Source organism: Heloderma suspectum, chromosome 1 (assembly GCF_057233095.1).
Source record: "Heloderma suspectum isolate Gila_16-S chromosome 1, 16-S_ref, whole genome shotgun sequence".
In the NCBI taxonomy this organism is placed as follows: domain Eukaryota; kingdom Metazoa; phylum Chordata; class Lepidosauria; order Squamata; family Helodermatidae; genus Heloderma; species Heloderma suspectum.
This window is the reverse complement of record NC_139458.1, coordinates 294,874,940-295,947,266: the sequence shown is the minus strand read 5'-3', so window position 1 is coordinate 295,947,266 and position 1,072,327 is coordinate 294,874,940. Positions and strand designations below refer to the sequence as shown.

At 43.3% G+C, this 1,072,327-nt stretch overlaps 3 protein-coding genes, 1 non-coding gene and 1 pseudogene across 6 annotated transcripts; 3 read left to right on the top strand and 2 right to left on the bottom strand.

Annotated features, from left to right (window-relative positions):
* Positions 1 to 61,041: 61,041 nt before the first annotated feature.
* On the top strand, positions 61,042 to 146,740 carry LMBRD1 (LMBR1 domain containing 1). 2 transcript variants are annotated; one of them, XM_084826877.1, is made up of 16 exons: positions 61,042 to 61,126; positions 67,138 to 67,314; positions 76,812 to 76,872; positions 87,163 to 87,260; positions 89,823 to 89,890; positions 94,458 to 94,546; positions 95,676 to 95,749; positions 119,523 to 119,648; positions 120,222 to 120,374; positions 124,225 to 124,289; positions 125,732 to 125,834; positions 127,953 to 128,057; positions 129,246 to 129,395; positions 131,413 to 131,485; positions 141,909 to 142,000; positions 142,164 to 146,740. In XM_084826877.1, exons 1-16 carry the CDS (start codon positions 61,061 to 61,063, stop codon positions 142,281 to 142,283), a joined length of 1,620 nt encoding a protein of 539 aa, XP_084683003.1. In that variant the 5' UTR covers positions 61,042 to 61,060; the 3' UTR covers positions 142,284 to 146,740. The 2 variants fall into 2 exon arrangements, with proteins under 2 accessions (XP_084683003.1, XP_084683004.1); XM_084826878.1 differs by lacking the exon at positions 61,042 to 61,126 and adding an exon at positions 62,813 to 63,110.
* Positions 101,819 to 101,964, bottom strand: LOC146359241 (U1 spliceosomal RNA; annotated as a pseudogene).
* LOC146359240 (small Cajal body-specific RNA 15) lies at positions 141,703 to 141,834 on the top strand. Its single transcript, XR_014787065.1, has one exon.
* A 129,603-nt stretch (positions 146,741 to 276,343) lies between the features above and the next one.
* Positions 276,344 to 979,349, bottom strand: ADGRB3 (adhesion G protein-coupled receptor B3). 2 transcript variants are annotated; one of them, XM_084826875.1, is made up of 40 exons: positions 978,592 to 979,349; positions 966,166 to 966,172; positions 962,297 to 962,337; positions 936,186 to 936,261; positions 872,165 to 872,182; positions 869,935 to 869,943; positions 862,459 to 862,488; positions 862,319 to 862,322; positions 848,871 to 848,895; positions 800,579 to 800,600; positions 777,960 to 777,981; positions 724,751 to 724,861; positions 714,401 to 714,562; positions 707,698 to 707,862; positions 701,153 to 701,317; positions 698,526 to 698,690; positions 683,232 to 683,333; positions 682,670 to 682,776; positions 663,488 to 663,682; positions 634,809 to 634,877; positions 632,362 to 632,470; positions 600,048 to 600,194; positions 597,892 to 597,967; positions 586,137 to 586,239; positions 571,096 to 571,139; positions 453,303 to 453,429; positions 451,613 to 451,716; positions 447,430 to 447,532; positions 361,936 to 362,086; positions 360,951 to 361,020; positions 357,162 to 357,228; positions 350,680 to 350,765; positions 347,377 to 347,475; positions 346,857 to 347,028; positions 337,559 to 337,654; positions 328,182 to 328,221; positions 325,508 to 326,148; positions 292,441 to 292,476; positions 280,865 to 280,969; positions 276,344 to 277,618 (listed from the first exon to the last, which is right to left on the bottom strand). In XM_084826875.1, the coding sequence occupies exons 1-40, from the start codon at positions 979,347 to 979,349 to the stop codon at positions 277,427 to 277,429; spliced, it is 4,821 nt and encodes a 1,606-aa protein (XP_084683001.1). In that variant the 3' UTR covers positions 276,344 to 277,426. The 2 variants fall into 2 exon arrangements, with proteins under 2 accessions (XP_084683001.1, XP_084683002.1); XM_084826876.1 differs by lacking the exons at positions 777,960 to 777,981; positions 800,579 to 800,600; positions 848,871 to 848,895; ... (5 more) ...; positions 962,297 to 962,337; positions 966,166 to 966,172 and having other exon boundaries at positions 978,596 to 979,349.
* On the top strand, positions 804,379 to 841,900 carry LOC146359238 (uncharacterized). The gene is made up of 3 exons (XM_084829612.1): positions 804,379 to 804,430; positions 826,247 to 827,293; positions 841,830 to 841,900. The coding sequence occupies exons 1-3, from the start codon at positions 804,379 to 804,381 to the stop codon at positions 841,898 to 841,900; spliced, it is 1,170 nt and encodes a 389-aa protein (XP_084685738.1).
* Positions 979,350 to 1,072,327: the final 92,978 nt, after the last annotated feature.

Here is a 1,072,327-nt window from a genome sequence, read left to right as displayed (position 1 = left end):
TGAACAACAGCAACAACAACAGCAACTTTAAGTGCAAAGTGCTTCACATACATTATCTTGTAATCTTTACAACCCTGTAAGGTAGGTCAGCATTGTCCCCATATTGCAGATGGGGTGTGGAAGCTGAGAGAGTGGCTTACCTGAAGCTACCTAGGAAGTTCACAGTAGACGGAAGATCTGAACCGGGGACTTCCTGATTCATGGCTCAGTCTCAGCATGGCACCAGACTTCAGGGGATCCTCAGGCATGGTGCTGCCAATGCCCCCTGGTGGTAGTGGTGGTGGTTCTGTGCAGGGCTTCTGATGTGCACCGCTGGAGCTCCCTGGCCCTCCCACTGCCATCCTCTCTCCCATGCACCAGAAAGGTTTCCCCACTGGGCAGCAGCAGCGCTTCTGGATGGGAGCCGAGTTGGTGTTCTATACCATACCAGCTGCCTGCCATGGTAGATTATTCCACATGTGATGCCCAACATTGATCTAAGATGGTGATCTTAGATCAATGATCTAAGATGGTGGCTTGTGCAGAGGGTAGCGCTGACTCAGCTTCTGTTCAGAAGTGCTGCCCTTCGCCAGGGAAAACCTCTCTGGGGGAGTGAGCATTAATGGCTGCTGCAGCAGGCAGCAGTACATCTGAATGACAGCTGTGTTGGGGCTCTGCTCCACACTGGCCGGTTGCCATCTGAGATTACCCCAAAGGCAATGCCCAACTTTGGGACTGGCTTGGGGATTGCATTTCAGGTCCATTTCAGATTGCATCCTGAGGCTGAGATCTAAGACAGCAGGTGGCCGGTGCAAAGCTGAGTACCGACTAGGATCCCATTCAGAAGCACCACTGCCTGCAGCGTCGGCATGGTTGGGGATGGGCCCTTCTGAGCCTGTGGGCCCTAAAGTGCTGCCCAACCATGCTGATTCCTGACGCTAGCCCTGCTTGGTCTCATAACCTCTACATTGGCTCTCATGGGCGGCAATCATGTTTTGCTTGTTGCTACCGAAATTAATGCTACTGGTGAATTACCATGTTGGTCAAGCTCAGGGCCAAACTAGACATGATGTAGGAGATCCATTATTGATGAGGCAACCCTTTACACCTCTTGGGTATGTACTGCTGATGGGTATGATGGAGAGCTAGGGGAGCAGCAGCAGGGGAAACCAAGATGTGAAACAAATAAACGGAGCTCCGGCAGAGTGCAGGGAGGAAATAAGAGTCATCTTAAAAAGACTGATTAGCAGCAGCTGATGGGAAAGACCCGTCTCTGTCTGTGACCTGAGAGAGCCATGGCCAGTAAGGGTAGACAGTACAGGGCCAAATGGACAAATAATCGGACCTGATATAAGGCAGCTTCATGTCATGCCAGATGATCCATAATCGGTGATAGGTGAACTGACCCCATCATAAGTTGTGATTTGTTCCTCAAGTTACGAATCCAACTTTTTAAGTTCGGTCAAAAGTTGCCTTTTATTACAAGAGTTCGAAGTAATAACAAATTCAAACTTACAGTGATATTATGTGGTCCAATGGCCTTTTATAACCATTTTCTTCTTTATTTTTAAACATTTATTTAAAGATAAAAGCCTTTCAGAGAAGTATGACTCCAGCCAAAGGCTTTCAAAACAGGGCTGGAATTGTCCCTGGAAATGACTTCACATGACTTACCTGGAGTGATTTCCTTAATCTTGGAAACATTGGTGAACACTGTCTAGGGCAGCCTTCCCCAACCTGGTGCCCTCGAGATGTTTTAGACCACAACTCCCAGCATTCCCGTCCATGCTAGATGAGGCTGTTAGGAGCTGAAGTCCAAAACATCTGGAGGGCAACAGGTTGGGGAAGGGCAGCTCTAGAGAGTAGCCATCAAGTCTGTGGGGAGTGACTTTAGCAGTGGGAGGAGAAATGGGTATGCTTGATCGGGGTTAAGGATTCTAGAGGAGCCTGGGCTACTCACTTTACTTTTGACATTGTTATCAGTCACTTTTTACACCAGCTAACAATACAACTTTTGCATGGCTTGAATGTTGAACTGCAGCAATGTTCTTTTGGAATTGCATATTTTTCCTAGAACTGCACATTTTGTGTATGGTTGCACATTATAAAAAGCCCTGGAAGCATCACAGAACAGGTCCACCATTTCTGGTAGATCTGGTGACCAAGCAGTGACAAGGCTTGGGCATCACGTCTACCAAGATAAGTAGACTTGGCCTCTGAGAAATTTGTATACCAAGTCTCCCCCTCCATTGTTTGTCAGTAGTGTCTGAACAATGTATTTCCATCTGCAGCAGCTGAAACCCTCAATGCTTTCCCTGACTCCTTTCATCCCGGTAATGATCCTTGGGCCAACGGCCATTACAGCAGTGAAGGGTGTGTTTAATAGTGGTGGTGGGAATGGTTGTAATAATAAATACAGGAGTGCTCAGCTTGCAGTCCACTCCTAAGGGGAATCTTCATGGCAACACATTGAGAATCCCTTTCAGCTTTTCTGTTTTTCCTGAAAATGGCTTTTGTTCGTCTGTGATACACAAAGCAGGAGCAGTGGAGTATAAAGCACCTAAAAGCAATTCTCAATGCTTTGCCATTGGTCACATGGGACTTGAAACCTCGGGGTTAGGTGGGTGGAGTCAGGGTGGATTGCTGAATGTCATCAACCCCTGAAGTGCCATTTAGCAAATGAGAGTGGCTTATTTCCTGCCCTTGGCTCCTCCCTGCTACTGCGCTCTTAATGAATGGGAAAGGCAAGCTATTTACTCTCTCTGTCTAAAGCAGTAAGTGCACAATTGTGAAGGGAGTAAAGTCGCTATAGCAGGCTAGCTAATCTCCCCCCCCAGACATTACTGTCATCAGCAAGAGTAACTACCCTGTCTTTCCATTTCATAAAAGTGCTACAGCTTTAGCCAGCCAAAGTAACCAGCCTACCTTTCCCATTTATAAAAGCACCAGGAGGCACGAGGCAGATCCTGCAGGAAGGAAAGACAGCCCTGGGAAAGGGGAGCTTGGAGTTGCTTCTTGGGGGGGGCGGTTGGGAGAGATCAATTAACATGGGCCGCCCCCTCCCTGGCCCCAGACAAGCCCTGTGGGAACAGCCACTGGCAGGCACGTGGCAGCAGCAATGGGACTTGGCAGCCTCCCCACAGAGCTCCTTGTTCAGGCGCTGCTTTTCCTGGAGGGCAGTACCAGAAAGCCCCCCTACCCAGCTCTGCGCCCCCTCCCCCAGCTTCACATCTGCCACAAGTAGCTCCCAAGTGCAGCCCTCTGCGAGGATTGTCTCAAGAGCTCCGCCATGATCCAGGCATGGATGGAAGGGCAGGTGCAGCAGCAGCATCTGCCCAAGCTTCCTGCCTGCCCCCCACTCCCTGCCTGGCCACATGAGAGTCCTTCGGCAGCCCAGCACCTGTCCAGCTTTGCTCTCTCAGGCTCATAGATGTGCCCACCAGCTATAGCACTTTTATGAATAGGGAAGGTAGGCTAATTACTCCCACTGCCTTTTCCATTCATAAATGCACTATAGTGATTTTACTCCCCATTGCAATTTTGATGGGGAGTAAAATCACTATAGCACATTTATTAATGGAAAAGGTGGTGGTGGTGGGGAACTAGCCTGCCTTCCCCATTCATAAAAGTGCTATAGTGATTTTACTCCCCTTTGAAATAGTGCACTACCTGCTTTAGAAGAGTAGCTAGCCTGCTTTTTTCCATTCATAACATTACCACTACAGTGCTTTTATGAATGGGAAAGACAGGATAGTTACTCTGGCTGGTGACAGTAATGCGTATGCAGGAAAAGAGTGAATCGGGGGCAGGGACATAGCCCACCCCTTGGCCATGTCAGTGTCAGGTCACAGCCACCTCATAGTGGCACAGAATTTAATGTGGAGGGATGGGGCATATGGCAGCAGAACCTGCCTGGGAGACGCTTTAAGTAAGAAAGATGGAGAAGAGGACTTTCAGAAATTGTGGCTTTTCAAGAGGGATGTGGCTGGTTGTTTGCAGATTGGCCACGACATCACATGTTGCAAACAGCCTCAAACTGCTCTCCCTTTGGACCAAATTACTCGTGTAGATTGCTCCCTAGGCTCTGCTCTGTAGGCAACTCACAGTAGATTTAGATTCACACAATAACCTTTGCAACCTTTATTTATTATTACAACACATGAGAAAATACTAACTTCTGAGGACCTGCCTGGCACACTTTCTCAGCTCCAAGGCCTGCACTAAGAGAGACATGGGGAGAGGCTCTACTTGGGCCTCCTGCAAGAGCTAAAAATGGCAGGCTTTCTTAAAGCTACATGTACACAAACAACCCCCTCTAGCCCTCATTAAATTGCACTGCTGCTGCAATTGACTTCACAGCGCCATCTGCATTTCCCTAGAATACCATCAGACTGGGAGACTGGATAACAAAACTGGATTACACTGCAGACTTGTTTTACACTACTCTAACCCACCCACCCCCCTGCAAAATGGGAATAGCAACACTGGACTATTAGTGTAACCTAAAATTTCTCAGCCCCACAGCCCTGCCTCCTGCAGTATGGGTATAACAATGATAAGTTTATATGCACATTGTCAGGATAATTTCTTTAATGTTTATAAACTCAGGAAAAAGAATTACTAAGAAGACCTGAGTTAGAAAGATCATACATTCCTGTCTTTGCTCCTACCTTTTGTTTTTGGTAGACACACTACTGCCTAATCTGAGTTACACTAAATTCCTGGATTTCTGAATTGTTTTTTATGAGGCTGCAATGATTTCCTATCAGGGAAGACCACCCAAAGGCTTAAAACTGAACCAGGAAGTTCCTTCTCCAGATAGTGGGTGTGTTAACCATTGCTATGACTTCATTCCTTCGTTAAAAACACTGGAAGGTGGGTGCAGGCTAGTTTCTCACAAAAACAAATGGGCGGAATAGTAGCTGCACATTTTGCCTCATATCTTGGATTCTACAAGGGCTAGAGCCCTGCATTTTTTAAATGAATGCTTAAAATCTGGAGATTATGACACACCTGTGGGTGGAGGGTGCAACTCCACTCCCTTGCCCTTTCCTGCAGACACATATGCTATTAAATTCAACATACATGCAAGATGAAAGTTGCCCAGAAAATCTATCAGTCAAATTACTCCTTTGGTGCCCTGCCTCTAGAAGCACAAAATAAAATTGTGCAGAGCTTGGAGGCTCTGAGAATACTTCTAATAGATTTGTAGGCAGAACAAGAGGGATCTACTGATAAAAAAGGTGTACACTGGGTAGCAGGGGAACTTATCCTGGCAAAACAAAACAATAGCCTTGTCAGGATTGCCCCTGTTGCCTTCTGAATCCTCCAATAGCCAGAATCAACACTCAGACAAAAGGGCTGCTTTCCAAGCCTTTAATTCCATTCAACTTAATGAAGCTTACAGATGCTAATTGCCTGAGACTCAGGGGAAATACAAAGGAACAGCCTACTGGTGGTTTCTAACAGTTAGGATGTCAGTTGGTCTCCATTTGGGGAAAAGCGTGGCAACTCTCTGAACTTAAGGAGTAGGAGGGGAAGATCTCCCCCTCTCCCGTGGAGCCTCGGGGAGCAGCTGTTGACGTTGAGCTAATCGGGCTGAGCGCCTAAGCTCAGCTCCCGCAACCTCTCAGTTGTGTCTGCGCCTGGCGTCTAAAAGCTCAAGTTGTCCCTCCCTTTCCATGCCAGGGTCACTGTCGCTCCCAGGAATGTGAGCAGGGGGGGCTCCTCCTCCAGGTGTGCCTCTGAAACCTGAGAGAGTTCCTCTCCCACGGATTGTATCTCCTCCTCAGAATCAGAGCTGCTTTGGGACTCTATGGGCTCAGATCCAACCCTGACAAGCCTGAAGGGAAGGAAGGGAATTGTGCAGGAGAACCCTGACATGGAGAGGAGTACCCAGAACTGTCTTATTGTAGCAGAGATTAATCCAATAGGAAATAAAAGTGAGCAAAAATGTACTAGGAGGGCCTTAACTTCTACAATAGCTAACGAAAATTCTGTAGTTCCAAAGTTTCCCACCTGGTCTGAGATGAGATTTTTAGAAGATGAGGAATTGGCCGAGTCTGAGACAATACCAATTCCTGTTTACCAGACAATAGGGGTGTACGAAACCCCACTTACCTGGCTCTGCTGGGTTCCACGGGGGTGGGGAGGCGATCCGGTCCTCCCCCCGGAATCCTGCCCGGCCAGCTCCGCTCCGCAGACAGTCCGCAGAGCCGCTGGCCGGGCTGATCCGCAGTGCGGGGCCCATCCGCTGCCGGGCTGCTGCGGATGCAAATGGCGTCCTGTGTAGGGGACGCCTATTTGCGTCCCTATGTTAGGCCGTGATAGGCTACGTATATATTTACGTAGCCTATCACGGCTAAAGCGGGGACGCAAATGGTGTCCCCTATGCCATTTGCCCCCCTGCTGTAGCCGTGATAGGCTATGTAAATACTTACATAGCCTATCACGGCAAAAGCAGGGACGCAAATGGCATAGCGGCTGCCATTTGCATCCCCACTTTAGTCGTGATAGGCTACGTAAATATTTACGTAGCCTATCACAGCTACAGCAGGGACGCAAATGGCAGCCGCCACGACAGCCACCATTTGCAGCTGCAGCAGCCCAGAAGATGACCTGGAGCTGCCACTGGAGTCGCTGCATCCACCGCCAGGTAGGTCCGTTCTGGGGTGGTGGCGGCAGGGGGTGTCGAGGCCGTTCTGCCATGGATTCCAGGGGGGAAGATTCTTTAGAGTCTGGCCTCACTGGAGTCCGTGGCGGAATTCTCCAACATCCCTACCAGACAAATGCTGGCTGTCCAGTGATCACAAATGTAAGCAGGTTGAGCCCCACAACTGACGAAATCAAATATTTGGAAGTGGAGATGGGGGCTTTTGAGAGGGGAATGCAAAAAAATCAAAACTGAATGAGAAGCAAGGTCACCACCTTGAATTTTGGATTTTCATCTACCCTGGACTGACAAACACAATGCCAACCTAATTCTCAGTTAAGACTTCTGTCCTGGAACATTGCGGGATGGTTGAGTAAAGTATCAGACTCTTCTTTCATAGATTTCATTAATAAATTTGATATTTTATTACTGCAAGAGTCCCGGGCTAGGGAGGAGTTAGATCTGAATGGTTTCGCTGCATACTCTCTCCAAGCGGTATCTAGTCACATGGGAGGATGCTCTAAAGGGGGTCTGAGTTTGCTGGTTTCCACTAAACTCAGAACCTCCATTACTAAACTAGTCCATCTGTCTCACCTTGCCACCTCTTTAGTAATTAATCTTAGATCGATGGGGCTACTGATAATAAATGTCTATTTGCCCCCGCAACAACAAAAACAATCAACTAAGGATAATTGGTCAAAATTGGAGGAGTATATTAACAAGATGTCCATCTTGTATCCAGAAGCTTCCGTGATTGTGGCAGGGGACTTTAATGTCTGGATTGGGCAAAATGACAAGGAGATGCACCCATTACCTCTTAGACAATCCAAAGACACAAGATGCAATTATGCTGGGCTTTGCCTTATGGAAATGGTAAACAGGTTGGGATTTAGTTATTTTGAATGGTGGAGTAGAGGGTAATAGGAAAGGTGAATTTACTTTTTTATCTGCTTTGGGTGTGTCTACAATCGATTATTTCTTAGTTTCCTATAATTTGTTAAATTTGGTGTCCAGCTATGAGGTGGGAGAACGCATCGAGAGTTCCTACCGTTGGTATTACCTTTACATCTGAATAACCAGATTGCTTTTGCGGAACAGGAGCCAATGTTAAATCTAGAGGCTGAAGTGAGAGCTTCATGTATCAAGTGGTCTGCCAATCTTGAGACTGTCATAAGAGAGCTATTGTACTTCAACAGCAGTATCCAATTTTGCAATGCCATTTTAGCAGCAGACTCTTCGGTAACCATTCTTGATCTGTTTCAAGACCTGATTCTCTCCCTACAAAACTTCTTGAATTATAAAAAACCTCGAGAGCAATATGCCTTCACCAATAAGTCTAAACCCTAGTTTGACCAGGAATGCACTGCCATGAAAAAATCTTTAGCCAAAAAATACAGGGCCTACAGAGAATTGAATTTGACAACACTCCCAACAGAGTGGTTTGTGTTAAAAAGGGGTTATAAAATCTTAATTAAAGAAAAAAAGAAACAGGCCCAGATAAAGACATGGCAATGTTTGATAAAAGTATCAAGCATAAAAGCACGATACAGCTATATTTTGGAGAATTGTCTCTAAGGACTGGCAGAATACAACAGTTTGTCTGGATTATCATATTCCAGTTAATGTCTGGGAATCTCACTTTTGAGATATTTATGCCAGAGGTCAATACTGCCAACAGGTGACACAGTCGAAATAGTTTTCCTGAGTGGCCGCCTGTTTCTATGTCAGAAATTACTAACCTTATCTCTAAGCTCAAATCTGGTAAGGCACCGGGGGGTGATAGTTTTGTTGAAGGCTTATATAGAGTGGGGGGCCCCAGTGTTAGCTGCTTTATTTACCTTCATTGATCATTCAGCATGTATCCCGGAGGATTGGGGACTTGCTATTATTTAAGCAATTTATAAAAAAGGGAAAAGATCAGATCCTGCAAATTATAGACCAGTTAGTCTGCTAAGTATTATCAGCAAATTATATGCCAGCCATCTTAATGAAAGATTGCAGAACTGGCTAGAGCAAGGAAATATCCTGGAGGACGAGCAGGCTGGTTTTAGGTCAGGGCGATCTACGGTTGATCAAGGATTGGTTCTTCAACATCTTGCTGAGAAATATTTTTCCAGCAGCGGGGCTCTGTATGCAGCCTTCATTGATTTTAAGTCAGCTTTTGACTTCATTTCAAGGGATAGATTATGGGAAAAATTTGAGGCCACAAATATTGATCGACGGCTGCTAGCACTCATCCGCAGCATTTATGAAAACACCCGTGTCTAAGATGCAGTCGTACGGGTCGTTTATCTGGACCCATACCAACTTTTAATGGAGTAAAACAGGAATGTATTCTAGCTCCCACCCTGTTTAACCTTTATATTAACTCCTTGGTGAAAGATTTAGCCAAAATAAATTCCCACCCTCCAAGCTGGCAAACAGATCTTTATCAATACTTCTTTACACAGATGATGCAGTACTCTTGTCACTAACAAATGTTGGCTTCAGACGTCTCCTAAGAGCACTCGGTATCTATTGCAAAAAAGAATGCCTAGTAATTAATTACACTAAGTCTAAGGTTGTAGTCTTCACCAAGAGAAGAATCAAACACAGATGGCAGATAAATGAGCACCCGATTGAATAGGTTGCAACGTACAGATATCTGGGTGTAATTTTCCATTCATCCAGCTCTTGGAGAACTCAAATAACCAATGCTACAGATAATGCCCAGAGGAGTATAAAGGCACTCCTCCGCTTTTTTTACACCAAAGGGGGCAGAATATCCCATCAGTCATTCAGGTATTTACAGCCAAGGCCATTGCTCAGATGCTGTACGGTTCGCAGATATGTGCTTATGGCAATTATGCCCCATTTGAAATCATACAAACTAAATTTTTGAGAGCCATATTTGGAGTCCCAAGTTGTGTGCCCAATGTAATTTTATTATTAGAAGCAGGGCAAATTTCTGTAGAAGCTCGTGCATGGGTTTATAAGATAAAACTTTGGTTGAAGATGGTTTTCTTTCCTGTGGGATTGGCCCCATTAACTTTAATTGATGCCTTTCAGACAAAATGGATAAGGACATTCAATGAGAAATTACAAAATCTGGGATTCTCCCCTAATGCCCTTGTAGCTCTCGGATACAAAAAAGCCAAAGTTACTATCCGTCAGTGAATTTGGGATATTGAATTGCAAAAGCGTTTAGGTTTGGCCATACTATACCCTGATTTTAGGGACAATGGGAGGGCACTCTTGCCTGCAAATTATTTGCCAAATCTGATTATTCCCAAATTCAGAAAGGCTTTTACGTTGGCCAGATTCAGTGTTTTGCCATCTGCACTCTTGGAAGGCAGATTTATGAGGGTCCCATATCAAGAACGCTTATGCCCTTGTGAAGCGGGGGAAGTGGAGACAGGTGGACATGTTTTGTTTTAGTGTTCTTTTTATCTTGATCTTGGATGCACTTTTATTACCCCGATTTTACAACAAATCCCTGGCAGATCTGTTTTATCTTATTTATCATATTTTTTATCTGATCAAAATCCCCATGTAACAGCAAACGTGGCCAGTTTTTGTGTAGCTGCTATCACTTGCTGGAGGGTGTTGACAAAATAATATTATTTTAACATTATTTTAACATTGTAGTAATTTCTTTATATTGGGATTGTATGTTTTTAATCATGTTGTCTTGTAGTTATGTGATCTGACAGCATGAGTTTTGTATGTTCATTATTATTTATGCCCTGGTCTTGGACCGAAATAAAATATTCATTCATATCAGTCGCATTTCAAATAGGAAAAATTTATCAAAAATGACAAGATTAGTTAAGGAAAGGGAAAGGAGGATCAGCTCCCTACAGAAGCCTTGATGGTTAGCTAAAACCACTGTTATAAAATGAATATTACATATTAGTAAACAAAAAGACACACACACACACACACACACAAAGTCCAGAAGAATGGCAGCATGGTTGAACAGCTGAGTCAAGAGGAGTACAAAAGGCAAGAAGGCCCAAATGGAAAGGGTGATGATGGAGAATACATACTCTGGCAAAGAAAAAGAGCAAGTTTACAATACGGTAAGTCAGGGAGGAATTTGAGAAGCAAATAATTTAAAATGTAAACATTCTTAAGAAAAATGTCTGAACATCCATTAGAAGGAGGAAACAAGATAAAGAAACAGGAGAACCATTAGATTGCAGCAGGGGTCAGAGCAGTATCAGAAGAAAGGGAAACTGCAGGGAAGCTAAATGACGGTGAAGACAGACATAATATTTTTAGAGCAATGGGACAGCTTTGGAAGCACCTTCATGGTGTTCAGTCCAAGCATTTCTTTCTTTTCAGGGTTGAGCTCTGGAAAGGGGAAAAAAAACACACACATTAGCTCTGCGAGTTCACAGCAACAGAAATGAGCTGCGCGCAGCACTGACTGGCTAGCTCCTGCAAATGTTGCCAAGAAACTTTGCCCTCGATCACTAGGATAGTTCTTCATTATTAAAATAGCATTTCTTTCTGTCTGTTTGTCTGAACTAATAAAGTGATTAATGGTGAATGTTCATGCGATGAATTGCCTGCCTGCCTGCCTGCCTGCCTGCCTGCCTTCTTTTTAAAAGAAATGCAGGAAGCCCACCTGCATGAGGAAAGGGCATGACTGACAGCTGAACCAGCATTTCCTTGATCACACTGGAGTGGTCTATTTGCATTCAAGTGAACATGAGTAGAACTCTTGTTCAGATCTTGCTGCTCAAGACGGCAAGATCTGAACTGAGGAGGATGGGGTTGATGCGTAGAACTTAGAGGTGGAGCCTACATGCTCAGCCCCACACCCTACTTGTGCATTTAGCCTACCCTGTTCAGGCCGAATGCCTGAACAGGGCTAATGCTGAATGCCTGAATTGGTGGCCATCACTACATCCTATGGTAGCAAGTTCCATAGTTTAACTATGTGCTGTGTGAAGAACTACTTCCTTTTATCTGTCCTGAATGTCCCACCAAACAGCTTCATAGGATGACCCCAGGTTCTAGTATTTTGAGAGAGGGAGAAAAATGTCTCTGTATCCACATTTTCCACACCATGCATAATTTTGTAGACCTCTGTCATGTCTCCCCTTGCCCTCCTTCTTTCCAAGCTAAATAATCCCAACTGTTGTAACCATCTCTCGTAGGGAAGATGCTCCAGCCCCTTGATAATTTTAGTTGCTCTTTTCTGCACTTTTTCCAGCTCTACAATAACTTTTTTTTAGGTGTGGTGACCAGAACTGGACACAGTATTCCAAGTGTGGTTACACCATAGATTTGCAAATCAGGCTATACTTGAAGTTGGGATTTTTTGCCCCAAGGTGCATCACTTTACACTTGCTTACACTGAACCACACTTGCCATTTAGATGCCCATTATCCCAGCATGGAGAGATCGTTTTGGAGCTCTTCACAATCCCTTTTTGTTTTAACTACCCTAAATAATTTGGTGTCATCCACAAATCTGGCCACTTCACTGCTCACTCCTAACTCCAGATCATTTATGAACACATTCAAAAGTATTAGTTCTAATACAGATCCCTGTGGGACCCCACTATTTACTTCCCTCCATTGGGAGAATTTACCATTTATTCTTATTCTCTGCTTTCTGTTCTTTAACTAGTTAGTGATCCATAAGAGGACCTGTCTTCTTATTCCATGACTACTAAGGAGTCTTTGGTGAGGGACTTTTTCAAAAGCCTTTTGGAAGTCCAAGTAAACAATGTCTACCAGATCACTCCTGTCTACATGTTTATTGACATTCTCAAAGAACTCTAAAAGGTTAGTGAGGCAGGACTTACCTTTACGGAAGCCGCGTTCTTTTTTCAACAGGGCTTGTCCTTCTATATGCTTACTAATTTTATCTTTACTAATGCCTTCAACCAATTTACCCAGAACAGATGTGAAGCTAACCAGCCTGTAATTTCCTGGATCCCTTTTTGAAAATTGGTGTTACATTGGCCATCTTCAGTCCTCTGGTATAGAGGCTGATCTTAGGGACATATTGCATATTTTGGTCAGAAGATCAGCAATTTCATATTTGAGTTGTTTGAGAACTCTAGGATGGATACCATCTGTTCCCAGTGATTTATTTGTTTTCAATTTATCAATAAGGTTGAGAACATCTTCTTTTGTCACCACTATTTGCCTCGGTTCCTCAGACTCCCTTCCTGAAAACTAGGGGTGTACAAAACCCCCCTTACCTGGCTCCCCCGGGTTCTGCTGGAGGGGGGAGGTGCTCTGTCCCTCCTCCCGGAATCCTCGCCGGCCGGCTCCATTCCGCGGGGATTCCGTGGAGCCGCCGGCCGGCTCCACCAGCAGTCGAACATCCAGCCGCTGGCTAGCAGGGATGCAAATGGCGGCTGCCATAGCCGCCGCCGTTTGCGTCCCTGTATTCAGCCATGATAGGCTATGTAAAGACTTACGTAGCCTATCATGTCTGGGTTAAAAAAAGAAAAGAAAAAACGCGTACGCAAATGGCGGTGGCTATGGCCGCTGCCATTTGCGTTCCTTATTTTTGGCCATTTTAGTCTACGTAAATATTTATGTAGACTAAGACGGCAAAATAAGGGGGAATGCAAATAGCATAGTGGGCACTATTTGCGTTCCCCTTTATTTTCACCGTAAATATTTCGCCATTTCCACAGCAATAGGAAGGAACACAAATGGCGGCCGCCGTAGCCACCGCCATTTGCGTCCGTGTCCTTAGCTGTGATAGGCTACATATATATTTACGTAGCCTATCATGGCAAAAGACACAGATGCAAATGGCGGCAGCTACGGCGGCCGCCATTTGCATCCCTGTGCAGCGCAGTGGCCAGATGTCTGGCTGCTGGTGGCCCCGGCTGGCGGCTCTGCTCCGTGGCAACTCTGTGGAGCCAGACATTTGGCCACTGCACTGCACAGGGATGCAAATGGCGGCCGCCGTAGCCGCCGTCATTTGCGTCTGTGTCTTTAGCCGTGATAGGCTACGTAAATATATATGTAGTCTGTCACAGCTAAAGACACGGAGGCAAATGGCAGTGGCTACAGCGGCCGCCATTTGTGTTCCTTCCTATTGCTGTGGAAATGGCAGCCACTATGCCATTTGCGCCTGTCTTTTGCCATGATAGGCTACGTAAAAATATACGTAGCCTATCACGACTAAAGACACGGATGCAAATGGCGGTGGCTACGCCATTTGCGTCCCTGCCCTGAGCCGTCATAGGCTACATAGATACTTATGTAGCCTATCACGGCTTGCCAGGTACGCAAATGACGGCCGGCGTAGTGGCCGCCATTTGCGGCTGCAGCCCGGCAGCGGCTGGAGCCACTGGAGCTGCCACCGCTGCCGGAGCCGCCGGAGCCACAACCAGGTAGGCTCCGTTTCGTGGGGCTTTTGCAGAGTGGTGGGGTGGGTTGCTCCGTTCCGCCACGGATTCCAGGGGGCCCGAATTCACTGGAATTCGGCCTCCCTGGGATCCGTGGCAGAATTCTCTAACATCCCTAGGTCCAACTGCCTCCCTATCTGGTTTTCTGCTTTTGATATATTTAAAGGATTCTTTATTGTTAGCCTTGATGTTGTTAGCAATATGCTCTTCAAAATGGTTTTCTGCATCTCTTATTGCTTGCATCACCTTTATGAAATCTTGTGCTCCCTTTTGTTTTTCTCACTTGGGCAAGATTTCCATTTTCTGAAGGAAGCTCTCTTTTCATTAACAGCTTCCTTAACAGTGCTAGGGTTGTACGAAATCCACTTAGCTTTGCTCCGTCCCTCCGTGCGGAATCCTCGACGGGGGGGGGGGAGGCGATCTGGCCCTCCCCCCCGGAATCTTCGATGGCTGGCTCTGCTCTGCGGCCAGGCCGCGGAGCAGTCTGCCAGGGCCATCCGCAGCCGGATTCCCGGCCGCGGACGGCCTGGTGCGGACACAAATGGCGACCGCCATAGTGGCCGCCATTGCCATCCTTGCAGCCAGCTGTGATAGGCTACGTAAGAATTTACGTAGCCTATCACGGCTAACGTAAAAAAAACAACAACACAAACACGCAGCGTACGCAAATGGCGGCAGCTACGGTGGCCACCATTTGCGTGGCCTATTTTTCGCCGACTTATCTTACGTCAATATTTATGTAAGATAAAATGGCGAAAAAAAGGGGAACGCAAATGACGCTATTTGCGTTCCCCCCTTTTTTTTGCCGTTTTATCTTACGTAAATATTGACGTAAGATAAGTCGGTGAAAAATAGGCAACGCAAATGACGGCCGCCATAGCCGCTTCCATTTGCGTATGCTGCATGTTTTGTTTTTGTTTTTTAAGTTAGCTGTGATAGGCTATGTAAATTCTTACGTAGCCTATCACGGCTGGCTGCAAGGATGGCAACGGTGGTGGCCGCAGCCCTGCTGCGGCCGGCCAGGAGACCAGCTGCCGCTGTCAGAGCTGCCGCCAAATCCGCCGCCACCGCTGAATCTGCCCCAGGTAAGTGCCATCCCGGGGGGATTCCGCGGGGGGGCGGGGGGGCAGGAGGCTGTTCCACCATGGATTCCAGGGGGCTGGATTCTAAAGAATCCGGCCTCACTGGAATCCATGGCGGAATTCTCTGTCATCCCTACTTAACACTGCTCGTTAACCATGCCAGCAACCTCTTTGACTTGGTGCTACGTTGCCTAACCTGTGGTATACATTTTAGCTGGGCTTCTATTATTGTGGTTTTGAGTAAGCTCTAAGCATTTTGAAGGGATTTAATCCTCTCGACTCCCCCTTTTAACTTCCTTTTCACCAGTTCCCTCATTTTAGAGAAGTTTCCTCTTTTAAAGTCAAAAGTGACTGTGTTGAACTTTCTGGGCAATTTTCCACTTAAATATAAATTAAATGTGATAGCACTGTGATCACTGTTTCCAATTGGTTCAACATTTCCATCTAGGGATGTTAGAGAATTCCGCCACGGATCCCAGGGAGGCTGAATTCCAGTGAATTCGGCCCCCCGGAATCCGTGGTGGAACAGAGCAACCTGCCCCACCACCCCACAAAAACCCTGCAAAATGGAGCCTACCTGGCTGTGGCTCCGGAGGGGGCAGTGGTGGCTCTAGCGGCAGCGGCAGCTCCGGTGGCTCCAGCCGCTGCCGGGCTACGGCTGCAAATGGCGGCCGCTATGCCAGCCGACATTTGCATCCCTGGCAAGCCATGATTAGGGTTGGCGGAGAATTTCTCCCTGAAACTTTGGGGGGCCGAGCGCCAACGTGTTCGGCCCCCCGAATAAGTTTCGGGGAGAAATTCTCTGCACCCCCCTGCCCCCCGCACCCCCCCCGGGACGGGACTTACCTTTCCCGAATGTCCCTCCTGGCGGCGGGTCCCGGCGGCGGTTCGTCGGGTCTTCATCAGGGGCGGGGGCGGCAGCCGATCTTTCGACCGGCTGCCACCGCCGCCATTCCAATAAAACTAAAAAAAAAACATGCCCCCATGACAGGCTACGTGACGATTAACGTAGCCTATCACGGCTAGATTTGCAAAGTCAGCCGTGATAGGCTACGTAAATCGTCACATAGCCTATCACGGGTGACTTTAAAAAAAAAAAAAAAGCGCATACGGATAATGGCGGCCCCCATAGGGAGCCGCCATTCCCGTTCCTTATTTGGTCGCTGTAGTCTACGTAGAGATTACGTAGACTATGGCGAAAATAAGGGCAACGCTATTTGCGTTGCCCTTATTTTCGCCGTAGTCTATGTAGTCAACGTGCCCGAAATCCTCGACAGGGGGGAGGCGATCCGGTCCTCCCCCCTAGAATCCTTGACAGCCAGCTCTGCTCCGTAGCATCTCCGCAGAGCAGCCAGCCAGGCCAGGGCCGTCCACAGCCAGATTTCTGGCCGCAGACTGTCTGGTGCTGGGTAAAAAAAAAACAGCGTACGCAAATGGCAGCGGCTACAGCCGCCGCCATTTGCGTTCCTTATTTTTCACCATTTTAGTCTACGTAAATATTTACGTAGACTATTAACAGTGAAAAAAAAAGGGAATGCAAGTAGCGTAGTGGGTGCTATTTGCGGTTCCTTTTTTCCCCCGCCGTAATTGCCAACGTAAATACGGATGCACGAAAGTCACTTACCTGGTCTTGCAGCTTGCTTCGCGGTGGGGGGGAGGCGCTTCGCTGCTCCCTCTGAAGTTCAGGCCGGGCGGGGAGGCTTCCCTCCTCGCCCGGCCAAAATTCAGGCCGGGGGGGAAGCTTCCCGCCTCGCCCGGCCGAAATTCAGGCCGGGGAGAAGCGCCCCGTCTCCCCGGCTGCGAACTTCAAAAGAAAAAAAAAACGCCCCTGTGATAGGCTACGTAACGATTAATGTAGCCTATCACGGCTAGATCTGTAAAGTCAGCCGTGATAGGCTACGTTAATCGGCACGTAGCCTATCACGGATGACTTTGAAAAAAAAAAGCGCGTACGCAAATGGCGGCCCCCATAGGGAGCCACCATTCGCGTTCCTTATTTGGTCCCTGTAGTCTACGTAAAGATTTACGTAGACTATGGCGAAAATAAGGGCAACGCTATTTGAGTTGTCCTTATTTTCGCCGTAGTCTACGTAAATCTTTACGTAGACTACAGGGACCAAATAAGGAACGCGAATGGTGGCTCCCTATGGGGGCCGCCATTTGCGTACGCGCTTTTTAATTTTTTTTTAAAGTCACCCGTGGTAGGTTACGTGACAATTAACGTAGCCTATCACGGCTAACTTTGCAAATCTAGCCGTGATAGACTACATTAATCGTTACGTAGCCTATCACAGGGGTGTTTTTTTTTTACTTTTCTTGTAATGGCGGCGGCAGCAGCCGGTCAAAAGACCGGCTGCCACCCCCGCCCCAGACGAAGACCTGCCGAACCGCCGCCGGGACCCGCCGCCGGGAGGGACATTCGTGAAAGGTAAGTCCCATCCCGGGGAGGGTGGGGGGGCGGAGAATTTCTCCCTGAACAACCTTTGGAGGACCGAATGCGTTGGCACCCGGCCCCACGAAGTTTCGGGGAAAAATTCTCCCCCATCCCTAGACGTAAATATTTACGTAGGCTAGAACGATGAAAAATAGCGAACACAAATGGTGGCCGCCATTTGCCTACGCTGCGCCCGGCTGTGCCCAGCCAGAAGACCAGCTGCCACTGCCGCCGCCACCGCATCCGCCCCAGGTAAGTGCCATCCCGGGGGATTCCGCGGGCGGGGGGCAGGAGGCTGTTCCGCCACAGATTCCGGGGGGCTGGATTCTACAGAATCCGGCCTCACTGGAATCTGTGGTGGTATCCTCTGCCATCCCTAGAATTTTTATAGAAGGAAATGTTTAAAAGCAAAATATAGAAGTTCCTTCATATACAACATCCAATAAGACAGAATAAGTAAACAAAGCTACCAATTCTGTGTCATAATTTCCTCAAGCAGCAAACTACAACATAAAACATATTTTAGTTATTTCTCATTTAAAATATTTGAGAAATTTCCCTATGATAAGATGTCATTTATATGTCGACACTTTAGATCAGTTTATCTCTGCCTTCTAATTATTGCTTCTTATTATTAATAATAAGTATCTAAAATTTACATTAAAAATAAACAAAGTAAATTGATGAAACAAAGCATATCTCATAAATAAATTGCATTCATATGTTACATTGCTGCCATAGTTTGAATAAAACGTGTCAAATCAGATGACGAATATGGTTTGCATTCCCAATAGATAATAAAGGTAGACCAATTTTGAGTAAAATTATTATACCATCTCCCTTCTTTAACACAAATAAGGCTGCAATCCTACACATACTTAGCTGGGCATAAGTCCCATAGAACTTAATAGAACTTACTTCTGAATAGACATGCATAGGATTGAACTGTAAAGCTTGTAAGTTTAGCCATCACTGCACATTCATGTCTTTAAAATTTATTTTACTACATTTATACTCTGCCTTTCATGCAAGAGGCTCAAGGCAGCATACCCGGTTTCTCCCCTTCCATTTCCTCACAACATCCCTGTGAGGTAGGTGAGGCTCAGAGAGAATGCCTGGCCCAAGATCTCCCCATGAACTTTGTGACCAAGCGAGGATTTGAACTCAGGTCTTCCCAGCTGAGTTAACTACCACCCCACACTGGTTCTCCCATTCGAATGATGGAGCTGATGACACCATTTGCTGCCTTGAATTGGAATCAGATACACAACACCCAAATGCATTGCCTTGGGCGCAAACCCGATTTATTCACATATCCTTTAAGATACATTAAGGGCACAATCCTATTCAGATAGGCGGCCACCTATCCAATGCAGGGCAGGAGAAGCACGGAGGGGACCATTCCCTCTGTGCTCCTCCTGCCCTGCATTTTCGGCTAGACGGGGAGGAGGCTGCTGTACGACACATTGCTCTTTCCGTTGTTTTAATGGAAATGAATAATTTGTTCACAGCGAGCAGGGAACTGCCAACACACAAGAGGAAAAGGGGGCAGGTGTGGCATCATGACCACTATCTAACAGGCTGCACAAAAGCAGGGCAGGTAGAAAGAGCAGCACCCTGGTCCATGTGCAGCTTTTGGAAATGGTATCCCAAATCTTATTGAACACATGCCATTCTTGGTTTGGAATTCATGTTCTGGCCTTGTTAGTCTGTCACAGGGGTGCAGAACCACTTTTAGATAGAGGGCCACATTCCATTTAGGGGAAGCTCTTGGGGACTGCATTCCGGTGGTGGGCAGGGCCAAAATACCCCAAATGCCAACCTATTTTAGCTTAAAATTCGTACTGCCAGTGACTAAGGCTTAGGCTGACCTTACATACTGTTTTAAATGGGACAGTACTGTGTTTTTTCATATTTCCCAACCGTCCCCTTGTTTTAATATAAATGTCAATTTTGTCCCATTTTTAATTTTGTTGTAAAAAACTGAACGCGTTTATCGTAAGGCTCTATGCTAATCAATGCATGCAGTAAAACTACTAGTGTGACGAAAGAGTAAGTTCCATTTACTTCATCCAGTCAGGGCAGGGCCAGGCTTCTCGAGCTAGTGACGATCAGATCAGACGTCGCCTCCTTGCTTGTCTGCAGTGGCGGGGAATTCAAGAGGCGGTTGCTAAGCCCCATTCAGCGTGTGGGAGCCAGGAGGGTGAGTCTTACTGTTATTTCTACCATCATTCCGCCCACAGAGATTCTTTCTGCCCTACATTCAGTTTGATTCGGACTTTTCAGACTCATATTTCAGTTCAACAGGCTGTTAGCTATTTTTTAATTACAGCGGAACTCTCCGGTGGGACATTAGCATATACCAGCTTGTGATAGCAGTCAGGGTGTTCATTCCTTTTTTTCTTTTTTTGGTGTATGTTTATGATTTTTTGCGGTCTGGCCACTGCAGTCCCGCATTAGAGTGTTCAGTGTGGTATGCCATACTGATTTGTTTACTGCTCATGTGATATTTTATAAGTATTTTATATATGTATATTTATGAGTGGTTTTTTTGTGTATATGCAATAAATTAGTGTTATTCATTTGCGCCCCTTTCCATGTTCTTTTGCAGTGAGTTTAGGTTGTTTTTTAGGTCTCTTATAGCCTGAGAGACCACAAAGGGAGCTGCAGTTGTTTTGTTATATTGTGGTTTTATTATTATTTTTTTGACCTTAGCGCAATTTCCTTTATATATTGTAGGGCCAGGCTTCTTGCCCAGAGAGAGAACATTTCTAGTAAGAGACGGAGCGAACACGTTCTCGCTGCTTACTACTATTGGAGTCCCACATTCTACTCATATTGTTGTTAGGTCTTATTTTTTAAAGTTTAGTCTACCCTTGCAATGCCAAAGGCAAAGAGGCGAAACTGCAGTTTTAATGACAATCTCCAAAAGGAATTCAAATTTATTAAACCGGACAAACTGCGTAGTGATGAAACAAAAGTGGTATGCCAATATCGTAATGTCCATTTTTCCATTGCTCATGGAGGTAGAAGTGACATCAACCAACATCTACGTAGCCAGAAACGTAAGGATGCTGAAAAGACTCTGGCTTCAGTTAAAAACATCAGTTCGTTTATGAGACGTGATGGTGACAGTGAAAATGATAAAATTGCAGCAGGTGAAGCTCTTTTTGCTTATCACACTGTGCATCACGGCCAAAGTTTTCACGCAAATGATTGCTTGTCAACATTGATAAAGAAAATTTATGACCCAAAATTTTCTTCAGCGCATACCAAATCAGAAGCAATAATTACCAACATTTTATCACCAAAGATATTGGGCAAAGTAATAGAGGATTTGAATTAAAAAAAAAAAGCCTTACAGTCAGTTTAGATGCATCAAACACAAAAGACATCAAACTTTTTCCAATCGTTGTGTGGTACTTTTTGCCAAATTGTGATTTTCAAGACAAAATTATAGACTTTGTTTCCTTACCTGGTGAAGCATCCGATCTACAGTGTGCTATGTCGAAGGCAGTAATTGACAAGTTTGCTTTACAAAACGAAATTGTTGCTTTGTGTGCAGATAACACTAACACCAATTTTGGTGGTTGAAAAAGACGTGGCAAAAATAATGTGTGGAGAAAACTTGAAACTGAACTGAAGAGGCCAATTATCGGTATTGGTTGTGGGGCACACATTATACACAATTGTCTCCAGTGTGCTGTTGACTGTTTACCAATTGATATTGAATGTTTTGCAGTGAAAGTATACAAATACTTCCATATATACACAGTTAGAGTTGAAGAACTGAAAAACTTTTGTGACTTTGCAGGATACAATTACGCTACATTGTTAGAGCATGGAAATACAATATTTTTGTCATTGGGTCCATCAGTTGACAGAATGTTAAGCATGTTTGATGGGCTTAGTTCTTATTTTCTTTCTCAAGAAAAATGCCCTGTTATGTTGTGAAAATGGTTTGAAAATCTCTGTTTGAAATTGTGGTTGTCATTTGCAAGAGATCAAGTGTCTACATTCCAAACTTACATTTAATTGAAAAAGATACTATTTCAGCTACAGAAGTAGCCATAAACATTGAAAATCTTGTAAACAATTTAGAGTCCAGAAAAAGTGAAGTGTTTGTAACTACTGATGTCAAAAAACAACTGAAAATGTTAGTAGATTCAGGAGAAATTAATGAGGCTAAGTTTTTTGAAGTAGTTGAGAATTTCTATGAAACCAGCTTAGAATATATCAACAAGTGGAAGTGCAGTGTAGGAAACACTGAGAAATTCAAGTGGGTGCTACTAAGGAAGACACCTGAATGGAAAAAAATACAGGACAGCCTGAACGAGGAACCCATCACACACACAGAAACAGAAGAAACTTGTGTATTCGATCAGTGGACCCCCATTAAATCTACAATTGTGAGGCAGTTGGTTACATGGAATAAAGAAAACATTTCTGTATCTGATAGATGGGTAAAGATTTTTTTCTGAAATGAACAAAAAACGCCTAGACTTTCAAGACTTTTGTAATATTGTAGGGTTTATTCTTTGTCTTCCAGGAAGTACAGCACCTGTTGAGAGAATATTTTCTGTTATGAATGGTATGTGGTCAAAGGAGAAATCTAGATTAAGTGTTGAGACAATGAGGGCTATGTTAGTTGTAAAACAAAATTGTGTCATGGAGTGTGAGAAGTTTTATGATAAGGTGTTGAAAGACCGTAATTTGCTGCGTAAGATTACTTCATCAGAGAAATATTCATGGTATGATCGTGGTGAAATACAGTACCCCGGTACATCTACCTAAATTTTTGTATGAGTTCTGTCACTGAAGAATAATTGTTAGCTCAACATGTTCATGTAATAAAACTTTTGTTATCGTCTTACTTTTTCATGAATACGGAATATTACATAACCCTGTCCTGTTTTTGTCATCCCAATATCCCATTTTTGTCTCAAGGAAATATGGTCAGCCTACTAAGGCTAGCTAGATCTACACTACTGCTTTATAGTGGTATTGAAGAGCACTGATAACTGTTGGGGCACATTATACATACTATAGACTGCTATCGTAGTGTTATTTCCTGCTTTTTGTTCCACATTATCTAAAATACTTCGACAAAAGTCATAGTGTGTCCTGTGAGGTATAAATGCAAAAGAGGGATATAGCATTACCATGATGGGATCATAATGATATGACACAAGGTGTAGATCTGGCCTAAGTCTTAGGAGATGCTGGAAGCAAGCACGATAAGGTCACATTATTTGCACAACACTGCTGCCAGACATCATCAGAGCTCCAGCACTTCAGTGTGTGAGTGTATAGCCTAGGGCAGGGGTGGGAAGAAGGGAGATCTCCAGATGTTTTGGATTTCAACTCCCAGAAGCCCTGGTCAGTATGTCCAAAGGTCAAGAATGCTGGTAGCTGTAGTCCAAAACATTCGAAGTTCTACTTTCTGGCCACATCTGGCCTAGGGTGTAGTTTGTCATCATCTGACAAGCACATCTCTTATTTAACTTACCCTTGTAAATAACAAGTTCCATGAATATTATAGATTTCTGGTAGAAAAGCAGCATAAAATAGTAGTTACAATCTGTATCAAACTCTAGCTTACTTTCTGTCATATTTTTAGGAGAAAGACCTTGCTCTGGAGTGGGATTTGCTATACCATGTTATATTTTGGTGTCAACCTGGGATGGAAGAACCCATTTCAGTGGTATTCGTGGCCTTCACTTACATGGGAGTTAAAATTTCCATGTGCAAGAAAATCTGAACATTGCCGAGTTCACATGCTGTAAACTGACCTACTGGCCTATACCCACAGTAGATCAGTGCCACAAGTAAGGCTGTTTATATAGCTATATTGAGGAGCCCAGGAACTTGTATATTGATATATTGTGACAGTTACATGTATCGCATGTCAACATCAAGGTAAATGTGATTGTTTGGGTCCACTTTCAGTGTGATTAAAATTAGACTAATTAAAATTCCTCAACTCCTTTCATTTTATGAAGTCATTTGATCTAGTATTCACATGGCTTTAATTTACTCCATATTTTGAAAAGAACCCAGAACAATTTATTTAACAAAAATTATATTTTAATTTGAACTGTTCCCAGTGGCACGGATTCACGTTGCAATCCTATGGTCCTGGGGAGGGCATCCCAGGGGCCACAGAAAGGTCAGAATGTCCCCTGACCCTCCAAGGGCAGAGAGAGAGAGAGAGAGAGGTTCACTCTCAGATTCAGAGATCCAACCTCAGAACGTTCCTCCCAGCTGCCCTGGAAATCTTCAAGGCTGTTCCTCCCCTCCCCCAAGTTGGAAATGGGACATGCTGGGGCTCTGCCAGTGGGCATGTTGGGAGAAGTTATGTAACCTCAGCTGTCTCAAGTCACAGCCACCACTCCAAACTGGCTGTAGATGTACACCAGCCCTGGAGTGGGCATTAATAGTTAGAGTACTTGTTTTTCATGCAGTAGGTCCCAGGTTCGATCCCTGGCATCACCGGTTAGGGCTGGAAAGAATCCTACCTGAAACCCTGGGGAGCTGCTGCCAGTTGGTGTCAGCAATACTGGGCTAGGTGGACCCAGGGTGTGATGCAATATTAGGCAGCTTGCTATGGTCCTATGATGAATTTCTTCCCATTGGTTTCAGTTGGAGGGAATGCATTTTTAAAAAAATGGCCAGGGATGGGAGAGAAAAATAAAAACACTACTCCTCCCTCATGTCTGCCCTGCCAGCATGAGCTCAGCAGGACTTTGGATACCTTGGTACTTCCATTGTCAGAGCTCTCCTGCTGGCACCACCACTGTTGCAGGTAGAACTGAAGCCTCCATGTGCTTATTTGGAAGACTCGCAAACTAAGGGCACAATCCTATGCACATTTAGACAGAAAAAAGCTGGTTGGTTGGGGCATGCTGGGAATTGTCAGTCTCTTTTCTGTCTAAACATGCATAGGATTGTGCCCCAAGATAATTATTTTATCATATATATTAATACTGATTTGAGTCTTCCTGTGTTCGCACTTATGTAGCCGAAATCACACCACCCATACACAACAGAGAAGCCCAACATTTGCAGAATTAAAAAAAAAAAATCTTCAGAGAGAGAAAAATCTTACGGGGGCAAGCCACTCCCCCCAAACAGCCCCATAGTAACTCAGTGGATTGTTGAGTGAGAGGATAAAAACTGACAAGTGAGAGGGGGCAATAGAATGTAGCAGCTCAAAGTTAGAACAGGAGGACAGAAACACATAGATATATATATAAAGAGTAGCAAGCATTGTCCGGATAGTTCACTTCCTGGTTCACACTGAGAAGCTATTCTTAAATTTAATTTCCCCAGGGATGGAAGTGGAGAAATCAATCCAAGGTTTTTATTGCAGCTGGGATTGTCCACCCCACAACCCTCCCAAACCCCAAAGGTAGTAGCAAAGAGTTCCCGCTCTTTAAACATTAAAAAAGATAACTTTGCTAATGCAAATTCCCAAGCAAATGAAGTTCACTGTACCGATATTGCAGGTTGGAAGATGCTGTGGCTGGGAGAGAGTAACTTATGACGTTTGTGCAGTATAGTGCACACTCACTGAATATTGCAGATCAGACTCTGAATGGATTACAATAAGCCTGCGGTGTTGTCCAGAAATATTAGACACCCCACCCCCCACTGTTGTAGGTTGGGTGTTGCACTGAAGCTGAGAGAATAGCTTACAAATATCTTACAATTATTATCCACTGCTTTTATTCCCACATTGCAGGTTAGGCTGAGAGACTAGGATGCAACAACCCTGTACTGGAGTTCACTTTTATACCCCTATTGCAGATTGGAAGGTTGTGCTGAGAGATGAAGGCTGTTCTCATGACATGACAGCCTGTCATGGGTTAAATAACCCATGGTGAGGCTGTGGCACATGCGGGGTGTGTGCAGCTGCCATTTTGAATATGCAACCCCCTACGTGGGGGTTCTTGTGTCGTGTGAACCTGGTGAGTGTGGGTTATACGAGGATTAAACAACCCTTGCATAACCCTTGCATAACCCATGACGAGCTGAAGCATGTAGTCCAACGTGGTCAGAGTTGCTTACAGCAGCCCTGCAATGTAGTCCACTGTAATAGTTTAGAGAAACTGGAGAACTGGGTTGAGGAAAAGGCTTTGCTTGCTCCAGAGCAGGCTGGATTCCGTGCACAGTGATCAGCACTTGATCATTGCCTCCTACTTAAGCATATGATAAATAAATATTTTTTGGCTTTTACCAAATTTTCATTGCTTTCATTGACTTAAAAGCTGCTTTTGATTCCATTTCGCAGGAACGTCTCTGAATTGTTACAATCCTTAGGAACTGGTGCACAACTACAAAATTGTATTATGGGTCTGTATTCAGAGACTTCTCTTGAACTTTGAGCACACTCTGGGAGAGAGCGGAGGACAGGAAGGCCTGGCATGCTATGGTCCATGGGGTCACAAAGAGTCGGACACAACTTAACGACTGAACAACAACAAGAGTGTCAACCATTTTTGTTACAAAAGGAGTTAGACAAGGATGCTTACTGGCTCCACTTTTTAATCTTTTAAAAAATGATATTGAAGAATTTTTAAAGGGGGACTGTTATTTTACAGTTAAAGTCAGTCACAATAAGATCTGTATCCTCCTTTATGCAGATAATGCCATATTATCTTATATCTCATGCTCAGGTAGGATTGCGTAGACTGCTAAGGCAGTTTAGTCATTATTGTAGAATAATGTAGAGCCAGGGCCTGCAGGAGAGGCCACCACCACCACCGGGGAAGAGGCGGGCCTGCTGCTGCTGGGCCTGCTGTTGCTGGGCCTGCTGCTGCTGCCGCCGCCACCACCACCGCCGCCACCACCAGGCCTTCCCTGGAGACTTCTGCCTGGCAGACCGCCAGTCCCTGCAGGACCAGGCCCCCAGGTACCGAGCCAGCTGTGCTGCTCCACCTGCCCTCCCTGGAGGGGCTACATAAGCTGGCTGGCTGAGGTGGCCTGGGAGAGCCAGGGCCTGCAGGAGACGCCACCACCATCACCGGGGAAGAGGCACGCCTGCTGCTGCTGGGCCTGCGGCTGCTGCCGCCACCACCACCACCACCACCACCACCACCTGGCCTTCCCTATGGACTCCGGCCTGGCATTATTTTTAAGGGGATTTTTAGTTGTTTTGTGTGTGTGTGTGTGTGTGTGTGTGTGTTTTCTTTTTCCTGGGGGATTTTGTTGTGGTTTTAGGGGTGGGTAGCCTGCCTGATAGGCGGGAGCGAGGGGGCATGTGTCCACCTGATGGAGGCAGTGGGGGGAGTGTTGGGGGCCAGAAGATACCAAGGCTGGGCGGCAGGCGCTGGTGGAGTGCTAGGGGCAGGCCATGCCAGGTAAGGGGAACAAGGGACAGATGTGTAGTATCTGTCCCCTGCTCCAGGCCTGTCCAGAGCCAAAGGATGGCTGGGGGAGGAGTGACCCCATCTTCTGGCCTTCGTTTGCTGCTCTGCAATGCCAGGTCTGTTACCCAGAAAACCTCCCTCATCCATGACATGATCCTGGATAAGGGTGCAGACCTGGCATGTATTACGGAGACCTGGCTGGCCGAGGCTGCTGCTCCAACCCTTGCAGCCATGTGTCCAGCTGGATTTTTGTATGCACAGCAGCCGAGGGCTGGGGATCGGGGAGGGGGAGTGGCTGTTATCTACCGAGAGTCCTTGGTCTTCACCAGACCCCCTCTCCGGGAGACCAAGGTTGCTGAGTGCATGTACTGGAGGTTGGGCCCGAAGGGCAGTCTGGGGATTCTGCTCGTGTACCATCCACCCCGCTGCATGACTGACTCCCTGGCCGAGGTGCTTGAGGTGGTCTCTGATGTGCGTCTGCAGTCCCCTAACTTACTGGTGTTGGGGGACTTCAACGTACATTTGGAGGCCATCCTCACAGGAGCACCTCGGGACTTCATGGAGACCATGGCCTCCTGGGAGCTGCACCATATTCTAACTGGGCCCACCCATGTAGCCGGTCATGCACTAGACCTTGTGTTTGTTTCTGGAGAAGTGGGGAGTGATCTGGAAGTCGGGGGTATATCCACCACCCCCTTGTCATGGTCAGATCACTGTCTGGTGAAGTTGGACTTCTCGGTTCCACAACCCCTCCGCAGGGGTGGAGGACCCATTAAAATGGTCCGCCCCAGGCGTCTTATGGATCCAAATGGATTCCTGAACGCGCTTGGGGATTCTCTGGGGCATGCCAACGGCCACTCGGTCGAGACCCTGGTGGGTGGCTGCAATGCCGCAATCACTGGGGCATTAGATCAGGTGGCTCCGAAACGCCCTCTCCCCCTGAACAGGGCTCGGACTGCACCATGGTTCAATCCGCAGTTACGAGCTCTGAAACAGGAGGTGAGACGGCTAGAGCGCCGGTGGCGGAAGTCTCGCTCCAAAGATGATCAGACACGGGTTAGAGCTGTATCTTCAGCCTATCACGTGGCGGTGAAGGCAGCAAAAAAGGAATATTATGCTGCCTCCATCGCGTCTGCAGAGTGCTGTCCCAGGAGGCTGTTCCAAGTGGTCCAGAGCCTGGTCGGTCCTGTGGCTCCGGAACCACTGGAGCATTCTAAGGCCTCCTGTGAGGCCTTGGCAAGATACTGTACGCATGTGCCAGGATATGCTGCAACATTTGGTTGCAGAGTTCTACTGGTTCACTCACTAATGTTAGTTGGTGGTCCTCATGCCTAGCAGCATACCTGCATCACGGACTTAGGCTAAAATCCTATACTAACCTTCCTGGGAGTAAGTCCAGTTGAACTTATGCGCAGAATTGCACTGTTAAACTAGTAACACTTGTTTCCTTTATCCAGGGAACCCTGTAACTTGTAGTTTTCTGGGAAGGTGGTGGCACAGGGAAGGGCTGTGGCTTGGTGGCAGAGCAGCTGCTTTGCACACAGAAGGTCCCAGGTTCAATCCCCAGCATCTCCAGGTAGGGCTGGAAAATCTCCTGCCTGAAACCCAGGAGAGACGCTGCCAGCCAGTGTTGACAGTATTGGGCTAGATGGACCAAGGGTCTGACTCAGTATAAGGCAGCTTCCCATGTTCCTGTGTGGAGGAGGAGGATTTATAATGTGGAATTCTGAACATGTTCATCAGCCTACAGTTCCTAGGATTGTTTGGTAGAGGCTATGGGTGTTAAACCATTATAAAACAAATATAGTTTACATGGGCTCTTAATCCTCCTACTGCTCAGAAGGGAAGTAGTAATAATCCCATTATGATTAAAGTTTAACTCAGAGGCCACAAATTTGCCCAGGAGCACTTAAGCCCATTTAAATCAATGGGCTTCAGAATGCTTAAAGCTGCTGGAGAGGAGCCAGATGCTACAAATAGGGGGCTCTTTTGCATGTTTTGACAAGCATGTCATTAAGAATGGTAAATGGGCTGGTGCTATACTTCAGATCAGTCTTGGTGACTTTGTGTCTTTTTCTGTCACAATGAAAGCTTACAGGACTAGAAAAGCAGCTGTTTGGGGAGTCTAAAATCCCGGAAATGATCATCGTGGCTAGTCTAGAATATCTTGGTTATAAATGATGACCCCAAGAGCCCAAACATGCACCAATTTTCTTACTGTGTCTCATTTCCAAATGAGGCTTAAATGTCACTCTTTTCTCATGCATTTCTTATATTCTTTTGAAGAGGTTTCCAAACAGTATCAAGGAATTTATGGCAAGGCTTACAGTTAGAGCTTCTTGCTGCTCTGTGGAATAGCATCCATCAGTATAAGGCACCAAAATTTCACTGGGTGTATTACGATCTGCTGTATAGATGATATTAGAGTATAGTAGTGAGTAAGGGCACAATCCTATGGAGATAGGCAGCCACCTCTGAACTCAGAGGCAACCGCCTATCCAATGCAGAGCAGGAGAAGCGTGGAGGGGATCATCCCTTCCAAGCTTCTCCTGCCCTGCATTTGTAGCTAGACAGCTGATTTCAGCTGTCTAGCCATGGGAAGGGGGAGCAGGGGAGGAGGCTGCCGGACGACACATAGAATGTGTCGTACCAGCATTTCTGCCTTCCCCGCCCCGGAATGCCCCATTTTGGTCGTTCCGCACTCCTCTTGCGAGTGCGGCGCATGGGGCGGTTCTGTGCTGCCTGTGAGGTTGGTTCCTGGAAAACCACATATCCTATGGCCTTCTAGCTGCTGACAAGAGGCCATAGGATTGCTCCTGCCGTGTACAAATAAATGCCCAGTTTAGGTATAAAATATCCAGATCTACAATACCTGTAAGAATATCTCATCAAACCTTTGAAATATGAGCACATTGTCTTGTTTTTCCTTGTATTACTTAAGTTGTCTCTGAAGTTTTACCAGCCCAAGACGTTTTGTGGCCAGAAGCAAAGAGCAAGATGGTGCCCTCCCATTCCATATCCAAATGTTGACTGGGCTAGCTGCTGAATCTTACTTCAATACTTCCAGAGTATGGGAAACAAACTGAATGAACTTGAACTCTTAATACAGTAGGGAAATTATGACTTGATAGGTATAACTGAGACTTGGTGGGATGACTCTCATGACTGGAATGCAGCAATTGAAGGATATAACTTGTTCAAAAAGAACAGGAGGAACAGAAAGGGAGGTGGGGTTGCACTGTATGTGAAAAATACATATCTCTGCACAGGAATACAGGAGGATGGGCTTGGTAGCCCCATCAAGAGCATCTGGATCAAAATAAATGGAGCAAAGAATAAAAGGAATCTGGTAGTCGGAGTCTACTACCGGCCACCCAATCAAGGAGAAGACAAGGATGAAACTTTTCAAAAGCAAATAGCCAATGTTTTAAGGAAGCATGATGTAGTAGTAATGGGGGACTTCAATTTCCCCGATATTTATTGGGAGACAAATTCTGCAAAATATGGCCCCTCCAGGAAATTCCTGACTTGTGTGGCGGATAACTTCCTCCTACAGAAAGTAGAGGAAGGAACTGGAGGATCGGCTATCCTTGACTTGATCCTAACCAACAGAGATGACTTAATGGATAATGTAGCAGTTACAGGAACTCTGGTGGAAAGCGACCATATTGTACTTCAGTTCTTGGTTCCAAGGGAGCAAAAGCCGAGTGTAGTCAAACGCGTACCCTGGATTTTAGGAAAGCTGATTTTAATAAACTCAGAACAATGATCAGTAAGGTCCCATGGCAAGCGATGCTAACGAGAAAAGGAGTCCAAGATGGGTGGGAGCTTTTAAAAAAGGAAATTCTCAAGGCACAATCACAAACAATTCCAACAAGAAGAAAAGGTGGAAGACAACCGAAGAAGCCAATGTGGCTTCACAACAAGCTTAGGGATGACCTGAAAACAAAAAAGGACACATATAGGAAGTGGAAAGAAGGCCAAGTAACAAAGGAAGAGTACAGGCAGGTAGCACAGAATTGCAGGGATGGTGTCAGGAAGGCTAAAGCTGAGAACAAGCTGAGGTTAGCAAGGGATGCTAAAAACAACAAAAAGGCTTTCTTCAGCTACGTGCATAGTAAAAGGCAGAGGAAAGAAATGGTTGTTGAGCTATTAAATAAGGATGGCAAAACGATAACAGATGACAAAGAAAAGGCAGAGGTGCTCAATTCCTACTTTGGCTCAGGCTTCTCCCAAAAGAGGGTCTATGACCCCCCTGGCAAAGGCGAAGTACAGGATGAAGGGGCAGGATTGCAGCTTGAGATTGATAGGCATATAGTCAAGGAACACCTCATTACTTTGAATTAGGGATGGCGGAGAATTTCTCCATGAATCTCGGGAAGGCCGAATGCCAACGCAACCAAAACTGGTGGTGAAATTCTCCGCCCCCCCGGGATGGGACTTACCTCCCTCGAATGTCCCTCTCGGCGGTGGGTCCCGGCGGCTGTTCGGCGGCGTTTTGGCGGGGGCGGGGGCCGGTCTTCCGACCGGCTGCCGCCGCCGCCATTACAAAGTAAATGTAAAAACAAACACACACACGTGATAGGCTACGTAATGATTTACGTAGCCTATCATGGCTAGATTTCCAAAGTCAGCCGTGAGAGGCTACGTAAATCGTTACGTAGCCTATCAAGGGTGACTTTGGGGGGAAAAAAAAAGCGCGTACGCAAATGGCGGCGCCCATGGGCTGAAGTCAGTTCCTTATTTGAGCCCGGGTAGTATACGTAAAAATTTATGTAGACTATGGCGAAAATAAGGGCAACGCTATTTGCTTTGGAAATCTAGCCGTGATAGGCTACGTAAATCGTTACGTAGCCTATTGTGTGTGTGTGTTGTTTTTTTACATTTACTTTTGTATTTCGCGTCCGGGGAGACGGGGCGCATCTCCCTGGCCTGAATTTTGGCCGGGCGAGGCGGGGCGCCTCCCCCGCCAGCCTGAACTTCAGGGGGAGACCCGAAGCGCCTCCCCCCCACCGCGAAGCAAGCTGCGGGACCAGGTAAGTGACTTTCATACATCCCTACTTTAATGAGTTCAAATCTCCAGGGCCAGATGAACGGCATCCTAGAGTAATAAAGGAACTGGTAGAAGAACTCTCAGAACCACTGTCTATTTTCTTTGAGAAATCATGGAGGATGGGGGAAGTGCCAGATGACTGGAGGACGGCTAATGTTGTCCCTATCTTCAAAAAGGGTAAAAAGGAGGAACCTGGGAACTACAGACCAGTCAGTCTGACATCAATCCCTGGGAAAATTCTGGAGCAGATTATAAACCAATCCATCTGGAAGCACCTTGAAAACAATGCCGTGATTACTCGAAGCCAACATGGCTTTGTCAAAAACAAGTCCTGCCAGACGAATCTGATCTTATTTTTTGATCAAGTAACCTCCCTTGTGGACTGTGGGAATGCTGTAGACATCATATACCTCGACTTCAGCAAAGTTTTCGACAAAGTGCCTCATGATATCCTGATGAGCAAACTACCTCAACGTGGGCTTGATGAAACAACGATCCGGTGGATCCACAGTTGGCTACAGAATCGGACTCAAAGAGTGCTTATCAATGGGACCTTCTCAAACTGGGGAGAGGTAACGAGCGGGGCACCGCAGGGCTCAGTCCTGGGCCCAGTGCTCTTCAACATTTTTATTAATGACTTGAAGGAGGAGGTGGAGGGAATGCTGATCAGATTTGCAGATGACACAAAATTGGGCGGGATAGCTAATACTTTGGAAGACAGAAACAAAATTCAAAGTGATCTGGATAGACTGGAGCGCTGGGCAGAAAACAACAGAATGACATTTAATAGGGATAAAAGACAAGTTCTGCACCTAGGGAAAAGAAACCAAATGCACAGTTACAAGATGGGGGATACGTGGCTCAACAACACTACAAGCAAGAAGGATCTTGGAATTGTTGTCGATCACAAGCTGAATATGAGCCAACAATGTGATGTGGCTACAAAAAAGGCAAATGCTATTTTGGGCTGCATTAATAGAAGCATAACTTCCAAATCCCGGGAAGTACTAGTTCCGCTCTACTCAGCACTGGTTAGGCCTCATCTGGAGTACTGTGTCCAGTTCTGGGCACCATACTTTAAGAAGGATGCAGACAAACTGGGGAGGGTCCAGAGGAGAGCAACAAAGATGATCAGGGGACTGGAAACAAAGCCCTATGAAGAGAGTGAAAGAACTGGGCATGTTTAGCCTTGAGAAGAGAAGACTGATGGGAGATATGATAGCACTCTTCAAGTACTTGAAAGGTTGTCACAGAGAGGAAGGCCAGGATCTCTTATCCGTCATCCCAGAGTGCAGGACACGGAATAATGGGCTCAAGTTACAGGAAGCCAGAGTCTGGCTGAACATCAGGAAAAACCTCCTGACTGTCAGAGCGATACAATAATGGAACCAATTACCTAGGGAGGTGGTGGGCTCTCCCACACTGGAGGCGTTCAAGACGAGGCTGGACAGCCATCTGTCAGGGATGCTCTGACTTGGATTCCTGCATTGAGCAGGGGGTTGGACTCGATGGCCTTGTAGGCCCCTTCCAATCCTACTATTCTATGATTCAGTACTGGTGATGGGGCGCCGTACCTGAAGGCAGCAGACTATCCTAGGGGCTCAGGGCAAGCTGCACAGCACACAGTTCTGCCCTCCAACACCTCACTGCTCCTCATGCATTGCCAAGAAAGAGGAACTGCATCACCAAAAGAGAGGATAAAAGAGGATGCTGATTTGCGTAATATTTGCATACTCTAAAGCAATGCCGATGTCAAGGATAGGCATTGCTGGGCACCTGCCAAGGGGCCACACCCCAGCAGGGGCCCACTGACCAGAGCCCCTTGGACTTGCTCCTTCTTTTCACCATTGCAGCCTGCTTGTTCATCTGCCTCTGGCCCATGCAATGGTGGTGGTGAGAAGGAAGAGCAGTAGATGCCATGGCCTACTTACTCACTGGCTCCTTGCCTGTCAAGCAAACAAGAGTAGCAAACAAGAGATTGAGGGGCAGTAACAGCTGATGAGAAGGTATTTAGAAGGTAGACTGACTGAAGGAGGGGGATCATTGAGGGTGTCTTGCCCAAGAGCTCTCTAAAAATCTGGAGCTGCCACTCTGCTAATACATACGTATAGGTAAAAATGTAGAAACAATTCCCTGAACATTCTGCCCAGACCCTAAGATTGTCTTCAGCAGTCCTTCTCTGGGACCTGCCCGCCCAAGGAAATGAGGTGGGTGGCTACTAAGAAGGCGTCTCTTTCTGTTTTGGAACCCCAGTTGTGGAATGAGCTTCCTAGAGAGGCTTGCCTGGCACCTATGTTGTGCTGTTTTTGGCGCTAGATAGATCTTATTTTCCCCAGCATTTTAGTCTTTCAGTTTCTGTTGTTTTAAATCTTTACACTGATGCTAGGTTTAGTTGGTTATTTTTATTTTATTCTGTAGTTTTAAACTTTTATATTGTATTTTATAATACTGTATTTTATGGTTTTAATTGTTGTGAACTGCCCAGAGAGCTTCAGCTGTTGGGAGATATAGCAATGTAATAAATAAATAAAATTTAAATAGAAATACAATAGTGGGGAAGACTGTGATCACATGATCTGTGTGCCTGCTCTGTCTGCTGCCCAAGTGTTAACTGTTGATGGGAAACTTCAAGGCACCTGTTTCCCCTTCTTATGGGGGCTATTCACACAACACGCTAACCCATTTTCAGTGGTTGAGTGTGGGTTGCTGAATCCTGGGTTCGGGTGTTGTCTGAACCCAGGACATTTTCCACAGGGTGGCTTGTTAATCATCTTAAACAACCCAACAACGAACCATTGGTTCTTAAGGTGGCTTGTCTGAGAAGAATAAGCTATACTGCATGGTTAACAAGCCACCCTGCAGAAAATGTTCTGGGTTCAGACAACATGCTAACCCAGAGTTCAACAAACAATCCACAGTTCAACAACCCACACTCAACCACTGAGTGTGGGTTAGCGTGTTGTGTGAACAGCCCCATGGACTGGACAGCCCTTCAAACAGAGCAGAGATGGGCAACTTGTGACCCTCCGGATGTTTTGCCTAAAACTCCTATGATCACCCACTAAGGCTGATGGGAATTGTAGGGCAAAACACTTGGAGTTACCCACCACTGAAGTTACCCACCACTGAAATAGAGGATGCCTTCAAACAGAGGACTGTCCTCTGACAGACCTTCAGATAGAGGACTACCCACTTGAAGTAGGACACATGGCCATCCTTGGCCCCCAACATTGGCCGCTAGACGTGGCTACCTCACTCTGCCCGTCTTGGTATTATTGTATAATGGTTGATGAAGACAAAAGGACAAATAACAGGTATTCTCATGAAGTATTTGTAGACAAGTATACTTTACATGAAAAATGACTGCATATTATTCAAGGCTGACCAGAAGGCCTTTACTAGGAAATAAATTGCATTAATGTCAACAATATTTATTTCCAAAAAGTGTGTTTAGGATCCATTTATGAGTCACTGAACATGCTGTTACGCTGTCTCCTTATTCAGGCAGTCAAATTTGGAAATTCTTCCTCAAAAGAAAATTCACAACTTTGCCTTCTAACAGAGAAGGAACTTCTACAGTACACTATTAAGCTCTTCTTTTAATACACACCGCTATGAACATTCAGATCAATCCCCATTAGAACAGGGGTAATTTTTTATACAACACAGAAATACAATATGTGCGCCCTCTGCTGCCCAAGACATAAAATGTCTTTTATGTCTAAAATTATGTCGTAATACCCCTGAATGCTCTCTGCTAGATTCATAATGTACGACAACCCTCCTGTTACAGCTTGTATAAAGGATCTGTTGGGGGGCAGGGCGGATAGAAGCAAGTTCTTTGTTACAGCAGTGGTGTTGACAGTACTGATCCTGGCTCAGATACCGGGGGGGGGGGGCGCTAATATCTTGAAAAAAGAGAGGCTGAAGTCAGGCAAGCAGGCCAAACAGAGAGGTGCTATGGTGACCTCATTCAGCACCACATTTCCCAGAGGGAAAGAAGACAGCCAATTTGGGAACTTTTTATCAGATGGTGGCACCAGATTGACCTTCTAGGGTCACCTGATTTCCCAGACTGGTAGGTATTTGGGCTGCTGTATGTCTCATCCAGAATTGCTTGCAGTTCCATAGGTTTCAATGGTCCCTATTTACCAGGGCACCTGTCCCGGCAAAACTAGACCCACTGGACGGCTATCCTCCCTGCACAACAAAGTTTCTCTTATACCCATTATGTTTGGACAGTGTTTTGGTCACACCAGTTTTGAAGGATGTCATGGAGCCCATGCAGTGACTCCCTGCACCACCAGGGCTGATGGTTCAAAGAAATAACTGCATAGTTCTCTTCAACATTTTAGAAATACAGTCATTCCTGTGAATATATAACTCCTCCAGATTACTCAAACAAGGCAGCCAAGCCACACATTACAGATAAAATGCGGCGGGGGGGGGAGCTTTAGCAGCCAACCAGTTAAAACTTTTCAGCTGATTAATCATCTTTCAGTCAATTAAATAAATCAAACCAATTAACTGTAAATTAAATGTAAATCAATCAGTAAACTATTTTAAGAAACTTGCATGTAACCTAAACTTCAGTATAGGCTCAATGTTGAGATACTGAAATGGGTGAGATAACATCATTTACAGGACAATCCTATCCGTATCTACTCATGTCTAGTTGAATGGGAATTACTCCTAGGAAAGTGTGTTTAGGACTACAGCCTTATTAAGCAAAATTTTCCACTCACTGTAGATGGAAAAACATCTTTAATACTTTAATTTTCATTCATTATGACACCCCATCATCATAACAAGAATGTCCTTACTTTTCAAGGCCTCTAATTAAAATTTGCCCTAAATAGTCAACTGAAGCTTTGGTTGATTAATTTATCAATTAAAAAACAAAAAACCCTCTGCACCATTAGCTAATTGTTCCTTCATGGTATCAAACAATGGTCAGGCAATCCCAATATCCAGCTGAATCAGTTTCTGATACTAACATTTTAGTACCATGCTGTTGAGCTTCAGGTCTAGTAAGAGATTGTATAAAGGAAGTTTAACAATCCACACCTTTTTCCATGCCACATATGCCTCTTGTATTATATCTGAGACCAGATTACAAAACATTTGGTTCAGGGACTATGATTTCCTATTATTACAAAGCTGTAGGCATCTTTCTGATGCCACAAAATAAATTCAGTGAACCAATAACAATGAGATTGGTTATGGAGTGAGACATTCCCTTGCTGCATATTGTATTTGCACCACACGCTTTACGCACATATATGCAATTTCAATCGTCAGTGTACTACTGAGTAACCCTGCTCTCTATACATATAAAGACAGGCAGCTTCATCGATTTGAACATTTCCTTATAGGCATTTTCTCCTTTATTGTTTGCTGGGATTTGTCGTTTAGGCTAGTGCTTTTTAAAATTCTTGTTCAGATTGCACTTAAAAAAACAAGATACAGCCATCTAGGTTTCTCGAAGACCCCAGTTTGAATCCCCACTCGGCCATGAAGCTCATGGGGTAACCTTGAGCCTGTGAAGGTGGAATGAAAATTCAGAGGCCAAACCCCATCCAAGGGGTTTGGCCTCTGACCTACAAAATCCCATTATGTGCACCCTAATTCTCCATGGGGTGAGAACTCCAGTCATGCAGTGTTACCCCTGCCTGATTTCCTTTGGAATGGTGTTACCTCCATTACAATAATCTCCAGCAGTCCTACTGGTTCCATTAACTCCTCTCATGTCCAAACCCCAATCTTACAATCAAGGATCACAGGGCTGTAAGGGATCCTGAGATGGCACCCAGTGCAACCCCCAATTCCATAGCACTATTTTAACCTCAAAAAGGAAGCTCCAACTCCTATACTAGCTCTCTTGGCCCCTAGAGGATGACTGGCAGCCAAAATGGTGGAATCACCTTCTGTGGTGGTTTTTTGGAGAATGTAGGCTATCAATTTCTGATGCTTTAGGGCGAGACTCTAGATCTATTGCAGATTTGCTCTATGCATGAAGGAGGAAGTGGGGCCACACATTCGGGCCCCCCCCCTGACACTGCATGCCCCACTGCTTCCCCCCTTAGAAGTCCACTTTAGAATTTAAGGTGTACACTTCAGGAGTACCCAGAAATGCAATGTATGACTTTTAGGAAGCCTTTAGGAAGCTTCAGACCCTTCCCTTGCAATATAAGGGTCATAATGCTGACCTGCCTTGTGAGGATTAATAAAATAAATATATGTGAAGTACTCAGAACGGTCAAAAAACACTGTATTGATGCCCTATATTATGATTACAACTCTTTTGTAACTCCCTCAATGGTACTGTAGATGTTATACTGTGGCAAATGAGCCTTATGTTAGCATAGCCCAGCAGGTTGTGGCTAAGTCCAAAGCATTAAAATATGTGCATTAAAAATTCAATACTATTGTAGTGTTCTACTCACCCTATTGTTTTTTAAGGGTGAAATTGTATGCATTTTTAGACAGAAAAAAAGTCCAACAACCCTGCTGGGAGTTGTAGGACTTTTTTCTGTCTAAAAATAAATAGGGCTGCTCCCCAAGATAAGCCTTCTAGCTATTACAAGACATTAAACATCCCCTTCCAGGAAAATGATGTTTTAAGCTTTGCTGTAATCTGTGCATAAAAATAGTATTATTAATGTTATGTGGCAGGACATACTATAATGTATAGTATGGCTTGCAGCCATCCTATAGTTTATACACTAGGCTTCTGTATAAATTATAGTATTCCCTTTTACAGTATTGCATTTACCCAGTTCATGTTGTTAAGACAGATATTACAAAACCTAGAGATGATAATTTCTTGAAACAGTGAATACAAATATTTGAAATTGAAATTCTTCTTCTTTCTTTGTGGGAACTAAATATTCCACTCCATTTTTAAATTGCATTTTCCAAAGATTTAACATTAACCATTTTCTTACAGTGCAGTCCTAACTATTGGTGCTTGCTCACTAGAGAGAGTTTGAATTAGGTGAGGGTGGCCAGGTGTCCACTATTTTGGAGAGCTGTCTGACAACAGTCCTCTACGTGGAGGCATCCTCTGTTTGAAGAGGTGTTGTCCAAGTCTGGTGTAAAGGTAAAGAACCATAAGGAGGGGACAACAGCAAGGGCCTTGAAGTGGCCCATCCAGTATTAGCACCTGGACAGCAGACTGAGCAGCAGGCACAGAAGTCACCTAGGGGCCATCTACATGAGCCTTTTGCTCCAGGGCGGGTAAAAGTCAAGGTCCTTTCGATTAGATGACGCAGTTGCCACTTTGCAGCCATCTGTGGTTTTCTCCCAGAAAATGCGGATTTCCAAGGAGGCGTTTTGCTGCGATGTTTTTGGTTTGCTGCGGGTTTCCCACAGTTGCGAGCCATCTATCCCTTCCCCAAACTGACTTCGCATTTTGCAGTGAGTCTGTTGCCGGCGTGTGTAGTGCTTGCGTTGCTCTGTGACGCCCCTCTACTCCCCCCATTCCTTCGCAGCTGCGCAGTTACAGAGGCACAGAGAGGCGTTTTCAGTTATGTAATCACACTTTTGCACATTTTTGCAGCTTCCTATCTTTGCAATGGTTGCTTTTGGACTCAGTGCCCAAGGGCTGGGGGGGTGTCTTGGGGGAGGACCAACATCGCTCTGGCCACCATTTTGGAATGATGGTTAGGCACATACTGCTCACGCTTGTGAGTGCGAACCATCGTGACAGTCTCAGGCTGGGGAACTGACAAACAGGTGGCATGGAAATGAAGGAGCATAAAACACTCACTTTTACCTAACAATGGACAGAAAGACACAGCAGAGCCCCTAAAATACAAAACAGCCACTGAAGTGTTGCAACCCCACACTCACGGGACTGCACAGCTGCACATTTAAGTATAATGGCAAAAAAAAAGGGCATGGCGGAGTTTGTTAGGGAAGCACGCAGTAAATCACGAGTGTATACCACCAGAAGCTACTTCGAAGCTGCAATACTGCGCAGTTGGATGGAGTGGTGTGTGAAAGCGGTGCCATGTAGATGACTATGGTGTAGTCCATTACGGTGAGATGACTTGTATTTCTATTTAAATTACAGTAATTATTTCTACATTTGCCTCTATACATATAAATTAGCATATACAAATTTTATGTAAATTGGTGTTCTCTTTGATGGTGACGCATTTCCTCTTTTTTTGGCGATGCAAATGTGTCCACCCTAGATTGAGTGGAGGTCTCTCTCCACCAGCCTTTGCTGGTGGAGAGAAGTGCTGATGGTGGGGAAGAAGCTCTGTCCACCCTAGTGGCCCTGTTCTGCCCACAGAAAGCCCCACAAGTGGAAAACTACTGCCACAGAAAGCTCCCAAATGGGGTGCTTTTAGGGCAGGGCACCAGCAGCTTTGGATTCACTGGATCCAAAACTCTGCAGGTCCCCCAGGGGACCTAGTCTTCAGGCCACTAAGCTACACCAAAGGGGGAAAAGGCAGGGAGACTCCCACTCTCTTCTGCTCTGGCACATGAGACCCAGCAGGGCTTGGAATGTGCCAGTGGATTCCACTTTGGATTGCTCTACCCATTCATTTACTGAGATTAAAAATTGCTTAGAATCGTAGCTTAAATAAAATTTGCTTAGTGGACAGTTTCCAAGTGTAAGCTATATGTTGCAGCCATCATGGTTAATTCAAATGAATGTAGATCTATATAATTTATTTTTACAGTTCTAATTATCCTTAACTAATTATGCCTGTTGTGTTTACTGTTTTATTAACAATATAGTCTTTATTGTTCTATTTCTATTCATAAAATGTTTATAAATGCAAAATGTACATGGCATTCTTTCCTGTTTGGGAAAAAGAACATTTTTGTAAGCTTTATAACATTTTTTTTCCTAATTTTTAATAGCATGTATGGTGATGTTTGGTTTCATAACATGCATAATTAATTACCAGTAATAACATTAAGGGAGCCATTTTCTCCTGGTGATTTAATATTTATAAATTACTGATGAGAAATTCAAAGATGCCAGATTGGCTACATATAAAAATAATTGGTAGTTTTTACTTGTATAGAAATAATGTATGGGAAAAATATGCATTATACACAATACTGAAAGTTTAGAAGCCTTTTTTGTTGTTGTAAATTGAGCAGATTTTCCACTAATTTTAATTCTTGTTCATTACTAGGTATTAACAATGAGTTTACTGTTGTAAAGTATGTAGATGCTTTTCAGTTTCAGTTACAAATGTTGGCTTCTTGACCTGACGCAGAAGAGAACTGTGTGGAAAGTTGCACATGTTTGAATCACAAACCTTTCTGTTATGAAGAATATATGATATAGGGCAGTATGCTGTTGTGCCTGTGAGCCAGTAGGCGTGATTCGTGAATCCCTGTGCAAAGAGGATTTTTCAGTTCTACAAGCAACCCACAATAAGCAAAAATGTTCATTTCCAGAACAGGGCAGAAGGTAGCTCTGCTGACCTGTTCCGATCCAGAAAACAGTGTTTCTGCTCATTTCCATTTTTTTTTTGAACCACAAAATCCCTGTTGCACAAGGGTCATTCTCACTGGCAAAAAAGAAACCATGTCAGTGCAGTGTCAGTATAGGACACTGCCCATAAAAAGCAGAATGAATGTACAATCATATTAAATACTAATACTTAACTCAGTTCTCCTAGTGTGGATCCTTATTTAGCTAAAATAGCGCCATCCATTAACAAGGGGGAGGTGTAAGCAGGCTTGTGGGAGCCCAGAGGTTTGCACAAGTACTGCAATTATTTTGAAACAAATATCTAAAGTTCGTGTGGTGGGGGGAGGGAGGGAATGCCCAAAGGACTGAGCCCAGTCAATGGGCATGGAATCAGTGGGGGCTGGTGGCTCCAATTTCAGTGGGGCCGTGTATCCACTCCAGGTTTCAGTCAGAAATAAATCTGCTGCACAGATTTATTTGGAAATTTTATCTTGCTTTAAAAAGGAGCCTACTTTCAAGTAGGAGGACTTTGGACTGAAGCCCAAGTGAGGAAAATAAAGGAACAAGACCTTGTTTTACTGTGATCCTGATTGCTGCAGGGCAAAGCAATTATTACAGTCTCTAGAATACCTGGACATAAACTCTAGTGTTGGTTTATCTGACAATGAAAGTTGTGCCTTATTCATAACGTCATAACAACTTCCCTATTAAAAAATATCTAGAAATTCCTGACGAAGCGGATGGAACACACTGGATGACTGTGAATGATTTCATTAAAGAATGTTCTTAGAAACTTTAGAGATGGACAATGAACCCATGTCACTTTCACATGCTTCACTCATAAGTTTGTTTCCGTGTTAATCTGTGATTTAAAAAAAAATCACATGAAAACGTGCACGTATTTAAATAGGTAGGGTTGCCTCCAATGAGCGGAAGGCTGATTTCCCTGCCTCCTGCTGACCTTCCTGCACTCTCCAGAGGGTTGACGGGAGTTGGGGGATATGATTCCTCTGCCTGATTGTGTTTCCCCCTTCCACTGCCATTCATGTGTCACAGTCACAGTCCAAACAAAACAGGAAATATATCCCGAGCCTGAATGAAATAGTGGTAAAACAATTGGGATAGGCAAACTGATGAAGATAAAAAATATACAGAAATATCTGATATTGTTTTAACTATGCAGGCTAAAAACATACATTAAAATACAATAGAGGGAAATACAATACTGTTGTGCTGTAATATCCAACAATATCAGGAGTAACCAGTGCCAAGCAAAACCAAACACATTTCAACCGAAAGTCTTCGTCAGTGGTGTAGTATATAAGAATGGTCTAATATGTAAAAAGGTATATAAGAACATAAAAAACATAAAGAACATAAAAAGCTTTACATATACATACACATTTTGTTGTTTATTCGCCCAGTTGCTTCCGACTCTTTGTGACTTCATGGACCAGCCCACGCCAGAGCTTCCTGTTGGCCGTTGCCACCCGCAGCTCCCCCAAGGTTGAGTCCATCACCTCCAGAATATCATCCATATGATACACATTTTACAATCCAAGTTATTCACAGCTATAAACAATATAGAACACTGCAGTGTCTCCACCTGTGAATATAAAAAAATTCTATGTTATTTTTATTTTTAAAAAACTATTTGCTAAATATATATTAAAACATACAAATATATTATGTGTTAAAAACTCAGCCATTCATGGACCTTGCCAAACCTACATTGGTATACGCTCTTCTGAATAAATTCTCGTGTTGTATCATCCACAGGATGATTTTCCTGTCCCTTAGAGAGATAAACAGAGATGCCAGTGGCATGCCCATGAATTTTAATAATTTGTTAGTATTTTTAACAGCATTTTGGCAGGCATTTGGGGTGAATGGTTTTGATACACTTAATTTCCACAGAAATCCCCCCTGGGGCTTCAATCAAAGTGCTTTGCAGGGCTGCCTCTACTATTTAGGCAGAGTGAGGTGGCAGCCTGAAGCAACTGATTTTTGGATTCCATGAACGGGAAGCAAACTGTTACATATTTTATTTATTAGTGTTGTATTTTTACTGCTAGGAAATGGAAGAGGTGCTTATGGGATTTTCTGCCTCAGGTCCTAAAACAACTTCACCAGCCTTACGTACTATGCACCTTGACTTGGGGGAGGAGGCGCCGTTTGCTGCTCTGCCTTAGACAGGGGCTGAATCTACACATAGCAGTTATACCGTTATCATAACTATTGGTGCCCATTGGTGCCATGTGTACCAATAGTTATGATAACAGTATGATAATGGTATAACTGCTATGTGTAGAGTCAGCCAGGAAAATGTCTTGGGCTGGCCCTGGTACTCTGGTTTAAACCAAATCAGGATAGTCATGCAATATACCTTTGTTTGCTATGCTTAAAAAAGAGGAAAAACACGTTCTTGTTATTCCTTCTGAAAAATCAGTTAATTCCATCAGAAGGACAGCAATTCTAGAAGGCAAGGGACAGACAAATATCTGAGCAGGATAAATCCAGTGGCATATTGACTTTCCTTTTTTAAAAAATCCTTAAGGATTCATCTTTGGCCACAAGATGCCAGAGGAACAGTATCTTCTTCCCATAACCCAAATACTTTGCCTGAAAGGATATCACTAGTAAGAAGTGAAAGAGGAGAACGTGGGTTCAGTTCCCAATGGAAAACTAACCCGTACATGCTTTTTTTTAAGGCACAGAGAGAAAGCATGTAAAGTCATCTTAAAATCTCCAGGCAAATAAGTGTCATGCATTATAAGCACCAGAGAACATCTACCTAGGAGATTATTTATGAAGTCTGTTAAAATTTTTAAAACCAAATAGGTTTGGCAAGAACATAAACACTTTGGAGCCCCTAGACATACTTTGACTGGGAATGAAATCCAGATAGTGCCTAGACACACACACACACACACACACACACACACTTTAGAATTTTAGAATTCTGAAACAGAAAATATTGTAAGTGTAAAAATTTTAACAGCAAATAGGATTCCAAATTTAGAATAGTTTCTCATGACTGCAATCCTATGTATGCTACATTGACTACATTGATTTAGTGGGGCTTACATTCAAATAACCATGCATGGGATGAAGCTGACAAACCAATTTCAATATACTTTTCAGTTATTTCATCACAGGCTTCCATTCTCACTTCCTTGCCAAGAAGTAAAGTTTCTGAATGTCTGTTGTTACTCTCCTTCTACGTCTTTGAGTCTGCCAGAGGCAGACACAAAAACCCATATGAAACGAAAAGAAAAAAGAGCAGATGTGTGGGTGGGCGTATATTATGTACTCTGCACACAGTGTTTCCTTGCAGGCTGAATGTGCCAGGCTGGTTGCAGAAACTGTAAATTCTTTCCCTTCCAACTGAGGAGAGGAAGCTCTCAGTGGCACCACATATTCATTCCTTCTTTACATCCAAAAACCTTGGAAGGTTTTTCTTTTCTTTTTAAGCTGTGATGTAAAATTTTTGCGGCTAGTCCAGAAATTCCATGGCTATATAATCAGAAAAACAACAACTCTTCCTCAGTATTGTGCAGTCATAGAAAAGTAGTTATACACTGTATAAATTAGTCTTGGTTAGGGATGTCAGAGAATTCCGCCACGGATCTCAGTGAGGCCGAATGCCAGTGCATTTGGCTCCCCGAAATCTGTGGCAGAATGGCCTGCCCTCCGCGGATCCCCCCCGGGGCCGAGACTTACCTGGGGCGGATGTTCCGGGTGGCAGCGGCGGCTCCGGTGGCTGGTCTTCCGACCAGCTGCCGCCGCCGCCATTTGCAGTCTTGTCTTTTTGTTTTGTTGTTTTTTTACAGAGATGTGATAGGCTACGTAGAGACTTACGTAGCCTATCACATCCCGGTAAAAAAAAACAAAAAACCATGTACACAAATGGCAGCGGCTATGGCCGCCACCATTTGTGTTCCTTATTTTTTGCCATCTTAGCCTACGTAAATATTTACGTAGAGTATTACGGCGAAAATAAAGGGGAACGCAAATAGCATAGTGGGCGCTATTTGCATCCCTTTTTGATTCGCCATTTTAGCCTACGTAAATATTTACGTAGACTAAGACGGCGAAAAATAAGGAACGCAAATGGCGGCGGCTGTAGCTGCCGCCATTTGCGTACGCTTTTTTTTTTTTTAACCCAGCAGCCACCGCGGCTGGAAATCCAGCTGTGGACGGCCCTGGCCTAGCCGGCTGCTCCGCAGAGCCGCGGCAGAGCACAGCCGGTCGTTGAGGATTCCGGGGGGAGGACCGGATCGCCCCCCCCAGTCGAGGATTCCGGGGGGAGGGACGGAACGCCCCCCCATGAACAGAATCCGTGGAAAGGTAAGTGACTTTCGTACATCCCTAGTCTAGGTTAGGAGCACCCCAATATTGTTTTACATCTGTGCCAATTATTTAGCTTCCCTTCCTGCTCTCCCAATAGACTTTTGTGGAACAACATCCAATCTGCATCTTCCTTTTCTCCCTGTGTTTTCTATGGGGCTGGCTAATCTTTACCTTTTAGAATAGGACAAGCATTATGACGATCGGCTGTTACTTCTATCCCTTCTAAGGTTAAGCTGCAATAATGGCAGCCTCTAGCTGAGAAACAACCAACGTTCCCCTGACATCCTGTTAAGTATTAGCATCATTGTGCACCCTCAGTGCTAGCTCCCAGATACACATTTTCTATAAAGGTAGGGCTCTATCTGTTCCTAGCTGTTCTGTAGCTGATAGGGAGCTATTCTAGCAGAATATCTAAAGGTCATGCAGCAATCTGATGCTGCCAGCCTGCCCAAAGGCAGACACTTGCAGTACCCCTTCAAAACAAATTCCTACCTTATTATGCCATTTGTGGGACATATATCGATAATAATTTTATATTTTCTTTATCTTAAAAAAAAACCCTTTTATTAAGGAATTCCTGATCTCTGCTCTGGAGTAAAAAATCAATTTATCTCACATTATTGCCTGATAATTTGGTTAAGTTACAAATATAGCATAACATGGTTAACAAATGGGTAGAGAGGATAAAACTGGAAAACAAAGTGAGTACTAATTCTGGCACAGTTATTGGGTGGCATGTATTTTCTATAGTTGCTTATCTCAGAGTCCCATTGCTCTGAGCCTGATAAATAAAGGATCAGCAGATGGGTAACAGCTACTTACTCCTAGTCTTATGGTGGATTTAGTAATTGTGACAAAGTTGGAGTAACTAGCCCACCTTATGAGCCAGTTTACCAGCATCCTGTGGTGATACTGGGGTGCGGAAAGTTGCAAGAACTCTCAAAAGGGCTCCAGTTTCATCAGATGTGCTTACTGGGTTAATGCCAGAAGATTTTAAGTTACTTGTGATCACCACTACACACTAAGCACTCACCATGGACTTTTTCTGTGGCCCTCACAATTTATTCTCACATGACATACAGTTCTCCTGACAGCCAGAAATTGTGACTTTTTTTTTGTCATATTCATTTGAAATATGGAACAGTTCCTGGTTTCCTGATATGGTGTCATAGAAGTGATATGTTTTGCTTAATATTTCAGGACTTTTCTTCATCTAGGAGCTCTGCATGTACCACCAGTTCTTTCATTTTCTTATAGTGACTTGCTCCCTGTTCTCTGGTGCTAAGTCTGGCTCATAGGGTGGAATTACACTTGTTGTGTATGTTGCTTACCTTCCCAGACTGACCCTATTTTCTGCACAGAAGCTTTAGTTATGGCTTCATTTTGTTCTTTTCTTCTTTCTCCAATTGTCCTTTGATTCCCTTCTCTCTTTGAATCCAGGGACCATAAGGCGAGGCACCTCAGTGTTAGAATAGTATGGTGAAAAAGATGAGCATAACTTCCCTTGGGAAGTGCATGTGAATCACCCAACTTGCAGTTCTAGTTGGGGCCAGTGGGGGAGACACCACTGGAGGTAGTCTTCATAGAAACAAAGAACAAAAGGAAGCATCTTCCTGCTTCTAAAAACTAGGCCAAAGCCACTTTGTCCTTTGGGGCCACCAAGCACAGCTACAAGCTGAAAGGTCTCAGGAAGACTAAGATCCATTTGAACCACCTCTATTCTTCTTCACAAGGATTCTCCTCAGCTGGAACCTCAGGACATTCATTTTCCTTCAAGCACAGGAAGAAAAAGAAAGCATGATGCCATCTCACCCCTCTAGAAACATGGGGGTTGTCTCCAGGGCTTCATTCACAAATGGGAAGAATCCACCAAGATCCCAAGAGGCATGCTTGGGAGAATACAGGGAGGCACAAAGATGGATTTCTCAAGTCCCTGAGATCAAAGGATTCTCAAAAGTACTTAGCAATCTTAGTGAATATCTGGCATTTCTTGGACATCAAGGTGATAGCATCTGTTCCCCATTCTCAACATCCCTTCAGGGATTACTCACTTCTTTTAATCATGCCCCCCGCCCGAAACAGAGATGTTAAGGCAATACAAGACCAAAAGAAGCTCTGCAAATGCCTTAAGAGGTATTTTCATTTAGATATCCTGGAATGTATTTTGGTGGCTCTCCTCAGTGGGGTTTATCTAGCGTCCATGGTCGTCTCCGAGGTCTAGCTTTTTATTTTGATCAGGCTCAACCTGAGACACCTTTTTCATTGTCTTTCAACAAAATATACTATAGGAACAGAGCCATTCCTCTTGGTTTAACCTTGGCTCCCAGGGTGTTTATGAAGATTCTGGTAGCCAAAGTGGCCTGGCTCAGGTTGCCTTCCCTTTCTGGAAAAATCCTTAAAAAGCTCACTAACCCTAGTTGGAGTTCAGGAGGACATTCAATTGCTGTCACTGGATCATGGGAAAGTCATAAACACAGAAAAGAACTCTGCATCTGCAGCAGCAAACAGATTACTTGGAAGTCATCCTGGACATGTTCCTTTTTCAGGAGAAGCAACTGAAGGGGACTTCTTTCACCAAGAGTGTCAGATGCACATGATAGGGAGATGTGATGGACTTGGCTCAGCTGCTGGGGATGCCACTATCTTGCCAGGAAGTGGCAGAATGATCAGGATCCACATCCAACCTATACGAGGCTTTTCCTGCCTTTTCAATAGGCATTGCAGCAGTACATCCTTATTTGAGTTCCCAAGAAAGTGATCCAACTCTGGATTAGTGGTTGCAATCAGGAAAACTGAATCCCACAGAATCCATTTAATGATGGATGCTGGTCGTTTAAGAATGGGGAGCTCATCCTCTGGATGATGTAGCACAGCAAATATGGTCAGCATGCCGGACTTTAACAAGTATCAACAGATTCAAACTCTGAACCATATGCCTTGAACTTCATGCTTTAGAGATTAAGATCAAACATGCTTTCTGATACACAAACATAAGATTTCAGACAAAGCATATGTAAATGTCTGAGAACATTGGTTATTGGGCAGATTAGAAATATAATAAACAAACAAACAAAATGTTCTAAACAAATAGAATGTATGATGGTACCTGGGGGCTGCTGCACTCAAAGGGGCTTGCAGCCAGTTAAGGTTAATGTGTTGCAGGTATTACAATTCTTGCAGGATGGCCTTCTGATAGGACTTAGCACTAGTACCCTAAAGAAGCAGGTGTCCACATTAAGTGGCATTCTGGGACTTAAGGGCAAGAAATCCTTGTGCACATACCTATCTTTACAGTTTCATGAAAGGAGTTGCCATATAAAATCCACCGCTATGCACCTGTTTTCTATTCAGAATCTTCACTGACTTCACTAATGTCCCCTCTGAACCCTTAGCCAAGGGTTGGCCTGAAGGAGCTCACTCTCAAAACCTTAGTAGCCATTATGTCAGGTCATATGGTATCCCAGCAGGGAGTCTTGCCTGCTCACACAGACTTATGCATACTTCATCAGGATACATTCTTAAACTAGATACTTAATTCATGGAAAAATCAATCATTTGATCTACAGGGTACAGCAGTTAGTCCTCCCAACTTTCTGCCCTAATCCCATCCCACACATTCAAGGGAGTAGTGGCATAAAAGGTATGTCTGAAGAGCTTTGAAGGCCCATCTTGACAAGACCGGGAGACAGGAAAAACAGTCTTATTTGTATCATATCTCAGTCCTCCCTGGGCAAGAAGGTTCCATAGCAACATTGTCCGGGTAGCTAAAAATACACCATTGTGATAGTATCACAGCTCATTCATCTAGTAGGCAACAGCTTTATCAACCTTTGCTGGTCATTTTTCTACAGGAGAGATCTGTAAGGCAGCAGGGCTTCTGTGCACGCTTTTGCGAGACATGACAAGGTCAAGCTTCTCTCATCCATGGAGGACGAATTTGGGAGATGGGTAATTCAAATTGTCTTAATGCCTGGGGAAGTGGTAAATCCTCATGTAGAGGAATGACAGTTTATGCATTCCAGAGATGAAGACTGGTCTCTGGCCACCTGAAGAAGAAAGGGAAAATTTGACTTACTACAAATTCCCATTCTGAAGAGTAAACACAGGGCAGTTTTACCCACTCAACTCAGTATTTTGGCTTTTGCAGACTCATAAGCACATGTGAAGGAGGCAGGTCTCCAAATATGGCCCTCCTTCTTCTCCAAATAGTGCTCTGTTAATGTTTGCACTGTTGCCACATTGGAGACTACATTATATTTTGATTGCTTAATGGTGCAAGGGGTTAAGAGGGCTTCTGCTCAGCAGGCTTTGTTTGGGAGGGTAGAACAACATCCTGGTGAAGTCACTTGACCCTGACCTTCACAAGGAGGAGGCACATTTCCAGGGTTGTCCTCCATTCAGTTTCAAAATTTATGGTAAGTCAATATTTCTCTATTTATTCAAGGAAAGAGAACTTGAGGACAGTTCTGTATATAACCAGAACCTTCAAAGAGCATTCAAACCATTAAAGAGAATGTAAATGACTACTAAAGACAGTAACAGAAAATAATACAAGTATCTATTAACTATGTAAAATTAAATCAGTGGTGCAGCCTGCTATGTCTTTAGGTACTTGGATCATTCTGATCATTCCATTTTAAAGGATTGAGCAGAAGTAGGAAAGGTACCGGGAAAAACAAAAATGTGATCATGTAGCATAGATGGAGTATTTTCGTACAAAATGTTAAAAATACTACAGCTCTTCAGCTTAGTTAACTGGAAATATGATAGAGGTATATGAAACCATAAAAGCTCTTGAAAATGCTAACAGGGAGCAGCTGTTCACCATTCTATACAAATATAGAACAAGAGGGCACCTGATGGAATTAACAAGCAAACAAAATGAGTATTTTTTTGGTCACAGAACGTGCAGCTGATATGAAAGATAATGTGCATCTGGACGTGACAATGTCCAATAATATAAATGAGTCAATGAAGGATAGGAATGGATGTGAATAGATGGCCAGAGATTGTTTGGCAATTCCTGAAGAAAATCTTTTAAATATACGATTTATGATGCCAGCAACCCTTTCCCTGAAAACGCTTGCATGATTTGTTTCATTTATTTATTTTTACCCATTTGATCATTGTTATTATTAGGGCTTTCTTAATGAAATTTAAAAATTAAAGAGTGGTTTTTGTTCAATGAAACTGCAGTCAGCCGAATGTGATGGGAATATTAGGACCATCCATTACGTTCTTTGAGCGTTTGAAGTTCTGAAATCCAGAATTCCTGATTCTGATTTGTTACAGCCTTTGATTAGTTCTCAAAATCTGGAAAATAGTAAATAAACAAGTATGTATCCACAATCATTTGCAGTGTGCAAAGACGGCAAGACTTCCCCTTTCTCCCCTTGCCTTCTCCTTCAGAAACAAACCATCCAAGCATGCAATAGATGCATGCATTCCTGGGCACAGTCTTTGTTCTTCTTTCTCCCCACACCCTCCTTTTATTGACCTTAACCAAAAAAAATCAAGGTAGAATCTCTCCAGATGTATTAGGTCTTCCCTACACAGTGTACACAAGCCATTTCGCTCTCAAGCCAATAGCTTTTGTCCTAAGATCATTGGACATTGCCCATGAATGCAATCCTAAAATTGCGTTGCTGAAGACACAACAGAGCAGAAGTGTGCATGTCTCCATGTATTAGTGGCTATCCCTTCTCTCAAAGAACCACCTGGCAGCTATTAGCTACTTTTCCTCTTAGGTATTCAGTTTAGAGGAAAAGCAGATCATATCCATGTTGCGCGAAACCAAGAGAATTCTGAGAACTTTAGTTTTCCTTGTTGCAGCCATTTTCTTCTTTTGAGCAGATCCGAGAAAAAGTGATTTCCTCCTCTCCGTGTGCTATTGTTGCACTTCTTTATTGACAACATGCAATGAACTTTATTTCTATATATTGCATTTTGCCATAGGCTGATTAGCCTGCTCTCTCTAGCAGAGTGATTGATTTCTGGGGGACTACTGTATCCTTCCCTTGTGGCAGGAGTTTGGACCTGATGAACTTTGGGTCATTGTTTTTCATTCTCATGGTTGTGGCCTAGGCCCTTGTCTGATTTAACAGGAGGTTCTAGAACTGTGTTGTTCTTTTTAATCAGCTGGAGGGCTGCAGGTTGTTCACCTCTGATGTACATATACTGCTAATATATTCTGACTGATTTAAGGTTATTTCCCAGGGTCAGATGCAAACACAGTGTGATGCAGATAGGATTCCATGGGACAATGAGCAGATCTTGACAGACCTAGTCTGATGGTTTATATGGGATCCAAATGCTTATGTTCAGAAGAAGCACACCAAAGTGATAAGAATCCAACCTTTCATCTTTAGAAAATCGCTAAGTAGGAATCCCAGGGAATTCTGGAAAGAATTGGATGGGGAAAAGGATGCTTTATTCCTTTAATCCCCATTCTTGCCCCCACGATGAATTGATTGTTGAAGGGTGGTAATTTAGCTCAAAGAGTTGCTTCCCATTGCATAATTGTTTTGGTGATGAAGAGGGGATTCAGCTCTTGCTTAGAACCCAGTTATCATTGGTTGGAGCAGGCCTGGCCCAAGGCAGGTTGCTGCCTGCAGTGAGCACCCGCCTCTGCTATCCTGCTTCTTTTTCTTCTGGCTTTTTTCTTCCCACCAGATCTGCTTGGCAGCCAGCTAATGTAGCTGGCTGTGCCTGCCCACCTGCTTACTCTTTTTGGCACGTGCATACATGCGCCCACTTCACCACCAGTCCCACCACCCATCAGCTGCTTCCACCTTGTGCAGCAGCCTGTGAGAGCTCAGCCAAAATATCACAGGAGTTCCAGGCCCTCTTGTGATACTTCAGCCAACGTCTTGCAGGGCCCCCGCAGCTGCTGCACAAGGTGGAAGCAGCTGATGGGTGGCAGTGGTGGTGAGGAAGGCACATATATGCATGCCCCCCAAAGTAAGCCAGCGGGTGGGCAGGTGCTGCCAGCTGGGTTGGCTGGCTGGCCAGCCAACTGCCCAAGCAGGCTGGGTGGGTGGGAGGCACATGAGTGAGCGAGTGGCTGCTTCTTGGTTCTGCTGGCTGCCTGCAGGACCAAGAAGCAGCGGGCCCTTTGCAGGGGGAGAGTGGTGCAATTCACCGCTCTTCTCATGTTCCACTGCCTGATGCGCCTGCATCAGGCTGCTTCATGGCAGGGCTGGCCCCGGGTAGGAGGAACTAGGCCCAAGAGAATGGACTAGCAGGGAGCCCACGAGGTGGCTCTCTCTCAAGAGTTCTTGAGATGCAATAATGGCCTTTCTAGCACCAACCTACACTACACCACAGTTCCTTGAGTTAGCTACAGGGAAAAGTTATCACAATTTTCAGCCTCCAGTGTCCAGACCTAGCACTCACATAGTGTCCTCTGCTTGTAGGGATATTCCCTGGTGTCAGGGGTCCCTTGACTCCCCCCTTCCTCAAGCACTCACGAACACACAAAGAGAGGCTTCAGTCTCACGCCTTTAATTCATTATTCACAGGTTCATTACAGGTGCAAATCTTCCAAGACTCTCTGGATACAAAGGAATGGCTCCAGGGGATTCAAATGGGAATAAACGAAAGTTGCCCGCAGTTTGAAAGGCTAACTTAGAGAGGGAGGTTCCACCCCTCACCTGCTGCTCCCCTGCGAAGCCTCTCATGCACTGCTAACAGGTTCGAACGTCTAAGCTCCGCCCCTGACATTTCCCTCTTAGCTCTGTGTCTCCACCTGGCGTCCCTTAGGTCACAGACCTCAAGCTCCTCCTGCTCCTGCTCGCTGTTTCTCACAGAGGGGGGCGAGGATGAGGTTTCATGCCCGGCCATCTGGGAGCTGGTAACCTGAGAAGCACGTCTATCCATATCTGAACTGGACTGTGAAAAAACCTCCCTCAGTTCTGGCGGCTCCTCTTCTGAATCGGAGCTGCTAACTATCTCCCTGCGCTCAGAATCAATCCTGATACTTAGTGCCATGAGGAAAGCATGCATGTGCTACCCTCAGGTGGTTTGAGGTGGGCTGGTGGTGTTTCAACTGTTGTATTTGGGTGGCAGGAAAACATGCAAGGATCAAGCAGACTTTTCAAACACAATTGTCCTTTATTGCTACATAACACGTCTGGCATAAACTCCTCCTATGAGCCACTGCAACAAGCAAAACTACAGGAGCTCAAGGGGGCCTGCTGGCATAATACCTCCCCCCCCCGCCGGCTAACACAGTCTTTGATGGAGTACCCTTTCACAGGGCCGTCTGTTTTTTATTGACAGGTGTCGAAATGCCAGGTGACTCTGCTTCAGAAGCTGCTGTGGGCAAGAAAGAATGACTGCTTCCTTCAGTTAGCAGCTCTGGTAAATATACAGGAGGTGTAGCAGGACCACTGGCTCCAGATTACTCTAGAGGAAATGCTTCTACTATTGTCAAGTCATTCAGGGAGGAATGCTTTCTCAGTTGATCAATATGGAGATACCACACCAGCCCACTGGCACTCTGGACCTTGACTAACACAGCTCCAGTGACTTCAGTGGTGGTAAAAGAAACCCACCTTGATCCAGCTACTAGTAAAAAGTGGTTCTTGTGGTGAAAATAGATGAAGAATAAGTGCTGATAGAGCAGCACCCAGAGTATGCTCTGGTTTGTCTTGTAAGTCCTCAGCCAAATCTGGAGACAGTCGAGGCAAGCTCTGAGACATCACCCCATTAGTAGCTCAGCAGGACTGACTCCTGTTGTTGAAACATGGAGTGACTTGTTGAGCGATGAGGAACTTGGCAAGTCTTGTTGGCTGCTCTCCTCCAACAATCCACTTCAGGGCATCCTTTGTTGTCTGCACCATCTGTTCAGCCTGGCTGAAGTTTGCTTGAAGTTGACAAGGTGCAATGGTGACAGTTTGGATAAGGTTTCTGTCCACAAATTATTTAAAATCAAGCGATGTAAATATGGACCCATTGTCAGAGATTATAGTGTCTGACAAACCACGTGTTGTACATAATTGATGCAGGGCTGTGAATGCTGGAGCTGAAGATTGTGACTGGACTATGAGCACTTCAGGCCATTTTGAGTAGGAGCCTGCTACAATAAAAGAAGTTCTTCCCCTGGAATCGTCCCACAAAATCAGTGTGGATTCTTAACCCAGGCTTCTTGTTCACTTCCCATGAGAACATGGGTGCTTTTGATGGGTTATGCCAAGTCGCCTGGCATGTGCTGCACTCACTGACAGTCTTTTCAATGTCAGGAGTAGATTCTAGGAAACTAGACATAGCTTCTAGCCTGTGCTTGCACGTGTACAATCCCTGCATGTGCTATATGCAGTGTAGCCAAGATGGTTTGATGACTGCCTTCTGGAATGACAACACTGTTTCCCTATAAAAGGCATCCTTTATGGGCAGAGAGCTCACGTTGACAGCTTGTGAATAGTTTGAATTCCTCAGGCAGTTTCTTTACTGGCCACCCCCTCCATACCCAATTTAAGACACAGCTCATATGGGATCCTGAGAAATTTGATCTTGCAGTTTGATCAGCTTGAAGAGGTAGGTCTAGAAGAGCTTCTAACATGAAAACTTCCACTGGAGGTGGCACATCATAATCTGGGATCTACAGTGGCAGACAGCTCAGGGCATCAGCATTAGATATTGTTCTTCCTGCCTTGTAGAAAGTATATAGTCACAAGTGCTGAGTAAAAGACTCTAGTGTTGCCTGGTGGTGATATAATTAAGGGTGTATACTTATCTTTAGAAAAGAGTTGTAAAAGACACTTGTGATCAGTACAAATTTCAATGGTGCAGCCATAGGGAAGCCAAGGAATTGTGGAACTTTTTGGCTCCTACACTAGGGCTTCTTTGTCAAGTTGTGCATAGTTTCATTCAGTAGATGACATAGTTCTTGAGTAGTAAACAATTGGTACCTTGGTGCCATCTGGCAATTTGCAGGTACGTTTGGCTCCAACACCATAAGGTGAAACACCAGGGGTAAGCAACAGTGGTTTCTTATCACTGTAATGTACTCAGTGATCAGACATCAATAACTTCTGAATGTTCTAGAAAGCATCCTCATGATGTTGAGTCCAGCTGCAAGGAATTCTCTTTCCCAGTAGGTGATGAGGTGGCTTTGTAGAGGAAAAACATGGTAGAAATTGAATAGTTCTAGGATAGCTTGAAGCCTCTGTTTTGTTTTTGGTGTTGGTGCGTCATGGATTGCATTGATCTTGTATTCAGTGAGGTAAATTCCAGAAACATTAACATGGTAGCTCAAGGAAGTTACTTTGGAAGTCCTGAATTCAGAATTCTCTTTTTGGACTTGGAAACCTGATTTTTCAAAATGATGCAGGATTTACTGAAGTCTTTCAGCAAGTTCATCCTCTGTTGACCCCATGATCAGGATTCATCAAAGTATAGTACGATGCCCGGAATTATAGAAAGCAGGGTCGCCATGAAATATTGGAAAATTCCCCGGGCAACAGAAATTCCAATTGGAGATGCTTAACCCAGAATGCCCCTCTATGAGTGATTATTGTTTCAGCATCAGCAGTAGCATCTTCAACAATCAGCTGTTGATATGCTTGGCCAAGGTCAAATTCTGCAAATACATTTCCCTCAGCACGAGCAGCAACCATTTGATTGACTGTAAGCACTGGATACGAATGTTGCTTAAGCGCCTTACTTACAGTGCATTAGTAATCTCCACATAGTCTTACCTTACTATTAGGCTTTAGTCCTGGCACAGTGTAGCCCATTGGGTAAGTTTAACTGGTTCAAGAACTCCTTGTTTGATGAGATGCTCAAGCTCTTCCTCAGTTTGTTTAACTGCAAAGCAAAAAGGTACATTTCTGCCTTTCAAGTGAGTTGGTGCAATGGTTGTATCCAGATGAAATGGCACCAGCTCCCTTCTGTAAGCTCCCAGTAGTCCACATCCTGTCCAGGCAGTGGTGCAGCTAGGTAATTTTAGACCCTGGACTTAATGGTGTTACATCCCCCCACTTTAGATGGCTGTGTGTATTACTTCAGTTATGAAGAACACAATTAACATTTCTCTTCTCTTCTCTCCCCCCCGCCCCTCCTTCCCGCATCACAGCTTTGACATTTTTGGTATGTTAAGAGCAATAAAAACCAAAACCATTTGCCAGCACGGATATTAACAGAAGAAATATTTTGAGCACGTGCAGTTTCGTATTTTAAACTCAAATCCTCACATCACCATGATGTTATAGAATAAAATGGAGGTTTCTGCTGCCCTCACGCGAAACACATTTAATTGGGAATAAGTACAATTTTGGTGTAGAAAAAGGAAAATATATATTTTAAATTAAAAAGAATAAAATGGGCATCAGTAACCATGTATATGCCCAGCTGGCTGCCCCTTGCCTAGAAAATATTTTTGAAAATAAGAACAGAGAAAGGATGCTTCAGTGAGCAGCATCAGCCTCAGTGGGCCTTTTTCCACTGCCACTATCATCTCCCACTCTCTGGGTGGTCACTCGGGAGGGGGGCCCTGGGTGTTGGCTCTGGGGTCTAACCCTAGCTGCACCACTGTGTCCAGGTGCTGTCACTGGCAGACTTCAGCACGAGCTCCAGGTGCAAGATGATCTTGCAACATGTCAGCTAGGGCATGCCCCAAAGTTTAGTGTTGACAGAGATGACACAGCTCTGCAGTATATGAAGAAATGCCCTCACCAGGCTGTTGCTTCCATTTGTGAAATGTAAAAGTATCTCAGCATATGAATCCCAGGAAGCAGGCTGGCAGACATCAACTCTTCGATATGTCCCAGAGCAGGGGTAGGCAACCAGGTGCCCTCCAGATGTTCTGGACTACAACTCCTATCACCCCCAGCTAGCATGGCCAGTGGTAAGGGATTACAGGAGTTGTAGTCCAAAACATCTGAAGGGCACCAAGTTGCCTATCCCACCCTAAGCATAGGGTGCACTCGGCTTCCAAGGTGGAGGCCTTATTATTTGTGGTTTACTAGCAGTATTTTGAATATGGATTCACAGTGCCTGCTGGTTCTTCATTTCCAGCAGGATTCACCATCATTGTGACAAAGGAGTGTGTTGAGGTAGTAGGAAAGCACCAATGGATCAAACAGGTCTTTCAAACACAACTGGCCTTTACTGCTACATAACATGTGAAGTAAATCCCTCCTATGAGCCTCTGCAGCAACTGAAACTACAGGAACTTAAGAGGTCCCAAAGCGCTAACATTGAACCACAGTGCCCCCTGGCATACATAACACTGGCCCCTTGCTATTTTTCTGCAAGGGTGTTAACAACAGACCCTCTCCTACACCTCTGTAACCCCCAATATAGGCATCAGTTAGACTCCTAACAACCTCTATGACAGATAGATAACACTCACGACTGCAAAGAAAACCTTGAAGACACAACAGCAAGGGATATAAAATCCTGAAAAGATTACTGACAAGGATAAGCTGGGTTTAACATCATGCTCACAGTCAAGAAACTTGTATTTTTCTTCACAAAGCATATTTCCTCTTAAATTAAAGGACGCCATCTATGTAGTTAGAAAATTTGGCATACTGAACACTGTGTGTTGTTTCTGACAGAAGGTTTGGCCATTTGGAAGTTATTTAGGATAGTTATCTTACCATTGCAGCACCTTACTTAGATGAAATGGGAGATAAAATGATTCATGTGAAGAAGCAAACTGAGTCACCCTAGTGTGAACTACACCCACTCAAACAAAGAAGTTCCATACCACCGCACTGAAGCTCTACACCTGCTTTGATGACACATTGGTCAAACAGAAGTTGAAAGAAAAATCCTATTTATGACCACAGAATCTATAAGTTCAAGCTAAGATAGCAGGTCAAACCCAGAAGGTAGTTAGCAACAGATAAAGAGCTGGTATCATCAAGCTAATATTAAATCTTTTCACCTTTTGGGGCAGATTAGCTGATGATCTCATGTACATCTGTGAAAGTAGTTAAGGAATACAAATTGAATTTAGTACATTTGGGGTGTTTCTTGGTTTAACCTGCAATATTCTAATTTGTAGTCTTGAACAATAAAAGGGTAGCCAAGCCAGAGGTCAGTTAATTAGGCTACAATCCTATACCCACCTTCCTGGGAGTAAACTCCATTGAACACAGTGGGACTTACTTCTGAGTAGACATATGCAGAATTATGGTGTCAAACTCTTATTTGCCAACTACTAATAGAAGTATAGTTATTTTAACAGATGTCTTATTTTTCATTATTGAATTACGTGCCGCATATCCTCCTTTGTCCATTTACATCCTCCTTTGTGGATGGTATTTGTTCATCCTTTTCCCCAAGAAAAAAATCTCCCTTCCATGCTAATATGATCATTAATATTGTTGAATTTTAGTAAAGTTGCCAGTTTCTAAATTGATCTGCATGTCTGATTGCTCGCAGCCTTTTGGAGGCTTGGCACCGGAATTCTACACATTCAGAATTTAGGAAAGCAGGAAGTCATTGGAGGCTCAAAGCACTCACTGAACATCTGATTGACCCCAGCCACTGGTCATGCTGATCTCTCTCTCTCCCCACCGCCCAATCTGGTACACCAGGGGCAGGTAACCTTTTTTTCTGCCAAAGGCCACATTCTCTCAGGAATCTCTTTCCTGTCACCCCTTTCTCTCTCTTTCATCCCCTTTTTCTCTTTCTGCCACTCTCTTTCCCCTCATTTCTTCCTCGTCACTTATAAAATTAGACCAAGGGTCAGAGGTTGCCTGTCCCTATTGTGTGACATTCATTTGCCTTTCCTAATCCTACTTTTAATAATACCTGGCATTATGTCCCCAGCATACAGCCAGGCTTACCCCAATTCGGTTTTTCTCTTAATCCACAAAAGCAGAAGAGCAAAGGTCATGCTAAAGAAGTTATAGGCCCAACCTACCATACTGGACATGCTCAGAAGAACTAGGAGCTTAACTGCGGGAAGATCAGGCTCATGTAATAAGTTTTTAGGCTGTACCATTTTAGGTTGCAAGTGGGCTGCCCATGTCACAAACACCGTGCACATGCAAAACTAGGATGCCAGAAAGAAAGATTCTTTTCCAGCTACTCCCTACTCTTCTAGTTGCAGGGAGTTTTTACATAAGAATGAAGCTTTTCACCCCCGCAGTCTGAAATGGGAAAGCCCACATTGAAGGCTGAAAGGCACACCTTTTATACAGGAAGGGGCGTTGATGCTATTAAACGGGTGCATAGTCCTCTTCTATATAAGTGGCTCCGTAGAGGGAGGTGTTCTTAGAATAGCAACGAGAAGCAAAGATGGCGATCTTCACGGCTAGACCAGACCTGACCGCGGGCTGGTGCTTCTTTAGCGCTGCTTTGCTGGTAGGCACCTGCTACAACTGGTTTGTTTGTGAGTTTTCCTCTCGATTCAGGAGGAGAGTAGTAGGAGTGGCATAATTTACCGTCCCTTCTCGCTCCTCCCCCGTTTTACTAAGGTACTTGGTCCCCTCCTCCCATCCCTGTACTTACAGCTGCACACACCTGGGAGTGATGAGACCCACTGAACTTAATGAATCCTACTTTGAATACATATGCATAGGATAGCACTGGGCGAATGCATAACTATGTAGTTAAGTCTGGCTTAAGTAATATTGAACTCAAGGGTGTAATCTTGTGTATCTGGAACTAAGCTCTGAAGTCAGGCCCTGCCCCCTCCCCCTTCCAGACGTGATTCGCTCTTAAGAGCATCTGCACTTCTCTCATTAGCCATCCTGTGCAACCGTCATGACTGCAATCCTATGCAAATTCTGGAGTCATCCCAACTAGGGCTTGTTTCTGGGGAAACGTGCACAGGATCAAACTGAAGTCCTTTCCCCAACTTGGTGCCTTCCAGATGTTTTGGACCACAACTCCCAGTATTCCTGACCATTGGCCATGCTGGCTGGGGCTGATGAGAGTTCAAGTCCAAAGCATCCGGAGGGCACCAGGTTGGGGAAGGCACAAGGCTCTTAGTTTTGCTGCGAATCTTTGTTGTCTCCACCCCAGCGCGAAACCTCAAATAGGCTTCCTCCTAACAGTAGGACTCAGTCCCGTAATTCAGAAATCGACTCGGCGCCACACAGCACTACCCCTCGGAACTAAACCCATCAAGGCTCGGGAACCTTGCAGAGCGCGCTCTCCTCCCCCTTCATTGGCTCCTTATGCAGCGACGCGAGCCAATCGCGACGCTTCGGGTGCTTCGTGAGCTTGGCGGTTTCTACGGTAACGGCCGTGGGGGCGGTTCTCGCTTCGTCGCGCTCCCTCTCTCCAATTAGCTCCTCCCCTTGCGGCGGCGCCGCTGTCGTTGCCGCTCTCCGCGACAGCGTTGTTGCCGGAAGTTAAGATGGCGGCATTTTCCGCCGAGACGGACCTGGTCACGGGCTGGTGCCTCTTCGGCCTCGCTTTGCTGGTAGGGGCCGGGCAGCTGCGGCTCTGCTTTTTCCTTGCATAGGCTGGGTCTGCCTTCCTTACCTAACCCTTTCTTATTCCTTTCCCCATCTGCTACGCAGCCAGTAGGTTTCTGCCCCCCACTTGGAGGTTATGGGGAGGAGGAAGGTAGAAGTCTCACGCAATGGGCTCCTTACCAATGAAGGGGCGTGGGGGGTGGGGATTATGAATGCGTAGTTACCAAGGGAATGCGACAGACAGCGCGATCCGATCTGTATTTACTTTTAGGCTTAGATGCCGATTGAGTTTGAAGCAGACTTACTTTCTAGGAAGAGAGCACAGGAGTACAGCCAAAGTGTGTAGGAGGGAGAGGAACTGGCAAGAATCAAGCTTTTCCTTCACCCTGGCTTTCCTCGGAAGAAAGTGTGTATGCGTGTGTGTCCCTGTGGGATTCCCATGTAAGGCCACCATGTCAATAAAATGTACTTGTGGTTTAATTACCTCTTGGCAACCTTCAGTGATCCTGTCATACACTCCGGAGATTAGAGTTAGAATGTGGGTGGGGGTGGGAGGGGACGGACGGTGTTGTGTCTCTGAGCTGGATTGCTAATTGGTCTACACAATCACACAGAATAAATTGCTGTTATTGAACAATGCATCTTGAGACTGCATGTAGTAAACTAGTACACTGCAGATTAGTTTAGTTATAGGCCTTTCCCTTGATGTGCTAGTTTACTATATAAAGAGAGATTGCTATATTAGGGTGCATATACGAGATCTCCACATGTGCAGTCTTAAAATGGTACTATCCAGAATTCTACCACTTAGAATCTATCAGCAGGGAGATCTATATTGTGAAGGTGATTTCGTGTATAAAACACTGATGAGAAACCTACAAGACTAAGGCACCCGGTAGTACCCTTCCTGCTCAATGCAGGAATCCAAGTCAGAGCATCCCTGACAGATAGCTGTCCAGCCTCATCTTGAATGCCTCCAGTGTGGGAGAGCCCACTACCTCCCTAGGTAATTGGTTCCACTGTCACAATGCTCTAACAGTCGGGAAGTTTTTCGCGATGTTCTGCCGGAATCTGGCTTCCTGTAACTTGAGCCCATTATTCCGAGTCCTGCATTCTGGGATGATCAAGAAGAGATCCTGGCCTTCCTCTCTGCAACAACCTTTCGAGTACTTGAAGAGCGCTATCATATCTCCCCGCAGACTTCTCAAGGCTAAACATGCCCAGTTCTTTCAGTCTCTCTTCATAGGGCTTTGTTTCCAGTTCCCTGATCATCTTTGTTGCCCTCCTGTGAACCCTCTCCAGCTTGTCTGCATCCTTCTTAAAGTGTGGTGCCCAGAACTGGACACAGTACTGAAGATGAGGCCTAACCAGTGCTGAGTAGAGGGGAACTAGTGGTTCCCAGGATTTGGAAGCTATGCTTCTATTAATGCAGCCCAAAAGAGCATTTGCTTTTTTTTGCACCATATCACCTTGTTGGCTCATATTCAGCTTGTGATCGACAACAATTCCAAGATCCTTCTCGCTTGTAGTGTTGTTGAGCCACGTATCCCCCATCTTGTAACTGTGCATTTGGTTTCTATTGCCGAGGTGCAGAACTTGGCATTTATTCCTATTACATGTCATTCTGTTGTTTTCTGCCCAGCGCTCCAGTCTATCAAGATCACTTTGAATTTTGTTTCTCTCTTCCAAAGTATTAGCTATCCTGCCCAATTTTGTGTTATCTGCAAATGTGATCAGCATTCCCTCCACCGCCTCCTCCAAGTCATTAATAAAAATGTTGAAGAGCACTGGGCCCAGGACTGAGCCCTGTGGTACCCCTCTCGTTACCTCTCCCCAGTTTGAGAAGATCCTGTTGAAAAGCACTCTTTGAGTCTGATTCTGTAGCCAACTGTGGATCCACCGGATCGTTGTTTCATTTAGCCCACGTTGAGCTAGTTTGCTCATCAGGATATCATGGGGCACTTTGTCGAAAGCTTTGCTGACGTCGAGGTATGTCTGCGGCATTCCCACAGTCCACAAGGGATGTTATCTGATCAAAAAATGAGATCAGATTTGTCTGGCAGGATTTGTGCCAGGTTAGGGATGGCTGATATATACTTTTTTTGTTTATAGCCTATGGACTTTACTTGAGAATAAGTCCCACTGAGCTTCATAGAATTGTTCTGTAAGGCTCACTGTGGCTAATATTTCCTTGCAAGACCATTAGGGGCTGTGTTCTTGATGTTCCCATCTTACTAGTGGGGCTTCAAAAGTTGGATAATATTTACTTGTCTAGCAGTGCCCTGGGAATTCCATTGTTGAGCAGATATTTGAACTTAAGTCAGAACCCTAGTTTCTGTAATGCAGTGCTTCTGAAATGTTAGCCGTGTGACTTGCTTACTTTTGGTGTTTGTCTTGACTTTGAGAGTCTCACATAGTTGATAGAGTGTTGGACTTGGAGAAGATAGACCTGGCCTCATCTCCCCACTGAGCCATGAAACTCACTAGATAACCTTGGAGAAGTGGTATTCGTTGTGTCACAGGGTTGTTAATAATTAAAAAAACAAACAACTTATTTTTATTGTAACATTCCAACAAAAGAAAAGGAAAAAAAAGAGAAAAAATGTGACTACATAGATTTGAATACGTAAATTTCAGTGCATACTTATGAAGCTTGTGTGTGTGTGTGCATGGGTGTGCATGCACACACACACACACACACACGTTTCTAAGACCTGTACATAAACTTCAGCAAAAGCAGACCAAATATCCAAATAAGTATCCATTTTCAGGTGGCATCTATACACCACCCGTTCAAACATTGAAAGCGTTGTAAGGTCTCCATTCCATTGCATTATGGGAGGTGAACATTTATCCTTCCACTGTTATAGTATCAGTCTTTTAGCTGTCAGAAGGGCATGGAGGATCCATTTGCACTGACCATGTATTAATTTCCAGGAAGCAGGTAGATAATTTAAAAGAACATGTACATCAGTAAATATTAAGGAATGTTCCAGTACAAATTATCTGTATAATGACCTCCTTCCCAAAAGGGGCAACTACCAGGCATTGCCAAAACATAAAAGAAGCATTAGCTGTATTACACCTCCAACAACTAGCTGCCTTAGACAAGCCCTTATTAAAAAATAAGTTGCAGCATCCAACAGACATGAAGCAAACATTTTTGCTGAATGAGATGCAACTTGAGATCCATAGATGCATTGGATATAGACACCAAGGCGACAATCCATTGATTAGGCAAAATGGGACAATCCAATTCCCTATTACATTCCTGCTTAAGACCCTGTGTACCATAATTATTTCCCAATGATAAGTATTTATAGACGTGGATTGTAGGTCAATTTGTCTGACAGGCCTCGATAAGTGCTTCTAATAGCGAGGTAGATGCTGAAGCTGTAAAAACAGCAGGACCAACCCTAGATACTAACAAATGCTGCAGTTGCAAGTATTGCCATTCAGCCGTAGCTGGCAAATCATATTTAGCCCACAAAATAAAAAGGTAAAGGTGTCCCCAACCAGTCGTGTCCGACTCTAGGGTGCGGTGCTCATCCCCGTTTCTAAGCCGAAGAGCCAGCGCTGTCCGAAGACACTTCTGTGGTCATGTGGCTGGCATGACTGAACACCGAGGTGCACGGAACGCTGTTACCTTTCCTGCTGAAGCGGTACCTATTTATCTACTTGCAATTTCTTGCTTTCGAACTGCTAGGTTGGCAGGAGCTGGGACTGAAGATGGGAGCTCACTCCGTCACGCAGCACTCGGGTCTCGAACTGCTGACCTGCCAACCTTCCAGTCTGTAGAGCAACAAAAACTCATAATCAGCACCTCCCGGTTGTTCAAAAGTCAAAATTGCCTTATCCGCCCATGTCCATCACAAAAACATTCTCTTATCAGCATTTAAATCTGGATTTCCACATAGCATGAGGAATTTAGCATGAGAAAATGGATCAAAATGTAACTGATATGATATTACATGCCACAAATCTCTAACAGCCCTAACTGTGGAAGGAACCCTATCCACTCTAATATGCCTAGAACCTAATGCCACCCATTTAGAGAGGGTCAGACAAGAAGATACCAAAAGTGACCAAGGAAGAAAAATGGTTCTAAATGAAAAGACCAAAATTTAGTACCAAGTCAGCAAGTAAGGTTGATGATATAAAGCAAGATCCGGAAAACCAAATCCACCTTCTTTAATTGGAAGTTGCATCTTCTTCAAAGATAATTGTGTGGGAGAAGAACCCCATTAAGCCATTGAAACTCACTTGCCTTGGACAAGTGGTATTTGTTGTGTCACAGGGTTGTTAATAATGGGATGACCCCCACATAAGCCATCCTGAACTCCTAGTAGATAAAGCTGGTGTTTGTATTGTATCTATTTATAAATTCGCAAAACGGCTCCTGCACGGTAACCTGCATGGGGTAATCCTGTTGTTATTATTAAGAACCCTGTGATATAACATCCTTTTATAGCAAACCCTGCTGAGTTGAGACGAATTTGCTTAATTTAGGGAGCAATCCGATAGGTGACCACCTATACAAAGCAGGGCAGGAGAAGAATGGAGGGGATCATTCCCTCCGCACTTCTCCTGCCCTGCTTTTTTGGCTAGACAGCTGATTGCGGCTGTCTAGCTGCGGGAGGATGGAGTGGGGAAGGAGGCTGCTGTACGACACATAGGATGTGTTGTAAAGGCATTTCTGTCCTCCCCGCCCTGAATGCCCCCAGCCACACCCCTTTTCGGCTGCTCCACGCTCCTCTTGTGAGTGGAGGATGGGGCTGTTCTGTGGTGCCTCTGAGGCAGTGCAGAAGTGGGGGGAGGTCGGTTCTCCGGGAACTGATCTTGGAGCGTGGGCTCCAAGGTCCGTTCCTGGAAAACAACATATCCTATGGCCGTCTAGCTGCTGTCTAGTGGCCATAGGATTGCTCCTTTAAAGGCTTAAAAAGGTAAAAGGTAAAGGTGTCCCCAACCAGTCGTGTCCAACTCTAGGGTATGGTGCTCATCTCCATTTCTAAGCTGAAGAGCCAGCGTTGTCGGAAGACGCTTCCGTGGTCATGTGGCTGGCATGACCGAACACCGAGGTGCACGGAATGCTGTTACCTTTCCCGCTGAAGCGGTACCTATTTATCTACTTGCAATTTCTTGCTTTCGAACTGCTAGGTTGGCAGAAGCTGGGACTGAAGACGGGCGCTCACTCCGTCATGCGGCACTCGGGTCTCAAACTGCTGTCCTGCCGACCTTCTGGTCTGCAGTTCAGCATCTTAACCACTAAGCCACCGCGGCTTAGCAGACTTTAAACATTGAATATGCACTAAAATAATAATGTAATCTTCTAACCCAGTACTGCAAATAGCAGTGTTTTGCTATGGCAATCAATCTCTGGCCTAACAAAAAGGAAACTCCCCAAATGAGCACAATTCAGAAACTGCTCAAAGGATGCAGAGCTCTTTCCATGTACTGTTTTTGTATTGAGAAATAAAAAATTATGGCAAGACTATGATAGCTTGCTCTTGAGTTGCAGTAACTTGGGGCCAGGTTATCTGAAGGGTCACCTCCTCCCACATGTGCCTGCCCAGACCTTAAGATCATCCTGAGCAGCCCTTCTCCATGAGCCCCTGCCAATGGAAGTGAGGCGGGTGGTTACTAGGAGGAGGGCTTTTTCTGCTGTGGCACCCCGGCTGTGGAATGAGCTTCCTAGTGGGGTTCGCCTGGCGCCTACATTGTATTCCTTTTGGCGCCAGGTGAAGAACTTTTTATTTTCCCAGGCATTTTAGCATTTTAGCTTTCTAGACTTTTAGCTTTGCTGTTTTAAATCTGTATTTTAAATTCTTGCACTGCTGCTAGGTTTTATTGTGGTTGTATTGTTATATTGTGGTTTTAATGTTCTATATATTTTAAATTGTTTTATTGTGTGCCATTTGGTTTTAATTTTTGTGAACCGCCCAGAGAATTTTGGCTATTGGGCGGTATAGAAATGAAATAAATAAATAAAAAACTTGTCTGTATTTTTTTTTTTTAGGTTATCCTTGCTTTCTGCTGGGTTTATGTCCGCAAATACCAGAGTAGGCGGGAAAGTGAAGTAATTTCTACCATAACATCTATTTTTGCTCTGGCGATTGCGCTTATTACATCAGCACTCTTACCTGTGGACATTTTTCTGGTTTCTTACGTGAAGTACCAAAATGGTACTTTCAAGGTATGTATTGATTATTACTTCTAATTACTGACCATATATCTTTTTTTTTTTCAAAAGTCTTTTTCTGTTCCTGTATATCATTTATGAATTCTTCTGTTAAAAGTACCAAAGCAAGTTATCAAAACAGTATAGGCACTTGGACTGTAATTCTAAACACACTTACTACAGAGTAAGCCTTATTGAGCATTAAGACTGACCTCTGAGTCAACATGAATAGGATTGTACTGTTGACCAGCTAATAAAGAGAAGGCTATTTATTCATTTTTATGATAATGCTAAAACAATTTCTATATATAAAATACGCATTTGCTTAAAAGCTTCTGAACTCCAGAACAAACCCAAAGAGCTTGGTTTGATTTCAGCAAAGCTGAACTTATGTGCTTGTGGGGTGCAAATGAACCCAAAATGTATAATACAATTTGGATTAAAAGACTAGTCAAGCTAGACATTTCCTGATACCACATGTATATTTATGTAAAAACTAGGGATTAAATTAGTTTCTTAGGATATCTTTTTGAAAAATGTTTGTTTATTTTCTTCCTTTGTACCTGCCATTGAAGTCTTAGTGCTGTTTTTTAAATAAATGAAATGGTTTATGCATGTAAGAAAATAGAGGAAGATGATCATAGTCTAATTCAAGTGGAAGGCAACTCTCAAATATGGGGTCATTAAGAAGTAATGTTACCCAGTCTCTTAATGTATGGCTGGGAGATCAGATGTGCCCTGCAGGTGCCACTCTTCCCTTCCCCTTGGGCTTGCACTCTCCTTCCCCCTCTCTTCCCTTGTTAGCATTAACTGTCTGACATTATTATGTGTGCACTGGCATAATCATAGTTACTGTTAACCCTAGTTTTTTTATCTACCCACTGAAACTAGGAAGCTGATTTATCTAACTCAGGGGTGCATTTTATTGGGTCCAACAGCCTCTTGTGATGCTGGGTTAGGGGTTGCATGCTCACACAGATGTGCACACGCACACATATAGACATGTGTGCGCGCGCGCACACACACACACCAGTAATCTGTATGAGGATTTCTGGGGAAGGGAGTGGAGAGTCAGGTGGCAGGAGGTTGTGCACCTCTGATCTAATTAATGTTAGTGGTAATTATCGTTATGCTTGTGTTATCCATAGTAAATGCTGACTGTGCTAACCATAGTTAATGCTAACTAGGAAAGGGAGAGGGAAGGAGTGTACAAACCAGAGGATGATGAAAGCGTGTGTGAGCTTGCAGGGAACTCCTGATCTCCTAAGCATAGTTAGGGGATTTAGTATTGTGTCTGATCCAAGCCTATGTGTCAAATAGCATGAAGGAATATTTTAAGTAGTTCAGGAGGAATGCAGTATTGCAAAATATGCAGAATAAAAACGAATGTGTTGGCAATTTGTTTCTTTTTCCAATCTTGCACAGAGAAGGAATTAAGATAAGGTATGTACATAGACCTAAAAACAGAAGTATCAGTTAGTCCTTGATGGTAATTCAACATTGGATTTTTGTGTGTATTACTTGAACTTTGTTAAACAGAATTAATGAAAGTAATATTCTGATATTTCAAAGGCTATAGTTTTTCTTTCTTGATGTGTATTTTATATATGTATATTAAAAGATTATAAACTAAAAACAGATAGTGGAACTGCTTGTTGAAAAGGCAGAAATAATCGATTGAAATTGATAATTCCTTTAAAATATTTCTATACCACCTTTCACCAATATGTGTTCGAGAATGTTTTACACTTGATGTCACAACAATAACACATAAAAAAAAAACCTAGCAGTTAAAACAGAACCATTGGCAAGATTTTAAAATGCTTAAAACTTAAGGCAGGGATTGGAAAACTGTGGCCCTCCAAATGTTGCTGGACTACAACCCCATCATCCCTTGGCATTGGCTGGGGCTGATGGGAAATGGAGTTCACCAACATCTAGAGGGTTACAGTGGGCCCCACCCCTGATTTAAAGCTTGAGGAATTACAATATTTTTGTCTGGCAAGTGTCCCTTATGGCATTCCATAAACAGAGCAACACCATTGGAAAGGCCATCTCTCTGGTTATTGCCCAGATGTTTTAAATAGAAGTTTAATGGTTAAAATGATGCTTTAGAGAATTAACATTTTTAGGCCTGCTTTGCATGTAACAACCCAGAGTATGGGTTGTTGAATTGTGGGTTGTTGTTTTGTGCAAACCCTGCTCTGTGGTTTAACTATGGGTTGTTAACCACCAACAACCCAGAGTTCACAACCCAACAGCAAACCATGGGTTCTCTTCCTGGGTAGTTTGTGGTCAACAATCCATAGTTAAACCATAGTGCAGGGTTCACATGTAACGATAAGCCACAATTCAGTGACAACCCACAATTCAACAACAAGCCACAATTCAATGACAACCAGTACTTAGCCCATACTGTGGGTTGTTACTGTGAAACAGGCCGTAGTCTCACTAAGTGTTCTCTTTCAAATCCTTAGACCTTACTATTCAGTTTTTTAAAAAGTGAAATGTTTTGCTTTCATCTTGTTGTCTCTTCCCTTTCCCTCCCTCCAGTAGCTTTTGCAATATGATTGGTTCCCATAAAGCTGCATGTTGGTATTGCACAAGTTGACGTAGTTTAAACTGGTTTTGGAGTGATGATGTGGATTGGTATGAGTGAGTCTACTAAACATGTTTAACACAACATCAGGCTGTGGGTTTCTTCACTTCTTTTTTTCTTCTTCCCCCCTCCCATCCTCCCCCCCATCCCATTTGAACCATAGTATAAAACTAGCAACCAAGGTATGAGGGTATATTATGCGGGAAACTTTCATCAGATAGATAGATAGATAGATAGATACTGTATATAGATATACACACAGAGAGAGTCTCTCTCTCTCTTGGTTCCTTGTACTAGAACTATAAATAGAAAATTTGCTGCAATTGTTCATACAGCATTTATTTTAAAATGGTGTCAAGGAAACTTTGTTTTCATAAGTAAAATACTGTTATTGCTGCTTCTTGTTATGGAGGATTTTCACTGTGTTACTTCTCTTTTTAGTAAGGATATAAATGTTGTTAATGGAGGTTGAGACTGCATTTTGAGCTACGTAATGGAAAACGTGTCTCCCATGTCCCCAAGCCTAGTATATGAGAGTTCTGCTCTAACTCCTGCGCCACTCTGTTTCCAGCACTGGCAACTTTCTTCCTGATGGCTAAAACAGTTTCCCTGGCTGAATCAACACAAACTTGTATGAGCACTACTGTGCCATTGTTAAATACTGTGTTTACCAACTTGACTGACCTTTCAGAACTTGCATTTTCTTAGGAGAAGGGACTGTATAACCTTGCTGTAAGGACACGAAGAAGCAAAGAACTATGTTATTTCTGAATAAACAGCACAAATTAAAAGTAGCCTGTTACTGCCCACTACCATATTAAGTAGAAGTTGTGTTTACTTGGCATCTATAGAACTATATTTATGAATGTTGGGGTTGTTGTTTTTTCTGGCACAAAACTGCTTTGTGTATGCTGAGCCATAGAAGTTGGCATGCTCCAGTGTCCTCTGCCTTACAGGTTGGAGCGGGGTGTACTTGACTGTCTCTTCCTCAAACCTTCTGGCAAGCACAATAAAGCACCTAATAACAGAAATTCTCTGAGCAGTCTTGTTACTGAATGTGCTATCTAGACGTGTGCGCACATTCCAAGGCATGCATCCATTAAGGAACCTTTTAACCTTGGCAATAGCATGTCTTAGCAGGAATAACCCAATGATACTGACACAGTTTTTTTTTTCTTTTCAAAATTGTAAATGTTATTACAAGAAATTTGTAATTATAATTATATAATAATATTATATAAATTATATAATATTATTATATATCATATAATTATAATTATATAATAATTTGGGGGAATTCTAGGAGTGTGAGAATTCTTTGCAGAATGCTAACATATTAGCTATGAGTACATATATTACAGAGTAATACAATTACTGAATACAATTGAGAAATGGAAAAGGTGAAGATCTATACACTCAGTTTGAATCGTGGGGAGACTGGCTTAAGTATCTTCTTGGCAGCTAGACTTAGGGTTGTGGTGCATGGAAGAGGCCTTGGCAATGCGTAGATGGTTTGGTTTGAACTGGGTTGGGCTTATGGTTATGAGGAACACTGGAGGTTGTGGCTAAGCAAATAGGCAAAAGCTCTAATGCTACTGGGGGGGGGAGGAGGAGAAGGGTTTGGGGTGAGCTTACAAGAGTGGAGAGAAGTGAAAGATTGTGCGGGGGTTTGGCTGTGGGAGTGGGCTGTGTGTCAAGACCAGTGTTGGCACACAGTCCCTGTGACAAAGGCAGAGGTTAGAACAGGGGTAACTTACAGCTATTTCGCACACACTCTAATTTCCAGCGTCTTATACACCATTTCTTCTGTCTCATTATGGAGAACTATATTGAGAAAAAGCTGTGCACTGAGGCAATCTCTTGGGAGTTTGACTTGCATGCAAATATAGTGATGTTGGGGGAGGAGAGATCCCCAGCTTTAGGGGGCTAGCTGTAATTCTTACTAGTCGGGCAGGGGGAAGCTGCACGAAGTGGCTAGGCTCCCAATCAAAAACTGTTAAAAGATGGATGGAATTGTAACACGCTCGCACAAACACACACACAATAGAAAAGGGTTCAGAGTAGGAGGCTACACTTTATAGACAGAAAACCTGCAGAAGATAGAATAGGGCTTTGAATGATACCTTTCTTTGGACCTCAGTAGAGCTTTCCTGAATCTAAAGACATGTTGAAACTCCTAATGATCTCAGCTAGAGCTGTGCAAAAATGGCCTTTCAAAATTCTCCAGCCTATTTGTGGGTAGAGAAATGGGAGGGGGGGAGATTTCACTGAATTTCTCCTAGGGGAGGAGAAATTCTCCAACTGTTTCTCACAGATTGGGCTCACTATTGGCAGGGGTTGTAGCACAGGCTCTTTTTTCTTCAGGGTTTTTGGTTTATTGCATTACTTCTGTAGGTGGCAACAGCATCAATTGTGTTGAGGCTTCCACTTTTTTGAGGCAATATTTTGAATTTTTGTGTGTGGTATTTTTGAGCTTACCTAATCACTGTGAGGCATCCAATGGTGCTATGTGTGTTCTCTCTCTCTCTACTGCACATCTTTCCATTGCTCTGCAGCCTCCCAGGCCACCTGCACTTTCTGAACTGAAGAAGCCCCATGGGACGAATTGCCTCATGGTGTCTTCCTCATGATGGCTTTAACTGAAGTGCAGGAAGCCGAGGAGACTATAGGCTGCCACAGAGATTACTGTGCAATGATAGACAGGACACTCATGCACACTCCTCAACCACCTCATAAGTAAGGTAAGCACAAGAACCCTCAACCCATGAGAATTTCTCTGAAATTTCTCCTCCTCTGAATGTCTTTTTGAAAGCAATTCCTTTTCTATCACATTGAATGAGAATGGTTGAAAAAAATGTGGGAGAACTTTTCATCACAGCAGTAGTCTCAGCATTGAAAATAGGTCTGTTTAAATACAAACTGCAGTGGGCCTCTGCTTTGGCAAAGCAACGATCTAAGTGGCTAGACTCTGGGAAGCCTGGACAAAAAGGGAACAAAATGGGGTAGCAGAACAGTGGTGTTCCTTGACTTACTGATTTCAGCTGAGCCAATGGAGGCAACTGTGTCAGGCCCACAGGAAGCTGTGGAACTTGGGAGTTCGCCACTCTCCAAGAAGCGAGTGCGGAATCCTGCCTGGAGTGAGGATGCCAGGAAACCGAGTGATTTCAGTGAGGTTAGAGCAGTATGGGGAACTGGAACTAACGATAGGTGACACAGCAGGGTGGAACTGATTGGAAGCACTGAAACCAAGTGATATCAGTGAAAGGTGCCTGACTGTGGTGGCCTGGACCATAGTGATTTCAGCATTAGAGTGGAACCTTGTAAGTAATTTAGTGATTCAGCAGCATAGAACCTTGCCTGTGGATGGGGAGGAACCACAACGAGCGATTGCAGCAGCTTGGATTCACCAGCACACTGAGGGTTTGGAGCCCTGGGTTTTTATAGGGTAAAAACAAAGGCTTCAAAGGGACCATAACGGTGAGACTGGGCATGCCAGTAACACAAAGGGTAAGAGGAACATTTTCCTGAAGTGACAATAGTAGTTTTGAGATGCCAACAAAAGGTGAAAATGAGTTATTGCCCCTTTAGCATTCTTGATGGCTTTTGCAATCTGGGGTGAGTGGGACAGACAAGATTGTATTTGCTTCCAAGATTAACATTTCCGAAGATTGCAAAATTCTTTGTCTTGCAAGTAGACCTGTGATTACATCATACCTGGGGGAGATCACTCCAGAGCTGGAATATGCCTTGCGTATTGATAAACCAATTACTGATTTGAATGGGTTTGCTCAATGTCAGTTGCATATGTGATTTATTTTGGGCAAGTTTTCTTGGTCGTGGCAGGTTTTCTTGCCTTTGCCTAGTTTGTCTCTGGTTGGTTTCATGGGAGACGGCATTGCTTGCTTTGCTACTGAGCAGCTTGCCAACAGTCTACAAATTAAAAATATAAGTACTGGTAACAATAAAATAGTAAAACAAGTTGGATGAAAGGAAAATAAAACCAAAAGCAGCACATAATAAAAGTAAAACAGCAGCAGGGATAAAACAGCGTGAAGATGTAAAAACAATCCCTAAAATACCTGGGAAAATAAAAATGTCTTTACCTGGCACCAAAAAGTCCATAATGTAGGTGTCAGACAAGTCTCTCTGGGTAGAGCATTCCACTGATGCAGGGCCACCACTGAAAAGGCCCTCTTTTTTTTTTTTAGCCAGCCACCTCACCTCATTTAGTGGAGGCATATGTGGTACAGGCACTAGTAACTTCAAGACTGGATTACTGCAATGCAATCTATGTGGGGCTGCCCTTAAGGCTGATCCAGAAGCTGGAGCGGGTGCAGAATGCAGCAGCTCTGCTATTGTTAGGAGCTACCCCTTTTCAGCCTGCAACTCCTTTGCTGAGGGAACTACATTGGCTGTCTATTTGCTACCAGGCCAGGTTTGAGGCTTTGTTATTGGTGTATAAAGCCCTAAACAACTTGGGACCAGGATACCTGAGAGAGCACTTTCTCCCCTATCAACCTGCTCACTTAGTGAGGTCATCAGAGGGCATGTTCCTGGTTGTTCCGCATGGACCTGTGACCCAATTGGAGTCCACCCAGAGAAGAACCTTCAGTGTGGTTCTCTCCCTTCTCTGGGTTCACACCCTTCTCTGTGGAGCTGCCTGCTTCAGGAGGTCAGGCAGGCACCAACACTGTGTTGTTTCCAGCGCCTCCTGACAACATTTCTATCTATGGTCCTTGGCTGACCAGCCACAGTTTTTATTGGCACTTAAAGAGTATTTTTAATATGGTGTTTTATTCTTTTTATTCTTTTACCTTTTATTGTTCATCACTCCTGCATCTGTTTAGTTATGGAGCAGTATATAAATGTTGTAAATAAATATATTAATATGGAGAAAGGTCTCAGATGAGATAACCTTAGGGTTTGGGTAGCTAAATGTGGGAGCAGACACTCCTTCAAGTACACTAGCCTTAAGCCATTTAGGGTTTTAAAGGTTAAAACCAGCACTTTAAGTTGGACCTGGAAATAGACTGGCAGCCAGTGCAGATGGCAAAGTACTGGCATAATGTGTTCATATTGGCTAGTCCCTGTTAATCTGCCCCCCCCCCCCATTTTGGACTAGTTGAAGATTCCAGACCATCCTCAAAGGCAGCTTCACATACAACACATTGGAATAATCCAAATGGGAAGTTACCAGAGCATGAATAACTGCCATAAGGCTCTCTGTCCAGGTAGGCTCATTGTTAGTATATTAGCCTAAGCTGATAAGATGTTCTGAGACAACCTCTGCTGCTAGTGATAATGATGGATCTAAGAGCAGCTGATCTTCTAGGGGGAGTGCAACCACTTCCAGAACAGGGTCAGCACCACTCAGTTGGGCATCACCAACAAACAGTATTTCTGTCTTACGTGGATTGAATCTCTGTTATTAGCCCTCACCAATCCATACCTGCCCAAACGCTGGTTCAGAACATCATCTGTATGAGATGAAAAAGGATTAGAGCTTGGTGTCATCCAAATATCAGTGACATCTCAGCCTGCATCCCCGGATAACCTTTCCCAGCAGTTTCATGTAGACACTGAAAAGCATGGTACCCTGTGCCACAGGGGTGCAAGAAATGTGGCCTGCCAGACCCACCTGCATCTGCCATTGTGGCGGCACTTCCTATCCCTTGTCTATGATCTGTCACCAGAGATTGGAGATGAGCAGCAACCACATTGGGGTGTTGGGGCAGGAGGAAGTTACGACTTTCTCCCTTTCTCAGTGCCTCCGAAGCGGCCTGAATGCTGCTTTACTGCTGCTAATGGGAGAGGTAGAGCAGTGATCAACTTGCTGGGGAAGGGAGGAAGCTGTAACCTACTCCCTTCCCCAGTGACCCTGAAGCAAAGGTGTATGTGTGCCCCACCCCAGTGTGTGTGTGCATCCTGCCCCCCACCCTAGTGTGTGTGCACATGTGCTGTACATGTGTGCCCATGTGTGTGTCCCCCAGACTCCTCAGCAGAGCCAGATTTGGACCTGAGGGCCAAAAAGCTAGTGCATCCATGCTGTAGCATAACTGCCATGGGGCAAAACAATCCACCCTACCACCTTCTGAAATTTTAATGGTATTGAAAACAACTGAGATATCAAAGAGACCGACAGGATCACTCCCCCATCCCTTGTTGGCATAGGTTATCCCATGGGGCAACTATGGTCATTTCTGTTCTATAGCCAGGCCTGAAACGATTAAAAAACACACAACAACTTTGGAATTTCTGGTAGATATCAACAGTTCCTGAGTGACTTTTGAAATAACAAATTGAGGATGGGGCAAATGGTTCTTCCTCATGTGAGACATACTAAGTTGGTTTGCTACCCATATAGCACAAGTTAGGGGTGGGGAACCGCCGGCTCATAGGCCAGATGAAAGCCCTGGGGTTCCCCATCCAGCCTGCAAGTTTCTTCTGCTGACATAAGAGAGTATTTAAGCTTTAAATACCCTGCTCTTAAATACCTTGTTGTGCTTTGCAGGCCTGAAAAGCTGTTGCACTTGGTCTTACTCCTGAGTAGACATGCATAGAATTGCATGTCTACTGTAGGCTTTGTGGGAAAATGTCCCAATTAGTAAGAATTACATCTGGCCCTGCCCATTTTGTTTTTTCTGTCTTTGGCCATGCTCCTATCCTCACCCCCAGTTTGGAATACGGGCTGAAAAAGAATCTACACCCATGTCTTAAGAAGAGAGGGAAGGTGTAGTGATATTTAATTTCTTTTGTTCAGGTGATTAATCATGCAGGTTCAACAGCCTATGTATGTGTATGCAAAGTAGCAGAGGCTGATCTTTCTCTCTAAAAATAGCTCATGTACGTAGGATACAAACATTGCTATTTAATCTACAGTTCTGTTTTTTCCCCCCTCTGTCAACATCTTCAGGACTGGGCTGATGCAAACGTTACAAGACAAATTGAAGATACAGTATTATATGCATACTACAGTGAGTATTGTAAAATAGTGCTTTATGTTCCTTCAGTGTTATATCCTATCTTTCATGTGCTTACACCTACATTTTGTTAAAGAAAAAAAAGAAGTTTGTTTTTCTGTGTTCTGCTTTGAGTTTAAATTATTTTTCAGGATATTCTGTTAATATAGGGTTGGATCTAGAACAGTCTTTGCATGAACAGGAGTGCTTCAGTTCTCAGAAGGCCCCCTTTGTTCAAAGAAGAAATTGCAATCCAGTGGAGCCTCCACTCACAGGATGGGTGATGTGATTTTTTTGCAGCTTCCTCCACAACCTTCCATACTGTTCCAGAGGATCCCCAGATTCTCCAGAGCAGGTTTTCAGTATCTGCAAGGTGAATTGGCAAAACCTTCTGTGAGGAGGAGATCTTTAAATCCAACCCATAGACTCCAGGTAATAAAGGAACTATTCTTATGGAATAGTTCTATTCATTTCAGTGTAGCAATGATGGCATATTTTGTCAGCTACATACATTCATGGGAATAGTAATGGATGAAAATATGGCAAGGTGTATTTGGAACAAAGTATACAATAGTAATGTAGATCAATAGTAACCTTAAAGCACAATAAATTGGATCCCCAAAGAATGTACTTTGGTTAACATGAATGTCACGCTTCTGATTCTAGCCAAGTTCAGTCAGAGGGCCGGTTTGCACATCACAATAAACCACCCTGAAAACAAGCTGTGGTGGGTTGGTTGTTCACTCACTAACCCATGGCACTCTGAGGCTTGCCATGGCTTATTTCCCCATTAAGTCCTGCTGCCTGCTCCTGGCACGTATCCCATGGGACTTTGTAGCACAACCTCAACAGCCTACTCCACTACTTCACTGATAAGTGCATTTGCGCTCATTAGCAGAGTAGAAGGGTTTTTGTAATTTTTTTTAATTACAAATTTAACTTTAAGAAAAACTTTGGGGAGGATTTGAGCAAATCCACTAAAGCACAGTAACTACTACAGAAAGTTTTAAAAATGTTAAATTTGTGCAAATCTCCTCAAAGATGGAAAAACATTAAATCTGCACAAATCTTCCCGAAGATAGGAAAAAAAGGTGTTGCTGTCTGGGGAGGTGACGAAGTGGAGGTGTAAATTGACTAGTGTCATTTCAAGATGTAATAGAGATGGAATGTTGTTAGTGAGATTGCAAGGAGTGGCCAGCACGGGTTTTTGCTGCTCTTGCCAGGTGGCACTCTTGCCATTTTAAACAACCCATGCTGAAGCGAGTCTGTCAGGTTTGGATGTCATGACAAGCCACCCTGAGAACAAGCCACCCTAAATAACCCTACTAAAAACCATGGGTTCTCAGGGTGGCTTGTTGTGAAAAACAGCCCATGACAGAAAAGCTGTGCTGGGTTTGGACGTTGCACTAAGCCATCCTGCAACCACCCATGGTGACAACTCACCATGGCTTAGCATGAAGTGCAAACCAGGTCAAAGTCTCCATTGGTAGGTAGTATGAGGGTTGGCTTGTTCAACTATGTTGTGCTATATATTGATCATATGACCCCATGAAGAATTTAGAGAAACTTGAATCAACAGTGGTCATTATTGGCTGCCTTAGACTATCAAATCTATAGTCCATAAAGCTTAGTACTGTCAACACTGATTGCCACCAAAACCTCCAGTACTTCAAGCAGAGGTCTTGTACAGCCATGCTTCATGAGATCTTTAGCTAGACATAAGGTTTGAACATGGTGCTTTATATGCTTACTGCCACTATGTCTTCTCTCTCCCATTAGTTTGCGAATGTAAGTGCCTTGGGTTGTCATGTATTATTTAGAGATGGCAGAAAACATACAGTATTGAAATTATCCCTTTTTTAAATGAAAGCAAGTGAGCCGTTGCCGTACTGGTTGTTTTGGTTCTAAATGCAATGCTTAAAATGCATATTAACATACGAAACAGTATGCAATGACAGATTATTTTGTGTTACTTTGCTAAAGTTCAGAAAAGCTGGCAGCACAACCTTAAATTACAGAATACATAACAGTATTCTCAAAATTGGCTTTCCTAACATGTGCTCAACATAATACGCAAAGATGTTTGGCAGTATATGAGCAGAGTTCCATCTGGATTTCAGCATTCCTGGTTAAACACTGATTTTGCTTTGCAAGGGTCTGCATTTTGGCCCCCTGCCAGGTGAAGGATTTAGTTATATAAATGTCCCTTTCTAGTTAAGTAAGTGCTATCTTGAAACAAAAGAAGAATTCTTCAACCAAAGACCTATCTGTTCCAATTTGGATGAACTGCATTCAGTAGAATTTCTCTGTGAAGCCTGATGGGAGATCTCTAGCTCCCTACTTGAAAATGAAGGTTTCAACTTTGGTAAATACAAATCTGTCAGGGTTTTCAGTTTTTACGGAAACTGGAGCTACTTCTGGCACAGTAATCTCCTCAGATTCTTGCTTAAGTACCACATAAAAGATATATGTGAAGTGAGGACTGTATATGTTACTGAGGCAGGTTGCTGCTTTTCTGGAAATTTGGCATACCCAGGTGAGATTTGAGGCTTGTAAAAATGCCGAGGTACCTTCATTGTTGGATGAGCTGTGTAGTAAAAACAGATATGCTAGATGGAGTACAGATGGAGAAGAACTCCTAGTGGATGCAGTCGAATGCTGGTATGTGCCTGTAGTAACGCATATTCAGGGGCAGTGAGGGCGGCAAAACAAATAATCTTGCTGCCTCTATTGAATCTTCTGTCTGCCGCCCAGCAGAGCTGTTCAGAGTCGTCTGGGGGCTATTACATCCTGGCCCCAAGGACACTGTAGACCCCTCTGAGGCCCGCTGTAATGCATTTGCTAGGCACTTCCAAGATAAGATCTCTTGCATCCGCTGCGACTTAGACTCCAGTGTTATAGCAGGTGAATCTGGTGAGGTATCCAGAGCACAGCCTTGTCCTGTTCTTCTGGATGAGTTTCAGTTGGTACAGCTCAAGGACGTTGACAAGGTGCTTGGACAGGTTTATGCAACCACTTCCATACTGGATCCTTGCCCCTCTTGGCTTATAAAATTTGGCAGGGAAGGAATAGCTGGCTGGGCCAGGGAAGAGATTAATTCCTCCTTGTGAGAGGGAGTGGTCCTGGGCTGCCTCTGTCGTGAGACCACTCCTGAAAAAACCCTCCCTGGACCTGGAAAATCTTAGTAATTTTAGGCCAGTGGCAAATGTTCCTTTCCTGGGCAAGGTTCTTGAGCGGGTGGTTGCCAGCCAGTTCCAGACACTCTTGGATGAGACTGATTATCTAGATCCATTTCGGTCGGGGTTCAGGCCGGCTTTTGGCACGGAAACAGCCTTGGTCGCCCTGTATGATGGCCTATCTAGGGAGAGAGATGGGCGGGTGACCTTGTTGATTCTCCTTGACCTCACTTGGATGGTCGGCTCCAGAAGGTGGTGCCTGGGAAACACTGCTCAGTCCCGTGGATTCTCCAATATGGGGTTCCACAGAGGTCAGTTTTGTCCCCCATGCTGTTCAACATCTACATGAAACCATTGAGTGCAGTCATCCGGAGTTTTGGAGTGCATTGTCATCAGTATGCTGATGACATGCAGCTCTATTTCTCCTTTTCATCCTCTTCAGGTGAGGCTGTGGATGTGCTGAATCAGTGCCTGACTGCGACAATGGACTGGATGAGGGCTAATAAAATGAAGCTCAATCCAGACAAGACTGAGATGCTGTTGGTGGGTGGTTCTGCTGACTGGATGGAGGGTGCTCAACCTGTTCTGGATGGGGTTGCACTCCCCCTGAAGGAGCAGTTCTGTAGCTTGGGGGTCCTCCTGGAACCATCTTTGTCACTTGAGGCTCAGGTGGCCTCAGTGGCACGGAGTGCCTTCTACCAACTTCACTTGGTGGCCCAGCTACGCCTCTATCTGAACAGGGATAACCTGGCTTCAGTTGTCTATGCTCTGGTAATCTCCAAGTTAGATTACTACAATGCACTCTACATGGGGCTGCCTTTGAAGACGGTTCAGAAGCTGCAGCTTGTGCAAAATGCAGCGGCCAGATTGATAACGGGGACCAGAAGGTCCAAACATACAAGACCAATTCTGGCCTGCCTGCACTGGCTGCCTGTATGTTTCCGAGCCCAATTCAAGGTGCTGGTTTTAACTTATAAAGCCTTACACGGCTTGGGACTGCATTATCTGACAGAGTGCCTCTCCTGACACGAACCTACCCGTATACTATGCTCAACATCTAAGGCCCTCCCTTGGCTGCCTACTTTGAGGGAAGCTTGGAAGATGGTGACAAGGAAGAGGGCCTTTTCGGTGGTGGCCCCCAAATTATGGAATGATCTCCCCAATGAGGCCCACCTGGCGCCAACGTTGTTATCTTTTCGATGCCACCTTTCTCTTCTCCCAGGCATTTGGCAACATATGATAAGTTTAACTGATCCTGGAATAGCATAAGGTTATGGTTGTCTGCTTTGAGATTGCTTGTTGAAGTTGTTTTAGATATATGTTCTTGTATATTCTGTTTGTGTTTTTTTTTATGGAATTGGCTTTTAAAATCTGTATAATGTATTTTTAAATGTTTTAATCTTTGTAAACCGCCCAGAGAGCTTTGGCTATTGGGTGGTATAAAAATGTAAAAAATAAATGAATAAATATGCTGCAATTACCTCTCCTGAAAAGGTGATTACTTGGGTCTCTAGTCTTAAGTAACCTGAGAACGACAATAACTTTTATGATTAGTTAAAATATTTGAGAAATCATTGTACTTCAACTTCGCTGTTTCTTTGAATTTGTAAATGCAGGTGTGGTATTGACATACTGGCATAATACAAAATATCGTCATGGAATCAAGTCCTTTCATTTTCACTGGCATTACTCTTGTTGAACCCCTCAATATGGTACCAACCATTCCATTTAAAGATCCATGTACTGGAAGGACTTGTGCTGACAAGGGTGTGTGTGTGTGTGTGTGTGTGTGAGAGAGAGAGAGAGAGAGAGAGAGAGAAGTCTTGTACACTGAGAATGTTGCCTCAGTAGAGTTTCCTATGTTTATTTTCCAGTTGACACCCAACATTCCACGGGCTCCTGGAGGCCACTGAGCATGCTCAATCATCAGTAGACTGTTGGGATGGGGCAGGTCTCTCTCGTTTTAATAAGTATATTAATGTACATACTCCATACCTGAGGAGTACCCTGAGTGTGTGGAAACAACAACTTGAGTTCATTATTGGTATATATGCTGATTAAATTTAGTCAAGAAGCTCCCTGCTGGATCAGACCAAGGATCCGTTTAGTTGAGTCTTCCATTTTGCAAAGTGGCCAGTCAGTTTCTTCTGGAAAGCCTATAATAAGCATGATATGAAGACAATAGCCCTCTCTTGTTATATGTTCTCTGCATCTGGTATTCAGAGGTATAGTGTCTCTGAATATATTTGGTTTCTAATTGAGAGGTTTCCACCCTTAAGGGCAGCCTAGAAATAATTTTAGATAGAAACTAAAATGGTGATACATACATTTATTTATTTTGCTGACTAGCATCTCAGCAACATGTAGATTTGTGCTGTCAAGTGTTCTCATTCATAACTTGTTGAAGATCTCAGCCTGCTTCCTCTACTCCTTGCAGTGTATGTAAGAGAGCATAGCATCTATGGTGAATGGGGAGGATCATGGAAAGTTGTGTTCTTTTCTTATCCCAGGACCTTAACAGCATGTAAAGAGAGAGTTTTACACTTAAAGGCAGCCTAAAAATAATTTTAAATAAGTAAATAAATTGTGTGTTAGTCCTACCTACAGATAGGCATTTCTGCTTTAAATAATCCCTAGATGACAAAACAGAAAAATATAAATTAGACAACCTTCAGGTAACGTCTGCTGCCCTTGCTGCTTCACTTTCAATGCTCTGGTAGGAACAGCAGGAAGGAGGCTTTCTGGGGGTATTTTGGAGGTGGATCAAGGCAGCCTTAAGATTTGTTGGATGTGAAGCCCTCCTGTTCCCCTGACTTGCCAGTGCCACTGGGTGGATGCAGAGCATGCCAGCCCTGGATCCTGCATATTTGTAGGGAGGGAAAATGTGAAGAAAGGGTGGGGTGGTGGAAGTGGTTAACAAAGAAAACAAACAAACCACCTTCTGCCCTGCTGACATAAGGCTGGCAGGGCTTTTAATTTGGCAGTTCCTGTGCCATGATATTAGCATCACCTGAGCCCATAGGCTTTCTATGTTAATTAGGTTAGACCATACTGAATGCAAAACTGATCCAAGGTTGCACCAAAGGCTATTGGGCAGAAGAAACGTTCAAAGGGATGCTGTCCCTTTGAAAATATTAAAGCATTGCAGTTGCACTAGTAGAAATGCACGGATCTCTTGCAAGGCAGAGAGCAATAATATAAGGCAAAGAGTCCTTGTTTATTAGAAAAGCTGAAGGTTAATTTTGAATAGAAGCTGTATGATATGCCCACTAAGCAAAGTCCTCTGGTTAGGTGGCAGAAGATCAACTTTTTCCCATTCTAGGACCTCCCCTAAGTAACTAAATTCAATATTCTTTAAAATATACAACAATTGCATAAGAATATGACAAATCTAAATCTGGGTGATCTTCAATGAATTCTGACTTTGCCATGTTTAACAAAGCCAATTTCCCTCACAGTTTCCCTGCAGAATCTGTCAGAACCGTATCAGTTCACATAACGTGTTCTTGCATGTCTTCAGGCAGAAGCGTGACCTTCAGATTAACAGGAAAAGCATTCTTTCTATGATGGGGTTCTGCATATGTCTAGCATAAAGCTATTTGTCTGTAAAAGTAAAATGTCTACCTGCATATTCTCACTGGTAATATTCAACTCTTATGAAAAATATATTCTTTTGAGACTCTGAAGTGCTGAAGTTGGAGGTATAGCTATTGAAAGAATGCAATACAAATATGGGAAGTTCAACGTTTCTAGTAGATACATGAAACTGTTCATTAAAGCTATAAATACCTTTCCTACTTTGGAATTATTGACATACTTTTATTTTGATACAAAGTTAACTGTCTTCATCTTAATGGAAACATTTTGGAGTGTATAAGCTTGATGCTGTTGCAGAAGCCAGCCTCCAGATGGTGGTAATGATTTAAGTATAAGCAGAAAGCTCTTCCTATTCTAACTAAGTCTTGATAACTAATGGAGAAGGTCTCAACTGGGCATTCTTTATTAAGCCAAACCACAACTTAACAAAATGGCTTCCAAAATATGTAAAGGGAGGATGGATGCAATGAAATGTTAATCAAAGGAAATAATTCCCATCATGGATAAACATAGCTCATCGCTAAGATTTTAAGAAAATCCAGAATGTCAGATTGTTTCTAGTTGGACTTGCTTCAGGCTGACCACAGTTGACCACTTCTTCCTACACTTTCCTTATCTTCAAAGAAAATCCTGATTTTGTAGATGAACCAGAAGGACTCTAGGCAGCATACTAGTTGGTTCTTGGGTCTGATCTTATATTTTCCCTTCATTTTTAGTCTAGGATTGTCAGTGGCTGGTTTTACAGATCAAGAAAGTGTTGGCAAGCTATTTCCCACCTGTAGGCTGTGTTAGAATATTGGGAAAATGTTGTTTCTCTTGCCCAAAGATGCACGAGTTTGACTAAAAGTACAGTGCAAATTTGGGCTGATTTGTGAACAGAAGATGACACAGATAGCTGGACTGCTACATGGGCACTGAAGAATCTTTGATCTCTAGGGGCAGTTTGAGAGAAGCTGTTTGAACCATTGGAGAACTCTGTTCTCTGAAGTTGGGAGAGCAGCCTACTAATTGCATTCTACCCTCTTCTCCCAAGAATGACTTGCTTTGCATTTGGAGATTCCATTTTCCTTAGTTCAGTTGTAGGGAATGTGAAGCCATTCAGATATTGTTGGATTGCAACCCACCTGAGTCCTAGCCAGCATAGCCAGTGGTGAGGGATTATTGGAGTTGCAGTCCATCAGCATCTGGAGGGCCACACATCCCCCATTCCTGCTGTAGGTGAAAAACCCCTACTTTACACATTGCCAGGATATGGACTCTGCATTAGGAGAAGTCTAAGATGTGGGAAAAGTTGTGCTTAGTAGACTGGCTAGCTTGTTTCCTTCTTTGGGGCGGGGGGGCGGGGTCAAACCTGGGACTAGTCAATTGACAACTTCAATTAGCATTAATCTGCCTATGAAAACATCTGCTCCTTGTTTTTTTAATCTGGGTCTTTTGGCAACTGAAGGTCAGACTTACAGCAGAAGCTATGGAAAGCAGAACTTTCAGGAAAGTTCTACTTACAAAATCAAAATTTGCATGGCATCATCCTTATTAAGACTGAATTTGCTAGATTTGCTTTGATGTGCCTACTGATATGATCAATTTCTTAATGAAATGTGTCTTGTTGACAAACTCACAGGATCAAATTCTTAAGACTCCAGTGAACCAAAGGATGCTGAAAGAATCTGTTATGCGTTTTAAATTTCATGCTAATGTTTCTGTGTCTAATCAAGGTTTCATGTAGCTCATACTCTTGGAGATATGTAGCTTCTTATATTAATGTTATTTAGCTTTACTTAAAGGTCTAATCTTAATACTCATTACATTTATCTAATTCTAGCCTAAACATCTACATTGTTTTAAAATTTGTTGGTACTTCACAAGTTCTCAAGCACTTCTACTGAATCCAAACAAGCTCTGGCTGAAAATGCTAGGTAGTGTATATGGTAAAGTTATACCATACTCTGGAAGTGAACTTGGCTGATAGTATAAAACCAGTGAAGATACCTGTGAAGGCAGTGACTGGAATGCTTCAAGTGTATACTTGTATACTAAAAATGAAAGCAAATAAGATTACTTTCTGATCTGTACATCTTCTCCATTCACATTTGATCAAGGGGTTGGAGAACCGATGGTTGAAAACAGTAAGGACACACTCCAGAGTTGTACATATTCTCCACTGTACATATGGATCTTGCTCAATCATTTCAGTCAAGGGACCCAATCTAGCTGCACATTCCACATGTGGATCTAGTTCCTGCATTGAAATGAATGGGTGAATTCTTGAGGGTGGCAAAACTTGTATGTATGTATTTATTTAATTTATTACGTTTCTGTACCGTCCAATAGCCAAAGTTCTCTGGGTGGTTCACAAAACAAGACTTAAAACCACAAACCACAAAATAAAATAGAACACCTCCATGTGTGCTCCATATAAACAGTTAATGTAATATGACAGGGGTCTATAGAAAAATTCTATAGCTGAATATATAGTGTCTGCTTTTTTTTTAACTAGCAGAAGCTTAAATAAATTAATAAACCCTCCCTTTACTCTCAAGTCTGTTTAACAAAAGTTGTTTTGTATGAGGCAAGTATCACTTCTAAAGAACCTTCGGTAGAGATAAGCCAAAATGACTGTAGAACAATACATGCTTTGTTCCATGTATGAACTGCAGCATGATTATATCTGAATTTCTTGTTTGCTCACCAGTGTTTACCTTTATTAAACACACTGCTATGAAATACTTCACACTTGACAAAGACCAGACTGAAGCCTTCTTTTGTAACTTGTAATTTTTCAATAAGAAAATGGAAGTAACATACCACGCTTTGGGGGACAAACTCATCATTCTTGTTGCTTGCTGATAGCATAAAAGGCCTGTTGCGTTAAGTACTGGTTATAGGGCCACTGCTGTGTAATACAGTTGAAGTAAAAACTATTTTCTGCTATTCCTTAACTGCATCTCTCAACCTGCGCTACACCCACATTCTTACTGAATTATAAGTTTCCACGATTTGTGCACAAAATGGGCACAATAAGGAAGACACAAAATAAAACTATTTATATTACCCTTTCAGCACTTCCAAAGCTTCTTGTTCATACCTGTCTTGATCCAGAAATGCTCAAAGATGGGATTTACTCAAGCTTATTAATGGTTCTTGAAGGAAAACCTAAATGAAGCCTGTATGTGTAATAGCGCTTGTTGGCCTTGATTCCTTGTTATTGCCTCTCTCTCCTGTGTCTCACTTCCTCACCTTTTCATCTACATTCAAACTGTAAGCTCTTCAGAACAGGGTTTTTGTCTTTTGGTTATATTGGTCTGTGAAGCACTGTGTATATTGATGGCACTATAGAAATAAATCACATGATTTTGTGCCTTTCAGAGTGAAGCTAGAGAGCTCTGCTTTAACAGCTCTCTAGGGCTTTTAGTTGCCCCTCCAATATCATATCAATAGAATAATATTATTGTAGTAGTAAATGACCATTAGAAGTGCTAATTTCATTTTTTTAATGCACATTCTGAAACTTCTTTCATTATTCCACTTTTAGCACTGTATTCCATCATATTGTTCTGTGTGTTCTTATGGATCCCCTTTGTCTACTTCTACTATGAGGAGAAAGATGAAGATGATGGCAACACATGCTCAGTAAGATGCTTGTACTTCTGGTTGCTTGGCTGGACATATAATGAATAAACTGGTTCTGATTTCCTTGTTCTAAGTTGAAATAAAACATTATTAAATGCTGTCTGACACTAAAAGTAAAATGTACAACCTTTTATAGCTTGAAACTGGAATTGGGAATTGCATGGATTGTGATAGCTCCCCACCCCAACCAGGATATCTTCATAGGAACACACACAGCTGCCTTTATATCAGGTCAGACTATTTGTCCATCTAGCTCAGTATTGTCTGCTCTGACTGGCAGTGGCTTTCCGAGGTCTCAGGCTGGGGTCTTCCTTATCACTTGCTACCTGATCATCTTAACTGGAAATGTCAGGGATTGAACGCACTTCCTGCATGCAAAGCATGTGCTCTATCATGGTGATCCTTCCTTCCTCATGACAGCTTGCAGGCTTCTTACATCCTTTAAAAAATGGATGTAATCATTTAAATCATTTAATCATTTAAATGGATGAAAACCTAAGGTTTCTAGACATCGTGTTAATGACCAAAACTTTTTAAAAAGTTGATGCTCTCTCATGACCAAGTTTGCTAAGCCATTGGGTGGTTCACATGTCACAATAAGCATCCTAATTAGTGCTCTTGCACTCATTAGCAGAGTAGAGGTTTTTTGGTAGAATTGTTTTCACCTTGGGGGAGATTTACACAAATTTAACATTGTTATTGTTTTCACCTTTGGGGAGATTTGTGCAACTATAAGGTGTTCTTTTAAAAAAAACACATGTTTGGGGAGATTTTCACAAAACCGCTAAAGCGCAGTAACTAAAGCAGAGTAGTTCCTGTGCTTCAGCAGATTTGTGCAACTCTCCCTGAAAGTTAAACAAATAATGTTAAATTTGTGCAAATCTTCCTGAAGGTAAAAAAAGGTGTTGCTGTATAGAGAGGCAACGAAGTGAAATAGATTGACTAGAGTCATTTCAAGATGTAATAGAGAGGGGCTATTGTAATGTGAGGGGTGCCCGGCATGCTAAACCACCCTGCCACCATCTATGGGACAACCCACCATGGCTTAGTGTGATGTGCGAACCACGTCACTGTCTCCGAATTGAAATGAACACTTGCTTTATAAATGCTTATGGAAGTCTATTTTTGTATAGCCAGAACATCAACATCAGTACTTTTACAGCTGTAGAACACTTGTAGTCCCTTTGGGTAACTGCTCCTTTTGGCACGTGTGCATGATGAGGCAGAATCCTAGAGAAGAAAAACATGAATGCAGTGAATTTTAACTCTTGCTCTAGAATTACACTAATAAAATGCCTTCAAAATGGCTTCTAGAGAAAGCAGATGTGGCCACCACATGGTGGCTTATTTCTGCGCTTCTCTGTAAGCTATGTTTGAACGCATTTTATCAGTATGACTAAAACAAGAGAGAAGGATCTACTGCATTAAATAATACTCATTATTCTCTTTGACTTGGCAACTGTCCTGTGGAGCTGGAAAGGGAACCAAATATTTTCCTATTGAGATGGTGGAGATAAACCTATTCTCTTTAAATAAAACTGTATATAGATGATAAAGCAATAAAATAGGGCTTAAGAGAGCTAGAAGCAGAATAGAATCATCTCTGTAGCCATGGGCATAAAGATGTATACTGTGGAAACTCCCATTTTTATTTTAACAGAAAATATCCAGAAAGCTGTTCCAGTAATGAGCTCTCTCCCTTCATCATTAAATTGTAGGCACCTGTAGTTCAAATGTCTGGACATGTTCTAAAGGAGGTCTTGAGTTTAGTGTGCAGAAATGGTGGAAACACAGTAGGAAGAAAATTGATGCCTTTTGATGTGCTAGCTGCATGAAACAGCATGCCTAATGTATATTGGACACTTAAATTGTAGAACTTATGAAAAGTTCAGACTTACAGATAATACTAAAAATCAACTTCTTGATCTACAGGAAGAACTCAAAAATCCTTCATATAAATTTGAATGTAAACCAGTGATGTTTGTTTTGGGGGAAATCAGTCATGCTCCATATGTTACATTAGCAGGAAGACAGTGGCTGGGTTCATATGTAACTGTAAACCATGGTGGGTAAGAGACCTGAACTGCCCATGATGGGCTAGCGTGTTGGGGGGGGGGGGCGTTTTTCCCACTTATGAAGGGTTAATTCCCCTGATTAAGCCACCCTCAAAACCAATCCTCTGCAGTAAGGATTATTTTACTTACAGTGGATTAGCATGTTGTCTGTCGTGCCAGCGTGGGTTATGGAGATCGCCTATATTGCTGCTCTGCAAGAGCAGCCAAAAACATTGCTGCTGCTCTGCTCCTCTCAATCTCTATTCCTGCTGCAGAGGAAGCTGGGATACCTGCCTGGCTGGGGGGCGGTACAGGAGGAGGAGGGGCAAGGGGGGTGAAATAAACTACTCTGTGTAGCTTGTTTGCCTGATTGTCTGATGGGAGCACAGTAGATTGTTTGCATAACTACCTACCAAGCATAGCTTGCCACCCACCACGGGTTGGTATGATGTGTGAACAGCCCCACTATGTTTCTTTATATACTTACTTTTTACTTTCAATTTTACAGCAGGTTAAAACTGCATCCAAGTATACCCTAGGATTCCTTCTGCTTTGTACTGTTCTTCTACTAATTGGGTAAGTTGGTAAGTGTATATATCAGAATATCACTGTGTGTAATTTTTCAAACCTGCCAATATGACCAGATTGCTCTCTTTTGCTCTTTTCTGTACATCTACTATATTTAACCAATTCTTCTTTCTAAAGCCCTTGATAATCTTGCTCTCATCTCTCCCTTGCTCAGCTTTCTCAGTTCCTCCTGTCTTCTCCTTGCCCAGATTTTTTCATTGCCTCTTTCTTCTCTTCCTCTTGCTCCTTGTTTAGCTTTGAATTTGCATTTGTTCCTGCTTTTATAAAACAAATCTGTAAACCCTATTAAATATATATTCCTCCTTTGAGTAAAGATATAAAATAATAAAATATGTGCATGTTAGTCTCTTTATTTGTTAAAGAAACAATCAGTGCCTAGAATGTTGACTCTTGCTCAGAGGTCTACAAATGTTGGATGGCCTTGGAAGCCAGCCAAAACTAGTGGTTGTCAAACCTTGGTCCTCTCCCAGTGTTGGGGTCTTGCCTCTGATGTCACATTCTGCAGGATGGTGGGAATAATCCCGTCGGTTTCAAAGCTCAGGAGAAGATCTGTGGCTTAACTCTATCATGCTGCGTGGCATGGCATAGATGAGTTTCCACCCTCCTCCTGAGCTGGGGAGAGGGTGTAGGATGCTCACGCTTTTATGGAAAAGAGATGGGACTTTATCATAGAGTGGTGAATAATTTTTTCCTTCCTTTCTCTTACTATTCTTTTTCATGTTTATTGGGTCATAAACTCTGGCAGTGGGGGTTTTAATTCCGCTTGTAGAACACTCTTAAATACTTAATTTTATATGGTAAATGATGAGGAAAAATGTAATTTCTTTGAAATGGAACTGAAACAGAACCTTGGATCTCTTCAGGAGAATTCTTGCTTTCTCAGTTTCTTGAAGTATGCCTGAGGTTTCTAATCCACTCTTTAACATAGCCCGCTTGCAAGATTGGAGCTACTGGGAAGTATCCAGTGTTGCTGCTCCACTTACACCATTCATGGCCCGGTTGGAGTACACCAGGAAAAGAGCCTTCAGTGTGGTGGCCCCCTTCCTGTGGAATTCCCTGCCTTTATTGCTTAGGTAGCCGCCAACATTGTGTTCCTTCCGGCACCTCCTGAAGATGTTATTTCGAGAGGCCTTCCTTGCATGACCAGCCGCAGTTTATTAAATTCCACCTTATTTGGGTTTGCCTTTTTAAAAAATGTTTTAACTCTTTTAACCTGCTGTTTTATTCTTTTACCTTGTTGTTCACTGATCTGAAATCTTCTGATGTGGAGCGGTATATAAATATTGTAAATAGATAGATAGATAGATAGATAGATAGATAGATAGAGTACCCAACCTCTAGTGCAATGCCAATAGCATACCCTGGCAGGGAAATCCATCATGCCAGCACACACTATTGGTGTTGTGCTAGAGGTTGCTTATACTAGAGCTGCATCAATGGTGTAAGTGTAGTGGCAACATTTGATACTTCCCATTTAGTCAGGGTTGTATCTAATGGAGACTCTGCCTTAGCAGAAAGTGCTTCCACTTGCACAAATTGTAGCACCCAATTTTAACTGATCCACCGTACTTACTTAAGCCCCCTCCCCCCCCCCCGGAAAAGCTGCTTCTGAGGCTTGGGGGACTGTCCAGAACAGAAGAGGATATGGCATGGAGGACTGTAGTAGGTAGAGGGGATTGGCAAGACTCAGGTGTCCCAATTTGCGCAAGTGTAGGAACGTGCTGCTAAGACAAAGCTACCATTGGATATAACCCTCAGATTTTAACTTTTTTAAATTGCTAAATTAATCTGCCAATAATTAAATCAGGTGATATTTAGATTAGACTGGGGTCCCCAAGCTTTTTGGGTCATGGGCACACATTTGGAATTTTAAGAGTGTCATAGGTACTCTTACAGAATGGCTGCCAGTTTCCCGCCATTGGGTTTCAGAATTGGTCATGTATGCATATAGTCCTTATTGGTTCTAAAGGCATAGATCATGTATGACACCTGAAAGATTACTGTAAAATGCTGAAGTCCTTTGTCCAAATTAATCTCTGTGTATACCCCCTACACAAATTTCAATAGTTGAGTTTTCATTCCTGTAATGTGTATATATGTAGTTTTAAACTATAGCTTGCACTTAGTGCATATTTGTTACTAGCTTGATCTCTGTACTCTTTATTTGGCGGTTTGGTCTGAAAAGTTAATTTTTGGATTAATTTGAAGGTTGAATTCCTGCCTTTGTGATGTTGTTGATTGTGGAATATGTTTGCTTGATAGCTGTAGTGTTACTCTGATGCTGAATTTGCGAGATAAAAGTAAGCGTTTTGATTCAATTAGAGTTCTACAATAGTTTCATGATGCAAAAAGACACTTTTGTTTTTCGGCGCTGTTTAGAATATACCTTATAAAAACCAAGAGTTGAAAATCTGAACTTTCTGTTGTCATTTTGCTTTCTAGACTGAGGAGGCTTACAGATGAGTCCTCCTGGAAAGTTGACTAGGGTATTAATATGAAGACCTTTGTACAGGAAAATTTGATAGTTCATTCTTAATAGCATATTACTTTGAATTGATTGTCTCTAAAATAGACTGCCTCTGGTTAGCTTGAGGTTCTCTAGTTATTTTCCACAGGACTTGTATTAGCTAGAAGCATTCAAATATAAAATAAGATCTGACTCAAAATAAATGTGCATGGGTAAATGTGCAGATGCTCTTAATATCATCGTTGCCTCTCAACGTGGCTGCCACTCAGCAGCCTACTCTCCTCCCTGCAAAGGGCTATTGATGCTGTTGTCTTTCATGGGGTGCAGTACTGCCACCGCTGCACTAGATATTCTTAGGAATCTCTATTGTGGTGTATGGTCTGCCTTTCAAATATTGTTACAGTTTTGCTTAAAAACTAGTTCAGTTAACTATCCTCATCCCAGTATTGCTGTGTGTACTTGAACTGAAGTGAGCTGCAACAAAGTGAGGCTCCCTTCTCTAACAAAAGCAACTCTAGCAAATTATTTGTAAACTGTGTGGGCATTGGTGGTACAGCTATTGCTTGGACAGATTGGCAGCTCAAATATGTTGTTTTTTAATATATTTTAAAAACAATTTTGTATGCAGATATTATGGAAAAACAGGTGAAAAAAACAAGAACAAAAAAGAACAAAGCAAAAAAATATATCATTAGCAGTAACCACTCACAATACTGTTAACACCACTAATAAAAAAAGAAAAAAAATCTTCACTTCTATTTCAAATGTATACATTCATATAAGCAGTCCACCTATGGCAGCTCAAATACTTGCATTAAGCACCATACAGGTTCAGGGCTGCTTCTTTAACATAAGATCTCATTTTATCCTACTATATCTCTTTATATATTTTAATTTTGGAATGTTGGAATATTGTCAAAAGATTTTCTTTGTGGGTGTGGGAATTGTTTGACTGATGTCTGTTGAATAATTCCAGAGTATGCTAAGTTTTTCTAACGATGGAAAGTACCACATTATTGACCAGAATTTTTTGGGTCCTGACATTTATCTGCTTTAAATCCAATGCTGTGTGAATGGACTTCCCCTTACTCTCCCCCTCCCTGCAGCCCTCTTGAGGGTCCCCCAACCCTCTGGAGCAGCTTTGGTGTGGGGGTACTCAGGGGCAGCAGGGTGGGGGTGAAACCTGTTCTGCCAGCAGACAGTCAGGGTTGGATGCAACCCTCTATTTTTAACTCTTTAGGCAATATATTTGACTATTCATCAAGTTCTTAAGTTTTTAAAAGGCAAGTGAATATATTTATTGTTAATGGGACCACTAATCTTGAAATACATAACTCTACAATTGGAATAGGAGGGATCAGATACCCCTGTTTTAAGCTTCATGTGGTCTCCATGATAGGCTGCAATCCTATACGTACTTACTTCAGAGTAAAATCCAATGAAAGCAATGGGACTTACCTCTGAGTAGTCACATATACAAAACTTGGTATTACCTGTACATCCTGATAATATGTGTTCTGTTAGTACATTGCATCAGTTTTCTCCCAGGTAGCTCTCTAGAACAATTTGGAGTCCACATCTATAGATGTTGTGTCGTGGTATATGCAGAAATTCTTAAACTTCCCCTTGCTTTCCTCCTCCCCCGATCCCCCACATGCCTTCCAGATCTGCTCTGTAGGGTGATCCAAATGAAATTGCTGTGAGCTTTAATTTAACATTTTTGCTCTTTTTACATGCTCTTGAACTTGCCATAAAATGTATTCATGTTCAACTTGTCCAAAACTGTATTAGCACCAGTAAATTGTTCGCATCCTCTGTATTTGGCAGGCTTTCCATAAGCCTCTGATTTGTCACAAGATATTACGGAATCAAGTTTTTAAAACCGTATATATTTGGAACAGAAATGTCTTTCTGAAATAAAATGAATTGCTTTTAAACTCGGTGCAAATGACTGTAAAATTTTCCATTGTAATTTTACTTCAGTTCATCACCATCCCAATATTATAAGGACATTTGTAAAGTTGATCTGGTATGTTTTGGAAGGTAACTTCCAGAGGATAAAACTTCTGTTTTTTTTTCCTGTTACAGAGCCTTTGTTCCACTGGATATTCCCAACAAGAAAAATTCAACAGAGTGGGAGAAAGTGAAACTTTTGTTTGAAGAACTTGGAAGCAGCCGTAAGATATTATTTCTCCTATAGATTGTATAATGAATCAAGGACATGAATAATTTTGTATTTCTCTAAATGCCACTGTTTTGCCATTAGTCTTCCATTGGGGGCATGCAGAAAGGACACCAGTGCTTGTGACCTTCAGGGGAGGATTTAGGGGACTTTGAAAATGTTGGGTATGGGATGGTTTCAGCTCACCTGAAATCATGGAGAACAGTGTTGCTTGGAGATCTAGATGTTGCAGGGAATAAGGACAAAAGTATGAGAGAGAGAGAGGAGAAGGAATGTGGCCTTTCATGTTATCTTTGAATTAAAAAGTTATTCTTAATTGCTTTGCAGGCAGGGATCATTTGTGTTTACTCCAGTTGAGTAATGCAGGCAACACATACAAATAAATAATTCTAGATAAAACACTTGAGTGGCACCAAGCTTTATTTTACAAGTAGGTCTTCTATATATGTCAGTGCTCTAGACTCAAGCTAGATTTATTAAGTTATTTAAAATGTTTATATCCTGGCTTTTAGGACATGGCCCCCAGAAGGCAGTGTGCAACAGAAGGAGAACCAGTTGAGATATATTTGAACAGTCTAGCACAGGAGTCGAGTATCATAAGGAAGCATCTAGTGGCATACAAAACATAAAAGTCAGACTGGAACATCAAGTTTTGGTCATATGATCATCTTTAGCCAAAAACACTCTGCTGAAAACTAGTGCTGACCCTGATTTAAACTTTTAAGGGTGGGGAACCTGTGGCTCTCCAAATGTTGTTGGACTCCAGCTTTCATTTGCCCAAGCCAGCATTGCCAAAGGCCAGCAATGATGGGAATTGTCATCCAACATCTGGAGAGCCACCGGTTCCCTGCCCCTGTCTTAAGGTCATGATTAGTACTCCTTTGATTCCCCCATTAAGGCAGTCAATTCCAGTGCATTGCACAATGGTGACTCATTTACATTGTATGTATTACTTCAGTGTCTAGGATAATTGATGTGTAACTTAATAGTTTCTGCTTTGATCTCTGTGCATTACATTAGTTTAAGATTTTTTTCCCTAAAAGTGACCAAAGCAAAAGATCAAACTTGGTATAGTGTTCCTGAATTTGCATTTCAACAAAGCATTTCCATCTTTTGTCTTACAGATGGTTTGGCTGCCCTATCCTTCTCTATAAGTTCTTTGACCCTTATTGGAATGGTGGCAGCTATTACCTATACAGTAAGCATCCAACCTCTTGCTTTGTATCCATTTTAAGGTTTGCTTCAGTTTTAACCATCTGCAATTTTACCACACCTTAATTCACGCTGAAAGCCAATTCTCTCAGTGGCGTTAAGGGATAACAATTGTGACTTAAGCTGCAATCTTATATGCAATTTCTTGGAAGTAAGTCCCATTGAACCCAGCGAGGCATGATTCTAAGTAGACATGCATAGAATTGTTCTGTGTATCATGTGTTAGAAGTTCTTGATATTTAGGTAATTCCATAAATATGTACAGTAAGGCTTAATAGGACAATATGCATTATGTTTTAGCCTTTAAAAGAAAAGGTCTAGCATGGGTGGAATGGGTAGGGAACCCGTGGCTTTCTATATGTTTGACCCCAACTCCCATTACGCCTGACTACTGGCTGTGCTGGTTGGACTACATCAGAGTTGGAGTCAATCATCATTTGGAGAGCCATGAATTCTCTAGCCCATGTCTAGATTCTGCTATCCTTTTTGGCAAGGCTAAATACTTCTCCTTTTTAAAACTGTTCAAAACACTTTTCAAAAAATTATGGCTCATGGCAACTTTTTTTTTTTAATAAGTTGAGTGCCATTGTCTGGGGGCTGCTTAACTGTGCACATTAGGACCTGGGAATCTTCATGGCCATCATACTGATAAACCTAATTTTAATAAGAATTCCATGGAAATTTTAACTTGTTAAGTATCCAATTTCTGCTTTTGACATTTTAGTTGACACAGCAATCTAAATTCTTCTAACTATATGCTGAGTTCATGAGTTTGAACATTGTTTTGGTTAACTGACTAAAAGTGGCAGTAAACTACTATTCCAGTTTCTAAAAAGTTAGTATCCTGGCAGAGAAGGATTTACAATGAATTGTGCAGATCTGGTGTGATTTCCTGACTCAACTCTATAGTCAGCAGAAGTTTGATGCCATCCCTAAGACAATGTGTCAGAGCCAAGGGTATGAAATGGGATTACTGTTATAGATCTTTCTATCCTGAATATTGAACTTCTCAGCAACTTGGCCCAAGTTCTTTCCTCATTAAAAGTCTTCACTATAGGAAGTCCTGTTTTATTAAAGTGATCTTTTAATTCCTGCATAAACAGTTAACACCAATAACTCTTCCTTCATCAAGTGAACAGCAATTCAGAGAACTTCAACATTTAGTGTTCTGTGAGTTGCCTGCTAAAGAAAACCAGTCAGAAAGTGGTGATTATGTTTCTGTCCTCACCCCTTATCTGCATTATGGAAATAAGCATACAGGCCTACCTGTAGAATTTATTTTCCTTAAATTTAGGAGGGGGAAGGGGAGGATAAACTAAACTTAAAATTGATCCTCAAAAGCTCAACAAACCTATGACCTTAGAGCTAGAGTGTCTTGTTCACTCTTTGCTTCTATACTTCCATTAATACACCTTGCATTTAAATGATTTTATATAGCCAAATTCCAGAGGTTAGCCAGAAGAGATAAGGAATTATTTTTAAACAAGCAATGCGCAGAAGCGGAAGAAGATAATAGAATAGGAAGGACAAGAGACCTCTTCCAGAAAATTAGAAACATCGGAGGTAAATTCCAGGCAAATATGGGTATGATCAAAAACAAAGATGGCAAGGACCTAACAGAAGCAGAAGAGAGCAAGAAAAGGTGGCAAGAATATACGGAAGATCTGTATAGGAAGGATAATAATATCGGGGATAGATTTGACGGTGTGGTCAGTGAGCTAGAGCCAGACGTCCTGAAGAGTGAGGTTGAATGGGCCTTAAGAAGCATTGCTAATAACAAGGCAGCAGGAGATGACGGTATCCCAGCTGAACTGTTTAAAATCTTGCAAGATGATGATGCTGTCAAGGTGATGCATGCCATATGCCAGCAAATTTGGAAAACACAAGAATGGCCAACAGATTGGAAAAAATCAACCTATATCCCCATACCAAAAAAGGGAAGCACCAAAGAATGTTCAAACTATCGAACAGTAGCATTGATTTCACATGCCAGTAAGGTAATGCTCAAGGTCTTGCAAGGTAGACTCCAGCAATTCATGAAACGAGAATTGCCAGATGTACAAGCTGGGTTTCGAAAAGGCAGAGGAACTAAAGATGAAATTGCCAATATCCGCTGGATAATGGAGAAAGCGAGGGAGTTTCAGAAAAACATCTATTTCTGTTTTATGGACTATTCTAAAGCCTTTGACTGTGTGGATCATAACAAACTGTGGCAAGTTCTTGGTGGTATGGGGATACCAAGTCATCTTGTCTGCCTCCTGAGGAATCTGTTTAACGACCAAGTAGCAACGGGAAGAACAGGCCATGGAACAACGGACTGGTTTAAGATTGGGAAAGGAGTATGGCAGGGTTGTATACTGTCACCCTACCTATTCAACCTGTACGCAGAACACATCATGCGACGTGCTGGGCTTGATGAAGCCAAGGCTGGAGTTAAAATTGCTGGAAGAAACATTAACAATCTCCGATATGCATACTCCAGGAAATAAAGCCAGACTGCTCACTTGAGGGAATGATATTAAAGGCAAAACTGAAGTACTTTGGCCACATAATGAGAAGACAGGATACCCTGGAGAAGATGCTGATGCTAGGGAAAGTGGAAGGCAAAAGGAAGAGGGGCCGACCAAGGGCAAGATGGATGGATGATGTTCTGGAGGTGACGGACTCGACCTTGGGGGAGCTGGGGGTGGCGACGGCCGACAGGAAGCTCTGGCGTGGGCTGGTCCATGAAGTCACGAAGAGTCGGAAGCGACTGAACGAATAAACAACAATATAGCCTTGGGTAAAAAATAGAGCTGATGACAGCTTTTCTGCATTGCTATTTGATGTCAAGGTAAAATACTGTAGCTCTCGCTATGACAAGCAGATTAAGCTGAGTATTTCTGTTTTTAGTCTGCCCTTCAAGAATGAGTATAATTGGCTCTGTAATTTTCCCAAAACATTTAATGAGCGTTACTGTCATGGTTGCATCTCTCTGTAAGTGTCATTGTAGTTTACTTGCTCTGACTCTGATCAAAACATGCAAAATATGAAACAGTGCATTTGAACATGTAGGCTGCAACTTCTTTGCAGTCCTTACACTTCTACATTACAACTTGGCCACAAAGATGTTAAGATTTCCAGTGTTTTATTTATCTTAAAGCCTTCTACAAACCACATTATTTGACATCAGCAAAGTTCAAAATTATTGGACTAGTTACAGTACAGCTCTATTAATAATCAAGAGATGTCAGATTACACAAAGAAAATATTGTGTAATTCTCCTTTGAACCAATGAAGTTTTGGGGAGTACATATGCCTTCTATATAGCTCTGGGAATGCCCTTATTGCTAACCAGGTTGCTTTGAACTGATGCTCCTCCTCAGAGGGCTGCTGAAATATTATAGGCTGGAATGGACATATAATCATACTTTAATTGAATCTCGTGTCTGCCAAGTAAAGGATAATACTGCTTGTAAGCCAGTATGATTTCTATAACACGCAACTGCTGCTTCAACTGAGTTCCTTAATCTTTGGACTCTAACCTCTTTTGATTATATTATTTCTTCTGTATAGAGGCATACCTCTCTGAGTCTGTATTCAAATTCCGGGTGGATTATTTCCATTCTTTCTAGTGCCTGATAGCTTTCTTACCTCAAGTGGCTGTTGCTGCCACATGAGAAAACAAAGATAGTGTAGAATAGAAAATAGCAGGATATTTTACTACTGCTACATTTATGTAATGTCTTGTCCAGTGCCTAGCATACAAATGCTACAGTGCTTGTCTAGATCAGTGACACACATTTGCTTAAGTTAATAATAGTTGTTGTTTAATCACTTTAAAAGGCAATATATATAACATAAGATTAACAGTGAGAACTCCACATGCAGACTTACATTCTAAATAAGCACGAGGAGAAGAAAAGTGGAAAAGGGGGGAGAAAAGACCTTGGAGATAAGACTACTTTCTTTTGTTAGAAGGCATCTCACTTAATGTGTTTTGAGAAAATATCCTTTGTTAAGATGAGTGCCCAACAGTGTGTGTATGAACAGAGTAACATTCTGGGTGGCAGTCTGTCACTCATTCTATTAATCCTAAAATAAACAAGATGGGAGACTCTAGGGAAAGTTGTATAATAGACACATTGGACAGCAGTCCAGGGAAGTTAGTTCCTTCAAAAAAAAATCCAGAGGGGTGTAAATTCAGTCCTGTTTAACCTCAGAACCTGCACCAGATGGGTCTGAAGTACCCTGCTGGGTAACCAAGCTAATCCCAACAGACAAACATCACTACAGACAAAATTGTAAATTGAAATCTACTTAAGGCTTTATTTCAGAAAAATACAAAACATAAAGAAAGTGGCATGGTGGTTATATGAGCATTAGAAACTTTATAATACAGGGAAAGAGAATGCAACAGAAATAGAAGATTAATTAAAATAATTGCAATTGCCAAAGATGGTATTATGAATTTGGCTAATAGGATAGGGGCTTGAGCTTCTAACATTGTTTTGACTCCTCCTTCCAACTTTCTCCTGTTTACTACTTGTGGTTTAAAACTAAACTAAAACTAAACTAAACATAACTAAAACATAACTGTTAACTCTCCCGTTATGTCCTCCTGCACCTCACTTGAATATAAAAACTATGCTAAAGCATTACTTAGTTCCTCTAGGCATGTGAAGAACAGAGGTAGAAGTTAGAGAGAAAGGAAAAACCCAAGACTTGGAAATAATTCCAAGTCCCATCTTCAGAAATAACTCCCAAGTATTAAGTTCAGAAATAACTCTAAGGCCCAAACTCAGAAATAATTCTAAGTTCTACTATCAGAAAATACTCTAAGTCCTAAGTTCAGAAAATATTCTAAGTTCCAAAGTCTAAGAGACTAAAGAGGTCCATAGTTACCCAAATCCTTGGGTCTGGTGGCAAGGCAGAAAGAGCGAAGTGAAGCAGCAGTGGGAACAGCAGGAACAACAGCAGAAATGAGCTCTCACTACCTGTGCTTTTATACACTTGTTCTGGTCAAAGGTGGGGGCTCCAATAAGTAATGAGACAAACATCCTGCAGTCAAAATGGGGTGTGTGTGGTTAGACCACTTGCTCACCGATCAGAAGTAAGGTGTCTCATCTATCTCTCACAATCTCATGTGTCTGGGGAACATATCGAGCACCGCTACAAACTGATTACTTTGAAATGTCCTAAAACGTGGCCCAAAGTCTGCCATCTGGGCATGTTATCTTGATTGACGTATTTCTCCCTGGTACATCTTTGAACTCACGGGCATCTTTGGCCATCTTTGGTCATATCTGCCCAAACACCTCCTCCCAGTTGTCGCTCATGCTCAGGGCTACAGCTTCCCCCACCCAACTAGCGTCAAGCAAGAACATTCTCTTATCAGCAGGTGTACACCACAAGATGTCAAAACAGTACTTTTCCTCCTCTTAGTAGGCATGTGAGCATGCTCAGTTCTTCTGTTCATCTCAGTCATACACTCTGCCGGCACCCTGTGGCCTTGAACAAGCTCTGTGAAGCTGCTTGTAAAGACAGCTGTATTTTTTTCCTTTCTTCAAAGGCAGTCCTGCAAAAACTTAGAGTCTTAGTGAGATAATATCAATCAGCATAGAATAAAACTTCAAGTTCTTCTCACCCAGGGGTCAAGAGTCTGGAATATAAGACTGATTCGTAAATAGGAGTCTGGGGTCTTTCAGGGGCTCTTCTTGTAGGTCTCCACAAAACCCTCATTCAGGTCATTCAACCATTCCAGATCAAATTGGCCATCTTCAGTCTTTGATAGCAACATTATTGAGGCCCTTTAGTACCAGATTAACAAGGGGTAGCGTTTTTAGACCGTTGCCGCAAAAACAACAATGATTTGTAGCACTTTAAGGACAATTTATTACGACATAAGCTTTTGTGGACCGCAGCTCGCTTCATCAGATGCATGAAGTGTTATCCTGTAATTTACATGGGTGTGTATGCACAGTTGGGCAGCGGGTGGATTATAACTAGTGAGGTTGGAGGGAACTGAAATGCAGAAAGTATAAGTGATAATTATTAACAGTTGGTCTTATTAACAGTTGGCCATTCTACCAGAAATTATGCAGTCAAGTTTCTCACATTTGGGGAAATTGCAGGTGTCAGCACACCCGGAGTGCAATGGATGAGCCTCGTCCTGGGAAAACCACCTTCATAATCATGGTGTCTCCCTTGTGGGATGATAATAGACATCCTTGCAGTGGTGAGCTGATTAGCACATAAGGTCAGTGACAGTGTCCCGGGAGGTTGAAGTGTTCCCCCATTGATTTTTTAATATTGCCAGTTCTAATGTCAGATTTGTGCCCATTTATTCTATTGTGGAGAGACTGGCCCGTTTGTTTTAAGTAGAGTGCAGTGGTGTATTGCTGGCAAATGATGGCATATATCACATTGGAAGATGAACAGATGTATGGACCCTGATGTTGTAGATGACATTATAGTGTTGCCTGTAATAGTGTTGCCTGAGTATGCATAAGGACAGAGTTAGTATCTGAGTCTGCCACGTGGTCTGGCTCCTGTGTCTGTATCTGTGTTAGGTGGTCTGTCACTGGTGAATAGCTATGTTAAGTTGGGCAGCTCTCTCTGAGCAAGGGTTGTGAGAATGAAGTGTCATTGCCCAAGGTATGCTGTGGATCATTCATTCATTTCAGTCATTTGTTTATTACACTTCTGTACCACCCAATAGCTAAAGCAGTCTGGGTGGTTCACAACATGATAAAATATAATATAAAATCTTTAACATTCAAACATTTAAACCAGTTTGAAAACAAGTTAAAAACAATTAAACTAACAGGACCCAATAAAAACCGAAAAAGCGCAATCAAATGCCTGGGAATGTATCATTGATACATTTGAGTGAGCTTAGCTGGGAATAGTAGGTGACAACAAGTAATGTTCTGTTTTCTCTTCTGGGTCTGTCCTGTAGTAGTTTATTCTTGGGTCCCAGCCTGGTCCTGTTCATCTGTGTTTTTACTTTTGTATTATAGTCCTAAACATGCCCAATTTAAATCCTTAAGTTGTGAATCTCTGTCCAAGTCTGAACAGATACAGTTGTATCTTAGGGCTTGGCTGTAGGCAATGCATTTTGGAGTATGTTTTGGGTGGCAGCTGAAAGCATGTCTGTATGTGTAGTGATTAGTAGGTTTCAGATATAAGGTGCTGCTTATATGTCCATTATGTAGTTGCATAGTAGTGTCCAGAAAGTGAACCTGTGAAAGTTTTATTGTGAAAGTTTTATTGAAGTCTTGGTGGAAATTCTTCAGGGCCTCCTGTCCATGAATTCAGATAATACAGATGTCACCAATGTACCTTGGGCAGAGAAGAGGCTTTTGGAGACAGGAGCTGAGAAAGTGTTGTTCTAAGTCAGCTATGAAGAAGATGTTGGTGTACTGTGTGGCCATGTAAGTACCCATGTCAGTGCCGTTGATCTGAAGATATGTTTTCTCAGAGCTCAAATAAATGTGGATAAGTATAAAGTGGCAGAATTTGGTGACTAGATATGCTGTAGCACTATTAGTGACAATATTTCTGGTGGCTTCTAGCTAATATTCATGGGGGATGTTGGTGTAAAGGCCCTCACCCATGTGTATGTATATATCTATCATGCATCTGATGAAGTGGGCTATAGTCCATGGAAACTTATGGCATAATAAATTTGTTAGTCTTTAAAGTGCCACAAATCTCTTTGCTTTTCCTTCAAAAATAAAATGAAACAGAGAAATATAGGTATCCTCTAATGTCTTTATTTTTTATGTCCAAGCTATTGACAGAAATCCTGAACATATTTATCCATATCAGTTACATAGCAGAAGAAACAGGATATCTCCATTTTGCTCTGTCATTCTGCTAGAAAGTTACCATTGACAAATTGCAAGACGTGGAAATTATGAACTGCTTGATTTCAATCTTCACAAAGTATAATTTTCACTAAAGGTTATCTATAGACGTTCAGAAATGGAAACCTTTTCCTACTAGAGGAACTAGTAACTAGAGTAGCTAGTAACTAGAATAATATGGCTGAGACTATTCCTAAATAGAAACTGCCAGCACATTTAAACAACTGACATAACTTGCATAAACTAGATGTGAATAAAATTACAGTCACAACTTTCCCCCATCTGTACTACTTCTGTATTGTGTGTGATTTCACTAGGGGGCAGGAGTAGGCAGCAAATATATTGCAAGCAAGGTATTGCATCTTAAAAGCCTCTTATAGAGGGGTCTCATAGAATCATAGGGTTGGAAGGGGCCTACAAGACCATTGAGTCCAACCCCCTGCGCAATGCAGGACTTAGGCTTAGTACTTTTTAAAGTCTAAAATTGTATGTTATGCATTATCAGAAATTAACAAATGATCTACACTCATTTTAAAACACAACATTTATAGCTAAGAAGTAACTGTACTTGAAGTTATAGGTTTAATTAACAAGTATCGCTTTGACTACCCATATTTGGAAAATGGCATTCTTTGGAGCTATTGGTCCTTAATTGTTATGGTATTTACAAGTACTGGAACAAAAAACATAAACATGGCATCTTTAATCAAGACTACGTGGTGGCTGCTAGCATACCAAACAATATTTCTCATGCTCTGAGTCGGAGCTTTTCAAGCTAAGTTTGCAGTCCAGCTTCTCTGAGGTAGGAATTGAGTTAATGGAAGCTCTGTTTCTGTCAGTTGGCATATTTACTTCTTAAAAAACAAATAAGAACAAAAACAAAACATAATAAACATGACAATATTAGCTCAGGAAACACACATATGTCTAACAGCTTAGATGTTAATTCAGTCTATTTTAATACATTATCACAATATCCATTGTTACTAATTCTCCTGGTCTGTATTGGTTCCAATACTGGATAAAGTCTGATTGGCTTCTTTAATCTTGGCCGGTGGTCGAGCCCACTTCAGCTTCTTTTGCCTCCTCTCTGTAGGGAAGACCCTGGAATATAATGTGTCATCAACTGCTGTATGCACATGTATTCCTTATAACTTCAGTTGTTGTAAGCTTTTGCGAGAGCCAAACAGCTGAAAGGTGAGGTATGAATATAATAAATTCTAGGGAACCCTGAGGCTCTTTCAGGAAAACTTGAATACCATTACTGATTTTCTGAAAGACGATTTGCCCATGACAACCAATTTTTCATGCAGACTCCAGTTCTAGAACACGCATTTCACAGAGAAATACAGTAAGGCTCACACAGGCCTGGCCAGATCTCTTTTGCAAGGTTCTTTTTGAAACTTGCATTTCACAAGCTGTTTGTGTAGTGACATAAGGCTGGGAAAACCATGTTCAAAGAAAAAAGGCAGTTTTGGCAGGCTTAACCTTGGATATTAAGGAGTTCTTTTGATTATTGCCTTGAACTCTTTGCCAATTCACTAGCCTTCAAAACTAATTTGAGTCTATTAATGGTGTCATGAGGTATAGCTGTAATTCACTGATTAATTTTAGTGAATTGAGCAAGTGTGGGAGGGAGCAAAGAATTTTCCTTTTGAGGGAAGGGGGGATATGTGTCTAACCCCATTTGTATTACGTATATTTATTTCTAGGATTTTTATCCTACATTAGCACTGTGGTCTCAAGGCAGCTTGCAATAAAAGCAAAGTAAAAAACCATTAAAGCAGTAATAAAAAAAAGAGAGAGTGCAGCTGGAGGAGCCAATTAAAAATGGCTGGTAAAACCAGTTAAACATCAAAACAATCAAGACAGTTGAATCTTACGTTAAAATCCATTGAAGGTATATGAGAACATAATGGTCTTCATCTGGTGCCTAAAAGACAGTAAAGAAGTCTCCAGATACTTGTGTCAAGGGAAGTGAAATGGCCCACTCTCTGGTTGCCATAGGCTTAACCCCAGTAGGTGTGGGGGGGACGGGGATGCAAAACGGAGCCTCTGAAGCAGTTCTTAGCTGGTAAACAGGTTGATGTGAAGGAAGGCGGCTCCCTAGATACCCAGATCTCAAGCTACTTAGTGCTTTAAAGGTTAAAACCAGTACTGTAGCCTGGAGGCTTACTGCTAGCGAGTGTAATTCATAGCACTGACATGATTTGTTATCTGCAGTCAGTCCCAAGTAGGGGTGGACGAAAGTCCCTTACCTGTCCTCGAAGGACGTTCGCGGTGGGGGGGAGGCGCTTCGCTGCTCCCCCCGCGAAGTTCAGGCCGGGGGGGGGGGAGGCTTCCCGCCTCGTCCTGGCCGAAATTCAGGCCGGGGGGGAGGCTTCCCGCCTCGCCCCGGCCGAAATTCAGGCCGGGGAGGAGGCTTCCCGCCTCGCCCGGCCACGAACGCGAAAGTTAAAAAAAAAAACAAAAAAACGCCCCTTGATAGGCTACGTGACGATTCACGTAGCCTATCACGGCTAGATCTGCAAAGTCAGCCGTGATAGGCTACGTCAATTGTCACGTAGCCTATCACGGGTGACTTTAAAAAAAAAAAGCGCGTACGCTAATGGCGGCCCCCATAGGGAGCCGCCATTCGCGTTCCTTATTTAGTCGCTGTAGTCTACGTGAATGTTTACGTAGACTACGGCGAAAATAAGGACAACGCAAATAGCGTTGCCCTTATTTTCGCCGTAGTCTACGTAAACATTTACGTAGACTACAGCGACCAAATAAGGAACAGGAATGGCAGCTCCCTATGGGGGCCGCCATTATCAGTACACACTTTTTTTTTTTTTTTAAAGTCACCCGTGATAGGCTACGTGACGATTGACGTAGCCTATCACAGCTGACTTTGCAAATCTAGCTGTGATAGGCTACGTTAATCGTCACGTAGCCTATCGGGGCGTTTTTTGTTTTTTTTTCTTTTATTGCAATGGCGGCGGCGGCAGCCGGTCAAAAGACCGGCTGCCGCTCCCGCCCCGCTCGAACACCCGCCGAACCGCCAGCCGGACCCGCCGCCGGGAGGGACATTCGGCGAAGGTAAGTCCCGTCCCGGGGGGGGGGTGCGGGGGACGGGGGGGGTTCGGAGGATTTCTCCCTGAAACTTGTTCGGGGGGCCGAACACGTTGGTGCTTGGCCCCCCGAAGTTTCGGGGAGAAATTCTCTGCCAACCCTAGTCCCAAGTAGCAGTCTTAGAAATGTAAAATTTCTGGAAATTTTGAAGCCATGGAAAAATGGTCTTTTATCCCTAGGAAAAACCTGAACAGTTTGGAGAAAATTGAAAAATAATTCTTATTTTTTTAGCTTTCTTTACAGATCTAAAGTCACTTTGATGTTTTATGACAGCCTTCCCCTATCTGGTGCCCTCCAGATGTTTTGGACTTCAGCTCCCATCAGCCAATGGTCAGGAATGCTGGGTGTTGTAGTCCAAAACATCTAGAGGGTGCCAGGTTGGGGGAGGCTGCTTTAGGAACATAAATTATATTATTTATAACTTGGTTTGCTCATAAAGTTACTATTAAAATTAAAACTTTAAAAAGTAAATACAGTTAGTAAATTGCAGTTGCTGTCTGAATAAACTATACTTTTAAATTTAATATACCAAGCATGATAATTTTATGAGCAAAGCAAGTTATGCATAACATATTTTAGGTTCCTATTTTATGTCTGACCAGAGTAGTCCCTGAAACATCTGAATCATCCAAGCCAGATGAAGCAGGAAGAACTGGAGGCAGAGGAAGACTGGGGTATAGCATTTGTTTCTGTTTGTAAGGAAGTTTAAGGAAGCTCCGAAACCTGTTCCTGAGGTGGAGTTTAGGGAAATCCGGTCTGAAGAAAAGGCTATTGAAATTTTATTTAGCTGGGAAAGACTCAGCTTAGGAATGGCAAGCAGCCATATTTAATTTAAGAGCCTTTAAGCAGTCTCAGTCTATTAAGTGAAGTGACATTTGATTCATTTTTGTAAATAATTTCCATTAATGAACATCTTATTTTTTGTTCATTTTGAACGGTTGTCTTTAGTGGTGGTGTCAATCCCGTGCTTATGCCATAGGAACCGGGCTACTGAGTTTCTTTTAGGCAGAGGGGGTTTATTCTAGTGGCAGAAGTTAAAAAGTTTTATAACTGAGACAGCATTCCCTAGTGGTGAGGTCTAATGGAGAACTTTATAAAAACTGTGGCAGTGAGTTCTATAGACTCAAGCCTCAAAATTAATTTAAAAAAGAAAATAAGTGCTGTTCCGTCACGTCTGGTGGGAGTGGTGGGATAACCTACAGTATTTTTCACATGTGGATTTCAGATTAGACCTACATTGAGTGCTACAGCATCTAACCAAAACAATGCCTCTCAGTAAAATATATATTCAATCATCAAAAAACCTGCCAGTTTAAAAGACCAGACAATAAGGCTATCTCACGTTGGTCCAAACGCCACAAAGCCAGGAAATTCGAAGCTAAGGCTGATGCCTTATCTGACGTGTCCTGTGATCAGTCATGATGTTGTGCAATGTCACAAATTGTGCTTGCTTACAACTTACCCTCCATACACCCACACTTTTCCTGGGTCTTTAAGTCCCAAATCCAGATTGGGAGGATGGAGTACCTGTGACCAGCAAAGTTGCTCCACGTTGTCCTGGTCCTGTATTGCCTTATGAAGCATCTGAGGCTTACTGTATTGTTAGAGGAATCCGACTGTGAGGTGATTCACACCTTTATTCTGTGAGTTGTACATGGGGCATGTCAGATAAGGCATCAGCCTTAGCTTCGAATTTCCTGGCTTTGTGGCATTTGGACCAATGTGAGATAGCCTTATTGTCTGGTCTTTTAAACTGGCAGGTTTTTTGATTATTGAATTTCCTTGGTTTTTGAAAAGCAAACATCTCCCCAAGATGTGTGTGTGTGTGTGTATGTGTACACACATACATACATACACACACACCCCGCTCTGTCTGTCAGTCTTTCTCCCTCCCTGTCTTTGCAATCAGAGGTACAGTGCTTCTGAACATTGAGGTCCTGTCTCTAATATGAATATAAGAAAAGCCATGCTGGATAAGACCAGGGGTCTAGCATTCTGTTCACACGGTGGCCAACCAGCTGCCCACAAGGAACTCACAAGCAGGACATGAGTGCAACAGCACCCTCCTACCTAGGTTTCCCAGCAACTGCTGTTAATAGGCATACTGACTCTGATACTAGAGGTAGCTATAGCCATCATGACTTGATACCCTTATCCTCCATGAATTTGTCCAATGCCCCTTTAAAGCCATCCAAATTAGTGGCCATCACTACACCTTATGGCAGCGAATTCCATAGTTTAACTACTTACTGTGTGAAGAAGTACTTCCTTTTACTTGTCCGGAATCTCCCACCAATCAGCTTCATGGGATGACCCTGGGTTCTAGTATTATGAGAAAGGGAGAAAAATGTCTCCTTATCCACTTTCTCTCACCATGCATAATTTTAAACACCACTATCATACAGTGGAGGCCAATGGCCAGTCTGAATGGTGGGATGGAGCGCAAGTCAGCAGAGGCATAGCCAAGGGGTTATGAGAGGCAGAGCCAAGGGGGATCAGTGGATGAGGAGCAGTTTTTGAATCCCGAACCCATACCACAGAAGAAGAAAACTGAAGCACAAAACATGCCAAAGGTGTGTGTGTGGGGGAAAATCACATAACCACACAAAAGTACTTCTTTGCATCTGCATTCTCCTGTTCTAGCAATAACTCCCATTTCACAGAGAGTCAGGTGACTTTAAGATGATGAATGGGAGCAGAGAGTCCACACAGCCATAATAACAATGATAATAATTAAAATAAGATGTGATACTCTTAGAGCCACATAGAAAAGCAGCCTTTGGAACAAAGGAACAAGTTCTGAAAGCCTCCCAACATCCATGCTTTTGTTCTGAAAGCATCCAAAAATCCATCACAAAACATTCACCAGAGCAGGCCAGAAGCAGCACAGTACACAGTTAGTTAGGTAGGTAGGTATGTATGTGTTTATTTATTTCTGTACTGCCCAATAGCTGAAGCTGTCCAGATTATGCCTATCTTGTAAGAAGTAAGGACTGCTCAGGAGAAAGTATAGGCATCCCTTTGTATGTAATGATGATAATGATGATTATATCCCTTGGAAGCCAGCAGGAACCCTTTGCAACCCTCTGCCCTCTTCCACACATACACAAAAACACTCCAAACCATAATATCAATGATAATGATCATAATTAAAATAAGACGTGATATTCTCAGAATCACACATAAAAGCAGCCTTTGGAATACAGGAACAAATTCTCACCCCCGCCTCGCTAATCCATGGTGTACAATTGTTTGCCAACCCTGATTAAAAAATAATAGTACTCTGAGCATATGTAGTTTTATACTTTAAACTCATTTATATCGAAACTGTGACTACAGAAATAAAATGGAGCTTGCTTCTGCTATCCTGATACTGAACACATTTACTTCAGAATCAGCACCATTTTCTTGTAGAAAAAGATAATCTATTTCAAAAATAAAAAAAAAATTAATGTCAATTTCTATAGTTTTGTATTTTTTTATTCTGTAAGTTCTACCCTTATAAGTTCTACTCTTAAAGGTGGCCTAAAAATTCCATTCCAGCAGGCTGTGCTGAGGGAGATGAGAGTGAGAAGCAGCACCATTCGTACTGAAAGGCTGGCTGGGGAATGCTGGGAGCTGTAGAACTTATTTCTGGCTAAACGTGCCTAGGATTGCATTGTATCCCCCCCCCCATCCCTCCCTATTCTTTTTTCCTTGTGTGTCATTGTCTTTTAGATTGTAAGCCTGCAGGCAGGAAGTGCCTTCACTTACTGTTTATTTGAGTTCAACGTGCATGTGCTTTGTTGGGTTGTAAACTTGACTTGTACAAAGCCTTTACAGCATGTTTGATTCGATGATCCTCCTTTTGCATTGTGTTCTTGTATGCACCATGCAATGTGTAATGAGAAACAGCTACGCCACTTGGCTTCTCCATCTTGGCTCTGTGTTTCCTCCTCCCTCCCAATCCCATTTCCTTTTATGTCTTTTAGAATGTAAGCCTGTAGACAGGGGCTGCCTTATTTCCTATCTTTGTAAGTCACCTTGGGAGACTTTTGAGCTAAAAGGCAGAATAAAATGCAAGAAATAAATAAATAGGCTTGCATACAATTTCAGTCAATATCTCTCACTCAGGAGTGATTTTGAAAAAGTGACAGGCAGTGTGGAAGCTTCTGTGATAAAAATTAATGAAAATTTCTGACTGTATGATATGGCATACTTCTGACTCTGTTGTACAAAGAATCCTGTGTAAGTGGGAAGTTAGCACTTTTTGTTGGAATCCTCAGAAATTGCTCTGAGAAGATGTGAAATTACTGTCCTTATATAGTATTTGCCTGACTTGAACCAGAAAGTCATGGATGGGGGGGGGGGGGCTTTAAGTGTATGTTGAAACATCAGTGCCTTGCAGCATTTTCCCATTCCCTCAGCCAAGTCGATTCCTTTCCTAATTATGTCTTGGAATACATGGAATGTGCTTTTTTTCATGGCAGCCGCACACTGGGTTGACATTGTCATCAAACTGTCAACCATAAGCCCAAGGTCTCTGGTTTGGTCAGTCACAAGCACACAAATGAAGTTAGGGTTCCCTCCCATCCCTTTCCAATGTGCATCACTTTACACTTGCTTACATAGAACTGCATTTGTCATTTTGATGTCCATTTTCCACTATGGAGTAATTTGGAGCTCTTCGCAATCCCTCTTTGTTTTAACTGCCCTAAATAATTTGGTGTGATCAGCAAATGTGGCCACTTTGCTGCTTAGTCCTAGTTCCAGATCATTTATTATTATTACTATTATTAGTACAACTACTACTATTGTTATTACATTTGTTATTATTACATTTATATCCTGCCTTTTTTGGTCTTGCAAATAAGCAAAGGCAGCTTCCATGGGCATCCTCCTCCATTTCATCCTCACAACAACCATGTGAGGTAGGTTAGGCTTAGAGTCAGTGAGTGGCTCAGAGCCACCCAATGAGCTTCATGGCCAAGTGGGGACTAGAACCCAGGTTCCAGTCCAACACTGTAACCACTACACCACACTGTCTTTATGAACAAGTGGAAAAGTATTGGTCCCAATACAGATCCCTGCTATCTAAAAAGCCATCTGAAAGTGCAATATGCTTCAAAATAAATTTTAAAACTTAAACAGGAAAACAGTGAATACCCTTTTAATTTGTTAAACAAATGAAATTATGCCTCACAAGAAGTCTTAAGATATGGTTTATAAAGACAATTAAATGCAGAAGAACATCATATACAGAAATAAAATATGAAACATACAATGATTACAAAGAAAATACATGTGTATACTATGCAAAATATACTACAGTTTAAGTCTTGCTAAGGTCTATTGAAAAAAACAATGTTAGGCCCAATGTTAGTAGGCCCCAAACAGTGTTAGTAAGCCCATCAGCAGTTTCAGTTGTACTTAGCTGTACTTAAACTTCCACCAATCCAAACTAGTTAAATGCAGTGTTTTAAGCTTTCAGCTATATAGCAGTATGGTCCAAACTTGTAGAGAAAAGGAAAAGAGTGAGGAGCGAGGGGGGTGGCAGATTAAAAGGAAAGTATCGCTACCTATCCCAAACAGAGATCTGAAGACCAGGCTTTCTTGGACTCAGAAAAAGGTTGAAAGAGACCTCTCCTAGATTCCAGAGTGTAGAAGTCAGCAAAGTCCAGGTTGTTGTTGTTGTTGTTCAGTCAAGTCGTGTCTGACTCTTCATGACCCCATGGACCATAGCACGCCAGGCCTTCCTGTCCTGCGCTCTCTCCCGGAGCATGCTCAAGTCCATATTCATTACATCAGTGATGCTATCTAGCCATCTCATCCTCTGCCGTCCCCGTCTCCTTTTATCTTCAATCTTTCCCAGCATCAGGGTCTTTTCCAGAGAGTTTTCTCTTCGCATTAGGTGGCCAAAATATTGGAGCTTCAGCTTCAGTATCTGTCCTTCCAATGAGCACTCAGGGTTGATTTCCTTTAGGATGGACTGATTTGACCTCCTTGCAGTCCAGGGGACTCGTAAGAGTCTTCTCCAGCACCACAGTTCGAAAGCATCAATTCTTCGGCGCTCAGCCTTCCTTATAGTCCAGCTCTCACAGCCATACATTACTACTGGGAAAACCATAGCTTTGATTAGATGGACCTTTGTTGGCAAGGTGATGTCTCTGCTTCTTCCTATGCTGTCTAGGTTTGCCATAGCTTTCCTCCCAAGGAGCAAGCGTCTTTTAATTTCACGGCTACAATCACCATCTGCGGTGATCTTGGAGCCCAAGAAAATAAAATCTGTCACTGCTTCCATTTCTTCCCCTTCTATATGCCAGGAAGTGATGGGGCCAGATGCCATGATCTTCGTTTTTTTAATGTTGAGTTTCAAACCAGCTTTTGCACTCTCCTCTTCCATCCTCAACAAGAGGCTCTTTAGATCCTCTTTGCTTTCTGCCATTAGGGTGCTATCATCTGCGTATGTGAGGTTGTTGATAATTCTCCTGGCAATCTTAATTCCGACCTGTAATTCATCCAACCCGATGAATGATGTTTCTTATGATGTTTCTTATGATGTACTCTGCATATAAGTTAAATAAGCAGGGCGACAATATGCAGCCTTGTCGTACTCCTTTCTCAATTTTGAACGAATCAGTTGTTCCATGTCCGGTTCCTACTGTTGCTTCTTGACCCTTGTACAGGTTTTTCAGGAGAACAGGTAAGGTGGTCTGGTACTCCCATCTCTTTCAGAATTTGCCACAGTTCGTTGTGATCCACTAAAGTCCAGGTAGGGAGAATTAATGCAGGTAGAGAGTGCAGACAATATTTTAAACTGAAAAGTCTTGTGAAGCCCATGCTTTTATCAGTGAGCGAAATGAAATAGCAGGCAAAAACTACATCGAGCTGAGAAACGGGCTTGGGGAAAGATAGCCCAAAATAGTCTCAAAACCAAGAGAAAACATGTTCAAAGAAGAAAAGAGGTCTCTTATTCTCCCAGAAGGGAGGCAAGAACCAAAAAAAGCTCTCAAAACAAATCAAAATCTGCTAATAAAGTTCAGAGTTAAGCAAAAGGTAAAAAGCAAGCAAGCCAGGTTGGAACAAACGTGGTTCTTGTCTTTTTCACCAGGTGCTGTTGCTTTCTTTAAAACCCTGACAGCCCTCAATTTTCTGCTTTTTGATTGGCTCTTCTGTAGTTTTGAACCTGAAAATCTGGTTCTGAATGGGTTCTGAATGACATGGGGCGGGGGGCAGAAACCTGCAGGGACAGTTTCTCATTGTTTTAGGCAGCTGATCTTACTCTAGACCTGATCAGGGCACATGGGAACACTCTGGACTCATGGAGCTGCTAGCTGCAAAGTTATAGCAAAGTTTCACTCCCATGCCATGCCATAGCTTCCTTCTAAGCCCTCTGTTCCCAGGACTTGAATTCAAAAGGGGAACGTAGGGCACAATCTTGTGCATGTTTAGACAGAGAATGCTGGGAGTTGTAGGCCTTTTCTCTGTCTAAACATGCATAGGATTGTGCCCAAACAATTAAGGGGATGGGGGAGCAGAGGAGGAAGGGGAATGGCTGAAAGTGCAGACCAGTAAACAGAAGCAGCGGGGTCCGGTCACGCTGAGGGGATTCCTTGTCTGTGTACAGTTACACAGAGGTCTCAGAAACTTAGTTAGCTGCTGCCGCTGCTGCTTTTTCTCCACACAGCAGTTATCCCCCCCCCCCCCAACATTCCAGGTGACGCCTTATGAACTCTCATAGGGATTCATTGTACCAATTTTTCATTGTACCATTTTATTTATTTTTTAAAAAGTGAATTGAATTTGAAAAAAAAGAAAAGAAATTCCATTCTGCCAACTAGAACAGAAATCGAATAGGAAAACATACATGGTTTTGATATTTTGCCTCTAGGCTTTTGGCAAATGATGGGCACAAAAAGTTGCCAACAGACGTTTTCACCACCAAAACTGCGTGACCAAGTATTTATTTTATTTTTTCTGTTAACTGCCCTTTCTCCATCACTCTTTAACCAATCCTCCTGAAATTTTCAGGTTATGTAAAATAGACATTTCTGTCCAGCACATGCAGTGTTTCGGAAGATTGGTGAAACCCTTTGGATTTTCTTAAGGTTAGAATACCCCCCCCCCCATTTTCATTTAACATGGTGGAATCCTTTTTTGACTGATTACCTTATCTATTGGAGGCACCACTGTGCCTCCAGTAATTAAATCAGTAATTTTAATAAGGACTGGAATAAATAACTATGCTGGGAATCTTATAGAGAGGATTTAAAAATCATCTGCTTACCCCCATAGCTTCATTATTTCCAGAAATTTTACATCTCTAGTCTTTCTATAAAAGTCTCCTTATTACATAGTTTTTAGCAACAGTTGGGGGCGGGGAGAGATAAAGGCTGAGTAACAATGTATAAACACCTTGTCTTAAATATTTATTCATCATTGTAAAAGGACATATTTTATAATCCAAAGCTGTTCAATTTTTCCAATTTTTCGTAAAACAAAAATGGTCCGGGGGGAGGAGTTCTCCCCCCCACACACACAATTTTTCTGTTTTTTTCTGGGCCTTCACATCTTTAGGTATGGTAGAGACAATTGTTCCATGTTCTAAACTGGAAAAATGTCAAACATTGTCTTTTAAATGGATTGGACCAGAGGCCTATCTAGTCCAGCATTTTGTTTCCACAATGGCCAACCAGATATGTATGGGAACCTCACAAGCACAACATGAATGCAATAGCAGCCTCACACTCATGTTCCTCAGGAGCTGATATTCAGAGGCATACTGCCTCCAACCCTGTAAGGAATATATAACCATCATGACTAGTAGCCATTGATAGCCTTACCCTCCATGAATTTTTGTAGTCCCCTCTTAAATTCATCCAAGTTGGTGGCTAACACTACATCTTGCGAATTCCATAGTCTAATTATGTGGTGTGTGAAAAAATACCTCCTTTTATCTGTCCTGAATCTCCCACTACTCAGCTTCATGAGATGATCCCAGGTTCTAATATTATGGGGGAGGGAGAAAAATGTTTCTCTATCCACTTTCTCCACTCCATACATAATTTTATACACCTCTAACATGTCTCCCCATACTCATCGTTTTTCTAAGCTCAAAATTCCCAAATGTTGTAATTTTTCCTAATAAGGGTGTTGCTCCAGGCCCTTCATCCTTTTGGTTGCTTTTGTCTGCACCTTTTCTAGCTCTACAATATCCTTTTTGAGGGACGTTGATGAGAATTGTACCCTGTTTCCGAGAGTGGTTGTATCATAGATTTATATGAAGTCTCATTATAATGATGGCCATTTTATTTTGATGTTTTTATTAAGCTATCTGCAACCCCAAGATCCATTTCTTGGTCAGTCATCAACAGATCAGACCTCGTCAGTGTATACAGTCAGGGCCAGAAATATTGGAACAAGGATAACTGTTTTGGCAGTTGGCCTCTGTACACCACCACATTGAAGTTGAAAGGAAACACACCCAGATGGGAGCGAAGTCAGGACTTTCAGCTGTAATTCAAGGGGTTTGACAAAAGTGGGGCACTAACCATTCAGGAAGTAGAGCCAGTGGCATACACACACACCCATGGTTGGTGGCTCATAAGTAATGGAATGAATGGCTGACAAGCAGCTGCATGGCCAGGTGCAGCCTGTTTCCTGGGTACCCCATGACCAATCAAGCAGATAAAAGGCCTGGAGGTGGTTCTGAGTGTTACATTAGCATTTGGTAGCTGTTCACTGGAACTCCCAACATGAGGTCCAAAGAGGTGTCCATGCGAGTGAAGGAGGCCATCATTAGACTGAGGAAACAAAATAAAGCCATCAGAGAGACAACAAAAACAGTGGGAGTGGCCAATACAACAGTTTGGAACATCCTGAAGAAGAAGGACTTAACTGGCAAGCTCAGCAACAGCAAAAGGCCTGGAAGACCACGGAAGACAACTGAAGTGGATGACCACAGAATGCTGCTCACGGTGAAGAGAAACCCTTTCACAACATCTAGCCAGGTCAAGAACGCTCTTGAGGAGGTAGGCATGTCATTGTCAACATCTGCAGTCAAGAGACAGCTTTATGAATGTAAATATAGAGGCTTCACAACAAGGTGCAAACCACTGGTAATGTTCAAGAACCAAAAGGCCCAGATTAGCCTTTGCCAGCAAACAGCTAAAAAAGCCTGCCCAGTTCTGGAATAAGATTCTTTGGCCTGATGAAACCAAGATGAACTTGTACCAGAGTGATGGGAAGAGAACAGTATGGAGAAGGAAAGGAACAGCTCATGATCCAAAGCATACCACATCATCTGTCAAACATGGTGGAGGCAGTGTTATGGCATGGGCATGTATGGCTGCCAATGGAACCGAGTCACTGGTGTTTATTGATGACCTGACTGCTGATAAAAGCAGCAGGATGAATTCTGAAGTGTATAGGGCTATACTTTCTGCTCAGATTCAGCCGAATGCTGCCAAACTGACAGGACAGCGCTTCGTATTGCAGATGGATAATGACCCAAAACATACAGCAAAAGCTACCCCAGAGTTTCTCCAGGCAAAGAAGTGGGATGTTCTTCAATGGCCAAGTCAGTCACCTGATCTCAACCCAATAGAGCATGTTTTTCACTTACAGAAGACAAAACTGAAGGCAGAAAGACCCACAAACAAGCAGCAGCTGAAGGCAGCTGCAGTGAAGGCTTGGCAAGGCATCTCGAAGGAGGACACTCAGCATGTGGTCATGTCCATAGGTTCCAGACTTCAGGCAGTCATTGACTGCAAAGGATTTTCACTCATGTATTAAAGGTGATCCTTAAGTTTGAAATGTTGGTTTGTTCCATTACTTATGAGCCACCAACGATGGGGGTGTGGGTATGCTACTGGCTGTCCTTCCTGAATGGTTAGTGCCCCACTTTTGTCAAACCCCTGGAATTACAGCTGGAAGTCCTGACTTCATTCCCATCTGGGTGTGTTTCCTTTCAACTTCAATGTGGTGGTGTACAGAGGCCAACTGCCAAAACAGTTATCCTTGTTCCAATATTTCTGGCCCTGACTGTATATGAAGTTAGGATATCTTGCCCCAATGTGCATCACTTTATGCTTAATTATAATGAACCACATTTGCTCTTTTTAATGCCTGTTTCCCAAGTTGAAGTTTTGGAGGTCTCTGCTGTCCTTTTTGTTTAAACCACCCTAAATAATTTGGTGTCATCTCACTACTCACCCCTAATACTAGGTCATTTATGAACAAGTTTAAAAGTACTGGTCCTAATATACTTTGGAGACCCCAGTGTTCTCCACTGTGAGAATTATCCATTTATTATTACACTCTGTTTTCTGTTTTTTAACCAGTTACTGATCTATTAGAAGACATTCCTCTTATCCTGTCTGCCTTATACTCTTATCCCATAGTAACACTTCAGCTATTGGAAAGGGCACATAGAAATGCTGATGATTTTTCTTTCAAAGACCTTCAAATCTTTTGAATGTCTGTAAACTTTTATTTCCTAAAACATCCTTGAGATTAGGCAGAAATTTAAGGTCCTAAGATGGTGGAATGTTACACTTATTACTGTTGTAGTAAAGCAGTCTAGTCTTAAGAATACTTAAGTATTCTTGGGTAGAGCATACTCTTTACAGTATAGGTTGTTGTAAAGTGGCTTGCAGAGATATTACTATGATCAGACTTGTATCATACCCTTTCTCCAAGGTGATCAGGTTGGTGTACATGGGGGCATATTATTTTATACTCTGAATGACCCTGTAAAACAGTACATTAAAAAAAAACAAGCCATGCTTCTCCATGACAGAAATCCAAAATTGGGCAATACCTTTAGGACCAAGCAGAATACTGCAAAATTCTGCAAGCTTTCGAGTTCTCCATAAATCTTCATCAGGCTAGATGGTACAAAAAGGAGGGGATAGGGGAATAAACAGAAAAGCCCCCAAATTAGGCCAGATGTTGCAGCCATGAAAGGTCTGTAGTTTAGACCCAGTCCCCAAATGTAGATTTGATGACTGAATGAATTAGTCACTGGTAGGTGTTGCAGGTATCATATTACACCTAACAATCCGTTCTGAGACAGAGAAGCAATGGCTCATCTCAATTTCTGAAAACAGAGGGCAGCTGTAACCAGTATGTAATACAATTTGGCTTTGGTTAACTTTTTTACTTAGTGCACTACCTAAAGTTAATCTCTGGCTTTGCTAATATAAGGACTGTCATGTTTCTCAACTTGGGAGCCTGTATGTTTTGTGCAGGGCAAGAGGCAGATCTAAGTTACAGCCAACCTTTCTATTTTTAGAAATGGTGATTGGCCATTCCTTCTCTGTCCTAGAATTGGCCCAAAGGCCAATTTTCTTTGCACCACTCCCCCAGTATTCAAATCTTTTACTTTGGTAGGGCTTTGTTAATGCTCAGGGTATGTGCGTCCCTTTTTGTGATTTTTATACAAAGTTGTTTTTTTTTTGTACTTGGAAAGCCCCCTTGTCCTCCTCTCCTGACCCCCATAGTATACTGTGTTTGTGGGTGGCCTTATTTCATTTACTGGTTTGCACAGGGCCACTAATTTCTCTGTTAGATGAAATGATATGGAGGGGGGGATGACTAGCCCAGGGGCACTCAGTAAGCCTCATGGCTGATGGGATTTGTGCAAAGACCTCCACTACCCTGTCTAATAGCATATGTATTGTATTGCACTGAGAACGCTACATGGCATAAGAGCTACATGGGATCCAGTACATGGATCCAAAGTACTGATGTTTTTTTACAGTGATCATTTATAAATGATAGGTTTAATTAATGCATTGTTGCATTTTTCTCTAGGCTTATGGCATGTCCGCTTTGCCTCTAAACCTAATAAAAGGGACAAGAAATGCTAGTTATGAACGCTTGGAAAATACTGAAGATATTGAGGAGGTTGAGCAAAGTATACAAAGGATTAAATCAAAGGTTTGGTGTTGTTTAAAATATTACTCTAACAGCTTTAGTTCTGTTGCCTTCTGTCACTGTTTAGAGATCTTGGACAAGGGACAGTATATTTGAAAGTCTGTAAAATGTATAATATACATTAATATGAGAACTTACAAAATCTGTGATTGAAATAGCCCAACTAAGTCTTCCCAGTTGCAATTAATCTTAACCATTAAACACTTACTATACCAGCACAGTTCTTTGTATTATCAATGGTATTCCAAGTGTTGATCATTTTATTACATATACAAATATGGAAGAGTACTAAGCACATACATTTTTGGTGTGGCAGTTAAAACCCAAAGTAAGTTGAGACTCTAAGATTTTGATTTTTTTTATTTTAAAAGATGTTTTTAGCCTTGATAACTGGACTGATGCTCTTGAATCAGAAAACTGGTGTCTCTTTACTAGAATAAGTTGTTCAATGAGTAGAACCCTTCTGTAAATGACCCCGAAATGAAATCAGAACTGACTATGTTTTAAAAAACATGGAAAATATGCTACTAAACATTAAATGTTGCACCCTTTGTTTTTACACTTTCCTCCCAATAGTGTAAAGACGGCCGGCCTTTACCAACTCGGGATAGGCGGGTGCTGCAACAACTTGAGGACAAGCTAAGAACCCTTAGAAGGAGGGGGCGACGTCTGGAATACATTGAGAAAAGCTGCTGGACAAGGTTCTGTGGGGCCATGAGGCCACTAAAAGTAAAGGCATTTGCATTTTATACTGTAGAGAAATGTTTTGTACATACCAGTGTCTTATAAAATTCATAATTGATTAGAGCCAGAAAACCAGAGCTGGAGAGGCTGTGCTGATGGCCACCAAACAAGAGAAGGAATGAACAAACAAAGCAGTACCTAAAAAATATTGGCCATGATCAAAATAATCTCCCAGCATACTTGACCATTGGCCATGCTGGCTGGGGCTGATAAGAACTGAAGTTCAAAACATCTGGGGGGCACCAAGTTGGGGAAGGCTGCTACCCATTCTTCAATCATTCATGTTCGGAACAAAAACTATATCAAATACTTTTACCCAGCTTGTTGGTAAACAGGATGAGCTCTTTAGAAGAAACATCCTGGGGCAGACTAGTCTAATTAAAGTCCATATAAGTCTGTGAGATGGATAGATTTCTATCTGTGATTTCTATTTCTATCTATCTGTGAGATAGATAGATAGATAGATAGATAGATAGATAGATAGATAGATAGATAGATAGAATATTATGCTTAGGTTGTCTAGATGTGGGGAGAATTGGATGTGCTATCAGATTGTTAAAATTAACATAGGAAAGTTCAACAGTTGTACTACTTCTTAACATTAACAATAATGCGTCCTTCTCAAATGTTTGATTTCTACTCAGTATATTGTTCAGTCAGATCAGGTCTCTGAGTTTGCCAGTTCATAACATACACATATTTCAGTTATTCTTCACTATATTTCTGCCGTTTTTATAGTTTAAAGAATATTGTGGTTCAGATGTGGAAAATTCTAATGTAATCTACTAGATAACTGATGCACCAGTTCTTAATTCTTACATGAAATTAAGTTCTGTTGATTTACTTGAAAACAAGGACCTCCTCAGATATGCTTCGGTGTGTAGCCACTGACAGATGAGCAGTGCCACAGGGTCAGATTCTATTTAGCAACTATATAAACTAACTTGGAAACAGGAGCAAGATTTATGGTTGAAGTTACTGATAAAATTGGACAAATAGTGGATCAAATTAAGATGAGTAGACACTTGGAGAAATGTGTGAACGGACTTGCAGGATGCACAAATAAGCAACAAATTGAATTTCGTGTTTGAAAACCATCAGGGCTTGAGTATGGAGAAATGAAGGTATGCAGCAGAACGTAGAAGCAAAACCCCCAAGACACTAGGGATTTTAAACTTACATAAGCAAGGCTGCACTTGAACAGGACTGCAAGTACACTGTTGCTTTGTAATATGCATGCTGTGTACCCAAAATCCTTTTAGCTTGTCTGGGTTATTTGCTACCAGAAAAATGTTCTTCCATCCTAAAGATAACCTCTTCACATGTAAAAGCATAAAGGTTATATGCAACTCAGAGTCAGAAGATGACCTTGCAATATCCTGCTTTTGTTTGTTTGTTTGTTTGAAACACTGAGATTGAATTCAAATTGCATAGCTTCTCAGCTTCTATGGCACAGCACTGTTGTCAAGAGCTCTTACATTATTTTAGCCTGGAGGTCAGATCCAAGATACTGGCAATACCGGAGCTGTTCTTTATATCAAGTGTTCTGGAAACCTGCAATGCATGCAGTGATGTACTAGTAGATTCTTATAGGTTTGGAATGTACCTTGTGACCTTCAGGAATCTCTTCTAGTATGCAAGCTTTACAGCAAATACAGGCGGTTGGATTCAGAAACTTTCTCCCACAGGTAAAAGGGCTCCTTCCACCTATGGGAAGCTTCTGATCCAGTAGAGGAATCCTGTTGGTGGGAAGGGGGGGAGGCAATCTTTGTTGATTTCACCCTCCCCTACAGCTCCTATCTCCCCCCCCGCCAGTCTGCTTCAGAAGGTTGAGGGACCCTCCACAGTGGTGGTAGAGGTGGCACTAGGAGCTGAGGCAGAAGGGTGGAATAGGCTCCCCCCCCCCCCCTTTTCTGCTAGCAGGAGCATTCTGAGCTGACGTCAGTTCAGGGAATGCTCCCTCCAGTGGAAAAGAAGCTGGATCCAACCCAGAATATCATGTTAGCAGAACAGTTAAGTTGCTTATGTAATGCTGTGAACAGTTTCGCACGTTCTGTTTTCTTAAACCACAAGATATTAAGAGAACCCAATTAGGATTATATAAAAATAAAGCGTAGACTAGTATCTGTATTTGCAACAGTCAGGTATGCGCTTAAGATACATACTAGGAACCCACTTCAAATTGCAGTAAAATACATAGTTGTATTTGTTGAACATTATGGCTGCCCTGCATGTTATATCTGTATAGGAAAATACTTTTATGGAAGTAGTCCTTGGTTACGAAGGATACTCCCTGTGCTATTTTCCTTTTACATGCAACAAACTGAAATTGCACCAACATGGCCTGCATGAGGTATTTTATGACTTCTTTGTTTTGCCAACATTTGCTTTTTAAGCAACATATAGTAAGTCAGCAAGAACTAGGAATATTGGTATCTATTTCTGTGCTTTAGTAGTTTTTTTTTTACTTCACACCAAATTCACTTAGGCCAGAATACTCCTACATAAGCAAACACTGTATATTTTGGATAGTGACAGTCATCCTTAAGAGGCATATGTATACTTGATGACCTGCATTATGTTTTTTCCATTTCAAAATGGATACTCTTGATTTCTGATTTGTAAACAGTTGAGAATAGCAATGAGCATCTTTACTACTCTGGATATTCTTAGCTCATTAAGAACTTCCATTGAAAAATTAACTTGAAAATAGGTATTTCATTGCACACTAATCTTTTAATTAAATCAATCAATCAATCTTGTGGTCTTAATTGCTCAGAGAAAATTGTTTTAAAAATATCAGGATTGCTAAATAGCCAGGCTATACTTCCATCTTTGTGACACGGTAATCTTATTATGTAGGTTTGACTTCTAATACGTGCTTTAGAGAGCAACCCTATGGCCACTAGACAGTGTCTAGATGGCCTTAGGATTTTTTGGTTTCTGGGAGCCGAGCTCAGAGCCAGGGCATCGAGCTTGGTTCCCAGAAACCATGCTTCTGCCCCCTCTCTGCTGCCTCGAAGGTAGCACAGTTCTTCCCCATCTCCACGCTTGTAACTGCAGCATGGAGTGGGCGAAAAGGGGGCTTTCCTGGGGGTGGGGAGGAGACCACGGAAGTGTCGTGATGACGCTTCCTATGTGCCATGCAGTCTCCCGCTCCCCTGCTCCGAGGTCCCTAGCTAGACAGCTCAAATCTGCTGTCTAGCTGCAAATGCAGGGTGGCCAGAGCACAGAGGAGAGGATCCCTTCCGTGCGCCGCCTGCCCTGCACTGGATAGCCGTCTGCCTCCCACTTTGGAGGCAGGTCACTATCCCAGTAGGATTGCACCCTTTGTTGCTTCCGTCCCCACCCCCCGCCTCTCTTTTTGAAGGTAGGTTCAGAGGTGCAGTTCCTTGAATAGATCTTCCCCGAATTAAAAAGTAGTTCACAAAACAAAATTGCTTAAATTAGTGACAAGGTGTGCAAAGACTTTATGTGTTTATGTATGTGAACAGAACCCTTTTGTGTTTGCCAGATACAGAAGGGATAACTTTTTTCTGTGTAACTTACTTGCCTAATGTTGCTTTTACACATTTGTAGAAGTTCTCTTTCTAGCATTGTATTCTGCTCATTCTTCTGTAGAATTAAGAACAGCTTCTGCTATTGGTGGAGGCCATGGAAGTAGATCCTGTGAAGTAAAATGAATATTTTTTTTTAATTTTCAAAATGTGAGGAGAAGAATCCCCAACACATTTCTTACATTCATCTCATTAAAACATTATTGTACATAAGTAGTCCTTGACTAAGAAACTTTGGAAACTTGCTAATCTTACTTTAAATATTATTTGTCTTTTAGATTGTATGGGGAGTATTTTTTATCCTTGTGGCCCTGCTGTTCACGATTTCTCTCTTCTTGTCGAAGTAAGTATATAGTGTATGTTCTATATTTTAAGGCATGGCTGCATGAAATCATACAACTTCCAAAGTGAAATTTATGCCAACTCTTTATGTGAAGTTGGTTCTGGATTAACCTAGTATTCTACACTAACTTGTTTTCCCCCTCTCCCTGATCCCCCAGACTGAGCAGGTGTAAGTAAACATATGTTGAGTTCTGTACTTAAACCACAATTCAGCAAATACTAAGTCACTTCATCTTTCTACAGAGTTTTCTCCTATTGCAATGCGTTGAGCCCTGAACAAGCACTTGATTTAATTCACAATTAGCTTCATGTACTTTGAAGTAAAATATTCAGTGTAAAACATGCACAAACTGATGTTGTAAAAAAAAAAAAAAAGACTACCCGTACACTCCTCTAGAGGGGCCGCAGTGGCTTAGTGGTTAAGATGCTGAACTGCAGACTGGAAGGTCGGCAGGTCAGCAGTTCGAGACCCGAGTGCTGCGTGACGGAGTGAGCTCCCGTCTTCAGTCCCAGCTTCTGCCAACCTAGCAGTTCGAAAGCAAGAAATTGCAAGTAGATAAATAGGTACCGCCTCGGCGGGAAAGGTAACAGCGTTCCGTGCACCTCGGTGTTCAGTCATGCCGGCCACATGACCACGGAAGTGTCTTCGGACAGCGCTGGCTCTTCGGCTTAGAAACGGGGATGAGCACCGCACCCTAGAGTCGGACACGACTGGTTGGGGACACCTTTACCTTTACCTTTTTACACTCCTCTCTTGACTGAAGAGAGTTCTACAAAACCATTCCTGACTTGCTGGCAATATAGTAATACTGAAATGCTTAATATACATAAGTGGGCAGCTGTTACCTATGAAGAGGTGACCTAGAATTTGCAACAAATTCAGTCTTTAAAACAGATGTCAGTGACATAATGAGCATAATTTTGCCTTGTCAGAAATATATGAGATGCTGGTGGAGGAGTGTGGGTATGATAATATGCTGGGACTACAGTGGATGCTCTGAAAAGACGGGGAGAGCCTGGAATGAAAAAATATTGCTCTATCACTTTTTCTGATTTCTGGAATTCTTGAAGACATAGTTCCTGCAGTTCTCAGCACTAATGAGGAATTGAGATTATATATATATTTTTTTAAATTGGAAGGGTTCTAACAATATGGCCAGATTTATTTCAGAGCAATGATTGTCCTTGGCATCTATGTTCATGAGGTAGTCTTCAGTTACGTAAAGACGTTAACTTGGAACTTAAGTAGAAACTTGAATCTTCACTCCTGTACAAGAGAAAAGATGAAATTGGAGTTCTGTTAGGTTGGTCTACAGAATGTTTTCTCAACAAAGACATTAAGCTTAGATTCAAAATACTGTACAAAGTAAATGTATGTAGAACTTCTTGTTTTTTAAAAAACACACACCAGGAAATAACGTTTTATCTCTGAAATCGCTACAGCTTGGATAAAGCACTGCATTCAGCTGGCATAGATTCTGGATTTATAATCCTGGGAACTAATTTGACCAATCCACTGAATATGCTGTTACCTGTTCTACAAACTGTAAGTAAAAGATAATGGGAGCTGTAAAGACAATGGTGAATCCTAATGTGGAGAAATGTCAATGTGCTTTCATTGACTATGAAAGGACTTGAGTTCTGCAATAAAGTGCTTGAGTTTATTTTAAAACAAATATAGATGCGTTCCTTAAATTCATACTAAACAACAATGGGTAAGTGATGTATGCTGACCATACACCAAAGAGCATAATTTGGAACGTTGCTCTGACAGGAAATGGAAACAGTGGGGTCTGAGTAAATGAAGTGGCAGATTTTGTTAAATAACATATTAGAAGTTTTTTTGGTTAATTATAAAAATAGCCTTAATGAATTCCACATATTTAGAAACATGAGGTGGAATCCAATGTTGTGGGAGCAGAATTCCACTTGCACAGCAGGACTTTCTCCTGCTGTCTTACCCCCTACAACGCCACCCCCCGCCGGTGCCACACCAGTATCTATTCCAGAGGGTCCCTCAACCCTCTGGAGCAGATTTTGAAGGTGCACAGGGGGCTGCAGGGGTGGGTGGAATCGTCCTTCCTCCCAGTTCTGCTGACCGATTCAGTTCCATCAGCACAAAGATCTCACTGGATTTCACTCATGGAGCTTCTTGATAACTTTAACTCCCAAAATTTTTAGTTGAAGATTTAAATACAGCAAACAAAAATCTGGTAAGTGTTTAGATGTCTCACTAAATGATAGATTTATCCAAACAGACAAACTGTCGTTAATGTTAACTATCTTTGTTTGAAACAAGTCAGCTTGAAATTACAGAGTCATCTTGAAGCAATGTCAGTATGGCAACATGTGAATTATGGACATTCAGTTAGGGAATCTTGATCCCCCCCCCCTTATGCTGCTAACATTAGCTTAACCTGAAACCAAACTAACCTAGGGTCTTACTGATTGTGTTAGTTGAAGCGACCTTGAACAAAAATTCTGTCAGATACTCCAAATGACTAGGCAAGTATTCAACCTGTTTTACATGGATTACTCCCCCATATAAAGAAAGGATAACGTTCTCAGCTGGAGCTGCTGTCATATCTGATCCGTGGTTTGGATGGCAAGCAGGCATTAATGGCACAAAGCACTGTTTAACAGCTTAGGTCCATGAACCAGCTACACCTCCTCATGAATATAGAGCCTTGCTATAGACCTCCATGTCCTGGTAACATTTAGCATAGATTACTGCAATGTGTTATACATGTGGTTGTATTTTGAAGACTACTCCAACTTGTTCGGAATACAGCAACCAGACTACTGACTGGAATTTGCTAATCGGGCTGTATCTTGCCAGTATGTTTTTTTTAAAATCCAGCTGGCTTCCAGTTTTTTTCTGAATGCAAGTCAAAGTGCTGGTTTTGATCTATAAAGCACTTACGTGGTTTGGGACCAGGGTAATCTGAAAGAGCAAATTTTCCATATGAAACTCCTGATTTGTTGAGGTTTTAATTGGAGGTCCTACTGGTGTCTCACATTCAGACATGGGTGAATGGTGACCAGAGAGAGCCTTCTCTGTGATGGTGACCCTCATGTGAAGAACCCTCTTCGAGGCACACCCACTCTGTCTTTTAGGAGCCTGTTTAAGTTTTATTCTTCTAAACTCTGTGGATAATGTACTTCTTACTCTGTCATTGTATTGTTGCTTGTTTTCGTTGAATGTAGACTTAATAACTTTGTTTTTGTTTCTGATTTTACTGTTTGTGAGCCACATTGAGAGCTTTGTACTGAACTGTGGGATATAAATATTTTAAAACTTTCCTGGTGGTGAAGTTTGTATAAAACTATCGAATCTTGCTAACCTAGCTAAAACAAGTTTAATCAAGTGTTTTTCTAAAAGCTTTGTAACAGACTCTTGGATTTTTCTGAGATAAAGTGCCTTACTTTTGAACTGCTTGTTGGAAGTGTCCACCAGTTCTCCAAGGAGTATGTATCACTTGCGCAAACTTTTTCACCGTATGACATATAATGATGTTGCTATTTTTGCTTTCATAACTTCAAGTGGAATAAAAACAAAATGTTTAGGATGATTCATGGTCATTTTATGATCTTGCTATTTTTGCAGAAAATAGGGAGCAGCATTCCATGTAATTTGGCCATAATAAATATTTTTACCTTCTAGGTCTTCCCTCTTGATTATATCCTCATTACTACTATCATCATGTACTTCATCTTCACCTCAATGGCAGGAATTAGAAACATGGGTATATGGTTCTTCTGGATAAGGGTAAATATTGATTACAGTTCTACCTTGCCCTTCTTCCAAGAAACTCAGCTTGCTGTTCAAATACACCCACTTTAATATAAAATTATAAATATAAATTGTAAATAGAGAAAATATAAGAATATACAGAGAGCTATGTACAAAACTAAATCAGTCAAATACATACATGGTTAATTTATAAGCTAGCTGAGATTATCATTTTCCTGTGCATTAACCCAACATGTGCAGCACTCTTTTGGGAACCTAGAGGCTGTGATGATCCCCCCAGCAATAATGATTCTCCAGGATAAAACCCATCATATGTGCATGGCCAGTCTTCCGCAATTTTGATTTCAAAAAGTAGATACTGATCTTTTCTCTATGCTGTTTAACTGATGTGTTTCATAATGTGCAGTTCTTGATTCATGATCCACCTTCAACGTAATTCATATAGATTCGCTTCACACATCACAACAACCCCAAGTTTTTGAAACCCTAGTTTGCTGTTAACCAGGGACACTCAGTCCCTGAGTTGTTAAGCAGGATGTGTGAGCTGGGATTTCTGGGTTGTTGGGGGAGAGACAACCCAGAGTTGTAATCCACGGTTAAACTGTTAGCACCATGTCGTTACATTCTAATTCAAACTGTCTGCCCACTGTGAGTCTGTAGAACTCTGGTCTAATGGAAAAATGTTATACTGTGAGCCTCTTGTTATACTGAAAACCTCTTTAATGCCTATCTTAAGACATATCAAGGTTTCCTGTTATGATAGGAAAAGGGTCCATTGTTAAGATAATTTGGCGGGCTAGGCTTATAAGATGTAAAGATGGTGGTATTTTGGCTTGTCCAGTTCCACCACCCTTAGCCACACAAGTCTCCTGTTTCCTTAAATGACTCCATCAGTTCTCCCTTGCTGCCCTTTTTTCTGGAACTCCCTCCCAGAACACCTATGTTGAATCAGGTCTCTTCCCTCCCCGCCTTCAGACTGGAACATGTCCAGAGGAGGGTGACTAAGATGGAGAGGGGCCTCAAACCATGTCCTTTGAGGAATCATTGAAGGGTTAAAGGGTTGCAAGTTCCCTTGAGCCTTGGAAAGGTGGCATAGAAATACTTCAAGTGAGGGACAGGTATCTTGTCAAAGGCATATTTTGGCAGAATTCAAATTTTAATTTCAAACCTAATGTATAACACATTAAATTTTTTTACTTTAAGCTGTACAAGATCAGACGGGGGAGGACACGACCTCAAGCACTTCTCTTTCTCTGCATGATACTTCTATTGATAGTTCTTCACACCAGCTATATGATCTACAGTCTGGCCCCTCAGTATGTTATGTATGGAAGCCAAAAGTATCTAATTCCGGTAAGATTTCTCATATATGGAGAAGTGAGGTATAAAACATAGTGAATCTTGAAATGTAAATATTCCCATGTTTTAGTGGATATTTACATATTCAAATAACATCCAGTATCCATTTGTGTGATATTTTAAATGTTCTAGTTCAACGAATGTGATGCCACAACACCACAGAGACTTAGAGGGATATCTCCAACTTGCCTGTTGGACGCTTCAGCTGAAGGGGTCCACACAGAATTTGGAATGAGACTGAAGGAATCGGACTGCTTCAGCATAGGTCCAGCTCACAGTTCAACCCATGCTGACCTTTCCATCGCTTAAAGCTTAGCTTGCTTCCAGTAGCTTTGTAATACAGTTCAATGTCTTGAGCTACAAGCTGGGTCCATGCTGAAGCTGTGCCATGACTACTGTGTTTTGGGTTTGTGTTAATACTATGCCCAAAAAGCAAATGGAGCAATGGAAAGGTTGACTGGAAATCTATAGCAGTGTGTACTTACTTGGTGCTTATAAGAATAAATCAAAATTCTGCAGTAAGGTAACCGAATTCCACTCCAAGGAAAGCTGAGTCTATGGCTTGTATAACAAGTAAGCTGAAAAGTATACTTTTGGTCAGTTTGCATTTCTGGAATTTGTTCTGCATAGTTCATTCTGTTTCTGCTAGTCCTGGGAATAGGCAGTAAGCTTTGCCCCAAACACAGGTAATCGTATTCATCAATCCCTTGTGGCTTCTTGGATCACACCAGACTTTGTCTGCGTACTTTCAAGAATATATTTGTGATCATAAAGGCTAGGAACTATCCCCTCTTGGAATTATTGGGACAACTGAAACACTGTCCACATAAAGTGATGGGGCAAAGTCACCCTGCTATAAATGGTGTTTTTTTTAAGTTATTACTTGTGTCTATAGATACTTAGCCTAGAAGTCGTTCTGTACATTTTGTGCGAGAAAAAGGCACAGAGGGTGAAAAATTCATAATAGACAAATTATTCACTTTGCTTAATTTCGCCACAAAAAGTATCAGGGGTCAAAAGTACCCCACAGGTTTACAAACCAGATTTTTGAAACCCAGTTAGGACTTTCTGTGTGATCTAGCAAAACCAACTTTTTCATTATAGCTGTCACTTTGATGTGAGCATCTTAAAAGATGTCTCTTCCTAATAGACCTGGGTGATCAAACCTTGGGTTGAGTTTAGGCACATAGCCAGCTTGTCTGGAACGTCAAGAGGGGCAGCCTCAGAACTGGTAGGGCCTGCCGCTGCTGACACCAAAAGAAGGCGTAGGTGTCATCTCTGCAGTTGACACAGGAAACAGTATGTTTCATGTACTCATTTTGTCTGTCCTACTTTTGCAGTTGTGAAATGTGATTGTCCATAGGCTGCTCAAGCAGCATGTGCTGTGATTGCAAGATCTGTGAGATTTGTTGTTACTGGTTATTCACAATTCATTATTATTGCATTTGTTATACTTGTGTAACTGGTATAATTCTATCATATGTATGTAAATGGTGCAATATATTTAAAAAGTATACCATTCTTTTTTGTGGGTTTTTATACTTTATATTGTGGGGCATTATTGGCCCTGATGACTTAAGTGCAACAATATTGTTTTGCGGGAAAAAGGAAGGTCTCAATAAAGGCATTATTTATTTATTTTACTTGCAAATAATATCATGCTTAATAACTCCCATCAGCTATTTTATTTGAATGTCTTCCTTGGCTACATTGACCCCAATATCAGATTGGTACAGCCAGTTTCTCTATTGATGGAGGTTAATCAAGAAATAGAGTACAGATTGTTTACAAAACTGTTTGCACTTCTGATGGTAAGGTGTTGACAATTTGAAATGTAATGATGGTATAGTTCTTCTAATAGTAAACACAATCAGAAGACCTCTTTCACAAGCAAAACTGAGGAGGCTCTTCTTGTGGCCTGTTGTGCTAAAATAAAATAAATGATGTGTCTGTAGCATTGGTATTCTAACTGTTATGTAAAATGATCTTCCATTAATATGTCTTCATGCAGAGTAATATGACACTTCATTTGACAAATATGACTACAAATCTATCTAAAGTCTGTGATGCAGATGCTCCAGAAGGTAAGAGAACTTCATGCCCAACTTCAATTCATGGCCAAAGTTAAGCTACCTAATATGCTTCTTTCAAAACCGCTGAAAGGTTACTAGGCAATACCAAATGCATATTGGAATGTTTAAGTTTTGCATAGAAGGGTGCTTTCAGTGTAATTCAAAGTGGTAAAAAAGGTGTCCCCAACCAGTCGTGTCCGACTCTAGGGTGTGGTGCTCATCTCCGTTTCTAAGCCAAAGAGCCAGCGCTGGCCGAAGACGCTTCCATGGTTATGTGGCCGGCATGACTGAACACTGAGGTGCACGGAACGCTGTTACCTTTCCCGCCGAAGCGGTACCTATTTATCTACTTGCAATTTCTTGCTTTCGAACTGCTAGGTTGGCAGAAGCTGGGACTGAAGACGGGAGCTCACTCCGTCACGCGGCACTCGGGTCTCGAACTGCTGTCCTGCCGACCTTCCGGTCTGCAGTTCAGCGTCTTAACCACTAAGCCACCGCGGCCTTGCTACTAAGTAGGATCCAGTTGTAAGAATGTACCTTGCAGTCCTTATTAAGCTGAATCTTTTTGTCCCCATTTAATGTGCTTGTAAGAAAGTGACTCCTGGTATAGAGCAACGGCCAAATGAAACAGTTATCTGGTTTTCCAAGATATAAACATAACTGCTGTAACATTACAGCAAGAGTTTCTCTGTAAGAAAGTCTATTCTTCTGATGAAGGTGCATAAAGGCATTAACTCTGAGCTATCACAATTATTTTGAAGGTTGCTTACCTAAAGTGTGAAATAAGAAAGAATGACATGGAAAAGATAACAATTTCTCTTCTTAAAGTACTCTCCTATATGGAGACATAAGAGTATCAAATTGTGCCCCAGCACTAACGATGTACCAGTGTAAACCCACACTTGTGCAAGATAACTAGCACTTGCTAGGACAATGGGAAAAAGTGGCTGTTCGCTGCTGGAATTTGTTGCCGTCACCACAAATCAGCAGAAAACCTCCAGTTTTTGCCATTCCCTTAGCAAGTGCTAGATACGTTGTACAAGTGTTGGTTTTTAGTAACACAACATCATTAGCACTAGTGCTGGGGCACAGTTGGATACTTCCCACAATGCCTGGTTTATACAAAAAGAAATCTCATACCAAAGGGCGGTCTTTAAAATATCACTATGAGCAACAGGGTTTCTCTCCACTCTGACTTCTCCATTGTTTTCAAAATAACAGCCAGGGTTCACACTAAGATTGTCACTGTGCTTCTGTTTCCAATTTTGAAATGACAAGTTTTGCCCTGCTCCAGCATATGCACAGAAGTAATATTTTGGATAATGTGCAATTTTTAATCAATTTGTGTAGATTCAACTGTATTTTGTCTTGCAGACAGTTGTCTTGCTTATAATATTGTTGCCCTCCATTGGTTGAGACACTCTCCATCCAGTTAGAGGCAGGTTATATTAGAACAAGACTTAGCAAGCATTGGACTAGGATGCACCTCCCACTTCCTCTCTGGAGTTGATCTTCCTCCAGCCTCTGCAGTGAATGGTTGCAGGTTCATTGCCTGAGATTTCTAGATGAAAGTTGAAAAAAGGCATGTTATGAACAAACCTGCAAATTTGACTTAATGAAATTGAGGTTACAGTCCTAAGCATGCATATTTGAAACCAATAGGACAACATCTAAGTAAATGTACCTAGGATTAGGTTGTTCTTAACATCTATTCCTATTCTATGTATGCATCATGGAATAGAAATGAGCCTTTGGGAATTAATTTATTACTTTTCCCACCATTTTTTGAGAAGGAATAAAAGAGAGATGAGGGAGCATTTAATAAAGGAGCTATATTCTAACCCACTTGTAATAAAATGTTTTGACTGTAACTACTTGTGCAGCTAGAATTTTCTTTAAAATGTTTTCATTCTGTGCTGTCGTATACTTAGCAATCCCATTTAGTGCTTTATTTACATTCTCCTACTACTCCTTGTGGTTTTAGATATAAAGAAAGTATTGGAAATAAAAAGCATTCCTGACATGATTGCACTTGAGTTCCAGTTTCTGTAGCAGTTAAAGGAAAGTCTGAGTGAGAAGTTGTTATGGCAACTAAATTTCTAAAAATAAAGAGCCCTGCTAGATCAGACCAAAGCCTTTCTACTCCAGCATCTTGTTTGCCACAGTGGCCAACTAGATGCCAATGGGAATATAGCCTTCTCACACTTTTCCAGCTCTACGATATTCCTTTTGAGGTTTAGTGACCAGAACTGTGTACCGTATTCCAAGTGTGGTTGCACCATAGATTTGTATAAAGCTATATTGGCACTTTTATTTTGGTTCCTAGAACTGAATTCACTTTTTTCCAGTTGCTGCATGCTAGTTTGGCATTTTCATTTTCGCCATGACCCCAAGATCCCTTTCTTGGTCAGTCACCGCCAGCTAAGACCCCATTGATATAGTTGGGATTTTTTACCCCAGTGTACACCACCTTACATTTACACTGAACCTCATTTGCCATATTGTTTTCCATCCACCCAGTTTGGAGAGATTCTTTTGGAATACATTGCAATCCCTTTTTATTTTTACCATCCTGAATTGGAATTGTCAGCAAATGTGGCCACCTCACTGCTCACCCCTAACTACACCATTTATAAACAAGTTAAAAAGCACCGATCCCAATACAGATTCTTGCAGGACCCCACTTCTTACATCCTGCTATTGTGAGAACTGTCTATTCATTCCTAAACTGCTTCCTGATCTTTAACCAGTTACTGATCCGTAAGGAGACCTGTCTTGTTACCCAATGACTGCTCAATTTAATTGTTAAAGTAATAATTGTTAAAGTGCTGAGCTGAAGTTCATGGCTTTTTGGAACTCAGTTGGCCAAAGTTTCATTTTAATTTATCACATAGAACAAGGATATGGAGAGGCCTTTAGGCTTGGAAGCGGTTTTTATCACCACCTCAAATATTACCAGTTTTTGCCATGCCCCCCATTGCAGGTACTTCCAGTGAAAGAGATTTGCATGATATTGTTGCATGATAATACAGCCACATTACCCTTACCTGACAGCCATATCACCCTGAAAGCATCTGATCCCATATGATCTCAGAAGTAAAGCAGGGTCAGGCCTTGTTAGTACTTTGATGGGAGACTGCCTGGGGATACTGATGCTGTAGGCTTCCATTTGGGAGGAAGGGTTTGTGCCTCAGTGGTAGAACATAAGCAGAAGCATGATGGATGTATGCTTGTCTAGGGATTCTATGAGATGGATTTCTGTATTCAGATTGGATCAGCAAGTAAAACATATCCCATGATATTTCCCTAGAAGAAAAATGCCACCAAGAATGCAGATTTACTGACTACTAGTATAAACGCACAAAACATTTTTAGATAGGACTCTGAGATCAGGATTGTCTTTTTATCTTTTACTTTGAAGTCCTAAGTAACCTTTTACTAAATATATAATATCATATAAGAGCACAGACCATAGACAAAAAACCAGAACTTCTTTTAATAAGCAAAATACATTCCAAAAATGTTTTAAAGTATTGTTTTAGGCACATGCCTTCATTTTAAAGATTAGCGTTTCTTACCAAATTTTTGGAGCGGTGGCAAAAAGGCAGAGTCTCCAGATGAGAACAGGTGTTTCTGTCCCAATGAGACTGCGCACTTTCTGCCACACCATCTACAGTTGCAATATATCAGTGGCTTGCCACTGAAATTCTGCAGAAAACCATTACAGAGCCTCAAAAGAACCACATTTAGCTTGAATGTTAGCTACATTTGGCAGTTTTGGGTCTCCACAGCAGTCTGTCACCACATTTTTGCAGCAAATGCTCAGTTTGTTTGCCACTCTGCTGCCGTATTTCAGCAGTGTGAGGGGAGCAGCGGGGTGGTGAGGGCTGCACCCAAGGCACCCCTGTGCTCTAGATTTAGACCCACTGCATGTTGGCTATATTAGAGCTGCATATCTGTAGTCTTTCCAGATTGGGTGGGTGGCACAAGGAAACCTCAGCCCTTTGTGGGGTAGCATGTAGAGAGAATGATCAGCCTTTAAAGCAATGAATATACTAGAAATCCCTGTTTGTACAGAGAGACAATCTTGGGTTACATATGTCAGGAACCAACTCTCAGTGGAAACATGCTTAGTGGATACACTGGATACATTGAGGTCTACAGATGTAAAATTTGAGACTTAAGCTCCTTACAGTGGCTGCAGGATGTTGCAGACTTTCACCAATCTGAATACAGAAATCCATCTCATAGAATCCCTGGACAAAGATAATTGTGAGGAAGAGAGATCAAGGCAAAGAGACTATAAATTTCTGGCATAAAATATTTCAGTCCAGTATGGTCTAGTGAGGAGTACAGGCTGAACTGCAATGTTTTCTTTTTAACATTATATGTAGTTTTTCAATGCAGCATTCATCTATGTGATCAGAAGGGAGTCTCTAGCCTAGTATTTTATTAAAATATTTCTAACCTTCCCTATATCAAAAGACTTCACTGTGGGATGCAAGCAATAAAACAATATAAAAACATAAAACTATAGCAAAACCTACCATCTAGTATAAAATCAGCAACACTCAAACCAAGCTATGACCCTAGACCCAAAATCTGAAGTGGAAAGCCAGGTCTTGACTTGGTGATGAAATGAAGTCAATGCTGGGGTCAGCCAGGTCTCCAGGTAGAGGGCATTTCATAGCTGGGGCACCACACCTAAGAAGGCCTCCTCTTGCATCTCCACGTAACATACTGTTCCCACAGTGGGCTGCAGAGGAAGGCCCCCTCAGCTGATCTTAATACTTAGGTAGGCTTATACAGGAAGAGAGGTGCTTCCTTAAATACTGCAGTTCCAAGCCCTTTAGGGCTTTAAATAGCATTAACACCTTGAACTCAGACTGGAAGCCAGTATAGTTCCTCTAAAACCAGTGTTATATCGTATCTGTATGATGTAAGCAGATGTTAATCACTTAGAGATTTTACGATATTGGTATAGAAGTAGAATAAATAATAGTAATAATAAATAAATGTTCCCAGCAGCAATCTAGCCGCTGCATTCTATACTAACTGCAGCTTCCATGTCATCCTCAGAGGCTGTTCCACATAGAAATGGGCTGGGAACATCTGATGCTATAGCATTGTTGAAGCTGAGCAGATACTGATTGACCTCATCATTGCTTAGGAGGGAAGTCTTCGAGAGCCCTGTGTAAACCAATGAGTTTTCCAAAGGAAGAGCAAGGTCATGATGAATAAAGTAGAAGACTTTTCTTTGAACCTTTTCCTACCATATTCAAAGCTGGCTCCTCTCTAGATATTTACAGACCTTAGCATATCTACATGGCACTGCTGCAGGAAAGAAGGAAAAATAATGAAATGCTTCTCAACTTCATTGACCCTTACATTGTTGCAAAGGCTGCTAACAAGCTATATTAGAAATATAAGCCCTTTGGGTCAGTCCCACAAGGCCCAAAGTATAGTGTTCAGTATAGGCTTAGCTTTAATTGTGTCATTCTAGAGCACATGCTATGCCCACAATTTTATGTTAGATTTTAGGGAAGAAATGTTCAAGAAGTCATGTGAGAGCCAAGCCAGAATTTGCCCATTCATTTTACTTTTCATAATGAGGCACATACCCATTAAAAAATGGCCACTTGCACAAAAACATATCCTCAAAACTAATGGGCAAACCTTTGTTTCCTCTTGAATCTATCAATATCAGTCCAAGTGCAAACCTGATTCAATTTTCAGACCAGCTTGGCGCAAGAGTTTTAATAGGCAACTTTCTCAGCACAAGTCTCTTACAGACCGTTGTCTGTCTTCTGACTTCCACACTTGTTTGTGAGGGGAAACACCTCCTCTAGTATATGTGTCCTCATGTATTTAGGATGACATGTTGAATTTTGTTTTAGACAAGCGAGAGTTGCGGATATTGTTGAATGTAATACGCATTGTAAGCCATGACATTTACACTGCACCAAATTTTGGGTAATGCACAGTTAGTTGATTATGTTAACCTGTACTTACTCTGTTCTAAAGGTACTAGGTCAGACTATTGGCCCATCTAGCCAGTACTACCTAGTGATATATCTTGGAGATCAGAGGCAATCCATGGATTGTCTAGTGCCAAAAAATCAAAATAATTTTAGTATTTGGAATGCTGATTCATATACATCAAACTTACAGAAACATTTGGAGGTATGAGTGGTCTCATATTGCATAATGCCCAGCAAATACTATTGTCACCCAGGGAAGAAGCAAGGACATCGTAACTGAAATACTGAACTAGTGTCAGGTTTCATTATAATATTTCATGAAGGTCAAACAGGTCCAAAATATCTGCTATAATTTGTTTAGTCAGATTACCGTAGAGAGCCATCTGTAGGTCTGTTTGTTGCTCTTTAATTCAGGTGAGCAGCTGGAGAGGTTGCAGATGGTGCTTAAAAATGTGCTGTCCTGATCTACTAATTAAATGTTTTATTTCCTCTTCTCACATAGGGCATAGTAGTTGACTCAGGAGGCAATCTGTTTCACAGCCAAGTTAGAGCTCAACCTATATTTTCTTCTTTTCTTACTTATAAGATCATTTATATCTCACCTCTTGAACTCTGAAAAGGGTTTACAAGGTGGCTTACAACTTTAAAATCATACAATAGCAAGAAAAATAAAAAAGAGAGCAATTAAAACAGAGCAAAAATGCAGGTAAGAATTTTTAACAGTTCAATGGCTGGGACAAAAAGGCTCTCACCATTCCCCTAAATCACTGGTGAGGTAGGAGACTTCCCACAGTCAGGACGCTGGAACTAAGAAGGCTAAGCCAGTTCAGTACTTCAACTCCATCGTGCCTTGACAATTCTATAGCAAGGACTGTTGGACCTTATGCCTGCAGCTGATGAAGTAGTTGGGAGATGCTTAGCAAAGGACAAGTATGTGTTTGAACGATCCCAGAGAATTTCCATATTTGATGAGGGGCCAGTTACCATAAGAAATTGGCCTGGTTTGCACAACATGCCGGGCTCATCAGGGGTTGTTTAACCTGTGATGAGCCGACATTTTAAATATGCAACCCAAGTTGTCATGGTGTGCGAACCTGGCCACTGTGGGTTGAGGGTTGAACAATCCTTGCATAACCCTCTGTTTTTAGCAGGATTATGCAAGGGTTGTTTAGCCCTCAAATAACCCATGGTGGCCAGGTTCACAGGACATGGCAACCCCCCAACATTCAAAAGGTTGCCTCGCACGCATTGCAGCTCATTGTGGGTTAAATAGCCCCTGATGAGCCCAGCATGTCGTGTGAACCGAGCCACTGAAACTTTCTGAGAAATGGAGTAATGAGGCCTGGGTGGCAGTGGCTGGGGGAGCTGGAATGAGAGCTTAGTATATACAAAAAATATCAGCCTGATCACAACAAAATTTCTGGTCTGTCTTTCTCTCTGCATTGAGGAAAATAAATGACTCTAGAAATGTTTACATGGTTTAGAGGCATACCTCCTCTGATAAGCATGGGGATAGCTGATGCAGCTGGTGAGTGTAAGGCATTCGTAATGTATTCAGTTATGGAAATGTGCAATTCAGGGGACCTTTATTCTCCCTGATTCAAATGGGCACTTGCTCTAAGTAGCATTCCCAAAGAAGGGGCGTGGTTAACTGCTTGGGGATACCCAATCTGTTCTCTAGAACTAATTGGGTCTTGGATTAAACCTAATCAGGATAGATGCCCAAATACACTCTGTAATTCTTGCCACACTAAATCATTCTTCTTCCTAATACTGTTTCTTACATGGAAAGCTAGATAATATACTGGAAAGCTTGAAAGACTTTATGTAACATAGTATACATGAACAAGTATTGACCTTGCAGCCTAAGCTCTGTGTTGGAGAAACATACATTATAGTGAAATCCTGCTTCTGGATTAAGCTTTCAGTTAAGAACCTCACCTTTCTGGTGTCTTTGTTTCCAGATGTGAAAAGCATGTGACTGTCCAGAACAGTCTTTTCAGCCTACTTCCACCATGCATCATTACTGAAATATGAGATTATACTACATGCAATATTTTCCTGACTTGGCTCCTGTATCTGAATTTATAGGGTGGTTTCACAAGTGACTCCTAAAAGCAATTGTGAATGTCATCTGCCTGTAAATCAAAATCTATATTTGATTTTAAAATGTGTCCCAGTAAGAACCCTCTAATGACATTTCACACATAGTTTATACCAATCTAAAGCATTCTGTATCACTCATTAAGATTTCTTTAACAGGCCTCTTTGTGGATTTATCCTCTTTCCCTGTGACTTCAAAGGAGGCAGCATGTCAGATCATCACTGCCTTGGTTTTTATTCTAGTACTTCAGAGTAGATACTTGTTTGATTGTGCGAACTGGCCTATTGAGTTTCTTTCAACACAACACTGGCTGGTGAGAACTTTCCCACCACCCTCTCTAGATCTTGCTGGGATTACTGGCAAGGCCTCCGCTTCTACTCTCTGCTACAGCTGCGTAGTTTGAGAAATGTCTGCACCTTTGCCTTATTTGGGCTTATGTCTTGAGGAATCTGTCACAATCTTCTGTAAGTGGTTCAGCTTGCTTACGTATATATGTCCTCTTGCTCATGCCCACCAAATACTACTTTTCATAACACCCACACAATTGATTAGTTGTGAACATTAAATATATTCTGGTGAGAGTGAGGAAAATTTGTGCAAAGCTAGGCAACAGAGGATCTTCTCAGATTATTTTTTCAGGTTTTCCAGGATACTGTTCCATTTATATCATGCATCACTGTTGAGGGTGTTCTGCATTCCCATGGCAACAGTTCCTTGTGCCTTTTTGGCTCTCTATTGTTTAAGGAGAAAAAAAGGTAATCAGGCTGAATTTCTTGTTGGCTGATAGGGAGGGGAAGTTAAATACACTGAAATGCCATTGTTTACTGTGACAGATTTCCTGCTGAAACCTGGATGCCCTCAGCTGCATAGGCATCTGAAGTTGTGAACAGCCTGTCACTCAGGATACTCTGTTGTGGGAGTGGGTGATCTGTGGGTCTGTTGCATGGCAACATCTTGTGAGGCTTTTTAAAGTACCAAAGGGGAAAAACAATAGCCACGGGTGAGAGAAGCATGGCTGGCAGGTTGGAGCTATAGAAGATGATTGGGGAAAGATGAACAAGAGGACAATCAGGCTAGGAAATGATCGCAGACTAGGGTTAAGGAAAGAGCCTTATGTGTCTGGCTTACTTCTGTTGATAGATGTTGGGTGCTTAAACAGTTTAAAGCTTTTTCTTTATATGATATCTGATACGTAACAGTGTTTTAAAGTAGTATCAGAAATAATCTATAGCAATTATGGAGAGCCAGTGTGGTTGGAATTTCAGACTTGGCCCAGGGAGACCCTGGTTCAGATTCCCACTCAGCCATGAAGCTCCCTGGGTGACCGTGGATCAGAGCATCTCAGCCTAACATACCACACTGGGTGGTTGAGTATAAAATATGGGGGAGGTGGCATAACAACATTAATTTTAGATTCCTGGGTACCACTCCTCAGTGACACAGCATGTTGTAGGCCCTTGTGATCATGCTCTTTCTTTTCCCCTCCTCTGTACCCATGGTGACACTGAACACTGCCACGATAGGAAATTGTCCTTGATTCGCTGTTACCATGGCAAGCTTTTTTCTTTTCTTTTTAATGGAAGTTTCCTACGTCAAAGCTTGAGATCCATCCCCTGATCTGTCAACGTGAAGTAGAGGAAGGTGGAATTTGCTTGCAACACAAGAGTGCTAAGAATTTGGAGGGATCAGCAACAGGCTATGGAGAAAGCCAGGTTACAGCCCCTGAACAGATCTTGATACCAGTTTGGGTGGAGATAAGTTTAATGCAGACAGTGCTGTCAGGTAATGCTGAAATGATGGTTAATGGTGGGCTGCAGAGGATGCTTCTGGCCCAGCTGAATCCAGTGTCACTTCAAGAAATCATAGGTTTGGCCAGTAAGCTGCGGTGGCTTGTGAAACTTAAGACATAGCAGTCTGATCTGGGATGGCCTGTGTGTGAGGGGAGAGAATGGGTATTTTGGTTTTGTCCTGAAATAGAAATTAGAGTATTTTGATGAGTTCAATTAAAAATACTGTATATTTGCTATCATTTCCCCTCCCACAGAATGGCTTAATTAGAAACAAAAGTATGTATGAAACTTTAAGCCATTGTAGGAAAAAGTGCACTTCATGTATATAATCTGTAAATAAAATTCTGAACTCTTCTGGAGGACTAAGAAAGTAGAATCAGTGAAGTCAGTTGGTTCTTCTGATACTATCCTCCTAAACTAAATGGTAGAAGAACAAGGTCTTGTCTGTGAGATGCAGGTAGGCCTTACTGCTATCTGCCAACAATGTCCAATAAAAAAAAATCCATGGGAAGGGCGGAGTGTCTTTTCCAGGATTTATAGGGATTTTTTCTTTCTTTCAGACCAGTGCACCGTTACTCGGACTTACCTATTCCTTCACAAATTCTGGTTCTTCAGTGCTGCATATTACTTTGGCAATTGGGCTTTTATCGCAGTGAGTAATCTTATTTGGAGGTTATAAATCCAACTTAGCGGCTTAACATAATTGCAATTATCATATAATTTGCATCACAGTGATGTTGTCCCACTCTAAACCTGTTACTTCCATATCCCTCAACTGATCAACAATAATGCATTATACTGATTTGAATTCACAGGTCTTCTTAATTGGATTAATAGTGTCGTGCTGCAAAGGAAAAAAATCTGTCATTGAAGGTGAAGTAGATGAAGATGATTCAGATATAAGTGACGGAGAGCCATCACTCTATTATGGTTGACAGTCCATAGTCCTGAAGGTTAAAGTATGCAATGTAAAAGTGAAAATGTCATTTTGGTTTGGACTTTACTCTTGGAAAAGTTCACATTTGCCAATGTTAAAAGGGGATAAGTGATGTAAAGCTGGATTGGGAATTTTTGAGCATCTTATTATCTTCTAGTTAAGCTAATATGTACATATGTAGTCACAAAAGAGATAATTTTATGCAGGAATGATTAAAGAGTGCTATTTTTTCGAGTATATACTGATGCTGTGATATCATTTAAGTTAGTTTTCTGTTAGACTTTAGTTTTAAATTACTTTATACCTTTTTCCCTGTGACAAGGGGGAAAAGATAGGTATAATCAAACTGATACATGTCTTACAGGAATCTGAAGCTTAACGTTGCCAGTGCTTGTTGATATATAACTAATATCTAAAAGGTAGTGACACTTAGGTTGTCACAAACATTACGTGATTGGTGAGTAACTAAAAACACAGGGCCTTTTCAGACAGTGCTGTTCCCTCCCATATCATATGCACGTGCAGCGATACTGGGACCAGGATGCAGGTTTACTGGCTGCCTCCCCTGTAGAATGTAATTGCACTGGGAGATGCCACATATATTTGAAATGGCGCTTCCTGTAACTCTGCAGTATAGAACATGCTTATTGCAAGGTTAAGGAAATCCTGCATTTGGGTAAATGTGGGATCTCAAAGTGCAGCTCTTATACATTCAGTAGGGAAAGATGGAAGAGGGGGAATACCCATGCCTCTCTCAAGCCTGCCATTCAAGGCTAGGGGTGGAAAAAACAGTATTTCCTGTACACCCACAGTATTGAATATACCCAGAAGATTCTCTGTCAAAAGAAGAACATGAACGAAGGCACAATTTCCATTTTTCCTGTAATTTGGAGATTGCTGTGTCTCCATCATCTAATCTAACAGCATGAGGATTTTTAAAATATGTTGAATATTAATCACCTATGTTAGTTTGCTTTTTGCTGTGTCTCAGCTTAATACCAAATAGGCTGAGGTGATTTTTTTTAATGGTTGAAAGTAGTATACCTTGTCATTTTGTTTAGAGTTATAACTAAATGCAATGTGTAAATATTTAAAATCATGGAAAGATTTTTCTGTATCATTTTGTAAAATAAACTAATCAGGATCTTGACTACATGCAACTCTGAAACATTCTTGTAACCTGAAATCTGTTACTTAATCTTAACTCTAGTATTTACTGTTTTAGACTTAACTTCCATTCCTTAAATGATTACAGTTAAAGCAAATTCTTGTGAATGATAGTTGTTCAGGCTGCAGTAATTTTGTGTACTGTCTCGATCAATATTTTGTAAAATAATATTTGAGGCTCATCATTGTTGCTTAATTATAAAGGCATTTAAATTATTTGATTTAACCTGCTCTAGTTCTGGATTTCCAATTATAGAAGCGATTAGCTTTTATTTTCTCAAAACAATGGTCTGGTCTTCGGGGAGAGAAAAAGTTAGGTTTAGGGCACAATCCTATTGGGATGGCCATATGTCTCTGAACTTGGAGTCTTATAGCAATCCACTGCAGAGTGGGAGGAGTGGTGGAGGTGATCTCCGCCTCCCTGCTTCTCCCACTCTATATGTTAGCTAGATGGGCTTTTTTGCCTGTCTAGCTGGGGTGAGTCGGGGGGGGGGGGAAGGAGGCTGGAGAGGCCTGGCAATATAGCATAACCTGGCCTCTCCCGTTCTCTCTCCTCCCCGCCACCAAAATGCCCCCTTTACCCCCTTTCCAAGGTTGCTTTTGTGATTTCAGAGAAGCAGCCAGTACGGTTCTTTCAGAGCCAGCTGCAAGGGCCTGGGGAGCATGGACTCCTGGCTCCAAGGTCGGAATGATGTCTCCAACCTTAGATCCAGGAATCTGCAATATCCTATGCCTCCCCCCAAACACTCCCTAGTGGCCATAGGATTGCTCTCTTAGTGTGTGTGTTGGAGGAGGCATATGAAGGTTGTCACCTCCTTAACTTTAATGTATCTTAGCACACTTCTTGTTACAACACAGTAAAATTTCAATATTTGCTATGCTGCATTCCTTACATTACCTCGCTTATCTTCCTGGCCTGTCAGTGGAGGCAAATCACTTCACCACAATTTAAAGGAAGCTTGTGGTGGTGGTAGTCCTTGAAAACGAACACCTAAAGGTCTGGCTGTGACTTCTGTGTAATCCTGCATAATTGGAAATAAAACAATAAGCCATCTTAAAGGAACGGACATCTATGGCATATTTTGCATGTCAATGACTATTTAAGGGTGTTTCATTCATAAAGGCATGCACAAATATGCAGAGATCTGTATAAGCTCTTGCATATAGACTGACCCATTCACTTCAGGAAAGGATTCATAAGCACATTTCTTTTTGTATCTTGGGCCTGTCTATTGAAAAGAATGGGAAGACTACTTCTGCATCAGAGTTCGTTCACTTGATATTCTTACAGTATCTGTCTAATGAACTTTCTCACAAAACTCTTAAAATACTCAATACCCATGATTCTTTTTCTATGGTTGGTAACCAGTTTGCTGAGTACTTTTTCATTTATTGCCTTGTATAAATCTTAATTGACATTTATCTGAGCTGTGTTAACAATTGTAAATGGATCCTTGTTTTTCATTATTTCACTTTGCCACTGCATTCAGTTGAAGATAGATTGTGCCTTTTGACGTGGCCATTAATTTTGGTGCATAGGTATGACTGCACTCTTGGCATGGTGGGGAGGAACACCCTCTCAGTATCCAACTTCAGATTTCTAAGAAGCGTGGCGTATTTCTTTAAGAGCCAAATGGCCTTTAATTCTTCTATTCATTCTTTGCTTCCTTGCTTCTAAGAGCTAAGAGAGCTTCAAGATTTCTTTTGTTTCACATAACTATTGTGAGGACTTTCAGCAGTATTGCCCCGAAATTCTTTCTTATGTTTTTGTCCTACATTTCAGTGGATATAGTTCATCAAATATGTTAGTGTCACGCAGTCACTATTTCATTTATTAATGCTAGGCTTTTGGAGATGGTGTCTACCTTACGATTTTTTTTTCTCCCAAAAGTTTGGCAGTGTAAACCAAGATATGGAAACCTGCTTAAAAGTAATCTTAAAGCACAACTTGCAATGAACCATTTCAAAAATTTAGGTTTTGTGTGAAGTATAAACATTAAGAAGCTTTCTGGCTTAATTAACTTTGCTCATAATGGAGAATGACTGGAAGCCTGCTTCTGTCTCTATGAGTCTGTGGGGGTGTTCCCACAACACAATCGCCCACCGTGGGTTATTTAACCCACTGTGCATCTGTGGCACATGCAGGCATCTGTGCAGCTTCCATTTTGAATATGCAACCCCCGTGGTCTGTTTTAGGGTTATGTGAGGGTTGTTTAACCCTCACATAACCCATGCTTGCTGGGTTTGCATGGCACAACAACCCCCAAGCAGCTCATCATGGGTTAAATAGCCCACCATGAACATGCCATCAGAACCCTGTATGTGTGGGATTCTGTGAAAAATTTATTTCGAGTTGTTTTTCAACTTTATACTTGGTTCTGTTATTCTATACAAACAGTAAGAGCACAGATGTTTTATCCCATGGAGTCTTCACAGATTTTTTTAAAAAATATATAAAGTGTAATGGTGAATTAAGACATTGAGAGAATGGAGCTCATTCGAACTTTACATCAGTGTTCAGAACTGAAAGCTATCTTGTTAACTGCCATTCCTTATCTGTATTTTCATGGTGGCATTATGTTAGTGCTTTGCTATTCTGTTATAAGCATATGTAGAAACAATAAATCTTTTACGTACCTTTTTAAAAGAGTGATTCCTGCCAACATGCGTGTCTGCCATTTTCATGAGAAGTACTAAGCCATTGGCCTCACTTACATGCTGCTTTTATACATCTGGTCTTGGAGGAGAAGCCATGGGGAAGTAACTTCCAGCTCTACTTTCTATTTAGAATTGGCCAAAAGTATTCTGCTGAGCATTACTTTAGTTCAAAAGTTACTAGTAGAAGAATTACAGTGGAGAGCCAGTGTGGTGTAGTGGCTAGAGTGTTGGACTGGGAGCCAGGAGATCTGGGTTCTAGTCCCCACTCGGCCAAGGAAGCTCACTGGGTGACTTTGGGCCAGTCACAGACTCTCAGCCCACCCTACCTCACAGGGTTATTGTTGTGAGGCTAAAATGGAGAGGAGGAGGATTGTGTACACTGCCTTGGGTTTCTTAAAAGAGGAAAAAAGGCAGGATATAGTGGGATATAAGTGTAATAAATAAATAAAAAGGATTTCCTCTTACAACCACAATAGTGAGAAACATTTAATTCATATGTGGCTTGCAGACTGACTGGATTCTAAACTTTTAAATTTTAAGCATTTTCTACTTCATAGTCGTAGAAATATGTCTGAAAATGTGATGGCAATAAAGCTAAAATCAATGCATAAAGCATTGATTCATGACCTTTCAATTCTCTCCGATTTGTGAGTCCATTATACCAATGCTTTCAAGTGCTGACTCATGCCTGTGTGTAATTTTAGAATAACACTTCTGTGGAATAAGTGCAACATGTCGTGCAGCTGTAGCTTTTCCTTTGGTAAATATAGCCAACTATTGTGTAATTTCTGTGTATTAAGCACTCAAGATGCATACGCTAGTTATGAAATTCAAGCTAAGGGGCTTTGTTTTTATACATTCTGTGTCTTTTGTACCCACAAAGGCCTTCTCAGAAGTTGATTTATGGCAAGTTCTAATAATCTGCTGATCATTAGTCTGTCTGCTGTATCCATAGAGTGGGGTTCACTGGTATAAATATACTTAGACCAAATTTGCCTCAATTTCTTCAGGAACCCAGTGCAGGTAATTGTCTAAAATGGTGGATGAGAACCAACTTCATATCCTCTTTTTTTTTTAAAGTTACCCAGTTTATTCCTAGTCTTGTAGTTGTACAGGTCCCTCTGGAATGATTTTGCACCATGTAATCTAAAGGATGACATGACAGGAAATGGGTCAAGGATGTGGTGTGAAATGTTGTCCTGAAATGTTGCATTAGCTATCTTTTGTCATGTATTTTGAGTACAAATGTCATAGCATTGCCCTGCTATATGTAAGAATACTGTTGGAACCAATTGTGTCTGTGAAAAAGTATGCTGTGAAGGTTGAGGTGGTAAGGAAACTCACAGTGCTTAAAAGCAAATGCCAAAGTAAAGAACAATACTGTCTGAGTAGCATGACAAGTACAAAAGGTAGTGAGTGGAAGGGGGGGCGGGCAGATGCATAAAACTCATAAGATGCCTATGTCAAGAGCCTAGAAAAGGCCTGGTTCTTTGGGATGCCTCGTGAGAAGTCAACATATTTTAAAATGGAATACATTTTTGTTCCATTGCCAGACACAGCTTGTGCCTATTCCAGACAGCAGAAAATTCTAGTACTGATCAATTGCAAGTTTTGGTGCATTTATGTATTAATCAGGGTTTCAATAAACCTTGGAGTTGTTGGCTTTCACCATGATCCTATCTGTGGTGTCAAAAGTACTACATAAGTGCTTTGGAACGCCTACTGACAAACTCATGAATTAATGTCTCCTTGACAAATAATTCCTCTTGGCCAATATGAAATTGGATCAATAAGGGAAGTAGTTCTCACAATGCCAGCTAACTTAAGGTCCATTTAAATGTCACCCTGTTCTCTGAGTCACTTTCATGCCTGGTTTTCTATACAGAAACTCAAAAACCCAAAACAACTAACGTGACCCTGGAGTATTAGCCTGATGAAACAATACTGTTTTACTATAAGTTTGCAGCAAGCACTAATGGCTGCACAAAACGTTGCCACCTGTAATCTGAGAACCCTGATCAAGAAAGAAGAACAGAAAGATAAAATTAATTTGATCTGTCTGACATTTTTTGTAAAATAGCTGAAATAAAAGCACAGCAAATTTCTTGATAAAAAGAACAATATAATAAAACATGTCCAACAGTTTCCACTTTCTCTTTATCACAGGGACATATATGGTCATGGTATTGGACCTTTTGAGATCTGCCCTCTAAAATCATCAATGGTAAAACATTAAATTGAGCTAACGTAAAGGCTTTTCTAAATTTGGAGATAGTTAAATTGGTCATAATTTGCCGGCACAAGTACCTTATCCCCAAGAGAAGTGATATTTTATGACAGAACTTAAATAGTTCTGTAGTTCCCTATCCCATATTCATTGTTTAATAGTTTCGCTTTAAATTATGCAAGGGCTATTAGACTGCCAGTTTAAACCCATGTCAGTAATTTCTCTGTCAACAACTTTCTCCATGTTGACTGAAAAGCCTCTCGTTAGGGTCAGTCGGGCCAATCCTATAGGGGAAAAAGACAAGTTTGAGCCCAAAGTTTATCAAACAAATCTATGCATGGTCCTCCATAGAAATTAGGCCCATCTCCAGGGTCAAGGCCACACATTAGAAACAACACGTGACTGCAAAGATCACTCTCGGTAATTTGGTTTGGAGGACTTCAGAAGGTCTGGAAAGAACAATTATGCAAAGAATCCCAGACATTAGCTTGGTGTTGGTGTTGGTCTGTTCTAGATTCAAGCCACTTCCTACATGGAAGGACCAGATACCCAGAAAAAAAAGGAACCTGCATCGTTCATAAGCATAGTAATGCCTGATCTCTACCTTGCTTGTGTGCTTTGTCAGTATGCCAACCACAAGGGAGGAAGCTTTTAAATATTCCCAACTGGTGTGGGAGCAACCATGGAAGGTACGTGTAAAGAGGTCTTAGAATTTCTGTGCAGTGTTGATAAATGAACTCTGATAACAGGAACTCCTAAGGAAACACAGCCTTTCCATAAGGCTACAGTGGGGCATAGTATGCCTCCTGCCTAAGGACTTGTTTAAGGTGTATAACCTTGTTATGCTTGTCTGAGTGGCTTTTGAGATCACAGCACAGGAAATAATGAGCCACAAACAAGCATGTATGCCTTTTAATATTAAGAAGCACCTATTAGTACAATAAGTCAAACTTCTCTAAAAGGCTTTGACAAGAGAATTAAAACCAGTAACAGTCACATTACTTCTGTCTGGCATAGCTACTTCCTTCACAGGAAAAAGAAGAGCAAGGGCATATGGAATACAAATGACTATTGAATAACAAGCAAACCAAAATAAATAGGAACAGGAAATAAATCACACTCTGGAGAAGCCCTCCCCACCCCCACCCCACCTATCAGTTCTGATTACACAGAGTCATTGATAGAAATCATCTAGTGTAGAGCAAGCACTTTATAAAAAGTGAGAGGGATGCATCTAAATTAAGGTGTGATTTAAAAGAAGTTCAGTAGGTGGACATCAGCAAAAATCACCCATTTGTGGAAGCCTCCACTGAATCCAAGCCCCTTGTGCAAACTGAAGGATGCCTTCCATTTACAGAAAGGTGCCTTGGAATCCAACCCAGTTGTTCCCTATGTATTTGAAAAGTGCTTACTGTTGTGCCAGACCTGCAGAGCAACATACATTTCTATATTCGCCTATTCTTCCGTCTTTGGGTGGGTATCTATACTTTAAAATGCAAAATAAACTGAATTAAAGCTATCAGGTAAAATCTGGTTGAAATGACTCCTACTTCACATGCCTATTAAAAGCCAGGTCAAGGCTGAGACAGGTCCTGAATATTTCCTTGTGTAGCCTTGCTGTTTGTACTTGGCAAAGTACAAGCAGTGGATGGCATGGCTTGGGAGGCAGTTTTGGTGGTTCTTCCCAACTCTGCTGTATGTGTTCTTTGAGCTTTTTCTCAGGTGTATAGATTCCGTTATGGGGGAGAGAGGGTTAGGAAGTTAACGGGAAGCTACTGCAGGCATTGACGTGTCAATGTAATAGGATTATGGCAACCCTTAATACAATGTGGTCTGCTATGTTCTATATCTGCTGCAGCTCCTGCATTATCACCAAAGGTAGCCCCACATCATGTGAAAGTAGACTGTGCTCAAGGCAAGGAAAGCATGGATTGATGCTCATTAGGTTGTGATCAGAAAAGTTAGTAGTCTTCCTCCCAAAATGTATTAAGTCGCTAAGAGGCAACCCTGGCCAGTGCTTTGGCTGGGACTGCTAAGTACAGCTGTCTGTCTAAGAGCATCTACAGCTGCAATTTTGAGAAAATGGGAGAAGCTTGGATATTTTTTATAAATATTCCTACCTCCTATCATCCCCTCCCCCTCCTGTCTGGGTTCAGTATCAGTTGCTTCAGGGCAACTTTGGGAGGGCTGCGGGCCATCCCCTTCCCCTGGGCCTGGATGTCTTTTTTAAAAAGGGCATCTGTAGTGGCTATAGAGTGCCAAAAGGGTCAAAATTAGCTTGTTTGCAAGGTAATTTTGACCTTTTGGGCACTCTGTAGCCACTACAGATGCCATCCCCCCATTTTTTAAAGTAAAAAATAATTGGGGGGGGCAGTAGGGTCCATGTGTTGCCCACCCCTGTTCTAGTTTTATTACCAAGGGTACAGTACCTGAGTTAGATGGCAGAGAGGTGCACATGCCCAGTTTAGAGTCGGATCTTACCTACTGTCTTCATCTACACATTAAACTGGAGATGGGCAATATGGAACTGTGCAGCAGCCCACAGGGAAGTTCCCAGGGAGATGATGAGCAATTGCCTGTCACTCCTGTCTCTGACCTTTATGACAGAAATGAGTGGGGCTGTTCTGGAGCAGTCCCTCAAATCTCACACTCCACTCCTAATACCTTTTGATAAATAGTATTGGAGATCTGATGAGACCAAGGGTGTGCAATTGCCCCATCCATCTCTAGGCAAAGTCTGTCAGCTGAGGCTATGGGTGCCATAATTAGGTCAAAAGACAGACTGGTGAGGCTTCAGAAAATAAATGGTAGCCATGTATTTTTAGAGCAAGAGAAGGACCACAGCTTTCTCAATAACTTTGCAAATACAGCGATGGCGTCTGTATCTGGGATAAAGGTTGTTGTTTTTCTTCTTAAAAGAGGAATAAAAGAGCTGCAGATGTCAACTGGTCTGAGTGGTGCCCCAATTTCCTTGGATGTGGAATTTAATACCTGGATGCACTAAAGGACCCACCCTCACAACAGGCTTTCTCTAGCAGGGACGGGCATAGCACCAACTTGCAAGTAGTTCCCCACATGCCCCTGAAAGCATTTGCTTTATGGGGGGAAAGACTGAAGCCAATCCAAATACACAGGATAAGACTAAATCTCTGATGCTTCAGACTCCAACTCTAAATTTGCAGTGGCAGTTCCAGCGTCAGTTGGCATGCAAGCGATTTTGTCTACTAAGTGAAAAGCAAAATCACAGTCTTCACATGGAACCGCTATGCTTTCGCCTGTAACTACTGTATACTAGTTGTATGTGTTTGTGGAAAGAATGTTTGATCAATAGAGTTTATTTGGTGCAGCACCAAAAAGTCCTTCAGGGCATATCTGAAGCATAAGGTTAGGACATTCTTAATGCAAAAACCAAGAAAGTAAAACAACAACAACCCCAAGATAAAAAAGATGGAGCTATGCCTCACTTGGTGCTAATAGTAAAAAAGAAAAAAAAGGAGGGAGTGGGGAAGCCACCTGCATAAATTGTTTATTAATGGGACACTATGGCTTAGATTCCAAGATAAGTTAACTAAGGGTGCAATCCTATGCATGTTTAGACAGAAAAACAATCCAGCATAGCTGGCTGGAGGATGCTGGGAGTTGTAGGACTTTTTTTTCTGTCTAAACATGCATAGGGTTACACCCTTAAGGAAATTCAAGGTAGGAAAGCTTCCAATCCCCTCCTGCCGCCCTGAAAAAGCCTCCCCAGAGGGTCAGGGAACCCTCCTGTACAATAGGGCATGGGGGTCTGCTATGAGAGGGGAGAATTGCCCCAAATTAGGCAGATCTCCCCACCTCAGCAGCCTCTGCACCCTAGGCTTTTGGGAGAGGGAAGCAGGTAATGGAAGGGTGTTGGGGGGAAGATGGTAAACTTTCCTTCTGTGAACTTACATAAGTTATCTTAGAGCCCTCCAAGCCTAGACAATTTAAAGCATTCTTTAAAACTGTGGTTTAAAAGTATACATTTTAAAAAACTTTCCACCCATAAAAATATTTATTGCAAAGTTTTAGTTGAATCAATAATACTCCTTGTTTAGTATAACGTTGCCATGTTTTGTATAGCATTTAGGAAGTGGTTCCTGCAATTCTACCAAAGAATGGATCTGGTCTGCTATATTATGCCTACATTCCCATGAAAATACGTTCTGAGGGTGGAATGTCTTGTGGACAGTCTTCTCATGCAACTTACATTGTCCGTTTAAGAAAAGAAAATGGAGCTGTAGCCAAGCCAGTTACCAAGGTGGTAGTTCGTTCCTGCCCCCTATGAAGAGGGGTGGGATATAAATAACAACTTTCAAGGAAAGTAATATTAATTTAGGCAAGTTAAATCTACTCTGCTCTAAACATGTATGCTCATTTCAATAAACTAAAGAGAACTAGCAGTGTGCAGATTTCAGAACTGTCTCTGCGGCAGGGGGAGAGGCAGGATTGAAATGACTCACCTTCAGAAGAACGTTCAGAATTAATCTGTTGTTGCAGTGCTAGTGCCCTAAGGCAGATCATGCAGGGGAGCTGGAGTTTGTCACTGTAATGCATTGGATATAGTCCTGCCTCTTCAAGGTGTTGACCCTTGGTTCAAATCCCCAGTCAACCATTGCATCTTTCTGGGAGGCCTTATGGGATAAATGTGCCAGCAAGTGTATAAGCACTCTTATGTGCTGAAAAGCATGACAAAAATTAAACACAATAAATGATTGGTTTAGGAAATTGACTTAACATTTTACCAAGTTCTGCAAAGCTTAGATTATGTGAGGTGGCAGCAATCTTGTGGGGGCTTGGAAACATGTCTGCAAAGAGTATGTGCAAAATTAGACTGCATTTCTTGTGGTCACGGAGGCTAAGAGAATCAGCGGAAGATCACACGACCTCTCAATACTGGCAGATTTTTATGCAGGTATGCTTTCGAACAGTACCCCCATGTTTATGATATCATGTGCTCTTTATAAACATTGGAATCAAAGGGGCACAGGAATGCCCCTTTATTTAAGGTGAACCGCCCCCAAAAGCTTCCACCCTTATAAGTCTCAAAATTCTACTGCTTATAAAAAATGACATCTGCTGAGCGAATAACCTGATTCCTGGTTACAGTCAGGGCCAGAAATATTGGAACAAGGATAACTGTTTTGGCAGTTGGCCTCTGTACACCACCACATTGAAGTTGAAAGGAAACACACCCAGATGGGAGCGAAGTCAGGACATTCAGCTGTAATTCACGGGGTTTGACAAAAGTGGGGCATTAACCATTCAGGGAGTACAGCCAGTGGCATACACACCCATGGTTGGTGGCTCATAAGTAATGGAATGAATGGCTGACAAGCAGCTGCATGGCCAGGTGTGGCCTGTTTCCTGGGTACCCCATGACCAATCAAGCAGATAAAAGGCCCGGAGGTGGTTCTGAGTGTTACATTAGCATTTGGTAGCTGTTCACTGGAACTCCCAACATGAGGTCCAAAGAGGTGTCCATGCGAGTGAAGGAGGCCATCATTAGGCTGAGGAAACAAAGCCATCAGAGAGACAACAAAAACAGTGGGAGTGGCCAAGACAACAATTTGGAACATCCTGAAAAAGAAGGAATTAACTGGCAAGCTCAGCAACAGCAAAAGGTCTGGAAGACCACGGAAGACAACTAAAGTGGATGACTGCAGAATTCTGCTCATGGTGAAGAGGAACCCTTTCATAACATCTAGCCAGGTCAAGAACACTCTTGAGGAGGTAGGCATGTCATTGTCAACATCTACAGTCAAGAGACAGCTTCATGAATGTAAATACAGAGGCTTCACAACAAGGTGCAAACCACTGGTAATGCTCAAGAACCAAAAGGCCAGATTAGCCTTTGCCAGCAAACAGCTAAAAAAGCCTGCCCAGTTCTGGAATAAGATTCTTTGGCCTGATGAAACCAAGATGAACTTGTACCAGAATGATGGGAAGAGAACAGTATGGAGAAGGAAAGGAACAGCTCATGATCCAAAGCATACCACATCATCTGTCAAACATGGTGGAGGCAGTGTTATGGCATGGGCATGTATGGCTGCCAATGGAACCAGGTCACTGGCGTTCATTGATGACCTGACTGCTGATAAAAGCAGCAGGATGAATTCTGAAGTTCATAGGGCTATACTTTCTGCTCAGATTCAGCCGAACGCTGCCAAACTGATAGGATGGTGCTTCATATTGCAGATGGATAATGATCCAAAACACAGCAAAAGCTACCCCAGAGTTTCTCCAGGCAAAGAAGTGGGATGTTCTTCAATGGCCAAGTCAGTCACCTGATCTCAACCCAATACAGCATGCTTTTCACTTACTGAAGACAAGACTGAAGGCAGAAAGACCCACAAACAAGCAGCAGCTGAAGGCAGCTGCAGTGCAGGCCTGGCAAAGCATCTCGAGGGAGGAAACTCAGCATTTGGTCATGTCCATGGGTTCCAGATTTCAGGCAGACATTGACTGCAAAGGATTTTCATGCAGGTATCAAAGGCGATCCTTCAGTTTGAAATGCTGTTGGTTTGTTCCATTACTTATGAGCCACCAACAATTTGTGTGTGTGTGTGTGTGTGTGTATGCCACTGGCTGTACTCCCTGAGTGGTTAGTGCCCCACTTTTGTCAAACCCCTGGAATTACAGCTGAATGTCCTGACTTCGCTCCCATCTGGCTGTGTTTCCTTTCAACTTCAATGTGGTGGTGTACAGAGGCCAACTGCCAAAACAGTTATCCTTGTTCCAACATTTCTGGCCCTGACTGTATAAGGTATATGATGAGGTCTACAATCCTGCAAAATTTCAAACTGATCCAATGAAAATTACCACAGGTACAACAAGATAAAAAGAGCTGAAAATGACACATTTGTTCTTACTCCAAGCTGTGACTCAGCATATCCTATATTTCTTTCAAATTACGGTGAAAACTACTGATGTATTTTTTTTAGGTTTGTTGAGGAAGTGTGCCTTTCATTGTATGGTGAAGTTCTGAGCAGTGGCTCAAAAGTTAAGGTTTTTCTGCCCCATGAAAGCCTATGGCCCCAACTGCTGACCAAGTTATGTCAGACATGCTCAGTTTCACTCTGAAGCTAGAATGTTGCCAGTACTCCCAAGGTTTCAGAGGAATTCTGTAATAGAAGACTTCTGTGTGCAGTGGTTATCCCTTTATTTATGGAATGTGACCTCACAAGGTGAGACTACAGATTCTACATGGATTGGGACCCTAGCATGGAGGGGTAGGGGGATTTTAATCAGGCCCCAATCTGAATCAGGCCTCCAATTTACATTGCCAAAAAGGCATCCTGTAGTAATTAAATTTCAGGCGTAGGACAAAGGGTTTAACTAGTCTAATGTCCTGATCCATATGAGGTTTCATGCGCTTACTTCTGAGTTAAAAAAAACCTAGCTCCATCTTTAAAGTAACATGCAGTTTGATGCTCAGAAAATATAGGAGAGTTATGGATGTACTGCACGGTGGGGAGGAGAACAGAAGGATCAGGGGCTCACACCACCTTTATGAAAGCAGAAATGCAACATAAGGGCCCTGATCCTTGCTCTTACTTTTTGTGTGGTGGAAAAGGGGCGTGCAAGAATTGCGTCTCACACTGGAAATGTTACACTGAACATGCATTCACAGTCTATGTATGCTCATTAAGATGGTTGTGAGAATCTAGCTCTGTTCAGTCATTCTCATCATGTGTAAACTCTACATGAGGAACGGAAGCAGGGATGAGCTCACTAACTCCATCCTTCCCTGCCTGCTCTCAGCACTTTCTACATGTGGAGGGTGTCTGCAAAGAACAACCCCCACTATCCCTTGAAGCTCTCCTGAGACTTTAGAAACCTGATTCTTGAAATGAAATCATGATTGCCATTAAGGATTTATAATCCCATTTATCATATCGGTAAACTTGCAAGAAAGCAGATTCAAATACATTTGGGAGAGGATAGGATTGCCACAACTATAATTACACATTTCTTTTTTCAAAAACCAGGGAAATACAGTGATAAAAACCTGCCTGTTTAAGACCAGGGTTAAGGCTATCTCATGATGCCTCAAGCTCCACAAAGCCAGGAAATTGGAAGTTAAGGCTGATACCTTAACTGTGATCAGCAATGATGTTGTGCAATGTCACAAATTGTGCTTGCTTACAATTTACCTTCCAGGCATCCACACTTTTCCTTGGTTGGTGAAAATGCCTCACATTGTCCTGGTCCTGTATTGCCTCATGAATCATCTAGCAAAACTGCTAGAAGAGGTCTCTGTTTAACCCACCCTGCCAGCTACTGATATAAGCAAGAAAGTGGTGTGGATCAACTCATAGGAGGATTCCTTGTGCAATACAATAAGGCTCAGATGCTTCGTAAGGCAAGATAGGACCAGGACAATGTGGGGCATCTTGCTGGCCCTAGGGGCTCCATCCTCCCCATCTAAATTTGGGCCCAAATGGTCAAGGAAAAATGTGGGTGTACATAGCATAAGTTGTGAGCAAGCACAGTTTGTGATGTTGCCCAGCATCATCACTGATCACAGGGCACATCAGTTAGGGCATCAGCCTTAGCTTCTGATTTCTTGGCTTTGTGGAGCTTGAGCCATCATGCGATAGCCTTAACTCTTAAACCGGCAGGGTTTTTTTTTATCAATGAATTAATTTTAATGTATACACTTTCAGTGTGCTTCAGTACACATTCAAGTTGTCTTAATGTACATTTCTCTGTATAGTTAGTGAATTCATCAAGGTGCATGTACTGCATTTCTCTGTGAGAGCCAAAGAGATACTTTAGGTGTGGTCAGTGTTTTTTTTAAAACCACCACCACCACCTTTTTCCTTTGAAAGATATGGGGGGCTGACACACAAACTATTTTAAAAGCACCCTCCCTTCTGAAAGTGGATTGCTATGGAGCGTAAGGGGGTTGTCTGGTATTTAAGAAATAAAAGCCCAATGGTCTCTTGGATGTGCAGAACTAATCAAATATGTATCACTGAAACGTTTGCCAAATTTGTATTTATGATTGAAATTGGCTCTAGATGGCACTTTGTATAATTATCTTGGTACTTCATTACCTTTACTCTAAATAATTTGCATCATTTTTGCACAAGTATTGAATACATTTTTCATTGGAGAAAGCTTTAAAGGGATTTTTTATGCTTTGTGTTTTACTTCGCATTAATGTAGTTAGAACTATGTACCTTTTACTTTTTTATTTCCCCTTTTATTACTCAAGAAATGTGTGTGCTGGTGTAATGCACCATTCCCTGCAATCCTGGCCATGTTTACTCAGATGGCAGTTCTACCGTGTTCAATAGGATATACCGCCATGTATGGGTACATAGGATTGCATCTTTGCAGAACAATCCTATATATGTCCACTCAGATGTGAGTCCAGTGGGATTTTGTTGTTTATTCGTTCAGTCGCTTCCGACTCTTTGTAACTTCATGGACCAGCCCACACCAGAGCTTCCTGTTGGCTGTCGCCACCCCCAGCTCCCCCAAGGTCGAGTCTGTCACCTCCAGAACATCATCCATCCATCTTGCCCTTGGTCGGCCCCTCTTCCTTTTGCCTTCCACTTTCCCTAGCATCAGCATCTTCTCCAGGGTATCCTGTCTTCTCATTATGTGGCCAAAGTTTTGCCTTTAATATCATTCCCTCAAGTGAGCAGTCTGGCTTTATTTCCTGGAGTATGCATATCGGAGATTGTTAATGTTTCTTCCAGCGATTTTAACTCCAGCCTTGGCTTCATCAAGCCCAGCATGTCGCATGATGTGTTCTGCATACAGGTTGAATAGGTAGGGTGAGAGTATACAACCCTGCCGTACTCCTTTCCCAATCTTAAACCAGTCCGTTGTTCCATGGTCTGTTCTTACCGTTGCTACTTGGTTGTTATACAGATTCCTCAGGAGGCAGACAAGATGACTTGGTATCCCCATACCACCAAGAACTTGCCACAATTTGTTATGATCCACACAGTCAAAGGCTTTAGATTAGTCAGTAAAACAGAAATAGATGTTTTTCTGAAACTCCCTGGCTTTCTCCATTATCCAGCGGATATTGGCAATTTGGTCTCTAGTTCCTCTGCCTTTTCAAAACCCATCTTGTCCATCTGGCAATTCTTGTTCCATGAATTGCTGGAGTCTACCTTGCAAGATCTTGAGCATTACCTTACTGGCATGTGAAATAAGTGTCAGCGGGATTACTCATCAAATATGGGATTACAGCCTTTATTTAATGTTTAACTGAAAATACTTTTCGTATTTATAAATTGTAATGTTGAATTTTGAAGCAGTGTATTACATTAAATTCACATTATGTTCTTGTATACAACATTAGCCACAAGCATAAACCCTTAAAATATAAAGAATATATAATGATTAGGCTACATAAACATTCTTCAAACTGGCATCTCGACATATGATTCTTCAACCTGAATATTCTAAGATTCAAAGGCAGTCCTGCTCATAATAACTCACATTAAAATCTTAGCACTGCCTTTTCTACTTCTTTTTGTCTAAATCTAATCTAAGTTCAGAAAGTTTGTGAGGAGCTATGTATGAACCGCTTTTTAAAATCCAGCTTTCACTAGCTAGCGACCTCCGAATATGCTCTTACATTCTGATCAGTTTAGAATAAAGGACAACCATGAAGCAGAGTTGCCATGGTGATGAATTCACATGGATTTTTGTAGATCTGCTTACATTTACAGAAATCAAACCAAATTGCTGTTCTGAAATTGTCTTTCCATGACCATTCACACTGGACAAAGCACCGATATGCCTTTTCTGGCTGAAGCAAGATGTCATTCAGAATTTGAGGAGAATGTTTACACATTCTTTCCTGTAATACATTTGCTTGGCTAACCCAGAGTAGTTCTTATCACTCTAGGGAAGAACCTTTCCTGGCATGGCTTCAAAACACAATAGTAGTATTTAAAACCAAGTTAAATTTAGGATGCACTATGATGTCTTTTAAAAAATTACGTCTATTATTTTCAGGGAGGAAACAATTACAATAATGGATGGGATTCCCATCAACCAGGCTGTCTCAATAATACATCAGTCCAGCAAGGCAGTTGGTTCAAAGAGTGTTGATTAAAGACACAACCCTATGCATGTTTAGACAGAAAGAAGTTCTACAACTCCCAGCATTTCCCAGCCTGCATGGCGGGCTAGGGAATGCTGGGAGTTGTAGGACTGTTTTCTGTCTAAACATGCATAGGATTGCACCCTAAGGGGATTTCTACACCAGCCTAAAATCCTGCATTTAAAAAGGGGCTTTCCACTTCCGTTTTAAATGCAGGATCACAACTGATTCCCTTTACATGCGCTTCTTTCTCTGTAGATGGCCATTCCCATAGCATTATGTTTCTGTGAAGAGGCATTACATATGCTCCAGGTTCAGCGATACTTGCTCCTGGGTTCCTGCCCCTTTCCCTCCCCTTGCATATTACTGGTGGATGGGGACTGACACGCGGACAGCTCCCCCACTGATCTCCCCAGGCCCCACCTCCCTCTTCCATACTTTTGGCCAGTCCCTGCCGCTCAGCCCCTCTGCTGCTCCTCCGCTCTGCTGCCCCCCTGCCACTCTGTTTCGAACAGGCAAGCTGAATATGGTGAGGAGAGGAGCCACAATGGCACAGGAGTGGGAAGGCTGAATGCCCATCAGACCTTCATCACCACCTTCGACATCATGACCACACCCCCAACAACCACACTCAGCACTTCATTCATGCAAGGGGAGAAATACACGGGGAGGACATGGCGCTCCATTTGCGCATATCTGGAAAAATACCCATTTTTTTCCGTTTGAGGAAAACACAGAATAGGTGGGAGGAAATAGTGGAATAATGACTGGACAACGACGACATCATGTAATGGACCCACACAATTCAGTGAGTGAGCAACCATGAATGCGCAATAAACTTGAGGTGTAGAGATCCCCTAAAGAGCTTAAAAGAGCAACCCAAAAAAGATAAGGGAGAGGAACCATGAAGTCCCAAGCCCTGCTGGGCTTGTGATGCAAGGTAGAAAGTGGCGGAGGCTGAAGGGGAAATAAGTATACCAGCACACCAGTAGGGATGTACGGATTCCCCACCTTCCAATCTGGTGAGAAATCCACCCAGGGGGGAGGTGTTCTGTTCCTCCCCATCCCCGGAATCTTCCGGAGTGGCTCCGCTCCAGGAGGATTCTGCGGAGGCACACACCGGCTCCGGAGCACTGGCGATACGGTAATGGCCATTACCGTATCGCTGGGAGACACACAGCCGCATATGGCATAGTGGACGCCAGTTGCGGCCGTAGAGCGCAGAGTTTAACCGTAGATGGCTGCAATTAGGTTAAACTAAGGGCTTTACGGCCACAAGTGACGTCCAATACACCATTTGCATCTGTGTGTCTCCCAGCGATACGGTAATGGCGGCCCCCGCTACCATATTGCGAGCACTCCAGAGCCAGTGTACCATTCTGTCTCCAATCCTCCTGGAGTGATCCATTCCGCCACGGATTCCAGAGGCCGGATTCCAAAGAATCCGGACTCATTTGAGTCCGCAATGGAATTATCCAACATCCCTACACACCAGTAAGGAACGGCATCAGGGGAATGGGAGGGCTTTGGATCCAGCTGACCCAAAGTCTCACCAGATACAGCCCCAGTATGCCTTTTTTTTTCCAGTACTGCTTAGGGATGTTGGAGGAATCCGCCATGGACTCCAGTGAGGCTGGATTCTTTGGAATCTGGCCCCCCGGAGCCCGTGCCAGAACGGACTACCCCCCCACTGTCACCCCCCGAAATCCCCCCGGGACGGACCCTACCTGGCAGCAGATGCTCCGGGTCGGGTCGTCCTCCTTCCGCAGCCAGCCTGCAGAACGAAATGGCGGTCATCGTAGCGGCCGCCATTTGCATCCCTGCCCGAGTGCCCGTGGCTGTGATTGGCTACATAAATATTTACGTGGCCTATCATGGCAAAGAGCAGGGACGCAAATGGTGCCCGTTATGCCATTTGCATCCCTGCTCTTTTCGTGATAGGCTATGTAAATACTTACCTATCACGAAAGGAAACGGGCGCCATTTCCGTCCCTGCTCTTTGCGTAATGGGCGCCATTTGTGTCCCTGCTCTTTGCCGTGATAGGCTATGTAAATATTTACATAACCAATCATGGCCATGGGCAGGGACGCAAATGCCAGCTGCCATTTGAGTCCACAGTGTGGCAGCAGCGGGTGGAAGTCCAGCTGCGGCCGGCCCTGGCCAGCAGCTCTGCTGCTTTGCCCTGGAGCAGAGCCAGCCAGGGAGGGTTCCAGGGGGGGATGGATAGATTGGGGCATCTCCCCCCCCAGCGGATGCCCCGACCGGAACCAGGTAAGGGGTTTGTACATCCCTAGTACTGCTGCGACGTGGCAAGGGTGATGAAGCTTTAAATGCCAGCGAGGAGGAGGAGGCTTGTGTGGGCAGACCTCCCTCTGTGTCTGTGCACCTCTTTCTCTCTGTGCAGGGACTATTGGATTGCACCGTTCGTCACCCAAAAGTGTCCTCCTGCAATATTCTAAGCACGTCCAGAGGTTTCCTATGTCCATTTTTTGTATGTATTAATTAAATTAATACATTTAATTAAAATGTATTTTTTGTAATTAATACAACATTACCATCTTTTAAAGAAATTATCTATGTGTCCTTCTTCTGCTTGTAGTTGTTTCGTTAGTTTATCTGCTACAGCAGTATTCCATATTTGATTATACTGACTGTCTATAGATAGTGTTTTACTCAACTTCCTGTTTTTAGCAACAACAAAAATTATTGCTGCCACAATCATAAATATTAACATATCTTTATATAGTAAGTCCTTGTTTGGTCCTTCAAAGACTGACAGTGGCATTATTTTTGGATTACAATATACCCCCTTTCCCCCAAGTATTTTACTACAGTTTTCAAAAAAGTTTAGCCACAAATTTTACTCATCTCACAGCCCCCATATGAAAGAATGAACCAGTCCTTTTCACTACTATGGCAACAGGGAGGGTTATCTCGTGCGTGTGCATGCATGCACACGCCGCGCATATAGCTTAATGTTAGAGAGGAGAGGGACCATCTCTATACTGTTTTCCCGTATTTGTTCCACATTGCTTTCCATTGTTTGGGATCTCTTTTGTCCCACTTTGGCTTTTTCCAAAGTTCCTGTTGATTCCAAGCCTAATAATGTATAAACATTTGAGAGCAGGAGACTTTTAGAGCAGGAGTTGGAAAGAAGTAAGAACTGTTCATACACGGGATGCTTTTGGATGAGGCTTGTAGTGGGCAAGCACCCTGCCTCATTCATGAAATTTTATGGGGGTCCAGATAATGTTGCCTTCCATTTATAAACCCACGCATGTCTTCCCACTACTTCTTTAATCTTTTTTATTCTTGTCAGAAAAAACATTAAAGACAAGATTTATTTATTTATTTATTACATATATATCCTGCCTTTTTTCTTCTTTAAGGAACCCGAAGCGGTATACATAATCCTCCTCCTCTCCATTTTATCCTGTGAGGTAGGTTGGGCTGAGAGGCAGTGACTGGCCCAAAGTCACCCAATGAGCTTCTATGGCTGAGTGGGGACTAGAACCCAGATCTCCCAACTTCCAGTCCAACACTCTAGCCACTACAACACACTGGCTAGAATAGCTAGACAATGCCTTTGATTTGTAGAGCTAAGAGCCCTTCATCTGGAAGCACCTGCAGTGAGAGATCTGGTTCACAGAATCCTAGAATAGTAGGGTTGGAAAAGGCCTATAAGACCATCGAGTCCAACCCCCTGCTCAATGCAGGAAGCCAAGTCAGAGCATCCCTGACAGATGGCTGTCCAGCCTCGTCTGAAATGCCTCCAGTGTGGGAGAGCCCACCACCTCCCTGGGTAATTGCTTCCATTGTCATATTGCTCTAACAGTCAGGACGTTTTTCCTGATGTTCAGCCAGAATCTGGCTTCTTGAAGAGCACTATCATATCCCCCCTCTGTCTTCTCTTCTCAAGGCTAAACATGCCCAGTTCTTTCAGTCTCTCCTGATAGGGCTTTGTTTCCAGTCCCCTGATCATCTTCATTGCCCTCCGCTGAACCTGCTCCAGTTTGCATCCTTCTTAAAGTGTGGTGTCCAGAACTGGACACAGTACTGCAGATGAGGCCTAGCCAGTACTGAGTAGAGGGGAACTAGTACTTCCCGGGATTTGGAAGCTATGCTTCTATTAATGCCGCCCAAAAGAGCATTGGCCTTTTTTGCAGCCACATCACATCGTTGGCTCATATTCAGCTTGTGATCGACAACAATTCCAAGATCCTTCTCGCTTGTAGTATTGTTGAGCCAAGTATCCCCCATCTTGTAACTGTGCATTTGGTTTCTTTTTCCTCAGTGCAGAACTTGACATTTATCCCTATTAAATTTCCTTCTGTTGTTTTCTGCCCAGCACTCCAGTCTATCAAGATCACTTTGAATTCTGTTTCTCTCTTCCAAGGTATTAGCTATCCCACCCAATTTTGTGTCATCTGCAAATCTGATCAGCATTCCCTGCACCTCCTCCTCCAAGTCATTAATAAAAACATTGAAGAGCACTGGGCCCAGGACTGAGCCCTGCAGTATCCTGCTCATTACCTCTCCCCAGTTTGAGAAGATCCCATTGATAAGCACTCTTTGAATCTGATTCTGTAGCCAACTGTGGATCCACCTGATAGTTGTTTCATCTAGCCCACTTCGAGCTAGTTTGCTCATCAGGATATCATGGGGCACTTTGTCGAAAGCTTTGCTGAAGTTGACGTATATTATCTCTACAGCATTCCCACAGTCTACAAGGGAGGTTACTTGATCAAAAAATGAGATCAGATTTGTCTGGCAGGACTTGTTCAAGACAAATCCATGTTGGCTTCGAGTAATCACTGCATTGTTTTCAAGGTGCTTACAGATGGATTGCTTTAACATCTGCTCCAGAATTTTCCCAGGGATTGATGTCAGACTGACTGGTCTGTAGTTCCCAGGTTCCTCTTTTTTGCCCTTTTTGAAGATAGGGACAACAATAGCCCTCCTCCAATCATCTGGCACTTCCCCTGTCCTCCATGATTTCTCAAAGATAATAGACAGCGGTTCTGAGAGTTCTTCTGCCAGTTTCTTTATTACTCTAGGATGCAGTTCATCTGGCCATGGAGATTTGAACTCATTCAAAGTAATTAGGGGTTCCTTGACCATATGCCTATTGATCTCAAACTGCAATCCTGCCCCTTCAGCCTGTACTTCGCCTTTGCCAGGGGGGTCATAGACCTTCTTTCGGGTCTGAGCCAAAGTAGGAATTGAGCACTTCTGCCTTTTCCTTGTCATATCATTTTGCCATCCTTCTTTAATAGTTGAACCACCATTTCTTTCCTCTGTCTTTTACTATGCACATATCTGAAGAAAGCCTTTTTGCTGCTTTTAGTATCCCTTGCTAACCTCAGCTCGTTCTCAGCTTTAGCCTTCCTGATGCCACCCCTGCAATTCTGTGCTACCTGCCTGTACTCTTCCTTTGTAGCTTGGCCTTCCTTCCACTTCCTATGTGTATGCTTTTTTTGTTTTCTGGTCCTCTCTAAGCTTTTTGTGAAGCCACATTAGCTTCTTCTGTTGTCTTCCACCCTTTTTTCTTGTTGGAATGCTTTGTGATTGTGCCTTGAGAATTTCCTTTTTTAAAACCCTTAACCCATCTTGGACTCCTTTTCTCATTAGAGTCACTTAGGGATGTTGGAGAATTTTGCCATAGATTCCAGGGAGGCCAAATGCCAGCACATCCAGTCCCCCGGAATCCATGGCGGAACGAAGCCACCCACCCCACCACCCCGCAAAATGGGCCCGGAACGGAGCCTACTTTTGTCAGCCGTTCCAGTGCTCCTTGAATGGCAGCCGCATCTGCGGCCATTTGCCTTCTTTCGAATGGCCGTGATAGGCTACCTAAGTATTCATGTAGCCTATCACGGCTAATGCAGGGATGCCATTTGCGTTCCTGTCTTTTGCCGTGATAGGCTACGTAAATATATAGGTAGCCTATCATGGCAATAGGCAGGAACGCAAATGGCAGCCACCATAGCCGCCACCATTTGTGTCCCTGCCTATTGCCGTGATAGGCTACATATATAGTTACATAGCCTATCACGGCAAAAAACAGGCGCAAATGGCGGCAGCTACGGTGGCCGGCATTTGCGTTCCTGCCTATTGCCGTGATAAGCTACGTATATATTTACGTAGCCTATCACGGCAAAAGACAGGGACACAAACGGTGGTGGCTACGGCAGCCGCCATTTGCGTCCCTGCGCAGCCCAGCGGCCGGATATCCGGCTGCAGGAGGCCCTGGCCAGTGGCTCCGCAGAGTCTCTGTGGAGCAGAGCCGGCCAGGAAGACTTTCAGGGGGAGGAATGGAGTGCCTCCCCCCCCACCGTGAATGACTCCGGATGAAACAGTGAGTTAGTTTCGTACATCCCTAGGTCGCTTGCCGTGGGACCTTACTTATGATTGTTCTGAGTTTATTATAATTGGCTTTCCTAAAATCCAGAGTACTCGTTTGGCTACACTCAGCTTTTGCTTCCTTTAGAACCAAGAACTCAAGTATAACATGGTCACTTTCCCCCAGAGTTCCTGTAACTGCTACTTTATCCACTAAGTCATCTCTGTTGGTTAGGATCAAGTCAAGGATACCCGATCCTTTAGTTCCTTCCTCTGCTTTCTGTAGGAGGAAGTTATCCACAACACAAGTCAGATTTTTTTTGTAGGGGCCATGTTTTGTAGAATTTGTCTCCAAACAAATATGGGGGAAATTGAAGTCCCCCATTACTACTACATCATGCTTCCTTGAAACATTGGCTGTTTGCTTTTCAAAAGTTTCATCCTCGTCTCCTCCTTGGTTGGGTGGCCAGTAGTAGACTCCGACCACCAGGTTCCTTTTATTTGTTGCTCCTGTTGTTTTAACCTAGATGCTCTTGATGGGGCTCCCCCCATCCCCCGGAACAAGACAGCTGCTGCCTGACTCCAGATTATGGGATTGATACTGAAATGTGTATTTGGAGGTAACTGAATCCAATTTGTTTGAATTCCACCTAACTATTATTTTATTTCTTCTAGATACATGGTATACTCCCTGATATAAATCTTTTAATCTAAATAAGTCCTTTGCTTCCCATTGTGTGTTGTTGATATTTTTCTGAATGGTATGTGTTTTTAAAAAGGGATGGGAGGTGAGATGGTGCGTGGGGGTGGAGTGGGGTAATAATTTTTATACCATCTCTTCCGTACCTGAAATGTAAGTTTGTAAAAAGGGATCGGCAATTTTATTCCTGGTTGACCTTACGTATCAAGGAAGGTAATCCTTAAGCATCATCTTACACTATTTGTCTATTCTATTTGGGTCCATATTTTGTTGTTATTGTTTTGAATTATCACCCTAAGTTCTGTCTGATATGCTTTATAGCAGGGCTGTGCATGGACCCCACAATCCAACTGGGAGGTGGCTTCGGCTTGGGCTGATTTGGGAGGCCCCTGACTCACTTCGGGGGGCCCAACATGCCACCCAGAATCCAGCTCCTTACCTGAGCACTTGTTCCATGGGGTGGGGCTTGCCGCCACCGGTGGAACCGCTGCTGGGGCAACCGCCACTGTTATGAGGGTAGCCACTGCTGGTGCTGCTGGGGGAGCCACTGCTGCTGCCGCCACTGCTGCTGCCGCCACTGCTGCCAGGGGAGCTGCCACTGCCAGTGCGGCCAGGGGAGCCACTGCCTCCTCCAGCTCCTAGACCCTCTGGACATGTGCCAGAAGCTGTCTTGTTCCGGGGGATGGGGGGAGCCATTTTTAAAATGGCAACTCCCCGCATCTCTGGAAATAGAGGGAGTCGCCATTTTAAAAATGGCTCCCCACCACCAGAGCAACAAGATGGCTGCCGGTGTGTGTCCATAGGACCCAATTAAGGAGTTGGGAGCTGGGTGGCAGCAGTGGCAGCGGCGTGGCGGCTGGGCTTCCGGATTGTGCTGAAGCACTTCGGAGCGACCTGCTTTGACTCAGAACTCAGGCTTTGGGTCAAAGCAGTGTACAGCCTTACCTTATAGTACCAGATTTGGAATACCTATTTCCCTTTCTTTTGTAGTTCTGTACATTGAGCCTCTGCTAATTCTGGATGTTTTGCCATTGTTTATAAATAGATTTAGCAACTTTTGCCAGGCAGATAGATGACTTATTGGCATCTCAATTTGTAGTATTCAAAATAAAAATGTAAATTTGGAAAGAATGATCATCTTCACCACAGCTATTCTTAGCCAGGACAAGTTGAGTTTCAACCACTTATTTAAATCAATTTTTGGTTTGTTGGATTAGTAATGGTTTAAAGTTTAATTTCATTAAATTTGCTAGGTTTTGAGATAGATCCATCCCAAAATATTTCATGATTGTGTTTCACAAGGATATTCCTGAATTTCTCTGCATGGTACTTTGAGTAGGGATGGACGAAAGTCCCTTACCTGGTCCCGCAGCTTACTTCACGGTGGGAGGGAGGCGCTCTGTCCCTCCCCCCGAAATTCTGGGCGGGGTGGGAGGCGCCCCGTCCCTCCGGCTGAAATTCTGGCCGGGGGGGAGGTGCCCCATCCCTCTGGCCACAAATCCTGCTGTCCTGCCGGGACGCAAATGGCGGCAGCCATAGCCGCCACCGTTTGCGTCCCTGCAGTCAGCCATGATAGGCTACGTAAATCCTTACGTAGCCTATCACAGCTGACTTTGGGGGGAAAAAAAAGGGTGTACGCAAATGCGGGGACCATGGGTGCCGCCATTTGCGTTCCTTATTTTGGCACGTGTAGTCTACGTAAACATTTATATAGACTACGGCAAAAATAAGGGCAACGCTATCACGGTGTTTTTTGAAAATCTAGCCGTGATAGGCTACGTAAATCTTTACGTAGCCTATCACGTTTGTTGTTGTTGTTTTCTTTTTTTTACTTGGAAATGGCGGTGGTGGCTGCCAGTCGGAAGACCGGCCGCCACCGCTGAACCGCCGCCGGGAGCCACTGGGAGCCGCCAGCACCAGGGACATTCGCCAAAGGTAAGTCCCATTCCAGGGGTGGCGGGGGGGTGGCGGACCATTTCTCCACCAATTTCGGGGGGCTGAATGCGTTGGCATTCGGCCTCCTGGAGATTCATGGAGAAATTCTCCGCCATCCCTAACTTTGAGAGGCTTTATTCATAGTAAGCATCTATGCTCATATTGAGCATCTGTCATTAAGCAATAATATGCTGTTTCTCTTCATAATAGCATCTCTGATTTTTTTTAAAAAAATATTTGGAGTCCTGAAAGCTGAATAAAGTGTTTATCATGTTTATAATTGCTTCTTAAGAATTTGATAACATTAAATCCATATTGTCCATACATAAATTTACTTGGTGATGTGCTTTATTAATCATAAACTTTAGATTGTTTCTAATAGCATTAGCCAGATGTTCCACTGAAAAAGGAAAAAGCATTGGAGATAAGGGCAGCCCTATTTAATGCCTGGGTGCATTTCAATCAATTTAGAGTCAAATCCATTTATTCTTATCAGTGCTTGATTGTGTTTGTATAATTGTTTAATCAACACAATGGGTTTATTTTTCAAGTTCATTATTCTTAATTCAATCAAAATAGCCCATTCCAATTTATCAAAAGCTTTGGTTGCATCTCAGTGATACTATGATTGTCTGTACTGTATTTTCTTTACTAAAGTTCCGTATTAAGTGTTCTCCTAGTTGAGTCAAATTTGGGGTTTCTGCCAAGATTTTACAATTGTTTTTTTCTTCTAAAACTCTATTGAATACCATAACCATAAGTGGAATGGGGGATTCTTTAATATAAAAATCACCTGGGAATCCACCTATACCTGGATATTTCTGTTTTTTTATTTTTAATTACTTTTAAAATTTCATCTATAGTTGTTTCTTGGTTTAAGTAGTTCTGGTGTTCTGTACTGATCATCTTTAGTTGTGTTTTTAAATGTGTAGATTTGTCTATGGGTGTTCAGATGTATATAGAGAGGCAAAGAATTGTTCAAATTCTGCACATACAGATTTTTAAAATACAGCTTATCTCCTTTGTCATAATGTGGATTTTATTCCTTGCCATTTTATTCTTCAATCTATTTGTCAATAGTTTTGGCATTATCATGTTTTAGTGGGCCTGGAGGTTAGCAGGTCTAGTTACAGGCATGATCTCTAAAAGATCTGATACGAACCCTGAGAGCGTTTCTGGACTCAGTACTGCCTCTATTATGGTAAGTTTTCTTCTATGGTTGTTTGGCTGTATACATATAATGCCATCTCATCCCAGAAAACTAGAGGATTATTGTTCCCTTTCACTGGGGATGAATAATGAATTGTGGTGTTTTATTTTTCCAACAAACCAAATTTTGTTTTGTCACTATGCACTACTCTGCAGAAGCACAAAAACAGCATCTAGTGACAGACCACAAGCATTACAACACATAATACTTAAACACAATTTAGGGCACAGTCTTATGGGGATAGTCAGCTGCCTCCGAACATGGAGGCAGCTGACTATTCAGTGCAAGGTGGGTGGGGTGGGGAGGGGATCCTCTCCTCCGGACACTAGCTGCCCTGCATTTGCAGCTAGATGCCTGATTAAGAGGGGTGCCTTGGAACAGGGGGGGAGGCGGGGAGGCCAGCACATAGGAAGCATCATACCAGCACCTCTGCAGTCCTCTCCCCACCCCCAGGAATGCCCCCTTTTCGGCTACTCTGTACTGCTTTTCGGAGCACAGAGCCAGGGACGAACCGTGCTCCTATGAGGCAGCCGGGAAGGGCGGGGAGTCGGATTTCTGGGAACCAAAAAAATCTTATGGCTGTCTAGATGCTGTCTAGCAGCCATAGGATTGCGCCCTTAAAGTAGGGGTAGGGAACCTGCTAAGCTACATGTGTTTTGGACTACAGCTCCCAGAATCCCTGACCATTGGCTATGTTGGCTGGGGCTGATGGGAGTTGTCCAAAATATCTGGGGAAGACCAGCTTGCCTACCCCTGAGTTAAAGTATGTACATACATAGGGGGTGGTTGTGGGGGAAAGAAACCACTTCTATGTTTCAGTTCAGAGATCATGTATTGTAGAGAGGTCTGTACCCTAATCCAAGTAATCAGTTACAGAAATACAGCCTGATAATATGAACTTATTAGGGGCCGTGGTGGCTTAGTGGTTAAGACGCTGAACTGCAGACTGGAAGGTCGGCAGGTCAGCAGTTCAAGACCCGAGTGCCACGTGGCGGAGTGAGCTCCCGTCTTCAGTCCCAGCTCCTGCCAACCTAGCAGTTTGAAAGCAAGAAATTGCAAGTAGATAAATAGGTACCGCCTCGGCGGGAAAGGTAACAGCATTCCGTGCACCTCGGTGTTCAGTCATGCCGGCCACATGACCACGGAAGCGTCTTCGGACAGCGCTGGCTCTTTGGCTTAGAAACGGGGATGAGCACCGCACCCTAGAGTCGGACACGACTGGTTGGGGACACCTTTACCTTTTTTAATATGAACTTACCTTTGATGATAATTCTACATAGAATTAATCTATCATTTTAACTTATTAGTAAAAAAAAAAAAAGCATGGGAAATTTCATTAATCTTCCTTCTACTTCACCACTCTGCAAATATATTGTAAAGGTTTTACATTTGGATTTTAATTATAGAGTTGGATTCAGACTTAGTCATGCTTAGAGTAGATCCATTGAAATCAATGGCACAAACTCATGTCTAACTTGTCCAGTTTGTTTCAATGGGACTACTCTGAGCATGACTAGGTCTGGATCCAACCCAGTTGACATTTTGTGGATTGTATAAAAATGCTTTCATGAATAAAATGGGAAATTCTTCTGATACTTAGAAAAGCGCTGTATGGAATTAGCTTGGTGGTCAGAGCCGATGAAGCCTTCTAGTAGAAGTGGAAACTAGCTTCAAACCCTAAATCACTGACTTTCATGTTTATCCTCTGCAAAATGAGCATTTAAATTGCCTGCCTCACAGTTTCATTTTGAAGATGAATGTTGTCATGGTTGTGAAGGACTCTTCAGGCTTAAAGGGCTAGACATATAATAAGTGAATGCTGTACTTCAATTCAGTTGCTTGCCCTGACAGTGTTATGAATTTCAGGGTCAAACCTAAGAAATTACAAATAATATACATGTTACATGATTATTGGCAAATGTAGATGCTGCCTGAATGTGGTTTGATTTAGGGATGTCAGAGAATTCCGTGACGGATCTCGGTGAGGCCGAATGCCAGTGCATTCGGCCCCCCGAAATCCATTGCGGAACGGCCTGCCACCCCCCCACCCCCCACGGATCCCCCCCGGGACGAGACTTACCTGGGGTGGATGTTTCGGATGGCGGCGGCTCCAGCGGCGGCTGCAGCGGCGGCGGCGGCTGGTCTTTCAACCGGCTGCCGCTGCCGCCATTTGCAGTCTGTGTTTTTTTCTTCCCCCCCCCATAGACGTGATAGACTACGTAAAGACTTACATAGCCTATCATGTCTGCGTAAAAAAAAAAAAAAAAGCGTACGCAAATGGCGGCAGCTACAGCTGCCGCCATTTGCGTTCCTTATTTTTCGCCGTCTTAGTCTACGTCAATATTTACATAGACTAAGACGAAGACAAGAAAGGGGAACGCAAATAGCGCCCAGTACGCTATTTGCGTTCCCCTTTCTTTTCTTTGTCTTAGTCTACGTAAATATTGACGTAGACTAAGACGGAGAAAAATAAGGAACGCAAATGGCGGCGGCCATAGCCGCCGCCATTTGCGTACACGTTTTTTTGGGTTTTTTATCCAGAGCCTCCATGGCCGGAAATCCGGCTGCGGATGGCCCTGGCCTGGGCCTGGCTGGCTGCTCCGCGGAGCCGCCACGGAGCACAGCCGGCCGTTGAGGATTCCGGGGGGAGGGACGGAACACCTCCCCCCCCCATGAACAGAATCCACGAAAAGGTAAGTGACTTTCGTACATCCCTAGTTCGATTGCCTGTTCTCCTATAAACTGAGGCAACCTATAAGAACACAGGAATGGGATAATCTCTTTGGTGCAACAGGGCCATCTTAACCAGCATTTGTTTCCAACAGTAGCCGGCCTGATGCCTTTGGGGCCTCACAGACTGGGCGGGATGTTAATGGCTGTTCCCTCTTTGTCTTGCACATCCAGGATCCAGAGACATACAGCATCCCAAGCTTGGCATCAGTACACAGCACCTTTGGCCGGGCTCCTGCGTCCCTGTGGGACCCACCACTGAGACTCGCCCAGTCCCACCCCCATTAACATTTTATCCAGTGTTCCAATCAGTGCTGAGTGGCTAGCTCTGGGACTTCTATTTTAATTTCTCATGATTCCCCAGGATGATATGTCAGTAGCATTGTGGGAAATTAAAATGGCAGCTACTAACCACTTGGTGCTAATCAGAGTGATGCTGACTGCAGCTGCCAGGGCATAAGAGTGGGCTCAGCAGAGGCATTTTGCTGGGTCTGAAGCATCCCAAAATGTACATGACCACCAACACATGGTTTTTCTCCAACTGGAGGAAGGACAATCAACATCTCCCTCTCTTCCCTCCCTCCCTCTCCCCGCCTTACATCTGTATCTATAATAGCCAGTTCCCAAGATGTGTTCATTCTCTCTCATGCTCTTAAAAGCTCCACATTTCATCACACTGTAGGACAGCCTTCCTCAGCCTGGTACCCTCCAGATGTTTTGGATGACAACTCCCAGCATTCCTGACCGTTGGCTATGCTGGCTAGGACATATGGCAGTTGAAGTCCAAAACATCTGGAGGGCAACAATCTGGGGGAAGGCTGCTCTAGTTATCTAGATAAATATATAGATAACTAGCTAATCTATATAGTTAATCTATAATCAAGAAATATAGTTAATATATAATAAGAAATATAGTCAATATATGATAAATATAGTTAATATATGATAAGAAATATAGTCAATATATGATAAATATAGTTAATATATGATAAGAAATATAGTCAATATATGATAAATATAGTTAATATATGATAAGAAATATAGTTGATATATAATCAAGAAATATAGTTAATATATAATCAAGAAACAGAAAGCAGAGGCAGAAATATGCAGATGAAGGGATGGAGCTATGCAAACAGATCCTAGCTCAGTTCTCAGTGGCTCAGAAACGGGTTCCAATTTGATACCCAGTGAAGAGAAGGCTAAACCTGCCCTTCACCTCTGACACTAGGTTCCTCTCCTTTATGTGCTGGGTTATGAAATGCTGGGAGTTTTCTTTAAAGAGCAGAGCATTCAAAATTATGCCCCCCCCAACCTCTACTCTACATGCTGAAGTAGTACAATCCTGAGTCTCGTTTTGTATAATGTGTACAGTAGCTGTCATTTGGCTTCTCCCAGCAATGAAGGGGGGGAGAATAAATAAACATTAATAAACAAACATCTGACATATGTGAGATCCCAACAAGCCCATGAGCTATCTCAAACAGCCCCTTTGAATTTCATAGCATACACTGTGTTTTTTCCACTCATGGGGGCAATAAATGCTAATTTCCAGGCTGCTACTAATTAGCTATTATCATAAATTCCCATAATTATGGCCCGAGAGTACTCTTTCATTTTGGAACAAACCTTTTGACCTCAATATAGAGATACACATTTATCTCTGTATTCAATTGTAAATTAACATGCTGCAGAAACAGGTCAGTTCAATTTTAAGATGAGATGGTAAGACCCTTTAGGAACACTTCTATCCATGTCCAAATGCAAAATTGATTGGGTAAGTGTAACTTCCAGGAGGATGTTATCTATTCTATCTCCTCTTTGTGCCAGAAAGCACAATTTCTGTTCATTAGAAATATTATGCAGTCATTGACGTAAATCCTGTCTTAATGTCTGCCATAAAATATATTTAACTTTTTTTTTCTAAAAAGAATTAAAAAATATATTGGTGCTTGCGAGCAAGGCATTAGAGACGGGTGACTTCCCCTGGGTTCACAGTGGAGTGGCTCAGAAAATAAACTGAGCTATTACCCCCCAAATCAGAAATTGCTTGGCTCATTTTCCAAACCAATTTGACTTTGGCTGTTAGTAGTAGCCTATGCAGCATGCCAGGACACTGAAGAAGGGGAGAGGAGAGAGATGCCCATTCTCTTTCTCCTCCTTGTAGCTGGATCAGAATGCTACTACTGCTTCATCCTCCACCAGTCAGCCAGGAAAGTCGGGTTTAAAAGGAAGAGGGCTTGGGGTGTGTGTGTAATAATGTAGTCCTGTGCATGTCTACTCAGTGGTAAGTCTCACTGAGTTCAGTGGGGCTTGCTCCCTGGTAAGAGAGTTCAGGATTGCAGGCTAAGCCAGGGTTTGTTTTTTTCTGGTTCAGACTTTTGTCCACAGAACAGGAACGCCACTGTCAATGAACACAGGTGTACCGCTGCAAGTATTAGGCCATAAAAAAATAACCATTTCCCCTGTAAATGATTTCTTGTACCTCCATGCTTACAGCGATATGTTTAGGTCTGATAACAAGTTGCAGGGAAATATTTCTGATACTGGTGTTCTTCATGCCTAATATTGATTGATCTACTTTTATAATGGACACCCCAGACAATTATTAAAGGATGGGTCCTTCAGCCATCTCAAACTTGGAAACGCCGCAAATCGATGACTGTTGGACTCTCTTAATAATTATGCTATTGCATAGGTAGAAGACCATTTTTCTCCCTGACAATGATAGCATTGCAGGTACTTTTTCATAGCCTTTATAACTTTTGTTTAATTCAGAAGAAGAAATGGCAACTTCCCCGCTGCCCTCCGCTTTCAGGAGAAAACCCAACCGTGCGAAAAGTGCCAATTATATACTATGAAGCTTGAGACTTTGTCCCAAATTAAAATTTGTGGTCACAGCATTCTAGATAGCTTTCTGCTCACTGAACTGAAATAGCTTTTCTTGTTTACTGAAAAAAAAGTCTGAAGCTGCAGAATAAGTTGGAAATCTTGTTTTTACTTGGCCGGTGGAGTGGTGCTTGCTGTATTTTTTGAAATAGACACACACATGCGCGCCCACACACACACATCATGCAGTTGCAAATATAGATTTTTATACCATTGCTTTGCTAGATTCATGCCATTTGTCAATTTTTCTTCTTCTTGACTTAGATATTTACTGGAAGATAAGTATCATGGATGAATTATTATGGTCGCTCTTCCAAGGAAAATAAAAGAGAACTACCTCTCTTCTGTAATGACACCCTGTCTTATTATTTTTTCCTTACAGGAAAGCAAAGTGTCCAGGATAGATGTGAAGGGTGTACTTTAGAGAGAGGGTCTGTGCTGACATTTGTAATCTTTGGGCATGTGGGCACTGCAAATATCCTTGGTGGAGAAGACCTGCCTGAGCTTCTTCTAAACTGCCATATCCAACTTTACATCACACTTGGGTAACCCACTGACTTCATTCTGTGTAAACTTTAGCTTCTTTCTTCTGTCCCCATTGTAATGATTTTGCAGTCTGAAGAGCTCTAAACATTCCAGTGTTGCATTGTATCAGTGATACAATGATTCTGCCTGAATCACTTTGTTGCAGCTATACACAAAGGCACACTTCCTTTTTTGTATGACCATATTTTAAAATTAACACTTGAAAGAAAAATACATGGTTCCAAATTCTCTTGAGAGACCATAGTCTTAGCACGTAAGGGATAAAATGCATCATAAGGCAATTAGTTCTAAACATTAAAGAAGTATAATACAACAACAGTACATTTTACCAATTAGGATCGGCTTATATATTCTTTTCCTTGAGACAGATAACCAAGAAAGGTGGGGTATAAATGTCTGACTGCCAAGCTAATTCCAGACAGTGAAACTCTGCTCATGAGTACAATAAATGGTTGGAAGGAAAATTAGGCAACAACTTTGCTGAAGCTGGCTGGAGGTTCGGGGGCCCTGGGAAAGCTCCCTTGCTTGCATCTGGCAGCACCAACTGCTGCCACATGGATCCCCCTCTGGCAGCAGTGTAGCTGCTGCCAACTTTCACTGAGCAAGCGGGCGGGCTTATCGGGTGGCAGTGGCACTGTCATGGGGAGGGGTTGCTTGGCATCCAGCCAATTATAGTGCCAATTGCCAGACAAGCCCACCAAGGTGGAAGCTGGCTGACTCCTGCTCCCAGCAGTCCTTTGTGTACCTTCAGAAGGGTTGGGGGAAGTGTGTCGGTGGGGCACTGGGGAAAAGGGGAGCTTTCCCCCCTGTTTCTTCGAGCAGAGCCTTCACTGGAACTGAGTCCATTGAATGATTGGCAGTGTGGGGATGTGTCCTTCCAGTGCTTTAATGCAAATATCTTGGCGACCATGAGAGATCTCATGAGCCACCTATATTGACCATCAGGCAGATCCCAAACCACAGAAGTGTAATTTAACAATATATGTACATCTGCAAACTTCAAACTCATCTCTAGAAAGAGCTTGATACATACAAAAAGCTCAGTCCAAAAAAGGGTCACTGCCATGAGGGCAGGACCACATTATACAGGTCACGGATGCAAAGTCAGTGCTGCACCACTAACACCTTATTGGGGATGTTGTTGTTGTTTTTCTTTGAAAAGACAGGCAGGGGTCCAGGAGTCCTGGAAAATCTTTTTTATGGTACTTTCTGTGTGTGTTTTAATTGTACACTGCCCGAGGCGCCTCATCAGCAAGGCGCGGGGGGGGGGAGATACAATTCATAAATTTAATAATAAATATATAACAATTGTTGCTATATTAACCTTAATTTCATGCCAAGGGAGGCAGAACATATATAGGCATGGGCTGACTCCTTTGAAAAGCATTGTGCATCTATACATACTGCAGAATAAAGTGCTGATAGAGTGCTGGGCTGGTAGAATTTTATTTATTTTATTATTACATATATATCCCACCTTTTTTCCTCCAAGGAATCCAAGGCAGCTCACATGATCCTCCTCCTTTTCATTTTATCCGCACAACAACCCTGTGAGGTAGGTTAATCTGAGAGTCAGTGACTGTATTATGCCCCCGCTGGAGGAATCTGGTGCTCCCAGAAACTGAGAACACCCCAGATCAGTTACTGCCACTGACCAGGAGGTGCCTGGGCCCTCTGGAGAGATGGCTGTAGGTCCATCCCTGTCAAGGGAAGGGGACTTTGCCTCTGAGGCAGAGACTGAGCAACCCTTGGCCCCTAAGAGCATCATCACTTCAAGCAGCAGGCTAGTAGAGCTCCTGTGAGAAGAAGTGCTTGCTTGCAAAGAAGGACTCCTAAGGAGAAAGCAATGCCTCATGAGTACTGCTCTGACCGGAGAGCTCTAATGTACTGCAGCTGGGCTCTGGGTGGGGCTCAGCAGGCCCTGGTGATAAAAGCCGTCAGTGGCTGCCTAGCCAGAGCTGAAACAACATGGCTCTATCAGCTTCAGTCATTTATGCCTTGTTTTCCAGGCCTTGCTGTGTAATTGATACTCCTTGCTACTTACCCTTGGACACTTGTTTGACTTTGCTTCTGGACTGTGTAATGCATCTGACTGTCTACCTGTGTTTTGACCTCTGCCTGCTATTTCTACTGCTTCTGCCTTAGCTTGACCCCTCGTATATGACCTCTTGCCTGTACTTTGACTTTTGTGTGCTACCTTGACCACTTCTACCTTAGCTGAACTGCATCAGACTGAAACCTGTATGCTCGAACATTTGCCTGTTTCCTTACCTTGCTTTTTGGTTAGCCCCTTCGCTCGGAGTCTGCTGTAGCCAGTGCGGGACAGACTGGCCCAAAGCCATCCATGCAGCCGTCCTTCATCCATGGAGCTTTATGGCTGCATGGGGACTAGAACCTGGGTCTCTCAAGTCCCAGTCAAACACTCTAACACGGTCTTCCCCATGCTGACTGGGGGATGTAGGGAGTTGTAGTCCAACACACCTGGAGGGCACCAAGTTGGGGAAGACTACTTTAACCATTACACACTGGTTCTCTGGAATGTACCACATCAAACTTCGGGGGGGGGGGTGTCACATTTTTTTAAATACTGTTCTACGTTAAAACATCAACAACCCTGCCAATAGAAAACTAGCATAGCATGGGGAAGATATACTTGAGCCTTCCTCCACAAAGTACTGTGGTTTTGTTTTGTTTTGCTTATGTATTTGGTTTAACTTGCATAGACATTTTACAGAGGTGAGAATTCAACAACAGCGTTTCTCACCTGCCGTCTGAAGTGCTACAGCCTACTTCACCACTTCAGGATTCTGTAATGTCATTATATGTCTTTATTGGATATTCTTGTGAATACGCTCAATTGATGCAGTTCTTGTTACTCTGTGAGTAGTACTTAATATTTCCTTCTTTTTGGCCTTTTATGCCACACTGTGCAAATATTTGCAGTGATCTTTGCTACACCTTACAACTATCTTTATAGCAGAGTCATGTTTGCAAAAGGGTTGATGATACATTGGCGAAGTATAGAAAGGGCTCATGCATTTTTTTAGATGAGGAATGGACCTTGGGGCATTTGGGTTTCAGTGTGGCCTTGGGCAAAGTTCTCCTTCTCCTCCGGATATTGGTTCTCCTTCTGCATAATAGGATGAACCTCCTCTTTGCTGAAATTCCCTGTCTGATCTACTTAGAGCTGCTGCACACATCACAACCCCCTGAATGCAAGCTGCCCCAAACCGCTGCCAGGTAGTGGTGCGCCACGCGGGGGCCATAAGGTCTGTAAGCCTCTTACTGTGTGGTCTACCTTGACTATGTGAAGAGCAGGACCAGCAAGGGTAGGCTGGGCACCTGCCAAGGGCCCACACCCTGGCAGGGCCCCACTGACAAAAGCCCCCTGGGGTTTCTCCTCCTCCTCCTCCTCACCACTGCAACCTGCTTGTTCACCTGCCTCTTGCTCTGGCCCAGAAAATGTGGTGATGGTGAGGAGGAGGAGCAGTAGAGGCCCCTGCATATTTGCTCATTGGCTCTCTGCCTATCGAGCAAGCAAGGGGTAGGAATGCTGAGAAAGCAAATGAGGAGCAACAGCAGCTGGTAACAATGGTGACAAAAAGGTGGATTTGCTGAGGGAGAGGGGCACTGCAGATGCCTCTTCCAAGGGCCCTCAAAAACCTAGAACTGGTATTGGAGAAGAGGGATGTCCGTCATACTTACATTTGGCCCTTTAAGGGCCCAATGGACTTGTGGCTCAGCTTGCCTTTGCGGGCCAAGACGGGGGTTCCCAAAATCCGGGAACTTTCCCCCTTTTGCATAAATTAGAGCTGTAATTTTGTGGGGAAAAGCACTTCTGCAAAAGGTGGTAAGATCCCCCTGCCACTGCTGCCATGCTCAAACCCCTCACACTTTCCTTGCTGGTGACGGCATTGGCAAGGAGAGTGTGAGGGGTTTGCACATGGTGCCAGTGGTGACTCCTGCTGTTGCCACCTGCTGCCCACTGCCACTGTGTGGAAGCCCCTCACACTCTCTTTGCTGGTGTCAGTGCCAGCAAGGACAACACAAGGGGGTTGCATATGGCGGTGCCAGCAGCAGAAGTCCGTGGGCTGGCCTGACTCGCATGGATCAAGTTGGGCCAGCTCGTGGACAAGTGAGCCAGAGCCTATGGGAGCTCAGCCACCAAAAGCTCAGCTGATTTGACCCCCTGGACAGTGTCCTCTGATATCCCTAGTGAAGCGCCTCCATGCCAGAACTTTGTGTTCCTACTGGCTCCTGTAATATTTAGTATTTTCATAGAGCTCCATCGTGAAGGTCATAGAGGTAGGTGAGGTGAATTGAGGCTCACAATTATTTTAAGGGTCAGCTTACTCATCATACTGGGAATTTTCTACAGGCTCAGCCACTGCAGCTTGTCCTGTGGGAGCACCTTCAAATATGTCACTTCGTTCTCATATGAAAGCTAATGTGGTATAGTCCCTTGGGAGGAGTTCAACAATTCTGCCAGTGTATGTTTGGACTGGCTCTGTGACATTTTTTGGTTTGCTACGGGGGGGGGGGGGTCTTCACGAGAATGGAATGAGAAGCACATTGGAATATTACCCGGATTTTCATGGAATTGGCTTTGGTCCATCAGGGACACATGCAGCAAGAAAAGCTGAGTGTACAGCACTGTTAAAATGCGATTTTCAGGGTCACACAGCATTTGAAAGGAACATACTTCTGCATGGGGTGGGGGAGTAGAATGTCATCAGACTGGCAGGGGTAGTTCAACTAATGAGAGAGGCTTGTTCCCCCTGCCCCATCCAGGCTCCCCCTGCCCCATCCAGGCTCCCCATTGCTACTACGTTATTATGAATGAAGAGCAACTAATTCACAATTCTGAAGGCTCCCTTCTGCTACTACATTATCTCTCCCCCCTTTTTTCCAGTGTGTGCACTTTTGCCTTGAGAAGGCTAAAGGCTTCCCATGAAAGCAACCCGGCCTCTCAATTTCACCCCATTCCAGCACTCTCCCGGGGAATTATTGCTTCCAACCACCACCACCCTTTCTCCTTCTCCCTGCTCAATGAGATGAGAAGCTCCCCTAATCTCAAATGTGGTGGTAATAGCTTCTCCTTCCACACATTAACCATGGATGACAGTTATGAAGATACTTGGTCTTTGTTGTTTGGAATGGCCTTCAGTGATAAGGCAAAAATCTTGCAGCGGGAAGAGCAGTTGAATTTGCCTATGTCACTGCACAATGCGACTGCTTGTGTTAGGCACAAAGTGTGGATGAGTGATGATAAGGAGACTTATCTAGTCTCACATAAGGATATTGCCTATTACGATTCAAAATCTTGCCTCTGGGCTTGAATGGATGACCAAGGGGAGTAGTCCCTTTCTGTTCTCCTCTGAGGCAGGTGTGAGCAGACCTGAGGCATGTGGATCTGCATTTGTTTTTTTATTAGAACCTCCAGATCCACCAACCGAAGCCAGGTGCAAAACACGCATACTTATAATGAACAAATTCTTAGCCCAAGATTTTACTTTGAGTACCAGAACTGAACAGAGCTCACAGTCCATCACACAAAATTCCACTATGGGTTCTCCCCTATCCCCTTGCTTTCTTCATTTCAGCAGCATAGGTTACTTGGGTGCGTGTGTCATTTTGTTGTTGCTATTGTTAAACAACTGGGAACCAGAAATCCTTGCTCATCTACTGCAAATCGCCCAGAGAACGGCCAGTAGGTCCCAATCTACCTTCTGCCCAGGCTTCTTTCCATCCAAATCCACAGAAGCTGTTATAGTTGTAAATCAGTGTCTAATGTTGATAACAGACTGGATGAGGGCAAATGCATTGAAGCTCAATCCAGACATGACAGAGAGGCTCCTAGTTAGTTGAAAGGCAGATCAGGAAATAAGGATTCAACCTGCGTTGGATGGGGTTGCACTCCCCCTGAAGACTCAGGCTCGTAGTTTGGGTGTATGTCTGGAACCAGGGTGCCCAGGTCTCAGTGGTGGCCAGAGTGTGTTTGTATAGCTGAGTCTAGTGCACCAACTGCACCTGTTCCTAGAGATGCCTCATCTGGCCACGGTCACACACACTGTAGTTACGTCCCGTTTGGGCTACTGTAATGCGCTCTAGGTGAGGCTGTCTTCAAAAACCATTCAGAAACTTCAGCTGGTACAGACTACTGTCATCAGACTGTTGACCAGGGCTGGTTACAGGGAGCACATGACTCCCGTATTACAACAGCTTCACCGGCTACCAGTCTGTTTCTGGGCAGAATTCAAAGTACTGGTTATGACCTATAAAGCTCTATATTGCTTGGGATCAGGCTACCTAAAAGACCACATTCTCCCATATAAACCTGCCCAGTTCCTAAGATGTTTGGGAGGGGCCCTTCTTTCAAGACCACCGCCTTCAGAGGCATGTTTCATGGTGATCTGAGAGAGGGCCTTCTTGGTGGCTGCTTCCTGACTGTGGAACTCCCTGCCGAGGGAGGCTAAGGTTCACTCCCTCTCTGCTGTCCTTCCACTGGCAGTCAAAGACTTTTTTATTCAAATGGACCTTTGGTATGTAAGCAGGTCCGTTGGCCTGGATGCTGTTTTTACTGTTGTGTTTTTAATTGTGTTTTAATGTATTTGTTTTACTTTTATCAAGTTTTACTTGTGAATGTAAGCTGCCTTGAGTGCCTTTTTTCTTGGTAAATCAATCAATGAATGTGGCCCTCTGTGTGCATAGTCAATGTGCAGTGAGGTGTGAGAGTGAAGTTCATGCATATCTGACTCATGGAGTCCATCTTTCTCTTTCTTGGCAGGGGTAAATTTTTGGTCGGGATCTAAATGCTCCAAATGTTATTCTCTTGCATGCCTCCCTGCATGCTCATAGGATTTTGACAGTCCATGACCTGGCCCTATGACAGAACCTTTCACAGTTGCCTTCTTAAAAAACTGTGAATCAACCCATGTCTTGCCCCTGTATTTATAAAGCAACTATAAAGAATCTTGTTCTTACAGATTTGATCTGATGATGATTTCTTTAAAATTCCTTTTTAAACCAGCTACAAAGAATTATAAAGCAAAGTCCTCATATGTACTGGGTCATGCAATATATTTTCAGCAGTTGTGGGTGTATTTTTATCCAGTTGGCTTTTTGGAAAAAGCAAGGCAATTGCCTAGAAACTTGGAAAAATGCTTAACATGGCAGCCAACCCATTCAGAAAAGCTTTTCCCCCTATACCCAACATTAATATTTTGCTCTGGACTATGGTAGTACCAAAAAGGCACTGAGAAAATTCAGGTCAGTGTGTTATTTGTGCAGTTCAGACAATGGTTTTACTCAGCCTGAGATGACTGGTGTGCTGAAGTGGAAGCAATGCAGTAAAGCAACACGTTACATGTTCCGGGGTATGTGTGCCAGTTAGCAGGGAAGGCAGCGCATGTAGTGCTGCAAAGCTTTTTGAGAGTACAGCCATTTCTTTCAAGTGCAGCACAATTCTGTGCATATTTACTTGGAAAGAAGTCTGACTGTGTTCAAGGGAACTTACTCACTAGTACTTCCCATTGCAGCCTAAGATAATCATGTATAACATACAAACACTTTATATTCCACAATTAGAGACCATTAGTCATACAAATATCATCTATGCCAAGTCCCCAACCCTTTTGGACCTGTGAGCACATTTGGGGATTTGAGGAAATGCTGTGGCTAATCACATAATGGCTGCCATGGGGCCCTGCTAGTCAAAAGTGAGCTGAAGAGGTGGTGGGCAGGGGCAGAGTAAAATAGCGAGACTAGAGGCTGGGGGAAAGAGGGAAACAGCAAGGCAAAGGGGTAGAGGGGAGAGAAATAGCAAGGCTAAAGACTAGAAAGAAGACTGCCCTATCATTTTCCAAGGTTTTCTTAAAACATTTTTTTAAGGAGGCAGGGTGAGGAGAAGTTCATGGGCACCATGGGAGTTCTTTCCAGGCATTATGGCATCCATGCGCACTGCGTCAGGGACCCCTGATCTATGTTCTCAATGCATGCAAAATTCAAATGCACTGTTCTGTGCTTTAGGGCAAATAAACAATGATAACAAAATACTAGTTGCTATTATGGCTGGATGTTGTTTTTACCTCTAAAAGGAGTTCTTCTGCACCAGCAGATGTTTATGTATGCAGTCCAGCCTTCCCCAACCTGATACCCTCCATGGGGATGTTGGGTCTACACCACCCAACATCCCCAGCCAGCATGGCCATACCAGTCTGGCCAGAGGTGTTGGGAGTTGTAGTCCCAGCATATCTGGAGGGCACCAGGCTGGGGGAAGTTGATGTATTTACTGTATTGGACTGCAAACTTCAGAGTAATGACATACATGCAGAGTCTGAATTTGAACTTACATGCCTTGGTTATCTTAAGGTAGGAAAACTTCAGGAAAACCCAAGTGGTGTTCTGATAATTTCTGAGATAGTACCGAACATTGCCTGTCATTCTGAGTACTGAAATCTACTCAGAATGATAAAGTACTTTTAAATATAACTTTTATAGCTATAAATGACACCTGTTTTGCTTGCTAGTCCCTTAACTAGCATGAGCCGAAAGCTTTTCTAAGTCTCTTCCTCCATCCTATCCCTTACATAAAAAGAACATAAGAGCCATGCTGGAGCAGACCAAGGGTCCATCTAGTCCATCATTCTGTTCACACAGTGGCCAACCAGTTATCAGTCAGGAGCCCACAAGCAGGACATGAGTGCAATAGCACCCTTCTGCTTATGTTCCCCAGCAACTGGCATAAATAGGCATACTGCCTGTGATACTGCAGGTAACATATAGCCATCATGACCAGTAGCCATGGATAGTTTTATCCTCCATGAATTTGTCCAATCCCCCTTTAAAGACATCCAAAGTGGTGGCCATCACTACATCTTGTGGAAGGGAATTCCATAGTGCCTGAGCATATTTATGGCTTAATTTATCAGATGAGAAGAAGCAGGGCCCACGGTTGGCTTGAAATGGTGCTCTGTGACATGGAAGTCTTTCCCTTATGCGCACACAGAATAGTTGTGGCTGGGCAAGAATGAGGGGAAAACACTCTGTTAAAAACCATTCTCTTTTGTAGATAACTTCATTTGTTCTGGGTTTGAATCCTGGTACTGAACACTCTGCCTGAATGAGACTTTACTCACATTAAGTCCTGGATGCATCATCGTTTCATCAAGATAGGTGGTCTTGCAGGATATGGAACACCCCACTAGTAAAGAGGGACTTTCTAGTCCCACACCTTGACTGATCCCAGTGTTCTAATAAAATATACAGCTGGACATGGATGGACTTTTTTTTGTCCTTCTTGTGTTGTCTCCCCACTCCAGCAGCATACAATCAGAGAGGCATGCTCTGGCACTCCTTGCAATGTGGCAGAAGATCCTGGACACATCTCTGCATGCCATGAAATGTGCTTAGGGTCGAATTTTTCACATTTTCACATTTTCTTAAAAAACAATTATTATTATTTTTTTAAAGACACAAATAGCAATCTAATCATGAAGCTATGGGTGATGGAAAATATTAGCACATGATTGGCAGATATTTATCTAAGCAGTGAGATTAATGCCCCTTTAATATTACATTTTTTTCTCCCAGGCTACAATCCTGCACCTACTTATCTGAGAATAAAGCCTCTTGAACTCAATGGGACTTACTTTTGAATAGATGTATATAGGACTGGACTGTCACACACTCATATAACTGGAGTTCAGTGTGCTCTTCTTTCAAGATCACAGTACTCTGAGATGGGTTTGTATCTTTGTGTTTCAGAAGCACTTAATTCCTTCTCTGCCCCCATCAATCCTTAATCCACTAGAAATCTGCAAGGGGTGACTATCTGGAACAAGTTTATGTATTATCTATCACTCATGCACATGAAATGCTGTTTCATTCATTGGCCAAGAAATTCAAAATCATTTAAATGTGCTTTTTGTTGCAAGGGAGGAATCTAATTTAATTAATGGATACTGCCCAGATCAGTTCCATATTCTTTAATAAAAAACAGAATTGTTTTGAATAAATGTATTTCCATCTCTACCACTGCAATATTTCAATCCATTCTACTGGGGTATTTTTTTTAGTTGGTACTAAAAAACTTTTAGCTGGGGAGATGGATTATATTTGTCCTACCCCACTTCTAGGGAGAAAACAATAGACCTTCTCTTCTATCTATTTGTATTTCTTCAGTGCTCACTAATCTCAGTTGATAATCTGACTATTGCTGCTCTTTCCACTAGATGTGTTTTATTTTAAAAAAATATATACCACCTTTCTGCCAGGGGGCATTCAAGGTGGCATTAAGGGTAGAGCCAAAGAAGCTTCCTCTGATGCAGGTGCTCACTCCAGTAGAGGAAGGTGCTTCCTCTGTTAGAGGATGTTTCTCTGGATAATCTATCAATGTGTGCCCCCGCTGCCAAGGAGAACAGGTCCCTCATTTGTCTCATTACCTGACTCATAAAGTTGGTCTCTTGATCAGTTAGGACCTCCTTTGGGAATCCAATTCTGGCAAAGGTTTGTAATAGCTCATGTGCTATTGGCTGTTGTATTCCTTAAAGGAACAGCCTCTGGATAGCAGGTAGCATAGTCCATAAGTACAAGTATATGGGTATGTCTCCCAGCTGACTTCCAGGGGCCCTGTTAAATTCAAGGCTATGTGCTCAAAAGGAACTGTCATTAGTGGCATAGGTATATGAGGTCCAGCTGGTCCTCCTTTCCCCTGGGCCTTTTGACATTCTGGACAAGAAGTGCAATAGTGACGTAACTGTTCATAGATACCTGGCCAATAAAACCTTCTCATAACTGTGTGGTTTTCTCAAAGGCTAGATGACCCGATGCAGGTATGGCATGGGACAACTGCATTATTTCTTTCCATAATGACTGTGAAACTACTAACTGGCACAAATCATCTTGAGGAAGTTTTTGGGGAACTATTCTGTACAATAGGTCTCCCTCTAACTCAAAATGAGACCCTTGGATTGGGCCTGGAGGTGACTCTGTAGAGGCTGTGCTCTTGTGCTTTACATCTTGTGATGTTTGTGCTCTAGCAGTCCCTAGGGAGGAGTCATTCTGTTGAAATGCTACTAGCTGAGCTCGATAAACTCGAGCTAGAATTAGAGGCATTTCCACCTGCTCTCCTGCATGGGCTTCAGTACGAGAAGATTGAGCTACCAGGTTTGAGAAGTCTGGCCAATCTCTAACTACTAGCTCATGTGCTAGGCCTGGTACCACTCTTACTGGTAACAATTGAGTTTTCCCAAACAAGCCGGTGAGAGCCAGTGTGGTGTAGTGGCAAGAGTGTTGGACTAGGAGCTGGGAGATCCGGGTTCTAGTCCCCACTCAGCCATGGAAGCTCACTGGGTGACTTTGGGCCAGCCACAGACTCTCAGCCCAACCCACCTCACAGGGTTGTTGTTGTGAGGATAAAATGGAGAGGAGGAGGAGAATGTAAGCTGCCTTGGGTTCCTTGCAAGAGGAAAAAAGGCAGGGTATAAATGCAATAAATAAATAAACAAACACATTTTGGTCCATCTAGTGCTATAGGGTTTAATGTCTCCATGGATGCACTTAACTAATAGTACTTCATCCAAAGGCTCCTCCCTGGGTTGTATTAAAAGGGTCCTCCCACACCCAGTGTCAGTAAGAGCCAAAACTGTCTTTCCATCCACCTCGGCTGTCACCAACCACCCCCGCATGGGCAAACTGCCTACCTCTGTGGTTGTCTTAGTGGTGGCCAATGAACTTTCAATCACGGGGTATTCCGCTTCAAGTGGCTTCATCTCATGTTAAACTCTGAAGGCCTTGGGTACTTGTAACCATCTAGCCACTTGTTTTAAGATAGATGGCTACCTTTGCTGTTGTTGTTCAATCAAGCATGAATTGCTTGATTGGGGCTCAAAACCCTCTTGGGGTTTAGGATGGACCCCTTTGGGATCATGCCCACATTCTCCACCACTGTCATAATGTGTGCCCCCTCTGCTAAGGGGAACATGTCCCTCTGTCTTCTTTCCATCCCAAATGACTATGGGGAACACATAAATGCAGCAATTATAGACTTCATTAATTCCTGTTACAGGACAGGATCAGTCAAATCAGCAGCTGTAGGATCAGGATCTCCTCTCAGTACCTGTAGTAGGTAGTTCCAGGACAAGGCATCGAGTCTCTCAATAACAACATCTTCATGGTCCTGGATATGAGGTCATAGCATGAGGTAAGTAGCTGCAGGACTAGGATGGATGCTGTCAGGGCAATACTGGTAAGTATCTGCTGGAGCAGGCTGAAGGCCTACAATGCAGGTAGCTGTGGGTGGGAGTGCATAATCCTAGAGCAGTAGCTGTAGAATCTGAGGGACTGTTTACATACTGCTGCTTGAGGTTGATGAGTAGTTGCAGAGTCAGGATCACTGTTCCCGGAGCTTGCTGGGGAATTAAGCCAGTCTTTTCTCAGCCACCAGTTCCAGTAGGCTCCTGACTGCTACTGACTGCACAGGTAGATCTCTTTTGGGTTTGTTAGCAGATCCTCCTCTGCTTTAGGTCCCTGGCCTTCACGGAAGCCCAGCTGCTCTTCTCCCCTTCTTTACCTTCCAGTCTTTATTACTTCTACTTACTCCTTTCAACCACTCTTCCTGCACCTCTTTCCTCCTACCTTGAGGCTCTAACCCTCAGGCTTTTATCCCCTGCTTCTGTCCCCCCACCCCTGCTTCTGTTCCACCCCTTACTCCTCCCCCAGAGTCCTGGACCCATTTAAAGAGCCCCTGTCCTGATTTCCTTTTCTTCTGTTTAACCAGCTCTAATGGTGGCTGGCTACTGCTGCTAGGTAACCAGGAATACCTAGGGAATTGTACAGTGACCCCTGATGCCTCCTCACACTAACCCATAAAATATAACATAAAAATACAAAATAGCAGCAGGTCAAAAGAGCACACCCATATAAAACACAGGTAACAATATAAATAAATCATGCCCTAGAAAGTACTCTAGCAGCCAAACCAAACACAACCCTAGTTTTTAAAACCCAAGAGCAGACAAGATTAATGCCAAAATTAATCACCAAGATAGACTTTGCCAGGCAAAAGGGAATCTCCACAGTTGGAGTACCACAGTCTAGAAGCCCCTCTCCCTGGTGGCTACTTGCTTAGCCTTCACTGTGAAAGCACCTGAAGAAGGTGTCTTCAGTCAAGATCCCACATTCGCATGGGATCAGGTGATCCCCAGGTACACTAGTTCTGGGCCTTTTACAGTACTTTGAATTATGCCTGGTGGAAGCAAACAACAATTATCCCCTTTGAGAATGCATCTCCCAGACTAAGGCTGCAATCCTATGCACACTTACGTGGGAGTAAACCCTATTGGGCTCAGATGGACATACCTGAGTAAACATTCACATAAAAGTCTCCATATGTTGTTATACTCATCCCAGTTCTCCAAGAAGTGAGATTTCTGTGCATCTGGTTTCCATTGAAATGGAGTCACTCACTAGAAGCTTACTGGTATATTGTAATATTTGTGTTGATTTACACAGGTGAAGGTTCACAGCTGAAACCACTCCAACAGATGTCCAAAGTTCACTGTCCCCCCCCCCCCTCAGATTTTTAGAGGGGGCCAACCAGCACCTTTAGAGCTCCCAAACAGCCCCAGACTAATTCTGTCTCACTGCTCCAAAACTCCAGGCTGCTTGCGGTTACCCAGACCTCTGTCCAACGCGCTCCTTAAGGCATTGGATGCCCCTTCCGAAAAGGCCTCTGGCTGTTTCTGTAGTCTCTGGCCAGCCACTCAGGGCTATCAGTGCTGATCTCCTTAACAAAAGGGGATCCACCAAACTAAACTTGTCCAACTAGTTTGACCCATTTCAGAAGTTCCCCTTATTATAATCAGAGGGTTGGGAGGGATCCTGAGAGATCAGTTAGTCCAAACTTCAATGCCATAACATCTTTACATAGACACTCTGACAGTGTACTTTTATGCCAATGACATTTGCAGAACCATGAATGCTTGCTTGCTTGCTTATTTAATTATTTAATTAATTAATTAAATTTCTTAATCACCCATCTGGCCAGTCAGCCGGCCACTCTAGGCAATGTACAATAATACAACAGTTTAAAACAATAAAATTCCATGTTAAAACATGGTATTTCTGAAAATACCCTGACCCACCCCAAATGCCTGCCTGAACAACCACATTTTTAATGCATGGTGGAAGATCATTAAAGAGGGGGCATGGAGGAGTTCCCTAGGGAGGGAGTTCCACAGAGTGGGGGCCACCACAGAGAAGCCATCCTGGCTGATGGGACAGAGAGAAGGCCATCTGAGGCTGATCTTGTTGAGTGGCCTGTCTGGTGTTGCTGGAGGCGCTCCTTGAGATAGGCTGGGCCGGAAACATATAGGGTTTTAAAGGTCAAAACCAACACCTTGAATTTGGCCCGGAAAACAACTGGTAACCAGTGCAACTCCTTCAGCACTGGAGTGATGTGATCACGCCAGTGGCTGCCTTCAATCAGGTGAGCCACCGCATTTTGCACCAGCTGCAGCTTCTGAACCGTCTTCAAGGGTAACCCCACGCAGAGTGCATTACAGTAGTCTAGACGAGAGGAGACCAGGGCATGTACTACCGATGGGAGCAGATGGTCAGGAAGGTAGGGGCACAGATGCTGTATCAGATGGAGTTGGTACAGTGCTGTCAGACTCACAGCTGACACCTGAGCCTCCATGGACAGCTGGGAGTCTAAAATGACCCCCAGGCTGCGGACCTGGTCTTTCAAGGGTAGCCGTTCCCCATTCAACACCAGGTCAACATTCCCCCAACCTCCTCTTGTCTCCCACCAAAAGTACCTCGGTCTTGTCAGGGTTCAGCTTCAGCTTATTCCTCCCCATCCAGCCACTCACCATCTCCAGACATTTGGACAGGGATTCTATGGCCAACCTTGGTGAAGATTTAAATGAGAGGTAGAGCTGCATGTCATCCGCATATTGATGACACCGCATCTGAAACCTCCTGATGATAGCCCCCAGTGGCTTCATATAGATGTTAAATAGCATCGAGGAGAGGATGGAACCCTGTGGCACCCCACAAGTGAGCGGCCATGGGTCCGAAACCTCCTCTCCCAGTGCTACCCTCCTTGTGGACTTCCCATAGGCACCTGGTTGGCCGCTGTGCAAACAGAATGGACCTTTGGTCTGATCCAGCAGGGCTCTTCTTACATTCTTAATTTGTAATCATTTAAATGATACAAAGTACTCAGCAACTGGATGGAATGTTAAGCTTGCATAAGGGTTGCATTAATTTCTTCATCAAAATTCAATTTTCCCTTCCCAAAGTTGCTGCATTCAGCTTAGGAATTTTATTTTTATTTCATTCATTTTCTGTATTTTTAATTTGCCCAATAACTGGAGTTCTCCAGGCAGTGTATAATACATTTAAAATATACAGTACAAACATTAAAACAAAACAAAACAAAAAATAACACCAAGATAAAACCAGCAGCAAAGAAGAAAACCATTACGACATCATAAAACCAAAGTAAAACCAGCAGCAGAATAGAGGCACTAATATTCCTAGGGAAATAAAAAGGTCTTCCCCTGGCACTGGAAAGTCCATAATGCAGGTGCCAGGTGAACCTCTCTGGGGGGAGCTTTCCACAAATAGAGAGCCACTACTGAAAATACCATCATGAGAAACGCCAGGTTGGATGAATCACAGGTCGGAATCAAGATTGCCAGGAGAATTATCAACAACCTCAGATACGCAGACGATACCACCCTAATGGCAGAAAGCAAAGAGGATCTAAAGAGCCTCTTGTTGAGGGCAAAAGTGGAGAGTGCAAAAGCTGAATTGAAACTCAACATTAAAAAAACTAAGATCATGGCATCTGGCCCCATCACTCCCTGGCATATAGAAGGGGAAGAAATAGAAGCAGTGACAGATTTTATTTTCTTGGGCTCCAAGATCACCGCAGACGGTGACTGTAGCCATGAAATTAAAAGACGCTTGCTCCTTGGGAGGAAAGCTATGGCAAACCTAGACAGCATAGTAAGAAGCAGAGACATCACCTTGCCGACAAAGGTCCATCTAATCAAAGCTATGGTTTTCCCAGTAGTAACGTATGGCTGTGAGAGCTGGACTATAAGGAAAGCTGAGCGCTGAAGAATCGAGTCCCCTGGACTGCAAGGAGGTCAAATCAGTCCATCCTAAAGGAAATCAACCCTGAGTGCTCATTGGAAGGACAGATACTGAAGCTGAAGCTCAAATATTTTGGCCACCTAATGCGAAGAGAAAACTCCCTGGAAAAGACCCTGATGCTGGGAAAGACTGAGGGCAAAAGGAGAAGGGGACGGCAGAGGATGAGATGGCTAGATAGCATCACCGGTGCAATGAATATGAACTTGAGCACACTCCGGGAGAGAGCGGAGGACAGGAAGGCCTGGAGTGCTATGGTCCATGGGATCACGAAGAGTCAGACACAACTTAACGACTGAACAACAGACACTGAAAATACCCTTTCTCTTGTAGCTACCAGCCTCTCATTTGGCGGGGACAGGGTGTCAGACAATGATCTTAATGTCTGGGTAAGTAAATATGGGAGGAGACATTCCTTCAGGTAACTTGGTGCCAAGCCATTTAGGGCTTTAAAGTTTAAAACCTGCACTTTGAACTAGGCCTGGACAAACTGGCAGCCAGTACAGATGGAGAAGATTCACACCACTAAATGAAGATTTAGTGGTATGAATTTCATTTGAGTGTTGTGTTTTTCAAAAATCTGAAATGTAATGATGCATTAAATCATTAACACAGGGCTCAGGGAGTTAGGTTAACCTGGCCGTTTAAAGTGATCCATATGTTTTGAAGACTAAGAGGAGCTTCTCTCTCTCTCTCTCTCTCTCTCTCTCTCTTTTAATCTGAAAAGCTTATAAATGGAGGAGTTTCACTCCTGTTAGTTCTGTCATGAATCTGAAATCGAGCTTCAGTCTCCTGAACTTGTTGATACATATATCAGAGCAGGACTTGGAGGTAAAAGTTTATGTCTGAAGTCAAGCTCAGTTAATTGGTACCCATGAGCTGAATCCTAAGTACCCTGCAGTCTGTTTTAATATATGGCTGATAGTGAGGAATAAATAGAGTGGCTATACTAGAAGCGGACAAAGGGAATTCTTTAAAAATCCAGGTAAAGCATGAGGAGATGCAAGCTGTTTGGAGCTTTCTACAGAAACGATCACGCCTGCATTTTGGGGTTAATTAGACAAACTAGTGTCTACATACGACTATCTTCATTGCATCATATTTGTGCTGATCTAAAGCATTATTTCTATAACAAAGTGGTCGGGGTTACTTATGGGCTAAACCCTTGAGCTGTACTGAAATTGTGTGATGGAATAGTTTTACTGAGATTTACTAAGTGTAAATTTTAGTTCTCAGTCCACGTCATTCAAAAGCTGTGCCTTCTCATCACAGCTTTGCATTTTGGGGTGCATTTTGAAACCTTTTCAACAGCAGCTGCGCACACAGCGCATTGTGCGCTCAAACTTGCAATAGCAGGCTCTACCGTCTACCTGCCTTTTCTCACATGCCAGCGGCATGACACTTTCTTAACTCACAAGCTCTCTTCTGTAGAACAGTTGAAGATCTTTTGTCAAGCTGTTACTAAGGTTAAACTCTTTGATCATTAAACTCTTTGAAAACGGCAAGAGGTTAAAACCTTTCTATCCTTCAAGGTTTGTAGTGGATGAATGGTGGCTGCTGCTTTTATTGCCTTGCTTTCTATGTCTTCGTATTATTTTAGACTGCTTTTGCTGCTGCAGATTTGTAGAAACGTTTGTGTGTTTTTTATGTTTATACTTTGGATACTTTATTTACATCGCCTTTCAATTAACTAAAAATAAAAGCCTTTTGCAGCTAGGATGTGTTACATCCTTTTAATCACTCATTTGTACTTCATTTTCTCTTTTCTTTCTTTTTCTATACTCAGCTTTTTTTTCTTTCTTTCTTACTGTAACTGGCTGCTGCTTCACCCTACCTTTTTCTGTTTTTCTTTTCTTTGTTGAATGGGCTAACAGTGTGGGTGTGGGTTATACTGCTTATTCCTATTTTTAATAGTTCAGTCAAAATCTTAATACAATTATAAAAGCATTGGCTAGCTAAAGTAAAAAATAAATAAATAAATAAATAAATACACACACACACACACACACACACACACCCACCCACACACACCAAGGACATGTTACCACTGATGGTGATATCATCTAGACTAGGGTGGAGGGTTTTTTGGGGGGGGCAGGGGGAGTGATGGTAGTTTGGGATCTACTGGTAGATCTCTGGATTGAGCTGTTTAACAATAGCAACAACCCCCACCCCCCACATGTACTTGTACATGCAGGTCTCCCCAGTATGGCTCATGATGGGCAATAGGTAAAAAGTTCTACCCCCTCAACCACCATTTTTCACTTGGCTCCATTTGGTGAATCTCATCATCCTGGTCAAAAAATAAAGTAGACCACACAAACCTGAAGTCTGCCCACAAGTGATCTAGGTTACCCTTAAATATTGTAATTGTATTAATTATATTTGTAAGAATCTGCCTTTCCTATAAAAAGGTTTGCGTGATATACACGAGGCCCCTTTAGTGGTCCCACACAAGTTCTGGCAAGGCAGTACACCTGTATAGTTTGAGAGATGGAACTATATCAGAGCCCTTCACACTAGTCATCCAAAATGTTCAGTTAGCCAGAGAACTGGGGAAATGGGAGTGCTGTTCCTACCGGGGCTCCACTGCTATAAGGTGATAAAAAGAAGCCCTTGACAGATGTTCATGAACTAAAGATTTAGAGTGCAGTCCTAAGACTGTGCTCTGGATAGAGAGGGCCTTGACCTCAGAGGCCTCCGGCTATCTAACTCCTGGCCAATGAGAGCCAAGTTCTTTTAACCCCCATCCTGGCAGGAGGATGTGACCTGTGTTCCAGCTTCTTCAAACATCAAGTGGCTACCAGTGCCCATTCCATAAGTATCATTAGCTAAGAAGTTCTACAAAAGCCCTTGGAGATCAGCCACCTCTTCAGTTTGCATAAGAGAACACTGTGGTTATGACAATTTAATCAGAGATGGTATGCGAGGTGTCTGACGGATATAACAATACATAAATAAATTCTTTGCCAAAATCAAATTGCCCATCTTTTTCACTGCCAATCTAAAACACAGTTTCTCAAGGCCCTTAACTTCCTTACAGATTATAAACTTGCTTTAGACCATTTATTAGGAAACGTATGAGCATCGGCTTCTACATGTCCAGTGTGATTTTTACAGAGATGCACTTTATCTTGGAGTTAGACAAGGAGAGAGTGCATATCTTTAATTTTGTTGTGAATAGAGGAACTCTGCTTTGAAGATTTTAACTGGGTACTACTGTTCAAAGCAACTAATTGTACTGATTAAGTCCCTCAGTTTTTATAATATCAGAAGGCAACACAAATTCTACTCAGGGTGGGAGGATGCATGCTATGCTTGAAGACGGTTGACTTTCTGCAGACAGGCTCTAAACAGCCTTTCCTACCCTTGGGCCCCCAGATGTTGGACTACAACTGTCAGCATCCCTGACGATTAGCCATGCTGGGTGGGAATGATGGGATATGTAGTCCAACATCTGGGGATCCAAGGCTAAGAACAGCTGAAAGCTTAATAACAGTTTGACAAAGGATCTTTAAATGTTCTACAAAGGCAAGTCTCACAACAACTTTCTGCAGGTTTAAAAAGCGTCACACTCACATGTGAGAAAAGGTGGTAGAGCCAACTACTGTATATATGTACTCTATGTGCAGTTGCTGTTTGAAAACGGCTCAGAAGCTACAGTTAGTGTAGAATGTGGCAGCTCATATGCTTCTGGCATGTGCAAGGAGGAAAAATCATATCTAGCCACTATTTACTTCTTGGCCCACTCCCCAATGTACAGTGCCAGTTTGAATCTATACAGTCACATATGTTATGAGACTCTCTCTCCATGTGAACACTCTCAGTGTTTAAGTTTCTGGATTGTTTTTCAGTCCCATGCTGCTGCTGTGGCTCAGACTAGGAGGAGAAAATGGTGCAAAATGAAACATGACTTTTTCAGTTGTGGGAAACCTGTGGCCTGCCAAATGTTGTTGGACTCCAACTCCTATCAGCCCCATCCAGCATGGCCAGTGGTCAGGGATGATGGAAACTGCCATCCATCAGTGCCTGGAGGACCACGAGTCCCCCCACCCTGATGTAATCACTTCCCTACACACCACACTTTGCACCCTTTCATTTGTTAGGAATGTGAGTTGAGTTTATCCTGCTTTTGTATCATTCAGTGCTATCTTTTTGGTAATTAATTGTAAGTAAATGTTTAATATTGTACGTCTACACCACACTGGAGACCAGTGTGGTGTAGTGGTTGGAGTGTTGGATTGGGACTGGGGAGATCCGGGTTCTAGTCCCCACTCCGCCATGAAGCTCACTGGGTGACTTTGGGCCAGTCACTGACTCTCAGCCCAGCCCACCTCACAGGGTTGTTGTTGTGAGGATAAAATGGAGAGGAGGAGGACTACATGAGCCACCATGGTTTCTTGCAAGAAGAAAAGGATGGGATATAAATGTAATAATAATAATGTGATAATATCTATTTCTGTATGTTTGAAGCTGTATATAGACTTTGTGAAGCAATTTGATAAAATAGCCACTCAATCAGTGGTCCAAGATCATTAGAAGTCTTTTTATAGAATCATGAGTAGGAACCAAAGATCAAATCCACTGCGAAACATCCCTTTTGGGACATTCATTCATTTATTAAATGTACGTGTCACTTCCCACCGCAAATGTAGTCTCATAAGAACATAAGAAGAACCATTCTGGATCAGACCAAAGGTCCATCTAGTTCAGCATTCTGTTCACACAGTGGCCAACTGGCTGCCCACGGAAACCACAACCAGGACATGAATGCAACAGCACCCTCCTGCCCATGTTCCCCAGCAACTGGTGTACATAGGCATATTGGCTCTGATACTGGAGGTAGCATATAGCCATCAGGACTAGCAGCCATTGATAGCTTTCATGAATTTTTCTAATCCCCTTTTAAAGCCATCCAAACTGGTGACCATCACTACATCTTGTAGAAGCGAATTCCATAGTTTAACTATGCCCTCAAAGTGACTTACACTAGAAGGACACAAACATAGTCAGTGCACACCCTGTTTATATTTTAATTTCATATATATACCAACATTCTTCCATGGAACCCAAGGCAACATACATAGGATTCCTAGTCTCCTATTTCAGCACTAGCAGGCTTAGTAGACCCGCTTAGCTTGAGCCTGCATCATGTGCTTTCAGAACGTATCCTGAGAACAGGACATGTATTCATATCGATAGACCGTCTGCAGCAGAAGTTCCAGCTTGATTATTCTCCAAGTCTTTTATCTCTTAGGCCTTCCCAGTAAGACCCCATTTTCTCATTAAGAATAAGAGCTTATAACAGAGTTTCCTCTGTTCCTACAAATGATTTCTTCTATTTAAAAAAACTGAGAGAAATATCTCAGGTTACCGCAGCCACTTTTTATTCTATTCTCCAGGGCTGATCTGCTGCAGATAGGCTTCACTGAGCTCATTAAATTCTTCTCTTGTAATTAGAACATTAATATTCACACTCTTTCTCTGGCTTCCAACTAACAGCGGTTTTAATTCTTTCCCCTCCAGTAACATGGCCAAAAAAAAGAATTTAAAAAATCAAGATGAAAATCCGTATGCAAAGCAGATCATAGTATATAGGACTCTGTATGGACTAGATCATACCTGGCACGTTGCATGTTTTTCATATAAACATGCAATGTGCCAGGTATCATCAATAACACTCTCAGAAGAAGGGATAAGTACTACATGATGTATAACATCTTCAAGTCAGTTCTACTCTACTGCTGTTAGGTGGGTTTGGAAAACATGCCATGCTGGGGCTTCCAGAGATATGTACCTATAACATATGCAACTAGATGTGACATAGCCTAGGGACGAGAGATCTGTGACTGGGGCCCCATCTATATGGCATCGCTTTGACGCCCCACCCCGTCGCAACTGTGCAGCAATGCGGCTTCGAGTCGGCATGCCCTGCGATACACTCACGATGTACTGAATGTTTCCCTAAGAGACTTGCTGTGCCTTTTTTTTTGCCCTTATACTGAAATGCACAGCTGTGCAGTCCCATGAACATGTGGGTGTGATACTTCAGTGGCTGTTTTATATTTGAGGGGCTCTGCTGTGTCTTTCTGACCCTGTTTTAGGTAAAAATTGGGTGCTTTGTGCTCATTCATATCCACACCATCAGTTTGTCAGTTCCCCAGCCTGAGACTCTTGCGATGGTTCGCACTCACAAGTGTGAGTGCTACATGCCTAGCCATCACTCCGAAATGGTGCCCAGAGCAATGTTTTTCCTCTCCCACGACCCTCCCCAGTCCTTGGGTACTGAGTCCAAAACCAACCATTGCAAAGATACGAAGCCACAAAAATGTGCAAAAGTGTGATTAAATAAATGAAAACGCCCCTCTGTACCTCTGTAACTGTGCAGCTGCGAAGGGATGGGGGAGCAAAGGGGCGTCACAGAGTGACGCAGGCACTATGCACGCCTACAACATGCCCACGGTAAGATGTGAAGTCAGGTCAGGGAAGGAACAGACGGCCCGCAACCATGGGGGGAACCCGCAGCAAACCCCCAAAATTGCAGTAAAACGACTCCTTGGAACTCTGCTTTTTCCGGGCAAAAACCACAGATGGCTGTGAAGTTGAGACTGCGTCATCTATCATGAAGGACCTTGCCTCACACCCGCCCCGGAGTAAAAGCCCCATGTAGATGGGGCCTGGGACTTCCTGTAGCAGGGCTGGTGTCAAGAAAAGAGTAGTCATGGCTGGGCCACGGGTCCATGTTCAAGCAGGGGCCCACTGTCAAGAGCCCCCTGGAGTTGCTGCTCCTCTTTGCCATTGCAATCTGCTTGTTCACCTGCCTCTTGCTCTGGCCCAGACAACAGTAATGATGAGATGGCAGAGCAGTAGATGCCACTGCCTATTTGCTCACTGGCTCTCTGCCTGTCACGCAAGCAAGTTATAGCAATGATGAGAAAGTGAATGAGGAGCGATAGCATCTAGTGACAACAATGGCGAGAAGGGAGGCTCGCTGATGGAGGGGGCCCACTGAGCGTGTCTTGCCCATGGGCCTTCAAAAAGCTGGAACTGGCACTGTCCCATGGTTAAAAAAGTGAATAGCGGCTGTAGTGGGGTCAGATTGGAACTCTGGTACTCTGTGTGTGTATGTATGTATAGGAGAGTGGTAACCCTTTTCCCATTGGCCATGCTGGCTGGGAATGATGGGAGCTGTAGTCCAACACATCTGGAGGGCACCAGGTTGGGGAAGCTGGCTTAGACAAGTCCTTCAGTAGAATGCTCCTTTATTAACATCTTGCAAGGATTTTTAAAGATTGTTTTGGTGTGTCCAACATTTCTGCCTCTTCTAAATAAATAATAAAGAAGGCAATACGGAGTAGATGAAGGGTGTTGCTTAGCAACAATAATACTGCAAGCTGAAATGGCGTAGGTACATTGAATTAAAGAAGGGAGCCATGACTGAGGACAGATTCATACAACCCATAGGTGTGCTGTAGCTCACCACACATTTAACATGTTACCATAAACCTTTAAATATAAACGGGCAGGGCATGCTTGGACCAGGGTGCACAATCAGACAGTCACATAACTGGTTTGCCATGACCAAGGCACATTTCACCAAGGTTAAAGGGTTGTGTGAATTGGCTTCCTATTTAGCAATGCTGTGTGCTGAATGTCAAATATTTTAGTATTGTTTAGGACAGATGTTTTATAGCTGGTGTTTGTTGGGTTTTTTAAAATGATTTTTTCCTGTTTTATCACTGGCTCCATCTACATGGCACTGCTTTCACACACACCCATCACAACTGCGCAGCAATGCAGCTTCGAACTAGCATCCCCTGTGATACACTCAAGATTCGCTGCGCGCTTCCCTAACACACTTGCAGTGCCCCTAGGGGTGCAACACTTCATTGGCTGTTTTGTATTTTAGGGGTTCTGTCGTGTCTTTCCCTCCCTCGTTAGTTAAAAATTGGTTGTTCTGTGCTCCTTCATTTCCACACCATCTGTTTGTCGGTTCCCCAGCCCGAGACTCCCACGGTGGTTCATACTCACAAGTGCGAGCGGTAACTGTATCAGTTTTTACTATTTTATTTATTTATTTATTTCACTTCTATACCGCTCAATAGCCGAAGCTCTCTGGGCTGTTCACAAAAATTAAAACCAAACAACACACAATAAAACAATTTAAAATATTGTTGTTCAGTCGTTCAGTCGTGAATATTCCGAAAGGAATGCAATGTAGGTGCCAGGCAAACTTCACTAGGGAGCTCATTCCAGAGCCGGGGTGCCACAGCAGAAAAAGCCCTCCTCCTAGTAGCCACCCGCCTCACTTCCTTTGGTAGGGGCTCACGGAGAAGGGCCGCTGACGATGATCTTAAGGTCCGGGCAGGCACATATGGGAGGAGGCGATCCTTCAGGTAACCTGGCCCCAAGCCGTATATGGGAAGTTATTGTTGCAAGACACCTTGGGAGGGCTCCTGTCCTGAAAGGTGGCCTAGAAATATTTAAAATACATAAAAATGAAAAATATGTATGCATGGAGCATTGTTCATCTGATTTCGCCAAACTGATCAGACTGATGAACAGTTTTGTGCCAACAAAGTGATGTTTCAAAGCCCATGTAGTACTAACGTAGATGCATGGGTGAGAGTTCAATCTCATGGAGCTTGCTCATAGCAACAGAATCCAGCTTTTAAGTGCTCAAAAAGCCCTTTTTAGAAAGCCTGTTTGACATTAAAGCCAATAGCAAATGGAGTCTACCTTTACATAGCTAGGGCCACTTTGACATCAGAGCAGATCAACCATCAAAAGAAAAGCAGAAATAAAACAGACTGTTAGGGCCCAAGGGGGATTTGATGATGACGACGATGACCCATTATAGTTTTAAGAAATGTAGATATTCGCCCTGCTCCGTATCACAGGGTTAGCAGTCCATCAGGGAGTCAGAGTGACTCTCCTCCTCAAGGCTGGTCCATGACATTTTGCTGCCTGAGGCAAAGGACAAGATGGCTCCTCTCCCCACTCCATGTAGAAAAGACAACCAGACTAGCAGGCTAAGGGCAGCACACTAGTTTAGGGGGTTCATGGCAGGCTGTGTGGCACACACAGATCTGTCCTCCAGCACCTTGCCAACATTTCCCACCCCACAGGCTCTGCAACCTGAGGCAACTGTCCCACTCTGCCTAATGGTAGAGCTGGCCCTGCTACTCCTGTAGGGCTGCCTGGATAGAAATAGCTAATAAAGTAGACACAGAGCTGGCTCAGAGCAAGGTCTATCCAGTTCCATGGCTGTAGCTAAATATATATTTTCTCATTCTGTCCGCCAGTTCCAGAACATTTTTGTTCAGAACTAACCCTATTTTTAAGATGATAAAGGTTACAACAGCTGGGATTGTTTAGCTTGGAAAAAAGGCGAGTAAGGGAAGACATGACAGAGGTGTACAAAATTATGCATGGTGTGGAGAAAGTGGATAGGGAGACATTTTCTTCCTCTTTCATAGAACCCAGGATCATCCTATGAAGCTGATTGGTGGGAGATTCGGGACAGATTAGAGGAAGCATTTCTTCTCACAGTGCATAGTCAAACTATGGAATTCACTACCACAAGACGTAGTGATGGCCACCAATTTGGATGGCTTTAAAAGGGGGTTAGACAAATTTATGGCAGATAATGCTATCAATGGCTACTAGTCCTGATGGCTATGTGCTCCCTCCAGAATCAAAGAATCATAGAATAATAGGGTTGGAAGGGGCCTATAAGAGTCCAACCTCCTGCTCAGCACAGGAATCCAAGTCAGAGCATCCCTGACAGATGGCTGTCCAGCCTCGTCTTGAATGCCTCCAGTGTGGGAGAGCCCATCACCTCGTTTTTCCTGATGTTCAGCCGGAATCTGGCTCCCTGTCACTTGAGCCCATTATTCCGTGTCCTGCACTCTGGGATGATTGAGAAGAGATCCTGTCCTTCCTATCTGTGTGACAATCTTTCAAGTACTTGAAGAGCACTATCCTATCTCCCCTCAGTCTTCTCTTCTCAAGGCTAAACATGCCCAGTTCTTTCAGTCTCTCTTCATAGGGCTTTGTTTCCAGTCCCCTGGTCATCTTTGTTGCCCTCCTCTGAACCCTCTCCAGTTTGTCTGCATCCTTCTTAAAGTAGGGTGCCCAGAACTGGACACAGTACTCCATAGGGATGTACGAAAGGCACTTACCTTTCGCGGATTATGTTGATGGTGGTGGGGGAGGCGCTCCGTCCCTCCCCCCGGAATCCTGGATGGGGGGGGAGGCACTCTGTTCCTCCCCCCCCCAGAATCCTGGCTGGCCGGCTGTGCTCCGCAGGGATTCTGCAGAGCTGCCGGACGGCTCCACCAGCAGCCGGACATCCGGCCGCTGGCTAGCAGGGACGCAAATGGCGGCAGCTGTAGCCGCCGCCGTTTACGTCCCTGCAGTCAGCCGTGATAGGCTATGTAAATGTTTAGGTAGCCTATCATGGCTGACTTTAAAAACAACAAAAAACAACGCGCGTACGCAAATGGCGGCGGCCATGGCCGCCGCCATTTGCGTCCTTTATTTTGGCACGTCTTAGTCTACATCAAGATTTATGTAGGCTAAGACGGCAAAAATAAGGGGAACGCAAATAGCGTAGCTTATTTTGGCGGAGCGCCAAAATAAGGGACGCAAATAGCGGCGGCTGTGGCCGCCGCCATTTGCGTACGCGCGTTGTTTTTTTGTTGTTTTTTAAGTCAGCCGTGATAGGCTACATAAACATTTATGTAGCCTATCACGTTTTTTTTAAAAAACTTAGCCGTGATAGGCTATGTAAATCTTTACGTACCCTATCACGTTTGTTTGTTGTTGTTTTTAACTGGAAATGGTGGCGGTGGCAGCCGGTCGGAAGACCGGCCGCCGCCGTCACCGCCGCACCGCTGCCGGAGCCACCGCCGGAGCCGCCGCTGCCGCCAGGAAGATCCGCCCCAGGTAAGTCTTGTCCTGGGGGGGGTGGGGGAGGCAGACCGTTCCACCACCGATTTCGGGGGGGCCGAATGCGCTACGTAAATATACGATTTGATAAGTAAATCTTGACGTAGACTAAGACGTGCCAAAATAAGGAATGCAAATGGCGGTGGCCGTGGCCGCCGCCATCTGCGTACGCATGTTATTTTTTGTTGTTTTTTAAGTCAGCCGTGATAGGCTACGTAAATCTTTACGTAGCCTATCACGTTTGTTGTTTTTTTTAACTGGAAATGGCGGCGGCGGCAGCCGGTTGGAAGACTGGCCGCCGCCACTGCCGCCGCCGCCCTGCCGCTGCTGCCACTGCTGCCGCCGCCGCCCCGCCGCCGCTGGAGCCGCTGCCACCAGGAAGATCCGTCCCAGGTAAGTCTCATCCTGGGGGGGGGCAGACCGTTCCACCACCGATTTCGGGGGGCTGAATGCGCTGGCATTCGGCCTCCCCGAGATCCATGGCGGAATTCTCTGACATCCCTAGTACTCCAGATGAGGACTAACCAGTGCTGAGTAGAGGGGAACTAGTACTTCCTAGGATTTGGAAGCTATGCTTCTATTAATGCAGCCCAAAAGAGCATTGGCCTTTTTTGCAGCCACATCACGTTGTTGGCTCATATTCAGCTTGTGATCTACAACAATTCCAAGATCCTTCTCGCTTGTAGTGTTGTTGAGCCACGTATCCCCCATCTTGTAACTGTGTGTTTGGTGTCTTTTCCCTAGGTGCAGAACTTGGCATTTATCCCTATTAAATATCATTCTGTTGTTTTCTGCCCAGTGCTCCAGTCTATCAAGATCACTTTGAATTTTGTTTCTGTCTTCCAAGGTATTCTTATGTACACCAGTTGCAGTGGAACATGGACAGGAGGGTACTGTTGCACTCATGTCCTGCTTGTGGGTTTCCCGTCGACAGCTGGTTTGCCATTGTGTGAACTGACTGCTGGACTAGATGGACCCTTGGTCTGATCCAGCATGGATTTTTTTTATGTTCTTATGTTATCTGGGCTTGCTATTAATCCCCTCCCACCCTGCTCTGTACCAGATTCAATATGCAGTGCTCAATGCCTGAAGCAACGCCCCTGCAGCAATGTTTTGTTTGAAATCCTGCTAATGAAAGTCAATAGGGCATGTTGTCTTCAATGCAAGCCTTTTTCCAAACTAACTGTAGTGCAAGGGTGGCAATCTGGGCAAAGCCTTAACCTGGTGGTGACAAAGATGACAATGTTCACACCAGTGGGGAGAGCATTCCACAATCAGGGACTACCACCAAGAAGGCCCTCTCCCTTGCTGCCATCCTCCAAGCCTTAGATGTAGATCGTAGTGTTCAGGTAGGTTAATCTATGCCTATCAATAAGTTGAGAACTCTGAACAGCATATAGGTTTCAGAAAGCTTTGCCAGACACATATCTAAGGCTTCAAGTCTGTGTACACTCATATGGAAGTTTGTTTATTTATTTCATTTCTATACCACCCAATCGCCGAAGCTCTCTGGGTGGTTCACAAAAATTAAAACCAAACAACACACAATAAAACAATTTAAAATATATATAACATTAAAACCACAACATAACAATACAACCACAATAAAACCTAGCAGCAGTGCAGGAGTTTAAAATACAGATTTAAAACAGCAAAGCTAAAAATTTAGAAAGCTAAAATGCTAAAATGCCTGGGAAAATAAAGAGGTCCACCTGGCACTGAAAGGAATACAATCAATGTAGGTGCCAGGAGAACCTCGCTAGGGAGCTCATTCCAGAGCCGGGGTGCCACAGCAGAAAAAGCCCTCCTCCTAGTAGCCACCCGCCTCACTTCCTTTGGCAGGGGCTCATGGAGAAGGGCCGCTGAGGATGATTCTTAAGGTCCGGGCAGGCACATATGGGAGGAGGCAATCCTTCAGATAACCTGGCCCCAAGCCGTTAAGGGCTATGAATGTTAATGCCAGCACTTTGAATCGGGCCTGTAATGGACTGGCAGCCAGTGCAGCTGAAAAAGTACTGGCATAATATGAGCTCGCTGGCCAGTCCCTGTTATTGAACACAGTGGGACTTACCTCGGAGTAAACATGCATAGAATTGCACTATATGTGTGCTAGTGGCCATTTTTCAACCACAATGGTGTACAACATTGTAGGTGGTGGTGGTGTGTCTTCCAGGCGACATACAGTCATTATAGGCAGTTAACATTCCAGGCAATCCTTAAAATGTCTCCCTCCTCCGTTGCCTGTTTTCTGGTTAGAAATATGATTTGTGGAATAGTCAGAGAACTCGTGTTGTTGCGTGTTCCTAGGAAGTACCAGGAAATGGCAAGGAGGCAGAAGTGGCGGAAGGTTATCCTGTATGGAACCAGTTACGTATTTTGACTCTGGAACAGCTGCCACAATTTATTCCTATCTGACAAACGATGAAAGAGTTTAATATTCTCTGATCTGTGTGGTAGTCCTTGCTCCTCTGTAATTCTGCATGAGTCACTGTTGTAGGCGTCTTGGCAGGTAATTCGGCTGCCTCTCTACATTGGGAGCGATTGAGCCAGCTTGATGTAGAGATATGGCAGAATTACCCGCCCTCAGCAGGCACTGATTGGAAGGAGGAAATGCAGAGCAGTGAATTATAGGAAGATGCTGTGGGCAGCCTCTTCTGTGGGTGTTCTTCTTTGGGGAGGGGCAACAGGAGGCTCCTTAATTTTTAAAATTAATTTGTTCTTTGCAGCACACTAGCAATTTGGGGCTTTTTATTTTGCCCAGTGACAGAAGGAGCAGGCAACAATGGGATTCAAGGCTGAGGGTGTCTCTTCTTTCAAGCAGCCTGTTGCAAGGCTGGCCCTACCATCAGGCAGATGGAGGCAGCTGCCTCAGACAGCAGATGCTGAGGGGCAGGGAGGAGTGGCAAGGCGTTGGAAGGCAGAGCCATGTGCCGTGCTGGTTCTGGGTTTTGGAGGGCCCGTGGGCAAGACACCCTCAGTGGGCCTCCTCCCTCAGCTGGACTTCCTTCTCACCACCATCATCATTAGCTGCTATTGCTCCTCATCCTCTTTCTCATCATTGACACCACTTGCTTCCTTGACAGGCAGAGAGCTAGTGAGCAAGTAGGCAAGGGCATCTACTGCTCCTCTTTCTCACTACCGCCATTGTCTGGGCCAGAGCGAGAGGCAGGTGAACAAGCAGCTTGTAATGGTAAAGAGGAGGAGCAACTCCAGAGAGCTCTTGTCAGTGGGCCCTGTTGGGGTGTCAGCCCCTCGGCAGGTGCCTACCGTGCCTACCCTTGATGCCATCCCTGCAGCCTGCCTTGTTTTCTCTAACCTAGCCTGCTACCCTCAGTGTCCCATTTCTAGTGTTGAAGTAAGATTCAACTGCCAGGCCAATGGAATGGGAGAGGCGCCATCTTGTCCTTTGCTTCAGACAGCAAAATGTCTCAGGCCAGCTCTGGCCTGTTGCCTGGTTTCAGTACAGTCTCTTGAGATTATGAAGAGAAGGAAGGAAGGGTGGCAGAGATGGGAGGGTCCCTCATCATCTCTGTTGTATTCCAGTATGTGGCTTTGTTAGAAAAAGGAGACTCCATAACCATTGGCGTCTCAAGTTACGTAAGAGCCCGAGTGGCGGGAAAATATAGGCGGAGCAAAAAGGGAATCATACTGACGCACTCATGACTAACGGCTTGGTAAGCTGATAGTGACTGTTTATTGGATATTAACTTAGTGAGCCGATGTACTAACTGTTTCATTGGTTACTGGTGAGAACAATAGAAGCGATATGATATAAAAGGCTTTTGCACACGTGTCTCGGGGTCCAGACTGCTCTGCACCCGTTTTGCAAAACGTTCAATAAAATAGTGTTGGATCCACTGCTGCCTGCCTGGCATTCTTTTCTTCTAAACCGAAAGCAAGGACTTTTTATCTAACAATTTGGTGCCGTGACTCGGATCCTGCTTCGGGGCGCGTCCCCTTCGCGCTGAGCCGAGGGGCCGCGGAGGAGAAGTGGCCACAGGCGGTTGTTTTATACTGCCTTCTCCTCACGACGGTGGCGGCAGAAGTGCCTGGGGACCAACGCCAGAGGAAGAGGGAGACGTGATCACTCCTTTTAGGCACCGGCAGTGGATCAATAAAGCAGCTGGACGCAGCTGCGGGCGGGACAGAAGAGGCTTTTGGGGTAAGTGAAACAGCTTACATCAGGGGATAAACGCGGGACGGTGGTGTGTTTGTGATTGTGTGAGACGCCTATGGGCGAAGCGAGTGAGGAGCCCCGATCTGCATTTCCTTACCCCGGAGACGGGCTAGGTCAGAGGAGGGCGAAGCGCAAGAATTGCTGACTGAAATTCCCACCGTCATGGGCGGGTCCCAATCTAAGTCTGCGAAGAAGTCCCATACGCCCTTGGAGTGTTGTTTGCGCAATTGGTCACATTTTAAGCAGGATTATGGAACTAAGATGACAAAGGATCGTCTTGTCTTTTTTTGCACCCGGGAATGGCCAATATTAGAACCCAAATGGCCACCCGAGGGGTCTTTTGACCCAACCTTGGTATCTGATGTGCGAACAATAGTAGCACAGAGGGGAAGTTGGGACCAGTTCCCTTATATTGATTCGTGGGCAACTTGTGTGCCCCTTGGCGGCAGGCCTGCTCCGTGGGTTGTTAAATGCATGTCCCTTGCCCTTCCCATGGTGGTCAAAAGGAAACCACCAAAAGAAGGACCACCCAGGGTCGTGGCCACGGCACCGGAGGACCTACTGCTTCCTCCTCCCTACGGGACAGCCATCGCAGGGCGCTCGTTGCAACCACCACCCTCTCCTGAGGGGCCCGCCCAGCGGTTAGATGCCCCCGAGAAGGACCCCTCTCATGAAATAGTACCGGAGGACCCCACCCCTCTAGTTGAACGCCAGGACACTCTCCAAGATCGTCTATATTCCCTAGAGGAAAAATTGGAGGTCCTACAGAGAGAGGCAAAAGGGGGACCTAACTACAACCTGCGAAAGGACCCCCAACCACCGGTGAAGTTCACCTTCCCCATCAGAGAAGTCCCCGACCCTACCGCCCAACATCCTCAAGGGACGATGTTTGTTTATGTCCCATTCACAACATCTGATTTGTATAATTGGAAACAATTTAACCCCTCCTTTGAAGAGGATCCCGGGCCACTCCTGTCTCTGATGGAGAATGTGAGGCTTACTCACAACCCCACATGGGACGATACACAAATGCTATTGAACACCTGTTTTCTCAGCCAAAAGCCAACCATCCTTGCAGGGGCACGAGCCAAGTATAGGGAGGAAAATCCCCAAGCAACTGAGGAGGAGACGGTGGAGGTTCTGCCCACAGGGCGACCCAATTGGGGGGTGGCCACAGCGGCACATAGACGCTTACATGCTGACTATTTTCGACTCATTTTAGCAGGCATGAAGCAAGCCGCGAGAAGGGCCCCCAATTTGCAAAAAGTCCTGACTCTAAAGCAAGACAAAAACGAACCTCCTGCTGTGTTCCTCCAAAGGCTGAGGGAAGCCTTCGCTAAATATACTGACATTGACTTGAATGATCCAAATAATTTAAGGATCCTCACGACTCAGTTCGTGGGAAATAGCTGCCAGGACATCAGAAAGAAGTTGCAAAAAGTTGAAGGAGGGTTGGCAGCTGACTTAGGAGTTTTAGTTGAAGTAGCTCAAAAGGTTTATGAGAGGCGAGAAGAAGAAGAAGGAAAAGAAAAAGACAAGAGGCAGGCCAAGCTCCTTGCTGCAGTTCTTAAATCTGACAAGGAGGGAGCTAGGAAGGGGAGGAAAGGGGGAAGGAAAGGATCTCCCCTGGGGAAAGATCAATGTGCCTTTTGTAAGAAAATGGGGCACTGGAAGCGTGACTGTGAGGCTTTGAAGCAGAAAGAGAGAGGGGAAAATACGGGAGAAGCGCAGAGAGTTCTGTATGAACAGGAAAGAGATTAGGACAGACCGGGGCCCGGCCCCCTCTTAGCCGTCTCTGAGGCAAGACGGGACCCCATGGTCAAAATAAAGGTTGGGGGCCACTCCTACAAAGCCCTTGTGGACACAGGGGCCGCCCTGTCCGTCCTCCCCCTCAGTGAGCCCCCAACGGGAGGTGGGGGGTTCACCACCATAATGGGGGTCGAGGGAAGGGCAACTCAAGTGCCCCTCTCTCGTCCCCTGTTCACCAAGGTTGGGAAAACACACCTAGAACATGCATTTGTCTGTACCCCCTCCTGTCCGGTGGCATTGCTAGGGAGGGACTTATTGACTAAACTCCAAATTGAGATTGCTTTTACTCCTGACGGAAGGATGGAGATACGGCTCCCTAAACAGCAGAGTAGTAACTACCAAATGGCCCTTTTGAAGGTTGCAGAAGAATCCATCCCAGAGGCCACCAAGGACTGGAGCTTAATAGAAAACAGAGTCAACCCTCTAGCTTGGGCCGGGATTGGAGGGGCCTCTCGTGCCAAGTCGGCAGCACCATACAAAATTCCCCTCAAGGAGGGAGCAAGGCCTGTTCATGTGAAACAGTATCCCCTTTCCTGCCAAGGAAAGGAGGGCCTACAACCAGTAATAACAAAGCTCCGAGAAGAAGGCCGGCTCATTGAGATAATGTCTCCCTATAACACGCCCATCATCGCTGTGCCAAAAAGGGGAGGGGGGGGGCAAGGGCTACCGCTTAGTGCAAGACCTCCGGCTCATTAATCAGCAGATCGAGGCCCCCCATCCTGTGGTCCCCAACCCACACACCCTCCTTGTAGGAATTCCGGAAGAGCACGCCTGGTTCACTGTCATAGACCTAAAAGACGCCTTTTTCAGCATCCCCCTCCACCCTGATTCAAGGCCTTTGTTCGCCTTTGAATGGGAAAGCCCAGGGGGGGGGGGTCAAAAGTTCAATTAGCATGGACAGTCATCCCTCAGGGGCTGAATCTCTCACTGGTGGTCTTTGGCCAGCAGCTTCAAAAGGATCTCGAACCCTGGGTCCAGCAGCACTCAGAGGTGCATCTCCTCCAGTACTGTGACGACCTCCTGATTTCAGCCAAGGCCAAGAATGCATGCCTGAGTGGGACGGTTTCCCTCCTCAACTATCTAGCGGGGGGGGGGTATAAAGTGTCAAAAGAAAAAGTACAGTTGGCCCAACCAACTGTAAAATTCCTAGGCTACCACATAACTAAGGGGATTCGGAGCCTAGGGCAAGAAAGAGTCGAAGTCATCCGTGACACTCCTGTCCCTAAGTCACCCCGCGAATTGAGGGCCTACCTGGGGTTGACCGGATTCTGCCGACTATGGATAGCAAACTATGGGGAGACAGCGCGGCCGCTGTATGAGGCGCTGCAGAAAGATAGACTGGATAAATGGAAATGGACTAAGGAAATGAATAAGTCTTTTCTCAGTCTTAAAGCTGCTCTTGTGTCACCACCTGCTCTAGCCATACCAAATCCCAGCCGGCCATTTAGACTTTATGTGCATGAAAATAAGGGCATAGCTTCGGGAGTGCTTTGCCAGCGAAAAGGGCCCTCTTGGAGACCAGTGGGATATTACTCCAAGGTCCTAGATGTCGTAGCGCGAGGATGGCCAAGTTGCCTGAGGGCAGTAGCGGCAACGGCTCTGGTTTGCGCTGAAGCGGAGAAATTGACAATGGGAGGACCCATTGAAATTTGGGTGCCGCATGGAGTGCCACAAATTTTGGGATCAGGAGGAGGAAGCAAATTTCTCAACCCAGCCCGGCATTCCCGATATGAAATAAGTTTACTAACAAACGAAAACCTCACTTTTAAGGCTTGCTCCAGCTTTAATATCGCCACACTGCTGCCAACATTACTGGGCACAAACGGATCAGGACTCCCAGATCATGACTGCCTTGAAGTATTAGACCTGGACACCAAAGGCCGACCGGACCTTGAGGATGAACCAATAGAGGGAGCCAAAGATTTGTTTGTAGATGGATCTAGCTATATGCTGGATGGAAGGCGCTACACAGGCGCGGCTGTCGTTACTCTAGAGGAGAGTGTGCGTGAGGAAAGGCTGCCTCCTCATTTCTCCGCCCAATCCGCTGAACTGGTAGCCCTGACAAGAGCCCTGCAAGCCAGCAAGGGAAAGCGAGTAAATATTTATACCGATAGCAAAAATGCCTTCGCCGTTGTGCATGCTCATGGGCAACTGTGGAAAGAGAGGGGATTCCTTACAGCAAACGGATCTCCAGTGGCTAATGGCGGCCTAATAGTGGATCTTCTGGATGCCCTCCAGCTACCCTCACAAGTAGCTGTTGTCCACGTCCGAGCCCATGGGAAAGAAAAAGAGGAAAAATGGAGACAGGGAAATCAGAAGGCAGATGAGGCCGCAAAAAGAGCAGCCAGAGAGGGAATCCAAGGAACATTCCTCATTCTACCCAAAAGAAAAGAGCGCCCCACATACTCCCCTGCTGAGTTACGAATGGCACAAGAACACGGAATAAGTCCCTGTGATGACGGATGGATCCAGATGACAGATGGAAGACTGCTTCTTCCACAGACCCTGCAGAGGGTTGTTCTAGAGCAAGTTCACCATTCTCTTGGACACCCTGGAGCATCAGCCATGATCGACTATTGCAAGAGGCTGTTTGTCTCTCCTGGCTTAACTGTATGCGCCCACCGACTAGCCGCAACCTGTGAAGTTTGCCAGAAAACCAACCCTCCCAGGGCACCCCCTCCTCCAAAAGGAGGGCGACCATGGGCCTACTATCCTTTCCAGAGGGCGCAGATTGATTTTGCTGAGATGCCACCATGTAGGGGTTACAGGTATTTGCTTGTAATAGTATGTCAAATGACAGGGTGGGTAGAGGCGTTTCCATGTAGGAACTGCCAAGCTAAAACTGTTGTTGCTAAATTGTTACAGGAGGTGGTGCCCCGGTTCTCCCTGCCCGAAGTTATAGAGTCCGATCAGGGCTCACATTTCACCTCAGTTATTACACGGGGGCTGGCAAAAGCTCTGGGAATAGAGTGGCGTTTACATTGCCCCTGGAGGCCCCAGGCAAGTGGACAGGTTGAAAGAATCAATCGGAGCCTCAAGGAGACTTTAACCAAACTCCAACGAGGGGTGAAGCTCACTTGGGTTGAGGCTCTGCCAATAGCTTTAACGAAGCTTCGAAGGATGCCAAGAAAGGACATAAAATTGTCCCCCTTTGAACTGATGTTTGGGTTCCCGCCTCGGGTACACTGCGGAAGGAGGGAGGAAGTCAAGTGGGAGGTGGGTGATCAGATGCTAAGGGATCAGTTGACTTCTCTACAGTCTGTTCTTTCACAGCTACGAGCTTATTCCGTTCCGTTTCAGAGACTGCCGTTAGATGCACCTATCCATCTCTTCCAGACGGGAGACGAGGTGTTGCTGAAAAAGTGGAATAAAGAAGCTTTAAAGGAAGGGTGGGAGGGGCCTTATTTGGTGGGACCAACCAGCCACTCGTGTGTAAAGCTTGTGGGTTCTAGTAAATGGACACATTGCAGCCGGATAAAGCCATTTAAGCGACCCTCGCTTCCTTCTGTCACTTGGAAAGAACAGGAGGACACAGGCAACGGTCCTTTGCTCCCTGGCACCCCTCTGGAAGCTGCCAAGGACACAGGCGAAGAAGCCATCCAGGAGCCACAATCGCCTGTAATATACAAGTCACAACATCTGGGAAAAGCTCGGGTTCGAATTACAAAAAACTTGTAATATGAAGCAAGTATTGTGGGTGGTGTTGGTAATGTTGGTTAAAGAAATATTAACGTGGATGGTGATACCTCAAGGACTTGGGCTTGACAGCTTTAAGATAAAACCCCGAAATGTCACACCAACACCCCTCAGACCACTTCTGGTACAGATCCCTGAGAAAGAGAGGCGTCCCTGGAGAACCAGGTTAGGGATCCCAATAACAGAGGAAACTGATAATGTGTGGTTAGAGTGGATAAAGTATACAGCCAAGTCTTTAAATAAGTCTGACTGTTTTGTTTGTGCCACAGGGAGATCTGTGGCAAAGGTGCTGCCCTTTCCACTGGGATGGGACACTCCTTCCCTCCTCACCTGCGTGATCCGTTTGTTCCAACACCCTGATGCATGGGGAGAGGAGGAATGCCAAACCCTCAATAAATTATACCCCCCACTCAAATCAAAGGATCGTGTCAGACCTTCCACAGTCTTCCTGCAAAGAAGAAACCATACCGGATGCATACACCGAAACCTTGCAGACACAGAGGGGCGTATAGGGAACCTGACGAGTAAAGTAAGATGTGTTAATTCTACCCGCTTTAGGAATAATTCCCTTTCAATCCCACGAGCTGATCTCTGGTGGTATTGTGGTGGCCTAGAGTTGTATGAGGTATTGCCCTCCAATTGGTCCGGAGCTTGTGGGTTAGTTCAGTTGGCAGTCCCCTTTTCAATTGCATACCATCCAGCAGAGAAGACTGGCCAACCCCGGCAGAAACGATCAGTAACCCCTTTTGATGATCAAATATATATTGACTCCATAGGAGTACCAAGGGGAGTGCCAGATGAGTTCAAAGGAAGAAATCAAATTTCTGCAGGATTTGAATCTACCCTGTTTTGGTGGGTGACCATTAACAAAAATGTAGATTGGATCAATTACGTTTATTATAATCAGAAGAGGTTTATAAACTATACTCGAGATGCTGTAAAAGGATTGGCTGAGCAGCTAGATGCCACCAGCCAAATGGCTTGGGAAAATTGGCGTGTTCTTGATATGATGTTAGCAGAAAAAGGAGGGGTTTGTGTCATGCTAGGTGGACGGTGTTGCACCTTCATCCCTAACAACACTGCCCCAGATGGCACGGTAACAAGGGCTTTGCAGGGTCTCACCGCCTTGTCTGAAGAATTAGCCGAGAATTCAGGGATTAACAACCCCGTGACTGACTGGTTGGAGAGATGGTTTGGAAAATGGAAACACCTAGCAGCCTCAATCCTTATTTCGCTTGTAGTGATGATAGGAGTTTTAGTGTTACTTGGTTGTTGCATTATCCCCTGTGCTAGAGGCTTATCCCAGCGGTTAATTGAAACCGCTCTGTCAAAACAGATGCTCTTGCTTTATTGTGCTGATAAAGAAACTCCGTTTTAAATGCTTTAAGACGTGAAGAAAGACTTAAAGGAGGGAATTGTTAGAAAAAGGAGACTCCATAACCATTGGCGTCTCAAGTTACGTAAGAGCCCAAGTGGCGGGAAAATATAGGCGGAGCAAAAAGGGAATCATACTGACGCATTCATGACTAACGGCTTGGTAAGCTGATAGTGACTGTTTATTGGATATTAACTTAGTGAGCCGATGTACTAACTGTTTCATTGGTTACTGGTGAGAACAATAGAAGCGATATGATATAAAAGGCTTTTGCACACGTGTCTCGGGGTCCAGACTGCTCTGCACCCATTTTGCAAAACGTTCAATAAAATAGTGTTGGATCCACTGCTGCCTGCCTGGCATTCTTTTCTTCTAAACCGAAAGCAAGGACTTTTTATCTAACAGCTTTGAAGCTCAAAACATCCAGACTTCTGCAGCCTTCCTCCTCGGGTTGTTTGGATTAGTCCTAGAGTAAGCTCCCATACTTTTAAGACCTACACAGACATGGGAATATTACCAGGTGCTGCCACCCCTTCCCCACACACAGTGCTGCAGCAATGGGAGATGCTACACCTGGGAGAATTATTCCTTCAATTTGGCTTTTAACAGTATAAGGGTCCTTTCAGGGTCCTTTCAGGGTATCACACCTGAGGGCAGCAGGCTAGGTTAAGGGAAACAAGGCAGGGTGCAGGGCTGGCATCTAGGGTAGGCATGGTGGGGCACCTGCCGAGGGGCCCACTTGCCAACAACGGCCCAGTGACAACACCTTCAGGTAACCCCAATATCCTCTGGATATGTTGCTGTTGCTGAAAATGCAGTGAGCTTTATTTTTCACTAGAGGTCACTTTTCAAGGAAAAAATAAGTAATTTTCTATTGTGTTTTGTTTTAGCTGTGTAACATCCCTAGACAATACGGAGAGGATATAGGTTAAACACACACACACCACTCTGCTGTTCCCTGTTCCCCATCTTCCCTGTCAAGAAAGCCTCCAGTTCTTCTTCCTTTGCCATTTATGTTTGGCATTTGTTATTTAGTATTTATATATAATGTGTTGGATCCAGACGTAGTCATGTTTCGAGTAGACCCATTTATTTCAATAGGACAAGTTAGTCATGGCTAACTGAAGTCCTGTTGATTTCAATGGGTTCACTCTAAGCATGATTAATGCTGCAATCCTATGCACACTTACCTGGGAGTAAGTCCCACTGAACTCAGTGGTGCTTACTTCTGAGTAGACATGTATCAGATTGCTTCATAAGTCTGGTTCCAGCCCAATGTCATTGCTGTACATGGTGCTGTAAGAATAGTAGAAACCGAAAAAGGAAAAAAAGGCTGCCCCAAGAAGTTTACACCCTAAGTTGTGAGAAGACCATACAGAGGTGAGGAAAGGGGGATGCAAGGATAACAAGGTGAAATTCATTTCTCTGTCACCCTTTCTGCATATATCAGTAAAATCTGTCTAGGGGGCCAGCAGTCATTGGTAAAAGAAAAATATGGTTCTTATGGTTTTCTAAAGCATAGACTATTATATTACTTCATCCTAGCACTTTTATATTTTCTCCTATGAGCTTTTATGAGGACGTTCATCTTTGCCTTTTTCATGTGAGCAATTTTCTGCATCTCGCATCAACCACCGATAATCCCAGATGGGGGAAGTTACTTGATTTTCATTCAGCTTAAAGAAAGCCCTTTCTTGCCTCTCATGAGCTGCAGAAAGCAGTAATGAACTATTCTGTGGTTCCAAGGGAGAAGAAGGGACTGTTCGTGTGTTAAAAGCAGATTTTTAAATGTTCACAAATGGGAGCTGGAACCCCAGCAAAAATTTCTGAGCCACCCTAGCAGAGGAGAAGTCTGTGCACAAAAGCTGGAAGCAATTATGTTACATGCTACATTGCTCTTATCCAGTGAAATGAAATTAGAGCTGGGATTTTTCTGAGAAAGTGACACGCCTTAAAGAACAAAACACCTTGCTTTCATTTTAATGCTATCCTGTACCCATCATTTCACACCCACCCAGTTATTGTCTACTTTGTTGCAAAAGACTGTTTTATGTCTTGCATTGAAACTATCCTGACTTTGCAGACTTACTAGAACTTTCCCTTACATATTTGAATCCTTGTTATAAATATATGAAAAACAATCTGTCTGCCAGCAAAGTTTTCAGGTATCCTAAAAGCTTAATCTATACCTTCGGGATGTTGCGTAACAAGTGTTCCATTTGTAAAGGATTCGGGGAAAGGGTACACTGATGTTGGCACCCTGCTTTGAATATACATAAACTCCCCCTTCTGATGTCATTGTCTACAGTCAGGATACAAAAAACATTGAAATGATGGGTCTGGTATTCAAGCTCAGTAAGATATTGCCTGCGACATACATAGAGAATTGTACCTGTATTCGATACAGAAATGTTTTTTGTGCATTTGGTCAGTCTGACTCCACCTTGGCTCTGAAGGTTCTCTGTTACTTGAGAGGTTAAGGGAGCAACCCTCAGATCTCTCCAAGCTGGCTGTGGAGCCATAGGATGAGGCAGAAGTGCAGTTCCATGAGTGGAGAGGGAGGTCCACTGGTGGGTTGGCACTTGTGCTCCAGAGGCCCTCCGATACAATTGGGGAAAACTCTGCAGTTATAGATGTAGCACTGGTGGTATTCTCATTGGTGGAGAGGCTTGAAACAGGGCATTTCTTGGGTGTACTGGAGGCATGTCAGAGATGGCCTTGGATCCTCATGATCCAAAACAGCCTTGTGACCCAAAACACCCTTCATGGTCCAAAACACCCTTCATGGTCCAAAGCTGGAGTAGTTAATTCCCTTTCTGTTGCAGTCAGTGGGAGGGAAATGACCCCAACAGAACACTGATGAAGGGTGGGGGAAACTGCCTCTCACCCTGGCCACAGTGGGTCAACAAAGCTATGGCTGTGGCAGATTTTGCTGTGAACCTCCCCTCACTGGCTATGTGGCACTGCTGTGCTTGAATAGAGTTGCCACTGAAATGCAAGTTCCAAATTCTGAGGCACAATCTTTGGTGGAATTTTGAGAGGAGTTAGTGTAATTTCAATAAAATTTGCTTGAGTTCTGTCTGCATTTACAACACTAAAAATAAAGCCAAAAAACTTGATTTTATATTTCAAAACATGTTGCAGCAAAAGCAAAACAAGCCAGCATCAAGTGACATTACAGAGAGAGCCCACAGAACCCCTTCAGAAGGCAAGAGTAATGGAAAGCAAACACTGTTTGCTTTAAAGCAGTGTCTGGTGTCCTTTCCTCTTGCTTTTGGTAGGTGCTGGGAGAGGATTCTAGAATGTTCTCCTTTATTCATATTTACAAAGCCATTCCTTTCCTTGAAATTAACTTGGGAGCTCTGTATATGAGTTAGAACTTCATACCTGCAACTGAAAAAATAGAAGAAGAGACCGCATTATTTCTCTGTCAGCAAATAACTAGTCTGCGGTTTTGTTCCACTAACCAAAATGCTGGAGTAACACTATTGTTCCCTGTGGATCTGAGGTAACCCCTTCATGAAATTACCCCAGGTCAATCATGTGAATGCTGTTGATTTTGAAAAACCACCCCAAACCAACAACCTCTGATATCTCTGGAATTCTAACAGTGGAATCCTATACAAGTTTACTCAGATATAAATCTTGAATCCAATGGGCCTTACTCTCAGGTAAGTGTGTTTAGGACTGCAGTCTAAGTATAATCATGCCCAATGAAACCAGGATGATAACATAACACCAAAACATTACACTAATCCCTGGATGTTCAAATCTCTGGTGCAATAAGGTATGTGAAAGGATCCCTTTCTGTTGAGTAAAACTAAATCTTATAATACATAACAAAGGTTTACTTGAGAAGTGTTGTACTTTCTTATTAGCATTATATATACTCCTTCACATTTATTAGAGGTTCTCCAATATGCAGGAGTTCTCAAACACTGAGAGAGCTTTCCTTGGTCAAGGATACGACTAGTTGGGCCTCCCCAGGTAAAGACTATTCAGGTGAAATAGAAGCTTAGAGAGGTGCCTCCAAGCCCTACTCAACAACATATCAGTGGAAGAAAACATGAACAATAGAGTGTTTGTTTCCCCGTTCAGGTGAGACTAGTTGATTTGTGCTGGTGAAGGGGTGGGATCATTGAGGAGGGTTGAACCGCCTGTCGCAACTGCCCTCGCTTCCTTTGGGTGTTCCATTAAAGTTACACAAGGGTTCTTATTTTAACCTTCACACAACAACCGTACTATAAATAAGGGCATAAATGGCAATACAGAGGCTTATTCAAATTGTCAGTTGCTAAGACACCGATATATGCTTTTAGCTCTATTGAATTTCTCCCAGTCAGTTACCTGAGTAATAGTCTTGTAATTTAATTAATTACTGTCCAGCCACCTACCACTATCTTTTATCTTATTAAGTGAGGCAACTATGCTTTCTTAAAAGCTCAGCTACCTTTCTGGAGTAATAGGGAGTTATTTAACTCAATCTAAATCCTTTTACAAAGAATATCACATTCATTTTTCACCAACAAAGAACTACCAAAGTTGACTGGGCTGCTTCTTCCTCATCTCTCCCCCGCCCCCAAGAATATCTTTTCTCAATGATATGTCTTTGTCTAAGTAAATAGGATACTGAGCTTTGCCAAACCTTCCATAAAATTTAGAGCTTTTCTAAGGGGAAGTCTTTAAATTGCTTAAGTCCTATGCTGGGAAGGTACATGAAAATAGTGGTATTTGTCCTTTATAGTTCCACAGGAAAAAAAGCACAGAATAGCTTTGTAGGAGTTGCATGATGTAATGTTTGCTATGTGATTATACAATTATGCAGCCACTACTAATGCTCAATGGGCTGTCAGTTGGGGAAGGGCCCTAGCTCAATGGCTACTAGTCTTGATGGCTGTGTGCTACCTTCAGTACCAGAGTCAGTGAGCCTAGGGACAACAGTTGCTGGGGAACATGGGTGGGAGGGTGCTGTTGCGCTCATGCCCTGCTTGTGTGTTCCTGGTCAACAGCTGGTTGGCCACTGTGTGAACAGAATGCTAGACTAGATGGACCCTTGGTCTGACCCACCATGGCTCTTCTTATGTTCTTATGTTAGAACACAAGTGTGGCATGCAAAAGGTCCCAGGTTCATTATTAAAATTAAATAATATTAAAAGAGTCCAACAAGCTTCGTTAAGGGTGGATCCAGCAAAACCATATTCCCCGTAAGATGATGGACACCATACCCCACCCCAAGATGATGAATTTGGAGACCACAGAATGGTCTGAGAACATATGATGGTGTTACACTGTTAAAGCTAATGGAGTCTCAATCTGGATGGGAGACTGCTTAGGGCAGAATTGCTTTGTAGCAGGAGTTACATGCTGTAATGTTTGTTATTTGGTGATACAATTGTGCAGCCACTACTAATGCTTAATGGGATGTCAGTTGGGGAAGGGCCCTAACAGTGGTGGAACACAAGTGTGGCATGCAAAAGGTCCCAGGTTCATTCCCTGGCATCTCCAGGTAGGGCTGGAACGGTCCCCTGCCTGAGGCTCTGGAGAGGGGCTGCCAGTCAGTGTCAACAATACTGGGCTAGATGGACCATTGGTCTGACCTGGTTAGGGGTGCCGTGTAAATGGCTCTGATCTTTGCAAAGGAAGAGTGGGCTTCAGGTGTAATAGATAAATGGGCATTGTGTACTGCATGCCTTCAGACAGGCCTGATCCACCAGATTCTTATTGTCTGGCTGCTATGAAACTTCTCTTCACTGGGAAAACTGCTGATTGTCGATGTCCACCCCATGAATAACATTATTGTTACAACAGCCATCTGGGAATTATGTGTTCCTCTTTAGAACAAGGGGAGGTGATAAATATTATTTCCATCTCATTTCACAAACATGTTCTTCTGTAGGTGTATTCAGTTCATAACAGACAATAACACAGTGAACTATCATTAGCTACACAAAGGATGTCTGATGACAATTCCAGAGAATTTAGTGCATGCAAAAGGTCCCAGATTCACTCCCTGGCATCTCCAGGTAGGTCTGGGAAGGTCCCCTTTCTGAGACTCCAGAGAACAGCTGCCAGTCAGTGTAGACGATGCTGATCTACATGGACCAATGGTTTAGTTTAGTATAACAGCCTTCTCCAACCTGGTGTCCTCCAGATGTTTTGGATCGCAACTCCCAGTATCCCTGACTATTGGCCATGCTGGCAGGGGCTGATGGGAGCAGTAATTTAAAACACCTGGAGGGCACCAGGTTGGGGAAGGCTGTTATAAGGTGGCTTCCTATGTTCGTGAGGCAGCTCCCTACACAGCAAAGTGGGAATCAGAGGATTGTAGCAGAACTGTCAGACTATCAGTTTCAAATCCTCATCTTGAAATTCTTGGGTTTTGATTAGAACTCACATACACAGGGTAGGAGGGAAGATTTAGCATCCTTTCACACCCCATCCTCTTCATCTCACAGCACCAACGTGCAAGTTACTGCATTCTCTCAAGAAAGTGCCTAAAGTGGCATGGTTGACATCCTCTTCAGTTCTTCAACCACTGAAGAACTTGCTTCTTACTTTGGGCAGCAGCAGCACCAGATGTAGCTCCTGTCCCTCATACACAACTTAGTTCAAACCCCACACAAGCAGAAACACTCATTTCTGGAATGGGGCAGGTTGGCAGAACTCACATAAAGGAAATCTGCTGACCTGCTCTGTTCCAGAAACTAGTGTTTCTGCTTATTTCAGGTCATGCCCCTGGAAGAGTTAAATCTCTATTGTGCAAGTGGTAGGCACTGCTTGCACAGTGGAACCGGTGGGACTGGCTGCTCAGGGAATGGAACTGGTGGTGGGCCCCGCTTATGGATGGGCAGCATTGGATACTGCCAGCACTCTTCAGTTTGGAAACCTGAGTGATTCAAATTACCCTCTTCTCTCAATTCTCCATTCATTTTAGAATTGTTTCTGGTTCTAGAGGCTACTACTGTCCCTTTAATTAGGTATTTCTCTCTCAGCCACTTCATTTTTTTGTGTACAATTGCTTAACGATGACAATTTTAAAAAAAAGAACAAGCAGTTCCTCTGGCAGCAAAGAGGAAAAAGAGTGAAGAAGAGCTAGCTTCTGTGGAACAGGAAATTACTAATTAAAAGGCTGGTTCCATAATGCTGTGGTTCAGATGGAAACAGTAATTAAAGAATCAGGATCCATGAGAATTTTCAATAATGCTTTTGTACTCCACACTAGATAGGCTGGTTGGTGCTACAATTATATTTTAAGTTTATTAAAAAAAAATCACTACAAATGAAGTTTGAAAAAACAACAACCCAGAGTTTAACCCAACAGTCACCCGTGGTTTGTTGTTGGGTTAAAATTCTGGGTTGTTTTCCATCAACAATCCAGAATCCCAGGTTTGGACATCACAGCAAACAACCAAGGGGCATTCCTGGGTTGTTGATTAAAGCTGAGTGAAAGCAGAAGCCCCACTAATTCATGGGTTAAACAACCACCCATGAATTGGCATTATGTGTGACCTAGGTCAAAGTTATCTGGACCACCCATAAAAAAGAAATGTTTTGCTTTTAAAGATCTTAATCAGTAGGGATGGTGTGGCACTCAGCTGAGCCCAGACTGCCCCCTGTTCACACCTCCAGGCTGTACCTGCTGAGCTGCTGCCCCCACTTTCCCCCTCCCATGCTTTTTGAGCTGCCATTTTCACCTGTAATATTGCATAGATGGGGCCTTTATGGCTGCTATGTGCACAATAGGGCTGTGCACTGCCTCGTCACAAAGCCTGAATAACAAGGCAAAGTGAGCTGATTTAGAGCAAAATCCTCGTGATACGAAGCAAATCAGAGCAGTACTGAGGCACCCCAGGGTGAAGTGCCCCCCCACAAAGCACCTCCTCCGCCTCGTATATTTGGAGCTTTACTGAGCAGTCCAGACAGGCTGTCTCCAAAATGTATCAACTTTAGGGATGTCAGAGAATTCCGCGACGGATCTCGGTGAGGCCGAATGCCAGTGCATTCGGCCCCCCGAAATCTGTTGCGGAACGAAGTCCCCGTTGCCCCCAACCCACAAAAGACGTGCAAAACAGAGCACTTACCTGCTCCCATCCACACTGCTTTGCAAATGGTGGCCATCCTGCGGCCGCCATTTGCTTCCTCCTTTTCATAGCCATGATAGGCTACGTAAATACTTACGTAGCCTAGCACCGCTAAATACAGGGACACAAACGGCGGCGGCTGTGACAGCCGCCATTTGCATCCTTGCAGGGCTGCCCAGTGGCTGGATGTCCGGCTGCGGGCGGCCGGAGCCAGCCGGCGGCTCTGCAGCTTGGCTGCGGAGCGGAGCCAGCCGGGCAGGATTCCGGGGGGGAGGACCGGATCGCCTCCCCCCCCGTCAAGGATTCTGGGGGGAGGGATGGAGCGCCTCCCCCCCACTGCGGAAACAGAACGGAACGGAAGGTAAGTGTTCCGTCCATCCCTAATCAACTTCTGAAAGCTTATGCAGAGGGGCAGGAGGAGGGAGGGGGAAGGCAAGTGGACACAGGAAGGTGGAGGGAGGTGGGGAGGCGGGCACAGGAGGAAGAGGGAGTGTGTTTTAGCAAATAGGAACTCTTGGCTAGAACTGACACCAGAAGTCTCCAATCTGAGAGAGTGATGGAGGAAGGGGGTATATATACTTCAGTGAAAGGCTGTGTTTGGTTATTGTGCTAGCTGTGTCTTTGGGAGATGGCTGGTGTATGGGTAGATGGTCTAGTGTCTGTGCGCATGTGCTTTCCTTGGAGTTGTTCCTTTTTTTCTTAATTTTTGATCACTGCTAGGCTTTCATCAATATTTAAATTAAAAGGAAACAGCTTGGTTGTAGCAGAATAATTCCCTTGCTCCTTGCTCAACCATCCCCTTTGGGACGGTGTCTTTTGCAGCCCTCTTCCAGCCACCTTCTCCTATTTCTCTCTACCTCCAACTTATTTGTTCTTTGTATTAGATATATTCATCTTTCCTTTCCATATTTTTTCAAACTAACATAGCTTTTCCTCGCTCGTTGCTGCTACGCTCCCCCTCCCCTACCATTGCTGTGTTTGTTTATTAGGGGTGTACGGATTCCCCACCATCTGTTCCAGTGGGGAATCCGTGGGAGGGGAGGCGATCCATTCCCCCCCCCTGCCCGGAATCCTCCAGAGTGGCTCCGCTCTGCTTGGATTCGGGGGGGGGGGAACTGGCTTGAGGTTCACTTACCTTCCCTCCTGCCAGCCAGAGCCATTCACCTCCTCCCTGTCCCTGCCAATTGCCATATTTTTAAAAAAGAAAGGTGATCGGGAGGATGTGCCCATAGACTTAGATGCAAATAGAGTCATGAATCTTGCATCTAAGCCTATGAGCCCATTGGCTTATATGCAAGATTCATGGCTCTATTTTGCGTATAAGTCTATGTGATTGCCATTTTTTTATTTTTTTAATATATTTTTTATTTTATTTAAAAATAAAAAATGGCATTCGGCGGGATGTGCCCATAGATTTATACGCAAAATAGAGACGTGAATCTTGCGTATAAGCCTATGGACACATAGACTTATACGCAAGATTCATGACTCCATTTGCATATAAGTCTATGGGCACATCCTCCTGATTGCCATTTTTTTTTTTTAAAGACATGGCAATCGGCAGGGACAGGGAGGAGGCAAACGGTTCTGGCTGGCAAGAAGCAGCTGAGTGTCGTTCTGCCTCCAGTCCTCCTAGAGCAGAGGTAAGTGGTCCCGATCCGCTGTTGATTCCTGAGGTTGGATTCCAAAGAATCCGGCCTCATTTGAATCTGCAGCGGATTTCTCTGACATCCCTATTGTTTATGTTGCTTTTGGACTCTGGGAAAGGATGCGTTTGTTGTTTAAGGTCGACCCTCACTTCTGCTTTCTCCATTCTATTTCCTTGTAATTTTTGTCTGTCAACTCTGTCCCTTTTAGATTTAAAAAAACCCTGTCTTATTTCAATTTTCAAAAGCAAACATTGACTTCTGGGCATGTTCCTCCTCCCTGCCTCTTTTTAAGTCATATTCAAGCATTTAGTTTTTTCTTGAATTCTAAATTCTTAAAGATATATTATATATTAATATATTATAACAGCCTATAATATTATAGCAGCCTATGTGTGTAGTGTTTGGTTCCCCCCCCCCCCGTGCTGAAGTGAACTGTCTGTATCTTCTCTGTGTTGATCCTCCCAAAACAGAAATTAAAGAAGAGTTTTCAAATTACTGTTCGCTTGCTCTTGGCTCTTACCTTAATACCTCTGCTGTCATCCTGTATTTCTTGAAGTTAACCTGCCTTCCATAAAAGAACATGAAATAGAAAACAATAAATTACATACACCTGTTATTTGCTTAGGTAGTTCAGCTTTTCTTTGGCTCTTCGGTGTCTGTGTCCATGTGTGTGTGCATGCTAGGTTGTTTTTCCACCAACACTATACATCCAAATTTCAAGACAGTGTTGAAAAAGTACGAGACACATAATATTTATATTAATTACCTTCTTCCAATAACACACCCATAAAATTCTAGGGATGTACGAAAGTCACTTACCTTTTTGAAGGGTGACATTTGCGGTGGGGGGAAGGCACTCCGTCCCTCCCCCCAAAATTCTCCCCGGCCAGCTCCGCTCCGCGGCGACTCCGCGGAGCCACCGGCCGGGGCCGCCAGCAGCCAGACATACGGCTGCTGGGCAACCTGCACAGGGACGCAAATGGTGGCCGCCGTAGCTGCCATTTGTGTCCCTGTATTTTGCCGTGATAGGCTACGTAAATATTTACGTAGCCTATCACAGCAAAAAAAAAAAAAGGGAACGCAAATGGCAGTGGCTACGGCGGCCGCCATTTGCGGTCCCTTTTTTTGCCGTGATAGGCTATGCAAATATTTACGTAGCCTATTACGGCAAAAGACAGGGGTGCAAATGGCGTAGTAGCCGCCATTTGCGCCCCTGTCTTTTACTGTAATAGGCTATGTAAATATTTACGTAGCCTATCATGGCAAAAAAAAAGGGAATGCAAATGGCAGCTGCCATAGCCGCCGCCATTTGCGTTCCCCCTTTTTTTTGCCATGATAGGCTATGTAAATACTTACGTAGCCTATCACAGCCTCCGCAGGGACGCAAATGGCATCCCTGCATTAGCCGTGATAGGCTACCTAAGTATTTACGTAGCCTGTCACAGCTATAATGAAGAAGTGAATGGCGGCCCCAGATGCGGCCGCCATTCGGAAAGCAGCACGAACGGCAGCAGGTAGGTGCTGTGTTTCGTGCACCTTTCGCAGGGTGGGGGGGGTTGGGGGGCTTCGTTCCACCATGGATTTTGGGGGGCTGAATGCACTGGCATTCGGCCTCACTGAGATCCATGGCGGAATCCTCTGACATCCCTATAAAATTCTGCGAATGAGGCAGGGTGATGATGTGATAAAAACCTCATCTGGAAGCACCTTGGGTGTGGCTAGCTTATTACAGACAGTAATTGTTCCTCTTTTGGTGTTACATGTGTTATTTTTCTTTGTGAACTCATTACCAGTTAACAGTGAGTGATACCCACTCTGATTTGATCTTTTAGGCCTTCTCCACATGGGGCTTTTATCCTGCAATTAAGATTGGTTACTCACGGAAGTTTGTGGGTCCCCTACATGATACCACCAACCTCTGGGGCGTCTCCCATGCTAAATGACCTTTATCTCATTTTTTAAAAGATCGGAGATAATGAGCTATCCAACTACAGCACGGTGAGTTTCCTCATGAAAAAAAGTTGCTCAATAAGAGGCGCTAGACTACAGTGTCATCTAGCGGCTGTATAATGAAACATATAGAACATGCAGATAAGGGGCAAAAGCGGGGGGAAGAGAATTGCATGTAAAGGGAGCCCATCGTGGTCCTGCATTTCAAACAGAAGCAGAAAACCCCAGTAAAGTTGTAGGATTTTAGCCTGGTGTAGAAATGCTCTTACTCTCCTTAGTGGATCTTGTTTTCATTTTTTTCTAGCCCGGCAAGGGTAGTTAGGGGCATCAGACGGCATGCATCCAGCGTGCGCAGGGCTGGTTAATAAACCACCATGGCTTATTAATCACCTGTGTGCACATGTGAACCTGGTCAGAGAGAGATCGTGATTTGCTCAAGGCCATCTACTAATCTTGTGATTGAGCAGAGGCTGGACGACGAGTCAACGAGTTATGTGTAAAACGTTCCCATTTTTTCTCTCTGGATATTTCTGCTTTTACAAACACATGAATTATATTGCCCTACTGTGGATTTTGGAATAAAGTTATCTACAAAGCAGTATGAATTTTTCAACGGCAGGCCTCTTGCGTTTGAAAGCACACTCAATTACCATTTGACTGCCTGGTAAAAAAGTGATGTTGGCGCTGTTTGCCAGTAGAGCAAACACTTCTCAGGAGTCCTTCATGGGTTCAAGTTCCAAGTGAGAATTAAGCTTTTTCCTGCCTGAATGTAGTGACTGGCAAGAGGTGATGTGGAAGCAGCAGCATTTTTGGAAAACACTTTTAAAAAGCCCCTTTTCCTCCATTCACTGCCCCTCCCTGACCTGATGAAGAACAGCAGCCATGCACTCTCTGTCCACTGGGACCAAGGGAGGTCTTCCCCTTCCCCTGCCCTCCCCTGAACAATCCCATATTCCTCTAGTAGTGCTCTCCCCAATCACAGGGGTCTTAGAGGAGTCATTTATGGCAGGATTCATCAGCACTCCACCTGCCCCACCAGAATCTCTTTACATTTATAGACCGTAGCCCTGTGGCATTGTGTTCAATCTGGAAGAGTGCCTTTTTGAGCATTTGCAGCAAATTTCCCCTGAGAGGGAGCACAATGAGCCTCTGCATTCGGCTTTGGAGGACGTACTGTGTGCCCCCACCTCTCTCAGAACCACAAAAATTGGTTTGGATGGGAAATGAGGCCTTTTTTATTGCTGTACCCAGGTTGTGGAACTCCCTTCTTAGAGAGGTTCTGTGGGCTCCCTCTCGTTTAAGCCTCAGGCAAGCTGCTAAGAGCTTTTCATTTCACCAAGCTTTAAGGGTGGGTTAACCTTCCGTTACCCCATTTTTATGCTCAATTGTTTTGTCCTGCTCTTAGTTTTACTGTATTAAATTAATTTTAGTAATTTCAACAGCCTTGCTTGAGTTTTATGTATTTTATGAACTGTTTTTGTAAGCTGCTTGAGTTTATTTCTTAAAGAAAAGCAGGGTATAAATGTTACAATAAATAAATGAATAAATAAGACCGGTTTTGACAGGACAGGGGTCAGGAGAATGTTTCTCCAGGTGTTAGGTGTGACATCCAGAAAGGCTTCATACCTGTGTCAAGTCTCCCACAGTAATATGTTATTATTTATAATACTTTTATACCCCTTAGTATACTAAAATCCCTAAACAATTCTCATTAAAAGTTGTATGGCTTACTCTGGCTCTCTTCAGACGTTCTGGCTGCTCCTCCATAAGTGTAATCCATGAATTACAATTATGGAGGACACCAATCTGCCAGCAGATATCTTTCTTGGTGCCTGCCAGACTCCCTGTTCCTTCTGATTTTTACTTTATTTATTAAGATATTTTAAATATTTTTTAACTGGGAGGCTCAGGCTGGTGTGCTGTGAAGATAAGTGCTTCCCCCGCCCAACCATCTTTATATGAGTTCAAAAGAATGTTTTTGTGTTTTGGAGCTCAGATCCCCACAACTGTCTTAAGAACATAAGAAGAGCCCTGCTGGATCAGACCAAGGGTCCATCTAATCCAGCATTCTGCCCACACAGTGGCCAACCAGCTGCCTATGGGAAGCCCACAAGCAGGACATGAGTGCAATAGCCCCCTCCCAACTATGCTTCCCAGCAACTGGTGTACATAGGCATCTTGTAATTGGTTTCTTGGACAAGTAACTTTTATTTTACCAGTATTTATTTTACCTTTTATTCTCACCAGTTTGGCTTCTGGGAAATGAGTGTTTTGGGACTAGCCATGCCCACTGTGGCAGTCCTTTTATGAAAGGGCAACCGTCCCATGGCAGCCATTTTATGAGAACACCCACAACACTCTCTGAAAACTCCAAATGTGCCCACTGTCTAAAAAAGCTTGGGACCCCTGAGATACAGGTTCACTGAGCTTCCTCCACCTTTACCAGTGGCAACCAATGATGTGGAACAGGGACAGGGAAACACACTTTGTAATGATGTCAAGGATTCAGACACAAGAGAAGTCATGCTATGTGTTGTGGAATGGGAAGGGCCAATTCAGGACTGGGCTCCTGACTTCAGTGGCAGCCTCATGGTTCTAATCTCTATTTCTGCCCATAAAGCTAAATGATTAAATAAACAACCATTTAAGCAGTTTAAATAACCGTTGAAGCTGATTAACATAAATATCAATGAAAAATAAAAAGCTTTTAACATTTGTGTCTGCTTCAAAGTTATTTTCCCTTGGGGAGTGGTATTTATTTACTCTGATATATACTAACCATTTACTTGATTTATTATGGAAGCCTTTGACCTAAATTGTTTTAGGGATGAAAAAGAAGACATCAAAATATTGAACCACCCCATTAGAAGTAAATTGTTCATTCCTGTTTGAAAAACCTTGTTTGATGAAAGGTTACAGATGATGTGATTTTTTACTGTCACAAGCAAAATAAGGACAAAATCCTGCATTTGAGATTTGCCAGCAGGTGGGCTCTAGGACTTAGGGGAAGCCTTGTTACAGCGGTAGAACTCAAGATATGCCACCAGCTCAACAGATATGCTGGCAGAATTCCCAGATGTGCTGATGGAACTCAACTGGCAGAGCCATTCCACTGGTAAAGATGTGGTGGGGTGAGCCAGTGTGGTGTAGTGGCTAGACTAGGAGTTGGGAGATCCGAGTTCTAGTCCTCACTTGGCCATGGAAGCTCAATGAGTGACTCTGGGCCAGTCACAGACTCTCAGCCCAACCTAGCTGACAGGGTTGTTGTTGTGAGGATAAAATGGAGAGAAGGAGGAGGATTATGTATGCCACCTTTGGTTCCTTAAGGAGGAAAAAGGGTGGGATATAAATGTATTAAAATAAATAAATAAATAAATAAATAAATGGCTGACTTGGCGCAAAGTCATGTTGGGGACACTGGTAGCACTTCACAGCTAATACAATGTATGTTACTCAACTATCTGTACCCAAATAGAAAACTAAGGCCATAATCCTTTACACATCTGGGAGTAAGTCCCATTGAACTCAGTGGGACCTATTTCTGAGAAACCTGTATAAGATTGTACTGGTAGTGTGAGAAGCTGCCCTGAAGTTCTATGTTTTCAAGGAATGGCAGGAAGTCCTCATTTTGGTTTTGTTGTCATGTGTGGTGCTTCTGGGTGCCTTGATCTGTTCTGATGATTTATTTAATTAATAATAATGCAACCTTAGATATTGGCAGTTGCAATTTTAAGTTTAATGAAATCCTCTTGGAATGTGTGGAGGTTTTTTTAATTGTACAATAATAGAATTGAAGAGACCAAAAGGTAATTTAATGCAGTTTACTGGTGAGAGGCAAGATAATCTCACCATCACCATCACCCTCGACCCCCCCACCCCCAAGATCAGCCTATACAAACCAGGCTTTAATCTGCCACGCTCAGGGGATGAGTACACTGCAGAGCAAATTGCTTCAGAGAACTCATGCGAGAGGTGCAAGCCACATTCTGCAAGGGAAAGGCAGTCGTGGGGGGATATGCATAAATCAGGGGAGAATTTGACCTCCAGGATGCTGTTAAAGTGCTGATCATTCAAACTGTAAGAATAAAATGTTGTCTCATGTTCTTGTTAGAGTTCCAGAGCCATAAATAAGTCAGGCTCTTAAGTGACTTTGTTCTTGTTGAGAGCCATTTCAAGAATGCACCACAGGAAGGAAGAGTGATTATAAATAGTGCAACACAGCAGTGCAGGGAGACATCACTGTTCAAAACATGCATTAGGGTATATTCACTTGCAGTGCAGAGGCCTAATACTAAACTATGAATATATTCGAAAGATAATTCACTTCTTCATTAATGACCCATTGGAGTGATAATTCTCCTTTCAGTCTGGCTTGCAGAATACATTGTGTGGATCTATACTGGTTCAGTAAAGAGGCTTTGTTTGTGTTTAATACGTGCAGCCTTGAAAACGAGGTGAATGCTCTGCTGCTGAAATTAATGTAGATTAAGGGTAGGAGCTACTTACAAGTTCTTCCTTCATAAAGTGCCGGCTTTGTACCACACTCAGTAGTTCAGGTCAAGCCTGTCTAAATGTAGCAACTTAAAACACAGTGTTTCTTTTTTCCAGTCTTGTAATCATTTTTATTATGCTGCTTTCTGCTGCAAGAGGAAGGCATTTTGATAGTTTGTCGCTGAGTAATGAGAAAGCAGGCATTTAAAAAAAGACGTATTGGCTACCCTCTGGAAATTGTGTGGAAGGTTATTTCAGTGCTAAAAGCCTCCTGCCAAAGAACTGGTCAGACAGTTGAAATCAATATGTGAGATTCAGGCCTCATCACCCTCTCTCTATATTTCGTCCTGGGCATTGTTTAAAGTTGCCAAGTCACAATGCTGCATTGACAGGAGAAGCCATACCTGGTAAAATCCTCTTTTTATGGTCTAGATCAGCCTTCCCCAACCTGGTGCCTTCCAGATGTTTCAGACTCAGGGCCAGTCCTAGGATAAATAGCACTCTGGGCAAGGAGTGCCTTTGGTGCTGGGGGCCACATGTGAGAATTCTTGCAGGCACGGACTACATCTGAGAATTCTCTCCTGCAGCTTCTCCATGCCCTGGGATCAAGCAGAATGATAGATGTGCTTCATTTTTTCTTAAATGGAGATAAGGGAATAGGGAATAGGTTGTGCCTCTCCTGGGTTCCTCCCCCAAATGCCAAACCCCCTTCTGGCAGAGCTTCTTTCTGCTTCCTGGGGTTCAGTCTCACAGGTCTTCTGGTTGTGTCCTGATGCCAGACTTCTCCACTACTCAGGAAGGAAGGATTCCTCCCTTATGGCCTGGCCTCACACCACTCCTATGGCTTTTAGATTTTATTATTATTTGTATTGTGCTTATAGTGTTTACAGTATTTGAAGTGCTCTATGCTCCGTAATGTTGCCTCAAAGTAAAGCTGTGTTCTGCTGATTTTACCCAGCACAAACGACATCAAAGTGGAAATTGAAAAAGTAACATATTTCAAAGCTAATTGAAGGAAGAAGATTTTTGTAGTTGGTACTCAACCTGTAGAACCTTGGAAAAAGGCTGCAGACACTTGTTTTCTGCTACCCTAACTCACTACAGACAGTACCTTAAAACACACACACACACACACACAAACAGCCATTGAGCTCAGCTTGGCACCCCAGGCGACCGCCCAGCTCACCCATCCCTAAGGCTGGCCCAGTTCAGACTACAACTACCATCAGCCCCAGCCAGGGAGTTGTAGTCTAAAACATTTGGAGGGCATCAGGTTGGAGGAAGGCTGATTTAGATTCACTACCTAGCAACCTTGTGACAGTTCCACTTTCTCCTTGGCTCCACAATCTATTGTTTCCTCAGATTTCAGCTTTGCAGGTCAATGCCGTTAGCCACCCTGCCTCTTAACCAAACTCACCATACCTCTCTTCCTCCTCCCTAGCATATAGACATTCCTGCTACTAAGCACCATGGAGGTTTTCTTCGGAGACCTCCTTCTCTCATTAGCTCCTTCTTGCCCTAGTTCATGCTCTCTCCCATAACCTATTCCTCAAGCCATTTTCTCCATTTACCCTTCTTTCTGGTTCCTCTTCTCAGTCCATTGCCTAATCTTCACCCATTCCTTGCCTCTGGGCTCCCTAACCATTAGTTTCCCTATCTCCTCTTAGCCCTCATCCTGCATCCGTGTGAGGTTTTATCCTAGGCAGACTAATAAACGTCCCCTCTCCTCAGAGAAGTGGGAATGCAAACTGGTTTTGTTGTTTTTCTTGACCAGAGTCAAAGAACCATTCTGTCCTACCACACTGAGTCATACAATCAGCCTTAGAGGCTTCATCACCATAAGCACAACTTCAGAGACTGTTCCAACTTTATAGATGGGTGGTTGAAGTTGAGAGATATTAACTGTCAAGTCTATGGCAGAAGTGGAATTGAGAACCAGGGGTTATAAAAGATTGAATCCCAAAGTGGGAGAGATGGTGAGGTGGCTGGAGACCACTTCCCAGGAGGAAAGGTTGAAGGAGCTGGGCATGTTTAGTCTGGAAAAGAGGTGATTAAGAGGCAATGACATAGCCAATTCAAATATTTGAAGGATGTTCACATAGATGATGGAGCAAATTTGTTCTCTGTTGCTCAGGAGGATAGCCCCCAAACCACTTGATTCATATTATAAGAAAGGTGATTTTGATTAAACACTAGGGAGAACTTCCTTGTGATGTTCAACAGTGGAGCAGACTGCCTTGGAAGGTGGTGAACTCTCCATTGTTAGAGGATTTCAAGTAGAGGCTGGATGGCTATATAACTGGGATGTTGAAGCAGTGGATTTCCTGCATTATCAGGGGGTGGACTAGATGACCTTTGAGGACATTCTATGATCTTATGCACTAGGTCATGATTTTCTTAAAAAAAAAAATCATGTCAAGCTTTTCTAAGCAGTGCAATGTGTGTCATACATAATAAAGGCCATCAGGTGGGATTTTCGGTTTGTTACAACCAGCATCCTGAGGTCTCTGTTCATAACGGCTTTGTGCAAAACCCAGCAAAAAGCCCATCATTATGATGAATTCAATGGGAAAGAAACTGGCCCAGTGGACTGCAAGGATTCCTGGGAGAGCACTGTCTCCTTGCTCCATGTCATTCCTATCAGCAGATTTAGTCTTGTTAGTCACCCTAAAAGCATTTGTGTGCCAAAGATTTGTACTAATATAAATAAATATACTGCAAATATGCATGAATAACTGGAAGTCCCTGGTGCACAAAGCTTTAGTAACTCCATTTACAGGGCAGAGAAAATGGAGAATGCCATTTGGGAAATTTACACATACAGAGGAAAAGAGCTGAAGGAAGCACATGAAAAAATAACCCAGTACAAAGATAAAGCTGATGTCTCCTCTGCACAGTATAGTTAGTTTTCTGGCAGGTAAAGTAACTGAGGTTGGAAGTACATGTTGCAAAGTAAATACAGCATTCCAAACCCCATATGTTGAGGTGGGGGGATGGATTTGCAGGAGAGAATGAGTGGATAGGGGGGTGCTTAACCCTTCCCTGTCTTCCCTGCAACTCTTTCCACTGGCCATATTTCCCACCTATCCCCCCCTCTCCGCCCCAAGACTGGAAATAAGCCAGCTGAGTGTGTGTGAAATGGCCTGTGGGGTGGGAAGAATCAGCTGGTGGAGAAGACAAGTACCTTCTCACTGATACTCCTCTATAGGCACCCCCTCCCTTAATTAGAGATGGATTTGGGAACCCCTCTTTGCTGGGGAAACACATATTTCAACCATGAGCCTTTGGAGATGGGGGGTCAGACTGCTGAAAAAGTGTCTTAAAGAATTTGTCAGTGTTTACATAGTTCAGTGGATAAGGCACAAACTTCCTATACACCTAATACTCTCTGAACTTTGTGAGTCCAGAAACCTGATGAAAGGTGATGTTCAGCTAGTTCCTAAGGGATTGCACGTGGTGGTGCTTTTCTTTTATTCATTGCCCCTCAATCTTGTGGGACTTTTTTTAATTTTAGGGCAAAGCCATGGATGCTTGCAGATAAAAGATAAGGGTTTTTTTTGAAATAAATAATAATAATCTTCAGGTCATACATATTTTGTGCATTTAACAGTCTGGTCAATCAGAATGGCTTCAGATTCTCTGGCTATTCATTGGAGTGGGTGAAAACCTCATTATCAATCTACCAATAAGGCCCATGTGGAATATTCGCTGTTCCTTGGATGTGTAGCCTGTGCATAATGGATAGTTGTGAACCTTCTTCGCTCTTGATTTTAAAGATCTTAATCAGTAGGGACGGTGTGGGCACTCAGCTGAGCCCGGGAGTCCAATGGACTCCTCCCTGCTCACAACTCTGGGCTGTGCCCGCTATGCTACTGCCCCCGCTTGCCCCCTGCCCCGTGCTTGCCAAGCTGCCATTTACGCCTGTAACTTTGCATAGATGGGGACTTTATGACTGCTGTGTGTGCAATATTATATTTATGGAAGTTCCCAAGTTCCCATTTTGCGAAAAAAAAATGGTGACTGTGGGAAAGACGAGCACTTGGGAATGGCTCCAGGTAGTTGCCGGCAGCTTGACAAGTGCACGGGCGTGGGGGATGTGTGCGCAAGCAGGCCCAGGGCCGTAAGAGTGGGGGTAGCAGCTGGGTGAGTGCCCAGAGAACCCAGATGGGGGTTGGGGGCGTCCGTCCATCCCTATTACTCAGAAGCCATGGTCAAGCTCCTATTGCTCTGGCCATTATTTTGCTTCCTTTATGATATTTTAATTTTGGTAAATAAATGACAGGATATTCACTTGTCATCAATAGATGAAGGAAAATAAGAGACTGCTATTCTTTAACAGCTACATTTCTTTTTAAAAAGGAAGTGTCCATGTTGAAGTTATGACTTACATTTTTATCCCACCCTTCTTGCTAGATGCCCAGGGCAGCATGCCTGGTTCTCCCTTCCATTTTATTGACACAACAGCGTTGTGAGGTAGCATAGTTTGTGAGACGGAGACTGACCCAAGGTCTCTCAGCGAGCTTCAACATGGCTGTGGGGATTTGAACCCTAGTTTACTACTCTAACAAATAGACCTCATTGGCTCTGAAATTAGAGTTACCAAATTTTCAGTTCAAAAATATTTGTTGGTGGGTGGCGCCAGAGGACAAGGCCCGTATAGGTGGAGCCAGAGCAAGACATGACGGTTCAGGGTTTGAAGGTGGCAAATCTGGAGCTTGTTGGCTTTTCAGACCCCAGTACCAGTTACGTGATAGAACACCATTTCATTGGTTGGACCCATAAAATATTGGCTTGTCGGCAAATAGAGTTGAAATGAAAGCATTTTGCATAGTAAATAACCTTCCTATTTAATGCTGTTTGGGAACTTAAGCTGAAAGTTGACAGTATTCATCTGCTCTCATTTATTTGGCTCCCTAGAAGAACATTAGAGTCTTCTGGCATTCCACCGTGAGTACTACATGAACTGTTCTAATTTAAATCTGTTTGAAAAGAGCAAATTGAGGTGGAAGGGTCCTTTTCTGAGCAGATTTAAACCACTATTTTTTACAGGCCTTGTTTTCATTATATCACATCTGCAAATCTTCCTAAGAGACATGCAAAGGTCTAGTATGCATGATTGAATGTGTCCTTATTCCACACCAAACAAATTGAAGTTATTTCAATAGTCTGAAGATTAGATGGGACAATAACATTTTCAAAGGTCATTTGCAGTACTGCAATGGAAGGCAATGCTTCTCTTTATTCACTTTGCCAATTCAGGGCCATGCTAATCAGGGCATATACCTTTGTGTTCCTAAATAAAGTTCTGTAAGCAGTCAGTCTTTCTATATATGTGTTCACCTGTTTTTATAGGATGTGAACTGAGTTTTGCTTGTGTGCCAAGATAATAAGGATGCAGATGGCCCTAAAATGCTCTGTTTTTGTAGACTGGGTTTGACAACTGGGGGAGGACAGGGCAACATCAACGGAGAATTAATAGATTTCAAGAGCACTTAAGCATGGTTAACTTTCTCTGGGTTGTGGAAATGAAATCAAGGGTATATAAATGAATTTCGACACCTTTATCCCATGTGCTACCCACAGGAGCCTGGCTTTAGAAGATGGATAATCTCAGATGGTGCCTTCACCTGGATTCTAGAAAAGTCAACATCTAGGGTCAACTGATGAGGTGACCATCTCTTGCATAACTTGACCGCTTGTTACTGTTAGCAGAGCTGAGAAAATCAATCAGCCTCATACGCAGAAGAGTCATAGTTGCATTTTGTGTATCCTTTACTGCAACGGACTGCAAGCACCATACTTAGTAAAATTATGTAGCCTAATTTTAGCAGAACTAGGAATATATGAGAATTTCCTTTGGATTTGTTTTTACTTCAAATTTGCTCTGTTCACAGCCCGAACACAAATGAGTGCATCATTTTCCAGAAAAGTTCGCAAGTTCCCAAACTTGCATTCACATTCAAAAAGTGCACTTAAAAAACCCACTCTTTAAAACATTCACTTTTTTAAAAAAGTGAATTTTTATGCTTATGTATGGGGGGGGAGTGCACATTTTGGGTGCACACTTTTGAACTGTGCACCAAAATGTGCACTTTTTTGGTTTGAAAAGAAACGAAAAAAGCTTGAATTCAGAAATAAGAATGAGACAAACCAAACTCAGAGGTGAAAATGGGAGAATCTTGATGAACTTGGACTTTGCTCATTCATCCCTAAGCAGAACAACAGGAAAAGGAAGACAGAAAAGAAGGCACTTGGGTCAAAAGAATAAAGAAAATTATGTACTAGGATAACCTCTACTTGTGTGAGTCCTATGGAGCTTAATCAGAATAAAACTTGCAAATATATAACTGAACAAACATGTCTTCAGTAAAAATTAAATTATACAATCACACACAATTTCCAATACAAATAAATGCACAATTAGTCCCTCTGAGTCAAAACAAAAATATGGAGTTCTTGCTTGCAACTTTGTAGTAGGCTAGTCCTGAAGTGTCTTTGGTTTCACAAGATGCTGGATGCTTTAGTTGTCCCTTCTGTAGATTCCTTAACTTTAGTCCACAGCACAATCCACACTTTGTAGCTTATACACTGCAATTCAAGATATTAGCTCTGCAGTAATAATACAATTATAGCAAATATCAAAGATATATAATGATTCCCTATCCCCTTGTAATTCTGCTGCATACAAATATCAGTTCAGTTTCCTTATATAAGGTGATAAAAGCTGATAATAATAAATCAGTTCTCTTGCATTCAGCTTCCCAGCAGAAGAAACTGAGGCTGGGTTCAGGCGACATGCTAACCTACCATGGGTCGCATTCAGGAGAGACCCATGGTGGGTTAGTGTGTCATGTGGGTAGTATTTTCCCTGCCCACAACTGGTAGGTTATCCACCCCCGTTACCCACCCTCTGCAGAATGGGTATGGGGCCCTGGGGTGGCTTACCGTGTCATGCGTTGGGAGCTCTGTGGATAAATCATGGTGACCTGTGAGATGGCTGCCTAGAGTGCCCAGAAGTTCTGGCGGTGCTCTAGCCCATGTGGCTGAACTCAGTGGTTGTGGTCTTGTAGCGATGGCTGGAGTGACCTGTGTGACTCCGTTCCTGCCGCAGTGTGATATGCAGCCACCGCCACAGCAGGACAATGACAGAACCATGGAATGGGGATGCATAAGGGAACCATGTTTCCCTGCATGGTTCTGCCATCGTGGGGCGGGGAGCGCTTGTCATGGTTTCCCTCCCTGCAGCATGGCTCCATTACCTTCTCGCGACCGTGTGAATGTGCCCTGACTCTTTTTGTTTCTTCGCTTAGCCCTCTCTCTGAGGACTCCACCCAAGGGACTAAGCCATCTAGTCTATAGGGGTTACACTAGCTCTACCTTTAGCCACCATATGTTGATCTAGCTCCGTTTACATGTTGTTGCCTCTCCAACTGCAAAGGGGTACTGATCATCAGCTGATTTTTCTAGAGCTAGCTGAAGCTGCTTGCTGAGTGGCTTTCGATGGCTGAGAAGCTGTTTCTTTGATGAGCACTGATAGCTGCTGGCTGCTGGCTTTGGCACCTCACACAAGCTCAGGTGATATCGGGAGAAAAAACAGTTGGGAATTGGAAAGTAGCCAGCATAGGGGAAAAGATCCGAATTTTTGCAGTGGATGTGATTTGCTTTCTCAAGGAATTTATGCTGCCTTATGAACAAGCACCGCCTGCCTGAGTGGTTGCCTGCTACCCGAGGTGCCTATGTACATAAGCAGACATCACAAAACTGCCATAAGGCTCCAGAGCTTTCTCCTCACAGTGGAAGTGATCTTGTAATGGAACGTCCCTGGATGCTTCTACCTGTGAGGGAAGTGGAACATAGGCTACAGCCATGAATTCTATTTCTTTGTGTTATAGAAAACACTCTCAAGCCTGGCCAAAGGGCTGACCATTTCCTTTCTGTGGTTCAGAACCTAGCAATAGTTGCTGTCACTGGATCAGGGATAGAATCTCCCTGATCCAGTGACAGCAGCCTGCAGGCAGAAGCACATCAGGTGGCAGGACTGGGCACACAACAGACCATTGCATCAGAGGATAGTGCACATGAAACCCCTTGCATAACCTGGTGGAGAAGGCTGTTGAGTATAGTGGATGATACATAATCTCTGCTTTCAGGGCTCCCTGGATTGTATAGTAGGGGAGAAGGGAGAGCAAAACCCAACAGACATGCAAATCTTCCATGCTGAAGCCCAAGCCTGGCAATTCCCAAATCGTTGGGTGCATTTATACTGTTGCATCCCCCTTTCCCAAGGAGTGAGAAGTTTCAGGAGTAGCACTTACCTGGGTTTGGTTCCTGCTGGAAGAAAGGATCACTGGAGACTTAGGGGGTGTTTTGTTTGAGTCTATTATAGCAAGTGAGCATAGGTGGAGGAACACAGCTTAACTCTCTCACCAGCTGCAAATCCACTGCCCTACATCCGATTCCCTGTTAGGCATCCAGCATCCCAAGGTGCCTTTAGCCTTCCAGAGCTCAAAGCTAGCTCTCATCCTGCCCCGCTTTCTCTCAAATAGCCCTTTCTCTTTTGTTCCTTTTCAGACAGGCACGGACCGAGATTACATCACCTTTAGCTGTGTGTATGGGGATGCCACTAGGGCCAGACCACAGGGCACAGGTCCAGGCCCCTGCAGGCTGGAGAGCCCCCAAATGCAGTTGCCCACCTGTGTTTTAAAAACAAACTTCAGAAAAGGTCAGGAGTGCTGTGGAATGAAGCTGCAGCAGCACCCACCATCTTTCATCCCAGAAAATGAAGGAAACAAAAGGAAAGGAAGGAAGGGCCATCTCTGTCACTGCTTGATAAAGAGGGGTGGGGAGAGTGAGGGGAAAACAAATGCCAAGAGTTGAGGGGGGAGAATGCGTGCTGATGGAGCGGGTGGCGGGGAGAGGGGAATGCTGAGAGAGCAAGTGCTGGCGGAAGAGAAAAGGAGAAACCAGGGAGGTAGAGCATCCAGGAGTTTGCAGGGGGTGCCACTGGCTGGGGGTGGGAAGGAATACCAACTCCTCTCCTGGGTTTCCTAGCCCTTCCTGGACCATTTGCTTCAAGTTTTGCAACCAAAGATGTGCCTGGCACCGTGGCTACTGACCACTAAGGACCATTAGGCAAGCCTTCTGGCTGTATTGACCCTTTTATTTATTTATTTATTTATTACATTTATATCCCACCTTTTTTCCTCTTTTAAGGAACTCAAGGCGGTGTACATAATCCTCCTCCTCTCCATTTTAGCCTCACAACAACAACCCTGTGAGGTAGGTTGGGCTGAGAGTCTGTGACTGGCCCAAAGTCATCCAGTGAGCTTCCATGGCTGAGTGGGGACTAGAACCCGGATCTCCCGACTCCTAGTCCAACACTCTAGCTACTACACCACACTGGCTCCCAATATTGACCCTTTTGTTCAGCCCCCAAACTCTGATCTGGCTTTGCTTCAAGGCAAGCCCACAACAGTACATTATCTTCCTCCTCCCCACTCCCCTGTCCCAGATATGAAAGGAAAGTTAGTTCAGGTCTGTGAATTGAATTCCTTTGAATGCCAAGGCCGAGCCCTACAAGAGCCTTCCCCAGCCTTGTGCCCTCTGAATGTGTTAGGCTCCCACTATCCCCCAGCCAGCCAGACTTGGTGGGATGATTGTCATGACTGGAATACAGCAATTGAAGGATATAACTTGTTCAAAAAGAACAGGAGGAACAGAAAGGGAGGTGGGGTTGCACTGTATGTGAAAAATACATATCTCTGCACAGAAATACAGGAGGAGGAGCTTGGTAGCCCCATCGAGAGCATCTGGGTTGAAATAAATGGAGCAAAGAATAAAAGGAACCTGGTGGTCGGAGTCTACTACCGGCCACCCAATCAAGGAGAAGACAAGGATGAAACTTTTCAAAAGCAAATAGCCAATGTTTTAAGGAAGCATGATGTAGTAGTAATATGGGACTTCAATTTCCCTGATATTTGTTGGGAGACAAATTCTGCAAAACATGGCCCCTCTGTGAAATTCCTGACTTGTGTGGCGGATAACTTCCTCCTACAGAAAGTAGAGGAAGGAACTAGAGGATCGGTTATCCTTGACTTGATCCTAATCAACAGAGATGACTTCGTGGATAAAGTAGCAGTTACAGGAACTCTGGGGGAAAGCGATCATATTGTACTTGAGTTCTTGGTTCTAAGGGAAGCAAAAGCTGAGTGTAGTCAAACGCGTACCCTGGATTTTAGGAAAGCTGATTTTAATAAACTCAGAACAATGATCAGTAAGGTCCCATGGCAAGTGACGCTAACGAGAAAAGGAGTCCAGGATGGGTGGGAGCTTTTAAAAAAGGAAATTCTCAAGGCACAATCACAAACAATTCCAACAAGAAGAAAAGGTGGAAGACAACAGAAGAAGCCAATGTGGCTTCACAACAAGCTTAGGGATGACCTGAAAACAAAAAAGGACACATATAGGAAGTGGAAAGAAGGCCAAGTAACAAAGGAAGAGTACAGGCAGATAGCACAGAATTGCAGGGATGGCGTCAGGAAGGCTAAAGCTGAGAATGAGCTGAGGTTAGCAAGGGATGCTAAAAACAACAAAAAGGCTTTCTTTCAGCTACGTGCATAGTAAAAGGCAGAGGAAAGAAATGGTGGTTCAGCTATTAAATAAGGATGGCAAAACGATAACAGATGACCAAGAAAAGGAAGAGGTGCTCAGTTCCTACTCTGGCTCAGTCTTCTCCCAAAAGAGGGTCTATGACCCCCCTGGCAAAGGTGAGGTACAGGCTGAAGGGGCAGGATTGCAGCTTGGGATCGATGGGCATATGGTCAAGGTACACCTGGTTGCTTTGAATGAGTTCAAATCTCCAGGGCCAGATGAACTGCATCCTAGAGGAATAAAGGAACTGGCAGAAGAACTCTCAGAACCACTGTCTATTCTCTTTGAGAAATCATGGAGGACGGGGGAAGTGCCAGATGACTGGAGGAGGGCTAACGTTGTCCCTATATTCAAAAAGGGTAAAAAGGAGGAACCTGGGAACTACAGACCAGTCAGTCTGACATCAATCCCTGGGAAAATTCTGGAGCAGATGATAAAGCAATCCATCTGGAAGCACCTTGACAACAATGCCGTGATTACTCGAAGCCAACATGGATTTGTCAAAAACAAGTCCTGCCAGACGAATCTGATCTCATTTTTTGATCAAGTAACCTCTCTTGTAGACTGTGGGAATGCTGTAGACATCATAAACCTCGACTTCAGCAAAGCTTTCGACAAAGTGCCCCATGATATCCTGATGAGCAAACTAGCTGAAAGTGGGCTAGATGAAACAACAATCCAGTGGATCCACAGTTGGCTACAGAATCGGACTGAAAGAGGGCTTATCAATGGGACCTTCTCAAACTGGGGAGAGGTAATGAGTGGGGTACCGCAGGGCTCAGTCCTGGGCCCAGTGCTCTTCAACATTTTTATTAATGACTTGGAGGAGGAGGTGGAGGGAATGCTGATCAGATTTGCAGATGACACAAAATTGGGCGGGATAGCTAATACTTTGGAAGACAGAAACAAAATTCAAAGTGATCTGGATAGACTGGAGCGCTGGGCAGAAAACAACAGAATGACATTTAATAGGGATAAATGCCAAGTTCTGCACCTTGGCAAAAGAAACCAAATGCACAGCTACAAGATGGGGGATACGTGGTTCAACCACATTACAAGCGAGAAGGATCTTGGAATTGTTGTCGATCACAAGCTGAATATGAGCCAACAAGGTGATGTGGCTGCAAAAAAGGCCAATGCTCTTTGGGGCTGCATTAATAGAAGCATAGTTTCGAAATCCCGGGAAGTACTAGTTCCTCTTTACTCAGCACTGGTTAGGCCTCATCTGGAGTACTGTGTCCAGTTCTGGGCACCACACTTTAAGAAGGATGCAGACAAACTGGAGAGGGTTCAGAGGAGGGCAACAAAGATGATCAGGGGACTGGAAACAAAGCCCTATGAAGAGAGACTGAAAGAACTGGGCATGTTTAGCCTTGAGAAGAGAAGACTGAGGGGAGGTATGATAGCACTCTTCAAGTACTTGAAAGGTTGACACAAAGAAGAAGGCCAGGATCTCTTCTTGATCATCCCAGAGTGCAGGACACGGAATAATGGGCTCAAGTTACAGGAAGCCAGATTCCGGCTGAACATCAGGAAAAACTTCCTGACTGTAAGAGCAATACGACAATGGAACCAATTACCTGGGGAGGTGGTGGGCTCTCCCACACTGGAGGCCTTCAAGACGAGGCTGGACAGCCATTTGTCAGGGATGCTCTGACTTGGATTTCTGCATTGAGCAGGGGGTTGGACTTGATGGCCTTGTAGGCCCCTTCCAACCCAACTATTCTATGATTCTATGATTTACTGATGTACATGTAAATTATTTACCTGCTTCCTGGAATTTAATGCACTGTCAGCATAAATGGATTCTCTATGCCCTTTTGACAGCTAAAAGATTGATATTACAACAGCAGAAGGATAAATGCTCACCACCTATAAGGAATGGATTGACAACCTAACAACACTACCAACAGTTGAACAGGTGGTATATAGGTGCCAGTCATGAATGGCTACAGATATAGATATTTGGGCTGCTTTCGTTGAAGTTTATGCATAATTTACTCTTGATAGAATGCTGTATTTTCATCTCTCTCTCTCTCTCTCTGTGTGTGTCTGTGTGTGTGTGTACACACTAGTATGGTGTAGAGCCAGTGTGGTGTAGTGGCTAGACTGTTGGACTGGGAGTCGGGAGATCTGGGTTCTGGTCCCCACTTGGCCATGGAAGCTCACTGGGTGACTTTGGGCCAGACACAGACTCTTGCCTAACCCACCTCACAGGGTTGTTATGAGGATAAAATGGAGGAGGAGGAGGATTATGTAAGCTGCCTTGTGTTCCTTAAGGAGGAAGAAAGCTGGGATATAAATGAAATATATAAATTGAGGGTGCTGTTGCACTCACACCCTGCTTGTGGGTCTCCCGTTGACAGCAGGTTGGCCACTATGTGAACACTAATGCTGGACTAGATGGACCCTTGGTCTAATCCAGCATGGCTCCTCTTGTGTTCTAAATCATGTAGTTATATGATATTCTTTTTTGTCCTTTTTTCTTTTTATGGTTTTGTTGAAATTCACTATAAAAAGGTAATTAAAAAAGAAGCTTGCAGCCTGGTACCTCTCTTTCAAAATAAATTAGCCCCTGGGCAAGAGAAGAGTCCATACAAATGGAAAGTTGGGAGACAGATAACCTCTAGCTGAGACTTTCAGTTAGCCCAAGTTAATGTGTACACTGTATTTGTTTCTTTATTTTGCCCAGTCTAATCAGAACTCAAATATGGTGGAATGGCATAGTTTTAAAGCACCTGAGCTTTAAAAATAAATTACTGTGAGCCCTTGAAAAGATAGAAAAAGCCATGACACATCAATCACCTGGGTTGTTTATTGCCATGCTACTTCAGACTACGAGGAATTGCTTTTACAGTTTCTCTTAGGTAGGTGAAAATTTCAGGCTCAAGCTGAATTAAGCTCCTTAATTGGAAATAGACTATTTTCCTTAGCTTTATGAAGGCTGATCAAGGGATCCATTATATAATAAATTACTTCCCCCCCTTCTGAATATCAAATTTAAACATTTCAGTTTCACCTTCAAATATCTGCACTTCGATCGTAAGCTTGTACCTAATACCCAAGTCACGTTCCATAACTACGGTGTTCTTTGTTTAAAAATGTTCTTCTCCCAGAAGTAACATGCTCTTCCCCCACCTTCCCCTTTCAGCCATGTATGGCTGAAGATCTGAAGCTATGTGGGCAGAAACAGATTAGCTGTTCAGGGAAATAAAAGGACTGGGAGGGAAGAAGTGATGCGGGGAGGAAAGAAATGAAAGCAGCAACTAAATGAAGAGGCTTAAGGGAAAAAAAACAGCTGCATACTAAAAAGGAATGGTGGGGTGGGGTGGGAGGCGAACTCTCCTGATTTTCTTCAATCAGAAAGCCATATGCCAAGATCAAGGATGGGTGAATAAGGGGACCCATCAGGGACACATTTCAAAAAGTGTTATCATGCTGCAGATAGGAAGCTGCCTTGCTGAAGCAGACCATCTAGTTCAGCAGTCATTATACCATTGTCAGTAGCTCTCCAGAATTTCAGACAGCAGCCTTTCCCATCCTTACCTAGAGACACTGGGGACTGAACCTGTGACCTTCAGGATGCAAAGCATGTGTTCTATTGCTGAGCTGTGGCCCCATCCCCAAGGGAGGGGGAAAGCAGGCAGGACTAGAACCTACACCACATGTTCCGCAGAGTACCTTCCTGGGCCACCACAGCAGCAACGTTAAAAGGAGTAGGCCAGGGCCCAAGACCTGAATTCTGTTTCAGAGAAGCTCTCGGGGGCTGCATTCCTGTGACAGGTGGAGCTGAAAGCAAAAGGGGTGGGGCTAAATGCACCCACCCCAGCATATTGTAGCGTAAAGCTCTTACCTCTAGCAACTAAGCCTTAGGAGAGGGATTTCAACTGTTTAGAATGGAGAAAGTGCCACACGAAAGCTGGGAACGGATCAAACGATTGGCATAGGGGGAAAAGGCATTGGAGCCAGAGGAAGTTGGCATGGACCTCTGAGAAACTCCAGATTGGATTGGGAACCCAAGCTGGACAGATTTGTCCCATGGGCCTGAGGTTCAATACCCTTGAAGTGAGCAAACATTTAAACGGCAAGATCATGTTCCAGACATTGTGGATGGCCTGACATTTCAAGTGTGAGGCCATTAATGTCTCTGGGACAGGTCCTACTCTCAGTAGTAGATCTTGAAGTGATTTAACTACCTGCCTTTTGTCAGTTAAATATATCTGCATATGACCAAAGTCTCAACATAAGTGCCTTTTGAGATTTTGAAGGAAACCTTGATGATTCTTGCAGCCATCCCTCCAGCAGAGAACTTTAATGAGTAGCAGTTTCCATCCCAACATGGCCCTTACTTCATCACAGGGTGGGGCTACTTCCTTTTTGACATGGGTTCCTAGTAAGCAGTGATTTCCTTTGGAGAACCAGTTTGATACTTGCAAAAGTGAACAAATGCATAGACACCTATGTATTTGTTTGCCTGCTCACAAGGAAGTACATGGCAACTGCCCCAGGCAGCAGGTTCTCAGTGCCATTAAAGCAGACTTGGGGAACCTCTTCATCCCGAGAGCCATATTTAGTTGCAGAGAAGCAGTCCAGGGGTGGGCAGGGCCAAATGCAAAAGGGGTGGGGCTGAACTTCAACCCACCCACCCCGAGCATATTTCAGCTTAAAGCTCATACTTCCAATGACTAAGTTTTAGAAGAAGCATTCCAACCTTTTAGAATGGGGAAAAAGCTGCACAACAACTGGGAAACCAACAACAACTGGTGGTTGGGGCAAAGGGAGAAGGCCATTTGGAGAACCCCAGAGGGCCTAGTTGGGACCCTGGGCATGAGGTTCCCCACCCCTGCATTAAAGAGTGCAAAACTGCCAGTTCAACTCTTGGGGAAGGCAACATTTGGATTGCCTCAGGAACTAAATGGTTTAGTGACAGCTCTGCTGATGGATTAGAAAAATAAAGATAGGAGATCCGTATGTAGAGAAAAAGTCCAAAGTTCCAATAGGACCTAAAGGCCCAATATCTGGGCTGGACACATATAGGAACTAAAGGCCCACCTGAGGAGGGATATCGATGATTGGATCTCCCAATGCCTTTTTTTTTAAAAAAGTAGCCATTTATTTATTTATTTAATATTTCTATACTGCCCAATAATTGAATCCACAAGGCTGGAATTGGGGGCAATTGGCTTGTGTCAGCAGTCCTCAGGTAGAGGATGTTTGACCCATCCCCACCATTTCATTTTCTCAGTTGAAATGTTTTTCCCACCCCAAACTGCTGATAGGTTCTCTGAGGAAAAAAGACACATGCAATATAGGTACTTGTCTTTCTCCCCTCCTCCCCTGCCCCAAGCAGGACAAGTAGCAACTTTGATTTCAATTGAAAATATCATGGGGGCAGGAGAGATAAACACTCCTTCCCATACTGTTACTGTCCTGAGACCATTTAACACCCCCACCTCATGCTTTTAAAATTTATAAAAGATGTCAGATTTGTTCATCATGGAACTCCAGAGTCACATGTAGTTTGGCCCATAGGGTCCCACATCACATTACATTTGCACACACAAAAATCCACATGTATATATTTTGACATATGCATTTGGTAATGCGAGAATCTCCACACTAGTCTTTTCTTTGCCCTCCCTCACACATCTGGGAGTATGAATGAGCATTATGTATACTCACTGCATCTGCATTCTCATAATACTTCAACCATCCATATTATCCATATTTTAATTGGGGCTGCCAGTTTAATTGGTAGACAAATTAACTAAGCTGTAACTGATTAATCAGTAGGGAACAATTTTAATTAGTAAGGGCAAATTTTAATTGGTGAGGCCAAAAGTTAATGGCACAATTGTTTGGTTTTTGCGGCTATTTTGGTTCTGGCGTATTATTATAATAGGGAATACAAAGTATTAAAGATGGTATTTACTTCTAGCAATGGGCAGTAGCTTTTATGAAATATCACATTTCCCCAAATTTTTTAGTGTATTATACATCGTGTATAATTTCTGTAACCAGTTTCTGAAATCTTTCTTTCCTATACGGGTTTCCTTTATTATGCTTTAATTTAATTTTAATCTATAGGGAGTTATTCACAACTCTGCTATGTGGTTTAATGCCACCAGTTTGCTACTGGGTCTCTATTATGGTTTGTGAACCTTAAATGTTAGCAGAAATACATGCATGCTGGAATGTGATCACAAAATTTATCTGGAGATAATTGGACATATTTGTACCATGACTGTAACATATGAGTCAGCACTAAATTAGGACCAAATGCTGGATGCCATGCCTCTGGTTTTTGTGGCAATAAGGGTGCAATCCTATGCATGTTTAGACAGAAAATGTCTGTCTAAACATGCATAGGATTGCTCCCTAATAATCTGTAATCTATATGAGCTTGGTACATCTTAATCTTATTTGTTCTTGTGAAGTTTGATAAGAAACATTGATGGGTCATGAAGCCTTCCCCACTTTGGAGCCCTCCAAATGTTTTGGAATTCAGTTCCCATCTGCCCCAGCCAGCATGGCCAATGGTCAGGGATTCTGGTACTTGTGGTCCAAAACATCCACAGGGCACAAGGTTGGGAAAGACTGGATTAATGAAGTGAACCAATATTGAGAAAGTTATAATTCTTCCCCCCCCCCCCGTTTTTGTTTTGCTCAGACTCTTTTCACTGCAATTTGTTAGACGTTCTAGGCTTGCTTTATAAAATGAAATGCTACTCACTCCACAAAAGGGTAGTAATAGAATCTGGCCTTATGCAACTACTGCTGGAATAAAGCACTGGGGGTTTCTGTCATCCTATGTAAAGATGGTCTAATCCTTCCTTCAGGGTAATGCTTGAAAAGTACTGAAACACAGGACTGGTCCACACATGCATGGCTGATGCTTTTCTCTGCACTTAATTCCTGTGCACTTGGTGTCTAGAAGCTGTGTGACTGGACTCCACTGAAAAGCACAGTGAGATGATATTAAAGTTCTTTCTGCAGTGAAACATTCTTGAAGTCTTATTCACACATAGGGGTCATCACTTGATTCCATGCTTAGCAAGCAATATATAGCAATGTGTGAACCAGTCCACAATGATGACTGGCAACTAAATATGTGGATTGAATGGAAAAGCCTTGTGTTTGTGTTAGTACTGTGCCAAACATTTCTCCCACATTTCCCCCCACCATTCTCATTTAATTTATAGAACAGAAATTGCTTTCGAAAAGACATTCAACGGTGAAGAGAATTTCAGAGAAATTCTCATGGGCTGGGTTGGGTTTTCTTATGCTTACCTTTCTTAGGAGGTGGCTGAGGAGGGTGTGTGAGTGTCTTGTTTTTCACTGTGCACTCCTCTCTCTGGCAGCCTGTAACCTCCTCAGCTTCCCACACGTCAATTAAAGCCCAGGAGAAACCGTTATGAAGTAATTCCTCCTCCCATAGGGCTTTTGCAGCTGAGGAAATGCAGGCAGCTTCCTGAGCTTTCTTTCCATTACACATGGAGAGTTGTGTAAAATAAAGCTTTCTAACAGAAGGAAAATACATGCACTGCACCCTTGGCCACCCCACAGTGCTGAGGTAACCTCAAAAACATAGCCAAAATCAATTGAAAATACATTAAAAACACCCTGAGAATTAAGCAGAAAAATGGAAACCTCTTTCACAGGGGAGGAAAGCTTTCAAGAAATATGAGGACAGATTCTGGCGCGGCACTAGTTCCACCTCTCCTCTGTAGCTGGACACATTGCCCCCCTCACACCTGCATTGTGGTGGATGCAAAATGGAGACCGGCCTGCTGACACAATTGATGCTGTTGCCATTTGTAGTGGCAGCACACAAAAACCAAAAACTCTTACCAAAAAAGAAAGAAGCTGTGGTACAACCCCTACCACTGGTGAGTCCTACCTGTGACAAACCGTTGAGAATTTCTCCTGCCCCTGGAGAAATTCGGTGAAATTGTACCCCCCCTCCCCATTTCTCTGCCCACAAATAGGGTGGAGAATTTTGAAAGTCCACTTGCGTGCAGCTCTAGTTTGAATTAAAGTATGGTGATAGGGAAGTGGTTAGTTAGGAAGTTAGATGCACATGCAAGTCATTGCTTGATGGAACACTCATGCGAGCACATAAAGCTGCCTTAGTTGTGTCACTGGTATATCTAGTCCAACATTTTCTACTCTCACTGGCAGGAGCTCTCCAAGGTTTTATACTCTTATACCTGTGATCCCTTTTTAACTGGAGGTGCCAGGCACTGAACATGAGACACAGCATGTGCTCTAGCCCCTACTACTGGGTTATGGCCTTTCTGTGATGTACATTCAGTCATCAGATGATATACACGAATATGTTACTTTATTTTTTATTATTACATTTATATCCCACCTTTTTTCCTCCAAGGCACCCAAGGTGGCTTGCATTCTCCTCCTCCTCTCCATTTTACCCTCACAACAACCCTGTTAGGCTGAGAGTCAGTGACTGGCCCAAAGTCACCCAGTGAGCGTCATGGCTGAATAAGGACAAGAACCCGGATCTCCCGAGTCCCAGTCCAACACACTAACCACTATACTGCACTGGCTCTCAGAGTTAATCAACTATCGTTCAATCTCCACTAATCAAGCACGGAGATATTTTTTTAAGATGGCTGTTTTATAGGTTTGTTTCTCATTCAGTGATGACTATGCCCATGATCAATTTACCTGTTCTTAGTATTCAACAGCTAGCAGAAGGCTGGGGGACAGATTTTTACAGAGAGCTCACTGATTCATTGTCAGAGTTGGCAGAACTTAATAAGCTAGTCTTGGCCACTTCCCCAGTGCATCCCTGTGAAGAGACACAAGCAGCAGGAGACATGATTTGCTTGGCTCTCTCTGGCCCTTCCACCAATCCACTGGATTTAACACAATGAAAGACAAACCTCATGCTGTTTAGGATGTCAGTTCTCCATTTATACATTTGTTCCCCTTCTTGGACACTCATTCTAGTTCAAAGGTGTGGGTGTTTGTATGTATGTGTTGTTGTTTTTAAAGCCCTAAGGACATAATTATTTCATAATATATGGGCTCCTGATGACCCCATGTAATGCACAAATTATACAGGTCGCTGTACTCGTGGCAATCTGCTCCAGCATCACAAAGCTTGTTAACAGATTGGACGGAGACCCTGGCTGGCCCTCATCACTTGAGGACAGGCCGGGCTGGCCTTAAAACAGCCGCTGGGCCACAGTGCCTTGCCTTTTTAGCAAAGCTGTCATATGAAAGTAGTGTATAGCAACATTTTGGGCTGGGGTTGGGATGCTGATCAATCAGCAGTCCAAATACCGTGAACTGGGCTGCCAGGTATTTCAATGTTTCATTATAATAGTTAATCAACTTTTTTTTTTTTTTTAAAGCATAAGTTACAGTTCTGCAAAATTAATCCCTTACTTAACTGACCATGGGCCGATCTACATTGCGCCCGCCATCGCAATGAATTCGGTGTCCCGTCGGGTTAAACGCTCTTGCATTAAAACGTGATTATTCACACTCACCCATATTCCCTTTTGCAGTGCTTCATCGAATGTGCGAGCTCGGTTCACACTCAAGCGCTGTGCTGTTTTCTTGCACGTGCTTGTCTGATCTTGGATGCTAAGCGGGGTTGGCCCTGGTCAGTAGTTGGATGGGCGACCGCCTGGGAATCAGGCTTCCTGCAGTGAGCAGGGGGTTGTTCTATCCCTTCCAATGAGACTAAGTTTTACCCCCTCCTATGCCCCGCTCCGGATGTTGTTTTTTTAATTAAGGCGTTATCCTCGCAGAATCGGGGCTTCTCCTTGATGTTTTTTTTTCTGATTCAGGCATGATCTTTGAAGCTTCGAAGCTGTGAAGCTTCACAACTTTGAATCTTCGAAGATCATGCCTGAATTAGAAAAAAAAAAACATCGAGGAGAAGCCCCGATTCTGCGAGGATAATGCCTTAATTAAAAAAACAACATCCGGAGCGGGGCATAGGAGGGGGTAAAACTTAGTCTCATTTGAAGGGATAGAACAACCCCCTGCTCACTGCAGGAAGCCTGATTCCCAGGCGGTCGCCCATCCAACTACTGACCAGGGCCAACCGCGCTTAGCTTCTGAGATCAGACAAGCGCATGCACATCCAGCCCTTTGCTTGTTGCTGAGAAAATGGGGGCTGCTGAGGAAGCTATATGATCGGTAGCTGGAAGAAGACATGGGGCCACTGAGAGCTGTTATTGGACAGGAGGGAAATACAAACACCACCGTACATGGACAGGCGGGAGAGGGGACTACGACCAGATACGGTAGTGAAGGCGGAATATCAGAGCACATTAAGGGGAAATACTGGGATATTAGGGTATTGAAAGCAGGAGCATGGAAGTGGGAAATTCCAGTTCCAATTCGAGGCGGGTACTGCATAGTGTGAAAAGTGGGCGGTGAAACCTTATTGGAAGCGAAAAAAGGCGGTAAGTGTAGATCCAGCCCATGACTTCAATGGTCAGTTAATACTTTGCCTCCTCTCCTCCTCTCTTCCTCTCTGTATGTAGATATATACTCAGGCCCAAATCCAGAGAAAGTTAATTGTCCTTAAGTTCAGTTAATATAAGTTGAGTAGGGATGTATGAAAGTTCCATCACGGATCTCGGGGAGGCTGAATGCCAGCGCATTCGGCCCCCCCAAATCGGTGGCGGAATGGCCTGCCACCCCCCCGCCACCCCCCCGGGACGGGACTTACCTGGGGCGGATCTTCCTGGCAGCGGTGGCTCTGGCGGAGGCTGCGGCGGTGGCTGGGCGGCGGTGGCTGTGGCGGCCGGTCTTCCGACCGGCTGCCGCCACCGCCATTTCCAAGTTTTAAAACAAAACAAAACAAAAAAAGTGATAGGCTATGTAAAGATTTACGTAGCCTATCATGGCTAAATTTAAAAAAAACACCGTGATAGGCTACGTAAATGTTTACGTAGCCTATCACGGCTGATTAAAAAAAAAACAAAAAACACGTGCATATGCAAATGGCGGCCATTCCTTATTTTGGCACGTCTTAGTCTACGTAAATATTTACGTAGACTAAGACGGCGAAAATAAGGGGAACGCAAATAGCGTAGTGTCTACGCTATTTGCGTTCCCCTTATTTTCGCCGTCTTAGTCTACGTAAATGTTTACGTAGACTAAGACGTGCCAAAATAAAGAACGCAAATGGCGGCGCCCATGGGTGCCGCCATTTGCGTATGCGCGTGCGCGTGTGTGTTTTTTTAATCAGCCGTGATAGGCTACGTAAACATTTACGTAGCCTATCATGGCTGACTGCAGGGATGCAAACGGCGGCGGCTATGGCCAGCGGCCGGCCAGGATTCTGGGGGGGGAGGAACGGAGTGCCTCCTCCCCCGGCGGGGATTCCGGGGGGAGGGACGGAATGCCTCCCCCTGCACCATCAGCATAATCCCCGAAAGGTAAGTGATTTTCATACATCCCTAAGGTTGAGGCAAGTTAGTCATGTTTAATGTAAGTTTCATCAATTGCCCATGGGATTTAAATGCAACCACCTGTTTGTGCTTTGGGCCTTTAGGGTAGTAGCCAATGTTAGTCCTACTTAGAGTGGACCCACTGAAATAAATTGTACTTGCTAGTCATGACTAACAATTCTCATTAATTTTAATGGGTCTACTCTAAGTAGGACTAACATTGGATATTGTCTTTAGTCTGCAACCCTATATCCACATACTTCTTAAGTAAGACCCATTGAACTCAGTGGGTTGGATCCAGACTTAGTCATACTTAGAGTGGTCCCACTGACATCAATGGGATGTTAGTTCTGACTGACTAGTCCCATTGATATCAATGGGTTTAGTCTTAGTATGACTATAAGTCTGGATCCAGCCCAATGGAACTTACATCTGAGTAGCCATGCATAGGACTGTACTGGTAGACAGTTCAAGGCATTTCATTTATACACTAATTCAATAATCATTACAACAACCTATGACATAGGCCAGAGAGCTTTGGCTATTGGGCGGTATAGAAATGCAATTACGCTTTTATAAGGGTAGAACATGTTTTTGGTTTTTTTTACTCGTGAGCCATATTGGCTTTATCAGTGAAACCAATGATAATCTGTTTGAGAAAGGAAGAGTGGAGTGGGGGACCGAGTCTTTCCTATATTGGTGTGATTTATTGCTGCGTGAGGTTATTTTCACTTGCGTCTCTTCTTGGGTTACAATAAGGATGTACGGACTGTGTAAAATCCATTCTATCTGTGTTTTGCCGATTGTCAGGTGCCTTTTGTTCCGTTGTTCACCCATCGCTGGAATTTGTTTTTGAATTTGTGCAAATTTGTGTGTGTGAAAATGCACACATTTCCCCCAAATGTGCATTTTCATGCTTTAGACTATGGGGGAAATGTGCATTTTTGGCCATTTAATTTTAAAGCATAGTTTTCTATGACAACATTTGCGCAAAATTCAGGAAAGTTGGAAAACTGGCCCACAGGTCCCAGAATCTCCCCAACAGGGGAAAGCTGGTCTGGTATGGAATCTGTGGTTTGGATTCATGAAAATCTGAAATAATTTGGTTCCACTGCGGATTTCTCAGACATCCCTAGGTTACAAGGTATGCGAAGACATTGCTACTTTAAAAGGGTTGTGCTTAAATGTATTACTGGTTGAGGTAATTACATGAGGTGATCTGGCACAAGATGCATTCGCTAATAGGATTTGTCTCCCTCCAATGATGACTCTGCAGTGTAACTAGTTATAATTCAAAGTTTTTTATGGGCGTACTACAACTTGGATCCTGAGAGCTGATATGAAAAGAGTCCGACAAGCAGCATTAAGGGTGGATCCAGCAAAATCATATTCCGCCTAAGATGACGGACATCATACCCCACCCCAAGATGATGAATTTGGAGACCACAGAATGGTCTGAGAACATATGATGGTGTTACACTGTTAAAGCTAATGGAGTCTCAATCTGGATGGGAGACTGCATAGGGCAGAATCGCTTTGTAGTAGGAGTTACATGCTGATGCTGTAATGTTTGTTATTTGGTGATACAATTGTGCAGCCACTACTAATGCTCAATGGGATGTCAGTTGGGGAAGGGCCCTAACTCAGTGGTGGAACACAAGTGTGGCATGCATGCAAAAGGTCCCAGGTTCATTCCCTGGCATCTCTCCAGGTAGGGCTGGGACTGTCCCCTGCCTGAGGCTCTGGAGAGGGGCTGCCAGTCAGTGTCAACAATACTAGGCTAGATGGACCATTGGTCTGACCTGGTTAGGGGTGCCGTGTAAATGGCTCTGTTGTTTGCAAAGGAAGAGTGGGCTTCAGGTGTAATAGATAAATTGTGTACTGCATGCCTTCAGACAGGCCTGATCCACCAAATTCTTATTGTCTGGCTGCTATGAAACTTCTCTTCACTGGGAAAACTGCTGGTTGTCGATGTCCACCCCATGAATAACGTTATTGTTACAACAGCCATCTGGGAATTATGTGTTCCTCTTTAGAACAAGGGGAGGTGATTAATATTATTTCCATCTCATTTTACAAACATTTTCTTCTGTAGGTGTATTCAGTTCATAACTGACAATATGTAATGAAAAGCTACACAAAGGATGTCTGATGATAGTTCCAGAATACAGTATATGCCATTAGTGCCAGAATTAGGAAACAGGTTGTGCTGCCCCACATGGGCTTGCAAAAACATCGCTTGCTCTCTTACTTCCCTTATTCTTTTTTTTTAAATGGTGTGTTCATATAAGGACAGGGAAGTTAAAGGAAATAGAACTTAATGGCTCTGGGCCACTGTTATTTATATTTCTATATGTTCTAGCCTGCACATTATAGTGTCTCACTGGAATTCGCAGGGCAGCTTTCATAGCATCATAGAATAGTAGGGTTGGAAGGGGCCTACAAGGCCATCGAGTCCAACCCCCTGCTCAATGCAGGAATCCAGGTCAGAGCATCCCTGACAGATGGCTGTCCAGCCTCATCTTGAATGCCTCCAGTGTGGGAGAGCCCACCACCTCCCTAGGTAATTGGTTCCATTGTCGTATTGCTCTAACAGTCAGGACGTTTTTCCTGATGTTCAACCGGAATCTGGCTTCCTGTCACTTGAGCCCATTATTCCGTGTCCTGAACTCTGGGATGAACGAGAAGAGATCCTGGCCTTCCCCTCTGTGACAACCTTTCAAGTACTTGAAGAGCACTATCATATCTCCCCTCAGTCTTCTCTTCTCAAGGCTAAACATGCCCAGTTCTTTCAGTCTCTCTTCATAGGGCTTTGTTTCCAGTCTAGGGATGTACGAAAGTGACTTACCTTTTTGCGGATTCTGTTCATGGGAGGGGGGGAGGCGTTCCGTCCCTCCCCCCGGAATCCTTGACGGGGGGGAGGCGATCCAGTCCTCCCCCCCGGAATCCTCGACAGCCAGCTGTGCTCCGCGGCGGTTCCGCGGAGCAGCCGGCCAGGCCCAGGCCAGGGCTGTCCGCAGCCGGATTTCTGGCCATGGAGGGCTCTGTGTAAAAAAAACAACAAAAAAAACCCGCATACACAAATGGTGGCGGCTACGGCCGCCGCCATTTGCGTTCCTTATTTTTCACTGTCTTAGTTTACGTCAATATTTACGTAGACTAAGACAAAGAAAAGAAAGGGGAACGCAAATAGCATAGTGGCCGCTATTTGCATTCCCCTTTCTTTTCTTTGTCTTAGTCTAAGTAAATATTGATGTAGACTAAGACGGCGAAAAATAAGGAACGCAAATGGCGGCGGCCGTAGCCGCCGCCATTTGCGTATGTGTTTTTTTTTTTTAAACACAGACGTGATAGGCTATGTAAGTCTTTACGTAGCCTATCACGTCTATGGGGAAAAAAAAGAAAAAGACACAGACTGCAAATGGCGGCGGCGGCAGCCGGTCGGAAGACCAGCTGCCGCCGCCGCTGCTGAAGCCGCTGCTGGAGCTGCCGCCATCCGGAACATCCGCCCCAGGTAAGTCTTGTCCTGGGGGGGATCCGCAGGGGGCAGGGGGGAGTGGCAGGCTGTTCTGCAATGGATTTCGGGGGGCTGAATGCACTGGCATTCGGCCTCACCGAGATCCGTCGTGGAATTCTTTGACATCCCTTTTCCAGTCCCCTGATCACCCTTATCGCCCTCCTCTGAACCCTCTCCAGTTTTTCTGCATCCTTCTTAAAGTGTGGTGCCCAGAACTGGACACAGTACTCCAGATGAGGCCTAACCAGTGCTGAGTAGAGGGGAACTAGGACTTCCTGGGATTTGGAAGCTATGCTTCTATTAATGCAGCCCCAAAGAGCATTTGCCTTTTTTGCAGCCACATCACATTGTTGGCTCATATTCAGCTTGTGATTGACAACAATTCCAAGATCCTTCTCGCTTGTAGTGTTGTTGAGCCATGTATCCCCCATCCTGTAACTGTGCATTTGATTTCTTTTTCCTAGGTGCAGAACTTGGCATTTATTAAATGTCATTCTGTTGTTTTCTGCCCAGTGCTCCAGTCTATCAAGATCACTTTGAATTTTGTTTCTGACTTCCAAAGTATTAGCTATCCCTCGCCCAATTCTGCGTCATCTGCAAATCTGATCAGCATTCCCTGCACCTCCTCCTCCAAGTCATTAATAAAAATGTTGAAGAGCACTGGGCCCAGGACTGAGCCCTGCGGTACCCTGCTCCTTACCTCTCCCCAGTTTGAGAAGATCCCATTTCAATCCCATTTCAATTTATATTTTGCCTTTCAATCTCAAAGGCAAAATACAATTATTCAGGATGTTTATTCAAGGCACAGGGTATGTTCGATCTCCCCCATCTGAGGGCAGAGACAGAGGTCCACCATCACAGGAGGAGATCTGACCTTGGAGCCCCCCTCCCCAGCCCTTGTGGAAACCTGCAGGATTCACAGATCTCCTGGTTCCCAGACATGCCTCCAACTCAGGGACAGCTGGCATAGATTAATTCCCTCCCCCTGAAATCAATGGGAGGGAATTCATTAAAACAATGGCCAGGGAGGGAGATAGGGGGGAAGCAAAAATGCGACTCCTGCCTCACTTCTGCCCTGCCGGCATGAGCCCAGCAGGGCTTAGGATAAGGCCGTTCATCTCCCTTCAGATGTCACCAATGCAACAGGCAGGATTGCTGGGTATTATGTTAATTTTGTAGCATGAAGATGACCCCTTTCCTTTTCTGGTTTTTTGTGGGGTGCGTGTGGGTACTCTACAGCAGGAACGTTGAACCTCTTTCAGCCTAAGGGCCAGTACAATCTCAGAGCAGATCTCCGGGGCTGCATTCCACTGGTCGGTGGGGCCCAAAGCAAAAAAAAAAAAAAAAGGGGGGGGGGAAATACCAGCATATTTTCACTTAAAGCTCTTACTGACAGTAATGAAGCCTGAGGGAGAGGAATTTCAACCTTTTAAAATGGGAATAAAACTGCAGAAAAGCCAGGAAACAGCCAGATGATTGGCACTCGGGAGGAAGGGGGGGTGGCCATCTGGGGAATCCCAGGCAGGCCCAGTTTGGCCCCCCAGGCCTGAGGTTCAACACCCCTGCTCTACAGTAAGGGTGTGCAGCCTCAATTCTGATTGGGACCATTGCACGCTGGAAGGAAGGTTTAAATATCCTCCCCTCCCCAGCTGCTTGCTTCTGGATCTCCCCCCCTCCCTAACACACTTTTTTTTTTTTTTAAAGAAACCTCCATTGATATATGGGTTTTTAGAGTGGTTGTGGTGGTTCCTAGGCATGCAGTGTCAGAACGCAACTGCCCTCCCTCTCTCTCAGTGATCTTTGGCAGCTTCTCTGTCATACACTCCTTTATCATTCACTATAAGGACCATTTCTACACTACAACAAATTGTGTCAATTTGCTGTATTTCCTTTCACGTATCCACTCCGTAAGTGCATCATGAGCAGGGAGGAAGGAAAGAGGTGGGCAAGGCAGGTGAGCACACCATCCATAAGGACAGAGCCTTTGGGGCTTGTTGGAGTTTCACCCAAAGGAATGGGTGTTTGACCTTTTGTGCCTAAAACCTCTCCACTGGCATTCGATTTATTTTCGAAACCGAACACATTAGAGCTCAAGTAGACAACCCTGAAATTGAGTCATGTTTTACTCAGACAGCGTTAGAGGAACATACCCTGTTTGTGTAATGAAGTAGTTTATAAATCCGTGGTTGGATGCAGATGAGAAATGCCTGCTTCATTCACACAGTGATAAGCTCATTATGGTTAGGCTTTCCATGCGTGGCCATGTGCTTACCGTTTGCATATGCTAGCAAAGCTATTGCAGAACCAAGATGTTGCGGAGATTTCAATTGCTGTCAAGGATATTGTGGTAGAAACACAATCAAAACCTGACAAGCGTGGCCTGTGGAAATATCTTAGCAGGGATGGGGCCAGCTTCTAGCATGCCCTTGGCAAAGTGCGGCGATGGGCCTCTCACATGCACACCACCCGGGTGCCCATGGGGTGTGCCCCCTCAGTGCTGTGTCAGCCCTCCCTCCCTCCCTCCCTTTTTTTTTTTAACCTGGCAGTAGTAATGTGGGGACAGTGGCAGCAGTGCAGGGGCAGCAGCAGCGGTGTGACAGCTCCTCCTCCTCCAGTTCTCCTCCTTGCCCTGCTGGCAAAACGAAGTGCTGTGACTGTCAGGATGTCCCTGTTGCCTACGGAATTCTCCAATAGCCAGAATCAACACGCAGACAAAAGGGCTGCTTTCCAAGGCTTTAATTCCATTTATCCTAATGAGGCATACAGATACTAATTGCTTGAGACTCAGAGGAACTACAAAGGAACAGCCATCTAGGGGTTTCTAAGTGTTAGGGCATCAGTTGATCTCCGTTTGGGAAAAATGCAGCAACTCTCTGAACTTAAGGGGTGGGAGGGGAAGATCTCCCCCACTCCCGTGATGCTTCTGGGCACAGCTGTTGATGTCGAGCCAATCAGGCTGAGCGCTGAAGCTCAGCCCCTGCGATCCCTCGCTTGTGCCTGCATCTGCGCCTCGCGTCTAAAAGTTCAGGTTGTCCCTCCCTTTCTACGCCTGGTTCACTGTTGCTCCCAGGGATGTGAGAAGGGGGGCTCCCCCTCCAGCAGCCTGTGCCTCTGAAGTCTGAGAGCGTTCCTCCCTCAAGAGTTGTCTCTCCTCCTCAGAATCAGAGCTGCTTTGGGACTCTATGGGCAGCCCAGATACAACCCTGACAGTGACAGCCACTCGGATGAGTTTGCAGGGCTTGTGCCAGGCTATTTTAAACCTGAACTTTTTAACCTTAGGGTTTCGAGTAGCAGCAATCTAAGCCAATCAGATGCTGCCTTTGAGGAACACGGGGACAGCCAGTGAGGGCACAAGTGAGGTTGAAGGCATGGTCTTTTCACTGCTCCTGTGCCTTCATTGGCTGTACCCTCAAGGGCAGCATCTTAATGGTTCAGATTGCTGCTGCATGAAACCTAAGGTAGAAAAGTTCTGTTTTAAAATAGCATGGCACGGGTCCTGCAGCTGCAAGATTGGCTGGCTGGCTGCTGCCTGCAGTGCTTGCCGGCATGGCCAGCTGGGTGAGCAGATGGAAAGAGGAGCAGCAGCTGCCACCATAGCAATAGCAGTAGCAGTAGACTGGCCCTGGCGGCAGCTGTGGCAGGGGCAGGGCTGGGCAGCCCATTACACTTTGTGGGCCCTCAGCAGCTGCCCACCCATGCCAACCCCTGACGCTGGGGTAGACACTGAGTTTGCAATGAGATAGAAGGCAGGATACCTAGGCGTTTCTGTGTAACACTGTTGGAAAAGCAAAACGGAATGGAATGACCCTGAATGAAAGTGATCATTCTGTACTGGTGTGCACAAGAGCATTTATCTAACATCCCACTGACAGACTATATCTTCCTTCTATGACTCTTGTACCAGAGGCACTGAAAGTTGAAATGATGTTCTAGATTAGTCATCGCAGACCATAAAGAACCAAGGAGCAATGCAGTCTTCACTCTTAGCCTGGGATTGGGATAACCTCCTTGTCACTTGATGATGTATTTAATGCAAGGGCAGGCAGGATATAGATCTACTGGCAGATCAGGATCTACTTTGGGTGGTTTGCAATAGATCTCCAAGGATTTCTGACTGTAAAAGAGAGAGCAGGGGAAGCCCACTGCCATGGCTGGGCTTGTGCTAATTGCTCATCTCTCAGCGTCAGTATTCCGCATCTGTGAAATACGAGTATTAATGTAGCAGCCATATCAGGGGTCAGACTAAGTAGCCTCATGCAGTCTCATGCTTCATGTTCTTGCTGAGCTCTTTCTCCCTTGAATATATTGTTGTAAGCTGACGAGACACAGGAATTCCTTATCTTGTCAAAGGTCATACAATTGTATATCTTGTTCTCTGCTGTTCTCTTCTGTTCTCTCCTTATCATGGCTACCCTATAACCCAGTTCTTGTATTATAAACAATGGTGCTAGGAGGAAAAATGTTGAGGATTGCAACCCCATGCGGGAGGGAGAGGAGGAGCCATTTCATATATGTCACAATGTCTATAAAACCAATGTGCTAATGTAAATCGGGGCTTCTGGCTCTTTGGAAACGATTCCAGCCTTAAGCCCGCGCGTTAAATAAAGAATCTCTTTTTCCTTCACTCCGTGGTCTCTCTGACTCTGGGTTCTGCAACATAAATGGTGCCGTGACTCGGATGTGGCAGGCTCTGAGCCAGACAGGTGGCAGTTGCCTGCTCTTGATCGCCGCACCGGGAAGACGAGCTCGGCGCATGCCTCCCTTTCTTGGCGCCACCGACCTTTTTGTCGAGTGAATGGGAGAAAGCCTGCACCGGGATCGCCCAAACGGCAGCGAGCGGCAAGAGAACCTTGAGAAGCGGAGGAAGGAACTTGAGCCCTGCCTGTATCGCAGCTGCAATTGAGTTGAAACCCACATTGGAAGCCTTCAGGAGAAAGGCAAGTATATGGGAAAAAGAGGGCCCCGCCTTTAGGGAGAAAGGCCACTGGGCAGAAAAAAAGAGGGCCCCGCCTTATGAAGAAGGTCAGTGTTGGTGGTATACGTATACAAAAGAACCTACTCCTTGCGGGTAGAAGGGGGGCCTGATCACACCCCCGAGTGGGCGCCAGTACCTAGCACGCCAGTACTCAGTAGGAAGCTGAGGAAGCTGGGGAAGCCGTTTTCCGCTCTGGTAAAAAGTGGGAAAAGTGGGTGGCAGGGACATATGGATGTAGTGGAGAGATTGATGATTGTGTGAGTGGCTACTGTGGTTTCTGAAGCATACCGTTGACCGTCCGGGTGCCCAGGCCAGTAGCAAAGTGCGTGGTGTGAAAAATCCTCTTGTGTCGGCCAGTGAGACCCCTTACTCACTGACCAATTCCCATTCCCTAATTGTGTCTGTCTTCAATTTAGGAGGGAGGCTATGGGTGGTGGGGGAAGCAAACCTTGCACCCCCTTGAGATGTATGTCAAACAAAGAAGGAAAAAGGTTTTTTTTTTAAAAAGATTCAGAATAGAAAGAGAAAACAGCAAAAAGCTCAAGGTCGAGCTGAGAGGAAAAAAAACAAGATCTGAGGCTGTTAATTAGAAAAATGTTGCAGGACAGTCTGGCTTTTAACAAAGCGTGGGAGCGTGAGAGTGTAAGGCCGAAGACGTAGCTGTTAGCCTAGCGCGCCGAGAGAGGGGGGGCAGGAAAATTGCCCACAACGTTCTGAGTTGTGCAACATCATCACCTCGCCTAATTGAGATAAAATCCCTAAGAAATGGAAACTGAAAATGAAGACTCAGAAGATGAAGGCAAAATAGAAAATAAAGGTGAAGAATCAGCCCCCAGAGCACAGGCTAGACCCCTCTTCGAGTGAAAAGTGTGCCATAAGACTGTCCCAAAGCAGAATGAAGCGGAAAGACCATGTTGAAGATCTCTGTCAAGGTAACCGTGTTTAGCTTTGAACTGTGTTAGAATTGCATAGAGCCTGTAGCTACTGACCATCAGCTATATGATTTCTGAAGAGCGTAACCATTAAGCTTTTGCCGTGGGATTCCCTGCAATGAAGAAATCTCACTGATTTGAGTGTCCAGTGTTACACTGCCTAAGTGTGTGTGCTAAAGAGACCGAGAAACCAGACAGCATGTTCCTGGCCAAGCCAAAATCATGCTACTGCCATGCTCCTGAAAGCTGCAATAAACTGTGTAAGCTGAAAGACCCAACCTGATTGAGAAGAAGATATTGGAGCAACTGTCTTGAAAAACAATGAGATCTGTGTAGCTGGCTGGCTGACGCTGTCAGTGATGTTACAACTTTAAATTAAGACTGTTTTCCTGTTTGAGACCCCAGCGAAGAAAGCTGACCTGAGTTATTTGTTGCCTGTGCCAAAGCAAGAATTTGGCTGCCCTGTACCTCATTTGTCCTGTTTTGAGCTTGGGATTTACAAATACAAACAAACTGAGAAGCTTGCCTTTGAAGTCCTGCAAATCACCCCACCGCCTCCACGAAGATTAATGGCTGCCTGAAAAATGCAAGTATAAGGCGATGCCCATCACCCCCCAGCGTCCTGAGTTTCGGCACTCAGTGTTTCAGTGCTTTCGTGTACCAGGTTAGAAAAGAAAAAAAAAAAGAGTAAGTTTTTAAAATGTCTGTGAGAGAACCTGACAGAAGTAAAATAAAATTTACAGAGGAGTTGCCCAAGTTAAAGCATCATGGCTAGAGAGCTGAGCTGTGCCGCTCTGTTTAAACAGAAGCCTTGCTAAAAAGTTAAAGGCCCTTGTCTGTCAGAAGGGGTGTAGGGCCACACTTTCCCTTTTTAAACTCATGCAAAAGTAGAGAGCCTTTGCTGGAAACATCGCATCTTCATTGCCCAGAGCCTTCTCTGTTTGCCTCCATCATCATCTGGGCTTTTTAGAGACACTCTGCACATGAACTAAAATTTTAAATTGTCAAAGACTTGCCATGGACAGTGCTATGAAGCTTTTGATAAACTTGAACTCTCATCGCTGTGGACCGTGTGTCTATGTTTGTAGTCAGCTCAGTGTACAGCAGGCTGAGTTTGATCTATAACTTTTAGATTTCCTTCTGCCAGAACTCATGCAGCATAGAGTTGCCGATGCAAAAATGGTGACCTAGAACTCTGTGTGTGTGGGTATGCCCGTCCCTTGATTTTAATGAGCCCTGAGCTTTCAGCCAGAAGAGCAGTATAATTGCTGGATCTGCTCCATCATGCCTTACCATGCAAGAAGTGTTTTCCATTCATTGTGTTAAATTGCAGAAAAAGTTTGTTGTATATATTTTATGATTTCTTAGATATCATAAAGTATATGTGATATTTGCAGATTAGTGTTAGTTGCAACTCCAAATGATACTAAGTGTGGTTCCCAATGGATGACGAAGAGAAAAGACAAAAGCAAGTAGAAAAGAAGGAATAGAGAAAGTAGAAGACAGATAGAGAAGAGAGAAAAAGAAAAGGCAAAAGGCAAAGAAAAAACATTTGTAAAAAAGAAGCGTGGCCATAGTTGCCCCCAGGGTAAATTAAAAGCAGCTGATTATGCCTGGAGCTTATTACCTGGGGTAAAGTAGCCACAATAATGTAATAGTTCTTTAAGATGAAGAAAATGTAACTAGAAGGAGAAGAAGAGCCTATCCCAAATGTGTGTCAGTGGGACTAGTGTAAGGCAGAAAAGTTTAAGTAAGTTTAACTTGAAAAAGACAAATAAAGAGACAAGGCTGGTGCATGGAGCAGAAAGTTTTATATAAAAAGTTTGAAACATGATCTGCAATACAGGCAGATCAGCAAAGAAAAAGAAAGCAAAAGAAAGAGAAAAAATTTGTCTTCCCATACTAATAAATAAAAAGTGTTATCAAGCACTTTGGGAAGCGAAGTTGTTTACAGGAAGCTGTGCCTGAGAACCAAACACTTCTAGCCTATGCTGAAAATGCTTGCTAGTGTTATGGGTAACATGTATAGTATAAAAACCCATTTAGTGCAATAGCTCGTGGTTCAGAGAAGCTGTCTGATCCAAAAATTAAGTACGCCTGTGTGCTGTAAGTTACCCAATAAAGTCTCCTTGTAAATAAATCTCCCCCTCGCTGGAATCCCAAAACACAAGTGGGGCTAGAGCGCCTCACCCAGTATCAAACCCTGCTGTTAAAAGCCATGAAAGCAGGTATAAAGAAGTCAATTAATATGACCAAAGTGTCTAAAGTGCTGCAAGGTGCCACCGAGGCCCCAGAGCGTACTTGGAGCATCTTTCAAATGCCTATCGCCAGTACACCCCCCTCGACCCAGAGGCCCAAGAAGACGTAAACGAAAAAAGAAAAGAAGAAGACCCGGCAGAGGCAGAAGATTCTTTAAAAAAAGAACCAGTGTGCCCAGGATGGACAAGATGGACATTAGTGGCATGAATGCCCAAATAAAATACATCAAATACACAAAGGAGAAAACCAAAGGGGCCAGAATGGGCGAAGAGGGAGACAGCTTGAGAAGGGCCGTGACATTGACTGTGAGGGGCCGTGACATTGACTTCATAATTGACACTGGAGCAGCATCAAAAGCAAGCAAACGTTAGCCTTAAACAAGAAGTCCAAACACTAAACAAAGTTCTTCAAGCCCAGCCTAGCTTTGTCTTAGAAAATAAGCCATTCCCATCACAGAAGTTCATCCTTTCCAATTAAGAGTTAAAGTATGAGTTAAAGAGGGAAAAATAACCCTTTGACTCCCAGATGGAAAGAACTCAGAACTGTCATACTTTCCACCCCCGCAGCTATGAAAGCAGCTAGAATTAAACCCTGGATACATTGGACACGAGTCAAGAGAGCGAGAGGGGGAAAGTAGACCATAAACAGAAATCCTGAAAATCCTTTAAAAATCATTCTGAAAAAGCAGTAAGAAGACTCAGGCTAGACCTTACTGTGGACACACCGGGAAACTGTCCCCCTGCGTACGGTCAGACCTGCAACTGGAGAATTGAAGAAGGGGACTAGACCCTACTGCAGCTTGCCAGGTGAATAGCTGCCCAGCGTACGGTCAGATCCCAAAGAAGATCAAACATGCGTGTTGTAGTGTTAGTAGTGTTGCATTGTGTTTCCTTAATAAGGTGCAAAAAGGGGGGTCTGCCCCTAGAAAAAGAAGTTTGTCCCAGTGATTTGCTGATAATTACTGGCTTCACCTGGCTAACATCACGAGAGTAAAACATTTTTGTTTGCCAAGAGGTATACCTGCAAACAGGCTTATTAGCTCTTGCCTAATACCTGTCTGTAGACATCCTGGGAAAATTCAAAAAGATACCATGTTAAGAGTTTATGGTGTAAGTTTAACTTATTCCCAAAATGCTAATTGGGGCGTAGTTGCAAAGATCCTACCCCCTACAGAGTTCACTCTACGCACCCCCATCATTGCTGAAACAAATGCTACGTGTGCACAAATGCTTAATTGTCAAAATTTTTTCCAGAAAATACAAAGCTATCCCTGGCCCCCTTCCACTGTAATAAAATTCAAAACATATCTTTTAATGATGCCCACATACTTTTGCCTCATGGATGGTTTTAGACATGTAATTCCCGCACTTGGTCATTCATTCCTGCCAACTTGTCTGATAACCACCCATGTTGCCTCAGCCGCCAATTGAACTGGTGCCAATTCTTCCCCTGTAGCCTGAAAAAATCCGTCAACGGCAGCCTCGAGCACTCCAACTAACTAAAAATTGTAATAGTCATGTGCAGTTATATTCTGACTCAGAAAAATTGGCCTTAGCAATGTCACTAGTTGGGGTTCCAAGTTTAGCCGTGGCTGATGGTCCGGAAATCAACCGGTTAGCTTGCAGCTTAGCCAAATGCATAAATGCCACCTCACGAGCATTGTCCTTGTTAAATAAAAAGCTGCGTGATCTAAAAGGTGCAGTTCTAGAAAACAGAGCTGGTATAGATTACCTCTTCCTTCTTCATCATTTAAGTTGTGAGACACACCAAAAGCTCTGTTGTTTTAACTTAACTGATAATGGCAATGCTGTAGATGAACAGATCAACAAGCTGCACAATATAGTAGCTAACAAAACAATAAGACAAAACAATTAGCTAAATTAGTTAACCCCTTGGCTTCCAGATCTTAGCTGGCTTGAAAGCATTGTTCATCCTAATTCTACCAGTGTTGTTCATAGAGATACTGTTATGTCTCTGCGTTCCTTGTCTTATGCGCTGTTTAACCAATCTGTTTTATGTCTCAGCTAGTAAAACTGCTGCCCTCTATGCTCTAATAGCCCAACAAGAGGCTAAGTAATATGTATGTCACAAAAAGCTTTGTATAGTTATCAGAAATGCTATAATTGTAATGAAATTATGCATTTAAGGGGGGAATGTAGCAGCCATATCAGGGGTCAGACTAAGTAGCCTCATGCAGTCTCATGCTTCATGTTCTTGCTGAGCTCTTTCTCCCTTGAATATATTGTTGTAAGCTGACGAGACACAGGAATTCCTTATCTTGTCAAAGGTCATACAATTGTATATCTTGTTCTCTGCTGTTCTCTTCTGTTCTCTCCTTATCATGGCTACCCTATAACCCAGTTCTTGTATTATAAACAATGGTGCTAGGAGGAAAAATGTTGAGGATTGCAACCCCATGCGGGAGGGAGAGGAGGAGCCATTTCATATATGTCACAATGTCTATAAAACCAATGTGCTAATGTAAATCGGGGCTTCTGGCTCTTTGGAAACGATTCCAGCCTTAAGCCCGCGCGTTAAATAAAGAATCTCTTTTTCCTTCACTCCGTGGTCTCTCTGACTCTGGGTTCTGCAACATTAATGGGTTGCTTTTCACCAAGCCTTTGTTCAGCTCTGCTGGCCAGTTTTAGAATGATGTGTTAGAAACCCTGATCTATGTAACTCACATGTAGATTTGCATATACCCCAGTTTATGGGTCATGGGGTGTGGTGGATAACTGTACCCCTCAGCCACCATTTTTTTGTGTCTGGTTCTGGTTGGCAGACTTCAGAATTCTGATAAAAAACCAAAAACAAAATAGATTCTGCAAGTCTGAAGTCTGCCCACTCCAGATTTAATATATTTCTATGCTGTCTTTTAGTAAGCCGTCACAAGGCAGCTTATAATAAAAATGATAAAAACAAAGCAATTGACACATAACCTAAGAAAAAAACAGCATCAGATAAAACTAAAGGACCAGCAATCCCCCCTCCCATTTTAGAGAGGAATGCCAAGCACAGCCCTTAGGGGAGGGAATTCCACAAACGTGATTGGCCATAGTGGTGTGCCCAAGAGCAGGGCCTCTGAGGCTGATCTTAGGGCCCAGGCAAGTCCATATTTGACTGATTGATTTTAAGGATTTATAAACTGCACCTTCATCTAAAAATGGATTACAGGGTAGTATACATAAGAATTTGAAATCAATACAATATGAAAACAAATAAAACATTAACAACAATACAAAAACATTGAGAGGAATAAAAACTATGCGACCAGATGAAAATACAATAATTTAAGGTTCCAGGGCAAATGAAATGGCTTAATCTGGCGCCAAAAAGAATACAATGCTGGCACTATGTGTACCTCCCTTGGGAGGACAGGGTACCATCACAGAGAAGGATTTCTCTTGTGTATATGCACAGAACACTTCTCTCATAGATGGGCCATGGAGAAGGGGGCTCCGCTGACATGGGAAGGTTGATATGGGAGGAGGAGCTCCTTCCGATATGTAGGCCTCAAGCCGTTTAAGGCTTTGAAGGTAGGCAGCAGCACCTTGAAATGGGCTCAGTAGTGATGTAATGCCTTTCAAACTGATGTAACGTGGTTCTTTCGAGATAAACCAGCCAGAATTCTTGTGGCCAAATTCTGTCCTAGTTGAAGCCTCTGAGCCGTTTTCAAGGGCAGCCCCACTTATAATGCATTATAGTGATCCAAACTGGAGGTTACCAGAGCAGAGATCACTGTAGGCAGACTATCACTGTCCAGCAGAAGCCACAGCTGAATCAACTGAAGCTGGTAAAAGATGCTCCGAGCCCCTGGGCCTCTAGTGACAATGTTGGATCACCATGTCTCCCCCAAGCGGCATACCTGCTTCTTCAAGAATGTAGGCAGTCCTTAACCTAGACCCAAACTGTTCAGGGCTTTAAAGGTTAGTACCAGCACTTTAAACTGATCCTGGATATGAACAGGTAACCAATGTAAGTGATGCGAAATTGGCATGATATGATCAAATCGCCAAGCCCCCACAAGCATTCTAGCAGCTGGATTTTGTGCTAGCTGAAGTTTTTGGATTACTTAGTACTACTTAGAGAGAGCAGTAGCTTGGTCTGGATGTAATCAGTGCGTGCGTAAGTACTAGGTCTGCTTTCTACAGATAAGAGTTGCAGCTGGTGAAACAGCCTAAGTTCGTAAGGTAATGCGCCTAGTTCAGTCTTCTCAAACCTGGTACCTTCCCGATAAGTTGGACTACAGCTCTGCTCCCATAATTCCCAGCCAGCATGGCCATTTTGGCTAGGAATTATGGGAGCTGTAGTTAGGGATGGCGGAGAATTTCTCCACAAATCTTCAGGAGGCCGAGTGCCGACGCATTTGGCCCCCCGAAAGTGTTGGGGAAATTCTCCGCCGGCCCCCCACCCCTCCCCGGGATGGGACTTACCGTGGCCGAATGTCCCTCTCGGCGGCGGGTCCCGGCGGCGGTTCGGCGGCGGTTAGGCGGGGGCGGGGGCCGGTCTCCTGACCGGCTGCCGCCGCCGCCATTACAAAGTAAAAAAGTAAAAAACAAACCAAAACCACACACCCGTGATAGGCTATGTGACGATTTATGTAGCCTATCATGGCTAGATTTCCAAAGTCAGCCGTGATAGGCTATGTAAATCGTCACGTAGCCTATCACGGGTGACTTTGGAAAAAAAACAAAAAACGTGCGTACACAAATGGCGGCGGCCCATGGGCACCGCCATTTGCGTTCCTTATTTTGGCACGTCTAGTCTACGTAAAGATTTACGTAGACTACGGCGAAAATAAGGGCAACGCAAATAGCGTTCCCTTATTTTCACCGTAGTCTACGTAAATGTTTACGTAGACTAGACATGCCAAAATAAGGAACGCAAATGGCGGCGCCCATGGGCCACCACCATTTGCGTACGCGCTTTTTTTTTTCCCCCCAAAGTCACCCATGATAGGCTACATGACGATTTACGTAGCCTATCATGGCTGACTTTGGAAATCTAGCCGTGATAGGCTACGCTAATCGTTACGTAGCCTATCACGCTTTTCCCCCCCCACTTTTTCTTTCGCGGCCGGGGAGACGGGGCACTTCTCCCCGGCCTGAATTTCAGCCGGGCGAGGCGGGGCGCCTCCCCCCCTGGCCTGAATTTCGGCCAGGCGAGGCGGGGCGCCTCCCCCCCCTCGCCTGAACTTCGGGGGGAGAAGCGAAGCACCTCCCCCCCACCGCAAAGCAAGCTGCGGGACAAGGTAAGCCCCTTTCGTCCATCCCTAGCTGTAGTCCAACTCATCTGGCACCAAGCTGGGGAAGTTTCTTTAACTGTGTGTAGCTGTATGCTGAACTGGGATGAAGGGAGAACTCAGGAAGAATAGAAAGGAGACATTTTATGAGATGATGCCCCTCCTGCACTAACAAGCCTATTACTAGAACTCCCAGCAAATGGTTATGCCTCATTAGCACTTAATTAGCAACTGTTCCTAGTGAGCAAGTTCAATTAATATCCCTCCATATGCAGCCTCTCCAATCAACAAATTTCTTGCTAGGACACATTTGTGTGCACAGGACGCGGAGGATATTATATGTACCATTATCATATGATGAGGGGGGTGTCAACTACTGCTCTCCAGTAGCAGGGTTTAGTAGTGGGGTTGGTGTCAGGAAATGAAATGATTTCTGGTGCTTCCACCCATTTCTCCCAAACTGGTGATTAGCAGAAATGAAATATGACTGGGAATCTTTGGCTGAAGCTCTTTATATAAGTGATGCTTAAATAGGGTTTTTGTATTTCCTGGCCTGTGAATGGAATGATAAACCTTTTGTTAACTAAAACATACATTTTAAAATGTCTCTCAAGGGAAGTGAAATTAGCATTCTAAGATGAATGTCTGCTCTCTGTGTTCTTCCTCTCAACTACTGAATATTCATATATCTACCCATACAATCCTCTCAAAATCTGAGAAGTGGGCAGATCACAGAAGAGACGTAATAGAGGCACCCTTAATTTTGTGAAAAGCCTGAATGATTCCTTCCCAGCAAATGCTTTACAGGGCTATCAGTGGAACCAATATAGCATAAGTTGAAGAGCCCTTGCTCTCAAAGCTAGGTGCTAAGGAGAACCTCAACCTTCTTTTTGAGATTGTCAAGAATCAAGAGGACGTTACCTCTAAGTTGTGTGGGGTGGGTACATTTCTAAGGGTTTTTTTTTTTTTACTGTTCAGTAAGAATATGTTCGTTACCTATGAAATGCTTACTCTGAACATATGCATTCTTAATCATTCAATCAAGCACAGGAGATATTTCTTTTTTTTGTCCGAAGAGAGAGAAGTCTGATGTTGCTGAAATGCTGCAGGAGACTTACCATGTCTGTCTGTCTGTCTGTCTGTCTGTCTGTCTGAACTCTCAATTTAAGACCAGAATTAAGGCTATCTCATGTTGGCTCAAGCTCTACAAAGCCGGGAAATTGGAATCTAAGGCTAATGCCTTAATTGACGTGCCCCGTGATCAGCGATGGTGTTGTACAATGTCACAAGCTGAATATTTCTTCTCAAGTGGCAGTCACACTGTGAAAATCATAACTCTCTGTAAGATAATACTAGATCATAATGTTGAACTGTTGCTTCAAAGTCTTTCATCAAAGTTCTTTCTCATCAAGTTTATGGGGCTCATTATTCCTTTTTTTGAGAGCAAGAGAGAGAGAGAGAGAGACTTGATGACAGAAATATACTTCTTGAGAAACTGCAGGAGATGTTGAATTGTCCAGGAAAAATACAAAAATGGTAGCTCCTTATATAGATTTAACCCAGTGGATTTTGGGAGTAAGCAAAAAGATTATGTATGTATGTATGTAGTATGTATGTATGTATTTCATTTCTATACTGCCCAATAGCCAAAGCTCTCTGATTTTACTGACAAAGCAGGTATCTATGACAAAGCAGGTACCTAATAAATTTACAGTCAAAAGAGTTATGAAAAGTAGAAGTGCCACATTTTCTGGACAACACTGTGCCAAAAATGGGGTGTGCCATTATCTTCTAGTAGTACATTGAGCTTTTCTCAATAAGGCTTTTATTGTGTGCTCACCTTTCCTAATTCAAGGTGGTTTACAGGTGCTTTAGGCATCCTCCTCCAGTTTCGCACCTTCCAAGCATTTTTGCAGGGGGGTGGGTGGGCAGGGAAAAGCCGGTATTTTTGACATTGCAAAACAAATTGTAATTCTCCACCAGTGTATTTGCATTATTCTGCTTTGTTCCACCATACCACAGTGCCACCTAGAGGTTATGTAGTGGAAAGTACAGAAAGGCAGGAAAGGATCTTAATTCTGCAAACAATCTGGAAGCAGATGTTCTGGTTAAACAGCCTCATCCAGAAAAGCCTATTGTCTCCATGGAGATAAATGCAGTTGTTGCAGTACAGGAGAATATCTGATGAAGAAGCGGAAGATGCTGCTGTTTACTTTCAAGTGGAAGAATTTGCTGTGGGTGGACATTCTGCAACTGATTTCGTACTGGTTTCATGGTTTATTATATGACATTGTAACCATGACATTGCCACAATGAACCACTTACAGTTAGCATTATTGTGGTGAAAGTCACAATATAATTCTGACAGATTGATTACAGAGCAATCCCATACATTACTTCAATGGGGCTTATTTCCAGATAAGTGGGTCTAAGACTGCAGCTTCAAGGACTCAACTCTTGGACTGAAACAAAAGGAAATTTAAAAGTATGTAATTTTGGCTCAGTCATAATACCTGTATATTTTTAATGAAAAACACAGCGAGCAAGGCATTATATAGAACTAACTGTAAAGAATTAATAGTGGATGGAGCAGAGGAAGCCTGCAATCTGTTCTCAGGATAGGTGCACCCAAGATGATGGAAGTTATTCCAGATTCTTAAGCAGGGGAGGCCAACTTGTGGACCTCCCGATTTTTTGACCTACAGATCTCATGATCCTTCATCATTGGCCATGCTGGCTAGGGCTGATGGGATTTGTCGGCCAAAACATCTGGAGGGTGACAAGTTGTTCACTCCTGATCTAAAGTAAGAATAATAGTACTGTTTCCCAAAATCGCCTGATCCCCAAACAATGAAAACTAAATCTTCAGACAATGGCTGTGCCATTGTATGATGGAAACAAGCATTTGGACCAGGTGCCAGACCCCATGATATCTCTAGTGCTCCACAAGGAGCTTCTCCATTCACTTCAGCAGTAGGGGACCTCCCCATATCCACAGGAGCTCCTGTGCATATAAGCTGCCACCCAGTGCATCTGGGCTACATGCACATTATCCAAGCATGGTAGGAGAAGATTTGAATGTTTTGCTTTGCTGACAAAATGTGGAGGCACATTAACAGATCATTCATAAGAACACAAGAAGATCACACCAAGGGTCCATCTAGTCCAGCATTCTGTTCCCACGGTGACCAACCAGCTGCCCATGGGAAATCCACAAGCATGTGAATGCTACAGCACCCTCCTGTCCATGTTCCCCAGCAACTGGAGTAAATAGGCATTCTGCCTCTGATACTGGAGGTAGCATATAGCCATCAGGACTAGTACCATTGATTGCCTTCTCATCTCATAGAGTCATCAGGACTAGCAGCTTGGTGGTTGTGGGAGATTCTGTGGTGGAGAAACTGCCAGTTGCTAAGCTCTGCTGGCTTGTGCAAGCCAGGCTGGAAGGTGGGTTGGCTCATTTTCTGTCTCCACCCCACCCCCATTCCGCCTTTAGAATTTCCCCTCTCATTGACACTAATGGAAAGGAAAATGTTTGGCCTTTCTATGGCTGTGTTACAGGAATGATCCTGCAGAAGCCAGGACACTTCGGCAACCCCCGAACCCCCTGCTTTCAGCCTCACTCCCTGCAAAGCCCTGCTGGCAGTATACTGCTGCTGGTGGAGCTTTCTGCCACAGCACCACGGAGGCCTCCCCCCATGGAGCGGGAGACCTGCAGCATCTAGGAGCCCCTCTGCTGTCCTCTCAGGGAAACTAGGATTGTGCCCATAGTCTAGAATAGCTTTAAATACAGCCCCACTGCTGGACTCTATAGCTGTGGAAAGCACGTGGCTTTATCCTGCATAATGAGTAATAAAAATCAGTTCAGCCTTCGGTGTCTAAAAATAATGGTTAATTTTAATTTTGGTCCAAAATATATTTCATTAAAATATAACTATTTAAATAAAAATATTAAAACGTGTATATAAACACTCTGATCCATGGACTTCTCCCTCTGAAAGGGCCACCTCAATTGGTCTTCCCATCTCCAACTGGGGCAGATGGGGGGGAGGGGGAGGCAAAAGGGGGAGGCACTCCACAAATACCACAGCAGACATATTGCAGTGGATTGGCAGATCACTCAATAGCAATCCCCAAGAAAGAAGGGGAGAGTAGTGGGAGAGGAAATAAATTGGATCCCCATTTCTTCTTTCAAACAGCAGATTGGTGCTATTGACAATTTACTGGCAGGGCTATGGACACCTAGACCCAGCTACTTTGCATGGAGTCCCCATCCAGCCAGGGGTACTCAAGCGGAAGTCTGCTTTCACATATGCATACTGCCTAGAAGGATTGGCACACTCCTATCTGAGACAGGGTACAGCATCTTTGCTATTTAATTTATATTTGTACATAATGCAGCTAGACATAAAATGCTCCATATTTTCACTTCTTTTTTTAACCTCCCCGCCTCTGACTTATCCTGCATTGCACCACATTAAAAAACAAACAAACCGAAACAAACTTTTAGTAGACATGGTTGTGTCCCTGAAGACTGCACATTTTCTGGCTTAACATTAAGCCAGCCAAATAAATAATTGAGAGCTTTGTAATCGGACATGCTTTCAGAAAGCTCTACAAATATTGAATATAAGTTCATTAATATATTATGATTATCTTTCAAGAGGAAAGCCAGCACAGTAAATGATTAGTGAAAAGGTAAATGTTGTCGCCTTGATTATTCTCAAGGTCGAATTACATACATACATTACCAAATGAGCTACTACTGCTCAGCAGGCCATGACTTGAGGGGTGCACCAATCCAATGTTGCCATTGATAGTGTTACAAAAACATCCATAATGTCATGGAGTTGCAACACTGAGGGATGCTGCTGCTGATAACTGCCAGATACAGTATAGCCCAAGCTATGGCCTTGAAATGGCTAGAAACATGGTAGGAGCGTGACAGGACCTCCAGTCAATCACCTCCATGGCATTTTAGTAACTGTGGAGACACCTAACTTTTGAATTTTGTTGGTTAAATCCATATAATTCTGATAATTCTATACACCAGTTCTTTGATAGAATTGCTTATAGTGAGTTTAACTGTTTATAATGGGGTCACACACTCTCTACACTTAATTACGGTACACTTGAAGAGCGGCACCTCAGTGTGTGAGCTGCCTCCACTACGAACATTGTGTGCATGGTGATGTTATGGCTCTTGCAGTTACTGAGAGATGAATGTGCAGGTGTGAACCAGGAACGACAGGTATCTTTGCCAAACCACTTTGCGCGCTTGCAGTGCGTATGATGGTGCTTCAGCTGTGAAAGCTACTCTGCTCCATCACCAGCTATGCCGATGGTAGGGTTGGAGTGCCTATTTCTGTTGGTGTGCCTGTTTCTTAGGGTGGCCTAACACATCACCCCCAAAAGAAAAAAAAAAAAAATACATCACCAAAACAGAGGACAAAAGAGGACACCAATTTGCATAACATTTGCATATGTTAATTTATATGTATAGATGCACATTTAGAAATAATTGGTATAATTTAATTAGAAATAAATACATCGCGCCGTAGTGGAGAAGACTGACTAGGTGCCCTGTGTGCCTGCTCAGTCTGCTGTCTAGGTGCTACCTGCTGATGGGGAGCTACAAGGCCCCTGCTGCTCTCCCTCCTTACGGCTCTTTGATTTCAAACCAGACTTGGACTGGACACCTCTTCAAATAGAGAACATTCCTCTCCCAGCTCTCCAAAACAGAGGCCTGTCTTCTGTAAAGTAGGACACCCAGCCACCCTACTGTTTCTGCCTTTATTTAGTGCTGCTAAAAGATGCTAGACAGACTTAGGCCAATGGGAATGCAAACGTTGACTTTCATTTGGCTTGCATTAGACTCACAGGGAGTAGCGACAATTATAATCAAAGACTTCTCATCTCTCAGGGACTTCAGCACCGAAGGCCAAACTAGTTGATGCATTATTATTTAAAGCATTGTTACCCTGCTGTTCAGTGAGAAAAGCTCCCAGAGCAGCTTACAGGTCAATAAAAAACAAGACGCTGTCCCACAAGTTCCAGTCCAGGAGCCGACCCCTGTACTACCTGAACAGAATCACGTTTTCGAACTTAGGGCCACGTTAGTTAGACCTAGCGTGCATGCTTTCAAAACAGTAGATAGTCCGTGGTGTGTGTGAGTGTGTGTGTGTGTGTGTGTAAGAGAGAGCTGGATTGGGACCATGGTTTAAAGAGGAGGGGCTTTAAGTCAAAGGTGTTGAACTTCTTTCAGCCTGAGGGCCCAAATACAAAGAATACCAGCATATTGTAGCTCAAAGCTCTTAGTGCAAGCGACTGAGCCTCGGGGGAGGCATTCCAAGCTTTTAGAGTGGCGGGAAAAAATGCAAAAGCCCAGAGGGCAAGATTGAGACCCTAGGGAGGCTGGATCTGGCCTGTAGGCCTGAGATTCAACACCTCCGCTGTGCCTTTGCCCCTGCCGTGGTGTGAAATGGAATCGGCTGCCAGCCACTGCTATTCATGAATGGAGGACAGCTCCACAAAGCAGGCACAAGAGGGGGGCAATTCTGATCAGGACTTCAATAGAGACAAAGGCTTAAAGGCCTGCTCCCCCACGCTTTGGTTCTGACCTGGCTCCTCCCACACCAGTTAATTATTTATTTTTTAAAAAACCAAGCATGCCAAGGCTAACTACTTGACGAACGTCACATCTAGTTTGGACCTGAGTTTCAAATTACAGTTCTTTTCGGGTAGCACAGGAGTCCGCTTCTGGGCCTGAAAATATAGGACAGTGATTCTTAAAATAAAAGACAGTCATGAGGGGAAGTCAAATAGCCAAGCAGCTCTCTGACAAGACTTGAAGAAGTAGGCCTTTCCCAATCCAAGGAAGCTTTAAAAGTAAGAAGAACAACTTTCAGAATGATAGACATTTAGGTGATATAAATGGTAGAGGATTTTACATTTGAATCAACTTTTCCACTTATCAGCATATTTTCATTGCACCACGCAGGCCATTTGGATAATATATTTATTCAGTACTGCTTTTTTTTTTTTTTACATACTATAAAATTTGATTCATAATACAAAATATTGGGTAAAAATCTTAAGTCTGTTGGAGGTTAAGAGGTGATTTGCTATTGTCTTAGATAATGGCCAGATATCCACCCACTGAAGTTTTTAATGAAATATATTCACTTTTTCTTCCAGAGAGTCATGCTATGTACATCAGTCCTGAAGGAGGCCATAAATATTTGTTTGTTATAGAGTAACAAGAAGAAAGTATCCCAAAATTGCATCATATTATGGTCGAACTAAAAGGAGCATTTCTCGCAAGCTCTGTGCGTTCAAACTTGCACAGTGTTTATCTAAAAATTGTCTTTCTGCAGTAAGATGGAAAAGCATAAGATTTACATATAATAGAACTAACGCTCTGACAAGTCCAATTTACATTGTATTTTCCCTTCATAGATTAGAAAAAATAGAACAGCTTTGCAAACCTATTATTACATTTGAGAAATCATTAGTCTCAAAGGAGTAATAACAGTATGCTATTAACATTCTGAATACATTTTCAGCTTCTGTGTTGTTAAAGAAAACTTTATAAATATGCAAATTTCAGATAAACAAATCCAAAATAAAATGCACTGAAAATACTGATATGTAGACAAAAGTTTATTTACACCATACAACATTTTAAATATTTTATACACAGCTGCAGCAGGAAAAGCCACTCTGAGCCTCCCAGAGAAAACTGCAATAATAAAGATGTGAAATATATTATTCATATAAAAGTGAGATTATTACTTTATTGCATTTAAAGCAATGAAGAATGTAGCTCAACAGACATTCATTTAATGACGACAAAACTTTGCTTTTTTATATTATAAAGTAAAAAGTGTAGTAATGGCCAAACAGACTGTTATAAACTTTAAAAACTGCATAAATATATACATTGTGCTTCATGGTGAAGTTTTTTGAAAACTAAACCAAATGAAGCTGTTACAACATGAACCGTTGCTTGAGGTTTATCTATAAAGATTTACCTTACAAATCCATTCCACGGGTACTTACAAGACACGATGGTAAGAATTGTACACCTGGGCTCTCCACTAGTTTTGCTAGTGGGAATATATCGTACGAAAAGAAACCACTGACATTTGGCACGTGAAGGTGCTGACACACATTCGCCACAATGTCCCAACAGGGCGTGTCAGGCTTCCCAAGTCTCTTGAGTGTCAGTGCAAACGAAATTGTTCTACGTTTTGCTTTTGCTTCAGTTTGTTTCACCTTTCATTAAACCTCTGTTTGAAAATCGCCTTCTTGTACATCTAGAGGCAAGTTCAGACATTTCTCCCATTCTGCTGGTCTTAGTTCTAAAGCATCTTTTGCCTCTGAATCTAATACGTTTATTGTGGTATAATGTTGGTATTCACTTGTATTTTTGAAACTGTCCCAGGGAGCCTTGTTGGCTGCCGTTGGATTTTCCTGTGAAAATGAGGTGTGGGGATGAAAGGAAGAAACAAAAGAAAGAAAGAAAGAAAGAAAGAAAGAAAGAAAAGAAATTAAATCATTTTTGCAGTTTGGATCATCCAAGAGATCACATAAAAAGCAGACATTATGGCTTTGAAGGAAGCCAAACTGGCTGATATTCAGAATCAGTTTTCTCATCTCTTTCTATGAGCAATTGGTACACTGGAAGACTTCCCAACAGATCTGCCAAACAGATTCCCAGTAGTGGGCTTGGAAAAGAGTAAGGCAAGGGTTCATTGACCATCACTGACAGCTGTATATTTACTTGCAATTAATACCTAGAAATGTGGGCAGGAATAACTGACAACTACCTATCTGCATAAGCTACAAGTTTCACAGCCTGGTTGTAAATTAAGACTGAGGATGTGTTTGGGCTAACAGAAGGCCCTGCAAGGAAAGGGTTCAAAAACTTTCCTCTCAGACTTGTCATAACCACTGGAAGTGTCCATTGCATACAATATGTGAATAACTGGCTCTGAAATCCGAGACTACGTGTACATCCAACTCCTGGATGAGAATCCTCTCTCTCAACATCTGGGGCCCACAGACCTTAAGAGAGCCTTTCTTTCCAAAGTCTCATCACAATCTCTAAGATTAGTCAAGGGTACTTGCCTTATTTTGTGTGGGCCAAGGATGTATGATGACTGTAAATAAAAGAGAGGAACTCTTGGTGGCTTCCCTACAGTGACAGGATTCTTTCCCTTAGAATGGAGCTTTGATCAAAGCTCAGTTTCTGCTGGATGTGTAGTTTATGCCACTTTTCATTGCCTAGTTTGATGTGATGTAGAGGCGGGGAAATTAGGCTGTTGTTTAATCTTCCAAATATTTTTTTAGAGTCAGATGAGCTTGCTTCCATAATTTCTCTTTAAAATTGTTAGCAAGTGTGTGAAATCTTTAAAAAACAAAACCTAGTTACCAAATCCAAAATGTTCACTGTTCAGTTCATTACATGGCCATAATGTGCTCACTAGGGGTTCGATCCAGCATTGACATTGCACAAGTGGAGGATACCATTTGCAGAATGGGACTTCCACATTCTCTCGTCCCCCCTTCAGCCCCACACTGTCCCTCCAGATCTTCTCTGGGTGTGTGTGTCTCCCAACCCCTCAAAGCAGTTTTAGAAGGCACACAGGGAGGAGCAGAGGATATGGAAGACCCATTTCTCAAGCACTATCCTTCCATTTAATCCATGTCGAAGCTGGCTCCAGCCCCAGATATATTGAAATTGCTTTTCATGGCAGCAAAAATACAGTTTGCAAGAAGGGTGGAAGTTTGCTAAAATTCCTTTGGTGAATCAACAGTGGCACAAAATGTTATGGAGAAGCTGTCGCTTCAAATAAAGAAAAATGACCTGGCTTGCACGTCATGGCGGCAAATTATTGGTTAATTAACCTATGATTTACACCCATGATTTGTTGTTGGGTTAACTCTGAGTTCTTTAACTCATAAACAGTCCAAGGTGTCCAGATTTGGAAGTCACACTACCAGTCTACAAATGGGGTATTCGTAGGTTGTTTATTAGAACTGGAAATGGCTGGGGCAAACACATGATTTGTGTGCATGTCCCCACAAACTATGGGTTAAGTAACTCATGATTTGTTGTCATGATGTACAAACAGTCTCATTGGCTGTTACCAATCCTTACCAATCCTAGAGATTTCCTTCTAACATGAAATCTTTTTCTAGTGTACACAGAAGCTAATAAAGCACCTGCTAGTGAGTAGTAAAATTTAAGTTCTGAATTTACATATATTTTAACAGTTTAACAGTACAGTAAAGGCATGTATATCACTACATCTGGTCCTGAATTTGCAGCATGCTACTGCAGATTAAGAATACTTCAGATTAATTTAAAATATTGTAATTTTCATTTTGTTAATTTTGTTGCAATTGTAAACTGTTTTATGAGTGAACATTTTAAAGATATATATATATATATATATATATATGAATTGTTCTCTGTGAAGTTTGATGTTGAATGTTCAGTGAACATTTATACCTCAAGTCACTATTGTTGACTTGAAAACTTCATTGCAATAATTGATATGTAGAATATTTTCTGCATTTGAGAGTTGATATGCAATATTATTCAGCTTGCAGCCCTTTAAAACTATCTCTGCATTGCTCATCCGGGAAGTGCAAATCCTTGGAAACACATGGAAACGAGTACTGGGAGAACACAAGTCATGAGGCTTTACATGCTCCATGTAGAGAGCTGCATGATCTGCTGCCAAGCTAGTTCTCCACCTGTGTCATCCTTTGTATGAAAAGAGGCAACACAGAAGCTTGATGGAAATGGAAGAACTGGATATTTATGTATTCCACACTTTGCTCAGGAAGCTCAGGGCATTGGACACTACACTGGTTTGATTTACTTATATTTATTTAAAAGATTTATATACTGTGCTTCAGCAGGGCTTCCAGGGCAGCTTATAAAAACAACATAAAATACACAAATAAAACTTTAACACATGAAACAGGAAAACAATTACATTGATATATTAAAAAGCCTGGGAAAATAGGGGTCTTTCCCTAGCACCAAAAGGATAACAATGTTGATTGTCCTCTGTGACAATCACACCTCTAATTCCACAAATAGGGTGCCACCACCAAGAAGACTCTTTTTCTCTGGTCGCAATCTATCATACTTCAGATGGCAGGGGCATCCAAACATTATCTTAAGGCAAGGGTAGGTTGTTCCTGTCGAGGAGCAGTTGTTTCTTCTAGTATCTGTGTTTTAATCTACATAGAGCTTTAAAGGGAAGCACCAGCACTTTGAATTCTGCTTAGAAACTTACTGGAAGCCAGTGAAGTTCTTTCAATACCAGTGAGATATATTCCCACTGACTGGTCCCAGTCAACCATCTGGCAGTTGTATTTTGAACTAACCGAGTGTACAGTGTATTACAGTAGTCAAGTCTAGATGTCCCCAGAACATGGATATCTGTGGATTTTATCTACATAATGGCTTGTCCAATCTTATTCAATACATTTATAGTTGAGCAAGGGATTTGAAGTGTTTCCTCCATCCAGCCTCATCAGTCTAGCAACTGAAATTTGTTAATGATTTTCTACTTCTTGGGTATTTCTCAGTAAAAAAGAATAAATATGATCTCATTTTCAGATGGTCTTACGTTAAAAATCATGACATTGTCAATAACTCTCAAAAGTACATAAGAAATTGGGGGGAAATATACTTACCATACTGCCTGATTTTGGTACATCTCGAAATCTGTCTAGTGTCTGAAATTTCTGATTTAATTCCTGAAACAGTTCCATGTGCCTCTTCCTCGTATGCATGACCTTCTGCAAAATGGAATATAATTGCTTAATATTTTATAATGAATCATGGCATAGTTTTAAAAGAACCATTATTTCCTCCAACTTAATAAAGCAAATTGAATTTGGCTGGACTGTCTCTTTCCTATAGACACAAGAAATGGAAATGAATCGCCCCATGCCCTATTTGATCTTTGTAATACGCTGCTTGGATATGGAGTGTTGCTTTTTCTCTTTCCCTTTCCTGAATCTCCAAAATCAGTAGCTATTCCTTTTGTGCTACCGCAGATGTGTTATGAATATAGCAGCCATCACTGTGGAAGATTTTAATTGCTTGACAGTCAAAACCAGTTCTTAAAGAAATGAACTACATGCTTTTAAAAATGTTTTATTTTCCTTAATATTTAGTAATAACATAAGAACATAAGAAGGGCCCTGCTGGATCAGACCAAGGGTCCATCTAGTCCAGCATTCTGTTCACACAGTGGCCAACCAGCTGCCTACAGGAAACCCACAAGCAGGATATGAGTGCAACAGCACCCTTCCTTCTGCCCATGTTCTCCAGCAACTGGTGCACATAGGCTTACCGCCTCTGATACGGGAGGTAGCATATCGCCATCAGGACTAGTACCATTGATTGCCTTTTCCTCCAGGAATTTGTCTAACCCCCTTTTAAAGCCATCCACATTGGTGGCCATCACTACATCTTGTGATAGTGAATTCCATAGTTGAACTATGTGCTGTGTGAAGAAGTACTTCCTTTTCTCTGTCCTGAGTCTCCCATCAATCAGCTTCATGGGATGACCCCGGTTATGAAAGGTCCAGCAGCCCGATTTGTGCCTCATTAGAACATTATCTGTCTGGAATATAGCATCCAGAGTTCTTATTGTTATCTAAAGCCAAATTATTATTGTTTTCATTTCTTGCATTAATATCTCACCTTTCTTCATAGAAGCTCAAGGTAGCACACATGAACTCCCCCCCCCCAATTTTATCCTCACAACAATCGATCCTAAGGTTAGACTCAGATATAGTGATTCAGCCAAGATCACGCTGCCAGCTTCATGGTTGAATGGGGATTTGAACCTGGTCTCCCAAGTCCTAGGTCAAATCTACACCTTGTGCCATATCATTACGATCCCATCATGGTAACGCTATATCCTTCTTGTGCATTTAGACCTTGTAGGACATACAATGACATTTGCTGCAATAAATTGGATAATGTGGAATAAAAAGCAGGAAATAACACTACAGTGGCAGTATATAGAATGCCTAATGTGCCCCAACAGTTATCAGTGCACTTCAATACCATTATAAAGCAATAGTGTAGATCTAGCCCTAGTCCAATAACCTCACCGCTATACCACACTGGCTCCTAGTCTATAGATGTGATGTGCAGCTCAGTCCTACTCTTGTTTACTCATTAGGAAGCCCCAACAGGGTTTGTTGTCACATACGTGTGCCTAGGCCTTTGGTTATACAGTCCCACTGTATCCAATGAGACTTATTTCCTAGCAAGTGGGTTTAGGATTGGAGCGTTAAGTTCATTTCTATTTCTAGTTGTATGTGGCATATAAAATTGACTGCATTTTTGGGGTGCCACCGAATTCACGGTACCAGCACAGGGAGACTTCTCTTGGAAGAGTATGGTTTTTTTTTACTAGTCATTTTGTTCTAGCGCCGGAAAAACAAACACCTACATGTGACATTTTGTGTGCAAGAATATATCCAGCCAGCAAATCATGAACAGAACTCCTCCTTTTACTATCCAAGTACAAGTTCATAAAGCATGTAATGTGATAGTATTCTAAGAATCCTTAGCACCATTATGTTCACTGATGCATGACTGCAGTAGAGAAAACAAGCTCGGATGACGTTTTCACCTTGGAAAGATAGCCTCAGATATAATCTAAAACTAGAATCCATATTACTTTTTAATAGAGATTTGCTAAGGTGATGCTGAGGGAAGGCTCAGCCAAGGACCCTTTGGATGCTTTACCTCTTTAAAAGAAAAAAAATCCTTCTTCTAATGTGCAAGAGCATTAACGAAACAATTTAAAAATAGAAGAAAGAGTGGAATTGCTAAAGCAGATTGAAATCCTTCTCGCTTTCCCAGGAAGAGCCTGCAAGTGGCCTTCTCCTAACTCCAGAACTTGCCCTGATTATAGGAATTCGTATATTAATGGGGAATGCAGTTGTATGCACATTTATGTGGGAGTAAGCCCTATCAAAGGTTGTGAGACTTACTTCTGAGGAAAAAGGCATAAGATTGGGTTCTAACTGTTACTGGGAGGAGAAAGTGGGCGGGGTGGGTGGGGGGGATGCCAGCCATAGTGGTGCAAACTGCCATGCAAGAGAGAGATCCATCCAGTGCCCAGGGAGACTTCCCCTCGGATGATTAAGAGATATTTATTAAAAGAACTGTGATAAAATAATATGGGAAGAAAGCGTTATTCCTTACAAGTTAGTTCCTTTGTCAGCTGTGTGACTTACATGCTAGAAAATGTGTAGAGAATAGGTCCAGAAACTCACAGATTTAAATGGGCATTTAGCCAATTTCAGGACAAGAATGCCTGCTTCAGAAATGTGTACATTGTCACCAGTACCATGCTACCCAATAGGCCTTTAAAACAATTGTAATTCCATAGGAAAAGTGTTGATCTGCAGTCCTGTTATGAGCAACCCATTAAGCAATGGAGTTTGACTTGCTCTGAGTTCCCTGCTCTTCTCTGGCGCAGACAGCAGAGTAGTGTGGCCTTGTGTCCTACTTTACAGAGGACAGTCCTTTATTTTGGAGAGTTCAGTGCCCTCTATTTGAAGGGCTGTCCAGTCCAAGTTCGGTATAAAGGTAAAGAGCCATCAGAAGGAAGAGCTGGGCCTTGATGTTGCCCAACAGCAGCACCTGGACTGCAAACTGAGCAAGGCACACAGATCACCTGGTCACAGCCTTCCACACTAGGGTGAGATGTATCGTATTTCTCTTTAAATTACAGCAATCATTTCTAAATTTGGATCTACACATATCAATTGGCATGCATAAAATGTATGCAAAGCTGTGACCTATTTGTCCTCTTTTTTGGATGCATATCATCTTTTGGGGCAATGTGGAAGTGGTTGCCCTAGAGCAGGGGGAATTTCCACTGAGACTAGCTTAGGATGAATGAGAGAAGAGAGGAGGAGAGGGGAAGGAATGAGACGGGCAGCCGCTGCGCAGATGAGGAGGGGCGAAGAAGAGGGAGAGTCAGGCCAGCACCAGGGGAGACCCCACGCCCTGAAGAGTAGAAAGAGGTCGGATGCTTGGCATCTCTGCTCACGGTGGGAGTGGAGGGAAGCCCCCTTCCTTGTCCTGGCCTCCTGGATGCAAATACTTTCGTTTTAAATGTCTGCTGGTGTGCTAGAACAGGATTGCGCTCCTCAGATTTAAAATACCTTGGAAAGTGGTCCCTTAATGCCATCCTTTTCAGAAGCAGCCATTTTCCCTGTTTGGCATGTGGACAGGGCTTGCAAAATTTCATGGGGAAAAGAATGCTATATTAAGCGCTCCATGGAACCCCGTTCAAATTCCACTTCCAGCCAAGTGTGGAACAGTGTTGCCTCAGTAGCATTAAAGAGCCCTAGTGTGGATGCACCTATTGATTATGCTCCATAAAAGAACAGAACTGGTTAATGCACCAATGCATTCAATTTTTATGACTCTTGTGGAGGACCATAGACATGGAACACTGCAGTACTACTTGAGTGACATTGTGCTGCATTGTTGTTGATAGAAGATAAAATCCACTGTGGAATATTGGTACTGGACCTCAAATATTGAACTGTGAGAGTATTTCCACTTGTTCTACATTATATGTATATGTACATATATCTTCCTTATCCTTTTTGTCAGAAGGAACATACTAGTATTAATTTTACTATGGGCAGTATCCACTGGTGTCATTCCGCAAACTTAAACAGCGTTAGTGGAGCTCTGCTGAATCTTTCCATCAAGCAAGCAGTTGTGCATTATGCTTGCGCAAATGGTTGAGCAAGCAGTTGCTCAACAGATTGCAAAAGTGTAATGTGCAACTGGTTGCACAAACTTAATGCACAATTGCTTGCACAACTGTACTTATGCAAACATAACTGGAGGGAGCAATCCTATGGCCGCTAGACAGAGGCTTGATGGCCATAGGATATGCTGTTTTCAGGGAACCGACCTTGGAGCCCACGCGGGGCTGAGGGTGTTCTGGGACGGGAAGAGTGGATCAGCCTGTATGACACATCCTGTGTGTCATACAGCAGCCTCCTCTCCCCATCAGCCCCCCCATGGCTAGACAGCCGAAAACAGTAGTCTAGAAGAAAAAGCAGGGCAGGAGAGGCGCGGAGGGAACGATCCCCCCCCCCGTGCTTCTCCTGCCTTGCTTTGGATAGGCAGTTGCCTCAGAGTTCAGAGGCAGCCGCCTATCCAGATAGGATTGCACCCTTAGTTGGATTCTCCTCTTGCACATAGTTCAGAACCTAGTTTCTGCTAGCACAACATCATTTGCGCTTGCAGAATGATACAGCTGAATATTGTCCTAAAACTAAAGTGGTTGTATTTGGTAAGTGATTTCCTTTCTTTAACTGGTCACTTTCTAATAACTTCATTACACAGGTTAAATCATTTTGTTACTTAGGGGGTGGTTTTTTCCACAGCCTGTTCTTCTTGGAAGACCCAGCAGGATGCTATTCTTATTAAAGCAAGATGCATTGTAGGATTATATTGGATTAGATTTCTGATGCCTAACGAAGTGGCGACATGACTTGCATTATGGGCAAGGGAACATAAAAAAGCAATTATAAACCAATTAACCTCACCAGAACTGTGGGGAGAGAACAGGAAACAGTTCTGCAGGATTCAGTGAGATCCTTCATGCAAAGCATAATTCACCTAAGAGATAGCTGACCTAGATTTATGAAGGAAGTCGCGCATAAGCGACTTTCTGGAGATTTACAAGATATTAATCTTACAGTTGCTAAATGCTAGGGAGTAAACTAAGCTCTACACACCCACACGTATTTCAAAAGGCTGGTTCCACTTTCAAAATGATTATTGGATGAAGGAGCCCTGTTATAGGAAAGGAGCTTTAAAGCAAAACTTAGCAAGAACACGAACACATATAACACACATTTTTGTGGAAAAAAGCAAACGGATCACTATTTTGCAATAGAAATTTCAGGTCTGGGGGACCTGATTCGGATTGGGCACATAGAAGGGGGGAAAGGGTTAACACCCCTACCCCTACACTAGGGTCTCAATCTGGATCAGGCCCCCTGCATCTACCCAAGAGTAAAAATTAAAACCCAAACCATAGCTGCTAGTGATGTCTTTAAAAGAGTGTCTGTTTTGGTTCTAAGGTAAGTTAACTTACAGTGCGGTCCTATGCATGTCTATGCAGAAGCAAGCCCTGTTGACTTCAGTGGAACATACTCCCAGGTAAGTGTGTATAGGACTGTAGTCCTAGGGAAGTTGAAAGAAGGGAAGATTCCCTTATCTCATTCCCTCTGAATGACCCCCCAAAAGACTGTCTGGAGGATCAAGGGGGGTTAGGGTTCTTGAACAATGTGGGATGGGCATGGAGGTCTGAAGGGAGAAGCAGGGGATGGGAATCTTTCCTTCTGTGAACTTAGTCAGCTTCGGGATGGGGCATGCTGGGAATTGTAGGACTTTTTTCTGTCTAAACATGCATTGGATTGCACCTGAAGTTGACTTATCTTAGGATCCAAGTCTGATTTTGGGCACTCCTCTGACCCATCGCCCAGAAGCTCCACCATGTCTCACCCCACATCGTTCAGGAGGGCTTTCTGATCCTCCAGAGAGGCATTTCGGGGGTCTAGGTGACTACAGAGGAGGAAAGGGGACGGGACACTTTCCTTCCAAGAACTCCCTTAGGTTAAACCTTTCTTAGGATCTCAAAGGCAATATATATGTGTACCTGATTGGACAAATAAAATCTCCACACCAGCTGGTGGTACTCACATTTGTAGAACAAAAGTTCACGAAGAAGCAGCAGTGGGTGAACATGGCAAAACATCCATCCATTTTATAAAGACTTTGTCAGACCATTGAAAATGATTAACAGGATGGCAGATAAAGGAGAACAGAATGTTTTGGACGTGCCCGATATCATCTGTATTTATTATCAGATGCTAAATTCTGCTCTCTTATGGATAGGAAGGAGGTCTTCGAATCAGTTGCCATAGAGATAAATTTTAAGAAAGAGAACCACCCTGAATATCTGACCTTCTAAATGGCACAGTGTGACTCACAAGATTTGCTCAGTACTGTGATTATATAATTTATCCTAATATACTTTAAGAAAAAAATATAATTGCCTTCTGGTAGCTTGATTTGGATGTTAAGGCGTCACAGTCTTCCTCCTTGGTGTGCGATTTTATATAGTTAAGTGGATGCCTTTTTTTAGAAGTTTACTTTTCTTTAGGTACAGAAAAAAATCTATATGTAGTAATGGGGCTGAGTGACTCCAGAATTTGAAATGCTCCATATAGTACTTGTAAATTTTCTCTGTTTAAAGTGGATACAATTGCCCTGTGCAGATGTCCGCTCTGAGGAACACTTGGAGGAGGGAAGGAAAGAGGTTCATGCCTGCTGGCCCTGCCTCCCAGCATCTATGCATTAATGGGTTTTTCTGCACAAATCGTAAATGCTATACATCAGCCTTTCCCAGCTGTGCTGTGCTACAACTCCCATTATCCTCAGCCAGTTGCTGGGACCTGGAGCTGGGACCCATAGGCGCAATACAATGATCTCCTCGCCTTCCCCACTAGTATCTCCTGAATAGTCTGCATAGGGCTAATGTTCCTGGGATAACTATGTAAGCTGATCCTAAAAATGTGTAAATAAATAAATGTAATCACAAAGCAGAATCGCATTAGAGTTAGCATCTTATAATTCAGGCTTCCCCAACCTGGGGACTACAGCTCTTATTATTGCTAACAATTGGGAAGGCAGGCTGGCTGGGGTTGATGGGAGTTGAAGTCCAAAAACATTTGGAGAGCACCAGGCCAGGGAAGGTTGCTTGGGTTCATGGGAGTTGTAGTCCAAAGCTTCTGGAGGGTACCAGGTCAGGGAAGGCTGCAGTTGGGTGATAGGTAAATCAATGTGGCAGGAATGTACATGAAAAGCTCATCCTTATAAAGGAGTTTGGCTTATAAAAGATCATAAAGGAATTTGGCTTTTCCTAGCCCACCTGTGCTTCTGCCTCAGTTTCCTGGCAATGGGTCCATATACAGTGGAGCCAGACAGCAACAACCGAAGTAGTTTTATAATAATTGGCCCACAGATAACCTGCAGCTTGAATTTTGAGGCAGCTGGGGAGCTCTGCCTTTGTCGGGATAAACCTTTAAACACTGAATATGTGTTCCTCTGCTATTGACCTGACCTGACTGCTGCTAGGCATTCATGACCCCCAGCCCCACAAAAAGCTGCCTTTGGTTTCACTATATATGTTTAATGGCTTGTTACATAGTTTCTAATGCTACAAGGGCACCAGTGCTTACTGACATGAATGGTGGCCAGGCTTCGGGGTGGATTTGGCAAAAGTATCCTGCGGAGGGAAGGGGTCATTCCGTCAGATGGCAGTTTTTCATCCAATAGAGCTTTTCTGCAGAAGTGATCCTGTGATCCTCCTGTGATCCCCTGTGTCTCCCAAAAATCTGCTCTGAAGAGTTGGGGGACCCCCTGGAACTAGGGATGGGAGAATTAGCAATGCTTGATCTCACTGAGGCTCTCTGAGCTCCACCTTGAAACTGCTGCCTCGTTCCCATTTTCGATTGTATCTGTTTTTATTTTCCTTTGAATGGGAAGACTATGCCTTTTAGTATGCATTTCTTAAAGTGCTCACCCAGATGTACACTTACCCTCACTCCACATAGACTAAAGTGTGAAAAAATAGCAAATTTTTCTAAAGTATGCATTTTGTGAAGGTGAACGCAAGCTCAGGAATGGGCAGGCTTGTTTTCCAAAAAATGTTCACTTGTTCACATTTGGGGTTGCATATGGGGAAATCAGAGGTAAAAATGTATCAAAACAAAATCCTTGTACATCCCATTCTGAAACAGTGGGGGGAGGTGGCACTGAGGGCTGCAGTGGGGGGGGGGAATTGGCAAAAAACACCTCCCTACTTCAGGAGTGTTCTGTGGAACTCTGCTTGGGGAGACACTGGCCGGCAGAATAAACTCTCTCGATCCAACCTGTTGCTTTTCATTGTAATACATTAGCTCGGTACTGAAGTGGAGATACGTTCTTAAACTACGTGCAGTCTAGTACTAAGCACGTGTGGTATGTATCATTTTGGGTGAAAAGAAATGGTCACCATTGCTGTAAATACATATAGACAGAGTGTCTGATCCCACCTCTAACAGCCCATGTGCTCACCTGCATGGAATTCCTTTCACTTATGGCTACCAGGCAAGTGCTTAAATACAAGGCCTAATATAAGCTTACTTCAAATGTCTGGCAAAATTACATGGTAATTTTTTTTAAAAAAATCATAATTCTGTAATCAACATTTTGTATATACACCATGCTCCTCCCTCAATTTAATAATGGCTTCTTAATAATATTAGTTAGACTTGACAATATTTCTTAGATTTGAGGTATTTTATAAGGAACAGTTCACAAGACAGCACACCTGCTTTTTTAAAAACTTTTTTTTTTTTAATAGGGGAAGTGATAACGGTAAACTAGTTTCTTCTCTCAAATGCAAGAAGCTTTTTCACAGCATATGTTGTGCTATCTATGCTCCGGACCCATTCACATTAATATGAAATTATAGTTAGTACGTGCTACTCAAACGATGATAAAGTGGTCCTAAGCGTATATTGGCTATGCAAACATGGTGAGGCTTCACAAGAGGAACACATAACTAAATATATCAGAGAGTTAACTTGCATGAACAGGAAGCTTATGCATAAACCAAGATTCCACAAATCATTAATATTCCACTGAACACATGCAGGTTGCTCTGCTCTGAGTATACACAGGCCCTCCTCAAATTCTAAACATATTTCTTCAAAGGAACTTCCACTGAAACCAGTGGCATTTATTTTAAAGTAGTAGGGTTGGGGTCAGGTGTACGGTGCTAATCCTATAAATTTCATGAATTCCATAGGGGTTCCCCCCTCCCTTTCACAGTGAGAAATCATGTTTAGGATTGAAGCATCACCATCAGTGAAGTTTCAGATAAAACAAATAAATAAATAAACAAACAAACCATCTGCATCACCTTTCTGAAAATAATTTGTAGTGTACAATTTAAAGAACCCCCCCAACCCAATGCTTAGAAGCTCTAAAACAGCAGATTGTGGGGAAGGGGCATAGCTCCATGCTAGGGCACACAGTCTGCCTGCCGGGGGTGTTGTTGGTAGCACTTCAAGCATTCAGGGCCCAAGCCCATAGGTAGGGATGTCTGTCACCAGGAAATCTGGCCCTTTTTGGGCTTGCTGAACTTCTGCTGCCTGCCTGCCTCAGCTTGCATTTGCAAGCCAAGCTGCAGGTTTCCCCTGAACTCTGGGAATTTTTTGTGTATATTTTTTTTGGGGGGGGGGTCAGCTGTAATTTGCCAAATAGAGATTTGTGCAAATTACAGCCACAATTTGTGCACATTGCGGGCACATTTTGCGCAAATTACATGAATTGTGCAAATTACAGTTGTAATTTGCACAAATTAAAAAAACACCGAAACCTGTTAGCTGGCCCGACTTGCTACAGACCGAGTTGGGCCAGCTAGTGGAAGACGAAACAAAGTCCAGGGAGTTCAGCCAATGAAAATTCATTGAGCTCCACCCCCCAAACTGGATTCCTCCAACGTTGCTACCCATAGGACACAAATCTGCATAAAATCTGTTCATGCTACTTTATATCTATATATGCATACTTAGAAATAATTATTAGGATTTATTTAAATTTCACAGGAGGCAATGCCAGCCAATTAATTTCTCATCCAAATAATTTCAAATAAAATCAATTAATTTGCACCCTGCCCCAGATCATCCCCAACCAATGGACGTCTCCCCCTTAACCTTAATTGCCAAGCGGGGGGAGATTTTAAGAGCTAAGCAGTTAAAGCCCTCTGCCTGGATGGACAAAGCTGTCCATTTAGCTTTCTCTTGCATTAGATTTTTTTAAAAAAACCTAAGTGCTTTCTGTCCCAATTATGAAGAACTTTGCACATTTTGGTAAGTTCTTATCAAAAAAATGAACTGAACAAAATTCTCACCCATTCCTAGTCAGGGTACTGGGTTAGATGGACCAATGGTCCATTCATATTTTCTCCATACTTCATTACCTAGTTCACCTGGAGGCCTGAACCCTACCCGCTCCACGTACAATTACATTCCTGCACATTTACAACATACCCTTGGAGTTTCAGAGGCCAGAAAGTCTTCGGAATATTATAATATGCACAGCACACAGCCACTGATCTCTCTGGAAAGGTTTGTGGTACACAGCTTCAGTCTAGATTGTTAAAACTACAGGGAAGAAATGGGTGATGGTGGTTGCCCATTGCCCTAGCTGACAACTGCCTACCTCAGCATGCAATAGGGCTTTCTCATGCTTGGCTTTAAACTGTCTTGGGTGGTTGCCCTGACTTCTAGTTGCCAGGTTTTCTTTTATCTTACTGTGAAAATGTTTAAATGGTTAGGGGAGCAATCCTATGTCCTCTGGACAGCATCTGGGGGAACATAGGACTGTTCCATTTCCTGGTTCCAAGCTCCCTGCCCCCTCGCCCTCCCCCTCGTAGCCAGCGTGGAGAGAACTGTGCCAGCTATCTCTCTGTGCTCACAAGATGGAGTGTGGAGATGGGAGAAATGAGGCTTTCCTGGGGGTGAAGGGAGGAGACCAGGGCGGCTGCCTCACGCTGTTTCCTATGGCCACCCCAGCCTCCTTCCCTCCCCATCTGAGGTGCTGCTGCGAGATGGGCGAAATCACCCATCTAGCAGAAATGCAAGGCGGCTAGAGCATGGAGCTACTGCTCTTGAGTAGCCAGGTAGCATCCCATAGGATTCCACCCTTGCAGAGGTAAATGAGCACTAGTATTCCCCCACCGACCCACAGAGGAAGCCATGAGAAAGGCAGAAGTCCCAAAACAACATATAGAGATTCAATTACCAGGAGCGGGAGGGGGGGGGGAGGGTTAAGGAGAATGATTCCTGCAACTTCAGAGTGAGAACAAATGGACCAAGTAAGTGGAGCTGCGGAAATGTTGTAAAAAAAAAATCACTAAAAGGTATTTTTAAATTATCATCTGGAAAAAGGCATATTTAATGCAAAAATAAGACATTTTAACGGCACAAGGTTAGCAAAGCACACACTATATAAAGTTTAGCACACAATTAAAATGTACTACTATCTCCTACAAAAGCTGGCTTACAATATATTAAAAGAAACACTTCACATTTATCTTGTTTAAATCAAATGCCATTTGAATAAGTAGAAATAATAAAGGGAAACTTACTTCAAAGTCGAGGTCAGAATAACGTGATTTTCTTCTCTATTAATCATTAAGAGAAAAACAAAAACAAAACTGCATATTAACTTAATGTTTTCACATCAAATAACAGTACCTATTCTTTAATTGAATATTGATATACTAAGAGTTACATCTTTTCAAAATATTTAAAGGAATTTTCAGTTTAGTCTTTGGTGGAACACTGGGTTGGGTCAAGGCATATTTAAAGTAGACTCATACTTAGAGTAAACCCATTGAAATCAATGGGACTTAATGTTAGTCATAACTCTAAGTATGACTGAAGTCCCATCAATTTCATTGATTTCAATAGCTCTACTCTAAGGATAACTAAGACAGGATCCAGCCCAAAATTTGGTAGAACCAAAGCAGTACTGCAACCAGATTCCCCTTGCTCATCAGACAGGGGACCTGCACAAAAGGCTCTCCTCTGTAAAACTACTGCTCAGATGTGTGCAAAAGTAACAGTTACTTACAGGAGCCAAAACTGAGAATGTTTAGCACAGGCTTACATGATTCCTCCTGAATCTGGGTTTTATAAACGTTCAAACTTGCTTTTGGATTACACCTGATTGTTAAAGAAAATATTGGAATACATGAGAATCTCTGCCTCTGTACTATGAGGTTAATTCCCTTCTGTGTTAAACCAACGGTGTGAATCCACTCACGAAGAACCTACTTGTTCTATATACTACCAATTGTACTGGCCATCCTCTGACAGGTAGTCCTTGAAGGCTGGACATCTCCAAACATTACTCATGCTTAAAAATAGATATACTTGGTTATCATGGAGATTTCAAAGCTTGTGTTCAGGCATATATACTTTCCAACGTTTCAAAGATGAAAAACTGGTCACTCCTGGGCTACAGGAGAGTTTGGCAACCGAATGGTGTGGTCTCGTGGACAACTAATAAACAATCCAGCTCCACGTATAAAACAGGAACTAAAAGTGCATGCAAGCAAATGGTTCCAGGTGACAAAAGCAGTGAGAAAACACACATGCGACATGGCATACCAAATACATCAAATATACATACATGCACTATATTCCATGTATATCATTTAGAGGACAATGGTTCCATTTTACAACAAAGGAACACCAAGTCATAGCAATGTAACTATTTATTTACACATTTTAACCCCTGCTAACAGCCTTGGGTAACCAGCCCAAGATCACTCAGTGAATCCATAGCACAGCATTCTTAAGCAGAAACAAATAGTTAAGTAACAATGGGGTGCCTCTAAGCATATGCAGAGGGCTTTCACCTCTCCACTGAAGAATTGCAGCCTCACTCCCCACACACACTAGAATTAAAGAAGCAGAATTTGCAGAGTGATGGTGTATCTCCCACACAGATTAAAGATCCTGCACCCCTCTCTTTGGAAATTATCACTGACCCCACTTCCATTGCCAGCAAACTACCAGAGAGCCCATACATTCTGTACCCCCTCCACATTATAGTCCACTCCTTGTTTTCGATCCTCTACCAAGTCTTCACAAAACAGGTTCTTTCTCCTACCCTTTTCTCTCTCTCTCCCCTTCACGGCTTTCATGTTACAAGCAAGATCACCTCTCCAGGCCTCAGCCTGCATTTTCAATACCAGGAGGAAGGGAATAAAAGTACCTCTGAGCATGTCAAGAGTCCCTTTCCCTCATCAATAAATACCAGCAGTCTTTTACTTCCCCACACATTTAGAATTCAGGAGGAGGTTTCCCCTGAACACAGGCAAGGTATAGCTATAAGGGGTGAGCTCCCACTGCTTTTCCATAGCACAAAATTCCATTCCTGGTTCCACCCCATCATTCGCAGTGCAGTTCATAAAATAAAGATTCCTTCCTTCATTCCTTCCTTGGAATGTTTTTGTTCAGCTTGTTCTTTTATCAATAAATTTAGGGAGAGGGTAGAATGCTGAAGGAAGCACCTCCCTTGCCCAACTCTTCCAGCCTGTTGGCTGTGTCCCCCCCGCCCCCCACCTTCCAGTGGCTTGGGAAAAGCAGATACAGCAGCCGACAGTAAAAACGAGCTATTTGCTTTTACTTGAGGTTTTCTGGGAGGAGGGGGGAAAATCAGCCAATGCAATCAATGCATGCGTGCCAGTTTCTTCAACGCTTTCTGTGATTCATATTTTTGTGTGATCAACAGTTTTTGTAATGAGCAAAAACTAAAAGGTGTCATATACATACACAAGTATATACACACAGACACACAATGATTGGCATGTTACGGTGATAACCTCTTGCTTTAGCTGCCATATATAATGCAAAAAAAGAAAAGAATGAACAGTTGCTTCCTGAAAAGTGGGGTGATTGCAAGGCGGGAGACTTGAAAAACATGGCTATCCTCCATGAATTGGGAAACTTGGAAAGTATAGGCAAACAATGCTTTTCATTTACGCAGTCCCACTGATTTCAGTGTTGTCTTTGAAGTCCATTCAAGGAGGAATTAAGGCACTGTTATATTTGCTATTCATTTTGCTGCCAGAAAGTTAAGAACTTACAACCTGATCTTATGGATGTTTACTCCAAAGTAAGTCTCACTGAGTTCTGTTGGGCTTACTCTTAAGTAAGTGTTCAGAGGAGGGCAGCTTTTGAGTGTCTACTCAAAAGTAAGTCTTAGACAGTTCAATGGGGCTTACTCCTAGGTCAGTGGGATCTGAGCCCTAAGGCTGAATCTACACATAGCAGTTATACTGGTATCGTAACTATTGGTATACATGACACCAATGGGCACAATAGTTATGATAATGGTATGATAATGGTATAACTGCTATGTGTAGATTCAGCCTAGAAAATAGATTATTTGAAACATAACGCTTGAGTTTGACCTTTTTCCATTAACTAAGGGGGATATTTAAAGACTGACTGGAACAATTACACCACAAAAAGAAAAAGAAAGCTGAACAAAGGTTTAAGCATGAAGAATAATATGGTTTTATAAAACAGTGATTTTACAGGCAGACCTCAGATCAGAATGTCACTCACACCAGATCTGGCTCTATGGCCACAGAAAGAAAATAGCTGATTAAATTAGACCATTAAAATGCTTATTTTAAAGCCTTCACATGACAGTAAATTTGTTTTTACTCATTGTCTTGATAGCTGGTATTAAATCAAAAGTAGAAGGATGTGGTTTGCTGAAGTCTGGACTTCAGGGAAAGAAACAGAAAGCGGTCGGAATTCACTTTGCATTCTGACAGCATGTCCGCTTATGAGTGACAGGAGGACTGCAGCACTCTGGGCAGAACTGGGCGATTAGGCTTAAGTGCCCACACAGCTCCAGTGTCTGCTTAAGCTTTACAGTAAAGAGGAGTAACTTACATACTGCACCAACTTCACTGCAGTGCAATACATTTAGATAAAGGTCATGGGTAGAATGCCGCTAAGGGAGTGCGTGCACCATTTTTTTGGTGCTGTGACTTCGAAAGTGAAGCTAGTAGATTCATTTCAAGTGTTAATCCAACAGGATCCACCTGACAGAAAGACACCCATTAAAGCAAGGTGGTGTGCTTTCACTTGGCCTTTCAGAGTTGCACATGATGAGACAACGGGCCTGTTCTCCAAATGACAAACGGACTAGTCGATAGCTACAAGTCAGAACTGAAAAACCATTTCCTGCAAGATTCTGAACCAGACATCCCCAACCTGGTGCTCTCCAGATGTGATGGACTACAACTCCCATCATCCCAAGCCACCATGTGCTTGCTGGAGCAAACGGGGGGGCTGCTTTGCTTGCTGGAACAAATAGGGGAGGGAGGGGCTTTGCACTTCTTAAATTTCACAGTAAGGGGGTATCCACTCTATCCCCCAAATACTCCATTCAGGGCATGCAGCCCTCCCGTTACTGCAGCTCTGTGTGCATGGGAAGGCTGCTAACAGAGGAGTCAGTGGCAAGAAACTTGCGTGTCCACATATGGGGTTGGAAAGATGTGGGGAATGGATCAAGCTCTAAATGCACAGCTGTTCAGTAGCTGCAGGAAGTCCAAAGCCTTTCCCCCAGATGGCTCTCCCCAAGAAGCCTATTGTATCATGAGTAATGGAACTAAGTGGAAAGGCTCAGGATCTAGTAAGGGAACAGGAGTACTGGGACAGGAAGTCGGTGGGAGGAACTCTCACTTATTGCAGCAGGCCTACATGGAGTGGGTGTACATACTCATAACTGAATAAAGGCCTTTCTTCTAATCTAAAGGCCGCCAGTGATTTATGCTAATGAAACACCTATTTTCTCAGTGCTCAAACTGCAATAATTTGTTGCTGGAAACATATGAATTGTAGGTAGAATGATAGGGCAGGGGAGAGGCCTGCCCATTCGGAAAATGGCTGCCATGGTGGACGTGGTAGGTCACCTATTTTCTAGAAGGAAAACTGGTGAGACTAAAGGACAAGTAACTTGCCCCAAAACCCAAGCAGAAGGCAGAGATGGTGTCCGAACGCCAAAACATAAAACCACTCCCTTGAACCCCTAGTTTTCTGCTCCTATGCCATTTCACAGCAGGCAAACTGCTGAGGCTCAGAAATGTGGGGTCAGAGGCATTCTTGGAAACAGAGATGGCACTGAAGGCTGACACTTTGCTTTGCAGCATGCCAGCCTCCCAGTTAAATTTTTAAATAAAAAAACCTCTTAAAAATAAAAAAAACCCAGGAGGGTCTGAGAGCCTGGTGGGCACCAAGAGAGTTGTCTTGCAGGTACCATGCTGGAGATCTTAATGGTAGTGAGTTTAGTGTAAAATGTCTTTGGGTGATTAACTTCTTTAGTGCACAATCCTATGCATGTTTAGACAGAGAAAAGTCCTACAGTTCCCAGCATTCTCCAGGCAGCCATGCTGGGGGCTGAAGGTCTTTTCTCTCTCTAAACATGCATAGGATTATACCCCTTGAGGCTGAGTGCTCCTTCACTTTACCAACCATATTCAGGAGTGTTAATGAAGCCCTTTAAACACAACCAAAAATACATTCTAAATAGCACCAAGGCTGTTCCTCCATTTCTAGCAAGACATGATGACCTTGTGAACATTTGAAGTCTCCTTTTCCTTTTGCTTTATGAACTCATTCTTTGGTCATTATTTACTCTTCTATAACCTTCTCAATAGAGGCAGAGGAACTAGAGATCAAATCGCCAACATTAGCTGGATCATGGAGAAAGCAAGAGAATTCCAGAAAAACGTCAATTTCTGCTTCATTGACTACGCTAAAGCCTTTGATTGTGTGGATCACAACAAACTCTGGCAAATTCTGAAAGAGATGGGAGTACCAGACCACCTTACCTGTCTCCTGAGAAACCTGTACGAGGGTCAAGAAGCAACAGTAAGAACCGGACATGGAAAAACCGATTGGTTCAAAATTGGGAAAGGAGTATGACAAGGCTGTATGTTGTCGCCCTGCTTATTTAATTTATATGCAGAGTACATCATGAGAAATGCCGGGTTGGATGAATCACAGGTCGGAATTAAGATTGCCGGGAGAATTATCAACAACCTCAGATACGCAGACGATACCACCCTAATGGCAGAAAGCAAAGAGGATTTAAAGAGCCTCTTGTTGAGGGTGAAAGTGGAGAGTGCAAAAGCTGGTTTGAAACTCAGCATTAAAAAAACGAAGATCATGGCATCTGGCCCCATCACTTCCTGGCATATAGAAGGGGAAGAAATGGAAGCAGTGACAGATTTTATTTTCTTGGGCTCCAAGATCACCACAGACGGTGACTATAGCCATGTAATTAAAAGACCCTTGCTCCTTGGGAGGAAAGCTATGGCAAGCCTAGAGAGCATAGTAAGAAGCAGAGACATCACCTTGCCGACAAAGGTCTGTCTAATCAAAGCTATGGTTTTCCCGGTAGTAATGTATGGCTGTGAGAGCTGGACTATAGGGAAGGCTGAGCGCAAAAGAATCGATGCTTTCAAACTGTGGTGCTGGAGAAGACTCTTACGAGTCCCCTGGACTGCAAGGAGCTCAAATCAGTCCATCCTAAAGGAAATCAACCCTGAGTCCTCATTGGAAGGACAGATACTGAAGCTGAAGCTCAAATATTTTGGCCACCTAATGCGAAAACTCCCTGGAAAAGACTCTGATGCTGGGAAAGATTGAAGGCAAAAGGAGAAGGGGACGGCAGAGGATGACATGGCTAGATAGCATCACCGATGCAACGAATATGGACTTGAGCACACACCAGGAGAGAGCGCAGGACAGGAAGGCCTGACGTGCTATGATCCATGGGGTCACGAAGAGTCGGACATGACTGAACGACTGAACAACAACAACAACCTTCTCAATGGTGGTACCCATTTATGCTCAATTGACACCTACTTTGTTATTTTTTCAGTGCCAGGCAAAAATCTTTGTTATTCTTCCAGCTTTTAAAGTTTTGAATTTTAATCTGGAATCTGCTGTTTTGATGGCTGGTCTTTTCATGTGCATTGATGTGTGATTTTATATTGACTTCATAATTATTCTGTTCTGATGTAAGCTGCCTGGGAAATCGTTTGCCTGAGGGGTGCTATATAAATATATTAAACAAACAAATAGCCCCCACTTTTCTTGCACAATTGCATTTATACATATATTAATTATATTAAAATGTAAACGTTCTGGCACTTAGTTGTGTTATATAGTGAACTAATTACCAAAGATCAGATTCAAGGACTCCCAAGAAGAGTTTTTTGAGGTAACTGAAGGGGTGTGTGTGGAAAAACTTAGATATGAGTTTTATTATTAATGGTTACAGTTTTATAGCTTCGTATTGGAAGAAGAACATCCCCTCCCTTTTTATAGGATTTCGGATGTGGCACTAATGATGAAACGTATCTACTCCACACACATGCATGAGAGAAACAAATTTACGTTACTCCATTCATCAGAAAATAGATTATTTTTTATTATATTTTGGAAGAATAAATTTAATGATGATATACTGTATGTCCATATGCACTGTTCTCTTTGTTTTAGTAGTGGATGTAGACTTGAGATTTACACTGCAATCCTGTTCATGTCTATGCAGAAGTAAGCCCAACCAAATTCAATGGAACTTACTCCCAGGTAAGTGAGTACCGGATTGTAGCCTTAAGGATCATTGTCTAATGAATTATCGGCTTGTTTGTTTTTTAAATAAAGAACAATCCCCTCACCCATGTATTATACCTGTGAATACTCCTTGCTGGGGTATATGAACAAGAGGGTGCTGTTGCTTGTGGGTTTCCCTGTGGGGACAGAATGATGGAGCCTTTGGGTATGATACAGCACAGCTCTTCTTATCTCGCTATATCATGTACATAGGACATGCCCCTGGCATAGCATTATCTGTAGCATTAAGAACAAAATTTGTGGGACTCTTGGTCATCTGGAAAGGCCCTGGTGCCCTTCTATTGTTGCACAGGAGAAAATCCCCCCAAAGTAATATATACAGCTGTAGCTTTGAACAAAGTAAGACAGTTTGTGCTGAAGAGGTAATGATCTCTGTTCCCTTCACACGAAATTGTTAATGCTCTATAAAACATATAGGGCTGTATCCTATTCAGCACTCGCAAAAATGTAGATTATGTTGTGCTAGCATAAGCTACCTCTAGTGCGGCCTTCCCCAACCTGGTGCCCTCCAGATGTTTTGGAGTACAACTCCCAGAATGCTTGGCCATGCTGGCTGATAGGAGTTGAAGTCCAAAACATTTGTAGGGCACCTGTTGGGGAAGGCTGGTGCAACAGGTTTTCTGGGGAAACCTGTCATGCCAGCAAACACTATTGGCATTATGCTAGAGAAATAGCACAATGTAATTTATGTTAGCACTAGTGCTGAATAATGGATGTAACAATGAACCACTGCCTATTGTTATGAGAAAGAAGTTGGGCAAGTCTTGGCCTTGCGTGTTCTGCCCTTCCCTCTCCTCTAGCATGGCTACAAGGGGATTGGAAGCCTTCAGTCCCATTTTTAACTGACTACAGTTTAGCATTACTTCCAAATCGAGACAAACTGTGGTTGGTCTGAAATAAGCCAACTGTAAACCTTGTTTCAATTAACCATAGTTGGCTTGTTTCAATAAACCATAGTTAAGATTAAACAGAGCGTAAGGTTTGAACATAACGTGAAATTGACATTAATTAAAAATAGCAGCAAAAGGAGGAGTCCACAACCTTTTTGGATCTGAGGGCACATTTGGGAATTTGAGAAACTACTGTGGGTGCCTGGCTATTCGGAAGATGTGTCTAGTCACATAATGGCTGCTGTGGGGGCCTCGCTAATCAAATGTGAGCTAAAGAAGGGGAGAGAAATAGTGAGGCTACAGGCTGGGAGGGAGGGGGAAATAACAAGGCAAAGGGGTAGAGGGGAGAGAAAGAGCAAGGCTAGAGGCTTGGAGGGGGAGAAACAGCAAGATAAAGAAGTGGGGAGAGAAATAGCAAAGCTAGAGGCTGAGGGGCAGAAGACATAGCAAGGCAAAGGGGTAGGGTGGAGAGAAAGAGCAAGATTAGTGGCTAGAAAGGGAGAGAAAGAAGGCTACCATAACATTTTACAAGGTTTGTTTTATTAAAACATTGGCGGCGGGGGGAGGGAACAGGGAGTGGAGAGCTCTGTCGGTTCTTTTAGAGGTCCCCGCAGCACCACGCTGGAGACCCCTGAGCTAAAGTTTCCAAACTCCTCCTTGTGGCTGTGCTGGAGGAGGAGGAGAAAGGAGAGGAGGACCATGCACAAACCTAAGGCTTGTTCATGTAATGATAAACCAAAGTTGATTTGTCTGAGCGCAACTGGTGTCTCTGTCAGGAGGCAGCATAAAGGTACTAAATGGGAAATACGCTTCTGGTTTAGTTTTAAGGAAATAGCTATATGGAGTCATTGCAAATAAAATACTGAATACTGTTAATACACTGCGCTAGTTAGGGAGCAATCCTATGGCCGCTAGACGGTGGCTAGATGGCCATGGGATATGTCGTTTTCTGGGAAACGACCTCCCCACACTTCTGCGCTGCCTCAGAGGCAGAGGGCAATAGCCCCTTCCTCTGTGCTCGCAAGAGGAGAGCGGAGCAGCTGAAAAGGGGTGTGGCTGGGGGCGGGGAGGGTGTAACTGCCTCTATGACACATCCTATGTGTCATACAGCACCCTCCTTCCCTGCTCCGTGCTACCACGGCTAGACGGCTGCAATTGGCTGTCTAGCTGAAAAAGCAGGGCAAGAGAAGCATGGAGGGAATGATCCCCGCCGTGCTTCTCCTGTCCCGCTTTGGATAGGCAGCCGCCTCCGAGTTTGGAGGCGGCCGCCTATCTAGATAGGATTGCTCCCTTAAGTTATTTAATATCCTGTTAGTGATATTATCATTTTGCTGTAACTTTAAAAAGGAAAAGATATTTGTTCGAGGGGTGGGTGTTCTGATTCACCTGTTCTAGAAGAATGAAAGTAAGTAGGTCTACATAGGACAATGTTGGAATCAACTTTTTCATAGTATCTTTGATATATTTTAAATTGTGTGAATTCTCAAAAGTGTGTGTGTGTGTGTAGAGATGTTGGTGGTGCTGTGGCAATTTGTCACTTCTGAGTTTGGCAGCTCTGTTCTATTCAAATTATGCATGGAAGTAATTAAAATATTTCATGCCAGCTTCTATTTCCAAAGGATCTTGCATGAATAGCATAACTCAATGTTTCTGAGTGCCATTATTTTCCCAATAAATAATAGTCTCAGACTGTGGCACAGTGAAGCTTTCTGCTAAGCACTTTCTCTATTACTTCTTGTTCTAATAAGCAATTGGACAACCTTAAGAAACAGTGTCATGTATTGCTACAATAACTGACTAAAATGTTATGTCAATTAGCAAAGAGAGGAACTCCATATACAGCTCTGTATTGTGGGAGCCTTAGGGCTGCTTCACATGATGCTAAAGTTTTCTACAAGCAGGGAAAAAGGTGTATACCCGACACTGTAAGGTTTGAAATGCACCAGAATGCTTTTGTTCTTGTTCTTTTTTGTTGCTGCAACAAAGAACTCTGTGAAGTAATTTGGGCAGCCAATGCACATGGCAGGTACCCAATTTTTAATTTCATGACAGTAAAGCCACACCCCACACTGTACTTCATATATCATAACAATGTATGTGCTTTTTCCTACATAGAGATCAATCACCATGTACAAACTTGTCACCTAGGAAGTACCCCTTAACTATGGGCACAATCCAGCAAGCATTTTGAAATCCCACTGATTTTCAAAGTCATTTATTTATTTGTCTGTCTGTCTGTCTGTCTCTGAAATTGACTGGGGACCTAAAATACTTAACTTTGGTTGGGTCATCATGCCCCATATTTTAGTTGGTGAGCTCATTGTTGGTGCCCAAAGCCTGACGATTGAATAATGTGGTTCACACAGCATGACTATCCATGGGGTTATTTAAACAAACCATGGGTAGTCATGAACGAGCAGGAGTGAGCAAGTGTGCTGGCTCCCACTGGCTCCCACTTGCCCACTCCTGGTGAGCTAAGCAACTCAGGGATGCTCCATCCCTGGGTTGTTGATCATGATGTCCGAACCCAGAATTGTGGGTCATGGGGGGACAGACAACCCATGGTTTGTTTTTGGGTTACAACCCTGGGTTGTCTCTTCCCCAACAACCCATAATTGCAGGAACAGATGTCACAATCAACAATTGAGGGACAGAGTGTCCCTGAGTTGTTTAGCTGTGCTTGGCTGTGGCAGGTGCAATTGGGCCGTGAGAAGTGCCATGTTCTGTCACTTGTGGTTCACTCACAACAACGCCGGGTTTGAAAAAACCCTGGGTTGTTGTGATGTGAGAACCAGGTCAGTAACTCAGTGGCAGTAATACAGGCTGAGTCATCTCTAAAGGGAAAGGTGAGAGCTGAGGTCTTTGTTAAAGGCTGAATTGTTGTTGTTGTTGTTGTTATTATTTACATTTCTATACCACCCCATAGCCGAAGCTCTCTGGGCGGTTATGACCGCACACGCGCATGCACACACACACACACACACACACACACACACACACGGGAAAGTAACAATAAAAAAGTGGTTAAAAAAAAGTTCAAAGAGCTATCTAGGTTGTATAAACTACTGCTCTAAGTCTGTAGGGGGCATTAGAAGTGAGTAAACATCAATTAATCAAAGTCATTAGGCATATATTAGGGTTGCTGATGGCTGAGAAGCTGCTCATTAAGAATAATGGGATGAAATTAAGAAAAGGGTATCCAGGTTGAATGCCAGAGTAAAATATTCCCATTTGCTAACTTGGCTGTGGAACAGATTAATGTGGGCACATATTTAATATTAGGTTGGGCAGGTTCTTTACGATAGGGGAGAGAGGGCAAATGTAATCTATTCACATTCCTGCATTGACAGAAGATGACCTGCTGGCACTTTCCATCTCTTCTACATCCACAGTTATGTGTCAATGATAAAATCCACATTAAGGCTGAAAGCTACACAGACTGAAAGTTTTTTTTTTAAGGCAAAAACCTGGGGAGAGGAAGACTGCACCGATAATTCATTTTGAGTCGCTTTGGCTTTGAACTAATCATGTAGAGCTTTCTCTATGTAATTCTAGAACAACTTTGAACTCTGCTCACTGGAGGACAAAAACAGAATAGCACCGAAGGATAATTTTCTTACATCAACCTGCACTAAGCTCTGGCAGCAGGAAGAAGTGGCTCCCAGTCCCACCCAGTGACTAATGCAATCCCTCTCCTTTGGTAAAACGGGATGAATGCCTGCTGTATTCCTTATTCTAATCGGCCATCTGATTAATTGCATAAGATACCACTCAAGATACATTAGGCAGTGCAGGCTATAAGTGAAACAAAAGATACAATATTATGGTGAAACTTGTGCCCGTGTTTCCATTAATATAAATCCTTATTATCAGGGGTGTATAATTCTCTCTGAGATTAAACTTGACATTCAGGATCCCAGCCCCGGAGAGGATTTCTTTTCCCCTCTACAAAATTAAAGAAAAAGAAGTCTACCCTCTTTGGGCATTTTGGAGATTTTTATATAGCAAATATATAAAACACACTGGAATAGATTATTTGCTTTTTTTCTGCCTTAAATATCCTTTTATGTGCATATCTCTTTTTTCAGAAGCCCAGCTTAAGAGGGCTGAATATAAGATTTGCAGGCTATTAGTCTCTAATATGGGCTAGTCATACAGGAGTGATTTGGGATGAATAAAAATACTCCATATGTAGTAGAACCACTTGAGTGCTGAAAAGTACCAAGCAGTTTTATTGTATCAGTTTACTATATGTGTGAAATATGTATGTATGTATGTATGTATGTATATGGGGTCGATCAATTCAAAACTGTTCTGGGTACTACACGAGGGACTTCCATTCATCTATGTACTTAAATAGCCCATAAACCCATGTTTCAGAAATGACTTACCTGGGTTTTGGTTAGGATGTATGTCATGTGAATGTCTGATGCTGGTGAATGTTGGAAGTCAGAAAATAAATGTTTGGACAATCAGCTGAAATTGTTACATAGATATGTCAATATTCATGAAATTCTAGATTTTTCCTATAACCTATATACCAGTTTCTCCCACACTAGACCTGTTCTCTGGACTTTCCATCCTTTGTTCATTCACTTTTCATGGAGAATCTGATGTCATTGACAAATCATTGGGATCCAGTGTTTTCTGTGTTGTCTTTTTGTGTTCAGACATGCTTTGTAGCAAAGTGTATGCATGCTATAAAATGCAGTAGAATCACCAGCCTGTCCAGTGTGGACATATAAAGTGCTATTAAGGCTTTTAAAGACTACTGTAGTTTTAATCAAAAGCTTCCTGTTTGCAGCTTTATTCCCTTTCATTGCTCCCTGCTATTTTGCTATATAAAAATGAGAATGGAAGAAAAAATAATGGAAGGAAAGCAGTACTGAAAGCCACCCCACTGCCAATAGGAATAGGAACTGATGTTTAGAAGCAATTAAGAGAAGCTATTCAAGGCACAATTAATAATCAATTCATCACTAATCCCTCAGCCACACCCAACAGAAAATGATAAAACAGTCTGAAATTATAAGCAGAAACCTTGTAGTTAACATTGGATAAGATCTTTGCTCAATGAGACTGACTTATGAGTAAAACTTATAGAAGGATTTTGGCTGTGAGGAAGGGCATTACTAGATAAAATAGAACTATACTCAGTGCTGTGTGAAACCACCACTGCAATTAGACTTCCAGCTAATTATGAAAAGGCAATCCTCAGTAGTGCAAAATGGCTCTAATGTGGAAGCAATGATGGTTAAGAATAAGTAAATGACTCAAAGTGATTCAAATCAGATTGTGATTATATTGAATAATAGAATCTTGTTGCCATTAAATAACTTAAGAATGGTTCCTCACAGCTACCATAATTATCTGGTCTTAATAACAGATCTTCATATACCCAGCACTGATTGCATTTTCTTCCAGATTCTTGCCCCTCTAAAGCTCCCTCTGCTCACTTACTGAATTCCACAGAAATGTATCTACCTCTCCTGTCAGCATCTATGTTCTTTCAGAACTCCCCAGATAACAGGTCTGATTTGATGCAGGACATGCCTCCATATTCCAATATTGATCTGGGCCATGTTTCCATGACAATGGAAGGCTGAAGCAAGCGAAGGAATACCAGAGTTTTCATGGAATCGGCATGGCTCCACGCAGAGCACCACGAAGGACTGCACCATACCATTATAAGATGCTGACAGAAACATACTTCCGCATGGGGTGGGGGGATTGGAAGTGAATGTCATCAGACTGGCAGGGGTTGCTCAACCATAAGGAGAGGCTCCCCACTCCAGGCTCTACTCCCCTTAATGGCAATCTTGGGAACAAGCCTCATTGACCACGGGATTTATTTCTGAGTAGAGTTCACAAACCAATGCCCATTCCACCCATTTTTTCCCTTTTCCCTCTAAATACTAGGCTACCGCATTAGCAGGCACCCCCCAAATCAATGTGCTATCGCGCAATAGTGCAAATGCATGATAGTGCATTTTCGGGGACATGCCTCATGGACTACAATAGGAGTCAGCAGGTGCTCCTGAATGAATGCGTGATAGCGCAAATGCGTGTTAGTGCTATTTCATGATAGAGTGATAGTGAGATACTGACATAGAGGGTATGCTTATTGATGGAAGATCTGTGCAATGGTGTTCTAATGAGATAGCGCCTTAGCGTGTAATATACAAAAGCTGAACTATGAAGCTGGCGAAAGGGGGCCAGAGGACACAAAGGAATATTAGCCATGGATCCTCCCCACATGTAGTTCTGGGGAAGCGACCTGAGATGAAACTTATTTTCAGGCTGTAGTGGGAGCACTTGCTTGCCCACAATAGCATGCTTATATGCACTAGTGATCTTGTGCTTATTTTCAATTTTTTTTAGAAGTTGGTTCCTCGGCATCCTGCTCCAAAACAGCATTGAAACTTCTGGAAAACAGGGAGGGAAAGAGTTGGGTCAGTGAGGTCACAGGCAGGTGAGTGATGGGCAGGACTATGATACCGACGCAAGTGTGGGTGATGGAATACACTCCAACAGGACCATAACTGAGCTGAAGTAAAGAGGAAAAGCCTTTCTATAGGAAAAACTATAACCAATCTCAGAAGAGCCGGTTTTTCCATGATAAACTCTGGGATGCCTGCTAGATGGCGACGATCTCATGTAGACCTCAACATGCAGCCAGGCTGGAGAAAATCACTGGTGGAAACACACCCCTGCTGACATCTGGGAGGACTAAGGTGAAGTGTATGTGGAGAGGTATTTGGCTGATGGTTTTATCTCTCTGGGACACTGCATTGTTAATAGACGGAAGGAGCTGTACGTTCTATTGCAGGATGTGAGCAACCATTTTGATTTTGCATACTTGCATTGTTATTACTGGGACTGTCTGATTTCACCCTACAGTTCTGATTTTTTCATTAAATAAAACAGAAATTATTTTGGCACTGAAAAGCTGAAGGAGACTGGCCCTGATTTATACATTCAGCTGGGAGCTGTGCTGAAACAGCATGGTAGAGGAGTGGCGCAGGTCATGTATAGGTGCCCAGGTGGCTTAACTTTACAAAGGACTGTCCTCTATTTTGGAGAGCAGGCAGAGGACAGTGTCCAGTCCAAGTCTGGCTTAAAGTCACAGAACCATAAGGAGGGAGAGCACCAGGGGCCTTGAAGATGCCAGTAAACAGTTAGCAGCTGGACAGCAGACTGAGCAGGCACGCAGGTCACCCACTCAGTGTTCTCCACAGTGGTGAGCTGTATTGCATTTCTGTTTAAACTATAGTTATTATTTCTAAATTTGTGCTTACACACATACATTTGCATGTGGAAATGTTATGCAAATGGGCACCCTCTTTTGTCTTCTTTCTTTTGGCGATGCATTTCTTCTTTTTTGGCAATGCGTAAGTGGCCACCCTAGTCATGTTTGAAGTGGGCCCACTGCATGGAGGCCTGATTGCCCAGAGGTCCAGTTCTCATGGTCTTTGCTTGTGTTTTTGAGGGGGAAAGAGTCGAATGAGCCAGGCCTCTGCATGATCAGCTTGTTCACGTGAAGGGCCTAATTCACGCTTGACTCTATCAGTGTGGCAGAGGGAAGGGGCACATGCTGCTTCAACACTTCATCACCCCCTAGGAGGGCTGTATGAACTGGGCCCTGCTTCTTAAGAAAAGTTTGACCTGATTTTATTTTTGCTCATCTCAGTACTAAACACATTTGATAACTCCTATTCACTTTAATGGTGCATACGTCCAAGCAAGCGTGCTTGATCACATCCTTAATATCATAGAGTTTTGCTTGGGCATTTGTTTACCCCACACTTTTTAAAAGAATGAGTAATTCCTTCTCCTTGAGGATGTCTGTGTGTGATACCTTCCTGAAAAGGCAGGCAGGGAGGGAAGATATGTGCTGTCTCTCTCTTTTTCTTTTTAGGTGCATTTCCCTACATCATTAGAAGAGAGATATATGCTTAATTTGGAGGTGCCTTGCAGAGATCTACACCTTCTCCCAGACTCTTCCACTATCCCTTCATCTATTAATCAAAACACCCGAGAAGCCACTGCTTTCTTTCAGAGTAATTTGTTTTAAATGAGAACAGTTGTCTGGATGTACTCTTTCAAAGCACAGCTCAGTTCAAAAGGATGCAAAATGATTTTGTCAAGAAAACTGAACACTTTGAATGGAAGTAGTGCACTCCAAGAGATTTCCTTTGAAGCTGAGGAAGTTGAACCAACTTCAATATGTCAAGACAGAAAATGGAGAGATGAGAGTGTGCTCGTGAAAAAACAAATGAATGCCAGTGCTGTGATGGCATGCCAGAAGAACGTTCTAAGATCTCAAGTACACTATGGTTTGCGGGATAATATAGTATGGTGTTTGTATTACATGCTACTCCTAAAATATGGACTAATCTGCGTATGTCCAATTGAATTGCAAACTACCTGCTTGTTCTCACCATCACATGACTTGTTCCCAAACTAATCAAGATGTGCCTGATTAGTATTGATCTCGATGTGACTTCTTTTTGACCTGTGGACTATACAGGCAGTTCTAGACATGGGCCGTCAAGTATAAAATTCAGAACTATGTCTTTCTTCTCTGATTGACTAGATAGTTGGCTACTGTGAACAGATGTGTCCAAATTTGGAGTGGGTGTTTTAAAACAATTATTTGCCTGTATGAATATCACCTCACTACACTTATCAATTTTTAAAGAATTACACACAGGTGTATATTTTTAGACATGGCTGATTAATTCAGCATTTGACTGAATTGTTGGCAAAATAGTGTACACTGGCAATCTTAAATGTCTAGGTTAACCTATGATCCTTCTCTATCCAACGAATGTATACATTTCCCCCATCAGTTATATGCTACATATTCGTATTTGCACCTGTGCAAATACAAGAGCCCCCACAACAAACAGTTGGCATGTAATATGTGGAGATGCTCTGAGTGAAGATTTTAGCCTTCAGTTTAGAATGTAGGTTTTTTTTCATACAAAGTGACTTAAAGAGCAATCTGATGGTTCCTGGGAGAGCACACCAGGGACTACAGAATGGTGTGGCTACCCCCCAGGCCGTAATCACAGCTATGGCCTTTCAGTTCCACGGCAGCAACTCCTCTTCTGAGGCCGCTGTTGCCACCTCTGAAGACGGTCATGGAGGGAGGAAAGGATGTGTGATGGTGGGCAGGGTGGACAGTGGAGAGGAGAGATATGGATCCACTAGAACCACAAGCCTTTCTGTTTCCCATCCCACCCACAGCAAGGTAAGCCTGCCTAACTGAAAATGATTTTTAAGGTAGAATGGGAGGCGAAAATGCTTCCGTCATTCCACCGGCCTTGCCTAGTTCTTGTAGGCAGGGCTTTGAATGGGCAGAAGGCTCTGTTCTCGGATTCCCCCATCTATAGGGCATCAATCTGGTAGGACTGCAGTGTCAGAAACTTAAAATAATTTAACTGCTGTTTCTGAACTGAAAAGGTTGCTTTCACCCTCTGTTAACAAGTGGTGTCAAATGTACTCTTGTCTGCATTTGACACCACTTGTCAGAGGCAAGTGGTGCATCTCCATTTGCAAATACAAATGCACCACTTGTAGTGATATATACATCACTGAGGGGTGAAAAATATTTAAACATTTGGGCGAGTCTTCCACAATTTTATGTTCGAGGTAGTCGTCAACCATGATGAGGTATGAATTGCTTTGTGGTGTTTCAGGAGACCACCTCCTTAATTGAATGAACAATCAAAGTTTTTACTCTCACAGTGCTGGGGGTCAATTCTACTCCTCTTGAAATGACTGGGGGAACTGAAAAAACATGTGCATAAGGTCTTACAGGTCACACTGATCCCGCCAAATTCTGTTTAGAAGTTATTAGTTGGTCATCATGTCTGCAGATGGTTGGCCCAGAACCTCTTCTGTCTATTTTGTATGACACAAATGGTATCAAAGGTCAATAGTAACAACAGCAACAAATCTCACAGAACTTACAACTATAGTACACACTACCTGATCACCCTATGCACAATCATGACATTTCACAACCACGTGAGCAGGATGGACAAAATCGTTGAAGGAAGGACAATGTTGCTGAAATTTGCTGTCATTGCATCAACCACAGAGATGACACCTGCCCCTTCTCTTGGTGTCAACAATGGAAGGCTGTACCAGTTCTGAGGCTGCCTCTCTTGGCACAGAAGGGTGTCCCACTCCCAGCAGCTTGGAATCCAGGCTAGACAGTGCTTGATAAACTAACACCACATTCACAGGGTTGCAGATGAACGATCACAACCGATAGCTTTTTCACCACTGTGCCACCAGCCAGGGAATTTGCTAAAACAAAAACCTGACCTTGGTTGACACACTGAAAACAAACCAAACAATCCCTGCCTGCAAATCCGGATGTATAAACAGCAGCATTTTTTCCCAAGGAGATTTGAATCTTGTTAGTGATGTACCAGAGAAATGAAAGTGATTCTTCTTTGTTCAATGCATAAAGATGAAGCTATCTCAGACAACAAACCCAAATCTAAGATAACCCATTATTATAAAAAGACTACAGGTGTTGTAGATATCTTTGAACCGGTGGTCTGCACATAGACGTCCAACTGCATTTATTTGTTTGTTTGTTTGTTTGTTTATTTATTATATTTGTATATAGCCCCATAACCAAATGTTCTCTGAACAGTGATGGTAAATATAAAAAACAAATGGTGGCCAATGCTGTATATTTTGCAAATATAATGGACATCGCCTGTTTAAATTCCTACATTGTTTGGAAGTCTGAGATATTCATACAATCCAAGATGGTATGGATATCCCAAAAGATGTCTCTTCCTAGTAGACCTGGGTCTAGAGTTGATCAGACCCTGGGTTGAGTCTACAGATATAACCAGCTTGCCTGGGACATTGAGAGAGACAGCCCCAGAACTAGTGCTGTGCTGAAATCTGGCCTCCAGTTTCCTGAAAGATTTCTTCCCCTGCGGAAGAAGCTTCTGTTTTTCTGCCTCATTCTCAGGGCACTTTAGAATTCCTTTCACATTTCTTTTGGTGGTGTTTTTGAGCATTGTTGCAAGTTGACTGAAGGTGCTATGTTTTTTTCTTTCTGTTACACATTTTTCTATTGCTCTATAGCATCCCTTGCTACCCATTTTTCCTGATCTGAAAAGGGCCCTGGGAGGAGTTACCTCATGATGGCTTCCCCTGGGCTTTAATGGAAGAGGGGGGAGCTGAGAAGTTTGCAGACTGCCAGAGAGATGGTTGTATAATGAATAGGGATGTTGAAGAATTCCACCACGGACTCCAGTGAGGCTGGATTCTAAAGAATCTAAAGGCCTCACTGGAGTCCATGGTGAAATTCTCCAACATCCCTATTCATTATACAACCATCTCTCTGGCAGTCTGCAAACTTCTCAGCTCCCCCCTCTTCCATCCCTATTCATCCCTATTCTAAAGAATCCGGCCCCCTGGAGTCCGTGGCGGAACGGGGCAATCCCCCCTGCCACCCCACGGAATCCCTCTAGGACGGAGCCTACCTGGTGGTGGCGGCAGTTCCAGGTGGTCTTCTGGCTGCTGCTGGGCTGCAGCTGCAAATGGCGGCCGCTATGCCGGCCGCCATTTGCGTCCCCGCCAAGCTGTGATAGGCTACGTAAGTATTTATGTAGCCTATCACGGCTAATGCAGGGATGCCATTTGTGTCCCTGTCTTTTGCCATAATAAGCTACGTAAATATATACGTAGCCTATCACTGCTAATGCAGGGATGCAAATGGTGGCTGCAACCCAGCAACAGCCGGAGGTCTGGCTGTGGGCAGCTGCAGCCGGTGGCTCCGCAGAGTTGGCCAGGGAGGATTCTGGGGGCAGGGATGGAGCACCTACCCACCCACCGTGGATGGCCCCAGTGGAACAAGGTAAGTGTTTTGTGCACCCCTAATAATGGAAGATGGGACACTCACCAGGGCTGGCCCTGCCAAAATGCAGGGTGAGGTAGTTGCCTCTGGTGACAGGTGCTGGGAGGCAGCAGCAAGGGGTTCAAGGAGAGAACTGTGCCTTGCAGCCTACTCTATGCTCCCTAAGTTAGCCTGCTGACTTCAAGCTCAATGGAGAACATTGTCCATTGAATTAGTGTTGAAGTCAGATTCATATGCCAGGCCAATCAGCTTTTGTATATGGAATGGGATAGGGATGTCAGAGAATTCCGCCACGGATCTCGGTGAGGCCGAATGCCAGTGCATTCAGCCCCCTGAAATCCATGGTGGAACGAAGCCCCCCGTCCTCCCATCCCACGAAAGGCGCGCGAAACGGAACACTTACCTGCTGCCGTTCGCGCTGCTTTGTGAATGGCGGCTGCATCTGCGGCTGCCATTCGCTTCTTCATTATAGCCATGATAGGCTACATAAATACGTACGTAGCCTATCACAGCTAATGCAGGGACGCCATTTGCTGCCACTATGCCATTTGTGCCCCTGTCTTTTGCCGTAATAGGCTACGTAAATATTTACGTAGCCTATCACGGCAAAAAAAAGGGAACGCAAATGGCGGCCGCCGTAGCCACCGCCATTTGCATTCCTTTTTTTTTTTTTGCCATGATAGGCTACATAAATATTTACATAGCCCATGACGGCGAAATACAGGGACGCAAATGGCGGCAGCTACAGCGGCCGCCATTTGCGTCCCTGTGCAGGCTGCCTAGCGGCTGGATGTCCGGCTGCGGGCGGCCCCGGCCGGCGGCTCTGTGGAGTTGCTGCGGAGCGGAACCGGAGAGAATTTTGGGGGGAGGGACGGAGCACCTCCCCCCCACCGTGAATGTCACCCTTCGAAAAGGTAAGTGACTTTCGTACTTCCCTAGAATGGGAGAGGGCACCATCTTGTCCTTCACCTCAGACAGCAAAATGTCTGGGCCCAGCCCCAACACTCACCCCCCACCCCCCCAGCCATCTTGTAACTAAAGTACATGCAAAACTCCAGTGGACCACCCAGGAGAGTGTCACCAGAATGTTCTTCTTCCTTGAAAAGCATTTCAAATGCAATTTCTTTTCTTTCAAATTAGAATAACTGAGAAAATGCAGAAGAAGTGTTTGGCACAGCACTACTCAAAATGGTGGTAGGGGCTCCCACTTCTTCTGGCACTCAGAGAAGAGAGAGGCGTGAACTCTGCAGGCATTAAAAGCAACAGTGTGCTTCATGTAACCATTTGGACTGTCCTACTCATGAAATTGTGATATGTGGTGATTTCATGTAGGGTGCTCAGGTTGCAAGATCCATGGGATTTGTTGTTGTTAAGGGTAATTTATAACTCATGATGACTGCACTTTTTTGCAGCTATTGTGATTATGAGTATGTTATATCACAGAAGGGAGCTCTGATGACCTGTCCTGATCTGGAAATGAGCTTTTCACTTGTTTTCAGGATTACTTTTGGAAAGGTGAAATCACTACTGTACAAGCAGTCACTTCCGCCAGCACAAAAGAAACAGCAGGAGCACAGTGGCACTGTGGCAGTATAGAAAACTATTGTTTTACTGGAAAGGGGGAGGTCTCAGTAAAGTCATGATTTTTTTTTTAACTTGCAGATGGTGTCATGCTAAATAACTTCCACCAAGTATTTTATTTATATGGCTTTCTAGAGGTGCATTTGGTACAGTCAAATTTTGTATTGATGGTGGATTGATATACTGTAAGTATCTAATGGCTGTTGTCATCACTGTATAACATTTCAGATATTTAAAAAATGCCAATGTATCATAATCATGCATGTCAGTGCAAAGCTTTGGGACCCAAAGATATGCAAGCAAAGCTCTGTTCATACAACAGGGCTTTTCTGCCTCCCCAGTAATGCTGCGGCCCCTTGTGGCCCTAAAAAGCTGTTTCTGAGGGTTAACAGAATGTGTGATTGGGTGGGCTGCAAGTGTGTGTGTGTGTGTGGGGGGGGGGGACTAGAGGCACTTTGCATAAGCAGAAGATCCTTTTCTTTGCACTGAGGACACTTTGGATATAACATTATTTTTGTTTGTTTGGCTGGGGAATGCTAGGAGTTGTAGGACTTTTTCTGTCTAAACATGAATAGGATTGTGCCCTAAAATACAATAAAAAATTGTGGTAGCTTATTTTAAAAGTTTAGTGTGCCTGAAAATAGAAAATTATAATGACAAATTGTGTTTTTCCATGCAGAATTAAATACTGTTCCAGACTGGGGAATGTTGGGAGCTGTAGGAGTTTTTTCTGTCTAAATATGCGCAGGATTACGCCCTTAGTCACTAGGTGGCCCTGGATTTAGTTGAATCTGGCTGCACTCAGGAATTTCCTGTTACTGTGTTCAGTTCTTGCTTAAGTGAGACAATAAAGTTCTTGTCTTAGCTTCTTGATTGGTGTGTTCTATAAGCCTTTCATGACACCTACCTATGACAAAACACAACTGAAATGATTCCTCTTAACAATTCAACAGCATTTTTAAAAACTCTGGGTTGGATTTGAAGGTGTCATCCAGTCACTGAAAGGCTGTTTTACACCCTGCATTAGAACACTGGATGAGACACTGAACCTAAATCCAGGATGTTCACTCGCTTTCACACACTCCTGCAGAAGCAGAAGCATGACAATTGCTATGGGACATACTTATTATAGCAGTGGGCGTATTTTTCCAGTAGCACTTGCACAAATCTTTGCAAGACAGCACTAATGTCTATTTGCCTTCTGCTGATGGTTCTTTGGATCCATCCCAGTGATTTTTTAGAACAGGATCAAAATGAATTTCAAATGAGTCATATTAGTGCTTCCCCCCCCCCCCCACACTGTATGTAAGTACAAGTATAGCAATAGGTCTATATTTTATCTGCAATTGGTCTAATTTGGCAAGGTCCATTTGATGCTTTCACTAAAAGTACAAGATCAAAGAGTAGCCACTAACAACCTTATCAATGTTCTGCCTGTAGGGATGTGAGAATCAGCAAAACCTGAGCTTGCCAAATTCCCCCAAATTCCATCTCAAAGCTCATTCCGACTCCAGTCTGTATCAGATTGTGAGCTTTGTTTTTTCTTTTCACATGAAAATCCGTGTGTATTTTTGTGTGTATTTTTCCAAAGTTACGCATAAATTGTGCGCATCTTTGAAATGTGTGCATTCTTCTGCCATTGATTAAAACATATTTGTGCACATTTTTCAAAAGTACACATTTTTATGGGTATTTTTCAAATGTATGCATGCTGTCGGACACATTTGTGTGTGTGTGTGTGTGTGGGGGGGGGGTGTCCATGAATCACTTTGCAAGCTCAGAAATGTATGGACTTTAACCAGAGAGCTTTGGCTATTGTTCTGTATAGAAATGAAAGAAATAAAATTAAAAAGATAATAACCACAGATTGTGTCTGAGTCTGCATTTGTCCAGAAGGTGCAAACTGGGTAAATCAGGGTAAAAAAATGAACTGAAACAAATTTCTCATAGATCCCTATCTGCCTGTTGAAATGGAAAATATTCTGAATATAAACTGTGCCCAGAAAAGTCAGAAGTTGATCCAAGTCCCTACTGTAAATGGAAACTAGAAGGTCTATTTTTATTATGGTAGTTTGGTAAGTAATTTCCTAGTTAAACAATTCCCTTAATTGCCTTGGCAATCTTTCCTCTTTTATTATGCATCCAACAATCATTGGTATTGCATTTTCAGATTTTAAAATTGATGAGCAGAGCCCACAAATCACACAAGTGCCCTTTCCTGACATGACTAATTAATTACATGGAAGTGATGATAAAACGGCAATGTAAATTATGCAGAAAGCTATCATGATAGCAGAGGTTATGATTAGAATGAACATTGGGAACACATCTTCTCATCATCTGTTCAGTGACATGTTCAATGGCAGCTTCTGCCCAATGGAAGTGATTCCCTCTTCTGACTACTGAGAAGACACATTTCTGCAGATATGGTGGACCAATCCATAACCCACATAAGATGATATGGTTGATCCAAGCCTTTTTATCCCAATGAAACAAAATGGGCCAAGTTAGTTGAGATCTAAGTACTTTGTTTCTCCTCTGTTGTTGATTGAAGTGCCTCTTTACTTCTGGGACTACTAGGCCTTATAGGTAGAGCAAAGTCATGGCTTGATGAAAGAATAAATGCATGCTAATGCAATTGAAATCTGAAGCAATGGGGAAACAGGGTTGCTCCAGGTCTCAGGCCTTGCTCTCTAGTTGTGTTTCCCGTTGCTGCCACCATCTTTAAGCTGTGCAGGTTAGTGTCCATGTGCATACATAGAAAGGCATGCTGTACTGACACAAATATAGTGGCAACACTGTAGTTCTACCATGTTTATCTCTGGATGATAGGGATTTTTACTGATGCCAGTATGTGGACTGCATAGAATGCTTGAAACATGTTTTCCAGCATTTGGTGGACAAAAGAGGGATATGTGTTTGACTTGGCAATGGGATGACTCTTTCTATTTATACCTACTCATGCTGCATTGTTACTTTTCTCAAAAGAAAACAAATGGTTAAATACCAGAGATCAGAAGTCAGATTGTTCGTGAATTAGCCAAGCTAATTGCCGTAGGTGATTTTAGAGACATTTAGTTACATTTTAGGTGATTTAAAAAAAAATCTCTGACACTGTTCATATAAAATAACAAACACAAAAATAAACTCAGATTAAGGGAGGGAGCAATCCTACGGCCATAGGATATCGTGTTATCTGGGAACTGACCTTGGAGCCCGCGCTCCAAGGTTGGTTCCCAGACAACCGACCTCCCCCCACTTCTGCGCTGCCTCTGAGGCAGCGTGGAACAGCCCCATCCTCTGCACTCACAAGAGGAGAGCAGAGCAGCTGAAAAGGGGCATGTCTGGGGGTGTTCCGGGGCGGGGAGGGCGGAACTGTGTCGTACAGCAGCCTCCTTCCCTGCTCCATCCTCCCATGGCTAGACAGCTGTAATCGGCTGTCTAGCCAAAAAAGCAGGGCAGGAGAAGTGCGGAGGGAACGATCCCCTCCATGCTTCTCTTGCCCTGCTTTGGATAGGCGGTGGCCTCCGAGTTCGGAGGCAGCTGCCTATCTGGATAGGATTGCTCCCTAAGTGACTAACATTAATGCAACATTTTCTAGCTACTTCATTCACCTGTTGATCTTCCAATGTGATAGATGCCATCATCTGCCGGCTATGTCCTTCTGAATTCTGCAAAGGGCAAACAGGCCAATCTCTCTGTGCAAAAGAATATATGGACACAAATCTAACAACAAAAATGGCAATATTCAAAACCCAGTGGGAAAACACTTCAGCCTCCCAGGCCGCTAAGTCACTGATCTTAAAGTGGCTATACTGGAGCAAAGAAGCTTCCAAAGGAGATGAGAGTGAGTGACCACTGAGTTACAATTCAGCTTGAATTGGGATAAAGTTTTTTTTTTTTTAAATATCCTCCTCCTCCTCCACACAGTACTGTGCAAAAGTCTTAAGCCACCATTAGATTTGTTGTTTTAGCAATGGTGTAATGACCATATATAATTATTTCTCAGTCTCTTCATTAGAATACAGCCAGAAAATACAGGAAATTTGTATGCAGTATTCAACAATAGAAAAAAAATCAGAAAAAACAGCTTCCATAGGCTAAAGTGGCAAGTATTTAGTGTGCCCTCCCCTTACACTAGAGTGGCAGCAGGCGCCTGGCCAGGAATGGTCTTCGTGGAAGGGTAGCAGCCAAGAAACCACTTTTGCAGAAGGGGAACAGGGTGAAAAGGCTAAGATATGCTAAAGCTCACAAAGATTGGAATGAGGATCAGTGGAAAAGAGTATTATGGAGTGATGAATCCAAGTTTGAAATTTTGGGGTCCAATTGTCGACAATATGTGAGAAGGAGAGTTGGAGAGAGATGGAGGAATGAGTGCTTGCGGCCTTAAGTGAAACATGGTGGAGGGTCTGTCCTGGTTTGGGGCTGCATTTCTGCCAGTGCTGTTGGCGATCTTGTCCGTATTAATGGGATCATGAATGCTGAAAAGTACAGACAAGTTTTAATTCATCATGCCATTCCTTCTGGAAAGCGCCTGATTGGGAATGGTTTCATTTTTCAGCATGCTAATTATCCCAAGCACACTGCTAATGCAGTGAAATCATATTTAGTGAGGAAAACAGCTGATAAATCACTGACAGTCATGGACTGGTCTCCACAGAGTCCAGACCTGAATATTATAGAGGCAGTATGGGATCACCTGGACAGAGAAAGAAATAAAAGACAACCTACATCTAAAGAAGAACTCCGGGAAGTGCTGAAAGAAGTCTGGTAAAATATACCAGAAGATTACTTCAGAAAACTTCAGGACAGTCTCCCCAAAAGAGTTCAAGATGTGCTTAGAGCGAAGGGAGGTCACACTAAATACTGACTTTTGCCTGTATATATTTCCTGTATTTTCTGTTTGTATCTTAATACAGAGACTGAAAAATAATTATGGATGGTCATTAAAACTTTGCTAAAACAACAAAGCTGGTGGTGGCCTAAGACTTTTGCACAGTACTGTATGTTAATGGGCTTACCCAATGCCAGGGTATTGTGTTATTGATTTGGTTTGCATGACACGACAGCCCACTGTGGGTTAATTTGGGGGCTGTCATGTCATGCTGGGCACCTGCAGGTGCCATTTTTGCATGGTGCTCATGAGGACCTGGCTTGTCATGGGTTGTCATGTCATGTGAACCCAGGCAGTAGGGTTTGTTTGAGTGTTAGACACCCCTCAAATGGCCTATGGCTTGTTTTAGGGTTATTTGAGGGTTGTCTAACCCTCAAACAACCCCTGCTGCTGGGTTCACATGACACAATAAACCACGGCAAGTTGGGTGGCCATGGGCACCATTAAAAAATGGTGCCCATGGGTGCCTGGCATGACACATCAACCCCTATGGGTAAATTAACCCACAGTGGGATGTTGTGTCATGGGAACCAGCTCATTGACAGCAACTGTTTGGTGAATAGCCTATTTATTTATTTCTTTGCTGCCCATCTGGCCAGCTATCCGGCAACTCTAGGTGGTGTACAATACAAATAACAACACAAAATACAACATAGTCAACTAAACAAAACAACATTGCTCTAAAAAACCCCCACCCCTAACCCACCCCAAATGCCCGCCTGAACATCCAGGTTTTCAAAGCCCGGCGGAAGCTCATCAAAGTGGGGGCATGGCGGAGGTCACTAGGGAGGGAAATCGACAATGTGGGGGCCACCACAGAAAAGGCCCACTCCCAGTCATCATCAGGCTAGCTGTCCTGGCTGATGGGACAGACAGAAGGCCTTCCAAGGCTGATCTTGTTGAGTGGAATCCCTGGCGTTGCTGGAGGCGCTCCTTAAGATAGACTGGGCTGGAACCATATAAGGTTTTAAAGGTCAATACCAACACCTTGAATTGGGCCCAGAAAACAACTGGTAACCAGTACAACTCCTTCAACACTGGAGAGATGTGATCTCGCCGACGGCTGTCTTTAATCAGGCGGGCCGCCACGTTCTGCACTGGCTGCAACTTCCAAACTGCCTTCACATAGAGCACATTACAGTAGTCTAGGCAAGAGGAGACCAGGGCATGAACTACTGATGGGAGCAGATGGCTAGGGAGGTAGGAGCGCAGCCGCCGTATCAGATGGAGTTGGTACAGCGCCGCCTGGCTCACGGCCGACACCTGAGCCTCCATGGACAGCTGGGAGTCTAAAATGACCCCCAGACTGTGGACCTGGTCCTTCAGGGGCAGCCCCATTCAATACCAGGTCAACATCCCCCAACGTCCCCTTGTCTCCCACCAAAAGTACTTCAGTTTTGTCGGGGTTCAGTTTCAGCTTATTCCTCCCCATCCAGCCACTCAATGACTCCTGACACTTGGACAAGATTTCTACAGCACCCTTGGTGAGGATTTAATGAGAGGTAGAGGTGCATGTCAGCCACATATTGGTGACACTTCACCCCAAACCTCCTGTTGATATCCCCCAGCGGCTTCACATAGATGTTAAATAGCATTGGGGAGAGAATATATCCCTGTGGCACCCTGCAAGTGAGCAGCCAAGGGTCTGACATCTCCTCCCCCAGAGCTACCCTCTGGTACCTGCCAGAGAAGAAGGAATGGAACCACTGTAATATGGTGTCCTCTATGCCCAACCCCTCTAGATGGCCCAGGAGGATACTGTGGTCAATGGCATCAAAAGCCGCTGAGAGATCAAGGAGAACAAGGAAGGAGCATTCGCCCCTATCTAGATCCCTCCTCATATCATCCCCCAAGGTGACCAAGGCTGTTTCTGCCCCATGCCCAGGCCTGAAGCCCAATTGAAATGGATCCAGATAATTGGCTTCTTCCAAGTGTGCCTGCAACTGCAACACCACCACTCGCTCAATCACCTTGCTCCAAAATGGCAGATTCGAGACCCAGCGAAAGTTGTTCCAGTCTTGGGGAACCAAGGAGGGCTTCTTTAACAGTGGTCTTATCACTGCGTCCTTGAGGGCTGATGGCATCACTCCCTCCTTGAGGGAGGCATTCACCACCATCTTGATCCCCTCCCTGAGTCTCTCCCTGCAGCTCATAATGAGCCAGGATGGGCAAGGATCAAGTAAGCAGGTGGTCGGCCTTAAAGATGAAAGCACCTTGTCCACTTGATCAGAAGGAAGAAGCTGGAACTGATCCCACACAACCAGTCTGCCACTGGCTGCCCCTCGCTGTTAATGATGTGATTGTCACTGTCTATATTCTCTGCATATTATTTTCCTCTGATGTCACTATTTACAACCCCATCACCAGCATCTGTACATATACACGTAACTGGGGATACTACTTCATACAACTGATGAAATGGACTGTAGTCTATGAAAGGTCATGGCATAATACATTCATTAGTCTTTAAGGTAATTTTAGAATTAGGGGTGAGGATCATTCAGAGGGGAGTGAGATATGGAACAAAGGAAACTGTCAGAATCAGATCACTGGTCCATTTAGCTCAGTATTGTCTACACTCACTGGCAGTGGATCTCCAGGAGCAGTTCCTAGCCCACCTGGAAATGCCAGGGATTGAACCTGGAACCTTTTCAATGTCAGCACCAGATGTTGTGCTGCCTCAGTCTGAAGGACCCTATCACCTCCGCCCACCCCATTTTTGTCTCCTACTCTATGTTAGCAGCAGCAGTGTGGGCAATCTCAACCATCGATACCTTGCTATTTGGAGTCCCGAGAGTTAGACATTGTGAACAGGTGGCCACCACTTCCGCTGAGCTATGGTTGTTTCCTTGGGGTTAGAAGGAGCATTTGCCACAGAGGAAAGCGGCCAATGAGGCTCTCTGGAATGCCTGTCCAAAGCTTCACTCCGAGTGGTGCTTCCAAAGAATGAGGCACTGGGTCTGCAGCAGGGAAGTGGTCAGCGGGGGTCTCTGAGTGGTCCAGAAAGCAGTGGTGGCACTCCACAATAGGTGGGTGGGTACAGCCTGGGAAACATGCTGGATCATGGTGCTGGTGGGAAGCCTTCTGGGCAGTGGATGGGGGAATGAGAATGATCCACCACCCTTCCTGACTTGCTGCCTGAGGCAAGGGTCTCACCCTGCCTGATGGGATAGCTAGCCCTGAACCTTTTGCATGCAAACTGTGTGCTCTACCCCTGAGCTACATCTCTTCCTCTGAGTTAGGCTGAAGGAGAAAGTGTGGAGCTGGTATTCATAGGCTTACAGGCTGGACTTTGGAATGTACAGATTTTGTTAAATCTGTTCTGTCTGTGTTTTGTGGATTGTCAGGCATTTTTTGTTCTGTCATCCGCTCATTGACAGAATTGGATATTTTTTAGGGGAGAATGAGAGTTTCACTCCTGTTTGCAAATGCAGATTTGCGCTAATGTGCACTTGCACAAATCCCCCCCAGTAACCCCCCCCCCCACACAAAATGGTCTACAGGTCCACAAACTCTGTGTGAGTCAGAAACAGCCAGTCCACTGTGGAATCCGCAGCTCAGATTCACAGAAATCCAAATGCATTTGAATTTGTGGTGGATTTCTCTGACATCCCTGGATAGACTAACTTGGAATCTCAAAGAGCATCTGAAATCCCCCCTTTAAAATCACTTATTTTAAGAAGCCAATTAAAGCCTATGAAATAGTAAAGCTAGCCAGAGCACTAACACATGATGTTATTGCTGCTTCCCCTCAGCTGTTTTTTTTTAAATAGAAAATGTTTGAAACAAATATGACAGTGGTGACAATGGGTAATTGCAGCCGCAGTAGGAAGAGAGATGGGACAGCCAGAATATGTATATTTGTGTCTTGGATGGTGGTGGTTGGGTAGAATCCATTCCCAGCCCCTGAATGTGTGCATATCCAAAACAGAAATACAAAATATTACCAAGAAATCTAGCTATCAGGCACAGTCCTTGATGGAAAGCAGTGCTCAGTGAAATGTTTGCTAGCTCTGTCTCTGTTGAAGGAGGACGGAATACCCTTGATGCCTCCCTTGGAGTAGGAACACAAAGTAATTCTGAAGCAAGAGGCATCTGCAAAGGTTCTAGCCAGTGTGGCATAGATTGGGCCCCACCCTTGCTTGATGGTCTGTGTGTGGAGGGGAGCCATGGGCCCTCCTGCACAAATGAAATCATGTTGCATCATGAGACTGTATTGCCCATGAATAGGGACATTCAGGGCTTCCACCACCCCTGAGCTTGAGGCTTCTGTACAGGACCAGCCATTGCCACCCTTACATTGGGGTGGCCTCTGAGACCTACCAGAAACTATCAGAATGTTGGTACGTTGCAGGAATTTCACAGTGGCAGTGAATTTTACAGGAAGGTGACCAGGGTTTGTCTTGTTTTTACAGTGAAAAAGAAAAAAAAAGAAAGAATAAACGTGGCATGGCTTTGGTCCTCCTGAAAGTCATTGATGTTCTCCCACCACCTCTGTGGGGCAAGAATAGTCCCACAAAGGTGGGGTGGGAGACTTTTCCAGGCCCTAGACAAGGATGTTTGATCCTGGACCTAGCTGCTACCCTCTATTGACATGGAAAAGAGAGTATCCTAGCCCTAGGCGCCCTGAGCTGTGGAACCATTAGAGGCACAAAAGCCCAAATCCTCCACATTCTGATGCAGTCAGAGCCATGCCCTGCCACTCATTCATTGGCCACTGCCTAGCGCCAAACACACCCATCCAGCATCTATGTCGTCTTTTCAGAAAATAGTACTGAGCCTTGGAATCTCTACCTCTTGTGTTCCCCAGAAAACCCTGTTCAGCTGACATCTTGTTGTTTTCTAATCCTATAACTGCTTCTGGACGTCTGAACTAAGTGTACTTTCTGAGACCAGGCTTACAGGCAGACACTCACTCTTGGAGCCCCCAGCCTGCTGCTTGCCCTTACACCTTTGCCTCCCATGATCTTGCCTGATAAAACCACTACTGTGACCTGAGAATACCTGCTTCCCTGCCTTTGGATTAATCCTGCTACTGGGGGTCCGACTTGCCCATCCTTTGTGCATCTCAGTAGACATGACAATAGCTAAAACCACTCACTCTCTTTCCCTCATTTCCCCTCCTCCTTTTCATCCTTGCCTTGCCTCTCTCTCTCTCTCTCTCTCTCTCTGTCTGAATACTGCTGCACATCCTTCAGCTTGCTGCAGTCCCCTCCAATTTTCCTCCCTCCCCTCTGGGATTGCTTTTAGCAACTTGATTGTGATTGTATCTATTTATTGCCTTTTAATAAAAACTCTTTTTCTGGGTTAAGTCCCAAAGTCTCAGCTCTGTTTTCCCTTCTGGGAACTCCATGAGGAAGATCCAAAGCAAAGACCTTGAAGTTACCCAGGCTATATTTACGCGCAGTTACCCATGCTAGAAATGGTGCTAGTTCTGGGCCAGCTTTACTAGACTGAAAGCACCCTGTCCTCTGACAGGAATAGATCCAGGGGTCACAGAGGGAAGAGATTCACCATGCACCCAGTCTCAGTTTCTCCAGTCACTGGTTGTTCCTGAAAGGTTAACTCCCTGAATATGGAAATAGATTTCATATACAAAGAGGCATGTTTGGAGTCAGCATTTAAGTATCCTACTCTGACCATTATATATTTATGTTTGGGGAAACCCTCTCCTCCTGCCACACCTCTATTCTCCATCAGTCCTTCAGAAGCTGTTTTTCGTTTTTTTAAAACATCAGTACTGAACGTTTAGTATGCACAATTGTGCTTAATGCATAGTTAAACTTGAAGCAGGAGAAATCAAACTGTAGTGGTGCAAAAAAACCCACACACACAAAAGGAAAGGAGTGCGTTCATTTTAGAGTGCTGGATAAATTCATATATTTGCACTAAACTTCATGGATTGAACTCTCATTTTTTAGAAAGGGATTTTGAGGATGGGGGGGATACCTTTTTAGCAAATAACTTTGTATTATTCAGACGTAGAAACGCACACGTAGAATCTTAAAGCCCCAACAATGTAAAAACAAATTACCTTCTAAAACATGATGGGCTCTTTCCTAGTCTTCCCCATTTTCAGTATTATGACATGGCATTGTGTGGCTGGTGAAAATGAAATCCATCTTAATTACATCACTAAATGCACCACTCCGTGAGTAATAATAGGGCCCATTTACACAGATACCCACAGTGTGGAAGCCACTTCCCCATGGTACAAGACTATGCCACTGGTCTGTGAATCATAGAAACATAAGAAGAGTCAGACCAAAGGCCTATACAGTCCACCCTCCTGTTTCCTGCAGGGGCCAGCCAGGTTCATCTGGGAAGTCCACAAGCAAGACATGAGGGCAGTAGCCCTTTCCTGGTGCTGTTCCTCTAGTTTACCTGCTAGCTTAGAGGCATACTGCCCCTGAACTTCGTGATGGCTTATAGTCAATGATGAACTTATCCTCCATAAATTTGTGTAATTGATGAATCATGTAGATGTGGTTAATTTTGTAGGTTGATTCTTACCAGATCAGTGCCCTGCTGGGAGGATGATCGGTCCCACTTGTGTGGTGGTGGTTTTCACACATACTGCCCAGCAGCATGGGACTGTACCATGAGGGAGCAGCTGGCATGCTGCTGCCACTGTGTTTGGGGGTCAAAGTGCCATGACTCTCTGTATTCAACACACCTAGAACAGCATGATGCATGCATTTAGTTGCTATACCACTGACCTCCAAAGAACTCATCGATATGGTTGATCCAGTTTCACTTCTTGCTAGTCCTGTGCTATCATCCATCTCTGAAGCCATGAAGTTCTTTACTGCGGTGCGGGGTTCAAAAGGTAAGTTCTGCATGTGTTCCTGGGTAGGGAGATGATCTAAATTCATATTGAACTGGTCCATGACACTGGGGTTCATACTAAACTCAGGATTAACTTTGTAGTGCAAAAGCCTTTCATGAGGCAAAGTCTCCATGCCTAGATTTAACTTGCTGTCATCCTTCAGAGATGCCTGTGTGTTCACTGAGCCCCTGGGCATGACAATATAATCACTTTCCATCATTCGGTCCTGAGGGTGGACTACGTCCATATCGGCACCTCGCAGGTTGTCATCAGTACATAAATACACAGTCCGCCGCAACTCTGTGTTGTCTTTTTTCAGACACTGGTTGGCCAGCTCACTCATGCTCATGGGCATATGCATTCCTCCAGACTGCTGAATGATAACTTTAGAAATTATATTCCCAGGCAATGTTGAGTAGCTCATTCCTTCTGGGTTTCCCGATTTCTCCTCTTCATCATCATTCAGGGAGATTCTAGAAAGCGTTCCTGTTATTGTCGCTGCTCTACATGGTCCAATGTCCTTATGGAGAACTGTGAATGAGAGAGGAGGAACACACATTTTTAAAAGGTCCTGAGGCAAGAATGTCTTCATCCCCATTTAAGCAGGACAAGCTTTAAGACAGCCTTCCCCAATCTGGTGCCCTCTAGAGGTTTTGAACTACAACTCCTATCATCCATGACCAATGGCCATGCTGGCTGGGGCTGATGTGAGTTGTAATCCAAAATATCTGGAGGACACCAGGTTGGGGAAGGCAGCTTGAAGCAACATAATAATGTCAGTGTACATCAAGGAAAAGTGTGATCATTTTGGGTTATGTCATGAGAGGAAGAGAAATCCCAAAGTATTTGTTTGTTCTAGGATCTGTGCCTTGTTTTGGACAGTTGAAGTTAACAGAGGCTCAGATATTATAACACGTATCACTACACAGAGATATACATGGAGACAAACGACATATGTGATTGCCTTTCCAGTTTCAATTAAACAAGCACTATTAGCCCTGAAGCAAGGCTATGTATGAAAGAGGCTAGGCAATTTCAGTGCTATTTACAATGTAATGGTTAATAGAAATGGAGAAAATCCATTTCAGAAAATGTGAAGTGGTCATTACGCTGTTTCTAAGCACACATGTCAAGTCACTTCACCCAGTCACCTTCTATTAAATCTCTCTTTTAAAAAGTCAAATTTTAATCCTTTAATTTCTGCATGCCAAAGTCTGATCATGTCTGCCCTAAAATTGTCTTTTTCTGCAGTCCCCCCCCCCCCCAGGTTCTAATCATGAACGCTTTGGAAAGAAATGCTACATTTCCTCTATCATTAGGGAGTTGACCTGGATGCTTATGTTCTTAAAGTCTACCTAAAAATCACAATACCGTTAAATTACTAAGGTAGGAGGCCATAGGGCCTATTATGATAATCAGGAAATATGTGTGTTATAAATAACAAATATTTATAGTCAAATGAAACTGGCAATGAAGTTCTAAATATGCAATGTGGTGAACAACTGATGTTAATGTATCATTTGCAATGTTGAACTAGCTCACTGATCGGAACAATTCATGGCCCTGCCATTTATTTGCAGGCATAACAAAGTTCAGGATTAGAATCTGTGGAATATGTCAATCCCATTCTTAGGCTTGATTAACTCATTTCCAAAGCAATCTGCTGATCACAAATCTTTTTAGCTAGCACAAACAGAAAGGAACTCTGAACCATTTAAAATTCAACAGACTAGAATTCAGTGACAGCAATTTGCATTTAATTCAGAAGATTTGTAAGTATATTTTCATTTGGTATAGCATTAACTGTATCTTCGGAAAGGTTGTGTGTGTGTGTGTGTGTGTGTGTATAGGTAGGAAAATGGGCTAAACCACCATGCTAGTTTAGTCGCATACAATTATCCCAATCCAGTGCATGCTTGCAGACCCAGGAGCTCTGATTAGAATCATGGAATGCAGGCCGGGATGCTCTCAGTAGCTCACAAGGAGTTGCTTCTCAATCCTGTTATACATAAGGATTAATGAGGAGGTTGGACATTTATAAGACTGTTTCTCTGTCCTATACTTCAGGGGAAGGTGCTGCTGCTCAGTTGTAAGCACCTGTTTTTCATTCAGAAGTTCCCAGGTTCAATCTCTGGCATCTCCAGGCAGGGCATGAAAAACTCCTGCCTGAAACCCTGGGGAGCCACTGCCAGTCAGTGTCAACAATACTGGGCTAGATGGACCCATGGTTTGACTCAGTATAAGGCAGCTTCCTATATTCCTATGGCTAATTTCATGCCCCCACCCTCCCAGCCATGTCCATGAAGATTTTCAGCAGCTGAGTTTTCAGAACCCTCTGACTGTACAGCCATGTAAATTTTTTCATATTAATTTAGACAAATATTTCTAGGCTTGATACCAAATGTTTATATCCTCATCCTGCTAAGAAAGTTAAACATCCATGCTGGTAAAATGGCCATTGGTATCAAAGGCCTACCTGAATGTATACCTGCTGCTTTAGTTCATAATGACAAAGTACTTTCATTTTATTTTTCTGCATTTACACGCTGGTCTGACAGCCTTACCTGATCGACAGGCAATGTCCACATCTTTTTCAAAATCTGTCTGTAACAATAACAAATAAAAGTTAAATAAGATAACCATTATCAGTCACCAGCTGACGGTCGAACTAGATGTTGAATGCGACACAGAGGTGCTGCCTCCGCTGTCCTTCCTTGTATCATCGGATACAAACAATGTGTGACATGACACCCTTGTGCGGCACACGGCCCCATCCCTGAGAGCCAATGGTATGAAATGAGGTGAGGGGCAGGGAGAAGCACGGTGCTACACCATGCCCTGCATCTCTTTGCATTAGATATTATGGGGGAGCAGAGGGTGAAGAGGTATGGAGTGGCAGCTACAGCAACGTTTGGTCATGTCTGCCTCACCAGCTTAAAACAAAGGAGATGGCGTTACGATGGTTCAGAGCCTTATTCCTACCTAGTTAAAATAAAGTTGCAGGATTTAAGTTCATTTGCCCTTGTTGAGTTCTGTTGGCTGAACTGTGCTAAGTAGGAACAGTTTAGCCTTGCTCCGTCTGTGGATGAGACTGTCACGACGGTTGAAATCAACAGACTAAATTCAGGCCTTGCAAATCAGACTGAATCCCAGTGTTGCTGCTGCTGTTGTTTTTGTCTGAACTGTAAAGGGCAGCTTCCTCCTGTGCAAGCACCGGGTCATTGCTGACCCCTAGAGGGACGCCGCTTGTGCTGGCGTTTTCATGGCAGACTGCAGCGGGGTGGTTTGCCATTGCCTTCCCCAGTCGTCACTAGGGATGGCAGAGAATTCCGCCACGGATTTCAGTGAGGCCGAAAGCACTGGCATTCGGACCCCCCCGAAACCCGTGGCGGAACGGCCTCCCACCCCCGGCCTCCCACCCCCCGCCCCCCCGCAGAATCCCCCCCGGGACGAAGCTTAACTGGGGCGGATGTTCCGGGGGCAACGGCTCTGGCGGCGGCGGCAGCTGGTCTCTCAGCCGGCTGCTGCGGATTCAAATGGCGGCCGCTGTAGCGGCCGCCATTTTGTCTGGCCAGGCTGCCGTGATAGGCTACGTAAGTATTTACGTAGCCTATCACAGCAAAGGCAGCCACGCAAATGGCGGCCACTATGCCATTTGCGTAGCTGCCTTTGCCGTGATAGGCTACGTAAATACTTACGTAGCCTATCACGGCAAGCTAAAAACAAAACAAAACAGCGTACGCAAATGGCGGTGGCTATGGTGGCTGCCATTTGCGTTCCCCTTTTTTCGCTGTTTTAGCCTACGTAAATATTTATGTAAGCTATTACGGCGAAAAAAAGGGGAACGCAAATAGCATAGTGGGCGCTATTTGCGTTCTCCTTTTTTTCACCGTAATAGCTTACATAAATATTTACGTAGGCTAAAACAGCAAAAAAAAGGGAACACAAATAGCTTAGTGGGCGCTATTTGCGTTCCCCTTTTTTTCGCCGTAATAGCTTACGTAAATATTTACGTAGGCTAAAACAGCGAAAAAAGGGAACGCAAATGGCGGTTGCCGTAGCCGCTGCCATTTGCGTACGCTGTTTTTTTTTTTCCGGAAGGCTGCCCAGTGGCCGGAGCTGGCCAAATTAGGATTTCAGGGGGAGGTGCGGAGCACCTCCCCCCCACCGCAATTCACCCCATCAAAAAGGTAAGTGACTTTCGTACATCCCTAGTCATGACTACCTTTCCCCCAGCAAGCTGGGTACTCATTTTACCGACCTCGGAAGGATGGAGGGCTGAGTCGACCTGAGCTGGCTACCTGGGACCTGGCTTCTGCTGGGGTCGACCTCAGGTCATGGGGAGAGTTTCGGTTGCAATACTGCCGCCTACCACTCTGCGCCACACGAGGCTCTGTCTGAACTGGACAATGGCTTAAATTATGTCTTCCTGCAAGTGGGCTTGCTTTTGGGACCTTAAAGTCTGTGGGGATGTTGTCAGGGAATATTTTGGGAAAGGCCCAATGGTGAGCTACCACTTGCACTACTGATGTTGTGCTAGCAGAAACCAAAGCTTGCACAATGTCAATAGTGCGTGGTAGCCTGATGAGTTTCCTGGGAAACCTGTCATGCTAGCAAGCGCTATTGACATTGCACAGCATTGGTTTCCACTAGCACAACATCAACAGTGCTAGCACACCATTGGATCCTTCCCTTCCTTACCATCAAAATTATAAAATAGGAATTTAAAGTGTGACTTTAACACAGAGATAGCAGTAACTTCTGATGTCAGAAGAGTAACCTCTACTCCTATTGCGATTAATGCTGTTATGTAACATTTGCTTAACAGTAACAATACACAAGCACTGGACAGAACAGAGAATGGAAGACTCCCTTCCGCCTACCTAGCTCAGTTTCTAGGTGTAGCTAAACGCAATGGCTGCTCTCTTGGGAAGTGTTAGGTAAACATGCAAGAAACTTTAAACACAGGGATGAAGTTATTATTAGGGCTGTGCACGGATGCTGATTCAGACCTTCTAAACTGGCCCCACTTCGCTTTGAACTAATTCAGACCCAATCTGATTCTCTTTGGATTAAGATCCAAGGTGAGATTTGGATATCCAAATAATTTGGATTTTACGTTTTCCCGTTGACTTGCATTGAAAAATAGAAATGGCCATAACTTTTTCAATTTTTATGAAAAATACATTAAATTTGGGGACCTGGCAGCCCCCTTGGAATGGATTCCATCTGCCAAATTTCAGACGTTCGGCCCAGTAGGTTTTGTGCTAGGTGCAAGTAAATGTATTTTCAACAAAAACACTCAAAGCAAAGAGCTATAACTTTTCACTGTTTCCACAGAAGTGCATGAAATCTGGGCACCTGGCAGACCCAATGGAGGTGACTGAACCTGCAAAACATCAGACAGTTTGGTTCAGTAGTTTTTGTGCTAGGTGCTGTACAGGTAAACTGTGCTGTTTCAGAAACTCAAACCAAAGGTAATAAATGAAAGGGATAATCAGAGAAGTTAGGCGTTTAAGAGGTGAAGAGGTGACTATCCCTAATCTCTGCTGGAGGTTTTTTTGAAGTGCAAATAACCCCTCTCCCCTAGTACTTTCCTATTCAGTTTCACACTGGATGACCCTAGCATCTGGCCCCATCACTTCCAAGCATATAGAAGGGGAAGAAATGGAAACAGTGACAGATTTTATTTTCTTGGGCTCCAAGATCACTGCAGACGGTGACTGCAGCCATGAAATTAAAAGACACTTTGCTCCTTGGGAGGAAAGCTATGGCAAACCTAGACAGCATAGTAAGAAGCAGAGACATCACCTTGCCAACAAAGGTTCATATAATCAAAGCTATGGCTTGTTTTCCCAGTAGTAACATATGGCTGTGAGAGCTGGACTATAAGGAAGGCTGAGCGCCAAAGAATTGATGCTTTCGAACTGTGGTGCTGGAGAAGACTCTTACGAGTCCCCTGGACTGCAAGGAGGTCAGATCAGTCAATCCTAAAGGAAATCAACCCTGACTGCTCATTGGAAGGACAGATACTGAAGCTGAAGCTCAAATATTTTGGCCACCTAATGTGAAGAGAAAACTCTCTGGAAAAGACCCTGATGCTGGGAAAGACTGAGGGCAAAAGGAGAAGGGGACAGCAGAGGATGATATGGCTAGATAGCATCACTGATGCAATGAATATGAACTTGAGCACACTCCGGGAGAGAGCGGAGGACAGGAATCCACTGGCGTGCTATGGTCCATGGGGTCACGAAGAGTCGGACACTTAACGACTGAACAACAGTGCACAGCCCTAGTTATTCTACATTCCTGAGAATGGCATGGGAGCAACTATGTTGTCTGTGGTACCTGAAATGAGATAGCCAATGTGTTGGGAGAATCTCATCAGGGTGCCCAATTCCACACTCTGTGCGCTGGTGCTTATTCAAACTCAAGATTGAGCTGTTAATTGACTGATTAATTAACCAGTGCCTTTATTCCATTTAGTCATCATTTCTTCAATGTAACCCCTTGGCTTGATGACTCCATTTACTTCAAATGTAGGAAAAAACCAAGGGAACTTCTATAGCACAAATGAAAGAACTCGGCATGAGGCATGCTTTGTTAAGTGTGCCACAAGAAAAACCGTACTTGTATGATAATACAATGTCCTCCAGTAATTCTGTATTTACACAGCCACAAGAATCAGCTATATGAGGATTCCAAGCTTGCTGTCAATGCTGGTTCAAAATGTTTCTACATTTAAAAAATGCCTTCCATATAAGGTATTCCACATACACTTGACACTGTAGACATAAATATACAGATAAACATTTCAAAGCCACCAATTTGGTGATTTCTCCAATGGCATGCTGTCTTCTTCACAAGACCTTATTCCAAAGTGTTGCAACTGTTCTGTGTGGACTCACAATGTGTACAAGACCTTACTTATACAAATAATTGAGTGATTACACAAAGCTCAGCTAAAGCAATTTGGCCAGTATTAGTGTGGAATTCTAAGGGAGCTGTTGGGATTCACCAAGTTCCTTTTTACCATATTCCATTCACATGACTTTGCGGAAGATCATCTGTAAACTCATTTCTTGCAGTCCCTTGCAACAGTTACTACATTATTCCAAAATTTCCCCTTGAGCTAATGGGAGAAGCAGGATAGAAGTGTGGAGAAGGCTTCGGTTTAAATTGCCTGTTATTTTAAAAATGCCTTGCTTCTGGTCCAATAACCTAGCTGCTCCATTTCAGAGAGCTGGCATGTCACATCTCAAACATCTCTGAGATACACCAGCTGGAATTTCCATTTGATATCTATCAGGAGTAAAGAGAAAATATCTCCCATTTCACATCTCTTACTCCCATTTTCCTTGATTACAAAAGCATTAATAGCCCATCTGGGTCTACTGGGCTGAATATATCAACATTCCCTGCCACTTCTGATTGGAGGATTCTCCTCCCCCAGTCAACCTCCTCCCCTAAGTCTACAGAGACAAAAACTGGGTTTATTCCCAGTGGTGCCAGTAGGACAGGACTTTGGGGCACAAGTCCAGGGCCCCTACTCAGTAGAATGAGCAGACCCCCCCACCGCCCCGAAACAGAGCTATCTTACCATATTTAGAACTGAAACAACACAGGTTACCATTGAAAGAGCTCCCCAGTAAGACCGTTACATCCAGAGCCTAAAATTACCTAACCACACCACTGTTTATTCTCTATGTAATTTATCATCCTTTTTGTCATCTCGGTGTCCTTAACTGAATAACCTGGGTGACCCTGGCATCAGAGAAGTACATTCTGGAATTTCTCTTTAAGGCTGTTTGGTATCAGCTATTTAGGAAGTCAACAGTTTTACTTCTTTTCATTGCTACCTATCTGCTTTCTCCTCCCTTTCCCTGAATATTAATAAAACTCTTTAAAATTTGGAACCTGGGGGTTCGTTGTAGACTTTGACCACCCAAGCATGATTGCCTTGTGTTCCAGATTGCTTGTTCATGCTACATGCCTGACCAAAGGAAGGCAAAAGATAAGAAGGCTGGACTCACCCACCAGTGACTGGGAATAATTGTCCCCTCACAGTGAAAACCCACAGATCTTGGAGCTCGGTCCAGTTCTAGGTTTATACAGAGGGCTGGTGGTGTCAAATAGGTAGGGAGAAGTGTTCCTGACCGGCCCACCCTGGAGGGCAGTTGGGGTCTTCTTCACAATTTTGTTGTTCTTCAGTCGTTCAGTCGTGTCCGACTCTTCGTGACCCCATGGACCATAGCACGCCAGGCCTTCCTGTCCTGCGCTCTCTCCCGGAGTGTGCTCAAGTTCATATTCATTGCACTGGTGATGCTATCTAGCCATCTCATCCTCTGCCGTCCCCTTCTCCTTTTGCCTTCAGTCTTTCCCAGCATCAGGGTCTTTTCCAGAGAGTTTTCTCTTCGCATTAGGTGGCCAAAATATTTGAGCTTCAGCTTCAGTATCTGTCCTTCCAATGAGCACTCAGGGTTGATTTCCTTTAGTATGGACTGATTTGACCTCCTTGCAGTCCAGGGGACTCGTAAGAGTCTTCTCCAGCACCACAGTTCGAAAGCATCAATTCTTTGGCGCTCAGCCTTCCTTATAGTCAAGCTCTCACAGCCATACATTACTACTGGGAAAACCATAGCTTTGATTAGACGGACCTTTGTCGGCAAGGTGATGTCTCTGCTTCCTACTATGCTGTCTAGGTTGGCCATAGCTTTCCTCCCAAGGAGCAAGCGTCTTTTAATTTCATGGCTACAGTCACCGTCTGCGGTGATCTTGGAGCCCAAGAAAGTAAAATCTGTCACTGCTTCCATTTCTTCCCCTTCTATATGCCAGGAAGTGATGGGGCCAGATGCCATGATCTTCGTTTTTTTAATGTTGAGTTTCAAACCAGCTTTTGCACTCTCCTCTTTCACTCTCAACAAGAGGCTCTTGAGATCCTCTTCACTTTCTGCCATTAGGGTGGTATCGTCTGCATATCGGAGGTTGTTGATAATTCTCCCAGCAATCTTAATTCCAACCTCTGATTCATCCAACCCAGCATTTCTCATGATGTACTCTGCATATAAGTTAAATAAGCAGGGTGACAATATGCAGCCTTGTCGTACTCCTTTCCCAATTTTGAACCAATCGGTTGTTCCATGTCTGGTTCTTACTGTTGCTTCTTGACCCTCGTACAGGTTTCTCAGGAGACAGGTAAGGTGGTCTGGTACTCCCATCACTTTAAGAATTTGCCACAGTTTGTTGTGATCCACACAATCAAAGGCTTGAGCGTAGTCAATGAAGCAGAAATAGACGTTTTTCTGGAATTCTCTTGCTTTCTCCATGATGCAGCGAATGTTGGCGATTTGATCTCTAGTTCTTCTGCCTCTTCGAAACCCAGCTTGTACTTCTGGTAGTTCTCGGTTCACATACTGCTGAAGTATGCTTGTAGGATTTTGAGCATCACCTCGCTGGCATGTGAAATGAGTGCAATTGTGCGATAGTTTGAACACTCTTTGGCGTTGCCCTTCTTTGGAATTGGAATGTAAACTGACCTTTTCCAGTCTTGCGGCCATTGTTGAGTGTTCCAAATTTGTTGACATATTGAATGCAGCACTTTAACAGCATCATCTTTTAGGATTTTAAATAGCTCAGCTGGAATACTGTCATCTCCACTAGCTTTGTTGTTAGTAATGCTTCCTAAGGCCCACTTGACTTCACTTTCTAGGATGTCCGGCTCAAGTTCAGTGACCGCACTATCATGGTTATCAGGGACATTCAGATCTTTCCTGTATAGTTCTTCCGTGTATTCTTTCCACCTCTTCTTAATCTCATCTGCTTCTGTGAGGTCCCTGCCTTCTTTGTCCTTTATCATGCCAGTCTTTGCACAAAACGTTCCCTTGAGATCTCTGATTTTCTTGAAGAGATCTCTAGTCTTTCCCATTCTGTTGTTTTCCTCGATTTCTTTGCATTGTTCATTTAAGAAGGCCTTCTTGTCTCTCCTTGCTATTCTCTGGAACTCTGCATTCGGTTGGATATATCTTCCCCTTTCTCCCTTGCTTTTCACTTCCCTTCTTTCCTCAGCTACTTGTAAAGCCTCATCAGACAGCCACTTGGCTTTCTTGCATTTCTTTTTCTTTGGGATGGATTGAGTTGCTGCCTCCTGAACAATGTGACGGACCTCCGTCCATAGTTCCTCAGGCACTCTGTCTATCAGGTCTAATCCCTGAAATCTATTCCTCACCTCCACTGTGTATTCATAAGGGATATGATTTAGGTCATACCTGAATGGGTTAGTGGTTTTCCCTACGTTCTTCAATTTAAGCCGAAATTTTGCGATAAGAAGCTCATGATCTGAGCCACAGTCAGCTCCAGGTCTTGTTTTTACTGACTGTATAGAGCTTCTCCATCTTTGGCTGCAAAGGACATAATCAATCTGATTTCGATATTGACCATCTGGTGATGTCCATGTGTAGAGTCGTCTCTTGTGCTGTTGGAAAAGAGTGTTTGCTATGATCAGCGTGTTCTCTTGGCAAAACTCTATTAGCCTTTGTCCTGCTTCATTTTGTACACCAAGGCCATGCTTGCCTGTTATCCCGGTGATTTCTTGACTTCCTCCTTTAGCATTCCAATCCCCTATGATGAAGAGTACATCTTTTTTTGGTGTTAGTTCTAGAAGGTGTTGTAGGTCTTCATAGAACCGATCAACCTCAGCTTCTTCGGCCTCAGTGGTTGGGGCAGAGAATTGAATTACTGTGATGTTGAATGGTTTGCCTTGGATTCGTACTGAGATCATTCTATCATTTTTAAGATTGTACCCCAGTACTGCTTTTCCCACCCTTTTGTTGACTATGAGTGCTACTCCATTTCTTCTAAGGGATTCTTGCCCACAATAGTAGATATGATGGTCACCTGAATTAAATTCGCCCATGCCTGTCCATTTTAGTTCGCTGATTCCCAAGATGTCGATGTTCAATCTTGCCATCTCATGTTTGACCACCTCCAACTTACCTTGATTCATTGATCTGACATTCCAGGTTCCTAAACAATATTGTTCTTTACAGCATCGGATTTTCTTTTCACCACCAGACACATCCACAGCTGAGTGTCCTTTCAGCTTTGGCCCAGCCGCTTCACTCTTTCTGGCGCTACTTGGAAATACCCTCTGCTCTTCCCCAGTAGTATATTGGACACCTTCCGACCTGAGGGGCTCATCTTCCGGTGTCATCTCTTTTAGCCTTGTGTTACGTTCCATGGGGTTTTCTTGGCAAGAATACTGGAGTGGGTTGCCATTTCCTTCTCCAGTGGACCACATTTTGTCAGAACTCTCTGCCATGACCTGTCCGTCTTGGGTGGCCCTGCATGGCATAGCTTATGGCTTCACTGAGTTACACAAGCCCCTTCGCTACAACAAGGCAGTGATCCATGAAGGGGCTTCTTCACAATAAGTATAAGCAAATTCTGCCAAAGTAACTCCTAGTTTTAAAAAAATGGGCACAAAAGTAAACAGTGGAATAGCATAACGGCCAACCATTTGAGCTACGAAGTACCCATGAATTCATCTTAATGAAGCCAGTCTTCTCTGTCTTAAATGCACTATGTAAATACTGGTAAGGTTGTATATTATTATTATTATTATTATTATTATTATTATTATTATTATTATTATTCCTACATGATCCAAGGGTTCTCTTCTCAGAAACTTCCATTCCATGCAGGGAAGGAGGCAAATAGTTTACATGAGAGAAAATCATGTGAACAAGAAATGGAAGACATTAAAATGCATACATACAAGAGGATAAAATTAAAATACAAGTAATTAAGTGAAGACAGACTTGTGCTTTACAGTGTTTTCTTTTTATTTAAACCTGCACATACTTGATATGTTCATTTGTGTCCATGTGTATGTGTGCATGAGAGCCACCCAGAAGTAGCAGTCAAGGATAAAATAAAAACTAACCATGATCTGAGCATGTCCATTAGGAAATGAGCTTGAAGAATCTGCGTTGATTGGGTCTTGGCAGTTTCTTAAACGGCATCTAAATGCATCTTGAACCTGGTGAGAGATATCAAGCATTTAGCGTATCTCTGTAATGTAAAAATAGTCATAGAAAAATATTTTTTTTTAAATAAACACAATACTTTATCTTGGTTTTCTCAGTTGGTACAGAGTGGCATTTATGGTGCTATTTATGATGATACAGTGCATTCGACTAAAGCAAACCAAATACTTAAAATGGACCACAGTTATAGTAGTATGCAGCACAATCCTATATGGGTCTACTCAGAAGTAAGTTCCATTGAATTTAATGGGGCTTACTCCCAGGTAAGTTGATGTAGGATTACAGTCATTGTTCTTTTTGTACAAGACACCCGAACTGCTATTATACCACTTCCTAGCAGTCAGCCTTAAATCAAGCCAACCTTAATGAATGTTATGATTAGGACCACTTAGAAGATTAATGGAAGAAATCCAGGAGGGTTATTTCCATAAAAATTGTTTTGGGTCGGTAGCTTAACAAATTCTGAGTACTACAGCAACGCCAGAACAGACACCAGCAGTGAACAACCACAATAGCCCTATGCTAGTCTGTTAAAAACATTTCTGCCAAGAAAAATCTGAACCCATTGCTCTCAAAAATCCTTTGGAAGAATTCTGGACAATAATATCTTATTATGTATCTATTTTTTTTTTTTGTTTTTCTCCCATGAGGGCTGCAAGTTTTAGGCTACAATCCTGGACTTAGTTACCTCAGTGGGACTTATTTCTGACCAAGCATAAGATTGGACTACACATGGATTAAATTTTATCAACGAAGCATTTAACTGTAGATTAAATCTTGCTTCCCCCATAATTGGGGGGGGGGGGTCAGACTGAAGAGCACTTCATTATCTTTATTATCTCCTAAAAAGCACCTATACTGAGGCTTTGGTAATTGGTAAATGTATTCATATTTAATTGATAGATAGTGCCATCCTATACATGTCTACCAAAAGTTAGCCCAATTGAATTAAGTGAGGGTTACGCCTAGGCAAGTGAGTATAGGATTGCAGCCTTAATTGGTAAACAGACAGATGGTTGATCAACTATCTGAAAGCCCTAAGCCATCTGTGATGAAGAGATATGTCTCAACATGCAGTGAGGACTGAGTGAAAGGATTTTTGAGATTCTAGAGCAGACTTCCCCAATGAGGCACCCTCCAGATGTTTTGGCCTTCAGCTCCCATCAGCCTTATCCAGCATGACCAATGAACAGGAATGCTAGGAGTTGTAGTCCAAAACATCTGGAGGGCAATAGGTTGGGGAAGGCTGCTGCTCTAGATTCTAGATGTTTCTGCAGAAAGCCAGAGCACGATCGGTATACTAACGCTGGTGTTGGAACTTGTTCCTATTCCACTGCTGAGGAATGAAGCAGACTCTACACCTTTTTGTAGCATGATGGAAGACCAGTAAAGATAGAATTAGAGAGCCTTTTAGGGGGAAGGGTATTCCACAGCTGTGGTGCCACAACTAAGGAAGCCCTGTCCTGACTGCCTACCTTCTATACTTCAGATGGCACGAGACACAAAGAAGGGCCTCTGTTGATCTTAAGTGTTCAGGTAGGATATATAAGTTGAATGTTTATGCACTGAAAGGTAAAACAAAACATCCAGCACTTTGAACTGGGCCTGGTAACAAATACAGAAGGTACAGTATCGGAGTAATGCACCCCATGCACCTCACTCCAGTTACTGCATTTTTTGAGCCAACTGAAGTTTCAGAATGCTTTGCAAAGGCAGCTCCAGATACAGCACATCACACCAGTTGAATCTGCATGCTGCTAAGGCATGAATAAGAGTAGCCAAGTCTGTCTTACTCTTCTCCAGGAAAGGTTGCAGATGGGGGAGCCAGTTGAAGTTGGTAAAAGACACACATAGCCACCGCTGCCTCCTGGGCATCCAGCTGCAGTGATGGGCTCAGTAGCACCCACAAGCTGCAAAGCTGATGCTTAATTAAACGAATGCTATACAAGGCGAGGAGGAGAGTACTTCCGAGTAGTGTTTGTTTGCTGGCCTTTCCCACATGCCAGGCACAAGCAAACAATGGCCACCCTACTGTGAATGATCTCCATTATCAGAGCACAGCATTCCAGATTGAATGAGGGGCACTTTAAATTCTCCCTTGCAGTTTCTCTTGCTCTTCTCATATGCACATATTCGGTGCTGATAGTATATTCCTTTAAAGCATCGTCTTGATTTCCACTCCCACGTCTTGATTTCCACTCCCACGACATGAAGCTGCAAGATTGTCTCAGAGCCAGACAGTGCAAGAGAGACAGATGTGCTGAACGTGCTGGTACTAAGGAACTGGTTTCCTTAGCAACGGTAACCAATTCAAAGCTCTTCTAACTTGCCCTCTCTCCTCACATGTGCTGCCCTGCCCCCCGCCTTTTCCCCTTTAAGTCCATGCAATTTAAATATGGTGGCGGGAGGGAGGGGGACTGTAGATTTAGATGCTAAACACAGATTAAAGAAAAAAATGCAGCCTGATTATTACAAAAAGAGAAAAAGAAGACAATTAAGGAATGCTCCTCCCTTTATCATCAGTCTTGTTTGGTTCAAATTAGGTTCAGAGGAGGCTGTGCTCACATATACCTTCTCTTTCTCTCTCTTCACACAGTGTTTGGGCATAACGGTAAACCACAGTTTAGTGCTATATGCATGAGCAGAAATGAACCTGAACAAAGCCTCAGGTTTGCACACACTCTTCCTTCCATGTGTCTGGAAGGCAGAATAAACCAGAATTCAGTTCCACTTTAGCAGATTCCTGGGTTGTTGTTACATACAAACCAGGAATTGTGGTTTTAAAATAGTTTGCCAGCAAAATAACCCAGGGTTTGTTGTTGGCTTGTTTGACAATTGGCTAGAGTTTCTTTCAAACCACGATTCCTGTCTTAAAAGAATTCTGGCTTATTCCTCCTCCTGATCACATAAGGCTAGGAGAGGGGAGGGGTTGCATGCAAGTCCGGCATTTTGTGTAGGCTTGTTTCTGCTCATGCTCGTAGCATTAAATTATGCTTTGACATTATATGCACATGCTGCTGCTCTCCAAATATTAAAACATTTCAAAAATGGTTGAATTAAAAAATTGCTAATTTAGGATTGCAGTCTTTGTTTTAAACAACCCCAGGGCATTCCCCACTTCCTCCCTTCATTCATTATCCAAGGTCACTGGGTGTGTAGTAGTTTCTGAATGATGCTTACTTCTGCCTGATTGAGACAATGACTATGCTATCATTTACACTGGGTTGGATCAGACATCATCATACTTAGAGTAGTCATGACTAGCTTAAATTAGTGCTGTGCCAAATCCTGCCCTCTATTTTTGGGATTGTTTTTCTCTCCCTGTGAAAGAGGCATTGTATCTTCTGCCTCTTTCACAGAGGCGGGGGGGGGGAGAATTTTGAATAATTTTCTCTTTGGGGAGGGGACAGGGTTTCCACATACCTTTTTAAGTTTGAGAGGTGGCTGAACGATCTTCTTTCTTTTTTTTTTTTAACTTGGAAAATGCCCCCAGCGTGAGACTCTATACAGAGAGGCTTCTCCAGCCTGGCAGCACTTCTTGAACTCCCATGAGACCATGTGATGTTACCCTCTCCAACAGGCATTCAGGAAGAACTCCTGGACTGTAGAAACCTCTTTGCAAAGAGTCCCGAACTACTGCAAAGCAAGAACAAATGGGACTTTTACAGCTTCAGAAAAGAACTCTTACATTGCTTGCTCTGTGTTGCTGCAAGGAAAAACAGAGTTTTTCTAAAGCTCTAAAAGCCCCATTTGCTCTTGCTTTGCATAGAGGCTTCTGCAGCCCAGGAGTTCTACAGCTTCATGAATGTGTATAGAAGAGTGCGAAGTCATATAGTTTCATGGGAGTTCAGAAAGAGCTAATGTGCAGGATGAGATTCTGTATGAGGAGTCCTGGGCAGCTGCAAGTGGGCAGGGGGATTTTTTAAAGTAAAATAATTAAAAATAGAAAGAAGATCGTCAGCTACCACCTACACTGAGGGAGCAATCCTATGTGGATCAATGGTCACCTCCGACCCCAAGGGCGACCACCTATCCAGTGCAGAGTGGGAGGAGTGGTGAGGAGCGGATCTCCACATCACTCCCCCTGCCCTGCTTTCACAGCTAAACAGCTGATTTCGACTATCTAGCACAGGAAGCAGTGGCTGGATGACACATAGAATGTGTCTTACTGGCATTTCCGACCTCCCTGCCCTGGACCGCCCCTGGGAACACCCTGTTTTCACCATTCCGCACTGCTCTTATGAGCGCGGAGCATGGGGCTGATCCATGCTGCCTATGAGGCAGCACGGGAGGGAGTGGGGGTCGGTTCTCCAGGAACCAACCTCAGCGCACCGGCTCCAAGGTCAGTTCCTGGGAACCAACCTATCCTATGGCCATCTAGCCGCTGACTAGCAGCCATAGGATTGTGCCCTTAAAAAGGTAAGCAGAAATCCTGTCCTCCTCCCCAAGGCAAAAGTTATTTGAAATGCTCACCCCCTCAGCCTCTTTTGCCAGAGTTTTCATTTTGCCCCCCACACACACACACCAAAAATGGAAGAATCAAAATTTTTGGCACTGCGCTAGCTTAAATCCCACTCTTTCAATGGGTCTGCCCTAGGTATGACAAAGTCTGGATCTAGCCCATTGTCACTTACCCTGAGATGAAACAAAAGCCCCTGATTATTGATGAGACCTTTTTCTGGTTTTTAACTTTTTAGCTTTGTTGTTTTAAATTTGTTATTGCATTTTAAATCTCAGCATTGCTGCTAGGTTGTGTTGTGGTTTGCACTTTTATATTGTAGTTTTAAGCTTTTGAATTTCATATTGTATTTTATAATGCATTTTGTGGATTTAATTGTTGTGAACCACCCAGAGAGCTTCGGCCACCGGGTGATATAGAAATGTAATTAATAAATAAAGTAATAAATTAAATAAATAAATTTGCTTGTACCTCTAATAAACTTGCACTGTGACTACTACTACCACTGTCACCATACAGCATCATCATTATATAAGGTGCTTTGCAGAGCAACATACATGAGCAAGGAAGAAAAAGACAGATCCCTTTCCCAAGGAACTTACAATTCTGACTACTGGAGACATAAAGGGAAGGGAAGGAAAAGGCAAGGGCGCTAAGGGCCAAAACAGACATTACTTTAAGGGTGTGTCTAGCACAGTGGAGGCTGGTGGCTCCGATTCTGGTGAGGCTGCCTGTAAATCCATTCTGGGTTTCAGTCAGAATGAGCCAGAACTCTAAAGGAGCTATCCAAGGTTCTATACCCTATCCCCAAAATAGGTTCAGCACCTTGGATAGCTTCTTTAGAGTTCTAACTGAAATCCAGAATGGATTCTCAGTGGAGTCTCCACTGGTCTGGCAGCTACATCTTTCTTTCTTTCTTTCTTTCTTTCTTTCTTTCTTTCTTTCTTTCTTTCTTTTCCATGGTTACCCTTGAATAGGCACAGGGGGCCTGATCCAGATCTTAAAAAGCCCTCTATCCCCACACTAGGGTCCCAGCCCAGATTGGGAACCCTGCACTTACTCTAGAGTAAAAATGGTGGTGGTGGTGGTGGGAAGATGTTGCTTCTAGACCAGTGGAAGCTGGTGCTCCGATTCTGGTAGGGCTGTAAATCCTCTAGCATTGCTATTTCTCTCCCCACTTCTCTACCTTGCTGTTTCTCCCCGCTTCTGGCCTTGCTCTTTCTCTCCCCTCTACCCCTTTGTCTTGCTGTTTCCCCCTCCCTCCCAGCTTCTAGGATCGCTATTTCTCTCCCCACCTCTTTAGGTCATGGTTTATCTCCCTTCTAGACTCTAGCCTTGCTCTTTCTCTACTCTTTTGCCTTGCTATTTCCCCTTCCGTCCCAGTCTCTTGCCTCACTATTTCTCTCTGCCCCCCACATCCACTTCTTTAGCTCACTTTTGACTAGCCAGGCCCCCATGGCAGCCACTGTGTGACTAGCCACATCCTCCTTGGGTGCCATTTTGTGGCGGCACCCACAGCCGTTTCTCAAATTCCCAAATACGCATATGGATCCAAAATGTTTGGGGACCCCTGCATTACACTCTAGGGCAGAATAATGTAAAAAATATGGCAAGGCAAAGAATGAACACCCTCACAGATTTTGACATTTATGAGGTTGCTACTTTTGAGGGGGTCAGCTTGTCATTTACAATGGCTGACCCTCTCAAAAGTAGCACTCTTGCTCAATATAAAAGGTATGTACCCAGTATTTTATGTATTTTATATTGTTGTAATAGCATGAGCGGAGCAAAACAGATACGACTTTTACTTGAAAATGTGATACTATCTGATTTATAATTTTGTTTTATAAAGACACATTCCATATTTCACATGAATGAATGGTAAATGTGACATACTGAACTCATTCTCTATTAACCCAGCATTACGCACAAGTTGATAAAGTTTTACTACATTGATGGGAAAACAAGTCAAAAACCATTTTCTAGGATTAGCTAAGTCAACGGTGTCGGTGTTTAGATGAAAACAATCTCTAGATTACAGCTGCAATCCTGAACACACATAATAGACAGTGGATTTCTATAATTGCACAACATAGGAGTTTTATTGGGGGGGGCACACCTCTGTTTGATCAGTATTATTTGTGAAGTGGTTGACATGGCAACTTTTTCAGCACATATGTGAGCAAAAGCTGTTTGTTTTTTAATTGAAAACGTGGTACTAATGCCTCAAATCCCTTATTCTGTAGAACATTGGTACTTTATTTATGTTATAACCCACTTTTTTTCTTCTTGCAAGGAGCCCAAGGTGCCATACATGGTCCATCTCCTCTCCATTTTTTCGCCTTCGACAACCCTGTGAGCCTGAAAGTCAGTGACTGACCCAAAGTCACCCAGTGAACTTCATGGCTGAGTGGGAATTAGAACCCAGATCTCCTGAGTCTCAGTCCAACATTCTAAGAACTATTCAGTTTGCTTGCCCCTCCTTCTCTCTGTCACCACTACTAGAATCTTCCTGATTCATTTTACTTAAGTGAATAAAGCTCCAAACATGCATGACTTTGCAAGTGCAAAACTGCCCCTTTGTAGCGAAAGGAAAAGTTTGAGCAGGTGAGGAAACACTGGTGAATTAGAAGCACTGCTATAACTCCACCACTCATCCACTGCAGTAAGATGTTTCATGGATTGCTGTTACAATGGGAACAAATGGATTATTTTAGAGATCAGTAAAATTGTTCTCTCTGAAAGCATCAGAAATGGAACTCAGTTGGACAGTATGTTCTGTCTCCCCAAGGATTTGGCTGGTAGTACTTGTTTTCAGTTTGTGGGTTTACCATGCAACAACCAGAAAGCACTGTGATAAACTTCAGACCACATCTGAAGCATTCCTCCTATTTCAGCTATGAAGCACCCGTTGAAGAAGACCCAGCCATATAATAGAAAATTGTTCTGGACTGCATGATGAGATTTAGTGGTGTGGATAAACACATGTAAGGCAGATAAATTATATTACTACACAGGCTTTCACCTTGGCATTGATATGCTTTGAAAACGTATGGAGAAACGGAAGGTGTTAGTTTGCTTACTCACCACACTAACCTATATGGCCCTGACTTTGTAAAGTGAATCTCTACATGGGCTTTGTTAACCACAGAACTTTTCCAAGACAGCTCCATGGGCAGGAGTCCACATTTCTGGTGGCTCTGGAAAAACTGTACAGACACATGCTATGTGGGAGTTTGGAGCTCTTGTAAGCACCAAATGTTGTATCTGAAGCTGGCCTGATACTTCTTGCTGCTGGTTAAAATGCCAGAGGGTAACAGATGTTACAGAAGAACTTTTGGAATTATTTTAAGACAGAAAATAAAGTGTTTTAATGTGGCACTATTTTGGTTCTGTTTGTGCTACATTTTGCACTTGAAATTAATCAGGGGAAAAGCAGACATTACTTTAAATCTAGAACCCTATACAGCCATTCCTTTTCAGTGTACAATCAATGTGTGAGGAGAGGGAGCGCCGTAGCCCCCCTCCCCCTCCTCGCATGTTTCTATGGCCCTGTACTTGTGGAGGCAGACAGTCTGAAGAAGAGAGCTTCCTGTATCTATGGTGGCACTCTACATGATTGAAAATCCTGATTTCCCAGCATTCTGGATCGTGTGGAGAGCCCTCATGGATACAGAAGGCTTCCTTGTTCAGAACATCGCCCTCCATGGGGATGGAAACGTGCAAGGAGGGGGGTGGGCTAGAGTTCTCCTCCTTGCATGTTCATTGTACACTGAAAAGGTACGCCTGAATTCAGCAACTATATATTTCCCTCTTATTTTTACTCTAGAGTAGGTGTAGGGCCCTGATCAAAGACTTAAAGCCCCCCCTCCCCTTATGCTGTGGCCCCAATCTGGATTGGGGCACCTGAACCTTCTCTAGAGTTAAAATGAAAACAAGATGGAGATGCTAGATATGGATTTAAAGTAATGGCCCTCAAGCTTCTCCGGCCTCCTCTGTGTTTACCCTCCATCCATCTCTTTGACTTTCAGTCTGTCTGCTTGCTCTTTGTAGTGACGCACCAGGGGCCTATTTTCTTTGGTTGGCTGTCTTGTCACCTGTCTGTCTTGAAGACCCCCTATTCAATTGTCTTGCTTTTTATCCCAATTTTTTCCTTCATATGCAACCGACAATGCAATCCTATAGATCAGGGGTGGGCAGACTTCAGGCTAGACAATTCCACTTGTTTATTTACCAGAATCTCAAGGTCCATCAACCAGAACCAGATGCAAAATGGTGGCTCGGGTGGGCTTCTGTACTTTTAGATTTAAGGGCCAGAGTGCCTCTGAGCATATGAATTTGTTTTCATCCCCAGAATCGAACTCACAGTCCTTTCACAAAAAGGACTCACACAAAAATTCATGACTGGTTTTCCCCAAGGTTTCTTTCTTAGAGCAGTCTTAGGCCCAGGGGAAAACTTTTTCGTTGTGATTGTTAAACTACTGGGTGTCAGAAACTCTTGCCAATAGACTGCAACTCACCCTGAGAATTATTGGTAGATCCCAATCTACCTTCTGTCCACATGCTATAGATGCCTCCTCAGAAGCAAGCCCCACTGAGTTCAATGAGACTTACTCCTAGGTAAATGAATATAGGATTGCAGCCTGAATTTCAATTGAGCATCCTGTACTGCTGAAAGATTTCATAGCAGTGGGGACACAAAGGATGAAAGACACCATCTGGAAATAGTTTCTTACCTCCCTTCGGAGAATGCAGTGGACCATGACAATGACGAAGCCCTGCAATGAATCAAACACAGCAAAGAGTATCTGAAATAATATGGATCTCTTGTCAGTCATTGCCAGAACTGCAGACATCCAAGTCAGAGCCAGAAGAGGCAACACAACACAGGAACTCCAAAGGGACGCCCTAGACAGTGGCAGAGAGGAAAGAAAACAGCAACAATGGCATTGTAGAACTGCTGGTGGAAAAATACAACCCTATCTTTATCTCTGTATAAATCTTACTTAAGGATGGCAACTGTTAGTTAACGTGAAAGCCAATGTCAATGATAGAGATATCTAAAGACTGATATTTTATTTTCTAAATGTTACCCCAATTGAATTAAAAAGTGTGGTTGCCATTTCTTTCCTTTTTTTTTAAAAAAAAATTAACTATGTCCAGTATTAGTAATCATAACTTTTCATCACTGTAGTTTTTTTTCCACATGCACTGTATAAGATTTGTAACAAGAAGATGTAAATGATTAGGACTAACATGGCATTACTGGCGGTGGTGGCTGACAAAGCTGTTGTTGAAACTACTCCACACTTGGCACATTTGAGCGTCAAACCGCTATGAGGCTCACTCATCTGACTGCAAACAAACAGAACACCCACAAAAAAGAACAAAATATTGAATTTTTTGTCACCAAAAAAAGTTGCTACTGAAATTTAGCTTTTTAAATATGATGTCATGCAAGAAAAAAAAATAGCAAGTAGACTTTATTCAGGATGCAATGTTCTAATTTATCACAAAGCTCTATTTGTATCATACATTGTTTTACATTTTAAATATATATATATTATTATATATTATATATATATTAATGCTATTTGGGGGAGGGAAGCTTCATTTCATGCAAGGTCTAATTCTTCCATTTAAGGGTGTGTGTTTTTCCCTCCTAAAGGCCCCCAGTGTCCAGAGATAAATTTCACTTGATAACACAGAAGAAAACAAGCAAGTGCTGGTGTAAGACGGACAAGGTGAAATCCCTCTATTCAGACCATTTAGAAGGCGAATATGCCTATGTCGCTCAGGGTAGGAGAAGAACAAGAAAAATCAGCAGGGCAGGACACACACCTTTAATTCAATAACAACTGAAGTTGGAAAATACCCACAAATCAAGATGGTTCCATCATTGGGGCAATGATATTATGGGAGTGATTACTGGAGCAACAATATTGGATGCGCCCCTTTCTAGTTTACCCTCAGTTTATGATGGATGCTGGTCTGCATACAGAGTTCGAAATGTATGGAATTTAATGAAAATATTAATTCAGGCTATTAAAATAACAGTCTTATTTCTCTTTAATAAAACACAGTACACAAGCATTAAGGAATACATACATACGCACACACACACACACATATATATATACATACATATACATATATTAGTACAGAACACTATATCACAACACCCAGCAACCAGTTCCATCTTCGTCCCCTATATACTATAACAAATGTATTGCCTGAATATTTCTGATCTTCCATTCAACCTAACAATGTCAGTGTTGTCTAAATATATAGTGGAAGGATTTTGACCAACTGGTAACAGTAACTGTACTTTTCATAATAAAGGGGAAAATAGTATTTAAGAAAAACACTGTGGTTGTTTTTTCTCAATCATCCCATGAAACCTTACACTTTCCAAACCACCCATCCTATAAAATAGTCTTTACTTTTAAAGTTTACTATTAAAGATAGTCTTAGCATAGGGTGAAACCATAAGATCAAAAATTCAGAATCAAAAGCATGGTGTGATGGTCCAGCTATTTCTAGAGCTATGATGACCAACTTGCCTGAGGGACAGTTATTTTCCCCCAAACAATTTTGTTCATCCCTCTTGAGATTTGCTGACTAACATAGCAAGGAAGATTTCACAGGAATAATTTTACTCCACTTTTTAAAGTTAATTCTTGAATTAAATATATATATATAAATAACCAGAGCTCACAGAAAGAACAACATCAATGTAATATAATAATATTCAATGTTTCATTTTATTTCACAAACACACAGAGAATAGGTTGTTGGAAATGAGAATGATACATTATATTAATCATGTTCATACCACTTTTTGGAAAAAGGCCCACAAAGAAGCATACAATAAAATTCAAATACAGGTTTTTGTTTTGTTTTTTTAAATGCAATATGTGCACAGCCCCTGAGAATATAGGTTAGCTATCCCTGGCCTGTGAGAAGTTCAAGGTCATGATATATTGGGGAGGTCGAAACTATGCCCAACTTTTTATCTTCTCTGGCTGCAATCCTATACACACTTACCTTGGAGTGAGTCTGTGTTCAAATCTATCACAACTGAGAACAACCCAGCGAGGACAAGAGAGCAATCCATTCCTTTTAATAGAAAACTGAGGCTGCAACCCTTTACCCAGTTACTTGGGAGTAAGCCCCATTCAACTCAATGGGATTTACTTTTGAATAGACATGTATAGGATTGCACTGTAAGTGGCAACCTACTTCTTTGTAACATTAGGAAAACAGAATTGATATATTAACAAAATCATCTTGAGTTCCATGCATGCCAAGACTTCCTGAGTTAGATCCAGAGAACCTGTGGATGGAATTGTGTTTATGGAATGCTCCCATAAACAGAAGGAGGGGAAGGGATTTTTGCCTTTGCCAACTCCTTGTTCTCTCTGCAGCCCCTTCTGTCCACCCAATCTGCTCTGGAACAGCGTGGGTGGTGGTGCAGGAATGGGTAAAACCTGCCTCCCCTTCCCTTTCTGTGAATGGTAGCCTCCACTGGATCCAGGTCTAGCCTTGTATTTAAGCACTAGCCTGGTAGCCATAGGAAGCTATGAATGTCATGCAGGCAAATGAGTGGCTTGTGGAGGAGGGATGGAAGCCTCCTCCTCTGTTCCCAGCATAGAAATATAGCTGTCCCTTACACAAATAGAAGGAACCCTTCCATTCACAGATCCTTCCAATCTAGTTCCAGGCCCCCAAATGAAGGGAAATGCTTATTTGTGAAAGGGCATCTCCCACTGAATGTGACAGACAGACAAGAATGGGGAACTCCTGCATGCATTGGGATCACACTCCATGACTACAGAAAGAAATAATCATTAATACAGTAATTTCACTCTTGTCCAAATAGGTTGCTTGCTTAGTGTTATATTCTGATATTTTATATTGCATACACCAGGGGTGGGCAACTTGGACTCCAGATGTTTTGGCCTAAAACTCCCATCAGCCCTAGACAACATAGCCAATGGTGAGATATGATGGGAGTTGTAGGCCAAAAAATCTGGAGGACCACAAGTTGCCCATCCCTGGCCTATACAATTAAACAAAAGTTTCAAATAACATCCATTTTATATTTTGTGGGCTTTTGGCAATTCTAAAAGAGGAATATCTTAATTTATCAAAGTTACATAAGTCTAAATGTCAATTCTGTACAAAGCTAATCTTGCCTTCTATACAAAGCCAATCAAAGTGTTAAATCATTATTCAGGCTTCTGAGTGACTTAATACTACTGTACTTGACTTAATACCACTGTACTTGTGTTTTATTATTTTACTATTGCTCAGTCACATTTCATCAGGATAATGTGACTGCAGTTGTGGTGATGAATAAGATCAGTTAGACAGATTGTTTAATTAAGGAAAAAGGTTCAAAGTGCAATCAAATAAATATACGTTGGGTGAATATAACTATAACACACACACACATATATATAGGGGGGAGGGGGGGAGAGAGAGAGAGAGAGAGATAATTGAAAGAAAGTCACAGTTTTTCAGTAGGCCTGGGAAAAAATCCCAACTTCTGCTTACCCCGCTCTGTGTTTGAGTTTTTTATCTAGGATTCCATCTCTAGAAACAAGTTTATTAAACACCAGAATGCCAATCACCATGTTGACCTGTTGAATGTAAAATAAACAGACAAAAAACAAAACAGTTGCCCTTTTAGTGACACTGAATGAAAGCTATGAATCCCAGCATCCTGGGTATAGAATTAACCCCCCCCCCACCCAGCAACATCAGGTTGTGTACCTTGACTCAGTCATTGGTTGGCCTCTGCAAAAAGGATAGATGCAAGGATCCACCTTCTGAGTGTAAATATTTATACAGGATGGTACTGTGCAGGAGTAAGCTAAAAAATCTGAATGCAAGTGTGGATCCACAAGACCCATGTGCATAGGATACTGGTTTTCAGGCATATCTTACACGTTCAATATGATCCTTGGCAATTTTTCACATGGTAGATGTGGTCCCTCACTCTATCTGGCTTTTGATGGAGATGCACATCTATCCATGGATACAGGTGTCACTGCTAGATGTTTGCCTACATGTGGTACTATTTATGCACAGTACCTTGCTGTACAATACCATACTGCTGTACAATACCAGGGCTCAGTCCTGGGCCCAGTGCTCTTCAACATTTTTATTAATGACTTGGAGGAGGAGGTGCAGGGAATGCTGATCAAATTTGCAGATGACACAAAATTGGGAGGGATAGCTAATACTTTGGAAGACAAACAAAATTCAAAGTGATCTTGATAGACTGGAGCGCTGGGCAGAAAACAGAATGACATTTAATAGGGATAAATGCCAAGTTCTGCACTGAGGAAAAAGAAACCAAATGCACAGTTACAAGATGGGGGATACGTGGCTCAACAACACTACAAGTGAGAAGGATCTTGGAATTGTTGTCGATCACAAGCTGAATATGAGCCAACAATGTGATGTGGCTGCAAAAAAGGCCAATGCTCTTTGGGGCTGCATTAATAGAAGCAATAGCTTCCAAATCCCAGGAAGTACTAGTTCCCCTCTACTCAGCACTGGTTAGGCCTCATCTGGACTACTGTGTCCAGTTCTGGGCACCACACTTTAAGAAGGATGCAGACAAACTGGAGAGGGTTCAGAGGAGGGCAACAAAGATGATCAGGGGACTGGAAACAAAGCCCTATGAAGAGAGACTGAAAGAACTGGGCATGTTTAGCCTTGAGAAGAGAAGACTGAGGGGAGATATGATAGCGCTCTTCAAGTACTTGAAAGGTTGTCACAGAGAGGAAGGCCAGGACTTCTTCTCGATCATCCCAGAGTGCAGGTCATAGAATAATGGTCTCAAGTGACAGGAAGCCAGATTCCGGCTGAACATCAGGAAAAACTTCCTGACTGTTACGACAATGGAACCAATTACCTAGGGAGGTGGTGGGCTCTCCCACACTGGAGGTGTTCAAGATGAGGCCGGACAGCCATCTGTCAGGGATGCTTTGATTTGGATTCCTGCATTGTGCAGGGGGTTGGACACGATGGCCTTGTAGGCACCTTCCAACCCTACTATTCTATGATTCTATGATCTCTGGATTGGGGCAGTGAATGATTTTAACCTTTGATTAAGGGCCATAGCTCAATGGTAGACTAAATGCACTCCAAGCAAAAGGTCCCAGGTTCAATCCTTGGTGTCTCCAGTTAAAAGGATCAGGTAGCAAGTAGCTGGAAAACCTCTTTGCCTGAGACCCTGAAGAGCTGCTGCCAGTTAGAACAGGATGGACCAATGGCTGGACTCAGTGTAAGCTATGTCAGTTTATGACATCTGATATACTTACTTAAGAATAACACTAGAACTGTATTGGCACAAGAGGCTTTTCATAAGGTTAAATGTATTCAATATCCTACCTACTCAGGACGCTCTAGTCAGATTTCAAAGGTAACAATAAAGCCAAAATAGAAATACAACACTTAATCAGTACAAGACAAAGCAGAGATTAAAATAAAGTCCTATCCAATCCATTTTAGAGCTGATTCTTATTTTTTAAAAGGTCTTTCATGAAATGCTACTAATGAGACCTAATATATTTATGACTACAGGGTTTGGGGTTTTGAAACCAACTTATCTTACTGAGGTGTTGTGTTTTTGTTTTTAATGTTCAGCACTGATCAATAATTATCATGAATCCCCTTTTGAGTTGATCTAAATATCTGATCATTTTTTCAAAGATGCTTAACGAAATGCTTCAAACAGATAAGAATGTAAGATGAGCCATATTGAATCAAACTGAAGGCCTCTTTAGTCCAGCATGCTGTTCACACAGTGGCCAACAAGCTACCCCTGGAGAGCCCATAAGGATATTTTCTAGCCCACTTAAAAAACACAAAGTTTTACTTGCCACAAAAAGGTTCATCTCCAGCAGATGCTTCCTTGATTGGTATTTAAACTTAATAAATTGTACTTAGGTCCCAAATGGGTATCAATCATAATTTATTCTTTATACCATTGGTCTCAACTGGGGTATGTGTTTGCCACAGACAGGACTCCCAACACCAGCTCAGAAACCTGAACTCCCCTGAAAAGCCAATGTATGGTGATTTTGCCATGTTACTCCTACTTTCAACAGTTGTGTGAATCAGCCTCATGTTTTGCATTCCCGCACTTCAAGCTTCTTCACCATTTTACACCCTCATGTGAAGAAGGCTGTCTCTGTAACTACAGGGACACCTTTTGAAGGCTACACAATTCTACCTGGGCATACAGTCTAATGCTTTTTCTAGAATTTTCTCTGCCCCTGGGTGGGCTGGAAAATGAGTGTTAAAATACCAGCTTTCATTAAAATAACTTGACTGCCGTAATAAACATGTAGTGGTTGAGGGTTCTGGTGACCGTGTGTTATATTTAATTAATTAACAGTTCAATCCTATAAATGTCTACTCAGAAGTTAGGCCCATTGCATTCAATGGGACTTACTCCCAGGAGAGTGTGAATAGGATTGCAGCCTAATAAAATGCATAAATAGTGTGATGGAAATGCAGTTATAAAGCAACAACTACAACAAAAGATTGTCCCCTTACCATATCACCTGAACTTGATCCAGCCCCTGTCGCATGATAATCCGTTTGTCATGTAATTAATGGGGTGGCCAGCTTTGGTGTGGGGGTTAGCTGAACTTGAGTTTGCAGGTTTGTAGGAATAAGCAGTGGTGTACACTGCAACACAGGAGAGGAAAGTAGAGGTAGGCAACTTGTGCCCCTCCAGATGCTCTGGCCTACCACTCCCATCAGCCCCACAATAAAAGTATTAATTAAAAAAGACAACTCCCATCAACCCTATCCATCATAGCCAGTGGTGATGAATTATGGGAGTTGTAGGCCAAAACATCTGGAGGGCCATGAGTTGGCCAACTCTGGTGTACAGCATTCAAAGAATTAAATAAAAGGAGTGGGAGGGGGAATATAAATTAAAAATTATCAGGACATTTCTGCAGGAAGGGAATAGTCCTGTTGGTATTTGATATAGATATATATGGTCTACATGAGCACTTCCACACAAGTGGTACAGAAGCAGCAACAATGCAATCATTACACTTACACACACACACACACACACACACACACACACACACTTGTCTGGAGAGGTTCTAAGGCTTTTGTCCAGGATTAAGTGTCAGTCTTGATATTAATTCAGGCAAATAGCTTGGGCTTTCTTCACACTGAGCTTTTATCCTGCCATTGAGATGGCTCCCTCATGGAAGTTTGTGGGCTCGTTACAAGACCCTGCTGTGACTCTCCAGGGCATCTCCTGCACTAAATGCCCTTTGTTCCGTTTTTAAATAGATCCGAGATAATGAGCTATCAAATTACCATGTTGTGTTCCGCTTCAGTTTCCTCTGTGAAAAGAGTTAAAGTGGCAAGATGAGGAGCGAGATCAATGAAAGAGAATGGAAAACTCAGACACAGGGAGAAGGAGGGGGAAGTGGGTGGGGGAAAGGAAGCTCATGAAAAAGGGAATCCTTGTGATCCTGCATTTAAAATGGAGGAAGAAAGCCCCATTTTAAATGCAGGATTTTAGGCTGCTGTAGAGATGCCCTTGATCAAGAAAGTTGATGCTGATGACATCCAAATGACCTAGAATAACTTTCCTCATCTATTTGAAAGTAGAGGTGTATCGGTTCTCAGCCAGAATGTCATCTTTTAAAGCCAAAGATTTTATGAGGGTGGTGTGTGCGCGCACGCACAAAATTCTGTCAAGAAGACATGTACGAAAAGAGGCATTGTTCCCTTTTCTTCGGATTACTGAAGTCTTTGAGATACTAAGGATGATTCCTTCTGGAATGCGTTAGTTACAAAGCAATCAGGCAGAGATATAGATTCTTTGGAGTGCTTCAGAGCCAATAAATATATGGCAGGTTCAGCACCACGTCAATTCACTTCAAAGGATTAGCAAAACTGGGAGACAGATCTGCATTCAGTATATTCAGAGGATCAATACACATGCAGTCAGCATTTTGTGTGTGTGCGTGCAGGGGGAAGGAGTGAGTATTAAGCATGTAGGCGACTGGAAGCTTCTTAAATTAACATTTTGGTGCTTTCATAGGGCTTATCATTATGAAGGGATGAAGAAAGAGAAAATACACATGTAAATGCTGCCTTTCTTCCCTTGTTTTTCTGAACTTCACCATGGGATGATTTTCCCCCATTCACCAAACAGTGGGTTAAATCCAGTGCCATGCTTGTGGATGTCTGCAGGTGCTCTGAGACTTTCTCCCTCTCTCCTCCTCCCATTCTGCCCTCCACACTATGTGAAGTTCTGCTTCCATGGGCTTCCCAGCCCTCTGGGGCAGATTTTTAGGGCATGGTGGTGGGGGGCTGCAGTGAGGAGGGGGCACTGCCCCTTCCCAGTTCCACTGACAGAACTGCTGCCATCAGCGGAATGACACCATTGGATACAACCCAATGATTCCACGCGGAATTTGTGTTAAAGGAACTGAGCCTGTACTGGGACTACAAGTTAACATAAGTTCAATAAGGCTGCAAACTTAAATATATTTCCTAGGGAGTAAGCCCCATTGAAGACAGTGAGAATTACTTTGGATTAAACATGCATAGGATTGCACAGTAAATCTTATTTAGGGTACAATCCTCTACATGTTTAGACAGAAAAAGTCCTACAACTCCCAGCATTCCCCAGCCAGCATGGCTGGCTGGGCAATGCTGGGGGTTGTAGGGCTTTTTTCTGTCTAAACATGCAGAGGATTACACCTTTGTTTAGTCTGTGCCAAACCCATGTATGGCAGCTCAGAGGTGGCGCACGGGACAAATTTTTTTGCACCCCTTCATAAAGTGAGGCTGTGGGGAGGTGGGAGCAGAGTGTTTCACTCCCTTTCTGAATCAGGAGGAGATCATCTGCAACAGATGAGAGATGGCAAGAATTCCACACTTCTCTCTGGGGAAAGCAACATGATGACCTAAAGCTCTCCTGTTAGCTGGGTGAAAGAGAAATACCCTTTTAACAAACCCTTTAAAAGACCGTGGCGTAGGGCTGGTTCACACAAATAAGCAACAGTTATTTTCTTGCTGCAGTTGTGTGCTCCAGGACACAAAAACATAGAGAAAATCTGTAGTGTGAACTTTCTCCTTACACTGGATAGCTGTAGCCATTTCTAGGACTGCTGCTGTTCTTGTTGAAGTTGTTCTGATCTCAGAAATGGCTGAAACTGTTTATGTACTGTATATGTGGTTGTTTCATATTAAACTTCCTACACACAGTTGTGTATCCAATTACACAATGGAACAAGTTATGTTGCTTTGGGTACTGGCTCCTAGTTAATTCCAGTTTGGTCTCTTATCTTTCTTCTGGGGGTTGGGGGCAGGCAAATGTATTGGGCTGAATCTGGAGGAGAGAAATATTTTAATACTCTGACTGATTATAATGTTTAAGTCATAGAACATTGGTTATTGGGAGGGCACGTCTCCTTTAAGAGATAGGGTGGAAGGAACAATATATTAGAAGTGAAAAGGGTGAGGTCAGTTATGGGAGAGAACAAATCAGATGGTTTATTAAAAGGGGAGTGCTCTTGTAATAAAGCACAATAAAGTATTTGTTGTAAGCATAACAATAGTTTCATAATACCGTTGTCATAGTATTCTGACACAGTTTTTCACAGAATTTCTTCCTGCACAGAAATAATATTGCATAACCCCCTTGTGTAAATATAAATGCACAAATCAGACACATATTAAGAGACATAAGCTCTTTTTAAGGTTGCAGTCCTATACACCCTTACCTGGGAGTAAGTCTCAATGAACTCAATGGGACTTACTTCTGAGCAGACATGCATAGGGTTGCACCATAAACCTCTGTGTACTTGAATAGATTCAGCACCTTCATCCCATATAGTAAAAACATACACAAAAGAAATCTGTTTTCATCACTTCCAGATTACAATGAAGAACATGGATGTATTAGTCACTCACTAATTCAGGTGATATATATTGCCATGGCTACTTAAAATACGGAAGGTGATTTTAATGTTTACCAGGACAACGGCAGCTGCAGGTCCAACAAAAGCATAGAGGAGTCCTCCTTCAAGGGACAGCCAGCAACTGGAAAGAACATTAGAAAAGAACTAATACAAATTAATAAGGTGTAGCATCTGCCTGCCTGCCTGCCTGCCTGCTTGCCTGCCTGACATGAAGCTTCACTGACTCCCTTGCTGTTGCAGGTATCAAAATTTTAAGATATTTTCATAACAAATAGAAAGCTAAAATTCATAATGCATCCAGGCCAGCTCTGCACATCCTAATGGCTAGCAAAGTCTGAAACTGGGCCACACTTTACCTCTCTCCTTTGAAATGTGGGATATAAAATGGGCCCACATCACAGCACAGGGGGTGATGGAATGCTGGCTTGCAGAAGTTCTAAAACTGGACTGTGATTGGAGGGTGAAGGATGTGTAATGGCAGTCTGTGGCTGAATCTACACATAGCAGTTACACCGTTATCATACCGTTATCATAACTATTGGTGCCCATTGGTGTCATGTGTACCAATAGTTATGATAGTAATGGTACAACTGCTATGTATAGATGGAGCCTGTAATATGAGTCTGGTACCAGCCACCCATGAATGGGACTTTCCTCTTCATATGTTTTAACACTCCTAACCATGGGGGAATGGAGGTGAGCTTGCAGTCAGGAAGGTATCCAGCTTGCAGAATACAACCTGCATTTACAATTCTAGCACAGAAGCAACACATACATGGTTGCAATGTATTGTGTGTATTTCTTAAGGAATCTGGAACACTATCTCATCATTCTGTGCAGAAGAACACCATTTGTTCATTATTAATGTGTGTTTTCAGGCTCACTAAACTTTTGAAATAAGCTATCCACAACGTTTTATTTTATTTTAGGGTGCAATTCTATGCATGTTTAGACAGAAAAGTCCTACAATTCCTACCATTCCCCAGCCAGCATGGGGAATGCTGGGAGTTGTAGGACTTTTCTTTCTCTAAACATGGATAGGATTGCACCCTTGGTGTATTTTCATTCAGCAGTTCCATGTTCTCACACCATGCTGAAGAAGAAATCCCCTAACTTTTAGGATTTTTTTTTTGTGGTGGGACTTTTGAAATGGTTAAAATAGCTTATCTTTAATACTTTTCAACTTAACATTCTAATGCTAATTTTCTACATTCTGTTACATTGAACAGGATACAACAGATCTAAGGGTTGTATTCAAAGATGGCATGAGCAAAAGAGTTTGCACAACCGATCTTTCTCTTCCCCTTCTCTCCCCTGTGGCCCCCAATACTCTCCAAAAACCATCTCCAGAGGGTGGGTAGGTGGGGCCTCCTGAACTGCATGGGCTGTGTCAAACAGAACAGCAGCATGAGGGAGGAATTGCTCGAAACTGGATGGAGAGATCTTGTGCCAGTGCAGCTCCCACTGGCATAAGATTTCTCTGTCCAATTTTGGGCAATTCCCCCCTCCCACTACAGTTCTGTTTGACACAGCCCATGCAGTTCAGGAGGGCTCTCCAACTCCCTGGAGAGGTGTTTTGGGAGGACAGGGAGCTGCAGAAAGGAGGAGGGGAAATGAGAGATTGGAAGCATGAGCTGACTCCCACTTGCGCAACCACTGGATAGAACCCTAAGTATTTGTGGCAGATTAAGAGTGCCATCCTATGCATGTCTACTCAGAAGTACATCCCACTGAGTAATGGAGCTTTCTCCCAGGCAAGTGGGTATAGGACTGCAGCCTGAAAGACTAGGTATTTCCTTCTCCCTCAATGCTTCATTGATAACTCACTATTCAAAATACTTCATGAAGCAAACACCAACTCATTCAACTAAACTTGCAAATAATGGCTTTCATGGAATACATGTAGTACTTTCTAAAAGTGGAGAGCTCTTTGTCCTTCTACATTCCAAGTGCCTCTGGAGAGATATGCCCTCACCCGGCGCCAGCTTGTCTGGCTAAAAGGGCCCGCATTGCGGGCGGGTGGGGTGACATGACGCAGGGGCCTTTGATTGGTGCACCCCAGTGGCACCACCATGCAAGGAGGGGCAGGCTGAGTTGCCTTAAACTCAGCTCCCCCTCCCAATCTCAGCTGTCTGGCTCGATGCAGCTCCCTCCCACCCTCCCCTAAGCAGTGTGGGTTTATTACCGGTTGCCCTTTGGGAATCATGTAGGAATTTTTTGGCTCACAGTTCGATTGGCCTATTACTGTGTGTCTTTTTTGCCTACGTCACACTGTTTTGCGGGTCAAGTGTGTCCTGTAAGGGAATCTGGTCTTTATCATCGGTCACATTCCAGTTGGCGGCTAGGACGGGCAAAACAGGAAAGTAGGGATGGTGTGCATGCAGAGGCACCTTGTGGTGACAGGTGACGCCTGAGGGCCCCCCGAACGGGCTGTGCGGCTCGGCGGGGGGATAAGGGTTGCCTGGGAGACCAACCCTACTCACTCACCCAGGTGTTTCGCGGCACTGGGTTGGGGGTGACACCGGAAGGTCTACCTCCCCCAGAAGTGGCAGTCTGGAGGGATGGCAAGATCACCGCCACCCCTCAGGCTGGGTATGTTTTTGCCCAAGAAGTGCCAGCTAGCCGCTGACACAGTTAGATGCCCGTCCTAGTTACCCCTTTGCAGCTATTTCAATAAATGTGGCCCAATTTTCAACCCAAGCTTGTTGTCTGCGTCTTCTTTAACCCATCTCCGCTCGCAAGTTGGGTGCCCTCCATGCTCTGGGAACTTTGGTTAATCCGCTCAGCATTTGCAAAAGGAATGGCAGGATAATAACAGGCTTGAACTCATTTTTCATCTAAGAGATGGAACATTCCTGGGCTTCTGCACCTTGATCCTTCAGCTAGGGCCAGAAGATGAGATGAATATCTGGATGAGCAGCCTTTCCTCCAAAGAGCACAAAAGGGCTGCTTGTTCCTCAGTACCATGCCTCTAATGGCCTTATCTGTGTAGCCTCATCTACCTCTAAGAGGACATTGGGATGGACCTGGTTTCTATTCTTACTGCCTTGCCTTTTTTTCTTGGATCTCAATGGGTCTGCAGTGCTCCAAAGCCCCCTGCTTCCTAGCTTCTGGCATTTTTCTCCACTAAACCCCCTTTCCATCTTAAATTCTGAATAACAGCTGTTCAGGGAGAAACAAATATTCTGGTCCGAGTGCATTGGCGCTAATCATGGCTCCAGATGAGGTTTTTATTGTGCAATCATGCTGGGACAGGGGTGGGCGCATCTAGACATCATTGTCTTCAATATGTAATCCTCCCTTGTTTTCCTGCTGCTTTTCCATCTTTTTCCTTACAAGTAAAAAATCCATTAAGGAACAGCTCCACAACGCCTCTTGATGGTTAGGGAAAGGAACCCTCCATCTGGGAGCACCTGATGTCTTCTTTGCCATACTCTTAATCATAGGGAGTCCCGGGAAGGACAGGGAGTCAAACCTGGGAGGCCCTTTGTTAGAAAAAAAGGAGAGGCCAGACCACGCACACTAGGGATAGGTGTCAAACTCCAAGATCTGGTGCCTGGGTTGTGCTAGGTTATGGTGAAGACATTTCCAATTCTACAGAGAGCAATATGCTATCATATGGTTGCTTGCTGCCACTAATACACATTTCCCATCAACTGAACCTGTGTAGCTATCTCACATTCATAACACAGGCAGGTATTATTCCACCTTTAAACAACCCCCATGACAGCACAGATGTGAGAGCAGTAATGGTACCCATACACATGCTGTGTGATAAACGGATGGAGGAGCCATCATTGAAAACAAGGTGTATTACTGGTAGATTACTACAGAATGACTTACTAGTGACTGGTTCCGTATCCTTTTGTCTTGGTGAAACCTATTGATATTGCCACCACCAATGCTGGTAAACCTGGAAGAGAAACCCCAGTAATTACTTCCCTGTGCATCTGATAACATTGGCTCTTGCCTACAAAAGCTTATGCCACAATATGTTTGTTGGTCTCTAATGTGCCACAGAACTCTTTCTTGGTTCGTCTGCAATAGACTTATATAGTTATGCTCCCAGAAATTTAACCACTAATCACTGCTTCTGAGAGCCACAATGCCTACTGCTTCTTCTGCTTGGATGTGAAAAACCAAAGCTTATGATATTAGCCCAGCCTTCCCCCAACCTAGTGCCCCCCAGATCTGTTAGACTACAACTCCCATAATTCCTAGCCAGCATGGCAATTGGCCATATGGGCTGTGAATGATGGGAGTTGCAGTCCAACACATCTGGAGGGCCCCAGGTTGGGGAAAGGCTGTATTAACCTGTAAAGATCATACAGAAAAAAGCCTTTTCACCAGCATAACTCAAAAGCACCCTTCTCCTCCAAGAAGCTTGTCAATAGCTCTGCTTCCATCCCAGCATGCATCACTTTGATGTTGCTAAGTGACCGGTGCATTTGACATAGTCTACAGTGAAGGAACTGCATGGAGATCTGAAGGGTTTCAGATCAAGGTCTTTTTCCCCCCCAATTGCTTTTTTTTTTTTAATTACCATGCTTTACAGAAAATCTGCTAAAGGCTATAAGTTACGGTGTGATAAACTCTCATAATCAATGGGACATTCATCATCAGCCATATCCTGAAGCGGATCGATAGTATTAAATTGTATTCCTGCTTGCCATTCTATAGAAAATCTTCCAGTACTAATATTCGGTTTAGAAACTTTGCAATTTACTACCTGTCAGGATTATTGAAACAAGCATTCATGATCCAAAGGTTATCTGTGCATGAAACATTAAGCTGAAAAAAAAACCTTAGCTGAGTCATAGGAGCTCACCCCATCCAAGGCATAAAAAACGTTTCCTTATGAGTCGTGTCCTAATTTTTCCAGTAACAGCCATGTATGACTGCCATGCTTCCGTCAAAACCCAACAAAATGAAGCTAAGAAGAAGAAATGTAAAAATGCAGTGGTCGTAGCACAGATGCCCTGCAGAAAAGAAAGAATGGTTGCACTGAATACTCAGAGACAGTCAAAGAACTGTTAAATTCCAACAGTTTGACTTTTACTACAGAACAAACTCTGCCTTTATACCAGAGAAAGATAAAAGGTAAATGTATTCTATAGTTCCCCAGCCAAAATGGGGGGAGGGGGAGGTTTTCCAATCTGAGTGCAGCCTCCTTTAAAATTACCTTATCTCAAAGCTTTGCCATACTGGTGGAAATGGTGGCTATGTTCCCCCAAGTGGAAAGAACATTGAAAATGCAGTGGCCGGCTAACAAATGGAAGAGGTTCAGCACAATTTCTAATCCTCACATTTTTCAAGTATGGGATCAGGACTGGAAAGGCATGCCTGGCTGATCTGTGTACAAGAACTCAAACTCAAATGTGCAGAGATCAGCATATTTGAATACTGCTTCCCATCACAAGCTCCATGCACATGGGAAGATAACACACGATCCAACCATCTCTCTGACATGACGTCTTTCAACATGCAGGGAGATCCTAACTGCAAGAAGTGTTCAAAGATGAAGCCCCTCCTCGCATGTGTTTTCGACGTGGTGCATTATGAGGACAGTCCCTGTGCTCTGCTGAACATCTGAATCGGCTTTGGACTGTGACACCTTCAGCAAGAACACAGCCAAAAGGGACAATGTAACATAACCTCCTATCCCTCTTGTCTTGCCCCATTCTTTTGACACAACACTGCTTCGTGTCTCTTGTGTGAGAGAGGAGTATGTTTTTGGTCACCTGATGGGTGACCAAAAACATGGCTGTTGTCCTTCCAACTATTCAAGTGTTTAATCTGAGTGGGAAATGTAACAGCTCAAAGTGCAAGATTTTTTTTGGTGTGTCCTCATTTTGGCTATCGAACCTTGTGAAGCACACGTGGCACAAAAGCTATAGCACATCTTAGCTTCCGACCAGAATGCATGCAAAGAAACAGGCCAAACTGTATTCCACCACCACCACCATGCACACACTTTATGAGGACAAATTGTAAGTGTGAATTTGCACTCTGGGGGAAGACTAAACTCCTTGCTTTATGTAGATTTCAGAACTAATTATAAAGATTTTCAACTGGTGGGAAGCTCTTTCTATTTTCAGCTACTATATCTACATCTATTTGGAAATCTAGCTTAAGCAACATAAAAACCTGTGCTATTATTTGGGTTATTGTTCTTTTGCATGTCAGCTGATTGCTATTGGAGGGATTCTTTGAACTCATGGACGGAAGACTCTCCCATGACCTTGTATGGCTTAATTGAACCTGATTCTGTGGCTGAGCTTGACTTTTCTGGCAAAGTAAATGATGACCCATCATTTCCACACTTAACATTCAATATGGAGCCCTAGATATAATAGAGTTCACAATATAATATGGGAAGGTAACAGTAGTACTCTAGCATCAGAATAACACGGATAATTTAGAGGAGACACTGCACAGTGTACATTTTCTGGCACTGAACAGCTGTCTGCAACGTAAGAATGCACATTTCAAATGATTAAGTTATTAAGAGTCCTCCTCCTTCTGAATGTTCGGACTTTGTGGTAAACCATGGCAATTTTCAATCTGGGAAAGGTCTCAGGGGCCGCATTCAATCTGTGATTGGGCTCCCTCCCTCGGTGAATATACCTGCTCATCACCATTGTCACCAGCTCCTACTGTTCCTCATCCTCTTTCACATCACTGCTCTCACTTGACAGACAGCTATGAGCAAGTAAGCAGGGGGATCTATTGCTCCTCTGTCTCATCACTACCACTGTCTGGGCCAGGGCGAGAGGCAGATGAACGAGAAGGTTGCAATGGTGAGAGGAAGAGAAAATCCAGGGGCCTCTTGTCAGTGGGCCCCTTCCGAGGTGGAGCCCTCAGCAGGTGCCTGACCATGCTGACGCCTGCCCTGTCTCCGATTAGAGCAGCTGATGGGAGAGAAGAGCTTTCCCCTGCTGAGTGCTGAGAAAGGGAGCTGTGATTAATTGAAATTGAAACCGAAAGCTCCTAAACTCTTCAATGAAGCAGCACTGGAGAAGGGCAGGTGTGCGCGCAAATCTAAGGCTTGCTATGGTTTAGTGTGACATTTGAACGTGTGCACAGTGCGCTCATGTGAGGAAGGTTGCCCCTAGTATCTCTGTAGGTGTAGACATATGGAGATTTACCGATTTATGCAGGTTTTATATATATATATATATATATATATATGAAGACAAGCTCATTTCTCAAACTGCTACTTGACTTTCTAAGTATATAAACTGATATAGCTGCCTGCAGCATTGGTGCAAGCTCATGGCTTCTTGCAACACACAGAGAAGGGGGAATTATTCCTCACCACAATAGAAAAGCAATATAAAGGGCAAAGTAAAAATTATTAAAATATTTCAGAATAAAATATATGCAAAACACACACATATGTGTGTATCCATGTGTATCTATATCTATATCTGTATCTATATCTATATCTATACATGCAACAAATAAAAGCTGCAAATTATATTGAGAGCTAAATTTTTAAAACATTTTTTTCCGGAACAGATGGTTGGCAAACAGTCCTGCAAGTCATAATCAAGCCAGGGAAAATAGTGGGCTGAAGCACTAGGTGCCACAGCTCACACCACTGCAATCCTCGAATAACTTCCTTTGGATTCAACCTTATGGCTTGGATTCAAAGAGCCTCCTGCATGAGTAAAGGCACTTCCTCTCATAACATTTCCACTGATTCCACCCCCAGCTATAGTCTTCTCCCCTGATGTTCCATCACATGCTGATCTGGAGGTTCTCCCAACCTTCAGAAGCAGCTTTTCCATGGGTGGGGAGATGAGGGTTTACAGTAGGGATGTATGGATTGTGTAAAATCCATTCCATCTGTGTTTTGCTGATTGTCAGTTGCCTTTTGTTCTGCTGCCCACCCATCACCGGAATCAGATTTTTTTTGTTCCCCAAGTAGTGCAAATTAACATTTGCATAAGTTTGTACATGTGAAAATGTGCAAATTCCCCTCAACTGTACATTTTTACACTTTAGCCTATGGGCAAAATGAGAATTTTGGGCCAGGTTTTTGAAAAGAATTTGTGCATTTTTCTACGATGAAATTTGCACAGAATTCAGGAACATTAGAAAACTGCCCACAAGTCTGTGGAAGCCGCCTGACAGGGCAAGCCAGTCCACCGAGGAATCTGCAGGTTGGATTCATGAAAATCCGAACTCATTTGGTTCCATTGCAGATTTCGCCGACATCCCTAGTTTACAGCATGCAAGGCATAGGGTAGTCCCTTTGAACAAGAAGAACTCTGCATGCATTTGTTTTTTGATCCGAGTTGTTGGTTTTGGAGCTGGTATGCATACAATTTGAAAGTATAATGAGGACTACAAAACCAAACTAATTTGAACAACTAAGAGCCTTGTGGCAACTTTTAAGACTAACAAATTTATTCTGGCATAAGCTTTCATGGACATGGTCCACTTCATCAGATGTATCTGATGAAGTGGATAGTGTTCACAAAAGCTTTTGCCAGAATAAATTTGTTAATCTTTAATTTGCCAAAAGATTCTTTGCTGTTTTTGCTGCAACAGACTAACATGCTAGAAAATAATTTGAGAATCAGACTTTGCTGAATGTTTAGGCATAGCAATTTATATCTAACATCGGGTTTTAATCTCCCTGAAATCAGGGACAAAATTTTACTTGACTTTGGTGATACGATTTAAGGCCAACATGTATACCTGCAACTACAGGCAATGACAGGCAGGGAGAAAGACACTATGTACTAAACCTACTAACTGGATTATTTTCAGAATAAGGAAGAATAATAGAAAAAAGGCAGGCTATAAAAGTCATATGTCTACCCCACTGATCTTCAGAAGCAGCCATAGTAGGTAGGCATGGAGCCAAATTTCCCTTTATTACTGTTAATCCTCATATTTAACAGCTCCAGCATGATATCAAATCACCCCTTTCATTTTTTGCTTGACTGGGTGAGATATTGAACTATAGAAGCTTGTGCATATACAGAGACGGTTTTGAAAGCCAATCAAGGAAACAAAAATCCCATCCATGTAAGTATACTTGAGCTATTGAGATTATGATGAACAAAAAGATTTCAGCCTTTAGATGAAACCCAGGGTGCATACTTCTGACAACATAAAAGAAAAGTGATGATGTTTTAAAAATTACATGTTTATGATTAAGGGCACAATCCTATGGCCGCTAGACAGCAGCTCGATGGCCACAGGATTGGTCAGTTTCAAGGACCCAACCTTGGAGCCCGCACTCTGAGGTCACTTCCTGGAAAACTGCCTCCCCACCCCCTCCCCAGCTGCCTCGTAGGCGGCGCAGTTTGTCCCCGTGCTCATAAGAGCAGCGCAGAGCAGGGAAAAGCAGGCATTCCCAGAGGCAAGGAGGGTGGGGATGGTGGAAGCATCTTCATGAGGCTTCCTATGAGCTGTCCATCCTCCCCTGAACTGCTCCCGCTAGACAGCCGAAATCAACTATCTAGCTGGTAATGCAGGGCGGCTGGAGCATGGAGATGATCCCCTCCGCACTCTGCCCACCCTACATTGGCTAGGCAATCACCTCCAAGTTTGCAGGCAGCTGCCTATTCGCATAGGATTGCTCCCTAAATGTGCATTTTCTGATTTTATCACCTACAAGGACCTTTGAAATATACTCCTACTTTTGGTGTTGTTATCAGTAATAAAATGGAGAAAGTGCTCTTCTGAACGGGTATTCTGATGAAAATTAGTATGCAACATGACTGCAAGCTCCACAATTTAGTATCAAAGCAAAATCCAAATGTTTAATTATTTAATAAGAATTTGCACACACACACACACACACACACCTTTTGCAGCCTGCTTGTTTCATTCGATAGTTACAATGATCATACAACCACAATCCTGCTCATGGATCAGCTCTGGACCTGTTATCTTCCCCATGTTCAGCAGAAAGGAAAGTTTCTGGCCATGGGTGCTTCCAGTCAAGGTGTTGTACCATCGCATTCCTGAGAAGTTTACAGTGGGTCCAGACATGATTGTCTTCAGTTTGTAGTCCACCTGTGAGGAATTTTGGCCCATTCCTCAGGTCCTGCCACAACATTTTGATGGAGTGTAGGTCTGGACTTTGACTAGACCATTCTAAAATTTGGATTTTCTTCTTCTGCAGCCATGCTTTTGTAGATCTGCTTGTATGTTTAGGATCATCGTCATGTTGCCTGACCCACTTTCAGTTCAGCTTCAGCTCACAGATGGATGGCCTGACATTCTTCTCTAAAATCTTCTGATACACACTGCAGAATTCATGGTTGTCTCAATGATGGCAAGCTGTCCATGTCCTAAGGCAGCAAAACAAGCCCAAACCATCACATTCCCACCACCATGCTTGATGGTTGGGATGGGGTTCTTCTGTTTGAACTCAGTGTTTGTTTTTCGCCAAACATAACATTTATCACCGCAGCCCCAAAATTCCACCTTTGACTCATCTGTCCAGAGAACATTGTTCCAGAAGTCTTGGGGATCATCTATGTGATCTTCAGTGAACTTCAGATGAGCAGCAATAGTCTTTTTAGATAGCAGTGGTTTCCTCTTGGCTACCCTCCAATGAACACCATTCTTGTTCAGTCTTTTTCTGATTGTTTGGTCATGAACACTCACATTAGCCAAAGAGAGAGTGGCCTGCAGATCCTTAGATGTTACTCTGAGGTTCTTTTTCACTTCCTGAATGACACACCAGTTTGTTCTTGGAGAGATTTTGGTAGGACGACCACTCCTGGGTAAAGTGACTGTGGTCTTGAACCTTCTCCATTTGTAGACTCTGTCTGACAGTGGATTGGTGGACCCCAAATCCTTAGAAATGGTTTTGTAACCCTTTCTAGATGGATGAGCAGCAATAACTGCTTTTCCGAGGTCCTCAGAGATGTCTTTTGATCATGGCATGATGTGTTTCCACACAACCATATGGTGAAGACCAAACTCACAAAGTTTCTGATCCTTTTATAGGGTGGGGCCTCCCAAACTCACCCCTGAAAATCCACCTAATTACTTAAACACCTGATTCTAATTATTCCCTTTAATTGAGCGGATGCAACCAGGGGGTCACTTACCCTGGTTGCATTATACGTTTACCCTTACTTTGCACATACCCTGACTCTTACGTACTCATTGATTGACTAATTTATACATTGTTTTATTTCACAAGACATGGAATTGGTTAGTATAAACCCTATTGCATATTTAGAAAAGGACTGGTTTTGATTCACAAAGGCTATCATGGTACAACTATGGAATTTCCGTAATTATCATTAGGGTTCACAAACTTTTTCTCACCACTATAGATCTTTTTCCGAGGGAGGGGCTACCCTGCCCTCCCTGATTGGACTGTAACCCCTTGAACATTTGAAAAGATGCCTTTGGGCATGATATGTGCCAATGTGAATGAAATACACAATATCCAAATAATTAATTAATTAGGACAGGAGAGGAAGGAAGTTGCCCAGGAATCCCTGCCTACCTCTCCAAATGTATGGTGAAGCATAAGCCAGAAGAAAAAGAATCACGGTCTGCTGGAAAACACAGTGGTTGTTAGAATGTCCTCTGGGGGCCACAGAGAATGGGAATTCACTGTAAGAAATGTCGCTTTCTCTTGTGGATTCTAGAGGGCATTCCAGAACTTTTGGGATGTATAAGATCAGTGCCATCCTATCTTACCAAGTGGTGAGAGATCATCATCATTCTTAGTTTTCCAGAAAAATCCAGGATTAGCAGGATATGAACTCTTTGGAGAGCTGCCAAAGGAGCATCTGCAGATGAGAATGCATCAGTTTTTATAATGTTTTGAGAAGGTATGAAGAATAGATTCACGTGGCTGCGTTGAATGGTTTTTTTCATGGATACAGTAGGCAAAAGCTGGCTGCTAACCATGTGCGGCACTCTCAGTGCATCATGCCCCAGAAATGTGTAGCACTTGTGCTGAATGAGGAGGGGGCAACTGCCACAGCAGCAGCAGCCCCCACAAGAACAAGCCTCCAGTGGTCCCAGTTTCTGTCTCTATCCTACCTTTAATGGATTGGCTGGGAGGTGGGGAGAGATGATCTCACTGCCCAAATACATTTTTTTAGCATTGGGATTGCTCATTTTTTTATTTGGCCCTGCCCATTTTTGCTTTGCCTCTGCCTATTGCAGGAATGCTGATCCCAACCACTTTCCCCCATGGGAACGCAGCCTTCAGGCAGAATGTCCCCCCCTGCTATGCACACTTAGACATAAGTCCTATTGAAACCAGTGGGGCTTATTTCTGAGTAAGCATGTGTAGGACTGCACTGTAAGCATGCTCTTACATTGCAAAGCATTGCTGTAAAGGAGCTCTTGCCCATGCAGAACATTTTATGGAAAGAAAGATCACCTAGGAAACCTACTTTGGATGAATAAAGGCACACTGATAGTATTAAGGGGAAAATGCATATATGCATACAGACTACACTGACACAGATAGAGTTTATGTTTATACACCACTAGAAAAAAATCTGCCTCCTGAATTGAGTCAAAATGTTATATCTAAATGAATGTGGAATGTGAATTACCCCACAATATAGGCTTGTACTGAACAAAAGTTCACTTGGATTTTTCTGGAAAACCAAGAATGATGATGATCTCTCACCACTCAGTAGGAATATATTATAGTGGCCTCCCTCCCACAGTTCTGAGGAGGCTGAATGCAATGATGAAGTATCTGAAATGAAAGCACTTTGCACAGTTAAAGTGATGTAAAATTAATCATATTAATAGGTGGCATTGGTTTCCATGTGACTTTTGCAGGAGCAGCATTTAGTGGATTGCAGTACTATTCTCCAGAATGATATACAGGGAAAGCAAGGTTCCCAATGGGACTCAGAAGAGCCTCAGGTTTAGAGTTGCAGGCGGCTTATCCTGCAATATAATAATCTCCTGGCAAAAGGCTGTGGTATCTTGTTCCTGTAACACTTCCTTTTTTGTTTTGTTTTCTTCAAAAGCCAGAAGAATGACATGTTTTAGCAACAGTTGTGTTAATTTTTTTTAAAAAAAATACCTGGAATGTAATACATAAGACAGGGAAAGTTTAAAAGGAAAGTGTCTTGCGATGCTTGTCTTCCACCAAATGTTTCCATAATACATACATATGCAGATCCAGACACCACATGCATTCTTTTTCTTGTGAACTGCAAGCTTCTCCCAAACTCAAAAGAATGGTGGGATACAAAAGGACTGGCAACCAGGATGACATCTTTCTGAGTGCATCCCTGCCAAACCCTGCGGCGGCTGTGTCCCCAAGCGAGCAGAAGGTCCTGACTGGCGGGGAGCTCAAGACCCAACACAGCAGAAAGGACAAGCATGCCACAGTTCTTTCTAGAGTACACAAAAAGCATCATGCTTCAGAAGGGAGCCTGGCTTCTAATTACGTCGCAGATCTGTCAGAGAGCAGAAGTGTTGCTCCTTCTGAATGCAGCCAGCATTGTTTGGTGTTCAGGCAGCAAGCAGAAGCTCGCTCAGTTGGGAGTTCAATCGAACTCGGCAAGATAGAGCTGTGCTCTTAAAGAGGCCGTCATTCTAGGGGCTTTGACTGCCACTGCTGTTGTTGTTTTTTCATTGTATTGTAGTTAATACATTTTTCTTCCACTCATACTCTGACAGCATATGTGGTGTACCCTCCCCACACCCCACAATTTTATCCTCACAACAACCCTGGTTAGGCTGAGAGACTGCAACAAATGGGAGGCGTGAAAATGCACAGCAGCCTGTAAGTCTTCTTTTTCTCATCCTAGAACAGCCTTCCCCAACCTGGTGCCTTCTAAATGTGTTGGACTACAACTCCCGGCATCCCTTAGCCAGCCATGCTAGCCAGGCATAAGCTAGGATTATCAAACAATGCAACTTTCACATCCACTCAGCTCCCTGAGTGGCCTTGGGCCAGTCACTGTCTCGTAGCCTAACCTACCTCACAGGGTTGTTGTGAGAATAAAATGGGGGGGAGGGGGGATGAGGAACTATGTATGCTACCCTGAGCTCCTTGAAGGAAAAGTGGGATAAAAATAAACAAATAAATAAATAAATACATTTATTGAAATGAACATGAAAGTAGTTTCAGGCTGATGAATATTCTCACAGAGGCTATCTGCATCAGACAGTGTTTCCTTGAGTCAGTCTTCAGTAAGAGATAGAATAGGGTTAAGTGATGATCTTGGGTCTCTTTCTGCTTTTTTCCATTATGGCTGTTTTGGGGGCTTGCGTGTGGTGATTTATAGGGCTTTGGCGTCGCACTGCTCTGTTTACTGAGCTCCTCAAGCAACATTATCAGTCTCCTGGTGGCCCAGCCAATCGTAAACAAGATGTAGTGAAAAGTTTTCCCACAGTTTCTCTCATAATGAGAAAGTGGGAAATGTTCTCAAGGTGTAAAAGAGAATGAGAGCCCACATTTTAATGTGACATCTCTCCTTGAACGTTCTACGTGCTTCCCTGGCCATGCCTGAAACCCTGGCAAGCCCCTGGCAATCTGTGTTGACAATACTGAGCTAGGTGGACCAAGGGTTTGGCTCAGCGTAAGGGAGCTTCCTATGTTCCACTTCTGGCCCCCTGCACCACACAGCGGCTCCCCAGAATAGAGGAGCTGACCATCCCTGGCTTAGAGCATGCCTAATGTGGGAATGCCTCTTGGCTGTCAGATGATGCGCTGTTCTAAAGCACCTGCTTTGGCTGCTTTCAAGATGCAGCACACTGGATAATGATATCTAGCATAGCTCTGGTGCAGCATGACATCTCCCGTGACTGGCCAGGGATGGGGAATGCTTACAGTGCCTTTGTTTAAGACAACCTGGCAGTGAAGTGCTCTTTGGGCACTCTTATCCTGAAGGCAGCACACGGGGCATGAGACTGGCTTCGGTTTTCAGCTGCTGTCATTTGCATGACTTCTCCTCTTTTCTCTATCTCTGGAAGACTTAATTGAGCTTTCAGTGTTTAACTTGCATGAATATCTGAGTAACCTGCTTCTCCTCTCTTTAATAAACAATTTGCCTTTGAAGACAGGCGCCTGGGTCAGGTAGCAAATGATTCTGTTCTTTCATGCTTCTGGGAGATGCAGTCAGAGAGAGAGAGAGAGAGAGAGAGAGAGAGAGAGAGAGATTGCTGCTGCTGCAGTACAGCTCCAGTGTATAAATAACTAATAGTGGAAATCCAAAACAACAGATTCTAAAAGCTTGCCGGGGTGAGTGGATGGGGAGAGGTTTTAAGTACTATCTGGAAGGTTTGTTCATTTTGTGTGCCAAGAGATTAAATCCAACCAGAGGATAGCTTTACACCCCTCCTCATTTCACTCAAGGTGTTAGGACATCTCACATTTTTACCTCTTCAGTGTTTTCAGAATAGCATTCTGAGCCAAACTCCAACAATATTAAACAGAACGATAATGTAGGACATTTGGTTATATCCTTTCCTGTTTACTTGTTCTTTCAGTTCATACCAGCAGAAAGCATATTTGAATTTTCAAAAGCCCTCTCAAGAACCAAAGCTAGTAGAAAAGAACCACAACTGTTTTGCTTGTATGACAAATTATATGATATCCCCACTCAGGTCTCTTTAGAAACCTGAAGCTGATTTATTTATTAAATTTCTTTATTTATTAATTAAATTTCTTACTTGCCCATCTGGCCAGTCACCCGGCCACTCTAGGCGATGTACAATAACACAAACAATTTAAAAATAATAAAATTACACATTAAAACATCATTTTCTAAAATTTCCCTAGCCCACCCCAAATGCCTGCCTGAACAACCAAGTTTTCAACATGTGGCGAAAGCTCATTAAAGAGGGGGCATGGTGGAGTTCCCTAGGGAGGGAGTTCCACAGAGTGGGGGCCACCACAGAGATGGCTCTCTCACTCGTCTTCACCAGCCTAGCTGTCCTGGCTGATGGGACAGAGAGAAGGCCATCCGAGGCTGATCTTGTTGAGTGGCCTGTCTGGTGTTGCTGGAGGCGCTCCTTGAGATAGGCTGGGCCAGATCATATAGGGTTTTAAAGGTCAAAACCAACACCTTGAATTTGGCCCGGAAAACAATTGGTAACCAGTGCAACTCTTTCAGCACTGGAGTGATGTGATCACGCTGGCGGCTGCCTTTAATCAGGTGAGCCGCCCCGTTCTGTACCAGCTGCAACTTCCGAACCATCTTCAAGAGTAACCCCACGTAGAATGCAGTCTAGATGAGAGGAGACCAGGGCATGTACTACTGATGGGGGCAGATGGTTGGGAAGGTAGGGGGCGCAGCCACCGTATCAGATGGAGTTGGTACAGTGCAGTCCAGCTCACAGCTGACACCTGAGCCTCCATGGACAGCTGGGAGTCTAAAATGACCCTCAGGCTGTGGACCTGGTCTTTCAAGGGTAGCCATACCCCATTCAACACCAGGTCGACATCCCCCAGCCTCCTCTTGTCTCCCACCAAAAGTACCTCGGTCTTGTCAGGGTTCAGCTTAGCTTATTCCTCCCCATCCAGCCACTCACCATCTCCAGACATTTGGACAGGGATTCTACGGCCAAACTTGGTGAAAATTTAAACGAGAGGTAGAGCTGCATGCCATCTGCATATTGATGACACTGCACCCCAAACCTCCTGATGTGATGATAGCCCCCAGCGGCTTCACATAGATGTTAAATAGCATCGGGGAGAGGATGGAACCCTGTGGCACCCCAAAAGTGAGCGGCCATGGGTCCGAAACCTCCTCTCCCAGTGCTACCCTCTGATACCTGCCAGAGAGGAAGGACCGGAACGACTGTAATACGGTGTCTCCAATGCCCAACCCCTCCAGGTGGTCCAGGAGGATACCATGATTAATGATATCAAAAGCCACTGAGAGGTCGAGGAGAACAAGGAAGGAGTATTTGCCCCTATCCAAAGCCCTCCTCATATCATCCTAGGGGTGTATGAACCCCACTCACTGATCTTCCTGGAGGGTCCGCGGGGGGTGGGGAGGCTCCACTCCATGGCAAGTCTGCAGAGTCACTGGCCGGGCCCATCCACAGCTGGACTTCCGTCCGCTGCCCTACCAGTGTGTGGACGCAAATGGCGTCCGGCATAGCGGATGCCATTTGCGTCCCTGGTCCTTTTGTGATAGGCTAAGTAAATATTTATGTAGCCTATCACAGCAAAGAGCAGGGACATAAATGGCATAGCAGATGCCATTTGTGTCCCTGGTCTTTTCGTGATAGGCTACGTAAATATTTACGTAGTTATCATGAAAAGACTAGGGATGCAAATGGCATCCGCTACACTGGACGCCATTTGCATCCGCACACCGGCAGTGGATGCAAGGACTCAGTGGATGGACCTGGACCTGGCCGGCACCAGGTAAGGTCTGTCCGGGACGAAGTTTGCGGGGTGGCGGGGGGAATGGTCCGTTCTGCCATGGACTCCGAGGGGCCAGATTCTAAAGAAGTGGAGTCACTGGAGTCTGTGGCAGAATTCTCCGCCACCCTTATATCATCCACCAAGGCGACCAAGGCCGTTTCTGTCCCATGCCCAGGCCTGAAGCCCAATTGAAATGGGTGGTACACGAGTAGAATCCCCAGACTGCCTTTCAGGCTCAACCTCTAGTACATGCACTCAGCAACCTTGGTCTCCCAGGGAGGTGGTCTGGTGAAGACCAAGGACTTCCAGTAGATAACAGCCACTCCCCCTTCCCGATCCCCAGCCCTTGGCTGCGTGCATACGAAAATCTGGCTGGACACATGGCCACCAGAGTTGGAGCAGCGGCCTCAGCCAGCCAGGTCTCCATAATACGTGCCAGGTCTGGTCTGCTACCCATTTAAGAAAAAAGAGAAAAGAAAATTTAACCCTATAGAAAATAAATGTGCCACATACTGATACAGCCAATTTGATCATCACACAGCTCCTTCTAAAAAGAAAAAGAAAGAAAGAAAGAAAGAAAGAAAGAAAGAAAGAAAGGGTAGTAGGCAGAAAATTCTGCAAAACTGCAGTATTTTGGGTGACATGTTAATTTAATTATCTTTGCAATGCTACACCATGTAGCACCTTCTGCCCAAATCTGGCAGTGCCTCTTGAGTGGTGGGAACTGAAGCACAATGCTCCAACTAATTTTATCAGTTGGGGGGAAGGGGAGAAAGGAGCAAACCACTTGCTAATAAGCCATTTTGCCTGCTTGGCGGCACATGGGCAGGTCCTTCCAGCTCTCTGGTCCTGCAGTTGCTGATTTAAACCTTCCCAAACTGCTACCAGGAGGACAAGGGAGGTCTGGTCTGCTACCCATTTAAGAAAAAAGAGAAAAGAAAATTTAACCCTATAGAAAATAAATGTGCCACATACTGATGCAGCCAATTTGATCATCACACTACTCCTTCTAGAAAGAAAAAGAAAGAAAGAAAGAAAGAAAGAAAGGGTAGTAGGCAGAAAATTCTATACTATAGAACTATATACTATAGTTCTATACCATAGAACTGAGTTATAGGACTATAACTCAGTTGCACAGCACACACTTGGCAATGAAACGGTCCCACATTCCATCCCTGTCATCTTCATTTAAAAGGCTCAGGGAGCAGATATGGGAAAGGCCCGCCTGAGACTGTGGCAGCCAGAGAAGCCAATTCTAGGCTAAATGGACAAGGCGTCTGGCCTGGTGTAAGACAGCTTCCTATGTTCCATGGAGCATATTCTTACGCCAGCATACAGTGTCAATTCCAGCCAGTACTTCATGCAAGCAGCATGGCTGGGAATTACATGGTCATGGACCTCTGGCAGGTAAGGCACCAAAGGGTGCACATGATGGGCATTGGCCATGCTTGTTCCACCTATGTCAGGTATTTCTTTCAAGAAAACCATAGCCAAAGTCAGTGGAACCCATTGGCCTGGGTCCAAATTGGGTTTCAGTGTATATGTAATATAAGTGATTTTTGGCTAGAGCATGGCAGTATCCAGCCCTGCTGCTCTGCTTACACAATTGATGTAGCACTCACGTAAACAACCTCTAGTGCAACACCAGTAGCATAAGCTGGTGCAACAGGATTCCCCAGAAAACCCTTTGTGCCAGCTTATGGTATTGGTGTACTGCTAGAGGTCGCTTGTGCTCATGCTACATCAATTGTGTAAATGGAGTGGCGGTGCTGGATACTGCCCCATGTGTTTCTTTATGTATGATTGTAATATATTGTGCTGTTGTTTTCTATCAGTAATAAAACTCACTTTTCTCACTTGCTGTTGGTTCGACTGACCTTGTCTATGGTTTCCTTGCTATCTGGGGGACCCTCTCTTTTGTCATTATCATTTCAGGGGTTCCTTTCAGTCATCTAGGCTTGGCCTGCATCACATGCAAAGAACATGTGCTCAAGTGGGTCGAGCTGTCCCTCTCAAAATCATGAGTGGAATGAATCACCCACCATTTCTAGACCGAATGCTGTATTTTAAACGGTAAAATATTAATTAAGGAAAAACAACAACAACCACAATAGAAAAACCTGTGCAGTCTCTGGATTCCTTCAGACGGAACAGGGAGTGTCCAAGATCCCCCCCCCCAGCTTTGTTGAAAGTCAGCCTTGTATGTGCCTTTCAAAAAAGGCAAAAAGATGCCACGTGCATTTCCTAACACTTTCCTTTAATACAGGTTCTTGGGCCTTGTCTGTCTCTCCAGATGGTGCTGACTTTGATATCAATGGTGTGCTTCATTGTTCTCAGACCCCCACCCTGCCCCATCCCCCAGATTCCCCTGTTACTAGGATTTACAGCCATGCCCAAGGAGGTGCTCCTTCAGTTGCTTTGGACTAAAACTCCCATTAGCCCCAGCCAGCATGGCCAATGGCCAGGGTTGATGGGGTTGTCGTCCAAAACATTTGGAGGGCACCAGATTGGGGAAGGCTAGAGGACTGTATCAGGATGTTAAATTCACATTCTCTGTCTCTGAAAGGAAAAGGAAGTTTCCATTTGGCTTTTCTTCCTCCAAACAAATGTAAACCTCGGTGTGCCCTGTATTCACTCTCAGAGAGCAGACATGCTCTTGACCAACCTCATTTTTTCTTCTCCAACTAGTACTGGTGTTTGGCTCAGGGATGGCCTCTCACCCTTTGAATCACCAGGCTACTTACTGGCATGTCTGACGAAGAAAGAGAGACATGTCTCAGAAGCCAATTCCAGCGGGTGAGAAAGTGCCATTCAGTCACTTATTATTGCTCTGATTGTGGTTCACACTGAAGATAAACCCACTGGGTGGGGTGGGGTGGGGGAGTCTGGCAGGTTTTTTTCTCTGACACAAGCACGAAGAAAAATCTTAGCCTGCTAGTTTTTGAGTTACAGAATTAAAACGTTTAGTACGGCATTCTAGAACACCCTTGGATAAAAACATTCACTTCAAGAGGGATTTAATGTGAGCATTATGTGCTCGTTTTCACACTGTTGCTTGGGTAGTATTAACAGCCAAGTCTTTCAGGAAACTCATGCAACCTCCCCTTGGGACCTTTGTTTCATCTGAGTTTCTGTTCCTTAAAGTTTCTGTTCCTTACTTCAGTTGCCAACGCTCGTGTCGCATAGGCAAAGATCTGTTTGTTCACTTTTTTATCATGTTGTTTCATGTAGTGATGGTGGGGTTTTGGCTGCATTTCCAATTGCTGTTATATGAATGGCTTCTCACGTTCATGCAGAATGGCTCTGTAGCAATGCCAATTTTCTCAGACCATTTAGTACATATGGGGAAATTTATTCCATAAGCTGGATGTGTATCTAATTATAACTCTGGATGGGCCTTTCCAAGTCACCACAGAGGGTGCTTCTTTCTTTCGGAAAGTGCTTCCCTTTGGTCTTACTTTGACACAAAGAGCGTGTCCAATGGTGTAGGTATTTATATGATTGTAGCTGTATTTTTAGTGTTTAATTTTATGTTATGGTTCAATTTGTGCTGAAGAGCAGCATATAACTTCCATAACAATGTGAACAACAACAACGATATTAATATGTACACAGTGAGATCTGAATACTTTAAAAAGCTTGAAAGGGATTAGTTTGCCTCAGAAGGAAGCTCCTACTTGGGGATGTATGAGAAATTGGTTTCAATTCATTTTTAGCAGAACTGAGCAGTTTGCACGGCCCGGAACTAACATGGAGCTGAATGCAACCTGTAGTCAGTGGCCGCACATTCCCGAGCTTGCAGTGTGATTTACGGAATGACAACAATAAAAAAGAAGTATTTGAGAAATGCATGCGTCTGAAAAGTGTGCATGACAAAATATGTTCCTTTAAAAAATTCACACAGACACACTTTAATCAATGGGAGAAAATGAGTATGTTTCAAAAATTCACACCATTGATGTGTATATTTGGAAAGATGTGCACAGAAATGCACACATATTTTTGTGCAAAAAGGCAAAATGGAAGCTCGCAACCTTATATGGAGACAAGTCGGAATCAGCTTTGAGGTGGAATATGGAGAAGTCCTCAATGAGCTCAAGTTCTGCTGATTTGCACATTCCTCCTCCTGCTGCAGGCTTCCATCACTCGCAGCACTTTGAACTGAATGCAGCACTTAAGAACGTAAGAAGAGCCATGCTGGATCAGACCCAGGGTCCATCTAGTCCAGCATTCTGTTCACTCAGTGGCCAATCAGCTGTTGACTGGGAACCCACAATTATTATTTATTATTTGTTATCTGTATTTATATCCCGCCAATTTCCCAATACACAAGCAGAATTTCATGGCAGCAAATTGGTTCGCACATCATGGCAGCAAATTGTGGGTTAATACATTGTTGGGTCCATCAGAGCCTCCCAGCTGGAGGAAGGGAGTGGGGTGGAGATTTTCACCTCTTCCTCCTCTCCCAACCCTTCAGAGCAGAGTTTTGTGGCCACAGGAGGCTGCAGGGAGGAAGGGGAATCACAGAAAAAAAAAATCAACCCCTCCTTCCATCCATGGTATCATCAGCTTTGTGGAGTTCTATTCTGTGTATATCTGGTTCCAATCCATTGTCTCATTTTTTAAAGTCTAATATTCTTCCAAGCAGATGTTTGGTGGGGAATCCAGGTTTCTGCTCCCCACCTTCAGTAGCTTATCTGTAGGATTTTGGCTTTGTAAAAGGAGCTGTCACCCACTGAGCTAGGTTGGACAATCACATGTGCTGTGTGGCCCCTTGCTTGCACCTGACATTCTTCATCCATACAGCTAGGCATATGCACATGGAAAACTCCTTCCACATGTGTTTATCTTCTACCTAGATTTAGGGCAGCAGCCATTTATCAGAGAATGCTACCCTGAATCTTTTCAGGAGCCCTTCAAAGCACTCATGAAAGGTAAACTGAAGCAAAGTGTCCTTGACAAGGCTACAGGCTCTCTCTCTCTCTCTCTCTCTCTCACACACACACACACACACACACACACACTTCATAATTAAATAGTAGTGCTCTAGATGGCTGACAATAACATATTGGATATACACCATAGTCTAGTTTGACTAATCTGCAAGATGCACAGGTAAAAGCGATGGTTATATTAACATTCCACATAACCTAATTGCAATTCACATTAGAGTTTAAAACCAAAAATATTTTCACAGTCTACTTCTAGAAGGACTAGCCTAACTGAATGAAAAAGTCTGATCCTTTTGGAATTGGGTGATTTTGTTTGGTGTGCGACAGAACTGCATCGCAAAGTCCAATAGCTGAGCAACGGAAGAACGACACAAGGGCACAGGCAACACCTGTAAAAGCAAATGAATGCGCCACACACTTTAAATGGTTGCAATTGATTAGTGGGTTATTTATTTATTTGCCCAGGATCACATTCTCCCCCCCCCTCCCACACACACACTTCATTTATCTCACTGCTGATTTTCAGATCTTCAACATTCCAGATATAGAACAGTTAGAAAAGGAAAGAGTTTTGTGATAAAACGTAACTGGTGAAATTGGTGTTATTGCGCACAGCCAAAGTTGAGCATTTTTCTTTCCAATTGATTTGAAAGGAAGAGAATAAAGCTTGTGCTTAAATCTTTCCCATTAAAATGAATGGGTCTGAAAAGTGCTTAACTTTGGCTGGAATGTGGCCATTGTTTTGCATTAGATATTTTTTTATTTAGATACGTGTCTTGTCTTACAACCATACTATATTCCCAGATTATTCTCCCTCCTCTTTTCTGATTTCAAATAAGGAGAGGGCCGTTTCAGTGATGGCACCATAGTTGTGGAATATGGCCTCCCCAGAGAGGCTCACCAGGCACCTGCCTACATTGTAGTCTTTTTGGCATCAGGTTTACCTTTTTATTTGCCCAGCCTTTTTAGTCTTTCCATTTAAAAAATTGTGTCAGTGCATTTTTAGATCTTTATACTGCTGGTGGCTTTTATTCTAGTTTTTACTTTGGTTTTATTCTGTTTTAAACTTATGTTTTACTATGTTGTTGTATTTTATGGTTTTCAGTTCTGTTTTGTGACCCACCCACACAGGTTCAGCTATTGGGTGGTATACAAAGATAGATAGATAGATAGATAGATAGATAGATAGATAGATAGATAGATTAGCTCCCTTTCCCCGGTGGTGATTTCTTTTGAAGTAGATAGACACTAGATGCAATTCTTTGATAAGGAAATGTGTGTGTGTGCATGTGCTTGCACTCATGTTTGGAAAAGCTGATTATTTCAAATGAGTTTAGGTGTTTAGTTTATCAAATCTGAGTGCCCTGAATCATCCTCTACAAATTTGAAGAAGGGGCATCAGCATTCCTATAATTGGTATTCATCTTATGTTGGCTGGTACCCTACTCAAGCTTCCTACTGAATCTTATGAACAGAAATTGTTGCAGTCTGAGGGCATTTCTGTGGTAATCGAAATGATGGCTGGAAGTGGAAAATCAGCAGCAATTCCATTTCTCACTATTAGTGATTATAATAAATTGAGGCAGCAGCAATCTGGTTTTATTGCATGGAAGTCTGCCATGGTATAGGATTAAAATAGTGTATTGATTTAAACTGTCCACTTTCCAAATCTTCAAACCAAAGAAGAACCAGGACCACTGACCCGGGAAAAGTCCATTTCAATACATTTTGCATATGTGATCACTGGAGGAACAGCTGGAACAAGGAATTATTCAATAGCAGAAGCAACTGTCTGGGTAGATGGAGCATGCAGTCTTCAGTGTATTCAACTCTGTTCCCACCACAGCTGTTCAGGCTTTTCCATATTATCTCTGTTCTGCAGAAAGCCATATCAGCTGCCAGCAATGCCCTTCAGTAGTTTACAACAGGATAGTCTCTATTCAGTGGTGCAGTGGGAAATTTTGAAGTGCAGGCGCTCATCATGACAGTCCCCATAGCCACGCCCCAAGGAGAGTCCAAAAATGCAGGCAGCTGTGTGGATCTATATCAACTAGTTCTAGCAGTTTCCATCTCCACCAGGAGCAAGTCTTTTAAAAAGCTAATGGGTCTTAATTGCCCATTTGAGGCCAAGCCACCCCCAAATTCTTTACTTTGCAACAGGGATAACTTGCAAGAATATATTGTTGCTGGGGAAATATGTTTCTCCCCCAGCTGCTGTGAGGGTTGCAGCTACGCTCAGAGACCTGAGTGTGTGTGTGTGTGTCAGACAATGTCATTGTCTCTGCTAATCAGAAAGTCCTGGGGCTTTGATCCATGTGAGCCCCATCTCCGCTACTCCACTGTCTCTATTGGAGAGACTGAATGGAGGCATATTGCAAGGTAGATCCAGATCTATTAGAAGACTGCTGGGTGATTTGCAGTAAATTGGCAAGGGTTTAACAATAGCAGCAGTTACATCCCCCCCCCCAATTCTATTGCTGAAATGCTGAAAGCTTGAGGTAACCAGGTGTGGATTCATGTGTGCGGTGAACGACAGGGATGTCGGAGAAATCCGCAACAGCTTCAAATTAGTTCAAATTTCTATGAATCTGACCAGCAGATTCTGCAGCAGATGAATTTTTTTCCAAGTCATACAGATTCTGTTGACTTGTGGACCACTTTTGCAGAGGATTTGCACTAATTTGCATTATTGCTAATGCAAATTATTCCTAATGTGAATGAGCACAAGTGGAATGAAATTCTGATTTTAAAAAAATCTGATTCTGTCAATGAGTGGACAGACAACAGAACAAAAGACACCTGACGCCGGCACTGTGGCAATGTTTGCTTGTCGCAGACCTCAGCTGGTTGGCTGTTTCACCAAGTCATCTTCTCCCAACATATAGAGAAAGAGCCTTCGCTGAGTTAGCAGACAAAGAGGCAGCAGTTCCAGGCCATGCACTCCACCAGGCCCTGTGCATGCAAATGTGTTGCTCTGTCCACACGACGCATGCTGCTGCCACCAATACTGCTGCACTGTGACATTTGTTTGAGTGGACAGTAGGGATGTATGGATGTATGTGTAAAATCCGTTCCATCTGTGTTTTGTGGAATATCAGGCGCCTTTCATTCTATTGTCTGCCTGTTGACAGATTTGGATTTTTTGTTTCCGAATGCATGCAAATTTACCGAAATGTGCATTTTCATACTTTAGCCTATGGGGAAATGTGAATTTAGGGTCAATTTTTTAATTTGCATATATTTCTATGATGAAATTTGTTCAAATCCAGGAAAGTTATAAAATTGGTCCACAAGTCGGCGGAATCCGACCAACAAGAGAAAATTTCCCCATGCCCAAGCTAGCCCGTCTCCTCTAGTACAGTGGAGACTACTGTTCCATCCTCGAAGTAAGATTCAACTCCCAGGCTAGTTGTGGGTTACCATCTTGCCCTTCATCTCAGTCAGCAAAATATCCTGACTAGTCATGATGGCTATATGCTACCTCCAGGATGAGAGAGACCATGTCTCTGAATACCATTTGCTGGGAAACCAAGAGAAAATGATTGCCCTCAAGTCCTGCTTCTGGGCTTTCCCATGGGCATCTGGTTGTCCACTCTGGGAAATAGGTTGCTGGGCTCTGTAGGCCTTTGCTCTGTTCCAGCAGAACTCTCTTTATGTTCTTGAAAACATCCATTTCAGACATAGCCTAAGTAAGCATCCGACTGCATCCCTCTCTACTACTGCAAGGTAAAGTACAGCGTGTGGTTCCCCCCAAATAACTGCTGTTGTAGAGTCCCATACCAACCTTTATCTTACCTCCAAATTACAAGTAAATGTCTATATTTGGAAAGTTGGGCAGGAGAACAGATATCCCCTTGTCTTTTAGGGCTTTTTTGTTGCTTCATTGAAGAGATATGGCTGCTTACTTATGCATGTATGTATAGGCAAGAGATTCATGTTCAACAGAGAAGCTTGATTTGTGTCCCCTAATAAAGGGTATGTGATCACTGGAGGGAGAGGATATATCTGCCTTGTAGTTGTCCCTTCACTGATAATTTACCAAAAAGAGAGAACACATTTAAATATCTGTGGCTTCTAAATTAGGACTTTTAAATCATGCCTGATTTGGTTGGCTGTTTCTTATTTAGACTGCAGTCTCCTTGAGGACGGACCAATTTCTCCCCTCAGCTGGCACACAGCAACCCGTTCCAGCAACATTCAATACATTTATGTTATTAATCAGTGATGCTATAAATTAGGATGCCGATGTTAATGTTCAGTATTCTCTTCCCTCAATGGAAAATAAGGACATTTGTGACAAAGTCTAGGCCACAGGGCATCCACACAATTCTTGATGGCTGCCTTTATCTCAACCATTGCACCAAACTGCTATGCTTACAGACCTTCCTATTTAGGTCTGCAGCATATGTCCAAAAGAGGACTGAATTTTCAGTAGGTCCTTGGCTAAATCCATCACTGCCTAACAAATGACTCATTTGTTATTTTTTTGGTGCCTCTCATCATTGATTTTTAATCCCCCTCTCCTTAAACATGCTGTTCTTCATCCCACTCCACTCCCCCCGATTCCTTTCCTCATTAATATTCCCTTCCCAATGCATGACAAGCATACCGCTGCAGGAAATAAATTGTTTTCAATCCTTCAAGGTGTTAACACCGTGACAGCTTTATGGCAAGTCCTTGTTACTAATTACTTTTGAAGTAGGGCTGCGGTAACATCTGGATGAGGCTGAGGTTTTGCCTACCTCTCTCCCTTCTTTCCATAATTAACCTTGCTATTCTTAGCCACAAAGTTGGGTTTCTTTACTATTTCATGTTGCACTGAACCGGCTGGCTGCAGGATTGTGTTGTGCCCATACTGTAGTGTATCACTGGCTGATATCACTGTGTGTAAATAGATCCCCACCCCAGCCGTCTCTCCCCGTACTCTTACGCTGATGATACACCACTCAGTTAATCAACTGATCTCAGTATCCTGCATTGGCAGAACCATTTCAACGCTGCCTTACAAGTCTCCCCACCCTGACTCACAAATCACTTGGATGCTGAAGATGAAACCTTTAATTAAGGAAATTCAAGGTTTGAGCAGATTTGCAGCAGTCTTGCTAGCCACTAAAAGTTAGAATGCATTCTGGCAAAGACAAAATGCTGCACCGCGCTCTGGCATACCAATCACTGCTTCGTGTCAATCACAGAGGGCCAATTGTAAAATGAGACACAGCAGCCCACAGTGTGATTTGTCAGTGATGGATGCAGATGAGAAAACAGAAGTTTAAAAAAAGCAAAAGGAAAAAGAAGGAAGAGGAGGAGGAGGAAGAGGAGGAGATGGTTTCGTGGGAATAGACTGGGAATGCTCTCGTGTAGAAGAGGAGATCAGATGGTGTCAGTGATGAAGCAGACAGTGCTAATATGCTCAGTATCTGAGCGGGTAACAAAGACTGCAAGATGGTGAGGAAGGATAGGAGGAACCTCATGACTTTCCTTCCCCAGAACCACACTGGATGCTATTTCCTTGTGCATGTCTCTCCCCTTGGCAAGAATGCTGCACAACTCTCCCTTGCCTTGAAGGCTTTGAAGAGTGGTGAGGAGGAGCTGAGGCGCTGGGACAAGGGAGGAGAGTAAAGGCACCAGGAGTTTTATTTCACCCAGAGCTCACAAGTTGTAGAATTGGGAGGAGCAAGCACCCTTGGCCAACTTGGAATTATTAAGACATTCCAGATAGAGGCAGTTCTGTGATCAACCTAGGGGACACATTGTCTCTGCCTTCCCACTGTAGAGCTCTGGCTTGTCACTCTTAGAACCCAGCAGCTCTGGGCAAATTGATCTCTCTTTCTTTCCCTCACATGTTGTGCCTCTAAATTCAGCAATGGTGCTGTGCAAGCCAACTGGGCGCTGATTCAGTGTATACTGACTCTAATCTAGTATACTGAACATCCCTTGGGCATGTATCCAATGCAAAATGACCTGTGGATTTATGCTGCTGTGGGTCCTGCCTGAGGTTAGTCAGTGTGGTGCCACAGCCATAAATACTGAAGGTGGGTATCACACTGGCTCCTTTTCAGCCAGGGCAGAGCATCTCTCTGGAGGTGTCTGAAGTACATTTTCCACTCAGTAATTTTAGGGGGAAAACTGCTATCATTATGACTATGTAACAGTTCCAAACTAGCACAGGAATCAGGAGGTGTAAGGACCAGGGATGTATGAGAATTTCGTTCCTGTTTGCAAATCATGCGAACCTGTCCCATTCACAATCCCAAACATGAGCAGGAATTCTTGGGAATTTTTCACAATTTCCCAGACTTGCTTTCACAACTGAAAATGCACAAGTGCACACTTCCAAAAATGTGCAAATCCCTCCCCCAGCTGCATTTCATGCTTTAGGCCATGGGGTGAAATGTGCATTTTTTACAAATGTGTTTTTTACAAGTGGTAAAAATGTGCACTTTTAGACATGCTATTTTCCCTGATCAAAAAGAGCTTGCATTCGGGAACACAAACAAGGTGAAATGAGCTTCGATGAAGAATTCAGAGAACCTCAGTGAGCTCAGACATCACATGTCCACCCATCCCTATTTTGTTGTTGTTGTTCAGTTGTTAGGTCATGTCCGACTCTTCATGACCCCATGGACCATAGCACGCCAGGCCTTCCTGTCCTGCGCTCTCTCCCGGAGTGTGCTCAAGTTCATATTCATTGCATCGGTGATGCTATCTAGCCATGTCATCCTCTGCCGTCCCCTTCTCCTTTTGCCTTCAGTCTTTCCCAGCATCAGGGTCTATTCCAGGGAGTTTTCTCTTCGCATTAGGTGGCCAAAATATTTGAGCTTCAGCTTCAGTATCTGTCCTTCCAATGAGCACTCAGGGTTGATTTCCTTTTGGATGGACTGATTGGACCTCCTTGCAGTCCAGGGGACTCGTAAGAGTCTTCTCCAGCACCACAGTTCGAAGGCATCAATTCTTCGATGCTCAGCCTTCCTTATAGTCCAGCTCTCACAGCCATACATTACTACTGGGAAAACCATAGCTTTGATTAGACGGACCTTTGTCGGCAAGGTGATGTCTCTGCTTCTTACTATGCTGTCTAGGTTTGCCATAGCTTTCCTCCCAAGGAAAAAGCGTCTTTTAATTTCATGGCTACAGTCACCGTCTGCGGTGATCTTGGACCCCAAGAAAATAAAATCTGTCACTGCTTCCATTTCTTCCCCTTCTATATGCCAGGAAGTGATGGGGCCAGATGACATGATCTTCGTTTTTTTCATGTTGAGTTTCAAACTAGCTTTTGCACTCTCCTCTTTCACCCTCAACAAGAGGCTCTTTAGATCCTCTTTGCTTTCTGCCATTAGGGTGGTATCGTCTGCGTATGTGAGGTTGTTGATAATTCTCCCGGCAATCTTGATTCCGACCTGTGATTAATCCAACCCGGCGTTTCTCATGATGTACTCTGCATATAAGTTAAATAAGCAGGGTGACAATATACATCCTTGTCGTATTCCTTTCCCAATTTTGAACCAATCAGTTTTTCCATGTCTGGTTCTTACTGTTGCTTCTTGACCCTCGTACAGGTTTCTCAGGAGATAGGTAAAGTGGTCTGGTACTCCCATCTCTTTAAGAATTTGCCACAGTTTGTTGTGATCCACACAATCAAAGGCTTTAGCGTAGTCAATGAAGCAGAAAGAGACGTTTTTCTGGAATTCTCTTGCTTTCTCCATGATGCAGCGAATGTTGGCGATTTGATCTCTAGTTCCTCTGCCTCTTCGAAACCCAGCTTGTACTTCTGGTGGTTCTCGGTTCACATACTGCTGAAGCCTAGCTTGTAGGATTTTGAGCATCACCTTGCTGGCATGTGAAATGAGCGCAATTGTACGGTAGTTTGAACACTCTTTGGCGTTGCCCTTCTTTGGAATTGGAATGTAAACTGACCTTTTCCAGGCATATTGAGTGCAGCACTTTAACAGCATCATCTTTTAGGATTTTAAATAGCTCAGCTGGAATACTGTCATCTCTGCTAGCTTTGTTGTTAGTGATGCTTCCTAAGGCCCACTTGACTTCACTCTCTAGGATGTCTGGCTCAAGTTCAGTGACTGCACTATCATGGCTATCAGGGACATTTAAGATCTTTCCTGTATAGTTCTTCTGTGTATTCTTTCCACCTCTTCTTAATCTCATCTGCTTCTGTGAGGTCCCTGCCTTCTTTGTCTTTTATCATGCCTGTAGGACCTCTTAAAATAAAAACAGGGATATTGTAACAGAGCCAAACTAGCATACCATGAAGATGGCTTTGCTGATCTTTGATGTTATTTTGATTTCTGTAGTAGTCAAGGCAACTGTTGGATAAAGCCTCAGCAGGAATTATAATACTACCCAAATGGAAACAGCAAAATCAGGCAGAATATCACCAGCTCATTCAAAGTGTGTAAATTTAGTTTAAAATTGACTTAAGTTAAAATACAGTAATGCCACTGCAGAAAGCCAAGGCACAGACACAGTGGGCTCTATAGAATAGGTTTTTTTGTACATAGCAGTGTCATGAGAACTGTAGGATTCTCCCACACTTCTCCCACTGGAGAAAAACCTGAAGAACGAAGTTGCTTTTCTTTCTGCTGTGTTACATTGGCCTTAGATTTTTTTTAAAGAAAAAATGTAATATGGGTCTCGAGATTGCATATAAAACAAGAGTAATGCCAATGCACTGGCCATGATCTGAAGAGCCATATGGCTCCTTCCATGATCCCACTGGGGCCATTGCACCATGCAGCTGTCACTAGGCATAGTGCACACAACTGTACATTTGCTTTTCCTCTTCTCACCTCTGTCCTTTCTTCCTCTCATGTGCGCTAGACATGACATAAACCATTCTGGCAGGGAACTGTCTATTTTGCACTTCGAATGGTACTTGTAATATGATGATGATAATGCATCTTGACTTTCCTACAAGGAGTTCAAGATGGTGCACATGGTTCTCCCACACCCCATTTTATCTTCACAACAGCCCTATGAGGTAGGTTAGGCTAAGAGAGTGTGTCACCCAGACTTTGGGCCAAAGGTCACCCAGGAAGCTTCAGGGCTGAGTGGGGATTTTAATCTATGTCTCCCTGGTCCTAGAACAACACTTCAGTCACTACACCACACTGATTCACTAAAACACACTGATAGCTGATAGCATTGTGGTGAAGAGACTGATCAATGAATTGGGAATTCCCCAGTTCAGATTTTGCTTCTGCCATGAACTCACTGTGTAGCCTTGGGCAAGCCACTTGCTGTCTCAGTCTTCCGATCTCCAATGTGGGGGACAATAATACTAATTTACCTTACAGGTTTGTTGTAATCCTGCATGTCAGGTGCTGTCTGAACACTTGAAAGCACTATACACATGTTCATCATCGTCGTCATCATCAACAAAGGAGGCAGTCAAAAACCTCTCTCTAGATCAGAGGGCTAGTGACATGACAGTCTGTGGTGTTCTGGGAAGAAATACACAGCGTTCCAGGTATATCTTAACATTCAGGACAAAACTAGATGTTACATGGGAGATCCATGCCTTGGATCCAGAGATGTCTTGCGTGAGCAGAAAGGCACTTGTGCAAGGCAGCCCCACCAAATTCTCTTGATTTCCCTGTCCCTCTGCAGCCCGCATCTCATTCTGTTCCAGAGGGTTGTTTCACTCTTATGAGTGGCTTGGGGCAGGGGGCACAGACAACTGTAGTGGGGGGAAGGAGAAGAGGAGCCAGGAAAGCTCTGTTGCTCCCAAACCAGAAGGTGTTTTATAAAGTTGGGAGAGTAAGAGGAGGCCGGAAGTGTGTGTGTGGAGAGGGGATGGAGTACGTGCACATAGGGCTCATTCCTTTGCCTCATGGTATCCATTTGGGCAATTGTGCACATTGAGCCCAGTGGGAGAGGGGGATTGGTGGATGAGGAGGAGGTGGGCCCAGTCAGAGAGGCCATCTTGCACAAGGGCAACCACAAATCTGGAGCTGTTGCCACTTATACACAACAAGGCAAAGCCAGAACCAAGTCTAAGCTATGAGATGAAATATAAGGTGAACAAGCTGAAGTTAAACCCAGACAAGATGGAGATGTTGTTAGTCAGTGGAAAGCCTGACTTGGGGATTGGGATTCTTCTTGATCCTACCTTGTCCCTGGGTCTTCAGGTGGCAGTGGTAACAAGGATTGCGTTTGCACAATTATGCTTGGTATGCCACATGCAAATCTTCTTCTGACTTGGCAACAGTTATCCATGCCTTGGTTACATCATGTGACTATTGCAACACTCTCTATGTGGGGCTATCCCTTAAGAATGTTCAGAAGCTTCAGTTGGTTCAAAGCCCCGTATCAGGACCATATTACACCTGTCCTGAAAGCCCTGCACTGATTGTCAATTGCTTTCTGGGTGCAATTCAAGGTATTGGTCTCAACATTTAAAGCCCTAAATGGCTTAGGACATGGCTATCTAAGGGACTGCCTGTCTTGTTATGAACCTGCCTGAGTATTAAGCTCTGCAGGAGAGGTCTTTTTCATGGCACCACTACCCGCAAAGGCCCATTTGTCAGGCACACATCAAAAGCTTTCTTGTGTGTTGCTCCCAGACTAATGTGCTCCCTAAGAACTGTGACTGGCCCCACTCTCTTGGCCTTTAGAAAGGGTGCCAAGACTCATCTTTTCAATTTAGCCTATTAAAATGTGTAGCTTTAATTTTTTTTTTTTACTGTTTTCATGCTCTTGTTTTAATTGTTTTAAATTGTTGTATGCTGCCTTGATGTGTGTGTGTTTTTTTAGTAGATAAGGTTGTATATAAATTTTAATAATAAATAAATAAACATTTCAGCAAGGAATAGCCATGTACTTATTTATCACACTTATACACCTTTACCCAAGAGAACAGACAGGAGAGCATAGAGTCTTCTATTTCAAATAATGTGTGCCACGTTGTTCATAATAAAGAAACATGAACTGCCTGGAAGCTCGAAATATATTTGGTAAATCCCCAATTAAAAATAAAAATTCCCCCTCCCTGCCACCTTTGAATAGTTCTGCATCACTTACTGCTGCAAAAGTTGTCAGAGGCTTTATAAAGCACTTAGCAGAGGCACTGGGGTGAATTTCAGTAGTTTAGTACTTTTCACAGTTTCTGACACAGTCAAAATGGAATTAAGGTGCCAATACCCAACCAATTAAACTGAGGTAGTAAGCCAAGGCGTTCTGCTCTTTCATATTGAAACAAGGGGGATCAATTATTGTAATTAGTTAGAGAGGACCGAACATGAAGCTTAAGTTACAGGGGAGAAAATTAGGTGAAATATTATGGGGTAGAGAACTCTTGGCAATAAAGCTGCCAAGACATATTGTGAAATTGTCCTTACTCTGGCCTTAACGTTAGTTCTCTCAGTGACAGCTTAAGAAGAATAAAATCAGACATGATGAAGGATGATTGAGACGGTAACATGTCCAAAGGGAAATTTAGTGCACTAATTAATTAAGCACCATTCAAGTACTTATGGGTGGTGGCCACGAAAGTCTCTTATGTTCAGATCCTCAAAAAGTACTCCGCTGGCACAAGCTCAATTAAGTGAATGAGCTTTATAGTGAAGGACTGCTGGTTTGACAATCCAAATGCTTCATTTCATAGATTCTCCCAATTAGAGAATTTTGGGTACTTGTAATGTGGGAATATTGTTGAATCATGTGATTTCCTAAAAACAGTATAGGGAAAAATGAGCAAAGTGAATATTATAAAATTAAAATTAACTATTTTAAAAACAAAAAGGCCTCGCTCTAAAATGTGTTCATGAAAGGACAGCAAAATGTAACTCACAACATCCTTTGATGTTCAGTAATCCTTAACACTCATCTCAGTAATCAATTCTCTTTTGTCTGTCAGTGTTATCTCTTAAATTAAATTCTACACGTTTGCTTGTACTCTTCTTTATGTTAAATTAACTTTAATTTTCCAGTTCTTATTTAGCCTTTTAAATAAAATACTTCTTCTTTTTTAAATACTGCAGAGAAAGTGTTTAAAATACATTCTCCTTTGTTATCACATTCCCTGCACCCCAACCCTTGTTATCCTTTTAGCCTCACTTGTGTTAGGCATTTTATTCCATTGGTATAGCACAACTTTGATAGGCTGATCTTTTTTTTTTTTTAAATTTCTTGAACACAATGATTAAAAAAAAGAACAAGGTAACTTTAAACATAATTTCTTTCTCTATCACCATATTAAAGGCCTAATCCTGCCTCTTGTCTACATGCACCACTGGGTGTATGTGGCCCTCCCAAAACCACAAATCTCCAGGGGCAGGATGGTCTCGCATTCATTTTAATGGGTCTACTCTAAATAGGACTAACATTTGATACAACTTTATGTTTTATCTCCTATTGCCTCAATATCTAAGTGTGCGAGAAGACTTGAAATTGGGAAACCCAGATTCTCCAAGTTGGTTACAAACTATTATGCAAACTTATGCAAATGCTGTTTGTATGAGCTCATACATCAACGAAACATTTTCTTTTACTGAATTCAGCAGAAGCGGTAACAGTTGGAGTCATCACCAACCCTGTTTGTTTAGCTACTCTGTCATAAGTGTAAAATCAGTCATAACTGAAAAGTAAAATAGGAGGGATGGCATTCACAGGAGGTAAATGGGGAAAAAATAAAGGTGGGATGAAATTCTTAAGCACCATTATGAAAGGCATATGCTTCACTCTCAATTTTATGGACAATAATTTTGTTCTAATAGTAATATCAACTATATCCAGATAAAACTTCATATACATTGGAGTGTAGGGACCGTGTCCAGGCACTAGTCAATAACTTGTCAAAACAGTTTCCTCATTAGCAGGTCTGGATGAACAGGCCTGAAAAGACACCTCACCTGGAGTTTCATGGATGTGTTAGCTTAGGATCCAAAACATTTGAAATGACTGGGGAATGTAAGTGCAAAGCATTTCTTGAATTTTTAGAAGCTGTCCAGGGTCTGCCTGCCTCTTACACTGAATTATAGTGGGTTCCTCTCTGCTAATAAGCATCTTTGGTTGTCATACACAATGAACAAGGGATGAAGCCTGAGCATTGATATACGATTTCAGATAAAGCTGACTGGGTTGTTATGCCAGTCTCAGCAAACTACATTCCCAGAAGGTTAAGGATGACCTCTCAACCTTGTTAGAAGGATTTAGCATTTGAGACTGCAGCAGCCAATCCCATGGAGATTTGAAAAAGAATTGCAGTTTTGTTCTAGATTTCTTTCTTTCTTTTTTCTTTTAAAAAAAAAGTTTAATTAAATTTGATTCCAGAAGGGGTAACCCCTGAAAGAGAGATCATATATGGAAGGCTTTGAAACAGGTAAGGAAACTGATCTCGTTCAGATTCTAATCAACTAAACATTTATTCTAAATGCCATCTAGCATTTAATGACTTCTCTTCTCTCTCATCTAATTACCAGACACTAGCATCACTGTGAAGCTGTTTGGTGTCTTTTTCATTGCTGTGTCTAAGAATTTAATCCAGGGAAATCTATTAGCCTTAATAGAGGAGAGCAGCACCAAAGCATTTCCGACCATTATGCTATATTTATCCAAAATAAAATCAATGTTTTTGTTTGTTCATAGTGGCAAATTGCCCAGTAAAACTGATACAGATACATTTCAACAATTCAGTTCAATAGCTCTAGCATGAATCGCATACATCCATTTTACTGCTGATGTCTCTTTGATACTTGAATGATTATTATTGTTTCATCTATTGAAGGCAATAGATAGCTTGGTAGTAACAGCTGGTGAATGTAGAGAAGTGGTAGAACCTTCACAAGCTTCCTCATGTTCAGCTTTCTCCTAATGAAATCAGTGCTAACTTTCTCCATCTCAAAAACATCTTATCATCTTTGTCAGGTAGTAGTTGTGTTCTGAAGTGGAGAAGAAACCTGGAATTAATCATTAGGCCTCTGGAAAAAGTATTCTGACTAAAGAAAGGCAATACTTGTTCCAGGGGTCTACAACTTTGGCGGGCCTTAGTAGCCACATTGAAAATAGTGGTTGCCAGGTTATTCTCCCTGCCTAACCCAACAGCAGCAGCTAGGGAAGTCTCTGCTCCACACTTTTCTCTGAGAAAGGGTGGCATGGGGCATGCTGGCTTTAGGACTTGCTACATGGAGTTGCCCAGCAGCAGTCACAAAAGCACCCATATCATCCTTTCCTGCAGAAAAGGAAAGCACAGAGTGTGCCGACTTTGGTCATGCTGTGTGAAGGATAGGGAGATATGGATTTTGTAAAATCTGTTCTGTCTGCATTTCATGGACTGCCAGGTGCCTTTCCTTCCATCTCTGCTCACTGATGGAATCAGATTTCTTCCAATTTCCTGAATTTGTGCAAATTTGCATTTGCACAAATTCATACTTGTGCAAATGCACAAATACCCCCAAATGTGAACCCGCCCCAATGACCCCCCCAATATACATTTTCATGCATTAGCCTATGGGAGAAATGTGCACTTTTGGCCCGTTGTTTAATTTTACGCATTTTTCTATGACTAAATTTGCATAAAATTCTGGAAAGTACCAGTCCACAAGTCTGCGGAATTTGTGAGACTTGGGAAAAGCCAGTCCACTGTGGAATCTGTGGGTCAGATTCATAGAAAGTCAAACTCATTTAATTCAGTTGTGGATTTCTTTTTTCTTTATTAAAATCTTCATTAAGAGATTGCAGATACATGAGTGACAAAAGGGAACCAAGCAGTATCATATGCCTCAGAATTAGTATGCCCCTTTGCCATACATAAGTTGTGAGTTAGCTTTTCCATCAGGGCAAGCTTCCATATACAACTATACCCAATCTCTAACATAAAATCTGAAGATTTCCACCACCACCCCGCTATTGTAAGCTGAGCTGCTGTTAAAAGAAAAATAATAAGTTCCCTATGTCATAATTTTGTACCTATAAATTGGGAAAGGAGTGTGAGTACTGGGGTCTTGGGAACTAATTGTTTAGTAATAATTGTTTAGTAATAAAAATGCAATCCCAAAAATCTGATACATGGGGGCAAAGCCACTACATGTGAAAGAAGGACCCATGTTCTGTGCATCCTCTCCAACAATTAGGGGATAAAGAGGGGTTCATAAAACTCAATTTCACTGGAGTAAGATACCATCTATGAAGCAACTTTAAGGTTACTTCCGGTACTGAACAGGAAACAGATTTTAATGGAGGCAATTACCACATGTTTTTCCATGCTGAGACAGAGATAGTCAGATCTAGGTCTGCCTCCCAAACAGCAATGAGTCCGGAAAATTTGTCAAATTTTGCATCTATCATTATGTGATATAAAATGGAGACCAGACTAGGGCTGTGCACAGACCCCCCTCTTCACTTTGGATGCCGCTTTGGACCTTCGAAAGCAGCCCCGTTTTGCACTGGACCAATTTGGACCCAATCTGGTTCGCTTCAAATCTGAAGTGAGATTTAGATACTCAAATCATTCGGATTTGACATTTGCCCATTTGACTTGCTTTGGAAAATAGAAATGGCCATAACTTTTTAAAGTTTCCATGATAAATACATGAAATTTGGGTACCTGTCAGCTCCCATGGAGGGGATTCCACTGGCCAAAGTTCAGACAGTTTGGCGCAGTAGTTTTTGTGCTAGGCACAGATCAAATGTGCTGTTCTCACAAACTCCAACCAAAGGTAGTAAGGGGATACTTGCTGCGAAGGTGGGCCAAATGGAAGGGCCTGAAACCTAGTAGACACTTGTTGAACTTCTAATCTGACCCACGACAGTTCAGTGTTTCTTTGAATAATAGGAATCAAGTGGTGGATTTGGCAGGCCTCCCAATATATTCTTAGATCGAGTACACCCACACCTCCATCTTTCATATGTCCATAAATAACTTTTTTGTTCACCCTGGCCTGTTTGCCTTTATGGATTGCAGTTTTCTCTGACATCCCCAGGCTAGGGATGGGTGAGAATTTTGGGCGGTTGCATTTTAATGTGAGCTTATCCAATCTGCACCTCCCATACCCAAACACAGTTTGTGATAGAAAATCTGTATGTATGTATCTGTCTGTGAGTTTGTGATGCATTTCACAAAAGAAACAAAAAATGTGGTCAGCATGTGCACATTTCAAAAATGTGCAAGGAAAATGTGTACATTTCTAAAACGCATGCAAACACCCAGTGGGTGCATGCCTACCAAAACATGTACATTTGAAAAATGTGCACAAATTCCTGTGTGTAAAAAAACTGACCTCCCCCCCTCCCCCCCCACACAAAGCTTGTGCCAAACCAGGAAGCAAAGAGCCTAGTGGTGAAAACTGAAAACCTGAACGAGATCAAGCTTGACAGATTCACCTATTCCTAGTGGGGGCATCCAGCAGTAACGGCCAAGATGACCCTCTATGCCTCCTGTGGGGGTTAGGGTAATGCACTTGCTGGTTCAATGTAAGTCCTCTGGTCACCTTGTAGACACAGTTGCCAAGAACCCCCTAGCTTTCCTCCCAAGCCTGGAGCTGGGGAGGAGGTGGGAATCACTGGGCTCCTACCAGATGATCCCCACTCATTTCCACAGCTTCAAACTTGGGAGGGAGGCTCATTGCTCATCATGCTTGTCATGGCAAATGAAATGGTCAGATCTTGACTGATAGGCTCTGATCTAACAGAATGCATGCAGAACGGCTGGATCTACATGTGAGCAGCCCCCACTTCTTTTAAAGAGCCCACATCTGCTGATAGGGATGTAAGAATTCACCCTAGTTTGGTTCTCCGTGCACTCGCTGAAGCAGCATCCCTGCTCGCTTCCCCCCTGAGCCTGTGCTCGAGCCACCCACAACTTCGGTGAATTCCCTAGCACTCACCGCGAACCCGTTCGGTGAGTGCTGCCATTTTCACGCCTTTGCTTTCTAGGTAAAACAGGAAGTTAAAAAAAAATGTGCATGTTCAAATATGCACCGTTTGGAGCTGGGAAAGCTAAATAAGCGCAATATTAGAGGGACGATAGCTCTAACATTGTGCTTATTTAGCTTCTCCAGCTCCAAATTGTGCATATTTGAATATGCGCATTTTTTAAACTTCCTGTTTTTCCTAGAAAGCAAAGGCATGAAAATGGTGGCGCTCACTGAACGGGTTTGCGGTGAGTACTTTGGAGCACGAGTGGGCACAAGAGGGGGGCAAACAAGGACAGAGTCTTGGCGGGCGCAGTTCAGGGGTTGTGGGTGGGGGTTGCTCGATGAATTCCTGAACCCCAAACTGTGTTTGCAACATCCCTATCTGCTGATCAGCTGTTGGTCAGAGAAGAGGGAGTGGGAAGATCAAATGTAGTCCCCCGCTCTAATTCAAAATGAGGTAATTAGCAGAACTGGGGCATCTGGGCTTTGCAAAAAGGCTTTCATCATACTGTCCTCCCTGGCTTGTTGCATCAGAGAGAGGAATCAAACACACAGCACCTGTCTGCACACATGGTTTGCCAACTAGATTCATTCTAGGGCTACATTCATGGAAAACTGCTTCCTTGTGCATAAGCCCCTTCAGCCTCCAAGATCACACCAGTATTCCCAGAAGATAGCACCTTCTCCCCACGAACTCCCTTCCTGCCCAATGGGTTTGTAAGGAGTCTATCTCCTAGCATATATGAGCAGACCCCTGGAAAGACAGACCCTGGTAATTGCATAGCCACTTCAGCAAAAGAGGCTGAAGATGATTGGGCCTACAAATGTAGGCTGGGTTGAGCACATAAGTGGTTGTCCAGACTTGACTAAGTACCTTGTCCACATCTTCAGGTTCCAGTAACTCAAAACCATCCAACAAAACTGAGCTAGTCAGTGCTCTGGACACATCCACTGACAATGCTGCATTAATTGTGGAGTCCATGAGATAGATGCAAGCAACTTTACCCACAATGTGCCTTGCAAATAGATTACAGCAGGGGCCTCCAACCTTTTTGGACCCATGGGCATATTTTGGAATTTGAGAAACTGCTGTGGGCACCACCAGAAAATGGCTCCCATGGAGGATGTGGCTAGTCACATAATGGCTATTGTGGGGGCCTGGCTAGTTACAAGTGAGCTAAAGAGGAGCAGGGAAGAGAAATAGTGAGGTGAGAGGCTGGGAGGGAGGGGGAAAGAGCAAGTCAAAGGGGTAGAGGGGAGACAAAGAACAAGGCTAGAAGTTAGAAAGGGAAAGGAAGAAGGCTGCCCTAACATTTTCCAAGGTTTTCCTTAAAACAATTTTTTTTAAAAGGGGCAGGGAGGTGAGAGATTTGTGGGCACCCCTGGAGTTCTTTGTGGGCAACATGGTGACCACAGGTGGTGTGTTAGGGACCCCTTCATTACAGCATGCTACAGAGGAATCTACCAAAGACCCTGCACCACACAGAAAAGATCAGCGGGATGATGCTGAGGGGAGGCAGTAGTGGAGGAGAAGGATTGCTTCTTCGCCTCCATCGCTGCCACAGTGTAGGCCCGATAGTGGGCTCTAACTTGTGTTTGATCAGACTCCTTGTGGGTTTTCCTCCACTTGTATTCCAGTCACCTTCCAAAGTGCTTCATTGTTCTCAGCTCATGTGTACACCAAAAAGCTGCACAATTTCTGCTCAATGGAAGATGCCACTGGAAGGCAATCATGTCAACTATCTGAGCCATCATGCCATTCCTGGGAGCAACTAAAGTTTTAACAGGAGCAACTAAAGGTTCAACAGGAGCCCACCCATGCCAGCTGGAAAAACCCCAAGGGCTCGCAGGAATCCATCAGAATCTATTAGTCTCTGGGGACGGACCATTTTAATAGGTCTCCCATCCTTGCAGAGAGATAAAGCCACGGACAAGAAGTGACCCAATCATGAGAAGGCAATAGATGTAAAATCCTCTGTTGTTAGATTGACATCCTTCTGTCAGCTGAGAAAACCAAAGTGTGTGTGTGTGTGTGTGCTGATGACATTTGGGGTAGGCCCATGGTTGTCAAGGCAGCCATGAAGTTCTGAGCCACTCCAGACAAGATGGTTTCACCATGGATGTTGAAGCTCCCCAACACAGCCATCCTGGGAGTCTCAAACACCAAATCTGAGATCACCTTCATCTGATCAAGTAGGGAGATTGCTGGGTGGGGGTGGGGGGTGGGGAGGTTGGGTCATTAAGATTAAAAGAGAAAATGGGTATTGCTGAAAAAAGCATTGTCAGTGAACATTATGGAAAACAGAGCCAGAGGAGTAAGTTTGCATCAGCTATTACTAAAATGAAATGCATATTAACATTCATGGTAATACATAGGTAATTTCAGTGGATTATAATGTTGTCACAGGATAATGGTCTCCCACTGCTGGATATATCTTGAGGAGATTTTGCTTTCGAAGCAGAAGACATTTAGCCTCTGACAAAATACTTAATCCATTAATTAATTTTTACTACACCAAGTGATTAGTCAAACACATAATGAGGCTGATGGATGCTGGTGCAGTGGAATTACATTCACTGACTATGCCTATTCATGACAAGTTGCATTTTGTTTGTCTTGAAAGGCTCAGACTGAACCATCGTCGCTATCAGCAAAATTTGATCTAGGCCCTTTGAACACTGATGAAGAAGATCAGGTAGGAGAAGGGCCACAGCTTAGTGTAAGAACACATATTTTGCACATAGAAGGTCCCAGGTTCAGTCCTTGGCAGCTCCAGTTTAAAAAGGTCCAAGTTACATATGATAGTGAAAATCTCTGTTTGAGACCCTGGAGAGCAGCTGCCAGTCAGAGTTGGCAATCCTGGGCTAGACAGACCTGGAATAAGCAGCTTCCTATTTTTGAGTGCTAGCTTACACTATGGTCCTAAATATTTTCTCTGCCATCTCTGTCTCCAATATCAATGGAATGTCTATAGAACACTAACACAACATGAGAGCGTGTCGTAATGTCACAATGCTCAGTCCATCCTATCTTAATTTTAAAATGTTAAAGTTTTGCTGGTGCATTAAGGGGAGAGGTTGTAGCTCAGGTACAATCCCTGGCATCTCCCAGTAGGGTTCAAAAAGAATTGTGCCTGAAACCCTGGAGAGCCGCTGCCAGTCAGTGTTGACAATACTGGGGTAGATGTACCCAGGGTCTGACTCAGTATAAGGCAGCTTCCTGTGTTCCTAAGACTTAGGTTTGGACTGTAATGTTCTTGTGCTCAGCTTATTCAATTGACAAGGAAAAACAAAGAAGTACATAAGAACAGGTGACCATGATTACATATGAATCCATGCATGAGCAACAGGTTGTCACCCCGATCCAGCTAAAGAAAAAGCACTGGCTTCTGAACATGGTTCCTTTGCTGGATAAGGAACCACAGACACATAGAGGTGCTGCATATGAAGGTTCCTGACACTAGAAAACACCGTGCTGCATGCATAGCCCTTGCCAGATGATTGGTAACCCTCTTGATTATCTATCTAGGAAGAACAGGGCAGGGCAGTGCAATCTGTCCTGCTCCCCCCAGCAGATCGTCAGCACTGTCCCTGACAATTTGACAAGGAATCCGTGCGCTAGCTTTGGCTGCTTTGCAGGGTAAAGAACTGTGGGTGCTGCAACCACTACAACTGGCTCAGGCCCAATAAGTAGATCACTTTTATTGTATATTAGCCAATGGAGTTTTTCTTTTTCTTTACTGTATTTGAAAGTATATACAATCCCCACCACGTTTAGCAGATTAGCAGGCACTTCAGTTTTATTTATATCTCTTAATTTATAATATATATGGTAGGAGTGAAGAACCTCTGGCCCCCCAGATGTTGTTTGACCCTGTCTCCTATCACCCAGACAGTATGGCCAATGGTCAGGGATGATGGGAGTCATAGTCCAACAACATCCAGAGGGCCACAGTTCCCCACCCTTGATATATGGGGTCAGTGTCTTTCTCTGTACCCATGCAGGCTAAAGTGTGGCATTGACATATGGCTTGGCTTGTTCTTTGAACCCCGCACATTACAGGGTTTAAATAGGTTTGCTGTTTGTTTCGCAGATATGCCATTATGTGATCTATGATAAAGAAGCAACATTTTAAATTACGAACATGTGCTGTTTCTATACTTTGATATTTCTGACCTGTCGTATGCAGATGTTATTTATTCTCAGCTGTTGTGGGAACTGATTCATCATTATGAGCCTGATTATAAACACAAAAGCAAAGGGATAGCAGGCAGAGACAACAGTGCTGGAAATATTTTGTTTGCCAAAACAAAAAAGCTGACAGTTCATCAGTGTGGATGTCTGTTGCACGCAGAATATATGAGAAGACGTGGGAATACACACTGGAATATACAGTACAAAACCAAGGATAAATAGCTGATTATTCTAATGGCAGAACTGAATTGCTCCAGCTAATCTTACCAATAGAAACCTTTCCTGAGAGCATGCATGGATGCTGCTACATGTTCCTCATGGGCAACTCCAAGCAACCCAGCAGCCATGTCTTCCTTGTGATGCTTCCCATGAATGGCACTGCCCTCATGGTTCTCCCCACCCAACCACAAAGCAAGTGGGACAAGGCCATGTTATGAGGTCGCACCATTCAGAGGAAGCACAATGGGAAAACGTGGCCACTGAGTTGTGTGGAGGAGCACCATTGCTAGCTCTGCAACAACAACAACAACAGGTTTTAGAAGGGAAGAAAAAGAGGGGGGAACCCACTGCCTCTTTTCAAGTAGAGCTCTCTGCCCCACCAAACATTTCATAATTTTACTTCTGCTGCCCCTTTCACTTTCATGGCCTGCAAATGGGCCCACAAAAGTGGGACATCATTCTTGCTAGAGCACTCATTTGTAAATCAGAAAAGAAGTTATTCTACTATATTTCTTGCCCTAGGGCCTGAAACATGCTATAGTAGCATTATAGCCACAAGAATGTGGGTAGGAAACAGAGAAAGACATAAGCTTAAGGGGGAAGTGTGGTCAAAACATGTAGCAGAATCAGGCAGTAGACTTCTGAGGTGCTAGTGGCATGTTCACCAACCTCGAGTATTGGATTACAACTTCAATCATCCCCAGCCAGCATACACATCTGGAGTAGGGATGGCGGTGAATTCTGCCATGGATTTCAGTGAGGCTGAATGCACTGGCATTCGGCCCCCTGAAATCCGTGGTGGAACTGCCCCCCGCTCCCCCGCGGATTCCCCCCCAGGACGAGGCTTACCTGGGGCAGATGTTCCGGACGGCGGCAGGTCTGGCGGCAGGTCCAGTGGTGGGTCCGGTGGCAGCGGCGGCTAGTCTTTCGACCGGCTGCCGTGGCCGCCATTTCCATCCTGGTCTTTGCCATGATAGGCTACGTAAGTCTTTACGTAGCCTATCACGGCAAGCCTTCAAAAAAAAAAAGTGTACGCAAATGGTGGTGACTACAGCGGTCGCCATTTGCGTTCCTTATTTTTCGTCGTTTTAGTCTACGTAAATATTTACGTAGACTATTATGGCGATAAACTAAGGGAACACAAATAGCGTAGTGGGTGCCATTTGCGTTCCTCCCCTCCCCCCCCGCTATTTTAGCCTATGTAAATATTTATTTAGGCTAAAACGGCGAATAAAAAAGGAACGCAAATAGCGCCCTCTACGCTATTTGCATTCCCCTTTTTTTCCACTGTAATAGTCTACGTAAATATTTACGTAGACTAAAATGGCGAAAAATAAGAAACGCAAATGGCAGCCACCATAGCCGCTGCCATTTGCGTATGCCGTTTTTTTTTTTGCCCAGCTGTGATAGGCTATGTAAAGAATTACGTAGCCTATCACGGCTGCCTGGCTAGACGCAAATGGCGGCCGCTATGGCTGCCGCCATTTGGGTCCACACCAGCCAGTCCGTGGCTGGAAATCCGGCTGCGGATGGCCCTGGCCAGCTGCTCCGCGGAGCCGCTGCAGAGCAGAGCCAGCTGTCGAGGATTCCGGGGGGGAGGACTGGATCGCCTCCCCCCCCCGGTCGAGGATTCCGGGGGGAGGGATGGAGCGCCTCCCCCCACCCACAAACAGAATCTGCGAAAAGGTAAGTGACTTTCGTACATCCCTAATCTGGAGGGCACCAGGTTGGGGAAGGTGATGCTAGAGTATCAGGTGACGTCTTCTCTGCATAGCTAATGTGTTTACTGGTGACTGTCTTTGATATTAGAGATGCCAAAAGGTCTAGTCAGGAAAGTCTGAGTAATCTAAAACTAATTTCTGAGAAGATTTCACTGCTGGGAGCCTAATTTCAAAATATCAGCCAAAGGAGAAAAGCCCATATATCATAGACTCATAACTAATTCATCACCATTTTTTAACATTCTGCTGTAAATGTCATAATGTTGAGATGAGTGCGAGCTGGTGTGAATAAGAAAAAAGGTGAAATTTCACATCATGTGCAGTGCGAAAATGAGGCTTAATAACAGTAGCTGCTTTCATCAGCTTAACTGTATAGTCCATAACCAATCCCTTGGTCTTTTATTGTGGGAATCTTTATACCCTGAGGCACAAGGATAACCTATAGAAAGACAGGCTGTTTCCTCAGCCTCTTTCTTTTCCATTGTGCAGAGTTAAGGATGTCAGAGAAATCTAAAAGATTCAAATGCGTTCCGATTTCTATGAATCCGAACTGTAGATTCTGCAGCAGTTCTGCAGCGGACCGGCTTTCCTGAGTCACACAGATTCTGCAGCCTTGTGGACCTTTTTTTTTTACGGGTGTGGTGGGGTGGGTGGATTGCACAAATGCAAATTCTTGTATAACCATAAAAAAAAAGAGTGATTCCATCAATGAGCAGCCGAGGAATGAAAGACATCTGAAAATCCATTCAACAAAATCTGTACATCCCTATGCCGAGTGTGTGCACAATGTGCATTCCATGCTAATAAGGAAATCAATAAATAAGAAGAGGAGGAGGGAAGGGGGAAAGGAAATGGAAGACTGAAAATGTTAATAGTAAAGAGCTACCTTCATCTTGTTAAATGAAATGCTCCTTGACAATTTGAGAAAAGTTATCACACACACACACACACACACGCCCGTCCATCCATCCATCCATCCATCCATCCATCCATCCATCCATCCATCTATCCATCTATCCATCTATCCATCTATCCATCTATCCATCTATCCATCTATCCATCTATCTATCATCTCCCTAGAAATACTGGTAACAATTCATCCAGCACTGCTGCAGAACCTTTATTATTTCAATAAGAGAAGACCAGCAGTGTGGCAAGAACAGCTGCAGTCAGTAGCACAGCAGGGATTGGGGTGGGGGATTATCTATACAGGATCTTGTATGTTAAGGGAGAGAGGAAAGGGGTAATAAAATTATTACACAGGAGGGATTTAATAATGGTTTTAAAAGGTGGTGTGGTAAGGTGTGGTAAAGGGAAACAGGGTTAAAACAAGCCCTTGAAAGTGTGACATATTTATGGATGCTGCCAGAGTAACCTTTTATCATCTATTACTAAGGCTGGTTGTGCACCCAGACTGAGAGGACTGAGGATCCTTAGACAACCTGGTCTGAGAATGGATGGATGACCCTGCTCTTTTAATTGTCTTGTTGTTGTTCAGTCGTTAAGTCGTGCCCGACTCTTCGTGACCCCATGGCCCATAGCACGCCAGGCCTTCCTGTCCTCCGCTCTCTCCTGGAGTGTTGATATTCAAGTGCTCAAGTCCATATTCATTGCATCGGTGATGCTATCTAGCCATCTCATCCTCTGCCGTCCCCTTCTCCTTTTGCCTTCAATCTTTCCCAGCATCAGGGTCTTTTCCAGGGAGTTTTCTCTTCGCATTAGGTGGCCAAAATATAAAGGCTGTCAATTATCTATAGAACAGGAGGATCCAGGAACTGCAAGTTTGCAGGCATAATTTTTCATGCTTTGATTCCTCATTCATAAAATGGAGGTCATAATATACCCGATCAACAAGAAAAATTGTTATCTGCAAGGTATTTCTTAATTTTGAAAGGTTATCCATGATTTTGAAATATCTTAGGGCTGGATCCAACTCTTGCGCAAACAGATGTCCAACTTCCACTCACATGAAATGACTTCCTTGTTCTCTCTTCCTCCCTGTAGCCTCCTGTGCACACCTAAAATCTGCTCCAGAGCAGATCTGGGGGGTATGTGGCAGGCTGAAGGGGGGAGTAGGAAATCTGTTCTGCCAGTGGTTCCCTCCCACTGGTGGAACGACCCCATGGGATACAACCCTTAATCTTACATGCAAAACCTCTCAAACAAAACTGTTTCATAATAGTGTAACCCCGTTCAGACAAAGCAAACAATGATTAGTGTGTTGTTTCATCGATAAAAATCCTCAGGGAGATACTAAATATCACAGCCAGAGCTCTAGTTAAAGGAAAACAAAATAAATTCTTTCTACTTAAAAGGTAAAGGTGGTATGGAAAATTAATTCATTTTCTATGGCACCTGAGCTTTTGTTAACGTATGGTAACTAAGAGCTGTAATTGAAGAGCTGCAAAGTTAAATCAGGTTCATGTTTCATAGCAAATCAATAGAAAGTTTCCATTCCAATAATAGATTTCCTGCTGTGTTCTAGGGCTTTGGAGGCCCAAGGAACAAAGGACACAATTGCTCTGGGGAACAAACTGGTCATTGCTCTTTGCAACATGATTGGCATACCCAGAATGCCTCAAGTGCCTGTAGGCAAATCAGCCTGCCCCACCTCAACTGCTTTCAAATGTTAACCTTGTCAATACTGTGATGGTTCACAGGAAAGCTGAACGAGAAGTACAAAAAATGCAACTGGATATATAATGTCACAACTATTTAATATAAAACATTTTCTCGACTCTTTCTGTATACCCCCTAAACAAGAAGATTCATTGGGCAAAATAAACAGGAATGGAAGCTCTTTCCTGCTGGAAATATTCTTGGTCTGTAGTATCAATTCAGTGATATGCTCCTTTTCTTTTGCTGAAAATGTCAAGGACTGAGGATACCAAATACAAGGACTTGTGACACCATATGACTAAGAAATCTACATTCAGAGTGTACAGGAAAGCACCTAATGACTGGATTTGGATGACTGCTGGGGTGAAAGAAGCCATCATAGCTTCTCCCCCCCGCTCCGGCATGTGTGTTGCCTGTGTGACCACGATTTGCATAATTAACCCGTGATGCAGTGCGGGTTCCCATGTTGTCTGAACCTGGCATGGTGCATAGTGGGGGTGGCTTCTTACCTACACCACAACCCATGGCTTGTAGTAGGAGCTGTGGCATTGGTAAGAAGCCACCACCCCCGTGCACCATGCTGGGTTTGGATGACATGGCAAGCTGCACTGCATCGCAAGTAATTATGCAAATTGCGGTCACATGCATGGCACACATGGGGGCAGAGGAAGAAGCCATCATTTCGCCCCCATGATTGTCCAGATGCAGCCATTGTGTTAGCATGGCTTCAAACCTCAGCCTCAAACTGCTCTTTTGGATCCTCTGGAATTGACAGGCCTAGCATCTAAAGTTTCCAATCTTGGGTTCCCAGATGTTGTTGGACCACAACTCCCATCATCCCAGGCCATTTGCCCTGCTGGCTGGTAGTGATGGCAGTCTGGGTCCAGCAACATTGGGTCCAGCAACCTAGGGTTGGAAACCAGTGGTCTAGAGTGCTCTGTGGCCTGGAACCTGAACGTCTTGCTATACTATGCAAAAGAATGTCCACGGAACACAAGACCCATGATTGCTTGCATCAGCTGAAGCAATAAATATTACTCTAGTCATTTTCAAATGCCAAAACATGAAAATCAGCTGAGATGGCTAGGAATTCGTGTGTGTGTGTGTATTCTCAAAATAAAGGGATATTATATTTTTGTCCTTGTTTACACTGGTTTTCAGATATACATGGGTGAGTTTCATGGGTATTTTACAAAACAAGTTAAGGTAGAAGTTTTTAAATTGCAATAACAGAAGTATCCATCTTTTAAAAAATGGGTTTTTGTACATAGGTGTCTGCAGGAAGGGGGAAAGGAGTGCAGTGGCCTCTCCCATGAGTCATAATCTCCGGATTCCCAGCTTTCATTAAAAATAGCAAGTCTCTACCCTTGTAGAACCTGAGATATGAGGCAAAATGTGCAGTCACTGTTCTGCCCATTTGTCTTGTGAGAAACCAGCCTGCTCCCCGACTTTCAGTGTATTTAGCCAAGGAATGAAGAAGTCATAGCAATAACTAACACAGCCACCATTTGGGTATGATAACCTTTCTGGATGTGTTAAGCTTTTGGGCTGTCTTCTCTGGAAGGAAGTGACTGCACTCCCATTAAAAAAAAAAGAAATGCAGGTGTTTACTGTAGCTGAGTTTGGGCAGTAGTGTGTCTATCAAAAAGCAAAAGCTACCAGGAAATACAGGAGTTCATGATCTTTCTAAGTCAGGTCTTGTTAGTTTTCCCTGAGTTTATAAACATTTTTAAAAAACCCTGACACTGTGTGCAAAGTTCATCATTATTATACCCATATTCCAGGAGGAAGGGCTGTGGCTGAGGAAGTGTGGATTACACCAGCCTTGCAAAGTAGCCCAGTGGTGTTATTCCCATTTTGTGTGGGGTGGGGTTTAGAGTAGTGTAAGACATGTCTGCAGTGTAGTCCAGTGTTATTATCTAGTTTACTGGTGTGATGGTGTTTTAAGGCAACTCAGATGAGGAGGTAAAGTTGATTGCAGCAGCAGTGCAGTTTAATAAGGGCTAGAGGGGGTTGCTTGTGTATATGTAGCTTTAAAAGAACCTGCCATTTTTAGCTCTTGCAGGAGGCCCAAGTGGAGCCTCTCCCCATCTCTCTCTTAGTGCAGGCCTTGGAGCTGAGACAGGGTGCTGTGCAGCTCCTCAGATGTTAGTGTTTTCTCATGTATTATAGTAATAAATAATCGTGTTGCAAAGGTTATTGCATGAATCTGAATCTACTGTGTGTTGCCTACGGAGCAGGGCCTAGGAGTAGACTGCAAGCTGAGCAGGTCACATACGCACCTGACCTACGCACACAATATTAAACACACCCTTCACCCTTGTAATGGCCATTGGCTCCTTATGGTGAAATGAGTCGGGGAAAGAATGGAAAGCCATTGTTCAGACACTAAGTTCAATTAAATTCAGTTCAGTTTTATTGCACTGACAACCAGTCATTTGCAAAACAATGAACCAGGCCATACAGCTAAAACATATTTAATTAAAATACAGCCACTTGTTACCTCCAGAAATTCAACAACCCTTAAAATTTAATATTTAAAACTTATGACCAAACCATTTTGGCTTGTCTTACCTTGAACTAAGCAAAATTTGGGGGTTTGAATTCAAAGCCCTTTGTCTCACTTTCAGAGCAGAATTAATATATTTTGCCATTCTAAAAGCAACGTAATAGTCCAATCCATTTAATAACATAAGCACCTTATCCCTTGACGTTTCCAACCTCTTTTTCTTCAGGAGTGGAAAAATATATTTGAATCTCAAGTTATCATATTTAGCACACTCTAGCAGAAAGTGAATTCGATCTTCTATTGTCTTGCAACCAAACGGACATAGCCGACATGGCCTGGGTACATTATGAAATCTTCCCTCTACCTCCTTCAAAGGAATACTGTTCAGTCGGCATTTTGTCATAAGAACCCGTAATGAATAGGGACTTGGGTGTGTCAGAAATTTCTTCAAAAAGTTAACATCGGAGCCAGACAGGTATTCCAAAACAGGGAAGTACAACCCTTATTTCCACCTTTGGGCCAAGCTAGACCTTTGCTTCTGAAAACACAAGATCTATCTAATGGGGCACCATTGATTGATTTAACTCTAGATCCAGTACAAAGTAAATTACCAGCCAAAGATCCTGTATCCACTGTTCCTCTAAGGCAGTGCTGAATTTTGATCCTATAATTGTAAACTTCTCTGATGACTCTCTGTTGCAAGAGAATCCTGCACAGAACAATGCTCAGCCTGCTCAACATATATGTCCAAATCTAAGAGAGATAACAGCAGAAGTAAATTTTCTGGCATCCACAGAAAAAGCCCCCTCTTCACAAATCTTCATTCCTACATCACAGCTAAAGAATGGGGCCATTTGTTGTGATGTTAGACTCAATGAAATTACTGCTATACCCTCCCCTTGACTAGCAGGAAATAGACCCCCATTAACTTCTTCAGTGCTGTCTTTAATTTCTTGGAGTATAACAGAATGGTATAACAAGCTGAATGACCCTTCTTTTTTTGAGCTAATTACTTCATTTAAGATAATTTTATTTCAAGAGACCTGGCTTTTGAAAGATTTATTATTAGATGATTATTTATTTATAACAACAGATGCCAAGGCTCCAATTTCTAAAGGCCACCCATGGGGTGGTGTTGCTTGTGGAATTGCAACATCCCTTGAGGTACGCCCGGATGAGCTGATTATCCACCCCCTTGGTTTCAAGCTATTAGTCTTCAATTTAGAGGACTACATTTGATACTGATTAATGTTTATGTTCCTCCAAGGGGCTCGCCTCATTATTCTGCCCAAATGTGGCAATTGCTGGATGAATCAAATGGGGCCATCCAACTGAAGTTTTCCAGCTCCATGATCATCTTATGCCCGCATTGGGTCATCTTAGGATCTGGTCCAAAATAATGAAGAAGGGTTGGACAAGTGGAGTCCAACTTGGGATTTACCCACTAGACAGTCCAAAGACTGCTCAGTAAATAGTCATGGTTATTATCTTTGCTCACTGATAAGGGATACAGGTTTAATCCTGTTAAATGGTTTAAGCTCTAAAGATCTTGAGGGTGACTTTACCTTCTTCAGTCACTGGGGGGCAAGTGTGATCGATTACATTCTGATTTCAGGGGGTTGCCTAATGCCTAGGCAAGGTCAGGCACTTCTCATTTGGTTCTTATCCAGAGCAGGACCATCAACCAGTGAGGTTAGCAATAGACATTCATAACTCCATGAGGAGAGGGGAAGCCAGGACTAGAATCAGAGGCCCACTCAGGAGTGCCAGAATAAAGATTCAGTGGCAAAATGTGGATCAACAGGAATTAGGACAAATACTTGCTTCTAATAAAATGAGGTATCTATATGATCTAATAATGGGTGGTCATATTGGAGAAGCTAAAATCAAGCTATTCCAGGATATGACTACAGAGCTGGACACCAAGTTTAGACACTGAGGAACAACAGGGGGGTGGACTTAGTATACACATTTCTCAGATGCCAGTGGTAGATCTGGTGGTAGATCTGTTGTCTAGGCCTTGTCACTGCTCAGTCACCAAATCTACCAGAAATTGTGGATCTGTTCTCTGATGTTATAAAGGCAGTTTTATAATGTGCAACTGTACACCAAATGTGCAGTTCCAGGAAAAATACGCAATTCCAAAAGAACATAGCTGCAGCTTAAAATTCATGCTATGCAAAAGTTGCATTATTACCTGGTGTAATAGGTGGCTGATAATGATAACAATGTGCAAACTAGTAAAGTGAGTAGTCCAGGCTCCTCCGGAATCCTAAACCCCAATCAAGCATACCCATTTCTCCTCCCACTGCTAAAGTCACTCCTCACAGACTCGACTGCTACGCTGTAGAGCCACCCTTCCCCAACCTGTTCCCCTCAAAATGTTTTGGATTTCCAACTCCCATTAGACCCAGCCAGCATGGACAATGGTTAGGAATGCTGGGAGATGTAGTCCAAGTCATCTGGAGGGCAACACGTTGGGAAGGCTGCTCTAGAGAGTGTTCAACCAAGATTTCCAAGATGAGGGAAATCATTCCAGGCAAGCCATACGAAGTTGTCAAAGTTATGATAAGGGCAGTGATGCCATAAAATATCCAATACAAAATTCTTAAGACAGCTGTAGTGTGTTTGTGCATTTGGTTTTTTTCTCTTGTTCCTAAAATCCTAGGGGCTTTTTTTTTTTTTTTAATTCTTCACTCCAAATAAAGGTTTGTTGGAGTTCATGATGCTTCTTGAATGTAATACTCGCCTGCATTAGTGCTGTTCAGTTCCCAGGATCTTGTACTACTCTGTGTAGACTTCTAAATGTCATGGGATGTGACTCTAAGCAACAAAGAGCACACACAAGGAAAGTGCACAGGTGTGTTGCAACAGCACATGCTATGCACATGAATTACAACCACAAACTGCTGTACGCAGCAGATTTGACCACCCCCCTGGAAAATTTCTGTGGATGTCCATGAGTTTATACGTTCTCTAGATCCTTGAGAGGCACTTACAAATGGACAGTAGTTAAGATCTGAATGCTGCTACTTTAAAGCTCATAGAACTTGCAAACATGAACTAAAAGGATAATTAATATGTGAAAGTTATTGTTTTTGAGTGTATATTACAGGAATTGCAACGGTAATACTGGCATGGAACTAACCAATTTGAAGGTATATTGCTCCTACCATATTTGTACCCCAAGATTAACATGGTAAAGTTATGTTGTGAAAAAGATCTCAGTGTGGCAAAAGAATCAATACTGAGGCCTTTTAGAGCACTAATGTCAAGAAATGATTGGCATATATGAATACCGCACTTGCAGTGCTGGTCTGTAAACCAACGTAGAATCCATTAGGGGGTCATTTCTTATGCCTGTATGAACTCCTCTGAAGCAGATGACCAATAACCTAGTTAAAATAGTATATGCACATGGCACTTCAACAACGATCTTATTTAAAATCTATGTAAAATCTTTAAAAAGTCAGACATAAGAAAAAGACACCAAGTTGGACAGGGACTACTATGTATAATGCAAAAAATCAGCAACAAATTAACAGATCGACACCATGGCAAGTACAAACTCTGCTTTTATGCTCCATCTGTTGCAATAAATCTTTTATGACATTATCTACAAGTATGCAAAAGTGTGGCTTTTTGATGTTCTGCCCAAAGTGCTTCATGCTAGGTTCATTTGTAGGATCCGTTACCTATGTCCCATGAATGTTTATGCATGTTTCTGAGTACTCTCACATTTCTTTTCTCCTACACTGTTCAGAAAACACCTTTCATTTTAAGAACACAGCAGTATTTGATTCTATACTACTCCCACTACAACACTCTTGAACTTTAAAAGACCAAAGCAAAGCTAAGAAAATGTAGCCCTAAATAAAACCACTCCTGCTCCTGCCATGGTTTTGGAAACAGTCAAGTCCATCTCTCAACAGTTCTTGAGAGATTACTTAAACCAATGGGAAAGTGACTGTGTCACAAGTTAGACAGGCAGCTATCGAATATCAATATGAGAGGCCAAATCCACTACTATGCTTGGGCTATTCTGAGTTGCTCCAGTGATGCAAAACAGTCACAAAAGCAAGTGCTTGCTTAATCATCCAGTTAAGAAGAGTATGGTTCCTCTGCATCATTCAGAAGAGCAATGAAAAGCAACTGTTCAGGTGATTATGGAGCATGTCTCACTGCTTTCCACCTTATGCAGAACTGGATCAGTGTAGGCCAGAAAAGCTAAGCCCTATTCAGGTGTTTTGCCAGCGATGGGGCAATATGACTAGAAAAGGTCCGCAGGACTGTGCCTTTAGCCTTTTCCCGGTCACCACACAGCTAGTGCAGCTACCCTGTTTTCTAGAGCAACTCATGTAGGCTCAGTGGTGTGGTGGAGTCAGGGCTCATGGGGTCGAAGCACTGGGGCTTTTTGATTAGCAGGGGTGATGGTGTAATCTGTCACCCCCTTCAGGCTTCCCTGTTCCATCTAAGCAGTCCTTACAGTATACGAGGGGAAATGGATTTTCCAGCAACGATATATTGTTTTGCGCCATCCCTGTTATAATGCAAAGTATTGCCGGGGGGTGGCGCTTGGTCTTGAATGGGCAATTGAGACCCATTAGGTTTACAAAAGGCCTGCTCCTGATGGAGATGAGAACTACTAAAACTGGTTTATTGATGTGGATCAACATATCTGCCTGCATTTTTTGGACTCTCCTTGAGGCATGACTATGGGGACTGTCAAGGTGAGCGCCTGCTCTTCAAAATTTGCCACTACATCGCTACGTAGGCTCCCCATGCAGTTAAGAATCCTGAAAGATCAGGGTTCTTAACTGTGCAGGGCATCTCCACGGATAGAAAAGACTCTCTGCTGCAGAAGTTCCATTAGAACATGGGGAAGCTGGCATGACCTGCATCACGATGGAGGCAGGGCAAAAGGCCCAGTCCTGGAGCCCTTTTCTAATTATGTCGGCCCTTCACCAACAGAAAGTCTGAACAGGGCCCTACTGTACTCCAAGAAAGCGGGCCCAGTTTTCAAAGATGGGTCTGAGTGGCTTGTCTAGTAACCCCCTTTCACAGGGAACAACACAAGTTTCTTTGAAAAACAAGGCAGGAAAGGGAGTGGGAATGAAAATTACGAGTATGATGTTCCCAGCCTCTGACAGACCCCTGTGTGAAAGCCTGAGTTTAGCCTGGAGAACTTGTTTCCCATGTGGTCTCATCATGATGCACAATCTGTTGACTTATTCAGCTGCAGGAACCATTTCCTTTGCTTTATTATTATTTTAATCACATGAACTTCAAAATGGTTCAAGGTAACAGTCCAGGGAAAAGGGGATCAACTGGAAGGGAAGTAAATGCAACATTGCAAGGTAATTAAAGCATAATTTCATTCCAACTAGTAATCCATAAAAGGCCATATGATCTGATAAACATAAGGGATGTTTTCACTCAGCTTCATTGATTTAAACAGAACTATGTATTAATTGATGTGAGGTGCCACTATAGGAAGGCACATAGTCTTCACACATCTCCTCAAATCATTTTCTTTGTATTGATCTTCCTGTCTATTGATGGAGGTAAGGATACTGCCTTAACCAATAAAGATGGTGAAGGAAAAGTAAATTAATGTGATGGAACTGGAGGACACAGGACAGGAGCACATGACACAAAAAGGAATGCAAATGCCATACTGGGATCGTATTATTATCATCATCATCCTCCTCAATTTATCAGTGGCTCTATAGCTGAAATTCTCAGGACAACATCCATAATAAAAACAAAAACAATAAAACCAATAATAAAACCAATAATAAAACATATTAGAAGGTATTGTTTTAAGGGCAGTTTTAAATTCAGTATTTAAAAGAGATAAATAGCTGAGCAGCTAAAAACATGGAGAAGATTATTTTAAAATGCAGCATTAAATATATTCAAAACAAAGCAAACAGCAGTTAAAATACTTTTTAAAGGTCTGGGGGAATAAAAAGGTCTTTGCCTGGCACTGAAAAGTCAACAAAGTAGGTGCCAGGCAGACCTTTCTGGGGAAGGCATTCCATAATTTGGGGGCCACAGCAGAGAAGGACCGCTCACGAGTAGCCACACACTGAATCTCAGTGTGTATGGGCACTCAGAGCAGGGCCTCAGATGCCAGACTCAGAGCATGGGCAAGGACATATGGGAAAAGGCAGTCCTTTAGATTAGGGATGGACAGAAAGTAGATCTCCAGATGTTTTGGATTTCAACTCCCAGCATCCCTGAGCATTGGCCATGCTGGCAGGGACTTCTGTGAGTTGAAGTCCCAAACATCTGGAGATCCATGTTCTGCCCATCTCTGCTTTAGATACTGTGGCTCCAAGCCATGAAGGGCTTTGTAGGTAAACACTAGCACTTTGAATTGGGCATGGAAATGAACTGGGAGCCAGTGAAGATGGATAAAATGCTGGTGCAATATGGTCATAACGTCCAGTTCTAGTCAGTAGCCTAGCTGCCATATTTTGTGTAACTGAAGTTTCCAGACCATCTTCAAGGACAGCCCCACATACAACATGTTGCAGTAATCAAACTGGGAGCCTACCAGGGCATGGATCACTGAAGCCAGGTTATCACTGTCCATTGAAGCTTGACTGGTGCCAATGCTGCAATCATTTTGGCACCAGGATAAAACTTATATATCTGCCCAGGCACTATTATACTGGTTTGTTTGCTCTGTTGTTTTATATTTATTTAGTTATTTAAAATTATTTTCTTTATAGGCATCTTTTAAGGGCCTAACCACCCTCTCAAGGTGGTTTTATGCTTTTGATTTGTTTTTATTATGACATTGTTTTATGACTCGATTGTATTATTTTGTGGCATATTTTGGCTTTAATGCCTGGTACCCTAGATGAAGAGTGGGTTGAAATTACCCTAAAATGAATGAATGAATGAATGAATGTGATCCGTTAGGTTCTGCACCTCTCTGAATGTTGTGGCACAATTCTTTGTTGTTTAAATGTATCAAAATACACACCTAAATATGTATTTTGAGAAAATATATATTTAGATATATATATTTGTGTGTGTGTACACACACACACACACACACACACACATCTAATTTGAGAGCACTTGTTTTTTTAATGCAAAGATTACTACAGAAATGAAATGAAACAGAATTATGGGTAAAGACATGCAAAAGCAACATGACGCAGAAATAGCCAGATTCACCCATCCCTAAATAAATGATGAGGAGTATGGATACTATGAAGTATGGGGTTGTACAATGTACTCAAATATTGAGTCCTTTTGGAGGATATAGCTGTCAAATCAAAAAGGTGTGTGTTAATGAGGAGCAGTTTATAATAACCCTTTGCCTTTTAAGCTGTAGTTCTGTTTTAATATATTGCTTAGAAAAGAGTCAAGGGAACTACTCTTCTTGGAATAGAGGGGTTGTATCTAATGTTAGTCCTACTTAGAGTAGACTCATTGAAATGAATGGGACTTAAGTTAGACGAATACCGCACACAACCTGAGATAAGTTTCACTGAGCCATCTGTGCCAATATATCTCAGCAATTAACATTGTTAGGAGTTTCCAGCCACCATGAGCCAAACAAGGGTTGATTCATGCTGTTGTCCTTCTGCATTGGTCACTGATCTGTTCAGTAAGCGATAAGGTAGATCAGCATGAAGCATGTACAGTGCATTGCTGTGGAAAGTCTGCTTTGGGAGGAAAGTTGATATGAAAGGTGGAAGTGGAAGATGTGTGAGAAAACAAAGAAAGACAGGGTAGAAAAGGCAAAGCAAAAAAAAGAGGGTGAAAATGAAAAGAAACAGAAGCCAAACTTCTGGTGTATAGAACGGGGGGTCGGGGGGAGTGGAAAAGTTGGGATGACATCAGCTTAGAAAGAAAAAAGTATAAGCAAAAGAAGGAGGGATGAAATAGCAATAGGATCCCAAAACAATGAAAACCACATTGGAATCATATTGTAGAGTACATAAACAATGAAGAGAACAGATGGACGTAGAAAGCTGGATAAGAAGGAGAGGGCAGAGTAAGGGCATTTAGTGGGAAGGCTCCATGTTTAAGACAGTTAATTGGATGTTTTAAAATGGATTTTAGGAGCAAATCACTGTTTTCTTCCCAAGTATAAGCATTAGTAATGGATCCCTTCAGTCTGACAGCTCTTGCTCTTCAACAATTATGCTGTGGATTGTCTCTGTTGGGCAAATTTGGACAAGAATTAGAATTGCATTGACTATGGGTTGTTTGTTTTTAAAAATGTATTTTGCTCCCCCCATACATTCAGAGTGTGTGTTTCCAGCTGAGTGCATTTTGATAACACACTTAAAAATATCCCATCATGGAAAAGCATCTCAAGGCTACTTTTCAATGGCATGCTATCTTAATAGAAAATTGAGTGTACCAATCCAATATTGGGGTCAAACATACCCCAAGAAAGATATACAAACAAAATAGCTGGTGGAAGTTATTAAGCATGACACCATTTGCGTGTATATTAAAAATATCATACCTTCCCCTTTACAATAAAACAATACAGCTGCACATAAGTCATCAGGGTCAATACCACCCCATAATGTAAAATACAAAAACCTATGCAAAAGGTATGTGGGGCCTAAATGACCACACAGTTTTTTGAACACAAAAAATTGTTCCATTAACATACACATGCACGCACGCATGCATGCACGCTAATAGCTGCATAAATAGAACAGTCAAACAATCCTGAGTTGTGTATTGCTGAGAACAACAACAAACCTCACAAACAAACCTTGCAACCATAGTGCAACCTACCTGAGCAGCTTACGTACAGTCGCAGCATTTCAAAATTGCATGAGAAGGGCAGGCAAAATGGTTACATGAAGCACATCATGGCTGTAGTTTTCTGTCATTGCATCAACCACAGAGATGACACCTGTCTCTTCTCTTGGTGTAAGTAATGGCATGTGCTACCAGTAGCGAGGCTGCCTCTTTTGGTGTCCCAGGCAAACTGGCTATGTCCCTTAACTCAACCCAGAATTTGATCAACTCTAGACCCAGGTCTACTAGGAGGAGACATCTTTTGGGATGTTCATACCATCTTGTTCAGCTTCCAAACAGTGTAGGCATTTAAACAGGCAATGTTCACTTTATTTGGAAAACCACCACATCATTGGCCATTGTTTTAATATTTACTGTAAGCTGCTCAGAGAACGTTCTGCTATGGTGCACATAACAAATGATGTTAAAAACAAACAAACAAACAAACAAACAAACAAATGCATGTGTTTGGAAGTGTATGTAAAGACCATCCGCTCACTGGTGTCTGTACCACCTTTTGTCACAATAATGAGTGATGTCAGGCTTGGATTCGTTGTCTGAGATTGCTACATCTTATGCACTGAAGAAAAGAGAGTAATTTCTTTGGTACATAACTGACAAGTATCACATCTTTTGGAAAACCATAAATGCTGCTTTTCACATGTATGGATTTGATTTTTCAGTGTGCCAACCAGAGTCAGGTTTTTCTTAGCTAATTCCCTGGCCAGTGACACAGAGGTGAAAATGTTATCTGTTGTTATAGTTCATCTGGAACTGTATAAATGTAGTGTTACCTTACCAAACACAGTCTAGTCTAGATTTTGAACTGCTGGGGCATCATAACATATGGTGTTTTGGAATTGCGACATAACCAGAGTTTTATATGGGTTTGGCATATAGTGCCTTATTGGGCATCTTTCACTGAGTGCCATTAACTGTTCATCAGTTGTAACATTCTTATATGTAATGTTACAAATCGCTCACAGGGCCAAAATCACCCCCAAAAGCTAGATAAGTAAGTTCTGTTCAAAATGATAGCTATGATGAAAAACCATTTTTGCAGGGTTACAAGGGAAGTCTGTAATTTGTGTATTGTGAAAATAGACAAAATATTGCTTCCTTCATCCTCTCTGCTCCCTTCCCACATGAAATGGAGAGAACAAGAACTGGGCTAAGCATCTGTAGATATGGTTAGTAACTAGTAACTTTAAATACCATTTGGCAGGGTCACTTGGACTCCTAACATCTTACGTAGATTTTTTTTCAGTTGTCCAAATACTTCCAATAGGGTAGAATTGACCCCCAAAGCCATGAGAGTAAAAAAATATTTTTTCCATTAAATTAAAGATTGTCGTCCCCCCCTCCCCGAAAAACCACATGGTAATTGGTTGAGGACTACCTGGGACATGGAATGGGGAAGACTGACACAAAAGTTTTATGTTCCCCCCACCCCACCCCAGTACTACTGGTATGCATTTGACCTCACCTGTCAACAGAGAGTTGAAGAATGTTACTGCAAATGACTGAAAATATGCTACTTTTGTGCATTTGTATGCACAAGAGGGAGTACAATACCTAACAGCTTCCCTTCACCACCCTGGACTCCAGAGTGGTAATGAATGTTTGAAGCCACCCTCAATATGGATGAACACTGCAGAGAAAGGAGTAGAAAACAGACATTAATTTCCCTTTCTGGCATTAGTAGCACCGTAGGCTTGTCAGCACACATGGAAGGGGCAGGAATGGCTGAAGGTGATCCAGTTCTCTGTGGCATGGCAATTAACTAGATCGATTAAACTGGGCAAAGCCCACTGGTGGCTGCACCTTAGCCCAGCTTTTAGTAGTTTTCTTTTTAACTTGTAGCCATTAGCAAATGCCTCCTTACAGCTCCCATCACTTTTGAATAATAAAATAAATAACCATAAATATTAAGAGAATTCAAAATTACACATGAGGATTTAAAGAAACTCTGACAACTGCCAGGCCTATGGTTGGTGGAAGCTCAAGCAGTGCTAAACAGTGCTGCCAGAGCTATTCTCTTTCAACAAGTCGATTTGAGCTATGCAATACTGCTTCTTGCAAGGGCAACTCTCCCATATAACAACAACAGGAGGGATCAAAAGACAACTGCAAATGCCAAAGCAAGACCAAAAGAGAGACAGCTGCACCAGTGTTGGTAGCTTCTGGTGGGTTTTGAGAATTCCTCTTTATCAGGGGAAACCAAAATACATACAATACAAAAGAATCTTCAAAAACAAATTTAGGGTGCAATCCTATCGGGATAAGATCCAATGCAGGGCAGGCGGAGCACAGAGGGGATCCTCTCCTCCATGCTCCGGCCGCCCTTCATTTGCAGTTAGACAGCCGATTTCGTCTGTCTAGCTGGGGACGTCGGAGCAGGAGGGGGGGAGGGCAGACAGTGCATAGGAAGCATCGAAAAGATGCTTCCACAGTCTCTTCCCCTCCCTGCCCCGAGAGAATATCCCCTTTTCACCCGCTCCATGCTGCAATTATGAGCATGGAGACAGGCAAGAATTATGATGCCTACAAGGTGCCGGGGGAGGGCAGAAACCAAAAAATCCTGTGGCTGTCTAAACTTTGTCTAGCGGCCATAGGATTGCTCTCCCATAAACCTTAAGAAAATAACAACAGTTTAAATACAATATTAGAACTTAAAATGTATCAGCAATTATAAAGCATTACTCTTACAGACTAATATAGGACACCAATGTTTCAAATATCACCAAACACATCAAAACTCAAAAGCTACTTCTTGATTTCATCCAAAACTTCCAAATGATGCTTGGAACATCTTGCTTCTAACTCTCTCATGGAATACTAAATATAACTAACCTCCCAAAGTATGTATGAAGATTTTTCTCTTAGCCAGCTGTAATTTGTAAATCAGTTTTAAAAGGCTCTTTTATATTATATGTTTTTCAGCTTCCCTTGGTAAAGACATATTCTTGAAACATGTTGCAATCTGGTGCAGCTGTCTCTCTTTGGTCTTACTTTGACTCTCTCCTATACTACTTACTTGTAGCTGAGACGCGTATAGGGTTTCCTTAGCCTCTTTACTAAGGATGGTAGAACAAGTGATTTTCGAGCTCACCAAACTTCTCCAAAATTCACTTTAAAGCTTGTTTTGACTCACTCCCATTTTTGTTTGACCTGGAAAAGTGCACATTCCTGTGAGAATTTTTCAAAAGTGCACACTTTCTCCCCATTGACTAAAGCATGAAAATGCATATTTTTGACATACGTGCATTTCAAAGTGTACATTTTCAAAAAATATGCATTTTTCAAACACAATGGCAAATTCAGGACTTTGTTCTCGAAAGAAAGCACTCCTGCTCACATCCGCATTTGTGAACGGGGCATGTTCACATGATTTGCGAACAGAAACAAAATTCGCATCCCTCCCAACTCTTTACCAATGCCTACTCCTCCATTGGCACTCAAGCCAATTTTGTGAGATATCATCACACATGACAATGTGAGAGACACTCACCAATTATACTGCCAGCTCTGCTGCAAATCCCAATTCTTTGAAGTAGAACACATGCCTTTGTATGCAGAAGGCCCCCGGCATCTCTAGTTAAAAAAAACTTGGAAAGGCTGGTCAGAAAAGATTGCTGCTTGTGGCATTGAGGGTTCTGCCAGTCACAGTAGATGGATGGATCGCTGGCCTGAAGTACTACAAGGCTGCTCTTTGTGTATTTAGTCACTGATTAATATTAAGCATTTCATCCTTCAAGGAAGGGCAGTTACGTCTCCTTATAACCTTTGTGGTGTCTTTCATCCCATGGAATCCTTGTAAAATACACATCATACAGATCTTCCTTCACTGCCATTCCCCTGCCCCCCATGACTATGCAGGCTGCTGGGTGGCTAGCTGGCCTGTGGCTTGCCAGGGCTGCTGAGATCACAGCCTGCGTCTACACTAGGTGCTCCCAGACACTCAGCAGCCACACTCCTGCACAGTCCAGAGTGAGGAGCCCCCCTGCCTCCTCCTCCTCCTCCACTGTGCTCCCCGGTCCCTCCATTGCCACTCAGCAGCAGAAGCTCATTCCCCTCCCATGAACTATCTCATGAGGTGCCGCCGTAATTTGACCAAGAACATTACTCTTTCATAAACAGTCGATACGGGAGTGCTGTGCTCATAGAACAGCATACTATGCATCTGTAAAAACTATGTGGGCGTCTGTCTGGCCAGAGACTGCTGGATTAGCTGGGCACACAGTCCATCTGATGTAGGGAAGTAATTCCCACTGTTATAACATAACATAATGATGAACAAGATGGACCCTTGGCCTGACCTTATCCAGCAAGGTAATTTGTACGCTCTGATGTTAACTCCTCTGGTGAAAACACAACAAGCAGCATTTAGAAATGAATGAGTGTGCTGTTAGCCTAGGTATATAAGCTAGTAGCGCTGATTCCCACTAGTTAGCAGTACAGGGTTCTAGATAAAGCACCTTCCAAACCTCAGGACCCAGGATTTTGTGAATGGGGGCTACTCTGATGTGTTCAGACTAAGTGGAGAGAGGCAAATGGTCAAACCAATGAGCATGAGTAGGAAGGCATAGCAGCAAGTGCTAATTGGGGAAGCAGCATGTGGAGAAAGTGGGAACTGCCATGAATCTACATGGCCATCCCCAAGTAGCAAATATCTGAAGTTAGGCTTTTCTAAATGAACGTGGAAAACTCTGAACAAGCCATTGAAACAAAATCCTGTATCGACCCAATTCAGGTGCAAAAACGATTTGTTGCAGCAGACTATTGTTGTTGCAAAACCCATCAAAAGAACTCAGGAGGAATAATATTAAAAGGTAATTTCATGAACATCTATAATTGTTTTCTGTTCTCTACTGGATTGTGCACCTTTCAAAAATCTCCAGAGGTATTACCTAAGCTAGAATAATGCTCTAATAGGGATATATTTTATTTTAGTCGTTTGCTGTTCTTTCCAGCTTCTAAAAGAGGAACATGTGAAACTGTCAATTTGTGGAGAAAAAAGAAACTTTTAATAATGATGAGGGAGAAAGAAGATGAAACACGAAAATAAATAAATTTTTAAAATTCCTAGCACTTACCAAATGTGCTTTCTTGTCTCTCCATCACCTGTCACATAAATACACTGACAAAGGCAAGCTTTTGTACTCTGGTTTTTTACTCTGCTATTGAACACATATCTATTCAGAGGTAAGTTCCATTGAGTTGAAATGGATGCACTCTGAGGTAAGTGTGTTTAGGAATGCAGCCTGAACCAAACAATGGCACACTCATTTCCTTACTATATTGTAATGGGTTTCTTAGAATGCATTCCTAAGGCCTAAGAGCATAAGAAGAGCCAGGCCAAATCAGGCCCAGGGTCCATCTAGTCCAGCATTCAGTTCACACAGTGGCCAACCAGCTGTCAATGGGAAACCCACAAGCAGGAAATGAGTGCAATAACACCCTCCCACTCATGTTCCCCACCAACTGGTGTACATAGGCATACTGCTTCTGATACTGGAGGTAGCATATAGCCATCAGGACTAGTTAGTAGCCATTGGTAGCCTTATCCTCCATGAATTTGTCTAACCCCCTTTTAAAGCCATCCAAATTGGTGGCCATTGCTACATCTTGTGGAAGTGAATTTCGTAGTTTATGCACTATGTGAAGAAGTATTTCCTTTCATCTGTCCTGAATCTCCCACCATTCAGCTTCATGGGATGACCCTGGGCTGAGGTCTAGTATTATGTGAGAGGAAGAAAAATGTCTCCCTATCCACTTTCTCCACACCATGGATAATTCTGTACACCTCTATCATGCCTCCTTGTAGGGAGGCTTGCTGCTTTAGTGCGTGAAGCTTGCACAACATGTCACCCACCAAGTTGACACCAACCAGCCATTTACTGTGGCCTTGCCAAGTGCTTAACAACCCCTCCCGTATGTTTGTTATAACCTGAGGCAAGAGGCAAAATGAGGAGGTTTAATGGACCCCCTGTTGGGGCAGCCATTCATGGTTGCAGGGCTGTGTTTTGCTAGACTGGTCACTTACTGTGCAGCTCTTTGCACATAAGCAGTTTAAGGGTTCTTTGACTGAACTCAATTTACAGTAGGATTCGACTGGGCTGTGGTTAACCACTGAACTATGCCGACTAAAAACGAAGGACTTCAGATTAGTGGTATTGGGCTTGACTTCATGTACATGGTCTTACATCGGACTATGGATTGGATCACAGGATAAGAACCCATTCTGACATTATCTTTAAAGGCACCAAGTGTTTATTGCATGGCTAGTTCCTGCACCCCTTCCAGCAGTGTTGGAAAGCAATGGGCTCAGGGTGGACTTCACATCATAGTGCCTGCCCATCAGGGTCAGCCGCAAGGGTAGGCATGGTTGGGCTAGCCAGCATGGGCCCACTGGCAAAAGCTCCCCGGACTTGCTCCTCCTCTTCACCATTGCAATCTGCTTGTTCACCTGTGCCTCATTCCGGTCCAGACAAAAGTGATGGTGAGAAGGAGGAACAGTAGATGCCCGTGCTTTCTTGTGCAGTGGCTCTTTGTCTGTCAAGCAAGCAGGTGGTAGCAATGATGAGGAAGAGGATGAGGAACAACAGGAGCTAGTGATAATGGCAGTGAAAGGGAAGGGGGACGAAGGGGGCCCATTGAGGAAGGGCCCCCGAGGAAGAGGCCCATTGAGAGTGTCTGGCTCAAGGGCCCTCAAAAACCCAAAGCTGGCACTGCTTCCCATGTCAGCATTGCTCCAGTCAAAGGAAGTGGCAATACTAGCATGGGAAGGAAGGAGCTGTGGCAGAGTCCAGTCCTTCTGTATGGCCAGAGATTCCCAGTGTTCCTGGGCAATGCATAAAGCAGCCATACTGCTAAAGATTATATGAGAAAGGCATGTACAACTGGGGACCGGTGAAACCAGAAGGCTTGGGAGAATGATAATGCCATTCCAACAAATGAGAAGTACAGAGCTGGACAGGGGGAGGAATTCCTATTGTAAATCTTTCCAGTTGCTCCCTGTATTCAGAGAATAAGTGCATTCCCTGCTAAACAAGGGTAGGCATAGGTGCAGGGGTATTTACTGGAGTCACATAGCTACTTTTAAAGCTTCTCATCTTTAGTGCCTTAGATTGCACTTGTCTTTTAAAAAATGCATGTTTTATTCATATATAAGCAGTAGAAAAATGGTTTAATGGCTGCTGACTAATGAATACAGACATGGAATTCAGATATTTATGGAATTAGTTATTAATTCATTACGCAATTTAAGAAATCTGGGTGGAATATGTTTATATAGCCACTGAAATGAATTAGCTGTAGTATGGGCCTTTTAGCTAATTGGAGGCTTCTGTAGTGTGTTCTTCAGTGCTGCTTTGAATGTTCACCCCCCCCCCCCGCAAAAGAAAAAATATCAGGGCAAAAAAGGAGATTTTTCAGGAGGTTGTGAAATGCCACCTGAACACACACACCCTTTTTTTGGTTTTCTTCTTTGTGGATGTTTGCAACTTTCTCTGTTGCTTCTCTAGTGCCATTTTCATATCCTTCACCATGTGACTGCAGCCAGTTAGGGACCACATAGTGAGCGAGATGATGTCATGACACCAGATAGCCAATTAGATTTGGCTGCACAGCATAGCCACAGAAAGCAAATGGAACAGTATTTATGTGACAATGGGGGAACAGAACACCTCCCATGTTGTCAAGGCAACTGGGGGTTGCTGCATATCTTTCTGTGCTGTACTATGAGGTAGTTTCATTCTGGCCCTCAACAGCATAGCTCAGCAAAAGAGGGAGCATCAGCCGGTTGCCTTGGCAATGTAGGGATGTACCACTGTGCTGTACTACAACAGCAGGCAGCAAATCCACCCTTGTGGCTCAGAAGGAAAAGATAGAGCCCATCTCCCAGTTGCCTTGACAACACAGCAATGTGTTCCATCCCCACCCCCACCCGCAATGGAGGCAACTGGCTTTCCAGGCTGCTGCAATGAAATTGACCTTGGAGTAGAGGTGAGCGAACAGCCTCTTGCTGACCCCCCAAATCATCCAGGCCCCTTAAGCAGCCACTAGCTCTCTCCCCTCTTTGTTGGAGCCCTCCACCACCTGCTATGCCATGCACTTTCCCAAGGTAAATTCTTTTTGTCTTTGGCAAAGGGGGTACAGGGTAGTAGCTAGTGGAGGGGTTGTGCTATGTGCACAATTGAGGTGGGAGGTCTGACTGAGAAGAGCAGAGCAAAGCATTGTTGCTTTCAATTCTTGCCCCACCCCTACTGGTGGGGAGACAGGGAGGGTTGGTTTACACTTTTGGCAACTGCAGGAATGCTTTGCCTTTACCCTTCCATGCATCTCATTGAGACTCTCAATGAGACACATGTATGAACTGGCATTCTGATGCGTATCGAGTGATATAAAATTCCCAGAAATTTTGAAGCCATTGAAAAAATTTTTTTTTTCCAAGAAAAAATGGATATTTGGGGGAAAAAATGAAAAATAAGCAATACTTTTGTGTTTGTTTAGTGGATTTTAGATCTGTAAAGTCACCTTCCCCTACCTGGTGCCCTCCAGATGTTTTAGTTACTTCAGCTCCCACCAGCCCCAAGCAACATGGCCAATGGGTAGGAATGCTGGGCACTGTAGTCCAAAACATCTGGAGGGTGCTAGGTTGAGGGGAGGCTGCTTTAGGAACATAAATTACATTATATATAACTTGGTTTGCTCATAAAATTATCATTAAAATTAAAAACCTTTAAAAGTAAACACAGTTTGTTTATAATGATTGTCCGACTAAATACTATACTTTTAAATTTAATATACTAATCATGACAATTTTATGAACAAAACAAGTTCTACATAATATATTTTAGGTTCCTATTTTATGTCTGACCAGAGGAAATGTCAGCAAATAGCTCCTAAAACATCTGAACCACCCTAGAAGCCAGAAGAAGCAGGAAAAACTGGAGGCAGAGGAAGACTAGCATACAGCATCTGTTCCTGTTTGTAAGGAAGTTTAGGGAAATTTCCTCTTCCTGTTTGTGGGGTGGAATTTAGGGAAATCTGGTCTGAAGGAAAAGCTATTGAGATTTTATTTAGCTAGGAAAGACTAAGCAATCTAGACCTATTATTTGTAGAGTGACATTTGATTCACTTTTGTAAATAATTTACATTAATGAACACCTTTTGGTTCATTGTGAAAGGTTGTCTCTAGCGGTGGCATCAATCCCATGCCTAGGCCATAGGAACCAGGCTACTGAGTTTCTTTTGGGCGGAGAGCGTTTGTTCTGGTGGCAGCAATTAAAAGGCTACATTCCCTAGTGGTGAGGTTTAATTAACTTTATTAAAACTGTGGCAGTGAGTTCTATAGACCTAAGCTTCAAAGTTAATAATAATAATTAAAAAACAACAACAGATGGGATAACCTACATGCTGTTTTGTCACATCTGGTGGCAGTGGCAGGATAACATACAGTGGTTCTTTCACTTGTGGGTTTTAGATTAGAACCATATTAATTGACTGCTATGGCATCTAACCAGAACAAGCCCAGAAACAAAGGACTCAAGAGAATAAAACCCAAACTGGCAAGAATGCATATATTCTTCAATACTGTGATATGGTGACTCTATTCACATGTTGGGAAACTGTGCATGACTCGGAGCATCCCTAAATGTCTCAGTAAAAAATACATTCATTCAATAATTTTAATAAGGAATGGAAGTAATAACTATGCTGAGAATCTTACAGAGAAAAACACCCCTCCCCCTTCATTATTTCTTGAGCGCTGTTTTTCTTGATAGAAAGGCAGGGTACAAATTACTCGAAGTGATTACTCAAAGCCAACATGGCTTTGTCAAAATCAAATCCTGCCAGACGAATCTGATCTAATTTTTTGATCAAGTAACCTCCCTTGTGGACTGTGGGAATGCTGTAGACATAATATACCTCAACTTCAGCAAAGCTTTTGACAAAGTGCCCCATGATATCCTGATGAGCAAATTAGCTCAAAGTGGGCTAGATGAAACAACGATCCGGTGGATCCACAGTTGGCTACAGAATTGGACTCAAAGAGTGCTTATCAATGGGATCTTCTCAAACTGGGGAGAGGTAATGAGTGGGGTACGGCAGCGCTCAGTCCTGGGCCCAGTGCTCTTCAACATTTTTATTAATGACTTGGAGGAGGAGGTGCAGGGAATGCTTATCAAATCTGCAGATGACACAAAATTGGGTGGGATAGCTAATACTTTGCAAGACAGAAACAAAATTCAAAGTGATCTTGATAGACTGGAGCACTGGGCAGAAAACAACAGAATGACATTTAATAGGGATAAATGCCAAGTTCTGCACCTAGGAAAAAGAAACCAAATGCACAATTACAAGATGGGGGATACATGGCTCAACAACACTACAAGCTGAATATGAGCCAACAATGTGATGTGGCTGCAAAAAGGGCAAATGCTCTTTGGGGCTGCATTAATAGAAGTATAGCTTCCAAATCCCGGGAAGTACTAGTTCCCCTCTACTCAGCGCTGGTTAGGCCTCATCTGGACTACTGTGTCCAGTTCTGGGCACCACACTTTAAGAAGAATGCAGACATACTGGAGAGGGTTCAGAGGAGGGCAACAAAGATGATCAGGGGACTGGAAACAAAGCCCGATGAAGAGAGACTGAAAGAACTGGGCATGTTTAGCCTTGAGAAGAGAAGACTGAGGGGAGATATGATAGCGCTCTTCAAGTACTTGAAAGGCTGTCACAGAGAGGAAGGACAGGAGCTCTTCTCAATCATCCCAGAGTGCAGGACACAGAATAATGGGCTCAAGTGACAGGAAGCCAGATGCCGGCTGAACATCAGGAAAAACATCCTGTTAGAGCAATACAACAATGGAACCAATTCCCTAGGGAGGTGGTGGGCTCTCCCACACTGGAGGCATTCAAGACGAGACTGGACAGCCATCTGTCAGGGATGCTCTGACCTGGATTGAGCAGGGGGTTGGACTCAATGGCCTTGTAGGCCCCTTCCAACCCTACTATTCTATGATTCTATGAAATCAAATCAAATAAATAAATAAATTTCCAGAAATTTTATATCTCTTAGTCTTTCCATAAAAGTCTTATTACATTGTTTTAAGAAATCATCTGGGGGGGGGGAGGGATGAAGGCCAGGTAAAAATATATAAACACCTTTTCTTCAATATTTTATTCATCATTCTAAAAGAAAATATGTCATAATCCAAAGCTGTTCGATTTTTCCATTTTTCAGAAAAGAACAAAAATGATCGGGGGGGGGAGGGAGGAAAATAACTGTTTTTCCGCCCTAATTGTTCCATTTTTCCCCAGGCTTTCACATCTCTATCTGTATCCAAACACAAATCAGGCAGATGCTCTGTGGTGGTTTCATTGCCACAGCACAGGGTGACATGGATGCTTAGACCAGTTGTCAAGGCAGCAGGGATGCTTTCTCTCCTGCAAACACTTCAGCACATCCCCTAAAAATCACCCCAAATGGATTGCGGTTTCTGAGGAATGAATCTTAAAAAAAAAAAAAATACCCCCCCACCTTCAGCTCAGCTCTAGTATTTATGCAGCAGGAAAAGGTTTTGTGCTATTTTGACAATCCTAGTAGCTGACAGAGTGCTAGGAATCTAGAATTCTAGAGGTAATGGACTCGACCTTGGGGGAGCTGGGGGTGGCGACAGCTGACAGGAAGCTCTGGTGTGGGCTGGTCCATGAACTAGGGATGGCCGTGAATTTCTCCACGAATCTTGGGGAGGCCGAATGCCAACGCATTCGGCCCCCTGAAATTGTTGGTGAATTTCTCCGCCCCCCCCCCCCCCCGGGATGGGACTTACCTCTCTCAAATGTCCGTCTCGGCGGAGGTCCCGGCGGCATTTCAGCGGCATTTCGGTGGTGCCGCCATTACAAAATAAAGTAAAAAAAACAACAAACACCCATGATAGGCTACGTAATGATTAACGTAGCCTATCACGGCTAGATTTCCAAAGTCAGCCGTGATAGGCTACGTTAATCGTTACGTAGCCTATCACAGGTGACTTTGGGGGGGAAAAAAAGCGCTTTCCCCCCCCCCCAAAGTCACCCGTGATAGGCTACGTAACGATTAACGTAGCCTACCACGGCTGACTTTGGAAATCTAGCCATGATAGGCTACGTTAATCGTTACGTAGCCTATCATGGGTGGTTTTTTTTTTTTTTTTACATTTTCTTTTGTATTTCGCAGCCGGGGAGACGGGGCGCTTCTCCCTGGCCTGAATTTCTCCCTGGCCCATGGGCGCTGCCATTTGCGTACGTGCTTTTTTTCCCCCCAAAGTCACCCGTGGTAGGCTACGTAACGATTAACGTAGCCTATCATGGCTGACTTTGGAAATCTAGCCGTGATAGGCTATGTTAATCGTTATGTAGCCTATCATGGGTGGGTTGTTTTTTTTTTACATTTTCTTTTGTATTTCGTGGCCGGGGAGACGGGGCGCTTCTCCCCGGCCTGAATTTCGGCCGGGCGAGGCGGGGCGCCTCCCCCCCCAGCCTGAATTTCGGACGGGCGAGGCGGGGCACCTCCCCCCCAGCCTGAACTTTGGGGGGAGAACCGAAGCGCCTCCCCCCCACTGCGAAGCAAGCTGTGGGACCAGGTAAGTGACTTTCGTATATCACTACCATGAACTCACAAAGAGTTGGAAGCAAATGACCGAATAAACAACAAAAAGCAGCTGACAATTGGTTAATCTTTGTGGCTAGGACAACTGGTTAATCTCTGCAGGGCCTTCTCTGTAGCGGCACCCACCCTCTGAAAAACTATCCTCTGTGCAGTTTGGGTGGCAGAAAATGTGCATCTTTCAAATGTCTCCTAAAAATGCACCTTTTCACCCTGGGGTTGTAACTGCTGTTGGTTTTTACATGTTACTTTTCAACTTTTAAAAGTCTCATATTATGTTTTATCATGGTGTATTTTATGGTTTTAAATGCTGTGAACTGCCCAGAGAGCCTCAGCTGTTGGGCAATATATACAGGTAGCAAAGAAATAAATATAGCAGGGCAGTTTTGCATCATCATCATCATCATCATCATCATCCCACCTTTCCCCCCCAATACTGGGACTCAAGGCGACTTTACAACATTAAAAACTTGTACAGTTAAAACATATAAATAGAAATATACAAAAATTAAAAATATAATTAAATCATCAATAATATTAAAATTATATAAAATATCAGAATTTAAAAAGACAACCATATAAACAATAGTACCAATCCATCATATTCTCACAGGTCCAGACTATATATCTCCAAAGGCCTGCCGGAACAAAAAAGTTTTTGCCTGCCTGTACTAAGGAGGGTGCCACGCTCGCCTCCCTGGGAAGGGAGTTCCAGAGCCTTGGGGCAGCCACCGAGAAGGTCCTCTCCTGCTTTCCCACCAGGTGAGCCTGTGATGGCGGCGAGACCGCGAGAAGGGCTTCCCCTGAAGACCTCAGAGCACAAGCAGGCTCTGGTCTTTCAGATACCCTGGACCCAAGCCATATAGGGCTGTATAGGTATTGTGCCAACCAGCTGGGTGAACAGTTATTTCATGGTACAAAATGTTGCCCATGTGATTACTAAGGCTAGGGTGCCATTTTTATTACTGATCGATTGATTAAATTTCTTGAAGCCTTACACACAAAGCCTCTTCAGGTGCTGTACAGATTAAAACACCGCACACGGGGAAAAAAATAAATGCTGTACCCTTCCTGTTCTGCTATAGTGAATCTATGCCCCATTGTTGGGATCGTTTGGTTCAGTGATACATCACTACTGTTCTTTATTGCCTTCTGATCATTAGCAGCAAGCAAAATGGAGCTTTTTATAGCAGCAATTATATTGTTAACACTCAAGCTTGAATTCTGATTGACATGACATAAGAGGTAGGCAGTCAAAGGCAGACACTCAAGAGCCCCTTGAAATACAAGATACATGAAATCCCAGTGCAAAGAACAACAGATTTAAATTAATCCCATCTTCTTAAAACTCAGGATTCAACAGTGGCATGTTTTCTGACTTGCTGGGTTTAGTCATCCCTGAGAGAGCTCAGACAAAGAGTGTTAAAAGACATAATTTTGATTCTGCGCCTTCACCAAAGTATACATTAAGCTTAGGAAATTTACTCAGACTCTGATGCTTTGAGAAATTATTTAACAAATACAGTATGTTTGGAGATTTAATCATGATAGTGTAGATAAGAAGTCCTGCTTCAAATTCTATGCAGTTGTTCTTTTTGGAGCCAGATTGTATAACTGCTTGCTGTTGGTTTACCATTTTGTGCCAAACTCAATTGCATTTCCATCCAGCTGCCGGATTCCTCATGCCAGACACACTTCAGTTTTCATCAGGGGGAAGATCTTAAAATGTGTTCTTTATCCTGGCTTCAAAACTCACTAGCCTGAACTTTCTGACACTACAGAAATTCTATCAGGCTAACAGCTTGAGGGCTTTTTATTATTATTCTTTTTAAATAAAATTAAGATTACCCTACAGGGATCTGAACAATCTGCCTACTACATGTATTAAGAAGGCCATGATTACTGAAAAAGTTAATGCTTCTTAACATTTACAATTTTCCTTTCAAAATTTTTCTTTGGACAGTCACATACTGAGAACAGCACAACAGGACTTCATTATTTGCCTATAATATCCTTCTTTGTTGTACTACTGACAACCGCAACAGTGGGAAAAGCAAAAATACCCCCCCAGGTGTCTGGCTATAATTTTGACCCTACCTAAGGGCCAATCTGGTATACCTCATCATATGCCTAGTCCCCCCCCCCCCCGTATGATAATCTATATAATAATGTACCCCCAGGGGACTTTGCAAATGCCAGCCACACTAAAGTCCACAGAATAATTTCGAATATATCTGTATGGTCTCTGTGTCATGGTTGGAACATGTGAGATTTTGAGTGTGGTAATAGCTCCACATGGAGCTGGCATAGATAACAAAACTGCCCAAGAGTTAGCTTTCTTATATTGCAGATCTGTGGTAAAATGTGTGGTAGAATGGTCATCTGGATGGGATCCTGTTCTTGGCAGATTCAGTGTCAGCAGCACTGAAGTCTGCTGATGTAATCCTTGGGTTTGGGAGAGATTCATCACAATATTTGAGCAAAAGTCTGAATAAAATTAATGTAGAATTCTCTCTCTCTCTCTCTCTCTCTCTCTCTCTCTCTGAGACATTTCTTTCCAATCATTCTTGAAGAAGCTCAGGATGGGGTAGAAGGGAATTATTCCATTTTATCTTCATAGTGGCCCTATGAGGTCATCTAGGCAGAGAGATTGTGACCAGTCCAGCTTCGCACTGAGTGACAATTTGAACTGTGGTCCTCCATTTCAGATTCCACTCTTTCTCTGCTATATCATCCTGGGCCATGATGGCACATGCTGTACATATAGAGGGATCATAGCTCAGTGTAGAGCACATGCATTGCATGCAAAAGGTCCCCAGTTCAACATCTTGCACTGCCAGTTCAAAGGATCACACATCAGATGATAGGAAAGATCCCTTTGCCCAGGACCCTGGAGAGATGCTGCCAGTCAGAGTAGACCAGTGGTGGGGAATCTGTGGCCTCATCCCAGGAGGCCCTCCTGGCCCACTCTTTGGGAAGGCTTCCGGGTGCCATGGTGGTGGGAAAAGGAGACCTAAATAGAGAAATGGTATAAGGCAGTTTCTTATGTTTCTATACTACCACTTTCCACGGGAAGGTGAAACTGCTTTGTAACAAGTTGTGATCCCTATTTGAAAATGGTGATCTTTGATGGTGGTGGTAGTGGTGGTGGGGAATTCTCTTTACATCCCAACACATCACAAAAAATTCCATTCAACAAAATTAGCCATTAAATAAAAACCAGCGAAAACAGAACTGCTTGCTGCCAACTTCCCTGAAAACAGCTGGGACTGGACACTGCTAAGACCTGAATAATGAACTAGACTGACCACATATCTTCCTCAGCATGACAACTCCATTATCATGCATTTAGAAATAACTTTCAGCCACTGCTCCTATGCAAATACAAGCATAAAAAGAGCTGCAAGAGATAGCAAAGTCTCTTTGTAGGCTCAGGTGCACAGCAGTGAAATCTAACAGAATCCCTTGCCATAATGGCATAGATCCGACTCACACAAAGCTGTCAAAATCTCTATGCTTGATCCTTTCAGCCTTTAAATATTTTTTTACCAGAACACCTGTGCCAGCATACCAGAATCTGTGAAAGACTACTTTGATATTTAGGGCTTGCTGGGTGGAATGGTGGAAGGATCCAGGATGTATTTGTCAGAAGCATTAAAACCAGAAGAGGGCAAAGGTTTTTAGAGAAATATTCTCACATATCTAACTGGCATATTACTCCAGCTGTTGTCTCACCGGTTGAAATTCTAATTGTCCTGACAATGCTGAAAAAAGGCCTCAAAGAATATATTACCGAGAAAGAAGAACAGAAAACAACACTGGAGTTCTGTAAATACATACACTCCCTGCATTGTTCCATCAATGCTGAGATTCTCCATATGTTCACAAAGACTTGCAGATACACAACTAGTGGTAGTCGGAGATTACAGATGGCACTCAATAACCTTGCTGTGCTGAATTTGCATTTTTGTGCCATTCATGACCAGCCTTCAGAAAGGATTGTGTCATTCTTAACATGTTTTAGCACTCAGAAAAGTGAATTGTTTTAGGAGATTTATGCCCAAAGAACCTTTCCTAAAAACCACTTTCCTTGCAAGTGTTTTTACCTGCATCTATGTAATATGGGAACTGTCATGGAACATCACTTCTCTGTTAAACAAAACTCTTCTCTCATGCAGCCAGATTGCCAAATAAATGGCAGTCCCAAACTAGAATAATTATTTCATCTATTGTCAATCATGACAGTATTTGCTTTTAAGAATCCTCATTTGTCTTACCTTTCCCTACTTTGCACAAGTTCAGGCACTATATTTCTTGTTTGCAATAGGGCTGCTGGCTGACCATGTGCCTCCATGTAACACAATAAAAGCACATTAAGAAGATGTAAACTAAGCTATCACAGATATTGGCTGACATCAGCTGAGATTGTGGCTCTCCTTCACCAACTTACAGAAATTACAGCCTGACTAGGGATGTACAGATTGTGTAAAATCCATTCCATCTGTGTTTTGTGGATTGTCAGGCACCTTTGGTTCCATCATCTGCCCACTGGAATTGGATTTTTTTTTGTTTCCGAAATTGTGCAAATTTGCATTGCACAAATTCACACATGTGAAAATGTGCAAATTCCCTCCAAATACTCATTTTCATGCTTTAGCCTATGGGGGAAATGCACATTTTTTGTTTTGGCCACTTTTTTATTTTGTGTATTTTTCTACGATGAAATTTGTGAAAGATTTGGGAAAGTTAGAAAACGGGTCTGCAAGTCTGCAGAATTCACCCAACAGGGGAAAACCTGGTCTGCTGCGGAATCCACAGGTTTGGTTCATGAAAATCCAAAATCATTTGGTTCTGTTTCAGATTTCTCCAACATCCCTAAGCCTGACCATGATTGCCCAGTTCATGCATTAGGAACATAGGAATCTGTCTTAGACCATTGGTTCCTCTTGCCCAGTGATGTTGACAGTTACTGGTGGCAGCTTTCCAGAGTTTCAGGCAGGATGCTTTCCTTTCCCTACCTGGAGATGCCAGGGATTGAACCTGGGACCTTCTCCATGCAAAGCATCTGCTCTACTACTGAGCTACATCACTCTTCTATTTCTGCATGTAAGTGCAGACTTGGGGACAAGGATTTTGGTTTATATGGATGAGAAAGGCAATGTCTGAATCAGTCTTTTAGAACAGGGGTGAGCAAAAGGTAGATTGGGATCTATCGGGAGATCTCTGGGTGATTTCCGGTCAACTGGCAAGAGTTCCTGACTCACAATGCTTTAACGAGAGCAACAACTAAATTTTTTCCCTAAATTAGGCTGCTGAAAAAGAATGCTTGGGGAAATACCAAGAGTAGATTTTTATGTGAAAGGACTTGTGAGATTGGTTCTAGTACTGATCACAAATTCTTGAGCTAAGCATGTGCTGCTCAGAGGACCCTGTTCCTTAATTCTTAGCAAATGTCCACCTGCCTAAGCCACCATTTTGCATCTGTATCTCCAATTAGTGGACCTTGGGGGTCTTGTAAAAAACAAAGTAAACCCTGTAAGACTGAAGTCTGCCCATCACTGTTTTAGAATGTGAAGTTGCCACCTCCTATAAACCCAGAAACTAAGGCAGGATTATTTCAATGGATCAGGGTTTGCTCATTTCTCATTTTCTATTTTTGTTATTTGAGCTGGAATCCAACCAAATGTAAAAGCAAGGGGTGGGAGATGGTGTGATGCCAGGAATAGCTTTTTTCAGTCATCAACAGATTGCCTCAAACTACTGTAACAGGTGCCTGTGAAGGGATGTGTTATTGATCTTCAGGGTTATGGTGTGGGGGTGATTTCCAGAGGAGAAAAACAATTAAAAATAGGTCCCTGGGAATGAATGCACAGCAACAAATTCCATTTCAGAACAGCATGTCATGACATGATCCTGAATCCAAGAAGAAGTAAATTTCAGTAAAGCATCTGAAATTACATACTTTCCATATTGCAACAATGCTTTCAAATACTCTCTGTGGATCACTACAGGGGAGTCTAAACAAGGTCAATCAATGCTGGAGATCATTTCCTCTGTTTCCAAAGTTCAGTGATGAGTGCCAGTCCTTAGGTAGTCAAAATGGCACCATTCATGCACAAGAGGATGGTGTCAGCATGTTCCCTCCCCATCCCAAGGTATGCAGAAGTACAAAAAATCTTTAGGAAACAAAAACTTTAAGGGGGAAACTGCCCACTGCATCAAGATTTTCCAAATTCGACCTCAACGCTTGTTCCAAGTCATGTCCATATCATATTGCAAACTTTGTTTTTTTCTCCTTGCACTAAAATTTGCCCAGTTTTTGATGCATATTTTCCCAAATGTACACATCAATTGTGCAAATTTTTGAAATGTACAAATTTTCTCCCATGGATCACTGCCTTGTTGTGGCGAACGGGCTTGCATAACTCAGTGAAGCCATAAGCTATGCCGTGCAGGGCCACCCAAGATGGACAGGTCATGGCAGAGAGTTCTGACAAAATGTGGTCCACTGGAGAAGGAAATGACAACCCACTCCAGTATTCTTGCCAAGAAAACCCCATGGAACGTATCCCAAGGCTAAAAGATATGACGCCGGAAGATGAGCCCCTCAGGTCAGAAGGTGTCCAATATACTTAGGGATGTACAAATTGTGTACCTTCCGTGCTGCTTGACTTCCGCAGTTTGTGGCCAGTGCTCCGTACCGTCGTTTGCAAGCCCCCAGAATTCTCCTCTTTTTTTCCGCTCCAAGAATTACGAAGATAAATCCATACTGACAGCCGTAATTCCGGTGCCCAGCCATCTCCGTGAGTCTGCATAACTTCTGTAAGAAAGGCTATTTTTCGTAGATATTTACGTATTTTTTCCCCTGCCCTGAGATGTGCAGTAATTACTTTCAGACAAAACACTTCCTCCTCTTAGGGGCTTCCCAAAACAAGGCTGCCCTAGGTGTGCCTGAGCAATGCACTCTTTGTTTAAAGCAACACTGTTTGAAAGAAAGAAAAAAACCTTTTAAAATGACCATGCCGGTCTGGAGCCCTGCACGAGGTATTATTCCCCCTGCTAGGCTTTCTGTTTCCACATCCAGCCTTGTTGTTGACGTTGTGAGGCTAAAATGGAGAGGAGAACCAACTCTGTGCATGTCTACTCAGAAGTAAGTCTTATTGAGTTCAATGCGACTTACTCCTACACATGTCAGCACCCCACTTGCCCCCAGCTCAGCTTTGTATTTCCACATCCAGCTCATTAGCAAACCTGGTAGTTATCTCACTGGGTGACTTTGGGCTGGACTCTAACCACTACATCATACTTCTGTTATATGAAACTCATGAAAAAAAAGAGACAGTATAATGGAAAGTTCTTTCTGAAGCAGTCACACTTGTACAAATGCAGCATGTAGGGAAAGATCAGCAACCTTCTCTTTGTTTGAATAAAAAGCGCACTCTGCACATGCTCAGGGAATGGACAAAATGAGGAATAAACATACTAGGGAATATGAAGAACTATATTCTTCCATTATGTGTGTGTGTGTGTGTGGGGGGGGAATCTCCCTCAATCCAGCTGTTCCCTGGGGAAAAAAAAAACCCATTCACCCAAGGGTCTTCTGAGATAACGAACAGGAGGTTTGATAATGAACTGGATGTGGAAATACAAAGCTGAGCAGAGAGGAGAACCAACTCTGTGCATGTCTACTCAGAAGTAAGTCTTACTGAGTTCAATGCAACTTACTCCTACACATGTCAGCTTACTCCTACACTTGCCCCCAGCTCAGCTTTGTATTTCCACATCCAGCTGGGCACCGGAATTACGGCTGTCGGTACGGATTTATCTTCGTAATTCTTGGAGTGGAAAAAAAAGAGAATTCCGGGGGCTTGCGAATGACGGTACGGAGCACTGGCCGCAAACTGCGGAAGTCAAGTGTCACGGAAGGTACACAATTCGTACATCCCTAGATGCAATGAATATGAACACTCCGGGAGAGAGCGCAGGACAGGAAGGCCTGGTGTGCTATGGTCCATGGGGTCACGAAGAGTCAGACACGACTGAATGACTGAACAACAACAACAACCATTTTTATGCATATTTTTCAGTTTACGCATTTTTGAACACATTTCTTTTTTGTTCCATGGATTGTACTGCAAGATTGGAAATGTATGGACTTCAACTGCAGATTGCCTTTGGGTCCATGTTCGGGTCTGAAAGGTGCAAACGGTGTAAATTATGGCAAAAAATGAACTGAAATTAATTTTTCATACATCCCCACTGTAGGGGAAGGGAATGAAAAACTAGGTGGGAGGGAGAATGGAATGGAGTATCTTGGAGGAAGGCATGAGTGACTGACTGGAACACAGAACAGGGGCACTCTATGCTATAGGTGTTGCAGATCTCCCCTACCCCCGTGCACCCTATTCTCAATGTTAAAACCTTAGAAGTATCAAAATGTCTCACCTGCTTCCTATTATCACTAACTGAACTTCAGAAAAGCTGGGTTGCTTTAATCAAAGATGCCTATCACTTGGTTCGCTGAGGCAGATCGATGACCACAGTATATACATGGTACTGTTCATGGTTTAAACAAAAAAGCCACATGGAAACTGCTTCCAAAAAATGCCCCTGAGATACTGTAGAAAAATTAATCTGTTTGTTGTTGTTGAGGTCAAATCCTACCATTTGTTTTCAGGAGTTCAACTACTGGGGCAGAAAGGTCATCTTTCTCTCTGTGCTCCTTTTGCATCTGCACATTCAAGTTCATATGTATTGTCTCTTTAAAAGTTTCTCTTTAAAACCTACTTAGAGTGGAACAAGTTGAGAGCCTTCTCCTCCTCCTTATTCAGTGAGGCTGAGAAGGAGGTGGATCTCTAAAACATTAAAGCAGAGCTCCTGGAAAGGTAGTATCTTCCATTCTGAGGATACCTAGCTAATGAACAGCAGGTGAGAAAAACAGGAGGGCCACCTCCTTCTCAGCTACCTATTTTCCATTGGTTAGCTAGGAACCTTAAGTCCAAAAAGCTAAGGCCATCCCAACTATGCAGCAAGGGAGGCAGGCAGGCAGGCAGGCAGGCAGGCAGGCAGGCAGGCAGGCAGGCATTGTTTGGCTGTTATGATGCTGGGTCAGATCACATAGCTGTAAGGAAGAGTACTGAGTGTGGTTGGCCCTCTTGTGAGTTTGCATAAAATACTGACCTAAGGGCAATATGATCTGAAAGGTGACAACTCTGAGGTGTTCCCATTTTCCTCAGTGCTCACCCACCTTTGTCTGAAGTAAAATAAATAAACAAATCACCATCTGTATCCTAACCACACGATGGTGCTCACCTAACCATGGTTAGAGAAACAAAGTAAAATGAAATTGTGGGTTGAATCCAATGTTAGTCCTAGTTCATTGCAATGAATGGGACAAGTTAGACTAACACTGGACACAACCCATTAAAAATAGCCAGAGGGACTAAATGAACCTCATGGAAAGCTACACTCCCCACTCAGAGAGTGAGAAAGGTTAGGAAGGGCTGTGGCTCAGTGGCTGAGCTTTGCATGCAGAAGGTCTCAGGTCAGTCTCTGGCGTCTCCAAGTGGGGCTGGGAAAGAACCCTGCCTAAAGCCCTGGTGAGATGGTGCCAGTAGGTGTCGACAATGCTGGGTTAGACGGACCAAGGCTCTGACTCTGTATGAGGCAGCTCCCTATGTTCCTAGGATAAAGGAACATGATGTTAGTATTGGTGGAGCAACAGATGGGAGATTTGGAAGAGGAATTGGCAACTGATCACCATCAGGTCAAATTTGGGCTTCTAATAAGTGCTACCATGTCCCTGCACCAAGTCTGCCATCCTCTTTTGTTTGCCAGAAACAGCTATTTGGGGACATTGCTTCATCATCTTCTTACTCTAGCAACTTCCATAACATACGGCTGGATGACCCACAGGTTTCACGGTCCATGAATCCCCCTCCTCTAATGGCCTTAACTAGAGAATAGCCAATGCAAAGCTATAATTAGACAGGGATGATACAGTATTCTGCATGTGTTGTGACAAGCTACCTTGCATTTACTGAAGCTCAAATACTTTGGCCACCTAATGCGAAGAGAAAAGTAACTGGAAAAGACCCTGATGCTAGGAAAATTGAAGGCAAAAGGAGAAGGGGATGGCAGAGGATGAGATGGCTAGATAGCATCACTGATGCAATGAATATGAACTTGAGCACACTCCGGGAGAGAGCGGAGGACAGGAAGGCCTGGTGTGCTATGGTCCATGGGGTCATGAAGAGTTGGACATGACTGAATGACTGAACAACAACAACACCTTGCATTTTGCCTTAAAGGATAATGTGTCATGCAAACTCCTTTAAGTCAGCAGGACAAACCAGTAGACTGAAGCATCTGCACACTAAGAAACAGGGAAGGTGCGACATAATTAGCTACCTCCATCTGCCTTGATGCATTTTTGCCATTTACTTTAAATGGTGCAGTCCTGTTGTCTTTGCAATGAAAAATAGGTAAACAGTGTTTTGTTTACTTCAGATGGTTAATGAGTTTTTATTTACATTGCCATTGCTAATGAAGCTGCAGGAGAAAGTTTCAGAACATGAAGAAAATGAAATTACGAACATATATAAACACTTACTACCTCTCTTTCTATATGGAGACACTTCCACATACACAAACAACCAATTCAACCATATTATTCAGGGCAGGCCAGTACCAACCATTGTCTCAGTGGGGGAAAGCGCACAATGGTTAAAGCTAGAATATAATCAAACAATTTATAGTAGCAAGCAGCAAGGTCCACAGAGTGTCAAAATGCAGCAATTTTTCTTGGTGGCATGGAACACAAAAACAAGCAGCTAATAATAAGAGAAAGAGCTATGTGATACTGGTTGCAATCTAAAGAGCCATGCAGCAAACTCTATTGCTGAGCCTACCTTTTCTGCAAGCTACGGAACTGAGGGGGACTTCAGATGCAGCATCCAATGCAATGCAAGGAACTGCTGAAGAGGGGAGAGGAAATCATCTGGCATATGACCTGTGCATGAGACCATCAGAAGCTAGTGGGTGGTAAATGGAAGAAGCACTGAGCAGTGACTGTGGGAGAGAAGGACCCACATCTTCACTGGTCACTGTCACTGGGAGGCAGTGGGGGTAAAGGGCAGCACAGCCGGCCACAAGCCAAGCAAGCCATACTTGCATGGTGCTGCCACACCGGTCTACCAGCCGCACACCAGTCTATTCCAAACCCAGTTTAGCTCATTGGATTTAAGCCAATTTACTCCCACTAATGTCAGCGGAACTGTATCAGCTTAAATCCAAATGTGGGGCTTAGCCACACTGATGCAACAGTGCACTGAACTGTTCATCACACTGATGAGCACACAAAACAGCAATACTTCATCATGTGTTCTGGGTCTCCCCCAAGTGTCACCAGTTGTTTTCAAGGGGGAGCTGTAGCCCATCCACTGTGTCCAGCACCAAATTGCCCACTGATCCTACACTGCCTTTGCCTCCCTAGGTCCAGCATGAGCTCTGGCCTCTAGGTAATTTCTTTCTGGGTCCAGAGAATTTCTCAGAGACTACGAGGATCAGAGTCAAGGTTTCCAGTTTCCTGAACTGCATTACAGCCCTGGACAGCACCTTCTGGATTCCAGCAACATTTGTGGTCAATGTGGTAGCTGGTATTACTTTCCAGGGTCCCTGGAACATCAGATGAAGCCACTGGTGTCTTTTTGTCTCTGGGCCCCTGGCTGCACTGCCCACGGCCAGGGTTGCCCCCTAGTACCTTCAGCCATCTTTGTCTCAACATAAAGGGTTAGAAAGACAATCTCCACAATGGTTTAATTACAGATAGGCCAGACATTCATTTCAGTTTGTTTTTGACCAGCATGTACCCAGTATGCACCTCCTGGAACCAAATGTGGACCCGATTGCAATCTGCAGCCTGAAGCCCACACATTTCTGAGATTGCGAAGCAATTCGTGCACCGAAATGTGTTTCCCCCTAAATGTGTACATTTGAAAAATGCACATAAAAATGCATACATTTGAAAAATGCACATGAACACACTTTATTCAATGGGATGTGTACATTTTGGAAACTCACACAATGGATGCATGCATTTGGAAAAATGTGGATGAAAATATGCACCAATTTTCATGTGGAAAAAAAGCTTGCCATCTGATTCAAACATGAGTCAGAATGAGTTCTGAGGTGGAATTTGGAGAAAGTTGATGAACTCGATGAACTTTTGCTGATTCACCCATCCTTAGGTTTAATGCACTGACTAAATCTTCAAAAAGGTTCTCTACTTTTTTTTCGCATATAAAAGAAAGCTGACAAATTCTCCCCTTTTGTCCTCCAGCAAAATGATCAACCTGCATGAGTAAATACAATCAGAAAAAAATCCTTCTGCTGACAATGTATCTTCCAGTCTAAATCTCCCTGCAACCCATAACCCTCCCCCCACATCTTTTGAAGGACCTAATGTGACCTAAACTTCTGAAGCCTCAAGCTGAAATACTGGTTCACAGACCGAGAGAGAGAAGGAGAGAGAGAAAATGTCTCTCTGCAAGCAGTGTGCATTTGAAATTTGTAAAAGGTACTTCAGCTCTGAAGAATTCTGTAGGGCCCCATCTAAACAAACACAGGCCTCTTCTTCCTTTGGCATACATACATCCCAACCTTGTTTCCACTGACAAGAGGAAATTTCACCTGGTAAAAAGTACTGCCTTTTGAAGCCTTTGAAACTTTATCTCATCTTAATTCACACAGGAAAATTGTATAAACCTAACTGGCACACAGTTATAATGCCTAATACACGAGGACTAATGTTTAATACCACCCTCAGCTATTCCATTGCAAGGGCACCATCACATTTCCCTGCAGACCTTCTAAGATAACTACTTCCACTGCAGCCACTTTCAGCTACTTGGTGAGAGCAGCTAATCTACAGGTTCCTCATACATATTAATTACGGGATTCAACTCTAAAAACACGTTTTAAAGGATAACCTGATTCTGTGTTTTAATAATCAACAGTGGTTACCCAAAGTATTAGTTTGTTGCTTCAAGATGTCTGTGAAATGTTCACCATAATGACAAATGTCCTTGGTGTTTGAGCACATGCTTTTCCTGGGATCAGTGATCTGCTTTGGGGAAAAGATTGAAAATGATCTAGAACTATTGGAGGCCTTGCTGATCTTCTCAGGGCAAATCCATGCAATAGTTGTAAATGTCTATGTCAGCTGTTCTGGACAGAGCTATTCAGAGGGTGAAATGTAAGGCATGAATAGAATACACCACAACCATTCCTCTGATAGTTGCTGGAAGTACTACAGCCTCAGTCATGGGAGTTGCTGTAGACCCACATCAACTACTGCCTGCTACAAACACTAAATTTCTCCAGGTGAGTATGTGTGCCCAGTCAGGACTGATCATGGGAAGAGAAAGAATATTGTACGAATTTGCTTTAAGGGGCTGCTTCAAAGAAGGGAGCAGATCACAAGGTTATTGCTGAGACAGGTGAGAGGATCACACTCACGCCATTCTGCAATATTGGAGGTCAGCTTCTCTAACTACCACTTCTGGCAACAGATAAGACAATGGCAGACAAGATGCTCAATAACCCAGGAATGGTAGATTGTGCATCTCTCAAAAAACAAACAAACAGATTTATCTCCATGTCAAGGAGACAGAAGGGGCAGCCAATTAAATGTATTAGCAAGAGCCAGACCAGATATTTGGGAGAGGGCTACTATATAACTGTATCCTGTTCAGGATACAAAACCTCAGATATATCAATGGTCCAGGAATCACCTCTACTGTGCTCCTGCCAGGAGCGCCCTAGCTGCCTCTTGCAGTCCCCACCAATAGCCAACTCAGGACACAGACGACGAGGATTCTTTCCGAGACTTTATTCCTTTATTACTTTATGACTCCTTCAGAATACTAGTTGCTAGCGCCAAAGCAAGGAACAGCACTGGGGAAAGATAGCTGAGTAGCCTAAGCTCCAGGTAAGGCAGTTGGTCCCCATTTGAAGGAGAATCATGGGAAGACCCTGAACTTATGGGCTAGGGAGAGATCCTCCCTCTTTCCCTTGGGTCCTCGGGACACGACCGTTGTTTGCGCACCAAACGAGCGCTACGCCTCCTTTCCGCGCCCACCATCTGTCGTCGCTCCCTGCGTCTGCGCCGAGCATCCAGCAAGCCCCCCTCCAGCGCTCTCTCACTGCCAGGGTCACTATCTCTCCCAGGAATGCTGGCAGGAGGAATCTCTGCCAGCTGCTGTGCTTGTGAGAGATGAGCGAGCTCCTCTTCCACGGATTGCTGTTCCTCCTCAGAATCAGAACTGCTCTGGGGCCTTATTGGCTCAGTTTCTACCCTGACAGCTCCCTACACACCTTGTTGCCCAGCAGAATTGCTGTGGCACAGTGGCACGGCAACAGTGGTCATGACCAGGGGGGCTGCACAAATGGCCTTGGTGGGCTGAATGCATTGCTCACCCCCTGCTCTAGGGAATGCAGTGCAATGGCTCTGTGCTGCACAGGTCTTTACTTTCCTAGGACTGTCCTATGTGAGAAGACTATTTTAAACATGACCCTAACTCTACATTTTGAGTAGGAAGAATGGGGCTATATCTCTCTTTCGAAAATGCTTACAAAGTGTCACAAATGAAACATTTATTATTTATTAATTAAATTTACATCCCACCTTCTCATCAAAGATGGTGTAGTTGTTCTATAAAAAAAGAATGGATGCAGGATACAAAACCCCACGAACTGGTATTCTGTATAAGAATTTGGTTTCTGCAATTCACACTCAATCTATACTTGTCTATACATATTTCATTTACACACAGCTTTGGAGCCAGGCTAGTTCCAGACCTAAATATTATCAAGTGCAGAAACAAATAAGTCATGTAGGGAAGTATACAAGTATAGATGTAATTTTAACTCTACATTTTGAACTGTTACACAAATCCTACTTTTCATCAGAAAAGGATGTCAGCAATAGACATGCACACACACACAACACAACACATGCACGCACGCCAAACATAAAGCTTTGCTGAACTGTGGCCATATAAGGCAATCTGGCATAAAATACATGAGGCTGCGCAAAGCACAAGGCAGAGGCTGGGATCAGAATATGTTACCTAGGCAGTAAACAAAACTATTAAAATCAAATTTTGCTAGTAATTAATGAAGACACATGTTGGCATAGAATGTCTTTCCTTCATCCATACAAAGTACTTTCTCAGCAATTTGTAAGGGAAGCATACGGACAAAGAACTATTATGGGCAGAAGAAAAAACACCTTTTGGTAAACTTGTTTCTTTTATTATAACAATGTTTGGTTGCAAATTTACTTTGATGTCATTGCTGGTTTTGGGCAGGAGGTGTAGTGAGGAGGAAATATATTTAAACATAGGGTTAAATCTAGCATTGTGCTAGCAGAAGTCTGCTAGCCTGACAGAACTTTCTCCCTATCTCTTCCCCCTTGCAGCCTTTTGCAGTGCCCTAAAATTTATTCTGGAGGACTTCCTAGCCTTCTGGAGAAGATCTGAGGGTGTGCCTGCATGCATGGGGTGGAATTGCTTCCTCCCAATTCTGCTGATAGTACTGCTTCCATCAATGGAGGGACAGCATTGGATCCAACCCATGTAGTGTAAACCTATACAAGCATACTACTCAGAATAAACCCCACTGAGTTCAATAGGGCTTACTTCCAGATCAGTGGGTATAGCACTGCAGCCTTAAACTACTAATGGCAGGACATTAAATCTCAAATAACCTTTGCAGAAGTGGAATAATCACTATTTACTCACTGAAGGCAAATACATTTGTAGGAGCTGCTGATCATATGAATAGACCAGGAGTGCAGGCCCCCTTAATAAGCACACCCAGGGGCTTATACACACATCCAGCTGCTTCCTGCTGGCAAGGTGATGATTATGTGGGAAAGACCCACACAGCTGGATCCATCCAATATTCACACATGCTTTCCATGCCATAAGGAAATGGCACCCACACATCTCGTGTGTGTGTGTGTGTGTGTGTGTGAGAAGGGGGCATAGAATGTTTTGTTTCTACATACCTACATCTAAGTGCTGATTCATGCATTATGATGAAGAGCTCACATGAATAATCTACTTGGGTGAGCAGTAAAACATGGGAGGAGGAACCTCACCCCAGTATCACAGCAGCAATTCCCATAAAATGGGGTTTCAGCCTTCTGTCACCCTCTGTTCACAGAGGTTGCTTCTGGGAAACTGCTCAAGTTCCTTCTTCCTACATTGCATTGCCACTTGTATGCACTGCTAAATGCACAAATGCAATGCAAGAACCAGACCTATGATTTGAGACACATTCGAATGAAGGCTGAGAACAGTCACGGTAACTTAAAGAGCCACTACTTTATGATCCCCATAGCTGCACAGTCAAAAAATTAGAGTCCTATGAATGCATTTCATATCTCCTTCTGCATAGGCATGGAGCGGGTGCCCGATTCTGGCCGGGAATCTGACAGAACCCCCCTGCCTGCACCCCAAGCCCTGCTTGCCAAGCCCCTGCCCCTGTTTGCCCCCTGCCCACACTCCAAGAGCAGCCTGTGCTCACCCCAGTGGCCTCATCAAGCTCTGCGGTCACCATTTTTTGAAAAAGAAAATGGCGATCACAAAAATGTGCATATTTGCAAAACTGAGCACTTTTGCGAATGAGCATTTTTGTGTATGCAGAAAATGCACATTTTGTGCATATGCAAATATGCACATTTGCAAAAATGCACATTTTTGCAATATGCAAATATGCACATGTTTGCGCATATGCAAATATGCACATTTTGCGATCGCCTTTTTTTTTAATGGTGACTGTGGAGCTCGATGAGGCTGCCGGGGTGAGCGCAGGTTGCTTGCTGAGTGCAGGTGGGGCTTGAGTGCAGTCCAGGGACCAGCGAGTGGGGCAGGGGCTGGGCGAACGCGGACAGGGGTGGGTTCGCACATCCCTACTTCTGGTCCTTCTTTTTGAGAACAATAAAGACACCTCAATGAAGTCAGTGGTAGAATTTCCATTGATTTAAATAGATTGGGACAGCACTTTCCTTGAGTATATTCCTGAGAGATATAATGTGCTATGTAAAAATAAAGGTTAGAAGACAATGACTAAAATTAGTAGCAGCTGTTTCTATAGCTTTACATATACATATATCCGCCATCAGCCTGAGACACATTGCAGTTAAGGCCAAAGTACTGATCTTAGTCCTTCAACTTCAATGGGACTGATACCACAGTCCTAAACATTTGCCATGGAACATCCACTGCAATGCAGGATCCTTGCAACTTGGTTGTACTAGCGGTATTGTAATGACACAGTGCTAGATATGCCCTTCTGACTTTGGATTTGCTGGTGCAAGAAATCTTAGGGATCAGATCACAAATGTGATCATGGATCTTTCTCCTCAACAAATCAATATGCCAACAACAGGAAATGTTAAGATGACCAGCAAACCACAGAATTTAGAAAAGGAAGATCATAGATCACGAGACTCACACACTAAACCATTGTACAATCTTAAGCACTGATATTTGTGAAACCATTTAAGCCAGTGTACTCTAAAAGTTTCATTTGTTGCTTGCACAAATATCTAGCCATGACTCACAGTGTAGTTATAACTCCTCCAACAGGACTGATCTGTAAGCCAGTACCAAGATAAATGAATATAAGCTAATTTATATGGCAACCTAAAAGGAATACATGAAAACAAGCCCTTTTGAATTAAATGTAACTGTTGTGCACTGGGTTTAGGCTTGGAATGTTAGTACTACTGTCTAAACCCATATACTTCAAGTCAACTAGATTGAGTCATATCCAGGAGTCATGACCGATTTCACACAAAGGTCCTATTTTTGTCAATATTCAGTACACACCATATAGACAGAAAGCAACATACACTGTAAACAGAAGCTGAGTAATGTATGCACAGAACACACCAATTATCACTTATCATGACCAGTTGCATCTACTTTAGCCTTTATAGCATTCACTTGGCATAGATGTCTATTCAAAGGTTCAAGTATAATATTTCAACTTCTATGTATTTTATACTTGGCTATTGAATGTCAGTATGCTAATAATAAAGACCAAAACATTGTAGCACAATCCCATTACAACTATCATAATGAGCCAGAATCTCTGCTTTTGATGTATCATGTCTTTGAACTATTCTAGCCTTGAAATTTACACATGTTTGCTACAGAAAAACACTAATAATCCAGTGAATGATACCAAATGGGAGTTTGGGGTAAGAAAAATTCCTAGGAAACATGTTGAATCATTTCTTTGGCTTTTTAATATTTCACCAGAAAAACTGTTGATTTATGCAAAGGGTTTTTTTTTTGTCAAAAAAAAAAAAAGAATACAAAAGTACTAAGCTATACAGAAACAGATTGCAATTAAAATATAAAGGCAGTTTAGTCGTACCTTATTATGTGTCTGTGTTTGTCCAACCAATATAAGGATATTTGATGAGATAATAGATAGGCAGAAATTAATTAGAATGATTGACCTCTCAGATCTGATGTACCTGTCCAAGTAAACACACATAACAAAAGGTATTCTAAGTGCATTGCATACCAATATTGTAAATTCTTATTAAAAGTAAGTAACCATTAATACTCATAACTCTTTAAGCTTTTAATAGCAGTTTTAAAACCTAAAGGCCTTCTATCAGAAGTCTGAAGTGAACTTCTGAAATTAAGATGCATTATTCTTTATTTGCACTGCACAGACCAATAATTATTAATAACAGTATTGCACAAAAAAGAATTATAACACACACTGCATAATGCTCCAACAATGTCAAGACACTAGCCACATGCATGTAGTACTTGAAGTTTGTAGCCCGTAATTATTGTGATATGATATCATGATAATTAAGGCTGCACTATCTAGTTCAAGAGTTATATAGCAGCTTATGGCTGGCTGCAATTCAATGGGAACCGATTTTGCACAAGCCATAGTGAAATAAATGATCTTCCTCAAGTCCACTCCTCTCAGTGAGGCATACAAAGGAGAAGTCCTTGGGGATTTTGCCCATTTTGTGCTAGGAATATTTGAACATGTGGTTAACATGGTTAACATGGATGTAATAAAGTTTATATGGAAATTATTTCAAATGTAAACTCAGATACTCATAGTCTTGGTGTAATCCACAAATTAATCATGTTAGACTAATTTTTAACTAAATAATTTGTGTATAGAAGCTAGAATAGAGATATTTTATTTTATTGAAAATGGTGAATTTTGCACAAATTTAGTTATAGTTAATAGCAGCATATACGATCTACTAAAAATCATTGTCATTTCATTTTAGAAGTACATTAGGATACTATTTTTTTAGAATATTAAAATTCAGATTTTGTGTATCTGATACAACCTTACAAGATGTAAATGTGAATTTGCATTCTACTTGACACATGTGGAAAATCATTCACTGAATGAAAAAACTTTGACGGATCTTTTTTGGTTGAAGCTTCATGTTGCCCAGTACCTGTAAAGACTGATAGGAACTTGGGATAATCAAAGGTGCAGAAATTCAAGTAATATGTTTATAGATTTTTGTTTTGTGGCTCCAACACTACTATTTGCCCTATCAAGTGAAAGGTTAGGCTTTAAGAGCAAGAATCTGCACAAAAGTCGCCATCTTCAAATCAACGGCTCTGCTTGTGCAAGGTGCCTCTACTTGATGTTTGCCAATTCTACCCTCCTCCTGCAGCCCCTACACTTCACACCACATGGTTCTGGGGATACCCAGATCCTCAAGAGTGGCTTTTCAGGGGGCAACAGGGGCTGCAGTGGGAAAGAAGGGAGGAAAACCCTGTTGCACAAGCAACCCTGCACACCTATATGCACTGATCCCAGCCACTTTGCCCCCCAAGTGTTCCAGAGGTTCTCAGCATTAGCAGATAATTAAATAATGTAGCAGAAAATGGGGGGTTATTTTTCTGAGGTGCTGTGCTTTAGGCAAGAAATGAACTGTGGCTTTTTCTACTATCTCGTGTAGTCCAGCAAAATATCAAAGTGCTCCTGAAAGAGAATCTATGTCTGTCTGCCTGCCTGTCTCTAGGCATATTTGTGCCTGTCCCAAAATATGCAAACATCATATTAGTTTTGAATTGCAAAGAATCTCAGTTTTGTGTTAAGACATCTCTTTTGGAGTGAAACATGGGCAAACTAAGTGTAAATGGACATTAGCCCATCAGTGAATCATGAAGCTGTATGTGATCCATTTTTATTGTGCGAGGGGACGGATTACCATGTTACCAACTCAGCCAATAATCTCAAGTCCACACCTCTTCTAACAGCAATCACTGTCAGATTAGCTAACATGTTGCACACGTATTACAAGAGCTTTAGCCATATATTTTTTTTAAAGCCACTGGAGTAATTTCGCAGGAGTATGAAACCCAAATCACTTTGTCACAGGCAGGACCACTGCCATGCTTGAGGGGAGCCCTGAGGAAGGTATCCCCAGGGATCCTCATCATGGTACCCAGGCCACTCTCTCTGCTGCTTTCTCCCCATGCTGCCACTGCCCTGGTTACTCTGCTCCCACTCCAGTTTAATAGGAAGCAGAGGGCTTGAGGAAGGGGTCCTTTCCCCCCTTGGTAACATTTAGAGGGGCTGAGCAGCAGCTGGGTGGGCTGCACAGCAAGGATCCTGTCCTCAAAGCAATTTTATCTGCCCCCTGACAATCCTCCTGGATATTCATCAAAGTGTGGTAAATGTTTGAGCATATTTTCACTCATAAAGAAAATAATTTGTTTTGAATAAGTGTAAGAGACAGACATTTCACCCTTTAATTTTACATCTCTCTTCAGGTTTTATATGGGATGCCCTGGGCATGGCTGGCTGCATGAGCCCCATAATTGTGAAGCCTTTACTACTAGGTGGTAAGACATGATTACAGCTGTCCATTCAGGAAGGGGTTAGTTTTGGCAAAATATACTTCCATCTTCTGGCACTGCCCAGAAAACCCAGTGGCCTCTGAGAATATAGGCAATGTCCTCCCCTCTTTTAAAGAAAACTCACTGTGGATAGGAATCCCCCCACTCCATGAATTAAAACAACAACAATGTTCTGCTCAGCTTTGTTCACTGTCCATATTTGTGTATTACTACCATTAGTATAGAATGGTATGCACTCAACATTTGTTTCCTTTTTTTAAACTAGCATAATTGAAAATAAGAGTTATGGAAATAATCACTACCAAACTTATTATTTAGCTTGGTACTGATGCTAACTATCTTTAGACTTCATCAAATGCTACAAAAATAACCCCACAATGCATCTGGCCATCATTCTGTTAAATAATAAGGTATGAGGATAGTGATGTATTACACTTACACTTATGTATTAACCCCACAATGCATCTGGCCATCATTCTGTTAAATAATAAGGTATGGGGATAGTGATGTATTACACTTACTGTTTTCCCTTCCTGTTGTGATTGTGCTTACTACATTCATTTAGAGAAATGAGTAAATTTCTCATTTAGAAGTGTTCTCACCTATACATTTCTTTACATGTGTAGATTTATTAATCTATTTGTTTCATCAGTGTTGTGCAGCAACAAATAGTACTGATTAAATGCAGACTAGTATTGCAGTGTTCTTTTTCTTCTGAATGTTTAAAAAGTTCAAGAAGCATCCACCCATTCATAAGTCCTGGTAAAGGGTCAGCTGTAACCATAATTCACTATCATTTTTTCCACTCACACTGGTTGATTCACCTTCTCTTTCTAAAATACAATAGTCCCACTTCAACTGGAATTTATCCATGGTTGTCATTTGTGAAGGTGATCAGTGGGCCAGTCAATCTATGGGCCAGTCAATTTCATTTCATACGATGATCTCAGAGGATGCATTCACACAGAACCTCAGGCTTGGGGGTTGAATCCAGCCCTCCAGGTTTCCTAGATGGCCACACCCCCTTCCCTTGGACCCACCCTATTTTCCCCAACCACCTTTCCTGGCTTTTGTCTCCCCCCCCCTTCTAAAAGGCTGAAATGCCTCTCCTAAGGCTTTGCTACTGGCAGTAAGAGCTTTAAGATAAAATATGATGGTCTTTTTGGCCTTGCCTCTTTTGTCCTCAGCCCCTCCCACCACTGGGATATGGCCCCCAAGAGCTTCTCCAAAATGCAATTTGGCTCTCAGGCTGAAAGAGATTCTGCATCCTTGACATAGTGGATGTCTTGCATGAACCAAGATCTCCCTCTCTACAAATGCTGCTGATGAGTGGAAATCACCATGGGGAATCTCCATGTGAGATATCTCTGTGCAATGGTATCCCCGGTGACACTTGGAGCACACTGTGTGAAGACAAAATTGAATTTGTGAAGTGGCCCTAGGACAGAAGTTACCAAAGGCCTTTTGAGTGATAAGCCAGAGAGGCATCTGAAAAAAGGGCATTTGAACACTAGTAGGCCAAGCTAAAACCGAAAGCCTGTCATCCTAATCAGAATTAGTTGCATATTTCAATGTTTGATGAACAACTTCTGTAAGAGATATATTAGGTTTTCTTAGGTTTAAAATAGAAAATCTTGAATGGCCTCTCAACTCCAAATAATTGTACATTTCTACAAAAGCACGTGTCAGTTACATACCTCCATAGTGCTGCATAGACAACTGCTAGGGTGATCAAAGCCAAGCATGAAAGCCCACTGCCTATTATAAGGGTTACTGAGGGAGCACCAGATGATTCCATGATCTGTGGGGTCATAACAAATATCTATCAGATGAAACCACATTCCAGTAACTAAAGCACAAAGCCAAAAAAGAAAGAAAGAAAGTAAAAAAACTTGAGATGCCAGTCTAACTTGGGGAATAGAGACCTGAGAAACCCCTCAATGATACTGGCAACCAGCAATGACTTTCTCCTACTTTAGCTTCACTTTGAGCTCCTAATGGCTCTGAGGCCTTGGTACTTACAGAATACCAAGATGGTATCCCCACAGGCCTTGGATGGTATCCACACTGGCCTATTTTAGGCTTCCAAAAGAGAGAAATGGAAAAATAAAAAGACTAGTGAAGTCAACAGCTTAATGGAAATCCATTATATTTATTGCCATTAAAAAGCAACCTAGCTTACATGTCTGTCTGTCTGTCTATCAGGTATTTGGAAAGTAATGTACCAAACAAATAATTTGGTTTATTCTGACAAATTAAACGCCATCTAACTTCTTATTGAAAACACAAGATCAAACTTTCTGACTTTACAATAACTTGACTTAAAGGCAACATTCATTGTGTTTCTGAACAGATAAAAGAAATACAAATGTAAGAGAAAAACACAAACAAAATGCATACATTTTTTGAAAGATCTGGACTTCTAAAACAATAGTACTTCTAATGTTTAATATTTACAAGAGATGAAGAATAAATGACCTTGAGGCAGAAAAGCCTTCTTTGGTGACCCCAGCCCCCCCCCCCAGCACCCTACCTCTGCCCTCACATGTGTGCATTTTTTCACCAATTTGGTGTGTGTGAGTGTTCCAAAATGTACATGGTATTGGCTAGTGCTAACAAAACAATTAGACCTAGAAGTTTGCAGTGATGTGCTGCTTGATTTAGCAGTGTGCTGCTAAAAAGCCTCACGGCTCCAGTGTAAACTACATTTTATCAAGATATGATTTGTCATCCAGGCAGATTTTAAATTTATTTCAGCCAAACACATTTACTTTACTGCTAAGAGGATCTCTGACCATACATTTAAAATCTTTTTTCCTTGAGAGCTTCACATGTGCTTTTAAAACCTATTTAATAGGCAGGATTTTTTTAAATGTTTAACAGGCAGTAATGCTTTTGAGTTCTATATTCCTCATTTAATGCATACTAGATTGTCTCTCTTACATGTCAACAGACAGCACAGATTCCCTGTACTGAAAATGCCCAATGCAGAACTGCAATCTGTTTAACCAGAGTAGCAAGGGTCTTCATTCTACTAGCAACAATTAAAAAAAACCTTACCCATTCCTCTAAAAACATGCACAACCCAACTGTAATACTTTACATTACAGTTGTTAAGTTTTCTCTATAAAAACAGAGGCTGCTAGACATTTGAAACTGACTAGCATTTAGTTATATGGCAAAATTGCAATTCATTTCCATAAACTAAGAGCTACTAATAGATAATAGAAGAGCCAGCCTTTTCTCAATCTGCAACGTTGATACAATTCCACAATGCACACAACTGAAATATTTCTGGAGTTAATGCTGGACGCATTAAAAAAAAAAAATCTCCCAGCTTTTGCATTAAACTCAGGGTTTTTACACCCGCCCCCCTTTGTTACTTACTATTTCTCTAGGTTGCTGAGCCAAAATGGCGAAGGTAGAGAGACGATCACATAAGCATTTCGTATGGGATGCATCGGTAAGCACAGTTTTACATCCCTGGGTGGACCAGGTTCCCAAAGAGTCGTTCCTGCAAGAAGAGAGAGGGAGGGAGAGAGACAGAGAGAGGGAGGGAGAGAGAGAAAGGGAGAGAGAAAATCGGGATAATTACGGCTGGCGGTCAATTCCGTGAAGAGAAAATGCAGTTTAATTGAGAGCAGAGCCTAGTGTGGTTCCCGGACAGAAGAGATCTACTTGTTGTTGAATAGGGCTTAATTTAGATGCATCTCCAGCTGTACAGTAATGCGGGGCGGGGGGGGGGGGGAGACGGTGAGGGAGGGGGACGGAAAGCACCAGGCAGCTCTGGTACGCGCAGTGAGCTGTCCACAGCTCTTGGTGCTGAAACCACGACCAGCTCTCTGGAAGACCTCTTTTCTGCTCGCGCTAGAAGCGGAAGCCTTCTCCGCTGCCCCCCGCTTCCTAAGTGCTCAGATCACCGCAAAAAACTCATCGTGGGGGGAATAAAACAAAAGACCCTTGTGCCCCCCCCCATTCCTTCCAGCTCTGCCTGGGTCTAACTCCACGTTTATGTGAGGCTATTACCTCTCTCTCTCCCCCTCTCTTTCGTGTATGCGTGTGTAATTTAAATGCAGATGGCTCTGAAATCTCTGTCTGATTAATACTCGTCAGATTGGACGATTCTGGGTCTTCTTTTCTGCTGGCTAGGTTTGTTGTTGTTGTTGTTGTAGATATTTTGTTCGTCTTGTTGATTTTAATGTTCAGCCTTGCGGATTTCACCCTGGAAACCGGCATCAGCGGATGATGCCTCCTCCAACTCTTCCCTTTTTTGCCTGAGCTTCAGCAGAGGGGCGGGTTTCAGCAGCGGAGCACATCGTCAAAGAGACACCAGTTCGCCCTCCAGACATCACTGTCCAGCTCGCCCTCCGTCCGTCCCCTTTCTTTTTCGTAGTGGAGTGTGTGTGTGTGTGTGTGTGTGTGGCGGGGCTTTACAAGCGTGAAGGGATCATTTGCCGGCGCTTTTTCACCACCAACCCTTTTGTAAAAATAAAATAAAATAAACGCCCCTGATTTGATTAGCCATTTACAAAGTATAAAAGCTCCTTCTCAAGTCCTCCCCGGCAGAACAATAAAATGGTAGCAACCCACGTTTTCCTTGTGCGGAGAAAAAGAGCAAGGCGAGAGGTGGGGGCGGGGGGGGATGGAGGAGAGAATAGTCGTGTGTTTCATTTGAATCAAAGGGGTTTGGGGGTCCCTCCTAAAGAAGAACCTCTCAGCTTCATCGCACACAAGACTGTTGTTTTCACGAATTTCGTGTTTTGCTTATTAGAACACGATCTGTTATTCTACCTCACATACCTTCATACAAGCTCCCCCAACCCCCTCCCTCACCTTTCCATAACCAGGCTTCATATGATGCGATTCATGTATTGCCTAATCTATCTGCGCATTACTGGCAGGAAGTTTCCTGCCACCAATAGCAAGTGCTGTCGATTTCACACGCACACACGCGTCCCCCAGGCACTTAAGGGGGAAGAGGTGTGGAGAGGAGGGGAAACACAGTTTCACCTTCAGATTCCATCCTCTCTAAGCCCCCTTGGAATCATCACTTCTGCGTTGGATGTCCCACTTCGTTTCACAGTGGTTACTGCACACTGGCTATGTGTGCTTCAAAGTGCACATCATCCCATCCCACTGTGCGCCACTTGCTTTTCAACACCCTGCGAGCCCAACGCTTGGCACTACAAATGTTTTCAAAGCTGATTCATAAACAAAGCTTAGGAAAGCCCCCAAACCTAGGTTCTTAACGATCTCCTTTAGGAGTCTGTCCAGCTGTAGCCCTAAAAGTCACACACACAAAACCAGGGACTATTTTCTTAACTTGGGAAACAACAACAATGACAACAACAACAACTGAAATGTATCTACTACTGATTAATCTCACACATTAATTTCATTTGTTCTCCTGAATCTTGTCTTATTGTGACATGCTGTTAAAGCCCAAATGAAATACATTTATCAGAGGTGATTAAATATTAAAGAAGATGGGAGCTTAAGGGAAACTGAAGTGGCTTAACACATAAAGGCAGTGTTATTATCCATCCTGAGAGTCATTCTCATACACTCACGGATAGACTGGCCATGGAAAGGACTGGGCAGATGATGCCTGGTGGGTGACTGGGTTCTCATAAACAGGGAAGAAGAAACTCCACATTTAGAGAAGGGTAGGGAAAATGTCTTGGCAGGTCTGCCCCCCCCCTTTTAAAGAGTAGTCATGTGAAAACATAGTTAGACCAGCATACTGACACTATAAGGAGAATAATTAAGGTTGCATAATAACACAACTAATTAAATTTATCCCAAACAAAATACATTAGTGTATGGGAAGTGTATTTTTGTTTATGTATTCAGAAAATCTTGAAATAAAAGAAATCTTTGCTAAATTCCATATATTTTCCAAAGGAATGGTTTACAATCATAAATAAGCAAATATTATACAATTTATTTTATGCATAAATCAAGAGACGAAGAAATCTGGAACAAAATGCTTGATTAATTGAGTTCAAATACAACTAGTTAATTTTATTTGGTCCTATATCTATGCTTTTTTCACCTGCTCAATACTAAAGTTAGTCCTATTGCTATTTTGACTGTAGAAAGCTTGTGCTAATTTTTCAGTAATCTAGGCTGGCAAATTTTGGAATGGTCAGATAGAGGCTTAAAGGTCAGTCCTTATAGTCTTCAGCTCTATTCCCTTTGAGTCAAGATCATGCAATGACATTATGGTACTTCTGGAGTTTACACTGAAATAAGTTCATGTTATATTTGCCCAAAGAAATCCTGGGAAATATATTCTGTGAGGTTGGTGGCATTCTCAAATAGAATTCTCAGTAGCAGCATAGAAATATAATTCTTATGTTCCTTGAGAAAAGTAATGAGTTCTAAAGCACTTAACTTTTTAAGGTTTGTATGTGTGTGTGTATGTGTGTGTGTGTGTGTGTATGTGTGTGCATGTGTGTGTGTGTGTGTGTGTATAATCTCCTTAATCAAGTGAGTCCTGTGTCAGCATTTAATTATTATAATGCCACCATAAATGCTCTGTTAATTGTTATAACCAGTTCTTGAATTATATTTTATTTGAGGAAGGTGCAATTTAAACTTAGCTCTTACCTCCATCTGGTTCTGAGCTTTCAAGATATCTGACTACTTATGATAATTCCACCACATTTGCTGATTTACGCTTTCCTGCCTTCATGCAAGGCTATCATCCCATGCTTTCTTTTGCTCTTTGAACTTCCCTGGGGTTCCTCTACTTGAGTCACTGGCTCAGACTTGTAAGTCTGACCTGAAACCACAACAGCAGCCACTCTTCTTTAGTGCTTCCCACTGGAGCCATCAGCCACTGCAAGAAAGGAGGAGCTGCTGCCCCAAAGGAATGCCCATCATAGGCTTCTGGGGATCAGCCTGCCACCCTGACCCATCGTTCTAGTCTCATTGCACAGCACCATGAAAAATGATGCAGCATTTGTTGTATATTCATTTGCTTTATAGAGATGTAAGAAAATGCAATCTGTGGACTAAATACAATCACATAGTTCACTTTTGTCTCAGGGCAATTTTGCTTGCTTCTTTGGACCCAGGGTGTAGTCCCAGAATGTATTTTTAAATGCTGGGGAGTATGAAGTGGAATGAAGCACATGAAAAGGAATATCAAAGAGGCATAATTTCTTAACAAACAACCACAAAGTCCTTCAGGACGCAATCGCATGCATGTTTAGACAGAAAGAAGTCCTATAAATTCCAGCATTCCCTAGCCAGCCATGTAGGCTAGGGAATGTTGAGAGTTGTTGAACCTTTTTCTGTCTAAGCATGCATAGGATTACATCCTTAAAGATGACCTAAAATAATAATAGAGGGCAGTATCCAGTACTACCACTGAGCTCCCTCTGTTTCTGTTGTGCCAGCTGGACCCACTGCCAGAACAACAGGAAACTAGTACTTCCAAAAGCAACACCAGAAATGAGCAGAAATATTCATTTAAGGAATGGGAAGGTCAGTGGAGTGCCCTTCTGTAAGCTCTGCTGACCTGTCCTGTGCCAGAAATGAGCACTTCATCTCATTTCTGATTACTTCAGGATCTGCTAACATCCCATTGCACTAGCAGTGAGTCTTGCTAGTGTGTGGCCAGTGTTAGGTATGGCCCAATAATTTTAAATAATAAATTAACAAACAAATAAATAAATAAATCTCTCTCATGGTTCTTTTCCCAGGCATTCCTTTTTCTATTCTCCTAAGGCTATATTGAATTATAAAGTGGCATCTGGTAATATTAGATGCTGGACCTCTGCCCAGGTAAAAATTGCAGATGCTTCAGCTAAATTTATTTGGCCAGGTTGACCAGTTTCAGAATGGTGGATTGCAATTCTTAGCCAGAATGGACTTGTGTGGATCTTCTTAGGTCATCTTTTGCCCTAGGCTAAAGTTAATACAATGCCCAGAGGAGGAGGCCTTGATAAGTGCCTACCTATACCTCATTAATTTTACCCCTGTGACATGCACACCTGCACTCACACATATATAGGATTGCAGTGACTCATTGGAACTGTCCTACTGATACAATTAGAAAAAGCCAAAGAAGTGGGAGCTAAAGATGACAAAATAATGAACCAAGATTCTGAAAAGACAACAAAGTGTCCTGTGGTCTCTCAGATTTTGACAAAATAATTGCTTCTAACAGTGAATGGGCTTACTGTATATATCTCCTTATGTTCAGTAATACACTACCTATATTTATATCTGAAAATTATCCCCATTACCAAGAAGTTTGAGCCTCAGGGTTGCCTTTCTACATGATCAGGTTTCAGCACAATGAATGGAGAGTTATCTCCCATTTGTTGTACACAATCCAAGCATCTTCCTTAAAGGTTATTCTTCTCTTCTGGGAATATTGCAGTTTAGCCAGCATTGAATATACAAGATCTTTACTTGGACAAATGCTATATCCCCCCCCAAGTTGTTCATCCAATTTCTATTTCTGGTCAATTCATTAGCAATTTGACAGTTTGCCTTTACACATACCAACAAGAAGACAATAAAATAAAATAATTAACCAAGACAATGGAAGAATAAAAAGATGCAATGTACCCAAAGCCAGAGGTTCCTTGTTTACATATAACTAGACACTAGAATATAGATGAGATCTTGAACATGCATATTTAATTTAAACAATACATAATTTTTGGATTCAGAAGTGATCTTTAACCCTGAGAAAAAAAATCAGAACATAAAATGCTAATCTAAACTAATCATTTTAATAAGATAAGATAAACCAATCAGAAAAGCACATTCCCTAAAGAAGCTTTCTTTAAACTGGTGCCCTCCCTCCAGATTTTTTGGACTTCAACTCCCATCAGCTCCAGCCAGCATGTCAATGCTGCAACATGTTGGGAGCTGTAGCTCAAAACATCTGGATGGCATCAGATTTTTTTCCTTATGGCATGAACCTGTACAAGTAGCCATCTACCTCAGGTTATTGCCTGTGGTGTCACTCGTGTTAAAAAATTCCTTCCTCCCTTTTGTGAACATTATTATTATTATTATTATTATTATTATTATTATTATTATTATTTTAAAATATAATTGTTTATGTCCTCAGTGTCTGTGCACTCCCCTTCTACAAAGTCCCTAGAAACTACAATGCTCATCCAGCCTCATCCTTTCATGAATGTTTACTTTTTATTATTTAAAAAATATTTAGCTAATCTGCTGGCTATGCTCTCCCCTGTTGTGCTAAGTCTGCACTTGGAACAATCATCCAACTCCATTTGGGGTGCACATTTTAGATTGAAATGAGACTTGGAGCATGAAAATGTTACCTCTGAGCATTTGTATAGTAAGGATTATGCACAGAAATGCTGGCATCAAAACTGATCACAGGTAATGATCAGACCACCCATGATGTGCTTGCAGCCACATTTCCCTTATTCTGCAGCATACCTTATTTTATAGGTAACGTGACACAATATGCCCATGCATGATTCTTAAGTTTTGTTGAACTATATGGCACAAATGTCATATTATCTGCAGTGCTACTTTGTGTAATTAAAAATAATGATTACTAAGAATGTGCCAGGGCAGTACTGTAAAAACTATTCATGTAGCAATGCACTTATCACATACTGTACACCAATTACCACATTATTCTCCTCTGATGAATCCTTGCCAATATAAGAAAAAAGGATTTATTTATTACTGAGTGGATTGTTATTCCCTTGCTCACACTGGTGACTCCTGTTCCTAGTTACTAGTTTTCTGAGTAATTGCATGCCAGTGTGCTTACAGAACAGAAAGCCTACTCTTGTATGTGTGATGGGCTTACTTGAGCAATATAGGATAGTGAAGACAGCTCCCACTGTTGTCAGGCTTTTATGTAAAATGTATGCACAGGAAGACTGACTACCAAACATTGGCACTGACTCCACATGTAAAGAAGCAGCAACACCATCTTGGATTTCCCCATCAAACACCACTTAGATGTTATGTGTTAATAATATACAGGAAAGATGTGGCCTGCTGAGAAAGATGGTTTCTTTCCATCTGTGTTTGGAAAGGGCAGGCCAGGAGTCATGTCGCAGAATGAGACTTTCACTTCAGTCAGAATGGCACAACCTTCTTGTTCCCCTTACAAGAATTTAGCTGTGCTTGTCAACATGTTGAAGAGAACACACTCACAGCCCTACTTGTTCCACTTCTTTTTCTCTTCAAATGCTCAGCACTGGTTCAAACATTCAACAGAGAAATTGGTATGCTTAAACCCATTGAAATCAAGAAGCTCAAATATGCTGAACAGTACAATCTTATACAAGTCTACTCAAGAAGTAAGTCCCACTGAGTTCAATAAGCCTTACTCCCAGGTAAGTGTGTATAGGATTACAGCCTAAGTCTCTGTGGCATGGTAGCTATTGGATTGAAACCCAAGCCCAACTGCAGGGGGAATTTGGGGAGGGGGGAAATATATTCATTCCTCAGGCCACAGCAGCTAAGAACATTTTCTCTCAAAAGTTCATAGCAAAGCATTTTAAACTCCCAAGTGGCTCACTTGATTAACATCTTTCTTTCACCTCATTTTTTTTTAAATTTTAAGAACAAATATGAGAAAACTAAAGTAAATATTCTGCCATTTAAGCACCCACTGAGTTTTATGGTTTGGATTAGGATCTGCAGATCACACCAGTCAGTCAGATTACCAGTTATAATATTTCCCCCCTTCAAGTATCTAGGAGGATTTGAGCATTTTAGTAAAGGTGAACAAACATCCCCTCCCATGCATACGCATGCATGCATGCATGCATGCATAAATACCAAAAAAAACCCCCACACCCTGAGGTTTTCTCTTGCTGATCTCTAAATCAAAAATTAATCCTATTTAAATATTATTTTTGCAAAACAAGTATGCATCTGGGCCAGAAAACAAATTTTAATCCAATGAGATTTGAAGCTGCTCAGAAAATATACCCTGGGGAAAAAAACCTCTATACAATTTATCACAGTAACACTAAAGTAATGAGCATATGTTACTGCACTAGCTCAGTAATGCCTGACCAGCCAAGCAAGGTCTTCATATCAGCTTTTTTTAGCTTCTATTTTATACTGAGTTGGTAGATATTTTCACCTGGACATATGCAAAATTCATGAGGTGCAGATTCAGTATGGATATGGAACACTGGAAAGGAAGTGACTAACATTGTAAGGATGAGTGCAATCTAAATTTATGGTTTAGGCATTTCTCTATCATCTTTCCTTCCAGAGGTAAGCTGTATCCAATTTGCCTTGTTCAACGACATTATGAGGCAAAGCCTACGTATGGATTCCATGTCACATCACACTTTGGATCCCAGCAATCATGGCGCAACAAGGCCCTTGTGCCGATGGTAGCAGCATCAGCAGACTGGCCTTAGGGTATTGGACTAAAGATAAGGGTACACTGGAATACCACACTGACAACTCTTAGGCCTTCACGCATCACGATCGTGGTCCAATATATCATGGTTTATTGGAGTGGGAAAGAGTTGTGTGTTGTATCTGAACTGGGAGACTGTGATTTAAGGGACTCCCTCCAAACCAAGACATGGGGGTTCACCACAGGAAGATGAAATCCCACATCCTTACCAGGGCTTTCTGCCTCTGGATTCTTTGCAGGATTAAGATCAGCTCCTCTACATAGGCAGACACGTGCTAAATCACCAACTTCCTTTCTATGTGTTTCTATATATTTCATTTTACAGCCACTAGATAGTGCTATGATTATAGCATAATGCCATCATTACACACACCCGATAGATCGGATCAATGTTCCTTATTGTGTTATCTCTGATATTTTAAAAAGCAGGATAAAGGTCATAAACTGCAGGAGGGCCCTGGAGGTTGAAGACGTCATGTAAAGGACCTGCAACCTTCTATGAGCAATCAGTCTTGATCGCATAATATAAACCCCATGTGGAGAAGCCCATGAAACCAGAATCAGATAAGGTTCAGACTTATGCCCTGTTCAGGCATTCACCTGAATACATGATGCCTTAAAGTGGGTCAAGGCCATGCACACTGGCCCTGCCCCTACATCTCCAGGCATGCTGGATCCATCCCCTCAGTTCAGACTTTACTGTGTTGAATTAGTAATGTCTGACAGGGAGTTCTACTTGCATTCACTTGAATATGAGTAGAACTCTCCATGCAACAGGGTACCCTAAGAAGGCAACATCTGCGATCGTGTTTCGGCCCTATACCATATATTTCTGGGCCTCCTTCAGGGGTTAAGATTTTTAAATGTAGCCTCCAGAGATGTCTGAAAAAAATATCTGTTTCTGAGAATAAATCCTGTGACTGCACAGGGCACCAAGACAAATGGAGGGCACTAGGGTGGAGAAGGCTTGACTGCAGAGAGGCTAGAGGAAGCTAAGAAGGACCTACTCCATATTGAGGCTGCAATCCTGTGCACAATGCTCCATCCCACCAAAGACAGTTTTGACTTGATGATGCACAGCACTGAATGCCAAGAGATCTTGAGTATGTGTGTTAGGTTGCAAACTTATACATACTTACCTTGGAGTAAGTCCCAACTGAACTCAGTGGTGCTTACTTCTGAGTAGCCATGTATAGGATTGTAGTGAAAAGACATCTTGACTATGATCCTCAAACCAAAGCGGTCCCATTGGCTTGAGGACTGCACTCTTTGCATATTAAACAAACATATCTTAACAAAAACATACTGAGTTAAGAATCTATACACTATCTTTCTTGTAAATGTTTGTTTGTTTTATATATTGCCCTAAATAAAGGTTTTCAGGGTGGCTCTCAAACAGATTAAAACAGGTTAATTCACCTTTAAATTTAGGAGCATTTCAGTTCTGATATGTTTTGCCTATTTTAATTTTGATCAGTATATAAATTTTGGTCATTTGTTTCTCATAATCTCTCATGGTCTCTCATCATGTGCTGCCTTATTAAAGTGCTTATTGCCAGAGACCTAAAATAGAAACATCAAAAAGTCTTCCTGGAAATTAAAAATTGTGAGTTTGCCAATGATTGGAGAAAGACTGCTGCTGCTGTTAATTTTTCCCAAATGACAAGGATATTAAAAACTCCACTATGGATTACTATAAAATTTGGCAGGGTGGGTAAGCCACTCATCTTGCACTTTAGCATAGTATAGGTGGGTATAAATTATAAATAGGCATGTGCAATGCACTGAAAACAGAAAGGATAACGCATTTTATTTCCACATCAGATATTTCATATAGACTTCATGTTTTTCCCCTACCCTATCCCCCATCCTCCTCTTTGTAATATTTTGCCTGGTGAAGAGATCTGGAGAATTTTTGTGATCTTGTGGTTGACCTAATAAAGGTATTACACTAATATGGATTTTGAGATTTTTCTTATGGCTACCTTTGTTTTTTGCTTTTGTTTTCACATAGAGAGGATCGAAAAATCTATGGCCTGTGGGGCATATTCTCCATGCAGACCATGCAATCCATGCTGCTGTTGTATATAGACACCCTGTTTTTTCTTGGTGAAGATTGCTTAGCAGGGTAGGCAACTGCAGAATGAGGACTTTGTGTGTGTGACCAGTGTATACATCCTTGTCTGCAATGGAGTTTTGCACAGAGTGCTCTGATGCTTACATCCCTGCCAGATTAATGCCAGACTGCTGGAAGGTGCTTGGTCAGTAAATTTTTGGCCTGTTTTTCCACTTTGCTGAGGTATGCATGCTGCTCTCATTTCTTATCCCTGGTTTCCGCTGCACATAATCCTTTTGTTGTTGTTGTTAAAAAGGAGTGGTTAACACCTGACACCAATCATAGCTGAGTATCTGTCAAGTTGCAGAGTGATTATATGTTTACTCAGATGTAAGCCCCACTGAACTCAATGGGACTTACTTCTGAGTAAACGTACATAGATAAGATTGAACTGTCAGTGACTAGCCTCCTGCACCACCAGAGAAAAAAAGGTCACAGCTCTGTGGTAGAAGGCATGTATTGCATGCAAAAATTCCCAGGTTCATTTTCCAAGTAGAGCTGAAACTCTGGAGAGCCATTGCCAGTCCATTCCATATAGACAATACGGAGCTAGATGGACCAACTGTCTCACTTGGTATACGGCGACTGCCTAGAAGATCAGGCATGTGTTTATAATTCACTGGATTATCAGAACCATTTTATCCCAACAAAAATATGGTGCTAATACAGTTTTTAAAAATGGAGCTTTTCACATCCTTAAGAACCTTTAATAAACTTAAAGCAAAAAGCACATGGTCTTTACATAATGAAGCCTTGGTTCACTTATTCATACTTCTGCAACATAAAGAGGATATGTAGCTAAAAGGGGACAGGTGCAAGACTTAGACTGAGCAACTATTTAATCAGTTAATTAATGAAAGGGCATGGGATGGGTAACAATACTAAAAACAAAGCAGTCATTCAAATGTCTCTTAAACTACACAACACTAAAATGCTACTTACAACTAGGAGTGCCTCCTATACCTGTTTAGTCCACTGAAAACCAGACCAAAGAATGGACTGTAGTGCATCTGGAAAATACTCAGACTCAAACTTGGGGGTGTCTTCAGGAGAAGAAAGTTCCACATTTGTGAAGTTGCTACTATGTGGACAAGACTACTATGCCTGTCCACACAAACTTGTAGAGTGGACTTGGTGGAGAGGCAATATAGCCAAGAGGATGTTTTTGGCAGAGCTTAAAAATCTTGATGGAACATAAGACACAAGGCAATATTTAATGTATACAGATCATTTAATGCAGCCTTCCCCAACCTGATGTCCTCCAGATGTGTTAGACTCCAACTCCCATCATTCCCAGCCAGCAGTCCAACACATCTGGGGGACACCAGGTTGGGGAAGACTGATTTGATGTATAGGTATATGCTGAGCAGTGAATTTATCTCCTCCATCCTCTGCCCCACAGAAGGATTCTGATGGGATGTTTGCAACTGTTTTATGATGCTTTATGATCCTTCACACTACACCAAAAAAAGGAGTTATATCTACAGTAAGGCATCAAACCCACAACACATTGATTGAAGTGGACACTGACAGACTGGAATGGATATGAATTGCTGTGTTTGAAAACTCTCTCTCTCATCATTGTGGATTCCCCTGACTAAATGTGCAGGGTTTCTTCTTCTTCGTCTTCTTCTTTTTTTACTCTCAACTGCTACATTTAGTTTAAAACATCCATCAGAAGTCTGTGCAGGAATATATGCAGAGCTAGAAGAAAGCAATCTATTACACTGTTAAATTACTTTTGCCTTTAACATTTGTGCAAGCATTACTGTCTAAGATGCCATGATAATCTTCCAACAACAACATGATGGGTGTTACATGTAGCTTTGCCCTTACAGCCAAAATAGACACAACAGGGGAGATCTGTGATCAGATCTCCCAGCTTCCCTGCCCCCCCACCCCAACTTTACTCCAAAACAGCTTTGGGAGGTGCTAGTTTGATCAGAGAAGTGGCACCAGGGAAGGGGGGTTAACCATTTCCTCAGTATGATTTCCATGATCTAAACTGTCCCTTCTTAAAACTGCTCTAAGCTCCAATGGGGAAATATACAGGCAACTGCACTTTGCCTCTCTTTTTTCAGTTGACAAAAAGAGAAGGTGACCCTCAAACAGGTGCCAAGAATAAATGATTCTTTTATTAAGTTGTCCAGTGCATTCTGATAAAATCTTCATCGGGGCTGACACTTGTAAGTTCTCCTGGAGCAAAAAGAAACATTATGTTGGTGTGAATGCTTTGGAAGTACCTTTTTGCCTCAAGATAGGTTTTATAGAAACATGTTGAGCAACTTGATAAAACTTACTTTAGGCATCTGCATGAGGGCCACCTCCACTTTTTGTATCTTTTGGTGTTGCTCTCCTCTTTTTTGCTTTGGCTTGGTAACTGTAGCATCTGAGGGTGATTTAGATAAGGGAAACAGCATGACAGGGATGGGTTAACCCCACCCCACCCCCCAGCCAGTGCTGGATTAAAATCGTTATAGGCCCTATGCAATCTCATAATCGTAGGCCCAGGACAGAGCTATAGATAAATATTTACATTGTATAGGTCCCAGTCATAGATCTGTTCACAGAGGAGGTGTGTGTGTTACCTTGAGCTAGTGAGGCAGAGCCCACCGGGAACCTCAAAACAATAGTTCCCAGATATTTCCTCACATTCATATTTTTTTCATTTAAACATACTAGGACTTTTCTGTCCTTCTCCTGACTTGTGCTGTTGTCACCCATTGCTCTTACATAGCAGAGCTAATCAGAAACATTGCTACGGTGACCCAGAGAGGTTCTACCCTTGTCTCCAGAGGCGGGGAAACTGCCAGGTAGTTTTCTTTTTTTCCCTATCATTTTTCAAAAGGTTTGGAACACTAATCAATTAGTACAGGACTTATTGTACATCCACTCTTTAACAAAATTTGCCAAGGCTAAGCTCTGAAAACCTTGTCTAACCATTAGCCAAGGAGGATGCATCTGTAAAAGAACCCACACCATCGAACTACAATATTCATTCATTCATTCATTCATTCATTCCATTTCATTTCTATACCGCCCAATAGCCGAAGCTCTCTGGACGGTTCACAAAAATTAAAACCAAAGAGCACACAATAAAACAATATAAAATATATAAAACATTAAAACCACAGTATAACAATACAACCAGAATAAAACCTAGCAGCAATGCAGGGATTTAAAATACAGATTTAAAACAGCAAAGCTAAAAGACTAGAAAGCTAAAATGCTAAAATGCCTGGGAAAATAAAAAGGTCTTCACCTGGCACTGGAAGGAATACAATGTAGGTGCCAGGTGAACCTCACTAGGGAGCTCATTCCACAGCCAGGGTGCCACAGCAGAAAAAGCCCTCCTAGTAGCCACCCACCTCATTTCCTTTGGCAGGAGGTGTACAATGTACAAAGTGTACAATGAGATTACACAACGCAAACAATGGTGAAATTTTTTTAAAATGAAGCTGGCATTACTGACTCGGGTGTGAGTGCCAGTGACAAATTCTGCACACACTCCTTCTATTATATAATGTAAAAGCATCATTGAGTTGGGCAGATGGAAAGCAGCATATGCCACACCCAATGAAAGGTTTAGTTTTCTTGTGGACAGGTCTATGCCTAGCTATGAAGTGGCCTCTAGAGCATGCTGAGGCCATGCTGAGGTGCCTGCCAAGCTGTTTTCCCCCTCTGCAAGTGAATGGAATGATTCTTCCATGTACTTGTACAGGGGGAAAAAGTCCTCCTTGCAGAGCAGTGGCTGGAGGGGTGTGCAGTGCACCCCCCACCAAAGACCCTTAGTGCAACAGGGTCCTTGGTGGAGGGTGAGCTTTCCACCCTTCCAGCTGATTTTCAGCAGGGGAGGGGGGTTGCTCCCCATACATGCCAACAAAGTCCACCCACCACCAAGGACCCTTGGGGCAACAGGGTCCTTGGCAGGGGTATGGGACTTGCCCCCCCAGCTGATTTTCAGCAGGGGACTTTTTCATTCGCTATGCAAGGCAATGGAGATTGCTCTGGGGAGGGAGGAGAAAGAAAGATGAACAAGTGGGAGAGAAAGAGTGAGAAAAAATGAAAAAGGAGCAAGAGAGAAAGAGAGAGGAAGGAAGGAAGGAAGGAAGGAAGGAAGGAAGGAAGGAAGGAAGGAAGGAAAGAAGCCCGAGAGAGAAAGAGAGAGTGAGAAAGAGAAGCCAGAAAGAGAGAGAGAGAAGAGCCAGAGAGAGAGAGAGAGAGAAGCCAGAGTGGGTAGCACGTGCGCGTGCACACACACATACAGATAAAGGCGCACTCCCAACATTTTTGTGATTGGCCCCCACCTCCCTAAGCGGTCAATATGTGGTGGCGCCCAGGGCACTTTTTCAAAATGCCAAATGTGGCCATGGGTCCCCAAAGGTTGGAGACTCCTGGCCTAGAGCAAGGGCATTAATATATACCTATTTTTCAGATCCTGAATACGTATTTACAGATGAATTTCTATTGTTCTGAAGTATGTATATGCAGACAGGAAATCTGTGGCAGAAATATCATTGCACAAATAACTGACAAGTTAGTGACAAGTTTTCTAAATGTCAATGTTGCTTTTAGAATATATCTTGCCATTTTGGGAACAAGCTGTGAAGGGAAGCACTCTTTTACAAAGTAAAATTGCATGAAGAATTATCTTTGGTCAACCATGGGAGAGAAACAACTACCTTCACTTGCACTACTTTCATTTGAGAATGAGCATTTGCAAAAAGTGAAATCTGAAGATGTATTCTGTGATTTTGCTTTTTAAAAGAGCTGCAAAGTTAATGTTTAATTCACATTTACTTATGACATATAATGCCAATATGAGTAAACTGCTAAATAATACAATAATGTGCTTTAATTGAATAGGCTTTTTGAAGGCTCCAAACCTTTTCGTAAGCCCTTGAGTGTTTTGTAGGCTTTTGGCACCGTGCCTATTGTGCCTAATGGATAATCCAACCCTGCCCCCAGCACTGATTCTCCAGTCAAATTAGCAGCCTTTCATAACTGCTTTGAAGTATAGAAAAAATGTTGGGCGATCTGATCACAGATCTCCCACATCACAGATGTTTGGGCCCCTAGTCCCACTGAACTCAGTAGGAATTACTTTCAGGAAGTTGGCATGCTCAGGCTTGCACAGTAAAACTGAACATGTCAGATGTTGTCCTTCGATGGAATACCATCTCTGTACAGAAGTAAATGAATTGCTTCCTTTCTTGTTGTTCAAATTGACATTCACCTGGGTTCTCCTGATATGTGATGGTTTGTGAGAGGGCCATAAAAATGCAGAATGCAATTAATTTATATTAGGTTACTTCTTCTGAATTATATTTGGATTACTTAATATATGAAGTTTATTATCCTGAATAAATTTATCAGTAAACTCAATAATGATGAATATAAAATGGTCCTTGAGGAAAGCAGGAGGGTAGTCAGTATGCTCTGGGAACACCCCCCCCCCCCACACACACACACTTGGTGGGAGACAGGGCTATCTTCATGACTCTCTTCTTCTCTAGGAAGGACTGGAAAGGCTATAGGGACCCTACAAAATAACTTTTAACCTTATGACAAGTCTATAAAAAGGCAAACTAGTGTATGCCAACTGGATCATGTGCCAGTAGAATAGAACTAAAGATGGTTCTTCTTCAGAGGAGAAAAGATAAGGAGTGCATCTCAGGGATATTTCTGATCATTTAAAAGGACAAGGCAATCCCAATGAACACCTGTGTGACAGGTGGATGTCTTCCTGTCTTCCTCAAGAACAGGGATTTCTGGTAAGTATAAAATCCCCATTTTTTTCTGAGGAAGGCCAAGAGAGCAGTTGTTATCCTCTTGGATATATAATAGTACTATCAAACATGATCAAATGAGGGTGAGTTCTTAGCATCTGACTGTCACAGAAATCTTTCCAGGACCTGCTTTCCAAATTCCACGTTAGCAAATGCAAACATGTCCACCTTATAATGCTTTGTGAAAGTGCTTGCTGATACTGGCAAATCTCATCCAGGGGAGAAGAACCACAGATTGCAGCCGAAGTTTCTGCACTCCTCAACCAATGCACTGTGACCCCTTGTGGTGGCACATTGTTCAGAGCCCTATTATCTAGTACAATACAATCCTTTTGCCACCTAAAGATTGTGTTTTTAAAAACCTTCTGTCCTGAATGTAATCCAAAACAGACACAGTGACTCAGTTTTATGATGACATGTCATACATATAAATCTGGACATACAATTTTTTTTGTGAAGACTTGAGGTAATGACATGAGTCCAAACAACAGTGCTGTGTACTGGAAATGCCTGTGCCTATTGGCCAGGGGTGGGCAACCAGCAACCTACCAGATGTTTTGACTTACAACTCCCATCAGCTCTAGCCAGCATAGCCAATGGTGAGGAATGATGGGAGTTGTAGGCCAAAACATCTGGAGGCCACAAGTTCCCCATCACTTCCATAGGTGAAGTGTAGATACCTTTCGTGGGATGGGAAAATTGGAGAGTGAAGGCATGGTCTATTGATGGCATGAAATCCAATTTTTCCAAGGCTAGTACCATCAACTTCAGAGTCTCCATCTTGAACTGCTTTCTTTTAACCACTTCAAGCCCAGAATTGCCCAAACACTCCTTCTTTTGGTACTAAGAAAAACATGAAATATACCCCAGAACACTGGTTGTTCCTTCAGACAAGTGCTACGGCTGCTATATTCAGCAGACATTGAATAGCAGAAAAGGTGCAGGCATTTTTCCTTGTTTCTGGATGTTGTTGAAACGTGCCCTTTCATTTGTGGGTGAACTGAGGGAAACCTTCTCCCTTACATCTGCCTCCATGGTTGTGTGACCCCATCTGTCCACAAAGTGAATGAAATGTCCTCCTATGGCCAAGAATGCACAGGGCTACCTGGTATCAATTGGAGTGAGGCTTTATGTTCCCTTTGGAGAAACTGTAGGAGGAACAGGTAGATCTGGAAATTGATTGGGATGATCCCTTCCCTTTCAGTTTGGTACTTAGCCAGTTGGACATAAACAAGTCTGCTGACCTTTATGCTGTGGATTCATTTTGTTGGATTTGTTTTTCTTGAACTCCCTCTTTCCTGGCAAAGAGGAAGGAAAGACTTTGTTCTTGTCCTTGATCTCTACCATGTCAGACTCAAGAGAGTCCCTGAAGAGTTTTGAGCCTGAGAATGTAGTGCTCACCAATCTGACCTCCAATTCTGTGTCTACCTCCCAGCTTCATAGCCAGAAGTTATGTCTGGCCACCACATTGGACCATGGACTGAGTTATCAGTTGGATCACATCCAGGGAAGAATCAGCCAGGAAGGTTGCAGATAAAGCAATCTTTTTCTTTAGGCCATCCTTTACTGACTTGGGAATGTTAGGATCTGGAGAGGCTATCTCTTCTGCTCATAGGTCGATAGCTCGGATGATGATGGAGCTGCTGACTGATGCTATCAGAGAAGCTGCTGAAGCCCCAAAGTTGTTGTTTGTAAAATGCACCCTCCACTCCAGGGGTGTTGAACCTCTTTCAGCCCAAGGGCCAAATTTCATTTTGGAGAAGCTCACAGTGGCTGCATTCCAGTGGTGAGCAGGGCCAAAGGCAAAAGGAGTGGGGCCAAAAATACGAGCACAATTTAGCTTAAACTTCCTGTTGCTGATAACCGAGCCTTAGGAGAGGCATTTCAACCTTTTAGAATGGGGGGAAAACTATGCAAAATCCAGGAAACCACCACATAATTGGTGGTTGGGGGAAATGGGGTGGGCCAGGAAACAGAGTCCTCAAGAAGGCTGAATTTGGCTCTTGGGCTTGAGGTTCTGCACCCTGTCCTACTCTCTTGCCACATGTGTCCTTGGGTGTCACTTTCACCCTCTGAAGAATGACAGCTGAAGAGGACAGTGCTGCAACAGGCGGCATGCACCTCCAACCATAAATACCCTCCAGAATCCTATTAAGCATTATGACTCAGGTAGACCAATCCCCTGTGCCCTCCATTTTCCTCCTTGCCTCAGTGATTAGGGGCTCAACTACCCGCAATGGTCCATAGCTCCTAGAAGTCACTGACCATTGGCCCTTTCATGCCATTTTTGATGTAATCCATTTGTGTCTTTTAATTTACAAATGCATATCTGTATACCTAGGGACTCCCTAGACTCTAGGGCCTAAAGAATGTAGAGACCACTGTCTTATCTTTAGATGGCCCCATTTTGCTTCCAAACTGATAGGCACAGGACCACCCATGTTTGGGATTCAAGGGAATGAAGAGATAAGGTACACCAGAAATAGGGTAGCCATGTGTCCTATTTTACAGAGGGCAGTGCTCTATTTAAAGGCCTGTCAGAAGACAATCCTCTCTTTGAAGGGGTTTCCAGTCCAAGTTGGTTTTAAAGATGAAAAACCATAAACCAGGGATAGCAGGGTACTTGAAGTTGCCCATGAACAGTTAGTGCCTGGACAGCAGACTGAGCAAAGCACATCTGCCACAGTCTTCCCCAGTATGATGAGACGTCCTGTGTTTCTTTTTAAATTATAGCAATGATTTCTCAATTTGCATGTATATGTAAAAGTCAGCCCATGTTAGGCAAATCTGTGCCCTCTTTTGCCCTCTTTTTTGGCAGTGCATAAGTGGCCACCCTAACCAGAAGAAAGACTTCTGGAGTGAGTTTTGAACAAGAGTTTAAAGGAGAAAAGGATGACGATTAGGATGGATGCAGAAGGTGAAGGTCTCCGAAAGATCGGATGGGATGGGATGGGCAGCAACATGGGACCCCCCACCCCTGCCCAATCTCCAATCCTGGAGAAGAAATCTGAATGGGCTCAGAAACTTTATGTCATTCTAACAACTAGTTATCACAGCAAGGGAAGGGTTTCTAGGTTTGCTTTATTAATTGGAAGAAGGAGTTTATCAGAAATGTGAGTTCATTCTGCTCATGGAGGAGTCAAATTCTTATTGATTTCTGTGAATCCTAAATTAGGCCACCACAGCAGCTCTGCTCTGTGGCTTTCCATTAATACTTCCAGCCAGATACGGCAGAATTGCTTGCTTTTGCAAAGTGCTGCATTGTTGCATGCTTGTTGTGTTTTTCCAAAAGGGGAAACTACTATACCGTTAAACATTTATTGTGTTTCCAGTGGAGGATTTAAGTTGAATAAAAATGGCACAGATTGCAGAAGAAAAACTGCACCAGTTGTATTCAGAAGCTATCTAGATCAGCCTTCTGCATATTGGTGCCCTCCAGATGCATTGGACTACAATTCCCAGAATCCTCTGGGAGTTGTAGCCCAACACATCTGGAGAGCAGCAGGTTGGGGAAGGCTGATCTATAGCATACCACCTGAAGGCTAAATTCATATACAAAACATACTATTGGCCAGTTTCTACTTTCCATTTTGTTCTTGACTCTGGTTACCAAAATACAAAATATAGGGGTACTCTGAGAGCTGTGAATAGTGAGCTCATGTAGACTTAGGCATGTCTCTTTAAAAAAAATCTTAGAGTGGACAGTGTGATCCTTTCCAGCTTGCCTCCTCACAATTCTTTATAGGGATGTGAACTAAGGTTCAAATGACACTTTATGTTAAGTATGTGCTCTAAAGAAATCTTCTTCAGAGTCATGCCCCCATGAAGGCTTACATGGACACATCCCAGCCTGGGCATTTCCCCTGCCCTTGGCCTATACCTAAAAATGCCACTGCTTTGAAGTCATGTCCGTGGCAGTCCTGCAGAAGTGAAGAAGCAATGGTGTAAAAGGAAAATTCTCAGCTTTCTATTTGGGCCTGCAGTGAAGCTTCTGACCTTGAAGGGCTGTGAGCAATCACATTTTAAGATCTGACATTTTAAAGGAAATGTATAGAGAAATAACTTTTACAGGAACAGTGAGGGTTTTTTTTTAGGTCGTTTAAAACATTTTTACTGTTCCTCTGAGATGTGTATCATGGGGTTCTTGATGCCTAGAGAACTAAAACATCTCAGTTTGCAGAAATCCCAAAGGGACCATTCACATGCCATGTATGCTAGTGTAGTTCCACTGTGATTCATAGGGCTACATGAGTGCAAGCCTGGGGGGGGGGGTCCTTGGGGCCAAAAGGCAGAAGGTATAAATGTTTTCATGAATGAATAGAAACAAGTAAATAAGTGACCTGATAACTCAGCCCTAAGACTCATTGCACTAGCAAATAAGTAAGGACACGGGATGAGTTCTACACAAGACTTGAAATTAGATTAACTTTAGAGGCCCAGCACCATTTCCCAGGGCCTATATCCTGGAAGGGACACATCAACAAACAGATGGATCCAGCTGTTAGCTGCCTGCTGCTCACTCACCCATTTTCCTCCTCTGGTGCTTTCTAATTGGCAGCTTCTGAGGTATGGGGCAGGGGACGTCATTGGCGCACTGGAGAGATAAGGGATGAGGGAAAATACGTTCAAGGGAGGGAGGAGTTAATTGCCATTTTAAGTATGTTTTGTCTGTTTTAAGTTGCAATTTGGTTTCTATTTGAGATTTCATGTTTGGGGGGCCGTGGCTCAATAATAAAGTGCATATTTGGCATGCAGAAAATCCCAGGTTCGATCCCCGGCATCTCCAGGTAGGACTGGAAAAATTCTTGCCTGAAACCCTGGAGAGCTGCTGCCAGTCAGTGTCAACAATACTGGGCTAGATGGGCCAATGGTCTGACTCAGGGCATCTCTACACCAGCCTAAAATCCTGCACTTAATTTTAAAGTGGGGCTTTCTGCTTCTGTTTTAAATGCAGGATCACGACGACTCCCTTTTTCACATGTTTCCTTTCCCCCCTCCCCTTCCCCCTCCTTCTCTCCATATCTGAGTCTTCCATGATCTTTCATTGATCTTGTTCCTCTTCTAGGCGCTTTAACACTTTTCATGGAGGAAACTGAAGCGGAACACAGCAGGGTAATTTGATAGCTCATTATCTGCGATCTATTTAAAAACGGAACAAAGGGCATTTAGTGCAGGAGATGCCCTGGAGGGTCACGGCGTCATGTAAAGAGCCCGCAGACTTTGTGAAGGAGCCATCTCAATCACAGGATAAAAGCTCCGTGTGAAGGAGCCCTCAGTATAAGGCAGCTTCCTATGTCAGGGATGGGGGCACCCATTCAGTGCTACTGTGAAGGTTCAGTTTTTCAGTGCCTTCCTTATATTCAGTAGCTGCTTAAAATGACATAATCCCCTGGACAGGACAGCCCCCTGCCAAGCCACCATCTGATGCAACCATCTGATGAGTTCATGTAACACAGAGGTCAACCCACATTTCACTCATGAGCCTCTGGCAGCTCACTCTATCCAAGGAGCCATGATTTGTGGCTTTAGACCTTCTGGACCTGGTGAAGAACAAACTGCTGTCTTTAACAAACTTAGTAGATGCTCCTGCTAAGCTATGGGAGAATTTCTGTGATATGAACAGCCTGGACTGCTGTTAAAGACACCTCCCCTCCTTTTAATCAAATCTCTGACTCCTTAAGCCAAACCATACTTGCAAGCTCCCTGAGTTCCTTCTTCCAGCCTTATTTAGAAAAGTCCTCTAAGAAGCATGACTTCTCTGAAAAGATTGGAAGGGCAAATTCATGCTACATCAAAAAAGAGAGAGCGAGTCTCAAGATGCAGAAAAAATAGCTTTATTCTTTAAAAAGAATATTGAACTTTAACTTCTATTCCACCTATTGCTTGAAATGGATATGACAATAGACTCTCTCCCTAATCTACTTCTGATATTTCATGGCAATAGTGGTTTTTTCAATACTTCCAGTGTCAGAAGAGCTTCAGAAGTTAAGTCCCTCCCAGAAAAATGCTTTCGGTGTGGAATAAATGCGCAGGTAATCCAAGTGATTTTTTGGGGGGTGGCTTCTTTCCCATTGTGCCCAAACAAGTTTGTGCTAGGAAAAATAATATAACAAGGTCTGGGAGGAGAAATTTGGAGTATTTGCATGCAAGTATGGAGGAGCTGGATGGCTCTGCCCAACTTGTCATGCAACAAGTTGTCACTGTGGCTCTTCTGGCACAAATGTCTCCTAAAGGTGCAACCATTAAGTGATAGCGCAAGACTGGGTACCCCAAATATTTTATTTGAGCCATTCTTTAAAGCGAGGTTGGGCACCTTGTGGCCCTCCAGATGTGTTGGCCTACAACTCCAATCATCCGTAGCTAGCATAACCAATGTGAAAGGATCATGGGAGTTGGAGGCCAAAACTTCTGGAGAGCCACAAATTGCCCACCCCTGCTTTAAACCATACTAGCATCTCTTTTAATCAGATTCATGATTCATGGCTGCTAGCATAGTTAAATTTTCCTCAACAAATTTATTCAAATATGACCTTCTCTGGTGTAATCATCTACCCTAGGGCTGGACAACCTCTGGCCTTCCAGATTCCAACCCCCATCCTTGACCATTAACTATGCTGGCTTGGACTGATGGCAGTTGGAATCCAACAACATCTGGAAGGCCACATTTTCCCTAGATCTGATCTACTCCATTCCTGGGGAGACTAAGCTTCTTTGTGTGGGTGTGTGGGTGGAGAGGGCTGACAGTGATTTTCAGTGAAAAAGATCTACTGACTAAATGCAATTAATTTGGAATTGGCTTAAAGATATGCAAGGGGTAATTTTACTAAGGATGTAAAGTGGGAAAGGCATGGGGGATCTCCTTCCCCCCAAATTAAGATGCTGGTTTCTGTTTTCTCTTAAAGAGGAGACCACTTTGCTGCCCCCTTAGCTTTCAGACTAGAAAAAGCTTGCTCTCACAGATGGACAAATGTTATATATGTGGGAGCTACCTCCCAGATGCGCCGCTCTTCACCCTCTTTGAGGTAAATTGCAGCGTGGCAGTGACTCACAAGGTTTCTACTCTGTGAAAAATACCTATAAATATATTCAGCAAAATAAATGCTTTCCTCTTTCCCCTAAGCATCAGCTTTCTACATGATGCTCAGGCAGCTGTTTCACACACGAGCTCTGGAGTCCCAGATGGATGGTAAGATTAGGAATTTTAATGAATGGACAGGATATTTCTATGGTTTTGGTCATTGAATTGGCATGCTCAAAGTACCAGTCACCCTGAGGTCTAAAAAAAACCCCTTGCCCAACACCTCATATTGCACAGTTTTGTGCATCAACCACAAACAGGGGCCAGTTCTGAACTGTATTAAGATTCTAGAGAAGGATGTAAACCTTTCCCACGTTTTCCACAGTTTGCTTTTAGAGGCCCTCTGATTTTATTACTCCCAGTTCTATGCTTTTTGGATGTATATATATTACAACTTGAGATGCATCCAGAAGGCAGTAGTTTCGGCCGTTGTGGTTCCTAATGCATAACTTTGCATTTTCCTTTGACAGCAGACCGTTTTAGTGCTCTTTAATGATCACAAACTCTAAATCACACACTTGTGAACTGACAAGCTCCAATTTTATCCAACACTTCCCCCCTCTTTTTTTGTCATTTCTGTGGATGCAGCATGGCCTGAGTGGTGATAAATTGTTTCTTGGTGATTTTTATCTCACATATGGTCCAGATGGAACACTCTCTCATCTCTGGAGGCATTTTAATACTTCATATTTGTACTCTTGTCAAGGTTTATTTTTATCATATGCTCTTTAGGATTTGGACTGCCATGTATATTTTCAGCATGCTTGAGATAAGACAGGGCCTTGGTGCATGGAGAGGTCTTCTGGGCATGACATTAATAAGGCACATATGAAAACCAACTTGATATGGCTGGTTGTAAATTGTTCTTCTGATACATGACTGCATAAACCAGTCCAGAGCTCTTAACATATGAAAGGAGAAGGTTCTCCATGACCCTAAGCACAGGTTATCTACCAGGTATTGGAAAGGCAAAGCATGAAGGCATGTGAGACCTTCTACTTCTGCACATAACCTTGCATATGGGCATGTGAGACAATTAATTTTTGTGCTGAGGTCCCCATAAGGCAACCATGTTTTTATGGAAAGGATCCAGAGGGCAAATGGAATAACAGTTGACTTTGAACTTAATGCTGTCTAGGTTTGATCTCAATATGAAAAATAACCATCATTATCATTTAAGGTGACAAACAGAGAGAGAGAGAGAGAGAAAGGGGGAAATAGGGAGAGAAACACAAAGAAGCTATGCCTTAGCTGGTAAACCTGGCAGAATCTTCTGACAATTGATCACTTTTAGCCCAGATTGACTTCAGTGGTTGAGTTAAGCACATGCTCAATGAAACATTAGCTCAAAAGATTACAGGCAGCCAGAAATCTGATGACACATGTGGCTACTTATTCATCTAGCCAGGGGAAAGGTCATGAGCACAATAATATTCTTTTCGTGTAGTCATATCCTGATTGAGTAGAGATTCCTGTAAAGGGAAACTAGAAAGCAAATTTCCTGGGTGGCCATGATGGGGCCAAAAGTGGCAAAAGGAGGAAAGGAGCCAGGGTGCTGGTGGAGTACAGTGAAAATATTAAATTATACCAAGAACAACAGCAACAACAACAACAATGTCCAGAGAATATCCACCCGGAGAACATCAGTTATCAGGCGGATTAGAAATGGAATGAATGAATGGATGAATGAACTATAACATATTGTAGTTCATTTCAAGAATTCACATATATTTTCCGGGCCATTCTTACAACAGTTCTGCAACCTAAGTCAGTATTATTATCTCCCAATTTGTTCAGCCCACAGGCCATGTGTTGCCCACCCTGGTCTATGGTAATCATCGTGAAGTTCGGGGAATACAGCCTATGGTAGCTTTACTGCACAATATTTGGGCCAATCTACACTTAGGTTTTTTTCCGCTTCCAATAAGGTTGTCGTCATCTTTCACACTACGCAGGACCTGCCTCAAATTGGGACCAGGAATTTCCCACTTCCGTTCTCCCACTTTCAATAGTCTGATATCCCGGTATTTCCCATTCATGTGCTCTGCTCTTATGCGTTCATTACCTTGTAAGGTCATAGTCCCCTCCCATGCCTGTCCATATATGGTGGTGTTTGTATTTCCCTCCTGTCCAATCACAGCTCTAGATGCCCCCATCTGGTCTTCCAGCTACTGATTGCATACGTTTCTTAGCACTGGAAGTTTTATCACCAACCAGCAGAAGGCTGGAGGTGCCGGCTCTTGTCTGATCTGGGAAGCTCAGCCAGGTCAGCCCTGGTCAGAATTTTGGATAGGCCACCGCCTGGGAATCAGGCTTTCTGCACTGAGCAGGGGGTTGTTCTTTCCCTTCAAATAACACTAACTTTTACCTCCTTCTATCCCCTACTTTGACTTTTAAAAATAAAAATAAAAATTAAGGATCACAACTGAGTGCCTTTACACATGCTGCATTCCCTCCCTTCCCCCTCCCATTCTCTGGGTAGCTTAACTGGTGATGTAATGTTTTCTCATGGCCCCAATCCTGGGCACTCACTTACTCTGCAGTAAGCCACATTGAACTCAATGGAACTTACTACTGAGTAGAAATAACTAGGGATGTACGAATCCTACTCACCCTTCTATTCCAGGGCATTAGTGGTGCGGGGGAGGCACTCCGTCCCTCCCCCCGGAATCCTCCCTGGATGGCTCTGCTTTGCGGTGACTCCACAGAGCCACCAGCCGGGGCTGGCCGCAGCTGGAGTTCCAGCCACTGTGGCTGCAAATGGCCGTCGTAGTGGCCGCCATTTGCGTGCTTGCAGTCAGCCATGATAGGCTACTTAAATATTTACATAGCCTATCATGGCAAAGAGCAGGGGCGCAATAGCGTAGCGGCCGCCATTTGCGTCTCTGCTCTTTGCCATGATAGGCTACGTAAATACTTACATAGCCTATCACGTCTGACTGCAAGCACACAAATGGTGGCCGCTACGATGGCTGCCATTTGTGGCCGCAGCAGCCCAGCAGCAGCCGGCCGGTAGACCAGCCAGAGCCGCAGCCGCATCCGCCACCAGAGCCGCGGCCGCCAGAGCCGCCACCACATCCACCACTACATCCACCACCAGGTAAGCGCCATCCCGGGGGGATTCTGTGGGGTGGGAGGTTGTTCCGCCACAGATTCCAAGGGGCTGGATTCTTTAGAATTTCAGGCGGAATTCTCTGACATCCCTAGAAATAACATCACCCTGTAATAGGGATGTTGGAGAATTCTGCCACGGACTCCAGTGAGGCTGGATTCTTTAGAATCTGCCCCCCCGGAGTCCATGGCAGAATGGGGCAATCCCCCCTGCCACCCTGCAGAATCCCCCCGGGACAGAGCCTATCTGGCGGCGGTGGCTCCAGCGGCGGCTCCGGGTGGTCTTCCAGCCACTGCCGGGCTGCGGCTGCAAATGGTGGCCGCTACGCCGGCCACCATTTGCGTCCCTGCCAAGCCATGATAGGCTACATAAGTATCTATGTAGCCTATCACAGCTAATGCAGGGACGCCATTTGCATCCTTGTTTTTTGCCATGATAGGCTACATAAATATATACGTAGCCTATCATGGCGAAAGGCAGGGATGCAAATGGCGTAGCAGCTGCCATTTGCGGCCGCAGCCCAGCAGAGGACAAAGGTCCAGCTGTGGGCGGCCCCAGCCGGTGGCTCTGTGGAGTCACCACAGAGCGGAGCCGGCTGGGGAGGATCCGGGGGGGTACCAAGTGCCTCCCTCCCCACACCGTGGATGGCCCCAGCGGAACAAGTAAGTGTTTCATACACCCTTACCCTGTAAGTGATCTTTTTTCTTTTCTTTTTTTAATTAAGGCATTATCTTCAAATCTTCAGATCTTCAAATCTTCGAAGAATAGTGTCTTCTCCAACCTGATTTCCCCACACACAGGCATAATTTTTTTCACTGGGCAGTCTTGGAAGATGCAAGCAGCCCTCCCCCCTGATCTGAGCGTCTCCTGCCTCTGCATTTCTCAATTGGAGGGAGAAGAGGTAATGAAGGAAGGTGTCTCCCTGCAATGGGAGGTGTCTCCTTGCAATGGGCGGTGCAGAGAGACTCAGAGGTGTCTCCCTGCAATGAAGGGAGACACCTCTGATCCCCCACCCCACCAAGCTCAGAAGCAATGTCCTCTTTTGTCCAAGAGCACCCTATGGGGCTCAATGGGGCTTACTCGAGGCTTGCAGACTTACAGGGTGATCTTATGTCTACTCAGTAGTAAGTTCCATTGAGTTCAATGTGGCTTACTGCTGAGTAAGTGAGTGCCCAGGATTGGGACTGCAAGAAAACATTACAGCACCAGTTAAGTTACCAAGAGAATGGGGGGAAGGATGGGGGAAGGCAGCATGTGTAAAGGCACTCAGTTGTGATCCTTATTTTTTTTTTAAAAAAAAAAGCCAAAGCAGGGGATAGAAGGAGGTAAAAGTTAGTGTCATTTGAAGGGAGAGAACAACCCCCTGCTCAGTGCAGGAAGCCTGATTCCCAGGCATTGGCCCATCCAAAATTCTGACCAGGGCCGACCCCACTAAGCTTCCGAGATCAAACAAGAACATGTGCCTCCAGCTGTTTCCTTACTGGTGATAAAGCTTTGAGTGCTGAGGAAACTATACAATGCCATCTCACGGTCATCAAAGCTGTGCAGCTTTGAAGCTTCGAAGATGCTGGCAGCCCCTTTCAAACCTGAGCGCTGGGTGCTGTCGCCACTGCCCCTCTTCCTTGTGCTGGCTGGAAAGGGCTGGCATGGGGAAAAGAGCATCAGCAGATACCCCCCAGCCTCTTGCCCTGGCCTCCAGCAGGTGGTGGTGGGGAGAAGTGGATAGGTGCCTCCTTCTTTCCTCCACCCCCACCTGCTACAGCAGTGGCAAGGGAGAAGCTCTCACCGGGCTTTGAGCCCCAAACAAAATACTTGTGCCATCCCTACACACACACACACACACACACACACACACACAGAGGGATAGAGGAAGAGAGGGGTGGTGGGCGGGGAATCAGCAGAAACAGGTAGAGTTTCTGATCCTCCAGTGATGAGAGCTGCCATCTTTAAGAGCAGGAAAATAGCACAGGTCTCCAGTGTGACCTGAGCTCGTGCATTCGATCAAGAACTGCAACAGGGAAAACGGGTGAGTGTGGATAATCACATTTTAATGCGAGTGCATTTAACCCAACAGGACTCCGACTTCATTGCGATGGCAGGCGCAATGTAGATTGGCCCTTTGTCAGCCTCTAAGATGCCAGGATACTTTTGGTCTTCTACTTTACCATCAAGGAAGAACAATCACTATTACTTGACCCTTATGTGCAGGAGAATTATTTTGTGGGCAGAGGCAGTACCAGAGGGAGGAGGGAATCAACAACCCTCCTCTAGACAAGTAGTTCTCCCCCCAGTCTCTGTGGGAATTTCTCCAGTTGCTTGAAGGAATAGCAATTTTCACACACAAATTATAACTGAATCATGAACTGGAAATTAAAATAAGGCTGCAACCCTATGGCTGTTTACTTGAATGTTAACTCCATTCAAGTCAATCTCAGTGAAAATATGTTTAAGGTTGGAGTGTTAATGTGAAATATACCATTTTTTTCTCTTTCAGAAATCAAATATGTGGAACAAAGCTCCCCCCTATGGCACATTGCCCATTTTGTCCCCCTATTAGGGATGGGGGAGATTCCAAGAATCCGGCCCCATTGGGGCCCGTGGCAGAATGGAACACTCACCTTCATGCCCCTCCAGAATCCATACTGGTCAGCTCCCTCTGTGTGTTGAACCTATGGAGCCAGCGGCCAGCTCTGCTCTGCTGGAGATACAGCCAGCCGCTGTTGCCATGCCATATCACTGGGCTGGGTAAGTGAGTCTCTGGATGCAAATGGCACAGTGGGCACCATTTGCAGCTGTAAAGCTGGTAGATTAGCCTAAATGCAGCCATTTACGGCTGCATTTAGGCTAATCTACCAGCTTTACGGCCGCAAATGGCATCCACTACGCCATTTGCATCCCTGTTTTTCCCCATGATAGGCTAGGGGTGTACGAAATCCCCTTACCTGGCATCTGCGGGGGTCCACGGGGGGGAAGGTGATCCCTCCCTCCTCCCTGGAATCCTTGCCGGCTGGCTCCACTCCGCAGTGAGTCCGTGGAGCTGCCGGCTGGCTCTGAAGTGCCAGCAATACGGCCGCCATTGTCGTATCGCTGGTGGGCTGGAGTAACTGCGTCTGCAAATGGCGACTGGGATGCCATTTGTGTCCTCAGTCAATCCGCTCCGGAGCTGACCAGCAGGGAGGATCCAGCCAGCAAGGATTCCTCTTGGAGGTACAGGTAAGAGATCCAATCCTCCACAGACTTCAGGGGGCTGGATTCAATGGAATCTGGCCTCATTGGGGTCCATGGAGGATTTCTCCAACATCCCTACAATAGGCTGCGCAAATATTTGCATAGCCTATCATGGGGAAAAACAGGGACGCAAATGGCATAGTGGACGCCATTTGCGTCCAGAGACTCACTTACCCTACCCCAGAGATACGGCACGATAATGGCGGCTGGCCATATTGCCAGCGGATCGAAGCTGGCGGCCGGCTCCACAGTATTGCTGCGGAGCTGGCCCAAAAGGATTCCGGGGGGGAGGGACGAATCGCCTCCCCCCTGCACACCCCCTGTGGACTCAAGGTAAGGGGGTTTTGCACATCCCTACCCCCCACCCCCCACCTTTTTTTTTTCCCTGATGCTGCCATCGTTTGTGAGATTTATTGTGGACAATCCTGTGTTACATTTTTTAAAGGATCCAGTAGCTTTGCTGAAGCAGAACTGACAACCATGATGATACACAGAGTATATTACAATGACTATCTATCTATCTATCTATCTATCTATCTATCAATCATCTTCTAGGGTCCTACCCTTAAAAGTGACCTAAACATAATTTTATATAAATTAAAAATAAATAAATAAATATCTATGTCTTGAATTGCTTGAGGTTAGCTCTCAGAACTCAATACAATTTGCAGCCTATTTACACACTGTAATATATCCCTGTGGTATAGCCTCACCTTCTGCCTTATGTTTTAAAAGGAAGCCTTGTAAAGAACATTTCCCTGAATCTCTTGTTTCTCAACACATGCCCCCTCAAACCCCTACACAGTTATCATTTTCCAGTATCATTAGTGCTGGGTCAGCTGTTGGTGCCTTACTGAGTTGACCCCAAGTTTAGCAACACCCACACCCCTGAATGTTAGCTCTACTTTTCCCCTTCCCCTAGGTGTCTCCCCCCAATACCATTTGGCATAATGCAAATAGTCCTTGTGAATGGCAAGTATGGTCAAGCTGCTGGATAAATATGCAAGCAGAGCAGTGTGTGTGTGTGCGCGCGTGCGTGCGTGCGTGCTCCCACATGGGAGCCCAGTACAAGCCTCTGTCCAGACTCCCCCAAAATGTTACTTTGGTTTCCCATGCAGATGGAGAATGGAGTTTCCTTACTGAAGTTCAGCTTCATTATGGTTCCAAAGCAACAGCAAAAAAATGGCAACCCTATGGCCAGCTTTTTGTTTCTACAGTTATTGCTACTTAGGCAGAAGACTCTGTGGAAGAGATTTTTGGAAAGCTGTTAGCCATTATTAAGGCTTAATTCATATATTACTCCATAAGCACGGAAGCCGCTTCCCATGGGCCATTCTCATGTGACTCTGGTAAAGTCTAGATGGCAGAACCATGCGGGCAGGCTGAACAGAGCAGTCCTTAAATACAGACATAGTGTATTCCCTGGTGCCATCTGGATGACACCAGGGAATGTGGCCGTTAGGCCACTATGGCAGTGTATGAACTGATCCAAAGAAAGATGTGATCTTTGGAGTTAAGGGAAGCTTTGGGGCTACCTTTCCAATATCATTTCTTGAGGAGGAGGAGGAGGAGGAGGAGGAGGAGGAGGAGGAGGAGAAGGAAGCATGGTTTAAGGGGGCAAAGGTATCATAGATCAAAATGTGAAACAAACACGTACAGGTTGTTTGAAGTGCATGGTTGTTCTGGTTTATTCTGCATGGAAGAAAGCAAAACTGTGTGACTTCAGGATTTAGTCTAAAGCTCAACTGTCAGGCTGAATGGAGTTCTGTGTTGTTTTCCTTGATGGTTGTTGCTGTTGCTGTTGGTGTTGTTTGGTGGCAAAAGGATGAACACACAGAGGCATCTTAAACCTTCAGACTGTATTTGACACCTATTTTCATTATGTTAAATAATTAACATAAAATTATGTTAAAATGTATGCTAAAATTATATTAAATAATATAATTTAATATATTATATATTAATATATTAATATATATTATTAATATACATTAATAATATTTAATGTATATTAAATATACATTATTTAATAATGTAATAATAATTACATATTATTAATATGTAATGATATGTAATTATTAATAATTACATATTATTAATAATAATAATTTAATATTATTTAATTATATTAAATAATTTTAGATTGTAGCCCTAATGCTCCCCATCATAATACATTTTGCTTCACTTAGGGCAAAATGTACTAAGCCAGCCCTGTACTGGGGGGCCCTCTTGCTCATTCTGTTGAGTGGGGCCCTGGCTGGACCTCTGCCCCGAAGTCCTGCTCTCAGTGCACCAGTGGCTGTTTTACAGCTCATCTCCTCCCAGCTGCTTTATTGCCCACATAGAAAGGTATAGGGAAATCTATGGGGACACCAGATTTTTTCTTACATGGAAGAAAAAGTAGCTCGGGGAGGGTGATTTTGAGCTGACAAAATGACCACTGGGAAAAAAAGATTATGCAGTCTGTTCCAGGCGATTTTTAGATTAAATACACACACAGAGACAGAAAATTGCACTCCATGTTTGAGCCTGAAGGCCAAACTAGATTGAAGCACAGATTTATGATTGGCCCTCTTAGATTTCCTTTATTTTAAAAAAGAGAACCTGTGTGTCAGGGGAAAGGCCTAAATTGTACTGGTGCTGCAGCACTGAAGGATTTTTCTGACCCTTCCTCATATTGTTTTCCTGTTCTAAATAGCACTTCAGGGGGCAAATTAGATCAGGAAAAATGGGACAGGAAAAGGGTTACTCCCATCCACTCGCACCATGGTTTTGGGGCTTCCTGTCCCCCCACAGCTGTTTAAAAAACAAAACAAAGCACCAGAAACTCCAGAGTTTGGCTCTGCCTGAGGGTTTACCAGTGCTTAGCTCTGTAGCCTAAGACCCAGGCCAGGATGCAGCCCTGGGACATATGAAGCAATAATGAAAGCCGATCATCTGCAGATAGAGAGAATTCCTTTCTCTCACCACTTAGTAAACATAGGGAGGAGGGTGGCCACAAAAGAAGACACCAATTTGCATAACATTTGCATATGCTAATTTATATGTATAGATGTCATTTTGGAAAGAATTACTATAATTTAAATAGAAATACAGTACATCTCACCATAGTGTGGTAGAACTGTGACCAGGTGACCTGTGTGCCTGCTGTTCAATCTGCTACCCAGGTGCTGCTGATGGGCAACAACAAGGCCCAGCTTTATCTTCTGATGGATCTTTATCTTTATACCAGACTTGGACTGGACAGCCCTTCAAATAGAGGATGCCTTCAAAATAGAGGATAATCCTCTGGCAGCCCTTCAAACAGAGGACTGTCCTCTGTAAAAAAAAAAAAAAAAGGACACATATGGCCACCCTAGGAGCACTAAGACAACTAGCATGAGGAGACAGGGCTTTGAGGTCAGAGTTTTCCTTCAAGGCATACAGTCAGGGCCAGAAATATTGGAACAAGGATAACTGTTTTGGCAGTTGGCCTCTGTACACCACCACATTGAAGTTGAAAGGAAACATACCCAGATGGGAGTGAAGTCAGGACTTTCAACTGTAATTCAAGGGGTTTGACAAAGGTGGGGCACTAACCATTCAGGAAGGACAGCCAGTGGCATGCACACACACACATCGTTGGTGGCTCATAAGTAATGGAACAAACCAACATCATTTCAAACTTAAGGATCGCCTTTAATACCTGGATGAAAATCCTTTGCAGACAATGACTGCCTGAAGTCTGGAACCCATGGACATGGCCAAATGCTGAGTTTCCTCCCTCGAGATGCTTTGCCAGGCCTTGACTGCAGCTGCCTTCAGCTGCTGCTTGTTTGTGGGTCTTTCTGCCTTCAGTCTTGTCTTCAGTAAGTGAAAAGCATGCTCTATTGGGTTGAGATCAGGTGACAGACTTGGCCACTGAAGAACATCCCACTTCTTTGCCTGGAGAAACTCTGGGGTAGCTTTTGCTGTATGTTTTGGGTCATTATCCATCTGCAATATGAAGCGGCGTCCTCTCAGTTTGGTAGCATTCGGCCGAATCTGAGCAGAAAGTATAGTCCTATACACTTCAGAATTCATCCTGCTGCTTTGATCAGCAGTCAGGTCATCAATAAACACCAGTGACCTGGTTCCATTGGCAGCCATACATGCCCATGCCATAACACTGCCTCCAGCATGTTTGACAGATGATGTGGTATGCTTTGGATCATGAGCTGTTCCTTTCCTTCTCCATACTTTTCTCTTCCCATCATTCTGGTACAAGTTAATCTTGGTTTCATCAGTCCAAAGAACCTTATTCCAGAATTGGGCAGGCTTTTTTAGGTGTTTGCTGGCAAAGGCTAATCTGGCCTTTCTGTTCTTGAATGTTATCAATGGTTTGCACCTTGTTGTGCACCATCTGTATGTACATTCATAAAGCCGTCTCTTGACTGTAGATGTTGACAATGACATGCCTACCTCCTCAAGAGCGTTCTTGACCTGGCTAGATGTTGTGAAAGGGTTCCTCTTCACCATGAACAGAATTCTGCAGTCATCCACTTTAGTTGTCTTCCGTGGTCTTTTAGGCCTTCTGCTGTTGCTGAGCTTGCCAGTTAAGTCCTTCTTTTTCAGGATGTTCCAAACTGCTGTGTTGGCCACCCCCAATGTTTCTGCTATCTCTCTGATGGGTTTATTTTGTTTCCTCAGCCTAATGATGGCCTTCTTCACTCACATGGACACCTTTTTGGGCCTCATGTTGGGAGTTCCAGTGAACAGCTACCAAATGCAAATGTAACACTCAGAACCACCTCCAGGCCTTTTATCTGCTTGATTGGTCATGGGGCATCCAGGAAACAGGCCACACCTAGCCATGCAGCTGCTTGTCAACCATTCGTTCCATTACTTATGAGCCACCAATGATGGGGTGTGTGTGTATGCCACTGGCTGTACTTCCTGAATGGTTAGTGCCCCACTTTTGTCAAATCCCTGGAATTACAGTTGAAAGTCCTGACTTCGCTCCCATCTGGGTGTATTTCCTTTCAACTTCAATGTGGTGGTGTACAGAGGCCAACTGCCAAAACAGTTATCCTTGTTCCAATATTTCTGGCCCTGACCGTATTTAGCCCCACCACCTCAATTTTTACAAATTATGCCTTCCAGAGCTTGGTTTTTTTTTCTTTCCCTACGTAACAATTTTTGCAAGTGTCACACTGATTTTTAATCTGTGTATGCATTCCTTGGTTTATCAACACAGCCTTACATCCCTCACATTAATATGCTAGAGGCAAACATATTGATGCTCTAAGATGATTTAATAATGTGCCTTCTGCCACATCTGTCACATACACTTGCCAAACTAATAAGAAGGTTTGAATTCTAGAAATTTTCTATCAATTACCATTTGAAAAATGGATAACAGTGGAGAGTGAGAGGCATCACCTTAAATTACCCCCCCCTCTCATAAGCCATGTGATTTTTTTGAAGGGTACTTTGGAATGCCTATGAGAACTTTTAGGTCCAGATTTCACATTATGAATTTTTAGTTGCAGGAGTGCAAGGGGTTAATGTGACTATCAGAATTCTTGGTCCTTATTCCTGCCACTTAGCTTCTGTTATGGCCTTCCTCAATAATGGAGTATGCCTTTGAAAAGGGAAATAGGTCTTAAAAGCAGACAAAATTTATTTCTGGTGCTTCCATAATTACTTGGGTGTTCATTCTTCCTATCGCTCTCATTCGCATCACATTGATTTGCCCTCACATGCAGGATTTCTTGCTCAAACAGAATTGCCTGTGGTGAAGTGCCACACCAGGTTTGGACTGCTGACCTGATACTGGCAGACAAAGCATAACAGCAGGAATATAAACTAAAATGCACTATTACCCTTTACTTCTACTGTCAGATCATATCACAGCAGTGACAGCAGGAAGACTATAAGGATTCCAAGGGACACCCAGTGGACATTCCAAAGGGTTTTAGGATCCTGGGAAATAAATAAACTGGAGATGGAAAAATCAGAAATGGAAAACAGCGAATCATTGGTGGATATAGAAAAGTAAAGCATGCCTTTTCTCATTCCAAGGAGGATTCCAAAGGCCTCTGAAGTGAATCCAAGTATTAGTTCCAGAGTGAACAGCTAGTAGGAATAACAGAAGTAATAAATAATGAGTTGTATCCAATGGTGTCCTTCCACCAGGAGGGGAGCAGGTGACCCTGGGGCTGCAGAGATCCCTCAGGCTCCCTCTCTCGCCCCCTCTGTCTGGCCGGCTCTGCGTGGTAGGCGAGAGGCAGCTGCCAGTCACCCCTACTCCCTTCCTCCGCTCCCTCCTCCCATTGCGTTTGCGCCTGCAGCAGCAGCCTGGGACCTGGCTGGGGGCCGGCTCGAATAAAAGTATGGGAGCGAAGACCTGGTGCAACCCACCAGCACTACATAGCTACCTCTGAGAACACCCCCCCCACACACACACACCTTATGCCAGAAGCTAAGAAAGAAGGAACAACAAGAGGTGGGTGGGACTTACAGCAAAATGTTGTGTTGTGGCGCTCCACCCAGCCAACCATGTCCTTTTCCAGGATATGGGTTTTCTGTCCCCATAAGAGTCACGATTCTGTGCCCACGGGGCTGGTTTAAAGTCTCTCCCTCCCCCCTCTCCCCTGCTTAGCGTTTTTCATTAAATACTTTTTGTACTTTTGTATTTTCCTTAAATATTTTTTGTACTTGCATTTTTTCCTTAAATAATTTTTGTACTTTTTTGTGTTTTGGGGCTCTCCCAAGCATAATCCCTCTTGTGCATGGATGGTACCATTTTGGCTACATAAAGGATCCAAACTCGAAGAACTGAACCCACTACTTGTATATAATATGTTAGTTATGATGTCGTGGGAATTTAGCTTTAATGTTTTTATAAATGTTTTCCATTTTTTTAAAATGATGTATTTTATTCTCTCTGTAAACCACTTAGAGTTGTTTTTTTTCAAAGTTAAGTGGTATATAAACCTATTAAGTACAAAGTAAAATAATAATATGGGGCCAGAAAGGGTGGGATCTAATGAAGTCTTTCTGCTGATGGAACTGTTTTCTGTTCTTGGAACAGTGGATCGAGGTGGGGGTAGTCCCCTCCCCCGACGTGCCATCAAAATATCTTCTGCGGTGGGGCTGCAGCAGGGTCTCTTTGTGCAACTGGAATTCCATTGGTGAGATTTTGGATTACACCCATGATTGTTGCAGTAAAAGCCAAATCACCACTTTGCCTTATTTCACAAACACACCTAAATGGTTGGGGGAGGGGGGAGCGAAGGGAGGTAGGTTACAGTACATAGGTACAAATAAGAAGCACAATGAATATTCTAGCTAGAAATGAATATTCAACTAGAAATAAAAAGAAAAGAAAATCATGGTGGGTCAAGACAGCACTTCGTTCATTCTGCTCTAGAAAGTGTGATGCCCCCAGGGAGGAGTTAGGACTCATAATCATATGCAAATATATAGGCAGACCGCACTCAAGAGAACAGCTATTGGTGTGCAGCCCTTTGCTTCGGTCATCACTCTTATCCTTTCAAAAGATGACCTAACACTGTTGTATTGTTTTTCAGACTGTAAGCTGCCTAGAGCCTATAAAGAGATAAAATAAAAATGGTAAAATAAAAACAAAACAATAAATTAAGTCAGAAAGAAAGAATTCAAAAAAGCACCAAGGTCATACACATTGCTTTCATTATTTGTTGCTTTCATTTTTTTTTCATTAGTGGAACACTCGTTAGCGGGTAACAAGTAAGGCTGCAATCCTATACATATTTACCTGAGAGTAAAAATCATTGAACTTGACAAGACTTACTTCTGAGTAGATGTGCATAGGATTGCACAGCATGCGGAAAGTCATGGAGCATTCTCCATGTTTAGAGACAATTGAAATTCCCTTAATGTCTATTTCTGTTTTTTAAATCGCCTTTGCTCATTTCTTTTCCAAGTTTTAAAAATCTAAATATTCATGGCTTTCAGTATTTTCAAATTCAAGTTCTCAGTGTGACATCAGGAATGCTCTACTATTTCCTACATTTCTCTGCATTCGCAACCCTTTCACTAATGTTCTTGGCTTTGCCAGCTACAGTATTTGCTTGAATTGCTTCACATTTTGTCAAGCTTTTTTTGAATTTAGGCTGCAGCCGCGCACACTGGCTTCTTAAATTCCAGGTCAAATGGCAGTCAAGCAGGCTGTATGCAGTAGTGCAGCCTTAGTTTACCTTGCATTTTGGATATCTAGTCTTGTTATTTAAAATCAGTAGATTTTAATTTACTAATTTACTCATCCTACTTCAGTCTTCGTCCTCCTTTAGAGTCAATATAAGTTGTTTCATCTATTGTGATCCACATGTTGGCGACACAGCCACGCCTCTAAGTTGCTCGTAGACTTTATTGCTTACATTTGCTTCGGAACCTTTTTAAAAGGTAGACTATCCCCTTCACAATTTTGCCTGTGAAATAATAAATTACCATCTTTATATAAAGGGTGCAATATGTTATTCTAGTGTGATCAAACTAAGTCATCCAAAGGTTTTAGGAGGTGCTTTATCACTAAACTATAAAGTAGCATATGTTAGGGGTGTACGAACTCCACTTACTGTTCTGGTCCTGGATGTCCACGGTGGGGGGGAGTCAATCCCCCCCCCCCCCGAATCCTCCGTGGCCGGCTCTGCTCTGCGGCAAGCTGCTGGCCGGGCCCGTCCACTGCAGGTCTGTGGCCACAAATGGCGTCCAGCGTAGCAGACACCATTTGCGTCCCTGCTTTAGCCGTGATAGGCTACGTAAATCTTTACGTAGCCTATTACGGCAAGGAGCAGGGACGCAAATGGCATCCACTACGCCATTTGCATCCCTGCTTTAGCCGTGATAGACTACGTAAATATTTACGTAGCCTATCACGAAAAGAGTAGCGATGCAAATGGTGTAGCGGATGCCATTTGCGCCCCTGCTTTAGCCGTGATAGGCTACATAAATATTTACGTAGCCTATCATGGCTAAAGCAGGGATGCAAATGGTGTCCGCTACACCGGACGCCATTTGCGGCTGCAGACCAGGGCAGTGGACGGCAGCGGACAGCCCGGACCTGCCAGCGGCGGGTAGGGTCCGTCCAGGGAGAGTTTTGCGGCGGGGCGGAGGGGAGTGGTCCATTGGAGTCCATGGCGGAATTCTCCACCATCCCAAGCATATATAAGTGTTCCTCAATCAGAAGTCACTTACCATGGTTCTAGGACATTAGAACTGACAACAACAGCAATGCATCAGAACTAAGCTCAGGTTGCAATCCTATATATACTTACTTAAGAGTAAGCCCACTGAAGTAAGTGGGACTTACTAATAAGTAAATATGACTAGCACTGGACTATGCATATATTTACTTTATCTTTATGAGCAGCCTTTTTCAGGGTTTCTGCATTGCAGAAATTCCAATCCTAAAGTGGTGAGAAAAAGTTTGTGAACCCCTTAGGACTGTCACATATTTCCAATGTAAATGTTATCAGATCTTAATCTAACCCCATAATCCTAAATGAACAACAATAGCTAACCTGATTAAACAAATGACACATAAACATGATGTTTTTTCAACATTTATTTATCCACAACTGATTCAATAATCAATATCCATGTGTGAAAAAGTATGTGAACCCTTAGTCAGTACCTGGTGCCACCCCCTTGAACAGCAATGTCAAGTAAATGTTTCCTGCAACTGTCGGTCAGTCTTTCACATTTTGGCCCATTGCTCCTTACAGAAGTGCTTCAGCTCAGTGACATTTGAGGGCTTCCTTGCATGAACAGCTAGCTTCAAGTCCTGCCACATTTTGAGGGGTTTCAGTAGGGATGGGCGGATTCCCTACCTGCTGGTCTGGGTGGGAATCCACCCGCGGGGGGAGGCGATCTGTCCCTTCCCCCGAAATCCATCCGAGCCGGCTCTGCTCTGCAGTGATCCCACGGAGCTGGCTGCCGCCTCTGCATCGCTGGTGATACAGCTGGCCGCCATTGCCGTGCCCTATCGCTGGCTGAGTGAGGGCTAACTCCAGATGCAAATGGCCATCTGGATGCAAATAGTGGATGCCATTTGCGTCTGTAACACTGTAACCAAAATGAAGCCATTTACGGTTAGCTCTCACTCAGCCAGCGATACGGCACGGCAATGGCGGCCAGCTGTATCGCCAGTGATGCGGAGCCGGTGGTTGGCTCCACGGGATTGCGGCAGAGCGGAACTGGCCTAGATGGATGGATTCTGAAGGGAGGTGAAGGTAAGTGCTCCATTCCACTATGGACTCCGGAGGCCGGATTCTTTGGAATCTGGCCTCACTGGGGTCCGTGGTGGAATTCTCTGCCATCCCTAGGTTTCAGGTCCAGACTTTGAGTAGGTCATTCTAAAACTTGGAATTTCTTCTTCCGCAGCCATTCTTTTGTAGATCTGCTTGTATGTTTAGGATCATTGTCATGTTACGTGGCCCACTTTCGGTTCAGCTTCAGCTCACAGATGGATGGCTTGACATTTTCCTCTAGAATCTTCTGATACACTGCAGAATTCATGGTTGTGTCAATGATGTCAAGCTGTCCAGGTCCTGAGGTAGCAAAACAGGCTCAAACCATCACATTCCCACCACTATGCTTGACAGTTGGGATGAGGCTCTTCTTTCTGAACTTGGTGTTTGTTTTTTGCCAAACATAATGTTTCTCATTGAGACCAAAAGTTCTACCTTTGACTTGTCTGTCTAGAGAACATTCTTTCAAAAGTCTTGGGGATCATCTATGTTATCTTCAGCAAACTTCAGACAGGCAGCAGTGTTCTTTTGAGAGAGCAATGGTTTCCTCCTGGCTATCCTCCTATGAACACCACTCCTGTTCAATCTTTTTCTGATTATTGAGTCATGAACACTCACATTAGCCAAGGACAGAGTGGACTGCAGATCCTTGGATGTTACTCTGGGGTTCTTTTTTACTTCCTGGATGATGAGCTGGTTTGTTCTTGAAGAGATTTTGGTAGGATGACCACTCCTGGATAAGGTGACTGACTGGTCTTGAACCTTCTCTGTTTGTAGACTATCTGTTTGATGGTGGATTGGTGGAGCCCCAAACCATTAGAAAAGTTTTTGTAACCCTTTCTAGACTGATGAGCAGCAATAACACTTTTCTGAGATCCTCAGAGATGTCTTTTGATCATGGCATGACGTGTTTCCACACAACTGTATGGTGAAGACCAAACTCACAAAGTCTCTTATCATTTTATAGGGTGGGGCCTCCCAAACTCACCCCTGAAGATCCACCTAATTACTTAAACACCTGATTCTAATTATTTTCTTTAATTGAGCTGATGCAACCAGGGGTTCACTTACTTTTGCACATACCCTGATTCTTCAGAATTCATTGTTTGCCTAATTTATACATTGTTTTATTTCACAAGACATGGAATTGCTTAATATAGCCCTTATTGGATATTTAGAAAAAGACTGGTTTTGATTCACAAAGGCTTTCATGGTGAAACGATGGAATTTCCATAATTATCATTAGGTTCACAAACCTTTTCTTACCACTGTATATCTGTCTGGATGCTTACATGTATGCAAAGGTCTAGACTGGGACATGCAAATGATGAAACTCCCAGAAATACCTTGGTGATGACTACTGGAGATTTCTGTTCCTATGGAAGCAAAAAATATTTCCTAATTCTTAGATCAGCTGCAATCATCACCATTTTTAGGTGTATACCTAAGGTGTTTAAAAGTGTGATTTGGTCATGACCATAACAGCACAATCCTATACATGTATATTCAATAGTAAATCCCACTGAGTTTAGTGTGTTTAGTCCCAGAAAATCGGTGTAGTATTGCAGCCTAATGTTTCAATCCTATATATGTCTCCTAGGAAGTAAGTGCTATGGAATTCAATGTGACGTACTTCCAGGTAAGAGTTTATAGGACTGCAGTCTCATTTATTTCAGTGGGGCTTAGCTGTGGCATTTTTCTAAAGTGCAGAAATTTTGAGTCTCTACTTGGAAGCTGTGGTTTATGCCTAATGTAAATATTTTATGTTCAGTGAAATGTATGGTTTGTAGCTAATGGCCATTACAATATAAGACATAAAACACCATACACTATACATAAAACACACACTAACGTAAATATGTCACCGCATAAATTCGCTTGTTTTTTTAATTGAGAAAAAATAATTAAATAGCTTACTCCAACTGAAATAAATCTGTTGCTAGATTGTCTTTGGCAGGGCAAAATAATCATTAAAATTCCTAGTTACCATAATCCTATTTTTAGGCGTCGGCACCCAACTCTTCACTTCCTTGCCCCAAAGAAGGGTTGGAAAAAAATTACACCTTCCTAGACTCCAACATCAAATCTTCAGAAACCTGGAACAATTACAGGGGATAGTTTTCTTGTCAGAGTGTTTTCCCCCCTGCAATAAGCCTTTTGTAAACTCCACCTGTGGCCATCGTAAGATGAAGAGGAGAGGCTATTTCTTTCTTCTCATTCTTTCAGATGATTCAGAGAACTGCTAACAGGTTGAATCAAATGTCAGCCAAAATCAATATCCTGGAGGTGAGAGTGTCTATGGACTAAATCAACCTTAGTGGAAGGAACAAAGCAGCCACAGGAGTCAGAGTCCACTTAGAAAAACCAAAGTCCTCCTCTGGCACTTAAAAGAAATTGCATCCTGCAGTTATGGATAGGTGCCATATAGGTCAGGAAGGTTAGAAAGTAGCCCATTAGATCCTATTGTCCAACTCCTTAATTGCAACATGGATTTTTCATGTTGTTAAGAGCATGTATGAGACATAATAAAACTAGCTTGGAATTTCAAAAGCTTCAATTGGAACATAAGTCTGTAACCACTATGATAGTCAAGTTCAACATACTTATTGCTAAGGGATGTCATTCTGCCCCTAATTAGGCTGCTTAAACCCCATGGACTTCAGTGGGATTTCAGCAGCCTTGCTGTACACAGGATTTTAGCCAATGGCTTGGATCTGAACAGCTGTGAGCAGACAGAGTTCCACTTCTGCAGCAGGGCTTTCCTGTCTCCTTCTTTCTCCCACTGCAACCCCCATCCACCACCCAAAAGCCACACCTGAGGATCAGAGGACCTTCTAGAATGGTGTTCAGTGAGGCATGGAGGGCGCAAGATGCATGGGTTAGAGAATCAATGGAGATAGAGAGTCCCCCCCTTTCATGATCAGGAGGGACATGCACTAGGGCTTACCGGCTGCAAGCAAGCCAATCCTATGCATGTTTAGACATCACATCTTAAAATCTCTCTCTGTCTCTCTCTCTCTCTGTGTGTGTGTGTGTATGTGTATGTGTATGTATATGTGTATATATATACACACACATTTATAAACTTTATATATTTACAAACAGGATGCACCATTTGTTTTGTTTTGGAGTGCTGTATCACGCACATCACATTGCCTTCATATTGGTTGATTCATGTTTAGACAGAAAAAAGTCCATGCTTACTAGGGAATGCGGGGAGTTGTAGGGCTTTTTTCTCTCTAAACATACATAGCATTGTGCCCTTAATTACCTTAATACCTTGAACTGAGCAGCAGCCAGCATGAGTTAGGACTACCTGGGGAGAGGGCAACCAGGGCAATTTTCTCCAAGGCCCTCCACAAACCAAGGCACCCCTGCCTCTGCTCCTGTGTGTACTGTTGGCCCCTGCCCCAGCCTTGCCATATTGCTTACTGGAACCTTGCAAATGATGTGTCTTTGCAGGGGGCTGGGGCAGGGTCCCCAACATCATATCTGCTCCAGGCCATATAAACTGTCTGGGCATCCCTTGAAGTTTGGTGTGCCTGAACCCACCTACATACATCTATGGGCTTGTCAATCCCCAGTGACTGTACCTTGTTGACTTAAGTTGATTGACTCGTGTAAGTTATTAACACTTTCAGGATGTGTTCAATTTTTTAATCTCATATACAGGTGTTTCCTTCCTCCTCAACCGGAGGGATAGAGAGCTGGCTGGCAAGTAAAAATAAGTCAGAATTGCAGTGCATTTGGTAATGAGCAGCACATACTAGTGCACGTTGCCTGATCACTTATTCCGCTTGGTTCCTCCTGCCAGCATAATCAGCTAAATAAGCTAGGAAAAGGCAGGTTGCTTAGCTGTAACTGTGGTTATTCGAGTGGTCATCTGTGCATTCACACATATGGGCTCTGCGCCTGTGCGGAGCCTTGATTTGGGAAACTTCTATAGCTGAGGAACATTTTTGGTGTGACCCCCCCCCCCCACCGACCACTATGCATGTCTTAGCGGGTTCCTGCCCATTCCCTCAGTTCCTTGAGACTGCCTAAAATGGCCTCAAATCTGAGAGAAAAAACACTCCTTGGTATCAGCATTGAAATCGACATTGACACTGACACTGAAGCGGGGATGATGGGTGGGTTGTGTGAATGCACGGATGACCACTTGAAGAACCACAGTTACAGGTAAGCAACTTGCCTTTCTTCTTCATGGTCTCTGTGCATCACACAAATGGGCGAGTAACAAGCTAACTTACTGGAGGTAGGTCAGTGCGTCAATGTAAGATTGAAGACAGAAATGAGCGACCAAAGGTACAGCCCACCCTCGCTTGGACATCTAACTTGTAGTGTCGTACAAATGTGGATGGCTTAGCCCAGGTCGCAGCCTTGCAGACATCAGGCAAAGTCACTCCTCTGTCCAACGCCACAGACATGGCTACACCCCTCATCGAATGTGCTTTTATTGGTGATGAAAGAGTCCGACCAGGAATCTCATAGGGCAAATGAATGGTTTGAACAACCCATGTTGCTAACCTCTGTGATGATACTGGGAGGCCTCTCTGCCTTCCACCATAACAAAGGAACAGTCTGTTAGATTTATGGAATGACTTGGTCCACAACTTATAAAAAGCCAGTGCTTGTCTAACATCAAGCGAATGTAGAGAGGACTCCAATTGTGACACAGGGGCTAGAAAGAATGCTGGCAAAACTGTATCCTGGTTCAAATGGAATTCTGACACTACCTTCAGCAAGTAAGCAATGTCTGGCCCCAAAATCACTTTGTCTCTGTGGAATACCAGGTCTGGAGGGTCAGTCCTTAATGTGCAGAGTTCACTTGCCCTCCTTGCCGATGTAGCTGCAACAAGAAAAACCACTTTCCAAGAGAGAAGATGCACATCGACAGTGGCGAGGGGTTCAAAAGGTTTAGTTGTGAGAGCGTGAAGCACAACTGATAAGCTCCATTGTGAAACAGGTGACCGAACTGGTGGTATTAAGTTTCTTAATCCCCTGAGAAACTGTCTCAGCAATGGATGGGTGAAGACCGTGAAGCCTTGTACCAGTGAATGAAAAGCGGAAATAGCTGCCAAGTAAACCCTAATAGAAGAATACTTCAAACTTTTCAGAAATAACAAATGTAAAGAAACAAATGCTCTGCAGAACAATGAAGAGGATTCACGTTGTTGGTAGCTGCAAAAGGTGAAAATGCTTTCTATTTGCTAGCATAGGAGCAACAAGGAGCTCCTTGTTGAAGGCTTCCTAGCTGCCTCCAGTACCAACCTTACAGGAAGAGGTAAGGCATTTAGCGAATATTCCAAGCTGCCAGCCTGAGTGTCCTTAAATCTGGGTGGATCAAGCACCCATGATCCTGTGACAACAGCATCGGTATCAACGGCAGTTGCCAGAATCTGCCTCTGGACAGAGCTAACAGGGGAGCGAACAAACCCTGCTGCGGCCACCACAGTGTGATTAAAATTCCCTGTGTTCCATCCCAGACCATCTTTGCAATGACTTTCGTTAGTAGAGGAAAAGGAGGAAACAGATTTGGTCAGTCATCCAAGGCAGAAAGCATCTCCTAAAGATCCGTTCCCTATTCTTGCTCTTGTGCAGAAATTCTTGCACACCTCATTCTCCAGAGACATGAACAGATCCACTGTAGGAGCACCCCGCATTTGAAACAGGTGATGTAGAATGTCGGGGGTGTGCTGCCACTTGTGAGACTGCTGAAAGGTCCTGCTCAATGAATCTGCTAGTATGTTGTCGATCCCAGCGATGTGTATTGCTGACAGACAAATTCCTCTGTGAATTGCCTGATAGAATATGTTCAGAGTAAGGGAGATCAAAGCCAGCGCGTGAGTCCCCCCTTGCTTGTTTATGTACCAGACAACTGTTGTGTTGTCTGATGCAATTTGCACATGGCGACCCTTCATACTCAGTTTGAGAGCCTTCAATGCTTTCCGCACTGCTAGTAGTTCTAGATTATTTATATGCATTCTCTTCTTGCATCCGGACCATAGACCCTGAACCCGATGGGACATGCAATGAGCTCCCCATCTGAGAAGCGAAGCATTGGTCATGAGAATGCAGGAGGGCAGCTCTGGAAGGAATGGCATGCCTCAACAGAGGTTTCTGATCATTGTCCACTGTAAGAGTGACCTTAGGACATCGTCTGGTATCCACAATTGAACTTGATGTGCATCCTCTACTCCAGAAAACACACACAGAGAAACCAAGTTTGAAGTGGCCATATCTGTAGGCGAGCCCACTCCACCACCGACACTGTGGCTGCCATCAAACCGAGAAGATGCTGGATATAAAAAGCTGTCACCTTCTTTTGAACTATTGTCTTGGTAAGACTGAGGATGGCTAAAGCTCTTTCCTGAGGTAGATATGCCCTTGTGGTCCTGGAGCCCAGTACTGCTCTGATGAAAAGGATCTCCTGAGACAGGCAGAGCTTGGATTTCTCCTTGATGCAGAGGCCCAATGCCCTTAGAAGACTGCATATCGGAATTATTTCTTGAGATAGAGCCACTCTGAAATGTCTGGCAACGTGCCAGTTGTCCAGATATGGGTATATCTCAATGTGTCATGTCTGGAGATATGCACACACTGTGGCCATGCATTTTGTAAATACTTTCAGGGCTGTGCTTAACCCGAACAACAGAACTCAAAACTGAAAAATGTCCTGGCGAAGTGAAGATATTTCCAATGTGAGGGATGGATTGGTGTATGGAAGTATGCATCCTTGAGATCAATCACTGCGAACAACACACCTTTCTGTAAGACAGGAGGGATGGTTGCCAGCATAGTCTTCCAAAACTTTCTGGTAGAAACAAAAAGATTGAGATTTTGGAGATCTACAATTGGACAAAGCCCCCTGTCCCTCTTCAGAACCATAAAATAGCAGGAATAAAACCCATCCAGCTGTTGACTTGGTGCCACCTGCTGGATGGCTCCCTTCTGGAGGAGAGAGGATGCCTCTATTAGCAGTGCATCCATGCCTGGTGACTGTTTTATGGTACTGAGGGGAGGGAGGGCATCAAATTCAATCTTGTATCCTTCGCGTGCGATAGTCAAGTGTCTGATGTGATTACCACCCAATTGGCAAAAAAATGAGTCAAGCAAGCTCCGAACAAAGGGTCCGACAAAGGAGGTTGAATATAAAGAAATTAGAAGTCAAAGATGCCACTTTGAGCCCTGGTCAGTCTTCCCTCAGTTCTGACAAATATGACTGGGCAGATAAGGGCACTTTCATTGCGAAAAAGGCTGTTGGCATGGTGCACAGTCTGTGTACTGATGCAGGGGATAATAAGGCTGTTGTCTAGACCACCTACATGGTTTGTACAGTTGCTGTATCTGGCCTAATCCCATTTTCTTTGTAGTGTTTTTGGCCTTCTGAACATTGTCCATTGCCTCATCAGTCCCACTGTTAAACAACCCCACGCTATCAAAAGGCAGATCCTCTATTCATGACCTGGGCTGGATCTACACTTACCACCTTTTTTTGCTTCCAATGAGGTTTCACTGCCTGCCTTTCACACTACGCAGTAGCCACCTCGAATTGGAACTGGAATTTCCCACTTTCGTGCTCCTGCTTTCAATACCCTAATATCCCAGTATTTCCCCTTAATGCGCTCTGATTTTCCGCCTTCGCTACCGTATCCAGTCATGGTCCCCTCCCCCACCTGTCCATATGCGGCAGTGTTTGTATTTTCCTCCTGTCCAATCACAGCTCTCGATGGCCCCATGTCTTCTTCCGGCTACCGATCGCATAGCTTCCTCAGCAGCCCCCGTTTCCTCAGCAACAAGCAAAGGGCTGGATGTGCGCGTGCTTGTCTGATCTCGGAAGCTAAGCAGGCTCGGTCCCCGTCAGTGCTTGGATGGGAGACCACCTGGGAATCAGGCTTCCTGCACTGAGCAGGGGGTTGTTGTATCCCTTCAAATTAGATTAAGTTTTACCCCCTCCTATCCCCCGCTCTGGATGTTTTTTTTTTTTAATTAAGGCGTTATCCTCACAGAATCAGGGCTTCTCCGCGATGTTTTTTCCCCCTAATTGAGGCATGATCTTCGAAGCTTCAAAGTTGTGAAGCTTCACAACTTTGAATCTTGGAAGATCATGCCTCAATTAGGAAAAAAAAAACATTGTGGAGAAGCCCCGATTCTGTGAGGATAACGCCTTAATTTTTTAAAAAAATATCCAGAGCGGGGGATAGGAGGGGGTAAAACTTAATCTCATTTGAAGGGATAGAACAACCCCTGCTCAGTGCAGGAAGCCTGATTCCCAGGCGGTCGCCCATCCAACTACTGACCGGGGCTGACCGTGCTTAGCATCCGATATCAGACAAGCGCGCGCAGGAAAACAGCAGGAAAACAGCACAGCGCTTGAGTGTGAACCGAGCTTGTGCATTTGATGAAGCACTGCAATGGGGAAAATGGGTGAGTGTGAATAATCACGTTTTACTGCGAGCGCGTTTAACCTGATGGGACACTGAATTCATTGCAATGGCGGGCGCAATGTAGATCGTCCCCTGGCCTCCAGAGCCAACCCAGCCGAGCGTAGCCAAGCATGTGTCCTGAGTGCTACTGCTCTGACCATGGCCTTCACCCCACAATCCATTTGGTGCCTAACAGTATTTATCTGTTGCTTAGATAATTTCAGTGCCTCTGACTGGAAAAGCCTGGCCAGCTCTCATTGATCATGTGGCAAATAGTCACATAAAGATAGTCACTTTCCCCCACAAGAAGAGCTGATATTGAGACATCATCGCCTGGTAATTAGAAACATGAAGTCCCAAAGCCATTGCTGAATAAATTCACCTACCAAGTAAGTCTAACCAGCGACCCTCTTTATCAACTGACGAGGCATGTAACTTCTGCGATTTTCCTTGCGTAGACTCTACTATAATAGAATTAGTTTTCAGGTGCACAAACAGAAAGCCAGCATCTTGCTCTTGTACCCTGTACATTGACTCTAATCTTTTAGAAGTTGGAGCCATCGAAGAAGGGGCTTTCCATGAAAGCTGCACAGTCTGTAATAAGCTAGGGAGAAATGAGATTGCCACCAGGGCTGAAGATTCCATGTAGACAGCATCAAACACCAGATCTTGTAACTTCTCTGCAGGTGGTTGAGTTTCAATGCCCAGTGATTGAGCCATACAAAGGACTTGGTTGGCAAAATGTCCCACATCTTCCGATGGTGCAGCTCTTTCCGTAGTACAGACAACATCATCAGGGGAAGATATGGAAGGTGGCCCAGAAGAAAAAGAAGCCAAATCTGATTCGTAATCCTCAGGATCCGACTGCTGAGTTGCCACGGTTGTGAGAAGTTCCACTTGGTGTTGAGCTTGTGTGAAAGCTGATGGGGGCCACGGGTGAGTGCGTATGTGGTGGAGCTGAAGGTGACAACTGTAGACTTGGTTGAAATTGCTCATGATGCTGAGTCAATGATGAGGAATGCAGTGGGACTGGCAGAGGAAGAAAATCCCTCACCACTGGTGGAGGCAGAGGAGGTGAATCCCGACCCACTGGAGGCTGAGAAGCTGATGGAGGTGGTCAGTATCAAGGGGCAGGGGCTCCTAGATAACGCATCTGATCAGAATATCTCTCATGGTCCCGATAGTCCCTTTCGTCCCAATAAGTATGTCACCTCGGTGGATCACGGTAGTCGGAGTAATGATCCCATTTGTGTAATGGGGATCTCAATCTAGGATGGAATTCTCTGTCCCTATAGAAATCAGCCCTGCAGTAGGAATGAAAGGCGTGCAATGACTCTGGAGACCTATCTCTTGAATGCACAACCTCCTGATGGAATGTTGGCAGAGGGTGATTTTGCACTCGAGGAGATGAATCTATATGTGATTGCACCAGAGAGGGATCTCATATCTCACTCTCTGACATCGACACTGGATGACTCGGGTCCATAGTCTGTACCAAAGTGGTTGGTACCAACACCAAGACAGTCAGAATAGGAGAATCTAACAAAGGAGGAGGTGGTGGAATAGACCGTTTTTCTGCTTCCTTATCCCTGTTCTTCTTCTTTTGTTTCTCTTCTGTAGGGATGTACGAAAGTCACTTACCTTTCCGCGGATTATGTTGATGGTGGGGGGGGAGGCGTTCCATTCCTCCCCCCCTGGAATCCTCCATGGCCGGCTGTGCTCTGCGGCAGCTCCACGGAGCAGCCGGCCAGGCCCAAGCCAGAGCCATCCGCAGCCGGATTTCCACCCGCGGAGGGCTATGGGTAAAACCCCCCAAAAACCAAATGCGTATGCAAATGGCGGCGGCTACAGCCGCCGCCATTTGCGTTCCTTATTTTTGGCCATCTTAGTCTATGTAAATATTTACGTAGACTAAGACGGCCAAAAATCAGGAACGCAAATAGCGTAGCAGGCGCTATTTGCGTCCCTTTTTGATTAACTGTTTTAGCCTACGTAAATATTTACATAGGCTAAAATGGTGAATCAAAAAGGGGCGCAAATAGCGCCCACTATGCTATTTGCGTTCTCCTTATTTTCGCCGTCTTAGTCTGCGTAAATATTTATGTAGACTAAGACAGCCAAAAATAAGGAATGCAAATGGCTGCAGCCATAGCCGCCGCCATTTGCGTACGCGTTTGTTTGGTTTTTTTACCCAGCCATGATAGGCTACATAAATCTTTACATAGCCTATCATGTCTTGTAACCCCCCCCCCCGACAAGACTGCAAATGGCGGCGGCAGCAGCCGGTCTGAAGACCAGCCGCCGCAGCTGCCGCCACCGAAGCTGCTGCCGGAGCAACTGCTGCCCAGAACATCTGCCCCAGGTAAGTCTCATCCCGGGGGGGATCCGCGGGGGTGGCAGGGGGGTGGCAGGCCATTCCGCCACAGATTTCAGGGGGACGAATGCACTGGCATTCGGCCTCACCGAGATCCGTGGCGGAATTCTCTGCCATCCCTACCCTTCTGTAGGGTGTTTTGAAGCTGTTGCTTTCTTTGTCAACTTCTTTGCCACTGTAAGTGACAACAATTGTCCAGGAGTCAGCGGGTGTGTCCTCTCCTTAGCCAAAGTTGAGTGCTTCAGTGATACGTGCTGTGGCGAAGCCATGCCCAACGATTTTGCAGGTGCCTCCAAAATGCAAGACCTCTGCTGTTTTGGAGCATGCACCACTTCCAAAGCCTTCTTCTACAGAGCCACCTCCAACCTATCTGCCCAGTTCCTGTGAGCCTGCTTGGGAAAAGACTGACAGTGGGGGCACTCTCTGACTACGTGCACTTCTCCCAGGCAGAATAAACACAAGGAGTGCCCATCTGTGTGAGGCAACTTGTAGGCCCCTTCCAACCCTACTATTCTATGATTCTATGAACTTGCTCCCACAATGCAGGGACTTCTGAAAGGGTGCCCGTAGGGCCATCTGCCTAAGGCGGATAGCCATCCAAGATCATAAGCATGAATAGAACACCAAATTAAAGTTAGAATAAAGATAGGAGAAAATAGTAGGAATAAAACTAAAAAGAAAGAAATTGGGCCTCAGCAACGCAATAATCACAGTCAATTGATGCAAGAAGTTCCCTTCGAGGCAACCACTCTAGTGGTTGAAAGAGACCTGAGGGAATGGGTGGGAACCTGCTAGGACACGTGCGGTGGACGGTGGGGGAGGGTTCCTTCCCACCAAAAATGTTCCTCAGCTATAGAAGTTTCCTGAATCGAGGCTCCATGCAGGAGCTAAGCCCATATGTGTGATGCACAGAGACCACGAAGAAGAACTCCTAGCATTGTTTAGCATTACATCGAAACTGGACTCTTGGTTTGTTGCTCTCCTAAAAATGCTGGCCTGGATTTGTTCTTGGCTCCTGATTTTTGGCTTGCCTGGGAGCGATAAGTCAGGAATACTAGGACATAATGCTAAAACAACAACAACAACAACAACACTCAAGGTTTCTTAGTTTGCTTAGCCACTCCCACTGGAATAATTGACCATTTCTGGTTTCCCATTAAGTGAGAACTGGGCGAGAGAGAGAGAGAGAGAGAGAGAGAGAGAGAGAGATTCATTGTTCACTTCATGTATCTGAAGAATTAAGATCTTGCAGTTAAAGTTCATGCAAGTCAGTGATAAACTTGTTAGTCTTTAACGTGTCAGAATACTTTGTTAATTTTGAAGGCAATGAAGTTAACTTCTAATCAAAATTGTAATCATACTAACTCTGGCAGTTTCCTTAAATGACAACGTCCACAATCTACAAGCACACTGAATATACAAGCTCACTGAAAGTGGAGTTTCCCCCACCCCCTTTCTACCTAGCAACAGTTCCCGTGCCACCCAAATTAGAGTTTGATAAAGAGAAAAATATTCCCTGGAAAAAAATGCATCAAAAAAGAACAAAATGTTTCATCAACCCTTTGGTATTTTAATGGAGTGATGTGCAGAGAACATATTGTCATTTGCTACAAGCTCCAACAAGTGTACGGAAGAACACTTCCCATTTTCCCTCTTAGCTGCTGCTCTGTCTGATGCAGATATGACATGAACACATGGTGGAGTAGGTGGGTGTTGCATGGAGTTATCCATATACAAAGACAGGTACAGTTTGACACTGCAGTTCTGTTGTCCACAGAGACAATGTGTGCTTGCAAGCTACTTATTATACTAGGGGGAAAATGTAATGCCACCTACACAGGACATTATCAGCCAGATTTCCATATACTATGTCTCATTTATTTACTTACATATTACATTTCCACCCAGTCTACTTTCAAGAGCTCAATATGGCTTACAATTGATTAAAAAAGAAATAATTTTAATAGTTAGCAATTTAGAGTACATTAAAAAATAAATACATTTAAAACCAATATTCCACAACAGGAAGGCAGTGCAGCCCAATTTCAAAGCATGACAGTTTTTTTTTTTTTTTTTTAAAGCAGCTATGTTATTTTGGCTCATAAAAACATCCCTAAGCAAAAACACATCACAGTGTCTGAAAAAAATATATAAATAAAATAATTTGCAGTATTGGGCTCTGGTAGGCCTTTCTTGGAAGGGAGTCAGATATTTGTGGGACCAGCACAAAAAACACCTTAATACTCACTGATCTGTAACATAGTGCACAGTTGATAATTTGAACAAAGACATTTCAGCCAGTATTAAAGATGTTAAGTCTTATGGGAAGTGAGTTCCTTGAAAGGTTTGCAGGACCAAAGCCACATAGCTCAGTGGTTGAGCACATGCTTTGCATGCAGAAGGTCCCAGGTTCAATCCCCAGCATTTCCAGGTACGGCTGGGAAACTATTCTGCCTGAAAGTGAAACCCTGGAGAGCTGCTGCCAGTTAGTGTCGACAGTACCAGACTAGATGGACCAATGGTCTGAATCAGTTTAGGCACCTTCCTATGTTCCTATGACTTTACAGATAGCACCTAGAAGCTAAGTGACAGCTAGGATAATGACTGAAAGTACTGGTCTTACATGCTTTCTCCAACCTGCCCCCATCAGAAGATGAGTCACCACACATATGCTAACTAGAGCTTAGAAATGCTCTTTCCCAGCAATGAAACAATGGTATCTGTGGCCTGGTCCAGCCCATCATGTGATAATGAGTAAGGGTGTACCTGTCTTCCCACCCCCATCATAGACATAAAAGCCAACATGCATAGGCTTCAATTGCATGGTTGATGCCCCGGAAAATATCTGGAGAATTGACCCTACAACTGAGTCCCTTGCATTTTGAAGATTATCTACATAGCCAGACTTGAGATGTGCCAGCCCCATGGGGATGGCAGAGGCAAACACAGCATGCTGGGTTAGTAGGAAGGAAAGGTGTGCCCTTGCTCTGCTTCACATGATGGGCTGGATCAGCCTAAAAATATTGGCCCATAGAGTGTGTTAGAAATCCAGTGGGCAGTATCCAATGGTGTCATTCTGCAAACTGAAATCACCCTAGCAGAGCTCCAACAAATCTTTCTGTTGAGGAGCAGTTGCACATTACACTTGAACAAATGGTTGTCCAAGGTACAACTGGTAGCACAATGGGTTTCACATGTAACGCACAGCCTGTTTCACAATAGGTTGCACAAGCGTAATGCACAACTGCTTGCACAACCATGCATGCACAAATGTAACTTTAGCTCGATTCTCCTCTTCTGCGAGTTCAGAACCTACTTTCCACTAGCACAATGTAATTTGCACTAGTGGAATGATACAGCTGGATATTGCCCATTGTTTCAGTTTGCTGGATAAATAGAGCTAGACTCAGTTAGTCTGTGCTTTTGAATCTGGCCTTAGTGTTAGAAGAACCATGTCAGGTGTATCAGTTTAAAGCAGTCTTTTCACTTTCTGAAAGACTGTAGAATAACCGGGAAGAGTTCTCACCTCCATGACTTTGCTAATTTAGGAAACAAACTACTTAATGTCCTGACAATGGTGACCTACTTTATAAAGCAATTGGGGCATACACTCAGTAGTCAGGCCCTGATGATAAACTAGAAAGGTGCAACCTTTTCCTCCAAATATCCAGACACCATCCTTCACAGCAACTAAGAGCACAACCATTAGTGCTACATGACGTCACATTGCAAAAGGCTCCTTATTGCTGAGTGAGTCCTCTTTGCATCTACTGCTGCAAGTTATGGGAGAAAATAGTAGGGATGTTGGAGAGTTCCACCACAGATTCCAGGGAGGCCGAATGCCAGCGCATTCGGCCCCCCGGAATCCATGGCTGAACGAAACCACCCACCCCACCACCCTGCGAAATGGGCCCGGAACGGAGCCTACCTTTGTCGGCCATTCCGGTGCTCTTCAAATGGCGCCCACATCTGCGGCCACCATTCACCTCTTTCAAAAGGCCGTGATAGGCTATGTAAGTATTGACGTAGCCTATCACGGCGAACGCAGGGATGCCATTTGCTTCCCTGCGGAGGCCATGATAGGCTACGTAAATATATACATAACCTATCACGGCAATAGGAAGGAACACAAATGGCGGCCGCCGTAGCTGCCACCATTTGCGTCCATGTCTTTAGCCATGATAGGCTACATATATATTTACATAGCCTATCATGGCAAAAGACACGGACACAAATGGCAGCGGCTATGGTGGCCGCCATTTGCGTCCCTGTGCAGCCCAGCGGCTGGATGTCCAGCTGCAGGCAGCCCTGACCGGTGGCTCCGCAGTTTTGCCGTGGAGTGGAGCCGGCCAGGGAGGATTCCGGGAGGAGGCATGGAGCACCTCCCCCCCACCGCGGATTGCCCAGTGTGGAGCCAGGTAACAGTTTCGTACATCCCTAGGAAATAGCTAACAATTCTTCTTGTCTTTCATGCAAAGCATTTTTCTAAATGGAAGATGAACTGATCACAGATGTTTTCCTGAGAGAAAGATGCTTTATAAAACTCGCATTGTAAAAGAACACACAAGCAGTGTTACTAGATAGCAAATTTCTCTGAGTAGGACCTGTGCAGTATTCTGTGAAGTGTAGCCCACTAAAATCCCTAATTATCCATGCAACCACAATAGCTGTGTTTGCTGGTGACCCATTGCTTGGCTCCTTCTCCAGGAACCCCTGCTAAAGAAAGTGAGATGGGTGGCTACTAAGAAGAGGAGCTTTTCTGCTGTGGCACCCTGGTCACTGAATGAGCTTCTCAGAGAGGTTCGCCTGGTGCCCATGTTGTTTTTCAGTTTGTTTTATACCTGGGATTGTATTTTAAAGTTTTGCACTGCCGCTAGCTTCTGTTTGGTTATTATGTTTATTTTTATAGTGTAGTTTTAAACTTCTAAACTTTTATATTGTATTTTATCATCTGTATTTTATTGTCTTGTATTTTATGGTTTCAGTTGTTGTGAACTGCCCAGAGAGTTTTGGCTATTGGGTGGTATAAAAATGTAATAAATAAAAACAAAAATAATAATAAAAAATAAACATATGCTATAGTCACCCTTTAAGGATTCTCTAGAACTCTGGGGAGTAGAATCTGTATTTCTTAAAGTTCATAGATTCTAAATGTTCTGATGCATCCTCGTAAAACCTTAACCATATGAGGAATGCAGTTGACTTGGTTATTACTAGCAAAGATATCCATCTTTAGGTTCTAATCCCCTGCTAACTGGAAGGTAAGGAAATTGCTCAAATCATTTGAAAAGTGATATAAATTCTAACACTTCTGGGCTGCAATTTGTATACTTAGGCTATATCTACACAAGGCATTTATCATGTGCTCATGATTGGCTACTCACAGAAGTCTGCGGGTCCTATACACAACATTGTCATCCTCCGGGGCACCTCCCGCTCTTTGCAAACTTTATCGTGTTGTTTTTGATGATGACGAAAGTCCAACATTTTCCCTCCTCCCACTATGAACTGCAGTAAATTTATAGTGCACTGATGAAGCAGCGCTTTATCACGAAGAATACTACAGCACCATCTAGTGGCTTTATAATGAAGCATATAGAATTTGCAGAGAAAGAAAAAAAAGGGAAAAAACATGTGGAATGGAGCCAAGCGTAATCCCGCAAGTAATCTGGAAGCAGAAGCCCCAGTAAAGTTGTGGGATTTTAGGCTGGTGGAGAAATGCTCTTAGATTACTTGGCAACACTGAAATTAGTGAAACTTATTTCTGAGTAAACATGATTCCACTGGTTTGGTAAAATTTCCTACCTGTCGAGTGTATGTATGTATAAAAGCACAACTATATAATGCAGCCATTAGCTCTAATTCTGATTAAAAATAATGATCTGCCAGATGAAAGTGTGAAACATAAAATGCCTGAGTGTAAATGGCAGAGAACAACCAAAGGCCTTTAGGACAAGTTTTCATGACATGCTTTGAAACTATGGCCACTGTCCTCAAATATCAATCTCGAACTTTCGTGAATGAGTTTAATTTCTCAGGCTTGGAGCATTAAATAATTTCAACTGGTTCATCATTCTCTTGTATTTCAGATGTATTTCAGATTTAGTGCTTTGCTTGTCCAGAGCTCAGGACAGTGCCTTGATCACATGTATGTCCTTTAAAGGTATTTTTCAGTACAGCAGTTCAAAAGCAAAAGGGATACAATAACATCTTGAAGCAATTCTGGGAGATAGGAATTATATCTAGGTCATTCCATCCCATAGCAAATTCTGTCCAGTGGTTTATGACAAAGAAGTCATATAATTCTCATGCCCCTGCAGTGGTGTCACAGAATTGAAAGCTATCTCTTGAAAATGAAACAATAAAGGGTTCTTCTTTTAACTGAAAGGGATTGTTTTCTAGTAACAAGATTGGAAATAAACATTTTTCTACCCCTCTGTTCCTTTCCTCCAGTCGCAGAACAGATCACAGAAGAGCACTGATCAAATGTAACAGCATTTACATTTGATTTACAAGGAGTAGCTAATCAGTGTTTATGTATATCATTTACATTCCCTCAGACCTTTGCTTTTAGTTGGTTATGTTGGTTGTGGCATAGTGTGTATGAAATAAAAGAAAAATGCCTGATGCTACTTCATGTATAACACAGGGGAAAATTGCTTTTTGTAAGTGGAATTACGCTGAACGGAAGCACAGATGAAGGGACTGAAATAAAAGAACAGTGTTTTATTGGGTACTTCAGGATCAGGTCTTATAATTTTAGGATGGAAGGAATTAAGATGAAGAATCAGAAGTAAAAGGAATTAAAGGTTTTTAGTAACTTGGATGAAGTTTTAATCAGCTGCTGAAGTGAACGTGGGTGCACTGATATGCAGCCATTTCTTGTCATCGTGGAAATAAGCACATACTGCAGAAATAATTTAGTCCCTTGTTGCAGTTCATCACTTAGGCAGAGTTTTGCTGAAGAGGTGCCGCCGTTATCAAACGATGTGTGAGAAGAGGAAGGAAGACCATCCGGAGCTAATGAAGGAGCAGATCCTGCCTGCGTGACGACGAGGGAGCTCTGGTTTCTCTTCAGACAAGGGAACAGAGGGATGGGCTGGATGCAGGAGAAGAGGAGGGGATACAAGAAGGGCAGGAGAAATAGAGAAATAATAGATCTTGCACTTCTCCCTCTACAGAACCATTGAGTAGACCAGGGGAGCAGAACATCAGGCCAATAGGCTAAATCTGGCCCTCCGGGGCTCCACAGATGGCCCCGTTTCCTTCTCCTGGCCCCACCCCTTCTCCTGACTGCCAATTGTTGGGTGGTTTCTCTGCTTTTGCACAGGATTATCTCCATTCTAAAAGGTTGAAATGCCTCTCCTAGGGCTCAGTTACTGGCAATAACAGCCTTAAATTGACATATGCTGGTGTTTTTTGTATTTTGGGCCCAAGCTTTTGGCTTTGGCCTTGCCCCGTTATGTCCTTGGCCACTCCCACCACTGGAATGCAGCCTCCATGAGCATCTCCAGAATTGAATTTGGCCCCCAGGCTGAGAGAGCTTCAATACCCCTTTGGTAGACAATATGGACTGGACTGTTTTAAGGGCCTCAAACTAACAGGCACATTGGATTGATAATAGTTTGGATTGGAAGCATTTAAAAAGGTTAATGGGTAGAACAATCAAACATCCAAAGAGCTATGAAATATCTCTTAGGTGAAGGAAGCCATATTTTATTTATTTACCTTGTGCTTTTAGAAATGATAGTTCACTTTTAAAGCCTAGCATTAGTCTGACTGATGAAGACAGATAAGGATGTCCCTAAAAACACAATCTGGGAATGACTCAGTTGGCCATGAGTCTATTGACTGACTTCCTTAGATAACTAGTGAGTTTGTATGCTTTTATAAAACTGTTTTTGCAATGCACTTTTGACTAAGAATAAATTGGATGGATCCAGGCTTTGCTCCTGCTGGCAGGAACATCCTGAGAGGAGTTCTGCTTAGGGGATGCTCCTGCAAGTGGAAGAGGGGGATGTGACTTTTTCTGATTCCCCCATCCTCCTGCAGAGGGGACCCTCTGGAACAGTGTGAGAGGTGGCACTGGGAGCTGCAGGGGGAGGGCTGAATTGGCAAAAGTCGTGCCCACCACTTTCCACCAGAGGGATGCCTCCGCTAGACCATAAGCCTTCTGTGGATGGAAGGATCCCTTCTGTTTGCAGTCTGCTGAGTCTGAATCCAACCCTGTGATTATGGAAATTAATGGCAGCTTATCACCAGTGGGTGGGAGGGACAAGAGGGAATACTGCATGTGGGAGCAGCACATACAGGCCACAGAGCAGAAGATCAGGTTGGGCCCCTAGATTATATTCTGTGCAGTTCTCTGATTTTGCATGACATTGCATTTGAACATGAGCATTTTTCTTTTCATTCACTGCCTTCGCTTTTTTCACTTGGCTTGGATAATTGTTATAAGCTTTGTTTAGTTTTTGGACCTGAAGCTTTCAGCAGGTATTTCATTGTGTTCAGCTTTGCAAAACATCACTTGTACTGACATAGAAAGTATTGGCAATACTTACTTTTCCCAGTTTGGTTTCAAGCAATAGAAGTCACGGGGGATATGAATGGTGGTTTCTTTTTCTCATTATTTCCTCCTGCCCTTAAGAAACATTTGAAAGTTGCTTAGGAAAGCCCTCCCTTTACTCAGGGTAAACTTACCTTCCTAAAATAACTTCAAGAAAAACTTCATGGACCAGTCTAATAATAGACCCACAAAAAAGTGGCCTTTGGCAGTATTGTCTCCTGGAGAACCTAATGTCTTTTATCTTTGACACACAGTGTTATTTTTTATTTATTTTTGTCTGCTAAGACAATCTGCCCTTAGGACAATAAGATGCATGCACCTGTGTCCTTCACTGCAAACAGTCTCCTTTGTGAGCCCATCTGAGTTTGCATCTCCCGTTCTAATCTGTCTTCTTTGAGCAGGACATTTGTTAACACTCTTTGAAGGGGTAGTCTCTGTAATTGTGACAGGCGCTTGCAGTTGCAACATGAGCACAGCGGTGCCTTTTCTACTTCCCAAACTTTGACAACCCTGAATAGAATAATCTCACATGTCAGCATTAGATGACCATTTTCTACTCTGAATTTTAACAGATCTCAAACAGGAGGAGCAAAGGGGCCATTTCATGTTTTGGCAGGGAAAAGATTCTCAGCAAAGTTTACAGATCTGGCTCTTGGGTATCCTCAAGATAAAACTGAAAAAGGCAACATACTATAAGCACATTTATTTTGGGTGTGTATAAACTTGCATAATGACCAAGTTTGCACATAACAACGGCAAGCTCTGGGTTAATTAACCCATGATTTGCTACAGTGCATGCCAGGCACGTTCCACAGCCATTTTGAATGGCTGAATATTTAACCCCCGATCAGGCCAATTGGGAATTGTTACGTGATGTGTGAACTCAGACACTGTAGGTTAATTGTGGGTTAAACAACCCACAGATAACATACAAATAGTTGTTAGGTTAACTGCAGGTTGTCTAATAACCAATATGAATCTATAGTAATGTTATCAACAATTGTCCAAGTAGTAGGGATGGGCGAACTCACCTGTGCCCTCCCTGCATGCTGCTTGCCAGACTCCTGCCAGCTGCTCGACCCTGTTTGACACATGGGGCGAGCCGTCTGATGGTCTGTGGGTACCCAGAGAGAACTCCTGGCTGCTCTTCTTCCTGCGAGTCTGCCTCGCTGCCTGTCAACCCCTGGTGCTCTCCTTGCAAGGAAGGAGAGCACGAGGGGTTGCAGCCACTGAGCAACCATGGCTCCCTTTGCCAGTGTCTGTCAGAGAGAGGCATGGTTGCTTGGTGGTGGTGACCCTGGTGGCAACAGGAAGGGAACCCTCTTGGCTCCCATCCTGCTGCTGCTGCCATGCAACCATGCCTCCCTCTGAGGGTGCCAAGCAGAGAGAGGCACGGTTGCTCAGTAGCAGTGGTGGCAGGATGGGAACCTTCTTGGCTCCCATCCTGCTGCTGCTGCTGCCATTGAGCAATCGCGCCTCCCTCTGCCAGTGCCCAACAGAAAGAGCCATGCTTGCTCAGTGGTGGCAGCAGGATGGGAAATGAGAGGGGAGCGTCTCTTGGTTCCTAGCCTGCCACCGGGCCTGAACGACCACGCTTCTCCCTGCAGAGGGAGGGGCAATTGCTTGGCAGCCACTGCCCCTCACGCTTTCCTTCCTTGCAAGGAGAGAGCGAGGGGTTGACAGGAGGCAGGGGCCTATTTTACATAAATTGTGGCTGTAAAGTTGCCTATTTACACCAAATTACAGGTGTAAATAGTTGGGCATGTGTGGCGGGCCGCAGAGTCCAGTCTGGGCCACAGAGTCCAGTAATCCACTGAACTTGAGCCCCCAACTGGCCTCTGCCGCCATTCCTACCAAGAAGTTGCTCCCTTTTTAAGCAAAGCGATTGGTGCCTCTGAGTTCATAACTAGTACATAGGCCCTTTTACTTGTTTATAAAATAGTAAATGAGGATGAGGTATAAGTGAGTTAGCCAAGAATATAGGTGTTTCGGTCCTGAGGGACAGTCACATAAGATCTGAAAGACGGGACGTCTGTGTATGAATCATCTTTAGATATTGCTCATAAAGCAATTTCTCTCCTTGGCTTATAACAATTTCCATAGGAATGGGCAAGAGTATTCCTGGAGTGAGATTACCAGTGCCATATCGTTTGTTTTATCGATTCTGCCACCTGCTGCTGTTTTATTATTGTTTTATTGAATCTGATTGTTAGCTGCCTTGAAGCTTTGTAAGGGGGGGGCATAAATCCATAAAAATGGGCAGCACAATCCTGTTATGAAACTTTCAGGGATATAGCTTTAACGTGTGTAGCAGCCTTTATTGTAGCCATTGCTCATTTCCATCTCCTGTGTCATAATTGCCTCTCACTCCCCCTAGCTTGGTTTGGTCATTCTCTCTAGCCTGGTTCAGACATTCAGATTGATCAGAGTTTCTGGTTATGTGGAAGCAAATGTGAATAGTATTCCCATTCAAAAACAGCAAGGTCTGAACTGAGGGGGGTTGGGATGATATGCACTGGGATGTAGGGGGTGGGGCTTGCAAGCACAGCCCAGCACCTTACTCATGCATTTAGCCTACCCTGTTCAGGCCAAATGCTTGAATAGGGATTATGTGGAGAAGCTTCATAGGGGGAAAGGGGGAGGAAGACCACACACTAGCCCTGACCCCTGAACATCTGTGAGTTGGCATGATCCAGCTGCACAGATGTAGGCCTCCCCAGGGCAGACATCCTGACCCCTGTGCAGATATCCAGGGGGCAGGGTGTGTACCATGCATGACAATAGGGGCACAGGCCTGCTGCCTCTTCTCCATGCATAGTTTCTGAAAACTGAAAAAGGGCATCTCTCTATCTCTCTGTCTCTCAGGGCCCAGTTATTCAGTAAAGCAAAAGTGACCAATACTGAAACATATAAGAGCTCTGCAAAATTATATTGATTAAAATGTGGCTGTATTCACATATTTTGAGGGTTATTGCTGGGTAGTATCCAACAGTGTCCCAGTGTTGGTGTTTCTGATGTTGTGCTAGCATAAACCAATGCTTGCACAACGGCACTAGCGCTTTCTGGTAAGTGGAGGAAAATGGCATTTTGCCACTGAAATTCAGCAGTGCAGCAGAAAAACCCATCCCCCTTTTTGGCCCCATGCTGCCGAATTGGGTGGCCAATTGACACTTTCTCCCATTGGCTAGCAAGTGCTTGTTGCATTGCACAAGCATTGGTTTATGCTAGCACAACATCTTCAGAGCTAGTGGACACCATTGGATACTACCTGTTGTTTTGGTTTCCTCTTGCTCAAAAACTACAAAAATCTTCCCTACTGTCAAAGAGCTGGCAGAATAGTGCTTATTCTCCTTTGCAACTACAAGGCTCTGAGTAGGCGCATCTGGCTTGGTTTTGTTTAAATCCACCTCTAGCTCTAGCCCAAGAGGAGATGGCCCTGTCCCTACTTGGTACAGCAATACTGCTTCTCTATCTCCTCTCTCCCAACCATGAAAGACAGACCTAGACAGGAGATCTATGGACTTCCTGAAATAGATGGTATAAGGGGGCTCTTCCTGGTGGGCCAAGAGTTGAATAGCAGCTCTGCCTCAAATAAAGAACCCGTCAGAACTCTTCAGAGCCAGAACACCAATGGCCTAGTGTTTGCTAAAGCCTGCCATGAAAGGAGCAATTCATTCCCTCTGATAGTAGAAATCTCTTGTTATCCAACAGAAGGACCTGCCCCTCTCAGCCTAAGCAATGAAGTCTAACTCTAGTGCTGCAGTTAAAGGCTGAGCATTCTCCCCGCCACTCTGTGGAACTTCCTCCCTAGGGAACTCCACCATGTCCCCTCTTTAATGAGCTTCCACTACACATTAAAAACATGGTTGTTCAGGCAGGCATTTGGGGTGGGTTAGGGTATTTTTAGAAATATGATGTTTTAATGTAGAATTTTTTTTTTTTTTAAACTGTTTGTACTGCTGTACATCGCCCAGATTGGCCGGGTGACCGGCCAGATGGGAGATTAAGAAATTAAATAAATAAATAAATAAATAAATAAATAAATACAAGCTTGCTATTGTGTATGTAGCAGCAACTGGAATAATTTACGATATGGGCTAAATCTACCCATTACTGCTCCCCTGATTTTCCCTCCTCTCCCTCCCATTATGTGTAACCATTTCAGATGATTTCCCTCCAGGTAGTCAGCCATAGATATTGTAAGCCAAGTATCATTTATTATTTCTACCTATATTTCCAGTCTCTTTAGGCCAATTTCTATTATTGATCATACTTTACAACCACTAGCAATTAGCTATTACCTTGGATTAAAAAAAAATCATTAATGTGCTGTTTATGTTTTATTTCAGATCATTAATAAAGATATTAAATAACTTCCAGCCTTGGGACTCATCTCTGAACCATCCCTTTTGATGTCTCCTTTCAGACTTGTACGTTGTCTATTATTTATTCCTGTAGAGTCTTTTAAAGACATCTTTTCATGACTTTAATAACAAATAAAGCCAATTATAATATAATTGAAGATTTGAAAAGACAGTGAACCAATTGCTTCATGAAAATCTAAGTATATTATATGTATGCATTATTCCACACATCCATTAATTTTACAATTGTATTCAAAAAGCAACCACATCTGCATGATGAGATGTAATCTTTACAAATCTTGTTGCCTATGATTCTGTGAGCCTAGATGTAATAAATTTAAGGTTGCAATTTTATGCAGTTACTTGGGAGTCAACACCATTGAACTCTCATCTCATAGAATCATAGGGTTGGAAGGGGCCTACAAGATCATCGAGTCCAACCCCTGCTCAATGCAGGAAACTTGATTCCCAGGCGGTCTCCCATCCAAGTACTAACCAGGGCTGACTTACTTCAAAGTAAACATGAATAAGGCCTGGCTGCACATTCGCTGTAAATGTAATTGTCACGATTAAGATACAATAAATAAATAAATAAATCTGATTTCTCCAGTGAACCAAAGCTTTTCAGAACTAATTAGTGGCTATAGTCAAGGAAATTTGCAAGAACCTAGAAAATATTTCATCCAAACATAATCGTGTACATTTGTATTACATAAACTTTAACATTTTGAAAATATGTTTTATAGAGTCTTCTTTTTTCTGTTGGAACTGTGATATGAGTTTGATCCTTGGGGTTTGCCAACAATGTATTTTGAGAAGTGAAGTCCAGTTTTTAATTTGAACACATTTATAAAATGAGGTCAATATCTGAGTTATTTTGAGCTATTATTTATTTCCTCCACCTCTGGTACTTAATGGACCAGCTTTCTTTCTAATACTATTTCTCTCTCTCTTAATATTGTTCAGAAGTCACCGTCAATTATACATTAGAACAAGAGAAAATGGATCTAAAAGAATTCCATCATCTAAATTTTGACATTGATTTGAATCAATGTTTCCAAATTTATTTATTTACAACATTTATATGCATACCCCATAACAATAATTAAGAATAGAAACAATTAACATACAAAACAAGACATAAAACTATAAAATCAAACCCAGCACAAATAGTAACAGAAAACTAATAACAAACACAAAATTAAAACACAGACTTGAAAACTGAGAGCACCAGTCTACGTGAGTTATTACAAACGCCTAGGTGAACAACAAGGTCTTCAACTGATGCCAAAAACACCACAATGATGGTGTAAGGCACACCTCTCTGGGAAGGTTGTTCTATAACCAGGGTGCCACTACCAAAAAGGCCCGTTGCTATACATGAACAATTTCATTTATTTTTATATGTTCTCATGCCCAGTAAATTGACTGGGTGCGCTTGATGGTATAGCATTCCTGAAGCTAAGTAGATGGTGCATGGATGGGAGGTCATTTGGAATCCCATAGAAGATGCTCAGGCTTTCCAAAGAAGAACAAGATAGAAGTAAAATAAATATACATGTTCTGAACTGTTGTTTAGAACATGTATACTACATATATTTTACTATAAGGGTCATAAAATGGGATACGAAGACTTAAGTTGTTTCAGTGCCCTCAGCTGAAAACTGGTACCCAATACATGGAACTAGGCAAATCAAAAACACCTGAACTGGATGGGATATCACCCATTTTACCCTCGCACATCTTTGGCCACAGAATCCTATCTGCCTTTGCAATGTGAGCTTGAGTAAATAAAAGACCTGCCAACTTCTGGAGTCAGGATCCCATCACAAGATGAGAAAGAGCTCCTATCAAAGACTCCAGTACATGCTGGGACTGGGAGGAATAAGGTCCACCTTACTGGAGACTCCTTGTCAGCAGCCAGGGAGGATGGAAACTAGGAAGCAGCTTCCACCCTTAGACGTCACGTACCAAATTCAGGGATGCAGATAAACATCCCTTGCCTCATCCCTGGCTCCCCTATGGCATGATCACTCCCTAGGCCCCCAAAACATAGGGAGTGGCAATCCCAGACAGTACCCATCCTTAGAAGGCACAGTAGTTATCTGGCAGCATGGGACCATAATTCCACAAGCTCTGCTTTTGAGGACAAGAACCTGATTGAGATGCAATCAAGGATCAGGGCCTCCACTGATGGAGTAAGGTGAAGCTGAAAGGCCTTCATAAGAACCTTCAGTTGATTCCTGGCTGGTGGTGGTACAACATCCACACTTCCTATTTCCTTGCTATAACTAAATTGTGGACAACTCCCCTGATGTTTCAGCAATCATGTCCTAATATGGTTCCAATGGTACTCTTCTTAGCAGAATTCCCCCACCCTCCAGCTTCATTTGGCAGGGGAACCCAGAGGAGGGCCTCCAAAGATGACCAATGGTATATATGGTACATATGTTCCTTTAGATACTCTGGCCCCAAGCTATTTGGGGCTTTAAAGGTCAACACCATTACTTTGAATTGGGCCTAGAAATGCAGCTGATAAAGCATTGGCATCACATGTTCGTATCGGCCAATCCCAGTCAGTAGCTAGCAATTCTGCTTTGGACTAATGGAAGTTTCCAAACCCCTTCATCCAGCAGGACGCCTCTGCTGGATCCCAGTTATCTCCGCGAATAAAAGGTGCCCTTCCGTTTGCATAGGGGAAAGTCTGGATCACACCCTATGTTTTAGCACACATAATATGGGATCATGCTCAAAATATAACTATCAGCTACGTTCTAAGCACACTTACTAGGAAGTTTCTTACTTAAGAGAATACATGGTCAGGCAGTAAGTTTTCTTTGGGTCAGATCACACAAATTCTCTCCCTGTTTAAAATTAGATGGTAGAATGCATTCACTGTTGCCTGAAACATCCTGTGAAATTTATGGTTAAATTCTTTTCTCCCTGCTAATTATCCTCTTAACCTATTCTTGTTTGGTGCTGAAGCTCTCCTATACTCCCACCCAGGTAGACAAGAGCAATATATCAACATCCTTGACAGACGGTATTTTTCTGAGTGGGAGTCGAAATGAGTGCTGCTCTAGGACACTGCTCGGAGACAAAACTGAAGGTGTTTTTCCTTAAAAACAAAATATTTTTATTAAACGTTTTGTGAGAGAATACGATATAAAGCTGCCAATAGGGAGAAGCAAAATGGGATTTTATAATTTTTTCCCAGCATCCCAATAAATAACAACAAACATCTTTTTTGATGACAGACATTTGTATGATCCAGCCAAAGTTAAGCACTCCTACATCCCATTGATATCAGAGTTAAGCGAATGCATTAATGTTTCTTAATTAAATCAATGGGACTTCAAAGTGTGTAATTTCAGATGAATCATCCTCTTGTTTTTTTTAATTTTAACTAGGAACTAGCACTGAAGATATGTGAATCTTACCATAATAGGTAACATTCATAGCATTTTTAAAATAAATATAGGGTCAAACGTATGTAACTGCAATTATTAAATATATTCAACAATAAATCAAAACACAAATTCAAGATGTGTGAACAAACCTAACAGGCTGTCTAAGTACTCTTGCCTCAGTTGTTAGAGTTCTTCTCAATTCCTTGGCAGTTAAGTAAGAGGTGATTTTTAAAGCACTGCATGGAGTATTTGCAAATCACAATAGCTTCTGGATTTGGTTTTATAGAGGCCAGATGAACAGAGGAACACAACTTCCATTATTTCTCAAAACTTTTCATAGTCTCAGTAGTAAAAGCTAAAAACCTTATGGTGAAGGTTAAAAGTAGCAGCAATAATCTCCCCCTTCAATCCCAGCATGATGCCATTACAGATCTAACAAAGGAGTCACTGTGGATCTCAGGAAATAAGATAGGAGACATGCAGCTTTCCATATATGTTGTCTTTACAGCTTTGTCTGGGAAAGCATGGTGTTTCCAATAACATGCCACCTTCAAACAGATCAGTCCCCACTTCAGTAACAGAGCTGAGAATTACAGACGGAGATATAGAAATGAGAATTTTGCTGAATCAAACCTGATTGGCCCTTAAGCTTGAGTGGTATAGCAAAAACATGGCATACATGGCTTGGCAAAATTCCTAGTGGCCTGATACACTGCTGCACCAAGGCAGTGGCTGACATGCGCTTCTCCAACTTCCTTTATTTCAAGGATGTGGCTTGCATGGGAGAGGTTCTTGAAGAAATGTGTTATACAGCTTGTGTTGCTCACACTGGCCACACAACACGCTTGACAAATTATCTCTTCCCACTTAACCTCTGCTGTTAGAGAACTCTACTTTCCCTGTTCTTGGGCTGGAAGATGAGGATGCTCAAAACAGCAATTGTGTGCTTAATTCCTCCTCCTTCTCTATCTTTAACAAAACAACTTACCTGTGCCTTAATGGGAAATTTTCCACCTCCTTCCCACACCATTGGCTGCTGCCACCAGAGGCCAGCGAAATGTGCAACACAGCGACATCAAGAACAGAGGCAGAATTAAACATGCCATGGCCACTTTTCAGGATCATTTTTCATGTAATGTGTGTTATCCCAGCCACACCTTTCCACAAATGGAAAGGCTCCTTCCATTTGTGGAACAGACGCTACCCAGATCTACACCTTGTGTCATATTATTACAATTCCATCATGGTAACACTATATCCTTCTTGTGCATTTATACCTTGTAGGACACACAATGACATCTGTTGCTGTATATTGGATAACGTGGAATAAAAACCAGGAAATGACACTACAAAAGTGGCACATCAAATGTGTAATGTGCCTCAACAGTTAACAGTGCACTTCAATACCACTATAAAGCAGTAGTCTAGATCTAGCCTCTAATCCAGTAGAGGCTCTCGCTGGAGGGAGGTGGAAAGGTGATTCCCCCTGCCCCCGGCAACTCCCTGTGTCCCCAAAAAGCTGCTGTGGAGGATCAGGGGACCTGCTGGAATAGTGTGGAGGGTGGTTCTGTGGGAGGAGGAATGGGCAAGGATAATGTCCCCCACTTTCTCCAGTACAGCATCCTTGAGCAGCGCTCCGCTCATAGGAAGTCTGGATCCAACCCATTGTTTCCTACCATGCTGCTCCGCTCCAGTCCTGCTTTCAGAATGCACCCCTTTTAAATTATACTTTGGTTCCTTCTTTTTTTAAAGTTTTTTTTTTAAAAATAAAAGCCTTATTAACTGTGATGAGAGACGAATAAAGCGGTAATTCATATATAGGAAAGGGGCTTTGCCTACAACTTGAAGAAGCTATTAAACTAGTGTGGAACTATAAATCTTGTTCTTCTTAATTGAACTTTGCTGTAATAAGGGCAAGTCTGCCTCCTAATGAGGAAGGTGAAATATGTCTAAATCAGAGACTCTCTTATTCCACAGATACCTAAGTCACCTATACTCAGAAGCCTGGATTCTTTGTGGCCCTTACATACATTCTGTAGCTGTGCTGTGATTTTATTTGTTGAATTTTTTATCTCATCCCTTCCTCCAGTGAACTCAAGGGTCAGGGCCAGAATACAGTACATGGTTCCTTCCCCTCCATTTTATCATCACAACAACTTGTGAGATAAGTTAGCTTGACAGAGCTTGACTGGCCCCAGCTGACTCAGTGAGCTTCATGACTGAAGGGGATTTGAACCTGGATCTCCACACCATAGCAGCAAGTATTGTTGCTACATTTACAGCATTTTATAGCACAGGAGGGTTAACATGTGTTAGAATAGTGGATTGGCTGTCTTAAATCCAGAATCAGGGCTTGCTGGATCCCTGCAACTCCTCCTCCTTCACTGCTCCCTAAAAGGGGAACCTTGGAGCCAATTCCTTTTGTACAGTTACTATATATTAATGGCATCCCTAGGACTGCAATACATCATCAGCATGGCTGTTGCATAATGCATTTCCCCCTCGCATTAAAATGACAGGCTTTCATAAAAGCTCATTTTACTTAAATACATGTCATTACATTTAAACAAATGGCTCCTAGAAGTAAAACGTCTGTGTGTTCTGGTGAGATGCATGCTACTTTCTAATAAAACTGAGCGTATGGAAACCCATGTGAATTCATTGATGCATTGGGCAGAATCCAGTTAGCTCATCCCCCTAACAGTACAGCTTCTGTCAGCGGAACAAGGAGGGAGGTGATTCCCCCTCTCCCTTGCAGCCACCAACTTGCTCTCAAAATCTGTGCCAGAGGGTTGGGGAACCCTCCAGAGCAGATTTTGGGAATGTGTGTGTGGGTGGGTAGGGGGGCTGCAGATGAGGGAGAGGAGGAGACAGTCTCACTGTGCAAGCAGAACCCTGCTTGCAAGACATTGGATTCCACTCACTGTGTGTGTGTTTGAAAAATACCCTTTCTATGCCCATTCCCCCTCACGTTCTTTCAATCACAGACACACATATGCACCCATTCACCCTACTGACATGCAATATGCACGTACATACATGATTCACACATTCTTCTCTAACTGATGGTTTAACTCTTGACTGTCACTTTGACAACCCTTTCCCACCCCAAGCACACAGTCCTATTGTCCATAAGCCTGAGGCTGGAGTTCTTTACCCTGTTTCAAGACTCCCAGCAATTTTTATAGGCAAAAGCCTGAAGTGGGATACAGCCTTGGGGAGGGGAGGCAGAGTGTCCTGAATAGTTTGGCAGAGAGTGCAGTTAGCTGGAACAGGGCTCTGGCTGTCACTGTGCTCTTCTCCCACAGAATGCCCTTTGGGTGGCCAGAGCTCTGCTCCAACTTCTCCACTGCAAAGAAAGCTGCGCTTTTATCACCCCTTTAAAGGCAAGTGGAACGGGGGAGGGAGCAGCAGCAGCAGGCATTTTATTTATTGTTAAAGGATGAAAGGATAAAAGGTAAGCAACCTCCCCAAAACAATTTATAACACTTCACTCCACCATCCTCCCAAACCCACTGAAATGGCCACCCCTATTTGACACCTTAAAGTGGGGGCGGTGAATGGTAGCGAAGATTTTGGCTGAACCCCAGTGACCCCAATTTTGGCTGAAGCCCAATGAAAGAAAAATGTCTGAGCAGTTGAAATGTCTATAAACATTCCATAGTATCCCAGAAGCTGAATCCATGTCTAAAGATGGTGGCAGAGGCGGGAGGGGGGAATTACAAATCACAGCTAGTAACTACAGCTCATGTTTATGTTTGCCAAATTGATCTGGGTTTGGGCAAAGATTGTGAAAAACTTTAATTTGATATTTATCCTTCCATGGCAATCGTAACAAGTAACAAAAACAATATCTGTCTACAACTTCATGGATATAAAGATGTGGTGAATAAGCTACAATTGGACAGTACTATGTCTGTTTTTCTCTGCTACTGCAGAAACGGCTGCTCTACAAAAGGGATCCATTTAGTGTGGGATATGAACCTCAGAGTCCAATGGTATTGTGCTATAAAAGGACGGACGCTTAATACAGACTTAAGCCTAAACAAAGCAGCTAGACAAATGTTATGTAATTCTAAAGAAAAAACCTTTCTGAGTTTGAGGACGATCATTTGAATAGGAGACGAAGAACTCCGTAGCTCCTTAGCCCAGTCAAGCAATTAGTTCGGTGTACTACACAGTCCATTCCACACCTATGGAGAGAGCAAAGCTGTGGTGCAGCTCTTCAGGTTTTGCCCAAGCCAAAGAAAGGCCTCTGATATGTCATTGGTATTGGAGCCCTTTAAAGTTCACCAGTTCCGATACACATATAAGGTGGCTATATCAGGACCGAAGCAGGAGATTAGCGGCCAGTCCTCCAGCTCCCAGAGAATCCTGGATTCTGTCAGCATGATATGTAAAACCTCAGGCCTTACTGCATAAGATTCCAGGAAGAGGAAAGTGAGAGAAAAATTGTGTATGTTTGAGAATGAGAAGACAAAAGCTTATTTATTTGTGACCAGGTGGAAGCATAGGTAATAGAGATGCCGAGAGATGTGCTAGAGGAGAAGGAGAAGGCTGTCAGCGGCTACTAGTCCTGAAGCTGCCTCCAGTATCAGAGGCGGTATGCCTATGTACACCAGTTGCTGGGGAACCTGGGTGGGAGGGTACTGTTGCACTCAGGTCCTGCTTGTGGGTTTCCTATGGGCAGCTGATTGCCTCTATGTGAACAGAATGCTGGACTAGATGGACCTTGGTCTGATCCAGCTTGGCTCTTTGTATGTTCTTAGAGGCTTGAACCTGTTTCATCCAGATCTCTGTGGGTGCTCCAGTGCCCATACAGAGTGCCTGAGCAAGTAGACTGCCCCATCAATTTCAGTGGGGAGATGTGCTTTCTAGAGGTTGGATCCAATGCTGGATTCTCCCTCCCCTTGCCGCCTGCATGCCCTCCAGAGCAGATTTTAGGGTGGTGTGGAGGGTTGTAGGGGGGAAGGAAAGAGAGAGAGGAAGTCCTATCATGCTACTGACTTCTGCTAGCATAACACTGGATTTAACCCAAGGCTGTCCTCTCCATTGAAAAAGGTGCAGGAAAGGAGGTTTAGCCCTTTACCCCTAAACCATCTCCCCTCCAGGAACAATAGAGAGGATGGGGAGGGAGAGGCAAAATAGCAAGAAATGAATTTGAGTTAATGCAGGTCTTGAGCTTGGTTATTGTTGGAAATATGATTATAGGTAACCCATATCCCCTTCTATAACTTTTTTCAGCTTCCAAGATTAACATCCATGTGAGTTTTTCAGCTACACTTCTTCATTTCAGTCATATTTCTTTACTCCCTCAATCAATATCATTGCAATATATTATTTCCAAGGAATTATAATTCCTTCTAATAGAGAATTCAGGTGGTTGAGTGCCTATCACTTTGGAGCCAAAACAGGGCCACCCAAAAATAAGGCCGTGGCTTCTACATACGTGGGGAATGGCCTGGGTATGCAAAAGTATTTTTCATGAATTAAGAGAAAGTGACATTAAAAACACACACACAAACGAAAGTAACTGCCTGACTGAAATCTGTGAGCTTACACAGCATTGATGGAGTGTGGATCACAACAAACTGTGGCAAATTCTTAACGAGATGGGAGTACCAGACCACCTTACCTGTCTCCTGAGAAACCTGTACGAGGGTCAAGAAGCAACAGTAAGAACCAGACATGGAACAACCAATTGGTTCAAAATTGGGAAAGGAGTATGTCAAGGCTGCATATTGTTGCCCTGCTTATTTAACTTATATGCAGAGTACATCATGAGAAACGCTGGGTTGGATGAATCATAGGTTGGAATCAAGATTGCCGGGAGAATTATCAACAACCTCAGATACGCAGACGATACCACCCTAATGGCAGAAAGCGAAGAGGATCTCAAGAGCCTCTTGTTGAGGGTGAAAGAGGAGAATGCAAAAGCTGGTTTGAAACTCAACATAAAAAAAACTAAGATCAAGGCATCTGGCCCCATCACTTCCTGGCATATGGACGGGGAAGAAATGGAAGCAGTGACAGATTTTATTTTCTTGGGCTCCAAGATCACCGCAGACGCTGACTGTAGCCATGAAATTAAAAGACGCTTGCTCCTTGGGAGGAAAGCTATGGCAAACCTAGACAGCATAGTAAGAAGCAGAGACATCACCTTGCTGACAAAGGTCCATATAATCAAAGCTATGGTTTTCCCAGTAGCAACGTATGGCTGTGAGAGCTGGACTATAAGGAAGGCTGAGCGCCAAAGAATCGATGCTTTTGAACTGTGGTGCTGGAGAAGACTCTTATGAGTCCCCTGGACTGCAAGGAGGTCAAATCAGTCCATCCTAAAGGACATCAACCCTGACTGCTCATTGGAAGGACAGATACTGAAGCTGAAGTTCAAATATTTTGGCCACCTAATGCGAAGAGAAAACTCTCTGGAAAAGACCCTGATGCTGGGAAAGACTGAAGGCAAAAGGAGAAGGGGACGGCAGAGGATGAGATGGCTAGATAGCATCACTGATGCAATGAATATGGACTTGAGCACGCTCCGGGAGAGAGCACAGGACAGGAAGGTCTGGCGTGCTATGGTCCATGGGGTCACGAAGAGTTGGACACGACTGAACAACAAAGCCGACAGGGGGCGGGCAGGGTCAAAGGCAGAGGTGCAGATAGGGGTGTACGGATCCCCTACCTTTCCAGTCCGGGGGGGGGTCCACGGGGGGGGGGAGGCGATCCCTCCCTCCCTCCTAGAATCTGTCACGGCTGGCTCTGCTCTGCGGGGATCCTGTGGAGCCAGCCACCAGGTCCGCATCGCTAGTGATACGGCCGGCCGCCATTGCCGTGCCGTATCGCTTCGCTGGGCTAATTAACTCCGGACGCAAATGGCGTCCACTGCGCCATTTGTGACTGTAAAACTGGCAGATTAGCCTAAATGCAATAGCGGCCAGCTGTATCTCCAGCGATGCAGACCCAGCGGCCAGCTCCGCAGGATCCAAGTGCAGAGGGAGCCGACCCGGACAGATTCTGGGGCAGGTGGAGGTGAGTGCTCCGTTCCGCCATGGGCCCCAAAGAATCCAAGAATCTGGCCCCATTGGGGTCCGTGGCGGCATTTCCCACCATCCTTAGGTGCAGAGCCTATTTTAGCCCCAGAGCCAAATTCCTTCTCAGCGAAGCTCTCAGGGGCCACATTCCAGTGGGGCATGGGGCAGAAGGCAAAAGCCAAAGATCTGAGTCAAAGGCAAAGGGGGCAGAGCCAAAAATACCAGCATCTTTTAGCTTACAGCTTTTATCTGCATTTGAAATATGCATTCCAGTCCAGTAAGGGTTTGGAAAATGAAAACAGCCTTCCCCCTATGGATCGCTCTCCTGTATGTGGTCTTACATATACACCAGAGTGGTGTGTGTGAACACCATCTGTGGACAGCTCACTGAGGGTAGGACCAATTCCAGGCCCCCTCTCATATAAGAAAGTTCAGTGTTGGGGATTGCTGTCAGGACAGCAGCTTCCTGCAACCTCCTGCCATGCATGAGGATATCTGAAAAGTACAGTACTTCTTCATACTTGCAAAGTCCTTTTATAATAATGCTCTGTATTTGGGTGGGCAACTTGTGGCTCTCCAGAAGTTTTGGACTACAACTCCCATCAGCCCTAGCAAGCAGCACAGCCAATGGTGAGGGATGATGGGAGGTATAGGCCAAAACATCTGGAGGGCCACAAATTGCCCAGCCCTGCTATAAGCAATCATGGTACTCTCAGACTTGATGGTTTAGGGATGTACAAAACACTTACCTGGTTTCATCCAGGGACATCTGTGGTGCAGGGGAGGCGCTCCGTCCCTCCCCCTGAAATTCTCCCCGGCTGGCTCTGCTCTGCAGTGACTCTGTGGAGCCGCCGGCCGGGGCCACCCGCAGCCAGACATCTGGCCGCTGAGCTGTGCAGGGACGCAAATGGCAGCTGCCGTAGCTGCTGCCATTTGCGTCCCTGTCTTTTGCTGTGATAGCTACGTATATATTTACGTAGCCTATCATGGCAAAAAAAAAAGGGAACGCAAATGGCATCCCTGTGTTAGCCGTGATAGGCTACGTAAGTATTTACGTAGCCTATCACGGCAATAATGAAGAAGCAAATGGCAGCTGCAGATGCGGCCGCCATTCGCAAAGCAGCACAAATGGCACCAGGTAGGTGCTCCATTTTGCGCGCCTTTCACGGGGTGGTGGGGTGGGGGGCTTCGTTCTGCCACAGATTTCGAGGGGCCAAATGCACTGGCATTCGGCCTCACTGAGATCCGTGGCGGAATTCTCCAACATCCCTTGATGGTTTGCCTTTTAGACCAGGGGGTGGGCAGATTTCCAGATGCTGTGGACTTCAACTCCCAGCAGTCTTAATCATTGGTCATGCTGGCAGGGGCTTCTGGAGTGGAAATCCAAAACATCTGGAGATCTACGTTCTGCCCACTCCTGTTTTAGAGAAGAATATGGAGTACAGCAGCTCCAGATACTATCAGGATCAGGAATCACTTCGTATTTTTTTGGGATGGTTTTGACAAAAAAGAAAAGAATAAAAAGATGCTGATTCCCCTAGTCCAGAGCTTTCCAAACTTTTCATGTTGGTGACACACTTTTTAGACATGCATCATTTCGTGACACGGTAATTCAGTTTTACTAGCAAACCAGAGGTTAAACTAACCTGTTATAAGAGATACGGACACATGCATAAATTGTAATAATGAAATGTATGGGGATAAAACATATCTCATGAAAACCTTTCATTTATATTTTTAAAAATATATGATTTGTAAGATAATAACATACATTGTTGTCATTTATGAGTAACAGTATGTAAATATGTGCAAGAAAATGTGAAAAATAAACAAAATTAAAGTATTTACAGTATATATTAGGACACATTGGCCCAGGTAGGAGCTCATCTGCAAAAACACATTAAGTAGAGAAGCAGAAGTCCAACAAAAATGATGTAAATATATATGTCTCACTACAAGGCTATATTGCTGTAAATATTTGCAATGCCTATGTCCAGAGTCCACTTTCAGCACTCTCCGGTGGTACACTGCTGGTGGGTGGTTAATCCACAATTACAGCAGAGTAAAAATAAAAATAAATGGCAGAAATCAAATTATAATTGCCATGTGGTGGGTGGCTTGCTGTTTGCCACATTGCATTTGGGAGGGTGGCCTCCCTTCAGCCAGCAGCAGGTGGGTTGACTGGGTGACAGCCTGCAGCTGCGCTCGCCCGGGTGATTGGGAGCACCCTGATTCTGAGGCTTCTGGCCTTCACTGAGCTCTGTTCCGACAGGTCAAGATGGCGGATGGCCCGCTTGGTGCAGTCCCAGGCGGCGTTTCCACCCGCGCGCTACTCTGGCCTGGCCACGCAGGAGCACGGTGCAGAAGTCTGAGAAGGGCGCACTTGAAATCTCGCAGGGCTGGTGGCCGCTGCCACTTCTCCGTGCCAGCGTTGGCCAAGCTCTGCTCCCAGGGCGGCGCCTCCCCTCCCCTCTCTTTGCCCCACGCCTCTACCTCGCCGTACTGCTCCAACACCGCCAATCACGTGCGTCCTACGTCAAGACACCACATGATCCTAAAGCAGCTAATGTTAAAGCAGCTAAGCCTTAGCTGCTTTAACATTAGCTGCTTTAGGAAGTTCCGGGGGAGGGGCCAAGGGAAGCAAACGCGAATAAGGGAGCTCCACGGTGCCCTTCCGCACAATTTTCTGCATTTCGCGCGACGCACCTACACACTGCCGCCGACACACTAATGTGTCATGGCACACAGTTTGGAAAGCTCTGCCCTAGTCGAATATAGATTGTTTTGGCTCTTGGTCACAAGTTGCTACTATTCTGTTCATGCAGCGCACCATGGCTGCAAGACCTTCCTTGCTTCCTTCTGTGAATAGGGCACTTCCTATAACCACAATGGGAAATCTCAGAATATTTATCTTTCTGGAAAACCACCCAGAGAGCTTTGGCTATGCGGTGGTATAGAAATGTAATTAAATTAATATAATATAATATAATATAATATAAATAAATAAGAGAATGGAATATATACATACAGGTCTTTGGAAAAATTCTGTTTATTACTTCCTTTATGGTACTAAAGACTAGTTGTCAGCTTCAAAGGTTCATATATTTATATGAAAAGGCACCTTATCGTTAACTAATTTACTTTAATCTGTAATTATCAAAACAACAAGAATGCTGGAAAATGTCACAACCTTTCCTATCAAAACACAATTGTAACTGTAAATTCCACTGCCAGATACTCCACTCCAACAAGGGAATTTATTGTTGCCTCTGGATCTATAATGTACTTGTTTTCCAGATGGGATATTTGGGCTGGCTGACATTGCTGACTGTATGACATTAGCTGCAAGGACAATGTTGATTGTTTTGACTGCATAAGTGTTCCAGTGTTCCATTTGCACCAAATCTTTAAATAGCAAAAACCACTGGCCTGGCTTGCCATGGGTAAAAGGAAAGAGGTACATCTCTGTGCTTCTGAGTTTCCTGAGCCCACTTGGGAAACGTGGCTGAAGAGCTGGGTTTGGCTGTGGGTAATCTGGGTTCAGATCTGGCTTTGGCTCAGCTGAACCTGCATCACAAGGCTTTTGTGAAGCTAAAATACTGCTCAGAGTTCCTTGGAAGAAAGGCTGGTTCACAATCTTTGACAAACCAGTCCATCAATCTATCAATATTTCTGCTTGCCCATGCTTTAGACCAGCCTTCCCTGACCTCATGCCCTCCAGATGTGTTGGACTACAACTCCAATGGTCATGCTGGCTGGAGATGACCTGAGCTGTAGTCCAGCACATCTGGAGAGCACCAGGTTGCTTTAGAGCTACAGAACTCTGATGGGCTCATGAAGTAACCTTTGTCAATTCGCAAGTGAGTGGTAGGGACTGTACACAAAATGGTAACCTTTAATTCCCAACCTGTAGGGACTCAAGGAAAGAAGTGCATTTTGTCATTCAACAGCCAAAATGGAAAATCTCATGCTCTTCCTGGCTCAGTAGAGTGCAATCAATAAAAGTTAATAGAAATTGTTCACTATTCCTTCCATATCATCTTATCTATTGAAGTATATTGGACAGAAGATCCAACTCCTCCAAAGTCACTGTGTTACATCTATTATTATTATTATTATTATTATTATTATTATTATTATTATTATTATTACTATTTTCTGTTGGATGTTAGAAATATTTAGAAAAGTGTAAAAATATTGAAACCATCTTCTTTGTTTTGAAAATATTGTCCATTTATTTTGTTCTGAAAGATTAAACTAGTATTTACATAATAATATGCATACACCTGAGAAAGGTATGTGTTCCTGAGACTTGTTGTATGGATAGGCAATGGATGAGCCCAGCTGACTATTGACCAGTTGCTGGTGTCTTACTAATATGTGCAAGGAGCCCTGTGTAGATCCAGTAGGAGTGAGAAGAAAGAGCCAGTGTGGTATAGTGGTTTGAGTGTCGGAGTAAGGCTGGGGTGATCCAGGTTTGAGAGGGTTCTGCCCTTAAAGGCAGCCTAGAAATAATTTTAGATGGGTTCAAATCCCCACTCAGCCATCAAGGTCACTGGGTGACATTGGGCCAGTCACTAATCCTTAGCCCAGCTGACCTCAGCCCAGGACTGTGGTGAAGATAAAAGGGAGAGAAAACCATGAATGTCGCCTTGAGCTCCTTGGAGGAAAGGCAGGATATAAATGATGTTGTTGTTGTTATAACAACAACAACTTTCTCTTCAGATATGGATATATGGTAAAATGAGCCTGCCACTCAGCTGAGACCATCTTCAAAGGCCCTTCTTCATGTATCTCCCACCTTCTGAGTGTAGGGGTGTATATGAGAGAACAGGCCTTTTCTGTGGTGATGCCCATAGTCATGTTCACTCAGTACCATCATCTTTTAGGTGCCAGCAAAAGTCTATCCCCCTTCCTCTTGCTTTCAGTGGGATTCACGATCCCTTTTGTTTGCTATTAGCAACTTTTACTGTTCCATTGTTTAACTGTGCTGTTTTCTGCTGCTTTAGTCTAGTTTTTATTGATGCTTTTATTTTTAACTGTATCCCTATGCAGGTGTTCAACTGCTTGCATGTAGGGCAAAAATGGAGAGGGGGTGCACATATAAGCTCTGCCCCCAATGTCCCCACATGCCTGGCTTCTGGTTAGACCTTCACGTGTTAAGAGCTACTGTGATTGGAAAGCCTGATAAGGCACATGTCTACTTATAAGTAAGCTCCATTGAATTCAATAGGATGTACTCCCATGGAAATGTGTATAGGATTGCAACCCTAATAAATATAGAATAAACAGAATAAATTGTCCACACCATGTGGACAGATGCTTTAGACAACTGGCTTCTTTGTCAGACTTATCAGGTGGTAAGTGACCAGCTATATTCACCAATTGTAAGACTCAATCTGGCCTTCTCATCCCTCCCCCCACCACACACACATATCAGATTGGTTGTCCTACAGGTGAGTTGTCATACAGCAGTAATGTGGGAAACCCCCACAGGGCTTTTCTTGCTTACTCCTAAACTAAGCATTTAAGCGCTAATGTTTTCTAGATTGCGCCCAATGGAACTATTCCTTGTGCTTAGTATCTTACCATAAGCACATTTGGAAAGTATTATAAAGGCTCCCAATTATAACATTAAGGATTACAGAAAAAGATCCTAGAAGGCTTCAAAGGTACATGGAATCCTTGACCTATCCAGGAATATGTAGGCAAACTGTAATGTCACCACAGTACAGTAAATATGAGCTAAGGTTATACGGAAAAGGAACACGAAAAAACATTTCCTTGTTTCATGCAAAGGTTGAAGCAAAGACATACGTGCATCCTTATTCTTTCTTTTTGGCAATTGGCACGACAAAGTTACCCATTCTAAAATTCAAGGGTAAGTAAAGAAGGACAATACAGATTGGGCAATTCTGCAGCAGTCTGACCCTGAAACACTCCCACAGGCCACATCACAATTACCAGCACATCTCACAGAGGAGCCAGTCTCATAGCCAGACGCTCTTGCTGCTGCTAGACTGAAGCCTTGCCTTTGGGTCTTGAAATGCCAATCAAGACTTATCATATGACCTTGTGTACTGACTCTTCTCTTGGAGGAGATAGACAAGAAACAAAAGAAAAGGAAGCAGCACTAGAAGCTTCTGCATTAGGCCGAACTGCTATCACATTGCCTTTATTTGCTTTACAACTGCAATGCTAAGAAAACATACTATTGAGATCTGTGTATGCTGGGAAGCTCAACAAGGCAAGCATAGGTTTCTAATTTTAAGACAAGTCAGTCATCTCAATCCAGGATGAAGATGGACATGGGGAAGCTAGCTTTTGTCCTGCAGTAGCTTATTGTACCTGTTTGTTTGAGCTTTCTTTTGTAAGCAACCGAAGAATGAAAAATTAAACAGTCCATTTCTTGGACTTCCATCCAGTCTGTAGCAGGCTTAATAATGCATTGAGTCAGGTAGTAAGACATCACAGCCTAGAAACCAGAATAATCATTTTCCATGCCTTGAATCTGAAGTGAAAGCCTGCTTCACTAGATTTAATTAGCTGATGTCAACGAGATCTTTACCAATGTTAAAAGTAAGCACTCCTCTCTTTAAGGCAGCAATCCCATGCACTCTTTCTTGGGGGTAAGTACCACTTATCTCAGCTGGACTTATTTCCAAGTAGGGTCAGGTTCCTTTGTAGGGATTTGTTCTAAAACAATAATTAGCTCTCAACCAGGAAGAGACCTACTGAATATAGATAGCTGAGATTCCATCCATTGATTAAATACACAAGGCACTATCCATGAATGAGGAACAATCAGTGAGAAATGTTCCATTAATACCCACTAAGGCTCCCACTAAGCATCAAGGCTAAAGAGAATGCAGTTTCATTAGAGCAGGGTGGGGTAGTGTTAGTTGGTACCATCTTGAGCGACAAAGGCTGATTAAGGTATCTGGCAAGCTCTGGATCCCTATATATGGAAAATTGGTGACAGCAGTGCATGGTTGCAGTGGCCCTTGCCTTTTCTGCCTTATTACCACATTCACAGTCATACCTCCTAATTTTTCTGTCGCTAGAACTCTACAGTAATGTTGGATGGTCTCTGCATCAGTGTCTTATAAAATCTCCATTGGCAAAGTCAGGGTACACAAAGCAAGACCTCTGTTATAAACACAACACAACAAGGGTGTGGAATGTATGGCAACAAGGGTCCTGGTTCATACATCATAGTGCTATAACTGCCATGATAAAGATGATCCGAGAATCCATTCCAAAAGCCTTGCACATCCCCTAAAGATGGACTATGCATCAGGCTCTCAACTTTGGCATGGTCGTTCTGCCAAGTCATTCAGTTCTTCTAGAAATGAGTCAACTGTCTGCTTCTTCTCATTCTGGTTCATCTCAGCTCAGGGAATAACTATCCAAGCCAGTCTCATCATAGCCTCAGTTGTGCCCTTGTACACACTAACCTCTTGATTGTACACCATACGTTTGAGAAATCCAGTTACTGACCTCCTCAGTGTAGATATTATGAAGGCCAGCCTCCTGAAATTTAAAGAATTCAAAAATATCAAGAATTTCCCAAGAACTGCTGATGATGTGGAATGTGCCCAATCAAAAGAGTGTATTGGCATACCTTTCTTTGGCCTTACAAAAGGTTTGGAATACAGAGCTTGATACATTACTATATCATGTTTTGCACATGTAGTGGCTTCCCTGATGAGTTCTGGCTAGTTCTTAATTTCAGACATGGCTGCCAGCTGAGTAACTGGGGTGCTGAGGGATATGCTGATGGTATCCAATAGAATCCTGTGAGGCAATAACAGAGGACCTAGTACTGAAATACTAGTGTACAAATTGGGCATCTGTTTGCTTTGCAGTAAGCCAGAACAGGGTCCTTCCCCACCCCTATCAGTCAACCTTCATGTCCTCTGAGCATTCCAGTATGGTTGCAGTGGCTCAGCCCACTCACCAACAACATAAACTGGCAACATATGCTTTTCCTTTTCAGGGCCCCCAGTTCTCTGCTTCTGTTTCTCAGTGCATGGAAGGGGAGCCTTTGGGACACATGGTTGGTAGACCCTGGACTATGTGACAATGCCATTGATTGATTGATTATTACATTTCTATCCTGTCTTTTTTCCTCTTGCATGGAATGCAAGGTGCCATACATTGTCCTCCTCCATTCCACTTTATCCTCATAACAACTCTGTGAGGTAGGTTTGGCTGAGAGTCAGTGACTGGCCCAAAGCCATCCAGTGAGCTTCATGGCTGAGTGGGGACTAGAACCTGGGTCTCCCAGCTCCCAGTCCAGCACTTTAATCATTACATCATGCGCTCACTGCCACTGACTTTGTGAATGGTCCCCTTGCCAGTCAGAGTGTCTTCCAGCCTATCAATCTTGCCCTAGAGCTAGTTTTTTGAATATTGGCTAGAAGAATAATTTGCTGATTCCTAACTAAGATAGCCATAGACCTACACTTGCTAGTGTAACAAGCAGCAGTCAGTTACCCTCACTATTTTGTCACTGGCAGCCTTTGTATTTAGCCTTATTTGAATCAATTTTCCAAACATTCATTTGTGTACTAAAAAAAAGTTAAAAATTGAACTAAATAGTTCAACTAATTCTATAAGTTGATATTAGTACATGTACATATTGCTTAATGTTTCAGGGTCTGTGCAAGACCTCTTATGTGATTAAGTCACAAAACTCAAGGCTTTGTCATTATCTTCCAACTATATGACATGCCATGTCTAATGGTTTCAACATTTTAAGTGTCTTCCCCATATAGGGGAACAGCAGGCATTTGAGGAGGAAAGGGTTCTGCTGGACATAGATGGTTGCATATATAAGGTCTTGATTGCATATATAAGGTCCTGATTGAATGACTGCATCTGCATGCTGCTATGTATGCCAGTTAGAACAGCCTTCCCCAACCTGTTGCCCTCCAGATGTTTTGGACTCCCAGGATTCCTGCCCATTGGCTTTGCTGGCTGGGGCTGATTGGAGTTGAAGGCCAAAAAAAAAACAAACAAACCCTGGAGGGCACCACCAGGTTGGAGAAGCCTAAGTTGGAAGACTCAGTAAGGGCTGCTCTATCTCAGATTTTTACAATGCCCAGATGTGGGAGATTTCCATTGTTGGGCAGCCTTTATCAAAGTCTGCCATAATTCATAGCTTTGCGGACCAGTTAAGGGCTGCTACTCTGTTTAAACATTGTGAGATTATGGGAAGAATTTGGAGATTTTATTTCTCTAGAGTTCTGTGTAATGCACCTGGAATCTACAGATACTTTACTAATGATTCCTACACCTGCTTTGCTTCGCCACTACGAAAGAAAAAGCCATTACTAGAGATTAAGCAACCATCATTCCAAATTATCTACATATTAAAGTTAATTTGTGACTATAGTAGATGATAAACAACTATCCAAAATCCCCAAATTAACTTTTGACATGTAGTACCTACCAGTTTGAATACCTTGACTTAAAAATAAATAAATAAATATTGGCTTGGATTCAGAGAAGAACCAGAGGAAGGGGGTTGGTGGAAGAGAACTTACGCACCCTTTCCTCCTGAAAATTTTCTCCTGAGTGTTGGGGCACCTCCTGAATAGGGTGGGCTGTGGTGCAAAGGCTTGCGGGGGAATTGGGGCTTGCTGAAAATTGGATGGAAGCACGTTCCATGATGTTGAAAATTTTGTAGAAACACCTTCCATTCGTGGAACATCAGGCTATTTGTCCAACTATCCCACTATTGTCTAGTCTGAGTGGCAGAGGTCTTGCCAGGGTCTCAGGAAGAGGACTTCACCATCACCTACTAGCTGATCCCTTTTTTTAACTGGGGCCAAGGATTAAACCTGGGACCTTCTGCATACAAAGCGTGTGCTGTGCCACTGTAGGTCTACTCCCCTCAAGCCTTCCAAGCCTTCATTCTCTTTTCATTTCACTGGAGGAGGCAGTTCTGTGTGCATATTGGAGTTACCACCAAGCTCTGGACTGGAGCTAGAAAGTTTAAGTAAACCCATCAGAACTGACATAACTCTAAGAGAATATTGCTTATATCAGCTTTTGCTGATAATAAAAAAGGGTGTTTTGTATTTGCAGCAGTCTGAAACAGATGACTTTTTAAAAGAACTGATGATGCAAAATTTTTCTGCTTCTGTCTTCTTGCAAGTCTTTGAATCTGTTATGTGTAATCCTTAATATTTCATAGAAGGCCTACAGTGAAAGAACAATATAAAAGAGCCCAATGAACTGAAATACCATACAATGGAATCACAGGAAGGGTCATCTTCAATTCAATACAATGGCTAAATATCCATGCATATGCATGTATTCTTGGCAACTATGTGCGCTGTACCTTCATACCTTCTTGACAGAAGGCTGGTCCAATAATCCTTCTCACTATAACACCCTGATCATGAGGACGAATAGTAGCATATACTGATATTATCAACATTCAATATATAAAAGAAACAAATATGATTCATGGGTATAACGACTTCCTTCTGTCTTCCTACATACCTGAAAAAACATGATGGTGTGGATCTTAACTAAGCTTCTGTGAATGGAAGGTTCCTTTCCATTCACAGATGGGACTGAGATCCAGTGGTGGATTATACTAGCAGAGGTGGGAGAGGTGATTGGTTTTTTTGCCAATTCCCCCTGCCCCTGTAGCCCCACCAATTGTTCCTGAGTACCCCTCAATCCTCCGAAGCAGATTTTTTAGGGTCTCAAGATACTACAGGGGAAAGGAGAATCAGTGGAATTCACCTTTCTCCCTTCTGCTGGTGGGAACATCCCAGGAATAACCCTGCTAGGTAGTTCAGGGCTTCAGGCTGAAACATGGTGACTGATCCAGGGTCACCCAGCAAGCTTCATGTCTTCCTCAATTCTAATCCAACACTCTATCCATGGCATTATACTGGTTTTAAACAAATAGCCAACTAATTAGTGATGAAAATAGTAGATAACTCTATGTACTCACTCACTCGAAAAGTATCCCCATGGCAATATAATAACCTGGATATCTGGATAATCTCCTGTAAAGCAACAAGACTAATTCATACAATGGGAGCTGCAAAAAATATTGGCAAAATATATATTTGCAAAAATGATAATTATTTATCAAAATGTATCCATTAAGGAAATAGGAGTCAGGCCATTGGTTCATCTAGCCCAATAATGTCAATACTGACTGGCAATACTGACTCAGCAGCTCTGCCTCTGCAGAGTTCCAGGCAGGAGGTTTTCCAGCCCTACCAGGAGATGCCGGGGATCGAAACTGAGTCCTTCTGCATGCTAAGCAGGTGCTCTACCATCGAGCTACTATATGCCCCCTCCCTAAAGAAGGCTCTCACCCTAGAAACAGCAATTGCCAAAATGGCAGAGACTGTTAGGAAGTTACCACCCTTATATAGATTCCAACAGCTATCACACGAACCTACCACAGCTTGTTCTGTGAAATATTTATCACATATCAGCTGGTTCAGATTTTGTTTTTGTTCTTAATTGTTGGATCAGTGGGTCAGGACTGTGAGGTCAGAGGCATACTTGGTAGAATGAGAGGCTGTGAACCTGGCTGCATGCAGGGCACAACATGGGTAGCCACAGCTTTGCCACCCATTCTCCCGCACACTTTTGGTTGTTGGTATGTGGCTGCTGGATCCTTTCAAGTAGTCTTGGGACTTCAGGGGTGTGGGCAGTGTTTTATGTATACACTAGATAATCTGTATGGAACAAGATGTCAAACTTAATACAGGCATGCTTCACAGATTCTGTAAAACCTTTTTTTTCCCCTGAAGAAAAATGGCAACTCATGCCTCAGTTGCCTTTTATGATGATGCACATTACAATGGCCACTTTCAGACACCACATTTTCTAATCTACCAAACCATGGGATGAGGCATACCATGGATTGGGAATGAGCCATTTGTGCACACACTCCTTCCCTCGTGAACTCAGCTTAATAGAACATTTCCTGGTTTGTCAAACCACAGTTTGCTATGAGGTCTGAAGCAGGAAATTCTGGTTTGAACAATCCTTCCAAAGCAGCATTGCAAACCACGAGTAGAGAATAGGATATCTGGGTGCAATCGATGTAAGCAGGTCAAGATACCTGGTGGTCCAAGAATGTCTTGGTCATTCTTTCCTGAATTTTTGAGGAAGCATTTTCCCTCAGATATGACTGAACCAATGTGAAATAGAAGTCACAGAGATACAATAATAAATATTGAACCCCTTGGCAGTACTTTTGACAAAACCACTTTTTAGAGTAGAACTGCACTCTAAGCTTTATTAGATTAGCACAAGTTTTGTGTTTAATTCTCCATAGTATTTGATAATGGACTCAGTTTTCTTTTTAAGGCACCCTGATGACAATTTTGTAGTTGTGCAGTTTTGCCTCATGAAACAGAAAATGAGAGTTGTGATGGACACTTAAGATGCCTAGCTAGAATTGAATTCTATATTTTCCTGCAAAAATAACCATCTATCCTTAACTGATTTTTTTTTAAAGCCAATATACTAAGAGACAAAAATACATAGTATATTAAATCATTCCAGTGCTCCAAGCTTGCACTTGTCTCACCCATTTCCCTGCTTGGTTAAAGGCAGGCAATTCCTGTCATGACACTTGCTGACTGTAATTCATCGAGATTGTGATCACAGAGGGTTCTCAAAGTGGTAGCAGAAATACCACATCTGCTGAGACAACACCCCTATCTCTATGGCAACAGAGTTATGGCATCTCCCTCCAATAATGGGTTGGATCCAGATTTAGTCATAGTTATATAGACCCAATATAATTGGTCATGACTAATTTAGGTCCCACTGATTTCAATTGGTTCACTCTAAGTATAACTCTGGATCCAATCTAATATCTTATATTAGGTTGGTATTGTGCAAGAGAGTTCTAGACAAGTTTGTTTTCACTAGATCCTGGCCATTATTTATGTCACACATTTTCTCTGTTTCTTTGACCTGGGTTATCTGCCTATGATAAATAATGCCACCATAGGAAAACAACGAAATGCTCTGTTCTTCTTACTCTGTAAGCCACATATTGAGATCTGCTGGGGAGTCCTTTTGGTTATACCATCACCGTCCAGACTTCCAGAATTCGTAATTGGGCCTTCTCAGTGGTGGCACCCTGGCTGTAGAATACTCCCTCCTTAGAGGTTAGACTGAGACCAGCAATGGTCAGCTTTCAGCACCATGTAAAAACAATTCATTTTCAACAGGCCTTTGATTAGGTGGTTGGGCCTATGTATTAGAGCAAGAAAGTTGATGGGTGGTATATATGCACTTTTTCATACCAACTTCTTGTTGTGCATCTTATTCATTTCATTTGTTTTAATGTTAAATTGTGTATTGTGACCTGTCTTGGAATCATTTTGTGATGAAGGGTGGGATATAATTTAAATAGATAAATAAATAAATAAATAAATATGCGCTGGAGGTCAGGGAGGTATCTAATTCAGGTAAGCATGCAGATAGTTGTCACCACTCTAGCAACGTGCACACTTGCCTGAGTCAGGTTTTGGGTGTTCTTGGTTAGGCAAAATATCTGATGTGTTTTGAGGGAAGCAAAAAAGAGTTTTGATAACAAACATTCTAACAGGCATTGGGAACTTTCCTATCCCACAGAAGACATTCATGTATGTTGTTAGTAGAGTGGCCCTGTGGGTGTTAGTTGCTTGTCTACAGCATTAGATCTTTTGTCAGGAGCCCAAGGCTGGTGAAAATGCTCACCATGCAAAGGGCTAAGTCCTGGGACTAAATATATTGCATTTTGCTTAATGCAAACATTCAAGACAAATTCAGAGAAGCATGCAAAGAATTTTGCAGTAACTTGAAAAAGTTTTGATAAGAAGGAGAAATTTCTTGAAGGAGTTCTTCATGTTCCACTTTGAGAGCCACATATGTAGTGGAAGAGGAGCATATAAATATCATAAATTTCACAATAAGAAATCCCTAGCATGTGCTTATGATCCCCACTAATACAAGAAATATTCACTCATTTAACATGAAGGTGACCAAATCTAGTTTTAAATCACTGGGAACAGTAAACGTATATCATGACTGCATTTGTTTCTATTGTCAGGAGGTAACTTTTCACAGTCAGGAGGAGTTCCAAGGGGCCAAGCAAGAGCTGAAAAATAATTTGAGCTGCCCCTGATTTTAAAGTATAGATATTTTGGTCTAACTGTTAAAGTTTTTATGCATGAATAGTCTTATGGATTTTGGTGAACTTTATTTTATCCCACCGGTTTTGTTAATTTGATTGTCTACTGAAATCATTAGGTCTGATCTCAGAGTGTGTGACTGTTATTTCAGTTTTTAACTCTTTCTCCCCTTCCATTTGAAACAAACAGTACTAAATAACACTGACATAAGACTGCTGTATCATTCAACTGGGAGTTGTGCACTAGCATTGTGGACTGTGGACTGTAAACCATATGTAGTTATAAAGTGTACTTAATAATCATTTATTAAACATATATATCATATCTATATCTAGATCTAGATCTCATTTCAGATGGTCCAAAGTGCTCAGCAAACATGATCTTTGTAATCCTTACAGCAGTCCTTTAAGGTAGATCAGTATTATCCCCATAATGCAGATAGGGTGGTGGTCTGAGGGCAAGAGATATCTTACCGAGTTCAAGTGAAGCAAAACTTTTGGTTCAAAGGCCTTCTATCTCCCAGTTCACAATCTTAGGTCACAATATCTCTCAAGGTAGTACGGAAATTGTGTTCAATAAGGCTTACTCCCAGGTAGGTAGGTATAGGATATTATCTGAATTATCTAGTACACAGGCAACAGAAGAGAGATCTTGGGTTGTGTTCTTTAAAAATATTATTATGCTAAATGTTACCAATGGCCCTTTTCACTAGTCATGCAACAGCTTAGGAGTTTCAACACATTTCTTGTATTACATTACATTAACAGGATAATATTCTTTAAACTAATATTATATCTTTCTGGAAAGAATGCATAAAATTTAATAAAAGAAGAAAAATGTGATTTAGTGCTAAACTGAATATGCCCTCTCTTGAACACTGTATGAATGTAAGGATGGCTAAAATGAGAATAGCCAACATCCTTTTATCTTTCAAATATCTTATAAATCCTAGAAAATGTGATATTATTCACAATGGGATATAGAAAACCAGAATTCTTAATATTTGTCACAGTGCAGTAAACACTTTGTTATGAAGGCTTGCAATATTATTTTCTTGTTAATTAATTTCTTGCTATGTACTCCTGTCTGCTGACATAGGTAATCCGCATGCACAGAATGTTTGCAATTTAATAGGTTCCACTGTTTATCCATGAGCGTTATCAACCCAGTGAAATTAATTTTAATATACAAGTAAATAACGGTGGTGGTTTCTTCAGGCTTGAGAAGAGGGGGGAAAAGTAATGCATGCCGCTTCATTCTAGGTGAATTTATATCTTTCAGAATATTAAGAGAGACAGCTGAATGGTTACTCAGTGAGCTTTCTGGCTTTTGGAAATGATTTAGGAGGCTATCAGAAATATTGAGATGCAATTGTTATTAATAAATCAGAGAAGGTTGGACTCTTTTGCTTTTGTCACTGAGCAAAATGAGGCTGAATTTTCTGCTTCACAAATTTCAGGCCACCTCGTTATTAAGAAAATATGACAAGGGAACCGTAAAGCTGGAATATTTAGCCTGATTGATTCTTTGCTCATATAAACTGATAAATGGTGCACACTTGTTATGGCAGGTATTGAGGCCCAGGAGAACAACACTGTTGGGAAGAACACATAAAGGACTACCATAAAAGGCTTAGTACTTCCCAGATATCTATCCTTCAAGCTAGAGATTGGATCTATTTGCATGTTAGTAGTCCAGAGTGCAGAGTCTTACATCACTTTAAACATAATTTGACAGCTCCGTTGAATCCCAAGAAGGGAATTTGCAGAGGACTACAAGATTGCAGTGTTGAGATTGCCAGGAAAGTGAATTAATATCTGACCACTTTCCATTCTCATTACAACCATTGTCATGTGAACGAATTGATAGTGTACTATTTCCCAATTTGCTACCATTTCTTTCCTGCAACAGGGAACACACAATATCAAGCTAGCAAATGTTAAAAGTTTAAGCTTTGTAATTGTTCTCTCTCAGGGGAATAAAAAAAATGTACATTTGAAGTTTCTCAGGCAACCAGAAAATGCAGAACTTTTGCGTAACTTCTTGATGATAAATAACAAGTAGGCAACATGGAATTGTGGCCAAACATTATTACACTGGAGAGCTGCCTATCACCCCCACATCAAGACTTGGATGAAGAACCTTCTTGGCCTCATGGTCAAAGAACTTATAATTTTCAATGGATGAGATATTAAATTCCATAGGGTTGCAGCCAAAGACCCATGAGTGGAAGGTAGGTAGCGGCTGGCCCTGTTCTGCAAGTGCATGCAAAAGACCATGCATGTGCATTAATGGCATGCGATAATAGGCAAATGCTATAGCAAGTTAACACACTTCTGCTTGTTCAAGCTCTTGAAAAAGGCAGAGGAAGAACATCTTTTGATTTAGTTTCACTTTTCTCATGCAGTGCTGTAGTGTGAGGTGTAAACAGCCCCAGGTTCAGGTTTTGAGCCCCCCCGGGGAAGCTGTTCTAGGCGGGCCCAGCCAAGCCCCTGGCATTTGCCTGAGTATGCTGCATGCTGGCACCAGGCATGGGTGTAAAATAGCCCTTTTGTGAATGCAAGACACTTTCTGCATGCAGAAGGAAACCTTTGGATCCAACCCATTGTGTTTGGCATGTGTTCCTGGAGCAACAGCTATAAACTGTAACACTCTCAGTTGCCCTCTCCTTTTCTGCCCCCCTTCTTATTTTTTCTTTCAGCTTAAGTCTGGTGGTTGGGATTTTGGTTATGGAATGAGGTTTAGGGGCAGGTAAAGTTTACATGTTCCTATTTGTTCTTAAATGTAAGATCTGTACTTTAAAACACTTTAAATAATAAAAAGAAAGTAAAACAGATACAAGTGTTAAAATATATTTTTATAATTTGTTTTTTCAGTACAGCAACAAACATCTGGATAGATCTGGATAAACATCTCCTGGCAAACCAAAATATGTTTTTGGGCAAATGAAGATCCATGGAAATTCTTTCCTATCAAATGTTTTACCACACGTACATTATACCGGTTGCATCTCATTGCTGATCTTGCTTGGCCTTGCCGGATGAACTGTCTGCTCCTCTCTGACAATGCATTACTCAGACAGCTATTAATATATCCTAGGGATAACTCTGCCCATGTTTGTCTAGTTGTCAGCCATGACTTTGGTAATGAGCATACAAGCCTTCTTCCCCAGACACTTCAATCAATCCACAACAAAAATGGTACTCTACAAATTTCAAAAAAGAAACCCCTTGCCCGACATCTTGAACCAATTCAGATTGCTTCTCAATATTTCCCCCATTTTTCAAAGTAACTGGACAATGTCACAACAGAGGTTGTGACATTTCTTCATGCAATACTTACAGATTCTTCTGTACAGTGATGAAGAGGTCCATTCTAATAACAAGCAGTACAAGCCACAAGCCTAAATCTTATGCATGTTTATTTGGAAGCAAGGCCCGCTGGGACTCATCCTCCAGCAAGGGTGCTTCAGACTGCAGACATAAGACATAAACCCTTGGCATAACAACTGCTGAATGCATCCACATAGTACCACTTATTACAGTAAGACCCTATGGGTGAGGGGCACTGTTAAATGTGACTTTGGAATGGAGAGGGAAAAGGCTACAGAGAAGACTTGGCACGTGGGATTTGTACGGAGTTGGCAAAAGCTTCATCTAAGGCACAGGGAGCTGGAGGTGAGTTCTGACAAGTGGATGGGTAAGTGATGATAACTAAAGAACTCTTACCATTACAAATAGATTTAAGAAGGAATTCAGTTCCTCCCTAAAAGATTCCAGTGAAGCGTGACTTGCCAACTCCCAGAAAAAACAAACAAACCCTGAGGCTTATGATAGTTGAGTGTTTTGTTTTGATACCTATGGTTTTATACTACTAATTGATTACTACACAGGATGTATGCAGCATCTTGGGGAGAGCACATAAGAGGCTACCACATCCTCCCATTGTTAAGATACAGAAATGTCAATTTCCTCTATTTACCCAGTCCTCAAAAAACTTTGCTGGTGTACAAACACACACGTGCGCACACACACACACACACACACACACTTTCAAAAGGTTTGCATCACCACCATGACACTGAGATTAGGAAGCCCAGTGAAGAAGATTGGCTCTAATAAGATGAACAGCATGGCTTTTCCTCTGCAAGTCTAAATCTGCAAGAGGGAACAATCTAAGATGGTTACAGTGTCATTCGTTTTAGAAAAAAAGCTATATATTTTGAGCTGTCCATATTAAAAGAATACAGGTGGTTGTATCCAATGATATCTGTCTGCCAGTGGAACAGACTCCCTATTGTCCCTGTAGACCGCCACACATGTGCCCCTCAATTCTACTCCTGAAAGTTGGGGGAATCTCCAGAGTACAGTTTGGGTGTGTGGGTGAGGTGAGGAGAGGAAGGGGAAGTCCCCTTCTATGAGTGGAAGTTTGCTCGCATTGTTAGAAAAGAGGAGACTCCATAACCGTTGGCGTCTCAAGTTACGTAAGAGCCCGAGTGGCGGGAAAATATAGGCGGAGCAAAAAGGGAATCATACTGACGCGCTCATGACTAACAGCTTGGTAAGCTGATAGTGACTGTTCATTGGATATTGACTTAGTGAGCCGATGTACTAACTGTTTCATTGGTTACTGGTAAGACCAATAGAAGCGATATGATATAAAGGGCTTTTGCACACGTGTCTCGGGGTCCAGACTGCTCTGCACCCGTTTTGCAAAATGTTCAATAAAATAGTGTTGGATCCACTGCTGCCTGCCTGGCATCCTTTTCTTCTAAACCGAAAGCAAGGACTTTTTATCTAACAGCATGACACTGGATGTAGCCCAGACTTTTCCTTGAAGCCAGAGAAAGAGTTGAAAAAATGAGGTGGGAAAATGGGATAAAGGTTGCCAGTAAGATCTGATTCTGGCTGTTTGTTGCTAAAAGCGGTGGCGGGGGGTGGGGGTACTCTTCAGAAATCTAGGAAAATGCAGACAACAGTTCAGGACAAAGTATGGTTTATATTAAAACAACTTTAGGGTGAGGCCTACCAGAATCATGGCTGCCTGAGTTTTTATTCCAAAAGAATCTTAACTTGCATACCCTGCATTAAACTTTCTCATGTCATAGGAAGAGAAAAAACAAAAATTCTTCTGATTCCCTCCACCCACTACCATAAAGGGTAGGAGTTACACAAGAAAACTTATTTCATTCATCCGAAACATGTGATGAAACAAAGGGGAGAAGTCTCAGTTTCCTGCACTCATATGACACGGTTCTGTAAACTCTAAAATAAATTCTAAAAGGCAGGATTCAGCTCTGAATAGTACAATGCGATTCTCGTAAAACTAGATAAAATGCTGAGACCCAGGAGCAGGAGGTCTTTCTTTTTGTTGTTGTTCTTATCCTGGCTGTATCACTGCTTCAATGTTTTTTTTTTTTATGTTTTCTATTGGCTTCTGGTGACCCAGATTGAAAATTTAGATGTAACAGTAAAGCTCAGAAGAAATGAAAGGTCACATGTGTGAAACTTTTTAAAGATAAATTATTACACAAAAGAAAGAGCGAAGTGTTCCTTAGAAGACATCACCAGCAGCTTAGAATACAATGGAAAAAATGAGTACTTATTTGTTTTATATAGCAGGTTTCTTCCTCTGCTCTCATAGCAAACTTGATGTAGTAGCATTTAAATGTGCATTTTTAAAGTAAAGCAATCTGTCCTTTATCGTTATCTAACTTTGTGTTAAGAATACTTGCTTTCTGATCTATTGTGATAAACTGTATATTTCAGTCTATCAAGTAACATGGTAAACAGGTGGGAAAAAAAGCCCCATATTATCTAATGGTGCTTGGCATTGCTGCAGGGCCTAAATAAATCTCTAATGTCTTTCTTTTGATGAATTTTACAACAAAACAGAACCCAGCATATGTGTGAGTGTTTTATCCACAAGGTCTGGCTTTGTTCCCTCTCTATAGCATCAGATATTTCTGAATAACAAAACTGTGAGCAACCTGTGATATACCATTTTGTTCCCACTGCTCTGCTTTTTTACGAGGATTTCATGAGTGCTTTCACATGAAACTATGATGTGGTGATTCATAATCCAATATAATTTTTTCAGAGATGATTCCATTAACTGGACCCAACAGAAATTTAGGATGCAGTTCATGAGTTCACACAGGGAATGTTAAGAATCCCCACTTAATGTTTCTTTTTAAAGGCCTGTTTCCATATGATCCTTTTAAAAATCTAACAAAATGTTATATCAGAAATAGTTATTTATGTGTTTTATTGATAGCTGCCCATTAACAGAAAAGAAACAAGGTGTCTGCCATATTGTGTAAATATAACCTGCTATATCTTATGCTGAAGTCTCACACTGCATACTTTATCCTGTCCACTGTCCCAGTTTGTTGGAAGTCAATTTAATCAAGGTTTTTATTAAAATATCACTCCACAATGTTAGACCTCAGTTCCACATTTGACAACAGTATCTATTAAGTTTACCTGAAGTGAATGATTTGTGATATGTTTTATTAATTACAAACATAGAAGAAATAAAATATCTTTCAGGTAAACATCTGCCTACCCTTCAGAGAGATCTATTATATCATGTTTAATGTTGCCACAGAAAATAGGAGGACCAATTTCACACTGCAGAAATTTAACACCCTGTGTTATTATTGCCTACGAAATGACCTTGAAATCAATTGTGGTGCTTGTGCATTATGGACTGGTTCAGATGTAATGCCAAACCCATACTTCCTTTCCATTGCAAAGCATGTTGCAAAACTGGTACATCTGAAACATCAAAGAATGGGTTGGACTTTTCTAACAAACCAGAGCTGCAATTCTGATACACCATGGTTTGCAATTCTAGTTTGGTGACCAAGTATAAACTGAACTTCGCAAATGGCAAACCATAATTCATTGTGATAGGGAGGCAATCAGAGCATGCAAGGAGACGAGTGAGTGTGCAAGACTCTGGCCTGCTCGCATAACTCAAAATCATGGTTTGGCCCTAGATATGAACTGAAGCAATATGTCTCTTCTCACATATGACCACAATAGAGGTCTTTCTGCCTCTGTGCTGCACCTGCTTGTCTATGAAGCAAGATGCTCATAGGTACAAGCTTGCTACACAGATTGGTCTCACTGCATAGTCTCCTGCAAGCTACTACCAGAAATGTTTGATGGTTGCAAGGAGACAAATCACATAGTGGGAGATTGATGTGCATATTGAGCCTCCATGTCAGCCATATTGTGAGAAGCAGCCCTTACTATGCAAGCAGCACCATCAATGTCAGTGGCTGCCCATGGACAAACTAGGTAGGCGTGGGACTGGACTGGAATTTGGCAATCTGGCACAAATGGACAGTTTGCAGCTTGGATCAGCCACCACACAGAGGCAGTTTCAGCTTCAAGTAGCTTCCATGCAAGAATCGTATCACAAGAAGCCCTCTTGTGAACATTATTACCTATTAAGAAAGGAGAATTTGCTACATTTCAAAATCTGAATCAAGTTTTAGTATCCCTACTATCAATGGGATTGCAAACACTCAGTTCTTAAGTCAGGACTATATAAAGTTGACCAATGTCTCCAGCAGCCAATTTCAGCTCAACAGTGCAGGTCCAATAGAAGGCAAGCTATTTATTGTGGTTCTGTCTGGGACACTGAATGACTTTTCATTCAAAGTATAATTCCATGACTTCAAAGGTGAACATTTTGTGTATGATTGTACATCAGGTAATAGGTTCCTATTCAACCTAATATAGCAGCTCAGTAACCCACTTGATGTCATGTATTCCCCTCCCCCTCAAGCACCCTTATTTGCACATCCTGGAAATTGATCCCAGATTGGGTTGACCCAGGGCTCTGCTTTTGATGTGCAAGACTGCAATCTACTTTTGTCTCCTAGCAAATGGGGGCAAAACACCAAGCCAGTTGATGGGATATACCTTCAACACAAGCCTTGTTAAAATGCAGTATTTTGTCAATAAGGAGAAGAACAGCATGCAATGTTTGTAGCAATAACTACAGCATATGGGATTTAGAATACTCTTTTCTTCATTGCTGAAAAATAATAGAATGCATTGGTAAATATTATCCTCCAGCACAGACACTTCAAGTATATATGTATATTGCATTCTCCTAACTAGCTACAGAGGAAATACCATATTCAAATCTTATTCAACATTATTAGGAAGATGGTGATAACATTTCTAAAAAATCAGCGCAATGATACGATGCTTTCAGCAGAAAATATGTATTTTAAAAAATCTACTCATCCATAATCTGGCGGTTATTCAAGAGGGTACCTTTATAGTGAAAATGCTTTGCTTGATGCTGCTCATCTGGCAGCAATACCTTACATTTAAATATGCTTTAATCATACAATACTTTTGTATTAGTCTTACAGAATGTGGTCATCCTGCATAAGCTTTATAACAGATCTTCTAATCATATTAAGTAGGTAAGTAGTGTGAACTTTTGCCTTTACTATCCTAAAGAAAATACTCTGACTATATGGACATAATAAATCACAATGTTATTTAATATTTTTCTTGTCTGCTATTTTAATCATTTCTTATGTGTGTGTCCAACTCATATTCCTAGGAATATATTCCTTTTGTCTAACACTAGAGGACATAATCTTGGCCTCTAGTATTTATCTTTCAAAAGGCATTAAATCAGTCTAACCCATATAGAGAATGTGAAATGATTTAAAAGAGGGGAAAAAAGAATTAAATGCAAATTGTATCTATTACTCCTGGGAGGCAGTGTAGTCTTAGACTAGAGTCAGTGCAGTACATCATAAAGCTGAGCCACAATGTAATACTATATAAAATGAAGTATTCATTTAATTGTGATAAGATAAAAAAAAATCATGAATTTAATATTTTGGCAGAGCAAAGCAACAAAACACAAATGTATGTCTTCAAGTCATTGGTTTAGAAGTCTCGCATTTATTTTCTTATTTAAAACATTATGCATATTCTGTCAAGGTGTTGAGCAAGGGGGCTATTCTATAGTGTGGTCCTTGTGTCCCCGCCAAGAGTTAGAGTATCCAACAAAACAAGGCTAGTGTTTCATATTTGCATGGTTTGCAAAACAGAACTTTGGCCCTCTAGCTATGACAGAAAGAACAGAGTTTTAGCACTTGAATGGCCTGGGTTCAAATTCCCTCACCAGTGAAAGCAGGCTTACCCTCATCGTATGCATACAATAAGTTCAACACTGGACCAGTTCAAATGTCACGGTAAGCCACACTGAAAATAAGACACGGTGGGTTGGTGGCTCGTTAACCCATGTTACTCTCCTGCCAGATGATCAGGCGCTCTGTAGCTTGCTATAGTTTGTTTTCCCCTTAGTCCCCCAGCCTGTTCCCAACACATGTCCCGGAGGTCTTGTGGCTTCGCTAGTTCAGCAGCCTTTCTACTATTGGCACACGTTGTGTGCAGGGCGTGCTTTGCCTTTGCCGGCTCCAGATGGAATCTTTTCCATCCCCTCCCCCACCACTCTGTCAGAGCACGACCTGCAAAGACTTTTGTGAGAAATAAGAATTAAACCAAGTTTTTTTTTTTAAGGCTTTTGCTGCCCCTGCCAGAGAAGTGGCTTTCATTCACCCTCCTCCTTTTTCTCCTTCTCCAGCTTCCCTCACCTGCAAAGAGTTTTCTGAGCAATAAGAGTAAAAGCCTCCCCACCCAAGGCATGTGATTGCGCTCTCTCTCTCTCAAAGCTTCTGGCTGCCCTTCAATTCTTTTTTTTTTTTTTTAAGCCTCTTTGGCTGCTCCTTGCGGCTAGGGATGAGCAATGTTCTTCTTCCTAGCCGAGCTATGTGTGTATGCGCGATTGACTTACCTCTGGGTAAGCATTCAGGACCATGATGATTCAGGAGTGGGGGACTTAAACTTGCCCCCATCGTCTTTTCATACAGAAATTCCCACACACTCACACATGGTTTGAGACTTTTTATTTTTTCCCCACTGGAGGGGCAGGGGACAAGAATTTTGGCATGAATGGGGGGAGCTTAAAACCCCCCTCCCAAATCACCATGGTCCCAAATTGGGTCTGTGCATGCTTACCTAGTGCTAAGTCAATCATGCATACATAGACAGCTCTGCTAGGAAGAGGACCCTCTCGGCTCACAAGAGGAAAATGCCGGTCACTGTCAAATGAAGGACTGAACTGGAGGAGGAGGGGGTGGAGGGCACTGACGAAGGAGGAGGGAGGCAGGTGGTGGTAACATGCACTGTTGCCCGATAGAGTTTGGCAAGCAAGATTGCAAGGAGCAGTCAGGGTTTTCGCCACTCTTGCCAGGCGACTCTGTAGCCCTTTTGAACAAACTATTCTGAAGCCACCCTGCTGGGTTCAGGCATCACAACAAGCCACCCTGAATAACCCAACAACAAGCCATGGGTTCTCAGGGTGGCTTGTGCATGGTTAATAAATGCACCATAACATTTCAGGCTATTTTACCATGTAGCTCTAGGGTTTTATTTAAATGAATCATACTTGTTCTGCAAAACTGACTCCTATTCTGGAATCAGGATGGGAGGAGCAGATCTTGATACATGTTGATTTTACAAAACCATACGAGAATTTTTAAAATGCAAATAATAAGCACCTTGCCAATTCAGGAACTCATTTGTAATATGAACTCTTGTATTAAAGAAAATAAACTTTCTTGACTTCACTGTGCTTCTTAAAATATGCACGTTGGTTAAAACTCTGTCCATGTTGTGATGGCAAGCAGTGAAGTGTAAAATTAACAAATACGCTGCAGTGCAAAATTGTGCACCATTCAACTTACTCATAAATCATTTATATAAATGTTTGATAATCCTGACTCTTTCATTTTCATTCAATGTTCCAACCAATCTAACTTATCTGCATGCATTTTCTTTCTTAGGCAGTTCATTACTGTTAGCTTTATGTCTGATACTGATTAAAAAAAAAATGCAACTTTGCATACACTCTCATATATTAGCAAAACACATTTTTCAAAAGCAGAATATTTTGCATTATTATTATTATTGTTGTTGTAATTTTTCAGTATTACATGGCACACATTACCATCCTATAGCATAATATGAAGTGAAGCTTTTTGGGCTGCAATGCTATGTACATTTACTTCGGAGTCAGTCTCACTGAACTCAGACTTACTTCTGAGAAAAGATGCATAGGACCAGGGTGTTAAAGACCTTTACTTCAATGGCAGAATCAAAGACATCCTTGAGACTGCAATCCTATATCTATCTTGTGAAGCCAGAGCAGCCACCACATATTGCGCAGCTTTCAGTTGATCTAAAGTAAGCATGCATGGCCCTGATCCAAACTGGCATCACTATGGGGAGTAGGGAAGCTTCTGCCCTGAAATTTACCCCACACAAATATGGCAAGTAAAAATATCTAATGTGAGGGTTGTGCCAAAGAACAACAGCAGCAGCAACAACAACAACAATGGATTATATATTAATATGCTTTTGCTTTTGAGGGGCAATGTCTGAGTTTTCAAGGTATTTCACCCTCTGTTTTCCTGAAGGTTTCAGTACAACTTGGATGCTCTGTAGTCTCATCAAAAGCAGTTTTGAGTGGTTTTGTCAGCAATCTGCTGACAGAGACAAAATTGCCATGGCCCAGAAGGTGTAATATGCTAAATGAACCTTTTTGTTGTTCTTCAGTCATTAAGTCGTGTCCAACTCTTCGAGACCCCATTGACCACAGCTCGCCAAGCCCTCCTGTCCTCCGCTCTCTCCCGGAGTGTGCTCAGGTTCATATTCATTGCATCAGTGATGCTATCTAGCCATCTCATCCTCTGCCATCCCCTTCTCCTTTTGCCTTCAATCTTTCCCAGCATCAGGGTCTTTTCCAGAGAGTTTTCTCTTCGTATTAGGTGGCCAAAATATTGGAGCTTCAGCTTCAGTATCTGTCCTTCCAATGAGCACTCAGGGTTGATTTCCTTTAGGATGGACTGATTTGACCTCCTTCCAGTCTAGGGGACTCGTAAGAGACTTCTCCAGCACCACAGTTCGAAAGCATAAATTCTTCGGCGCTCAGCCTTCCTTATAGTCCAGCTCTCACAGCCATACGTTGCTACTGGGAAAACCATAGCTCTGATTATACGGACCTTTGTCAGCAAGGTGATCATGTCTCTGCTTCTTACTATGCTGTCTAGGTTTGCCATAGCTTTCCTCCCAAGGAGCAAGCGTCTTTTAATTTCATGGCTACAGTCAGCGTCTGCGGTGATCTTGGAGCACAAGAAAATAAAATCTGTCACTGCTTCCATTTCTTCCCCTTCTATATGCCAGGAAGTGATGGGGCCAGATGCCATGATCTTCGTTTTTTTAACGTTGAGTTTCAAACCAGCTTTTGCACTCTCCACTTTCACCCTCAATAAGAGGCTCTTTAGATCTTCTTCACTTTCTGCCATTAGGGTGGTATCATCTGCGTATCTGAGGTTGTTGATAATTCTCCCAGCAATCTTAATTCCGACCTGTGATTCATTCAACCCGCCGTTTCTCATGATGTACTCTGCATATAAGTTAAATAAGCAGGGCGACAATATACAGGCTTGTCGTACTCCTTTCCCAATTTTGAACCAATTGGTTGTTCCATGTCTGGTTCTTACTGTTGCTTCTTGACCCTCGTACAGGTTTCTCAGGAGACAGGTAAGGTGGTCTGGTACTCCCATCTCTTTAAGAATTTGCCACAGTTTGTAGTGATCCACACAAGCAAAGGCTTGAGCGTAGTCAACGAAGCAGAAATAGACGTTTTTCTGGAATTCTCTTGCTTTCTCCATGATCCAGCGAATGTTGGTGATTTGATCTCTAGTTCTTCTGCCTCTTCGAAACCCCGCTTGTACTTCCGGTAGTTCTCGGTTCGCATACTGCTGAAGCCTAGCTTGTAGGATTTTGAGCATAACCTTGCTGGCATGTGAAATGAGCGCAATTGTACAGTAGTTTGAACCCTCTTTGGCATTGCCCTTCTTTGGAATTGGAATGTAAACTGACCTTTTCCAGCCTTGTGGATAGGGATGTCAGAGAATTCCACCATGGATCTCGGTGAGGCCGAATGCCAGTGCATTTGGCCCCCCGAAATCCATGGCGGAACGGCTTGCCACCCCCTGCGCCCCGCGGATCTCCCCCGGGACGAGACTTACCTGGGGAAGATGTTCCGGATAGCGGCGGCTCCAGCGGCGGTTTCGGCGGCGGCAGTGGCTGGTCTTCCAACCGCTGCAACTGCCACCATTTGCAGTCTGGTCGCTTCTGTTGTTGTTGTTTTTTACATAGATGTGATAGGCTACGTAAAGACTTACGTAGCCTATCATGTCTGGGTTTTTTAAAAAAAACACGCGTATGCAAATGGCAGCAGCTATGGCCACCACCATTTGCGTTCCTTATTTTTGGCTGTCTTAGTCTACATAAATATTTACCTAGACTAAGATGGTGAAAATAAAGGGAAACGCAAATAGCACTCACTACGCTATTTTCGTTCCTCCTTATTTTCGCCATCTTAGTCTACGTAAATATTTATGTAGACTAAGATGGCCAAAAATAAGGAATGCAAATGGCGGCGGCCGTAGCTGCCACCATTTGCGTACACATTTTTTTTAAAAAAACCCAGATGTGATAGGCTACGTAAGTCCTTACATAGCCTATCACGGTTGAATACAGGGATGCAAACGGCTGTTGAGTGTTCCAAATTTGTTGGCATATTGAGTGCAGCACTTTAACAGCATCATCTTTTAGGATTTTAAATAGCTCAGCTGGAATACTGTCATCTCTGCTAGCTTTGTTGTTAGTCATGCTTCCTAGGCCCACTTGACTTCACTCTCTAGGATCTCCAGCTCGAGTTCAGTGACCGCATTATCATGGCTATCGGGGACATTCAGATCTTTCCTGTATAGTTCTTCTGTGTATTCTTTCCACCTCTTCTTAATCTCATGTGCTTCTGTTAGGTCCCTGCCTTTTTTGTCCTTTATCATGCCCGTCTTTGCACAAAACTTTCCCTTGATATCTCCGATTTTCTTGAAGAGATCTCTAGTCTTTCCCATTCTGTTGTTTTCCTCGATTTCTTTGCATTGTTCATTTAAGAAGGCCTTCTTGTCTCTCCTTGCTATTCTCTGGAACTCTGCATTCAGTTGGATATATCTTCCCCTTTCTTCCTTGCTTCTCGCTTCCCTTCTTTCCTCAGCTACTTGTAAAGCCTCATCAGACAGCCACTTTGCTTTCTTGCATTTCTTTTTCTTTGGGATGGATTTAGGTCTTTGGGTATTGACCATCTGCTGATGTCCATGTGTAGAGTCGCCTCTTGTGCTGTTGGAAAAGCGTGTTTGCTATGATCAGCGTGTTCTCTTGGCAAAACTCTTTTAGCCTTTGTCCTGCTTCATTTTATACACCAAGGCCATGCTTGCCTGTTATCCTGGTGATTTCTTGACTTCCTACTGCATTCCAATCCCCTATGATGAAAAGGACATCTTTTTTTGGTGTTAGTTCTAGAAGGTGCTGTAAGTCTTCATAGAACCGATCAACCTCAGCTTCTTCAGCCTCAGTGGTTGGGGCATAGACTTGAATTACTGTGGTGCTGAATGGTTTGCCTTGGATTTGTACTGAGATCATTCTATTGTTTTTGAGATTGTACCCCAGTACTGCTTTTCCCACCCTTTTATTGACTATGAGTGCTACTCCATTTCTTCTAAGGGATTCTTGCCCACAGTAGTAGATATAATGGTCACCTGAATTAAATTCGCCCATGCCTGTCCATTTTAGTTCGCTGATTCCCAAGATGTCAATGTTCAGTCTTGCCATCTCATGTTTGACCACCTCCAGCTTACCTTGATTCATTGATCTGACATTCCAGGTTCCTAAATAATATTGTTCTTTACAGCATCGGACTTTCTTTTCACCACCAGACACAACCACAGCTGAGTGTCCTTTCGGCTTTGGCCCAGCCACTTCACTCTTTCTGGCGCTACTTGGAAATACCCTCTGCTCTTCCCCAGTAGTATATTGGACACCTTCCAACCTGAGGGGCTCATCTTCCGGCATCATATCTTTTAGCCTTGTGATATGTTCCATGGGGTTTTCTTGGCAAGAATACTGGAGTGGGTTGCCATTTCCTTCTCCAGTGGACCACATTTTGTCAGAACTCTCTGCCATGACCTGTCCGTCTTGGGTGGCCCTGCATGGCATAGCTTATGGCTTCACTGAGTTACGCAAGCCCCTTCGCCACAACAAGGCAGTGATCCAAGAAGGGGAAATGAACCTTACACTGCTCTCCAGTTATTCAAAAACAACAACAACCCAAACGAACAGCCTTAGGAAAATTCCCTCCTCTAAAACTATTGTGCTGTAAGACTAGCACAGAGATGCCCCAAGGCAGAGCTGAGGGTAAATGGGGTACCAAAAGGGGGGTTGTTTGGTAGTAAAGACAACATTTTATGTCCCAGTGAAAGTTACTTTCTCCTCTTTAGATAAACAATACAAGCAGCTATGTTCGACGCAGGGCTGAAACTTAGAGCCTCTGCATTAGCACAATGGTTCAGGGCAGAACTATATACGATATAGTGGCTACCAGGAAAAGGACCTTTTCTCTGTGGCGCCCCAGCTGTGGAATGAGATCCCTAGAGAGGTTTGCCTGGCATCTACATTGTATTCCTTCCGGCGCCACGTGAAGACCTTTTTATTCTCCCAGGCATTTTAGCATTTTAGCTTCCTAGTCTTTTAGCTTCGGTGTTTTAAATCTGTATTTTAAATCTCTGCATTGCTGCTAGGTTTTATTCTGGTTGTATTGTTATTCTGTGGTTTTAATGCTTTTATATTTTATATTGTTTTATCCTTTGCTTTTTGGTCTTAATTTTTGTGAACTGCCCACAGAGCTTCGGCTTTTGGGCAGTATAGAAATGAATTCTTTAAAAAATGTTTGACAAAAGGTGGCCTATGAAAAGGCAGTCCCATGTCACGTTCATCCCCTTCCTTTAATGTCTAGACTTACATGTTTGTTTTCCTCACCCCCTGCTCCATATAATGGGCTGCTAAGACAGGCAAGCCTCACTAAGTGGTACAAGAAGAGAGGGAAGAACCTGGGCTCCAGAGGAGTTCCATCCTCAAACTATCTGCCAACAGAAGCCCAGCAAAGAGGCTTGGTTGTGATTTCATTCCCAGCACTGATCCAGTAACAGCCACTGGGATATTGCATAAGTACTTCCTTTCCTGTGCTTGGACTGCACAGTTGATCCTTAACTTTTGACAGCAAGGGCAGGAGAACTACATAGAAAGGGCAGGGGAGATGTTCTCCCTACCATATGTGGTATTCTGGACCACATATGATTATTCTTCTGTAGCACCTATATGGCTATATTGCTGGTCAACACGTAGATTGTACCCACTGAGTAACGATTACTGTTGTACACAAATAAATGGCCTGGTGTCTTAGTTTTAAAGCAACAAGGTTTGTGCCTTTGGTACATGGTACATGACAGAATATATGTTGATAATATTGCTAGAGTTATAAAAAAAAAATTAGCACAACAAATTATCCTAAACCACACTTCCTTTTTTAAATGCAATTTAGCCATGAAAGCAACCAAGGGTAGATCTTTGGATCTTGCTGAATCTCCCCCACAAATAGTTTGCCTTTGCCTCTCCACTGCTGAAATCTGAAAGGCCTGTGCTAAGGAAGGGGGTTTAGGTGCAGGATCACAGCTTCATAACTCTGTAATACTTGTCAAGTGTGGGATGGTGCTTTGGTGGGCACATCACAAATCATGACTTGTGCCACTGCAGCTCAACCAGACCCTTAGGGTCACGCTCCCTCTATGTCACAATGTTTGATTCACTTTCCATAATCCGGCCTGCGGGTGGTGGTGGCAAGGTGGCAGGGAGCAAAGTCATGGTGGGAAGGCTCTTGCATCATGAACATGGAGGAGGAACAGGAAGGAAGTGTGATGATTTGCACTACAAGGAAACTAAGCTAATGGATGTGTGTGTACTGGAAGCAAGTCAAATGGCTCAAAAGACAAAAAGGAACAGCTGGAGCAACTGCTTCATAAGCAGCGAACTGCTGTTGCTACTGTTCTCTTTTGTTTGCATGTATGTTATTACAGCAGTCTGCAAGCAGGATGGGGAATACTGTGTCTGCTTAGCTCATGCATCCAATTCACTAAGATTACCATTAATAAAGGCTGGAATCTGCTTGACAACAAAGCCAACCTGCCTCGTGCTTTTAGCTGATTTTTTAAAAATGAAATGCCAATTTGAGGAGGAAAGGTTTAGGCCAACCAGCTAGGCTTCTCAGATTTTCATCACAATAAGCTTCATGTGTTATAATACAACTGGGTGTGAAAATATCCCATGTTCTGTCCAGAATACTGATGTTTTGGAAGATTAAAAATGCATGAAATTGCATGACCAAAGGGAAAACATTTTATTATAAAAGGAGCATAAAGGATTTGCTGTATTTCAGAGACTATTGTTTGTCACAGTCCAAATATAATTGCAAGAACTGGACATTTTTGAAAAAATAGTGGCCAGTCTTTAACACAACTCCATGTCAGTCCGTTATATCTATAGGGTTTCTGCCCAGCATAAAACCCAGCAGGATTTATTATATGAACATATGAATCTGCCTTACACCGAATCAGAGCATTGGTCCATCTCATCTAGTATCATGTACTCTGACTTGCAGAAGATTTGTGAAGGGATCTTTCCCAGTGCTATCTGGGGTAATTTTAACTGAAGATACTGGGGGCTGAACCTGGGACCTTTTAGGTGCAAAGCATGGGTAGGGATGGGTGAGAATTGCATTTCAGTTCTATTCTGAACAGGATTTAGCAAAATTCTCAGAGTTCTCCTACTTAGGGCAAAAAGAACTTGAGGTTTTAAAAAAATCAAATGTGGGATAAAGCAAAACGGAAAGATTTGCCCTCCCCTAGGCATGACTAAGGTGCTTAAGACGATCACCTTTGTAATAAAAGGACAGCAGTCAGATCACATAGCCCTTGAGGAAGATCTCCAGTTGAAACACATTTGGTACTCTGTTGCTTTTACTCTGCCAAAAGAAACATCAGCTTGTGGCTTGTATCTCCTCTTCTAGATTCAGTTTCTAGTTTCAGTCCAACCTTCTTCTTAGATTTCTCCATGATCGTCAACCCTGTTCAGGCACTATACAGAGTAGTCAAAAATTACAGTATTATCACCACTTGGAAAGGGGTGATTTGGGCCCATATTTGCCTCTGTTTCAGATTGCAGAGTGGCAAGTGATTGAACTTTGCAGTCTAACAGAGCCACAAGCAGAACCATGCAGAATCCAGCCTGGCAGCTGTAACACACAGTGCCCGGTTTGGATGGAAGCAGCATCAAAGCGATACATACTCCTGTGCAAGGTTCCTGAACATATCATAAGGCAAGGGTGTAGAGCCCCAGGCCTGTGTGGGCCAAATCTGGCTATCCATAATACCTGGAACAGGAGCTCGCCATTTAAACATTGGCCTACTTCAGGGGTGTTGAACCCCTGGCCCAGGGGCTAAATCCAACCTGCCTGGGGTCCCAATCTGGCCCTCCTGCGTTCCCCAGAAGGCCATGCCCCTTCCCTTGGCCCCGCCCCCTTATCTCCAACCCCCAACTGTTTAGTGGTTTCTCAGCTTTTGCATAAGTTTTCCCATTCTAAAGGGTGAAATGCCTCTCCCAAACTCTCTTAGTTACTGGCTGTAGGAGCTTTAACCTAACATATGCTGGTTTTCTTAGTATTTTGACCCTGCCCCTTTACCTTTGGCCCTGGCCACCACTGGGATGTGGCTCCCGAGAGCTTCTCTGAATTTGAATCCAGCCCTGAAATAGTTCCAAACATCCCTGGCATAAGTGATTTTCTCTTTCCCTGGCCAAGCTGCTTTTGACATTGCGGCTCTGTGCCGGACAGAGAAAGTGTAGGCAGAACTCCTCGGTGTCAGCTATCTGTGGAAGCTCAGACTCTCCAGCCTTCCCATATGATCTTTCTCGCATGATTAGATATGTATTGGCCCCAGGAGCATAGCCAAGTCATTGGTAGTGTTAGAGGGGCCTAGAGATCCATAATGCTTGCTTAAGTTCATTACTGGTGCAATTCCCTTGCTAGTAAGCCTCTGAGCACGTGAAGATGATTCAAAGGGCCAATAGCGCAGCCTAGCACATTCCATGCTAATGAGTGAGAGTGTTATCAAGCACTCTGCCTGGGAAGCGAAGTCTGTTTACAGGTGGCTGCGCTTGAGAACCGAACACTTCTACTCTATGCTGGGAATGAACGCTAGGGGTGCTTGCTAGTGTCATGTCATGCTGCCTCATTGCTGACATGTATGGTATAAAACCCATTTGACCCAATGGCTCGTGGTTCAGAGAAGCTGATGGATCCAACCATTGGGTACGCCTGTGTGCTGTAAGTTACCCAGTAAAGTCTCCTTGTAAGTAAACCTTTGAATCTGATTTATCACTATCTTGGCACCTCTGACTTTAGAGTTCAGTGCCCACGGCCGGGGCAACACGATGATCAGGTGCAGAAATATATTAAGAAAGATCGGGATCGGGGGGGCGGGGGAGCAGAAACCAAAGGTAACAAGGGGCAGAATCAGTGTGAAAGCAATGTACAATCCATATTCTTCAAATGCAAATAGCATCTTCAGAGTGTTATTGGGACCATGGCAGGAAGAGAAAGTGTTAACCTTCCCCTCCCTGCCCCCCATGGTTCTGAGGCAGCTCAGCCCCCCTCCCGATCCTGACTGCTATTTACATAACAAAAGCATGCATGTTAACTATATTCACGCAATTAATGTCATGCCTAGTTTGCCTCTGAGGAGTGCACAAAAACACACCAAGAATAAAATATTATTCATTATTGAATTGCTTCTAAAGAAAACATTTTCCCCCACATACTATTATTTATTTAATCTGCCCTTTTTTCTGACAGATTTCAGGGAGGTGTAAAACATTACGAAGACAATATTATAAAAACAATACAGTGCAACACATCAACCTTTATGTGATAATAACACTGAAAGGCAACAAGACCACACAACAACCAAGAAGAACTGAAGTAATAAAACCCACTTAAAATGCCTGGACAAATAGATGCCCCAAAATTGTAGTTTCAGCACCAGTCGAGCTTCTTTAGGGAGTTCCAAAGTTGGAGTGCCAACAGAGAAAAGGCTCTCTTTTATTTTATTTATTTATTAATTAAAGTTCTTAATCACTCATCTGACAGGTCACCTGGCCACTCTGGGCGATGTACAATAATACAAACAGTTTGAAAACAATAAAATTACACATTAAAACAATGTTTTTTAAAGTTTCCCTAGCCCATCCCAAATGCCTGCCTGAACAACCAAGTTTTCAATGTGTGGCAGAAGCTCATTAAATAGGGAGCATGGAGGAGTTCCCTAGGGAGGGAGTTCCACAGAGTGGGGGCCACCACAGAGAAGGCCCTCTCCCTCATCCTCACCAGCCTAGCTGTCCTGGCTGATGGGACAGAGAGAAGGCCATCCGAGGCTGATCTTGTTGAGCGGCCTGTCTGGTGTTGCTGGAGGTGCTCCTTGAGATAGGCTGGGCCGGAACCACATAGGATTTTAAAGGTCAAAACCAACACCTTGAATTTGGCCCGGAAAACAACTGGTAACCAGTGCAACTCCTTCAGCACCAGAGTGATGTGATCACGTTGGAGGCTACCTTTAATCAGGCGAGCTGCTGCATTCTGCACCAGCTGCAGCTTCCGAACCGTCTTCAAGGGTAACCCCACGTAGAGCGCATTACAGTAGTTTAAACGAGAGGAGACCAGGGCATGTACTACCGATGGGAGCAGATAGTCAGGAAGGTGGGGGCACAGCTGCCGTATCAGATAGAGTTGGTACAGTGCTGTCCGGCTCACAACTGACACCTGAGCCTCCATGGACAGCTGGGAGTCTAAAATGATCCCCAGGCTGCAGACTTGGTCTTTCAAGGGTAGGGGTGTACGCAACCCCACTTACCTGGCTCTACTGGGATCCACAGGTGGGCGGAGGTGATCCGTTCCGCCCCCCGGAATCTTCGAAGGGGGGGAGGTGATCCGTTCCTCCTCCCTGGAATCCTGCCCAGCTGGCTCTGCTCTGCAGCCAGTCTGTGGAGCCACCAGCCGGGCCAATCTGCAGCAGGGCCTCCACCCACTGCCGGGCTGCTGCGGACGCAAATGGTGTCCTGTGTAGGGGACGCCATTTGCGTCCCTATGCTAGCCCATGATAGGCTACATAAATATTTACGTAGCCTATCATGGCTAAAGCAGGGACGCAAATGGCAGCAGCTACGACAGCAGCTATTTGTGGCCACAGCAGCCCGGGAGTGGCCGGAGCAGCCACCGCCGCCGCATCCACCACCAGGTAGGTCCATCCCGGGGGGATTCCGTGGGGTGGCGGGGGGGGAGGCTGTTCCACCACAGACTCCAGTGAGGCTGGATTCTTTGAATCCGGCCTCACTGGAATCCGTAGCGGAATTCTCTGACATCCCTATTCAAGGGTAGCCGTACCCCATTCAACACCAGGTCGACATCCCCCAGCCTCCTCTTGTCTCCCACCAAAAGTACCTCGGTCTTGTCAGGGTTCAGCTTCACCTTATTCCTCCCCATCCAGCCACTCACCATCTCCAGACATTTGGACAGGGATTCTACGGCCAACCTTGGTGAAGATTTGAACGAGAGGTAGAGCTGCATGTCATCCGCATACTGATGACACCGCACCCCAAACCTCCTGATGATAGCCCCCAGCAGCTTCACATAGATGTTAAATAGCATCGGGGAGAGGATGGAACCCTGTGGCACCCCACAAGTGAGAGGCCACGGGTCCGAAACCTCCTCTCCCAGAGCTACCCTCTGGTACCTGCTGGAGAGAAAGGACCAGAACCACCACAATACGGTGTCTCCAATGCCCAACCCCTCCAGGTGGTCCAGGAGGATACCGTGGCTCTTCTTTGTACATACATAGCATACCCACTGGGAGTACTTGGAGAAGAGCCTCATCTGAAGACCTCAATGCACAGCCAGGATGGTATGGAAAAAGGCGCTCCTTAAAGCCATTTAAGGCTTTAAAGGTAAGCACCAGAACCTTGAATTGGGCTCAGAAGCTAATATGCCAACGTAATTCTTTAAGAATTGATTTGATATGGTTCCACGTAGCTAATCTAGCCATAATTCAAACCATTTAATTCCGAATTAACTCAAGACTTTGGTGCAGCCCTATAATGCTTCACAATAATCCAGATGGGAGCTTACCAGAGCATGGAGCACTGTGGCCAGGCTATCCCTGTCCAAGAATGGCCAAAGTTGGTGAACCAGCCAAAACTGGGCCTCCAGTGACAATTGTCATGTTTGATAGCCTTGGCCCTCCTTCCAGTTCCCCTTACCATACCTGAAAAAAAGTTTTCAGCCAGTGCTCTGTCCAAGGTCCTGAACAATTCTGCCTAGTTCTAGCCTAGTCTTCCCCAACGTGGTGCTCTCCAGAAGAGCTGGGCTACAAGAGAAGGCTGTTCTCTTCTGAGTCCAGCTAAGCCCAGACCTTTGTGACTATGACTTTACTCTGCTGCCCAAGCTTCCCTTTGCTTTACCTACTCTAACCCGCCTTGAAGGATGTGATTCTATCTCATCTGCTGCTACACCATCCTGCTATGACCATGTCTCCATGACAATGGAAAGAGAAGCGAATGGAAGAGTATTGGATGTTTTAAAAGGAATTAGCTTTGCTGCACTTTGGTCCATGCAGGGCTCCATGAGTGAGTGCACTGCACCAGTAAAAATCTCTTCACAGAACATACTTCTGGGTGGGGGTGGGAGTGAACCCCCCCATCATCTGACTGGCAGGGCTGCTCAACTAATAAGAGAGGCTCCCCCCTCTCCCCCATCATCTGATTGGCAGGGGCTGCACAACCAATAAGAGAGGCTTCCCCCCTGCTCTCCTCCCCTTTCTCCTTTCCCCTGAAACTCCAGATGCACCTGCATTTCAGGAGCAAGGCACTGAGCACAATGGGAGTTACTTCTGAGTAGATACACATATGCTCATGCTGGGAAAGGGGGAGACACAGGGATGTGAAACCAGCCCCCTTTCTAACTGCAGGATCTCTGTAAGGAAGCTGTGAAGTAGTTACTTCCTAAGGCAATAAACCAAGCCATTGAGAATCGGAGAAACACAGGTTCAGTAAAGCACTTTACAGGCAGGCTTCAGGGAATCAGTTTCAATTCAGGGGGATCTCTGTAAATTCTGATGTATGCAAGTCTCACTGAGCTCAATGGGAGTTACTTCTGAGCAGACACTAATTGGTTTGTGCTGGGAAACATAGGGAACAGGAAACACCCCTTGACCGGGCTCATGCTGAATGGCACACCCCTGGGCAGGGCTAGCATACCCGAGGTCAATGTGGGGGCTGGGGCACACAACAACTGTACTGAAGAGAACCCAACTTAAGGAAAAGAACTGGACTTTAAGCAGTCTCAGGAAATCTGGTTTTTTCATGATAAGCTCCGCGTTTTTTTTGCTAGACAGCCACAATGTCACGTATCCCTAACAACCTCAAGACGCAGCCAGCTTGCAGTAAATCGCAGGTGGAGACACCTCCTATGAGGTGCTGCAACCACAGCTTCCTCCCTTAGGAGTTCAGAGCCTAGCTTGCACAGGACAGGACAACAATGCTGGGTCAAACAGCAACCCTAAATTATGTACCTTCTCTCTTAGGTGGAGTGCAACCCCATTCAGAACTGTTTGAACACAGATTCCCCAGACCTGAGAACCACCTATCCACACTGTCTCTGTGTTATCAGGATTCGGGTTCAATTTATTAGCCCTAATGGAGCCCATTACCACAACCAGACAATTATTCTGTGCCTGCACACCTTGTCTGACTGAGAGGACAGAGAGAAACAGAGCTGGGTATCATCAGCATACTGATGATACTGATGACACCTCACTCCAGACTCTCAAATGATCTCAGCCAGCATAGATATTTAATACGTAGATATTAAAGAGCATGAGGAATAAGATGGAATCTTAGCAGGACCACACATCCCAAATGCCATGGGTTGAGCAGAAATCTCCTGATACTACTTTCTGGAACCTATCTTACAGGTATGAGCAGAAGTAACCCCAACGCACAGAGCTGGTTCAACATTGTACTATGGTTTATGTTTTCAAAAGCTGCTAAGAGATCAAGAATAATCAATAGAGTCATACTCCCCATCTCTCTCCTGAAAGAGCTGGGAGAATGACCAAGACTGCTTTAGTGCGAAACCCCTGCCTGGAGTAAGATTTGAATGGGTCCAGATAATCCATTTCATCCAAGACTGCCTGCAGTTGAACAGACCTTCTTGAAGTAACTTATCCAAAAAGGTCAAGGGTCCAGTGATGTTTTTTAAGGAGGTCTCACCACTGCATATTTCAAGACAGCCAAACCATTCCCTCTCTCAAAGAGGCATTAATCAACTCCCAGATCCACCCAGTCAATCCCCTTCCCCTCAATGTAAGTAGCCAAGATGGGCAAGGGTCAAGTATAAAGGTGGCTGGCCAAACTGCTCCAAGTATCAAGCCACATTAACTGGAACCGATACCATATAGCCAGACTGGACACCACCACCAGAACTGTATTAATGATGACATCAAGGTCACAGCAAACATGAGTGACTTTATCCTCAAAGTGCCTTGGAAACAGCAGGCCTCTGTGGTTTCTAATATATCCTTTCTAGTCTAGATGGAATAGTCCTTTCACCACCCAGAAAAGTTCTGCTGGATGGCTACTTGAAGATACAGTGGTGGCGGAGAAATAAGACCACTTCACCGTCACTACAACAAAGTAAGCATGATTATGTGCTCTTACTTGTGTCTGGTCATATTCACAGTGAGACTTGCATCATCTGCATTCTAGTCACTGTCAATATTAAAACTATGCACAGCCTTCTAATGCATTACAATGAATGAATGGCCACTCCAGGATATAGTTATGAATCCTTCTGATTATAGTTACTTAACACAGGGGTTCCTATATGAGGAACAGTTCACTTAAAGCTTTCACCAATTTTCTGGAGTCAGCACTGAATAATCAAGAACTCTTAACTAAAAACAGACTCTTTTTGTGCCGGATTAGTCCCAAAGAGACTGCCAAATGTGAGCTGCAAAAATAACCAAACCAAAATGCCATTCATTTTTGAAGGGTGGGAGGACATCCTAGCTTTGTATGATTTATAAACAGTGGATCATCTGCCATGTATGGAAAATCTGATGTTATAGACTGGAGGCTAAGTATAAGCATAGGGTGATGGAGATCTGGAAAAATACCCCAGTCTTTCTATTATACATCTGTTCAATGGCACAATGCTGCACATTTTATTTAGATTTAGAAATCCCAAGTCTCCTTCCGTTCCAGCACGCTGGGAGCCTTCACTGTAATTTAAAACCTACAGTATCAGAATACAAATTCTGTAACATAATCAAACAGAGTAAAATACTCCATCATAAGTCACTGCTGCAGTGGGGAAAAAAGAGTAATGAATCATAAAACACCCTCAGTTAACATTATGTCCCTACCTCCATTTTTTCCCTCAAGAAGTTTAGAGAAAAAGCCACAGCAAAATGTAAGGGGGAAAAAAAGAATCCTTTTCTGACCTCTTGTGGGTGATCAGCTTAAGCTCTGAGGCAGGAGAAAAAAAGCATCAGCCCCATAAAATGCATAAGCAGCATGCAGTGGTGATAGCCATGTGATAAATTACAGAAGCATAACAAATGGTACTTAGCATCAATCTGTTATGGTCCCACCTACTCTCAGATGACTAATACATCTCCTGTTGGATTGTTTCTATTATTGAAAATCTTTAAGCAGCTTCAAGGAACAGCCATTTTAAAACCACCAGTGAAATATTTCTTTACCTGGAATTTGGAACACTTTCATACCATAAGTTATTTTATGTCATTTTCAGGGATTTCTAAAATATATTACTCAAAGACAGCAGTACTTTGCATGGGAGGAGGAGGGAGGAGAGCCAGATACAAGAGCCAGTGTAGGGGTTACTTCAGCAGGGAGCTAAGATGTGCAACCTCCACTCTCACTCCCTTTCTGTAAAAACCAGGACAGAAGTATATACCAGAGTGAACTGTTAAGAATTCTCTTCTCCTTCTGAATCCCTGGGTATGCTTTAAATGTAGATGGGTATAGCAGACAATTGCTCTAACTGCTGCTAAATACATATTCCCCCACACATTTCTTCAGAATTGGTGGCTTTTTTCAGCAGCACCCTAAATAGTGGCGTGCAGTTATTTTTAACAACATGTGTTCAGCATGGGTCCGAGAGGAAGTTTATATGGTAGATGATATGAGGAGGGCTCTGGATAGGGGTGAATGCTCCTTCCTTGTTCTCCTCGACCTCTCAGTGGCTTTCGATACCGTTGACCACGGTATCCTCCTGGACCGCCTGGAGAGGTTGGGCATTGGAGACACCATATTGTGGTGGTTCCGGTCCTTCCTCTCCGGCAGGTACCAGAGGGTAGCACTGGGAGAGGAGGCTTCGTACCCATGCCCACTCACTTGTGGGGTGCCACAGGGTTCCATCCTCTCCCCGATGCTATTTAACATCTATGTGAAGCCGCTGGGGACTATCATCAGTAGGTTTGGGGTGCGGTGTCATCAGTATGTGGATGACACGCAGCTCTACCTCTCATTCAAATCTTCACCAAGGTTGGCCATAGAATCCATGTCCAAATGTCTGGAGACGGTGAGTGGCTGGATGGGGAAGAATAAGCTGAAGCTGAAACCTGACTAGACCGAGGTACTTTTGGTGGGAGACAAGAGGAGGCTGGGGGATGTTGACCTGGTGTTGAATGGGGTACGGCTACCCTTGAAAGACCAGGTCCGCAGCCTGGGGGTCATTTTGGATTCCCAGCTGTCCATGTCAGCTGTGAGCCGGACAGCGCTGTATCAACTCCATCTGATACGGCGGCTGTGCCGCTTCCTTCCCGACCATCTGCTCCCATCGGTAGTACATGCCCTGGTCTCCTCTCATTTAGACTACTGTAATGTGCTCTACGTGGGGTTACCCTTGAAGACGGTTTGGAAACTGCAGCTGGTACAGAACGCGGCGGCTCGCCTGATTAAAGGCAGCCGCCGGCGAGATCACATCACTCCAGTGCTGAACGAGTTGCCCTGGTTACCAGTTGTTTTCCGGGCCAAATTCAAGGTGTTGGTTTTGACCTTTAAAACCCTATATGGTTCCGGCCCAGCCTATCTTAAGGAGCGCCTCCAGCAGCACCAGACAGGCCGCTTAACAAGATCAGCCTTGGATGGCCTTCTCTCTGTCCCATCAGCCAGGACAGCTAGACTGGTGGGGACGAGGGAGAGGGCCTTTTCTGTAGTGGCCCCCACTCTGTGGAACTCCCTCCCTAGGGAACTCCGTCATGCCCCCTCTTTAATGAGCTTCCGTCATGCATTAAAAACGTTGTTGTTCAGGCAGGCATTTGGGGTGGGTTAGGGTATTTTAGAAAATGTTTTTATTGTAGAATTTTATTGTTTTAAACTGTTTTTATTGTATGTTGTACATCGCCCAGAGTGGCTGGGTGACCAGCCAGATGGGCGATTAATAAATTTAATAATAAATAAATAAATAAATATGAGCCAGTTGTGGCAAAGCAACAAAGAACTCTCCAACACTTTGTTAGTTTTTAAGGTACCTCAAGATTCTTTGTTGTTTTTGTTTAGCGGTTTCATTCAAGGCTAAGGGAAGAACTACACATTACAAGAAACACAGGACTGTCACTAAAATGGCCGCCCCATGTCAGGTTCTTCCTTTCCACCTATGTAATGTGTAACACAACTTACTCTGTGTCTTGATATTACTATTCTATGTGTTTCTTCAGTCCTACTCCACCTTATTGGCTGCCTTCTCTAGCTGGGAAATATACAACATGAGATAAGTTGTACTGCATGTTCCACTGATCAAATGGGATACTTGATATGGGGCTAGCATTTCAAGTCTCTCATACTTCTTGCCTACAGTCAACACTAATAACATGCTATTTCTCTCATTGTCTGTACAGGGGAAAGAAAAATGGGTAGGTATAGAAAGTATTTCTGCTTATTCTCATCTTTGCACTTAATATCAGTTTTACACCAATTCCCTGGTATTGTTTCTAGGATCTTATATTTGAAACTGGAGCATAGGGAATGTATACTTTTTGAGTACCTGATCATTTGTGGAAAAAGACAGGATTTACGGAATTGTCATCATGCAAGCATAGCTTTACAGAGAGGCCTTAATATTCACAGCGTGCATGCATGTTATGTGTTGTATACTAAGATACTAAGAAGTGTGCATTCAGGCCTTTCCAGATGTTATTACACTACATTAAAAAGGCAGCAAACGAGTGACTGAAGAAACTGCAAATCCTTCCTCAGCTGAGTCATTTTCAGGACTTAGCTGTCTATGACCACAAGTTACTTCTGAGAAGAGACTTGCAGGACTGACTGACTGTCTCTTGCAGGTACTCACACTGTCAAAACATCAAACACCACCCTGTTGCAACTAGGCTCTAAATGATACAGATCATTCAATTACAGTAAAGTAGCATCGTTTTCCAATGTACACACTAAAAGGCCTACAAGGAGAATAAATGTATATTACACCTTCTTGGGACCCAGAACAATGAATAAATATGTACCCCCTAATACTGAACTCTTTACAATACAAGGTTGTGCATGCTTGCTCAAAGGGAAGCCTCACTGTAGTCCAATGGAGCCTACTTCCAGGTAAAGATGCATAGCATTGCAGTCTTGCAGCCAGTAGAGGCTGGTGGCTCCAATTTCGGTGGGGCTGTGATTCCATTCTGGATTTTAGTCATAACCAGCCAGAACTCTAAAGGATCCATCAAATGTGCTGAACCTTCTCCCCAAAATAGGTTCAGAACCTTGGATAGCTCCTTTAGAGTTTGAGATAGTTATGACTAAAACCCAGAATGGATGCACAGCCCCACTGAAATCAGAGGCACCAGCCTCCACTGCTTGCAGAACAAACCTATGCATGTTTACACAGAAGCGTGTCCCACTCCCTCAATGGGGCTTACTCACTAACACTTACTCAGTGAGGACTGCAGCCCTTAGTTGACTCATTGATTTTAATGACAAAAAGGCTGAACAACCCATTGTATCCAGTGATGGTTGGAAAAAGTACCACAGTGGATTGTACCATGTATCCAAAACATCTAATGTGGAAAATAATGCATAAACACCTCTATGATGCTTGCAAGATGGATTCCTTCACATTTTCTTTACAGTGACACAGGGAGCTTTGCCTCCCATGATGGAAGTTAACTAATCATTTATTTGATAAACTGGAGACGGTTTACTAATAGATATGTTTTAGGTTATCAGTTCTGAAATCAATAACTGAAATCCATCTCATCAACCACAGGAAGTATTAGACTTCATTATTTAAAAGGTCGACAATGTACTCAGTAATCGTTGCCCAGCAACAAACTCTCCAGTAATGATAGCAGAGGCAGACATTTAATCCTGAGGAGTCATCTTGAAATCCCATGGTTGTATAAAGATTTCCATGCATATCTATGGGTTACCAGGGACCACATGGAAATAATATGTTTCTAACAGATCAATGTCATATAAATGATGGCAGGCAAGTTTGTTAGATTTCTGATATGTTAGTATTCCTATCGAAAGCAAAAACACGGGCTTGAAATCAGCAATGCAGTGTATCAGCAGCATTATGTATTTAATTCCATGCATAGCACATTTCCCACACCTCATAATCAGGCCTTTGTATCTATTGGCTACTCAAACATTTTGATGTCATTTGGATTTTTTAATCCCAAGTAATAGCAGTAAACATCTGTTACTTACGTTTTTGAATCATCCCATAGTGCACAATAGGGATTCAATGTGCCCTGAAACAAATAAATGCCACGTCAAAATATGTTCTTTATCCACAGAGATAACAAAATATACAGACATTTTTAAGACAAAAACATCCACAGACCAGAATAAAAATGAAGAATTGATTTACAAAGCCACTCATTTTATACTTACTCAACAACAACAACAAAAATTGGACTTCTATTTTCCTGGGGTAGAAGTATGGAGAACCAGTTTCTTTTCTAGTTCAAGCATCCAAAAGTCAAAGTCAGATGTTGTCAAAATATTGCCCATTAAATGCAGAACCAAGGGGAAAAATCCTATTCTGTCTCAGTATTGAAGTAAAATGCCACAAGATATTGTGATTGAACTTTTATGGGATAATCAGATTTATATCACCTACATGGTGGCATTATTTGCCATAATAGCTAAGAAACGATGTGTGTGTTTTTAAACAAATTGCGTTATTGATTGAACTGGATTGATTAACATGGGTAACAATAATCACCAACACAGATCTTTAATCATGGTATTTAATTATTGACTTTATAAAAACTGTTAATGTATTGTTATAAGGGTTGATAGTTTTTTTCATGTAATATATAGATTGAGAGGTTACCCAGGCCTTTGGCTATATGCAATAATGCCATGTTTCATTTCCAAAAATACTGATGGCATTGGGCAGCATGTTATTTGTTCACAAGAGATAAAATAAGATGTAAATAAGCATGACATTGCAAATCAAGGTTGGCCAGACTTCAGATCTGTGGACTCTAGATCTTTATTAGAACTCCAGGATCTGCCAACCAGAACCAGGTACAAAAGACATCCACGTAGAATTAAAGACTTCTGAGACCAGGATTTTGGTTTGAGTACCAAACCAAGGTGGATGGATGATATTCTGGAGGTGACGGACTCGACCTTGGGGGAGCTGGGGGTGGCGATGGCCGACAGGAAGCTCTGGCGTGGGCTGGTCCATGAAGTCACGAAGAGTCGGAAGTGACTGACCAAATAAACAACAACAGCAACAACCAGAATTTGACTGAGCTCATAGTCCTTCCACACAAAAATCCACTCCTGGTTACTCCAGGTTTTCTTCATTTCAGCATCATAATTTCAGGGTGTGTGTCATTCTTTTGTTAAACAAATAGGAGCTAGACATCTTTGCTGATCTATTGCAAAACACCCAAAGATCTACTAGTAGATCCCAACCCACCTTCGGCCCACCTCTTTGTTAATGTCCAATGCAGAAGAAATTCTGCAATCTTGGGCCAACTAGCCATGCCCAAACTGTGCTCCAAGTAATCTTTATTTGCTGATTGCTGGTTCCTCATGTCTCCATCTACTACCAGCTCACTTATTGTACTAAAAGCATTTATACCTCAATGCAAAAGCCAGTAGTTGTTTATTAAATGCTAAAGGAAGTGATGATGGAACAAGGGTTGTCCACACAGAACGGCCTGTCCCCCCCCCCCCGCCCGTTGGCATGAGATGAGCCTGCTTTGGCTGCTGTAGTTAAGAAACACTGTGAAAAAGGCACTTGGCGAGCTGCGTGTAAACACTGCATTCCATTTTTCGGCTGTAGGCCAGGTCAGTCTGACCCAGACTGCGGAGAATGAAAGCATTCCTCAAGACTTTGCAACTTCACTTTCTTTATTGATTTAACACTGCTTAGGCTGGTAAAATTCTCCTTTATATATGTCTGCTCCTGGATCAGCTGCCTTTTGTCAAATAAGTATAGTAACCAAACAGATCAGATGACAGTTCCAGTCCAACATATGCAAGTGGGAGATGTACCCCAGGTGGCCACTCATTAACATGGGGTGTGACCATTAAGGCCTGAGCCAGAGATCTGTGTGGGGAGCTCTGTGAGCACAGCAAGGTTTCACTTTCCCCCTCATACTCCAGCCTTGTTATTTTAAACATCAGTCTCATAATGCTTTAAACACCAGTAATGGATTGGATGAGGGCCAATAAATGGAAGCTCAATCCTGGTAAGAATTAGGCACTATTGTAAATTCATCTCACCATGGAGGTGGTATCCACCCTTTCTGAAGAGGCCTGTCCCTCCCATAAAGGATCAGATTCACATTTGATTGATCCAGTCTGGTCTTGTGGTAGCCTATGGCTTTAAACAATGAAGTTGTTGTACTATCAAACTGTTGTACTGATCCAGTCTTGTCACTGGGAGCCAAGTGGCCTCTAGGGTACCTGGTGTCTTCCACTGGCTTGACTGGTGCGGTGCACCAGCTTCAGCCCATCCTGAACAGAGATAGGTTGATGGCCACAGGTACCCATGCACTGATGACCTCCAGACTTGATTATTGGAGTGTGTCAGATGTGGGCTGCCTTTGAATACCTCCATTCATTCAGAAGGTCTTGCACTCCTACCTGGGAGCAGCCCAGGGGAACACATCTTGCCAGTCTTGAAACAGCCTCTTGTTGTTGTTCAGTCATTAAGTCATCTCCAACTCTTCGTGAGCTAGGCCTTCCTGTCCTGCACTCTCTCCCGGAGCATGCTCAGGTTCATATTCATTGCATTGGTGATGCGATCTAGCCATCTCATCCTCTGCCAGCCCCTTCTCCTTTTGCCTTCAGTCTTTCCCAGCATCAGGGTCTTTTCCAGGGAGTTTTCTCTTCGTATTAGGTGGCCAAAATATTTGAGCTTCAGCTTCAGTATCTGTCCTTCCAATAAGCACTCAGGGTTGATTTCCTTTAGGATTGACTGATTTGACCTCCTTGCAGTCCAGGGGACTCGTAAGAGACTTCTCCAGCACTACAGTTCGAAGGCATCAATTCTTCGGCGCTCAGCCTTCCTTATAGTCCAGCTCTCACAGCCATACATTACTACTGGGAAAACCATAGCTTTGATTAGACGGACCTTTGTCGGCAAGGTGATGTCTCTGCTTCTTACTATGCTGTCTAGGTTTGCCATAGCTTTCCTCCCAAGGAGCAAGCGTCTTTTAATTTCATGGCTACAGTCAGCGTCTGCGGTGATCTTGGAGCCCAAGAAAATAAAATCTGTCACTGCTTCCATTTCTTCCCCTTCTATATGCCAGGAAGTGATGGGGCCAGATGCCTTGATCTTAGTTTTTTTTATGTTGAGTTTCAACCCAGTTTTTGCACTCTCCATTTTCACCCTCAACAAGAGGCTCTTTAGATCCTCTTCGCTTTCTGCCATTAGGGTGGTATCGTCTGCGTATCTGAGGTTGTTGATAATTCTCCCAGCAATCTTAATTCCGACCTGTGATTCATCCAACCCGGCATTTCTCATGATGTACTCTGCATATAAATTAAATAAGCAGGGCGACAATATGCAGCCTTGTCGTACTCCTTTCCCAATTTTGAACCAATCGGTTGTTCCATGTCTGGTTCTTACTGTTGCTTCTTGTCCCTCATACAGGTTTCTCAGGAGACAGGTAAGGTGGTCTGGTACTCCCATCTCTTTCAGAATTTGCCACAGTTTGTTGTGATCCACACAATCAAAGGCTTTAGTGTAGTCAACGAAGCAGAAATAGACGTTTTTCTGGAATTCTCTTGCTTTCTCCATGATCCAGCGAATGTTCGCAATTTGATCTCTAGTTCCTCTGCCTCTTCGAAACCCCACTTGTACTTCCGGTAGTTCTCAGTTCACATACTGCTGAAGCCTAGCTTGTAGGATTTTGAGCATAATCTTGCTGGCATGTGAAATGAGCGCAATTGTACGGTAGTTTGAACACTCTTCGACGTTGCCCTTCTTTGACGTTGCCCTTCTTTGGAGTTGGAATGTAAAAGGTGTTCCAAACCTTTTCCAGTCTTGTGGCTACTGTTGAGTGTTCCAAATTTGTTGGAATATTGAGTGCAGCACTTTAACAGGATCACCTTTTAGGATTTTAAATAGCTCAGCTGGAATGCTGTCATCTCCGCTAGCTTTGTTGTTAGTCATGCTTCCTAAGGCCCACTTGACTTCACTCTCTAGGATGTCCGGCTCAAGTTCAGTGACCGCACTATCATGGCTATCAGGGACATTAAGATCTTTCCTGTATAGTTCTTCTGTGTATTCTTTCCACCTCTTCTTAATCTCATCTGCTTCTGTTAGGTCCCTGCCTTCTTTGTCCTTTATCATGCCCATCTTTGCACAAAACGTTCCCTTGATTTTCTTGAAGAGATCTCTAGTCTTTCCCATTCTGTTGTTTTCCTTGATTTCTTTGCATTGTTCATTTAAGAAGGCCTTCTTGTCTCTCCTTGCTATTCTCTGGAACTCTGCATTCAGTTGGATATATCTTCCCCTTTCTCCCTTGCTTTTCGCTTCCCTTCTTTCCTCAGCTACTTGTAAAGCCTCCTCAGACAGCCACGTTGCATTTCTTTTTCTTTGGGATGGATTGAGTTGCTGCCTCCTGAACAATGTTACGGACCTCTGTCCATAGTTCCTCAGGCACTCTGTCTATCAGGTCTAATCTCTTAAATCTATTCCTCACCTCCACTGCATATTTATAAGGGATATGATTGAGGTCATACCTGAATGGGTTAGTGGTTTTCCCCACGTTCTTCAATTTAAGCCGAAATTTTGCAAGAAGCAGCTCATGATCTGAGCCACAGTCAGCTCCAGGTCTTGTTTTGACTGACTGTATGGAGCTTCTCCATCTTTGGCTGCAAAGGACATAATCAATCTGATTTCGATATTGACCATCTGGTGATGTCCATGTGTAGAGTTGCCTCTTGTGCTTTTGGAAAAGTGTTTGCTATGATCAGTGTGTTCTCTTGGCAAAACTCTATTAGCCTTTGTCCTGATTCAATTTGTACACCAAGGTCATGCTTGCCTGTTATCCCGGTGATTTCTTGACTTCCTACTTTGGCATTCCAATCCCCTATGATGAAAAGGACATCTTTTGGGGGGGTTAGTTCTAGAAGGTGTTGTAGGTCTTCATAGAACCGATCAACCTCAGCTTCTTCGGCCTCAGTGGTTGGGGCATAGACTTGAATTACTGTGATATTCAATGGTTTGCTTTGGATTTGTACTGAGATCATTCTATTGTTTTTGAGATTGTTCCCCAGTACTGCTTTTCCCACTCTTTTGTTGATGATGAGTACTACTCGATTTCTTCTAAGGGATTCTTGCCCACAGTAGTAGATATAATGGTCACCTGAATTAAATTCGCCCATGCTTGTCCATTTTAGTTCGCTGATTCTCAAGATGTCGATGTTCAATCTTGCCATCTCATGTTTGACCACCTCCAGCTTTCCTTGATTCATTGATCTGACATTCCAGGTTCCTAAACAATATTGTTCTTTACAGCATTGGACTTTCTTTTCACCACCAGACACATCCACAGCTGAGTGTCCTTTCGGGTTTGGCCCAGCCGCTTCACTCTTTCTGGCGCTACTTGGAAATACCCTCTGCTCTTCCCCAGTAGTATATTGGACACCTTCTGACCTGAGGGGCTCATCTTCCAGCGTTGTATCTTTTAGCCTTGTGATACGTTCCATCGGGTTTTCTTGGCAAGAATACTGGAGTGGGTTGCCATTTCCTTCTCCAGTGGACCACATTTTGTCAGAACTCTCCGCCATGACCTGTCCATCTTGGGTGGCCCTGCACAGCATAGCTTATGGCTTCACTGAGTTATGCAAGCCCCTTCGCCACAACAAGGCAGTGATCCATGAAGGGGATGAAACAGCCTCACACTGGTTGCCAATCCATTTCTGAGCACAATGCAAAGTGCTGGCATTTACCTTTAAAGCCCTTTGTGGCCTAGGACCCAAGTACCTGAAGGACCACTTTTCCCCACATGTACCTGTCTGTGCATTAAGACCTTCATCAGAGGCCCTTCTTCAGGTACCACACTTTCTGAAGTTAGGCAGGTCAGGTGGCAAGTGTGAAGAGGGCCTTTTTGGCATTGTCACCCCAGTATAGCAGACCACCTTCCCTTATATACACCCAGTTGACATTTAAGATCATCAGATGTGATGGTCATTCTGAAACTAATTGAATATCTCTGTGTAATACCATGATGGTGGGCCTTCTCGGTAGCGGCACCCACCCTGTGGAAAACCCTCCCCTGTGGAGGCAGAAAATCTGATATGTTTCAAACACCTCCTGAAAATGCATGTGTCCATCCAGACTTTTCCTGGTTTGTAATTAAATCAATCATGCTGCTCCATTTTACTACTCCTTGTATTGCTCCATATTATTATTGTAACTGGAATTGTCTTTAATATTGTATTTAAATGTGGTTTTAATATTATATGTGAACTGCTTAGGGATATACATAATACTGCTTATTATATTAATAAACTATAGAAGTATCACAAATAAATAAAATAATAAATTAAAAATTAGGCTCATGTGACACGTTTGTAAGCTTTTGGCACCAAATAATGATCTTTTTATTTCCCCATAAATAAAAGGTTTTTAAAGTCATTCAGTGGTTTCAACTGGCTCATTGTTGTTGTTGTTGTTGTTGTTGTGTTGTCAGTACTTTACTGGATTGCTTTATTTTTTATTGTTAAATCAATTTTAATACTGAAGATACTTGCCAACCAACAAGTATTTTTCATTGAAGGTACACAATATAAAGGATATCAAGCAATCAGTCCCTCAATGGTACAAAATAGAAGGACATAGCACTCAAGGGAAAGCATCCCCTTAACCCATAGTGTATGGTAGAGCAACCAGGAAACTTGGTGTCCTGCAAGGGGAATGCTCTCTCACAGTGAGGTGCATATATCAAGCACGAGGGACTGGGGGACTCCAAAAGCACACCTCCATCACCCTCTGAAGGACCAGGCATGGCAGAATTGTCCCTTGAACAGCCCTTAGATGTGGAAGATGGATGATGTGTACAAGAAGGACATTGGCTGATTGGTCCATGGCAGGCTTCTTCCAAACAAGCTCACGGGTCAGTTACATTATGACTGGTGTTCTTCCGTACTCTTATTCCTTGGCTCAGATGATACTTATTTCTGTTGAACAGGATTTTTTTTAAAAGCCAACATCTTAGACCTCTAGTCTTACATTCATCTGATTTTACCAATCAAATTAAACAATAAAGGAATGATAGAACAAATCACATATCAAGGTGAACTGTTATGCATGTAACATGAGAAAAGAGTAATTGAATAAAAGTTCAGGATTTTATTTCTTAGTCAGTAACTTAATTAAATAATTAGCCTGTTTAACTGGCAGCATGAACATGAGTGCTTTGTGAGCCGTTATGTAGAACATTCCGGGTCTACAGCTGAAGCAAAATTATCTTCACTTTATTAAATAAAGCACAAAGTTCAAAGGCAAACTGTGCTGAATGAAGACATTTTAATTACAAAAATTACTATCTAGTCTTAAATTCAGGTAAATTATTGCAAAGGAAAAAGAGGAAATCATTAAGCAAGCAAGAGGGGAGAAAAAGATACTGATTAATTCTCAATGGCATTTTCAACCACTGCTTTTAATCTGTCTCTCACTCCAGAAATAATAACAAAACTCTGTTATATAAAGACAAAGCAAGATCTCAATCCCAAACGTTTACACAATCAGTTCTAATGGAGTGTTGGGTTCAATGCAATTTCACTATAATTGTGTTATTTGCAAATCTTTGGTGTGCTTCTGAAATTCTCATCATCTGAAATTCTCACTAAACTCTGGAGTTTCAAATTATATGGTCTTGTTTCTGAAGTGGAACTGATGTATTAGGAATTCTCCATGGGTCCATTTTTTATGTCCAAATTTGGTATAAAGCAAATACATATACACTGTATATATGTATTTGTATATATATATTGTACATGAAAATGATTTGCTGCAACGTTCATTTCCTACCATTGATTTGAATCTTCCTCCCTTTCCACATGATCAATGTACATTGTAAAAACGAAATCTTGATGTGACCATATGCATGATAGCATTGTGATTGTCCCCCTCCCCCATAGTGCAGTCTCAGTGTGCACATACAGAAGGGAACAGAAAGATGCAAATGAACTGAAAGAACTGAACACTATGGCAACCTGCACGCTCCATTTCTAGTGTTAATTTTAAAAATCCCCCTTGGTAAACCACCATTCAGGAGGAGTGAAATGCAAGGCAGAATGAACCAGAAGTACAGGAATGGGAGAACTACTTTCATCTCTACTGGTGATGTTGTTCTGTGGATATGCCCCATTCCTACCACTTACCTTGTGCCACTGGAAGTATTAGGGGCTTCTCCAAGTGAAGCTAAGGGTTCAATCCTAACTAGATAGGTGGCCACCTCCGACCTCGAAGGTGACTGCCTATCCAAAGCAAGGCAGGAGAGGGACAGGGGAATCATTCCCTCTGTGCCTCTCCTGCCCTGCTATTTTTCGCTAGACAGCTGTTTTCAGCTGTCTAGCAGTGGGAGGGGAGAGACCGGAAGGGGAGCGACTGGGAGAGGAAGCTGCCACGCAACACATTGGATGTGTCGTACATGCAGCTCTGCTCTCACCGCCCCAGAATCCCCCAGCACCACCTCTTTTCAGTTGCTCCATGCTCCTCCTGTGAGCACGGAGGATGGGACTTCTCCCCACTGCCTCTGAGGCAGCACAGACAAGGCCGGCAGTCAGTTCCCGGAAATGAACATATCCTATGGCCTTCTAGACAGTGTCTAGTGGCCATAGGATTGCTGTCTAAGTGTAGTATTCAATGGTGGTGCGACACTAGCACAATTGGTGGTGCAACACTAGCACTATTGATGCTGCATTAGTGTATACCAATCCTAGTGCAACATCATTAGCACTTACTGGTGCAAAGGGAAAAGGTGGCAATTTCCAGCATCACACCTTACACAGGGCTGGCAGAACTGATCCACTTCTATCATGTGATTTCTCTACTTAATACCCTACTGGCCAAGTGTGGGATGGAGCCATGAGGAAGCAGCAACTATGGTGCTCAGGTAACATATGAACTGGCCCATAGAGAGCAAATTACAAATGTGGAAGATTTCAGTGGTCACCTGTGAAAGGCCTTTTGGACCAGGTTCTAGAGGGTCCGATCATATATGAAGGGTTTTTTCCCCACCCTTGCCCAAGCTGGTGCCTTCCAGATGTTTTGGACTACAAATCCCATCAGTCCCTGACAGCATGGCCAATGGTCAGGAATCCTGGGAGTAATAGTCTGAAACATCCAGAGGGCACCAGGTTGGGGAAAGCTGTTCTACTCCATCGGTGTCAACGCAATCAACTCAAGACTCCTTGAGAGGCTGTGTTTATTACATATAATCTGAAAGATACTAGGCAATGATTTCTGCATGGCTTGACTTTGCCTGTATGAAGTCTCCGGCCTGCTCTGCTACTCATGGGACTGAATGCAAAATCAGACTGGACTGAATGCAAAATCAGACCGGCCATCTGCAGAAAATGGAGATTCTGGACTGAAAAGAAAACAGCACCCCTTCCAGGAGGATATTGACAAGGCTGTTGCCCTTCTGCCTTGTCAGCACTTCCTGGCCTTGTGCTAATGTGGTAGTCATGAATATCCCATTACAGAAAGGTGTGGACAAAGCCAAATGACAATCAATGCTCTGCATCTTTTGCTGCCAGAATCAAGCTAATAAACATTTGAAAGAACTGGCAAAGAAGCAAATGCTATGTCAGTAGATTACTGAAAAGAACAATGAAATAACCTAAAAAACTGCTTCCAAAAATGACTCTCAAAGATGTTTGTTTAACCTTCCCATGGCCTTGATACTATTGTGCCATTTAAAAAAAAAAATTTGCTTGTCTGTTGACTCCAACGTTGATAGACAGTTTAGTGACACTATTTTGATTGTTTCTTTCTTCTAATCTCGACCTGATGACCAAAGTCATTACAATGTTCCCCTGCCTACCTTTTTCCACTCTTGCTTCCTTGAAATTAAACCTTTTATGTTTCTAGAATTATGATCCACCAGTAGGTATTAGGGCACAACCCAGCCAAAGCTAAGCACTTTTTAAGTTTCATTGACTTCAATGGGAGAGTTAAGCATGTGCTTAAATTTCTCCCATTGAAACCTGTCAAAAGTGCTTCACGGTGGTTGGATTGTGCATTTACAGTCAGCGCTGGTGTGTGTGTGTGTGTGAGGTGGCAGAACATTTGTAACTTTCAAAGCCCTGCCTCCGCATGCCAGCTGGGGTGGGAGGTGTGCGTGTGCATTAGAGAGGAGGATTTACTCTTTTTTTAGTCATGCAGTTTGTTTTTTAATCCTCCCCCCCCCCAATTGGTTCCAATGGGTAGGAAATTAGATACACCAGATTCAGGCTGAGGTGGAGGCCAACCTGGGGCCCCTTGGTGGATGAAAGGGCTTTGGACCCAACAGATCAAAGGCTGCCTCCATTCCATCCCTCCTCGACCCCTGTGTGCCTTGTCCCCATCCCATTTTAGGGCCTAGAGGTGCCTACTGCCAGCAGAAACACCAGAAGTGGTAGATTTATGCCCATGGAGCTTTTCCTTGGTCTAACTGCAGCCCCTGGGGTGGATAGAACCCCTCCCCACCAGAATAGCTCCTCTTGGCCTCATCCTAACCACTCTCAGCCAGCCATCTGAGATGGTTAGTGTTGCTCTATTACTTTTAATATTAACCATCAGTAATAAGCCCAGGGCTGAAATTGATACAATTTAAACAAAATCTGTAGGTTTCCATGAACAGATTTCCCGCCATCTTTCATTGAGATAAATGACACTTTAGGATTCGGAGCATGGCTTCCTAGGCTAGGGATGTTGGAGGAGCTCAGCGAGTTTTCTCCAGGTCAACCTCCCAGACTCTGGTTCATTCATCTGTGAGCTAGCCCGACTAGACCAGTGTGAGTCAGGCCAGCTCATGGACTTCTGCAGCCCGCCAACCTTCGCACCTCCTTGTAAATGTATCAGGAAGGAGAATGTGCGAGGGGTTGGCAGTTGGCAACAGCAGGAGTCCCCTTGCAAGGAGAGCACAAGGGGCTGACAGGTGGTGGGGGCATGAGTCCCATGCTGCCCGCCAACCCCAGACACTCTCCTTGCAAGGGGAGTGCAAAGGGTTGGAGTGTGGTATGGGACTCCTGCCCCCACTGTCTGTCAACTCTTCTTGCAAGGAGAGCACGAGGGTTTGGCAGGTGGATCCCCATATTAGCAGCCCCATTATGTGCAATGGGCTTCGGAGCCATTTGCGCATACTAGTGCCCCCATTTTGGGCGAATGGCCCCTTCTCCTCCTGGGAGGTGGAGAAGGAGCCATTTGTGCGTATTAGTGGCAGCGTCGCCACCAGCAGGGGCTTCTACCACTGCCGCCATGTGCAAACCCCTCATGTTCTCCTTGGCAAGGAAAGCACGAGGGGTTTGCGCAAGTAGGCGGCAGTGCCAATGGTGGCGGGCGGTAGCAGCAATGCTCCTGCTGGCACCGGCCAATGCCATTTGCAGCAAAAAAACACACCCTGTGGTAAAATTCCCAAGTTTCAGGAACTTTATTGGGGATCTGCTCCCTCACGCAAACTGAGCTGGGGCTGTCGCGGGGATCCATTGGCCCCTGAAAAGGCTGGATTTCCGCACAACGGAAACCATATCTAGGCTCTGTTGTCTATATTACATATAACAGGGGTATAGAACCTTATACCCGAGGGCCAAATTTGGTACTCCAGGGATCCCAATCCAGCTCTCAAGGGTTCTCCAGAAGTCCAGGCCCCCTTCCCCTGACCCCCTCCTTTCCCCCAACCACCAATCATTGGGTGGTTTCCCAGCTTTTGCACAGTATATTTCTCATTCTGAATGGTTGAAATGCTTCATTACTGGCAGTAAGAACTTTAAGCTAAAATATGTTGGTATTTGGGGGTCCACCCCTTGGGCTGTTGGCCCTGCCAACAACTGGAATGTGGCCTCTGAGAGCTTCTCTGAAATGGATTTGATCCAATCTGAAAGAGATTCTGTTTCCATGTCCTATATTTTGTTTTCAGAACTGCTATATACTGTATGTCTTCAGGTATACAAACTGCTTCCACATGTTACAAAATGTCAGTGTGGAAGGCACTTCTGTAGTAAATAACATGCAACACCACAGATTAACACATGTGAGAATCCTGTATATGCCTTCGTCTACTTTTTCTTTCTTTGTTGTGGGAACACAAGCTGGAAAGCCACAACCGATCACAGATTCCCAGTGTGTGGAAACTGCCAGTTTATGCAGTGCATACATCTGTTACACATGGTTTGCACTTTAATCCCTATATAGAATCTCCCATGGAAATTTATATGTCAAGCAACCATAAATAACTGATAGTGGATCCCAATAACAACTCAGATCCTGTGAATGGAAAGAAAGAGGGCTCCATCGGCTGTACCAATTTTATGAGGAGGGTCAACCAATAAAAATGGAGGCTTTAAAAGAAAAGTTCAGCAGCGTAACATTGCCCTGGATTTTGAGTTGCCAACTCCAGTCCTTTTTGAGTTCTCCTATGGTGAAAAATGAGGCCACTAGAAGCCTAACTATGTTTGAAAAATTAATGGTAGGGAACTCAGGAGAGACCTGGGGATTTATTTCTGTAACATACGAACAGTTCCTGCATTTCACATTTGATTTAACCACTCCACAAAAAACTTGGTGGGAAACAAACTGGAACTTTAAAGTAGATGACTATGACTGGCAACAACTATGGGATAAGCCTCCATATAAATCAATATTGATTGATTGATTGCATTTATATCCCACCTTTTTTCCTCCAAGGAACTCAAGGCGGCATACATAATCCTCCTCGTCTACATTTTATCCGCACAACAACCACGCTGTGAGGTAGGTTGGGCTGAGAGTCTGTGACTGGCCCAAAGTCACCCAGTGAGTTTCCATGGCCGAGTGGGGACTAGAACCTGGATCTCCCGGCTCCTGGTCCAACACTCTAGCCACTACACCACACTGGCTCTCAGTATCAGTCCAAACTAGAGAGATGTCACTGAAAATAGTCCATGGGTGGTATTTGACTCCAAGGCATCTCTCACTTATGACACACTCAACTTCTCAGTGTTGGAGGGGGTGCCAGGAGTCAGGAACATACTGGCACATATGGTGGGATTGTGCAGAAGTCCAACCATTCTGGCGGGCAGTGGCAGCACAGACTGGCCATATTAGAAACCAGAATATCCCACATATGCCAAGTCTGGCAGTATTAAATTTGTTTATAGGGGAGGCCGGTGATTTAAACAGTAAGGAGCTGATTACTCATTTACTTGTAGCTGCCAGATCCACGATAGTTAGGTTTTGGAAGGGATTCACCTTCCAAGGATTAGATTATTAGTATGCCATGTTCTGGCAAATTGCCATAATGGAAAAAATATACCACAAGTTGAAGGTGGCCAGGACAGGAGTCAAAGCAAACATGATTCTTTCTATGCAACATTATTTGACTTTATTGCATATACGAACAGAACAGAACATCAATATTTGATTCCCTCACACTATAAAACTCTATGGCTTTTATAAGGAAGAAAATTAGCTGAAGAATAATCTTGAGTCCATCTGATAAAATATCTGGTAGCACTGACAAGAATTACCTATGACCTCTGTACGTACACCCATGAAGATATAACTGTATGGTAAGAAAATGTAATCCTAATGGAATTTGCTTTATTTTAATTTCTATTTTTGTTTTGTTTTGTTTTATTTTGCTTTGTTAATATTACTGAAATTCAATAAAAAAATTGTATTAAAACAACAACGACAACAACTCAGATCCTGATGTTCAATCCTGAAGTGCTTATTCTTTAGTGAAGACTTTGGTAGAAGGCTTTGGGGATGTGATACTTATCTGCAGAAGCCACAATTTAGCATGCTGCTTTTGAGCATGAGGAAGAATTTGTCCTCATATAGCAAGAGGTTTCAAGGTTCTTGCCCCTCTCATCAAGCATAGGCTCTGCATTGGAAACTGTGCTGGAAGTTTCCTCAGTTTTAAAAAGCACAGTATAATAAATGGATGCAATTTAGGCACTGAGCCGGTAATGATCCAATTCCCATGGAAAAAAGTGCTGCGTGGGCCCCCTCCCACGCACCTGATGTCCATGTGACACGACCATTGGTGCTGAGGCCTGGTTGCAACGAGTCCCATTTCCCAGGATACATCTCCTGGGAAGATGTATCCTGGGAAAAGGTGTGAGGGAAGTATTGTTCACATCAAGTTTACATGAGGACAGGCCTCTGTGCAGGAAGACGGTGAAAAACATTACATCGTATGCACTGTGGAAAAGGGACATGCACTAGCTTGTCCACCTTGAGAATTTGATTGCTGTGCCAATTCCAGTGATTCCATACCCCAGCTTTAAGATACCATAGGAACACAGGAAGCTGCCCTATACTGTGTCAGACCACTGATTCATCTATCCCAGTATTGTTGATGCTGACTGGCAGCGGCTCTCTAAGGTTTCAGGCGGGATTCCATCATGTCTTATAGCTGAGGCCAAGGACTCACCAAATCATGTAAGAATCTTACAAATAAATACATTAAAGTGTTAGGAAGATTAAAAAATGCAACCTAGGCTAGGAAAATCTAACATTTAAATAAAGCCCTTCTGATTACTTGTGACTGATTGAAAATGTGCTAACTTGGGCAGCCATGATCTTTTGTATAATGGATGTGGTTTTGTATCATAAAATGCAACATAAGAGGTAAAGTTAACATTGATTTCCCCATGGATATAAAAACAACAGCCCCAAGCCCATATCAGAGCAAGTAAAGCAAGTCAGTTAATAAATAATTTATTCAAAGAAGCCCGTGAAAATTGTTTTGATGACAAACTTGTTATATCTATCATCTGTCTATCTATCTATCTATCTATCTATCTATCTATCTATGTATGTATCTATCTACGTGTCTGTCTGTCTGTCTGTCTGTCTGTCTATCTACCTATCTATCTACGTATCTATCTATCTATCTATCTATCTATCTATCTATCTATCTACGTATCTACGTATCTACGTATCTATCTATCTATCTATCTATCTATCTATCTATCTACGTATCTATCTATCTATCTATCTATCTAATCTTTAAATCTACAGGGAATAAGATGAATGAATAATAATAATAATGAATATCTACCATGTAAATACTTACATTCGCCAAATGAGCTAATTCTATCTCTAGGAATGAATCAGATGTTTTCGGCTCAGGCCTTATGGTGACCACAATGATTTTGGAATTGACAATGGTGTAATTTCTGAAAAACAACAGTTAAAAACACAATAGTCATTAAAACCATAATTTGATGCAATCAAACAGAGATAAATAGTATGAATAATTTGAAAAGATGCCTAGCTAGATGGGAATTTAAATTAACTCCCTCCCCTCACCCATCCATCCGCCACACACAATTTATTGAAAATACAATTGCCCCTGTTATCAGACATGTTAAGGATTAAAGAGAGCCATTGTACTGTTCCAAGTGCCATTCCTTAAGTATGATTCATTGATGAAAAAGACAGATTGACAACACAAACCTTCAGGTAAACCTTTAAAAGGCTATACATTCATTTATCTCAAGGTGAATCTCGTAGGCCTGTTTTACACAAAACAAAACGTATTTCTTGCAAAGTTCTGGTGTGGCTGTTTTGCTGACTAAAACAGTTAAGATGGATGACAGCAATGAAAGTTTCCTCAGAATCAGTTCTTCTGATATATAACCTGAGAGATTTAAACATCATTTTGTTTCATATATGAATTATGAATGAGCAACTGCTTTGTTTGAAAAGTATCTATGGGGTCAATTCACAGACAACTTACACTGGTGCAGTCCCATTGGTTTCCTCTGGGATTCATATTTGTAAGATCAGAGCTTGCCTAATCCCACTGATATCATTAGGAGAGTTAATAATATCAGGATCTTGGACTTGGATTGGTCCCTTAGGCGACAATCATCAAACCACCTATACCAGAGTTGCCCCATTTATTTTAGAGGTGCTTTTGTGCAGAAAGTTATTTTGAGGATAGCAGCTATAATAAGCTATTTTAAAGAGCCATTGCCTCACATTTTGTCTCTTTTATTGCTTTCTGCAGGTTATGCCTGAGGATGCTAGGGGCATCATTTCAGATAACAGTTGGGAGGGGGGCATTAATGAGATTTCAGTAGTGGGGGGGCAGATTGAAAGGTCTGGTCTTGGATATTTTTAAGGTCCATTTGTCAAACAATGAAAACCTCAAACCAAAATATTTTTTTAAAATAGGGATGATATTCCCAACTTTTCTCTCATCCAAATTTCTCACTTGAAGTTGGTATTCTGCATTACCCGACTTTTGTATTAGGAATTCCCCATTGTGTCATTATTTACTTCGACATGCTGTACAGCACCATGCATATGGCATTGGCTGTCACTTTCGGTACCTTCGATTTGTGTGATTTGTGTTTATCTCTCTCCCTGTACATCACCGATGCACAAGAGCACATTGATAAACAATGCAAAGAAGTATCTTGATGTGATCAAGATCAAGATACTTGATCACATCAAGATACATTCATCACTGCATCAAGATTCTTTCTGTGCTGTGTTTTACTGCTGGGCAAGAGCTGTAGCAAACCTGCAGCAACAACACAAAGCAAACTTCATGTGGTTATATATACAGTTACATCAATATTCTTTTGGGTGGTATTTTATCAATGCACCGGTACATATATGTGCATCAGTAAAACACCGTACAAAAAGGAACCTGATGAAATCATACTTATGATTGCATCATGATCCTTCTGTGGATGGAGGGCTTCCTCCATCCACAGAAGGGACAGAGATCCATCAGAAGCTCTTGCTAAAGGAAGGTGAGTTTGACTTATTTCCCTTTGCCCCAGGAGCCCTGAGTCCCACCTCCCATGCTGTTTTGGAGCAGGTTTTGAGTGGTTGCAGGAGGGCTGCATGGGAAAGGAGGAATAGTCGAAAATCACCTTCCCCTTTCCTCTAGCAGAGTGTTCCATTGCTGGATTATTCTTGATCCAAACCACAGTGTTTTATCACTGTATATGTGAGCATCAGTAATGTGGCCAGGGGTGGGGTGGGGTGGGGGAGTTAAAAACAAACTTAAGGAATGGAAAGCTAAAGCAAACTGTAATTGCTCCAATTATGCAAATACTTTTAGAAAATCCCCTAGTTAAACCAGAATTCAGGAGCAGCGGAATGTAGGTCAGAGTGAGCTAGAGGAAGAGTAAAGAAATACAATGGTGTGTGTGGGGATCCTCTCATCCTTAATTTTGAATATCAAATGGATATGAAATCTGACACAGTGAATCAATGATTTGGCTATAAATACAGGCCTTCCTCAGGAATAAATGCATATGGTCTGAAATATATTGGGAGGGCTCTGTCTTCCCTAAATGGTACCCCTGTAGTTTCTTTAGTGACAGCAATACCAGAGTAGGAAGTGAAGAAGGAGAACACATGGGGGAAAAAAAGATATTTGCTAGAACAGGCTTTTGGCACTCCCATGATTCTTTTCATGCTGCCAGTGCTGATCTATTTAGAACAGTGGCAATCAACACGATTGCAACTTTCAAGTGTACTTATATAGGCAGCACACCTGATATTTCCAAACTTCTAACTAGTGAAGTGCTCTTCTGTCTACTTTCCTGTGCTGGTTATTTTAGAACCCATCACAGTGTTTCCTAGGAAAATGAAACATATTATGATGAAGTCACAATGATACATTCCATATCATGATACAGTTCATGTTCAGAAACTGTATTCCAAGGAATACCAGTTCCTGTAGGGAGGGGGCACAACAGTAAGGGATGGCAAAGGTGTGGGATGGCGATCGTCTTCATGCGCTCCTTGTGGGCTTCCCAGAGGCACCTGGCTATCCACAGTAGGATGCTGGACTATGAAACTTTGGCCTGATCCAGCACTGCTCTTCTTATGTACAGTCAAAGATCCCTACACTATTGGTTTTATATTTGTATGATATCTTACTCTTTCACTAAAACATCCACTATGTTTGACTAAACTTAAAAACAAAAACAAAAATGATCAGAAGACGGGAAGGTGCAACTCCTACATTGTGAGGAGGAATAATGAAATCTGTTACTTTGGTAACATCCACAGAGTATGCCCCTTACCACAAAACAAGTTTGTTACCAAGTATTTATTGGCTCCCTCAACAGCTGGGGAATTTTCTCTTTGTTGTGTCTGACATGGAATATGGAGTTGCAGGAGAAACCAGAGTTTAAAATGCAGAGAAAAAGAGAAGAAAATGTACCAGTTTTGAAAAAGTCGTGTTAAAATGATATTGCAGTAGTATCAAAACAAACACAGTCGCCCCAAATCTCACCACGCTGTGTGGGTGCCAGTGCTCTGTGCCTCATATTGCTCCCTCTTCCAGACCGTCCCCATTCAGCAAACACTTCACAAAGATTACAGTGTATTTTTTTTCTCCTGCTGAATCACTGGATGTAAACTTTTTGGTTATCCTATTTTGAAACAGTTCCCCCTGTTTTCACTACCAGTATAAATTAGTGTTTGCACTCCCCCAGAAAGTCAAATAAACATATGCAGTAAGTCATTTTTAATGGTAAAAGGCAAATTTTCGATGCTGTACGTAGAAGCAGTTGTGAAACAACCATTAGTATTATTTTGAATTATTGCATCTAAATCTCTACATGTTGTGTACAAAGTGTCTTGGAAAGTGACTCAAAGCATGCTATAAATAGCAGAGATCAAAAGCAGATTGGTTGACAGTGCACACAGATTTCTTCTTATATATCATGTGGGACATAAAATTGTCTGATTAGCCTTTAAAGTTTCCATCAGTTTGGTTCTGTTTTCATAAATGAGTGGCTCGGCTGTCTATGTGCCATGTCAAACCTTATGACTGAATAATGTTGTCTTGCTGAGCCTGCTTTGGATCTCATACCCTTATGAATCTAGCCCTTTCATCAAAGTACTTAATGTACAATCCCAGTCCTGCTGAGTTTTGGTCTGTTTTTAAATAAAGACTGACGTTTTAGTTATTCTGGAAGAGTTTGTTTAATGAGCCTCCACTTATTGTTTATGAGTTTGTGAAATGCCTCAAGACACTTCTGGCATCAAACTTATGTTAAACAGGAAACAAGTCTACACTGATTGCAAAAACAGAATCTGTGGGTTCACTGATGCATTGGTAGGTGCAAATTACGCCATACTTCAATATTTTCAGGATTCATCTAAATCTCTCTTGTTGAAGGGAAATACACAGAGGTGTTGATGAAGGACCCTTGGCTGTCCAGACGGGGAAGTGCATGATAACATCTAATTCCATAGTTATTTATGCAGGGAAACCATTAATTACACTCAGTGAAAGCTTTTCCCGAGTAAGGGAGATGAAGGGCAGAGGTGATGTCAGAGTGAGAGCTAAATAAAGACAGCATGTGATATTCATTTCAAGTCTGAAATACAGGGAAGTCTAATCCAATTTCTAAATGCAATTATGCTGGTGAAAGGAGTTGTGCTAATGAAAGATTTCTTTATTTGTCTATTTATACTTGAAGCATTTCTATACTGCCTTACATCAAAGGTTTTTAAGGTGGTTTACAAAAAATGAAAACCATGAAATAAAAATAATAATGATGCAAAGGACCCCACCCCCCCCCCGATAAAAGCACGATTAAATGCCAGAGATTAAAATAGCCGCAATGTTTAGATGTTTTAAAATGTCTGGATGATTTTTTTTTTTTTTGCATGGTGCCTAAAAGACAATGAAGTTGGCATCAGCTAGAAGGAGAGTTGCACTCATGGAGAAGGGTCCTTCCATGAGCACAATTCTACTCCCATGAATAGAAGCTCATTTCATTTACAGAGCAAAAGATTAAGGACTATGCCAATATAAAAGAAAATATTATTTTTATTCTATTTATTACTTTTCTATCCCACATTTCTCCCATCAGGAAACTCTAGCTGGTATATATGGGCTTCCTAGGTGATCTCCCATTCAGGCACTGATCAGAGCCAGACCTGCTTAGTTCAACAAGGCTGCTATTCATGTACCTGCACACCATGTCCTAGAGACCTGAAATAGTTTGGCTTGGGGTTGAACTAGAGCTGTGCGCAGATGGCCTCTCAACATTCTCCAGCTTATTTGTGGGTAGAGAAATCTGGGAAATAATTTCACCAAATTTCTCCAGGAAGGAGAAATTCTCAACAGTTTCTCCCAGGTAGGGCTCCCCATTGGCAGGGCTTGTAGCACGGCTTCTTTCGTTTTTGGTAAGGGTTTGGGGGGGGGGGTCACGGTGCAGCAGCATCAACAGGATTTTTTAATTGGTTGTTTTTGGTTGTTTTTTTAATTTCTGGGGGATTCTGTTGTGTTTTTAGGGGTGGGTAGCCTGCCTGATAGGTGCGAGCGAGGGGGCATGTGTCCACCTGATGGAGGCAGTGGGGGGAGTGTTGGGGGCCAGAACATGCCAGGTAAGGGGAACAAGGGAGAGATGTGTAATATCTGTCCCCTGCTCCGGGCCTGTCCAGAGCCAAAGGATGGCTGGGGGAAGCATGACTCCATCTTCTGGCCTTCGTTTGCTGCTTTGCAATGCCAGGTCTGTTACCCAGAAAACCTCCCTCATCCATGACATGATCCTGGATGAGGGTGCAGACCTGGCATGTATTACGGAGACCTGGCTGGCTGAGGCTGCTGCTCCAACCCTTGCAGCCATGTGTCCAGCCGGATTTTCGTATGCACAGCAGCCGAGGGCTGGGGATCGGGGAAGAGGAGTGGCTGTTATCTACCGAGAGTTCTTGGTCTTTACCAGACCCCCTCTCCAGGAGACCAAGGTTGCTGAGTGCATGTACTGGAGGTTGGGCCTGAAGGGCAGTCTGGGGATTCTGCTCGTGTACCGTCCACCTGGCTGCTCAACTGACTCCCTGGCCGAGGTGCTTGAGGTGGTCTCTGATGTGCGTGTACAGTCCCCTAACTTATTGGTGTTGGGGGACTTCAACGTACATTCAGAGGCCATCCTCACAGGAGCACCTTGGGACTTCATGGAGACCATGGCTTCCTGAGGGCTGCACCATATTCTAACTGGGCCCACCCATGTAGCCGGTCATGCACTAGACCTTGTGTTTGTTTCTGGAGAAGCGGGGAGTGATCTGGAAGTCGGGGGTATATCCACCACCCCCTTGTCATGGTCAGATTACTATCTTGTGACGTTAGACTTTTCGGTTCCACAACCCCTCTGCAGGGGTGGAGAACCCATTAAAATGGTCCACCCCAGGCGTCTTATGGATCTGAATGGATTCCTGAACGCGCTTCGGGATTCTCTGGGGCATGCCAACAGCCACTCAGTCGAGACCCTGGTGGGTGGCTGGAATGCCACAATCACTGGGACATTAGATCAGGTGGCTCCGAAATGCCCTCTCCCCCTGAACAGGGCTCGGACTGCACCATGGTTCAATCCACGGTTACGAGCTCTGAAACAAGAGGTGAGACGGCTAGAGTGCCAGTGGCAGAAGTCTCGCTCCAAAGATGATCAGACATGGGCTTGAGCTGTATCTTCAGCCTATCACGTGGCAGCGAAGGCAGCAAAAAAGGAATATTATGCTGCCTCTATCACGTCTGCAGAGTGCTGTCCCAGGAGGCTGTTTCAAGTGGTCCGGAGCCTGGTCGGTCCTGTGGCTCCGGAACCACTGGAGCATTCTAAGGCCTCCTGTGAGGCCTTGGCAAGGCACTTTGCAGATAGAATTGATTGGATTAGGAGTGTTACTCCATACGCTGTGGATACCGTTAGTGAGCAAAAGGTGGCCTGTGGCAAACCGGTTTTGTGGGATTGGTTCCAGTTGCTTCTTTCTGATGAAGTGGACAAGGTGCTTTCATCTGTAAGGCCGACCACCTGCTTACTTGATCCTTGCCCATCTTGGCTCATTATGAGCTGCAGAGAGAGACTGGGTGAGGGGATCAGGGCGGTGGTGAATGCCTCCCTTGAGGAGGGTGTGATGCCATCAGCCCTCAAGGAGGCAGTGATAAGACCCTAAAAAAAGCCCTCCTTGGATCCTCAAGTTCTGAACAACTTTCACCCAGTCTCAAATCTGCCATTTTGGGGCAAGGTGATTGAGCGGGTGGTGGCGATGCAGTTGAAGGCACACTTGGAAGAAACTGATTATCTAGACCCATTTCAGTCGGGCCTCAGGCTTGGGCATGGGACAGGAACAGCCTTGGTCGCCTTGGTGGATGATATGAGGAGGGCTCTGGATAGGGGTGAATGCTCCTTCCTTGTTATCCTCGACCTCTCAGTGGCTTTTGATACCGTTGACCACGGTATCCTCCTGGACCGCCTGGAGAGGTTGGGCATTGGAGACACCATATTGTGGTGGTTCCGGTCCTTCCTCTCCGGCAGGTACCAGAGGGTAGCACTGGGAGAGGAGGCTTCGTACCCATGCCCACTCACTTGTGGGGTGCCACAGGGTTCCATCCTCTCCCCGATGCTATTTAACATCTATGTGAAGCCGCTGGGGGCTATCATCAGTAGGTTTGGGGTGCGGTGTCATCAGTATGCGGATGACACGCAGCTCTACCTCTCATTCAAATCTTCACCAAGGTTGGCCATAGAATCCCTGTCCAAATGACTGGAGACGGTGAGTGGCTGGATGGGGAAGAATAAGCTGAAACCTGACTAGACCGAGGTACTTTTGGTGGGAGACAAGAGGAGGCTGGGGGATGTTGACCTGGTGTTGAATGGGGTATGGCTACCCTTGAAAGACCAGGTCCGCAGCCTGGGGGTCATTTTGGATTCCCAGCTGTCCATGTCAGCTGTGAGCCGGACAGCGCTGTAACAACTCCATCTGATATGGCGGCTGCGCCCCTTCCTTCCCGACCATCTGCTCCCATCGGTAGTACATGCCCTGGTCTCCTCTCATTTAGATTACTGTAAAGTGCTTTATGTGGGGTTACCCTTGAAGATGGTTCGGAAGCTGCAGCTGGTACAGAACACGGCGGCTCGCCTGATTAAAGGCAGCCGCTGGCGAGATCACATCACTCCAGTGCTGAAGGAGTTGCACTGGTTACCAGTTGTTTTCCAGGCCAAATTCAAGGTGTTGGTTTTGACCTTTAAAACCCTATATGGTTCCGGCCCAGCCTATCTTAAGGAGTGCCTCCAGCAACACCAGACAGGCCGCTTAACAAGATCAGCCTCGGATGGCCTTCTCTCTGTCCCATCAGCCGGGACAGCTAGACTGGTGGGGATGAGGAAGAGGGCCTCTTCTGTGGTGGCCCCCACTCGGTGGAACTCCCTCCCTAGGGAACTCTGCCATGCCCCCTCTTTAATGAGCTTCCGCCGTGCATTAAAAACATGGTTGTTCAGGCAGGCATTTGGGGTGGGTTAGGGTATTTTAGAAAATGTTTTTATTGTAGAATTTTATTGTTTTAAACTGTTTTTATTGTATGTTGTACATCGCCCAGAGTGGCTGGGTGACCAGCCAGATGGGCGATTAATAAATTTAATAATAAATAAATAAATAAATATGAGCCAGTTGTGGCAAAGCAACAAAGAGCTCTCCAACACTTTGTTAGTTTTTAAGGTACCTCAAGATTCTTTGTTGTTTCTGTTCAGCAGTTTCATTCAAGGCTAAGGGAAGAACTACACATTACAAGAAACACAGGACTGTCACTAAAAGGAGTGCCTCCAGCAACACCAGACAGGCCGCTTAACAAGATCAGCCTCGGATGGCCTTCTCTCTGTCCCATCAGCCGGGACAGCTAGACTGGTGGGGATGAGGGAGAGGGCCTCTTCTGTGGTGGCCCCCACTCTGTGGAACTCCCTCCCTAGGGAACTCCGCCATGCCCCCTCTTTAATGAGCTTCCGCCGTGCATTAAAAACATGGTTGTTCAGGCAGGCATTTGGGGTGGATTAGGGTATTTTAGAAAACGTTTTTATTGTAGAATTTACTGTTTTAAACTGTTTTATTATATGCTGTACATCGCCCAGAGTGGCTGGGTGACCAGCCAGATGGGTGATTAATAAGTTTAATAAATAAATAAATAAATAAATAAATAAATAAATAAAAACTGTGTTGGCAGGCTGGCCCCCATTTCGTATCAACCACAGGTATGGGGGGCAGTGTTGTGTCAAGCTCCAGGGATGAGGTGGAGTTAGTGCTCTGCTAAAATCTGTCCTCCAATTTCCAGAGAGTTTTCTTCCACTATTAAAGAGGCTTCCATTGTTCTGCCTCATTCTCAGGGCAGTCTATAATTTCTGTTGAATTTCTTTTGGTGGTGTTTTTGAGCTTACCTCATCACACCCGGGCTGCCTGCACTTCCTGATCTGAAAAAGCCCTAAGGGAGGGTTGCCTTCCACTGGGCTTTAGTTGAAGTGAAGGGAGCTGAGGAGGCTACAGGCTGCCAAGGAGATGATTGTACAATGAAAGACAGGACACTCGTGCTCACTCCTCAGCCACCTCCTAAGTAAGGTAAGCCCAAGAAACCCAAACCTAACCCTTGAGAATTTCCCAAAATTTCTTCAGCATTGAATTTCTTTTCAAAAGCAATTTCTCTTCTATCAAATTGAATGAGAATGGTCAAAAAATGTGGGAGAAATGTTTGGCACAGAACTAGGCGGAACTACGCTTTACCTCAGCAAGCACATGTTGCCCAAATCAAACCTTCCTTGCCTACTGATTCCCCCCCACCCCGCAACCTTCTTTTCCCTCACATGCCTCAAAGCCTGATTGTGGGACAAGCAGGGGGCAATATGCTCAAGAGGCCATGGTTGTAGAAGATATTTGGTGGTTGGGGAAGGGTGAAACACTTCTTTCCTGCCCATCCATTCTTCCTTCCTTTCCCAGCATATGGAGCAAACCCCTACCTAGCCCTTGCAGTGAAGCTCTTACCAGAGGAAACAGAGAAGAAGACAATTCCCCTCTTCTCTCAAGGCATATAGGACTTCCTGGATACTGCCTCACTCCTTACTCTACTCTACTCTGCTTCTGCTTCATGTTTATGCCCCACAGTTAGAGCACCGGGATAGGGGCTGGGCAAACTGATTCCTTGCTTCCTCCTAAGACAGTGAGGAACATCTGAAAAAGGAGTGCCCTCCCAAGGGTTCCTTGGGTCTGGGCCAAGCTCTTTTTGATTTCCATGGATCATACTTTAGGTGAACTCTGGACTTCCCATGGTTTCAGGCTTTTCCTACCAGATTAAGAGGCCTGACCTCTCTGTTGGGGTTCCACAGCTATGACTGGAACCTGGCATGCCTTGTGGAGCTGGGCTACATACCAATACTTCGCGGAGGGCTTCTGCTGCTCATGGGGATAAGAGAAAGATCTTCCCACATGTTTAGGAAATTAAGTATTGAAAATTGAATAGATCAATTGAGCTGAGATGCATGAAGATATTTTATCCAGTAAAAGCTGCTTACCATTACTATCTTTATATAGAAGTAGGCATTGCCATAGTTGACATAATCACTGCTGCCCACCATGGCTTGTTTAAGCCACAGTGGGCTGCCACACATGCTGGGAGGTTTTTGAATATTCAAGCCATGGCCATGGCTTGTTGTGTCATCTGAACCTGGGCAGTGAAGGTTGCGCAAGGTTTAAACAACACTTGCATAACCCTAGAACTTGCCATGGGTTATGCGAGGGTTGTTTAACACTCGCACAACTCCCAGTGCCTGGGTTTGGACTACATGACAAGCTGTGGCCATGGCTTGAATATTCAAAATGGCCACCCACATGTGCCCACACTCCACTGTGGCTTAAATAAACCACAGTGGCTTAAATAAGCCACAGTGGGCTGTTTGATCATATGAACCGTCCATTGCTGAACTGCTCAAGGTGCAATGATGGCAGCATGTTCCAAGTATAAACACCTATACCCTGAGTGTAATTTTACAACTCCTCATCAGCTTACACACTCTCAAGGCTAATGCTTCATTTTCAGCTAAGACTTAAGGTATACTGAGGTTACAGCTAGCAGACGATAGACTGAAAACAGTGGAATTTACATAGGTGCAACCCTGAGCAGAATTGCAACGTGTGTAAGATGAATGAACTGTCCATTAAAATAAGGATCACTTTTGCTGTTTATCAGTTAAAAAAGCAACAACCAAGAATAGCTTTTAAGGGATTGCCAACTTCAGATGCAAGGGGGTGGGGGAATACTACAGAAGCCTCAAGTCAGGAGCCAGTTAAGTTGCTAATTCAATTAACTCAGTAGTGCCAAGAAGAATGTATGCACAGTGGCATTCCTTCACCATTAAATAGCCACAACCAGCCCTTGCCACTGACTTCCCAAGACCAATTAAAATTAGAACACAGGCCTTTTTGCATTTGACTAGCTTACACACATCCCAAGCATTTGCGCTGATAAATTTGTCTGTCTAACTCTTTGTCTCATTCTCTCTCTCTCTTGCACCCCTCCCACACCCTTCGTTTCTTGCTTGCTTGCTCCTTCCTCATCACCCATTTATGGCTGAAAAAGGTAATTTTGCTCAGCACCTGAGGAATGCCTCCCTCCCCCTATTACCTGCTACTGCCTTCTACAGCTGCTGCTATGCAGGCTCCTTTGTCCTCTCCCCTCCCAACCCATTTCCCTAGATGCTCCAGTGTCTCTTGTCTCATCCTGTTTCTTTCACCGCCACCTTTCTCTGACTCTCTGTGGGCCACTCGCCTCAGAGTGGTGCTAAGACCAAAGAGGAGTGGCAAGGCAAGCAGGGTAGAGTTCTTTTAGTGAAGGGGACAGTGGAGGTGGGGGGGGGGCAGGAAAAGCATATGATGCACCTGATCTGGTCCCCGGACCAAATTGGCCATCCCTGCTCTAGGCAGAACTCCAAGGCTGCATAAAAATAGTGATTGCTGTCCACATTCACCTCAACAGACCCTAGAGGCAAACTCTTGAAATAATATAGATCACACTTGCAACCAGAGTCATCACTTACCTTAAGGTGGGCAGAATAAGTTCTAAATTTTTGTACAGTACTGCTCCAAGCACAAACACAGTGGATTCATCTAGTTCTAAAATGAAAAGGGGAGGGAGAGAGAGAGAGAGAGAGAGAAGACAACATGTACATTAAATGTGTCGCCTTTTCAAGCTGTTCCAACTTAGTCAGCACACAGGTACATGGAATGATATTTAACATTGTAGAAGAAGTTTTATCTTTAAGGAAATCATCATTGCAACATGAAATATATTTCCCCACATTCTGTCATAAAAGTGTAATATGATATATTAAGGAAGGGGGGGGAAAGCTCTATACAATTGGAACATCTCACAAGATTTAGAGAGCTCAGAAGACTGGCTGTTTTGTGAGATTCATTATTCTCTGCTAAACTGTGCCAGCATTTTGTGATATATTCTGCCTTGATTAGGAAAGATCCAAGGGAGTTATTTTTAGAGGACTCCTCCCACCCCACCACACTAATACTGAAGAGAGCAGACTCTCCATTACAGCTATTTGGCACTCCGGTAGACTAATTCTGGGATCAGAAACCAATGCGTTTGGCCTTGGGGAAGTCATTTGAGTAGCAGGTCTCTACAATAACTCAGGAGATAGACTGTTCCACACATTATGAAAGAGGAAACCCAGGTTTGCCAGACAGTGTACAGTGGCATTCACACTTCACATGTTTAGGTGTATGCATCTATCTATCATCTATCATCTATCCATCTATCCATCTATCTGCCTACCTACCTACCTACCTACCTACTTATCGGGCATGATCCATTCACATTTGGAGAGGGAGGAACTATAGGGCTCATAAGAGCCCTCTGCCTTCCTTTCCTCCTTCCAGCTGGCCCCCAAGCATGGGTGCATTAGGGAGTCCAGGTCCGGTGGAGGCTGATGGCTCTGATTTTGGTGGGGCTGTAGATCCATTCTGGGTTTCAACCAGAACCAGGCACAACTCTAAATGAGCTATCCAAAGTGCTGAACCCTATCCCCAATATAGGTTCAGACCCTTGGATAGCTCCCTTAGAGTTCTGGCTGGTTCTGACAGAAGCCCAGAATGGATATACAGCCCCACTGAAATCGGAGCTACCAGCCTCCACTGTCCAGATATCTGCATACTTTACAATGGGAGGTTGTTGTATGGCCACTGCATAGCAACAGACCCACCCTGTTTCCTCCCCAGAGGTCTGGGGAGTAAACCTGCTGATCTGCATGCACCCACCTCCTGGCCTGAGGACCACCCAGGAGCGGGGAGGGAGAAGAAATTGAGCTCTATGGCAATCCCTCTTCACATGTAGAATTGTGCTTCTATGAAGATCAGAAACAGGATGTTCCTAGAATGTGTGAAGAAGCCCAGAGATTATAGCAGCAACTATATCTCCTGAAGTCAGTCGTGGTGCATGTAGAAAAGTGCAGGGCCAGTCCCTGAGGTCCCCCCTCTGCCCTTGATTCCTGGCAGGAGTCTCCTGCTGCTGCTGCTGCATTGGTCTCACTTTTATTCCTAGCATCATGCTGGTCCCTTTGGAAATGTAAATGCCAGCATGCACCTTAACAGCTGTAAGAATTAGGTACAATGTGAAGGGGACAATGTGAAGGTAGCAGTTATACCTCCTTATGCAACCACTCCCATCACTTTATAGTAGGGGTGCAGAACCTTTTTGTAGTTGGGTACAACTCCCCGCCAAACCTTTCGTGGTCCAGATGATATGGGTGGCCATGGAAATAACAGCGAGGATTCCCTCCAGGGCAGATTCCTGCTGGGGGTGGGCTTGGATGCCAAGCCCCACTACCGAGAGAGAATCCCAGAGGCTCTGCATGCCAGGTTGGAAGGTCTAAAAGGCCAGAGTAGGCCTCCAGGCCAGAGCTTCTGTGCCACTGCTTTATAGAGACCTGCCAGGCTCTAATAAGAAAAATGTGGCTGCGGATGGAAATCATGATGGTTTCTGCCTCAACAACCACCTCTTCCACTAGACAAAATGAGTGTGTATGGAAGGGGGCCCTTTAAAACTGGGTTCTAGATGATCCAAAATACTGATAAAACAAACTTACACTCACACAAGTCAGTGATTCCATACTTGCCATTCTGACCCCCTCTCTGTGCTCTCATCCTAATAAAATATAAGGACAAGATGCATTGTAATTTTTACCTGTTGACATAGGGGTGAAGATGTTTTTTGGAATGACAACCCTGTCTTCTGAGTTTCGTGCCCAGTCGACCATCCCTTTCCTTCCTTTCATGGGGAAATTGATGTCCGTTAGAACTGATGCTGCAGGAAGCTTCTGAATGCTAGCCACTATTAAGAAAAAGCATACAAAAGCAAATTCAAACAGAACTCATTTTACTCTTCACAGCAGTATTACTAAGAGAAGATCATACTAGGAAAAGTAAATATGACCCAACATTTTCACTATGAGAAAAAGTGGTTAATAAAAAAAAAAAGGTTTATAGGTGCATATCTATAATAATAAGAGAGAAGGTGTGTCTGTTTGTCTGTCCATCAGCACCATAGTGCCAAGACCATGAAACCTCGGCACCTGAAGCTTGGCATGCATACTAAGAGGCCCCTATCTACACCTTGGGGTAATTTTGTTTTTAAAATGCACTGATTAATTTTAATGTGTCCATGAAGCCTGCAGTAACATCTTCAGCCACTAGGGGCAGGACTTCCCTAACCAGCACATAATGTTGCAGTCCATAGAGTTTGAAACTAGAGGAGGCTAGTAAGCCAAGGGACAGAGTTATATGCCTGCGTCCTCCCCCCCTGCTATGGGACAGCTTCCCCTCAGGGGAACAGGGTAGAGATGGGAGCATCAGGAAAATGTTCCCCAAATCACGCCTTAGCTCAACTTGGCTCACTCCCATTTTTTCATTTTCATCCGGATTTTCCAGTTATTCGAACATGAAAAGTATGTACTTTCCCCTCATTGACTAAAGTGTGAAAATGCATTTTTTAAAATAAAAATAAAATGTGAATCTTAAAAAAATAGCAATTTTTGAAATGTGATTGCAAACATTTCTTGAAAAGAAGTATTCCAGCTCATGTTCATGTTTGGGATTACGAATGGGGCATGCTTGCATGATTTGTGAACAGAAACAAGGTGGTTCAGCAGTTTGGATAGCTCCTTTAGAGTTCTGAGTGGTTCTAACTGAAACCCAGAGCAGATGCACAGCCCCACAGAGCAGATCCACCAGCCTCCCCTGCCCCCCCCCCCCCCCGAGGTCTGCGGGCATGCACCATGGCAGTGGCCAAGCTCAAGGGAGCCAGCAGGCATGGCTTAACCCAGATGGGGTGGGCCAACATGTCCTACTCTGCCGGCTGCATAACAATGCTTGAGGCTTTGTTGTATCAAACTAAGGGCTATTCCAACCTGTGCGAAGCCAGATGCTGTTTGCTATTTTCAAATTGGAAAAGAGAACACATGCAGTGCAATCCTATACAGGTCTACTTGGAAGGAAGCCCCATTGCATTCCGGTAAGTGTGTATAGGATTGCAGTCTTGAACTAAGAAGACAACAAGCTTATGTATGATTAATAGGCAAGACTGTGGATGAATGTGATGGCCTTGATTCTCCTGCTTGTCAGCCAGGTTCAATATCTTAAGAGGGATTATTCACTCTGTTGGCTCATGCCCTGAAATTCACATGGAAGGGCATAGTGGAACTGTGTATACAGAGCATATTCTGAATTGATTAAAAATGACAGAACTAGGAAGAGGATGCTGTGAATTGCTTGGGGAGATATAACTTCTAGAACCAGACTAATGAAGCAATAACAATGCCGCTATCCCTTGCATAGGCATAATAAGATTTGAAAACAAGCCCCATTAAGTAGATTGACATATTAGCAGCCTGTAGTCTGTTTCTGGACAAAACAAAAATAGAACCAGTATCTCACAAGCCACTTTCCATTACTCCTCATGGTAAAATGTAATTATTACCATTTTATTACTCTTTTTGCTTCGCACACTTAGTGAGCGAAGTGTTATGGAAACCTTATTTTCTTTACCTTCACAATGACCCTTTCAATCATGTAGCTGATACTCCCATTTTACAAATGGGGAAGCAAGAAGCTGAGAGCATGTGAATTGCCTAAGATTATTATTCTTTATTTTATTATTCACTATAATATAGCGCCATCAGTGTACATTATCAATGGGTATTATATTGCACCGTCAGTGTGCATAGTACTTGACTTACAGTACATCCATGGCTTAACTGGGATATAAATTCAAGTTTTCCAAGCTCCACTGGACTTCACTGGCAGACTATGTTAAAACAGATTTTCCTTTTTAAAACAAAAACAAACAAACAGTGCAATCATATACCTGTTTACTCTGAGGTAAGTCCCACTGGCCCAGTTCAGGTGTAATACCTGGCCATAATTTGTTTGAATTGTGGTTTGTTGAACAAGCCAAGATCTGGCTCAGAGACATTCAATTTGTTTTGCCTAATGTTGGTTTGTTTTCCACCTTCCTCACCTGCCAATGCCCAGCAAGTACAACCAAGACCTCTGTATTGTCCAAACAAAGTCTGGTGAGGCATCACCATGTCACCAACTCTCTTTCCAGTGGTCCACAGCAAAAACGAGGTGGGGAACACAGAGACCTTCAGCTGCTCTTGCCATCACTCTCTCCGCCCAACCAAGCAAAACCAAAACAAAACCCAGCTCTGAAGCTTCTCTTCTTTCCCTCCATTTCTAGACAATCCCACTAAGGCTAGTTCTCTTTGTTAACCCTTTCCTCCCGGCCCACATGAACAAAAGCACTTCCCTCTGTAAGCCTTCTGCCTGCATACCCCTGAGTGTCTTATGCAATTTGGTAGCAGCCTATGGGGGCTCTTGCTTCCCACAAAGGTAACTAGTCAGCAGTGGAGGGTTAAGAAAAACATTGTATGATTCAGCCACCCAGCATTGGCTCTGAGAGCAACCTCACAGCTTTAGTAATCTACAAACAAAGGGAGTTTACCCACATATTCCCATCATATCATCCTGCAAACTCAGATGCCTCTTTCCCTGTAAGTGTTGCAGGCAATCCTCTTGGAGTTGTGAATAAGCACTCATCTCTCTAAATGAAAGCTATGCGGAAAGAACTATCTCCCGACATGACATTCCAAATGACCTGTTCTTCCCCACAACTACCAACCCCTCCCAGTACACATGAACAGAACAGTACTCGCACCCAATGTCCTCTGAGCCAACCCAGAATCCAACCCCTTCCAAAACCCATCCAACTCCATCTGTGTCCACTCTTTCAATTTATTATTATTATTATTATTATTATTATTATTATTATTATTATTATTTCTTTAATAAAGATGCATTCCTGTCCTCCCCCCACCCCCAATTACAAAAGCTTTACTAGTGAGCAAGCAGAAGAACAGGTGTGTAATTTCAGCTGTTGGTATAGCTTGCTAAGAGCAATGGTTTGCTTCTAACATCCATCCATCATTAGAAATGGCTAAATGCACCTGGGCTCCCATTAATCTCATCCTCCAGGCTGCTGTGGAACTAGTCAGGTGGGCTGGAGAAGGAGAGCTCTCCAACAGGGTGATGTCTGTGAAAGCACTAGTGGGAATCTCTTAGCCAGCCATGTGAGAGGTTTCATTTTTAAGCCACTCTTCCCTTGCATCTCTGTAGACAGGCAGGCAGTGAGTATGGAGCAATGCAACAGACCAGGATTAAATCAAGGTTGAACATAATGATAAATCACAGTTAGTGCAAACTGAGATTCACAAACCAACCTCAAAGGCCCAGTTCACACATCATTACATCCCACAATTTTTTTTAAACTGTGGGTTGTTGTGAGGAAGGCGATGTGTTGGTGTGTGCTGCCTGATCACTCCCCCTGGATGTGGGAGTGGCTAAACAACCCAGGGACACTGTGTCCCTGGATTGTTTAGCGATGCATTTGAACCTGGACCTCTAGCTTGTTTCTCCCCCAAGAAGCCAAAGAAACAGCCCCAGAACAATACATGGATTCCTTCTCTGGCCTCTCAGGGGAAAGACAAGCCAGAGGTCTGGGTTTGGATGCAATGCTGTTTAGCCACTCCTGCTTGCAGTGGGAGCAATTGGATAGTGTGCAATTGGGTAGTGTGCACCAGTACAGTGCCTCTTTCACAACCCACAGTTTGTGGGTGGTTGTTATATGCAAACTGGGCCAAACTATGGTTTATGATTCTGGGTTCTTGGCTCCAAACAAACCATGGTTAGTGAGCCTCATCAGGTTTGGATGTAGAAACAAATGAGAGTGAAGCTAAACAAACCATTGTTTAGTGTTATATCTGAACCAGGCCACTGTATCCAAACAGGGCCACTGCATTCAAATAGAACTTGCTCCCTAGCAACTGTGTTTAGGATAGGCTGCAATACTAAATGAACTTACTAGTGAGTAAGCTCCAATGAACTCAGTGGGTCTTTCTTCTGAGTAAACCTTACATAGGATTGTGCTGTTAATTTTCAATATCCAGCAAGCCCTCACAGTCAAGTTTTAAGTGAGCTGTATGCAAGCACATACCAGCATATGATGGCTCCAAACGCAAATATGGGATATTATTTTTAATGAAAATGCATACCCTCCTCTTTATTATCATTGCTACAGGGGTGAGAAATAGCAGAAATCATAGCAGCCTCGTGTTGAAAGAGGTAAGCTGAAATTTTGTTTACTCATTTCCCCCTATTTGGAATGCAGTTGTTATCTAGAAATCACATTTTATTGTGGCTTTAGCAATCTGGGTATGATTCCATGGCAACACTGCCAGTTACGAGTAAGATTCAGGCAACTTCTAAGCCTCTGACAGGCCTGTACAGCATTATTCACATTCACAGAGATGATAAACAATCTTTTCAGAGCTCCATTTCTAATGTGAGCCAGGGTGATAATACTTTTTTTGCACACTGCTTTTTTCTAATCATTTTACAACAAGGGTAATAGAGTTCATGCCATTTGCACATTGCTTCTACAGACAAGGATGTGCATAACCAATTTACTGCGCAAGTGCCCTGGAGAAGGGAAAAGAGAGAGACAACAGGGACAACTCTAAAAGCAGTCACAACAGCAAAATTATGGTAGAAAACCATTTAGCCTATCATAAATGGATTTCATTTTAAAGGAAATTGTAATTCAAATCAAGAGACAAGGAAAATTAAGATGTTAACAATATTAGCTTTACGGAATATATTGCTTGACAACTGGCTCTTAGTTCCAAATTAACCTGATTATGTATTATAGCAAGCTTGCATTTCAGGCTTTCCCTATTATATTTGGGTTTACTGGGCCAATTCAAATTCCAATAGGTTGCACTTGATCACAAATATCCCAGCCTCTCCCAGATAGCCCACAGCTAGGGAAGTATTTCAATTTTTCCTTGGTTGAATGGGGCATTCAAGAGGAACAGTCCTTCACTGATGATGCTTATGCATATTGGCATGATTGGTGTTCGGGGCAGGGACTGCACCCACACCCACATAAGGGGTTGCATGCATCTCATAACAAGCACCAAGCCACCACCTGGATTCAAGGAACAGGCCAGCAGTCGCACCTAGAATTTAAGACCCAGCAGTGGCCACAAGGAAGTGAATTGCAGCAGCAACAGAAAATCAGGGAGTAATGAGTCCATAAGAACTGGGGAGTAGTGGTTGGGGGGCAGCTTATGGTATGTCTTAAAGGGTTAAACTTGAGAGAACTAGGCAAAAAGACTGCCAGACTCTCCCCTCTTTCCAACAGTGATGGGACCACAACTTTTATGAACCAGACTAACAACGGTGACTTGGACATTGACTCAAAAAGCCTGTTCAGATGTCATGCTAAGCCACCATGGTTCACGTTTTTGAGTGAACCACAGTAGCTTAGCATGTCATGTGTGGGGTCAAAATCCCGACCACGATGGCTAGGTAGCCACCCCTCTGCAGTGGGGTTAAGGGGGTCCAGGGTGGCTTACTGGGTCATGTGGCAGGATCTCGGTTGTTAAAAAAGTCCACTCTGTGCAAAAACATGGCGACCATAGGGATGGCAGCCTAGATTGTCCACCACTTCTGACAATGCTCTAAGCAGCGCAGCCAGGCTGTATGGTGGCCATCATATAGTGATGAACACAGCGGCCCACACACACCATTTCCCAGTGCAACGGCCACTGGGATAACTGGTACGGCGGGAGGATGCGATAACCAAGGAGAGGGGATGGTAAGTCAACTATTGCACACTGTGTGGTTCCCAGTTGTGTGATGGGCGTGCACATCATGGCTAACCTAAACCTCCCTGCTCCATAGTTACCCAAACCACCCTTCTTCCTTTCATGTCTGAACAGGGCCAATGAATGAAGGGTTAACAGAATCAGTAGCATCATCCACAGATGTGTGTCAGTCTTGACACTCCGCTCAAGTCCAGCTATCAAGGAACTTCAGAATCTGAGGCTCCCAAACCAAGACCCCCAGTGACTAGTCCCTGAGTCAGACCCCACCAAGAAGCCAGCATCCTTGCCCACCAAAGCCTCATGAATTTAATCTGTTCACTGCTGCAGACAGAGTGCCTAGCAAGAGGAGATACCAAAGCAATAGAGTGCTAGGCTCCAAGCCTAAGAGTCTGTCCCTCTACAACAGTGGTAGAGAACCCTAGCTGGTATGCTAGATGTGGATCATGGCCAAATTTCATTTCACCTGAAGTGTCATCCAGCCCTCTGAACTCTGCAGGCCCACAAAATATGCTCTCCTCCACCTGGCCTTTCCCTCAGAACACCTTCAGGAAGTGGTACCCAACAGTGCATGCTTCTCTCTGCTTTGCCTCTCCCTTGGGAAAGTCTGGGTAGAAGGGGAAATCAGTGTTCTGGATTGCGTGGAAAGACCCCCATGGATACAGAAGTCTCTCCTCTTCACAAAGTCACCCTCCATGTGTACAGAGTGGTGAAAGAGGGGGCAGGGCTAGTGTGTTTCTCCTCACTGCATGTTTATTATATTAGGATTGAGGATGCCTGAAGAGGGATTATATGAATCTGATCAGATCCATCAAAGGTCTCAGGTCAGATAGTGGGTATATTCTGGTCAACATGCAAGACCAGAGAAGAGGAGGACAACATGTGGGCAAAGAAAGGTCAGAGGATGATTTTCTGGAAATTCATTTTAATTGTAACTGTATACGTTTACATATCTGTTCCATCCATTCAAGAAGCCATCCTAGCATCCAGAATTTCCATCTTGCTTTCCCAATGTGTTCTAGAAAGCACCCAGCCTGGTATCAGGCTCCCAGCCAACCCAAGCCCAGCAGAGACCTCTTCAGAGGAGGACAATTTTGATTCCTCAACAAACCTCACCCTCACAGAAGACTGGGGGCAGGAGACCTGTTGCAGGGATGCCTCACCAGTGGTCTCAAAGAACCCTTCCAGCCCTGTCACAAGCCCTGCTGGGGTTCCTGACTTACTTCCCTCATCCCATGGCTCCCTGGAGCACCAGCAGGGTTGTGGCCACCTGGTTGTCAGAAGACCCTTTCACCTGGGGTTTACTCAGGGGGAAGGGTCTACTTGGGAGGAGGAAGAGTCAGCTGTAGCCCATGAAAAAGCAGATCCAGCTGCAAGTGGTGAATTAGGGACAGCAAGTACAGTCAGGGCCAGAAATATCAGAACAAGGATAACTGTTTTGGCAGTTGGCCTCTGTACACCACCACATTGAAGTTGAAAGGAAACACACCCAGATGGGAGAGAAGTCAGAACTTTCAGCTGTAATTCAAGGGGGTTGACAAAAGTGGGGTAATAACCATTCAGGAAGTTCAGCCAGTGGCATACACACACACCCATCATGGGTGGCTCATAAGTAATGGAACAAACCAACATCATTTCAAATGTAAGGATCGCCTTTAATACCTGGATGAAAATCCTTTGCAGTCAATGACTGCCTGAAATCTGGAACCCATGGACATGACCACATGCTGAGTTTCCTCCCTCGAGATGCTTTGCCAGGCCTTGACTGCAGCTGCCTTCAGCTGCTGCTTGTTTGTGGGTCTTTCTGCCTTCAGTCTGGTCTTCAGTAAGTGAAAAGCATGCTCTATTGGGTTGAGATCAGGTGACTGATTTGGCCATTGAAGAACATCCCACTTCATTGCCTCGAGAAACTCTGGGGTAGCTTTTGCTGTATGTTCTGGGTCATCATCCATCTGCAATATGAAGCGGCATCCTATCAGTTTGGCAGCATTCGGCTGAATCTGAGCAGAAAGTATAGCCCTATACACGTCAGAATTCATCCTGCTGCTTTTATCAGCAGTCAGGTCATCAATAAACACCAGTGACCCGGTTCCATTGGCAGCCATACATGCCCATGCCATAACACTGCCTCCACCATGTTTGACACATGATGTGGTATGCTTTGGATCATGAGCTGTTCCTTTCCTTCTCCATACTTTTCTCTTCCCATCATTCTGGTACAAGGTAATCTTGGTTTCATCAGTCCAAAGAATCTTATTCTAGAACTGGGCATGCTTTTTTAGGTGTTTGCTGGCAAAGGCTAATCTGGCCTGTCTGTTCTTGAGCGTTACCAGTGGTTTGCACCTTGTTGTGAAGCCTCTGTATTTACATTCATAAAGCCGTCTCTTGACTGTAGATGTTGACAATGACATGCCTACCTCCTCAAGAGCATTCTTGACCTGGCTAGATGTTGTGAAAGGGTTCCTCTTCACCATGAGCAGAATTCTGCGGTCATCCACTTTAGTTGTCTTCCGTGGTCTTCCAGGCCTTTTGCTCTTGCTGAGCTTGCCAGTTAAGTCCTTCTTTTTCAGGATGTTTCAAACTGCTGTGTTGGCCACCCCCAATGTTTCTGCTATCTCTCTGATGGGTTTATGTTGTTTCCTCAGCCTAATGATGGCCTCCTTCACTTGCATGGACACCTCTTTGGACCTCATGTTGGGAGTTCCAGTGAACAGCTACCAAATGCTAATGTAACACTTAGAACCACCTCCAGGCCTTTTGTCTGCTTGATTGGTCATGGGGTACCCAGGAAACAGGCCACATCTGGCCATGCAGCTGCTTGTCAGCCATTCGTTCCATTACTTATGAGCCACCAATGATGGGGTGTGTGTGTTTGCCACTGGCTGTACTCCCTGAGTGGTTAGTGCCCCACTTTTGTCAAACCCCTAGAATTACAGCTGAAAGTCCTGACTTCGCTCCCATCTGGGTGTGTTTCCTTTCAACTTCAATGTGGTAGTGTACAGAGGCCAACTGCCAAAACAGTTATCCTTGTTCCAATATTTCTGGCCCTGACTGTACCTTTTCATGGGCAAAGGTGTAAATAAATACCGTTTTATTTTATTTATTTTATTTTTCTATGTAATTATTTCTCTATTTTATGCTTAATGAGTTTACTTATATACACAAACCCTTTACTTTTAAAATGCAGAACAATATGAAAAAGTGTGGGGAATCTGAAGGGGAGAGAATGGGGACAGTGGAGTCAAGCATTTACTGTCCCTTTTGAAAAATGAAAAAAAAATATAGTAAACTATTAACAACAGCAGCAGCAGCCTGCATGTTGATCCATTCACATGACAAGGATGAAATCAGTTATCTGGACCTAGAGGCTAAGAAAGTAACTTCATAGTTGGAAAAAAGTCAGGAATTCCACTCCTCATATTTTTTTTCCTAAGGGCAGATTACAATGCAGTTTTTTTTTCTCTACACGTGTGCACATGGGTGTAATGTCATGATGGAATGAAAAGTCCATACAAATTTCGGAGAAGGGATTTGAAATCTAGAGTCTTCAATTTCAGCTGACTCACAAAGTAACATTTTCTGCATGTATTATCCCTTGTTGTATTCATCTGTGGAGGAAAAATGGCACACATCATCTGCCCTAAGCATAAAAACAAAATTGAATTAATTTCCTTTCAGTGAGCAACACCAGGCCTTGTGTGGATTTGAATTCATACAAAGCAGAGATTCAATCACTTACTATAATACCCACATTGCAAAATGAAAAAAAAAAAAATTCACATACACTGATGTTATAGTACTGCAAGGATATTAGCTAAAATGGTATTAGTTCTGATTTTATACTGCATTTTTGAATTGCTAAAATGTTGCATATTTAAAAGGAGAAACTGGGTAAGATTCATTATTTTTGTACAAGATCAGCACAATTTAGTCCTAGGACTTATAAAAAGATTTAACTAGTTTTGATTATTTATGCTAGATCAGAAGAACTATTGGGTTTGTTTTGCACATACAGAATGGAAAAATCACTTTGTATTAAGTATTCACAATAAACACTTACACAGGAATGCATATCTAAATGAGAGACATAAAACAGCTAAAGATGGTATCTTTAATTAAAACTTTAGTTATTTCATATCTGCCATAAGCTTTTGAATCAAATTAAGGGGTTTTCCATTGTGCTTTTTCAGGGGAAAAGAGAATAGCAGAGACATGGTGTGATCTCAATAACTAGATTGTTTCATGAAACGTGTTTTCACTTGGAACAAAAGAAAACATTGGGGGAGATCATCATAGCTGGAATAGAGCTCAGTCCAACTGAGCCAGTAAATATGTGGCCCAGGTTTCAAGTCTTTTAGAAACAACAAACCCTTAAAAATGCAACTGTTAAGTTAAAAACAACAAACTGTCTTGTAGCATCTTAAAGACGAAGAGAGTAATCCTTTGGCCCCTAGACAGCATCCGGGGTTCACAGGATGCTGTGGATCTCCTCCTCCATGCCCACAGACAGAGCTATGAGAGTGGACTGGAGAAGGAGATCCAATTGTGGATCTTCCCTCACCATCCCCTCCCAGCCACCCCGGAAGGCTTCTTTTATGAGGTTGCAACTGCGACTTCGTAGGAGAAGTCAGAGAGGAAGAAAAGGGGGCATGCTGGTGCAGTTGTGTTTGCTGCAGCTTTCGGGCCTTCCCTTCATTTGCACCTCCTGTGTATTAACAATGCAGACGTGTGGACTGGTCACACACTGCAAAAACGCAATCATCTTGCTGTGGCCCGCATGTAGGATTGCATCAAGATGCTTTATGTGCTGTGTCCTACCACTGCATGAGCTTCTGTGCATCAGTAAGACACCACACAAAAGGAATCGCGATTCATTCATACATACGATCACAGCAAGGGTGTTTTTTTAAATGGTGCTTTATCATCACTGTATGTAATTGCCAGTAATATAAAAGCAGGGGGAGGGGAGGCACAAAGAAAATGAAAGCTGTGACAAACAGCACATGCTGAGCACTCTGTACAAAATGCAGAGATAAAAATCTGGGTAAAAAAACTTGGAACAATGGAGGTTCTGAATCCACTTCAAAAACAAGACCCAGATAATTTGGATTTTTGGAAAATACCAAAATGGGTGAGATATTTTGATCAGTGGAGGCTGGTGGCCCCGGTTTCAGTGAGGCTATGAATCCACTCTGGGTTTCAGTCAGAACCATCCAGACCCCTCAAGGAGCTATCCAAGGTACTAAACCTATTTTGGGGATACAGTTCAGCACCTTGGATAGCTAGTAAGTTCTGGCTGGTTCTGACTAAAACCCAGAATGGATTCACAGCCCCACCGAAATTGGAGCCACCAGCATCCCCTGTTTTGCTTCAGAAGCATCCCTGTAGCAACTGAAATGCAGAAATATGTTTCTGCATGTTGGTCCATTGCAGGGGTACAATGAAGAGAATTCATATCCAGCCATTGGCTGGTAAGCATTCTTTTCAGGTCCTGTGGGAAGGGAGAATGTTGTGTGTGTGTGTGTCAGGTGGGGGGGGGGCTATCTTGATATCTATCCAATCAGTTAATGCAGTGGAAGCTCTGAAGCCTACAATCTCCCCTGCCCCAATCATCTATGAAATGCGGTGGGGGACTAGTAAACTAAGAAATCTCTGATAGTGCCTCCCCAAATTCCTTGGTTTTGGGGCAGAAGATAGGAGTTCAGACACACTCTTTGTTTGAACCTCTCCTCCTCCCTACTCCCATTCATTCCCAGAGAAACCAGGCTTTTGCAATCCCAGCATTTTCATGGTTTGGAGGAAAATTACACAGAGGGCAAAATTAAACCTGCCAGACAGCTCCTAAGATAGGGCTTCATTTGTAAAACACAAATGTAATTTTAATTACATCATATTACCTACTGGTGAGAGAATTATGGGGCTGGGTCCTCTGAGAGCCTATTTGCACAAACATTGGGCTCTTGATGGGCTCTTTAAAATGAACTTTTAATTGCATGGGGCCACCTTACCTTCAAATTTCATGTGCTAAGGAATGCACCACAGCAGCAATCCTAAGCACCCCCCCAGAAGTATGTCTCCTTGAATTTCCGAATCCTTAGTATGATTAGAATCATATCATGCTGAATATAACACAAACATGTCTTAAAACATGATGTTATATAAAAAAGGATGTGTGTGTGTATAAAGATTATGGCATAATATATGCCACTGTTATATGCACTGTTAAAGTGCAACGTAAAGTGTCTGCTAAGCAGTAAGTTCCACTGAGTCCTATGAAACTTACTGCCAGGAAAGAGTGCATAGGACTGCAGCCTTAGGGTTTCAAATGCCACAAGATTCTGTTGATTTGCTGGTTTTTGGTAAAAGAGACTACCCTCCCGGAAGTCTTTCATTTCTGAGTGTCTTCATGATCTCTGTTCTATTTTTTGTTCCTTCAGATGTTTGTGTTCAGCACAAATCATTCAGTCATATAAACATAGGGATGGTTGGACTCCCCCCCCCCCCGCCATCCATGCCCACCAGATGCTTGCCGAACTGCTGCCACCTGGGCCCCTGGATGGCCCGGTCCCCTAGAAAGCTGCCATTTTGCGTAAAAATGGCAGCTCATTATTCTGCGTAAAAGGTCTTTTATGCAAATGGCGGCTGTAAAGCTGTAATGGGACCATAAAGCCATTTACCTTGTTGTGTAAAAGGTCTTTCATGCAAATGGCAACTGCAAAGCAGGGGATTGGGCAGCTGTGTGGGGGCATCTTGAGTGGTGCAGAGAGCGGGGCTGGCTGGCCGGCCAGTGCAGCGGGTTCCGCTGACCTCAGTCCAGCAGGCTGAGCAGCAGGGTGTCCATCAGACTCCAGCCCCATGTCGGGCACCAAAGACATCCTTATAAAAACATAGGGCAGTATCCAACCCTGCCCACTAAGCCACTGCTGATTGTATTATGTCAGAGGGATCCATTGCTGGTGTAATAGGAAGCGAGCATTCCCTAGAACAACCTAGGGATGTGCAAATCAGCAAAACTTGAGCTTGCCAAAGTTCTCTGAATTCCACCTCAAAGCCCGTTCTGACTTGAGTCCAAATCAGATTGCAAGAGTTATTTTTTCTTTTCACATGAAAATCTTTTCACATGTGAAAATCATATTTTCCTAAATGTATGCATCAATTGTGCACCTCTTTGAAATGTATGCATTCTTCTCCCATTGATTGAAGTATATTTATGTGCAATTTTCAAAAGTTCACATTTTTTCATGTGCATTTTCAAATGTACACATGCTGTTGAACACATTTTTTTTGGTCCGCGAATCCCATTACACATTTGGAAATGTACGTACTGCAGATGGCGTATGAGTCCATGTTCAGTCTGGAAGGTGCAAACTGGGTAAATATTGATCAAAAACGAACTGAAACAAATTTATCATGCATCCCTGGAGCAACCCTAAAAATGAGCTGGAATGCTCGTTTCTGGAACAGGACAGCAAACTCCGCTGACATGTTCTGTTCCAGAAACAAGTGTTTGGGCTCATTTCTGGTTGCTTTAGGAAGTGCTAGCTTCCTGTTGTACTGGCAGTGGGTCCCACAGGCACAGGAGCAGCACTGAATACTGCCCATTGGGTTGATTGGATCTAGACTTAGTTACACTAAGTTTCTATTGAACTCAGTGGGACTTCATGTAGTCATGACTACCCTATCTCACTGATTTCCCTGGGAACTAGTCTACACAGCAGAATGTGGTGGAAGAGAGCTCTGAGGTGGTAGAATGGGCTGTATCTTTCCAGTGTGTGTGTGTGTGTGTGTGTCACATTTTTTAAATGATCCCTGTGCAAAATCACTCTGCAGTTAGAAAATTCACACAGCACAGAGTGGTGTGGGATAAAATATCTTTCCCAATGTACTACTTTTTTTATTGCAAGAAGCCTGGTACACAGGCAAGCAATAATAATAAAAAAAACAACTCCAACCTGCAGCCTGAAGTATTATCATCCATGTTACTACCACAGGATGATGTCACTTCATTCTGCTGCATGTGGGCCTAGTCTACATATACAGTAGAATGAGGTGGTACAGTAATGAGGTAGTAGCAGATTACACCATATCAGATGATAGGGGAGTGCCTCCTTTTTTAATGCTTCCCTACACTGAAAAACAAAGCAAAAACAACTCTGTCCATTGAAACTAACAAACAAATCAACCCACTCCCTCCTGAACTGGTTTCTACTTGCAGTAAGGCTTTGAGGAGGGGAGAGAAATAGGAGGTATTCATCTGCAGTCTGAAATGATTCAATAAACAAAAAAACTATGGTTTACAAAGATTTTTTTTTCACAACACCTTTAACTATATATGCCATGATAGTGGCACTTATAATACAGCCCATTCTAACACCTCAGGGTTAGGGCTGCCAAAAAAGGAGGACAAAAGAGGATACCAATTTGCATAACATGTGCACATGTAAATTTATATAGGTATCAATTTAGAAATAATAAATATAATTTAAATAGAAATGCAGTACATCTCACCATAGTGGAGAAGACTGACTAGGTGTCCTCTTTGCTTGCTCAGGCTGCTCTCCAGGTGCTAATTATTCAAGGCTCCTGCTATTCCTCCTCATGGTTCTTTGACTTCAGACTAGAATTGGAGTGGAACACCTCTTCAAAGAGAGGACATCTTCAAATAGAGGACCAGCTCTCCAAAAGAGAGGACTGTCCTCTGTAAAGTAGGACACCTGGCCACCCTAGACTACCTCCTCACTGTCTCTCTTTCCATCCCATTCTGCTACATGTGCAGATGAGGCCCGGTAAACCAGGTCTGAGTTTCCTCAACCTCTCAGTTATTTTTATGCTGCCATCATCATCATGAGAATTTCTTGAATTAAGTAAAATAGACATCCATTTCAGAAACCAGGAAAAAGTCTCAACTGAATAAATGTATTTAAATCTGTATTCCTCTACAGTAGGTTCTCTCATCTTTTACTGAATACAAAAGATCAGTTCATTCAACTCACCCCTGATGTACAGAGAGCAAGATTCTCTTTGGCAGATAATCAAAGCACCAGATGGATACTATAATGGATAATGTTCATAATAGAGATTTGCCTTGTATTCAAAAAATCCAAGCCTTTCTTTTAAAGAATTCCAATCTTATTTACTTATTTTATTTCTAAATTATGCCCTGCCACATTACTCTGTTGGGACCTTACATTTTAAGTAATAATGGCAGTAGAAATTAAAAGGATCACAAATGTTCACTAAAACAGTAAAATAACATTCCCTCTATGTGCAAAGTTCAGAGGCAAGTGCCGATCCTTATGCAGCCCAAACAGTACCATCTATACACAAGAGGGATGTATCAGCAGGCCTGGAGGAACCCCAAGATTTGCAGAAATACCAAAAAACAAATACACACATGCACGCACACCTTAGAAAAAAATGTGTAAACAGGAGCAACAACACAGTCTAATGAGGGTAGAGTGTGCTCAGTAGTTACAGATATTAAATGAGCTGGGAAAAGTATCAGACAGAAGGGAATGCAATTGACTGACATGCTGGGAATGACTGGCAAAAAGCAGGGTGTGGCCAGAGCAGTACAAAATGCTTAAATATACTGCTGATTAGCTGGCAGATGGGCATGAGATCTTATGAGAAGTTAGGTGAGAGAGAGAAGGCAGGGACTACAGAGCGGGGGTAGGTGAGGGGACAAAGAAAGAGTTGGAGATTGGGAATTATCTCTCTGTGCCTCTTTCCCTGTTGATTTTGCTCCACTTCTCTCTTTTTCCTCTTCCAAGAGTTAAAGAGTGGGTTCAGCGACTGTGCTGAGGGAGACTAGCTTACGACAGGCTGACAGTGTAGTCTGCTGTTAATATTGTAGCTAAGACTGGTTTGTTCCCAAATCCCCATACTTCTCAAGTTGCAGCAAGGGTTAACCTACTTAAATTGCCCCCTCAGACTTCCTTCTAGGCCAAATCCAGCACTTCATGGCATGCAGAAGCCACATGCTCCATTGACATGCAGGTGGAAGGTTGCACTTCTAAATGTTCAAAAACTAAAAATAAATACATTTCGCACATGAAGTATGACCCATGTTAAAGATGGGACTCCTGTTTTTGATTCTAGCTTTTTTTGGCAACCCCCAAGGTAACACACACACACACACACACACACACACACTACATATGTATCAGGGATACACTGCAACATTTTGTTGTGGGACCCACTTGTAATCACTAACAGTGACAAACTTTTACCAGAAGAAAAATGTCTGCACGTCTCCGGCTTTGTTGTGGATCTCCCAAGATGAGTAGGCAAAATGATCTCCTGTGAAATCAGCCGCTTTTTCTGTATACTTCTCATAATTTATATGGCCAGGAAGGAGCTGGATCTCTTCACTAATCAATATTTAACAAATTGCTGCTTTCAGCTGTATATATAGAGTGCATTTATCTGTCTATTCTTCTGATTCACAGTCAATTGATTTGCCAGCTAAATGATGTTTAGACACCTAAGGGCCAAACTAGACATCAGTCACAGTTGCATGAAACTTTTCACCAGCTTAAAAAAACCCCAAACAACTGGAGAGCCTGACATTTAAATGGAGGAATGGAGGGGAGGGAATACTTAACACCTTCCCCACCAGACATTCCCCTGCTGTTCCATTTACTCATACCTACCTATTGCCATGGCCCCAACCTTGAACACTAGCCAAGGCTTGGAGACAGAGGAGGATGAGCCAGTCCAGTCTATGGCCACTATACTGTCACCTGGAAAACACAACTAGGTTGCTGAAACCGAACATAAGGCTAATAGCTGTGAACCTGTAAACTGTCAGGCTGTGGGGCAGGATCCAAGCACACACAGCTGCTTTTAGTAAAAACAATGGGGTAAAGTTACACACTCATGTGTGTAATACAGAGTATGGTCCTTAGATTGCAATCCTATACACACTTGACTGGGAGCAAGTTCTGCTGAAGACAATGGGGCTTACTTCTGAATAGACATGCATAGGATTATGCTGTAAGGTCTCTTTCTTTACAAATACTCAGGATGAACTTCTGTGACAAACTTGCAGTCTCTAAATTAATGTGAGACCACAAGAGGGCAGGGAAAGCTAAAAATGAATTTGTATACTACTAGCAAAATGTAATAGCGCAACATTACAAATTGATCCTCCTGGAGGATGCACTAGACTTTTGCCTTCTCTCCAGGTTCTCTAATTCTGTACCCTGTTAAGTTTGTTGACAGTTAAGGGCACAATCATATGGCTGCTAGACAGCGGATAAATGGCCATTGGATTGGTCGGCTCCCAGAAAACCACCTCCCCTGCCCCCACCTCCTTATAGGCAGCGCAGATCGTCCCCAGGCTGCACGCTTGGAAGAGCAGTGCGGAGTGGGCAGAAGGGGGCATTCCTGGGGGCAGGGAGTGCAGAAGTGCCTGTACGACATTTCGTATGCATTGTCCGTCCTCCCCCACACTCCAAAGTCCCATGGCTAGACAGCCGAAATCGGCCATCTAGCCATGAGTGCAGGGTGGCTGGAGTGCGGAGAAGATCCCCTCTGTGCTCTGCCCACCCTTCATTGGTTAGGAGGTTGCCTCTGAGTTAGGAGACAGCCGCCTATCCTGATAGGATTACTCCCTAAGAGGAGTTTTGTATTAGTGTTCATCATTCTCTGTGCTTTCTCTATCTACCCGCACGCACTATATTGTTTTTAAAAGTAAAAAAAAAAGATGAAACATTTTGTAATAAGGATGTAAATGATTTCCAGCATTAACATTCCTTCTTGCATATGTGTTTTTGCCATACAATGGCTTGTCATGCAGTTTGTGATTCATTAATTACTACTGGTGCCATGCTGAACTTGGTGCAGGGAGGGACTAATGTATACACATTTGTGCTTCTTTAAGAGTCTCCCCCCACATGTTTGACCATTTGGAGAGGGGGACTTGAAAGGCATAAACATATTCAAGGGGAGGGGGAATTTCCAGATTTTTTTGTTTAATCCAGACATTTATGCACACAGCAAAGAGGCTGCAAAAGTGTTTTTCATTGCACATTAGCAAACAGCAATGGGTTCAAAGACATATGTGTGTGTGTCTGTGTGTGTTTTAAAACTGCAATGGCTTGTAAAGTGAAGTGTTTCCACAGCATGGGGATTTTTAAAAAGAGTTTTGAGCAGAGCAATCTCATGCATGTTTACTCAGAATAAATCTCACTGTATTCAATAGGGCTTGCTCACAGGTAAGTGTGCATATATCATGCATTAGCATGGTCTTCAGCTCACAGCAACAGGACTAAAAAAGAGTGTGCACAATGTCTCTACAAGTTAAAAAAAATGGTGCTGAAGTATCCACACCTTGGGAAACAGTGGCTGCAAGGAGACATGAAAAAAGTGTGTAACAATGAAAGGGAGGGGCTTGGGGTGGTGGTTTTTGCATAAAATAGAGCATAAAAAATGTAAGTGCAGTACCAATTATTAATTCATGTAACTAAATTCATGTAACTAACTAGTTATATGCAGCTAATTCATGTAACTAAAGGCCTTTCCACAGCTTTCTTTATGACCCCGCCATGGATGCTAGGCCCTTCTGCTAAGTAGTGAGGGAGCAGAGACTACCTGTGCAATCAATCCACAAACTCTTTATTCAGCTGAGCTAATAGTACCCTTCACCTCTAGAGCAACTACAAAAGCTTAGAGCTGGCCTGTAGGCCTAATCTGCAAAGTAAATATCTCGGTAAGAGAGCTACTGAAAGCAAGCCAGTTGCCTCTCAGCTCCGGACGGGTTTCCCGCCGTGCTCGGCTGGCTTTTTCTGAGCTCCTGCCTTCAGGGAGGATCCTCCCGCCCCAGCCTCTGATGGCAGCCAATCTGGTGTGACGCCTCCCACCTCCTCCTCTCAGCTCTGCCTGCTTATCTGGCCAGGAGAGCCCTGGCATCTCTCAGTCCTGAAACTCCCTCCCCCTGTGACAGAGCCTGGGTTTCCACAGGGAGGGGGGAAGACGGTCTCTGTGCCTGGCCCTCCTCCTCGGTAAGCTCCTGGGAAGGTTTTTTGCTGGCTTCTGGGGAGGCTCGGGGAATTTCCTCCCACACGCCCTGTCTTTGCTGGGCTTCTCACTCCACCTCCAACTCTGAATCAGAGTTCAAAACCAAAACAGAGGGCCTGGGCTCCATCCAGACAGACCCCAAGCCCATTTCATGTATCCTGAGAACTTGGGAAAACAAACTGCATTTGTGCATTACAGTGCAATCTATGCACATCTACTCAGACCTAAGCCCCACTGAGTTCAATAGAACGTACTCTTGGGGAAGCGTGCATAGGGTTGTAGCCTAAAGCTGCAATCCTATACCTACTTACCTGGGAATAAGCCCCACTGAACTCAGTGGGACTCACCTCTGAATGAACATCTGTAGGATTGCAGCCTTAGGAATATTGTGATGCCCACTAGCAGCTTTTGCTTTATTCTTCATTATTTATATTTAAATATATGGGATGCTTTACTGCTTCAGGGACCCTCAATAGCAACAGCTTGACAACACTAGGTTAATTATTGCAGTTTATACCACTATTACACATCCAAAACAGTGAGTGGTGGGCTGGCAGTGGGCTGAATAAACAATTTAGCTGGATATATGGATCCCTTGGAGGTATTCATTGCTTAAAGATCTCACATGTGACATAGTAAAAAATATTTAAACTAACAGTGGTACAGGCAAAGACTGATTTTCATTCTCTCTCTCCCCCCTCCCCCATCACTGGCTTACTCAATTCATGGAAATCAATGCCAATTTTTTAATATTATCATTATCATCATTTTTATGTAAGTTAGCCAAGCATGAATGTTTGGAGGGCCACAGTAAACATCCATTACAAACAAACAACAAAAGCTTTCTTGTCTAAAATAAGGAGATTATCTTAAAAGATCAAAGCCATTATAATTGTTGTCACAGGGGAAGATTTAATGATCTAAAAATGGTCCGAGAACCATGGTTACAATTTATGTTCCAGACGTTGCCAATGCATATTTGCTTAATTCACTTACGTCACTGAGAATCTCTCAATCTTCCCACCCTGCCCCTGCATTTATGAATATAATTGTTATTACAATACATCTCTCATTAATGCTTTCCATAAGGCAAACTCTTTACATCTCAACAAAAGCTTTCCATAGTTTGACAGTGCATTATGTAAAAAGCATAATCTCTTCCAAACAAAAAGCAAAATTCCTTGTCAATGCAAAGTGCTGCAGTGATGTATATGATAGCATTTGGACAGGGAAGGAATAGGGGCAGGTGATTTCCCTGCTGTACTATATATATAGTAGAGAATCCTATGCACATGTACCCAGAAGTAAAAGTAATTCCTAGTCTATTCAATATGGCTTATTCCCAAATACAGTGCATAAGACTACAAAAAGTTTGCAACCTGAGTCTTTGGGACCTAATGGACTGGAAGAGCTAGGTGCAACCTTACAAGAGTCTTAGGAAATAATTAGGGCAGGAATAAGGACCACTTGATAATATGGCTAAGCCCCTTTTTAAAATTTTCATTTAAGAGCATTAGAGCCATGCTAGGTCAGACCAAAGGCTTATCTATTCCAGCATTATGTTCCTACAGTGGCCAACTAGATGCCTGTGGGAAGCCTACAAAGAGGACATGAATGCAATAGCATCCTCCTCCCAAGTTCCCCAGCAACTGGTATACAGAACCATAGTGCGTCTGATACTGGATGTAATATATAGCCATCAGCTGGACCAGCCCAACCTACCTTGCTGCCCGAGGCTGGAAGCTGCTGCTGCTCACCGCCCTCCTTTCCAGCTGTGAGGAGCTCGCCCAACGTCTCATGAGACATCGGTCAGTCACTCATGAGACTCTGGCTGGGTCTCATGAGACTTTGAGTGAGCAGAGGTATGCACCAGGAGGGCAGCTGCTCCAGAGAGCCCCACCAGCTGCAGTCTCACTGTGGCAAATGCCATTGTGCGAGGGCAGCTGGCAGGGCTATCCTGGCAGGAGCAGGGCAGCGGAGAGGCACAGTTCACCACTCTTCCCTTTCCAGCACCTGAATTGTTTGCCTAAGTCTGCCTAATGAGATGGCAGGCCCTGGCCATCAGAAGCCCCTGATAGCCTTCACAAATTTATCTCATCCCTTTTTAAAGCCATCCAAGTTGGTGGCCATCATCTGACCGTATCTCAATTTCATTTATTATATTTTCATCCCATCCTTTCCACAAAGGGCTCCAGGTGTAATTCTGTGAGACCCCATTTTATCTCATAACAATACTGGGAGGTAGATTAGTTTGAAATATAGTGACAGGTTCAGCAATCCTCAGAGCTGAGTGGGGATTTGAATCTGCGTCTACCAATCAAAGTCCAATATTTTATCCACCAGCTGTGATAGTGTGGGCTGCTGTTGTACCTTACCACCTAACACAGAGTAATAGAATCAGGTTGTTAGTATCTTGACAGACTATGCATGCTACCATTTGACCCTCAGTGTTAATGCTACATTAAATAGGTTTATATAATAAAATATAGACATAATGCAGTTAAATCATATTAAAATGCTTTAAAGGCATTTAAGTGGGGGCAGGAAAGGAAAATACAGTTAAAGGAAGATCAACACTGAATTACCTAAAAGCACCTGAAAATTGGGGGTGGGGAATCAGGTGTCATTTAAAAGGAGAAGGGAGAAAATGGCTATCTTAAGGAAGCAAAATTGTATGTTGTGACAAAAATTTCTAAAAGGAGACATGATAGTGGGATAACCATACAGTGGGTATGGCTGTACAGTCATTTACTAAGTTCATATTCCAGGAGCAAGTCTCAAAATATAACCAATACCTTCTTTTCATGGAGACCATCACAGCAATCTCTAATCACTGTTCCTTTCTACAGGTAGCCAATGTCATGATCCCAGCTGCCTGAACCGTTACCCTTGCTTCTGTATTCTGTGATTACGCTGTCTGTCTGTCTGTCTGTCTGTCTGTCTATCTATCTATCTATCTATCTATCTATCTATCTAATCATAGCATTGGTGGTCAGGATGACAAGGTCACGTCAGACTAAGAAAAGGATGGCTTTTCCTCAACTACATTGTGCCAATGATATAGAACACCATCCTTAAGCCATGACCAATACTGGAGGTTGAATGGAAAGAACTTGGTCAAAGATGACTTTTAATTTTAAAAAATTACCCAGCAATACAGATATAGAAACATAGAATAGTAGGGTTGGAAGGGGCCTACAAGGCCATCGAGTCCAACCCCCTGCTCAATGCAGAAATCCAAGTCAGAGCATCCCTGACAGATGTCTGTCCAGCCTCGTCTTGAACGCCTCCAGTGTGGGAGAGCCCACCACCTCCTTAGGTAATTGGTTCCATTGTCGTATTGCTCTAACAGTCAGGAAGTTTTTCCTGATGTTCAGCAGGAATCTGGCTTCCTGTAACTTGAGCCCATTATTCTGTGTCCTGCACTCTGGGATGATCAAGAAGAAATCCTGGCCTTCTTCTCTGTGACAACCTTTCAAGTACTTGAAGAGTGCTATCATATCTACCCTCAGTCTTCTCTTCTCAAGGCTAAACATGCCCAGTTCTTTCAGTCTCTCTTCATAGGGCTTTGTTTCCAGTCCTCTGATCATCTTTGTTGCCCTCCTCTGAACCCTCTCCAGTTTGTCTGCATCCTTCTTAAAGTGTGGTGCCCAGAACTGGACACAGTAGTCCAGATGAGGCCTAACCAGTGCAGAGTAGAGGGGAACTAGTACTTCCCGGGATTTGGAAGCTATGCTTCTATGAATGCAGCCCAAAAGAGCATTTGCCTTTTTTGCAGCCACATCACATTGTTGGCTCATATTCAGCTTGTGATCGACAACAATTCCAAGATCTTTCTCGCTTGTAGTGTTGTTGAGCCACGTATCCCCCATCTTGTAACTGTGCATTTGGTTTCTTTTTCCTAGGTGCAGAACTTGGCATTTATCCCTATTAAATGTCATTCTGTTGTTTTCTGCCCAGCACTCCAGTCTATCCAGATCACTTTGAATTTTGTTTCTGTCTTCCAAAGTATTAGCTATCCTGCCCAATTTTGTGTCATCTGCAAATTTGATCAGCATTCCCTGCACCTCCTCCTCCAAGTCATTAATAAAAATGTTGAAGAGCACTGGGCCAAGGACTGAGCCCTGTGGTACCCCACTCATTACCTCTCCCCAGTTTGAGAAGGTCCCATTGATAAGCACTCTTTGAGTCCAATTCTGTAGCCAACTGTGAATCCACTGGATCGTTGTTTCATCAAGCCCACTTTGAGCTAGTTTGCTCATCAGGATATCATGGGGCACTTTGTCGAAAGCTTTGCTGAAGTTGAGGTATATTGTGTCTACAGCATTCCCACGGTCTACAAGGGAGGTTACTTGATCAAAAATGAGATCAGATTTGTCTGGCAGGACTTGTTTTTGACAAATCCATGTTGGCTTTGAATAATTACGACATTGTTTTCAAGGTGCTTCCAGATGGATTGCTTTATCATCTGCTCCAGAATTTTCCCAGGGATTGATGTCAGACTGACTGGTCTGTAGTTCCCAGGTTCCTCCTTTTTACCCTTTTTGAAGATAGGGACCACATTAGCCCTCCTCCAGTCATCTGGCACTTCCCCCGTCCTCCATGATTTCTCAAAGAGAATAGACAGCGGTTCTGAGAGTTCTTCTGCCAGTTCCTTTCTTACTCTAGGATGCAGTTCATCTGGCCCTGGAGATTTGAACTCATTCAAAGTCATTAGGTGTAAATACATGATTGCATTTATTCTTCATCTGCTCCCCTTGCTAAAGAGCCATTTAAAAAAATATATAGTGGAAATGGTCACTAAACAGGAAAGTGGCAGCAAAACCTACCTGTGCCTTTTTCTTTTGTTTTTGTTTTTGGCATGTATGCTATTCTTCATCTTCCTCAAGCAAAGCTAAGGCATTTTGTCAGCATATACACATACTTCTTATCCTTTTCCAGCCTCACTGAACTGTCCAGTTATCAGAGGCTGATTGATGTGTAGCTGCCTGGCATCTGGATCCACTTGTGGAGTCTCCTAAACAGTGTTCCTAAACAGTGACCTGCTGAGTTTCAAAGAAAATCTCTGACCAGAAGTGATTCTCTCTATACTGTAGAATACCAAGCAAAAGAGGAGCATTGTAGCTATGGCCAACTTCTCAAACATAGTCCCTGTTCTTGAATCACAAACAAAGAGCCTTTACTCTTTTTTTGTGAACCGCCCAGAGAGCTTCGGCTATTGGGTGGTATAGAAATGAAATAAATAAATAAATAAATATTCAACACCCAACCATCTTATTTGTCAATATAATTTAGTTTGAAACCTTTCCATAAATATTTATATGTAAAGGTTGCCAGAGTGCAACCTGGAGATCTACACTGCTTCTTTAAATTCCCTGCTGCAGCAGGACAGGAAGCAGTTGGGAGATGCTGTATCTCCGATAATGACATACAGAATCCTTTGTTGCTTTTCTTCACCTCGTAGTTTGGAGTTGACAAACCACTTCTCAGTACCAGGGATTGGTGAGAATTGTGTTTAAGTCCATTTTTTAAAGAAAAAATTAGTAAAAATCTCAAATTTCTTTATATTTAGGATAGAAAGAACTGGAAAAATTAAAAAATTCAAATGTAAGAGAAAGTGAAACTGGTAATTTTGTCCATCCTGGCAGAGGGCTTTGAAAGCTTACATCTTAAAAGTCTGGATTAAATCCCTTTACATTCAACCAAGTTTGTGGTGCTGAACCAGGGTTGCCACCTCTTTTTTCTGACAGGCTGCCCATCTTCAACAGCTATATGGCAGGCAATTACAACATGCTAGGAATAGCTGTATGTAATGAATTTGGCCAGTGCAGATGGGTGAGAATTCTGTTTCAGTTTCTTTCTTCTTTTTTTATAAGAATTTACCAAAATCCACAAATTGTTTCATATTTGGCATGGAAATAACTTTCCATATTTGTATTCTGCCTTCATATTGATGCAGATTTTTCTTTAAAAGATTCAGATGTAGGAGAAAGTGAAACTGACAGATTTTCCCATCCATTCCTACTCAGTACATAGTTCCATTGGCTTCAGTTGAATTATGAGGTTTGAGAATCATTGCTGCCCTTTTTTGAGTCGCCAAACCATCAGAGGTAAGGTGATGGCCTTCTCGGTGGTGGAGCTGCATGTATGGCATCCTCTCCCAGAGAAGTTTGCCAGGTGCTATCCCTGCTCTCTTTTTGGTGCCAGGTGAAAATATTTTTATTTGGACAGACATTTTCTATCTGTTGATTTTACATTCTTATGCTGAAATGTTATAGCTGCTCTGTGTTATTATTTTACTTTCTGACAGTGCAATCCCACACATACCTACTCAGAAGCTAGTCCCATTGAGTTCAATGGAGCTTACTCCCAGGAAACTGGGTATAGGATTGCAGCCTAACTGTGCAATCCTATACACACTTACATGGGAGTAAATTCCATTGAAAGTGTGAATTACTTCTGAATAGACATGGATGGCATGTCTAACAGGATTGGAGTTGGTGCATTTTTTAAAATTTTTAATATTTGTGTTTTTGTTTTTTCTTAGTCACTCTGGCAGCTTTGGCTAAAGAGTGGCTAATACAGCTCTCAGAATCATGGCTGTAGGTTTGAACTGGGTGTTAAATTATAAGATGGGGACAGACTATTTTAGACAGGACTATGATTTTCTTTGAGACACAAACTGTACTAATAATAGTTAAAATACACTTTGTGTAGAATTGTTTTTTGGGTTCAGAAATAATTCAGTGAAACAGCTCCCCCATCCTACTTTGCATGTCTGCTGTATTCTCTCCCATCTTTGGGACCATCCTGCATCATTATGAAAGCAGAACAGAAATATGGAAATGCCATTCTAGAATTTTTGAATACGTATCAATTATGACTCATGCCTGAGGTAGCTTTCAAAGAGTAAAACATTCCCACTGCAGCAAGACAATCAAAAAGCAAAATTGCATTTTGTCACCTTTCTCCAGCACATCTTGATTAAGGTAATGCTTCTTAATGAATAAGGTGCTACAAGGCAGAGGAGGAATTTTCTACCTTACATTGTTCTGCCCTTCACCCTCATGTTATATAAGTGTTTGCAATATGAGAAACTTTTAAATAATATTTTTGGAGTTCTAAATGGGCTTTTTGTCCCTAATTCCCCAAGGATTTTTGTGGTACTTCATTAGAAACAAAAATAAAAATAAACAACAGCACTCCAGCAGCAACAATTCAAAGAACGTTTTCAAACCCAACAATAAGGGCTAGTTTAAAGAGATCTGTTATCTATTTGATCTGACTCCAAAGCAATGAACTGGGAGTAATATCAGATTGTGGTTACCTGCAATATATAGCTAGATTATTTCACTCTTTGAGTTATTGTGGCACATAAATCAAAACGAGGCAGATTCTGCTTACATGACAGTGGAAGCATCCTCAAAAGGTGTTGATGAAGATGAGGGGGGAAGTGGATCTTTTTGTATATGGGGTATGACACCAAATGGTTTGCACAGCTTTGCAAAACAACAAAATAAATAAAAACACTGCATACCAGCAGCCACATAGAACAGAGAAAAGAAACAGGAGCTGAACATAAGCAAATCAGGGAAGAAATTCTATGCAAGTGTGAAACAGTGATGAAGTTAGTGACAAAAAAATAATAAGCTAGCATAAAACAGTTCGCTCAAGAAAAGTATAATTATTGAATGCCCTTGTGATATCTCCTTATACCAAGAGAAAAGTAAGTAATGTAGATCTACTCTCTGCACAAAGCACAATCTGAATTCAGAAAACAATCATTTGAAAAGAGGTGAGCGGTCAGGCTTCTCTCTTCCACCAGCTCACTCCAGCTACCTTCTTCTTTTCTAACTCACATGACATTTAGCACCTACATGCCAGAGCTGTATGCAAACATTACATGTTTTGTGGTTTGTGCATGTAATGATGCACTTGCAAACTAGAGCTGTGTGCAGATGGCCTGTCAAAATTCTCCAGCTTATTTGTGGGTAGAGAAATTTGGGAGATAATTTCACTAAATTTCTCCAAGGGAAGGAGAAATTCTCAACAGTTTCTCCCAGGTAGGGCTCCCCATTGGCAGGGCTTATAGCACAGCTTCTTTCGGTTTTGGTAAGGGTTGGGGGGGACAGTGTTGGCAACTGTGTTGGCAGGCTGGCCCCCATTTCGCATCCACCACAATGCAGGTGTGAGGGGGGGCAGTGTTGTGTCAAGCTCCAGGGATGAGGTGGAGTTAGTGCTCTGCTAAAATCTGTCCTCCAATTTCCAGAGAGTTTTCTTCCACTATTAACGAGGCTTCCATTGTTCTGCCTCATTCTCAGGGCAGTCTATAATTTCTGTTGAATTTCTTTTGGTGGTGTTTTTGAGCGTACCTCATCACAGCTAGCCTCCCAGGCTGCCCACACTTCCAGATCTGAAAAAGCCCTAAGGGAGGGATTAGCTCATGCTGCCTTAAACCGGGCTTTAGTTGAAGTGTAGGAAGCTGAGGAGGCTACAGGCTGCCAAGGAGATGATAGTACAATGAAAGACAGGACACTCGTGCTCACTCCTCAGCCACCTCCTAAGGAAGGTAAGCCCAAGAAACCCAAACCTAACCCTTGAGAATTTCTCCAAAATTCTTCACCATTGAATTTCTTTTTGAAAGCAATTTCTCTTCTATCAAATTGAAGGAGAATGGGTTGGAAAAAAATGTGTGAGAAATTTTCAGCTCAGCGTTATTGCAAACATCTTACAGCAGCTGCACCTGAAGTAAGTCGCATCAAAGCCTCATATGATCTCCTGTTCTTATTTATCAGGGCCAGTCTCCCTGATAAATTACTGTCCCTGTTTTGTTTTGGAGAAGATATTTGGCCTTCAGAAGTTAAGGCTGCAAATCTATGCACACTTATTTGGGAGAATGTTCCATTGAACCCAGTTGGGCATTTCTGCAATCCCCGAGTATGTGGAGGGGAACTGAACCATGTATTCTCTGGTTGTAGTTTACTGGCAATGGCACTGGAGTCAATGCTTAATCTTGAAAGAGAGAGGTGTTGGGGCTTTAACCTGTATGAGAAGTATGCCATCGCTCTTTAAACCCTACTTCTTTCTAAGGGTGTGGAAAGAATGCAAATGTTCAGTTTTGAGGGCAAAGCACTCCCAATATATGTTCAGAGACACTTTATTGTTATTTAGCCATTGTTTCTGCTTAAGAATTCCAGCCATGAATTCAGTGACAGTTCACTTACTGCTGTGCCTCATTGTTCTTCAGCTATAAAATGGGACCAATGCCCTTTAAATGAGATGCCTGCAATCTAGTGCATAGATGTGTATTTTATGTGTTTGTCTTGCCATGTAGTGTGTGGCTCGCCTCGCAACTTTTGTCATCTGGAGCCATCTGTCAACATGCAGTTTTAGTACCTGCTCTCTGCTTGTTTCTGGATTGCTTTGGCCCCAAAATGGTCCAACAGGTGACAACATTCTTCTGCCAGATTCCTTCTGTAGCCTCACTCATTCATTCACAGGAGTTCCTCTTTTTTATCTGTGAAATGGTGGGGTGTATGATCTTTTGGGCTAGAATCCAATGCAGACATACTTCTGAATAAGCATTACTATTATTATTACTATTATTATTATTTCCAGCTTTTCTACTATAATTACCCAGAGTAGCAAAAATTGGGCTGTAAGGGCCCTAAAACAGTTTTAGTTTCTACTATGTATGCTTCCAAGTTTTTTTTAAGTGTAAGTTTAAGTAACTGACATAGCAATAACTTTGCTGCTAAGTTTTCAGCTGTTCTGCAAATTCACACTCTTTTCCTACAGGCAGTTGTGAATATGCTTGTTAAATGTATCAGCACTTTGGCTCTGCCCAAAATACACATTTTTTTTTAAGTCCATAGAAGCATCTTCTCACCTCTTGTTATTCTGTCGTAATCAGTACTTTCAGAACTCTCTTTGCCTCAGAATTGATTTTGCTGACCTTCTGAAATTATGAACAGTGCTTTTCAGTGCCAATTTCGCTCTTGCTGAATGACCTCTGATTGGTAGGTATAAGAGTAGCAGCCTCCAGCTCTTTCAGCACCAGTGAAGCATTTTATATGATTGGACTTGTTGCTAGGTTTGGTATCTTTAACAGCTATTTCCTCTCCTTTTGTTTAGCCTCTCAAATTCTCTGGTAATACTTATTGATTCTGTTAACCTCAAACATCCATTCAAGGGCATTCAAGTCCCGATGCAGCAGCTCCTTCTGTGTGCAGGATTGCCAAAGCACACGTGGAGAGGCTGTGTCGCCAAAGCCTTCTTCATTCACTTCACTGTTACAAACTGTTCGTCTTGGCACCTCCACTGCATGCACAGAGATCTCCTTGATCTTAAAATGAATATGTTACTAAAACCCTATTCAAGAATCCTGTACCTGAATAGGGCAAACATGCAATTAGAAGGATGGTTCCAGCCCCACCCCTCTGCTCAGTCACATCCATCGCCTTCTACCCATGGAGGGTGACTGTTTGATCCATTGGCTTCTACTCATGGAGGGTGACTCCTGTATCTGTGGAGTCTCTCCCCACGAGCCAAAATGCTAGGAAAATCAGCATTCTGGCTCATGTTGAGAGCTTCCATGGATACAGAAAGCTATGCTTTTCAGACAGTCATCCTTCGATATGATGAAGACAAGGGAAGGGGCTTAAGCAGTTTCTTTCATCATGTGTTTGCCCTATCCAGGTACAGAATGCCTGAAATGGGGTTCAGTGTAACCTAGTTTAATCTGATGATTACAACAACAACAACAACAACAACAGCAGCAGCAGCAGCAAGTAACCCATACATCCAACAAAACAAAGTGAAGGCTATTCAGCACTTAGTTCCAAGTATCAGCTTTGTGGCTGTTATGAAAAAAAAACACCACCATTATTGTGTAAAGTTATTGCTGAAAGTCACATTGGTAGGGCCAACCTTACCTCTAGGCCACATGAGATAAACACCTCAGGTGGCAGTTGTTGGGAGGCAGCAGCAAGGTATTAGAGGAGAGGGTTGTGTACCACACTGCCTACCTTGTGCCCTGTAAACTAGCCTGCTGCCTTGTGTATGGTGAAAGACATAGTTCCATTGCCAGTGTTGAACTAAGATTCAACTCCTGGTCCAGTTGGCTTTTATAGATGGAATGGGAAGAGAGCACCATCTTGTTCTTTGCCTCAGTTCGAAAAATGTCTTGGCCCAGCCCTGCATGCTGGCCACATATCCACCTCCCCAAATGGAGATGCTGGTTCTCACAACTGGCACTTCCACACAGTCTTCTGGAGGGGGAATCCTCCTGGTGGGAGATTCAACTGTTCAGGTACATAGGTCCAGTTTGCACAATCACTAGTTGGGAATACTGTATGCTTGGTTCCCACTCATTCATGTCAGCAGGCCAGTAAGTACACTCCATGCTTCCCACACATATGGCAGAACATACAACACTGGGTGTAGATGCCTGAGCTCTTTGGCCATGTAACAAACGCCCATGCTGCTTGCAATGGGCCATAAAGTAAGAGAGTACCATTACTTTCAAACTTCTGGCTAGGAGCTTTTGCATGGCCTACAGATCAGGTGCTTTGTTTACTTTAGCTAAGCTGGAGGGGATTGCTGGGGTGGGCAGAATCAACATGCTTCAGCTGGTGGAGAGATTTTCCTTTCCATTTCTTCTTCCATTTAAACAAAGTCCATATGTTAATTCTTACGTCGTGCAATAGCATGCAGTTATTTATTACAGCCTTGCCCACCCTGGTGCCCTCCAGATGTGTTGAACCGCAACTCCCATCATTCCCAGTCAGCAAGGCCATGCTGCTAAGAACGATGGGCCTTGCACTTCAACACATCTGGAGGGCAGCAGTTTGGGGAAGGCTGCTTGATTATATCTGTTTTTATCCTATGAATTTATGCCCTGCCCTTCAATGTGAAAACATTTTCAGGGCAGCTTACAAAAATCATGATAAAAACAACAGCGAAATTAAATAGATTTAAAAAAAATGCAACGATGACTAAACAACAGAATAAATGCAGCAGTTAAACCTGAAATGGCTAACCTGTAATAAACTTTGTGTGTGGGGGCAGGGGGATGCAGATCTCTGCAAGCAATAATTTAGCACCTTAGAGTCACATTTAGAATAGCACTAAACATGTATGATGTGTAAATTATTCCAGCCCAGCAGTAGGAGCTTTGACTCAGCCACACCCACACCTGAGATGTGATAATTAAACATTGATTGATATTAGTGTGGAAGTAGTGATCTGTGATTAAAATATAGCAGACAGAGCATCTCTGAAATCAAGGATCTTTTTATGTGACACTTTTTTAAATTAATGTGCTTGTTTCTAAAACTGCACATGTAACTCTTGCACAGGCAACCACCCATTTGAATTCAAATATTATCACTGGTTGGAATGCAAAGGCATAAATATGGTACCACAAAACTAAAAAACAAAGTAAGTATATGGCTACTGTTTAATATTGTGCAGCCCTCTTTGCCTGCTTAACTAGAGACTGCTACATATATTGAACCATCCTAAGTGCGACCGCTTCTTGGAGAAGGTACTGTTTATGGTGTCTGTTTGATTTACTCATACATTTCAAAATAGGTTTGTGCCAATGGCTGAAATCCAATGTCGGGCAAACAGACATCCGCTTATGCAATGGGACTTCTCCTCACCTCTTCCCCCTGCACCCCAGGGGATCCCCCAACCCTCCAGAGCAGATTTTGAGGGGGTGGGGTGCAGTGGAGGGCTGCATGGGGAAGTGGGAATTACACACACACACACACACACACACACACTCCATTAGCAGGGAGGAGGCCAACTGAATACAACCCAAGGTGTTTAGTATTTTAGTTTCAGAAGAAAAGCACCATTTGTTTCTCTTTTTTTGGCAATATTATATACACACACAACAGAATCAAAACATGATTAGGAATGCTGCAAAAATAACTTCAGGACAGGATCATATGTTCCAGTTGCTTATAAAGGTGTGCCTGTGTTGCATAATTCCTCACCTGGTTTCTAATCAACACAGGGTGTAATTTGAGATTAGAGTGTCTATTTTACTTCCTAAGAACCACACTTCCTTTCGCAGATATATCTACCAGGAATACGATATATATTGATCACTAATAGCAAAAGATAGGTTTGGAAGTGAGGGTGGCTCTCTCAATTTTACTTGTGACACAAATGGTATTTATACAATGCATACTTGCAATTTTTCAACATAGCATATATATGATAAAATAGATTCCTATTTCTTACCTACATTTCCAGTCATTAAGTATGAATTCTGAAAGTCCATCATCCCCATTCCAACAATGTGTATAAAATCTTCGATCACCTGCATTAGTTCTATTGAGCCTGGATAGATCTAAAAGAAATGGAGGTCATACATACAGTAGCCACAAGACCTCAAAGAAGCAATGGAACTTTGATAACAAGCACTCCCAGCATAACAACATTAACAGAACCTGGAAGTGTTGTCAGTATTTAAATTACAACTGATTGCAAAGCAACTTTTTTTTTTGGTCTTTAGAATAGGGATGGGCAGAAGGCAGATCTCCAGAAGTTTTGGATTTCAACTCCCAGAAGCCTCTGCCACCATGGCTAATGGTCAGGAATGCTGGGAGTTGAAGTCCAAAACATCTGTAGATCTACTTTCTGCCCACCCCTGCTTTAGAGCAAAACATATAAATCCAAGCATCAAGACAGCTGTGCTTTGATCTGTGGAAAGGAGGTTTTAGTTAAGACTGGGGTGGGGGAAGAAAGGGCTAACCAGCCCTCCCCATGTGCTGCACTCCCCCCAACTCCCCCTCCTGTGCCTTGTTAAAACAAAAAGATGAAGCTGAAAATGGTGCCTGTAGCATCACGCCTAGTTTGGCCTTGACATATACTCACTTTAAATATGTAGGGATTTCGCTGTCACCAGGGGGTGGGGAAAGATTTCAGACCAGTGCCTTGCCCTGTGTGAAGATCTAAGTTGGCACAAATTGTTCCTGCTCAGTGTTTGGATCACTCCCCTGCCACCCTGTGTAAATTTGCTGGCTGTTTTAAAATACGTATTCAGAAATATATTGGATTGGATCTGGACGAAGGAGGGTGGGGTGTGTGTGATCTTCATCGGTTCCCCCTTCCCCCTGCAGCCCCCTGCCCTGCATCACCTCCCATGCAGCTCCAGAGGGTCCTTCCTGAGGAGATTTTCAGGAGGCACAGGGGCTACAAGGGGAAGGATGAATCGTGAAGATTGCCTCAGCCACCCCCTTCAGCATGAGCAGGATTCTGCTAAGTGCTCATCTGGTCCCACCCACTGTGCAGCAAAGCATCCTAAATCCTATGGAAAGCGTTTTTTTTTAAGTCCTCACACCAAGTTCATCATCTCAGAAGACATAAAATATGCAAGTGTGGTTTATAACAGACAATGAATATTTCACCTAATCTAAACAATGGCAACTTGTGGAAAGTGAGCTGTTTTCAGCTAAGCAATCTCATTCGGTTTTCTTTCAAGCACTCTAAATTAAATATGTGCAAACCGAGGAGAGCCACATCCTATTTTCTTTCCAGTGTGTGACATGATGTCCTTTGGCTCTACAGGCTGAGACTATGTGCAGCTTTGAATCTGAGGAAGAGATTGTTCCATGGTCCACTGGGTTGAAAAAAGTCCTTGAATTTCCATCACAAATGTATTTTTTTATTTATTGTATTATTTAATTTGAAGCTAGTAGTATTTCCTTCTACCCAGTAGTAGCATTCAGGACAGCTTACAACAAACCAAGAATAAAAAGATTATTTTTAAATCTTTTACCACAGATATTACCACAAAATTAAGAAACAGCATCGAAAACATTAATAAAAGAGCAGCAGGAATAAAATGCTCAATAGCACCAAGTCTTGACTGAATAATAATATTTATTTCAAACTGAAATAAATGCAGATTATGTCAGTTGTGAAGAGTGTGAGTGTACACAAATGCGCACGCACACACACTTGTATAAGTGGTTGCACCCTGATCTTTTGTTGATACTAGCTGGAATTGTATTTGAGTACATTTCTATTAAAACTGAAGAAAAACAGGGGTAAATCTGGCAAATGTAACTTCATGGACAAGGAGTTGGATCCAACCACCTCATTGTGCCTGCAGAATAGATACCACTGGTGGAACAGAATTTCCTCCTCCTCCTCCCTGCAGCCTACCACACACCCCACAAAGATCCTCTCGAGGGTTTCCCATATAACCCTGAGACACTGGCCATTTCACATATCCCGGCATCCCAGGTGTTTTTTTTTTTTTAATGAGTTCATATGCACAGCTGTTTAGCTCATCCCATCAGCAGGAGTGACTAACAACCCAGGGACGTGTGACATCTGTACCTGAAACTCTGGCTTTTCTCTCCCCTGACTCCAATTCTGGGTTGAGAAGTCAAGAATCCTCCAGCTCTGGCTTGTTGGGGGTGACACAAGCCAGAGTTGCAGGTATGGATGTCAGGCTGAACAACATCACATTTAGCCACTACCACGGACAGGAGAAGCCAAGCAGGAACAATCAAGCCACATGAAAGAGCACACTGGCTCATTCACAGTAACTCAGGCCTCTGATGTGTGAACTGGGCCATAACGTTTATATTTTCACTTAACTAATAAGAATAAGTAATGTTATTATCTCTTGGCCAAGAAGGGAGGAAAATGTCGACAGTGAATCTACACAGATTTACCTGCTGCGCGTCTTCCCATTTCTCTTTGTTCTCTTCATCCAGAAGGTTGCTAACTATTTGAAAGAAGTTCTGAAAATTCAAGAAGACAATTAATTTCTATAAAAAAGAATCCATAGCATCCAACACAATAAAATCTTAGCAGTCTGTACGATGCAGCCTTATATAAGCTTTGTAGCCCAAACCTGGTCAGAGGGAGTCTCCTTAAGTCAAGAAAAGTCAACTTAAGTCAACTTTTTTGAGCTTTCACCTGATAAATAATAGAAACATTGCTACTATTGGTACATGCCTGATGATAATCAGATGTACTGACGACTGATTTTTTTTTTCAGTACTCTTTATGTTCTGTTAGTTGTTGCAATTACCTTAATGTTAGTATGTGAGCATTTGTGGGTATAGATATACTCAACTGAGCTAGATTTTCTAGGAAGCATGTTATTTATGGGTGGTTGTTTTTTAGATTTATGGGTTCATAATGCACTTCTACATACATTTTGAATTGTGTATATTACAAAAGAATATGACCCCATCTCTGAAGTTATTAGTCTTTATCAGGAAATCCTACATAATTTCCTGCCCACTCCCATTCATTGGCATTGAATACATACTTTGGCTGTTGTGATTGTAAAACAGCCAAGATCAGCATGCTCAATACAAGCACAGATCTCTAATTTTTCAAAGCCAACAATATAAATCTTGTGGTTTCTGCAGTTTGCATGCTCCCAGCACGTGTTTCTAATCTAAGATATCCCCTTACTGGGGCAGACTTTTCTGTACTTTCTGCATTTGCAAAATCATCATGTAATATAGACCATGTGATGCATATTCAAATGTTATTTTTTATTTTATTTGCTTTTATTCAAAATACTGTACAACCATTTTCTAACGTGGAACAAACCATGTCCAAAAATTAAATCCATTCCCCAAAGGGATCTTTGGATGTAGTGTCTTGAACAGCAGGCCCTCCCCAAAATGCCATACAGCAAGGGGTGTTTCAAAAGCAGTCTATGATATGGGGCATGAAGATCTGCTGTAATGATGTCAAAAATTCTACTAGGATTGCCAAAGCCTTCGAGCACCCCTAAAGTAGTTCTTTGGATCTCAGCCAGACTCCCAGAAACAAAGCCCAAATGCTGTTCGTAGTGAGACATGTGCAGTGAGACACGAATTCACATCTACCAGATATTTCAAATAAAAGTGCTATATTTCTAGGAACTGCCACTCAAAATAAAAATGACTGTGCCATGCCATAATGGCACAAATTTGTATATTAAACTACATGGGCTAGAAATGTTGGCAAATATTGGAACGGGGAAGGGATCGGAAATAAACTTCCCATTTGGACTTCCTGAGACCATTATGAAAGAACTGAGCCCCAGACTCCTCCAGAATTCATACTTGCTCAATGGCAGCCCACTCTCTGGGCCATAGCTGCCCCCTTCTCTTTCCTCCTCAGTTGCAGTGGGGGGAAGGGGAGCTAGTTCTAGGGCAGGGGTGGGGAACCTGTGGTCCTCCAGATGTTTTGGCCTACAACTCCCATCACCCCACACCATTGCCCTCCATTCATGTACTAAGACTATGCTGCCAAATCCTGTGTATCAATGGTACTGACTGCCACTGAGATCAATGGTACTGACTGCCACATAAATATGCCTAGGATTTTTGCCATGCCAACTGATTCCTATGCATGTTTACTCAGAAGTAAGACGTTCAATGGGGCTTACGCCTGAGTCAGTGTGCGGCCTTGCAGTGTAATCCTAAGCATCTTTATGCCTTATTTGTTTAGTTCAGCAGGCTTACTTCCAAGTAAGTGCATACAGTATGTGCCACTGCAATAATATGCACACTTACCTGAGACTAAACCCGACTGAACACAATGGGATTTATTTTTGAATAGCCATGAATAGAATTGCACTGTTAGCAATCCTATTCAAACCACCAGTTAAACCAGTGAAAGATTACTGCCTAGCAAAAACCAGTACACACCTGCTCTTTTGGTGGTGGGGGAGTAGAAACTGAAATAAAAATATAATTTTCTCAAACATTTTGACCTCAAGCTGTTACTTTCTGTATTTCATTATCTTCCTTGTTGGGATATCTTTAAGTGAATCACATATCAGACACTTAGAATCAGACCAGACAGCATTTAAATAACACATTTTCTTCCAATCTGAGTGCTTCTCGGAATGTTCTTTCAAAATTCCTCCTAGCATAGTGCCACTTTTATCTTTATCTGTAAAAGCTTCTCTCCACTCAGATATCAATCCTTTTCTTTCTTTTTTTTAGTAATCCAGGTTTCTCTGTAGTCTCTCAATTATCTTGCTACTTTTTGCATTTTAACACAAAGGCCTTCAGCTTCTTCCAAGGTAAAAAAGGAGTTAGATTGAACTGTGTTTTGCAGTGTGCTTGAGCCAGAACTGAACACAAGGGGGCTGTTCACACAACACATGAACCCACACTCAGTGGTTGAATGTGGGTTGTTGTTAAACCATGGGCTGTTTGTTGAACCGTGGGTTGGCGTTAGGAATGTATGAAAGTGACTTACCTGTTTGCGGATTATGTTTATGGGGGGGGGAGGCATTCCGTCCCTCCCCCTGGAATCCTCGCCGGGGGGGAGGCGCTCCGTTCCTCCCCCTGGAATCCTCGAACGGCTGGCTGTGCTCTGTGGCAGCTCCGCGGAGCAGCCGGCCAGGCCCAGCCAGGCCAGAGCTGTCCGCAGCCGGATTTCCGGCTGCGAGGGCTCTGGGTAGAAAAAACACAAAAAACCCCCGCGTACGCAAATGGCGGCAGCTACGGCCGCTGCCATTTGCGTTCCTTCTTTTTGGCCGTCTTAATCTACGTAAATATTTATGTAGACTATGACGGTGAAAATAAAGGGGAACGCAAATAGCATAGTGGGCGCTATTTGCATCCCTTTTTCATTCACCGTTTTAGCCTACGTAAATATTTACATAGGCTAAAACGGCAAATCAAAAGGGGACGCAAATAGGGCCCGCTACGCTATTTGCATTCCCCTTTATTTTGGCCGTCATAGTCTACGTAAATATTTATGTAGATTAAGACAGTAAAAAGAAGGAATGCAAATGGCGGCGGCCGTAGCCACTGCCATTTGCGTACGCGTTTGTTTGTTTTTTAAACCCACCCAACCATGATAGGCTATGTAAAGATTTACATAGCCTATCACGTCTTTTTGTTGTTGTTTTTTACACAAGCCTGGAAATGGCGGTGGCGGCGGCAGCCGGTTGGAAGACCAGCTGCCAGAGCCGCCGCCGCCGCCCAGAAGATCCGCCACAGGTAAGTCTCATCCTGGGGGGGATCCGTGGGGGGCGGGGGGATGGCAGGCTGTTCCACCACGGAGTTCGGGGGGCTGAATGCACTGGCATTCGGCCTCACCAAGATCAGTGGTGGAATTCTCTGACATCCCTAGTTGGCGTGTTGTCTGAACCCAGGACATTTTCTGCAGGGTGGCTTGTTAATCACCCTGAACAACCCAGCAGCAAACTATGGGTTCTCAAGGTGGCTTGTTCAGGAAAAATAAGGCACACTGCATGCTTAACAAGCCACCTTGTGGAAAATGTCCTGAGTTCAGACAACATGCTAACCCACGGTTCAACAAACAACCCACACTCAACCACTGCGTATGGGTTAGCACGTTGTGCGAACCCAGTTGGATCCAGGCTTAGTCATACTCAGAGTAGCCCCACTGAAATCAATGGCTAACTTAAGTCCTGTTGTTTTCAATGGGTCTACTCTAAATATGGCTAAGCCTGGATCCAACCCCTGATATTCCTTTTGTTACAGGAGGAAAGAGATGAAGATAGGAAGAATTAAACACCCCACCACATGTTTGTGATGCTTGACCTAGGCTTTAATTCTTCAAAGAAGTATGGCAGGCTGTCATTCGAAGTATTTGCTGTCAAAATAATTCCAGATTTATGATGGCTGCACATAGTCTGGTCATCTCTTGTCTAGACCCATTGTTGTCTATGTCACAAGTGAGATTGTCAAACCACTAATAAATTTGAGCTCAGATTCTAAACATTCCTCAAAGATTAGAACTCTTCAATAGTGGAAAGACATATTAATAATACCAATATTGCTATCTTCCACATTTTCTCATCTCCACATGGGTGAAAGCAATTTACATAACTCAAAGAATTTGCCATATTAATTAAAGTCCTAACTCAGAGCACCAAAAAACAAACAAATCCACACACTCAAACACGGATATGTCCCCCACACACTTGAGCATATGTGAGCCATTCTGGACAAATATTGCAAAGTAATGTGTGCACTTCACAGTTACATCATGAAACCAGCTTCAGACTGTGTCATCATGGAACCCCTTCCCCAGGACATGCTCAAATCAGCGTTGTGCTCCATAGGCTGCAAGCCTATCCACCCTTACCTGGCAAATCAAGGCTTATCAAACACTGTGAGATTTGCTTCCAAGTAAGCATGTATAAGATTGAGCTGTTAGAAATGCAAGTATGTTGTTACCACCAACTATAACCTTGTTGTCGCTTGTCCTGTATGGAATGTCACCTGTACAGCAGACATATTAAACAACAGCTCCTGAAAAACCTCTTTTGCATAGAAGTTGTTATTAGTGCCGTGCCGAAAATTTAGATTATTCCATTTTTGGTATTTTGTGGGGGTGGAGGCGAAATGAAAACTCTGGCAAAAGGGGCTGGGAGAGGTGAGAATGTCAGAGAATTTTCTCCTTGGGGAGGGGGACAGGGTTTCCACATATCTTTTTATGTGTAGGCGGTTGTTGAGGGGTCTTCTTTCTATTTTTTTTTTAAATACCTCCTTGGAGGAGCCCAGGACTCTTCTCCAGCTGGGAGTTCTTCCTGAACGACTATTGGAGAAGGAGTGGTCACATGGTCTCCTGGGAGTTCAGAAAGAACTGCCTGGCTGTAGAAGAGCCCTGGCTGGGCTCCTGCAAGTACAGGGGGTGTTAAAAAAAAAAAAAGTAGAAAGAAGACCCCTGCAGAATCGCCTACACCTAAAGAAGGCTTGTGGAAACCCTGTCCCCCTCCCCAAGGAGAAAATTCTCTGAAATTCTCCCCCTCCCTGCGAAAGAGGCAGAAAAAACTAGGGATGGCGGAGAATTTCTCCCCAAAACTTTGGGGGGCCGAGCGCCAACGTGTTCGGCCCCCCGAACAAGTTTCGGGGAGAAATCCTCCGCCCCCCCCGCCCCCCGCCCCCCCCCCCCGGGACGGGACTTACCTTCCCTGAATGTCCCTCCCGGCGGCGGGTCCGGCTGGCGGTTCGTCCGGTGTTCGAGCTGGGCGGGAGCGGCAGCCAGTCTTTCGACCGGCTGCCGCCCCCACCATTGCAATGAAAGAAAAAAAAAACAAAACCGTCCCCTGATAGGCTACGTGACGATTCACGTAGCCTATCACGGCTAGATTTGCAAAGTCAGCCGTGATAGGCTACATGAATCGTCACGTAGCCTATCACGGGTGACTTTAAAAAAAAAAAGCGCGTACGCGAATGGCGGCCCCCATAGGGAGCCGCCATTCCCGTTCCTTATTTGGTCGCTGTAGTCTACGTCAATCTTTACGTAGACTACGGCGAAAATAAGGGCAACGCTATTTGCGTTGCCCTTATTTTCGCAGTAGTCTACGTAAAGATTGACGTAGACTACAGCAACTAAATAAGGAACGAGAATGGCGGCTCCCTATGGGGGCCGCCATTCGCGTACGCGCTTTTTTTTTTTTTTAAAGTCACCCGTGATAGGCTACGTGACGATTCACGTAGCCTATCACGGCTGACTTTCCAGATCTAGCCGTGATAGGCTACGTGAATCGTCACGTAGCCTATCAGGGGACTTTTTTTTTTTTTTTTTTACTTCATGTTCGCGGCCGGGCGAGGTGGGAAGCCTCCTCCCCGGCCTGAATTTCGGCCGGGCGAGGCGGGAAGCCTCCCCCCCCGGCCTGAATTTCGGCCGGGCGAGGCGGGAAGCCTCCCCCCCCCGGCCTGAACTTCGCGGGGGGAGCAGCAAAGCGCTCCCCCCCACCGCGAAAAAGCTGCAAGAAAAGGTAAGTGACTTTCGTTCACCCCTAGAAAAAACAATGCATCTTTTGTAGGGAGAGAAACAGTTCCCAAAAATAGTGGGCAAGATACAGCACAGCGCTAGTTATGATGCAAGCACAAAGGCTTTAAGTCGTATTTATGCCCGTTTTATTATACTGGATTCCAGGGCACTCTCTGACATACCTTAAGATAGCCTTAACCAGCTTGGTGCCCCCCAGATGTGTTGGACTACCAGCATGCCCCAGCCAGCCATGGAGGGTACCAGGTTGAGGAAGGCTGAATTACTAAATTTTAATTGCAGAGAAGAGGGAATAAAGAAGCGGACACCAATGAAAGGGTTTAAACAGGGCACCACTTTATGGAAGGAACAGCTAAAACCAGTGCGGAAGGGATATTTAGTATCCGCTACAACCAGTGTGGAAGGGATAGTTTTAACCCCTCCCTATGAGCTGCTCAGGGAGATTACCATGGTAGCCAGCTATGATGTCTTCCTGGCAACATCCAGCTCACCCTGAGTGACCCTAAAGAATTGTAATCTTCCTGAGAGGTGAGGCCAGGAGTTGGGAGGGAAGGATGTTCCCCATAACTCTGCTGGTTGTACCATACCTTAACTACTCCTAAAAAGCAGTCCTATAGCTGCCTTGAAAACCTGGTGAAGGGTGGGGTAAAAAATACCCCCCCATATTTAACAATGCTATTGAACTGCTCATCTCAGTCAAGATAGACCTTCTGTGCAACTGAGCCACCTGAGCTCTGCTGAGAAGCCTACTCCCTCAGGATCTTCCCTCCATCAACTGTCACCTGACATCAGCCTTTCCATTAGGCACCAGCAGAGTGGGAGAAAAGAAGCCAGGCCTAGGCCACACTGTTGGCTCTGTGGAGAAACCTGCAACTTTGGGCTCTTCCTGTCTTTGAAATGTTTGCTCTCCGGCTGGTCGTTATAAGAAGTTTGAAACGAAGAACTTGTGGCTGAGTTTGCTTCCCCCCCTCTTCCCTCCCAATCCCTTTCCTTTTTGTGTTATGTCTTCCATGTTGTAAGCCTGAGGGGTGGGACTATCTAATTACTGATCTTCGTAAACCACTCTGGGAGCCTCTTTCAGCTGAAGAGCGGGGTAAAAATCTTTCAAGCAAACCTCCCATTTTCCCCCCATTGGTGGCATTTGTCCATGTTCACATTATTCCTTCTGATAATTGTGATGGAAGAACAAATAGTCAACAGACAACTTTAACTAATTAATAACAAAATACACAGGTCCCAGCCAGTAGAAGGAACAGTCCAAAGAAGGCAGCAGCAGCAGCAGCAGCAACAACATGTTAGCCCAATAGACAATCAGGACAAATGTTAAAAATAACTTTCCAATCCCCAGAAGGAGTCACCAGCTGAAGTTCTCTATCAAGTGCGTGGGTTGCACTGCCGGCCTATCCAAACTAGCCATTTGCTTGTGTGGGACATTTCCTTTTACAGGCTCTGCATGCACTTTGCACTCCCAAGTCCTGCAAGACCCCAGGCCAATTCCTATATCTCATGATACTTTTGGTAATTTAAGCCCGAAGCCTTGCTGTTACAAGGCAGAAACTCATGAGATCTTCACTCCACCACAGGCAACTTCTTCCCTCTTCATAGCCTGAGCCACAGTAGAGAAAGAACCCTTCCTAGATGCTCCATGATTTGGTTCCAACCTGGTACAGAATACTGATGTATTCTCCTAGAGAGCGAAAATTTCACTGTGGCCTGTCTGTGTGCTATAACTGTGAGTATAAGAAGTAACGTGAAATGAGAAAGGTCCAGTGTCTTCTCCCAACTTTCAACCTTCCTCAGTGAAGGCAGCAAGTGGACCTCTCAGAAGACAAAGCTGCCCTTAACATGGAGGGAAGTAACTGAAGCAAAGTTTGGTTCACTTTTATCTCAGCACTCTGCTCTAGGTGCCTGCCTAGAAAAGGAAATTCACAGAGTACTGGAAAACATCCCATCCAAGGTTTCTCTCACCTTAGCCATTTAGCTTTATTATGTAAACATGTAAGCATATGGAATGTTTATGAACACTGATTCCATCATAATATCACACTCATGACATCATGGCAGCTCAGCCAATTGCCAGCAGAGAATTCACCACAAAATTCCTTCACATATTACATTACAGTCTCTGTCAGACCTTTGTGGTAACCACAATAAACTTGTAGACAGAGGAGATCTGGTAGATAATGTTTACTTGGACTTCCAAAAGGCTTTTGACAAAGTCACTCATCAAAGACTCCTGAGCAAACTTAGCAGTCATGAAATAAGAGATGTCCTCTTATGGATCAGTAATTGGGTGAAGTACAGAAAGCAGAGAGTAGGCATAAATGGTGAATTCTCCCAATGGAGGGAAGTAAATAGTGGAGGCCTAAAGGGATCTGTATTAGGACCAATGCTTTTCAACTTGTTCATAAATGATCTGGAATTGGGAGTGAGCGATGAAGTGGCCAAGTTTGCCAATGACACCAAATTATTTAGGAATTGTGGGAGCTCCAAAAGGATCTCCCCAAACTGGGAGAATGGACATCCAAATGGCAAATGAGGTTCAATGTAAGCAAGTGTAGAGTGATGCATGTTGGGGCAAAAAATCCCAACTTCAAGTATAACCTGATAGGATCTGAGCTAGCAGTGACCAAGCTAGGAAGAGATCTTGGGGTTGTGGTGGACAGCTCGATGGATATGCCAATCCAGTGTGCAGCTGCTGTAAAAAAGGCAAACTCCATGTTGGGCATACTTAGGAAAGGAACTGAGAATGAAACTGCCCTTATATAAACCTGTGGTGTGACCACACTTAGAATACTGTGTACAGTTCTGGTCACTGCACCTAAAAAAAGATATTGTAGAGCTGTAAAAAGTGCAGAAACAGACAACTAAAATGATCAAGGGGCTGGAGCAATTCCCCTATGAGGAAAAGTTACAAGGGCTGGGATTGTTTTGCTTGGAAAAAAGGCGAGTAAGAGGAGACATGATAGAGGTGTACAAAATTATGCATGGTGTGGAGAAAGTGGATAGGGAGACATTTTTCTCCATCCCTCACAATACTAGAATCCAGGGTCATACCCTGAAGCTGATTGGTGGGAGATTCAGGACAGATAAAAGGAAGGACTTCTTCACACAGCACATAGTCAAACTATGGCATTTGCTGCACAAGATGTAGTGATGGCCACCAATCAGGATGGCTTTAAAAGGGAGTTAGACAAATTCCTGGAGGAGGAGGCTATCAGGGGCTCCTAGTCCTGATGGCGCTTTACTACCTTCAGTTCCAGAGGCAGTGAGTTGCTGGGGAACTTGGGCAGGAGGGTGCTGTTGCACTCATGTCCTGCTTCTGGGTTTCCCATTTACAGCTGGTTGGCCACTGTGTGAACTGAATGCAGGACTAGATGGACCCTTGGTCTGACCCAGCATGGGTGGTATGTTCTTTCCTACCACTTTTTCTGCCCCAGCCCCCACCTCATCGCTCCTAGATAGCGAACATGGCAACACTGAAAAGCTTTGGCAACATACGGCGAACAGTCTATTAATGTAGACCTCACTATATCTTGCAGAAAACCCCTATCTCTGTCACTTAACTAAAGGGAATGGAGCTGCTCTCTCTGGGGGTGTGGCGATTTTTAGTTGTTTTTATGGCTGAATTTGGGCTCAAAAATTGGGCAACAAAGGGCACAAGCAGGGTTTCAACACAGAAAAAAAGGAAGCTTATACTGAGTCAATATTATTCATCTAGCTCAATATTATCTCTATCTGGGGTGGGCAACATGTGACTTGCAGACCATGTATGCCCCCTAGGGATGTACGGAAGTCACTTACCTTTTTGCGGAACTGATTCGCGGTGGGGGGAGGCGCTCCGTCCCTCCCCCCGGAATCCTCGACGGGGGGGGAGGCGACCTGGTCCTCCCCCCCAGAATCCTGCCCGTCCGGCTCCGCTCCGCAGCGGCTCTGCGGAGCAGCCAGCCAGGGCAGTCCACAGCTGGAGTTCCAGCCGCGGACGGGCTGCGTCAGATGCAAATGGCGGCCGCCGTAGTGGCCGCCATTTGTGTCCAGCCAGGCTGCCGTGATAGGCTACATAAGTATTTACGTAGCTTATCACGGCTGGGCAACTCCCCCCAAAAAATCAGCATATGCAAATGGCGGCTACGGCGGCCGCCATTTGCGTTCCCTATTTTTCGCCGTTTTATCTTATGTAAATATTTACGTAGGCTATTACGGTGAAAAAAAGGGGGGGAGCGCAAATAGCGTAGTGGGTGCTATTTGTGTTCCCCTTTTTTTTTTGCCGTAATAGCCTATGTAAATATTTACGTAAGATAAAACGGCAAAAAATAGGGAACTCAAATGGTGGCCGCTGTAGCTAGGGATGTACGAATTGTGTACCTTCCGTGCCGCTTGACTTCCATAGTTTGCAGCCAGTGCTCCGTACCTAGGGGTGCACGAAAATCACTTACCTGGTCTCGCAGCTTTTCGTGGTGGGGGGGAGGCGCTTTGCTGCTCTCCCCGCGAAGTTCAGGCCGGGGGAGGAGGCTTCCCACCTCGCCCGGCCGAAATTCAGGCCGGGGAGGAGGCGCCTCGCCTCGCCCGGCCGCGAAATAAAAAGTTAAAAAAAAATGCCCCCGTGATAGGCTACATGACGATTAACGTAGCCTATCACGGCTAGATCTGCAAAGTCAGCCGTGATAGGCTACGTAAATCGTCACGTAGCCTATCACGGGTGACTTAAAAAAAAAAAGCGCGTACGCAAATGGCGGCCCCCATAGGGAGCCGCCATTCGCGTTCCTTATTTGGTCGCTGTAGTCTACGTAAATCTTTACATAGACTACGGCGAAAATAAGGGCAATGCAAATAGCGTTGCCCTTATTTTCGCAGTAGTCTACGTAATCTTTACGTAGACTACAGCGACCAAATAAGGAACGTGAATGGCGGCTCCCTATGGGGGCCGCCATTAGCCGTACGTGCTTTTTTTTTTTTTAAGTCACCCGTGATAGGCTACGTGATGATTTACGTAGCCTATCACGGCTGACTTTGCAGATCTAGCCGTGATAGGCTACGTTAATCGTCATGTAGCCTATCACAGGGGTGTTTTTTTTTTCTTTCATTGCAATGGCGGCGGCGGCAGCCGGTCAAAAGACCGGCTGCCGCTCCTGCCCCTGACGAAGACCCGACGAACTGCCAGCCGGACCCGCTGCCGGGAGGGACATTCGGAAAAGGTAAGTCCCGTCCCGGGGGGGGTGGTGCGGGGGGGGGGCGGAGAATTTCTCCCCGAAACTTCTTCGGGGGGCCAAACACGTTGGCGCTCGGCCCCCCGAAGTTTCGGGGAGAAATTCTCCGCCATCCCTATCCGTACCGTCGTTCGCAAGCCCCCGGAATTCTCCTCTTTTTTTTCCGCTCCGAAAATTTCCACATCCAGTTCATTATCAGACTTCCTGTTAGTTATCTCAGAAGACCCTTGGGTGAATGGGGGGGGGGGTTTCCAGGGAACAGCTGGATTGAGGGAGATTCCCCCCCCACACACACACACGTAATGGAAGAATATAGTTCTTCATATTCCCTGGTATGTTTATTCCTCATTTTGTCCATTCCCTGAGCATGTGCAGAGTGTGCTTTTTATTCAAACAGAAGAAGGTTGCTGATCTTTCCCTTCATGCTGCATTTGTACAAGTGAAGTGTGACTGCTTCAGAAAGAACTTTCCATTATACTGTCTCTTTTTCTTCATGAGTTTCATAACAGAAGTATGGTGTAGTGGTGAGAGTCCAGCCCAAAGCCACCCAGTGAGATAACTAACATGAGGTTTGCTAATGAGATGGATGTGGAAATACAAAGCTGAGCTGGGGGCAAGTGGGGTGCTGACATGTGTAGGAGTAAGTTGCATTGAACTCAGTAAGACTTACTTCTGAGTAGACATGCACAGAGATGGTTCTCCTCTCTATTTTAGCCTCACAATGTCACCAACAAGGCTGGATGTGGAAATAGAAAGCCTAGCAGGGGGAATAATACTCGTGCAGGGCTCCAGACCGGCATGGTCTTTTAAAAAGGTTCCTTCCTTCCTTCCTTCCTTCCTTCCTTCCTTCCTTTCTTTCTTTCTTTCTTTCTTTCTTTCAACAGCATTGCTTTAAACAAAGAGTGCATCGCTCAGGCACACCTGGGGCAGCCTAGTTTTGGAAAGCCCCCAGGAGGAGGGGAAGTGTTTTGGCTGAAAGTAAACAGAGATGGAGGATTTCAATTGAAAAAGAACACCCACAAACAAGGCAGTGAGCACAATTCATTTTTTAATTTTTTTATGTATTTATTATCAAAATATACTACCTTGTGTTTTTATTTACGAAAATTTCATGACTCTGTGTGGATGACCAAAAAAAAGCCGCATGACTGCTGGCTCCGCAGGACCTCTTGGTGCCGTTCCGCAGAGGATTCCGTGGCACGGACTGAAGGGAATTCGATCCCATTTTAGTCCGTGGCAGAATTCTCTGACATCCCTAGCCATAGCCGCCACCATTTGCGTACGCTGTTGTTGTTTTGTTTTGGTTTTTTGCCCAGCAGTGATAGGCTAAGTAAATACTTACGTAGCCTATCACAGCTGCAAGGACGCAAATGGCGGCCGCAGCAGCCCGGCTGCAGCCGGCCAGGAGACCAGCTGCTGGAGCCGCTGCCACCGCATCTGCCCCAGGTAAGTTATGTCCCGGGGGGATTCCATGGGGGGGGGGACAGGAGGCCGTTCCGCCATGGATTCCATGGGGGTGGATTCTTTAGAATCCAGCCTCACTGGAATCCGTGGCAGAATTCTCTGCCATCCCTAATGCCCCCTGCCCTGGCCTATGGTGTGGCCCCTGCTGCTGTGCTGCTGAAATTTGGTGGCATGGTAGCAGCGGCAAAACGATTGGCAGGTTGCTTCCAATTTTCAGCAGCAGCCCATTACAGAGGCTTAAAAGGGGTAACGTTAGCTTGAAAACAGGCTAAATTGTCCCATTTGAGCCTCCACAATGGCTGATCTTTTTGCTGCTGCTGTGCCTCCACATTTTGACTGTGCGGTAGCAGTGGCAGGAGTGTGGCTTGTGGGGGAGAGCAGGGGACAGTAGCCCACAGACCCCCCAAAGTTGCCCACCCCTGGTCTACACTGATTGGCAGTGGGTTTCAGGCAGAGTCTTTCCCAGACCTACCATTTTCTACTGGAGATGCCAAGGATGGAACCTGGGATCTTCTACATGCAAAGCGGGTGCTCTACCACTGAAAGTTGCTGGCAAGCCTTTCAGTAACATCATGGGGTGGGGTGGGGTGAGGGAACCTAATTAGAAAATTTGTGAGTGCAATTACTGAAAGATTATTACACTGAGTAAATAGAAACTGAAAAGAAACAGGGGAAAAATATTCTCAAGACCTGATCCAATATTCAGTGAAGGCAGTGGGGAAACTCTCCATTAACTTCAGGCAAGTGATAAGTCAAATCCCCACTATGTATCCCAGCAAATGTGTGATGTATCCTGCTAATATCCTACGCTGAATTGCTGGAACTGCAGTAATATATAGCTCATTATAAAATAGAGTGTGAAAACAAGATGAGAAGGACCTTATTCTACAATATTCTTCCCAAAGGAGATAACTTCATTTCTATAATTCTTCCCTTTCCAGCACTTCTGGAAGCATACTAGATTAAAAGGCTAACACAGACATCACCTAAACATGTCCATACTTCTAAAAGGTTAATTAAAGGCCACAAAGAGCGGCTTTCATGTTAAAAATGTCCAGGAGGACTTATTGATTTTAATTTAGTTTTAAATGTCTTATAGGCCGAAGAAGCTGAGGTTGATTGGTTCTATGAAGACCTCTACAACACCTTCTAGAACTAACACCAAAAAAAGATGTCCTCTTCATCATAGGGGATTGGAATGCTAAAGTAGGAAGTCAAGAAATCACTGGGATAACAGGCAGGCATGGCCTTGGTGTACAAAATGAAGCAGGACAAAAGCTAATAGAGTTTTGCCAAGAGAACATGCTGATCATAGCAAACACTCTTTTCCAACAGCACAAGAGACGACTCTACACATGGACATCACCAGATGGTCAATATCGAAATCAGATTGATTATGTCCTTTGCAGCCAAAGATGGAGAAGCTCTATACAGTCAGTAAAAACAAGACCTGGAGCTGACTGTGGCTCAGATCATGAGCTTCTTGTTGCAATATTTAGGCTTAAATTGAAACACGTAGGCAAAACCACTAAACCATTCAGGTATGACCTAAATCATATCCCATATGAATATACAGTGGAGGTGAGGAATAGATTTCAGGGATTAGACCTGATAGACAGAGTGCCTGAGGAACTATGGACGGAGGTCCGTAACATTGTTCAAGAGGTAGCAACGAAATCCATCCCAAAGAAAAAGAAATGCAAGAAAGCCATGTGGCTGTCTGATGAGGCTTTACAAGTAGCTGAGGAAAGAAGGGAAGCGAAAAGCAAGGGAGAAAGGGGAAAATATATCCAACTGAATGCAGAGTTCCAGAGAATAGCAAGGAGAGACAAGAAGGCCTTCTTAAATGAACAATGCAAAGAAATCGAGGAAAACAACAGAATGGGAAAGACTAGAGATCTCTTCAAGAAAATTGGAGATCTCAAGGGAACGTTTTGTGCGAAGACGGGCATGATAAAGGACAAAGAAGGCAGGGACCTAACAGAAGCAGATGAGATTAAGAAGAGGTGGAAAGAATACACAGAAGAACTATACAGGAAAGATCTGAATGTCCCTGATAGCCATGATAGTGCGGTCACTGAACTTGAGCCGGACATCCTCGAGAGTGAAGTCAAGTGGGCCTTAGGAAGCATTAGTAACAACAAAGCTAGCGGAGATAACAGTATTCCAGCTGAGCTATTTAAAATCCTAAAAGATGATGCTGTTAAAGTGCTGCATTCAATATGCCAACAAATTTGGAACACTCAACAATGGCCGCAAGACTGGAAAAGGTCAGATTACATTCCAATTCCAAAGAAGGGCAACGCCAAAGAGTGTTCAAACTACCGCACAATTGCGCTCATTTCACATGCCAGCAAGGTGATGCTCAAAATCCTACAAGCTAGGCTTCAGCAGTATGCGAATCGAGAACTACTGGAAGTACAAGCTGGGTTTCGAAGAGGAAGAGGAACTAGAGATCAAATCACCAACATTCGCTGGATCATGGAGAAAGCAAGAGAATTCCAGAAAAACATCTATTTCTGCTTCATTGACTATGCTAAAGCCTTTGATTGTGTGGATCACAACAAACTGTGGCAAATTCTTAAAGTGATGGGAGTACCAGACCACCTTACCTGTCTCCTGAGAAACCTGTACGAGGGTCAAGAAGCAACAGTAAGAACCAGACATGGAACAACCGAGTGGTTCAAAATTGGGAAAGGAGTACGACAAGGCTGCATATTATCGCCCTGCTTATTTAACTTATATGCAGAGTACATCATGAGAAATGCCGGGTTGGATGAATCACAGGTCGGAATTAAGATTGCTGGGAGAATTATCAACAACCTCAGATATGCAGACGATACCACCCTAATGACAGAAAGCGAAGAGGATCTAAAGAGCCTCTTGTTGAGGGTGAAAGAGGAGAGTGCAAAAGCTGGGTTGAAACTCAACATTAAAAAAACTAAGATCATGGCATCTGGCCCCATCACTTCCTGGCATATAGAAAGGGAAGAAATGGAAGCAGTGACAGATTTTACTTTCTTGGGCTCCAAGATCACTGCAGACGGTGACTGTAGCCATGAAATTAAAAGACGCTTGCTCCTTGGGAGGAAAGCTATGGCAAACCTAGACAGCATAGTAAGAAGCAGAGACATCACCTTGCCGACAAAGGTCCGTCTAATCAAAGCTATGGTTTTCCCAGTAGTAATGTATGGCTGTGAGATCTGGACTATAAGGAAGGCTAAGCGCCGAAAAATTGATGCTTTCAAACTGTGGTGCTGGAGAAGACTCTTACGAGTCCCCTGGACTGCAAGGAGGTCAAATCAGTCCATACTAAAGGAAATCAACCCTGAGTGCTCATTGGAAGGACAGATACTGAAGCTGAAGCTCAAATATTTTGGCCACCTAATGCGAAAACTCCCTGGAAAAGACCCTGATGCTGGGAAAGACTGAAGGCAAAAGGAGAGGGGGATGGCAGAGGATGAGATGGCTAGATAGCATCACCAATGCAATGAATATGAGAGCATACTCTGGGAGAGAGCGGAGGACAGGAAGGCCTGGCGTGGTATGGTCCATGGGGTCACGAAGAGTCAGACATGACTTAACGACCAAACAACAACAACAAAACATCTAAAAACTATAAATTTTTGAAACCAACATGATATGAAAAAACAGAATTGGTGGTGCTTTTATGACTCATATTTGCTTTGGCCCATGGAGCACTCATATGCGCAAATGTTGATGCTGTTTTCCTTCCTGTCAAGCGTATTGTAGCACCAAGGCAAGCATTGTACTAAATGAACACCCCAGTCTGGACAAGGAACACCCCAGTCTGAACAATCGTCTGTGTGGGAGGAGGCCTTCACATGATGGAGTAGTGGGATTATCCCACTGATCAGGCCTGACCCTCCTCCAGGCCCTCTGGATATCCACATTTGAATTCCTGTAGAAGACCTACACACATAGGGCAGTATCCAGTGGGGCTGCTCTGCCTCCACTAGTTCCGTTGTGATTGTGGGACCCCCTGCTTGCACGATGGGCTTTTGCATTTCTTGAAATAACACTTCTTTCTGGATCAGGATCTGCATGCTCCGCTGATCTGCCCTGTTCTGGAAACAAGCATTTCCACTAATTTCATGTTGATTTTAGAATGGCAAAAGCTCAATTGTGCATGCGGTGGGTCGCGCAAGCACACAGGTACACAGATTTATGGGCGCTACCCATAAACTCCAACTTTGTTATTGTATATTGTGGTTTTTCTTTTTATTATTTCTTTGTAAATCACTTTGAACTCTTTCCACTTGTGTGAAGCAACTCATAAATGTAATAAACTAAACTAACATGTTTACGCTCAGATCATGTAGTCATTTCCACAATTTTTCCTTCCCAAATTTTTCAGTTGTTGATCTACATGTATCAGATTGTATGCATACAGGCCTCTGCAAACATTACATCTGTGCATGAAATCCGATTAACCAGGAGGCAAGACAGCCACATTCAATGGTTTTGTGTAATCAGGTTGCCCACCACGTTTAGGTTCTCTATGGTTGCTAAAGTTCCAGTACACACACTGTATTCTGCTGCCTGCAAGACTTTTCCATTTATTTCAATTGAGGGCCTGTTCTGGGCACCAAAATGATGCACAGGGGTGGTCTTGCCCCTTATTGAGGTGCTCCATTTGCCTTGAGAAAATTAATGGAATCTGCATCAGTGGCTGTACATAATATTATTTCAGTAGAGTTGTTTAATATGTTGCCCCCCAGCTTGAGTTCCCACAGATAATATGGGGGAAATAACACAGGTCTCCAGATTGACTGAAGTGCAAAAGGTCTTTCCAAAGAAAAAGCTGAGTTATACATGTCTACTCAGAAGTAAGTCTGACTGAGTTAATTGAGATTTACTTCCAGGCAGGGATGTCAGAGAAACAGATTTACTCCCAGTTAGGTATTCTGTCTGCAACAGAATCAAATGAGTTTAGATTTCTATGAATTGGACCTGCAGATTCCAGACTTTTCTCGAGTCTCATAGACTTGTGGATTGTTTTTTTTTCCCTCCACCTACCAGATTTTATGCAAATTTTGTTGTAGAAAAATACATACAATAAAAAAACACCAGCCAAAAATGCACATTTTCCCCATAGGCTAAAGCATGAAAATGCATGTTTTAGGGGGTTTTGTGCATTTAAGGGGGATTTGTGCATTTGGGGGGGTTAGCAAATTTTTGTAAGTGGAAGTTTGCTCAAGTGCAAATTTGCTCAAGTGTGAATTTGTGCAAATGTAAATTTGTGCAAATTTGGGAAATGGGAAAAAATCTGATTCCATCAATGAGTGGATGATGGAATGAAAGACACCTGACAATCCGCAAAACGCAGATGGAGCGAATTTTATAAAATCCGTATGTCCCTAATCCCAAGTCAGTGTGCATAGGTTTGCAGACTTAGGGCACAATCATATGCAGGTTTAGACAGAAAAAAGTCCTCCAACTCTCTGCATGCCCCAGTCAGAATGCTGGGAGTGGTAGCACTTTTTTCTGTCTAAACCTGCATAGGATTGTGCCCTAAGGGAGCAATCCTATCTGGATTGGTGGTTGCCTCTGATCCCGGGGGTGACTGCCTATTCAGTGCAGGGTGGGAGGAATGGTGTAGAGGGGACCTCTTCCTCACTCCCCACCCCCAGCTGTCGTGGCTAGACAGCCGATTTCCCTCACTGCGTGGGAAGTGACAGCTGGATGACACATAGGATGTATCATACTGGCATTTCCGACCTCCCCATCCCAGCACACCCCCGGAAACACCCCATTTTTGCCACTCAACCCTGCTCTTATGAGCGCGGAGCCCGGGGCCAATCTGTGCTGCCTATGAGGCGGCGCAGGAGGAGCTGGGGGTCTGATCTCCAGGAACCGACCTCAGAGCACGGGCTCCAAGGTCGGGTCCCAGAAACTGACCTATCCTACGGCCATCTAGCTGCTGAGTAGTGGCATAGGATTGTGCCCTTAGCCTCTTTAAGAGTGCTTGGTGTCAGCAGAATCAAGGAAAAACTTTGAATTTGTCTGCCAGGAGCACATAGCAGGCTAGGAGGGTAACTCAACGTTGATTACAGTAAATCAAATCTCTCTAAGTCTGTTGGGAATTGAAAAGTCATAGCTTTGTTGAGTACTAATTGCAAAAACTGGCTATGCATGAGGCTAGCAAGGCCCGCCTGCCTATGTAAAAGTGGAATGAAGGCAAATTCCAGTAAATGTTATTCATCTGTAAAAGAACTATGGAAATGGATAAGTGGATGAGAGAAGTTTTGTGAACCGCCCAGAGAGCTTCGGCTATTGGGCGGTATAGAAATGAAATAAATAAATAAATAAGTAAGTAAGTAAGTAAGTACTTGGTATATTGGTGCCTATGGGGCCGTGGTGGCTTAGTGGTTAAGACGCTGAACTGCAGACTGGAAGGTCAGCAGGTCAGCAGTTCGAGACCCGAGTGCTGCATGACGGAGGGAGCTCCCGTCTTCAGTCCCAGCTCCTGCCAACCTAGCAGTTCAAAAGCAAGAAATTGCAAGTAGATAAATAGGTACCGCCTCGGCGGGAAAGGTAACAGCGTTCCATGCACCTCGGTGTTCAGTCATGCCGGCCACATGACCACGGAAGTGTCTTCGGACAGCGCTGGCTCTTTGGCTTAGAAATGGGGATGAGCACCGCACCCTAGAGTCGGACACGACTGGTTGGGGACACCTTTACCTTTACCTTTATATTGGTGCCTAAGGGCACAACTTACCAAACACTGCTGGTGGGCTGCTTAAATGTGTTTCAATGGAGCTTGCAGAAGGTTTATGGAATGTTATAAATACACATATGTGTACAGAAGAAAGAAGGAATCCATCCACAAGGAGGATTCCAGAAAGTTTATAGCCAAGACAGAAATAGTACGGAATTGGGTTTATTGGAAATTGTTAATGTATCTCATTTAGTGGGTTCCTGCTAGTCTGGGGTGCAGAAACTCCTGCCCGTGGCCCAGATCTGACCCATGAGGCACTCCAATCTGGCCTGTGCAGCCTCCTGGGGATCCTGCAGTGGGTGGGGCTTAGGCTCCAAGCCCTGCCCCCTGGAAGAATCCCCCTCAAAGGGCATCCACACACTGCTATCTCCAATCTGAGATCAGAGATAAAATCAGGGATCCTTGTGCTTGCATGCAGCAGCAGCTGAATGCCTACTGTTTTATCTCTGATCTTAGATTGGAGATAACATCGGGGGTTGGGCAGTGGGCATTGGGACTCGCCTGCATCAAGGAGAGTGGCTGCCCTTTCCTGTATGTGCGAGTCTCATCTAGGGATGGACAGACTCACCTGTGCCTGGTTTTTGCGGGCACTCGCTGTGCTGCCACCACTGCTCACCCCCATATGCCGCACCATGCAAGCCCCTGGACAGCTTGGCGAATGCCTGGCAAGCACAACAGGGACACCTGTCCTCTTGGCAAGCGACTTGGGGTTTTACAGAAAAGTAATTTTGTGTAAATAATTGCTGTAAAGGGCCCATTTATGCAACGCCACAGGGGAGGACCAACTCCTGCCTCTGCTGCCTGTCAAGCCTTGCAAGGAAGGGGACTGTGAAGGCTTAACAGAGAGCAGAGGCAGGAGCTGGTCCTCGCCTGTAGTGTTGCATGAACTGGCCCTTTACAGACACCATTTATGCAACATTAGATTCCCAGAAATCCCCAAGCCGCCATTTCTGTGCAAAATGGTGGCTTGCTTAGGGACCGGGCGGCTGCCGGACCTGCTTGCTGGGCACAAGGCTGCTTGGTGAGCGCGTCTGGGTGAGTGGAGAGGCTTGGCAAGCAGGTCCAGGGGGCGTGAGTGGGGGGAGTCTGCTGGACTCCACCCCTGCCCAGGCTCTCAGGACATCCCTAGTCCCACCACCCCTCTTCTCCACTGCTATGTCCAATCTAAGATCAGAGATAGTAGCAGGGATGTAGGGTAGCCTGGGCCTGGATCCCTTTCTCCATGCTGGGAGGAGGCACAGTTCTGTGCCTCCTTCTGGCATTAAGAAAAAAGAAAAAAACAGAGGGTGATGTCAGGGAGCCGGACCACTACCCCGATATCATCTGGCCTGTGTAGACCTGGTGGGAGGCAATCCAGTCCCTCACCCCTAAACAGTTCTGCACCCCCGCTGTCCTCTTGGGCATACCAGACCTTGCACATTTGTGGAGGCCTCTGCCATGTCAAGGGTTGATCACATCATTTACATGCATGCTGCAGTGGAGTGCATGTATATGGTAATACCTGGTGTTAAGGTCTCCCAGTCTAAAATATTTGCCCTCCCCACAAATATATGAGACCCTGCATGGTGCGCAATCAATGTTAAGTGTCATTGACCCCAGAGTGTACCAGATGCCTCCCCACACACAAAGAGGACACTTAACATGGTTCATGTATATCCCAGAGCTATACTATGCCTCACTGGACATGTGCAAAGACTGCAGACACATTACACATCCAACATAGAGTAATGATGTTCTTGCACTGCAAGGCATTCTAGAAACCTTCCAGTTGTTGTGGAGCTCTTAAACACACAGGACTGTTATGCTGGAATGTCCTGAATTCTGGTTCCAGTTCAGAACCTGGGGTATAAACCAGATGAGAGAGTCTGATCTCTCCTGCCAAAATCTATCAGGGGCAACATGGGGTGGTGCCATCTATTTCTAAATGTCTGTATAAAGTTGACAGGGTTTGAAACATTGTCAGATTCACTTGGTTGAGGAGCAAAAGGGCTGGAATGAATTTGGACTTGGAAAATGGTCTGAAACATGCATATAAGGAAAAACTGAGGACTATGGGTGAGATCACATCTATGCATGTATTGAAACAGGTGTACAAACTGATCCTTCTTTTTTTGTCAAATATGAGCAGTCCCTTGTCTGTGCTTTTTACCCTTATTTTTCAATATGGATTTCATGTACAAGAACATTAGCTGCAGATGGATTACAATGACGTCAGACACCATCCTGAGAGTACGCTTGGCAGGGGAAGGAACATGTAAACTTGTCTCATGGTTCAGGTTGTTCCTTTTTAAGATATCTGATTGGCATTCACTGTGCTTTAATGGTTTGCACAGAATGAAAGCTTTATATACGACTCTATATAAAACTGAATGGAAGAAATGCTGCATGACTTTTGTAGAAACAAGGAGATATTTATTCAAATCCATTTAAGGCATATCTTATATAATCATAAATTTGACACCACTAGAGAGATTTAGGATTACTGTAACTGCTTTGAGTAATAGCTAATCTGGCTTGGATCCTAAATTTCCTTCCCCCCCAAAAAAAGGCTCCTTCTGTTCAGAGAACGGTTTTTGATCCATTGGAGGTTCCTGTCAGTAGAAGGGAGAGATGTGATTTTTCTTGATTCTCCTTCCCCCCTGCAATGCCCTCTGCCACCTCCCTCACTGTACTGGAGGGTCTCCCAAACCTCCAGAGCCTGGGATTGGGAGACCCGGGTTCTAGTCCCCTCTCAGCCCTTAAGCTCATTGGGTGACTTTGGTCCAGTCACTGACTTACAGCCAAACCTACCTCACAGGATTGTTGTGATGATAAAATGGAGAGGAGGAACATGTAAGCTGCCTTGGGCTCCTTGGAAGATGTAATAATAAATATAAAAATAAATAAAAACTATATCTTCATATGCAAATCTGTGCTGATAAGATATATTAAAAAACTGGATAAGAATCAAAATGTAAACAGCTTGGTTGACTTTAACCAGCATTCTTCACTTTCCTATGAATCAGACATGATATTTGTGCAGTAGGTGATATAACCAACTTACATCTTGAGTCAATTTGCAGCAACATCTGTTTCCTCTCCCATTTTCACTTTATGCCTCTACCTATGGCTGTGAGAGCTGGACCATAAGGAAGGCTGAGCGAAGGAAGATAGATGCTTTTGAACTGTGGTGCTGGAGGAAAATTCTGAGAGTGCCTTGGACTGCAAGAAGATCAAACCAGTCCATACTCCAGGAAATCAAGCCAGAATGCTCACTCGAGGGAATGATATTAAAGGCAAAACTGAAGTATTTTGGCCACATAATGAGAAGACAGGATACCCTGGAGAAGATGCTGATGCTAGGAAAAGTGGAAGGCAAAAGGAAGAGGGGTCAACCAAGGGCAAGATGGATGGAGGATATTCTGGAGTGACGGACTCGACCTTGGGGGAGCTGGGGGTGGTGGCGGCCGATGGGAAGCTCTGGTGTGGGCTGGTCCATGAAGTCATGAAGAGTCGGAAGTGATTGAGCGAATGAACAACATAGGAGCTAAGGAAGCTGAAATGCATGGAGATTTCCAGGACAGAACAGCGACACCAATTTAAACCATTTAAATTATGGGCCGGAATGAATTGCGGGTGAAATATTGGACACCAGGGTACAGTGGACCACTGCAAACCTAACAGAGCAAACGGCTTTGCACGGTAGCATCAGACCCTGAGTTAATCCAGAACGTCAGTGGTGAGGTAGCAGGAAACTGCAGTGAGGAAGTGTGAGGAAAGAAAAGGGCAGTCCTGCCGTTATGATGGATGCATGAGAATTTTGTTTCAGTTCAGTTTTGATAAGAATTTACCAAAATTTTGCAAAGTTCACCGTATTCAGGACAAAAAGAATTTGAGATATTTTTTTTTAATGTTAATGTGGGAGAAACCAAAATGGACAGATTTGTTCATCCAGGCCCCGGGCTTTGAGTTCTCTGCTCTTAAATGCCTGGGTTTGAATTCTTATATATTTAGTCATGTTAGTGCTGAATTACGGCTGTCACCTCTCTTTTTTTTTACAGGCTCCTCATCTCTAACAGCTACATGGCAGGTGGATACAACATGGTCCTCTCCATTCTGGGAAGAACTGTACCTACTGAATTCGGCTGATGCAGATGGGTGAGAATTTCATTTCAGGTCGCTTTTGATAAGAATGTACCTGAATTCACAAAGCTCATCCTATTCAGGAGAAAAAGAACTTGAGATTTAAAAGATTCAAGTGCATGAGAAAGCCAAATGGACAGATTCACCTGTCCATACCTGCAGCCCCCATCAAATCATACTTAAGCTATCAGCAGTGCTACACCTGCATTGGCCCATCATAACTGGAGGCAGAGGTGTAATTTCTCTTGCAGGAAAGTGTGCTCAGGGCAGATTATCCTACTGTGTCTCTCAATTTGTGATCATGCTACCAGAGTGGCATTTTTAAAGGATGAAAAGAACTAGCTTCCTCTCTGTCTAGATCTGATTATAGAGTTGACTTAAAGCAACCTTTGTTCTATTTTCTTTAACACTTATTAGGATGTGGCTTTTTCGGATAGAAGGGCCTAGAATATATGGTTTAAAATTAATGATGTTGTCATTGTTATGTTTGCTTTGGTTGCAGTTTAACTGCTTGATACAAAGTCTTTCTGAATCAGCACATTTATTTAGAAGGTGCAATTGGAAAGTGCAACCAGCTATGTCTCAGCTCAGTGACACAGAACAATTAATTATGCTGGTGTTGCAACAAATGATGCTTCTGTTGCAGAAGGCAATGCCAGCTAAAAGGTGTCAATTTCCTCATATCAAATATTATCTGTGAGTGAGTGCTAATGAAATGGCTTTGCCTTTAATTCCATTCGTCATTCATAATATAGTTTAGGAACTGACATAGCTATCAGACTAATCGGTGTCGTGGCTCCCTCTCCCCGCCGCCTCAATTAGACATTTATGCTACTTTCTGAATTCATAGATTCAAAATCTAATTTATGCTATTTTGTGAGTTGGGCTTTTGGAGGGGGGCAGTGGGGAGGGCATATGTCTGTTCTGCAAAGAGCTACAACTCAAGTGCTAAGAAGCACTTGAAATGTGGTGGAGGTTGGTGGGACTGATTTTGTGGGGATGTGAATCAATTCTGGGTTTCGGTCAGAACCAGCCAGAACTCTAAAGGAGCTATACAGGGTGCTGAACCTATTTGGGGGCTAGGGTTCAGTGCCCTGGATTGCTCTTTTAGAGTTCTGGCTAGTTCTGGCTGAAATTTGGAAGGGATTCACAGCTCCACCACAATCAGAGCCACCAGTCTCCAGTGTTGAAATATAACACTGAGTGATGTTTGCAACCATAGAGAACTTGGCAGCTGAACCACGTGCCATGTACATAACTCCCTGCTTTATTTGTGTAAAATTATCTGCCTAAAGAACTAAATTCACATAAAATAAAATGATCAGAAATTAATTAGCTCAAATAATTGTCTAATTGCAGCATCTCCCGGTGACTTAGTGCCTTGTAGTGATATGGAGAAACTTTCCCCTTTATTTCCATTGAGTTTTTCCTTTTCTTTTCCACCCCATGGTCTTCAATGTGAAACTCTGTGTGATAGAACTCTGTTTGATCGAAACTCTGTGTGAAACTGGATGCGTATCAGAATGCACAACCTGATGTAGATTCTGTAATTTGCTTTTAATAGGATGTGCATTCAGATCCTGGATCAATGTGGATATACATCCCCACTCACTAATGCCCCAGCTGGCTAGTGCAAGACTTTATACATGCATCCATCCAATGATATTGTTTTGTGCTCAAAGAGTGGGGATGTTCGAAACACCTACCTGGCTCTGCGCCGGGCAATCCACGGTGGGGGGGAAGCGCTCCGTCCCTCCCCCTGGAATCCTCGGCGGGGGGGGAGGTGCTCCATCCCTCCCCCCGGAATCCTGCCTGGCCGCCCACAGCCAGACATCCAGCCGCTGGGCAGCCCTGCAGGGACACAAATGGCGGCTGTCATAGCCGCCGCCAGTTGTGTCCCTGTATTGAGCTGTGATAGGCTACGTAAATATTTATGTAGCCTATCATGGCAGGGGGAAAAAACCCAGCATACGCAAATGGCGGTAGCCGCCACCATTTGCGTACGCTGAGTTTTTCCCCCCCCTGCCATGATAGGCTACGTAAATACTTAGGTAGCCTATCACGGCAGGGGGGGAAAAACCCCAGCGTACGCAAATAGCGGTAGCCGCCACCATTTGCGTGCGCTGGGTTTTTTCCCCCCTGCCATGATAGGCTACGTAAATACTTAGGTAGCCTATCACGGCGGGGGGGGGGGGGGAAACCAGCGTACGCAAATGGCGGTAACCTCCGCCATTTGCATACGCTGGGTTTTCCCCCCACCCTGCCGTGATAGGCTATGTAAATACTTATGTAGCCTATCACGGCCTCTGCAGGGACGCAAATGGCATCCCTGCATTAGCCGTGATAGGCTATGTAAGTATTTATGTAGCCTATCATGGCTATGAAGAGGAGGAAGCGAATGGCAGCTGCAGGATGGCCGCCATGCGCAAAGCAGTGCTGACAGGAGCAGGAGAAATGCTCCATTTCGCGCGCCTTTCGTGGGTTGGGGGGGCAGGGGCTTCGTTCCGTGACGGATTTCAGGGGGCTGAATGCACTGGCATTCAGCCTCACTGAGATCCGTCGCGGAATTCTCTGACATTCCTACCAAAGAGAAAATAAATTGGATAGAGCTGGACAGGTGGTGGGTCCTTGATAACTTCCCACACAAGTGGTACGACAATACCTGTGCTGAACATTGAACCTGCTGGATTACTGTGGCATCCCTATTGCTTTGTATGGAAGCCAGGGATTCTTTTTACATTATATGAAGAACATCTATTGTCCAAACTTCCATATATAATCTGAATTCCTATGTTCCCCATATACCAGTGATAGCTAAGAGATAGGAACAAAGATTGACTGACAGTATTTTTCTGTAAATATAATTCCAGTTTATCTCAATTTCCAATTATCCAAATGATCTCGATGTTTCATAGGCCATTCTGATAAATGATATTGTGTGATTATCAATACCTGTATCAGTAGCACTCTGTCAGAGGTAGACCATAGAGAGCCATTTTGTGCAGGCTTTTAGCCCCCTGGCAGCTCCAGCTTTATATATTAGCATATGCTGTATGCACACAATCCCTTGTGCATACATAAAAGGTCTCACTGGATTGTAATCTAAAGATGCATTAGACATTAGTCACAGAATGATTTATGAATGATCATTCAGCATTTCATGTTGAAAATGATATGCCACACTTTGTCCCCCAAAACATACACCTGAATTTTGAGATAAAAATTAATTACCAATAAATTGTCTGGGATCTCTGCCAAGATTTTATTTTAATGAACTTTATGCATTTCAGACAAGGCAAAACACTATATGAAATAGGCAATGACATTCCTGGCTCTGACTTTGTTTTAATACCCCCATCGACCCGTGGAGTTAAACACACCCTGACAGCACTGAAAGATATTCATAAAACTAGCATGTCTGCCTTGCACAACTCCATGTTCTAGGTAGTCCTCAACCAATTGCCATGTGGTTTTTCAGAGCGGCCCCTCCTTAATTTAGTGGAAGATCAATGTTTTTATTCTTACGGCTTTGGGGGTACACCCCTATCGGAATGACTGGAGTAACTGTAAAACTATACAATAAAGTGGTATGGATCAAAATTTCCCCATCAAATGTCATTTAACATTATTAGCTACTTGTTATGTCTACAGATGCTCAGCCCAGAACCTGTTTCATGTGAGAAAGGGTTGGAGATCCCCTGGAGCTGATTTGGAGGGTACAGTGGAGCTGCAGCGGATGGGAAGGAATGTGGAACTCCCATGCTGCAAGTGGTGTCTTTCTGCTGGTGGAAGGAAGGATCTGGATAACATCACCACAAATGGTGCTGAGGTGAACAGTATCCCACAGCTTTACAAAACCCCTTTTTAAGAGAGCTTCAGCTATTGGGAGGTATAGAAATATAATGCATACATGCATATATATATACATAATCTAAATCTAAACATTTAAACCATTTTTCTGCAGTGAGAATCTTCTTCATGACCTAGCAAACCCACAAGGGTGCCTTGGCAGCTTGAAATTTCAGCTAGACAGTGGTTGATGAACTAACACTACATTTACAGGGGTCCAGATAAACTAGACCCCTGATAACTTTTCCACCAGTATGCCACTAGCCAGGGAATTGGCTAAGGAAAACGTGACTCTAGGCAGCAATTGAATACAAATACACTAGAAATTCCCCATTCCTTCCCTTCATCTAGACATGTGAACAGCAGTGTTTCTGGTTTGAAAAAAGATTTGACACTTGTTGGTGATGTACCAAAGAAATGACTGTGATTCTCCTTTCTTCAATGCATAAAGATATAGCAATCTCAGACAACAAATCCAAGCTTAGGAACATTAATTATAGTAAGACTAAAGAAAATTTAGACAAACCTGTGGCCAGATGGTCTCCGCATACACTTCCAAATGCTTGCTTGCTTGATTATAATTGTATGCTGCCCCACAATAGAAATTTCTCTGAGTGGCTTACAGTTAACAGAAAAACAGTGACTGATAGTGGTTCCCACCCCCAAATATAGTGGACATTGCTTGTTTAAATCTCTATATTGTTTGGAAGCTGAACAACTCATGAGAGTGTGAATATCACAAAAGATGTCTGGTGACACTGGTGGTGAGAAGGGAGACTCATGGAGGGAGGGGGCCCATTGTGGGTGTCTTGCTCAACAGCCCTTCAAAACCTGCAGCCAGCCCTGGGTGAATGCATTAACTGCTCCTGAAACACCCAGTGAGCCAGTGGTGTTTCAGAACTAGCACTCAATGTGCCTTCCTAGCCATACAACCTCCAATTTGTCCCCTTGAGAGAAAAAGATAACAGTAATCACAGAATAATCCATGTCCACAGAGGTTAATGAATTTTGAAGCTACCTTCTACATAACACTGTCAGACCACTGGCCCATCTAGCCCGATATTGTCTAATTTAAGTGGCACCTTCTCTCCGTGGTCTCAGGTTGTTGCCTTGTTCCCTGAGATCCTTTTAGCAGGAGATGACAGGGATTGAACCTGGGGCATTTTGTATCCGAAGCATGAGCTCTACCACTACTAGCACCCTTGCTATATTGTTCTATTACTGTCATTTCACATACCTGGACCCCATCTGATGCAGGGATGTAACTTGCTCTTTTAAATGTATCTGTAACATTTCTGAGAATTTCCACAGACACCAAGAGGTCCCCTGCATAGAAATTCTTCCTCTGAGTTAAATCCAGAAGGGTCTTGGTCACTTGGGACATTCCTTCACCAGCCAGTGTCCTTTGTCCTTTTGCAAGATGTTCTTTAATCTGTGAAAATTAAAACAGCAAGCTAAAATTAGAACCTACTTTACTACATATTCTAAGAGGTTGCCATGACATGAACTGAACAGATAACTGTGATTATATTCTATAGAAATGGGAACAATTAGCAATTTAACTATGCTGTAGATTTGCAGTTTAGCTATGATGTAGATTTTACATAGGATGTCATGACACACATTTCAGGGGAAATAAAGCAGCTAGTTAGAAAAGGGCTTCTTAGTTCTTCTCGCTGAAATATGCTAGGCCAGAATAAGCCACTGAATTGAAATCTGGAGACATATTATTAAAAAAACAACAACAGCTGCAGTCTTTATACTTAGCTTTCATATATATTTTCTATGGAAACCTCAGACACGTTACACTGCTAAACTACATAAATAACCACTTCATGAGAGCAATCTACATTCCATTCAAGTCACTGGCAAAACATTGATTAGGTCCTTTTGTATTATCATGCCTAAGAGATAAGCTTATCTCTGTGAAAAAGGGTATCACAATAGGATGTAACTGTTTGGGGATCATTATGTTTTTGAGCACTTTACCCCTAAAGAACAACTGATAGGTTCAAAACATGCTGAAACTTATTTTGGCATAGCATTATAAGCTCTATTTTGCACAGGATGTTAAGTTCCACTCCCCACAATCTCCAGGTAATATTCATAGGCAGCTTCTCCTTTCCTTGTTTCTCCTCTCTGTTTGTCAAAATAAAAAAAGATTTGGATAATGCGACCCAAACTCTTTTAAGGGTAGCAGATACAAAAAGAACCTGCTTCAGGATATGGGATTGGCCTTGATGGCTAATGAAAAAAATGAGTTACTTATTTTTTTCTTTTTTTAACTCATCTATTTCTGAACTTAGAATTTGGTTCTGTTTCTGTGTCAATGTGTTATATCCTTTAAAATATACACTTACTGATTTAGGAATTTAGATCTGCGTGCCTTTATTCCAACATTATATATGTGTTGGATGCACATATATAACTCTTGTTGGGGTTGACTGTCTATTAGCCTTCAGGCACTGCATATTTGGATTTTATTTCATGTAACTTACATGTGTTTCTAATGATGATGACGATGACAATAACAATGACGACTTGTGCATAAACATTAGAGTCTAATGCAGGGGTGGGAAACTTGTGGCCCTCCAGATATTTGGCCTATAACTCCCATCAGCCCTAGCGAGCATAGCCAGTGCTGAGGCATCATGGGAATTGTAGGTCAAAACATCTGCAAGGCCACAAGTTGCTCATCCCTGGTCCAGTGGTTTAACTATATCAGTTGTGTGCTATTTAACCATGTTTGGTTGTCTTTGTTGCCACTGCAGTGGCAGTCAGTCATAAATGTATATATGGAAATATTGATAATTGCAGGAACCTGTTCCTGTGAACAGGGAAGATCTATGAATGGCTATATGGATACACAGAATTGATCAGGGTGGGGGTAGAGGGTTCTATTACATCTTTTCTCCCCAGTTGCCCAATTGGTGCAAAACTTAAAAGGCTGACATGGAAAAGCCCAGTAGCCCTGCTGGCCGGGGATGATGGAAATTGCAGTCTAACACATCCAGAGGGAACCAGGTAGGGAAAAGCTAGGATTGGGTATCTCGTCTCTTCCTGGTCAGCCCTGTAAACTTTTAGGAGAAATACCCCTTTTTTCCCAAACAGAAACTTCCATGTGAAAAGGCTGCTCAACAAACCACACTATGGCTTAACATTATGTGTGTTCATGTATATTCTTTTCATTATATCTGAGCCTTATTTTTGTTCACCTGTCAATTCAGCAAAGAGCTATATGTTCTTTTAATAAGGACTGTATCCTTTGTTAACATTTTCTGGAGACATGACATGAAAAGCTTTGAAGCAGTGTTGTTGTTGTTGTCCTGGTTATAATTATACACTATGAAACATTGCAAGACAGTCTATTGCAAGTTTACGGACTGTCCGGTCTGCAAACTCATGGCAAAATAACCAATCATCACATATGACTGCAAGACATTCATTGACGTTGCCTTTAATTAGCTGGCCTCCTTCAGACTGAAAATACTATTAGGGTGCACCCGATCTCATCTGATCTTGGAAGCTAAGCAGAGTCAGCCCTGGTTAGTACTTGGATGGGAGACTGCCTGGGAATCAGGCTTCCTGCATTGAGCAGGGGGTTGGACTTGAGGGTCCTGTAGGCCCCTTGCAACCCTATGATTCTATGATCTATGATTTGGCAAGAATAATCTGGACTCAGGTAGGAATGGTGGCTTTTGTTTAGGCTTCTGACGGTCTGACCACAAGAACTGAGGAAAAGGTGTGTTGTATTCCAAACTGCTGATCAGAGAAGCTATTCGTTAATGATATCTATTTTGACTAGGGATGTCAGAGAATTCCACCATGGATCTTGATAAGGCCGAATGCCAGTGCATTCGGCCCCCCAAAATCATGGGGAACGAAGCCCCCCCGACCCCACCATGAAATTGGCCTAGAACGGAGCACCTACCTGCTGCTGTCTGCGCTGACTTGCGAGTGGTGGCCGTGTCTGCGGCCGCTATTCGCTTCTTCCATGTAGCTGTGATAGGCTACGTAAATACTTATGTAGCCTATCACAGCTAATGTAGGGATGCCATTTACGTCCCTGAGGAAGCCGTGATAGGCTACGTAAGTATTTACGTAGCCTATCAAGGCTTAACTAAGGGAACGCAAATGGCGGTGGCTACAGCGGCCGCCATTTGCATTCCCTTTTTTTTTTTGCCGTATTACGGCAAAAAAAAAAAAAAGGAATGCAAATGGCAGCCACTAAGCCATTTTCGTTCCCCCCCCTTTTTTTGCCATAATAGCCTATGTAAATATTTACATAGGCTAAAACGGCAAAAAAAAAGGGAACGCAAATGGCGGCTGCTGTAGCCGCCGCCCTTTGCGTCTGCTGTTGTTGTTGTTTTTTGCCGTGATAGGCTACGTAAATATTTACATAGCCTATCATGGCAAGATACAGGGGCGCAAATGGTGGCAGCTATGGCAGCCACCATTTGCATCCCTGCAGGCAGCCCAGCGGCCGGATGTCCGGCTGAGGGTGGCCCCGGCCAGCGGCTCTGCAGAATTTCTGCAGAGCGGAGCTAGCTGGAGAGAATTTTGGGAGGAGGGATGGAGCGCCTCCCCCCACCGTGAATGTCATCCTTCGAAAAGGTAAGTGACTTTCGTACATCACTAATTTTGACTGAAACCCTGAATAAGTATGAATGCAATATCTAGTTGTTATCTTGTCAATGTGTATATCAAAAAGCAATGTGTTGACCTTGAGCATTCTGTTGCTCAAGAAAATTGTTCTGGTTGACTATGTTGTTCTTTCTATGTGAAGATCATCTTTTAGTGATTTTATATGCAGGCTTATTAAGATATAGGCTGCATTTGCACATAATACTAAGCCATGATTTATGTTAACCATAGCTTGTTGCTTTAGCCATGAATTGTCTTGTAGATGAGCAAAAAACTGCCACTTGTTTTCCTTATTTCTGGTTTGTTTCCCGCCCATTTTGCCTGCCTTCTAAATGGTTTCATTTTCAGGCTTCAGCCTGCTCTTGCCAGGTGCATCTATCAGGGCAGAGAGCAGCACAAACAAGCTAGGGATAAGCCATGATTCAGACTTCACAACAAACCATGGTTTAAACAAGCCAGATTTCATAAGCCAACGAAAACCAATAACTTCAATTTGTGCTTTACAGCTGATTAACAAACCAAGGTTTGTTTGCAGGGATGGGTTCAGACGCAATAGCTGGGTTTGGATGATCATCGGAGGAAAAGAAGCCATGCTGGCTTCTTTTCCCCACTGATCATCCGAACCCAGCCAATAACAGGCCAGATTTCAACAAACTACACTATGGCTTAACATGATGTGCGAACCAAGCCACAGTTTATGAACCATGAGATGGTGGAATAAAGCAGCTGTTAACATAGTATTTAGTTGCCATCTCACTGTTGCAGCCAGCAAAGTAGACATATAACTGAAAATTGTCTTACTTAGTGGATAATGATTCAGCATCTATAGTGACCTATAGTGAGAGGGACAGGGGGAATGCGACCCTGTTGATTCTCCTGGACCTCTCAGCAGCTTTCGATACCATCGACCATGGTATCCTTCTGGATAGGTTGTCTGGGTTGGGAGTTGGAGGCACTGCACTACAGTGGTTCCGCTCCTACTTGGATGGCCGATTCCAGAAGGTGGTGCTGGGGGATTATTGCTCTGTGCCATGGCAATTGTGCCATGGGATTCCACAGGGCTCTATTCTATCCCCCATGCTGTTTAACATCTACATGAAACCGCTGGGGGAGGTTATCCGGAGGTGTGGGCTGAGGTGCCATCAATATGCGGATGACACCCAGCTCTACCTCTCTTTCTCATCAAAACCAGGTGAGGCAGTGGCTGTTCTGAACCAGTGCCTGGGCACGGTAATGGACTGGATGAGGGCCAATAAACTGAAACTCAATCCAGACAAGATGGAGGTACTGTTAGTGGGTGGTTCGTCTGCCCGGCTAGGTGATATTCAACCTGTTCTGGAGGGGGTTGCACTCCCCCTAAAGGATCAGGTTTGTAGTTTGGGGGTGCTCTTGGATCCAGAACTGTCACTTGAGGCACAGGTGAACTCAGTGGCACGGAGCACTTTTTATCAGCTTAGGCTGGTATACCAACTACGCCCTTATCTGGACAGAGATAGCCTAGCTACAGTTATCCATGCTCTGATAACTTCTCGTCTGGATTACTGCAATGCGTTATACGTGGGGCTGCCTTTGAAAACGGTCCGGAAACTTCAGCTGGTCCAAAATAGGGCAGCAAGATTGTTAACAGGGACTGGCCTGCGAGCTCATATTACGCCAGTACTTTTCCAGCTGCACTGGCTGCCAGTCCATTTCCGGGCCCGATTCAAAGTGCTGGTGTTAACATTTAAAGCCCTTAACGGCTTGGGGCCAGGTTACCTGAAGGATCGCCTCCTCCCATATGTGCCTGCCCGAACCTTAAGATCATCATCAGCGGCCCTTCTCCGTGAGCCCCTGCCAAAGGAAGTGAGGCGGGTGGCTACTAGGAGGAGGGCTTTTTCTGTTGTGGCACCCCGGCTCTGGAATGAGCTCCCTAGTGAGGTTCACCTGGCGCCTACATTGTACTCCTTTCGGCGCCAGGTGAAGACCTTTTTATTTTCCCAGGCATTTTAGCTTTCTAAATTTTTATCTTTGCTGTTTTAAATCTGTATTTTAAACTCCTGTACTGCTGCTAGGTTTTATTGTGGTTGTATTGTTATATTGTGGTTTTAATGTTCTATATATTTTAAATTGTTTTATTGTGTGTTGTTTGGTTTTAGTTTTTGTGAACCGCCCAGAGAGCTTCGGCTATTGGGCGGTATAGAAATTAATTAAATAAATAAATAAATAAATGAATGACCTATTTTGTAAAACAGTACACAATGTAAAATTGAAACCTAAAGGACAGTAAACAACTACTTCATTTCCAGTTACTATAGTTACTGAAAATCAAAGCAGGTTGATAAGAGTATAAAAAGTCTCTAAGGAATTACCACACACATGAATTGTAAACAATGTACCTATACTTTCTTTGTTACTTTCACAGATTGATTATCTGCAAATGAAATTTGGCATGGCTTCATTATTGATTTGACCTGGGTTCTCCAGCCTAAAGACCTTAGGACCAAGCTACATGTGATGCTAAATGCATCAGTGGAAGTTGCATGTCTCTCTACTGGGTGGGGCAATCAGATTGCAACCACAGTGAGATGAAAGGAGGGGGTTATTCCATTCCCTCCTGCTGGAGTCCTGTAGAAAATTCCACAACTCCTCTTTGCTGGGGGTGGGGGTGGGGTGTGCTCCAGCTGGTATCAATAGGGGCTTCCCTTCTGAGCCAAACATCAGCTGGAGGGAATTTTTGACTAGGCAGTGAAATTAGAGGAAATCCTCACATGCTGTGGACCCAGTTCTGATCAGCCCCCCACCCCTTCAGCCGCTATTTCAAGTAAAAGAAAGAGACAACTTCAGTGATGCGTTCAGCAAGACGTGTAGTTTGACCCATCAAGACAAAATGAAAGGATGTCCTAGGAGCAGCAGTACATAATTTAGAATTTTTTTTAAAAAAAATCAGATGCTTTTCCTAATGATCTCTGGACACTTTAAAGAAGAGGAGCTATTTATGTGCAAAAATATGTTTGATTCTTTTTGTTTGACATCTGGTAAAGTTTTGGAGAAAATTCATCCAAAAAATGGAACAGTGGCATTTTACCTTATTTGTTTTGATTCATTCTAATGTCACTGGGATTCCACCATGCTCTGTACATGAGCTTCCAACAGGAATCCCACTGGCCACTGTTCAAGACAGAAGCCTGGACCTGGACTAGATGGATGTTTTATATATTTATTTACTTACTTACTACATTTTATCCAATCATCCCTCCAAGAATCAGAATACATGGCTCTTTCTTCTCCACATTTTCCATCACAACAGCTCTGTGAGATGCCCTATTCCCTCTTGTTTTCCAAATTGAAGTAGGTTTTCCCATTGAGAATATCTCCAGGAGTGCAGCAGTGACCCCTCATATTACCACAGTAGTGGGAACACTCAATCACCTTAGGTAACCTGCTTTTAAACTTTTAACATATCCCCCCCCCCTTCTGTGCATATTTACTCAGAAATAAGAAATAAATCTCACTCCCCTGCAGTGAAGGGTTTTAAGGCTAACTTTAGTAACTTGCCCTAAAGCCCTCTTTCACTTCTCCGATTCTGTCTGAAATCACTATTGCAATGTTGTGCTTCTTTAATATTCTGTAATCCATTTCTGTAAATGTTACGTTATGTTGTTATGTAAAGTCCCTTCTCCACTTTATTGCAGTAATGATCTTTCAGGTTTTCAGGGGCTTCTCATTGCAAGCAGGGAGAAGGAGAAAGGGAGAAAGGGGTGTGTGGATGGGGGGTGGGAAGCAATAGGCGAAAGTGCACACATGGGGAAAAATGGGGTGGGGGCAATAACTCTGCAGCAGATTGCTGGAATGTGGTGAAATTGGGGTAGGGGGAGCTCTCGGTAACCTTCAGATGCTCCACACTGGAGAATTCAGGATTTTGGTTTCTTCAGGGAAATCTGCACACAGGGGGAAAACTAGTTGCTCTCCATTCATGATGCAGTAGCAGCGGGAAGCCTGGACAGGGGCGGGAAACAAGCCTCTCTCACTGGTTGAGCAGCCCCTGCCAGTTTGATGATGTTCAGTTCTACTCCCTCTACCTCACCCAGAAGTATGTTCCTTTCAAGTGCTGAAAACCAGATTTTAAAGGTATGGTACATTCGGCTTATCTTGCTTCATGTGCCCCTGAAGGACCAAAGCCGATTCTATGAAAATCTGGGTAATACTCTAATGCGCTTCTCATTCCATTGGTGTGGAGATCCCCACCCCACCCCGGTCCCTGCTCACAGTTTGGTTCATTTCCAGCTGGCCTGGGAGGACAGGGGCAGTACCAGCTCCACATTTTGGAGTGCCCTTGGGTAAGACACCCTCAATGAGCCCCCTCCTTCAGTGAGTCTACCTTCTCACCCACATTGTCCCCAGCTTCTATTGCTCCTCATCCTCTTTCTTTTCATTGCAACCATTTGCTTGCTTGGCAAGCAGGAAGCCAGTGAGAAAAAAGGCAGTAGCATCTACTGCTCCTCCTTACTACAACCACCATTGCCTGAGTCAGAGCAAGAGGCAGGTGAACAAGCAGGTTGCAATGGTGAAGAAGCGGAGCAACTCCAGGGGATTCTTGTCAGTGGGCTTCTGCTGGGCTGTGAGCCCTTGGCAAGTGCCCAACCATGCCTACCCTTGACACTGACCCTTGGCCAACGCCAGTGACAAAGGCTGCTCCTGATCAAAGTGCCTAGAAACCATCAGGGTGGAGTCTTGTTTAGGAGGTGTTGCTAGGGACAACACTTAGTTTTGGATAAGATGCCATTTGGAATGTGTTTTTGTATTTCTATCACTCTGCCTTAGTATGAATTATTAGTGGATTGTTTAATTGTAGCGTACATTTATTCATGAGATGTTCTGATTAGTGTATTAATATTTGTATTGCTATTTAAATTTTGTTATGTCTTGTAATTGTTAGTGAAGTATCTTGAAATGTTGCTATATTATCTTCCTCCTTATCTGTGTTCCACAGGCAGTTGAAGACGTTTCCCTTTAAACAAGCATTTGGTTCTGTTGTTGCTTAAGTTTTATTTAATTATTGCTAGTATGGGTTCTTCATTTCTTTGTCTTTGCTGCTGCCTTTAGGTGGTTGTCAATGTGGTTTAATTATGGTTATTGTTTTTATGCTTATTACATTTTGAAAACTGCTTTGAGCAGGTCCTTGTTTGGAGGGGGAAAGTGGGGTATATATTTCTTAAATAATATAATAATATATCATGTAAACTTTTCTGATTTTGTTGTGAGCTGCTTTGAGCATGGTTTACCATGGAAAACTAGCATACAATTAAATGGAGGATGATGATAATGAGTGGGGATTCAAAATCAGGTCTCCCCAATCCTAGACACAGTCCTAACCACTATACGACACTAACTTTATCTAGAAAACATTAGATTTAGCATTTTTACAGTAGAACACCAGCTCTTATGTTCTTATGAAACGAGGGGGCTGGGGACAGATGAGGCTAAAGACCAAGGCAAGGGGGCAAATGAATGTGGACTGGATGAAGCAGAGCTAAGGACGGTGAAAATGCAGCACAGTTTCCAATAGGTTAGCACTCACCTACCCATTTGGCTGTGGCCCACTGTTACAACCATATTTCTTTGGTTATACAACCAAATTATACATTCCCATAATTTGATGGACTCCTCCTTGGCCACTATTTAAACATATTAACCAAAACTATATTTTCACAGCTAACTAGTAGACTTGGGGATCTATTATTAACTCTCAATAATAGAGAACAGGGCTTTACCTTTAAGAGTTGTATAGAAAAGGATTGTTGGCACTATGACCTGCCACACTGTAACTACCACTTTCTCTCTTGTAGGCCGAGCAGCCCTGTCTTCTGTGGCATCTATTTACCCTAACTTTTCTGCTTTAGTGCCAAAAAAGCACAGTATGTGAGAAGAAATAATGCTGCATCTTAAACTCACTAGTAATATAGATGGATGTATGAGAAGCTTTCCTCATGAAATATAGCACTTTCATATAGAAAGCTGCACTGTGCGCATGCAAAATTCTAAACAGTTTTAGAAAATGGATTTGTGAATATTTTATGATCTAATATCATATAATGCTTACCAACCCTTTCTGCTGTGGAAGCTGTTTTATGGATGTGACTGCTAATGCACAATGTTTTATGTCTTTGTTGCCGGTGCCATTTAGCAATCATAGCATCTACAGGTGCGTCAACTCCAAAAGCTCAACTGCCCCTATAGCTTTAAGGCCTAGGAACACATGATATTAAATGTATCACCTGCAGCGTCATGTGACATTAAAATAACAACAACGACAACAACAATAATAACAACAATAATAGTAAGCCCTGTGTGTGTCTGTCCATTTTGAATCAGAACTGCAGCTTACAGGGAGGGGAGGTTTAATCCTTCTCCGCCATGATCCTGATAAAATTGCCCCCTCGCTGCAATTAGCGGGGGGAAAAGCTCCCATCAGCGCCAATGGAAGCTTTTAAATTCTGTGGCTAATTTGCTGTGCAGGGGTGATTTTTTATCAGGATTGCACTGAGGAAAGGAAAGTTAAACCTTCCTTTACAGCATTTATATGATTTTTTTTTAAGTCTTGCCTTTTAATACTGCAATTACCTATGATTAATTCTACTGACACTGGAATGTTGTGTGAAGAATTTGCCTGCTGCTGTTGTTTAACCATAAAGGTAAAAGGTAAAGGTGTCCCCAACCAGTCGTGTCTGACTCTAGGGTGCGGTGCTCATCCCCGTTTCTAAGCCGAAGAGCCAGCGCTGTCCGAAGACGCTTCCGTGGTCATGTGGCCGGCATGACTGAACACCGAGGTGCATGGAACGCTGTTACCTTTCCCGCCGAGGCGGTGCCTATTTATCTACTTGCAATTTCTTGCTTTCGAACTGCTAGGTTGGCAGAAGCTGGGACTGAAGACGGGAGCTCACTCCGTCACGCAGCACTCGGGTCTCGAACTGCTGACCTGCCAGTCTGTAGTTCAGCGTCTTAACCACTAAGCCACCGCGGCCCGTTTAACCATAGGGCATGTCTTTAAGCTTTTGTGCTCTTTCTCTCTATATAAAGTACGGTGACAAGAGGAAGAATCATAGGGTAGGAGAATGGGGACTCTGAAAGGCTTGGGTTTGTTTGTGTTTTTTACAAAATATTTTGTGACAGACATCATATAGCCTGGAGTTAAAACAGATGGGTCTTCTTATTCAGGGAACTAAGTCTGGGGGTTATACACACTGAGTGTACTTCAAATGAACTCTGTCTTCTACATTGTACCATTAGCACTTTCATATAAAGACTGTTGAAAGTCAGACAGATGATAGATAGCAGTCGGACTGGGCAGATATGTCAGTTTTGCTTTTCCCCACATTTGAACTTCTTAAAATCCCAAGTTCTTTCTCTCCCAAATATGAAGAACTTTGTAAATTTTAGTACATTCTTAAAAATGAACTGAAATGAAACCGGCTAAATTCAACAGGTACAGCTATTTCCAGCATGGAGAGGACCGTGTTGTACCTGCCTGCCATGTAGCTGTTAAAAGATGAGGAGTCCTGATTTTATTACCTACCTGGGAATACTTACTCCCAGAGACATATCTCAATTGATTAAACTAAAATTGAATGAGATCGCACGAGATATAGATAATGGGCATCGTCAAAGTTGAGTTTGTGGGGTAAAGTTAACACACTAAAGATTAATATACCTCAGACTGTTTGTGTTATATGTGGGATTGCTCTACTTATACCTGGCAAATATTTCAAAAAACGTATTGCTTTGTTTCATAAATTTTGGGTAGGTTCCTCTCTACCATGAATATCTTTGAAACGGATGCAACTCCCAATTAAAGAAGGTGGGTTTGGTTTTCTGGACCTGGCTTCATACCATCAGACCTACTTATTGACCTGTACTAAATTTTGGTCTTTTCCTGTCCAGTTAGATTTTCCACCCTGGTCAGTTCTGGAATCCTTCTGTTTGGATCCTCTTTCCAAATGGATGGCACTAGGTTCTCAGCATATTAGAATAGACAATCCCCCTCCCACAATTCCAACTGTTAGAGAGGTGTGGCATATAATATCATGTTGATTACACCTTGATCCATTCTCTTATGCTCAATTGACTTTATGGGGAAATCCAGCTTTAAAAATGGGAAGAAAATGTTTCATGGCAGCCATGGATGGATAAGATGATCTTTACCTTGGATCAATTATTGGGTCCAGATGACGAGTTTCTGTCATTCTCTAATCTGCAAGCTAAATACAATTTACCTGTGAATATGAATGGCAACACTTGCAACTGCAACACTTGCTGGAATCTAGATTTGGTCTGGTTGCTTTTACAGCTTCAGAGTCTCCATTGTCATTGGAAGCACGGATAGTGGCTGATCAGTCATATTGACCCACAATTAAATACTTGTCATCACTAAATAAATATGATACCAAGAGTCTAAGACAGGAATGGAATAGAGAATTGGAATGCCCCATTTTGCCTAAATCAATGGATTGTGGTTCTAGCAGCTGTACCTGAAGTATCTATGTATCTTAGGCTCTGCCTTATTCAGCAAAAAATCTTTTTGGGTTTATTGGACTCCACAAAGTCTTTTTAATAAGGGTTTGTCTAATTCGCATAACTGTTGGAGATATAATACACCTAATGCTTCTCTTATTCATGTTTTGGCAATGCTCAGTAGTCAACTCCTTTGGGGAGGAGGTCATAATACAGATAAACTTTGTGCTGGAACACTTTTTAATATTGAATGATGTACATGTTCTTCTAAACTATTTACCAGTTTCTTAGAAATATATGGTCAGCACAAATGGATTTTCTGGGCCCTCTGGACAGCCAAAAGACTGATATTATAACATTGGAAGGATAAATGTTCACCTACTATAATGCAATGGACTGAAGACCTAACAACGTTATCAATATTTGGATGGGTGGTATGTAGGCGCCTCTTGCAAATGGATGAATATATTGATATTTGGTCTGCTTTTCTTGAAGCTTATGCATAATACCTTGTTTTGTTTTGTTTTCCAGAATGTTGTATTTAATGGAATATTGATATTTCTATGCATGTAATTTCTTGTCTTTTCCCCCTTTTTCTGCACAATTCCTTTTTGTTTTGTTTTGTTAAAATCACGATAAAATCACAATAAAAATATTAATAATAAAAAAGAAGAGGAGTCCATCAGAAAACAGAGGTGATGACCCTAATTAAACACTAACATGGTTGAATACACAGGGATTCAAACAAATACTTTTAAGAACAAAGCACACAAAACTCTTGGCCTGGATGGACAAATCTGTCAATTTTGGTCACTCCCACATTCAAATGTTTTAAATCTCAGGTTCTTTTGTGTCAAATATGGAGAGCTTTGCATATTTTGGTAAATTCTTATCAAAACCAAACTGGACTGAAATTTTCACCCATCCCTGGATGGCAGCACCAACTTAAATCTGAGAAACCAGAGGATGTCGAGGTGTGAACTTTTCAGTGGCCAGAGGGTGCAATTTCTGAATTTTCCTCCACTCCTGTCTATCTTTATGCATCTTGCCATCACACACAACTTTATTGCAGGGATGCTAACTCCTGACTGGTTCTTTTAAGCCACGGGTAGGCAACTTCAGCAGGTCTGGGGGACATCTTTTTCTCTTTCCCTCTCTTTCTCTCTTTCACACACACACACACACACACACACTCACACACATGGTGCTGAGATTAGATAGATAGATAGATAGATAGATAGATAGATAGATAGATAGATGAAAGTGTACATAGCAGCTATGGAGTGCCAAAAACTTATAACTTATTTTGCCCCGTTTGGCTACCCGTAGTCATTACAGATACCATCACCCCATTTTTTTCATGATTTTTGGTCAATTTGGGGCCTTTAGGTTGTGTGTTGCTTATCCCTGCTTTAACCACTTAATTAGAGGATGAAGCCTAGAGAATTATGCTGTAATATAGGATTAACACTGGCTATTAACAGAGACATCACCTTGACGACAAAGATTCGTATAATCAAAGCTATGGTTTTCCCGGTAGTAATGTATGGCTGTGAGAGCTGGACTATAAGGAAGGCTGAGCACCAAAGAATTGATGCTTTCGAACTGTGGTGCTGGAGAAGACTCTTATGGGTCCCCTGGACAGCAAGGAGGTCAAATCAGTCCATCCTAAAGGAAATTAACCCGGAGTGCTCATTGGAAGGACAGATACTGAAGCTGAAGCTCAAATATTTTGGCCACCTAAAGCGAAGAGAAAACTCTCTGGAAAAGACCCTGATGCTGGGAAAGACTGAAGGCAAAAGGAGAAGGGGACGGCAGAGGATGAGATGGCTAGATAGCATCACTGATGCAATGAATATGGACTTGAGCACGCTCCGGGAGAGAGTGCAGGACAGGAAGGCCAGGCGTGCTATGGTCCATGGGGTCACAAAGAGTCGGACACGACTTAACAACTGAACAACAACAACAACAACTATTATTATTATTATTTCACCATCAGTGTGCATGGCACTTTACAGGGCATAAGAGGACCAGTTGCTGTTTCAAGGATCATACAATCTAAATGGCAATTGTGTTGCCATGTTTACACTGGTGTTTCCTGCAACAAACACAAACTGTAGACAACAGAGATACATCGTTAAATGCCCCTGTACACAAGCCTACTTGGGCACATTTATCTGAAGCTTGTATAAGATAAACATCTTTGCCATACCCTTAGCAAACATGGTTACTATGTAAAGCCTGGAGCCACTGTAAATAATAATCCAACACTGATAGGTTTTGTTCTGCATTAAACCACTGGCACTGAATGAATGGACAGAGGTTTGTTTGGGCAAAACTGAACATGATGCATTAGATCAGTTATAAGATCTCCTGATTTTTCTTCTATACTTCAAAGCAGCCATGGGGATCTGATAACTGGATCAAGGAAGTGGGATGGAAGTGGGTGACAGAACTTACCCTTTTCTCCAACCAGAGGGTACAATATGGGTCTCTGTATTCCCCTCACATCCAGCAAAGCTAATAATATCTGTTTGAGCCAAGACTGTTTCCTAATCAAATTAAAACATCCTTACTGCTGCATTGTACTAAAGAAAATGATGCTGGTGGTTCAGAGTTCTGATATACTTTTAGGACTAATTTGGCTATTTTACCATCTTTATTTTGCTCACCAGAGTAGAACAATTATAAAATAAAATCCAATCCAAACACAGTACCTGTTTTGCAATCAGAATTACACCAACCAAATTAAATCATACAAATCTGTCTATATTATTTTTATGATGGCACAACTGGATTTTTCCTAGGGGTGTATATTCTCCCATCCTCCTAATAGGTATCTTTGTGCATTTGGTGGTGCTTGGAATGCTTTGCTTGGGCAGCACTTTCTTCAAAGTTCCAGTATTCTTTGTAAAGGCACCCAGAAGATACAGATAAACAGCTGTTGGCATAGCAAAAGGCAGCAATAAGATTAAGAGTTTAAATACATGGATGTGTTAATGTGCTACAGCTGCTGCTTGCTGAATGCCTAACCAAGTTCCTGAAGTAGCTAAACTACAGAAGTCTCATTTGCCTACAAAACCACATGCCACAAACACTGTTACTCTTTAGGATTCCACAGAACTTGATCCATGTTTATATTCACGAGGCTTAAATTGACTTTGACCCTCTTTCTCATGAATGGCTAATTATTATTAATGCAGAAAAGAAAGCAGAAGAGAAGCAGCTATAATACGAATGACCATTGCAGTCAATGTAGGTTGTATTTGCATTATAAGCTGACTGAAGCAACAACTGTGTTAGGCCTGAAAACACTCCTGGTTGCTTTTGCTACAAATTATCAGTGTTACTCTCTGGAATAGAGAAGAGAGCACATTAAGCACTTGGCAGGGAATGACTTAGTACTGGTTGACAGATGCTTTTAAAAATGAAGTATTCAACTGCAAGTTTACAAGTTGGTTCTCAGTTAAGCAGAATGGGATGTGCGGGGGATGCTCTGGAGCAAAGGCCAGCAGCAAAAAAAATGAGCTTTTGTGGGAAGTGGAACATTATAACTCCACATTCGAATCTGTTTAAAATAAAAAAAAATTTTTTTCCAGCTGACTTCTATAATAAACTGTCTAGGAAAAGGAATAAATTGTGCAAGAGGAAGTCTTTCATTCCCAGCATTGGAGCACTAATTTCAGTGAGAGAGAGAATGTGTGTGAGGGGGGCGGGGAGGACGATATGTAGCCCTTGTAATATAATTTGGAAAAAATTGAAATCTGCTCTAATGAGCTGCAGCTGAAGCAAATCATTATTCACCTCAGACTTCTTTTGATCAAATTACATTTCATCTCAGCATTTGCAATAATGTGAGGGAAGAGTGGAAGCAAAATTATGGCCTGAACTTGTAAGGACCACAGAAATCCTGGTTATATGAGATGTATGTATGTATGTATGTATGTATACATATAAAAATAACTGAGCACTTGTTGCTTTCATGGTTCTCAATGTGTTAGATGGAGATATGCCTTTGACTGAGGAGAGTTTTCTACTCCACGGAAATGTTGTGAGCAATCCTGCCCTCCCAGATTTTCAGGAATTCATAGAACCATTGGGTTGGAAGGGGCCTACAAGACCATCAAGTCCAACCCGCTGCTCAGGGCAGGAAGCCTGATTCCCAGGCGGTCTCCCATCCAAGTACTACACAGTTTCCTTTCTCATTTCCTTTCTAATTTCATAGGGAAGTGGACATTGTGGGGCAGTTCTGATGTAACATGCCCAGCTTAGTAGACTATACAAACCATGAATGGGCATGGGCTGTGTGCTCCCCGCTTACTTTGGCTCCCCCCCTGGCATGCTGGTTTCAGTGCTATGACTCTAGCTTTTTAAAAAACCCATTACATCTGAAATAGGGAGCTATGATTTAAGCCATAGTGGTAAACCAACATTAAGGGCGCAATCCTATGCATGATTAGACAGAAAAATGACCTACAACTCCCAGCATGTCCCAGCCAGCATGCTGGGTTGTTGTAGGACATTTTTCCATATTATCCCATTTTTCCCCAGGGCTGGCTGGGGCATGCTGGGAGTTGTAGGACATTTTTCTGTCTAATCATGCATAGGATTGCACCCTAAACCACTGTTCCCTTTTGAATGTTGTGGGGGTCTGTGGTGTAAAGAGCCCAGGATCACAGTGCTGAAGCTGGTGTGTGAGGGGAGGAATGAAAGAGGAACTTGCAGTGCTAATGCTTGTTCCTGGCTTCTTAAACCATGTTTAGGAAGCTGGGAACATTACATCCCCAAAAGCTCAATATCTATGTTCCTTGCCCTAGAAGACAAATTCCAAAAATTTGCAACAACAATAATGATAATTAATGATGATGATGATAAATAATAATAATAATAATAATAATATACTTCCTGAATGGCAAAATAAAAACGGTAATTAATAAATGTTTCCTAGTGTGGCTTTCAAGTGCCTCATGCCAACAGAGAATTTAAATGGGAGTTTTATTCTCCATTCATCTCTTGTAGGTTATTTAGCCACTAAACGGACACATGGCTGGTGAATATGCTCCCCATTTGCTACTAAGAAATAGCATATCTGATTAAGGCTAAAGCTGCATACTGCCTACGAAACTGGTGATGGTGGGCATTATTATGAAATGTTCAGAAAGGTCAGTTTTTGTGAGAGACTAACAATGCAATCCTATACCTGTCGACTCAGAAGTAAGCCCCATTGAGTTCAATGGGACTTATTGCCAGTTAAGTCTGTATAGGTGTGCAGCTGAAGTGTGTAAGTGTGTATAGGATTGCAGCTGAATGCAGTGGAGACCAGTGGTTCCAATTTCGGTGGGGTTGTGAATCTAGTCTGGGTTTCAGTCCGAACCAGCCAGACCTCTAAAGCAGCTATTCAAGGCACTGAGCCCATTTTGGGGACAGGGTTCAGTGCCTTGGATAGCTCCTCTAGAGTTCTGGCTAGTTCGGACTAAAACCCAGAATGGAATCACAGCCCCACCGGAATCACAGCCACCAGCCTCCACTGGCTGAATGGCATAAAACTCTGAAGAGCGTTGGGCGGGGTAGAAGGTAGTAAGCGGGTCCTATAGCTTTATATATTCCACAGCCATGTGCATGTTCTGTAGGAGTTCTCACATAGTCCACTACAATCCTGTAGTGGCCCCAGCTTGCCATTACAGCCCTTGCCTAAGTTAGTATCAGTCGAACTGAAGTGCAAAACAGAAGGCATGATCACCTAGGCCGGGTCTACAGTCCATGTCATATCGATACGATCCCATCACCGTGACACTATATCCCTGTTGCGCGTTTATCCCTTGTAGCACACGCAAGGACATCTGCTGTGGTATTAGGGATCATATGGAATAAAAAGTAGGAAATAATGCTACAGAAGCAGTATATGGAGTGTGCGTAATGTTCCCCAGCAGTTATTAGTGCACTTCAGGACCAGTAAAAAGCACTAGTGTAGATCTAGCCCTCGTAATGTGTTCAAGAGAAACAGTGAATTGACTATATTTTAAGTCAAAAATTAAAAGTAAAATGAACTTTTTAAAAATGTGTGCAATGCCAATTCCACGTGTTAGGGGACTTTGGGGCATGCCCATTCCAAGTGTTAGGGGGCCCTTCTGCCTCACTACTGTTTACCCCTGCCAAGTCACTCACCCACTTCCACTGAGCCCAATCCAGGTGGCCGCCCAGAACGCAAATGTTGCTGCTTCCCCTTCCCCTTGCTTCTGTCACTGCTTGTTCCCTCAGAGAGGATGGTGACAGCGAGAAGAAGGAACAGCAGCAGGGCAGGGAGGTCTAGAGGTTGGTAGTGGTCTACCTGCAGGGGCGGGGGCCTCAGGGGATTCCCCCCCCCGCCATCATCCTTGGTTGTGTGATATGTTGAGCTCATAATAGTGGCAAAGAAGTGGTCGAACACATACCTGCATTAGCACCTCTCTGTGAACTGTTTAATACCACCAGTATTCATGGTGGCCTTGTGAAAGCTGAAAAAGTATCAGGAAAATGCATCTTGGGGATGAAAACAAGGGGAATGTCTATGAGAAATGTGCCTTGGATGTACTTACTTAATTTGAACTACTTATATACCACTTGATATTTATATACCTCTTTTTGCACTAACGGGCAGTAATGCAATCCTTGCAAGAAAAGAATTCAGAAGTACATTTATACTGAGGGAAATTAGTTTGCATGTCATTGGATTTTGAAAAAAATAGAAGAAGAAAAAGCTTTTTAACGCATTCAGTGCATCTACATATGAAGCTCCCTACTATTTCTCATTTTGTAATCTCCACTGGTAATTGTACACTGTCCTAGCTGTGCCCCAGCCAAAGTGGAACATTTGAAGAGAGAAAGGCACATCAGTGTCACTGATTTATGAGCATGCTATTAAAGTGCTGAATGAGTTATAAAGTGTCCTTCTGTAGCTCCAGTAAATCTAGCAATATATTCACAATCATGTTCCACAATAAACCTAAATATGCTCTTTGCCTTCCACTCCCTATAAACATTTTATAAAGGGAATAATAAAAAACCCAGAATTGTGCAATGCTTTTTAACAGTAACAGCAACTCTGATGGTGGATAAAAAAAGAAGAAGAAAAAAAAGGTAGGAGGCCAATAAACAGCATCTATATGGTTTTACGTTTTCATCTCTCCAGTCCTATTCCTTTTCCTTTTACATCAGAAAGTCTGACTGGAGAGGAAACAGTTAATCCCATTAAGGCCGATGTTTAGCAATGAATAAATGGAGCAAGTACTAAAGCTGGCTTTGCACCTACTGAATGCTGCAAGTGTCTGTACTCATTTGATATGCATCTAGCAAAGCTAGGTTGTTCCCAGAAGGCCACTCCATGAAGACTGAGAGAGCAGCGTCTGCTAGTGGTGCCTGTGAGTCACAAAGAACAGAGAGAGAGAGAGAAACATTTATGGAACAGAAACAACAGTCAGCATCAAAGAAGCCCGTTCCAAATAATTCTGTATTCTTTTCAAGCACACACACACACACACAAATACAATTTCATGCAAGGAAGCATTAGCACTCATTCAGGAGCCATTCAGGCTTCTCTGCAATGCTTGACCTTTAAAGCATTCTTTAATGTGAAAGAGTGCACCGCAATTTCTAGCAAACTGGCTAGACTGTATCAATTAGTGTCATTACTGTTTAATACACTGGGGTGGGGTGGAGGAATGTGTAATATACAGATTAAACACATTTCATCTAGACAGTTAGTTAGGATTGGGGAAACCTAGATGAAAAGTCAGTCTCAAAAATTATATAAGGGTGGAAAAAAACTGTTATTTGATAATAAACATGCAGGCTGCATATAAAACAAACAGTACCTGTAGCGTTAAGAGGACACCGATTGAATGCCAGGTCCCCTGCTGGGGTCCTTTTCCAGACCATCGATATCAAATAATCCTCAGGACATATTTCATAAGGTGCTGTAATTTAAAAACATGGAACATGAATATAGGCTGCAACAAATGTACATGCATATGTATTAGATTGAATCTGTAGCCTTAATCCTGTTTATTAAGAGTTCATCCTCATCTGCTTTTTGCACTGGGAATGCTTCCACTCTGATGCTGACGTGGTTTGACTACCTACGGTTTTCCTAAAATAACTTTGTGGATGTTAACAACCAAGAGTCCTGCAGCATTTTGAAGACTAACAAATGGTGTTGTAGTGGAGCCAAGATTTGCAGGGTCAAAGCTCTGGGACTTCTTGATTAGCAGGACAATGATATCACCTGCCTCCACCACCACCCCACTGAGGTATCCTTGTTCCCTCTGAGCTTAGCTGAAATCCTCACTGTACTGGGAAGGAAATGGATTTTTCCAGCAATAATATACTGTTGTGAGCGATCCCTGTTGTAATGGAAAGTATTTTGAGGGTGGCCTGGTGTTGAATAGGCGACTAAGATGCATTAGCTTTACCAAAGGCCTGCTCCTGGTGGAAATGAAAACTGCTTGAACTGGTATATTGATATGCATCACCAACAGTACCTGTATTATGGCGACTGTCATGATGACTGCCTGCAATTCAAAATTTACCACTGTACCGCTGCTACCAAATGTTTTTATGGCATAAGCTTTGGTGGATTAGAGGAGTCCACTTCACCAGACTGTAGCCCATGAAAGCTTGTGCAATGATCAATTGACTAGTCCACTACAGGATGCTTGGGATGCTTCCAGGTGAGGATTCTATCGCACCTTTAACCTGCCTCATTCAGGGAATTTTACAGGGGCTCCAGAGGTTGTCTTCAATTTGTAACCCTCCCGTGTTTCACCACCACTTCCTGTGTCTTTTTTCTTACCCCCCCCAAAAAAGAAGTCTGCTAAAGAAGAAAAGATGGAATAACTACACAGTGCCTTCTGATTGGTAGTGCTAGGAGCCTTCGATCTGGAAGCAGCCTTGGTTGTTTTTACAGCAACAGACTAGGGATGGGCAAATTAGCAATTTTCACATTCATCAAGGCTCTCCTTTTCCCACCCCAACATTCATTTTGCTTCATTCTCACTCGCGTGGGTTCCCCCCTGCAACAGGAAAAGTGTACAATTTCAAATGAGAAAAAAGTGCACTTTTCCAAGTGCGCACCCAAATGCATCATTTTCCCCATCATTAATTAAAGCATGAAAATGAATGTGTCCTTCAAGGGAAATGCACAATTTAAATTCTGCATTTTCCCCAAAGGATGCATTTTGTGAATGTGACTGCAAGCTCAAGAATGTGCGAGCTTTTTCCAAAAACTGCGCTCACATTTGGGGTTGCAAGCCAGGTCACTTTCATCACTTTTTTGAACATGAATGAAACTTCCATATATCCCTGCAACAGACACACGTGGCTATCCCTTTGGAAGTTTTCACCTAGAAATGTTGGACGCTGTGAAGGAGCTAAAGACCTCTTTCAGGGTTTCTTAGGGAAACATGGCAGCTACACCAATGTAAACCAGGTTTAGGTTTGTAGTATAAATATTCCTAATTCTATCACTCCCTCTTTTAATAAACTGGATAGCTAATGCAGACATACTGGGAGGAAAAACAGGGGAAAGGAAAGGAAATTGGAGTGGGACACACTTACTACATAGTGTAGCCCCCTGTCCCCCAATTATACAGTAAAATCTTGCATTTTTATAAAGAAGCCCTCTGCCCTCCATATGCTCCCATGCTGGTGGGAATGGAAAGCCATGTCTGCATGCTGCTCTTATGCTGCTAGCAAACACTAGCAGCAGAAAGCAGTGCGGATCCCCAAACTCTCAGCTGGACAGGACTGGCAGTTAAGCTAAAGGGAAAGAAGATGCTTGCCACTCGCTTACCTTCAGGCTGGTTCTTATAGGAGTAGAGAAGACTGGGCTTAGAAGACACACAGCTGAGGGTGTGCACCCTCTGAGCCCAACTCCCACCTACATGATCCTTTAATCAGTGCGTAAGACAAGCCACTACTATGGCATGAGGGCCAAAGGGGGGCATAATAACATGTATTACATGGAGGGAGCAATTCTATGCAGATAGGCGGCCACCTCCGAACTCAGAGGCAACCGCCGATCCAATGCAGGGCAGGAGAAGCAAGGAAGGGATTGTTCTCTCCATGCTTCTCCTGCCCTGCATTTTCGGCTAGACAGCCAATTTCGGCTGTCTAGCCAAGGGACGGTGGAGCGGGGGAGGAGGCTGCCGGACGACACATAGGATGTGTTGCACCAGCATTTCCGCCCTCCCCGCCCCATGGGATGCCCCGTTTCGGCTGCTCTGTGCTCCTCTTGAGAGCGTGGAGCACAGGGCTTTTTTTACATGGGGGGGGGGAAGGTTGGTTCTCTGGGAACCAACCTCGGAGCACAGGCTCTGAGGTCGGTTCCTGGAAAACAAGATATCCTATGGCTGTCTAGCCACTGACTAGCGGCCATAGGATTGCTCCCTTAATAGCTTTTTTTAAATAATGATATTTTAAAAGTAATTCATTAGGTGCATTCAAGCATTATATATATATATATATATATATGTATATGTATATATGTGTGCGTGCGCATGCGTTCATACAAATAATGCACTCTTCTGCTGCAACTTCACTGGGCCATAATTTTGTTAGTTGCCATTTTTTATGAGAAACAACTGTGGTTACTTTGACCATGTATTTCTCACCATAAGGTTATTAACAGGGCATGGTTTGTGGAAATGTGTAAGACCTATGGTGGTGACAAGTGAGCGCCTCAACAGATGACAAAAACATTCCTGCAGATGTTTCAGTGATGCTGATGTGAAGCGCATAAAATAGGTTGCTAAATATGCTTCAGCATCAGCTCAGTCAAATCATAAGTCAAGAAAGCTGACAGTGCCAGAAGAGCAAGAATATATCTTAATGGCAAGCATTTAAGCAAGGGAGTACTTTTCACTTCATCCTAACTGCTATAGAAAAAAATGTTCTGAAGTATTGGGGGAAAGATCTGTATTTTCAGTAGGATGTCAGGCTTGGTGCTTTCTCTTAAACTGACATTACAGTATGAGTGTGACTGTGGATAGTTCCTTAAATGTTAAGGATTGTTTTAACCTGAATGAACTAATTTGGAACTAATCTTTGTATGGTATCGATACATATTGCATTTTTCTTTTTAAGCCATACCTTAGGAATGAATATGTGCACAGGGCTTGTGAGCATAATCAGGCCTCAGGCTTAAAGGGTGAAGTTGCGCATTGCAGAGAAGTAACGTTATTCATGATTAGGAATATAGAAAGCTCCTTACACTAATTCAAGCTATTTGTCCATCTATTGTCTACCGTCACCAGTGGAGGCTCTGTCTCCAGGGTCTTTCCCAGCAGCGTTCTTTGAATTGGACCTGCCAGGTGTTGAACCTGGGAACTCCTACATGCAAAGCATAGCTCTACAACTAAGCTATGTTCTTGATAGAGCACATTGCAGTATCTACTCTCTCTTAGCCACAGTAATATCCCATTTGAAAGAAGAGGGGAAAATATCCCACGAGATTCTCCTCCATATTGTAGGAGAGCTTGCGGAAAACATAGTACTTCTTTTTTTAATGCATTGCTTACTGTACCCGGCTGGTAGGGCCATAATCAGAAATGTGATCCAGGATATCATGAGGTCTGCATCAGGCGTCTGCATCTGGGCCATATCCACTGATTGAGGTAGACTCTAGAACTGCCTATGTGCAACAACATGAACACTGTAACTACTGGTACAGCTGTAGGTATAGACTGGATATATTATATTGTGGCTGGGTTTGTACTCACATATTTGGCAGAGCTGCATGCAGCAGCCAAAGGCATACACATGTCATCTCGTTTAGTTGATAAGATATTGGAATAAAATACTTTTTCAGTGTTGCATACACATAAGACGCACAAGGAAGAAAAAGAAATAGGCTGAAAAATATACATCATTTTATTTACGTAATTTATATACAAAGCACAAGCAATAACAAAACAAGAGTATTAAAAATCTAAGAATTCATCAAATTCAACCAACAGCAAGATAAAACATACCAAAGACGATTCAACAAATAATGCAAATGTCTCATCAGAAGGACCCAAGGGCCTGGGAGAAGAGGTGCATCTTAAGCAACCAACCAAACAGGGTTACTGAAGAGACCTGCTGCACCTCCACAGACCATTATTCCCATACCAAGGGGGCCACAATTCAGAAGGCCCTTGCTCAGATCACTACTCCCCAGACATTGTCCATAGGCAGGGCCCCATCCAAAGATCTCAAAGCCTGGGCTGGTAGCCTACTGGGAAAGTCACTCCAACAAGTACTTGGGCCCTGAGCCATTTAGGGTCTTATAAGTCAATTGCAGCCACGTCAGCCTCCAGTGACAAAGCTAGATCCAGGGGTTTCCCTAAGCTACGCTCCTGCTCCTTCACGGGGCCACAACCCCATTCAGAACAGGCCATCTCCCTCCTTTCTGGATCTGGGAAATGCCCACCAACAGTACCTCCTCAGGTCTCAGTCTATTGGCCCTTATCCAGCCTGTTAACTGCCTCCAGATACTAGTCCAGCCCCAGCTCTGTCTCACCTGATTCACACATAAATATTAAAAATCACATTTAAATACAGTATTAAAAACAATTCCAACTACACTAACAATGCAAAACAAATCAAGGAACAGTAAAATGGAACAGCATATGATTAATTGAAATGAATTGCAAGCCAGAGAAAACCTGGGTGAACAAGTGTGTTTTCAGGAGGTGTTTGAGACATACCACATTTTCTGCCTCCCAAACTGCATGGGGGAGGGTTTTCCAGCAGGTGGGTGCCACCATTGAGAAGGCTCACCACCTCTGAGAAATTATGTGGTGAGATTCTGTTGGTCATGAAATGACCACCAAGGCTTCCTCTGAAGATCTTAAAGGTCTGCTGGGTATATATAGGGGAAATGGTCTGCTAGATATCCTGGTCCCAAGCTGTTTAAGGATTTGTGCATGAACAACAGGACCTTGAACGTGACTCAGTAGATAGTAGGCAGCCAATGAAATTCTTTTAATACAGGTCTTATGTGAGCATAGCTGGGTGACCCACTGAGCACCCTAGCTGCTGCATTGTGCACTAGCTGTAGCTTCCAAACCAGGTACAAGGGCAGCTCCACATAGAACACATTACAGTAGTCTAATCATGAGGTTACAAGTGTGTGATCACTGTGCCTAGGCTTTCCCTATCCAGGGATGGGAGTAGTCGGTGCACCAGCTAATGTTGGTAATGGGCGCTCTGGGCCACTGAGGTCACTTGGGCCTCCAATGACAAAAATGGGCACAATAGCACCCCAAACTACCATGACAATGGAGTGATTTACACACACACCGAATATCCAGACCACCTCCCTCACACCCCGAGGTAAAGGCCAGATCAAGGGTATGCCCTGCCCTATGTGCCCTATGTGTTGGGCCAATGACAAACTGAGACAGCCCCATGGTTGTCATGGAGGACATGAAGTCCTGAGCTGGGCCTGTTAAGGCAGCCTCAGCATGGATGTTGAATTCCCCCAGGAGCAGAGTTCTAGGGTTCTCCAACACCACATCCGAGACTGCCTCAGCCAGGTTGGTCAGGGAGGCCTTTGGGCAGCAGTGTGGGCTGTACACCAATAGCATCCCCTATCTGTCTCTTTGACCCAATACAAGGTATAGGGCCTCATAGCCTGTCCCAGGGTGGAAGGGTTTCCCGGTGACTGAGATCATGCTTTTATGGATCACAGTGACTCCCCCCCACCTGGCCAGCCCTTCAGCCTGGGCTGCTGCAGCACTGAGTAACCAAGTAGGCAAAGCTGGGTCATGTCTACACTAGTCAGCATACGCGCCCAGGTCTTGGTGATGAATACCAGGTCAGCTCCCTCATCTACGATCATATCATGGATGAGTGAGATCTTGTTACGAACTGTATTTCTGCTTGAGGTGCCCAAATAACTTGGCTGGTTTTGTGTACTATGTACCTTAACTTCGGGGTGGAGGGGGGGGGCAGGTGCACCATTTGCTGCTCCACCTCAGGCAGCATAATGTCTTGGGCTGATCCTGGATGAGGATACATTGTAAGTAATCCTGAGCTTTTTTGATAGGACAAGGAATGAATCAAAATACATCTATCTGTTGAACTCAGTCTACCCAAGCCTTTATGTTTCAAAGCCATTTGGCTTTATGGTGTTCATCATCTCTATGAACAAATCTGTCCCGCTAATTTTATTTTACTGTTTTGCAAAACAGTGTAAAAGACAGTGCTAACTTACAGTATCTCTCATCCAAATTTCAGATTTACTGTCATTGTTAATGTACTGTTAATGCATAAGGATTTTTCTCTTATAGAGTATGCTGATGACACCCAGCTCTATTTCTCTGTGACATCTGATTAAGTGTGGCTGTGCAAGTTCTAGATCAGTGCCTGAATGCACTTGTGGGCTGGATGATGGCCAGTAAATGGAGGCTGAATCCTGACAAGACGGAGACTCTCTGGGTAGGTGGTTCCTGTGCCTGGGAATTAGGTGGGTTACCTGTTCTGGACAGGTTCGTAGTTTGGGGGTACTTCTCAAACCATCTTTGTCAGTGGAGGTTCAGGTGGACTTGTTCAGATGGTGTGCCTTTTACCAGCTTCAGGTGGTACACCAGCTATGGACATTCCTGGATAGTGATAGTCTAGCCAGAGTGATCCATTCACTGGTAACCTCAATTGGATTACCGCAATGCACTCTATGTGGGACTTGCCTTGAGACTGGTCTGGAAACTGCAATTAGGGGAGAATTGGGGGGTTAGGCTTGTGAGTGGGAAAGCCTACTGCAAGCATGTTACACCTTTGCTCAGAGAACTGAATTGGCTGCCAATATGTTAACAGGTCAGGTTCAAGGTGATGTTATTGACATATAACTGATCCGTACACTATGCTGAGCATCCAAGGCCCTCCTCCGGGTGCCTCATCTGAGGGAAACTCAGAGGGTGGCAACAAGAGAAAAGGCCTTCTTGGAGGTGGCCCCAATTATGGAATTATCTCCTTGATGAGGCCTGCCTGGCACCAACTTCGTCATCTTTTCGGCACCAGGTTAAAACTGCCCTCTTCTCTCAGGCATTTGGCAGTATACAATGAGTTTTAAATTAGGTCTTGGGACTGCCTTTGGCTGATGGTTTAACAAATTGTTTTAGATATATGCTGTCTGTGTTATCTGTTTATGTGGTTTTATGTAAATGCTTTCTTTTTGTACTTTGTATAATGTATTTTAATGGTTTTTAATTTTTGTGGACCACCCAGAGAGCTTCAGCTATGGGGTGGTATACAAATACAATAAATGAAAGAATGAAATGAATATAAGGCCTTAAACAATTTGGGACCAGGTTATCTGAGGGAACACCACCTCCTATATCAACCTGCCCATTCATGGAGATCTACAGATCAGGGCCTCCTGGTTGATCCTTTACCTGCACAGGTACATCTGATGGCAACCAGAAGGTGGGCCTTTTCTATGCAGCACCCTGCCTTTGGAATTCTCCCCCTGCCCCCAGTGCAACAGGGCACCAACCCTGATAGTGTTTCAGCGCTTGTTAAGAACTTACCTGCTTAACCAGGCCTCTGCTGGCTTTTAATACTTGGCTTGGTAGTTTCTGTTTGTTTGTTTTGTTTTTATTTTGGCTTGTATTTATCATGTTTTAATTAATTTTGTGCACCACCCTGTGATTCTGTACTGAAGGGCGGTATATAAAAATATTAAATAAATAGGTAAACCAATGTATTGGCTGCCTCTCCTGTGGTGAATTCTCTTAACCTAAATATGAGGGTTCACCACCAGTTTTGTTGAAGTATGGCTATGACTTCATTGGGAGTTAACACCAAAGCTACTTTGTCATCACTTACATTAACTAAATAGTCAAGAAATATTTACATATTATGGGGTGGTTGTTTTTTCTAGCTGAAAAGAAGCTCCATTCCTGCTTTGATAAATTTGTTTTTAATCAAAATTAAGTAAAGCATGAATATGTTTTTAAATATCGTATGTGTGTGTATGTCTATAATTTCAGCTTCTCCAGAAAATATCAGCAAATTTAAACGACATTACTACATATATTGTAAAAAGAGAGGGTTTTTATTCTGAAAACAAAATTATGGTGCCTTCATTTTGGGTGGAAAAAAGAAATAAAGCAAAATGTTAACATGATGGGCTGTGATTTGTGTTATCATTATATTTTACTACTTCTAGAGCATTTCGAAATTGTTTGCAAATCTTATCCTTGCAACAGACAGACCTACCCAGTTTCACCTTTGCACACAGAAGGAACTGTTTGCTTCTGATAAACAATTCCATCAAATTAATTCAAGCAATTGTTCAGCTGCATCCAGAGCTCAGCAGACACACTGGTCTATTACAAATTTCTCCATTCTGTTCAAGTAAAGGGTATGCTCTGGGCATGTGGGGATTCATGATCAAAGCTGTCCCTGACTGACAATGGAATGGGAGAGCCTTTTCGCATGCCAGTGTTTCATGTTCTCATCCAAGCTGTTGTGGTTGAAAGGAGCCTCTAAATCAGGGCCACTGAGTCTTAGAATGTGTTCCCCTATATATTACAATGGTATATATGTTGGTTATATATGGTTATATATGTTGTGGTTATATATGTTGCTTGCCTTATGTACAGTACTCATAATTTGTACTGATAAAAATTTAACCAAATATTATTATGATTTCTAAAATTCCATGGAAGCCCAAATTTAGGTGTATGTTAATAATAAAACACAAAGATCACAATCCAAAAAATTGCATTTATGGGGCAGACTTCCATAGCTGGATCTTTGTTTTATGTTGAGATTAAATGTTGCTTGTCTCTGTGGCTGCAGCACCAGTATCATACAAGATGATCTGAGAAGGTTGTTTTTACTGGACTGTTGAGCTAGAGTTTATATAAAAATAAATAAATGAGATTACCAGGGCATGTGCTATACAGTTCTAAATGCATGTATTGCTTTAGTTCCAGGGGCAATGAAACACTGAAAGGGCCTTCCTACCCAAAATGTAAACTGTTGGTTTTCACTAGTAGAGAGCAGAATTAAGGCAACTGACTAATAGGCTACATACTGTATATGGTGTTGTGATATATGACATACATTTGAAGAAATGTAAATGAGATAGTTAAGAACAAGGAAAAAGTGTTCTCGTAGCTGGTTTTTCAGGAATGTGGTTAAATCACCAATGTGAGACAATATTTCATGATTATATATTCCACCTTCAATGTTCTTTAGAAGAATGGGTATAAGTGTTAGAATAATTATAATAGATAGATAGATGATAGATGATAGATAGATAGATAGATAGATAGATAGATAGATAGATAGATAGATAGATAATAAACGATTTTTAAACAGCTTTAAGAGTACAATCCTATAGTGGAGATTCAATGGCGATAGGATTTGACGGAAGCCCCACTATGCCAGATATGGTACTGCCATGAAAGATACATTGTCACAACACTCCAAATGAACCAGGGGAAATATGAAGCTGGCAGAAATATGCCAGCAGAATGGCCAAAACAGGCTGGAGCTGTGGGCAGCACATGGGCGGAACCCACTTATGCCATGTACTCTGTTAATCCACAGCCATATCTCTGCCAGCAGCACATTTTTACACTGGTGCAAAGAATTTCGCTCCCACTGACTTCAAGGGGAGGGGAAAAAATTGAATCAAGACCCTTTGTGTTGATGGTTGCCCCACCCATGTCACCACGACAGAGCACAGGATATGGCGTAACTCGGCACTCAATCATAGCACGCCACTGCCAGTGTATAAACCCCACAGTGGGAGACCATAGCTCAGGTGATAGGGGACGTGGCATGAGGCTATATCCATCTGGCCCTGTGTTGTATATAGCTCACAAGGGACAACTTTGGTGAGGGGGACTATACAGAAAGGGCACTTTTCACAGAAAGGGGTACTTTGCAAGAGACAGCCTGTCCCCAGAACACAGATAGGAGCTTGAGCGTATTGCTAACACTTCTCTGCCTAGAACCTTAGAGGTATCTTGCATTTGGACCCCAGATACAAACACTCCACTCCAACAACTGGGGGTGCCAGGACAGAGCTTGCCACATAGGTAAGCAAGGGATGGGGGAGGGGACACATGCCCCAAAGTAGAACTGCTGTGACTGTCTCCCATGCCCACCACTCCATCCCCTTTGCTGTATGTTAATACTGTGTCTTGTCTGAACTGTATCGCTCAAACACAGTTCCATCCCAAAAGCAGGGAGCAGTGTCTCCCATGCAGAGCAAGCATCCTCACCCCCTATGCAGCTAAGCAATCTCTTGGCCAAAGCCAGGCACTCTGCTCCATCCATTGCCAATGCTGGCCAAACACTCGTGAGCACTTTTGCCTTGCAGAATCACTGCCCGGGTGCACGGAATAGAACAAACTGTCACTGCACACAGAGAGTCCCACTGCAACTCCCATGGAGTAAGGGCAACATGGATTCACAATCACTGCAGGCTACCCCTCCCCACCGATCGCAGGCAGGCTGAGGCATGAGCACTGGCTGAGCATTCAGGCTGCTCCACTCCCTCTTGCCTCTCAGACCCTCAGAAAGCATGGCTGGCCTTGGTGTGTGTCACTGGGTGGCTCCCAGCATCAACTGCTACTCCTCTGCCAGCAGTCCTTCCAAGATGGCTCCAGCCAGCTCAAGTAGCAATGCTGGGGAGGCAGGCTATGGACTCTTCACAGTTGCCGACTACTAGCAGCAAAGAAGATGACGAGAGTGGGGTGAAGGTGATGGTGGGTCGCCTCAGGCAGCAGCAGCGCAGCAAGTGACAATGCTCTCCTGTTGCAGCAGGAGGAATAAGAGGAGAGAAGGCGTGAGTGGGCACCTGGCCTGGGCACAGCTGCATGACCCATCCCAGTGGGCCTGCCCCTGCTATGCTTTCCCACCCCCACGCCTGCCCCTGCGTGCTGCTTGTTTCAGAACATGGACCTCCCCACCCACTCCCAGAGCATGAAGTCATAGGAGTCAGGCTGGGCGCTCTGTGGCATTCCCAATGCTCACACTCCTGGAGAAAGGCCAATTGCTCAGCCTTCTGCCAGTAGCATAGCTAGGCCACAGAGTGCTCATGGCCCCGCTGGGCCATTCTGGCGTGGACCTCCTTCCAGTGTGGAGCTCCCTCAGCACTGGTAGGTGTGGGCATCCCCACCTGCCCACTCACCTTGGTCCAGCAACCTGATGCCCACCGCCACTCCCTCTGCCATCCCCTGGCTACTGCATGCTTACCTTCAGTCCCTGGAGAGGTTTCTGGTGGCAGATTTCTGGACCGCGATGTCATGTGGATCTTGGCCATGGTGTTGGCTCCTCCTCAGCGACCAGTGGAACTTGGGAGCATCCAATCCCAGATATTCCCAGCCAGTATCAGTGTGGGGGTGAGGGTGAGGAGGGGTTCCCCTGGGGCTACTTGAGCCAGTGCCCCTGCAAGCATGTGTGCCTTCATTCACATGATTCCAGAACTGTACTGGCCATCTACCTCTCAGTTAACGATGGCTACTAGGAAAGAAATTCCCTCTGTAGATTTGAACCAGTGACCTCCTGAGCATGTTTCTGCCTGAATGCACTGCTGCTGGGGTATATGTCATTCTTCCATAGGGGACAAGGGAGGTAAAATGTGTTGCCCATGATGGGATTTGAACTAGCAACCTCCTGAGTGTATTTGTGGCTGCTTTAACCAGAAGGCGTCTCAGGGCTTCCTTGGCTGTGACTGTGGCTGCTGCCTCATTCCCCATGTTTCTTGTATGTTGGGGGCATAGCAATGTGACAGACACAACTGCAGGATGGTCTGTGCGGATTGGTTATCTGTATGGCATGAGGGCATTTCTGACACAGTCCCTGATTGGTGGGCTGTGCTGGTGTTTCCAGGGACACTGAGGCATGTCTGCTGTTTTTACATCGTGTTTGTATTTTCTGGTGTTGTGCTTTTCCCCCTCCCCTCCCAGGCTTAGCATATATTGGAATATTTTGTGGCCATTCCTCCAGCACTACAGTGATATACCTTTGGTACCAGTGCAACATGTGGTCCCAAAGATTGCTCTCCTAATCAGCGTGAAAATCCTCATCTATAATGTATATGTAAACATGTAGGCCAGTCTGAATCACCTCTTAAATTGCTCCACTTTTCCACAGTAAGGAGCTCAAGACACTGATGTCATATGTCAGTATATTCCAATTCCCATAATCTAGACTGAATCAAGGCCAAAGACAAAATCAGACATCACCAACTACTATCTTCCATATATACCACTAGTAAATCTGTTTGTAAAATATTTTATTAACAGCAGGTGGCAACCTTGGAAAACTGGATTTGTTAGAAATATTTACTAGCTGTGAGAAATATTTTCTGCGTTGACACTGGTTCATCCAAATGTCTTCTTGTTGAAAGGGTTCACCATAATCCTATACTTTATTGAACAGTACCCATTTCTTTTCATTTAAAGTCACTGTTTCTTCATAACCACCGCAGAGCATTTGCTATGATGGTTCAAACAATGTGCAGCATGTTAAAACAATTCACTAAGAGGGAATATTCATCTTCAGTACCATTGATTTCCTGCTTGAAATAATCTGGCTGTGACTGGATAACAGTAAAGAACATGTGTGCCTGTGATGGCCACTTAGAGATGGCCACTTAGAGAATTGAGGGTTCTAGCCAACTGGTGTCCTTCTGCTGATGGAAGACTCTTTGATCCAGCAGAAACTTCCAGCAGAATGGGGACAAAAGTGATTTTCGCTGAATCCTCTCCCACTGCACCCCTCCTTCCGCAGCTTTTCCCACACTGTTCTGAAGTATCCCCCAACTTTCAGAGCAGATTTTGGGGAGGGATGGGGAGGCTGCAGGTGGAGGGGGAAATAACCAAAAATGGGTCTCCTTCGTCCTTCCCCATTCCACTTACAGATGCCTCTCCTTGATCAAAGAGCTTTCGGTCTGCAGAGGGACACCAATAAGGTACAGTCGTTTGTAAAGTGTAGAGGGCCTATAGCCCTACCTTTACTTCCCCTGCCCTAAGTGGCCTGCCAATTGGCTGTAATGCTTCAGGTGATACATGGCTCACAATCCTCCTTCTCCCCTGGACTGGCAAGTGGGACACCAAATGGTACAATTTGGGGCAGGGGGCTAACTTTGGTACTAGGGCCTCTCCAATTGCTGATCCCTTCTGTACAGCTTTTGAATAACTGTTCTGTGGAACTCTTTTCTCTCTGGTAGTGACTTGTGATAGGAGAATATTATGTACAAATGGATATGTAGCTGGGATTGAAAGAGCTGCTTTGGCCTACCCAGGCCAAATACTAGGAATTCTCTGTAATCCACTGCCTGGTTATGTGCCCATAAACGTGTATCAAAAAGAAGGAACAGAGAAACAGAGTTCTGTTTCTCAGCAGGGCTATGGGGATCCCTCCACACACAGAGGTCCTATGCTTGCATTGGGAAGGATAAGCCCAAATGAAATTAGCCTACATGATAAATTTTGGAGAAGGGAACAGGAAATATTGAAATACAAAGACCTTGGGCCAAAGCTATCCAACTATCCAGGAATGATAACAATTCTGCTTTAGTAACTTGTTTTTAAAAATCATGTTTTTATCATTCATATTTTGCTGGCTGCTTTATTTTATTTCAGCAGTATATATAATTATGGAAAATAAAACGATATACGATATAAGAAGGGGAAAATTAGAAAGCATAACTTTGATGGTGGTGGGCCAAAGTACCTAAGAATTAAATGAATGAATTCCTAATTTGCTATTTCCAGGGACAGAAAGAACAATATTCATCAATTAATTTTGCACAGTTATTATTTCAGATGATTTAGCTTAAATTTGTCCTTGCTATGTTTGCCAATAAAAACATTCCATAATTACCTCTGAGCACAAATTGGCCAAAGTTAAGCAGATTTAAGTAACTGCAACTGAAGATTTAAGCACCTATTTCAGTTCTATTGGAATCAATGTGACGGGCAGAGCAATCCTATGGCAGAGGAAGAGGAGGAATCAAGGCAGAGGATCTGCCTTTTCCTTTGCAGAATGGAAGTTCAAAGTGGGGGGGGGCAGATTTCCCCCTCTTTATTTATGGATTCACAGGCTCTCCCTACTGTGCCCATGGAATGCCTCCTTTTCATGCTCTCTGATGTTGGAGAAGCACCGGCTGTCAAACCTTTCTGCCTGCAGGCTCATGGAGGAGGCTTGCAGGTGGACCTCTCTCTCTCCCCTCAGAGGAGGAGATCTGAAAAATCCTATGACTCCTGGGATGCCCTCCCAGGGACCATCGAATTGCAGCCTTAAAAGAGCTTTGGCTGGATAGTGGTCTTACTTTTTTTAAAAAATGGATTTCTTGCATAGTTTTCATTGTATATTTTACAGGCAAGGAACCAAAGCCCAGTGGCAATGCTTGAAACAGTCCCAGTTTCAATCCCTGCCATCCGCAGGCAAAAGGTTCAGGTAGCAGGTGACTGGAACAAGTTTTCTGCCCAATACCTGGAGAGACGCTGCCAGTAAGAGTAGACAATGCTGTACAAGATGATCCTGGTATAAGACAGCTTCCTACGCTCTATGGATGTTCAAAACCTGCAGAATGTTTAGCATTCACATGTAAATGCTCACAATCCCAGAAGAACATCATGAATAGCCCCAAATAGTTGTACATTTCATCACTTTCAGACAATCACATTCAGGTGACTGTCAAACATTCACAACTGGATCTCTGGGTTTTGAGACATCCACAAAATTCCTCCAGGATTGGCAATATTCCAGTGTGACTGTCAACTTCCACCACATTTTGGGCATTCACTGTAACATAACCCTGCAATTCCGACAAGGTGCTGCCTCTTACAGCCCAATAGGAGAATACCCATTCATTTCATATCACCTGAACTTCAACTATTTTAACTTAACTTGGCTATGGATCAAGCTGTCTTTGGAGCATTAGAATGAAATGTTGTATCAAGCTGAACAGAATTCATGAATTAATGTGATATATCCAATAATGTCGGATTGGCTTTTATATTGTTGTTTGTTTGTTTGTTTCTGACAGATTCTATATAACCATTCTATTATTCCTAAATGTGAATCCTAAAAGTGGTTGGGTTCATCTCGAAACCCACAATGCACTGTATACTCTAAACATAATACCTGCTTCTTACCTGGGCATCGCTGTTCACTACACCGTCTAACTTCCTCTCCAGCTCCTTCACATTGTTGCCCAGTCATAGCTGCTCCTTGACATATCCTTATTCTTTTCTCCCAGCCTCCATCACATGACTTGGAACACCCACTCCAGTGGCCCCAGTGATTCCATTGACCATTAGCTGCTTGGAAGAATATATTAATCAGAGAGGGTACCAACAAACTGCACAATACCAACAAATGTTCAAAAAGAACAATTTCAAAGTGGCAGAGCTATGTAAATAAAGAGTATGGGCAGGGACATGATCCAGCCACCATTAATCACACATAACTCCCATTGAATGCAACGGGAGAGAGTTAAGCATGAGCTTAAACCTACCATTGAAATAAATGGGAATTCAATATGCTTAACTTTGTCTATATTGTGTACTATATCTGTTAACATAAAAGAATATGTAATCAAGCTGCTGTTACTGGAGAAGTAAGGCTGCAATTCTATACACACTTACTTGGGAGTAAATCCCACTCAACACAATAAAACTTACTTCTAAGTAGACATGCATAGGATTGTACTGTAAGTATATTTAGATGGCAACCACATTTTCACAGGCTGCAAGGTATAAAAACATAATATTTTAAATAGCTGTCACAAGTTATTTTCATTTAAACTGCTATTCTAACATTTGAGTATATTGTTTGTACTGTTTTCTTTTCTTTGTATTCATCACTGTATGTTTCATTCATTTATAATATTATTGGTTTACAATGTAATACTATGTGAGTGGACTTCCACTCACTCAATGGGATGTTCCCTCCCTCTTCTCCCCCCTACAGGGCACTCATTGATTCTGCCCCAGTGAATCTCCCAACCCTCCAGAGCAGATCTGGGCTGTAATGGGGAGGGGGGATCTGTTCCATCAGCAGCAGGGCTGGTCTAAGATAATTTGCTGCCTGAGGTGAAGGACAAGATGAAGCCCCCTCCCCATTCCATGTGCAGAAGCTGACTGGACTGGCAGTTCAACCTTACTTCAACACTTGCAATGGGGTAGCATCCTCCACCCCACCTGAGGCAACAGCTCTGTCCTCCCTCAGAGGGGAACAGCTGAAGTGTTCATGACAAATAACCAGGAGGCTGCTACTGCTGACCCTGGGCAACTGCCGCCTGAGGCAGTCGCCTTGCCCTGCCTAATGGTAGGGCCGGCCCTGGTCAGCGGAGTCTGTTCTGCTGGTGGATGGACATATAATCCTATGTTATTTATATTTTCATGGAAGGTTAAAGGTGCCTCTTTGCATGATTAAAAGTGCCCTTTTGAGTTCATTCCCCTGCTGTGAAAGTTCCTTTAAAAAGGCACTGACCCATCTCACCTCTGACAGCAAGGGGACCTGAAGAAACATCCAGGCAGGTTGTTCAGCATCCAGGCAGGCTCATGTGGCAGCAAGCAGTCCTTGAGGTACACTGATCTTAAGCTATATAGGGCTTTAGAGGCTAAGAAGACCTGAACTTTGAACTATGCCCAGAAACAGACCAGGAGCCAGTGCAACTGCTTTAACTCTGGTGAGGTATGGTACAAACACCCAGTCCCAGTCAGTAGTCTAAGTTTAGTATTTTGCATCAACTGAAGTTTCTGAACAGTTTTCAAAGGCAGCCCCGTGATTACAACACATTACAGAAATCCTAATTATGTGTTACCAGAACATGGATGAGTGCGGCCAGGATGTCTCCATTCACACAAGGAGTCCCAGCTGGTGCAGATTTTGCATGCTTACAATGAAATCAACGGAACTTAAAACATTCATCCACAGTATTTCACCCCCAAAGTTTTAGGATGGCTCCACATGTTTACATATGGGGTGACCTAAAGAAGAATAAAGGACTGATTCCTTTAGCAGGGAGAGCTCATGTCAATTTACCACATATAAACAAGCTCATGTAGCAAAGTGTGTTAGAAAGAGCATTATAGTTGGAGCAGGGAGACCTGGGTTCAAATCCTCACTTGGCCATGAAGCTCACTAGGTGAGTTTGGACACATCACTATCTCTCAGCCTGAAGTACCTCACAGGGTTGTTGTGGGGATAAAATTTAGAACTGGGGTGGGTAGGGAAGGTAACATTGTACGCAACATTGGGCTCCTTAGAGGAAACAAATATCTTAAAGGATGATGAAGGGTGCAATCCTATGGGGATAGGCAGCCACCTCCGAACTCAGAGGCGACCACCTATCCAATGCAGGGCAGGAGAAGCATGGAGGGGATCATTCCCTCCGCGCTTCTCCTGCCCTGCATTTGTGGCTAGTCTGCCAATTTTGGCTGTCTAGCTGCGGGAAGGCAGAGCGGGGGAGGAGGCTGCCAGATGACACATAGGATGTGTTGGAATGCCCCAATTTACCTGCTCTGCGCTCCTCTTCTGAGCACGGGGCTGTTCCACGCTGCCTGTGAGGCAGCACGGAAGGGGGTGGGGAAGGTCAGTTCCCAGAAAACCACGTATCATATGGCTGTCTAGCCGCTGACTAGCAGCCATAGGATTACTCCCCCCCTGGAGTATTCATCCTATTGCATCCTATTTCAGTGCAATCTCTTTATTGCACTGAAATCTCTCCCCCTGCCCCATAACAACACATTTTTCTCCTGGAGAGAGTCTTATGTACCTGTACATTCGGGGTTGTAACACTCTCTGCTTTCAGCCCATGGGCCTCTGCACTCGGAGCCTCCATGAGCAGCTGCCGTGCACTGCCGACTCCTCTGCTGTGTGCCATTGGAACAGGTCACCGAGCACTGACTCCAAGCACTCCACTCTTGCCACTGTCCGTCAACTATTGTGATACACACAAAATAGAAATAAAGTCCCTGTTAACTTCCTAGCTAGACCCACGACAGTTTCTTGTTTTTTTTAAACAGAGGATGATTGATTTTATGCTGACAAACAAAGCTTAAATTGAAAATAACTGTATTGTTTGTACATCATAATTATATATTTATTGTTTGTTTTACTGTATTTTTATATTTTTTTAATGCTCACTGCCCAGAGAACCCCTGATATAGGGTAGCATACAAATACAGTAAAATACAATTGTTCAAGGCAGTAATTGCAGCAAAATATTGGCGCACACTATCTTCTGGGAGTATTGACGGGCTGCCAAAGGGACCAATGAGCTTCCCTCCCTCCCCACTTCCAGAACACACATAGCTTGCATGCCTACTATTATGCAGAAAGTCTAGGCAGGAGTAACACATGACCCAGGCGCTGGAGAGGAGAGGGTTGAATACACTGATTTTCCCTTCTTTATATTGCATGCAGTTAAGGTGAGGGTGCAAGAAGGGTCACTGAGTTCTATCTGGGAAAAGCTGAGTTGGAAAAAGTGCAGAAAAGGGCAACTAAAATAGGGATGTACGAATCCTTTACCTGGCTCTGCGCTGGGGCATCTGCGGTGGGGGGGAGGCGCTCTGTCCCTCCACCTGGAACCCTCCCTGGCTGGCTCCGCTCTGCAGCAGCTCCATGGAGCCGCTGGCCGGGGCCGGCCGGAGCCGGAGTTCTGGCCACGGCCGGGCTGCTGCGGTTGCAAATGGCAGCCGTCGTAGTGGCCACCATTTGCGCCTTTGCAAGCAGCCGTGATAGGCTACGTAAGTATTTACGTAGCCTATCGCGGCAAAGAGCAGGGACGCAAATGGCAGCTGCTATGCCATTTGCGCCCCTGCTTTTTGCCGTGATAGGCTATGTAAATATTTACGTAGCCTATCACAGTAAAGGCAGCAACGCAAATGTAGGCCACTACTCCATTTGTGTGGCTGCCTTTACCGTGATAGGCTACGTAAATACTGACATAGCCTATCATGGCAAAGAGCAGGGGCGCAAATGGCATAGCAGCTGCCATTTGCGTCCCTGCTCTTTGCCGTGATAGGCTACGTAAGTACTTACATAGCCTATCATGGCTGCAAAAACGCAAATGGCAGCCGCAGCAGCCCAGCCATGGCCAGGAGACCAGCCGGAGCTGCCGCTGCCGCCGGAGCCGCCGCCGGAGCCGCCGCCGGAGCCGCTGCCGGAGCCACTGCCGCATCCGCCCAGGTAAGTTCTGTCCCAGGGTGATTCCGCAGGGGGGCGGGAGGCCATTCTGCCATGGATTCCAGGGGGCGGGATTCTTTGGAATCCGTGGCGGAATTCTCTGACATCCCTAAACTAAAATGATCAAAGGGCTGGTAGCATCTCCCTTGTGAGGGAAGGTTACAACAGCTGGGATTGTTTAGCTTGGAAAAGAGGAGGATAAGGAGAGACATGATAGAGATGTACAAAATTATGCATGGAGTGGAGAATATGGAAAGGGAGACATTTTTCTCCCTCTCTCAAAATACTAGAACCCAGGGTCATCCCATGAAGCTGATTGGTGGGAGATTCAGGACAGATAAAAGGAAGCACTTCTTCACACAGCACATAGTTAAACTGTGGAATTTGCTACCACAGGATGTAGTGATGGCCACCGATTTGGATGGCTTTAGGGGGTTAGATAAATTCCTGGAGGAGAAGGCTATCAACGGCTACTTGTCCTGATGGCTATGTGCTACCTCCAATACCAGAGGCAATATGCCTATGTACACCAGTTGCTGGGGAACATGGGCAGGAGGGTGCTGTTGCACTCATGTCCTGCTTGTGGGTTTCCCATCAACAGCTGGTTGTCCACTGTGTGAACAGAATGCTGGACTAGATGGACCCTGGGTCTGATCCAGCATGGTTCTTATGTTCTTATCTTGATTCTCTCGAGTGTGGCAGCACCCATGTCAGAATAAGCCGTAATTCTACACAATCAAATTGGATGTGTAGGAGAAAATTACACTTTAGTTCTAGGGCACCTAGCTCGAAGTAAGTTCCAGAGGAACTGAAGGGAAGTTAGTTTTGAGCAAACATGCATCGAATTGGATGTATGACTGTGGGTTCTTTCTTGTTTTCCCCCTGTTAATTTATCTTATCAGCATGGATCCTCCACTTAAAGATGATCCATTTCACTGCTGCATTAATAGCATTCACACACATACTGGGGAAAAGTCTGCTTCATTTCTTTTTATCTTACAAAATTCCCTGATCATATTTATTAGTGATGATGAAACCCATCACCTAGGAAATCTAAGTCCTGATCCTGCAGTGGATGCATGCAAAACGGGTAGAGTTGCCAGCCACCTCCTGCCCTTGGATGCCACCATGTGATGCTCTTGGTAGGAGTGTGGAGTCTCCTTCCCTTAGGCACTGTCAGCGGTGATGTCCCAGCCTACCTCACCAGCCATGTGTCCCACTACAGCAGGTACTTTAAAAATAAACCGGATTCTCTAAGCACAGGACTTGTGGCATGATTTGCCTACTCGTACCAATATGGTAGCCACAAGTGGCACAGTTAGCAGGATGACTCACAGGCTTGAATATGAGACAAAATCATGCTGGCCCTACATCACTGCTTGATCCTCAGCTCGGTATACTAGAGGCAGAACTACGTCAAGGTACAGGAGGCTGCCTACGTGCTGTAGCACAGAGTGGCACTATTTCACACCTAGGACCTGATCTATGGTCGACTTGCCAAAATAGGTCACCCGCCCACCACTGACTTGCAGCATCTTGCTTAGAGATCCCACTGCTGAGACTAGTGCCTGATGTCAGCCCTTTTACATGCTGATGCAGCGTGATACATGCACGGCCCTGGCAGAGTTGGCAGTTATGCTGAAGCACAGAAACCTCAGGGTCCTGGAAGCGGTCCCAGAGCCTATCCATCTCAATAGCTATGCCTTGGGGGGGTTTTTTGTTTTTTTTTAAGGGGGTGTGCTATGGCATTTCAGGATAGATGAATGACTTATTTGAATTGGTCAAGTGTAAGACACTGCTTTGAGTGCAACCCTGCAAAGCAAGGTTGATGTAGCATTAGCCTGTATTCTTACAAATGTAGTAGATACGTTGCACTGAAATTGATAGAACTTACTTCCATGTAATATGTTTAACTCTACATCCCAAATCACATTTATGACAGACTAAGCCACATTAACCATAGTGGCACTTGCTTCTAAGTAAGCATGCATAGGATTGTGTTGCACAATTCATTTGCCAGGTATAACATTGGTGGTGGTGTTTTTTTCATTTACAAAGTGGGGACATGTGTGTGTGGGGGGAGAATGTTAAATGCATCTGATAGTGAAGAGAACACTAGATAAGCATTTCAGGAGAATGCAATAAACGAGTCATAAAGAGTCATGGCAACAATAAAAAAATTCTGCATTTACACCAAGATCAACAGCAACTACCTTTTGCCCATATAGTATAGTACATTATTCATTTATTCTAATAATTTAGGAGACATACAAAATGGGCAGCTGAAGTTTGGATAAATGGAAAGCCTATTTACATGCATGTATGCTGACAAGAGGATTGTGGGAGACACATAACAATCACACAATTACATGATATCTGCCTGTCTCCTGTTATCATCTTTGGAATTGTCCTTTAATTTTAAAGCAACAGGAAATTGACAGCATGTACCAACACCTATATATTTGAATGAGGGTATATACTTTTCATCAGACATTCTCATGAAGTCTCAAAACATAGCTGTCTGCAGAAGATTATGAAGGACTGTATCATCTTGATTGAGTATAAAACTGGAAAAGCCTGTTAAAATATGGATACCCACTAAATCTGCTTTTATTGAGGCCTTATACAAAGGTGAAGTCTTACAGAAGCTGAATTTCATTTCTCCCAGTTCAAATACATTGCAGTAGGATATTACAAGGAACATGACAGACCAAATAATGATCAGAGAGTGTGATGTGTTTATGAAATGTGATTATGTATTGTGAAATTCATTGACATGAATGGTTAGTGGGTTACCTAACATTTCCTAGCTACTGTTGTCCTTGGACTGCACTGTGGTTTTGACACTTGATTTGTGCCTCCTCCTCCTGTACTTGCTAAATGGCTCTGGTGGTACTCTGTCATTTAATCATGGAGATTGTTACTGCAATATTTAAGTATACCTCAAACCACATTGTGATTAGCAGCATAAGTGTAAATATCTCCTTTTTTTCTTTTCTTTTTTTCCTTTTACTAGCTATTAGTAGAAAAATCATTGGAGTAATAATACATGGATGTTGAATCTTCTCTTTGGTACTCTGCCAATTGAAGCAACACAGACTGTACTACTACTATCAAGGAATTCACTTAGGGCACAATTCTATCAAGATAGGCAGCTGCCTCCGAACTCAGAGGCGACCGCCTATCCAAAGCAAGTCAGGAGAGGCATGGGGGAGGGGGATCGTTCCCTCCATGCCTTTCCTGCCCTGCTATTTTCCGCTAGACAGCCATTATCAGCTGTCTAGTCATGGGGGGGCCGACCGGGAGAGGAGGCTGCTGTACGACCCATTGGATGTGTCATACATGCAGCTCTGCTTTCCCTGCCCTGGAATGCCCCCAGCCCTGCCCCTTTTCAGTCGCTCCGTGCTCCTCTTCCAAGCGCAGAGGACAGGGCTTCTCCGGTCTGCCTCTGACTGGGTTGGTTCCTGGAAAAGAGCATATCCTATGGCCCTCTAGACAGTGTCTAGTGGCCATAGGATTGCTCCCTGAAAGGATTACATAGTTATCTCTTGGGCATCATATTGGAAGTCCAGAGTCAAGAGCAGAACTGCTTCCACCCCAGTAACCATGCTTTGTACCCAAACATACTGAATGCTTAATATAAATGGACTAACTTATACATGTTTGGATAATATTGATATTAAAATTATCTTTGGATAATATTGGACAAAATCTGAAAGGAAAAACATTTTATATGCACCATATACCATGATTTGCAAAAGTCTGAGTAATGCTAATGGAACTATGTTTTTGTTCAAGATCTACCTACCCACTGCCTTCTTCTGTCACATAATTGTAAACACCCATAACTCCTTAACCTCTATACATCTATACACCTAGAGAGCAGAAGGGGGTCCTTTGATATCTGCCTATTCCCCCAGTGCAAGAGAGTGCAAGAGGCTGCAGTAAGAAGGAAGTGTGAAAGTCACATTGCATGAGCAGAACTCAGCTCTTGATTCTCTGAGTCTTACACAGGGTTCCTGGGTCACCATTTGGCAATCAGTTGCACCTACATCCAGTGTACACATTATACATTTTATCTTTAGTGGCTAGGGTTTGAAGAGCAGCTTTATGTAAATATATGGGCATACTTGCTTTTGATTTTTTCCCCCTTTGAACAGCAGACCCCTGTCCTGTGTCATTTTCAAAAACTGCTTTAGAACGTCCCCTTCCTTTCAAAAAGTCTTGCCATGTGGACTTTTTTTGGGAAGGGCCTGCTCTTTGAGAAACACAAGCTTTAAGACCCCTTTCAGTTCACAGAATTTTGTGGATCCCCCCTCTTTAACTCTAGTTTAATGGATAAGATGCTATTGATAAGATGGATAAGATGCCAATAGCATACCAGACCTAGTGATGGGGTGAGAATTCAAGCAGGAGAGTTTGACTATGCAAGAATTCCTGCTCGAATTGTTGTAAGCAGAGGGAGGCAGGCACAGCTCATCTCAGATCCATCCCTTGATTCTGCTGCACATCTAGCCCTTTGCCAGCTACTAGACCCTCCCCAATGCCTTGACCCCCCCCCCAGATTGGAAAAGCGGGAGGGGGAGCAATAAGCTGTAGGCTCCAATGAAGAACATGGGAGGGGTCCTGGTGATTTGGCTGTCTGGCAGCAGCAAGCGACACACAGGGTGCTTTTTTTCCGTAGGGGAATCATGGGCTGGACTACAAGCCCATGATTCCTCAAAAGATAGCAACACTCTGGGGCCCTCCCATCCTTCTGGGAGTCCTCTACCAGCAGCTACCCGTTACATCTTTCTCAAGGTGGGGGTTTTATCTATCTTGGGGGAAGGAGACTGTGTAGCTGCTGGCAAAAGGCTGGCATTTGTGCCCTTTGAGCATCTGGTTGAATGCTCAGGGTGACCCCTCAAGGATTTCCAAGCATTCGCTTTTAACGTCTGAGAGGCATAAATGGTTTTTAGGGCAAGGCTACTCAGCCATTTCTAACCAGCCCTATTAGTGTCTCCACAACACTACAGTAATACATCTTGCTTGCAGATTTTAGGCTGAAGCTGCACAAAACCACAAAGGAACTACACTGAACAAACAAACAAACCTTGTAAGTATCAAACATTATCACATTCTATATATGCTCACCAGGGCAAAGAGCAATATTGCAAGGCTTATGCTGTGTTTCAGGTCCATCACATGATCTTCCCCCATACTGGGGAGGTATACATGATCTTGTTCTAGTTCTTTGGCCTCGACCACATGTGAATGAGCACAAACTCCAAGGTGACCATTCCTCCCAAACTCCATGTACTGTAATAAAGCAAAGAGACTTTAACAAGAAAAGAACATGAGTAACCAGATGAGTTTAAAACAAACATAGTAAGATGGTAAGAGAAATTACTTGGCCAGCATCAGAGAAAAGAAAAGGGTGGTGGTGGGGGGGAAACAGCATTTCCATCATTCACAAATATCAATTAATGCATATTTAGAGTGCTGTAGAATTTGGTAGACTGATGTTATTTCAAACACTGATCACCAATCCAGGCTTATGACTGCAGTCTTACATACATAAAATAAAATAAAAAAGCAAATGCAATCAACGGGACTTACAGATTATAGATATGGACAGAAACACAGCCAGTGAACCCAGTCCAGAGATCTATGTGTGCTCTGAAGCACATATGTAGCTCTCGTGTGTGCAATATGCTCCAGTCATTCCAAGGAAGAGAGAGCAGATCAACATGCACAAAGGAAATGTGGACAATAAATCTGTGTCTTTCACTGAAATGAATGGGACTCCATTATTGTCAGAGAGCTCCAGGGCTGCTTTGGAACTTCCTGGACGTGATATGGATCGCTGGAGCAGGGTATATATGTTCTTCAAACAAACAAAATGGTAACAAAGGCTATTTTAATGTGGTCCCAAATATGTTGGGCTACATCAACCCGCTATTTTGAAGCCAATTTCAAGTCACATGTATTAGTAACTATGTGACAAATACACAACAAATTGGTTATCATCAGGTGGATGAATGGGCCTGAGCTAGTGAGCCAGATGCATCAACTGCCCAATATCTCTTACAGATTGTTTAGCATACACATTATGGGATTTATCTTGGAGTTACTGATCTCGGTCCAGTTTTGACTCTGAAAATTGGGGGATGGGGATGATTCAAGAAAGCATACAGCAATGGCACTCTTATGCAAGGTTTTTATAAGAGTTCAAAGCATGTCACTTTGGCATGGTCTGACCGACTTCAAATACAGTTTCCCTTTACTGCACATCCTAAACCTCAAAATGCAGCCCCACTGTTCTTTTCAGTCTTCCCCAAGCTGGTGCCCTCCAGATATTTTGGACTTCAACTCCCACCAGGCCCAGCCAGCATAGCCAGGGTCAGAGATTATGAAAGCTATAGTCCAAAATATCTGGTGGGGAACCAGTGTGGGAAAGGCTGATCCTTTGAATCATGACTAATGTCTACACTAATAACTTTAAAGAAAAAGCTAGCAAACACTCCATGAATGTCTTTCTCCCCCCACTCCCTCTCAATCCATAACTATTAATATCACCAACTAAAAGGGGCATGTTCTAAATACACTGGGCTAAATCCAAGGTTATGTGAGCAGACTGTCACTCATGCAAGGGGAGTTTCCTTTCCCCTCCTCCCCTCTACAGCCCCTCTGCATGACACAAATCTGTTGGAAGATCCCCCAACCTGCTGGAGCAGATTTGTGTGTGTGCGTGTGTGTGTGTGTGTGTGTGCGCGCGCATGTACAGGGGGCTGCAGAGGGGAGGGGAAATTCAATCCAGCACCAGTGTTCATTCTGCTGGCGGAAGGACCCCATTGGATACAACCCCTTATGCACAATGGCAATGGCACATTATAAGCAAAACTCTGTCGAAGCCTGAAATGAGAAGGGTAAATTCCTTTATAAATTCTTTTATATTCAGTAAGATATAAATTAAATCCTCTGAGCTTTGTTTATAGTCTCTCTGTTTTATAGACTCTGTTTATAGTTGAGGTAGAGACCAAAGCATATAGGCCTGATAATTAACAATCCTTACCTAGCAAAATCTGGGCAAAAAGATAATGTGTTATTGGGTTGATGAACGTTGCACTCTGCATTGGCACATTACAGCCAAAATGTGTAAGAGAGGTGGACCAGAGGTGAGGCATGTGTCTGTTCTTCCACTGCACATTGATTCTTCACTCTTTTTTATGACATGTAAGTAGGGCTGAGGTAACTGCAGCCATGAAAATGAACAAAAAAGCACCATGGAGTGGGAGATCCTGGTCTTGCTTCCTCTGAATGGTGCTTAGAAGAAGTGGTATTCATACCACCTGATATGCTATCAGTTATCACTGGTTGTAAAGCAATAGCTTACAGTATCGTCCTACGGAGGTGTTTCTCTATGCCCATCTCAAATGTCTGTTTAATAAATGCCATAGACCAAGGGTAGGTAATGTGGTGCCTGTGGGCACCAATATGCCCCTGAACACCTTTCTTGGCACCCACCAAGGTGCTCTATTGCTGCAATTTGCATGATGGATACATGGGGTGCTTGTGTGTGTGTGTGTGTGTGTGTGTGTGAGAGAGAGAGAGAGAGAGAGAGAGAGAAGGGGGAGGGGAGAGAGAGAGAGGCTGCATCTATAGCTGCTGATCTAGACTAAGAGAGAAAAAGAAATGTGGGGAATGAGTCACTTGACAAAGGACAGGGTAGCGGAGAAAAAGTCTTTGCCTTATGTGAAATTGTTTCTGTTGGTGCTGAAAACTGTGGGTTCAAAGGAGTTGTTTAGTGTATTGGGACTCAGACCCCATCTCTGTCTTGTGTTCAATCTTTTGGCCAGGTTACTTGTCCTTTGTGACTAGTCATGCTTCCCATGACAGCTATTTTGTGGTGGTGTCCAGGAGAGAAACTGCCAAATATTGCCCACAGCCCGAAAAGGTTGCTACCCCTGCCCTAGACAAACTCTTCCTTCTCTTGTACTAATACATTGGTTCTACCCATAGTTAATTTCATTGGCTCTGGAGAAGAGAAGCAACTGATTTTTTGATCTGTTAAGAGTAATTAAGTCAATGGGGTCTGAATGTCATTGAGGTTTCTGTCTATAGGTGCTGCTGAAGTGAATGAAGATAAGGTATTTTTGAAGACTATGGAATCCAGAAATCCTGAGGAAGGGCAGTAGAAAATCTTTCTGACAAGAAGCCAATGCATATTTATTATTTATCTTGTCTTTTCCTCAATGACATGATCAGACTCTTTGGTTGTCACTTATTGACTTAGCTACTCAGTGGCGAAAATTATTTCCATTATTATGCCTTGAACTACATGAAACTTTTGAATCCTGTACAAAATATGTCGATATTTGTCTTAAGGACTAGAAGCAATAGGTGGAAATTGCAGGGAAGCAGATTCTGGCTTAACATTAGGAGAAATTTCCTAACACTGACAGCTGTTCAGCAGTGGAACAGATAGCCTTGTGAGGTGGTGGGTTCTCCTTCACTAGACGTATTTCTGCAGAGGTTGGATGGTCAGCTGTCAGGGATGCTGTGGCTGCACCCTGCAGTGCAGAGCCTGCATTGAGTAGGGGGTTTGACTAGATGATCTCCATGGTCCCTTCCAACTCTATGATTCTATGATTCTAAGTGTCTGGTTCTAAGAAGTTTTGCACCAGCTCTGTCACAAACATGATGCTTCATGACTGAAAGCAGTGGTGCACCCTTTTCTACTCAATGTAGGCACAGAGGGTGGCCCAACCCTGCTCTGCAGTCACATGGGAGGTGTTCAGTTGCAGCAAGGTGTGTGTATTCTTTTGACAAAATGAGATCCAAATTCTATGCAAAGAAAATACAAATGCTCTGTTAAAAGTATGTTCTACAAATGGGGAAAGTGGTATAAAGTTCATGCCATTAATTCTGACTTGACCATCTTGAATATTTTAGTAATTACCAGAGTATCAGGACAGGGACAAGGATATAAAGTAAGGGAACAGGGACTAAAAAGCAATTAGGATATCTGTCTATCTAGGAAAATGCACCAGGAATAAAAACTGCACTTGTAATTATTGCGAAGCCCAACACTTCCTCTTTTGGGGGGAACCCTGAGTGGATAATTGCTCGCTTGCTGTATCTATCTATCTATCTATCTATCTATCTATCTATCTATCTATCTATCTATCTATCTATCCAAAGTTTCTTCCACAAATATCAACACTAAAAATGAATGTCTTAGGATTCTATTTTGTTGTTCTTGTGCATCAGTTTTTTGATTCAGTGATAACTGGTGCAAGTGCAGATATATGGACCTCATCCTTACATAATAGCATCAGCTATGGAAACTCATCCTCATGAAAGCTAATTTCTGACTTCAGTTATATATCCCATTTTAACTAGTGTCTTGCAGTTCAGTTTAGGAATTTATGCTTAGCTGCAAGCATGACGTCCTTCGGAGACAACAGTTCATCAATCAGGAGCCAGCTTCCAGAGCACAGCACAGGGGCCCTTCCTCTCCCCTTTCTCCACCCACTTAACCACAGTTAACAGCTCCATCAGGACCCGAGCCCAACATTACACAGCAGGTCAGGTCCTTGGTGAATGCCTTCCCTAGTTACCATTAATGGTGGCTAAGGTCAGTGCTGACATTTCTCTTAACCATGGTTAAGTGAGAGGCAGAAATGTGCCCTATGAGTTGGGGGGGGGCAGTGAGAGAAGGGACACATGTTCCCAAGTCAGGCTCTCCATTTCTTCACCATGGTTAGGAAGGAGTCGATCTGCACCAGCCCTAACTGTTTCCATATGCAAATGTTGCCATTCTCATAAGCAGGGCAGGAGCTGAACAGGAGGAGTGGGAGATAAGCATCTGGGTTTCTTCTGACTTCTTCCTAAAGCAAGAAATGCCAGCAGACGTCTTTGTGATATCACCAGTGGCCCCATTAGGCAATATTATACACTATTACTTTTAGAGTGCAATTCTATACACACTATTACTTTTAGAGTGCAATTCTATAAACATTTACTTGTGATTCCATGCAGAAGTGATTACTTCTGAGTAGACACAATAGGACTGCACTGTTAATGTGGAAGTATGTAACTACTTGCCATCAAATATCTCTTGGTGTGCAATCCTATGTATGTTTAGACAGAAAAACATCCTACAACTCCCATCCTACAATTTCCCAGCCAAGATTGCACCCTTAATGTATCAATATCCAGGTGGATGTGTGTGGGGGTGGGGGTTGGGGGGCAGAATAGTACTAAGAGAAAAAACAACACGGAGGTGCTATTTATCAGGTGTCCTGAGAACTCAATTATGGGATGGTGTATAAATACTTAAATAACAGCAACAACAACAACAACATCAACAATAATAATGTCCCACCCCCACCCCCCAAAGAGGGACATTTTTCCCTATACTCTGCCCAATTTTTAGGGATGTACGAAAGTCACTTACCTTTTCGAAGGGTGACATTCACGGTGGGGGGGAGGTGCTCCATCCCTCCCCCCGAAATTCTCTCCAGCCGGCTCCGCTCCGTGGAGATTCCGCAGAGCCGCTGGCCAGGGCCGCCTGCAGCCGGACATCCGGCCGCTGGGCAGCCTGCAGGGACGCAAATGGCGGCGGCCATAGCCGCCGCCATTTGCGTTCGCTGTTGTTGTTGTTTTTTCCGTGATAGGCTATGTAAATATTTACGTAGCCTATCACGGCAAAAAAAAGGGAATGCAAATGGTGGTGGCTACGGCGGCCGCCATTTGCGTTCCCTTTTTTTTTGCCGTAATAGGCTACGTAAATACTTACACAGCCTATCACAGCTTCCACAGTGACGCAAATGTCGTCCCTGCATTAGCCGTGATAGGCTACGTATTTACGTAGTCTATCACGGCTATATGGAAGAAGCGAATGGCGGCCGCAGACACGGCCACCATTTGCAGTGCAGCGCGGACGGCAGCAGGTAGGTGCTCCATTCCGGGCCCATTTCGCGGGGGGGGGGGGGCTTCGTTCCGCCACAGATTTCGGGGGGCCGAATGCACTGGCATTCGGCCTCACTGAGATCCGTGGCGGAATTCTCCGCCATGCCTACCAATTTTCTGCTCTCATGGTGTTGAGAGCATGTGGTGAAGGCATCACACAACCAGCTCACCACTACAAGTCAGAGCTGGGCTGGCATGGGCTAACATTTTCTCTTGGTGACTACTTTGCCCAGAGTGGTATTGTGAACAGAACCTTTGGCAAAGCTTTGTTTACATTACCAAGGTTGCCCAAAGTTGCTTCAGAGGAAGTAGATTCAAAGTTTATTTATTTATTTATTTCTATACCGCCCAATAGCCGAAGCTCTCTGGGCGGTTCACAAAAACTTTTAGAGTTGTCATCCTCAACCTTATTTAGAGAGGAAAAAACCCTGCAGTGTCAAATGTTAGACAAGTGTCATGTCACTAATTATAATAAAGTGGTAAACTTCATCTATCTTTACATACCCCAGAGGCAAGGCAAAGAGCCCTTCATTGCCCAGCAGCCTTTTAATGTTTTAATTACCTCAGCTACAGATTAACTTGGTGGCCATGTAAACCAATAAGAGCTGAAAACACATTATGGGGCTATTATTTCAAAGTACGTGTGACAAGAGTGATATGACAAAAGGCTGGAACTCAAAATATCCTCCCACAGCTCAGTGACAGCTCCAAAAGCAAGAACACACAATAACACTTTAACAGATGACTAATCGTTGCATTCTCTCATCCCAATTAAAGTGCCTGTGCACTAGCCACATCGTTAAATAGTGGTGTTTCAAGTGCTTAGCATTAAACAAGTTCAATAACATCCACAATTTCATTTATTGGCTGCTAACACTACCTGGACAGAGGGCAGTGTTATTGCAAACCCTTGATTCTCTTAAAGGGCCGCTGCAGTGTGTCCCGTAAGGTGATACACAAGTTCTGGTTCGCACCTGCGACCCTTGACCACAAGTAACTGAACATGAACTCCAGTGGGCCCACTCTTCCACACCAGATTCACCTGTATCCAAGACAATAAACAAACATGAATACAGCAATGAGTATTAATATACATTTGTAGTAAAAAGGTTAATGACATGCAAGCATCATTTAGAAATTAATAATAATATATTTTTTAAAATAAATAAATAAAAGGTCACTGAAATAAAGCACCTATGGGAAAAATATTCAGTGAAAGAAAAAATAAAATCACTTCAAAAAAAGTTTTAGAAAATCATAGAACACATGGCACTAAAAAATAAACTTGATATGATCCCAGAATTTACCTAGAATACATTTACCTATAATAAACTAGAATAAATTTTGGGTTATACCTTTTCGTTGTTCTAGAAATTTTACTAAAGCTGTGCACAAATGACCTCTCTACCCTATTTCTGAGCAGAGAAATTGGGGGTGGGGGGCCATTTCTCCAAACATTTCTTAGGGGCGGGGCTCACTTAGCAGTGGCAGAAGTACTACCACTTTCTTTTTTTTCATAAAGTTTTGTTTGTTCGTTTTGCTGCTGCTGCCGTCAGTGACAACACCAAGAACTGTGTGGGCAGCTGGGCCACCATTTTACATCTGCCACAATATCTTGGACTTCACATCATTCCAGGGCACTCTGGAGGGAATGTTAGAGAATATTCAGGGGAAATTCTATGAAGTGGCCTTGTTTTTTTAGGAGGATGAGAAAGAAAAAAATCACAGACATTGTCTCAGAAAAATGCCTTCTGAGAAATGTTGGCTCCTCTCTGAATTATACTGTTCTCTGGACAGTGTCTGGACCAACAGAGAAACCTAGTTTAGATGTCAGAAGAGCAGATGAATTGTAATGATCTCGGAATGAAAGTGGAGTGGTAGCAGAAAAAGCCTAGCTCTTAAAAAAAATGAAATATGTAATGTGTATTTCTCCTTTCAATCTATGCTATTTTTTTCCTACTGAGAAAAGCTCCAAACACTGGAGAACCTGAATGTTGATGGCTGAAGGGGGCAAGGATGGCGTGCCCGTCTGCTGACCTCTGCCAGCAGAGATCAGCAGTGCCAGGAGGGACTCCACCACCACAGAGGTTCCTGCTGCATCCAGGAAGGCAGACAGCTGTCACCAATGAAGGTTTGCTCTGCCCATCTATTATGGCAAAAAAAGGAAAGAAAAAAAAGAACGCAAATGGCATAGTGGTCGCCATTTGCGTTCCCCCCCCCTTTTTTTTTGTCATAATAGGCTACATAAATATTTACGTAACCTATCACAGCAAAAAAAAAAAAGGGAACGCAAATGGTGGCCGCCTTAGCTGCCGCCATTTGCATTGGCTGTTGTTGTTTTTTTTGCCATGATAGGCTACGTAAATATTTTTACAGGGATGCAAAATACAGGGACGCAAATGGCGGCGGCTACGGCAGCTGCCATTTTCATCCCTGCAGGCTGCCCAGATGTCTGGCTGCGGGCGGCCCTGGCTGGTGGCTCTGCAGAATTTCCGCATAGCGGAGCTGGCTGGAGAGAATTTCGGGGGGAGGGACAGAGCGCCTCCCCCCCACCGCGAATATCACCCTTTGAAAAGGTAAGTGACTTTTGTACATCCCTATTTGCCACTAATACCAATGTAGGGAAATGAAGCATTGTGCCTTGATGGAAACTTTGAGAGGGGAGCCAGCCCTGTCCACTAGTCCTGACATTGGGTGCCCTCACCCACACTGACAAGGATCTCATAAGGTGCATGTGTGCATGCACATGCCCAAACTATATCTCTGTGTGCAGAGGATCCCCAAAGGTCCTCATAGTGCACAAGCATCCCCCCAGCCCCAGCCCCCAGCCCTGTTTTAATGATGGAACTTTGCTAGTTGTTGATCTTTCTTTGATAAGTTGAGTGGGGATGAGGAGAGAATTATAACATCATGCATGTTGATCTGTTCTTTGATGTTGTCGACGGGGAGTTGTCTCATATTTACCACTTAGCAGAACTGATTCAGAATGAATAATTTATCCAACTAATTTAACTGTTATTGTCTCCTGAAACCTATTTCTAAGTGGCTAGCGATTTTATCAAATGTGTTTTTAGCCCTGAATATACTGGCTTTGGCCTTTTATTGTTGTAGTTTTCTTCATTGCTAAAGCATTGGTTACCTCTTGTCACCTTGAATATTTGGATACAGAAGACTGCCCTTATTTGCATAGGAAGCTGCCTAATATCCGTAGTCAGAGTCAGACCACTGGCCCATCTAAAGCAGCCTTCCCCAACCTGGTGCCCTCCAGTTGTTTTGGACTACAACTCCCTGACTATTGGACATGCTGGCTGAGGCTGATAGGAGTTGTAGTCCAAAACATATGGAGCTCATCAGACTAGGGGAGGCTGCACTACACTGACTGGCAGGGGCTCTCCAGGGTTTCAGATTGGGGTCTTTCCCAGCCATAGCTGGAGGTGCTGGAGATTAGACTTGTGGTCTTTGGCATGCAAAGCAGGTGCTCCACGCACTGGGATACAGGCCTTTGCTGATTTCATCTGAGAAATGACAGAGGATGTGCATGCATGTGTCCTCCCTTTGTACATATCTGAAAGGGCTGTTCGGATTGCAGCCTGAATAGCAGGGCCGGCCCTATCATTAGGCAGAGTGAAGCAGTCATTTCAGGTAGCAAATGCTCTGTGGTGTAGAGAGGGCAGCAATAGCAGCCCACTCCACATCCCCCTCCCTTGGAGGACAGAGCTGTGTATTCCAGGCAGCCCGCCCTGCACCCCTGTTGTTAACTTGCTGCTTTCTGGTGAGGTAGAGGATGCTGTCCCATCACCAGTGTTCAAGTAAGTCACCTGCCGGTGCTGTCAGCTTCCAGTAGTTGGACTGGAGGGGGCTGCCATCTTGTCCTTTGCCTCAAGCAGCAAATTGTCTTGGGCCAGCTGTGCTTTATAGTACTAAATGTGCACTGGATGCAGAAAAAGTTAGTGAGGCTTCAGTTGCTTTGAAATCCATGGAACTGATGTCAGTCATGAGTAACAGATTTCACTGATTTCAATGGGACAAAAGCATCATCAGCTTCTTCTGGATCCAGTTCTATGCCTCCTATTTAGGCTATGCTAAAGAACTTGCTGCAGTACAATCTTCTGAACTTTGACTCCTAGCTTTTTATTTTCTTTTGCGCTCCTTAACACTTGCTTTTGGCTTTGTCAAGGTAGTTCAAAGGAAAGGCCAAATGGTATCAAAAGTCAAAGTGGTGCTCAATTTGTTCTTCCTTATGTAAACTAGCTCTATACACTGAATGCAAATGATCGTTTATCCCACAAAGAGCTAGCAACTATGTACTGACATTAAAATGTAAGCATTCAGTAGCAATCTATTATGATTCTTGAAATGTTCACTTTTAGGGGGGAGTTTTTGCAATTTGGTTATCAAAGGGGAGAAGGCATACAGTATGATTAGCGGATTTTCCTATGATTGGTTGTGACAAGCACTGATGAATAGGTTGACTGGAATGCAACTAATGCATCTAACTCAAAGATGGCAGTCATTACCTATAGGTATGGCAGCCATTATGTTTAAAAGCAGAGAGAGGGAGAAGATATATCGAATTTGCATTGAATTTGAAGTTATCAGAATGTTCCTTGAAGTTCCCCCTCAACAGTTGGCACTTGGACAGCAGACTGAGCAGACACACTGATCACCTAGCCAGTCTTCTCTACTATGGTGAGATGTATTGAATTTGTATTTAAATTATAATTATTTCTAAATGCGTAACTATGCATTTAAAATTGCACATGCATATGCTATGCAAACTGGCGTCCTCTTTTGGCCTCTTTTTTTGTTGATGACCACCCTATTTTATTTCCAAAATGTCCCATGCCTAGCGGCATTCTGGGATTTGTGGAAGTGGGGGCGAAGACAATCATCACCCCCGAAATGGTAGGGAAAATTTGGAGAAAATTCTGCAAAGTGGCTTTTTATTTCTAGTGGGGTTAAGAGAAAGAAAAATCTCAGCACTTTTCTCAGAAAATTGTCTTCTGAGAAATATTGGCTCAGCTCTAGTTGTTGTTCTTCAGTATTCAACAGCTTCCCCAGGGTCTTCCAAATGTTAAATTTATGCATGGTGATTGTGGATACAACCCCATGCCTTCTGTATAACATTTCTGGGAGGAGTTGACAGGCTGCCATGGGGAGGAGAGGGTAGGGAAGTCCACATCCACCAGCCCCATGGCACATGCCTAAACCTGGATCCAACCCATTGGTTTCTTGCTGAACAATTCAAGGATCTCATTTGATCTCTTAGGGTGCTATCTTAAACATACGTATTAGGAAGTAAGCCTTCGCTGAACACCATGGAACTAAGTGACTGCACTGTAAAACTTTTAGTTAGATTTTGATCTAAATGCCATGCAGATCAAACCTTTGATTTGCATTTGATGATTTAATCAAAAGAAGGCCCACCAAGTTCTTAGGTGCTTGCTTTTAGGTAAGGGTGATATGGCCTTGGTGGAAATCATGTTCCATGAGACTGCAGCCTAAGAGATCATCCTCCCTCCCAGTACTGGCTCCAGGGTTTGAAGGACCCCTGGGCAAGAAAACACCCTCAATTGGCCCCCTCCCTCAGTGAGTCTCCCTTTTCATGTCCATTGTCATCAGCTGCTATTGCTCCTCATTCTCTTTCTCATCACTTGCTTGTTTGACAGGTGGAGGGCAAGTACACAGTGGCATCTACTGCTGCTCCTTCTCACAACCACTGTTGTGTGGGCCAAAGCAAGAGACAGGTGAACAAGCAGGTTGCACTTGTGAAGAGGAGGAGCAAGTCCAGGGGGCTCTTGTCAGTGGGCCCCTGCTGGGATGCCAGCCCTGCTCTCCCCTCCATTCGATAAACATGTCTACGTTCTATCAAGAGCACTGTCTTGACTGCACCAAGTCCATATGAAAGGACCCATGGAGATGGCTGCTGCTACACTAAAATGTATTGCTGTTCCTTTATGATGTATATTATAAAACATCTAGAGTGGCATCCTGACATCAGTTATGCCTGGGCAAGTTCAGTGGGACTTATGCAAAAATAACTAGCTGCAGGGCTGCAATCTTAATGTGCAGAGAGCTTAATGTGTTCAAGGAAATGTTTCCCTTCCCTGAAAGGCACAGCAGAGCCTGGACATTTCTGAGGGTACTGTAGGATGAGGTTGGCATTTAATGGCTTATACTAAACCAGTAGTAGGACATTCTCTTTGTTTTCCATAGCAGTATGATTTTTATTTTCTCATGGGGGCAGTTCTTAAAGCCTTGTTACTCTCCTGGAGCACTGAGAATGGGTCAGACTATAAATAAAATATAATATTACATTAAAATGGTAGCCAACACATGATTTATTAACTGAAATAGCTCATGAATTCATGTAGCACTTACCTGCATTATAATTCTAAAATCCATAATACCTAAAGAGAGGACAATTTGGAGGAAAGCGTAACTCATAGTTGGAGGAAAATAGACAGATATGCTGCACTCATGTGCTGTTAGGGCCAATGCACATGACACCCTGCTTGCAATAAACTGTGGGCTCACTTTGACACATGGTGAAGTGATCACCTGCTTCCTTCACCATGCACCCAGCTCCCTGGTTTAGCCATGAACTGCCAACATATTTCCCACCCAGCCCCATCTGGCTGATCATATGTTGAAAGGGAAATAAGATGCATGGAGATGCAAAAGGATGACTGTTTCATGATGAGCCAAAATCAATCCACATCTCTGTATAAGCAGAAGCCATGTCACCTTGCCCTTACATGTGCTTATGGCCCTTCTCCTTCCATAAGAGTTTCTCCATTCCCTTCAATGGAAGGGGGTAGGGAGAATATGTGTATACAGAATTGGCCCTCCATTCTCTACCGAGTGAAGGGAACAGCCTGCAAGTACAAAAGCTGCATGCACATTGGAGGAATGCACAAGCTACTCTGGACTGAGGTGTTTGACTTCACTGGTGTAAAGTAGTCAGAAAAAGCCACATGAGTGCAGCATGAAAATTGCTTTTTTTCAAAATATTTGCATAACTTGCATTGCCTTCAATCACACACACATTTAGCCCCCCCCCGACACACACATGTTTTCCCCCCTGCAATTCTGTTCTTTTTCCAATTTCAGTAACAACTCTGGAATTTGTAACTGGAGGGGGGGATGAATTCATAGGCATTGCAGCAAATCCATTATTCTGAACAATTTTGACCATTTCTCATGAATAACTGTACGACATGATGCACAACCAAGATTTTATTAAATAGAGTCTTTTATTAGTTTGTCCTTACATAAAGGAAAATAAACCAGAAATATCTTCAAGTCACAGAAACAAATAAATGCCATTTTCAAAACTCTGCTTATCAATCTCATTAATTTCCGAGAGTATACGGGTAAATCTATGATGCACATTAGAAGGTCCTAATGATTCTACTGAAGGAGATACAACATTAATTTTACCACAAGAAAAGAAAATCTGCACAGTGAACCATATGCAGTGATCAGTACAAAAAGAAAGCCATGATGAAAAGAAGAAGAAAAAAGAGAGATGGATTGGATATTAGTAACTATGCTGAAAAATAAGGCACAATATTTTTGTAAAATGAATTCTCCTACGGTATGCAAGCTACACATTGTTTGCTCAGTATTTGGGAAGTGGGTTCTGTTTGAAAAAGCAGAGATAAGATACATGATATCAAGTCAGGATTTTGAGGCTTTGGGGAGGGGGATTTAAATAGTCACTTCCTTTTACAGTTCCCTGTAATCCCGTATTTTACAATGAAGAAAGGGTGCATTAAAAATGCAGTTTTTGAAGGACCAAAGTAAGTGCACTGAAGTATATGCTCAAGCACTGTTTGATCTGCAAACTGCACATACAAGAATTGCGACAGCGGACTATGGCACCATTAATTCTTGGAACTAAGCAGCAGACTAAAAGCATATGGGTCACAAGAAGCAGACATCATAAACCTGCTTGAATTGCCAAAGCAGCAGTTGTGCTAGAAAAGAGATATGCAACTAAAGTTCTTTTAAAAATGTTATATATGGTTTTTCAGCTGTAGATGGGGCATTGATCCAACCAAAGTTAAACATTATTAAGCCCTTTAATTTACATAGAATATTTTAAAGAACAGACTTAACTCTCCCATCGAAACCAATGGGTTTTAACAGGTCATAACTTGGCTGGATCATATGCATATCTTCCAACTCGGATAACTGGGCTTTAAAGTCTTAAGCAATGATTCAGAGAGCCCCCTTAGGTGTGCCTTTTTAGAGTGTGAGTGTATCAAAGGCAAACTTTGTGAGGTGACATCAGGCCAAAAGCTCCAATTCACATTTGAAGTGAGGAGGCCCTCTATATACAAATGCCCTACAACATGGGAGCCATTTCAGTGTGCTATGATACCGCACTGCAGGGGCACATATGTGAATGGTGCACAACCATGTATTTGCAGCTGGTCATATTAGGTCTTTCTCAAAGAACCAGGACCCCAACGTGCAGGAGGATGCCAGTCCCATGGGCAAGATTCACATGACCGGCCCTGCCCATGCGGTTGTATTATTCATTTGCATGCTCCTGCAGTGTGGGATTGCACCACCCTGAAGCATCTCCCATTCTGTAAAGGAATCCTTAAATTTGCAGTTTTCTAGATTGTAGCCTTAATGACAAGTGTCTTGCACTATTTTTTCCTATGATGTTTATTTTTGAGTGAACTTACTAAATGTGTATAAGCAGCGTGCTACATCTACACCTGGGAAAGTCAACCTGCACAGTGATGAGACTAAGGCATAGTTCATTTCCTAATATGAGTTTATAGGCATTATGCTTGAGAAATGCAGGGCTGTTGTTATTTAGTTGTTTTGTATCTTCAGTATACAGAAAAAAGACACTTCAGGACACACAGTGTGCCATTGTAGTACAAATGGTGAGTTCAGACATTGCACAATTCAGATGATACATAAAGTATCACCTGATAACCTGAACTTGTAAAATTTCTATCAATCACCTCACATATTCAGATTTCTTTATTTCTTTATTAAATTTCTAAACCAGCCAATAGCTGAAGCTCTCTGGGAGGTTCACAAAATAGAAATATAAGTGACCGCTGATAATATCAGGCAATTCCATGGCAACTGGTATCAAGAAGGAAGGTGATATGACTGGGGTGGGCAATTTCAGATTGGTGGGGGTCACTTCCCCCTGACCCCCCCCCCATAGGCCACACTCTTGCCACTGCCACTACCCAAATTCATTGCAAAAAAAAATAAAAAATGGCAGTTGTGTATTATGGCAGCAAACTGCTGATTTTATGGAGTTTTTTTTCAGATTTCAGTGGTACAACAGGGGTGCGGTGGGGGGGCTGTGTATTGCCCACCCTTGTGACATGGCTATCACATGACCTAGCACATGTTGGTTATAGTTTAAATACTGATGAGGACTCAGCTCTTCCTTAGAATGCAATGGACTCAATATTAAGATGTTGGGTTTAGCCAAATGTTACAAAACAACGTCATAAAAGATAGAATGTAGTCCTAGACTGCATTCTTTATACAATTTGCTCCACCATACTTTCACCTATTTCATGGAATAAGTGGCTGCATGCTTGTGGCCTTAACAATAAAGAAATATGGTGTGCTAATATCTGCAATAATCTGAAGATTATTTAATCTTCAATAATTTTGCTTCAATAGATATACTGAGGAAGAAGCAGTTTGAGGACTGCAGTCCTAGATTGGGCTTTGGCAGTATAAAAATGTAATAAATACATACATACATAATTTTGGGAAGTAAGCCTCATTCAGATTTAAAGTGGCACTGAGCTTGCTGAAACGGCACTGAACTCTTCATTTGTACAGTGTAATTGCTGTTGGTAAATGTCGACATTTAGTGGCCAGTGTGGATAACTTTTTATGGTATGATGGTGATGTATTTGTCCTGATTCATTTGCTAGTTTTCCAGTGCTTTCGCTGGTATAGGCATGTGCAGCTCTCTGTGCTCAACCCAAGGCAGTGGTGGCAGATGCATCTTCCCATCTGCATTGCAATGCAATGGATAAGTACAGCCCTATACACACTTAGCAATACTAATGAGAGCTGTATTGAATGCCTGCCACACAAATGCACATCTCAGTGCAAATGCACATCCAGATGAACATTTGAATCCAGACTAAACTTGCAGTGCATGTATCTCCCCACCTGGATCAGGATGACTAATGATATACACATTCCTAGGAGTAAGTTTCATTGAATACACTGGTACTTACTTTAGAGTAAACATGCATAGGGTTGTGCAGTAAATGCAGATTGCTCCAAAAATAGACAACCTGGCCTTATCAAAGGAGCCAATATCAAAGAGAAAAATATATCTTGGAAGTTAAACTGATTTTTTAAAAAACCTTTCTTTAGTAGTCCATGGCCAGTTGAATTTAGCAGCAGAAAAATTAGAAAACAGAGCAACTTGTATTTTAACCTATTCAATGGGTCTTACTCCCAGGTAAATATGTAATGGGTCGCAGCCTAAAGGTATGAAATGCCAAATGCATGCATATTAAGTTCACATCATTATTAATGTACCTGTTCTATTTCCCTGTTCAGAAACTAATTGCATAGAACAACCACTTTGAGGACAGGCCAGCTCCTCAAAGGAAAGTGCCAGTAAGCCCACTGCCACAGACAACAGTCCTCATTATTATCTTGCCCCAGCTAATTGGCAACTAGGGTGGGAGAAGATGGTTCTCCTCAGGAACCCAGATTTGTCCCTGGGACTGCCATTTTGGCCCTACTCTATCATTTGTCTACAAAGTTTCTGAACGTCTTGTTTCCTTCCTTAATATCTATTTTTGAAACAGGTTTATTATATATATTTAACATATGCAACATTTAATTTCAGTCTAAACATTCATGTGTGTGTTTTGGTGTGGCTTTCCTTAATCTTTTAAATTAAAGATTACTTTCATATTAAAGAAAATATTAGTTTATAGTTTAGAAATCTCTGATTAACTAAATTCACATTTGACAATATGGTGATTTTGTTTTTGTTTTGTTCTTTTTAAAAAATACAGTCTTTTAATTCTCAGCTACTTTATTTATGGACTTTAACTGGTGATAAAAATAAAATAAGAAGAAATGGCTTTTAAAAAGTATCAGCTTAGAAAACTGACAAATATGCAGCAAAAGATTATGGAGACATGCAGTGGCTTTGCTAAAATTAAACACAGTAAGTAGAAAAATGTAACTAATGTATTACCAGTTTGTGCCATAAATTTAGCAGCATCAGCTTGTTCCTGAGGGACACTTTTCTCATGAACAGATCGAGGTCGCTGACTTTTAATTGTATGATCTCCCATCATTCCAAATTCTAAAGACAGAATAAAGGTTTATGAAAGCTTGTGCGTAGACATTTCTCAAAAGGTTACATGCTATCTCATGCAATATGCTTGTCAAAAATACCTGAAGAGGGCACTGGTAAAACTTCAGATGGCATTTAACATCAGCTTAGTTTGCTAGGCTAGTTTTAATAAAGAAGCTTAAATCTGTGTCTGGATAGAGGTTTAAACCAGAAGCTTGTTTCAGAATATTAAAAATATAAACATTTCAGTATTGTGACACATACTAAAAATCAGCTGTGGGACAAAATCAGTTATTTAAACTGGAGACATTGTACTCAGAATATTTTAAATCAGTGCAAACCACACCAGAAAACTACCACCTCTGAATTAAGTCTTGTTGTTCTATGACAGAACCCTAATATTTCCTGCGGAGATCAATAGTTTTCCTGCTCATCATTCAGACTGATGGAGTGGCAAGCAGGCTTTCATGAGAACAGTGCCAATGTCACATAATGAAGTGGTCCATAAAATGCTTAATGATAAGCTGGATGCAACAGCAGCTGTGTCTGTTACTTTCATGGCTTCAGAAAACTCTCCATTACAAAGAGCATGGAAGGCTCTGGGCTTTTTCCTGCTGTTGATTCTAAAACAGAACTCTCCTCTGAGTTTAATAGGGAAAACCTTTGTTAAAAACTCCCATTTGGGAATGTGAGATGCTATTTAAAATAAAACACAGCTCTGCAGATAATTCTCTCCACTGCCTGTGGCAAATCACTTAACCTTGAACAGCTTGAGCCTAAGATTTGCTATGCTTACGATTGGGTGCCCCCACACCTACAGCAGGGCAGCATCACAGGACATGGCATTATTTCAGTAATGGAGGCAGGCAGGTATGCCATCACACTTAGCAGCAGGGTGTCAGTCACAAGCTCCACTGAGTGATGAGTACTAGAAATGGCTTACATGTAGACCTTGGGTCTCAGGAGCATACAAGGCTGCTGTAGTGGTTGAGGTCATTGCAATAGGCATTGTTTATGTGGAAAGCTCACATACCAACAGCAAACATCTTTGTCTCTTTCTCAAGCTCCATTTTATGAACCTGTACAATTATGGTGGTTTCCGTGCAAACATCTCAGGAGTGTGTGTGTGTGGACTTCTGGTTATGTAGCCTGGTTCCATTCAGGTATAGATGGATGGGTGCCATCTGTAACAACTAGAGCCTCCATGTGGAAGTTATATGCGTGACCACTGCAGTCTGTGTATCAGCAACACTTTTACAGGCCATAGTGATCAAACCGTAGCAGCCGTACATATAACTCATGCTTTGAGTTGCTGGTTCTCACAAATAGCACCACACCCCCAAATGAGGCTGGTTATGAACCTACAGCAGCCTCCACATTCCTGAGGAATTGCATGCTCTCTCGCTCTCTCTTGGAATACTTCGTAGGTTTTTTTTATTTTTCTGAACTAGTATAACTTTCTGTAAATATGCCTTTAATGGTTCAATTTTAAATAAAATATATTAATTATCCACTTAAGAATAGCCACACATTTTTCATCTTAAAGGGAATATCTTAAAAAAATCTAATTAATAGAATTTGTTTCTGAATTATAATGATACATTTTACATGAATTCTATAAATATTTATCATGCATAATTAAACTATTTAATATAGATATTTAATGTTTACCCTTCCTCAGAACGAACACACACACACACACACACACACACACTTTTCTCTGTGAAGCCCTCCATCTCCTCATGCTTTATGGCTTACATTTCCTGGGATGGAAGATTTTGTTGTTAGAGCAGTCACTGGGAACTATGGTGAAAATTTGGAATTAAATGAATACTGTAAATATGGACTGAAACATACTTGCTCCAATCAGTGTGTACACAAATTGTGGCCCATCAAGCCCCATGCAGCCTGCCAGTCAGTACAGGTTGCAGGTTTGAGGAGGCCCTTGAGCAGGAACCTGTCAGTGACCCCCTTCTCTGAGTGCATCCACTTCCTCCTTACTACCACTGTTGTAACTGCCCACTTGCTTCCCCTCTGGGCAGATAGTGTCCAGAGGTGATAACTCCTTTTCTTCCCTCATATCTCTTACTGGCTGCTCTCTTGGAGAGGGCAGGAACAGGAGGGTCCAGGGATTGTACAACCCCACCCCCACCAGTTCAGGGGCCCTGCAAGGTGCCCAGTAATGCTGACCTGTGGCATCAGCCCAGCCAGCAACCATTGTCTGAGGCCTACCAGGTGCTTTTGACAGCTCCCTATGTTTGTAGCCCTAGCCAGGCAGTGAAATTAGGGGGGATCACAGAGCCCCTGGTAGGGGGCTTAGTTGCTGTCAAACCTACCTAGACCTGGAACCTGGCATCTTCTCAGAGCAGGAAGCACCAGCAAACCCCAGCAATGTGTAACCCACCATTACTGCAAAGCCTTCAGACCCCGACATTGGAGCCAAGGACCAGAGATCTCCATACCGATTGCCCGGGCTCCCAGCCAGCTCTTGAATCCCCCCACCCCCACCAACCCCAGAAGCAAAGGAGGTGGTGAGGCACTGGCAATGTGCCTGGCTAGCTGCACAAGGCTTCATGTGAGACTCCTCAATAGGAAGGGGAAGTTTGTGTAGGCACCTTCCTGGATCAGGGCTTGGCTGAGACCCCAGAGCCTCCAGATCCTATTTCATCTCTAGACCATTGTTGAAGGTATGATAGCTGTCAGATTTGCACCTGCAAGTCTTCCCAGAACTGGGGAAACCGAAACTCACAAGTTGTGCTGGCCTGTTGCAAAAGCAGCATTTTAATTTTTAGGCAGAGCAACTGGGAAGTGTGAGTTGGCTCTTTCTGGAACACTACCTGCTTGCCACTTGGCAATGGTACCATTTTCAGAATGGAAGATTGCAACAGTGGGGTTGCCTGGCTAGAGGAAGGGCTTTTAGAGGCATTGAGGGAAAATGTGGCTGTTTTAGTCCAGGTTTAGTTATGTGGAACAATCCCTGAAGAAAGTAAGTCTTCTAACAGCATAATCCTATGCAGATTTACTTGGAAGTAAGTACATCCTACTGAGTTCAGTGGTACTTTTTCTCAAGAAAGTGTTCATAGTATTGCAAGCTAAGAAATCAGGTGAATCTCAAAGCCCAGCTTCCCCCAACTCCTGGTGTTTTGGACTACAACCTCTAGGATTCCTGATAATCAGCCATGCTGGAAAAGACTGATGGGAGTTGATGTCCAAAACATCTGGAGGGCATCAGGCTAGGAAAGGCTGCTGTAGCTTGACTGCACTACTATGCGCTTGAGTTCTACTTCTTGCAAGAGCCAAAGAAAACCAGGACAACTCCAACGCTATTGCAATGTCACAAATATTAAATGGCTACAAGTGTCATGGGATAATAGTTGGGCTTGATTATATTTTGTTGCCTACTAATGTAGTGCTACCAATAATATTTAAGGATACATACCTAAGAGGAAATGGTTTATACAAACAAGGTGTAGCAAAAAGAAATCTCCTGTATTGGTGGGTTTAGAACTTCAGAGTAGACAACCCAGTGACTTGATCTGAACTTGATCACCAGAGAGTGATGTTATCAGTAAACAAGTGGCATAACAATATGATCTGAAGATGCATGGAAGTGTTACATCTATGGTGTAGTAAATAAGTTTATCTCAAAGAGAAGGTATACAACTCTAGAGCTCCTGCTGGATGTTAATGCACCTGAAACTAGGCAGTGGGCGGTGTGGAATTATATAAAAAGTCAAAGTGAATGCCAGCTGCCTGATGCTCCAGACCCTATAGCTTAAGGAAAACAGTCTTGCAATTTTTGTCCTCAGCACTCTGATAACTTAAGTGCAAAGATTCTGCCTCTGGTGTAACATCACAATGAGACCAAATGGGCTAGCCTACTAATAGCTCCATGATACATCCTCCCTGAACCTCTTCTTGATATGTGCAACTAATTACAGATGGCTGGAGTTGGATCAGGGCCAAAATGTTTAGCCATAAGGCGTTCAAGACAAAATATATCCCGTTTTCCCCAAAGCACCTTGCAAATATGGCATGAGAGGGGTACTGTTAAAAGAGCAGGAGTCCCTGTTGTGCATGTGGATGTACCTATTTACTTCTCTGGATTGTGGACCAGCTTTGATGTTTAACAGAACTCTTAGAGGCTATCTACACTTATGCTTTACTCAGTTTCCAAAGAGTTTCCGCTGCCCTCAGTTCACACGATGCTTCCCCTGTGTCATTTTGGTATTGGTATATCAGTGGATTTTTAACCAGTTTCATCATCCAAACAAAGCGTAACATAATCCCAGATTCCCAATGATATGTTCCACTTTCCCACTTTGGTGACCATGTATCAGAGTGGGTTACTCATATCCATGTCCTTATATGGGAGAGTTTGTATTTCCCCACTTGCCAATCACAGTTCTCAATGTGTGAGCGACTGTTGTCGAGGGCTCGCCCACTAGGGATATTGTTAAATCCCTTCCTTCTGTCCTCCATAGGGATATTAGGATTGTATTTAATCCCATCTGGGTTTTCAGGTTTACTCTTCCATTGGCAAATCCCTGGGGTCGGGTTTGCTTGTGCCTGTGTCTTTTCAAGGAGGGAGGGAAATCTCACTGAAAGCAAATTGCCTTTAAGATTTCTTTCTGATTTGGAGGCAATGGAAAATGCCTTTCCCACCCAAGCATGAGTGCCTTATCTAAAGAAATTCCTAAAAAAAAAAGACCCTGCAAGCTCTGCATGATGAATTTGTTCAGGGAGGAGGGAAAGGCACTTTAAATAGCCCCCTGTCCATCAAACTGGTGAGCAAAAGGGAGAAGAAGCTGGCAAGGGTTAAGGATGACAATCCTCCTCTCATAGATAAAAACTACACTGAAGTCAGTGGGAGGGGGAGGTTCCAAGTAAATGCATTGAAGGGGATGTGGGATCTTAAGACCACTACTCCAAGCAGATGTACTATGCACTCCTATGCAAGCCTACTCAGAAGCAAGCCCCAATGAATTCAATGACACTTAGTCCCAGGAATGTAAATGGGTGAGGTGTATTTATGAAGCCACACATTTCATGATCTACAGGTCAGTTCAGCCAAACTCCCAACACAGAAGACATTACAGCAGACTAGGAGTTAAACTGAAAAAAAGAACACCCATACTGCTCACTATGTTACTGATAAGATAAGCATAATATTGCACGCACACACCCATGTTAAATTTATAAAGAAGTTGCTGCTTTGGTAAATAACATTTTAAAAGCTGAGGAAATCACAGACCAATCCAGATTTATTAGAGTCTGTTTCAGATTTCTCCAGCATCCCTAGTTATTTCTGGAGATATAGCCTGGCCAGTCTGCTATTCTTCCTTGAGCCACCCTCTTTTACCACATTAAACATTCCCCTATTGGAAGTGTGGGGCGAGGTAACACTTTCCGGGAAGTATGAGAGCGTGGAAATTGAGTGGGTGTGAATTAGGACATTATAATCTGTTTTGAAAGCAACCTTCTGCTGCCTTCATTGCACTTACATGCAAGGTGTAGATTCCCCCTTGGTTTCATTTCTAAAACTTACCCAACTAAGACACTGTTGTGCTGTGATATATATGATCTGAGTGACTGGGAGAGGGCGGGGAGACAGTGGGATCAAAATCTGTATAAAAACTGCCACTTCCTTCATATGGTGCCCTCAACAGCATATACTTGAAAATTTCCCAGCCAAAACACAATATGATCTGTGTGGAGAAATCTGCAATAATCAGATATTATGCTATCGATGCTGAAAACATAGAAGTTGCTTTCCTTCATTTCAAGATAGGAATTTGACACTTTTTAATGGATTATTCCTTTCTCCATATTTCCTAATGCTGTTCCGTCACACTGAGTGAAACAGCATGGAGTTTCTGGCTTCATTTGCAGTTACTTCATGCTATTTTCTCAGTTTTCTCTCAGTAGGTGTTTTAGTCATACTCACATCTGGATGGTATGATTTTGTTTTCATCACTAGATGGCAGGATGTGCCTTAACTTAGACTGCAAATGTGAATGTGTGCAGTAAGAATAAAAATCTAGCTACTTCCTTTCCACCCCCCACTTCCCATATTCTGTTCCAGCAAATCAAGTCCAAAGAATAACAGTGGAATATTCTCTTGAGTAGAGCTTGAGTGAAAACAGAATCCTAAGATTAAATTACCGAATAAAGGATGAAGAAAATATGGCAATTCTGAGAGTCGTCCCTGCCTGTGATTGAGGAAGTGCTTTGCTAAATTAACTGGACTGACAGGCTAGATGTGGCAAAGCACATCAGTGTTCATTCCTATGTCTGAGTACACTCTGTTTAGAAGCTGTCATGGTCCAGACCCTGACCCCTCAGCCTCAGAGGACAATGCCCTGAGTTAAAGGAACAGGGAGAGAGTTCAGCTACATAAGGGCATCACAAGGTTTCTACCTCCTTAGGATGTAGTTCCCAAGGAAGGCCAGTGGGACCACCCCTTCTGTCCAGAAAAGGCAGCATTGCCATCCTCAGATTCTGAAGACTCCAGCCATGAAGATACCACCATGCAACAGCCACTTCCATGTCATCACAGCCTGAGGCTGCCAAAATAGACCAGGGCTCTTTAAGAGAGAAGGCCTCCATCAGTAGGGAGGTGGGATGAACCAGTCTAAAGGAAGCCAAAACCATACAAGGCTCATTCATGATCTGAGCTTGTTGCTTATCAGTTCTAGCATCATTTGGAGCTCTCCATGGTGCTGCTCCATTTCTGGTCTCCTTCCTAACTCCTGCTTGGTTGGAATCCTCTGAACTTCACTTCCCCAAGTCCTCACTGTGAACTAGACTTCATAGTACCCCATGATGCTAGGCACTCACTACAACAAGGCTCGTAGGCTGAAACAGAACAGAAGCATGCAAGGGAACCCTTGGGATACATATTTTTCCATGTAAACTTCCCTGGGAAATTCCTCAGCAAGTCAGCATGAAGGCAATATGTTGGAAAAAAGGAAACCCATGTAAGAACCACACACTGACATTATTGTTTTCCCCACTAAACACAGCTGCTGAAGAATAATCGTTGGGTTGTCAGAAGGTCTAAGAATAATGCTACGAAGATCAAGTGTGGCCTATTGGCTAATACTGTGAGTGGAGAGCCAGGAAGACCCTGGTTCAAATCTTACCACAGCCATGAACTCTGCTAGATTGCCTTAAAGAAGCTACTATCTTTCTGCCTCAGGCCCCTCTCTGCACTGTGAGGATAATAATACTGGCCTACCTTGCAGTGTTGTTGTAATTCTCATTGGCCTGGTATATGTTGTGCTTTAACCACTAGAAAGAGGTAAATAAATGCTTACTGTTACTACTGCTGCTTCTCTTCCTCCATAGCGCAGTAAATTCAGTTGGCAGTGTGAAAATTTTCCCCTTAATTCACAGGGCAGTCTAAGACAAGTGCTGGGAGTTTATTTTATGTGATGATGGAATAAATAACTTCGAAATATGAATAGTGGGGTGTTAATTTTGCCTGAATGCATCAAAACACCGGTGCCAATGGGAGCTCTCCCCCGCCCCATTGCTATTTGAAGCATGGGGGAGCGATTTTCATTAGGATTCGACTGAGAAGATGAGGGCTAAACTTCCCCTCTATGCACTGCGGTCTCAATGGAAATTGCCGCTTTGCCCTCTAGGATTAAGGCTGCAGTCCTATACACACTTACCTGGGAGAAGGTCCCGCTGAATTGAATGGGGCTTACTGAGAAGTAGATGTGTATAGGATTGCATTGTAAATAACATTAAGAAAATGCAGAGAGATGTGGCAGGAACTTCAGCATAACATGTAGTTAGACCAGAGCCTCTCCCACTTTCACATTTCCCACTAGTTTGTACTGTTATTAGGCTCACAATCTGATCCTAGGATTCAGCACTTTGGGGAAATGGACCAGACTCAGACCCTTCACTGCCTCAACCAACAGGACTGTGACACCAGTCAAGGCAAAACATAAGAGATTTTCGGCACCAACAGACTGGGAAAGGAAGCACGGTTCTGAGCTAGTCACAGTAGATGCTAGGTTTCGAGCAGGCACATTGCTCTGTACGTAGGCAAAGAGCTTAAACTTCCTTTATGTGGTAAGCTCAGTGTCCCACCCTAGCTTGGGTAGTGCAGGTTATTGTTTATACCATATCATCAACCACTAGCCTATAGTGTGTGATTGATATATATATATATATATATATATATATATATATATATATATATATATACACACATATATATATATACATACATACATATACATACATACACACACACACACACACACACACCAGTGGTATAACTAGCACCAGCTTCACAGGCTGAAAAGACCCATTCTATCTGATGCGGGCCTGGCAGCTGTCATTCATACCTTTGTCACCTTAAGACTAGATTATTGCCATGTGATCTATGGTGCTGCCACTGAAAACCGTACAGAAGCTTCAGCTTAGGGATGTAAGGATTCCCCACCTTCTGTTTCGGTGGGGAATCCGCCTGGGGGGGGATCCGTTTCCCCCCCCCGAATCCTCCAGAGCAGCTCCGCTCCGCGAGGATTCCGCAGAGCCGCCCAGCTTGAGGAAGGCTTACCTGGACCGGTTCTCCTCCGTGCTGATCGCCATTTTTCTTTAAAAAATGACGATCGGCAGGATATGCCCATAGACTTATACGCAAAATAGAGCTGTGAATCTTGCGTATAAGTCTATGTGTCCATAGATCATTCCAGTCTCCCCTTCCCATTCCAGGCCAGCTACACAGGGGCAGCAGCTTGACAAGAGTCAAGAGTCTTGACAAGAGTGAAGTTCAGCTTGCACAGAAGGCAAAAGCAGGCTGAACGCTTGCATAGGGCTAATCTGTTCCTTATATTAGCATGTTATTTCTCTGCATTTCCAGATAGGTTATCTCAGTTGGTTAGGGTTATCAGCACTTTATAAATTCAACATGCTCATTCTATACTTGGGGATTTGGGGTTGGGTGATCTTTCTAGCTTAGGAATTCTACTTGTATGGGCATGATCCAGCCAAAGTTACCCTTAAGTCCCATTCATTTCACTGAGGCTGAGCATACACCCTTACTTGGAAGTAAGTCCCATTGAACTCAGGAAGACTTACTTCTGAGTAGATATGGCTAGAATTGCACTTACCATATGTTTAACTCTGCACTGATATTTGTAGGTGCTAGACTGTATGCTTTTAACTTCAGTCATCGGCACTATTCTGGGGTTGTTATTTATATATAACAAAATATCATTTGTATAATTTTCCATTTCTGGATTCCTATGTATGCTGCACATACTCTAATGCATCCATGATCTTCTGCCTACTTCATTTATGTCACCCTATCATTTCCAGATGCTCATCTACCACAAACAGGTGACTTTACAATGTCTAGGTAAATAAGCTTAACATTAAAGAAAATATACAAGGAATGTGCAAGTGATGTCTATCTTCACTACTAGGGCTGTCAGTTTCCATCCACTACTAAAATACAAAACATAATAATTATATAATATGCAAAACCAATCTGTACCTGAAGTATCTTTATCAAAAAATGGAATGAGAAACTACTGTTTCAAGGGACTATTTCTGCAGCCTACACCTGGCACATTCCCCACAATAAAGTCAGACAAGATGTTGATATTAATACTTTATCTTTTTAGGATGAAATTCTATGCATGTTTATCCTAGGGATGTCAGAGAATTCCGCCACGGATATCGGTGAGGCCGAATGCCAGTGCATTCAGCCCCCCGAAATCTGTAGCGGAACGAAGCCCCCGCACCCCACCACCCCGCGAAATGGGCCTGGAACAGAGCATCTACCTGCTGCTGTCCGCGCTGACTTGTGAATCGCGGCCGCGTCTGCGGCCGCCATTCACTTCCTCCATATAGCCGTGATAGGCTACGTAAATACTTACATAGTCTATCACGGCTTAACTAAGGGAACACAAATGGTGGCAGCTACGGCGGCCGCCATTTGCATTCCCTTTTTTTTGCCGTTTTAGCCTACATAAATATTTACATAGGCTATTACGGCGGAAAAAAAAGGGAACGCAAATGGCGGCCACTACACCATTTGTGTTCCTTTTTCTTTTTCCGCCGTAATAGCCTACATAAATATTTATGTAGGCTAAAATGGCAAAAAAAAAGGAATGCAAATGGCGGCAGCCGTAGCCGCCGCCATTTGTGTCCGCTGTTTTGGGTTTTTTTTGGCCGTGATAGTCTACGTAAATATTTACATAGCCTATCACGGCAAAATACAGGGATGCAAATGCAGCTGCTATGGCAGCTGCCGTTTGCGTCCCTGCAGGCTGCCCAGCGGCCGGATGTCCGGCTGCGGGTGGCCCTGGCCAGCGGCTCTGCAGAATCTCCGCAGAGCGGAGCCGGCCGGAGAGAATTTTGGGGGGAGGGACGGAGCGCCTCCCCCCCACCGCGAATGTCACCCTTCGAAAAGGTAAGTGACTTTCGTACATCCTAGTTTAGACAGAAAAAAAGTCCTACAGCTCTAGCATTCCCCAGCCAATACAGCTGTGTAATGCTGGGAGTTGTAGGATTTTTTTTCCCTGTCTAAACATGCATAGGATTGCACCCTTAGCCATAAGCAGTGAAGAAATAACTTTGGAAACATGTGACATAAGGACACAAGCAAGACCAATATATAAAATATAGCAGTTGCTGTATTTCACACTGTGGTACTGTAAGATAAAAACTGGAGGCTAAAATTTCAGGGTCCTTGGTATTGGGTACCTAGGCATACCTACTGTAAACAGCCCCAATTTGACCTAGATGTGGTAGGCGAAGTTCCTTTGGGGACTGAGACCAGAGAGTTCACATTCACCCAGATTTACTTAAATTCTGCGAAAAAGGACTAAAACAATGACATATGCTAAATGCATTTATTAGAGAAAGATAAAGAAAAGTTTAACAAGCACACAAACCTTCCATGCAGCAACAAAGCAAAGATAAGACATATTCATAAAGCACTACTTTACCATGAAGAGTAAAGGGACTCTCTCCTACTCCAAACCCTGGCTTCAACCATGGCCTATAACATAGACCACAGTGTAGCAGGCTTGACCCAGAATAAAGAAAGAAGACCCAAATCTCTTCCGTGTACCCCATTATATAGCCTCTCAATGTTGGGGTCCTCCCCTCTAATATATATTACAACTATTGGTCCACATCATCCTATACGTCCCATCTCATGACACATTTCCCAGATATTCCCTCCTACCTCTTGCTTACCAAGAAACAAGTCTAAGTTCTCCTTTATGTGGTCAACAGCTCCTTTTTTCATCCCTTTATTTCCAGACAGGGGAATCCCAAACCACAACGTGTTCTTATCTATGACCCCTTACTTTTTACCCAGTTTTCTTATAAGGAAGACACAGTTGATAAGGTTGGAAGGTTATCAAAACATTTCTTATCAGCATCAGTATCTAGCAAGCTTTTACAGTGGATCTTACTCCCCTACTTACCCCGTTGCACATTAGTTTTACCCCCCCTCCACTGTACCCAAATGTAAATTGCAAGGCCCAAGACAATCTTTACAGTCCCCCCCTTTGATAAAGCAAACTAATTATAGGGCCAAATTAATCCTAAAGCACCTTGGAATAAGATGGCGATTATCAGAAAGACATTTGTAAGTAAGGTTATAAGGAAATTGCCCCCTTACTTCATGCTACATTCTAATCATACTTTATTATCCTTAAGCTTAACTTCATATTTGATAAATCAGAGCACAGCATCTTCCTGGCTACAAGGAAGAGGGTCTTTTCTGCTGTGGCACCCTGGACGTGGAATGAGCACCCTAGAGAGGTTTGCTTGGTTCCTATGTTGTACTCTTTCAGGCACCAGGTGAAGACCTTTTTGTTTTCCTAGCTTTTTAGCATTTTAGTGTTACAGTATTTTAACTTTGCAGTTTTGAATTTGTTACTTTATTTTAAATCTCTGCATTGCTGCTAGGCTTTATTCTGGTTGTATTTTTATAGTATATTTTAAGTGTTTATATTTTATACTGTTTTTGTTTTGTACTTTGTGGTTTTAATTTTTGTGAACTGCCCAGAGAGCTTCAGCTATTGGGTAGTATAGAAATGTAATAAATAAATAAATAATAGATAGATAGATAGATAGATAGATACGCTACAGATGGCACCTATAAGCTGCATACTACTTTCACCAACAGCTGCCATAATCAAAACATTGACTTTCCCAATCTGTTGACTTTTACTTGAGTGATTTTAAGGAGACCTGTATCAAACTCCCAGTTCAAAGACTGTAAGTATTTCGGGCCTGATTTATCAGATGCCTTTGTCCTACTTCCCAGCATTAGGATGAAGACTCATCTACTGCAATACAAACTAAACCCAACCCAACCCTATGTCTCCTGGCCAGGGACTACATCATTTCTGTACAGGGCACAGCATATTGCTGATCCCAAATACATGCTCAGTAGCAGTAGCAACTGAAACACCATAACATTAAAATCAAATGGGCGGCATTTTGCATGCATACATGGCACAGAGGTACTACAGATGAAAGGCAAGTGAAGTCAGTCATGCAATATTGCCTGCAGTATTCAAGGAATGTAATTTAACCTAGGCTATTGCTGATTTTGTCTGCAACTCTAAGGATGCGATCAAAAACACACTTAATAAGTCCCATTGAACTCAGTGGGATTTCTGAATAGGCATGTACTACATGTGCTGTAATAGCTCAATCTTACTCAGAATTACTCAGTCAGGATTAAGTTAGTCATGACACTGATTTAAATGGGTCTACTTTAAGTAAGACAAAGTCTGTATCCAACTAATGAATTTTATTTTCCCATGAAAAATATTTCTGGACTACTCTAAACCAATCTTATATTTATTACAAATGATTAAAAAGACTTTACTATTCCAGTTATGTCCTAGTGCTGCTACAGTACTTTCACAGAAGATGTTCTGAGATTGATTGATCTATCTATCTATCTATCTATCTATCCATCCATCCATCCATCCATCCATCTATTCCTGGTGATACAGATCTAATTAATCTACTTCTTTATTTTTTAAAAAAGTTAATCCTGAATTGAATTATGATGCTTTTATCATTTTACTCTTGGAATTTAACACACTGTTCTTCTTAATGCTCCTTTTAAAAATTAAAATTGTAGATATGGTATTGTAATCCTCCTTCATCCTTTTCATACATTTACTTTTGTATTAAGTAATTTACTCTTCATTATTGTTACTTTTCAATGTGGCCATTATAATAAACTGTATTTAAGTCTTAATATGAAATTAGTTTCCATATGCTGTTTCTGGGGGGCAAAGTTGGATGAGGAATTGTATACCAGCTGATGTACCTTGCACAATCCCCCAGCCCAATGTAGAAGACAAAGCTGAACACATACAGTCCCATAAATAAGAACATAAGAAGAGCCATGCTGGATCAGACCAAGGGTCTCTCCAGTCCAGCATTCTGTTCACACAGTGGCCAACCAGCTGTCGACCAGTAACCACAAGCAGGACACAAGTGTCACCACACCCTCCCACCCATGTTCCCCAGCAACTGGTTACATAGGCTCACTGACTCTGGTACTGGAGGTAGCATATAGTCATCAAGACTAGTAGCCATTGATAGGTTTTTCCTCCAGGAATTTGTCTAGCCCCCTTTTAAAGCCATCCAAATTGGCGGCCATCACTACATCCTGTGGTAGCGAATTCCATAGATTAGCTATTTGCTGTGTGAAAAAGTACTTCCTTTTATCTGTCTGGAATCTCCCACCAATCAGCTTCATGGGATGACCCCAGGTTTGAGTATTTTGAGAGAGGGAGAAAAATGTCTTCCCATCCACATTCTCCACACCATGCAGAATTTTGTAGACCTCTATCATGTCTCCCCTTACCCTCCTTTTTTCCAAGCTAAACAATCCCAGCTGTTGTAACCTTCTCTCTTAGGGGAGATGCTCCAGCCCATTGATCATTTTAGTCGCCCTTTTCTGCTCTTTTTCCAGCAGTACAATATCTTTTTTTAGGTGTGGTGACCAGAACTGTACACAGTATTCCAAGTGCGGTCACACCATAGATTTCATAGAACCATAGAATAGTAGGGTTCGAAGGGGCCTATAAGACCATTGATTTGTATAAGGACAGTATGATATCGGCAGTTTTATTCTCAATCCCTTTTCTAATTATGCCCAACACGGAGTTTGCCTTTTTTACAGTAGGTGCACAGTGGGTTGACATTTTCATTGAGCTGTCCACCACAACCCCAATATCTCTTTCCTGGTTAGTCACCGCTAGCTCAGATCCTATCAGGTTATACATGAAGTTGGGATTTTTTGCCCTAACGTGCATCACTTTACACTTGCTTACATTGAACTGCATTTGCCATTTGGATGCCCATTCTCCCATTTTGGAGAGATCCTTTTGGAGCTCTTCCCAATCCCTTCTTGTTTTAACCACCCTAAATAATTTGGTGTCACCCACAAGCTTGCCAACTTCACTGCTGACTCCTAATTCCAGATCATTTATGAACAGGTTGAAAAGCATTGGTCCTAATACAGATCCCTGTGGGACCCCACTATTTACTTCCCTCCATTGGGAGAATTTACCATTTATTCCTACTCTCTGCTTTCTGTTCTTTAACCAGTTACTGATCCATAAGAGGACCTGTCCTCTTATTCCATGACTGCAAAGTTTGCTCAGGAGTCTTTGGTGAGGGACTTTGTCAAAAGCCTTTTGGAAGTCCAAGTAAACAATGTCTACTGGATCACCTCTGTCTACGTGTTTACTGACGCTCTCAAAGAACTCTAAAAGGTTAGTGAGACAGGACTTACCTTTGCAGAAGCCATGTTGATTCTTTTTCAGCAGGGCTTGTTTTTCTATATGCTTACTAATTTTATCTTTAATAATGCCTTCAACCAATTTACCCGGAACAGACGTAAAGCTAACCATCCTGTAATTTCCCAGATCCCCCCGGATCCCTTTTTGAAAATTGGTGTTATGTTGCCCATCTTCCAGTCCTCTGGTGTAGAGGCTGATCTTAGGGACATGTTGCATATGTTGGTTAGAAGATCAGAAATTTAATATGTGAGTTCTTTGAGAACTCTAGGATGAATACCATCTGGGCCTGGTGATTTATTTCCTTTCAATTTATCAATAAGGTTGAGAATTTCATCTTTTGTCACCAATATTTGCCTCACTTCCTCAGACTCCCTTCCTGAAAACTAGGGATGTACGAAATGACTCACCTGGTTTGTTTTGTGACATCTGCGGTGGGGGGAAGGCGCTTCGTCCCTCCCCCTGAAATCCTTGCCAGTTGGCTCCACTCTGCGGCGACTCCGCGGAGCCGCTGGTCGGGGCCGCCCGCAGCAACATCCGGCCGCTGCTGGGCTGTGCAGGGATGCAAGCGGGGGCCACTGTAGCTGCCGCCATTTGCATCCCTTTTCTTTGCCGTGATAGGCTACGTAAATATTTACACTTATTGTCTGCTATCTGGACTTGGTTCCTTTGTTCTCCCACAGACCTGATCAGTATAATTGCCACTTAACTGATAGGGTTAGAGTAGATGACTCCAAACTTTTGGGATCAGGGGGCACATGTGGACTTTTGAGTGTCATGGGCACTCTCACAAAATGGTTGCCACAGGGGTTTGCCTATCAGGAATGGATCTGAGCCTGTGGAGGTGACTAGCAGCTCAGATTCAGAATGGGAACAGCCAGAATTAGGGGAGGCTCCCTCACTAGTGAGCTCAGATATGGCGAGGCCTTCTTCCCAAGACCTTGACTCACAGATGGCTCAGCCTGAATGCCCCCTGCCTTTCCTCCTCCATGAGAACCCAGGTGTTCTCATTTTGCACACTTTCACTAAAGGAAGTGTGCAAAATATATGCAGTGCAACGAAGTGGTGTCAGTCTGCTGAAAGAATGACACAACTGTATAAGCCAGGGATGGAGAATGCGTAGCCCTGCAGATATTGTTGGAGTGCAATTCCCATCAGCCCTAGCCAGCATAGCCAATGGTGAGGGATGGTGGGAGTTGCAATCCAAGTGCAGCTGGGGGAGGGGTTCACATGTTCCCCACCCCTGGTATAAGGGATGCTCTATTTCGTTGTAAAATAACATGTTAAATAGTCAGTCTTTCATCATCGTTTAGGAAATGTATGAAGAAGTATCAATTGGAAATTTTTATTTAAACCACTCTTTTTTCCTGCTGATGTGAATCGCCTTGATTTAAGTCTATCCACCCCAGAATAAGTGGCAGTAGGACCCCAATGGGGGCATGAAAACCATCCCCAGTGGGTGCATGCTGCTGATGACATTCAGGGGTAGGGTGGGGTGATGAAACAAAGTAAATGGTTTCCTCTGCGTTCAGCCTGGGGCTCTACCAGCTGATTTGAGCAGGAAGGTGCCACTGCTTTCTCCCACAAAGATCCCCTACTGGTCAGACTACACAATACGTTAAATGCACAGCATGCAGCTGTCCCTTTGTTTTTTATTCACATATAAGCGTGCAAGCCCCCAATCCAGATAAGGACCACTGCATGTGAGTAGGGGAGACTTAAAGCTTCCCCTCCAGCCACTTTTTTTCCCCAGAAATTGCTCTCCTTTGGGGGGATAAAAAAAAAGCAACCCTCCAAGAAAAAACCCTCCACTAACCCAGAGCTTATTCAGAAAACAAGCAGCTGGGTGGCTGAGGGGAGGTTTAAACTTCCCCTATCCATATGTCATTGTCCCAAGCAGCATCAGGGACCCACACACTTACCTGTGAGTAAAAACAAAAGAAGAAGCTAGGTTCAGCAGCATGGGAGCACCGGTGATGCACTTGTTTGGTCAATGTCAAGTATTTGGGAATGAGCCCATTTATGTTCTTCTCCAAGGCAGATCAAACAATAGGTTTGCTCAGGTGGAAGTCTTTTTAAAAAATGTACCAGCTGAGCCATAGGTTCAGGGAGGAGACATGGCTGAGATAGGGATGTCAGAGAATTCTGCCATGGACTCCAGTGAGGCCAGATTCTAAACTATCCGTGGCAGATTCCCCGGAATCCATGGCGGAACGGCCTCCCCCCCCCCACCCCACAGAATCCCCCCAGGACGGAGCTTACCTGGAGGCCCTGCTCTTTGCTGTGATAGGCTACGTAAATACTTACGTAGCCTATCATGGCTGACTGCAAGGACGCAAATGGCGGCCGCTACAAAGGCCGCCATTTGCGGCCCCGGCTGGCAATGCTGCAGAGCGGAGATGGCCGGAGAGGATTCCGGGGGGAGGGACAGAGTGCCTCCCCCACACCGCGGATTGCCTGGTGCGGAGCCAGGTAAGACTTTCGTACATCCCTAGGCTGAGAAAACCCCACAAAACTTGAAAAGGAGACAATGCCCAGAATTGAAGGAAAAGCTCCCTGTGTCATGTAACAATTAAGAAAGGAAAGATACTGAAGCTCACTGCGGATAAAAGGCCACACAGAAAGTTCCTGAGCTGCTACTAACACAACAGTAAAAAGAGAAGCGAGAGGGAAAACTCTCACCATGATCCTTGTGATATTGTGCAATCACTCAAAAGTTCTTGAAGGAAGGGATGTGAGAAGGTACAGCATCTCTCCCTTTCTTTCTCTCCCCCTCCATGGAGCTCATAGGAGTTTTAGGGAGGGGGCATTTAGATTGAAGAGTGTGTGTGGGAAGAATCCCCACCCAGAGTGCCAGGGCCCCATTCTTCAAAGCAGTCCGATGAAGCTGCAAACTGGTAGAAGAAAAAACAAAAACTGGCATATAATCAGTTCACAGAAGAGCCAGACCTACTGCATTACATTATTTTTAATCACTGATTTACAGTGAAAATGTATTTTAGGGACCAGGTCCTTGCTTGCCATTAATAATGTCAGAGTATCTACAACAACCTTCCCCAACCTGGTGCTCTCCAGATGTATTGGACTTCAACTCCCATAAACCCCAGTGAGCATGGTCTTTGGGAGTTGTGGGAGTTGTAGTCCAATACATCTGAAAGACACCAAGTTGAGGAAGGCTGATCATGTCCTCTATATATATTTAACCCCCCCAAGGTTTTCCCTCCATTGGATAGTGTGGGTTTTAATCAGCACTTATTATTTTTATGCTTTTTATATTTTGTAAGCCTCTTTGAGTAACTCCTTCTCTGAATGGGAAAAGCAGGGTATAAATTCCTCAAGTAAGGACTCAATCAATCAATCAATAAAATTGCTTTAAAGCTATAGGACTCAAAATGTGCACTAACTACTAAGAAATTATTGACAACCATATCCGTGAGATAAAGTCTGCAGAAGGGATGGATGAATCAAATCTATTTTTAGTCTGTCATAGGAACGCAGGAAGCTGCCTTATACTGCATCAGACCCTGGATCCATCTAGCCCAGTATTGTCAACACTGACTGGAAGTGGCTCCCCAGGATTTCAGGCAGGATTCTTCCCTAGTCCTGCATGGAGATGCCGGGGATTGAACCTGGGACCTTCTGCATGCAAAGCAGGTGCTCTGCCACTGAGCCATGGCCCCTCTCCTGATCTAAGGTCTCTGTGTCAGTTTTGCATATGTTCAGTCATAAGTCCATTCCATCTCATTCCTGAATCAGGCTGTGATTTTTAAATATAGATATTCACATCAAAATTAGCATTTATTTTTGCATGCGATTTCCTTAAAATATACATTTGGGTATGCAGATTTATGCCAAAACCTGCATAATATTATTTGGTGTGAAAACCAAAAGATGACTGCATTCCAGTCTGCGTATTAATATGGAAAGTGCAAATTGGGTGGGTTCACTTAAAAATGTGGACTGAACTAAATTCTCCCCATTCCTAGTCTGCAGAAAGATGCAATTACCAGTCAAATGCTTCCCTAAAAATAGTAGCTTGCTTAAAATAACCTGCACCAAACTATTAAGCCGATCCCAAGTTTTTAAAGAAATTTCCCCTAAATTTCAGTACAACATTTCTAATAGTTCTGCTGTCGCACCAGCATGCTCAATGAACTTCATTTTACTTGTCTGATCTCTGATAACACATAGCTCTTAAATTTATATTCCCAGAGATCCAGCTTTTTCTTTCCTAAGAGCATAATGAGCAATGTATCCACCAAAGACATGGATACAAGAAATACCGCACATCAATATACGCAAAGCACTTCTTACATCTCAGAGTGAATGTAGTTTGACTTAAGGTAAAACATGGAGCCAAATGACAGCAGATGTCTGGATTTTAGTCACAAAACATCTCTTTTCCTTCCTAATTTGGCCTAATAAGCAAACCTAATTCATTAGGCAGGCTCAGTTGAGAATAATTTTAATATTGATACTTTCACATGTTAATCACTTGAAGGGGATCCATGGATTTAAAGGGTCAGCGCTGAGCATGGATGTTTGAGCTAGAGACATCTGCACCTAGAGACCTCTACTTGCATAGACTTCCACAGGAGCTGGAAACCTGTGTGATCAGGATTCCAGCTTCTGTAGAGATCTACAGATGTAGGCTTCCACAATCCACCCTCAATCTGCTGAGATCAGAGTGGGGCAGGGGGAGCAGTGCAACCTTGTAGGCCCACCCCTGGCAGACTTCATTAGCCAGAAGGGGCAATGGTCTAAAGGACAGGTGGTAGGCAGCTTGTCAACATCATCAGGCTGCATAAGCTGAAAAGAGCACAACAACATGGTGCCATGGCTACATCCATCTCCAATCCTGTCAAACCTATGGCATCCGAGCCAGTCAGAGTGGATGTGAACAATGTTATCTGCAAAATGTAATGCATTGATTAAAACAGGCCTCTTAAGTGTTCTGGCTGCTGACCTATTGGGCCTGTACCAAGTAAGCCCTTGACCATCCAAAGGAGCACTGTTGGTCAACATTATTGTTGTTGTTCAGTCGTTAAGTCATGTCCGACTCTTCGTGACCCCATGGACCATAGCATGCCAGGCCTTCCTGTCCTCCACTCTCTCCTGGAGTGTGCTCATGTTCATATTCATCGCATCGGTGATGCTATCTAGCCATCTCATCCTCTGCCGTCCCCTTCTCCTTTTGCCTTCAATCTTTCCCAGCATCAGGGTCTTTTCCAGAGAGTTTTCTCTTCTCATTTGTTGTTGTTCAGTCGTTCAGTCGTGTCCGACTCTTCGTGACTCCATGGACCATAGCACGCCAGGCCTTCCTGTCCTGCGCTCTCTCCCGGAGCGTGCTCAAGTTCATATTCATTGCATCCGTGATGCTATCTAGCCATCTCATCCTCTGCCGTCCCCTTCTCCTTTTGCCTTCATTCTTTCCCAGCATCAGGGTCTTTTCCAGGGAGTTTTCTCTTCGCATTAGGTGGCCAAAATATTGGAGCTTCAGCTTCATTATCTGTCCTTCCAATGAGCACTCAGGGTTGATTTCCTTTAGGATGGACTGATTTGACCTCCTTGCAGTCCAGGGGACTCGTAAGAGTCTTCTCTAGCACCACAGTTCGAAAGCATCAATTCTTCGGCGCTCAGCCTTCCTTATAGTCCAGCTCTCACAGCCATACATTACTACTGGGAAAACCATAGCTTTGATTAGACGGACCTTTGTCGGCAAGGTGATGTCTCTGCTTCTTACTATGCTGTCTAGGTTGGCCATAGCTTTCCTCCCAAGGAGCAAGCGTCTTTTAATTTCATGGCTACAGTCACCGTCTGCGGTGATCTTGGAGCCCAAGAAAGTAAAATCTGTCACTGCTTCCATTTCTTCCCCTTCTATATGCCAGGAAGTGATGGGGCCAGATGCCATGATCTTAGTTTTTTTAATGTTGAGTTTCAAACCAGCTTTTGCACTCTCCTCTTTCACCCTCAACAAGAGGCTCTTGAGATCCTCTTCGCTTTCTGCCATTAGGGTGGTATCGTCTGCATATCGGAGGTTGTTGATAATTCTCCCAGCAATCTTAATTCCGACCTCTGATTCATCCAGCCCGGCATTTCTCATGATGTACTCTGCATATAAGTTAAATAAGCAGGGTGACAATATGCAGCCTTGTCGTACTCCTTTCCCAATTTTGAACCAATCGGTTGTTCCATGTCTGGTTCTTACTGTTGCTTCTTGACCCTCGTACAGGTTTCTCAGGAGACAGGTAAGGTGGTCTGGTACTCCCATCACTTTAAGAATTTGCCACAGTTTGTTGTGATCCACACAATCAAAGGCTTTAGCGTAGTCAATGAAGCAGAAATAGACGTTCTTCTGGAATTCTCTTGCTTTCTCCATGATGCAGCGAATGTTGGCGATTTGATCTCTAGTTCCTCTGCCTCTTCTAATCCCAGCTTGTACTTCCGGTAGTTCTCAGTTCGCATACTGCTGAAGCCTAGCTTGTAGGATTTTGAGCATCACCTTGCTGGCATGTGAAATGAGCGCAATGGTGCGGTAGTTTGAACACTCTTTGGCATTGCCCTTCTTTGGAATTGGAATGTAAACTGACCTTTTCCAGTCTTGTGGCCACTGTTGAGTGTTCCAGATTTGTTGGCATATTGAATGCAGCACTTTAACAGCATCATCTTTTAGGATTTTAAATAGCTCGGCTGGAATACTGTCATCTCCGCTAGCTTTGTTGTTACTAATGCTTCCTAAGGCCCACTTGACTTCACTCTCTAGGATGTCTGGCTCAAGTTCAGTGACCGCACTATTATGGCTATCAGGGACATTCAGATCTTTCCTGTATAGTTCTTCTGTGTATTCTTGCCACCTCTTCTTAATCTCATCTGCTTCTGTTAGGTCCCTGCCTTCTTTGTCCTTTATCATGCCCGTCTTTGCACAAAACGTTCCCTTGAGATCTCCAATTTTCTTGAAGAGATCTCTAGTCTTCCCCATTCTGTTGTTTTCCTCGATTTCTTTGCATTGTTCATTTAAGAAGGCCTTCTTGTCTCTCCTTGCTATTCTCTGGAACTCTGCATTCAGTTGGCTATATCTTCCCCTTTCTCCCTCGCTTTTCGCTTCCCTTCTTTCCTCAGCTACTTGTAAAGCCTCATCAGACAGCCACTTTGCTTTCTTGCATTTCTTTTTCTTTGGGATGGATTGAGTTGCTGCCTCCTGAACAATGTTACGGACCTCCGTCCATAGTTCCTCAGGCACTCTGTCTATCAGGTCTAATCCCTGAAATCTATTCCTCACCTCCACTGCATATTCATAAGGGATATGATTTAGGTCATACCTGAACGGTTTAGTGGTTTTCCCGACGTTCTTCAATTTAAGCCGGAATTTTGCAAGAAGCAGCTCATGATCTGAGCCACAGTCAGCTCCAGCTCTTGTTTTTACTGACTGTATGGAGCTTCTCCATCTTTGGCTGCAAAGGACATAATCAATCTGATTTCGATATTGACCATCTGGTGACGTCCATGTGTAGAGTCGCCTCTTGTGCTGTTGGAAAAGAGTGTTTGCTATGATCAGCATGTTCTCTTGGCAAAACTCTATTAGCTTTTGTCCTGCTTCATTTTGTACACCAAGGCCATGCCTGCCTGTTATCCCGGTGATTTCTTGACTTCCGACTTTAGCATTCCAATCCCCTATGATGAAGAGGACATCTTTTTTTGGTGTTAGTTCTAGAAGGTGTTGTAGGTCTTCATAGAACCGATCAACCTCAGCTTCTTCGGCCTCAGTGGTTGGGGCATAGACTTGAATTACTGTGATGTTGAATGGTTTGCCTTGGATTCGTACTGAGATCATTCTATCATTTTTAAGATTGTACCCCAGTACTGCTTTTTCCACCCTTTTGTTGACTATGAGTGCTACTCCATTTCTTCTAAGGGATTCTTGCCCACAATAGTAGATATGATGGTCACCTGAATTAAATTCGCCCATGCCTGTCCATTTTAGTTCGCTGATTCCCAAGATGTCGATGTTCAATCTTGCCATCTCATGTTTGACCACCTCCAGCTTACCTTGATTCATTGATCTGACATTCCAGGTTCCTAAACAATATTGTTCTTTACAGCATCGGATTTTCTTTTCACCACCAGACACATCCACAGCTGAGTGTCCTTTCGGGTTTGGCCCAGCCGCTTCACTCTTTCTGGCGCTACTTGGAAATACCCTCTGCTCTTCCCCAGTAGCATATTGGACACCTTCCGACCTGAGGGGCTCATCTTCCGGCGTCATCTCTTTTAGCCTTGTGATACGTTCCATGGGGTTTTCTTGGCAAGAATACTGGAGTGGGTTGCCATTTCCTTCTCCAGTGGACCACATTTTGTCAGAACTCTCTGCCATGACCTGTCCGTCTTGGGTGGCCCTGCACGGCATAGCTTATGGCTTCACTGAGTTACGCAAGCCCCTTCGCCACAACAAGGCAGTGATCCATGAAGGGGTTCTCTTCTCATTAGGTGGCAAAAAATATTTGAGCTTCAGCTTCAGTATCTGTCCTTCCAATGAGCAGTCAGGGTTGATTTCCTTTTGGATGGACTGATTTGACCTCCTTCCAGTCCAGAGGACTCATGAGAGTCTTCTCCAGCACCACAGTTTGAAAGCATCAATTCTTCGGCGCTCAGCCTTCCTTATAGTCCAGCTCTCACAGCCATATGTTACTACTGGGAAAACCATAGCTTTGATTATGCGGACCTTTGTCGGCAAGGTGATGTCTCTGCTTCTTACTATGCTGTCTAGGTTTGCCATAGCTTTCCTCCCAAGGAGCAAGCATCTTTTAATTTCATGGCTACAGTCAGCGTCTGCAGTGATCTTGGAGCCCAAGAAAATAAAATCTGTCACTGCTTCCATTTCTTCCCCTTCTATATGCCAGGAAGTGATGGGGCCAGATGCCATGATCTTAGTTTTTTTCATGTTGAGTTTCAAACCAGCTTTTGCACTCTCCTCTTTCACCCTCAACAAGAGGCTCTTTAGATCCTCTTCACTTTCTGCCATTAGGGTGGTATCGTCTGCGTATCTGAGGTTGTTGATAATTCTCCCGGCAATCTTAATTCCGATCTGTGATTCATCCAACCTGGCATTTCTCATGATGTACTCTGCATATAAGTTAAATAAGCAGGGTGACAATATACAGCCCTGTCGTACTCCTTTCCCAATTTTGAACCAATCAGTCATTCCATGTCCGGTTCTTACTGTTGCTTCTTGATCGTCGTACAGGTTTCTCAGGAGACAGGTAAGGTGGTCTGGTCAACATTGTACAGACACAATGATGGTGGAGAAATAAGCCTTTCCTCCCACTGCCATCACTGCCACAGTGTAGTCCCATGTATCATTCACCAGTCCAGATAAGGAGGCAATTTGTGACTGATTAGTATATCACCCTAATACATGCTAACTGGATTATTCTTGAGTCTAGTGGGCAGGCAGAATGAACCATGCAAATAATTAAGCACATGCTCCCAAGACAGTGTTGGTCCTCACGTAGTTTTGCTGAATTTGTGGAATACATCCATTGCAGGATGGATTGCCTCCAGTTCCTTCTATATAGGTGACCTTGGGAGAGTCTTGGCTACGTATGAGTGGAGCATCCTTCTTTTCCCAGCTCCTCATGGGATATATGATGAGGAGTACATTAGAAGCCAGCCCCCCTTCCCTGAATCCGAAGGTGCCACATGGGGCACATCCTAGATTACAAGACCAACAGTAGCGTCAGAAAGCACAATATGATCAGAACACATCACCACTTCCTCCTTGGCAAACAGGAGTCAGGGTCAGGATGCTGCAAGCCAGCTTCCTTCATGTGTAGCTGGGAAAAGAAGGATGCTGCACTCATATGTACCAAGGTTCTCCCAAGGGCATCCATATAGAAGGAACTGGAAGCACTTTAGGAAGGACTGTGCACAGTTGAGATAGATTCAGAGTCTATGGAGGGGGACACACCTCTCCCCCAGTCGTCATTTCACCAGAAAGAGGATCTTGAGCTGATTTGGATACTTGCTCTGAGGTGGACACAAAGACAGCTAGAACTGGACAAACACAGAGTGGGCATGGGGTGAGAATGCCTGCAAAGTTTAAGGAGTATATAGTGGGACAGTGGTAAAGACTAGCCCCCAGTGGTGAGTCAAGTACTGGTGAGCCCTGACTCCTAGCTTTAAATGGGGTGGTGGGGGTGTTGATGAGGATTTGACAAGTTGATAGATAGTTGAAAGAAGGCAGTATCACCACCTAGGAGAACTGGGGTTCCCGTGCATATTGCTCTAAAGTGAGCTTGCCAAGTCAGTTCCTCTTTCCCCCTTGAGGCCTGGTGAGCCTCCTTTCTTAGTGCAGGCCTTGGAGCTGCAGCAGGGTGCACCCTCCCTCAGTGTACAGTATATTTCTTCAGGAGTTAAAGTTCCTTAAGTTTGGAAGTAATAAAGACATCTGTTGTTGAAGTTGCCACAGAGTCTCTTGTCTGCTGCCTGAACAGCAGAGCCAAAGGGTGGACTGCAAGCTGGGCAGGTAAGCTTACACTCACCCTCACCTCCACCATGCCTACCAATCACACCAAGGGTCACTACAATGTTTGGGCATATTAAGATCCAGAATCCACCATCGTATTTAAGAGCATTTCTTGTGCCCACTGCACTCGAACCAGTACATTCTTCACCCTTGAGTCAGAAGATAACAGTTGCATCAAGGATGAGACCTTTTTATATATGCAGTGTGGCTGGGACTTCCTGTCCCATGAAACCTGAATAACTACTGCGAAACCTGTTGTGATCTATATATTAAGGTCAGTTGTGCCCTGTGGTGAAGCCAGGTGGGCTTTGCCCTCACTGTAGCACTGTCCCGAGCGGGGGTGGTATGTTTTTTTCCTCACAGGAGTGGATGGCAGCCATAAATTTATACCAGAGAAAGTAAAGGGAAGTGCCCAGGGGCGACACTGATTTTGGTATTTTAAAACTTTTAGAAGTTTTATATTATGACTTCTCAAGTTGCATTTTATTGCTTTAATTGTGAACTGCCCAGAGACTGGGCAGTATAAAAACAAACACTCACTCAAATGGAGCTCAATCTCTCCCCCCCCACCCCATTTCTGATGAACCCAGTGGGGTTGTGTGTTTCTGAATACAAAGAGTTTACTTTCTCCCACTGGGAATGGAGCCAGCCACCATCTGCATACTCCTCCCCTTGACCTGCATATCCCTGACCTGGATTTTTGTTATTTTATTTTTATTGATTACATTTCTATACCACCCCATAGCCGAAACTCCCTGGGCAGTTTACAAAAGTTAAAACATTAAAATGCAATATACAAAGTTTAAAAGCCATTACATAAAAGCGTACCAGCAATATATGCAAACAACATATAAGTAAAAACAACTCTAAACTAAAAACAATTTTTTTAAAAAAAATCCAACAATAAAACAACACAGCTTAAAAACAGTATACAAGAGTCAGCAAGAGGAACAAGAGGCTTTTGTTTATTGATGTGCTGGAATCTTTAGCTTTTAGGAGTGTGATGAAGGGAGAACAGGTTATTATAAGCCCCCTTCATGCATTAATCAGATCCCCATCTTGAAAGAGGTTATGCAATATATGTGGCTGATATGTCAATATCAGAAATGGTCAATGCCTCATTAAGGAATGTGCGTGCACACATAGCAGTTGTAGGCCAACTGGTGTATGCGCGTGCATGTGTAGAGGCAGGAGCTTTACAGCACAATCCTATACATGTTTACTTGGAAGTAAGTCCCACTGAGTTCAACAAGGCTGAACTCCTGGGTAAGTGGGTATAAAATTGCAATCTTAATTACTATCTCAGCTTAGTGCCTCGGCTGCTCCCTACTATCCTTACATCTTCTAGGATATTCTCCTGTTGCTACCAGGATAAAGCCCACTCAGCCATGCAACTCACTGGATGACCTTAAACAAGCACACTAGGGCCACATGCCAGCAGTGGGTGGGGCTGGACCAAAGAGCACCCCCCCACACACTGCTGGCACGCATTCCCAGGAATGCTTGCCTCCATGCACGTGGGTATACACACACACACACACACCATTCACCCCATTCATTCACGCTCACACACAGCAGCTTTGGAGGGATTTCTCTCTTTCCCCATGTGCTGATTGTTGCCTTTCCATGCTGCATTATGTAGCAAGGAAAAGTTCTTATTTCTGATCAGCGGCTGATCAGAAATACGAGCTTTTCCCTGTGTGGGGAGAGTACATACACAGGTCACTTGGTCACAGTCTTCCCCACTTACAGTCTTTGATATAGAAGGGATCTAGGCCTTGGTTTAGGGCTGTCCTATCCCAATGAAAAGCCTTGCAAATGCTTTTGAGATGGAAGAGAAAAGAGAGATACTTAAACAGAATCCACTGGAAAAAAATACATTACTTAAAGTTGAATCCCGTATTAAGTAGTGAAAACAGGGGAATACAACCAGCATTAGATGTCCCCTTTAATATAATGTTTAAAGCAAGCAGATCCCTGAAAGAAAATATTTGATGAAACAGCATTTAAAAGTTTGGCTTAGACTCCCCAAATTATTGGTCTTTCAAGCTCATCATCCTTTAATCAGCCACTTCTTACTGTTAATTTGAAACTATTCTACCACATAATGTCCCCATAAGATATATGTTGGACATTTGGAATGGTTCATCACCTGTATTTTAAACAGCAACAACAAACCAACTGTGGATATATATACGTATACAACATATATCATAGCAGTCATCTATGAATAGCTTAGATAAAGAAGGTTAATTCATCGGAAAAGTCTTGTTTCATACTTTTATTTACTGTGGAAAATATGTCGATATCTGCTGTTTGTGTTAACGATTCATAAATTGAGGGAGTGTAAAGCGCATACATACTATTGATTCACAAAGCAAAAACCTTTGGTTTCATGTGGACGTGATGTTGTTTTGCTTTGTGTCCACAGAATGCTGATCAGTTTAGATCTATTGGCACTGCTGTTTCTCAGCAACGATTTCTTACCAGACCAGAGAATCAACAGCTAATATTGCTGATCATTTTAGATCTATTGGCACTGCTGTTTCTCAACAACAATTTCTTACCAGACCAGAGAGAATCAACAGCTAATATTGGTACCTACACAAAATGCAGAAGAATCTGACTACTGCTGTTTAAAACTACTAGAATGAATAAAAGATTGTTGGGTACCATACTGCTATCCACCTCTTTCTGATTGTCTAGCTGGGAAAAAGCAAAAATTCTTTGTAGCATAATCCAAATAATTACCAAGGAGATACTATAAATCAATGGAGTGGTAGATTAGATTAAAATCCTCCCTAACTACAGCATATGGATTTCTTCTTTGTTTGATGTGTGACAGCAGCAGAGCCAAAAATAGTGTTTCCTTCTTCCATACTTGTGTAGAAAAGTGCTGTTGGATTTGATTAGCCAGAGTAATGGGTCAATAAGCTATTCTCAGGGAGGAGACTGATTCCTTTCTTTCTATATTTAGTTGATTTTACCAAAAATATCAAAATAAATGCAATGGCTGGACCACTGGAATATCAAAAGGAAGGTTGAAGGTTTAGTATTTGTGTGGAAATTGGTACAATCACACTAATGGAATGCATGCTCCCTTCTTTCCATGAGAGAAGAAGTTTTAATCTCATAGAATCATAGAATCATAGAATAGTAGGGTTGGAAGGGGCCTACAATGTCATCGAGTCCAACCCCCTGCTCAATGCAGGAATCCCAGTCAGAGCATCCCTGACAGATGGCTCTCCAGCCTCGTCTTGAACGCCTCCAGTGTGGGAGAGCCCACCACCTCCCTAGGTAATTGGTTCCATCGTCATATTGCTCTGACAGTCAGGAATTTTTTCCTGATGTTCAGCCGGAATCTGGCTTCCTGTCACTTGAGCCCATTATTCCGTGTCCTGCACTCTGGGATGATGGAGAAGAGATCCTGGCCTTCTTCTCTGTGACAGCCTTTCAAGTACTTGAAGAACACTATCATATCTCCCCTCAGTCTTCTCTTCTCAAGGCTAAACATGCCCAGTTCTTTCAGTCTCTCTTCATAGGGCTTTGTTTCCAGTCTCCTGATCATCTTTGTTGTCCTCCTCTGGACCCTCTCCAGTTTGTCTGCATCCTTCTTAAAGTGTGGTGCCCAGAACTGGACACAGTACTTTAGATGAGGCCTAACCAGTGCTGAGTAGAGGGGAACTAATACTTCCTGGGATTTGGAAACTATGCTTCTATGAATGCAGCCCAAAATAGCATTGGCCTTTTTTGCAGCCACATCACATTGTTGGCTCATATTCAGCTTGTGATCGGCAACAATTCCAAGATCCTTCTCGCTTGTAGTGTTGTTGAGCCACGTATCCCCCATCTTGTAACTGTGCATTTGGTTTCTTTTTCCTAGGTGCAGAACTTGGCATTTATCCCTATTAAATGTCATTCTGATGTTTTCTGCCCAGCGCTCCAGTCTATCCAGATCCCTTTGAATTTTGTTTCTGTCTTCCAAAGTATTAGCTATCCCGCCCAATTTTGTGTCATGTGAAAATTTGATGAGCATTCCCTGCACCTCCTCCTCCAAGTCATTAATAAAAATGCTGAAGAGCACTGGGCCCAGGACTGAGCCCTGCGGTACCCCACTTGTTACCTCTCCCCAGTTTGAGAAGATCCCATTGATAAGCACTCTTTGAGTCCGATTCTGTAGCCAACTGTGGATCCACCGGATCGTTGCTTCATCTAACCCACTTTGAGCTAGTTTGCTCATCAGGATATCATGGGGCACTGTGTCAAAAGCTTTGCTGAAGTTGAGGTATATGATGTCTACAGCATTCCCATGGTCCACAAGAGAGGTTACTTGATCAAAAAAATGAGATCAGATTGAAATCCCCCATTACTACTACATCATGCTTCCTTAAAACATTGGCTATTTGCTTTTCAAAAGTTTCATCCTCGTCTTCTCCTCGATTGGGTGGCCGGTAGTAGACTCCCACCATCAGGTTCCTTTTATTCTTTGCTCCATTTATTTTGATCCAGATGCTCTCGATGGGGCTACCAAGCTCCTCCTCCTGTATTTCTGTGCAGAGATATGTATTTTTCACATAAAGTGCAACCCCACCTCCCTTTCTGTTCCTCCTGTTCTTTTAGAACAAGTTATATCCTTCAATTGCTGTATTCCAGTCATGAGAGTCATCCCACCAAGTCTCAGGTATACCTATCAAGTAGGGGTGGACGAAAGTCACTTACCTGTCCTCGAAGCTTGTTCGCGGTGGGGGGAGGTGCTTCGCTGCTCCCCCCGCGAAGTTCAGGCCGGGGGGGGAGGCTTCCCGCCTCGCCCGGCCGAAATTCAGGCCGGGGGGGAGGCTTTCCGCCTCGCCCGGCCGAAATTCAGGCCGGGGAGGAGGCTTCCCACCTCGCCCGGCCGCGAACTCCAAAGTTTTATTTTTTTTAAAAAAAACGCCCCCGTGATAGGCTACGTGACGATTAACGTAGCCTATCATGGCTAGATCTGCAAAGTCAGCCGTGATAGGCTACGTTAATCGTCAAGTAGGGATGGCGGAGAATTTCTCCCTGAAACTTCGGGGGGCCGAGCGCCAACGTGTTCGGCCCCCCGAACAAGTTTCGGGGAGAAATCCTCCGCACCCCCCCGCCCCCCCCCCGGGACGGGACTTACCTTCCCTGAATGTCCCTCCCGGCGGCGGGTCCGGCTGGCGGTTCGTCCGGTGTTCGAGCGGGGCGGGAGCGGCAGCCGGTCTTTCGACCGGCTGCCGCCCCCGCCATTGCAATGAAAGAAAAAAAAAAAACACGTCCCCTGATAGGCTACGTGACGATTCACGTAGCCTATCACGGCTAGATTTGCAAAGTCAGCCGTGATAGGCTACGTGAATCGTCACGTAGCCTATCACGGGTGACTTAAAAAAAAAAAAAAAAAGTGTGTACGGATAATGGCGGCCCCCATAGGGAGCCGCCATTCCCCTTCCTTATTTGGTCGCTGTAGTCTATGTCAATGTTTACATAGACTACGGCGAAAATAAGGGCAACGCTATTTGCGTTGCCCTTATTTTCGCCGTAGTCTACGTAAACATTGACGTAGACTACAGCAACTAAATAAGGAACGCGAATTCCCTATGGGGGCCGCCATTCGTGTACGCGCTTTTTTTTTTTTTTTAAAGTCACCCGTGATAGGCTACGTGACGATTCACGTAGCCTATCATGGCTGACTTTCCAGATCTAGCCGTGATAGGCTACGTGAATCGTCACGTAGCCTATCAGGGGACTTTTTTTTTTTTTTTGTTACTTTCGTGTTCGCGGCCGGGCGAGGCGGGAAGCCTCCTCCCCAGCCTGAATTTCGGCCGGGCGAGACGGGAAGCCTCCCCCCCCCGGCCTGAACTTCGCGGGGGGAGCAGCGAAGCGCTCCCCCCCACCGCGAAAAAGCTGCGAGAAAAGGTAAGTGACTTTTGTTCACCCCTATCGTCATGTAGCCTATCACGGGTGACTTAAAAAAAAAAAAAGCGCGTACGCAAATGGCGGCCCCCATAGGGCGCCGCCATTTGCGTTCCTTATTTGGTCGCTGTAGTCTACGTAAATCTTTACGTAGACTACGGCGAAAATAAGGGCAACGCAAATGGGCGTGCCCTTATTTTCGCCGTAGTCTACGTAAATCTTTACGTAGACTAGATGGGCTAAAATAAGGAACGCAAATGGCGGCGCCCCATGGGCACCGCCATTTGTGTACGCGCTTTTTTTTTCCCCAAAGTCACCCATGATAGGCTACGTGACGATTTACGTAGCCTATCACGGCTGACTTTGGAAATCTAGCCGTGATAGGCTACGTAAATCGTTACGTAGCCTATCACGGGTGTTTTGTTTTTTTTTTACTTTAGTTTTTTTTTTTTGCAATGGCGGCGGCGGCAGCCGGTCGGGAGACCGGCCGCCGCCCCTGCCCGCACCGAACCGCCGCCGAACCGCCGCCGGGACCTGCCGCCGAGAGGGACATTCGCCGAAGGTAAGTCCCGTCCCGGGGGGGGGGGCGGCGGAGAATTTCCCAACCAACTTCGGGGGGCCAAATGCGTCGGCGCTCGGCCTCCCGAAGATTCGGGGAGAAATTCTCCGCTATCCCTAGTCTTGTCCTTCCACTGCCTCTTTTCCCTTTTTGTGTCTAGCTTTGTGATTGTTCTAGACTAGCCTGTGCCTCCTCCCCTGCTCAGTAGAGGTTAAAAGCAGAGTCCCATTGGTGTGGAAGTGTGTGTTACAAGACAAATAAATGAAATAAAGTTAGTTAAAAAATAAAATAAAAAATAAAAAAAATAATAAAAAAAATGTTAGGGGCCTCCCCCTTGACCTTCCCTTCTGAACTCCCCTGGCCAAATCCTATTTGTTCTCCCTGTCCACTCGCTCTGATCACTCGCTCTCTGGGAGCTTGCTTGCTCCTGTAGTCCCTGCACCCGCTGGAGCAGCTTGCTCTGCTCTGCTCTGCTCAGCTGGGAGGCGGGAAACAGACTGAAGCTTCCTGCCCACTCAGCTGCAGGGAGTACTCAGACCACCCACCCCCAATTCAGTTGGAGCTCTCAGAAGCACCTGGTGAGCTCACAGCCACTCAGAAGGATAAAGGGCAGCCCCCTGGGCTTCCTGCAGCCCACTTACCCCTTAGCCTCTGTCTCCTTTGTCTCTTCTACCACTGCAACTTCCCTGGCCAACTCCTGTTTGCTGCCCCTGTTTGCTGCCACTTCCATAATGTTTATTCCTTTCTGGTTCCTTCTGCCATCTCTTGGGTGTTCCATAGACTCCCCCTCCATGCCATTTTCTCCATGTTGCCATCTATCTAAAATATACTGCATGTGCAGAAATGTTAACATGGCAGCCTTTGAAATGAAGAGGGAAGCACATGTGGCAACCCCAGAGAAGCAGAGAGCAAAGGCATACGGCAACAAACCACACATCCACTCAAACTTCATAGACCCAAACCAAAATCTTGCCTCCCTACCATGCACATCCCACATTTTCCTAGCACTTTGATACTAAAAGTTTGTGCTGGATCCACGTGCCGTGCTGACAATGGGCAGTATCCTGTACTGCCACTGTGCCTTTGCTAGTTCTGTTGTGCTAGCAGAACAGGCCACTAGCACAGCAGGGACTAACAGTTCCTAAACTAAGCATGGAAATGAGTAACACTCATTTCCAGAATGGGGCAGGTCGGTGGAACATCCTTCTGGGATCTCCACAGACCAGCCTCATTTCAGAAACAAGCATTGCTGCTTATTTCTATTTTTTTCGGGGGGGAAAACACTAATTCCTGTTGCATGGGGGCAGTATAGCATAAAGCCCAATTGTTTTACCCATGGTGGTGTAAATGTACATAAAAGATTGCTCCACAATAAATCAGTCATGTTGCTTGCTTCTGTCATAGGTTTCTTCTAGAATCATGTTTTGAAGGGTATGTGTATTTACCAGTTTAGCTGTATATAAGCCTCATCTCCAGCAGTTGTGGTCTCATACAGCAAGTATTAGGATTCGGGTCATGAGAAATCTGTCCCTGATTTTTTGTTTGCCTTTTCAGCTGTTGTTAGTTCCACTGATATCAACTGTAGCAGATATAATTTATTATCTTTGGCTCAAATCTGTCACCAGCTTAACCTCTTTTGCTCCACTGTCCTAAATCAGGATATAGGGACTGAGAAATGTACTATAGTGCTTATATTTTCCAGTGTTATAAATCCCAGCTGGCCATTCATTACTGGGTGGTGTATAACAGAAAGTTAATATGATCTCATTGTATCTAAATATTAACTTTCCTTAGCTCATAGAATCTATATAAGCATCTGACAACAGGAAAAAAAACACTTAGGTTCAAGCAAAAGCCTGATTTGAGAATTTCAATGGCCAATGGCAGATAATATGCACCTAATTTCTAATATGAACAATTGTATACAATATACAGCACACAGGAGACTTTAATAAACCTTTGCCAATAATATAATAGGCATACACAAATACAAATCTTCTTGCAGTCAAGAACAAAGTGCCTAAAAAAGGAAGTTAATGTCCTCTCCTACCCACTGAAGATATTGCAGGCAGTAAACAGTACTTCTAATAATTCTGGAAACTATGAAATGTCTCTGATTAATGCAAGCAGTTCTGATGCAATAATATTTGAATGTGGGTGTGGGAGAGAATGCTAAACACAGAATTAAAAGAGTATTTCATAATAGAACATTGGCTGACACTTAAAAGTGGCAGCTTGATCTCCCATGATGTAAGGTAAGTGAGGCAGTGCCCTGTAGGCAACACTGGCTCCAGGTTTTTGAGGGCCCTTGGGCACGACACCCTCAATGGGCCTCCTCTCTCAGTGAGTCTATTTTCTCGCCACCACTGTCATTAACTGCTATTGATCCTCATCCTCTTTGTCATCATTGCCAACACTTGCTTGACAGGCAGAGAGCCAATGAGCAAGTAGGCAGCAGCATCTGCTCCTCCTCCTTCTCACCACCATCATTGTCTGGGCCAGAGCAAGAGGCAGTTGAACAAGCAGGATGCAATGGTGAAGAGGAGGTGAAACTCCAGGAGGATCTTGTCCATGGGCCCCTGCTGTGATGTGGGCCCTCAACAGGTGCCCCACCATGCCTACCCTTGAAGCCAGCCCTGCCTGTAGCTTTGTCCCACATACGTATTGAAAAACCCTAAAACTCCTTACAATAAAATTTTGCCAGCACTAGAGAGACAGGCCCATGTTGATGGCTTTTTAAGGGGTAATAGGTCTATCATTAGTCTCACCATTCTCTCCTCACTCTGAAGACCCTTCAAGCTGTACCCAACAAGTGAGAGCTTCTCCAGAGTACTGACAGCAGTTATGGTAACTCCTGGTACACAACCATAAGGGAAAGACTGTGTTCCCATGCTACCACAAACTAACACGATGGTATCTTGCACGTATTCCGGAACTCTACACTGGGTTCCATGCACCATTGCCAACCAATGCTGCAAGGATATAACTGGGCACAAAATATATCCCCTTGTAAATATAATATTTCTTAGTGATATTCTTCACCTCTCGTTACAATCTGTGGCTAAGAAAGTGTGTGGGCAGAAGACACCCCCTCTTTCCCGCATTCCACTGTCTCTCCTCCATTCACACTTAAAAGAATGAGTAAACTGTGAAGACCTTGCGCGACAAGGTTTTGCCTGGAATGAGTGACGCAGATCAATGCTAAAACAATAAAGCCAAATGAAAAATGGCTTGCAGTAAATCCAGAGTGACCTTTCCCAAATTAACCAGGTAATGTAGATAAATGCAGGTTACTGGTGATTACCAGGTGCTGACATCTCCTGAGCTCCTTGGCTGGGGGAAAAGAGTTACACACACACACAGAAATAAGTTTTCTTCCCTCCCCAAGAAACTTCATTTGTAAGCTGCTTGCAAAACGGAAAACAAGAGAGACCCATTAGCTAGAAAGTACTCTAGTCAGTCCATTGTACAAACTGGTTTCTTTTGAACCCCTCATGTTTTAGACTGTAGCTAGATAGTCTGTTCTTTTTGTTTGTTTGAGGAAAACCATTCAGGCTTTATATAGAATTGTTGTATCTTGCCCCCCCCCCCTTCCCACAGTTAATTATTTTAAATTAAATAACATTTTTAAATGTATGCTTTTATACAAACTTATAGATAGGTTTTTTATGTGTTCCATCAATAAATGTGTGTGTGTGAATTCATGTGTATGAGACATACAGTGTGTGTGTGTGTGTGAGAGAGAGAGAGGGGGGGGAGGGAGGGGGGAGAGAGAGAGAGAGAGAGAGAGAGAGAGAGACCATTCAGAGGGGTATTAAGTTGTTAGGGCATGTCCCTGCAAGAAGCTGAAATTAAATACACATGAGTACAACAATATCTCACATGGATTATTTCAGTGCTGATGTATCTAGGGGACCAGAGTGTAGGGGTGGAACTCTTTCCCAGTTTGAGCGTGGCACTAGAGAATCACAAATCCAGGAATACCTCGCATATCAGTGTATCATAAAACTGACCACAGTTTTACTACATGAACTCTTAGAAGGCTGCTAAGCAAGTAAGAAAATGAGACAGCATTATGGGCCTCCTTCAAAATGGTGGTGGTGGTGGTGGTGGGACTTGAAGGGCATCCCAAATGGTTAAGGCACTTCCCCATGAGCCAGAAAGCTGAAAACTGATGCACACATATTTGAAGACAACACAATTGTTAGAAAAAGGCACGTCTTCTTTGTTTTTGTTTTTAAGAAAAAGGCTTGTCTTTTGTAGCTAACAGTCAAAACCTGGGATTTGATATTTACCTCAAAAAGGTGGACATAGTCTCAGGAACAGAACAAGCCAAGACACATATGAAATGGAATATTTAAATGTGGAATTTCTGCTGCCTCTTCAAACAACTGAGTTCACATTGGCCCGTGGAAGAAGACATTTCCACTAGCAACTCAAGGAACATGCATCTATGCTTTCAGAATAAACACGTATGTGTCTATTCTAACCTCTTTTCCTTGGTTCACATAGCTGATGCTGTTTGCAAGCAAATCACAGATCTGTTTCTATAATATTCATCTCAAAACGTTCTGCAGATCCACTCAGCTCGGCACTTGCCCCCGGAAGTGCTACATCGTGGCCGCCCGTGGGAAAGGCCATGTGTGCACCGCCACTGGTAGACCCGGGCCACCTGCAGGACAAGGTTGGATCCTACCCATAGTGTACCAAGTTCAAATAGCGCATAGCTTGTTTTCAATCACAGGTAAAGATTACTACTGGCTTTTAAAAAAACAAACAAACAATTCAATATTGTTTGAAAAATTATTTTTTTGAAAATTATTGAAAATTCAATAATTTTCAGAGTTGTTGGCATGTTTTTGTTTTTTAAATATCCATACACCTGTTCCATTGCCAATGCAGCATCAGGAGAACAACAGTAAGAAACTGGTGGATATAATCAGGTCATATAATCTTTCAGTTAAACAATCAATGAAATGAATTCTGGATTAGTGGTGTCCAGTGTACTTACCTGTTTCTCTTTGGGACAGGTCAGTGTAAAGCTAGCTCAGCAACCCCATTTATTTATTTATTTATTATTAAATTTATTAATCGCCCATCTGGCTGGTCACCCAGCCACTCTGGGCGATGTACAGCATACAATAAAACAGTTTAAAACAATAAAATTCTACAGTAAAAACATTTTCTAAAATACCCTAACCCACCCCAAATGCCTGCCTGAACAACCACGTTTTTAATGCACGACGGAAGCTCATTAAAGAGGGGGCATGGCGAAGTTCCCTAGGGAGGGAGTTCCACAGAGTGGGGGCCACCACAGAAAAGGCTCTCTCCCTCGTCCCCACCAGTCTAGCTGTCCTGGCTGATGGGACAGAGAGAAGGCCATCCGAGGCTGATCTTGTTAAGCAGCCTATCTGGTGCTGCTGGAGGCACTCCTTAAGATAGGCTGGGCCGGAACCATATAGGGTTTTAAAGGTCAAAACCAACACCTTGAATTTGGCCTGGAAAACAACTGGTAACCAGGGCAACTCCTTCAGCACTGGAGTGATGTGATCTCGCCGGTGGCTGCCTTTAATCAGGCAAGCTGCCGCGTTCTGTACCAGCTGCAGCTTCCGAACCATCTTCAAGGGTAACCCCACATAGAGTGCATTACAGTAGTCTAAACGAGAGGAGACCAGGGCATGTACTACTGATGGGAGCAGGTGGTCGGGAAGGAAGGGGCACAGCCGCCGTATCAGATGGAGTTGATACAGCGCTGTCCAGCTCACAGCTGATATCTGAGCCTCCATGGACAGCTGGGAGTCCAGAATGACCCCCAGGCTGCGGACCTGGTCATTCAAGGGTAGCCGTACCCCATTCAACACCAGGTCAACATCCCCCAGCCTCCTCTTGTCTCCCACCAAAAGTATCTCAGTCTTGTTCAGCTTCAGCCTATTCCTCCCCATCCAGCCACTCACCGTCTCCAGACATTTGGACAGGGATTCTACGGCCAACCTTGGTGAAGATTTAAACGAGAGGTAGAGCTGCGTGTCATCCGCATATTGATGACACTGCACCCCAAACCTCCTGATGATAGCCCCCAGCGGCTTCACATAGATGTTAAATAGCATCGGGGAGAGGATGGAACGCTGTGGCACCCCACAAGTGAGTGGCCACGGGTCCAAAACCTCCTCTCCCAGTGCTACCCTCTGGTACCTGCTGGAGAGCAAGGACCGGAACCACCGCAGTACAGTCTCTACAATGCCCAACCCCTCCAGGCGGTCCAGGAGGATACCATGGTCAACGGTATCAAAAGCTGCTGAGAGGTCGAGGAGAACAAGGAAGGAGCATTCACCCCTATCCAGAGCCCTCCTCATATCATCTACCAAGGCGACCAAGGCCATTTCTGTCCCATGCCCAAGCCTGAAGCCCAACTGAAATGGGTCCTGCTTCATGTCCTGCTTCAGCAATTGTTGGTATCAAAACCATCTTCCATATGTCAATTTTGTCTTCCACTGTAGTTCTGCGGACCTTCCTAAACAAAACAATCCTAGTAGGAGGAACCACAAAATGCTAATGCTGATGTGTACATGAGGCATTCTATAACTGTTTGGAGAATTATAATGGTGTCTTGTGCTGTACCTGTTATTTTAATAAGTAACAACAGAGAGAGAGCAGATCAATTAATGATGTAAAGCAATAATAGCCACTGAGCTCTTATTGCTCTGTGAATTGCAATTTTGGAAAGTCCTCTGACCTCCCCCACTCCTCATACATGCATGCCATTGTGTAAGAGTGAAATGAACATTCTTGAACCACACTTCCCAACCGGGGGGGGGGGGCTCATCTCCCCCCCCCGAAAATCAAGCTTCCTACAAAGCAGCAAGAATCCTCAACTTTGACAAGACTTTTGCATAAATCTCCATCCTTCCCTCTGTCATGTCTATTTTCCCAATGCTCTAAAATATCTTGCTAAATAAAATTTTAAAATCTGACAAGTAGAATGCCATAAATGCAAACAGAAAAACCCTCCCAGAAATGAAGTTAATTTAAATGGTCTGAAGTGAAGCCATCATAAGAAGAAACAAACACAGACAGAAGGAGAAAACAGACAGAACCCCCCCCCCCCCAAGCAACATAGACCAGTTATGGCAAAAGGAGGAAAAAATCTCTACGTAGTCAAAACAACAACAGTAATACCTCCAGATTGTTTGATTCAAGATGGTGGATAGGCTGCTGAGCTAAAGAAATAGCTCTAGCTAGAACAGGGATAAAGCCACATTGTTAATCTCTTGTCTTCTGTTAGAGGTTTTGTGTCTTAGGGGGGCATTTCCAAATTCTACTGCAGATGCTGCTCAGTGGCTATTATTGCTTTATATCATTAATTGATCTGCTCTCTCTCTGTTGTTACTTATTAAAATAACAGGTACAGCACAAGACACCATTATAATTCTCCAAACAGTTATAGAATGCCTAATGTACACATCAGCATTAGCATTTTGTGGTTCCTCCTACTAGGATTGTTTTGTTTAGGGAGGTCCGCAGTAAAATTATTTTGTGCTGTTCTCATTCTGTCTGCAGACTGTCATATTCCTGTTTACCAAATACATAATTCTGTAGTTCCTACATAATAACAAATGTACCTCAGCAAGCTGTAGTTAGAGCTGGATACTGGTTAAGCCAGTACAGTAATTAGAACAGGTGCTTCCAGGTGGGAAACCCGTTTTCCACATCCCTTCTCACCTACAAAGCAGGCTGAGTGAATTGAGAAATGTTACTATCTCCAAAATTAACCAGTTTCACAGGTGGATAGCATATACAGTAATTTATCAAACAATTAAAATGATAGGGGGAATTTCCAAACCCCCCATCAATGCTACTCTGCAAAAGTGTAGCAGATGATCCCAGCTGGAGTGAGAATGAATGCACTGACCCTAAACCCTTACTTTTTCCCCATCTCACTCTTTTTTTTTTTGTCATGCAGACTTAATAGATTTATTTTTAGTTCTCTTTTCCTTATCTAATCTCAAATGTTTTTTTCGCCATCTCTGTATACTGAGCTACCTTTTATCTTTTATCTTTATACACTAGCTCCATTTCTCCAAGCTGTCATATTGAAAGATTTGTTCCACAGATCAGCCTTTGTGTTACTGTAGTTTGATTGATAAACGTATACCAAGATACTTAACAACTATAGGGCAAATTGAATAACTCCATCTAGCTAATACCTGTTCCAAGAGGCACTTGTAAGAACTTATTTCCATGACTGTTTAAAACCCACTTCCAATATCCTACATCTCTTTATTTCACTTGAAATACTACAAGGCCTTGTGGCAGAAATACTGAACTGTTAGACTCTTGTGTACGTATATTATGCTTCCATAAAGATGTTACACAATTCCAGGCAAAATTATAAAAAATGAGTTGAACATCTGTGCTACACTATTCATGTCCATACCCCAAATCCAAATGAAATCCAAGAAAAGAAGCTTACCAGATAATACTTACGAATTTGCAATCCAAAATCTGCAACCCCCAACCCGTATTCAATTTCAGGTCCATTGACCTCAATAAGTCTACACTTGATTAGTTGTAGATTGCTGCCAGAATCACATTTTGGGCAGAAGTTTGGAAAAGCAACAGGGAAAAAGAGAAAGGTCCATCCTAATGAAATGTTAATGAGAAGATATTCATGGTAACATGTAGGCATGTTATGTGATGGTGATGATGGTGATCACAGAAAGGCGTGGAATTACTTGGAGCCATGAGAAAAGATAAAGTGTGTAAGGGTAGAATATAATATGTGGTAAACTGCACACACCTATGTAGCAAGACAGGATTTGAGTCAGTGAGTTATAAACAAAATTCTGTGGCTTTGTGGTTTGTGTTATAAATACTAGTCAGGAACATTATGGCCCATCTACATTAAAGCTTACTCGCCTGATTTGACATTTCAGTGCTAAACCCTTGCAGAAGCTGAAAAGATGTCGTACAGAAGGACTTCAGGTTACACGCCTTGAGCGATCCAGAGCACACTACCTGTGCTGGTCACAGAACTGTGGTGCACCGTGCAGAAAGATGGAGCAGCAAATACAGGCATATTATGTCATGTGGGAACTAGATGTGCTGATAAAGCATAATTGCAGGCACTCTCAAATGCTTTGTGAAGATGTACTTGTAGAAATGGCAACATTCTAAGCAATTACTGGGAAATAGGCAATAAGCAATTACTGGGAACTGACAATAACAAAATGACCCATGTACAGCTCTCTCCTGTAGACTTTTTGGATGGAAAAAGAGAGGGCTGCTGTCAGACACACTCACCCAACACACACAAACACTAACCTTCATAAAGCCTGAGTATTTTAACTTATCTACATCTTTTACTTGCAAGTACAGTGCCTCGATTGCTCAAGGCAGTAAAATCAATTGATCATAAATAATAAATTAAACCAAGTTGTAATGCAATTTAGGTATTTATGACCCTATTCTGTTCTACACCATCCTCAGTGGATTTACAGCTGAGGGCTAAATTGGGCCAAACCCTATTTTGTTACTTATGTTTATGCTCCAAGCTGGAATATATAAGGATTCTTTTTTGCATATGTATATTTGCAATGTGTAAACCCCAATGTCACTACAGTTAGTTTTAGTGCAGGAACTATGATCAGATTAAAAGTTATCAAAGAAGCTGCATGTTTTAAGGTGGGATGGGATGGCCACAGATGCCTTGTTGTAAGACCCTCTATCACAACTAAATGTGACAAGGAAAGGGAGCTTTCCTACTGATAAGGAAGTATGAAACAGAAGAAACGTTGAATAGAAAAATCACAACCATTTTCCTGCATTTGGATACGAAAACATTCCTAAAATGATATCTAGTTGTTGTTGTTGTTGTTGCTGCTGCTGCTGCTGGTGGTGGTGCTGCTGCTGCTGCTGTTGTAAAAACAGACTTTATACTTGCAAAGTGGCTTTAATGAGATCCTAGCTTTCTTGATTTTTCACAGAGTAGAACTGGGCTCTAATAGTCTGTCATTTTTCACTGCAGCAACTTTTCCAGATGGTGGCAGCAACCGTCCATCTCAGATGAAAATTCTTCTCAAATGCTGCCACCTAATGGCTAAAATGAGGTACCACTCAGACAAGCCAAATCAAAAGTCAGAAGAACTAGAAGTCAGAAAAAGAGCAGATAGGAGGTGTGAACTTCTGCAATTATTAGCCCCCCAAAAGATCATGCCTGCTAATTTAGGCCTCCTACTAATTGTGATTACTTTGAACACTTACAGGTGATAAATATAATTAAACTGATTTTATCTATGTTTCAAGATAAGCAATAATTGATTCAAATTATGATAATATTGAACCAACAAAATACCAAGGACAGTATCCAATGTAACATTACTGCTAACATAAATTATGTTGCGCTAGCATAAATGACCTCTAGTGCAACACTAAAAGTGCTTGCTAGTGCAACAGGATTCCCTGGGAAGCACATTGCACTGGTAAACATTATTGGCATTGCGCTAAAGGTCATTTATACTAGCGCAACATAATTTATGTTAGTGGTAATGTCGTATTGGATACTGCCCTTGGTATTTTGTTGATTCAGTATTATCAGAATTTGAATAAATTATCTAATTATTGCGTAGCCACCCAGCTTGCCTCATGGATCTGAAAGCAATACACATTCTGCACCCAGCACTTATAAAGTCTAAGGTGATGAGCTGATATGACCAAGCTCTACGACAATTCCACACCTTGGGAATAGACCATAGTTCTGCCTTGGGAATAGACCATAGCTCAGTGGTAGAGCACACACTTTACACAAAGAAGTTTGGAGGTTTGAATCCCCAGTGTCTCAAGTTAAAAGGGTCAGGGAGCAGTTGATAGAGAAGGTCCTTTTAAGCTTGAGACCCTGTTGGTCAGAGTATGAAATACTGGGTGGGCTGGCTAGTTTAATTGTCTGACCTGGCTTAAAACAGCTTCATATCTTTTGTGAAATGTCTTTGAGAAGTGGTGTGACCCAACAGGGAGCCATTTCATATCAGGTGAACTTCTCCTGTGAACTTCTCCAGAATCACCCAGGAAGTTCCTGAGCTGTTATACTCTGTTTATGTTGAGAATAGCCTGCATGTGCAGGAATCCATGAAACAGCTGGCAAGAGGCCATTGCCAGTAAGATGGAGGAGGGCTTTGGTTGCTACTGAATGGCCCTGAAGGGTCACAGAACCCTTGGAAGAGTGTACATAGGGGCAGTGTGACTGAATGTGTATGACTCTAAGGCTCTGGCAAGAGCTGTTCTGCATAAGGCACCCTATGACTGCAAGGTGCAGGACTTGCATCCACAGTTAATCTAAATATATTTGAACCCCAAATTTGCCGAACAAGGTATCTTGATTTCCTGTAGGGATGGCAGAGAATTCTGCCACGGATCTCGGTGAGGGGCCCCCTGAAATCTGTGGCGGAATGGCCTACCACCCCCGCCCCCCCACAGATCCCTCCCAGGACGAGACTTACCCGGGGTGGATCTTCCGGGTGGCGGCAGCTCCGGCGGTGGCTTCGGCGGCGGCTGCAGCGGCTGGTCTTCCGACCAGCTGCTGCCGCCGCCATTTGCAGTTTTTTTTTTTTTTTTACAGAGACATGATAGGCTACGTAAGTTTTTATGTAGCCTAAAACGTCCGGGTAAAAAAAAAAAAAAAGGCATACGCAAATGGCGGCGGCTATGGCCGCCGCCATTTGCATTCCTTATTTTGGGCTGTTTTAGTCTACGTAAATATTTACGTAGACTAAGACGGCGAAAATAAGGGGAACGCAAATAGTGTCCGCTACGCTATTTGCGTTCCCCTCATTTTCGCCGTCTTAGTCTACGTAAATATTTATGTAGATTAAGACGGCAAAAATAAGGAATGCAGATGGCAGTGGCCGTAGCCGCCGCCATTTGCGTACGTGTTCCCTCCCCCCCAGAGCCCTCTGTGGCCGGAAATCTGGCTGTGGACGGCTCTGGCCTGGCTGGGCCTGGCCGGCTGCTCCGTGGAGCTGCCGCGGAGCACAGCCGGCCGCGGAGGATTCCGGGGGGAGGGACGGAACGCCTTCCCCCCCCATCAACATAATCCGCGAAAGGTAAGTGACTTTCGTACATCCCTAATTTCATGCCATTACTCTTGAAAATATAGTGGAAGCTTAAAACCAATCAACAGTCACCCTATACTGGTCTTGCATTCCTTCTCTTTAATTAATAAATGTTTGTTGTTTATTTGTTTAGTCACTTCCAACTCTTCGTGACTTCATGGACCAGCCCATGCCAGAGCGTTCTGTCGGCCATCACCACCCCCAGCTCCCCCAAGGTCGAGTCCGTCACCTCCAGAATATCATCCATTCATCTTGCCCTTGGTCGGCCCCTCTTCCTTTTGCCTTCCACTTTCCCTAGCATCAGCATCTTCTCCAGGGTATCCTGTCTTCTCATGATGTGGCCAAAGTACTTCAGTTTGGCCTTTAATATCATTCCCTCAAGTGAGCAGTCTGGCTTTATTTCCTGGAGTATGGACTGGTTTGATCTTCTTGCAGTCCAAGGCACTCTCAGAATTTTCCTCCAGCACCACAATTCAAAAGCATCCTTCGCTCAGCCTTCCTTATGGTCCAGCTCTCGCAGCCATAGGTTACTACAGGGAATACCATTGCTTTAACTATGCGGACCTTTGTTGTCAGTATGATGTCTCTGCTCTTCACTATTTTATCAAGATTTGTCATGGCTGTCCTCCCAAGAAGTAAACGTCTTCTGATTTCCTGGCTGCAGTCAGCGTCTGCAGTAATCTTTGCACCTAGAAAGACAAAGTCTGTCACTGCCTCCATGTTTTCTCCCTCTGTTTGCCAGTTATCAATCAAGCTGGTTGCCATAATCTTGGTTTTTTTGAGGTTTAACTGCAACCCAGCTTTTGCACTTTCTTCTTTCACCTTCATCATGAGGTTCTTCAGCTCCTCCTCGCTTTCAGCCATCAAAATGGTATCATCTGCATATCTGAGATTGTTAATGTTTCTTCCAGCGATTTTAACTCCAGCCTTGGCTTCATCAAGCCCAGCATGTCGCATGATGTGTTCTGCATACAGGTTGAATAGGTAGGGTGAGAGTATACAACCCTGCCGTACTCCTTTCCCAATCTTAAACCAGTCCGTTGTTCCGTGGTCTATTCTTACCGTTGCTACTTGGTCGTTATACAGATTCCTCAGGAGGCAGACAAGATGACTTGGTATCCCCATACCACCAAGAACTTGCCACAATTTGTTATGATCCACACAGTCAAAGGCTTTAGAGTAGTCAATAAAACAGAAATAGATGTTTTTCTGAAACTGCCTAATATGCTGGGATATTGGTACAACTGGAATTGTTATGTCTATACACAAGATCAGGAAACTGTATTAAATGACATCTTTTTTCTCCAACCAGAATTTTCAACAAGAAAAATGAGACCTGGAAAACCCATGCAGACTGCACATGATGTTATCTTTTAGGTTTATTTTATTTATTAAAATATGTATACTCTGCATCCATAAACAAGGCTGCTGCTTCTGAGCAGCAGCAAGCCCTGAGCACCAGGTCTACCAAGATGCGTAGACCTGGCCTCGGACAAATCTATACCAGATCTACCCCTTTGTTTATCTCTCAGTACGTAAACCTGGTCTACTGATAATGTCTTCCACCTGTAGTGGAAATCCTAATTTTTTTCCTGCCTACCCTTTACTCCTGTTGATGGACCTTGGGTGTGGTTAACATAAGCGGGGGATAGGTAAGCTTACCTGTTCAGTTTTCAGTCCACCCCAAGGCTCTGCTGTCCACAGAACACACACAGAACTCAGGTACCTTCACAACAGGATCTTTAATTATTACATTACATGAGAAATTACTAATTTCTGAAGAGCTGCCTGGCACATCATCTTAGTGCTGAATCCTGCACTAAAAGAGAGAGGGAGAAGCTCCATGCAGTTCTCCAGAAGGAAAGAGAAACCAAAACTTGCAGGCTGTCTTAAAGCTATATACATAGATACATATTACAACTCCCACTAGCCCATAATATGTAGCTCTGTTGCTACAATCAATTTCCCAGCCCATTCAACTGTATTTCCATTAAAAGAACACACACACCAGAAGACTAGATAACACTAGACTACACTGCAGGGTTGTTATATGCTACTCTAACTCCCTCCGCTCAGCAAAATGGATATAACACTAGGCTACTTTGCAGGGCTGGTGTAACCCACACTGTCATAGCCAGAGCCTCCTGCAATATAGTACAATAATTATGGATAAGCAAGATGCTCAAAGTCCTACAAGCTAGGCTTCAGCAGTATGCGAACCGAGAACTACCGGAAGTACAAGCTGGGTTTCGAAGAGGCAGAGGAACTAGAGATCAAATCGCCAACGTTCGCTGGATCATGGAAAAAGCAAGAGAATTCCAGAAAAACGTCTATTTCTGCTTCATTGACTACGCTAAAGCCTTTGATTGTGTGGATCACAACAAACTGTGGCAAATTCTTAAAGTGATGGGAGTACCAGACCACCTTATTTGTCTCCTGAGAAACCTGTACGAGGGTCAAGAAGCAACAGTAAGAACCACACATGGAACAACCGAGTGGTTCAAAACTGGGAAAGGAGTACGACAAGGCTGCATATTGTCACCCTGCTTATTTAACTTATATGCAGAGTACATCATGAGAAATGCTGGGTTGGATGAATCACAGGTCAGAATTAAGATTGCCAGGAGAATTATCAACAACCTCCGATATGCAGACGATACCACCCTAATGGCAGAAAGTGAAGAGGATCTCAAGAGCCTCTTGTTGAGGGTGAAAGAGGAGAGTGCAAAAGCTGGTTTGAAACTCACCATTAAAAAAACTAAGATCATGGCATCTGGCCCCATCACTTCCTGGCATATAGAAGGGGAAGAAATGGAAGCAGTGACAGATTTTACTTTCTTGGGCTCCAAGATCACCGCAGACGGTGACTGTAGCCATGAAATTAAAAGACGCTTGCTCCTTGGGAGGAAAGCTATGGCCAACCTAGACAGCATAGTAAGAAACAGAGACATCACCTTGCCAACAAAGGTCCATCTAATCAAAGCTATGGTTTTCCCAGTAGTAATGTATGGCTGTGAGAGCTGGACTATAAGGAAGGCTGAGCGCCGAAGAATTGATGCTTTTGAACTGTGGTGCTGGAGAAGACTCTTACGAGTCCCCTGGACTGCAAGGAGGTCCAATCAGTCCATCCTTATGGAAATCAACCCTGACTGCTCATTGGAAGGACTGATACTGAAGCTGAAGCTGAAATATTTTGGCCACCTAATGCGAAGAGAAAACTCTCTGGAAAAGATCGTGATGCTGGGAAAGACTGAAGGCAAAAGGAGAAGGGGACGACAGAGGATGAGATGGCTAGATAGCATCTCCAATGCAATGAATATGAACTTGAGCACACTCCGGCAGAGAGCGGAGGACAGGAAGGCCTGGCGTGCTATGGTACATGGGGTCACAAAGAGTCGGTCACGACTGAACGACTGAACAACAACAACAAGGTAATTTTTAAAATGTTTACAAACTGAGAAAAATTTTTTAGAATACAATCTGAGTTAGAAAATCATGAACTCCTGTCTTTGCTGCTACCCCTTATTTTACTGCCCAGTCACAGCTACACTAAAGTCCTGGATTTCTGAATTGTTTTTTATGGAGCAGCAATTATTTCCCACCAGGGAAGACCCCACCTCCCATCAGCACGAAAAGGTTTTCAAATGAACCAGGAAGCTGCTTCTCCAGAAAATGACTATGTCAATCATTGCTATGTGTTCATTCATTGGCTAAAAATACCAAAAGGTGTTTTATGCTCTATGTTTTTATTGTAATGCGATGTAAATGTGCCATACGATAAATAAATACCAAAAGGTGGAAGCAGGCACGTTTCTCACAAAACAAATGGGTGAAATAGTTGCTGCACATTTTGCCTCATTATCTCAGATTCAACAAAGGCTCTTTTTCAAGTAGTTGTTAAAATAAATAAATAAATCTGGAAATTAGGGGATTATGGGTCATCTTGAGGGGGTGGGGGGAGAGAACTGCCCCCTTTGCACCCCATGGATGGGCCTGCTATCAAGTCAACTAAAAACAATACAGTACAAAAGAAAGCACAAAATGGAGAGATGATTTGGGTTCCTTGCAAGAGGAAAAAAGGTGAGATATAAAGTAATAATATAAAATAATGATATAAAAGCGGAACAACCACAACATAAAATGAAATGGAAATGAAAACAATATTCTAGGCTAAAAAGCACAGCATTTTTTTAAAAAAAAACCGACAATGAATGAGGCATCAAAATCTCATCAGTGGTGGAGCCAGTCAGATCTCCTGGGACAAGGTGTCCCAAAGCCTGGGTGCCACAGTAGAAAAGGTCCTGCCAGTGCATGAAGCACAGCCTTTGTTAAACACCTGAGTAGCTGGGCAGAATCATGTTGTTAATGTAGAGATCTTGCAATATCAAATGGTATACATAAATATTATAAATGAATGAATGAATGAATGAATGAATATAGGTTTGTTAAAATGGTGGCTATCCTAAGACTATATCCCCTTCAGACTGATGATCACAATATCACTTTCTTTGATTGTACCTATATAATGTTTCAGTTATTGATTCATTATCACAAATATGTCAACTAGACATCAGGTAGCTATGTTTTGTTTTGTTTGTTCTTTCATTTCAATGCACTGTGATCAGTAAACACATCTTCAGAAAAGTTACTGTGGATCATTATTGTCAGTGCTGAATAGGGACTCCCTGGCTGAGACTAGTCCAGGAAGTCTAATCCAAACTGCAACAAAAGGAAATGTGTATCATATATCTCTCCAGTTTCTGTGGGCCAAAAACAGGCATTACTTTTAAGATGCAACTAACATCTATATCCCTCCCCACTCCATCATTTTTTATTCTTGAGTAGGTGCAAGAGGCCTGATTCCGATCAGGACCCAAGCATGGGGGTAAGGGTTTTTAACCCTTCCCCCTCCCAGGTACAGCCCTGATCCATGGCCCTCATGTGCCTTTTGCTTTATGGATCAATTCGCTTGATTGATCAATATTTTGCATTAGAAATTGCAGGTGCATTCCCATTGGTCCCATAGTGTGGGATTGGGCCCATAGTGTGGAAAGAAGGGTTAAAGACCCTTACCTCCTCACATTTGGCCCTTGCGCCTACTCTAGAGTAAAAATAAGTAAAAACGTCTTTGAAGTAATGTCTGTTTTGCCCTGTGACTGATGCATTCCACAGCCAAGACAGAATGCATCTTTTCAAACCACATGACTTTGAAATTCTAGCTCCTGAAGTTTGTTGTACCTGATATAAGAAGGAGACATTTGTACAAAAAAATGTACAAATTCTAAAAGATGTTAACATAACTCTGAAAGGGGTAGTTTTAAACATGTGCTTTGGCACAGCTCCTATATTACTATATTTTAAGTCAAAATTAACAAGAGATGAACTTTCATGGTGCAGAGGCTTACTAAGCTGTGGCTGATAAAACTGTAGTCCAGATGTGAAAGCCAGCCTCCTCCATCTGCAGCCCTCCCCTCTGGGCCCAGAGGCCTGCAGCCACAAAAATCTTCTTCATGTGTTGAAGTGTGGGAGGTCTGCTGCCAAAGCAAGATAACTTATAGGGTGAGGGCATCTCCTTGTGGTGCAGTAACCACATACATGCACACACCTTAAAGCCCACTTCAGCATGGTTGGCAGGGAAATATACCCCACCTCACTGGTGGAAACCATATCCTGCTTGTCACATTTGAATCAGCGCTTAAGCATGCCAATGTTTGAGAAAACGGAACAATGGAAAACACCCAGTATGTAGAGAAACATGTTAATTAACACTATAACCACATGGGTGCACTGCGCTCTCTCCGATATCTTCTGGTTCTCTTTAACTGGGGCTACTCAGTCCATATGGGGGGGGGGTGTGAGTTTTCACTTCACACATTATAGAAACCACATGTTGTCTGACATGGAAATAATCTCAATGTAAGTAATCCGTCATGTGTGAGAGTATCTTTTCACCTGACTTCTTTTTAATTCTCTCAGTCCTTTCTTTTATGCTCCCATACCACGCAAACCTAATAGAAAATATACATAAAAGCAGATAGATCTGTTTTTAAAGTGTAGTTACAAACTTTTGGCCTCAGTTCAGAGCTGTTATATGTGCTCAGTCCTTTTGCCATTAAGGGGATTAAGAATGCATAACTCAACAACTGCAACTTCAATTGATAATGAAGTATAAACTAAGAGAACTAAGTGAACTGGAAATATTTTATATGTTGCAAGCCTCCTGTAAATCATTCCATTGCTCTGAGCAGTAAATATTACTTTCTCCAGATCCAATTCCAGTATTTTTAAGTTTTAATTTGGAAATATGTTTAAAAACATTAAAATAAGCTATCACTTAAAAAAAAAAGCATTCTCAATAAGTCATGCTCTGGTTCACGGATTTAAGGGTGGAAAACCTGCTCTGAACACTGAAAATTGATGCCCCTAGGGGGTGCCTGCTGTCTGACTGCATATTCATCTCATCAAACAGAATGGCACAAGTTTACAAGTTCATCAGGCCCTTGCCCTGGGGTACCAGCTATAAAGCAATGAAAGGTGACTGCTTAGATGCCACCAAAGGATGGATTTAGATGGAGCAACATTCTAGAAGAGGCATAGGAAAAAAGGGGGAAAGAAAGGTTGTGGCCTCCAGAAAAATACTGATAGTTTTGTTAGGGTCTAGTTCATACAGAGAGCAGAACCTTATTATTAGAACTTTATTAGAACCTGAATCCCTTGATGAGCCAAACACTCTATGTGCTTCTCATGCAGGCCCATGGCAAAATAGAACAAGAAAAATGGCGGTCCTCTGTATGAAAACATTTTGATGATCCACAAGCAATTCAAGTAAATATTTGCCTTATGTATTCCTAGTTAATACTGATTGCTTTAAAAAAAATCATTTTCTGTCTGTTAAGACCATGCTCAGCTCAGCCACAGCTGCCTCTTTCAGAGCCAGGGCCAGGTTTGAGGGAGCCCTAGGCAAGCACTGCCCTACTGGACCAGGGGGCAAGTATGCAGGCAGGAGCAGGGACAGGTTGTAGCAACCATCCCAGTACTCTGAAGAGAAGTGCTGTCTTCTTTTCAATCAAACCCTTTCCCCCTGGCCAGGGGCAACATAAGGACTTTAGAACATCTGGTAGAATATTCTGTTTCCAGCAATGACCAGACAGATCCCCCTGACTGCTTACAAGCAGGGCCTGGAGGCATGAATACTTATCTAGTATTTAGAAACAACCAAGGGTTGGATCCAGACTTAGTCAAATTTGGAGTAGATCCATTGAAAACAATGGGACTTAAGATAGTCATTAATAACTTAAATCTCATTGATTTCAGTGGGACAACTCTAAGTATGACTAAGGGCAGTATCCCGAAATGCCTGCATGCTACCAAGAATGACCATTAGCACAATGGAAAACTAGTGGATCCTGCAGCAAAGTGAAATTGTTATTTCCAGAATGGGACAAGTCTTTGCTTTACAGCATTTAGGGAATTTGCTTTACAGAGTCTTTCTTTGGAGAAAGGAGCTTAGTTGACCTGTCCTGGGGGATGTCTCTATGAGCAATTTACTTTCAGCTGGCTGTGCCTGGATGTCGTTAGGGAAACATAGCGTCGTGACCATCCAGCAGTCAGCCCAGAGCTTATTGTGAAAAAAACGGATTTCCTGAGACTGCTTAAAGTTCCTCAACTTGGGTTCTTCCCGGTATAGTTGCTGTGTGCCCCAACCCCCGCATTGACCTTGGGTATGCTAGCCCTGCCCAGAGCTGTGCCTTTCACCCTGACCCTGGTCAAGGGGTGTTTCCTGTGTGTTTCCTGTCCCTGCACAAACCAGTTAGTGTCTACTCAGAAGTAACTCCCATTGTGCTCAGTGAGGCTTGTCCCCTGAATGCCCACATCAGAATTTACTGATTCCCCCTCAATTGAAATGGCACAGTTTAAAGCACAAATTCCCTGAATGCTGTAAAGCATGATCTCAAGGCTCTGAATCTCCATTGTTCGGTTTATTGCCTTAGGAAGTAACTACTTCACACTTTTGTTATAGAGATCCTGCGCAGCATCCGGTTAGAAAGCGGGCTGGTTTCCCATCCATGTCCCCCCCACCCATCTTTCCCAGCACAAGCATATGTTTATCTACTCGGAAGTAACTCCCATTGTGCTCAATGAGGCTTGCTCCTGAAATGCAGGTGCATCTGGAGCTTCAGGTGAAAGGAGAAAGAGTGTTGTGTGAGGGGAGTCTTGTCTTACTGGATGAGCAGCCCCTGCCAGTCAGATGACGTTCACTCCAACGCCCAGTCAGATGACGTTCACTCCAACGCCCAGTCAGATGACGTTCACTCCAATGCCCAGTCAGATGACGTTCACTCCAACGCCCAGTCAGATGACGTTCACTCCAATGCCCAGTCAGATGACGTTCACTCCAACGCCCACCCCCACCAGGAAGTATATTCTGTGAAGCAATTTTTACTGGTGTGGAGAACCTGCTCATGCTGCCCTGCATGGACCAAAGAGCAGCAAAGCTGATTCCTTTTAAAAAGTCCGGTACTCCTCCATTCACTTCTCCTTCTGTTGTTGTGAAAACACCCCCCTGGTCTGGAAAAGAGCATTTCCACGCATTTCTGGGATTACTGATGAAAATGTTAGTTCCTGAGACACAAGCCATGGTCCCAGAAACACGGCAGAGCCAGTGAGAGTACAGCAAAAGTATTGGATACTGCCCTAAGTGTGGATCCAACTTAAAGGGTCTTGTGGCACCTTAAGGACTAACACATTTATTATGGCATAAGTCAGCTGGGGATATACTGGCTGGGGATTCTGGGAGTTGTACTCCCACACATTTGGACGTGCCAGGTTGGGGACGCCTAGCATAAACTTCCATGGACTACCATCCTACCTCTGCACATGGCAGTTCCATTAATCTGCGATGGCTCATAGCCATTGTTAGACCTGACCTCCATGAATTTGCCTGATCCTTGTTTTTTGACCACTTAAGCTAAGCATAAAAAAAAGCTTTAAAAAATCAGCTAAAAAATAAATTATCCAAGTATTCCTATAATGTTTCATTGAAACAGTGCAGGAATCAGTGTTTTCCAAAATGCATAGCAGCAAAAAGGCATAGCACTTAAGTGAAAGTATTAATCTCCTTCTGAACCAGCATCTCCCCCCACACCCCACAAAGAATCTCTTAGGTACAGCAGCCTTTAAAGAATATCACCATGGGTTGTATCCCGTAGTGGCTTTGCCTTAGCACACAAGTCAGGGCACCCAATTTTCGCCCATCTCCCTTCCTCCCATGCCTCAAAGGCTGCTGCTGTACTCCCCTCCAGGACAGCATGGGATATAGCACAGAGGGCTGCAGTAGGTAAGGTAGGTGAGTGGGAATTGGGATTGGGTGCCCTAATACAGAAGAGCTTTTGCTAAGGGCATACAGAAAGCCTTTTGCTAAGGCAAAGCCACCTGTGGATACAAGCTGATGCATCTTTCAAACGCTGACTATATTCTTCTTTCAAAAATGAGGATTTCACACGTAACTGAGATTGCCAAAATGGTAGGTTGGCTTGCACCGGCTGTCTTAGTGATTCATAGACTGGCCCGTCTTCCACCTGTGTCAAAAGATATGCAGTGTCTTCTGTAGTGACAGACCCTACTGCAAAGAATGGAAGTAGGAGCAATACTGAGCAATAGAAAAGTACATTTAAGATCAAGGGTTCTTAAGTTCAAGTTAAGATATACTGCAAAAATTCCCAAGGTCTCCAAGAAAAAAAGCCTGCAATCTGTAATAGTTTCCAAGTGCATGAAGACAAGGAAAATGTATGTTTCATGTGCATTAGCACTTCCTTTCATTTTGTACAACAGATGATTACAGGCATATCATGAATTTGGTTGGATTAAACCCTATGGATTAATCTCAGTAACAGATGGACAGTTTGGATAATTGCTGTGTGGGTGCCAAGACATTGTTCATACCTGTAAATCACAGTCAAGCAACCTTTCTATTTCTTCCTCTTTAAATATGATCATCTGTGAAGTTGTTGTCAAAACCATCTCTAAGATCCCTCTTTATATGTGAATGACAGAGTTTTGTAGAGGCAAGCTCACTTCAGTTAAAAGTGATTCAAGCAATGCCCATCAAGCTAAAGACATGGCCAGGGACTGTGACCTTAAATTCCCACTGTATTTAGAGCATTTCCAGATGTACGCAATGGATCTCAGGAACTGCAGTCATGTTAGACTGTACGGTGCCACTTGAAACACAATTAATGTAAATATGGGTGCTTTTATTGAGGAATCAAACTGAAAACCAGATCAAAACAGTATTTGTTAATGCAAGAGACCGTTAAACCTTATTTAAAAGTCTTTGCTGAAACTGGAACTGTATCTAATACATTTATTAATTACATTTTTATCATGCCCTTCCTCCAAAGAGTTCACTGCAGAGCATATGGTCCCCACTTTTATCCTCACAACAACCCTGTGAAGTAGGTTAGGCTCAGAGAGGGGGGGAGAGAGAGAGGGGGGAGAGAGAGAGAGAGAGAGAGAGAGAGAGAGAGAGAGAGTAGCCCAAGCTAGCCCAGTAAACTTTGTGCCGGAGCAAGGATTTGAATCCCGGGGTGCTTCCAGATGAGACTTTTATTGCTTTATCACCCTGCCTCATGCACAGAATTTTACAGGGGGGTCCAGACAACATCATCTTCCACTCATAACTCTCCCATGTTTTCCCACCACTTCTTCTGTCTTTTCTCTTAAAATCCAATAAGAAAGAAAAGACAGGCTAGCTGCAATATGTCTTCAAATTGGTTCTGCTAGAAGCCCTTCATCTAGAAGCACTCCAGGTCTCCCAGAACTACATACAGCATTCCAAACACTACATCACACTAGTATGACAGGTGTGATACAGGCAAAATTAAGCACTTTTAGATCCTGTGAGTTTCACTCAGAGTTTTAAATCTGTGCCTAAATCTTTCCCATAGAAATAAGTGAGACTCAGGTGGTTAGCCTTGGCTGGATCTCCCAACCTACCCCCTGTCAGAGGTGTTTCTGAGTGCAGGGAGTAGGATAGCAGTTCCAGTTCTGAAGGAGAACCATCAGACAAGGGGGAGGTGTTTTCCCAGGCTAGTCCAGATATGAGTAGGCCTGCTTCTCAGGTTACAAACATACATGCCAAACTCCTTTCTTTGCCAATTTTGGGTACCATCCCAAGGCCTTCCCCTCCTCATTTGGCTCTGCCTCGGTGCCTGCTGCCCATGAATTTTTAGAGGAATTGCACTCTGTGTATCACCTCTTACAGGACAACGTCGAGCAAGTGAAAGCAGCATATAAAGAAACTGCGGACCGGCGTCACCAGCCCAGCCCACCCCTTCAGGTTGGGGACTGGGTGTGGTTGTCCACCCGATACCTCCCCTCCCACCCCTACCCCCACCCCCACCAAGAAGCTCGCAGGCCATCGCACGGGCCCTTTCCAGATTACGGCCCAGATTAACCCTGTCACTTTTCGACTGGCTCTCCCCCCCTCCATGAAGGTGCATCCTGTTTTTCATCACTGCTTGCTTTCCCCACTGGCCTCTGGTGACCCCCATCACTCCGACTGCTCCCCCCACCTCCAGTGTCGGTGGTGGTGGGGAGGAGTTTGACATCACTGACATCCTGGACTTGCGCCTTTTCTGGGGACAACTGCAATACTTGGTGGACTGGGATGGGTATGGGCCAGACAAACATTCCTGGGAACCAGCCAAACATTTGCATGCCCCTTTGCTGCTACACTGTTTCCACCACCACTACCCCAACAAACCCAGGGCCCCATGGGGAGAGCAGGAGGGGAGGGCCTCATAAAAGTGGGGATGATGTCAGGGGTGTTTCTGAGCACAGCGAGTGGGATAGCAGTTCAGATTCTGAAAGAGAAACATCAGACATGGGGGAGGTGTGTTCCCAGGCTAGTCCAGATATGAGTAGGCCTGCTTCTCAGGTTACAAACATACAAATGGCTGAGCTTGAAGGTCCCCCCCCCCCCGTGAGAGGCAGCGAACAGGAGTTTGACCTAATAGATGCCAGGTGCAGATGCAGAGCAAAGAGAGACAAGGCAGGGGCAGAACTTAGACGGTCTACCCAATTGGCCTTGCATAAGATGTTGCACTTAGGGGCCTCATGAGAAGAGAGGGACCTCCCCCCTTAAGTTAGGCTAGTGAGACTGCCTCCCTCTTCAAACAGCGGGCAACTCTTCTAAATTCCATTTGGATCCCTTGAAGTATTCCTTTTTAGATGGAGAGTTTCTCTGAGAATTTGCATCTGTATGGCCCTGGGAAGTAATGGATTAAAAGCTGTAGACTGAAGCCTCTCATCTGTGTATGTTTGGGCATTGACGTGAAGTGAGGGCTAAGGGAATCTTGATACCCCCAAAGCCCCTTTCCCCGACCAGATTTATGGAGCAATAGCTCTTGGGAAAACTGCATTTCCCTGGCATGCTAACATAGCAGTGTATCACACACCACAGAGAGAGAAAGGAAGAGGGACCTCCTTCCTGCTTGCTGCTACCAGTGCCAGCTTCAGGTTTTGAGGGACCCTTGGGCATGGTGCCCTCAATGCCCCCCCCCGAGTGGGTCCACCTCCTCCTTGCTTCGGTCCCCAGTGCTGATTCACTTGCCCTCTACCTGTGGACCAATTTGTACAACTGGCCAGAGGGAGAGCTCAAGGAAAATTATGGATGCAGCTCTGGCCACTGCTTGCATGGTTGGAGAGGGCAGGTGAACAAGCAGGAACATCAAAGAGGAAGAGGATGTCAGGATGGAAACTGAGCCAATAGAGCCCCAGAGCAGTTCTGATTCTGAGGTAGGGATGGGGGAGAATTTCTCCCCGAAACTTCGGGGGGCCGAGTGCCAACGTATTCGGCCCCCCGAAGTAGTTTTGGGGAGAAATTCTCCGGCCCCTGCCCCCCCCCGGGATGGGACTTACCTTTCCCGAATGTCCCTCCCGGCGGCGGGTCCCGGCGGTGGTTCGGCAGGTCTTCGTCAGGGGCGGGGGCGGCAGCCAGTCTTTCGACCGGCTGCCGCTGCCGCCATTCCAAGAAAAGTAAAAAAAAAACAAAACACCCCCGTGATAGGCTACGTGACGATTAACGTAGCCTATCACGGCTAGATCTGCAAAGTCAGCCGTGATAGGCTACGTTAATTGTCACGTAGCCTATCACGGGTGACTTAAAAAAAAAAAAAAGCGCGTACGCAAATGGCAGCCCCCATAGGGAGCCGCCATTCGCGTTCCGTATTTGGTCACTGTAGTCTACGTAAAGACTACGTAGACTACGGCGAAAATAAGAGCAATGCTATTTGCGTTGCCCTTATTTTCGCCGTAGTCTACGTAAAGATTTACGTACACTACAGTAACCAAATAAGGAACGCGAATGGCAGTTCCCTATGGGGGCTGCCATTTGCGTACGCGCTTTTTTTTTTTTTAAGTCACCCGTGATAGGCTACGTGACAATTAACGTAGCCTATCACGGCTGACTTTGCAGATCTAGCCGTGATAGGCTACGTAAATCGTCACGTAGCCTATCACGGGGGTGTTTTTTTTTTTTTTACTTTTTATTTCGCTGCTGGGCGAGGCGAGGCGCCTCCTCCCCAGCCTGAATTTCGGCCGGACGAGGCGGGAAGCCTCCCCCCCCAGCCTGAACTTCAGGGGGAGCAGCGAAGCGCCTCCCCCCCACCGCGAAGCAAGCTGCGAGACCAGGTAAATGACTTTCGTGCACCCCTATTCTGAGGAGGAACAGCAATCCATGGGAGAGGAGCTCGCTCATCTCTCACAAGTACAGCAGCTGGCAGAGATTCCTCCTGCCAGCATTCCTGGGATAGATAGTGACCCTGGCAGTGAGAGAGTGCTGGAGGGGGGCTTGCTGGATGCTTGGCACAGACGCAGGGAGTGACGACAGACGGAGGGCGCAGAAAGGAGGCGTACCGCTCGTTTGGCATGCAAACAACGGTCGCGTCCTGAGGACCCAAGGGAAAGAGGGAGGATCTCTCCCTAGCTCATAAGTTCAGGGTCTTCCTGTAGTTCTCCTTCAAACAGGGACCAACTGCCTTACCTGGAGCTTAGGCCACTCTGCTATCTTTCCCCAGTGCTGTTCCTTGCTTTGTCACTAGTGATTAGTATTCTGAAAGAGTCATAAAGTAATAAAGGAATAAAGTCTCAGAAAGAATTCCTCATCGTCTATGTCCTGAGTTGGCTATTGGTGGGGACTGCAAGAGGCAGCTAGGGCGCTCCTGACAGCTTGGTCCCCGTTCCTCTTTTTTCTCTCTCTGCTCCTACTGCCGCTGGAGGCTGCCATGGACTCGGCAGTACAAGCTCTCGCGCAAGAGAACCAGGCTGTTTGTGATCAAGTGGCTCAACTGATGACTGCCGTACAGAGCCTGCAAGCTGCGGTTCAACCCCCACCACCTCCAATTTCCCCCCACCGCAAGTGCCCGGTGGCTCTGCCAGAGACGTTTTCTGGTGAGAAAGGACTTTTTCAGATTTTCCGGGCTCAATCGGAGCTGTACATGCGCCTGAGGATTTCCTGACAGAACAGGTTCGTGTGGGCTTCATCATTAACCTACTTTCAGGTGTGGCAGCTAAATGGGCTTGGGGACTTCTTCTCGCTAATGACCCCCTGCTTGGGGATTATCAAGGTTTATGACAGCGATGGCCAGCTTTTTCGGTGACCCCCTGCACACACAGATGGCATCTCAGGAGATTAGCCGCCTCAGGCAGGGCAAGGACTCAGTTTCCAGCTACATGACAACTTTTTGCTTGCTGATGCAGGATTTACAGTGGAATGATGCTGCGCTGGTGGCTCAGTTTTTGGACGGTTTGAACGACGAGATCTTGGATGAGTTGGCACGCACGCCTAGCCCGCCTACTTTGGAGGACCTCATCGAGACCTGCCTCCAGTTAGATAGTCGGCTGGAGGGGCACCGGCAGACCTGGCAGGGTGCCGGGGGCTGAGATTTCCCTCCTCCCATTCCCCCACATTTCCTGCCCCCTCCCCCACCCCCCACCCCTGCGGTGGGGGTGGAGGAGACCCCGATGCAGCTGGGAGCTACCCGAGCCCCTTTGTCGCCGGAGGAACTAGAGCAGTGGCGCACGGAGCGCCGATGCTTTCGGTGCGGAAAGCTGGGACATTTTGCCCAAACCTGCCATGCTAGACCTGCAGCCCCACTGCCTCCCCCTCCTCTCCTTCCTCCTCCTCCTTCTCCTTGTCCCCAGGCCTGACTAGGCTGCCCCCCAAGCCTGTTGGGGGTCTCTAGTGTGGGGGTCGGTTCCCCACCAGATGGGTGCCTTCCGCAACCCCCCCACCCTCCCATCTGCTATTGCATGTTTACCTCCGCTCCTCCCAGTGGGGTGGGGTGGAGGCCCTAGCTTTAGTGGACTCTGGGGCTATGACCAGTTTCATGGATGAAATGTTCGCTCACCTCCACAAGATTCCATAGGGATGTACGAAAGTCACTTACCTTATGACGAAATTGGTTTGCGGTGGGGGGAGGTGCTCTGTCCCTCCCGCCAAAATTCTGGCCGGGGGGGGAGGCGCCCTGTCCCTCCCAGTGCGAATCCTGGCCGGCCGGGTCTGCAAATGGCGGCGGCCATAGCCGCCGCCGTTTGCGTCCCTGCAGTCAGCCATGATAGGCTACGTAAATGTTTACATAGCCTATCACGGCGGAGTAAAAAAAAACCCCGTGTGTACGCAAATGGCGGTGCCCATGGGCGCCGCCATTTGTGTTCCTTATTTTGGCACGTCTAATCTACATAAACTTTTACGTAGACTACAGAGAAAATAAGGGGAATGCAAATAGCGTAGCGTCTACGCTATTTGCATTCCCCTTATTTTTGCCGTAGTCTACGTAAATGTTTACATAGACTAGATGTGCCAAAATAAGGAACGCAAATGGCGGCGCCCATTGGCGCCGCCATTTGCGTACGCGCGTGTTTGTTTGTTTTTTTACTCAGCCGTGATAGGCTACGTAAACATTTACGTAGCCTATCATGGTATTTTTAAAAAATCTAGCCGTGATAGGCTACGTAAACATTTACGTAGCCTATCATGTTTGTTTGTTTGTTTGTGTTTTACTGGAAATGGCGGCGGCGGCAGCCGGTCGGAAGACCGGCCACTGCAGCTGTCGCCGCCGAACTGCCGCCGAACCACCACCGGAGCGGCCACCGCCAGGGAGATTCGCCCAAGGTAAGTCCCATCCCGGGGGGGGGGGCGGGGGGGGCAGACCGTTTCGCCACCGATTTTGGGGGGCCGAATGCGTTGGCATTCGGCCTCCCTGAGATTCGTGGCGAAATTCTCTGACATCCCTAGATTCCTACCCTGCCTCTTCCTGCCCCCTTGGCAGTGGAGACCATCGATGGGCATCCTCTTTCTTCGGGCGCGGTGACCCGGATTACAGCTCTGCTCACTTTACGCGCCCAGTCCCATGTTGAGCAGATTCAGTTTCACTTGGCCAAGGTTCCCCTATACCCAATCGTGCTGGGTGTTTCCTGGCTCTCTAAGCATAATCCTCAGATTTCTTGGGGGTTTCAGCAAGTGGAGTTTGCGTCTCCCTACTGCCAGGAGCATTGCCTCCCGACTGAGGCGCTAGTCCCAGTCCAGGCCTTAACCCTTTCCTCCCCCTCCTCGTCTGCTTCTGGCAGTTCTTCAGCTACCGGGATCCTCCCAGAGAAGTATGCGGCTTTTCGGGATGTTTTCGACAAGAAGGAGGCCAACCAGCTCCCCCCCCACACCGCCCTTTTGACTGTTCTATTAACCTCATTCCTGGGGTGACCATCCCCACTGGCCGGCTGTATTCAATGTTGGAGCCGGAACTTTGAGCTCTGCGGGAGTTTTTGGACACAAATCTCAGATGTGGCTTCATTCACCCCTCCTCCTCCCCCACACGTGCCCCTACCATGTTTGTCTGCAAAAAATTGGGAGAACTCTGCCTGGTGCACGATTTCAGAGCATTGAATTCGGTCTCAATCCCCGACAAGTATCCCCTCCCCCTCATACTGGAGATGCTGGAGCGCCCGGGGCGAGCCAAGATTTTCACAAAGTTGGACCTGCGTGGCGCCTACAATCTGATTCGCATCCAGGAGGGGGATGAGTGGAGGACCTGTTTCGGCACCTGGTATGGAGCATATGAATACCTAGTGATGCCGTTTGGGCTCGCCTGCGCCCCCCCCCCCACGTTTTCACGTTTTATGAATGCCATCTTCCGGGACTATTTGGACACTTTCCTCATTGTGTATCTCAATGATTTACTTATATTTATTGAGGACCCCCACACCCATCAGCACCATGTCTCCGCCATCCTTCAGTGCCTCTGCGAGCACCATCTTTATGCCAAGCTGGAGAAATGTGCATTTGACCTAACCTCTTTGGACTATCTTGGCTACATTACCTCAGCTGACGGTATCAGGATGGATCCTGCAAAGGTTCAGGCTGTCCTCTCCTGGCAGGCTCCATCCACCAAGAAGGACTTGCAACGTTTTGTGGGGTTTGCTAATTTTTACAGAAAGTTCCTGCCCAGCTTTGCTCGGCTGACATCTCCTCTCACAGACCTCCTTAAGGGCAGGAAATCTCCTTTTCATTGGATGGCATCTGCCCAACAGGCTTTCGAGGAACTTAAGAAGCTTTTTAGTTCTGAGCCGATCCTGTTACATCCCGACCCGAGGAAGCCTTTTGTAGTGCAAACTGATGCCTTTGACTTTGCGGTGGGGGCAGTGCTTTTTCTGCCAGATCGGGTGGCTGGCAGGTTGCAACCCTGCGCCTACCACTCCAGGTAACTGAACATGTCTGAGAGGAATTATACCATCTGGGAGAAGGAACTGTTGGCCATCAAGTCCGCTTTGGAGACCTGGCGTCATCTTCTGGAGGGGGCACAGCACCCAGTTGAAGTTAGAACTGACCATCGCAACCTGGAACATCTTCAGACAGCCCGTGCCTTAAACCAGTGGCGGATTAGGTGGTCGCTTTTTTTCCCCTGGTTCCACCTTAAGATTTGCCATGTGAAGGCCTCTGACAACCTACAAGCAGATGCTCTTTCTTGTAAGCCGGACCTCCAGCCAGGGGGTGAGGGAAATCCCCCCCTCTGATTATTCCCCCCCATAGCCTGGCGGCAGCTGCGGTGCCTCACTCTTGGGAGGAACTTATTCACTCTGAACAGGCTCAGGATGCTTTTGTCCGCACAAAAGTGGAGGAATTGGGGCTAGCCTCTGGCCTGCCCCACTCTACCCCCTTCTCCTTGCGAGGTGGCCTGCTTTACCATTCTGGCCGGGTCTATATGCCTTCTAGACCCCTCCGCAAGAAGATCCTCCCCCACCGCTGGGCATTTTGGCTTCGCCAAGACCCTGCACGGAGTGACACAGGATTTTTGGTGGCCTCGTCTGTGTCGGGACATCAAGACCTATGTCACCTCCTGCCCAACCTGCCAGCAGGTGAAGGCCCCCTCAGGCAAGCTCACAGACTTGCTTCACCCCCTGCCTACCCCCTCAGGACCTTGGAAAGTGCTCTCCCTTGACTTCATCACTGACTTGCCTCAATCACATGGTAAGACCACTATTCTGGTGGTGGTGGATTTGTTTTCTAAGATGGCCCATTTCATCCCCTGCTCTGGGTTGCCCACAGCCAGGGAGATGACGGAGCTTTTTTTGGTGCATGTTTTCCGGCTCCACGGATGGCCCGAGGGTCTCATTTTGGATAAGGGGGCCCAATTCACTGCCCATTTCTGGAGGGAGCTACTTGCGTTGCTCCATGTGACGCTCCGTCTTTCCTCTGCCCACCATCCACAGACCGATGGTCAGAGCGAGCGCACCAACATGACTCTGGAACAATATTTGCACTGTTATGTCAATTACCCTTCAGCAAAGGAGATAGTTACCTTGTCGTGGTGCTGGAGCTTGAGCACCTCAATAAAGTCATGAGCTCAACCGTGAAGGGACACCCAAGAAGGGAATGTCATGGCAGAGAGGTCAGACTAAATACGATCCCTGGGGAAGTTAATGGCAACCCACCCCAGTATTCTTGCCATGAAAACTAAATGGATCAGTACAACCAGAGATATGTCGGTATACCATCGGAAGATGGGACTCCCAGGTCGGAAGATGGTCAAAATGCTACTGGGGAGGAACAGAGGATAAGTTCAACTAGCCCCAGATGTGATGATGCAGCTAGCTCAAAGCCGAAAGGATGGCTAGCAGCCGATGGTGCTGGTGGTGAACGACGAATCCGATGTTCTAAAGATCAGCACACCATAGGAACCTGGAATGTAAGATCTATGAGCCAAGGCAAATTGGATGTGGTTATTGGGGAGATGTCAAGATTAAATATAGACATTTTGGGTATCAGTGAACTGAAATGGACTGGAATGGGCCACTTCACATCCAATGACCACCAGATCTACTACTGTGGACAAGAGGACCACAGAAGAAATGGAGTAGCCTTCATAATTAATAATAAAGTGGCTAAAGCAGTGCTTGGATACAATCCAAAAAATGACAGAATGATCTCATTTCGAATTCAGGGTAAGCCATTTAACATCACAGTGATCCAAATATACGCCCCAACCACAGATGCTGAAGAAGCAAAAGTAGATCAGTTCTATGAGGATCTGCAGCACCTGCTGAATAGTACGCCAAAAAAAGATGTTATTTTCATTACAGGAGACTGGTAGGGATGGCGGAGAATTTCTCCCCGAAACTTCGGGGGGCCGAGCGCCAACGTGTTCAGCCCCTCGAACAAGTTTCGGGGAGAAATTCTCCGCCCCCCCGCCCCCCGCCCCCCCCCGGGACGGGACTTACCTTTGGCGAATGTCCCTCCCGGCAGCGGGTCTGGCCGGCGGTTCATCGGGTCTTCGTCTGGGGTGGGAGCGGCAGCCGGACTTTCAACCGGCTGCCGCCGCCGCCATTGCAATAAAAGAAAAAAAAAACGCCCCCATGATAGGCTACGTGACAATTAACGTAGCCTATCACGGCTAGATTTGCAAAGTCAGCCGTGATAGGCTACGTTAATCGTCACGTAGCCTATCACGGGTGACTTAAAAAAAAAAAAAAAGTGCATACGGCTAATGGTGGCCCCCATAGGGAGCCGCCATTCACGTTCCTTATTTGGTCGCTGTAGTGTACATAAAGATTACGTAGACTACAGCGAAAATAAGGGCAACGCTATTTGCGTTGCCCTTATTTTCGCCGTAGTCTACGTAAAGATTTACGTAGACTACAGCGACCAAATAAGGAACGCGAATGGCCGCTCCCTATGGGGGCCGCCATTTGCGTACGTGCTTTTTTTTTTAAAGTCACCCGTGATAGGCTACGTGACGATTAACGTAGCCTATCACAGCTGACTTTGCAGATCTAGCCGTGATAGGCTACGTTAATCGTCACGTAGCCTATCACGGGGGCGTGTTTTTTTTTAACTTTTAATTTCGCGGCTGGGCGAGGCGAGGCGCCTCCTCCCCGGCCTGAATTTCGGCCGGGCGAGGTGGGAAGCCTCCCCCCCGGCCTGAATTTCGGCCGGGCGAGGCGGGAAGCCTCCCCCCCTGGCCTGAACTTCGCGGGGGGAGCAGCGAAGCGCCTCCCCCCCACCGCGAAAAGCTGCGAGACCAGGTAAGTGACTTTCGTGCACCCTTAGAGACTGGAATGCTAAAGTGGGTAGTCAAACGACACCTGGAATTACAGGCAAGCATGGTCTGGGAGAACAAAATGAAGCAGGACATAGGCTGATAGAATTTTGCCAAGACAACTCACTGTGCATAACAAACACTCTCTTCCAACAACCTAAGAGACGACTTTATACATGGACTTCACCAGGCGGTCGACACCGAAATCAGATTGACTACATCCTTTGTAGCCAAAGGTGGCGGACATCTATGCAGTCGGTAAAAACAAGACCTGGAGCTGATTGTAGTTCAGATCACAAACTTCTTATTGCACAATTCAGAATCAGACTAAAGAGAATAGGGAAGATACACAGATCAGTTAGATATGAGCTCACTAATATTCCTCATGAATATGCAGTGGAGGTGAAGAATAGATTTAAGGGACTAGATTTAGTAGATAGGGTCCCGGAAGAACTATGGATAGAAGTTCGCAACATTATTCAGGAGGTGGCAACAAAAAACATCCCAAAGAAAAAGAAAACCAAGAAGGCAAGATGGCTGTCTGCTGAGACACTGGAAGCAACCCAAGAAAGAAGGAAAGCAAAAGGCAACAGTGATAGGGGGAGATATGCCCAATTAAATGCAAAATTCCAGAGGTTAGCCAGAAGAGATAAGGAATTATTTTTAAACAATCAATGCACAGAAGTGGAAGAAGGTAATAGAATAGGAAGGACAAGAGACCTTTTCCAGAAAATTAGAAACATCGGAGGTAAATTCCAGGCAAAACTGGGTATGATCAAAAACAAAGATGGCAAGGACCTAACAGAAGCAGAAGAGATCTAGCAAAGGTGGCAAGAATATACAGAAGATCTGTATAGGAAGGATAATAATATCGGGGATAGATTTGACAGTGTGGTCAGTGAGCTAGAGCCAGACATCCTGAAAAGTGAGGTTGAATGGGCCTTAAGAAGCATTGCTAATAACAAGGCAGCAGGAGATGACGGTATCCCAGCTGAACTGTTTAAAATCTTGCAAGATTATGCTGTTAAGGTGATGCATGCTATATGCCAGCAAATTTGGAAAACACAAGAATGGCCAACAGATTGGAAAAAATCAACCTATATCCCCATACCAAAAAAGGGAAGCACCAAAGAATGTTCAAACTATCGAACAGTGGCACTTCTTTCACATGCCAGTAAGGTAATGCTCAAGATCTTGCAAGGTAGACTCCAGCAATTCATGGAATGAGAATTGCCAGATGTACAAGCTGGGTTTCGAAAAGGCAGAGGAACGAGAGACCAAATTGCCAATATCCGCTGGATAATGGAGAAAGCCAGGGAGTTTCAGAAAAACATCTATTTCTGTTTTATTGACTATTCTAAAGCCTTTGACTGTGTGGATCATAACAAATTGTGGCAAGTTCTTGGTGGTATGGGGATACCAAGTCATCTTGTCTGCCTCTTGAGGAATCTGTATATCGACCAAGTAGCAACGGTAAGAACAGACCACGGAACAACGGACTGGTTTAAGATTGGGAAAGGAGTATGGCAGGGTTGTATACTATCACCCTACCTATTCAACCTGTACGCAGAACACATCATGCGACGTGCTGGGCTTGATGAAGCCAAGGCTGGAGTTAAAATCGCTGGAAGAAACATTAACAATCTCAGATATGCAGATGATACCATTTTGATGGCTGAAAGCGAGGAGGAGCTGAGGAACCTCATGATGAAGGTGAAAGAAGAAAGTGCAAAAGCTGGGTTGCAGTTAAACCTCAAAAAAACCAAGATTATGGCAACCAGCTTGATTGATAACCGGCAAACAGAGGGAGAAAACATGGAGGCAGTGACAGATTTTGTCTTTCTAGGCGCAAAGATTACTGCAGACGCTGACTGCAGCCAGGAAATCAGAAGATGTTTACTTCTTGGGAGGAGAGCAATGACAAATCTTGATAAAATAGTGAAGAGCAGAGACATCACACTGACAACAAAGGTCTGCATAGTTAAAGCAATGGTATTCCCCGTAGTAACCTATGGCTGCGAGAGCTGGACCATAAGGAAGGCTGAGCGAAGGATGCTTTTGAATTGTGGTGCTGGAGGAAAATTCTGAGAGTGCCTTGGACTGCAAGAAGATCAAACCAGTCCATACTCCAGGAAATAAAGCCAGACTGCTCACTTGAGGGAATGATATTAAAGGCCAAACTGAAGTACTTTGGCCACATCATGAGAAGACAGGATACCCTGGAGAAGATGCCGATGCTAGGGAAAGTGGAAGGCAAAAGGAAGAGGGGCCGACCAAGGGCAAGGTGGATGGATGATATTCTGGAGGTGATGGGCTTGACCTTGAGGGAGCTGGGGGTGGCGACGGCTGACAGGAAGCTCTGGTGTGGGCTGGTCCATGAAGTCACGAAGAGTCGGAGCGACTGACCGAATAAACAACAACAAATGTCAATTACCAGCAAGATGACTGGTTTTCCTTGCTGCCTCTTGCAGAATTTGCTTATAACAATGCCTGCCATGCTTCCACCCGCCAAACTCCATTTTTTGCCAATTTTGGTTACCACCTGAAGGCTTTCCCATCCACCCTAACTCTCTTTTCGGTGCCAGTGGCCCATGAGTTTTTAGAGGAGTTGTGAGCGATACACCACCCCTTACGGGACTCCCTCGAACAAGCCAAGACAGCCTACAAGGCCTCTGTGGACCAGCAGCGCTAGCCGGGTCTGTCTCTGCAACTGGGGGCCTGGGTTTGGTTGTCCACCCAATACCTCCCCTCTCACTCACCCGCAAAGAAGCTCACGCCTCGTCGCACTGGGCCTTTCCAGATTATGGCCCAGATTAACCCTGTTGCTTTTCGCCTGGCTCTCCCCCCATCCATGAAGACCCATCCTGTTTTTTATCAGTCCTTGCTATCCCCCCTGGTTTATGGTGACCCTCATTGCTCAGCCGGATCCCCCTCGCCACCAGTGCTGGTGGAGGGGGAGGAGGTATTTGAGGTCATGTAGATTCTGGACTCCCGCCTTTCTTGCGGCCGCCTGCAATATCTGGTGGACTGGAAGGGGTCCAGGCCAGATGAGCGATCCTGGGAACCCGCGGAAAATGTGCATGTTCCGTTGCTGCTGAGGCGCTTCCACCAGCTGTACCCCCACAAACCCAGGGCCCCAGGGGAGGAGCACGAGGGGGGGCCTCATGGGAATGGGGATGATGTCAGGGTGGAAACTGAGACCATAGAGCCCCAAAGCAGTTCTGATTCTGAGGAGGAACAGCAATCCGTGGGAGAGGAGCTCGCTCATCTCTCCCAAACACAGCAGCTGGCAGAGATTCCTCCTGCCAGCATTCCTGGGATAGATAGTGATCCTGGCAGTGAGAGAGTGCTGGAGGGGGGCTTGCTGGATGTTCGGCGCCGACGCAAGGAACGATGACAGATGGAGGGCGCGGAAAGGAGGTGTAGCGCTTGTTTGGTGCACAAGCAACGGTCGCGTCCCGAGGACCCAAGGGAAAGAGGGAGGATCTCTCCCTAGCCCATAAGTTCAGGGTCTTCTCATGGTTTTCCTTCAAATGGGGACCAACTGCCTTACCTGGAGCTTAGGCCACTCTGCTATCTTTCCCCAGTGCTGTTCCTTGCTTTGTCACTAGTTATTAGTATTCTGAAAGAGTCATAAAGGAATAAAGGAATAAAGTCTCGGAAAGGATTCCTCGTCGTCTGTGTCCTGAGTTGGCTATTGGTGGGGACTGCAAGAGGCAGCTAGGGTGCTCCTGACAGAGGAGCAGCAGAGCCAGAATGCTCTGGGGATTGGCAGTGGACCCCCTGCAGGGGGTGTGGGGCTTGGCAGGTGCCCAGCGATGCCTACCTCTGACACTGGCCTTGGCTGCTACTAGCATCAGAGTACCAGCCTGGTAATGGAGCCGGACATGGGGTTGTGAACTGGGAGGTAGAAGGAGGATGGATTTCAGTTGAATTGGAAATAAGACAAGCTATTTACTCTCTCTCTCTCTCTCTCTCTCTCTCTCTGTGTGTGTGTGTGTGTGTGTGTGTGTATTTTGGGAGAATAACTTGGCTTACTCCTAAGCCAATCTGATTCAAGCTGGGGTGGGAAACTTAATACAGATCATCAAGTTAAAAAGCAAAGGACCAGGAGACCAAGAAGGAATATTAAACAACAACAACAACAACACACAGTCCATTTGCTTTAAAACAGCAAGATTGCACTATTAACGATACATATTTTCCATTTAAGAAACACGAAGAAAGGAGCACTCCTCAGCCTCCTTGCCACTGTGGTGGAAATCCCTTCCTATTCCTGCAGTCCTTGAGAAAGAGACTCTCACCATTCATACAGGCATCAACCTTCCCATTATTATTATTATTATTATTATTATTATTATTATTATTAATTTACATTTCTATACCACCCCATAGCCAAAGCTGTCTGGGTGGTTTACAAAAGTTAAATATCACATGATATGAAATACTTGGAAATATGAAATAAGAAAATATCAAATTCTACAACCTGTAAGCCAAAGAGCAGTGATTTTCTATTGTGTTTCCATTAAAATCACCAGATGTGAGCACACAGGGAAAAAAGATATATGTCTGAGCATTCTTAACAGTGTCTGAAGTACATCAACTGGCAAATATGAAGTGCTATAATACTTTAGATTAGCTTGTTCTTCAAACAAAGAATTTATAAGGTTCACATATCTGAAGCACACTGTTCACCAAAACAGAAGAAGAATTCAAATAAAACAAACTAGATTTATTTATTTATTTTGCCGTGAATCTAAAACAAATTCCATCTCATTTGCAATATTTATAAATTGAGCTGTCAATTTGCTTTTGCTATGCAAATATTGTTTACTTTTTGTCTCTGCTGCTCTATAGTTCTCTGTATCATCACACACTAAACTTTTAAAATTAGCCTTTGAAGCTTTGGAACAAATGCTAAACATGTTTTCCATGCTAGAAGCCCCAACACTTTTGGCTGTTAATTTTTGTTGCTAATGTGGATTTTTTTGAAGTGCAGTTGAAAGTTCTTTCTGTAAATCAAACATCAAAACTGTAACGTATATTTTTGCATCTTTGATCAAATACTTGATTATACAAATAAAAGCAATGATCTGTCAAGTAAATTCAGTTTAGCAGCCATCTGTATGATTGCAGGCACTTATTATCAACATTTCAAATATAGTCATTCACCAGCAGAAAATGTGTGTGTGGGGGGGTCTTTTTAGGGAGTTTTATATTTCTCTTTTTACAGTGCAATCCTATGAACATCTACTCAGAAGTAAGTCCCACTGTGTTCAATGGGACATATTCCCAGGAAATTATGTTTACGATTGCGCTTTACACTTTTAAATGCAGGTTAGGCTACAACTTGCACAAACAAAATAAGCAGAGTAATAAAATGTCATGCTTTCTAGATTAACTTTCTAATGTGCTCCAGCAAATGTTTATATTTTTTCCCCAGGGAATGGAGGTTTTGCTATTAAACCATCTCTAGCTTGCAGAATATAAAATGTTTAGGCAGCCACTAAACTTTGCACATGAGCCGTTGTACATGTTAATGTTGTCCCAAAGGCGCCAATGTGAGCATTAAGTCACATGATCATATCCAGTGTGGCAACTGCTATGTGCGCCCATCAAATGCTACAAGCAAAGGTAGTTGTCGTGTGACTGACTGCAGATCGTGCTATCAGAGCTCTGTGCAATCCAAGGTCAACATTATACATAACATTACAAGTGGGACTTATTGTGCTGTAACAGTGATGTGCAAATCCCTGCAGAATTCTATGTGCACAACCAGAATTCACATGATAGTCTTTGCTTGGGTACTGATAAGTGTGCACACTGGTTATCACAATGCAAGTTGCCATGTAACTTAGCTCTGCTCAAAGAGAGGTCCACATGCATTGAGACATCCTTAGTTACTTCAACCTCAAGAAAAGCTATGGGCTTGCATACACAGAGCTGCCCCCAGCACATAAATGAATGGCAACCCACTGCCAACATGGCAGCATAGCTAGTGTGTATTCAAAGTCCTGGAGCTTTGGGCAGAGATTAAAATGGGTTCAATCTAAATTTATTTATTTATTTATTTATTTCATTTCTATACCGCCCAATAGCCGAAGCTCTCTGGGCGGTTCACAAAAATTAAAACCAAACAACACACAATAAAACAATTTAAAATATATAGAACATTAAAACCACAATATAACAATACAACCACAATAAAACCTAGCAGCAGTGCAAGAGTTTAAAATACAGATTTAAAACAGCAAAGATAAAAATTTAGAAAGCTAAAATGCTAAAATGCCTGGGAAAATAAAAAGGTCTTCACCTGGCGCCGAAAGGAATACAATGTAGTCGCCAGGCGAACCTCACTAGGGAGCTCATTACAGAGCCGGGGTGCCACAGCAGAAAAAGCCCTCCTCCTAGTAGCCACCTGCCTCACTTCCTTTGGCAGGGGCTCATGGAGAAGGGCCGCTGATGATGATCTTAAGGTCTGGGCAGGCACATATGGGAGGAGGCGATCCTTCAGGTAACCTGGCCCCAAGCCGTTAAGGGCTTTGAATGTTAACACCAGCACTTTGAATCGGGCCCGGAAATGGACTGGCAGCCAGTGCAGCTGCAAAAGTACTGGTGTAATATGAGCTCGCAGGCCAGTCCCTGTTAACAATCTTGCTGCCCTATTTTGGACCAGCTGAAGTTTCCGGACCGTTTTCAAAGGCAGCCCCATGTATAACGCATTGCAGTAATCCAGACGAGAAGTTATCAGAGCATGGATAACTGTAGCTAGGCTATCTCTGTCCAGATAAGGGCGTAGTTGGTATACCAGCCTAAGCTGATAAAAAGTGCTCCGTGCCACTGAGTTCACCTGTGCCTCAAGTGACAGTTCTGGATCCAAGAGCACCCCCAAACTACAAACCTGATCCTTTAGGAGGAGTGCAACCCCCTCCAGAACAGGTTGAATATCACCTAGCTGGGCAGACGAACCACCCACTAACAGTACCTCTGTCTTGTCTGGATTGAGTTTCAGTTTATTGGCCCTCATCCAGTCCATTACCGTGCCCAGGCACTGATTCAGAACAGCCACTGCCTCACCTGGTTTTGATGAGAAAGAGAGGTAGAGCTGGGTGTCATCTGCATATTGATGGCACCTCAGCCCACACCTCCGGATAACCTCCCCCAGCGGTTTCATGTAGATGTTAAACAGCATGGGGGATAAAATGGAGCCCTGTGGAACTCCATGGCATAATTGCCATGGCACAGAGCAATAATCCCCCAGCACCACCTTCTGGAATCGGCCATCCAAGTAGGAGCGGAACCACTGTAGTGCAGTGCCTCCAACTCCTAACCCAGACAACCTATCCAGAAGGATACCATGGTCGATGGTATCGAAAGCTGCTGAGAGGTCCAGGAGAATCAACAGGGTCGCACTCCCCCTGTCCCTCTCCTGGCAGAGGTCATCCCACAGGGCGAAAAAGGCAGTTTCCATTCCAAAACCAGGCCTGAAGCCCGATTGAAATGGATCTAGATAATCCGTTTCATTCAAGAGTGCCTGGAGCTGTCCTACAACCACCCGCTCAAGCACCTTGCCCAGGAAGGGGATGCTGGCCACTGGCCTATAATTGTTTACATCCTCTGGGTCCAGGTTAGGCTTTTTCAGGAGTGGTCTAATTACTGCCTCTTTTAAAGTGGCAGGCACCATTCCCTCTCTCAAGGAGGAATTTACAACCTCCTGGACCCAGCCAGACAACCCCTCCTTGTTTGATTTAATAAGCCATGAAGGGCAAGGGTCAAGCACACAAGTGGTCGATCGGACTTGGCCAAGCACCTTGTCCGCATCCTCAGGCCTCAGTAACTGAAACTCATCCAATAAAACTGGACCAGTCGGTGCTCTGAATGCCTCTACCAATGGAACTGCATTAATGGTGGTGTCCAATTCATGACGAATCTGAGCGACTTTATCCTCAAAATGCCATGCAAACTTGTTACAGTGTGCTACCGAGGGTTCCACAGTCTCTCTCCCTGGCCCAGAATGTAACAGGCCGTGAATCACTCAGAAAAGCTCCGCTGGACGACACTGAGAAGATGCAATGCTGGTGGAAAAGAACTGTCTCTTTGCCACCCTCACCGCCACAGAGTAGGCTCGATAGTGGGCTCTTACCTGTGTTCGGTCAGACTCAGCATGAGTTTTCCTCCACCTGCGTTCTAGCCATCTCCCCTCTTGCTTCATTGCTGTCAGCTCAGGTGTATACCAAGGAGCTGGCCGGGCTCTGCTCAGAGGGAGAGGGCGCTTGGGCGTGATCATGTCAACCACCCGAGTCATCTCTGCATTCCACAGAGCGACCTGGGCTTCGACAGGAGCACCAGCCATACCAGCAGGAAAATCCCCCAGAGCCCTCTGGAATCCATCGGAATCTATTAATCTCCGGGGGCGGACCATTTTAATAGGTCCCCCACCCTTGCAGAGGGGAAAGGCCACCAGGTGTCTAAACCTCAGCAGGAAGTGATCTGACCATGACAAAAGGACAGATGTTAATTCCTCCACTTTCAGATCACCATCCTCTTGCCCAGTCAAGAAAACCAGATCAAGCGTGTGTCCTTTTATATGTGTTGGGCCGATGACATGTTGGGACAGCCCCATGGTTGTCATGGCAGCCATGAAGTCCTGAGCCACCCTGGATACAGCGGCCTCGGCATGGAAGTTGAGATCCCCCAGGACCATCATCCTGGGGGCCCTCAACACCAAGTCCGAGACCACCTCTGTCAGCTCAGGCAGGGAATCTGATGGGCAGCGGGGTGGGCAGTACACCAACAGAATCCCTAATCTGTCCCGGGTACCCAACACAAGGTACAAACACTCAAGATCTGCACTCGAATGAGCAGGAAGCCTGGAGAGGGAGATTGAATTCCTATAGACCACGGCAACCCCCCCTCCCCGACCCTCAAGTCGGTGTTGGTGCTGCACCGAGTACCCAGGAGGGCACACCTGGGAGAGAGTGACCCCTCCCAGTTCCCCCACCCAGGTCTCAGTAATACATGCCAGGTCAGCCTCCTCATTCACAATCAAATCATGGATGAGGGAGATTTTATTTTGGGCCGACCTGGCATTCAGCAGCAGCACCACCAGACCCGAGGGCAGACTGGTAAGGCTGCCAGGAACCATCAGGTTGGGGGAAGAACCAGAAGAGGGGACAGCTGTAAGGTGTCTAGCCCCTCTTCTCCTCAGCTGACCTGTTAATCCCCCAACGCCATACCTCCCCCTGCCCGTGACCACAGTTATGGTGGCACCTCCCCCACCCCCTGAGTTGCCCAATAGTCCTCCCAGGCACATATTAAAACGTTAGAATATAAAATGCACAACAGTTTAAAAGAATATAAAAGATAAAAGAGATAAAAGAGAACAGCAGCTAAGAAGCCTTAACTGGGCTTGATTTGTGTTAAAAGCATAAAAATATAAGAAGCGCCCTGCTGGATCAGACCAAGGGTCTATCTAGTTCAGCATTCTGTTCACACAGTGGCCAACCTGCTGTCTGTGGGAAACCCACAAGTAGGACATGAGTGCCATACCACCCATCCAGGTTCCCCAGCAACGGGTGTACATAGGCATACTGCCTCTGATGCTGGAGGTAGCATATAACCACCAGGATTAGTACCACTGATAGCCCTATTCCTCCATAAAACCAACATGGACCGAGAATACAGTCAAGCATTATTTTTGTGTTCGCCTAACACAAAATAGGGTCCGTTGTGTTCATGTCCACCTATTTTGTGTTCATGGTTTATCTTTCTTTGGAATGTGCACTGTATTCTTAGGGCCAGTTCATGCACTTTATCAGCTTCTGCATGGAGAAGCTTGATGCGTACAGCTGTATGGCGGAACAGAAGTAATATCTGAGCAGGCATGGCCATATTGACAGTGATTCACATGAGTCTGAAAAATGTGCTGCGATGCTCCACCCAAATTGCTACCAGAAAGCAATACTTATTTAAGGTGGTAGTAACATTTCCTGTTACTTCTTCCATTTGGCTACAACGGCCTTCCCCAACCTGGTGCCCTCCAAATGTGTTGGCTTGCAAACCCATCACCCCCAGACAGTATGGGAATATGCCGACCTGGCTGGGGATGATGAGAGTTGCAGTCCAACATGCCTGGAGGACACCAGGTTGGGAAAGGGTGGGCTATAACAATGGGGTTCCATGGAGGACTTTAATAAAGTACTAATTAACTAGCCCACAGAAATTCCATTAACTAGGTCAGCCTCCCCCAACCTGGTGCACTTCAGATGTTTTGACTAGAGTTCCCATAATCCCTGATCATTGGTCTTGCTGGCTGGGGCTGATGAGAGTTGTAGCCCAAGAAGATTTGCAGGGCGCCAGTCTGGGGAAGGCTGAACTTGGTAGCACAAAGTAGTTGTGAGAATACGCAGTTGATATCTAACATTTTGTTATGGCGGGTTTTCCAAACTTTCAGTTTTTATAGGCCCTTTTGATCAATACCAGTGTGAAAACCAGGATTTTATCTGCATTCCTACGTGGAGGAGCTACAATTAGACATTCAGGTACACTTTTCGGCTTGGGGACTAAACCAAATGTTGAAACAAGAAGCAAAGAAAAATGGGCAAGATATCTTTGTTCAATAAATCATGGTTGTTATAAAACTGAATTTTTTTGTGTTTACCTCTGTAGGATGCATGCTTGCCAATTCCTCTTTGACTCTGACTGAACTGCAGGATTCTATTTATGGAGAACTAATGAAGGCAGGAAGAACTGAAAAATCCAGTCAGCATTCCAGGATGTAGAAACACAGCTGCAAAGATATTCCAGAAAAAGTTGGGGCTGCACCCTTTTAATCTATGTCTCATTGCCATCTCTTTGGGCCATATTCTCACATTTCTAAAGGCACACGGTGGCACACTGGCAGGCAATTTCTATAGCTGATACATGTCTCCATCTAGCCATCTATGGGTCTTATCTCAGGTACATCCTCTGCAATATGGTGCCATTTTTCTTCAATATGGTACAGGAATATGATGGTTGCTCATAGATTTTGCTATTGACTCAGGAAAAACTATGCAGCATCACAGCCAGAGAGAACCCAGTAAGTCCCCTGACTACACTGCATGCATGTGGAGGAAGGACAGAAGGAAGGAAGGAAGGAAGGAAGGAAGGAAGGAAGGAAGGAAGGACAAAATAGTAACTGCACAGAGTTCTCCCCATCACCCAGTTCCTTTTCAACAAGATGTAAAGTCTCTTGTTGCCTTTTGCTGTTTCCTTCCACAATGAAGTAACAGATGTGAGGCACAAATGAAATGTCAGACATAAATCTTACATACTGTAATTCTCACATGACTTTCTCATGTAACTTTAGACATGAGTGTTACTCTTGCATGCCAGTTATCATGAATAATTTACATTAGATACAGAATGCATAGAAGTGCTTTGTTCCAATAAAATCAATTTACTCAGTCACATTCATTTTTCATTGCCTGACACTGTGAGCAGCCATTTTTCAGTTCTGGAAGGAGCCATCATAAAATGACTGTTTATACAAAAAGTAGCAATGGGGGTTCAAAGAAAGTAAATTCACAAATATTCACTTTTAGTACTGACAGCATTTTGAAAAGAGAGGGATTAGCTAAAGAATGAAGTGGAAATCAAACATTAAAAGGATTTCCAGTTTTGAAATTAAAAGACTGGCCCATGGGCAGGGCCTTGGTGGGTCCAGGAGGAGCCCATTGGGTTTCTGGCTGCTCTATGGAAGGGTGATACACAAATATAAGAACTGTCTATCACTGAAACAATGGATGGCAGGGGGAGGCAGACAAGGGATGGCATTTCTAGCAAATAACTCAAAATAAAAATTTAAAACTTCATGTCATTTTTTAAAAAAATGATGGATTGGCACTCCTAAATATCAGTTGCAAATGACTCACAATGGATTATAGTGTTTTTGACCCCTGTGACTTTGAATTTCTTTTACATTCATGCCTTCTAGAAACATTTACGATCAAACATGCCAGAAGAAACAAGCTGTCTTTTTGGAACGCACAAACTGGATCTGCAGATCAGAGTTTCCCCCAGTCACTTCATGCATTCTTTGTAGTTAAAAACAAATAATTTCGGGGTGTACACTTTTCTTAAACAATCACCTCCAGGCAAATCCCAGCCATGAAAACATCCACCCCAGAAGGCTTCAGAAGCTGGGAGGCTTAAAAGGGCTAGTGAGGAAGTGTTGCAGCCAGCCATAGCTTGCTGCAGTAGAAATCTGTACTTGGACTAATTCATAAAGTAAAGAAAGCAGTATTGTCCTAAATAAATAAGCTGTGCAATTGAATCTTAATTGCTCCATGCACTATGCAGTCACCTTAGACGAGACATTTTGCTTTGCTTTGTTAATATAAGTGAGTGATTCAATGGCGGTTTGCACTACTGTAGTCCCATTAAAGCCACCCACAATGTATTAAAGGAATGTATTATATTAAGACAAGAGGATATCTCCAGTGTAAGGGTGTTTTTTTTTAATTGGCCACCTAATTATAATAAAGCTTATTGAATATGATTTCTTTCTGCTTTTCAAACCACCCCTTTCTTCAAAATTAATATCCACGGGTAATTAAAATCTAGATTGGCAATTCCTTCATCGTGAATAGGTCATATGAGCATTCCACAATGGACCCAAATCACAGCTGAGGATATCAATGCAAACTTTCCAAAAGTGAGTTGAACCATGATGTGACTAATGTATAACATCTGTAGTTATGTCAAGTGAGTGAGCTGCTTTTCACTCATAACATTATGTATATGTTTCTAAAAGCATTGAGAACATGTTAACAGCTCACATATTCTTAGAGCTTTTCTACACAAGGCATTTATTGTGCACTTGTCATTCCATACTCATGGTTGTTTATGGGTTCTTTAGATGATGACTCCAGTTTCACTTCCATTTTTAAACAGTACTTGCTGCGGGGGGGGGGTAAGAGCAGGGGGAAATGCAGTATTATTCGTGAAAGCAAAAGCAAATGCTTGTCCACTTGTGTAATTGCACTATACCACAGTGCCATCTAGAGCTCATGCAGCAGAATAGCCAGAAAGGAAATGCTCTTCATGTAGTGCTTGGATCTCAGTTCTGTAATGAAATCCAAAGTAGATACAGCGGATTAACAGTCTCATGTAGAAAAGCTCTTAGTAAAGTTGCACATTAAATTAATACATATTTGTAGCAAGGGTTTCCTAATAAAAGGATATAGAAGGGGTTAGGTGGATGGAACAGTTAATTGTTGTGCCTGGACATTATCAGATCTCATATTTACGTTGGGAGATGGTATGAGCTCACATGAGTATTCAATGCAATATGCAGCACCACCATTGTAGTACTAGTGTCTCTCAAAGATGTATGGCTCCCCATATTAGTAAAGTGGGTGGAGAGGAAGTATGCAGATGGGCATAGAAAGAGCAGGCGTTCTTGTACACTGGGGAGGGGGGTCCTAAGGTACACAGGGAAATCAGGTTTTTTAACCCCCTTCCCAAATAAAACGGCATTCCCCATTCCACCAAATAGTTAATACCCAGCTGAAGGAACAGGCTTACAGTGGTCATCCCAGAGCCAGAGCGAGCAATTCCTTAATATGCCAGCTTCTAATAATAGGCAGTGACAAATGCTGAAGAGAGATTTATCCAGTATTATATCCATGTCATAGGGCTTCATCACACAAGGCTAAAAATCCTGCAATTTACCCGGGGTTCTGCTTCCGGAATCTTTGTGGGATTGGATCAGGTCCTTTCCACGTGGCTTTTTTTTTTTTTAAGCTAAACTTCTTGATAAGGTCTATATGTTTCATTACAAAGCCACTAGGTGGCACTGGTTTTTTTTTTAAAAAATCAATAAAGTAGGGGTGTACGAAAACCCGCTTACCTGGCTTCGCTGGGGTCCGTAGGTGGGGGGAAGCGATCCATTCCTCCCCCCGGAATCCTCGACGGGGAGGGGGAGGCGATCTGTTCCTCCCCCCTGGAATCCTGTCTGGCCAGCTCTGCTCCGCAGCCAGTCTGCGGAGCTGCTGGCCGGGCCAACCCGCAGCGGGGCCTGCAGCCGCTGCCGGGCTGATGCGGACACAAATGGCGTCCTGTGTAGGCTATGTATATATTTACGTAGGGGACGCCATTTGCATCCCTGCTTTAGCCATGATAGGCTACGTAAATATATACATAGCCTATCACAGGCCAGCGTAGGGACGCAAATGGCGGCCACTATGACGGCCACCATTTGCGGCCGCAGCAGCCTGGCAGCAGCCGGAGTCGCTGCTTCATCTGCCGCCAGAGCTGCCACCGCAAACGCCACCAGGTAGGTCCGTCCTGGGGGGAATCTGTGGGATGGCAGGGTGGGGGAGGCCATTCCGCCATGGACTCCGGGGGGCCAGATTCTAAAGAATCCCACCTCACTGCAGTCCGTGGCGGAATTCTCCGCCATCCCTACAATAAAACAGTATACTCTCATTTAAACAGTCTACTCTCATTTACATTGACTCCATGGTGGGAGGAAGGAAAATCCCTAGGAATGTACGAAAGTCACTTATCTTTTTGAAGGGTGACATTCACAGTGGGAGGGAGGCATGCCATCCCTCCCTCCGAAATTCTCTCTGGCCAGCTCCGCTCTGCGGAGATTCCGCAGAGCCGCCAGCCGGGGCCGCCCGCAGCCGGACATCCGGCCGCTGGGCAGCCTGCAGGGATGCAAATGGCATCTGCTGTAGCCGCCGCCATTTGCGTTCCCTTTTTTTTTTTGCCATTTTAGCCATCATAAATATTTACGTAGCCTAAATATTTACGTAGGCTAAAACGACAAAAAAAAGGGAACACAAATGGCAGCCGCTGTAGCCACCGCCATTTGCGTCCGCTGTTTTGTTTTTTTTGCCATGATAGGCTACGTAAATACTTATGTAGCCTATAACGGCTTCTACAGGGATGCAAATGGCGTCCCTGAGTTAGCCATGATAGGCTACATAATTATTTACGTAGCCTATCACAGCTATCATGAGGAAGTGAATGGCCCCCGCAGATGCGGCCGCTATTCGCAAGTTAGCGCGGACAGCAGCAGGTAAGTGCTCCATTTCGCGCGCCTTTTGTGGGGTGGGGGGTGGGGGGCTTCGTTCCGCCATGGATTTCGGAAATCCATGGCAGAATTCTCTGACATCCCTAAAAATCCCAGACTTTCCTCATCATGAAAAACAACGCAATAGAGCTCACAAAAAGCGGGAGGTTCCCGGGAGGAGGGCTGCATCGTGTACAGGACCCGCAAACTTCTGTGAATAAGCAATCTCCATAGCAGGATAAAAGCCCCATGTGAAGGAGCCCATATACTGAAATAGCATTTATGGTACAGGAGATACTTTATTACCCAATGGTTATTTGGGCTTATTCAGTAGATGGGGGACAACAGAGGAAAGGGACGAAAACGGAGGAAGAGGTGCACAGGGAAGAATTGTGCAGGGAAAAAAGTCTAGTTTGGGTCAAATAGCTGAGCAATCAGCTCCATTTGACTCCCCTTCTCCCATAACTCCTCTGTTTGGCTCTGCTATTGCTTCCAGCTGATCCATTATAAGAATGGATGCCTGCTTGTTTTCCTTTTCCCGCCTCAACCTTTCCCCACCCCCATTTGTGTCACTTCTTTTAGACTGTAAGCCTGCAGGCAGGGACTGTCTTGCCTTTGTTGGTCTTATGTAAGCTGCTCTAGGAGCCTTTCAGGCAGAAGAGCTGGGTAAAAATGCTGTAAATAAATAAATAAATAAATAAATAAATAAATAAATAAGAGCATTGCCCCAAATTCTTGACTTGGCTACCCATTTATGTCCCTATTGTTACCCCATACTTGTTCCACAGTTAGCTGTAACTGACAGTGTGTATCTCTTTTGTAGTGAATTATTCCACAGTGTTTTATTCATTTTGAACAAGTGGGTCTCATCCATAATGTGTCTTATATCACTTTAGGATATCTGATTTATTTGCATCTTAAGCTGTAATGTGTCTGTTTTTCTGAGTGCTTTAGCTTACGGTAAAGCTTTTGCTGTAAAATCTCTTACCAGCAGCATGTAATTATTCTCATCCCATTAAAGCAGTATTTTCTACTATTTGAAATTTAACTACCAGATATTTGTTATACCTTGTGTTTCTTTTACATACCCTCATAACTTCACTTTATTAGAAAACACGATATTTATTAAAGACATCTCACTAAACTCTGCCCCCCACTCACACACACATGCAGAGCGAATGATCAACAATTAGTTTAGCAATTTACTCAATTCTGTTTTCTACCATTTATTACAAGATGGTATCACATAATTAACATTTTAAAATATGCATTTGCTCATAACGCAGATTGTCAGCCTACTCTGTATTCCATTGCTAGACTAGAACAATTAGCATCAACAGGTGCTCCATCTATGCTTCCTGGAAAAAAATAACAAAAAACATAATGTAACATATATCCTTCCACCAGCAAAAACATTTTTATTCAAACAGCTTTTGGTGTCTAAGCTGCTTTGCTGCTGAAATAGTTTTCAATCTGGTGGGTAGTGTTATTCCCCCCCCCCCCGCCAAAAAAAAAAATATTGATATGCTTTTATTTGATGAGTTTTTCATTATGACTTTGTTATTTTATCTGTATTTTATTGCTAAGCACTGTTTTAATGGAAAGGTAGGATATAAATAAATAAAATTACATTTACTGTGCAATATTTAATCCAAGAACTGGCAAATGTGTTGTTGTTGTTGTTGTTATTGCAATCCGATGCCCACCAGACAACATCTGGGGGGGGGCATAAGCTCAGAGTCAAGAAAACCGTGCTCCCCACCTAGGGATGTCAGAGAATTGCGCCATGGATCTCAGTGAGGCCGAATGCCAGTGCATTCGGCCCCCCGAAATCCGTGGTGGAACGAAGCCCCCGCCCCCCCATGAAAACCGTGCGAAACGGAGCACTTACCTGCTGTCGTCTGCGCTGACTTGTGAATGGCGGCCGCATCTGCGGCTGCCATTCGCTTCCTCATCATACCCGTGATAGGCTACATAAATAATTACGTAGCCTATCACAGCTAACACAGGGATGCCATTTGCGTCCCTGCGGAGGCCATGATAGGCTACGTAAGTATTTACATAGCCTATCATGGCAAGCAAAAAAACCCAAACAAACAGTGGACGCAAATGGCGGCAGCTACGGTGGCCGCCATTTGTGTTCCTTTTTTTTGCCGTTTTAGATATTTGCATAGGCTATTACGGCGAAAAAAAAGGGGGAATGCAAATGGCGTAGTGGGCTCTATTTGCGTTCCTTTTTTTCCTTGCCGTAATAGCCTACGTAAATATTTATGTAGGCTAAAATGGCGAAAAAAGGGAACGCAAATGGCAGCCGCCATAGTTGCCGCCATTTGCGTCCGCTGTTCTTTTTTGGCTTGCCATGATAGGCTACGTAAATATTTTAGACGCATATCATGGCAAAATACAGGGACGCAAATGGTGGCGGCTACGGCAGCTGCCATTTGCGTCCCTGCAGGCTGCCCCGTGGCCAGATGTCCCAGTGCTCTTCAACATTTTTATTAATGACTTGGAGGAGGAGGTGCAGGGAATGCTGATCACATTTGCAGATGACACAAAATTGGGTGGGATAGCTGATACCTTGGAAGACAGAAAGAAAATTCAAAGTGATGTTGATAGCCTGGAGTGCTGGGCAGAAAACAACAGAATGAAATTTAATAGGGATAAATGCCACGTTCTGCACCTAGGAAAAAGAAATCAAATGCACAATTACAAGATGGGGGATACTTGGCTCAACAACACTTCAAGCAAAAAGTATCTTGGAATTGTTGTAGATCACAAGCTGAATATCAGCCAACAACGTGATGTGGCTGCAAAAACAGCAAGTGCTATTTTGGGCTGCATTAATAGAAATATAGCTTCCAAATCTTGTGAAGTACTAGTTCCCCTCTTCTTGGCACAGGCCCCATCTGGAGTACTGTGTCCAGTTCTGGGCACCACACTTTAAGAAGGATGCAGACATATGGGGGGGGGGGGGTTTCAGAGGAGGGCAACAAAGATGATCAGGGGACTGGAAACAAAGCCCTATGAGGAGAGACTGAACGAACTGGGCATGTTTAACCTTGAGAAGAGAAGACCGAAGGGAGATATGATAGCGCTCTTCAAGTACTTGAAAGGTTGTCACACAGAGGAAGGCCAGGATTTCTTCTTGATCATGCCAGAGCGCAGGACATGGAATAATGGGCTCAAGTTACAGGAAGCCGAATTCCAGCTGAACATCAGGAAAAACCTCCTGACTGTTAGAGCAATATGACAATGGAACCAATTACCTAGGGAGGTGGTGGGCTCTCCCACACTGGAGGCATTCAAGATGAGGCTGGACAGCTACTTGTCAGGGTTGCTTTGACTTGGATTCCTGCATGGAGCATGGGGTTGGACTCAGTGGTCTTGTAGGCCCCTTCCAACCCTACTAATCTATGATTCTAAGAAAAGCTTTGAGATGCTATTCTATATGAAATATAATATTAGTTCAATCTATAGTTATTTTAAACGCCTAGCAGCAGTGCAACACTTAACTGCATTATAACAACATAAAATTTGAAGGGGAAAAGTAAATAATAGAAACAAATCAGGAAGAAACTTTATGGAAAACGTACTGTGGTCAGGGCCCCCTAGCATTCTGGAGCCTATGGGCACATTTTGAAATATGAGAAACCACTGTGGGCACCACCACAAGATGGCAACCATGGCAGCCTCGCTGGCCATAAAAGACAAGTTACTTTCCCAGGAAACTGAATACAAGGCACAGGGTGGATCTGAACCCCAAATGTTAAGTCTCATCACCCCACATAACACAACCAAGTGGCTATTTCCTAGAAGGAAAACTGCAGAGCTGAGACAAGGAACTTCCCCAAGAAACTGAGTACAAGGCCGAGAATGGACCTGAGCTCCAAATGCCAAACTGCGTATCTGATGGTAATGCTCAAAAAAGTAATACTCACCCCATGCACAAACACACACCCAGGCAGCAATTGTCTTTGCCCAACTCCAAACAAAACATCCCACATAAACCTCACACCCAGGAAGCAACCTGCACAAGCACAGGCAACATGCGCATCCATCCTCCCCAACACACACACACACACACACACACACACACAAAATACAAAACTCCTACCTACACACCCAACCAATTAAAAACAACAAACACCTCTCCAGGATGTTCCCTACTAACCTTCCAGCCTTCCTAAGCTTACCAGGCAGCAGAGGGTCCATTTACTTTTAAAGGCAGTTTGGCTGCCCTGCCCTGCTCTCTGCCTTTTCTTTCATATGGGGCCTAGAGGCATTCTGGGGAATAGAGAAAAAGATGTCTGGGTTGTTGGAAGCCAAGCTTTCCTCCAAAAGGAAGCCTTCCTGAGGCACCTGTAGGCATGGTTAGTGACCCAGCAATATGTTCTGGCCCTGATCTGTCCAGATAGCAGAATTTTAACAGAGAATCTTGCCCTTAGAGGCCTCTGTGAGTTCCACTTCTCTCTTTAGGCCTAGGCTATAGGAGCCTTCCCCAATTTAGTGCATTCCAGATGTTTTGGACTTCTGGACAACTCCCAAGAACCCCAGCAAGCTTGGCCAATATCCAGGAATGCAGAGAGTTGTAGTTAAAAACAGCTGGAGGGCACCATATGGGGGTGGGGTCGAGTCTGGGTTACAGGCTTTTCCATCAGGCAGCTCTGATAAGCAGCACTGCCACTTTTCATGGCTCCACCCTGGGGACAGCCAATTGGCATTTGCTGACTCCTGCCAGAAGCAGCCTGCAGCTTGTTTGAGCAACAGGTGACTCTTTCAGCACTGATGCCTTCTTGCATGAACTCTGTGACTGCTGCCCATCCCCATGGCTCCTTGCCCTCATGTACCTGGCTTCAATTCTTTCCTTGTCTCTCTTCAGCCTCCACTTTCCTATTCCTGTCCATTGCCCTCAGGTGAATCTTTCTACCAACCATCTTGGCTCAACACTGATACCACTTGTTGCCTGCTCCAGTCACTGTTTTTGGCTTGCTTGGGCCTTATCTCCAGTATTGGTTCATAACATAGAGGTCTCAGGTCCTAACCCGTGCTCATGCAAGCAGCACTGTGCACCTGCCACATATTTGGGTATCTGTTAAGGGTGTGCAAAGCCCCATCCGTTTATTTGTGAGCATATCTCCAGCCTCCCATAGTCTTGGAGATATGTGGATATTCGGTCATTGGTTTAAATGAACCTCCCTGCAGACCTGAATCATCATGCAAGCATATTTTGAAAAACACATGTACTTCCTGGATTGAATCCAAGCAAAGTTTCCCATTATGATCCACTTTGCTACACACCATAAATCTCATTGAGATAAATGGATGTGTGTTATGGCCTGAAATTGGCTTAGAGCTACATCATCTTCTCAATTAGGAAGCATGTCTAAGCAGTATAACCCCACCGAGTGTTGGATTCGTGCCTTTGTGTTATCATTTGACATCTTGTCATAGTTTCCCCAACTCTTTTTGGTTTCCTTTTGGTTTAGAGGAAAGCAAATGATATTATTATCATACACACTGCAAACCAGGGACATTTATCTGACAATGTAGTTATACAGTATGGTCAGTCCTGTGGCCTCTCCCAGGCAGGAGCTCTCTACAGTCTTGATCAGGGATAGGTAACCTGGTACCCTCCAAATGTCTTGAACAAGAACTCCCATAAGACCCAGCTAGCATGGCCAATGGTCAGGGGTTATGGAAATTTCCATCTAAAGCATCTGGACAGCAGCACGTTGCTTATATAATGCAGGGGACCCTGTATTGGACAAAGAAAGCAAATGCCTCACTGTGCTTGCAAGCAAGCCAATAAACACACAGAGAAAGCCTGTGTGTTTGTCTTCATTAAACAGGTACAATATGGAATTATCACTAACCATTCACTGATATGGTATAGCTATGTAGAGCTTTTCTACATGAAGTTGTTAATCTGCTGTATCTCCTTTCGGTTTTGTCACAGAATTGAGATCCAAGCACAACACGAAGAACACTTCCTGCATTTCCACTACATAACCCCTAGGTGGCACTATGGTATAGTGGAGTAGTGCAATTACACAAGTGGGAAAATGGTTTCATCATTTTCACAAATAATGCTACATTTTCCCTGTTCTAAAAAAACTCACCAAAAGTGCTGTTTAAAAACAGAAGCAAAACTGGAGGGCCATGATGCCATCTAAAGAACCTGTAAACAACCATAAGTAGGGAATGATGAGCACACAATAAATGCCTCATGTAGAAAGGTTCATACTGTACAGCATGGAAGGGGATTGTACGTTAAAGGTAATAAGAACTAAATCACATTTCAGCCTCCAAGTAACAAAAAGGAAAAAAAAAACATGATTGAACTTGGAGACAAAGCTTTGAAGATGTTGATAACGTCAATACTACAATCACAACGTTGCATGATTCATATATTAGGTCTTCCTCTTGACCCCCACATAATCATTAACCACCAGAAGTATTAAGAAAAAAAAAAACTCCAACAGCTTTAAAGGGAAAGATAGGACTTGTTATTGCTAGGAGGGAAAAATGTTAGCAAGGCAGAACACATCACTGTGAACTTGTTCTTTCTCAAACTGATTTGTTAAAACAATTGTTTACAAACTAATTAACCTTTACCATGACCATCCCAAAGTATACAAACAGTGTTTCTAAGCAATTTTTAAAAAAAAAAATGAAAAGGAAGGTGAAGGGAGAGAACACACATGGGCAATAAGAACATTTGTTCAGAATGAAGTTGCCTCAAGATAACTAAGATCCCATAATATTTTCCCCAATAACCACACATTAGCTACAAGGCATTCTGCATCAGACTTACTGCTGCCACTGCCTTCCTACTGCCAGTGTCCCTGTGCCCTCACGTCTACCTATCATGCCTCTGATATTTTTTCACATTACAGGCTGGTACAGTAACATGAAAAAAGTATGAAAACCAACACTGTGTGGTACAATTGGGGTACAGAAAGGAACACACACTCCTTTCTAATTACCAGCACCTGTCAGATAAGCCAATTTCCTGTACTATCTACCAGAACTGATTCACCTGAGCTTAATAGGGCACCAAGAACTACATTGCCATCAATTACTATGGCTAGATTCCCCCCACTGCTTGTTGAATATTTTTCTGGTAGGATTTGAGGTGTCATCCCATGCAACTAGAGGGCAAAGTGAGCTTTTAAAGTAAAATACTGACAAGATAGGATAGTATAAAAAGAAAATATTATGGTATTGCAGTTCTGGCTAAACATTCTATCTTGCATATGACATTTCAAATCTTAGGTGGTAAATCCAATTTTGAGGTCGATAGCCATTCCCTCTCTCTGCCTAGGGAATATGCTTTCCTGATTCCTTCTTAGGAGCCATAATCATGGTATAGATTTGGTCACAAAGTGGCACTGGAGCACATGGAAGGGAACCAAAGGGGCTCCCCATCCTTTGTTGGGGGGGCTTCCCTCTTATAGAAAGTTGGCCTGGAAAACAGAGGCTGCTGACAGTATAAGGAATCAAAAGGACTCCTTCTGATTCAGTCTGTCTAATCCTAGTCATTTGCTTTCTAGAACAAAACATTGGTAACTTTAACCAATCATTTTTCTTCCTGCACATAGGGTCCATAACGTTTGAGCTGGCCCTCAACTCTTGACATGGAGGAGCTTTGATGAATACAAAGAGGGTTCTTATAACTGCTAAGCAGGGCCTGTGTCAAGTGTAGGCAGGGCCAGGCACCTGCCAAGGGCCCACATCCCAGCAGCAGCCCACTGACAAGAGCCGCCTGGACTTGCTCCTCCTCTCCCCCATTGCATCATGCTTGTTCACCTGCCTCTTGTTCTGAGCCAGACAACAATGGTGGTGAGAAGGAGGAGCAACAGATGCCACTGTCTTCTTGCTCACTGGCTCACTGTCTGTCAAGCAAGCAACTACGAGCAATGATGAGAAAGAGAATGAGGAGCAATAGCAGCTGCTGACAATGGCACTGAGAAGGCAGACTCACTAAGGGAGGGGGGCCATTGAGGGAATTTTGCCCAAGGACCCTCAAAAGCCTGGAGCCTGCACTGCTGTTAAAAACCCTGAAGATCCATCACTGGAGATTCAAAGGGCCTAAGAGGCAAGCTAAACATTCTTCTAATGACCCATAGCTGGGCTGTGCATGACGGGTTTCTTTACTTCAGAGTAAGTTAGGGTCAATTCAGATCAGGGCCATGTCACTCCAGGAGGGGTGATTTAAGGTTTTCCCCCACCTATTTTTCTCCCCAAATTCCACTCCTTGTATCAATCAATTCCAATGCATATACATCATGTCAAACATATCAGTATGATCTCAAACATGTTTGATTTGATTGATATCTTTGATATGATATTGGTATGTTTGATATGGTGTATATGCATTGGAAATATTGACTTCCTCTGTAATTTGGTGTGGATAATCAACTGTGCCTTATTTGTTTATACACATATTCATAAACCACTATAAATGCATTTCCTTTCTAGAACTGCACTTAATATGTTATATAAGGTCCCTTGCAACTTGTGTGTTTTTGTTGAGTTGTAATTGGGGATCCTGTCTTTTCTGCTTTGTAGTGCTGTAATAGTAAGCATGCAGGGACAGTGGGTGTTCATTGAGACCACAGTACACAGAGAAGGTAGGTTTAACCATTCCCTCCCCATCTGCAATCCCAACAAAAATCACACCCCGCGCATGCACACACAAATGAACAATGTATTGTGATTAGCCCTGGAGAAAAGTTCCAGTTGGCGACAATGAGAGTCCCCCCCACACATTCCCTGCCTATGGCCAATAGCAATGTGCAAGGGCGGATTTTCGTCAGGATCATAGCTGGGAAGTGGTGAGCTAAACCTCTCCCAGCATGCCTATGATCCCAATTAAAACGCCTGTGCCTGGTTTTAGATGAGGGGAAAAATCTGACAAGGTCTAGAATTAATCATTTAGTGTCACTTCTAGTTTGGCCCCAAGTTTTAACACCTTATAGGGCTTCTTCTTTTTACAAGTTACAGCAAAGTAATTGTTGTTGTTGTTGTTGTTGTTCAGTTGTTAAGTCGTGTCCAACTCTTCGTGACCCCATGGACCATAGCATGCCAGGCCTTCCTGTCCTCTGCTCTCTCCCAGAGTGTGCTCAAGTTCATATTCATTCAGCAAAGTAATACCAAGAAGTAAATTTGAACTGAGTACATATCAAATCCTTTTTACATGATATAAAAGAAAAGGCGGGTATCTTACCTGAACATTTCTGAATAACACAAATGCTTTAATTACATTCTCTTGAGAGTACACTAACTCAGTTGGTGGTCTGGCAACAATGGCTTCCCAATACGAGCAAGAAACTAAGAATACTGAGCTGCTTTCTCTGTGCCCTATTTTTAGACAGACTGAATGATATCCCAGAAAAAGCTAACAGAAACTTGTGCTGATCTTGGGCCCCGAGTAGGCCTTTTCAATCAGAATGGATAGAAAGTAAAGTTCTGCTTAACCTTATTCATTTATTCAAGAAACACAGAATGTTATCATTCATGGCACTGGATATCTTTCCGTACAGAAGCACTGTTGAATGCCTGAATAAATTTCATTAAAAAAACCCCAAACAAACATCATGTTTGTTTTTTGTTGATAGGTGAACATTTTAAAACCTACATATAAAAACATTCATGTTGTATTTAAATGTAAAAACAGTCAGAACGAGAGCGAGGTGGGGGGAGGAGAATTATAATCACAATTATGATTATGAGAGAGAGAAGAATATAACAATTATGAAGCAAATAGTTCAAATAGAGACAATAAATACATTCTGTTAAATTAAAATTTCCTCTCCCCACTGAACAATGCATAGGGTATTGTCAATCATACGTGTCACTTCAGATCCAAATTACATTGGGACATAGGGTTGTATCCAACGGTGGCTTGCTTTAGTAAAAAAAAAAGAAAAAAAAAGCACTTCCTTTAGGCAAATTTGGCCACCCAATTTTCACTGATGATCCTCCCTACCCACTTAAGAAACCACCTGAAAAGGACTTCCAGTTGGAACCGATGTCGCTCTGGCAGCTTCCCACAGGTTCTCCTGTGGGAGCTTTCTCAAACAGCTTTTTAAAAGGTTGAAACTTTTCATCTCCCCCTGGAATTAAAGGGGGGGCAAGGCAGCAGCTGGACAACATCTTGGAGAAAAGTACCCCCCTTGAGATAGTGGGGGGGCTGGATTCCAGGATTATCTCCCCAGAGCTTTACCAACGCAAAAAGCTGTGATGAGACTCCTATTTCATAGGAGAAAACAGGGCTGACGTGTTCCATAATAATATATGCTTCAAGAAATATCAACAACTCCTGTGGGATGATTTAAGAAATATTAACAACATCTGAGAACATCTGAGGCCCTGTAGGATCTGTTTGAGAGAAACATGAATGCACCGAGGAGAAGAAAGGGGATGGCTTCACCGCCAACTCCCCCCATACCTCCTGTGTCAAAAGTTTCGAAAACAGAAGATATAGGGGAATTAGTTACTCTGATAAAGACTTTCTTTGCAATTTACGGAGCGAGCCAGAAGGTTGGATTTAATCCAAAATTCCACCACCGCCTTGCAAGGAGCCGTCGATTTAATTAATGCGTCATGGCAAAAAATGGAGACGAGAATTAATGAGCTAGAAGACCGAGTAGCGGCGAATGAAACTTTGACACAAATTTGTTTTAAAAATACCTCTGACAGAATTTCTCAACTGGAGGCCTTCATGGGAAGATCCAATGTACGTATTATTGGGATTAAAAATCTGTCTAATGATGTAAAATTGCCTATTTTTGTTTTGCATGAGATACTCCCTATCCCATCTGATTATTTACTTGATATTGAGAAGGCATTTCATGTGCCAAATGCAAAAGGGACTGACTATACCATCAAAGTCCAATTTGCAAAAGTCTCCACAAAGAATTATATCCTGCGTTTGGCAAGAGAGGGTGGAAGCCTTTCCTGGAAACAAGATAAAGTTATGTTATTTCCTGCTTACATCAAAGAGGTGGCGAATAAAAGAAGGCAATTTATCAAAGCAAAAAATACAGCAAAACAAATGAACTTACAATATTACTTAAAATATCCTGCTACACTTTGTATCGTGTCTGAAGGTCAGATGAAGAAGTTTATAAATCATGAAATGGTGGAGGCATGGTTGAATATATAAATGTGTGAGATTCCTGTTACAACCCCATGAACTGGAATCTTTAAACAAGCTTTGTTAATTGTTTATGTTTAGTCTATATGATCCAGGCTAGGTCAGAAGATAAATGATTATATATATATATATATATATATATTCATTTATTCCCTTTTATTTTTTGTTTTTTCTTGCTTTTCTTTACATTTTTTATTTCAAAATAGATATGGTATGCTGTATTTAAATTAATTCTTTGAGGGTACAATGTGTACTTATATATCTAGTATAAAATATAAAATAAAATATATTACTGACTGTTGGTTTATTTTAAGTTTTATTATTATATAACACTATATTCCTTTTTAAAAATTATCATCAGTTATCATCATCATTATCATCTAGGTTACTGTGAATGAACTGTAGACCTGTCTCTTGGATATAAGATTGGAATCTTCTTCCTTTTTCTTCACCTCCTTTCCTCCTCCCTTTGCCTTTTTCCCTCCCCCCCCCTTTTTTCCTTCTCTTTTTGTTATTATGGTGTCCTCATCAGAATATTGTATTGCTGGGAAAATCTAGTATTGATCAGGTTGTTGGTATGTTTGGTATTGTATATTTCATTTAAAAAGATAAAATAAATAAAAATATATTTAAAAAAGAAAGAAAAAAGAACTCACCTGAAAAGCTGCTCCTGTGTGTTGAAGGATCTTCCAGAACACAATGGGATATGTCATGGAGGGTTGCAGTAGGTAAGGGCTATCAGTAAACATTGCTTACCCCAACTTGCACAAACACTTACAGTAAGGCCACCACTGGATACAACCTGTAACTCCCATTCTTAGCATTTTGGCTGATTGGGCCCAGAGAAGAAATTCCAGTGGAGATGGTTCGCTCCGATAGGAAGTGGAAGGAAGGCCAAGTTACAAAGGAAGAGTACAGGCAGGTAGCACAGAATTGCAGGGGTGGCATCAGGAAGGCTAAAGCTAAGAATGAGCTGAGGTTAACGAGGGATGCTAAAAGCAACAAAAAGGTTTTCTTCAGATATGTGCATAGTAAAAGACAGAAGAAAGAAATGGTGGTTCAGCTATTAAATAAGGATGGCAAAATGATAACAGATGACAAAGAAAAGGCAGAAGTGCTCAATTCCTACTTAGGCCCAGTTTTCTCCCAAAAGAGGGTCTATGACCCCCCTGGCAAAGGCGAAGTACAGGCTGAAAGGGCAGGATTGCAGCTTGAGATCAACAGGCATATGGTCAAGGGACACCTAATTACTTTGAATGAGTTCAACTCTCCAGGGCCAGATGAACTGCATCCTACAGTAATAAAGGAATTGGCAGAAAAGCTCTCAGAACCACTGTCTATTATCTTTGAGTAATCATGGAGGACGGGTGAAGTGCTAGATGACTGGAGGAGGGCTAATGTTGTCCCTTTCTTCAAAAAGGGTAAAAAGGAGGAACCAGTCAATCTGATATCAATCCCTGGGGAAATTCTGGAGCGGCTGAACATCAGGAAAAACTTACTGACTGTTAGAGCAATACGATAATGGAACCAATTACCTAGGGAGATGGTGGGCTCTCCCACACTGGAGGCATTCAAGACCAGGCTGGACAGCCATCTGTCAGGGATGCTCTGACTTGGATTCCTGCATTGAGCAGGGGGTTGGACTCAATGGTCTTCTAGACCCCTTCCAACCCTACTATTCTATGATTCTACTGTTTCATGATTCTGTGTTAGTGGGGCAGTGAATCTGTTCGGGGTTTCAGTCAGAACTCTAAAGAAGCCATCCAAGGTGTTTCAGCATCTTGGATAGCTCCTCTAGAGTTCTGACTGAAACCTGGATGGATTCACCGCCCCACTGACATTAAAGCCACCAGCATCCACTGAGTAATTCTGATTATTCTACATGCTGAAAGCCAGTGGGTTTCAGTTGAGACAAAATTCAAACAAAATTAATGTCAGATGAGGAAGACATTAATTCACTTCCTCAGTAAATTGGTTGTCTTATCTTTGACAGCTTGTATTGTTCTATTGCATAATGCTGCAGGCAATAAAGTTTTTACAATAAGGTGGTGGGGAGGGAGAGACTATTTTCACAATTACAATATGCGTAAGCAGCAGCATAGCAGAAAGGGTATTTTAAAAGGATGCCAAAGCTGATTTTTTGGAACCAGTCCTAGAACAAGTGGATTTTATTGAGGTTTCAAATTCCATTATTTCTTCTTTTTTTAAAAAAAATGTGCTATTCAGTTTCAATGCATTTATTTAATATCAATTAAATAGAATTATTGGTGAGGCTGTGAGTTACTTCTGGCAAGCAATTGATGTTTCTCTTTCTCCAAAACAAATCAACCTTGCTAAAAAATGGTTACAGGTGACATTAACACTATTTTCCCAATTAGCACATGATTAACATTCTGCATATATTGCCTGAAATGTTGTCAACTTTATGCACTCCACATATGTCAAGGATTTGTAGCCCTTTTTACTAAATGACTTTAGTCATTGGGATATACGTCCTTCTCATTACATCCTCCAGTACTAAAAATATCACAGTGTTGGGAACTGAATGATCCAACTGCAGATTTCAATAAATGAAAGCATAGTGCAGGCATAAAGAAAGCATAAAGAAGCTTTCCTGCAGAAAACAGGTTTATGGGGCTGTTTTATCTGAAATATTGTCATACATCAAGATTATCAATAAAAAATAAACTAACAGTGAGTCAGCACAGCAATGTAACATTAATGAGAAACTTTGAGAAACGAATGAACAGCGTTTTCCATAGAGGATTACGGCACAATAAGACAGCCCTGGTGGGGTAGGAGTTAAGTGTAGCATTACATTAATGCATGATGTTTGGAGACCTTAAGCAACAAAATACAATGAAATAAGGAACTGACTGAGCAAGTCCTCCCCACAGTCATCTGCAGGGTACTCAGAGCGAGTTCCAGGTTTGAGAGAGTCCTCAGTAAAATGCCCTCTGGTGGGAGTGACTGATGTTGATAGGCCTCCAGCTGTGGGCTTACCTGGTGGCAATGGCAGGCACCTACAAACTGCCACTTTTAAATTTCCCACAATGCCTCTGCCATGGTACTGCTCCAGGGCATTGTAGGAAATTTAAAATGGTGTCTCACAGAGCCAGGTGCTTTGCACAGGAGGCCCAGGTCAGGTGTCAGTGTCAGCAGGCCCTGCCTGGTGCTGGGTCCTGGCAGCTGCCTGATGATTATGCTGGGGCTGATACTGACAGTAACTTTCAGATATATTGTTTAGTGTAGGGTGGCCACATGTCCTCTTTTACAGAAGGCTGTCCTCTGTGTTGAAGGCATCCTCTATTTGAAGGGCTGGCCAGTACAAATCTAGTTTAAAGATAAAGAACCATCAGAAGGAAGACCTGGGCCTTGAAGTTTCCCACCAACAGCACCTGTACAGCAGACTGAGCAAGGCACACCAGTCACCTTGTCACAGTCTTCCACACTCTGGTGAGATATATTTTATTTCTATTTAAATTATAATAATTATTCCTAAATTTTCATCTACACATCTCAATTAGCGTATGCACATTGCATGCAAATTAATGTCCTCTTTTGTTTTCTTTTCTGGCAATTCACAAGTGGCCACCCTACATATCAGAGTAGGAGTGGGGAGACCAGGGCCACTGTGGGAAACAGCATGCTGTACTAAATAAGCCTTTGGTCTGATCCAGCATGGGTCTTATGTTCTTATGCTTCATGGTTACTGAAATTTCTTCACCCCACCATGCCTTCTACTTCCATTTTTGTGCTGCAAAGTAGAGCTTTTTATTGTGACTTCATATCACTGATAGTACTTGTTTCCAGCATAGTACTGCAAACGCTCAGTCAAGTACTGGCCAACACTTGCACACAACCACAAAACATAGTGACTCAGTTCATACAACATGACAACTCACATTCAAGGTTGAGTATGGATTGAGTGTGGGTTGTTGAACCATGGGATGCTGTTGAAAAATGGGTTGTTATGTAGTGTGAACCCAGCCATGTTGGGTTAACCATGAACAATCCACAGTTCACAACCCAACAACAGACCATGGGTTCTCTTTGTGGGTTGTTAATGGTTAACAAACCATGGTTTGTTAGCATGGCTGGGTTCACACAACATAACAACACATGGTACAACAACAACCCACACTCAACCTTCAGTATGGTCTGTGATGTTGTGTGAAACCAATGTGATGCTAGTGCACCTGCCATTTTATTCTACTGTTTTTATTCTATTCTATTGCATTACCACATGCAATGGTCCAAATGATCAGGTCTTAATATGTCGTTTCAAGATAAGAGGGCTAGAGAACATGGTCTTTATGCAGACATCCCGGTGTGTGAGTGCCTGCAAAATTCAGTGTGAGCATTAGGAACCCCATGGAACTTTGGAGTAAGGTACTTGAATCTATGGAAATGTACATCATCCCATCTTATGCACATTTACTTGGGAACACCTTCTACTACAATCAGTGGAACTTTCTTCTAAGTAAACCTGGGTAGGATCAGGCTGTTACACATTTAATCCTATGTTATCCCTGGGACTCATTAACTGACTGGAAATAGGAGAAAGTTAAGACCCCAGTAAAACTCAGCAGAGGAGAAATTACTTACAAAACTAATCGCACTGCGGGTTTAGGTGCTGGGTTTAGGGGTTTTTTGTTTTTTGTTTGCATTCTCATTAGATCTTTGCAAATATAACTTGTGCTGTAGGAGTGCAAAATTCAAACCCCAAGAGACCAAGAGTGGCAGAGACCATTTAGGAGGCCTTTACTTTTTAAAGAGATTAATGACAGAATCTCTGCGGTATATTTCAAAATATAACTTTAATATATTTAACGTTGTCCTGTCATTTCAACTGCATAAAACACCTGTTGCTTCTTCCAAAAAATATTGCTATGTAGCAAACAGAGTACTGAGGAAAACCCAACATAAGACAGATAGGTAGAACTCTCTTCCCAACATCATTTTATAGGTAAAGTAAGGCTAAAGATTAAGAATTAAAAAATAGCTTTTAGGTTACTACATACACAAGGTAACACAAATGTTTACATGCTCATATATACAAATAACCTTACCATACTTCTATAATCTCTAATAGAAACACAGCAACAATTTATACGACATTTAGGGTGCATTCCTATGCATGTTTCCCACCTCCTAGCTGAGCAGAGCAGAAGCTGCTCCAGCTGGTCTAGGGGCTATACAATAGTGGTGGACGAAAGTCACTTACCTGTCGTCGAAGCTTGTTCGCGGTGGGGGGGAGGCGCTTCGCTGCTCCCCCCATGAAGTTCAGGCCGGGGGGGGAGGCTTCCTGCCTCGCCCCGGCCGAAATTCAGGCCGGGGGGGAGGCTTCCTGCCTCGCCCGGCCGAAATTCAGGCCGGGGAGGAGGCTTCCCACCTCGCCCGTCTGCGAACTCCAAAGTTTTTTTTTTTAAAAAAAACACGCCCCCGTGATAGGCTACGTGACGATTAACGTAGCCTATCACAGCTAGATTTGCAAAGTCAGCCATGATAGGCTACGTAAATCGTCACGTAGCCTATCATGGGTGACTTAAAAAAAAAAAGTGTGTACGCTAATGGCGGCCCCCATAGGGAGCCGCCATTCGCGTTCCTTATTTGGTCGCTGTAGTCTACGTAAAGATTTACGTAGACTACGGCGAAAATAAGGGCAACGCAAATAGCGTTGCCCTTATTTTCGCCGTAGTCTACGTAAATCTTTACGTAGACTACAGCGACCAAATAAGGAACGGGAATGGCAGCTCCCTATGGGGGCCGCCATTATCTGTACGCGCTTTTTTTTTTTTAAGTCACCCGTGATAGGCTATGTGACGATTTACGTAGCCTATCATGGCTGACTTTGCAAATCTAGCTGTAATAGGCTACGTTAATCGTCATGTAGCCTATCACGGGGCGTTTTTATTTTTTTTTCTTTTATTGCAATGGCGGCAGTGGCAGCCGGTCGAAAGCCCCGGATGAACACCTGCCGAACCGCCGGCCGGACCTGCCGCCGGGAGGGACATTTGGCAAAGGTAAGTCCCGTCCTGGGGGGGGTGCGGAGAATTTCTCCCCAAAACTTGTTTGGGGGGCTGAACACGTTGCCGCTCGGCCCCCCGAAGTTTCGGGGAGAAATTCTCCACCATCCCTACTATACAAGCAAGCAAGCTCTCAGAGAGAGAGCGCAATCAGAGTGAGCGAACAGGGAGTGCAAACAGGAGTTGGACAGGGGAGGTCAAGGGGGAGGCCTCTAACATTTTTTAAAATTTCTTTTTCTTGTAACACACACTTCTATACCGGTGGGACTCTGTTTTTAACCTCCAGTGAATGGAGGGCAAAGCACAGGCTATCCCGGGAGGGATGCTGTTTGCATGTCTACTTGGAAGTAACCCCTCCATTGCACACAAGTGAAGGGGGAAAGCCTGTTGATTCAAAGCTGTGTGAGCGGCGTGCGTGGGGAGCAGAGGGCTAAAAAATGGAGATGCGCAGGTACACAGAGCTTTATTGATTTTGATCTGATGGTTTGAATGTGCACATATACGGGATCATCCTCCATCCCCCTTCATTCTCATCCATTTCATTTGACTGAGCATGGAAAGGAGAACAGGGGCAGAAGTAACTTGGTGTCTTCGATTGAGTTAACAAAGCGCAGGAGTGCGGAGAGCAGGGGTGTGGGGGAGGCAAGCCTTTCTGTCCACATGTCCACAGCAATTTAATTCAAATACTTTAATTCACCTCATCTTCCCCTGAGAGAGGGCGCATGTGAGGGGAGGTGTTTGCTAAATGTGCCTACTCAGAAATAAGTCATGCACACCCATTGCACTTGACTGAGCAGGAAAAGAAGAACGGGGGCTGAGAGAAAGCCTCTATTCATTTGCTGCCCCACACCTACGCAATTCATGAGGTTCTATTCTATTTGCCTATCCAAGCCCAAACTAATGTGGCTTCAGGTGTCATTTACCCAGTTCTACATTGCTTTACTGGCTACCATGTGCTCCTGGAAAAGCAAACCCACATTGATGAAACTCCAGATTAAACCTGAAATGGATCATGAAGCATCTCCATGTGGATGGGCCCCCTCTTATACTGCCTGTGGTTCTCTAAGACAGGAGATATGCCCTACCTGGCGCCAACTTGTCTGGCTGAAAGGGGGGGGCATTGCGGGCAGGTGGGGTGATAAGACGTATGGGGCTCTGATTGGTGCACCCCAGTCGCACCACCAGTCGGGGAGGAGCAGGCCGAGTTGTCTTAAACTCGACCCCCCTCCTTATCTCAGCTCTTTGGCGCGACGCAGCTAAAGACACGACGAGGGACTTTGGCCTGCTGGAGAACGGCTTCGTCCTCGTTCTAGCCGCCTGGACCCAGCGTGCTTCAACGTGCCAAAATCTTCGCTTTACACAGCTATCGAGTTGCCGACACTCGCGGTGGGCCTTGCGCGCTCCGGCGTGGCTCCCTCTTGGACGGCGCCTGCTGGCCGTCGGGAGAGCCAACGTTGCTGCCTCCGGGGCTCCGGAGTTTTTGGTGATATTGTTCCGCCTCCCTCCCCCGCCCGTCCGTTCGTTCTCCCCTCGTTTACTCGCTCGCTCTCCCACCCGCTCTCCTGCCTGCTCGCTCAACCTGCCCGCTCGCTCAATCGCCCGCCCGCCCTCCCACCCGCCCGAGTCTGCCTGTTGGGAGGGGCGCCTGGCTGCTGAGCTAGAGTCGGGGCATGTATATCACAGCCCCGATTGGTCGCCTCCCAGGGGCTTGGGACGTCTCCCCCCCACCCCCCCAAAATAAAATAAATTACGATTATTAATTAAATATTTAATTAATAAAATTGTGTAACTGCGGCGGCTGCCTGTTTGGTGCCTCCCGAGACAGGGTGCCCTTGGCTGAGGGCGCCCGCGCTCAAACGCAGCTCCATCACCGCTGGCCCCTGGCTGCGCCTCTTGAAATCTGATTTTCTATCTAAACAGTAGTGCAGCGCTCCCATCTTCATCCCCAGGCCTCTCTGTCTTGGTCTGGAACTCGTACCCGCAGATCTTAAGACTGTGGGGTGGCTGCCTATTGTCCGGGGTGCCCAGCGTAGGGGTGGACGAAAGTCCCTTACCTGTCGTCGAAGGACGTTCGCGGTGGGGGGGAGGCGCTTCGCTGCTCCCCCCATGAAGTTCAGGCCGGGGGGGGAGGCTTCCCGCCTCGCCCCGGCCGAAATTCAGGCCGGGGAGGAGGCTCCCCGCCTCGCCCGGCCGCGAACGCGAAAGTTAAAAAAAAACAAAAAAAAGCCCCCTGATAGGCTACGTGACGATTCACGTAGCCTATCACGGCTAGATCTGCAAAGTCAGCCGTGATAGGCTACGTCAATCGTCACGTAGCCTATCACGGGTGACTTTAAAAAAAAAAAAAAAGCGCGTACGCTAATGGCGGCCCCCATAGGGAGCCGCCATTCCCGTTCCTTATTTGGTCACTGTAGTCTACGTAAATATTTACGTAGACTACGGCGAAAATAAGGGCAACGCAAATAGCGTTGCCCTTATTTTCGCCGTAGTCTACGTAAACGTTTACGTAGACTACAGTGACCAAATAAGGAACGGGAATGGCGGCTCCCAATGGGGGCCGCCATTATCTGTACGCGCTTTTTTTTTTTTTTAAAGTCACCCGTGATAGGCTACTCGACGATTGACATAGCCTATCACGGCTGACTTTGCAAATCTAGCCGTGATAGGCTACGTGAATCGTCACGTAGCCTATCAGGGGGCTTTTTTTTTCTTTCTTTGATTGCAATGGCGGCGGCAGCAGCCGGTCGAAAGACCGGCTGCCGCTCCCGCCCCGCTCGAACACCCGCCGAACCGCCGGCCGGACCCGCCACCGGGAGGGACATTCGGTGAAGGTAAGTCCCGTCCCAGGGGGGGTGCAGGGGGCGGGGGGGGTTCGGAGGATTTCTCCCCGAAACTTTTTCGGGGGGCCGAACACGTTGGCGCTCAGCCCCCCGAAGTTTCGGGGAGAAATTCTCCGCCAACCCTAGCCCAGCAGCTTTCTTAACTCTTTGATAGCAGCTAGCTTAATTCACCTCCTGCATCATGCCTCCCAAGAAGGGCCAGGGTGGTAAGAAAGGGAAGGGGAGGGCTCCGCCCCCCCTCCCCAAAAGACCGCTGCCAAGGCCCGATTCTGACTCTGATGAGGACGCAGACCCGGTACTGGCATCAATTCTTTCTCGTTTGGAAACTGCTGAGCGTTCCTCGGGGATCCCTCCTCCTCCCCGGGCCAGGCACAAAAAATCCTCAGTGGTCCAGCACAAGCGAATGTGACAGCAGACCCAACGCTCGTTGCTCCTTTCTATTTCAGATCGCCTGGACGCTATTGAGGCATCCACCTCCTCTTCCTCAGCTCTTCCAGAAGGATCACCGCCTTCAGCGGAGCTCCTCCCTTCTGTGGCCTCATCTTCCCTGGGCACACATGCAACAACCTTGGTTTTTCCAGCTGGGGATCACGATTGGTACAGGTGAGACTGCTTTGGCACCTCAATTCGCCTGGCCGGGTATGGGGCAAATCAACCCCTGGGGTTGGGTGCCGTGGGTTACCAGTCAAGGCGGCCCAGTCCCCCCTTGTCCACTTCCTTCAGTTATTTCAGCCCCCGCAGCTAGTACTCCTCAGCCTGTTGCCTCGGCTTCAACTCCTAGTTCAGCTGCTCCATTGGCCAGCCCTCCCAGTTCTTTGGGGCTTGGTGCTTCATTCCCCTTACTACTACCGGCAGGAGACGCCACCGCGCCTGCCCTGCCATTAGTCCAGCCTCATCCGCTTAATGTCACCTCCGCCAGTGTTTGGCAGGGGCCCGCCGGTTCGGTTAGTGACCCCCTAGCTTCCCTACCTCCTTCCCTGCTAGCCCCACAGTTGTCCTCGATTGACCCATGCGCCAAGCTGAGTCGTGGATCTATGCCCACTGGTGCTACGTCCTCCCCTATTGGTTTTCACTTAACCATTGCCACTAGAGAAAAGATATTGTGGGGTGAATTTATCGATGTCTTTGCCCTGGTCTTTCGTGAGCCCGAACCCAGCGACCAAGATAGGATCCGTGACCGGGATCCTGAACGGAGCAAAGCTTGCAAGGTGCCTCACACCTGGGCGAACTGGTTGCCAGGCTTTTTAATTTACACTGGCATTCCCTAACAGAGATTCCCTGAGAGGGCTTGGGTACTCACCAAGTACCTCGACATAATATACAGGGCTTACTCCGAATATGAAGGGAGCGCATGGCTGGCTTACGATGAGGCCTTCCGAAGGAGGGCCGCCATCGACCCCTCCATGCGCTGGGATCTGAAGGACGAGGACTTTTGGCTCCAATTCATGAACCCTTCTAGGCCAGGCTTCGGCGACAGGTCCGACAGCGGCCACATCCTGGCCAAGCTGTCGCCCACAATAGTCGCCAAGACTATTACGGGTCCAGGGGTTCAACACCGCTGGCTGTGCTGGGAGTTCAACTCCAAAGGTTCCTGCTCCCATAACCCATGCCGCTTCCGGCATAAGTGTTCCCTTTGTGGTGGTCAACACTCCTGCTCCTCTTGCCCGAGAGCCAGAGGTTGGAGAGGTCCCCCAAAGGATGGCCGGGGTGGCAGAAAACAGGGCGGTGGGCATCCTCCCCCTCCCAAAGGGCCCCAGCCCAGTTAAGATTGTTCCACTCCTTCAACTTCTAGGTCGTTACCCAAATCGGCAGGCAGCGATCTACTTGGAACGCAGCTTTACATTGGGTTTCAGGATCCCCTTTACGGGCCTGCGCAGACCGTATTTGACTGGTAACCGCCGGTCTGTTCTTAGCATGCAGCGCTTGGTGCAAGATAAGATTAACAAAGAAGTTCAGTCAGGTCGGGTCATTGGCCCCTTTTCCTCGCCCCCGCTACCCAACCTGAGGATTTCCCCTTTGGGAATTATACCCAAGAAATCGCCTGGTGAATTCAGGTTAATTCATGACCTCTCTTTCCCCAAGGGCCAGTCGGTTAACGATGAAATTCCAGATTACCTATGTTCCATGCGTTATACATCCTTTGACGCTGCGATAGCCATGATAAGAGCTCTGGGCCGCAGGGCATTGATGGGCAAGTGTGATATCAAATCCACTTTTCGCATTTTGCCTATCAAACCTCTGGATTTTGATTTGCTGGGATTTTCCTTCCAGAACAAATTTTACATCGACCACGCCCTCCCTATGGGATGCTCCATCTCTTGCGCCATGTTTGAAACATTTAGTACCTTTCTGGAATGGGCCATACGGGACAAGACGGGCTGCGGCGATGTGGTCCATTATTTGGATGACTTCCTGTTTGCTGGACCCGGGGACGGCAGTCAATGCTCTGAACTGATTAGGGCATTCATATCCCTTTCCTCAGACTTGGGTGTCCCTTTGGCACACGAGAAGACAGAGGGCCCAACTGTTACTTTGACGTTCTTGGGGATCGAGCTCGATACCCGCGCACAGTGTTCTCGTCTCCCTCACGATAAATTGCTGGTACTTAAAAATAAGCTCCAGTCCATCTTGCACCTTCATAAAGTCTCCCTTAGAGCACTACAGGAAGTCGTTGGCCATCTGAACTTTGCTTGTAGGGTGGTTGCCCCCAGCCGCGCATTCCTGCGACGGCTCTGCTGGGCAATGCGGGGTCTTCAACTCCCGCATCATCGCACCAGAGTCACCTCTGCTATGCGCATGGACCTGCGGGTATGGCTTAAATTCCTGAGGGACTTTAATGGCATCTCCTTTTGGAGACGCAAATTACTTCTACGAGCTGACATGCAGATCCATTCAGACGCGGCTGGCACCTTTGGTTTTGGGCTAATTTGGCAAGACCGGTGGTGCCTGGGCCAGTGGCCGGAGACCTGGGCTGCCGGCGGTATCTGTCGGGACCTCACCTTTCTGGAATTCTTCCCCATTTAGGTGGCTGTACATATTTGGGCAGACTTGATGGCCAACTCTGTCGCCCTTTTTTGGTGTGACAACTTGGCTGTAGTGCATATCATTAATACATTATCCTCTAGAAACCAAAGGGTCATGGAGTTAGTTAGAGCATTTACCCTCCAATGCCTACGCCACAACATATGGTTCCGTGCCCGCCATGTGCTGGGTCTGGGGAACCCTGTAGCCGATGCTTTGTCACGAAACCAGATCGACAGGTTCCGTGCGTTGGCTCTGTGGGCCCGTCCGCTGCCAGACCCCATACCAGACGAACTGTGGGAGACTGGCGCTCTCAAGTCGAACACGCTATCCTGAATTCTATAGCCCCCAGCACTAGAGCTGCCTACGAGAGAGCAGGTAGGGAGTTTGGCACCTTCAGGTACGGGCTTCAGTTGCAGGATGTGTGGCCCTTACCTGTGGACCACTTGTTACAATTTTGCGTACATCTGCATAACAAGGGACTATCTGCTAGGACCATTTCAGGGAAGCTCGCCTCTTTGGCCTTCTGGGCCAAAGTGCGAGGGGTAGAGGACTCCACCTCAGATTTCTGAATTAGGAGGGCTGTGCAAGGCTGGGCACGGATGTTTCCTGCCCCGCCAGACTCCAGGCACCCTTTGTCGCCAGTTATTCTCACAGGGCTTCGGGCATTGTGGCCCTCCCTTTGCTCTTCTCCATACGAAGCCTCCCTCTTTCACGCTGCAGCTTTAACAGCCTTTTTGGGGGCCCTCAGGATTTCAGAACTGGTCTGGGCCTCCAAATCCGACACCACCGGGAGGGCCTTGAGGTATTCAGATATCCAGATCCAGCTTAGCCTGATTCACCTCCATATTTGATGTTCAAAAACCGATCAGGCAGGCAAGGGAGCATTGTTTACCCTTAACCAGGCCCAGGCCGACGAGTTATGCCCAGTCAGGGCCTTACGGGCTTTCATTGAGCACCACGGGGCAAGTGAGGGTCCCCTATTTTGCCATGCGGATGGGTCACCACTGACAAAGTTCCAATTTTGGGCAGTCACTAAGTTAGCCTTGACCACACTGGGTCTGGGGCTAGGGGTGGACGAAAGTCACTTACCTGTCGTCGAAGGTTGTTCGCGGTGGGGGGGAGGCACTTCGCTGCTCCCCCTGCGAAGTTCAGGCCGGGGGGGAGACTTCCTGCCTTGCCCCGGCCGAAATTCAGGCCGGGGAGGAGGCTTCCCGCCTCACCCGGCCGCGAACTCGAAAGTTTTTTTTTTTTAAAAAAAACGCCCCCGTGATAGGCTACGTGACGATTAATGTAGCCTATCACGGCTAGATCTGCAAAGTCAGCCGTGATAGGCTACGTTAATCGTCACGTAGCCTATCATGGGTGACTTAAAAAAAAAAAAAAAGCGCGTACGCTAATGGCGGCCCCCATAGGGAGCCGCCATTCGTGTTCCTTATTTGGTCACTGTAGTCTACGTAAATCTTTACGTAGACTACGGCGAAAATAAGGGCAAGGCAAATAGCGTTGCGTTTTTGTTTTTTTTTCTTTGATTGGAATAGCGGTGGTGGCAGCCGGTCGAAAGACCGGCTGCCACTCCCGCCCCGCACGAACACCCGCCGAACCGCCGGCCGGACCCACCGCCGGGAGGGACATTCGGCGAAGATAAGTCCCGTCCCGGGGGGGGTGCGGGGTGCGGGGGGGGGTGCGGAGGATTTCTCCCCGAAACTTGTTCGGGGGGCTGAACACGTTGGCGCTCGGCCCCCCGAAGTTTCGGGGAGAAATTCTCCGCCATCCCTATCTGGGGCATTATCGTTTTGGGACTCACTCATTTCGTATTGGGGCGGCCCCTACGGCAGCTGCCATAGGTTTTTCATCCAAGCAAGTGAAAGCGGTAGGGAGATGGCACTCCAGGGCCTTCCGCTCTTACATTCGCAAGTTGCCCGATGCTTCTTGATGATTCTCTTCGCCTTCCCCAATGTTTTATTTAGATGGGATTCGACCGACGCCGGTACGGGTGCTCATTTGTGGGCACAGTATGGTTTTTTGGGCTGCCCGCAGAGCTTCTACATCGGCCTTCGGATCACGGCTGCAGTTTCCCCAACAGGTGGCTCATACAATACAATGATACAATGGCTCGGCTGACAGGGTATGCGATGGGATGGTCTTCTCCCCACACTCTTTCAACGAGGTTTGGTCAGTTTCCCTCCACAGGTCCTGGTGTTACACCTTGGAGGGAACGACCTGGGCTACAAGCCTGGAAAGGACTTGATTGAGCAGGCGTTGGCCGATCTGCGGACGATCCGACATCGCTGGCCGGGGGTGACCATATTATGGTCCTCAATGCTCCCGAGAATCATGTGGAGGGCGCAGAGCAATGTAGCCATGGAAAGGGCCCAGCACAAGGTGAATAGAGAACTGGCATGTGGGTTGTCAGAGCATGGTGACGGTTGCATCAACCACCAAGGAATTCATTGGACTAGGAGGGAGCTTTACAGGCAGGACGGCGTCCACCTGTTAGACATAGGCAATGACTTATTTTTGGCCGATCTGCAAAGGGGCCTGCAGAAAGTTCTTCTGCGCAGGTGGGGGGAGTTTCACAGGCAATAGGCCTGTGACTCCTGTAGCGGCTAGGATGGGCAAAACTGGAAAGGGAGTAGGGATGGTGTGCACGCAGAGGCACCTTATGGTGACAGGTGATGCCTGAGGCCCCCCGAACGGGTTGTGCGGCTCGGCGGGGGGTTAAGGGTTGCCTGGGAGACCAACCCTACTCACTCAACCAGGTGTTGTGCGGCACCGGGTTGGGGGTGACACCGGAAGGTCTACCTCCCCCACAAGGGGCAGTCCGGAGGGATGGCGAGATCACCGCCACCCCTCAGGCTGGGTGTGTTTTCGCCCATGAAGTGTCAGCTAGCCGCTGACACAGTTAGATGCCCGTCCTAGTTACCCCTTTGCAAATATTTCAATAAAATGTGGCCCAATTTTCAATCCAAGCTTGTTGTCTGCATCTTCTTTGACCCATCTCCGCTCGCAAATGCCCTACCCAACGCCAGCTTGTCTGGCTGAAAGGGGGGGGGCATTGCGGGCAGGTGGGGTGATAAGACATATGGGCCTCTGATTGGTGCACCCCAGTCGCACCACCAGTCGGGGAGGAGCAGGCCGAGTTGTCTTAAACTCGACCCTCCTCCTTATCTCGACCCCCCTCCTTATCTCAGCTCTTTGGCGCGACGCAGTTCCCTCCCACCCTCCCCTTAGCAGTGTGGGTTGTTGCCGGTTGCCCCTTTGGGAGCCATGTAGGAATTTTTTGGCTCACAGTCCGATTGGCCTAAGACTGTGAGTCTTTTTTGCCTACGTCACACTGTTATGTGGGTTGAGTGTGTCCTGTAAGGGAATTTAATCTATATCATTGGTCACATTCCACTTGGCGGCTAGGACGGGCAAAACTGGAAAGGGAGTAGGGGTGGTGTGCACGCAGAGGCACCTTATGGTGACAGGTGACGCCTGAGGCCCCCCGAACGGGTTGTGCGGCTCGGCGGGGCGATAAGGGTTGCCTGCGAGACCAACCCTGCTCACTCACCCAGGTGTTGTGCGACACCGGGTTGGGGGTGACACCGGAAGGTCTACCTCCCCCACAAGGGGCAGTCCGGAGGGATGGCGAGATCACTGCCACCCCTCAAGCTGGGTGTGTTTTCGCCCATGAAGTGTCAGCTAGCCGCTGACACAGTTAGATGCCCATCCTAGTTACCCCTTTGCAAATATTTCAATAAAATGTGGCCCAATTTTCAATCCAAGCTTGTTGTCTGCATCTTCTTTGACCCATCTCCGCTCACAAATACACTAGTTGTTAAGAGAGCTAAAGATGGCATGATAGAGGCCTTCTTGACTGTGGAGTACTGTTACATAATTGCTCAGCTCAAAGCTTGCAGAATTGCTCCTTTACACAGGTCTTACACATTCTGTCTTAAAACTCTGTGTCATGTTATCACCATTTCCATCTCATGTAATTGACCACTTTTGAGTTCAATGAGACTTATTTCCACTGTTATAGTGTTATAGATGGCTGGTTGAAACCATACTGGGCTTCTTCACACGGAGCCTTTATCCTGCTACTGGGATTGGTTACTCACGGAAGTTTGCGGGTCCTTTAGATAGGATCATTAACCTCCAGGGCGTCTCCCATACTAAATGACCTTTATTCCATTTTTAAAAGATCAGAGATAACGAGCTATCAAATTAGAGCATTTGAGTTCTGCTTGAGTTCCCTCGTGAAAAGGGAAAAGCCACAATAAGAGGAGCTGGACCACAGTACCATCTAGCAGCTGTACATGGAAGACTCAGATAAGGGGGGGAAGGAGGGGGGGAAGAGGAGGGGGAAGGAAGCGGGGGAAGGAAGCACGTGTAAAGGGAGTCCATCATGATCCTGCATTTAAAGTGGAAGCAGAAATTTTAAATGTGGCATTTTAGGCTGGTGTAGATATGCTACCTGTCTCTTATTTCTGTGAAAGCCAAGAGAACCCAACAACAGTAGTCACAGTGTCCAAATCAATAAGACTATTGAATCACAACGACCCATACACATTTGCATGCCATGGGCAATTTCTCTGTAGCACAAACTGGTACACTTACACATTCCATAATGTTCGATATTGATAGAGTTTTATAAAACACCAGCAACCTCACTTGGGTGAGGTGGGGGATTTAAAAGGAAGGATCCTATAGGCTTTTATGTTAACAAATTACAACAAAGGCTGGGTTGACATATACAGATCAAAGCTGGATTTTTTTGTTTGACTGTAGTTTGACGTGCCTAGCATATTGCTGAGTCTATACAATAAACAACAATAAGAATAAGCTAAGGGGAAAGGTATGTCTGCAGTGATTCCTTTAGACAACTGTGCTGAGATTGGGAAAGTATAAATTATTAATAGAGCAACACATGGTGCTGAATCAATACAAGCCCTGCCTTTGCTTCTAAGAAAAGATTTTTGATACCCATCTAGATCTGTCACAGTTATAAAACAAAAGACAGACAGCAAGTAAGAGCTGGTTTCCTTTGGGCTCAAATCTAGTCACTGTATATTAAAAAGAAAGATGTCATCTCTGAACATCCTACAAATGCAAGCAAATGAATCTTGAAAAGCAAAGGGATGATAAGCACTGGGTTTATTCCACGTACGTCAACAACTATGCATCAGATGCTAAGACAAAATAACCACCACCAACAATTCCTAATGCAACAGTATATGAGGGCCAAAACTGACATTACTTTAAATGTGTGTCTAACACAGGCCCTTATCCACATCAGGACCTTAGTGTGGAGGGTAGGGTACTTTTAAGATCTGGATTGGGCCCCTCATCTACTCTAGAGTGAAAATGAGAAAAAAGACAGCTGCTAGACACAAATTTACAGTGCAATTCTATGCATGTCTACTCAGAATTAAGTCCCACTGAGTTCAATGGGGCTTCCTCCAAGGAAAGTGTATACTGCAGCCTTAAAGCAATGTCTGTTTTGGCCCTCATTGCAGCTCAGAATATGCCAGTGTCAGTGTATCTGTGTATCTACATATTTTTGGACTTTATTTTGTATTGGTATTTATTATTATGCATCATGGCATATAAGCCCCCCTTTCCCCCATGTATGCAAAGGAAGATTCACGTTGGACACCTGTTTTAAAAAGCAACCTTTTACATAAGCAATTTCCCCAGTGCCTTATTTAAATAATTCATATATTTTTGTGTTACTTGGCCATACTGAAACACTACAACAAGATGATACTGGGGAACCTGATGGTGATGGGAGTAACCAAGCTTGGGATCAGTCAAAGTGCATTGCAGTCGGCAAGGTGTTCCAATGGGTCTCTGATTCTTCAGGGGACTAAAGGTACTCCATGCACATTCTCCTCTGCAAACATAAGTACCCCTCACTTTGCTCTTCCTGCATAAGCTATGAGAAGACTGGACCCGTACCAAGTTGGAAAGAGTGCCTAGAAAAGCCCAAGTGATTCTTCCCTTGCCGGCTTTGGAACTAACTTCTGGTAAGCCCAGTCAGTCATCATGGCAAATCATGGCATGTACTGTTGACAGACCCATCTCAAGGCCACTCAGCGCTTCCCCAGTCATCCAGATGCTGGCCCTGGCCAGAGGAAATACACTGTGAATTAGAAGCAGGGACAGAGCATTTGCAAAACATCAGATATGGTAGCACATGCTTCCAGTACATAATGTGAAAGACCTGGGCCTGTGACTCTGGAGAGACTGTGCCAGGACAGGGCTAGATGGACAAGCTGACCAGCTATATGGCAGCTTCCTACGTCTTCTCAACAGGAGATTTCAGGGAGATAAAAAGCTGTAAATACATATCAGTCGGTTGTGGTCTGCTACTATTTTCCATTTTGTTTGTTCCCTTGAGTAGAGAAACTTGGGTTTTTCAGTCTGCAGATCACTGCAGTCAGACTAAGAACTGCAAACTCATGTTTCACCTGACTTTAAAAATCCTCTCTGAAATGCTTTTCTAGGCTAGCCCCCTGTGTTTGATTATGGTTCTGAACAGACATCCAATTTCTATCAATCATGGTAGATGGCAATCCGCCATATTTTCTTATTTGATCTCCAACAGGTCTCAATGACGACCTCTTCCTTTACTGTGGAGACAAATCAAAGATCTGTCTGCTGATACTTACAATGCCCTCTTATTAAGTGAGCTATAAATGTTGAAGAATGTGCTTGTACTTCATCCGCACTGCAGACGATGTAACCAGAAAGGGTGGGGGGAGATTTAGCTTATGTCAATAAAGCAGAGTGACTTAGCTTAGTTAAAATAAATCTTGACAGCCTTTGGTTTGTAAAGCCAATTGAATTTTCAGAAGCAGATACTTTCGTGTATTTAATAAAATATTACTTTTTGTGTCAAAGAGGATCACATCATAAGCATAACAAGATATTCATAAAATAAATAAACATGTTGTAAACATCTACAACAGGTCAAATTGAATAAAAATATCAGAGGCTCTGTTCTTAACTGCTTTGTTATTGGCCTCTGGGTTGGTTCCACAGAAATATTCAATAGAAAAAAAACCTAGAGTTCTGCATCATTTGACTCACTTATTTGTAGATGTAGACTGAATGGATCAATTTATGTGCAGTTGTTCTGCCAAGTAAATCTTAGGAAGCCTGAGTTGAATCACAGTCTTATGTGTAGTGATGGTTAAAATGTGGCCCCAAAGACTTGCATTTAACAAATCAATGTGCTTACCTGACAGTTGGTCTTATCTGGAACTATAGTGAATGCATATGGTATTAACTGCAACAATAAATATACCTTAAAAATCCCAGCAAGAGTTTATAACAGTCTTTAGAATAGTACCTGAAAGGATTACATGACTGGGTTCACACAACATGACAACCCACTTTCAAGGGTTGTCATTGAACTGAGGGCTATGGAACTGTGGGTTGTTGTGTTGTGTGGACCCAGCCACACTAACAAACCATAGTTTGTTAACCATGAACAACCCACGCGTCACAACCCAACAACAAATCATGGGTTCTTTTCATGGGTGTTCATAGTTAACAAACCATGGTTTGTTAGCACAGCTGGGTTCATACAACACAACAACCCATGGTTCAACAACTCAAGGTTCAGTGACAACCTACACTCACCCTATATGCAACCTTGAGTGTGGGTTGTCATGTTGTGTGAACCCAGGCCATGTCTAGATAGATAGCCAAAAATATGCCATCATAAGACCAAATTATAAAGGGCTAGTACAGGAAGGCCTAACGTGCTATGGTCCATGGGGTCATGAACACATGCTTTGTGTAAAATATATTTATTGGCTAAAATGCAGGGAAGGACCATGTGCATATGATACAGAATGACACACACACAGAGCCAGAGATTTTCTTGCTGCGTCTCTGCAAGCCAGAGAAACCACTTTATAAACTGATGTTTTGTCTCTCATGCAGTGGGCATGACCACAGTGAAAATAGCAAGCAAAGTTCCAACTGTGAAAATGGTTTTCTCTAGGGATGGCGGAGAATTCCGCCACGGATTCCAGTGAATCCGCCCCCGGAATCCGTGGCAGAACGGCCTCCTGCCCCCCGCCCCCCGTGGAATCCCCCCGGGATGGCACTTACCTGGGGCGGATGAGGCGGATTCAGCGGCAGCGGCAGTGGCGGCGGCGGCTCCAGCGGCTGGTCTCCTGGCTGGCTGCAGCAGGGCTGCTGCCGCCGCCATTGCCGTCCTTGGACCGTGATAGGCTACGTAAGAATTTACATAGCCTATCATGGCTAACCTCAAAAAACCCCACAAAAAACTGCAGCATACGCAAATGGCGGTAGCTACGGTGGCCGCCATTTGCGTTCGCTGATTTATCTTACGTAAATATTTACATAAGATAAAATGATGAAAAAAAAGGGGAACGCAAATAGCGTAGTGGACGCTATTTGCTTTCCTTTATTTTTCATTGTTCTAGCCTATGTAAATATTTACGTAAGATAAATCGGCGAAAAATAGGGGATGCAAATGGTGGCCGCCGTAGCTGCCACCATTTGCCTACGCTGCATTTTTTTTGTGGTTAACCATGATAGGCTACGTAAATTCTTATGTAGCCTATCACCGCTGTCTGGCTGGACGCAAATAGCAGCCACTACGGCAGCCACCATTTGCGTCCGCACCAGGCTGTCCGTGGCCGGAAATCCGGCTGCGGACGGCCCTGGCCGGCTGCTCTGCAGCCTGGCCGCGGAGCAGAGCCGGCCATCGAGGATTCCGGGGGGGAGGACCGGATCGTCTCCCCCTCATCAAGGATTCTGGGGGGAGGGACAGAGCAAAGGTAAGTGAGTTTCGTACATCCCTAGTTTTCTCCCTGTGAGATCCAGCCATTTTGTTCATTTGGTGACATTGCAGAAAAAATGGAGAACCATAGTATGTTTCTAAACAGGCGCTGTTATGATAATGATATGCATTAGATATTAAGACCTTGATTAAAGACAGATGGACAAAAATGTTTGTTCATGGGCCAAAACAGCTGAGGTTAGGGATGGCAGAGAATTCTGCCACGGATCACGGTGAGGCCGAATGCCAGTGCATTCGGCCCCCTGAACTCCGTGGCGGAACGGCCTGCCACCCCCCCCCCGCGGATCCCCCCCAGGACGAGACTCACCTGGGGCGGATCTTCCGGGCGGCGGCGGCTGCAGCAGCTGGTCTTCCGACCAGCTGCTGCCGCCATTTCCACTCTTGTAAAAAAAGAAAAGAAAAAGAAAGAAAAAGAAAGACGTGATAGGCTACGTAAATCTTTACGTAGCCTATCATGGCTGGGTGGGTTAAAAAACAAACAAACTGCGTACACAAATGGCGGCGGCTATGGCCGCTGCCATTTGCGTTCCTTATTTTTGCTCTCTTAATCTACGTAAATATTTACGTAGACTATGAAGGCGAAAATAAAGGGGAACGCAAATAGTGTAGCGGGCACTATTTGCATCCCTTTTTGATTCCCTGTTTTAGCCTACGTAAATATTTACGTAGGGTTTTTTTTTGGGGGGGGGGGTTATCCAGAGCCCTCCGCGGCCAGAAAGCTGGCTGCGGACGGTTCTGGCCTGGCTGGGCCTGGCTGGCTGCTCCGCGGAGCTGCCGCGGAGCACAGCCGGCCGCAGAGGATTCCGGGGGGGAGGAACGGAGCGCCTCCCCCCCGACGAGGATTCCGGCGGGAGGGACGGAACACCTCCCCCCCACCACCATCAACATAATCCGCGAACAGGTAAGTGACTTTCGTACATCCCTAGCTGAGGTGGGTTGGGGCTGAGGTTGAGTAGAGAACCAGAGTAGCAAGAGAAGCTGCTTAATTCTTTCCCTGCCAGCCATTTGTTCAAAATTGCATCCTCTAGTTCCTGTATTCCAATGGGAATAAAGGGTTTATGAAAGCCCCATGTCTTTTATTCCCCACAAGGAGAAAAACAGCTTGGCATGGGGGTATTCTGAGCATACAAATGGCTAACAGGGCAAGGGTTAAGTAATCCCTTCCCCCTCCCCAATTCTCCACTCAGCTTGGAAACCACAGAAATCTGATTTGCATTGAAGGGGGAATGGAGGAGTCAGAAAAAAACAAACACGGAAGTACTCAAATTGTGTAGTTTAGCCCCAAGACCTGGTTTCCAACAGATTAGATTCTAACTTTTCAGCTTGTGGTGAGATTGTTGATCAAAAACTAGCAGCAGGTATCAGCAGTTCCAGTAAAATACGGGGGGGGGGGGAATCAGTGAAGTTCAGCTCATTGACAACTTGGTATATCTGCCTGTGACAATGGAGTACTGTCTTGCAACACCACTGCAGCATTTGTGAGGCTGTGCTGACAGAGCAGCCATTCTAAGTACTTATACCAGTCACAGTTTTGCAATTACATAATTAGTAAAGTGTAACTTTTGAAGTGGCCTTCAGTGGGCAGTAGAGGATCAGGATGTTTGTAGCAGGGCTGCTGATGTTATCATGAACAGCAGGGTGAAGACAGGAATGAGCCACTAAGTAGCCAAAGGTCACCTGTTTTCTCTGAACTGCATCCTGCATGGACATTTCAACAGGCCTATCCTAGAGGACAGTTTCATCAACAAATTAAGACTCATGCCCCAACACCTTTATGTTGATGTTTAGCACATTATGATATTTGTCTGAAATGCTCAAAAATAGCCCTTCTGCAGTGCTTACTTTGAAACTCAACATTAAAAAAACTAAGATCATGGCATCTGGCCCCATCACTTCCTGGCATATATAAGGGGAAGAAAGGGAAGCAGTGACAGATTTTATTTTCTTGGGCTCCAAGATCACCGCAGATGCTGACTGTAGCCATGAAATTAAAAGACGCTTGCTCCTTGGGTGGAAAGCTATGGCAAACCTAGACAGCATAGTAAGAAGCAGAGACATCACCTTGCCGACAAAGGTCCATCTAATCAAAGCTATGGTTTTCCCAGTAGTAACGTATGGCTGTGAGAGTTGGACTATAAGGAAGGCTGAGCGCCGAAGAATTGATGCTTTCGAACTGTGGTGCTGGAGAAGACTCTTACGAGTCCCCTAGACTGCAAGGAGGTCAAATCAGTAAAGGAAATCAACCCTGAGTGCTCATTGGAAGGACAGATACTGAAGCTGAAGCTCCAATATTTTGGCCACCTAATGCGAAGAGAAAACTCACTGGAAAAGACCCTGATGCTGGGAAAGATTGGAGGCAAAAGGAGAAGGGGACGGCAGAGGATGAGATGGCTAGATAGCATCACCGATGCAATGAATATGAACTTCAGTACACTCCGGGAGAGAGCGGAGGACAGGAAGGCCTGGCATGCTATGGTCCATGGGGTCACGAAGAGTCGGACATGACTCAACAACAACAACAACAACAACAACAACACTAAGATTTCCGCCCTGCAATTGTAGATGATTTGTGGCTTTTCTGGCTATTGCTCCAGATGCTTATGGCCTGCCTTTAGGGCATTTATGTCTGCCCCCCCCCACACACACACAGGAAGCCCATTTGTGATGTTCTTTGACACCAGTGTATGGAAGTGCAGCTTGCTTTTAGGCATGTGTGTCTGTAGGCCTCCACCCACACTCATTTTGTACTTCTGAAGGTGGTTCCAAGTCAGGGATACCAGAAATGTTGCTAGCATTCTTTGTCCATAAACCCAGATGTATGCACAGGAATATTTTTGGTTTTCAAAAAAATATGACACTTGTTATTTATGTACCAAGAAAGGAAGGACAGTGATCCTTGTTTCTTCAGTGCATCAAGATGCAGGAATCTCAGACAACAAGTTCAAGTCTGGCATCATTCTTTATTGTAAGGCTATAGTTGGTGCAGACACCTGGGACCAGATGTCTGCATATACTCTTCCAAATGCATGATCAAATGGTGACCAAGTTTTTTTCCCCCTCAAATGTAGGGAACATTTGAATGCCTATATTGTTTGAAAGCTGAACAGCCCATGATGTTGTGAACATCCCAAAAGATGTCTCCTCTTGGTAGACCTGGGTTTAGAGTTGATCAGCTTCTGTACTGAGTCTAGGGACATAGCCAGCCTGCCTGTGATGTCAAGAAAGGCAGCCTCAGAACTGGTACTACCTGTCACCACTGACACCAAGAGAAGGGGCAGGTGTCATATCTGCAGTCAGTGCAATGACAGAACATTGTAGCAACAATGTGCTTCATGTAACCATTTGGTCTGCACAACTGATGTGGTTGTGAAAGATGGTGATTGTGCATGGGCTGCTCAAGTAGCATGCAAGTTCTACAGTTGCAAGTCTAATTGAATTTAGCAAGGCTACCTTGGAGTACATTGGATGTAGAAGGCAGCTTACACTGAAAAAATATAAATGGCTGTTTATATTTCCTTGCCGCCTTTCAGCATTCTGTTCAGAGACTACAGACATGCCATAAAAGGAGAGCTCACTGTGAACTTGCCTCCACAACTGAATAGCAAGTATGTGAGCCACAGCTGCCTCCCTCTATTCCTTTGTAATTCACAACTGCCTCCTCCTGGTTAAGCTGATGAAAAATAATACCCCTCTCCCCCCCGTAGAAAGGAGTTTGACTAAAGGCACCTGGCTGCAGGGTGCTTTAATTTTCCCCAGATGGAGTAGAAGCAGGAGTTGGAGAGGGAATGAGGGAGTGGCCAGGGAGTGGCAAGATGGACAAGTTGGACAAGCATTCAGTTTGTTGGGATACTTATCTTCCAATTCAACTGTGAAGATGGGCTGGCACTGTATTTGAAGAATGTATGGTGAGTCCCCTTTGTAAATGTCTGTCTACTATGTCTACTAGGAAGAGGCATCTTTTGAAATGATCACACTATTGTGAATTGTTCAGCTTTCAAACAATATAGGCTTATAAACAGTCAATGTTCACTATATTGGAAAAAAATCTTGGCCACTATTTGATCATGAATTTGGAAGAATATGTAGAAACCAATATGTAGAATATGTAGAAACCAATTTTGCTACATAGATGTGTTCCAATATGTACAAATCAATATGTAGGAAGAATATGTAGAAACCAATTTTGCTACATAGATGTGTTTGCTTACAGCATCTATCAAGCCTGGTGTGATGGGCTTTTCTACATGAGGCATTTATCGTGTGCTTGTCATTCCCTACTCATAGTTGTTTGCAGGTTCTTTAGATGATGTCATGACTCTCCCATTGCACTTCTGTCTCTAACCAGCACTTTTGGTGAGTTTTCATACAGCAGGGAAAATGCAGCATTGAATTGTGAAAGCAAAAGAAAGCACAATTTCCTCTTGTGCATTCATGTTCTTCTGCTATACCATAGTGCCACCTAGAGGTTATGTAGCAGAAAAGCAGAAAGGAAACATTCCTCATGTACTGCTTGTATCTCAATTCTGTGATGAAACCGAAAGTAGATACAGCTGATTAACAGCCAATTAACAGCCTCGTGTAGAAAAGCTCTAGTCTCCCAACAGTTTAATACCAACATTTTAAAAGCATAATTCTGAGCCCTTTTAATTATTTCCACTATCTAACAATTGATACCCTTGGCAAGAAAATGACCTGGTTCATACATAACATTAACCCATGGTATATTTAACCCTTGGTTTGCTGCCCTATCTGAGGTTTGTCTGGCAGATGATCGAACAAACTATGGTTTGTTTTCTCAATCCCTGGGATATTTGTTTCCCTCCTCCTTTGCTTGTATCCCAAATGCCTTGCAGTACTGCAGTACTAGCATGTAGAGCAGCTGGGTTTTTTTGTTTTTGTTTTAACCACTCTTGCCAACTGCCTCTGTAGCCTGGTGAATCAACCCATGATTCTGGATTCACATGTAACAACAACCTAGAGTTTAAACAACCCAGAGTTCAGAACTCAACAGCAAACCATGGGTTCTCTTTCTGGATTGTTCATGGTTAACAAACCATGGTTTGTTAGCACGGCTGTGTTAACACATCACAACAACACAGAATTCAACAACCTAAACCATGGATTAGTGTTATGTGTAAACCAGGCCAATTTATAGGTGACCATCTTCCTTAGTAGTTATTTATAATCCTACCTTTGGGGGAGGATTTTATTTTTTTATAAAAGGAATTACTATAATATCTCCTATAAAAGTTAATCAAGCAATGAAAGCCTATCAGATTATTTTTTATGAGAATTATTGTGGTTTCCAAGCAACCACTTGGTAGATGACACTTCCTTTCCTCCTGCATGTCTCAAATGTCATACCCAACTAAAAGCTGCAGGTTTGGTTGGAAAGATGCGGGAATGTGATGATCCCAAAACAGGTTATTTACCTACTGCTGTAACACAAAGCACATTTCTATGAAATTAAAACATTTGCTTCATACTACATTTGTAACACCTCTCTTAACTTTTTTGTGTTAAGATGACAGTGAAGTACAAAGCCTTTGCAATGCTCGGAAAATCAAATGCTGGTCATGGAAATGTCAGAAATAATAACTCAACATCAAACAGTTACAAAATTGGTCCCAGCCATCTCTATTCTGCTGGTCTAAAAAACAGTTTGCGAAGTGTTACTTAATGGTGACATACAACTAATGCTGAACCTAGCTCATACAAAATAAAGCTTTGAGAGGCACTTCTGGTCAGAGCCATGTCACCCTGGCAAGCGTCCTGTGGAGGCTCTGCAGGTTGCCTCCTCAAACAGCTTTTAAAAGGTTGAAAAACCTTTTCATCTTCCCTTGGGATTAAAAGGGGAAGCTAGAGTACCATCTGGATAAGATCTTGGAAGAACAACTCCTTTTGCGGAGCAGCAGAAGAGCTGGACTCTAAGGTCAGTTTTCCGGAGCGTCATCTCCTCAAAGCTGTTTTGAAACTCCTATGTAATTAGGAGACTTCAGGGCTGACGAGTTCCAAAAGTATTTATGGATTAAAAATACCAACAATATCTGAGGACCTGCAAAATCTTTTGAAGTGACTGTGTGTTTGTAATTATACTTACTTATACTTACCTGCTTTCTTTACAGAAGAGGAGGATGGCAGCATCAAGGGGAAGGAAAAAAGGCATGGGACCACCGCCAACTCCCCCAACCCCTCCTTGGCAAAGGTTTCTAGAGATGCCGGAGATGTAGAGGAGTAGCTAGCTCTGATAAAAACTTTGTCTTCTCAATTAGCAGAACAGGCTAAGAGGCTGGATACAATCCAAGATTCTATTACTAACCTTCAAGGGGCTGTGGATCTAATTAATAGCTCTTTGCAAAAGATGGAATTGAAGGTTAATGCTCTCCAAGATCAGGTGTCTGTGCAAGAGACGGCTATACATGCCTCTCATAATATCCTGTCTGCGAGAATTTCCCAACTGGAGGCATATAGTCAGAGAATGAATCTGCGTATCCTTGGTAGGGATGTCAGAGAATTCCACCATGTACTCCACTGAGGCCAGATTCTGTGGCGGAACGGCCTCCCCCCTGCCACCCCACGGAATCCCCCAAAACAGAGCTTACTTGGCAGCGGATGCAGTGGTGGCGGCGGCAGCTCCGGTGGTGGATGTGGCGGCGGCGGCAGCTCCGGCTGGTTATTTACTTGATATTGAGCATGCATACCATGATCCAGGTCCAGTTTGTGGCATCAAAGGGACTGCCTATAGTGTTGTAGTTCAATTTGCAAGAGTTTCTACAAAAACTATTTTGCGCTTGGCAAGAGAAGTGGGAGAACTTTTTGGGGGGCCAACAAGAGACAAAGTTTTGTTATTTCCAGATTACACTAAAGAAATCGCTGACAAAAGAAGGCAATTTACCAAGGTGAAAAATCAGGCAAGACAAATGAATCTGCAATATCATATCAAATACCCTGCTATATTTTGCATTGTTTTTGAAGGCTAGATGAAAAAGTTTTTAAATCATGAAATGGCGGAGGCTTGGCTAGCTGGTGTTCAAAGTAAAGCACGGGAGACATCTTCCCCAGCTTCATGAGCTGGGAACTTTTCAACTATTATGGTTCTTTGGATTTGTTTGGGTTATAAGGTCCGGGCAGTATGCCACTCCAGAAGACTGTTTACATATATCCACCCCTTTTTTTCTCTCTTTTTCTTACTTCCTCTTTTTTTATATTAGACATGATATAATGTATAATAAAATTCCTGTTTGTGTGTGTATAGATATGTATACATTCATATATAGATTTAGAAATGACACTATCTAAAATATAGATAGTATAAAATATATTAGTGATTTGTTATTATTTCTTATCCTTTTTAATTTCCTTCCTTTTTATTATTATTACTATCATTATTATGAGACTTTGATTAGTAATATTTTTGGCTGGTTAAATTGTTAAGCTTTACTATTATATGTTAACTGAAGGGCAATATATGGTTATTTGAAATGAATTGGAGGCTTGCTCCCTTGCTACAAGACTGATGATATGATACTGAAATGTAAGGTTGATTATCTATGCTGTACTGAATTGTAATATTGGCAATGTTATAGGTATAACTTTTAAGTAGAATGATATTTGAAGTTTGTGTGTAATGGAGTTTACATTTAATCCTTTTAAGTAACTTTTTATATTTTTTCTTTTTCTTTCTTGCTTTCTTCTTCCTTTTCCTTCTTCTGTTTTTTTTTCTTTTTCATTATTGCTGTGTCCTCCTAAGAATACTGTATTGCTGGAAACTGTAGATAATGACTAGGTTGTTGGTGCTGTTTATTTCATTTATAAAGATAAAAAATAGAATAAAAAGTATTTTCAAAATAAAGCTTTAATTTTAATGAAAATCCCATCTACCACTATTGCGTTGAAGGACAACATTTTCAATTATTTAAACACAAGTGCTATTATAGATTTCATCTAACGGATTACATTGTTGCTTTTTGGGGGTGGGTTGGGGGTCCCTTCTCAGGTAGTTTTGTTCCAGCTAACTAAAATATTGACCAAGCATAATGAAAATGGTGCACATATTGAGCTCTTCAAAGATCTAGCATTACTTACCTCTCATCTCCCCCACCCAAATACAAGTATCTTAAATTGTTGATGCTTTTCTATGAGAATGTTTTTTCTCATTTGTTCTTCACACATACACGCACCCCATACTGTTTAAAAGCCACTGTGATTGTTCTAATGTACCCTGTTCAAACTAGCTCATAGAATGTCATGGGACAAATATGACTTCACACGTTAAACCATTTTAATTTATAGACTCCAGGTTCATATAAATGAGGGGTGTTTTGTTTTTTTTTCCCCAAAGTTCTCTACTCTTAATATGCCACTTGATATTATGAGCCATTATACAAGTGCCTGCAGGAAAGAAACACCTTCTAAAAATATCCATTGCTGCTTTTTCACCTTATTACAATATGGGCATAATCCCATTATCAAAACAAGCATCTCTGATGTTGGTGGGTTTTTTTCCCCTACTTTGGGAGACAGACTTTCTGCGTTTCCTTCTTCCTCTCCATCTGCCCCCTTCCCAATACCCACTCACTAAGGATATATCTGCATCAGCTGTTTTCCCTAATCTTCATCTCATTTTAGAAAAGTCAACACCTCATAATTTTCTTAAAATTTACAATATTTATCCTCCATGTTTCATGTGCAATCCGAAGTGATTTATACCACATTGTAAAACATGACAATCCAATATAATATAAAATGAAACACCAATATCTACCTAGTTTAACAGAGATAAAAAGCTATCATGAATACATAAGCAGATATAATCAGGAGATTCACATTAAAAACTCGCTGAGACACAAAGCTCTTCCAGACCTTCCAGAATGGCTGTAACATTGCTTATTGGTCTAAATTGCTGGACTATTCCACCAATTCTGGAGCTAGGCCTTTCCAGAAAAATGCAGAAAAGTGCAGAAAGAAAGTCTCTCTAAGGCAGTCTTCACCAACCTGGTGCCTTGCAGATGTGTTGAGCTACAACTCCCAGCATCTCCCAGGCTAGGGGATGCTGAGAATTGTGGTCCAACACATCTACAGCCTCAGGGCACCAGGTTAGAATGGCTGCTCTAAGGTATGCAGTGCCTCGGGCAGGGTTGGCCAACCTCAGACCTAGGGGCAAAATCCAGCCTTCCTGGGATCCCAATCTGGCCCTCTGGGGTTCCCCAGACGGCCAGCCCCCCTTCCCCTGTCCCCATCCCTTTGCCTCCCAACCACTGATGGTTCATTGGGTTCCTGTGTTTCTGCCTTTCCTAAGGCTTAGTTAGGAGTAATAAGAGCCTTAAGCTACAGTATGCTGGTATTTTTCTGTAGTTTTGGCCTCACACCTGTTGGCTTTGGTATGAGGAGCCCACCACTGGAATGTGGTCCCCAAAAGTTTCTCAGAAATTGAATTCGGGCCTTGGACTGAAAGAGGTTTCCCAACCCTGGTCTAGAGAGATGGCATCCAGCCATCCATATAGTTCCAGGATACCGATGTTACTGGTGTACTATAGGACCCATTCATGCAAAACAGGTACCTTTCCTACAGTAACCTTTAAAAATATGTTTATTTTTCTTTACAGAAACCTGTCAAATGCTGAGTTTCAATATATAAATATTGCAAGGCAGCTGCTTTTCTGTGTATAAAACCTTAATCAAGAATCAATCTATCTTCATCTGTGAATGATTTAGCACCTGGTTCACCTTTAACTTGTCATACATTACAAAGGCAGGTCCTTTCTGCCTGTGCTTCATTCCATGATTAATCCTTCTTAAGGACTTACGCATCACCCACTTACACATCACCAAAAAGGAAGACACAGATTTGCACAAAATGTGCAGCTGTTCATTTATATATAGAGAGGCAAATTTAGAAATAATGGAAATAGAAATAGAAGACATCTCACCATACTGTTATATGGCTAAATGGCTTGAGGCCAGGATAACTGTAGGGCTACCTCCTCCTGTATGAGCCTGCCCATAATTTGAGATCTTCATCAGAGGCCCTGTTGTGCACCCCAGCATCAAGAGAGGTTAGGTTGGTGGATACACAAGACAGGGCCTTTTTTGTAGGAACACTTCAACTGTGGAACTCCCTCCAAAGTTCAGGCTGGCTACATCCCTATTGTTTTAGACAGACAGTAAAAATTGTAATGTTTCATCAGGCCTTTGGCTTTTAAAATTGTGTTTGGTCTGTTTTTAAAGAACGTTATTTTTGTTGTTGCTGTTGTGATTTTATTGTACATCGCTTTGAGGGCCCTGGTGGACAGAAAAATGATATATAAATACTATGAATGAATGAATGAATGAATGAATAAAAATAGTGGGGAAGGCTGTGTGCCTACTCAGTCTGCTGTCCAGGTTCTGTTGATGGGCAACTTTAAGGCCTAGCTCTTCCTTCTGATAGTTCTTTATCTTTAAACCAGACTTGGACTGGACTGCCCTTTAAATAGACAATGGCTTCAAATAAAGAACTGTCCTTTGTGAAGTAGGATACCTGGCCACCCTAATTCTTCTCCACACCAGGGCACCAGGGCCAATCAAGTGTGCACAGTATTATACTGCTGCTACAAGATTCTGACTTAAATGGTAACTTAAGCATTGGCCTTAATATTCATCCCATACCTGTACAATATTCTTATAAAATGTGGCACTGTCAACACAGACTGTAACGGAAAATTATAACTTCGTTATCATTAGTTCAGCCACAATATGTACAATACTTACCTGCATGCTCCAGTACACTTTACTCTCCTGCCATCAGTAATCTCTGGTTCTTTAAAAACCTGTAGAGGTAGCTGCTTTTGCTAATAAGATTTAGTTACTGCCTTGGAAGAATAAATTTGGATTCCTGGAAGGGTATTTGCTTTTGCCCTTCTAAAGTGCCATGTCAAACGCATATTCACTTTTAAACTGATAAGTTCTCTTGGATGGTTTCACAGTACATGGGCATGGGAAGGCATACCAGGAAATGTTCATGGCTCACTAGGAATAGGATAAGCATTGCAGAGCAAAAAATTGCAGTGTCTGCTCTGAAAAAGGATCAGGCTTCATGATAAGCTTTCTAAATTAGATGGTGGGCTGTGTTCATAACATTTAAGCTTTAAGATTCTGTGAGAAGAAGGAAATGGAAGGTGATTATAAAATCACTGTTGTTGCCAGACAACAAAACAAGCACTGCTTCTGCTTTTCTTATACAGAAAGCACTTCTGTGAAATGGGAAAACTCTATGTAGTTCAGCTCAGGTTACAACTGTACATGACTATTTCATTAGCACGGGTGGGGAAATTGTGGCCCTCCAGATGTTGTTAGGTTAATTCCCATAATCTTTGACCATCAGCAATGCTGGCTGGGGCTGATGGGAGCTAGAGCCCGACGACATCTGTAGGGCCACATATTCCCTATCACTGCAATAGGAACATACTTAGAGCTCTGCTGGATCAGGCGAAGCAACAGTTCAGCATTCTGTTTCCAGCATTGGCTAGTCAGATGGCTCTATGAAGTTGACAAAGAGGGCATAAAGCCAACCCTCTTTAGTCTGTAGAGTTGGGTGCACATGGTGTAATGATATTTAGTGCACAGACGTGTCTGATTGCGACTTTTCCATGCATGTCCACAAAAAGAAGCTGTTTTCACTTTTTCCTGCCAAATACAGGAAAGGCTTTCCATGAAGGGAGAGTAACATTAGAAATAGCAACCCTGAGAATATTGCTCCACATGTTAAAAGCTTAGGAATATATTTCTTACTGAGTTAAGCATCTTAAATGAAGCAGCTGTAAGAGGTTTGTTGAAAATATTTAGATAAAACAGAAAAAAGAACCCTGCATACTTAAGAAGCCAGAAAGAGATTTAAAGGAACTTCTTAGGCAAAACCATTCGGGGGTAGCCTAATGGACTTCCGAAATCTTACATCAAAGGGAACAGCTTGACCCATTTTGTTTATTCTTTAATAAACTCTTTTCTCCAGCTCCCACCACCCAACAGAGACTTTTGGACATCAGGTTTTAGGATTTATCTGATTCTAAGTAAAGAGGTGCAAGAACAGCAAAAACGGAATGCTCTTGCAGTAGAGAATGACTGAATGAGATAAGTGTTCCTCCCCCTTCCACATTGCCTGCTTCATTCAACTGAACCAATGCGCTCTCTAGCTTGATATTCTGTACTTCACTGCATTATATAACAGCTGGCCATCTCCCTTTTAGTTCTTTTTTCTTAACATGGTACTTCAAGATTATCTTTTCCACTACGGGTAGTGCCCATGTACAGAGGAAGAGAAAAGGTATTCAAGCTGCAGTAGCATAATGGCTTTAGCCGTGACTTGGTAAGTCCCACAGTCCTGCAGCTCAGTTTGGAAATAATAACAATAATAATACAATTTCTCAGCAGTTGCTGTGAGAGTTTCTGAGATAATGTATGCAAAGCATCTGGAATGCTTGAAATATGCTACATATGCACTAAGTTCTGTTGTTAGTGTGCAGTTGCTATATATTTATTGGTGAGTGGTGTAGTGGAGCCAGGGCTCACAGGGATGAGGTGCCAGCACCTTTTGATTAGTATGTTGATGTTGTCTGACACTACCCCACAGAATTCCCTTTTCCCTCTGAGCTTAGCTGCAATCCTCACAGTAGGTGGGGAGAAAATAGTTTCCCCAGCAACAATATATTGCTCCCTGTTGCAATGCAAAATATTTTGGGGTGTCTTGGTCTTCAGTGGAAGACCCATTCACTTTGAAAAATACCTGCTCCTCGTGGAGATAAAACTGGTAGAACTGGTTTGTTGAAATAGATCGACACAGCCGCCTGCATTTTTGGCCTCTCCTTGGGGGCATGGCTATGGAGATTGTCATGATGAACTTCAAAATTGACCACTACAGCAGCGTTATTGGTTAAGTAAAGGGAGGAGTGATTTGACTTGTCTGTTAATGTTGTTATACGCTCCTCACTTCTTTAAGTTGTCATGATGTTCAGGAGGTGGGTTAATTTTAAGAATTTTTATGATGGGATGGGGGGCACTGTTACCTTTAAAGATATTGCGGCCAAGGTTCTTCTTCTCCTTCTCCTTCTTGAACAACAACAACAAAAATAAGAATGCACCTGGGAATGACACTACATCAGGACAGAGCATCATTCCCAGTGGCACAGTGTTCAAGCTCACGTAGATGCCTCTGTGCAGACTGCTGTACACGGGAAGGCCTCCCGCTGCAGATGTTTGCACTGTATGCACAGATGCCTGGAGGAGAGCCACACTGTGAACATGCCATCAGGGGGCAGAGCTCCTCAGCACTCTCCTCGCTCACATATTCTACTACACGGGAATGCGTAAATATGGCTCTTGTTGCTCAAGCAAGGCTTAGCTGGAACTGGTAGACCTTTATCCCCTTTCTGCACAGAAGGATCCAGTGGTCAGCCTTGGGTGGGCAGGGACAATCTGGAAAGTTCTTCACTGAGTGGCTATATTATGTGATTCACCACATGGGGTAGCGATCAGCAGTTTCTGGCAGTTTGCTGAGAGGCTTCAGATATGCAACTCACCACATGAGGCAGTGGTTACGGGCTTGTGACACCCAGGAATCGGGTGAGGCTGCTGAAAGTAGCCAAGCTGCTGCTCCAAGTTGCAATAAGGTTTTTTGCTGAGCAAGGGGGAAACCTCACCTACCTCATCTTTAAAAGTCATAGTCTACCCCCCGCCCCTTTCACCTGCTGTGATCCCAATAATTATCACACCCAGCAGATGCTATTTGCATTTTTTAAAATGTGGCTTTACATTTAATGCGTACATTTAATGTCAGGTCTATCTTAGCCTTCAAAGATATAGAAAAGATGGCATAATTGCAGGATGCTTTATTACTTTGTGAAAAGCTCCACTGATTTCAGTGGATCTTAATTCAATGTAAATATGCTTAGTGCATGGCAAGATACCCTGCAGGCACAGACATGTTTATATATCCCATAAACTCACAGTATGGCAACCTATTCATATTCCTAACAACAAATGTAATATGGCTATATTATGTCTTATCAAACATACACTAAAAATCAGTCCCTGTGGAAAAAAGAGAAGCCAAATAAACCTTTGATGCAATGCCTAATTATTTATTATTTTAGCCAGAGGAAACAACTTGGCATAATCTTCTTTACAAATAGGTCTTATGAAAATGGATATCACATTACATCTTCCACCTGCAACTAAAATGATTGATGAGCTAAACTCAGATACATTTAGAGTTCTTCGTTGCAACTGATGACAGTTCTAAAAAGGCGAAAACTACATAAATACCGACCTAGTGGATTGCACCATTTAACTCAAATGATCTTTAGATTGAAAAATCAATCTTCCAGGAACCCTCTCCAGGCAGTCTTCTGAAAATTCTCTCTCTCTCCTTCAGACTGGAGAACAAGAAAGTCTGTATTACTGAATTAAAAGAATGAACAGAACCACTTAGAAATGTATTGTAATGGCCCCCTGCCAATGAAATTTTACAATCAGAAAAAAGGCTCAGCTCAATTCCTTTGCATGCACCTTCCCAATAACTGTAAAATTATGACGGCTGGTTAGTGAACAATATTCATGTTAAAGGCTCCTTCAAATGATGTCTGTCAATACAATAGATCATGCTGCTTAGATATGTTTTTTTCCATGTACACATGTGTGGGGTGATAAAGAAATATTAAAATTGCATCTTATCTCTTTATCACATTTAATATTTCTTTATCATTTTCATTTCTTTATCACATTTGTATCCCAAGAAGCTTATGTGACTGACACATTTTATCCTCACAACAACTGCATGAAATGGGCCAGCAGTGAGACTTTCATCGTAGAACAGCAGAATGAACAGTTTTCTGGTTCAAGTCCAGTACTATATCCATTCTACTATACTGGCTCTTCTTTGGAACACATTATAACTTTTATATAATTACTTTCTGTCTAAAGTTTGAAACAGACAAATATGTATGCATGAATTTCTTCAATATACTAATTACCACTTCACACTAGAACACATTAATTAATTTTCCTAACTCTTATTGATTCCTGGTAGAAGGTAGGTTTCAAATTCTTTGAAGGTCAAAGGAGCTAGAGTAGCCATTTGTCCTAACTTTCCCCAGACACTCCTCTATTTCAGGGCTGCCCAAGTTAAAAGTCTGGTTCTGTCTCATGTCTGGTTAGATCAGGTGGACAGATGGATGTTAAAGAACATGTGAGTGCATGTACACTCCTGAACTTCTGTCTGTAGCACAGCCCCTGGAGCCTGCACCTGTGCTATAACCAAACCACAGCACCTGTACAATGCAAGGAGAGAAAGTGTTACCGATAGCAGCTGCAGTATATATTGGCTGTTCACATGTAAGGGCAGCAAATCGTGGGTTAACTAATGGCATTAATTATCCAACAATGGAATGACAAGATTTAATAACAACAGGCATCAATGAGGTTGGGGGGAGATAAATACTGCTTGCTTATGCAATCCTATATATGTCTACTCAAAAGTAAGTTCCATTATATTCAATTATGCTTACTTCCAGGAAAGTGTACATAGGACTGCAGACCAAGTTAATTTTTGCAGCCTGATCCTCTGCATGTTTACTCAGAAATAAGTCCTGAGTTGTCAGCCTGGTACTGCAAGTTTAATTAACTGCCCATCCCATTCCACTCCACTGACTTGGCTACCCTTTCAGCTCAGCCCTGTGCCTGTTTTGTCATTTGTGTTTCGTGGACTCTAGCTTCAGTGGTGAGGAAAAGGCACTTTGTACATGCTCAGAGGTACTTTCGCCATAACTTAGCCCTAGTATTGAAAACAGACTCCTTGGCTGAATTGTGATGAAGTCTTGGCACAAATTAAGTTAGAAGGAGAAGACAAGGAGAGCTTGCACATAACAAGGAGGAGGTAGCTAGCGTCTGTTTGATGAAGCATTGCTGCAGGATGGAAAAATGAGGAGGCATTGTTGTTGGAGGGGAACAGAATGTATGTGATCTGGCAGTAGTTTTCTTGCAAAAGGTGTGATCGGTGTTTAATCTCTAAAAAGGGAATGCTGAGGCTTTAATCTGTGTGGAATATATTCCATCACTATTAAGTGTGTGGGGAGGACTAAGCTACTTGCTCTGTGGTGAGAGAATAACATTCTGCATATGCTAAGAGGCACTTTTTATTTCACTGTTATTTTTTGCTAACAGTGAAATATAAATAAATTCTATTAATTCTAAATCTACATGTATACACACACACACACGCACACACACACACATATTTGTGTGTGTACTTACACATGTGCATATACCAGGGGTGGACATGCTGCCCCTGCTGCCCCCTGCCACTCTGGAGGCCATTTAAATATATCTACATCTAAATATAGAAATATTTTCAGTGCCATGGGGGGGGAGGTACAGCCTGTGGGAGGGGGTGTCTGGGGAGCATAAATGGTCCCTGAACCTCCCAAAGTTGCCTACCCCTAGTATATACATATACATGTGTATATGCATACCCATGCAAATCTATGTCATGGGCCTGTGCATGGGATCTTTCAAGGACTTAGCAACATCCCTGACCCTTGCATAAACCATAGTTTATTCTAGGGTTATGTGAGGGTTGTTTAACCCTCGCATAACCCACACTCGCCAGGTTCACATAACAACCCCCAAGTGGGGGTTGATATGCAAAATGGTGGCTGCATGTGCCTCGTACACGCTGCAGCTTCACCTGTCACACAACACGACAGCCGTGATGTTGTATGAACTGGCCTATTGTCTCTATGAACATTGTTAGGGCAGCAAGGAAAACACAGTTGTTGGGGCAGCAGGGACATTTCTTCAGACTGCCTACAATTACAATGAATATTTCAAAGCTATACTGCCTTTGACTGTAGCAATCATAGCAATCCACATAGTGCTCATGCCATTTACTTCCAACTTTTAAAAAATTGTTGTTAAGACAGACCATAGAAAGTGCAATGCTCTGTTTTTAAAGCAATGTTGAGATCTTTTTGCATTGTCATTATAAAAGTCATGCTGGACTAGGCATTTTAACAGGGAAATCGTCAACAAGGGAAAGGTGTGGTTAGAGGAGGCACCAAAGTAGAATGTTTGTGGTTAAAGGAGGAAGGAAGGAGCCCCAAAGGCCAAATGGTAAGAAGGGAGAGCAGGGGCTATGAGAAACCCATCAACAATTTGTATTTGGACAGCAGACTGAGCAGGCACACAGGTCAGCTAGTCACAAGTGTTCTCACTATGGTGAGGTGCACTGTTTATTTAAATTACAGTAATTATTTACAAATGTGCATCTCTACATATTGATTAGTATATGCGCATTTTATGCAACTCTTTTACCCCCCCCCCCTTTTCCTGACGCATTTCCTCTTTTTGGGGATATATAAATGGCCACCCTACAAAATAAAATAAAAAAGCTATGTTTCACACTGTTCATCTCTCCAAGATTCTCCTCAGGACAATGAGAAATTAAAAACTCACTGCTGAATAATCCAGCTGGATATGTTAATACAATCACTACTGAACCTTCAGCCCAAAAGGCCTGCACTTAGTTAGCACTTAGAGAAAACTTTTTCTTTGTTCTTATATATAGTTTATATTATAAACATTTGCCTCCATGTAAATCCATTTATACTAATATACCACTGACCACGAAATGACTAGTAGAATGGTTTGGGGTGCATGTAGCATGCTGTGTGGAGTATGAAGTAGGAAAGTGTTCTCTCTTAAACAAAAATAGTAAGCAATTTACATATTGTAAATGTGGCCTTGTAGGCCCCTTCCAACCCTACTATTCTATGATATAGCAATGAATGTCTAATTCAAATGGCAAAAATAATATAAGGAAAGTATAAGAAATCAGATTCTTTATGGTCTCAAGTAGTGCTCAAATGAGGCTCTAAAAAGGAGGTAGGGAGGAAGTGGGATAGTTTAGTTTCAAATTAGGCCAGCTTCAATGAATTATGTTTGTTGAAAAGAAATGTAATGGTTTTAAGTCCCACCCACTCTGAAATACTGATCACAACATATTTTATGCTTTCATACTTTTTCAGATTCAGTTACTCAAAAGGTATATTTTTATTTAGTCAGGTATGCTTATTCTTTAGGTAGGATGTTGTCTTCTTAGAAAAGACTATTCAAATAGTCTCCTTGGGCTCCCCAAAGATACTCTAAATCTGCAGTACCATCAGAGGATATCAGTTTTGATATATTTTTAGAGTTTTGTGTTGATCCCCATGAAGCTACTGTGAAGATGATGATGATTACAGTAGCTTACTTGGGAATATGAAACGAGGAAGGAAGAAATGGGGAAAACAGTAGCACTGGGAATACATATGTCTCCTGAGCAGCTCAGCTAAGGTTCCTGGGAAATTCAAGAAAGGGGTAGTTCAAGATGATAAATTACTCCTCCCAATGAGAGTGCTTGAGAACAGAAGCCAACAAACTTGAGAGGAAAATGTGGTGGTCCCAATGGCAGCCTGACCTATTGAGCGCCAAATTTTAAGCAGCCCTAAAGGATTGTGGACTGGGTTCAGGAGAATGGTGAGAATGAGCAGCAAATAGCCTAAAGGTGGAGGCACAAGCAGAAGGTATAGCAAGAATGTAAGGGTGAAAGGTCCAGACAAAACAAGGAAGCTGAAGCATCACTAATGGGCTGTGAAAATCAACAATGAAAATACAAAATTCAAAATGGCATACAAAGAGAAAAATACAGGTCTATTATGGCAGAACAATTATCTGCTTTATGCAAATAGGAACATTCCATTTGCATCTAGATCAGAAGAATAAGTCACATCTCATTAAGCTTGAAATGGTCCTAAGTAGTCTTTATCATACAAAGAGCAAATTTACTAAAAGAAAGGTCTATGAGAAGTGGCAATTGAAAGGAAAGGTAAATCCAGCCCTATAATAATAGTAATTTCTGGATTTCTATTTGAATTATAAAAATGACTTTGCACAGCAGCTGGCATGGTTTTAGAACTAAGAGTGAGTTTGGGGTTTTCTTTTCTTTTTAAGGAACAAATCAAAATATAGAAGGCTGGGCGGGGGAGGGAGAGAAAGTCCCTTTTTAATGTTGTCATTAATCCTGTAGGCACTATTCTTGTACTCCTGAAGAGTTCATTATGAGCTAGTTTAGTTTAATTAGATATTAACATTTGCTGTAGCATTTGCTGTAGCATTTTCAGTTCCTAATAATACTTAACAGTGGTGTTGCCGACATTTATACACTGTGGATCAGACATTGGCAGCCCTTTGTTATCTTGAAGTATCCACAAGAACCTTCACAAGTGTAATCCAATGTTGGTAAGAGCTGATTAATTGGGATTTATTATTAAAATGTGATTACCCCAAAAGCATTTTCAGTGTTAATGAACACAGTGAGTTCTGAACCTTACCAAGAATCAAGCTATTAAAACTGATTATCGCTTTTTCATTCCAAAACCTACTGTTGAATCATTTGAATGTATACCTATCTATGTATTAATCTGCAATTTAATGTAGTTGCTCCTTTATTATTAATTATTAATACTGATACCATTACTAATAGTACTAAAAGTTGCCATAACCAGATGACTTTTTCAAGTTCCAGTCCTTTGCTACAATGAAGTGGGTGGGGAAATAACCCTAGAAACCCATGACAGAAGAAAGAACTATGAACAGAATCTACTTAGGGTTGAATAGTTTTAACTCCAAAATATCTTACATTACAAAACGATAAACAAATAATCAGGATTTAGCCATAAAATACAAGATTCAAGAATGTTTTCCTGTGTGGTGGTAAATGCAGATGGCAAGAAAATCTTGTTATTCATTTCCAGGGTCAAGAATGACCCTGGAAAAGGTTGATAACTATTCATTGTCTGTGTCTTTATTTAAGCAATACAAAAGTATATTCTCACCCACTAACTGCCCCATTAAAATAAATGAAAGAGTTCCAGGAATCAAGTATCACTGAATGTTTCTCAGTGCACATGGCAGCTGAGGTTTTGGATCTAGACTTATTCATACCGAATCTCTTGAAATCATAGAATCATATAATAGTAGGGTTGGTAGGGGTCTACAAGGCCATCGGCTCCAACCCCCTGCTCAATGCAGGAATCCAAGTCAGAGCATCCCTTTCAGATGGCTGTCCAGCCTTGTCTTGAATGCCTCCAGTGTGGGAGAGCCCACCACCTCCCTAGGTAATTGGTTCCACTGTCGTATTGCTCTAACAGTCAGGAAGTTTTTTCTGATGTTCAGCCGGAATCTGGCTTCCTGTCACTTGAGCCCATTATTCTGTGTTCTGCACTCTGGGATGATCGAGAAGAGATCCTGTCCTTCCTCTCTGTGATAACTTTTCAAGTACTTGAAGAGCGCTATCATATCTCCCCTCAGTCTTCTCTTCTCAAGGCTAAACATGCCCAGTTCTTTCAGTCTCTCTTCATAGGGCTTTGTTTCCAGTCCGCTGATCATCTTTGTTGCCCTCCTCTGAACCCTCTCCAATTTGTCTGCATCCTTCTTAAAGTGTGGTGCCCAGAACTGGACACAGTACTCCAGATGAGGCCTAACCAGTGCTGAGTAGAGGGGAACTAGCACTTCCCGGGATTTGGAAGCTATGCTTCTATTAATGCAGCCCAAAAGAGCATTGGCCTTTTTTGCAGCCACATCACACTGTTGGCTCATATTCAGCTTGTGATCAGTGGGATATTAGTCAGGAAATCAAGTTCTATTGATTTCAATTGACTGCAGAATTTGAGGGTTTCCATTGTTTGATCTTCAACAGTACTTTATCAAAGTAGGTTTCAACTTTGTTGGGATGTCAGAGAATTCTGCCATGGATCTCGGTGAGACCAAATGCCAGTGCATTCGGCCCCCCGAACTCTGTGGCAGAACGGCCTGCCACCCCCCCACCCCCCCGCGGATCCCCCCCGGGACGAGACTTACCTGGGGCGGATCTTCTGGGCGGCAGCGGCTCCGGTGGCTGTTGGTCTTCCGACCGGCTGCCGCCGCCACCATTTGCAGTCTTGTAAAAAAAAACAAATTACGTGATAGGCTACGTAAAGATTTACGTAGCCTATCATGGCTGGGTTTAAAAAACAAAACCTCGTACGCAAATGGTGGTGGCTACAGCCACCGCCATTTGCGTTCCTTATTTTTGGCTGTCTTAATCTACGTAAATATTTACGTAGACTATGACGGCAAAAATAAAGGGGAACACAAATAGCGTAGCGGGCGCTATTTGCGTCCCCTTTTGATTCGCTGTTTTAGCCTACATAAATATTTACATAGGCTAAAACAGTGAATCAAAAAGGGACGCAAATAACACCCACTATGCTATTTGCGTTCCCCTTTGTTTTCGCCGTCATAGTCTATGTAAATATTTACGTAGATTAAGACAGCCAAAAATAAGGAACGCAAATGGTGGCGGCCGTAGCCGCCGCCATTTGTATACGCGGTTTGTTTGTTTTTGTTCCCAGAGCCCTCCGCAGCCGGAAATCCGGCTGCGGACAGCTCTGGCCTGGCTAGGCCTGGCCGGCTGCTCCGCGGAGCTGCCGCGGAGCACAGCCGGCCGTGGAGGATTCCGAGAGGGAGGAACGGATTGCGTCCCCCACCGTTGAGGATTCCGGCGGGAGGGACGGAACACCTCCCCCTCCACCATCAACATAATCCGCGGAATGGTAAGTGACTTTTGTACATCCCTACAACTTTGCCACTTTGACAGCTGTCAGAAGTAAGAACCATATTCAGGCGACCAACTAGGAAAGGTGTTATAAAGCCAAGCAGGTGATTCTTGTTATTTTCTTTTGATTTTGATCTTTAAAGCCCTAAACAGTTTGGGAACAGGCTACAGCTGTGTCAACTCACACGCATGTTAAGATATTTTCCAGAGGCCCTACTCATGAAACCACTGGTGCAACCAATTAGATTGGCAGACCTGAAGGTCCTTTTAGGTAGTGGCCCATGTTTATTTATTTTTATTTATTTATTTATTACATTTATATCCTACTGTTTTTCCTCCTGCAAGGAACCCTGGGGTGCTTATATGAGCCTCCTCCTCTCCATTTTATCCTCACACCAACCCCATGAAGTACGTTAGACTGAGTGTCAGTGACTAGCCCAAAGTCTCCCAGTGAGCTTTTTGGCTGAGTGGGGACTAGAACCTGGATCTCCTGAGTCCCAGCCCAACACTCTAACCACTACACCACATTGACTCTCCCAATGGAGGCCTGTATGGCCCCATTATTGCAAGCCTTCAAACAAGTATTAAAGACTGATTTGTTCCAAGCTGCTTTTTCTTGATAAGTATATTTTGCTGCTGATCTGGTGCTGAATTATTTTATGCATTTTCATGACAACATGCTGAGTTAGATGTTGCTATTGATTGCTATTGATGCTCTGCTGCTAGTTTATTGTTGATGCTTATTGCTGTATATTACGCTGGTTTCATATTATTTTTGATGTTTTATGATGGGTTTGTTTTTATTTATGATGGTGTTGCCCGAAAAGGTGGCCTAAAAACATTTTAGATAGTTTTTCTTTATCCTGTTAGGCTGCTGATGGCCAACAAATGACTTAACATAAGTGTGTGTGGGCAGGTAGGCTAGTAAAATAATTGTATGGGCTACTACCCTTTGTGAACTTATTTGCATGGGTATTCATAAAGGACGGTTCAAGACACATGCAGACAAATTTCTGCTATGGCGCTTATTTTAGAAATTAGCCCCTCAGTTTTGTAGTCACCTAATGGTTCTTCTGGGAATATGCATGGCTGCCATCTATTCAACTTTAAGCAGGAATCACCCAGCATGTAGTTATCTCCTATTCTTTCACCACTGAATGTGATCTGCTGTTGCTCTTACCATGCCCAAATCACTGATGCCTGAGTGACCTGAGTGACGCTTTTTAAATGTTTTCAGCACACAGACCACTACCATATTTGCTTACTTATTTCCAACTGCTTGTGCACAAACATGTGCTATAAAATTAGAAAATATCAGTCAGGTCACAGGGCTAATTCAGACAAGGACAGCAGCTACTAAACAGCATCTTCTCAGTATGTTTTTCCCCATTTCAGATGTTGACATGTCGGCAAGAGCAAATGTTTTGCTTTTCACAGGACCGTTCATAAGCAAATGACATTTGCACTTGGATTCTGTCACAGAAATTTGTAGAATTGGGATCTGCATATCGTGGCAACAATTCTTAGTTACCATAGTTATTCCTTATATTAATCTTTCCCATAATTATGATAATGTTTCTTCTTTCTGTACACTGGTTCATGCTTTGTGTGTCTCATATTAAAGCTAATTTTGTTTGATTTTTCCATAGAAAAAATGGTAATTTAGTGCAAAATTCAAGATGTAACCTGAAGCATTTGGATTTAAATGTTTTAACCCCAAATAATTAAAAAGGACTAATTCAGCTTAAAACTGGGTATTTCATTTGAAACTGGATTACAACTTGTTCAATTTGCAGACAAGACATCTCTTCCTTACAATTAGTAGAGCTCCACTGTAGCCAGTAAATTAGGCAAATGATTCCACATCTGCACCCAGAGTCCACCAATGCTGATGCCTGTAATCTTCAGTGGTATCAGTTCTTCTGATCTGGTAAGTGAACACTATTGAGCCAATAATTTGTGACCACACGAAACTAAAGATAATTACAAGGTAGCCAAATTAAATTCCTTTATGATCTACTATGCATCTGAATATAAACAATTCTTGTATATTATATATTACCTCTCTATGAATATGTGTAAAATAATATGGGTTGGATCCAGACTTAGAGTAGGCCCACCAAAATCAATGGAACATATGTTAATCATGCCTAACTTAAACCCCATTGACTTCAATGTGACTAAGTGTGACTGGATCCAACCCTATATTTTTAAATGGTGCAATAAATTGCACGTTAATCAAGCAGGTTTACACACATATTCTAATAACCCCACAGTACTTCTAAGCAGGTAGCACTGACTGTGATTGCATATAACTCTGTCTCTATATTTTCATACAAAAATTATACTTGGAAGCAATTTAGGCTTCTTTGGTTGATCCCCATTCTTGCTTGAAGGAAGTGCTTTATGACATTATTAAAATAAGCAAAAAAATTGCCCATGGCATTGTGTTGATCCTACGTTCCATATAAATATTAATAGTGGCAGAGCAAACATGTACTTCAGAAGTTATTTTTTTCCAACCTAGTTTTATCAATCCCCTGCAGATATACTGGCCTGTAATGTAACACTAGCACCTCGCCTGTATTTTTATAATATGTTCTTACTTCTGCAGCAGGAATTTCAGTAACAGAGCTCTACATAATATGGCCCTGCTGGCACTTGCGGCATTTCCAGGTGATGTGGTTCTCCCAGGAGTACTTCAGAGCCAAGACTGAATTAGCCCCTTCACTCAACATATCTGCGTGAAATGAACATGAGAAGGGGCAGGTGGAGAATTTCCTCTTCCCCTCCATTCCCCTGCAGCACCTTGTACCCCCACAAAAACCCTCCCCATGGGGGGAGGGTCCTTGAACAGCAAGGCCTGTGTCATGCCAAGCTGAAGTGCAAGGAGAACCACTCAAAATTGGGAGGAGGGATTTTGTGCCAGCAGATCCATCTTCCACCCGATTTCAAAAAATTAGGGAGTGTGACAACCACACCTACTGTACATATGTTGAAGATATATCACTATTTACTTAAATACATTTTCTTTGTTTACTTTATCACTGGCCAAACAAATCACACTATTGGTATGCCAGAGAAATTGCTAACCATAAAATATTTTTCTTTAGTTTTGAATGTATCGGAATGGTATTTTTTAATACAAATGTATCTTGTGGTTAATTCTCTCAAACTCTTCATATCCAGAAGTCCTAAGGTCCATTCCACAGATCATTAAAGTCAACAGGAGGTTTTTGATCATGCCCCATATGAGCAGTCATTATGCACCTGATTAAACCAAGTCAGCATTAGAATGAACAATATACTGTATGCTAATCTTGTCGTTTTGTGCAGCACATATTAAGTTTTAATATGCTCCAGAGGTTACTACTAAAACTACAATAATTATACTTAAAACTTGACTTTGAATGTCCATTTATAATGTGTTATTAACCACAAAAAATCTTCTCCATAAGAATCTTTTTTAAGAAACAAAAGGTGTACATTATTAAACAACTCATTTTTCCCACAAAAGCTAGAAATTAATAAATGCATTATAGGGGCACTGTAAAGAATTCTCTGCTTTGGAAATAACTCAGCCTGAATATTAGACAACAATGTAGATCACAGGTTGCAACCAATTAGGCTGACAGTGCCTAATATGTACTACTGAGGCCTACACAGAAAACCTACTTGCTGAAGGCTTTCCCTCCTTCTCTTCGTAGAGGGTCACAGGACCAGCAATGGTAAAAAAAACAAAAAAATCTCAGAGTGGTATTGGCTGGATTCACAAGTCACAATAAGCCAGAATTCTAAGGAACTCTGCTCAATCATTCCTGCTTGGCTCTTCCTACAAGTGGGAGTGGCTAAATAAACAATGAACCTTCCGTCCATGGTTTATCATGACATGCCAATCAGGAATTCTGGCTTGTCTCTCCACAGACTAGCCATACAGGAAGGGTTTGTTCTTCGTTTATGACTCTGGCTTGTGTAGGAAGAGCAAGCCAGATTTTCCAGTTTGTACATCATGATAAATCAACCACCAGCACACTGGTTTGTTTGCAATAAGCCTTAGTTCTGGGTTATTGTGTCATGTGAAAACGGCCATTCTCTTTCCCCCCATTAAAATGAAATAGTATGATGACTTGCCGTGTTTATTCAAGTTAAAGTTTTGGGTATGCTCCTCTAAGACTGCAATCCTATGCATAGTTGCATGAGAGTAAGCCCCTCTGAATGAAGCAGAACTTGCTTCTGAATAAACATTAATAGGATTGTGTTATAAATATTCTTAATATTTCCTTCTGTAAACCCAGTAAACTGGCCTAAGAGAATTCTGGGGCAGTAGCCAAAGCTGCTGCTCTTTTTACACCACTGATGTAGCACTAGTGCAAGTAACCTCTTGCACAATGCCGAAAGTGTATGCTGGTGCAACAGATTTTCTGGGGAAACTCATCGCACCAGCATATGCTATTGGCATTGTGCTATAGGTTGCTTATGCTAGTGTTACACCAATGGGGTAAGCAGAGCAGATACTGCCCTTGATTTTTATCTTTTTTTAAGCAAGTGCCTCCAGTTCTTAACTATGTTGTTTTGCGAGCAGAGAGGGGTAATAATGAGATGGACACAAGTGCTTGGATTGAAATCGGGCCACATTTATTGAAATATCTGCAAAGGGGAAAACCCAGGACGGGCACTGGACTGTGCCAAGCTGCTAGCTGGCAGGAACCTCGGCCGATCCCAGCTGAAGAGAAGGCACTCTGCCAATTGGGCCATCACCACCTCTCCTCTCTGAGGCTGCGGAGCGCATGCCAAACACGGGGCAGCCACGTGAGCAAGAGACAGTTGGGAGGGGCACAGAGAGTAAATAATGCCTCTCTGACCCATCCCCTCCCCAGTGGCACCATGGGGGTTCTGCCAATGGCGGCCTGCCACGTCCACTTACCCTACCTGCCCGCAACAGCCCCCCACGGCCAGGCAAGCCGGACACAGGGGTAGGGCATTTCTAATCGTTATGAAACACTTAAGTAACTGCTTTCAGAATATTCTTGCTACTATTCTGAATTTGGTTTGTTTCTGAATTGTGATAAGAGAAGTAATCAAAGTAGAGCTGTATACAAGTGGCCTCTCAAAATTTTCCAGCCTATTTATACCCAGAGAAATTGGGGGGACAATTTCACCAAATTTCTCCTAGGGGAGGAGAAATTCTCCAAGTTTCTCACAGATAGGGCTCACTATTGGCAGGGCTTGTAGCATAGGCTCTTTCTTTTTCCTGAGGGTTTTTGGTTTACTGCACTGCTCCTGCAAGTGACAACAGCATCAACTATGTTGAGGCTTCCACTTTTCTGAGGCAGTATTGTGAATTTCTTTTGGCTTTTGAACTTACCAAATCACTGCGAGGTGGCCGAGGCTGTAGTGTGTTTTGTCTATTGCACATCTTTCCATTGCTCTGCAGCCTCCCAGGCCACCTGCTGTTCCTGACCTGGAAAAGCCCCATGGGATAAATTATGATGATCCTCATAATGGCTTTAATTGAAGTGTGGGAAGCTGAGGAGACTACAGGCTGCCACAGAGATCATTGTACAGTAAATCTCTCTGTACACTCCATGGCCACCTCATAAGTAAATTAAGCTCCATGGCCACCTCATAAGTAAAGCAAACACAAGAACCCCAAACCCAACCATGAGAATTCCTTTGAAATGTCTTCACCTTTGAATTTCTTTTCAGAAACAATTTCTTTTCTATCTAATTAAATGAGAATGGTCAAAAAATGTGGGAGACATTTTCGGCACAGCACTGAATCAAAGTAGAGAGCCAGTGTGGTGTAGTGGCAAGAGTGTTGGACTAGGAGCTGGGAGATCCAGGTTCTAGTCCCCACTCGGCCATGGAAGCTCACTGGGTGACTTTGGGCCAGTCACACACTCTCAGCCCAACCCACCTCACAGGGTTGTTGTTGTGAGGATAAAATGAAGAGGAGGAGGATAATGTAAGCCGCCTTGGGTTCCTTGCAAGAGGAAAAAAGGCGGGGTATAAATGCAATCAATCAATCAATCAATCAATAAAGTAACATAAACCTTATCAATTATATTACAGTGTGCAGGGTGACCTTACATGTTAGAAACCACACACACACACATATATGGATAGATTGATCGATCGATGGATCGATTGATAGATAGATATAGATGTGTGTGTGTGTGTGTGTGTGTGTGTGTGTAATGTTTGACTACTTTCCATATTATATTTCTAATCTGTATGACCAACTATAAACCGACTGATCAAGAAGCAAACCATTTATTTCTTTCTATAATTTACTGACCGTTGCTGTGGAATCAAGCATTTAAATAGTGAGTCATATTTTCAGGGTCTCAACATTTAGTTTGTCAGACTTCTCTTTTAAAATCTGAATGGTATCTGATCATGACTTACCCCATTGCCCCTTTCATACTTACACAAGCCATGCATTATTAATATCTTGTACAAAATCAGTAATATATTCACAATTCTTGCAGCGTTCTACATTCCATGGAAAATCCTTTGTGATTTAAGTGACATTTTAAAAGGTGAGAGTCTAAAGTTAGATACTTTAATCTATATTTAAACACTAGGCTAGGCTAGAGGGTTCTTAAACAGTTCTACTAGACTCAGAGACCCAAGTGAGATCAATGCACATTGAGAATCTGAGCATGGAGTTTGAGATGTGCTTCCTGATGGTACTTCATATTCCAGATATAGATCTGAAATGAAGAGGAACTTGGGGATATGGAGATTCTTAAAAACATGAAACACTCATTTATCATTAAAGTAGCACTAATAAACACATTTTGGTATGGAAGTGGCAAGAAAATTGTAAACTGCAACCAAGAGGTCAGCACTGTTCTTTTGCCACTGCTTAGGAAAAGTGGCTGATTCAAGCAGCAGGAAGCCTATGAATATTAAACAGGGTCGAGTAGAAAAATCTTTCACAGGTACTGTTTCAGTTGTGGATTCCGGACATAATCCTAGAGAAGCCTAACTGCAGGTTAGACCAGCCCAGCTAATATATGATTAGTAAAGTAGAAGGCATACAGGGAAGACGAGGCAGGATTTTGCTCTGTGCCATGATAGAACTGGAGAAGAACAGTCAAATTACACATTACATTGTTTAGCATGCAGCTGCCCCTCTTTGTATTTACTTGGAAGCAAGAACGTGGGCCCCCAATCTGGATTGGGATCACCACCCAAAGGGAGGGGAGGTTTAAAGCTTGCTCCTAGACACTTTGTTCCTGAACCTCCGGGCTCATCCTCATTGTGCGTTGGTTAAAAAAAGAAAGAAATCCTCCATCTGCACCAAAGGAGGTTTTGTGTGTGCATTTAACCTCTGTGTATGGATTTCAGGAAGGAAGAAATTGTGGGGGAAAACCCTTCTCATGGACAGCAGTCCCTCTCTGGTTTGTGGCTCTATGCACTCACTTTCAACTAAACAAAAGAACTGGGGAAACTGCAGGCTGTGTAATTAATGTGTAGCTTGACCCTAATGGCCAAACTGCTCATTACCTTTAATACATAGCATGCAGCTATGTCCCCTCATGGATCACTGCCTTGTTGTGGCGAAGGGGCTTGCGTAACTCAGTGAAGCCATAAGCTATGCCGTGCAGGGCCACCCAAGACGGACAGGTCATGGCAGAGAGTTCTGACAAAATGTGGTCCACTGGAGAAGGAAATGGCAACCCACTCCAGTATTCTTGCCAAGAAAACCCCATGGAACATATCACAAGGCTAAAAGATATGACGCCGGAAGATGAGCCCCTCAGGTCGGAAGGTGTCCAATATGCTACTGGGGAAGAGCAGAGGGTATTTCCAAGTAGTGCCAGAAAGAGTGAAGCGGCTGGGCCAAACCCGAAAGGACACTCAGCTGTGGATGTGTCTGGTGGTGAAAAGAAAATCCGATGCTGTAAAGAACAATATTGTTTAGGAACCTGGAATGTCAGATCAATGAATCAAGGTAAGCTGGAGGTGGTCAAACATGAGATGGCAAGATTGAACATCGACATCTTGGGAATCAGCGAACTAAAATGGACAGGCATGGGCGAATTTAATTCAGGTGACCATCATATCTACTATTGTGGGCAAGAATCCCTTAGAAGAAATGGAGTAGCATTCATAGTCAACAAAAGGGTGGGAAAAGCAGTACTGGGGTACAATCTTAAAAATGATAGAATGATCTCAGTACGAATCCAAGGCAAACCATTCAACATCACAGTAATTCAAGTCTATGCCCCAACCACTGAGGCCGAAGAAGCTGAGGTTGATCGGTTCTATGATCAACCTACAACACCTTCTAGAACTAACACCCAAAAAAGATGTCCTCTTCATCATAGGGGATTGGAATGCTAAAGTAGGAAGTCAAGAAATCACCGGGATAACAGGCAGGCATGGCCTTGGTGTACAAAATGAAGCAGGACAAAAGCTAATAGAGTTTTGCCAAGAGAACATGCTGATCATAGCAAACACTCTTTTCCAACAGCACAAGAGGCGACTCTACACATGGACATCACCAGATGGTCAATATCGAAATCAGATTGATTATGTCCTTTGCAGCCAAAGATGGAGAAGCTCCATACAGTCAGTAAAAACAAGAGCTGGAGCTGACTGTGGCTCAGATCATGAGTTGCTTCTTGCAAAATTTCGGCTTAAATTGAAGAACGTCGGGAAAACCACTAAACCGTTCAGGTATGACCTAAATCATATCCCTGATGAATATACAGTGGAGGTGAGGAATAGATTTCAGGGATTAGACCTGATAGACAGAGTGCCTGAGGAACTATGGAAGGAGGTCCGTAACATTGTTCAGGAGGCAGCAACGAAATCCATCCCAAAGAAAAAGAAATGCAAGAAAGCAAAGTGGCTGTCTGATGAAGCTTTACAAGTAGCTCACGAAAGAAGGGAAGCGAAAAGCAAGGGAGAAAGGGGAAGATATACCCAACTGAATGCAGAGTTCCAGAGAATAGCAAGGAGAGACAAGAAGGCCTTCTTAAATGAACAATGCAAAGAAATCGAGGAAAACAACAGAATGGGAAAGACTAGAGATCTCTTCAAGAAAATTGGAGATCTCAAGGGAACGTTTTGTGCAAAGACGGGCATGATCAAGGACAAAGAAGGCAGGGACCTAACAGAAGCAGATGAGATTAAGAACAGGTGGCAAGAATACACAGAAGAACTATACAGGAAAGATCTGAATGTCCCTGATAGCCATGATAGTGCAGTCACTGAACTTGAGCCGGACATCCTAGAGAGTGAAGTCAAGTGGGCCTTAGGAAGCATTAGTAACAACAAAGCTAGCGGAGATGACAGTATTCCAGCCGAGCTATTTAAAATCCTAAAAGATGATGCTGTTAAAGTGCTGCATTCAATATGCCAACAAATCTGGAACACTCAACAGTGGCCACAAGACTGGAAAAGGTCAGTTTACATTCCAATTCCAAAGAACGGCAACGCCAAAGAGTGTTCAAACTACCGCACCATTGCACTCATTTCACATGCCAGCAAGGTGATGCTCAAAATCCTACAAGCTAGGCTTCAGCAGTATGCGAACCGAGAACTACCGGAAGTACAAGCTGGGTTTCGAAGAGGCAGAGGAACTAGAGATCAAATCGCCAACATTCGCTGCATCATGGAGAAAGCAAGAGAATTCCAGAAAAATGTCTATTTCTGCTTCATTGACTACGCTAAAGCCTTTGATTGTGTGGATCACAACAAACTGTGGCAAATTCTTAAAGTGATGGGAGTACCAGACCACCTTACCTGTCTCCTGAGAAACCTGTACGGGTTGGATGAATCAGAGGTCAGAATTAAGATTGCTGGGAGAATTATCAACAACCTCCGATATGCAGACGATACCACCCTAATGGCAGAAAGCGAAGAGGATCTCAAGAGCCTCTTGTTGAGGGTGAAAGAGGAGAGTGCAAAAGCTGGTTTGAAACTCAACATTAAAAAAACTAAGATCATGGCATCTGGCCCCATCACTTCCTGGCATATAGAAGGGGAAGAAATGGAAGCAGTGACAGATTTTACTTTCTTGGGCTCCAAGATCACCGCAGACGGTGACTGTAGCCATGAAATTAAAAGACGCTTGCTCCTTGGGAGGAAAGCTATGGCCAACCTAGACAGCATAGTAAGAAGCAGAGACATCACCTTGCCGACAAAGGTCCGTCTAATTAAAGCTATGGTTTTCCCAGTAGTAATGTATGGCTGTGGGAGCTGGACTATAAGGAAGGCAGAGCGCCGAAGAATTGATGCTTTCGAACTGTGGTGCTGGAGAAGACTCTTACAAGTCCCCTGGACTGCAAGGAGGTCAAATCAGTCCATCCTAAAGGAAATCAACCCTGAGTGCTCATTGGAAGGACAGATAATGAAACTGAAGCTCCAATATTTTGGCCACCTAATGCGAAGAGAAAACTCCCTGGAAAAGACCCTGATGCTGGGAAAGACTGAAGGCAAAAGGAGAAGGGGACGGCAGAGGATGAGATGGCTAGATAGCATCACCGATGCAATGAATATGAACTTGAGCACGCTCCGGGAGAGAGCGCAGGACAGGAAGGCCTGGCGTGCTATGGTCCATGGGGTCATGAAGAGTCGGACACGACTGAACGACTGAACAACAACAACAACAATGCAGCTATGTCTGTTCTTTTTCCTTACTCAGAAGTAGGTGTGGGGGATCCAATCAAGATTGGAACCCTAATATGGGGAGAGATTTTTTTAAAACCATTTGCCCTCTGGTGTGGTTCTGATCTGGATCCCACCCACTCACACAGCTGCAATTTCCACAGGAAGAAAAGCCCCCATTGAATTCAATGCAGATTTTTTTCCATTCAAATTCGAGGTGCAGTAAGTGCTACGTATTAAAAGTAATGTGTGGTTGGCTTTCAGACAGTAAAACTGTTCAGTCCTTTAGCCTTTAAAAGCTTCAAGCCTGTTTATTATTTCTGAGGCTTCCAGTGCGCAAGACAAATCACAGGTAACAAAAATGAACCACAGTGGTAAGAAAGGAAAAGCATGGAAACAGAATGAAAGTGGAAGAAATACACAAACCATAAACTTTTAAAATATCTCCTTGTAATTCAGCAGCTTTCCAAAAATTGTTGCATTTCTGAGATTGAGCAGTACTTTTCTCTCACTCCACTTGACACCAGGAATGTCACATCTGAACATGATGAGGCTTTGGGCTTAGTCCATTAACATGCAACAAACAGAAAGTTTCCTTTTCAGTAGGCATATCTATATTGCTGCTGCACAAACATTTTGTGTGTGTCTGTTCAGACTTTCCAAATATAGTGGCTATTTCCAGTGTTGCATACAAGTGTTGGGCTTGTATAAAGAGCTCTGGCAGCAGCCATTTTGAGAGTGGCTTGAAACAAAACACAAAGTTAGCACCTCTTTTAACCATTGCATGTGCAAATTTCTTTAGCTTTAACCAATTAGTGCTCTTTCTTTCAATATGTTCCCTAATTTTGTGCATTTTCCATTCATGTATCTCATTGCACTCTAGAGCCCAGATGGGGGCACTGGCTGAAAAGAGTTGAATATTTAGTTCTTGCAGTAAATGAATATGATTCCCACCACCAAATGTACTATGCTGCTATGTGATGTTCCCTCTTGTGTGGAACCTCTCAGAGTATACACACTCCCCTGTTGTGCCAGAGGAAATGTGAACTAAGCTGTTTGTCTTCTAGTCAGACCTGATAGACCTGCCTCACCACTGAAGACAGCAAATAACTGAATAGCTCCTTCCCTGTAGCCACACTACCCTAGACTGAAGTCCCACACCTGAGATCTGAAGCCCTAAGTGATCCCTTCAGCTCTGTGTTCCTTTCTGTGGGCTACACATTCTCCTTCTCATCTCCCGTCATCTTCCTCCTCCTTGGCTGCTTATCAAGTGGATGAAGAGCCTCAGTTGTATGGAGCGTGCTACAGGTGGCCTCAAATGGCACAGAATGCCTTCTACCACCTTCGGCTGGTGGCCCAGCTACGCCCCTATCTGGACAGAGATACTGTAACCTGGTTTCAGTAATCTATGCTCTGGCAATCTCCAAGTTAGATTACTGCAATGCATTCTATTTGGGGCTGTCCTTCAGGACTGTGCAGAAGCTGCAGCTTGTGCAAAATGTGGCAGCCAGATTAATAACTGGGACCAGAAGTCCGAACACATAGAGCCAATTCTGGCCCATTTTCACTGGCTGCCTGTATGTATCTGAGCCCGATTCACGGTGCTGGTTTTAACCTAACCTTACATGGCTCAGGACTGCAACACTTGATGGAACGCCTCTCCCAACATAACCTAACTGGACACTATGATCAACATCTGGGGCCTTCCTCCAAGTGCCTCCTCCAAGCGAGGCTTGGAAGGTGGCAACAAGGAAGAGAGCTTTCTCAGTGGTGGCCCACTGACTATGGAAAGAGCTCCCCACTGAGGCCTGCTTGGTGCCAACACTGTCATCTTTTTGGCACCAGGTTAAGATTGCCCTCTTCTTGCATTTAATGGCATACAATGGGGCACTTATGTCAGCTGTCTTGAACTGGTCTGTTGTTGAAACTGCGTACTGAAAGTGTTTTTAGTTATTTAATTATTTTACATTTTATACTTTAAAAAATTTAGATCATGTTTTATTATAATGCTGTTTTATAATTATTATAAAATAATTATAATTATTTTATAATGTAGTTTTGTATTTTGTTTTGTGTGTTGTTGTGAACCACACAAAGAGCATCAGCTACTGGGCAGTACAAAAATGAAATACATAATAAGAATACCACCCCCACCCCCGACACCTCACATCCTACATTTTGCAGACAGTGATGTATTCCAAATTACCTGACATAGGTGCCTTAGCTGTCACAGGAGACAACTTACTGATGACTATGAAAAGGAAGGCTGCTGGATAAGCCCTTAGCTGGTATTTTGGAATACACAATAACAGAGTTAGAAAAAATATGCATTCTAGCAAACATACAAATATGAAGGAGTGTCAGAAGCTGCCCTTACAACTAGGAACCCTCAGGTTGCTCCATTGTTGTTACCATGTGGTGAGCCACCAGAGCTGCCCATCTAGGCGGCCCATTGGCTCACTGTGATCTGGAAAGCTGTAATGTTTTCCAGGTCAGCCTGGGACTTTGCCTGGGCCACAGCAGTATCAGATGTGCTTGCCTGGTTACAAGAATATGGGATCTTGGGAACTGTAACCTGGCCTATACTGTGCCTTGGGAAGGGGTGTGCCTTTGCCTCAATGGGAAGAGCAAGGTGGAATGCTGCCTCTTGCCACCTATTCACCCACCAGTGATGGTGACATTGCAGGTGACTAGTCTTGTTTGGACAATCCAGTGTGCAATCAACAGTGAATCAGGCATGCAGAAAAGGGGATCACACACCCACTGGTTCTACCCACTGACCTCTAAGCATTGATCAGATCTTCTGAACACAGTCTGGACTCATAGGCTTTGTACACATATGCAACTTGTACACATGTACATAATTTTGAATGAATTGCGCGGGGCCACCAGGTTACACCTAGAGGCCCCACCCACTGCTTTGCACCAGGCCTAATCCTGGTCCTCAGTCTTGCCACATCTGTTGGAAATAGTGGAACATGTCAAGAGATAGGAATGGATGTATGCGTAGAGAAATAGATATGGGGAATAACCTATTTTGCTTCCATATTCCTAATAATTATGTCCCACTGGTAGGAATTATCTCCTATAACAAATATTACAAACAATTTTGAGCTGCTTTTTGCCTTAAGCTACAAAATGAAGCACAAACCATAATGAAGTCTAAATTAGTTAATTTCTAATGTCAAATGAGAATCTTTTATCATATTAATCCAGGAAGTAGACATTTATATGTAAATATTGCCAACCCTCATTTACGAAGTGTAGCAGTTAAGTGTGTGCATTTCCACAAAGAAATTAGGTTGTACTGCCTTTCTGGAAGATTTCCTTTAATAAAAGAAGTTTAAACAGGTTACTATATCCTATTAGTTCACTAGCCCAAGGGTCTTTTAAAGATTGACTTAATTTGAACTCTGAATATAGCTCTTTATTCTCAGATATGTGTTTAGTCACAGAGGAAAGCATAATAATTTCTCTCTGATTAGAAACTTGGAATTTTTCAAACACACACACACACACACACACAACAATATACATTAGTAGACCCTGCACCAAGCTGAGCCGTCAACATTGTGGATTAGAGATGGCTTTGTTTTTTAGGTGAAATTATTTCATTGTCATTGTGGACAATGTTTTTGCAGTTTTGTTCTTCATCCATTCTTTTCAATTAATTCTGCTAATTCAAGCAAGGTGGTTTATTTAACACTGTCATTAGAGGCCAAATCTTACAGTCACTGAAATCAATGAAGAGTATTCCCATCAGTTCAATGGATTACTATTGGTCACAACAACGTAAATGGTCCAAAATCATCTAGAAAGCACCACAGACAATACCCATAATATAACATTTACTGCAGCAAACTTTATATTATGCAAACAGGAATTTATTTTCAGTGCCAGAACTGCACCAAACCCACAGTTCTTTCACACAAAATACCACTCATTGTTATCCCAAGCTTTGGAAAAAGTTGTTTTGTTGGTACAGGAAATTATCCTCCTCTATCTTTGCAGCATTGCCTGTGAGTAGGGATGTCAGAGAATTCCGCCACAGTCTGAAATGGGATCGAATTCCCTTTAGTCCGTGCTATGGAATCCTCTGCAGAACGGCACCACGAGTCCTGGTGGACTCATGCGGAGCCAGCAGTCATGCGGCGTTTTTTTCGTCGTCCGCAAAGAGTCGTGAAATTTTCATAAATAAAAACACAGTGTAGTATATTCCGATAATAATACTTAAGGTTTTTTTTTAATGAATTGTGCTCACCACCTTGTTTGTGGGTGTTCTTTTTAAATTGAGATCCTCCGGAAGTGTTTTGGCTGAAAGTAAATGGAGACGGAGGATTTCAATTTTTTTTAAAAATGTAAATATTTACAAAAAATAGCGATTCTTATGGAAGTTATGCAGACTCATGGAGATCTTCGTAATTTTCAGAGCGGAAAAAAAAGAGAATTCTGGGGGCTTGTGAATGGCAGGACAGAGCACTGGCGGCAAACTGCGGAAGTCAAGCAGCATGGAAGGTACACAATTTGTACATCCCTACCTGTGAGTCTTTGCCCAGATTTAGCTGAGTGTAAATTCATCAGTAAACCAGCATAATGAGCCCCTTGGGAGACTTGCCACTGACTCAGGTTTATAATTGTTTTAAAAGGGTAGTGGGCATGGTCAAGTTCCCTCAACTTGTTTTTTTAGGATATAAGCCCCACCCCAAAGATGGCCATGGAAGTATGTTCAGGGTGGAATTTCCTCCAAGAGGAAGAAGATTTTCTACCACCTGAAGAGGGAGTTTGCACTCAGAGTTCCATTCCCCCTCTCAGGAGCTGTGCATGTATGTAAAAGTATGTCAACAGTGGGGGAGTAGGAAGCAAACTAGGCTGTTACTTTGATGTAGATTAAGGACTGGAGTGGATTAAGTGGAGCCTGGTTATCTGGGAGGTTCATCTCTACTAAGGGAGAGCAGGAGGTTCACAAGGCAGTGAAAGGGCAGTTTCCTAATCCTAGGCAATATGCATACTTAGTGAGGCCTGTATATCTTGATTGTGGCCCCAAGGGAATCTTACTTCATACCTCCCCTCCTCCCTATGAGGCAAGAGGTGACACCAGCAATGTAGTTGGAAGGCAGATCTTAAAATGGGGGATGACCTGTTTGTTTTATCCATGCCAGATCCCACCTAAATAGCTCATATTGGGAAATTCAAGTCTTAGCACAGGTAAACCAGTGTCAAAGTAGACATTACATTAAAGATATAGCAAGCAATTGCATCTTTGGTTTTTTACTCTAGTGTAAGCATGAGGGGCTATCCAAATTGGAACCTTAACATGGTAGGTAGGATCACTATTTGGCAGTGTAAATTGCAGATGTGGGTTCCCTGGTATGAATCAGAACCACAGTGAGAGGGGAAGAGTGAAAGCTCCCATTCCCAGCTAGGGTCCTGATCTGGATCATGGGCCCTGCACTTACACTAGAGTAAAAAAAAGAACAAAAGACATAGCTGCTTGCCGTGCCTTCAGTATAATGTCTGCTTTGGCTGCAAGCTTCCTCTCCAGACCAGAGTGGAAATGCCCTACAGTTGTTGTAACTTCAGTAAAGTTGTGGGCCATTGTTGCTGTTTTAAATCCCAGCTCCTTACATCCACCTTGTCATTCCAATTTTCTCTGCAAGAACTCTGCTCACACCATTATGTCATGCAGATTATTTTACAGTACCATGAATGGGAAGAATGCCTACAACTGAATCCAACCACAGAGATTGGGTGGTTCCAGACAGAAGGCTCCTATTGCTACTAATCAAGAGACACTGTGCAGCTATTCCTTTCCCTCCTGAATGGCTTTCCTGTGGTATGAAAAAAGACAGAAGAAGCAGTGTGAAAATATGTGGGTTTTGCAAATGGAGGATGACATAATCACCTGGACCCCATGTAAAATTCTGTGAATGAAGTAGGGCAATTACACAATAAAAGCCTCATCTGGAAGCACCCATCACCTTGCTGAGAAAGTTACACTTGTACATTTTCCATACATTTCCACAAAAGCAACTTTAAGTGGGACGACAAGAGGGGGAAAAAATCCTAGATTCATCCTGACATAACATGTGCCTGAAAGCATACAGTACTTACTGGGATTAGCACTGAAAGGACAGATTCCTAATTCTAGGCAATATGCATAAATAGATTTTAGAACTCATAATCAGCTTTTAATCCTTAATCATATATCATTAGACTTATAAAAAGCACTAAGAAATAAAATCAAGTAGAGTCATACATCTTTACAAAAAAGGGAAAATATGTTATTATTTTTCAAAATAACATTCTACTAGAAATTGTTGTTGTTGTTCAGTCGTTCAGTCGTGTCCGACTCTTCGTGACCCCATGGACCATAGCACGCCAGGCCTTCCTGTCCTGCGCTCTCTCCCGGAGCGTGCTCAAGTTCATATTCATTGCATCCGTGATGCTATCTAGCCATCTCATCCTCTGCCGTCCCCTTCTCCTTTTGCCTTCAGTCTTTCCCAGCATCAGGGTCTTTTCCAGGGAGTTTTCTCTTCGCATTAGGTGGCCAAAATATTGGAGCTTCAGCTTCATTATCTGTCCTTCCAATGAGCACTCAGGGTTGATTTCCTTTAGGATGGACTGATTTGACCTCCTTGCAGTCCAGGGGACTTGTAAGAGTCTTCTCCAGCACCACAGTTCGAAAGCATCAATTCTTCGGCGCTCAGCCTTCCTTATAGTCCAGCTCTCACAGCCATACATTACTACTGGGAAAACCATAGCTTTGATTAGACGGACCTTTGTCGGCAAGGTGATGTCTCTGCTTCTTACTATGCTGTCTAGGTTGGCCATAGCTTTCCTCCCAAGGAGCAAGCGTCTTTTAATTTCATGGCTACAGTCACCGTCTGCAGTGATCTTGGAGCCCAAGAAAGTAAAATCTGTCACTGCTTCCATTTCTTCCCCTTCTATATGCCAGGAAGTGATGGGGCCAGATGCCATGATCTTAGTTTTTTTAATGTTGAGTTTCAAACCAGCTTTTGCACTCTCCTCTTTCACCCTCAACAAGAGGCTCTTGAGATCCTCTTCACTTTCTGCCATTAGGGTGGTATCGTCTGCATATTGGAGGTTGTTGATAATTCTCCCAGCAATCTTAATTCCGACCTCTGATTCATCCAACCCGGCATTTCTCATGATGTACTCTGCATATAAGTTAAATAAGCAGGGTGACAATATGCAGCCTTGTCGTACTCCTTTCCCAATTTTGAACCAATCGGTTGTTCCATGTCTGGTTCTTACTGTTGCTTCTTGACCCTCGTACAGGTTTTTCAGGAGACAGGTAAGGTGGTCTGGTACTCCCATCACTTTAAGAATTTGCCACAGTTTGTTGTGATCCACACAATCAAAGGCTTTAGCGTAGTCAATGAAGCAGAAATAGACGTTTTTCTGGAATTCTCTTGCTTTCTCCATGATGCAGCGAATGTTGGCGATTTGACCTCTAGTTCCTCTGCCTCTTCGAAACCCAGCTTGTACTTCCGGTAGTTCTTGGTTCGCATACTGCTGAAGCCTAGCTTGTAGGATTTTGAGCATCACCTTGCTGGCATGTGAAATAGGCGCAATTGTGCGGTAGTTTGAACACTCTTTGGCGTTGCCCTTCTTTGGAATTGGAATGTAAACTGACCTTTTCCAGTCTTGTGGCCACTGTTGAGTGTTCCAGATTTGTTGGCATATTGAATGCAGCACTTTAACAGCATCATCTTTTAGGATTTTAAATAACTCAGCTGGAATACTGTCATCTCCGCTAGCTTTGTTGTTATTAATGCTTCCTAAGGCCCACTTGACTTCACTCTCTAGGATGTCCGGCTCAAGTTCAGTGACTGCACTATCATGGCTATCAGGGACATTCAGATCTTTCCTGTATAGTTCTTCTGTGTATTCTTGCCACCTGTTCTTAATCTCATCTGCTTCTGTTAGGTCCCTGCCTTCTTTGTCCTTGATCATGCCCGTCTTTGCACAAAACGTTCCCTTGAGATCTCCAATTTTCTTGAAGAGATCTCTAGTCTTTCCCATTCTGTTGTTTTCCTCAATTTCTTTGCATTGTTCATTTAAGAAGGCCTTCTTGTCTCTCCTTGCTATTCTCTGGAACTCTGCATTCAGTTGGGTATATCTTCCCCTTTCTCCCTTGCTTTTCGCTTCCCTTCTTTCCTCAGCTACTTGTAAAGCCTCATCAGACAGCCACTTTGCTTTCTTGCATTTCTTTTTCTTTGGGATGGATTTCGTTGCTGCCTCCTGAACAATGTTACGGACCTCCGTCCATAGTTCCTCAGGCACTCTGTCTATCAGGTCTAATCCCTGAAATCTATTCCTCACCTCCACTGTATATTCATCAGGGATATGATTTAGGTCATACCTGAACGGTTTAGTGGTTTTCCCGACGTTCTTCAATTTAAGCCGGAATTTTGCAAGAAGCAGCTCATGATCTGAGCCACAGTCAGCTCCAGGTCTTGTTTTTACTGACTGTATGGAGCTTCTCCATCTTTGGCTGCAAAGGACATAATCAATCTGATTTCGATATTGACCATCTGGTGATGTCCATGTGTAGAGTCGCCTCTTGTGCTGTTGGAAAAGAGTGTTTGCTATGATCAGCATGTTCTCTTGGCAAAACTCTATTAGCTTTTGTCCTGCTTCATTTTGTACACCAAGGCCATGCCTGCCTGTTATCCCGGTGATTTCTTGACTTCCTACTTTAGCATTCCAATCCCCTATGATGAAGAGGACATCTTTTTTGGGTGTTAGTTCTAGAAGGTGTTGTAGGTCTTCATAGAACCGATCAACCTCAGCTTCTTCGGCCTCAGTGGTTGGGGCATAGACTTGAATTACTGTGATGTTGAATGGTTTGCCTTGGATTTGTACGGAGATCATTCTGTTGTTTTTGAGATTGTACCCCAGTACTGCTTTTCCCTCCCTTTTATTGACTATGAGTGCTACTCCATTTCTTCTAAGGGATTCTTTCCCACAATAGTAGATATGATGGTCACCTGAATTAAATTCGCCCATGCCTGTCCATTTTAGTTCGCTGATTCCCAAGATGTCGATGTTCAATCTTGCCATCTCATGTTTGACCACCTCCAGCTTACCTTGATTCATTGATCTGACATTCCAGGTTCCTAAACAATATTGTTCTTTACAGCATCGGATTTTCTTTTCACCACCAGACACATCCACAGCTGAGTGTCCTTTCGGGTTTGGCCCAGCCGCTTCACTCTTTCTGGCGCTACTTGGAAATACCCTCTGCTCTTCCCCAGTAGTATATCGGACACCTTCCGACCTGAGGGGCTCATCTTCCGGTGTCATATCTTTTAGCCTTGTGATACGTTCCATGGGGTTTTCTTGGCAAGAATACTGGAGTGGGTTGCCATTTCCTTCTCCAGTGGACCACATTTTGTCAGAACTCTCTGCCATGACCTGTCCGTCTTGGGTGGCCCTGCACGGCATAGCTTATGGCTTCACTGAGTTACGCAAGCCCCTTCGCCACAACAAGGCAGTGATCCATGAAGGGGCTACTAGAAATACCTGATTTTTATAATTAGCCTCATAGCAATAAATAGGGCAAATTTACAGATTTGTATTCTATCATATTAACACTTCTGTAATATGATGACACTATTTAAAACTATTATACTTTGATGGCATTCACCCATTATGAAATGGAGTCTGAACCTGTAGTAGTCCAGTAGCAAATGACAGGCAACAGAGGTCAACAAAAACTCTCTAGAAACAAACTTATTTTATCTTCACTATCAACAGTTAAAAAGATCAGCTCATAAACATGATTTCACAAAACAGACATTTTTAAAACAGTAGGTTAGATCCAGACTAGGGATGTATGGACTTTATTAAATCCATCCCATCTGTCCTTCGTGGATTGTGAAGCCTCTTGATAATCCATTCTGTTATTTGCCCATTCATGAAATCAGATTTTTTTTTTACTAGAAGGTCATTCTACTTGGGCTAATTGGCATTAGCACATTAGCACAAGTGTGCATTAGCACTAATGCACACTTGTGTACTTGCACTAATGTGCTAATGTTCTAATGCTTATTAGCACAACCCCACCCCCATAAAAACCAGCCCTCAAGTCCATGGAGTCCTTGTGACTCAGAAAAAGCTAGTCCACTGTGGAATCTGCAGGTCAGATTCATAGATATCTGAACTCATTTGAACCTGTTGCAGATTTCTCTGACATCCCTAATCCTGGTTTATCATACTTAAGGGTAGTTTATCATGGCTAAGTTCCACTGATTTCAATGGGTCTACTTGAAGCATAACATGGAGCAGTATCTAATGGGACACTTATGCCCCTGCCAATTCCCTTACGCCCCACTAATTCCCTTCCACAAGCTGTGGGTCCTGTGAGACCCACCACTTACACAAGAGACAGTAAGCGCTTCTCAGAGGAAGCCTCAAAATGAGCAGAAATGTTTCTGGAAGAGGCAGGTCAGCAGAGCTCCCTTATGCAAGTGTTTCTGCTCATTTTGGGTTGCCCACAGAAGCGCTAAATCTCCCTTATAGAATCATAGAATCATAGAATAGTAGGGTTGGAAGGGGCCTACAAGGCCATCGAGTCCAACCCCCTGCTCAATGCAGGAATCCAAGTCAGAGCATCCCTGACAGATGGCTGTCCAGCCTTGTCTTGAACCTTGCATAAGCAGTGTCTTGAACGCCTTGCATAAGCAGTGGGTGCTGCTTGCAGAACGTTGGATACTGCGCTAAATCTGAATCAAACCCAGTATGTATACCATATTCTCTTGACTTTATACTTTCTCACATAAAATGCTTCCACTGGTTTCCCAAGTATAAACTGTAATCTCGTTATGTAATAATTTTCTAGGGATGTTTTTCTCATGCACTTTGATCTTCTTGCTGTAAAACTAATCCCATAGTTTTACACTGATTTTTTTTTGGGGGGGGAGAGGGGAGGAGGAAATAAGAATCAGATTAATTTGTTCTCAGAACAGATAGATTATTTCATATGCAAACATTCAGATTGTGGATTCTGTATCATGACAGTTCCCATCAACTATTTTTGAGCTATTGTTGAAATATGTCACTCCACACAACAGAAGTTAGATAACTGAAGTTCAGGCTGTTTTGGCACTTCTAAAGTCAAATGACAATGTGGTAGCTGTGAAATAAGAATGACGTTCCTAAGGATGACAGAAATGACCTGTTGGTTTGCTGCCTTTTGTCTTTCTCTTTACTACTAAGAAAAATCAATATTGTCCTCATTAAAAATGTTTGTTAGCTTTTATCCAGGCTAACAGGGTTGGGTGGTGGTGGTCAAACTACCCATTTTTCTTTCTTAGGAGAGTCTCTCAATGATGTGCAATAGGGCAATTTTGAATTTGTATGCAGGTGTTTAAATCCATATAGAGCAATAAACTGTAATATGGGGTCACATAGATAGGCCATTTTTGTTTGTTTGTTCAGTCGTTAAGTCATGTCCAACTCTTCGTGACCCCATGGACCATAGCATGCCAGGCTTTCCTGTCCTCCGCTCTCTCCCGGAGTGTGCTGAAGTTCATAAAAAGGCCATACAGATTACCAAACTATATTGGCATTCTTTGTAATACTATCAAATGGGAGTATATGTGTTTTCACTATGCATTGCGGAGATATATATATATATATATATATATACATACATACATACATATATATATATATATATGCAAGATGTGTGATAAAACAGCTGCTTGTAACCATCCAATGGCACCCTCATTGTGGACCTTGAATGAAAGTGATGAAGTATAGTCATAGAAGGCAAAGTGTCACTTTTTAAAATTTAAAAGCCAGCTTAAATCACTACAATTCCTTTGATTCCCATGGATCTACACCAAATCCCCCTTAGCTGATTAATTACATCAAGCTCATAAACAGTAATCTTATTAATGTAACAGAATATTTATTTACTGCACCACAAACTGTGACCTGTTGTCAGCAAAAGCAATCAATAAATCTTGGCAGAGAACAATTCAGACTGGCCTATGTAAATATCTACGAAAAAGTTGTCAATGAAGAGTCCTAGGAAATTGTAGAAAACTAACAGTAATTACACTGATGCAGGCTACAGTGAATGGGTTGTATCCAATGATGGCGTCCTGCTGGTGGAAAGAGCTTCTGCAGGGCACTCAATTTTTGCCCTTCACCCCTACCCACTTCAGCTCCCCTCACACAGCCTGTTCACAAGGGCAGGAGTCCCCTCCAGAACTGTATGGGATGCAACAAAACAGAAATTTGCAGTGGGTAAAGGGGACCAGTGAAAATCAGGCGCCCTGCTTACATGAGCAGAAGCATTTTCCACTAATGCGAACCACCACTGGATACAACCCTATGACAGTACATGCAGACATATATTCTTTACCATCTGCAGAGTGTCTTCCTGCTGCAATACTCTTGAACCATGGACAATGTATCCTGCTGTTTCTGAACTTGTCACATTGTGTGCATAATGTTAAGGCACTTCCTGGGACAAACTCAGTTCATGACTAAACAGAACAGCACACTTCGTGAATATGCAGAAAAAATAGCATTGTCCCAAAGTTTTCTCCAATACCACACAACAGGCCAGCTGAAACATTTCTTAGTAAGAGCTAAAATCACAGTTGGGATATCAGTTGCGAGAGCTAGGAGATAGAAAGTGACTTCCAGCCAGGACCCTATGGAAAATAAAACATCCAAAGGAAGTGTGTGTGTGTGTGTGTGTGTAGGGGTAGGAAACCCAGTGGATACAACAATTAGTAGCTGGGAGCATCAGCAGGCTATGCTGAGGGTGAGAAGTTCAGAAGCTTGAATGGGAGTGGGCATTCTAGCACTTGGCTGATGCATCTTGCCAGTCAGCTGCATCTCAAAACTAAGGATGGACAAATCTGGCAATCTTAGTTTTGCCAAGATTGTTTTTTGGGAAGGTCAAGTTCATTTCGTTCCTTTTCTGCACAAGTCTGCAATTTTTAAAAAATCCTTACAAAAATTTGTGGACATTTTTCATAATGTAAGCATGAGTGTCTGCATGTTTGTGTGGACTTTAAAATGTATTCCTCTTTTGATCCATGCACACATTGACTGAAGTGTGTTTGTGCACAATTTTGATATTTACTCCTTTGTCTTTGTGCCTTTTTCAAATGTGTGCATGTTGTCAAACACTTTTTTTTTCTTATTTCTTTTGCAGAATGCATCGCAAGCTCAGAAATGTATGGATGTGCAAACTGGGTAAAACTATATATATAAAAAAAATGTTAGAGGGAATTTCTCACACATCCCTAGCCAAAATTCATTGGTCCTTTCAAACAGGAAGCCCACCCAGCCCTCTCAGAAAATTTTGGAGGGGAAGGGATGGGAAACTCCCTTATGAACTGAAATTGCCTAACATTATGTTTAGCAAGAAGCTTGACAGAAAGAAAGAGAAAAAGATCTCCTTTTTTCTCCTTTCCTTCCTTCCTTTCTGTGTGCCTCACCGAATTAGTATGCTCCATGAAGTTCCTCTTGCCCTGCTCCAAACCTCTAACAGTGTTCCTTTAACTATTATATACATTGTGCATATTTAAGAAATGCCAATGTCTGAATCTATTCTGTCTTACCTTCATATAAAGCAGTCCCACATGTTATGACAAGATTTCCCCAAACTTTGAGCTCATACCTGCAATTTTCCTCGTGGCACAAAATTATCATCTTGGTTTTAAAGACAAACTTGTGCACACAAGCTTGCAATTTATACTATTTAGGTATAGAGATCAAATCGCCAACATTCGCTAGATCATGGAGAAAGCAAGAGAATTCCAGAAAAATGTCTATTTCTGCTTCATTGACTACGCTAAAGCCTTTGATTGTGTGGATCACAACAAACTGTGGCAAATTCTTAAAGTGATGGGAGTACCAGACCACCTTACCTGTCTCCTGAGAAACCTGTACGAGGGTCAAGAAGCAACAGTAAGAACCAGACATGGAACAACTGAGTGGTTCAAAATTGGGAAAGGAGTACGACAAGGCTGCATATTGTCACCCTGCTTATTTAACTTATATGCAGAGTACATCATGAGAAATGCCGGGTTGGATGAATCAGAGGTCGGAATTAAGATTGCTGGGAGAATTATCAACAACCTCCGATATGCAGACGATACCACCCTAATGGCAGAAAGCGAAGAGGATCTCAAGAGCCTCTTGTTGAGGGTGAAAGAGGAGAGTGCAAAAGCTGGTTTGAAACTCAACATTAAGAAAATTAAGATCATGGCATCTGGCCCTATCACTTCCTGGCATATAGAAGGGGAAGAAATGGAAGCAGTGACAAATTTTACTTTCTTGGGCTCCAAGATCACTGCAGACGGTGACTGTAGCCATGAAATTAAAAGACGCTTGCTCCTTGGGAGGAAAGCTATGGCCAACCTAGACAGCATAGTAAGAAGCAGAGACATCACCTTGCCGACAAAGGTCTGTCTAATCAAAGCTATGGTTTTCCCATTAGTAATGTATGGCTGTGAGAGCTGGACTATAAGGAAGGCTGAGCGCCGAAGAATCGATGCTTTCGAACTGTGGTGCTGGAGAAGACTCTTACGAGTCCCCTGGACTGCAAGGAGGTCAAATCAGTCAATTCTAAAGGAAATCAACCCTGAGTGCTCATTGGAAGGACAGATACTGAAGCTGAAGCTGAAATATTTTGGCCACCTAATGCGAAGAGAAAACTCTCAGGAAAAGACCCTGATGCTGGGAAAGACTGAAGGCAAAAGGAGAAGGGGACGGCAGAGGATGAGATGGCTAGATATCATCACCGATGCAATGAATATGAACTTGAGCACACTCCGGGAGAGAGCGCAGGACAGGAAGGCCTGGCGTGCTATGGTCCATGGGGTCACGAAGAGTCGGACACGACTGAACGACTGAACAACAACAAGGTATAGGGTGTGCAGGTGTACGCAAGAAGGACAGGGATTGCTCAAAGTATGAAACGGGAATTCTCCTTGGATCCCCAAAACTGGATCCCCAGTTTACACTGATGTACCTCGAATTTAGCATACATTACACAGGTACATTACGCATGGTGCTTCCAACTATGCCAGGACACTGCTGACACTGTTCAGTGCAGGATACACTGTCCTTCCAGTCCACCAAGGGGACACCCATGATATTCAGATAATGTCTGAACTGGGTCTCAATCTTTTGGGAAATGTTGTGAAACTACACCAGTACAAATAAACTTGGAGATATATCATAGCTGGTAAAAAGTTATCAAATAAGGATGGGAAAAGCAGTGAGGCTTGAGCTTGTCAAGTTTCTCCAAGTTTTACCTTGAAGTTCAGTCTGCCTCACTTGTTCCCGTTCCCAACTGTGAGCTTGGGAACAACTTTCAAACAACTTTTATTGTTATCGTTTGAACGGGAAATGTGTGCATTTAAGATGCACATTAAAAAAAAAAAAGTGCGCCCAAATATGTACTTCCTCCTTTGACTAATGTGTGAAAATGCATTTTTTCCCTAAAATGTGTATATTGAAAGTGCACATAAAGTATACATTTTGTGAACACAATCACACACTCAGGAATATGCAAGCTTTGCCAGCAAAATGCATTCACATTCATGTTTGGGAGTGCAATGGGGCACGTTTTGGTGTTAAACAAACAGAAACAAAATTATTTTACATTCCTATTATCAAATATAATAGAACCTTAGGTAAAAATTAACATTGTATTCCCTTTCTTAACTATTCCCTTCTCAGTATCATATACATTATTAATACCCGTGTAAAACAAAGACCAATAATTTAATAGCAATTAATAGCTTTATCAGTATAACTATACATATCAAGAATATACTTATTAAAATTACATATAGTTCTGCCTAGAGTGCAAAAGACCATAGCTAATGCATTATGGATAATATCAGCATTTTTTAAAACATTTATAAACTGTGAAGATGTACTAATTTGGTGTTCAACACATCTCAAACTTTATATTACAATATTTTGTTTAAAATGCTCAATTTATATATGTTGTACATCGTGTGTCTAAAATTATGTTTATTGCTAAACAAATATTCATTAAACTTTTAAAAAATGATGTTACAAAATGGTATTCTTCAATGCAGCAGGTACATTATTTGATTCATACTCCACACGTTACAACAGATATTCTAAGCCTTAGTGTCACAAGTCAGTCCTTCATGTCATGGAAATATATACAACTGATGCATAAATAAATACTTAAGAGGCACTGCAATATGCAGAGATTTTGCAGAAAAGATCAGAGCAGAGAACGGAGGTCTGAAACAGGTATAATCAGATCTGGGGTAATAAGGATTATGGCTGCTACAGCTGCTTCACTCAGTGCCCCACTGACCAAAAAATAAATAAATCTACATGAAATAAACAAACAAACAAATAAATAAATAAATAGGGATGATACCCTCAGCCCTGGTGGAACCTCCAGAATCCAGCATTTGCTTCACTATGCTTAGTGTTGCCACCATGTATCATTGATCTTCTGCCTACTTAGAAAAAATGCTTTTAAAAACTGGCTTTAATGTTTCTGTTGTTTTACTTTATTTCTGTTTTTATTTTTTCTTTAATTTTTAATTTTATGTATTTTATGTATTTCATGTCTATACTGCCCAATAGCCGAAGCTAATTGTAGGATAAAAGCTGAAGAGAAGAACTGTTCGATGAATTGCTCACATGTATGGAAATCATACTTACAGTTGTTAAAAGTTATAATAAATTCCTTACAATAAAAAACATGGCTTCACAATAATAGTTCACTAATTGTTTAATATAAAATATGTTGATGATTAAAGTTGTTGTTCTAATAACAAAAACTGATGAATGACAATAAAATGTTCTGAACAGCAATAAATTGTTGTTCTAGTAAAGTCAATTAATTCTTTGGGGGGAGCAATCCTATGGCCGCTAGTCAGCCATAGGATATCTGGTTTTCTGGGAACCGACTTCAGAGCCTGCGCTCCGAGGTCAATTCCCAGAGAACTGACCTTCCCCCCCTTCTGCGCTGCCTCACAAGCAGCGTGGAGCAGCCCGCGCTCCCCAATCTGAAGAGGAGTGTGGAGAGGCCAAAATGGGGTGTTCCAGGGCAGGGAAGGTGGAAATGCTGGTACAACAAATCCTATGTGTCATCTGGCAGCTTCCTCCCCCGCTCTGCCTTCCTGTGGCTAGACAGCTAAAATCAGCTGCCTAGCCACAAATGCAGGGCAGGAGAAGCACGGAGGGAATGATCCCCTCCATGCTTCTCCTGCCCTGCACTGGATAGGCGGTCACCTCTGAGTTCGGAGGTGGCCACCTATTCCCATAAGATTGCGCCCTAAAAGACTTGACCCATATTTGACCTTGGTCAGTTGACCAAACCTTATTTGCCCAGTCAAATGACATAAGATATATTCTCATCTCTGAAGATATTGACCAAGAAAAGGGTCAGAATGGGAGCAGTGTAAGTAATTCCAGCTATTTCTGTTTGCAACCAACTAGCCCACAAGACTAAGAGAATAGCTTCTACCTGAGGACCTGCACATGTCTCGTTCCTCTGCATGCCTAGAGTTGAATAGCTGGAGACTAAAAGGAGAAGCATCCAGGTAGCATTTAGAATCCTTCTTCAGTGCCATTGTGTCATGTTGCTGTGCTCTGTTAAACAGAGACAGTGTTCTAAGTTGAAAGGTAGCTGAATTTCAGTGATGCATGAAATAATCCATCTCTGCAGTTTGTAAAGCACTTAGAGCTCCTTTGGGATAGAAAGCACTTTAAAATGTAAGACGTTGTTATTTCTTATGTGTTTAACTTGTCAAGTCATTTCATTTTCTCTTGATTCAGATAACTGCCTTAAAATAATTTCTTCAGTGAAACCCATTACTGTTAATTCCTTTGAATGGAAATATTCCCCCCATTGGTTCTCCATACAACTAGTTCCCTGCTCCCCTCTCGCCACCCTCCTATGATGTGCATAGGACATCTGTTAATGTAAATATCGGTACCTAAAGGCAATCTAATGATATTCTGACCTTGTAAATTTTAATTTTATTCATCTGAACGAATGTGCAGAGTGACAGTGAGTACATCTAAGAAAGTTTTATTCTGCTCTTAATTTAATTGCTACGTCTTTTCTGTAGCAGTTTAAACAAATATCTAAACCGTTTACATGATGTTTTTGATGCCACTCTTAAAAATATAGTTTAAAGTACATGTTTGGTGTAATTAAACCTTGGTAGAGACTCTGGGCAAAACCACTCACATCATACCCCAGTAAACCCAATTAGAGGAGGCTGTTATTGAGAGCCAAACTGCGTAAGACGTGTGAGGTGTGTGAACAGTTTACTATGCCCTGCTGGATCAGATCAAAGGCCTATCTAGTCCACCATCCTGTTCCCCACAGTTGCCAGCCAGATGTATCTGAGAAGTCCACAAATAGGATATGAGGACAGTAGGCCTCTCCTGCTATTTTCCTCCAGCAACTGATAATTAAGAGACATGCTGCCTCTGAACCTGAAGGTAGCATATAGCCATCATGACTAGTAGCTATTGGTAGTCTTATCCTCCATGAATCTGTCTATTCCCCCCTTTTCGGGAATCTAAGATGGTGGCAGTCACCACATCTAGTAGCAGCGAATTCTATAAGATTACTATGTACTGTGTGCAGAAGTACTTATTTTTGGCTGTCCTGAATTTCCCACCAATAAGATTCATTAGATGTCCCCGGGTTCTAGTGTTATGGCAGAGGAAGAAAAAATTTATCTCTATCCACTTTCTCTGCACCATGCATAATTTTATAAACCTCAAATCACTTTTAAGTCATTATGCACTTAAAAAAAATTAAAATTGGTTTCCCTTATTGCAGCTCTACAACATCCTTTTTGAGACATGGTGTGCAGAACTGCACACATATTCCAAGTGTGGTTGTATTTCACCAGAGTTTTGTATATAGACATTTTAGTAGATATTTTATTTTTTACTTGAAATACATCAGTGGATTTGATCAGATCAGCAAGGGTAGGCTGTTTTTCTGATCAAAATCTCCCACAATGGTATTCTCTCAGTAAGAGGAAAGATTTGGGATTTCCCAAGAGATTTTTGTGTGTCACTGCAACATACAGATTTTAGTTTTAAGTTATGACATCCATGTCAATGCTAGGATCACTAATATATGCCCCTGTCACAGGTCCAGCAATGTCCTGATCTATGTGTGGAAGGGAAACCAGGCCAAATAGAGTGCCCCACTCCTTTTTTGCTCTTCCTTTCCTTGTACCTTTCTGCTGCCACCAGGTAGAACTCTGTTTCCCTGGCTGCCTCCACCAAATAGCCCTAAAACCCTCTGGGCTTGGCTTCTAAGAATGGTGTGAGTAATCCAACAATAAATGAGATCACAAAGATTAAGCAACAAAATTGTAAATGTTTACTGAAATAATATTATGATGATGATGATAGAAAAAGTTCTAACATCTAAACGATTACAACACAAAGACACAAAACAAAACCATAAGAGCAAAAGGATAAGAAAATAACTAGAGTTAAACACATCCAGCTAATCCCAACTATGTCTCTATTTTATCCAAATTCTTCCCAGCAATATCTTACTATCAGAGTTTTCAGCTTTCCCAAGCTGCTTTCTTTTTTATCTTTTTTTTTTACTGCCTTCCAGCCTACCAACTCTTTTTAGCCTCAATATTTTATATGTTAAATCTAGCCTGAACTCTTATAACTCTGACCAATCGTGAGAGATCACCTTTATCCTAAATTGAGTCCTTGCTCTTCTTCTGACCTCCAAGAATTAATGCAAAACTGTGCTTCTTGCAAACTTCAAACATACATTTCTTTCTGTTCAGACCTTTTGGCACCCAATAAAAACAACCCCCCTTTTCAAGCTGTTTATCTTGCTGACCCCCCTGTTCTCTTGCTTTGAAAATCTGATGGCACTGAGGTCACCTTTGGCTTTCTGAACTTTTGACTTTTTGGTTCAGCACACACAGAAAAGAAATTAACCCCATAACATCCACACTATATAAAAATGATAAGACAGTTCTCTCCCTTCATAGCCCCACACTCTGAAAATAAAAAGCATTAATTCAGTGCAGTGGTAACCTAAGAGTCATGTAAAATATATAAAATTACAATATGCAGTTACTTGTAAATTTAAGGGAGATAAAAAATGAATGAGCCTATACCTTATGAGAGTGTTTTTCTTCTTTTTGTATGTACAATATTTCATAAAAATCAGCAAGAATTTTTTTGCCACATTATTTATTTGATCATTAAAAAGCTAAGTCCCTGTTGCAGTGAAAAGCAATTGGAATGTGATTTATTGATGAAGGCTACAATCTGGATTCCAGCAACATGCACAAATGTCTTGTTGGTATCCATGGGCCTTTTACATGTATCAAAAGATGAAGACTTGCAGTCACTCTGATCTTCATTAAAAGAAACCTTTTTTTAATGAAGACAATAGCATTCATTCATTCATTAGCTGATTTTTCTTTAATGAGCCCTGAAGTTTAATCATGGTGAATATAACTTGTATGCTATCCTTTATAAGTGTTTACAAGGGGATGCTCACACGCAATATCCAAAACCATCCGCTGAATAAGATAAACCCATGTATTTTACTTTAAACCTAGCCCTATTTGGGCATTCAAACCCTGCTTAGTTTATCAAGTGAATGGGGATTGGGACCATGTGAGAGGGAAGTGGGCCCACACTATACAGCACTGCCCCCTAATATCACATATGTGATGTAGAGCCACCCCAGGCATCTGCATGTATGGTGTGAATGTCTGCAGAAGGAAGGCCTACTATGCAGCATGGTCTGCTTCCTGCTCAGATGATAAGGTAAGTGGGGTTTTGAGCACCCACATAAGGCTTTCTGTGTGTTATGGGTTTAAGCAAGACACTCCCCGCCACTTAAAGGTAGTTTTCAGGAGTATAGTTCTCTCTATTTTATTTATTTATTTATTTCTATACCGCCCAATAGCCGAAGCTCTCTGGGCAGTTCACAGAAATTAAAACCAAACAACACACAATAAAACAATTTAAAATATATAGAACATTAAAACCACATTTTTTATTTTTAACCACATTAAAACCACCTCTAATTCTGTCCATTTGCAGTCCTTAGATACTTTATGAATTACTTATCTCCCATTAATAAGGCTTAACATGGAGTATTAACCTCCTATACGTTCCTAATTAGTTTTTAATGAATATTAGTTTCCTTGTAAGAAAAAGAGCTAGCTGACTAACTACCACAAATTTAATCTCCATTACTGAAGCATAAGGCAATTGCCCTTGGGGATGCATGTCCTTGAACTTTTCATGTTAAACTGGCAGCATTATAAAATGACTCAAATAAGTGAAAATGCGCCTATACTTATCCCATCAGCTTTGATTATGTAATGAGTTCTGAACTATATATACACTTAGGTAATAATGAAAATGTACAAGCCCATCTTCAGTACAAGAATGTGAAAGGTGGTATTCAGATGCAGCTAGAAGCTCCAAATCCAGTACAGTTAATCCCACTGAAAGCAATGGGTCATGTTAGCTACGATTAAATTGTTCTGTTGATTTCAGTGGGATTTAGACATGACTAACTTAGCTGGAACAGGGCTTGAAGGTTTCTGAAAGCCATGCACATCTATTTAGAATAATATTTAGATTATTCCACATCGTCTATGGTATCAAATACATGTTTGACACTGAATGTGCACGTCACTGAATGTACAGGTAGCAGGGCTGTGGCCAGTTCCATCTTCCTTGCACATTTATTTTTATAGTTGTAAAGATGGATACACAATAGCCCCCACACAAAGAAAGTCAGTCTCACTTGAGTCCTATTGAAATTAATGGGACCCCAGTTGTTTCCACTAACTTGCTCCACTAATTTCAAAGACACTTAAATGTAACTAAATTCCCCTGGATTTGGAACATTATGCATAAAACATGTGAAGCAGCGATATGTGGTAATAGGAATGACATATAAATTGGTGAGATTCTATAGGCTTGTTGGACTCATTTTAGCATTTACATAGCTGTTTCCATGCCAGGATCATAACATGCTTTAAAATATGTAAATAATATCCTGTCATCTTTTGAGATGTCTCTGGGTATTATCATAATTAAAATGTGCACAATTAACTTATCTGCATGTTTAATACTGTGCTATGTATATTCTATCAGATGCAAACAGTTTCAATTTTGTTCTAGGGCAGCTTTCTCCCAAGCTGCCCCATATCTTCACATTGCCAAAAACAGCTCTGATAAGAACCCCACTGTAATCCAGGAGCTAAATGTCATTTCCATTGCTTCATTCTGTTCCACTAAACATAAATGCCTTGTGCGTTATTGAATCTAAAGATAATGGACACAGATGTGCACAAAAATGAATTAAAAAATCCTTTCAACTATCCCCTTTCCATCTTTTACAGTGATAATCAGAGAAAACTAAAACTTTGCTATTTTCTGCTATTTGACATGCTGAAACGATGTCATTGACTGCCTTCATTCTTTCCTGCCTGCCCCAAATTAAAGGTATCGCTTTTTATAACCATTAGGAAGCTAATAGTTGTTACAATGTACACATACAAATAAATTATAAGCAAGAGGAAAAACTGTAGGTAAAATTTAAAGAGAGCATGGTACTAGCCCAGCCCTGTTATTGATAAGATACTCCCCAATGTGCTAGATTTAGGAGTTGCGAGTGGACAGGGAGAAAAATGACGAGACGACACCAATCAATTTGGGATAAAACAGGGCCACATTTATTGACAGATTACAATCTGCGAAGAAAGCACCGGTGGGCACATCATCAACAAGACCAACATGACAGGTGTAGAGTGAGGCATTCGTTGTCTGTGGCGAGGCGTCCACCCTCGCCTTCCAATTGGACATACCCAGTTCTGGGCTGGGAGACCTTCCCCTGTCACTCCCCCTCAAGCCACAGAACCCGAGTGGGTGAGGAGGGTTGGCCTCAAAGGTAAGCCGTAACTCCCAACTGGGGCCACAAAACCCAGAGCCGGAAGCCTCGGGCCTCACCAGTCACCTGAAACGGTGCCTATGAATGCTCATCTGTCCACTCCCCCAGCGGAGAGCCCGCCCAGAGCCACTGATGCAGCTATGTGACCAAAAGTTAGTACAATTGGGTGATAAATTGACGTATGCAGCTCTATATCAGAACTGCAGTGTGAAGAAGGCAAAAAACCCCAAAGCCTGACCAGTGCGGCTAAGAGCCAAAATTCCTACTCGGCCCCCAATAGGGTGACCAGTATAACCCGCACTGCAGTAAGGGCGGGAGGGAGGGAGCTGGAATGGCCAGAATGAGGAGGCAGCAGGGCAGCGCGGCCTAAATAGCGGCCAGCTTGACCCGCCCCTTGGTGACGCCAGGGGCGAAGGCCAATGGCCTTCACCCTTGTCCCATCCTTCCCCCACCACCTGCAACAGCCCCCCCGCGGCCAGGCAAGCCGGGCGTGGGGTGAGGGCACATCTGTAACCATCACTAGTAACTAATAAAATAGGGAGCTCACTCCACAAATGAGTTAGCCCAAAGTCTTTGGATTCATGGCAGATATAACTTCTCCCAGAGGTATCAACAACTATCTAGCCTCTACCAATCTCCCAACCAATCAGCAAAATTCATAAGAACATGAGAAGATCCCTGTTGGATTAGACTAATGGCATATCTAGTCCAGCATAGTCCTGCATGACTTTGTCCATTCCTGTTTAAAGCCACCTAAGCTGCTTGCCATAACATTTTGAAGAAGTGAATTCTATAGCTTTACCATGTGCTAGGTGAAGAACTACTTCATTTTGTCTGTCCTGAATCTCCCACCATTCAGCTTCATTGGGGGACCCCTGAATTCTAGCATTATGTGAGATGGATAAAAACATATCTCTATCAATGTTCTCCACACCATGCATTATTTTTATAAACCTCTGTCATGACCCCTTATTCACTTTTTTTCCGAACTAAAAAGCCCAAATGTTGAAAACTTACCTCAGAGAAGAGTTGCTTTAGTCCTCTGATCATTTTGGTTGCTCTTTTCTGCACCTTTTGCAGTTGCCCTACAATATCCATTTTGAGTTGTGGGAACTAGAACTGTATACACTATTCCAAATGTGGTTGCACCATTGATTTGTATAAAGGCATTATGATACTGGCGTTTTATTTTCTATCCCTTTCCTAACAATTTCTAGCATGGAATTCTCTCTTTTCAGAGCAGCCACATATTGGATCAATGTTTTCATTCAGCTGCCCACTACCACTCCAAGATCCCTTTCATGATCAATCACTGCTGGCTGATATCCCATCATTATATACATGAAGTTGGTGGGAGGTGGTTGTCCCAATGTGCATCACTTTTCATTTACTTACAGTGAACTCCATTTGCTTTTTAATTGACATTCATCCAGTTTGGAGAGATCCTTACCACGTTGAATAATTTGGTGTCATCAGTAAACCTAGCCAGCTCACTGGTGTTCACTTCAAATTCCAAATCATTGATAAGCAAGTTAAAAGAATAAGTCCCTGTACAGATTGTTCAAGGGGGCACACATCCCTCCTCTGTGAGAAATTATTCCTACTTTCTGCTTCCTATTCTTGAATCAGTTACCAGTCCATAAGAAGACATTTTCTTTTACCTCACTACTCCTGAGTTTACTCAGGAATCTTTGGTGAGGGACTTTGTCAAAAGCTTTTAAAAAGTCCAAATACATAATGTACACTGGATCAACCCTATTCACATACTCCATCTTCAGGCATTTCATGTTATGAAATGACATATTCCATATGTTTTAATTGTCCTGGAGTACACAGTTAGTAATAGGAAAGCACTTTCTTATGGCCTTTTCTAATCCCAATAACCAAAAGACATTCACATAATATTGGAAAGAATGTGGGTCTCTGGAAACACTTGGAACAAATGCAAAATGATGTTGACATCCGAATAATTGAAAGAAACTGTTACAGGGATTAAGAGCTGATGAATGAAAAGTTTCAAAGTATGAATTTATACCAGAAGTGCTTTAGGGTGGTTCCACATGAGGCTTTTATTGCACTTTTGCTCTGCCTTATTCACAGGATTCTACAGGGAGGGGGTCCAGACTACATCATCTTCTACTCATAACCCTTCCATGTTTTCCTGCCACTTCTTCCATCTTTTTTCTTACAGCAGAAAAGTCATTATAGAGAAAAAGGATGGAAAAACTGGACAACGTCTTCTAACTGGTAGTGCTAGGAGCTCTCCATCTGGAATCAGCCTTATTTAGGTCCTGCTGAATTGTAAGCAACTCGGCACAATCCTATAGGGATAGTCAGCCGCCTCCGAGTTTGGAGGCAGCCAACTATCCAATGCCAGGTGGGTGGAGCATGGAGGGGATCCTCTCCTCTGCATTCCAGCCACCCTGCATTTGCAGTTAGAAGGGGAGTTCTGGCTGCCTGTGCCGGGACGCATCGGAGTTGGGGGGAGAGGCTGGTCGGCACATAGGAAGCATTGTAATGGCACTTGCACGGTCCCCTCCCCTCCCCTCCCCTCAGAACGCCCCCTTTCACCCACTCTATGCTGCTCTTATGAGCGTGGAGCCTGGGATGAACTGTGCCACCTATGAGGGGGAAGGGAGTCAGGTTTCTGGGAAACTGAAAGATCCTATGGCTGTCCAAACGCAGCCTAGCAGCCATAAGATTGTGCCCTTAAGAGTCTTTGAGAAAAGCAGGATATTTTTTCCTCCTATAAATAAACCAATACATCCAAATACTTGGGCCTTCACACAGGTTGATTGTTTGAAATTTATTCTTTTTAAAAGTCATTTAAAATTTATAGTGATTGATTGGCGGCAGTCTTGGACTTCCTCCAAAACTTGAGCTATGAAGGGTTTGCTAATTCAATCCTTTGTACAGCTGCGATAAATCAGTGAGTTGATACCACTTTCTCTTACATCTTTATCCTAAATGCATTGGGTGGAGAGCAGTGGTGTATTTCCACTAGCACTTGCCACTCAGGCTGGCCAGTGGGGATGTACAATGGAGGATTTAGTCCTGCGAATGGCAAGTGGGCACTGCTTGAGCAACATGGGCCACCTGAGCTCTAGCATTTCCTTTGTGTGTCTGCACTCTCTCTGTCATACTGACTCCTGGATCATTCCTTGACCATGCCTCCTGTCATTCTGATTGTCCACTGGTCCTGACTCCTGTCTCATTTCTTAACCTTGTCTTCTTCCTTGCCCTGTTCCTGTCCCCCACTTTAAACCCATTCAGAGCTCCTGGGTCATGCAACTCTTCTGCAGAAGAGCCAGATTGGAGACCTGTACTCCACAATGGTGGATGCATTGTCTGACAGCAAATGAGTGCCATCATAGACTTCCTCACCTGATGATGAATCAGTGACATCTGGCAATAAGATAGGAGAGGAGAAAATAGAATTCCTTATGCAGGACCTCATTCAAACAGCTTCTCCACCACATACTTGCACTGGAAGGCAGGAACACAGACAGGAGGTCTTCAGGCTCATTGATCTTACTCTTGCATACTCCATGTTGAGGAGTTGCTCATGGGAAGTCCTGGAAGCACATCGTAATGTCTGGAGAAGGACAGCACAAGAAGTCTGCTGTTGGTGTGCAGCAGTGAATATCAGAGCAGTGCTCCAAGAAGTGGAACAATGTCAAGGGTGATGTGGGAAATGTACTTGCAAATGCTCACAGGTGCCATGGAGAAGACCAGCTATGGGAACAGCTGGGATTAGGAAACAGAGACTTCTGGGCATGGAGGGAGTACTAGGACTGCCCTTTAGAGAAAAAACTACTGTTAGTGAGTAAGTGTTGCAGTTAGGAAAGCATGCACACATGCTCTAGGGCTGGGATCCCTGATGTGGGGCCATGCTGGGCTGTGGTCCCAAAGGAGTGCTGTGGTCATCTCTCTTAGTAGCCATAAGTTTTGTTTCATTCTTTTAGGATCCTTTTATGAAAAAAAAAAGATTATTAGGACTGGAACAGTTGTATGCTGCAAAGTGAAATACCAACCTTTAGGGCTATCCTTATTTCTAATAAGGCCTCTGGGCCTTAGACACATCCTTAGAAAACAAAAATAGTGAGTGAATGGAGTCCAGGACCTCATTTTGAAGTGTGTGTGGCCACCAAAAAAAGAGAAAAAAGAAGGTTGGGGTGGTAGATAGCTTCCTGGGGGAAAAGAGGCATTTCAGGGAGCGTCCTGATGAGGTGGGGAATAAGGGAGGGTGTGTTGCCTGTGCATGCGTGTGTCAGAGAGCGAGCGAGAGACTGTGGTGCGGGCGGATGTTTTGCTTATGTGTGTATATGCACATGTGCTTCTGTGAGCATCACCACTTTGCCATCTGTTCAGTGGGTATCTTGCTGGTGCATTGTTGGGACAACTATGTGAGCATTTGGGGCCCAGACCCCACCTCTGCCATGTGCTCCATCTCTGGGCCAAGATATTTGTCTCGGAGCCTCACAAGGCTGCCTGCCACAAAATGAGTTTTGAAATAGGAGACTGTTGGTTCCACCAGGTGGCTACGTGTTTCAGGGCTAAGACTCCCATCTCTGCCACCACCAATACTGGCCATGCTCACCGTGGCAGCCATTTTTTGAGAGCGCCTGTGACACTCTCACAAAATTCCAAATGTGCCCAGCAGCCCAGAACAGTCAGGGACACTTTACGTAAAAAGGTCACTCCCATTAGACTGTGAGCAACAATATCAGACTTGCCTAGCATAAATTGTGATCTCACCTTCCTTTCTTATAGATGCAGGAAGCCCAGGAAGCTTGCACCAAACTGAGGGAACAGTGTCTATATATCTATACTATAACAATATATGTGGCTGTCCTGCATGATGAACTCAACTTCTCATGTGGCAATTGCTGTCTCACACTCTCATACTTGTGTTGCTTCTCATTTGCCACAGACATCCCAAAAGACATGCAACTTGAAACCTTAGAACAAGGGTCGTGGACCGGAGTGCCAGGGGTGTCAGAGCCATCTCCAAGGTTCATGAAGGACCTGTGGCAGCAGGTTTGCCATGACCAGGAGGCGCAACATCAGCAGGGATGTAGGAGGAATTCATTTCAGCTCATTTTTGGTCAGGTTTTACCCAGTGCACATCTTTTGGACTGGACACGGACTCAGATGCAACTGCAGTTGGTCCATTCATTTCTGAGCTTGCAGTGTGATTTGTGGACCCCCAAAAATGTGTTTGACGGCATGCATACATTTGAAAATCGTGCATAGAAAAAAGGTATACTTTTGGAAAACGTGCACAAATGTGCTTTAAAGAATGCAGACATTTCAAAGATGTGCACTATAGATGTGTACATTTGGAAAAATGCACACAAAAACATGCACATCTTTTCATGTGAAAATAAAAACAACACCCAGAGCTAGCAATCTGATACAGACTTGAGTTGGAACAAGCTTCGAGATAGAATTCAGAGAACTTCGCAAACTTAGTTTTGCTGGTTTGGACATCTCTAAACATCAGTGTGATAAGCCATTATGCAAGCTGCTGCATAACTTACAGACGGCCATTATTGAGGGCTTTCTGTGTGTAGCCACAAGGGGTGTCACTGAGCAGTGGAGATATGAGTTAAGACATGCCAGAACTCTGTCATCCCCACCATCAGTGGGAAGTGCAGCTAGAAGTTCCTCCACCGGCTCCCTACGTGATTCTCCCTGTGCATATACCCTCAGCAGCCATAGCTACAGCAGTGGGAACAATGTGGCAGGGGTCGGAGCAAGTGACGTGGGTGGGGTAGGGGCTGTTGACATACCAGGAGGAGGAGATGAGGAATATTGAGCATGCCAATGATTCCTGGGTTCCATGTAATATCTGGCATGGTCAGAATAACGGGTTGCTTTCGCTCATTTATGCTGTGCTGTTATATTTCACTGGTGTCCATATGAAAGTTAGGTGTGGGATTAATACAGTGCCACTTTAGCTCCTAGTGCCATACCTGGATTGCAGGGTAGCAATATATATAGGCCTCTGCTGCAAATAGATTATACATATTTCCCATGCATTATGTATTCCTTACGGCGGTGGTCGGCAGATGTCAGGCTTGTGGGACCTACTTTGTTTTTTAACAGAACCCTGAGATCCACCAATAGGAGCCAGGTGCAAAACAGTGAATTAGGGAGAGGGACACACTCAAAATTCAGAACAGAGAACATCTGAGCATATGCTGAGATTTGTTTTCAGAATCTTTCACATAAAAACCACTCCTTGTCTTCCCCCACGATTTCTTAAGTGGGGGTGATGGTGGGGAGGCCTTTATGTTGTTGCTATTGTTAAACAATTGGGGCTAAAACTCTTGTGGATCTACTGCCCACTCCTGCCTTGTGCTAGTTATTCCATATTTATTGTTACAACCATAAGTCACAACAGGGAACAAGCAAATGAAGGGGGGATGGGAAGAACAAGGATTACAGCAAAACAAAATATTGACAATAACAATAAAAGACCAAGCATATTTGTCATACTACTGAGAAAGTGGAAATTGCCTTGACCTTCCTAACCTCACTCCCTGTGCAATATTGCAGTCAAAATCAAAACTGTTATGAGTGATGCTGCATGGCCTGGCTGTGATAAACAACATATTCTGTCAGTACACTCCATCAGAACACTTCCCAGTATTTAGGAAAATAAATATGAGGGTGAGAGTTCTGTGAATATATGCTAAGGGACTACTGGCTTGTGCTGATAGGGAAAGACTTCCTGACCTTTGACTCATAGGTACAAAATAGCTACTAGGGGACAATCACCCCTGGACACTATAAGAAGCCCTAGAGTGAGCCTGCTCATGAGTAGTAGCTCACAAAGATCAGGAAAACACTGGGGCAGGATCCAAGCTGATCTTAGGGAACAAGAGTTCAGGAGACTGCTATTGCGTGTCAGCATTGAAATATTGTTAAATATTGACTGCTATATATTAGGTATGACAAAATGTTTTGATGTTAAATGTGGATGCTGATAATAAAACAAATATTTGCACCCCCAGACGACATTCAGAGAATATTTGCCATCAGAATTTTCAGAGAATTCTGGAGAGAACTGGTGGGGTGGGGGGATAGAGGATTCAAATGAGCTCCATATCATGTTTCTTTCACTATAGAATTAACATGTTAAAACTCTTCCACCCCATAAAAACACATACGCTAACTCTCATCACACTAAATCCCCACAAAGGAGCCATGCCCCTCAAGCCCTATTCATTAGCTTTTCCTCACCTCTGTCTATAAAGTAGACTTCCCACAGTACTCTAACCTGAAGGTTGATTTACATTTGTTCTCTGGTAATTGACTGATTAGAAAATATGCAGAAGGCTTTGTTATTATCCTCATTGTTATTATTATTTTAAAAGAATGCACTGAAATAATTGCCAGCAAAGAAAAGATACTGCGAGAATTGTTGTGCTTTACCAAGATGTATAATTACTATACCAGCACAATTAAGGTGCCAGAAGCACAACTCAGATTCCCCACAGTGAACATTTTCTCATCCTAGTGGTGCCATGGGGACATCTACATGTGTCACTGCTCATTAGAAGAAGTAGGTGTTGTGCATAGCTGAGATACCAGCCATTAAGTGATATCTGAAATAAGTCTGTTAACTCTGCAATCCTGCAGTCAGGCAGCAATTTTTATTGCAGCAAAACACGTTGAATTACTGTTTGGTTTGACGTTATATCCAACATGATTATTTTTATTGCCCACAACCCACAGCTCTATATGGAAGTTTTAATACATTTTTAATACTCTTGCACAATCCTCAATAGACACCACTGCAGAATCTTAACTACCCTATTTTTTCCAACCTTGCAGCAGCAGTGAAATTATTATTTCTGCAAAAGACTATGCTAACTTACTGTAGTGATTAAAGTGCAATGATTTATTATACTTTTTACTATACTGCTTTTCCCCCTGACTGTTGCAACTATATTAGCCAAACAAAACCATATCATGATGCAGTCATTTTAAACCACTTTCATTCAGCACTAAAGTATTTCACTAATATGGATATAACTGTGCCAATAACATTTAAATACTGAGAACGATCGAGTTTTGCCAAGTGGCAGAATAATGCCTAAACATACTATGCTGCCAACATATACTTTTCATTGGCTATTCTACAATCTTTTCAGATTTTTAGAGGTAATTGTAAAAGGTATCTTATACTTTATGAGGCTCTTCAGTTCTTTAAACTTAAAGGTATGCTCTGACTACAATTCCAGTTGAAAGAAACTTTAATGATTAAAACACTTTTTTTTTAGAATGCAAAGTAACTCTTATCTAGAGCTAGCAGTAGTTTTTATAAATATTGCAATAAATATTACAAAACACCAACTGGTGAATTTGATCCCTTTTCAAAGAAAAATCTGTAGTATAATGCCGTTTATTCATATAACCTGGACACATTTTTATTTTATTGTTAGATGCTTGAATAAACTATTTATAAATGCATCCCACGTACCCTTTGTTCAAATTATTAAGTTCTGGAAGTTTAGTTTATCTCTAGAAGGCAAATGGGATTTTTCTCACACTACTCGAGGCATGATCCATTGATGTGCTAGCAGAGCATTCATCTCTAATGGCAATTCGCTAGGCAAAACCACTGGTGATAGAGGGAGAGGGGCATTCCTACCTGTATGTTTAAGCCAGATGCAGAACTTGAGGACATGGAGTTCCCAAAAGGATTCTCCTGGCCTGTCAGTAAAACAGTGTCAGTTGCTTCCTAGGCCACTGCTGGGGTAACTTGTCTTTATCCTAACTGTGTGGTTGCTCCAGAGTCCTAAATCTGAGCCCACAGCTCTCATTCTGTCCAAGGTGCTGAACCTGCGATGTCCCAGACCTACTTCAGCCAGCCGCCTTACCCCTACACCTCCTTGCTTGGGCTATCGCCTAATACGGATGATAGAATCAGTGATGGAACAGAACACTGTCAATGGAGTGATACTACCACAGGAGAATCAATACTAGTATCAATGGAGTGATAAGACCACAGGAGAATCAATACCACAGGAGAATCAATATACATTTTAGGTAAATCAGGCATTATATGTCTATATCTGTTTACAGATCTTTTGAGATATATGATCCTAAACACCAAGCTGCTGCCATTGTTTCAAAATTATTATGGCAAAACTCTAATTGCAATGGAAAAAAAGCACTGGATTGCATCTAATTCTGCACTAGCACAAGAACATACGTATGTTCCAGGGGAATTACCTGTTATCTCCTTGCCACTGCAAGTGTTATGTTTGCTCAAACTGCCTCCACTCAATTTCTCCTGATCCCCTAATCCTTTGCAGTTTCTGTCCCCCATCCCAGGTCTTTCTGGTGGTCCCTAACCCTTATGAGAGACTTTGGGGGTGAGCACAGGGCTCTGGAATGTAGAAGAAAGTGCAGGGAATTCCCCTCGCATGAGCTTCCTCATGTGAGCAGAAGCACTGGATACAACCCATACTTGTTAAGGAATTCCACTGTCAAAGTATTCTGTCTGCCAGGCTCATAACATAGCTACAGCCTCCCATAATTGCAAGGGTTTCAGAATAATTTTATGAGGTGAGATGATATTCAGGTCTAAACAGAACTGTCAGCCAAGCAGAACATAGCTTCTTTAAAATTCTTTCCTAGTTAACTGATATTCCTTCAGCGAAGGAGAGACTCCTTCCTTTGTTAGCAACTTTAAATTTAGTGGAAATAGAATTATTCATGACCTACTTCCCAGCCTGTTGTCAATTTTAGTGATATCATATTCTGTTACACGCACACACCCGCACATGCACCCGCACACACACACACACACTTCTTGGAAGCTCAGGTTTTATGCTTCATTCTGCTATCTTCTTAAAAGTCAAAGGGGAGATTATTTGCATCTTGATCCACAAATTAATGAAGCCCAAATAATTGTTCTGAAATTGATTTAATCATGTTAATACCAGTAATACAGGTGATATAATCCTAATTCCAATACAACCAAGTTAGTTTAAGGCATTTAATTGGTGTAACAGGGTTGTGGATTGAACAACCCTCTGATGCTCAATAATACTACTTCAATAACTGTGCATCATTTCAGTTTTTGTTACAGAAGCCTGTAAAGTAGGCCATTATTATTACTTCAGTATTTCAGTACTGGGACTGAGAAAATGGAGGCTGGCATGAGGCAAGTTCATGGCTCATTGTGTTGGCCACTATGCTACTACACAAGCTCTCACTGTCTCAATGGGAGTTGTACATAGTGGTGTCTAGATGACAATTCACAAATCTTTTAAGTGATAAACACCCTTAATCATCCTTAATAGTCATAATCAAAACAAGTATCTTGTTTACCATAGCAAACAAATACATAGTGAGTCCCTAGCTATGAATATATGAAATGAAATAAAACTGGCAGGTGTATAGTTGCTGGCATAACAGCAAGTTCAGTAGTATAATTCAGAAAAATTGGTATTATAAATTATCATTCTTCCATCTGATCTCTGGTGAGCAGATCAGGACAACAGAAAGAAAGAAAGAAAGAAAGAAAGAAAGAAAGAAAGAAAGAAAGAAAAGGTGTGTATTTGTCAGGCAGAAGCATAATGAAGGAAGACATTCTGGCTCACAAATCGAGGGTTGGATCCTACATTCTTTCATCCTCCCTTAGCTTTCAGAGACTGCAGTGAGGGGATGGGCAGTTGGTGGAAATTTAGGATCCCCCATTGAACAAGCAAGGTACCACTGATCGAAGCCACTATCAAGCAAAGTAGAAAAACTGCTAACTTACAGCAACACACAAACTCAGACATTAAAAGCAAAGAGTTCAATGTGTTCATAAATACCAATAATCCCAGGGCTGCTATAAGATATAGCACGAACTTATACTTAAAAAAGGAAGTTTAGGCTTATATTTACATCACCGTGCAGCTATATTGTTTTCCATACACTATATAAATTAATTTAAGGAGAGTACATTTTGATTTTATTAATTCAAGTTCCACCCTTGTTCAAACCTTTTCACAGGCTAAATACTGCCCTGTCATTGACATATATGGACTTCAGGTTTTGCTTACCAGTCCTATATTCTGCATCCTGGAAAATTACATGCAGAAATGTCTGTGCTCTGCTTTCATGTTGAACTATTTAATATCTAAACTCTTCCACTTATACATGTTCCTCTAGATTAAGATAACTCTGGAAGGCCTTCTCCAAGTCTCCCTGCCCACAGAGGTGAGGTAGATGGTAACCAGAGATATACATATGTGCATTAGTTTTAAGTGTTTTTATGAATAACCTGAAACATGCAATATATAAACTGCAGATAATATATTTAAATGGATCTACTTACTATTTAGTGGTTAGTAGTTCTTTGTTTTAGTTTCATTTACTAAACCTTTAACCTATCATTATTATGCACTTATTTTCAATTATTCCTATTCATTATCCCCCATTTGATCTCAAAAATGTTTGTGTATATATGGGGGTGGGGGAATCATTCTTGTGATCTGTCTTGATGTTGTCTTTGGCTACAATCCACACTAATTTCAAAAAACTTAAGTCAACATAAGTGCAACGTCTACTATCTTTGGTAGCTCCCACTGTGTGGATTTAGTGATACACCAACCAATGAACTGATTTCTCACAATTATCAGGGCTCCTGAATTTTCCTGTAATCAGATTCATTCTGAAACAAGGACTGAATTAAGCCTTTGACTGTATTGTGATATACGTAATGTATGGATTGTGACAAATTCTTCTGTCACTTTCTGCTTCTATACTTAAACAAAATCAGAGAACAGGTACCTTTGCCTGACTTTCATTGATTCCCTCTCCCAGTGCAGACAGTCCTTTGAGCTACATCCCACATTGTTCCAAAGTGTGCCCTGACAGGATGTACAGGGGGCTGTAGTGGGGAGAAGGGGGTAGCAAAGTCCCAGGGACATCCACTCACATGACTCTGGATCCAGCCAACTGCAATTATTTCAGCATTCAAGAATAATGATAATAGATTTCCACATTGCCTATTTTTGCTGCACAAGTCAACTTGGAGAACTTTGCTGTAATATAGTATGTAAGTGTGTGTGTGTGTGTGTGTGTATACACACACACACACACACACAACATTTGAGAAATGATTTCATTTCAATAAAAACAGATTCCTAAATCACTGTCTTTGATACACAATGGCCTTATTCAGTCTAGCCCACTTTTTATGTAGTTGTACGCAGCAACAAGGTATAGAACTGACCTGCAGCAGACCTGGATTTGGACCAACATTCAGTTCTCAGTGCATGATCCAATTTAATTCTTTAGCCTATTTGAAGGTGAATAACTTTTTTCAGGCTTATAATTAACTTTGGCTCAACACTAAAATATCAGCCTTGGGTGATAATGTATTAGAGACCAGACTTTAAGTGACCTATCTTGAAAATCCAATAAATGACAAAGAACTGAACTGGGCTGAAGTGACAACTTCCTTTCTTTTACTTTTTCTCCTTAACAGTCTCAAACCTCCAAGACGCTCATGGTTACAGTACATACTTACTTCGAAGTAAGTTTAGTTGAAACAAAAGTGACTTACTTCTAAGAAAATTTTGTGTGTGCCCCCCTCAAAACCAATATTAAACACACCGCTAATTAGACACTAAGGGTGCAATCCTATGCATGTTTAGACAGAAAAAAGCCCTACAACTCCCAGAATCCCTCCAGCCAGCCATGCTGGCTGGGTCATGTTGGGAACTGTAGGACTTTTTTCTGTCTAAACATGCATAGGATTGCACCTTAAAGATGCAATAATGAGGCCGTATCCATACTGTGTTAATGATAAATTTGCATCTGTCAAGTTCTGTTTGGCTTGTCTGTCAATTTAATTCACTCTGAAGAATTGAATCATTCTGTTACAACAACAACAACAAAAAAGAATCAGGAGAAGGTTGTGCAATCTCTTTATATTTATATTTCCTGGAAATGTTATGTACACTCAAGCATTGCTTATGTGCAGTCACAAGTTCAGCTACTTTCTTAATGGTTCCTGAAGAGATTTGTAAAGCTTTACAGATTTCTACAAAATACTTTCATCAAATAAAAGATAACACTTGACATATTTAGCCTGTTGCCTTCTCCTTGGCATGTGTGTGTTGTTTTGTAAACTGCTCAAAAATTAGAAGACAATAGAAAATCATCTGCACAAGTCTTGGGCCTTTTGCCTTCTTTTCTTTTTGAGCCACAATGCCAAATGACAAAAAGCAGCAACAGGATTCTGGCTCCAAATCAAGTTCAGTCCAATGTCTCAGTCTTGCCTTTTGCACTGTACTACTAGGGGATTCTGACGAATTATGTTCTCCTTCCTATGGCTTCCAGATTGTCTATTAGTCAAAACAGTATAAATTGCGCTGCATGTGGCCAATACACCACCTGCACTTCTGCAATTGCAGCCCTAGCTGTGAAACGGTTTATCATGTTTTGCAAACATTGACTTTATGAGAGGCAAATCCATGCTATTAAAGTAAAAGCCTTTTACCGATTGGAGAACAAGGGCTGATGCAGCCAAAGTTAAACACTTTTAGGTCCCATTCATTTCAAATGGAACACTCTTCCAATTGAAACCCATGACTAGTGCTTAATCTTACCTGGATTGTTCTCCATATTAATGAATACCCACCCAACACACACACACACCTGTGCATTGTTCAGATGTCATCATTTCCTGTTGTTGGTATGAGACATGAATATACTCAAATGTACATTGTCAGTAACAACATGATGCATACTAATGTCAATACAATGGCACAAGAACAAATACTTTCCCCCAAACTTACTTGGCCTAGTTGTGTAGTTCAACATCTAATAACACAAAATGTCACACGTGTTTGCTATGGCATTACACACACAAAAATATAAGGATTCACATTTATCCGAGCAACACCTTGGGGGTTAAGGAAAACTCTGTGCACTAGGAACATATGCTAACCTACTAACATCATTGATGTTAAAAAAAAATGTTATTGGAACCATTCAGTAATCTTCCATTTAAAAACTACATTTTAAAACTGGTTTTGGACAAATTATTTTCAAATTTGGCTATGTTATTTATAACTTCAGACACAGGCCTAGTTCATATGTAATGTGGTTGCTCAACAAACCATGGTTTGAGCATGTTTGAGTGGTGAGCTTGCATGTTCCCTCCTCCTTTCACATACCTGGCTACAAAGAAGGCTTCCGGTTTTTTTAAACCACAGTGTTCTGTGACATTGAAACCAGGAAATTGTGGTTTAAGGCCCTTCTACAAACCACCTTCAAATCCTGGTTTCCAATCCTGGTTTGTAGGAAGGCTTTAACAGCCTTAGAAATGGCAGAGAAGAACAAATTGACAGACATTAAGCACTTAAGGCTTGGTTCATGTCAACCAATGAATACAGCTATAAAAGTGAGGTGGGGCAGAGACAAGGGAAGTGTAGCAGACTCTAAAAGCACCATCCTATACAACGTACTCAGAGGTAAGTTCCACAGAGTTCAAAGGAACTTACTCCCAGGTAAAAGTGAATAGGATTGCAGCCTAAAGAGCTGAAGGGCACAATCCTATGGGGATAGTCAGCTGCCTACAAACTCAGAGGTGACCGACTATCCAATGCAGGGTGGGTGGAGTGTGGAGGGGATCTTCACCTCCATGCTCCACCCACATGGAGGCTAGACGGCTGATTTCAGCTGTCTAGCTAGGGTGCCTCGGAATGGGGGGGGGGAGGAGGCTGGATAGCACATAGGAAGCGTCATAACTGTGCTGCCGCCATCGCCTCACCTCCCTGTCCACAGGAATACCCCCTTTATGGCCACTCCATGCTGCTCTTATGAGGTCAAAGCCAGGCATGAACCACACAGCCTACAAGGTGGCAGGGGAGGGGGTGGGGAATTAGTTTTTTGGGAACTGACCTCAGAGCACTGGCTCCAAGCTCAGTTCCCGGGAAAAGAAAAATCCTATGGCCATCTAGACACTGCCTAGCAGCCATAGGATTGTGCCCAAAGTTGCAGTATCTTCAAGAGTCATAAATTCTCATTCTGTATTCTCCATTAGTGTAATTCAGGTGGAAAAAATTAGCATGACCAGTAGTATTGGTATTTGTTATTAACTAGCTGTGAAAGCAACAGTTCTCAACTATTTGGATTTCATTTTGGATTTAATTATTGCAATAACATCTTATTTGCTCCTAGGTATTATAATTATTTTCTCATTTAAATTAAGGTATTTTAATATGAATATAGTTAATAAGGCAAAAGGTTGAGAAAGTCCAGGGCACTGAACTTTAAAAGTAGAACAAATTATACTTTAAATGATCCACATTGCAAATTAAATGAATTTCTATTCTATTAATAGGCAATACCTTCCCCCACCCCCACAAGATTTATAATCATTTCTGCAAATCACAAGTTTATATAAGGAGCAAACTGGGCAACAAACGCAGATCAGAAGTTGCAGAGCAAAGATTTTCCTATTTAATTTTTATTTCAGACTGTATCAATTCAGAAATGTAAAAATGTTCATGTTTGTTGGACATTTTTGATGTTCTCAACATATCATCAAAAAAGCTTCATATCTCCCATCGATCATTAGAAGTGTGTTAGTTTATTTATTAATCTTCTCTTTTCCAAGTGACCCTAAAAACGCCTGAGAGCTGGATTAGCCAATATATTAGAACCTCCAAAACAGAGTTTTCCCTCAACAATAAATTACTCAAAAGATCTGACGGCCCCTTTACAATTTCCCACACATAAGAACTTCACAATTATTAGGCTATTTTTCTAATTATAAAACAATCAGAAACAGTAGTAAATGAGTAGAAGGAGTAGAAAACCCATAGTACTGCAGGGGATTTCACAGGCAGATTAGGGGGTGGCAAATAGAAATTAAGTATGTGCTGCCCTTGGCAGAGAATTCCGCCACGGATCTTGGTGAGGTTGAATGCCAGTGCATTTGGCCCCCCGAACTCCGTGATGGAATGGCCTGCCACCCCCCCGCCACCCTGCGGATCCCCCCCCCCGGGACGAGACTTACCTGGGGCGGATCTTCCGGGCAGTGGCGGTTCTGGTGGCGGCTTTGGCGGTGGCGGCTGCAGCGGCCGGTCTTCCAACTAGCTGCCGCCACCGCCATTTCCAGTGTTAAAAAAAAAAAAAGATGTGATAGGCTATGTAAAGATTTATGTAGCCTATCATGGCTAGGTTAAAAAAACAACAACAACAATGATGTGATAGGCTACGTAAATCTTTACATAGCCTATCATGTCTGACTTAAAAAAAAAAACAAATGCGCCTACGCAAATGGCAGCGGCTATGGCTGCTGCCATTTGCTTTCCTTATTTTCGCCATCTTAGTCTACGTAAATATTTATGTAGACTAAGACGGGCCAAAATAAGAAATGCAAATGGCAGCGTCCGTAGCCGCCACCATTTGCGTACGCGCTTTTTTTTTTTTTTTAAGTCAGACGTGATAGGCTACGCAAAGATTTATGTAGCCTATCACGGCTGACTACAGGGACGCAAACAGCGGTGGCTATGGCCACCACCATTTGCGTCCCTGCTAGCCAGCGGCTGGATGTCCGGCTGCTGGCGGAGCTGGCCGGCGGCTCTGCGGAATCCCCGTGGAGCAGAGCCGGCTGGCCAGGATTCCGGGGGGAGGGACAGAGCGCCTCTCCCCCCCAGTGGAACCCGGCGGAGCCAGGTAAGGCCAATTTCGTACATCCCTAAAGAGTTCTCAGAGGAGAGTAACTTAGTGAATTGCAACTCAGAGGCCCCAGTAAGTCTTTCATGTGTACTTCGTAGAATACCTTGGATTTTAAATCAGTTCTCTTGTTCAGTTTGTATTCAGAGATACCCTGAGAGACTATCGCATGCTCTCCAACAGATGTTCTTGTAAGACCTAGGTCTGAAAAGATTAACTAGATGGTGCCACTACCTGAAACAGAACCCAAATGACAGAAGGCTAAAGGGCATTGATTGATTGCACTTGTTAATTGCTTTTCTGATAAAAGGAGCCAAAGAGCTATACAAACAAAACAGGCACACATAATTAACTTTTAAACACTACATAATGGTTGGATCCAGACTTAATCATACCTAGAGTAGACCTACTCTAGAAATAAGTAACGCTTAAGTTAGTCATGACTAAATTAAGTCTGATTGACTTCAATAGGTCTACTCTTGTATGACTAAGTTTGGATGCAGCCCAATATTAAACTCAATCTAATCAGCTCACCAAAAGCATCAGTAAAATTAAAAGCAGTAGTATGTAGGAATCTGACTTTTAAAAAATATAAATGTGTCAAAAAAATCTTAAGTGAGGTTGAGGTCTTTTAAACTGGCAGTTTCCCTTGCATATTATTTTAAAGTTTAAAATAAAGATTGACATAACTTTTCATCATTCATTTCTTAATGAGTGAGACCTCTCCCTCTCACACTGTCACTGACATTCCCTCCTGTTTATGGTTTTCTTTAGTTCATTAACTCTCATGGGCTGCTTCTTTCTGATGGGGCAAGAAGTTGGAATACAACAGATTGAGTGTGGGAAGCAATTCATTTGCTTGAGTTCTCTTCTGGATGGCTCCAAGACTCCCCCTCAAAGCACTTTTTTGCCTTTGTCTCTTCTCATAATAAGCCCAAACCCTCCTGTTTGCATAGAAAGGCTGGGGATTGTTTACTGCTGACTGTATGCTTGCTTTTATTATTATTATTTTTAAAAAACTTCACAGATCTTTGTACCTAAATAAAGTATTATTAATTCAATTCTAGTGTATAAAGCCCACTGCTACTGTAAGCATGATGTGCCTCATGTGGCGCAGAGTGGTAGGTGGCAGTATTGCAACCGAAACTCTCCCCATGACCTGAGTTCAATCCCAGTGGAAGCTGGGTCTCAGGTAGCCAGCTCTGGTCGACTCAGCCTTCCATCCTTCCGAGGTAGGTAACATGAGTAGTCATGACTGGGGAAGGCAATGGGGGAAAGGTAGTCGTGACTGGGGAAGGCAATGGCAAACCACCCCACTATAGTCTGCCATGAAAACACCAGCGTAAGCGGCATCTCTCTAGGGGTCAGTAATGACCCGGTGCTTGCACAGGAGGAACCTTTCCTTTCCTACTGTAAGCATGAGTCTGCAATGGGCTTTTGTTCCTATATGCTGCAGATCCTGATTCCTATCAGAGGCTAATGTGTGAATCAGCTCTTGGAACCAGTCAAGGCAAGGAAACTGACACTTTAAAAAAGTTCAATTGACTATTTATTTATCAAACATATATGCTGCTTTTCCACTAGAAAATATTTCTCAACAATAGAAATATAAACAACAAGGCAATATATAAAATTATAAGTAAAACATAAAACTACATCAATAAAAAAAGAAATCAACAGCACTCACCAGTTAATACCTACTTCAGCAAACAAATTGGCTTAAAAGTCAAAGGTCTGTCTGAAAAAAAGGTCTTTGCCTGCCAGTGGAAGGAAACAAAGATACCCTGTCCTTCCTTGTCAGCAGGGGGTTCTAGAATCTGGGAGCTGCCATCAGGAAAGCCCTCTCTCAAATTCCCCCCAAATGTGAGAGCAGATGGTGGTGAAACGTGGAGAAGAATCATAAGGGAGAATGAGATCTTTCATACAGCCTGGTCCCATGTCATGTAGTGCTTTGTTTGTTTGTTTGTTTGCTTTATCTTTATCCCACTTTTAGGACAAGTGGTTCACATCAATAAAAGAGAAAGGTTATAAGCAGCACTTGAATTGTACCCGGAAACATAATGGTGGTCAGTGGAGCTAACAGGAGTGTCACATGCTCCCTATAACCGGCCCTGGTCAATAGTCTAGCTGCAGCATTCTGGATCAGCTGAGGCAGGCCCAGATAGAGTGTGTCACAGTAGTCCAAACAGGATGTAAGTAAGGCTTGTGTCACCATGGCCAGATCTAACGTCTCCAGGAATGGGTGCAGTTTGCACACTACCCTTAGCTGTGCAAATGCACACCTGGCTGCCTCCAAAACCTTGGCATTCAGGTTCAGGGATGAATCCAGAAGTACACCCAAACTGCAAAACTGCATCTTCAAGGGCAGCGTAGCCCCATCCAAGACAGGTTGAATCGCTGTTCCTTGATCTGCCTTTCCCTTATCTGTTTTTTTTAATAAAGTATTTTTATACAGAATTTATTGAAATGGTTTTGTATGCTACCTCACTGTCCAACTGGCAAACATAATAATTATAAAACATTTTCTTAAATAATTTTTAACTATTCCCCAGGTCCTCTGAGAATTTAGCCAAGAAAGGTAGGTACATATCAACAAGGGGAGAAATTGAGCTCATCTAAGACATTTAAGATTTACCTAATTCATGGACCTATAGTAAAACAAGATTAAGATTATGCCAAGTTGCATACATTTTTATTAGCTACTGCCAGTCACATTCAAAGAAATATCAGTGCAGTTAAGGAGCACAGCCTTTTTAGCAATGGCTATGTTTCATCGGGGCTCCCTCCCTAGTGAAATTTTACCAATATTCACCCCTGCTTCCTTTTAGGAAGCAGGCTAAAATATTCATATTTTAACAGTTTTGGAATGCAGCTTGTTTCTTCTTCTTACTGGTTGTGATGCTGTATTAATTTTACTTACATTCATTACTACTTTTACATACACTGGTTTAATCAGTTAGATGCCACCCTAACATGAAAGAGGATAGGGTATAAATATATTGGGATGCAATCCTATCGAGATAGTTCCCAGCCTCCAAAGTCGTAGGCTGGTGACTATCCTATACAGGTCAGGTGGAGCAGAGAGGGGATCCTCTCCTCTGTGCTCTGCCCACCCTGCATTTTTGGCTAGATGTGCACTTTCGCATGTCTAGCTGGGGCTTTGGGGAAGGGTGGGAATTGGCCTGGAGACCCCATAGGAAGCAGTGTAAAGGGGCGTCTGTGATCTCCTCCCCTCCCTGCCCCTGGGAACACCCCCTTTTCACTCTCTCTGCTCTCCATTTTATGAGCACAGAGAGGCAGCCACCACAGTTCTCTCCACACAGGCTACGAGGGCGAGGGGAGGGGTTTTTTCCTGGCTCAGAGCTCAGAGCGCTGTCTACAAGCTCAGAGCCAGTAAACTGAAAAATCCTATGGCCCCCTAGACAGTGTCTAGTGGCCATAGGATTGCTCTCTTAAATAAATGTGTACTCACCTACAAGCTATGACTTTTTCTGCTCTAGGCACAACCTGCTTTTGCATCGTCACCAAAATGAATGATGTTTGCACATAAGCACATTTGCAGTGAATATTTATGTCCCTCTTTTCAATTATTTCTGGAGCCAACAGAGAAACAATATTTTTTTTCCATGAGGCAAGCCGATGAATAAATCAACAAAACAGATTATACTGGATGCCAAAATAGTAAATATAAATACTAACTGTTTAATATATAGCAATGAGGATAACTATCCAGTCGTACAGTTACCAAAACAAACAAAATCCCTTTCCCCAGTGCAAGAAAAAGCCACTCAAGGATAATCAGAGAAGGCAAGACTATTCTGTCTTCAGAAAGGCATACACCGTGTCACATCTTTATTGCATGACATCAGAGCAGCAATAACAAATGTAAGACACCCTTCCCATGAGCCTAAGATTTTTCTGATATCCCAGGAAAAATAGGTTCTGCCTAAATTAATAATTCTCAAAAAAATCCTGCAGGATTTTATAGAACATGACCTTGCCTCACTTGTTCACATTCTCCTTTAATAGCCATCTCCTGTATGGAGGTTTTGCTGCCTGCTTCAACATTCAAATGTACATTAAAAACAACAGCAACATGCACCACTTTTAAGCCCATGTTGATTTTATACAGCAGCCTAATCCAAAACTGCACAATAACATATTAATGTATGCATCTGCACGCAAATGAGAAGACTGAGAACATACCACAGATTCAGCTACAAGGGTTCAAGCATTCATGCATGCTAGAAAACAACTGAAGATAACATTGCTACCTATGTAGAAAAAGCATATATTGCAGAAACAAGTTTCAAGGTTCACAGGGGGTTCTAAATGCCAGCCCCCCCCCCCCCGCCCAGCATACTTCCATGTCATGACAGGTAGCACTTCTATTTTTCTTAAATTAAATTAAATTTTATTTAATTTATTTATTACATTTCTATACCATCCAACAGCTGAAACTCTCTGACCAGTTCACAAAGCTTTGCCATGTGGCAGCAAAAACCTGGCTCTTTTTCTGTTATCACAGCACATTCACCACTTATCCTCAATTCTATTCCCCACTTTATTTCTTCTAGAACAGTGACAGGCAGCTTCCTAAGCCTTGGGTGCTGGAATGTCCCTGACTATGATGTCTGGGGTCATATCATCCATAGTTATGATTGATGTCAAGAGCGGGGGAGATGATGGGGAGGCTCAGTATCCTTATTTTTGTCTTCCAAACAAGAGAATAAACATAATAATTGTTCCACATATATTTATAGGTACTCTGTCAATGTCTAGCTGTGGCTGAGGAATGGATGTAGGTGAGCTGAATCCAGATAAGACTGATGTATTGAGGCCCAGCAATTCTTATTTTATAGTACTTGGGAATGGGATTGGGACTCCTACTATTATTGGGGTCCAAGTCTGCCTAAACATCCTTGATCTCCCATATCTGTAACCATGAGGTGTTTATAGACAAATTACTTTAACAACTTCTGATAGTAATCAGGACGGTTCCCACATCACTTGTGTTTGAAGAGATGTGAGGTGCTATGAAACATCTGGTCTGTGATGTTTGATCTGTGATGACCCATTTACTTCTGCAACTCATACAGCTTGATGCCTAAGTGACTGAATGAGGAATATGTATGTGTGAACTGGCCCTAAGACAAGACAGGATTGGTCACTATTGGACAAAAATAATAGAAGATTGTTTGTATCAGCCCTGCAGTACTTGCTGTAGTAGCTTAATCGTGGGTGTGAAAGTTTGTTATATTACATGAAAGGAATATGGCAGAGTTGAGCATTTACTATGTTATTATACAAACAGACCAATAATTAGATATAATGCAGGGTGGACAACCTTTTGGGGCCATGGGCACATTGGCAATTTAAGAAACTGCCCTGGGCACCACCACAAAATGGCTGCAATGGGAGGTGTGGCAAAGGACAAGTAGGGAGGGATAGGGCACCTTGGTGGGCACCAAGAAAGGAGTCTGGAGGCACACTTGTGCCAACGAGCACCACGTTGCCTACTCCTGATCTAATGCATTTCACCATTCATTATAGTTTCATGCCCAAAACAAAAAGTAACTATCTATTTTCAATAATGTTGTGATTTTTCTGCATATGAAGGTTAGCATAGTAGATTAGTTTTGACACCATCGCAGTGTCCCAGATTCTTGAATAATAATCATGTATTTCTTCCTCCTCCTCCTCTTCTCTTCTCATGGTAATCAGTTCTTACGATGGCAGCAGGTAATAAACTCAAGATCAGTTTCAAGTCAACTTCTTCAGTGATACTTCAGGAAGAACTTTGCTATTAGCTTTTAAACTGAATCTTATTAGAGTGTGTATTTCTAGAATTTAGCATCAATTTCAAAAACCTTACAAAATGTGTGTGAGGGAATGCAAGCAGAAGAAAGAATAATAAAGTGATGATATGAATTGTAAATAATTCCAAATTGAAAAGGGAATATTTCTTACATCAGAATGTGAATATTTTCCTATCAACTGTCTCAAAATGTACTTGAATGCATTTTTTTTAAAAGGAAAGGAAGAAGGGGTGTGCATATTATAAGATATAGCAGGCCTGTAGGCAGATTTACCTTGCATGATTGGTTCTTACACAGCAACTCGTTCTGGGTCTTGTTGACCTTAGCAGCTTTATAGGGGTCATATGAACACAGATGAAATGTTCTTGAGAAATTTGCAGCAGTGTATTAAGCTCAAAACGAGACTTCGATATTTTGCATGCATATACTTTTCTTGCCAATCCCCTCCCCCCCCCCCGCCAATAAGCATGTTTTAGGTGCCTTAAGAAAATATCTAGCCTTTTTAAGCTCTGTGTCTCACAATTTCATCACAATGTCAAGACAGAATATAGTCAACTTTGTCGCATTTTTTTTTTATATTACATCTTCCAGTGTATTGGCATTACATTATCCTGCAGTTTGCTAACATAAGCTTTATTTCTCAGGAAGTTTATATTAATTATCCTCATCTTGGCATGTGATCATCCAATGCATGCCTCTTTCCCTCTCACCTGAGGGATACCAGCAGCAGAAAGCACAGAGGTAATAGACTTCAGGAAGCAAAGTGATGGTAACACCAGGAGAGGAGACCTATTTCCCAATTAATTCCAACAGTTTCTGTTCACTACCCACTGATTAAATCTGTTGCTTTTTGGCTGAGAACCATTTAAATGGAATATTTCTACCATCCATGCTGTTCTTCAAGATGAGCAAGCAAAAAAACAAAATACCCCCCCAAAAAACCCCAAACCTAATTTCCTACAGGAAAGCAATTGTGCCAGTAATGAAACATGTTTTTCAGAGTGCTGACAAGTCATGTGCATAACAGACAAGATTTAAGCATGCATGAGCTACTATACAGGAGTTTATACCAAGAGAAACAGCTGTTTTGCAAATGAGATAAAGCTCCTAGCTAGATCAACAACATATCTCCAACAAAAAGGAAGAGAAAAGTAGACGCAGCTTGTTATGTCACAATGCTGCCAGGATGAGAAAAACTACCTCTGCCAAAAGCCTCTTTTCCATACAATGGCTAAAGGTATATGAGCCCTGTCCTAGACTGTATTTCATCGCCTTGAAGGAAAAATGATTTTGTTAATGCCTTCCCTAAGCAGGCAGAAGTTGCAGATTTGAGTCTACGTAAGCAATAAATAAATGTGGTGTAGTGGTTAGAGTGTCAGACTAGGACTCAAGGGACTCAAGTTCAAATTTCCACTCAGTCATGAAGCACACTGGATGTTCTTGGACTGGGCCAGTCGCTATCAGAGTTGTGAGGATAAAGTGGGAGGTGGGTGGAGAACTATGTGGAGCTCCTAGGAGGAAGATGGAATATACATAAAACGAACAGAATATGCACTGGCAAAAGTGAGTGCAGAGTCTGCAGTTAAGGGTCTTTGCAAGATTAAAGCACCATCTGGGAACAAATTTTTAGACACAAATGACCAGATGTACCTAGCACTGTAATATGTACATTGTCAGGTGGGATGAATATTTAGTACTCATTGTGTAACTGCTATATTCCTTGAGCATAGCATTGTAGACATGCTGCAAGTCATATGTGTTCTAGAAGTATCTTTAAACATAGGCAGCTCATATCTATGGTCCAGCTAAGCTGAGCATTGCTATACTGGATCTAATATGAACATAACTAATTGAGGTCCTCCTATGCTGCTCCAGCAGCAAAGTCAAAATGTCAATGTAGCAACAATAGCCACTTCTACATTGTCTCTAACTGTTTCATCCTTGCTGTCTCTTACGTTTAGAAATCCACCATATTTTCCTAGAAGTTCTAGCAGGCTAGAATCTGGAGCAGTTCCGACCTACATTTTATTTATTTATTTCAGGGTCATTCAGCCATGAAACATTCTGGTAGGTCTCAATTTAATTACTTGTTTCAGACTGAAGTTGTTGGAACTATACTCTACTTAGACTACTTCCTTGCATTTTCCGGCATCCCTAAGAATTTTACACTGAAGTCACTCACTGACACCCTATATTACCCATGCATAGATGCACCAATCAACACACAGCACCAGCAAGATCACCATGATGACATCAGAGAATCCAGCCAAACTCCCTCCCCCACACAATGCACAAGCATTTTCCCCAGAAGAGCCTACCACACCTTCTTCCATGACAGAATCCCATGATGCAGTAATTAGGAGGTTCCTACCCAGAACCCATAGGTCATAGGCTTCCCAGGACAAGGATCTGGCTCCTACTGCACTACCAAGGATAACACCAATAACGTAGCACATGAGAAAATTGCATGGCATCAGTGTGAGATGAACAATCTCTCTGCAAGGCGGAGGGATAGCGGTAAACATAGACAAGGGAGAGTGCACACGATGAGATCACAGCTGGTAACTCAGTGGGAAAGAGTGATGCCAGGGGAAACAGGAGGTGTGAGCTGAATTCCACACGCCTGGGAGATGCAGATGTGTTCCCCACAAGACAAATCCTTTCAGAAGCATCAGGTTGGAATTTAGTCTTCCTACTCTGCAGAGAAATATCCTAGCTATCCAGCCACAGGAGCAGGCTGAGGAGAGACCTGTGATGGGGCCTTTGTAATTGTCTCCCAAGGGCTAGGACATGCATGCTTCCCTCTCATGCAACCCCATACATTGTTCCCAGGGGTTCCAGCAATAGAGCTCATGATTGAAGGAATGGTAGCACAGTGAAACAGCACAGGCTCAGCACACAATAGGTCCCAGCCTTTGTCCCTGGCTAAAAGTTACCAGGAGAATGGGGTGGGAAAACAGGCACACCTGAAACACTGCAGTGAGATAGCCAATCAGAGTTTGTGAACCACTTGTTACCAATAGACAGGTGGTTGTCTGATTCATTCATGCCCCAGGATGCCTTTAATTTCACGCATCCCACCACCCACTCATGTTCATTTAAATGACTGCCAGAGACTGCTGGTTATTTTCCTAGACCACCTTGCTATAAGTCCCCTTTCCACCTCATTTAAAATACCTCCCTGGTTCATCACACCTTAATAACCATGTGAAAGGACAGCCATGCCCTTTTATTATTGCTGGTGCCCCCATGGCAAAACTGTCAGCAAAATGCAGACTGTAACACCTAGCAGGACTGACCAGTTGATGGCACCTGGAGCAGGTGTGATGCTGGAAGTCCTGCCACTGCCTTCCACAAGGACCCATGGAAGTGTAGAGCCCTGTACGAACAAAGTGCCAGGGCTGGAGTAGGGGCTAATGAACAGGAACTGAAGCAGGGTCCCACTTTCTATGCAAATTACTCCAGTTTTCCCCACTCTGGGCAGCCCTGGTCCCTGGTAAAGCTGGATGGGTTGTGGAGATCCCCACCATAATGACCTCTGAGCAAGAAACAAGGGAGGACATTTCCTACTCACTATCATAAAAAAGAGACAAGCTGAAACCTTCACACATTGTATTGAACAGTATCAGTTGTGGAGTGTGTTCGGGCAGCATCAGATACACATAGGTTTGCCAGCCATCTTTTTCCTGAAGACTTCTGTGCCTTTCAGAGCTGTGGAACAGACAGCAGAATAATAAGTATAGCTTTCCCTGTCCTTGCTGTTGGACATATCTGCACTCTGTGGCCATGCATATTTGAGTTGTCTGTACCACTGGGTATTTGGGGGTGGGTGGGATGAGAGTGATGCAGAAGTCCTGCTAAAAAGCATGGCTACATTAAAGTCCCCTCCTTCATGGGTCTCTCTTGTTGATATTTTGTTCTTGTAGCCGTATTTGCAGAACAGTATTGATCTTCCTGATGGGTGTTTGTGTACAGGAGTACCTGTAAGTAATCTGAGAGGATAGGTGTTATTAATCTGATCCCCCTACTTCCTTGTAAGTATTTCCTATTTGTTTGTGCAAAGTGCTCCCATTGGGCAAAGTGCCTTTTTCACCAAAGCCCTTTATCACTTAGTTCTCACTGGTACACTCATTGTTCTACAGACAGAGGACAGAGATAGTGATGTATCTCCATGTCATATGAGTTGAGTTCCCTTGCTGGGATTTGTATACTGGTGTTGCTGTGCCATGATCAGTTTCTGTGTTTGTTAGCCTCCTACCCTCTTATTGGGCAGGGGAGGTGGGGAGAAGGGGCAGGTGTCTGGGATTCCCCAGTAACTCCTTAAGAGGTGTTTCATTAATTATTACAGCTATTTTGTTGACATTAACTTTATGTCAGCATGAGAGGCAGGACCTAACCCTGGGAAAGATAAGACTCCAATTAAGTTGGCCTCTCCTCTGATCTTCCATCACCACACTCCACCCCTTTTTACCCTTGCTTATTATTATTACTATTATGTCGGTGTAGCACTTACAGCAACTTAAAATTATGATGGCATAATGATGTAATATTGCTAGCTGGCACAGCTTTGTGTTATGCCATCATAAATGATTTCGTATCAGTCCTACCCAAGGAAACGCAAGGAAATGATTGCACCATTAGTTTCAGATGAATATCAAATCGAAGAAGGCCATGCGTCCTCTTCTACAGAGGACAGTTCTCTATTTGATGCATTGCCAGAGGACTGTCCTCTTGGAGGCATCTTCTATTTGAAGGGCTGTCCAGTTCAAGTCTGATATAAAGGTAAAGACCCATCAGAAGGAAGAGCTGGGCCTTGATCTTGCCCATCAGCAGCACCTCGACAGCTCACTGAGCAAGACACACAGGTCACCTGATCACACTCTTCCACACTATGGTGAGATGTACTTATTTCTATTTAAATTATAATTATTTCTAAATTTGCATCTATACATATAAATTACTATATATAAATTTTATGCACATTTCTGTGCTCTTTTGGGGTGATGCATTTCCTCTTGTTTGGCTATTTATAGGTGGCCATCCTACTTTGTTTAAAATGGATGGTCTTTATAGTTTATACAGTTTCATTATTTTTCAATTTTGTATCCCTCCCATCCTCCATGGAGCATCAGCAGCTAGGCAGCTGAGTAAATGTAAGGCTTGGGGTTCATGAGTATAAAGATCACAGAGGATTTCTTAGTTCAAGTAGATTTTTTAAAATTACTAATATTCAGAGATCCCAATCCTGTTTCTAAACTAGAAGACCCAATTCAGATGAGTGGATTGTGGGAAAACAATGCCCACGGAGAATGAAAGCAGCAAAAAGCAAAGAGAAAAACTATTTCAGCAAGGAATAGGACTGAATGCTTACTGATGAAGTGATGAAGCCATTTATTATTACACTGCAATTTCTGTTGGAGATTAAAGCTGCAATCTGCACATTAGTTAAACTATTGAAATTCAGCTGGATTTAAGTAGCCTATGCAGTATTGCAGACAAAATATGATCAGCTTTTATTCCCCCTTGATTTTATACAGCATATCACAGCCACAGAGTTTTGAAAACTGTAGTTTGAAACACTGGAGGCACAGCATTTGTGTTGTTCTGTTCAGGAACATTCTTCAGTTAGAGCAATTATTTTGCTTAGTCTGTCCCCTGGACTGGATCATCTTTGCTTCAGTTCCCTGCAGCCCCGATGTCACAGAGGCACCATGAGTCTCTGAACTAATCCCAAAATTGTTTACCCTTCCAGGTCTGCTCTGAGATATTTCTTCCATCTTTTACTCTAGATTAGCATGTCTAATATGTGTATAATTAATTAGGGCATCCTTCACTCATATTAGGCATCACCCCAAAGCTGTAATCCTGGCCCTCGATGGGGCAGGTGGGGGGTGGGATGACACAATTTATAGCCTTGTGTTTCTTAATCATAATTCCAAATGTATTGCTTACTTGCTGGTTGAAGGGCTGTTGAATGCTGCAGGACAACCTCTCTGCTGGTGGAGAGGAAGGTCTGCTGCTGGAGGTCCTTCTGGATGGTGGTGGCAGAACCTTCTGCCACTGTGGCTGTCCCAGCAGAGGAGCTGAAAATGGGGCGGTTCAGGGACATGTTGGGGACAGCCAAGGATCCACAGAATCCTTATCTGCTCCTTTATTATCTGACACTACCCCAAACAGAGCTGGATGTAGCTAATTCCCTTCCATTGGAGGTAAGGGTCGGGGGGGGGGGGAGAAAAAACCTAGCCATCACCTTGGCTGCCACAAGCTGGCAGACCTTCAGAAATGGCACAAGCTCTGGCACAGATCTCCCTATGACCAGTAGGAATGCTTTGTTGAATGTATCACAAAAACAGACAAACCATCAGCATATTTTTTAAAACATTCTTCAGCCCAGGTAAAACAAAGTCATCAAAAGCTTACCAGTTAACTAACTTACATCAAAAAGTCAGCAATATCTAAATAAAACAGCTCAGCCAATCCATAACAAATGGGTCTTCAAGGACCTTAGGCCATCCCCAATGGGGGCCAACCACACATGCTTTGGAAAGGAGTTCACAAGCTCCCTAAGCTAGAAGCCACCAATGAAAAGGCCCTGCCTCTAGTGCCCATCAGTCAATAATTCCCTCATTAACAATTTTTTAATTTACATATATCATTGTAATACTGTGATATTTACATTGCAATCATGGGATATTGCAATGTAAGACACAGGAACTCTTGAGCGAACTGGCCAGAATGCCAGCTGAATGTTGCACATGCTGAGTTTTACATGTTAACTTTATAAGAAGATTATTGGGGGAAATACTGATTTGGGCAGGGAAATAAAATTCTCTTCATCATATATTACTTTGCCAATGCATAAACCCACACACACTGTTGTTATTACTGCTGTTGCTTTCCTTGTGTTAATTGAACAAGCTAAATTCTTTAGGGCACTGCATCTGGTTACAGTAATGTTAATAATGCCACCTCAGTAAATATTATGAATTTACAATATTCCCATGTCTTTGTAGAATCCAAAGGCTTTGTAAGAATGTCTTGGCATTTGGCTGATTCGTTGATGGATTTTTAATGACTAGATCATTTTGCCCTTTTAAAGAAAGATGAAAATATTGCACATATAACTTTTGCATATTATAACTTCCAGATATTCCTTAGGACTGAAGTACTTTAACTCATCTAAATGCTTAGGCATTTCTGTAGCCCCAACATCAAGTGACTTATTTGAAAGAGTGGAATTCTGTCTATTTCAAATTTATCTATTGATACCCTTTCACCAACAAAGGGTATCAGTAGATAAAGCTGAACTATTTGTTACTATTATTGAACAAGGAAATTTGAGCAACAAAATATAGTAAGTTCACTGTTGTATAAAATGCATCCATGAAGAAGGTCAAACAAATGGTATAAACTCAGGTTCAGTTGTACACAATAAGCTCAATCCATAGGTGTCCATGTACAGCAAAGGGATGAATGACTGCTATGCTCAAGGATCTGTCCTGTTCTCTAATGTAACAGATGGTCACTGATCTGACAATAAGATCACCTGTAGGAGGGATGGGAAGCAGGTGCCAAACTCAAACAAGATTACATTCAGGAAGGAAGAAATCAGTGAAAGTAAGCATTTTTTCATGTACAAGTCACCCTTTCTGGATCACTTTCTTGTTTATAAATGGCACCAATTAAATTGACTTGAGCATATGTGTAAATTAATCATTCCGGAATTTGATCCCTCTGTGGAAGAATGCAGGAGATAGGACAAACAGCTCTGTTATCACCTTAATGTATTGGAACAATAAATCACTGACATGACTCCAGTAGGCAGCTATTTATTCTGTAAATAAAATTACCCAGGAAGTATAGCTTCTCTTTTGTACTGGACAATGTCAAAAAACATTGATATCTTTTTACTGCTGAATGGGTTTGTCATTTTGTTTTGCTGACTAACATTTGAGCCAAGATCTAGCTGATTAACAAATTTTTTTTGGTAAGTTAAATATGCTAAATTCTGATACTATGAGTAATTTTGACAAATACTTCTAAAATGTAAAGTACTGTCCTGTGTTGGCTGCAGTGGACTCTGAGTGAAGGGGCTACCCAAGAAGCAAAGTAACAAAGCAGGCAAAGGTTCTAGTACAACTGGGAAGAAACAGGTGTGCGTACGTGCAAAGGTAACTGTGGAATGTGAACAAGATGCATGTAATTAGCTGAGTTTGGGGAAAAATACTAGACAAAGTGTCTTCCAAGATAAGCCCAAGAACTGAGAAAAGGGTTCTACAATTCAGGAATTCTGCCAGCAGGTGAAGTGGTGGTGAAGGCTTCTAAGGGAAAGGTGATGTCCTTTAGCACCGAAAAAGGACTTTCCAAAAGAGATAAAATAAGTAGGGATGTCAGAGAATTCTGCCAAGGACTGAAATGGGATAAAATTCCCTTCAGTCCATGCCACGGAATCCTCTGTGGAACCGCACCACGAGATCCTGTGGAGCCAGCAGTTATGTGGCTTTTTTTTCATTGTATGCAAAGAGTCACAAAATTTTCGTAAATAAAAGCGCAGTGTAGTATATTCCGATAATAAATACATAACGTTTTTTAAAAAAAGGAATTGTGCTCACCACCTTGTTTGTGGGTGTTCTTTTTAAATTGAAATCCTCCTTCTCCATTGGGGAGTTTACTTCCAGCCAAAACGCTTCCTCTTCCTAGGGGCTTCCCAAAAGAAGGCTGTCTTAGGTGCACCTGAGATATAAACTATTTGTTTAAAGCAACACTGTTTTAAAGAAAGGAAAAGGTCCTGGAGCCCTGCACAATGTATTATTCTCTCTGCTAAGCTCCAGGACTGGCGCGGTCATTTGAAATGGTTTTGTCTTTCTTTAAAACAGCATTGCTTTAAACAAATACTTTATCTCTCAGGCACACCTAAGACAGCTTTCTTTTGGGAAGCCCCTACAAGGAAGAGGAAGTGTTTTGGCTAAAAGTAATTACTGCACCCCCTTCATGGATCACTGCCTTGTTGTGGCGAAGGGGCTTGCGTAACTCAGTGAAGCCATAAGCTATGCCGTGCAGGGCCACCCAAGATGGACAGGTCATGGCAGAGGGTTCTGACAAAATGTGGTCCACTGGAGAAGGAAATGGCAACCCACTCCAGTATTCTTGCCAAGAAAACCCCATGGAACGTATCACAAGGCTAAAAGATATGACGCCGGAAGATGAGCCCCTCAGGTCGGAAGGTGTCCAATATGCTACTGGGGAAGAGCAGAGGGTATTTCCAAGTAGTGCCAGAAAGAGTGAAGCGGCTGGGCCAAACCCGAAAGGACACTCAGCTGTGGATGTGTCTGGCAGTGAAAAGAAAATCCGATGCTGTAAAGAACAATATTGTTTAGGAACCTGGAATGTCAGATCAATGAATCAAGGTAAGCTGGAGGTGGTCAAACATGAGATGGCAAGATTGAACATCGACATCTTGGGAATCAGCGAACTAAAATGGACAGGCATGGGCGAATTTAATTCAGGTGACCATCATATCTACTATTGTGGGCAAGAATCCCTTAGAAGAAATGGAGTAGCACTCATAGTCAACAAAAGGGTGGGAAAAGCAGTACTGGGGTACAATCTTAAAAATGATAGAATGATCTCAGTACGAATCCAAGGCAAACCTCACAGTAATTCAAGTCTATGCCCCAACCACTGAGGCCGAAGAAGCTGAGGTTGATCGGTTCTATGAAGACCTACAACACCTTCTAGAACTAACACCAAAAAAAGATGTCCTCTTCATCATAGGGGATTGGAATGCTAAAGTAGGAAGTCAAGAAATCACCAGGATAACAGGCAGGCATGGCCTTGGTGTACAAAATGAAGCAGGACAAAAGCTAATAGAGTTTTGCCAAGAGAACATGCTGATCATAGCAAACACTCTTTTCCAACAGCACAAGAGGCGACTCTACACATGGACGTCACCAGATGGTCAATATCAAAATCAGATTGATTATGTCCTTTGCAGCCAAAGATGGAGAAGCTCCATACAGTCAGTAAAAACAAGACCTGGAGCTGACTGTGGCTCAGATCATGAGCTGCTTCTTGCAAAATTTCGGCTTAAATTGAAGAACGTCGGGAAAACCACTAAACCGTTCAGGTATGACCTAAATCATATCCCTGATGAATATACAGTGGATGTGAGGAATAGATTTCAGGGATTACACCTGATAGACAGAGTGCCTGAGGAACTATGGACGGAGGTCCGTAACATTGTTCAGAAGGCAGCAACGAAATCCGTCCCAAAGAAAAAGAAATGCAAGAAAGCCAAGTGGCTGTCTGATGAGGCTTTACAAGTAGCTGAGGAAAGAAGGGAAGCGAAAAGCAAGGGAGAAAGGGGAAGATATACCCAACTGAATGCAGAGTTCCAGAGAATAGCAAGGAGAGACAAGAAGGCCTTCTTAAATGAACAATGCAAAGAAATCGAGGAAAACAACAGAATGGGAAAGACTAGAGATCTCTTCAAGTAAATTGGAGATCTCAAGGGAACGTTTTGTGCAAAGACGGGCATGATAAAGGACAAAGAAGGCAGGGACCTAACAGAAGCAGATGAGATTAAGAAGAGGTGGCAAGAATACACAGAAGAACTATACAGGAAAGATCTGAATGTCCCTGATAGCCATGATAGTGCGGTCACTGAACTTGAGCTGGACATCCTAGAGAGTGAAGTCAAGTGGGCCTTAGGAAGCATTAGTAACAACAAAGCTAGCGGAGATGACAGTATTCCAGCCGAGCTATTTAAAATCCTAAAAGATGATGCTGTTAAAGTGCTGCATTCAATATGCCAACAAATCTGGAACACTCAACAGTGGCCACAAGACTGGAAAAGGTCAGTTTACATTCCAATTCCAAAGAAGGGCAACGCCAAAGAGTGTTCAAACTACCGCACCATTGCGCTCATTTCACATGCCAGCAAGGTGATGCTCAAAATCCTACAAGCTAGGCTTCAGCAGTATGCGAACCGAGAACTACCGGAAGTACAAGCTGGGTTTAGAAGAGGCAGAGGAACTAGAGATCAAATCGCCAACATTCGCTGCATCATGGAGAAAGCAAGAGAATTCCAGAAAAACGTCTATTTCTGCTTCATTGACTACGCTAAAGCCTTTGATTGTGTGGATCACAACAAACTGTGGCAAATTCTTAAAGTGATGGGAGTACCAGACCACCTTACCTGTCTCCTGAGAAACCTGTACGAGGGTCAAGAAGCAACAGTCAGAACCAGACATGGAACAACCGATTGGTTCAAAATTGGGAAAGGAGTACCCTGCTTATTTAACTTATATGCAGAGTACATCATGAGAAATGCCGGGTTGGATGAATCACAGGTTGGAATTAAGATTGCCGGGAGAATTATCAACAACCTCCGATATGCAGACGATACCACCCTAATGGCAGAAAGCGAAGAGGATCTCAAGAGCCTCTTGTTGAGGGTGAAAGAGGAGAGTGCAAAAGCTGGTTTGAAACTCAACATTAAAAAAACTAAGGTCATGTCATCTGGCCCTATCACTTCCTGGCATATAGAAGGGGAAGAAATGGAAGCAGTGACAGATTTTACTTTCTTGGGCTCCAAGATCACCGCAGATGGTGACTGTAGCCATGAAATTAAAAGACGCTTGCTCCTTGGGAGGAAAGCTATGGCAAACCTAGACAGCATAGTAAGAAGCAGAGACATCACCTTGCTGACAAAGGTCCGTCTAATCAAAGCTATGGTTTTCCCAGTAGTAATGTATAGCTGTGAGAGCTAGACTATAAGGAAGGCTGAGCGCCGAAGAATTGATGCTTTCGAACTGTGGTGCTGGAGAAGACTCTTACGAGTCCCCTGGACTGCAAGGAGGTCAAATCAGTCCATCCTAAAGGAAATCAACCCTGACTGCTCATTGGAAGGACAGATACTGAAGCTGAAGCTCCAATATTTTGGCCACCTAATGCGAAGAGAAAACTCTCAGGAAAAGACCCTGATGCTGGGAAAGACTGAAGGCAAAAGGAGAAGGGGACGGCAGAGGATGAGATGGCTAGATAGCATCACGGATGCAATGAATATGAACTTGAGCACGCTCCGGGAGACAGCGAAGGACAGGAAGGCCTGGCGTGCTATGGTCCATGGGGTCACAAAGAGTCGGACACGACTGAACGACTGAACAACAACAACAATTACTGCATGTCAGGGCAGGGGGAAAAATACGTAAATATTTACGAAAAATAGCAATTCTTACAGAAGTTATGCAGACTCAAGGAGACGGCTGGGCACAGGAATTACGTTTGTCGGTACAGATTTATCTACGTAATTTTTGGAGTGGAAAAAAGAGGAGAATTCCAGGGGCTTGTGAACAGTGGAATGGAGCACTGGACGCAAACTGTGGAAGTCAAGCAGCACAGAAGGTACACAATTCGTACATCCCTAAAAATAAGCCCAACTAATGTACAACCAGGACCCGTAGTCAAAAGATGTGTTCTTCCACAGACTTGGGAAGAAAGAGTATTTAAGACACACCAAAGTCAGTGGAATTCTGAGGGAGATATGGAAACCAGAGAAGCAGCTAAGTGCAGCACACCTCCTGCTTCCGAGTATATGACCTGGCTAGCCACCAGTTGCTCCAACATGATTAATTATCTGAGTGAATGTGACAAGTATGAATGAACTGAAACTAACCATTTTATGTAAAGTAAAGGTATTCTAAGCATTGCATTCGAGTTTTTGAGTCTCAGTCTGTATCTTACCCAGTCATCCCAGGTTTTTGTAGCAATACCCGGTCAGATCATTAGTCTATCTAGCATAATATTCCCTGCTCTGACTGGCAGCAGCTCGGCAGAGTTTCAGGTTGGGGTCTTCCCCACAACCTACTACCTAATTATTTTAATTACAAATGCCAAACATTAAACCTGAAACCTTCTGCATACAAAACCAGTGTTTTTACTGAGAAGTGGTCCTGCCCCAGCTGTAGCATTTCATTGTACAATTAAAGCTGCTCCTGTAGACCCACTCTACACAATTACTTCATTTTACCAACATTCATTACAGCAGACATGCATCTCTCTCTTTTCCTCAGGTCCCCTGCCTGCTCAGCATTCATAACTCCTACACACCCTTCCTAAAAATAGCTTTCTTTCCTGGCCTTGTATGAGGGACTGTCCCGCCTGCTAACTAATAGTACTGACCCAAAAATACTTCACCTGGGAAAATGCAGATTCTCAGAACCTTGCACAAACACAACCAAAGTCCCAGGGGTGAGCTGAAAGTTTGCAAAAGGACATTTGGTCCTACTTACTAACCCTCCTCAGAAATTAGGTTCCATACACTCTGGTGTGGGGACTGAACTGGGGTCATGCATGCTGACTCTGTCCCCAAAGTCACTATTCCTGTTATCCACTGCAGGCCCCACCCAGCCTTCAATTAATTGAGAGGTGCATCTGAAGGGAGAACCAGGCACATTAGCTGAGTATGTGGAGCCCCAAACTTCTGAAGGGGGATAGCGACTCTTATGCTCCTTTCCCAGTCACTTTTCAGCCAGGTTTTTATCCCACTGCCTACTTTGTATTCTCTTCCCTAAAACACCTACCTTTGAGAACATTCTGTAGATATTCATTTTCCATTCAATTAGTTTTCTAGCTTGGGCTTCCTTGCCCATCTACTTAGCTCACTGTCCCTCTGGTCTCAAGGCCCTGTGTGTTATCACCAGCTGAACTGTCAATTCATTAATAGATGCTGAACTATTTGACTCTTGCTGTTGTTGATAGGTTGTCTCTGGGCAGAGTTTGCAAACATCTCATGACATCATAGCCAGTGCTAGAAGTGGGATGGGATGCCATTCCACTTCTTTTCAATGGGTGTAAAACCATCTTGGGATTCAACACAGAGCCCGGTTTCACCAATATTGTGAAAAGTCACTTGATCCAGATCAGGACTATTTGCAGACCTGGAAGAAGCATATACTTGCAAAGACAGGCCAGCAAAGAACAGGTCAGCCCAGATGGCCAATAGATGCATATCTACTCAATTGATATATTCCCAGACATCTGGGTAACTGAATCAAGCATCATCATCATGCTCCCCCCCATCCCTTCCCTCCAGATCCCTTTCTTGAGTTTCTGTCTTTTTAGAGACAGAAGACAGGGACTGTCTGTTGATTCTTGTAATCCACTCCAGGAGTCCTTTGACTGAAGAGTGGGATAGAAATGTTTTGAACAAATGAATAAAATAAGACAGCTTCTTCTTTCTCCAACAACTGAAGCGAGAAGCCCCGGAAGCTGTCTGTCTAAAAGCCAAGGTATATGTTACTTTAAAGATATATCTAGCAGCTAAGTTGTTTTTTTCTCTTACTCAAAAGGAAGTGCAGGGGATCCAATCCAGATCAGGGTCCTAGCATGAGATTGGGGAGTTTATCTCTTTGCCCTCCACTGTGTTCCTAATCCAGAACTCACACCTGCAATTTCCACAGCCAAAAAGTCATCTATTGAAACAAATGCATCAGATAGAAATAAAGAAATTGATTGTGTGCAATCAAAAATAAACATAGTAAAATCCTTCTTAAGATTTTAAGCTTTAAGGAACATATCTGACTTCCAAAATAGAACATTCACACACAACATGCATTTCATAAAACAGGCTTTTGCCTATAAAACAAATGCCAAAACAAATGTGCAACAGAGCAATCTTAAATTGTGGGGTGAGTTACACAGATGGTCCACAACTTCTGGCTTGCTGTGGAGAGTGGGTTTTTTGCTGAGGTTTTTAACAGGCAGATTTTTCCTTTTACTTTTCCTTACCATTGAAACCAATGGGAGGGAGATTTACTACATAGTTAAAGAGGTTGATCGGGGCAGGGAGGACAGGGGAGTGAGGGTGCTTTGGATCTGATGGATCCAAGGCTGCCCATTACTCACCCCAACATACTCCAGAATGCCCCAAATGTGGCCCTATTGCCAGAAGCAATACCACCTGCTGTACTCCTATGACCAAAGAGCTTTCCAAGGGCATAGCAGTGGTCTCTGGGACAGATGTGCCATGACTCTGGTGGAGCTCCTGTCCACTTGCAGAGCAGCACTTGCACCCCATCCTAACCCCTCAGTCCACTTTTGAAAGAGGATTGCTTTCCTCATCTGTAACTTGTCACAAGGGTCTTTGCTGTTTTTGTGACAACAGACTAATGCAGAAACTCATCTATAAAACACAGATTATGAGAATACCAAAGGCTTGATGAAAGTGTTTCCTGCTTCTAATTTTGTAAAAATTATATTTTGTTGCCCACACAGTGTGTGTGTCTCTGAAATATACAACAGATGTTTCTGTTCACATTTTGAAAGGATGTTATCATCTAATGACTGACAGCATTACATCATTGTCTGACCTTGCTACCACTTTACTAATGAAGTTTCCTACCTGAAAGAGAAATTAAGGGATGAGTGCTGTGCTGCTTCTTTTGTTAGCACACAAGCGTACTTTGAAACATTTCCCCAAATAGGCACATGCTAGTTCCAAGGACAAAAGAGGAAAGGTCATTGGAGTTGGGGGAGAATATATTTCTTATCTGATGAGATGAGTGCTTTGCCTGAGTGGTGAATTGTGTGCATATGGTGAGATGCTGAAGCAACTGCAGAAATATTTTGAAAGTGACAAATGACAATTGGCTATAGCCAAAAATATAAAGTTATCAGGAATGCATTAAGCATCCAAATAATTCCTGGAGATCTAAATCAATTGCATTTTATTATTGCATAACATAACTAGCATTTGCATTCTCACCCTCAGATTTATTCTTACAGTTCTATGGTAAGGGCATGTCTGTCTTGTTGTTTACCATGGATATGTGCTGATTTGTCACATCTGTAAAATGCATCTGACCTGCTCTGTGCGCTTTGCTCTGTCAGGCATCTTCGACCTGTATCCAATCTGTACCATCTGCACTGATCTATGTTTGACCTATACCATCTGCACCAACAAGATGCAAGAATCAAGTGTACATCATAGTGCTATGTTCAAAATTGCACTGCAAAGGTGCCTATCGTACTATAACTAATGTTGCTTCAAATACATCTCTCTGTCTTGGGCGTTTCCTTTAGTTCAAAAGGTAAGCTAAAGCTGTGCAGCAATTTTTCCTCCCTTGATTACAATTACTGCAACTGTACAAACTGAGCCCCGGTACTTTCATGACAAATAATAAATTATGATGCATGAATACCCAGTTGAGAATTGGTATCTAGGGAGACATATCCATTTTAGTTTGAAATGTTGAAGCTGTTGATTCAGAATAAAAACCCCAAATTAAAAACCACAGGACCCCAATGTTGATGGTCCAAGGAACAACCCCAATTAAAACCCCACAACCCTGATCAAGCCCACAAATTCTAATATACTGCAGTATCTTCTTTATAACCTTCATAAACAATGTGAGACACACTTTATAGGTGATTTGAAATATTACACAGATAATTAGGGTATGCTAGGTATATCCAAGGAATGGACTTTATCAGTGAGCTGTATGCAAAATACATTAGTGGTTTTGCTACATTTTAATTAGTAAAAAACCCCACACATAGCAGAAAAAAATGCTCTCAAATCCTCAATTGCCATATTTTTTGTCAAGCAGAGTTTGCATCTGATTAACTCTACCTGACTTAAGAAGCAGCTTTTTAATTAATATTTTGCATCAATTACACTGCTATGACACAGTTGTAGAAGCTTACAGGTTAAATAAAATTATGTCCTTTACATTAGCAAATTTTCAAGTCATGGCAAAAATTTATTGGATGAATGAATCATATCATGGCCCATCAGAAACCTAATTTCTCTGTACATAAAGAACCATGGGAAAAGAAAAGAAATCTTACATACATTACACTTTGGCTAAGCTTTTCCGTGAGTGTTATTAATATCATAATGGATCCAATGTCCTGGGAGTAGCAGTTAAGCAGTTTTTAAGTCAAGCAGTGAAACTATCATTCAGTTGTAAACCAGATAAGTTTGCACTGAAGTAAAGGAGACTGTGATTGAATGAAAGCACCTTTTGATTTCCTAAGTAATGCTTTCACTCTTTGGTGACACCTTTATTATTGAACTGTTGAGTCAATGTCTGGAGCTTTCATACATCCTAAAGGTGGCCAGATGAATCACAAGTCTGGAGATGCAGAAAGAGTTTTAAATGGAATCTCTCCCCTATATGCCAATCTGTTAATTTTTTTAGGGCTACAGCTAACTGGGATTCTTTCTGAATCACATTTCCTCCAGTTCAAACAGAAAACGAATGGGGTAGCTTCCTTGGAGCAGAAAAAGAATTCCTCCCAGTGGGCCTCAAGTGGCAGAAAAAGGAAGCAGGATGGTTTGGAAGGAAGTGGGATGTTTCAAAGTGAGAAAAGAAAGGAAGTGAATACTTATGCGAGACACAGGTATATCTGTCTGAAAAGAAATGGGGTATTTATAGGCTGTCCTGAAAAGAAGTGGGGAGGCAACCCATCCCACTTTTAGCACTGCCTCCTCCTAGTGTTTTCCTATCAGGCTGAAGTCTGGGCTCAAATTTTTTTTTCTCTATTTTATTTCACTCCAAGTTGACCTTTATCATTAACTCAGCTTCAACTTACATTATCTTAAAGCAAGCTTTCCATTTAGAACTTGGGTATTTTTATTTGATTTTATTTATTAAATTTATTAATCGCCTATCTGGCTGGTCACCCAGCCACTCTGTGCGATGTACAATAATAGAAACAGTTTAAAACAATAACATTCTACATTAAAAACATCATATTTCTGAAAATACCCTTGTTGTTGTTCAGTCGTTAAGTCGTGTCCAACTCTTCGTGATCCCATGGACCATAGTACACCAAGCCTTCCTGTCCTCCGCTCTCTCCCGGAGTGTTCTCAAGTTCATATTCATTGCATCCACATTTTTAATGCATGGCAGAAGCTCATTAAAGAGGGGGCATGGAAGAGTTCCCTAGGGAGGGAGTTCCACAGAGTGGGGGCCACCACAGAGAAGCCGTCCTGGCTGATGGGACAGAGAGAAGGCCATTTTATTTTTATTTCTTTATTTAAAATATTTCTAGGCTGCCTTTCAGGGCAGAAACCCTCCCAAAGCAGGTAGAAAAACATAGCATGATGCTCCCAATTCTGACTATCACACACACAATGGTTGGGTTTCCTTCCGTTAAACACAGAAGCAGTGACTGGAGAAGGATCAGGTTCCAGTTAGCACATTTCTTGCAAGGAAATCCAGCCATTCAGAACTCATGGTGCAGCATATGTATTTTTCCATTTAAAATTGTGTTTAAACTTAAATACTAATTTGCATAATGTCCTTTATGCATATTAGGAGAGGCTTTCACATCTAAAAGGAAGCCTATTATAGCTCTGTTGGACTAGTGACAAGTAATGACAAGTTAAGAAAGTAATAGGTTTCAAAAGTTTTAGTTGGGAGATAAATTTGTTTGTTGACCCAAATAGAAAAAACAAATTAAAAAAGGAGGAAATGACATGGGAGCACCATTGTGGGGTACAGCTCAGGACATCATGGCCATCATGGTAACTATGGGGTTTTCCCAATGTATCCAAGACCCCATTCATGTGACAAGACATCTATCTGCTCTGATCTTATCTGCCAGCCTAGGACATGGGTGAATGCTTGGGAGCAATGTCAATGATATCACTGTCATAGAAGGATCATTACCTGGTCACTGCTCAGTTGTGCATGTGTGTGTGTGTGTGGGGGGGGGGGACTTTTAAGAGAGCTAGGGAACCAGTTAACACAGTCTGCCCTAAAGGGTTAATTTGGTTTACAGAATGCTTTAGGTCAGTAGTGGGCAGAAGGTAGATCACGATCTACTGGTAGATCCCAGGTTGAATAGCCATTGATCTTCAAGGGTTTTTGTCAACTGATTAACAGCATCAACAACAAGAAGACTCCCGCCCCCCAAATAAGGCTGCTAAAAAGAAGAAAGCTTGTGGGTGTGGGGAGAATTGGGAGTGGATTTTCAGGAGAAAGGACAGTGAATTCCGTTCTGATCCTGAAAAAAAAAAAAATCTGGGTCTGAGCTATGTGCTCAGATGCACCCTATTCCTTAATTCAACTCAAAGAAAGATGTCACATTTTGTGACCTTTGAATTGACCTAATAAGGGTAGTGCCCAAATATGGATTTTAGAGGGCAATGTAATCAAACTAGTAGTGGTGGTAGAGCTCAATCAGTAATCTTAAAATATCATAGTTTCCATTTATGGCTGTAAGCATAATAGTCATTATAAGGAATAAGGTGATATAAGGCAGTTTTGGATTATGGGCAAGGCTGCTGCCTTATATCCACACTCAGAGGGTTCTTCTCTGTGCTCCATTACAGAGATATTGGAGTTGCAACATAGGGTCTCTGCTGGCAGATTTGTGCAAGTCTCTTTTCTTTCTGTTTCTGTACAAGGTATGAAATGTGTGGTTTTTGTTGCTTTCTTTAATAAAAGCATTCTATTCTATCTTAAAAAGTTGTCAGTGTGTGAGGGAGTCAGTGCACCTCAGCATGAGGACAGCCACATCTCCAGTCCTGTAACACATTTTAGTAGACAGGGAATACACACCTGTGATTATTGGGCACTGTGGTTGGGGGTTAACCGCTAATAAATTAAATTACATCATTTCACCAGGAGCTGGGTACCTTAGAAGTGTACTCCCCCCCATGTGCCTCCTCCTCCCTCAGCTCACTGGGGAAGGCACTGCTTCATGTTTTGTCTTTTGTGGAGATACAGGCACAGAGACACATCGGCTCAATGGGAGCCCCTACGGTTTTGCCTCTTGAAGCATGTGTCTGGCTACATCTCTTGTTGCTTCCCATTTCTAGTCATTTTTTAAGGAAGTATTTTATGGCTAATAGCAGTTAGGGTTGATTTCTGACTTTTAGATTTTGTACATGTTTTAGCCTTTTAAAAACAACAACTATGGTTTTAAATTGTGTTTTGCATCTTATTGTGTTTATTTTTTTATTACTGGTACTTCGTTTGGTAATTTATTATTGGTACTTGTTTTATTGTGATTGTTATTCACTTGGCAGAGAACATGGCACGAAAGCTTGAAATAAAAATAAAATAAAACTGAATAGCCTGAGTGACCAGTTTATAGCTTAGCATACAGTGAGTAATAAAGGAATCCAAAACCTTTGTAGACAAAACTATATTTCCTCCAACCCCATGGTAGTGTGGATTTATTCATACACCACACATTCAATGATCTATCATTGAAAGGGTTAGCAGATAAATGGCAATATACTGTAATAACAACATAGTTTTAAATAAACGGTCTTTATTATATACCTTATGAGGCCTCTCCATTCAATCGCTAAGAGCTTATTCTGAGGTGGAAGCAAGCCAGCCGTTTTGTCTTTTACGAATTCCTTTGCTAACTTCCAAATCAGTTCCTTTTAAAATATTAAATCCAGTTTAAATTTCATTTATGGACTAAAGCCAGTTTTGCTTGTTTGCAGACCATAACAACATAAGTCAGCTTAACTGTCAAGTCAAAGACAAAGCCAGCAGAAATTCACAAAGAAATTTTTTTTTTAATTGTCTCAGTAGAAAAATTTGTCATTAAAAGAACGTAATGGAGTTTCCAAAACTGAAAACGGGGAACCACAGGCTTTGTATACAGAAGGACACTCTTCGGGTCCTGGACATATCTCATTAAAGGATGTGAGATAGCATGACTAGGGGAAACCTAAGCCTTAGAGAAGACAACACTTGCTTAGATGGATATACATAACTATATACTATAGTCATGGGAAAAGTCAAATAGACTAGAGCTGTGCACAAATGGCCTCTTGCAGTTTGTGGGCAGAGAAATGTGGGAGACAATTTCACCAAATTTCTCCAGGGGGAGGAGAAATTCTCAACCGTGTCTCCCAGGTAGGGCTCTCCACTGGCAGCGTTTGTAGCACAGCTTCCTTTTTTTGGAAAGGGGTTTGGGGTTTTTTGTGCTGCAACAGTATCAACTGTCCTGGCAGGCTAGCCCCCAGTTTGGGGGCCAGCAATGCAGGTGGGGGCAGTGTTGTGTCTAGCTCGGGGGATAAAGTGGAATTAGTGCTCTGCCAAAATCTGTCCTCCAATTTCTTGAAAGTTTTCTCCCCTCATGAAAGAGGCTTCTATTGTTCTGCCTCATTCAGGATGTTTTATAATGTATTTTTGTGGTGTTTTTGAGCTTACCTAATATAGGGATGGACGAAAGTCCCTTACCTGGTCCCGCAGCTTGCTTTGCCATGGGGGAGAGGCGCTCCGTCCCTCCCCCCGAAATTCTGGCCGAGGGGGAGGCGCCCCGTCCCTCCGGCCAAAATTCTGGCCGGGGGGGAGGCGCCCCGTCCCTCCAGCTGTGAAACCTCTTCTCCTGCCAGGACGCAAATGGCGGCAGCCATAGCCGCCGCCGTTTGCGTCCCTGCAGTCAGCCGTGATAGGCTACGTAAATGTTTACGTAGCCTATCACGGCTGACTTTGGGAAAAAAAAAAGCGCGTACGCAAATGGCGGTGCTCAAGGAATTTGCATTCCTTATTTGGGCACGTGTAGTCTACGTAGACATTTATGTAGACTACGGCGAAAATAAGGGCAATGCAAATAGCGTTGCCCTTATTTTCACCGTAGTCTACGTAAATGTTTATGTAGACTACACGTGCCCAAATAAGGAACGCAAATTCCTTGACCACCACCATTTGCGTACGCGCTTTTTTTTTTTTTTCCAAAGTCAGCCGTGATAGGCTACGTAAACATTTATGTAGCCTATCACGGTGTTTTTTGAAAATCTAGCTGTGATAGGCTACGTAAATCTTTACGTAGCCTATCACATTTGTTGTTGTTTTTTTACTTGGAAATGGCGGCGGCGGCAGCCGGTTGGAAGACTGGCCGCTGCTGCTGCCGAACCGCCACTGAACCGCCGCCGGGAGCTGCTGCCACCAGGGACATTCGCGCAAGGTAAGTCCCATCCCGGGGGGGGGGTGGCGGGGGGGGTGGCGGACCGTTTCTCCACCAATTTCGGGGGGCCGAATGCGTTGGCATTCGCCTCCCAGAGATTCGTGGAGAAATTCTCTGACATCCCTAGCTAATCACACCTAGCCTCCCTGGCTGCCTGCACATCCTGATCTGAAAAAGCTCCATGGGAGGAATTACCTCAAGGTGCCTTGAACTCAACTTTCATTGAAGTCTAGGGGCCGATCTACATTACGCCCGCCATAGCAATGAATTCGGTGTCCCGTCGGGTTAAACGCTCTCGCATTAAAACGTGATTATTCACACTCACCCATTTTCCCTGTTGCAGTGCTTCATCGAATGAGCGAGCTCGGTTCACTTAAGCGCTGTGCTGTTTTCCTGCTGTTTTCCTGTGCGCGCTTGTCTGATCTCGGATGCTAAGCGGGATCAGCCCCAGTCAGTAGTTGGATGGGCGACTGCCTGGGAATCAGGCTTCCTGCATTGAGCAGGGGGTTGTTGTATCCCTTCAAATGAGAGTTTTACCCCCTCCTATCCCCCGCTCTGGATGTTTTTTTTTTTTTTAATTAAGGCATTATCCTCGCAGAATCGGGGCTTCTCTGCAATTTTTTTTTTCTAATTCAGGCATGATCTTTGAAGCTTCCAAGTTGTGAAGCTTCACAGCTTCGAATCTTTGAAGATCATGCCTGAATTAGAGAAAAAAAGATTGCGGAGAAGCCCTGATTCTGCGAGGATAACGCCTCAAATAGAATGAGAATAGTAAAAAAATATTGGTGGGAGAAATTTTCAGCACAGCACTAAAATAGAAATGGCACGGGAGATCTGTGATCAGTTACCACAGTATATTTTGCTTTAGTTAAAAACAGCCACGGGTAGGCATGGAATTTGGATTGGGGTTGTGGTTCTGCGGCACAAGAGGTTAACCTTTTCCCTCTCAGTGCTTACCTGATGTAAATCCACCTCCAAAGCTGCTTTTAGCCACTGAGGGGAAAAAGACAGGTACAATAATTACTCATCTCCCCACCCCTGATGACTAATAGCATCTTCAGCAGGAGGGATTTAAGTTGGGGAAATGAAGGGGGGGCATATGATATATGAAGCTGTCTTATACTGAATCAGATCATTGTTCTATGTACCCCAGTACTTGCTACCCAGACTGGCAGTAGCTCTCCAGGATTAAGAACATAAGAAGAGCCATGCAGGATCAGACCAAGGGTCCATCTAGTCCAGCATTCTGTTCTCACAGTGGCCAACCGGCTGTCTACCAGGAATCCACAAGCAGGACACAAGTGCAACAGCACCCTCCTGCTCATGTTCCGCAGCAACTGGTGTACACAGGCTCATTGCCTCTGGTACTGGAGGTAGCATACAGCCATCAGGACTAGTAACCATTGATAGCCTTCTCCTCCAGGAAGTCTAACCCCCTTTTAAAGCCATCCAAATTGGTGGCCATCACTATTTCCTGTGGTAGTGAATTCCATAGTTTATGTGCTGTGTGAAGAAGTACTTCCTTTTATCTGTCCTGAATCTCCCACCAATCAACTTCATTGGATGACCCCAGATTCTAGTATTTTGAGAGAGGGAGAACAATTCTCCCTATCCATATTTTCCACACCATGCATAATTTTGTACACCTCTATCATGTCTCCCCTTACCCTCCTTTTTTCCAAGCTAAACAATCCCAGCTGTTGTAACCTTTCCTCACAGGGGAGATGTTCCAGCCCCTTGATCATTTTAGTTGCCCTAGTTCTGCACTTTTTCCAGCACTACAATATATTTTCTAGGTGCGGTGACCAGAACTGTACACAGTATTCCAAGTATGGTTACACCACAGATTTGTATAAGGGCAGTATCATATTGGCAGTTTTATTCTCAGTTCCTTTTCTAATTATGCCTAACATGGAGTTTGCCTTTTTTACAGCAGCTGCACACTGGGTTGACATTTTCATCGAGGTGTCCACCACAACCCTAAGATCTCTTTCTTGGTTGGTCACCACTAGCTCAGATCTCATCAGGTTATACCTGAAGTTGGGATTTTTTGTCCCAACATGCATCACTTTACACTTGCTTACATTGAACCACATTGCCATTTAGATGCCCATTCTCCCAGTTTGGAGAGATCCTTTTGGAGCTCCTCACAATCCCGTTTGACCACCCTAAATAATTTGGTGTCATCAGCAAACTTGGCCACTTCACCAGTAAAGGTCTTCCAATAAAGGTTCCCAGTAAAGGTCTTACATCACTTATTTAAAATATTTATATGCCACCTATAACTGTGCCAACTGTGTTCTCAAAGAAGCTTACAACAAAGATAAAACAAAAAATATATAAAACAAGTGAAACCTCCAACAAAATGCTGCAGTGTGCAGTGCTCTTGTTCATTGTTCCAGTCAGTCAGCCATGCCCTCCTCCAGGATACTGCATTCCATTCCCCCACCACTGGTTTCCTGTCCCTATCCTCCCCACCCCCCATACACAATCAGCATTCTGTGGCAACGAAGTGTGTTCACTCCTCACTGGGTTTGTCTGGGATTTGTTTTCTTTTCTTGGGGGGGGGGCACGTCTGCAAACCCCAAGCCCTATTAATGACTACCAGCCATAGTGGCTATATATTACCTCCAGTCTCAGAGGCAGAATGCTTCCAAGCACTGGTTGCTGGAGAACACAAATGGGAGGTTGCTATTGCACTGTCCAGACATCTGATTGGCCACTGTGGGCACAGAATGCTGGACTAGATAGGCCTTTGGTCTGACTGAGCATGGCACATCTTATGTTCTTGTTTGTGGATTGTGCCATTTTGGCTACATATGGACCAACAGGAGAACTGAGATCGCTATTACAAGTGGGACCTGTAACAATAAGTATCTAATGAATTCATTCATTCAATATTTATTCTCCTTATTTATCTTGCAAATAGAGAAAAGTATCCAGACTCTTGTTAAAATTCACCTGCATATTAGTTGGGATGTCAGTTACCCATATTTTCTTGGTCAGAAGATGTAGACAGATAATGGGTAAACAACTTCAAACTTCTGAATTTTGGTAATCAAAGAATTCCACAACAGGATATTAAATAAAAATTAATCTAAGTATTTATTAAGATCACAATTCAAGCAGCAACTTCCTTAAACAAGAGCGATAGTTCAGGAAGTGTGATTAATTTTAAAAAATAAGCCTAAACCTGAGGTTTAAAAATAAATTTTATTTACATTTTTAAACAAAATGCATTCCTGATTCTAAAAGAATGGAACAGTCCAATGATTATAATAATGTCTATTGCTGAAATATTATCCATTGCTGATGCTTTTATAACCTCAATAAGCAATAGGTACCTGGCTTTAGTTAAAACACGTTTAGAAAATATGTGAAGCAAAGCTCAGTTCTACAAAGCTTAATTAATCTCTCTTAAAGATGGGTAATGATACTTTTTCCTACAGAATCTCAATGAGGAAATAGATTCTATCTGGAGGAAGGGAAGGGTGCTAGTATTGAAAACACATGGCTAGCCCATTCTGATGTTTGTCCAGTGTAGGCTTAGGGATGGAGTTTGAATTAGTGAGAACTGCTGATGTCTGGGATCAAGGACACTGCAGTCATCAGAGTCCAAATTGGACTGACTGGGAACATAAATAACAGGACAAAATAGTATAAATTTCTTCTAAATTGAACACATTGAAGCTTGTGGACATGGTGGCTCCAATGTGTACATGCAGTTTCTGTGCCTACAACTGTTTTATCACTCACTTCAGTGGGAGTGATCTCTTAATCAAATGACACCACGGGTGAAAGGGATGCATCCATGGAGCTTTTCCCCTCTATTAAAAGGAACAGAGAAGCTAAAATACACAAGAGCCCCACATGTGCATTACAGAGGCTCTGACCAGTCTGAACAGAAGCAGTTTATTTTAGAGACCACATTTTTTTTTGCAGCAGAATGAGTTTCCATCAAAACACTTTCTGTTATTCTTTGATATTTAATGAGCTGCCATTCATGAGATTATATAAACAGCAGAAGGATTCAACTAATAAAAAATCCTACCTATGTTTATAGATATTTTTTGAAAATGGGATCAGACCAATAAAAGAATTAGAAAAGTAATGAGAAAAAACATTAAACAACTGCAGTTTAAAGAACGCCGAACAGCAAGTTGAAAAATCTGTGATGTATAATTAGCAAGGCCTTGGGGAACACATGTATCTAAAGACCATGTGGCACAATAATAACTTCAGTTATTAGCCGATAAAGTTCTTTCATTTTATCTTGTAAGTGTAGCAATGATTCTTTCAGAAAACAAACATTTGGGTGTTGGCAATCTTCATTATTAGGTATAATAAAACTGTCTCTTGGGGAAACTACCAGTAATCCAGGAGATCCTGCTATGGAAACAGTTAAAAATGGTGATGCAGTGATTGTATGGTACCTCAAGTGTTCTCAGTCACTTAATAGAATTGAAACATTATTTATTTGTTAGAGAACTGGAGAGCTCATAAATAGGGAACTTGGTTTTGTAGTCAGTTGTGCATTATGCCATGTACTGCATTTTCGCTGGTTTTCCCTTTGTTCAAAAAAATGCAACTGCTGGTGTTATTGTCAGCAGACACATCTAATACAAGCTTTACATTTAAGAAAGAATTATAACTCGTAATGGCCATCCATGCATTATCTTTCCTAATCCCCATCACTCATCATGAAGCAAAATTCATTTTTCCCCAAACTAAGCCAATTTCATGAAAAATGCATATTTGAGCTCACATTTCTTCCTAGAAACATCCGAGGGTACTTCTCTGAAATTAAAGTTGGATTTATATGCAGAAAAAGCATGCAGCATAATGCAACTGTCAGCCCTTTGATTTGAAATAATTTGCTCCTCAGACAGCTCTTCCTGCTATCAGCATTGACCTCATAGTCTTCTTCAGAGAGAGGAAGCGGCAAGGTAAGACATGATCTCCAACTTCTCATCACTCTGCATTTTCTTCTTGTCACAGAAATGCACATTTTTCATCTTCTTTATCATTAAAACCCACTACATTCTCTGGGAACCCTCACCCTTCCCCATCGTTCTGTCTCTAAATGCCCTTTCTCTCTACTTATTTCTTCCCTTATTCTATAAAAACCTCACTTTCCTTTGGCTGATTCCCATCAGAAAAATCTGCTTCGCTATTCTCTCTTATACAGGAATGATACTAATCTCTCTTGTGTTTTCTGCTTCCTTTGGGTAATTTCACACGGCCGAACACCATGTGGTTATTCTTTAGATTCTCACAGTATGCTGCTGCATCCACACAGTGGGATGGTTCTCTACAGTGAAAGACCATTTCCCACTTATGGAAATCCCTCCACGGAGAGGTTTACCTGTCACTTGCGTTGTACTCTTTTCAGTGATGGGCAAAGGCCTTTCTTTTCTCCCAATCATTTGAGAAACCTAGTTCTAGATTTTTATGGCTGTTTTATCAATTCCTGTGCTGCTTGTTGTTTTGTAACATATTGTATTTTATTCTTTTTAATATTTATAGTATTTTGTATTTTTTACCCCCTTCATGGATCACTGCTTTGTTGTGGCGAAGGGGCTTGCGTAACTCAGTGAAGCCATAAGCTATGCTGTGCAGGGCCACCCAAAATGGACAGGTCATGGTGGAGAGTTCTGACAAAATGTGGTCCACTGGAGAAGGAAATGGCAACCCACTCCAGTATTCTTGCCAAGAAAACCCCATGGAACGTATCACAAGGCTAAAAGACATGACGCCGGAAGATGAGCCCCTCAGGTTGGAAGGTGTCCAATATACTACTGGGGAAGAGCAGAGGGAATTTCCAAGTAGCATCAGAAAGAGTGAAGCGGCTGGGCCAAAGCTGAAAGGACACTCAGCTGTGGATGTGTCTGATGATGAAAAGAAAGTCCGATGCTGTAAAGAACAATATTGTTTAGGAACCTGGAATGTCAGATCAATGAATCAAGGCAAGCTGGAGGTGGTCAAACATGAGATGGCAAGATTGAACATTGACATCTTGGAAATCAGCGAACTAAAATGGACAAGCATGGGCAAATTTAATTCAGGTGACCATTATATCTACTACTGTGGGCAAGAATCCCTTAGACGAAATGGAGTAGCACTCATAGTCAACAAAAGGGTGGGAAAAACAGTACTGCGGTACAATCTCAAAAACGATAGAATGATCTCAGTACAAATCCAAGGCAAACCATTCAACATCACAGTAATTCAAGTCTATGCCTGCCCCAACCACTGAGGCCGAAGAAGCTGAGGTTGATCGGTTCTATGAAGACCTACAACACCTTCTAGAACTAACACCAAAAAAAGAGGTCCTTTTCATCATAGGGGATTGGAATGCTAAATTAGGAAGTCAAGAAATAACCAGGATAACAGGTAAGCATGGCCTTGGTGTACAAAATGAAGCATGACAAAGGCTAATAGAGTTTTGTCAAGAGAACACGCTGATCATAGCAAACACTTTTTTCCAACAGCACAAGAGGCAACTCTACACATGGCCATCACCAGATGGTCAATATTGAAATCAGATTGATTATGTACTTTGCAGCCAAAGATGGAGAAGCTCCATACAGTCAGTAAAAACAAGACCTGGAGCTGACTGTGGCTCAGATCATCAGCTGCTTCTTGCAAAATTTTGACTTAAATTGAAGAAAGTAGGGAATACCACTAAACTATTCAGGTATGACCTAAATCATATCCCTTATGAATATACAGTGGAGATGAGGAATAGATTTAAGGCATTAGACCTGACAGACAGAGTGCCTGAGGAACTATGGACAGAGGTCCGTAACATTGTTCAGACGGGAGCAACTCAATCCATCCCAAAGAAAAAGAAATGCAAGAAAGCAAAGTCTGATGAGGCTTTACAAGTAGCTGAGGAAAGAAGGGAAGCAAAAAGCAAGGGAGAAAGGGGAAGATATATCCAACTGAATGCAGAGTTCCAGAGAACAGCAAGGAGGGACAAGAAGGCCTTCTTAAATGAACAATACAAAGAAATCGAGGAAAACAATAGAATGGGAAAGACTAGAGATCTTTTCAAGAAAATTGGTGATCTCAAGGGAACGTTTTGTGCAAAGACGGGCATGATAAAGGACAAAGAAGGCAGGGACCTAACAGAAGCAGATGAGATTAAGAAGAGGTGGCAAGAATACACAGAAGAACTATACAGGAAAGATCTGAATGTCCCTGATAGCCATGATAGTGTGGTCACTGAACTTGAGCCAGACATCCTCGAGAGTGAAGTCAAGTGGGCCTGAGGAAGCATTACTAACAACAAAGCTAGCAGAGATGACAGTATTCCAGCCGAGCTATTTAAAATCCTAAAAGATGATGCTGTTAAAGTGCTGCACTCAATATGCCAACAAATTTGGAACACTCAACAGTGGCTACAAGACTGGAAAAGGTCAGTTTATATTCCAATTCCAAAGAAGGTCAATGCCAAAGAGTGTTCAAACTACCGCACAATTGTGCTCATTTCACATGCCAGCAAGGTTATGCTCAAAATCCTACAAGCTAGGCTTCAGCAGTATGTGAACCGAGAACTACCGGAAGTACAAGCTGTGTTCTGAAGAGGCAGAGGAACTAGAGATCAAATCGCCAACATTCGCTGGATCATGGACAAAGCAAAAGAATTCCAGAAAAACGTCTATTTCTGCTTCATTGACTACGCCCAAGCCTTTGATTGTGTGGATCACAGCAAACTGTGGCAAATTCTTAAAGAGATGGGAGTACCAAACCACCTTACCTGTCTCCTGAGAAACTTGTATGAGGGACAAGAAGCAACATAAGAACCAGACATGGAACAACCGATTGGTTCCAAATTGGGAAAGGAGTATGACAAGGCTGTATATTGTTGCCCTGCTTATTAATTTATATGCAGAGTACATCATGAGAAACGCCAGGTTGGATGAATCACAGGTCGGAATTAAGATTGCCGGGAGAATTATCAACAACCTCAGATACGCAGACGATACCACCCTAATGGCAGAAAGCGAAGAGGATCTAAAGAGCCTCTTGTTGAGGGTGAAAGCGGAGAGTGCAAAAGCTGGTTTGAAACTCACCATTAAAAAAACTAAGATCATGGCATCTGGCCCCATCACTTCCTGGCATATAGAAGGGGAAGAAATGGAAGCAGTGACAGATTTTATTTTCTTGGGCTCCAAGATCAGCGCAGACGGTGGCTGTAGCCATGAAATTAAAAGACGCTTGCTCCTTGGGAGGAAAGCTATGGCAAACCTAGACAGCATAGTAAGAAGCAGAGACATCACCTTGCCGACAAAGGTTTGTATAATCAAAGCTATGGTTTTCCCAGTAGCAACGTATGGCTGTAAGAGCTGGACTATAAGGAAGGCTGAGCACTGAAGAATCGATGCTTTCGAACTGTGGTGCTGGAGAAGACTCTTACGAGTCCCCTGGACTGCAAGGAGGTCAAATCAGTCAATCCTAAAGGAAATCAACCCTGACTGCTCATTGGAAGGACAGATACTGAAGCTGAAGCTCCAATATTTTGGCCACCTAATGCGAAGAGAAAACTCACTGGAAAAGACCCTGATGCTGGGAAAGATTGAAGGCAAAAGGAGAAGGGGACGGCAGAGGATGAGATGGCTAGATAGCATCACCAATGCAATGAATATGAATTTGAGAACACTCCGGGAGAGAGCGGAGGACAGGAAGGCCTGGCGTGCTATGGTCCATGGGGTCATGAAGAGTCGGACATGACTTAACGACTGAACAACAACATTTTTTACTTTTAGCATAGTCTTTGGCATTTTAGGGGGTAATCCTATTCAACTTTACACAGAAACGGCCTACATCTCCCAGAATGCCCCAGCCAGATAGCCAAAAAGTATAACTTCAGTTTTCAATTAGCAGACGTATGGGTATTTCACTTACAGAACATGTACTTGGCACATTCCAAGCAGTAATCAGCAAAATATGTCTGGAGATGTAAACAGATGTATATTGGCTTGCTGATAAGTTACATTTTCTTACATCTTCAGGCTGCCCCATGAACTGGGTTAGAAAAAGATATATGGTATATAGCAGCTTTTCCCAACCTGGTGCCCTCCAGATGTTTGGACTACAATTCCCAGCATGCCCCAGCCAGCCATGGGACACAGCCTTCATTTGCAACTAAACTAGTTTCAGCTACAGCTGTAGAAGCCTACAGCCTTGTTCAGGCAACACACTTGAGTTTACTGAATGCATATGGTGGGAGTGGTGAGGGATTGTCCCCACTGATGCTGCCCCCCCCCCCCGGCATGTTCAGTGTAATTTCTGAACAAGGCCTAGACATGTACAAATATCCATTTGTAAGTTTTGTCCATGTGAATGGGTGCTAGCTTTATGCAGGGTTCCCAATTGTACATTCAGAGAAAATTTGAATGCACTTAGGCTGTATTCAGACATTATGATGAACATGTGTAAGGGGAGGGACCAGCAAGCACAATCCCAAATCCTCTTCCATGATGTGTGCATTCAGTAAATACACATATGTTATCTGTCTATTCTCTTTGAGAAATCATGGAGGACGGGGGAAGTGCCAGATGACTGGAGGAGGGCTAACGTTGTCCCTATCTTCAAAAAGGGTAAAAAGGAGGAACCTGGGAACTACAGACCAGTCAGTCTGACATCAATCCCTGGGAAAATTCTGGAGCAGATGATAAAGCAATCCATCTGGAAGCACCTTGACAACAATGCCGTGATTACTCGAAGCCAACATGGATTTGTCAAAAACAAGTCCTGCCAGACAAATCTGATCTCATTTTTTGACCAAGTAACCTCCCTTGTAGACCGTGGGAATGCTGTAGACATCATATACCTCGACTTCAGCAAAACTTTCGACAAAGTGCCCCATGATATCCTGATGAGCAAACTAGCTCAAAGTGGGCTAGATGAAACAACGATCCGGTGGATCCACAGTTGGCTACAGAATTGGACTCAAAGAGTGCTTATCAATGGGACCTTCTCAAACTGGGGAGAGGTAATGAGTGGGGTACCGCAGGGCTCAGTCCTGGGCCCAGTGCTCTTCAACATTTTTATTAATGACTTGGAGGAGGAGGTGCAGGGAATGCTGATCAGATTTGCAGATGACACAAAATTGGGAGGGATAGCTAATACTTTGGAAGACAGAAAGACAATTCAAAGTGATCTGGACAGACTGGAGCGCTGGGCAGAAAACAACAGAATGACATTTAATAGGGATAAATGCCAAGTTCTGCACCTAGGAAAAAGAAATCAAATGCACAATTACAAGATGGGGGATACATGGCTCAACCACACTACAAGCGAGAAGGATCTTGGAATTGTTGTCGATCACAAGCTGAATATGAGCGAACAATGTGATGTGGCTGCAAAAAAGGCCAATGCTCTTTGGGGCTGCATTAATAGAAGCATAGCTTCCAAATCCCGGGAAGTACTACTTCCCCTCTACTCAGCACTAGTTAGGCCTCATCTGGAGTACTGTGTCCAGTTCTGGGCACCACACTTTAAGAAGGATGCAGACAAACTGGAGAGGGTTCAGAGGAGGGCAACAAAGATGATCAGGGGACTGGAAACAAAGCCCTATGAAGAGAGACTGAAAGAACTGGGCATGTTTAGCCTTGAGAAGACAAGACTGAGGGGAGATAGGATAGCCCTCTTCAAGTACTTGAAAGTTGTCACAGAGAAGAAGGCCAGGATCTCTTCTTGATCATCCCAGAGTGCAGGACACGTAATAATGGGCTCAAATTACAGGAAGCCAGATTCCGGCTGAACATAAGGAAAAACTTTCTGACTGTAAGAGCAATACGACAATGGAACCAATTACCTGGGGAGGTGGTGGGCTCTCCCACACTGGAGGCGTTCAAGACGAGGCTGGACAGCCATTTGTCAGGGATGCTCTGACTTGGATTCCTGCATTGAGCAGGGGGTTGGACTCGATGGCCTTGTAGGCCCCTTCCAACCCTACTATTCTATGATTCAATGATTCTCTGAATGTGGCTTAGCAGTCTGCTGTAAAGTATGGAAATATTTTTTATCATCTAACCTTAACTCAACCTATCTTTCTGGAATCATACAGGTATCTTGCCATTAGCTTATGGCCCATAGGGTCTACCATTATTTCAAAATATTCTTTATGAAAGATGCATCCATCTTTCTTGTTATTCAAGGTCAAATGAAGCAATCATCTCTCAAGATTCTCATATCTAAAGTGTTTTGATTTAAATTTCTTTTCTTTTTTTAATTCCCATTTTTTATGCAGTTTAACTCTTTTGCAGGCCTTTGTCATCTTACATCAGAACTACTAGTACCATCTGCCTATTCTTTGGCTTCAACAAGTCATATCATCTTCTTCTATGTTTCTGTTGTGATAATTTTCTTCCCTTTTTTTGCCTTGACCCCATGATCAGTGGCTGGCTCCAAATGGGTTAATAGGTTCAGTTTCATGCTTTTAGCAAGTCCAATATCCAACTCTACTTTTACTCAGTAAAGTAAAAACCAGGAATCATCAGCCAAATCTGGTAGCCAGCTAACTGCAGTTGACACAGAATTCAAGGACTCCGTTACTACTAAAGACCAGTGAGAAATATAAAGGTTTGGTATTGCCCTTCACTACATGTATGACCTGTGTGTGAACATGAAGCATGTTCACATTTTACCAGTATGATTTTTAATATAATCATGGTGTTAGAAGATATCAGTTACCCCAGATTCCTATAATTGTGGAATCCCAGAGGTGAAACCCATTGCCTTCCATTCAATTATTAAAACTCCAGAGGTTAAATCAGGTGAACTAGGTGGACCCTCCAGAACAGATTTTCAGAAAACATGGGGGGCTGCAGAGGCAAAGATGGAGCAAATTCCATCATGTGAGCAGACTTCTGCTTGCATGTTGGATTCTGACCTAGGAAAGGATAATCAGTACTACTTCAGCTACTCAGCCAACCATTGGTAGCTAGATAGCATTTCCAGATATCCTGCAATTTTTGATTTCATGCTTCTTGAACACCTTCATTCTTTGCTTTCCCTCCAATGTACATTTGGAACACAGGACTATTCACAGCCTCACACACCATTTTCTTTTCTCTGCATTAAACTTACTAGGATTGCTGGACTGTTGAGTGTGTGTTATCCAGGTTACAGAAGCCATGATATAGTAATGTACTTGTATTCTTTTTGAAGTGTCATGCTTTAAAATTAATCTAAATCAAAGAAAGGGAATTCATCCTTGTATTTTGGGAAAGCTGATTCAAAATGTGTGGATTACCCATTAAGCAAGAACTTTCTTACGGCCCCCCACCTTACATCTGTCCTCAGCCCCCTTCCCTGCTACATATGAGGTTTCTTCTGAGTCTGTGATTCAACAGAATGTATTTATTAAGAGCATTCAAGAGCAGTGTACCCCACACCGACACACCCATGTCACACATACTGGGGAAGGACCAGAGCTCAGTGGTAGAACACATGCTTTGAATGCAAAGTGTCCCAGGTTCAATCCCTGACATCTTGAGGTAGAGCTGGAAAAGCTCCTCCCTGAAATCCCGGAGAGCTGCTGTTGGTCAGTATCAACAATACAGTAGGGATATCAGAGAATTCCACCACGGATCTCGGTGAGGCCGAACGCCAGTGCATTCAGCCCCCTGAAATCTGTGGCGGAATGGCCTGCCCCCCCCAGCCCCCCCGCAGATCCCCCCGGGATGAGACTTACCTGGGGCGGATCTTCCGGGTGGCGGTGGCTCCAGTGGCGGCAGCTGGTCTTCTGACCAGCTGCCGCCGCCGCCACCATTTGTCTTGTAAAAACACACACACCAAAAAACGACGTGATAGGCTACGTAAAGATTTACGTAGCCTATCATGGCTGGGTTAAAAACAAAAACAAAAAACCGCGTACGCAAATGGCAGCGGCTACAGTCGCCATTTGCGTTCCTTATTTTTGGCCGTCTTAATCTACGTAAATATTTACGTAGGCTATGACGGCGAAAATAAAGGGGAATGCAAATAGCGTAGCGGGCGCTATTTGCGTCCCTTTTTGATTCGCCGTTTTAGCCTACGTAAAGATTTACGTAGGCTAAAACGGCGAATCAAAAAGGGACGCAAATAGCGCCCGCTACGCTATTTGCATTCCCCTTTATTTTCGCCGTCATAGCCTACGTAAATATTTACGTAGATTAAGACGGCCAAAAATAAGGAACGCAAATGGCGGTGGCCGTAGCCGCCGCCATTTGCGTATGCGGTTGTTGTTGTTTTTTTTCCTCAGAGCCCTCCGTGGCTGGAAATCCGGCTGCGGACGGCTCTCTGGGCTGGGCTGGGCTGGGCCTGGCCGGCTGCTCTGCAGAGCTGCCACGGAGCACAGCCGGCCGTGGAGGATTCCGGGGGGGAGGAACGGATCGCCTCCCCCCCACCATCAACAAAATCTGCAGAAAGGTAAGGCACTTCCGTGCATCCCTACAATACAGGGCTAAATTGATCAGTGGTCTGACTCAGTATAAGACAGCTCCCTTTGTTCCTATAGCTTGGGTAAGCTTCACCAAGGTCACTTTAGCCAAGTTTTGTTGCTGTTCAGTCGTTCAGTCGTGCCCAACTCTTCGTGACCCCACGGACCACAGCACGCCAGGCCTTCCTGTCCTGCGCTCTCTCCCAGAGCGTGCTCAAGTCCATATTCATTGCATCGGTGATGCTATCTAGCCATCTCATCCTCTGCCGTCCCCTTCTCCTTTGGCCTTCAGTCTTTCCCAGCATCAGGGTCTTTTCCAGGGAGTTTTCCCTTCGCATTAGGTGGCCAAAATAGCCAAGTTAGAATTCATTTATTTTCTCCCTACTTTAATATAGTAGTATGTGCTACATGCACCATACTTAATATAAGGAATAGAAACAAATATGTTTTGTTCTAACATAAATATAATATTCAGTTCCTTATGGTCATAGAAAAAAGAGCATTCACAATAAATGTGTTCTATGGCATTCACTTTATGGCCTGTGGACTACAACTGGTCCTGGTGGTCCCTAATTTTTATTTTCGGTTTCTAACACAAAGGCATTTTATTTAGCCATTCACTCCATATTGGCTAAAAACCTTGTAGCACCATAGTGCAGAAGGAATAATTGGTCTGAGATTGCCTGAAACAAAAATACAGCTCAAGAAGCAGCAGGAATAGGAAATGAATATTATACACACAAGGCAAGTTGGTAGAGCTCACAAGGTTTCATTTCCCCTGAACACAAGGTAACATACAACGCAGGCCTTAGCATAAGCTTAGTTTAATATTTCCTTCCTCATGATGAGAGAGAAAAGTCTGAAAAGAGGAGCTAAAATGGGTTGGAAAGGCTAACAGTGCAATCTATGCACGTTTACAAAAGTGGCCTTCTTTCCTGCTTATCAGAGGACCATCCTCTATTTGAAAGGCTGTCAGAGGACAGTCTTCTATTTGAAGGTGCCTTCTGTTTGAAGAATTGTTTAATCCAAGTCCAGTTTAAACTTTAAAGACGGAGGAGTTAAGACAGAGATAAAGACATCAACACTTAGCACCTGGACCACAGACTATACAGACACACAGGTCGCCCCGCCACTGTTTTCCCCACTATATTATATACTGAATTTCTATAGTAATTATTTCTATATTCATATCTATAATTTTACACGTGCAAATTTTATGCAAATGTATGTCCTCTTTTTGATGATGTAGTATTTTTATTGTTAGACACTTTTTCATTTTGTTGTCTTTTGATATTTTATTTGATACTGTTTGTGTTATATATAATAATGCTGTTGGCTGCTTTGGGCTTCCTTTTGGAGCGAAAAGTGGGATACAAATAAATGATGGTGATAATAATGCATAAGTAGCCACCCTAATGTCTTCTCAGAAGTAAGACACATTGAGCAAGGGGATTTACTCCCAGGTAAGTGCATATAGGATTGCAGCCTTAATTTTGTAAACCACCCTGGAACCAAATCAGGTCAAAGGCGCACGCGTGCGCTCTATCTATCTATCTATCCATCTACTAGTGAGAAAATTGGACTGTTTCTGAGACGATCTATGATTCTGAATCCTTGCAGGTTGGCAGAAACAATCTTTGGTCATCTAGCTGAGAGAGCTGACCTGTAATTTCTACCCATGAGATTGACTAATTTATGCTGCCAATGAACAGCTCAACAAACTACTCTGCTGGAATCTTAGCAATGGGAATCCCATGTGTGGGTTTTAGTTTTTCCTGCCAATTAAACAAGTGCCAGAATTGTGACAGCCTCTCTTGCAAGTGTCAAATAATTAGGCTTGGATTGGAAATACTAAAACGTATTCAGCAGCTGTATAATAATATAGAGTTTTCAGAGACAGCTAGTCTTTGTCTGGGACTTTACAGGCAGCAAACTAAACTACATGGAAAATTCTTCCAGTTTTCCATGGATACAAGCTGTGTAGGTCTCAGTATGTCTTTTATGTGAAATCAGAAGAACCATTCATATGTGTGGCCAGTGATTATGACATGTCTAGGATATCCTGTGAAAAGCAAACTACTGGTTATGTACTGCTACTGTAGTTGTACTGGTTATGTGATACTGCTATTACAACCTTACTTCACTGCAAGAAGGGTTCCATGAAAAAGACTCCTTAAAATCTCTGAGTCATGAGGTCTTGAGGTACCTATGAAATTTGACAGAATGGCACATCAGTACCCCTGAGATAATGGCCTTTTATATGCAAGTGTAATTATCATGCAGCTATTTAAACCAAATGATACAACAGTGATTGGTTGGTTGGTTGGTTGGTTGAGATCATAATATACTTAATGGACACACCTTGAAGTGATTTACAGACTGCTCTTATGCACGTTTACTCAGAGGTAAGTCCCACTGGGTTCAGTAGGGTTTATTTTCAAGTAATTGTGCATAGGATTACAGCCTTAGTGGCGTTTAAGGTTTCTAGATTTTGTCATTTTGTTTCTCGGCAGCAACATCTTCCATTTCTGTCATACAAGCAGGAAGCAGGAGTAATTATTTCAACTCTATCTGGTAGGGTCAGTTTGCTTTTACCAAAGACAGCTTGCAGCACCCCCTATTTCAGGCACTTCCATCTCAACGCCAAATACAGTTATCGCCATCAGTTTCAATAGGACTGCTGTGAAAGTCTGTGGCTTTCCAGAATGTGCATACTACATGTCAGTACAGGAAAAAAAAAAGTGTGCAATTGTCATATCTGATGGTTGTCATGCTTTTTCCTATATTGGAGTCAGGTTTCTAATGCTTGAAGCAACCCTAAGATTCTAGTAACTTCTCCAAAATCAAGAAACCTTAATAAGGTACCATCCTTTGTATGGTATTAGTGGTAATATTGTACTATCTTCTGTTAATCTATAATTCCTATTAACAGGGCAAAAAGTGTCCCAATTAAGAAGACCTTCCCAATTAAGATTGAAGTATTAACAACAACACTGATAATCTGACAAAGAGGAGGGAGAGAGCTATAGTCTGAAGCTCTGGGGATTTTCCTGGAAAAGCCTTAGCAGTTGTCTGATGACAGCAAGGGTAAAGATAAGACAAAGCTGGCTGAGACCTAGACACTAGATCAATGGATCAACTCACCCGTTGGATCCCTTGCCATAAACATGAGATTGCAGACAATATCACTAGGATGAAAATATGCAAAGATCCTTTTGAGGCAAGGACAAAAGGTTTGGGATGATGGATGCTTTCCACCATCTGTTTTGTGCTCTCCACTAGTCAAGTAACAGGTAGAGAGGCAGGACTGGGTCTAAAATAAGGTACAGAAGGGGTTTCCTATGGTGCCTGATAGTGCAAGATGCTATTGCGATGGGCTGTGATGGTTGCTAGTTTTTTGTTCACCTCCCGCATTTCCTCCAGCAGGTGTCTCTGTTGAATCCAACTTCCTTCCACAAATAAAAAGACCTTTTCCGTGCACAAAGCAGCAGGTCTGGATCCAACCCATGTTTCTTTGCTTTCAATAGAAGATTCAACACTTACAGTATGAAATATTATCGGCCAGACACAGGTTTACCATCTCAGCAAGACATTCAGCACTTCAGCTGAAGTGAACACAACAGTATTCAAGTTTTGTAACAAAAATTAAAAACAAAGACAACAATTTTTTTTTAGATTTTATGGCTATTTTATATTTTTTTCTGCTGCTGTTTTTTGTTGTATGCTTTTTTCTTTTAGGACACAATCCTATGCATGTTTAGACAAAAGAAGTCCTATAAATCCCAGCATGCCCCAGCCAGCCTGGCTGACAGGAGGGATGCTAGGAATTGTAGGACTTTTTTCTGTCTAAACATGCATAGGATTGTGTCGTAAAGCAACTGCAGCCTTAGGATTGTGACCTTAGTTTATCTAATCCACCCAAGGAACTTAGATTAAAAATATAATAAATAAATGAATAAACAAGCAAACAAATCCCAACTATGATCCTGACCTTTTACTTGCTCTGAATGTAGGTAAATCAGTGCACGTGGTTGAAATTCATACATACAAAAGTCTTCCATTATTTTTATCTGGATCCTAAATAATCCTTTTCTCTCCTGAAAGGATTTTTTGTGCAAAATTTATTGACTCTGCAATTTTGCTATTGCCTTGCATGCTTTTAGAGAAAATTAAATTGCACTGAAGCTTCTCTGCCATGCAGTACTCATTCAGAGTACTTTATAATGTATAAAGATTATTGGTGTGCTATTTTATCTACTATGCCCATTTTTAAGTCTCATTGCATATGCAATGTTAATAGACTTTTAAAATGCTGGTTATTTTTAAAAAAGGGAGAAAAGAGTGAAACATTTCTTGTACAGACAGCTACATGTGCTAAAAGGAACAATTCTAAAATGCATGATCTGTAACCACATCTCTGGTCAAACTCTGCCTTCTGTCATGCACATTTCTCTCTCTCAAAAATAAGCAGGAGCCATCAGCAATGGTGCAAGAATTATCTGATGTTAGTTTAATACAAGTAATATTTGTTGAGGGCAATAGGAGATAATTTGTGCTCATAAAAAAATGAGAAACAGATCCTTTCTCTATCACGCACAGCTGTACCCCAAAGAAAGGAAGGGGATGTTTTCATTTAGGGAAGATGAGCACATCATTATTTTGGAGTAAGACCTCTGGCAAAATCTTCCCAGTGTGATGGTCATAACAGTTTTGACTGATGATAACCTAAAAGCACAATGGTATGAGATGATGCCCAAGGAAACAAGAGTTTGGAATAAAGCGCAGTGATTGCTCTGCCACCAGCAGCCACAGTCCAACACAGACTTAGAAAGCAATGGGTTCAAGTATGACTCTGTGCCGAAGTGACTCCAGTCATTACTGAAACACTGTGAGCTGGTCTCCAAATACTGCCCTGGCATAGTAATACAGGTCTGTGCTGCTGTGCTGCCTGCAAGCAACCCTCCCTCACACAGTACCCCAGACAGCACAGCATCACACACAAAGCTGCTGGCTGGAATGGAACTGCAAGAGCGATGTTGTTACATTTCTAAAATGGGAGAAGCCGAAGGTCAAGCTATCGTGGAAGTCAGGCTCTTTGCTTTGGAAAGCCTTTCCTCTAATTCCAGGTATGTGAAGGCTGTGGCAGTAGTGACTCAGTAGTGAGGGAAAGGGAATGTGCTCTTGCACAAAATTATACTCTTGCTATTTGTGTGTTCCATAGCTAAGCTCTGGAAGTAATAACCTGTTGTTGTAACAGAATTGCTACTTATAAGCAGCATAGCAAGATGGACGTGCCTCCAAAGGCCAGCCCCAGAAATCCATCCCTCTGCAGCCAACAGAGACTCACTTCCTAGGGTAAGGAGGATACGATTATCAGTGGTTACTGGTCCTGTTGGCTAACTGCTACCTCCAATAGCAGTGGCAGTATGCCTATGTACACTAGTTGCTGGGGAACAAAACTGGGACTACTGCACTCATATCCTACTTGTGGGTTTCCCACAGGCAGCTGGTTGGCCACTGGGTGAACAGAATGCTGGACTAGATGGACCCTTAGTCTGATCCAACATAGCACTTCTTATGTTCTTGTGTAGGGTCAACTTTCCTCTCAAACAGACCCCAAAGAGCCATTAATTGGGGAAACATGGGGCCTCTATTCCTTTTGGGTGGTTGCAGACATTGTTTTATGATAGATATATTGAGGCCTTTGCTTAATATATTCTGCATATTTTATGACCTATGGTTAAACAAATTATTATGGAGTTTTGCATACTATAATGTAGCACTATCAAAATTTTTACACATTGTCATTAAATCAATCATATTTCATGTCTTAATTTTTCTTTTTCTTTTTTCTCCTTGGCCAGTTACAATCAATAGCCTCCTTGGGGGGGGGGGGAGTAATATTTCACCCAAAGAATGACATCATGCTTTTCTGTGCTGTTAGGCTTCTCTTTTCAACTTCTTCATGTATTCCTGCTCCACTATTGTTTCTACTTCTTACCTCAAATGTACCTCTGAAATTAGTGAGCTGAAAAGCTTTAGAAGTGGTACATATACAGAATGAGATTAATAATGTACATGATTGCCAGAATAATCAATTTTTGAGGTGAAATAGTATGCCATTATCCTTTAATAATTTAGAAATAAACATCTAGACATTTTCTGAACCTCTATAGAGGATTTTATCAATTCCTCAAGTATGTTTCATAGGTGAGGATAATCTAAATGGGGTGCTGCTGCTGCTGCTGAAAAGGCTAGCAAATGTAGCACTTAAAGCTTTTGTTGCAACAAAATGAAGTTCCCTGGAACTATTGTATAGCTGATAGCATCTCCTAGATACATCACTGTATAATTTCAGGTCTAATATATTTCATTCTGAATAATTCCAGGGGCAAGCAGATTTTTCCTTTATATAATCTCTAAGTAACTAAGTGCTGAAGACATGAAGCATGTGTGGAATCTTTTGCATATCCATCCATATAGTATATTGGGTGGGGGAGATTATGATGATCATATACTTTGGGTTAAAAAAAAATAGTTTTATTGCTCTTTCAGGGAAAAAACACACACATAAGCTTACAAGCAGAAAGGAACATTATGAAAACAACAACAGCACCAACAATTACAACAATACTGAGGCTGCAAATCTATGCACACTTACCCGAGAGTAAACTCTGCTGAATTCAGTGGCAGCTACTTCTGGGTAAACATGCATAGGATGGCACTGTAAATCCCCCAGTTCTACTCCCACCACCCACCCCCAGGTTTAGAAGTGTAAGATATTTGTTATAGTCCACTTTACATTACCAATGTATTTCTCTTCACTTTTTATAACATACAAATGACTTTGTACTTCTAAGGTTTACAGCATTTTATATACGTCTGCATATCTTGGAAAGGGAGCACTATTTTCAAGAAAAGTAGTTTTTTCGCCGAAGCCCTTGAACTGTCTGTTAGCTTTTGCATAACTACAGTTTACATACCTATTTTGTAACTGGAGGAACCTGAACTCCCCCGCTCCCCATACTAGGGATCACATGACATTGCTACTAATATCAAATGAATTAAAAGATCTTTGTAAATACAAACTTACACATCTTTCAAAGCACATTTTAAAACAATTCATTTGGGGAAGGGAGAATATCATGGCCTATAATATTTTTAATCTATTCCAATATTTTCTTGACAAAGCAGGGGTTGGGTGGAAATAGCTTAAAAGAGTCTCTCATGCGTTCTTTCCAAAAGTCCTGTTCTGCTTTTTATATATGTGTTGAATCTTCCCAGGTGTTACATATAATCTGCTCAAAACTTTATACTTTACATTTACAGTATTGATAGATATTTATTCAGCAAATATTCTACATAAATTGTTCCACATGAATGGTCTTTTTACATTTTTTTTCTTAATGTTGCACCACAAACGTTCTAAATATTATCCAAGCAAAATGTGATGTTTGCTCATGGCAAATTATACAGAAAGCCTGTTTGCTACAAAAAGAGAACGTGTCTGCCAGAAGCAAAACATGTATCTCAGTCCTTAGATTAGGGATGTACAAAAGTCACTTACCTTTCGCGGATTATGTTGATGGTGGGGGGGAGGCGCTCCGTCCCTCCCCCCGGAATCCTCGCCGGCCGGCTGTGCTCCGCAGGGATTCTGTGGAGCCGCTGGCCAGCTCCGCCAGCAGCCAGACATCCAACTGCTGGCTAGCAGGGATGCAAATGGCAGCGGCCGTAGCTGCCGCTGTTTGCGTCCCTGTAGTCAGCTGTGATAGGCTACGTAAATGTTTACGTAGCCTATCACATCTGACTTAAAAAACAACAACAACGCGCGTACACAAATGGCGGCGGCCATGGCCGCCGCCATTTGTGTTCCTTATTTTGGCACGTCTTAGTCTACGGCAAGATTTACTAAGATGCTACGCTATTTGCGTTCCCCTTATTTTTGCCGTCTTAGTCTACGTAAATCTTGACGTAGACTAAGACGTGCCAAAATAAGGAACGCAAATGGCGGCGGCCACAGCCGCCACCATTTGCGTACGCATGTTTGTTTGTTTTTAAGTCAGACGTGGTAGGCTACGTAAAGATTTACGTAGCCTATCACAGTTTTTTTTAAAAAACCTAGCCGTGATAGGCTACGTAAATCTTTACGTAGCCTATCACGTCTTTTTTTTTTTTAACTGGAAATGGTGGCGGTGGCAGCTGGTCAGAAGACCGGCTGCTGCAGCCGCCGCTGCCACCGAACCGCCGCTGCCGCCGCCGCCAGGAAGATCCGCCCCAGGTAAGTCTCGTCCTGGGGAGGGCGGGGGGGGGGGCAGACCGTTCCGCCACCTATTTCGGGGGGCCGAATGCGCTGGCATTCGGCCTCCCCGAGATCTGTGGCGGAATTCTCTGACATCCCTACCTTAGATACTTTCTTGGTTGAAAGCAATCATCACTAGTTTCAGTGGTGCTTAGAATCATAGAATAGTAGGGGTGGAAGGGGCCTATAAGACCCCTGCTCAATGCAGGAATCCAAGTCAAAGCATCCCTGACAGATAGCTGTCCAGCCTTGTCTTGAAGGCCTCCAGTGTGGGAGAGCCCACCACCTCCTTAGGTAATTGGTTCCATTGTTGCATTGCTCTAACAGTCAGGAAGTTTTTCCTGATGTTCAGCCGGAATCTAGCCTCCTGTAACTTGAGCCCATTATTCCGTGTCCTGCAGTCTGGGATGATCGAGCAGAGATCCTGGCCGTCCTCTCTGTGACAATCTTTCAAGTACTTGAAGGGTACTATCATACCTCAGTCTTCTTTTCTCAAGGCTAAACATGCCCAGTTTATTTATTTATTTATTTATTTATTTATTTATTTATTTCATTTCTATACCGCCCAATAGCCGAAGCTCTCTCAGTTCTTCCAATCTCTCCTCATAGGGCTTTGTTTCCAGTCCCCTGATCATCTTTATTGCCCTTCTCTGAACCCTGTCCACTTCATCTGCATCCTTCTTAAAGTGTGGTGCCCAGAACTGGACACAAAGATGAGGCCTAACCAGTACTGAGTAGAGGGGAACAAGTACTTCATGTGATTTGGAAGCTATACTTCTATTAATGCAGCCCAAAATAGCATTTGCCTTTTTTTCAGCTACATCACATTGTTGGCTCATATTCAGCTTCCTTACTTTTCAGCTTGCTTACTTACTTACTTTTAAGTAAACATGTTACTGATATATATATACACACACATGTGCGCGCGCACACACACACACGCACACGCACACAAACTTAATAATGAATAAATTATAATGTACACAAATTTATTTGTGCGATCAAGGTTTTGTTAACTTTGTTGGTCCACAGGAACAGACTGAGGCACAGGACAGAGGTGTGTGTGCGTGTGTTTTACTGAACCACTTAATGGTTTAAAAATGTTTCAAGCTTTCACATAGTTCTCTGAATGAATGTCCTATGTTCTACTTTGAAAAACTTGGCATGGCAACACTTTCACAACAATTTTTAAAATGAAAATTGTGCAGAGATATTTCCCAATAAGGTCAGCATAATATTCCTCCAATGAGGATTCAGTAATTGACATCCTACTGTTGTTGACATCCCACAGTCCCTACCATTCCAAAGTAAGCAGAGAGATGATGGCACAGCAGTTCCTAGGACTAGTCCTTAAAGAACTAGTTGGTCCAATAAATGATATAATTTTGCACTCTCAGCATCTCTTGCTCTGGAATCAATAATGGATTAAAAATTTAAACGCTTCTCCTAAGGCTTAGTTACTGGCAATAAGAGCTTCAAGTTAAAATAAGCTGGTATTGTGGCCCTGTCTTTTTTGCCTTTGGCCTCACCCACCGCTGGAATGCAGTCCCTGAGAGCTTCTCTGAAATTAGCCCTTGGGTTGAAAGAGGCTGGACACCTCTGGCTTAATGCAACAGCAGTCATAAGGCAAATGGATGCCTATTATATGAAAATACTATTATACAAAATAAAAATTAATGAGAATAGTGCCTCTTCCTCAGAGTTCAAACTGTAATACTAAGCTCCATGGTCTTGCTCTAATTTGTATGCTGTTCTGCTTGTTGCTCTTTTTCATTATACTAGCCGTAAGCATCACTTTTCAAATATTTGTCAACAATTAAAAATGCCAAATTGTAGCCAACTTTCCTAAACTGATTAACCAATCCTATGCATGTATACTTAGATGTAAATCTCACTGACTTCAATTGGGCTAACATGTTAGGATTGCAACCCAAGTATCAGGGGGTTGGACCTCATGGTCTTGTAGGCCCCTTCCAACCCTATGATTCGATGATCTTTTAGGACAAAAGAAACAGAAAGCCAGCAGTTAAATTCGTCACTTGAATTTGCAGAGTGATACCATACAAAATCATACCAAAAAAATAATAATTCTGACCTCTACACAGCAGAACTCCATGCAGAGACCATTCCTAGTTCTGAATTCCTTGAGATGCCAGGGATTGAACCTAGAACTAGAGATGTTTGTACTTTGTAAATTCCTATTCAAAATGACCTAATCCGCACCTCATGGACTAATGTATGGATTAGATTTAGCTATACACCAGTTTTTGTACACTTTTCTGAATATTGCAACACAATTTAAATGTATCAAATATGCACTTACACACATATTGGCCTGGTTCTCATGACATGCTGGAGCTCACTTTAGGTTATTTAAGCCACAGTAAGCCACAGCACATGCTGGGCACAATTTCAATATGCAACCCTGATCTGACGTTGTCATGTCATGCGAACCCGGCTATCAGAGGTTATGCGGGGGTTAAACAACCCTACAACAAACCAAGGGTTATGTGAGGCTTGTTTAACCCTTGCATAAGCCCTGATGGCCAGGTGTGCATGACACAACCCGATCGGGGTTGCATATTGAAATCATGTCCAGCGTGTCCTGCGGCCCATTGTGGCTTAAAAAACAATACTCTGTTTAAAAACTTATCAGTGCCTGCCATCTGCTCAAGGGAAGATATAATATATTCTACCTGCCAGTGGAAATTCTCCAGAATGAAAACAAGGTGGGAATCATTAGAGAGGCAACAGATGGAAGGAGTATTCTTCAAATATACTTACTTTTAATACTTACGTATGTAACTAGGTATACTTTTTATAGTACATAGTTATTTACTCCCAATTGTGGGCAATAGTATTTCTGTACATATCCAAGGATCAAACGTAAAGAGTAAAGAATGATCTGCTGTTCTGTGATATTTCGAAGAAAGCTATATTGTGAAGAAGTACGAGCCCCAGCCCAAGTCACCTTGCCACCTGAAGTGAGAACACGCGCCGCCTCACACTCCTTCCCACTTCTGCCTTGCACCCCTTCCTGGTTGTGGGGCTCTCTTGGCTGAGCTTGAGTCAGCCACATTCCAAGACAGTTCACTCAAGCTTGGCCAAGTTCAGCCGATCTCTTGCAGGGCCCTGCTGTGGCTGTGGTAAGGGGAAATGTGTGTGTGTGGATGCAATAGGAGGACAGGTGGCAGCTCTCCAGAGAGCCCCACCACCTGCTCTTTCGCTGCAGCAAATGCCACAGTGGGAGAGTGGCTGGCAGGGCTCTCCAGACCCACCTGTGAGAGGTGGTGGGCCAGCAGCAGCTGGCCTTCCTGGTAGGGGTGGGGAGGAGCAAATTTTGCCACTCCTCCCACTCTGTCACCTGATGCGGGATCATCAGTACGGCCGGCCCTGAGCCGTGCAATTAAAACACGTTACTCTGATTTGCTACTCTTTATGGTACTGGGTGGGTGGGCACTGGGCAGAGGATTAGGCAATCATGGGTACAGTCCATTCCACCATCTAGGAACTTGACCATCTCATATATATAGTAGGCATTTGCCAGATTAGTGTGGTCTATTTTTTCATGAATATGCATAAAATGAGATATAAGGTAAGATTGAGGCATCCTTCTAATACAGATGTCTTTCATTTTACATGCCACTAAGCACAATTTAGTTGATACTTATTTCCCATATTAAAAAAGATTCTAGATACATTCCCATCATTTTAAATGGAAAGTTCTTATATGGGGAGCTGACATTTTCAATTATTATTATAATTATTAGATTTCTTAGATGCTTTTCTCAAAAACTCAAGGTGTCTTACAATAGAATGAAAACATACAAAATTTAAAATAGCTACAACAATTATCCATTAAAATATCACCATCCCATAAAACAACTAAAACATCAGTGACAACCATAAACAATTCTGCTGATACCTTAGCTCACCAGATGCCATATTTTCTCATTTCCATTGCTCTAATCACTTCCTTAGTCGCCCTCTTTTAAATCACAGTTAATTCATCCCTTTCCCACTCATGGTCTTTCCTCCCTGCCTCCAAACTGTAACATGAAAAGCCCTTTTTATTATCGTAACCCCTTGGGCTAGCATATAAACGTGCTTTTCTTTTCTTTTTTGCTGTCTTATCTTTTTCCTGAAAGCTTTAACTGATTTGGAATATTTTTGTTCAGCTGCCTCCCCTCCTTTGAATTTCCAGGGTAGGATTCAACAGTGATTTCTTATCATGTCTCTCAATGCCAGTAGCTATTGCAGGCATAGCAGAGCCTGGGTGAGATACCACAAGTAAGAGGCAAGCATGTAGCATGACTTTTTCTCAATTCTGCACATGGCAGATGACCTTATATATTTCTTTCCTGTTGGCGGTTTCAATAGAAAAGCATTTAGAATATCATATGTGATTAAAAAAAAATCTCTCTTAAGAGTTCTAATACTCATCTTACACAAAAGCAAAACACATTGGGTTAAATCCAACATCAGACTAGCAAATGTCTGCCAGTGCCACAGGACCTTCTCCCTCTTCCTTCCACACCCTGGAGCCCTCCAGGCTGCTTTCCTCACCCTCTGGATCAGATTTGAGGATGTGTGGGAGGCTGCAAGGGGGAGGGGAAATTGCCCCCTCCTGGTTCTGCTGGTGGAAGCAGTTTTGTCAGCAGAATGACACCACTGGAATCAACCCTCTAGGTTAGTATGTTAACCTTAATCATCCATTCTGACAACACTGAACAAGGCCACAATCCACTAAGAAGTTCTCCTGTACAATCTTAATATTAATAATGTTTTAAAAAGGAAAACAGAATAATAAAAATTGAAATACCGTAATTCTAGATTTTCTAAAGATTTAAGGCCATTTAAAATAGTATACTTTCTATTTCTTTTTCTTTCTTTTTTGCCTTCAGTATTACTTGTTGCAAGTTATCACCACTGAGTGTAAACCTGTTGAACCATTTCACAGTTTGCATATCCTGCACATGTAGGGACAAACTAGACAAGAGAGTGATCCATCTTACACTTTCTCTAATGGAGCAAATCGTAGCTTTGTGGGACTGGGGTTTTCACTGGGAAAACAGTGCAGGGGAGAAATGGTTAATCATTCCCCCCACAAGCACCATGGGCCTTAAACTGTAAATAGACAGGAGATCTGGTCATAGATGAATTATATTCAGAAAATTATCCATTACTTATCCAATTAATATCTTGTGATATGAGCCCCAATTGAAGCAATGAAGTGCAAAAAGGAGTCTTGCAACGGTTCTTGTACTTGCATTGGTCCCACAGAATACATGAGGTACATGTCATCTGCATCAAGATGAATGGGAATGCACATCTTCATTCAAGTCTATAGGAGTCATGTGCATTGCATTGACAGTGTTGTATGTGTTTCATGAAGTTAATGTACATTTACAGTGAAATCTTATATATTTTTACTCAAGAATAAGCCTTACTGAGTTCAGTGGGACTTACTCCCAGATAAGTGTATACACAGGATTGCAGCCTGAGTCTCACTGACTCACACCCACAATCAGTACCTGTTGGCCAGCTTACCCACTTACAATGGGTTCCTGTACCAACCTACATGCATGAAAGATGGATGTCCAGATCTGTCCCACTGTTATATGAAATAGCTTCTCTGTGCAGAACCTTCCTACTTATACCTAAGGGAATTGCTCACAGATTCAACAATACAAAATTGCAAATCCTGAAGAAGGTGGTTGAATCCTTTAGCTTATAAGAAGTTGCAGTTCTGTACCAACTATCATAATAATAAATTTAAAAATGTACTTACACACTGTATGGATATTATAGGCTAAAACTAGTGCTTTGTGAGCAGATGTCTACTTGTACAACTGGAGTTTCCCTTCTCCTCCTGCCTCCTGTAGCCCTCACCCCTGATTCTGCCCTAGAGGTTCCTTCAATCCCCCAAAGGGGACTATGAGGGGAGGGGGGAGGGAAAACTTGATCCAGTAGCCATACCCATTTAAGTAACAATTTTGATGGGAAATGTAATACCCTGCTACATTTATCATCAAAATTGTTAGTTAAAAACAAGAAAGTATAAAAAGTGTAATTGCTACTATGTTCATAAATCATTGATGCATAGTACGTAAATTTCCACTTTCCCACTTGTCTAATGGCTTTCTCCACCTTGTTTTATATTTCTTGTTAACAGTAAATACAAATAATGCCCAGTAGAATACTACTGTGACCTTTATTTTATTGCAATTAATGTAGACTTACAGAAGAACAGCTAAACTTCAGTTTGAGATTTAAAGAGCCACAACAACTTTGAATGTGGATGCTTTGATAGAGCCCGTGGAGCATGACTGAATAAGCTTAATAAAAATTAATTCCCCTGGAAGAAAGAACTCTTCTCTGAATAAATTACTTTCTGTATATTGAAATGTTAAACAGATCATTCTAGTACAAATTAAAACTGAAAACTGAGCACTGCAATGCTGATATTTCTAGATGATATTAAAAATAACTTGGGAGAATATAAAAGTAATTCAAAAACTCAATACAAAAGAAATGAAGAAATACCTTTTTATAGATTACTGTGCTGTCATTCAATATGTGCAATTGCCTTAGGAATTCAATGGCAGATCCATGTGCATATTATAAAACTGTATATGTGAACTGGGAACTAAACGAAGCCACCATCTTCTTGTTTAGTCATTGCAACAGTTTTGCATTCTCTCAAAGGAATCAGCTTCAGGTTTCTCCAGTATACCTAAAAATGCTGCAACCTAGGCCATGTTTCCATGACAACAGAAGGAGAAGCGAATGGAGGAGTACTGGATTTTTAAAAAAACTAATCAGCTTTGCTGTGCTTTGGTCCATGCAGGGCTCCATGAGCAGGTTCTCCGCACCAGTAAAAATTGCTTCACAGAACACACTTCCTGGTGGGGGTGGGGGTTGGAGTGCACATCATCTGACTGGCAGGGGCTGCTTAACCAATAAGAGAGGCTTCCCCCCTACCCCCTTTCTCCTTTCCTCTGGAAGTCCAGATGCACCTACATTTCAGGAGCAAGCCTCATTGAGCACAATGGGAGTTACTTGCGAGTAGGCACATGTATGCTTGTGCTGGGAAAGGAAAACACAAAGATGGGAAACCAGCCCACATTTTAACCTGCAGGATCTCTATAACAAAGGTGTGAAGTAGTTACTTCCTAAGGCAATAAAACAAACAACAGAGAATCGGAGCCTTGAGATCACGCTTTACCACACTTAAGGAATTGGGCTTTAAACTGTGTCAAGTCAATTGAGGAGGATCTCTGTAAGTTCTGATGTAGGCATTCAGAGGGCAAGCCTCATTGACCACAAGAAGAGCTACTTCTGAGGAGACATGAATGGGTTTGTTGTGGGAAAGAGAGCAGTAAACACGAAGACAGAAACCAGCCCCCATTTGAACCCGCAGGATCTGTATTAAACCAAACAAAGGAGAATCAGAGCCTCGACATAGAGACTGCGCTTAACCACACTTCGGGAACTGGACTTTAAACTGTGCCATGTCATCTGAGGGAGTTCTCTGTTAGGGATGGCGGAGAATTCTGCCACGGATTCCAGTGAGGCTGGATTCTTTAGAATCTGGCCCCGCAGAATCCGTGGCGGAATGGCCTTCTGCCCCCCCCCCCCACGTAGTCGAACCTGACTTAAGGACATGAATAGGACTTTAAGCAGTCTCAGGAAATCTGGATTTTCCCTGATTAGCTCTGGGGTGGCTGCTGGATAGTCAAAATGTCATGTATCCCTAATGACCTCAACATGCAGCCAGCTTGGAGTAAATCACTGGTGGAATCACCCACCTAGAATATTCTACAGTTAACTCTACTAGCCCAACATGCTAGATCTTAGCATATTCAGGCTACAGTGAGAAGACAAAGACAGAGCAGTCATTGACTGAGGTCATTCGCAGCCACAGCCCTTCTTGCTTGCTTACCTTTGAGAACAATCAGACTGGTGGCGCAAGGGATAGCGCTTTTTCAGCGGTGGCAGCATGCTTATGGAACACCAGGGGTGTAGTGCTCTGGGGTCACACCGGTGCTTCACTCCTGCACTTTTATCGGAGCCAGCTCCCAGCCAGATTGCAGTCTGCTGCTGCTACAGGGCAGATGTGGTGGGAGGAGGAGGGAGCAGAGGAGGGGAGCGTGAGCAACTGGCGGCTGCCTCTCACCTACCATGCAGAGCCAGCCAAAGGGGGTGAGAGAGGGAGCCTGAGGGAGCTCTGCGGCTCCCTCTTGGCGCCCCCTATTCTCTTCCTCAACTCTCAGCTTCTCTGCCTTCCACCCCCTGAGCAGCTGCCATGCCTTGCAACTCAACCATCCCCAGCCAGCCCCTCAGCTTCCTGACCTTTTTCCCACCCTGCTGCCCATCCCCACTCCATGCCTGCATGCCCAGTGCTGCCCTCATCATCCTGCAGCACCCCCCACCACCATCGGGGCTGCTGGTGCTGGCCACAGCAGGAGCAGGTGGGGGTGGTGGTACTGTTGCCACCATTGTCTGTTGCTCATCCTTATGTGGGGTTTGCTGTGCCTGAGAGAGGGATTCTAGTGGGCTTGACTTGCAGATGTTAGCAGGGGATCTTGTTTTAGCACCATGCAGTGAAAAGTTTTCACCTGCTCTTTGCACATCAAGTTTGTCCTTCTTCTGCCTTTTCCTTGTCTCTTCCCTCTACTTTCCTATTTTCTTCCTTATTCCTCCTGCAAGTGATGCTGACCTCAGCCAGCTTATCTTGAGATGTAACTTTGTTATAACTCCAGTGAATGTCTGTTCCTAACCCACCACTTGAGTGTGTTTTGGCTACATCCCTGGCTACGGACAGTGTGCTGATTCAGACTTCAATTTACTCCCCTAGTGAGTGTAGTTATGCCTGTAGCCTTGTAGGGCAATCCTACTGGTCTATTCAGAAGTAAGTACCATTATGTTCAATGGGATTTACTCCCAAATAATTGTGTATAGGATTGCAGCCTTAAAAGAGTTTGGCTTACCACGGACTAAGTTCCGTTTATTTTAATGGGGCATTGTTTCACACCTGGTTGCAATGGCTCTTCATAATAATAATTAATAATAAATATACTATGACATTATTATTATTGCTGCTGCTGCTATGTTTCTTGAATTAAGAAGCACTAACCTTTTTAGTCCACACTGGAGGTATTCAAGATGAAACTGAACAGCCATCTGTCAGGGATGCTTTGACTTGGATTCCTGCACTGAGCATGAGGTTGGATTCGATGGTCTTATAGGCCCCTTCCAACCCTGCTATTCTATGATTTTACAATTTAACAAATAATATTTTCTAGCAAGTTGCTGGACATGACTTTTGTGTGTGTGTTTTTTTCAAATGGACCTTTTAATAATTCTGAATTAGGGTGACCAGATACTCCAAACAAAGTGACTGAAAGCTCATTTGCATTGTATAATCTTACAAAGTTGTATAATTTAGAAATGGGCATGGCTGTGAGGGGGTGTGGCTATGACTATCATGAAGGGTCCCTGCACTTTTGAATTTGGCCACCACACTACTGTGGAACACACCACATCTTTGCAGTCCTTCAGAAGAACCCTAAAGGCAATGTATTCTCAGGGACCTGCTTTGATGGGCTGCATGATGGAAATTGTTTTAGTGATTTGGTTGGTTTTAGTCCTACTGTTTGGCTTATGTTAGTTATTAAGGGTGCAATCCAATCGAAATAATGTCAGCCTCTGAACTCAGAGGCTGGCACCTATCCAATGCAGGTCAGGCAGAGCATGGAGGGGATCCTCTCCTCCACGCATCACCCGCCCTTCATTCTTGGCTAGATGTGCAATTTTGTGTGTCTAGCCAGGGCTTCAGAGAGGGACTGGGAATGGGCCTGAAGGCCCCATAGGGAGCAACATAAAGGGGCTTCCATGGTCTCCTCCCCTTCCTGCCCCTGGGAATGCCCCCCTTTTTCTCTCTGCATGCTGTTTGATGAGCACTGAGAGGCAGCCACTGTGGTTGTCCCCATGCAGGCTATGAGGGGAAAGGGGAGGGGAGCGTGGTTTGCTGGTTCTGAGCTCAGAGTGCTGTCTACAAGCTTGGAGGCAGTAAACTCAAAAATTCTCTGGCCCTCTAGCCAGTGTCTAGTGACCATAGGATTGCTCTCCCTGTTGTTAATTGGATTTTAGTTGTGTATTATTGATGTTTTATTAATTTTGTAAGTCACTCTGAGAGGGCTATTCTGTCCTATAGATGACCTATAAGCATCCTTAGATGATAGCCAGATAGACAGACCGATAAAGAGGTACTGGAAAAGGAACCAGTATGTTTTTGAGCAGGGAGCTAATTTATTCTAAGATATACCACCAAACAAGTATGCAGAAATACAGTGAATTACGTCTTGCTAAAGATCTAATTATCACCTCTAGTAATGCAGGCTTTTTGGTTCATGATCCAATGCATGTTTTCAATGCCCTGTACAACAGATACTTAACATAGAGTACAAACTTGTTATTAAATCTGACAAGCCCTTCTCAGTTGATAAAAAAAAATCATATGTTGCATTCCTGGCAAGATATTAGTAAATATATGCAATATTTCTCCATATAATGCTTTATCAATTTAATAGATGCTCCCTAAATATTCATATTTATGGCAGCATTAAATTAAACTGACTATTCATTCTCTTTTCTGTTCTTAGTAAAATCATACAGAATTAATAGTGATTAAACTTATTCCATAAATCACCTGCATTTTCTGCAATCGGCATAAAGAAATGTTCACTCAAATTTTGAATGTTCTATCAATGAAATAACATGGACAATAGTAAGCAGCTGCAGGGTTGCCAAGACTTTAGAAGGGCATTTTCACTCTTAGAAAACAATGATGAGAGGAAACATAAGGTGGTATCTAATTAACCCCTTCTGCCAGCAGAACTGCTTCCATCTGTAAAACAAGGAGGGAGTGATTCCCTTTCCCCTGCAGCCCCCCAATCACCCTCAATATCTGCCCCAGAGGGGTCCCTCTAGAGCAGATTTTGTGAGACACAGGGGGCTGCAGGAATGAGGAGAGGAGGGGAAAGTCCTATTGCATGAGCAGACATCAACTCATCAAATGTTGTGCAGATTTCAGCTACAGGCCAGGATCTGTGCTTGGCTGGGATCACCCAAGGGAGGGATGAAACAGAAATAGGTTGCTGAAACAGCACAGGGAGTGCAAACAACCACTATAAAAGGTAGGACATTTTTCAAAGTGGGCTGCGAGCTTTTCTGGAACTGCTACTTGTACAGTGAAAAGAGAAACTGGAGAATATTTGGTTCAGCCCTAGTTGCAACATCAAATTAAAATCTACAGCAATTATTATTTTGGTTCTCCTATTAGAGAAGAATAATTAGGGCACAATCCTATGCATGTTTAGACAGAAAAAAGTCCTACAACTCCCAGCATCCCCCAGCCTGCCATCTGGCTGGGGAATGCTGTGAGTTGTAGGACTTTTTTTTCTGTCTGAACAGAAAAATGGCACAATCCTTAGGGCACAATCCTATGCATGTTTAGACAGAAAAAACTCCTACAACTCTCAAGATGCTGGAAGTTGTAGGACTTTTTTCTGTCTAAACATGGATAGGATTGCGCCCTTAATGATCTTTCAATGAATTCCAGAGGACTGGCTATATTAGGCTGTGTACAGATACGTATAACTTCCGTTGTCAGACTGCTGTGCAACATTCACCATGTTTTGTTCAGACATACAACATTCTCTTCTGGACTGAGCTCAAGGAAACCTGTTCTACTAGGTTGTGACAAAAGCTGGCTGATTGGCTTGCTGCTGTGATGTCATTTTATTTATTTATTTTAATTAATTGATTTTAGAACATTTATATACCTCTTCCCATTTTAAAAATCCCTAAGTGGTTAACAACATATTACAAAGCAGAAACGGCATTAGTGAAGTTAATTGTTGGGAAAAGCCAGGGTAAACATATAATTTTTAGTAGTCATCGAAAGCAGATAACCATATGACGGTGCCTCTTTTTTAAAGCACCAAATAAACGTTTACATTAATAAGCATTAGAGAAAGAGCAATATGAAACAGTAAAGAAGTATCTCATTCAGAGGCAAGTACATGTTGCTTCCAGTGTGAAGGCAACAGAAAACCATGCTCACCACACAGACAGAAAAACACACATCTGCTCCCGATTGTGTCCCTCTACTGATGGAGGGTTCTTTGATCCAGCAAGGCTTCTGTCAGCAGAATAGGGAGGGAGGGCATTTTTGACGATTCCCCTCCCTCTTCCCTGTAGGCCTCCAATGCTGTTCCAAAGGGTCCTCCAACCCTCAAGCAGCTGGGGGATACAGAGGGCTGCAGAGGAAGGGGGAATTGTCAAATATAACTTTTGCCCATTCCACTGATGGAACAAAGAGCCTTCCATCAGTGTAGGGACACTACTGAGAATACAACTTTTTAGTTACATCCAAATATACCTTTAGTGGGCACTGGTAAAAACAAAGAGTCCTGAGGCACCTCAAAGACTAAAAGGATGATCTAGGCTCTTTCTTCTCTAAAGCCTTATATGGCTCAGGACTGCAATATCTGATGCAGTGCCTCTCTTAGTATGAACCTATCCATACCCTACAATGAACACCTCAGGCCCTCTTCCAGGTGCCTCCTCCGAGGGAGGTTGGGAGGCTGGTGACAAGAAGGACAACCTTTTCAATGCTGGGCTGGCCCCCAATTTCGGAATGCTCTCCCCAGTGAGGCTTTCCTGGTTCCAAAAGCATCATCTTTTTGGGACCAGGTTAAAACTTTTCTCTATTCCCAGGCATTTGATGGCATATGACGGGCTGTTTAATGCATCAGTTGAATTGTTTATGGTTGTCACTAATATTTAGTTGTTTTATGAGGTAGCTGTATTTTAGTGGATAATTGTTTTAGCTGTTTTAAATTTTGTATATGTTAATTTTGTTGTAAGTTGGCTTCAGCCTCTTGAAAAAGTTACCTAAGAAATCTAAATAATGATGAGGATAACAATAGCAACAACAAGTTCTGCATGTACTTCTCCATGTGTGTGATTCCCCTACTGCCCAACCCCACTCCCCATGGCAGTCCTGCTCTTACTCATGGAGAGCTGTGCTTACACTAGAGCTGCAAACATACCATGCCATGCACAAAGCACAGACTGGTTGATGCCCTGGCAAATTTATTGTGACATAAGCTTTTGTGAACTAAAGTCCACTTCACCAGATGCCAGTGATTGCTCTGTAGAAGTGAAGTGCTGGAGAGGATTAGCGGATTTTATTTAATAAATCAAACACATGGAATAGGACTAGACCTTATTCGTGACTCAGTACAAGAATTTTGCTTTAAAAAATCCTTCTTACAATATCCACAGTTCTGTTCTGACCTTGTGATGGTATTCAAGATATATTCAGTGAATGTGCATCAGGTACTGTATGTGTCAGATATTACAGTTAATGCAGTAACACACCTAAGACTGTTGTCTCTTCTGCCTCTGATCTGCATGAGTATGCCCAGATGCACCAGGAGTGCATTCTTCCTCCTCCTTTTTTAAAAAGCTGAAATCCCACCAATCAGTGGTGCCCAAGGATCAACAAAAAGAGGGGAGGGGCCTTCATCACCAGGAAGCAGTAGTGGAAGTAGGGGAGCCACAGTCAGTGGTAGACAGTTGCTGAGTGAAGGGTTGCCCTAGTTTGGATGCAGGTTGCAAATGTCGACAGAGGTGACCTACACTCAACAACCATACATTTGCAGGGTATTCGCTGAAGCATCCCACCTCCACCATCTCCTATCTTGGCCATCAGTAGTTTCACCTAGCAGCTAGGGCTGCCACCAATCAGATGTTTAGAAGGGAAAAGGAAGTAGTGACAATTGAACCCAGCATTCCTTGCTCCATTCCCCAACAGACAATCAGCAGGGTATCAACTTGACTTATAGTTTAAATAATTTAATGCACATTTTTAAAATTCAAGATCAGGGTAGGGAATCACATGTGCACACACCTGCTTTATGCTCACAGTTCTCCATTTGTCCAGGGATATGCACACAGAATTCTTCTTCCACAGAATTCTTCTAACCCCAATCTGGATCAGGGCATAGCTGTGTAAAGGCTGCATCCTATGCTTCCTGAGTTTCACCTGAAACTCTTACCAAGTGCTTATTGCTTTATTACGATTTTACACTGTTATTTCCAGTTAGAATAAATTTGATCAGACAAGCTGGAGCTGAACTGTTTAGTGACAGAGCAATGCATAAAGAAATTTAGTTTACCACAAGATATGGGATTGGGCCCCAAGAACTAACATAAATAGCCACTGATATTTTATGTAAATGTTAGCAATAGAATTTGTGCAGTGCTTTAATAGGTAGGTTCTGTAGCTGTTCTTATGCTTCCACCTGAGCTTGCAGAAGCTCTTGCTCAAGGGGGAAAAAATTCTTGAATTTAGTTTTAGTTTCTCATGCAACAGCTGTTCCATGAATAGAAGAAACACTTCATTCAGAATGGCACTTTTGGATCCAACCCAAATTTTCCAAATATATTACTCAGAGAACACCATCACACAGAGAAGCACAAATATGCTTCAGTCTATCCAGTTGCTTTAAGTTACAATATGCAGTATAAACAACAAAGAGACTTGTGGCACCTTAGACTAACACATGTGTAGTGGCATTAGTTTTTGTAACTATGTAGTATGTTTAGGAATATGAGCTGAATGAATTGAAATGGTAGTTTACCCAAAATAGTTTTATTGGCCTAACTTTCATGGCATATTTCAGGGGCCAGCAAAATTTACAACTGCTTGCAGATATCCAGCAGGCTTATAAAAAAAAAAAAAAAGGAAACTTACATCAATGATTTGAATGAATGATTACATCAATTTAAATTAAACCAGTAGTAAATTAACCTTATTTCCTATGTTGCCACCCCTTAAATTGTAGTAAGAGTGTTCAGTTTTTTGCACAGGATTAACTATGCTCGTTTCAATTCTCATCATAGTGTTGTCTTACTCAAGCCTTAAGAGGGAAATTATCTCACCATTTATGCCAGAGGTCAATTAGCTCAATATTTATGCCCAATGACTTCAAAGTACCAAACCATTAAAAGAAATGTAAGTTTGTTAGATACGTCTTGGAATATGCAATGCACTATAGAATAGCAATATGGGAGAAAGCCTCTGGGAGCCATCTTGCTTGCTGGACTGTATATTCTAATTTAATTCTAATTCTTAATCAAATAATATTGATATAAATAGTGAAATATAACAGATTACAATGCTGCATTGTTGAGCATGTGACAAACATTACCATCATCAGGCAGTCCAACTTAGATGCATTCACTGAAGATGCAATGGTTACATTGCAAATAATACAGCTTGTCACCATTCAGGTTTCCTCATTTGAACTAGACAGGTCTCTTAATTTGAACAACAAAGAGTCTTATGGTTAATTTGAACAAGTGTTCATTCTCTGTGTGTCTGATAAATTAATGGAAATGTATTTAAATGGGTATCAATTAAAATACAGAGTTCATTTTATATTGATCCTAGTGAACAACTTCTATGGAATAAAGTCAAAACAGTATTTGTTTATACCATGGTAGTATAGTTACCACCAAATTTGGAATCTACATCTAATATCGATGGAGTCCTCTAGGGCCTCCTTTGGGTCTCTGCTGAGTAGTCATCACAGTCCAAAGGTTTCTAGACGTTTGCAAAACCTATCTACTATTACAAAATCCCCGAAGAACATTATTGGTCTTCAAGCAACAACTGAGTCTGTGAAGAGGCCTCAGCTGTAATTTCTACTAGCTGAGAAGACTGGACTACCACAACCAATTTCGTTATCACCACTAGAAAAAAAGAGTAGCATGTTTCCTTGCGGGTGCATAGGGGAGAAATGACGAGACAACACAAATAGAGTTGGGATAAAATGGGGCCACATTTATTGACATATTACAATCTGCGAAGGAAGCACCAGCGGGCACATAGAAAACAAGTAATCATGACAGGTATAGAGTGAGGCATTCGTCGTCTGAGGCATGGAGTCTACTGTAGCCACCCTGCAGATCGATCCACCCAATTCTGGGCTGGGAGACCTTCCCCTGTTACCACCCCTCGAGCCATGGAACTCGAGTGGGTGAGAAGGGTCAGCCTCAAAGGTAAGCCTTATCTCCCAACTCGGGGCCACAAAACCTGGAGCTGAGAGCCTCGGGCCTTACCAGTCACCTGAAACGGTGCCCACGAATGCTTACCTGTACTCTCCCCCAGTGGAGTTCCCACCCGGAACTGCCAGTACAGTTATGTGACCGGATAAAAATAGCAATCGGATGATACCAATTAGCCTACATTACTCCCTATCCCACCAGCAGTATGAAGTTGGCAAAAAACCCATAGCCCGGCCAATCTGGCTAAGAGCAAAATTCCTACTCAGCCCCCAATAGGGCAACCAGTACAACCCACACTGCATATTGGGTGGGAGGGAGGGAGCCAGAAGAGCCAGAATGAATGAGGAAAGGGGGCGGGGAGGCCTAAATATCAGCCAGCTCAGCCCCCACCCCACCTGGACGTCAGGAGCAAGGGCAAATGGCCTTTGATCTTGTCCTGCCCTCCCCCCCCACCCACAACATCCCCCCCCCCACGGCCAGGCAAGCCGGACGTGGGGTGAGGGGATTTGTGTGACATCTGTGTCTGTTTAGCTTGTCTGTTCAACATGTTGGATCAATATCTGGAATCTTATGCCATACAGAGGGGAATAAAATAACCTAAAACCTTTTCAGCTATGTTCTTACGTGAAAAGATTTGTAGGGTAAAACTCATGTTTTGAGCCATATACCAGAGACCTATGGTGGTATCCAATTAACTCCTCCCACTAATGGAATGGCTTCCATCAGCAGAATGGGGAGGACACAGCCCCCCACCCCACATACTCTCAAAATCAGCTCCAGAGGGTTGAGGGCCCCTTGAGAGCATATTTTGGGCAGTTGGGTAGGGGATGTCAGGGGGAAGAAAGGAGGGAAGTGTCCCATTGCACAAGTGGAAGTCCACCCCTACTGAGCAGTGTGCACATATATATTATGTGCATATACATAGTAGGATGGCTCCAGTGGTATCATTCTGCTGATCAAACTACTTTCAGCAGAGAAACTAGGGCTGGGACAACTCCCCCCCCTCCCGCATACACCCTGAAAATCTGCTCTGGCAGGTTGGAAAAACCTCCAGAGCAGATTTCTGGGCAGCACAGAGGGCTGCATGGGGGAAGAGAGAGGGAGGAAGTCCTTTTGTGCTTGTGGACATCCAGAAGCATGATGCTGGACTTAACCCAGTGCGCTTAACCTTGTACTACCTCGCAATAGAAATATGATTAAATTTTCTATTGTATATTTCTCAAATCCCTGTAAAAACTTTTTAAAAAATTGAAACACCTTTCACTGAAACCTGAACTTGATGATTGCTAAAATACATTTCAATAGATTGAAGTTTTATTAATAAAACTCAAATATACAAAACACACAATTAATGAAAAGGTATTTTTCTTCAAGTTCTAAAACCATAAAAAAGGAAACCTATTCCCTTCAGTAAATAAGATAGAAATAATGTTTTATGTTCTGGAAAAGAACATGGAAGCTTTGCTTTTATGTTAATGGGGTATAAAGTTTGCTAATGTCATGAGATTATTATTAATGACAAATAGAATTCAGTGCAAATACTATATATAATTCAAAGTGAACGTGAAATCCATTTTCTGCAGGCTAGGACTTCCATGTTTTAAACCACAGGAATAAAATCCAGTTTTCACCAACTCTTCCTCTCTATTCTACTAGGTACATTACCATCAGCACTGAGTCACAGTTTCCACCTACGTTAAAAAAGAAGGTAGAAACATGTATTTGGCAAACATAATTGTCACCCACACATGTCTTCATTTCCTGAGTATCCCATGGCTTAACTGGAATGGATGTTGAGAGAAGCACATACAAGAGGAATGGCATCTCTTTTGCAATTAAAATTTAATTGCTCCCCAAATACAGCGGCTGAGAAATGACACTATGTGCTTTTGCTGCATGGCCTCTATATTCAATGAATTACTGCTCCATCTAAAGCTCTGTGGGGGTGATAAGCTCCAAATTTGCCAAAAGTGTGCTAGCTGTCAGACTAGCTTAGAACACTTTCCAAAGAACAGTTAGGTCTGTCTTATTCTGGTATACGAACATTAAGATGATCCTTTCCTCTAAAAGATGTGCTTTGCTTTGAAGGAATCTCCCTCTGCCTTATATCCAAATATGACAAGTTAACTGATTATTATGGGTGCACACACAATAGGACTGATGTCAGAGCTCTCGGGTGTAACTTTATAAAATTTTGAAATATAAAATGCAAGAAGGCTGGGAAGTAATAATCTACTCTCAGGAGCCTCCTCTAACACTGTGGAATTCCAAATGCTACCTCACCTCTTTCCAATGTTTTTCCCAATGAGAGTAAAACCCCTGAAACCTGTATTTGTGGTAACTTCCATTTAACTTCAATTATGAGCTAACAAAGAATCCAAGCAGCCCCATTAGTCACACTCTCCATCAATCCCAGGACTATCTTAATGCATCCATCGCAAACACAACCAACAAGCTGTCTGTAAATCCACCCACCCACCTCCAATTGTGTTAAACAGCAAACTGGCCTGCCAGCTGTTACCTTTCTATAAAAAGTAAAAACTGGCCTTTGGGGAGTGGGGAGGGTGGAAGGAAGATTGTGGTTTTCCTGTTGTCATCAGGAATGGGTTAAAGCCTGCAACTGTTCCCAAAAACAATTACAGCCTTCAAATGCTAATGGGTTCCCACATCTCTCAGACACTTTCTGCGGTTTAATTGTCTTAACAGTCAGCTTCAAGCATCACAATTTGGGGGGAAATTTCTTATTCTAAGGGACATTAATTAGCTGTAAATGATGTTAAATACCCTCCCTGCCGTTACAAGGGCTTCTATGGGATCTTTACAAGAAACAAGCATTTGAGTAATTTAAAATCACTTTGTAGTCTTCATCCCCAGCTGCAGAGTATATATGGAAAAATACTGACCTGCTGGAATTCAAAACAAGTCCTGCTCCCTTATTATTGTACTCTAAATACATCCCTTCCCCACTTCTCTTCCCCCTCATCAGAGGCCACTAAGATGCACCCTTTTTTAGCCTGAATGTAGCTGAGCTATTCTACCCCTTCCCCCAACCCTAAAAGTATCTTTGGCAGTGCAGCAGTTTGAGCAGCATCAGCTTTTCTTCTCCCATACCACTCAGCCTTGGCTGCCCTTAAAGAAAATCCTCACAGAACAACGTGTCAATTTTGCATTCCTTTACAAAGGCAACTTCTATTAGGAAGACCGGGAGCTTGGCTCTGCCTCCCCATAGACAGAGAGCTTTGTGACCATGTAGAAACCAGGGAGAGAGAAAACATTTCCTGCATTAAAATGCAACCTTCTTCAGCACAGAGAGCAATGCCTGGATATAGGAGAAAACTCTCTCTCCCCAGTCTCAGACACACACAAACACTCACACACTGGTTCCAACCACCCAACATAACTTTGCGGAGAAGACCTAGCCTTCTCTTTTGTGGAGTTCTGTTAACTATATGACATAGAATCTATGCACTGGATCATTTTAAATTTTAGTATTTTCTATAATTATATCTCTCAACAATATTTCTCCATTTAGGTGCCTCTATTCTATACCCTTAACATTTCACTCTATGTAGCTTTCAGATCCTGGTGTTTGTTTCCCTAATATTTTACTACATCTACCTTTTCTTCCTCTTTGTACCTTTCCATCAGCAGCTAGGGTTAAAAGGCATGTGAAAAGAGAGAAGTGACTCAATGAATCTTTAAAATGAGTTTAGATGAGTGGCACCTAGAAGTGTCTTGATGATAGTCTAAAGATCTTCTGTGACCCAGGTGTCTGCTTCTTAAAAAAAAGAAGGAAAAAGCAGCAACTAATGTTATTAAAACACAGCCTCCATATCATTATTTCATTTTGAGACCATCACCTCTTCTGGAACATTTCCTGTCTGGGGGTAAATATAAGCAGCAGCTGGTCTCCTTGTGAGTCTCTACAGACTAAAAGAGAACATGCTGAATTTCTCCCATGTGTGTGCTTCCTAAAGTCTGACCTAGGGTTACCAAATGACCCTACTTACAGATCATCACCAAAGTTCCATGATGAATGCTTCCTGAACTCCAGTATACCTCAAAGCAGATTTCACAAGGTTCCTTATTTGAAAACCTTTTTCTTCCTGCCAACATTAATGCTGATGGTTACTAAAGTTTGGATCTTCATCCTGTTATACCAGCAATATTTAAGCTATGGATTTGGATGTAGTCCAGATTACTCCCCAACTCCTCAGCCTCTAGGGTTGTGGCCAGTCTGGACCTTTGGACCTTTGTTCAGGTTACCCACATGCCTTTGGAAATATCTTCCTTGCAAAGCCAAAGAAAAAGGATCATAGTGAATAATCATATGGTAGCTGGGTGGTTGCAATAAGAAGAAGAGAGACAATAACTTGGCTCCCAACCTGTTAGCATTATCCTAAGCAGGACTGAGGATAAAACCAGAAGTCCTCAGTAAAATATGAGGAAACTCTTTAATGGAAATTTAGAAATGCTTTGATATCAGATTAAATAAAAAAAGAATTAATCCTCCCACTTGGAAGGAAGCCAGAGGATGAGTGTTCACAGACCTTCAGAAATCCTTTCATGCAGGCAGCTGGTGTGGAGTACAACTCAGACTTATATATCAGTGGAATCAAGAACAAGAAAGGGCTGTGGGACAACTGAGCCCTCCTGAAGAACACCTACCTTCCTTCGGTGGTCGCTTGGCTTCCCTGGTAAGATTGCAGACCTGGGTGGTTTGCAGCTCCTGGGTGAGGCAGCCTTCTGTCTGCTCATTGAGTGGCAGGACTACATTATTGAGCAACACCAGGGAATGGTCATCTCCCCCCCATTCTCCCAAGTGCTGAGGGCAGGTGCATTTTGTATACATGATCCCACAGGACTCGGTTCTCCCATTCTCAGACTTCAAGCAGCTCTCCAGCCAAGTGCATAATACATGGCAACCAAACTGGCTTGTGCTCACCTTGTTCAAGACCAAAAATTCAAAGAAAGATTTCTGATCATCTTCCTTTTTGTATAATCCTATGAAATTGAAGGGGTAGACCCGGCGTATCTGAATGAAATTCTTGTCATATTGCAGAAATACAAAAGAATTCTTGGAATCACATAGTTGCATTATAGAATGATTATTCTTTAAGAGATCCTTAATTTTTTCATGGGAAAAATGATCAAACTGATAAGCCAGCAGGGAAAAGTTAGAGCAGGTGAAGTCCTTTTTGGAAAATTTCAGGTAAATACTATATTTGGTTGGATCTGGGTTTTCCAGTGTCCAAGTGCAGTTTGTAAAGTTTTTGGGAAACATTTCGCTTACAGAATATGATCCATAAATGACCCCCTTTACCAGCGTTGAACACCAGAAGTCTTGGGCAGCATTAAATCCAAACATAACCAGTAGATAGGTGGAAAATATATAAATCAGCAAATTACGAACAGCCTTCATCCTATGTCATTTGGCCTGCAGAGAAGGAAAGGAAAAGAAAATGCAGGACGAATGCTTCATGCAATGAAAATCAAACTCCGTCCAAAATTTCAGCCAGATGTTTTCAAGATTCTAGTTAGAATGTGTATATATTTCCCCCCTAAAGGACAGGTATTTTTTTTTCTTAAATTACAACACAAGGAAATGTTAGATGCTGTGTGAACAGTGCCACCATGTGGCCAGCCCAGCTGTCAAATTCCCCACATCCAATTTTTTAAAAATAACATTTGTTACATTATTAATTGGAATGCCTCCTCTTGTTTAGCTCATATTTAGCTTGGCAGGAGCTGACTGTTTCAACCCTAACTTGTTGAAACCAATGGCCTTTATCTGACAGATCACAACAAGAATATCTATTTTTAAGCAAAATAGCATTTCCGTATAATAATTTCTAATACAAGAAAAAAAGCTGGGAACAGCTATTATGCAATACCTTTTCTATTCACTTTTGGAAATAATTGTGGTGAATTACAGTCAGGTTTTTTTAAATGTACAAATTATTATTTGCTACAGATGGGGCATTATCTCACATATGGCTGCAAGCCATTGCAGTAGCAACCTGGTTATATTAGGATTCCACTTACAAAGAATATCTGGGATGATACATCAAGATTCAGCAACTTATTAGGTTGGAAGTGTAATCTTCAGAAGAAATATAGCTAGTTATATTTATGTTATGGACAGCAAGAACTTTTTTTCTGGCTATCAGCAGAACTGAGATTCAGAATTTTGAATACTACCATTTTTGTGTGATATAGCCTCTTGAGAAGTGGATCTTTAATACATGTAACCAAAGATGGGGCTAGGCAGCATTTCTGTGCTACAACTTCCCTCTGAAACAGACCTGGATTCAGTATCTTGGTTGCATCTTGCCCTTTGGTACTGGTGTTTTTTCAATGTGTTAGTTGGTGAAAGATATTACCACCTCTTGTCTTTACCAGTTCAATCTCGAAACACAGCAGTTGTATTAGTCCCCCCTGTAAGTACAAGCTCTACTTGCATTTATCTAACACAGCTGTAATTAACAGATGTGAGTCTTGGTTAAATTTACCTACTGAATCTTTTAAATATAATATTGCACATTTTTGGCATTAATATTCATTAAGTTGTTTAGCCCTCTGTATTACAAAGATACATGATAAAAGTAATGCCAAGACAATATTTTAAAACTATGTAGTTGACACCAGTAACCTTTTCTATTGTTTGTCTGGAGACAAACATATAAAGAGTTACTGAGTTTTTGACAGTAGTCTCTCTGGCTCTCTCTGGCTTTTTCATCTCCACTCTGAATGACCAGGCATCTCCCACCCCCAATTGCGTAATGCTGAACAAATCAGAGGATTCAGTTGTCTCAAAGAGATTTTGTGCTTCCCAGATTATAAATTGCAGGCTCTAAACATTGAGAGGAGGAAGCAACATTGACTCTTAGTTCTCTTTAAATTTGTAGTTTTAAAGAGAGAGAGAGCCATTTGGTTTGGGGAGGAGTGGTGGAACAGTAGTGACAAAAAAGCGCCCCATGGAACTGCCCAAGCCATTAGATTTTCAAACATAATAAACAACAAGAAATGGCTTCTTTGAAAAACCAGGCAGAGATTGGTCATTTCAAGGCTGAGAAGTGAGAAACTTGCTTATGGGTAAAACCTGAAAATAATCACCTACTCTTTACAAATGTTGCTGGAGCACTTTGCAGGCATTGCAGCTCTGCGCAGTATTATTGGGGAGGGTCTAAGGCAGTGAAAGCCAATGTGGCATAAAGGCACTAAATTAGGAATGCCATCAGTGAGAGGAGATCTATCTCAAAATTTGAAGAGAGTGTATTTCCTTTGTTTAAGATGATAACGAAAGCTTGAGGAACCGGAGGGGGGGGGGCACCCCAGTAAAAAAGAAAAGGGGGGGGAGAAATGCAAACATCTGCAGAGCTAGGCTGCTCTTCATTAAGAATCTTGGTCAAAGGGACAGAATTTTGTCTTTTCTGTTTGAATAGGAAAGAGGCAATCCTCCGCCAACTACATTAGGGAAAATATTTTGGGCACACTGGATAAGGCAAGAGAGGAGAGGATGTTGGCTACCGATGCAGCAAATGCCAACGGTGAGAAGTTCTTGTTCCTTTCAGAAGCAAAAGGCTCAGATGGAGCGGGGGGGGGGGGCTGCTTTTGAAAGCCTAATCCCAAAAGATCTACGGTTGCCCATCGGGGACTAAATCTTTTTCCACTGAAAAGCATCCTGCTTCCCTCCTCCGCCCCCCCGCCCCCACTCTCCTAGGTGACACTGTAGTTTAATCGAACCTAGACGGCGCCATCACTCCACCGATGAGCTCCACAACAGATGATCCATACTTCCTTTAAACTTCCTATTAACCTCAGGATCCCCCTCTTCTTCCCCTCTCAATAAAATTACCCCGATCGTGCACCAACCTCCCTAGGGAGGGGAGATTCTTCGAGCGGTTCGTCCGGCAATTACTTGCCTGCTGGCCAAGGAGACTTCTCTAACTTTTCGACAGCTGAGGTAGCACTGGATGCAGGGGTCCCGTCGGATGGTGTGTCGTGTCGTGCCTCTCCCCATCTGCCCTCCCCCGCACCGCTCTCCTTCAGCAACAGCCTAGCCCTCCCGCCATGCACCCCGACCTGAATACCCTTCCCCACCTCACGCACAAGCCTTACCTTTCACTCCGAAAGCAGGCAGGCTATTTCTCTAAGAAGATCCTAGCACCACAGGCACACGTCCCAAAAACAGGCACGGAGAAATTCCCCTTCTGGCGGAAGCGCCGTTGCCCATTTTCCTCAGCTCGCATTCAAAATCAAAGCAGAAGAGGAGAGGGGTGGGAAGAAGAAGAAGAAGAAAAAACCCGCAGAAGAGCGGGGGTGGGGGGTGGCTCAGCACAGCCAAAGGGTTGCCTTCTAGATCCACAAAATCCAACCAAATATAAAGGGGAAAGGGGGAAAGCCCCAAACCAGAAAGAGAGAAGAAAGAGAGAGGGAGAGACTGCAGGAAAGAAGGGGGTGGGGGGATAAAATGGACCTGGCTTAACAGCAGAGATTTTCTTGTTTTGTTTTACTTGAAAATAAAGTCTAGCCCAACAACAAAGATCGACCAGGCGAAAGGGATGCGCCAGAAGGCGAACTCAAAGAGATCCGGCTGCCCTATTGCAGATTTGTTGGCGGGCTTTGGCTCTTGGTGGTTGTTGTCAATCTGCTTGCTCTCGTTCCTCTCGTTCCTCTCCTCCTCCTCCTCCTCTCCTCCTCTTCCTCCCTCCCCCGGGCTCTCAAATACCTGCGGGAAGGACAGCGACTGAGGCGGGGGGTGTCAATATCGCTATCTCTAGCCTTGGCCAAGGCTGTCGAATAGCTGCTTGAACGCTGAGGGAAGAGGCAGCACTCCGCGAAAGAACGAGGGAAGGGAGAGTGATGAGCCTCTGGGTGAGCGCGGGAAGAGCGAGTCACTGTGTGTGCGTGCGTGCGTGTGTGCGCGCGTCGGGGTGTGTGTGTGTGTGTGCGCGCGCGCGCGCGCGAGGGAGAAAGAACGGGGATGTGTGTGCGCTCCAGTGTGCGCCTGTCCACGCTGCTCCTTCTCCAGTGTGTGCGCGCGCGTGTGTGAGTGCGCGCTACTCCCTCTCGCTTTCCCCTGTGGCAAGTGCGCCCGGCGCTCTCCAGCACGCGCGCGGGCGCGAGCGCTTCGCTCCTCTCTTCTCCTCCTCTCCGAAAAGCGCGGGCTCTAAGCGCAACCACCGCGCGCTCTGCTCCGGTGTCCTCTCCGCGCCTTTCCCCACTGTGCGCGCGTGCTGTGTGTGTGTGTCAGTGTGTGCGTCGGAGAAAGCGCGCGCGAGGCAGGCTTCCCTCTCGGCTCCGGCAAGTGGGCCCGCCGCCGCGGTGTGCGAGGTTGCACGTCACAGCTACTCAATCCCAAGCACGTCTTCCCTCCCTGCCCCCCCCCCCCCCGCCTGCCCACAACAACCCGGTCTTTTTCTGCGTCTGGGAGGTTTTTCCAGCTTCAGTTCCCACACCGCTGTGGCTGGCTGCGAGCGAAACTCGGCGGCTGGGCAAGAGAAGGGGCGCGCGCGGGAAAGAGGAGCAAGCGCAGCCTTTGATCTCTCTCCCTCCCCCCCGCCACCCCGCGCGCGCTCTCCACTCCCGCCTTCGGTCTTCGCTTTTAAAGCGTAAAGCCCTCTGTCGCAGCCCCAAGAGCTGTCAGTTCGCCACCGCGATGCAGATTTAAATGATCTGGCGCTCCAAGGGAAAACATCACCGCTCTCCGCGTTCAAAGTGCCGCCTTCCACTGTCGGGAACAATAGCAATTTTCTCAGCGAGGCTGCAATTAACACCTTGTTTATTCTCTTTGCTCAAAATCTAGGGGCTCTCTGGTTTAGGACTGTGGCTGCATTTTCATGGCTGGGGAGAGATGCAATCAGCCTGCAATAGCAAGTGATTCCGGAAGCCTGTGATTTCTGCTTTCCCTCCCTATTCTCTCTCTTTCTCTTCCCTAAGTTAACGTCAGTGGGAGGGCGAGAGGATTTGAAAGGGGATAATTTTTGCGCTGTTTTCTGCCCGTCTGCTCGTGGCGATAGGAGCTTCTCCTGCTTTAATTTCTTTGTCGCGATAGGGGGATGCCTGGTGGCGTAAATATGCAGTCAGATATTCGGTGCGTGTGTGGGTTTGGGGGTTTGCTCGGGGGTTTGCTTGTTTTTGTTTTCAAAAACCATCTTCCTTTTTTGCTCTGCAACATTTTAAGACCAATGACAGGAAACTGAATGACCATTTGAAAGTAAGATTAGCCCATCCAGAATGATTCCTGAAAGCAAAAGAAACGCAACTGAATGACAATAGACATGAATGGGCTTTTTAAAAATGCATCAGAACTGCACTGCAGAAGGAAGAGAAGGCAGGTCAGCTGTAACTGAGCCACTGGGTTTGTCCGTAGGATCCAATGAACCCAGAGGAATGCCACAAAGATGTGGTGCGTGGGTGGGTGCGTGTGCGTGAGTAACTGGGATGAGGAAAGGAAAACTGCAAGGAGGGGGCTACACAGAAGAAATAACAAGGACTGGTCTAAGGATGGGGAGGAATGAGTACCAAGAATGCAGTAGTGGTGTCCAAAGCCCAACAGTTGTGTCCAGAGGTGAAATTATAGTATCTGAAATGGAAACAAATTGAAAAGCAAAATGACAGTGGAATCACAGTGTCCAGAGAAAGAATGACTGTGGGATGATGTTGCCTAGGTGAGAATGATGTTATGGAATGATACTGTGTCCAGATTAGATGTGTTGATGTGATGGCAGAATAGAATGGCAGTGGAACAGCATGGAGAGTAAACTGACAGTAAAATAACAGTGTCCAGAGTAGAGCAGTTTGACAGTGCCCAGTGTGACACAACAGAATGGGTATTCCCAAAGCGGAATGGTAATAGACATACAATGGCAGCAGAAAGATTAGGACAAGGACCCAAGGTGGAATGACAGTGGAGCCAGAGAGGATTATCAAGGCTCCTGAGGCTTGATGGCTAAGCACAGTGATGTGGCTGCTGAACAGAATGTAGAGGGAATAAACCAGAATAATAAATGGTCCATGTTGAATGCAGTCCCTCAGAAGCAGCTCTGGGAAATGGGTGAATGATTGCAAAGTAGGAGAATGTCGAGGTGAGTTGGATGAGAAAGTGGAGGTTACTAGTGGTACACTAGGCGGGTTGAATGACAAGGGGGAGAATATGGAGAATAAGCTGAATGACAAGGGATCAGATGGAATTAAAAGCGGAATGGCTAGGTGTGGAAAAGAAAAAGGTGGGCTGATACAGATAAAGCTATGGCTGAATTATATGGGGCAGATGGAAGGGGTGGGGAAGGCCACACTCAGAGCAAATGTCACACAGGCTGACATCAGAATATTGAAGAGGAGACTCTAGGAATGACACCACAAATCTGTACTGGGGCAGTTATAATGGTGATGAGCATTAAAAGAGTGTTCATTGGGAATGAATGAAATGCAGCAAGGTTGGCTGTGTGGAGCCATTCACCATTTTAATGGTAAATAGGGAATACAGAAGAAATACATGAACTATTCAACCTTGGAGAACATTGGTGAGAGATGACAAAGAGCAACTGGGGGAATTATAAAACAGGCTGTGAAGAACTGGAGGGATTACTGGATGAGCCCATGGGGCCATTATGACATTTAAAAAGTGTATGTGGAGTGAATAGGTAGATTAATAAGGAGGAATATTTGAAGGAGCAGATCAAGTGTAAATTATTCGTGTAGATACTGGTTGTAGCCCTATTCAGGCATTCAAAAAGGGTTAAAATCAATGTGTGAGGAGAGGGAGCACTCAAGCTCCACCCCTCTCCCTCACTGTGTTTGTTACCCTCTACTCCCAGAAGGCAAGAGTCTGAAAATGAGAACCTCTTGTATCCACGGAGGGTCTCCTCCACGCAAGCCAGAACACAGATTTTTCAGTGTTCTGGCTTGTGTGGAAAGCCCCCATACAGGAGACTCTCCTCCACATACTGTCGCTCTCCATGAGCTGAGGGTGACAAACATGACAACGGAGAGGGGCAGGGTTGGAGTGCGCCATCTTTTCACGTGGTGATTTTTGAACAATTGAATAGGGCTTAGGTTGCCTGATTAACTGTTAATTTATTGGAGAAGATGTTGTGCAAGCTTGTGGAAAGTGTGTGTTTTGTGTACTCAAAAAGGAAGTAGAGCTGAAGGATTTCCTGTTGTAGAATGAAATTAAACATCAGTGGAAGTTACAACAGGCAGCAGTGGAAAAACACAATAATGATCACTGACCCCTCACAATCAAGGCAGGCCTCATGGAACATGTAAGATGTGTACCCTGAAAGAAATACTGTGCCTTCCCTTCTATTAGTACATACTTAATGCACAAATCAATTTCAGCTGTATGTGACATAAAGGGTTCAGGTTTTGTTGCTACTCAGTCCACCTAGAGGAACATGTTCAGTTATCACCTTGGTACAAGCTGCCAAGCACTGTATCAACTACAGAACACTAGCAGACCAAAATGCACAAATAAAAACAAAATCTACAGTCACTGTCTGGCAAAAAAGCCAGTATGGTATAGTGGTTAGAGTGTTGGACTGGAACTTAGGAGATCCAGGTTGTAGTCCCAACTCAGACATGAAGCTCGCTGGGTGACTTTGGGTGAGTCACTAACTTTCAGCATAGCCTACCTTACAGGATCGTTGTGAAGATAAAATGGAGAGGAGGATGACCATGTAAGTCACCTTTGGTTACTTGCAGGAGGAAAATGGAGGGATATAAATGTAATAATAAAGGTACTGGAATGTATTCATTTTATTAATTATATGTTTCATCCCTCCCTTCATCCAGGGAGCTCAGGATACATCACACATGAACAGTTTATCCTCACAACAATCCTGTGAGGTTTATTAGGCTGATAGATAGTGACAGGCCCAAGATCACATAGTGAATTTCATGGCTGAATGAAGGGTGGATACCAAATATGCCATGTCTAATACTTTATCCATTACTAAACCACACTGGAAGAACCAATGTAAACTAGCAAGAAGTGAGAGGATCTTATTGAGCCCTCCTAAAGATACCATAAAAAGCATTATACTGTCAAAGTGTTATTCCACCATTATTGTCTTCTAAACATTGCATTTCTCCTTTGGGAGCTGGCATTTGACTGTGGGTACTATACCCTGGACACTTGTCACTCCACTCAACTCTGTAGGAAAGGAAAGGTTCCTCCTGTGCAAGCACCGAGTCATTGCTGACTCCTAGAGGGACGTCGCTTTCTCTGGCATTTTCATGGCAGACTATAGTGAGGTGGTTTGCTGTTGCCTTCCCCAGTCGTGACTACCTTTCCCCCAGCAAGCTGGGTACTCATTTTACCAACCTTGGAAGGATGGAAGGCTGAGTCGACCTGAGCCGGCTACCTGGGACGCAGCTTCTGCTGGGATCGAACTCAGGTCATGGGACTCATGGGGAGAGTTTCGGTTGCAATACCACCACCTACCACTCTGCGCCACATGAGGCTCACTCAACACTATTCCATTAATTTGCTAAACCTTCACCATGAATGGCACTTTTCTCCAGGCCTTCCCATTTCCACTTTTAAAAAATTCCTTGGTCAGCCTTCCCCCACCTGGTGGCCTCCATATGTTTTGGGCTACAACTCCCTTCAGCCCAGTCATCATGGCCAATGGTCAGGAATTATGGGAGTTGTGATCCAAAACATCTGGAGTGTGCCAAGTTGGTGAAGGCTGCCCTGGATACACTGTTGCTTTCTTAAAGTTACACAGCCTTTTTCCTTGCAGTACAGTTTTGATGCATGTATTTAACAGCCCATTCACACTTGTCACTTGCTTTCTACTCCTTATTTGTTTTCAATCATCATGCAAGTGTATCCATTACTATAAATGGGCACTTGGCCATGTGCAATTTGTTTAGAATTTTCCTTTTTATATCCTTGCCTATTTAGTTCAAGCTGGCTGTTGCAAGACAGGAAATGAAACAAAACGTGGGCAGGAGTGAGGGGAAGGAGTAACTGTGAGAATGGACATGTTGTATAATCTTTTGAAATACTAGCTGCTCTTTGGTGAAGTTGAACAAGCAGTTTCCCTCTCCCCTGCTCTCTGTTGTTGTTTCTATCCGAATTTCCATAAATGTGTTGAGCTATTCACCAGCCAGTGGTTTTAGATGTTGTCGAAAAGATTTGCTTTTTATCAAGCACCCCTCACCTAGCATGGGAATTATTTTGTAGCTCGCTTGCCTTTGCTAAATTCTGCACAGGGAACACAGAGGGCTTTACTAAAACTGGCAATGCCACTCACTTTAAAGTGCATTTGGTTAGCTGCAGGATGCATTTTTGTTGATTGAAAGAATGTCGGGGAAAGATACATTAACATTCCAGAGAGCATGCAAGCCAATTATTTTTGTAATCATAATGGTTTGGATTTTTAAAAAGGAGATTTTATTGTTGCAATTACACACTGTATGAATTCTGATCAGTAATTTACTCATCATAACCACTTCTGACCCAAGGAATTACAGAGGAGAACATTGTTCACTTTTCCTCACTGGATAGAACTTCTGGGTATAAAAGTTGTAGATCACATCTGCTTTTACAAATGAACAGCTGGTAATAAGATCTGCTCTCCAAGAGTTCCACTGACTTGTACTGATAAACAAATTCAGTGCAAGATGCTAGTTACCATATAACTTGTTTTATGGATATTTGTCAGATTCTTCTTCACTGCAACCATGTTCAGAAGCAAAGTTTAAATAGAGCGTGAGCTCTGTCCACAGAGCTGGGTTCCTCATTTTGCATTTCCTTGTCTCCCCAGGCTTCATAAAATACAGTTTCCCTTTACTACCAATATCTAGTTTTTCATAAACCAAAATATCTGAAGAAAGGATTGGCCAGTTGCATAAGGAAGGATGAAAAAAAAATTATTTGGTTGCTCTCTTTTTAGGGGAGGGCTTATATAGTCACTTGCAGGTCATATAGTGGATTATAGGTACATAGAATAAATAAGTTTGATAATAATGCTCTCAGCCATGAAAATTAACTCAAACCCCATTATGTAACTGATGACATCACAATACTACCTAGCCAATTAGCTTTGGCTACATGATGATATCACAGAACCAATGAAGGGAGCAATCCTATGGCTGCTAGTCAGCGGCTAGATCGCCATAGGATATGTGGGTTCCGGGGACTGACCTCAGAGCCTGCACTCTGAGGTTGGTTCCTGGAGAACTGACCTTCCCCCGGCCTCCCGTGCTGCCTCACAGGAAGAGGAAGAGGAGCTTGGAAGAGGAGCACGGAATGGCCAAAACGGGGTGTTCCGGGGCAGGGATGGCAGAAACGCTGGTATGACACATCCTATGTGTCGTCTGGCAGCCTCCTCCCCTGCTCTGCCTTCCTGTGGCTAGACAGCTGAAATCGGCTGTTTAGCTGCAAATGTAGGGCAGGAGAAGCGCGGAGGGAATGATCCCCTCCGTGCTTCTCCTTCCCTGCATTGGATAGGCGGTCACCTTGGAGTTTGGAGGCGGCCACCTATCCCCATAGGATTATGTCCTAAGTGGCTAATTGTTTATTACAAGGGGGACCTGCAACAAAATGTTGCAGTATATCCTTACCTCTTAACAGGAACTCTCCTGTTCAGCATTAAAGCTAGACAGCCAGACAGTCAGTCATGCTGTCCGCCTGGATCTATAAGCTGCTGAAGCAGAGTATTCCATCCCCCCCCCCAATTTTTCAGTTTTCTTTTCCAGCTCATTCATCATTCTGTGGCCATTGAGCATGCTCAGTCCTCACTGGGCTGTTTTGGGGGCACCCGTGTGTGTGTGCGTGTGTGTCTGTGTGTGTGTATGTGTGTTTTACGGTTTGTTTATATTTCTGCAAACCTCAAGATTCCCATGAGCATACTGATGCCTTCATCTTGTTTCTCATTGGCCCCATTTTGTCTTCAGTCCTGTCAGGACTCACCACCTGAGTTTCCTATTATGATTTACCTGTGTGCTAGTTTAGAAATCATTAGTTCCTGCTAGGATAACAAACAATGTGGTTATCAGACCAATCATACAAGGCATACAATCCAGCCAAATTTAAGCACTAGTTTCAATGGGAGTGTTAAGCAAATGATCTTCCAATGAAATGATTGAGAGTTAAACATGTTTAATTTTAGCTGGATTGTGTCAAGGTTTTGGATCCACCCTTACATCATTTAAATTCAGATTACCAAAACTTGACAGCATGAGATGTATTATTTCCACATGGAGATGAATTGGGTGACCGATATTGTACACAAAAGACCTTTATGCACAGCACAGGGCAAAGTCTAGAAATAAGACATTGAAGCCTGAAAAACTGTTATTCAGGATATTTTTCTTCTTGGCAACTTTGTTCTTCTGTACAGAGTCATCTCATTAAACAACCACACATTGCTCCACTGTTACAGTATTTAGGTTTGCACCTCCAGAAAAGTGTGAGTGTAAGCCATTGCTAAATACAGAAACAAGAAGATGCTAAACACAGAGCTAAGAGGGAGCATCTCACCATCATGCATATACATGTCACCAGGAAGAAAACAATAAGCACAATCGAATCAAAGATACACAGTTCTAAATCCCATAGGGTGGAATCCAGCCAGTGTCCCTCTGCCACTGGAAGGCTTGCATCAGCAGAATGGGGAAGGGGCAATTTCCCCTTTGCAGGTAATCCCCCCCCCACACACACACGCACACACACTCCCAAAATCTACTCCAGGAGGCCCTCCAAAATCTATGGGGAATTTATGACCTTCTGCCTTCCGTTGGCAGAGGAATGTTAGCTGGATTCCATCTACAAATTCCATTTGGAGCAAGTGCTTAGCTGAAATATCAATAGGAATGCAGTTATACCACTACCTGGGTGTAAGTCTCAAGAATTCAGAAGTATATACATCTGAGTAACAATGTGTAGGATTAGGTTTAGCCAATATGGTGTAGTGCAGGGGTGGAGAACCAGGTTAGGCCCTCCTGGCGTCCTAACCTGGTCCTCTGGGGCTCCCCAGAGAGCCCTACCACCTTTCCCCTGACCACCGGTCACTTGATGGCTTCCAGACTTTTGTGCAGGTTTCCCCCATCTAAAAGGTTGGAACGCCTCTCCTAATGCTTAGTTACTGGCAGGAAGAGCTTGAAGCTACAATATGCTGGTTTTTATTTTTTGGGCCCAGCCCTTTTTCCTTAGGCCCCACCCACCAATGGAATGCCGCCCCTGAAAGCTGCTCTGAAATGGAATTCAGTCCTTGGGCTGAGAGAGGTTCTGCATCCCTGGTGTAGTGGATAGAGCTTTGGCCTGGGTTCAAATCCTCACGCAGGCATAACACTCACTAGGTGATCATGGGCGAGTCACTATCTCCAAACCTAAGTTACTTCACAAGGTTGTTGAAGGATAAAATGAGAGAAGCTCACAAATCCTGCCCTAACCCCTTAGGAGAAAGGGAAGACTACAAATGTAAAAAATGCAAATGAAATAATGCATTTGAAGAAGATGAGAGTACATTAAAACCTGCCATGTTTCCTTTTTGCTGTCTTTATCAAAGACAACCACTATTGCTGAACATAGCAGAATCAGTTACTTTACAGCAGGGGTGGGCAGAAAGTAGATTACCAGCTGTCTTAGATGTCAAGTCCCAGCATTCCTGACCATTGGCTATGCTTGCAGGTAGGGATGTACGAAAGTCACTTAGCTTTTCGAAGGGTGACATTCGCGGTGGGGGCGAGGTGCTCCATCCCTCCCACCGAAATTCTCTCCGGCCGGCTCCACTCTGCAGCAATTCTGTGGAGCCGCTGGCTGGGGCCGCCCGCAGCCAGACATCCGGCCACTGGGCAGCCTGCACAGGGACGCAAATGGCGGCTGCCATAGCCGCCACCATTTGCGTCCCTGTATTTTGCCGTGATAGGCTACGCAAATATTTACATAGCCTATCACGGCAAAAATAACCTAAAATAGGGAATGCAAATGGTTTGCTACGGCGGCCGCCATTTGCGTTCCCTTTTTTTTTTGGCTGTGATGGGCTACGTAAATATTTATGTAGCCTATTACGGCAAAAGAGAGGGGTGCAAATGGTGTAGTGGCCGCCTTTTGTGCCCATCTCTTTTGCCATAATAGGCTACATAAATATTTACGTAGCCTATCACAGCCAAAAAAAAAGGGAACGCAAATGGTGGCTGCCGTAGCCGGCACATTAAGGCAGATAGATCTCCTCCCACAATCTGGGCGGTTAGAGATGTGTGGCATATAATGTCATGCCAATTACAGTTTGACCCATTTTCCCATGCCAAATTGACTTTATGGGGAAATCCAGATCTAAGAATAGGAAAGAAAATGTTTCTGTGGCAGACCTGGACAGATAAAATGATCTTTATCCTGGATCAATTATTGGGTGCTGATGATGAATTTTTGCCATTTTCAACTTTGCACAATAAATTTGATTTGCCAGCTACAGCTGAATGGCAGTATTTGCAACTGAAACTTTTGTGAGTATCTAGATTTGGTTCTGCTGCTTTTACTGCTTCAGAGTCTCCTTTGCTATTGGAAGCACTTATTGAAGCTGACCAGGTATATCGACAAACAATTTATGTTTATAAATACTTATTATCAGTGAATTAATATCATACATGGGGCTACAGCAGGAATGGAACATGGAATTGGAATGTCCTGTTTTGCCTAATCAATGGACTGCTGTTTTGGCGTCTATATCTTATATCTCTATAGACCTCCAGTTACGTCTTATTCAGCCAAAAACTTTTGTTTTGGGTTTATTGGACGCCACAACATCTCTTTAACAAAGCTTTATCAAACTTGACTAATTGTTGGACGTGTAATGCAGTTACTGATTCTTTTATTCATATACTTTGGAAATGCCCAACAGTTGCCTCCTTTTGGGAAGAAGTTATCATATGGATAAACTTTGTATTGGAAAGTTCTTTAAAATTTACTGATGTACATGTTCTTGTAAACTATTTACGTGCTTTTTGGAATGTAACACACGGTCAGTGTAAATTGATTTTTCACACTCCCTTGGCCGCTAATAAACTGATACTACAATACTGGAAGGATAAAAGCTCCCTGCCTATAAAGCAAGGGATTGAAGACTTAACAACACCAGCAACATTTGAAAGAGTGGTATATGGGCATCAGTTGCGAATGGACTTATATTTGGATATCTGCTCTGTTTTTACTGAACTTTATGTGTAATCTATTCTTTTCTTTTTTTCATTTTTCTCTCCCTAGAATGTTGTATTATTTGAAACTGAGGACTTTAGAGTATGTTGTTATATTTTCAGTTTTTTGATTTTGTTACATTTTTGTTTGTTTTGTTGAAACTCACAATAAAAAAATGATTAAAAAAAGATGTGGAGGAGTCTCTTCTCTTTTGATGGGAATTGGCTGCTCTTGCCACCACTTTTTGGTTTGGGAAAGTGGTGGAACAGAAGGGGGAGTGCCAGCTAAATAGAGTTTGGGGTTTTGTTTTTTGTTTTTTTTATCCATATGCACAACTGGAAATACCCATTTATTTTGGTGGTGATCAAGAGGAGAGAGCAACATCCTTTCTTCTTGCTGACAGTCATTCTTGTGTCTTCTCTGAACTGTATTTATGTTCTGAGACGCGCCCATGGTCTATTCTCATAGTGGCATATTTCTAGGGGACATCCATTCAAGTGCAATCACCCTGCCAAGTAGACACCAACTATACGAGTTGGCACAGTTTCTATAGATTGCAAGTTTCATTCATCATGGCTGACATCAACAGAAAAATGTTTATTTGTATTAAATAATAAATAGTAGGTACAATCCAGCCAACGTGAAGCCCTTTTAAGTCCCATTGTTTTCAGTGGAAGATAAGCATATAGAAATGACAATGCTTTCATTTGATGGGATGGCACCCTGATTGTTAATGTATTTTTATTGCATATTATCCTCTTTAATGTTTTTTTTTTACTCTTGCTATTAAGTAGAAAGAGATGTACTTTTCTTTTTTTAGAATTGATAAACATTAATAATAGTGCTGTGCTGAAAATTTATCCCACATTTTTTTCAACCATTCTCATTCAATTTGATAGAAGAGAAATTGCTTCTGAAAATAAATTCAATGGTGAAGAAATTTCAGATAAATTCTCATGGGTTGGATTTGGGTTTCTCGGGCTTATCTTACTTAGGAGGTGACTGAGAAATGAGCACCAGTGTCCTGTTTTTCATTGTACAATCCTCTCTCTGGCTTCCTGTGGCCTCCTCAGCTTCTTACACTTCAACAGCAGCCCAATTTAAAGCACCATGAGGTAATTCCTCCCATGGAGCTTTTTCAGATCAGGATGTGCAGGCAGCCAGGGAGGCTAGCTGTCATTAGGTAAGCTCAAAAACACCACAAAAATGCATTATAAAACATCCTGAATGAGGCAGAACAATGGAAACCTCTTTCATGGGGGGGGGGAGAAAACTTCCAGGAAATTGGAGGATGGATTTTGGCAGAGCACTAACTCCACCTCGTCCCTGGAGCTGGACACAACACTGCTCCCACCTGCATTGTGGTGGATGCAAACAGGGGGCCAGCCTGCCAAGACAGTTGATGCTAGTCCAGCACAAACCCCCCAAAACCCTTACCAAAAAAGAAAGAAGTGGTGCTACATGCCCTGCCAATGGGGAGTGCTACCTGGGAGAAACAGTTGAGAATTTCTCCTCACCCTGGAGAAATTCAGTGAAATTGTCTCCCAAATTTCTCTGCCCACAAGTAAGGTGGAGAAATTCAAGAGGCCATTTGTGCACAGCTCTGCTTAATAACACCTGTTGATTTCAATGGAGCAATGAATGCTCAGCACTTCAGTGCCTGTGGAAATTAAATGCGAAATTAAATTAAAAAGGAATACTTCCCTTGTTTTTAGCTCCGAAACAGTTGCACGCTTCCATCATCATGAATCTGCACTGTTCAGAAAACTGAACCCCCTTCCTTTTTATTCTGTCTTTGGAAAATTACCTTCCAGAAGACAACCATGGTATCTTTAACACTCTATGTGTTATTACATTAATTGATTCCATATATTTTATGAGAATTCATAAAGTGATTCCCAGGAGACTAATTTTTTTATTACATGCTCCATATTTGGAAAAATGTTTAACTCGGCATTCTCCATCCCACAGCAGAATATTTTGCTATGCTGAGTGTACAACCAATAGCATATAAAGGTGAGCAAAATTACTTTGGAAATGGAAAAAGGCACAGGGAAAATAAGATAGATTCTGTAATCTGAGTTAATCACAAGCCTCAAGATATTCCTTTCTACACAGAATGGTGCCTTGCTCTGAATGGCACTATCTTACATATAGCAATAATGAATGAAGAGGTTTATAGAGTCAGGCAATATGGAAATAGTTTTAGATTTCAACTGTAGGAACAGCACTATAGATAAGAAAAATGTAGAATTTAGGGCTGATGTTAACACTTCATGTGGCATATGTTTGGCATGTGTACACTGATATTTGCCACTATGAACATGGTAAAGCATGAATGTGGAATGTGCATCTATAAACATGCTATGGATACTTGCCAGGAAACCATGGCCAAGCATGGCTTTTTGGCAAACACCCACTATGTGTCTCCTATGTCATTAGAGAGACATGTCTTTTTTCACACTCATCATGACTGTGACTGAATTCAACACATATTGTGGGTGGGTGGGTGGGTGACTAAACAGAAGCAGAGAAAGAGTGCATGAAACCTTTTCAGTGGCAAAATACTTATTAAATACCAAGCATTTACTAAAGCTTTTTCTTATATGGTTATCTTTCCTTGGTTAGTTATTTCCTAGCTGATCAAAGGAAGCTCTCCCCATTTCACAAGTACTCTTTGGAAAGCCTTTTTAATCAGCAAGGAAACTTATGTTCATCTTTCTTTAAATAGGTTTTAAAAATTCTGTATCATAAGTAGATTAACATATACAAGTGAAATATAGAAAATTGGTTCTTTCTTCCTTCCTTTTAAGTGAGTTTTGCTTTCTTTGGACACTGGGGTCTGCTCTTGAACCTGCTGCTTTCTAGTTCATCCAAAGGTTGTTGAGCTAGATGAACTAATCAATGAATGAAAGGCAGTTATGTCCTGTGTTGTACAGCAATTTTCCAGCCCTCAAAGTAGAATTTCAGAATAACCCCTTGAGGTCTGTGATATCTATGTTTCAGTATTTCACTTTTTGCTATTGACTGTTTCATCTACTGTATCAAGGCGCTATGAAATAAATTCACCACCCGTGCACACTCTACAGTCTTGAGGCTCAACCAGCTTCTCTTAGCCATACTGCAGATTGAAGTTGGAGACGAATGGTTTGCAGTCAGTAGGTGGATGTCATGGGCTTAATCTTTACGATATTGACTAAGGAACAGTTATGCAGAGATGGATAATATAAAATGGAGCCACTGTTTTCCCGTTAATTATCTAAATGCATCCAAATCCTCTTTATACTAAGAAGAGAACTAATTTTTAAAAATGCCCTTTCATCTCTGATATTATTAATCTTCTCTAAAATGTTGTCTGGTCATTAATCAAACTGAAGTATAATAAATAAAAGAAAACAACAACCCTCTGTGAGTTTGGCTCACTTCAACAGAACCTGAGAATTTCATCATTATTATTGAATCTTTGTCCTTTCCTCTTTTGCCTTCATTTTGTTTATACACTGTACAAGTCTGCTCAGCAAATGATATTGTGCATCTGATGTTGAGTATTCTTGAAACACCAGGTCACAAAGCTTGCTCTTTTAAATAAATAAATAAATAAATAAAATGAAATAGTGATATTGGCCTGGATTGCATGTAACAACAATCCAGCATATGGGTTGTCACTGAATCATGGGTTGTTGAATTGTGCGTTATCATTACATGCAAACCCTGCACTATGGTTTAACGATGGGTTGTTAGCCATGAACAACTCAGGATGACAACCCATGATTTGTTGGGTTACGAACTCTGGGTTGTTCATGTTTAACAACCCATAGTTAAACAACACTTCGCATATAACAACCCACAATTCAATGGCAAACTGTACTCAACCCATACTGAACCCGTACTCTGGGTTGTGCTTATGTGAGAACCAAGTCAAAGAAGATCCTGTGTAAGTTTTAATTCAAAGACTCTCAAAATGTAACGTGTGTGAGTCTATGAGTCTCATTTGCCACAATGAGTACTTACCTGAGGATGGCTAGCAACAACAGATCCCCATTATAGGCTTGGTAATTCACATTGACCCAGTTCAGGTGTGCATTTCTTGGCTTTATTGTTGTTAAGTCATTAAGTCATGTCTGACTCTTCGTGACCCCATGGACCATAGCACGCCAGGCCTTCCTGTCCTCCGCTGTCTCCCAGAGCATGCTCAAGTTCATATTCATTGCATCGGTGATGCTATCTAGCCATCTCATCCTCTGCCGTCCCCTTCTCCTTTTGCCTCCAATCTTTCCCAGCATCAGGGTCTTTTCCAGGGAGTTTTCTCTTCACATTAGGTGGCCAAAATATTTGAGCTTCAGCTTCAGTATCTGTCCTTCCAATGAGCACTCAGGGTTGATTTCCTTTGGGATTGACTGATTGGACCTCCTTGCAGTCCAGGGGACTCATAAGAGTCTTCTCCAGCACCACAGTTCGAAAGCATCAATTCTATGGTGCTCAGCCTTCCTTATAGTCCAGCTCTCACAGCCATACATTACTACTGGGAAAACCATAGCTTTGATTATATGAACCTTTGTCAGCAAGGTGATGTCTCTGCTTCTTACTATGTTGTCTAGGTTTGCCATAGCTTTCCTCCCAAGGAGCAAGCGTCTTTTAATTTCATGGCTACAGTCAGCGTCTGTGGTGATCTTGGAGCCCAAGAAAATAAAATCTGTCACTGCTTCCATTTCTTCCCCTTCTAGATGCCAGGAAGTGATGGGGCCAGATGCCATGATCTTAGTTTTTTTAATGTTGAGTTTCAAACCAGCTTTTGCACTCTCCTCTTTCACCCTCAGCAAGAGGCTCTTGAGATCCTCTTCGCTTTCTGCCATTAGGGTGGTATCATCTGTGTATCTGAGATTGTTGATAATTCCCCCAGAAATCTTAATTCTGACCTGTGATTCATCCAACCCGGCATTTCTCATGATGTACTCTGCATATAAGTTAAATAAGCTGGGCGACAATATGCAGCCTTGTCGTACTCCTTTCCCAGTTTGGAACCAATCAGTTGTTCCATGTCTGGTTCTTACTGTTGCTTCTTGACCCTCGTACAGGTTTCTCAGGAGACAGGTAAGGTGGTCTGGTACTCCCATCTCTTTAAGAATTTGTCACAGTTTGTTGTGATCCACACAATCAAAGGCTTGAGTGTAGTCAATGAAACAGAAATAGATGTTTTTCTGGAATTCTCTTGCTTTCTCCATGATCCAGTGAATGTTGGCAATTTGAGCTCTAGTTCAACCCACTATGTACTTCTGGTAGTTCTCAGTTCACATACTGCTGAAGCCTAGCTTGTAGGTTTTTGAGCATAACCTTGTTGGCATGTGAAATGAGTGCCATTATACGGTAGTTTGAACACTCTTTGGCATTGCCCTTCTTTGGAATTGGAATGTAAACTGACCTTTTCTAGTCTTGTGGCCACTGTTGAGTGTTCCAAATGTGTTGGCATATTGAGTGCAGCACTTTAATGGCTTTTAGGATTTTAAATAGATCAGCTGGAATACTGTCATCTCCGCTAGCTTTGTTGTAGTAATGCTTGCTAAGGCCCACTTAACTTCACTCTCGAGGATGTCCGGCTCCAGTTCAGTGACCACACTATCATGGCTATCAAGGACATTAAGATCTTTCCTGTATAGTTCTTCTGTGTATTCTTTCCACCTCTTCTTAATCTCATCTGCTTCTGTTAGGTCCCTGCCTTCTTTGTCCTTTATCATGCCCGTCTTTGCACAAAATATTTGCTTGATATCTCCGATTTTCTTGAAAAGATCTCTAGTCTTTCCCATTCTATTGTTCTCCTCGATTTCTTTGCATTGTTCATTTAAGAAGGCCTTCTTGTCTCTCCTTGCTATTCTCTGGAACTCTCTGCATTCAGTTGGATATATCTTCCCCTTTGTCACTTGCTTTTTGCTTCCCTTCTTTCCTTAGCTACTTGTAAAGCCTCATCAGGCAGCCACTTTGCTTTCTTGCATTTCTTTTTCTTTGGGATGGATTGAGTTGCTGCCTCCTGAACAATGTTATGGACCTCCGTCCTTAGTTCCTCAGACACTCTGTCTATCAGGTCTAATCCCTTAAATCTATTTGTCACCTCCAGTGTATATTCATAAGGGATATGATTGAGGTCATACCTGAATGGTTTAGTGGTTTTCCCTATGTTTTTCAATTTCAGCCAAAATTTTGCAAGCAGCAGCTGATGATCTGAGCCACAGTCAGCTCCAGGTCTTGTTTTTACTGACTGTATGGAGCTTCTCCATCTTTGGCTGCAAAGTACATAATCAATCTGATTTCGATATTGACCATCTGGTGATGTCCATGTGTAGAGTCGTCTCTTGTGCTGTTGGAAAAGAGTGTTTGCTATGATCAGCGTGTTCTCTTGGCAAAACTCTATTAGCCTTTGTCCTGCTTCATTTTGTACACCAAGGCCATGCTTGCCTGTTATCCTGGGGATTTCTTGACTTCCTACTTTGGCATTCCAATCCCCTATGATGAAAAGGACATCTTTTTTTGGTGTTAGTTCTAGAAGGTGTTGTAGGTCTTCATAGAACTGATCAACCTCAGCTTCTTCAGCCTCAGTGGTTGGGGCATAGACTTGAATTACTGTCTTGTTGAATGGTTTGCCTTGGATTCGTACTGAGATCATTCTATCATTGATTTTTGAGCTTTTCCCACCGTTTTGTTGACTGTGAGTGCTACGCCATTTCTTCTAAGGGATTCTTGCCCATAGTAGTAGATATAATGGTCACCTGAATTAAATGTGCCCATGCCTGTCCATTTTAGTTCCCAAGATGTCGATGTTCAATCTTGCCATGTCATGTTTGATCACCTCCGGTTTACCTTGATTCATTGATTTTACATTCCAGGTTCCTAAACAATATTGTTCTTTACAGCATTGGATTTTCTTTTCACCACCAGACACATCCACAGCTGAGTGTCCTTTCGGGTTTGGCCCAGCCGCTTCACTCTTTCTGGCGCTACTTGGAAATTCCCTCTGCTCTTCCCCAGAAGTATATTGGACACCTTCCGACCTGAGGGGCTCATCTTCCAGCATCATATCTTTTAGCCTTGTGATATGTTCCATGTGGTTTTCTTGGCAAGAATACTGGAGTGGGTTGCCATTACTAAACCATAAATTATCAGTTGCGAATGACCATCAGCATTGAATGCTTCCCACACAACCCTCCCCTCCCCCCTTCAAATGCTGGTTCTGACATGCCAATCCTGTTTACTTTACCTCCCATTACATCTGAAATGGGAACTGTGGTTCAATGTCAGTTTACTATCCACATCTGAAACCACTGTTTGAACTAACCAGGCTTAAACTAACAAGGGATAGATCTACACTACTACTTTATAGTGGTATTAAAGTGCACTGATAACTGCTGGGGCACATTACATATTCTATATACCACTATCGTGGTGCTATTTCCTGGTTTTTATTCCACATTATACAAAATACCATAACAAATATCATTGTGTGTCCTACGAGGTATAAATGCATAAAAGGGATATAGTGTTACCATGATGGGATCTTAATGATATGACACAAGGTGTAGAACTAGCCCAGGAATGGTTGCTGCTGAAGGAAGAGGGAGGGAGGGAGGGAGGAGTTTGTGTCTCTATGTGCATTCCCAGCTGCTAAACTATGGTTTAGCAAAATAGAAAATGTTCATCTAAATTTTAGGGGTTAATCATATTGACGGCAATAAGCTTATAAATTAAGGAAAGAAGTCAAATATGGATATGTGGGTTCAAACTCATAACATAATCTACTGGGCTGGGATCATCTCTGCAGTCTACTAATATGTAAGTGCCTGTATTGTGATCTTTTTGGCACCAGGTGAAGACCTTTTTATTTTCCCAGCTTTTTTAGCCCTTCAGTTTTTAAAATTGCATTGCTGCATTTTTAGATGTTCGTACTATGGCTGGCTTTTAACCTGGTTTTTACTGTAGTTTGATTCTGTTTTAAACGTACAGTTTTTATATTATGTTTTACTAGGTTATTGTATGTTATGGTTAAAAAAAAAAAAAAGGGGGAACCACCCAGAGAGCTTCGGCTGATGGGCAGTATAGAAATGTAATGAATGAATGAATGAATGTGCAATCCTATGCATGTTTAGACAGAAAAAAAAGTCCTACAGCTCCCAGCATTCTAAATATGGATAGGGTTCTAATAAATTGGCTATCACACCCAAGAGAAAGCAAGCAAGTTCCCCCTCCAGCCCCCACCCCAGTGATTATTTCCAGTTTATAGGTATATCCCTGTTTCATAAGATGATATACATAACCTTTGGTGGAAAATAATATCATGTGTGCCTTCACCAATAATTTTCTGGGAACTTGTCCTTCCAGAGAAGCATTTTTTTTCATTGCTGCTATCAGAACTATTTAAACCGACTGATGCTTTAAAAGTTGGAAACACTTGATCAAGCTCTCATGCAAATGAAATCACACTGAATTTAAATGGGTTCACCATAAAGATGCACTTTTTGTACTTCCAATTTTTCTGTTTCTGTTCTTCCCATTTCAGTATGTGCACTAAAATCCACCGAATGATACTTAATCCTCTTGTTATGCTATAACATCATGAATAAGCTTTGGAAGATAACATGTAAGATCCCCCCCCCCCCGAATTGTTGGAACTTATTTCAATAAAAGTCTGTTGTCATAATTTTGGAAACACTTCTTTCTGAAGTGGCCCAACTGAACTGGTCCATTTTTTATCAAATGTCCAAATAAAGCATTTTTTTCACATTGCTATATTAATCTTTTATTTACAGCAATAGATTGTTTGCTTATCATTCTTTTTTAAGAAGCTAGAAAGCAGTAAACAAGGATAAGGACAATATCTAAGACATGCTCTGAGTTTTTGATTGCAAAGTCAAGAAATCCACATTTCTTAAAATAAACAAGCAGGGCCATTTCAAGGGGTTTGGTCACACAAGGCCACTTCACCTTTGGAGGGCCCAATACAGCTTTCCCCAGTCTGGTACACTCAATTGTTTTGAACCGCAACTCCCATCATCCCTGACCACTGGCCATGTTGGCTGGGGCTAATGGGAGTTGTAGTCCAAAATATCTGGAAGGCACTAGGTTGGGAAAGATTTGCCCAATACATGGACCCTGATCAAACTGTAGGCAGATGCATTAGCTGATGATGGGCCTTCATGCCTAGGGCTTTGGTCAGATCATTGTGAGAGCACTGATCACCAGTTTTGGAGGGAGCTGGAAGAATGGAAACCAGCCACCCCCACCCTCACAGCTCAGCCTCCCAAATGAATCATTAGCACAAATGGCGATGTTCTTACAGGGGCTATGTGAGTGCAATCTCTGCTTCTGGACCTGGCCAGGAATTGGGTGCACAATGCCAGTTTGCATACACAGTTCCTTTATCCATCTAGAGATATGTGCAGGTAAGCCTGTGGGATCAAGTTTTAGAGAGGTTTGAGATCAGGTTTGAGAGGTCACGAAATCACTGTGTACCAAAGGGGGAAGAATTTACAGGAATTTCCTGCTGTCCTGCTGGGTCTTGGAAGTATGCTTGCAATCAAAAATGTAAAATAGCTAATCCTGGGCACTCTAGCAAATTAGCAAGCTATTGTACTTTGTTTGATTTGCCACCTGCTGTGTCACTAAGGCACAGTAATAGAAAATAATAAGATGGCAGCCATTTGCACTTGAGGACTCCCAAAGGATAGATTCTGCAATGGTGCAGAATCAATAGTGAAGTATATTTCTTCACCGCTCTTTCCAGAAGACCACTTTTATTGTCCAACAAAAAGGCCCTTAAAATCGGCTATGTTACTATGCCCGTGAAAGTTGTTGTTGCTCTTACGATGGATAAGAGCAAACTAGTTGTGACTCGTACAGGAAATGGATGGTATATAGGCAGTAGTGATAATCATAGCCATCAAAGGCAAGTAGTGGCATAAGCATAGGCTTTTCACTAGGAATTGCTGAGTCACGAATGGAATAGTCTGCTGAGTAAATTGCCCTATGGGGGGGGGGAATGGTAATGTCCATGTTCACACGTTACTCAAAGATGAACCCAGACACTGTAATTAACATTCTACAATAGGGTATTTTACAAGATCCTCCAACATTGTTGGTGAATGTGGATTAGTTTCCTGCCAAAGTTATCTCTGTCATCTGGATATATTTGTGAAACCCAGCACCTCTCTTCAAAGGGGCTAGTAGCTTTTCAAGATAGCTGCCAAAGGGTAGGTGCCACCACTGGCCATTTGAGTGGCTATTTGTGGGGAAGGGAATGACCTGAGTATTTTAACTGGAAGGGCCAAAGCTCAGTGGTAGAGCACAAGTAGGGCTGGGAAAGAATCTTGCCTGAAACCCTGGAGAGCCACTGCCAGTCAGGGTAGAGTAGATAATATCAAACTAGGTAGACCAATGGTCTAATGCAATGTAGGACAGTTTCATATGTTCCTATGATGATTGGCATGGATATATACAATTTATATCCATTCTGTAATTCTGTATGTTTTTGTAAAAGGGAAGGGATATGGAGGATAACAGAAAGACCATAGCTTTTCTATTCAACTGAAGATAGATATTAACATATCTGACTATTGTGGATACCATGGGGAAGTGGTGTGAATGATCTAGGAGCTAACTCCAATGATCCAGTATGGAGGAGAAGTGTTAGCTAGGAGGGAAGTGGGCCTCCACTCTTCCACCACTTCAGCCTTCCCCAGCTTGGTGGCCTCCAGATGTTTTGGACTTCAATTCCCATCAGCCTCAGCCAGCATGGCCAATGGTCAGGAACCCTGAGAGGTGTAGTCCAAAACATCTGAAGGTTGCACTAGTTCCTATGTCCACCTTCCTCTCTTGTCAATGGTAGCAAGTTCTGTCCAACAACAGAAAGGAGAGCCAGTGAAGCAGGAGGTAAAGTAGCCACATACTCCCCTACTGCCCTGCCCTGCCCTGGAGGCCCAGTTTCTGCCTGAGCAGCTGGCAATTCTCATTAGGGATGGCAGAGAATTCCGCCACGGATTTCAGTGAGGCCGAATGCCAGTGCATTTGGCCCCCAAACTCCATGGCGGAATGGCCTGCCACCCCCCGCCCCCCGTGGAACCCCCCCGGGATGAGACTTACATGGGGCAGATGTTCTGGACGGTGGCAGCTCCAGCGGCGGCTTCGGCAGCGGTGGCGGCTGGTCTTCCGACCAGCTGCCGCCGCCGCCATTTGCAGTGTGTTGTTGTTGGTTTTTTCCCCCATTCGTGATAGGCTACGTAAAGACTTGCATAGCCTATCACGTCTGGGTAAAATAATAAAAAAAAGTGTATGCAAATGGTGGCGGCTACAGCCGCCACCATTTGCGTTCCTTATTTTTGGCCATCTTAGTCTATGTAAATATTTACATAGACTAAGATGGCAAAAATAAGGGGGAACGCAAATAGCGTCCGCTACGCCATTGCGTACACGTTTTTTTTTTTTTAACCAAGATGTGATAGGCTATGTAAGTCCTTACGTAGCCTATCATGGCTGAATACAGGGATGGAAACGGCAGCGGCTATGGCCACCGCCATTTGCGTCCCTGCTAGCCAGCGGCCGGATGTCCAGCTGCTGGCAGAGCCGGCCGGCAGCTCCGTGGAATCCCTGCGGAGTGGAGCGGAACCGGCCAGCCAGGATTCTGGGGGGAGGCGCAGAGTGCCTCCCCCCCAGTGAGGATTCTGGGGGGAGGGACGGAGCGCCTCCCCCCCAGAGGAACCTGGCAGAGCCAGGTAAGTGGGGTTTCATACACCCCTAATTCTCATACAAAGGGAAGCCATTTTTAGAGTTAAAAAACTTCCATTGATTCTTGATACCATGCCTCACATATTGCTACCTTTCATTTCTGGCAAGGCTCCTTTCGTTTTCAAAGCTGTCAGGCAGGTTGAAATTCAAGAGGTAATGTTTTCCCAATATTGAGTTAACAGCCATGGAGAGAGTTCCATCTTGAATTTTCCACCTAGCTGTTAAGGGCCCAGAAGGTTTGCCAGGAAAAGGTAGCAATCCTTCTCATTATAATCTTTATACCCAAAACACAAATTCTATTAACCTTTTCCTCGGAAGTGTATTTGGCCTTTGTGATTTACTGTCAACACATCATCAACGGGTGTTAATCTGCACTGTGGGAATCAAAAGAGAATCAGCCAAAATTATAAGAAAAGGCAGACACATATGACCAGTATTTCACTAAAAGATACAGTATGTAGTCATTTAACTATGAAAATTAAATCTTAAACAGAAAAGATTACAGTAAAGGATTACAGTAAATCCTTTGATCAGAATGATGTATTGGTTATACTGCAACATTGCTTCTGTTTCACTACTCATAGCATAACTCACATTGAATGACACATTTTTTATATGATCAAGCAGATACAGTATCCTTATTCTAAGTCTCAAGGGCCCCATTTATGTATTGCGTGGAATCACATGGTTACCACTGCCCTGCGTTTGCACCCATACTACTCCAGATAACGTCTGCAACTTTCACTCACATAGTTAAGGGTGGAATGCATGATTACATAGTACACCAATGACACTCTCCCCTAACCGTGTGGGAAATATTGATGGATGTTCCTGGGAGTGGTGTGGGAGTCACCACAGGAGAGCAGCTACCTTCCACTCCAGGTATAGTATAAATTTGGCCAAAGTTTCATATTCCCCCCCCTTTTTTTTTTTACTAGAAAGAAAGAGACATAGTTCACACATCATGGTGGCAATTCCTGGGTTTTTTAACTCAGAAATTGCAGGGACGAGTGGAGTGTGCAAGCTGTATGCTCGATATTTCTGCTTTTAATTAACAACCCAAGATTGTTTCATGATGTGTGAATCCAGAAACCCTGGGTTGTTTATGGGCTAAACAACCCAGAGACAACCCAACAATTGCCCATAGTTGCATTCCTGCTTAATTAAACACAGAAATGCGTGCAGCTCGCATGCTGCGCTCGTTCCTGAAATTCCTCCATTAAACTACCCAGGAACTGCAGCCATGATGTGTGAACTGGGTCAAAGTGTCCTCCTAATCTGGGTTCAATAGCTGACAATGGCCTAGAATTCTGGTGGGTCACAGCAACTCCATCCACCAGTACTTTACCAGTTCTACTAGTAAAGCTTGATATGAACATGGTAAGGCCACAGTGGACAACTAATATATCCTAAATCCTTTAGCCCTATATCATGTCACCACTGGTGGGAGAATAGGCTTTAGTTCTCCCTACTCTCAAGTATCATTGCCACAGTTTTTCTGGCAAGGATCTTGTGCCTTTACTAGTTACATAACTCATAGAAATTAACGAGTGAAAATCTTCCTGCCATACAGTGTCTATGCTGAGAGAAATGTCACCTGTTGGATTTGTGCCTGGCAGTTAGGCAGTTGTTGCAGATACTGTAGCCTCACCAGAAAATAAAAAGTTGGTAACCCTATTAGGGATGCTTCAATTGTAGAATATCTTGTATTGGCACAGGATGTTGGATTTGATGATCCTGTGATGCTATTAGTGCAGTATATATGTAAACTATTTTTAGGATAATGAGAATGATGCGGATAAATATACCTTTGAAAAGATGATATGTAAATGGTGTTCAATGTACAGTTTTAAGAGAAAACCATCCGTTAAGTGGCTGTTATTAAAAGTACAGAAAAATGGCAATGTTTAAATGGGACCAAACAAATCCAAATCACCTAAGATAATGAGTCACTAAATGATTAGTCACATTCAGTAGTTTGACATTAGTTACCTCTTACCGTCACAGTTATTAATGCAATGGTAAATGGAATGCAGTGGGAGAAAACTGAGAAGGGTTAGAGTAGGACATTCAAAGACTGGGGTGAGGAATCACATGTCAGGAGGCTCACTGATGCAAGCAGTCAGAGCATATCATATCTAAACTGTACCAGCTGCCTTGGCTGCCTGTTTTGTTCAGGCTCAGATTAAAGTGCTGGTGATAACCTTCAAATCCATAAATAGTTCGGGATTGTGTCATTTAAAAGAATGCCAAATACTCCTATGAACCTACCCAGACCTTAAGATTGGCCTCAGAGGCCCTGCTTATGGGACCACCATCAAGATCTATCAGATTGGGGGACACTAGAAACAGGGCCTTTTCAGTGGTGATAATATATTTGTCGAATATGCTTATTAGGGAGGTACATACGACCCATTCTTTACTGGCTTTTAAATGGACTTTGAATACTTTTTTTTTTTAACATTTCAAGCTACTTTAAATTCATATTTGTGGCTGTCTGTATTGTTTTAATGTTTTTAATTTGGATAGTGTTTTTTTTTTTAACTGGTATAGAGTGGTGTAGGGATGTACGAAAATCACTTACCCAGCCAGGGCTTGCAGGGATGCAGTACTGGCACTTCCTTTATTAGCAGGGATGCTGATGTCCTCTGCCACCCGCTTTAGACTTCCCTCTTCCCTCTGAGCTTAGCTGCAATCCTCACAGTCAGTAACTGCGGGGGGGGGGGGCAATTAATCTTCCTAACAACAAAATATTGTTCCTTGTTGTAACACGAAGTATTTTGGGGTGGCTTGGTCTTGAATGGGCAATTAAGACCCATTAGCTTTACAAAGCCCTGCTCCTGGTGGAGATGAAAACTGCTAGAATTTGTTTGTTGATATTGATCAACACAGCTGCCTGGCAATTTTTGAACTGTTCTTAGGGTTATGGCTATGGAGACTGTCTTAACGAGTGCCTGTATGTCAAAATTTGCCACTGCTATGCCACTGCTGATACATGATGAATGGTACAGTATTGTTGTTGTTTTTAACTTTTTGATGTGAGCCACCTTGGGAGAGCCAGTGTGGTGAAGTGGTTGGAGTGTTGGATTGGGACTTGGGAGATCCGGGTTCTAGTCCCCACTCGGCCATGAAGCTCACTGGGTGACTTTGGGCCAGTCACTGACTCTCAGCCCAACCCACCTCACAGGGTTGTTGTTGTGAGGATAAAATGGAGAGGAGGAAGATAATGTCAGCTGCCTTGGGTTTCTTGCAAGGGGGGGGGAGAAGGTGGGATTTAAACGTGATAATAATGAATGTAATAATAAACATATAAATTCTGAAATAAAATAAAATTAAAAATAGCATTAAAAATCAGGGGAAACAGAGAACCGTCCATAACACCAATTCTATGTTTTTGTTTTTAAACAGTTTAAATATCCCACCTTTCCTCCAAGAAGCCTAATGATCCTCTTCCTCCTCCATTGTATCCTCACAACAACCCTGTGAAGTAGATTAGGCTGAGAGTCAGTGACTGGCCCAACGTCACCCAGTGAGCCTCATGGCTGCGTGGGGACTAGAACCCAGGTCGCCAGAGTCCTAGTCCAATACTCTAACCACTACACCTCATGGACTCTCCACTGAAACTCCTTCTCCCCACTCCCTGTGGTTCCTAGGCTGCTCAGCCTTCTTGAGGCTGCTCAGGCATTCGTGCCATTGACATCAAATCTAGCGTGGGGCTGATGTTTCTCACAGCTAACACTTGTGGATGACTCACCTCTTTAAACACCGATATGTACCTTCCTGGAAATCCTGACTGAGCCAGGGCTCCCTGAAACCTATACATGGGTGTTTAAAGACACAGATACATTGGCGACACAGTATGTTTTTGCTGCAGGAAACACCGGTGTCATACTGATGAACCCACAGCAGTCACGTCTACCATGTAATGTGTGGAGGTGCCTGGACCGAGTAGCAGGAGGAAGATCATCTCAAAAACAAGGGAAGTCTGAAAAAAAGGGCATGTAACAGCTGTGTTACATGCAGTGTAAGCAGTAATACTCTGCAGTACCTAATTATTCAGCCTGGAAAACAAGACATCAAAATTTATGCTAGCCAGCATGATTTTGTGGAAAGTGGTCTTTGCCAAACAAAATTTATAACATTTTTATAACCTACTATGGAGTTTTCCATGACTATCTACATATTCTAGTTAATAGTGCTGTGCAATACCATGAAAGCTGCATACTTTAAATGAATTAACAAGTAGCTAGCAGATACATCTCCATAAGTAATGATGAATTCTTGCTGGATTGGGGTGATAATACACAGTCAAGTTTTAAAGCCAGTCAATGCTGAACAAGTGATCGCAAGAATGATGAAACATCACAGCTGCTAAAGATTGGATGGATGTGAAACTGTAAATAATAATGTGGACCAGGAAATTAAACAATGGGTTTAGAAGGATTTGATTCATAAGCTGCTATTCCAGTGGTATGTGTATGCATGAACTCTCTCTCTCTCTCTCTCTCTCTCTCTCATGCACATATATGAAAAATAAACATGATCTCATATCAACCAATATTTGGAGGCAGATGTTAAAGTTCCACTCTGGCTGGAAATCAAACCAAGAAAATAACCTTTTATTTTAAGATCTGTGTTTGTTCAAAGCACATATTTTTCCAGGTATGTTAATTTTAAAGCAAAAACTCAATGTATGGTTGTAAAAAAAAATCTAAGCAGCAGATTCAATATTTTTTTTTTAAAATGAATAATTATTTGTTCATTCATTCATTCAAATGTTTTGTATATGTTACAACTTACAAACAGATAACAAAACAATTAAACCCAGTTACAGGGATGCCTTAGTTACACCCCATTTGGATTACTGTGACGTGCTGTATGTGGGGGTGCCTCTGAAATTGTTTAGAAACTTCAGCTGCTCCAGAATGCTGCAGCCAGACTGTTGACTGGGGCCAGTTACAGGGACCATGCCAGTCCCTTACAGCAGTTTCACTTGCTACTGGTCTGTTTCCAGGCAGAATTCAAGGTGCTGTTTATGACCTATGAAGCCCTATACAGCTTCAGATCAGAAAGACCACCCTTTTCCATATGAGCTTGCCTGGTCCTTAAGATCTTCTGGAGAGGCCCTTCTTTCAAGACCACCAACATCAGAGGCACGTTGTTTGGTAATGATGCAAGAGAGGGCATTTTCAGTGGCCACTCCCAAATCTGCCCCAAGGGAAGCTAAGTTCACTCTCTCTGTGTTATTCTTCTGACAGCAGGCAAAGACTGCTTTATTCAAGAATGCCTTTTGTCTATATGTGGGTCTGTGGGTTGGGTGCTGTTTTTCTTCTGTAATTGTTATATTTTATTGTATTTTAATATGCTATATTGTATCAATCTATTTTAAATTGGTTTGTAAGCCACCTTGAGTGCCACCTTTTGGTAGAAAGGTGGGGTATAAATCAAGTTAATTAATTAATTAAAAGAACAACAGCATTTTTAACAGCAGGGCCCCTCTGAAGATGTTTTAAATCCACCTCACCATGCAAAGCCCATTAAAACCCCGGGGAAACCATTTTTTTTTAAATCTTAACACCTAAAAGTAATCAGATTTGGTATAAGAAGAACAGAAAGTGCAATTCTTTTCAGTTTTAAATTTTCCTGAATTTACACCTTTTCTTAAATTGGTAGCTTAGGCCAATGCCATAGGTATTGTGAGGTAGTTGACAAGAACAGATGTGGACAGACTTCACACCTGTGGGATCTACTTTATTTTTTAATAGATGCCTGAGATCCACCAACCAGAATGTGGTGCAATTAAAGAATTCTGAGCCCAGGAATTCATTAAGTATCAGTACTGAATGGAGTTCAAAGCCTTTCCACAAAAAAATCCACTCCTGGTTATCCCTCACACTCCAGCTTCTTTCATTTTAGCAGTATAATTTAGGGTAAGGAAGAGCCATTTTGTTTCTGCTGTTGTTAAACAATTGAGTTGGAATTTTGCTGATCCACTCCAAATCACCCAGACATCTATCAGTAGATCACAATCTATTTTCTTCGCACCCTTGCAGTATTGCAGCAATTAATACACCAGCATGATTAAGGTCTTGCTAGGGATGGCGGAGAATTTCTCCATGAATCCTGGGGAGGCCGAATGCCAACGCATCCGGCTCCCTGAAATTGTTGGTGAAATTCTCAGCCTCCCCCCCCCCCCCCCCCCTGGGATGGGACTTACCTCCCTCGAATGTCCCTGTCGGCGGCGGGTCCTGGCGGGAGTTCGGCGGCGTTTTGTCGGGGGCGGGGGCGGCGGCCGGTCTTCCGACCGGCTGCTGCCACCGCCATTACAAAATAAAGTAAAAAAAACCACAAAACACCCGTGATAGGCTATGTAACAATTAACGTAGCCTATCACGGCTAGATTTCCAAAGTCAGCTGTGATAAGCTACGTAAATCGTTACGTAGCCTATCACGGGTGACTTTGGGAAAAAAAAAAAGCGCGTACGCAAATGGCGGCACCCATGGGCGCCGCCATTTGCATTCCTTATTTGGGCCCAGTAGTTTATGTAAAGATTTACGTAGACTACGGCGAAAATAAGGGCAACGCAAATAGCATTGCCCTTATTTTCGCCGTAGTCTATGTAAATCTTTACGTAGACTACCGGGACCAAATAAGGAACGCAAATGGCGGCGCCCATGGGCGCCGCCATTTGCGTATGCGCTTTTTTTTTTTTCAAAGTCACCCGTGATAGGCCACGTAACGATTTACGTAGCCTATCATGGCTGACTTTGGAAATCTAGCCATGATAGGCTACGTAAATCGTTACGTAGCCTATCACGGGTGGGGTTTTTTTTTCTCACTTTTTTATTTTGCTGCCGGGGAGACGGGGCGCTTCTCCCTGGCCTGAATTTCGGCCGGGCGAGGCGGGGTGCCTCCCCCCCCGGCCTGAACTTTGGGGGGAGAACCGAAGCGCCTCCCCCCCACCACTAAGCAAGCTGCGGGACCAGGTAAGTGCCTTTCGTACATCCGTAGGTCTTGCTTCATGTCTGTGAAAATGCAGAGCTGCTTACATTACTTTACCTAGGGATGTACGAAAGTCACTTACCTTTCCGTGGATTATGTTCATGGTGGGGGGGGAGGCGTTCCATCCCTCCCCCCAGAATCCTCGATGGGGGGGAGGGGATCCGGTCCTCCCCCGCGGAATCCTCGATGGCCGGCTGTGCTCCACGGTGGCTCCACGGAGCAGCCGGCCAGGCCCAGGCCAGAGCCGTCCGCAGCTGAATTTCCGGCCATGGAGGGCTCTGGGTAAAAACAAAAACCACATACGCAAATGGCAGCGGCTATGGCCTCCGCCATTTGTGTTCCTTATTTTTTGCTGTCTTAGTCTATGTAAATATTTACGTAGACTATTACAGCAAAAATAAAGGGAAACGCAAATAGCTATGGCCGCTGCCATTTGCGTTCCTTATTTTTCGCTGTCTTAGTGTACGTAAATATTTACATAGGCTAAAACGGCGAATCAAAAAGGGACGCAAATAGTGCCCGCTACGCTATTTGCATTCCCCTTTATTTTCACCGTAATAGTCTATGTAAATATTTACACAGACTAAGATGGCGATAAATAAGGAACGCAAGTGGCGGCGGCCATAGCCGCTGCCATTTGCGTATGCATTTTTTTTAAACCCAGCCATGATAGGCTACGTAAATATTTATGTAGCCTATCACGTCTCTTTAAAAAAATCCAACAACCTCCAGACTGCAAATGGCGGCGGCGGCAGCCAGTCAGAAGACCAGAGCCGCAGCCGCCCAGAACATCCGCTCCAGGTAAGTCTCATCCTGGGGGGGATCTGCGGGGTGGCGGGGGGTGGCAGGCCATTCCACCACAGATTTCGGGGGGCCGAATGCACTGGCATTCAGCCTCACCGAGATCCGTGGCAGAATTCTCTGACATCCCTAATCTTTACCACAGAGCAGACATCGGAGTAAAGTGGCTTTGAACTGCTCCTGTGGCAAGTATCAACATATGAAAAGTGCAGAGATCATTGTGTAGCACCCAATGTAAGAGAGCAAATATACATCCAAAAATAAGCAAATATACATCCAAAAATATGCTACCAGATAAATGTTAGGAAGTAGAATTTTCACTCCCTTTGAAAGTGTAGGTAAAACATCTTGCGGCTGTACTGATTTTTTCTCCTGGTTTGGCTGTAGTTTGGCTCAACAGACATTCCTCATGTTCACACAGAATTGTGAGTATGCCTAAGAACATATGAAGAGCCCTGCTGGATCAGATCAACAGGCCAACTAGTCCAGCATCCAAACTTTTCCCCAGAGTGGTCAGCCAGATGTTCTGGGGAGCCCACAAATAGGACATGTGAGGGTAATAGCTAAGCTGCTTCCCTGCAGCTAGTTAACATCCCCCTGCCACAGGGCTCTGTCCTAGGCCCTGTGCTGTTCAACATTTTTATAAAGGACTTGGATTAGGGTGTAGAGGGGTTGCTTCTCAAATCTGCAGATGCTAGGTGGGATAACCAACACCAAAGAATATAAGACCAAGATTCAAAAGGATCTAGACAGACTGGAACACTGGGCTGAATATAGCAAGATGAGATTCAACAGAGTTAAATGTAAAGTCTTGTATTTATAAAAATCAAAATCAAAGCATAATATAGGATGGGGGAGACCTGGCTTGGGAGCAGTACATGTGAAATTGACCTTGGTGCTTTTCTTAGTGGAACACAAGCTGAATATGAGCCAGCAGTGTGATGGAGCAGCTAAGAAAACTAATGCAATCTTGAGCTGCATTAACAGAAGCATAGCGTCCAGATCATGGGAAGTAATAGTTCCACTTTATTCTGCGTTAGTCAACCTATATTTGTATTACTGTGTCCAGTTCTCATTTTAGGAAAGGCATTGACAAGTTGGAATGCATCCAGAGAAGAACAACCAGGATGATGAGGTGTCTGGAAACCAAGTCCTATGAGGAACAGTTGAAAGAACTGGATATGTTTAACCTGGAGAAGAGAAGATTAATGGGAGATATTATAGTGGTCTTCAAGTATCTGAAAGGCTATCATGCAGAAGATGGAGCAGACTAGTTCTCTGTTGCTCCCAAGGGCAGGACTAGAACCAGTGGGTGGAAATTTCAAGGAAGCAGCTTTTGACTTCACATTAGGAAAAAATTCCTAACAGTGAGAGCTGGTCAGCAGTAGGACAGATTGCCTTGGGAGGTGGTGGGTTCTCCTTCGCTGAATGTATTTACACAGAGTCCATCTGTCAGGGATCTGTAGCTGCACCCTGCAGTGCAGAGCCTGCATTGAGCAGGGGGCTAGACTAGATTATCTCTGAGATCCCTTCCAAATCTGTGATTCTATGATGCTATCAATTTCACCAACTTTAACTGGAGCAAAGTAAAAATAAAAGTTCAGTCTGCAAAGTTTAATTGATCTGTTTGTTTGTTTGTTTTAAACAAATCACCTGGTAATTGATAAAAAGGTTTCCCTGACTAATTAATAGGGCTGTGCACCGCTTCAGTCCAAAGCCCAAATAATGAGTCGAAGTGGGCTGTTTTGGAGATGCCTCCATGTGGTACAAGCCAGGGCAGAATATCAACGAAGCACCCTGGAGCAAAGCAACTTGTATACGAAGTGCCTTGTCCAACTCGATGATTAGTTCTGAGCAACCCAGACAGACGGGTGCCCAAAGGATCAACTTCAGAAAGTTCAGCAAAGGGTTGAGGAAGAGGAGGAGGAAGGAGGGAGGGAGGTTTGGTAAATGAAAACTCTAGTTGTCAAATCAGGGCTGAATGTAACCCAGCAATCTCCAATCAGAGACAGTGGTGGAGGAGGGGGGAAGATTGAATAACTGGAGATAAACGGCTGCATTTTAGAGACAGAGATCATTCTGGTGGTGTTACTTTGGGATATGAGAAGTGAGAAAGCCCCCCCCCTTCTGCCGCCTCTGCTCCACTCGCCAGTTTTTCTGCCTCCTCCGCGATCACCATGTTCTTAATAACCATGGTGATTGGAGGTCTATATGCACATAGAGTTATACACAAAAAGCACTGTGAATCGCCCAGGCAGGAGGAGAAGGTGAGGTGCACGTCCCCACTGCTTGCTAGCTGTCTCCTCCTCATGGGCAGGAGACAGCTAGCAGTCCTTGGGGGTGTTTCCACCAGCGATTTACCCCCTCAGGATTTACAGCGCCCCTTCATTATAGAGATCCTGAGGGTTAAAATGGGGGCTGGTTTCCATCTTTGTTTTGGAAGAAAGTAAAACAAGGATCCATGAAATAAAAAAGGGATCCTCCTGATTTCATATGTTTTTTAAAGGGGAGAGACTCCCCAGACCACCATCCAGTCACAGAGCACATCTGCCTCCATGGACTGAAGCAGAAAAATCATGGATCTGCCACTCATAGGCACAGCCATGGTGCAAAAACAGGGATCCGAGGCAGGGATCCTCTTGATTTCATATGATTTTTCACACCATTTGAGGTGAAGCAGAAGATCTGGGATCTGCTGGGAAGCAGCAGATCTGGGATTTTTAGTGTTCATACTTGGACAAAGATGAGTTCTGTGCTTTGAGGGGGTGGGTGGGCAGGGGGAATCCAATGTAAAAATTCAGAGGATCCATATTGAATTGGGTGCCTTATCCATGGCTTTATAACATGATGGTGCTATGAAGCCCCCAAATCTCCTTTTTGTCACTCAATCCATGGGCATAGATGTGCTCTGTGATATGATGGTGTTTGGGGGTATCATACTTGTAAAAATCATGAGGATCCCTAAATATCCTTTCCTCGAATCCAATTTTTTCCACCAAGGCTGCACCCGTGAGCAGCAGATCCATGATTTTTCTGCTTCAGTCCATGGAGGCAGATGTGCTTTGTGATTGGATGGTGGTTTTGTGGGTCTCCCCTTTAAAAATCATATGAAATTAGGGATGTCAGAGAATTTATCCATGAATCTCAGGGAGGCTGAATGCCAGTGCATTCGGCCCCCCGAAATTGGTGGAGAAATGGTCTGCCCCCCCCCGCCCCCCCAGGACAGGACTTACCTTGTTCGAATGTCCCTGGCGGCGGCAGCTCCGGCGGCGGTTCAGCGGCTGCGGCGGCCGGTCTTCCGACCGGCTGCCGCCGCCACCATTTCCAAGTAAAAAAACAACAACAAACAAACGTGATAGGCTACGTAAAGATTTACGTAGCCTATCATGGCTAGATTTTAAAAAAACACCATGATAGGCTACGTAAATGTTTACGTAGCCTATCACGGCTGACTTTGGGGGGGGGGGAAGTGCGTACGCAAATGGCGGCAGCCATGGGTGTCACCATTTGCGTTCCTTATTTTGGCATGTGTAGTCTACGTAAATGTTTATGTAGACTACACGTGCCAAAATAAAGAATGCAAATGGCGGTGCCCATGGGTGCCGCCATTTGCATACGCGCTTCCCCCCCCAAAGTCAGCCGTGATAGGCTACGTAAACATTTACGTAGCCTATCATGGCTGACTGCAGGGACGCAAACGGCGGCGGCTACGGCCGCCGCCATTTGAGTCCCGGCAGGAGAGGAGGTTTCGCGGCCGGAGGGATGGGGCGCCTCCCCCCAGGCCAGAATTCTGGGGGGGAGGGACGGGGTGCCTCCCCCCCTGCCAGAATTTTTGGGGGAAGGGATGGGGCACCTCTCCCCCGGCCAGAATTTCGGGGGGAGGGACGGAGCGCCTCCCCCCCACCTCGAAGCAAGCTTCAGGATCAGGTAACGACTTTCGTCCATCCCTATATGAAGTCAGGAGGATCCCTTGTTGATATTTTGGAGCCTCATTTTACTCAGTCCCCTTTGTGTTTACTGCTCTCTTTCCCAGCACAAGCACATGTCTGTCTACTCAGAAGTAACTCCCATTGTGGTCAAGGTGGTGCATCTGGACTTTCAGGGGAAAGAAGAAAGGGGGGAGTGGGGGAAAACCTCTCTTATTCGTTGAGCAGCCCCTACCAGTCAGATGACGTTCACTCCAACCCCCCCCCCCCGGAAGTACGTTCTGTGAAGCGATTTTTACTGGTGCGGAGAACCTGCTCGTGGAGCCCTACATGGACCACACTGCAGCAACGCTGACTCCTTTTAAATTAAAATCCAGTGGTCCTCCATTAGCATCTCCTTCCATTGTCGTGGAGACATGGCCATAGACAGCTGAGCAGGCAGGGGGCAGCAGCAGCGCGGCACTGAGAGGTATAGCTTTTTGCTTTGAAAGTTCTTGCGGAAGAACTCAAAGTTCAGCTGCACCTAGCATAAAGAGTCCTGTGCCAAACTCTCTGACATTTGGCAGGTGGGACCCCCTCCATGTCCACAGAGAGGTCCCCATGTTTCATGTATTTATCATGAAAAGTGAAAAAGTAATGGCCATTTGTATTTTCCCATGCAAGTCTATGGGATAACACCCAAACTGAGTGGTTCAGATATCTGAATCTCACTTCGGATCCAGAACTGAGTTGAAGCAGAGGGGGCCCGAAGCAGTCCGAGTCGAAGTGGGGATAATTAGGAGGGTCCAAAGCAGCATCCAAAGTGGATTGGGAGGTCTGTCCTTGTTGTTCAGTCGTTAAGTCGTGTCCGACTCTTCGTGACCCCATGGACCATAGTACGCCAGGCCTTCCTGTCCTCTGCTCTCTCCCGGAGTGTGCTCAAGTTCATATCCATTGCATCAGTGCTGCTATCTAGCCATCTCATCCTCTGCCATCCCCTTCTCCTTTTGCCTTCAATCTTTCCCAGCACCAGGGTCTTTTCCAGTGACTTTTCTCTTCGCATTAGGTGGCCAAAATATTTGAGCTTCAGCTTCAGTATCTATCCTTCCAATGAGCACTCAGGGTTGATTTCCTTTCGGATTGACTAGGGATGTACGAAAATCACTTACCTTTTCGAAGGGTGACATTTGCGGTGGGGGGAGGCGCTCCATCCCTCCCTCCATAATTCTCTCCAGCTGGCTGCACTCCGCAGAGATTCCATGGAACCACTGACCGGGGACACCCGCAGCCAAACATCCGGCTGCTGGGCAGCCTGCAGGGACACAAATGGCAGCGGCCGTAGCTGCCGCCATTTGCATCCTTGTATTTTGCCGTGATAGGCTATGTAAACATTTACATAGGCTAAAACAGCAAAAAAAAAGGGAACGCAAATGGTGGCCGCTGTAGCCACCGCCATTTGCGTTCCCTTAATTTTGCCATGATAGGCTATGTAAATACTTACGTAGCTTATCATGGCTTCAGCAGGGACGCAAATGGCATCCCTGCATTAGCCATGATAGGCTACATAAGTATTTACGTAGCCTATCATGGCTATATGGAAGAAGCGGCTGCCATTTGCAAGTCAGCGCGGATGGCAGCAGGTACGTGATCTGTTCCGGGCCCATTTCACGGGGTGGGGGGCGGTGGGGCTTCGTTCTGCCATGGACTTTGGGGGGCCGAATGCACTGGCATTCGGCCTCACTGAGACCCGTGGCGGAATTCTCTGACATCCCTAGGACTGACTGATTTGACCTCCTTGCAGTCCAGGGGACTCGTCTTCTCCAGCACCACAGTTCGAAAGCTTCAATTCTGCAGCACTCAGCCTTCCTTATAGTCCAGCTCTCACAGCCATACATTACTACTGGGAAAACCATAGCTTTGATTAGATGGACCTTTGTCGGCAACGTGATGTCTCTACTTCTTACTATGCTGTCTAGGTTTGCCATAGCTTTCCTCCCAAGGAGCAAGCCTCTTTTAATTTCATGGCTACAGTCAGCGTCTGTGGTGATCTTGGAGCCCAAGAAAATAAAATCTGTCACTGCTTCCATTTCTTCCCCCTCTAGATGCCAGGAAGTGATGGGGCCAGATGCCATGATCTTCGTTTTTTTAATGTTGAGTTTCAAACCAGCTTTTGCACTCTCCTCTTTCACCCTCAACAAGAGGCTCTTTAGATCCTCTTCACTTTCTGCCATTAGGGTGGTATCGTCTGTGTATCTGAGGTTGTTGATAATTCTCCCAGCAATCTTAATTCCGACCTGGCATTTCTCATGATGTACTCTGCATATAAGTTAAATAAGCCCGGCAACAATATGCAGCCCTGTCCGGTTCTTACTGTTGCTTCTTGACCCTCGTACAGGTTTCTCAGGAGACAGGGAAAGTAGTCTGGTACTCCCATCTCGTTAAGAATTTGCCACAGTTTGTTGTGATCCACACAATCAAAGGCTTGAGCGTAGCCAGTGAAGCAGAAATAAATGTTTTTCTGGAATTCTCTTGCTTTCTCCATGATGCAGCGAAAGTTAGCGATTTGATCTCTAGTTCCTCTGCCCCTTTGAAACCCACCATGTACTTCTGGTAGTTCTCGGTTCACATACTGCTGAAGCCTAGCTTGTAGGATTTTGAGCATCACCTTGCTGGCATGTGAAATGAGCGCAATTGTACAGTAGTTTGAATACTCTTTGGCATTGCCCTTCTTTGGAATTGGAATGTAAACTGACCTTTTCCAGTCTTGTGGCCACTGTTGAGTGTTCCAAATGTGTTGGCATATTGAGTGCAGCACTTTAACGGCTTTTAGGATTTTAAATAGCTCAGCTGGAATACTGTCATCTCCGCTAGCTTTGTTGTTAGTAATGCTCCCTAAGGCCCATTTCACAGATGACCAGCTCAAGTTCAGTGACTGTACTATCATAGCTATCAGGGACATTAAGATCTTTCCTGTATGGTTCTTCTGTGTACCTCTTCTTAATCTCATCTGCATCTGTTAGGTCCCTGCCTTTATCATGCCCAACTTTGCACAAAACATTCCCTTGATATCTCCGATTTTCTTGAAAAGATCTCTAGTCTTTCCCATTCTGTTCTTTTCCTCGATTTCTTTGCATTGTTCATTTAAGAAGGTCTCCTTGTCTCTCCTTGCTATTCTCTGGAATTCTGCATTTAGTTGGGTATACCTTCCCCTTTCTCCCTTGCTTTTTGCTTCCCTTCTTTCCTTAGCTACTTGTAAAGCCTCATCTGACAGCCACTTTGCTTTCTTGCATTTCTTTTTCTTTGGAATGGATTGAGTTGCTGCCTCCTGAACAATGTTATGGACCTCCGTCCATAGTTCCTCAGGTACTCTATCAGGTCTAATCCCTGAAATCTATTCCTCACCTCCACTGTATATTCATAAGGGATATGATTGAGGTCATACTTGAATGGTTTAGTGGTTTTCCCGACGTTCTTCAATTTAAGCCGAAATTTTGCAAGAAGCAGCTCATGATCTGAGCCACAGTCAGCTCCAGGTCTTGTTTTTACTGACTGTATGGAGCTTCTCCATCTTTGGCTGCAAAGTACATAATCAATCTGATTTCGATATTGACCATCTGGTGATGTCCATGTGTAGAGTCGCCTCTTGTGCTGTTGGAAAAGCGTGTTTGCTATGATCAGCGTGTTCTCTTGGCAAAACTCTATTAGCCTTTGTCCTGCTTCATTTATAGGGATGTACAAAAGTCACTTACCTTTCCACGGATTATGTTGATGGTGGGGGGGGGAGGCGTTCTGTCCCTCCCCCCGGAATCCTCGATGGGGGGGGAGGTGATCCGTTCCTCCCCCCCGGAATCCTCCACGGCCGGCTGTGCTCCGCGGCAGCTCCGCGGAGCAGCCGGCCAGGCCCAGGCCAGAGGCGTCCGCAGCCGGATTTCCTGCTGTGGAGGGCTTTGTGTAAAACAAAAAACAAAAAAACCACGTACGCAAATGGTGGTGGCTATGGCTGCCGCCATTTGCTTTCCTTATTTTTGGCTGTCTTAGTCTATGTAAATATTTACTTAGACTATGACGGCGAAAATAAATGGGAATGCAAATAGCATAGCGGGCGCTATTTGCATCCCTTTTTGATTCACCATTTTAGCCTACATAAATATTTACAAATAAGGCCAAAAATAAGGAACGCAAATGGCGGCGGCTGTAAGCGCTGCTATTTGCGTAGGCGGTTTTCTTTTAATTTTTACCCAGCCATGATAGGCTACGTGAATCTTTACGTAGCCTATCGTGTCTTGTCAAAAACAACTACAACAAGAGTGCAAATGGTGGTGGCGGCAGCTGGTCAGAAGACCAGCCGCCGCCGCCGAAGCTGCCGCCAGAGCTGCCGCCACCGCCCGGAACATCTGCCCCAGGTAAGTCTTGTCCCGAGGGGGATCTGCGGGGGGGGGGCGGGGGGTGGCAGGCCATTCCGCCATGGAGTTTGGGGGGCCGAATGCACTGGCATTCGGCCTCACCGAGATCCGTGGCGGAATTCTGTGACATCCCTAATTTTGTACACCAAGGCCATGCTTGCCTATTATCCTGGTGATTTCTTGACTTCCTACTTTAGCATTCTAATCCCCTATGATGAAGAGGATATCTTTTTTTGACGTTAGTTCTAGAAGGTGTTGTAGGTCTTCATAGAACTGATCAAGCTTAGCTTCTTTGGCATCAGTGATTGGGGCATAGACGTGAATTACTGTGATGTTGAATGGTTTGCCTTGGATTCGTACTGAGATCATTCTATCATTTTTGAAATTGTACCCCAGTACTGCTTTTCCCACTCTTTTATTGACGACGAGTGCTACTCCATTTCTTCTACGGGATTCTTGCCCACAGTAGTAGATATAATGGTCACCTGAATTAAATTCGCCCATGCTTGTCCATTTTAGTTCGCTGATTCCCAAGATGTAGATGTTCAATCTTGCCATCTCATGTTTGACCACCTCCAGCTTACCTTGATTCATTGATCTTATATTCCAGGTTCCTAAACAATATTGTTCTTTACAGCATCGGACTTTCTTTTCACCACCAGACACATCCACAGCTGAGTGTCCTTTCGGCTTTGGCCCAGCCGCTTCACCCCTTCTGGTGCTACTTGGAAATTGCCTCTGCTCTTCCCCAGTAGTATATTGGACACCTTCCAACCTGAGGGGTCATCTTCCAGCATCATATCTTTTAGTCTTGTGATACGTTCCATGTGGTTTTCTTGGCAAGAATACTGGAGTGGGTTGCCATTTCCTTCTCCAGTGGACCACATTTTGTCAGAACTCTCCGCCATGACCTGTCTGTCTTGGGTGGCCCTGCATGGCATAGCTTATGGCTTCACTGAGTTATGCAAACCCCTTTGCCACAACAAGGCAGTGATCCATGAAGGGGGGGTGTCTGTGCACAGCCCTACTAATTGGACATCTACTTCAGAATTCACCTGCTTACTCACTGATGAGCAAATTGTGTGCCAGATTATTCCTATTCCCAACATAGTCTGTCAGGATGATGCCAGGAGCATGGTTGGAGTACAAAAGCAACAAAACAGCAGATAGGCAGAGATCATACCATAAGGAAGGAAGAGTGTCAGACTTCAAAGTGCATTTTGTTGTTGTTGTTGTTTATTCGGTCAGTCACTTCCGACTCTTCGTGACTTCATGGACCAGCCCATGCCAGAGCGTCCTGTCAGCCGTTGCCACCCCTAGCTCCCTCAGGGTCAAGTCCGTCACCTCCAGAATATCATCCATTCATCTTGCCCTTGGTCGGCCCCTCTTCCTTTTGCCTTCCATTTTCCCTAGCATCAGCATCTTCTCCAGGGTATCCTGTCTTCTCATTATGTGGCCAAAATACTTTAGTTTGGCCTTAAATATCATTCCCTCAGGTGAGCAGTCTGGCTTTATTTCCTGGAGTATGGACTGGTTTGATCTTCTTGCAGTCCAAGGCACTCTCAGAATTTTCCTCCAGCACCACAGTTCAAAAGCATCTATCTTCCTTCACTCAGCCTTCCTTATGGTCCAGCTCTCACAGCCATAGGTTACTATGGGGAATACCATTGCTTTAACTATGTGGACCTTTGTTGTCAGTGTGATGTCTCTGCTCTTCACTATTTTGTCAAGATTTGTCATTGCTCTCCTCCCAAGAAGTAAACGTCTTCTGATTTCCTGGCTGCAGTCAGCGTCTGCAGTAATCTTTGCGCCTAGAAAGGCAAAAGTCTGTCACTGCCTCCACATTTTCTCCCTCTATTTGCCAGTTATCAATCAAGCTGGTTGCCATAATCTTGGTTTTTTTGAGGTTTAACTGCAACCCAGCTTTTGCACTTTCTTCTTTCACCTTCGTCATGAGGTTCCTCAGCTCTTCCTCGCTTTCAGCCATCACAATGGTATCATCTGCATATCTGAGATTGTTAATGTTTCTTCCAGTGATTTTAACTCCAGCCTTGGCTTCATCAAGCCCAGCACGTCGCATGATGTGTTCTGCGTACAGGTTGAATAGGTAGGGTAAGAGTATACAACCCTGCCGTACCCCTTTCCCAATCTTAAACCAGCCTGTTGTTCCTTGGTCTGTTCTTACCGTTGCTACTTGGTCGTTATACAGATTCCTCAGGAGGCAGACAAGATGACTTGGTATTCCCATACCACCAAGAACTTGCCACTATTTGTTATGATCCACACAGTCAAAAGCTTTAGAATAGTCAATAAAACAGAAATAGATGTTTTTCTGAAACTCCCCGGCTTTCTCCATTATCCAGTGGATATTGGCAATTTGGTCTCTAATTCATCTGCCTTTTCGAAACCCAGCTTGTACATCTGGCAATTCTCATTCCATGAATTGCTGAAGTCTACCTTGCAAGATCTTGAGCATTACCTTACTGACATGTGAAATAAGTGCCACTGTTCAATAGTTTGAACATTCTTTGGTGCTTCCCTTTTTTGGTATGGTTGGGGATATAAGTTGATTTTTTTCCAATCTGTTGGCCATTCTTGTGTTTTCCAAATTTGCTGGCATGTGGCATGCATCACCTTGACAGCATCATCTTGCAAGATTTTAAACAGTTCAGCTGGGATACCTTCATCTCCTGCTGTTTTGTTATTAGCAACGCTTCTTAAGGCCCATTCAACCTCACTCTTCAGGATGTCTGGCTTTAGCTCACTGACCACACCGTCAAATCTATCCCCGATATTATTATCCTTCCTATACAGATCTTCCGTATATTCTTGCCACCTTTTCTTGATCTCTTCTGCTTCTGTTCTGTTCCATCTTTGTTTTTGATCATACCCATTTTTGCCTGGAATTTACCTCTGATGTTTCTAATTTTCTGGAAGAGTTCTCTTGTCCTTCCTATTCTATTATCTTCTTCCACTTCCGCGCATTGCTTGTTTAAAAATAATTCCTTCTCTCTTCTGGCTAACCTCTGGAATTTTGCATTTAATTGGGCATATCTCCCCCGATCATTGTTGCCTTTTGCTTTCCTTCTTTCTTGGGCTGCTTCCAGTGTCTCAGCAGACAGCCATCTTGCCTTCTTGGTTTTCTTTTTCTTTGGGACGTTTTTTATTGCCGCCTCCTGAATAATGTTGCGAACTTCTGTCCATAGTTCTTCCAGGACCCTATCTACTAAATCTAGTCCCTTAAATCTATTCTTCACCTCCACTGCACATTCATGAGGAATATTAGTGAGCTCATATCTAACTGATCTGTGGGTCTTCCCTATTCTCTTTAGTCTGATCCTAAATTGTGCAATAAGAAGTTTGTGATCTGAACTACAATCAGCTCCAGGTCTTGTTTTTACTGACTGCATAGATGTCCACCACCTTTGACTACAAAGGATGTAGTCAATCTGATTTCGGTGTCGACCGTCTGGTGAAGTCCATGTATAAAGTCGTCTCTTAGGTTGTTGGAAGAGTGTGTTTGTTATGCACAGTGAGTTGTCTTGGCAAAGACTTGGCAAAGCAGTCTTGTCCTGCTTCATTTTGTTCTCCCAGTCCCAGACCATGCTTGCCTGTAATTCCAGATGTCGTTTGACTACCCACCTTAGCATTCCAGTCTCCTGTAATGAAAATAACATCTTTTTTTGGCGTACTATCCAGTAGGTGCTGCAGATCCTCAGAGAACCGATCTACTTCTGCTTTTTCAGCATCTGTGGTTGGGGTGTATATTTGGATCACTGTGATGTTAAATGGCTTACCCTGAATTTGAATTGAGATCATTCTGTCATTTTTTGGATTGTATCCAAGCACTGCTTTAGCCACTTTATTATTAATTATGAAGGCTACTCCATTTCTTCTGTGGTCCTCTTGTCCACAGTAGTAGATCTGGTGGTCATTTGTTGTGAAGTGGCCCATTCCAGTCCATTTCAGTTCACTGACACCCAAAATGTCTATATTTAATCTTGACATCTCCCCAATAACCACATCCAATTTGCCCTGGCTCATAGATCTTACATTCCAGGTTCCTATGGTGTGCTGATCTTTAGAACATCAGATTCGTCATTCACCACCAGCACCATCGGCTGCTAGCCGTCCTTTCGGCTTTGAGCTAGCTGCATCATCACATCTGGGGCTAGTTGAACTTATCCTCTGTTCCTCCCCAGTAGCATTTTGACCATCTTCCGACCTGGGAGTCCCATCTTCCGATGGTATACCGACATATCTCTGGTTGTACTGATCCATTTAGTTTTCATGGCAAGAATACTGGGGTGGGTTGCCGTTTCCTTCCCCAGGGATCGTATTTAGTCTGACCTCTCTGCCATGACCTTTCCGTCTTGGGTGTCCCTTCACGGTTTAGCTCATGATGTCATTGAGGTGCTCAAGCTCCAGCACCATGACAAGGTAACAATCTCCTTTGCTGAAGAAAGTGCATTTAGATTTACTAAAAGATGGGCTATAACTTTATTGTACTAGATTTTCTCTTTCTCTTGCTTCCTATTGCCACCTATATAGCTTAAGCTCAGAACGAAAGGCTTTTAACTGGTGAAATAACTAGAGGATATCTCTATGTTTTAAAACTCCCACAAACTCCTACTCTGTGTTTGGCTTGCCTGGCCGGGGGGTGGTGCGTTGTGGGCAGCGGGGGAGAAGATAGATGTGGGCAACCGCCACTGGTGGTTTCTGGTGGTGCCACTAGGTGTGGGAGGGGCCCAAGAGGTGCTTTTAGCTCTGTGAGCCCCTCCTAAATGCCTCTTTGAAGCACAGTTCCCTCAAGACTTCCCTGTATGCAATGTGGGTTCTGCTGGTCGCCCTTTTGGGGGCTGAGCAGGAATTTTTAGCTCAGAGATTGGCCGGAGCTGTGGGTCCTTTTGCCTACTTCACACTGTAGGTGGGGTGGGTGTGTCCTTCAGGTAAATTTGGCTTTATCTGACAGTTAGGTCACATTTCTCCAGGTAAGCTGCTAGGGATGGGCAAAGCTGATGAGAACAGGGATGGTGAGCATTCAGAGGCACTGTTTTGGTGACAGGTGATGCCTGAAGCCTTCCGCTCTGCATTTTGTGGCCCAACGGGAGGATAAGGATTACCTGTAAGGCCAACTCACCTCACCCACCCAGTGTTTTGCGGCCTGGGAGGGGGTGATAGGGGAAGGCCTACTTCCCCCAAAAGGGGTAGCCATGGAGGGTGGTGAGCTGCAAGGCTACTCTATAGGCTTTGAGTGTTTTTGCCCATTACAGTGCATAGCTAGCGGCTGGCACAGATTAATTGCCTGTGCAGGTCTTGCAGATTGATGCATAAATGTGGTCCAGTTTGTTACCAGTTACTTGTGTGCATCTATTCATTTCCCCCTTTCTGCCCAGAAATCCCTTTTTCTGGCTGGGCAATGTGGATTCTTTTCAAAAGGAATGAAAACTTGAACCAAATGTGATGCATTCGGTTTGAATTTCCATTCATTCCAAAAGGAATGCACAAAAGTATGAATGGGTAACTTCTTTAGTACTCCTATTTTTTGTTGTTATTGTTTGCGGAATGGTTTTTTTAGCTTATTTTTTTTAGCACTAAAAGAACCCCCCTCCCTGCTTCCCATTTATACAGATGGTGGTACAAGACATAACACAGAGCCTCCAGACCATTTCCCACTATTTCCCTCCCCACACTCTTCCCTTCCGGTCAGTGATGTGTGTAAATTCCATGTTTTAATATGTAAGACAATTTATAGCATTCACATCTACTTATTTGCCTATTATGGTACTATACAAGAGAGACAGACACAGAGAAATAGTACGCAGATTTGTACCCATTCATACTATTCAGGGAAGATTTACCTGTCTCCAGAAACAGCAGTGGCAAAAAGCTGGCTTTGGCAGTGGCTGACATTCCATACCTCATGGAGGCTGGTGGCTCTGATGTCAGTGGGGCTGTGAATCCATTTTGGTTTTCAGTCAGAACTCTAAAGGAGCTATCCAAGGTGCTGAACCTATAGCTCCTTTAGAGTTCTGACTGAAACCCAGAGCGGAATTAGAGCCCCACTAACATTGGAGCCACCAGCCTTCACTGTCCACCCCCCCCGCCCCAACCCCCTCAGAATGCCATAGATCTTGCATTTTCCTAGGGCATTCTGGCAAAAACAAACACAAATGTTGGCCATCTCAAAAGAATAGTGGCCACGGCGCCAGTGCAAGTTATTTTGTGTGTGTGGTAGCCACCATGTCCTTCCCAAATAACCTAGAACAATACAACCTCCACAGCATTGGGGTGGTATGTGTGTGCGGGGGCATGGCCACTAGAAACAAAATGGCCAAAATCAGCTCTGCTACTGCCACCTTAGGGAGTGGCCAAAAAAGAAAAAGGAAGAAAAACAAACAAAAACAAAACAGAGTATGAGCAATGAAATCAATATAATTTTAATGAGGAAGTACTGAAATGAATATGCTTTGCACAAATGAGTGTGATCTATAGTAACAAAAACAAATGGCATTCTGAAACATTTCTTTTCTTGCCCACCTACAATGCAGAATCAGCTTCATAAACATTTCTCTATGATGCCATCAAGCCAGCTTATACATTTGCCTCCTAATGAGGCATCACAACATAAACAGAAGATTCCATCTACCTGTTGTTGTTGTTCAGTCGTTCAGTCGTGTCTGACTCTTCGTAGAGGATACTGATTCAGAGTGTCTAATGCTGGAGTGCCTCCATCCAACCCTCACTTGCTCTTTGTCTTCTCTTCCAAGAAGAAAGCTGCCTCCATCCAATAATGTGACCCCAGCAACTGGACTATTACATGGCATATGTTTTCACCAGAACATTTAATATGCACAAAGTTTGTTTTGGGTTTTGAGTTCCTATTTCAGACTGTCACAGTCATATAACTCAAGGATATAATTTTACCTGAACACCTTGTGCTGCAATGCCTTTTGAGGCTTCCTTTTTTTATCCCATTGTGTTCATCCTCACATTTTTTAAAACTTCAAGAACATGAAGTCCCTTTTTAAAAAACCTGTAATGAAGAAGTCAAATTACACTAGAATTATTTATTAAATGAAGGTGGCAAAAGTTGAATAAGAAGGCGATCCATGGTGTATCTTTCACAGGATGAACAAATTACATTCATGGTTCAGTGTAATTCATTCACTGGTTTATGGATCACAAAGTCCTTCAGGCAGTGTGACAAATCCTGAATGATAGAGTCTGCATTTTGTAGATGCGTTAAAAAATATTCCCCATGTAGCTCCCTGTGGCTAGACATCTGAGAAATCTCAAGTGCATAATATTATTCCAGCTAAAGTTGGCAGTAATTTACACTCAATGAATTGGTTCCACATCTGCCTATTTCAAATTATTTGAGAGAGAAACAAGGCTTTGAGCTCAGTGTGTTTACCTTTGGCCAAATGGTGCTTTTTATAGGAGATTTTCCATCACAAATGAAGATTATGTGTAGATAAACTGACTACTTCATTATGACTTTCCCCCTGCCCACCTCCTGTTATTATTTACAGACTGTGGGGATTTATGATTAAGAGTATCATTTACTGATTAATCATCTTGGACTATAATCCTGTGTTGGAACTCAATCCCATTGAACTTGATGGGACTTCTTAGTAAACATGCATAGGGTTGGGCAGTAAAGCTTTAATTCATTTGTCTGCTTATGCAACCAATTAAAGATCGCACTTGTGAGAGCAATTAAAAGGAATGGAAAAACTAATGCTTTAGGTCAGCTCTCCTCCTTTAGTGCTCCCTAGCTGTTTTGAACTACAACTTCCAGCATTCCTGACAATTGATCATGCTGGCTGGGGCTGATAGGAGTTGAAGTCCAAAAGAACTGGAGGGTATCAGGTTGGGGGAGGCTGTTTTAGATTATTACAGCTATTGATTTTATTTTCGGTAACTTTCAGATGATTTTGAGACTCTTTTCTAGTTGATAGTATTTTGCTCTTTTTTGCACTGGAAAGCTACTGATTTGCATGTATACATCTTTTAATTGGTATCAGATCCTTGCAGCTACAGTTTTATTTATGCAAATGTTTCTGAATGATTCCTCTCTAGAACAACAATATCTATATTAGATAGATTGCTTCTGTGCAATCTAAACCTCTTCCCCTCTCCTTTCTGTATAATGGGTTGGATCCAGACTTAGACATACTTCGAGCAGACCTATTGAAAACGGGACTTAAGGTGGTTATGAATAACTTAAGTTTCATTGATTTCAATGGCTCTATGCTAAGTATGACTAAATGTGGATCCAACCCAATGTCTACCACACACATGCGAGGATGCACACACGTATGAATGAATGTCACTAAATATGGTCCTCCCCCAAGAACCCCCCTTCCTGGCCCTTGGGCGCTAAGTCCAAAAACAACTGTTGCGAAGATACAAGGCTGCAAAAATGTGCGAAAGTGTGATTAAGTAACTGAAAATGCCTCTCTATGTCTCTGTAACTGTGCAGCTATGAAGGGATGGGGGAGTAAAGGGGCGTCATAGAGCGATGCAAGCACTACCCACGTCCACAACACGCCCACTGCAAAATGAGAGGTCAGTTCAGGGAAGGGACAGATGGCCTGCAACTGTGGGGAAACTGGCAGCAACCCCCACAAAATCGCAGCAAAACGCCGCCTCATAAATCTGCAGTTTCTGGGAGAAAACCATGGATGGCTGTGCAGTGGCGACTATGTCATCTATCCTGAGGGACCTCGACTCGCAGCCACCCCGGAGTATAAGGCTTATGTAGATGGGGCCCCTGAGAACAAAGAGAGGCTGCACACTCTGCCTGACAATCCCAATGGTATGGCAAGGCTGTGTGGTAAATCTCGGGATTATTCAGGGGTGTGCTATATGTACCTGATAACAACAGCAAATGACAACAACAACCATTCATATGCCGCTCTTGTACCTAGAATAGTTTACAGCATAATACAGGACAATATAATCATAGAAACATAAAAAACATAGAAACAAAAAAAAAAGACTGATAATATAACTAGCACTAAGAAAACCAACAACAGTGAGGCAAAAAGATGTTGCATGTGATGTTGCCAGTTGAAACAAAAGTGTCCTTAGTTTCTGACAGAAAAGTCACAGAGAAAGCGCCCTATGGATATCCATAGGGAAAGCATTCCAGAGCCTGGCACTGCATCTCATGCTCACCCAATGGATATCTTGAGATGACAGTCAAAGTAAGGCCTTTGAAGTTGATCTTAATCCAGGTCTATAAGGGAGCCTGTAGGTAACCTGGTCCTAAACAATTTCAAGGTTTAAAGGCTAAAAACAGCACCTTGAATTGAGCCCATAAACAAGCAGGGCACCAATGAAGTTGATATGCTCTGACTGTGGGCCAGGTATTCAATAAAAGGCACTCTTCCTAGAAACCACCTGTCGGAAAAGTGACAGATCAAGGATGTACATGCTCCTTTGGGCGAGTGCCACCCTATCCAGAACATGTTGAACCACCTTACCTAAATATTCACCAGTATTTTTGATTAACAGCATCTACACCTTGCCTGGATTAGGTTTCAGCTTGTTAAACCTATAAATGGGAGAGACCATAGTTCACTTTCAGAGCACATGCTTTGTATACAGAAGGTCCCAGTTTCTAGCATCTCCAGTTTAAAAAATATCTCTGCCTGAAGCATAAGAGAACTTTCAGCTCTAGCTAATATATTGCCTAAATGCTTCATGTGACAGAACACCAGATTATATTTTGGGTAACGTTTTCTGTGATTTGGGGGTTAGTTGTTACAGTTCCACTAAGTAGCAAGTTGCTAGTCAGATTAAGTCGATGTACAAATAATGTATACTATACACCTACAAGGTCACACATTAATGATATGAAGGACTAGTGAGACATGGAAGTACTTGTGGAATATTATTCCACAAAAGAAGTTTCTTTCTTTTCTTTCTTTACTAAAAGGAAGAAATGGATATGGTACAAATGATTACCCTGATTTGTTTCAGACATCCCGAATATATATTTTCCTTGTTCTAGCAATAATTTAGGTTTTTAAAGCATTTTTTCTTCAAATGTTTTGATGGTTCTAAAGGCACAATTTACATAAATTCAGGCATCCTTGAGTTGCAATATGTATGACCTATTTTGCTAGGGTATTGTATATGTGTTGTTCTATTTTACCACTAACAAGCATAATTATAATTGGAAGTTTGGGTTACATTAAAGAAAAAAAATGTTGAAAACCAGCTCAAATAAGAAGCAAACCTTTGAAGTTTAAAATATTTATATTAAAAATAGTCACAATTCTAAGAAGCATAGATAATCATGGAAAATAACATCTTTCTATAACAGTTGCTTAAACTGATCTGTATATGAATTTTCAGTTGGGCTGCCTTTCTTGTTTGTTCAACTTACAGTGCAATCCTTAACCTGTCTACTCTGAAGTAAGTCAATTGATTTAAATGAGGCTAGATAAGTGGGTATATGATTGCAGCCCTTACATTGTTATCTCCTTAAACCACCATCCCTTCAGCCAACACCCATAGTGCATGGTTGGTGTGCCATTTCCCCTTAGTCCTCCAGCCAGCTCCACCTGGTATCTCAGGGCACATGGCAGCAGAACCTGTCTTGTCTGCCGTCAAGCCCCCATCCCCGCTCCAACTGCAGCTGGAGCCCTTTCTTTTGAATTTTCCCAGCTTCGAAAATTATGTAAATAAATTCACACCAAAGAACACAAATTCCATACCCAGTTATGAGAGCACAGAATTTATGTAAAAATTATGTATTTTTCATAATATTTTACGTAATTTTCTTGGCGCCATTTTTGCCTCCTTTTTTGTGTCCTACAGTCTTGTTTTCTCTGACAGGGACTGTGCAAAGAATGCAATTTTTCTACATTTTGATTATTTATTAAGTTTGTGGCCCTTTCACTTACTGGTCTTTAATTTCTGAACTTTTTGAATTGCCATGATACAAAGCACTTAGGGTCACGTCTTTGTGTGTGTAGAAAAACATGCCTGTGCCTTCGCCCATGTATAATCTCTGGTTCAAGTCATAGAACTTTGGGAGGAATTTCTTAAGGTCAAGAGCCAAAGTCTGATCTATTTGAACCTGCCTGCCTGCCTGCCTGCCTATACATCTATCAGACTACACACATATACATTTATTTTAAGCTTGTTAACATTATTGGGTTTCCCCCTGTTTTTTCTTATTAAAGAGATACTAAAAGTGAAGACAGACACCTCTCCCTCCAGGAATGGATGTATTACAATAGTCTAGCCTGAACATTATGAAGATATGAGTGGTGACAGCCAGATCTTTACTTTTATTGCAGTGTATATATAATAATGTACTGTCTGGGAATTTTTACTGACAAACTCCTATTCCTTTAGAGAACCATAGGCCTAAAAATAAACATGCAAAGAGTGACAATTTTTTTCCCCCTTTGGCAAATGTCTCATGTATCAAATATTTGTAGGCACAATATTTACAGCAAAGCAAAACTTTCAGCCCACTGCAGGTTAATTCCTGTTCACAATTATCCATGTTCCTTATGCTAAATGGATTATTAGCCTGATAAACAATCAAAATTGAAAAACAAAAAAGAGACAATATTGGAATGTTCTCTCTTTGAAAAACAAACTGCTTAAAACCACTATAAAATGAGGGTGTAAATTACTGGTGAACAACATATGATAGTTCATTCTCTTTTGGGGGGTATAAACAGAAACTCACTGTGCCACCTTTCTTCTATGACAGATGAATCATATGGGGTTACAAACACTCAAGAGATCCAGCACTGAAATGCAATCTCTATTTTTCAAGCAAGGTTTAGAACAGTTTCACAGCATTACTTTCAAGGGTTATGAGTCTATTACATGTCCATTAGGGCACTTACCAAAGACAAATCAAAGAATTATATCCACAATATATGCCTGTAATGGGTGAGAACTCCACAAGAAGTTCCAGATGGTGAATGAGTGAAAAACCTGTCGGGGGGGGGGGGAGACGACAAACGTTGGATTTTAAACACATGGGAACATTCAATAACTGCAGAACATATCAGTCTATCAGTGACAGTGTAAGACCATTTCACATTATATAATCACATGTTCTTGCAATAGCACAAGCAGGAAAATCACAGAAGCTCAAGGGTCAAGATAGCTCTAGGTCAAAATGTTCTCAGCCCAGTGTTTAAGCCCAGTAATTCATCAGGAGCATAATCCTAAGCACGTTTAGACAGAGAAAAGCCTACAACTCCCAGTATTCCCCAGTCATGACTGGGGCATGCTGGGAGTTGTAGGCCTTTTCTCTGACTAAACATGCATAGAATTGCACCTTAAATGGATTTTGATCACATCCAGTCACTATATTTATGTTTCTGAACATTGATGTAAAGTCTCTGGAGTCTTCATATTAAGGATTCCACAAATAGTTCCTTTGATTATTCACTGGTACAGATAACCTCCTATTTCCATCCTGTGTCTGATTGCAAAGGCTATGCTCTATCACATGTGAAGTTGGATTTCTGATCATTCCTGGGTTTCTGATCTTTCCTCCAACCTCCACAAGGCATAATGTTGGGACAAGGAATTGTTCTTGAGGCAATAGTTATGGACATCCAGCAAAAGGTCTGAGTTCTTTCCTTCTCTGCTTCTGTGAATTCATTTGTCAGTCTTTGACACTAGGGTCACTCATGCATACTTGATGGACTGTTGTGAGAATGTCATGTAAATATCCAATATAAGTGACTGCTGACTACCCTTGAGAATAGGGCACTTCCCATAGGAAGGTACCAAACAAAAAATGGAACTGTTAAAAATCTGGTTCAAGTCTGGGTTCTTGAAAATCTTTCTTGTGAGTCTGAACTTTGGAGAAGAGATTTTACAGCTGGAAAATGAACCCCCCCAACTTTCTTTTCAAGATATATTAATGCCTGAATAGACACACATTCTCCACCTTAGTGCCTCTTGACTTTTTGGAGGTTCAGTATTACCGTTAATATTTTCAACATAATTTCTAATGCAGTAATTAACACACTTAAAACTCTTAAGAAAAACAACATAGACCAAGTGTGTGGTTTAAAAAAAGAAAAAAAGAACAGTATTTAATTTTAAAATTATGGCAATCTAGTGGAGAACACTGCTTTATTTTTATTAGAGGCTGCTTCAAAGTGAAAGGCAAGAGAAACTGTCATGAGGAAACAAAACATGTCTTTATGAATGGGAATTATAAGTATTCTGGCCTCATCCACAACTTGTCTGATTGGAGGCCACTTGCAATCGCCTTTACATGATGGCTTAGGATGACTATGTGTCCTCTTTTACAGAGGACAGTCTTCCATTTGAAGGGCTGACAGAGGACTATCCTCTATGTTGAATTTGTCCTCTGTTTGAAGAGTTGTCCAACCCAAATCTGGTTTAAAGATGAAGACTCATCAGAAGAGCTGGGCCTTGAAGTTGCCCATCAACAGCATCTAGACAGCAGACAGAGCAAGGCACATTGGTCACACTATGGTGAGGAGTACTTTATTTCTATTTAAATTATAATAATTATTTCTAAATTCACATCTATACATACAAATTAACATATGCAAATGGGTGTCCTCTGTTGTTCTCTTTTTTTGTGATAAATTTCTTTTTTGGGGGGGTGATTCATAAATGGTCACCCTAGATGGCTCCTCCCTGACAGTCACATTGTTCTTCTGCATCATTGGAGCATGTCCAACCATTGCCAGTTGCTAGCAGGAATGTGCATCACTGGTGCAGAGACACTTCATGTGTTGTGGAAGAATAGAACAGTGACTCTCTAAAACGCTCCTACACATTATGGCAGGCGCAGGGATAGGCCATCATGAAGAGGCTATTTGGAACCATCTCCATGAGATCAAGATAAGGTGTAGATTGGCACTATATTATATAATTTAATTGAGTTTTGTCCCAATAGTAGATTGCCCATTTCTTTGGACATCTAATTTTAGTTGCCTAATGCTGCAATCCTATAATACTTACCTGGGATTAAACCCTATTGAACACAATGGTGCTTACTTCTGAGAAAACGTGCACAGGATTGCACTGTGAGAGTAGAAGGTTTTCTTAGAGGTTTCTTCAGTAATACTGTTCTGTAAGTGAACAGAGGCTACAACCAGGGAAAATTCAGCTAGTACTTATAACAGTGGAGCCCCACTGACTTTGCTGGATTGCCCTTTCACACTCTAGTGCTGCTTAAAAGTGGCATATTATGAAGCCTCTGCAGAAGAACATACCAGAGTCTCATTCTTTGGGCATATACAACTTGTCACCTGCCATGACGGATACATCCTATGTGCCATGTATGATGACCCATCAGGGGCTCAATATGCCTTGAGGTAGTGCTGCTTGCCTAGGACAGCCAAAACAGGGGACTGTCAAGTAACTGGCAGACCACATACTTGGCAGGTAGGCTGCATTTGGCAGGCAAGCTGTGCACAGACTCAGTTTAATTAGATCTCTACAACCTTACCTGACTTTCTGTTTTTGGAGCCATAGTAATATAACCAATACAGTTTGATTTCCATATTAGCTGCCTCAAGACACTGCAGAAATGCAAGATACAATGCATAAAAATGATTAATGACCCCCCCCCCCATATCTTAAAATGATTATAGTGGACAGAAGGCAACCAAAGTTAATAGTCATTATAGGGATCATGATATCACAGAGTAATAAGAATTGTGGTAGCACACCAGCCATCACTGATGTTGGTTCTTGTATGGAGTGTATACAGGATAAAACACTATAACGGCAGTTGACAAAAGTCTTATACCACTGGTGCTAAGGGAATACCACTGCTATTGTAACAGTGTGAGTTTTAAAGTCCAGTGAGGGAGACAGCTCACAATAGGTAGCTCTGGCCATTCCTCATCATATATCTCAAGTGTCCAGCGGAGTTATACATCCATCAATTTACACCCCAGGAAATGCAGATGTGGGCAAGGAAAACAACACAACCACAGTGCAATTTTCCTATCACCAGAGGTATTTACATGGGGCTTAAGGTTGCAACCCAATCTACACTTGCAAGGGAAAAGATGCCATTGAACTAAGTGGGACTGACTTCTGGTAAGCATGCATAGGCTGGTGCTGCACGACTGCAGGTTCACATGTTCAGTTTAACTGATTCAGAAACATACGCCTAGCGCTTTTCCCTTTACTTCTCATTCTTATGTAATTATCTGGCAGGATGAGTGATGGTGGCACCCATTGCACGTGTTGTCAAGCAACCACAGCAGTTAGTATATGGGAAACAAATGGCCAAAACAGACATTACTTTATAACTGTATAGTAGCTATGTCTCGCTCTCCCTGCATTTTTATTCTAGAGTAGGTGCAGGGGTCAGATATGGACTGAGACTCTAGCGGGGGCTGGGGGGCTTTTAAGATCTGGATTGGGACTCTGTGCCTACTCTAGAATAAAAATTGGGGAAAAGATGTAGGTCCTAGATAAGTATTTAAAGTAATGTCTGTTTTGGCCCTTAGTGTGTGATCTTGAGATAAATCCTTCTGACTTAGCAACATACTTGTATTGTGTCTTCATATTAAGTCCCAGGGCTTAATTTGCACAGGGCTCAATAAGACTCAACTCCAGAACATGTGTTGTTGCTGTTTTAAATTTTAAGGTTCAACTTGGAACATTTGGAGTAACAATAAAAAGGAGAAGGCCTCTGAAATGTTTATATAGGGTGACTTTTCCTTATCATTCTCCCACTCCTTTGACACTGAGGAGGAGAATATAGTTCCAAGCAGATTTGAGCAATCCTATACGTGTCTCTTCCAAAGTAAGTCCCACTGAGTTCAATGAGACTTACTCCCAGGTAAATGGATATAGGATTGCAGCCTTAAGCAGATAGGGACCGTTAAAGCTGCTAAGGCAAAGTACTTCACAGAGAATATGGAGATTTATCCACCTTCCTTCTGAGAGACCTATGAAGCGTTTGCAGGAATAACAGTAATATCAAAACATAGCAACCTGTTTTGGGGCATGATTTCTAATATCTAGTAAATGTGTGGGATTGGTTTTTTCTTTTTGGGTAAAGATGGGAAGTAATTGTATGCCTACAGATATAATGAGGTTCCTTATAATGAATCCAGACCAATAATCCACCTATCATATACCATAAGTGGCAATGTCCTTCCCAGCCCTGTAATCTGAGATCCTTTCACCGGAGGTAATATCGATTTTATTTATTTATGAACATGTTTACCCTGCCCCTAAAATGCTCTCAGGGAAGCTTATGTCAGTGCAACAGTTAAAATAATAAGATGGCAATCATAAAGAATAACAATTTTTGGAGAGCAGAGAAAGCAATGAAAGTGTACACAAGCAATAAGAGAGCAGGTATGATGGCTCTATAAATATTTATTGGAATGTAGTACAGTGGATGTCCAGAATGTTAGGGTTCAATGGAATAAAGAATTAGAATGTCATATACAGCCTAATCATTGGAAAGGTGACTTAGCTTCAATATGTACTATTTCTCTAGTTAAAATTGAGACTGATTCAGCAAAAAATGATGTTTCGGGTATATTGGATACAGCAGCATCTTGTTAAGAAGCAATTGGCTAGCTCTGCTAGATGTTGGTGATGTCTTGAGGAAATGAGACATATGGTACGGTGGCTTCTTTTTGGTCAGAAGTTATAGTTGGTATTAATTTTGTCTTAGAAAAATCTGTGATAGTGTGGATGCCCATGTGTTTTTAAATTCTATTCCTGTCACATGGGGACTAACAGATGGACAGGGGATCCTGAGAGCCCTTACAGTTGCAAAGAGCCTTGTATTACAAGCTTGGAAGGATAAACTCAAGAACTTTGGGGCCCAAATAATTTTCTCATCCATCCTTCCAGTAGTTAGAAGAGGGATAGAAAGGGAACGAAAAATACTCTGGGTGAATGACTGGCTACGAAGGTGGTGCCAACGAGAGAGATTTGGATTCTGGGACCACGGGCTATACTTCCTGGAAGATGGGCTGTTGGCTAGGGATGGGTTGCACCTCACAAAGGCTGGGAAGAATGTGTTTGGCCACAGCATGAAGAACTTCATCAGGAGGGCTTTAAACTGAATCCTACTGGGAAGGGAGATGTAATGTTGAGGGTTACAATGGACATAGGCACATGCACTGTAATGGAGAGAACAGCTCTGATAGCGCCCAATAATAGTCTTCAGACACATGTAGGAAGAAAGCCAGACTATGAAGCACATGGTTTTCGATGTCTATATACTAATGCCCAGAGTATGGGAAACAAACAGAACGAACTTGAACTCTTAATACAAGAGGGAAATTATGACCTGATAGGTATAACTGAGACTTGGTGGGATGACTCTCATGACTGGAATATAGCCATTGAAGGATATAACTTGTTCAAAAAGAACAGGAGGAACAGAAAGGGAGGTGGGGTTGCACTGTATGTGAAAAATACATATCTCTGCACAGGAATACAGGAGGAGGAGCTTGGTAGCCCCATCGAGAGCATCTGGGTTGAAATAAATGGAGTAAAGAATAAAAGGAACCTGGTGGTCGGAGTCTACTACCGGCCACCCAATCAAGGAGAAGACAAGGATGAAACTTTTCAAAAGCAAATAGCCAATGTTTTAAGGAAGCATGATGTAGTAGTAATGGGGGACTTCAATTTCCCCGATATTTGTTGGGAGACAAATTCTGCAAAACATGGCCCCTCCAGGAAATTCCTGACTTGTGTGGTGGATAACTTCCTCCTACAGAAAGTAGAGGAAGGAACTAGAGGATCAGCTATCCTTGACTTGATCCTAACCAACAGCGATGACTTAGTGGATAAAGTAGCAGTTACAGGAACTCTGGGGGAAAGCGACCATGTTGTACTTGAGTTCTTGGTTCTAAGGGAAGCAAAATCCGAGTGTAGTCAAACGCGTACCCTGGATTTTAGGAAAGCTGATTTTAATAAACTCAGAACAATGATCAGTAAGGTCCCATGGCAAGCGATGCTAGCGAGAAAAGGAGTCCAAGATGGGTGGGAGCTTTTAAAAAAGGAAATTCTCAAGGCACAATCACAAGCAATTCCAACAAGAAGAAAAGGTGGAAGACAACAGAAGAAGCCAATGTGGCTTCAGAAAAAGCTTAGGGATGACCTGAAAACAAAAAAGGACACATATAGGAAGTGGAAAGAAGGCCAAGTAACAAAGGAAGAGTACAGGCAGATAGCACAGAATTGCAGGGATGGCGTCAGGAAGGCTAAAGCTGAGAATGAGCTGAGGTTAGCAAGGGATGTTAAAAACAACAAAAAGGCTTTCTTCAGCTATGTGCATAGTAAAAGGCAGAGGAAAGAAATGGTGGTTCAGCTATTAAATAAGGATGGCAAAACGATAACAGATGACAAAGAAAAGGCAGAGGTGCTCAATTCCTACTTTGGCTCAGTCTTCCCCCAAAAGAGGGTCTATGACCGCCCTGGCAAAGGCGAAGTACAGGCTGAAGGGGCAGGATTGCAGCTTGAGATCGACAGGCATATGGTCAAGGAACACCTCATTACTTTGAATGAGTTCAAATCTCCAGGGCCAGATGAACTGCATCCTAGAGTCATAAAGGAACTGGCAGAAGAACTCTCAGAACCACTGTCTATTCTCTTTGAGAAATCATGGAGGATGGGGGAAGTGCCAGATGAATGGAGGAGGGCTAACATTGTCCCTATCTTAAAAAAGGGTAAAAAGGAGGAACCTGGGAACTACAGACCAGTCAGTCTGACATCAATCCCTGGGAAAATTCTGGAGCAGATCATAAAGCAATCCATCTGGAAGCACCTTGAGAACAATGCCGTGATTATTCGAAGCCAACATGGATTTGTCAAAAACAAGTCCTGCCAGACAAATCTGATCTCATTTTTTGATCAAGCAACCTCCCTTGTAGACCATGGGAATGCTGTAGACATCATATACCTCGACTTCAGCAAAGCTTTCAACAAAGTGCCCCATGATATCCTGATGAGCAAACTAGCTCAAAGTGGGCTAGATGAAGCAACGATCCGGTGGATCCACAGTTGGCTACAGAATCGGACTCAAAGAGTGCTTATCAGTGGGACCTTCTCAAACTGAGGAGAGGTAACGAGTGGGGTACCGCAGGGCTCAGTCCTGGGCCCAGTGCTTTTCAACATTTTTATTAATGACTTGGAGGAGGAGGTGCAGGGAATGCTGATCAAATTTGCAGATGACACAAAATTGGGAGGGATAGCTAATACTTTGGAAGACAGAAACAAAATTCAAAGTGATCTGGATAGACTGGAGCGCTGGGCAGAAAACAACAGAATGACATTTAATAGGGACAATTGCCAAGTTCTGCACCTAGGAAAAAGAAACCAAATGCACAGTTACAAGATGGGGGATACGTGGCTCAACCACACTACAAGCGAGAAGGATCTTGGAATTGTTGTCGATCACAAGCTGAATATGAGGCAACAATGTGATGTGGCTGCAAAAAAGGCAAATGCTATTTTGGGCTGCATTCATGGAAGCATCGCTTCCAAATCCCGGGAAGTACTAGTTCCCTTCTACTCAGCACTGGTTAGGCCTCATCTGGAGTACTGTGTCCAGTTCTGGGCACCACACTTGAAGAAGGATGCAGACAAACTGGAGAGGGTTCAGAGGAGGGCAACAAAGATGATCAGGGGACTGGAAACAAAGCCCTATGAAGAGAGACTGAAAGAACTGGGCATGTTTAGCCTTGAGAAGAGAAGACTGAGGAGAGACACGATAGCGCTCTTCAAGTACTTGAAAGGTTGTCACAGAGAAGAAGGCCAGGATCTCTTCTTGATCATCCCAGAGTGCAGGACACGGAATAATGGGCTCAAGTGACAGGAAGCCAGATTCCAGCTGAACATCAGGAAAAACTTCCTGACTGTAAGAGCAATACGACAATGGAACCAATTACCTGGGGAGGTGGTGGGCCTCCCACACTGGAGGCCTTCAAGATGAGGCTGGACAGCCATTTGTCAGGGATGCTCTGACTTGGATTCCTGCATTGAGCAGGGGGTTGGACTCGATGGCCTTGTAGGCCCCTTCCAACCTTACTATTCTATGATTCTATGATTAACACCCACCATCTATTATTCAGTGATCTGAGAATGTTACTGCTCTCTCTACATTTGAACATATATGGTATTCTGTAGTCATCAATCTTGTTTGCGCACCTGTTCAGATATATGGACTGCTTACACTAATGTGTGTATTTAAGATAGGCGGTGTTTAATTTTTCTTAATGTCATTATAAGCTGTTTTTCTTATTTTTCACCCTGTCCCCTGAGAGCAGGTTATGAAGTTTATGCCTACAGGGTTTACTGGCTTAGATGACTCTGCTTTGTCGCCCACTTTACAATTCCACTTAAATGCCTATCTTAACTATTCTGTTGAGTTTAGTTTTCAAATGTATAAAAATAAGGCAGACAATAAGAAAAGGAGAGTTTTTCAGTGAAAGAAAAACTGCTGCCTGCTGTTAAAGACTAATTGCTTGCAGTCAATGAACTCTGATCCCTTTTCACTGTGAAATTATTAGCATTATTTAGGTTATTAGGGTTACTTTCTCTAGCTTTCTCTCTTTTTAACTTAAACACACACTATGTAAGATGCCAGTGTGAATAAGAAGTTTAATTATATTGCTACTGAATAAGCATTTAGTAGAACCTCATCATCAATATTCTAACGCAATATATCAGTACACCTAACAACTGTAGTTCTCAGTCAGGCAAGGGTTTGTAGGGGGATATTCACAGCAGCAGCAGCAGCAACCTAAGAGTGTGGTCCTCCCCCCATCCTGAAGCTGCTATTCACTGCAGGAGGAAAGGCTCCACTGGCACCAATACAGGCTTCCCTTCCACAGCAATAACAGCTTCATGGGGGCTAGGAGAGAGGGATTTTTATCACGATCATTGTGGGGAAGAAAGGGTTAACCTCCTCCCCCTACGTGCCAACTGTCCTGAGAAAACCAGACAGATGAAGTGACATGTTTAGCATCTCGACTTGTTTTATGGGGGATGATATAATATGTGCCTTGCAACTATTAGGACATTCTCTTCCCTTAGGTCTAGAGGTGCACTCCATCACTTGGGTGCATGCAATATTGCTACAGTAGTAGCAGGGAGGTGCAAGAGGGAGCCATCTATTATTATTATTATTATTATTATTATTATTATTATTATTATTATTATTATTATTATTATTTACTGGGAGATGCTTATTAGAAGAAAGGAGGGTGCATAGCACCAGAATGACAGCATGACATTGGAAGCTCAAGAACTGTAGTTGCTCTGTGTGTGTGTGTGTGGGGGGGGGGGGCGTCCTGTGGGTAGGATTTCATATGGAGAAATGGGAAGTTTTGATATTGTCTCAGGGTTTCTTTTAACATTCTGCTGGATAGCTACATCTAATTTTACTGGATGTGTTAGTTCCTATGATATTGGTAATCTCCTATCTTCCATAAGGAAGATTATAGTCAAACTGCAGGTGAAAGGCAACAGAATACATGGAATATATACAAATTCCAAATCACTAGCTTCACCCCTGCCACTTAATATGTTTTCCTTACACTAGGGCATCTTTCACAGTGGAGACACATCACTCTTTTCCCATTGCTCATTGGTTTCCACTGACCCATTCAAGATTGAAAACCCAAGTGACTCAGCTATCTTTTCAAGGAAAAAAGCACTGAGAAAACAAACAAAACACTTCAAGTTTTGCACACATTTAATAAACTCTGGCATACTCTGTTTTCTACAATCTGCATTTCATAAATTAAAAATATTCTTAAGGGACATTCTTAAATACGGGAGAAAACATTGTACAAATCAGACCTATTTTGATTTATACAAGCTGCATTATATCAACAGAAGTCTGATGCTTTGTACAGATAAGAAGAATTAATGAAAACACATTTCTTATCTAACACCAAAGAAAACACCAGCGCTGGAATATTTGCAAATTGTGACTATTGTCACCTTGTGATGATAAAGGATGAAACACTGCTACAAAACAGGCTTAGCCAATTAAGCAAATATATAAATAAGCAAATAAATCAATTAAGCAAATAACAAAAGAGAACATTTTCTCTTGCATGGAAGTGACAAATGGTTATTATTGTTTACATGGTTCTTGATACACTTTTCTCCTTTATGAGTGATTGCTTTGAGCTGCATTTAAATGGCCTAAGAGATGTCAAAATTCCATTGTAAGCATTTCTCCCCTGAAGAAATGTATCACATAAGAAGAGTAGACAAACAAGAAGTAAAGGAAAATAATGTGACTTTCCAGTATTTTGTTCTAACATAGGGAAGGAAGGGTGATTCTAAAAATCTACTTTCCTGGAAATAATATTGTCTATTAATGGTGATGTTGTAGTTGCTCAGATCCTCCTGGCCTGACAACACTTCCTGAAATATGCATTGGAGAATGCAGTGTTGATGTCTGCAATCACTGCCAGATCCAGGTTTTTGAGGGCCCTTGGGCAAGACACCCTTAATGGAGCTCCTCCCTCAGTGAGTCTACCTTCTCCCCGCCATTGTCTCCTCTTTCACATTGTCTTGACAAGCAGACAGCCAGTGAGCAACTTGCTAGTGGCATTTACTGTCCCCCCCTCCTTGCCATCTTGTCTGGGAGAGAGGGACAGGCAGGTGAACAAGCAGGTTGCATGGCGAAGAGGAGGATCAGCTCCAGATGGCTTGTGTTGGGGCCCTCGCAGGGGTGTGGGCTGTTGGCAGGTGCCCAACCATGCCTAACCTTGTTGCGAGCACTTTTTGCAATAAATCCTCTGCAGGATTATAAAAGGGAAATACTAGGGGTAAGAAGAACAACTAAAAAAGTCTGTGCAGTAGTTTCTTCATTTACCTTGGAGATCCAGAGGGGAAAAAAAGGGGGGGGGAATCCAAGAAAAAAAGCAAATGCAAGAGGGTTATATCCAATATCAATCTAACTGAAGTCTCATTTATTTCAGTGGATTTACTCCAAGCAGAACTAACACTGGATGCAACCCTGAGTTCCCACACATTTCTGGTGGAGTTTGTGTTGTCAGACTACCATTTCTTCAACTACCTAGCTTGGAGAAAGGATGGTAGGTGGCTGTCATCTGTCCTGTTCAAGGACAGGGGGTTTAATGGTTCCCCTGGCTGACTTCTATGTAAGTGTGGGAGTCCTCTTATACTGTGTTTTGGCTGCAACATCCTCTCCTCCCTCCCCTCCTGTCCTGTAAAAGCAAGGAGACTTTGTTCCTGGAGGGGTTGGGAGTAACACCTCAGGATGGGCGAATCTGTGCAGTTTGCTTTGTCCTGCATTTGAATTATTTAAATATCAAGGTCTTTCTCTCCAAAATGTGAACTTTGTGAAGGAGGGTAAGTCCTTATCAAAAACAAACTGAAACTAAATGCTCACACATCCGCACCAGACATATTCAATAAGCAGAGCTATTCCCAGCATGGAGAAGATCATGCTGAACCTGCCTGTTTCTGAACACTGATGTAAAGAATCTGAAGTCTTTGGATGAAGGACTCCACGAATAGTGTCATTGACCATTCACAGATATAGATAACTCTTTAACTATTTCCATCCTGTTTCTGATAACAAAGGCTATTCTTCATGATACGTGAAGATGGATTTCTGATCATTCCTGGGTTTCTAATCTTTCCTTCAACCCGCACAAGGCATAATATGGAACAAGGAATTGTTCTTGAGACAATATTCTCAGACATCCAGCATAATGTCTGAACACTTTCCCTCTCCACTTTTGTGCATTCATTTGTTAACCTTTGACAGCAGAATCACTCCTGCATACTTGCTGAACTGTTGTGCGAATTAGGGATGGATGAATCTGCCAGTTTGCTTTTTCCCACATTCAACTTTTTAAAATCTCAAGTTCTTTCTCTACCGAATATGAAGACTTTGCAAATTGTAATAAATTCTTACCAAAAATGAACTGAAACAACATTCTCACCAGCCAAGCCCAATAGGTACAACTATTCCCAGCATGGAGAGGACCATAATGTACTTGCCTGCCACACAGCTGTTAAAGATGAGGAGCCTGTCAGAAAAACAGGTGGCAACCCTAACAAAGCCATGAAAACAGGACAGAAGATATTCTCAGGTGCCTAGAAAAACTTTTTATTGGGCCCAATAATTCCCCCCCCCCCCGGCACCTGAAAACACCTTCTCTCTTTTTCTTGAGATATTAGTGGCTTCCCCTCTTGCTGTTTCCTCAATCCTAGTTAAGCACAAACTTGGTTAAATATGCCGGGATTCACACCCTGGCTTTTAAGGGTTAAGCAGTCAAAGCCTTGGGCCTGGATGGATGAATTTGCCAGTTTTGGTTTCTCCTACATTTGCTTCCCCCGCTTCTTCTTAATCTCAAGTTCTTTTTGTGCTGAAAACGGAGAACTTTGCAAATTTTGGTAATTTCTTATCAAAACCGAACTGAAATGAAACGGTCACCCATCCCTAATCCCAGCTTTCCCTGCAGCTCTCCCTCTGATGGCGGCTGTCTGGTTCACATTAGGCATCAGCTGTGAAGTGGTGCAGCTGCCGTGTGGGAGGCTAGGTGCCACCAGCCAGGGGAAAAGCATCTGGAGGGGGTCACCTCTCTTGAAGAGGGTAGGTTCTGCAGCAAGGCATGGCTACAGTTGCAACCCAGAACAGGCTCAGTCCTCTTGAAATCACGTTGCCCCACCCAGCTTTCTTTGGATTGCATGCCTGATCCACGTGCACATTACACCTCACTGCATCGAGTACTGACCACAACCCCATTTACTTCAAAGCAGTATATGTCTTGCAGTATGTTCCTTGCAGTTAAGAGACCTTTTTGCCCTCAAGGGTTTCAGAGTGCCCTAACATTAAATCATCCAGATGTTTTGGACTTCAACTTCTGTCAGCCTTAGCCAGAATGCCTAATGGTCAGGCCAGGAGTTGTAATCCAAAACATCTGGAGGGCACCAGGTTGGGGAACCCATAACCATATCCCTGCTGTTCCTCACTGTAGCCAAACGAGGTCTGAATTGATAGAAACCCTAACATTTTCCCTGACTTTTAAGGAAATGGTTTCGGTTAGCTTGATTGTACTAAAAAGGTCTATTTGTTTTACTCCATATTTTTTGACCTGGCAGCTTTGTTGAACACTGGAAGAAAACCAAGTGAACTATTAGGTTACTGAAAATAAAAAAAGCATGCAAAAATTAGCAGGGATCCCTAGATTGACAATGATACATGGGGGTGGAGGGAACAACATGATTCCATTAGAGGCTTGATTCTAAAACTGGTAGGAAAAAAATGCACCCAGGCCCGTTATTGTAACATGCATTGCTGTTATCAGCCCAAGAAATAAACAATTGTTTAAGGAAATGGGTGATGATAGTTATACTCTGTGCTTTCTCCGATGCAGTCATGCAGGACTAATTTCCTGGCTGTGTCTGAATGTCTATAAAGCTGCTCTCCAACTGCTGCTGACAATGAACTAGTGACTGGAAAAAGGAATCTTAAATACAGTCACATCTCCTGACTGTTAAAATCCTTTGCACAAAGCATGTTGATCTAATGTACTGTAGTATACTTTCTCTCTCTCTCTCTCTCTCTCTCTCTCTCTATATATATATATATATATATATATATATATCAGAAGCACTACTAGAAAAAAAAAGTTTTAATACTTGTTACTTCCTTCAGCAGTTGCTAGGTAACCAAATGCTCTTTAAATAGATCTTAGTTACCAACCTTGCATTATTGACTCTTTTTCCCCTCAAAAGGAATTGTTCTTTGTTTCAGAATTTAAAACTACACAATTTTGCAACACATAATTGAAAAAATACTTTTTTGTCTAGGGGAAAACAGTGACATGAAGATCTGAACATGCCATCGCTGTCTATGGCTATGGTTGTATTTTGAATAGGTCAACAGGGAGGTCAACAATAAAACCAAGCAATATTTTTGCATCAGTTAACAAACTGAGCTTCCTTATTTGCATCTTTAATCTACAGTGTCACATTCAGCAACCTGCTGTGATAAGAACCATGTGAATGGAAGTGTGTGAAACCTAAACAGGTCCGCTGGCATCCCCACCTTAGACCCTATCTCTGAATAAATAAAATCAGTTATTTTGCTCCATCCACAAAATATATGAAGAAAGGAAGACTGGAAAGAACAAACAAAAACATTTGACTGCATGGCTTGAATGCTATTCATAGTTTAGTCTAGACATTTATGAATGCTGTCATCAACAGAAAGAAGCAAGAGCCTTAAATTAATTGAGATCTAAGTTTCTCACCAAGATAAAATGCAATGCTTGAAGGAAGACAGATAATTTGCACCCAGGCACAAGCATGCAATGTGTACTTCAAACTAAGGGCCAATCCACATTGTGCCCGCCATCGCAATGAATTCGGTGTCCCATCGGGTTAAACGCTCTTGCAATAAAACATGATTATTCACACTCACCCATTTTCCCCGTTGCAGTGCTTCATCGAATGCGCAAGGTTGGTTCACACTCGAGCGCTGTGCTGTTTTCCTGCGCATGCTTGTCTGATGTCGGATGCTAAGCGGGGTCGGCCCTGGTCAGTAGTTGGATGGGCGACCACCTGGGAATCAGGCTTCCTGCACTGAGCAGGGGATTGTTGTATCCCTTCAAATAAGACTAAGTTTTACCCCCTCCTATGCCCCACTCCGGATGTTTTTTTTTTAAATTAAGGCATTATCCTCGCAGAATCGGGGCTTCTCCACGATGTTTTTTTTCTAATTCAGGCATGATCTTTGAAGATTCAAAGTTGTGAAGCTTCACAGCTGTGAAGCTTCACAGCTTCGAATCTTCAAAGATCATGCCTCAATTAGAAAAAAAAAACATCGCGGAGAAGCCCCAATTCTGGGAGGATTACACCTTAATTTAAAAAAAAAAAAAAAGTCCAGAGAGGGGGATAGGAGGGGGTAAAACTTAATCTCATTTGAAGGGATACAACAACCCCCTGCTCAGTGCAGGAAGCCTGATTCCCAGGCTGTCAGGGATGTACGAAAGTCACTTATCTTTTCGAAGGGTGACATTTGCGGTGGGGGGGAGGTGCTCCGTCTCTCCCCCCGAAATTCTCTCCGGCTGGCTCTGCTCCGCGGACATCTGGCCGCTGGGCAGCCTGCAGGGACGCAAAAGGTGGCTGCCGTAGCCGCCGCCATTTGCGTCCCTGTATTTTGCCATGATAGGCTACATAAGTATTTACATAGCCTATCACGGCAAAACAACAACAACAAAAAACAGCGAATGCAAATGGCGGTGGCTACGGCAGCTGCCATTTCGTTCCCCTTTTTTTTTTGCTGTGATAGGTTATGTAAATATTTACATATCCTATTACGGCAAAAAAAAAAGGGAACACAAATGGTGGCCACTACGCCATTTGCACCCCTCTTTTGCCTTAATAGCCTATGTAAATATTTACATAGGCTATCATGGCAAAAAAAAAAGGGAATGCAAATGGCGGCCACCGTAGCCGCCGCCATTTGCGTTCCCTTTTTTTTGCAGTGATAGGCTATGTAAATACTTACGCAGCCTATCACAGCTTCCGCAGTGACGCAAATGGCGTCCCTGCATTAGCCATGATAGGCTACGTAAGTATTTACGTAGCCTATCATGGCTATAGTGATGAAGCGAATGGCGGCCGTGGCTGTGGCCATCATTCGCAAGTCAGTGCGAACGGCAGCAGGCAGGTGTCCCATTTCGCGTGCCTTTCATGGGGTGGGGGGCAGGGGGGCTTCATTCCGCCATGGATTTCGGGTGGCTGAATGCACTGGCATTCAGCCTCACTGAGATCTGTGGTGGAATTCTCTAACATCCCTAGGCGGTCTCCCATCCAAACAGTGATCAGGACCAACCCCGCTTAGCTTCCGAGATCAGACAAGTGTGCGCACATCCAGCCCTTTGCTTGTTGCTGAGGAAACAGGGGCTGCTGAGGAAGCTATGCAATCGGTAGCCAGAAGAAGACATGGGGCCATCGAGAGCTGTGATTGGACAGGAGGGAAATACAAACACCGCTGCATATGGACAGGCGGGGGAGGGGACTATGACTGGCTATGATAGCGAAGGAGGAAAATCAGAGTACATTAAGGGGAAATACTGGGATATTATGGTATTGAAAGCGGGAGCATAGAAGTGGGAAATTCCGTTTCCAATTTGAGGCGGCTACTGCGTAGTGTGAAAGGCGGGCGATGAAACATCATTGGATGTGAAAAAAGGCAGTAAGTGTAGATCCAGCCTAAGATGCAAATGAAAGCTTTTCATTTGCATCTTTCTCCACCATCCCTAATCCTGCCCCCCCCATCTATTTGTACTCCCCTCTCCAGGCAATTCCAACCAACCGTTGTAAGAGGCCATTTCCTACACCTTGGTGGAAATGTCTTGGCCTGCTCAAGTCCATTGGAAGTGATGGTGCAGATAGGAGAAGGTTTTCTTCTCTCACAGTGGGGGAGCCAATACTACAATGGATCCCTCCGCCAATCAACTTCAGAAGCAGGGCCGTGCGACTTACATTTCTCGTTGGAGGAATTTCAAGCTTTAGTTTCAGTCCTGCTTTTGCCATCTCTTGCTCTATTTTTTTCCTGTTTGTTAGTTTATGTAACATTACATAGCAAAAGTAAATAGCAGCCTCACATTTTTTACATTTGTGCTATCTAAGGTGTAGGGACCCTTTCCCCCTTCATTGAAGTTGCTCTGTGAAGAATGAGCATCACAGTTCCTAGAGCGCCTGCTGTGACCTGAGGCGTTGGAAAAAAAAAAGGAAAGATCCATAATCTCATTTAAATATACAATTGCACTGTACCGCACACTCGTGATGTTGACACTCAGGTTTGTACAGAAGACAAGATTACTGTCCTAGGAATGCCTGTTGGAAAAGGTATGTTTTAGGAAGGTGCCAAAAACCCAGAAGGGTTGGTGCCTGCCTAATTTTGTAGTGGTAAGGGATTCCAGAGAGTGAGCACTATGATACTAAAGGCCCTGTTCTGACCGGACCTCTGAATTCTTCAGCACCACCAGGAGGGTACAAGGAAAACAACACCCATGCAAAGTGATTTGCTTGTGTGGTTCCATTTGTACATAGAGAGTTCTGCATGTTTTCACTTCCACATTCACTTGAATAGAAAGTGTAGCATTGCTTGCCTATCCCTATGCACATGTAAAGCTGTCTCTTCACTGAAGTGAATGCAGACATGCTTGTGGCTGGGTAAGTCCCCACAAGAGATCGCTCAATTAGGCTGGTGGTATAGAGGACACAAACCAGAGGACTATCTAACAAACACTTTAGTTTGACAAATCCCATTGACTGGGATTGTTGCTACTGTGTGAAGATGCTATTTGTGTCAGCAGCAAGTATGCACTGCTGTATTTGGATTTATTTGTTATCAGTGGGAAGTGGGCAGCATGGATCCAAGGCAAGCAGTCTGCATGTGCTTTGGAAATTGGATATGAAAAGGGTTTGAATTTTAAAGCTGGGCTTGTAATTAGTGTGAAGATTCCACCCTTTTTAGGGATGCTACAGATTAATGGTGAGTGGATAAACACTGTACAAAAAAGCCATTGGCAGGTAAAGAGCTAGCTGTTCCATGCAAACTCTCTTGTATTGCATTTGTGTTCATGTTCCAAACATTCTGGAGTGGTTTGATTTATTACTGAATTTTTAAAAATATTTTTTTCATTACAAAAGTCTACTTGTTTAAGATAGCTGAGAAACTGGATGGGCTGATGACACTATGCTTTTGAGAGTGGCATCTGAGTTGCTGTACTGTGTGATGCAGTCGAGTTCAGCTGGGAGGAATTCTAGAGAAAACTAGACACCACAAGGCCTTTATAATCCTAGGACATCTCTGAGGTTTCCAAAATACCTAGCTCAAAAGAAACATTGGAGGTGGCAACAGTATACAACATGAGCACCCTGGCTGACAATTTGAAAGGACTAGTAACGTTTCAAAGTTTGGTGGCAACAGACATTACTGACTAGTCCATTGGGAATATGACATTTGCATTTCTCAACCTCAGCTGCTGAAATTTACAGAAATTCTCTCACACCTCTACTGTTGCTGCTGTTGTGAAAAAGGTGTCAAGTTTTAGGAGGTGTTATAGATACAGGATTATCAAATATACAGTGGGCCACTCAAATAAGGTGACACGGTTTTATGCAAACATCCCTTAAACAAAGCAATGAAAAAAGAGTTCCATCTCTTCTTTGCTTCCAGAAGCATGCTAAAGAAACATTTTTTTCCTTGTTATTGTTGTGGATGACCCAATGCTGAGCGGAGTCATGGCAGATCTCTGCTCCCTTTCCAGGATGGAATGGGACCAAGGGATATTGCTTCAAGGCACTTATTTTGTCAAGGGCTTCTTCCATATAATTCCTTATATCCATTTCCCCTAGATTTTACACTAGTTGAGACATGGGAGAAAGACTTCTGCAAGAACAGAAGCTGTTCTTATGTCATGATTCCATCCCTAAGCATGACAAACTGTGATAAGCAGTGACACCATTTAGATTTCAGGTTTGGGAATGATATTCAGCAAGGTCCAAATGCTTGCTCTTAGCTAAATTTCAAAGATACTGCACAGATAAGCAACACTTTTAGCTATTGTCTTTTTTATTCCAGATAATAACTATAGCAATGGTATTAACACAGGCTGAACAGTCACCACCTTTTTAAAGCAAAGGTGTTCATGCCAGTGGCCTACACAGCTAGTATTTAGTTCCATTTAATTATGACAGGGGTGCAGAATCTTAGGCCCAGGGGCCAAATTTGGTCCTCCAGGGGTCTCCAGGTGGCCATGCCTGATGCCAGGCATGAGTCCAGGCACCTTGAGATGTCTGACAGCTCCAATTCTGAATCAGAGTTGGAGCAGCAGATAGATCAGAGCCCAGGGAAGGGACCCTCCCTAATGAGCCAGCCAGGGGAGGGACCCTCCATATTGAGCCAAAATGCTGGAAGAGAGTCCTCCTAAGACCTTGACCAACAAATGGCACAGGCTGAGTCCCTGCCCCCTCCCTTCACCATGAGAATGCAAGTTTCCGAGGAGGAGGAGGAGGAGGAAGGGGGCTTGATGTGAGAGATGCTAGGGCATGATGCAAAGCAAAGTGGGAAAAGTTAGGGGCAGGGCTCGGACATTCCACCCAGACAGCTACTCTTGGAAGCCAGCATAGGAGGGAGCCACCCTAAGGGAGCAGCATCACTGCAAAGATAGCTTGGCTGGGAAATTCATACCCCAAACTGTCAGCTGGTTTGTCTCCTCTGCTTAGAGAAGATGATTGATTAGTTGTTTAGAGCCTGGGGACACCGTGAGAGTTTTCCTTGAATCTGCATTTGTAGAGAGACTAGGCTGTAGCAAAATAAAGTCATATTAGCCTGAAGCTTTGTCTGTTGTGGCACTAATTGTGAAGGGAAAGGATGATCCAAACCTGACACCCTCCTCCCCTGGCCCCATCCCCTTTGCAATGTTCATTTGGTGGTTTCGTTTCCCACCTTTTGTGCTGTTTTTCCCCATTCTACAAGGTGGAAATACTTCTCCTAAGGCTTTGTTTCATAGAATAGTAGGGTTGGAAGGGGCCTATAAGACCATCGAGTCCAACCCCTGTGCACAGTTGCACCCCTGTGCAACTGTGCACAGTGCACAGGTAGCACTGTGCTGAAAATAGCTCCCACATTTTTTTCACCCTTTCTCATACAATTTGATAGAAAAGAAATTGCTTTCAAAAAGAAATTCAAAGGAAGATAAATTTTGGAGAAATTCTCATGGGTTGGATTTGGGGCTCTTGTGCTTCCCTTATTATGAGGTGGCTGAGGAGTGTGCATGAGCATCCTATCATTGCACGGTAATCTCTGTGGCAGCCTGTAGCCTCCTTGGCTTCCTGCACTTCAGTTAAAGCCATCATGAGGAAGACAGCATGAGGCAATTCCTCCCATGGGGCTTCTTCAGTTCAGAAAGTGCACATGGCCTGGGAGGCTGCAGAGCAATGGAAAGATGTGCAATAGAGAGAGAAGACACACATAGCACCCTCGGTCACCTCGCAGTGATTAGGCGAGCTCAAAAATACCACCAAAAGAAATTCAAAATTCTGCCTCAAAAAAGTGGAAGACTCAACACAGTTGATGCTGTTGCCATCTACAGAAGTAATGCAATAAACCAAAAACCCTGAGGGAAAAGAAAGAGTCTGTGCTACAGCCCCTGCCAATAGTGAGCCCTGTCTGTGAGATACTGTTGGAGAATTTCTCCTCCCCTAGGAGAAATTCAGTGAAATTTCCCCCCAATTTCTCTGCCCACAAATAGGCTGGAGAATTTTGAGATGCCATTTGCACATAGCTCTAGTTTCAGGCAGTAAGAGTTCAATCCATAGGACAGACAGAGACCCCTGAGTTTGGAGCCTTCTGCCTATCATATGACCTGCTGGCAAGAGCCAGGCAGGGTGGGAGGAGGACAGAGGTGGTTTTGCCTCCATCTCTCAGTTTAAATCACAAAAAGCAGCTAGGCAAGCCTCTGAGCCCACCTAGCTGACTTAACTTTCGGTGGGCAGGGAGGAGACTGGAGAGGCCATAGCATTCTGTCTATGCTGGCCTCTGTATTTATGCCAGCCTCTATATTTATGTACTGTCCAATAGCCCAGGTTCTCTGGGTGGTTTACAGTAAAAATTTAAAACCATAAAAAGAAGTAAAATGCAAATATGAAGTCTAAAACAGAATATGCCCACATTAAGCCTAATTTATGCAGTACATTTATCTGGGGGGTGATAACAATGAGTTCTTCTTGAAAGATACCCTTTTGTTATTTGAAAGCAGAGCATGCTGTCAAAAGTTTCTTCCATTTTCCATATTATTGATGTTAAATATACCCAAAAAGCTTTAATTGGCAATACTTGCATTAAATGTATAGTAGTCCAAATTGTTGACTTATGCCATTACAGGACAATCCTATATATGACTACTGAAAAGTAAGTTTCACTGAGTTCACTGACTGCAGCCTCAATATGATTGCTGGAATTTGTACTTAATACATAATCCTATAGTTTATGTTTATCCTGGGAATTTCTTGTCTTTTCATTTTATTCTTTTTACTTTTTAAAAACATAATAGAATGTAGTGGTGCTGCTTGTTTTTAACTCAAATAATCACTAACTAGCCTGGAAAAGCTATCCAGATCTTTATTTGATATTGCTTACATTTTGTAATCTCATAGAATTGAATCATCAGAAGTCACCATGCGTTAGTAATACTGTTATTTTCCACCCACTCCAAGCCCAAAGTCTTTTTGAATCAGCAGCAGAAATCAAAATGCCCAAATCAGTGGAGCTGTGAGCATTTCAAGATGTGGACAGCAACAACCATAGGATGCATGAACGCTTGGTGAACATTAGGAAATCTGTCACTAAATAGCAATCAGAAGTGACACATCTAAACAGAATAGAAATTCAAATGTTAGCTTCCTATCAAGCATGAAACTTTAAAAAAAGATTCCATTTCTTTATGCAGGATTAAATTAATTAAAATAAGGGTATTTAAAAAGAAATGCTTTCTTGATAAAAGCATAAGACAGTAGTCCAAAACTCTTCTAAAAATAGCACCATTGTTTTTCCAACTAAGGTGATTCTTGCTTATTATCCTAACAATAAAAAATACCCCAAAGCAACAAAAAACTGGAGGTGAGACAAAAGTGTGTGTGTGTGTGTGGGGGGGCATTATAACTTTTTCACTCCTCTCCCTAAAGCATTTCCCTTTGGAGTTAATTGGGGTGCTCAAGGGGGCATGCATTCGTGGGGGCAGCGGGGAGGAGAATAGCTCTCTATTGCCTAGGCAAAAAGAGCCAATACTCCATAGACTATCCATGATCAGCACCTAGTGTTGGAGCTCAGTGGGAAGCTGTTATCCCACCATGATCCCAGGGGGCCATCTACATGGCACTGCTTTCAAACTTCACTCCACTGTAACTGCACAGCATTGCAGCTGCGAATTAGCTTCTGCTGTTGTACACGCACAATTTACTGCAGACTTCTCCAATACTCCAGCTGACACATAGCCGTTGAAGCGAAGTAAGCTGCAGCAATTGCGCTGCTTCTTATTTTTTACCATTATATTTAAATGCTCAGCTGCGTAGGCACGTGAGCGTGGGGGTGTGACACTTCAGGTTTTAGTGGCTGTTTTGTATTTTAGGGGTTATTTTGTGTCTCTCCGTTCCTTGTTAGGCAAAATGTGGGCGAAGGAATGGGGAGCAGTGAAGGGACATCACAGAGTGACATGAGCACTAGGCACGCCTACTGCATGCCCACTACAAAATACAAAGTCAGTTCGGGGAAGGGACAGACAGCTCGCAACTGCGGGCAACCTGCAGCAAACTAAAAACATCGCAGCAAAACGTGTCTTTGGAAATCCACATTTTCCGGATGAAAACCATGGTTTGGCTGCGAAGTGGTAACTGCTTTGTATGTCCCGAAGGTTGTTGTATCGCAGCAGCCCTGGAGTAAATGGCTCGTGTAGATGGGGCCCAGGAGATACTGAGAGGCTTATATCCTTGCTGCTAGCCCCTCACCTTCCTGGTCATCTCCTGGCTCATTGTTTCACCTGGATTTTGTCTGGTGTCCTCCTCCTCTAGAACAGACCCTTTCCACCAAGCAGATCCCCAGTAAGAGAGCCTCCTGGTAGCCATATGAGTGCTCCTGTTCCGACTCTGGGCTTCCCATCAGGTCTGTTGCTGCCTTTACTCTTAGGGCTTGGGTACAAAGGGGGAGAATTCGTTGCTGAGGCAGGTTCTGAAATGCGGTCAGAGAGGTTCTTGGGGGCCCCATGTGGAATGTCCACTAGGCTAGGTACTTTGTACTAGGCAGTCTTAGAACTATACTGGGGTTTTGTTTTTGCAGGTCCCCAGCTATGCTGGAGTTTCCTGTGGAGTCCATGGTGTTCCTCTTTCCATGGTCAGGTGGGATCTTGATATAGCCATAAAGTGCTCTCTTGAAATGAAAGATAAAGAAAATAATACTGATGATAATGAAAAATGTGCTACCCTAGGGATGTGCAAATTTGTCAGTTTCGCTATCTGCTGCATTGGAATTTTTAAAAACTGAAATTCTTTCTGTCCATTTTGTGAACTTTGGAAAATGCTTATCAAAAAATAAACTGAAATGAAATTCTCACTCATCTGCATTCAGATAAATTCAATAGGTACAGCTATTTCCAACATGGTGAGAGCCTTGTTGTACCTGCCTGCTATATAGCTGATAAAGATGAGGAGCCTGTCATAAAAAAGAGGTGGCAACCCTAAGTAAGCACTAACATGGTTGAATATGCCAGGATATAAACCCAGACTTAGACAACAAAGCACTCAAATCCCTGGGCCCAGATGGACAAAGCAATTGGTCAATTTTATTTTCTCCCACATTTAAATTTTTTAAACCTCCAGGTTTTTTTTTTTAAATTGAAGATGGAGAACTTTGTGATTTTTGATAAATTCTTAAAAAAAAGGCAATTAAATTCCCACCCATTTTTATATAACCCTTGAAATGCATTTGGTATAATAAAAAACTGAATGAGTTCACAAATAAATACATTTTCTAAAACATATGTTCAAGTTTGCCTCCTTGTTTTATGGCCACTGACCCCTAACCCCAAACCACCTTTAACTGTGCATAATTACATATGACTAGTCACCTCTGAATATGGATGGACACATGATCATTTGGATGTGCATCCCACTGAAATGAATTTGCATTCAGATGTGTATCTGGGATGCTTCCAGTCTTTCCATGCTACAATGAGATTGCCATGCAGCAAGATACATAAAGTCCCCATTCCTAAGGCAATGCACTTGCCTCAGCAACAGGACATTCCTTCTCCTACACACAACAGTTTAAACTGTGGACAAACCATAAGCTTTGCGTATCTGTAGTGATGATGTTATTTAGACAAATTATGATTGGCTACATGGCACTGTGACATCACTGCATTCTCTATATGAACCCTGACTGGCTGGGATCAATGGTATTAGAAGAAAGCCTGGCTTAAAACAAATGGTGCTTACCTTCTCTTGTAGATATACACCACAGAAATGCAAACATGTCTTTTATTTGCAGATATGAACTGTCCCTGCAATAATAATAGTAATGGCAAGCTGAAAGGACATAATTCTTCCTCATCCCCTGGGCTATGTACAAAAAAGGCAGAAACTGAACAAAGAAACGCAGCAACAACGTTTTTAAAAGTACTCTTGATAGATTGCCCATTGATTAGGCATGGAGAAATACTGCCATACCCCTTTTGTTCTTTTTCATTTCCAAATACAGAGCTTATCGAAGCTGAGCAATTCAGGATTTGGAATTAATGTTTAGATAATTATTCTAAGCTACACCTGAACCCCTCAGCAAACAATGAGAAGTGAAGACAAAGAAGAAGCCCTTCAATTAAGAAACTGCTACTGAGCATATGTACTTCAACATCATCTTCCCCCCCTATGGCTTGAAGAGCCAGTACAGGGGCAGCCATGGAGGGCGAAAACAACAGGTGCAAATTATTGTGAAGAACAGCAGAAAGGTAATGTAAGACCTTCATTCAACTAAAAACAAATAATCGTGACTGAAATTTGGTGCAACTCTACCCCCCGCAACTCACACACATATGTCTGCTTGACACAAATCTAAAAACCAGGATGCTAATCTACATAACAATTATGATGGTACTAAACACACCCCAGTAATTGAGTTGTCAACATATACAAAAGAGGAGAAAAATACCCTTTTAAAGATTTTCGGAGATCAGACACAGTATAAATCTGTGCAGACAACAGAACCTTCCTTTTTTTTTTTTCTTTTTGGATTACCCCTGCTAAGATCAAGCAGAAAATCTCAGGGTCTTCCACATTTGTACCTGGCTTTTAATCATGGCTCTAAAGCCTCATAATCAAAGACAACATAGAATGTTGACAGATCTAATCAATAGAGCATAATTTCTTTCATCCGTTTCTAGGATGAGAATGTCAACAAAGATCATAAATGCAGAAACTAAGGTCCAAGTAGCTTGTATAAAGTAATTGTTTTGAGGAGGTGGGTTTTCGATTTCAGACTTCAACTGTTTGTTGGCCCCTCAAGCGGCCTTCTGTCTCTAAGGTTTACAGACAAAGAACACAGCAGACAAAACCAGCAACAGTATTATAAAACACTGGCGAGTTTTAAAAATTCACTAGTCTTTTATGGCATGTTGTAAAAATATTTCCTTCCTGTTGGTTTTATGTATTGTAAGGAACTCTTGTGTATTGTCGTATGGTTTCCCAGGATTGCTCACCTATGCTTTGGAATATTAAACGCAACCAAACAAGTCATCAAAGCACTGGCTAATACCTAAGTGAGACAGAAAGGGGAACATCCAGCAGCTGTAAAAAGAAGATATTGTCCTTTAGAGTAAATGTAGAAATTGTGTTCTGTTTTTTAAAAGGACAATCATTAAGATGACTGGTGGTGAGACAAATATTAAAAGTCAGGACATTCAAACAGATCTTTCATCCTTCCTCTTCATCCAAATCATGCTAATTTGTCAGAAGTCACATCTCCCTTGTTATCCAGGGTTCTTTTGCAATTTACCAGTGGGAAACACGTGGCCCATGGACTGCATGCAGCCCCCATCCCCCACCCTGGCTTTAGCCTCTGGCAGTGGTGACAAAAAATTGGTGGCTTGATGCCAAATTTTGGCAGCAACCACAACAGAGGCTTAAAAGGGACAAATGTAGCCTTAAAATAAGCTACATTTGTCCATTTTAAGCCTCTGTTACAGTTTGCCACAAAATTTGACATTAAATGGCCTTTTTTTGGACACCACTGTACTGCCAAATTTCAATGGCATGACAGTGCAGCCTGTGTGTGTGTGTGTGTATGTGGGGAAGGGTGTTGGTAGGTGGAAAGTGACCCCCTGAAGTTGCCCACCCCTGAAGGGGGTGTAAATGCAAAACATTTTCTTTAATGCAATGATTATATTAAGCATAGTTTGCTTTTGACCCATTATTGGCAGGCAGCTTGACCTGGAGAAAATAGAAGATTGTGAGAAGAATTCTTGCTTAGTAAAGTTTGTAAGGGATCATACAGGATAAAACCACAGAGAACAAGATGGAAAATTTCTGCAGAACTGTAGAAGTAAATAAGACGTCAACAAATATGAATAAATATGAAGAGGTGGCGTTGAAAGAGTACAATAGACAATCAGGGTACAGTAAGTAACCACATCACATATCATGTTCAAGTGTAACATTATAAAAACAAAGGGAAGACACTGAGTGCGGTTGCTCCCGGCAGGGGGTAGCCTCCGCTAGCAGAAAGCTGTGTTGGTATTATGCACTATGTTTTATCTTGTTTTCTTTTTCTGTGTTAAATTTTGTCAACAAGTACTTTGGTATTATTTTCTTTCTATAATTTTAAATATATTTGCTTTTTGTTAAGAAATGTTTTAAAATATAATCTATGAGCATCTGTTTATAAAGTAACTGTGTTGTCTGTGTACGACTCAGTCCTTCTTAGCATCAAGACAGCGACATCTTTCTGAACCCAGATACAGTCAGGAAGTACGGGCCTGTCACTAGTAAGCAGGGGGTCTGCTTAATTAGATTTATTATTCTTAAATTTCTCCCTTACTCCTCTGTTATAATTGAAGGCAGACTTGAGTAGATTTATAAAACCCAGACCCTGAAGAAGATAATTTACCTCCTGGAAAAGTACATATATGTCTCTGGAATAGGGTGTGTGTGTGGGTGATGTGGATTCTAAGGGGGCATTTCACATTAGGGGCTGGCCCCAATGTGAGTGCCTCAGCAGAGGGCAAGGCTCCTCGGGCTTGTGGCTGGATATTACTCAGGCTAAGGCAGTGTTGTTTGCATGAACCAACATCTATAAATGATGCCTGCCAGGATTTTCATGACCATGCAGACTGCAGCTGTCACAGATAAGTCTTCATATAAAAGTTGTGGTCCATACAATTGACACCTCCAAATGATCATTGTCTGGGTGTTAGCCTGGTGGCAGCACCTCATAACCTAAGGCCTACCAATGACTGTGAACGATTCCTAAAAATAACTTTGTGTTTGCCTTCCATCATTCCATCCAGTAACACAGTTGAGTAATGCAGCTTGGATCGTGGCTTTGTTTAGCCTAGGTTTAGTAAAACAAATACCAAAGCAGAGTGGCCAATCAACATGCAAATGAAATAAATGTATCTTTAGAATATTAACCACAGAACAGAAGGAATGCCTGATGCCATATGTAATGGATTACTTGCATTAAATTGTCAATTTTAATAACTTTTTTCAGTACTTCATTTCAGCCTGTAGCTTGCAAAAGCACTTTATAATCCCCTTAAGAGAGAGGCAGGGGAGTACTTCGCACCTAAATATTGCAGAAAATAAGTTCCTTTACTTGAGGCAGGTAAAATAGACTTACTCATTTTTCAAAAGAGTTTTGGCTTTTTAATTAAACACTTTCCTTTCTTCTCTTTTTTAGAAGTGTCGTGTTTTTTTCTGATCACTGTAAAAAGGTCAACACAGATATTGCTAAAGATGTTGCCGACAGAAACCACTATTTCATGTCCAAATTTTGATTTTAATAGTGATTTTGCACTGCTCTTTGGCAATTAGATGCCTTTAACAGAGGATGTCCATCAAAATGTTAACAAGAATGTTAATTTGTCAGATTTATTGAAACCAAATACTTTTACAAGTTCCATCATATATCTAGGTCAAGTAGCAACAGCCCTACCTTATTTCCCATAAACCAGTCACTTTCTTTCATGCAAAATGGCAGAGTGAACAAGAACTCCATCTCATCAGCTTTCTGCACATAAATGGAATTGCAAAACTGTATTGTTTGAAGTCTGGTTTTATATATGGATATTATACCTTTGAAATGTTTCACTAAAAACAGTTATTCAAAAATAGGAAGTTCAGAGATGAGGGCAAACGCCCTGTCTCCTCTCCAACCAAAAAGAAGTTCTTTTAGAGTCAAGATAGAAGGCAGAAACCTCACCTATCAGGTAAAGCTTTTTTTTATACCCATAAGTCCTATGTTAACCCTTTATCTAATACCATACTTGGTAACCACTAGGCTTTAATCTTAATGATTGGTTAATATAAGGTGGTCTAGCTTAATTTAAGCCCCCTACTCTAAATTTAAGTGTCCCCTCTTATAAATGTAATTACTGATGTCTTAGCCAACTCCAAAGAAACTTGAAGAGTCCCCTCCTTCTCCTTAAGAATCCCATCCCTGTACCCTGTTGTTGGCATCATATCTAAAAACAGTGCATTCACCACAAGCTTTCCCTCATAAATCTTTCTCTTTTTCAAAGTCAAAAGATGACTCTGATGTCCAAAGAAGCGCTTCCCAAAATTCACTCTGCCTCAGACTAGGCCCACAGAACCAATCTTTGATCAGACCTACTAATCTTTGGATCTTTTAGCTATCCCGCCTTATACCTATCTATGCTATCTATACTGCTCTTATAAATAAGCAAAAACCTTATGGAAACCTTATGGCAGGTTCATTCAGGTATGTCTGTATTTTGTGAAATCTGTCCTGCATGTGTTTCATGGATTGTGCAGTGTCATTTGTTCGTTCCGGCATCTGTTCACAGACGGATTCAAATTATTTTTTCATTATGTGGAAAAATACGCAAATAATTTTGTAAGTGGGTTCACAACAATTTACATAAGTATGTAACAATTAGCGTATTGTCCCCCATTCCATTAATTTTCCCCCCACTTGTATTTACCAGACTCGGCAGGAACTTGTGTATTTTCCTCCAAATACATTTGGGTAAATTTTAGGGATGTCAGAGAATTTCTCCACGAATCTTCAGGGGGCTGAATGCCAACGCATTTGGCCCACTGAAATTGGTGGAGAAACGGTCCGCCCCCCACCCCCCCTGGGATGGGACTTACCTTCAGCGAATGTCCCTCGCGGCGGTGGCTTCCAGCGGCATTTCGGCGGCGTTTCGGCGGCGGTGGCGGCCGGTCTTCCGACCGGCTGCCGCTGCCGCCATTTCCAAGTGAAAAAAACAAACAAACCAACAAATGATGTAAACCAACAATATGTAAAGATTTACGTAGCCTATCACGGCTAGATTTTCAAAAAACACCATGATAGGCTACGTAAAAGTTTACGTAGCCTATCATGGCTGACTTTGAAAAAAAAAAAAAGCGCATATGCAAATGGCAGCGCCCATGGGCGCTGCCATTTCCGTACATGCTTTTTTTCCCCCAAAGTCAGCTGTGATAGGCTACGTAAAGATTTACGTAGCCTATCACGGCTGACTGCAGGGACGCAAACAGCAGTGTCTACAGCCGCCGCCATTTGCGTCCCGGCAGGAGACGAGATTCGCGGCCGGGGAGACGGGGCGCTCCCCCCCGGCCAGAATTTCGGCGGGGAGGGATGGGGCGCCTCCCCCCCCGGCCAGAATTTTGGTGGGGAGGGACGGGGCACCTCCCCCCCACCAAGAATTTCGGGGGGAGAAACGGAGCGCCTCCCCCCCACCGCGAAGCAAGCTGCGGGACCAGGTAAGGGACTTTCCTCCATCTCTAGTAAATTTCGAGAAAGTTAAAAAAAAGAAAGAAGAAGATCTGAAAGTCCACAGACTTGGCATGGCCTGAGGGGACAGCCCGCAGCGGAATCTGCAGGTTGGATTCTTAGAAATCCAAACTCATTTTAGTCCGTCTTGAATTTCTCCAGGATCCCTAGGTTCATATAGCTGTTTGCCTTAAGATAAGCTCAGTTAAAAGGCCTTATACATCTCCAACAAAAGGAACCCTGAGGGCAAAGGTCTTGAGGGAACTTGAGAAGCACCCACCTCTGCCTCTTCCTTCCACAAGGCCAAGAAACATACCCTGGGGCAGGAAGGCTGAGGTGGCTGCTGTTCCCAGGCTCTAACAAAGTGTCTTTTCCTATCAGGGACAGGGACTACAATTCCCAGAATCCTGGGCAGGAAAATGAAACTCCATGCATCCTAGGGCCTTTTCCTCAGAGGAACTGGTTTGCAGAGCATTGGTTTTCCACTGTGGATCCCAGGATTTGCATTTTATTTCCTTGTTTGTTTGATCAAAATTATATCCTGCCTTTCCACCAAAAATGGCACTCAAGGTGGCTAACGATAATAAAATACAGACTGAAAATGAAATCTTAATTAAAAGTTAACATAAAAACAAATCAATTAAAACACAATTAAAAACATAACAATAAAAGAAAGACAGCACCCAAGCAATTAAAATCCCCTTCAGCAACAAACCAGCTTGCATGAGAAAGACCCGCCTGAATAGTCCCAGTCCAGGGAGCAAAAGATGCTCTGCTGAGTCCTGGCGATTGCCCATCATCACCTCTGCTTTCCTCTGCCCCAGGATAAGTTTCTCGGCCTTCAGGAAAGGGGAGGCGGTGTTTAGAGAACTGAAACAAATGCAGTCCTTCTCACCTCAGGCTGAGAGCAGCAGCTGAGCTGGCCCAGATTCCCAAATGAATAAGGAAAACCCACATTGCTTGAAAGCCAGCAGACTTTGCATGAAGTGATTTTCTCCCGACAACATCGTCCTCCAACGCTGGCTTTTGGGGGTGCATTTTAATCTCCAATTTCAAGTTTCCAGAGCACTGTATACTTCATTCTCTTGCAACTCAGCAAATGAGGAAGGGAAAATTAATTGGACATTTTTAGGATGTCAGTATATTAAGATTCAGCTTTTTGTTTAGCACAGATGATATAAATTCAGCTGTTGTTAGCTATTAAGCAATGCATGGCAATGTTCTAAGCCTAATGGCTCAATTGAGTGCAAACTTAAATCATGGAATTGAATCACTTTCAATTAAACCCTAGAGCTAATAATTAACATTTTCTAAAATTAACCAAAAAAAAAAGAAGTGCTGTTATGTGTCAGATCTACATTCGAGTACTCTCATTCCAAACAATCCTGTCTGTGGTGGAGATATCCTGAATTGAACTTCCACAGCAAATTACATTTAACCATTGGGCAAAATTCCACATAGTACAAAATATTCCAAAAAATGGCAATTATTTCTTGTATCACTGCCCAGTATACCACTTTAGTGTCTTATCATGAGTACTCTCCCTGCTGATCCTGGTTATGTGATTTGTGCATCCCCCTCCCATAATAATAAAATAAAGCTTTTGGAATAGTGATAATGACATCTTTTGAGCCATCCATACATTCTATTTGTGCTGGCTAGCGTACATTCTTTTCTGCCCCCTGCAGATTCCTTGTACCTTCCCCCATAATTCTTCCTCTAACAATTACAGCTTCTTATTTCTTAAGATAGTGAACAAATACCTCTTATTATTTCTTAAGACAGTCAATGAGTGTCTGTCTCTTAGGAACATTTCACATTCTTTTGTGAATGACAGAAAGGCATATCTGAGGAAGATTTGTTGAATTCTACACGATGGCTGTGCTAAAAATACTGTCTAGTGGCCACATATTGAATACAAACCTCACCAAGACGTAATCTCTGGAGGGAGGGTTTGTGGATAAATGGCCCTGCCTGATGACTGCAATTAGCTCATTTGGGGAGTCCATCAGATGTCTGATACTATGGACTGACTGCCACAGTCTAAATGCTTCACCAACAGCTAGGAATATATTAGATTATATATTGATTTCTTATTCATCAGTCATTGTACCAGCTAAAACAGTGTGAGTAAAAATATATCAAGCTATTTTAAAGCATTGGTGGCATATTCTGGCTGTCTTTATGATTCAACACTTCCAGTATGCATAGCAAATGCTGAAAGGAGTTCAGAGAAAAGAATTATGATTGACTTTGTATTATGCCAAGTTTGTTGATTTTATTCTGAATACCTCGCCTCCATTAAGAGAGAGCTTGTTCACGCTATGGTTTCTGAGTGCCATCTCAGATGGTAAATTGCAATCCTCCTCCTCCTTCTCAGAAGCCACCACTACTACTCAGCTGCCAATACTTCTTCTTCTACTACTACTACTACTACCTGCTCTTCCATTAGCATAAGAGGGATCAGTTTCCATCAACTTCCCCCACCTCCCCCCATCTGCTGCCACTACAATATATCTATCCCACACCATTCCCAACATTTTCCCAATTTTTAGGGCTGCAGAAGGAAGGGCTGCAGTTGGGAACTCTCTCTGTTGCATTCACATCAGCACAGTTTGGATCCAAAGCAATAATACTTTCAAACATACTTCCAGTCCAATAGTAATAATACTTCTTGTTGGCAATGTCAGTGTTTTAAGGATTTTATTCGTGGTTTTGTTATATTATGAGTGATCGTTCACTGCCCTGGAATCCCAAATGGGATGAAGGCTGGTATATAAATACATGTTTTAAATACAAAAATATTCACTTCAGAAACAAGAGCTACCTTCCAAATGCTAAGTGAAAAAGCAATAACCTGGACTGCCTTATTCCTGATAGCATTGGGGGAATATAAGAACACATGCGCACAAGGGCACTTTGATGTCCACTTAAGAGAACTTGAGAAGAGGTGCTACACCACCAGTTCTGACAGTTATCAATGGATAACAGTCAGCCGTGAGAACTAGGAAGGAAGGAGCTCTTTTGAACTAACCCTAAAATAGGTATGATTGCTTACATATGAGTTCCTGAAGTTTAGGTTGCTGTGGGACTTGCTAGAGGAGAGTTTGCTCATTAAATTTGTTTTAGAAGACTTCTATAACATCACACTGACCTCCACATTGATAACTGAGTGGGGAAAAAATCCACATGGGACATTGCTGAACTTATTAACTCAGTGAGAGTCTGAGTTGCCCTCCACTGACTAAGAACAAATGGGGCAAAGCTTAGCTTGAATTGATGAATAGTTGGGGGGCGGGGCGGGGAGGAGAAGTGCACTGAAGCATGTTAGACATGAATGCTTATGAAATTCTTCCCATTTAGCTTTCTCCCTGGATTTGGTGGGTTCTTGCTTGTGGAGTTTAGCTGATCTTGCTTCTTGTTTCTTGTTTCTTATTTAAGTTTGCTGTGGTTTTCAGCTTGCATCTTTTTTTTTCTCCCCTTACCTTTGCACAGGAGCACACAGAAACACATGGCTTAAATAGCAGTGTAAAAAGAAATGCTGGTGTGACTGCATAATTACATCAACATTTTTGGCACCATTACGTAGTCAGTACACAAGTTTCACTTTCTGCTGGGGATCATGAGGTTGTAGTTCAACTTCTATGAACTCTGGTAAGAAAAAATGCTGGCAGCATCATTGTGGTGGCAGCATCTTCTTCAGATTAGAAAGAAGCATGAGTCAAAAAGAGAAGAGTCCCAGCAGGCCTCTCTCGTCTTCAAACAGTACACCACTTGCTATCATGTCCTGCTCCCCTTGGAATACTCAGAACTGATCAGAATTCTTTGCCCCCAAATTGTGAAGAACTCAGGTCATTTTTCACATGAGTCAGTCTGAGCAGTTTTATTAACGGCAGCTCTTCAAAGCAACCTCTTAGGCAAAGTAGTGAAAAAACATCTCTATTGTTTTGCCTAGGGCAGGGTTCCTCAACTCATTTGGGCTGGTGAGCACATTTGGAATTTTGAGTGAATGTTGTAGGTACTCTCACAAAATGGCTGCAGGCAGGGGGTGGGGTTGGCCATTCATAAAATGGCTGCCATAGTGGGCATGGCCAGTCACTTAACATTAGTATCTCAGAAAGTGAGACTAAAATAAAAGTGACTTCCCCAAGAACCTGAGTACAAGGCAGAGGTGATGTCTGAGCTCCAAACCACAAAACCACTCTTTTGTACCCCAGTAAAGACAGTACTGGAGGCTGCACTTCACTTTGCACCATGGCAGCTTCCTAGTTAATTTTTTAACTTAAAAAAACCTTAAGAAATAATATAAAAATCAGGAAGGACAGGGAACCTGGTGGGCACCAAAAAAGTTGTCTGTGGACACATTGGTGCTCATGGGCACCACAGTGGCGACCCCAATCCTAGGGGGCTATTTTGAAGGAATACCCCTGGGAAAACTGGGGGTGGACACAAAAGCCCACATCTAGTATGGACCCTGCAGCAAGATGGCCCTTGGTGGGAGGTTGGCTTTTGCATCCCCAGACCCCAGCACCAGTTTGCCAGGGGCAGCTCTTCAAAAGAGGGTTAAATCAGGAAAACATCTCCAGTTTGGATTTGAATCTGAGCTGGAGAAGAATTTGGGGGCTTCTAATGCTCATCTCTTCTTTGAATGTGCATTACTGAGACCCTGAAACTCATTTCCAGGCCTAAGCCAGGTGAGCTTTGCTGGTATGTCTAAGAATTTAAATACTGCAGAAATCAATGTGATCAGCCTCTGGAAAGCATCAAAAACAATTATTAGCGGTTCCAAGTTCAAACTAAAGGTCTTTATAAAAAAAAGAACATGGATCACTGTAAGATCTATATTGGTAAAAGGGAATAAAATGGAAGTTTAAGCATTAAAAACATCAACATATAGGGTATTTCAGGCAGCAAGAGTTTTAAATCTGAAAGACATTTATTGAGCATCCAAACAAATAATGGGAATTTGGCAAAGACTTTGGGTGAGATAGAAAAATATTTTTCTTAAAACAAAATTAAAGCATTATATGATATGTAAGACCCAGATATAAGTCAAATCTCATAATTCTTGGCAAACCTAGATTTAAGCAAATCAACTCAGCAGATCAAGATCAAATTAAATGTCCAAATAAAATATCAGGAAGTATTAAATCATTACCAGATAGCAACACGATTTACCATAACCAGGGCTTAGGCCTTGAAATTCCTTAGAAAAATGCACAATTGGGTTTTCCTACCCCATCTTTCCTACTGCATTCCCCTGTGTCCCCAAAAGCCACTTCTGAAGATCAGAGGGTCCTCTGGAACAGTATGGGATATTTCGGGGGGGGGGATTTACTTCAAGAGAATGAGCTGAAATTGAGGTTGTTGGGGCACTTTGCATAAATAGCAGTGCCTCCTACTCAAACAAGAGCACAGTGGATCTAAGCCATTGGATTCAAACTATTTTTTAAAACATATAATTGGAAGTTATAGCTCAATATAACAGATACAGATCTGTTGGATGTTTTAGCTCAATATATGAGATGTAAATTTGCAAAGCTCAGGTGGCATGTGACCCCCTCAAAATTCTAGATCTAGGAGAAATGGAAATAAATTACTTTATTTATTTAAAACATTTGTACACCACTTTCCTCCAACTTACAGTAGCTAATAACAAGGATAAAGCCACTTAGACATGGTTTTAAATATGTTCAATGGTATTTAATCTATTAAATAAAATAATAATAACAATAATAATCACAAATAAACTATTTGGCCAAAAATGTCTGTAGATGAAATAAAGAACATTACACATGCCACATTTGCATATGTACACTTATATGTATAGGTACACATTTAGAAATAACTGTAAATACAAATACATCTCACCATGGTGGAGAAGACTGGCTAGGTGACTAGTATGCCTGCTCAGTCTGCTACCCAGGGCAACTTCATGGCAGGGATGTACGAAAGTCACTTACCTTTTTGAAGGGTGACATTCGCGGTGAGGGGGAGGCGCTCCATCCCTCCCCCCAAAATTATCTCCGGCCGGCTCCGCTCCACGGAGATTCCACAGAGCCACCGGCCGGGGCCGCCCACAGCCGCCTGCAGCCAGACATCCGGCTGCTGGGCAGCCTTCAGGGACGCAAATGGTGGCTGCTGTAGCCGCCACCATTTGCGTCTCTGTATTTTGCCATGATAGGCTATGTAAATATTTACGTAGCCTATCACGGCAAAAAACCAACAAAAAACCAGAGAACGCAAATGGCGGCGGCTACAGTGGCGGCCATTTGCGTTTTTTTTTGGCCGTGATAGGTTACGTAAATATTTACGTAGCCTATTACGGCAAAAACAAAACAAAACACAGGAACGCAAATGGCGGCCACTATGCCATTTGCGCCCCTCTTTTGCTGTAATAGCCTACGTAAATATTTATGTAGGCTATCACGGCAAAAAAAAAGGGAACGCAAATGGCGGCCGCCATAGCCGCCGCCATTTGCGTTCCCTTTTTTTGCCATGATAGGCTACGTAAATACTTACGCAGCCTATCACGGCTTCCGCAGGGATGCAAATGGCATCCCTGCGTTAGCTGTGATAGGCTACGTAAGTATTTACATAGCCTATCACGGCTATAGTGATGAAGCGAATGGCGGCCGCAGCCGTGGCCACCATTTGCAAGTCAGTGCAAATGGCAGCAGGTAGGTGTCCCGTTTTGCGCGCCTTTCGCGGGGTGGGGGGTGGGGGGGCTTCGTTCCACCACGTATTTTGGAGGGCCGAATGCACTGGCATTCAGCTTCACCGAGATCCATGGCGGAATTCTCTGACATCCCTACTTCATGGCCCCTGCTGCTCTCCCTCCTTACGGTTCTTGGACTGGACCAGACTTGGACTGGACAGCCCATCAAATACAGGACACCCCCAGGTAGAGAACTGCCCTTTGCCAGCTCTCCAAAATAGAGGTCTGTCCTCTCTAAAGTAGGACACCTGACCACCTTAGAGTTGCAAATAGCAATGGTGTGGTTGTATGCAGAATTTGGATTGCTGATATGCCAAACCTTTGTCAGGTACTGGCTGGAGACGCACATCAAGACCAAATTGTTGTTCTATTCTGAATGACCAATTTAGAATGGGCTAATCCATCTCTTCTGAATAACTGCACAAGCTGTATATCTGTAGGGATGTCAGAGAATTCTGCCACAGACTCCAGTGAGGCCAGATTCTTTAGAATCCACCCCCCCGAAATCCGTGGTAGAACGGCCTCCTGCCCCCCGCCCCCCCACGGAATCCCCCTGGGACGGAGCTTACTTGGGGCAGATAAGTGTGTCCTCTTTTGGAGACCTCAAAATGTCAAGGCCACCCTTACAAAAAAACACAAAACCCTGTGGCTATCGTTCTGAAATTTGGCGATACGATCTCCTCTGATAGGGCAATGAATCCTGAAATTTTTATCCAATTCTTCCAAGGAAGAAAAATGTTATTGGCAGTTCCCTTTCAAAGAAAATCAAAATATAAACCTCTAGAAGGTGTTATCCCCTTCTAGAGTCTACTATGCCTGAAATTATCATCCAGTTCTGACCAAGAGGAAAAGCTTACAGGCTCCCCCCCACACTAATTTCCCATGGCAGTCAGCAGGAAGCATAAAGACTCATTTTTCCCAACTTTGACTCAGGTCTGGTGCTGAGCTGAAGTGGTCTGACTACAAATTGACCCGAGCAGAAGTGGGATGTTTTCCAAAATGCTGAATTGGAGTCTGAGTTGAAGTGGGGTGGAGGTCAGTGCACACTTCTTATGCATGTATGTAATCTATACACACACACAAGCACACCACATGCACACACCACACACACACACTAGAGGTGCGCTTAGACTCAGATATGTATCATATAGATAGATAGATAGATAGATAGATAGATAGATAGATGGATGGATGGATGGATGGATGGATGGATGGATGGATAGATAGATAGATAGATAGATAGATACATACATGCGCAAATTTGTGTTATGGGCCTGTGCCCCAGATCTTTTAAGAACTTAGCAATGCCCCTGTCTATTGTTCCCATAACCAAATCAAGACATATTACTAAAGATAGTTTTATGCTATTCCTAGATCCTAAATAAAAACTCCAGTGATGATGCAAAGCTTAACCATTAATCCCAGAATACCCACATTTCACCTTTAAACTTGGTAGTTGGTTTTTATGGCCTGGTAGTGGCAGTATAGTGAAGATCTAACAAATTAAATTCTGAAAACCCAAATGCAAGGAAGGAGAAAAAAAATACCTGAGGATAAGTACAGAAGTGACAATGTGAAGAAAAACAGTTGACCTCAGAATAATGAGCTGAGAAATCATTAAACGCATCTGAGGTTTACTAAGACATTAAATAACTAGTATATAATTGTTAAAGGTTTTTTAAAAAATAAACTTCTAATAATTTTAATGCAGCAGTTGAACAAAAAAAGGGGGGGGGAACCTGTTTTTCGAACTGTTTCTATAGTTCCTCATATTTAAAACGAAATGATGAGATGTTTAGAGGAGAAAAAATGACCTGTGTAAATGTCGAGAAATTGCACATTTAATTAGATAGCTTGTTTTGACATATAAGGAGGATCACCAGATGACAGGGTTATTTTTGTGTGTGTGAATGTTATTAGAAGAGTACGTTTCTACATTATTCAGCTATATAAAAGAATGCTTGTTGTTAGACAGGAATCTTTAAACCCATGATTTCTTCCATTAATAGGGCCACCTCCAACACAAGCAACTGTGATTTCACACAGAAGGGAAGTTGTAGCCTAAGCAGAATGAAATATCATCTTTTTGATATATCATATGCCATATCAGTCACCCCTCCATGGTTGTTCAGAAAGCTCAAATATTGTACACCTGCAATCTCCTCTTGCCCCTCATCCTCTTTCTTGTTATTGCCAGCGCTTGCTTCTTTGACGGGCAGAGAAAGTTAGTGAGCAAACAGGCGGTGGCATCTACTGCTCCTCCTTCTCACTAGGCATGGTGGAGAATTCCGCCACGGATTTCATTCGGCCTCCCGAAACCCGTGGCGGAACATCCTCCCACCCCCCGCAGAATCCCCCCCAGGATGAAGCTTGCCTGGGGCGGATGTTTTGGCGGCGGCGGCTCTGGCGGCAGCTGGCCTCTCGGCTGGTTGCTGCGGCCGCCATTTGCCAGGCTGCCATGCTAGGCTACGTAAGTATTGCCATGATAGGCTACATAAGCCGTTTGCGCCGCTGCTCTTTCCGTGATAGGCTACGTAAGTATTTACGTAGACTATCACGGTAAAGGCAGCCATTTGCAGCCGCAGCAGCTGGCCGTGGCCGGAACTCCGGCTGCAGATGGCCCTGGCCGGTGGCTCTGCGGAGCCACCACAGAGCAGAGCTGGCCCAGGGAGGATTCCGGGGGGTGGGACAGAGCGCTTCCCCCCCACTGCGAATCAAAGCTGCGAAAAGGTAAGTGACTTTCGTACATTTCTGCTTCTCACCACTACTGTTGTCTGGGTCAGAGGCAGGTGAACATGCAGCTTACAATGGTGAAGAGGGAGAGCAAGTCCAGGGGGCTCTTGTCAGGCGGCCCTGCAGGCCCTCAGCAGGTGCCTGACCATGACTACTGTGGATGCTGGCCCTGCCTGGGGGCCCTGGGGATAAACCTCACTGAACTCAGTGGGACTTGTTTCTGAGTAAACACGTATGAGATTGCACAGTTAATCATTTATTTTATCTTTTAAAATGACAGAATATCACTGTTTTGCTATTTTAAAACAAAAGGAAAGAATGCAAGGAAGTCAGGAAAGATCCCTATGGGAAGAGAGACTGACACCAGGGCAAAAAGACAGGG

Excerpts from the sequence above, each read along its gene's own strand:
- LMBRD1 (XM_084826877.1), top strand. The coding sequence starts at position 61,061 with ATGGCGGCATTTTCCGCCGAGACGGACCTGGTCACGGGCTGGTGCCTC. Across the intron at positions 87,261-89,822 it reads ATGATGGCAACACATGCTCA|CAGGTTAAAACTGCATCCAA; the intron begins GTAAGATGCTTG and ends TCAATTTTACAG. Across the intron at positions 120,375-124,224 it reads GGGCCATGAGGCCACTAAAA|ATTGTATGGGGAGTATTTTT; the intron begins GTAAAGGCATTT and ends TTTGTCTTTTAG.
- LOC146359238 (XM_084829612.1), top strand. The coding sequence starts at position 804,379 with ATGGCCCCCGCAGATGCGGCCGCTATTCGCAAGTTAGCGCGGACAGCA. Across the intron at positions 804,431-826,246 it reads GTTAGCGCGGACAGCAGCAG|GTCGTTACCCAAATCGGCAG; the intron begins GTAAGTGCTCCA and ends TTCAACTTCTAG. Across the intron at positions 827,294-841,829 it reads ATTCCTGAGGGACTTTAATG|ATGACAGTGAAGTACAAAGC; the intron begins GCATCTCCTTTT and ends TTTTGTGTTAAG.
- ADGRB3 (XM_084826875.1), bottom strand. The coding sequence starts at position 979,349 with ATGAAGGCTGTTCGTAATTTGCTGATTTATATATTTTCCACCTATCTA. Across the intron at positions 800,601-848,870 it reads ATCAACATACTAATCAAAAG|GCAACAAGAGACTTTACATC; the intron begins GTGCTGGCACCT and ends AAACAGCAAAAG. Across the intron at positions 597,968-600,047 it reads CTTCACCCCTATGTCAACAG|AACTAGATGAATCCACTGTG; the intron begins GTAAAAATTACA and ends TTTTCATTTTAG.